The 1153433-nt window shown below is 40.8% G+C and overlaps 2 protein-coding genes, 2 long non-coding RNA genes, 1 other non-coding gene and 6 pseudogenes across 8 annotated transcripts; 5 read left to right on the top strand and 6 right to left on the bottom strand.

Annotated features, from left to right (window-relative positions):
* Positions 1 to 29804: 29804 nt before the first annotated feature.
* LOC114233211 (U2 spliceosomal RNA) lies at positions 29805 to 29968 on the top strand (annotated as a pseudogene).
* Positions 29969 to 67922: 37954 nt separating this feature from the next.
* Positions 67923 to 161714, top strand: E2F3 (E2F transcription factor 3). Its single transcript, XM_008146070.3, has 7 exons — positions 67923 to 68324; positions 148180 to 148291; positions 149457 to 149676; positions 151014 to 151172; positions 154583 to 154697; positions 155965 to 156100; positions 158165 to 161714. The coding sequence occupies exons 1-7, from the start codon at positions 67923 to 67925 to the stop codon at positions 158425 to 158427; spliced, it is 1407 nt and encodes a 468-aa protein (XP_008144292.1). The 3' UTR covers positions 158428 to 161714.
* On the bottom strand, positions 76188 to 93461 carry LOC129150356 (uncharacterized). Its single transcript, XR_008557085.1, has 3 exons — positions 93343 to 93461; positions 77515 to 77611; positions 76188 to 76251 (listed from the first exon to the last, which is right to left on the bottom strand). It is a non-coding gene; the product is annotated as an uncharacterized LOC129150356 (long non-coding RNA).
* Positions 161715 to 192466: 30752 nt separating the features above from the next.
* LOC114233179 (uncharacterized) lies at positions 192467 to 222786 on the bottom strand. 2 transcript variants are annotated; one of them, XR_008557084.1, is made up of 5 exons: positions 222703 to 222786; positions 214322 to 214442; positions 201960 to 202045; positions 193517 to 193569; positions 192467 to 192683 (listed from the first exon to the last, which is right to left on the bottom strand). It is a non-coding gene; the product is annotated as an uncharacterized LOC114233179 (long non-coding RNA). The 2 variants fall into 2 exon arrangements; XR_008557083.1 differs by lacking the exon at positions 192467 to 192683 and adding an exon at positions 193220 to 193391.
* Positions 222787 to 222924: 138 nt separating this feature from the next.
* Positions 222925 to 877052, top strand: CDKAL1 (CDK5 regulatory subunit associated protein 1 like 1). 3 transcript variants are annotated; one of them, XM_008146133.3, is made up of 16 exons: positions 222925 to 222991; positions 223791 to 223834; positions 234768 to 234937; positions 236264 to 236376; positions 333795 to 333879; positions 411622 to 411718; positions 437374 to 437422; positions 462318 to 462438; positions 524131 to 524234; positions 619080 to 619246; positions 661433 to 661578; positions 720374 to 720554; positions 755178 to 755240; positions 846148 to 846231; positions 849029 to 849193; positions 876492 to 877052. In XM_008146133.3, the coding sequence occupies exons 3-16, from the start codon at positions 234768 to 234770 to the stop codon at positions 876663 to 876665; spliced, it is 1719 nt and encodes a 572-aa protein (XP_008144355.2). In that variant the 5' UTR covers positions 222925 to 222991; positions 223791 to 223834; the 3' UTR covers positions 876666 to 877052. The 3 variants fall into 3 exon arrangements, with proteins under 3 accessions (XP_008144355.2, XP_028008134.2, XP_054577407.1); XM_028152333.2 differs by having other exon boundaries at positions 234765 to 234937; XM_054721432.1 differs by lacking the exons at positions 222925 to 222991; positions 223791 to 223834 and having other exon boundaries at positions 234759 to 234937.
* Positions 239584 to 240798, bottom strand: LOC103290148 (voltage-dependent anion-selective channel protein 2-like; annotated as a pseudogene).
* Positions 311046 to 311818, bottom strand: LOC114233210 (40S ribosomal protein S6-like; annotated as a pseudogene).
* Positions 376062 to 376167, bottom strand: LOC114233224 (U6 spliceosomal RNA). Its single transcript, XR_003619366.2, has one exon. It is a non-coding gene; the product is annotated as a U6 spliceosomal RNA (small nuclear RNA).
* LOC129150182 (40S ribosomal protein S3a-like) lies at positions 603837 to 609772 on the bottom strand (annotated as a pseudogene).
* Positions 877053 to 983446: 106394 nt separating the features above from the next.
* LOC114233219 (small nucleolar RNA SNORA48) lies at positions 983447 to 983591 on the top strand (annotated as a pseudogene).
* A 103245-nt stretch (positions 983592 to 1086836) lies between these two features.
* Positions 1086837 to 1087232, top strand: LOC114233197 (ATP synthase-coupling factor 6, mitochondrial-like; annotated as a pseudogene).
* The last annotated feature ends 66201 nt before the right edge of the window (positions 1087233 to 1153433 follow it).

Below are 1153433 nucleotides of genomic sequence, written 5' to 3'. Positions count from 1 at the left end.
CCAGGAGACATATGTCTGCCCTTCCCTGATGTAAGTCTAAATATGATTAATTTATTTTTTCAACCAGTTTTAAATAACGACTAACTTCCCAGGAGGATAACTTCTCTTAGGGGTTATAATGAAAGGTCTTTGCAATGCCTATCACGGTTAGGTGACAGAAAACTGAGTCTTTGGCTTTTGAATATGCTTCTGACATAGGTAAAATGTTCAGGATGCTTCCTATGGTTTGTGCTAAATACTGAACCCTTTCTTGATCATGCCATTTGCTCTCACGCAGGTTGCAGCTTCTGAGAGGGAAGTGTTTATTTAGCATGAATTGCCTTCTAGAGTACAGGGTTTTCTAGGCCTCGACTCCCTAATCGAAAACGTATTGTTGAAAATTAAGTACAGAGAATAAAGAATCAATATTTGATTAGGCCTTTGGTAGGAGGGTGGATCATATTGATTAACAGCATGGACTTCAGAGAGACGTGGACTCAGAGCTGAGCTCTGCTGCCTCGGAAAGTCTCTTGATTTCCTGTCTCCTCACCTGTAAAACCTAGTGATACCCACTTCCTAGCGTCCAGGTGAAGCTGAAATGAGATGATGTGTGTAAAGTGCTTATTATACTCAATGGATAACAATTATTTGAAGTTATGTTTACAAATAAATAAGTCTTTTAACTGCCCTTGTGTGTCTGAGAGTGTTCACAGTAATGATCAGTGATTTGTCCCTGATGATCAGTGATAACTCAAATCCTGCATCCTTTTCTGTCCATTGTACATGCATTGGTTTATATCAGGCCAGGTGGCGAGTCACCAAGTGTCCGTTTATAATTTGAATGAGTACAGACAGTCGGTTCTCTGACCTGCTTGCGGTAGAGCTTTATGCTTCCATAAGAAATGAGAATTGATTTCCTGTCTGTACAAAGAGGAGAGAGACAGAGTTCCTTCCACTTCCTCCAGGGTCACAGAGAGGTATATCCTGGAAGACTGGAGAACTGCGCTGGTCACCTTTGTTTAAAATACAAAATCTTTATACGTGTGATAGAATTGAACAGTTTTTGAAAATGCTCTAATTTGAAGCTCCAAGGTTAAGGCAAAAACTGAACTAGAACTGGAGCCCATTATGTGTCCCTTGACACCACTGTGGCTGAAAGGCAGCTGAGCCACCAGGACTTGGATGTAACCCAAAGTGAGTTTCTCTTCCATCTCCTTTTCTGTCTGCTGCATTTTACAAACGTGCAGGGAAACCCTGTGGCCCATCGCACTTCTTGACAGCTGACAAGGCTGCTGGGATGACCAGGAACTGCCAGGAGCAGGGCTTTATTGGGAACCTCCAGTTCTTTCCCTCGGGCTGTTATAGGTGTGTAGAGCCCTGTGGATTCCCTGCTGATCAGATAGTTGGTGCTCACAGCATGGGTGGAGCTTCCATTTCCTGTGTGAATGGGGCCAAGGCCATGGTGCTCTAGTGATGGGAATCCGTTAGCTCCAGTCAGACCAATAACTACCTGTAAACCACGGACCCCCACCAGCTGGGCTGCCCGTGGACAAGCAGCACCATGGCACCCCATCACAGGGCCACCACCACCAGGAAGCAAATCAATAATAGGACTCCTCCACGTTGGGGGAAGATCCTCACACCATCATTACTGAGAACAGCCATGCTAAGTGAGCATTAGGGATAAGGTGGGAAGAGTGAGGATGTGGAATGAGTCAGAAAGCAGGAAGCAGAGAAATAAGCATGAGGTAATGTTGGTTAGCTGTTATTATTATGCCTTTCTTAAAACCAAAAAATGTACTTGTGTATATATAAGGGACAAAAAAGTCAACTAGTGTCTATTAAGCAACAACTTTGATCACAATATTGAATTGGCTGTGGTTGGAAGTACATTAGAAGTATCTAAATTCCACCTATGTTGTAAGGCCTAACTAAAGTACCATGACTTCTAGAATCCTACCAGAACATGAGGAATCTCTCCCTCCCCTGACCTTCCACTCCATTTATGGTCTACCAAAAGGTTTCATACATTTTAAAGCCATGAAACTCTTTCTTGAGGACAAAGCTTTGGCAGAAGCCGAGTGGAAACCAGATGTAAGCAGAGGGGCTCTGCAGAAGCGGAGATGGGGTATCCTAGGCACCTCCCATTGAGAACCCGAGGAGCCCTGGGCTCCTGGAGAACACCATTTGAAAAATGCTTGCCTATATCATTTACTTGGCAGTTCATTGGTATCATTGTCTTATGTTTTTTTCCTGATTCTTATGGATTTGCTAACCAGATTACAAATTCCTCAAGGACAAAGGTTCAAATGAAAGACAACAGACACAGCAAGGTCTAGGAGCCAGGAGATGCGGGTTCTGGGCCTGCCACTGCCACCAGCCAGAGCTTAGGCATGAGCCCACTCGGTACGCTGGGCCTGCAAAGGCTGAACGGGGCAGTGTATAAGGAATTTGACCATGCTTCCCAGGCTCCCATGATAGTCCTGGCTCACTTGTGCTGTAAATCATTAACTTAACTATTTTAAGGCCCTGCACTCTCAAAAGTCTCCCAAGTTGGATGACCAATTATATGACCTCCCTAGATATAAGGCTGCTTTTTGCTACATGATGCTATAATTGTGCTTCACCCTACCCTCTCAACCCCACCATAGGATCCAGCATAAGACCAAGGCCATATTAAAGACTCAATGTATATTAAATTAACTCAGAATAAGGCATGTTTATTAACCTAAAGAGGCTCAAAATCTAATTGAGGAGATGACTTACATATATGAAGCTTCTAGAAATCAGTACAGACCGGTGTGTGGTGAAGGGGGGTAAATTAAAAGACAAACAAGAGGGGACACAGATAGACCCCATGTTCTCTGTACTGCAGGCTGCATTCCCATCACAGCACATTAGATTCTGAACACAAGAGCCAGGGACAGAGGCCAGATGAGGAAAGGCCAGGACCAGACACTGGACAGACCAACACATGGAACATGTGATTGGAGCAACAGGGGTTACAAGGTGGTGAGTGTCAGGGAGGCAGAGTGCAGGCCTGGTTAGATGTCTAGCCGCTGACAGTGCTCCACAGAATAAGGCAATGGCAGCGATCCAGGTGGGCAGTTGGTGTCAGCAAGGTCCATATGTGGATAGACCAACAGCAGTGGGGACAGCATGGTGGGGGAAAGCCAGGCCTTGGGTCCTGGCAACCCATGCAGCCTCCAACCCTGGAGAATGGATGTCCTGAGACAAGAATAGGGCACAGTGGTTTAGGCACCTACCTTCTGAAAGTTGGGAGAAACTGGATGCAATAATTTGGGTTGCCTTGGTCACAGGGCATGCTGGGATACTAATGGTGGGTGAGCACTCAAAGAATGAGTTGAAAATTGGCAGTGACCAGGCAAGAGAGATTAATTTGGTCTTGGGCATGGCCCCAGGGAGAGAAGCCAGCTGTCCAAACCACAGACTAGGATCTGGCATGGGTTGGTGCCAGTGTTCAAATCTGCCAGCAAGAGCCCAATCCCTGCCTCTCCTGGTAGGCAGAAGCCAGGCAAAACCACTAGGGAAAATCCCACGAGTTAAGATAGGTCACTGGGCATGGCATGTCCTCCCCAGGGCGATAGTTATAGAGGATGAAGATAGAGATTGGGAATCCTATTAGATCTTAGACAGCCAATCCAAAACTGGGTCATAAAACAGGATTTTGACTAAGAATAGCTTTTGAGTTAAAGAGCCCAATGGGAGATCATGAAACTAGAAAGAAAAAAAGGTAAAGAGTAGAGAGTCAAGGCACACAGGACATCTCCCAGAACAACTTCATGACAAAATATAAACCCCTATGGTGGCCTTATAGATAGCAGTCCCACCATGGGCTGGCATAGATGTGCTTGAGCCATGGGAGAAAAGCTGATGGCGCATGGCAACAACCATCTCGAGGTAGAGATCATGCATGTTGTCAAGCAGGAGAGAGGTTCATGATTCTGATAGAGTTGAGACAATTGAGACAAGACTCCATCTAGCAGCTGGAGGGAACAGCGCAGCCCTCCAGGACAGGAGATAGTCAAGGCCCGAGGCAGGGTGTGAGGGCCTCGGTAAAGTACACTGGGGGCCAGGGTGGGGCTTCAGTCCAGGAGTAGATGCCAGGATCCAGGACAAAAGTGCAATCACACAGACAAGGCACACATGCATGAGGCGAGATGGGAAGCAGGAACATGTTAGACCTGCCCCAGGCCTACCAGCTATTGACCAGGGGCAGCAAAACTGTGGGGTGGTGGAGCTTGCTCTATGGTCTGGACTCAGACTAATTGGGGTTTTAATGGTTCCACCATTTGCCGGCTGTGAGTCTGTGAGCTAGTTAATTAACATCTCTGAGTTTGTTGCCTCATCTTTAAGATGGGGATAACAACATGTACTTGGCACAGTTACTGTGAACAGTAAGTGATGTAATGTAGATGACGCACCAAGCTTGGTGCCTCACACCATTATAGAAGCTCCACAAACAGAGCTATTACTATCATTAAGTCTAAATCCAACCCACACCTACTGGAAGGGAGGCAGATGGAGCTTTTACTACACTGCCAGGCTGGTCCAGATCACCACAGGAAATGGATGATACCCAGCCTGGAAATTTGAAGCTCCATGGTGCAGAATGGGCAGGGAGAAGGTGTGGGCTCAGTCCTATGGAAAGAGCAAGGGCCTGTTTTCTAAGAACAGCAGTTCCGATTCAGAGAAGGACCAGCTGGGAGGTACTGACTTACTGGCTTCCGTTTCCAGCACAAGGGTCCTAACAACCTTTGCAGAAAGAGGGAAGGGACATGGGATTAGACAACCAACCAGCTTATTACACTGAGAGCCAGTGTACCCTGTCCTACCCCCATGCCCATACTCCCTAATTCAGGACTGATGGTACCTAAAATTCCTTATATGTTCATTCATTTGCACTAACTCTTCTTCTCCCCAGGCATAATTGTCCCAGATTAAGCAGTACAGGATGTGGAACACATTGAGTCACTCATGGTTCATGTATCCAGTCCTCGAGCTGCTGAGAATGCTGCAACTCCCCCAGAGGAGTCATGTGGTCATTGACCCTCCCCAGACATGGGGCAGCCAGCACCAGAGGAGGAGAGGAAGCATCTTCAGATCTATGAAGACCTGGGGGAAAGTTGCATAAAGATGGATGCTCACAGTGTTCTCTGCTTCCTGCTCACAACAGGATTTCAGGGGATGTAGTTTACACATTTAGTTCTCTTTGTGGAACAGAGGGCCCTAAGCATCATGAGGACTACAGGCATCTGGTCCTAGGGAAGATGGACTAGAAAGGTGCAGTTTCCTTGCCGTGGGGCCCAAACCCCTTAATGGGACCTTCTTCCTTTGGTCTCCAGACTTCCCCTGAAGAAGCTCATATCTATGAGCCATGGACATTAAACTGGCTGAGGCAGCTTTGAGTTTAGGCACCAAAGCTACATTGGAAATGTATGTGTGTGATGTGATTGTCTTACAAAGGTTAAGTTTTTGACTTGTGCTGTGTAATACACAGTGGCCCAAGCCACGTGTGTTTCCCAGCCCTTAAAATGTGGCTGGTACAAACTGAAATGAGCTATAGGTATAAAATACACACTGGATTTCAAAGACTCCTCACAAAGAGAAAAAAGAATGTAAAATGTCTCTTTAATGATTTTGTACATTGATTACATGTCAAAATGATCATTCTTGGGATGTGTTGGGTTAAATATAATATATCATTGAAATTAATTCCACTTTTTAAAGTGATAACTAAATTTTAACTCTATATGTGACTTGCATTATACTATTCCTATTGGACAGCACTGTTTTAAACAAATTGATGAGTTAATTTTGCCCAAGGAGCCCCACCCAGCCCCTGAAGGTCTGGGCATCCCCACTGTAATTTGTCAATTTGGTAGGGACCTGACCTCTGCCCGGTCACGGAGGGGTTAACTCCTTTGGTGAGAGGGAGGGTGGTGACTCCAGACAGCCAAAGCCAAAGATAACTGAACATGCCCTTAGTCCCTACGATTGGGATCTGTTAGGGAAGAGCTGTCCTGGTTCTTTTCAGACCCAAAGGGCAATCAGGCAGTTGAGACTCTCTCCTAGCCCTTTACCACCATCACCACCTTACGGTTCATACCGGTGTTGATAAATAGAAACTCTGAACTCTCTTCTTCGCCAGCTTGTACTCTCTTATCTAGATCCAAAAAACTGCCCTAGCTCCACCCCTGAAACCAGAACATTTGTTAGGTTAATAAGGACACAAACTTCACGTCATTTCTTTATTCATTCAACACATATTTGTGTCACATTTACTACCTGCTCAGCATTGAAAAAAAAAGAGATAGCACAGCAGACATCTGGTTCTACCAGCAGCATCTGATGAGTCCATCACTCTGTCCTCTTGAAAAACTTACTTCCCGCAGTCCTAGACATCCCTTTATCTTAGTTCTTCCTATTTCACTGTCCACTCCTCCATCTCCTTAACTAGTTCCAAATCTTTGAATATTGGTGTTCCCTCCATCTTCAGGCCTCATCTTTTTTATCGTCACAAACTCCCCACCTTGTCACTCTGTTCCAGTGGCTATAAATATACTTCGTACACTGACATCACCTCATCTTCTCCATGACCAAATGCCTGGTCCCAAGACTCTTGGACCCCAGACTCACAGCTTCCTCTTCAACATTTCCACTTGCATGTCTACTAGGAATCTCAAAGGTAACCAAAGCTAAATGCTGGTTTCTCCTCTAAAGTCTGCTCCAATACTGTATATTGAGAATCCATTCTTCTGGTTGTTTAGGTAAAAAGGAAGTCTTGGTTACCCATTGAAATTTTGGTCCTATTTCTGGTGTGTTTTTGTGTAGTTCTCTACTTGTGGTGTCTCAGAACCCACCCACCTGACTATGGAGTTCTCCTTTCTAACCCACTCACCCAGGTCTGTCCCCAAATTCAGGATCCCTCCTTGCCTGTGGCTTGATTGTGGGTAAAGGGTATTTTAACTTCTCAGGGGTAGTTCCTGCTCTTGGGTCATTACATCTTCAAGAACAAAGCTAAAGCTGCTTTTCTGTTTTATTTTTTGAAATTTAAATAAAGTTTACTAATTTTGAAAAAAAAAATATTGGGACCATCCTTAACTCCTCTTTCTCTCACATCCCACTTCTAATCTGTCATCAAATCCTATCAGCTCTACTCAAAATCTATCCACATCCTGACCATTCTCTCCATCTCAAAGTTTGCTCCCTTGGGTTAAGCCACTGTTGTTGAGTATTTGCAATTGTTCCTAATTGGCCTTTCTCTTATCCTTTTCTTCCTTTGTAGGCCATTCTTAAGTCAAAAGCCAGAGTGATCCTAAAAAAATATATAAGTTCTAGTATGTCATTCCCCTGCTCAGAGCCTTCCAACAACTTCCATCTCTCTCTCTAAGTGAAATCCCCAGTATTTACTGCATCTACCAGGCCTCCCATACTCTCCATTGCTATCTCCAATTCAGTTGCTCTGATCTCCTTGCTCTCCTCAAACAAACCAGCTCCCACTTCAGAGGTGTTGAATTAACTTGCTGTTGCCTCTGACTAGAAAATTCTTCTCTCCTATATCTGCATGTCTTCCTTTCTTCCTTCCTTCAGGTCTCTGCTCAGATGTCTCCTTCTCCAGGAGGACTTCCCTAACGACCTCTTACAAAGTAGCACTCTGCACTAGGCCTTTCTATCCTCTTATCCTGCTTAATTTTGCTTCCTGACATTCATCATCACCTGATAGTTTGCATATTCATTCACTTGCCTGCTGATTGCCTGCCTCACATTAGAATGTGAGTTCTCTGACAACAGGGAGTGCATCCTTTTGTTCATTGCTGTCTCCCAGTATCTGGTGCTGCCCTTGGCACATTGTAAGTGCTCAATAAATATTTGTTGAATATATGAAGGCAAAGAAATGGTTTTCCTTCATGAAGATTATCATTATAAGAGGCAGACAATAAACAAGCAAAAGAATAAATACTTATAATTACAAATATAATGAGTGCTGTGAGGAAGCTAACAGGTGCAGTGAGGGGAAACCTACTTTGTTTGTTTTTTAACGCTCACCTGAGTATATTTTTTCCATTGTTTTTTCAGAGAGAGTGGAAGGTAGAGAGGGAGGGAAGAGAGAGACAGAGACAGAGAGAGAGAGAGAGAAAGAGAGAGAGAAACATCAACGTGAGAGAGACACATTGATTGGTTGCCTCCTGAACGCACCCCAACAGGGGCCGAGGACTGAACCTGCAACCCAGGTATGTGCAGGCTGACACCCTAACCACTGAGCAACTGGCCAGGGCAGAGAGAACCTACTTTAAATAGGGTGAGGTCAAAGGGGATCTTCTGAAAAAATTACATTTAGTTTGGGATTCAAAGAAGGAGATGGGACCAGCCCTGCAAATGGTGGGGAAAGACTATTCTCAGAGAAAAAATAAAATAACATATTCAAAGATTCTGAAGCAGGAATGAGTTTGACATCTTCAAAGAATTGAAAGGAGACCAGAGTAATGAGAAAAATGACAGGAGATGATGTTTAAGAGGTATCCAGAGAACAAGTCATAAAGGGTAGAATTTAGCTCTTATTCACAATTTTGTCTAAGGCTAGATATATTAGTAGCAGATTGAGAGGAATATCTGAGAAGGTGTCCAAGAGATGGAATTTGGATTTCTAGACCATGAACTTAAGCTTCTGCATAAAGCTTCTTAGTTAGGAACGGAGTGATCTTCCTATGGCAGGGCCTCCAAGATGCTGTTCCCTATACAGTAGGGGTGGGGAACCTTTTTTCTGCCAAGGGCCTGTTAACATAAAAACATTCAAACCTGTAAAGAATTTTCGTGAGTTTATTTGAGCCTATCTGTCGACAATTGCCGGGAAGCAGAACCTCAATGAATTGAGATAATGCTCCGGAGAATGGTGGGTTACATCTGTATTTATACATTGCAATCAAAGGAAAGGACATAGGTGGGTTACGTGAAATCCATTGGTGATAGACTAGAGAGGCTGGAGAAAGCAAAGTGGGGACCCCCCTGGGATTGGATAAAAAGTAAAATGATAGACACATAACATGATAACAATGAAGGAATTTGGGGTATCTCTCCTGGCACCCAGGCACATTAGGTTGTGCCCCAAGGGGTCCAGAAAAAGGGAAGTTACAGGTTACTCAGAAATTTCAAGGGTATGTTATTATAGATACAAAAAGACAGATAGGCTCAGTTAAGGTAAAGGTTGACTTTGTCAGGGAAGATACCTGGCTAGGACATGACTATCCACCATAACTGCTTTTAGTTAAAGTTTAAATTCAGACCATCCTTTGTGGTTACTTTAGGCCTCTGAGTTTGCAAGACTGCCATGCAGGCCTTCCCTGAGCTTGTCAGGTTAGCATGTGGCCCCTTTCGTCCACAGGCCATTAGGATATTTATAACATCATTCCCAGGCCATGCAAAATTATCAACTTAAAAATTAGCCTGCTATACTTGCTCAAACATTAATTAAGTCACCCCTAATGCCTGGGCAGGGCCAGACCAAATGATTTCTCCGGCCTTATATAGCCCGAGGGCCAGATGTTCCCCACCCCGGCTATATGTGAATTCTCCTTCTGTCAGGAGCAGTCCATTTGTCCATCTCCTCTGTTATTTGGTCCCTCTTTAATTCTGTATCCAGGCTGATCTCACACTACAACAAAATATCACATATGACATTTCAGTCCAATTGGCCTAGTCCCTGTTCTCTACCTTGTGTCCTCACAGTTGCCCTTTGACCTTTGCTCATGCTGTTTCCCTGGAAAGACATGCCCTATGCCTCATCCACACCTAAAACCCAGCTCTAGTTATAAGTTGACCATGAGACCAGATTTATAGGCCTGGATCGTGATTTCAAATATACTTTGTTTATTACTGTCGCAGGCTGAATAACACACACACCCCTAACCAACCCCCCATAAGATATCCACATAATTTTCTCTAGAATCTGGGGGTGTTACTTTATGCAAAAAGGGACTTTTTAGATATGACTAAATTAAGGATCTTGATTATTTGGGTGGATCCTAAATGTACTAGTAATCACATGTGTCTTTATAAGAGAGAAACAGGGGGAAGCTCGGGGAAGCGCTGGGAAGGGAAAGGCAGAGATTAGAGTGATGCAGCTGCAGCCCAAGGAACACCAGCAGCCCCCAAAGCTGGAAGAGGCAAAAAACAGATTCTCCACTAAAGCCTCTGCAGAGTGTGACCCTGGTGATACCTTGATTGTGGTATCAATCAAGTGGGCCCAGTGGTACTGATTTAGGATGTCTGGGTCTCCAGAACAGTACGGGAATACATCTCTGTTGCTTTAACCCTCCAAATGTGTGGCAATTTGTTACAACAGCCACAGGAAATGAATGCAATTACCTTGCTCTTGACCTTGACATCTCATCCCTTCAGGTCATCGTTGCTTCCCTGTTGGCTTTCTTAGTGACTTGCCAGATATTTCCTGTTCTCTTACCCTTCTTGATGTTATACCCACTCAGATTTATTGTATACCAGTTTCACAAATTTGTGTGAGCATTTTCTTCCTCTTGCTCTCTTCATCTTAAAGCCATGTGCTCAAGTCAGCGAGACTCCAGGCAAATATCTTCTTGGTAGCAGTAGCCAGGAATGATGGTACTCAGCAGGCCTGGCTAGCTGGGAGGCTACTTCAGGACTCTATAAGTGAGGTGACTAGCAAGTGGTTTGAGTTAATGGGGTTGTTTTGCTTTTTTAACTTCGACAATACTAGGTGCCCTTGTTTTCTGCCTCCAGTCATCACAATACCAGGAATTGATGACTGGAGGCAGAAAACAAAGGTTCTGGGTATTATTGTACCCAGGGATTTGGGGACCTGAAATATAAGGGAAAACTGACAAAACTTAATGGACGATTGGTTCTAGGGTTAAAGAAAATAGAAGCATCAAGTTTTAAATCTGAACCACTGGGGAAAATAAATAATAATTCTATTTACAGAAATGGACACATTAGGAAGCAATGAGAGTTTGGGAAAGGAAACTAGAGGCACAGTGCATGAGATTCGTGCACTGGGCAGGGGCGGGAGTGTCATTCAGCCAGGCCTGCACCATCTCGCAGTACAGGAGCCCTCAGGAGATGTTCCACTGATGGCATAGTTGGCATCGAACATCCTACCTGGGCAGTTGGACATCCTTAGTGCAGCTGCGGAGGCGGGATAGGCTCCCACCACCCCTGCTACACTAGCCAGCCATGAGCCTGGCTTCTGACTGAGCGGCTTTCCCTCTGTGAGAGTGCACTGACCACCAGGGGGCAGCTCCTGCATTGAGCGTCTGCCCCCAGGTGGTTAGTGGGCGTCATAGCGACCAGTCGTTTGGCAGTGTGGTCGATTTGCATATTATTATATAGGATGTTGAGTCTTAGGTAATTGGAAATGACCATTTGAAAGATCATCTCCTATGGAAACCCCCTTCCCCAACTCTGGTGCTCCCAGAATGCTCTGGTTGTGCCTTTATCCTAGCCCTGATAACCCTATATCATAATTACTGGCTTTCTGTCTCCCTAACAGTCAGTGAACTTCTTAAGGAAAGACATTGTGTCTTATTATGTCTCCAGCACCAATTATACTAACTAGATTCTTAATAAATAAATTTGAAATGAATTAATAATTGAGATTGATCTCACCCAAAAGGTTCATACTGGAGATGGAGTTCATAGCCCACTAATGGCAGCTGAAGCCATGACAAACAGGACAACTGAAAGGATGGCAGCTTGATCTGTCATCAGCTTGTTCCACAATATTAGGCGGTAGTGCTAGTTAACTAGGTTTTTGAACTTTGACCTAATATTCAGGTGTCAAGGATCATAATAATTAAATAAGGAAGAAGATAGGAGTCTGAGACATTGTCATCTGTCCAGAGATTTCAGGAAACTGAAAGTAATATTTCATTTGCCAGCCAGTTCAAAGTTCATGCACTCTTATCACTGTTGTCACACAACATTATAATGAGCGCCAGTCAGAGACATGAAGGTATTCTGCATGTGACGCATCTGACTTCTGGGTACTGGTAATTCTATTTTATGCCGTCTCAAAGATCTGGTCAGGTTAGAAGCTCTATAAAAAATATTTTTTTTTTGTTGGATATTGCTGTGCCTACAAAGCTGCCAAAGGAATGGAGCATTCTTAAAAATGCATTTCAGGCTGTACTGCAGAATGTTCCCCCTTATATTCCCAGCCAGATCCTTTTTATACCCCCCTGTAGTCATCAGGATATGGAGGTCAACTTGTTCTGAATGCCAAAAGAGATAGATAATAATCCTAGCTGTTTTAGACACTGTTCTTACCTTCCTAGCCTGGACCTATAATTGAATTTCCCTGGGAATTTTATGATATATTGATTGAACCTAATTAAGTCAGGGATTTGCTCTCTGTTATCTGCCTTAGCAGCCTCTACACAGAGCTATTCAATTCAAACGGCGTTTACTAAGCTACTAATAAGTACAAAGCCCTGTGCTGGGCCTTTGCTAGACACAAAGAGAAATAAGACATAGGCCCTGTCATCTAGCAAGCCACAGTCTTGGAAGTTAGGGTTTATGTAGATATACTCTTAACACAAGAGACCCAAGGTAAATACTATAAAAGAAATGTAAAGAGCTACCAACTTGATCACAAAGTTTGCCATTAATTATTGGGTTGGAATGATAAAGATCTAAATTACTTGTTTGAAATAGTAATGACTCTATCTACAAAATGTCAAGCACTTGTTCCTTAAACAGAGGAGGAGGAATACTGACTCACTGTGTATTCTGTACCTTCAGTCACTTCCTTCATAATGAACCCAGACACGTTCTTCTGGTCACCATCATTCTTGTTCCTCCACTTCTGGGGCCATGTTTGAACTTACACAAAAAGACCGTGGTATATCTCCTAAGGAAACACAGCAATGTTTTTAGGATGACCTTGGGTAGCTTTTGTTTCTTTAGTTGCAGAATTCCTTTTTCATGTTCCGATGACTTGATTTCCAGTAGTTCAGCACTGCATTACCCAAAAGCTTTCAACTGTTAAGTGTCAGCATTCACATGTGTGACTTTCCTCTCCAGAGGACCATCCCTGGGATCTTAGCAAAGACCACGTGGTGCTGAGCTAACATCCTTCCCAGTCTTACCTCTTGAGAGAGACTAGTATTCTTACATGTCTCCACCACCGCCAAGCTCTAAGCCAGGCATTCAAAAACTAGATGAAACCAAATTCCAAATAGATAACACTCAACCCCAACTTTTGAGAGAAAATTATGTTCAAGGAAATCCTAGCTATTTCTCTAAGATATCATCCTATATAATAAAAGCCTGGTATGCTAAGTGTCTGGTTGACTGGTCGTCCGTTTAACCAATCAAAGCGTAATCCCATATAATAAAGAGGTAATATGAAAATTGACCCTCACACCCTCACAAGATGGCTGGTCAACCTTAATCGCTCTGAATGGTTGGAGCTCTTCACTCATTGTTTAGTTGAGACATTAGTAGTTAAAGCAACTTTCACCTGTTAATCATATGTAAATTTTTGCTGATTGTCTATTATAGGAATTTCCTGCCTAAAGGATCTGGGTGTATCTCAGAACCTCAATAAAAGGGATAGCAAGGCCAAAGCAGTGGTAGTCCTCCCCCTAGAGGTGGACTCCCACCTGGCCCCCCATTTACCCAAATTGATTGTTTTCTAGCTTCTCTTCATTTCGATTGCGGCCTTCTCCAGAAACCGGACCTGAACGGGAACCCTGAAACACGCGGGACATGAAAGGGGCTCCCACATGCCCACAACCAGGCAGGCAGAGGGGTTAGTGAGGGACGACCAAATGACTGAACAAGCAGGCTGTGTGGGGTGACCAGGCTGGCAGGGGTGCTGTGAGGGGCAACCAGGCCAGCAGGGGAGGGTCGTGAGGGGTGACCAGGCTGGAAGGGGAGGCAGATAGGGGCAACCAAGCTGGCACACAGAGGCAGTGAGGGGAGATCAGGCCGGCAGGCAAGTGAGCGATTAGGAGCCAGTTGTCCAGGATTGTGAGAGGGATGTCCCGGATTGGAGAGGGTGCAGGCTGGGCTAGGGGACCTCCACCCCCGTGCACAAATTTCGTGCACTGGGCTTCTAGTCTTACATAATCCTGTCATATAACTCCAAGGTAAATGGTACTTGATTGTATGTGTGTTTCCTAATGCACACAGAGTAAGTCCTCACTTAACATTGTCCATAGGTTCTGTGACTTTAAGTGAAATGACATAACTAAACCAATTTTACCATAGGCTAATTGATATAAGCAAGTTAGGTTCCTACATTGTTATATGAAACAACATTGAACAAAACAGCGTTATTCAAGGATGTGTGTGTGTGTGTGTGTCCTGAAGCATATATATGGTGTGTGTGGAAACTTGTAATTTCTAACTTCATGGTTATTTTCAGAGACTGCACCACAATTAGAGCAGACTGCAATGAGGCAGTAAGTGCTTTGATTGTGTCACACAGACTTCCAGATTTAAACTGTGTGTGTGGTTAATTTAGAAAGAGATTACCATGCTTTTCCTCCACATATTAGCTTAAGCAAATCACTTAACCTAAACCTTAGTTATTTTTACAAAATGGGAGTGATAAAAACTGCCCTTCTGAACTTTCAAATGGTTATGAGGAACAAGTAGGATTATATTGATAAAACCACCTTATATAAAACAAGGGGGTTGTGATTATTATAACTGTCATGTGCCACTTAACAATGGGAATACAACAGGATACATTCTGAGAAAGGCGTCATTAGGTGATTTTGTCATTGGGGGAACATCATAGAGTGCACTTACACAAACCCAGATATTACAGCCCTCTACATATTTGAGTGATAGGTATAGCCTATTGCTCCTAGGCTACAAGCCTGCACAGTGTGTTACTATACAAATAGTATACAGCATGTTACTATAAAATAGAGATTAAATCAAGTACAAGAGAAAATATTGAGATCAAGAGACATAGTAAACATGAGATGTATGAGGCTGCTGTCAGTGTAACATAGCATACTGTTTTATAGCAAACTACTTTTTATCAATATAAAGAATACACTCTAAAATAATGATGACAGTATAGTATAGTAAATACATAAACCACTAATGGTTATTTATTACTAGAGGCCCAGCGCATGAAATTGTGCGTGGGTAGGGTCCCTAGGCTACCCTGTGATCAGGGTCATCTTCCACCCACTCGCCAGTCCCCAGTCCCGCCCTGCCGCCTCCACCCACCCCGGTTCCCTGTTGGCCAGGCGATCGATCTGAGCCTGTGGGCTGGGGGAGGGACCAAGAGGACGGTGTTCCACCCACTCGCCAGTCCCCAGTCCCACCCCGCTGCCACCCACCCCGGTTCCCCGTGGTTTCCCGTTGGCCATCCAGCGATTGGAGCCTGCGGGCTGGGGTGAGGGACCAAGAGGTGGTCAATGCACCTCATAGCAACTGGTCGATCAGTCGTTTCGATCATTATGCCATTACAGTCGCTGGCCTTTTATTATATAGGATCATTATCAAGTAGTATGTAATGTACATAATTGAATGTGCAATACTCATATACGACTGGGAGTGCAAGTTTGTTTACACAGGCATCACCATAAACACATGAGAAATGTGTTGCACTATGATGTTACACTGGCTACAATGTCACTAGATAATGATAATTTTCAGCTCCGTTATAATCTTAGAGGACTGCCGTCATATATGTGGTCACTAACCGAAATGTCTTCATGTGGGCATGACTCTATTCAAAAGTGTCTTTGAGACCTTTGGGTGCTTTGCTATCTGTAGGCCATCAGGCAACCTAGCTATTGTGGGTATTGAAGGTGGTGATCTTTTTTGTCTTTTCATTAAAATTATTAATAATCTTGGATGCAAAACATGTAAAACCAAAGTTATTCTACTCAGAAAATTCTAGTCATTTATTCAACAAGTGTTTTATTAAATGTTCCTCTATGCCAGGCACCTTGGAGAGCTTGGAGATGCTAAGGCAAATGATTCAGAGTCCCTGCCTATAAAAGGCTTGGAATATAGCCAAAAGAAACAAATAAATACATGTGATAAAATTTTATAGGTGCCATAGAGAAGCATACATGGAGAAGACACAGCACAGAAGAGGGAGTGGTTGAGACTAGTGTGGGCGAGGAGTGTGACAAACTTTGTTGATTGCCTGCCTAACTATCATCCTTTCCTCTTCCCCCAAATCACCTCCCACTAAATAGATTTAAAAGTGAAAAACTCCCTTTCTCACCCTCCCTAGCAACTAAGCATGCATATGAGATAGAGGTGTTCAATGAGATATGTGTAGCCCTGGCTGGATAGCTCAGGCCGGATAGCTCAGTTGGTTAGAGTGACATCTCAATATGCCAAGGTTGTGGGTTCAATCCCCAGTCAGAGCACATACAAGAATCAACCAATGAATGCACAAATAAGTGAAACAACAAATTGATGTTTCTCTTCTTCTATCCCTTTCTCTCTCTCAAAAAAAAAAAAAAAATCAACTAAAAAAAAAAATAGAAGATATGTGTGAATTTGCTGGATGGTTTCTAGGGGTCATGACAGATTGTGTTTTTCAAAGATGGCCACAACAGTATCTCCTGCTCCATGTGCTCTTAAATCTCCTCCCATTAAGAGACAGGGTCAATGTCCTCTCTCCCTTGATCCTAGAGTGAGTTTTGTGATTGTCTTAGCCAACAGAGGAGAGTGGACGTGATACCATGATATCTGAGGCTAGATCATAAAATTGCCATGCATTTCAACTTTGTTCTTTTGAGATACTTACTTCTAGAAGCCAGCACCCATGCTGTGAGGGAGCCCAAATTAGCCTATGTCAAGAGACCACACGGACCTGGCCGGGTGACTCAGTTGATTAGAGTGCTGTCCCCATACACCAAAGTTTCCAGTTTAATCCTGGTCAGGATAGCACAGTGGAGGTCCCAGTCAACAGTCAGCATCAACCATAAGACATCTGAGTAAGGACATATTGCAGCTCCCACCACTGAATCATGCCCAGCCATCAAGTCTTCCTATCTGAGACCCCAGACATTGGGGAGCAGAGACAACCTTTTCCCCACTGCACTCTATACAAATCCACATGCCACAAAATCTGTGAGAATAATAAAATGATTGTTTTCATGCTATTTAGCTTTGGGGAGATTTACTTTACATCCGGGATGTGGATATGACTGACATTACCTTTTCTCTCTTCTTCCAGCCTTGATTCTAGGAACTGAGCAGAGTGGAAGTGGAGGGAAATCTTAAGACCATGTGGTGAAAGCATGATGTTGACCTTGACATTCTTGATTTGCTGAGCCAACATCCACTTTTGTCCATCTCCAGACTTCTTGGGATGTGAGAAAAATAAATAAGCTCTTGTTTGTGTATGCCACTGTATACCAAAGTATCTGTTACTTACAGTTAGCAGCATCTTTACTCATACAATTAACCCTACTGGTAAGATTTGGTAGAAATAAAATTTGATTTTAAAATGTCCAAGATTAACTAGAATAAAGTTAGAGATAGCATTTAACCTAGTCTTCTGAGAATTTTGGGAAGAACATGAGAGACTTTTATTACCAACAGATTTTTGTCTTAAGGACACTATATTCCTCTGATTTAAAAACAACAACATGGCATATATTATCATATAGACATGTCCTCAGATGGCCACCAGGACAGTGGCCTTTTTCAGCTGGGAAATTTTCTAGCCCCATGGGGGTCCTAGGCCAGATGATCACAAATCTAGTTAGACTCCTGGGAGCGTCTTGCTAAAACCTACCACTCAAGCCCATGTATCATTTGCCCAGCACCTACAATGCTATGATTAAATGGACTAGATTCCTGTGAATCAATTCCTCAAGAATTATACAACATATCACCCAGATAATGGGGCAGCTTAGTGGCCCACAGCTGACTAATACTTTCCATATGACCAGCTGAAATATTCCTTCCATAGTAATTATGAATTCTCTCATCCATCCATCTCATTCACCCCAAAACTACAATTGTGCCTATAGCAAAAACTCCAGCTCAGTCTCTGGGACACACTTAATGGGCCAAAGGCTTGGTATGAAGTCTCTTTAAAAGTGCAGCCAATTAAAGGGGATCCTCTATAGATTAAATGACCTTGGTTGCCATACTCTTTCTATGTTAGAAAACAGCTGTTCAGAAAACCTCAGGATGCCTCTCTGAAGACATGGATAGCTAAAAATGATCAAGTGAGTGATCTCATCGACTCTCACTGATGTGGACAAACCACCATTCTCTTTTACCTTTCTGTGTTGAGATTACCAGAACCTTGGACTTCACCCATTGTTCCCCATACATACTCCTTGAGGTGGGGCAAAGGGTCAACAGAATGCTCAAGCCATCAGAAAGGTGCCATAACTATAGATCAGAAATTCCTGAGCCAGAGTTCATTCCCTTTCTAGATATAGGCATGGCGATGATCAGGTCTCCAACCAGCTAGGCTGAGTTTCAGTCCTATCAAGAATGAACACTAGGACCACTATGCTCAATTAATATTTGACAATGGAGGCATGAACATACAAGGGAATCAAGACAGTCTCTTTAATAAATGGTGTTGGGAAAATTGGACAGATTCATGCAAAAAAATGAAACTAGACCACCAACTTACACCATACACAAAAATAAACTCAAAATGGATCAAGGACTTAAACATAAGATGGGAAACCATAAAAATACTAGAGGAATCCACAGGCAGCGAAATCTCAGACATATGCTGAAGCAATTTCTTCACCGATACTGCTCCTAGGGCAGTGGTCGGCAAACTCATTAGTCAACAGAGCCAAACATCTACAGTACAATGATTGAAATTTCTTTTGAGAGCCAAAATTTTTAAACTTAAACTATATAGGTAGGTACATTGTTATTAACTTAACTAGAGGCCCAGTGCACAAAATTCATGCACGGGGGGGCGGGGGGAAGGGTGTCCCTCAGCCCAGACTGCACCCTCTCCAATATGGGACCCCTCGAGGGATGTCCGACTGACCGTTTAGGCCCGATCCTGGTGGGATCAGGCCTAAATGGGCAGTCGGACATCCCTTTCACAATCCAGGACTGCTGGCTCCCAACTGCTCATCTGCCTGCCTTCCTGATTGCCCCTAAATGCTTCTGCCTGCCAGCTTGATCACCCCCTAACCACTCCCCTGCCAGCCTGATTGATGCCCAACTGCTCCCCTGCCAGCCTGTTTGCCCCCAACTTCCCTCCTCTGCCAGCCTGGTCACCCCTAACTGCCCTCCCCTGCAGGCTAGATCGCCCCCAACTGCCCTCCCTTGCAGGCCTGATCACCCCCAACTGCCCTCCCCTGCTGGCCTGATCGCCCACAACTGCCCTCCCTTGCAGGCCTGGTCCCTCCCAATTGCCCTCCCCTGCTGGCCATCTTGTGGTGGCCATCTTGTGTCCACATGGGGGCAGGATCTTTGACCATATGGGGGCAGCCATCTTGTGTGTTGGAGTGATGGGCAATCTGCATATTACTCTTTTATTAGATAGGATAGAGGCCTGGTGCATGGGTGGGGGCCAACTGGTTTGCCCTGAAGGGTGTCCCGGATCAGGGTGGGGGTTCCCTTGGGGCATGGGGAGGCCTGGGCAAGGGGCCTGTGGTGGTTTGCAGGCCGGCCACACCCCTGGGACCCCAAGCGGAGGCCCTGGTATCTGGGATTTATTTATCTTCTATAATTGAAACTTTGTAGCCTTAAGCAGAGGTCAAAGCAGGCCAGGGCTGCAGAAGCTTGGCTTCCTCCATCGCCAGGGGCAACCCTAGCCTCCTGCTCTCTCCAGCTCCGTGGCTGCCGCCATTTCTGTTGGGATTTATGTATCTTCTATAATTGAAACTTTAGCCTTAAGCGGAGGCCTGGGCCGGCCAGGGTGTGCAGAAAGTTTGGCTTCCTCCATTCCCGGGGAAACCCAAGCCTCCCTTCTGCTCTCTCTGTGGCCACAGCCATCTTGGTTGGGTTAATTTGCATACTTGCTCCTGATTGGCTGGTGGGCTGGTGGGTGTGGCTTGTGGGTGTAGCCGAGTGGTGTTAATTTGCATATTACTCTTTTATTAGATAGGATTAAGGTACTCCTAAGCTGGCCTTTGCTAAAAACTCAAGGGGCCAAAGAGCCGCATGTGGCTCGTGAGCCGCAATTTGCCGACCACTGTCCTAGGGCAATGGAAACTAAAGGGAAAATAAACAAATGGGACTACATCAAAATAAAAAACTTTTGCACAGCAAAGGAAACCATCAACAAAACAACAAGAAAGCCCACTGCATGGGAGAACATATTTGCAAATGATATCACCGATAAGGGTTTAATCTCCAACATTTACAGGGAACTCATACAACTTAACAAAAGGAAGATAAACAACCCAATCAAAAAATGAGCAATGGACCTAAATAGATACTTTTCAAAAGAAGACAGAAGGAAGGCCAAGAGACATATGAAAACCTGCTCAAAGTCACTAATCATCCAAGAGATGCAAATCAAAACAACAATGTGGTACCATCTCACACCCGTCAGAATGGCTATCATCAACGAATCAACAAATGACAAGTGCTGGAGAGGATGCAGAGAAAAAGGAACCCTCGTGCACTGCTGGAGGGAATGCAGACTGGTGCAGCCACTGTGGAGAACAGTATGGAGTTTCCTCCAAAAACTAAAAATGGAACTCGCATTTGACCCAGTGATCCCACTTCTAGGAATATATCCCAAGAAACTAGAAACACGAATCAGAAAGGATATATGCACCCCTATGTTCATAGCAGCACAATTCACCATAGCTAAGATTTAGAAACAGCCTAAATGCCCATCAGTAGATGAGTGGATTAAAAAACTGTGGTATATTTACACAATGGAATACTACACTGCAGTAAAAAAGGAATTCTTACCATTTGCAACAACATGGATGGAGCTGGAGAGCATTATGCTAAGTGAAATAAGCCAGGCAGAGAAAGATAAATATAACATAATCTCACTCATTTATGGAAAATAATGAACAACATAAACTGATGAACAAAAACAGATCCAGAGACAGAGAAACATCGATCAGAACATCAAACCTCAGGGAAGGTAGGGGAGGATGGGGGTAAGGGGCAGAGATCAACCAAAGGACTTGTATGCATGCATATAGGCCTGGCCAATGGACGCAGAGGGCATGGGTGGGGGGTTGGGAGGGTGATGGGGGAATAAGGACACATGTAATACCTTAAATAATAAAAAAAAAATTTTTTTAAAGAATGAACACTAGGAATGGGAACAATAGATCTGTTGGTGCATGGGCCACCTACAATGAGGGTTCCTTTAGATAGAGACAGATGCAATATATGTCCATAGGATGTCTGAGGCCCTGTCTCCCCAAGAAATAAAGCAGCAGACTGTTACCAAGCTCCCTCATCCTCTCCCCGAGTCAGCGGGGAGCTGCTGACATGCACCACCTGACCTGACTCTAACTGGCTCAGGGCCTGGGGGGAGGCAGATGGTTATTTCTTGCAGACAGGGGTGTGTTGCTGTGAGTTAAGAACAGTGAAGGCATGAACTTACCTCCTCTTTCTTCACCTCTCCCAGTGCTAAGGAAAAAGGCTAGATTAATTTTTATTGAAATTATTGGTGTGACTGGTTAATAAAATTATATAGGTTTCAAGTGTAAAATTCTATAATACATCATCTGTATATCATATTGCATATTCACCAACCAAAGTGAAGTCTCCTTGCATCACTATTTATCCCCCCTTTACCCTCTCTTACCTCCCTCCACCCCCTCCCCCTCTGGTAATCACCATACTGTTGACTGTGTCTACGAGGTTGGCTGGTTGTTTGTTTTACTTGATTCCTTCACCTTTCTCACCCAACCCCCTTATACTGCATTTTTATTTCCTTGAGTTAATAACTGACTTTGTTTGCATAGGTTTTCATGTACGTATTGCTAATTCAACCCCAAACTCTACTAGATGTATAAATACTATCTTCATATGTTCAGACGAATCAATTGTTCATCATTTTAATCTATCTTCTTGAAGAAATTGTTACTGTTTTGTCCTGTTTGGACTTCTTGCCTACTGTGGCTGGTACACAGCTGTCATCCTAGAATTCCCTAGAATTCTGGGATTCCTTGCCTCTCTTCTATGTTGGATTCCCTGATTTCTCACTTCCCGTATCATGTCTTTGTTAGATCTACTCCTTCATTTGTGTTGATCACATCACTGAGTAGCTTTATTGTCTTATTAGGAGTAGAAACATCTTGCTCTTTCTTAGCCCAGGCTGCTTCACCGTCTCTTGTAGGTTTGTTTTATCCTTGCCTACACTCTTCACTAATTCCCTGTGGTTGTGCCATCTCTTTTTAGCTGCAATTCTCGATCTGGGTGGCTTAAACAACAGAAATTTATTTTTTCACAGTTCTGGAGGCTGAAAGTCAAGATCAAAGTATCGGCAGGGTTGGATCCTTCTGAGGACTTTCTGCTGGCTTGTAGATGATCACCTTCTCACTGTGTCTTCACATGGTCTTCCCTCTATGTGTGCCAAGGCTAGCATGAATTTATGCCTCCACTTTTATTAACTGGGCTCAGGAACCATTGATAAAATAAATTTTAGTGTTTCTTTTTAATTACAAATGGAGAGAGACAAGCAAAAACCAAAGAGTAAATAATGGCTTTCTACCCAGCCAGAGGAAAAGCCAGTAAGAATCCTGGGTATTTGATATGTATCATCAGAAACCATTTCTATGTCCAAGATAGAGAGTCCATATGGTTCAATTCCTGCATATAGTAGCAGCCTGAAATAATTTCAGCCCTGATATTTTGAAGAGGCATATGGTCCACAGGCATACTAAAAAAACACACCACCAAAACCTTTTCATCTCCTACCCACTGTCCCACACACAACAGCTCACCTCTCACTTCTCAAACCCTTCAGAAAATATGCTCCTAGCTCTAGACAATGTACCTCCCCTACTTCTCCCCCTTTTTCTTTCTTTTCAATTCTCATCAGAACAGCTCAAAGGGTTTCATATGACAAGGCAGGTCCTTTCACAGAGAATGAGGAAAAAAAGAAACCTACTGGGCAGAGTTCGAATTCTCCTTTTCAGGAGGAGAGAGGGGAAAGCTGAGATAGCATATACTAGCAATCAATTCCTTGTCTTTTTAAAAAATATATATTTATACAGTATTGATTTCAGAGAGAGGAAAGATAGAGAGAACAAGATAGAAACATCAATGATGAGAGAGAATCATTAATTGGTTGCTTCCTGCACACCCCATACTGAGGATCAAGCCCATAACCTGAGTATGTGCCCTGACTCGGAATTGAACCATAACCTCCTGGTTCATAGGTTGATGCTCAATCACTGGGGATATTTTCTTGACTTATACGTTCATTTTTTTAAATGAATGCTTTTCTACATCAATAAATATTCTTCTATATAATATTTTTAATGACTTCATATTACTTTATTGTATAGATGAATTATAATTTCTTTAACCAAACTATTATTTAGTTTATTTTTAACTTTCACATAAGAGTGATGTTCATTTTTATCTAAGTTTTTGCACATATCCTCAATTATTGACTTGGGATAAATCCCCCAAAGTAGGGATTCTGGTGCATTAGTTAGGATATTTTTGTCCACATGTAACATGCAGTGGCTTAAATAATATAATTATATAATTAATATAATATAATCCTATCTAATAAAAGAGTAATATGCAAATTAACCATCAATCTGCTAACCCACAAGCCACGCCCACCAGCCAATCAGGAGCAAGTATGCAAATTAACCCAACCAAGATGGCTGCGGCCACGGAGCGAGCAGGAGGCTTGGGTTTCCCTGGCAATGGAGGAAGCCAAGCTTTCCGCACACCCTGGCTGGCCCAGGCCTCCACTCAAGGCTACAAAGTTTCAATTATAGAAGATAAATAAATCCCAACAAAAATGGCGGCAGCCACGGAGCTGGAGAGAGCAGGAGGCTAGGGTTGCCCCTGGCAATGGAGGAAGCTAAGCTTCCCACAGCCCTGGCCTGCCTTGGCCTCCACTCAAGGCTACAAAGTTGCAATTATAGAAGATAAATAAATCCCAACAAAAATGGCTGCAGCCACAGAGCAAACAGGAGGCTTGGCTCCGCTCAGGGCTACAAAGTTTCAATTATAGAAGATAAATAAATCCCAAATACCAGGGCCTCCACTTGGGTAACCGGGGGGTGTGGCCAGCCTGCAAACCACCACAGGACCCTTGCCCAGGCCACCCCATGCCCCAAGGGAACCCCCACCCTGATCCGGGACACCCTTCAGGGCAAACCAGCTGGCCCCCACCTGTGTACCAGGCCTCTATCCTAATAAAAGAATAATATGCAAATTGACTGTCACTCCAAAACACAAGATGGCTGCCCCATATGATCAAAGATGGCTGCCCCCATGTGGACACAAGATGGCCACCACAAGATGGCCAGCAGGGGAGGGCAGTTGGGAGGGACCAGGCCTGCAAGGGAGGGCAGTTATGGGCGATCAGGCCAGCAGGGGAGGGCAGTTGGGGGCAACTGGGCCTGCAGGGAAGGGCAGTTGCGGGGGGGGGGCCAGGACTGCAGGAGAGGGCAGTTAGGGGTGACCAGGCCTGCAGGGGAGGGCAGTTAGGAGCAAACAGGCTGGCAGGGGAGCAGTTAGGCATCAATCAGGCTGGCAGGGGAGTGGTTAGGGGATGATCAGGCTGGCAGGTAGAAGCAGTTAAAGGCAATCAGGAAGGCAGGCAGACAAGCAGTTGGGAGCCAGCAGTCCTGGATTGTGAGAGGGATGTCCGACTCCCGTTTAGGCCCGATCCTACTGGGATCAGGCCTAAACGAGCAGTCGGACATCCCTCGAGGGGTCCCAGATTGGAGAGGGTGCAGGCTGGGCTGAGGGACCCCTCCCCCCCCCCCCCCGTGCATGAATTCCGTGCACCAGGCTTCTAGTATAATATATTTGGGATAAGTCAGAGCTGGTATGTTGATTCTTCTTTTTTTTTTAAGGTTTTTTTTTTAATTTAATAAATCTTTATTGTTCAGATTATTACAATTGTTTCTCCTTTCTTTCCCCCCATATCTCCCCTCTACCCGGTTCCCACCCTCCCTTCTGCCCTTACCTCCCCCCGGCTGTCCTTATCCATAGGTGTATGATTTTTGTCCAGTCTCTTCCCATACCCCCCACACAGACACCCCTTTCCTCCTGAGAATTATCAATCCACTCCCATTCTATGCCCCTGATTCTATTATGTTCACCAGTTTATTCTGTTCCTCAGATTTTTAATTCACTTGACTTTTAGATTCACTTGTTGATAGATATGTATTTGTTGTTTATAATTTTTATCTACTTTTTTCTTCTTTTTCCTCTTTTTAAAGAATACCTTTCAGCATTTCATATAATACTGGTTTGGTGGTGATGAACTCCTTTAGTTTTTTCTTATCTGTGAAGCTCTTTATCTGCCCTTCAATTCTGAATGATAAATTTGCTGGGTAGAGTAGTCTTGGTTGTAGGTTCTTGCTATTCATCACTTTGAAGATTTCTTGCCACTCCCGTCTGGCCCGCATAGTTTCTGTTGAGAAATCAGCTGATAATCGTATGGGTGCTTCCTTGTAGGTAACTAACTGTTTTTCTCTTGCTGCTTGTAAGATTCTCTTTTTGTCTTTTGCCCTTGGCATTTTAATTATGATGTGTCTTGGTGTGGTCCTCTTTGGATTCCTTTTGTTTGGGGTTCTCTGCGCTCCCTGGACTTGTAAGTCTATTTGTTTCACCAGGTGGGGGAAGTTTTCGGTCATTATTTCTTCAAATAGGTTTTCAGTGTCTTGCTCTCTCTCTTCTTCTGGCACCCCCATAATTCTGATATTGGTACGCTTGAAGTTGTCCCAGAGGCTTCTTACACTACCTTCAACTTTCTGAATTCTCTTCTCTTCTTGCTTCTCTGGAGGAGTGTTCTTTGCCTCTTTGTATTCCAAATCTTTTACTTGATTCTTGCGTTCCTCTAGTCTGCTGTTGGGTCTTTGTATAATATTTTTTATTTCAGTCAGTGTATGTTTAATTTCTAGTTGGTCCTTTTTCATATCCTCGAGGGTCTCATTAAATTTATCGGCCTTTTCCATGAAATTCTTGAAAAACCTTATAACCATGGTTTTGAACTCTATGTCCATTCATTTGTTTTCCTCCATTTCTTTCGTTTGTGATCTGTTTCCTTGCCTCCTCATTTTCGCTGCTTCCCTGAGTTGGTTGGGTTGCTTTGTGTACTAGGTGTCCTATTAGTTCAACGGGTCAGCCTCCCAGTTACCTGAGGTGGACACTCTTAGTGCACCCCTTTGTGGACTGTGTGTACAGCCTTGTTGTAGTTAAGCCTTGATTGTTGTTGGTGTCACTGGGAGGAGTTGACCTCCAGGTCAATTGGCTGTGAGGACCTGCTGTGTCTATAATGGAAGAATTGCTGTGCTGGAGACACGTTTATGGGGCAGGACTTGTTCCAGTAGGGCTTTGGTGCTCACAGAGTCTGCCTCTTGAATGTGTCCCTTATTGAGAGTGGTTGAAATCTGGTGTCATCTCACACTGACCACTAGATGCACTAGTTTCTGGATCTCCAATGGGGTGCAGTTCAGCTACTGTCTGAGGCCACCCAGCAGGAGCTACAGCAAAAACTACAGTTTTCTCCTCTTTGCTTGGGCTTTGGCGGTTTTGGAGCAGTCTGACTGGAGTTGCAGTTTATTTGGTTAAGCTTCCACAGAACAGGCCATTTATATGCAAAAGCCACTGTGTGGAGCCTGGGCAGGTTTGTAGAATGTGCAGGGCGGGGTCTCAGGGCGGGGTCTCAGGGTGTCACTAGGCTAGGGCGTGGCAAACGGCAATGGCTGCTGTCAGCCATCTCTGCCTTTCCGTGTTTCCAAGTCCCTGCGTCCCGCGCTCCAGCGCAGTAAACAATGATTGCTGGGCACACCTCTGCAAAAAAGTCACTCTCACTTTCCGATCCGATGGCCGAGAGTCCAGCTTCTCCCCGTAGGCGTCTGGGTCCCCCGCGTGTCCCCAGAAACTGGATTTCAGAGTGATCGGGAGCTTGTCTCCCTTCGGGTTGAAAAAAAGCCGCGCACCCAGTCGCCCGCCACCAGCCCAATTCGCGCGCCTCCGTACCTCAGCTTTTCCGCGTTTGTGCTCCTTTATTTTTCCTTCTTAGTTGTAAATCTACCACTCAGCCAGCTTTCCTGTGGTTCTGGGTGGTAGACGTTTTGTCTTTTAGTTGTTGTTTTGAAATTGTTGTGCGAGGCGGCAGTTTAGTTGTTTACCTTTGCCGCCATCTTGGTTCCTCCTCCTGGTATGTTGATTCTATTCCATGATATCAAAGACTCAGATTCTTTCTATCATGTGACTGCCATCCCTAGATAATGTTATTGTTCATGCATTTTAAAAGAACATCTCAGCTGAGATTTGAAGATGGCAGCATGAGTAAACGCCTGTACTCGCTTCCTCCCATGACCACATCAAAATTACAATTAAAATACAGAACAACCATCATCCAGAACCACTGAAAAGCTGGCTAAATGGAAGTCCTACAACTAGAAAAGTAAAGAAGAAAGCACACTGAGACTGGTAGGAGGTGTGGAGGTGCAGATCGGGCTGGTCCAGCTTTTTTAATTGGGAGGGAGATCATATCAGCAGAAGCTGCCTGGAGGAGCAAGGGGTCCCAGCCCCACACCAGACCCCCAGACCAGGGTCCCAGAGCTGGGAAAAGAAGTCCCTATGAGCAGTAAGAACTACGGGCTGTAAAAACCAGTGCAGATTGGGACTCAGTGACACAGAGGCTTCTGAAAACCTAGCTGTTCCTCTTAAAAAGCTGGAACCACAAACTGAACTTAGAAGGTCCCGCTTCCTCTGAGCTCCAGCACCAGGGTGATGCTCTGAGGAACACAGACACATATGAGGAGGAACTGGATTGTCTGGAATTGGGGCAGGAACTTGGGGGCAGCTTTCTCCCAGACAGATGTGCTCACAGGGATCATTGTTCCTCTGCTGGGACCTCCCAGGTCACAGGGCTGATTGGCAGCCATTTCTGTTTGTTCTGTCCTGGAGATTCCCTAAGACCCCATCTCATCCAATTTACAACCCAAGCTGTGTGCTGCAGCTTTTGCATATGAATGGCCAGTTCTTGCTCAGGCTAAAATTTCTCAAACAAGCTGCAGCTGGGTCAGAGAGCCCCAAACCTATCAATAAAAAGCCCACGATCCGGCACTAGTACCAGCCTGCCTTGCTTCATAGCTAACTCATCTGGGCACTTTCAAACCTGATACAAAGAGGAGGATTCTGCAGATCTCTCTGTAGCTCCTGCTGGATGGCCCCAGGCAGTGGCTGACTTTGCACCTCCCTGGAGACCCAAGAGCCAGTGAACCCAGTGGTCAGTGTCAGACCATACCAGATTACAACTCTACACATCCATAAGTGACACACTCAAGGGAAAGACTCAGTGAGCACCAAAGCCCCACTGAAGCAAGTCCTGCTCCATAGGGGTGTCCCCTGCACACAGCTCTCCCACTGTAGTCACAGCTGGTTCTCACAGCCAATTGGCCTGGAGGTAAATTCTTCTCAGTGACACCAACAACAGTCAAGTCTCAACTACAACAAGACTGTGCACACAGCCCATAAAGGGGTGCACCTAGAGCTCCCAGCTCAAGTGACTAGGGAGGCTGAGCCACTGGGCCCTATTGAACACCTACCACACAAGGCCACTCTACCAACTCAAGGAGATATAGCAGCTCTACCCAATAAATAGAAACAAACACAGGGAAGCAGCCAAAATGTGGAGACAAAGAAACATGTCACAAATGAAAGAAATGGAAGAAAGCAAACTACTAGATATAGAGTTCAAAACCACGGTTATAAGGCTATTCAAGAATCTTCTAGAAACCTCCAAAAAAAAAAAAAAGGACCAGTCAGAAATTAAACATACACTGACTGAAATAAAGAATAATATACAGGGATTCAACAGTAGAGTAGAGGATTCTGAGAATCAAATCAACAATTTGAAATACGGGGAAGCAAAAAACACCCAACCAGAAGAGCAAAAAGAAAAAAGAATCCAAAAATATGAAGATAATGTAAAGAGCCTCTGGGACAACTTCAAGCATACCAACATTCACATTATGGGGGTGCCAGAAGAAGAGACAGAGCAAAATATTGAAGAAATAATGACAGAAAAGTTCCCCTACCTGGTGAAAGAAATAGACTTATGAGTGCAGGAAGTACAAAAAGTCCCAAACAATAGGAACTCAAAGAGAACCACACCAAGACACATCATAATTAAAATGCCAAGGGCTAAAAACAAAGAGAGAATCTTAAAAGCAGCAAGAGAAAAGAAATTAGTTACCTACAAGGGAATGCCCATACAACTGTCAGCTGATTTCTCAACAGAAACTATGCAGGCCAGAAGAGAGTGGCAAGAAATAGTCAAAGTGATGAATAGCAAGGACCTATAACCAAGATTACTCTACCCAGCAAAGCTATCATTTACTATAGAATTGAAGGTCAGATAAAGAGCTTCACAGACAAGAAAAAGCTAAAGGAGTTCAACACCACCCAACCAGTATTATATGAAATGCTGAAGGGTATTCTTTAAGAAGAGGAAAAAGATAAAAAATATGAACAACAAAACGGCAACAAATACATACCTATCAACGATTGAATCTAAAAATCAAAATAAATGAATAAGAAATCTAATGAACAGAATAAACTGGTGAATAAAATAGAATCAAAGGCATGGAAATGGAACAGACTGATGATTCTCAGAGGGAAGCAGGGGAGTGGGGATGGGAAGAGATTAAACAAAAATCGCTTTTCGCCTTTTGGCTAAGATCAAGTGTAGTATCTGTTCTTATCAGTTTAATATCTGATACATCCTCTATCTGAGGACAATATATTAAATGGATTTTTGGAGCAGGGAGATGGAATAGGAGCTTGCTCCATCCAAAAAATAAAAAAGATTTTATATGCATATATGCATTACCTGTGGACACAGACAATAGGGTGGCAAAGGACTGGGACTGGGTGGGAACCGGGTGGAGGCAGGCAATGGAGGGGGTGAAAAGGGGACATCTGTAATAATCTCAACAATAAAGATTTAAAAAATAAATAAATAAAAAATTTAAAAAATAGAAGCACATCTCTATTCCAGACAGCAGGATAAGGAAAGGGGGAAACAAAGACCACCTCTGCCCCTTCAGGGCTCAACCCTGAGGTTATACACATTACTTCTGCTCTCATCCTATTGGCCAGCACTTATTCCTGTGCCCATTCCTAGCTACAGTGAAAGCTGGGAATATAATCTTTATTCTGAGCAGCTGTGCTAAAAATTATAATATCATGGAAAAAGGGGTTAACATGCATACATATTTTTAAGGTTATTAATATATATACCCCCTTATTGGTCTGCAGAAAGGTTGTAGGAATTTATACTTCCATCACCCTGCCAACTCAAGACATTTAAAATATCTTGCTAAATTAATAACTGAAGAAAAAGATAGTCGTGCTATTTTATTTTGTGTTGTCTTAATCTCTCGTAATGCTTGCTCCATTTTTTTTTTTCTGTTGAAATAAATCTCACAAGTGGCTTCAGCAATTGATTCTAAGTGCAGAGTTAAGTGGGAAGCCCAGATTTCAAGATTATAGCCTCTCCGTAGGCAGGCCAGCTTGTCCACCATCTTTCAGGGCTGTTTTGTTAAAGACAATTCTAGATGAGCATTTGAGATCTTGCTCCTTGGCATATGTCATCAGTTTGGCTCAAATAAGCTCTTATAAACATTTTTAAAGACAATTCTAATCCTGGTTCTCAGGGGTGATCCCTTTTCTTTCACCAAGTATGAACCTATTATTGTCAAAGTAGGTCTTCCCTTGGGTTTTATTATTTCAAAGACTTTTATGGCACGGTAAGCAGCCATTTTGAGGCTAAGAGGAAATTGCTCAGATGTGAAAGACTGTTTCTTCTGGGAATTCCAGCTAGACAAAGTTCAATGTTATCTTTGTGGGGTGTTTTGTTTTTTGGGGGGGAGGGGCACATTATCTATGCAGAGTATGTCTGGGTGGTGTGTGTGTTTAATTTAATTGGATGTGTGTCTGTGGTTAGGGAGGTGAGTGTGGGGTGTATGAGGTGCATGGTTGGAGGCTGAGTCTGAATGTGGTGTGAAGTGTGGGTATGTGAGCTCTGTGACTTTTCTTAATGTTATCTTTATTCATTTAGTGTTATAGGTCATCCAGGACCAACAGTTCTAACTCAGACTACATAGCCTGATCCAGGGCCACAAAACCTCTTGCCAAATCTGGGAGATGTCCATTGTATCTCTCAGGAAAGGCTAAGTTATGCTGAGGTAACAAACACTCCCAAATTTCAGTGACTTAAAACAACAATTATTTTTCATGCTTACATCATTGTCTATCTAAGCTCAGAATAGGTGGCGCTTCTCCAACTGACCCTTATCATGGGGCCCAGGCTAATAGAATTTCACTCTTCAAAACATGGCCAGTCACTACCATGGCAAATCATGCACTCACTCATAAAGACTTTCATTCAGAAGTGGCATATGCTACTTCCACTCACATCCCATTGGCTAAAACAAGTCCTATGGCTCCACTTAACTTCAAAGAGGAGGAAAGTGCAATTCCACCAAGTGCCCTGAAGGAAGAGAACCAGAAATATTGGAGAATAGCACTAATGACTACTATGAAAGTAGAAGGTGGGGAGTGGACTTCAGATTTCAACAGTCTTCAGAGTCATCTTGGTTAGTTTCCTAAAGGGGCTATGCATGTTTTCCATGGTCCTTAAGAGCCTACAGGCCCCTTAAAGACAAAATCCTGTCTTACTTACATTGGAGCCCTAGCACCTGGCATATCTCTTGGCACATGGCAATTGCTCAGCAAATATTTATTAAATGGGGAATGTAACAGGGAATACTATCCCTGGACTGGCTACTATGTAAAAAGTACTACAGACTGGAGAACATAGGACCAAAATGCTAAGAAGGGTGCCTACCTGCTTGGGGCTATCCAAGTTACCACATGAAAGAAGCCAGAAATAACAAGACCATACACTATAACTAGAAGGTGTGAGTGAAATGGTGGCTGGCTGGCTAGAAAGGATATTGTCCCACTATTCTCATTATCGTACGCTCAACTCCATACAACTTTGACTCACACACATCCCAGTGTGTCTGAGTTCACATATGTACCAGCTTAAGTTCCAATGATCACTTAACACTATGTGTGTGTACTCATAAACATGCACACACATTCACTCAGCACAGGCTGGTTACCAATGTCTTTAGCATTCTCTAAAGAAGCTTGGTAATAATCACCACCACCTTGAAAAAAGCAAGAGTAAAAATACTGAAAATTTTCCATTTAACTCTTCATAGGCAAGAGGACAAAATAAATCAATTCTTTGTGTTAATCTTTTAAAGTAACATGTGTTGTGTCAGTAAACATGTTTTTGTTGCAAATCTTCATATCAATTTAGGTTAACTTAAACAAGGGCAAACAAATAGAAGAAACTAAATAAATAACCTTAAAAATCAAAATAACACCTAAAACCTCAAGAAAGACAGAAACCAAGGGAAGTCCCAGGGATCTCTTTTGACAATGCCAACAGAAGATTTAACTCCAAAAACTATACATTTCTATGTGTCTGTATCAAGATTCAGGTTCAAAGAATATCTGATTGATCAAGTTCAGATGATATGTATCCACTTTTATGTTGGGGGAAGGCAGATGAGAGAGGAGACATGAGGGACATACAGAATTATAGGACTGAAGGCAGGGCAGTTGCCCAAAGGAATGGACACTGATTAGAACAAGAGTAATAGATGTTTATGATGTATACTTATAATTTTTTAAAGTAGAAAATAATTATACAGAAAAATAAATAAAATCACCTATATTCCCACCACAATTCATATTTTGGTATATAGCCTTCCAGACATTTTTCAATTTTTCCTTGTAAAAATTGAGTCATGTTGTATATCTCACATTGTAATTTGCTCCTTTACACTTAAAGTACCTTTTGAAAACTATATAATTAGCAACAGGATTGAAATATAATATTTAATTCAGAATAAGGAAACTCAAATGAATTATAATCAAAGATAGTGACCAGTAGACTAATCACTATTAGAGTAAGAATTTTGGAGTCATGATTCCTAGATCTACAGTTCTATCCATGAACAACTACTACAGTACATCTGATTTTCTATCTCTCTTACATATCTGTCTACCTACATGCACACCTACCCATCATCCTCCTAGCTACCTACATTACCAGTCATGATGAGCTAATTTATGCTCTAGTAACAAACAACCCTGAAATTTCTGTGGCTGAATAACTGCATTTTTCACATATCCAGCGTAGTTTGGGGAGACTCTTCTTATTTAAGAGCTTGGAACCAGGGAAATCAAAGCTTCATTTCAACCCAGCAGGCGCACAGAATATGACAAAGCACACTCTGGTTCTCAAAGCTTTGGCCCAGAAGTGATGCCCCTTCTTACTTCCACACACAGTTCATAGGCCAAAGCAAGTCGCAGGCCAAGCTAACTCCAAAGCAGCAATCCTGCCATGGGACCTTACCGTGTCCACAGAAGAATTACAATATTTGCGAGTGGCAAGTGGCAAAGATGACACGTTTTTTGTTTGAATTTACAAACAATTTAGTAGTAGAAATTGGGTTGGAATGGAGAATAAAATCTCAATCTGAAAATCCTTTAAGAGGATCAAATGATTTAACCATATTAGTCAGAGTTTGCATTATAAATTATTGCCATTTCTATCTCAAACTAGATTTTGTCCCTCCCCCTAATCCTCTGTCCATATAACATCATACAAACCAAAAAGTAAACTGGTCCTGGCAACTCACACAGAAGACGATTTTGTGCTAACCTAAAAAGCCAGTGTTATTCATTCTACATGATCTAAAACCAAATATGAATAGTTTTGATTATTTAAACTGTTTTAAAAATTACCCCAAGGAACTGAATGTTAATATTAGAGCACGATCATCAGTGAGTCTGACCAGGAAACTATTATGAAAATAATACCAATAATAGCATGTAGCATTGGAACCAGTTTATTTCAAGTGTTGCCTACTGAATATATTAACTGATTAAATGTTAGAGGTCTTTCTAAAAAAGTAATATATTATACAGAATATAAGGAAACTACATCTGTAGCCACTATATGGTATGTCTAAGGTACATCAATCTGTTAATTTATTGACAGGTCCTGAGAGACCTTGGGGAAGAGAAAGATGGAATAGGTCATCATCAAAGGGCACCTGAGTCGAGAACAAGTTGGGTACCACTGGAACCAAATTATAAAACCACATGACCTAGGTGGAAGCTGAGAGAGAAGCAAAGGGAGCCAACTAAGTCCTATTGGAAGCTACAGATTTCAGGCAGACAGTCTCCAGAGATGACCTCTGATGGGCCTAGACACATATGCTTATTTATTTCCAACCTCATCAACTCACTGTTAAATGTGCATCTGGCATGGGACGAGAGAAGAGGGACAAATGATGGGACTCCAGTAACAACAGTTTGGAGCTCTCGGAAGGAGGAGCTGAGCCAGTGGAGGGCGCAGTAGAGGACATCCCGAGGCCCTAGGAAAGACATCCTGGGATCTGGGCAGGGAAGGACTTGTGTGCATGGGGTAGCAGAGAAGGATGTATACTGAAGATGAAAGTTCATTGCAGAGGAAAACTCTCAGCTGGGGGTAAGAGGCTGGGGTTTAACTTCCTGGTCCTGTCTTCTATTCACTGACCAGATAGGAAGGGTGAAAATGTCCTGTGTCAAGCACAGACCTCAACTACTCTGAGGGGAGAGGAGATCTCCCAATCCTAAAAATAGAGGGACAGGCTGAGGAAAGTGGCATGAACGAGGCTAAACTGGATTCAGAAAAATGCAGTAAAATCTGCTACTGCTCACTTAGTCTACCCTCCTTTTGGAGTCCAGAGGGTTTGGTGATATAAATACAAGTTTTAATCAAGTCAGCAAGTATTTACTCAGTTCAATATAATAAGCAAAATGGTTAAGAGCCATTATTATTTTCCAATACCTTAAATATATTGCACTATTTTTAAAATTTTTCTAATTACATAAGTAGTACATGCAAATTGTAGGAATTTTTGGAATAGCAGAGTGTAAAGAAAAAATTTTTAGTACTGATAATCTCATTACCTGGAGATGACTACTGTTAATATTTGATATATTTCCTTCTTGCCTTTGTCTATGCAATTTTTAAATCAATTTTAGAGAGAGAGAGAAAAGCATCCATCAGTTACCTCCCATATGCACCCTGACTGGGGATCGACCCCAAAACCCAGGTATATGCCCTGACCAGGAATTGAATCTGCCACCTTTCAGTTGGTTGGTGATGCTCCAACCAACTGAGCCACACCAGACAGGGCTATGCAATTTTTAACAAATTAGATTTTAAAAAATATTTTAGATTATATGTTATATACAATAAGAATTCTAATTCACCTTTTAAAATTAAAATGTGAACATTTGCCTTCATGTTAAAAAAAAAACTCTATCATGCCCTGGCCAGTGTGGCACAGTTGGTTGGGTGTCATCTGTGCACCAAAAGGTTGCAGTTTGATTCTGATCAAGGCACATACCCAGGTTGCAGACTCCACCCCCAGAAGGGAGTGTGCAGGAGGCAGCCCATCAGTGATTCTCTCTCTCCTTCTCCCTTCCTCTCTGAAATCAATTATCCTATATAATGAAGAGGTAATATGCAAACTGACCCTCATACCCTCACACAAGATGACTGCCCCCTATGTGGTCAAAGATGCCCGCCACAACTTGGCTGGCAGGGGAGGGTAGTTGTGGGCGATCAGGGGGTGACCAGGCTGGCAGGAGAGGGCAGTTAGGGGTGACCAGGCCGGCAGGGGAGGGCAGTTGAGGGCAATCAGGCTGGCAGGGGAGCAGTTAGGTGTTGATCAGGTTGGCAGGAGAGTGGTTAGGGGGTGATCAGGCTGGCAGGCAGAAGCAGTTAGGGGCAATCAGTCAGGCAGGCAGGCGAGCGGTTGGGAGCCAGCAGTCCCGGATTGTGAGAGGGCCTCTAGTATATATATATATATATACCAGGCCAGAAAAGAAAAGAGGAAAATGTGTTATAGCCTACTAAGGTCAGGCTAATAAGACCCTACTATACATGGAGTAGGAACTTACTCATACTAAAAGGAAAAAAAAAATCCAACTTGGATTAATATGGAGGAATGGAGCTGCCTCATAGATAATTCCTAAGGAAATAATGAAGGAAAAAAAAAAAAAAAAAGCAAGTCTTTTAAAAATTCACCAGCAGCAATCAGATGCGAAAAGTACAAACTCTACAACATAAACCTCAGAAAGGTAGTCCAGAAAGGACACAAGATATCGGGAGCCAAGCATGCAGCCTCTTGGTAAGACTGCCAGTCCCAACTCGTCCTGTCGTAAGTCATAAAATCCTAAGCATTCCCATCAATACTGAAATCTCCAAAGAGCCGATCTATGAGGTTATCCTTATCTTTTCTGCTTTCTGATTGTAGTGAATGCAAATGGCTGCAAAACTGGGTGAAACAAGACAACTGGAAACACAGGACTGGGAGAGCTTCGGGCTACCCTCTTAAAAAGAGAGGGATCCAAGCCTGCGGGAATGGAGTGCACCAGGTGAAATAAATTCTCAGAAATAAGCACAGAGCTTAGAGTTTTTAGTGATGAGTGCACACAACCTCAGCTAGCCCCTCCACCAAACAGGGCGCAAAAAAAACCACAGGAAACATCAAGCCTGCCAATTATACCACTTTGGGGAAAACAAACTGGCCTCAGATAAGAAGGGAAGGCAGTCACAAAGTCACCCACACCATCAGAGCAAACAGGGAACTAGAGCAAGATGAAAAGAATCAGCCCTGGCAAGGAGGCACCAGCGCCTGCGGGGCTGGGGGTGGAGTGGGGGTGGGTGGAACAGAGTCTAACAAAAGACAAGCACACCGCAGCCTGCATGAAATTTAACTCCAGGGAAAGAACTGTCCTTCCCCGAGTTTCAAGGATGAGGAGGAAGCACCAGGTGATCAGGGCCTTCAGGAGAAGACTACCGTAATAGAGGAAGGGTTAAAGGGAAGAAGCAGGCCAGCAAAGAATTCCCACGTGGGTGACACCTCTTAAGGCCCAGCCCGGGAGTTCTGAGGCGTGATTCCTTTGCTTGACTCGGGAGTTGTGAACAAAACATAGCCTCATATGGCATGAAGGGGGGGGGGGGGGGGGGGAAGGGGTAGGGGTTAGAGGATTAATGGAGGGATGAGGACACATATGTAATACCTTAAACAATAAAGAAATTAAAACAACTACAACAACAACAACAAAAAGTAGCCTCACAGGTATATCTGACCAAAAATGTGAACCTGGGCAGGTCTTTGAGGGTAGTCAGTCCCCAGGCATATAGCTTTTCCGCTAAAAGGTTTCTCTTTGCCTTAAGCAAGCCCTGTCCATTGTTTTTGTGCATCTAGGTTAACTACCTTTGAAATAAGTGAAACCACCCTGAATTCAACACACAATCTTATTATCTAGCCAATCCCTGCCTTGCTTTCTCCCACCTTCATTGTAATCTTCCCTATGTTCCCTCCTTAATTCCAAATGCAGAAAAGCAGCTCTTGAAATATCGCTTCCCGGCAATTGTCATGAGTATTGTCTCAATTACACGCCTATAAAAATTACCTACAGGTTTGGACTTCTATCCACAGAGCGAACCAGCTCCAGCTTTAGGACCCTCACTGAACCCTTTAGAAAGATGACAGCTATTTGAGCACCTCGGTGTGTTAGGTACCAAACTCTTTTCTTTTTTCCCCCTACCACCATTTATCCCCTCTATGCCCTCTTCCACATTCACCCATCCCCACGTATTAGCTCATTTACAGCAACCAGGAGAGATAGATACTGTTATCACCCGATTTTACAGATAAGTAAGCTTTAGCCCTAGGCCACACAGCTAAAAAGGTGGTCTGGATCCAGAATCTATCCTCTTCTCCATGATGATATCCCCTCAGTTCTTCTTCACTCAAAACAGGTTCAACCGCCCTCCAGAGCTGTAGGAGCCTGTGGAGTTTACCTGGTAGACAGATAAGAGGGCTAACTCAGCTACCTAGCTTTGGAGAAATTCGGAGTTCTTTGATTCTCCTCCCAACTCCTATCCTCAGAGTAGCTGGGAAGGAGGAAGGCACTTTATTTTGCTAACAAGCCTTATTTTACATGTAAAGAACCAGTTGAAATTAATCTGATCTTTATTAAGTGTTCAGATCATTCTCTTAGGTAAATGAAAATTCCATCACCAACAGGTTTGGCTTCCCAGGCTGTAGACTACACCCCTACATAAAACACCCACACAGGTACACACAGCTTGCAGCAGTGTTTTAACACAGACATAATTATGACTCACAAATAAGCATGGCTGGAGTATAAAGCGCTCAAACAGGAGTTACATAAGCATGGATGACAGCCATTTTCACTAGAGCAGTGCTAACATAGCACATAATGGATTGGAGGTTAAATTGACAGGAGGCAGAATTGGCTATTTATTGTAATGAATTCCTGAAGTGAGGGCTCTGTCTTGCATGCGCTAGTTCGCTGTGGGGAGTGTAACCTTCCACCAGTTAACAATAAGCTCAATGATAAGCCCAAATGCTGATTCCAGAGAGGCATTTGGCCTGCAAACCAGTGACGCTACACACTTTCCCTGTGGACTCGATATCTTGTATTCTAGAGTTATTCGCCTTAAGTAACTCCGACATGTGGAAGATGATAAATTTTGATAACTTCAAGAAAGTGCCTAAATTGTTTCAAGCTTCTCAAATCAAGACTAGAGAAGAGTGAGAAAGTCAGGAGCCTCAGCTCAGGAGCTTGAGGGAACATAAAATGCCTACAACAGGGCAGCAAAAGCATTTGGCCCAAATGTCATACTTGCCTCCCTACTTAGTTGCTCTCTATCTTAATTGTTCCTTGGTCCTTCCCTAAAATTTTTTATGTATGCGTGGGTGGAAAACTTGTGAGAATAGGAAGGGCAGAAGGAGAAAGACCAGGGAAAAAAACAATTTCACAGAAGCCAGGAGAGTAGTTTCAAAAAGGAAGGAGAGAGAGGTAAAGGTGCCCAAATATTAGCCTTCTTGAAACTTTCCACTCCTTAAAAAAAGTTTTTTTCTGGAGTCTTCATATTCTCTTCAGGATCTCTCCCCAACTACAGTCCAACCACACATACTCTTCCTTAAAAGAAAGTCCCAGCTGAAGCCAGTTTGGCTCAGTGGATAAAGCGTCGGCCTGCGGACTCAAGGGTCCCAGGTTCGATTCCGGTCAGGAGCATGTACCTTGGTTGCGGGCACATCCCCAGTGGGGGGTGTGCAGGAGGCAGCTGATCGATGTTTCTCTCTCATCGATGTTTCTAACTCTCTATCCCTCTCTCTTCCTCTCTGTAGAAAATCAATAAAATATATTAAAAAAAAAAAAAAAGAAAGAAAGAAAGTCCCAGCCCCCGCTGCTTTGGCTCAGTGGACTGAAGTGTTGCAGGTTCAATTCCTGTCAAGGGCATGTACCTCCAGGTGCAGGCTCAATTCCCAGCCCTGTGTGTGGGAGGCCACCCATCAATGTGTCTCTCTTACATCAATGTCTCGCTCTCGCTCTCGCTCCCTTCCACTCTCTCTAAAAATCAATGGGAAAATATCCTCGGGTGAGGATTAACAACAACAAAAAGAAATCCTCAGACCTTCTCACTCTCCAACCCATTACTGAATAATCCAGTCTACTTTCATTGTTTCAGTCCCAAGTCTATTCCTTCTGCCTATACCTCCACTACAGTTTAGGCTCATTTTTTTCAACTACAAGCATACATTAGAAATACTTCAGGTTCATTTCCAGATCACCACAATAAAGGGAGTCTCCCAATAAAGCAAAGGCATAATCATTTTGCTGTGGAGGGTCTTGCCTTCAATATGTAAAAAAATGCAACATCCATGGAGCACAATAAAGTGAAACGCAATAAAACAAGGTAAGCCCATACTTGCTATGCATTTTCTTTTCTTTTTAACAAAATTTTTATTGTTGCTAAGCATTTTCGCTTGGATGTCCCACAGACCCAACTGAATCCTTCATTCTTCTCTTTAGTCTGCAACTCTCAGTCGGATTCACCATTCTCTAACACAAGCATGTCAAACTCAAAGGCTAACAAGGGCCAAATAAACAAGGTTTAAGTTTATGTGGGCTGCAAAAAAAACAAAAGCTTTAATTTTCATAGAAATGTAGGCTTATTTCAACAGAGACATGCTGAATACAAAAAGCTGAAATAAATGAGTAACCATTAACATAAAATAATAGAACATTTTAATAAAAATTAATATTTTTTCTTGAACATTAACACTGAATAACTGCACAAATTAATAAGCGTAACACAAATAAACCTATTTTTCTTGTTCTCCAAAAGGGAACTATTTCCTGTTGTGCACACCAAACAAGTTAGTTCAAGACTAATGACATGGCAATCGGCTGCTAAAATATTCACTGCTAGTATTAGTGGCGAGAAATGGGGCGCCTACACATAAGGCGCATAAGGGAAATGAATGCAAATGATTATAGTAATCAGTCATTAGCGAACGTTGTAGTTTGTTATTAATAATGATGTATAACAGGATATTGTAAAAATTAAGTTATGAAATTTTTATTAAAATGTTTCTTACATACCGTTATATTGGCTGGGCCGCAAAAATATTCGTTGTGGGCCACATGCGGCCCGCGGGCTGCGAGTTTGACATGCTTGCAACAATTACCCAAGCTGGAAACCTGTGGGTTATCTTTGATAATTTCTCTTTCAACCCTCATTTCTAATCCTGAGGCTTGTCACTTTTGGCTCCTAAACATTTCTCAAATTCATCACCCCTTTCCCAGCCTGAGTTTTAGCCACATCATTTCTCTTCTCTACTACCACTGTGGTCTTCTACTACTGGTCTCCTCATCTTTGGTCCTACTGCCCTCAAATCTGTCCTTTCTACATTATCAGTCATCTGATTGCAGAGCTCACCATTTCACTCTCCTGTTTAAAACTGTCATTTGCTGCCTATCATCCATGGACACTGTGGAAACAACCTAAGTCTCTATTAATGGAAGAATGGATAAAAAAAATGTATGTATACACAATGGAATATTAACCAGCCATAAAAAAGGAAAGAAATCTTGCCATTTGGGTCAATATGGATGGACCTTGAGGGCATTATGGAAAGTTAAATAAGTCAGATAAAGAAAGACAAATATCTATCATATGATCTCACTTATATGTGGAATTAAAAAAAAAAAACAAGCTCATTGATATAGAGAACAGATTGGTGATTGGCAGAGGCAGGGTGTTAGGGGGGTGGGGGTGGGGGCTGCTGGCAAAATGAGTGTCAGTGGTCAAAGGTACAAACTTCCAGATATAAAATAAATAAGTCATGGGGATATAATGTACAGCATGGTGACTATATTGTATATCTGAAAGTTGTTAGGAAAGTAGAGCTTAAAAGTTCTCATCACAAGAAAAAAAGATTTGTAACTATGTATGATATGGATGTTAACGACACTTAATGTGTTAATTATTTCACAATACATACAAATATCAAATCATTATGTTGTACACTTAAAACTAATCTAATATTATATGTCAATTATATCTCTTTTCTTAAAAAAAAAAAAAAAAAAAGTCCATTTGCTGCCCAGCAACCATTGGATAAAATCTCAATGGGCTCTTCATCATCCAGCCCCTGCCTCCCTCTTCAGTCTCTTCTCAGTGCTCCTTCCCCAAACTCCGATGACAATGAACTTCATGAGTTTCCAGGTACACATGATGTTTTTTATTCCTCTATATCTCTGCTCTTGCCCCCTCCCTAAACCCAGCTTAGCCTGACATCTCACTCTCATACTCTAAGACTCATCTCCATTTTACTTTCTTCAAAAAGTTTATCTGATCCTTCCAGGCTAGCTTTCTCCCCAATACCTTATACATTGTAGGGTGTTTTTTTTAGGTTATGCAGGTAAAATAATCAGAATAATTACTTCAGTGTACTTTACACAGCTACTTCATTACATCCCATAATCCTACCTAATAATAGACAAATATGCAAATTGACCGCACCTTCGCTACGCCAAGCCACGCCCACCAACCAATCAGGATGAGTATGCAAATTACCCCAACAAATATGGCGGCTAATTTGCATATCAAGACAGCTTAGAAAGAAGTCAAGAGATGCTGAAGGGAGCAATGCTGCAGAGAAGCAAGCAAGCCGGGGGCGGGGGGGGAGGAGAAGGGAGGAATGGAGGCGGGGCTGGGGGAGAAGGAAGAAGGAGAGTGGGGCGGGCTGGCGGAGAAGGCGGGCCAGGGGACAAGGGAGGAGCGGAGGCGGGGTGGGGTAGAGTGCAGCAGGAAACCCTATTGCAGGATTTTTCCTGCAATGGGAATGCTAGTGTATTATAAGAGCCTGTTTATCTTTCTGTTAGATCCTGATATCCTGAGGACTTGCAGGATACCAGATCCACTCTATCCCTCTCCTTCACCTCTGCTCCAGGAAGTTGATGTATAGATTGCATCAAATGGCTTCCTCCCCCACTGACTTGCAATTGGTTTGGAAGGGGTAACGAGAATGAGGTCCAGGTATTTATTCTCGAGCTCCCTCCTTGCTAGGTTGCCATCTGTTAACTGTGCTTTTGACTAAAAGCCACTCCCTTTCAGAAAGCATCTCTACATAGCTTGCTGGTACTCCTCCTTTACTTCCCATGTTCCAGGAGCTATGCCCCCACCACCACCACCAACCCCCATTTCAGGCCCAAGGATGGTAATCTCCACTATTCCTAGTCTTACATTATCCCATGTGATTTCCCTAACTCTGTCTACATTATCCTCAAATGACCCAATTTGAGGTGCCATCTGTTTCCTGCTGGGATCCTAACTGATACAAGGACAAAGATGGTTTCCTACTCATCTCTGGAACCTCACATCTAGCCCAGTGCTTGGCATATAGTAGTGACTCAATAATAGTTGAGTAAGTAATGACAAAAAATGTATCATCCTGCTGAAGTCAGCCATGTCTGAGATAACAGAAAGTGGTAGTAATTAATGAACTAATTAAATTTAGGTTCAAGAGGAGATAGAAGGAGACGCAGAGGTAGGGGATTAGTCTCCACAGGGGGACTCAGAATTGAGTAGGATTAGAAAAAGAGGGGATGGTCTAAATCTTCCTGGTAGTTTGATAAGTTCACCTTTGGAATGTGTAAGAAGGCTGGAACAATTAATGTGAAAGATGGAAGATATAGAAAAAAGAACTGTCAGTAGGAAAAGCTGAGTTGATGTTAGTATTTTTTTTACATTTGCATATTTTTATAGTATGTCAGGGCAGCAATTCTCTCACTTAGATGCAGGAACAGAATTAAAATAAACATTGTATTGAACGCTTCCACATGCCAGGCACTGTGGTAGGATCCGGAGACACAGGAATGAATGGACACAATTCCTATCCTTGAAAAGTTCACATTGGATAGAGGAAGACCAGCACATAAACAGAGCATTTCAAAGCTACCTGTTAAATCTTATGGTCTGAGGGAAATGCCAAAGGAAGGGTTTTCTAACTAAAGACTTCCTAAGGAGGTAAGCTCTCTGAGATATCCTAAGAGTCAGTCAGTTGAAGAAGGGCAGCCTAGAGTTGAAGTGCAGTGAAAAGAAAAGGTCAAAGGGGATAAAAGCATAAGACCCCTGCACCCAACCCCTGGCCCAAGTTCCAAACACTGTGACCTGCTTAGAAAACACTATTGTTTTTATCATTAGTTTGAATTACAAAAGATACCATTAAAACATGTCTGTAAATAATTCAAAGAAACCAAAAGAGGTTTTTGGAATAAAAATAGAAAATCTGTTTTCACTTCATTATCAATCCCCTTTCATTCCTCAGAGATAAAGCCTGCTAACAGCTAGGTAGGTTTCCCAGATTTTCTTCTATGTGTGGTGGAATAATATTGTGGTATATTAATTGGAATGGTTTGTCTTCAATATTTGTCAAAGACAAACCATTGATAATTTTGGGGGTAATTCTTGTTTATTTGTTGACTCTTTTAGTCCTACATAGACTAAAGGACCCTAAGAATTAAGGCTATTCATGACCAAAGCTTTTGATTCCAAAGACCTGAAAGAAAAGTATTTTCAGTACCAAAATTTTGATGTTATGGATAAAAATCAAATCCCTGAAATATTTGGTGCTTAAAGCTCATGGCATGACCAGCAGTTTGGAAATAGAATGGATGAAGTCCAACTTCCTGCACCAGAGACTAGATAGGAAGTCAAGTGATGGAAGGAACAGGAGGTGGGGGCGGGGATCTGAGTGGCTCAGGATGACAGACAGGAGGAAGCAACCACACCAATTGAAGAGGAGACTCCACCTTCCTTTCTGTGAGCAGCAGAGAGTCAGCAAGAGGCCAGGCAGTGTCTGCAGAGGGTGCAACAGCCATTTGAAGAAGCAGAACTAAGAAACACTTTAGCTGTTCTTCTGGTTGCCCTAAAAGCAGCAGCCCTGGACAGCCATCAGTTGTCCAACAGATATGATATCTGTTCATGCCCCACAGCTTTGCCCTTTTCAAGGCCCAGGCTGTTTGTAGGCTTCTAAGATGAAGAGTGGAGCCAGGCTACATAAGAAGAGTTGATGTGGTAAAGGAAACCCCAGCATCCATAGGAGGTGCCCTGAGGAGAACCAGCTTGAGACCTCTCCACTGCCTGGACAGAGGGGACCACAGCCCAATATACATTTGTACACAGATGCAGAATATTGTTTAACACTCATTGATCATACTACAGAGACTAAGCCATAATTTAATAGTTGTAACTTTCAGCACCTGGAGCAGGAAGGACAAAGTAAGTCCTCCATAATATTTAATAAGTGAACAACATATGGGTGATCTTTTCACACAAAACATACAGATTTCCTTTATTCTTTTAATTGGCTGCATGGTACGGTATAATCTGTTTAATTATTTCCCTACTAATAAACATTTCAGCAAGTGTATTTCTGTAGATTAGATGCAATTGCTGAGCCAAAGTATATAGACAGTTTGATAGATATAGCCAAATTGTCCTCCAAATAGGATATACCAATTTATACTCCTACCAAAGGTAAATGATATGATAGCCAATGTTGATTGGGAGTTTATTGTACCCAAGAGAACTTCCCAAATATTCAGCATGGATTAATTAGCTTATTCCTTAAAAAAAGCCCTTTAATACGGGTATTTTTATCTTCATTTTACATAGTATTTAGAAACTAAAATAACTTTACCAAAATCATGGGTTAGTAAATTGGATACCAAAACATATGTCCTTAATCATGTGCCTCTCCAAGGAAGGATATCTATTTCCCCACATCTTCAGTAATATTAGGGATTTATACATTTTGTCAATAATGTGGGTGAACATAATATATGAGCTGGCAGCTCCAAGTGGATGTAAAGGATTAAAGATTAGAAAGTTGACTCCATGTGGCCACTTCTCTAGTAGATTCAAATTTTAATATTTTTGTGACTAAACAAAAAGTTCTAACATTCTTGCTGACCATGTGAGAGTATCAGTTGGGGATCTGAATTGCAAACAGTAGAATCCACTATAACTAGTTTCAACAGAAATGGATTTATCATTGCTATCTGAGTTTACGGAATTTCCAAGAGGGCCAGAACCAAGTTTGGTGGCCACACAGCCAAGAACAATGCTGCCAAAAGAAACACCCAACCACACCAGGAGCCTGTCCAACACCAGGAACCCTCTCAGCTGCTGCAGATACCACCGGCCATGGGACAGTTGTGCCACCATCCAGCTGCCCTGGAAGGATCAGGCTCCACCACAGGATCCTTTCTCCGCATGGGCTACCAGCTCATATTGTTCTGTTCATCTTCAAAGTTTCTCATGGACGCTACTTGCAAAGGAGCCTGAGAAATAGATGTTTTACTTTCTAGCCTCTGAGGTACAATTGAGAAGGGTTCAGAGTAGCTTCTATACAACTGACAGATTCTGCTACAAGTACAGTAGTCCCACCTTATCCCCCTTAGAGGATGCCTGAAATTATGGATAGTACTGAATCCTATATATACTATGTTTTTCCTATACATACATACCTATGATAAAGTTAAATTTATAAAATAGGCCCAGTAAAATATTAATGAAAATAACTAATAAAATAGAACAATTATAACAATATACTGTGATTAAAGTAACGTGGATGTGGTCACTCATTTCAGGGAATCCCTTCCTGTAGTCTTTGTGTAGCCTCAATGTTTTCTGGAGCAACATGTCGCCTGTCGCTCAGAACGCATTTTGTATTCATGTCTTTCACCCACAAAGTTAATGCCTTTTCCATCTTAGCTGAGCACTTGTCACTGTAGCCATAGTTTTGCAGTTTGAGGTATGACAACCAAACTAGCACAAATTTCTTTTTCCTTCATTATTTCACAAAGATTTGTATTTGCTATTACCATAGATTTTAGCAACCTCAGCATATGGTCTTTTTCTTTCCTTGTTGAAAACTTTCACCTTCTCACTGAAAGGAAGCACTTTACAGCTTCTCTTTGGAATATCCAAATCACCAACATCACTACTCTTGTGCTTTGGGACCATCCTACCTAATAATAGACAAATATGCAAATTGACCATACCTCCGACATACCCACAAGCCACACCACAAGCCACGCCCACCATCCAATCAGAGCGAGTATGCAAATTAACCCAAACCAAGATGGCTACAGCCACAGAGAGCAAGGTTTCCTAGGTAAGAGAGGAAGCCAAGCTTTCTGCCTGCCCTTGCCAGGCCTAAGCCTCCACTCAAGCTACCAAGTTTCAATTATAGAAGGTAAACAAATTCAAACAAATGGAGGCAGAATGGAGCTTGAGAGAGCAGGCCAGGGTTGCCGCCAGCAACAGGGGAAGCAAAGCTTTCTGCACACCCTGGCTGGGACCACCCGCTTAAGGCAACAAAGTTTCAATTATAACCCCAACAGAAATGGCTGCTGGCCTCAGAGGGAGCCCCAGGCTTGGCTCTGCTCCAGGCTACAAAGTTTCAATTGTAGAAGGAAAATAAATTCCAGATACCAGGGCCTCTGCTTGTGTTGCCAGGGGGCGTGGCCAGCCTGCAAACCACCACAGGCGCCTCGCTCAGGCCGCCCCACGCCCCAAGGGAACCCCACCCTGATCCGGGACACCCTTCAGGGCAAACCAGCTGGCCCCCACCCCTGTACCAGGCCTCTATCCTATCTAATAAAAGAGTAACATGCAGATTGATCATCACTGCAACACACAATATAGCTGCCCCCATGTGGTCAAAGATCCTGCCCCCATGTGGACACAAGATGGCCACCACAAGATGGCCAGCAGGAGAGGGCAGTTGGGAGGCACCCGGCCTGCAAGGGAGGGCAGTTGAGAAGGACCAGGCCTGCAAGGGAGGGCAGTTGGAGGTGATCAACCCTGCAGGAGAGGGCAGTTAGGGGTGACCAGGCCAGCAGAGGAGGGAAGTTGGGGGCAAACAGGCTGGAAGCAGAGTGGTTAGGGGGTGATCAGGCTGGCAGGCAGAAGCAGTTAGGGGCCATCAGGAAGGCAGGCAGGCAAGCAGTTGGGAGCCAGCAGTCCTGGATTGTGAGAGGAATGTCCGACTGCCCGTTTAGGCCCAATCCCGGGATCGGGCCTAAACGGGCAGTCAGACATCCCTCCAGGGGTCCCAGATTGGAGAGGGTACAGGCTGGGTTGAGGGACAACCCCCCTCCATACATGAATTTTGTGCACCGGGCTTCTAGTTATTAAATAAAATAAGGGATGACTGAACACAAGCACTGTGCTACTGGGACAGTTCTGATAACCTAGCCAGCTCCAAAGTGACTAAGGAGAGGGGATACAGCATGGAGACACTGGACAAAGGGATGACTCGAGTCCCTGGGGGATCTTGCGAGATATTATCACACAATTGTGATGGCACACAATTCAAAACTAAGGAATTGATTATTTCTGGAATTTTCCATTTTATATTTTTGGATCTTGATTGACCATTAGTAACTGAAACCACAGAAAGCAAAAGTGTAGATAAGGGAGGGCTACTATAAACATACTTTTTCTCCCTAAGGATTCAATAAAGTTTTGTCCTCTGAATGATAAAAACGATGTGGTCTAATATGCCTTTATTTTTGCTGAATTGGCCCTCTTGCAATTTGTCATACAAATGAGGGCAAAGCTATGAGTGAGAACTAGTGGCTCTAGCTGTGAGGAGAACAAAGCATGGAACTGGAAACCAGTAGAGATTGAACATTTCCAAGATAACTGACCACCCATTAACACAGATGTAACAATGGTGGGTATCAGTGGCATTGTCCCCCCAACATGGACTTCTCTGGTCCTGAGAAGTGCACTCCCACCTTCACTCCCCTCTATGGATGGCTACTATAGGACCTTCCTTATTGACTCATGCTCTTTATAATTTTTGCACCACTACAGCTCCCCAGCCAAATGTGACCAACCTGGGGGAAGGCACCCGGCCCAAGCTAAGACAATGAGTGCCTTTACTAGTAGTTTTGAATTTGTGACTCTCTGATGGAACCCATAAGATATGAAACTAAAGAGCTATTGGTAGCCTCATCGCTTGCATGTCGAGGAAGCCAGTCTGCAGTGAAAGAAATTAAGCCAACCCAACTGAGGGAAGCATGTAAGGAGAGAAAGTTCTAGTAGTGTTCAAGCTTCTGGTTCAAGAGTCTCTGAGTCCCAGCTGCATGACAACCTCTTGTGACATCCGATATCTGATCAAGTTTAAGACACCATCAGTTAAAAGATGTAACACTATGGGCCCTGGCTGGGTAGCTCAGTTGGTTAGAGCATTGTCCCATACACCAAGGTTGTGGGTTCCATTCCTGGTCAGGACACATACAAGAATCAACCCATGAATGCATAAATAAGTGGAATAACAAATCAATGTTTCTCTCTCTCTCCTTCACTCTCTCTAAAACTAAAAAGAAAATTTTTTATATGTACCATTATGTTATATATGTATTTTATACAAATCACTTGCAATTAAAGTATAATGTGCTATGAATTGTTACTCATTTTATTTCAGAGACTAGAGGCCCAGTGCAAGAATTCGTGTATGGGTGGGGTCCGGCTGGAAAGCCCCGATGGGAACTGGTCGGGGCCAGGTTGGCAGGGGGGAGGGAATGCAGGAGGCTGGTCGGTCGGCCCCATCCCTGATCAGGGACGGGGGGAGCAATTGGGGCCGAGCTAGCAGAGGAAGGGGCTGCGGGAAGTTGGCCAGCCCCACACCCCCTGCATAGTAGTCCATTGAATATATTCCACATCTTATTTATCCATTCATGTATTAATGGACATCTAGGTTGCTTCCATATCTTGGCTATTACTAGTAATGCTGCAATGTACATAGGGGTGTATAATATTTTTGAATTAGTGTTTTTGTTTTCTTCAGATAAATACCTAGAAGTGGAATTGCTGAATTATATGACAATTCTATTTTTAATTTTTTGAAGAATCTCCATACTGTTTTCTCTAGCACTAATTTATAATCCCACAAACAGTGTATGAAGATTCCTATTTCTTCACATCCTTGCCATAAAATTGTAATGCAAATTTTTAGAATTAATGAAATAGAGTTGTTATTCAACTCCTCCTTGGCACCTAAGCAAATTCAAGTTGGCTTGCTTGACTTACAATCTCAAGAATAACTAATATAGTATAGACTTACATGTGTGAATATGATGCAAAGATAACTTCCGGCCTGGGAATAGAATATTGTGAAAAAGACATAGCAGTAAATGTTTCTTCAGGGAGAAATTATTTCATGCAAGGATTATAAAGAGCATAAATTACTTGAAGTAATTGTCGGTGTCCCCATTTGCTCCAGTATTACTTGGAAGCACTCTAGTGACCCATTTTGAGGTGAAGAATTGATGACAGTAACAACAGTTTCAAGCAAGTGAATTAAGATGTTTTCCTATAATTTTCAAACATAATTTTGAATGCTGATTAATATACATGAACATCTTTTCAAGAATTAGCCAGTCCTCAGAATCCATCCTCCTAATATAATTAAATTGTATTCTAACAATCAGTGATGAAAGAATGATTCAAACTAAAGAAAGCTATGAAAAAAGAAAACTTGGAAACTCTATAAATAAGCAAACTTTTCTTTGGTAACAAAACAATTTGGAAACTCAGATTTACCTTTGCCAGAGCAGGTAAAGGGCCCTGTAAGAAAACCTACAGAAATTTACAAAATCAAACCACCAGCAAGAATTTATAGAGCTAAACGAGAATTCATTTGTATGTGTCCAACTGTCCTGTAGCCCACTTTTACTTTAAATTTGGCTTGTGATCTTGCCTCTGCCATGATGTGAGCTGTGAACTCGCACAGTCTGCCAGATGGCAGTGGGATGCCCATTAGTTATGCATCACACGTCCTGATCAAAACTGAAAGAAATTATGCTCAGATTGAAGAGAGATGCTCAAGAGTAAGGCAACGATTAGAATTTTCTGTATTTTTACAGAAGATTTCACATAATCGTTGTCCATAAATAAACTCATTCTTATGATCTGCAGACCCAAATCTGGGATAACTTCCAAAGGAACGCTTCTCATGGTTTGGGTCAAAACGTGCATGTTCCCATGATATTCATTAGGGAATGCCATAGAGCTGATGATACTCTTTCAAGGTTATCTCGAAAAGTCTGAGAATCAACATGTAAGCTAATACATTAAATGTTGTGCCTTTCAGAGAAGGTCTGTTCTGTAATAGGTACTGGGGAGGAAATAAAGGAATTCAGTTGCAAAGGCAGCTTATTAGAATCTGGGAGAGAATGGGCTTGATGAAAATAAATGGGAAATGCAGTGCAGAAATACTGCTAATGAGAAAGATTCTAAGTAGTTCTTTGAAAGGAGCTGAAGGACCCAAAGTGTATAAAAATTGTAAAGTTTATAATCTTTGAAATAAAATATAAGATTGTGTTTGTCGATCAACAAAATCATGAGACTGTATTGTAACCATACATTGCCAGTTTTCTGCTAAGCAGAAGACATTTATCTAAGGGCTTGTTCTAATTTCCTCTCTTGAGAAAAAAAAAATCTTCCTTTTTGTTGCTTAAGAAGAGCCCATCACTGTTAATGTGTTCATGGAAGCTAGTTCCAGCTCTGCTTTGAATTGTCTTTTGGCAAGGAGAAAATAAATAAATACTCTTAGACCTCGATTTCCCCATCTACAAAATTAGAATAAAAATGCCTGTCTTTCCCCACCTACTGAAATGCCATGAAGAAAAATGTCAGAGAATGACATTTCAAAGGGGGAAAGCCCTGTCTCAGATGAAGAGAAGGAAAAAAATCTCTCTCCTATCCCCAAACTGTCTGAGAAAGCTAGACAAAATCAACAGATATTCACCGTGTGTCTGTTATAACTCCCAAATCAGCTCTGAGGGTAGTTTATAGACCACAACACGCAAATGCGATAGTAGAAGTAGGGAAAATAGTGCTGGGGTCCAGGGTGAATGTGGCCATCTAGTCATGAGGGATGCACTGTAGAGCCCTGCTCTAATGGAGCACCCAGTCCAGTGCCCTGGAGAGCCCTGGTGCTGCAGGGTCCAAGGCTGGCTCTGCATCAGAATCTTCTAGGAAGCCCCCTAAGAACACAATCTCAGGGGGTCTCTCCCAGACCCAGTGGACCGGAGCATATGGAAAGAAGAGGGTAGACTGGGAGAGGTGATCTGATGATGTCACTGGACTTCCCATTGAACTTGCATCAGTGTCGATGTGCCCTGATTTATGTTTAGCGAGATTTTGTTTGAACAGAGAATTGAACATCTAAAATGAAATAAAACTTTGACCTTGAAAAACCATGGCTTCCTCATAGTCAGGAAATTATTTCTAGGCTTTCATTTATTAATTTATTCACCTATTCATTCAACATGTATTTATCGTATGCCTATTGTGGCCTTAGGGTCTCAGCGGTGAAAACAGCGAAGTCCCAGCTCTTATGAAGCTATTACTGACATACACTGGCCATCCAGGCCTCCAGCTTTTGGTGTGTTTTTTAGGTTTTACTCTTTAACTGAACCAGATGTTCTTCCCCAAATTCCACACATTCCTTATTACCTCACCCCCTTCCTGCCACCCTCTCATCCTTCCAGAATGTCATTTCTACTTAGTCACAAACACAGATTTTAACATTTGCTCATCTGAAGTATATTAGTCCCTTCATATTTCTGCCATTGGTTTTGAACCAGGCGGTACAGTCAAACAAGTATGTCTGTGTAACATGTGCTTGTTCCCTTGTTTCGTTTTCTTCTGTTTTATATTCAATATGACATGTGGGAAATATGTCTTCGAGCAGGATGTTTACATGTCCGTACCTTGGGTAGATATGATTTGATGGGCAACATAGACATAAGCAATCAATCAACAAATACGTATGGAGACAGTCCTGAACATGGAAAGCAATGTCTTCATTCTCAAGAAGCATATCAAGTCTCTTGTGAGGGACAGCCCAGTAAAGGTGACCTACTCTCTCTGTTCAGTAATTTGAGAAGAGGAGAAGGAAGATTTTAAAGGTTACATGTAAATTATTTCTTCTTGGACTCCCAAGCCGAAAGGACTGCCTTAGCGTGAACAATTTCACATTAGGTTCCATGTGTGTGATGGCAAGAACAGGACTAGTGGACACTTAAAGGGATAAACTTTCACTCTTCCTGGTGGATATTGCACCTGCTTTGGGCAGGATGAAAACAAGGTCGACTCTAGATAAACCACCCAAAGGGAAGGTGGCCCTCTGAGTGTCTCTTTGTCCTCTGTTTCTCCTGCTCCCCCTCAGGTGGGCTTTCTCGTGGCCTCATCAGCCCCAACACCCATCTTTCTTCCGTTCCTAGAAAACTGTTCCCCAAGACCTGGCTATGTGTCCTGCCTTCTTACGAGGGCAAGCATGTCCAACTCCCAGCCATGGGGCGCATGCGGCCCACAATGAATATTTTTGCGGCCCAGCCAATATAACGGTATGTAAGAAACGTTTTAATAAAAATTTCATAACTTGCCAAAACCGGTTTGGCTCAGTGGATAGAGCGTTGGCCTGCGGACTCAAGGTTCCCGGGTTCGATTCCGGTCAAGGCATGTACCTTGGTTGCGGGCACATCCCCAGTAGGGGGTGTGCAAGAGGCAGCTGATCGATGTTTCTCTCTCATCAATGTTTCTAACTCTCTATCCCTCTCTCTTCCTCTCTATAAAAAATCAATAAAATATATTTTAAAAAAAATTTCATAACTTAATTTTTACAATATCCTGTTATACATAATCTTACCTTATAATAGACAAATATGCAAATTGACCACACCTTCGCTACACTCAAGCCACGCCCACCAACCAAGCCACGCGCCTCAACCACGCCCACCAGGAAACCGTTGCAGGGAAGCTGGGGTGTGGCGGAGCCCAAGGCCGGGGAAAGCCGCCCTAGGCTTTCCCAGCCTTGATCGGGTAGCAGGGACACTGGGTGCAGCCGAGCCCAAGGCCACCGCCCAGGGCCAAGCCCGGACCCTGAAAGAAGGCAGAAGGCGGTGGCCACAGCCAAGGCCTGGGTCCCCGGTGCCGGCAGAAAACTGGTGCAGGCAGCCAGGTGAATGAAGGTCTATTGCACGAATCTTCGTGCAAACGGGCTACTAGTTATTAATAACGAACTACAACGTTCGCTAATGGCTGATTACTATAATCATGTTGCATTCATTTCCCTTCCGTGCCTTACGCGCAGGCACATAATTTCTCTCCACTAATACTAACAGCGAATATTTTAGCAGCCTATTGCCACGCCATTAGTCTTGGACTGACTTGTTTGGTGTGTACAACAGGAAATAGTTCGCTTTTGGAGAACAAGAAAATAGGTTTATTTGCATTATGCTTATTAATTTGTGCAGTTATTCGGTGTCTGGTAAGTTAATGTTCAAGAAAAATATTAATTTTTATTAAAATGTTCTATTATTTTATGTTAACAATTACTCATTTATTTCAGCCCTTTGTGTTCAGCATGTCTCTATCGAAATAAACCTACGTTTCTATGAAAATTGAAGTTTTGTTTTTTTGCGGCCCACATAAACTTAAACCTTTTTTATTTGGCCCATGTTAGCCTTTGAGTTTGACATGCTTGTACTAGAGTATGAGGATTCAGCATTCATACCTACCCACAACTTCCATTCATTAACAGGGTGGATCCAGCTGCTCCAGAATGTAGCTGGTCAAAGAGAGAAGATGCCTTTCCCTGATAGAGAATGACCACTGTCCATGTAAGGAGTCTACCAGTATCTCCAACAACCCTGCAAGATCTTCTTGTGATTTCGCCACCACCAAATTTAGCCTCTCTGATCCAGAATCCTTGACATTGCTGATAAATTTTAGCAGATCAAGTAAATGGTTTCATACTAATCAGCCAATGGGAAAAGAGTCATGGAAAATCAAGACACTAATCCTCGACCTCTCTCAGGTTTCACCTGTGAATTATTATACCCTCTAAAGACAATGTCCCAAACTTTGTTCTCTAGCCCAAAGAAATGACTCTTAAGAGAAGGAATTTTTAGCCAGAATACAAAGGAATGTTAATATTACTCATTCATAGTTGAGGATGAAGTAAAAAGAAAGAAGGTCAAATAATCATAATAATGTTTTTTTCAAAATAGGAAATACAGAATATAGATGCAGGCAAAAAGCAGCTCCTAAAACTCATGAGTAAGAGGCTAGCTGTAGGTTAGGAAACTTAAATACCGGTATGCTTCTTGGAACCTCCCTCTGAGATCACCCCACAAATTCCAAACCAGGTTCTTTCAGAGCACAACAGCCCACTGTGACCAAACTCCCCACTATAGGCCATCCCCAACCCCAAACTAGTTCAATAAAAAAATTTAGTGACCTTCTTCCAAGCCTTCTTCTGCAGAAAAGAAAAAAAAATTAATATATACTCCAAGAAGTATCCATGCTTTATAAACTTTCTAAGATAGTTTAAGTTGAAAAGGTTTTCACACTACTATGATGTGAAAATATTTCTCTATGTTTCCAATAAAATAATCTTGGAGTTAAAAAATTTTTTTCTAATAAAATGTTGGGGGAAATAATCTTAGGGATTAAATATCAATTATTTGTTCTTAAAACAAGGGCATAATATTTTTCTTTGAGCCCTTAAATGATCATTGAGTAACTGAAAGATAAAAATCATAGTATTTCTGGCTTTTCATAAAAGCTTTAGTTTTGTTTTGAGAAATTTAAGATATAAACAGAAAATTTTATCCTTACCAAAAGAATGTGATCATTATCTATCTATCTATCTATCTATCTATCTATCTATTATCTATATATATATATATAAATGCCTAATATGCAAAGTGTCCCCTCAGGAGTTCGACCGACCAGAGTTCGATCACTCACTATGATGTACTGACTACCAGGGGGTGGCGTGGAATGAAGGAAGGCCCCAGCTGGCAGCAGGGACCCTACCCATGCACAAATTTTGTGCACCAGGCCTCTAGTTTATGAATAACTTGTTAGCAAGGGTGGTTACCTTTCTAATGTAGAATTTACCTGGTATATTAGTATTCTAGAGCTGCTGTAACTTGGTGGCTTAAAATAAGAGGAATTTATTGTCTCAGAGTTCTGGAGGCTAGAAGTTGAAATCAACTTGTTGTCAGAACCATGCTCCCTCTTAAACCTTTAGGGAAATTCTCCCTTGCCTCTTCTGGTAGTTGTCAATCTTTAGCATTCCTTGGTTTGTAGCTACATGTCCCCATCTCTGTCTTGACATTCTCCTTGTGTCTCTGTGTCTTTGCATGGCCATCTTCTTATGAGGCTACCAGTCATATGGGATTAAGGGCCCACTCTATTCCAGTATATCATTTAACTTAATTAACTATATCAGCAATGATCCTATTTCCAAAAAGGTCACAATCTGAGGTACTAGTGGTTAAGACATTGAGATATCTTTTTTTGGGGGGGAGGGGGCAGGGGGGAGGGACACAATTCAACCCATAACATTTGGGATCTGCAATTTTATTTGAGAATGACTTGGAAACTAGATCTTGTTGTCTGGAGAAGTTGGCTACTCAGTTGAAACCAGTGATCCATAGGCCACTGGGCTCCCATTTAGAGTGGCATGCACCGTAGAAGGATAATTGAATCCAGAGTATGAACATTTGAGTTAGAAATTCAGCTCAGCCACCTAGCAGGTGTGACACTTTGAGCTTGGCATTTAATATCTGTAACTCTCTGTGTCAAGTTTTTCAGAACGTTAGAAACATCTTTATATGGTATTACAGAGGGTAAAAGCTCCTAGCCTAGTTGTTCACTGTAAATATTTTTTAGAATTTTTAAAACAAGAATATATATTGTAAAATTAAAATATTTTAATGTATAAAGCATAAAGCTTTATAATCTGAAAAGTACTCACAAATTAAGATGCCATTATATTTAATAAAGCATACCCAATGACTTAAAAATACTACTATTCCTTCTAAAGTGCCTACCACCTTATATTTCACTTGTACGAATAAAGCATTGGAGGCAACTGTTCATATCACTCTCACAGTTCCATATTCTACCTCTTTCTTTTCCTCCTTTTTACCTTTCACCTTTTACATTTGTTTTTCTATTGTTTTTTTCTCTTAGGGCTTCTTCTCCACTCAAGAGCATTCCTGACAACACACAGGATGCTCTAATTTACATGCCTATCCTTGACTGAAGGTTTTATTGTGTGTGTGTGTGTGTGTGTGTCCACGTGCGCGTGTGCACACGCATGCGCATGGACCAGTGAGCACCTAAAGGGATATATTCCCACTTCTTTTTTTTTTTTTAATATATTTCTTTATTGATTTCAGAGAGGAAGGGAGGAGAGAGAGATAGAAACATCAATGATGAGAGAGAATCATTGATCGGCTGCCTCCTGCACGCCCCCTACTGGGGATCAAGCCCACAACCCAGGCATGTGCCCTTGGCCGGAATCGAACCTGGGACCCTTCAGTCCACAGGCTGATGCTCTATCCACTGAGCCAAGCCGGCCAGGACATATTCTCACTTCTCCTTATGGATATCTCTCCAGCTTTGGGCAGGATGAAAGTAAGGTCAACTCTAGGCTAAATGAAACTACAGGGGAAGATGGCCCCCTGAGCTTCCAAGTGTTTAAAACCTAAAGACTTACTAGCCAGGCCTGGATCACATTCCTAACCTTAGAGTAGGGATAAAAGGGGTCAGCTTTAACTAAATCACATAGTTCATGGCTGTGTGGAAGAGGGACCAGCAAGCAAAAACAGCAAATGCTTTATTATATGTATACTAGAGGCCCGGTGCATGAAAATTCATGCACTGGAGGGGGGGGGGGTCCCTCAGCCTGGCCTGCCCCCTCTCACAGTCTGGGATCCCTCAGGGGCGGGAGGCAACCTGGCAATCAGGGGAAAGCGACACCCCATCACACCTCTGCTGCTGCCACTGCCAGCAGTGTAAGCTGTGGGCGGCCCTGGGCGGCTGGGCAGCTGCCATCCTAGGCTTACCTACACCTCAGGCTGGCCCTGGGTGGCTGGGGGGCTGAGGGGACTGGGGGGCTCTGGAGGCAGGTGCGTGCCTGCTGCCCCAGTGGGGCTGAGGGGACTGGGTGCCACCATCTTGTGGCTGTGGGCACCGCCATCTTTGAGGGCATGGCAGTTAATTAGCATATTCCCTCCTTATTGGCTGTGGGTGGTGCCATCTTTGCGATGGTGTGAGGGTCAATTAGCATATTCCCTCTTTATTAGATAGGATATGCATGTGATTATCACACCCACATACATCTATTTACCCAATAAACATTTACTAAGCATGTACTATGTGTTAAGCACCAAAAAAACAAAGTTGACTGAAGAAAAAAATCTATTCTCAAGATGTTCACATTTTCATGGAAGAGAGAAAAATAGAAAACAATAAGAAATTAGTAGAGTTTCATTTTAACCTTTTGCACTTGGATGTTGAGATTAAAATTACTCTTTGAATGTATCAATAATTTGAAATATAAAAAAATACAAATAAATACGTTTGTATGAAAAGAAACTCCAGTTTTTTATTCTACTGCAGTGCTTTGTAAAATCTGGGGTATTTAAAAAATTAAATCCCGAGTAGAATAAAGGAATCGAGAAAAAAGCAAGCAAGTGCAAAGGGTTAATTCACATGTTTTGGAAAAGGAGAGAAGGAGACATCTAAGTCTATCTGGGATGTCTGGTCTAATTCACTATGATGTCTCACTCAGATAGAGCAGAGGTGGATATGCTATTTCTACAAAAGGCCAGATAGTATTTTCAGCTTTACAAGTTAACTATCTTGTTACCACTATTCAACTCTGCCCTACTAGCCTGAAAACAACCATAGACAATATGAAAACAAACGTACTTGGCTATCCTATATAATAAAAGCCTAATATGCAAATTGACTGAAAGCAGAACGACCAGTCACTATGATGCGCACTGACCACCAGGGGGCAGACGCTTAACGCAGGAGCTGCCCTCAGCCCGCAGGCCCCAACTGGCAGCAGCTGCGGGGGGCGGGGCCAGCGAGCGGGTGGCGCCAGGCCAGTCAAGGCAGGTGCAAGCAGGGGCCCCCCCAATCACCCCACCGGTCACCCCACAGATTGGCCCTGATCGCCAGCCAGGCCTAAGGACCCTACCTGTGCATGAATTTCATGCACCGGGCCTCTAGTGATCTAATAAAATGTTATTAATGGAAACCAAACTTTGAATTTCATTTAATTCTTCATGTGTCATGGGATATATTCCTCTTTTTTTCCCCAACCATTCAAAAATGTCAAATGTGTAAAAATCATTTTTGATGGCAGGCTGTACAAAAACGGACTTTGGATCAGATTTGGCCCAGGGTCCAGTTTGCCCATCCCTGACCTAGATTATTGTCACAGTCCTGGCCCCTCCAATACATTCCCCATACCTCAGCCAGGAGTCCTGTTAATAGCAAATCTTACCATGTTACAACTCTGTTGCAATGGCTTTTCATTGCCTTCAGGTTAAATTCTAAATGTCTTGGTGACTATTTATAAGATTCTTGCCCAGCCAGTGTGGCTCAGTGGTTGAGTGTTGATCCATAAACCAAGAGGTCCCCAGTTTGATTTTGGTCAGGGCACATGCCCAGGTTGCGGATTCGGTCCCCAGTAAGGGGTGTGCAGGAGGCAGCTGATTGATGTTTCTCTCTCATCAATGTTTCTATCTCTCTATTCCTCTTCTTCCTCTCTCTCTCAAATCAATAAAAACATATTTTATTAAAAAAAAAGATTCTTCACAATCCCCTGCTGAATCATTTTCATTTCCTTCACTGAGCCATGCATGCATGTTCCCTGCTCCCATTCAATGTTGGCTAAATAATTCCCACTCATTCCTCTCCCAATTCCCTCCTCTAGGAAACCTTCCCGAAACTCTGCCCCAAGCCTGGGTTAGGTGTCCTTCCAGTGTTTTGATAGCACTGTGTGTTGCTTCACATTGCAGCACTTATCATACTACAATTATCAACACATAGTTACGCTATTATTTATTTTTTCATATTCTTAATTGATTTCAGAGAGGAAGGGAGGTGAAAGATAAAACATCAATGATGAGAGAGAATCATTGATTGGCTGCCTCCTACACACCCCACGCTGGGGATTGAGTCCGCAACCCAGGTATGTGCCCTGACTGGGAACAGAACTGTGATCTCCTGGTTCATAGGTCGATGCTCAACACTGAGCCATGCTGGCCAGGCAAGTTAGACCATTATTGTAATTCCCTATTTGCTAGCCTATATCTTCAAGCTTGATGTGAAATGAGAGTATAGAGTTAACTGAGAACTTACAGGCTAAGATAAGGAATTCAGCTTTAACTCTTTAGGTAATGGGCAATTTTAGAAAGACAACAATTGTTGAGTTTACATTTAGAAAGTTCACAGAGATCTCATTGCCCATGTAGATAGTCTAGAATTAAATTAAAGTTTCTGGAATAAAATAGACTAGATCATTTTTGGCAGTAGAGTTTACTGGAATTTGATGCCAATTTCACATTAGGAAATAAATTTGGAGTCTGCAGCAACAGTTCATATAAAAAATAAAGAACACGTGAATTAAGAAAATGTTAGTGAGCCCTGGCCCAGTGGCTCAGTAGGTTGGAGCGTCATCTCATACACCAAAGGTTGTGGGTTAGATTCCTGGTCAGAGCACATAACCTAGGTTGTGGGTTCCATCCCTGTGCATATGAGGGGCAACCAATTGATGTCTCTTTCTCTAAAATAAATAAAAACATCCTAGTATACTCAGGCCCTAGCCAGTTTGGCTCAGTGGATAGAGCATCGACCTGCGGACTGAAAGGTCCCAGGTTCGATTCCGGTCAAGGGCATATACCTTGGTTGCAGGCTCCCAGCCCTGGTCGGGGGCATGCAGGAGGCAACCAATCGATGTGTCTTTTTCACATCAGTGTTTTTCTGTGTCTCCCCCTCTCCCTTCCACTCTCTCTAAAAATCAATGGAAAAAATATCCTTGGGTGAGGATTAAAAAAATAACAACATATACTTGGGGTAAGATTAAAAAAAAAGAAAAGAAAATGTTAGTGAAAACATAGTGGAAGTGTATATTTGAAACTCAGGAAAAGTGGCCAGGTTGGAAATACAGAATTAGAAGAAGTCACACCCTATAGATAATATGTTGTCTGATTCATTAGTCACATATGGCTATCACATATGGCTATTTAAATTTGAATTTAAATTAATTAAATGGGTAAAGGGGATCAAAAGCTACAAATTTCCAGTTATGAAATGAGTAAGTTGTGGAGATGTAATGTACAGCATGGTGACTATAGTTAACAATTCTGTATTGCAAAAAATAAGTAAATAGAACAAAAAGTTCAATTCATTGGTCACACTACCTACAGTTGATGTGATCATCAACCACATGTGGCCAATGGCTACTGTATTTGATAGTGCAGGATTATAGAACATTTTCATTGTTGTAGAAAGTTCTATTAGAAAACACTGCATTGACAGTAGCTGACGTTTAGCTAAGGTCAAGATTGTCCAGGGAGATACTCAAAAAGTTAAACATAGCGCTACCATATGACCCAGATATTCCACTGCTAGGTATATGTCCAAAAGGGTTGAAAGCAGGGACTTGAACAAATATTTTTATACTAAGGTCATGACAACATTATTGACAAAAGCCAAAAGGTGAAAGTAACCCAAGAGTCCATCAACAGATGAATAAACAAAATGTGGTATCCTATCTAATAAAAGAGTAATATGCAAACTGACCATCACTCCAACACACAATATGGCTGCCCCCATGTGGTCAAAGATGGCTGCCACCATGTGGACACAAGATGGCCACCACAAGATGGCCAGCAGGGGAGGGCATTTGGGAGGGACCAGGCCTGCAAGGGAAGGCAGTTGGGGGTGATCAAGCCTGCATGGGAGGGTAGTTAGGGGTGACCAGGTCGTCAGAGGAGGGAAGTTGGGGGCAACTGGGCCTGCAGGGAAGGGCAGTTGGGGGGGACCAGGCCTCCAGGGGAGGGCAGTTAAGGGTGACCAGGCCTGCAGGGGAGGGCAGTTAGGGGTGACCAGTCCTTCAGGGGAGAAAAGTTAGGGGCAAACAGGCAGTCAGGGGAGCAGTTAGGCATAAATCAGTCTGGCAGGGGTGTGATTTTGAGGTGATCAGGCTGGCAGGCAGAAGCAGTTAGGGGCAATCAGGAAGGCAGGCAGGCAAGCAGTTGGGAGCCAGCAGTCCTGGATTGTGAGAGGGATGTCCCAGATTGGAGAGGGTGCAGGCTGGGCTGAGGGACACCCCCCACCACCCCCCATGCACGAATTTCGTGCACTGGGTCTCTAGTATATATACAATAGACTATTTCAGTCATGAAAATAAATGAAATTTTGATATATCTCACAACATAGATGGACTTTGCAAACATTATGCTAAGTGAAATAAACCAGACACAGAAGAACAAATATTGTATAATTCCATTATATGAGATACCTAGAGTAGTGAAATTCATAGAGACAGAAAGTAGAAGAGTGATTACCAAGGACTAGTGGGGGGAGGAGTTATTGTTCAATGGGTACAGGGTTTCTGTTGGGGAGGGGATAATAAAAAAGGTTTGGGGATAGTGGTGGTGGTTACACAACATTGTGAATATTTACTTACAAGTGGTTAAAATGATAAATATTGTGTTATGTGTATTTTTCTTTAATAATAATAAAAAAGGATTAAGAAGAGATGTTTAAGAGAATAAGGAAGAAAATGAAGCCATCAAGGAAATCCAAAAAGTCAGGGGAAGAACGGTAAACAAGAGGTAATGCTGTCAAGGAAACCAAGGTGGAGAAGAAAAAGTAATTTTCTACCCACAGGCCCATTTATAGCAAGTTGCCAACAATGTTCCCTATTTAAAACCCACAAGAAAGAGGTATAACCAGACTACCAACTCTGCAAGGGTAGCTCGTGTTCCGCTGTGTCCTCCTATTCCGGATCTCATTCCAATCACTGCCTATGTGAACCGAGTATCTTGACTCCACTTCTCTTCTTCAGCTCGCATTTTCAAGTTTTGTTTTGTGTTTTGTTTTGTTCTTCCTGAGAAACCGGAAAGAATGTAGCTCATAACTTTCCTTTCGCTTGTGGAAATGTTTTCCTGCATGGCATTGTTTCAATGCCAATCCAATGTGTTAGGTTGAAAACTAGTGAAAAGAAAAGGGAAAGTAAATCTGAAGCCAGCGGTGAGGCAGCAGCATTCTTCCATCTCTCCTTACCCTCACGTGGAAACAACAAGGGCATCTACAAAACCAAAAATTCCCGGACAAGATTTGCTACACAGATTGGTAACAGAGTAGCCTCATAAATCCCGAAATATTAATTGGGGCAAACCACCAATTGTGTGGTATGAGGAAGGAAGAACTGAGTGGTGCCTCTTGGACCTAAGAACAGGAGGAACCCCAAAGAGCCAGCGGATGGTGGGAATGCAGACTGGTGCAGCCACTGTGGAAAACAGTATGGAGTTTCCTCAAAAAATTAAATATGGAACTGCCATTTGACCCAGTAATCCCACTTCTAGGAATATAGCCTAAGAAACCCAAAACATCAATCAGAAAGAATGCATGCACACCTAGCAGCACAATTTATACCAGCTAAGATCTGGAAACAGCCCAAGTGCCCATCAGTAGATGAGTGGATAAAAAGCTGTGGTACATTTATACCATGGAATACTATGCAGCAGTAAAAAAGACAGCATGAAGGGACCTGGAGAGTATCATGCTAAGTGAAATAAGTCAGTCAGAGAAAGACAAGTATCACATGATCTCACTCATATGTGGAATCTAAGTAACAAAATAATCTGATGAACCGAGTGGATCCAGAGACATGGAAACATGGATCAGAGTGAGGAATCTCAGAGGGAAGGCAGGGGAGGGTGGGTGAGAGGCAATCAACCAAGGACTTTGTATGCATATATGCATGGCCCATGGACACAGACAATGGGGCAATGAGGACCTGGGCTGGGGTGGGTGGGTGATGGGCTGGAGGGGGTCAATGGGGGAAAAAGGGGGAATATGTAATACTTTCAATAATAAAGAATTAGTAAAAACAAAAAAAGAATAAAATTATTAAATTATATATATAAAAGAGCCAGCAGATCTTCACTGTAGTGTGTGTGGACTGATGTGGGAAGGGCAGCAGGCGAGAGCAAGGGATAAGGAAGGAAGTCTGAAGGGACTGCAGCAGTCTCCACGTGCTGCTCTCAAAACTGACCCTTAGGGCTCCTTTTTAAGACAGGAAGGCACCATCAAGGAACGGCTGGCAAAGGAACCCAAACTGATCAGGACAGGGACAAGAGAGATGAAGGAAAGGGAAGTAGGAAGTGCAGAGGGCACGATAGACTGAAGTAGGAAGTGCAGAGGGCACGATAAGGAAATATCAGAGAGTGAGCTTCCATATTCAAGAGCTTCCATATTCATTAGAACATGGGCCTCTGTGAAGGTAGACAAGTTTATCTGAACCCTCTCACTCCAGGAGTCCAGGAATACTAATTTCACATGCAAATGAGCAACAGAAGAGTATTGAGGACAAATATCACATAAAACTATTATAAGAAAAAAAGAAAGCAAGGAGTATGAATGACTGCTAAGATCACAGAAAAGTGACAAGCAAACATTATGTGCCTCAGATTTACCAGAGGAATAAAACCAGAGGCTGATCCAGACTGTGGATCCAGCTGCAAATCTTCAGGAAATAGAGGACAGAAGAAAATGATCAACTGTACCATGAGTGTGCAATCTGCCAAATTCCTTTACATGAGTTCCCTGGAGCTACTATAACAAATGACTGCAAACTTGGTGGCTTAAAACAACAGAAATTTATTCTCAGTTCTGGAGGCCGGAAGTCCAAAATCAAGATGTCAGCAGGGGCCCTAGCCGGGTCCCTCAGTTGGTTAGAGCATCATCCCAATACTCCAAGGTTGTGGGTTTGATGGATCCCAGGTCAGGGCATGTACAAGAATCAATCAATAAATGCATAAGTAAGTGGAAAAATTTCTTTCTTTTCAATCCAGTATATTTTACCTTTTTGTTGGATATAGATAATCTGAAATGATTTTTATCTAGAGATTCTTAACTTAGTTATATCTGCGAAGACCCCTTTTCCAAATAAGGTCATAGTCATAGGTTCTGGAGGTTAAGACTTAAATGTGTTTGGGAAGCGGGGGTGGGGTGGGGGGGGCATTCAATCACCTACACAAGCCAATTCTGCGAGAACTATCTGCCTTGGGCCACTGTCAGAGCAAGGGAAAGGGGAGTAGTGTTTGGCAAGAGCAGTCTGGCTCTAGTGCTGGAACAGTCTAACCTTTAAGGGAAGGTCAAGAGGGCTCAGGCTTACGAGCCATCCAGAAGCTGGCCACTAACAGATGAGCAGGTTAGAGAGGGAGAGCAGCAGAGCTGACTTTATTTTATTACCCTAAACTTCTGAGTCAGAATTCTATAATCCCTACTAGCCAGGACACGGCTGTGCTCCTACTCTTGGACAAAGCCAAGCTGTTACAGCAAGGGGATATCCAGGGACAGTAGGAAGATTAGAGGCTAGGAGTCAGATTGGACTACAAAGAGATGCAAAGCACAACCACACAAATAAGTAGAATCATAAATAGCTGCCACCTAATGAGCATGTGTTACATGTCTGGCACTTTGCATTTATTTTTGCTTCTTTTCATCATAACCTTTCCTATGGATACTGCAATATGGGTTCCCATTTAACATGAGAAAACAGGATTTTAAAGATTAAAGTTATATAGCTAGTAAGTGTCAGAGCCAGAATTTAAACCCAGATTATTCTGGCTCCAAAGCCCATTATCTTTCTAATAAAGCATGCTACCTCTCCACAAATTAATAACCTACATCAAATTTTCTTCCAACACCTCCTCTTTTCTCTTTGAACTCTTCCCTCTACCTTCTCATCCTGGGGTTCATTGGACATAAAAAGGTCAAAACATGTGTTTCTCTGCCAAATACCCTACATTAAAGAATATAGCTTGGTTAAGGTAGAATGGTAAATATTTCAAAGCCTTCTAAACCAGAATCACAGGTGTGGATTTGGATTGTGAACACTTGCTCCCCTGTGCCTGTGTCCCTCGTGGAAGCTCTGGCAGGGATCTTGTACACAGTCCCAATTCCTAGGTTTGTACATTGTAGCACCCTCCACACACAACCCTCACCACCACCACCAACTGCATGCTACTAGTGATGTTCTGCATATCTAAGTAATTACTAGTTTTCCTCATAGTGACCTACAGTGGAAAGCAACATTGATGGAATATCAAGGAAGTTGATAACACATTGGCCTCTACCTCAACCAGGAATTGATATACCACTTAATCTGTCCTAAAGATAATGTCAATTCTATCTGTGATAAATATTTGGGTCAATAATTGTTTGGGTACTAGGCCATGGATCCTCAACTAGCTTGAATGCAAGACCAAAATATTACATCTGGTGCAAAATTTAACAGTACATTTAGCTCATTCTGTTTCAGACAAGGTAATAGGACTGGAATATTAAGGAGTTTGAGCCTGAACTGACACATCTTTTCAGGCCTTTCATAAGACTGAGTATATGAGTTTTTGGAAATTAATAATAACAATAATAATAATAATAATAATAAAGTCTGGGGAAAGGGCTTGAGGTATTGAATCGTCATCACCCAGTGAACACCAGCTCACCAACTATTTTGTACAGTTCTCAGTGTATATGACTTATGGCATACACCATTCCTCACATTCCTGCAGGGGTTCCTTTTCCTGCTCAGTCTCACAGAGCATTCTTCAATTTTAGGTCCAATGAGTACTTGCACCAATACAGATGTCATTTGACAATAATTTAATTTTTTTGGTGACAATTTCTAGTTTACTAAAAAAAATTTTTGCTTTAATATTTTGAAATAGATTTGGGTCGTCTAGTTTGCTTTTAGTCAGAGCATTTGCTAGGAAACCAAGATTGTAAAGGGCTGGTGCCCGGACGTGCAGCAGGGTTGGTTGGGAGCAAGACGTCATCGTGGGAAACGTGTACTTCTTCGTATTACTGCTTGGCGGATTAGAAACCCGCAGATCAGTCAGTCCTAGGTTAGCCCTGATTAACTGCCCTGGGTGCTTCTGGGCCAGTGTGAGGTGTTTGCTAGATTCAGACCAAATACTGGTGGTGATATTTCACTCGACAAAACATTGAGTTAATTTTTACTTAAATCCAGTCTAGGCTAATAATGAAGCTACCAAGAATGATCAAGAATGTTAACGAAACGTTGCCCGCTATCACGTCAGTCCAGTCTTCTGCCCCCATGATTCTGTCTGCCCACATGCTTCTGTCTGTCAGCCTCAGCCTCCGGATCAGCTCTCGTCCCGGCATTGGTTGGATTCAGGAAGAGTGAAACCCATGATTTAAAGGGCTCAGTTTCCACCTGCCAGGCATCGTCCGCATGGTGCAACTCGTCTTTGGCACATATTTGGGGAAATCTTCGGTTGTTCTTCATGTATTACACTGACTGGTAAAAGGAAAGGGAGTTTCCGAAGGTGTCCCCTTAGTCACCTTGACAATTTCCAAAAGCGAAACTTGCGCTCTCGATTAGCTACACTGAGTCTGCGGGGCGCGGAGTCCCTGCCCAGGTCAGCAGCGCCCATCCGGCTGGTGGGCGGGGATGGGGCGGAGCATGCACCAGGCGTGGTCTTCCGTGGGAGAGAAGGCAAAGCTTTGCCCCACCTTCTAAAAAAAACCCTGCTCTCTCCCAGCCAATTAAGGCGGCCTATGCAAATAAACCCTTGTCGCCCGGGTAACCATGATGCACGGTAGCCAATGGAAACCATCCACTCGTGCTCCGGCTCTACGATTGGGACTGAAGTAAGGAGCTAGAGGCCCAATGGGCTGTGGGAACGGTCCTCGGCGGGTTGAGGGGCGGGGATATGCAAATATGGTTTGAAAAGCCGGCGGGAAATCTGAGTTTCGCGGGAGGACCTTGGCGCGTAAACCGTATCCCTTCATTCATTGTCAGCAGCAGCTTCCTGGAGCCATTTTTCAGCTGCCGGCCGCAGCAACCGGGCTGCCGCCGCCGCCTCGCAATCCGTTGCATCGGCCGCCCCCGACGCCTCCATCCTCCCTCGGGGCCCGATATCCGTGCGGCCGGGACCCTCCTCTCTCCAGAGCCCCGATTATTTTTGGCCCCCGGGGCCCGTGCGGTGCCGAAAAATAAAAAGAAAAGAGAGAGAAGGGGCTCGGAAGCGCCGGGCGGGGAGGAGAGAAGGAGGAGAGACTTGGAAACTCCGACTGCAAATAATAAAGAAATTGAAAAAATACATTAATATACCTTAGCAATAAAAAGAGCCAGGAGCGAGAGATGAAAAAGGGGATCCAGCCCGCCCTGGAGCAGTACCTGGTGACCGCCGGGGGTGGGGAGGGGGCGACTGTCGTCGCCGCCGCCGCCGCTGCAGCCTCCATGGACAAAAGGGCACTGCTAGCCAGCCCCGGCTTCCCCGCCGCCGCCGCCGCCGCAGCCGCTGCCGCCGCCCCGGGCGCGTACATCCAGATCCTCACCACGAACACTTCCACCACCTCCTGTTCCTCCTCCCTCCAAAGCGGCGCCGTCGCCGCCGGCCCTATCCTTCCCTGTGCCCCCGGCGCGGAGCTGACCGCCGGCAGCCTCCTCTACACCACGCCGCACGGACCCTCCGGCAGAGCCGGGCTGCTGCAGCAGCCACCAGCGCTGGGACGCGGCAGCAGCGGCGGTGGCGGCCCTCCGGTAATGCCCTCCTGTCCCCACTGTCCCCAGCCCAGGTGGGGGGGGGGGGGTGGGTTCGCACCGCGCGGGTTGGTGGGCGCGCTGCGGGCTGCCCCGGGAGAACGCAGGCCGAGCCCCGTGGGCCTATGGGCTGGCCCTCCGACGAGGGTTTATTGTTAGACCTGTGCGCTGCCCTCCGCGCCCGTGGGGTTGGGGGGCTCCGCAGGACGCGCGGGGCCGTGGGGATCGCCTTGGCGCGAAGAACATCAAACACTCTGAAACTTTTCGTGGCCCCCCTTCTTTTCCTGCACTTTTCCCTACCCCCACTCTCCCCTCCCCTCCAACTCGAAGCTTCCTCTTTCTCGGGCGTAGGATGGGGTCACGCCCCGGATGGAGAAGGGGGTGGGGGAGGGAGTAGTGAACTGGGGAGTGGGGGGACTCTGGGGGCTTGGAAACAGTGGGACCATTGGGCTGATCGCCCCTCGCCGGCCTCCGAGGCCCGTTGGCGGCCGGGGGATCCCTAAGGCGTGCTTGGAGCGCAGAGGTTATGCTGGGCTGCGCTTGTCACATTTTGGGATCTGTAACTCCCGGCAACAAAGGGGCTGGGGGGCAGTTGCGGGGGATCTGGTAGGGGAGGCGGTGGAGCTGGCAGTCGGGTGCGGGCTGGGGCGTGGGCTGTCTGGGGGTGAGGGGCTTATTAGCAAGAGGGCGCCCCGGCCTGGGCGCATCCTGGCGGTGGCCGCGGTAGCGCCCGCGTGGCCCGAGCGCCCGGGCCTTCCTCGCCGGGCCCCGGGCCTGCCCTTGACCCGCCTCTCCCCTTACCCCTTCCTTCCCCGCCCTGTCCCCCTCCCCGCCCCCCGGCGACGGAGGGCGGGTGCAGCCGCGTTCCCGTCCCGCCGCCCGGTTCTGTCCCTCTCTCCGGGACCCGCCGGTGACGTTTCGCACACGTGCGCGGAGGACGCGCCTGTGACTGGGGAGGAGGCGGCGGCGGGAGGGGGCGCTGGAGGGGAGAGGGGGCACCCACTTCCTCCTGCTCGCCGGCTCCCGGGCTTGGGACGGTCCCGGCGCCCTCGCACCCGCCCCCCGGCACGGCCACCCTCCCTCTCCGCTCCCTACCCCCCCCACGGGCGCCCGCCCTCGCCCGGCGCCGCCGGTCTGCTCGGCCCTCCGGGCCCCTCTCCAGCCGGCCCCCCACCTCTCCCGGAGCCAGGCTGGTTTCGGAAATGCCCTTACAGCAGCAGGTTAGTGACCGGGACCGCGCGGGGGCTGCCGCCGCCACAGGGGCACCGGATTCTGTCGGGGGGCTGGAGCCGAGAGGGTAGGCGGTTGAGCGGGGTTTTGGAGTGGGAACGGGGGGTTGGGTGCTTGAGGGAAATGAGTAAGCAAGAAAAATCTAACTAAGTAAATGCCCCGGCCTCCGGTTCTAGGGACCTCTGGGCGCGGGTGTCCGCCCCAGGGGGTTGGTTTGGTGTTTACGTGTGTTTTTTTTTTCTAGGGGGGCCTGTGGATGGGCGATTGGAAACCGGAGGGGGCTTCTCGCCAATGGCCGAGTTGAGCTCTGCTTTCTGTCTTCCTTCCCTTGTGCTGGAGGGGGAGGGGGCGGGTCAGAGGGCTGGGTGTCCGTAGGATTCCCAGGCCACCCGCCACCCCCACCCTTTGTCCCTGTAATTTATAAAGCGCCTTTGAGCGATGATTTAGGTCAGTATTCGGCTCCTCTTTTTGTTGGTACTAGAAAGAAGTGTGGCCCGGAGGTCCGTCCACCCCCACCCCCACCCTTCTCCTTTTCTTCATTCCCTTCCTCCATGCCTCCTGTCTTCACCCTCGTGGTCAGGCTTGGCCCCCACGAGGCTAGGAACGAACCAGACTCAGTTAAACAAATGGATGGTTGATAGTACCAATCGTTGACCTCATCTTGTCTCAGCTCCAAATGGGTTTATTTTCCGGAGGATCAAGATTTTGCAGGGGTCTTTAAGAAAGTCAGCACAGAAGCAGTACTTTGGGAAATGAGATGGGTTTTGGAATAATGAAAATTTTTATTTCCTTACGCTTCCCAATTTCTCCCCTTGTTGGATCTTAACTGCTTTACAGCCCCAGAGATACTTGCTGGGGATGTGTGTGTGATACAGTCTCAGTCAAAGAAGGTGCTTTTTTTTTTTTAGTGACTAGGGTCTGCCAGTAGAGGGGAAACAGTACAAGTACCTGCTTACACATACAGATCCCTCTGCTGGATTCTCAGTTACAGGAATATTCCATGCTTTTATTAGCATTAAGTATTATTATTGACTTGACCTAAACTTGCTTGGACATATTTTAAGCATATTTGCCCCCTAGACAGTTCTGTTACTACATTGCAAACTTAATCTTTAAACAACCAGCTATTGACATACTTCTTGGGTTGGATTCAGATTTATGGGAGGGTAGTTTTGGTAATAGGAATTTGAGACCACCAGATTGCTTTTTTTTTCCCCCCCTTAGCCTGCTTGTTGGGCCAGAACTACAAAACTGTCTAGCCAAACTTATATGTAGTTTGTTGTATTTAACTGTTTAAAGTATAAAAAATTACCCTCACCACCTTCCAAGTTATTTCAAAATTTTGCCTTCCTTGCCATGAGAACATATATAATTCTAAAGTCATGAGCCTTGAGTACAAAGTTTGATTTGCTTTTTTCTTATCAAAACTGCTTTTGACTTCTATTTAATTCTTGAAGTTTACTGATATGTATTCCCTAAGCAGGAACAACAAGACAGGGATAGCTAAGTGATTGGCAGAGCAAAGAGACCATTTAAACACTTTGTGTCCAAGAAGTGGTTGGGAACTTGTGCTCAGGTGACCAGAATTGCAGACCTACCTGGATCTTATTCCATCCATGTTCTGTTTCAGGAACATCTGAGAACTTAACCAGGAGCAAATTCTTCATCTTTTTTAAATGAGAAAAAATATATATGAGTACGCTCTTACTAGCTGATTGCCTTTCATTTACAAGTTGTATGATCCTAGGCAAAAAACTTAAACAATTTCCTCTTCAGTTAAATAGGGACAGTAATGATACTAACTTGAAGGGATTTTTTTAGGTTTAAATATGATAATGCATGTAAAACACTTAGAACAGTGCCTGACAAATAGTAGACACCCAATAAAATGAGTGTGCAGGAATAATAATAAAAGCGGAATATGCTAATTAGACCGGATGTCCTTCCAAATGACCTTTGGGACGAAGGGGCGGGAGCCCCCTTGCACGAATTTCATGCATCGGGCCTCTAGTATTTTTTATAACTTAGAGAAATAGTGTAAGACCACGTGTACAATTGCCCCTTTGTTTACATATATGAGGAAAATGGTTTTCTAAAGTGAAACGTAATTAAAATTTTCTACCTAGTTAATCTGGTTTTTTAAACCTATAGACTAAGGCTATCCTAGCACTGGGTAAAATAGGGACATGTCAGTATGACAGGCCTATGTAGAGGTGGTGGTGTTGAACTGTCCAAGCATGAGCTTGTGCCTTGTTTGTGACAAATTTAGGCAACTAACTCATCCTCACTTTTCTGCTGAGTTCCACTCCACCCATAACTCATGGACATGCCAACTTTTGAGTACATCTATGCTTAGTGGCTTTTAGATAACTGAACACTCAATTTTAGGTGGTGAATCGTTGGAAATGGAAAAGCTCTAGAGAAACAGTCAGAGGTGCTATTTTCTGGAACAGAAAGGGCTTCTTCATTTTCTGCCTCCTAAAAAGAAACTGAAATGATTTCATTCTACTTCTAGAAAACTTGGGCTCTATTAATGCAAGAGACAGTGGCCGGTTACATCTGATTTAATGTAGTGCAGTCATAGCAACCCACTGATTATACTTGGTAAAGAGCCCACAATGCTTGAAATTTCCATGTAAGAATGGAGGAACCATGGGTGCTGTAGCTGGGTCTCTCTCTCTCTCTCTTTTTTTTTTTTTCCTGTGCCAAGTATAAAAGAAGAAAAATGCCAGATTCCTGTGGTTCGGTACTCAGTAGTCTTGCTTCTGCTGAGATACCGGGTATATGATTGACGCTAAGTTTAAGATAGGAGATAATTTTTAGTCACTACCTACCCCATAATTGAAGTTTTAATATAATGCAGTGCTCAGACTTGGGCAGTACAAATAGCTCAGTGCCATAATCAGTACCAAGGGCGCCACTCTAATCACCCTCTGAAACAAAGCACCCTTACTTAAATGTGGCACCAGGAGCTAAGGAACCCAAGCTTGTGAACAGGAAAGGATTTTTTTGTTTTCCTATAAATCCTCACCTTGTGTAATACTTGGAAGAGTAGATGCTGAGATTAAGTTGTGCTGTGTAAAGCTAACTTGAAAACAGAAAATAATACTCTCAGCTTAGGCATGGCTAACAGCACCTGGAGATCGAAAGACTGGGGAAAAGTAGCTTTTATTCGCATTTCTCAGAGATACAATGCAGTAGTTTTCTTTCAACTCTTCAGTCTTTATTGCCATCCCCATAGACATACCATCCACACCTTTTAACGCCCTTCGAAGGCAAAGCTTCAAATATTCAGTTAATTTTCTGGCTGGTTTTCTAATGGATTTATATATATTCCATTTGTATGTCCAGTTTACATCCACTTTCCAGGCAGAGCAATTCCCTGATTTCAGAGAGGAAGAGAGAGGGAAAGATAGAAACATCAATGATGAGAGAATCATCCATCGGCTGCCTCTTGCACACCCCACACGGGATTGAGCCTGCAACCCGGGCATGTGCCCTGACCAGGAATTGAACCGTGACCTCCTGGGGCATAGGTCAACGCTTGCTCAGTCTTTATTGCCATCTTCATAGACAAACCATCCACACCTTTTTTTTTTTTTTTAATCTTTATTGTTCTTTCCTGTTTTGTTTTGTTTTTCCCCTAAATATTTTTATTGATTTCAGAGAGGAAGGAAAAGGGGGAGGGAGAGATAGAAACATGAATGAGGAGAGAGAATCATTGACTGGCTGCCTCCTGCATGCCCCATACTGGGGATCGAGCCTGGAACCCAGTCATGTGCCCTTGACAGGAATCATCAAACCCAAGCCCTTCAGTCCATAGGCCGATGCTCTATTCACTGAGCCAAACTGGCTAGGGCCATTCACCTTTAACTGGCCGGGCTCCCTTTCCTTTTAACCACTACTAACATCTTAAATTAGGATAAGTGAAAATTAGTTGCCTATGCTCATCAAATCAAGCCCCTCATAGATTCCCATGAAACAACCCGAGATAGTGCCAGGCAAAGAAGGTAGATTTCAGTTCTCAACAGATTACCTTTTTTTGTTTTATTTTGTTTTTTAAAAATATATTTTATTGATTTTTTACAGGGAAGAAGAGAGGGATAGAGAGTTAGAAACATCGATGAGAGAGACATCGATCAGGTGCCTCCTGCACACTCCCTACTGGGTATGTGCCTGCAACCAAGGTACATGTCCTTGACCGGAATCGAACCTGAGACCCTTGAGTCCACAGGACGAAGCTCTGTCCATTGAGCCAAACCGGTTGGGGCTCATTTTAGTTTTTAAAGAAAAGAACTTCCTTGAATTCTTTGAAGTACTAAACATGTGGTTTAATACATATTTTCATGCTTGTTAGCAGCTTAAAAATAGTGTTTCAGGGACTATATTTACAATTGCTAAGAAGCATTCTTTCTGTTTTTCTAATCATTTTTCATGGGACTAAGAAGTTAAGATAACTGGGAAAGCGGTAAACATAGGAAACCACTAATGGTATCTCCTTCCTCCTACTCTGATCCTCTCTTTGGCTTCAAAGAGTGACTTGGAAAATGTATCTTACACAAGGAAAAGTTACACAGCAGAAGGTACAAAAAAGCAACAATTGAGATGGGGACAGGAAACTTGGAGGGAGTAGGTTGGGGGTGTTGATGGAGAGGGATAAGGCCTGTAACTTTTGCTTTAGTAAAAAGGAATTTGGATTGTTTTCTGCTCTCACTTTTGCTTCAAAAACTCTCCCTCAAAGCAGTGTGCTTTTAGAACTCAAAGAATATGCAGGTTACAGGAATGCCTTCTCATTCTCTTCCCAACCTTAACTGGGGGTTAGTCTTGTGGCCACAACAGTCTGCAATATAACTTAGAACGATAAGAGATAACGCCCACTGGTTGCCAGATTGTATCACAAACCCCCATGCACTTTGCTTTATGAGAGAACCGGAGTGAAGCAGGCCACTGCTTAGCTTTGCAAAGTAAGGCAGGGGTTCATGTCATTGGGAGGTGGATAGCAGTGCGAATTGACAGCTGATGGGATGGGAGGGGGTAAAAAGAATAAAAGGAATGAATTTTAGCTTGCTTTCAATTACTGTATCCCCACTGTCTGAGGCCATTGGTAGTGTCCAGGCAATGTTCTTATAACTTGACAGTCCCCAAGAACAATACTTGAGGTTTAGGGTAGGCAATAATCTATGTTCCCAGTGGTCTTCAAATCATAACCTTTGAGAGCTGTAAAGCAAGAGTCATCTCCTTTGACCCAATCCCTTTCATTTTGTAGGAGAGGAGATTAAGGGCCAATGCAGTTAAGTTACTTGCCCAAGGTCACAGGCTAGCTAGTGCCCGAGTCAGAACTGAAACTGGAGACTCGAATTGTTAGAAGCAGCCTCGTTCATCAAAGGAAGGTTAACTATGTCTCATGTGCCCTATATGTGAAAATCGGGATGTGTAGAATACATTTTAGATGGTTTTCAGGAGCGGTTACGTTTTTAAAAATGCACACACACAGAAGTGTCCTTCCAATAGTTTTCGAATAACAACTCATTCTCAAAGATACAAAATAAGCGAAGCTACTTTAGTTGTTAAATGCAAGGTAATTTTTTTTCAAATGGAAGGAATGACTGACGCTTAATAAATACATAGTTGTGTTTTTTTAAAGCTTCGTTATATGCAAATATGATTGTTTTCTGTGGAAACCACATTTCTGGTGCTCAAAAGTGAAACATACTTCACAGAATAGAACCTAAAAGGACTCTTGACAGTTTTTCAGGAGAGAGGCGCAGTGTAGCTCTGGAATTAGAGGGTTTGTCCTGGGCCATCCATGTCCCGAGTGTTGTGGCTTTCATAGGGCCCTGGGCCTTTGCCCACCAACATGGTACTAGGTCCCTTCCCTCAGGAGGTGGCTGGTCCGTTAACTCTTTCAGGGGAAGCCACCATCCACTAAAAGGCAGAACTAATTTTCTTAAAATGTCTTCTTTTACTTGTAGAACCGAGAAAGCTTAAAAATAGAATCACTTCAAGTCCTGAAGCCTAAAAGTGAAACATAATCCAAGGTGGCTGTAGTTCACCGACTCATTAGGGGCAGGGATATATGGCTTGTCTCTAATCCACAAATCAGAAAGGAGCCATGTGTAGATACGGCCTTGCAGCCAGTGAGCGGGAAGTAGCAGTTAATGATGAGAGCTCTATTTACCAGGGAAGCTGGTTTCCCCTGGAAGGTTTTTTAGTGGACAGAGTCCATCTTTCAAGGAGTGGAGGAACTGAATGCCCTTGGTCCTCCCAGCCAGCTCATGCCTGGCTACCCCGGTGATCCTTTTGACTCCTCTGACTGCTGAGAAGGGCTTCGCCTCACTCGTTTTCAGGATCCTGAAGGTTGTGGCTCTGTACACTGGGGGTCATGGAAAGTGACCCCCTATAGTATCACCCCCTGCTTTGCCCTTTTCTGTTTCTGATGTTTTAAGGCTTTAGAAGTATAAAACCAGGGCAGCAGTCCTGTAGCCCCATACTTCTAGTCTTTCTGGGTCTGGCAGCCCTTAGAAGAAGAGCAGACTCATGACCCACACCCTCCACCAAACAGGTGACGTGAAGGACAGCTGAGTGTAAGCGCGAGACGATGGCACCTGGAGCCTGAAGTACCTGGCTCTTATTCCGGCTCTGCTTACTTAGCTTTGTGTCTTCAGGCAAATCACCCTCTGTGCCTGCATTTCCTCACCTGTAAAATGGGGAAACAATTGTAGGTACCTCCATGGGCTTAGGATGTGAGCTCACGTTTGTGAAGTGCTGCCACGGGGGAGGACGAGCGAGTGTTCAGTAGATTATTGGTACACTGCCCTTCCACAGCCTTCTACCGGGCTGTCCTATTGTGCTTTATTTTCTTTTTTTTAAAAATATTTTTTATTATTAGTGAGAGAGGAAGGGTGAGGGAGAAAGAGAAACATTAATGTGAGAGCAGAACACCGATCTGCTGCCTCCTACGTGCCCCGCTACCGGGGATCTGGGCATGTGTCCTGACCGGGAATTGAATCAGTAACCTTTTGGTGCACAGGACGATGCCCAGCGAACTGAGCCACACTCGTCGGGGCATTGTGGTTTATTTTCTGAACTAGCCCTAGTGTTCATTGAAACCCAAAACACCTTGCTAAAAATGACGGTGATGGGGAGAAGTGTACCCCATGGGGTGGCTTTCTCCTAACTTATTCTTTAGGATCTTTGTATGTCTTTATAAGCTGCTGTCCATTAAACTTTTTATAATAGCACTTTCAGTAGTAACCATGTTGTGACTAAAGTCTTTATTTCTATGATTAAATATGTTAATACAGTTGCACTGTTAACATTAATTGCGCTGTTAACATGATTTCACTTCTGCACAGTACAGTGGCTTAAGACTGAATGGCAGAAATCCGGGTGTTTGTCATCTCTGGGCCCTTGGAGGTTCCATTGTGTGTGTGTGTGTGGGGGGGGGGATGGTAGGAGGGAGGGAAGTGGCAGTCTTGCTCTCCTGAGTCAGGGAACCTGCCTCTGGGCCTTCCTCCCCATTGTCATCTCTCTCATCCCTCACTTTTTGTGTTATGACTGTTCTTCCCGTCACCCGGCCCTCTGCCTGGCTTTTAGAAGGATGCCAGAATGTCAGCCTTCACTGGCTGCTTCCGTGGCTTACCACATTAATTACAGCCTTTTCCCAGGTGTTCGACACAAGGTGGAATCTTGTCTTTCCCATTTTGCTTCCCATTCTTCCCAACTCGGATGCTGGCATGGCTCAGTGGGTCAGCTGGCCAAGGTTTTCTTCTGGTGCATTCATTTGCTCATGCGTTCTTTCTCCTCCCTCTCTACCTGTGTGTATGGAGGGCACCTCTCTACCTGGCTCTGGCTGCCATCCTTCCCACTGTCCCATCAAGGAAACCTGCACAGAGCCTTGCCTGATTCCCTCACATTACTGCTTTCCTGTAGCACATCTCAGTCTGCCTCGTATCCTCACCATTGGCGTTCTTGACTTCTTCATATCTGCAAGCTGCAGGAAACCAGCCGGGTGTTCTCATCATGTAGTCCTTGTAGCGCCTTCTGCGTTGTAGACTCTCAAAAATGGAAGCAGAGGCGTTGTCGTTAGATGCCTACAGCGTGCTTGGGGCCCCAGTTGTCCTGTTGAGGATGCAAAGAAGTAGGAGGTGTGACCGCCCACTCTTGGGATGGCGGGGGAGAAAAAGAATGAAAGTAGTTGGAGTTAGTTTGCAGGCTGTTTGGGGAGACAGGCTTTAAACACAAATGATTCGAAAGCAAGACTAAACAGGCGTCAGGAGGAAAGCAAGACCCATCTCGTCCTCAGCTGGGCAGTTTCAGCGGGAGGTGCCAGCTGGGCCTTAAGAATGGGGAGGCCATGGCTCCCTGGACATTAGAGTACACATTTCAATCACCTGGATTATTTAAAAAATTACCAATACTCGGGCCCTATCCAGACTAATTAGAACCGCTGGGGGCGGGGTCTGGATATGGGTATTTTCTTTGGTGTCCCAGGTCATTTTAATGCACTCTTTCCATTGGAATTACTGAGCCTAGGTGGAGAGTGAAAACTGGGGAGGTTGTTCATGGCTGGGGGAACATCAGGCAAAGGTAGGGAGGCAGAAAGTAGGTTCGCACAAGCAGAGACCAGTTGGACTGGAGTCGATTTGGGGGAAATCTTCGGACCTAACGTTGGCTATGTTGGTAAAATTGGTCTAGAATATAGAGTGCCTTCCTGCAAGGGCCGGGCAGGGAATTGGGGGATGGGTAAGTAGCGTAGGGGTTGAGCTCAAACAAAGAAGAAATGCCCTATCAATTAGGGGCCATGGGACCCTGCCCCAGGCCATCGCTGCCAGAGGGAAAAGCAGACCTCATTTGTTGCCAGATCTTCAACCTTAAAGTGCCAGAAATCTACCCGTTTTAAAAATGTTGGCTCCATTGAAAAGGAAAAAGGGAAAGCCAAACAAAATAGGTCTGTAGGCCAGATTTGGCTTCAGGGCTGCCACTTAGCAGTCCCTGGTCTCTCGGATAATAATAGCTAATGTTTATCAAGTGCCTGTGTGTATGGAGGGCACTGAACTGAGTGCTTTACACGCATTAGCACATTAGCCCCGTAACAACCTGTGAAGTGGGTATTATGACCATGCTTGTTCTGCACAGGAGGTAACAGGCACTGGGGGGTTAAGGGACTGGCTCCAAAGTCGCAGCTTATTCCTGGTTTCTATCCTCTGTTCTCTGATATTGTATGAATTACATAGTAGGGACCCAAGATACCTGTCCCCCAAAAATAATCCAATGCTTTCCACGCTTACCTGACAATAAGAATTGCCTGTAGCCCATCTCCAGGCTGCACCCACCTCCACCCTCCATCAGAGAAGCACCAAGGTCGAGCACTTGGGAAACACCGCTGTAGGTGGTTGGAACACAAGCAAAGGTTTCTTGAAGCTGGAATGAGCAGGGGATGCTGGAGCCGCCTGCCAGAATCCGTGCACAGTTTGTTCATCTCAACTGCTTCCTCAGTGGAGAGAACAGCCCTGCAGATCCCAGGGACCTGGGTGGATGGCTGGGTTTCCAGGTCCTTGCTGAGCAAGCCATCCAAAGATGGGTTACCCAAAACCCAAAGGAGGTAAAACAAGAAGGGCTTCCCAAAGGGTTGAGAGTCTTAGCTCAGGAGGTTCGCGTGAGCACTATTGCTGCGTTCCAGGGACCAACACCAGCTGGGAACCCGGGCGATCATTCTGGGCACCCTGCTCTCAAAGGGTGTACCTGACCCTATTGTAGGAAGGCTTTTCATTCTGTCAGGTCTGGGCCTGCCTGGAACAGGTTACCAAGTGATCAAAAGGCCAGGAATTTCCCTGGGAAGAGAACCAGGGCATCCCATTAGAGTAAGGGCGCTATGGATGGGACAGGTCTGGGAGCAGGACAGCTATAGGGACCGTGGGAAAAGGCAGGATGGAAGTGAGGGACAGGCTGAGGGAGAAAAGAAAGGAAACCTTTGACTCCTTTTAATTCCTAGGGCTGAAAGAATGGATGAGGTTGAGCTTTTCCGATGCCAGGGTGTGCGCTGTGTGGAGGGAATGGTTAGTTCGGTCTGAGTTGATTGTGAGTGACATCAGAGGCCATCGGGCTTTCTAAGAGGCTAGGGCTGAGCGCTGGAAATGGGGCTTGGGCATCCAGGTTTTAGTGGAAGTCTGAATGAGCAATCACAAGCCAAGACCAGTCTCCCCAGCTTAAGAAAAAAAATTGAGGTGCCACAAAAACCTTTCATCATCTTCACTTTTCCCTCTATGATATGAAAACGAGACAGATTCATCAGGTTGATTTTGGGGGATCAATATTGTCAGGGCTCCCAGAGATGAGCCGTCGGATGTTATTGATTAGGTGCGTTAGCAGGTCTGGGCTGGCTCCTGTGTGCTCTGAGAAAGCCCACAGTTTGCAGCCTCTCAAAGTAGAGAGCCAGCTGCAGAGTGCTGTGTGTAAAGGAAGGTCACAATTGTCTTGAACGAAGATGGCTCTTTCAACCATTATGTCCTATGCTCTCTGACTTTGCTGATTCAAGAAAATCTTGAATTGTTAGCATATTAAAGTTTGAAAATGCGAGTCTTTTGAGTACTGTCCCCGAGGAAAGAGCTATGTAAATTCTAAGTATCTTTATAATTGATTTTTGGACATGTAACTTGTGTCTAACCCTACTTGCAGCACACCTTGAATTGACTAATTTTTGTTTGCTATATTAACTAGCAACACTTGCGACAATCACATTAAGGTGGTGAAGTTGCCAACCTTTCCTGTTGCCGTTTTCCTTGTTTGCATCTCGGACAGCCTCATTCTGGGACTAGACTTGAGGAGGAGGTTTTCAGCCCTGGGATGTGGTGGTGGGTATGGAAGGAGCTTAGGACTTGAAAATCTGGCTCCAGAAACATGCTGTCACTTAACCAGCCCAGCCTGTCACCTTTTACAAATTATATATCTACTAGAGGCCCAGTGCATGATTAAATCATGCATGTGTAGGGTCCCCTACACGCTTTCGCTTTCGATCGCGGGGGAGCTGGGTGCCTGTCCGCTGGTGCCGGAGCGGACACCCAGCTCCCCTGCTTTTGATGGTCCGCGGCGGGACGTGAGCTCGCTGCCCCAGAGGCCCCTTCTGTGCTGCAGCACAGCCATGGTGCAGACACTGAGCTCGCGCTGCCGCTGGCGACGTGAGCTCAGCGTCCCGCCAGCCCAATCAGCCACCCTGGCCACCCCAAGTCCCGCCCCCCCCCCCCCCGCGCCTCCTGGCCAATTGTGGGCATAGCGAAGGTACGGTCAATTTGCATATTTGTCTATTATTAGGTAGGATGAGCTGTAGTTACCTAAAATAGTGTCTGTTTCCTCCAATGGTTGCAAGGATTAAGTGAGATAGTGTTTATAGGAAATGTACTCTGTTTGTCCCTAACTAGCGTGTGCCACCTACCATGGTAAGAACTCTGAAGTGTTGGTTGAATCTAAATTCTCAGCATTTTTACCCGCTTCAGGGAAAACAAATTCGGACAAACGCTTATTGAACACCTGCTTGGTGCAGAATGCAGCTCCCAGAATTCCAGGGGTTACCAAGGAGACTAAGGTGCTCTGGCCCGCAACGAGTTTATCAGCAGATAAAGAGAGATGAAACATGTTCTTCAGGAACTTAAGATGAAAGACAATGATGGTCATAAGAAAATATTGATGAAGTCTTAGGCATCCAAGCCAGGGATGGGGAGATGGGGGCCGGGGAGGGAGACAGAGAAAGCTTCAGGAAGTTTGAAACTAGTGAAGGGTTTTGGCAACGTTGACATTTTAGCCAGAAACTTCTTTGTGGTGGAGGCTGTCCTGTGCATTGTGGGATGTTTAGCTGCATTCCTGGCCTCCACTCATTAGATGCCAGTAGACCCCACTTATGACAATCAAAATTGTCTGTGGACATTGCCAAGTGTCCCCTGGAGGCAAAATCAGCCCTCCTCCCATTGTTTCTCAGACCTACTGACCCAGACGTTTCCTTTGGCATGCCTAACCATGGAACCCCAGAGCTGTGCTTCACCGATCCCACTCTTCCTAGCTGGTACAGCTGCTCTGTGTAGCCAGCCGAAGCCCTCCGTGTCTGTTTTATGGTCATGCGTTCTATGACTAGGCCACTCGGAGCTTTTCTGTAAGTTGGGGGAAGCAAGGATCAAAGTCTGCAGTTCAGGGCAGGCCAAGGAAGTTTCGCATTTATCATTTACTCAACTGGGTAATTAAGGGAGACCTTCTGCTCAGGACTAACATCCCGGCATGGCTGTTGATCCCAGCTTCACCGTGGCTAGTTGATGATGTGGGCACATCACTAACCTGTTTTCTGACCTGTTAAATGAGGGTAATTAGGGTTCTCATCTCATAGGGTTGTTGTGAAAATGGAATGTCATGGTGCCTGTGACATGTTGGCTCCAGGGCTGGTCAGTGCTAGACACATCCAAATGCTTGTTGTCATTGTATTATTGCTGTTGTTGTTGCAACTGTTAACAGCCATTTCCTTTGTTGCTGATGCCTCTGCAACCCCTTTCCCTTGCTCATCCCGCCCCATGCTGGCCAGTCTCTGCCACTGCCACGGGGCATCCTGACTCACTTGACTTGTTGATTTAGCACGAGTAGATGAGGCACCTAGTGTGTGCCAGCCCCTACTGTAGGTGCTGGGGAAACAGGGTCGGCACCTTAGTGTGGTGGCTTGTGTCATAATTGATGAAGATTTTGTCACATAATAAGTACTCTGTTCCTGTCTTTGGATTCTGGTTGTGTTTTTATTTACTTACTATAGGCCCGGTGCACGAAATTTGTGCACGGGGTGGGGGGGCGGAGGGGGAGGGGGAGGAGGGTGGTCCCCTCAGCCCGGCCTGCACCCTCTCCAATCCAGGACCCCTCGGGGGGTGTCCGATTGCCTCTCACAATCCGGGACTGCTGGCTCCTAACTGCTCGCCTGTCTGCCTGATCACCCCTAACCACCTCTGCCTGCCTGATTGCCCCTAACTGCTCCCCTGCTGGCCTGATCGCCCCTAACCACCTCTGCCTCGTCCTGCAGAGGACGAGGGCTTCCCTCCCTCTGGCTGACCGCAGGCATCCAGGACCTGGGCCAGCTTCACCCAGGCCGGCCACAGCCGCAGGGGACCATGGGCAGGCGGCTTTGCCCAGGCTGCAGCCACAGGCACTGGCGCCCGGGACTGCGGGGTGGGCGGCTTGTCCCTCTCTGGGGCCACAAGTGCAGACACAGCCGCTGGCTCCCAGGACCACGGGGCAGGTGGCTTATCCCTCTCCCGGGCTGCAGCCTGGCTGGTCCCCATTCCTCTCTCCCCAGTGTTGAGTGTCTGAGCCGTGAGGGTGTGATGACCATTTGCATATCAGCTCTTTATTATATAGGACTAGAGGCCCGATGCACAAAATTCGTACTAGAGTAGGCCTTCCTTCCGCCGGCTGCTGGCATCGGCTTCCCTCTGGCACCCGGGACCTGGGCTTCCCTCACAGCCCCGGCTTTGTTTGGAAGGTCGTCCGGAAGGACTCTGGTCTAATTAGCATATTATGCTTTTATTGTTATAGATTAATTTATCTTTATTGTTGAAAGTATTACAGATGTCTCCCTCGCCCCCCCCATTGAGCTCTTCCACCCCGGCCTACCGAACTCTTGTCTGTGTCCATGGGTTATGCATATATGCATATAAGTTATTCTGGTCTGTGTTTTTAGAACAGTGGTTATTACATGATGGGCTCGGACCCACAGCACTTGGGAGCTTGTTAGAAATGCAAAATTTCGGGTCATTCCCCAGACCTACTCAGTCAGGAACTCTGGGATGGAGCCAGCAGTGTAGGGTTTAACAGGCCCCCAGGCCATTCTGATGCACCAAGTTTGAGGGCCACTATCTGGGGAAAGATACTTTTCAACAAGGACTGGGGAAGCCCATGGCCTTCATTGGGCTACAGTGTTATACATGGTGCCATCAAAAACGGTGTTGCTCACATAGTGCAGTTCTAATAACAGCAGAGCTTACGAAAGCTAGTCTTCAGTGTGTGAAGGTAGTTTTAAACCGGCAGTGCCCTGGGATCTCTCCCATTTCCTGCCCCCTCTCCCATGAGGTGGGAGGGCCTGCGTGCCACAGCACAGAACTCATAACAGAAAGGCTTGGCCACCCTTCGGCTTTCATCATCCAGTGGACAGGGAGCTTCCTTCCTCCCTTTTCTCTAGAGACTTTGACATGTTTCTTTGACAATTATTTTCCTTCTTTCAATTTCTTCTCTCTTAATCATCCTCTTATCTAGCACCATAAAAAAATCTTTATGCCTCTAATCAAATAGCCAGCCAGATGTACAAATGAAACGGTCGCTCTCCTTAGGTAACTTGGGCATTTAAAGATATGGTAAGGAGTAAATGAAATGAGAGACCATGGAAAGCATCCAGCCTGGAGCTGCGCACAGAGCGGCTGGCCACTCGACAGACATGGTGCAATTCTTGCCCCTACCCCCAATTCATTACAACCAAGAAGGGCAGAATAAACACTGCTGTTCTTGACTACCCACAGTTTGAATGGGTGCGAATAACCATTGTATTAATTATAACCAAAATCATGGAATCAGAAGTTTTGATTATTTAAAACTTTTACTAAACTTATATGTAATTACATAAACTTAAAACACTCAATAGATGTCTCCTGATTTGTTTTCATAAAGATGGATGGGGGGAAACACTTCAATCAGATTGGCAGCAATTCTTTACTTCTGCATCAGCCCAAACCTGGGTCTGCTGATAAGTAACTTGTCAATGTAACAGCCATCTTCAGTTTACAAATGCTCATTAATTACTGCCCTGCTCGGAGGAGTGTTTGGGATGGATGGCTAGTTCCTTTGATAAAAGGCTGTGTCTTGAAAATGCCTGTGAAAGATTATAAGGCTTTATGACCTAGGTTTATCTTGGTGGTTCTCTTCTAAAAATGTCCCTCTGTCCAGTGGTGGGCATTTCATTTCCCTTTCCATCCACTTTCAGCCAAAACAACTTCTGGTCACAGGGACAGTTTTAAGTCTGCTCTTTGTGGCTGTTTATAATATAGAGGTTGGGAAAGTAAGGCCAGCGTACTCATTTCTTGCTTCCTGCCTTGCTTGAGAGGGTGAGGATCAGCTCTTCTCAGCCCTTGAGTTTCAAAGGTTGCTGCTCTGTATAGCGAGGTGGCCTAGGTGTGGCCCTTAAATGTCCGCCACTTCGGAACTTCCAGCGTGACTCAGCCCCCGCCATCCTTTTCAAAAGCAGGTTTGTTGACCAGAGTGTGACCCTTCCCTCTGCCCTGAGGAGTCAAAGAAATTGGAATAGAGCCATGCTATGCTGTCCATATAGTTGAGTTATATAAATATTTGTTAAAGATGGCTCTAGACATGTATTGTCACATTTGACGGTAACAACTTGCCAAGTGTTGAGCTCTTCTGAGTCTTGCTTTTCCTTTAACAACACGTAAAATAATGTTAAAATGGCCCGCTGGTTGGCTACCCCTTTTGGATAAGGTAGGTCTCCTGCTATTTTTGCACCTTAGAGAAGAGATCTCAATAGGAATAGATAAAGGCCCCAACTTTGCATGATTAGGAACTCCGCTGTATTGCTCAGGGGGACTACTTTGTGTTCATCAGCGTTCTGAAGACCAATGAACTAGAATGCGAACTTATTAATTCACCTGGAGAAATAATACCTGACAAGTGGACAGTTGCAGAAATTGGTATTGCTTTGTGTTCCTGATCAGGAGATTATTAGCTGGGTCAGAATAAAGGAGCGGAGTGACTGTTAGTGTCCTCCAGCGGCGACAGCTGCTCCGGATCCTACCTGCAGAGGCGGGGTCCTGCTGGCTGCTTGCGGTACATAGTGGATACTGGCATTTAGTCGGGGGTCCAGCGCTGACTGTTATGAAACCCTGATTTTGTTGCCCTTTTTTTCTTTCTTTCAAAGAAAATACGTATTTTTAGTGCATGCTTGCTATTTAAAGAAATCAAAGAATATATGTCCATGGGTAAAATTTAAAATACCCCTGCTTTCCTTCCTAGAGGTAACCACAATAACAGCTTGGCCTTTCCCTTTTATATCCAATTGCAAATATACTCTTTTATATAAAAAATTGTGGCTTGCAGTTTGTATTTAGCAAGGAGTTACACATATTTTCATACGATGTCATTCTTCTTGGTAATAGCTGCACTCCCACCCGTGATATGGATGTGCCCAAGTGTAGTTAGCTCTTCCCGTCTGACTGTTATTTCTCTTTTTAACTCTCGATATTACACACAGTTCTACATTGAATATCCTTGTACATATATTTTTGTGCATGTGTGTATTTCTGTAGGCTAGATTTCTATATATTGAATTTCTGCCCTGGGGCACATATAGTAAAATGCTGGTGGACAGGCCAAATTGTCCTGCAAAAAGGCCGAACCAATTCTTCTTCCTATCACCAGTGGAGGCAATTCTGCTTTCTCATCCTCTTTCCAGTACTGGATAACATTAGTCTCTTTGCACTTTTGCTAGTGATGGCATGGTACCTCCTTATTTTTATTTTGTGTTCCTTTCACAATTACTACTATTACCACAACCACTGGGACTACTATTACTGCTGCTGGCTAACATTTACTGACAGTTTTTATGTGCCAGGATTGTTTTAAGCGCATCGTGTGAAATTTAAACTTCCAACATCCTTGTGAATTTGGTATGATTATTGTCCTCATTTTGCAGAATGAGAGATGGATTAGTACATTTACTCCTGTATTGGTTTTACAAGGCTGTTTAGAATTTTCTTATTGAATTATTGGAACTTTTAATGAGTTACAGATATTGGACTTTCTCGAGTGTATGTGTGTATGTATAGTATAGTAAGTATTTCCCGTTTGTCATTTTTCTTTTAATTTTATCTGTGAGATGTATATCTCTCTACAGAAGTTTTACTCATTTTAAAAAAATATAAAACTATAATCTTTGAGTTTGGTGGCTTGTTTTGGGAAAGCCTTTGCTAGTCCCCAAATTATGACAATATTCCATATTTTCTTTTGACTTCATAATTTTAATATTTTGACCGTTAATGTCTTTGGAAGGATGTTTTGTGTTTTAAATTTTTTTATTTTATGTATTTTTATTGATTTCAAAGAGAGAGGGAGAGAATCATTGGTCAGCTGCCTCCTGCACGGCCCCTAGTAGGGATCAAGCCTGCAACCTGTGCATGTGCTCTGACCAGGAATCAAACCGTGACTTGCTCAACCACTGAGCCACAGTGGCCAGGCAGAAGGGTGTTTGTGTTTTAAAGATCTGATTTTATATTTTTCCCAAATGGATAGCCAGTTATACTAGTACCATTTATTGAATGGGTCAGCCTTTCCCCATGAATCAGAAATGCCACTTGTGTCATATTGAAGCAAGCACTCAGGCGCATGTGTGTGCAGGGATCTGTGTTGGTCTGTGTCTGGACCTTCTATTCCAGTCCATTGGTATCTTTGTCTCTTTCTAAGGAAACAGCACACTGCTTTAAATACAGTAGCTTTGCAGTGTGTTTTGCTATAAATAGAAAAAATCCTGCCCCCTTTCATCTTATACTTTTTTTTTTCATTAGGATTATAATGTTTGTCATTATGCTTTTATTTTCTTATACTTTACTAGAGGCGCCCGGTACACGAAATTCGTGCACTCGGGGAGGGGGGGAGTGCGGTCCCTCAGCCCAGACTGCATCCTCTCGCAGTCCAGGAGCCCTCAGGGGATGTTCGACTGATGGCTTAGGCCCGCTTCCCATAGGAGAGCACACTGACCACCAGGGGACAGCTCCTGCATTGAGCATCTGCCCCCTGGTGGTCAGTGCATGTCATAGCGACCTGTCGTTCTGCTGTTTGGTCAATTTGCATATTAACCTTTTATTATATAGGATAATGCTGTGGAATCTCCCAATAATAATAATAATTATGTGCATCAGAATCTTCTCTATTCAATAAGAATCAAGCCATCAAAGTTGAGTTATGTCTTTTAGCCCTATCTAAAACTTCAGCAAAATCATCGGCATGAAAATACAAATCCTGATCATTTGGCAAATGAATAGCTAATCTTGTGATTGCATGAGATTGGTCATGCATTCGCATTGCAAAAAGTCTCCAAACAGCCTCAGGAGCACTCATATACCTGGAGTCAATGAAGTCCTGTACTTCGTCATGATTGATAATATTTTTTTCAGAAATTTGAATATTTGCACAATCATGCCCTTTATAGATGTATTTAAATAGATATTTAACACTTTTAATTGATGCACAGACTTAAACATTTATATGACAGTTATATTTGAGGCACAAATACGGGTTATAAGGGACAATCCAAGTATTATTGACAATTTTATTTCCAATAGAAATGGTACTACCAGATCTTCGTTTGTATTTGGGATATCCATCAATATTTCCAGTGGTTGCATTTTGAAATTCTTTTGGATTTCCCTTTGAACATTTTCCATTTTCCATACATGGACTATTTGGATTTTGTATTCCACATGGTCCATGTACCATATTTGATTTTACAATTTGAAAAAGTCGAGGCCACTGGTCCTCATCTGGAATTTCTGCATTAACTATACGGTCAATGTCATCTTCTGAACGTAATTTGGACTCACTATCTAATATCAATAATATGTGAGCGTGAGGCAGTCCGCGTTTCTGAAATTCAATGACATGAATTTTAGCTATTACTTTGCCAAATAAATGGAATTTACATATATCATTTAAAGGAGCATTCAGCTTAATAATAAAACCTCTGGCTACCAAGTCAGGTCTGTTTTCAACTTTTTGCCAGCGTTGTAAATTGTTTGCAATATCTGCCCATTTGGGGTTGCATATCATGGTTATGAATAAATCGGGCTTGCCATACTTCATTACAATTGCCATAGCATCCTGATATCACTGCTGCATATTTCTGGGACTACCCTCAAAAGATGATGGGCCGAAACCGGTTTGGCTCAGTGGATAGAGCGTCGGCCTGCGGACTGAAAGGTCCCAGGTTCGATTCCGGTCAAGGGCATGTACCTTGGTTGCGGGCACATCCCCAGTAGGGGGTGTGCAGGAGGCAGCTGATCGATGTTTCTCTCTCATCGATGTTTCTAACTCTCTATTTCTCTCTCTTCCTCTCTGTAAAAAATCAATAAAATATATTTAAAAAAAAAAAAGATGATGGAAGTATTATCATTTTACCAATCGGCACATTGTCATTTTCAGATATAGATTTGAGATAATCCATCAAACCACTATATTTTTCAACTCTCAACTTAGATTGGTTTGCTTTGATGAAATTTATCTGATTGGCCTCCATTTTTGAATATGAATCCACAATAAACTGTTGAGTTAATTTTCCTGCATTTAAAATAGGATTGAACGTGTCCCGCACAGAAAGATGAAATCCATAATACTGCATTTGTGTGACTCGTGTCCTTACATTTTGTCTAGTATTATTGTCGATTACACTGTTGTCTCTGAGTCTTAATGCAATATCTATTCCCCAGCCTTTTTCACCATGTGGAAAAAGAATAGGATATGTCATTGCATCTAATGTAGGAAACAGGATACTGATTTGTTTCATTTTAGTGGCATTTGGATTATTGGGATCTGGTTTACAATGAATGAGCAAGTCCCTTTCAAAAGGAGGTTCTCCATCTTCATTTCTGAATATGACAGCAACCTCGGTTACACAGGGAGAATTATATCTACCTGGGTCACTATTACAGTCATATTTAATTGCCATTGTTACTTCTGTGGGATCAATACCTTTTGCTGCTGCTTCAGAGTGGGCTTCCTTTTCTACCTCATGTAGCATCTTGTACAATTTTTTTAATTCATTTATTTCATGCATGAGGTTGTTGATGTTGATCATGGGTCTTTCTGAGCAGCCCTGGTTTTTTGGCATTGCTAATCTTTTACTTGTAGCTTTGGCTGATTCCAAAATACAGAGTTGAGCAAACTTCCATCTGAAGGATGTAAAGTTCCAGTACGGTGATAAACTTGTCCGTGTATTCTAAAACAGTATGGCCCATATCCTGATGGTGATGCAATATTTGCACCCATGGAAGCAAAAGCAAAAGAACTATTTATGGAATGAATATTTTCCATTAAAATTTTACTGTTAGAATCTTTGTCATTAATCTTTTTAAATATGCCCAGTAATCTGGAAAATCTATATCATTTGGACAGACTTTCCCTTTGCTACAACATCGAGTAAATTTCCCATCAGATGGTTTTTCATCAGAGAAATTTAGTGATAGGCAAAATTCACATCTAACAGTCATTCCACCACAACTATGTTCAAGAATTGCATCCTCATGTACTCCATTTTCGCTGAGAAGGCAGTTCCTACCAGTATTGGTAGTACTTGTTGATGACTGTTCTCTAGACATATTCTGTCGATGACGCCAGTGTTTTTCGGCTTCAGAGCACCGTTTTTCCAATAGCTGCTCTTCAGATACATTCTGTCGCAGGCGCCGCCTTCTTTCAAGATCAGATGCACGTTGCTCTTCAGACATTTTCTGTCGATAACGCCGGCATCTTTCGGCTGCAGAGCTACGTTTTATCAACAGTTGTTCTTTAGACATAGTCCCACCTCTCTACTGTCACGGTATGAGATGCAGGTGAATGAGAGTCCTGGCTGTCAAGCCGCTGAGAGCTGTCTGACCAATGGCTGATTCTGTGGGGGTGGGACTTCCTCCTCCCTGCTGTCAGTTTGCACAGCTGCGATGAGGAAGCTGGGAGCGACCAAGGGAGCCATGCCCTCCAAGCCACCCACTCTCCACCTGCTCTCCTGTTCTGCTCTCCACGCCTGAGGGCTTTGGCCTGGCACTGCCGGTGCCACTGCCCTCACCTCCTGGGCCTGGTGATGGTCCCGGGAGCCTGTGGGCGTGGCCTGGCGCTGCCGCCTTCGCCTCCCGGGGCCCAGCGATGGTCCCAGGAGCCTGAGGGCGTGGGTATGCAAATCAACCTTCCATCTTTGTTAGGTTAATTTGCATACTTACTCCTGATTGGCTGGTGGGCGTCGCGGAGGTACAGTCAATTTTGCATCTTTCTCTTTTATTGTGTAGATTGAAAATTTACAGGTTCTCCCATCCACTGTGAACTTAGGGTAATAAGAAAGATGATAATTGCCTACCTCATTGGTGATTGTGTGCACTGGAATGGTAATGAGCTTTTTACATATATTATTTCATCTAATACCGCAATCCTTTCTCATCTGAAGATGAGGAAAGTGAGGCTCAGCAGGTAAGCCCTGAATTCCAAGCTACTCTTCTTGACAATGAGAGCCAGACCAAGTGATTTCAAACCTCTGTATTAACTCTGATGCTACCCTGACACTTGGCGACTCCTCACCCGTTGTTTATAGGCCTTTGTCTAGGATGGTTATTAGGTGCCTTTGTGTTCTGTGGGCAGCCAGTGACTGGCAATTGCAGTGTTTATTGTGTGAGATGGAAGACCTAACACGATTTCTCCTGAGGACTCACATATTGGGGCAGCAAGAGTTGAAAAAGTCAACTTTGCCAAGGGGATTTGTTCTAACTTAGGACATGGGTCCAGGTGGGACCACAGTATAAAATACGTATAAGTGAGAGGGGAGGGAAGTCATTTAGCAGATGCTTCTTCTTAGGCCCAACACTTGTTTAGTCCTCCCTCAGCTCGGAGAGCCTGGGTCTGGCTGTGGTTCGGAACACAAAGGCGAGGAAGACACAGCCCTGGACATTAAAGGACCAGGCATTCTGGTGGCAAAATCCATACCCAACCCCAGGAGTTTGTACCTTTTCAAAGAAAAGGCAACACATGTTAGCTCCCTAGTGGCGGGACCCAGATCTGCAGTGGGTTTGGAAGCACTTTGCTGGAGAGGGGCATCTTTCCTCTGTGTCTGCGTCAATCCACCTACCAGCCTGAACCTTCCCATCCCACATCAATCTACCTACCAGCCTGAACCTTCCCATCCCATATCAATCCACCTACCAGCCTGAACCTTCCCATCCCGCAGGTGATTGATTGCCTTTAGAGTTGGTTTCTCTCAGGTGCTTTCTGTTGATTCTTAAGGGTGAAAGTAATTTTCTTTGGAGAACTTTGAAACTGCCTCCCAAACAGAAGTCCAGCTGAGTTCCTGGTGGGAGCCTTGGGAAAGTAATCCTATTTACTAGTAGTAGTATATTGATTTTGTGTGTAAAAATGGACTCAGAGGCCTGTGACAATGAGTGTATTTGAAATTATAATTTAAAATATCTAACAGAATAGCTGTGCAGAAATACAACCCCAGAATATAAATGATTAGATGCTTAGTGAATTTCTCGAATGCATGTAATTAAATTGGCAGTGAGTAGGTCAAATTTGTTTTCATATCCTAAATCCTTTAATTTACCTTTTCTTTAAGAATCACTGGTGTAAGCATGGAGGAATGGCTATTAAATCTTATAGGCCTTTATAATATATAGTTGTGCTTTGTTCACTTATTTGTTTAATCAGTCCACATTGCCCCATCTATTATTATAAAATAGAAGGCACCTCATCAAAGAATTCTCTTTTTTACTGCATGACTGCACTCTTCATTTTGTGAAAGCTGACAAGGTTTCCTTCCAGGTTGAAAAGTAAATGTATAATTATTGTTAATTTATTTAGCACATGATGCCTGACCTTGATTTTTACGTCTGTAGTTATGGCTGGTACATCTACTTCATTCCCAGCCTTCCCGTTCCTGGTATCTCTCTGATCACCACCTAGTGTCGCTCGGGGATTACGATCACAGGTGGGCCTGCCGGGCTGTGCTGGTGTGACTGCGGGTGCTGGTAACCCTGCTGTCCATGGCTTGGCCTCGGCTGACCTGGGCTTTCTCTCACTCCCAGGGCTTCAGCTTTCATCTGCCCGCTCTGTTAGCAGTTTTCTCCATATTTCCTTTAAAACAGACTTTCACGTCTTCCTTCCCCCCTTCTTCCCCCCCCCCCCCGCCCCCCATGCAACTGCCCTGGCATTCTGGCTTTTTCCATTCTTGACAAATGATCTGTCCACTGTAACTGTAGCTCCGCTATGCTGATATCTGTTGAAATTAGACCTAGAATCTAAATGTGGCTTCATGAAACGATGGGTGAGACATTTTTCTCTTCAAAATAGTGTGCAGTGCGCTGGCATCCCCACACAATCACCTACCTGTACCTTTCTCTCCACAGTGCTGTTGGGAGGGGAAGTGGGTAATGTGTGTAATAGTGTCTGAAAGTGACTTAGAAAGAAAACGTTCTGTATGAGGCGTGGTGTTGGCTGTTTCTTTGCATCTATAATCAAGTGGAGATGTGCACCACCATCGCTGCCTGCCTTCCCCAAGCATATTGAATAGACTTCAACCTAATTGCATTTCTTATCATGTAACAGGAATCAGGAACCCTCCCTGTGCTCACTCCTACAGCTACTTCTTACCTTAACGATGAGACTTTGTAACCCAAAGATTAACCATCTCATTTATGTTTCTTGGACTGAGCTACACACACACACACACACACACACACACTTTGTATTTGGTCCTTTTGCTCTTAGAAAAACAATAATTTGGCCCTGAAACTACTCCTGCAAAATAGATACACGGCAAATGTGACTCTCTTCGTGCTGGAGGCAAGCCAGGCTATGTGGGGATTACTTACCTGGAACTGGAGGCTGCTTAGGAAAGGGGTTGGCGGGGCCTGGGTAGCAGTGGGGTTTGCTGTGTAAGTCAGACTCGGGGACATGGAACCTGGCACGGGTCACAGCCTGGAGGAGGTGGATCAATTCTTTCACCTCAGCTCCAGTTTCTTACCTGTCAAATGTGAGTCATCTTTATGACCCCCTTCCACTCAGGCCTTCCATGACTCCCTCCAAGCCCCAGGGAAGGTTTTGCAGCTCTAGATGGCCGCTCATTCGCTCATTGTGCCATGCCATGCACCAGGAAAGGGAGTATCTTTGGGGGTGACTCAGAACTTGTACGAGGAAGGGAGTGTCACTGGGAGTGGCCTCCCTCCTCCTACTTGCCATACCCTTCCCATCCAGACTTGATGTCTCTCTCTTCTCTTTTCAAAGTCCTAAGGGTTAATTATGATGTTTACTGTTTACATTTGCATTCCTGATAGTGCTCTTTCAAAGGGAGTTGGCACCAGTTCATTTTCAAGTCTAAGTAGACCTCAGAATCAGGGAGTGGTTCTCCTGCTGTTGGAGGATGTTGCAGCCCTTCAGAATCTGAATATCACCGCCTGCAGGTTGCCAGGACTTCGGTTCTTACCCTCCAACAATTCGCTTTACTGCCTTAGTTCTTGCGGCGAATCTGAGAAATACTGAGAAACGTTATTTCCGGTTACAGGTGAGGAAACAATGAAGTCAGAGACGTTGTGGGGGAGCAATGGTAAGATATGTACACATATAATACCTTAATAAAAAAAATAGAAAAAAAAAATAAAACAATCTGAAGTCAGAGACGTTGAGTGGCTTTCTCCTCTCCTCCCCATCTCCCCTCTCCCCTCCTTCCTCCCCCTCCTCCCCCCCATGAGAGAGTTGGTGAAGGGGTTAGACTTTGAAATTACTTAGGTTTACAGTCTCACCCGGTGGGATCTCGGGCAAGTTATTTTACTTTGTTAGACCTGAATTTTCTCATCCATGACATGGGACAATTAATGACCTACCTCTCAGGGTTGATGGAGGGACACACTGAATGAGAATGCATGGAACATGGCAAGTATTCAGAAAGGTTAGTTCTTCTACAAGGGTGAGCAAAATTAGGTTTAGGGTTGTTTTTATGGTAAAAGACATACAGGTTATGTTTATTACAATGACTATTAACTCTGTTCTGTGTGCTCATGACTGTAAACTTTTAACTTACTTTTGCCCACCCTATATACATGTTGAGCAAGTGGAGAGCTGGGACTAAAAACAGTTCTCTGCTGTAATTCCTGTATTAGCACACAACTTCCTGTCCATAAAGAGGTTTAGAAGCATCTTTAGATAAATAGATCTATTTCTTTTCATTATATTCAAAGGTATTTAGAACAACTTCAATCAACATAGGTTTGATGGAGGCTTTGTTATAGCTTTTTTTCCTTTCTTTTGTTATTCTGAGCTGCCCTGCAATAATATTTTTAAAAATTGTTGGGGTCCTAGTTGGTTTGCTCAGTGGATAGAGCGTCGGCCTGTGGACTGAAGGGTTCCAGGTTCCATTCCAGTCAAGGGCACATGCCCAGGTTGCGGGCTTGATCCCCAGTAGGGGGCATGCAGGAGGCAGCTGATTGATGATTCTCTCTCATCATTGATGTTTCTATCTCTCTCCCTCTCCCTTTCTTTCTGAAATCAATACAAATATTTTTTTAAAAAATTGCTGGGAACTCCAGAGTGTGATTGCTAGGGGCAAGACACTCAAGTTTTCCTAGGCCAGTGGTCCTCAACTGGGCACAGCTCTACACGCCCCCTACCCCCCGGGGGACATTCGGCAATGTCTGGAGACATTTTTGGTTGTCATAACTGTGGTTGGGAGGGAATGCTACTGACATCTATTCGGTAGAGTCCCCTTCACAACAAAGAATTTTGGGGCCCAAAATCTCAGTAGTACAGAGGTTTAGAAGCTGTGTTCTCGGGTAATTCTGTTCCTATTGCTAGCAGGCTTTCTCCCATTATTGCAAAGTCAGTTAAGTCTTTTCAAACAAGGTGTATTCATTTTCTAAGGTATTTTGGGTTTCCATAGGAAAAACCTTCAAATCCTGAAAATCTAGGACTATTTCATATAGCTTGAGGTATCCTATCTAATAAAAGAGTAATATGCAGATTGATCATCACTGCAACACACAATATAGCTGCCCCCATGGGGTCAAAGATCCTGCCTCCATGTGGATACAAGATGGCCACCACAAGATGGCCAGCAGGAGAGGGCAGTTGGGAGGCACCCAGCCTGCAAGGGAGGGCAGTTGAGAAGGACCAGGCCTTCAAGGGAGGGAAGTTGGAGGTTATCAACCCTGCAGGAGAGGGCAGTTAGGGGTGACCAGGCCGGCAGAGGAAGGAAGTTGGGGGCAAACAGGCTGGCAGAGGAGTGGTTAGGGGGTGATCAGGCTGGCAGGCAGAAGCGGTTAGGGGCAATCAGGAAGGCAGGCAGGCAAGCAGTTGGGAGCCAGCAGTCCTGGATTGTGAGAGGGATGTCCGACTGCCCATTTAGACGGGCAGTCGGACATCCCTTGAGGGGTCCCAGATTGGAGAGGGTACAGGCGGGCTGAGGGACAACCCCCCTCTGTGCACGAATTTCGTGCACTGGGCCTCTAGTACTAGTATAAAGCTTTCGGATCCAATCAGAAATTTTCATAACAGCCTTTTCTGTGTGTGGGCTCCCCCCTCCCCCCAGTATCACATAATCCACATTGCTGTTTTAGTTTTTATAAGCACTGAGTAAACAGTAGCAAGCTTTGCAAACAAAATGTATTTTTACTACATATTAATTGCTCCTTTTATACAAATAATACTTGGCTTTTATTCTTGCACATTGATTTCTAGGGGAAATTTAATATTTGTTTTTAAACTCTTTTATTTCTTTCAAATTGAGCTATCCTAATTGTTAGAATGAACCATCAGCTCTAAAATGAATCCTGTCAGAATAGCAGCTTTTTCTAACTAGTCATGCTTTGAGCAGTCTGCTGTGGTTTATTGTAGTAAAAACAGGAAGTTTCTACTTTAAATAGAAATTATGCTTTTAATTTCTAATTTTGCTAATTTTTCGTTCTGGAATATTAAGATAATAGGATGCCAAATTCAATTTGAATTTCAGGTAACACATTGATACTTGTACTTTTAGTATAAGTATATCCCATGCAATATTTAGGATATAATTATAGTAAAAATTATTTGTTTGTTTGAATTATAATTCCACTGAGTATTCTGTGTTTTTATTTGCTAAATCTGGCAACCCTAAAGATAGGACTTGGGTAATTGGAAAATACCAGGAAATGCCACTCAGCCTGACATCTTCCTGCATAACTTCATCTCAGATGTTGTATTTCACAAAAGTGTTAAATAATAAATCTCAAACAGTTGTTTGCCTAAAAGAAGGAAATCGTTTTCTGAAGGTAATTTAGAAAATTTGTTCTCTAATATAAATTGAATCAACTGGAATTAGAAATCTCTTACCTGATGTTCAGAAGTACCATATATTTAACCTAAAAACTCAATTCTAGAGATAAAACTTGGATGGGGGCAGGGGGAAGTGCTTTTAATGATTGGGCTTTCAGGAATTACCTAGAACTTAAATTAGGTGATTATATAGCATCTAAACTCTTTCTGCTGTTCACAAGCAGTAGGATTCATTTTACAGCTGAAGGGCCAGTTACAACAACTGGAACAGGTTGATTGTAAAAGAATTCAATTAGCTGGGAAAATAGCAGAAAAGCCCAACCAAAAGTCTTATTTAAAATATTAGTACAGCATTTGCAAGAGTCGGCTGAAAGTGAGCATGCCCGAGTGAGAGTTCTTCAACATTCCTCCTCATTATCTCAGGACACCCATATTTACCTTTGGGAGGAAAGCATGTCATAGGATGCCAGCATCTATACATCTTTGTGGTATCAGATGGTCTATCAGAGAATCTTGCTGCCTTTGGCTGCCTTAACAATGTTTTGCCTCTGGAGAAAGAACCAGCTGTGTCAACTGTGGTCAGCTAACCACAACTCCCTCTGTCCCACACCTCCTTGCAGCCCACCTCCTTGGCTGTGTCAGTCGGTGTCCTTGGAGCTCAGACTGCCCCCACTTGCCGAATGCTGACATTACCTTGCCCCAGGCGCAGGCGGCACTGCCTTCGTGCTTTCTCCCACGAGCTTATCTAGTGCCACTGCCCCCACACTGCAGCCGAAAGTCAAGGAAGTTATCGCCTGGGGCATCCCTCCACCCTTTGGGAATAGAAGCCAGTGAGTGGGTAAATATCCCTGTCTCTTGGAACAATTTAAGGGACATTCTCGATGCTTCCAGGGAGGCCCCAGCAGAATTAAGCTCCCATTACCTATAGCCATGACCTGGTTCATGTGCCCTTAAATAACTCACCTGCCTCGCTCTTCCTGCTCCCTCACTTCTGCTTGCTGGGGACACTTCCAAATAAACTACCTGCACCCGAGTCCTTATCTTCATCTCCTTTTTTTGGAAATATTGAAATTTAAACACGTGTGGTATTAGTTTTCTGGTGCTGCCATAACAAAACACTACTGACAGGGGCGCTTAAACAACAGAAATGTATTTTCCACAGTTCTGAAGGCTGGGCAGCCCAAGACTAAGGTTGGGTCCTATCAAGGCCAATAGGGTTGGTCTCCTCTCTCCTCTCCTTGGCTTGCAGATGGCCACCCTCTTGCTGTCTCTTCACATGGTCTCTGTGCATGTGTCTGCCTCTGTGTGTTCAAATCTCCTGTTTTTATAAGGACACCAGTCACATTGGATGAGGACCTGCCTACGAGCCTCATTTTAACTTACTCACTCTTTAAAGGCCCCATCTCCAAATGCAGTCACATTCTGAGGAAGTAGAGGTTAGAGCTCCTGCATAGGAATGTTGAGGTGGACACAATTCAGCTCATAATACCTGTGAAGAAGCAAAACTTCATCTGGAATACAAACTACCCCAACTTAATTAGTCTTAAATTTGTAACTGTTTTTACAAAATGTTTCCATCTTGTCTACTATAGGGCCTTGGGGAGATGGATCTGTGAATTTAAAGGGGGATACATTTATGGAGCAGCCTCTATCTGTCCACTTCGGCTCTGTATGTTCTGAAGATAACACAAGGCAAGGTTACTGCTAGCTCAAAGGAGCTTAAAGTCTAAATAAGCCGAGACCATTAGACATTTATGAGCAGAGAACAATTTAGGTTTGTCTGAGATAAGCTATATGGCACAAACCATAAGTTTAGAGGAGACATACTGCTTCAGTGGGGCTGAGTTGCTTATCACTGAAAGAATGGTCAGATTATTATGGGTGTGGAAAAATTAGATAATTTATGGAATCTCTGCCCTGAAGTTTACTGAGAGATCAGTGTGGTCTGGAGTACCATATTTGAAAATGTGATAGATGGAGGAAAGAAGGGAATGGTATAGGAGAAATGAATAGAACCTCTTTCAGGGTCTCTTTTTAAAAAGTCATGTTTTTATTTATTTGTTGTTATTATTATTTTTAGAGAGAGAGAGGAAGGGAGAGTGATAGTGAAATAGAAGCATTGATGAGAGAGACACATTGATAGGCCACCTCCTACACGTACCCTACTGGGTATTGAGCCTGCAACCCAGGCATGTGCCCTGACCAGGAATCGAACCAGTGACCACTTGACTCATGGTCTGATGCTCAACCACTGAGTCACATAGGCCTGGCTCTTCCAAAGTCTTCACAGAGGGCTCATGTGAAGGACTGGGAGGAAATGTTGAACAAGGTGTGGTATGGTCAGGTGTACCGAGGAATAGGGGACATTTTATATGTTTCAGCAAGGGCCCCACAGTACAAAAGTGTTTAAGGAAGATGTATCGGACAATGTTGTACTGGAGGGAAGAAAGGGCCAGGGAGGACTGCAGCTCTTGAGAGTATGACAAGTTAGGAGGTGAGAGAGACCTGTGCCCAGCTTCTTGCCTCTGAGCCTTTGCACATGTGGTTCCTTCTGTCTAGAATGGCCCAGTCACAGGCCTTCCCATGCTTCCCTTGGCTCCTTATCATCACTGATTCAGCTGAAACTTCAGAAAGTTCTTTACCACCATCCAGTCTAAAATGCCCCATCCTCCACCAGTCACTCTTTATCCTATTTTCATGTTTATTTTCTTAACATTATTACTATCTGAAGTTTGGATCTATGTTCATCCAGTACCCAGAATGTTAACCTGACACTTATTAGGTACTCCGTGAATATTTGCTAAATGAATGAAGAGCTCCAAGTAGGCTGGCACTAGTGGACTGGCTGAGATTTGGGAGCTTGAAATGTCACAGTAGGCTTCCTCAGCTCCTTCCTGGTGGCTTTTTAAGTCAAGATCTCTATTGATTGACTCAGTTCACTTGACTGAGTGCCTATTGTGTGCCGTGCTTGATACTGATTAAATCTCAGAGAATCGAAGATGACTAAAGGCCTTAAGGAGATCAGTGTATGGTTCTGAACCTGGGTCCCTGATTAGAGTTCTAGATAGTACTTTTTTACTTTTACCACCTTCTAACTGAAATTTAGAATTTCCTCCCATTATGAGGATAGGCAGTAAACCACAGTAGTGTTTGCAGTACCTATCACTTTGTCACCCACAGAAATTCCAGATATTTTCATATCACGTTACACATTGCGGATATATTGAAACATTGTGTATGTTCATCACGACTTCAAAATTATAGTGATTTTTTAACTCACTACTGGATCTTTTTGTTTAAATCTTTATTGTTGAAAGTATTACGTATGTCCCCCCTTTCCCCATTGACCCTCTTCAGCCTGCCCCCACCCCCCATCCCAGGCCTCCCCCACCCTATTGTCTGTATCCATGGGTTATGCATATATGCATACAAGTTCTTTGATCTCTTCCCACCAACCCACCCTCCCCCACCTTCCCTCTGAGGTTCTGCAGTCTGTTCTGTGTCTCTGGATCTATTTTCTTCATTGGATCTTTTTATTTAAAGCACATAGAGTACTTACTGTTTCATAGATTTCTTTTTTAACATTTGGAATAGCTAAATTTTAATAAAGTGTTTCCTTTCTTTCCTTCATTACCAAAGAAATAAAAGTGTTAGTATATGCAAACATCGGGTATATAAAAACATTAGTCTGATAGTAAAGAACATTATAAAGTGATGAACAAAAAGATAGATACAGAGACAGTAAAGCATCAAACAGACTTTCAAATTACAGGGGGAAAGTTAGGGAGAGGTGGGGGAGATAAGAAATCAAACAAAGGACTTGTATGCATGCATATAAGCATAAACAATGGACGCAAAACTCTGGAGGGTGAGGGCATGTATGGGTGTGGGGTGGGGGGGTAATGGTAAGATATGTACACATATAATACCTCAATAAAAAAAAAAGAAAACATTAGTCTGAGAAGGGGGTCTATAAGAGCCCCGAGTTGTGGCACAAAAAAGGTTAAGATCCCTGGTAGAATTATGTAAAAAGAGAGGTCCTATCACCTTAGCTTAAACTGTACTAGTAAAGATTCCTATAAAAAATGGTCCCACCCCCCTGCTCTGGCCTCATTGATTCTGTTGAACCTGAGCCCCTGGATCTTTTGTAAATTTCAGGATGTACCTTTTTCTAGAGATTCTTTTTCAGTTTGGTTGGAAAAGGTACTCACCTTGTCAGGACTGTAAGAAGATATTGCAAGCTTTGATGATTGAGCAGAAAAATCTTAGGACAGCTGGTCAAAACAAGCTTGTCCTGCTTTGTGGGAGAGCCAGAGCTTTTCAAGTGATCTTCTGGTTAGGACCTTAATTAAAAACAGCCTAAATTCACTTGTGGCAAGAATTTATTAAAACCATCATGAGCAAATCCCTGTTTTGATGTAAAGAAAGGAACACTCTAGTGGGAGTCAGGAGGTTTGAATTCTGAACTTGGCCCAAGGGAGCCAAGAAACCTCAGTCTGGTCACTAAGATCTAAGAACCTCTGACCTTGAAGTCACTACCCTTTGTGGCATACTTGGATATAGTTTAAACTGTGATATCAAGGTGTCAGAAGAAAAATTAAAAAAATATATTTTTTTATTGATTTCAGAGAGAAAGGGAGAGAGAGATAGAAACATCAATGATGAGAGAGAATCATTCATCAGCTGCCTCCTGTACGGCCCACACTGGGGATTTTTTGTTTTTAATATATTTTTATTGATTTCAGAGAGAAAAGGGGAGGGAGAGAGGTAGAAACATCAATGAGAATCATTGATTGGCTGCCTCCTGCACCCAGCCCACAACCAGGGCATGTGCTGTTGGCCGGAATCGAACCTGTGACCCTTCATTTCGCAGGCTGACGCTGTATCCACTGAGCCAAACCGTCTAGGGCCAGAAGAAAAAATTTTAACTAATACATCTTATTCCCTTCTCCTATGCCACTTAAATCTTCGAAACACTGAAAGCGTCTAAATGAATCAGTGGATTTTCCAGCATTACCAACAGTGTTCTGCTTGCTCTTTTTAGAAAGTGTAGAGGAACACAGGTTTCTTCCAATGCCTTTATTATGTTTGTTGCACCTTGGAGATTCATGTCTTTATTTCATTTAGGACCAGGTAGCTGAATATGCCTTCCTTGCCCAGACAGCTCATCCACTGCTGCAAGCTTTATAATGCTTGTGGTCATCCTTGGTATGAGCGGGGGACTGCACCGTGGGCAACACTCACTGAGCAGGACCAGTGACTTCTGCTCTTCAAAATTAGCAAAGGCAGCCCTGGCCGATGAGGCTCGCTTGGTTGTAGCGAAGGGTTGCCGGTTTGATTCCAGTCAGGGCACATGCCAGGGTTGTGGGCTTGATCCTGGGTAGGGGGCCTGCACGATACTCTCACATCGATGTTTCTCTCCTTCTCTTTCTAAAAATCAATAAACTATTCTTTAAAAAATAAATTAGCACAGGCACATGCATATATAATCAGCTTGGCAGACGGAGAGGGAGTGGAGAATCTGGAGTGACCAGTTCCAGGCATAGGCTTGGAGAGGAGGGCATAGCGATATGGTGACAGAGCCAGAACACTTGGCACCTGCCCCAGGTGCTCTGCACAGCACCCATGTGTAAATGGGTGTGGCTTCACATGAGTGAGGTCCTGCTGGATTATTTCAGAATATTTCAGGGTGTTTTTTATTTGTTCTTCCCAGCTATAGCTCTTTGAAGTAGTTTAGTGGTGTGTCCACTTACAGAGGAAGAACTAGAGACCTAGATTGGCCATAACTTGCCCAAAGTTATGTAAAAAATTAATAGTCAACTCCAAATATTGGAAGATGAGTATTGCTTGGTCTTTGGCTTGGATAATGAGATCAGACCCCTGTAGCATAATAAAAGTTTTAGAACTTTACCAAGCCAATTTATTAACTTAAAAAAAAAAAAAGAGGGAATAATGAGCATTACTAAAATTCATTGAATTGCTGAATGCCATAATTAAAGGGATACAGGAGGTTAGAAGAATGGGCTCCTTTTGTTGCTATCGAACAATAATAATAATAATAATTAGTATTATTATAGCTCTTTCCTTGATTTCTTGTCTCCTTCTCAATCTATCCTGGAGGAAAAATAGACCTTTACCAAACTACAGAATTGTCTTTATGAAAAAGGAATGTTTTCATTTTCTCCAATTACGATAGAATGGAGATTCTCGATTTTCATACTTCAGATGCTCTCCCTCATTAGTAGCCCCTTTTCCCTCCTCCCTTAAGTAGAAGTACCGTACCAACAGGAGTTAGGAGGACAGACAAAGGGAATACTTTGCTTGTAATTTAAGGCCTTGAATTACGGTAAACTTCTGATATGGATGTCTATGAAAGTGTAACAATTAAGCCCAGTTAGGGAGTGGGGAAGTCTTTCATACCTTCTAACACATCAAAAATCACTATTTACAAAGTGAGAAATAGAAGTCTCTTGGTTGGACCTAGCTTATATGGAAAGTAAAATATTTATCATTAGTTTCAGCGGAGCAGTTTTTGTCTCTAGGGCAAGATTATTTCTTTTTCTGTCTTCTAATACCCTTGATCCATCTAGAGAGTAGAAAGATTGTCTGATGTAAACCACATTTGAAAATGGAACTAACCGGTGTTGTAACCTACAGAAAACAGTAAATAATTCTAAACATGTTTGTTCTAAAGTGTTTCTATATTGTTTTACTTAAGCTGGGCAGACATTGGTAAAATGCATATTAGAACCCTCTCTTCATTTAGTTGGGGAGAGTGGAGAGACTTGAGGAAGAAGCAAGTTGACCCTTTGACTTCTGAGTAGGCGTGAACAGAAAAAACTGAAGCCACTTAGTTTCCTAATCAGCTTGGTGTTGAAGGGACTTTAGAGGTTCTCTAGTTAGCCCTTTCACTTTACTGATTAGGAAATCACGTCTACGAGAAATCCTTGCCCCAGCTCACACAGAGCCGGCGGAAAGCAGCCTTTTCATCAGCACCACCTTCCCGTGCAGTCTATTCTCAGGCCAAGCTTGGTTATCAGATTTATTTAATGTCATGTGTTGACACTAAGACTGTTTGTGATGGTGAATACCACAGAATTTGACTGGGTAATGTGATCTTTTCTTTTAGCTTTTAGTTAACCTTAGTTTTTAGCATGGTGCGATGGAAAGGGCACTCGACTTGGATCCAGAAGGCTTGGGTTCAGGTTTCAGCTTTGACATTAGCTTGGCTTCAGCAAATCTGAGGGCCCTATTTTGTTAATCCACAACATGGGAAGAATAATCTCGCTCAATTTATCTTACACAATTGTGAAGGATTTTGTAAAAGTATAAAGTGCTGAATAAACATAAGGGTGTTGATCTCACATCTTTGGTGATAAGCTGAAAAGACATTGAAATTTTGGATTCTCCAATTTGCATATTCTTTAAAATCTTCTGTTTTTACACTGAGTATATTTTCTCTTTAGAATTTCTTGGTGCTAGGAATGATAGCATGAAATTTTTGATACTTTATTCAGTATATGATAATTGCATCTTTTAGGGCCATAGGACACTTAAGCAAATATCCACATTTATGTTGTGAAAATCTTAGCATACTCTTCACTGGGCAAGTAGAGGATCGAACACCTCAAAACAGCCCACCTAGGCACACGGCCTTGGCAGCACAGATTGGAAGGAGATTTGGTAATTACACTCTTTAGTTCTTCTATGAATATAGCCAATTTGGGCACCAGAGTGGATACTTAGGCATGAATTATCCGGTTAAGTTAGCCAGATAATTGCCATCTGTCTCCTTTGCTCTTGCTCTGTAGACCCCAGCCTGAATAACTATCTTCTGTTTAGTCATGCAAGCCAGTTGCTGGTTTCCATTTTCAAACAAAAACGAACTGCATATTAGAATATTTTAATTGAACTATTTTTGCTGCTGATTCAAATCCTCCACCTCTTGCCAAAGGAGTGCCTAGTTCAGAACCCACTGATTAGTTGATTTGGGGGCTTCCCTTGTTGACTTTGGCGAAGACTTAAACATAGTAAAAGAAATTTGGGAGTTGATAGTATGAGGTTTTGTGAAACATTCAAAAACTTACCTTAAATTCTGACCAAACATTTCTCTACTAATTTTCCTAACTAAATGGAAATGCCAGCTGTATAAATAATGATTTTGTTTGAAAATATTTCATCCCTTGTTTTTAGAACTATCGAGGGAATTAAATTATAAATAAGTAGCAGCAAAGAACTACTTTGTCAGTATGAAGCAGAATGCAGAATTGCTCAAATTCTAAACCCAGTGCTAGAATGTAGAGACCACCCTTTAGCCTGGTTGATGAAGCAAACTGCCCTTTGGGGAGGAGGAGGAAGCATACTCTGATGTTTCTTTTTGTTTATGACTTTATTCTACTTAATTTATTTGCCCATTTCTCCAATTTTAATATTGCAGGTTTTCCATATACTCTCAACTGCAGAGACATGTCCCTCTAGCAACCATCTTATTTTTCTGTCCTATTTTTTCATTTTTTTAAAAATATGTTTCTATTGATTTTTTTAGAGAGAGGGAAAAACATTGATGTAGGAGAAACATCTATAGACTGCCTCCAGCATGCTCCCTACTGGGGATCGAGCCCTGGTGGGATCAATCCGGTGGGTGACCTTTGGTGCATAGGTCAACGCTCAACCAACTGACCCACTCCGGCTAGTGCTCCTCCTGTTTTTTCTTAAAAAAAAAAAGAAAAGAAAGAAAGAAAGGTGAATTCACATTTCACTATCTCACAAATGTCATCTTACTTAAGCATATACAATATAAATAAAATACTTAAATTTATGACCAATATTGATACTTTTCTCTCTGTATGTTTGTGTGTTGATCAACTCTGGTGGAGAAAGCAGTAGCACATCAGCCCAGCCAGTGCTTCTTCATTGCCAGTCATGAATTCTCCTTATCAACACGTTACATGCTATCTGGCCCGTCACAGTTTCTCGAACTCCCATTACTATGTATCAGGATTTACTCGTGCTACTGAACTATGAGCTTCATCACATATTTAGAACTCATCATTTGCTTGAGGGAGTTGATTTTATTGTATTCCTCATGTCACTGAATACCTAGCTAATGTATATTTTGGGACAGGCACATTACTACCAAAGAAATCATAGTAATTTAATTTGGTAGTCCAGGAAAATTATAACTTATATTAGTAGTGTTCACAGTATCTTACATTGAACATTTTCCAAACTTAACTCATTGAAAACAAATAAGTGCTGTGGATTTAAAAAAAAAAATACTTTTTTATTGATTTCAAAGAGAAAGGAAGAAGGACAGAGAGAAATGTCAATGATAGAATCATTGATCAGATGCCTCTTGCACGCCCCCTACTGGCATGTGCCCTGACCAGAATCAAACAGTGACCTCCAGGTTCATAGGCTGGCACTCAACCACTGAGCAACACCTGCCAGGCAAGCTACTGTGGATTTTTACCTGAGCCCCAGCCTGCTTCGTATCCAGGCAATTATAATTGGAGAATTCTATCCATCAGCCCAAAGAAGAGAGAGGAAATTTTGGCTGCAAATGATTCACCCATGTACACATGGAGCCTTGGTCCTTTTTTCTTTCTTTTTTTTTTTAATTTTAATTTAATAAATCTTTATTGTTCAGATTACAATTGTTTCTCCTTTTTCCCCACCCTATCTCCCCACCACCCGATTCCCACCCCCCGCTGTCCTTATCCATAGGTGTATGATTTTTCTCCAGTCTATTCCCATACCCCCGACACAGACACCCCTTTCCCCCTGAGAATTATCAGTCCACTCCCATTCTATGCCTCTGATTCTATTATATTCACCAGTTTATTCTGCTCCTCAGATTTTTAATCCACTTGACTTTTAGATTCACTTGTTGATAGATATGTATTTGTTGTTCATAATTTTTATCTTTACTTTTTTCTTCTTTTTCCTCTTTTTAAAGAATACCTTTCAGCATTTCATATAATACTGGTTTGGTGGTAATAAACTCCTTTAGCTTTTTCTTATCTGTGAAGCTCTTTATCTGCTCTTCAATTCTGAATAATAACTGCTGGGTAGAGTAGTCTTGGTTGTAGGTTCTTGCTATTCATAACTTTGAATATTTCTTGCCACTCCCGTCTGGCCTGCATAGTTTCTGTTGAGAAATCAGGTGACAATCGTATGGGTGCTCCCTTGTAGGTAAGTAACTGTTTTTCTCTTGCTGCTTGTAAGATTTTTTCTTTGTCTTTTGCCCTCGGCATTTTAACCTTTTGCACTCGGATGTCGAGTGTGACTCGACACGGTTAGCATCGGTAGCAGCTTTTTATACTCTTTGAATGTATCAATAATTTGAAATATAAAAAAATCCAAATAAATAAGTTTCTATGAAAAGAAACTCCAGTTTTTTATTCTACTGCCGCGCTTTGTAAAATCTGGGGTATTTAAAAATTAAATCCTGAGTAGAATAAAGGAATCGAGAAAAAAGCAAGCGAATGCAAAGGGTTAATTATGATGTGTCTTGGTGTGGTCCTCTTTGGATTCCTTTTGTTTGGGGTTCTGTGTGCTTCCTGGACTTGTAAGTCTGTTTCTTTCATCAGGTGGGGGAAATTTTTAGTCATTATTTCTTCAAATAGGTTTTCAGCGTCTTGCTCTCTCTCTTCTTCTGGTACCCCCATAATTCTGATGCTGGTACGCTTGAAGTTGTCCCAGAGACTTCTTACACTATCTTCAACTTTCTGAATTCTCCTCTCTTCTTGCTTCTCTGGAGGAGTGTCCTTTGCCTCTTTGTATTCCAAATCTTTGACTTGATTCTTTCGTTCCTCTAGTCTGCTGTTGGGTCTCTGTATAATATTTTTTATTTCAGTCAGTGTATGTTTAATTTCTAGTTGGTCCTTTTTCATATCCTCGAGGGTCTCATTAAATTTATTGGCCTTTTCCATGAAATTCTTGAAAAACGTTATAACCGTGGTTTTGAACTCTATGTCCATTCATTTGTTTTCCTCCATTTCTTTCATTTGTGATTTGTTTCCTTGCCTCCTCATTTTCGCTGCTTCCCTGAGTTGGTTGGGTAGCCTTGTGTACTAGGTATCTTATTGGTTCAATGGGTCAGCCTCCCAATTACCTGAGGTGGACACTCTTAGTGTACCCCTTTGTGTACTGTGTGTATAGCCTTGTTGTAGTTAAGTCTTGATTGTTGTTGGTGTCACTGGGAGGAATTGACCTCCAGGCCAATTGGCTGTGAGGACCCGCTGTGTCTATAAAGGAAGAATTGCTGTGCTGGAGACATGTTTATGGGCCGGGACTTGTTGCAGTAGGGCTTTGGTGCTCACTGAGTCTGCCTCTTGAATGTGTCCCTTATGAGAGTGGTTGAAATCTGTTGTCATCTCACACCGACCACTAGATACCCTAGTTTCTGGATCTCCAATGGGATGCAGGTCAGCTACTGTCTGAGGCCCCCCAGCAGGAGCTATAGCAAGAACTAGTTTTCTCCTCTTTGCTTGGGCAGTTTTGAAGCCGTCTGACTGGAGCTGCAGTTAATTTGGTTAAGCTGCCACAGAACAGGCCATTTATATGCAAAAGCCGCTGTGTGGAGCCTGGGCAGGTTTGTAGAAGTGCAGGGCGGGTCGGGGTCTCTGGTCCTCACTAGGCTAGGGCGTGGCAAACGGCAATGGCTGCCGTTAGCCGTCTCTGCCTTTCTGCGTTTCCAAGTCCCTGCGTCCTGCGCTCCAGTGCAGTAAACACTGATTGCTGGGCGCACCTCTGCAAAAAGTCACTCTCACTTTCCACCCCAATGGCAGAGAGTCCAGCTTCTCCCCGTAGGCGTCTGGGTCCCCCATGTGTCCCCAGAAACTGGATTTCAGAGTGATTGGGAGCTTGTCTCCCTTCAGGTTGAAGAAAAGCCGCGCGTCCAGTCGCCCGCCACTAGCCCGCTTCGCGCGCCTCCGTACCTCAGCTTTTCAGCATTTGTGCTCCTTTCTCTCCTTAGTTGTAAATCTACCACTCAGCCAGCTTTCCCGTGGTTCTGGGTGGTAGACGTTTTGTCTTTTAGTTGTATTTTTGAAATTGTTGTGCGAGGTGGCAGTTTAGTTGTTTAACTTTTCCACTATCTTGGTTCCTCTCCTGGTCTATGTTTCATTTATTTCCTTTTTTCTTATTCATTCATTCATTCATTCATTCATTTATTTATTTATAATCTTTATTGTTAATGGCATTACATAAGTCCTCCTTTTTCCCCCATTGACTCCTTCTAGCTCTCCCTTGCCCCCCACCGCAGGCCTTCACCACCCTATTGTCTGTGTCCATGGGTTATGCATATATGCATACAAGTTCTCTTCCCACCCACCACCTTTTTCCCTCTCATATCGGACAGTCTGTTCCATGCTTATCTGTCTCTGGATCTGTTTTGTTCATCACTTTATTTTGTTCACTAGATTCCACATATGAGTGAGAACATGTGATACTTGTCTTTCTTTGACTGGCTTATTTCACTTAAGCATAATGCTCTCCAGGTCCCTCCATGCTATCTCAAAGGGTAAGAGATCCTTCTTCTTTACTGCTACATAGTATTCCTTGGTGCATATGTACTACAGCTTTTTCCCCCCGTTCATCTACTGATGGGCACTTGGGCTATTTCCAGATACTAGCTATTGTAAATTGTGCTGATATGAACATAGGAGTACATCCATACATTCTTTCTGATTGGTGCTTTGGGAGGGTATATTCCTAGAAGCGGGATCACTGGTTCAAATGGCAGTTCCATATTTAATTTTTTGAGGAAACTACATACTCTTTCCCTAATGGCTGCACCAGTCTGTATTCCCACCAGCAGTCTACTAGGGTTCCCTTTTCTCCACATCCTCGCCAGCACTTGTCATTTGTTGGTTTGTTGATGGTAGCCATTCTGACATGTGTGAGGTGATATCTCATTGTCGTTTGTTTTTTTTTAATTGTTTTTTTTAAATATGTTTTATTGATTTTTTACAGAGAGGAAGGGAAAGAGATAGAGAGTTAGAAACATCGATGAGAAAGAAACATCCATCAGCTGCCTCCCGCACACCCCCTACTGGGGATGTGCCCGCAACCAAGGTACATGCCCTTGACCAGAATCGAACTGGGGACCTTTCAGTCTGCAGGCCATTGCTCTATCTGCTGAGCCAAACCGGTCAGGGCTCATTGTCGTTTTAATTTGCATCTCTCTGATGATCAGTGACTTTGAGCATTTTTTTCATATGTCTCTTTTTTTTATATGTGTGTTCCCTTTGGAGAAGTGTCTATTTAGGTCCTTTGTCCATTTTTTAATTGGATTTGTTTGTCTTCCTTTTGTTAAGTTGTATGACTTCCTTATATATTTCAGATATTAACCCTTTATCAGATGTATCATTACCAAATACGTTCTCCCACACAGTGGGCTCCCTTTTCCTTTTGTTATTGGTTTCTTTTGCTGTACAGAAGCTTTTTATTTTGATAGTAGAGGCCCGATGCACAAAACTTGTGCAAGAGTAGGCCTTCCTTTCCCTGGCTGCCGGCACCGGCTTCCCTCTGGCACCCAGGACCCGGGTTTCCCTCACAGCCCTGGCTTCATCCGGAAGGATGTCCAGTCTAATTAGCATATTATGCTTTTATTATTATAGATAGTCCCATTTGTTTATTTTGTCTTTAGTATCCTTTGTCCTAGGAAATATATCCATAAACATATTGCTACGAAATATGTCTGAGATTTTGCTGCCTATAGTTTCTTGTAGGATTTTTATGGTTTCACGTCTTACATTTAAGTATTTTTCCATTTTGAGTTTATTCTTGTGTGTGGTGTACTTTTTTAGTTTAGTTTCAATTTTTTTTGCATGTGTCTGTCCAATTTTCCCAACACCATTTATTGAAGAGACTGTCTTGAATCCATTGTATGTTCTTGCCTCCTTTGTCAAATATTAATTGAGCTTAATGGCTTGGGTCAGTTTATGGGTTCTCTGTTCCATTTATCTATATGTCTATTCTTATGCCAGTACCAGGCTATTTTAATTACAGTGGCTTTACAGTATAACTTGTTGTGATCCCTCCAACTTTGTTCTTCTTTTTCAAGATTGCTGTGGTATTTGGGGGCTTTTTTGGTTCCATATAAATTTTTGGAGTATTTGTTCTAGATCTGTGAAATATGTTGTTGGTATTTTGATGGGAATTCCACTGAACCTATAGATTGCTTTGGGTAGTATGGACATTTTAATGATGTTGATTCTACCAATCCATGAACACGGTATATTCTTCCACTTGTTTATATCTTCCTCCATCTCTTTTTTTCAATGTCCTGTAGTTTTCCATGTACAAGTCTTTTACCTCCTTGGTTAAGTTTATTCCTAAGCATCTTAATTTTTTTTGTTGCAATGGTAAATGGGATTGTTTGTTGTTTCTCTTTCTGAGAATTCATTATTGGTGTGTAAAAATGCCATCGATTCCTGGGTGTTAATTTTGTATCCTGCTACATTGCCAAATTCATTTATTAAATCTAGTAGTTTTTTTTATAGAGTCTTTAGGGTTTTCTGCTTACATATCATGTCATTTGCGAATAATGAGAATTTTACTTCCTTCTTTTCCAATTTGGATGCCTTTTATATTCTTGTCTTATCACTGTGGCTAGCACTTCCAGTACTATCTATATATATAAAAGCCTAAGCGACCATCGCAACCGAAAGGGCAACTGAACAGGCTGTGTGGGGTGACCAGGCTGGCAGGGGTGTTAGTGAGAGGCGACCAAATGACCGAACAGCAGGCTGTGTGGGGTGACCAGGCCGGCGGGGCGGGGGGGGGGGGGGCAGTTGGAGGTGACCAGGCCGCCGGGGGGGGGGGGTAGAGGCAGTGAGGGGCGACCAGGCCGGCGGAGGGGGGCAGTGAGGGGTGACCAGGCTTGCGGGGGGGGGGGCAGTTTGGGGCGACCAGGCCGGCATGGGGGGCAGTAAGGGGCGACCAGGTCGGTGTGGGGGGCAGTTGGGGGCGACTAGGCCAGCGGGGCAGGGGGGCAGTAAGGGGCGACCAGGCCGGTGGGGGGGGGCAGTTGGGGGCGATCAGGCCGGTAGGCAGGTGAGCAGTTAGGAGCCAGTGAGTGGTCCCGGATTGTGAGAGGGTGCAGGCTGGCCTGAGAGGAACCCCTCCCCCGCCCCCCGTGCACGAATTTCGTGCACCGGGCCTCTAGTCTATATATATGCAAATAGACCGAATGGCAGAACAACCAGTCGCTATGACGTGCGCTGACCACCAGGGGGTGCGCGCAGAACATGGCGGGCATCGGCTGCGGCGGAATGGTGGACAGGTGAATGGGGCACCAGACCAAGGCAGGGCGCTGGTTGCTGTCATTGGGGCACTGGTTGATGTCATCAGGGCGCGCCTCTGGTGGTTACTGAAAATTCTTTGCTCCCGCATGCCGTGGTCCCACCAGGCACTCGCACCTGCTGCCAGCGCCGTCCCCAATCGCTTGGTGCCGTCAGCGGGTGTGAGTGGCGGCTGCCAGCCCCAATCGCCCCTCAGGGCTTCTCCACCTTCCCCTGTTCCTGAGGGGTGATTGGGGCCATGGTCCCTCCTGGCGCTTGCACCCGCTGATGACGCTGGCCCCGCTTGCACCCACTGCTGGCACCAGCCCCAATCGCTCCACACCATCAGCGGGTGTGGGTGGGGCTGGCGCCGTCAGTGCGTGGGAGAGGCGGCGGCAGGAGTGGGGCTGCCAGCAGACAGGGGCCGGGAGGGGGGGAGGGTAAGGGGAGGGCTGGGCAGGAGCACAGAGAATGGGCCGAGACCCGCCCCTGTGCCCACCGCAGCCTCGCAGCCCACAATTCCTTTCAAGGGGCACAAATTCGTACACTGGGCCCCTAGTGTTGAATAAGAGTGGTGACAGTGGATATCTCTGTCTTGTTCTTGTTCTTCGGGGAAATGACTTTAGTTTTTGCCATTGAGTATGATGTTGGCTATAGGTTTGTCGTATGTGGTGTCCTTTATTATGTTGAGGTATGATCTCTCTATTCCCACTTTGCTGAGAGTTTTTACCAGAAATGGGTGTTGGATTTTGTCACATGCTTTTTCTGCATCTATTGATATGATCATGGGCTGTCTCTTTCTCTCTCTTTGGTTTCTTGATAGGAAGTCAGTAGAAAAAGTCCATTTTCCTTGGGATTTGGTTTGCTCTCTGGAACCCACTGGAGAAACTGAAGTTTTCTTTCCATAATGTTCTTAAATGTTGGTAGTTACTGTCTCTGTGAAAACTCATTAAGAATTATTTTCCTTTGGATGGGGAGCTAACAGTAGAACATCAAGAGTAAGGTTCATAAACCTTGCTTTAACTCTGGTTCCCATATTTACGTGAACCTACCTCAGCCAGGAGTAATTCCAGTGGACATCTTAAAGGGGAAAATATACAGATGGTCAAGGAGAGGGAAAGGGGTTAGAGGTAGGAATGGGAAGACCCTGCAATCCAGTGTGAGGGCATCCTTTGGGAATCCTTGTTTTGTTTGTTTTATTGTGATGAAATATGTGTAACAAAATGTAGCATTTTTAGGTAGGTAATCAGAGACACTAAGTACATTTATAATGTTGTGCAACCATCATCACTATTTATTTTGTCACAATCCATCCCTATCAGAAACTCTCTATGCCTCTCCTCCCCCAGTCCCTAGTAATCACTATTTTACTTACTGTCTCTATGAATCTGTTGATTCTAGTTGCCTCATATAAGGGGAATCTGCCCCTTTTTCACTTAGCGTATCTGTGTGGTCCATCAATGTTGTAGCATATATTAGAACTTCATTCCTTTGTATATATACCCCAGGTTATTTATCCACTTATCTGTTGATGGACTCGGGTTGTTTCCACCTTTGGACAATTGTGAATAATGCTGCTCTGAACATTGGTGTAGAGGTATTGTTTGAGTTCCTGCTTTCAATTCCTTTGGGTATATACCCAGAAGTGAATTGCTGGATCATAGGGTAATTCCATGTTTAACTTTTTTTTAATGTGTGTTTAACTTTTTGAGGAAGTGCCAGACATTTCCACAGCAGCTGCCCCATTTTACATTCCCGAACCAGCCGTGTATAAGGCAGAAACCCTTGTTTTGACTCCTCCGAATGTCACCTAACTCTTAATTTGCTCACCATGGTGTCATTCATCACTGGGTCTTCCGTGAGTGACTGTTTTTGCTGCTTGGTGAGTTCACTTTGGTTGGGGAAGGAGCCTTTTTCTTTAGTTGTTGCTGGTTGGCTGTGCCAGCCTCTTTATGAGGTGCACAGGAAGGCTTCCTGTGGCCACGGTGTCCAGCGCTGGGCCACTTTGTGTTACATGCTGTAAAGGGAGCCAGCGTGGGGATGTGTGCTCACCCTGCCTCCTCCAGCAGGACTGCCTTGGAGGCTTTTCATTCTCCTGGTAACCATCTTCTTAATAGCTGCAGGTTCATCTAAATGGAAAATTTATCTGTGTTGCCTACCCAAGGGAAGGGCTCCTCACATGTCAGATATTGTTTTACCAATTATCTTGGTAACTTCTGTGTTTTCTTAAAGCAGAGGTTAGAATTATTTGAGTTTCTATAACATTCAACTTTTTAAGAAAATGTAAATTCTTTACATTCAACTTTTTAATACCCTTTTTATCATTATGCTAGTAGACCGGTACACAAATTTGTGCACATCGAAAGGAAATTAATTAGAAGAAATATTTTAATATTACTGTTTGCCCTTTCTCTATAATAGAAGTGTCAACCAAATTCACCATCAACAATGACAGATCAAAATACACGCGTGCGGTTGGTGCCAGTGAGAGCTTTCTATGTATCGCGCATGCGCAAGTCAACTTAGCCTTTTGTAGATATAGAATAAATTGCTTAATTAGACCTGCTTTCTGATGTAGCTAAACTTTTTCCAGCCCAGTGAAACACCCCAACTTGTCTTTCAGGTAATTGTCAGCAACACAGCAGTAAATATCAACATGAAGCAGATTATTATTGTAGATCACGCAGGGAGAACAAAGGGTAAAATATTTAACTGCAGCAGTGTTTGACTATATTCTGTGCAGTGAGAAAACCTGAAGTCATTTTCAAGGTCCACCATTTCTTACTTCTTTTCAGCTTAACAATAACCCACAACCGTCGGACCAACTTCTTACTTCTTTTCAGTCAGGTCAAGTTTCTAAGCTTTCTAACTCTCCGTTTTCTGGCTAATGAAAAGAAAATAGAATTCCACCAAGTCTCCTATCTACTTACTCCAGGACTTCTGTGAGGATCAAATGAGATAAGGCACAGGAAAACGCTTTAAAGACATTTGGTAAAGTGTGAAATGTTTGCACCTGGCTATAAAGCAAGTTGTATTCCTGGGCTGAAGAAACTGCAAAGAGGCTAGTCGTCGCTAGGGAGAGGGAGCCAGGCGTTGCTACATGACATCATTACCTGGCGCCCACAGCAACCATTTCTGGGCTGGCCTGGGCTGTGGGCCACATTTTGCGCCATGGGATCTCGGCAGCATTGGCCGTGATTTGGGGGACTGTCGCTCTGGGGTGGTGGCTGGGCCTGTGTCCCACTTGGGGGAAGCCGAGTGTTGCTTTGTGGGTGCCAGGTCCGCGTTGCCTTTTCTCTGTAAATGGCCAGTGCGCGTCACGGCAGCTCCTGAGTTGAGTGTCTGCCCCCCTGGTGGTTAGTGCACATCATAGCAACTGGTCGGACGGACACTTAGCATATTAGCTATATATATATATATATATATATATATATATATATATATATATAGTAACAGAGAGTTAAGCAAAGTTTAGTATTATTTGAATTGCTTTCACACCTTTAATTGTGTGTGTGTATGTTTATATCTGGAGATGATTCTTTTCATTGACTAATGCAGACAAAACCTTTAGTGAACATCTAGGTTTCTTGAATAATCATTTTTATGAAAAGCTCAAATCCATTTTTTTAAACCTTTTAATAATTGTGTGAAGTAGGTGGCTCATGAGTACCATTATCTTCTTTTGGCAGATAAGGAAATGAACATGTCTGTCAATGAGGAAAGCTGGGTACAGTGGCTCAGTGGCCAATGTGGGCGGGCACTGCTGCCTAATAGGGGGCCATGGGTTAGGGCAGAGATGTCTGCTTTCATTTCTGTGATTCTCCCCATAAATGTGCCTTCACAGATCCTCATTCTTTTTCTCTTAATGGAGTTATTGTGTTGGGTGTGTACATACCTATCCAGCATACCAACTTATAATTTCCCCATACCATACTTTTTAAAAAATACACACTTTCTTAATCCAATATCCCGTGTGGGTTTATAACATGTGGAGTTATAAATAACATTTTTTGAAAACTGCCATGCTTCATATTCTGTCGTGGCCTGTGTGGATTCCAATAGCTTTATTGCCTATGGAAATTATTTGACAGTTAATTGTGTTTACTTATACTGCATATCTTCCATCAAATTGAAATTAATTGTTCTATTTTTATTTATTTTACTTTAATTTTCTATCAGGTATTTTATTATTGGTCCATTTTTAAAGTCATAGAATGCTCTTTGCAGCTAGATTGTAAGATTTTCAGAGATATAAGTTAAGTATTCGTGTCCCTGTAGTGTCTTGTACACTGTAGGTACACACCATATATTTATGATTGGATGCATTGCTTTTAGGTAAGGAGATTTATTTACTAGCTACTTGTAAGTCATAACAAATTTAGTGTTCGTGAAATAAACTTTATTTAACCCTTTGCACTCGCTTGCTTTTTTCATCGAGCTGCTACCGTTGCTAACCGTGTCGAGTCACACTCGACATCCAAGTGCAAAAGGTTAAATCCTGGAGATGTCCATTTTTCAGTAGAGCAATTTAGTTAATACTTTTTACAAATTAAAAGTTTGTCTGTTTCTGAGTTCATTCCTTCTCAAAGCATCTAGTATCTAGTACAATCCCTAGCAGACTCTCAAAAAATAATAGTTTCCACCTCAAGTCAAGTTGTGGGTCTGTGAGTTCCCTATCATAGCTACTAGGTGTACCAGTTAATAATGCGGATTTTTTCGATAGATGGAGTTACACATATGTTGATATATATGCGATTTGATATGTATGCTATTTTGTTGTATTGACAGCAAGCTTCAAAACTTCATAATGCAAATTTGTTGAAGGTGTTAACATCATAGATACTTTTACACTTAAAAATGTCGAATTTCATGCCAAAAAAAAGAGAGCATTTGCAGGAAGTTTTAATTCATTACTTTATTTTGAAGAAAAATGCTGCTGAAAGTTATCGTATACTTCGGGAAGCTTATGGTGAACATGCTCCATCTCAAGATACTTGTGAACGCTGGTTTAAACGCTTTAAAAGTGCTGATTTCGATGTGAAAGACAAAGAACGTCCAGGTCAACTGGAAAAGTTTGAAGACCAACAATTACAAGCATTACTGGATGAAGATGCGTGTCAAACTCAAAAACAATTTGCAGAAAGATTGAACGTTGCTCAGCAAACAATTTCTGATCATTTACAAGCAATGGGAAAGATTTTAAAAGAAAATGTGGGCCACATCAACTGAACGAAAGACAAATGGAAAACCGAAAAGTCATCAGTAAAATGTTGCTTCAACAGCACGAAAGTCTTTTTTGCATCGAATTGTGACTGGCTATGAAAAGTGGATTTATTTTGAGAATCCCAAATGCACAAAATCATGGGTTGATCCAGGTCAACCATCAACATCAACTGCAAGACCAAATTGCTTCAGAAAGAAAACAATGCTCTGTGTTTGGTGGGATCAGGAAGGTGTGGTGTATTATGAGCTTCTAAAACCAGGTGAAACCGTTAATACTGATCGCTACTGATAACAAATAATCAATTGGAACCACGCTTTGATCGTGAAACGACCAGTATGTGCCAGAAGACACGGCAAAGTAATTTTGCTTGATGACGCACCATCACACACTTCAAAACCAGTTAAAGACACATTACAAGATCTTGCCTGGGAAGTATTAACCCACCCGCTGTATTCACAGACCTTGCTCCTTCAGATTACCACTTGTTCCGATGGATGGCACACGCACTTTCTGAGCAGCACTTCAAAACATACAAAGAAGTGGAAAATTGGGTCTCTGAATGGTTTGCCTCAAAACAAGAAAAGTTCTATTGGGACGGTATCCACAAATTACCTGAAAGATGGGGGAAATGTGTAGCTAGCAATGGACATTACTTTGAATAAAGCACTTTTGATGTTTCTCTTGAAATTATCGTGTTTTGTTTTCTTTGATTACAAAATCCGCCATTATTAACTGGTACACCTAGTATACCTGGGAGAAAACCCAGGGAAGCAGGGTGAATGCTGTCCTTACCGTTCTGCACAAGTGTTCACATCTCATCCAAATGCATTGTCCTTGGAAATGAAATGTTATGTCAAAATCAAAAAACAAAGAACAGAGAAAACACATTTTCTCAGCCATTCAATTCAAGGCTTTATTACTAAATGTTGAGACATGTTACAAGTCAGTCTGAAGGTCTTGGGAAGTCCCCCCTGAGTCATGGACAGGGTGGGAGGATGAGGCGTGGGCCTCTGGCATTAGGGCCTCCGGGCTTCTGCTCTGATGCTGAGTTCCCCCGGGGTGGGGGTCATGCTGAGGACCAGGCCCAGCACCGTTCCTGTCACCTGGCAGGTGCTCAGTGCCATCTTTTGAACTGAACTGCCTTGGCCCCTCTACAACTTGGCCTCAAGTTCCTCCTCAGTCAGGGTGGGAAGCGGGGAGCAGGTCATGATGAGTTGTTCCTTTTGTGTAAGAATGAGTGTATTTCTCCATATTCTAAGACATGCTTTTTTTCATACGTTCATATGCATCTTACCATTGATCTGCCTCTACATTTGTTTATAAAATGGTGGCACATCATTGTTATTATGTCTTGTAACCAGTACCTTGTTAGAGCCAAGGAATTTTTTTCATCACTCTTGGAGGTAACTTGGTATTAGAAAGATCATTTTCAAGTCTCCACTTTCCCACTTTCTAGCTGACATCAAATTTCCTCATCTGTGACATAGAAGTTGAGGGAAGATGAAATGATATTGCTTAGCACAGCAATTCGACTTTCAGCAGAGACTTAATACCTATTACGTATAATTATTTCACCACAAGGTTAGGGGCTGTACGCTCGAAGGCATCAGGAGGCCCTACTTCATGTACAGGTGCTGTGTAACGGCCACAGCGGCACTCCTGGCTGGAAGCATTGCTGACCCCTGATGTAAATATCTGTTCCTGGACGAGGGTATGAAAAGTGAGATTTGTAATCCATCCTCTGTATTATTTTTGACAGGATAGACAACTCATACATTTAGAGGGAACCTAGGAAGTGAAAAGTAAAAAATAAATCTCAGTAACAAAAGCAGTTTCATAAAATGTCGCTGTTATACTGCATCTTTGTAAAGAAATACAGCCACCTTGGACCCAGAAGATGATAGTTTTTTAAATCATATTTCTTGGGTAATATCAGGCTGCAGTATAATAAGTTAGATTAACGTATTAGCTTGTGTCTTCGTGTCAGGAAAATAGATAGGTCCTCAGAGCACAGAGGAGCGAAGAACTCGGTTATCCTGTTTAATGACGTTTTGAAGGGGCTAGGACCCGCCAGGGCCTGGTGTTCTGCAGCTTTTGACAGACGGGGGGGAAGAGCATGTCTCTCCTGAGGTTTCTTGCCCAAAGGACAAATGAGCTACGCAATACTGCATCATTAGCTGTGTGTGCACGCAAGACAGAGAGGAACGGGCACACACACAAGTTTGACCATTTTTCTTTATATCCGATAGCCAGCCCTCAGCACAGGAACATTATCATAAACCCACACCACTGCTTTCTCTGCTTGGGCCCCGAAGCTAGAGCAGAACTCGGAGCCAGTTCTCCAGCGCAGCAGACTGAGACCCACGGCTGTCTTTGGCAATTCTCTATTTCTGAATGTTAGTGATTGCACTGATCCAGCCTCTAAGAACAGGGGAGCAGATGAAATAGAGAATTTGTTTTTTAAGTCATGTCATCTTGTACAGAGACTGCTATGTAATCAAGAGTCAGAAAATCTAAAGCATTAGGCCATGAAGTCATCTTGTCCATGAGTTGGGTTATAACACATTCGTTCATTGTCAGCACTCACCGATAGAAGAACCCACAGTCATCGCCATAATTTATTCTTGCCAGTAAATTGGGTTTTCAAGAGACAGAATAAGCTACTGGAATTAAGGAGCCTAAAGTTCCAGGCTCCGTTCATGAGTGCTTGGAAAGATCTTTGTGAGACCTCAGGTGCCACCATCACATTTTGGAGAATAGCAGATGGAGGCCCAGAGCGGGGAAGTGACTTGCCCAGGGTCACACAGTGAGTTAGGGGCATAATGAGGACTAGAAAACCAGTGATTCTTGATACCCTGCCCATGGGTCTTTCAACTCCACTTCTTGGTGACCCATGGATGGGCTTTTACTCAAGTTTCATTCCTTTCATTGATATGAAAGGTGTTTCAATTGCCCAACCCATTCTTTTTTCCAAAGTAGATTACAGATGGCACTTCAGAAACTGAGCCGGGGATGCTGCAAATCTCATTTGTGCACTGGGCTTTTTCTGGTTTGGTTGTCATGAGTGCTCTCCATGCACAGCTTAGAAACATCTCCAGAGAAATGATAATCAGCTCTCCAAGGAGCGCGATTTCGACCCGTATGTCCCTGTGCTTGCTGGTAAGTAGCCTTCTGTAAGTTCCTGGCAACGAAGAGTCGGTACAGGAGAGGTCAGCAGACTGGCTTTCTTTTGTTGACAATTGGTAGACAATCAGAGAAATGTAACTCTGGGGCCTTGGTATGTACCCAGAGAAAGTTAAATGCACTCCTCTTTATTTTTTTGAGTATATAACATTTATATAAAGTTTCTATTAAGTTTTCATAAATTTTATTTAACAACAGTCTGACCACAAGCGGTGATTTGAAAGAATGATATTTTAGGAGACCTGTAAAGGCCGGCATCTCTGCAGGTAGACTTAGAGGTACTAAAACCCCGTGGGTACTGTGACTTATTTGTATACTCCATGGGTCTACTTTGTGCAGCACCTAAAGTTGTTTCCTCATTTTGAGTTAGATAAAATCCAGGTTTGAGAGGTGGGGGGAAAGACAGATGGTATGTCTTGTTTGATCCAGGAAATTTTATATTCCTGAAGTCTATATTCAGGTGCTTATGTTTATAGTTTATTTATTAAAAACAAAGGTGGGAGAGATTGCTGCAGAGTGAAACACATTCTATGGCAAACAGGTGAGCTTCTCTTAAAAGCATGGGCTGCAAAGAAATGTAAATTCATTGGCTTTAATTGGAAGAGGGTATTTATAGAAAGTGAATGATCCCGTGAAACTAAAGCCTGGCTTCTTTCATCTTCAGAGACCGGCTGTAGTAAATGTTGTTCTGAAAAGCCCTGGCCTCCAAAGTGGACTTTGCCATCTGATGTCTGGCCCCCTGGAGGTCAATAACTTTAGCCTCGCTCTACTTGACTCATATTTATTAAGTACTTTTTTAAAATTTGGTTTTGAATTGTGCTAAAAAAAAACAAAAAAAACCTCAAAGGAAAAATGTCCATACATACAAAATTTTTCTTATTTTTTAAAATTTTACTTTCTTGTTGAGCGTATTACAGATGTCCCCCCTTTACCCTCCTCCACCCATCCCCCACCCCATCCCAGGCCTTCACCTGTCTGTTGTCTTTGTCTATGGCAGGGGTCCTCAAACTTTTTAAACAGGGGGCCAGTTCACTGTCCCTCAGACCGTTGGAGGGCCGGACTATAGTTTAAAAAAAAACTATGAACAAATTCCTATGCACACTACACATACCTTATTTTGAAGTAAAAAAACAAAACGGCAAAAACACCCGCATGTGGCCCGCGGGCCGTTTGAGGACGCCTGGTCTATGGGCTATAACTAATTTGTACTTCTAAATCCCTTCACCTTTTTCACCCATCTCCACAACCCCCTCCCATCTGGCAACGTCAAAATGTTCTCTGTATCTATGATTCTGTTTCTGTTCTGCTTGTTTATTTTGATTTTTAGATTCAAGTGTTGATAGTTATGTATTTATTGCCATTTTATTGTTCCTATTCTTGTTCTACTTCTCCTGCTTCTCCTTCTTATTTCTTCTTTTTCCCTTTAACATTTCATGTAATACTGGTTTGGTAGTAATTGATTCCTTTAGCTTTTACTTGTCTGCGAAGCTCATTATCTGATCTTCAATTCTAAATGATCGCTTTTCTGGGTAGAGTAATCTTGGTTGTAGGTCCTTTCTTTTCATCACGTTGAGTATTTCTTGCCACTTGTTTTGGCCTGCAAAGTTTCTGTTGAGAAATCAGTTCACTGTTGTATGGGTGCTCCCTCATAGGTAACTAACTGCTTTTCTCTTGCTGCTTTTAAGATTCTCTCTTTGTCTTTAACCTTTGGCATTTTAATTATTATATGCCTTTTTGGGTTCCTCTTGTTTGGGACTCTCTGTACTTCCTGGACTTATATGTCTATATCTTTTACCAGGTTGGGGAAGTTTTCTGTCTTTATTTCTTCAAATAGGTTTTCAATTTCTTGCTGCCTCTCTTCTCCTTCTGGCTTCCCCATGATACGAATGTTGGTAGGCTTGAAGTTGTCCCAGAGTTTCCTGACATTATCTTCATATTTTTGGATTCTTTTTGTTGTTCTGTTGGATGTTTTTTGCTTCCTCATATTCCAAATTCTTGACTTGATTCTTGGTGTCCTCTACTTTTGATTCCTATAAATTATCCTTTATTTCAGTTAGTGTATGCTTAATTTCTGACTGGTCCTTTTTTATGTTGTTGATGTAAGTTCCTTGAAGATCTCACTAATTTCCATGAAGTTCTCAACAAGTTCCTTGAGCATCTTTATATCTATTGTTTTGAACTCTGTATCTGGTACTTCACTTAGTTCTTTTTATGGAGATTTATCCTGTTCCTTCATTTGTGACATGTTTCTTTGTCTCCACATTTTGGCTGCTTTCCTGTGTTTGTTTCGATGTATTAGGTAGGTCTTCTATATCTCCCAGGTTTGGTAGAGTGGCCTTGTGTAGTAGGTGTTCTGTAGTGCCCAGTGGCACAGCCTCCCCAGTCACCTGAATTGGGCACTCTAGGTGCACCCCTGTGTGAGCTCTGTGCACTGTCCTATTGTAGTTGAGCCTTGGTTGATGTTGGTGTCACTGAGAAGGATTGACACCCCCTCCCCCGCCCCCCCGGCCAATCAGTTGTGAGGATCGGCTGCAAGGACAACGGAACTGATCCTATGGAGTAGGGCTTGCTTCAGTGGGGCTTTGGTGCTCAGTGAGTCTGCCCATTGAGTGTGTTACTCATGGTGGTGGTGATGGAGTTGTAATCCGGTGTGGTTGAAACTGACCACCGGTACACTGGCTTTGGAGCCTCCCTGGAGGTGCAAAGTTAACCGCACTGCCTGTGCCCTGCCCGGGGCCACCCAGCATGAGCTACAAAGCTATCTGCAAATGGCCTCTACTTGTGTTGAGCTTGGAGGTTGCCAGGAGAGGCCAAGCTATGAACCAAAGCAGCCTGCTGGTAGTGTCAGACCTCGGCCACTTATTGAAAGGACATGCTGAGGCCAGCTGCTGCCTGTTTGAGAGATTTTAGGGAAGTCCGAAGTATGAGGCAAGAGAGGCTGGTAGTATGGAAAAGCCATTGGAAATGGCTTGGATGAGCCTGCAAATAGGGAGAGGCCGGGTCTCAGGGAATCACCTGGTCAGGGCGAAAAGTGTGAGCCAGGTTGATGGAGACGTGGTGCTCCACCTGCCGGCTCTGTGGCAGGGAGGGCTCAGCAAAGGAACAGTGGCCTCTACCAATATATGGGTGGGTGTGTCAATGTTTATTAAGCCAATTTTTTATGAACAGGCCCTTAGATTCTTTTAGTTTCCTGCTATTACAAACAAAATTGCACATGTATTACTTCATACATGTCTAGGTGTATCTGCAGGGTAGTTTCCTACAGGGAGGATTCAAATTTGACCAGATGCATATGCATATGTACTTGTGATATTATTAGCCATTGTCTTATTAGGGCTTGTTTCATTTTATACTCCTACCAACAAGTTATGCGAACTTCAGCAGAGTGGATATCACACTTTTAGATTTTTGCCAATCTGATGTGCAAAATATAATATCTTGATGTTTTAAATTTGCATGCTTTTTTAAAAATGTGAGGTCAGACATTTCATACTTTTAAAGGCCATTTGTATTTCTTTTCTTTTCTTCAAACTATGTTCTTGTACTTAACTTGCTTTTCTATTAGGTTGTTGGTCTTTTTCTTACTGATTTGTTGTAGGGCTCTTTATTTATAGGGTGATTAATTAGCTCTAAGTCCATTGTATGACCTCCAAATAATTTTCTCAGGTTAGCATTTTTTTGTGGGTCCCCCCCCCCCCCCCCAAATATATTTGTATTGATTTCAGAGAGGAAGGGAGAAGGAGAAACATCAATGATACGAGGGAATCACTGATTGGTTGCCTCCTGCACACACACCCCTACTGGGAAGTGAGCCCACAACTCGGGCATGTGCCCTGACCGGAATCAAACCATGACCTCCTGGTTCATAGGTCAGCACTCAACCATTGAACCATGCCAGCTGGGCAGGTTAGCATTCTTTTCAACCTTTGAAGTTTTTTTGTTTGCCCCATACAGAAGTTTATTTTTACAGAGCATGTTTTTTCTATTCTCTCTTTATGGCTTTCAGATTTTGAATCATAGAAAGCATCCTCCACTATCCCCCTTACATGCAGAAATTGACACAAACAACCCTTTTTTTGGTAGGATTTCTGTATTATTTTACACTAGAGGCCCGGTGCATGAAATTTGTGCACTGGGGGTTGTCCCTCAGCCCAGCCTGCACCCTCCCCAATCTGGGACCCCTCGGGAGATGTCTGACTGCTGGTTTAGGCCCAATCCCAATCCAGGACTGCTGGCTCCTAATGACTGCCTGATTGCCCCTAACCACTCTGCCTGCTAGCCTGATAGCCCCCTGACCGCTCCCCTGCCGGCCTGATTGACACCTAACTGCTCCCCTGCCAGCCCGATTGCCCCCAACTGCCCTCCCCTGCAGGCCTGGTTGCCTCCAACTGCCCTCTCCTGCAGGCCTGGTCGCCCCAACTGCCCTCCCCTGCAGGCCTGGTTGCCCCAACTGCCCTCTCCTGCAGGCCTGGTTGCCCCAATTGCCCTCCCCTGCCGGCCATCTGTGACAATTTGGAGGTAGCCATCTTGTGATGACATGGGGCGTCCATTTGTGACGCGAGAGCATGAGGGTAAATTTGCATATTACCTCCATTATATAGGATTTAAATTTTGCTCCATTTGCGGCTTATACTGTTCTTCTGTAAAATACAGGTTCAACTTTATTTTTTTCCAGATGTTACTCAGTTTACCTAACTACTTAGTTATAAAGCCCAACTTTACCCCTATTTAAACATTTTATAAATGAAAAATACCCACTATTTCCTTGGGAAACAAGAAACCATGGGTCAAGCTTTGGGGTAAGGGGGTGTTTAGGTCCTTTTTTTAACTTAAGACAGTTCTTGCACTTTCTCCTCCCAGGGTAATGTTTACTCATGAGTGAAAGAACAAAGTTAACTGAACCCATCTGCTCCTCTCTAGAGTAATGATAAAATTTTTCCTCGTGACATCAATCTCAAGATTTATCTTAAGAGAATGTCTCATTTCACTCAAAGTAATTTGTCCCTTTATCACCAAGCCTAAAGCAGGATAGAAACCTTCCTAGTTACTCAGAGAGAATGCCGTTTGTGAGGCCTTAGAACAGTTCTCAGGGTGGTCCCCACACCAGCGGCAGCATCCCCTGGGAACATGGCAGAAACTCCCATCCTTGACCTACAGAATCAGACCGTGTGTGGTGGAGCCCAACAACCTGCCATTTAACGGCCCTGCAGGTGATTCTGAGCATGCTGAAGCTTGAGGTCATGACCTTGCAAGTTATATTTAATCTCTTGATGGAAAATTGCAATTTTAGAGTGCTGCCCTCTAGCTGGATAGGTTTGGTCCTTATCTTCTTGATATGGAAACATGTAACGACTCTCAGGAAATGACAATGTCTGTTCTTTGGCGGCAGTATTCTTAGAGCAGAAAACTCCTCTGGGTTTTTCCAGGTGTCACAAAGATATCTCACTGGTGCTTTGGACCAGTACATCATACCTCCAAAATTCTGCCGATCGGGTCAGTGCTTCCCTTTATCATATAATAAAAAACCAGCAAAACTGGTTTCTATGATATGCTAGGAAGTTTTTTAGCATTGAAAATTTCTCTTACCCTACAAAAGCATCATTGTTCCTTCTTGTCACTGCCCCTCTGCCTTTGAAAATCATTTGATATCAGAACAGAATCATATTTACCTCTGATGATTGCTGGCCACACCATAATTGTGTGTGTGCTTGGCAGGATACGGCAGACTTCCCATAAATAGTAGTATCTTTGGAGTCTATTTGCCAACCAGCTTAGAGTAGTGCTTCTGAAACTTTGCCGGACCTTTGAATCAGCCAAGTAGCTTCTTTAAACCCTGCCACACAGACCACACTCCTATCCTAAATAAATAACTCATGGCTAGGGCCCAGGCATCAGAAGTTTCTAAATTTCCCACTCCATTGCAGTGTGTATCTACGTTTGAGAACCAGGACGTGTGCATTTGTTTGAAAGTGATTTTAGTTCTAACAAAAAGCACTATAGAAGAGGACTACAACATACAAGATTGTGGTTCTGAAGATGTCCAATACAATCAGAACAACAAATGTATTGCTTTAACCAGCAGCTAGCTTGAAACTTAGATTGCCTCCTTTTTGCATGACTTTGTCATCGTGTGGAGAACCCATGTTGTAGCATGTGATTCTCTGCAACCTCTGTTTCGTTGTCACAGTCTGTGGATTCTGTTGGCTGCAGGGAAAGTGACAAAGTCCAAGAGCCGTCAGTATTAGACTTCCCCATTGGCTCTGCTTTGATGCGTTTAGCAGATTGATTCAAATCCCCATTGGAAACTTGGACCTCCAGAAGCTTCTGCTATCTTGGAGAGCTCCTGGGAAAGCCACGGATTTTTTAAGACCCTTTCCTGCCTTCTAATCCATCAGATATTGCTTTGTCCACAGCAGTAGTTGACAAACCCCCCTTCGAAGCCCATCGTTTTATTAGTTGACCCTGCTGTACAGTTTTCCCTGTAGCAAGTCACAGTTGGCTGAAAGGGGAGATGAGGATTGAGTTCAAACCTTTCTGAAGGAGACAGGGCCCTGCTCATCATAAAGGGAACATTCTTTTGCATTGGCCCTGGGGCAGGGTGTCCCAAATGCTTTGACAGGGGTGCCAGTGGGTCATAAACAGTGTGGTAATAGGGTGGGGAGAGAAAGAATTTCTGTTATTCCTTTTATAACTCCAGGCAACCCGAGAAACCAGTTTAACAATTGAAGGGGCTGGGGATGGAGCTTATGTGTTTGGCGAAATCATAAGTCTTTTGGTATTAAACTTTTTGCTTAAGGTTCTCTAATGGTTTTTGAAGTGTATTTACCTTACCTGTGTTTCTAACTGTAATCTAATAAAATTTTCTGGTGAATTCAGTGTTTGTCAGGGGTTGGTCAGCCAGGGAATGTTGCGCAGAGACGGTTGTGTGAGTGGACAAAAGTGGGAAACTTTGATTAGCAGGTGAGTGAGGCTTCAGGGACCCCGCATAGGCGTTTGGGTCCTAGAAAGTATTCTGGGGATTTTTCTAGTTCCACTCACTTTGTACAAGTGAGGAAACCGAGACCCAGGAAGGCTCTGTAACTTGGCCAACTTTTCTTGCCATTCTCCACAATCTCACAGTTTAAAATATATATACTTTTTTAGTTATATTTTGCAAAGTGAGAAAAAGAATTATCACTCTGAGAACATCCTAAAGAGAATTCTCCTAAATTGTGGTTCAAATGGTCCTTGTCTGTTTTCCTCCTTGCTTTTTATGAAGTAATTAACTGCAAACACACACATTTTAGTGAGCAATGCAATGTCTGAATACAAATAGAAATAGATTTTATAAAAAGGTAATGTCAGTCTATTAATTGAAAAAAGTACCAAAATAATTCCCAAATTCATTAATATATGTTTAGTAAGGGTTTTTGGATTGGTTAATTATTTTATAAAGCGCTAACATTCTCAGATCTGTAAATTTTAACTAATTTGTGAAGATTGTGACATTTTGTTTATCACACAGATAAACATTTGTTTTTTATTTTTAATTACCAGGTACTTATTTTGCATTTGTAATGATTAATTGCAAAAACGTTAACTCTGGTAATGGGATCCTCTAGGTGAATTCTTAGGTAAGACTTCGTGCTGAGTTCTTTGAAGTTCACTTGGGGTTATTCATCAAGAAAAGCAATGCATTTCCAGTTTGTGAACTCACTTTGCCCACGGGTGAGATTTCCAGGTTGAGAATCAATGGCAGGAGAGGCAGAGGGAGGATCTGATGTATGTGGGGCTTCAGAGTGAGGAGAATGTTTCCCCTTCACTCACTCGCCTGCATCTGGGAATAATGATAGACGAGGGAGAAATTGTCCTCCAAATTGACAGGTTCAACTAGAGTATTTTTGAGATCCTTAGTCTCCCAATTAACAAATATCTATTGAGGTAACAGCTGGTGCCTAGAAATGTTTTAAGGTATATAGGCTAGAGGTAGTGAAGAGATAAATGGTAGGAAAAAAACCCACTGGTAAGAAAAGGAAACAAGCTATCAGTGTAGCGACTTAGCTGTACCTGCCACTCACCATTGCCCCTTCAGAGAGCCTCATTCGCTCCACATGAGTGAAAAGTCCTGTTCAAATCAACTGTTGCTCTTCCTCTAATCATTGAGCTGCTGAATCAAGCCAGGTCCTTGATAAACTTTATTGTTTGTTATTGATTTTTATCCTTAATAAAGGTTAGCATTATCATCATCCCTTTCCTATACAACATATTAGCTTTTTTTTTCAAAACTCGTTTAGGTAAAGAACGTTTTTCTTTGTTCATTGAGTTCCGTATCATCAAGTTTGTATATTTTCAGAGTGATTGTAGCACCACTATTCCATCCCACATCTTCATAGCATTTATTCCTAGTATGTTTCCAAGCTTTTTTTATGTGCACTTGAAAATGAAACAACTTCATATTCATTAGCAATCACTGCCATAGGCCTTTCTGTTTTAGTGTGTGTGTGTGTGTGTGTGTGTGTGTGTGTGTGTACATGCGTGCACAGGTGTGTGCCTCAGAGGCAGTAGCTCATTACGAAGTAGAAAAAAAGCTAAGACCTTGTTGTGAATCTTTAGTGGGTGAGAGGCTTCTGAATCATGATCTCTATCAAAATGTTGGCCCAAGTGAGTATAACAGGGAGTTCAAGTCCAATTTGTGTGCCAGAACCTGGGGAGTCATAAAACTGCAGAATGAGAGTGGAGGAATTGGATTCCTTTCAAGGAGTTGTGCCTTTTCTATGTCGGTGGCTGTATTGTTTTGCCCTGAAGATCTAAATTGAGAGGATGCATACTTCATTCGGTCCAGATTGAGGGGTCTTTAAATCCTGGGTCAAGCAGAACCTACTAGTGGAATCACTGCAGCTGCACAACCGGCTGTCAGTGTTGCCTGCTCACCCGGTGTGGCTCCTCTCTAGACCACCTCCTAGACCACTTATCCATTTCCTCAGACTTAGGAAGCTCACTAGTGTTCTGCCCACCAGAGTGGCTCAGTTGGTTGACTGTTATACTGTGCATGACGAAAGGTTGCCAGTTCATTTCCTGGCCAGAGCACATACCTGGGTTGCAGGTTCGGTGCCAGGTCAGGGCCTGTACAGAAAGCAACTGATGGATGTTTCTCTCTCACATGGATGTTTCTACTTCTCCTTTGCTCTCTCTCTCTCTCTCTCTCTCTCTCTCTCTAAATCCAATTTAAGATGTATGTGTGTCTGTGTGGTGTTTGTGTGTTCACTTCTCATCTGAGAACCAGTGCATGTCTTATCAGTATTACTTGACTCATTTTCCAAGGATTCCATTCTATCCTTTAAACCCTAGAAGATTTCTCAAAATTAGGTGGGCCTGTTGGTAAAATGTTCATTACAACGGGGTTAATCTTGTATTGTGTGTGTGTTGGTGTGTAGTGCATTTTAAATGTTTCCCAGAAACAGAATGCTCCTTTGGTAATTAGAAAAAAGGAAGCTGTTCCATCATCATGTATTTCCATAGAATAGCACCATGCAATGACATTAACGGTACAGTTGAAGACTGTTTCCTTGCCCAATTGTATGGTCCCTTTTTTCTCTATATTTCCCTGTATTTTTATACTTTTCTGTATATGTATTGTGCATGTGTTCTTTTGCTACATGGTTTCACTAAATATTGAGGAAAGGTTTCTCCAAAGGGGTTCCACCACCACCCCATTAGCAGGGTGTAGCAGTTTTGCATGTTTTCAACACTTATTCTTTTTAGACTTTGCAATTTTTGCCAATCTGATGAGTATGAAAAAGTTATTTCATTTTAATTCAAATTTCCCAGAATACATATTTTAATATTTTGCCTCTCAGTACCATCTTCTGCCTAATTCCCATCTTATACCTAGTTTTCTCTTGGGTTCTATTCCCTTTTCTTGTTGATTTCTAATAATTCCTTATTTATTCTGGATAATAAGTCCAAGGAGGTTATGTGCATTCTATACACTGTGTGGCCAGATTATTATGATCTCTGAACGCATAATAACCTGGCCACTCAGTGTATATCCTATATAATAAAAGGCTAATATGCAAATTGTCCTCTTGACCAGGAGTTCGACCAGCAGGCAGGCCAACCGCCCATGTTCCCTCCCCCTGGACAGGCTGGCCAGACCCCACCCATACACGAATTCATGCACGAAATTCATGCACGAGGGTGTGTGTCCCTCAGCCCAGCCTGCACCCTCTCCAATCTGGGATCCCTCTCAAAATCCAGGACTGCTGGCTCCCAACTGCTCGCCTGCCTGCCTTCCTGATTGCCCCTAACCGCTTCTGCCTGCCAGGCTGATCACCCCCTAACCACTCCCCTGCCAGCCTGATTGATGCCTAACTGCTCCCCTGCCAGCCTGTTTGCCCCTAACTGCCCTCCCCTGCAGGCCCGGTTGCCCCCAACTTCCCTCCTCTGCTGGCCTGGTTATCCCTAACTGCCCTCCCTTGCAGGCCTGGTCCCTCCCAACTGCCCTGCACTGCTGGCCATCTTGTGGCGGCCATCTTGTGTCCACGTGGGGGCAGCCATCTTGTGTGTGTGTGTGATGGTCAATTTGCATATTACTCTTTTATTAGATAGGATAGAGGCCTGGTGCACGGGTGGGGGCTGGCTGGTTTGCCCTGAAGGGTGTCCCAGATCAGGGTGGGGGTTCCCTTGGGATGTGGGGCGGCCTGGGCGAGGGGCCTGTGGTGGTTTTCAGGCCAGCCACGCCCCCCGGCGATCCAAACGGAGGCCCTGGTATCTGGGATTTATTTATCTTCTATAATTGAAACTTTGTAGCCTTGAGCAGAGCCAAGCCTCCTGCTTGCTCTGTGGCCACAGCCATTTTTGTTGGGATTTATTTATCTTCTATAATTGAAACTTTGTAGCCTTGAGCGGAGGCCAAGGCAGGCCAGGGCTGCTGAAGCTTGGCTTCCTCCATCGCCGGGGGCAACTCAGGCCTCCTGCTCTCTCCATCTCCGTGGCTGCTGCCATTTTTGTTGGGATTTATTTATCTTCTATAACTGAAACTTTGTAGCCTTGAGTGGAGGCCTGGGCTGGCCAGGGTGTGCGGAAAGCTTGGCTTCCTTCATCACTGGGTGCAACCCAAGCCTCCTGTTTGCAGCCATCTTGGTTGGGTTAATTTGCATACTTGCTCCTGATTGGCTGGTGGGCATGGCTTGTGAGTATAGTGGGTGATGGTTAATTTGCATATTACTCTTTTATTAGATAGGATATATGTGTTCAGAGATCATAATCTGGCCACTCAGTGTATATTTTCTCCAAATCTGTGGCTTGACTTCATTATTTTATTATGGTCTTTTGATGATCATAATTAATTTTAACAGTTTTCTGCGTGTATGATTTGTGCATTTCTGTTTTAAGAAAACCTCTCCCATGAAGTGGAATATTTTCTTCTTTATTTCATAACTTTAGCTTTAAAGTTTGGAGCAAAACTTCATGTAGGTCTGGAGTTGAATTTTGTGTGGGTTGAGGTAGGGGTACAATTATATATTTTATTCTCAGATAAATAATTGTCCTAGCACCATTTATTAACTAATCCATCCTTTCTAGTGATCTGCAGTGTCCCATTTGTAATAGCTGACATTAAACTTGTATGTGTGGATTTGTTTCTGGGTTTTCTATTCTAGTCTCTTGGTCTATTAGCCTAATCCTGGCCAGTACACATTTCACTAATTAATACAGTTTTATAGTAAACGTCTGGATATCTGGTAGGGCAAGTCTCTCTACCATGTCATTTTTTTTTTTTTAATTTTTTTTCAAAATTGTCTTGGTTATTCTTGGCTCTTTGCACTTAACCTATTCATGCTTAAATTATACCACTTATCTTACAATAATATGCTTTTATTTCTCACCTGCTGGACATTATGTTATTACTGTCTTGTATTTTATACTCTTGTTATAAACTCCACAATACAATTTACTGTTTTGGTTTAGATAGTCAATTATCTTTTAAAGAGATTTAAATGTAAGGGAAGGGGGGACCTCACATATTAGTTCTTATGTTCATAAGTCTTTCAAGAGTATTCTTGCTTCATTTATCATGTTCCTGCACCAGGAGAAAGTGAAACTATGTCCACTAGGACCAGGTGCCCTGTCCCTTGGAGCCAGAGTGATAATTAAATACTTTTTCTGAGACCTAAGGTGCTAGCACTGTGCTGCAAGCCATTTTAGCAACTGTGTTCTAAGTAAACTCACTAATACCTCAATGGGAGAACGTTTACTGACAGATTTTTTTTGAGGGGTGGGGGTGGGGGGGAGCTACTAGTAACGAAGCAATTGAATTACTACTCTCTAAATTGATGAACCCATAATAAGACTTTCTTTATAGCTCTTCATTGCATCTATAAACTATTTTTTAGCTCTGAATCATTGACATAGGAGTATCTCCATGTGTTTAATTATCATTGTTTTCTATGGCTGGGATGATGTCCACCTATTCAAATGGATAGTTTAAATTGACTTTATTTTTAGTACTTGTTTCTAGTCCTTACATATAATACAAAATATGTCAGAGATGTAATCTCATTTTCCAAAAAGATGATTGGCTTTCTTCATACAATTTTTAGTGTTTGGTATGAGCAATACAGATATCCTAAATTAAAACAGTAGTAGTTGCAGGAGGGTAATGGTTTATCCCATGAGTCCACAAATACCCTGCTGGTCAAATCTGGTCCACTGCCTATTTTGTAAATAAAGTTTTATTGGAATACAGCAAAGCCCATTCACTGATGTATTCTTGCTACAATAGCAGAGTTGAGTAACTACAACAGAACTATGTCCCACAAGGTCTAAAATATTTACTATGTGGCCTTTTACAGAAAATGTTAACTTCTTGTGTATTCCATTGGTGTTGAAGGGAGGTAAAAGCCTAAGACCAAACCCGGCCACAGTGGCTTAGTTGGTTAGTTGGTTGAGCATCATCCTGTGCACCAAAAGGTTGCCTGAGTCGCAGATGCGGGTTTCCTTGGTTGGGTGCATACAAAAGGCAACTCATATCTCTCTCTCTCTCTCTCTCTCTCTCTCTCGCTCTCTCGCTCTCTCTCTCTCTCTCGCTCTTGCTCTCTCGCTCTCTCTCCTCTCCCCGCGGTCTTCTTCTCTCTAAGCATGTCCTTACGTGCAGACATAAAGAAAATATTAAGACTAAAAACTAGAGATTGGAAAGGAAAGTAGAGATAAACTAAATAGTACTCTGGTGGGAGATTCAAGTTTACTATTGTGGGAGGCATCTGAGCAGCAGAATTAGAGCCTAAGCTTCATAACCGCCCATCACTAAATATACTTGAAATACTTTTGCCAACCTCCAAATTGGAAATTCAGATGTCTCAAGGGAATAATTCTTAAATTCCATTTTATGGTCAATAACTACATATTTAAGGTTAGCAATAATTGAAATGAAAGAAACATTATGAATTTGGTAATATAAATAAATTAAAAACCCTCTTTTAAATTAGTGGTTTAATTGCAGTTTTCCCTGCTCTTTATTTTTCTGTAAAAGAATATAAAATTTAAAGTTCAAAGGGAATAATAAAGCTTAAACGTTGTATGGATGATAAAAACTTTAGCTCACTTAGATTTAGAGACCACTCTGACTCACAGATATAAAGAGTTACCATAGCATTTCTTTTATTAAAAATATCACTCATTTTCTCTTACTTGACCTGAGTAACAATAAGTGTATTTACTTTATTAATCAGGCCTTTTTCACATGCTTCTTCACTCTTAATTTGGTATAGATTATATGTAAAAATAGAGATGATAGATAGATAGATAGATAGATAGATAGATAGATAGATAGATAGATAGAAGATAGAGAAGTAACCTATAAAAGGTTTTCAGAGGGCCCTAGCTGGTTTGGCTCAGTGGATGGAGCGTCAACCTGTGTATTGAAGGGTCCCGGGTTTGATCCCCAGTGTGGGGCGTGCAGGAGGCAGCCCATCAGTGATTCTTTCTCATCATTGATGTTTCTTTTTCTCTCTCCCTTCCTCTCTAAAGTCAAAATATATATATATTAAAAGGTTTTCAGGGGTTTTTGTTTTTTAAGATCAACATTCAATTATTGAGGTAGAGACTTAGGAAGGAAAAATATTAGGGCTTCAGCTTCTATTTGCAAAAGAAATCATTGCCCACTTTATTTACTAATATAAAGTGCCTAGCACAGTGCCTTACACATAGTTAGTCGTCAGTACCACTTGCTGGTAAATGAGAATTAAATACATAGGGGGCCAATTCTGGCTCAGAAAGGCAGATTGTCATGCATATTTATCTCCTTCCCCTTGAAACCCTATGAAAATAATAGTAAACAGTTTTGTTTTGTTTCCATCATTAAAAATGAGAGTGGTGACTTTAGTGAACAAAATAATTCAATAGATTTCTGAAATATAGAGAATGAATGGGGGCGTGACAAGCAGTCTAGCAGAACAGAAGCTGTGGCCAAAGAGAGTGTTGGTCTGCTCTGGAAAACCATAGAAGCTCGCATGGCAAAACCAAGAGTACAAGAAGGATTAATATGAAGGTCTTTATACAGGATAAATGTCCAAAATCCAGGAGACAAGTAATTTTTGAGAAACCTCAGAATAGCTGAATTAGCTCCATTCTGGCATAGTATCACCTCAACTAGAATCATGCAGCTCCCACATGGCAGTGTGTTGCTTTATTCTTAAATATGAACAGACACAAAGCTTGACGATGTTTGAGAAAAGACTACAACATTCTACAGTGGGATCAAGATTTTTTTTTTGTTTTGTTTAATGATTAGGAAAAGATGACTATAAAGAAAACAGATTAAACAGGAAACAAAGGAAAACTTTAAAGGAAATAATCGGGTATCAGAGAAGCTGTCCTATTCATAAAAATAAGAGCAAGATGCAATAAAATAGATTCAGCAGAAAGTAAAACAAATGTTCTTGGAAATTAAAAATAAGAGTTGCCCAATTATTTATATTTTTAAAATATATTTTATTGATTTTTTTTTTTTTACAGAGAAGAAGGGAGAGGGATAGAGAGCTAGAAACATTGATGAGAGAGAAACATTGACCAGCTGCCTCCTGCACACCCCCTACCGGGGATGTGCCCGCAACCAATGTACATGCCCTTGACCGGAATCGAACCTGGGACCTTTCAGTCCGCAGATCAACGCTCTATCCACTGAGCCAAACCGGTTTCGGCGCAATTTTTTTTTTAAAAAAGTGAAAAAGTGGAAGCTAAATTTGATGTAAGGACACAAGTAAATAGAACCAAAAAACAAACAAAGAAATAGAAGCTAAGAACTTTTAGAAGATCAATCCAAAAAGAATAGGAATTTTAGAAAGATTAGACAGAGACAGTGAAGGAATGATTTACAACATAAGTGTCTCTTGTAGCTGAAGTTTAAATGTAGTGTTTAGAAGCCCGTGATTTTCTCACACTGAGTGAGAAAAGATGCACATCTGAATACATAAGAGATTTTACTGTAAGATAAGACAGGCCTGAGAGGTTTCAGAGAGGTTAAAAATTGAATAGTTTCTAAGGAGTGAGAAGCACTAGCTGCAGGTTTCTCATCACTGGAGCAGTGCCTTCAGTTCTGAGACAAGTGGTGTTCAGCCTTCAGTTCTTTACCTAGCCAAACTATCCAGTGTGAGGGTGCAATACACATTTCAGATGTATAAGGATGCAAGTTTTCTCTTCCATACTACTGTTCAGATGTGTTCCAGGAAAACAATTGATAATAATGCAATCAACTCTGGCTGACTTGAGCAGAAAAGGAATTTATTGAGAGGATATTGAATAACTAACTAAATTGTCAAGACGAGAGAATCAAGCTTGGAGAATAGGCAGGAACAAGGAAGGATCAATAACCAGAACCACAGCCAAAACATCAAACCACAGAAACCAGTCCAGCATCACTAGTCTCTCCTCCCAGGCTCCCCAGCCGTCACCACTGGACTGCTTCCTTGCAGGAGTGACTCTAGACTCTCAAGTCCAGGGTAGCGTGCCTGCCTATGCCAGCCTAAGTAACAGCTCTGGCCTAAGGTTCAGGGAAGCTGAGAAAGGGCACTGAGTCTTCAGCTTCTGTGGTAGGAAGGTGGCTGTGCCTCCCTCCAATACAGACAAACTGGTAAACTTCTAGTGATAGCGGGGTAGGTTTAGAGGCTGGGCAGTCAAATAAAATGTCAGGTATCCACCTCAGACTTCAGTACTGCATGCTGTCAGAGAAAACTGCAGAAAGACCACCGTGCAGCAGGCTTTTAGAACAGTCAGTCTAGTGTCTAGACTGTAGGAGGTCCAGGAGCTTCAGGCAGAAGAAAAATCGAATATCCAATAGGAAGGAGATTTGGAAAGTTGATATGGTGAAGTCAAATGGTGCCAAAAAGCAGGAAAGACAATCAGAAACTCCTAACAAATGAGCTTTACAAGAAAGAAAATATAATCTCAGTATACTATTTGACTCTGCAGTGAATGATATTTATATAGTCAAAATGCACAGCACTGGTATGCAACTATTGGGTAAAAGTGGTATCAAGAAGGAAGTCTACATATAAATAACGAAAATGGCTAAACCAAGAAATAGCTGTGTATGCTTATTACTTAGAGCCATGGTCGGCAAACTGCGGCTCGCGAGCCACATGCGGCTCTTTGGCCCCTTGAGTGTGACTCTTCCACAAAATACCATGGCCTGGGCGAGTCTATTTTGAAGAAGTGGCGTTAGAAGAAGTTTAAGTTTAAAAAATTTGGCTCTCAAAAGAAATTTCAATCGTTGTACTGTTGATATTTGGCTCTGTTGACTAATGAGTTTGCCGACCACTGACTTAGAGATACTGAGGTGTGACCCTGGGGAGGTAATCATAAGCTCCCCAAGCTAGTGGGTTTAAAAAAATCATGTGCATATATTTATTTTTAAATTGTCTGAAATTATTTTAGAAAACAATAAATGTACATAGAAAGGAAGGCAGTCACCATTTCATCAGTAATTGGCTCCTATTCCAAAGTTGTGAAGCAGTTTGAGATTCCTTTTCCTTTAGAAACATTCATATGTATGTGGTTAGATTTCCAAAAATAAATACAAGTTATACTGAAGTTAAAATACCCTAGATCTGTAGTTTAAAAATCAAAAGAAGAAAGATGGCCAAGTTTGGGGGCCATTCTAGTATTCCAGTGAGAAATGATGGGGCAATTTAGCTGGGGCAGTGAGACGGGCTGGGCAGGGACACATCGGAGAGAGAAGAGAGAGACTGCTCACCAACTGATGTGGTGTGGGATTTAAGGGGAAGTCTCTACCAAGATAAATGCATGTTTGCTATTCCAGTCGCCACATGCCTCTGTCGTCTGTTCACTTCACCAGTTCTCTGAGATAATTGGGTTTCTGATTAGGCTTCTCACCTACTAGCTCATAGAGAAGCCGTTCAGGTTAGATTATGAATTGACCTCTCGCCTAAAGAGCCAGAGATGACCTTTGAGCTCTTCATCTTAGGTAACCCATCTTGGAGAAAGATGGACGTTGGGGGTGTGGCTAACAGTATGGTGAGTAAGGGACCATGGTCTGGCCCTTCTTTATCCTGTGCAGCAGGCCTCTCCTACCGCCAGGACCTCTGAACCAGGGCCCTCCAAGTCTCAGTGCCTCTGCTTGTGCTTGGCCAGCCGTTCAAGTCCCCCAACTCCACTCACTTCTCCACAGGACAGAGCCCATTGACCTTCCAGGACTTGGCGCAAGCACCGCCACTTCTAACTGCTCTCTCCAGATCCCCACCACTTCTCCACCCAGCCCGTCTTCCTGCCCTCCTGTACCCAACTGTGGGCTCGTTCAGTATTGGTCATGCATTTCCTGTTATTTGTTTGCCTGAACCCTCTTACAGCGCCTTTGTAGTCATCACCTTTGCAGGGCCTGGTACACAGCAGACACTTAATACATAATTGAATGGATTAAAAAATGGTCAGTGCCCTAGCCAGTTTTGCTCAATGGATAGAGCATCGGCCTGCAGATGAAAAGGTCCCAGGTTCAATTCCAGTCAAGGGCACATGCTCAAGTTGTGGGCTTGGAGTGTGCAGGAGGCAGCCCATCAATGATTCTCTCACATCACTGATATTTCTATCTCTCTTTCCCTCTCTGAAATCAATAAAAATATATTTTTTAAAAATGGTTAGCCACATTGAGTTAATATATCTATATATATCCTATATAATAAAGAGGTGATATGCAAATTGACCGTCATGCCCTCGCACAAGATGGCCACCCCCATGTGGTCACAAGATGGCTGGCAGGGGAGGGCAGTTAGGGGCGACCAGGCCGGCAGCGGAGGGCAGTTGGGGGCAATTGGGCTGGCAGGGGAGTGGTTAGGGAGTGATTGGGCTGGCAGGCAGAAGTGGTTATGGGCAATCAGGCAGGCACACAGGCTGGTGAGCAGTTGGGAGCCAGCAGTCCCGGATTGTGAGAGGGATCCCCTGAGGGGTCCAAGATTGGAGAGGGTGCAGGCTGGGCTGAGGGACACCCCCCTCCCCAGTGCACAAATGTCATGCACCAGGCCTCTAGTCTTATCTAATAATAGACAAATATGCAAATTGACCACACCTCCGACACACCCACAAGCCACGCCCACCATCCAATCAGAGCGAGCATGCAAATTAACCCAAACCAAGATGGCTACAGCCACAGAGAGCAAGGTTTCCTAGGTAACAGAGGAAGCCAAGCTTTCTGCCAGCCATTGCAGGCCTAAGCCTCCACTCAAGCTACAAAGTTTCAATTATAGAAGGTAAACAAATTCAAACAAATGGCGGCAGAATGGGGCTTGAGAGAGCAGGCCAGGGTTGACGGCGGCAACAGGGGAAGCAAAGCTTTCCGCACACCCTGGCCGGGCCCACCTGCTTAAGGCAACAAAGTTTCAATTATAACCCCAACACAAATGGCTGCCAGAGCCCCAGGCTTGGCTCCGCTCCAGGCTACAAAGTTTCAATTGTAGAAGGAAAATAAATTCCAGATACCGGGGCCTCTGCTTGGGTTGCCAGGGGGCGTGGCCCGCCTGCAAACCACCACAGGCCCCTCGCTCAGGCCGCCCCACGCCCCAAGGGAACCCCACCCTGATCAGGGACACCCTTCAGGGCAAACCAGCTGGCCCCCACCCCTGTACCAGGCCTCTATCCTATCTAATAAAAGAGTACTATGCAGATTGATCATCACTACAACACACAATATAGCTGCCCCCATGTGGTCAAAGATCCTGCCCCCATGTGGACACAAGATGGCCACCACAAGATGGCCAGCAGGAGAGGGCAGTTGGGAGGCACTGGCCTGCAAGGGAGGGCAGTTGAGAGGGACCAAGCCTGCAAGGGAGGGCAGTTGGAGGTGATCAACCCTGCAGGAGAGGGCAGTTAGGGGTAACCAGGCCGGCAGAGGAGGGAAGTTGGGGGCAAACAGGCTGGCAGCAGAGTGGTTAGGGGGTGATCAGGCTGGCAGGCAGAAGCGGTTAGGGGCAATCAGGAAGGCAGGCAGGCAAGCAGTTGGGAGCCAGCAGTCCTGGATTGTGAGAGGGATGTCCGACTGCCCGTTTAGGCCCGATCCCTGGGATCGGGCCTAAACGGGCAGTCGGACATCCCCTGAGGGGTCCAAGATTGGAGAGGGTACAGGCTGGGCTGAGGGACACCCCCCTCCCAAGTGCACAAATGTCATGCACCGGGCCTCTAGTATATATATAAAAGCCTAAGCGACTCTTTGACTGGTAGCTATGATGAGCACTGACCACCAGGGGGCAGACAGTCACTTAGGCTTTTATATATATATATTAGAGGCCCGGTGCACGTATTCGTGCATTGGTGGGGTCCCTCAGCCTGGCCTGCACCCTCTTGCAATCCGGGACCCCTCTGGGGATGCAGTAGTGCATCCAACATTCCCTGAGGGATGCGGCAGGGGAGGAGCCGGGGCCAGGTGCCATACCACTCCTGCTCATCCCGGCCCCCGCTGTGCCTGCCTCTGCTGCCGCCACTCACCGCTTGGTAGCACTGCCATGGAGGCGGGAGAGGCTCCTGCTGCCGCAGCTGCGCTTACCAACCGTGAGTCTGGCTTCTGGCTGAGCGGCACTCCCGCTGTGGGAGCGCACTGACCACCAGGGGGCAGCTCCTGGGTTGAGCATCTGCCCACTGGTGGTCAGTGCACATCATAGTGACCAGTCAGCCAGTTGTAAGGGTTGCTTAGGCTTTTATATATATAGATAGACTAGAGGCCCAATGCACGGATTCATGCACCAGTGGAGTCCCTTGGCCTGTCCTGCGGGAATCAGGTGGAAACCCGCAGTCCGACATCCCCTGAGAGGTCCCAGATTGCTAGAGGGTGCAGGCTAGGCTGAGGGACCCCACCGGTGCACAAACCCGTGCACTGGACCTCTAGTAGTATATAGTCACAACTGGAAGTCAGGTATTCTTTTCTTAAACTGCTTGTGCCCTAACCTGCTGAGCCAATGGCCAGAATCCAAGAGAGATCCAGCTGTGGCCTGGACTCCCGCTGGAAATTTCTTTGGGTTATTTCACTAATGTGCTTAACCTGCTCTTCATTCCTTTTATTTAATTTCCATTTTCTTCTATTTCCCTTTTTCCTCTGTTCAAAATGCCTGTCTCATGTTTGGCTTTGAGACAGAAATGTATCATATATCTAGTTCTTTCCCTTGCCCAGTTCTCCTATTAACTGAGGTAAAGGGAGTTTATTTTAGTGTTCACAGTTTGTTAACCTACAGCAGGCCGGGCCTTTTCCTTGACTTTCTGGTGGCTCCGTTGAATGGTAGATAAGAACAACACTTGCTTTCCCCCTGTGAGGCTGGGATGCTCTTTCTGAAGCACAGCCCATTTCTGTTGAACACATTGAATGGTACATAAGATTTTCAAGTCTAAAAGTAAGTCACCAGACTTGTTTTGTTTAACCTCAAATGGGAATGATTTTTGTTCTTTGTTTTTGTTTTGTAAGGCAAGTAACCCACATGTACCTTAAAATAATTTAGAAATGTAAAACGCTAAGGAGAAAGTAAAACCATAATCCTACCCAAAGATTAATACTCAAACTATTTGGTATGTATTCTTAATACCTGATTTCTATGTATATAATTTCCCTACAAAAATACAATTTTACTACTCACACCTGTTTTTTAAAAACTTACTTATAGCTTTATATCTGACATTCATTGCATAACATTCAATTATATAAACGTACAATTACTGAATTATTCTTCTGATATTTTTTGACACATGAGGAAAAATGTAAATATTCAAAACACTGGCTGTGCTGTTTTTTAACAGACAAACCCTAGAAACAACATAAATGTTCCCAGAATGTACTTCAAGAAGTGGAATTGCCAGGATGAAAGGGATAAAATGTAACGTGTATAGTCACATCACTTTTAAAAATACAATCAAATACTACAGAACTATAAACATGAAATCAACACCCCGTATTTTAGTTCTTAGAGATTATCTCCTCTAACAATTGATGTGGATTTTCTCAGACCTTTCTTCTAGATACAGAAAATTTTAGTGAGGTCTATAGTTGTTTTTGTTTTTTTTTAATTTTTTAAAAAATATTTTTTTTTATTGATTTCAGAGAGGGAGAGAGAGAGAGATACAGACATCAATGATGAGAGAGAATCATTGATTGGCTGCCTCCTGCATGCCCCACCCCCGGGGATCGAGCCCACAACCCGGGCATGTGCCTCCGACCAGAATCGAAACCGGGATCTTTCAGTCCATAGGCCGATGCTCTGTCCACTGAGCCAAACCAGCCAGGGTAGGAGATCTTTAGTCTTATAATTTTTTACCCCTGTGAGATCATATTATACATATCTTTCTACAATTTAACTTTTCCCCTTTATATTTCTTGAGAGTATTTCCAAATACAAGGTAGGGCTAAGTAGGTTTACAGTTGTTCATATGGAAAATAATACAATAATTAAATAATAATACAAGAATAAACTGTGTTTCACATACTCACAACTGTAAACCTACTTGTACCCCACCCTCTATAGAAATTAATCTCCAGGATATATAAATACATATACCTACCTATATATATACATACATACACACACACACACACACATCTATATATATGAAAGGCTAATATGCTAAGTGTCCAACCGTTCGACCGGTAGCTATGACGTGCACTGACCACCAGGGGGCAGACACTCAACACACAGGCATGGAAATATGGAACAGACTGATGAATCTCAGGGGGAAGGGAGAAAGAGATTAACCAAAGATCTTATATGCATGAATCCATGCACTGGTGGGGTCCCTCAGCTTGGCCTGTGGGGATCGGGCCAAATCCATGCACTGGGCCTCCGACATCCCCCGAGGGGTGCCAGATTGCGAGAGGGCACAGGCCAGGCCAAGGGACCCCACCGGGCCTCTAGTGTATATACATGTTTTTAAATTATTTTTTTAGTATTCCCCTTACACGTTGGTAACGTTGGAGTTTTGTGATTTACCTGCCAAGAGACTTTGGGAATTTATTTCTTGGTTTCATTCAAAATAAACAAGTTAATTTGCATGAGTTCATGCCATATGCAAGGCTCTGGAGAAATTTAACTGCTAAATGACCCGAGCTTTTGGTCCAGGGAGAAAAACTGGAGCATGTGTTATGATTGGCAGCCCAGAAGTTGCTATGACAGCAGAGGAGGGGCATCTCAATCAGACTAGGGAAGTGCTCACTAACAAATTATTTGAACAGACCTGGGTTCAAATCTTGGTATGTGTGATTTATTAACCGAGGCTATAGGTAATCTTTCACTTAACCTGCTCAGTGCAAGATGGGTTTAGTACCTAACCCGCTATGCCATCATGAGTATTAATTGGGAAAAGGATTATAGAAGAGTGTTGAACATCCATTAGTAGGATTCTCATTAAGTAAACAAGTCATTGTATAGTAATACAATATTATGCAGCTATGAAAAATAAGATCATTCTAAGTATTACTGATAGGAATCAAACCCTAAGATGTGTTGTAAGAATAGTATGTGGTTTACTACCATTTGTGTAAAAATTTTCTAAAGGTGTGGTTGTGTATATTTTAAAAAATTGTTTTAAGGTGTGGTATGTGTATTTACATAGACTATCTAAACAAATACCAAAGTAACTTAATAATGCTTGCCTTTAAGGAAGGGAATTAGGGATCAAGATTAGGAGAAAAATATGCTTTCTGTGTATACCCAGTTGTGTTGTTTGAGTTACGATGTGCATTTATTTATAAAAGAGAGGGTTTTTTTAAAAATAATGAGAAGTTTTTTAAAATATCATAAAGTAAGATGGTATCAATATAATAAATTCTTCAAATATTTTTAATATGTTTTTATTGATTTTAAAGGGGGGGGGAGAGAGAGAGAGAAACTTCAATGATGAGAGGGAATCATTAATTAGCTGCCTCATGCACGTCTCCTATTGGGGATCAAGCCCACAACCCCGGGCATGTGCCCTGACTGGGAACTGAACTGAGACCTGGTTCATGGGTTGACCCTCAACCACTGAGTCACACAGGCTGGGCTCAAATATTTTTATATGGAAATTTTTTACAGTAATTTTTATAAAGTGGTTATAAGCATGGACTTTGGTGTATAATACTTACTGGCTGTGGGGTCTTAGAAAAGTTATTAAACACTCTAAACCTTCGTTTTCTCCTGTAAAATAGGAGATAATAGAAACTACCTTGTGAGGTTGTGTGAAAATGAGATAACACAATCATTTGGAAAGCAATTAACATGGTGTATGAAATACTGTAAGCACTCAAATGTTCATTATGTTATAGTTAATACTAAAGAGCCATATCTATGCGGACTCTTGGTTGCCAGTGGTAGTAATCTAACTCAGTTGTCTTCTAACAAAAAGGAGTTTGTTGGCTCACAGAAATGAAAGCCTACATGCTTTTAGGCATGGCTGTATCTAGCACCTCCCTTAAAGGTATTGGGACTCAGCCTCTCTCCAGCTCTTCACTCTACTTTCTTCTCTGTTGGCTCAGTTGCCAGGTAGCTCCAGACTTACACCCTACTGCCTAATAACTCCCAGTGAAAAGAACCTGGTACTTTTCAACAAAAATCCCAGGATTGACTGATTCATCCACTTTGTTCATGGGCCCATCTCCAAACTAGTCACCTAGTTAAGGAACAGGAATGCACTGATTGGTAGGCCCAGATTACAGTCCTCACCTTTGTAACCTTGATGGCAAGGGTCAGTTTAAGATGTTGAGCAAGAGTAGACCTTTGTTTTCAGTCTTGGAGACATAGAAACCTTCCCCAACAACAAAAATAGGGGCAATAAATGCCGGGCAGATAGAAACGGGATGTTGCCCACAGCCCACTGCTTGGCTGCCTGACCATTAATCCTGTTATTTTCATATATGTGTTTTCAGAAAGGCTTAACAGTGCAACTGTTCGTTACTGAGGAATGTGATCTTGGTTGGAGCTGAGGTCCCAGGAAGGTGCCATGTGGATGATCTCTCATGTCCAGCCTTGACTCCTGCTTAAGACCAAATGGCTGGGCCTTCTGTTGAGCACCAGAAAGATTAGTTGCTTGACTAGTTGGGAGCATGTAATATGAAAATCTGTTTATAAACAGAGTAACTCTCAGTTCAGCAAGATGTTCACACTAAGAGCAACCAAAACTTTAGATGAGCCCTGGCTGGTATAGCTCAGTGGGTTGGAATGTCATCCCATGCACCAAAAGGTTGCTGGTTCAATTCCCGGTCAGGGCACATACCTAGGTTGCTGGTTCCACCCCTGGTCTGGGGGAGGCAACCAATCTATGATTCTCTCTCACATCGATGTTTCTCTCTCCCTCCTCCTCTCTCTAAAATCAATAAGCTTTTTTTTTTTTTCTTTTTTAATAAGATGACCAAGAGAATAGATTTTAATCTGCCCTGGTGCTCAGCCCAGGGCAGGGGGGTGTAGGCAGAGACTACCTGCACTATTTAAATCCTCCTGCCTAGTTTTTGGTTTGTTTTTGTCTTACCAAGTGTGTGTGCTTGAGTTTGCTAAGTTAAAGTAATGCCACTCCAGCATGTGTAAAAATTCTTAGCCTTTCCCCAAAGAGTCCAGTTACTACGCTCATACTCTGATCTAGGACCTGCAAGTACTGTGTGTCCTCGCAAGTCCAGTTCAGCTCCTGCTCACTGAACAGTAGGGGAGAGGTAGCAGGGAAGCCCAACAGAAACATCCGTTTGGAAAAGGAAAGGAACACGCAGTGGGCGCCTCCCGTAGCACATCATGTCCTCAGCGGGAATGCTGGCACTTGGAGACTTGGTGGAGACGTGGCTTGCTTGTGGGATCAACATGGCCACCTCGATTTCTGCCCTCTCAAACAAAGCTCGGATCTTTTTGGTGTAGATTTATAGGCTTCAGTGGTTGATGGTCTTGGAGGCTGAGAATCTCTAGATGTAGAGATTCTCTGGTGATACAAGTGCTTTTATAACGGTGATTTTTCTGTCTAGTATTTAGATTTGGTGAACTCTGACATTCGGTGCTTGGTGACCAGGACACATCATGAGTAGTCCTGGTTCCTAAAGTTCCATCTCAGTTTCTAGCCTACAGTTTACTGCTTCCATAGGCCTTTGGCAAAAGTAATATTCCCCAATGCTGGCCAGTGGTGGTTCCCCATTGTGAGGATTCAGAATACAGCCTTAGGGGCACAAGAGTTCCAGGCCCCAAATGCTTCTCCCACTTGCCTCCCTTCTGTGGACTTTAGCATGGGCAGAGAACATAGCTCTCTATCTTGGATTACTTTCTACAGAGAAAAATGGCCTCCATGGCAATGCTCTTCTCTACTTTTAGGTAAGCCAGCCTCGAATGAAGTGACGGACACAACTGCCACTCTAACAGCCTTGCCAGCCCCACATACTCAGCTAATCCCACAGGCTATTGCTTACAACACCACACTTTCAGGTTCTCAACTCAAAGTGCTTTAAGCAAAAAGGAGGTTTTATTGACTAATGTAACTGAAAAGTCTGGGGCCCCTTTCCCTCCATCTCTCCACTCTGCTTTCCCCCGTGGGGCTTCCCTTCTCAGGTAGCTTCTGGCTTCCAGCTTATCAACTTGACCAGGAAGATACCCCCCTTCTTGCCAGTAGTTCCAGAAAAAGGCCTAGAGTTCACCCAGCTTTGGTCATGTGCCGCCCTAACCAGCCACTGTGGGTAAAGGGAAGAGGGAAGGGAGGACGGACCGCAGTGACTGACCAGACAGACCTGTGTGCACTGAGGCTGGGTAGGGGGTACTCCCCAAAGAACAATCAGGGGGCATTTGCCTGGTGAAGAGGGGATTTTCCTGGGCCAAACATAACAACAGGCCCACACAAGGATTGGACAGTATTTGGGAGGGGCAAATAAATTTGAAAAAAATTTGTGAATTGTCATTCTTACTAGTAGGCCTTTAGAGTAATGTTTAGCCAATAGAAAGGTAAGCTAAGCCACATAGTAAAAGGAAAGAGGTGAAATAATAACTTTAATTCTATCTTATTTTGTAAAGTCAAAATACTACATTTTTTTAATTCATCAATTTTAAAATTATTAAGATATTTTACCCTTTTTTTGTACTGTCTTCAAAATCCAGTGTGCATTTTATTTTTTCCCCAGTTTTTTTTAAAGATACGTTTTTATTGATTTTTTTTTTTTTTAGAGGGAGAAGGGGAAACACTGATCAGCTACCTCCTGCACGCCCCCTACTGGGGATGAAACCTGCAACCCAGGCATGCACCCTGACTGGGAATTGAACCAGTGACCTTTTGGTGCATGGGACAACACTCAACCAGCTGAGCCACGTGTGGCTAGTTGCTTACTGTAGTGAACAATACAAACTGCTGACAACTTCAATAGAGAAGCTGAATATTTATCATCAGCTGATAAATTATTACTTCCGTTTCTGTGTCATGGGAAATTATTGTGAATCCCCTCATTAGAATAACCTGCCCTAAAATAAACCTAAATACACATTGCTGTGTGTAGTGTCTTGTTGGGGCTACTTCTGTCTGAAACACCCATCACACCCATACAGTTAGTACTCAACAATGATTTCTTTAATTCTCTGTCTTCTCTTGTGGACTCTATGCCTTAGGTAGGCAAGGCCTCATGTATCTTCCTTACCTCTATTCCCTAAGCCCAGTGCCCAGTACATAGAAGACACTAAGTGGATAATTTTAAAGTGACATGAAAATAAATTTAAAACTTTCGTGAGGACTTCTCATTTAAATGCCAGGTTTGGTGACTAAATGGCGGGAGTAATACCAGTTGAAGCCCAAGATGGAGTATTTGCAATATTTGTTATTGTGACGAATGACCATCTGTAGTCTGTGACTAGTTGTGTTACCACAGTCACTTAGTGATTGAAGGCCTATAGAAACCCAGGCTCTGTGCTGAGCACTAGGTATATACAAAGATAAATGGGAAACAGTCCCTGCCTGGAAGGAAATGAGAAACAGATTAGTAAAATAACTCTTATATCTAATAAGTGTTATGATACAAATAAACACAGGCTGTTTGGGGAAGCACAGCGAACGAAGGGGGTCCAGCCCAGGTCAGAGATGGAGAGAGGCAGTAAAGGCTCACTGGGGGGAAGTTAATTTCAGTTCCATGGTGCCTGCTGGATTCTCAGTATCTAGCCTCATGCCTGGCACATGTGTTGAAACAATGAACAACGTGGCTTCTGGATCTAATCCTAAAGGATTGCTGGATTTGTCCATGTGAGTGTATACAGATGATCGTTGCAGATGAAGAGAGAGCTTGGGGAATGGCGAGACCCTGGGCGAGCGGAGCCAAGGTGTGAGAGCAGGCACGAGGCTGCAGCACTGGGCAGGGGCCAGATCCCACACAGCCTCACTTGTGATTGTCCATGTGACCGGGACGAATGATTGTACTTTCTTATTCCAGGCCAAGCGAAGGCTGGAGCTAGGAGAAAGCGGTCATCAGTACCTCTCAGATGGTTTAAAAACCCCAAAGGGCAAAGGGAGAGCTGCACTGCGAAGTCCAGACAGTCCCAAAAGTAAGGATTCTTTCATCTCTGATTCTCTGTGGTGTGGGCTCCCAACTTTCAAAGCTTGCGGCTGGAAGGATGCCAAGGTGTGAAAAACTTTGCCCTGTTTTGTTCTTTGTCATTTCTTTCTGTGCCTATCCAAAAAGTAAATACAGTGTCTGCAGACACCCAGCAAAAGGTTTACGGAGTCACTCCAGTGCCTACGTACTGACTTAAGGGGAGGCCTCTTGAAATGTGTGCAGTTTCATTTTTCAACTCAGCATATAAGCTCCTTGTTCCATTCTATAATCAAATTTAATTTTAACTTTCTTTAACGGACATTATTTCAGAGACCGAGGCCAAGTGGGTGTAGACGAACTGTGCTGGAGTCGTAAATGTGTGTCGGTCTAAATCTCTGGCTCAACATAAGGCAGCATAAGAATTGGTTGAGTCCAATGAATTGCTGCTAGTTTCCCTTTCCATGGATATGGTCATTTTCTTCTGGGAGAGAGGAAAGTAGGTCGGAGATGGCTAGCTAGTCCTTCATGTCTCTGGCCTCGTTAGACTTTGTCCTCACCTTTCCTGCAGTTTACGAATTAGGAAATCCACAGGTTGTGTGTACTGCTACATTAAATCCTTGACCTGTGACCTGTAAGAGAAGAGGTACAATATTAAGTAAGAAATTTTATTCAAGTGGGATAGGGAGACTTGATTGAAAGACTCTTCCAGGTTCCAGAAAGTCTTCAAATGAAGCATCATTTGATACATTGGTGAACAAGTTACATACACACACAACACCGGAGCCTGAAAGGCCAGTTGAAGTGGGTCTGTCTACTTGTCCCTGTGGGGTTAGACTCCACGTGTGCTGATCCCATGGGGCTACCGTACTTTTTCATTCGTTCATCAGACATTTTTGAGCACCTATTGTGTGTGAGATACTTCACTAGCTTCAGGGAATAGGATGAACCAAAGTAGAAACCACTGAGACATTCACAAACAGGAATTTTAACTGTCCCTTTCTTTTCTAATAAAGCAGTTTCATAGCTTTCTCTGTAACTTCACAGAAACAGCTTTGCTTCTGATACTAATACGTGGGCTGCATTGGGAGAGGGGGCTTGCTCAACTGCAAAGAAACCCCTCATTTCTTTACCTTTCCCCCTACCCCCCACCCGCTCGGTTTTTGTTTTTCTTTAAGCTCCAAAATCTCCCTCAGAAAAAACACGGTATGATACATCACTTGGTCTGCTCACCAAGAAGTTCATTCAGCTACTGAGCCAGTCGCCTGATGGGGTCTTGGATTTGAACAAGGCAGCAGAGGTGCTGAAAGTGCAGAAGAGAAGGATTTACGATATCACCAATGTACTAGAAGGCATCCACCTCATTAAGAAGAAGTCTAAAAACAACGTGCAATGGATGTGAGTATGAGTCGCACCCCCACCCCATTCCCTGGCTCTGACGGGGGTCCATTCAAACACTGAGCTTCCTCTCCATCCTAACTTTCACACTCATGCCCACACTTCATTTTTTTGCTCTCCTACTCTCTCCTTCTCTCACCTCTCTCTCCTTCCTCAACACCTTAGCCACAAGTTCAAAGTCTCTTTAGGAAGAGACCTATTTAGATACTGTCGGAGATAACAAAACAAAACAAAAACAAAAAAAGAGTTTCTATTCCATTAGCTACAAGCAAGGGCATCCTGGGATGAATTAGGGTCCTACAGGTGTGAAGTAGAATGCTGTTCATTTGATATGGTGAAGTCCATGTGTGTAATCTCATAAATGCTTGCACATGTCTTAACTCCAACAAGAATTTGGAAATTAACTATGGATGTGTATTATCACATCTCTGTATACACACAGTCGCCAAATATCTTTAACCATGGTTCTCATAGCAGATTAACTCACTTTCTGAATAAATTAAGGCAAGTGTCAAATGTCTCAGTTCCTTCTAGAAAGCGGAGATGATAACGCATATCACCTATACACCCACATGTGTGATTAAATTTGTGAATTATGAACAGAGCACCTGAACAGCCAGTATTTTAGAAGGAGCTATTAAAGCATATTGGAAGGAATAAATCTATTATGGGGCTTGAAAACATACTACTTCAAACATGATAAGATGAACAGGTAACTTTTTGTACTCTTGGAATTTCGACAATTCGATTAATCCATTTTGGTCTATGGTTTAGAGAAACTTGTTGGGTGTTGGTCTGTGTTCTTCCAAACAGCACCTACATCTGTTTCCTTAACCTGCTTTTCCTTTTTAGTTGTTGGCATAAGACCCCCCGAAACTACCTAGGCCTTTTGTGCTTCTTGGATGATGTTTTGTTGAATTTTGAATTGTTCTATCTTTTCTTTCAAATTTTTCTATCTTTCTGTTTTCCTACCTGCTTTCCACCTCCCACCCCACCCCCATCCCTGGGAGGCATGTAGCAGGAAGGAGCTGCCTCTTTGCCCTATGAATTTGAGCCTTCTGCAGACACAGGCCTCCTCTGTAGGAAAGAAATCTGAAATAGTAGTGGTTTTTCACTTAATTTCTATGGTATGAAAAGTGAAGGACTATATGTATAAAAAATATATATGTATAAATGTTCTAATTTTAACACTTGGCAAACAATCCCTGGGACCTCCTATGTCAAGAAAGGGACATTTCCCCAAGGGATCGTTTCTCCCTGCCCGCCCTTCCTTGTTCATTTCCCTCCTCCCGTTGGCCTCTCGAGTAGCCATGAAGAGTCTGTGTTTGGGTTTCTAGGGGCTGCAGTCTGTCTGAGGATGGGGGCATGCTGGCCCAGTGTCAAGGCCTGTCAAAGGAAGTGACCGAGCTCAGTCAGGAAGAGAAGAAATTAGATGAACTGATCCAAAGCTGCACCCTGGACCTCAAACTGTTAACCGAGGATTCAGAGAATCAAAGATATCCTTTGTGCCACCTGGTCATGGGGGGTTAGTGCTTTCTAGACTATTTCCAGAGTTGACAATCTGACTTTTATGCACAAGGTAGACTTTTACTTTGGTTTCATGTACATGTGTGTGTGTGTGTGTGTGTGTGTGTGAACCCACTTTGTGTTAGAAGTCAGTAGTTATGGAAAGATAATCATCTATTATGTCTATTTTACAGCAAGGAAGGAACTATTTAAATTCATGTGTGGTTGACACATATGGTACATTCATTGCGTAAGGCAACACTATTATAGGATACAAATGGTGTCAGTATTATTATTAATGACAACATTCCACAGATTCATCTTTGGCTTCCCAGATTTTGGGTGGGTGTTAGCTGTCACTGTTGGGGTTCTCACATTCTACATTTCTTTTCATTAGCTATTGGAGCAATTGAATTTGTTGAATCTGTCTGATTGAGATATATAACTGAAGAAATTGAGTATAAAAAACTATTCTATAAGTTTTAAAGAGCATTAGGCTGATTCACAACACCAAAAACTGATTTCAAAAGAACCATAAGGCCCAACAAATCTCAGTGTATTTGTTCATCTGTAAACAGTAAGTTCTTGGAAATAAAAATATAGAAAGCCAGTTCCTGTTCTCTGTAGGCTAACAGTCTGGTGACCATCTCAGTACAGCTTACTGTTCATCATCTCACTTCAGACAAAAGATTAGGGAGGTTGCTTTGTTGTTTTGGCAAGAAGATTTTGCAATGTGCCCAGTTATTAGTAGAAGACAAATGCAATATTTTAAATTACCCCATCTCTAATTTTAGTTTCAGACTTCGATTATCCCACATTTACCTTTGTGAGACAGGGACTGAAGTGTTTCCTGCCCACTTTCTTCTAGTGTCTCCTCTCCAATAGGCTTTCCCTTGGAGGGTGCGGGGACATTTACTTTCCAATTCAGGTCGTTTTTTTGAAACAGCAAATGTTCATTTCTTTTTGACCAAAAGATTAACCTTGTCAGCTGATGATTAGTGAGATGGAGAAAGTTGTGCTGATAAGAACCCCTAATGGTGGCCAGAGTGGGCTTACAGGGGAAGAAACAAGAATGGCTGTTGTTGGGCTGTTTCACTCATTGTTTAGTTGGGAGCCCCAGCGAGGAGATATGGCAGTTACACATGATTGGCAGCTTGTACTTTATGGCATTGTCACCTACATTAGCTTTCTCTGCAGCCTTTGTTGCAGGGAATGAAAGCTTCCTTGCAGGGGGCTGCTAACCTAAGAAGCAAATTCAGGAGGGAGCCACAGTGGAAGCACTTTTAAGTTTATAAGATTAGAGAATATGTTTGCACCATTTATTTCCATTTGCCATTCAGTTCCAAATTTGGTACATCTTGTTCACAAATGTGTTGAAATTTTCTTTCCTGCAGCATGTTGAGTAATTGTAGATGAGTTTTTATTTTACTGAGTTCTTGTCACGTAGTTTTTTGACAGTGGGCTATGGTGTAAGTACCTGGTTATCAGTTTTCCCAGTGTTCTCAGTAAAAATTCAGAGCTGTTCTAAGACTTTTTCTTTTTTTTTTAATCCTCACCTGAGGATACGTTTCTTTTGTTAGAGAGAGAAAGAGACACACACATTAATGTGAGAAACATGGACCAGTTGCCTCCCTCACATACCCTGACCAGGAATCAAATCCGCAACCTTTTGGTATACTGGACGATGCTCCAATAAACTGAGCCATCCCGCCAGGGCATGTCAGGACTTTTGTAACGGTACCAGCGGTCTTTCTTGATGAGATAAATGGTGACCTAAAACCTGGAATCCTGCTTGAGCTGTCCAATTAAGCTCAACTCGGAATTGGCTGTTGTCTCAATTATTGAGATTTAAAGAAGGTCGTCTTGACAAATGCCCCTAAATATACGTGCAGATTGGGGTGGATGTGCTTTTTTCCCCATGAGTGGGTTCATAGCTTCCTTCGATTTCTAATAAAAAGCTACTATTCTAAGGGATATTATTTTCTCTAGGTTCACTAAGTCCTATTTCTGTGTTAAACATGTTAGATCACAGACTCTATTAGCTATATTATATTACCCATAGAAATGCCTTCATTGAATTATGATTTGCTGTTTTATTATGTGCATTTTTTGGTGGGTTACTATTTTTTAAATGCTGGCTAAAGACATTGTACATTATGTTACTCCATGTCCCTTTATAAGAAAGCCATGTTCTCTCTTAGTGCCAGGTAAAAAGCTTGTCTATCTAGGCAAGCTTGCGTGGATACTTTTATCGTATAATAAGTACCATATTCTTTCATAACATCCTTGTAGGTTTGGCTGCCCAGACCCTTAAAGGAACTATTCAGTGCTCAGAAGTAACAACCAAGAGTACTGAAATATTATTTTAATCTCTTTTCCTAAATCAGTGTTTCTCATATTCATTCACGTTGCAGACCATCTGGAAGCCACTTTCTTCCTTGTGAACACTGAAATATTGGTAGAGTTAATAATATCATACAAAGGGTAATTTTTCTAACTGAGAAGGACTGACACTCTTAATATATAATCACAACCAGCCTGGGTACACTTAAGAAAATATGTTGCCTGCCTCTGCAGTATTCTGAGTTCTTCCACTAATATATCTATTTGCTACTAATTCATTCATTCATGCATTTGGGTGACTGCTGACACTTGCTAATAATCAAGTAGAAGATAGAAGTTAATGGAAGTTACAAAAAATTATGTTTAATAGAGCTTAAGTTTTTTTTCCCTGTAAATTGGGATCTGCCATCATTCGATTTGAGTGATAGCATACTTCATGGAAACTCAGGGAATATTTGCATTCCAGAGGAACCTGGTTTGAAAATCCTGGACCAAATGGGTCTTGGTTTTCTTTCTTTTCTTTTTTTTAAAAATATTTTTATTATTTTTTTTAATATTTTTATTGATTTCGGTGAGGAAGGAAGAGGGAGAGAGAGAGAGAAACATCAGTGATGAGAGAGAATCATTGATTATCTGCCTCCTGCACACCTCCTACTGGAGATCTAGTCTGCAACCTTGGGCATATACTCTGAGTGGGAATCGAACCATGACCTCCTGGTTTCATAGGTTGATGCTCAACCACTGAACCACCGCAGCCGGGCCTTGGTTTTCTTTTGATAAATTAACTATGCTATTTCTGTTTATTTTAATATTTCAAATAGCCATGGACTTTTTAAAAACGGGCAGGAAAAAGGTATGCATTTCTTTTGTTGTTTACGATATCACCCAGAAAACAAAATTCGTGGAAGATCCGTATATTTAAAGATCTAGAAAGCAAGACAGATATATTCTTATAAATCATAAAATCCTTCAAAATTTTTCCACGCATCTATTTTGTTAATCTCATAATGGTTACATCTGAGGCAATTAGTTGGAAGATTTCCTTAACACTTATTACGTTAGCTTATGCTACATATCAAGATATTCGAAAAATTAGTGGCCTTAAAGACCAAACTGTTATAGTTGTGAAAGCCCCTCCAGAAACAAGACTTGAAGTGCCTGACCCAATAGAGGTAAGGAGACGTCTTTGTTCATCGGCAGAGATCTTTCTGGAATGCCTGAAGTTAAAGAATCATTGATTCATGGTTAAAGTTCATATCCTCCTGAAAACTAGAAAGTTCTTTCCCCATCTATTTTACTTAACGCTAACTTTAAAAACATTTCAACGGTTCAATATATATTGAGTGTCCAAAAGATCTAATTTTAACAAAGCAGAGCACTCAGCTCAAGGTGGTATACGATGTCCTGTCCCTCTTGTACTTTTTTTTTTTTTTTTCATAATTTGTTGGTTCCAATCAATTTGAAATTTCGGAGAATTTTATGTTGATTGCTCTAAATATAGTTCCCACTACAAATAGAGATAGAAATGCTATAAAGTATCTCCCTAACTTATCTTAGCACATTTAAGAATTTATCATTTATATCATATTTACTTTTAAGAGATGAAATGGGACTTTGGTTTATTTCATAGGCTAGAATATTGTAAGAAAGTAGGGTGCGTATTTTTGTGATTGGTTTCAGGTATAGGTTAATAATAGGCCCAGACTATAACTCTAAGGTAAAGAAATGTAGTAAAAAGAATATGCATAGAAAGTAAAAAGAGAATGAAATTTGCAAGCTCTCATCTAGGGTAGAGTTCTCACCTTAAGTGATAATAATAGCTCTATGACCTAGATGAAGAGGAATTTTAAATATTAGTGTGCTGCATTTTCTTATTAAACTCAGTTCCAGTGGTTATTAAAGTTCAACATTAAAAAAGCCCTACCATAAAGGAATAATAACATGGAAATATTGTATTTGGGACACTAAAAGCACCCTTTAATAGTTTGTGTGTTGCTTTTTAAAAAAAATATATTTAGAGAGCATAATTCACCTTCTCCGGGACAGGAGTCAGCAAATTTTTTCTTTAAAGGGCCAGACAGTAAATATTTTTGGCTTTGTGAGCCATACAGTCTCTGTTGGGACTGCTCACTGCCCAACTCTGCGTGAGAAAAAAACAACACCACCTAGCCAGAGGCCATGCATCAGTAATGGGAATAGGCGTGACTCTGTGCCAATAAAACTCTTCACAAAATCATTTGGTGGACTGGATTGGGCCTTGGGCTATAGTTTGCTGACCTGTCCTCTAGGGGATGGCAATCGTTGGTAAAGGTAGACTAGCTGTGACAAAGCAAAATGAACTAAGAAAACTACCCTTACATGTTTAGATGAAAATTACTATTGCTTTCATTTCCAAAAGAACTTTCATTTTGAACCTTTCTCACTCTTTTCTGTTCATAGAGCCTACAAATACACTTGGCAAGTACTCAAGGGCCCATTGAGGTTTACTTGTGTCCAGAAGAGACTGAAACACACAGTCCAATGAAAACAAACAACCAAGACCACAATGGGAATATCTCCAAACCCACTTCCAAAGGTAAAAACTCTTCTTTCTGTCATTTGAAAACTATGTTAAAAATGAAGGTGACTATATCACTGAGCCATGCCGACCAGACTGGAAGAATTCTGTATTAGAACCACAAGTCTAGGCAAGACACAAAATCTTCTGTTATTATTGTTATGAAGGGAACTTTCTTTTAAAGGCATTCTCACTAGTTTGCAGAATAAAATAATGACCTTGGGCTAATGATTCCTCCACCCACGAATGGAGTCCCTCAGGATTTGGCTATTGGCAGAAACCATTTCCTTACAGTGTTTGGAAACCCAACCGAAGTGGGGAGTGAAGCTGAGTGAGTCATCAGCTATCCTTGGCCACACACCTTTCCATGATGCTACAGAGATCCTTAGAGAGAGAAGTGTTTGGAGAGAAAAGCCTCCTATCAAAGAAGTTTTGTCTTAATTTCCTCTTCCTCCCCCCACCCCCCAATGTGATGGAGAGAAGATACGGGAGGAAACCCCCAACCAAATAAATCTAACTTCTTCCTGCACTGTCCCTGGAGCAAAAGGAAGCTCTTTGCGTTTTTCTTTTTTTTTTTTCAGTTTCAGATTGGGGGGATGTGTGTTTCGTTTTTCCCCCCGCCTCCCAATATAGCAGCAAGAATAGCAGTGATTTGAGTGAACAGGTCTGATTTAATACTGAGCAAAAAAACATAGTAGATGTCTGAACCCTATACAGTTGATCCTTGAACAATGATAGGGTTAGGGGCACTGACCCCCTCACATAGTCGAAAATCCACCTATAACTCTTGACGCCCCCAAATCTTAAATTGTTCCTCGGGATGCGGAGGATTGGTTGCAGGACCTCCGTGGACTCCCAGCTGAGGATTGAAGGCAGTACGAGTATTTTTTAAAAATCTATGAGTATGAGTGGACCCATGTTGTTCAAGGCTCAACTATATACTGTATTTTCCTACATATAGGTATCTATGGAAAATCTTAATAAATTAGGCTCAATATGATATTAACCACAATAACTAATAAAATAGAACAATTATAACAATATACTGTAATAACAGTTATGTGGATGTGGTCTCTCAAACTACCGTGTACTGTATACTGTGCTCAGCCTTCTTGCGATGATGTGAAATGACACAGTGCCTACATGATGAGATGAAGTGAGGAGAATGACACAGGCATTGGGAGGTAGCATCAGGCACACTGCGGCACCACAACAGTCCATCTGGTAACCGATATGGTTCCTAGGTGGCTAACAGGCAGGGAGTGTCTCAGGTGAGGAGATGCTGGACAAAGAGATGATTCACATCCCAGGCAGGATGGAGCAGGACAGCACCCTACTCAGAACTGTGGCAATTTAAAACTTAGGAATTGTTTATTTCTGAAATTTTCAGACCGCAGTTGTCTATGGGTAATTCTGAAGCTGGGGGAAGCAAAACCACAGATAAGGTGGAACTTCTTACTATATAGCATGTCAAACAGTAAAACAAAAGACCATTTCCCCCCCATAATTATTCAAAGTAAATATCTTCTTTTTGGTATTTTTAGAGGTATCCTTGATAAGTTGGTTGCTCGCCCTGGCCAGGTGGTTCAGTTGGTGAGAGCATGGTTCTAATATGCCGAAATTTCGGGTTGAATTCCCAATCAGAGCACATACAAGAATCAAACAGTGAATGCATAAATAAGTAGAACAACAAATCTCTCTCTCTTCCTTTCTCTCTCTAAATCAATAAATAAAATAAGATGGTTGTTCAAAAAAGACTAAGTTAAAATCAGTGAGTTTCTACTAGGGAACCAACTTTATGGTATTTACCTTATGTTTTTTTTTTTTTTTCCTTCAATAATGACCAGATGATATCAGAGAGAGGTTTTTTTAACTTGTTAACCTCTAATCTTTGGAGCTAATTAAAGTCTTGTTTGCTAACAGTAGGTACTTTAAAAGATGAGTGAGCGACTAGAGACTGCCGACAGGTGATCTGTATCCTAATGCTGCCTAATTGTCATTAGCAGGGGGTGAAAGCTTTCAGAACAGCGACTTGTATATTCTAACTTACTTTTGTGTTTCCACCAATTTTTTTCCTTTCAGACTTGGCTTCAACCAACTCAGGACATAGTGATTGCTCAGTTTCTATGGCAAACCTTTCTCCTTTGGCCTCCCCAGCCAACCTTTTACAGCAGACTGAGGACCAAATTCCTTCCAACCTAGAAGGACCGTTTGTGAACTTACTGCCTCCCCTGCTCCAAGAAGACTATCTCCTAAGCCTCGGGGAGGAAGAAGGCATCAGCGATCTCTTTGATGCTTACGATTTGGAGAAGCTCCCGCTGGTGGAAGACTTCATGTGTAGTTGATTATGCTTTGTGACCTCCTTATAAACCAATATTTTTTTATTATGGAACCAGAACATCTGTCATGCAGTGTTGTCCCTTCCTACCTTCTTCCTCCAAGATAGTATCATGAAGTAAACTACAAACTTCAGAACAAAGCTGACATTTTAATGAATTTTTTTATATATATATATAAATTGTCTAAACGCACAGTTGCAGGCTCCCTTGGGAAAACCCTGCTTTGCCCCAGGCTCCAAAATCTCCTGGATGAGTCAGCAAGTGAGAAAATGTGCAATCAGGTGTCTCTCACCCATACTTTCCTTCCTTCCTCCCTCCCGGATTGGCTTGCTGTGCCTGACGGATGGGCTGTAGAATGGGGTCTGGCCACCTGGGCCACTGGAATACAGCAATCTTCCTTAATAGCATTTCAAGCCGTGCCTTCTCTGCAGAATGCATGTCTTTGGGGTCTGCTAATATGGAATGGAACTGCAGGAACTGTAAACTTGAAGTCATGCAAAAGTATGAAACGGATGTCTTCAGCTCTTCTTAGGAATATTTAAATTACTGTCATAATTCAGTGTAAGCTATGGGCCGTGGGTCCAACTTGGAGGTCAAGAGAACCTCCACAGCCTTTCGGATGAAGAACCTGTTTTCGAATACTTGTTGCAGATACAGAAGAATAGTTGAGATCTGCCACTGTCAGCTGTTGTGGATTTTCCTGTCTCCATAAACCACTCCCACTCCCCTGCCCCCAACATGTTTGTGAGTTTAAAGTTGATTTGTAGCAATTGCCTACTGAGGAGTTCTTTGTGGATTGTTTTAGACTTTCTAATTTTTTTTAGCTGCCATTTAAGCATTCCTGTGGCACCCATCACCATTACAATTTAACTGTTTACTTTGAAGCGGTTTTTGCTAATTCAAATTATTTAAGCAGAGATAGAGAACCTCTCTGATCAGAGCATCTAAACGAGTGTGACCTAAGGTTTAACAGCCTCTGCAGAAGCATTGCCCCATTTGGCTTCCTTTCCCAGAAGGGGAGCTTGGAGCGAGTCTGTCCTCGCTGACATTGGCGGCCCCTTTGAAAGGAGAACCAGGTCAGGTGATATAGCAGTCCCAAGGAACAGCAGGTGTGGGTCCCTCTGTCCTTGGGCTTCCCGGGGCCCCGTGACCGGGGAAAGGGCTCTCTTAACACTGCACTCAGGGAGACCACTTCTCAGGATGCGGTCAGATGGAGAGGCCTCTAGGGAGAAAGGCATCCCTTCGTGTGAGTGGCATTCTACCAGTGGCATTGACTCAGGTTGGTGAGAACAGGGAGCTCCCACTTGGTGGAGGGTTGCAATACCCCTGGCCACAACCTGTCCCCCCTTCCTCGATGAAGGAGTAAGTTGGACCAAGGGAAGTGTGGGCGTAGAAAATGAAGCGACAGAATGCCGGGGTGTTTTCCCACTTTGCTCTTCAGGAATGGTGTCCCGGGTTGGAGGCTTCGTGTCAGCTGCAAATCCTACCAGTTATGTCCAAGAGTGGCTTTCCCATTGGCCAGGGGAGGTGGCCATCTCCCACCGGGAATGTGACTCAGTACCTCAGATCCATTCCTTGGATGCTAAAGACTGTAGGGATGAGGGAGTCTTACTTAAAAAAAACACACACACACAAAAAACAACCTCAACAGGAACAGAGAAACTGAAATGCTATGTGTCTGGCCCACTGGTAGGCACATAGTAGGCACTCTATTCACGTGTGTAATCGAATTGAAAATATCCCTTAGGAAAAATACAAAACGGTCAACCACGAACACCCCAGCCAGTTTATTCTAGGTAGATTTCCACAATATGCAAAGTGGTGGTGGGGGTCAAAACCATGACACCAGCACTTTAAATGATTTGTGTAGGTATGCGTGGATGTGTGTTTGGGAAGAAAAACAAAGGTGCAGATTACCCTCCTTTTTCTTCAGCCTCCATCCCCAGCCTCCTCCCCTCACACACTGGACTTGGTACAAATATGTGGTCCGAGATGAAGCTTTGGGGTGGGGGAGGGGAGGGGAGCTTTGTGTCAAGTGCCTACTGGAAATGCACTGTGGGGTGTTTTCCTGTATAGGAAACCATTTATGCCAAGCTTTTCCCCATTTCCCATATTTATCTCATCTGGTTAGCTGCCTCTGCTTCCAGCTTTGTGTAATTCTCTGCCAGCTGCACAAAGCTAATTTTTTTTCCAAAGTCTAACGACTGAGCTCACCTGGCTAGGTTGTTGTGTTTTGTTGAATTTCTCCTTAAACCTTTCGTAATGTAATGCCGTATTTATTGTTTTAGAATGAAAGGAATACTAATAAGTCTTAAAAGTTCCTTCGTGCATAAGATTTCTCCAGTTAATGGGCTTAACTGGGGTACATTAATGAAATGTCCATTCTTTGTTCTGTTTGCATTCGTCTTTTTTTTTTTTTTTTTTAAACATAGTATCCGGCACACAAAGTGGGTTAGTTCTCCAGTATTTGTGTTACTTTAAGTCAGAGTATGCCGGTTTCCTGGTACCATTGAGTTGCTGCTATTAAAGCTCACACATGAAATGGCTAAAAGTTACAAGTGTGCGAATTATGACTGCGTGAGCCTTAGAAAATAAACTGTATAAAGGGCAACACATGAGCTGTCAAACAGTGTTAAGGTGTGTGTTTATATGTACAGACTTGTGCATAGCAATTGTTTTATTTAAGTTGATATGTAGTCTACTCACATTTTCATTATCTAGCAATTTTGTACAAAGATAGCAATTAATTTGTAAACACTGCCAGAATATTTTCTAGCTGGTTTGTAATTTTTTAAGAGTGTTATATTTTGTTTTTGTTTTTTGTTGTGGTTCTTGTTTTCATTTTTGTTTCAAGTGTAGATCTGTAAATAGAATTGCAGTATTTAAAGCTTTAGCTTTCAGGAAAAAGAAGTAAGAACTCAGCGTGTGCATGGCAACTCGTGTGTATGAGAGGTTTGAAGGAAGATGCCTTGTAGAGTCAGTCAGGTGGCAATGGTCAGATTGTGGGAATTTCTTTTCCTATGGGGTACGTGATTTTGTCAAAGGGAAATATTTCTCCCAAAATTGGGAGAAGGCAAACTACTAATCAATTTAGCTTTGTGTTGTATGCTAGTTTAAAAAAGAAAATGTGTAATATAATGTAAAAAAAAAAAAAGCTTTTATGATGGATTTTGTAAATAGATTTGTTACAGGGTAACCTGTTCTCTAGCTGTGATCTTACCACTTCAAATGGGTGTAATTTGAATAAATTTTGTATGGTAACGGATCAATAAAATGATTTTTTTTTAAGAGTTGAGATTTGTGTCTGGATTTTCTTACAATGGTCTGAAGCTTCTATATTAATCTCATTCTTAAAGACATGCTTTAACAAGTTAAGGGGAAAGTTTGCACAAAAGCCTAAGATACTATATACCTTATCCTTTAAAAAAAATTTTTTTTATTGATTTCTGAGAGGAAGGGAGAGGGAAAAATAGAAACATCAATGATGAGAGAGAATCATTCATCAGCTGCCTCCTGCATGTTTCACACTGGGGATCGAGCCTATAACCCAGGCATGTGCCCTGACCGGGAATTGAACCATGAACTCCTGGTTCATGGGTCAACACTCAACCACTGAGCCACACCCGCTGGGCTATTTGGGACCTCAGGAACACTGAACAAATATCTGTGGAGCACTTGTGGTGTACTCCCCACTTTGGGAAGCACAAGAACTTGCTATGTCTCTGACCACCTGCAGAGACCGCTCTCAGGTATTAAAGAAGAATTTTTACACTGAGAATGTGACAAGTCAAGTTCTATAAGGTGTATGAAGCCAATACATTTTTTTTCTCAATTTCGGTAATGACCTCCCTCGTTCAAGATTCTGTATTTCTTATAATGCCATAATAATGCTTTTTTGACTGCTATGTCACACTTTTAACTCTAAGCTCACCTAAAAACTTCAAAATGTGTACCAAAAGAATTCCCACCCAGGACCAGTCTATTCACCTCAGAAGTAACCACTATTTTCATATTTCTTCACATCCCGTTGTTTCCTAGGCATATATAAACGTGTGTGCTTGTGTATTTTTTTAAAATATATTTTTATTGATCTCAGAGGAAGGACGAGGAAGAGAGATATAGAGACATTGATGAGGGAAAATCATTGATTGGCTGCCTCCTGCATGCCTCACACTGGGGATTGTGACTGCAACTCGGGCATGTGCCCTGACCCAAGAATTGAACCGTGACCTCCTGGTTCATAGGTCACTCAACCACTGAGCTATGCTGGTGGAGCTGTGCATGTGTATTTTTTTATTTTTTTTTTAATATATTTTATTGATTTTTTACAGAGAGGAAGGGAGAGGGATAGAGAGTTAGAAACATCTATGAGAGAGAAACATCGATCAGCTGCCTCCTGCACACCCCCTACTAGGGATGTGCCCGCAACCAAGGTACATGCCCTTGACCAGAATCGAACCTGGGACCCTTCATTCTGCAGGCCGAGGCTCTATCCACTGAGCCAAAGCAGTTAGGGGATGTGCACGTGTATTAACAAATCATACCAAGTATATACTGATCTTTAGCTTTTTTTTTTTTTTTACTAGCTACATCTTGGACATCTTTCCATATTTGTATGTCTAGATCATGTTCATTCTCTTCAAAGGCTGCATAACATTCCAGTAATTAAAAATATACTTAATCATTTATTAACCTAGTAATTTCTTATTTGGGCGATTTTTAAAAAAACCTTTCCTAGGACGTGCTTTTATTGTTTTGTAGAGAGAGGAAGAGAGAGAGAAACATCCACTCAAGACTGAAACATTGATCAATTGCCTCCCACACGCGTGACAACTGGGGATCTAATCCGCAACCTAGTGGGTACATGCCCTGACTGGGAATCGAACCCATGATTTTTTTTTTAAATGTTTTTACTTTTTTTATAATTCTTTATTGTTCAAAGTATTACATATGTCTCCCTTTTCCCCCATTACCCGCCCCAGGCCTTGTGCACCCCATTGTCTGTGTCCCGAACCCATGATCTTTAGGCGTATAGGACGATGCTCACCCAACTGAGCCACACTGGCCAGGGCTTGAGTGATTTTGTTTTGCTATAAAATAATATAACATTGAGTGCCAGGTACTATATCAAAATGAACCATTAATAACATTTAATACATTCACAATATTGTGTAAGATCACCACCATTTTAGGACACTTTCATCCCAAAAGAAAACCCCATACCCTTTGAGCCATCACTCCCCATCTCCTATTCCCAGCCCCTGGCAACCACTAATCTGATTTCTGTTCCTATGGATTTGCCTGTTCTGGATATTCGCTATAAAGGATCAGACAAGATGTGAATTTTTGTGTCTGTTTTACTTAGCATAATGTCCTCAAGGTTCATCCAGGTTACAGCATGTGTCTGTACTGCATTCCTTCTTATACCTGAATAATATTCCATTGTATGGTACTACTACATTTTTATCCATTTATCAGTGGATGGGCAGTTGGGTTGTTTCCACCTTTTGGCTATTGAAATGCCAGGTGCTACTGTAAGTGCTTTGTTGAGCGCTCTGACTTGTCAAAGCATACATCACTAGCTACATGTTATCACCTCTCCTAGAATGTAAGCTCAGTGAGGAGAGGTCCTTTGTATTGTTCACTACTGTGTCCCCAGTTCTTAGAATACATATTTCTAATACCTAATACATAATTGAATGAATTATTTCTATTTTGTAGATGAAGAATCTGAGATTTAAGAATTTTTTTTTAAGCCCAAAGGCAACAGTGATATAATGAGCTCAAAGTTTTTTCACCTTTACTGTCACCTTCCTCATGTTGTACCTTGTACTGAAATTTTTATTTACTATTATTTTGCATTTTTGCTTTCATCCTTAGTTCTGCCTAGGAGTCCCATTTTCCCAGAATTTGGGGACCTGAATTCTGTCATCCAACATAACTACTATCTACCCAGGGATCTGTACCTTTGGTCAGCAGGTAGTCCATAGTTAAGCCAGTGATAAAATCTGAATGAAATGATACAAAGGTATCATTTCCTTCTTCCAGTTAAGATGACTGAAGGCAGTGGATGGTGGGTGCTAGTAAATAAAACAAGACTTGTCCATATACAAAAGCAGTTGAAAAATGCAGGCAAGATAAATGTGAATCATATTAGGGCTGTATCCTTTAAAAAGGGGAATGTATGACTAAGCTGTGTAAATATTTTATAATTCAGAACCTTACTTGAGTAGTTTCAGAAATGGGCTCATTCTATTCTGGGAACAATTCTATTCTGGGAATAATATTGAGACAGAAAAAAAAACCATTATAGAAAAGTTAATTGTATTCACTCATACAATGTCCATTACAGGAAACATGTTCACCTCATTCGCTGCTGGTGGGAATGTGGACTGGTACAGCCACCGTAAAAAACAGTCTGGTGATTCCTCAAAAAATTAAGAATAAAGTTAACATATGATCCAGCAATCCCTCTCCTGGGTATCTACCTGAAAAACCCTAAAACATGAATTTGCAAGGACATATGCACCCCTATGTTCATTGCAGCACTATTCACAGTGGCCAAGACATGGAGACAACCAAGGTGTCCTGCGATAGAGGACTGGATAAAGATGTGGTACATGTACACAATGAAATACTACTTAACCATAAGAAAGGACAAAATACTGCCATTTGCAGCAACATGGATGGACCTTGAGAATATTATGCTAAGTGAAATAAGTCAGCTAGAAAAAGCTAAGAACCATATGATTTCACTCATCCTATATAATAAAAGCCTAATATGCAAATCAACCAACCAACGGAACGACCGGTCACTATGATGTGCACTGACCACCAGGGGCAGACGCTCAACACAGGAGCTGACCCCAGCCCGCAGGCCCCAGGCCAGCCAAGGCGGGTGCAAGCGGGGGTCCCCCGATTGCCCTGCTGGTTGCCCCACAGATTGGCCCTGCTGGCTGGCCAGGCCTAGGGACCTTACCCGTGCACGATTTTCGTGCACCGGGCCTCTAGTGTGAGATATAAAACTAAAACTCATGGACACAAATAGCAGTGTGGTGCTTGCCAGAGGAAGGGGGTGAAGGGTGGAGGGGACCTAATATACGGTGACGGAATAAGATTTGACTTTGGGTGTACTGTACGTACTCCATAAATGTTCCCTTTAACTCCTTAAAAAGAGAGAGAGAGCTCTTCCCCAAAGCAGCCAGAGGTGACCTCTGAAAATGGTTTGGTATTCACTTGACCCAGAAAACCCCATTTAATCATGCAAATCAAGAGGTTCAAATCTTCGTGTTCACTTTAAGAACACTCGTGAAACTGCCCAGGCCATCAAGGGTATGCATATTTGAAAAGTCACCAAGCATCTGAAGGATGTCACTTTAAAGAAGCAGTGCATGCCATTCCGTCATTACAATGGTGGAGTCGGTAGGTTTGCCCAGGCCAAACAGTGGGACTGGACACAGGATCGTGGCCCAAAAAATGTGCTGAATTTTTGCTGCACGTGCTTAAAAATGCAGAGAGCAATGCTGAGCTTAAGGGTTTAGATGTAGACTCTCTGGTCATTGAGCACATCCAGGTGAACAAAGCTCCCAAGATGCAGCGCAGAACTTAGAGCTCATGGGCGGGTTACCCCATACAGGAGCTCTTCCTGCCACACTGAGAGGATCCTTCCTGAGGAAGAGCAGGTGGTTCCTAAACCAGAAGAGGAAGCTGCACAGAAGAAAAGGATATCCAAGAAGAAACTGAAGAAACAAAAACTATGGCCTGGGAGTAACTTCAGCATGAAATAAAAACTAATAAAAGTAAAAGCAGAGAGAGAGAGAGAGAGAGAGAGAGACATGTTCATTTATTTATTCAGTTACTCTTGGAACAAGCATGAAGTGATTACGATATACTAGGGACTGTTGTAAGTGCTGCAGTCTAAATAGAGTCATAGTTCCTGTCAGCAAGAGGAAGCTTACAGTCTAGTGGGGAGAAACACGTTTAGCTAGGAGAAGTAAATACTGAGGGCCGGATATTGAATAAGTGACTTTCCTTTCTGAAGCCATGTGTGGAAGACTTGGAAGGACAGATGGTTAGAGGCAGACATGGAAGTGAAGGAAGGATGAAGCCTTTGCAAGGCAGGAAAGACTGGGGTGCAGCTGGGGACCTGTGCAGCTGGATGCGCACGTGCTTGCAGAAGCCTGCGGAGTAGGCACAACTCCAGCGTAAATCAATAATGCATGTTCTAGAACCTAGGGAGCTGGGAGCCTCACTCTGGGTCTAGCCTACCACCCTGATCATGCATTGGGGTGCTAATGAGAATGCCTGCACTGGCTGCTTAGAATTAATAAGCCAGGAATCAATCAGAAGTTAAAAGAAGTAACACTCATAGCAGGAAGTTGAATGCAAAAGCAAACTTTTCGTTGTGCCCTGAAATCTGGGAAGACAAACAGAACAATTTATTAAAGTATTCTGAAATGCTTATAAGACTAGAAATTACTATCATGCTTTTCCCGTGTGTGAAGAGTACTATGAAAAAGTGGCAGAGTTCCCTGTGCTGGAGTGTCTGGGAAGTGCCGGGAAACAGGAGGGACACCGTCCTGTGTTTTGAGGGATGTGCCTCAAAAACAACACGAAATGCCAGCAGTACTTCTGTTGGGATGTTTAGAACTTGGGTGTATACCCTAGAACACAATAGAGAGTGAGTGCCTAGGAAAAGGGAGGATGTATGTATCTTCTCTTACCTACATCAACTTCAGTAGCTAAGTACACACAAGTCAGGAACGCAGAAATATAGGATTAAAACCCTGGAATTAAAATACTAGTAGACAAACCAAAACATTAATCAAGGCCTAGTTTTTCAACTCAGCCTAAGCCATTTCCTGGTACTGATCACAGGATCACTAAATTTGAGTTGGAAGGCAATGTCATTCCCCCTCCCCCCTCCCCCTCCCCCGCCAAGAAAACAGTCTCCAGAGTCCTAGCCCAACACTCTTTCTGCTGTACCCGTAAGGTCTCTTAGTTCCCCTGCCCAGATATGCACACCAGAAACCTGCCTCTTCTCAGCCTTGGCCCTAGAACCATAGCCTGGCTATCATGGTAATTCATCGTTTTGCATTAGCATATCTTCCGAAAAATCCCCATCATATTGTCCCCTAGCACTGTAATTCCCTCCACTCTTTCACACCACATTTCATGGGAGCATGCTCTCATCCTCTGTGCCTGTGTTGTACACAACAAATTGGGAGAGATGGAAGCTGTTGGAAATGTAAGTCTGGAGAACATCTCAGTGATTCTTTTGTTCTCAGTCTTTGCTAAAAATAGATTTGCTCTATTTAAATAGAGGAAGAATCAAATTGGCAGCAGCTTCTAAATAGGATGTTCCATTTCCCCCTTTAAAGGACTCAGACTTCTCTTCCTGTACAGACCACTCTTCAGCCTCAGAAGCCTTTTAAGACACTGTGTATCTCATCCTTGACTAGTCCTTAGCATTGTACAGGGCTTTACAGTTGACAAAGTATTTTCATATCCCTTGTTTCTTCATCTAAAGCCATTTGTAACTGATGCAACAGCTGCAGAAGTAACTAATCAATCTAAAAATGACAGAATAGCATGTGGGCAGTGATGTAAATAGAGGAAGAAAAGCAGTTAGCGTTAAACCATACTCTGGAGACCCAAGGAGCAATTCCATAGAAGAGACCTGAAATAATATAACCAGTAAATAAAAATTAAATCATGTCAACAAAAAGAGCTTGTTTAAATGGGTTAGGCATAAGAATAGAGGTTGTGTATACTTAGAAATCGGAGGAGACAGAAGGAGACCCAAGATACTCCAAAAGAGCCACAAGCTAAATTCTGTCATTGATGAGTCCAAAGAATGGGTGTTCCTTTAGCCAAAGAGAAGGTGCCATCACCATTGACTCAGAGTTTGGGTATCTATTAAGGGAATGAAATGGGTGCTAGAGACAAGAACAGGAAAAGGAGTGTAATGAAGGAAATGAGAAGGTAGAAACTATAGAAATAATTCACTTACCTGGTCCCAAGAAGGAGTTAAACCAGCAAATGGAGCAGCTAAAATTAGCTGCAAGTGCAGAAGAAAGATTGGCTCGGACCCCTGCTCTGTCAATATGGCAGAATAGATAGCCAGGAGACCCTCCTCTTACAAAACATCTAGACTGACAGAAAAAAATAATCTTACTGTGTTGCTAACATTTTAGAAAATTCCAAAGGACCAGAAGAGTAAAAAAGAAAACAGAGCTGAAAACCAAAGTTGAAGAGCATGCACATGGGAAAAGACAGGATACCTAAGAACAGCTCCCAATTTCATTTCCAGTGTTGTAGATGCAACTGAGAAAAAATAGAGTCTTGGGCCAATAGAGAAAGATTGAAGTACCAGATGAAGTCAGAGAAATTGGAAGAAGGCTCTAGTACTCCAGGTGGTTGTCATCTCCCAGGCTCTCTGAAGAGCAGTCCTCTCTGAACAAGGCATCCTTGGTTTAGGACCACAGACTGGGTCTGCTCACAACCCGCAATCATAAGATACAGAAGGAAAGAAACCAGCATTAATAGCAGAAGCAGCAAACATCAGATTTAGACCTCAAAGGATTCAAATAATGGAATTATCAGATACAGTATATAATAAATATGTATGAAATGCTTAAAAAAATAAAAGTGGTATCACAAAAAATGAGCAACCAGGGATGATCAAAACCTGCCACACAGATTTAAAAAAATAAAATTTTGAAAATTAAAAACATATTTGCTGGAGAAAAAATAATGACAGAAAAATCAGCAGATTAGATACAGCTAAAAAAGAATCACAATAAACTGGAAAATAAATCTGACAAAATTACCCAAAATTCAACAGAGAAAAAGCAATAGAAAATATAAAGAAAAATTAAGAGAAAAGGAGTAGGAATTGGAAATGTTTTATGCAAAGAGCCAGATAGTAAATATTTTAGGCATTGTGGGCCTTAAAGTATCTGTCAAACTCTCTCAACTTGCCTCTGTAGCACAAAAGTAGCCATAAACACCATAAATAGCATGCAAATAAATGAGCATGGCTGTATTCCAATAAAACTTAATATGAATTTTAAAACTTGTTATTCGTGTAACTTTTACTAGCCATAAAATAATATTCCTCTTGTGATTTTTTTCCAACCATTTTAAAAATGAAAAAAATTGCTTTTAGTTCAGAGTTGTACAAGAAGAGGTGGTGGGTGATTTTAGATCCAACGTGTCAGGACTGTGGAAGTTGTCACTCCTGTCCTCACAGCAAGAAAAACCCTGAACAATGTGGAAATCAACAACCCTCCTTAGATCCGTCAGAGAATTGAGGGCCAGGACAAAACACTGCCCTGAAAACTGGAGAGAAAGGCAAATACAGGGAATCGGAGCTAGCCCAGAGCAGAAACGGCAAGTGGCAGCAGCACCATGTACAAGACCTAAAGGGTAGTTGACTAACTGTTGGGGTCTGTACATGGATTAGCATGAGAGATAAAAATCTCCTGGGGCCCCAGTCTCAGGAGAGGCCTTCACACTGTCACCAGTTTTTCCTCCAGGATTCCCACCAGGTGCTCAGGGTGAAGATCTGAGAAAATTTCCCTCATGCTTTGGGCAGGGGGGTGGGAGAAATAACTATTTTGAAATATACCCAGAGCATTCTGTTCTCTTTAACAAATGTCTGCCCTCAAGGAAAACTATTTTACCAGAGCCTAATCCACAGTGGATTTTGTCAGAGCCTAAAGGCTGTGGGGAAAAGGAAATACCCAATTCCAGCCCTTTCTAGCCTTCCTGTCTTGCCTAAGGGGCAAAAGACAACAAAACAAAACCGAAAAGCTTGTGAAGTTCACAGCCCCGCAACACTAAAGGGCTGAGTCCTAATCATAGGATTATAGCATGCTTTACTGCTCCCATATCTTACCACCACATCAATAGGCTGTGCATAATAATAGGGACTACAGTGGAAACCCTGCAAGCCTCAGACTTTCTTTAAAAGGGAGTTGGTAGGAAAACCCAAAGACAACTTTTTAAAAATACGTTTTATTGATTTTTTTTTAGAGAGAGAGAGGAAGGGAGAGGGAGAGAGAAAAAGATCGAAGTGAGAGAGAAACATTTACCAGGGATCAAGCCTGAAACATGGGTGTCATACCCGCCACCTTCTGGAGGACGGGATAACACTCAACCAACTGAGGCACAGCAGCCAGGGCCACACTATAAGAAATGTTAGCCAAGGATACCACAGCTACATTGCTAGGAGTTAGTACACACAGATAACGCCTAGCCAGATAAACCTAAAACTTCACACTAAATGCCTGTCTACCTCATTTCTTTTTTTACCTTATGCATAATGTCTGATTTCTTCTAAAAAAAAAAACAAAACAAATTGCAAGCATGATAAAATACAAAAGCAAAGTTTGAAGAGACAAAGCAAGCATCAGAACCAAATTCAGGGGTTTGAGAATGATGAGACTGGGAATCTCATCTGTGATGAGCTGCTAAGGGCTCTTATGGATAAAGGGGACTTCATGCAAGAACAGATGTCAGCAGAAAGATGAAACTCTCAGAAAGGATTGAAAGGAAATGCTAGAAATTAAAAACATAGAAACAGAAATGAAGGATGCCTTTAATGGATACACCAGTAGATTTGACATGGATGAGGGAAGAATCAGTGAGCTTGAAGATATAGAAACTTTCCAAACTGAAAAATAAACAGAAAAGAGAATGAAAAAAAAAAAAAGAAAAGAACAGAGTATCCTAGAACAGTAGGGAAATTACAAAAGGTTTAACATGAGCTTAATGTGAATACCAGAAGGAGAAGAATGATATATTTTTAAGTATATTTTTAAGTAATAATGGTTGAGAATATATTTTTAAGTAATAATGGTTGAGAATTTTCCAAAAGTAATGGCAAACGGGTCCAGGAAGTTCAAAAGGACACCATACAGGATAAATATAAAAACAGCTACACCTAGGGACCTGGCCGGTGTGGTTCAGTTGGTTAGAGTGTCATCCCAATACACTGAAAGGTTGTGGGATCGATTCCTGGTCAGGGCACATACCTAGGTTGTGGGTTCGATCCCCATTTGTTGCTCATCTTGGAGGCAGCCAATCGATGTTTCTCTCTCTTCTCTCTCTCTCTCTCTCTCTCTCTCTCTCTCATTCCTTCCCTCTTTTCCCTTTCTCTAAAGTCAATAAGCATATCCTTGGGTGAGGATTAAAAAATATATATATATAAATATATAAATATATATATATATGTATCTACACCTAGGCATATTATCATATCATATTCAAATTGCAGAAAATCAAAGACAAAAAAGAAACTTCAAAAGAAGCTGGGAGGTGAGACACTTTAGAGGAGCAAAGGTAAGTATTATACTGAATTTCTCCTCCAAAACCATGCAAACAAGACAAGAGTGCTATGAAATTCTTAGTGTTAAAAGAAAAACCCCCACCAAATTAGATTTCTGTATCCAGAGAAATTACCCTTCAAAAGTGATAGAGAAATAACAACTTTCTCAGGCAAATAAACATTGAGGGTCTTGTTGCCAGCAGATCTGCCTTGCAAGAAATATTTTAAAAAGTTCTTCAGAGAGAAGGAAAATGATATAGGTCAGAAACTCAGATCTACATTTAAAAAAAAGAACATTAAAGAAGGAATGAAGGTAAAATAATAAATAATTATTTGTTATTCATAATTGAGCTAACAGATAACAGTTTGTTCAGAATAATTATGGCAACAGTATATTAGATGATTATAGCTTATGGATAAGTGAAATGAATGACAGCAATGTTATAAAGGATGGAGGGAGGAATTGGAATAATGTATTATGAAATACCTGTAATGCATGTGAAGCAAAATAGTGTTATTTGAAAATGGACTTAGATTAGTTGTAATGTATACTGTAAACTCTATGGTAACCACCAAATTTTTTAATAAAGCAGAATAAGAAACAGAAACAGACTCACAGATATAGAGATGGCTTCAAGAGGAAAGGGGTTGGGGAGAATGGGTGAAAAAGGTGAAGGGATTGAGAGGTACAGATGGGGAATTACCCATCTACAAAATAGTCATGGGGATGTAAAGTACAGCATAGGAAATATAGTCAATAATATTATAATAACTCTGTCTGATGCCAGGTGGGTAGTGAAAATATCAGGGGAACACTTTGTAAAGTTTATGATTGTTTAACCATGTTGTACACTTGAAACTAATTCAAAGTAATATCGAATATAAACTGTATTTTAAATTTTTAAACTTTTTAAAAAAAGTATGAGAGGAGAAAAAAAATGGAGCAAAATGCTCAGTTAAAGCCAGAAGAGAGAGAGAAAAATAAGAAGAAGAGCAACAAATAGACAACAGTAACAAATATGGCAGATATAGATCCAACTATTACCAATAGCCACTTTAAGTGTCAATAGTCACTTAAGAAACCCACTTTAAATATAAAGACAAATAGATTAAAAGTAAAGGGATGGAGGAAGATATACCATGCCAACACTAATCAACACAAAGTGAGAGTAACTACGTGGATTTCAGATAGAGCAGACTTCAGAGCCAGGAAAGTTATCAGGGATAAAGAGGAGCATCCTATCTAATAATAGAGTAACATGTAAATTACCATCACTCCGCTACGCCCACGATTGGGCGGCGGGAGGCTGGGGGGCGGGACTCGGGGTGGCCTATCCGGCCATTGAGAGGCACGGATCCGCTGCCACTGAGGGGGGCTACGCTGCTGTTGAGAGGCGCAGGGGGCGGGACTCAATGGCCAGATCGAGGCCAGATCCGCGGCTGCTAAGGGGGCCTGCGCGGACACCCAGCTGCGCCTCTCAACGGCAGGGTAGCCAGGTGTCCGCGGCAGCCCCCCTCAGCGGCCCTTGAGAGGTGCAGGGGGTGGGAGTCCCGCCACCTGCGCCTCTCAACAGCAGCGTAGCCCCCTTCAGCGGCCACAGACCATTAAAGCGTGGGAGCTGGGTGCCTGTCCACTAGGCACCAGGCCTTTCAGAAGCCTCTGCCACGCTGGAGGCTTCTGAAAGGCCTGGTGCACCAGCGGACAGGCACCCAGCTCCCCGTGATCAAAAGCAAAAGCGTGTAGGGGACCCTACACGTGCATGATTCAATCATGCACTGGGCCTCTAGTTATAAATGATAACGAGGTCAACACTCTAAGAAGTACAACAATCCATACTTGCAGTGTATGTGCCCAATAGCAGAGTGTCAAAATACACCAGGCCATAACTGATAGAACTGCAAGGAGCTATAAACAAACCCACTATTATAGTTGAGACTGTAATACTCTATCAGTAATAGACAGATTTGCCATAAAAAAAAAATCAGCAAGGATATAGCTGAACTCAGCAGTGCCACCAATAAGCTAAATCTAACTGACATCTATAGAAAATTTCATCTAATAACAGCAGGCTCACATGGAACATTCACCAAGATAGACCACTTTCTGGGCCACAAAATGTACCTTAATAAATTTGAAAGAATAAAAATTATAGGAAGTATGCTCTCAGATCACAATGGAATTAAACTAGAAATCGTAAGAGAAAGAGAGCTGGAAAACCCCAAAATAGGTGGAGAGTAAACAACACACTTCTAAACATATGAGTCAAATAAATCTCAAGATAAATTTAAAAATATTTTATTTTAATATATTTTATTAATTTTTTACAGAGAGGAAGGGAGAGGGATAGAAAGCCAGAAACATCGATGAGAGAGAAACATCGACCAGCTGCCTCCTGCACACCCCGCACTGGGGATGTGCTCGCAACCAAGGTACATGCCCTTGACCGGAATCGAACCTGGGCCCTTTCAGTCCGCAGGCCGACGCTCTATCCACTGAGCCAAACCGGTTTCGGCAAATTTAAAAATATTTTAAAATAAATTAAAATGACTTCCCTGGTCAGGTGAATCAGTTGGTTAGAGTGTTGTCATATATACCAAAAGCTTTCAGGTTCAATTCCTGGTCAGCATATATATCTATGTTGCGGGTTACATCCCTGCTTGGGGCCCATAAGGGAGGGAAATTCCGATCAATGATTCTCTATCAAGTCGATGTTTCTCTCTTTCTCTCTCTCTCTTCCCCTCTCTCTCTTCCTCTCTCTCTCTCTCTCTCTCTCTCTTTCTCTCTTCTCTCCCCTCCCTCTCTAAAAAATCAGTAACAGAAAAACATATCCTCGAGTGAGGATAAAAATTTGTGGATGCAACAAAAGCAGAACTTAAAGGGAAAGTTATAGCACTGTATGCATATATTAGAAAGGAAGAAAGATCTACAATAAGTAATCTAAGTTTCCATCTTACAAAACTACAAAAAGAAGAGCAAATTAAATGCAAAGTAAGCAGAAGAAAAGAAATAAAAATTAGAGCAGAAATCAAGAAATTGGAAAAGGAACTCAGAGGAATGAACAAAAACAAAAGCTGGATCCTTTAAAAGAAAAATAAAATTGATAAACTTCTAGCCAAGTTAATTAAGAAAAAGGTATACTAAAGGAATATTATGAAAATTAAATGCCTACAAATTTGATAACCTAGATGAAATGCACCAATTCCTTAAAAGACACCAAAAACTCACATGAGGAAAAATAGATTATCTGAATAAGCCTATATATATTAAAGATATTGAATCAATAATTGGTAACCTTCCAAAACAGAAAGCAACAGGCACAGATGGTTTCACTAGTGAATTATATCAAACATTTAATAAATAAATTACACTAATTGTCTACAATCTTTGCCAGAAAATAGAAGCAGAGGGAATACTTCCCAACTCATTCTATGAGGCCAGCATTACCCTAATACCAAAACCAGACAAAGATTAACCAGACAAATGGAAAACTAGAGACCAATATCCCTCGTGAACATAGATGCAAAAACCCTCAACACAATATTAGCAAATCAAATCCACATAAGTATAAAAAGAATTCTACACCACAACCAAGTGGGATTTATTCCAGTACTCAAGCCTAGTTCAACATTTGAAAATCAATTAATGTTATTCATAACATCAACAAGTTAAAGAAGAAAAATCATATCAACTGACACTAAGAAACATAATAATTAAATTGGCAAACACCAATGACAAAGTAAGAATCTTAAAGGCTGCCAGAGAGAGACAGAAAGTTACCTACAAGGTATCTCCCATTAGAATATCAACTGATTTCTCAACAGAAACACATCAGGCCAGAAGGGAAGGGAATGAAATATACAAAGTGATGCAAAGCAAGGGACTGAATCCAAGAATACTATATCCAGCAAGGCTATCATTCAAAATTGAAGGTGAAATCAGGAGCTTCACAGATAAAAAAGGGCTAAGGGAGTTTATTACTACCAAACCAACAATGCAAGAAATGCTAAAGGGACTACTGTAAAAAGAAGAAATAGGAAGGGAAGAAGGAACACAGGCATAAAGAATAAAAGTGGCGGCAAACAGGTACCTATCAATAATAACCTTAAATGTAAATGGATTAAATGCTCCAATCAAAAGAATAGGGTAGCTGAATGGATGAGAAAACATGATCCATATATCTGCTGTCTACAAAAGACCCACCTCAGAACAAAGGACTCACACAGACGGACAGTGAAGGGATGGAAAAAAAATTTTCTGGTGAATGGACATTTTAAAAAAGTTGGGGTAGCAATACTTATAACTGACAAATTAGACCTCAAAGTGAAGGCCATAACAAGAGATAAGGAAGGCCATTTTATAATACTAAAGGGAGCAATCCAACAAGAGGATATAACTCTGGTAAACATATATGCACCCAATACAGGAGCACCCAAATACATAAAAAAAAAAAAAACACTTCTGGAAGATATCAAGGGAGAGATCGATAGCAACACAATCATAGCAGGGAACTTTAATACCCCATTGACACCACTGGATAAATCCTCTAAACAAAAAATCAGCAAAGAAACATCAATCCTAAATGACTCACTAGATCAGATGGACTTAATTGACATCTTCAGAACATTTCACTCCAAAGCCACAGAATATACATTCTTCTCAAGTGCACATGGGTCATTTTCAAAGATAGACCACATATTGGGACACAGGCAAAGTCTCTTCAAATTCAAGAAGATGGAAATCATATCAAGCATCTTCTCAGACCACAATGGCACAAAATTAGAAATAAACTACAATAAAAACAATGGAAAAAAATCAAACACTTGGAGGCTAAAGAGCATGCTATTAAACAATGATTGGGTTACCAAAGAGATCAAAGAAGAAATAAAAAGCAAACTGGTAACAAATGACAATGAAAACATAACAATCCAAAACCTATGGGACACAGTGAAAGCAGTCTTGAGAGGGAAGTTCATAGTTCTACAGGCCTACCTAAAAAATAAAAATAAAAAAAAGTAATAAATTATCTAACCCTCCAACTCAAAGAATTACAAAGAGAGCAACAAGAAAAGCCCAGAGTAGGCAGAAGGAAGGAAATAATAAAGACCAGAACGGAAATAAACAACAAGAAGACAAAAACAACAACAACAACAACAAAATAACAAAAGATCAATAAAACCAATAGCTGGTTCTTTGAAAGGACAAACAATATTGATGAACCTCTAGCTAGGCTCACCAAGAAGCAAAGAGAGAGGACCCAAATAAACAAAATCAGAAATGAAAGAGGTAACAACTGACCCCACAAAAATACAAAGGATTATGAAAAAACACTATGAACAACTCAATTCCAACAAATTGGACAACCTAGATGAAATGGACATAGTCTTAGAAAAATACAAACTCCCAAAACTCAATCAGGAAGAATAAAAAAAAAAAAAAAACTGAATAGGCAGATAACTACCAAAGAAAATGAAGCAGTAATCAAAAATCTTCCAGCAAATAAAAGCCCTGGTTCAGACAGCTTTACAGGGGAGTTCTACCAAGCATTCAAAGAAGAACTAAAACCTCTCCTCCCCAGACTATTACAAAAAATTCAAGAGGAAGGCACACTTCCAAGCTCTTTCTATGAAGCCAGCATTACCCTAATTACAAAACCAGATAAAAACACCACAAAAAAAGAGAACTACAGGCCAATATCCTGGATGAACATAGATGCTAAAATCCTCAATAAAATTCTAGTAAATCAGATCCATCATTACATTAGAAAGATCATACACCATGACCAAGTGGGATTTACTCTGGGGATGCAAGGATGGTATACTATCCGCAAATCAATAAATGTGATACATCACATAAACAAACTGAGAGACAAAAATCACATAATCATATCAATCGATGCAGAAAAAGCATTTGACAAAATCCAACACCCTTTCTTGATAAAAACTCTCAGCAAAGTGGGAATAGAGGGATCATACCTCAACATAATAAAAGCCTTATCTGACAAACCTACAGCTAACATCATACTCAGTGGGCAAAACTAAAACTATTTCCCTTAAGAACAGGAACAAGACAAGGATGCCCACTCTCACCACTCCTGTTTGATATAGTACTGGAAGTGCTAACCATAGCGATCAGTCAAGAAGAAGCAATAAAAGGCATCCAAATTGGAAAAGAAGAAATAAAACTGTCATTATTCACAGATGACATGATACTGTACATAGAAAACTCCAAAGACTCCATCAAAAAACTGCTAGACTTAATAAATAAATTTGGCAATGTGGCAGGATACAAAATTGACACCCAGAAATCTATGGCTTCTTTTATACACCAATAATGAACTCACAGAAAGAGAAACTAAAAAAACAATTCCGTTTACCAGTGAAACCAAAAAAATTAAGATACCTAGGAATAAACTTAACTAAGAAGGTAAAAGACCTGTACTCTGAAAACTACAGGACATTAAAAAAAGAGATAGAAGAAGACATAAACAAATGGAAGAACATACTGTGTTCATGGGTTGGTAGAATCAATATAATTAAAATGTCCATACTACCCAAAGCAATTTATAGATTCAATGCAATCCCCATTAAAATAACAATGGCATATTTCACACACCTAGAACAAACTCTCCAAAAATTCACCTGCAATTAAAAAAGACCCCAAAGAGCCACAGCAATCCTGAGAAAGAAGACCAAAGTTGGAGGGATCACAGTACCAGATATCAAGCTGTATTACAAAGCCACGGTTCTCAAAACTGCCTGGTACTGGCACAAGAACAGACATATAGACCAAGGGAACAGAATAGAGAACCCAGAAATAGACCCAAGCCATTATGCTCAATTAATATTTGACAAAGGAGGCAAGAGCATAAAATGGAGTCATGACAGTCTCTTCAATAAATGGTGCTGGGAAATTTGGACAGATACATGCAAAAAAATGAAACTAGATCACTAACTTACACCATACACAAAAACAAACTCAAAATGGCTGAAGGACTTAAATGTAAGATGGGAAACCATAAAAACCTTAGAAGACTCCATAGGCAGCAAAATATCAGACATATGTCGTAGCAATATCTTTACCAATACAGCTCCTAGGGCAATGGAAAGTAAGGAGAAAATAAACAAATGGGACTACATCAAAATAAAAAGTTTCTGCACAGCAAAAGAAACCATCAAGAAAACAACAAGAAAGCCCACTGCATGAGAGAACATATTTGCCAATACTATTTCAGATAAGGGCTTAATCTCCAAAATTTACAGAGAACTCATACAACTTAACAAAAGGAAGATAAACAATCCAATCAAAAAATGGGCAAAGGACCTAAATAGACACTTTTTGAAAGAGAACATACAGAAGGCCGAGAGACATATGAAAACATGCTCAAAGTCACTAATCATCTGAGAGATGCAAATCAAAACAACAATGAGGTACCATCTCACACCTGTCAGAATGGCTATCACCAACAAATCAACAGACAAGTGCTGGAAAGGATGCGGAGAAAAAGGAACCCTCCTTCACTGCTGGTGGGAATGCAGAGTGGTACAGTCACTGTGGAGAACAGTTTGGCATTTCCTCAAAAAGTTAAAAACGGAACTCCCATTTGACCCAGTGATCTCACTTCTAGAAATATATCCTAAGAAACCAGATACACCAATCAGAAAGGATATATGCACCCCTATGTTCATAGCAGCACAATTTACAATAGCTAAGATTTGGAAACAGCCTAAGTGCCCATCAGCAGATGAGTGGATTAAAAAACTGTGGTACATCTACACAATGAAATACTACGCTGCTATTAAAAAAAAAAAAAAAGGAACTTTTACCATTTGCAACAGCATGGATGGAACTGGAGAGCATTATGTTGAGCAAAGTAAGCCAGTTGGAGAAAGATAAATATCACATGATCTCACTCATATGTGGGATATAATGATCAACATAAACTGATGAACAAAAATGGATCCAGAGACAAGGGGCAGGGGAGGAGACAGGGAAGTAGAGATGAACTAAGGGACTTTTATGCATGCATATTAGCATAACCAATGGATACAGACAGTGGGGCAGTGGGGGCTTGTCCTTGGGGGTGGGAGTGGATGGGGACGGGGGTCAATTGGGGAAAAAGAAGACATATGTAATACTGTAAACAATAAAAACAAAACAAAATGAAATTATAGCATGAAAAAAGAAAAGAAAAATCCTATCAGTAAATGCTGAAAGAACATTTAACAAAATCTAACATCTCTTCATGATAAAAACAAAAAATGGAGCAAAACTGCCCTGGCCAGTGTTGCTAAGTGGTTAGAATGTTCACCCGTGGATCAAGGGGTTGAGGGTTCAATTCCTGGTCAAAGGCATGTACCTGGGTTGCAGATTCCATGCCTGGCCCATTGTCTGGGCAAATGTGGGAGGCAACCGATCAATGTGTCTCTCTCACGTGGATCTCTCTCTCTCTCTCTCTCTCTCTCTCTCTCTCTCTCTCTCTCTCTCTCTCTCCTCTCTCTCTCTCTCTCTCTCTCTCTCTCTCTTTCTACGTACCTATCTATCTCTCTACCTCTCTCTCCTCTCCTTCTCCTCCCTCCCTCCCATTCCTCCCTTCTGTTCTCTCTAAAAATCAATGGAAAAAATATCCTTAAGTGAGGATTAGCAAAACAACAACAAAAGAAATGGAGCAATACTTCCTCAACTTGATAAAGCACACCTACAAAAACCCTACAGCTAACATAATACTTAATGGTGAGAAACTAGATGCTTCCCCACTAAAACACCGAAACAAGACAAGGATATCCCTCTCACCACTCCCATTTAACAACATATTGGGTAACACAAAAAGACAAGAAAAGTAAATAAAAGGTGTACTAATTGTCAAGGAAGAAATAAAAGTCTCCTTCTTTGATGATGACATGATTGTTTATGTAAACAAAGAATCTACAAAAAGGCCCCTAGAATGAGTAAGTGATTATAGCAGTATTGCAGTATACATAGTCAATATACAAGCATTAATTATATTCCTTTATACTAGAAATAAAAAATTTTAAATGAAAAACACACCAGCATTTACATTATCACCAAGAAAAGAAAATACTGAGGTATAAACCAAACAATCTATAATAATAAAAGGGTAATATGCTAATTAGACCAAATAGACCAGATGTCTTCTGGACGTCCTTCCGACATCCTTTCAGACATCCTTCCAGACAAAGCCACAGTGGCTGCGAGGGCCAAGGAGGGCTGGCAGCAGCGGCAGCTGCAAGGGCTGGCAGTGGCAGCAGCAGTGGGTTGATGGGGCAGTGCCTTCCCCTGATCGGCCCGGTTGCCTCCCGCAGAGGGAGGCCAGACTGCCTAAGCCATCAGTAGGACATCCCCTGAGGGCTCCCAGACTGTGAGAGGGGGCAGGCTGGGTTGAGGGACCCCCCTCCCCCCCCCCACTGTGCAGGCCTGCTCACTCTCACAATCCGGGAGCCCTCAGGGGTGGGAGGCGACCCAGGTGATCAGGGGAAGGCGATGCCCCCATCACACCTCTGTTGCTCTCACTGCCAGCAGCACAAGCCTCAGCCAGCCCTGGTTACCTGAGCCTCAGGCCGGCCCTGGGTGGCTGGGCAGATGCCCCCGGCAGGGCTTAGGGGACTCTGGTGGCAGGCGCATGGAGCAGCTGGCCCCGCCCCTGTTGTGGGCGCTGCCATCTTGTGACAGTGTGATGGTCGATTTGCATATTACCTCTTTATTATATAGAATATATATATATGTGTATATATACACACATATATATATATGATGACTACATGAGAAAAGCTACAAAGCTCTGATGAAATAAATCAAAGGTTTGTATAAAAAGAAAAGTTATTTCACATTCATGGATAAAAAGAAATTAATATTGTTAAGATGTCAGTTCTTCCCAATTTGATCTATAGATTCAACTCAATCCCAATTAAAATCTAAGCAAGCTATTTTGTGGATATCAACAAACTGATTCTAAAGTGTATATGGAAAGGGAAAATCCCCACAGAAGCCAACACAATACTGAAGAATAAAGTTGAAAGACTGACACTACCCAACAGGAAGACTTCCTATGAAGCTATAGTGACCAAGTCAGTATGGCATTGGTGAAAGAATAGACAAATATTCTGTGAAACACAATAGAGAGTCCAGGAATATATCCACAAAAATATAGTCAACTGATCTTTGAGAAAGGAGCAAAGGCAATTCAGTGAAGAATAGTCTTTTTAACAAATGGTGCTAAAATAGTCTTTTCAGCATGCAATTAATGAAAGAGCAGAGATAGTAAAATAATATTCTATTAAATATTTTCTGGAAGTAGCCACTCAACTCTTAAAATCTTCTTTAGGGCCTTTCCATCCTTTGATTATTTAGCTTCTTAAATTAAAATTAAAAAGGTATTCTCTTCATGGTGCTAGAACTGGATACCCACATGCAAAATATAAATAAATCTAGACACAGCCTTTCCATCTTTCACAAACATTAACTCAAAAGGAATCATAGGCCTCACTGTAAAACACAAACCCATAAAAATTCTAGAACAAGCATATCAAACTCACAGTCCGTGGGCTGCATATGGCCCACAATGAATATTTTTGCAGCCCAGCCAATATAACGGTATATAGAAACGTTTTAATAAAAATTTCATAACTTAATTTTTACAATGTCCTGTTATACATAATCTATACTAATAAAAGCGTAGGTGGCCCTTACACCCTTGCGTGATGCCCTCATGCATCACAAGATGGCCACACCCACGTCATCACAAGATGGCCACCCCTATGTCGTCACAAGATGGCCGCCCCCACATCATCACAAGATGGCCGCCCCCACATCATCACAAGATGGTCACCACAAGATGGCCACCGCCACGTTGTCACAAGATGGCTGCCCCCATGTCATCACAAGATGGCCACCACAAGATGGCTGCCACAAGTTGGCCGTCACAAGATGGCTGGCAGGGGAGGGCAGTTGCGGGAGACCAGGCCAGCAGGGAAGGGCAGTTGGGGGCCATCAGGCCGGCAGGGGAGAGCAGTTGGGGGCCATCGGGCTGGCAGGGGAGCAGATAGGCATGATTGGGCCAGCAGGGGAGCGGTTAGGAGCAATCAGACAGGCAGGTGAGTGGTTAGGAGCCAGCAGTCCCAGATTGTGAGAGGGATGTCCGACTGCTGGGATCGGTCCTAAACTGGCAGTCAGACATCTCCCAAGGGGTCCCAGATTGGAGAGGGTACAGGCTGGGCTGAGGGCCACCCCTCCAGTGCACGAATTTCGTGCACCGGGCCTCTAGTTATTAATAACGAACTACAACATTTGCTAATGACTGATTCCTATAATCATGTTGCATTCATTTCCCTTATGCGCCTTACGTGCAGGCACACCATTTCTCTCCACTAATACTAGCAGCAAATATTTTACCAGCCGATTGCCATGTCATTAGTCTTGGTCTGACTTGTTTGGTGTGCACAACAGGAAATATTTTGCTTTCGGAGAACAAGAAAAATAGGTTTATTTGCGTTACACTTATTTTTTTTTCTTTTTTTTTTTATTGAGGTATTATATGTGTACATATCTTACCATTACCCTCCCCCACCCCACACCCATTCATGCCCTCACCCCCCAGAGTTTTGCGTCCATTGTTTATGCTTATATGCATGCATACAAGTCCTTCGTTTGTTACACTTATTAATTTGTGCAGTTATTCAGTGTTTGGTAAGTTAATGTTCAAGAAAAAATATTAATTTTTATTAAAATGTTCTATTATTTTATGTTAACAATTACTCATTTATTTCAGCCCTTTGTATTCAGCACATCTCTATCAAAATAAACCTACGTTTCTATGAAAATTGAAGCTTTTGTTTTTTTGTGGCCCACATAAACTTAAACTGTGTTTATTTGACCCATGTTAGCCTTTGAGCTTGACATGCTTGTTCTAGAAGGTAACATAAAAGAACTAGGTCAACCTAAATTGGGTTGACTTTTGAGATACAACAAAAGCATGATCTGTGAAAAAATATTGATAAGTTGAACATTGTTTGATACAAAAATATTATTGCTTCATTTTTAAGTTAGGTCATAAGTTCACAGGTACTCATTTTATTATTAAGCATCAAAATTTGCATTCATGCTACATATCTTTTTGTATGTAAAATTATTACACAATTAAAATATTTTTTCTTAAGGTTGAGTCCCAAAATGCCACAAGGACATAGGTAAGGGATTGACAGGTTCTTTGTCAGCCAACTGCCCTTTAGAGTTTCAAATGTGATATTTTATTGCCCAGCTTACTGCTAACTACTAATAGAAGACTAGCATACCGTAGATTGAGTTTATCTTTTTTTCTTGCTGTGCATTGCAGTAAAGGCTTCTGATAGTGAGATAAAAAAAAAAAAAAAAAAAACAAAACAAAAAAACCAGAGAACTGGGTAGAATTAAGAGAAAGGCAAAGCTTTACAATTCATTATTTTTTAAAAGAATCCAAGAATTAATTCAGAAGCAAACACTTAGAAGAAAAGCAAGGAGACCTTTCTGATTGGTGTTTCTAGTTTCTTGGGATATAGTCCTAGAAGTGGGATCACTGGGTCAAATGGGAGTTCCATTTTTAGTTTTTTGAGGAAATTCCATACTGTTCTCCAGAGTGGCTGCACCAGTCTGCATTCCCACCAGCAGTGCACGAGGGTTCCTTTTTCTACACATCCTCGTCAGCACTTGTCATTTGTTGATTTGTTGATGATAGCCAAATAAAGAAGAAAAAAAAAGTAAACAGAAAATAAAAATTAAAAAAAAGCAAGGAGACCAAAAACTTAGAGTTTTACTGCAGCAGGACTACTGAGTACTTTACTTATTATACAGTGCAGACATGTGCAGAATGAGTGCCAGGAACTGCCCTTGGATGAAAAATGCTTTTCCTCACCCTAGCCGGCTTGGCTCAGTGGTTGGAGTGTCAGCCTGCAGACGGAAGGGTCAAGGGCATGTACCTTGGTACTTTGGTTGCAGGCTCAATCCGACCGTCAGGGAGAATGCGGGAGGCAACCAATCTATGTGTTTCTTTCACATCGGTATTTCTCTCTCTGTCTCTCCCCCTCCCTTCCACTCTGTCTAAAAATCAATGGGAAAAAAAATATATCCTTGGGTGAGGATTAACAAAAGAAAAAAAATGCTTTTTCTCTAGGCCCCTTGTCCAGTTGTGTTTACTTACCTCCTCCTCAAAGGCCTCAGGGATGCGTTGTTTGTGTGTGTCAACAGGGTATGGGCCTATAAGAGCAGAAAGAGCTGAGGAGCAGAAACCTCCACTGATTCTGTGCTGTGTGCCCTGCCCCTTTCGTAGTCATTTCATGAAAATACTAGGGAAATAAAATTGGAGTAAGAAAGACCTTTCTGAGCCATTTGTGCTGATTTATTCCTTCTTGCCTCTCTCTGTCACACCTGCAAATCACACAGCTTACTTCATATCTTCTTTGCTTTCTCTTACTTCTTTCTTCTCTGGGCTCCACTGTTTGTCAGGCAAGCACAGCCAGGCTGAACTTGACTTGGATGTACCTGCCCAGTACTGACACCTCCACTGCACTAGCCCAAATCCCTCCTACCACCCAGGGTTAGTATTTGGCATCTTGGGACTTCTATTCCAGTTCTGGCTATCACAGCATGAAATTAATGAAAGAGCAGAGAAAGTAAAACAATATTCTATTAAATATTTTCTGGAAGTAGCTACTCAACTCTTAAAATCTTTAGGACCTATTCATCCCTTAATTATTTAGCTTCTTAAATTAAAATTACAAAGGTATCTTCTTCATGGTAAAATTACCATCTTTTCCCCTCTTATTTTTTTTTTTTTTTTTTTTGGTGATTATTTAGCATAACTGAAATAGATAGCACTAACCTTATAATGAAATTCTGTATCATTTAAGAAAACTTCTCTTGTTTTAAGATGAGTATTTTTCTTACCAGGGCAAGGAGGTGACATGATAATAGAAAAGGCTTCTTTGGCTTCTTCCTATTTTGGTATCTACCATTTAAAGTTGCCACACTCAGGGCTGCTTGCAGGATACCAGATGTATATTACATGGACAGCCTCAACTCAGAGTTAAGTATGATAATAAACTTCCTGTTGCTTCAATTATCAACAATATGGTGGCTGAAATGTGACTTTCCCAACTTAGGCATATAGCAGATAAAATTACAAGGATGCTTCTCTCAGTTCTGTTTTGGCTCTCAACAACTCTTTATTTTCCCTCACTTTTCCACTCTACCTCCACTAGACAAAGGGCCTCTTCTAGAAGTCAACATTTTTGAAGATCTGAGAAAAATAGCATGTGTTTAGGATGGTAGAATAAGAGCAGTTTAAGCTGGTTAAAAAAAAAAAAAATCCCCAGAGGTGTTTTGACAACATATTGCAGCACTGAGCACTTGGCTTTCATTTTGCTTTGAATGGTAAGAGATTGATGATATGTGCTGAGTTTTTTTTTTTTAAACTCTGAACAGGAATGCCAAATGTGAGGGATGTGGAATCAGATCCTATGATGACTTTTAAAATATATATAAACTGCTCATTCAAAATTATTAAAAATGAAGGAAGCTGGTCTTTGCTCTATGAAACATAGATCAAGAATTTTGACAAGTGTTTGCTTTTTTTTCTTTACTAATTCATACTCTTCCATACAGAGCTGTTAAATAAAATAAAAACAAATTAGTATGGGGACCCCTTGTGCACTGCTGGTAGGAATGCAAATTGATACAGAAACTGTGGAAACCAGTATGGAGGTTCTTCAAAAAAATTAAAAATAGAACTACCATATGGTCCAGCAATTCCTCTACTGGGTATTTATCTGAAAAAAAAAATTCACCATCTCAAAAATATATCTGCACTCCCATGTTCACTGTAGCATTATTCACAATAGCCAATACATGGAAACAACCTAAGTGTCTATCAACAGATGAATGGATAAATAAAATGTTACATATATAAAATAGAATGTTATTAAGCCATAAAAATAAGGAAATCCTGCCATTTACCAAAAACATAGATGGGCTTTCAGAGGACTATATTAAGTGAAATAAGTGAGACAGAGAAAGACAAATACTGTATGATCTCATATGTAGAATTAAAAAACAAACACAAAAACTCAGAGATATAGAAAGCAGATTGGTGGTTGTCAGAGGTAGGGAGTGGGGGATAGATAAAATAGGTTAAGAGTGAAAGAATAATTTTCAAATGTAGTACACAACCAAAAATACTTCAATTCAGCAAATGTTATTGAGTATCCGTGAGAGTTAATTTTATGTGTCAACTTAGCTGGGCTATGGTGCCCAAATATGTGCTCAAACATTGTTCTGGATGTTTCTGTATGTTTTTGGATGAAATTAACATTTAAATCTGTGGACTTCCAGTAAAGCATGCTGCTCTCCTTAATGTGGGTGGGCTTCATACACACACACACACACACACACACACACACACACACACACACACTATAGACTGTTTTCTGAAGAACTCTGACTGATGCAGCATCTACATAGTAACCTTTTCAGTGTTTACTCCTCCTTCATTCCCACTACCAAACCATAGGGTCACAGGTAGACACTCTGCTATTACATGACCCTCATTTCCTAAACTCAGCTGATTGAACACAGTCTCTTCCATGAATTTGAATTGGGCTTGGGAGAAACTCATGTCTTTATCTTGAATGGAGAAGATTAACCATTTAGGAGTGTTGTGCAGCCATTTTTCATATGAACTGAGGAGCTGAGAAAGTTTTGGCAATGAGAGAAAAGGGAAACCCAGGGGTTGAGAGAAGCAGAGATGAGAGACCAAGAGAGCAATGAGTTCCACATGCTTCTGAAGCTAGCTGCATTCTCGCCCTGGAATTCTCCTTATAATAAGTTCTCCATTGTTTAATTGGGCTTGAGTTTTGTTTGTATTACTTGCAACCAAAAGATCCTAACATAACCTAGCATGTCAGACATTTTGTCAGCTGCTAGGGATACAGAGATAAAAAAGATGTTTCCCATTCTATTACTCCGACTCCCCCCTCAAAAAAGACATGGTCCCTTCCTTCAAGGAGCTTCCATTACCCAAGGGAGAGGTGCCCACATAAGAAGATATAATTTATAGAGTATAGCCAGTAAGGAGCTATTTAGTGTGGCCAGATTTAGAAAATAAAAACAGGCTGCCTGGTTAAATTTGAATTTCAGATAACAATGAGTAATTTTGTAGTATGTTAACCAAATACTTTATCTGAAAATCTCAGATAGACTGTAAACACATGTTAGAGGAGGGGGACTTAACCCAAACTGAGATGTCTCAGAATGTTATTTATTTATTTGGTTAGTTCTTTCTTGGAGAAAAGAATGCTTGGGTTAATTTTTGAAGGTTAAACACGAGTTTTCCAGGTGAACAAAGGTGGGAAGAATATTTGCATGAGAATGAGAAAACACAAGGCAGTGTGTAGAGCGCTTAGGCATTATGGTATCTCTAAAGCGCAGAAGTGCCAGGCAATGAGATTAAAAATGTCAGTAGATGTATTGGGATTAAGATGACGTGCTAAAAACAAATAACGATTTCCCTTCCTGTGCATACACCTAGTGGAATATCAGGAAAGATATTTTAAAAGCAGTAATTCATAATGACACCATACATTTAGAAGGGCTGTGGATAGCAGATAAAAGAGTTGAGGAATTCCTGGGAAATCGAACATTTATAGCATCAGTTTAGCAAAGGAACAAGATGGAGAAACTATAGCCAAAACACAAAACAGGAGGCAGTCACTTCAGTGATATTTCAAGGGTAAGAACAGATTTTCCTTAAAAAGGCCCAAGAAGAAAACAGAGAGGAGCCGGGCACATCATTATGACAATTATCATAATGATCTGAACAGCGGCATCTGTTGGATCTCCTTCCCTCTACCCCCATGTGCTGGCCCACAGTTTGCTCTCAAAATAAAGGCATGATAATGTTATTTTTTAAGCATGGCAAGGAAGGCCTTAGAGTTAGAGTTAGAATTATCATGGATATTTGAGTCAGCGAGCAAAGTAAGGAAGAGCCAGAGGTAACTCTAGACTTTGGCCAAGACTATGGAGGGTAAAAATTTCCAATCTAAAGTTCTAAGTACTCCTCTTTAAAGAGAAGGCGAGAACCGTGTTTCAGAAGATACGTACAGGGCCCCATGTAAGAGTCAGGTGCTACTATAACCACAAGGCACACTCAATTTCAATCTCTCTCTCTCTCTCTCTCTCTCTCTCTCTCTCTCTCTCTCTCTCTCTCTCTCCTAATAACCTGTCTGGATATTCTGTTGATGAATCAATAATGTTTAAGTGAGTAAAAAAAAATCTGTAATTCATAAATGATTATATATTTATTCTATAACATTTATTTTTCTTGACCATTCAGCAAAATCACTAACTATATTGTTATAATCAAATTTTTTCATATAAGTTATGTTCTATTGACAGTAATTATTAGAGTTTAAAATAAAAAGCTTCTGTACAGCAAAGGAAACCATCAACAAAACAACAAGAAAGCTCACTGGATGGGAGAACATATTTGCCAATGTTATCACTGATAACGGTTTACTAGTAATCTCCAACATTTACAGGGAACTCATACAACTTAACAAAAGAGAGGTAAACCACCCAATCAAAAAATGGGCAATGGACCTAAATAGATACTTTTCGAAAGAGGACATAAGGAGGCCAAGAGACATATGAAAACATGCTCAAAGTCACTAATCATCCAAGAGATGCAAATCAAAACTACAATGCGGTACCATCTCACACCTGTCAGAATGGCTATCATCAACAAATCAACAAATGACAAGTGCTGGAGAGGATGCAGAGAAAAAGGAACCCTCGTGCACTGCTGGTGGGAATGCAGATTGGTGCAGCCACTGTGGAGAACAGTATGGAGTTTACTCAAAAAACTAAAAATGGAACTTCCATTTGATCCAGTGATTCCACTTCTAGGAATATATCCCAAGAAACTGAAACACGAATCAGAAAGGATATATGCACCCTATGTTCATAGCAGCACAATATACAATAGCTAAGATTTGGAAACAGCCTAAGTGCCCATTAGCAGATGAGTGGATTAGAAAACTGTGGTACATCTACACAATGGAATACTATGCTGCAATAAAAAAGGAGTTCTTACCATTTGCAACAGCATGGATGGAACTGGAGAACATTATGCTGAGTAAAATAAGCCAGTCAGAGAAAGATGAATATCACATGATCTCACTCATTTGTGGAATATAATGAACAACATAAACTGATAAACAAAAATAGATCCAGAGACAGAGAAGCATTGATCAGACCGTCAAATCTCAGAGGGAATGTAGGGGAGGGTGGGGGTAAAGGAGAGAGATCAACCAAAGGACTTGTATGCATGCATATAAGCCTACCTAATGGACTCAGACACAAGGGGGGTGAGGGCATGAGTGGGAGGGGTGGGGGGGCCATGGGGGGATAAGAACACATATATAATACCTTAATCAATAAAGAAAAAAATTAAAAATGAAATCTAATTATACTTATTTTTTAAATATAATTATATTTAAAACATACAAAATGTAAATTGTTTTAGTGAAAATGGGCAAATTAAATGTGAAAATTATTTTTCATATAAGTTTTCAAGTGTTATTTTATTCTAAAAGATTTAAAATTATTAAATGTAAATAAAAAACTACAAATTAAAGTTAATAACTATTGAATTTTTAAAGAGAAAATGTAAATTTAATTTTGAAAAATTTTATTTAAATGTTATTAATTTTAAAATACACTAAAAGCTAGTCATAAATTCAATTTTAATTGCCTATCCAGTTGCCAATAGAATCAGCATTATGCTACATATATGTGTTATGTCTAAATTTAAGACTAACATGAATTATTTAATATTGCAAAATTTTATTCAGCTGTCATGTACAATTGTTTCAAACAGTGAGCTAATTCAAGGGAGTCTCCAGATCCACAAAGGCAAGCAAGAAATAGATGCTCAGCCCTCTTAGAAAAGAATCCTTCATTATGCAAGAAACTATTGCATTCATTGAGAGAAAGAATTTGGCACAATAATTAATTTATATTTTCTCTTTCTTTAATGTGTCTGCCTCTCAAATCCTCCCTGCCGAAACAATACCTATTTCTGAAATTGACAGGGCACAATTTACAAACCTTCATGTCATCTGCACAGGATTGCCTGTGTTTGTTTGTTTCTATGTCATGGACATGAGATGAGGAAAGTGTTTCTCTGGGCCTTGACAAGTGTTAGCACCAAAGAAGATGTTTAGGGATGCAGATCTTGCTGTACCAGGACTGAGTGCCTGTTCTGAGTGGGAAAGGCACCTATGTGTTCTTTAATAATTTATTTTTGTGCAGAGTATTTTATCTTCAGGTCTCAGAGTATGAATGGCCCTACTATTCACCTTGATCCAGCTCTCACCTGCAATCATCAGAAATATTTTTTTGTGATCAAAACTGGAACCCACTGATAGATGACCAGTCTTACTTTGAACCTGGAAATAAGCTGTTTAATCTAGATCCACACAGCAAATATTAACAAGAAAGAAAAAGAAAAAATGAAACAAAGCAAGGACCATCAAACATCTAAAGAAAATCAATACTATGAAAGAGAGGCACCATATACAACAAATAAGAGAATTAAGACTTGATACACAGTGTTAATAAGAGGAAAGCCTGGCAATGGCCAGATCCTGACAGGCCTTATTGGTCCTTCTAAGGAGACTGTACTTTATAAAGTTGTCAGAGGGCCAGAGAAAGGTTTTCACCAGGGAATGACTTTATCATATTTGTGTTGTAGACAAGTCACTGCAGTGTGAAAAACAGCTTCAAGTGGAATAAGATTAGAGGCAGAAACAATTTAGGAATTTGTTTAATAGTCCAGATGGGAATTGATAGAAGCTTGAATTAAGGCAGTGGGAGTAGGAATAAAGAAAATAGTATGAGGCCCTGACCGGGTAGCTCCGTTGGTTAGAGTATTGTCCCAATATGCCAAGGTTGCAGGTTTCATCCCCAGTCAGGGCACATAAAAGAAGCAACCAATAAATATATACAACAGTGGAACAACAAATCAATGTTTCTCCCTCTCCTTTTTCTCCTCTCTCTAAAATCAATAAGTAATTTTTAAAAAATCTTTTAAAGAAACTAGTATAAAAGTATTTAGTAGATATAATCATTAGAACATAATGATTGATTTGATGTAAAGAATGAGAATACAATCAGTCAAGGATAATGTCCAGGTTTCTGATGGTTTGATTGTCTGGATCATTTTGTTACTAATTAATTTTGAAAAACAGGAGAAGAAGCAGATTTGGTTAAAGTTGAAATGAAAAAGAATAGTGATAATAATAACAGCAAATAATAATAATGATGGAATATATTAATCGAGTTTCTACTATGCGCTATGATTCCATTTTTTCTTTTAAAATATCTACATCTATTAATCCAGTTAATGCTATAGACATTCTGAAAAATGGATACTATTAGTCTTTTTTAACAGATGAGGATATTCAGGTGTAGCAAGGCTAAGTAACTTGCCATAACTCACAAACAATACTCAATAAACAGTGCTATTGTAGCTAAAATGTTATTATTGTTTCTTATAATGCCTGCTTTAATCTATTGTTGCATAAAACAAAAATAAAACTTACTGGCTTGAAACAACAATAAATATTTATTATATCATATAGTTTCTGTGGTCAGGAATGCAGGGGTAGCTTATGTAGGAGATTCTGGCTTGAGGTGTCTCATGAGTTTGTGATAAGACATCGCCTGGCCAGCAGTCATCAAAGGCTTGAGTGGGACTGGAGGATTCACTGCAAGTTGGCTCACTCTCATGGCTGGCACGCTGGTGCTGGCTGTTGGCAGAGGCCTGAGTTCCTTCCCATGTGGACATCTTCATAGGGCTGCTTGAGTTTCCTCATGATATGGCTGCTGACTTCCCCAGAGTGAATGATCCAAGAACGAAAAAGACAAAGCTATAATGTCTTTTAGCTCCTAGCCTCAGAAATCACACACTGCCATATCCTATTGCATATACAGGTCAGCCGGATTCAATGTGGGAGGGGCATATATAAAGGTAAGCGTCTTGGGGTGATCTTGGATACTGGCTGCCACATGTCCTTTAATTTTGCCTTGTGGCATTAAGTCATAGGATCTTCCCCAGTGCAGTCTAGCTCTCAGCTCATCTGTCTTAATGCACAGATAGATTTTTAGAGACAACCATGCATTCCATATCCTTTAGGCAATCCTATATTAATATTGTATCTGTCAGCCAAGCTTTAGTCAATGTTGAGCATCAGGAAGTTTGACATTGCAATCCCTGACAATTTCCCTGAGGCCAGTCAACTGCTCTTGATGATTAACTATATTGAAGGCCTAGCACAGCTGATCTCCACCTACAACTAACCCTCATCTCTCTCCAGTTAATACATTCCAGGTTCACTGGCCCTTTTTTCAACCTTGGAGCCTTTGAATGCTCTGGATGCTTTCCCTGCTTCCTCCCCTCTCCTTCTCTTTCTCCCTTGGCCATAGCTACCTCTAGGCTTCAGCTTCCATGTTGCTACTCAGAAGAACTTCTCTGCATGGGTGGGACTCCAACAGAGCCATGGCCTCTGAGAATTAAGGGCCCTGAGCCATGTCCTGCCATGAAGCAGATGAAAAGAACTATGTTCTGCTCAGGAAAGCAGCTCCATTAGCACCCTCATGAGAAAGAAAAGGCACCATTTGTCATTGTTATGAATAATAATAAAGACAATTACTGTTACCATTTGTCAGTAGATAGCAGTTTATCCTTGTCCCCATCTCCTTCCAGAATTCACTTGAATTAAAAACAATAGTGAGAGAGAAACCAAGATGGCGGCATAGGTTAAACACCTAACCTGCAGCCGGGCACAACAATTTCAAAAATACAACTAGAGGTCAGAACGGACATCGTCCAGAACCACAGGAGAGCTGGCGGACTGAAATGCCCACAGCTGGGGGGAAGGAGAAGGCCACGGGGACAGTCGGGGAAGCCGTAAAAGCCTGAGGTATGGAGAAACGGTCGGAGACACGAGCACACGCGCCTGCGGGGAGGATGGAACCAGAGAGGAGGGGGCGGCTGATGACCTGGCCGGAGTTCACTGGCAGGAAGGAGATAAAGGCTCCGGAGTGCGCTGAGCACCGGCTCCGATTGCACTGAACCCCATTCCGGGCGAAACCCTGGGAAACTCACTCACTTTCGCAACTCCGCCGCCCCCGCAGGCCGCCCGGCCCGGGACGCTGGGGACGCCGCCGCAGCGGCGGCGCCCGGAGCCCGGCGGCCTCCCAGCACCCGTCCCCGCCGCGCAGCCCCCGCGCGCCTGGTCCCGCGGGCCGTGCGCCCCGCACACCGGACGGAGGCCCGGGCGCCCTCTCCGGGCACCTCCCGGCGGCATAAGACTTCAGTAGAGTTGACTGAATTCAAGGGATTAAAAAGTATAAATTGGGGGGACGCCGCGGCGGCGACGTCCGGAACACGGTGATGGCGGTGCCTGGAGCTCGGCGGCCGCCCAGCGCCCGTCCCAGCCGCGCAGCCCTCGCGCGCCTGGTTCCGCGGGACGCGCGCACCGCGCAACGAACGGAGGCCCGGGCGCCCTCTCCGTGCACCTCCCGGCGGCGCTAGACTTCAGTAGAGTTGACTGAATTCAAGGGATTAAAAAGTATAAATTGGGGGGACGCCGCGGCGGCGACGTCCGGAACACGGTGATGGCGGTGCCTGGAACTCGGCGGCCGCCCAGCGCCCGTCCCAGCCGCGCGGCCCTCGCGCGCCTGGTTCCGCGGGACGCGCGCACCGCGCACCGGACGGAGGCCCGGGCGCCCTTTCCCTGCACCTCCCGGCGGCGCTAGACTTCAGTAGAGTTGACTGAAATGAAGGGATTAAGAAGTACAAATTGAGAAGTTTGAAAAAGATGGCGGCGGAGGTTAAAGGCTGTTCTGTTGCCTCGCACCCAGCGAAATCGGAGGGGATGAGGTGTGGAGGTGCGTGGGTCTGGCTGGTGGAGGGGGAAAGGGGCTTTTGTTCCAAACCTAAGGGAGATTAGCTCTCCATCACCCTGAAACCCATCTTCTGGCGAACCCCGGGAGACCCAGATGCCTGCGGGGAGAGGCGGGACTCTTGCAGAGGTGCGCCCAGCAATCAGTGTTTGCTGCGCTGGAATGCGGAACGAGGGGACTTAGATACATGGAAGGCAGAAGGACCAGACTCACAGCCATCTAGGCTCGCCGCACCATGGCCTGTTGGCGCCCTGAGACCCCGCCCCGCCCTGGGACCCGCCCCGCATGTTTTGAAGACCTGCCCCGCAAGTCTTGCAGGCACACCTGCGCCCCAAGCAACGGCTTATGCATGTGGGTGGCCTGCCCTCTGGCAGCGGACCAGATGATCTGCTGTTCTAGTCAGACTGCTCCAGGGCCACTCAGACAGGAGGAAGAAACTACAGTTTTTGCTGTAATCCTTGCTGAGTGCCTAAGGCAGTAGCTGATCTACACCCCATTGGAGACCCAGAAACGAGGGCATCTAGTGGTCTGTGGGAGATGACACCAGATTTCAACCACGTGCATAAGGGACACATTCAATGGGAATATTCAGTGAGCGCCAAAGCTTTGCTGCACCAAGACCCGGCCCATAAACGTGTCTCCTGCACAGCAACTCTTCCTTTATAGACAAAGAGAGCCCCCCCAGTGACACCAACAACAATCAAGACTTAACTATACAAAGGAGGACCAAGATGGAGGCATAGGGCGGAAGCCTGATTGTTGCCTACCACAACAACTTTGAGACTACGACAAGAGAGCAGAGCAGACACCATCCAAGACCACCATAGGGCTGGCTGAGTAGATGCTCTACAACTAGAATAAAAGAGGGGTATGTGGGATGATGCTGATGCCGGTGACCCAAAGACCACACTTTAAGAACTACAGCTCAGGCGACACAAAAGAACTATGGCTCAGGCGATACAACAGCGGCCTGGAACGTGCTCGGCGCAGTTCCCCCGGCGGTCTCCGGCTGAGGGGACGGCTCCACTGGCAGCCAAGCACGGACAGACGAGCCCCTATGAGACATGGGGTGGGAGACTCCGCGCTTGCTGACCTCTGAGTCCGTCAAGAATCTCAACGCCCCGGAAGCGGCCAGGTGCGCATGCTCGGCGACCGGCCACCTATGCAGACCCAAGGGCCGACGCATCGACGCCAGACTGGCCCACCGCCATGCACCGGGTGCACCGGAACTTCGCCGAGCCGCCGCCCGACGAGTTCTGCAGCAGCCATACTGGAGCTCTGGAAGGATGGCCAGGGGAATTGCTGAGGGGGGATTGACCGGCAGGAATTGGGATCGGGAAGACGGGGCCCCGCTGAGACCCGGGTGCGGGCGGGGTTGCGCGCCTCTGGACTCGGGTGTGGTCACACGCCTCTGGGTATAAGTGAGGCCTCACGTCCCTGGGTCTAGGTGAGGCCACATGCCCCTGGGTCCAGGTGAGGCCGGACTCCGGGTCCGGGTGAGGCCAAGTGCCCCTGGACCCGGATGACGCTGGACCCCATGCCCGGGCGAGGCCAAGCGCCCCTGGGTCTGGGAGAGCCCACACACCCCTGGGTCCAGGCGAGACCATGTGTCCCTGGATCCGGGTGAGGCTGCGTGCACCTAGGCCCGGGTGAGCCCAAGTGGCCCTGGGTCTGGGAGAGGCCAAGCGTCCCTGGGTGCGGGTGAGACCAAGTGTCCCTGGATCCGGGTGAGGCCTCGTGCACCTAGGCCCGGGTGAGGCCACGTGCCCCTGGGTCTGGGAGAGGCCAAGCGTCCCTGGGTCCGGGCGAGACCATGCGTCCCTGGATCCGGATGAGGCCTCGTGCACCGAGGCCCGGGTGAGCCCAAGTGGCCCTGGGTCTGGGAGAGGCCAAGCGTCCCTGGGTCCGGGTGAGACCATGTGTCCCTGGATCCGGGTGATGCCTTGTGCACCTAGGCCCGGGTGAGCCAAAGTGGCCCTGGGTCTGGGAGAGGCCAAGCGTCCCTGGGTCCGGGTGAGACCATGTGTCCCTGGATCCGGATGAGGCCTCGTGCACCTAGGCCCGGGTGAGCCCAAGAGGCCCTGGGTCTGGGAGAGGCCAAGCGTCCCTGGGTCCGGGTGAGACCATGTGTCCCTGGATCCGGATGAGGCCTCGTGCACCTTGGCCCGGGTGAGCCCAAGTGGCCCTGGGTCTGGGAGAGGCCAAGCGTCCCTGGGTCCGGGTGAGACCATGCGTCCCTGGATCCGGATGAGGCCTCGTGCGCCTAGGTCCGGGTGAGCCCAAGAGGCCCTGGGTCTGGGAGAGGCCAAACGTCCCTGGGTCCGGGTGAGACCATGTGTACCTGGGTCCGGGTGAGGCCTCGTGCACCTAGGCCCGGGTGAGCCCAAGTGGCCCTGGGTCTGGGAGAGGCCAAGCGTCCCTGGGTCCGGGTGAGACCATGTGTCCCAGGATCCGGGTGAGGCCTCGTGCACCTAGGCCCGGGTGAGCCCAAGTGGCCCTGGGTCTGGGAGAGGCCAAGCGTCCCTGGGTCCGGGTGAGACCATGTGTCCCAGGATCCGGGTGAGGCCTCGTGCACCTAGGCCCGGGTGAGCCCAAGTGGCCCTGGGTCTGGGAGAGGCCAAGCGTCCCTGGGTCCGGGTGAGACCATGTGTCCCTGGATCCGGGTGAGGCCTCGTGCACCTAGGCCCGGGTGAGCCCAAGTGGCCCTGGGTCTGGGAGAGGCCAAGCGTCCCTGGGTCCGGGTGAGACCATGTGTCCCTGGATCCGGGTGAGGCCTCGTGCACCTAGGCCCGGGTGAGCCCAAGTGGCCCTGGGTCTGGGAGAGGCCAAGCGTCCCTGGGTCCGGGTGAGACCATGTGTCCCTGGATCCGGGTGAGGCCTCGTGCACCTAGGCCCGGGTGAGCCCAAGTGGCCCTGGGTCTGGGAGAGGCCAAGCGTCCCTGGGTCCGGGTGAGACCATGTGTCCCTGGATCCGGGTGAGGCCTCGTGCACCTAGGCCCGGGTGAGCCCAAGTGGCCCTGGGTCTGGGAGAGTTCAAGCGTCCCTGGGTCCGGGTGAGACCATGTGTCCCAGGATCCGGGTGAGGCCTCGTGCACCTAGGCCCGGGTGAGCCCAAGTGGCCCTGGGTCTGGGAGAGGCCAAGCGTCCCTGGGTCCGGGTGAGACCATGCGTCCCTGGATCCGGATGAGGCCTCGTGCACCTAGGCCCGGGTGAGCCCAAGAGGCCCTGGGTCTGGGAGAGGCCAAGCGTCCCTGGGTCCGGGTGAGACCATGTGTCCCTGGATCCGGATGAGGCCTCGTGCACCTAGGCCCGGGTGAGCCCAAGTGGCCCTGGGTCTGGGAGAGGCCAAGCGTCCCTGGGTCCGGGTGAGACCATGCGTCCCTGGATCCGGATGAGGCCTCGTGCGCCTAGGTCCGGGTGAGCCCAAGAGGCCCTGGGTCTGGGAGAGGCCAAACGTCCCTGGGTCCGGGTGAGACCATGTGTACCTGGGTCCGGGTGAGGCCTCGTGCACCTAGGCCCGGGTGAGCCCAAGTGGCCCTGGGTCTGGGAGAGGCCAAGCGTCCCTGGGTCCGGGTGAGACCATGTGTCCCTGGATCCGGGTGAGGCCTCGTGCACCTAGGCCCGGGTGAGCCCAAGTGGCCCTGGGTCTGGGAGAGGCCAAGCGTCCCTGGGTCCGGGTGAGACCATGTGTCCCAGGATCCGGGTGAGGCCTCGTGCACCTAGGCCCGGGTGAGCCCAAGTGGCCCTGGGACTGGGAGAGGCCAAGCGTCCCTGGGTCCGGGTGAGACCATGCGTCCCTGGATCCGGGTGAGGCCTCGTGCACCTAGGCCCGGGTGAGCCCAAGTGGCCCTGGGTCTGGGAGAGGCCAAGCGTCCCTGGGTCCGGGTGAGACCATGTGTCCCTGGATCCGGGTGAGGCCTCGTGCACCTAGGCCCGGGTGAGCCCAAGTGGCCCTGGGTCTGGGAGAGGCCAAGCGTCCCTGGGTCCGGGTGAGACCATGTGTCCCTGGATCCGTGTGAGGCCTTGTGCACCTAGGCCCGGGTGAGCCCAAGTGGCCCTGGGTCGGGGAGAGGCCAAGCGTCCCTGGGTCCGGGTGAGACCATGTGTCCCTGGATCCGGGTGAGGCCTCGTGCACCTAGGCCCGGGTGAGCCCAAGTGGCCCTGGGTCTGGGAGAGGCCAAGCGTCCCTGGGTCCGGGTGAGACCATGTGTCCCTGGATCCGGGTGAGGCCTCGTGCACCTAGGCCCGGGTGAGCCCAAGTGGCCCTGGGTCTGGGAGAGGCCAAGCGTCCCTGGGTCCGGGTGAGACCATGTGTCCCAGGATCCGGGTGAGGCCTCGTGCACCTAGGCCCGGGTGAGCCCAAGTGGCCCTGGGTCTGGGAGAGGCCAAGCGTCCCTGAGTCCGGGTGAGACCATGCGTCCCTGGATCCGGATGAGGCCTCGTGCACCTAGGCCCGGGTGAGCCCAAGTGGCCCTGGGTCTGGGAGAGGCCAAGCGTCCCTGGGTCCGGGTGAGACCATGCGTCCCTGGATCCGGATGAGGCCTCGTGCGCCTAGGCCCGGGTGAGCCCAAGAGGCCCTGGGTCTGGGAGAGGCCAAACGTCCCTGGGTCCGGGTGAGACCATGTGTACCTGGGTCCGGGTGAGGCCTTGTGCACCTAGGCCCGGGTGAGCCCAAGTGGCCCTGGGTCTGGGAGAGGCCAAGCGTCCCTGGGTCCGGGTGAGACCATGTGTCCCTGGATCCGGGTGAGGCCTCGTGCACCTAGGCCCGGGTGAGCCCAAGTGGCCCTGGGTCTGGGAGAGGCCAAGCGTCCCTGGGTCCGGGTGAGACCATGTGTCCCTGGATCCGGGTGAGGCCTCGTGCACCTAGGCCCGGGTGAGCCCAAGTGGCCCTGGGTCTGGGAGAGGCCAAGCGTCCCTGGGTCCGGGTGAGACCATGTGTCCCTGGATCCGGGTGAGGCCTAGTGCACCTAGGCCCTGGTGAGCCCAAGTGGCCCTGGGTCTGGGAGTGGCCAAACGTTCCTGGGTCTGGGTGTGACCATGTGTCCCTGGATCCGAGTGAGGCCTCGTGAACCTAGGCCCGGGTGAGGCCACGTGCCCCTGGGTCTGGTAGAGGCCAAGCGTCCCTGGGTCCGGGTGAGACCATGCGTCCCTGGATCCGGATGAGGCCTCGTGCACCTAGGCCCGGGTGAGCCCAAGTGGCCCTGGGTCTGGGAGAGGCCAAGCGGCCCTGGGTCCGGGTGAGACCATGTGTCCCTGGATCCGGGTGAGGCCTCGTGCACCTAGGCCCGGGTGAGCCCAAGTGGCCCTGGGTCTGGGAGAGGCCAAGCGTCCCTGGGTCCGGGTGAGACCATGTGTCCCTGGATCCAGGTGAGGCCTTGTGCAACTAAGCCCGGGTGAGGCCACGTGCCCCTGGGTCTGGGAGAGGCCAAGTGTCCTTGGGTACGGGTGAAGCCAGATCCTGGGTCCGGGTGAGGCCGTGCGCCCCTGGATCCACCCGGGTGAGGCTGGGTCCCAGGCCCGGGTGAGACCACGCGCCCCTTGGATATGGGTGAGGCCACGTGCCCCTTAGTCCAGGTGACGCCGTGCCCCTGGGTTCGACCGAGACCAAACCAGAGGGAGTCAGACCTCCATTACCACCATTTGTCCACCATCCAGAGCTGAGGGGTCAGTTCTGACATGTACACATAAGGAACTACTGGACATCGAAATTGGGTCTCAAAAGAACTGTTGGTCCAGAGGGAAGCTCGCTACAGATTGATTCATTTGCCTGTCAGCATAAATATTATTGCTCGTCTCACATTCAGTTCTTATTAGTATATATCTAGTGACATTTGATCTCGTTCATCTAGAGGAAATGATGAACAACATAGACTGAGGAACAAGAACAGAACCAGAAGCAAGGCGGCATCGATCGGACTATCGGGCCTCAGAGGGAGGATACGGGAGGGTAGGGGGAGGGTGGGGGGAGGGGGAGAGTTCAACCAAAGGACCTGTATGCATGCATATAAGCCTATCCAACGGTTAAGTTCAACAGGGGATTGGGGCATGCGTGGGGAGAGGGGTGGGATGGGAATGGGGGGATGAGGACAAATAATTGACACCTTAATCAATAAAGAAATTAAAAAAAAAAATAAAAAAATAAAATAAAATAAAATTTTGAAAAAAAAAAAAATAACTGGGATTCAATCAAGACATTGCTTCTGATTGTTATATCTTCTAAGTCTTTTTAAATTAAAAACATTTTCTCTTTAAAAAAAAAAAAAAATAAAAAATAAAAACAATAGTGATTAAAAGGGACTTTACTAAAGATGTCAAGTGAAGAATAAAAAGAAAAGTCTGGGGGGAAAAAAGTCCCTTAGATATCCCCGTTCCAAAGCAACTTTCTTCACTGCTCTCATGTAGGGATATTTGATCCAGTGTTAGGTTGTAAATGTTTAGCAGTCAGCTGTTTGAGGGGTGGAAGGGCCCACTACTGCGGAGTAAATATTCTCACATGTTTGATTTTGCACTACCAGCATGATGTCACTGAACATGGGAGCTGGGAAGAGATGCCAACCATCAGCTCTTGGGAGCCAACAGGAGCCAGCTCCAGCACACCCTAATACCCCTCAATACCAACCTCACTGATTCTTCTTCCTCACAACTACCCCATCTCTCAGCTCCTACCCATCAAACTCTGCATATCCAAACCCCATTCAACATTCAGAAAGACAAAAGGCCTCCAGTTAACAGGATTCACCCTTCCTAGAGGGCAGTATATTTTGATAACAGAGCTTGACTCTTAAGGTCTTAGTCCCAAGAAAGACATCAAAGCATTTCTTCTAAACTCATGCAGTAGAGTAATTCAAGAGAATGTAATTTCCTCTATTTCCTTATACTAAAGTGACCAGATCATCCCGCTTTTGGCGGGACAAAACCGATTTTAGGGACTTTTTTAAAACGCCGTGGGACGCGGGACAAATTGTTAAAAATCGGTTTTGTCCCGCCAAAAGCGGGACGATCTGGTCACCTTACCTTATACGTATGTCATCTCATTTATAATCCCCATAACAGTCATTTGGGATATTACCTCAAATTTCTAATTAGGAAATTGAAGTTTAGGGAGTTTAAGGGACTTGCCCAAATTCACTGAATTAGAAAGTGGTATAACTAGAATCTGAAGTGATTCCATATTTTTGGGCTCTGAATCCTTACCTACATCAGGTGTGTCATTGAGTCCTGATTGAGAAATACTGATACAACCATTTTCCAATCAGCCACAGAGCCGTCCCAGGATGTTGCTGGAGAATTACAGAATTAACACAATAACTCCAATATACAGAGTGAGTTTTAAATAAGAAAATTTATGAAATTTTTCTTTTGTGTAACTATGCACAAAACACAAAGCCAGGTAGAATTGTGGATAAAAACCTGGGACTTAAGGCATTTTCAACATTTGTAGAAAAGAAATGAATAAATTATTTTAAGGCAAATCCCATAAAGTGCTGCATCTTGGAGATAATCTAAGGAATACCTGTTAACCATACAAGGCTTCAACATGTCAGGTGGGATCCTTAGAAAATCAGTTCATACTAGCTAAACTCAGTTTTTGGTAGCCTGCCCTATTTACCCTTTTAAAAAAATATATATGTTTTTAAATTGATTTTAGAGAGGGGGGAAGGGTGAGGCAGGTAGAGATGGAAACATCAATGCTGAGAATCATCAATTGGCTATTAAGCCAGTGATTCTTAACCCTTAATATGAAGTGCAAAACAGCTGGTCAAATGGCTATCTGTATTTTATCTCGGGACTCAGACTGTTTATTGACAAAACAATGGAATCTTAGAGAACACAGTCCAACAATATCAGAATTTCAAAGTGTGTGAGCTATTTCTTATGGCCCATGTTATGGTGCTCCAAAAAGGTGAGCTTAAGTTGAAAGTGGCTGAAATCTGAAATCTAAGAGCTGGCATCAATATTTTAAAAACACTCTTGATCCCATAGGACCCATCCAACCACCTCCCTTAATGTACTGCTGCCTGACAAAGTGGGCAATTACCATTTATAAAAATGTGGCTGAACTACAAGCCTGGAGCCGATTAACCTCACCTACCTGCACCATACATAATTTTGAATCACTCAAGACAGATGTGGAGATGAAGGCCAATAAGCTAAAGGTTATTGAAGAACAACAGAGCACCGAAGTCTGTTGCTAAGAAACAGAAGCCCGTAGGTCCAGTTCTAGGCTCAACTAGTCATCTGGTTTTGGTTATTAGCCCAGAGAATTACATGGAAGCAAGAACTAACTAAACTCCAAGTCTGGCAAACAAAGACTAATGGTTATTTCATCTCGAAAGCTCTTGCCACACACTATTAGTAGCTAAAGAGGTGTAACCTCAGGAAGAAGAAATCCTCTGCAACATCCACCTTAAATGTGGCCATGGAGGAAAATGTACCATTTTGACTGATTAAGAAACTTGTTCCATTGCCAATGTTGGGGATCTTGCTAGTCCTGCCAAGCAGTGTATGATGTATACTATAGATTGGAGACTACTGGATGTTTTTCCTACTCGTTTCTTTCCTAAAGAAGGGTTGTTGGAGGCTGGGTAACAAAAGCAGAAGATGACTGACAGATCACAACTGCAGTTTTGTTCCTGATTCAGGTACTTTGATCCTGGCAATAGCATGTTGTGCCATTTCCAGGCTATCGGGAAATAGATGCTGATGCAGTTAGGAGTGCAAAAGGTTTATTATGGGGTGGCAGAAGAAGCCACAGGGTGGGGGGAGGGGGGAAGGACGACACATTACACTAGTCCCCACTCCCCCCAAAAAAGACTTTCCGGGAGTAATGTATGTAAAAGATAAAGTGGGGGAGCAAGTTGGTTTGGGTAGGGAAAGCCTTCAGCTGACAATGCAGACCATACAAAGCCTGGGTCAGTGTAATGGACAGCTCCTTAGCAAACATTACAGTTACAGTAGCCTGCATTGAATAGAAATGGCTAGATGTGAATAAGCCAGTCATGCTTAATGATTGCCTGGCAGGGTTGCCCAGGAAGAGCATGACCTCAGCTGACAAGCTGGGGTAGGTCCTGAAGGGGCTGCTCATGGAGGCTGTCGGCTAATTGCACTCTTCACAGCTGAGTGGCATGTTCTTTCTTGAGAGCAGACCTGATGGTTGCACTTTCCTGGCTGCTACAGTGTGATGACCAGTTGATTTGACTATCTAGGAAATATGATTCTCTCATTCCCATTCCATACTGGCTAAGTTGGTGTGTTGAGAGAGAGAGAGAGAGTTTTATCATTTAAGTTGGGTTTTGCTAGATTATGTAGAATTACCCAGATAACTTAAGACATGTATTTCATATTGCAACTAGATAAGACTTTGAATTATCTTATTTTGAGAATAAGTGGTTGTGTTTTGGTTGCCTATGGCATTTCAATATGGAATTGGACATGTTTTAAGGCATATGTATAGGAAAATGGGTGTGTGGGAATGTTCAGCTGCAAAAAGGAATGAACTGAGTAGTAAAAATCCATTTTGCTCCCCAGGACCCAGTCATCATTCTTTTAGCAAAAGTAGCCCAACTTTCCTCTATGGAACCATCCTGTCCCACACAACCAATCCAGGTGCTTTAGAGAGAGCTCATTCCTCCCGGGCCTCCAGAAGTGGGCGTGGCTCAGCCTTAGCAAATCAATGCACTGCATTCCCTGTTCCATCGTGATTCTACAAGGTAAGCACAAGACCCAGTCAGAGCCCATGACATGCAATGAGGCTTTTAAAAAAATATATATTGAGTAGGAAGTAATGCTTTTTTTCTCCTGGATTTGAATTTGGAAATTGGCTTGGAAGCTAATGACAACCATCTTGATACCTTGCAGAGTCTGAGAATAAAAATGAAGTCAAGATGAATGACAGTCAAGAGATGGAGAGAGATGGGTCCTGGGTGAAATTATTTGAGGCTCTAAATACACTTTTGCCTGAAGCGTGATCCTAAGATGTAAACATCCCTTTTTACTTTAGATACACACACATAATCCCCCACACACATTATGTATGTACACACCTACATATGCTATTTCATTTATATTTCCTTCTATATAATAAAAGTGAGTTCACACTGATATCTCTAATTCAAATTCAGTACCACAGGCTTCATTCTTATTTTCTTTCTTTTCCAATGTATAATCCTCTTATTTGACAGAGAGAAACTTGGCTCATGTTTTCCTCAATATATTAACATATTTGCTTAATCATCCTATAGGTAGCTAATTTCCCATTGTGTCCTCCATGACTCCTCCTGTCATAGATACACTCCTCACCCCACTTGAAATCTGACACCCCACACCATACCAGTTACAACCACTCCTCTTTTTCAGACACTAGCCTTACTCTGTTTGGGCTCTGATATTTTGCATCAAGCTGGTACCGGTGCTAACTACACAGATATCCTCTTCACTCAACTCAGGCTCTGACATCCTAAGCTTGGGCACCACTACTGAGCAGTATCCATCGTATGGATGTACAATAGTTTAACCACTCACCTAGTGAAGGACATGTTGGTTATTTCCAGTGTGGTACCTTACAAATAAAGGTGCTGAGAACAGTTGTGTATATGTTTTAGTGTGAACATAGATCGTCAGTTCGCTGGGATAAATGTCCAGGAATATAACTGATGTTTCATATGACAAGGGCATGTTTAGTTTATAAGAAACTGCCAGGCCCATTTCCAGAATAGCTTTCTCACTACTTTCTCACAGTTAAATGGTTTTTTACTGAATTGTTCAGGAACGGCAGGGGGATGGAGGGGAAGGATAGGCAAGTTAAGGGAAGGGAAGGAAAAGAAGAAAAGAAAGAATCAGTAATGGACTATTACCCATATTTTTAAGTCTATGTCTAGTTTATCTATTTTTCTTTTCATCTATATTTATTTTCATACTATTGAACCTTTTAATTTGTATTATTATGTAATAGTTTCCTATAAAAGCTCTTTTTACCTGTTATTTTTAGTATTATTATTTAACATTTTGTCCATTATTAATTTTTAAAAATATATTTTTTAATTGTTGATAGTATTACAGATGTCCCCATTCCACCCTGCCCTACCTGCCTAGGCCATCACCATACTATTGTCTGTGTCCATGGGCTGTGCATATCTATATATATAAAAAAGCCAGCAACTGGAATGCTGTAACAACCAGAATGACCAGAATGACCGGTCACTGTGACATCCACTGCGGCCAGCAAACTGGCCCTATTGGGGGTGGGGCCGGCTGGCCAACCCCCTGGGGCCCCGCCCCTGATCACCCCTCCTACCCCAATAGGGGGTGGGGCCGGCCCTACCCCCAATGGGCCCTCACCACCCCGATCGGCCTGCAGCCCCTCCCCTGGCCTGCCCTGCCCCTGATTGCCCACCCCACCCTACCCCAATAGGGGGTAGGGCAGGCTAGCCAACCTCCTGCAGCCTCTCCCCCCGGCTGGCCCAGGCCCGATAGGCTCCCCACACACCAATTGGGGGTGGGGCTGCTGGCCCAGCTCCAATCCGCCCCGATTGGGGCCAGACTGGCCGGACCCCAACCGTGCATGAATTCGTGCACTGGGCCTCTAGTCTATAATAATAAAAGTGTAATATGCTAATTAGACCGGACATCCTTTCAGACGTCCTTCTGGATGCCCTTCTGGATGAAGCCAGGGCTGCAAGGGCAGCCCAGGTCCCGGGTGCCAGAGGGAAGCCAGTGCTGGCAGCTGGGGGAAGAAAGGCCTACTCTTGCACGAATTTTGTGCATTGGGCCTCTAGTAAGTATATAAGTTCTTTGGTTTATCTCTTCTCTTCCCTCCCACTGCCTGACATATGTTAGTCTTTTCCATGCCTCGGGTCTTATTTTGTTGGTCAATTCATGTTGTTCATTAGATTCCACAAATAAATGAGATCATGTGATATTTTTCTTTCTCTGACTGGCTTATTTCACTTAGCATAATAGTCTCCAGGTCCATCCATGCTATCTCAAAGAGTAAGAGATCCTTTTTTATAGCTGCATTGTATTCCATTATGTAAATGTATCACAGCTTTTTTATCCACTCATCTACTGATGGACACTTGGGCTGTTTCCAAATCTTAGCTATTATAAATAATGCTGCTATGAACATAGGCATGATTTATTCTTTCAGATTTGTATTTTGGGGTTTTTAGGATATATTTCCAGAAGTGGGATCACACAGCAGTTCCATTTTTTGAGGAAACTCCATACTGTTTTCCACAGTGGCTGCACCAGTCTGCATTTCCACCAGCAGTGAACTAGTGTTCCCTTTCTCCACATCCTCGCCAGCACTTGTGGTTTGTTGATTTATTGATGATAGCCATTCTGACAGGTGTGAGGTGATATCTCATTGTGTTTTTAATTTGCATTTCTCTCATGATTACTGATGTTGAGCACTTTTTCGTATGTCTGTACGTCCTCTTTGGAGAAGTGTCTTTTTAGGTCCTTTCCCATTTTTTAAATTAGATTGTTTGTCTTCCTTTTGTTGAGTTCTATAAGGATTTTATGTATTTTGGAGATTAATCCCATATCAGATGTATCATTGGCAAGTATATTCTCCCATACGGTGGGTTCACTTTTCATTTTGATGGTGGTTTGTTTTGCTGTGCAGAAGCTTTTTATTTTGATGTATTCTCATTTGTTTATTTTTTCCTTTGTTTCTCTTGCCCTAGGAGATGTATTGGTGAAAATTCTGCTATGTGAGATTTTACTGCCTATGTTTTCTTCTAGGATTTTTATGGTTTCACAACTTACATTTAAGTCTTTTTTAAAAATCCTCACATGAGGATATTTTTTCCATTGATACTTAGAGAGAGTAGAAGGGAGAGAGGGGAGGGAGGGGGAGAGATAAAGAGAAAGGAAGATTGATATGAGAGAGACACATCGTTTGGTTGCCTCCCGCATGTGCCCTGACTAGGGCTGCAACCCAGGTACGTGCCCTTGACTGGGAATCGAACCTGTGACCCTTTGGTGCTTGGCTTGACGCTCTAACCACTGAGATACACTGGCTAGGGCAATTATTACATTTTTAAAGCCAGGTTTATTGAGGTACAATATACATAGAATACAATTCACCTCTAATGCACAGTTCTGAGTTTTGATAAATGCACAGAATCGTGTAACAGCCACCAAAATCAAAATACAGAACATTTTAACACCTAAAATGTTCCCTCATGTCCCACTATAGACTGCCTTCCCAACTCTGTTCCTGTCAATTAATAGCCTGTTTTCTGCCCCCATAGTTTTACCTTTTCTACAATGTCGTACAAATGGACATTGTAGGCATTTAAGTCTGATATTTTTCATGTAGCATATTTTCACATGTGTTAAAGAGTTGGTTTGTTTTTCTTGCTGAACAATATTTCATTGTATGCATGTACCAAAGTGTAACTATTTATTAGTTGAAAGATTTTGGAGGGTTGTCTTCAGGTATCTTTAAAAATAATTTTTATAAACATTGACTGATTTCTATAAAAATTCTTTTATAATATTTTTTGTATAATTTTATATTTGTTTTGATTTGCTTACTGTATCTGCATTCTTTTTTCTATTTACTGTTTTTTTTTTTACTGTGTTATATGTGGCATTTTTTCATTGTATTAGTCTCTTTAAAAAGCAGCTTTTGATGTAATTTTCAAGTGTATTTTAAATTTCAAATTAGCTTTATTATGCTTTTAGTGTATTTTCACTCAGGATTTAAAATTTTTCTTTTCTATCATCTGAAATTGAATGTTTATGTAATTAATTGTCTATTAGTAGCAAAATGATTTATGAGCATATATTTTCTTCTAAGATGAGTTTTCCTGCATTTCAAGGTTTCTGAGAAGTACTTTATTATTTTAATAGACTTTTATTGTGTTCTTAATTTTCTCCTTGATAAGTCTATTACTTAGAAGAATTAAAATTGTTTTCATGTAATTAGGTTTTTATGTTGCATATTTTTGTTATTTATTTCTGTTTTTAGCACAACTGATGGCCTAGAGAACATTTGTATGTACTATAGAGTTCCTCTACCTCATTTAATTTATTACAAATATCAATTAATTCTATATTTGAAGATGTCAGGACCTTTAATACAATACTTCATCTACTCAGTTTCTCATATTGACACTGGAGAATAAAAATCTACAATATAACTTTGATTCTTGCAATTCCTGTATTTCTAACAAACACATATACACTGGGGGTTTGACACTGGGCTCACGAGTCACTTGGTTCTTTTCTACCTAACTTCTGCCACTTTCCTAGGTAAATTATCCATTCCATTTCTTAGTGTCAGAGTTCCTTAATCTCCACTCCAACTCTTATTTCCTTTCAACAGCCCTCTCTCCTGGACACATCCTAGAGCTTGTTACAATTTAGGACTCTTTTATCTTTGATATCTCTCTCTCAGGCCACATCCTTCCTCTCAATTCCTGACTCCCACAGAGTAGCAAACTCATCTAATTCTGCTCTCCAGCCCCTCAGCTCTTTCCCTACTTCTAGTTGGGCTTATCCCATTTTGGTTTCTCTTTCTTCTCTATCTAATTTGACCCTCATTTCAGCCATTTCAACTTTGTTCTCACTGGTACCTTTACTTACCTTCCCCTCTTGTCTTTCTACTTTATCTGTCCCACAAATTCCCAACCCTGGATCATTATATTCATCTCTCTTCTCTGGAGAATTAGTAAAGTTTCTTGATTGACAATGAGAAACCAACTGGAGCTAGCTTCAAAGAAAGAAATTAGCATAAAGCTCCAAATTTGTACCCTCAGAAAACCAAGGTTAAGAATGTAGCCTGGCCTCTAAGGGACCAGAATGGGACTTCCCTCCTCATTTTTCTCTCTGCTCCTCTCTTCCTGCTTCTTTTTTCTCTCATTCTCTTTATCTAGAACAGCTTTCTTTTCTCCCACAGTCACATGAAGGTCAATAATACATAACTCCTCTGTTAGAGAAATGTCAAAACTGATATTGGACTTTCTTAGTCCAAATTTTGAAATCATGGGGAAAGAGCTTTGATTGGCCCAATTTTGGTCAGGGCTCAATTCTAGATCAATCAATGAGGGCCTAAGGGCATGGTCATACTTCATAAAAATGGCAGCTGAGGACCCAGAGTTGTTGCCAGTAGGATAGGATATGATGATGGGGCTTCCCCAAGTTATATATAACTTATGAAATCCAGTACTGTGGTCAGAGGAATACTAGATTCTGATTGAACTGGTCTTAGTTAGATGCCCACTGGTAGAGGCTGAAGTAGTCTATGGCAACCTGAACCACATAAAATTAGAGTAGATTCTTCTAGATAATGAAAAACAATGACTACCTGAAATAGTTACTAAATGATAGATAAGGAAGCTGAGAAACTTCCTGGTGGTTAATAACCATCTATTGCAAGGCCAGAATGAATAAGTTTTTACTCAATATGTTTTCATTGCTTTATTTGAAGTTTAAAAACACACCTTAGAATGTTAAAAATATCCTCATTCATTGTTAAATACCAAACAGTATTTTTCCAAAGTCAAATATAAATGACTTTAGATTATTTTGGATTAACCACACCATTGTTTCCTTCCATTAGCCAAGGTAATCAACAGTCAATTATATAAACTTATGTGTGTCATTTGTCTAATAATATATCATAATTATGTAAAAACAAATGAACGTCAGGGAGTACAGTTTTGCTTTGGGCAAATTCATTTAGGATATGAATTCTACCCATATTGATATGTAACATAATTAAATATATGCTTAGAAAATGCTATAATTATTCACTGAGTGCCTTTATACTACACATTTTTTTCTGCCTCTTATAAATCATTTACTGAGAAATTATAGAGGGTAAATATAACAACACAACAAAGAATAAGGATAAAAAGTCTTGTTTTCTTTATTTTGTTCTAGTTGCTTTTTCCTTTGTCTCTGCTCTTACTCTCCTATTGAATGGGCAACAGCCCCAAAGAGGGTCTTCGGGAAATCTGGAATAACCAAATGAATCAAATAAGCCAAAACTGAATACCTTCCTCCCCTCCCAGCTGTTGCAGTGTAACCTGATTTCTCTGTAGCTTCAGAGAGTATATTCTCATGAAATCAGCCTGCAAGGATTGTTCTTTTCTCTGACAGAGTTTCTGACTAAAGCCCTCCTAGGCCTTTGTTAGTCCCACCACTCACTCTCAAAGAAATTTGCTCTCAGTGGAATTGCAAATGTCTAAATCTCCCTTACAGATTTATCACTTATAAGAAAATATTTGGAAAGAAGCCAATGAGAGATGAGGCTAATAGAGAGCATTTAATAAATGCTTTCTTTTCTTCTTCTTCTTTTTTTTAAAAAATCAAAAGCCACTAGTGTTCTATGGTTAAAAAAAGACAAAAGACAAAAAGGATTTTTGCACATCTTCCTGTCAGTGACCATATTCTGATACTTGCCAGTGAAATATATTTCTAGTATAATATTTTAGTTGACTCTTGATACTCACTGCTAATGTCTTATTAGAAAGCTCTAGTTTAAAAAAACTCACATTTCTTTACATTTGATTTTTAAAATATCAGCCAAATGTACTTGAGTTTTTAAACTAGGTGGACAACCTTGATTTATTCTCCAAATATTTACGTCTCAGACACTGTGATATAATGCTTAGAAAATAGTCACCGTCCTTTCTCAGGAATACCACTTCAATAGTTTCCTCTGTACTTTATCGACAATTTCCCTATCTCCAAGGGATTGTGTTCTTATTTATAATATGAACATGCTCTTGTTTCTATTTTTAAAAATATCCTATCTTTTTGAACCACATTCTCCATTGCTATAGTCCCATATCTCTGCTACTCTTTGCAGTAAATCTTCAAAGAGTTGTCTGTATGTATGTGCTATCTCCCTTCTTCACCCTAACGAACTTCATTCAACTTTTACTCACACCACTCCTCCAAAAGTACTCTTTCAAGTTGCTCAAGCCAATGATTAATTCTCAGACTTCATTTTACTTGACCTGTAAGCATAATTTGACACAATTGATCATTCTCTCCTCTGTGATATACTTTTATGATTTGGCATTTGGGATACCACATTTTTACTCTTTTTCCTACTGGTTGCTTCTTCTCAGTTTTATTGGCCAGCTCTTCCTCTTCTCCCTCATCTTGATATTGGAGTACTCTAGGCCCCAGTCTTTGGTCCTCTTCACTATTTATATTCAATCCAGAACTAATCTCCTCTAGTGTTTTGCCTTTATATATCACCTTTATGCCAATGACTCACAAATTTGATATCTTCATCCCTAACTCTCCAGCTAAACTGTAGATTCATAAAATATAACTACCAAATTGACAATCCCATTGTATGTCTACTAGACATCTCAAGTTTAACAGGTTTAAAACTGAGTTCCTGAAGTAATGACACTCAGTAGCAATGAGCACATCTAGTGCTCATATCTTGTTTTCTAAATACCATTTCCCACTAAAAGGAACCATAACTCCTTGGAGAACCGGCTGATTCCAGGTATGGAGCAGAGAAAACATAAGATGAGCCAGGAGCATCTTGTGGTTCTAGAAAATAAGAAAGTGCTAAATAAAAAATAAAAAAAAGGGGGGGGGGGGCGGGGAGAGACACGTCAAAAGAACACAGAAGCAAACCTGAAGGTCAAAGACCAAATCTGGGATAATGTGAGCATCAAAATCATGCTACTAGTGGAATATAAGCCATAGAATAAAATAAATATCCATAATAATATAAATTATTGGACAGATAAATAAATGATGAGAAGGGACAGATCATCTAATAATAAAAGTAGAAGAAATAATAGAAATGAGAAAATTACTGTTTGGCAAACAGCACAGTAATTATTGTTGCCTACAAGCGTCATTAATAGGTGCCAAAATTAGTGGGTAATACATGCTGAGAAACAAGATACTTATATAATCTCAAAGTATCATCCCACAAGACACTAATAACAAACAGAAAAATCATAACTTTACATTGGAGAGACAGTGTTCCAAGTACATCAATGGTAATGAGACATATCAACATCACGCTCCTCCTTGATATAATGGCATCACTTCTGTAGTAGTATAGCCAAAAATTTATAACCATGGCCAACTCAATTGTGGAAAATTTTATAAAATAACTGATCAGTATTCTTTAAAAATGTCAAGGTCATGAAAGACAAAGAAAGGAGAAACTGTCCTAGAGTGGGACAGTTAGTAGCATCATATCAATGTTAATTTCCTGGTTTATAATTATACTTTGGTTTTGTAAAATGTTATCATCTGAAGGATCTGGGTGAAAGTTACACATGCGTTAGTTGTAATATTTTTTTAAACTTAAAAAATCTAACATTATTTTAAAAAATAAAAAGTAAAAAATAAAATACCCAAATTCTTTATCTCTCTTTTATCAATCTACTCCTTCTCCACTGATGGCAATTTCATTATTCTTGTATCCAGGCCAAAATCTTTGAAATTACCCTTCATTTCTCTTTTTTTCCTCCTCATATCTTAAATACATTCTACAGGAAATATTATGAGTGTGTCTTTAAATACATCCAAAATCTAACCATTTCTTATCACCTCTACTGTAACCTCACTAGTCCAGGATACCGTAAGTGCTTGCCTAGATTATTACAAAAGCTTTTTAACTGAACTTCTTGATCCATTCCTCTTCTAGTAAGACTCCATTGGCTCCCGTTTCTTTCAGAGTAAAGGCTAAAGTTCTGACTATGGCCCAGGAGCCATATACAATCTGGTTTTGTTAATATCTGACCTCCTTTCTTATTATTCATTCCATTCCAACCACTTTGATCTTCCTGCTTTCTCTTGACCATGCCAAGCTTGCTCCTCCCTTAGAGCCTTTCTAGTGGCTGTTCCCTTTTCCCTGAATTTCCTTCTTGCCCCACACATTACTTAGCTAACCTCCTTCTCTTTTTCAAGCTTTTGCTTAAAGGTCTTCTTCCCAGTGAGTGACCACTATCTTTACAAATTACAAGCCCTCATCTTGGTTCTCCTTAATCTGCTGCAATTTTTGGCCATTTTTATCATCTTTGAATGCAAAGTAGAATTTTTATTTATATCATATTTATTGTATATTGTTGATCTCTATAAACAATACTGTATTATATATCTGTTTATTGCTAGCATATAAACTCTTAAGAGGGCAGAGATATTAGTCTTTTTTATGAGCATTAATACAGTCCTTGGTACACTGTATACACTTAAAAATATGTTATGATATGACTCAAAAGTTTATTATTTGATTGATATATTACTGAAGGACAGAGAAAACATCATATGTCTCTTTCCCACAGATACTTATGAGCAACCAGATAGTTAGATAACAGATACCAATTATTTGTTTAAAAGTCAAGAGAATGTGTAAAAATAAGATGTTTAGCCAGGACTACTTTGTTGGCAAGTAAAATAAAATCACTCAAATTAGCTTAAGGTATAAAATGGGGGGAATTTACTTGTGGACAAAACGGAACAGCTCAGAAGTAAACCTAGCTCCAGGCATATGGATGTAGGGGACTTACAGTTGTCTTCAGAACTTACTGATTTCTTTCATTTTTGCTCAACTGTACCTTCCTTTGAAATGGCTTGGGTCTCAGGCAGGTGTTCTCCACATGGTAATCCCAGAAGCTCCAGCACAGATTCTTCAGGTTGAGTAATCCCAGAATTCACTCTGGCCTGACGGGGGTTGCACTGTGGCAAAGGAATGAGGTACTCTCATTACTATAGCTTGGGCCACAGGCACAATCCCCAAACCACTTATACTGAGAGTGGGGGGGGTGGGGGGGAGGCGGGTAAAAGATGAAATTAATTATAGAATAGAGCCAAACCAATTAGTGTAAATTTGTAGAATTGTATACCTGATATTAGAAGTATAGCACTCTGACCCCTAGTGGTCAGATTCCATAGAGAAAATGTAGCATTAGTTCCAAGGCAACAGAAGGTTAACTTACTGCACTTCATGTTTTTATAAGATTTTTTTCCAATTTATTAAGAACATCAGTATCCTTCCTTTCTATCCTCTGCATTGAAGCTTTCACCTATTTGGGCCAAATTTTCTTTTGACATAGTTCTTGTATACCTTCCTTTCCCCCTATCTCTTTGGTCACCCATCTTCTTTCTTGGCTTCATATTTAGAGTACTGTGATAATACCCTAAGTTATTTCCTTAGCTTCAATACTTTATGAAAATCAATACCTGAAAAATATTTCTAAAAAACTGCTTTAGGTGTATGGTGTCCAGCTTGGGAATTTACTCTGACACTTAATTTATCAGTCCCAATCAAAATTTTTAGGTCTAGCATTAACTATCATATGCCCCCTCATCCTTTTGCTTGAGAAAATACAATTAGCTTTCTGTCAGATGCAATGGTAAGCTAACATAAGTAATGTTATATCTGCATAATACATGGTGATTTCTTGAACTTTAAAAATTGAGAACACTTATTACTTATACTTTTATCTCATATAAGAAATAGATTAATCCATTTTAAATTTGATCTCACTAAACTTCCCTAATATTCTATACAGAAAATTCCATGTATACTTCTTACCATTTTTTGAGTGAATTTCCTAATTTATTTCTCATAAAAAGATACTGATTGGTACAAATTTATAAGCACTTTGCTAATTGCTCAGATCATAATATGCTAAATCTAAAATATATGTTCCTGAATATTTATACTTTTCATATTTTATTCTTTTGTTTTTGGTCAGTGGCTGAGATAGTAAGAATTCTCTAGCTTCATTATTGTATACATTTTCTCTTCAATTTTCATTGTAAAGTTTAACATAAAACAATGAGTCAATTACTCTGAAGGCTTATAGATTTTATTCCGCATTTCCTTTATCTTCAATTCCCTTTCATACTTTTGATTAAAGCATGCAGTTTCTTTCTTCTTAAGTATTCCTACAGAATTATTAAAACAAAGATAAAAACAAAACCAAACCAAAAAAACACCCTGAACTACTTCTGGTCAAGATGGCAGTATAGGTAAATGTACTCACATCCTCCCACAACCACATCAAAATTACAACTAAACTACAGAGCTCCCATCATTCAGAACCACCTGAAATATAGCTGAATAGAAGTCCTAGGGAATTAAAGAAGAAGTCACATCAAGACTGGTAGGAGAGGCAGAGATGCAGAATGGGCTAGTCCCACATCCATATGTAGTGGATAAAGATTGGGAGGGATAGCTCAGCTGTGCAGGTCCTCCATTAGGAACAAGGAAGGTCTCAGCTCCACACCAGGAACCCCAGTTCAGGGTTCCATTGCCAGGAATAAAAGTCCCCATAACTTCTGGCTATAAAAACCAGGGGGAATTATGGCTGAGGAATACAGAGGGCTTCTGGAGTCCCAGGCAGTTCCTCTTAAAAGGCCTAGTAACGGACTTACTAAGACTCACTCCCTCTGAGCTCCAGTGCTGGGGCAGCAGTTTAAAAGAATCCAAGGACACACAGGGAGGAACTGAATTGTCTGGTATCAAGGCAAGAGCTGTGTGTGTGTGTGTGTGGGGGGGTGGGGGCAACTTTCTGGCAGACGAAAGTGCTGGCAGAGGCCATTGTTTCTTTTCTGAGCCCTTCCCCCAGAGTCTGCAGGTGGGCATCATATCTGAGTTTCCATCAATGTGGTACACACTGTTCACTCTGCCCAGGTGATTCCCTGAGAGTCCACCCCACCCAACTTGCAGGCCCCACCAAGCTGTTTCCAGTGGCTTTTCCATACGAATGGCCTGTCTCATAAAGACCTGTACCTCTTGCTAAATGGCCCCAGGCCTGGCACTAGGAGCAGCCTTGGTTTGCATCTTGGGTAGCTCCAAGCCCAGCACCAGTAGCAGTCATCTGCAGATCACTTTGTAGCTCATGCCAGGTGGCCCTGGGCAGAACACAGGTGGCAGCTGACCTTGGTCTGCACCTCCCAGGAGGCCCCAGAGCCAGTGTATCTGATGTACAGCTTCAGACCACATCGATGCCCCACCCAACCACCTCCACAAGTTACACACTCAAGTGGCAGACTCAGCGGGCACCAGAACCTCATTGAAGTAAGTCCTGCTCCACAGGATGGGTCCCTGAACAGCTGATCCTCCATGGTGGTTGGTGGTCTCAGCCAGTGTCTGTCACAGATCGGCTGGTGATAAATCCCTCCCATTGATGTGCCAAGAGCAATTAAGGCTTTACTACAATAGGAGGATATACACAGCCCACACAGGTAGGGCGCACCTGAAGTTCCCAGCTTGGGTGCTTGGGGAGACTGTGCCACTGGACCTTACAGAACACCTACTACATTAGGCCACTCTACCAAGCCTGGGATACATAGCAGCTTTGCCTAATACATAGAAACAAACAGAGGTAGGCTGTCAAAATGACGAGACAAAGAAACATGACTCAAATGAAAGAACAGAAGAAAACTCTAGAAAAAGAATTAAAAAAATGGAGACAATCAATCTACTAGATGCAGAGTTCAGAACACTGATTATAGGATGCTCAGTGAACTTAGTGAAAACTTCAATAGTATAAAAAAGGACATGGAAACCATTTTAAAAGAACCAGTCAGTAACAAAGGGTACACTAACTGAAATGAAGAATAATTTACAGGGAATAAACAGTAGAGTAGATAAAGCTGAGAATCAAATCAGCAATTTGGAATATAAGGAAGAAAAAAATCACCCAATCAGAACAGCAAAAAGAAAAAAGAATAAAAAAAATGAAGATAGTATAAGGAGCCTCTGGGACAACTTCAAGCATACCAACATTCACATCACAGATATGCCAGAAGGAGAAGAGAGAAAGCAAGAAATTGAAAACCTATTTGAAAAAATAATGACAGAAAACTTCCCTAAACTGGAGAAGGAAATAGACATACAAGTCTAGGAAGCACAGAGTCCCAAACAAGATGAATCCAAAGAGGCCCACACCAAGGCATATCATAATTAAAATGCAAAACATTAAAGACAAAAACAAAAATCTTAAAAGCAGCAAGAGAAATGCAGTTACCTATAAAGAGAGCTCCCATAAGACGATCAGCTGATTTCTCAACAGAAACTTTTCAGGCCAGAAAGGATTGGCAATAAATATTCAAAGTGATGAAAAGGACCTACAACCAAGATTACTCTATCCAGCAAAGTTCTCATTTAGAATTGAAGAGCTTCACAAACAAGGAAAAGCTATAGGGGTTCATTACTACCAAACCCGTTTTACACAAAATGTTAAAGGATTTTCTTTAAAAAGAAAAAGAAAAAATGAAAATTATGAACAATAAAATTACAATAAACACACATCTATCAACAATTAAATCTAAAAAACAAAATAAATGAACAAGCAGAGCAGAAACGGACTTTCAGATACAGAGAACATTTTGATGGCTGCCAGATGTGGGGTGGGGGGTGGTAGATGGGTGAGTAAGGTGAAAGGATTAAGAAGTACAAATAGGTTATTACCAAACAGACATGGGGATGTAAAGTATAGCATAGGGAATATAGTCAATAATATTCTAATAACTATGTATAGTGTCTGATGGCTACAAGAGTTATCAGGATGATCACTTAATACGTTATGTACTGTCAACTGTAATTGAAAAATAAAAAATGATTTAAAAATGATTTAAATGAACTCAGACTGCCTATGACTCAGTAAAAAAAAAAAAAAGATAATGAGAGAATAACAATAGTACTCCTAACTTATCAAATAAGAGAATAATTATGATGAATACATTTGAGAATTCACATAGAGGGCTTAATATGGCTACTGACACATTTAACTTTTCTCAAAAAAGTTAACTTTTACTATTATTTTCTAGATTCACTTGCATTTTTAATAGAATATACCAATTTGTTTGTCTAGCACCAAACATTGATAAAACATTTAATATTATATTATGGGCTAAAAAGCATTAACAATATGGAATGTCTATTCTTGTGAAGTTTACAATCTAATTTGAGAGACAAAGCATAAAGACTTAAAATTTATAAACAAAATGTGGCATAAACATACAATGGAATATTATTCAACTTCAAAAAGGAAGGAAATTCTGACATGCTACAACATGAATGAACCTTGAAGGCATTATGCTAAATGAAAAAAAATAAAGCTAAAAAAGACAAATATTGTAAGAGGTACCTAGAACAGTCAAATTCATACTGACAGAAAGCAGAATGGTGGTTGCCAGAGGCTGGGTGGAGAAGGGAGGAGCAGTTGTTGAATGAGTACAGAGTTTCAGTTTTGGAGGTGAAAAAGTTCTGGAGATGAATGGTGGTGATGGGTGCACAAAAATAATGTGAATGTGCTCAATGCTACTAAACTGTATACTTAGAAATGATTACAACGGTAAATTTCATGTTATCTATATCTTACCACAGTAAAAAAGATTTAAAATTTAAATATTCATATAGGGGAAAATTAAATTTCATCACTACAATGTACCAGATAAACCATTAATTTATAAATTATCAAATGTCATTTTAACTTGATTAATAAAATGTACCCATTTATTTTTTTTTTTAAAAAAATATATTTTATTGATTTTTTATAGAGAGGAAGGAAGAGGGATAGAGAGTTAGAAACATCGATGAGAGAAAAACATCAATCAGCTGCCTCCTGCACACTCCCTAGTGGGTATGTGCCCGCAACCAAGGTACATGCCCTTGACCGGAATCGAACCTGGGACCCTTGAGTCCGCAGGCCGACGCTCTATCCACTGAGCCAAATCGGTTCGGGCCCCATTTATTTTTTGAATAAATAATACATTTGTATTGTACAAAAATAAAAAATACAAAGTGGTATATAGAAAAAAAATAAATCTTATTTTAGCCACTCAGCTCCTTTTCCTAAACACAACCCCATTACCAGTTACTTATATATTCTATCAGATATACTATCTATCTTCAATGACTATATTCATACACTGTATACATAATGTTGCAACTTTCTTTGATAGCACATTAAATGCAACCTTGTTCTTTTTAAAGAGCTATCTAGTACATACCATAAGTATATTTGTGGTATGTACTATATACCCTTAGTGAGAAGCTAGAGAGGGTTTCCAATCTTGCTATTTCCAACACTTTCAAAGAATAATCTAGCACATACGTCATTTTGTTAATTGTGAGCATATCTGCTATACAAATTCTTTGAGGGAGGGTCACGGGCTTTTCAAATGATTCAGATTATAAGTCCCCAACAAGACAGATTTCACTAGAGGTATTAGACTTAGTCACTTTATCCAAAAACTTGGAAACATCTTTTTTTAATTTTATATTTTATTGATTTTTTTACAGAGAGGAAAGGAGAGGGACAGAGAGCTAGAAACATCGATGAGAGAGAAACATCGACCAGCTGCCTCCTGCACACCCCCTACCGGGGATATGCCCGCAACCAATGTACATGCCCTTGACCGGAATCGAACCTGGGACCCTTCAGTCCGCAGACCGATGCTCTATCCACTGAGCCAAACCAGTTTCAGCAAGGAAACATCTTTATATTATTTTCTTTGGCACCTATCACTTACTAAGTCTTGATAATTCTATCTCCTCAGTATCTCTTCTGTCATCCCTTCCCATTTCCTATTCCTTATATAGGTGTGTGTGTGTGTGTGTGTGTGTGTGTGTGTGTGTGTGTGTATGTGTTCATACACTTTAATTTGCTTGGAAAGGTTAAAATGAAGATAAAATACATAAAAAAGATATTCAATTCTTTTGATGATTCTTATAAAATCTCTGAAAATAATGGAACCTCAAGTTTATTTCTTTTGGATCCCAAGCCACATTGTGAAACACTTGGATTGGTGACATATAATCTCCCATTAGCTATCTTCAATAGCCTATTGCTAAAATTTAGTGCAAAACACGGAAGGCCACCTGAGTGGTCTTACATTGGGCTGGTGAGTGGACAATTCTAATTCAGATTAGCGAGCCACCTAAACCCCACAGAAAGTGACTCTAATGGTAACTATAACAACCCTCTTCCCAAAGAAAATTGTTCAGTTTATGAAGCAGTCCCACAAAAACACACATATATACAAAACTTGGAATTCTTAGGAAAATAAGCAACCCAATTTCACTCAGTTGGACAGTCAGCAAGTTAGTGATTTTGCGGTTTGATCCTTATATGGTACATCAATCATGGCAAGTTTCTTTCTCTCTCCATTTCAAGTAAAACCACTAGATCCCATGCAATATGTCATTACCGTCACAGTAGGATCTCATTAGTAATAGAGTCGTCATATATAGGCTTTTAATATTTCTTCGTGTCTGAAGTTTTGTCCTCAACACACTCTCCTGAGAGAAGAATTTGCTCAGTCACTTTCAAGCTACCAAATACATCCAGAATTAGGTCTAATGTCTCCATTGTAGCCAACAAAGCTCACCTTAACTTGGTCCTTGTACTTTTCCTCTCTAGCCTTCTCTACCAACTTTTTCCTGCTTGCTTTTATGATGTACAATAGTTAACAGTTTCAGGCCTCTATGCATTTTCTCTCATTGTCTTCCCAGCCTGGAATACCTTCATCCATTTCCCTTACTTCCTCAATGTGGGAAATCTTGATCTCTTTATGCAAGAGGAGGAACCTCCTTTTTGTGATCCATAGATCTGCATTCATCTTCCATGATGACTGCTCTTCTCTACTGAAACTATTTTTTAAAGTAGGCTGAAATAATGGTGGGAGTGGTCTTTTTCCTTTCTAGCTCTAGCATCCAGCAGTGTTTGAGGTCATGTGGTATGCACTCAATAAAGTTTCTTCAATTGAATTTAACTAGATCTTGGGGAAAAGGGGTAGAGTTATTCCTAGGTTTATTGAGTGGCTATTGGGTGCAAGATTATGTCCTAGGCAGTGGGATTATAACCAAGAAGATAACCCAAGGACTACTTTTGGCCTAGTAAAAGAGATGGGGCAACATAAACATATAATTACTAGAGGCCCGATGCCCGAAATTCGTGCAAGAGTAGGCCTTCCTTCCCCCAGCTGTTGGCACTGGCTACCCTCCCAGCCCCAGTTTTGTCCGGAAGGACGTCTGGTCTAATGAGCATATTACCCTTTTATTATTATTATAGATAATTCATTGGGTGGATTGCAGTGGCTCCCAGGTCACAGTTCAGATTCTTTTATGAATATGGATGAGCAAAGGGTGGCACTTTAATTCAAGGAAATTGCACTAGGAAAAGACATTTATAAAATAAGGCAATTACTCCAAATCACTGTGAAACCCAGAGTCAGACATGAAACTAAAGATTTCTGACTTTCTTCTTTTTTTAAATATATTTTTATTGATTTCAGAGAGGAAGGGGGAGGGAGAGATAGAAACATCTATGATGAGATAGAATCATTGATAGGCTGCCTCCTGCACGCCCCTTATTGGGGATGAGCCCGCAACCCAGGCATGTGCCCTGGACCAGAACGGAACCTGGGACCTTTCAGTCTGCAGGCCGACACTCTATCCACTGAGCCAAACCAGCTAGGGCCTGACTTTCTGTTTATGGCTCATGGGCTCCACATTTTGAAGTAGAGAAGCTCTTCTGGGGAACAAAGGTCAAATACAGTGTGTTGGGGAAAGAATATAAAGTGACATAACGCATGTAAGATGACCAGGTCAGAATCAGTATACTCCATGAAAGTTCTCTTTCTCCGCTAAACTGCCTTCTAAACATTAAAAAACAAAACAAAACAAAACTTGCTTGGTGTTAAATGACCTATATTAAAATTTAATCTACCATTGTTCTTTCTGTTTCCTTTCCTACTCTCTTCCCTAATATAACCTCTTTTCACAAAAGGTTGAGTAAGCTAGAAAATGTAACGAGAAGAGCAGGTTCTTTGGGAGCCGGGAAAGCTGGGTTCATCACAGAGGTCAGTCATTACCAGGGGAGTAACTTTGGGCAAGTACTTAAACTTCCGGTTTTCTCTTTTGTAAACTAAGATGTAATAATAAATGAATCGGAAGAAGATGTTTATGTAAAGCCCTTACCTTAACCCAGTGACTGATACATAGTAAGAGCTCAGAAGTTAGCTATTTAGCGATCCTAAGAACCCGATGCCTTGAGGTTGTACTTTTACCGCTGCAACCGGAGGAAATGTAAGCGTAATCCTCACTAAATTGCGTCAAACCAGAGGTCGCGCTCCAGCCGTGATGCAATTTGGTCTCTGCGGGCCACCGTCGCCGGGCATGCGTAATGAACGTGGCGGGACGTCAGTGTCATGGCGAGCTCCATCTGAAGTCTGCGCGGTCCGAGAGCGGCGAGTTTCCTTTAGGACTGGTTTGTAATTTCGCGACTGTTGGGTAAGGGGGTGGATGGGTCCGTGTGGGACAGAGGTTGGCACGAACGCCTTTTAGGTCGGAGCCTTATTTCCCCCGTTTCAGTCTTTCCCTGGCTGTTTGATGGCTTGTTTCGCAGTTAAAAGGGGACTTGCCAGGTGGGAGGAGGGAAGAACAGAGAGGCTGGAAGTCCTGCCCAAAGTGAGGGCAGGGTCGTTGGCCTCAGGGGCTGCAGGGCTGTAGGGAGTATTGAAGGGACCTCGGCCCTATCGTCAAGATGAGCTCCATTCGTTCTGCCACTGTCTGCATCAGTGAATTTGTAGGATGGCAGGAGGCTGTCGCAGTAGCTTTCACAGAGCTGTGTCTCATTAAGGATTTAAACCGAAGTTGGCCATCAGAGTAGGTGTCTTGTGTCTTCCCTTTTCTTTCTCGTTTACTTATAAAACCAGTCTGAATCTGGGGCCGACACGTGTCTTTCGGATGGAAGGTGATCTGGATGCCTACTTCATTGCCTTATCTATTGCTGTTTTGTAGTTGTTGGTCTTTCTTGAATCACGCAGACGTGTTATAATGCAGGAGAGTATTTATTACTGTGGCCGGACGCTGGATCTCATTCATGGCAAATGTGGCCGATGTCAACACACCTGTCCTAATCAGTAAGAAGTTGGACGTAGTATTAACCTTGCTTTATAAGATAGTCTTTTATGGAGGTTGATCTCTTTTAGGTAATTTTAAAGAGTCCTTACTGTGGTTTTGTGAATTTGTCAGCTTGCTTTTTCTAATCAATTTTTATTTTCCAGACTCATCTTTCAAGAGGATTTGAGACTAATTGCAGATAATCAAGGTACTCATTTATTTTAAACCTTTAATGTTTGAGTGACATGTTACACATTATAATGAGCAAAAAGATAGCCTAAGTTCTTAGTAATTTTGTCACCATCATTGTATGGAAATGCTATGATCTCCATATCACTAAATCCAAGAAACACTTTCATTCATTTTGCTTAACCTTTTATCTGTATTAAGTTGCACTGACTGTGTCCACTGCTTTGACATGCTCTCTGCCTTTGCCTTCTATGACCAACTGATTTGCTCCTTTTCTGGCAGCCACATCTTGGTTTTCATTAAAAGCTCCTTCTCTTCTTTTGGCAGTTAAATTTGGAGTTTCTCAAGACATGGTCCTGTACCCTTTTCTCTTCTCTGTTCTCTCTCTCTGTGTGTTCTGATCCACAATGTTATTCTCTGCCTTTTTGATTCTAGTCATCCAAGTGAGTGTGAAGTGACATCTCATGCTTCTGATTTGCATTCCCTGATAGCTAATAATGTTGACACCTTTTCACATGCTTATTGGCCATTTGTATATCTTCGTTGGAGAAATGTCTATTTGCCCATATTTTACACTGGGTTATTTGTCTTTCTGTTACTTAGTTGTTGTTTTTTTAATGTATTCTTTTCAGAGACAGCAAGAGCACTGCCGGAGCACTGGTCAGCATTGCTGTTCTGGGTTGCTCTGAGTCCATATATTTTTCTAAATTCTTTCCGACTATGCCAGGGCAGGTTCCTTCTTGAACCCTACCCACTACACTAACTGTTGGGAACTTAGTCCAAGATCCTCCTTTATTCTCTGCTCACTAGTTACAGGTGTTGGGTCCGGGCCCTCTGTCTGGGGCTGGACTGGAGAAGACATGAGAAGTTGTGGTTATATAAGAATGACTCTTTATTGCAGAAGCCAGTGGCCATATAGCTGTCAGACAAAAACAGTTCTTTACAGCAGTCCTATACAGGCCAGCAGCCGGACACCAGCTGGTTAATGTGTACATCTTCCCCACAAAGCAGCATTAGTGTCTGTACCCACAGCTATTATCTGAGTGGCCGCACGCTGCCTCCTAGACTCACCATCTCACATTGTAGTGGTACCTAAGCTCTCTGCCTCAGCAGCTTCTCCTGTCTCCCCTGCTCAGCACACGGGCTGGTCTCTGTAGCCTCACATATCAACTACCTCTGAGCTTCTCTCTTAGCTTCGTCTAGCTTTCTAGCTTCTCCTCTCACCCACTTCTTCACACCCCAGCAGACTAGCTCATCAGTAACTTGTATATTATTCCAGAGACAAAGAAGGCTTTGTGCCAGTAGTTACAACAATCATATTTTGGCTACAGAAGGACACAGACTATTCTTTCCCCTATTGAATTTTCTTGGCACCTTTGTTGAAAATCAGCTGACTAGGTAATATATATATATTTTTAAATCCTCACCCAAAGATATGCTTATTGGTTTTAGAGACGGGGGAGAGGGAGGAAGGAAGGGAGGGGAGAGAGAAAGATAGATAGATAAAGAGAGAGAAACATTGATGTGAGAGAGAGAAACATTGATTGGCCACCTTGCTGTATGTGTCCTAACTGGGGATTGAACCCAAAACCCAGCTATGTGCCCTGACTGGGAATCGAACCCACATCCCTTTCGGTGTAAGGGATATTGATGCTCCAACCAACTGAGCCACATTGGCCAGAGCTAGATAATGTGTTTTTTACAAACATGCTAGATGATTTTTTATGGAAGAATAACTCTAGGACAGTGATTTCGAACTTTAGTGGACACCACAGTCATCCGGAAGGTTGTTAAAGTTTGCTGGGCTTTACTCAGAATATCTGGTTCAGTAGTCCCAAATCTTTTCATTTCTAACTAGTTCCCCAGTGATTTTGACTGTGCTGGTCTGGGAACCATAGTACCAGTATGAAAACTGGTTTCACAGCTGTGGCTACACACATGAGAATTACTGGAAAGTTTAAAAAAATACTGATGCCCAGGCTCGGTTTGCAGAGATTGATTTAACTGATGTGGGGCTCAGTTGTTTGTAATTTTCAAAAGCCCTTCAGGTGAATACAATGAGTACTCAAGATTGAGAACTGCTGTAGGAGAATAGTGGTTCTCAATCAGGTGGTAAGTGGAATCACCTGGGCAGGTTTTATGTTAATATCCCTGAGTTCCACTCTTGGAGATTCTAGTTCAGAATGGGATCTGGGTAACTATATATGGTACATAAAAGGCTAATATGCAAAGTGTCCTCTTGGGAGTTTGACCGGGAGACTGGGAGTTCGATCACTTGCTATGACATGCGCTGACCACCAGGGGGCGGCGCAGAAAAAGAAAGGCCCCAGCCAGAGCCAGAAGGGCGGTCCTGGCCAGTAGCCGGAAAGCCCCGATTGGCCCTGGTCGCCGGCCAGGCCTAGGGACCCTACCAGTGCACAAATTTCATGCACCGGGTCTCTAGTCTATATATATAAAAGGTTAATATGCTAAGTGTCTGTCTGACCAGTAGCTATGATGTGCACTGACCACCAGGGGGCAGACACTCAACACAGGAGCTGCCAAGCTGCAGTGACTTGGCAGAGGCGGTTCTCGGGTGATGCACCCCGAAACCAGAGAGTAGGGAGCCCGATTCCTTGTGGGGCTGCACGATTCCACCTTCGGCCATGGGTTATGTTGTTGCTGGAGCACTGTCGGCCCTGAATCTGGTTTACTGCACACTTGTGTTGTGTTCCACACCTTGTATGACAGCAACTTTACAGAGTGTCCTCTTGCACTCTGGGACCCCTTGGGGGATGTTGGAGAGCTGGTTTCAGCCTGATCCCCGCAGGCCAGGCTGAGGGACCCCACCTGCCAGAGGGACCCCGTTCACTCCGCAGATGCCCTTCGAGCCACGGTGCTACCCCAGGTGGGGATGGCCCAGGAGGGACCGAGGGAGGTTGGCTCCAGGGCGTGTGCAGCCCGTCTTGCTCAGTCCCACCCCGCCGGCCATCTTCTTATTTCCTTTCAGTGTGCACGAATCTGTGCAATGGGTCACTAGTCTATACTAATAAAAGGGTAATGTGCTAATTAGACTGGGAGACCTTCAGGGAGACCTTCCGGACGTCCTTCCGGACAAAGCCATGGTGGCGGGGCCAAGGCAGAGGTGGTTAGGGGCAATCAGGCCGCAGGGGAGGGCAGTTGGGGGCGAGCAGGCTGGCAGGGGGGGGCAGTTAGGGGCTAGCAGGCCGGTGTGGGAGGGAGTTGGGGGCGAGCAGGTCGGTGGGGGGGCACTTGGGGGTGAGCAGGCCAGTGGGGGGGCAGTTGGGGCAATCAGTCCGGCAGGGGCAGGCAGTTAGGGGTGATCAGGCTGGGAAGCAGGTGAGCGGTTAGGAGCCAGCAATCCCGGATTGCAAGAGGGATCAGGCCTAAACCAGCAGTCGGACATCCCCCGAGGGGTCCTAGATTGGAGAGGGTGCAGGACGGGCTGAGGGACACCCCCCCCGCCCCCAGTGCATGAATTTCGTGCACCAGGTAACTAATCTATATATATAAAAGCCTAAGTGACCATTACAACAGAATGACCTGTCGACCAGTCGCTATGATGCGCACTGACCACCCGGGGGCATACACTCAAGGCAGGAGCTGCCCCCTGGTGGTCAGTGAGCTCCCACGGGGGAGCGCTGCTTAGCCAGAAGCCAGGCTCAAGGCTGGTGAGCGCAGCTGCGGCAGCAGGAGCCTCTCCTGACTCCACCGCAGCACTACCGAGCGGCGGGAGCATGCGCAGCAGGCTGGGATGAGCACAGGTGGCACGGCACCTGGCCCCGTTCTGGCTCCTCCCTGGCCACCTGCTGCTTGGCGCACTGCTACACCCCCTCACGGGGTCCCGGATTGCGAGAGGGTGCAAGCTGAATTTCATGCACTGGGCCTCAAGTTTGATTATAAAACCTCTGCTAATAAATCACCTATGTAGGTTACAGTACTCTACAATGCTGTATTCTCTTTTTAAAAAAAAATTTTTTTTAATCCTCACTTGAGGATATGTTTTAGAGAGGGGTGTGTGAAGAGAGGGAGGGAAAGGGGGAGAGAGAAACATTGATGTGAGAGAGAAACATTGATCAGTTACCTCCCATACTCACCCTGACCAGGGATTGAACCCAAAATCTAGGTATGTGCCCTGACGAATCAAACCTGCAACCTTTTTGGTATATGGGACAATACTCCAACCAACTGAGCCACCCTGCTAGGCCTTCTTTTTATCATTTCCAATGTCTCCCTTTTCTCTGATTCTGTTTTTATTCTTTTCATTAAATCTGATTTTTTCTTTTTTTGAAAAAAAACTTTATATGCTCCTCTTGTTCCATTTAACTATTATTTTGCTTTCCTTTTGTTCTCAAATTTTCATTTTCTTATTGCTCACTTATTTAAAAATTTCTGGAGGCTAACAATTCCTTCTGCCTGTTTGTTGGAAGTAAGAAATTTATTACTATAGGTGAGTGAGATTGTTCAGGTGCTATGATATGCTGCTAGGTTTAGGAACCTCTGTATTATATTATCTTTGACTCTGTTGTCTCCCTAGAGTGAATTTCTAGAAATGGAATTGTTAGGTTAAGGGATATATAAGGGGTTTTAAAGTTTGATATGTACTTTCAGATTGTCCTCCAGAAAGGATATGCCAGTTCTACCAGGCTTTCAGCTAGCAGTAGCGTTGTCAGTTTTTTTTTAATCTGTAGGGTGAAAAATAATTCATATTTAAACACTTGTTATTAGTGTGTTTGAACATTCTTTCCTCTGTTTATGTTTTTCCTTTGCCCATATATTTTTTGGAATGTGTTATATCTTAGGGTCTAATTAGACTCTTGCATTGCTTGTGCTTTGCCAATGAGGCAGTTTGGTGTTGAGAGAAGGCCTAGGTTCTAATTCTAGCTCTGTCAGTGTGCAAATCTTTTAGCTTTTCTGGACTTCAGTTCTGTAAAATAATAGGTTTAACAATGTTCCCTACTTCTCTAACTCTGTGATATTGTATGTCAACAGCAGCAGACCCTTCTCATCTCCCTTCTTCCATTCTTTTTTCCTTCTTTTTTTCTATGGGATGTTAAAATTGTGTAATGTGAAAAAGATGGCTTTTAATATGTCATTCAATTAATAGGCCTTCAGTTGCTCTTTAGTAATATTCAAAGGCACTACCTGGTCTTAGACTTCCACACTTATTTTTATTTCATACTAGAGGCCTGGTACACGGATTCGTGCACTGGTGGGGTCCCTTGGCCTGGCCTGTGCCCTCTCGCAATCCGGGAGCCCTTGGGGGATGTTGGACTGCTGGTTTCAACCCGATCCCTGCAGGCCAGGCCGAGGGACCCCACTGGTGCACAAATCTGTGCACCGGGCCTCTAGTATGCATATAAGATCTTTGGTTAATCTCTTCCCAGCCTCCCCCCTCCCCCTTTCCCTCTGAGATTCATCAGTCTGTTCCATGTTTCCATGCCTGTGCATTGAGCGTCTGCCCCCCTGGTGGTCAGTGTGTGTCATAGCTACTGGTTGAATGGTTGAACGGTCTCTTAGGCTTTTATATATATAGAAGATAATAGTGATAGAAGAAGCCCTAGGGATTAGGTATTTTCTTTATCTTTTCATCCAGAGTAAGGGTTTTTTCCTTTGTTACAGAAAGATTAACTAAATTTTGCTTAAACAAGCATTTATTCACGTATTCAGTCATCCGTCAACAAATATTGTGTGCCTGCTATGTCCTAAGCATTGTTATAGGTGTGGATACAGTGGTGAAAAAGGGATGGATCCCTTTGTCCTTGTAGAGCTTACACTTTAATGATAAAGACAGATGCAGTTGTATGTATGGTATCAGGTAGGTTAGTTCTATGAAGAAAAACGAAACATAAAGCATGGTTAGAGGTTAGTGAGAATATGTGGAATCCTTGATCAGTGGGTGGTTATTTTAGAAAGGCTTTTCCAAGGAGGTGTCATTTGAGTATATAAGTGGCAGCAAGCCATACAGATATCTGGGGATGATTTTCCAGACAGAGGAATAGCAATTGTGAAGGCCCCTGAGTCAGAAACTAGTGTGGCATACTCAGCGAATATCAAAAGGTTAGTACAGTTGGTACAGAATGGGAGGTGATAGAAGGAATAGCTAGGGACCATACTTTGTTAGACTGGGTAGTCCACAGTAAAAAGTATTTATTAAGAATGTGCAGTATGCTAGACCAGTGGTCGGCAAACTGCGGCTCGCGAGCCACATGCAGCTCTGTTGACTAATGAGTTTGCCGACCACTGCCTTAGGGAAAAACACTTAAAAAACATTTTAATAATGTACTAATGTCTTTAACCTGAAATCAAAACTTCTGGGTAAGGGTAATGCCTTACGCAGTGGTCGGCAAACTCATTAGTCAACAGAGCGGCAAACCGCGGCTTGCAAGCCGCATGTGGCTCGCGAGCTGCAGTTTGCCGACCACTGTGCTAGACATAGTTCTAGCCTCCACCTGGGACAAATCAGTGAACAAAGCCCACAAAAACCTTTACCCTCACAAAGTATATTCTAGTAGAAAGAGATAGACATTAATAAAATAATGAAAACATCTAAGCTGGCGATGAAATGCTATGGTAAGAAAACGAGGTAGGGAGTGGGGATATGAAGTGAAGAGGAAGTATATGTACATATGGTGAGGTGTGGGAGTTGCTCAGAAAGGCCTCGCTGGTGACATTTGAACAGATTCCTGAAGGGCTTGAAGATGTTCTATACAAGAATAAAATCCTGAGATGAGTGTACTTTGTAAATACAAACTGGGAGGAAGCCCACATGGCTGAGTGTAGTGATGGGGAGAGTGGCAGGCTTTATGGTCAGAGAGGTAACAGGAAGCTGATTACATATGTCCTCGCAGATTTGTATAGTGATTTAGGCTTTTTATTCTGAAGTAGAAGACATTGGAAGATTTTGATCAGAAGCTTGAGATGAACTTAGATTTTAAAGGGATCCTTGGCTTCTATGCTGAAATGTCCTTTGGGAATTAGGGTAGAAGCAGGGAGACTAACTGTCAATAATCTAGGCAAGAGTTGATGTTGTTTTGGACCAAGAATGTAACAGTGGGCAGAGTGAGAAATAGTCAGATTCTGAATGTTTTGAAGATAGAGCCAATAGGGTTTTGTTGGTGCATTGGATTAGGGAGAGGATTCCAGGATTTTTGGCCTGAGCAGGTAGAAGACTGGGATTGCCTTTAAATGAGATGGGGAAAGTTGTGGAAGGATCTGGTGGGGTAAGGTAGGGAGAAGATCAAGGGTTTCCTTTTTGATAATTTAAGTTTGAAATAACTATTAGATGGGGGTGTTGAATATACAATTGGACATGTGAGTCTGAAGTTCAGGGGAGGACTGGGACCTGTTATATAAGCATATAGTTGGTATTTCAAGGCCACGGATTGGATAACAGGGTATGCCTATAACTCGGGTGGGGAACATCTGGCGTGAGGGCCATATAAGGCCTGCAAAATCATTTGGTCTGGCCCTGCCAAAGCATTAAGGGTGAGTTAATTAAGTGTTTGACCAAATAGAGCAAGTTAATTTTTAGGTTGATAATTTTGTATGGCCCGAAAATGATGTTATAAATATTCAAATGGCCCTTGGCAGAAAAAAGGTTCCCACAAGGAGACTTGTGGAGTGGCTGATGAGGTAGGAGGAGAACTCGGAGAGTGTAGTGCCCTACAGAGGAGGTCATTTGAGATGACTGAGAATTTATCATTGTATATATTGCTGCAAATCATTGAAATCATGACAGGTAATTTTGCTGGAGTGGTGGGGGTGAAAGCCTGGTTCATGAGAGAACGGGAGGGGGAAATTGGAGATTGTAAGTATAGATACCTTTTTAAAAAATATATATATCTTTATTGATTTCAGAGAAGAAGAGAGAGGGACAGAGATAGAAACATCAATGATGAGAGAGAATCATTGATTGGCTGCCTCCTGCACACCCTCCACTGAGGATTGAGCCTGCAACACGGGCATGTGTCCTGGACCGGAATCGAACCTGGCTGGGTTCACAGGCCGATGCTCTGTCCACCGAGCCAAACCAGCTAGAAGTTTTTCTTTAAAGGAGAGAAATGTGATGGAGACAGTAAATGGAGGGAGTGGGATCATGATAAAGCTTTTGTTTTCTAAATTGGAAAAAAATAGCATGTTTATATCCAGATAGTAATGATTCAGTAGAGAGACAACTAGTGAAGAGGGAGCATTGCTGGAATTCTTTGCTTGAGTAGGTCAGAGCACAAGGATTGTTCTTAGGGAGGTGGACAGTTATTCATAGTAACAGATTGGTAGGCTGAGTACATGGGCAAAGAACCACTTCTGGGTAAACAAAGAAAGTCATCCATCTGTGGAGAATGTTGTAGGGCATCTGAGGTTGGCTTCATTCAAGCTTTCTGTTTTCAATACCATCTTTAGCCATACTAAGAGGAGATCTGTGAGAAATTAATTTTCAGAAAATTTCTAAGATACATGAGTTTGTTTCTTTACTGCATGCAGTCTTTGCTGTACTAATATATGCTGGCAATCTATAAGCAGGCAGAATTTCCTAATTAATTTGACACAGAACCATTTTTTCACAGATAGTTAATACCTCAAATAGAACCAATTTGAGAAAGACTAACTTAATTCATTTCACCTTATCTAGTTCACTGAGTTGGCCAGGGCTCTTGTTTGCAAGAGCAGAAAACCCAGCTCAAACTAATTTAAGCCACAGAAATTTATTGGCTCACATGATTGGGCAGAGTGGGGCAGCATCAGGCTTCAGGCATTGGTTGGATCCAGATGCTCAAATAATATCAGTGTGGCTCTTTATTGCTCCATTTTTTTATTAGTTTTCATTCCGTAGGTAGCCTTCTGCCCTGTGACTGGTAGGTGGTCTCCAGTATCATCAAGATAACATCCTTCCAACCTAGCCACTTCAGTGAAAAGAGAAGCCATCTCTACTGTTAACTCTGGCACATGATTCTGATTGGCAGAATCCAACCCTGGCAATCACTGGCTTGTCATATCCAACCCTGAACCAATCACTGTGGCCAGGAGGATGGGTTACTCTGTCAGGCTTGGGTCATGTGCCCCATTTCTGTTTCTAGAGAAGGAGGAGGCCTGTGATTGACAGTCCCTCTATGACCATGTTGTATGCATGTTAACTATAATTTAGCAAGTTCTTGATTGATTGCCACTTGGGTTATTTGTAATCTAGCTCAGATTTGAACATAAGTTTGTCTTGTTTATAGGGCATAATTTGTCATAGTTGTAAAGAGTAAATTACATACAGTAAAGGACACAAAATGAGCCTGGCTGGAAGCTACTCTTAATTGAAAGTTGTTAATGGAAAAATGAAAATTTGGCAAATGAAGAGAAGGAAAATTCATCAGAGAGGCTGAGATCAGAGGAGAGTATAGGGTTCTTTTTTTTCTTTTTAATCTTTATTGTTGAAGCATTACATATGTCCCCTTATTTCCCCCATTAACCTCCTCTAGCCTGCCCCTGCCCCCTACCCCAGGCCTTCACCACCCATTGTCTGTGTCCATGGGTTATGTGTATATGCATACCATCACAGAGTTCTTTGGTTGATCTCTTCCAACCCCCCCCCCCCCCCCCCCCGCCCCGCCTTCCCTCTGAGATTCTGCTGTCTGTTCAATGCTTCTATGTCTCTCGGTCTATTTTGTTCACCAGTTTATTTTGTTCATTAGATTCCACATATGAGTGAGGTCATGTGACACTTGTCTTTTTCTGACTGGCTTATTTCACTTAGCTTAGAGAGTATAGGATTTTTAACAGTGGTTTAGGCGGCCCAGATGAGAACAGTGGTCATTCAGTGTACATACATTAAGTAGGCAGCAGAGTGTCGCACAGCATGTGGGCTCAGGCTCATCTGGCATGCAATTCTTGCTGTGCTTCCTTGGGTAAGTTAGCTTCTCTCTGTGTTTCAGATTTATCTTTAAAGTGAGGATAATAACACTGTCTACGTCGTGGAGCTGTTGGGAATGGTTAATGAGATGACTGTGAGCACTTGCTTCATGCCTGGGCATAGTATTGGTAGTAGTACTACCAGTAAGTGTACTCAAGTACACTTTATTTTTCTTTTTTCTATTCAAGATAATTTTTTTTCCTTAATCATTTTAACATAATTGTAAATTCACTTACAGTTATAAAAATTATGTGGAGATTCTGTACTCTTTATCCAGTTTCTCCCAGTGGTAATATCTTGCAAAACTATAATACAGTATCACAACCAGGATCTTAACATTTACATAGTAAGTGCATGTCAAAAGGACTGGTTGACCAGTTGACTGTCTGCCCCCTGGTGGTCGGTGCAAGTCATAGAGAGTGGTTGAGCAGCCTTAGCATATCATTAGGATATTATGCTTTGATTGGTTGTTTGGTTGTTTGGCCATTCGGTCTATTTGCATATTACCCTTTTATTATATAGGATTATTTTTGTAAATCAAAATTATACCTATTTTTTGTCAGATCAAGAATTTTGTAATTAGTTTATATGTGCCATGAGATTAAAAAGGTTGAAAATCACTGATTTATAGCACTATCCTAATATTATCTGATGCCTACTTCATACTCTGATTTCCCTAGTAGTTCCCCAAATGTCTTGCAGCTGGTTGGACAAAGTAATATCTAAACAAGAACATGAATTGCATTTAGTTGTTGCGCTTTTAAGTCTCCTTTGATCTTTAACAGTTCCTCTCCTGCTTTTTTCTCCCATGATGCTGATTGTTCAAGACGTAGTTCCATTTGAACTTTGGAATGTCCCTCTATCAATGGGATTGGTCTGATTGTTTCCTTGTGTTTCTTTATCTTTGCATTTTCTGTAAACATGAAGTTAAATCTAAAGGCTTTATTGGATTCAAATTCAGCAAGGATATTTTATAGGTGATGCTATGTTAAACAGATTTTCTGAGGGACTCATAAGTTTGTATCATTTATAACTTTTCTATATGATGAAGAAGATGCCTTCTGCATCCTGTGATACACTACTGGATGACATAGAAGATATTGTGTCACAGCAAGACTCAAAGCCACAAGATAGGCATTTTGCAAGAAAGCACATTGTTCCAAAGGCCCGAAGGCGAAATACCCAAAAATGTTTGCAAGAGGAAGATAGTCCACCAACTGATAGGTAAGCTTTTTTTTTTTTTTTTTTTAAATCAATATCATTCCAGGGTAGTACTGGTCTATGTGATATGCATAATGTCTCTTTTAAAAATATGCTTGAACTTTTTGAGAGAAAATATGTAGATTTATTTATTTTTATTTGAATTAAAAAATATTTTTATTGCTTTCAGAGAGGAAGGGAGAGGAAGAGAGAGATAGAAACATCAATGATGAGAGAGAATCATTGACTGGCTGCCTCCTGCACCCCCCCTGCTGGGGGTCAAGTCTGCAACCCCGGGCATATGCACAATACCGGAATCAAACCTGGACTCTTCTGTCTGGCCAAGCCTGAATGTTTTTTAATTTAGCAAAGTAATTGGTTTCAAAAACAGGTGTCAAATTGCATGTTCCTTGAAGGCAGGGCCTAGGACAGTGTTTGGCATATAGATAGGATCCTCTCCCCATCTCTTTGATGTTACTGTATCTGATATGCAATTTTGTGTTACTTCCAAATTAAAATTTTTACTGGGATTTGTGGTTCTTTTGAGACAGTGGTGTTTGTGCATTTAATTTTTCTTAGCAAATATACAAATATTAATGGTTCAGGTAAAGGCATTAGGCACAAATGAATTACTGTGCTGTTTACATTATTAGGTCTCCAGTGAAATTTTAATACAGTCTAGCCAGTAATGATTATGCAGTTGTACAGTTTTAATAGCCCTATATTTATTTATTTAGTAAATTGTTGGAAGTTTTAATATACTTGATTATTTTGTTTGGAACATTACGCTTTTAAAATCTATGGAGTTATGCCCTAACTGGTTTGGCTCAGTGGATAGAGCGTCGGCCTGTGGACTGAAGGGTCCCAGGTTCAATTCCGGTCAAGGGCATGTACCTCAGTTGCGGGCACATCCCCAGTAGGGGATGTGCAGGAGGCAGCTGATCGATGTTTCTCTCTCATCGATGTTTCTAACTCTCTATCCCTCTCCCTTCCTCTCTGTAAAAAATCAATAAAATATATTAAAAAAACAACTATGGAGTTAAAATTTCCTGGTATTATAAAAATGACTGAAGTTTATCATATTTGTCCTGAATATGTCCTTAAGGTAATTTTTGTTTAATTATAAATTACTGGGCAATCCCTGTTGAAAGCACCCTTTTCCCCCTAAAACTATTTCATTTTTGAACTCTATTTTTATATATGAAGTACTTTAATGAATAGCTTGTGAATGGGTTTCAGTGAGTGTATTTTTTTTTTTTTTTGCATAATATGCCCAGAAATCCTCTAGTGCTTTTTATTTTAAAAATCCTTTAATGAGACTTACTTTTTCTTTTATTGATTGTTTAATAGCACTATTCCAGGCATACAGAAAATTTGGATACGAACATGGGGTTGTTCTCATAATAATTCAGATGGAGAATATATGGCTGGACAACTAGCTGCTTATGGATATAAAATTACAGGTAATGAGATTTGTGTCGTGTTTTATTGATTACATTTTTCAGAGCTAAGTTTTTTAGAAGCATGCATTCTAGCTTTAGCAATGAGGGATATGTTAGCATAACTTAATGATTTTAAGGCAAAACAAAAAACCCATTGCCTACATAACTGTGGGTTTCATATTTAAAAAGAACTTCAGGAACTATTTTTGAAATAAGTTTAGACTTACAGAGAAGTAGTAAAAGTATAGAGTTTGCATAGCCCTTCACCCATCTTCCCTTAATATTAACATTTTACGTAATCCTATCTAATAAAGAGGGAATATGCTAATTGACCATCACCTCTCACAAAGATGCCGGCGCCCACAGCCAATAAGGCGGGAATATGCTAATTGACTGTCACGCCCTCAAATATGGCAGCGCCCAGTCTCCTCAGCCCCCCAGCCACCCAGGGCCAGCCCGAGGCACAGGCAAGCCTCAGATGGCGGCTGCCCAGCTGACACCTGAGGCACAGGCAAGTCTCGGATGGCAGCTGCCCAGCTGCCCAGGGACACCCGAGGCTCTGGTAACCAGGGCCGGCCAAGGATTGCGCTGCCGGCAGTGGCAGCAGCAGAGGTGTGATGGGGATGTTGCCTTCTCCTGATTGCCCTTTGAGAGCATGGCAGTAAATTAGCATATTCCCTTCTTATTGGCTGTGGGTGCTGCCACCTCATGACCAGGTCGCCTCCTGCCCCTGAGAGCTCCCAGACTGTGAGAGGGGGCAGGCTGGGCTGAGGGACACCCCCTCCAGTGCATGAATTTTCATGCACTGGGCCTCTAGTTATAGTATAATTGATAAATTAACAAATTAACATTAGTACAATACTGTTATCTACGGATCTGTTTTGAATTTTACTGCTTTTCCCATTTATGTCCTTTTTCTCTTCCAGTATCCAATCTAGGATCTCATCTCCTACTTATTTGTTATGTCTTTTTAGTCTCCTCTAATCTGTGACAGTTCCTCAGTTTCTTCTTATCTTTTATGATCTTGAACTGCTGAAGAAAACGGATTAGTTGTTTTGTAGAATGTCCCTCAACTTAGGTTTGTCTGATATTTTCTTATGGTTAGAATAAGGTTATGTATGCATTTTTTGGCAAGAAGAGTACAGAAGTGATAGTATATCCTTCTCAGTGCATCATATTAGGGTGTTCATGATGTCAGTGTATCTTATTACTAGATAACTAATCCTTGTCTGCCAGATTTCTCCACAGTGAAGTTAATATTATTCTCATTGTAATGAATAAATATCCTGTTTCTCCTCAGCCTTTTCTAATTCTAGTATTTCTCTGTGGATCTTATCTGTAACAGTTATTACTGCATTATTTGCTTCATGGTGATTTTCTGTTTTTTTCTTTTACCCACATTTATTAATTTGAATTCTTGTATAAGGAAGAGCTATCCTTTCTCATTTACTTCTATCAGTATGGACCCATGGATATTTTTTTATTCTGTGAGCTGTAGTCTGGTATTACCATTATTTATTTTGCTGCTCATTGTTCCAACTTTGGCCGTAGGGCCTTGTTGAGGCTGACTCCTGGGTCTTCTCAACATGCCCCCCATTCTTTATTGAGCATTTTCTTATTTTCTGGCACCTGAAGATGTACTAGTTTAATATTTTCCTTTCCCCAATCTTGGAAACAGCCACTTTCCCAAGAAGCCCTGAACCCTTTCATTAGGAGAATGGTTGTTTAGAAGTAGATTGAAGATCTGGACACTAGTGCTCATTGCCACTGTGCTTTTAGGTCCTCTCATGTGGACTGAGCTAGGAAATATATATATATATACTAACGGCACATACACACACCTATATCTGTTACTGTATTAAATGGCACCATAATTTGAATGTTACAGGCACTGACCCAGTGCTTGCTTAGTTCTCATGATATGAGGACATATTGGCATCCCTACTTTACAAGTGAGAATGGAGAGGTTGTGTCTTATCTTAAATCTTACAGGAAATGAATTCTCTGTCACTCCAAGACACTGCTCTTAACCATTATTCTACACCTCGAAGCTGCCTTTGCATATATAATGGGCAAGTCCTAGCTTCAAGATAGCATGTGAGGATTGGGGAGGACTGGAAACATGCTTCTTTCACAGTATTGTTTTTTTCATTAACTAAATGACCATATGTTATTAACTTTATGTTTTTGATAGCTTATTTTTTATTTTCTTTTAAAAGATTGATTTCAGAGAGGAAAGAAGAGGGAGAGAGAGATAGAAATATCAATGATGAGAGAATCATTGATCGGCTGCCTACTGCATGCCCCCTACTGGGGATCGGACTCTCAACCCAGGGCATGTGCCCTGACTGGGAATCGAACCATGACCTCCTGGTTCATAGGTTGACACTCAAACCACTGAGTTATGCCGGTTGGGCTGATAACTTACTCTTTAGACAGCAAAATTGGCCTTTAACCCTTTGCACTCACTTGCTTTTTTCTCGAGCTGCTATCGATGCTAACCGTGTCAAGTCACACTCGACATCCGAGTGCAAAAGGTTAAAAAAAAAAAGAATTATTGATTTTAGAGAGAGAGGATGGTACAGAGAGAGAGAGAGAGAGAGAAAGAGAAAGAGAAACATTGATTTGTTGTTCCACTTACTTATGCATGCATTGGTTGATTCATGTATGTGCCCTGACTGGGCATCGAATCTACAACCTTGGTGTATTGGACGATGCTCTAACCAACAGAGCTACCTGGCCAGGGCACCAAATTGGTCTTAATGCTTTTGTTTTTTTAAGATAAAATACTCAAAATGTGGTTTTAGAATCACTTCTCTGTATTCATTAATAATTTTTAGTACAATTTAGGCTGGACTTGCCTTAACACATTCTTAAGGATGCTAGTTTGAGTATTAAGAAAATAACCTTTGAAATAATTCCCTAAACATTAAAAAATCAGAGTTTGACTTTTCCTAGGTAATATTAATTATCCAACACTTTAATTTAAATTTTAGTGCCTTAGCAGTTTGTGTTTGGTCTTATAACTACTCTTTTTTTTTTTTTTACAGTTTTCATAAAGGTCTATTTCATTATTGGTGGGTAGCACATTTAACAGTTAAATACATTAAATAATGTATAGGTGACTGCAGGGATGCTTCATTGGTAACTAGATAACCAATTCAACTAGAAACCAGCTAACAAGTAACTGTCTACATACATATTTAAAACACAGCTCTTGTTTTCCTGTTTTGATCACCTTCTTGGAGGGAAAAAAGCCTGCTGGTCACACTGGAAATATATTAAGGCCAAATCTTCTGATATCCATTCCCAGAGGTTGCTTTCAGCTGGCTTAAGCCTCCAACTCCAGGGCAAGCCCCAGTTTGGCCACCAGCATTAATGCTCTTCCCATCTACCAGAGCAGACAGTGTAAACTTCACACCAGGCCTCAGAGTCTGAGTGTAGCCCACTCCAATTAAACTAGAGTTGTTGACTTTTGCAGAAATGGAAGCAGTGGGATCCAACTGATATTTAGCTGCAATACCAAAGCGAGTGCAGTTGGTACCTGAAGTCTAAGCAAGGTTTACTGAAGTGTCAAGATCGTCACATACTTTCTGATAAATTGAGCCTCCAGATTCTGTCCCATCATTGACATTAGTGTGTAGCTGGAAGTTCCCAGTCTAGCCCACTGCAAAGTTATTCCTTGTCAGCTTTGATTTGGCACTGTCAAAGGTCATCTGGTATCCATCAAGCCAGTCCTCGTAACCAAAGACAGCTGAACCATGGATTGCAGGTCCAGCAAAATCAAAGTCAACATCACATCCAAGGTTTATACATTCCCTCTTGTAAGAAGGCTTGATTTTACCATTTTTCTTTCCTGTGTTTGGTGAAAAGGTGGTATCAAATGTCAGTTTCAAACCTTGACAAATCTGGTCTTCAATTGCGATTTCTGTTCTCAGAGTGTTATCAGTGTTCCATTTCTCTGTGAAAGTCAGACTTTTTTTTTAAAATATATTTTATTGATTTTTTACAGAGAGGAAGGGAGAGGGATAGAGAGCTAGAAACATCGATGAGAGAGAAACATCGACCAGCTGCCTCCCGCACACCCCCCACTGGGGATGTGCCCGCAACCAATGTACATGCCCTTGACCGGAATCGAACCTGGGACCCCTCAGTCCGCAGACCGACGCTCTATCCACTGAGCCAAACCGGTCTCGGCGAAAGTCAGACTTTCTTACACCAATTATATTTGGTCTCCAAGGTCCCAGTAACTTTACCAGTGTCTGTATTAGATGAACCAGATGTTGAGAATTCCATGCCACTGCATGACTTTGCTTTCACGTCCAGTTTCACCAACCCAAAACCAAATCCTTTGTTGAAAATATCTCTGGCAGCTTTGCCAAGGTCAGCATATGATGGAGGAATACAAAGTGGCCGCGCGCAGCTCTGTCCGTAGGTCACCATGGTAAGGCCGCAGAAAGAGGTGGTCTAGTGATCTCCTGGGGGAGTTGTCCCGCCACTCCGCTCGCAGCTGAGGCCACTCCGCTCGCTTGGCATCGGGCTGCGGCTGCCGTGGTGGAGGGCAAAGTGAAGGAGACACTGTTCCGCCTGCGAGAACATTACTCTTTAATGTAAAACTAGAGGCCCAGTGCATGAATTTGTGCACCAGGGGGGACCCTCAGCCTGGCCTGTGGGATCGGGCCGAAACCAGCTCTCCGACATCCCCGGAGGGGTCTCAGATTGCAAGAGGGCACAGGCCAGGCTGAGGGACCCCACCGGTGCACGATTGGGGCCGGGGAGGGAGGCGGGAGGTTGGCCAGCTGGGGCAGGACTGCAGGAGAGCTCTAGGGTGTGTCCGGCCCATCATGCTCAGTCCTGATCGGCTGGACCCCAGCAGCAAGCTAATCTACCAGTTGGAGTGTCTGCCCCCTGGTGGTCAGTGCATGTCATAGCGAGCCGTTGAGCGGTCTTAGCATATCATTAGCATATTATGCTTTGATTGGTTGAATGGACAACTGGACAACTGGACACTTAGCATGTTAGGCTTTTATTATCTACACTAATAAAAGAGAAACATGCAAATTGACCATACCTCTGCTACACCCACAAGTCACGCCTACCAGCCAATCAGGAGCGAGTATGCAAATTAACCCAACCAAGATGGCTGCGGCCACGGAGCAAGCAAGAGGCTTGGGTTTCCCCGGCAATGGAGGAAGCCAGGCTTCCTGCCCGCTCTGGCTGGCCCTGGCCTCTGCTCAAGGTTACAAAGCTTCAATTATAGAAGATAAATAAATCCCAACAAAAATGGTGGCAGCCACGGAGCTGGAGAGAGCAGGAGGCTTGGGTTGCCCCCGGTGATGGAGGAAGCCACGCTTCCTGGCCTGCCCTGGCCTCCGCTCAAGGGGAGAGCAGTTGGGGTTGACCAGGCCTGCAGAGGAGGGCAGTTGGAGGGGACCAGGCCTGCAGGGGAGGGAAGTTAGGGGCAATCAGGCTGGCAGGGGAGCAGTTAGGCATCAATCAGGCTGGCAGGGGAGTGGTTAGGGGGTGATCAGGCTGGCAGGCAGAAGTGGTTAGGGGCAATCAAGAAGGCAGGCAGGCGAGCAGTTGGGAGCCAGCAGTCCTGGATTGTTAGAGGAATCCCAGATTGGAGAGGGTGCAGGCTGGGCTGAGGGACATTCCCCCCTCCGTGCACGAATTTTGTGCATTGGGCCTCTAGTATAGGATAACAGTCTAAATGTGTTTGCACAAGAATATTAAGCTTTGTTATGTACACATAATTTTGGCTTCCTATTTAGGAATAGTAGAAAGGGAGAATTAAGGAAGCACTCACTTGAATATAAAATTAATTTTTCTTATTAATGTAGTATATTACTTTTATATACTTGCTTTACTTCTGTACATGTGTATTAGTTTTGTATGCTGTTGATTGTCCCCACTTTATTTTTACTTCTAATTTATTTTTAATATTTTAATTTATTTCAAAGAGGAAGGGAGAGGGAGAGAGAGATAGAAACATCAACGATGAGAGAGAATCATTGATTGGCTGCCTCCTGCATGCGCCACACTAGGAATTGAGCCATAACCTGGGCATGTGCCCTGACCGGGAATCGAACCGGGACCTCCTGGTTCATCAGTCGATGATCAACCACTGAGCCATGCCAGTTGGGCGATTGTCCCCACTTTAGAAATGCAGTCAATTTTTAATTCTAGTCTGGAGTGCATGCAGTAGAACGTAGGACCACTTTTCTCACTTGTCTAGGTGCTGTAGGTCCAGGAAATATGAACAATATTAGCTCTGTAAAACATTTAAGAAGGAAATCTCTACTGATTTTATATTTAGATTGAAAATAAGATTTCTGGATTTCCTATGCCAGTAGTCCCTTTCATTAGTGTGGAATAATGGGAATTAATAAAAACTTTATTGCTTAATAACATTGTTTTATTAAACAAATGTAAAACTAAAATATTTTCATTTAACTGTAATTATAATAGGTGTAAAATATAGATTATATATAATGCACACAGAGATTCTTGAAAACAGTATACAGAAAAATTAAAGATTAGCTCTCAATTACCAATAGTAGATATTTTTATTATTTGGAGAAGAAAGATTATGTGGGTAGATACTTGAAATTGCTATTTTTAACTGTGACACCAGGAATATAATTATCCTATAGTAAAACCTCACAGAGACCGGCTTAGTGAGGGCTTGTTAAGGCTTGTTCATTATCTCTTCCAAACACTTTTTATTTTGAAGGGTGGTTCATAACTTATAAAATAGTGTCTTCTTGCTTCTCATTTCAAAGAATGAAACCTACTGTTACTGGACTAAAGGGTCCGTTCATCTGTGCACATCAGAGCCCAGTCAAACATGAACAGGAGTGTGCAGCAACGACAGTCGAGGTTTATTAGCTGAGGAAATGGTGTGAAGCCCAGAGCCACAGGTAAGGTAGTGCTAAAAGACCTGGCTCCCCGATGGCTTCCAGGGGATGGGTTATCATAAGGGAAAAGTTATTAATCATGGTGGCTAACGGAGTTGGGATCTTGGGCTTTACTGATTGGTTGGGGCCAGGGTAGGGAGTAGTTGATCACTGTATCAGGTCCTGAGGTCCAGCCATGGCATTGTTCTGTCTGGTTTCGTGAGGGTGTGGTCTGTAGGGCCCTTCTGCTTTCATTGGTCTCGGGTGAAACACAACTGAAGTAAATGTTTTCTTTAGCTTGACTAAGACTCTGTTTCTGTGGTCAACAGACCTGTGGTTCTGTTCTTAAGACAGCTTGATCCTGACCAGAAACCCATGGTCCTGAGGGCTTAATAATTAAGGGAGTGGACATTCTAGGGAGGAAGAGTCAGGTGTGCTGCATGAGGTCAGTTTGAATCAAAAGGAAAGAAAGGAGAAGAGGTCATATTAAAGAAATGAAGTTTCTGCACAATTACCCTACTGAGAAATGATGTCTTTTCCTTAAACTCAGAACAATTATTGTACCATGTTTACAATACATGTTTGCTGATACAATAAATTAGTATCATGGAAAGCAATTAAACTGACCCTTTAGGTACAGTGTGTCAATGTAAGAAACATTCAGACCTGTAGAGAATTTGAATGTGTTTATTTGAGTCAGACTGATGATAGTTGCTGGGAAGCAAAATCTCAATGGCTTGAGAAAATGCTCCAGAGAATGGCAGTTTTGCTTCTTATTTTATACACTAGAGGCCCGATGTACAAAATTCATGCATGGGTGGGGTCCCTAGGCCTGGCCAGTGATCAGGGCCTATCGGGGCCGTCTCGCCCAGTCCTGATTGGGGCTGGGCCTGGGGGCCTGCCGGCGGCTGGATGGGGCCTGCTGGATGGGGGGAGGGACTGCGGGAGGTTTGCCGGCTGGGGGTAGGGACTGGGAGAGGTTGGCTGGCCATGTGAGGTTGGCTGTGGGAGTGCACTGACCACCAGGGGGCAGTTCCTGCGTTGAGCGTCTGCTCCCTGGTGGTCAGTGCATGTCATAGCTACTGGTCGACTGGTCGTTTGGTCAGAGATTCATGCAATAGGCCTTCCTTCCCTTGGCTTCCAGCACCCGTTTTCCTCTGGCACCTGGGACCCAGGCCTTCGCTCCAGCCGGAGTCTGCCGCCTTTGCTGTAGACTCCAGCCAGAGTCTGCTATCTTCGTCTTTGCTGCAGACTCCGGAGTTTGCAGTCTTTGTCTTCGCTGTGGCCGGAGTGCCGCTCCTATAGATCCCTTCGCCCCCCACCCTCCCTCTCATACCAGGCGTCCTGCCCCGCATGGCCACTCCACGCCTGGAGCAGCTCGGCGGCCGCCATCTTTTTCCTTCTAATTTGCATATTCCCTCATGATTGGCTGGTGGGCGTAGCGGAGTGATGGTCAATTTGCATGCTTCTCTTTTATTAGTGTAGATTAGAGGCCCGGTGCACAAAATTCGTGCACGGGGGGGGTGTCCCCTCAGCCCAGCCTGCACCCACTTCAATCCGGACCCCTTGGGGGATGTCCGACTGCCGGGTGCAGTTGGGGGCAACCAGGCTGGCAGGGGGGGCAGTTGGGGATGACCAGGCTGGCAGGGCAGGGCAGTGAGGGGCGACTAGGCCGGTGGGGGGGGCAGTTAGGGGCAACCAGGATGGCAGGGGGGGGCAGTCGGACATCCCTCTCACAATCCTGGACCGCTGGCTCCTAACTACTCACCTGCCTGCCTGTCTGGTCGTCCCTAACTGCCCCCCAGCCGGCCTGATTGCCTCTCACTGCCTCTGCGTGCCGGCCTGATCGCACTTAACTGCCCCCCCCCTGCTGGCCTGGTCGTTCCTAACTACCCCCCTGCCAGCCTGGTCACCCCTTACTGCCCCCCCCTCTCCCCTCCCCCGCCGGCCTGGTCTCTCCCAACTGCCCCCCTCTGCCATCCTGGTTGCCCCTAACTGCCCCCCCTTACCAGCCTAGTCGCCCCTCACTGCCCCCCCTGCCAGCCTGGTCGCCCCCAACTGCACCCCCCCTGCCGGCCTGGTTACCCCTATCTGCCCCCCCCTTGCTGGCCTGGTCGCCTCTTACTGCCCCCCTTCCAGCCTGGTCACCCCCAACTGCCCCCCTCTACCGGTCTGGTCACCCCTAACCCCCCCTCCCCTCTGGCCTGGTTGCCCCCAACTGTCCTCCCTGCTGGCCTGGTTACCCCCAACTTCCCCCTCTCCCGGCCTGGTCACCCCTCACGGCCCCCCTGCCAGCCTGGTCACCCCACGCAGCCTGCTGTTCAGTCGTTTGGTCATCCCTCACTAATCCCGCTGCCGGCCTGGTCGTAGGCAGCCATCTTGTGAGGGCATGAGGGTTAATTTGTATATTACCTCTTTATTATATAGGATAGATTACAAGCAAAAGAGAAGCTGTTAAGTTGGTTACATGAAATCCATTGGTGATAGACTAGGGAGGTGGGAGAAGGCAAAGCAGGGAAACCTCTGGGATTGGATAAAAGTAAAATGATAGACACATACTTCTTTTATATAGGTGGGTACAGGATAGTTAACAGTCAATAACTCAGTAACAGTGAGGGGACTTGTGATCTCTGTTCCTGTGTGGTATCTGTGCTTTGAAGGGTCTGGAAAAGGACATTACTTTGCTGTTCCAAAGGTATGTTATCATAGATGCAAAGGACAATAGACAGGCTCAATTAAGATGAAAATTGACCTTTGTCGGGGAAGATCTTTGTCAGGGAAGAGAGAGAGAGAGAGAGAGGTTGGAGAGAGGTATGTTTAGTTTGTAGTCACATCTGCTTGGGAATGAAGACTACCTACCATAAACTGCTTTTAGTAAAAAAGTTTTCATTTCTACCATCCTTTGTGGTCAGGTTCAGTAAGTGGCCTCTTTTCTTCCATAAGTGGCTTTTAAAAAAATATGTTTTATTTATTTTTTAATCCTCACGTGAGGATATCTGTATTTTTTCTTGTTTTTTCATTGATTTTAGAGAGAAGGAGAGACGGGTGGGTGGGGGGGGGGGGGGTGAGAGTGAGAGAGAGAGAGAGAGAGAGAGCGCAGTTGCCTACCATACACGCTCCAACTGGGTATCGAACCTGCAACCTGGGGATGTGCCATAGCTGGGCATTGAATCCTCCACTTAAAAGTGTACGGATGATGTTCCAATCAACTTAGCCACTTCGGCCAGGCCTAAAGAAATACGTTTTAAATGTGTACATTCCACGAGTGTGTTCAAGTAAGCAGTTTTTGTAGGTTAAACTTTTTCCCCCAATGCTGACTTTGATGATTGGTTTTGGATTATTTCTTTTGGAGATGCTGGGAAATCATTTTTAGTGTCCTCATTGGTGGCAGATCTTCATATCTTGAGAGAATTAGAATGGTCATAGGTAATTTGAGGCCAAATCTGAGGAATAAAGTATGTGATATGATAATGAACAATGAATGTTGTTTTAGTTAAACATAAGGCATTTTTGTTTATCTTAATTGATTCTGAAAACTGTTCTAAAATAGTTTCAGAAATTGTTTTTAGCAGTGAGTCTTCTACTTTTGTAAGAGTGAAAAGCTTCCCCTCTCTGTTGGCCTTCAGGCTAATAGCTCCTGCTGCAAATATGATAATGAACTAGAGGAATTCTGCTTGCCCCCTTGAGTTTTTGCTAGAGAAGCCCCTTGCCAGAGGGCGCCTCCCCTCTCCCCCAGAGGTGGGAAATATGTACAAAATAATGACTCTCTTAAGATGGATTTGAGAATTAGTTCTCCCATCTTCTTGTGCTAGGCTTTTTGGTTCAATAAACCTTTTCTTTAATACTCTGATCTATTGAATATTGGCTTTTCCTTTGGAGCATTGGCACATGAATCTTGTACCTATAACACTTTTTGGATCTCTTCAGAACTTCACAACTCTTATACGGTTTCAGCAAAGAGCTCATAACCATTGCCTACCCCAATAAATAAGTTATGGGCTCTCCCCAAGTGACTGCTTTAGGAACAGCCTTCATTTAGATATAGATTTGCTAAATTTATGTTAGAGATATGTGAGAGAGAGAGAGAGAGAGAGAGAGAGAGAGAGAGAGAGAGAGAATGAGAGAGAGACTGGAGAAAGAGATGTTGGAGAGAGGTGTGTTTAGTTTGTAGTCACATTACTTGTGAATGAAGATAGCATGTGCTTTTTGGTTAGTGGAAAAAAATCCTTCCCAAGGCCATTAACTTAGATTCTAGTTCATAAACACATAAGAATAATGTGTGTTATATACATATGAAATATTTGTGATAAGCTTACCTCATTCAGAATAGTGTGTTTAGCTTGGGTGCTCACAGTTTCAGAGAAATCATTTTAAAATTGCTGGACTGTTACAATTCTTGATAGTTTCTTTGTATATTTGTGTATAGTTTATTCATTCGGCAAATGTTTTCTGCACATGGTATGTGTTACAGGGTATAGTGCTGGGAGATGTGAAGACGTGAAAATGAACTAGACATGGGGTCTAGCAGACAAGAAATTTATTGTTTTCAGCAAGAAAAAGCCTGCATATTGTATGTTATATCTTAGCAGTTATTTTAGTAAATGGTCAAGCTTTAATGTAGTGTTCTTTTATTTTTTATAATACAGGGAAGTAGGGCCTGCTTCATTAAAAGAGCATTTCCAATTTATATTTTAGAAATGCTTGGTGATAATGTCAAGTCAGATTATAACATCTTATGTTTAAATAAAGAAAATTAATATGTCTTTGTAGAAACAAATAAACACTAGTTTATTTGGTATAGGAGCTAGTATTATAATTGAATGCCTGTAGTGTAAGCATATTTTCTGGACCTGGCTATTTAATTTGAAGTTGCTTTAAATTTTAAGACTGAGGTCAATGGGACATATTGGATTGCTTATATGGAAGTGCTTGCGTAATGAGTACATTCAAGGACAACACTTGTGATCAGTAGAATTTTAAGGACATTAAAGTTGCACTTTTCGTTTGGATTTGGCTGTTTGGAAATTACATAATTAAAATATAAGTGCATATAAAATTTCTTAAAAAAAAGAACAATGACTGCTTTCTTATTTCAGTTTTAAGAACTGCTGACCATAACATTACACATTAATATCTTGAGTTTATCTTTATAATAAAATATTTTAAAATGAGTAGATTAATTCAGTGGGAAGCTGAAAAGGCAGTAGATTTCAACTTTTTCAAAATGCAATTAAATGAAAAACATATTATGCTTCTCTTAGGTGAAAATGTTTTGTGCAGGATAGTTCTACGTAAACAGGATTTTTGTACATATTTTCAGGTCAGGGAGCTGAATTGATTAAAAGCTACTCTGTCTTAGAAATTTTATGTAAGTTATTGCAAGTATAAAATGAATAACTTTGGCCTACGTTTCAGCATATTTCAAGATGAGGTGATTGAGATTGGGAATGGAAGACACATGACCTATATACAGTGTCACCCAGTTAATATGTGCTGAAACTGACCTCGAGACATATCTGTTGTCTGTCACCATAGCCTCTGCTTCTTTGCACTATGCTATGTAGTCTCTCAAAGTTGAGAATTTAAAGCCATTTCAAATAGAAATTTAATATTAATGGCTTTTATTAGAGTAGTTATTTTTGGCTTCCCATTGTTTTAAAATTTCTTCTCTTTTAGAAGTCATTGATATTTGACCCTTATTAGAACTCCCCTCTTTTCAAAAAAAGTATCTTTATTGATTTCAGAGAGGATGGGAGAGTGAGAGAGAGAAACATCAATGATGACAGAGAATCATCAATTAGCTTCCTCTTGCATGCCCCCCCCCCCCCCCCCCCCACCTGGGATTGAGCCTGCCATGTGCCCTGACTGGGAATTGAACTGAGACCTCCTGGTTCATAGGTCGATGCTCAACCACTGAGCCACGCTGGCCAGGCATTCCCCTCCAGCCCCCCCCCCCCCCAGCCCTCCCCCCTTCTTTTTTTTTTTTGGACGGAAGAGAGAAGACTGTATGTACCACTGGACTCCATACCATAGGAGCATGCTCATTTTATTAATTTCAGCACTTAGTTAAGAATTGGAAGTAAGCTTTTCCTTTTGTTATTGAGGTCATTGTCAGCTAAGAGCTACCTCATCCATTCTCACCTCCTTAATTCCAGGTGTAAAGTGATCTCCCAGTAGAACATAAATATATCATCATCTTGATTTTTGTGTTTTTCTTGAATCTCTAGTGAATTCAATGAAAGAATCATCCACTGTCTTAGTACAGGGCTCTTAACTTTTCTTTCACATGTACCTCCTTAATACAGTGTTGTTTTTTTACCATCACTATGACTATTACATATGTATAGTATCTTAACAGTTTGTAAAACATGTTCATATTTATTGCTAATTTCATATAACTTGTACCTGAAAATAAAGACAGGACAAGGACTTTGTTAACCTAGGCCAGTGATGGGCAACCTTTTGAGCTTGGTGTGTCAAACTTCACCAAAAAACTGAGCATAACTCGGGTAGTGTGTCACTTTGAGGAAAAAACATTATTTCGCGATATTTATACTTTAAATAACATAAATGTATAATTGTTATATATAATTGTATTTAATAAACCAAAAACTAAATATTTAACTTACCTGCTTAGTGACTTCTTTGTTCCTCAGTCAGTTGGTTTCCTTTGTTGGTCTTGATATTATTTAGCTTGTGTGGGGTGCCATGAACTAAGATAAGTGAGGGGGAGGGGGAATTCTTTAACTAACCTGCCTATTAGTGACTTTTTTGTTGCTGAATTTCATTGGCTAAATCTTCAATTGAAGGTTGGTATTTTGTACACTTCAGGCCCAAGCAAGCGCTACTAACTTCATCTGTCAATCTGTTTCTTTTGTTGGTTTTGATATTATTTAACGCTGAGAATAAGAATAATACAAAACTATGTAGAGGGAAAAATTGTGAGTAAAGCCATTGCTATATTTTTCAGGGTGCTAAAAGTGTCTGGTAGTCAGTTCCAAGGCACTCCAAATTTCCTGTTCATAGTGGCACTCCTCTTGATTCTCCAAGCGGCACCTTTCCAGATTCTCAAGGTTTGACCTCAAGTCGACAAACACCTGAGCCCAGATACTGTCTTGAAATTCTGCAAGTTGCATCTCCAAATCATCAATTTGCATCCATTGGAAACCATTTAATTCCAAACTACTGTAGACTACTACATCAGGATACTTAATTATTTTCATGGTCTGTTCTGGACTTCTAAATTGACTAAATCTATCACTAAACTGGTCAAGTAACGAGTCTAAAACATGCTGGTACTTCATATGCAAGAGTTCCATTTCATTTTGTACAGCTGCACTGGCCTTCTCAAAATACTTTGTTACTCAAGGAAAATACTTATATAAGTTTTAGTTTCTACATCTCACTTGAAAATTTTAACTTTACTTTCAAAAGCTTTTATGTATCCAAACATAACGTCAATACTTTTGCCAAAACCTTGTAACTTTAAGTTCAGTTCATTAATATGAACAGAGAGATCTGTAAAAAACATTAGGGTGTTGACCCACTTATCATCATTAAGCTGAGGAAAGTTTCCCAGATCCTTATCGTCAAGAAATACCTTAATTTCTTCAAAGCACTCCACAAAGCGCTCAAGAACTTTGCCTTGGCTCAGCCATCTTACATTATTGTACATCAGCAGTCCACTGTAGGTGGAATCAACCTCCAGTAAAAGTGCCGAAAATTCTCGCTTGTGAAGGGGGCGAGCAGCTACTAAATTAACTATTTTTGTAACAACTGACATTAAGTCATTTAAGTCGGTGAATCCTGCTTTGGCACATAAAGCCTCTTGATGGATAATACAACGAAAAGGCACAATCGGATGTCCAATAGCTTCTGTAAACAATTTGACAAATCTGACTTTTCCCCCCACCATATTTGGTGCCCCATCTGTCGTCACTGACACAACTTTAGAGATATCAATGCTTAGGTCATGAAATGTTTGTATAAAAACCTTACATATTTCGCTTCCTGATTTACTTGTTGACACTGATACTAACTTTATCAACTCTTCTGTCATTGTGAGACCATCAGAATATCGACCAATAATGGCCAACTGAGCATGCGATGTGACATCAGTAGTTTCATCAAGAGAGATCGAAAAATATTTACACTTCCTTATGTTTCTCTTTAATTGATGTTGTACGTTTGTGTTCAGTCTCATTAATCGGTCTTTTATGATATTTCTACTGAGTGGTAACTCAGATATTCTCTTAATAATTGCATCTTTATTCTGCATATCGTGAAATAGAACTGGTGCACATTTTAGGACAGTTTCTTTAATAAATTCTCCCTCACTGAGCGCTTTTCCATGCTGAGCTATAGAGTGAGCAATGCTCAAACTTGCAGATATTAAATTTGTAGAGCCTTTCATAAATTTAAGGATGGAATTAGATTGGCTCTTATAAAGGTGTAGCTGCCTGGAAATGTATTCCTTCCTTTCATCCTCACTTTTTTCCAAGAGCTGGGAATGATTAGTTTCAAAATGTCTATATTCCACATTTTGCTTACTACTGTTTCAGTACATAGAACGCAAAATGATCTGCCATTTTTTTCTATAAAGCCATACATCTCGGTCCATGTCTCTTGAAAGGGTCGGCCACTGCTACTACCACTTCCTTTAGTTAACCTTAGTTTTTTATTTTTGGGGTTCTCCATCAGGGGGGCAGTGACAGAAGATAGAATTATAGATAGCTTGTTAGGCCTGCAGGCAATTAGGGGTTAACTAGCCTAACTAACCACAAAATGGTGCATATAACTGTCTTTTAGGAAAGGGCAGGGATAATAAGCAGAAATAGGGGTTAATAAGGATGCACAACAGTAATAGTGGTGAAATAGAGTCTGCACTATGCAGCAAGATGGTGTTCCTTATGTGAATTAAAATGGCTGCCGCTATTTCTAATGGCGGGAAACGCCACCCATAGCATGCCACAAACCCTCGCTTCTCCCAGCCTCCCCCTCACTTATCTCAGTAATGATGGATTAGAAATCCATGACACCCCAGAACAGTAGATAATGGTTGCTGTGGTTAACTGTTATTTGGTTACTGGTAATGGCAGGGCCCCCAGAGATGCATCCCCCGCGGGGTTCCGCTGCTCCCTGCTCTGCTGGCGGAAGTGAGGGCAAAGATCCCGGCTTAACCGGAAGTCCCAGAACTAGACGCTCTGTGCCGGACTTCTATTGTTTGGCCTACAGACCTCCGGCACAGAGTGTCTAATAGGGGAGGATGAAACATTTGCGACTAGAGTCTTGGAGTTCCAAGACTCTAGTCGCAAATGTTTCATCTTCAGGAGCAGCAAATGTTTTATCCTCGGCATGCGACCGCCTCAGCGGCTGCGTGTCATCAGAAATGACTACGTGTGTCAGTGCTGACATGCGTGTCATAGGTTCGCCATCACTGACCTAGGCTTTTAAAAAATGATTAAAAATATTCTGATATTTAGACTTCTGACTTAAATTATATGTATTAGTAATAAGTATTTAAGAGATGTTTAGTTATGTGCTAAATAGAACATTTTTCTTAATGTAATCCAGAGTTTCCTTGCAGAAATTCTTTATTCTTTAGCCAAAAGTGATGCCTTTTATCTGAAGGTTCTGAAGTCCATCTGAATTATACTGAGAAGTAAATACTGTTCTGATCATTTGCAGTGTCTGCAATGCAAGTGGTGACCATCAGCTTATAAAGTTGAATATTAGCATTTCTAAAGCTCAGAAGTTAAACAGAGAAAGGTTATGTAAAGGAGAAACAAAGCCTTTCATGTACATTAATATGGCAACAATATCTATTATCTGTAGAATGACCTCCTTATGTGGGCATTTCAGGCTAATTTTATAAGCTTTTACTATCTGTATATATCCTATGTGCTGGAAAACTATAGTCTTAAGATTAATTAAAAGTACTGCTTAACTTGCCAGTAATTCACTTCACCTTCCCTTCCTAGTTATTGTGGAAATACGTTTTTTTTTGCACAGACTACTAAAAATATTCTTCACAAGTCTTAATTTTTTTCTAGTTATTTTTGCCACTGTTAATTTATATAGAAATTTGAGAATTTTATTAAAATCTGGCTTTGTGTGAGGACCTGAAAGCAGAGCTGTAGTAGAAATAGACATTTTTCAGGGTGTGGCTTCCAACAAAAGAGTGGTGTAGCCAATGTGGAGGGAGGACAATGGTGACTGGATCACTGAGCTGTATTCCTTCTATCAGGTCTCTCCAAGAAACTCAACTTTCAAGGACAGGAGTCTTCAAGAGGTTAGGTAGCTTCCTTACCTTTTATCTCCTCAGACAACTAAAGCAGAACAGCTGACAATGTTAGAATTTAAATGTAAATGAGACCTCTAGGCATATTGCATTGCAGTATGTATGATCAGTAACGGTGGAAACTGTAAGTGTATGAACCAGACAGTTGTTTTTTTTTAAACCAGACCTTATGTTATAGGTAGATGTAGTTTTGGAATCCTATAGTAGGAGTTATGGAATGGCTAGCCTGAGCTGGGAAAAATTCTTTTGTGATCTCAGAAGGAGTTGAGTAAAAATTTGCTCTTCACACCACATTTCCCTTTTCTTGAGGAAAGTCGATTGGGAATGGTGACAAAGTAAAAGATGCATTGGACGAACTTGTGGAAGGTGAGCAGCAATTTAAGGGGTTAAGATATGTTTTTCAAAGTGGAAATTGCAGAAGACAGTCTTGATTTCTTAAATAAAATCAAAGGCTGAAATGAAAGGCAATATAAGAGAATTAATTAGTGTGGTGCGTGTATGTGTGCGTGCGTGTGTGTGTATATGTGTATGTGTGAATGAAAGAATCCATCATTTGGAAGGATGTAGACAAATGTAACTGAAAAACTATTTATATGTAATTGGGTTTTAAAAATGCTTCAGTTTGGAAGGTCATTGACATATATATATTTGATTGCCATTATGTTATGCATAACTTTCTGGAAAACTATCACTGTTACTTTTGTGACTTCAGGGATAAATACATCTCGTAGATGTATATTAATGTTGGGTTCGTCACCTGAAAGTGGAGCTGAATATATACTTTATTAAGGAAAGCATTATGGTAAATAAAGATATTGCATAGCTTCATTGACATATTATGATCAGTGTTTTTTTTCTATATCTTTAAATTTTTTATTTATTTATTTTTCAAAAAGTATTTCTTTATTTTCATTTCTCTTTCCTTTTTTCCTATCTTTTACTTACTTATTTATTTATTTTTATATATTTTTATTGATTTCAGAGAGGAAGGGAGAGGGAGATAGAAACATCCTATATAATCCTATATAATAAAAGCATAATATGCAAATTGACCAAACAGCGGAATGACCAGTAGGCGGGGGGTGGGGCCAGCGAACAGGCGGCGCCAGGCCAGCCAAAGTGCGTGCCAGCTGGCAGAGGGAGGGGACGGTGATGGGGAGGGGAGGCAATGGGGAAGGGGGCAGGGCCACGCCAGCTGGCGCTGTACCCTGATTGGCCAGCCTGGTTGCCTCTCACAGAGGAAGGCCAGACTGGGGCTTAGGCCTCCTCCCCACAGAGGGAGGTCAGACTGTGACTTTGGACATCCCCTGAGGGCTCCTGGACTGTGAGAGGATACAGGCTGGGCTGAGGGACCCTTCCCCCCCCCCCCCAGAGTGCACAAATTTTCGTGCACCAGGCCTCTAGTCAATGATGAGAGAGAATCATTGATCTGCTGCCTCCTGCACTCCCCCTGCTGTGGATCGAGCCTGCAACCCAGGCATGTATCCTTGACTGGAGTCGAACCTGGGACCCTTCCGTCCACCCGCCAACGCTCTATCCACCAAGTCAAACCAGCTAGGGCTATTTTTAAAAATTTTAAACAACTTCATTGAAGTGTAATTTTCATTATATTTAATAATAAAGCCCATTTTACCTATACAGTCTTAATAGGAGGTCGTCTTTACTTTAAAATGAGTTCAAGATGATTGAGAAATGGGGGGAAATTGGTTTTCATTACATAAGGAATTATATGCCTTATAATAAAAAACTGAAAAAAACTCTGCAAGTTCCTAAAATGTAAATTAAATATACTCAAATTTTCTTTATATTTTGCAATCTTTTAGTAGAATGAAACATTTCTTTGGATAATTTAATTTGAAATAGCCTGTGTTTAAAATAAATTAAAGAAAATGGGCATTTGTATGTCTTCTTGGGAGAAGTGTCTATTCAGGTCCTCTACATTTTTTAATTGGATTGTTTGCTTGGTGTTGAGTTGTATGAGTTCTTTTATATATTTTGGATATTAATCCCTTGTCAGAGCTGTTGTTTGTAAATATTTTCTCCCATTCAATTGGTTGCCTTTTTATTTTGTTGGTAGTTTCTTTTGCTGTGCAAAGCATTTTAGTTTGATATAGTCCCATTCGTTTATTTTTGCCTTTGGGGTCAGATTCATAAAATCTTCTCTAAGACCAAGGTTTATAAGTTTAGTACCTGTGTTTTCGTCTATGTAATAATTTGTTTCAGATCTTATATTTAGGTCTTTGATCCATTTTGCATTAATTTTTGTAATGGAGGCAAACAGTGATTGGATAAAGAAGACGTGGTACATATATACAATGGAACGCTACTCAGCCATAAGAAAAGATGCAATACAAAACACTGCCATTTGTGACAACATGGATGGACCTTGAGAATATTATGCTAAGCGAAATAAGTCAATCAGAAAAAGCTAAGAACTATTTGATTTCACTCGTATGTGGGATATTACAAAAACTAATGGACACAGACATGCTCCTCTTGCCCATAGGAGGTGACTGAGGTGGGAGTTTTTGACTCTAAGGAAACATTGGTGACCAGAGGGAAGTGGGGTAGAGAGTCGTAAAGTGTAAAGTATCGAAATACAAGGTGATGGAAGATGATTTGACTTTGGGTGTTACGTACACAATGTGATATACAGACCTGTATTATGGAAATCTACACTTGAAACCTATATAATCCTACTAGAGGCCCAGTGCATGATTGAATCATGCACGTGTAGGGTCCCCTACACGCTTTCGCTTTTCGCGGCGGAGCTGGGTGCCTGTCCGCTGGTGCACCAGGCCTTTCAGTAGCCTCCGGCTTGGCGGAGACTTCTGAAAGGCCTGGTGCCGGAGCAGACAGGCACCTAGCTCCCCCACTTTTGATGGTCCTCGGCCGCTGACGGGGGCTGCCGCGGACACCTGGCTACCCTGCCGTTGAGAGGCGCAGCTGGGTGTCCGCGGCAGGCCCCCTCAGTGGCCACGGATCTGGCCGTTGAGAGGCACAGGGGGCGGGAGTCCTGCCCCCTGTGCCTCTCAACAGCAGGGTAGCCCCCCTCAGTGGCAGCAGATCCGTGCCTCTCAATGGCCGGATAGGCCACCCCGAGTCCCGCCCCCCAGCCTCCCGCTGCCCAATCGTGGGCGTAGCGGAGTGATGGTAATTTACATGTTACTCTATTATTAGATAGGATTAATCAATGTCACCTCAATAAATTTAATAAAAAAAAAAAAAAAAGAACATGGCCAGGTGATAAATTATCATGAAAGCTTCACTTAAAAATCTATTTTATTGTCATATTTGGTCTTGGGAATAAACATTTTTTGAGATGTTAACACTTTGTGTAAATAGTGTTGTTTCTTTTTGGTCTTAATTAAAAGTTTTAGTGGCTTTGGATGAAAGAAATGATGTAGTTTTAGCTCTTGGACAATAGATGGCAGTATTCTATTACATGATCACAGCAGCTGTAACATACATGAAAAGTGAATTTCATGGTACAGATAGTCTTTTGATAAAATTATTTGATGTCATTAAATTAGTTAACACTTTATTTTTATTTATTGATTGATTTTGAAACTTTCTACTAGTATTTATATAAGAATTGAACAAATAGACTTTGCAGAGGGAGCATGATTCTGTGCAGGTATCAGTCTGCAGTATGTATGTTGGAGACCAGATGTGAAACAATTCAGTCATTGACTTGCTTCTTGATATCTTCATTGCTCTGTTGCCCTGACGATACTTGTCCTAGAATGTGGTCCTTGTCCTCTTGCCCATAAGAGGCGACTGAGGTGAGAGGTTTTGACTCTAAGGACAAACATTTGTTACTTTACCATTAGATTGCTTTCATGTTTGACTAAAATCTAACCTTCACATAAAATGCAACTTAAATTGCTTATTAATCCTCAAATGTGTTAACATGTATGTAGGTTAAAGAGGCTTAGTATTAAAAGAGGATGGGGTAAACTACAGCCCTTAAAAATGTCCCACCCATTTCTACGTTACCGGCATGTGTTGATGGTTAATTTAAGGAAGGGGAGCTGATTTGAATGTACAGCCATTTTGAGACATTTTCCTTTTGGTCCTTCCTTCAGTGTAGCTTGATGATTCTCAAATTTAAGAATTTCTATGAATTTAGTATTATGTACATAGATTAATATATATTATATATATGTGATTTAAAGGCTTTTTTTTGCAATAATTGTGATTATACATTAGATCACCTAATCTGATTATTTTAGATCCTGACTCCTTGTATACACTGCAACTCTGCTTACACTGCTGCCATTCAGCTAATTTCCCCTGTCATAGAGAGAGAGAGAGAGTGGTATCCTAGCTAGTTCCTATCTTAGAGTAATTTATCTGTTTTATATTATCTCTCCCAAGGCATGTGAGTTCCTTCTATCTTAGTCATCTTTACCTTTGACATGTCAGAGAGATTGTTGATTAGTGATGAAGAGCAGACTGTAGTCAGCTATTAATATTAAGCCAAACTGTAAAACCAGCTGTTGTATTAGGTATATGACTTTGAGCAAATGACAGTATTTCGGTGCTTTAATATTCTCATTTATTTAATGAAGATGACAGTAGTAGTCCTTTTCTAAAGATTAAATGTTAGTACGTGTAAAGTGTTCAATTTGTGTTTGTTATTATTATCGTCATTAAGCATAGTGCCTGGCACAAAATAGGAATGCAGGGTATTTTTGTGTGTGTTAGTGAAGTAAAAACAATTTTTTGGTTATAATGTTTCGAAGTAACTTTATTCTTATCTTTATAGCAGAATTAAAGAAGTATATTCTAAAGGTTAAGTAAATGTGGTTTGTGTGTCTTTGCGTGTGTGAATCCCTTTAGTTTTTCAGTAGAATCCCATTTAGGTGGCTGTCAAGTCCAGTCTCAAACTTGACATGTCTTGGATAAGATCCTCATACTATCACTTTTCCTGACATGGGCACTACAAATTATATTGAATCTGAAATCTAATTTAATCCACTCTTATTAAATTGGAAGAAGTAATTGCTTTCAATTTAATGGGATTGATTCAATATTAGAAATTTTGATGTTCCTTCAAACTTAATAAAATTGGTTACATATTTTTCCATGTATTTGTGTATATGCCCCTGTACTTGCAGAGAGAAGTGTTCTTGGAGTATGACTTGTATTCAAATGTTGAGTTATTTGCAACAATGGCTAACTGAGCACAGAGTGAGGGTGGCGATAAGAATGGCCCTTTCTCATTCTTTTTTCCCTTTCTACTCAGGAAATAAAGCGGAGAGAAATAAAACTAAGGTCTTCAAAATGGGATTTTTTCATCCATTCAGAAATAGGGGAAGGAAAATAAGAGTCTCTAGAGAAGATCTGGGTTGTGGTTTATTCTTAAGGGTGAGCATCCAGTCCTCCTAATGATGAAAAAGAAGCTGTAGGTGAAACAAAATCCTTTAAAAATATCTTTTTGGCATTATACTTAACCTTTCCCTCTAAATCATTTCTTAGAAATAGCTGTTTACCAATTTTCTTGTATTATACTGTGTTTTTTCTTGAATATCTTATGAATAAGAGGTGAGACTAATGCCCTAAATCTGAGGTCGGCAAACTGCGGCTCGTGAGCCACATGCGGCTCTTTGGCCCCTTGAGTGTGGCTCTTCCACAAAATACCACGGCCTGGGCGAGTCTATTTTGAAGAAGTGGCGTTAGAAGAAGTTTAAGTTTAAAAAATTTGGCTCTCAAATTTCAATGTTGTACTATTGATATTTGGCTCTGTTGACTAATGAGTTTGCCGACCACTGCCCTAAATACATTGCTGAGTTAATGTCTCATTATTGCATTTGATCATGGAGTTCTGTTCCACAGAAGGTGTAGTACATTGGCCCATCCCTCTGACTCACTCTTTGCCCTCCTTTTAGTGTTCAGTAACCATTTTAGCTACCATCATATTAGCTATTGTCTTCTTTCTTGATTCTTTTTGAGTTGCTACATAATTTAAGATGGAATCATTACTTATTAACTGTGATTTTGATTTCTGCTCTATAAAGAACTTGATGATTGCAATTTGAGTAAAATTTATAGCAAAAAGTGAACCAAAGATAAAGATAAATGTTTTCTTCTTTCCATGTGGGTGCTGAATTGTTAGCTAGCTAATAAAAATAAGGAACTGTGAGGATGTTATAGCATAAATATATTACGGTCTAATAAAACCACTCAGGAAATCACTGACAGATGTAAAAGTGGAAGACACTGAAAATGGTATACAGACATCTAAATGTAAGATCAAATTTAGGCAAAGAAGTTTTAGGGAGAGCATTTGAAGCTTATCATTTCCATCTCATTTGTAGCAGGTTTTTTATCTTGTGATTTAGGTAAGTTGCAAATCAATGCAAGCTGTAAACAAGGGTTATTTTTCTTGGAAAAGAAAAAAAGAAGCCTTTGCAGTTTTAAATGCATTTTTCCCCATTAGCCTAGAGATAGGAAGAATACTGTATTAGATTAAGAGTTTTTTCGTTTGTGAAGTGTAAAGACCTATGTGAATATAGTCAATGTTTTGTGTATTGTTCATGTAGTACTTTAAACAAATATCTTTTTCTTGCAAATGTATACAAAATACATTGTAAAAAAACAATCTTAAGCAACACAAAAGTGTGTGCATTGCTTGTAACATAGGATAACTATGGGATTTGACTCATTATATAATATTTAAAGAATTAATGTTGGAGTTTAAAAACTAGCAATTTTGAGCCAGTAATGGCTCAACTGTTCTTAATTGAGGGATGTTTGGATCAGTCATTAACATTTTCTAAGCCTCTGTTTACTTTGAAATGAAATGATGTTCTCCCAACCTCATGAAATTGAAAAGAAAGCATATAAACATGAAATAATATTTTAGTTCTTGAAAATATTTATAAGTTTAAAAATAACTCATTTACTTATTAAATCTTTAACACTATTAAATTATAAATTGATAGCTTTTGAATTCCTTTGTTTACTTTCATCTGTTACATTACAGATATATTTGTACAATTTAGGAGCTCAATTCCTAAATATACCAAAAGGTGGCACTGTTTACCTATGTTTAATATTTTAATTTGCTTTTTGATGAAAAAGTGTTAGATGTTTTATCTGCAAATGTATTAAATTGAGGTTATATTTTTTACATTTAATTTTCTGTTTTCTAAATGGATCTTAAATTCATGTAGTGTTTACTAGGACCAGGTTTCATTTTTATTTCAAAATGGTTTGGAATTTCAGATATTTAACAATCATTTTCTAGACATAAACTCCTGTATAATCCAGTATAATTAATGATAAAACCTTGTATTAATGTGACAGCTAATGTTTCATGGAAAACATAGTTGCTTTTGTATAGCAAAAACCATTAATTTTTTTTAGGCCTCTAAAAACAATCCAGTGATTAAAACATAACAGCCATAAATAAATGATTTGTGTGGCTTTTTGGTCACACCACATAGGTTTATCTATTCTGGAGTGTTATTTTATGTTAAAAGTACCTTTGAAAATTTAGCAAAACCTTTCATTGTTTGAATTTACTACTGGCAATGGTGTGATAAAAAAAAAAATCCAAGTTCTATGAATAGCTTCTTTAGTTGAGAAATATAAAAATTAGATAATAAGAATTTGACTTGAAGTGAGGATTATTTATATAGCACTATGTGGTGAACACTTATTATACAGTTGGGTGAAAATCTCCTGATTGTTCATTCATAGAGTATATTATAACCAACATGCTTTATGACCCAAGCAAGTAGCTTATTTTTATGTCAATTAAACCTATCTATAGTTGTTTTTCAATACAAGTAGAATCTGCCAATGATTTTTACTGGAAGTAGAAAAGTACAAAGTGCTTCTGGTACTGATATTAAATGCTTGACTCTTGTTTTGGGGCTATCTAAGATAATTTCAAGTGTTTTTTCACTGTTTCAACTCATTATAACTTGTATGCTTCAGTTTTTGTTATTTTTTTCTTAAATATCACTTTTAAGGTACTAATCCCTAGAAATAAAGAGTTTACATCTTTTTCCATTAAAAACTCATCTTCATAACTCCGAAGTGACTGTCTTTTTCTAAATATTTGTAGTTTTGGGGGGAAGTTGAGGATACCATTGGCAGTTAGTAGTTTGTCTTATGATCAGGTCAGTGTATTATGTGCTTTTAGGTCATAGCACATAGGTTTTTCTACTCGGGAGTGTTATTTTATGTTAAAAGTACCTTTGAAAATTTAGCAAAATCTATATTTAAATGTTCACTCTTATTCTTGCCTTTGTTGATGTTGGTAATATGATATATATGGGATTTGTCTTAATTGTTTAAAAATGCATAATTAAAGGAGGATTTGATTATTCAGCAACTTTTCCAGTAGCTAAAGACTATCATTTAGACATTTTCTTTCAGTATTTGACAATTGTTCTGTGAGCTATAAATAGTATGAAAAATAGAAGGAATGTATTGTGACACTTGTCATTGTTAGAATAGTCTTACTGTAGAGATTAAGAAACAGTGTTTTTAATTATTTAGCAAGAAACTGACCTGCTATTTCACCCATTCTTTTTGTAGGTGTAAATTTCTATGGGTTTGATAAATAACAGAGATTTATTTTTCTAAATGTGTTTTTAGTTTTTTTTTTTTAAATAAGGATATTATAAGCAAAAATGTACTCAAAATGACTTAAAAAAATATGTCCTGGATAAAAAAAATACGTCCTGGAGAAAGATAACTAAAGTACCCTAAAAATCTTCCATCAGGCTTCCTCTTTTGCTCCCTCCCCCAAACCAGGCTCTCCATAATTTCAAATTTGCCTCTCAGGGTAGGAGCTGAAGTAGTCAAATGTGGTATTATACAAGCAGTATTTTTTTCTCCAAATAATACTTGTGATTAAAAGAAATCCAATCAAACGGCATTAGATATTTGTTATGAAAAAAAAGATCTATCATGCAGGCTCTATTTAAGACTCCTTTAAATGCCGTATAATAATGTGCTAATTTATGCTGATGATCTTACCTCATGACCCTTCTGTGTGGCCTAGATATGTTAATCTGTTAGAGGTTTTTAATTTCAGTCATATGTGTTGGTTGAATATGCTTCTTACTCCATAGTACCACTCACCAGTCTGTGTCAAGGACTGGAAAAGAACAAGAAAAAATGTATATCAGAATCACTCTCTTAAAGCATGCATTAGTAATAGAAGAAATTATAAAATAGACATAATTTTAAAAAGACTATGACATCTGAACATTCATTGAAAATAGTAAGTCCTTCAAGTCCTGTTGCCTTTTAATTAAGAAAGAGAGTTGGGTCATTGGTTTTATTAAAGCAAGGGCTTATTAACATCTTTCAATTTTTTAATTTTTTAAAATGTCAATGAGAAAATTATCACTAGAATGAGGAGTAGATATAATAGTCAGTTTTTAAGAAGTCAACCATTTTATTATACCCATTTTTCTAATTCCTAAATTTTGAAGGTTATGTATCTGAAAATCCTCATGGGAGGAGAATAGTATATGTGGTTGAGAATTTCAAGACCTATGATAACACAGGAGAAGGACAACCGAGGAATAAAACATGGTAGAACTAAAATACTTTTAAAAGTTTGTTAAAATAAAAATGTCCTGGAATTAAAATAACTTATTACTTAAATATAATTCATTTATTATTATTCTTCATCCACAGAAACTTCTTATAATTTTTTTATAATCTTTCTACAGAAAGTATTTGTATTAGGAGGTTTTTTTTTTTACCCTTTTATATTTAGTCCTTCATCTGAAAGTATAATACTTCTTTAAAAGGCTTTGCCTTGAAGTGGCTGTCTCCCATTGTTGGATCTCAGCTGGATCTGAAAGACTCAAATGTCTGAAAAACTTGGAGTAATTTTTAAATCAGCATTCTCAGTATAATTGAATCAGTATTTCTCAAACCTCTCTGAACCTGTGACTCTTCATCTCTGAGATGGGTTATAGAGTTGTGAAAATTAATAAATGGTTGATAAATGTTAGCTGTTATTATATTAAGTATTAGTAAAAATTTGTCATTATATGTAAATGTTTTAAATTTGAGTCTGAAATGAACTGGTAACTTAATGGAATTTTATTTAAACGTGTTTAATCCATTTTAATGTACTTAAATGTCTTTTAGTTTTATGTGTTTCTTTCTTGCACATACTTTTCTGATGGTGAGTGTTATATAGGAAATGAAGCAACATAGGATAGTGAAGTAACACATAATACATAATCTATGTGATGGCTTCTTTGGGGAACCAGTGAGGCAGAAGAGTGATTTCATAGATGGGATAAGAGATTAGGAGTTGGAAGATTTGAGGTCTTGCTTCAAAGATGATATTATTAATGAACTTACTTTTTTCCAGCTTTTTAAATCTCATCTATGAAATAACCCATTTAGACTGTTCCAGAAGTGTGAGGGGCGGTCATGTTTTTTCACACACATTGTCTCACTTTGAAAGAGGTAAAGCACTACGTTAAAAAATGTCAGGTATGAAATCCTTGAACATATCTAACTCTGCTCCTCCTTACCATTTTCCCCAAAACTCCCTAAAGTCAGGTTGTTCCTTAACACACTGCTGTGACTGAGATGATCTCTACTTGTTGTACTTATTAGACTATTAGAAATATTTGTTTACATGTCTCTCCTATTAGACTGAATTTGAGTACAGAGATAGCCCATTTTTCTTGTGGTCATAGTTCCTACTATCACATTTTGCCTGTAATCAGCTGTCAGTGTTTGTTGAATGAATTTAATGACTATTCATGTCATTCATGAGAAATAAGTAAAATTTACTAAATTATATAGACTACAGAATTGGTTTCTCATTTGTGTTGCCCTTTTAACTATTAGGTGTAAAACACTGGTGCTTTTATTACCTCTTGAAAGAATTAAATTTAGCATTTTTCTAGTTCAAGTAGTCTTTTATAAATTTTGGGACCCTTTTATGAGCCTAACCATAGTAAATGGCCTTATTGGTGCTTAACAGATGCTGTGATTCATGGGCACTCTAAGTATAGATTTCATGCTTAAAGTGACTGAAATAAAATAGGCACATTGTTCTTTGTTAGTTTCTTCAATTGGTTCTTTTAATTTTCCTGTTCTTACTGGTGATACCTTAAGGCATCTGGCCAGTGTTGAGTATTTCTTCCTGACTCATCATTCTTTTTGCCACCTGCCAGAGAAGTGCTTTTACTTTGGTCTAAACATTTGGAGTTAGATTTCATTATTGGTGTAGGTCATGGACCACCTGTTAAGACCAAGTATGTCATACTAATTACCATTGACTGCCAGCCACTAGAATGCTTAATTCTTGTGCTCTGCTGTTTTAAACTTAAAGATGTTATGGAGAATGGAAAAATCCTTTATCTGAATAAGAAACCAGTTACCCAATTTTTTGAAGATTCTTTCCCCGTTCCCAGTAGGATTTCTCTTTGTGTGAGGTTCAATAGGTTGTATTAAATTTACTTTTATATGGTCTCTCAGGATCATTATAATTTTTTCCTTAGGTAAGAGTCACCCCTTTTTGTGATAATTTAGATAAGAAAAGATGGAATATTGGGAAGTAAAAAGGAAGAAAAATGGTTGATAGGTATATGTAGAGTTGTAACCTTTCAGCCTAAAAAATATACTTTTGGGCCCTGGTACTAATCTTGAATGTGAAAGCTGGGAGGAAGCTGAGATCTGTTGGGAATATTCCTGGACCCTTGTGGGACCCCAGAAAATGAGAGTCTGTTATAGTAAGGAGTCTATTGGACTTACAAATATTTGAGTACAATGAAAGCTTCCTAGAAAGCATTTTATCTGTTGCAAATAAAAAGAAATTTGCACACATTTGAATGAAATTGTAGAAGGGAAATTCTGAATTTTCTAAAAAGTGAGATGGTTAGAGAACCATAAAGGCACAGTATCTGTCATTATGAACTGAAAGAATAAAATGTTACTTAGTATAGTCCTTTCTTTTAGTACTACAGTCTATTGTAAGTTTAAAATGCATTGGTAAGTGCCTCCATGAGTTCTTTTTCTACTTTTGATCTCTTATCTTATCTCCCCATTATATCTTAAAATTTCTCCCAAATATAATCTTCTGCTGTGGGAATTTACAGAAATGATAGCCCCTTGATTGGGGAGAGGCTACTTTCCAGATATAGTTCTACAAGCGGGAAACTTATGTAAATCTCTAGAGAGGGTTGTGTTGAGCTTAAAAAATATGTGCTAAAGGTGAGAGAAAGAATAAAAAAAGCTTAATATTAAAGCAGCATCTGTTGATTTTGATTCTGTGCAAGGTTGACCAACTTGCCCTATGAGCTTAGCCAAGCCATTTAGTCTTTTTGAGCCTCAGTTTACTTATATATAAAACTAGAGGCCTGGTGCACCGGTTCGTGCACTGGTGGGGTCCCTCGGCCTTACCTGTGGGAATCAGTGGACCTCCACGCTGCCGCAGCCCGGCCTTATCCGCCAGCTTGTTGGGCTCCAGCCCGCTGTCCATGTTGATCCCACATAGCACGAAGTAGTGTGTGAAGCGGCAGGCAGGTGGGGAGGAGCCCGAGCCTGGGCTGGGCGCTACGCCGCACCCACTCATCCCAGCCCCACTGCACCTGCTTCCAATGCCGCTTGGTAGGCTCGCTGCTCCTCCACTGTGGTCTCCATGTGCCCGTCCTAGGGCGATACCGACGCGCCTATGACCACACAGCCGCCACTCATCATCACAGCCTTGTTCCTCGTGGGGTGCTGGAGAAGCAGCCTTGGGCTTGCGCCCAGTCAGTCCCAATGCGGGTCCCAAAACCGGTCCGGATGGGGGAGGGGCGCTTAGGGGGCGTGTCCCGGGGAGAGGCTCGCACCACTACAGCTGTGCACGCCAGCTTTGAGCCTGGTGTCTGGCGCCCGGCGGTCAGCTGAGTGCACTGACCACCAGGGGGCAACTCCTGTGTTGAACGTCTGCCCCCTGGTGGTCAGTGAGTGTCAGCTACCTGCCGGTTGGCCAGTTGCTTAGGCTTTTATGTATATAGACTAGAGGCCCGTTGCAGGAAGATTCCTGCAAGAATAGGGATTCCCGTCTCTGCTGCCTTGCTCCCTCCTGTCTCCGCTGCCTCGCTCCCTCCCTTCTCCGCTGCTTCGCTCCCTTCTCTGCTGCTCTGCTCCCTTCTGCAGTGCTTGGCTTCCTTCTATGCTGTCTTCAGTCTTCGTTCCACGCCTGCGCATGCAAATTAATCGCCATATTTGTTGGGTTAATTTGCATACTCGCTTCTAATTGGCTGGTGGGCATAGCAGAGGGATGGTCAATTTGTATATTTCTCTTTTATTAGTGTAGATGAGTGAGTTGAATTCCAGTGTTCTCTGGTTCTTTGTAAATTCATTTATTCATTGGATACTCATCATGTGCCAGTGGTGCTGTTTATTCAGCAGTGAACAAGACAGATGAGGTCTCATCCTTGTAAGAAGATACCTATTTTCCTATTTATGTTGACCTGCCCTTTTTCCATTCCTTCCCTTATGTAGTAATTGGGCGAATAATGAGCAAATGTAGCAAAGTGAAATGATTGATTACAAATTTTGGGACCTGTCTGCTTTTATTTACAAAGTGAATCAGCATTTTTTGGGGGAAAAAACATTATATAGTTAAAAATGTAATGAAAATGAAGTGCATTTTCATTAATCCGTCAGTGGAAATTGTTGGATAACATGGCAGTGAGAGAAGTGAAAGACTGAGCTAAAGAATGATCTTTAAGTTTAGCGTGCTAGGTATAAATGGAAAAGATTTATCTTTGACATTGAAAAGTAATTTTTAAAATATTTGAGCTTTTGTGGGGTTGTTAGTCATACTTTTGTATATGCTGAAGGTCAGATGACCTCTTTGGTATGAGTCAGCTTTAATATCTTGAGCTTTATGCCTTTAGTCTGGAGAATTGAAGTTTAGCATCTCACAAAAGGGGAAAATAATGTAAATAGAGTTAACAAAAATGAAAGGAAAATTTTTCTTTCTTTTTAAAAAAATCTTTATTGTTCAGATTATTACAGTTGTTCCTCTTTTTTCCCCCCATAGCTCCCCTCCACCCGGTTCCCACCCCACCCCAGGCCTTTGACCCCCCCCCCCCACTGTCCTCGTCCATAGGTATAAGCTCTTCATACAGTCTCTTCCCACACTCTCCACACCCTCTTCCCCCCAAGAATTGTCAGTCCGCTCCCTTTCCATGCCCCTGATTCTGTTACATTCACCAGTTTGTTCTGTTCATCAGATTTTTTATTCATTTGATTTTTAGATTCACTTGTTGATAGATATGTATTTGTTGTCACTTTGTTGTTCATAATTTTTTATCTTTACCTTTTTCTTCTTCTTCCTCTTCTTAAAGAATATCCTTTAGCATTTCATATAATACTGGTTTAGTGGTGATGAACTCCTTTAGCTTTTTCTTTTCTGTGAAGCTCTTTATCTGACCTTCAATTCTAAACGATAGCTTTGCTGGGTAGAGTAATCTTGGTTGTAGGTTCTTGCTATTTATTGCTTTGAATATTTCTTACCACTCCCTTCTGGCCTGCATAGTTTCTGATGAGAAATCAGCTGACAGTCGTATGAGTACTCCCTTGTAGGTAACTAACTGTTTTTCTCTTACTGCTTTTAAGATTCTCTCTTTGTCTTTTGCCCTTGGCATTTTAATTATGATGTGTTTTGGTGTGGTCCTCTTTGGATTCCTCTTGTTTGGGGTTCTCTGCGCTTCTTGGACTTGTAAGTCTATTTCTTTCACCTGGTAGGGGAACTTTTCTGTCATTATTTCTTCAAATAGGTTTTCAGTATCTTGCTCTCTCTCTTCTTCTGGCATCCCCATAATTCGGATGTTGGTATGCTTGAAGTTGTCCCAGAGGCTCCTTACACTATCTTCATATTTTTGGATTTTTTTTTCTTTTTGCTTCTTTGGTTGGGTGTTTTTTGCTTCCTTGTATTTCAAATCTTTGACTTGATTCTTGGGATCCTCTAGTCTACTGTTGAATCTCTGGTTGTTATTCTTTATTTCAGTCAGTGTATGCTTAATTTCTGACTGGTCCTTTTCCATTTTTTTGGCATTCTCACTAAGATCCTTGAAGGTCTCACTAAGTTCCTTGGAGGTTTCCAGAAGATTCTTGAGTAACCTTATAACCGTGGTTTTGAACTCTATATCCAGTATTTTGCTTTCATCCATTTCTTTCATTTGTGACATCTTTCTTTGTCTCCGCATTTTGCCTGCTTCCCTGTATTTGTTTTTATGTATTGGGTAGCTGCTAAATCTTCTTGAGTTGATAGAGTTGCCTTGTGTGGTAGGTGTCCCTATAGGGCCCAGTGGCTCAGACTCCCCAGTCACCTGAGGTGGACACTCTTGGTGCACCCCTTTGTGGGCTGTGTGCACAGTCTTGTTGTAGTTGAGACTTGATTGCTGTTGGTATCACTGGGAGGAATTGACTGCCAGGCCAATTGGCTGTGAGGACTAGCTGTATCTACAATGGAAGAGCTGCTGTGCAGGAGACACCCTTATGGGGCAGGACTTGCTTCAGTGGGGCTTTGGTGCTCACTGAGTCTGTCCCTTGAATGTGTCACTTATGGATGTGAAGAATTGTAATCTGGTATGACCATTGGGTACACTGGCTCTTGGATCTCTAAGGAGGTGCAAAGTCAGACACTGCCTGGGGCCACCAGCAGGAGGTACAGAGAGATCTGCAGATTCCTCATCTTTGTATCGGTTTTGGAAGTGCCCAGATGAGGCCCAGCTGTGTAGCAAGGAAGGCTGCTGCTGCTGCCTGTTTGACAGGTTTTAGGCTGAGTAAGGACAGACCATTCGTATGCTAAAGCCAATCCGCTGCTACTACTACTACTACTACTACTACTACTACTACTACTACTACTACTACTACTACGTACAGCTTGGGTGGGATTGTAAATTGGGTGGGGCAGGGTCTCAGGGAACCTTCTGGGTGGAACAAACAGCAATGGCTGCCAGTCAGCCCTGCACCGGAGAGGTCTCAGCACAGGAAAAATGAAAAAATGATCGCTGTGCGCACCTCCGTCTGAAAGAAAGCCGCACTCTCATTCCTGTCCTGATGCCAGACAGTCCAGTTTCTCCCCATATGTGTGTGACTCCCCCAGGAGTTTAGAGCAAGCAGGAGCTTGTATCTCCTTCCCTGTTAAAAAAGCGGCACACCCGGGTGCTAGCCCATTCCGCGCCTCTGCACCTTCTACCAGTCTCACTGCGCTTTTTTCTTTACCTCTAGTTGTAGAACTTCCACTCAGCCAGCTTTCCTGCGGTTCTGGATGATAGTTGTTCTTTTAGTTGTAATTTTGATGTGGTTGTGAGAGGCAGCAATTATAGGTGTTTATCTATGCCGCCATCTTGGTTCCTTCGGAAAATTTTTCTTAATACAGACAGGCATCCAAAATGAATAAAAATTCCACCTTTGACTTCTAGATCTAAAATGACATTCTAGTTCGTGTAGGTTGGTTCAAGAGCATTTAACTGTTGGAGGCAGCTAGATTAGCTCCATGGAATTTAAAACTGACTTTATAAAGATACTGATGAAAGCAGCTAAATTTATTGGTTATCAGGTAGTGAGAGCAAGTTCAATTTTCTCCAGACCTGTGACAATTAGAGGTTGGTTCTAGCATATCTAATGCTTAAGTTTCAAGGCTACCTCTATTTGAGAGCTGTTTTGGGGAGATAACCTTGTAACACATACATTTTAATGAGTTACATTACTTTTACCACCTGCTGAAGTAGACTTGGAGTGACTACTGACCTGAAGTGAATGCCTGTGTTCAATATTAATATGGCATGTCTGGATCCAGACAGCAATCTTTCATTTTGACATGCACATAGTCAAAGTAAATTAATGTTTAAAACCCGAACACTTTAGGTTCAGCTAGTGTGTGCATTCCATAATAATCCTTCAGAAGCAGTTTACATAGAAATGCTGAGTGCTTTCTTATACTTCATTTATTATATGTATGGGTCCACATTGTAGTATTTGTAACACGATTTATCCTGTGCTGTTTTTGTGACTCACTTGTCTTACAGTAGCTAAAGAAATTAATTATTTTGGGATTTATTCTTTGTATGTTTTAAATAAAATTACACTGTTTTATATATTCATGCATGGCAAGATAGTAGCCTATTTTCAGTTATATTACTTTTAGATTTTTTTATTAAGCTAATTCCTTCATTTCTGCTCAAAGAATTACAAGTTTTTGAAAGTATAGTAGTAATTTTTAATAAACTAGGCTTGGAAAATTTGTGATTGTCTATGTAACAAGAATATTGCTGGAGCATTTTTCTCTTTTTCCCTACCATTTTCTAAACTTGCTTTTATTGCCTAAAAAGGCATTCATGGCAGATGTAGTAATGGGGAAATTATATTAACATTTAAGTATTAAATTAGCTTGTAGCCAGAGTCTCCTACTAATATGATGACATTTAGTTCAGGATTTTAAGGACCGCATTGTGCAACTCATTGTTACACATTTCCTGTTTCCCTTTTTTAAAAAGTATGTTATATCTTCTTTTGCAGATTGAAGATTTCCATTGCGAATTTTTTTACCTTGCTTGTCAGTGTTTGTTTTTTATGTATTAAGAATATGTGTATAGGGACCATAATGAGAATAGTATGCTATTGGTGCCATATGTAAACAAGACAGTTTTCGTAACACTTTTACAGTTTAATTTCAAAGAAAAATCTCAAGTTACATTTATTAGCAAACATATTTCAGCTCTAGGGAGTTTTCCATTCTCCAAAATGATGGCAGATGGAAGTGAACCTAATATGTGTTTAAAGAAAATAGGCTGCATTTATTTTAAATTATATCTCTGTCCTCAGCATGATGCTTTATATTTTGTCTTAGAGTTATAATAAATGCTATATTTTGTTGTAAAAATCAAAATTAGATTTTTTTCTATGAAAGAATTTATTTTCTGTTCAGAAATAAATGATATTTGCTTTAAACTATAGACTATACTTAATACATTTATAGATTATACTTAATACATTTATTGTTTCCTGAATTTTGGATATCCATAACATTAGAAAATATATGCTTTACCCATGGTACACAGGATTTAGATTAGATTTGGAAACATTGTACAGAGAACACCTGTTGTTTCTATTGAATGATGTATGCCCTATAGAGGTGAACTTTTTGACCCACTACTCTTCTAGTAGAATGGATTTGCACTGATTTGAGCATAGTCTCTCACTTGGTCCTGTTTTCAGTTCTCATGTGTGATGGCTGGCCGGCCAAATTAAACATCTGCTTTGTGGCTGTGGGGGGCAGTGTAACTAGCTGGCTCATACTGATTCAAATTTACAACACCGGCTTGATTAGTATTATACTGTCACTACCTGAATTAACTATTTGTGGATAAATAGGCTATATCATATGAACATATTCAAATTTGTTTTGCATGGGGATTTCATGAAAGGATATATTAGCTTGGATTAATTGGAAAAAATCAGCATTTTAACACCACCTCTCCCCCTAGTCAGACACTGTGATTTCTACAAAAAGAGAATATATATAAGAGATTATATGATTGGCCCTATTATTCCTGATCTGATTTTATAATTTTTCCACGAGAAAGCAGCCATGTTATATACCTCTAGAAAAGATTAAGTAAGGAGTTTAAATGGAATGTGTGCATATGTAGGTTTTTATGGTGTCTTAGGAATCTGTACAAACACTCCAGAGTAAGGCATTTGTTGAAGGAGTAAGACCTCTTAGAAACTAAGCAGTACCATGGAGTCCTTAGAGGTGCTGGGCAATTTTGATAGAAGCTACTGCTATACCTCCATTGATACAAATACGATGGGCTGACATTTTCTTTGGTGAAAAGTAGTTCACAGTAGACTGATATCCACTTCTTGCAGCTTTCTGGACTTACTTCAGAGGGCTGGTTACTGAGAGTAAAATATGTGCATGATTACATATAATCAAGGTTAATATTTAGTAAGGGTCACCATGTTTTTGCTATGGTCTGACAATCATGACCTACATTCAAAGAGCCCTGTGGGTCTGTCTGGTGTATTTTTTGCTTGATGTCTGGATAGTTTATTTCAGATGCTTGTCAGTTTCACTATATATTTGTGTCTGAGGGAGGCTCTTGCTGGATTTTCAGGTAAACCATAAATACAGTGCTGTTTTGAATTAGATTGTCATGAGGGAAGTTCTGTTTTATGCTGTGAAAATCCTCTTTAATCTTGAAGGATGAGTAATCTTGGTTTTCTGTTGTATTCAACTAGTAGATTATTTTTAAATAGCATAGACATTAGCTCTACAACCAAGATTCCAGATTTGGTTCAGGGAATTAATTTTTAGTTTCTTGGGGAAAATATTTTAAAGTTTTCGGTTCCAATGCATTTTTCTTGCTTAAGAAAAATCCAGACGAATAATTTATTTCACAACATAGCAACTAAGTAGGATTTATAAGACAGACATTTACAAATATTTCCTGCTTTTCCTGGTACAAAAGGAATGGTAGGTAATGTCCTTTAAAAATGTGATTTAGGACATTTTGGTAACTCAAAAACAAAACTTAGTGGTGGTTAAAACTAGGTATTTGGTTTGTAGTTTTGAAATTCTATTTAATTTTGGCCATATCTATCTTAGTAGTTGAAGGGATAAACAGTTCAAACAGTAAGAAAAAAGCAGTTTGTGTTTTTCAGTTTTCAACTTTAGATATCAGTAAATCATTGCTGTAGCTTTCTTTATCTTTTGTTTGCACAAAAAACCTGTTAGAATTATGTCTGGGGGGACCATCTGCTGTGGTTCCCAGTCTTGTCAGTGTGATAAGGGATAAGCTGTATAAACAGGGGCACATACACACCACACACATACAGAGAGAGGGAGAGAGAGAGAGAGAGAGAGAGAGAGAGAGAGAGAGAGAGAGAGAGAGAGAGAGAGGAATAAGCAGGCTGGCTGCTTTTAGGAAGGGAAAAGTATGATGTGGATTTAATTTTATGATGTAACCACAGAAAGTCATGGGATTTTAAGCCATTGGTCCATATTATTTGAATGGTTTATCTTTATATTAATATTATATCTTCCTTTTTGATTATATAGTTCCTATTTGGGAGGTCAAGCTTTTAAAAGTTCTTTGAGCATATTTCAGCATAGCACTTGACATTGCATTACTTTTCAGATTGTCTTTTGGATTTTTGGATCTTTCTATGAGTTGAATCCTCAGAAATCATCCTTTCCCCTTTTCATTTGCAACGAGGTCATGGGGCTTCATAAGGAACAAGCCAGTACTTTCCATGGCAACACACTCTATCAAAACATCACAAATGTGTTTTGCCCCTTTAAACTTTCAAGTGCAAGAAGATGTGTAAGCATTGTTCTTATAGCATATTGGATTACAAGTAGGATTGGAGGAGGGAGAGAAAAGTCAATTAATTAATCTCAAAAGTGCCTTAAATTCACTTAGCTACACATATACACGCGAATATATAAATGTGTATATATATGTATGTGTGTATATATGTGTGATTTATTTCACATTTAATTAAATAATTTTCTAGGATTGGAAATACTAAAATTCCAAAAAAAATGATTCGAAGACTGATCATTTAGTATGCATGAGGACAGTAAAAGAAAAATAAATAACTGAATAATATTGTACAAATAAACATACTACCAGTTACTCCAGTCACAAGAAGGCTGCCTTTTCTTAAAGGCTCCAGCACATTCCCATCAGTTATTTTAGTTTAAGGCAGTATTATTTCAACATGACTGACACTTTGAACTTTTAAATGAGTTCCAGAATTTTGTCTTTTTTTTTCCTTACTGAAAATTTTATATGCTTTGATGTCAGGAATTATAGAGTACATTAAAATTAATTTAAAAATATTTTAAATTAATGTTTAGAGAGGAAGGCTGAGGGAAGTGAGGGAGGAAGGGAGGGAGGGAGACAGGGAGGGAGAGAGGGAGGGAGAGAGAGAGAGAGAGAGAGAGAGAGAGATAAGTACAAGTTTAAAACATTGATCGTCTGCCTCCTGCATACCTCCTACCAGGGATTGAGCCCGAAACCCGGGCATGTGCCCTGACTGGGAATCAAACAGCAACTATTTGGTGCACGGGATTATGCCCAACCAACTGAGCTACATTGGCCAAGGCTAAAATTAATTTGTAATAATTAAGAATATTTTAAAAACATGTTTGATTTCTTTTCCATAGGTATTTTGCAAAATTCCCAGAATTTATTGGTGTGATCTGTGAAGATGGTAAACATTTCCCCATGTTCCCTGTCGCATACCTCGAGGTGCATCTTTGACAGTTCTTTTTTATTTATTTTATTTTATTTTATTGTTGACAGTATTACAGATGTCTCCCGGCCAGTTCTTATTGTAGAATCTCTCCATTGTACTCCACAAGTCAGCTCACCTGCCTGACTCCTCCCATTTGACGGCAGGCACTTTTGAGGCAGGAGCTTTCTCCTCTCTGTATGTCGGTGACATGGAGCAACTGTTCAATAAATGTTGACAGAATAGCCATAGGAATGAATGGAGTTAGTTGTTTAGGGTAAATTTCTTTTTCTATGACAAAGGTATATATATTCTATTTTTTTCTGTATATGTATAAAATGAAGTTGGAATGTTTTACGTACTTAGTATTTTGTACCTTTTTAATTTTATAGTATATTTGATGTGTTGGGCCCACCCCTTTGTACCTGTCTAGGCCCCATATGCAGCTATCAGCAGAGAACCTTACATCTGTCTCTTTTCCCCATTACTGTTGAGCTAGCCCTGGCAACTCCAAGGTGTGTGTTTTGGGAGAAGGAGCTGCTGGTTGTGAAGGTTTTCAAAGCCTATAGGCACTAGTTGGTGGAATGCATTAAAATTTTTTATTATGAAATATTTGACCAAGAAAAGGACTAATAAAAGAATAAGATAAGGAACAGCTAATACCCCTGTTTTGATTTAGAAATAAAATATTCCTAATAGAGCTGAATGAAGCTCCCTTGTATGTGGAGGGGGGATTGGGTGGGAGAACACTTTTCATTCTCCTTTTCAGCCTTACTCCAGTAAGGCTTCAGCCTTCAAAGGCAATCTTCCCTCACTGTGCTTTCATAGTTCTGCCCCAGGCCTGTGTGTGTACTGAACCTGCCAGTGTGTTGTAACCATCTGTTCAAATGTCTGTCACCTCAACAAGGCTCTGCTTCATCTTTGTTTCCAGCACCATACACAGTGGCTGGGATGGAATAGGTGCTCAGTAAGTGCCTGTTGCATGAATGAGTGAATAGGTGCAGTTCTTTTCTAACAAACACCATATCAATGTAGGGTCTGTTTAGCAAAACTATTTCCTTATCTAGTACTTCATTCTAGGGCTTTGCTGCTCTGATTTGAACAAATTGAATTAAATATAAAATCCTGTAGGACAGATGCACTTATAAGTCTTTGCTCACACAGCTGCTGGTGTATTTAATAACAACATTGCTGTTTTGATTGAGTATTCAGTCTTTCTTTTTGTTAACTCTGTTAGTATTGTGGTATAAGCCCAGACTGCAAATTCTCTGAAATGAGTGAATCAGCCAGTGATCAGAACTAAGAGAGACAATAGAAGATGGATGAGATGGATGTAAATAGGATGCAGAGGGAAAAGATTTTATTCTTAGGTGTCCTTTTAATAAAAAGAATAAATACATACATTTGTCTTCCCTGGACCATAATTTGTAAGTCTTTGAGCCCTTATTTCTCAGGTAATTCTAATTTTCCCTCTCCTAAGTTACCTACGTATAACATTCCTACACTAAATTTCAAAAAGTGTATATAGAGATGCATTTGCTTTTTAAAAAATTTGAAAACTCAGGTTTGATTTATACCCAACAAAATGTATAGGTCTTAAGTGTTCAGTTCAATGATTTTTTTTTCTATTTTATACACCCATGTACTCTATCTAAAGAAGATAAAGAATATTTTCATTTCCCCAGAAAATTTTATTGTACCTTTTTCAATAAATCCTCCCTTCCCCCTGTCCTCTGCAGCAACAACTCTCTGCCTCTGTTTTATTCATGGAGTCATAAATAGAATCATATAGTATATATTCTTTTATGTCTGGCTTCTTTCATTCAGAATAATGTTTTTGCGATTCATTCAGGTTGTTGCATTATAAATTTCATTTTGTTCTAACAAAAATGTGTAACTAGCAAATACAAGTTTATTTTTATCTTAAAGCTGAGAGATTGAGTAATGCTTTTTAGGAGTATTGCAATAGAATTAATGACAACAACTCATTCTTACAGAGTGCTAGCCCCTATGCTAAGTGCTTTCCATGCCTTATCTTTCTGTGTTCTGTGATTATCTGCTTATGTTGTTCTCTGTGGTAGATAGACGTATTTGGTGAAAGTCTTGACATCTGATGTTTGCCAGAAGAAACTGTCTTGTGTTCCGAAATTCTGATTGTTTTCCTCCGGACTAAGCCCTGTTGATGGTGGGTTTGATAAGCTCACATATGAACCCAGAGAAGTGGAAAAGCGTTGGGTATGAGAGAAAGTGGTGCAATAGATAACTTTAGATTCCCTTCTCACTGCGAAGAAATAGCCTTTGTGTATATGAAGAGTTGTGTTAAGCCTTTCAAAGATGCTTATAATAATGCAGTGCCCATCTTTTTGTTCAGAATTATATCAGTCCAGCTTGAATTTTTATGTGTAGATTTTTTGTTGTTGCTTGCTCTTAAATAATATCTACGATATGCCAGGCACTGTCCTAGCTGCTTTATATATTAATTCTCACAAACCTTCAAAGCTTGAATTTTTTCTTTTTATTCTTTGTTTTGCATATGAGGATGCTGAGGCACTGAGAGGTGGAAGGCCTGGGCCATAGGTAGTCAAGGTGAGGGTGGAGCTGGGCTTCTTACCCAGGAGGCTGGTTTCCGATCCTGTGCTTTTAACCACTACACTGTTTGCCACAACCCCCTATTCCTAAACACACTCTTTACTTTTCCTAAATCCTGGTGGTGATGCTGGGTGAGTATTACCAGGGTTAGGATTGACAACATCCAAATAGATGTAATGATGTGGGCTTACTTTTATGACTTGTGTTATTCACAAAGTAGGTGTTGAAGTTGCAGGGTTTTGTTTTTGTTTTTGGTGTGGGGGAGTATATTTAGGAAGGAACTATTTATATTTTGAAATCTTAGATAATAATAGAGTGAGTACTTTAATCCTCAACAAAGGTAATGCCCCCATCAACGTTGTGCTTATTCAAGCCTGTATGTGTAGTGATTGATGCTTCTCAGCTAGTTGTGTGTAGATCCCAGGGGTGAGAGAGTCACCAGATTTATTGCAGGGAAAGTCTCTGAATGTATGTATATGTTTTCTTAGTCATTGGCAATCAAAACTATTATATCACCATGCAGGGTCCTTGTACTCAGAAAGATTGGATACACTTGCACTATGTCTTTGACTTTGGGAATTTAGCATTTGGATTTTATATTTTCAAAAACCCTGAAAGTCCATGGCATTTAGTAGTTTGCTATGAGAATAATATTCGTTTCATGGAGTTGTGGGGATATGAAAATTAAAAATAACCTATATAGGAATTAACTATAGCTAGAGTATAAATTCTAGTCATTTGCTTAGTGTATTAACTTAGCAGAACTTCCCACATGTCTATTTTATTTTAGATATTCATGAATTTGGAAGGGGCTCAGAATGCATCCATTTACTATGTCAAGGGGGCACTGTTGTTTCCACCTGTCGTCCACTGGGCTTGCAAGTTTATTCCCTGGACCCTGCCTTCAGTGCCACTTCTGCCCCTTCGTCCTTTATGAAGCAGTTACTTTTTACTGTCTTTAAAGATGAAGTTCTTTTGTTTTTTTATTACCTAATCCCACTATCTAGCTTATAACATACGCTGTTTATGGCTGTAACCTTTCTTAGCTATGGGTTAAAGCATTCTGTGAAAGTATTTTATCTTTTTATCGCTAAGCCATTAGACCTTGTGTCTCTCCTCTCAATTCATGTTTAGGTCAGTGTCATTGACACTTTTTCTACCTTTACTTTTTTCATCTTAAAATACATTATTAATATTTTTTTAAGAGAAACCCAGATGTTTTTGCAGCTCGATTTCCAGAGCCCCATTCACCCCTTGATGCAATAGATCATCTTGCTTCCTATAACTTGGAACATTGGATACTGTGAAAATTTTGAATGGGGTTATTACAGTACACACTTTTAAAGTCAGACTTCCATTTTACTGTACTGTAATTGAAAAAAGTTATACACATTTATATTTTAACAAAGATGAAATACACCTCTTTAGTGAAAGTTTCTTTAAATACATAATTCTTTTTTTTGAAAAGGAGTATTTTTCCATATACTAACTCATAAGCTATGTTGTCTGTATTTGGTTTAGTAAGAAGCCTTTTAAATTTTATTTTATTATTAAGAAGCCTTATAATTTTTTGAATTTCATAGGAGACACTTTCATAAGATCTGAGTGTACACTTACTATGTAAAAGATATTGAACCCTAGCTGGTTTGGCTCAGTGGATAGAGTGCCAGCCTGTGGACTGAAGGCTCCCAGGTTTGATTCTGATCAGGGGCACATGCCCAGGTTGCTGGCTCGATCCCTAGTAGGGGGCGTGCAGTAGGCAGTTGATCAATGATTTTCTCTCATAATTGATGTTTCTGTCTCTCTCTCTCTCTCTCTCTCTCTCTCTCTCTCTCACCTTTCTCTCTGAAATCAATAAAAATATATTTAAAAAAGGAAAAAAGAAAGATACTAAGTTACTTGCTATTGGGACACAGAGATGCTTCAAGGATGAGTACTTCATTCTTATAAAATACTCATCCTTGAAGAATTGAAAGGTGTGAAGCTAATGTTTTGGGCAAACAAAAAAGAATTTCTTTTGTTATAGTTTAGGCAAACATTTGAAGAAAAATTTTATATACGGTTTTAAACTTTTAGTTTATCACAGTTTTCATTAACCTTCATTTTTAATGCTGTTACTCATGAAATGTGAGTATTAAGAGATCCGAGTAATGTGACAGAGCCAGCAATTACAGGTACGCTAGCAGCCTTCGGAATTGAGCAGTGGGAGATTTACAGCCAATCTAAAGTGCCTGTAGTAATCGTTCAAGTACAAGCTCCAGTTTTGGGATTATTTTACTTATCTATGATTTATAATAAATATCTTAAAGTTGCAGGTTTTGCCTTTTGCAGTAAAATACAATGTAAATAATGTCACAACATTTAACACCCTAGTTTTTGGTCTAGCAATTTATGGTAAAATCTAACATGTACTTACCTTTTACTGTGTGCTAGGCATTTTTCTGAGCACTGTACATATATTAACTTCATGTTAAAGATTAAACATAGTTTTCAAAAATATATGCTAAATCTTTTTGGAAAAATGCAACAAAGCTGACTTTTGGACCCTGGGTTTGGCAAGCCCAGCGTCCCAGCCTCACCCACCTTTAAAACATGTGCATACAGATATATAGATAAACATATCTTGAAAAATAGATGAAATAGCAAATTAATAATTGCTTTTTGCAGATGAAATATTTTCTTCATGTAGCTAACCCATAAAATACTCTTCATAAGATATTTTTCATAGACATGGTCATACATTTATGAATTTTAATATGTTGCTTAACTGTTCAGCATATCTAGGAGATATAATACTATGTACTGAGGGAAATAATTTAAAAATGAAAAGATTTGGTTCTTCCCTTTATTTTTTCAGTTATTGCCAATGACAAATATGGATGAACCCAATATAAGGTGATGCCCCTGTTTTCCCAGTGAAAAGATTAAACTGTTTTGAGGAACTGGAATATATAAACACTAGAGGCCCGGTGCACGAAATTTGTGCACATGGGGGGGGGGCGTCCTCTCAGCCCAGCCTGTACCATCTCCAATCCGGGACTCCTCAGGGAATGTCCGACTGCCGGTTTAGGCCCGATCCCCAGGACATCCCTCTCACAATCCAGGACCACTGACTCCTAACTGCTCACTTGCCTGCCTGCCTGATCTCCTCCAACTGCCCCCCCCCTGCCACCCCCTGCCCCCCCCCCCCCCGGCCTGGTCGCCCCTTACTGCCCCCCCTGCTGGCTGGTCGCCCCACACAGCCTGCTGCTTGTTCATTTGGTCGCCCCTCACTAACCCCCCTGCGGGCCTGGTCGTCCCACGCAGCCTGTTTGGTCATCCGGTTGCTGTGGTCGCTTAGGCTTTTATATACATAGATTAGGGATGAAGATAACATCGTTAAATAGTCTTACGTTAAATTATATACATATTTGAAATTACACTATGTGAAATAATTTTAAAATGTTACTTTTCTCCCTTGGCTTTTCATTAAGAAATTTTATTCAAACTCTTCAAGGGCATCTTCAACACAAGGATTTTTCCCTCTCTAGAATCACTTTTTGAGTTGACTGTCAGTTTTCTAGACTTCACTTCTGTTTGACTTGTTTGAAATCCAACATATTTTGAATCCATGGTGTGGTCCCTGGAAATTTTCTTCCAGGTGCCTGTTCTTGTAATTAAAGATCAATTGGTTTTGTCTTTCCTCCTGTGGAAGCATGTATGTTGATCTGTACAGTGTAACCACTTATTATAATGCTTTTAAAAATTAATGTTTGAAAGGTTTGTTTACAATGAAATGCAGTACTGACAGTGTGAGGTTATATCCCTGGGAATTACTTGAGGGTTAAATCTCATTGCAGCCCTCTTTGCTGATTTAGGTGACTGATTCAGGTGACTTTTCTAGGCTTCCAGAGATCCTGGTACTCAGGGGTCTTTCCCAAGTGATATTCTGCTATTCAAGATAAGGGAATGGAGACAGTAAGAGCTCCTGGTCATAAGAAAGACTTTATTAGAAATATAAATCTGCTCCCTCTTTTCTGAGGGATAACTTTTTTTGGGGAAAATAAACTGTGCCTTACATTTGAGCATTTGCTTAGTAGGTAGCTAATACTTCTTGGAGAGAGTATGTAGTTGTATTGTAGCCCAGTTTTTACTTGCTATATTGTCATCATTGCATACTGTTTTTCCTTGCCATGACTTTAGCTTTTTTATTTTTTATCTGTTTCTTCATTTTCACATTTCTCTGTTTCATATTACCTTGTTAGATGAAATTTCTGTTTCATATTACTTCCTTTAGTGAGATGAACATTTATCACGATTGATGTGTTTAGTATCACAAATATCTGTATTTTGGGTGTGAGAGTAATGCTCTGATGGTTAGGATTCTACCAAATTGACCAGCAGTACAATTGATGTATTTCTGGAATGAGTGCTCTGTGCTCTTTGCTTGCAGATTAAGCCTTTAATATTTGAAATCAGACCTGTGCAATGTAGAGAGACAAAATACACTCTTAAAAATATTTGCATGATAATCTAAAGAACAAAACATTTAGTGGGAGTGGTGGTAGAATGTTTCTAGGATCAACACTTGACTTGAATACTCTGGGAGAACAATTTTTTTTTTTTAAATGGATGGCAGGTGGCAGAGTTGAAAAACAGGTTTTTGTAATGGAAATGCTAAGAGTCTTAGCTATAGTGGTGTGAAAGGTATTGTTACGATATAATAGATGTATTGCATTATCTTATCTAATCAGGCACTTTTGTTAGTAAAAGCTCCCTACCTCCCCCCATTAAGTTTCATTCTGTTTGTTTCGGGGGAATGAGTCCTCTGAACGTTTTTTAGCTGTTCATAAAATTTTTGAGAGACGAAGGATATTCTTCTTATCTTTGTCAAGTTTTAACAGATTTAATAAGCCTAAATTTATTTTATTAAAAATACAACTTTAAGCTAGGAAAGTAAGTATAAGAAACAGTCCAGATGTATTTCAGATTAGAGAATATGACTTTGCCTCTTTAATAACCATCAGTAATGTTCTGCTGGATGTCTTTTTTTTCTAATGTTACTGTTCATATTTCACATTTGATTTGTTTTCAATATCCTTATTCTTAGAAAAGGGCTCTGGAAATAGAATTACATTTTATATACTTAGTTTCTAATCTCATTCTTTAAGAATCTGTATAATTTCGAAGGGCTTTTTGTAAATAGGGGTCAGTAGTGTCTATAAGTCTGGGAGGGTAGGAGGGAAATACCACATAGGAGTGGGGTCTGCTCACAGTGGGGAAGGCACTTTATGGTATGCTTTACTGGCAAAGGGGCTCAATGGGATTCTGAGTGGAACCAGTTGTTCTGTTCTGAATAAAGAGTCCCGTATTGGAGGGGGTCAGTCAAAATAAAAGTGGGTAGTTGCCATTTGGGGATATTAGTCCAATAGGAAGAAAGTACTTTCTGCACATGCAGGCTGAAAATGGACACAACCCTCCCACCCCCATTTGAAAGCAGCAGCGCCATGTGGGGGAGTGGCTGTGGTGTGGCCTGAGGTTGGTGATAGCTGTGACCCCTTTTCTCCTGTGAAATGTTGAGTGTTCACAGTACAGGACTGACTGGTAAGTCCTGCACAAGTTAAGGTGGAAGCTGAGGTCCCTGGGTGGTTAGGTAATTCTAAGAATGTATTTGTTCAGTAGCACTCTTGAATAATTTATGTGTCAGCTTGCTCGTACTAGGAATACAAAGATGATTAAAACACAGTGCATTCCTCTGAAAAGCTGTCAATCTAGTGAAGCGATAGCTATTCAGAACCATCAGAAGAGAATATCCACACATCCCCAATACCAAATCTACCTGCCTGCATGAATTTGCCTCCTGTTCATGCTCTGTGATCCCTCTGTTGCAATGAATGGTCCATGCTCACATTCGAGGTCAACTCTATCACTTGTGTTCTTATTCCCTCTCACCTGCTCAAGGACATTGCTCCTACAGTTTTTACTTTCTCTGTTGGATTATTTTCCCTCTTTACTGGGTCATCAGACATTCTGTGATATATTACATTGTAAAATAAGCTCCTTCCTTGACATCATATTCTTCTCCAAGTATTCCATTTCTTTCTTCTTTTGTAGCAAAACTCCTTGCAAGCAGTTGTTTACACCTGCTGCTTCCCATTCTGTCTCTAGTTTACTCCTATCAAGCACCTTTACTTAAAATGCTCCTGTCAAATTCACCAGTGACATTTGTATGGCCAAATGCAACTGTCACTTCTGAGTCCTTATTGCCGTTATCTGTTAGTGTTTGACATAGCTGATCACTCTTTCCTTCTTGAAATACTTCCACTGCCCTTCCCAGACACCACTCCCTCTTCGTTATAGTTCTCTTCCCATTCACTGACTGTTCCTTCAGTTATCTTTGCTGGTTCCTCTTCATTATTATAATCTAAATATTAGAGTGCTCCCAATGTACTTTACTTCTATGTTTTACTTCTCCACCATTCATTTGCAATTTTATAAAGCATCACAGTCTTTAAGCACTCTCTATATGTTGACACTTTCCAAATATATGTTTCTAAATCTAATCTCTCCTTTGTCTATATATAACCTGGACTCTCTGCCTATATACAATCTGAATTTGGATATTTAATAGGTATGTCTATTTAACATGTCATAAAACACCTAGTCTTCCCCACAAATCTCTATAGTCTTCCTATCTCAGTTAAAGGAATCTGTGTTTTTTTCAGTTGCTTGGGCCAAAAATTGTAGAATCAAGGATAACCGCTCTTGTTTTCGCATCCCATATTGAATCCATCAGCAAATCCTGCTGGCTTTCCCTTTAAAGCATATCCAGAGTCCTGCCATTTCTTACCACTTCTACTTAGCCACCCCTTGGTCTAGGCCAGCATCATTTTCTTGCCCAGATTATAATAGGTGCCTGATTTATTTCTCTGCTTCTCCTTCTCCCCTCACCCCCGATTGTTTTCCACACAGCATTCAGAGGTTCTTTGAATTATTAAACTAGATTATTTCACTCTTGTGCTCAGATTTCACAGTGCTGTCCAATAGAACTTTTGCAGTAATGGAAGTGTTCTGTTTTGCACTGTGTAATACGATAGCCATTGGCCACATGTGGCTGTTAAACACTTGAAATCTGATTAATGCAACTGAGGAACAGAATTTTATTTATTTTTAATTTATATGTAAATAGCCACATGAACGAAAGCCAACCTTTTTATCCTGATTTGTGAGGGTTAGATGAGCTGAACCCTTCTTCCTTCTCTGACTTCATCTGCAGTAACCATTGTTACCCTGACTTTCTTGCTGTTCCTGAACAACCAAGCATGTGTTCACCTTTGCTGTTTTCTCTGCCTGGTATGTTGTTCCCACTTGTGTTCCTTCATTTCCTGTCTTTGCTAAAATGTTACCTTGCCAGAGAGTCCTTCTCTGACCACTCTGTAAAATACTAGCATCCTTCCCTCACTTGGTCTCTAATCTTCTTTATTTCCTTTGAGTAATGATCACCACCTGATATATTTATTTGTTCATGAATTGTAAGTTCTCTGAGAGCAGGAGCCTCATGCGGTGATACCGTTGTGTCACTCAGAGCCTAGAACAGTTGCCAGCCTATAGTAGGCACTCAGTAAATATTTAGTTTATGAATAGTGACTGGAGTCAAAGTGAAATGCCCTTATTGGCATATGAATGAAAGTTTCTTACAGTTACAGAGGACATTACTAATGACTTCAGCCTCAGGACATGGGAAAGCTTTATAGAGATGATGAAGTTTGAATTAGGCCTTAGAGAATAAATAAAAATTTGTTTAATTTTAGCAGAGAGATTAAAATTCTGATCTAATTTATATTCTAGTTTTGCCTTGTTTTAAACACTTGTAACATTTAGACGACACAAATGAGTCTATGAGTTCTGTTGTGCGGTGAGCTCTATGTTGGGCCCTACTGATAAAAAGATGAATGAGGCTTATAGGATGCTCTCACTTCTGTTAGAGAACTCAGTATATATGATAATATTGTAGTACCCCCAGATTGAAAGCAGTGAAAAGTTCCAGTTCAGCTTTATTTTTGTTAGCATTTTAAACGGTATATTTGATTATTTAATAACTAGAGGCCCAGTACATGAATTCGTGCACGGGTGGGGTCCGGCTGGCTCGCCCCAATGTGGGGGTTGTGGGTGGTTGGCCGGCTGGCCCTGTCCCTGATCAGGGTGTTGGGGGATGATCAGGGGCTGGGCCGGCCAGGCGAGGGTGCCAATCGGGGCCTGGAGCAGGCTGGTTGGCTGCCGCAGTGCGCATCATAGCCACTGGTTGTTCCAGTCATTCTGGTTGTTCCACAGTTCTGGTCGCTGGGATTTTATATATATAGACTAAGAGATTGTCATGTAAAACATATACTAAGAGAAATGTTGTCTATTTGATTCCAAGAGCACCAATGTGATCATACCTCCTATAGTTGGTGTGCTCCAAGCTGTTGAGCGGGATCAATTTTTTTCCACATCCCTCTTCTTTTTCTCATTATGAGATGGGAGTCTAGGGAAGCTGAGACAATAACATTCATCAGTTGTCTACAAACTTTCAAAAAATTACAAATCTGGTGTATTGAGATTTTCTTTTCAAAAAAGAAGCATTAACTAGGTTTATATGATAATATTGGACGGCTACAGAATAGATATTATGTGAATACTTGATGAATTTAATACTTGTTAAAATCCAGTGGAAATATGTTGGGTTTGTGCTTAGTTCCCTTTTTATAGCATTTTGTGGTTCATTTGGATATTTTGGGTGATGAATGGGCTTTTCAAAAACCTTCTTTCTTCTCTACCCCCCCCAGAGTATATTCTTCAAAGCTACCTTCTACATCCCCCTTACCCAAGAAAATTCATCTTTCCTGTTAGCTGCCTATGTTACTCTTATTTTTTTTGGAGCCCACTTTTGAATTTAGGACTTGTAAAATTATAAACATTTGTAAATGTTTGATCTCTATATATCCATGGGAAAGCTTGAAAAATCTTCTTTAATCTCTGCGATGAGGCAGTCAAGAATAAGGCATCTTCGATTACAGAATCTCTTTGAAGTTTTCTTTCCATTTCAGTTTTTTGCTCTAGCACTCTTACTTTCAGTGGCTCTGAGGTGGGTTTTTGTTTAAAAAATATTTTCCCCTTTTTGCTTAAGACTCCTTGGCAGTTTTTCAAAAGTTTGGAGGCAGAATTAGTAAAATTATACTTTGATTGAACTTTGTTTATTATTTTCAAACTCTGCTTCTCTACTAAGGTAGTTGCTTGGGCTGGGAAGAGATCTCCTTTTAAAATATGTATTTTCATCTATTATACATTTTATTGCTGCTTCTGTTACAGATATCATGGTTCTAAGAATGAGCGGTTATTTTCCTTGCTTAGGCTGGAAAGCTCAAGTTAATCAAGATGTCTTGAGTCTAGGTTAGCTACTATCCATTTTTGTTTTGTATGATTATATATTTGTTTTATTTTATGAACTAACAAATATGAAATCTTATAATGTGGGATTGTCATTTGTGGTTTTACATGAATCAAAGCCTTGGTCCAGGCAATAATGATAAAAAGATCTCACTGTTATTGGTGGGAAGAGCTCCTTGTCCCTATTGGTTGCTAGTAGGAGTGGGCTTCTTGTGCTATCCTGAGAAAAAGAATTTTGTGAGACTCGCACAGGAGAATGAGTGATTTTTATTTCTGTGGATCAAACCCCTGAGTTTCTTTGGCCTGCTAAGGAAGAAGTTCCATTTTGCCTTCAGCTGGGCTAAGATCAAAGCCAGTGTCCAGAGTTTTTGCTCCATGTTAGGGCATTGTCCAATCCGGCATCAGGTTAGCTTAGTTTGTGTTCCAGCTGCAGTCCATCAGTCCATTGCCTTGGTGTCCACATGCAGCTATGGAGGGAACATGTGCAGGAGCAAAGACCAAGGAACCACAGAGCCAAGAGCCAAGAGAGAGAGCGCACACCTTTGTTATGGAATTATTTACCCCCAATTTTAGCCAATTTGCAGTGGCCTTGCCCCTTCTGGCCAATGATCTGTTTCTAGGTTTGAGTGACAGGCAAATACATTTCTTCCTTATGTCACTCTGACTCACTATGCATGCTCCCATCTTCTCCTTCAGTAATCTGCAGGGAATGGGCCCATGGCTCCCTGGGGAGTGTGAAATAGCAGTTTCCTGGTAAGCTGCCCAAATGACATGCCTATAATATTTGGTATTCCCTTTGCTCCTTTCCTATCTACACTAATAAAAGAGAAACATGCAAATTAACCATCACTCTGCTACACCCACAAACCACGCCCACAAGCCAATCAGGAGCGAGTATGCAAATTAACCCAACCAAGATGGTGGCCAGCCACGGAGCTGGAGCAAGCAGGAGGCTTGGGTTGCCCCGGCAATGGAGGAAGCCAAGTTTCCCACCTGCCCTGGCCAGCGCTGGCCTCCACTCAAGGCTACAAAGTTTAAATTATAGAAGATACATAAATCCTAGATACTTGATTCCAGCCGGCCCTGGCCTCTGCTCAAGGAGGCGCTGAAAAAAAAAAAAAAAAGAAAAGGAAAAAAGGAGGGGCTGGAACCTTGGGTCGCTGGGGGGTGATCGGGCCAGGATGGGACAGCAGGGGCTGTTGGGGATAAGCAGACCAGCAGGGGGGCCAGTTGGGGGTGAGCAGGCTGCCAGTGGGGGTCAGTTGGAGGTGATCAGGACAGTGGGGGCGGGGCAGTTTGGAGTGAGCAGGCCAGCAGGGGGGCAGTTGGGGGTGAGCAGGCCAGTGGGGAGGGAAGGTATGGGCAAGCAGGCCAGCAGGGGGACAGTTGGGGGTGAGCAGGCTGGCACGGGGGGCAGTTGGGAGTGATCTGGCTGGCGGGGGCGGGGCAGATGGGGGCGAGCAGGCAAGCAGGCAGAGTGGTTAGGGGCAATCAGGCAGGCAGGCAGGCAGGCAGGCAGGTGAGCGGCTGGAGCCAGCAGTCCCGGATTGTGAGAGGGATGTCTGACTGCCGGTTTAGGCCTGATCCCTGTAAACCGGCAGTAGGACATCCTTCGAGGGGTCCCAGATTGGAGAGGGTGCAGGCCGGGCTGAGGAACACCCCCCACCCCTGTGCACGAATTTTGTGCACTGGGCCACTAGTTATTAATAACTAGCTAATTACAATCATCACTACAAAAAGAAGGTATGTTGTTATTTTTCATTTACGTAGCCCTGTGTGAAATTACTGGTGCTCTTTTGTCTCTGTTATACTGAGAAATTTGCTTTGTGTTTTGTGATCAGACTCATCTATATCTATATATATAAAAGCCTAGGTGACTGTCCAACTGTTTGACCGTCCGACAAGAGCTATGATGCACAATGACCATCGGGGGCAGACGCTCCGACCAGTAGCTATGATGTGCACTGACCACCAGGGGGCAGACACTCAACGCAGAAGCTGCTGAGCTGCGGTGACTTGGCAGCTGTGGTTCTTGGGTGACATACCTGGAACCAGAGAGGAGGGACCCCGATTCCAGGGTACATCACGTGAGAATTGCCCTCTCGCAATCCAGGACCCCTCAGGGGATGTTGTAGAGCCAGTTTCGGCTCCATCTCCACAGGCCAGGCCGAGGGACCCCACCGATGCACGAATCCGTGCACCGGGTTTCTAGTATGTTATGAATGTTCATGCTAGATAGCATTAAACAGCTATTAAAATATATGTATCATAATATCTTGCATGTTTATGTTGGGCTTTTAATTCAGTGATGAAGGTTTGCTTGTTTTCTCCTTTATTCTTAATATCACACATACCCAATCTAAGTAGTAGTTTCAGATTGCTTCCTATTTGATTTTAGATGTAATTGATACTCTTACTGAAAGCCAATGAAATTGAAAGGATTAACTTTGTAAGTAGAGTTTTTGTTTCTTTAATTCTGTAATTAATAATGATTGTTTCTCAAGTTTCCTTTGGTGGGTATTCTCATAGAACATTCCAGGATCTTATAGTGCTTGTTGTTTGATTAGAAAATTATTCATCACTTGCCTCTTAGTTCTTTAGGAAAGTAGAGGGCCTCCTAATTCACATTAGTGAGATTGAATTTCAGAAAAAAAAGAATAAACCACGAAAAATACTTTCTTAATTATTTTATTAGGTGAAATATTAAGAATGCAATCCAATGACTATCAAATTGCATTGCTTTATTTTAGGCTTTAGAGAGGTGGTGTTGGAAAGAAAGCAGGTAAGAACGTGTGATGGTACTAGGCTGCATAAGTTTGAGAGTCGCTTCCTCACTTACTTGCTGTGTGACCTGGAGTAAGTTGTTTAACTTTTCTGTACCCAGTTTTCCCATCTGTAAAATAGGATAATAACACTATTCCATATGTTTGTTGTAAATAATGAATGAATTTAAAATATTTAAGGCATTTAGAAGTGCTTAAAGTGTTTTGAGAAGAAACACTCAGTACAATTGTAGTATCAAGGGATAGGTCTATGTTTGTTTTCTTGCTTTGTCATTTAATAGTTATGGGACTCTCCCAGCTTACTTTACTTTGAGTCTGAGTTTTTATCTTTAAAATAAAGATTATATTATGTTGTACCTAGTGAAGTTGTTGTGAGGATGGGAAATGTGAAATGTAAATGACCTGCTATGGGCTGAGTAGGGCACCATAATTTTTTTCATAGTAGTTGTAGTTTTTATATTTTTTCTTCTTGAATACCCCGTAATACCCGTATTTTTTCTTAATCTATTGTAGTATTTAACTGTATAATGCTAAATGGATATCTAGAGAGTTTCTAAAAGGAGGAACTCTTTTGGAATTCAGGGCTTTAGACACAAATTGTAATAAATGTCTTTTAATTGCAGGCTGTGAGAGAAACATGGTGGAGATCATTAAGGTTCTACCACTGAGTGTTAAAAATGGATGTGAGTGCTGAGCCAACATTTCCTCCCTCTTTTATTGCCTATATATTGTTCTCTCCTCTCTGAGAAATACCTGTTGTGAGTTGTTAGGGTGGCTGGAGTTATGGTGCAGACACAGTAGCACTGTCCTTTTCTTTGAGAGTGATGGCATGGGGGCCACAAAAGCTGCAAAGGCATAAAGGAATAGAAGAGTTTCAGAGGCACTGTTAGAAAGATGAAGTTGCATTTCCTTCACTTCTTCTATGTGTAATGATAATAGTTATAAAGAGCATTGGAATGCCTTGGAATCTAGGGAGGGCTAGTTTTGTGTCAAAATTTGGTTTTGCTAATGTCACACACTGATTTTCTTTTCCTTGGAAGGCAAAATTGTTTCTAAACTGAAACCTCAGCTTACTGAGCTTAATATTGATTTTGAGGGCTGCATAGTGATGACTGGAAAATAGGTTACAGCCATTTTTGAAGCGAGAATACATCTGAACTTTTACATTTAGTATGACATGTGCTACATGACTGATACATCTTACTAAAGCTAATGATATGACCTTCCGTTATGAGTATAGACACATTTTAAATTCATAAGTGGCGGCCTACTGAGAAATATCTCTTGTGTTCACTAAAATATACATATGAACTAGAATCAAATTAAACATTTCCAATAGCTAATTCTATCAACTCTTAATAATTAATTAGTTTTTAGCACCGAGGATAAATGTAATTAAAATATATTTACTACATGCTATAAAATTTCTGCCTCAGGAAGATGAAAGGGGACATTTATTTTTCATATATTTAAACATTGGCATGTCTACTTTTATACTTTGGGAGTTTTGTATACAACACAAGACTTTATTGAGTTTTTTAATTATAGAACTATAATTTATATATATAATGAGCCAGGGTTGTAACATCCACAACGACCAGAGGGTCGACTGAATGCCAGGCTGCGCGTGCAGCAGGCAAGTGGGCTGAACTGCTGACCTCTCGGAGAGAGAGAGAGACAGGGCTGATCAGCAGCAGCAGGGGCTGCTGGTGAGGCCCAGAGAGAGAAGCAGGATGATCAGATCCTGCTTCTCTCTCCGGGCCTTACCAGCAGCCAAGCCTCTCTCTCTCCCTGAGAGGTCAGCAGTTCAGCCTGCTCGCCAGCAGCCTGGGGCGGCTGCTGAGCAGCTCCGCCTTTATGATCAGGCCTGGAGATAGGCCCGGAGATGCTGACTGGCATAGAAACTGACCAATCAGAACCAAATCTGGGTGAGTTGCAAGGAGCCAATAGCTGCCTAGGAGGCGGAGCTTTTGACGCTGACTGGCATAGAAACCGACCAATCAGAACCAAATCTGGGTGAACTGCGGAGGCAGAACTAAGGTGGGGGCTGAGGAAGGGTTTAAAGGGCAACAGCTGTTTGGCATAAGGTGTAAGAAAGTGATTCAATTTTTTAATATACGGTTTGGCAGTATAGTGCATATGGCTGGCTATCAGTCCAGATATAGGGATTATGTGTTTTAGTCTGCCAAGAGCATCTACTCCTGCTGAAAAAGGCTTTTCCTCCTCATTTAAGCAATCCTATCCTATATAATCTACCTATACTAATAAAAGGGTAATATGCTAATTAGACTGGGTCGACCGGCCATCTTCCAGACGTCCGACTTCCTTCTGGACAAAGCCATGGTGGTGAGGGCCGAGGCAAAGGCAGTTAGGGGTGATCAGTCCAGCAGGGGTAAGGGAGTTAGGGGCGAGATCAGGCTGGCAGAGGATGAAAAACGTGATGAAAAACGAATCCAGTTAGGGGCGATCAGGCAGGTAGAGACAGTTAGGGGCGATCAGGCAGGCAGGCAGAGAGGTTAGGGGTGATCAGGCAGGCAGGGGGGCAAGGTAAGGTTGATCAGGCTGGCTGGGAGGCAAGGTAGGGGCGATCAGGCCGGCAGGGGTCAAGGTTGGGGCGATCAGGCCAGCAGGCAGAGGGGTTAGAGGCGATCAGGCAGGCAGGCAGGCAGGCAGGCGAGTGGTTAGGAGCCAGTCATGCCGGATTGCGAGAGGGATGTCCGACTGCCGGTTTAGGCCCAATCCCTGTGATCGGGCCTAAACCGGCAGTTGGACATCTTCCAAGTGGTCCCAGATTGGAGAGGGTGCAGGCCAGGCTGAGGAACCCCCCTCCGTGCACGAATTTCATGCACTGGGCCTCTAGTTATAAAATATCTTGAATGTTTTTTAGTCTATTTAAATTTAATTGCAGTCTCTTGGAATGTTAAAGTTCCATTTTAACTTCTGCATTTAATAAAAGTATTTTCTGCTACTGTGGTGTATTGTCACATTTTATTTACATTTTTATTCATTTAATCTTTGGAATGGGTGTTATCTTTACATTGTTTAAAATACCTAATATATAAAAAGATTCATAGGCAAAAGTTTGTTCCTATCTGATTTCCTTATTTGCTCACTTCTTATAGCCTCTTCAGATTAAAAAAAAATAGTTTTTTGTGCATCCGTCCATAGTTTATAAAAATGCAAACAAATACAAGTTTTTATTTTTCTCCCCCTTACCACTTTTAAAAAAGTAGAAATCCAGAGATATATGGTAATATAGGTAATGAATGTTAGATGTTAGATAACAACTTATAAAGAACAAAGTCACAGTATTTTTATAGTTGGAAATCACTTCATTCAATGTCCTCCTCTCCCCTATTAGTTCAGGTTGACTGTACATGTTTGCTTCATCTTCAGAATAGAAAGTTCCTGGAGGAGACCTACCCTTTCTGGAACTGTTTCTGTTTGACCCATCCTATGCAAACTTACTCACTCATGCAAACACTGGGTGCTTTACACAAATATTACCACCTGCATTTTTTATTTGTGTTTCTGAAAGGAGTTTTTGTAAAATTTGCATAATGACATGGCTCATTTGGCTTTGTTCAGAGTTCAAATGCTGTGGATATGGAAGATTATAGTGTGTACCAAATAAAAAGGTGCTGTGACAGGCAGTGTTCTCAGGATAACTCTGTCTTAGACATCTTAGTCTAATTTACATATTGAATCTAGAGCTGTGATTATTAACCCAACTCCATTTACAGTTGCTGTACATTTGCATAAAATTGGTCTTCTTGATAGCTTGAGGTATGTGTAGTGAGCAAAATGTTAACTCCTTCTGTAGCATGTGCAACTCTGACTGACTGTCGTGATGAAAAACGAATCCAAGCACATTTGGTATACTGATCATCTTTTCTAGAAATTAGCTGGTATCATGTCAGAATGGCAGGACATGTCTGACATACTGGAAATGCTGGATAGCAAGCTTGAAATCACAGCAGCTGCACTGTGTCTAATCCTCTTCTTATGAATCTCATTCTTGGGAGATCATTTAGGAGTGGGACTGTGGCTTCTGATCTGGTTTATAATTATGAAAGAATTTACACTAATTTTATTCATTTTATGTATGCTCTTGCTTTATATCTGGCATTAACTGACAACTTCCCAATCATGGTATTTTAAAAAAATATATATTTTATTGATTTTTTTTTACAGAGAGGAAGGGAGAGGGATAGAGAACTAGAAACATCGATGAGAGAGAAACATCAATCAGCTGCCTCCTGCACACCCCCTACTGGGTATGTGCCCGCAACCAAGGTACATGCCCTTGACCGGAATCGAACCTGGGACCCTTGAGTCCGGAGGCCGACGCTCTATCCACTGAGCCAAACCGGTTAGGGCCATGGTATTTTTTATATGTTGTTTGGAGAAGGTGGTTCTTTTTATTAAATATTGTGTGGGTGTGTGCATGTGTAATGGTTTACTGGGGGCAGCGAGCTGATATAAATCACCTCCTCAGATTATGTTCCTGGCTACTTATAAAGGTTGATTACTTCTTAGAACAGAGATTGCCTCAGAATTGCAAAGGCAGAGGAAAATCACACCTCTCATTTTACTTTTTTCCATCTGTGCTTAAACCTACTGTAAATATGTTTGTAAGTGTGCTAGGCCATTGAGTAGGCCTTTGTATTTGAACAGTTTGGTTCTGTCATTTTCATTGAAGTCATTCTTTTTAGAACCTCAACATGATACCACTTTGGAGGTGGTGATTGAACAAACATCAGTGCTTAAATTATACAATTTCTATTAATTATTTTTCTTTGAAAGTAAGTTCCTAATAAGATGATAATTAAATAATACTAAAAATATTTGCTTTTATTTATAGAGTTTTGATTGCTTGGAGCAAATCTAATGAAGTACAAAAACATCCTGAATGTGTGTGTGTATAACATATAATACTACTTACAAATTTTTGTAACAGCATTTATAAATTATTTCTAGCTAGCAAGCACTCTTAGTGTATTTAAAGTATTAGATTTGTAAAATTCACTTTACGTGCACTGTTAGATCAGGATGCATGTTATACTGTATAAAGTGAGTCACGCCTCTTTGAAACTTGGCATGTTTTTTGTTTCCCAATTCTGTGGTGTGCCGAATGATAAACAGACATGTTCTTAGTCAGATTGATCCCGGATCCCCTGAGGGAACTGGCAATTTTCTTTGGATGCATTGGTAAATTTTAGTCTTTTTCCTGCCTTGCTCTCACTGTGGCCCACACTTAGGTCAGATTACTGAGAAAATCAGTGTTATTGATGAATGCTTTGTACATGATTATAAAAGACTCAGGATCTCTGAGAAAGAACAGAAACACATAATTAAATGCAAATGGTGGCAACTTGTTTAATTTTGAGTTAATGTAGGTTAATCCAATGTCATTGATCACTTGGGGGTAGCACTACCTGGGGTCCATCTAATGAAGATTATAATGATTCTTTTTTTTCCTTTTAGGTAAGTTAATTTTTAAGGTTAACAAGTTTTTATTAAGTTTTAACTAATGTTTTTTTGGGGGAGAATGTTAAGTGGTGATTAAAGTTTTGAGTTTAATTAATGGAAGGAAAAAATAAACTGAGAGTTGATTTAAATATTTCCTTGGAGAAGAGATCAGCACTTTCAAAGCTTCTCCTCTGCTAGTGAGCTGGTAGTTGACAGGATGAAGAAAAAGATGAAGATGATATAAGTAAAAATCTGGGAGGATCTAGTATAGGTATACTAATAACACAAAACTTAAAAAAAAATTAGCATGAGGTTATTGCATTGTAGAATTGCAATGAAGGAAAGAACACACGACAGCATTTAACTCAAATGTGTCTTATAGCTAAGAAAATGGAGGCCCATAGAGAATGGGGGACTTGTGCCCAGTTACTGAACCAGCTAGTGGTAGTCTGGAATGCAGATTTTATTTATTCAGTCTAGCACCTTTTCCTTCACTATTCTCCTTCCACATTGATTGGTTATACAGAATTATTAGTGGGTTACCAGATGGTTAGATATGATTGAGAAAGGAGATGGTAAGACATAATGTAGAAGTTTATTCCACAGTTCTGCTCAAGGCCAGGGCTGCTGATAGTTAATAGTAGCTAATGTAACATTGAGGGCTTGCTATGTAAGAGGTATTATACAAAGAGCTTTTCATGTACTTACCTGTAATCCTCAAAAGAGATTTATGAGATAGGTAGCATTATTATACTATTTCGTGAATGCAAAAACTAAGTCTTAAAGAGATGAAGTAATTTGCTAAAGATACCTACCTGGTGAGGGTGGGAGCACAGATTTGAACTATGATAGCCCATTCTGCTTTCCATTGTATGTCAGTCAGCATATAACTGAACAAATCCAGAGCTGCTTTCAGGCTTGCCATCCAGTGAACACTGGATTTTAACTATTTTTTTCTTTGAAAATTTTCTTTCTTTTAAATTATAATATGGAAGTTAGCTAATTGAATTTCATTTCAGCTTCCAAGAGGGCAGACTCCTTCATGTGGTAGAGTTACTCAGGAAGTTCTACCAACCCTTAGAAAGGGAGGAATGAGGTTAGCTTGCCAGTATTTGGTCTTCAGGATTTCAGACTTTACCCCACTGGTGAGTGATTTCTTTTTGAAGTGGTTTTAAACTATTTTTAAAATCTTACAATTACAGTCTTTTGAGGATTGATGGTAAATGAACAAGTTAACCAGTTTACCTTAGCTTAGAAAATTGGAATACTTGCCTACCTCTTGTCTTTTCTTATTTCTTTTCTCCATGCTCCTCAAGGATTACTGATAGATTCAGCAGCCTCACCTGCTTCTTCTCTCATTACCTGGGATATCAAGGATCTGGCTGGATTTAGAGCAGTGAGGCACTTTATTCTTCTTACTCATCTTGGCCTCTAATTCCTTTTAACCTTATTTATTGTATTATTTTCTAATCTGAACATTCAGTTTCTCAAGGCAAGAAAGAAAAAGTCACTGGTAATCTTTCCTCTGGGTCTCATTTAGTGATTGGGGCTATAGTCCTAGCATACTGATGAAATCCCCGAGGGGTGTAGATTTAGGGAGTGGCATCTACTTGTTCCCACTGTGGTTAGAAACAAGGAGGACATTGTGAACAAAGGTGTATTCTATGATATTTTTCTCCCTACTATTCATTTCCTTTTTCTCCCTGTTATTTGCCCCTGGCAAGCATCATTAAGAGAAGCACAGGGCAGACCTCAAAGATTTTAATAATGAGTCTTCTTTTGAGAAACTGAATACCTAATCATGGGATACCAGGTGACCACATGACCTGAGCTTCCAAACATGAATTGGATATTGTCTGACCCATTTAGCTATAAATTGGGAATGAACAGCAGCAATTTGTTAGCAAATGGGAATAATATATGTATTATAAGAGACCAAATTTGGGCAGGTCTGGAAGGTATAAGTCGGTCATATGAGCAGGTGGCTCATACACCTTTGATGCCAGCTTCTGTTTCATTGCTTCCTTTCTTTTAATCCATGCTTATGGCTTGCTGGCAGTTCCTTATGACCAGTTGAGCAAAGAAGAAAAAACTTGAGCCTGGTTTACAAATGAATATGCATGATATGCTAGTACCACTCAAAAGCAGACACTGCAGCACTAAAGCCCCACTCATGACTGACCATGAATGGCAGTGGTGAAGGAAATCATACCCGTGGACAGAACTTTGAGCAGAATATTTTATTGCCTGCTATATTTGGAGTGGGAGATGACCAGAGATAAAGATCTACATTGATTAATGGGTAGTTGCTAATGTTTTGTTTGGATGGTCAGGGTTAGAAGAAACAGAATCTGAAGACAAGGAAGTCTAGAAAAGAAGTGATAGACCACTCTGAATATCCACAGACTGAAAAAGATTGTGTCCCTTGTGAATGCCTACCAAAGGGCATCTACTACAAAGAAGACTCTTAATGAGGTGGACAAAACAATGTGCTCTCTGGATGTCAGTTGGCCTCTTTTCCCAGCTACTGTTGAACTTGCTCAATAGACCCATGAAAAAGTGAGCAGTGAGGCACTTTATTCTTCTTACTCATCCCTCGGGGATTTAATCAGTATGCTAGGACTATAGCCCCAATCACTAAATGAGACCCAGAGAAAAGATTACCAGTGACTTTTTCTTTCTTGCCTTGAGAAACTGAATGTTCAGATTAGAAAATAATACAATACTTTCTCTTAATGAGCTGGACCTGGCTAATTATTGAGTGCCTAATCTGCCAATAGCACAGTCCAACATTGAGTTCCTGACATAGCACATTCTCCAAGGGAGCCTGACAGCCTCCTGCTAGTGTTGATTACATTGAGCCTCTTCCATTATGGAGAGGGCAAATATTTCTCCTTACTGGAATAGCTAAAGAGTCTGCATCTGTATTTTCTTTCTCTGTCTATAATGCTTCTGTCAGTACCACCATTTGTGGATTCATAAAATACTTTATCCTCTTTCATGGCATTCTGTATTGTATTGCTCTTGATCAGGGAATTCATTCCATAACAAAGAAGGTGTAGAATTGGCTTATTGGAATTAACTGGTTTTGCCACATACTCTATTACAGTGATGGGCAACCTTTTGAGCTTGGTGTGTCAAACTTCGCCAAAAAACTGAGCATAACTCGGGTAGTGTGTCACTTTGAGGAAAAAACATTATTTCGCAAATGTTTCATCCTCAGGAGCAGCAAATGTTTCATCCTCGGTATGTGGCCGCCTCAGCGGCTGCATGTCATCAGAAATGGCTACGCGTGTCAGTGCTGACACACATGTCATAGGTTCGCCATCACTGCTCTATTACCTGATGCTAGGGCTGACCAGCAGACCCTGAGCGATGGATGAATGGATTACTCTGACACAACGGTTGCTGTGAAAGAGAGGGTTAAGGGAATGCTTGGCTAAAGGAACCAGACAGCCTCGATTGCCTGCCTCATTAGGGATTTATTGTAGCTGTATTTTGAGATAAAGTTTATCTTTTAGATACAATCAGTAGGGTAAGTAATAGTGGGAGGACATGTGTCTGAAATGTTCTTTAAGCAAGGACACCTAAAGATTAAGCATAAGGATTCCAGTAAACATCCGGGGGATTACACGTGCACAGACTTGTTTGGAAAGGTCAAGGAATAATTAGGGGCACCGCCTTCTGCACTCCCCTAAGTCAAACTTCCGAAAAAAAGGGCAGGCTGCCTTCCGAACACTTCCCTTTTCTCAGAATGTCCTCCTTACAAACTTTCCAACCAAGTCTTGTGTGCTCCCCAACAACCTGAAAGTGGGCTGGCCTAACTGGAATGTGGAATGACTTACTGCATACTCTGTTAAAAGCAACAGTTGAGAGATAATATCATGAAAGGGTGGGGTTTTGTTTTACAGGATGCAGCATATATTTTGCATTAGAATCTAATGATTAGATGCTGTCTTTTGCATAATCAGAATTCATGGTTCTGGGAGTCAGTTATTAGAAGTGGCTTTTCTCACTATTATGTCTAATAACCCACTTAGAAGTGAGAGTGGCTTTTCTTACTATTATACCTAATATCTCACTTGCAGAACTTTTGCTACCTCCTCTGGGAATACTGGAGCTCTGCTGGTTTGGAGATCTTAGTCCCCAATAGAAGAATGTTTCTGCTAGGGATCATCAGAAAATGGCTCTGTTGAATTTGAAGATGAGGCTGCCACTTGACTATTTTTGGGGACCTCATGCCACTGAACCACCAGACCAAAAAAAGAGGCAAATTTACTTGCTGGAGTGATTGATCCTGATTACCAAGGGGAAATTGGGTTACTGTTATGTAATGAAGTCACAGAGACAAAATTGAAACTATGGGATTTTCTGGGGGTACTTCTTAGTACTTCCATTCCCAATAGTAAGGGTTAATGAAAAACTACATTAGCCAAAGGCAGGATGATTACACTCAGATCTTTCGAATAAAGGTTAGAGCAGCTTAGGTAGTGTAATTTTTAGAGCTTCAGTTTGAGTCTTTAAAAAAAATCAGGTCTGTGCTTAATTTTTTTTAACATGTTCAATATCTATACTAATAAAAGGGTAATATGCTAATTAGACTGGGATACCTTCCCGACGTCCTTCCGGACAAAGCCATGGTGGCGGGGCCAAGGCAGAAGTGGTTAGGGGTGATCAGGCCAGGAGGAGAGGGCAGTTGGGGGTGATCAGGCTGGCGGGGAGGCAGTTGGGGGCAAGCAGGCTGGCAGGGTGGGCAGTTGGGGGTGAGCAGGCCAGCAAGGGGGGCAGTTGGGGAGATCAGGCCGGCAAGGGGGGGCAGTTGGGGGCGAGCAGGATGGCGGGAGGCAGTTGGGGGCGAGCAGGTCAGCAGGCAAAGTGGTTAGGGGCGATCAGGCAGGCAGGCAGGTGAGCAGTTAGGAGTCAGCGGTCCCAGATTGAGAGAGGGATGTCCGACTGCTGGGTTAGGCCCGATCCCTGTGGATCGGCAGTCAGATATCCCCTTAGGGGTTCCAGATTGGAGAGGGTGCAGGCTGGGCTGAGGGACACCCCCCTCCCTCATGCACGAATTTTGTGCACCGGGCCACTGGTAGTTATAATAATACCCTTTTAATGTTTTTGTCTGATAATTCTAATATTGTGCCAGTTTTGATTTACTGATTTTTTCCCTCTCATGAGGTAATTTATTTTTTTAAGTTTTTGCATGCCTGGTAATTTTTGATTGGATGCTAGACATAAATTTTACCTTGTCAGATGCTGGGTATTTTTATATAGCTATAAATATTCTTGAGCTTTGTTCTGGAATGCAGTTAAATCACTGGGAAGCAGTTTGATCCTTTTGAACATGACAGAGCCATGCTTAATCAAGGGCCGCTATTGAGGCAAGACCCTTCTGTGTATGCTACCCCATGTTCATGAATCGTGAAGTTTTCTCATCTGACTAGAGAGAGCAGGTATTCCCATTCCTGAGTGAGCTCGGGGAACTTTTCCTCCATTCTTTGAGGTCATTCTTTCCTAACTTCTAGTAGTCTCCTCACATGTATGCACTGGTCAATGCTCAGTTGAAGATTGAAGAGAACCTGCAGGTCTCTGGCATTCTCTTCCTCTGTAGCTCTCTTCTCTCTTGTACTCTATCCTGCAAACTGTAGTAAACCTTGGTTTCCCCAAACTAAAAATGCTCATCTTCTCAGTGTGGATTCCTCTGTACTGTCCTGGTCAACTACAGTACCGACTGGAAACTCTGTCAAAGCAGTAAGCTGGGGCAGTTGTATGGCCACCTCATTTGTACCCCCTCTCAGGGGTTATTGTCCTTCATTGTGTGATGTTCAGTGCCTTGAAATGGTTGTTTTATATGTTTTGCACTTTTAGGTTGTTACAGATGGGAAGTTTTGGAATAGTGCTTGGCCACATATTCATGTAGCATTTAATAGGCTAAGATTAAACAGAAAACACATATTGATTATTTAGAAAGTTAAAAGAAAATGGTAGCATGGTTTTTTGTATAATGGTAACATGGTTTTTAAAAAATATTTTTATTGATATCAGAGAGGAAGGGAAAGAGAGAGAGAAATATTGATGATGAGAATCATTCATCAGCTGCCTCCTGCACGCCCCCTACTGGGGATCAAGCCCACAACCTGAGCATGTGCCCTTGACCGGAACTGAACCCAGGACCCTTCAGTCTGCAGTTCGACGCTCTATCCACTGAGAAAACCAGCTAGGGCCTGGTAGCATGTTTTTAATCATTTATAACTACTTCTTAATCATGGCAAGATATTTTGTTTGTTAAGATTTGTGTCTCCATATTTTTTCTTTATAAATTGTAGAACACAGAGAGAAAGCAGATAAGATCGAACTGATTGCCTCTGCAGGCTTGTGTACACAGAGAAGCTAAATGTGTGGAATTTCAAGAAGGTAATAGAGAAGTCTGGGAGTAGAGTTTATCTGAGCACCAAGGAATCACTTGTAAATAAATGTGGGATTAGAAAAGCGAAGATTGAAAAGAGGACCTCTTGAAGCACAATATTCCTAAAGTCTTGTCCTATGGATAAATTCCTGTGTTTGTTATACCGTATATTGATTTGAGATCAGCTTAGTCTATGTTAGGAAATTTATCAGGCTGCACCTAAAATGCTACAGAAACGTTGCATATGAAATGGGAAAGAAAGCTAACTTTCATGATACTTTCCATAGAATCTATTTCAATTAAGGGTGAAAGTTGCAAAATTATGTGTCTCCCATTGTTTGAAGGGTGTTCTGGCTGCATGTGCCTTATGAACTGAGGTTTTATTTATTTGGGTAAAGAGCAAAAACTGAAGAACTGAAAAGTAGTGCTTAGGTTATCACTTTCTTCTAGTCACCAAAGTAACAGAAAAAAGGATGTATAGACTGAGTAGCCTGTCCAACCTAGGTTTTGTGTTATCCCTTTATTCTAACAATATTTGTTGAAATGCCACACTTATTTTGTTGAAATGGCCATACATGTTTCTTAATACAATCCTCCTATATAATAAAGAGGTAATATGCAAATTACTGAACAAGCAGGCTGCGTGGGGCGACCAGGATGGTGGGAGGGGGCAGTTAGGGGCAACCAGGCCGGCAGGGGGGGGCAGTAAGAGGTGACTATGCCGGCCGGGGGGCATTTGGGGGCGATTAGGCTGGCAGGGGGGGGCAGTTGGGGTGACCAGGTTGGCAAAAGGGTGCAGTTAGGGGTGACCAAGCCAGCAGGGGGGGCAGTAAGGGGTAACCAGGCTGGTGGGGGGGGCAGTTAGGAGTAACCAGGCTGGCAGGGAGAGGGCAGTTGGGGGCAACCTGGTCGGCAGTGGGAGGCAATTAGGGGTGACCAGGCCAGCAATGGGGGCAGTTAGGGGTGATCATGTCGGCATGCAGAGGCAGTGAGTGCTGATCAGGCCGGCGGGGGGAGGGGGAAGTTAGGGGCGACCAGGCAGCCAGGCAGGTGAACGATTAGGAACCAGTGGTCCTAGATTGTGAGAGGGATGTCTGACTGCCGGTTTAGGCCTGATCCCCGGGATCCCAGGATTGGACCTAAACCAGCAGTTGGACATCCCCCAAGGGGTCCTGGATTGGAGAGGGTGCAGGCTGGGCTGAGGGGACTTCTCCCCCACCCTCCACCCCCGTGCACAAATTTCATGCACTGGGCCTCTAATTTTTACATATTTTTCAATGTATATTTAACTAGTTAATTATGCATTCTTATTAAATGAGGCATAGACTGTCATAAATTTTTATATCAGGTGACACTGGTGGTTATAATGTTGGTATTATAAAAGAAAGAGTTAGAGAACCACTTTTCCAAATAAAATCATCTGATCTCGAAACAGTATTTATCTGGAAAGCTTTTAAATGATAGCTTTGCTGGCTACAGTAGTATTGGATTCAGGCCTTTGCTTTTCATTACTTTGAAAACTTCATGCCACTTTCTTCTGGCCTGAAGTGTTTCTGTTGAGAAGTCATCTGACATTCTCATGGGAACGCCTTTGTAGGTAATTTTCTGTCTCTCTTTGGCTGCCTTTAACATTCTTTCTTTGTCTTTAATGTTTTCCATTTTAATTATGATGTGTCTAGATATAGGTATGCTTAGGTTCATCTTGATTGGGACTCTGTGCCTCCTGAACTTGTGTGACTTTTTCCTTCACCAGGTTGGGTAAATTTTCTGTCATTATTTCTTCAAACAGGATCCCTGTTCCTTGCTCACATTCTTCCCCTTCTGGTATTCCTATGATGTGGGTGTTGTTACATTTCATGTTGTCCCAGAGCTCCCTTAAGCTATCCTCCTGCTTTTTAATCCTTTTTTTCTATTTGCTGCTCTAATTGGCCATTTATTTCTATTTAGTCTTCCAAATCACTGATTCGATCCTCTGCTTCTTTCAATCTATTTTTAATCCCTTCCAGTGTGTTCTTGATGTTAGATATATTATTCTTCATTTCTGTCTGGTTCTTGTTCATGGCTCCTATTTCCTTTCTTATGCTGTTGTAATTTGCACTAAATTCCTTAAGCATCTTTATAACCATTGCTTTGAACTCTATGTCTGATAGGTTGCTTGCCTCCATTTCACTTATTTTTTTTCCTGGAGATGCCTTTTCTTTTATTTGGGGGTTGTTTCTTTGTCTCCCCATTTTCGCTGTATTTTTCTATTGTTTCTATGTATTAGAACTATTATATCTCCCAGTCTTTGTAGGATGGCCTTATGTAGAAAGTATCTTGAGGGATTCAGTGGTGCAGTCTCTTTGATCTCATGAGCTGGATACTCTAGGATTTCCCCTTGTGTGCATTATTTGGGCTCTCCTGCTGTAATTGTGACTTGATTATTGATGTCCCATTTGTGGGATGGATCTACCCTCCGACTTGTTGACAGTGAGGTTCAACCCCAACCTCATCATGCCAGCTGTTATACCGGTGATGACAGAACAGAACAATACACAATAGGACTGAACCAAAAACACCACGAAAATCAAGCTACGCAAAGCAATAACTGGAAAGACTAAGAAGGAAAATGAAGAGAAGGCAAAGCAAAGAAAAAAATAAAAAGAATATTAAAAGATAGACCCAAGATTTAGAGGGGCTATAAAGAAAGAGGGAGAAAGAAGAAAAAAATGGCAATATGGGAGCAAGAAGGAAGCTAAAACAACATGTAGGAATGAAAAAGAAAAAGAGACAGAAAATAAATGAAATAATAATAATGAATTTAAAAAGTAGTAATAATGAATATATTAAGATATAGACAGGAAAAGTTAAATGGAAAAAGAAAAAAGAGAAGAGAAAAATGAAATGAGAAAAATTAATAACAGAAAAAAAAAGACAAAAGATAATACAAGGAAAGAGAGAAATTAGAGATATGCAAGAAAAAAGAGAAGAAAGAACAAAAGGGGGAAAAACAGACAACAAAAAATGAAAACAAAAACAAGAACTCCTTCTCCCTTCCCCTCAAAAAAAAGAAAACCAAAAGCACACACACTCAGAAAACTTTGGGTCTGCTATTTGTAGAGTTGATTGGATTTTGCTCTGTTGTTGTTGAATGTGGTCCCTTGGTGTGTCTATCCTGTGCCTCTTGGTAGCTTCTCTGTCCCTGGGCAACCTGACTGAGGCCTGATGGATTGAAGCCCCTAGTGGTCCAGTGGGCAGGGCTTCCTTAGCCCAGAGGCTGGATTTACTTTGAATCTCCTGCCTTGAGTTTCCCTGTTCTGAGCTGTTTTCCCTCCCCCCTTGAAGCTGGTCTGCAGGGGTATCCTGCTCTTGGTCAGGATGGTTTGACCAGAATAGTGTTAGGAGTGGTGCCAGTATCTTGTAGGAAGGGGGCCCAGGCACTTTCTCTCCTTCCAGTGCCTCAGCTCTGCCTGGCTTTCTGGCTCCTCCTTGCTGCCATATGCAGGGACACAGATTTCCAGCCCTGGGCTGTTCCCCCTTACCTCAGGTCACTGCAGGTGGGGTCAGAAGCAGCAGTTTTGCCGGTGGGAAAGAGGCCACCTCCCTTGCATTCAGGTGGGCAGGACTGATCCTTTTTCCTGGTCCTACTATCCAGTCCCCTTTCTGCTCACCAGCACGAGATCCTATAGATCTACAGTCTCTTCAGTAACCTCAGGTCTTCAGTTCTAGTAGGTCCAGGACAGGGGAGACTATCTCTACTTCCCAGGCCTTCAGAACAGTTCCTGCCTCCAAGCCCTGGTGCTGGAGCAGACCAGCTGGGCTCTAGGGTGGTGGTGGCAGCACAGTAGCAATCACGGTGGATAAGTCCATAGCAGGGGCGAGAGTCCTGCCAGGTCAGGGGTATGGGCAGCGTCCACTGCAGGCACATAATTCTGAGTGGTGTCCTCGGCAATCGCATGGATCGAGATGAAGCCGGGGCGGGGTGTGCACGGGTTTGGGCTCGGCTGCAGCGAGTCCCAGTCTAGGTGGTGGCGAGGCTGGGCACCTAACCTCTGCCACTCTCCCAACATCCTCCTGAGGAGGACCTCTTAGGTGTGTTTTAGATACCTGAGAATGATGAGAGTAATGTCTTCTCTGTTTATTTTCTAAAAAGTTTTGTGTGTATTTGTGAGGCAGTAGTTCAGACTTAAGCAATTGACAAATAAGCCTTTTTCAGGCTTTTGGACTCACCAGTGGATATCCACTCTGGTCAGCATTTTGTGCCTGAAGGGAATGGAGTAGTTCCCAGGGGCACAGACACATTGAGCTGTAAGGCTCAGCCTGTAGCTCTGTGAGGTGCCTCAGTTGGAGTGTTGGTGTCTCTGAGACTTCTCCTGATTCACAGGCTTGAGAGCATGGATGGCTCCTCACCCCACTATAGCAGAAAGTCTCTTCAAAGAAGTTTAAAACCTCATCAAACTTTTCTTGGGTGTGCTATTCAATTTATGAGGCTAAAGGCAAAACCTTCCACCAGCAAAATCCCAATTCCAGGTGAAGTAGTTGTAGTAATGCAGGATCCAGAGAGATAGTATCCTCTTGGTAGCCAGCCTTCAAATGCCCCAAAGCACTGTTTAAATCCTACATAATAAAAGCCTACACATATATAATACCTCAATAAAAAAAAAAAAGCCTAATATGCTAGGTGTCCGGCAGGCCGGTTGTCCGTCCAACCAATCAAAGCGTAATATGCTAATGATATGCTAAGGCCACTCAACTGCTCGCTATGACGTGCACTGACCACCAGGGGACAGACAGTCAACCAGCTACTATGACATGCACTGACCACCAGGGGGCACACAGTTGACTGGTCGACCAGTCGCTGTGACATGCACTGACCACTAGGGGCCAGACGCTCCAACTGGTAGGTTAGCTTGCTGCTGGGGTCCGGCCGATCGAGACTGAGCGAGACAGGCCGGATATGCCCTGGAGCTCCCCCATGATCCCTCCCCTGCTGGCCAACCTCTCTCATCCCTCCCTGGCCCCGATTGTGCACTGGTGGGGTTCCTCAGCCTGGCCTGCGCCCTCTCACAATCCGGGACCTCTTGGGGGATGTTGGAGAGCTGGTTTCTGCCCGATCCCGCAGGCCAGGCTGAAGGACCCCACTGGTGCATGAATTCATCTACCAGGCCTCTAGTAACACTATAGAAGTAGAGTTATTAGTAAAAGGGGCACTGGCTATATATATTTTGCCCCCTTTTTTTGGGGGAAGGTAGTTGTAGGAATAGAATTTAACACATTTAATGCCTGTATGTATTTTTTTGTTTAAGCCTGTTCCATTATTAAAAACTAGAAGCCTGATGCACAAAAATTCGTACTAGAATGGGCTTTCCTTTCCCTGGCTGCTGGCACCGCTTTTCCACTCCGGCCCAGCCCCTTTCTGCTCAGGCCCTGGAGCCACTTCTTTCCGCTCCGGGAGCTGCCTCTTTCCACTCAGGGAGCCACCTCTTTCTGCTCCAGCCCCACCTTCCCATGCTGCCCAGAGGCCCTGAGAGATGGGGATGGGGCAGAACGCCTGTGTCGTCGCCATGGCAATGACACAAGCGTCCCGCCCCCATCACTCGGTGCCTGTGTATGCAAATTAACCACCATCTTTGTTGGGTTAATTTGCATATCACTCCTGATTGGCTGGTGGCGTAGCGGAGGTACAGTCAATTTACATGTTTGTCTATTATTAGGTAAGATAAGCCCTGGCCAATGTGATTCAGTTGGTTGGGCATTGTCATGTGCACTAAAAGGTTGCCTGTTCTATTTCCACCATGCCTGGGTTTTGGGCTCCATCCCTGGCAGGAGGCAGCTAATCTATGTTTTGCTCTCACTTTCATGTTTCTCTCTCTCTCCCCCTCTCCCTGTCTCTCTCTCTCCAAAGGAAAAAAATAATGTTAATTAATGGTATGTTGAGATAGCTTATGGTACTTTAAATCTGAGTATGTTCTGTTGTTCTTGAAGTAAATTAACATATGTGTAATAGGTTCTTCAATATCACCATTTGAACATAGATGTTTACTGAAGAAAGTAGTTTAGTATTCATCATATAAAAAATATTATTCGGAAATGTCCAAAGCCAGTGGCCAAAGTTGAGAAAGTTCATGGACTAATAAAAGGAATTCTCATTGTTTAATTCTGTGTGTTGGTGCTTTGTGTACCTTTGTGGGTTTTTTTTTTTTTTTTTTCTATATTCTGTATACCTTAGGAAATTGAAAATTTTAAGAAATTGAAGATCTGCTCTTACTTTTTAGGGTTGTTTCCGATTCCAAGTTAGTATCATTTTATGTCACTGCACTGTGTTATATTCTCCTCTATCCAAAAACAAACAAGTAAATAAAATTCAGTGTGTTATATCCTGACATGGAACACTATTTTGTTGCTGGCATATGAGTAGTCATTAACTATATTCGGTAATATACCTTCCTCATTTAACAGTACCATCTGTTAAAACTATGATTGAAACCAGTGGAAAGGAAACCAGTTAGTTTGTGAGTATGGAGCAAATGATAATGTGTCTGAAGTTGCCTGCATTCAAGTACTTTACAACTGGTTTAGTCAAACAATTGGAGCTTGTGCTACCTTGGAAAACCAGATCAGGAAAGAACATGATAATGCTTGTTTAGCATCTTTGTTCTTAGTAAGGGTAATGTCTTATGAAAAATGAGTAACACATAATTAAGTTATTTAAAAACATTTGCATGATATGCTTTGTGTTTAATGTTATCAAGTTACTGGTGTGTGTGGTTTGCGATAACTGCTTGCATGAGAGTTGGAAAAGGTATTTTCAAAGTGAGGCAAAAACCTTTACAAGGATGATTTATTATAGGCTGAGTTTGGGACCATTTTGTACTCATAAAATAAATCTTCAAATTATTAGACATTTATAAATGACTAGAGGCCCGGTGCACAAAATTCATGCACAGGAGGGGTGCCCTCAGCCCGGCCTGCACCCTCTCGCAATCCGGGATCGCTGGCTCCTAACTGCCCGCCTGCCTGCCTGCCTCATTGCCCCTAGCCACTTCTGCCTGCCTGATTGCCCCTAACTACTCTGCATGCCTGCCTGATGCCCCTAACTGCTTGCCTGCCTGTCTGACCACCCCTAACTGCTCACCTGCGCCTGCTTGGCTGATCACCCTTAACCACTTGCCTGCCTGACTGATTGCCCCTAACCACCTCTGCCTGCCTGCTTGATTGCCCCTAACTGCTCGCCTGCATGCCTGATCGCCCCTAACCGCCTCTGCCTCAGCCCCCACCACCTTGGCTTCATTCGGAAGGATGTCTGGAATGATGTGGGAAGGTCGTTTGGCTGTTCAGTCTAATTAGCATATTATGCTTTTATTATTATAGATTATTTTTCATGTCTATGGCTTTATCTGTATTGTGAGATGAAGTTTTGCATTTCATATATGGGATTATAGTAGGTTGCTGATGGTGGTGGGGACACTGGTTTGTTCAACACAGCCCCCTTTGTCTGTGTGTGGCAGTGTGTCTGCTATCACTTTTCTTGTCTCCACTTGGGCTCTTGGAATACCTGTATGTTTTTAAAAATAGCTTTGACTTTGAAATTACATATGGTTGTGTTTTGGTCTGGTTTCCTCTTCACTCATCCTTCTTGCCCAAACTCATTACAGGACCAATAACTGATACTCAGGTTAGGCTTTCTCTTCCTTCTCGCTTTCCTTCTTTTTAAAAATTTCTTTGTCTGTGAGTAACTTATCCAGACGATGAAAACAAAAATTAACACAATATAAAAGCTAGGGGGAATATGTCAACAGAGTTCAGCATTGGCTTAGAATTTGTCTTGAATAGTTTGGTCAGGAAAAGTCTGTGGTAGTAATATCTCTGCACGTGCATGACTGAAAATGTTTCATACTTGTTGAATGGGTATGCTTTTTACATAAAAATAATGTTCCCAGATCTTTGAGGTATTCTTTCTTTTCAGAATTCAGTCTAACAGATAAGAGATCTGATGTCAACTTGTTTTTTTCTATCTGTAGGTATCTTTCCTTATTTTCCTTTTTAGAAAATCTTATCTTTAGCCTCAATTTGAAATACCAGAAAGTAATTATTTCCATGTGTGCATGATTTTTCAGTTGTCATGTTTAGCACTCTCTGGATTGATTATCAGTTAGAAAGTTCATGACTTAGCTCAAGGAAGTTTTTTCTTATTCATTTATTTCCATACCCTTATTTCTGGTAATCCTGTTTTATGTGGTAGTTTGTGGACTGGTCCTCAATGCCTTTTAACTTTTCTCTCATATTTTCTGTTTGTATTTTTGTGTCACTTTCTGGAATTTCCTTGACAGTGGTACACTAAAATATACATGGTAGCAGTTAATTTTAGTGTATATTTAAAAATCCATATATGCATTAACTATACCTAAAGAAGTCTATATTCACCAGTCCATATTTTCATATTATTTAAAAATATATTTTATTGATTTTAGAGAGGAAAGGAGAGGGAGAGAGAGATAGAAACATCAATGATGAGAGAGAATCATTGATTAGCTACCTGCTGCACACCCTCCACTGGGGATCAAGCCTGCAACCCGGGCATGTGTCTTGACCGGAAATTGAACTGTTAACTCCTGGTTCGTAGGTTGACACTTAATCACTGAGCCATGCCAGCTGGGCCATATTTTCATATTATTAATATATTCTTGAATTTATATGTATAATATTAATTTTATACACCTCTTTATTTTATCATTATCTTTCTTGTTTCTCTGGAATTTTCCCAGAATTCTCTGCTGTAAATTACTTTCTTTTAGCCACTTGATTGCCTTTGACTTTTTTTTTTTGCTAAAGTGAGTTCACATCTACCCACCCCAAAATAATAGTTATAATTTTTTTAAGGAATATTGGTTTATTAATGTGCTTTCTTTGAGAGATGAGAACCTGTTGCATGCAGTTTGTGGAATTCTTTTCTTGAGATTAGATCCTATGCAATTTGTTTTCAAAGTTATGAGTAGGCATTTGGTGGTTTGTGGTGACTGCTAGGACAACAAAAGGAATGGTTGGTTAGCTTTTGGTAGAGACTCTTTTGGGAATGGAGTAGTAGTGTTTTGAGCTAGATCGATGGAGACAGTGTTCACCATACTACCAAGCCTTTCTTTCCCATCATTAGTCAGTTAAAAGAGCTTATTAAAAAAACTCATAGTTTTTTGTTTGTCTGTTTTTCCTAAGACTTTTCCTTCTTTCTGAAGATGCTTCCTGTTATCTTCTAATTCAGGAATAGGCCAGGCAGATTATAGAGTGTACAGGTGCTGCTTCATCCAGTATATACAGTATGAAAAGTGGTGCCGTTGATGTAGTTGGATCCCTACTTCTCTTCTTCCCTCTCTGGAGATTTGATGTCTGTTCTTATTTATTCGCTACTCTTACAAGATCTCATTTTTATTTTATTTTATTTATTTTTAGAGAGAGAGAGGAAGGGAGAGGGATAGAGATATAGAAACGGTGGTGAGAGAGAAACATCATCGATCATCTACCTCCAGTACTCCCCTCACTGGGGATCGATCCCACAACCCAGGCATGTGCTCTGACCAGGAATTGAACCAGTGACCTCTTGGTTCATGGGTCGATGCTCAACCATTGAACCACACTGATTGGGCATAAGATCTAATTTTTGACTCAGACTTAGAGGTAGAAGCTCCCTGTCTCTTGGCAATCTGTTCCTGGAATTTTTCCTTGGCTCCTTCATTCTCTGTGCCAGAAGTTTAGCATATTCTGTGGCTTCTTCCTTAATATTCTTAGTACATTGTTTCTTGAGAGTGATATGCTGCCATTTGTGTTGCAGGACACATGGAGTAACAAGGTGCTGAATCTTGGATAGTTTGGTCGTGTGTTTTTTATTTTCTTCATTTAGGGGCTTTCTCACAATATATTGGCAGACATCATCTTTAGAGAAACTGAAAAGTTTGTGGATTCTGCTAGCTCTTTGGGGCCCGAGGCAATGAGGCCCAGTAGTACCATGAGACCAGGAATCCCTCCCCCCGCCCCCTATTTTTTTCAGTGACCAAGTGGAGAACACTGAGATTGGCATCTACAATGTAAACCTGAATAGATTTGTGCTTTCTCTCTCCAGTCCTCCTTGGCCTACAACAGGAATACCCTTTAGTCAGCAGCATGGGTCAAGACACCTTACTTCATGGGGAAACTTGTTTGTCATTCCCACTACTGATTTAACCCTTCCACATATCCACATATCCACATAACCCTTCCCTTCTAATCCCAGAGCATCAGTAGCAACTTTTGTGGCAAAAGGCTTCTCATGAAAGGTACAATATGTGTGTTCATCATCCATTTCAATGAGTTTTTGTCAGCCAGTGGCTGGGAAAGAGATTTCATTCAGGTTCATCCTGAAGCAGCCCAATCCTTCTGAGGCACCAGGGAAAAGAGCCCCACTTCTCTTTATCTTAAATGCTTTCGTAACAACTCATCCCCACACCCACACCCCTGCCCAACGCCCGAAAACTCATGAAACTGGACTTTGATCTTACGTATTCGATGTAAGTGCTAGATTTAATTTAAAAACATTTCCACAAATAAAATAGTGGGGAAAAATGAGACAAAATTTTTAGAAGTATTTCAAATTATAGGATTAATTAGCACTAAAATTTTTTACCTATGCCATAAAGTGCTATTCTATATAGTGTATGGAAACCAATTTTTTGTTTGCTTAATTGAGTTTATTATATTTACATCAACAACTGGTATTAGAATAGGCTATAGAATAGAAATAATTTCTTTGTAGAAATGATTTTGTTGAAACAACTCTGTCTCTAATGTGTTTATGCTTTTTGGCATTGATCCAGTGATTATAGTTTATAAAATATTCTCACCTCCTCTGGTCATATGTTTTCTGAGTAGTAGTAACATGATTTCCCAGAATACTTAGCACACTTAATTCAAAAGGACAATGTTTGTCTTTGCTCTTGTTGCCATATTTTGAAGAAAGTTAATTCCTAGGAAATTATTTTATTTCTATTGGAGTTTTTTGTAAGAGTAAACCATAGAGAGACTGGTATCTGTTTTTGTGACTGTAATCTATAATAATCTATAATAATAAAAGCATAATATGCTAATTAGACCGGACAGCTGAACGACCTTCCGGACAAAGCCGGGGCTGCTGCCGTGGCTGCGAGGGCCGAGTCCCTTGCATAAATTTCATACATCGGCCTTTAGTATAGAAATAATTATGTATTTCTATTCCACTTCAGCAAAATTCTTTTGACTATACTGTAAAGCTTTTAAATTATTTACTTGAGTTCTCTTATCTATCAAATATTTTAAAAAGCTGTTAGAGAAACTTTTTAGGTGAATTAAGTGAAAGTATTCAGCCAGTGTGCATCCATTTTCTTGTTCTCCATTGGCTAGTTAAACAAGAGTTCCAGTGGTGTGTACATTAGTCTACAATGTTTCCCACAGTCCTCACCAGGGAAATATGTGAAATTTACTAAATTAATTGAAAAGTTTTAAATGTCCTTGTGACATGACAAATTCCTGAAAATTAGGGTTTTGTAATGAGTCAAGATACATAGGTAGTGTGAAAAAAGTCAATATATGAGGTGATGTTTAATAAGTATTTAGACATATTTGGCTCAAATGCATTCTGTGTATTTTAACTCTCCTAAGCAATTTGTAATATTTAGATCTATTTTCCCTATGGGGTTAGATAGAAGTAAGGCATTTACAATCAGTGAATTGCTTCTGGGTAGAATGTAGCATAAACAGATTTTTCTGTAGTGAAAATTATAAAATACTAGAGGCCCGGTGCATGAAAACTCATGCACTGGAGGGGGGTCCCTCAGCCTGGCCTGCCCCCTCTCATAGTCCAGGAGCCCTCAGGGGCGGGAGGCGACCCGGTGATCAGGGGAAGGCGATGCCCCATCACACCTCTGCTGCTGCCACTGCCGGCAGTGCAAGCCTCGGCTGGCCCTGCTTACCTGAGCCTCGGTGGCCCGGGGTGGCTGGGCAACCACCATCCAAGGCTTGTCTGGGGACGGGCCCGGTCTTGCCACGCACCTGCCGCCCCGGTGGGGATGAGAAGACTGGGCGCCACCATCTTGTGGCTGTGGGTGCCACCATATTTGAGGGCGGGGCAGTTAATTAGCATATTCCCTCCTTATTGGCTGTGGGTGCCGCCATATTTGCAATGGTGTGAGGGTCAATTAGCATATTACCTCTTTATTAGATGGGGGATGCGGGGGGGGGGGGGGGGAGAGAGAGAGAGAGAGTGCCAGAGATGGAGACAGATAGCTATGGGAGAAACATGGATTGGTTGCTCTTGCATGTGCTCCAACTGTGGATTGAACCTGCAACCTTGGTATGTGCCCTGACTGGGAAATGAACCTGCCACCTTTTTGTATACGGGATAACACTCCAACCAACTGAGCCATCTGGCCAGGGCAGTGGTATTGATTTTTTTTCAATTTTTCTTATTAGTTGTTAGTATGCACAAATGTAATTGATTTTTGTTTCTTGATCTTATATTCTGTGACCTTGAAGAACTTACTTATTAGTTGTAGGAATTTTTGGTAAATTTCTTGGGGTTTTCTATGTATATAATCATGTTATCTGCAAAAAAGGACAGTTTTCTTCTTTTTCTTTCTACTTTGTGTGCATTTTTTTTTTTCCTCCTTCATTATGCTGTCTCGACCTTCCTGTACTATGTTGAATATGACAGGTGAGATCGGACATCTTTACCTGCTTCCTGATCTTAAGGGGGAACGAGTTCAGGCTTTCACTGTTAAATATGATGTTAGCTATAGGATTTCCACAGGTACTCTTTATATGTTTAAGAAAATACCATCTAGTCCTAGTTTTCTGAGTTTTAAAATTTTTTAAAAATCATGAAATGGGTATTGTATGCATTATAGGTATTTAAAAGTACTGTGGGGGAAACTGGACTATTCTTTTTTAGTTGGAAATAAGGTAGTGTGTGAATAATAGAATGCTAAAATCTGAATGCTATGTAACATACAGTACTTAAGCACCAAGCACATTACCTGGCTATCAATCATTATCACTTACTTTTCCAGATGTAGGGAAGGATTCGTGAATATAATTACATGTGAATATTCGTTGTTTTCTCTTTGGCTTTTAAAATAAATGTTCCTTTAATATAAGCATTTTATAAAGTATCACTTTGTCAGTATCTTTATTGGTCCTGCCACTGACATTGTTCCCCTAACACTGACCTTTAATTTCCTATTTCGGGAAAAAATACCTCCGTGTGAATAGAGAGTCATTCTCCATTTTTCATAGTGCTTTTATGTGAAGACCCACGTCCTGAGTGGTTCAGGGTTCGGGCTCTGGAAGAGGGGCTGCATGCAAATGAAAGAGACAAGACAAGAAATAATAATTTGGAAATTGGGGGGGGGCCAGGCGGGAGTCCAATGCAAGAGGAAGGACTCTGTTTGTGCTCAGGCCTTGCCATCCTTTTATTCAATTTGGGATTCCCTTAAGCAGACAATTTCCAGTAACAGACAGACTATCTTATCAGTAAGGATTTGCATGACAATCTGGTGGGGAAGTTGCTTCAGCTACCATTGTCTCGACTAAACAGTGGGTGCATAGCTCTGACCATTGCCAGGGCTCAAGGGTCACCAGCCTTCCAGGTTCCTTGTCCACACCTCTCTGCTAGTGAAGACAATGGGCAGCTTCCCACACTTTTAATTTTTTGGTAAGTTTTTGTGGCAACTATATATTCTTATGTTGCCAAGCAGCCTACTTCTTCAGTCTCTCAAAGCTTATAAGAAGGAAGATAAAAATGGTGTTTACAGAAAAGTTGCATGAGCAGTACAGAAAATGTCTTTTCCTATTTCTAAGCCATTTGATAGTAAGCTGTTGATTTGATGCCTTATCACCCCATGTGCTTTAGTGTCTGTTTCCTATACAGTTATTCTCCTACAAAACCCCAGCACAGTCTTCAAAACCAGATAACTAACAGGCACCACTCCCATCTAATCCTCAGACCTGGATCTGGTTATTTCCATAATGGCCTTTATAGCAGTGGATCCATTTTGGGATCACACTTTGCATTGAGTTGTCATGTCTTTTTACGACTTTTAATCTGGACTAGTTTTCCTCTCCTTCCTTGCTCTTTCATCTTTGACATTTTTGAGGATTGCAGGCCAGTTATTTGAACGATTGTCCCATGATTTGTGTTTGTCTGATATTTCTCTTGAGTAGGTTCAAGTTAATGTGTCTTTGGCAGGAATGTCTTAAAAAATGATGCTGTTTCCTCTCAGTGCATCCTCTCAATAATAATAATATATCCCATTATTGGTGATGTTCACTTTGATCAGTTGATTAAGGTAATATCTGTTGAGTTTCTCCAATGTAACGTTATTTTTTTCCAGTGTAGTTAATACGTATTTTGTGAGAAGGTTCTTTGAGGCTAGGTAAATTTCCTGTTCCTCATCAGATTTTCATATCTTCCTTGAACTCCTGGACTTGGCACCTCTGCCTCTCTGCAAAGATGCCCTCCTCACCTCTCCTGGACTCCAGCACAGGGCCATCTTCCTGTGTGCATACTTTCATCACCCCATTTATGCTCTGACAACAGACATTAGGCCACTGCCACCACCTGCCCCCTGTGGGTGCCTTCTTCACCTCCCTTGGGCTTGGACCCTGCAGCCCAGGCTGCCCTTTGGTGCACAGGCCCATTCACTGTGTTCCAGCTCTGCTACCCAATGCTCAGCTGCTACTGCAGGGATGTTCTCGCTTTGCTTGGATTCTGACACCCTGAGCTGGGCTGTCTGCCTCGGTGGACACTCTCCTGTGGTCACTCCAACTCTCTTTACTGCTTGAGCACTGATACCCTTGCCGAGTCACCCTCCATAGAGATGCCTTCCTTAGTCTGCTCATGTCTTAAAGACACCCTCTCCCTTTTGGATGGGCTCTTCTTAGACTGCCACCCACCATTCCACAGCATGGATGCTACCCCACCTGATGGTGCTATACTGAAATGGTACAGACGGTGGGGAGGGTGAGGGGAATCCAGTCTCCTCTTAGTTGATATATTCTACTTCAGTCCCTGCTCTTTGTGATCTCACATCTTCCTTGTACTTCATAGCTCTTTTCATGGGGAGCAGTTAGATATAATTTATAACATTCTCCATGTAAAATTTAGTTTCTTTAGAGAAAAATAGATGACTATAATCTATATATATAAAAGCCCAGTGACTGGAACGGCGGAGCAACCAGAACAACCAGAACGACCAGTAGCTGTGATGCACACTGCAGCAGCCAACCAGCCTGATTCAGGCTTTGATCGCCCCGCCCCCTCCAGCCGGCCCCACCCCCGATCAGCCCCCAATACCCTGATCTGGGGCGGGATGGTCGGCCAACCACCCACGGCCCCTCCCTCCTGCCAGCCCAGCCTGATGGGCCCCCATCAGGGTGGGCCGGCCAGACCCCACCTGTGCACGAATTCATGCACCAGGCCTTTAGTCCATATAGATAAAAGTCTAAGCAATCGTTTGACTGTTTGACCAGTAGCTATGACATGCAATGACTACCAGGGGGCAGATGCTCCGATTGGTAGCTGTGATGCGCACTGACCACCAGGGAGAAGATGCTCCAACGCAGGAGCTGCTGAGTGACAGTAACTTTGCAGAGTGCCCTCTCGCACTCCAGGACTCCTCGGGGGATGTCGGACTGCCGGTTTCGGCCTGATTCCCGCAGGCCAGGCCGAGGGACTCTGCCTGCCGGAGGGACCCCTCTCACTCTGCAGATGCCCTTTGAGCTCCGGTGCCGCCCCAGGTGCAGTCAGACGGGGAGGGACTGCTGAAGGTTGGCTCCAGGGCGTGTCTGACCCATCATGCCCAGTCCCGCCCCGCCAGCCACCTTCTAATTAATTTACTTTCAGTGTGCATGAATCCATGCACCGGGCCTCTAGTCTGTGAATAAATGCACAAACTTTGTTGTTTTGGGCATCATGAAAGAAATCATCCCTGTTCATGGTAGTAAGGACAGCCCACATCACAGCACTTAACATCAAAGGGAATTCAAAGTGCCTCGGCTCAGTCTGCAGAGCCAAGACCACCCTGGCCCTGCTTCCTGGGATTCGGTTTATGACAATTCTTTGCTTGTCACAACATCTTTCCTTGTTTCCTCATCCATGAGTGTAAATACTTACCTCATGTGGCTCCTAGATGAGAGAATGTATTTGAAAATGCTTTGTAAGTGTAAAATGCTATGCAAATGTTGTTATTTAGTTCTAATCTATTGCATAGTCAAATTGAAATTTATAGGAAATCAATTCCAGCATTTTAATTGTACTTCTGACTTCTAGGCAAATTCCCTCTGATTCATAAGACAGAGGTCAGTGTAGTTTTTGCTTTTCACAACCACTTTAAGTCTATTGTCTGTCACCATTACTCAGTTAGGCAAACACTCCTCTTTGAAGTCCTGCCCACCCATCATAGCTTTGTGACATACTTCCATCTTCTTGATGATTTTTATCCCTGATACTCCATTGCCTGTTGTCTGTCATCTTTGGTGACATGGGTACCCTTGATCTTTGTGAGTCTTTTCATGCACTTACAGTTGCTTGTGCACAGTTCTGCTTGCATACATCACTGGATAGGTAACTGAAAGTGAACATGTCTAATGCTGAAGTTACACTTTTCTCCTCTGACCTGCTTCTCCTTAGCTGTGCCACTCTTTGGATTAGCTTCTAGGTTAGAAACCTTTATTCTTCCTGCTGTCATTTTCCATATGTAGTCAGTTACTAAGTTCTTTTGTTTTTACAAAAACCTCTTTGCCACTTGAGGCTTTGTTTCCCCATAATTAACAGCCTACCTTTGCCCTATGTTAGCTAATCTCTGAACTGTCGAAATAGCCTTCTTCAAGGTCAGTGTTAGAACCTTGGACCAGGCTTGCCAGGTCCAAGCCTGGCCCTCTGTTGAATAATTGGATGAAGAAGACCCTTGGGGCCTAAGCCAGCTCCAAGGAGCCAGCCTGTCCAGATGAGCCAGTCAGATGAGACAGAACATGTCTCCGGAGGCCTGTAAGCACCTCCAGATGGTAGGGATCAGCTTGGGGAAGAAATGCCTTGTCAGGCCCAGACTCATGTCGGGAAGCCTCTGGAAACCAGGAAGACCTGCTCTCTAGAGCATGTGTGCCAGTACCTAAATATAGCTACTGCTAACATTTTGGTGCATTTCCTTCTAACCTATTTTTAATGCATAGGGTTTTGTTTTTTCTTTTACTTCTCTATAATTATAGCTATATGTATAAATTGCATAATCTCTGTTAGATGGAAAAGACATTTTCCCAGGATATTTTTGTAAATACATTCTTTTTATAAGTACTAAAATGAAAAGTTGCTGCTGTCTTTGTTCTTGTTAGAACAAGAAAATCCTCTGGAAGAAATACCAGATTCTCCATCAGAGTTTGACCCCAGCTTCTGGTGAAAGCATTTATCTGGTGTTAACTTTTGATTGCTGACAAGGACTAATCTGTTTGCTTCCTCATTTGGTCTCCATTATTCATTAACATGCTGTTCTGCCACCCTGATGTTTGCTTCTTTGTTTACTCATGCTTGCTCTTTGTTTCTTTCTCTTCTCTCCTTCTGTCCTTCTATCCATCAATACATGCATTCACCCATTCACCCATCTACCCTTCCACCTGTCCACCCACCCATTGACAATCAGAACATATCCTTTTCTAAGCCCTGTGCTCATCTCTGGGGATTTGAAGACATTGAGGGACTCATTTTAAGGGTGGGACATACTTATGAATCTTTGCCAGGATATGCCACAAGCTCATCTGTAAGCAAGGAGAAGTAGTGCCTTACTCTTTCTGAAGAACTACAGTAGAGAAGGCTTCCTAGAGGGGGTGATATGTAACAGCTGAAAATGGAGAATAGTAGTTTTCTAGGGTGGATGGGTGGAAGAGACATTTAGGCAGACGGTAAAGAATGAAAACAGTGGTGATGGTGTGGCTCAAGCTTATCTCTTGTTTTTTGTTTTGTTTGTTTCTAAAACAGCTTTTTTGAGGTAATCACTCTCATACTATATACCATTTAAAGTGTACAATTCGGTAGCTTTTAGTATATTCACAGAGTTGTGCATCCATCACTACAGTCAATTTAAACCATTTTTATTACCTCAACTAGTCTCTGCATCCTTTAACCGGTACCCCTCAGTCTTCCTAGCCTTCCCAGCCCTAGGCAGTCACCAGTCTCCTTTCTGTCCCTTGGACCTTTCATTTAAGTGGAATCATACAACACATGTTACTTTGTGACTGACCTCTTTCACCTTGTTTTCAAGGTCCATCAAGCATGTTATCAATATTTCATTTCTTATTATTGCCTAATAATATTCCTTTGTATGGATATACTACATTTTATTTATTCATTTATGAGATGATGGACCCCCCAAACACACACACACACACTTTTTGGCTAAGATAATGCAGCTATGAGCATTGATGTACAAATGTGTTTTTTTAAAAATATTTTTATTGATTTCAGAGAGGAAGGGAGAGGAAGAGGGAGATAGAAACATCAATGATGAGAGAGAATCATTAATTGCCTGCCTCCTTCACACCCCGCACTGGGGATCGATTCCACAATCCGGGCATGTGTCCTGACCAGGAATTGAACCATGACCTCCTGGTTCATAGGTTGATGCTCAACCTCTGAGCCACACTGGCTGGGCAATGTACAAGTTTTTGTGTGAACATACATTTTCAGTTTTTTAGGGTGTATACCCAGGAGAGGATCATATGTTAACTCTTTGTTTACCAATTTGAGGGATTCACAGACTCTTTTCCCAATCAGTTATACTATTTTATATTCCCATTAGCAGTGTAATTCATGGATGGATAAAGCAGAGAGGCTAGGGAGGTAAGAGGAAAATAGGAGAGTGAGTCTGTTGACACCATAAAGAAAGGAGTGTTTAGCTATCTATGGCATTTGGGATCGGTTTCCACAATGAAAGTGTTTTTATGAAAATAGTGAGTGGTTGAAGATCTTCACCAACATGAAGTGCTGGAAGAGAGAATGGGAGGTGACAGAATATGTATAGATCTGGTACAGGGATAGTTTTTTTAAGATGTTTGACTATGGAAGGAAGTACAAAATTGGGGAAATGTTAGGAAGATTAAGACAAGCTACTAGTACATTTTTTGCAATTGCTTTTTTACTTTGGGAAGACTTAATTTTTGAATTGGTTTAAAAGTAAGAAAATCAGTTGTACAAATGAAAATCTTTCTCTTACCTCTTCTATCAATTCTGTAGTTATTCCTCTCCCCAGTCCCAGCCATTTTATTTGTTTTTGATATACACACACATAATTTTTTGTACAAATAGAAGCAAAGGTGAAAATTTATTTTAGAGTTTCTGTGGTAGCATAGTGTATGTGTATTTTCGCGTCTTAATTTTTTTTCTCTGAAAAATATGTCTAGAGCTCTTTCTTCATTAGGACTTGAGGTTATTCATTCTTTTTTTTTTTTTTTTTGAGCAGCTTTATAGGAATCTCAATTCTGAATATACTAAAACTAGAGGCCTGGTGCACGGATTCGTGCACATTGAAAGTAAATTAATTGGAAGGTGACTGATGGGGCGGGACTGGTTGAGACAGGCTAAACATGCCCTGGAGCCAACCTCTCATGGTCCCTCCCTAGCCGGCCACACCTGGGGTGGTGCCAGGGCTTGAAGGGCATCTGCAGAGTGAGCAGGTTTCCTCCAGCAGGTGGGGGTCCCTCAGCCTGGCCTGTGGGGATTGGGCCAAAACCCGCAGTCCGACATCCCCCCAGGGGTCCTGGAGTGCGAGAAGGCACTCTGCAAAGTTGCTGTTGCTCAGTAGCTCCTGCGTTAGAGCTTCTGCCCCCTGGTGGTCAGTGTGCGTCATAACTACCAGCCAGTCAAACTCCCACCCGTGGGGACAATTTGCACATTAGCCTTTTATTACATAGGATGCCTTTAACCAGTCACCTTTTATTCTAACAAACAGTGCTGCAATGAATTACCTTGCACATGTGTAAGTCCTATATAATAAAAGCCTAATGTGCAAATCAGCCGAATGGTGGTACGACCTGTGGAAGACTGGTGGATATGATGTGCACTGACCACCAGGGGGCAGACACTCAATGCAGGAGCTGCCCCCAGCCTACAGGCTCCTGGCTGTCAGGCCAGCTGGCGAGCGGGCGGCGGTGGGGGTGGGGCTGGCGAGCAGGTGGTGCCAGGCTGACTAAGGCAGGTGCCAGTGGGGGCCCCCTGATCACCCCACCGGTCGTCCCACAGATTGGCCCTGATCGCTGGCCAGGCCTAGGGACCCTACCCATGCACAAATTTCGTGCACCGGGCCTCTAGTATGTATATAGTAGGCTAAATTCTCAGAACTTCTTGGTCAGAGAATGTGCATTTTCCTTTATGGTAGGTATTGCTAAATGGCCTTCATAGGTGGTTTTCTAGTTTGCATTCCCACCAGCAATGCAGGAAAGTGCCTGCTTCCTCACAGTGACATCAGTGCAATGTTTTCAAACTTATGTTTTTTTGACAATATAAGAATTAAAAAATTGTACAGTTTTTTTCCCTTAGTGCAGTTTTAATTTTTATTTATTAATAATGGGGTTGAATATCTTTTTTTATGTTCAAGAGCCATGTGTTTCCTTTTTGTGTGCACTCTCAGTTCATATTCTTTACCTACTTTTTTTTTAGGGGGGGGAGGGTTAGATTTTCGTTTTTCTCAATTTTGGAGTTTTATTATGCCTGAGGGCCTGAAGGCTCAGTGTGGCAGGAACATACATACAAGATAGGCCTGGTGAGCAGTGGCTCAGTGTAGAGGTGTGGTGACCAGCTCATGAAGTGCCCGATAAGGTCCATTTGGTGTGTATATTAGCTCTTAGTTTATAAACCTATTTACATCATAGAAGTAGATGTCCTATTATGGATTCTTCAGACACAGTAACTTCTGAATAATTATGTGTCAGGACCAACAGAGCAATTTAATTTGGAAAGAGGACAGGGGAATATTAGCAATGTTCTGTTCTACACAGTAAGTAAAGGTTTGTCTTGCACTCTGATTTAGATTGTTGCCAGGCCTACTTAGACATGTAATTAATTTTCAGTAGTTACTGTTAGAGTTCTCCCAGCTTTTATTTATCACTTAAAAGAAAAAATGTTCTTTTCCCTCTGAACAGTGAACAGAGTTCAAGCTGACTCATGGTTTCATTTTATCTTTGCAAAGCGCTCAGCAGGACTACAGGTTTCTCCACAATCCAGAAGCAGAGCATTCCTATAAAACCTTTCCTAAGCCGACATGGCAGAAAGCGAAGAAGCAGTTACCATTGATTTATATGGAAAAGTTTTTTAGTTTTCCGAGATCCAAAAAATAACCTTCCAATTCATATCAGTTAACATACAAAGCCTAAAATAAAACCGCATTTAGTCGAAGCAACAGTGTGCTCTCGATGTTCGGGGCACTGCCTCACTGCATCACAAATGCTGGACACTGTTTCCACTTCTTTTGTAAAAGTGGAAATCCTCTTTGAACAGGTTTTAATGTAGGTCTTTTGAAAAAGTAAAGTGGTGTAACCAGAACTTTCAACAAGCAGGGGATGCCTGTATTTTTAAAGAACAAACTCCTGTGAGTAATCTCCAAGAGTAAGTGCTTCCCTAGGAGCTTCTGTGTTCCACTTCATTCAGAAGCACGCCAGTACTCCCCAGCACTCAGTAGTGGGGGGTCAGTTCCTGTTCTGAGTATTCCAGACTGGGCCCTGCAGATGTTCTTTGTCTGTCAGACTCTGTTTCTCCTTTCCCTTTTCTCTTCTCTTCCTCTTTCCTCTGTTTTGGTCCCCTTCTTCTCCTCATCCTCTCAGTCTTCCAACCTTAGTTTACTAAAAGGAGAATGCTTTCTCCTGGTTCACTTTAACTGTTTTTGTAAAAAGGTTTTTTTTGACTCTGGTTGGGTAGCTCAGTTGGTTAGAGCATTGTCCTAATATGCCAAGGTTGTGGGTTCAATCTCCAGTCAGGGTACATACAGGAAGCAATCAGTGAATGCATAAGTGGGACAACAAATCGATCTTTCTCTCTCTCTTTCTCTCTCTCTCTCTCTCTCTCTCTCAAAATCAATAATAAAAAAAAAGATTTTGAAAACCTGCTTACTCACTGTTGTGCTTTGCACAGTCCCTATATAGAACAAATGAAAGGTAGACAAAAAAAAAAAAAAATACATTGACCAGAATTTGTAATTTTAATTTAGCCTTTACTGATTTTAAGAAATTATTTTTAAAGATGCACCTTAAAGGTGTTTTTAAATACTTTTATTAAAGCTTACTCTAGGGGCAAGTGGAGGGAAAATAGGGGACATCTGTAATAATGTCAATAAAAAATAAACTTTAAAAAAAGCTTACTCTATTCCCTGAGTTTTTAGTAGGCATTCAGTGATTTGTATTAATATAAATACACACACAGGTATGAATTAGCGTAATGGACGTTTGTTCTGTGATAAAAGACCCCCTTTCCTACCAAATGCTGTCGGGTCCAAAACAATCAAACATTTCCCCATCTTCGTTGTGCCCTTAGTGAATTTTATTTATATCCACATGTTTAACTGCCTTACCTAAATCTTTGGATAGACTCCTCTTACTGTTTTATGCTGTTCCTCGCGTTGACTTCCAAATGGAACAGTTGTATAAGATAAATGTTTTGTTCTGAGTAGTGTTGCTATGCACCATGCCCATCTCTTCCATAATGCCATGATTATGCAGAAGCCTGCAGGGTGAAGTGGAGATTGGTTGCTGTGAGAGTTAGCTTGTGCTTTGGAGTGAGGATGCTGCATCATTATTAATGCTCCCTTTACTTGCATGTCTCTCACCGATAACAGAAGGCCAAGAGCTGACATGTTCAAGATCTTGGAAATGTTGGAAATAGCCACACAGTTCCTTTTCAAGCCTGCTCATTAGCCTCTTTAGAAATATCATGAGGCAACCTCAAGGCCACGTAACATTTCTATATTTTGTTTTTAGATATTGTCTGCATTATTTTTGATCAAGAGGCGAAGAGCCACTAATGAGGCATTCTAATTTCCTTAAACTGACAGTCCCTGGAGTCAGTTTGTCTGGGTCTCTAATCCTGGCCACTGTCTCTCTGTGTGATTTTAGGCAAGTTACTTTTCCTTTCTAAGCCACAGATCCCCCTCCCACCCCCACCCCATAAAATTTGAGTAAAAATGAACCCACCACAAATTTGGAGGATTAAATGGAAAAAAAGGATATGATGTGCATGACTCATTGCTGGACACATAATATGTACCCAGTAATATCAGCTATTATCATTATTGCTAATCAGATTTTTATTACTTTAGGTTTAAAAGTAATTTATGTTGTGTATATAAAGAAATAGTTTGGAAAGTGAATGTGATTCGATTAGAACAAATAATAGTTTGTTTTTCTATCCCCACACTCAAAGTGGGTGGTGTGCCAATGACCATCATTTCCTTGGTCCAGTGAGTACAAAGGCTCTAGCAGTGGGGAGAAAAGTCCCTTAGAAAATGTATATCAGGCCAGTTTTTATGATGGGTCACAACAAGAAAATAGTGTATGTTCTCGCTTTAAAATGAAAGAACACTTATTGATGCCAAGCTCTGTGGAAAAGGAAACATTAAAAAAAAAAAAAGTAAAAAGTTTGATTAGTTTTCGTAAGTGAACAAAATCAATACCTGCTTTTAATAATTAAAACAATACAGAGGAATATAAATAAAACATTGATGTGTTCCTTCTCAGGATTAAATTTTATAAAATTATAAAAGTAATGTCCATGCAATTTAAAAAAAGAAAAGAGAAAGAATGTTAGATGCACACATGAACACTATATTGGAGGACAGCTGAACCTTCATCTTACTTCTAAGGATGGACACCTCCAGCAATTTCATATGTATGCTTTTAGAAATCTTCTTTGCTTACAACAGAATTTCCTTTTTCTCTTTTCCTTTTTAAACACAAGTGAAATATGAGACCTACTCTTCTGCACTTTGCTTTGTTTTACCTGATGTAACAAAGATTATTATAAATTAGTACTTACAGATTTATCTTGCCTTTTTAAAACAAATAAATGGTATTTTAGCTGCAGTCTCATAATTTATTTAGTCAGTCTCCTATAATCAACTTATAGGCTTTCTAGGTCTTTTGCTTTAGTAATCTTCAGTGAGAATTTAATAATTTATGTGTACAATTATATATATTTTTATATCTATATATGTATGTGCATATACACTGAGTGGTCAGATTTTTATGATCTCTGAATGCATAATAATCTGGCCACTCAGTGTGTGTGTGTATGTATGTGTGTGTGTATTAGAGGCCCGGTGCATGAATTCGTGCGTGGATGGGGTCCGGCCAGCCTGACCAGGGGGAGCTGGCCTACCTGCTGGTCGAACTCCTGGTCGAGGGGACAATTTGCATATTAACCTTTTATTATATAGGATATACACTGAGTGGCCAGATTATTATGTGTTCAGAGATCATAATAATCTGGCCACTCAGTGTATGTGTGTGCTCATATAAATATGCACGTGTATGGTGCAAATATGCTACAACTGTGTAGGAGAAATTCCAATACACATTTAAGTTTTTAAAAATTGATTTTAGAAAGAGGGAGGGTGAGAGAGAAAGAGAGAGAGAGAGAAAGAGAGAGAAAGAGAAAGAAACATCAATGTGAGAGAAACATTGATTGGTTGCCTCCTGCATGTGCTCCGACCTCGACCTGGGATGGAACCATAACCTGGGTATGTGCTCTCTGATTGGGAACCGAACCTGCCACCTTTTGGTGCATGAGACAATGCTCCAACCAACCGAGACACCTGGCCAGGGCAGCATCTGAATTTTTGATAGCCATCCCTACATTGCATTCCAAAGAGTTTCCTATGTCGCCTGCCATCAGCAGAGGAAGAGGTTGCCAGTTCCCCATTCCTTTGCTAGCTTTCGGTAGTATCCTACTTTTTATTATTTTCCAATTTGATATGAGAATGTGGTATCTTATTTCATCTTCTGCTTTAAAAATTCAGTAAGATCGATGTGAATCAGGATAAATTCCTAATAGATCAAAGATCTAAATGTTAATCCATATGTGTATTAGGAGAAAATATGGGTACATTCCTTGGTAACTTGGGAGTATAGAAAACTTTCTAATTATGACTCAAAATCCAGAAGCAATAAGAGGAGAAGTAGATAAATTTGATATCCTAGAAATAAAAAAGTATGAAGAAACTATAAAAAAGTAAAGTGACAAACTGGGGAAAAATATTATAACTAATATCTTAGGCAAGAAATACTTTCTCATATATAGTATGTTTATGTGTGTCACTAAATTAAAACTTGAAATGAAAATGACTGATAGAAAAGTGAGCAAAAGATATGAACAGACTGAAAATTGGAAAAAAACAAACCAAACCCTGCAAATGGTCCATAAACATATGAGAAGATACTCAACTCATTCATAATAAGAGAAATGCATGTTAAACCTCACCCGGCTTTCTGTTTCTCACCTGATTGGCAAAAGTCCACAGGTTTGATAGCACACCCTGTGGGTGATGCTGTGGATAACAGGCAGTATCTTGCATTGCTCATGGGAGTGCAAAGTGAGACACGCCTTAGGGAGGAGAATGTGACAGTATATAATGCAGTTACCTATGAATTTATCCTTGACCCGTCAATCCTGCTTTTTTGGATTTGGTCCAAAGATAATCTGGGAAGAATATAGGATAATATATGCACAGTGATTTCATGGTAGCACTATGGTTTGATAATGAAAGACTAAATAATATCTTGAGGTCTAGATTCCATCGGGCTAGCCTCAAGTTTGTAGCCTTCCAAACCAGTCCTGATATCCCAGCTCAGGCATTGGCAGTATTTTGCTAATGTGCAGATGACTTTCAGTTAACAGTAGTGCTGTAGGCCAAATCTCAAAGTAGGTAAACGCCTTTTTTGGGTCCTCTTCAAGTTTGTGTCTCTGCGTGTGGTACTTTCTTACTGTCTTTTCCTTCCTTGGTCCATTCTTGTCCATCTACCTCGTCCATCTTTCCCTAAGGGCTCTTCTGTAATATTGTTTCTTCCTCCTGGACACTGGAGAATCTGCCATGAACGCTCTGATTAAGGCAAGACCATAAGATGTTAACCTTTTCTTCTCAGATATTTAATTCAGTAACCTGGTAGTATATTGGGTGATGAGGTTCTGGAAAGACAGGTTTTTCCGTATTTCTTGTTTGTTTTAGATGGTGCCACTCCAAGACGACATGCTAAGTTCACTTATTTCTTCTGTTTCAGCTTCATTTCACTGCCATCCTCCCTCTCATGTTAATGTTTGAAGTTGGGATACCTTAAAATTCCTAAGGACATGAATGTAAAGTCCCACTCTTCTTGAGGAGCTGTTACTGAGTTGAAAGTGTTTCTTGTAGTGGATGGCATCTTAGATCCCAGGGAATGTGATCATAAGGGGACCAAAAATATGAACTCAGCGTTCTTTATTGGCAAATAGCCATGCATGATATTCCACCTCACTTCCCTTCTGTAGTGAGTTTGTTTTCTATGAAAAAGGGCCTTTGCTCGGTGATTGTGGGTTGGCACAGAGCAAGCAGATACCAGCATTGAGAAAGGAAAAAATCTGGATGGTCATTTTATTTTTTTGTTAATGATACTACTTCTTTGGATTTGATCCAGAGATAACCTGGGAAGAATATAGATTGATATATGCACAATGATTTCATGGCAGCACTATGGTTTGATAATGAAATACTAAATAGTCATATCTTGAGGTCTAGATTGCATCTGGTATTTATAGAGTTATCTTTCCTGAACTCTCAGCATTTAACAAAATTGTTTACTCCTGTTTCAAATACTCTCTTCTCTGGATTTCAATGACATCATGTGCCTAGTTTTTATCCTCTTATTGGCTGCTCTTTTTCAGTGTCCTTTCTCATCTCAACTTTTCTACCAGACCTTTGAAAGACCCAGTCTTCTACTTTTTTCTCTCCTTTCTTCCCTTCCCCTCCACCCCTATATTGTCTCCTTAGGTGAGCTCATCCATTCCTATAGATTCAGGTATCTTCTATATGGTTTTGATTCTCCCATTTGTGTCTCATATATACAAATGGCTGATTATTATTTCTAGTTGGATATTTAATAGGGATCTCAAATAAGCATGTCCAGAAGACCCCCTATTGATTCTCTCATCCCTAAATCTGTTTCTTTGTAAACCTTTCCTGTCTCAATAAATGGTACCGCAAACAACTGATGCTCAGGCCCAAATACTTCGCATGTGCTTAGGAATCCTACTTGATTACTTCTTGTATGACTCACATCTATTCTCTCACTGGGTTATCTTGTTTCTACCTTCAAAATATGTCTCCATTTGCTTCTCACTCTTGCCATGCCATAACCCCAGCCCAGGTTACCATAGACCAATGTGTCAGCTTCCATCTGGTTATCTTGCCTGTATTTTTTTCTTACTGCTTTTCCATTTGCCCTATCTACAGTCTTCACAGTGCTTCCAGAAGGGGCTTTCTGCAGTAAAAATTAGCTCATGTTTGAAACAATTGCCAGTGTAATCTGGTTCCTGCTCCCTGACCTTTCTCCTCCTGTTCTCCCTATGTCCAGTCACTCCGTTGATCTCTCTGTTACTAGAACATGCAAGCTTGGTCCTCTTTCTAGGCCTTTGCTTTTGTGGTATCTCTCAGAAAGCTCTTCCCATCCTTGCAGATTCTTTCCCATTATGTAAATCCCAGTTCAGATTTGAACTTCTGAGGGAGACTTATTTTGACTAGCAACACCCCCACCCTAGTTATTCTTTGTCCATTACCCTCTTTTATTGTGCTAATATCATTGACTGAAATTATTAGCTTGTTCACCTATTTTTGTTTTTTATCACACTTCCTCCTTAAGACTGTAAACTCCTTGAGGGTAGAAACTCTTGCCATAGCTATATCCCCATAACCTAGAATATAGCCTGACACACAGTGAATCTTCATTGTGTTGTGGTTGTTGACTGACTGTTTTATGCTTATAAGTAGAACAATCTTTTGAAAATAGTAAGTAAGATACATTAACACAAAACTAAGTTAAGAAATAATTGGATAAGAAACTGTGTTTATTGGAGGAGAGACTTCTCTTTTCTGGGATAGTTACTATTCAGTTAGGTAATTTTGTGGGCATTTTGGTATATTCACAGGTTTTCTGTTGGTTGTAATTACTGGGTCACCAGCGTAGTATTCACTTTATTTTGAAAGTCAGCACATCTCAACATTGACAGAATTCCAGATCAAGTGGAATGATTTGCCTTATATATTGCTGAAGTTCTCCTTGAGCAGCTTTTGTTGAGATATGTCTGGTGGCTTTATGGTGACTGAATAGAAGAATGTACCATGATACCAACCTGGCATCTGGCACAAGTAGTTCTTTCTTTAGGTTTTTGTTTGTTTGTTTTATATATTTTTATTGATTTCAGAGAGGAAGAGAGAGGGAGAGAGAGATAGAAACATCAATGATGAGAGAGAATCATTGATCGGCTTCCTTCTGCATGCCCCACAGTGGGATCAAGCCTGCAACCTGGTCATGTGCCCTGACCAGGAATTGAACCATGACCTCTTGGTTCATAGGTCAATGCTCAACCACTGAGCCATGCTGGCCGGGCTGTTTGTTTGTTTTAAATAAATCCACAGTCTTTATATTTTTGCCATTAGCTTACAGATATAATACATTGCTCATAGTTTTGCTTTGTCTTTCAAAATTCCACATTCATTTAGTAAATTAGTGAGTACTCACTATGTACCAGGAACTGTCATAAGTGCTGGGGATATAGCTATCCTATCTAATAATAGAGTAATATGCAAATTAACCATACCTGCGGGACAAAATGGCGGCCCCCATAGCCACAAGATGGCGGTGCCCAGTCACCTCAGCCCCGCTGCTGGAGTGTCTGGCCTGTCTGACCAACAAACAGAGGCCGGAGAGCAGGGCCTGGCGGCGTCCTTAGCACGGCAGCAGAACGCCGCCAGGCCCTGCTGACAGAGGCCGGAGAGCAGGGCCTGGTGGCTTCCTTAGAGCAGAGGCAGCGGAAACACCCCCAGGCCCAGCAGACAGAGCCCAGACAGCAGGGCTTGGGGGCTTCCTTAGTGTGTCCCTGTCGGCAAAGCCCCCAGGCCTGGCAGACAGAGCACACTGCAGGGCATTGGGTCTTCCTTTGCATGGCGCATGGTAGCAGCAGGCAGAGAGCGGACAGCACGGCATGGGGGCTTCATCTCCATGACTGCAGGGAAACCTCCAGGCCCTGCAGAGAGCAGAGAACCATGGGGAGTGGGCCCAAGCCATCAGTAGGACATCCCCTGAGAGATCCTGGATTGTAGAGGTTGCAGGTTGGGCTGAGGGACCCCCGTGCACGAAATTCATGCACCGGGCCTCTAGTCCTATATAATAAAAGGGTAATATGCAAATGGACTGAGCAGTGGAACAACCGGTCACTATGACGTGCACTGACCACCAGGGTGCAGATGCTCAACGCAGGAGCTGCCCCCTGGTGGTCAGTGCACTCCCACAGTGGGAGCGCTGCTCAGTCAGAAGCCGGGCTCACATCTGGCGAGCACAGCTGGACATCCCCCGAGGGGTCCCAACTGTGAGAGGGCACAGGCCGAGCTGAGGGACCACCCCCCCAAGTGCACGAATCTCGTGCACCAGGCCTCTAGTGAGTATGATAAAGTGTCAGCTCTAAATTGTTGATAAATAAGTTGTTGACTTTCTTTAATCTTATTTTAAAAAATTAGCATGATCTCAGAGCTTTAGGAAGTTGGTAGAAGTGCTATAGGTATGTAGTCTCACACATTATCCCTCTGTCATCTTTCTTCTTGAACCTCTTTGTATACTGTTTAGTGTTCCATGGTTACTTGAATGTCTGTTCTGTGCCATTACTGTGTTAGGTCCTGGACATTCAGATAAAAATGTTGTGTTCAGTATTTCTTAACTAGTAATAAGTACAGGCTGGAAAAATGAATTATTTTAATACAGAATTATGAAGTGCCAGAATGCTTTATGCAGTCTACTGTGGGAATGCAGAGAAGAGGCATCTAAGAGACCTTCTACTGAAACTGAAGGTAGATGGGCAGGTGAAGGGCTATCTGAGTTGCCATTCTGAAGAAAATAAAGGTATCCTATGCAGATGGCATAGCACAAGGTTTAGGAATTTCAGGTGGTTTGGTGTGGCTGGAGAGACAGATGAATTTAGGGAGAAATGAATATTGAAGTTGGGGAGAAATGAATATTGAAGTTGAAGATCTGGATAGGCCTTGAATATCACTGTGAAATCATTGGAAGATATCAAGAGTGCTACAGTCAGATTGATATTAGAAGAGTATTTTTCAGATGGCGTTGTGGGGAATCAATGCTCATCATTTCCAAGTTTGAGCAGGGAAGTGACATAATCAAATTTATGTTTTATAAAAAGGCCACTCTGCTGTTGAGTGGGACATATACTGTGGTGGTGATGGTGGGGGGATGAATAGGTGGAGTGAGATGAGTATAGTAATAAGGAACTTCCCTTGTCTTTTTAGCATTTCAAGAATTTTTGGATCCTTATAGAAACATTTTATCATTTTTTATAATAAATTTTGGGCGAAAAGTTTTTGCCAAGTTACTAAAGCTTTGCTGTGCTCCCCCACTCTCTCACGTAATGTTTGCATGTGTAACTCCCTTCTAGTGTGGAGGTTGTACATACAGGTATCCCTTAGTCCTCTTAGTTCTTCATGTCTTCTGACCTCAGCTTTGGTTCTTACTAAAATACCATTGAAGGTACTGCGGTTTTCAATATTGGTTTTCCTTTCATTGTGATAATCCTATTTTAAAGTGTAAGTCCTTTTAGGCAGCAAGGTAGTTGGAATAGCGTCAAGCTCTTGAGGCATTTATAAATTCACTAGTGACCCGGTACACGAAATTCATGCACATTAAAAGGGAATTAATTAGAGGAAATATTTTAATATTGCTATTTGCCTTTTCTCTATAATGGAAGTGTCAGAGATGAAAGAAAATTAGTAAAATCTATATGAAAATCTTCCTCCTGTCAGAGTCTGGAAGAACCAGACTCACGAGAACCAGAGTCAAGTCCCCACCCACCCATGTGCGCCTCGAAATCGTGCGAGACCCAGCCCTGCCCAGCCCCAACCCCATTGGGCTAGATCCAGACCTGGCCAGCCCCACCCCTGTCAAGCCCTGCTGGGTGGGGGGGCGCAGCCTTAGGTCACCTGGCCTGGCGCCTGGGTGGGGGGCATGCCTTGAGGTCTCCTAGCCCGGGCCAGGGGGCGTGGCCTGAGGTCACCCGTCAAGCCCTGCCAGGCGGGGGGCACAGCCTCAGGTCCCATGGCCCAGTGCCGGGGCCTGGGGCATGGTCTCAGGTCCCCTGGCCTGGTGCCGGGGCCAGGGGCATGGCCTGAGGTCCCCCGTCAAGCTCCACCTGGCAGGGGATGCAGCCTGAGGTCCCTTGTCAAGCCCTGTTGGGCAGGGGGCGCAGCCTAAGGTCCTCCGTCAAGCCCCGCATGGCAGGGTGCGTGTCCTCAGGTCCCCCAGCCTGGTGCTGGGGTGGGGGGCGAGGCCTGAGGTCCTCTGTCAAGCCCTACCAGGTGGGGGACGCAGCCTCAGGTCCCTGCTGATTGCTCATTAAGGCTCATTATGGGAACTCAGCCTCTGCTGTGGGCACAGCCATCTTGTGTTATGGGATCCCCGCCTCCGCTGTGGGCACAGCCATCTTGTTATGGCATGACAGTCAATTTGCATATTCCCGCTTTATTAGATAGGATGTCCATAAACATAATGGGTTTGGGTGATTAGTTGCACTGCTGATAAGTTTATTATAGTATGTAACAATATCTAATCAAAATGTTGAGAGGAATAAAAGCCTCAATTTAAGGTTAGTCTTTAATGTTTTCAAGGAAGACAAATTATATTTTTAATAACTTCTCAAATTGAAGAGTGATAATACATGTGCTTGAAAAATATTACCATGCAGTCCCAAAGGGGCAATTTCCTATTCAGAGGCAAGTTTAGGACAGTTTCACTTATTAAATACTCTCAAATATTGAAAATACAGGAAGCAAATGCTGATCCTCTTGATATTTTAAATGAAAAGATAATAACACAGGTTATACATTTAAAATATCTATTTCTCATGAATATTTCCACATCACAGTAGTTACCTACTGTATTATAATTGCCTGTTTACTTACCTCTCTTCTCTACCTTTCTCTGCTTTCCCCCAGCAGTCCCAGTGCCATCTAAGTAAGCACTTGGATATTTCTGACCGATTAAATGGGACACTTTTTTCTTTTTTTTCTTTTTTTTAACAGAAAATGCATCAGACGCAGATTTATGGCTCCTGAATAGTTGCACTGTAAAAAATCCAGCGGAAGACCACTTTAGAAATTCAATTAAGTAAGTAGAAGTTAATTTTTTTACAAGTGAGGTAAGAGTTGATTTAAGGAAATTAGGTTTTAAAAGATTGCTAATCATATCAATATTCGGTATGCATCAAAAAAGTATGAATTGGATTTTAATATATTGTTTTTGCATTTATCTTTTAAAGAAAGAAACTTTAATGTAGACTTTTCTAATAGGTGATTTGTATATTTGTGAAGTTAGCTAATAGGTAATTGGAATATTTGTTAAGTATTAACAATGTACTCTTCTCAGGCAATCCATTCTGTACTTTCCGAACCTACCCAGAGCAGGCCTTAGCCTCTTTCTCTCCCATGCCCATTAGCACTGTCCTAGGTGCTAGTAATGCAGGGGAAATACCGGTTGTTGGGGGAGATGAGCATGTAAGCCCTTGGTTCTTGCTTTGTTCCCTCAAGTTTAAAGTGAAAGACTATCTTTTGTTCACATGTGCTCTGAATTTTACCCTACCCACCTTCTTAGAAATCTCATTTTATAAACTATTTCCTCATTCTCCTATGTTTTCAGTCTCTGCAGTCCCAGTGGAGTCTCTTCATTGACATTTAAATATGGTCAGTTCTAATCACCCCATATATCCATTTTAGCTATTGTCAGATTTTTCTTCTTGCCTTCCCAGCCAGACTTGAGATTCTTCACCTCCTAACTTCACTCTAAAACTCATTCCCCTCTCCCCCCAAATTGGTTTTGTTATGAAATATACATATATAAGATTTATGAAACCTATAGTTTAAATAATAATAATATTACCATTAATATGTCCACCACCCAGCATAAGCAATATGTTGTTGTCAAGACCTTAGAAATTCTCGTGTGTCTCTCTTTCAGACACACCCCTAAAAAGAAAATTTTATCCTGGTTTCTGTGTGTCATTCCATTGCTTTTATTAGCAAATTTATCATCTGTTAAGTATATCTCTAAACAATGATTGTTTAGTTTTGCCCTGTTTTAGATCTTATTTATTGGACTTAAACTGTTGGTGTTCTGAGATACTTTTCCTAAGCAAACCCATGATTTATCCATGTTAATGGATATAAAATTATTCTGGTCCCTTGTTGCATCAGTTTGCCACAATTTATCCATTTTATTATTTATAGAGTTGAGTTTTTCCAGGACTTTGCTTGTATGAATGAAGACTGCTGCTATGAATATTTTGAACATGGTTTCTGGTGCACATGTGCAAGAGTTATTTTAGGATGTGTAACTGGGAGTTGAATTATTGGGTCATGGATATGTACATAGTCAAACTTTAATAGATAATGCCAAACTCTTCCCAAATGCATGTGTCATTCACTCCCACCAGTAATGGATGCGAGTAGTTGTTTTCAATTCATGCTGATACTTGATATGGCCAGACATCTAACTTTTGCCAATCTAGTGGTGGAGATGGTATCTCAATGTGGTTTTAATTTGCATTTCCATGGTTACTAATGATGTTGAGCATCTTTTATGTTTATTGGCCATTTGGATTTTTCTTTTTTGTGAAATGGCTTTAAAATCTTTTTCCTGTTGAATCGTCTTTTATTTATTTGTGGGAATATGTTACATGTAGACTAGATACTAATCCTTACATGTTACACATGTTGCAGATATCAATTGTGGCTTATCTCTTCACTTTCTTTAGTGCTGGAGATAAATTTTGGTTTAAAATTTATATCTTTTCCTTTGAGTCTATGCTATTATTGTGTAAGAAATCTTTCCTTACCCTGAAGTTAAGATATCCTCCATTATTTTCTTCTAAAAGTCTTATGGTTTTTACTCCTTGCACAGGTTTATAATCTGTCTGGAGTTGACTTTTTTGTTTGCTTATATGGTGCTAGAAAGGGGGTCCAGTTTATTTTAAATTTCAAAAAAGTTTTATTATTTTTCATGTAGGATCTAAGTTTTTCCAGTATCATTTATTGTTTTGTTTTTGTTTTTAAAAAATTTATCCTTTCTCCCCTTAGCTATGTACTAGTGGCCCAGTGCATGAATTTGTGCACGGGTGGGGTCCAGCTGGCCCGGCCCCAATCGGGGCAGATTAGGGCTGGGCCTGTTGGGAGGAGGAGATGGCGGGAGGTTGGCTGGCTGGCCCGCCCTCGATTGGGGTGGGAGAGGCCAATCAGGGGCGGGGCCGGCTGAGGGGAGGGGCCGCAAAAGGTTAGCCACCGGCCCCACCCTCGGATCCGGCTGGTTTGCTGGCCGCAGTGGGGCGTCGTAGTGACCGGTCGTTCTAGTCGTTAGGCATTCCAGTTGCTGGCTTTTTATATATATAGATTACCCACTCTGTCATATTGAGTGTCCGTAGATGCTTGGGTCTATCTCTGGGTTTTATTTATTTTTTATTAATCTATTTTTTATTATGGTACTTATTGTACACAGTCATAATTAGTATAGATTTATATTAAGTCTGGATATTTGAGAATGTTAATTTTTTTTTTTTTCTTTAAGGGTGCCTTGGCTTTTCTTTGCCCTTCCATATAAGTTCAAGTGATTTTGACTTGGACTACATTGAGTTGTCTTCTTTTTTTTGTTTTGTTAATCCTCACCTGAGAATACGTCTTCCATTGATATTTTTTAGATAGAGTGGAAAGGAAGGAGGAGAGGAAGACAGATTGAAAGAGAGGAGGGATGGAGGGAGGGAGGCAGAGAGAGAGAGAAACACTGATGCGAGAGAGACACATCCATTGGATGTTCCTACATGCACCCCGATCTTGCCAGGGATCCACCTGCAGCCGAACCAGAGGCCTTTTGGTCCACAGGCTGACACTCTCATCACTGAGCTGCGCCAGCCAGGGCATTCCTGTGCATCTTTTAGAACAGTGATGGGCAACCTTTTGAGCTTGGTGTGTCAAACTTCGCCAAAAAACTGAGCATAACTCGGGTAGTGGGTCACTTTGAGGAAAAAAACATTATTTTGCAAATGTTTCATCCTCAGGAACAGCAAATGTTTCATCCTCGGCATGCGGCCGCGTGTCATCAGAAATGGCTACGCGTGTCAGTGCTGACGTGCGTGTCATAGGTTTGCCATCACTGTTTTATAATTTTTCCCCTAAAAGTGTACATAGGTACTGAATTGTTCCAGTATCACTGATTTAAAAAATATTCTATTCTTTCTCCTTTTACCTGTGCAGTACTTTTTTTTTTTTTATCTTTATGCTATTGTAAAAAGTAAATTTTAAAAAATTAATTTTCTAAATGTGCCTATTTCTTTGATCTCAGGGAGTTATATCATGCAGCAGTGTGAAGGATGGTTGGGTACAAATGAGTGTAGATCAGGAGTCTCTAGGACAGAGTTGCAGTAGTCCAGGTACTGATGCCTCCTTTCTGTGGCCGCATTCAGAATTGGAAGGAAGGAGTTGACTTGAGAAAGAAGAATTCTTTACACTTTTAGCATTATTGAATATGACATCTAGATTTTTGACTAGAATGATGTAGGGAATCCCAGAAAGGGGTTTCAATTAGAGGGAAGACATGTTTTGGTTTTGATCATGCTGTATTTGAAGTCACAGCTAAAGATTGTATTAAAATAATGGATCGTCTTTTATCTTTATTGATTGTATTCTTTGTGGCAGGCACTGCTCAAAGTGCTTTACATCAATTGGATATTATCTAGCTTAATTTTTGCAGACTGTCACATTGTAGATTTCAATTTTATTTCGATTTGACAGATGAAGAGCTTGTCTTTCATATACGAAGTTTCTAAGGCTGTTCGGTTCATAAATGGGGGAGATGGGATTTTAACGTAGGCAATCTGACTAGGAGTCTGTATGTTTAGTCATTTTATTACTCTGCTTCCCAGATAAAGATGTCAGGTAAGCAGTTGTAGAATTGAAGTAGATATCACTGTAGTGATATGGATTTTATATTGTTTGCATAGAAATTGTCATAGTTGACTGTAATGGCATCCTCAACTCAGAAATGACAGAAGGAGCAGAGAAGAATTCTTTCCAGAGCTGTGGTGGGAGGCAGAGGAGGTGGTCGTGATGTGGGATGGAACAGCATAATGTGGGTCATGTTTAGGAGCAGGAGAAGGAGGAATGAAGCCAGGAGCAGAGGGTTATGTTTATCAGATGCTTTTGATTTTATGTTCTCAGATTATCCATTTTTCCTCCTTTAGGAAAGTAAATAAGATATAAAGGTATTTTAGTGCTACTGATACCACTAAGTCCCTAGAGATTTAGTTTCTGTAATTGGCACTTTTATAATCTAACTAAGAGGCCCGGTGCACGCATTCGTGCATCAGTGGGGTCCCTTGTCCTGGCCTGTGGGATTGGGCCGAAACTGGCTCTCCAACATCCTCCAAGGGGTCCTGGATTGTGAAAGGGTGCAGGCCAGGCCGAGGGACCCCACCTGTGCATGATTGGGGCCGGGGAGGGACACAGGAGGTTGGCCAACCGGGGAGGGACTGCAGGAGGGCTCCAGGGCATGTCCGGCCCATCTCACTTAGTCCCAATTGGTTAGATCCCAGCAGCAAGCTAACCTTGCTTGGAGCGTCTGCCCCCTGGTGGTAAGTGCATGTCATAGCAACTGGTCGACCGGTCGACTGTCTGCCCCCTGGTGGTCAGTGCGCATCATAGTAACTGGTCGACCGGTGGACTGTCTGCCCCCTGATGGTCAGTGCATGTCATATTGAGCGGTTGAGCGGCCTTAGCATATCATTAGCATATTATGCTTTGATTGGTTGAACAGCTGTCCGGTCCACTGGACACTTAGTATAATATTAGGCTTTTATTATATAGGGTTAATGGATATACTTCTAGATTGTTTTTGCAAGTTTAAAAACTCAAATATAACTTGTGTTAATGGGTTTTGTTATGCACATAAACTGTGTTGTGAATGTAGCTCAGAGTAATGATATGGTATTTGAATGATTAAATGAGGTAACCATATGAGAAAGGTTGTCATTTTAACAATACAGAGCCAGTGCAGGCAAGCACTGACTCCTTTAATGCACTATTCTGCTTGATTGGAAGATAATTTAAAAAAATATTAGAGTTGATTAAGTATTTTTTAAAAATATGGCTTTGAAGACATTCGATAATTATAGCTAGTTCTTGTTAACACCTAAGCTAACATTTGGTTTGTTTCCAAAATAAATACAATGCTGTAAAAAAAGCACAGTAATAAATTGACATTGAGAAAACATCAAATTCAAGTGACATTTATACATTTAAAAACTTTCAGTAATAGATTACCTCCTCTTGTCAAGCATTTTCCTTTACTTAGCTGCTTTCCCCCTTGTCATCATCTCCTAACAAAGAAAAACAAAGATGAATAGTTCTTAAACTCATTATACCTTGTCATGCTACCTATTTATCTTCTCTCATTCTCCAGCTCTATCCTTTCCTTTCACCCTTCTCTCTTGCATGCATTCCTCCCCCCCCAGGTTAGTAAGGCAAAATACAAATTTAAGGAGAGTCTGATAAGGAGTTTCCTTTCTCCTTGTTTTGTTGCACTCAGTCCCATATGCTCAAATGCAAAGATTACAAGGAATGGCTAGGACCTATTTTTTTCTTACTGGGACCCCCCTATAATTAATGATTGCTTCACTTTGCCACTCATTCCCAGTGTTTGTCATCTTTTTGTTTTGTTTTAATTTAATCCTCACCTGAGGATCTTTTTTCCATTGATTTTTAGAAAGAGAGTGGAAGGGATGGAGGCGGGAAGTGGGGAGATAGATAGATAGATAGACAGATAGATAGATAGACAGACAGACAGACAGACAGACAGACAGAGATTGGTTTCCTCCTGAACTTCCACATGTGCCCTGACCAGGCCAGGGATTGAACCCACAACATCAGTATGTTCCTTGACCAGGAATCAAACCCGCCACCTTGATGTATGGGACAATGCTCCAAGCAACTGAACTACACCAGCCAGGGCTAGACCATCTTATTTTAACAGTATCAAACAGGAGTAAAGAAAAATGACTCTGAGGGATTTACTGTCTTCCATGTGATTAATCCATTTTCATTGATGAAGACCCATGAATTGATTGTGAATTTCTGACAAGATGGCCATGGGCAGATTTCTTTGGGGGGAGGAGGGGGAGTGTGGGCTATTTCTCTTGGTGGTGGTCAAAATATTAGTTTTGCAACTTCACAGTATAAACAGTATTGGGGAGAATATTATTTAATCTTAGAGAGAATATTGGCTTAAAATTAATGGGAAATCTTCATTTTATAAACTAGTGCTGATAACAAATCACTCTATCTTCAAATAATTCCTTAATCTGATTAAAATACCTGGTATGAAAATGCAAATCTGTATTAATCTGAAGTGTGTACTGCTCAGTACTTCTACTGGCTTTCTACTAGTGATCTAATTACTAAAGGTTTACAGTGTTTGTGTAATTGATGTTCAGATTGATAAAAGAGTAGGAGGTCTAAATAGCAAAAATGGAGTTAAAATAATTTTTTTGCTGCCTTATGACTTTCAAATCTTAAGTGCTATTGCCTTTACTAATTTTGGAAAACTTGCTCAGCCCATGATTGGTGATGGCAGCCTATTGCATGCATCTCTTTTCCTCTGGGGCATTTGTGGTTGCCCTGTCCTTGTTTTATCCATTATACCAATTTGATTTAGACATATGGCCTTTAACTTGAGGAGTTCTTGAGCAAACAAAGATGTTTTTGAAAGAGATCAAAAGTTTCAAAAAAAAAATAAAATTTTGCTCTAAATGAGAGTATCAAATAAGAAAACTGCTTTAGTTAATGCTTTATAGAAATGTGGGATCTTTTCCATGCCACCTAAAGGAGGTCATTCAGAGGCTGGTGAAAATAAACACATCTTGTGTGTTCTATATAAATGACAGAAAGAATAGCCAGCTTGCTTTGATCATGGACTGTCAACCTCTGTTTGACCTTGTGCATTATTAACCCAAATGGGCATTGTGGCTTAGCCATACTGATAGTAGATAGACAAGAGTCACTAGTTCTTTGAACCACCTTTGCTTGTAGAAATACATGGTAATATAGAAGGAATCTGAGTGAAAATACTGGAAAGAACAATTGGAAATATAAAGAGAAATGGACAAAGAAGTGTGTTTTGAGACAGAGGATACCTGCTTTGTATATCTTCTGTCTACAGGAAAGCTCCTTATATAGAATTCTGTTGATCAACCTAATTATTGGATAGCTCTTCCTATTATGAAAATATTTTTTTTGGTTTCATGTAGATTTAACTTTGAGTGCTTCATCGTAAATTGAAGTTGGGGGAGGTACCAGAATATTATTTCAACTTGAATTTGTAAAATAAATTGCCTTCAAAAAAGCTGACTTAAGAATAGAGAAGTGCTTTCCCTTTCAGTTAGTCATTATCAGTTAAAAATAAAATAAAATACTTGACTAGTTCTATTTTTTTTTTAAAATATATTTTATTGATTTTTTTACAGAGAGGAAGGGAGAGACATAGAGAGCTAGAAACATCGATGAGAGAGAAACATCGACCAGCTGCCTCCTGCACACCCCCCACCGGGGATGTGCCCACAACCAATGTATATGCCCTTGACCGGAATCGAACCTGGGACCCTTCAGTCCGCAGATCGACGCTCTATCCACTGAGCCAAACCGGTTTCGGCTAGTTCTATTTTTTTTAAAAGAATAGTTTATTGATTTTTAGAGAGAGGAGAGAAAGAGAGATATTGATGTGAAATTGAAACATTGAACGACTGGCCGCCTCCTGCACGCTTCCTACAGGGAATCAAGCCCACAGCTGTGCATGTGCCCTGACCAGGAATCGAACCTGCAACCCTTTGGTGCAAGGGAGGATGCTCAACCAGCTGAGCTACACTGGCAAGGGCTTGACTGGTTCTATTTTTAACTAGATTTGTTAATAATCAGGTTATCTTTTTTTTTTTTTAATTAAAAAATTTGGCATTGGAAGATAAAACACTGGGATTTAGTTTGGCCTTTTGCAAGAAACAAGTTAGGTAACACAAGTTGTTTTGTTAAACTTATTTTTTTTAATACTTTAGGTTGTGGAGTTTTCTTTAAACTTAGATATTTTAACTTTAGCTTTTCTAGTTGTATGAAATAGCTTTAATTCAATATCACTTTTATGTTATTTTAAAAAATGTCAATAGCACATACAATGAATCATTGTATGCTTTTCTAGTCACAGTCTCATTGTTTCAGCTATCCTTGCCCACCTACAAGTTTCCCTCTATTTGGAAAGTTAATTCAAAATATTTTATTATTTGACTTAATATGTAGTATTGATCAGGTACTATCCAATGTGATTTATTTTCCCTCTAAATAGTGCTGTGTTTAATATGAGTTGACACTACCTCTCACCATTTCTCATCTTATACTTCCATTGTGTAGATACTATCTATATGCTGATTATTCCCAAATTTCTGTTTCAGACCTTAGTGTCTCCTTCCAATATCCAGACTTGTGTATCCCACTGTTTCCTATACTTCTTTATTTAGATGCCTCATTGGCACTTCAAATCATCAGGACCTCTTCATTACCTCTCCCTTTCCCTAGCTAGTGTTTCCATTCCTATTGCTTATCTTCTTTGGTTGCATAGTCATCCATTATATAGATGGGGAGTTTTTCTTGGTTCTCTGTTTCTTTCCCCTGTTTTTCTCTCTGGTCTGAAGGACTGACTCTACTTCTAAAGTATCTTTTCCTTCCTCCTCTTGACTCCTCCTTCTCTTTCCTTTTGCCCAATGTTTTATTGCTTATTTTATATATTTAAAAGGCTAATATGCAAAGTGTCCCCTCGGGAGTTCAACCAGGGGACCAGGAGTTTGATTGCTCACTATGACGTGCGCTGACCACCAGAGGGCAGCGTGGAATGAAGGAAGGCCCTGGCTGGCAGCCGGAAGGCCCCTATCGGCCCTGATCGGTGGTCAGGCCTAGGGACCCTACCCATTTACGAATTTCGTGCACTGGGCCTCTCGTGTGGTAATAGAATGTTTCTCTTGGCACCCGAGGAAACCACTGTGTTCTCATGTTTCATCAAATTGCCATAAACTAGACGAGTGGTCGGTAAATTCATTAGTCAACAGAGTGGCAAACCGTGGCTCGCGAGCTGCATGTGGCTCGCGAGCTGCAGTTTGCCGACCACTGAACTAGACCATATCTTTTGAATTTAATCCTTTCTTTCCATCTTTATTGCTAATGTCTTAGTTATGGTCCTCATTATCTCTTGCTCTTAATATTACAGTAAACTTTTAGCTTTTCTCAGCTTCTTTTTTTTTCCTGCTTCATGTTTTCCTTTCCTCCATGCTTTCCTCTCCTGTAACAATTCCTTCTCCACAGGATACATATAAACATATTAGTGTAACAAGTTATTTTTTTTTGTAACAAGGTATTTAAAAAAATCTGTTGTCTACTTTTCCGACCTTGTTTCTCGCTAATCTTACATAGACTTTTACTTCTCCCTTATATTATGTGATTTTTCAAACACATAATGTGTTTGTATATATTCTTTCCCCTGGAACATGCTCTCCCTTCCCCCAAATGCATATGTGTGTGTTCTCTCTCTCTCTCTCTCTCTCTCTCTCTCTCTCTTACACACACACACACACACACACACACACACACACACACTCTCACATACCCCATGTAATTCTGCCTGGCAACTAGTTACTCTTTGGAACTCATTTCAAAGGTTATCTCCCTTCTAACTCCTTACCACCAGGATCCACAGAGGTAATCACCCTCTGTTCTGTGCTCCTCTTTATCCCATACAAACATCTATTGTTGCATATTACATTTTATTATTTGTTTACATATTTGCCTCTTTACTAGATTGAGTGTTGGGGTCAGGTTATTGACCTCAGGAAAATCCTTTTTTATGGAGTCTTTGATTCTGTGACTCTACCATGTAATGATTTTCCTTTTCTTGGGAAACAGATACTATTAGTAGAGTAAGACTGCTTGTCAATTATTCTAAGAATGGTGCCCCAAAGCCAGTTTGAATCCCTAGATAGTAACAGGCTATATATTTGCAAAAGGGGAAAGAACATTCTAATTTTCAAATATTGTATTTTTAATTTTTAAAAAACATATTTTTATTGATTTGAGAGAGTAAGGGAAGGGAAGTGAGAAGGAGAAACACCAATGATGAAAGATAATCATTGATTGGCTGCCTCCTGCACGCCACACCCTGGGGATCGAGCCCACAACCCGGGCATATGCCCTGACCAGGAATTGAACTGTGACCTTCTGGTTCATAGGTGAACACTCAACCACTGAGCCACACTGGCCAGCTCAAATATTGTATTTAAAGGACCCTCTTTAGAAATATGCTGTTTTGCTTTTTATGGTTTGCTTATGGGCTAGGAAGAAACCTGTCCCTGTTGTTCTAAATGAGGTTAGAAACTTCTGTTTGTCACTAATGGTCCACAGTTTCTTTCTAGAGGGAAGTAGTAAAAGGGGTAAGAATTTTTCTCCTTTCTTGGAGTAGTCACTTGGTCATGCTGGCTGAAGCTCAGCTGTGAATGGGGGACCCTGTTTTTCCTGCCAACCTAAGTGAACTTAGCCAGCTTCAGGATCTTGGCCATTAGATTAATTGAGGCATCTCATCTTGAGGGTAAGAAAGTTGTAGATAAAAACCTTGTCATGTTTGGCCTTGAGTTTGTCACATAATTGTAATCACTCAATACATGTTTGTACAATTAGATTGAACCTATTCTTCCCTTTTTGGGAAGAGAGTTTAGCATCACTCTGCTGCCCATGCATCAGCAGGTCATTGTTAATATATCATTTTATGTTAAGTATATTATAAACTATACAACTATATTATTAACATAGCACTTGTCTTGCCTTTGAGTATTAAATTCAGTTTTGATGAATGAGCAAAGAATAGCAGATATATGACCAAAGTGGGGGGAAAATCAACATGGCTGTGGTGGGGGAAGAAGTAGAAGTGTTAGAAAGGTTAAGTGCAGGATCTCTGTGGAATGAGTCAAACAGTAAGATAGTATGCAGACAATGACATGGTCTTGCTGTTTACTGAAGGACTTCTTGTCTCTAGAACAGTGCCTGGTAAACAGTTGGCCCTGAGTTATTCAGTGAATAGAAGGCTGATTTGATGAAGACCAAATTGCTCTGCAAAAGTTGCTGTTTATGTGTTAGGTCTTCTTCTTTTGTACCATATGTGAATTAGTATTATTCAAGACTTAAGTCATGGTTTTGTTTAGTCTACTTTCTGTTGTTGCTAGGACTTTGGTATTATTTTTCCCCCATTGGCTAGTCTGGGGTTAATAATGGTATTGGAGTAACATGCTTTCTGGAAACATAAATGAAGAGCTCTCTGTTGATTCCTAAAGGGAGGGGTATGAGTTATATAATTCAGAGCAGATTTTGACCAATTTCCTGTTACAGGCTTTAGTTGCTTATCCCCTAACCATGGAAACACATGGAGATGAATGGGAATGCAGGGAGATTATTTTGTGACATATCCCAGTGAGAAATTTGATGGGAAATAAAGGAAGAAGTATATTTGAGGTTGAATTGCTGGTTGAATTAAAAAAAAAAATCCACAAATGAAGGAACAGTTAAATTCACAGTTGAAAGATTTCTTAATTTGCAAATCAGGAACAGAAAAAACAGTTCAGATGTAGTAAGCCATTTTAAAATGCAAAACTGAGTTTTGTAGTTATCTAAAATCTTTTTGGAGAACAGTATTTTGCATATTTTATGATTACTGTTACATCAACAGTTGCTTTTGTTTTTTGCCATTTTAAGCAAGAGAGTGAGTGAAAGAGGTCAGTGTATTATGTACTAGCAACAGCTGGCTGATAGCATTGAATACTTACATAATTAAATATATGTGTTGGCTGTTGTCCTAACAACTCTGTAGGTGGAGGCCTTAGAAAGCATGCATAAACTTGCTTCAGGAGGATTAAAGAAGAAATCAACATGATCTAAGCCTGTGCTTTCAGCCAAGAGTGATTTCCTATTGTTTTGTTTTGAAAGATATTCTACTTACTCTTGGTGTCTGTGTGTTTATACAACAGCAGAGGAAAAAAAGACTCTTGTATTTAATTCTCCCTTTACTCTATGCTCTAAGTGTGAAAAACAATCTTTCTCAATTTTTAGTCACTCAGTAGTGTTGTTAAATTAACTGATAACAAATGAAATAAAAAATGCATGACCTTTCAACCATAGTACATGATACTAAAATAGTAACTGTTTCTTACTATGGTTTCCCTTAGGTTTAGGTGTCCTCTCGGCCATTTTTAAGAAATTACTTTGATTTTAGACTACACTAAAGCATGGTTGTCTATGATCAGGAAAAATTGGGATGAGGTGGCAGTGAAGGAGAAATGAAATCCATGGGCAATATGCAACTGTGCTTTTAGCTGATAGCCTTACCTGTGGGTACAAATCCTGCTCAAAGTACCCTGTATTTACCTGTGTTACTGTTTTTATATTTGAAGGGCTGAGGCCTTTGAGTACAGTCTTTGATGATTGGATGGCTCCTTTATGGGTGTTAGAAAAAGATGCCATTCCTTGTAAGACTCAGAATGGCTGTGTGTGGCTGCCCCATGTAAATAACCCTGTATTTAATCATTTCTATCTGTCTATACCCCATTTCAAAGTTCCTTAGGGGAAGCCACTATGTTTTTATCCCAGCACCTAGTACAGTGGTTGACAATGATAGTTGAATAAAGGAATGAACTAACTGATATGTTTTCATTCTCTCTCTATATATATCCTTTGGACTCCCATCCAGTCTTTCTCAGAATTAGTGTCTTCTTTTGTAGCTTTTTATAGAACCTTTTCTGTATCTCTCTTTCCTATAACATTGCATTACTTAGAATTAAATTCAGCTGCATGTCATAGAAAACCCAAAAAGTGGAGGCTTAAATAAGATAGGGGATTTATTTTTCTTTATATAATGCAAAGTGCATAGTTAGAAAGTTGCTGGCTTTGATTTACCAATTCATAGAAGGTGAAAGCTAAGTCTGCAGTTTTATGGTCTTTGCATGATGGTGTAGAATGGTTGTTAATCTCCAGCCATCATATGTACTTTCCAAAGAAGAAGTACCAAAGGGGACAATGCCAGTTGATTTTGTCCCTCCTTTAAAGAAGCTTATAGGAAGTCTCATTCAAAACCCTGTGTTTATATCTCATTGGCTGGAACCATGTCACATGACTAACTGTATTGGTAAGGGAGGCCAGGAAATGTGGTATATTATCATTTGGTTAAGACTGGTCACATTGTTATTCCTAGCATAACTGGGGTTCTGTTACTAAGGATAAGTGGTTGGGGGCTAACCATGTCTCTGCTGCAGGTTGTCATTTTAGAGCAAGATACTATTTCATTTATCTTTCTCACTTGTCAGTGTGTTAGATGAGGTCCTCAACATACTTGCAGACAAATGACCCTTCTTTCTCCTGTTTATTCAGAATGTTAAGAAACCACATAGTTGACATTTGAGAACTTTCCTTCTTCTGGTTACTCTGAGCTGTCTGATGAAGTAATAACAAAACACACAGGAGAGACTCATGGCTTAGATGTTGCACACCCAAATAATAATAATGAAAAAAAGAATACAGCAGGTACTTGAAAAACACCATTTTGATATATAAGAACTAGGGGCCCAGTGCACAAATTTGTGCACCTTGAAAGGAACTGTGGGCTGCGAGGCTGTGGTGAGCACAGGGGCAGATCTCGGCCCATCCTCCATGCCCCCGCTCGGCCCTTGCCGCCATGGCCCCCAGTCACCTGTCTGCTGGCAGCCCCCGCTGCTGCTGCTCCCACATGCTGACGGCGCTGGCCCTGCTCGCACCCGCTGACGGCAAAGAGTGATTGGGGCCAGCGCCAGCAGCGGGTGCGAGATGGGGCCGGCACTGTCAGTGTGTGTGAGCAGTGGCTGCTGCCCCGATCGCCCCTCAGGAGCAGGGGGAGGTGGAGAAGTCCTCAGGGCTGATTGGGGCCGTCAGCTGCCGTTCACACCCACTGACTGTGCCAAGCAATTGGGACCGGTGTTGGGCGCCGGCAGCAGGTTTGAGTGGGGCCGGCACTGGCAGCGGGTGCGAGAGGCGGCTGCCAGCTCCGATTGCCCCTCAGAAGCTGGGGAAGGTGGAGAAACCCTGAGGGGTGATTGGGGCCAGCAGCCACTGCTCGTATCCGCTGACAGTGCCAAGTGTTTGGGGCCAGCGCTGGGCGCCAGCAGCGGGTGCGAGTGTGGCTGGCACCTGCAGCAGGTGCGAGAGCCGGCAGCAGGTGTGAGCACCCGGTGGGACTGTGGCGCACGGGAGCAAAGAATTTTCAGTAACCACCAGAGGCTCGCCCCGATGACAGCGACAGGCACCCTGCCTTGGTCTGGTGCCCCCGCTCACCTGCTCCACCATCCCGCTGTGGCCGATGCCTGCTCTGCCGCCTGCTGCCAACACCCGCCATGTTCCATGCTCTCCCCCTGGTGGTCAGTGCACGTCATAGCGACCGGTTGTTTGGTTGTCCAGTTGTTTCACCGTTTGGTCTATTTGCATATTAGGGTATTATACATATAGTAGATGAGAAGAAAAAAATTTGCTTCCTGGACAAGGCCACTTTTCTGCGTGAAGTTTTTCCCATGTCTGGACTCTGTGGACTCTGGTTTCCTCCCATATTCCAAAGCTGTGCAGGTGAGGTGAATTGACCTGACGAAGTGAGTCTAAGTGAGTGTGGGTGTGAGTGGCCGTGTGATGATGGAAGGGCATCCTGGCCAAGGTGGGTCCCACCTTGCATCCTGACCTGCTGGAAGAGGCTCTGGTCACCCAAGACCAGGAATGGAATCAGTGGGGTGGAAAATCATTATCTGACTTGTTTTCATTCGTCTTTCTTACATGTATGTAGAACTCACATTTACTTCACTGTTTAATATTGGAAATGTTTTGGGTCTTATTTAGAAGTTTGATGATGTTTTTGTGACCAGTAATATGTGGTAGGAACTTAACTCTTGTTTCTATCCATTAGGCTAGGGTAAAATTGTTTTTTTAAATTTTTTTTATCATCATTTGGCTTAAAGTTTTGGTTTCCAATAACCTATCCACGATGTTTAGTGAGGACTTAGTTTAATTGGGATTTTCACATATTTACTTTCTACTCTTAAGATCTGCAATGAACATATTTGAAATGGAATCTATAAGGAAAATATTTCATTGTTTCTAAGATTCAGTTTTGTAACATATTATAAACCTGATTTAGAAACTAGAAATTGTAAAAGAAAAAAAAAATTTTTTTATTTATCTCAGAGAGGATGGGAGAGGGAGAGAAAGATAGAAACATCAGTGATGAAAGAGAATCATTGATTGGCCGCCTACTGCACACCCCATACTGGGGATCGAGCCAGCAACCTGGGTGTGGGCCCTGACTGGGGATCGAACCATGACCTCCTGGTTCATAGGTCGATGCTCAACACTGAGCCATGCCAACTGGTCTAGAAATTGTAAAATATTTTATTTAAAAAAAAAAGCAGAATTTAAAATTGTAGATTAGAGAGGATCTTATCAATCTGGAATATAGGTTGAGAGTTAAATTTATTCTATAATTCATTGTGAGAAAATAGTATTTTATATTATTCTAAAAAGTTTGTTTCATCTGGAGAACAATGCTTCTTTTCACAAAGATGGAAATTCAGTGTTTTACATTTAACTTGAAAAAAATGAAGAGTTAGATATAACCAGTGAAAATCTAAGCAATGGGAAACAGTCCTACAAAACTTGCTGTAGAATTTCTGTAGGTTGGTGACTTTGGATATTATTAGAAGAAAGGTAAGAATATTTAATTCTCATCCTAGAATCTGGCCTGAACATTGTACAATAGGTGTTTTTGTGTTCCTGCAGAGATACACTGCTGAGCCATTGTCAGGACTACCCAAGCATGTTTTGTTTTGTTCTAATGGCTCATTCTTTTTTTTTCTGTTACAATGCACTTTATTTTTTGGTCCCTGAGTTAATTCTTTTTTTTTTTTTTTTTTAGTTTTAAAAAGTTCTATTTTTTACTTTTTTTTAATTGTTTAAAGTATTACAAATAGGTGTTCTTGTCTCCCTTTTCCCCAATTGACCTTCCCCCGGCCTCTCCCACCCGCTGCCACATGCCCTCACCCCCCTCGTGTCTGTGTCCATTGGTTATGCTTATATGCATGAATACCAGTCCTTTGGTTAATTTCTTACCACCCCGCCCCAGCCCTCCCCTGCCTTCCTGCTGAAGTTTGACTGTCTGTTCAATGCTTCTTTATCTCTGTAACTATTTTTGTTCATCAGTTTATGATGTTCTTTATATTCCACAAATGAGTGAGATCATGTGATATTTATCTTTCTCCGACTGGCTTATTTTGCTTAGCATAATGCTTTCCAGTTCCATCCATGCTGTTGCAAATGGTAAGAATTCCTTCTTTTTTATAGCAGTGTAGTATTCCATTGTGTATATGTATCATAGTTTTCTAATCCCTCATCTGCTGATGGGCACTTAGGCTGTTTCCAAATCTTAGCTATTGTAAATTGTGCTGCTATGAGCATAATGGTGCATTTCTGATTGGTGTTTCTGTTTTCTTGAGATATATTCCTAGAAGTGGGATTACTGGGTCAAATGGGAGTTCCATTTTTAATTTTTTGAGGAAACTCCATACTGTTCTCCACAGTGGCTGCACCAGTATGCATTCCCACCAGCAGTGTAAGAGGGTTCCTTTTTCTGTACATCCTCTCCAGTATTTGTCGTTTATTGATTTGTTGATGATAGCCATTCTGACAGGTGTGAGACAGTATCGCATTGTCATTTTGATTTGCATCTCTTGGATGATTAGTGACTTTGAGAGTGTTTTTATATGTCCCTTGGCCTTCTTTATGTCCTCTTTCAAAATAAGGACCTGTATTTAGGTCCTTAGCCCATTTTTTTTTTTAATCTTCCTTTTGTTAAGTTGTATGAGTTCCCTATAAATTTTGGAGATTAAACCATTATCAGAGATAACATTGGCAAAATGTTCTCCCATGCAGTGGGCTTTCTTGTTGCTTTGTTGATGGTTTCTTTTGCTGTGCTGAAGCTTTTTATTTTTAATGTAGTGACCCCGAATAGCTGCAGCAATCTTGAGAAAGAAGAACAAAATTGGTGGGATCACAATACCAGATATCAAGCTATACTACAAAGCCACTGTTCTCAAAACTGCCTGGTACTGGCCCAAGGACAAACATATAGACCAGTGGAACCGAACAGAGAACCCAGAAATCGATCTAAGCCAATATGCTCAATTAATATTTGACAAAGGAGGCAAGAGCATACAATGAAGTTAAGACAGTCTCTTCAACAAATGGTGTTGGGAAAATTGGACAGATACATGCAAAAAAATGAAACTATACCACCAACTTACACCCTATACAAAAATAAACTCAAAATGGATAGAGGACTTAAATGTGAGACTGGAAACCATAAAAACCTTAGAAGCCATAGGCAGCAAAATAGCAGACATTTGTTGCTGCGATATCTTTACCAATACAGCTCCTAGGGCAATGGAAAGTAAGGAAAAAATAAACTAATGGCTCATTCTTTAGTGTTTTTTTTATGGTGAGGAGAGAGAGAGAGAGAGAGAGGGGGGGGGGGGGGGCTTTCTCAATGTAGAATAAAGGGACATTGTATCCTATATATGAATGTTAGTGCAGGCCAATTCCTACCGAATGAAGACTGAATAAAATAAAGACTTTCCAAAACCAAAAACCAAAAAACAAAACAAAAACAAACCCCAAAATTGATAGAATCACATGATAGAAACTGTTTTGGGACAAGTACAAATTAAGGTATATGTGAGGGACCTCTTTTACAATATATTTTAGAAGTCAACAGCTTATCCTTTGTGCCAGCCAATGATATGCTTTCTAGATCATAAATTTCTCTTCTATTATAAGCACGATCAGATAAGCAAGTTTATGACAAAACTTAGACGTTTGATTTGATGCTTTCCTTAAGAGTCTGTGAATATTTTATGATAGTTACTGAAGGGAAAGACTTGTTTTGCTTTAAATGAGAAAATGCTTTGAGTCACCTTTTTAAAAATAGGCTTTTGGACATCCACAGCTAAAACACTGATTAATTTACTCTTTTGATGTTATTTTAATAAATAACAAAGGTTTTGGTGTCATTGATCATTTGAATTTAAAAGGGTAATGAAAAAAACCACGAAAATAGAACTGATGGGTATTACATTGTGCAAATCCTGGGCACATGGTACCTTGTGTATATGTTTCTGATCCCTTCATTGTCTCACTGCCTAATTAACTCTGGGCAACTGTTAGAGCCTCAGAACTGGGCGTTAGGGGAGAACACAGATGCAGCTGAGTCCCTGGGTCTTGGGAATAAGGTGCACTGTGTAGCTGGGATTAGAGAAGGGGGCTCATCTGTAGTTCTTGTGGGGATGAGAGGATATCAGAGACCTAGAATCCGGGGAGTCTTCTCCGGTAGACCTAGGGCACTGTTTCTGAACCTTATCAATCCCAATGATCCTTTTGTATAACAAATGTTTTGCAATGTATCTTTTATTCTGAAATAAAATTCATGAATAATATAATCTACTACACACAATGACAAATAATGCAAGTAATATAATTATGGGAAAACAAACAAACAATAATGTAATAAATATATCAAAATATAAATGCTCAGGCACAAATACACTGGAAGACTTAATGAAATTGCCTACGTATGTACAGAATTACATTGAATGTGGAGTAATGAATGCATTCTGATATGTGTGTAGCCTTAACAGCTTAAATACCAAGAATGTGCCTTTCCAGAATGGATGACAACTCTTGGTAAAATTCTTAATCAAACAAAGTATGCTTTTCCCTCCAATTGCACAAAAGTTAGATTCCTGAAATTAAGAGATACATTATGTTTATATGTAAAATAGAGTCAGATGCTAGGAGCAGGTATTGTAAATATGTTCTTTACATGCATAAATGTTAATGGGATGATAAGAAATCATGTAGGACATATGAAATTCTTTGTACAGACAGATTTGTGCAAAGAGGACATCTAGCACCTCTGGCTTTTATCCTGTAAATGGCCACTAAAAACCAGAAAGATTTGACAGATTTAATCATTTAATGATTAAAATTGCTTATGGCCTGAATCACCCAAAACAAGATTAAAAAAAAAAATTATAGATTTAAAGACACAAACACAAATACACACATGTAGTATATCATCCTATCTAATAAAAGAGTAATAATGCAAATTGACTATCACTTCAACACACAAGATGGCTGCCCCCATGTGGTCAAAGATGTCTGCCCCCATGTGGACACAAGATGGCCACCACAAGATGGCCGTCAGGGAGGGCAGTTGTGGGCGATCAGGCCAGTAGGGGAGGGCAGTTAGGGGGTGACCAGGCCTGAAGGGGAGGGCAGTTGGGGGGACCAGGCCTGCAGGGGAGGGCAGTTGGTGGGAACCCAGGCCTGCAGGGGAGGGCAGTTGGGGGGGACTAGGCCTGCAGGGGAGGACAGTTAAGGGTGACCGGTCGAGCAGAGGAGGGCAGTTGGTGGGAACCCAGGCCTTCAGGGGAGGGCAGTTGGGGGGGACCCAGGCCTGGAGGGGAGGGCAGTTATGGGAGATCAGGTCAGCAGGGGAGGGCAGTTAGGGGTGACCGGGCGGGCAGAGGAGGGCAGTTGGGAGTGACCAGTCCTGCAGGGGAGGGCCATTAGGGTTGACCAGGCCTGCAGGGGAGGGCAGTTAGGGGTGACCGGGCCAGCAGAGGAGGGCAGTTGGGAGGGACCAGGCCTGCAGGGGAGGGCAGTAGGGAGTGACCAGTCCTGCAGGGGAGGGCCATTAGGGTTGACCAGGCCTGCAGGGGAGGGCAATTGGGGGCCATCAGGCCATCAGGGGAGGGCAATTGGGAGGGACCAGGCCAGCAATGGAGGGCAGTTGGGGGCAATCAGGGCTGCAGGGGGGGGGGGCAGTTAGGGGTGACCGGGCCAGCAGAGGAGGGCAGTTGGGAGGGACAAGGCCTGCAGTTGGGGGGGTCAGTCCTGCAGGGGAGGGCAGTTGGGGGGTCCAGGCCTGCAGGGGAGGGCACTTGGGGGGGGGCTAGTCCTGTAAGGGAGGACAGTTAGGGGCGACCAGGCTGGCAGGGGAGGGCAGTTAGGGGCAATCGGGCCAGCAACGGAGCAGTTAGGTGTCGATCAGGCTGGCAGGGGAGTGGTTAGGGAGTGATCAGGCTGGCAGGCAGAAGCGGTGAGGGGCAATCAGGCAGGCAGGCAAGTGAGTGGTTTGGAGCCAGCAGTCCTGGATTGTGAGAGGGATGTCTGACTGCCCTCAAGGGGTCCCAGATTGGAGAGGGTGCAGGCTGGGCTGAGGGACCCCCCTGCCGTGCATGAATTTCGTGCACCGGGCCTCTAGTTTATATATATAAATGAATAATGTCAAAAAGTGCATTAAATGAGACTGTCTTATTGAAAACTTCCAAGGGGTATGACAAGCAATTTATAGAAGAAGAAATGCAAGTGGCCAAATAACATGAGATACTATTATTTCCCAAGTAGATTGAATTTTTTTTTTTTTTTTTTTTTAGCAAACCCAGTGTTTCTAAGATGGTAGGAAATGTTTACTCGGATATATTGCTGGTGGGAGTTTTAATTATTAAAGTTTTCTAGGAAAGTAATTTTTTGATAGGTGTAAAAATTCAGAAAAATATATATCTCTTTATTTAGCAAGTCTGTGTTTAATAACTCTCTCCTACAGATTAGAAACAATTGTCTGGAATGGTAGGAATAGAAAGTCACTTATTGTGCCATCTATACTAATAAAAGGGTAATATGCTAATTAGACCGGACATCTTCCAGATGACCTTCCAGATGTCCTTCCGGACAAAGCCACAGTGGCGGGGCTGAGGCAGAGGCAGTTAGGGGCGATCAGGCTGGCAGGGGAGAGCAGTCAGGAGGATCAGGCCAACAGGGGAAAGCAGTTAGGGGGGATCAGGCTGGCAGGCAGGTGAGCAGTTAGGAGCCAGCTGTCCCAGGTTGCAAGAGGGATGTCCAACTGCCAGTTTAGGCCTGAACCGGCAGTACACATGCCCCGAGGGGTCCTGGATTGGAGAGGGTGCAGGCTGGGCTGAGGAACCCCCCCCCCCCGCCCCACCCCATGAACGAATTTTGTGCACGGGAGAAGGAGTTGTTTATAACAGCAGAAGGAGTTACAACAAATCTTACTCTTCCCTCTCTCCCTCCCTTTTTTCCCCTCCCTTCCTCTCTCCCTCCTCTTATCTCTCTTGATTCTCTTTCTTCTCCCTCCCCTTTCTTTCTCCCCACTTAAACCACATATTCTGGAATAAATTCATACAGGCATACCTAAGGCTTCCTCATTCTTTTTCATGTGTGGTTTCATAGAATACTTCTTTATTGTCTTACTAGTGGCCCGGTGCACAAAATTCATGCATGGAGGGGGTGGGTGCCCTCAGCCTAGTCTGCACCCTCTCCAATTGGACATCCCTCTCGCAATCTGGGACCAGTGGCTCCTAACTGCTCACCTGCCTGACTGCCTGATTGCCCCTAACCCTCTCTGCCTGCCTGCCTGATCACTCCTAACTGCCCTCCCCTGCTGGCCTGATCTCACCCCCAACTGCTCTCCTCTGCCGGCCTGATCTCGCCCCCAACTGCCTCTGCCTGCCTGCTCACCCCTAACTGCCCTCCCCTGCTGGGCTGATCTCGCCCCCAACTGCCCTCCCCTTCCGGCCTGATCTCGCCCCCAACTGCCCTCCTCTTCTGGACTGATCTTGCCCCCAACTGCCCTCCCCTGCCGGCCTGGTTGCCCCTGACTGCCCTTCCCTGCCTGCCTGATTTTGCCCCCAACAGCCCTCCCCTGCCAGCCTGATCTTGCCCTCAACTGCCCTCCCCTGCTGGCCTAATCTTGCTCCCAACTGCCCTCCCCTGCTGGGCTGATCTCGCCCCCAACTGCCCTCCCCTGCCATCCTGGTTGCCCCCAACTGCCCTCCCCTGCTGGCCTGATCTCGCCCGCAATGGCCCTCCCCTGCCAACCTGATCTCACCCCCAACTGCCTTCCCCTGCCTGCCTCATCTCGCCCCCAACTGCCCTTCCCTGCAGACCTGGTTGCCTCCAACTGCCCTCCCCTGCCAGCCTGATCTCGCCCCCAACAGCCCTACCCTGCAGGCCTGATCTCACACCCAACTGCCCTCCTCTACCAGCCAATTTGGTTCTGATTGGTTGGTTTCTATGCCAGTCAGCATCAAAAGCTCCACCTCCTAGGCAGCCATTGGCTCCTCACAGTTGACCCAGATTTGGTTCTGATTGGTCAGTTTCTATGCCAGTCAGTGTCTCTGGGCCTATCAACAGGGCCTGATCAGAAAGGCAGGGTTGATCAGCAGACCTGGCGGAGGCCTGGAGAGAAATGGAGGTGCGGCTGCTGGCACAGACTGGAGAGAAAGAGAGAGGCCAAGTGCTGATCAACAGCTGCCACACAGGCTACGGATAAGACCCTGCTTCTCTCTTCAGGCCCCTCTCTCGGCATGATTCGCAGCCCCCTCAGCAGTCAGTGCTGGGTCACCGTGCCTACAGCCCCAGCAGTCAGTGCCGGGTCACCACGGCAACCCAAAACTGACTGCAGGACTGACTTTTGGTTGGTTGAGCTTCTGGTCGTGACGGACCCAGGGTTTTTATATATTAGGATTTCTTTATGGATTTACTAGAGGCCTGATGCACGAAATTCGTGCAAGGGTAGGTCTTTGCAACCCTGGCTGCCTTGGCGCTTGCAGCCCCGGCTGCCTCGTGGCCCCACGGCCCCACCCCCCCGCCCACTCATCATTCCGGAAGGTCATTCTGGAAAGTTGTTCCGGAAGGTTTTCTGCCGTCTGTTCTAATTAGCATATTAGCTCTTTATTATATAGGATAGTGTTCAATTTTATATAAATGACATTTTATTTAACTACTCACCTATTGATGAACATTTACTTTTTGCCCTAATAATTGGCTATTATAAATATTATTTATAAATACGTTTTCACTGGAACTTCATAGAATTAAAAATTTTTAACTTGTATCTTGAAATAATGTACTATTGAATAGTTGCAAAAATAATGCAATTAATCTCCATAGACCTTTTGCCTAGCTTCCTCTAATGGTCAGATACCTTACATTACCATGATCCTATATAATAAAAGGCTAATATGCAAATTGACCGAACAGCAGAAAGACCTATCACTATGATGTGCACTGACCACCAGGGGGCAGATGCTTAATGCAGGAGCTGCCCCCTGGTGGTCAGTGCACTCCCACAGGGTGAGTGCCACTCAGCCAGAAGGCAGGCCCACGGCTGACGAGCAGAGCAGAAAGCCTAAGCCATCAGTCAGACATCCCCTGAGGGCTCCTAGACTGCGAGAGGGTGCTGGCTGGGCTGAGGGACCCCCCACCCCCTGAGTGCACGAATTTCGTGCACCGGGCCTCTAGTGCAATTATAAAAACAGGAAATTAAGAATGATATAGCACTATTAACTATTATACAGACCTTATTCAAATTTTGTCTATTTTGTGGTCTAGGATCCAACTTAGGATCTTACATTTTATTTGGTTGTCATGTCACAATCGCTTCCAATATGGGATGGTTCCTCAGTCTGTCTTTGACTCTTATGAGATTGACACTTTTGAAGAGTAGTGGCTATATTGTAGAATATTGCCTAATTTGTGGTTTTCCTCTGATATTTCCTCTAGATTAGATTCAGAGGTTCTGCATTTTATTAAGTACTAGAAGCCCGATCCACGAAGATTCGTGCCAGAATGGGCCTTCCTTTCCCTGGCTGCCAGCACCGCTTTCGCTCTGGCCGGAGCTGCCTTTCCACCTTCCTACACTGCTCAGAGGCCCAGAGTGGCTAGGGTCAGGGCGGAATGCCTGCGTTGTCACCATGGTGACAACGCAAGCGTTCCGCCCCTCCCCCAGCCATGTATGCAAATTAACTTCCATCTTTGTTGGGTTAATTTGCATAGTCACTTCTGATTTGCTGTGGGTGTCGCGAAGGTACGGTCAGTTAGCATGTTTGTCTATTATTAGGTAAGATGTGTGTGGGAGTGATAGATATGTGTGTGTCCTCAGTGTGTCACATTAAGGAGAATCTGGGTGTTACATATCTTATTAATCAACTTTAACATGTAGTAACTAGGTGATAAATTTACTTAATTAAGGTGGTAGCTTTCAGCTTTCTCCATAGTAAAATTACTATCTCCCCCTTTGGAATTAATAATTTTTTTGTGGTACATTTATTATTGACAATATCCTGTTTCTCTTCATGCTTTTACCATTAAATTTAGCATCCACTGATCATTCCTGCCTGCAACAGTTAAAACTGTGGTATTTATAAGGTGGTGATTTTTCTACTTTCATCATGTCAATGACAATAATGATTAAAATCTTACTGTAAGGAAGAGCAGACTCTTCTCCTTTGTTACTTTTTTTATTTATTCATTCATTTATTTCATGATGGAACCCAGGTTATTTATTTTATTCTGTGTGATGTAATCACTATTATTATTTTATTGCTTAAATTGCTCTGGATTAGGCCAATGGAAACTCTAAGTTGGCTTCTTACTTTCTGGTAGTTTAGGCTCATCTTATACTTTCCTTGCCTTAGTCTTTTCATTGAGAGTGGTATAAAGAAACCTAATCTGAGTACCAGGTATGTTTCCTGCTATTGGGAAGTCATTGCTTCTAGGCACTGTTAGTAGATAGAGCTAGGAAATGTATATATGTATGCAAACATCTGTATCTATTTCTATATGTATACTGCACAGGATTCATTTCTGCCTATCCTCCTTTTCATATACCTAACTCCATTCTATAATAGCAAGAAACTCAGCTCTCATTTTCTATAGTGTATTAAGGTTATTTGTTCAATTTAATTAAACAAATAGTTTAGTTTCAAAATTACCCATCATCCCGTGAAAAAACATTTTCTAAATAGAAGATAATGTTTAATTTTTTTTGTCTTTAATTTTATAGAATGTAGTCAAAATGTTGCTTTCCAAAGTTACATATGTTAGATTTTTCCCTTGCCACCCCATTTAATGTTGTTATGTTATTAATTTGTAATTCAATTAGGTTGACTTGTTACCACTTGTATTCCATTATGGATTCTGCCCACTTCCTATCTGGTGTTAATTTTGTTGGTTTATTTTTAAGTTGAATTTATTGGGGTGACATTGGTTAATAAAATTATACTGGTTTTAGGTATACAATTCTATAATACATCATCTATATATTGTATTGTGTGTTTACCACCCAAGTCAAGTGTCCTTCCATTATCATTCATTTTCCCTTTACCTTCTTCTACCCGCCCCCCCCTTCCCTTTGGCAATCACCATACTGTTGTCTGTGTCCATGAATCTTTCTTTTTTAAAATTTATTGTTGACAGTATTACAGATGTCCCCCATTTCTCCCCTCTTTGCCCCCCTCTACCCAGCCCTCACTCTTTCTTTTTTTCTTTGCTTAATCCCTTCACCCTTCTCATCCAGCCCCCAATCCCCTCCCCTCTGACAATTGTCAGTCTCTTCTCTGTATCCATACTCTGTCTAGCAGTATTCCAAAAAGGCAAAATACATACAATGGGGTAAAGACAGTCCATTCAATAAATGGTGTTGGAAAAATTGGACCTATATGTGCAAAAAAAAAAAAAAAAAAAAAAAAAAAAAAAGAAAAGAAAAAAAAAAAGAAACTAGACCACCTTCTTATATATAATAATAAACTCAAAATGGATTAATTGAACTATAAAGAGTGATCTTATTTCTGGGCTCTCTATTCTGTTCCATTGATCTATATGTCTGTTTTTATGCCAGTACCATGCTGTTTTGATTACTATGGCCTAATAGTGTAATTTGATAGTAGATAGCATGATTCTTTCAATTTTGTTCTTTTCCCCCAAGATTGCTGTGGCTATTTAGGGTCTCTTGTGGTTCCATATGAAGTTTTGGAATATTTGTTTTTCTATAGTGTCTTGCTATAGGAATTGCGTTGAATCTATAGATTGCTTTGAATAGTATGGACATTTTAGTGATGTTAATTCTTCTTATTCATGAACAGAGTACTAGTATATGTTTCCACTTAATTGTATGTTTAATTTCTTTCTGCATTGTTTTATCATTATGAGTACAGATATTTTACATCTTCGGTTAAATTTATTTCAATGTATTTTGTTTTTTATGAAGCATTTGTAAATGGGATTGTTTTCTTAGTTTCCCTTTCTGATAGTTCATTATTGGTGAATAAAAATACAACTGATTTCTGGTTATTTATTTTGTATCTTGCCACTTTGCTGAATTTGTTACTGAGGAAATTTATGTGTTATTTTCCCCACTTGGTTGGGGCTGGGGTCCTTATGATATCTTGAGAAAAAGAAATTTCTGAGATTCCCATGTTAAAATGTGTGAAATTACATCCCTGGGTTTCCAAGGTCCCATTCCAGTCATAGAAGTGTAGCTGGTGTTTCAGTAAAGCTAAAAGCAAAGCCAGTATCCAAAATTTCCGTTACATATTGCAGCCGGGTCCAATTCAGCATCAGGCTAGTTGTAGTCCATTAGTCCATTATGTATGGAGGTCCACATGGCTGTGGGCCACATGGGAGAATGATAGTAAGCAGGGGCGAGAGAGTAGTGCAAGCCAAGAGTCAAGGGCAACATGCCAAGAGAGTGGACTGCTTTGTTTAGGGAATTAAATATCCCAAATTTTGTGTCCTTGTAGTGGCCACACCCATTCTGGCTAATGACCTGTTCCCAGGTGTAACTGACAAGAAAGTACCTTCCTAGTATCACTCAAGTTTACTGGACATGTGTCTATTCTTCTCCCTGTCCAGCCCCTTCCCCCAGCAATCTGTGGGAAATATACAGGTGGCTCCCTAGTGAGTGTATAGCTTGAGCTTCCTCGTGAAGCTGCCTAAATGACATGCCTATAATATTTTCCTTTCCTTTGCTCCTTTCCTGTTATTAATAACTAGTTAATTACAATGGTATCAAATTCATTTATCAGTTCTAGTAGTTTTTTGGTGGAATCTTTAGGGTTCTCTGTATACAGTATCATGTAATCCTATATAATAAGAGAGGAATATGCTAATTATCTGGCATGTCTCGCTCAGTCCTGATTGGTCGGACCCCAGCAGCAAGCTAAACTACTGGTTGGAGCTTCTGCCCCCTGGTGGTCAGTGCACATCATAGCAACTGGTTGGCCAGTTGACTGTCTGCCCATTGGTGGTCAATGCATGTCATATCAAGTGGTTGAGTGGCCTTAGCATGTCATTAGCATATTACGCTTTGATTGGTTGAATGGACAACTGGATGACCGGACACTTAGCTTATTAGGCTTTTATTATATAGGATGATATGAACTATGTTGATTTATAAAAACCATCTCATTTTATAATAATTATGGATTCCTAAGTGTTGGTGGTTTTCCAAGATTTGGCTTTATATTTGAAGTTAGTTTTCTTATAAATATACTAGAGGCCCGTTGCACGAAGGTTCGTGCAATAGGGCATTCCTTCCCCTGGCTGCCGGCACCGGTTTTCCTCTGGCACTCAGGGCCCAGGCCTTTGCTCCGGCCACAGCAGAGAAGCCAAGCCTCGAGGCTTCTCCGCTCCAGCCACAGCGGAGAAGCCAAGCCTCAAGGCTTCTTTGCTCCGGCTGCAGTGGAGAAGCCAAGCCTCTTCAGTCTTCAGTCTTCAGTCTTTGCTCGGGCTGGAGCCTTCAGTCTTCTCTCCGTGCCTGCGTATGCAAATTAACCCACCATCTTTGTTGGGTTAATTTGTATACTCTCTCCTGTTTGGCTGGTGGGCATTGTGGAGGTATGGTCAATTTGCATATTTCTCTTTTATTAGTGTAGACTAGAGGCCCGTTGCACGAAGATTCGTGTAATAGGCCTTCTTTCCCCTGGCTGCTGGCACCGGTTTTCCTCTGGCACTCGGTACCTAGGCCTTCGCTCTGGGCGTTGCCTTCAGTCTTTGCTCTAGCTGGAGCCTTTAGTCTTTGCTCCAGCTGGAGCGCCACTCCTATAGCTCCCTCCACCCCCTGCCCTCCCCTTCATAGCAGGCGTCCTGCCCCACCTGGCCGTTCTGTGCCTGCATGTGTGCTGCCCAGAGGCCCAGAGCGGCTGGGGGACGGGGACACCACCATCTTTGTTGGGTTAATTTGCATACTCACTCCTGATTGGCTGGTGGGCATCGTGAAGTGATGGCCAATTTGCATATTTCTCTTTTATTAGTGTAGATGACAAATTAAGGAAAACAGGATGAATTTTGTGACAGTGAAAGCACTGTTAGCAGTGTTTAGTCTCCCTCCCCCCCCCTTTTTTTTTTTCAAAGATAGTTAAAACTAGGACAGGTTGTCACTTGTCTGGAATTGTTTTCTCAATTAGCAAGACTTTGTTAAGACTGAATGTTGTCTGTCACTGTCTACATCTGCGATTCTTTTTATTCTGATTGAAAGAAAATCTTTACTTTCTGTGTATAGCTTTATATAGAAATCTGGCACAGGGCACTTTTGGATAAAATCTTGAACCTTAAAAAAACATTGAAAAGTGTAATTTAACAATGTTGGCTCTGTTCAGCAAGGTGAGGCTGTTTATAACAGGGCAAAATTAAACCTGTGTTTATTATGTGCTATTCTGCAAAGAGGTATCTTGTTTTATCATTAAAGTTTTGTGACATCAGAATGTGATTTTAAGAACAGAAAAATAAGAGGTTTTGATACCACTGATAATAAAGTATGTAATGCCTTAAATGAACAATCAGTATTTTGTGAGAAATAAAAAAAAACAGGTTAGGAAGAATACATGGTTTCAGATTTGTTTGTTGTCTCACATTATTTGGGGACATTTCCTATTGGCCTGCTTCAACTCAGTTGTTTCATTGTTGTCATAAATGCATTAAGTTATTTTATTTCTTTATTTTTAAAATATGTTTTTATTAATTTTAGAGAGAGGAAGGAAGAGGGAGGAGAGATAGAAACATTGATGATGAGAGAGAAACATCAATCGGCTCCCTACTGGGGAGATTGAGACCACAACCTGGGCATGTGCCATGACCAGGAATTGAATTGGTGACCTCTTGATGCATGGGATCACCCTCAATCCACTGAACCACACCTGCCGGTCTGCAGTTCTTTTAAAAGATGGCCTCTCTCGGAAGATGAATCCCTATAAAGAGCATCATAGGAAGTTGTTATAAAACTCCTAAATGTGACCTGGAGTCTAAAATGCTTCCAGGCAGCCACAATCCTGTGCGAGCTGACCTATGAGAAATCCAGTCCTTTCTTGCTGTTAATTGTGTGTCACCCCATCCCCGGTCCCCCATGACTGGTCTGGATTGAATCAGTATCTGCCTGCGTCTAAATTCTGTGTTCTTTCCATTTTACCATGGTTTATAAATTTATTGAATTCCTACTTTATGCCAGGCAGTGTGTTAGGGGCCAAGGATAAAAAAACACACTAACACGAGTAAGGCAGATTTCTGTCTTCTCTTTGATAGGACAGTGTGCCAGTTTTTAATTTATTATTTCTCAGCTCCAAATCCAGCATTCCTTGCTTTGCTTCGTGAGACTGGAACTGGCCCTGTAATAGTTCTCATTTGTTAGCAGCTGCAATGTTAGCTTTGTCAGTAAAGGGTGCTGGAGGGAAAGTACAACATGATAGCAGCAGGAAAGCACTTCTCTTCCTGGTTCCAGTGCTCCTTCCTTCTGTCTCCGCAGGAGCCAGGTGTGGGTGTGTGGAACACCTGGTGAAGCTCATGTGACAGTATAGGTCCTGCCTCCTATCCAGTGATACTGTAGGCCATTTTCCTCAAGAAACACTGGTTCCAGTGTACCACACAATTTGCTCTCTGATCTTCCATCCCTTCTCTGACTGGATAACATTTATCTTTTATTATCCAGATATAACAGCACTTCTTTCTAGAATTCTTCCCTAAACTTCCAGCCCAAGTTACATTTCCTAACTTGTACTCCCTTAAAGCATATTGTATTTATTTACCATAGCTAAATTATCCTATTACAATATGCAGTAATCATCCATTGTCCATGGGGGATATGTTCTAAGACTGCCGGTGGATGCCTGGACATAAACATGTTTTTTATGTTTTTCTTTTTTTCTGGGTATGTTTCTATTGTTTATTTTCATTGTAGTTAGCATAGATTCATTAGATTACCATTGTAATCCAATATTTGGTTAAAAATTCCTAGTTTTATTTATACTTAGATATTTATCTATTAGAAAAAATTGCTTTTATAGTGTTTTGTCCTCTTCAAAATTGGAATCAATAAAATTATTCTTTCATCATTCACACAGTGATTTTTAGGGGAAGAAAATCACCAGGGGGGATAAACCATAATGTCCATTTAAAATCTATTGTATAATTCTACTTGGGGATAAATGATGTTTTCTTTGCTATTGATTGTTGTTTATTAAAGGTTTATGTTGTGACATTGATTATCAAAGTCATAGACACTTTAAGAATTATTCAGAATTAAATGATAAGGAATTCTATTTTTATTGTATTAGGCTTATGTTTCATAAGGCTGGTCTTAGTGTTAAAAAATAGCTGATTTTCAGAAGTATCATTGGTTGTTGATCTGTAGACTTTAAAAACTATTATTTTTTCCAATTGCAAAAAAAAAAAATAGCTTGCAGATTGTAGAGCATTTGCAAATACAATTAAAAGTCACCTGTACTCCCCTTATGTAGTGGTTAACATGGTTAACATGTTGGCATGTATCTTTCCCATATTATTTTCTGTATTGGTCTCTTTTACGTGGATGAAATGTTTTGTGCTATTTTTGTATCTTACTTAAAAAACTTTTAGCTTTATTATATGATACTAGAGGCCCAATGCATGAAATTCGTACAAGGGCCTTGGCCCTGGCCCCTGCCCGCTGCTGCTTTGTCCAGAAGGAAGGACGTCCAGAAGGACGTTGGACATCTGGTCTAATTAGCATATTACCCTTTTATTATTATAGATATTAATGTTAAATGGTTGTGTAATAATTCATTTTGTGGCTATACTATAACTTACATAATTCTTTGGCTGAGTACTTAAATTTTATTCAATTTATTATTCACTACTACAAATATATTCACTACTATAAATATCAAATAAATGAACATCTTTGGGAATAAGTCTTTGTGTTGATTTCTGTGATTATTTTTAAATGTAGAGCAGGTTCATAAAGATAGAATTTGGATCAAAGAATGAGCATTTTAAAGATTTTGCACTTTTTTGGCCACATTGTTCTCTAGAAAAAGTGTATCAATTAGTATACGAGTGACAGAAACATACTTTCCCTCATGTGCTTTTAGAGCTACCATTTTGCCTTGTCCAATTTAATAGTAATTGGGATGATAGCTCATTGTTTTAATATGTATTTATTTTATTTTATATAAAATTGAGTATTGTTACATTTATTTGGGTTAGTTACCATTTGCATTGCCTTTATTATAGATTTCATGTCTTTCCAGTATACTCACTTGAGCTTATTGTTTATTGAGAATTAGCTCTAGGAAAACTTTTAAAAAAATTTATTTTTATTTTTAACAAATGCCTGTTTTTAGTTCTGAAATGATCTTGTCTTGTTTGTGTCCTTAGGAAATTTAGGAAAACTTTTAAAGTCAGGACTGCTTTACCAGGCTCATAAAAGCAATAATCAGGGAATAATTTAACATTTAAATCTTGACAGGTTTTGCAGGTCTAATGTGAATTTATTTAATGATATTCCTATGTACCCACCATTGTCTGCTTGAGTACTTTGAGTATTAAAAAAAGGAAATTGAGATTATGATATGCTATGATAATTATTTTGCTAATAAATAATGATTGAATATATTTTTAAAATAAACTGAGGTATATATTTCATGCAACAAAAGCTATTTTAAAGGATTTTCTTAAAGTAGGAAAAAGGCAATTATGACTGAAATTCTGTAGGCACTTTGGGTGGGTAAGGTGCTTTGTGACCCTTCTCCGAAGAGGTTTTGTGGCTCACATTTGTAAGCTGCCATTCATTGTCCTGTCTTTGTCTTTGGCTCTCTCCAGTTTTTCTTCCTAAATCCTTGGACTAGTTCCTATAACAATGTGAGTTCACAGTGGTGCCCTCTGGGCCAGGGCATCTCCGGGCCAGCAGACCCTAAGCAGCCACTGCTGCTGAGAGCAGGTGCACGTGCAGATGGCGTGGTGGGGCCAGCCTGCCTTCTGCTTGGTGGTACTGCAGAAGGTGATTGATAATACAGTTTACTCCGCATAATGGTCTGAGGCAAGGGGAGCCAGAGTATCAGGCTGAATGAAAGTCAGAGCTGGCAGAATAAACACACACACTTAATTTAATCTGTAGTTTTGTTAAACTTCCTTATTAGTGCTCTTAACCAGTGGCCTTGGTGCTTGCAGTTTTCTTTCCTTGCCTTCTCTCTTGTTCTGTACCTTTTTAGGGAGGTGGTGATGATAGACACAAAAAGGGCTGAAAGCAGCCAATCCTGAGTTGGATATGGTGTTCAGTTGTTAATGCTTACATAGCGTAGAGTGGACTCCAGGCAGTGTAAAGGGACCTTGTTCTGCGTCAAAGGCTGGTATTTGTCTTTTCTAGTGGTTGTCTCCAAAATGGTAAACGATAGATAAAACAATGCATTGGGATTTGGGTTGGAAGGAAACACTAAAACCTTCATTTTTATCATATTCTTTTAAAATTTCCATTTCTATATATCTTTTATGTTTCTAATTAATTTGTAATAGTAATGCAAGTATATAATTTATAAGTATATTTTGGGGAGGTATATTTGAAAGTTTTTTATTTAACTTTGTTTTCACAGCATGTGGTTTTACATTTTCTAGGACTTTGTCTTACAAAATTTGTTGTAGAGGTATGGCAGCTTTTACTTATTCTTAATAGTAGGAAACTAGGACTTTAACATAGGTTACTGTTTACCTATTAAGAGTTTTTGTGTGTTTTTTCCTCTGAGTAAAGAGAATGCTTAGTAGACTTACTGGAGTACATCTGAAGAGCATGAAATCAAGGACAATTCTCACTTGTTTTTTTTGGCCGGGATTTTATTCTGAATTTGAAACTATCAAAATGACTAAGGATTTTAGAGGTGACTAGCACAGAAGTATTCTCAGTTGTTATTTAACCTCAGAGTTCACTTGGGGTTTTATAACTATTTTGGGCAGCTTTCTGTTTAGAACCCCAAACATCATGAGATCTTGTGAATTCTGCTTATAATTAATAAATGAGTGTAATGATTATAACTTGTCCCTGGTTTGCTTCATCTTTACTTCTTTTAAATGTTTGTTATAATGATTAAGACCATTTTGGGCTTCTAATTTGGTATTCCTCAGAATTTCTGTCTGAGTCACAGAGGGATTAGTTATTTTTTTGGAACTCTGAAATTTTATTATTCTTGTGGTTCCAAAAATCGTGAAACCACTGTAGAAAGTTTACTGATGGGGAATTTCAACTATGAGAATTTATAGTCATCATTTTTATATTTTCTCCCTTAGGATACATTTTTTGAGGCTTTATTTTTAGTTTGTTAGCAGTGCAAAACATATGAAAGAATAACCAAACATTTTGGATAAATTTGGAAAACCAGTGTTTTGAGGGGTCAAAATTAAGTGAGGATGGGAGCCCTCAGTAGTGTTGAGAAGTTGAGAGAGAGCCAGAACTTGCTCTGGAGCAAGAGGTCATGTCTCCGCTGCTGCCAGAGGGGGTGGCCTTCAGATTCTAAAGACAACCTCTCACTTTTCTTCCTCCCTTCTCATTTACTTGACAATTACATTTTAACTAGAGGCCTAGTTCATGAATTCGGGCATGGGTGGGGTCCGGCCAGCCTGCCCCAATTGGAGCCTGATCAGGGCTGGGCTGGCTGTGAGGAGGGGCCACAGCGATTGGCCGGTGGGCCAATCTCCTGCAGTCCCTCCCCCTGGCTGGCCAACCTCCTGCAGCCCTTCCCCACTGGATGGCCGGCCCCACCCCCTATTGGGGTGGGAAGGCGATCAGGGCTGGGGCTGGCCAGGGGGAGGGGCTGTGGGATGATTGAGGTGGGGTGGGCTAATCGGGGGCAGGGCCGGCTGGGGGGAAGGGCTGCGGGGGGGTTGGCTGGCTGCCCCACCATCGATCAGGGTTGGAGAGAGGCAATCAGGCGCTGGGCTGGCCGGGAGGAGGGGCCACCCCCTATTGGGGTATGGGGGCGATCAGGGTAGGGTCAGCCAAGGGGAGGGGTCACGGGGGGTTGGCCGGCTGTCCCACCCTCAATGGGGGTGGGAGAGGCCGATTGAGTCGGTTCTCTGGCCACAGTGGGCGTCATAGCGACCTGTTGTTCCGGTCATTACAGTGTTCCAGTTGCTGGCTTTTTATATACACTGAGTGGCCAGATTATTATGATCTCTGAACGCATAATAATCTGTCCACTCAGTGTGTGTGTGTGTGTGTGTGTGTGTGTGTGTGTGTGTGTGTGTGTATTAGAGGCCCGGTGCATGAATTCGTGCATGGGTGGGGTCCTGCCAGCCTGCCCAGGGCGAGGGGACATGGGCGGTTGGCCAGCCTGCCTGCTGGTTGAACTCCTGGTCGAGGGGACAATTTGCATATTAGCCTTTTATTATATAGGATATACACTGAGTGGCCTGATTATTATGTGTTCAGAGATCATAATAATCTGGTCACTCAGTATATATAGATTGTGCATCTATTTATTGTATTTCCTGGTTAGTCAGAAATACTAACCATTTCTGATAAGTTACCCAGTTAAGGTAATTCTTTTTAAAAAAAATATTTTTTATTAATTTCAGAGAGGAAGGGAGAGGGAGAGAGAGATAGAAACATCAATGATGAGAGAATCACTGATCAGCTGCCTCCTGCACACCCCACATTGGGGATCGAGCCCACAACCCAGGCATGTGCCCTTGACCAGAATCAAACCTGGGACCCTTCAGTATGCGGACTGACACTTTATCTACAGAGCCAAACCCGCTAGGGCGAGGAAATTCTTGTTATTCAATTCCAGGTCACTGAAATCCCTTTTAGACTTAACTTTCAGAGCTTCAACTATATGAACTTTTTTGTGTGTTTTATCAAGGGGACGAACAGTCATTTTAATCTTTCCCAGAAACAGAGTGAAGAACAGGACAAATGACCAAACTATCTTTTCAGATAGATGCGTTCTTCATTAACAAATGTTCTTAGTTAATATACTTCATATACCCAGTACTGCCCACAACAGCAGCCTTACTTTCTTGCCTATGGCTTTCTGGAAGGTCAACACCATAATAATATTCTGCCTTCTCTTGTCATGTTTTGCCATTTAATAAGGATGATTAAAGTCTAATAGCAAAAGCTTCTTATGAGACCTAGTTATAGTTGAACTTGGGGTTGATTGATTCAGAAAGGTTCCTAGTTTAAATAACTTGTGACTTGTCATGTTGGACACAAGTCTTTCTGAGCACCTGCTGGCTACTTGTATACGAGTTAAAGTTTTTATTCTGGATCCAGGAAAACCTCCTTCAGTTCCATTCCACAAAAGGAGAAGAATGGACATCTCTACCTCTGCATCCAGATGCCATTCTTTGAGTAGTGCAGAGAAGGTTCCGTTCCCACATCTCTTGCATATTCTTTTGTTTATAATAATTTTGCTAGGAAGCATCAACTCTGCAGAGGTTACAGGAACCACAGCTACATTGATGACAGGGCTAAAGAAGTCCCTTCTCTCAATCTCCAAACAGCTCATGAAGGTAATGAGGAATGTCATGATCCCAATGTACTGAAATACAGAAAAATCAGAATAATGGCTGTTTCACTGCTTTCACCTCTAGTGAAAAATACACAATGGCTGGAATGCAGGGCCGCTCCTTTTCCAGCCAGTAATTTTGAAAGATATGGTTGTAGTGTATATTTTCTAGGACTGTCTTTCGGGGGAAAGAGTCAAGTTGTCCAGTGCCTCAGAACTGGATGTTCTCATGGTTCTACACAAAATTCGATACTGATAGTAATATCCAGAATTGTTTCTTAAAAGGCATTTAGGAAAGTGGGCCCACCTGCTGATGCCCCTTTGACATCTGATGGATCTCTTCTTTGTAAATTCCCCCTTTTTTCCCACATGGGTGAAGGACTTGCTATCAAAATCATCCTGTAGGACTGCTGAGGTTATAGGTCAACCAGATATTCATAAAGACAGACTGTTTTCTCCTTTAGAGCTGAGCTCAGATGTCAGGTTATGATCAGAGGAAGTGATTTTCTACATCACTACATTGGTTTCTCCATATTTGCTAAATTAGCCGTACCAGTTTTTTGATATTTGTTCCTGCTATTTCTATCATTTTTTTGTTCTTTTCCTTTTCTCTGGCCATGCAGATATACTCCGGGATGCCACCCATCTGCAAGGTGCTGTGGGCAGCCATCTTGGTTTTCATTGATATATATATATATATATATATATATATATATATATATATGTTTTTTTCTTGTGGTTAAATATACATAAAATTTACTATTTTAACCATTTTTAAGTATACAGTTCAGTGGTATTAAGTACATTCACATTGCTGTGCAGCCATCACTACTGTCCCTCTTCAGAACTTTTTCATCATTCAAAACTAAAACTCTGTACCCATGAAGCAATAACTTCCCCTCCCCCTAGTCCTGGGTAATCACTATTCTACTTTTGTCTTTCTGAATTTAACTTCAGGTTCCTCATATAAGTGGATTTGGATTCATTGATATTTTAAAAATAGATTTGAAAAGGGCACTGCCACATTTCTTGAGTGCAGCTAAGTTTGCATTTCTTCTTTTCATCTGTGGCCCCAAAGGCATTCAGCATTGACTGGCCATCTAGGAGCAAGGGAGCAAAACATTGGGAGACTCCAAAAATGATGGGCCCTTCTCCTTTTCATACAGACTGATTTTGAGAGATTATCTAGAGTTCCAAGGCTCTAGAGATTTTAAGGTTTGACTATGAATTCTTTAAGAAATCAGTTAGCTAAAGGTATGTGAAATTAGTATAGGAAATAAGATCAGTTCTTTAGAAAACAGAAATTATGAGGTAGCCTAACAATTAGCAAAGACACTTTGCTTTGGTTATCTCTCGGAAGTTAGTATACAGACATTTTTACTTTGAACTCTTTTTCTCTATTTATCATTCCATGCTTGGATTAGAGAACAATATTAGAGTTTTTATATTTAATAGTTTAAAAATACATATTTTAGCAAAATTAATGACAAAATATCTCTAATATTTAAAAAATGTAATGGATGTTAAACTGAAAGATGATAGCATTTGTGTCAATGGGAGGTAACACTTTCATTGACTTTCTTTTTGTTGTTAATCCTCATATATTTTCTCCATTGATTTTCAGAGAGTGAAAGGGAAGGAGGGAGGGAGAGAGGAAGAGAAAGAAAGAGAGGAGAGAGTGAAGAAGAAAGAAAGGAGAGAGGAGAGAAACATCAATGTGAGAGAGACACATCTATTAATTGCTTTCTCCATGCCGCCCTGACTGGGGCCAGGAATCGAACCTGCAACCCTCCAGTGTGCAGGCCTGCACCCTAACCACCAAGCCACACCCGCCAGGACTCATTAATCCTTACTAATAAAAGTCTAAGTGGTCGTCACACTGTGATGCCCTTATGCCATCACAAGATGGTTGTGTGCACAGTGGAGGTGGGGCCCGGTGGCCGCTCCGTGCAGCGAGGCTTGGGGGTCCCACGGCTCGCACAGCGGGGAGGAGGCGGGGCCCAGCCAGTTCCGCTCTGCATGGCGTGGAGTAGGCGGGATTCCTGGCTCCGGCCTACCACTTTGAGGCAATCCATTGAGGAGCCCTGGATGGGTGGGCGGGGCCTACCACTTTGGGACAATTGATCATGGGGCTCCTGCACTGTGAGAGGGCACAGGCCAGGCTGGGGAACCTCTCTCTCCGGAGTGCATGAATTTTGTGCACTGGGCCCCTAGTTTTTAAATAAGTAGTCCATGACCCTACCCTGTCTGCTGCTCACTTTCTTTCCAGTTTTCCCCATGTAGGACTTGATTCAAGCAGTATGTGTTGAATATTTTGTATGATGTGGGTACTCAGCAGTTATTTTTCATAATGTTCATTTGTAATAAATTCAGCATTTTCTATGTTTCCTCGTGAGGATTAAAAAATATTTCTTTATATTGCTTTACCAGAAACTTGACTACTGAGATTATAATCTGACCTTTAGCAGCATTTCTCGTGACTATATCGAATGTTATTTCCTTGTACCATTTCCTTCAAGATGAAAAAAAAAAAATCGTTATAGAGGTGCAAAGGGAAGAAAATTGGCCACTGTGCTCCAGGGTTTGATGAATTGGGAGCTACAAGACGTAGTACAAAAACTAGTGGGAAGATCCTGTAAAACATGGCTGAAATAAATGGATTTCATTTTAAAAACAAAACCAAACTCCACTGGCATGTGCAGATCATTTACATCTTTAATAATTTGTATGCTTTATATCAGTGACTTACCTTGTTTCATACTCACCTGCTTTTCATTCATTTAATTGTTTGAAATCCAAAAGTGGGCATTTTGCCTCATTGTGAGAAAATAATGGCTTCTTTAAATTTTGGTTTCTGTTTTGGGTGTGATATCGGTAATGTCAAGTGAATTAATTTAATTGTATTCCCTAATTGTTAAAATTTTATCTGTTTCTGAAGGCATGTGATAGGTCAAACAAGAAGACCACTTTTTTGGGGGAGAAAATATAAATTGTGCCATTAAGGAAAAACTGATTTAATGGAAAAAAACAGTAATTGTTGGTTGACTATTGGTTACTCAGGGCTTTGGTTCTTAATGATTTTTGAGTCACAGAAGCCATTTTAATACTTTAATAAAAGCTAAAGACATTCTCCCCTACGAAAGAGAAGCACATTCACAAACATGAGAAACATTTTCCTGAAATTTCAGTTGGATTTCTATAAGGCCATACATAGATATCAAGTTGGAAGTTGTTTTCTAACTTTTCTTCCAAGGGCTAGAATGAATTGACATGTCACATTTGTCATTCACAACACAGCTTTTGCCAAACAAGTTTAAGGTAGGGGAGCTACTTCTCTACAAGACTCAAACCACATTCTGCCACACAAAGATATATATTAATCACTCATTAGTGAAGCAGGCTCAAAATATGTTACATAAGCTCGATGAAGGTTCAGCTCTCTATCCTTTTAGGTGCCTTGACTGCCACTTTGAATGAAAGTTTCATCCAGGCAGACACAGTGACATTTTAGAAGTAGGATTCAGTTACCTTTATATTCAACATCAGGCAGCAAAGAATCCTAAACCCATGACTGGACCGGGGACCTTGTAGAGATTAAGTTTTGAGAGCTACCTCTGAGGGTAAAGGCTTCAGGCCTCACTGATTCTGTTCATTCACAAGTGTCTAGCATCTTTAAATTTTGTAGTCAGTCTACATTTCTTCAATACCGTACTTTCAATAGGTGAAAAACTGTTTCTAGCAAGAATCCTGCCAGTGGTTTTTACCAATAAACAAGCCATGGTTTTTACCAATAAAAACTAATTTCTGAAATTTAATATACTAGTTAGCAAACCTTAAATTGTTACTTGAGATATTTATAATAGAAGTATTTATAGCAGCTGTCTATGGAATTGGGATTCTTGTTAGAGTGCCCTGGTCTTTGCATTCTTGAGTAGGGCTGCTGGATACTCTTAGACTTGAAATTTGAACTACATAAACATATCTCATTCTTTATGGTCAAGCATTTATTTATTATTTTTTTTGTTAATCTTCTCTGGGGGATATTTTTTCCATTGCTTTTTAGAGAGAGTGAGAGGGTGGAATGGAAGTAAGGAGGAAGGGAGGGAGGAGAGAGAGATAGAAAGAAAGGGGGGAGAGAGTGAAAGAGTATGAGAGAGAGAGAGAAGAGAGGAGAGAGAGACATCGACTGGCTGCCTTGAATAGGGCCAGGGATCAAACTTGCGACTCTTCGAGTAATAATTTGTATGCTTTATATCAGTGACTTACCTTGTTTCATACTCACCTGCTTTTCATTCATATTCCTATCAGTGGTGGATTTTACTCCCAATTTTGTGATGTCCTAGAGTGTATTCACATTGACTCTGTCTAATGGTTGGGTCCCCAGTGTATTACATTGTGCATGGCTGTAATATAGTGTCTGATAAACAAATTTTGGTTGAATAAATGAACATTCAGAATCCCTATTGAACAAATGCTTAGACAAATGTTTTATTTTAGAACTAGAGGCCCGGTGCACGAAATTCATGCACGGGGGTGTGTGTCCCTCAGCCCAGCCTGAATCCTCTCCAATCTGGGACCCCTCGAGGGATGTCCGACTGCCTGTTTAAGCCCGATCCCACCGGCGGGATTGGGCCTAAATGGGCATTCGGACATCCCTCTCACAATCCAGGACTGCTGGCTCCCAACCGCTCACCTGCCTGCCTGCCTGATTCCTCCTAACCGCTTCTGCCTGCCAGCCTGATCACCCACTAACCACTCCCCTGCCAGCCTGATCGATGCCTAACTGCTCCCCTGCCGGCCCAATAGCCCCTAACTGCCCTCCCCTGCTGGCCTAGTCACCCCTAACTGCCCTCCCCTGCCAGCCTGGTTGCCCCTAATTGTCCTCCCCTGCAGGCCTGATCACCCCCAACTGCCCTCCCCTGCTGGCCTGATCGTCCCCAACTGCCCCTCCCCCCCCCTGCTGGCCATCTTGTGTCCACATGAGGGCGGCCATCTTTGACCACATGGGGGCGGCCATCTTGTGTGTTAGAGTGATGGCCAATTTGCATATTACCTCTTTATTATATGGGATAATTTTAGATTTATGGAAAAGTCACAAAGATAATGTGAGAGTTCTTTTATACCCTTTACCCACTTTCCTCTACTGTTAACATCTTATATTATTACTAGAGGCCTGGTGCACGAAATTCATGCACTGCGGGGGGGGGTGTCACTCAGCCCGGCCTGCGCCCCCTCATAGTCTGAGTCCCCTTGGGGGATATAACAGTGTGCCAAGCAGCTGGTGGCCAGGGAAGAGCCTGAATTGGAGCTAGGCGCTCATACCAGCTTGCTGTGCCTGCTGCCGCAGAGTCGGGAGAGGCTCCCGCCATGGCAGCTGCACTCGTCAGCTGTGAACCTGGCTTCTGGCTGAGCGGTGCTCCCCCTGTGGGAGTTCACTGACCACCAGGGGGCATCTCCTGCATTGAGTGTCTGCCCCCTCCTGGTCAGTGTGCATCATAGCGACCGGTTGTTCTGGTCATTTTGCCGTAATGGTTGCTTAGACCTTTATTATATAGGCTAGAGGCCCGGTGCACAAATTCATGCACCATTGGGGTCCCTCAGCCTGGCCTGCAGGATCAGGTTGAAACTGGCTCTCTGATATCCCCTGAGGGGTCCTGGATTGCAAGAGAGTGCAGGCCAGGCTGAGGGACATCACCGGTGCACCATCAGGGCCAGGGAGGGACACGGAATGTTGTCCAGCTGGGAGGACTGCAGGAGGGCTCTAGGGCATGTCCAGCCCATCTCGCTCAGTCCTGATTGGCCAGACTCCAGCAGCAAGCTAACCTATTGGTTGGAGTGTCTGCTCCTTGGTGGTCAGTGCATGTGATAGCAACTGGTCAGCTGGTCAACTGGTCTACTGTTTGCCCCTGGTGGTCAGTGCATGTCATAACGAGCGGTTGAGCGACCTCAGCATATTATTAGCATACTAGAAGCCCGATGCACAAAGATTTGTGCAAGAATGGGCCTTCCTTTCCCTGGCTGCTGGCACTGCCTTTCCACTCTGACCCCGGAGCCGCCTCATTCCGCTCCAATCCTGGAGCTGCCTTTTTCCGTGCCGGCCCCGCCTTCCCACGCTGCCCAGAGGCCCTGAGCGGCTGGGGCGGTGCGGAACGCCTGCGTTGTCACCATGGCAACGATGCAAGCGTCCCGCCCTGCCCCCGGCCTCTCAGCACCTATGTATACAAATAAACCCACCATCTTTGTTGGGTTAATTTGCATACTCACTCCTGATTGGCTGGTAGGCATCGCGAAGGTATGGTCAATTTGCATCTTTCATTAGTGTAGATTATGCTTTGATTGGTTGAACAGCTGACCGGTCAACTAGACACTTAGCATATTAGGTTTTTATTATATAGGATATTACATTTGTACCAACTAAGAAATTAACATTGGTACATTACTGTTAACTAAACACCACACTTTATTCAGATTTCACTAGTTTTCCCCTAATGTCCTTTTTCTTTTTTCTTAAAATATGAAACGCTTTACTAATTTGTGTGTCATCCTTGCACACGGCCATGCTAATCTTCTCTGTATCATTCCAATTTTAGTATATGTGCTGCCGAAGCGAGCATGTCCCTAATGTCCTTTTTCTGTTCCAAGATCTCATCCAGGGTACCACAGTACATTTAATTGTCCTATCTTCTTTGTCCCATCTAGTCTGTGACAGTTTCTCAGATGATCCTTGTTTTTGACACTTTTAAGGAAAACTTTTGTAGAACATTAGCTGTTTTGTAGAATGTCCTTTAGTTTGGATTTGTCTGATGTTTTTCTCATATTTAGAGTAGGGTTATGGGTTTTTAGGAGGAAGATTTCAGAGGTAAAGTACCATTCTTATTATATCATGTCAGGAGTAGATACAAGTAATTTTGCTTTTAATATATGATCTTAGAAGGGAGAAATGTGGAGAACAAGAATGTGGAATTTAAGTCAATCACTTCTGCCATGGTAAAAATTGTGGTAAAGATAAGGCAAGGGAACTGAATCTAAAATAAAATTTTAAATTTTATTTGGAATTCAGCCTTTGGTTTTCCTGTCATGCATCATTTTGGATGTTTGAAAGTTGGTTATATTTATTTTATTTAAACACTTGACTGATATAAATCAGAGAAATGAACAGGCCAGTGGTATATAGATATTTGTCAAGATGAAATTGCAATAATCTTTCCAAAGTCTCTCAACCAATCTTTTGAAGTCATAAAAAATTTTAATTAGATATTTTTTTTCTTTTCCTCTGCTGCTGTATTTTTTCTTTCTCTGCGCTCTTTTGCATTAAGGTTTATGTTTTTCAAGCTGAGTTAATGATACTGAGAAACACTTCAAAGCATTTGTCACCAGAGTAGTTTATTCCTTAATTAATGGTGATGTGGTTTGCAGACAGGTGGCACACTTTAATGTGTTACAGAGACTAGTCTTGTTAGTTATTGATTAGTAATGAATAAATTACTGCCATTTTTAATCATAGGAAACTTTCTTTGGAGGATAATTAATCAGATTCATGTATTTCTTAGCCAGTGTAGGATTATCATCTTTTTTAGTTACAAGAATGAACCTGCCTGCCTCTGCCCTGGGTAAATTCAGGATAGAGCAGACAGGTTTCTAGGTTATATTTTGATCTTTACTTTTATTAAGCAGATGAGAAGTGTACTTGCTTAAAAATTACTTTAAACTGCCTTTCCTGTTGAGTAGGTTTTGAACTACCTGCTTGACAGATGGTGTTGGAAGTAATTACTGAAATCATGTGTTTACCTGTACGTGGACATGTGTTCACCAGATGCACCCTGTTTACCCAGAGCTGCTGATTTCTTAAAGAAATATACACCTTCTGGATAGAGTTGCATAACTTAGGAGAAAGAATAAAAGCTCAGCCAGCCAGAGCTCTCAATCTCTCTCAGTTGCAGAATCAGCTGTAGTGAGAAGACTCTTGTCTCTTAGTGAGTGTTGGGGTAGCCCAGAGAACTACTTTCAGCACCATTTATCTTTCCTTCTTTTGACTTACTTAGCAGTTTAATCTTACCTGTCTACTAAATTATTTAATAGCCCCCTTCCCCAAATATAGATATGAATTGTAGTAATACTGATCAGTCTTTTAATATGATGGTTATGGTTCATTATATTGTTGTGTTATTTTTACTTGATATTTTTAAAAACGTGTTTTCCAAACCAAATGTTAAAAATGTAGTAATCATTCCCAATTTCTAAGTACTGATATTGGAGGCCTGGCTTTTGTATTAAGCATTTTTTTAAACAATACATAGATAATTCCTATATTCATGAAGATTGAGAATAGCTACTTTAATGTTTTATTTATTAACCATCAAAACCTAATTTATGTTTCCCCCTTCATTTCTATTTTACTTATGTTAAAAAATTGTAAAAACTCAGGGATAATGACCCCTTTAACATGTGTGCTTTACATGTTCAGTTTTTAAGCTGAATACATTTAACTGTCTATAAACCCTGAGAAACAAGGAAAGCCATTGTTTCAAGATTTTGACAGGTGCAAAACTGTAAATAATTACAGGCCTGGGCAGAAACTAGAACAGAAGTTGCACAGCAGCTGGCAGGCCTGACCTGTGGCAGGTCTGACCTGAGTTAAGTAGCCTTAATTTTCTGGCAAGCTCAGATTTGTTTTATAGTATGAAATTCACCTCTATTACAGAAAGATTCTACTGATTGAGACTAGATATCAGTTGCAAAGGGAGAAACATATACAGAATATTGAGAAAGAAAACTGCCCATTGAGTCACCTTTTGTACAGCTTCAGGGCCAGATGGAACTTGTGTTGATGAGTTTTAAAATGGACTCACATGTTGACTGAAATAAATCACTCAACACCAAATGGTATACAGCAATAATACCTAAGGAGGGTGGTCTGGTTTTTTTTGTTTTTGTTACATATGATATCTACTTCTAAAACATTTTAATTTTTAATCTTATGAGCATATCTGACTTTTGTGAAGAGGAAAGCAATTTAATTATTTATATCTTGGGAATACCTGAATTGTACTTTTCTAGGTTTTTATGGAGAGTAATGCAATTTCTAATGACATTTTATCACCTTCAGATTCCATTAGGCAGTTCCCTAACTCAAAATAACCTGATTCGTTGCTGCTCTCTAAAGAAGGCTGCCTGCTGCCATATCCCCTCCACATACCATATTGTTACCCTGGAAAGTTTACAAAGGACAGGGTTCTGCTAGGGCAGAATTAAAAGGCTGATGAATTGTGGGCCCAATCTAACCTATAGATGGGGTTTCTTTGTCTTACACAATATTTTAAAATTTTGACAATTTTAAATTTAAAAATGTATTTCTGACTTTTTTTGAAAATCTGATGATACGGCAACCCTGGGCCTGCATTCCTGCAATTGGCTGGAACTGAGTAGCAGCTGCCCCTTTCTACTCGGCTTTCTCCAGTCCTTATTCTCTATTGTGTATTCACTTCCCTTACTTACCTATAGACATTTGAGTTAATGACCCTTGGACTAGAAGATGTGTGGGTGCAAAAGTGGACAAACCTGGAGAAAAGGACAGTTTTTAGGGGAGATTTGTGGAGCCTTGATCCAGTTACCATTGATTTGCCTTGAGCTATGTTCCCTCCATGCTGTCTACCTCTTATTTCATCTAGTGCCTGTGTTTCCTCTTCATTATTATGAGAATTACATCCACTAGAACTTAGAGTTATGGTCCCCCAACCACGCTTAGTAAAGTAAATATCCCAGGACCTTGGATAGGTTCAGAATTTTCTGAATGATTACTAGTCCTTAACTTACATATTAATATGCTTTAGTTTAATCAGTTTCTCTCATCATTTTTTGTAGAAATCAGCCCTATTGTAGGATGAGAGTTTGATTTAAAAAGGAATATAGAGCCCTAGCCTGTTTGGCTCAGTGGATAGAGCATTGGCCTGCGGACTGAAGGGTCCGGGGATTCTGGTCAAGGGCATGGGGTTTCCGGTCAGCGGCACGTACCTGGTTGCAGGTTTGATCCTGCACATGTGGGAGGAAACCAATCGATGTTTCTCTTTGTCTCTCCCCCTCCCTTCCACTCTTTCTAAAAATCAATGGAAAAATATCGGGTAAGGATTAATAAAACAAACAAACAAATAAAAGGAATATAGACATTTTTAAAACTCTGGGCGTATGAAGAGAAAGAGCTCCAGGACTTACTGTTGGGCTTTAAAATATTTAAGGTTTGATTTCTCGACAGGGAGAAAAAAGAAAAAAGAGGGCATATCATGATATAGTGCCATAGTAGGTGACTTAAGAGGGACTGATGGCAATGAGACCCTTGACAAAATGGACAAAGGAAGTAGGAGAATCCCAGAAATTAAAATGTTCCTAGATAGGACAAAAGAAATGGTTCTCTTCTTCCTCCTTCTCTCACACACCTTGTACTCTGGTGTCTCAACTCTTATGACCCAGAATCTATGGAATAAATATACTCTTTCTTTGTTTCTAGATAGGAGGAGAGAGAAGAACTGGAGAAGAGTTGAATTGAATTTGTCTAAGAATCTCACTAGTAAATATATGAAAAATTAATAAAAAATACCCACCTCCATTGTAAGTTGACTTTGGGCACATAGCTAACTCATAAGTTGGGTGGTTGTGAGCTTTGTTAAATAAAGTTACTAGAACAGGAGTGGAATAGACCAGGGGTTTGCAAACTATGGCCTGCAGGACAAATCTAGCATGCTGCTTGTTTTTGTAAATGAAGTTTTATTGGAACATTGCTGCACCCATTAGTTTACATATACTTTCTTTTTTTGTTTTGTTTTGTTTTGTTTTGTTTTTTGTTTTTTTTCCAATTTTTTTTATTAAGGTATTATATGTGTACATATTTTACCATTGCCATATACTTTCGATGGCTGCTTTCACAGTGTAAGGACAGAGTTGAATAGTTGTGACAGAGATCAAATGGCCCTCAAAATTTGAAATATTTATTATTTGATACTTTATAGAAAAAAATGTGCTAACTCTTGGTATAGATGATTTTATCCAAAAGAGAAAAAACAGCCCTCTATGTACTCTTAAGTTATTTTTATTTAAAACAAAGGGAATTAGACATATGATTGGTTTTCAAAATCTCTATATATTTTTTGGTTACTTTGCAAGTATTTATAGAGTTATTGTTTCATTTGAATGGAATGAAAGTTTATAATGTTTATAAGGATTACAGTTGGGCTACAATTTTATTATGCCATTGACTATAGCTATTTTTGGTGCGGATTATAATAAGTTAACAGGAAAATATGAAGTAATATAGTTGGTAAAAACATGATGTAATAGTAAAAAATTAGTAAAATAAAAATTTTGTTATGTTTTGGGCTACAGCTTTTTGGAGGGAAGAATATAATGTTATTTAATTAATTTTACACAATATTTTCGGGAATATATTTAATGAACAGATGTGTACATATGGTCCATGTCGTTATTAATTTAAATTTTGAAGACTGCTAAAAATTTTAGTTATTGGGAAAATAGTGAACTTTCATTTAATGATCAAGTTAAACCTGAATAAACTTAGGTCTTTATTGTTTTTAATTTTGATAACATTTGAAAATAGCAGGTCTGTATTGTGAGGTTCATTCAGCATGGTGAGTGTCTCAAGAGTTAACACTGTTCTCAGCGCTGGGAGTTCAGCACTGAATAAAACAGAATACTTAGTGAGCTGACATGGGCAAGGGGAAAAACAATAAACATTCATGGACTTAATTATTTAGTGAGCTGTACCAAGTGCTCTTTTAAGTCATGGGGATAAAGCACTGAATAAAGCAAATTTTTGTCTTTTATGGAGCTTACCTTTAAATTATAGCTTTACACATAGCTTATCCAACATGAGTTGGAAAAGAGAGATAACGTGTAAGTTGGTTAACAAATGCTATGAAGAAAATGAAAGCAAGGTCTTCAGAGAGATGGGGGATGCTATTTTGGAAAGCATGTTCAAGAAAAATTTCTCTGAAAAGATCAAATTTGAGCAGAGACCTGCATGAGCACAGTAATGAGCAGTGGGGATAGTTGAGGAAAGAACATCCCTGTCGAGGAAATAGCATTGAAAAAGCACAGGGGCAGTAGTGTGCTTGGTTGTCCAGGGAATAGCAAGGAGAGGCTGTGTGGTTGGTGTCGGAGCCAGAGGGAGAATGGTAGGAGATAAGTTTGCTTTTTACTTAATGGATGGCTCTGAATGTATAATAGAGGTAAAGCCACATAGGACCAAGGTAAATTCTATATGAAGTGGCAGCAGTGTAGACCAGAATATAAGAATCTATGGAAGATTTCTCTAAATCAGAACTCAGGATATAATAGAGTTAATTTGTTCATTGTTCCTCAAATTAAATATCACTTCTGTGAATCTCCTTGCGATTTCCTCTTTCAAAATGGAATTCTACATGGTATAGTCTAGTGCCCTGAGACCTGTATAAGTCGTTGAATTTATGGTGTGCCCCTACCCATTCCAGAGTGGCCATTTGGTTAATTTGCAACAAATATCAGGTTTAGAATAAATGGGTCAGAAGCTTGACTAAAATGAAAATTAACAATTCACATTCAATTAAAATGTGAATAGCCTGCAGTAATTTTTCATTGTACTAAGGTTAAGGGGAGGATAGAAGCAGAATGATAATTAATACTTGTAAATATAAAAGTCAGCTTTATTCTAAGTGTTAATTTTTCCCAGAAGTGTTGTACAAAACTGTCAAGTTCCTGAAATTGTAGGAACACTGATCATCCTATGTAATAGAGGTAATATGCAAATTGACCATCACACCCTTGCACACAAGATGGCCGCGCCCATGTCATCACAAGATGGCTGCCACAAGATGGCCGGCAGGGGATGGCAGTTGTGGGCGATCAGGCCAGCAGGGGAGGGCAGTTAGGGGCGATCAGGACAGCAGGGGAGGGCAGTTAGGGGTGATCAGGCCAGCAGGGGAGGGCAGTTGGGGGTGATCTGGCCTGCAGGGGAGGGCAGTTAGGGGTGACCAGGCCGGCAGGGGAGGGCAGTTAGGGGCGACCGGGTCGGCAGGGGAGGGCAGTTGGGGGTGATCGGGCTGGAAGGGGAGAGCAGTTGGGGGCAATTGGGCCGGCAGGGGAGCAGTTAAGTGTTGATCAGGCTGGCAGGGTAGTGGTTAGAGGGTGATCAGGCTGGCAGGCAGAAGTGGTTGGGGGCAATCAGGCAGGCAGGCAGGCAGGTGAGCGGGGGAGCCAGCAGTCCCGGATGGTGAGAGGGATCCCAGATTGGAGAGGGTGCAGGCTGGGCTGAGGGACACTCCTCCCCCCCCCCCCCCCCCAGTGCATGAATTTTGTGCACTGGGCCTCTAGTGGTATTTATAATTATGAGGAATGCTAGGTAGCTGACTTCAAGTATGAACTAATTAAGGGCTTATATAATATGCTTTAGCAAAAGTACATATTTAAAAATAATTGACTTATTTTTTATTTTAGAAATGACAATATTTATATGGTGCTTTATTTTATCACTGAGCTTATTTTTATGGTGATTTAATTTTAACACAGGTAGGTATCAATAAGTGAAAATTTGTTTCTGGCTTAATAATATTACATAAAAATATACATTTTATAAAGAACACCATCAATCACAACTATTAAAGCTACTGTATTTGAAATAGTACAGTTTTTTTGCGACTCAGCAGTTAGTAATGATTATTGATATGCCATAGAAAGATAAGACAAATTAAATGTGTAGCATTCAGACAAGTAGTTCACTAGGAAGGCCCCTGCACGTAAATAGTTTGGGTTTAAAAAGTTCTTCTGCAGAATTTGCTAAAATTCAGGACCCATTTTTACTCAGGAGCAATAATATACATGGTAATTTGATTTTCAGGCAAATCTAACAGGTATTAGGAGTCACTATATATTTTATGGATCTCAGAGGACTCTGTAGGAAGTTTTGAGTAGATCTAATTTTCAGTAAAAATCTATCTATTGTGTTTATTTTCCTTGGTACACTTGTTTCAGCAGCACACTCCTTCTTGAGTCAGCCTAGAATTACTTTTCTATTTGCTGCCTGTGTCCCTTTGTCCCATGTGGTGGGTAAGACAGTCTGTGATCATAGAGTTGTTTTATAATTTGGATCTACAGGTGAGACAGTTATTGATGTTGCCAAACATTTAATCTTGTCACCAGCTCTTCCAGGGCAGCAAGTCTTACCTGAGGGTACGCGTGCCCATAATTATCAGCCACAAGAAAGCTGATGTGGTGGCGAAAGTCATGTCCCTGACCACCCATTTGCTCCTCACTTTATAGGGCAGTAGGAGATGGTGAAGGCCAGGAAATGCCATTTGGGACAGGTGGACTTTCTCTGCCTAAAACCACATGCTACTTCCTGTGAGGATTCTTTTGCCTTAATTGTGTTGCTGTATCTAGCGATACCCACCTCTCTCACTAGCTGTACCTAACGTGGGCTATTTGGTGCTGGACATTGGCCAGAGGGCTGTGTGATGAGGGAAAATAGGAAGGAAAGGGAAAATAAATCACTTATTCTAACATCTTTTGCTTTACATTAGTTTTGTGTGTGTGAATTTGAGGTAGTGATCAGATGCTGATAGACTGACCCAACCAGCTTCTGCCTACTTTCTACTTTTAAATTTCTAAATATTCTACACTTCCAGTTTTAATGAAAGTGGGCACATCTTCCTCCTTACTCTGACTTTATTTCAGATTTGCAACATTTTACTTTATTTACTCAAACCAAAGTGTTTGACTTAGTTAACTTAGCCCCCTAATTTTACAACAGAGGAAACAATACCATCAAATCTATAGCTATATTTAAATATATATGTATATTTGTGTTTATATATGTCATTTATCTGTTGTGCAAAGTAATAAATAACCCAGGAGCACAGCATCTGTCTCACCTGCTGGTCTCTATGATGTGAAGTGATGAGTCACATGAGTAATTGTATTGCTTGTATAAAGTACTTGGAAGACAGTTTTACTTGCATAAGTCCTGTGCTGCATGTCATAAAGATGAAAAGTTTGAGCCATCTGTTACTTTAAAAAAAAAATTACCCTAGTATACCACCTGGTGTTTAACTAGGCCTCAGGATTTGTTCCAGATACTGCAGTGCTTCATTGAACAAATATTGGGGTGACGGGTGGGTAGAGTTCGGTGATTACTTCTGTGACTTGGGAGGGGCCCTTTTCACTCAGTCTTGAACAATGTTATTTGGATCATTGTGCTATTTCCTATTGTGGTTTGCCTGTCATTAAAAACAATTTTGTCTTAATTTTGAAAATTGGATATGAGGAGTAACATTACACAAAAACAACATTATACAATGATGAAGATAATGTTCTGTGCGGCATGATTTAATTTGGAGCAGTGGGTGGCCACCTGCTAGGCCTTTGTTCTTGTGACAGTCTGGCAAGTGGCCTCAGTGTTTTGGTTCTTTCGTTGGTCATGTGGCTGTTGAGATCTGCTTGGGTTAGTTGCAACCATTAATCTGGTAGCACAGAATGATGGAGTATTTGACTGCTGGGTGTTTGAATTAAGAAAACAAATCCCTTTTAAAGTTATTATTCAGCAATCACAGAATGCTTTTATCGTGTTGATATAACATCTGAGTCTTTACATTTTATCTGGCAGGAGCCTATTCTTATCTACAACATAAAAAAGAAATCTAGTAGTATTTGGCATTATGGTAACTAGCTACCACATAACACCTGTCTGCTTACTCACTCTGGTAGGGTAACTGTAATTCAGTGACTAACCAGGGACACTTTTGAGTGTGACAGAGAGCCCATAATAATTATGCTGGGATAAGAGGCATAGACAAAGACATATGGTCACTCTGTTTGTAAGGCATGACTATTTTTACTCTCCTCTATGATCAAGGACAGCCAAGAATTTCATATGTATTTAAGGATGATTCCTGTATTTAAATTGCATTAATTGTGGACAGTATGGTGCCTTGTACAAAATAAACACTCAACATTTAAAAATTGAATTACTGTTTGTATTAAGAAAAACTTAAAGCTTCCTATCAAAGATCTTTTAATATGTTCATTTTAAAGCAGTTTGGGGTTAAACATTTTCTATATTTTTCTTTCAGGCCAAATTTCTGACTTTCCTGACATGATGTGCATTCTGAAACCATTTTAATATATATGTACTATAAGGGTAGGGAAAACACTTAAAAATTGTAATTGTTGATTGTGTCTAAAATAATTTAAATTACATACTATAAGAGTGAGCCATTTAGTCAAGTGCTTATGACTTACCCCAGTAACTTATTTAGTTTTCTTTGTTACTTGAAATTGCTTAACACTTCAGTAGCTACTTAGCAATTCTTTATATTTCTTCTGGGAAAATAAGCCATGGCATTCAATTCAGTTATCTGATAGTACCTAGTCAGAGACTTTCCTACTAAGGAAATATTGAAATTTTGTATAATTTTTAATGCTAATTACACATTTTGTGTTTATCACTTTAATATTTTCTTTCTTTTAAAAAATTTCTCTTCTCTTTACAAGTCCTAATTAATTACATATAAGACACAGAAAAGGGAACAGGAATTTATCTCCTTTTGTACATGAGGTCATAAAATAGTATTTCTTGACCATGTGGCCATCTCATGAGAATTGAATTTAGCTCAACCCTGGATCAGGGGTTACAGTGTGGTGGGTTTTGGAAAGTCATCTGTGGTTTAGAGGGACTACTGGTATATGATGTGGGCTGGGAACTTTGGTGTTTTTTCTGATCTGAGGTAGGTTTTTAAAAAAAGAGGTGTAAAAGATCTTGGGGTCTAGACCTTGTTAATTGGCTTATCATCCCATTTGTTCTGTCTTGTTTCTAATGAGAAAGAGTTGAAAGAGATGCTGTTTAAATTCCTATTTTTCATTCTGAGTGTATGTGTCCTGATGATTTCATAATCTTGTTTTTCTTCTGTACCCTTTCTTTTTTCCTTCTACAATTTGGTCCAGTTTCTTTCTTTTGATCATCTCCTCCTCCTCCTTTTCCTCCACTTCCTCGTCCTCCTCCTTTTGTAAAATTTTTATAAATCTTTATTGTTGAAAGCATTACATATGTCCTATTCCACCTCCCCTCTCTCCCCGCATTGACCTCTTCTAGCCCACCCCCCCAGGCCTTTACCACCCAATTGTCTGTGTCCATGGGTTATGCATATATGCACACAATTAGTTTTTCTTCATGTTCTCAGGTCTTGCCTCAATTTTTTTTTTCATTTGAGAGAAAGCATTTCATGAAGTCTTGTTTGTTTCTACTCTAGTTGTTCATAATGTTCAGATACTGGTCATGATATAACTTGCTTGGGTATTTCATGATTTTTATACTGGAGAACTAAATCTAGGAGGAAGATATGTACTTACTTGTTAATTATTTTTCTCTCCGTATTGCAATGTAGCGTCAAGGACAGGCATTCTGCTTTGTTTAGTCATGTCCACAGAGTCTGGAAGTGTGTTGGGTGCCTAGTAACTGATTTTTTTTTTAAAAAAAAATTTTATATTATTAAATTGATTGGGATTAATAATTGTTTTTAAGAAATGAATGGAAATGCTTTAGTCTCCTGATAGTTTACAAAATCAGATATTAGTTAGGGAGAGTCTTGTGGTTCTTTTGCTCTGTAGAAAATCCCTGAATCTTGGGTGGTAATTGAACCATTTAATGAGAGAGAAAGTGCTTTGGAGTGTTACTTTTTATAATACTCAAGGTTTTTAGTCTCGTCCCTTTCTGGTTCTTGTTGTCCCTTAGACTTGATTTTACTACTTTACCAGTGAAGATTCTTTTTGCTGCAAGTAACAAAAATCTCAATTGAAGCTCACTTATGCAATAAGGAAGTGGGTTATTCTCACAAGTCCAAAAGGCTTCAGAGTGGGTCGATTGAATTCAGTGTTGCCATAAGAGACCCAGTTTTTTGTTCATTCTTTTCCTCTCTTGGCTTCATCTTTAAAGCTGGTTCTTTTCTGTGGTTATGAGCACAGGAACAACAATTGAGTCCATATTTTCCTTGTTTACATACAGTTGGAAAGAGAATGCCTTTACTTTCTTTGAAGACCCGAGCAAGGCTTTATTCATGTATCATTGATCCAAATTGGCTTTGGACTATTGAATATAGTCCTGAATATTGGCATAGGAGGTGGAATTATAGCAATTGGTTTCGACTAATCATCTCAAGTGAAATAGATAGATGTTGAAATTGAGTCAACACTTGCTAAATCCCACGTGATTAACCTTTATAAATAAATGTCTTAAAGACTGTTGATTTCCTGAGCTCCAAACTAAGACTTCCTAGAATAATTAGATTCATAACCAAGAGGATGCTGGATGAAGTCAACATTATCATGATAATTGCTTCATTAGGGAAATTACAACATTTAAATAAAAAAGTGACAATTTTTGTGTCCAAGTTTTTAATAAATATGATATGCTACATTGTTCTTATAAAGTAGAATGCAGATATGTAAAAATCAGAACTATCACTTCCCCTTAAGTGTGTTTGCACTGATAACAATCAGTATGTTTAAATTATTTAAATAAAATGAAATCTTGTTGACTGGAAAAGTAGAAATGATAGCTAGGACATAGTGAAGCTTACTTAAAAAAAAATAAAAAGTCAATATATAAGGTAATGTGCATCTGTCACCTTAACTTACTAAAAGGTTTTTGATTTACTTGAACATACAGTAATGGATTATTTTTGTTTGGCTAAGAATTCTCAGTAAATGTTTGATAAGCACCCTGGAAGCATTATGATATTGCAGAGAAAGTAGTGAATTAGGAATTGGTTCTTGTTCTGGCTCTAACTGTGTGATTTCTAATAAAATATTCAACCTCTGTGAGCCCTTACTTCTTTATTTGTAAAAGAATTCCCCTTTAGTTTTCTGAAAGTGTCTTTTGTTCTTTATCGGTTGTAACTACTCCTTTCCTGGGAATTTAGTGGCATACCTCTATCTTTTAGAGGTGTGGCTTTTTAGTAGAATTAAGATTATATGTGATTTAAATTACTTGAGCAAGGAGGGGCAGCTAAAAAGAATTGTAAGTTGTGAGATACAAATAGATATTCTGTTCTCAGCACATGTAGTGACCTTAGAAAAGAATATTTCTGTTTTGAATTATGCATGTTAATTAATCATAAGGAAGGCAAATATTTTGCAGATATAACATTTCCCCAATACTTCTAGTACCCCAATAGCCAAAGATGAGTGTCTGTGGCATTGGGCATTTGGAATGGTGTCAGACTAATAAGTTTGTAGATAAAATGCAGAAGCATAGATTCCCTAGGCCACCTGTAATTCATTAAAAAGAGATTTGCATAAGAGTGGGTTGAAATTATTGTAGTATAGTGTAATGATAATATGGACACTGGAGTCAAATAGAAGCAGGAAATGTGTTTGGCTTTACCATTTATACTAATACTAGAGGCCTGGTGCACGAAATTCGTGCACAGGTAGGGTCCCTAGGCCTGGCCAGCGATCAGGGCTGATCAGGGCCTTCCTTCATTCCGTGCCACCCCATGGTGGTCAGCACATATCATAGCAGACAGTCGAACTCACGATGGGTTGAACTCCCAAGGGGATAATTTGCATATTAGCCTTTTATTATGTATGACTAGAGGCCCGGTATATGAATTTGTGCATGGGTGGGGTCTGGCTGGCCCGCCTGATTGGGGCCGCTCGAGCCAGGGGGAGGGGCCATGGATGGTGGGCCAGCCAGCCCCACCCACATCAGGTGGGGAGGGCTGATAGGGGGTGGGGCATGCCATGGTGAGGGGCTATGGGTGGTTGGCCAACCGGCTTTGCCCCCGATCGGGGTGGGGGGGCCAATCGGGGCCAATCAGGGTCAGGGGAGGCTCTGTCGGTGGTTGGCTGGTCGGCCCTGCCCCCTGGTTGAACTCCTGGTCGAACTTCCAGTTGAGGGGACAATTTGCATATTAGCCTTTTATTATATAAGATGTTTTGATGAATGGAGCTATTTTTGTTTGGATACCTTTGGCTATAAGTAGTAGAAGACTCAGCCAAAAGTTAGTTGAACCATAAGGGTTTTATCATCCATTATAATAAAAGCCCAGTGGTTGAACAGCAGAACAACCAGAACGACCGGTCGACCAGTCGCTATGATGCGCACTGACCACCAGGGGCAGATGCTCAATGCAGGAGCGGCTCCCTGGTAGTCAGTGTGCTCCCACAGTGGGAGCGTCGCTCGGCTGACCGGGATGAGCGGCGGTCCCACAGCGGGAACAGCTGCTCAGAAGGCGGGAGCAGCCACTCAGAGGGTTCCTCAGAGGGCAGTTCCTTAGAGGGCGGATCCACAGCTGCTCAGCTGACTGGGATGAGCGGCACTCCCACAGTGGGAGCAGCCACTCAGAGGGCTGTGGAACCGCATGTCCACAGCTGCTTGGTTGACCAGAATGAGCAGCACTCCCACAGCGGGAGCAGCCACTCAGAGGGCGGTTCCACAGCTGCTCAGAGGGCAGATCCACAGCCGCTTGGCTGACTGGGATGAGTGGTGCTACCACAGCGGGAGCAGCCACTCAGAGGGCAGTTCCACTGCTGCTCAGAGGGCAGATCCACAGCCGCTTGGCTGACTGGGATGAGTGGCGCTACCACAGCGGGCTGATCCCCGCAGGCCATGCTCCCCACCAGTGCACGAATCCCGTGCACCAGGCTTCTAGTCTCTCACATAACAAGAGGTCTGGAGATGGACAAGGACAGTTTAGGTTAATTAATTTCATGACTTAGCATGTCTTCTATGACACAGGGGCCTTCCACCGTTTCATGCTGCAATTCTGTTTGTCCCTGGCAACATTCTTGCAGTAGCAATAGTTTCTCATATGATATGTAGGCATGATGACAGCCAGTAGAGATAGGACTGATTCTCATAATTCTCTTTTTAGTAGCGAGGAGAACCTTTCCCAAAAGGGCTGCTACACACCATTGACTAGAATTGGGTCCCAAACTCAGATCTAAAAGTTATTCACTAGCAAGGAGAATGAGGACATCATAACTGACTTAAGCTGTTTTTTTAATCTACTTTGGGACTTTGGGGTGAAGAGGCTCTTTCCTGAGCATAGTGCCTCATAGGATGAATGACAATATCAGGCCTCTGCTAGCAAGAATATAAGAGGTGGGTTGGGAGGAGGGATCTGAGTTGGCCAGCAATAGTGAAAACACCATGTTGCTTAGAATCTAGTAGGAGGAGCTGCACATAAACCAAGAGAAATTGAGAACAGTGATATATATAATACAGACTATGATGGGGAAACATATTGGCCGCTATAGGGACACATAAGAGGAAAACCTAAGGTCTAAATTTGCAGTGGTCAGACCTTGTTGATTAAGAGAGTTTCTCAGCTTTGTAGAAGGGGAGTAGGAAGTAAATAAATAAAAATTAAAAAATAAAAGACTGTATTTCAGGTTTTAATAGACTTGATGATAAGAAAATAAGGCAGGCATCCTTATAATAAAACCCTAATATGCAAATAGACTAAACAGTGGAATGACTGGTCACTATGATGTGCACTGACCACCAGGGGGCAGACGCTTAATGCAGGAGCTGCCTCCTGGTGGTCAGTGCAGTCCCACAGGGGGAGCACCACTCAGCCAGAAACCAGGCTCAGGGCTGGCGAGTGCAGTGGCAGTGGTGGGAGCCTCTCCTGCCTCCGCGGCAGTGCTAACGACTCCTTGGGGGATGTCTGTCTGCTGGCTTAGGCACGCTCGTGGGGAGCGGGCCTACGCTGGCAGGTAGACATCCCCTGAGGGGTCCTGGAGTGCGAGAGGGCACAGGCCGGGCTGAGGGACTCCCCTTCCTCCCCAATGCATGAATGTCATGCACCAGGCCTCTAGTCTATCCTATCTAATAAAAGGGTAATATGCAAATTAACCGTCACTCCGTCACAGAGATGGTGGTGCCCATAGTCACACGATGGCAGCGCCCAGTTTTCTCAGCCCTGCCAGAGTCCCCCATTCTTGGGGGGGGGGGCGCGGCCGCTGAGAGCGGGCAGTGTGAGTGGCCTGGTGGAATGCTTGCTTTGTCACCACGACGACGAGGCAAGCGTTCTCCCCCAGCAGCAGAGGGCCTCTGGACAGCAGGCACGGAGCTGCTTGTGTGTGTGTGTGTGGGGGGGGGGGCGCTGCTTGTGTCATCGCCCAGCCGTGGATGGGCTTCTGGGCCGCAGAGAGCCTCTGGGCAGGGGGCACGGAGTGGCCAGGCCCCGCAGAGAGCTACTGGCGCATGGATTCATGCGCAGGGCTACTAGTGTAATAAAAGCCTAAGCAACTGTTACGGCAGAACAACCGGTCGCTATGATGCACACTGACCACCAGGGGCAGACGCTCAACACAGGAGCTACCCTCTGGTAGTCAGTGCGCTCCCACAGGGGAACACCACTCAGCCAGAAGCCAGGCTCATGGCTGGTGAGTGTAGCTGCCACAGCGGGAGCCTCTTCTGACTCCACAACAGCAGACGCAGTAGGTCAGGATGAGCGCAAACGGCACGGAGCCCAGCCTTGATTTGGGCTCCTCCCTGACTGCCTGCCACTTGGTGCACTGCTACATCCTCCAAGGGCTTCTGGACTGCAAGAGGGTGCAGGCTGGGCTGAGGGGTACCCCCCCCCCCCCGCCCCATGCACGAATTTAGTAAGATAATAGGAAGAGTAGAGTAGGATGGACAGGAAAGCCTTTTGGAAAAGGTAACATTTGTGCCAGCGCAAAACTTTGTGAAGAGCTGGTAGATGAGCCTTAAAATTATCATGCTGTGGACAGAAGTACAAGCAAGGGTTTAAATTGTGTTTTAAAGGCAGAGTCAGTACCCTTTATTTTGGTAGATTGAACATGGAATGTGAGGAAAAAAAGAGCGATCAAGGGTACTCCTAGTTTTTGTTTTGTAGGGCTTGGTTAGAAGAGGGGTTGATAATCAGGCATATATTGGTACCATTTATCTGAGATGAGAAAGAATAGAGGAGTTTCTCCGTTTGTTTTGCGTAGGATGGGTATGGGAGTAGGAAATCAGAAATTCTGTTTGGATCATGCTTACCTTGAGATGTTTTCAGGATACCTGACTTGATATGTGCTATATATGCGGTTAGGACTTGATATATGAAGCTGAGAGTCATCCTCCTGGTATATAAAGCCATTGGACTGATGAGGATCACCTACAGAATTAGGGAATACAGAGAAGTACAAAACCAAGGAATAGGAGCCAGCAGAGGAGGCTCAGTTGAGGTAGAAGCAACCAGGAGTGTTTTGTCTCAGAAGCCAAGAGAAGGATGTGTTTCAAGAAGTGGGAGTGATCAGCTGTGTAAGTGCTGCTTAGAGACTGAGCCAGATGAAGACTGAGAATTGATCCATTGGATTTGTCGAGGGAACTCGTGGTTGTTCTTCATGAGCAGTTTCAGTGGAGAGGAGGGGATATAAAACTGATTTGAGTGGGTTTAAAACAGAATGAGAGGCAAGTACAAATTGCATTTTATAGGAGGTTTGTTATAAAGAGGAGCAGAAATGGAGCTAGAGCAGAATGGAGGAAGGTATAGAATCAAAGAGGAGTTCTTGTTTTGTATTTTTAAGATGGAATGTCACTGCATGTTTGTATGCTATTGGATATGATCCACTGTAGAGGGAAAATTGCTTAGTAGAAGGGAAGGGTAATTACAAAGGGTAATTACAGGAGGAGGGTACTCAAGAGGACTGGGATGCTAGCACACAGGCGGAAGTAAGGGCAGTTGATCTGTTTTCACGAGGGGAAGACAAGCACAGTTATACACATTTTAACAATGTGGATATGTTCTGAGAAATGTATCATTAGTTAATTTTATCATTGTGTGAACATTATTGAGTGCACTTACTAGTACATAAACCTAGATATCATAGTCTACTACACACCTAGGCTGCTGGTATAGCCTGTTGCTCCCAGGGTACAAACCTGTACAGCATGCTGCTGTACAAAACAGCACGAGATTAAATCAAGCACAAAAGAAAACGAGGTAGTCAAGAGATTCAGTAAACATGAGAGGTGTGAGGCTGCTGCTGGCATAACATAGCACACGGTTTTACAGCAAACTATATTTTTTAATAGTAGAAAGAGGGAATTCTAAAAAAAAAAATAAAACTATAGTATAGTATAAGGCGAGGGACAAAATAGGGTAAATAGTACCATAGGAATGTAATCTGCAAATTCCAGATTCTAGGAAACTTTATAGAACAACCAACTCAGTTTCTTCAGCAAGTAAATTTTTTTTTAAGAAGAGAGAGAGAGAGAGAGAAGAGAGAGAGAGAGAATGGGAACCTTAGTGATTAAAAAGACTTAAGAGCATATTGACCATGAGCAGTGGCTGAGCTATGCCATCACCAGGTGATGGAATATTTTAATCCCATTGTAATCTTACAGGACCACCATCATGCATGCAGTTCATCGTTATGCAGGGCTTGGCTGTGTGTTGATACAGAGCAGGTAGTTTGATAGATATGGTGGTGGAAAGAAACAGCTGCTCTGTTCTGATTTCTTCTATTTTTCAGTGGAATAAGAAACAAAATCATCTGCTGAGAATCTTAATGGGGAGAAGCCATGTTGGAGCAATATAAAATGCTTATTTTTGAAATAATACTTAAGAAATATATTTTTTCCTTAGCTATTATTTTTGTTATGGTGGTTAATAATCTATGCCCAATCTATTTTATGTAAATAGGGAGAGTTGATTTCACTGAGCCTTGTATGGCATAAATCAGAATACATCACCCACCCATCCTTTGAGTATAATGATTTGAAATTTAGAAATCTTACATCTTGGACTTGTTCTAGTTCTCTTATTTTTTAACTGACATATAGAGAGAGAAGATGGTTTCACTTACTTCAATGTCCTCATCACATGTCTCAGCATCCAGTGGCTTCCAGTACTGGAGAGCAGTTGTACACTTACTCCTTCTAATGTGAAATAGTTCAGCTTGTGGCGACGCTAGGCCTAGCACTCTAATGAAGGTGAACAGAGTGGAGACATTTTTTTTTGGGTTCAGATTTTAAAGTGAGGTCTCATTCTTCGTCAGCAGGCACAGATCTCTTACATATATTGTTTTTTAAGGGAGTACTCTAGGTGGCCCTTTTTGCTAAGTGGTAGAGACCAATCTCATTCTTGTATCCCATTTTCCAGCTTGCTTCTCTGAACCTCCTTCTCCTTATTTGTAAAGTAAGAATCCCACCTTTAACTCACAGGTTCTGCCTGCGGATCGCAGGGTAGCCTATGATACGTGTGAAAGTTGCTCTGGAAAGGCCTAAATAGTGTAAAAAGCAAAGTCCTATTGTCTTGATCGTAATTTTTGTTATTCTTTAGAAGACATGGACAGTTGCTCAGGACCCCTTAGCCCCTTTTCATCTTACAGAGTCTTTCATTTCTTGACTTATTGTTAATTTTTTCCTATTAGAGGCTTTAATGTAGTGACTTAGTCATTATTCAGGATTTTGACGTGTGCACTTGTAATTTTTGAACACTACAAACTGGAGGTGACAGAAAGGAAGCTGAGCCCTAGCTGGTTTGGCTCAGTGGATAGAGAGTCAGCCTGCAGACCTAAGGGTCCTGGGTTCGATTCCAGTCAAGGTCACGTACCTTGGTTGCAGGCTCCTACCCAGCTCGGGCCCTGTTGAGGGGGGGTGCAGGAGGCAACCAATCGATGTGTTTCTCTCACATTGATATTTCTCTCTGTCTTTCCCTCTCTCTTCCACGCTCTCTAAAAATCAAGGGAAAAATATCCTCAGATGAAGATTAAAAAAAAGAAGAAGAAAGGAAGCTGATGTATTGCTTGTTTTCTATTAATGTATTATTTTAACTTTTAAAAACCATCTGTTAATTTATTATTCTGACTTTTTAAAACCACAAACTTTTTCTCTCTTCACAGTTTTACAAATGGATATATGAAAGAATGAACTAGAATTTAAATATTGAAAATGAACTTTATTATTATATTTCCATTTGCTAATTTTGAAATCCACTAAAGATAGTTTCTTCTTGTATTGGCTGAGTATTTAAAATTAATTATAGATTGCAGCTTTTAGGGGCAGTTTTCAAAGAAATTTTACATTTTTTTCAAATTAAAATGAAGTTATCATTTGGAAAAGAAAATAATTTCTAATGATGTCATTTACTACTATAGATTTCTTCTTAACCTTGGGTGGATTTTGGTGGCAAGTGCTACTTTTGGGACAAATAATTGCTATCACAATCATAGATTTTAAGTGTTAAAATAAGCCTCAGAATTCTTCTTGTTTAACCACTTTCATGTATATGTGAGAAAGGCTCAGAGAGGAAGGATTACCTACCTGCCAATCCATGACACAGCCAGGACCTGACTAGGTCTCTGGGCAGTCAGCGTAGGGTTTTCCTTCTTGGACCAGCCTGCCTTTTAATACACTTGTGTTCTCAGAAAGAACTAGGGACGCTGCCCCTGCACACACAGAAGGGGAGCAGGCAGAGGCGTGTTCCAGGCACTCTTCATGCTTTTCATTTTCCATTCCACCCTTTTAATGGTATAGGTGTTAAGTTTAATTAATCGCCATAAAATATAGCAAACAAATGAGCTTTTTTTGAAATCTCTTCAATAATAATTCTGAATTATTCTTTTCAGTGTCATTCTAGTTCCTTCAGACAAGGTCGGTCAGAGGACAGAATACAGTTTTGATTCTACAAGCATTCATTGGGGTTCTTCCAGCTAACTGTGACATCCTATTTATATACCGTGGGCTAAAACCACTTTCATGTGGGTTCTGAGATATATAGGGAGGTGTCAAAAGACTTAAAGAGATGGCTCCCACAGTTTTACTTCTCTTCCCCTTTTTGTTTACTGGGAAATCTCTGGTTATTTAATTGTAGGGTATTTTTTATGAAGATACTTACTTGTAACTCCTTTTTTTGTAAAATACAATAAAAAATTAAAAATCACAGAAAAATATATGTGAGTGAGCTATTTTAAGTCAAACACCCTTGCTAATGCCACCCAGTTCAAGAAATAAAACGTTGCTTAGCCACTTTGGAGACCTTGTTATGGTCCCCATCACCATCACAGCTCTCTCTTCACTTCCACCACTGCCTTGAGTTTTAAAAGAATCACTTATTTATGTTCCCTTATGGCTTAATTACCCTAGGTTTGTTCTTAGACAAATAAAGCTAAATCTTGCCTATTTAAAAAACCCAATGTGTATTTTAAATCTCTCTTACCCTGTAGCTCTTCCCCCTCCATCTCTTTCTTTTCCTTGTGATTTACATGTTGAAGAACCTGGGCCTTTTAACCTGTGGGCTTTCCATAGTCTAGATTTTGCTGCATTTCAGTGTGTTCCTCTGTTCTCTGTTTTCCCTGCAGATTGACGGCTGGCTACAAAGCCTTGTCAGAACTTTGTGTTGTGTTGTATTATATTGCACCCTTTATCAAAAGGCTCATAATGAGTGGTTGTTTCTTGTTTTATGATGCTACCAGCCATTGATGCTTAATGCCCAGATTCACTAAATCTGTAGAGTTTGGACAATGGTGATATTCTGTTTTATCATCTTATTGTCATAGATTAGCTGTAATAATTTTATAAGGAGATGTTTCCCTTCATCTGCTATTTACTCGTTGGTAGAGTTCACAGAATAAATTTTAAATTCTTTTATTTACCCAGTTCCTAAAATAAGCAATTATTTTTCTGTCATTCTCAGTAGGTTACTGAAAACCTCTTTTTTTAAACACACACACACACACACACACACACACACACACACACACACACACACATATATGATTAGGCCTGGCCAGTGTGGCTTAGTTGGTTGGAGCATCGTCCCATGCACCAAAAGGTTGTGGGTTCAATTCCCAGTCAGGGTACATACCTAGGTTGCGGGTTCATTCCTGGCCTGGGTGTGTACTGGAGGCAACCAATTGATGTTTCTCTCTTACATAGATGTTTTTTTTTTTCCTATCTCTCTCCCTTCCTCTCTCTCTGAAATCAATAAAAATGTATCCTTGTGTGAGGATTAAAAATATTTTAAAAAATACCTATGATTAGAAGCCTATTAATTTAAACATATTTGGACTTCAGTCAATTATAAGTTCTTATCCAAGTTCAAATCGCCTGTGTCTGGTTATTGTGAACTCCTTCAGGCTGGCTTCTGAGTTCTTTATGACATGACTCTGGTACTCTTTGATAGCTTTGTTACTCTCAGGTGGCATAAGGTGTTCTAAGTTCATCCTCTGCATTTCTTGTCCCAGACTTGGTATCAGCCATTTCCTAAGAAGTTTCGTTTCAGAGGGAAGGTGGGGGTGGATGGGTGGGTGGGAAGAGATCAACCAAAGAACTTTTATGCATATATGCATAACTCAGGGACACAGACAGTAGTGTGGTGAAGGCTTGGGAGTGTGTGTGTGTGTGGGTGGGGGGGAGGTTGGGCTATAAGGGATCAATGGGGGAAAAAGGAGGACATATGTAATACTTTCAACAGTAAAGATTTTTTAAAAAGGGAAATGGCATTTCATTTTCACATCTGGGTACTTCTTCACCAAGAATCCTAGTTCTTAAGAACCTAGGGGAAGATAGAATTAGAATTACCCCATAGTCCTCATTAGCTTTATTCCACTTTACATATACAGTAGTTTTGGAATAATAATAATAAGACATGTACATACACCACCAATCATGATTACCAAAAAGGTAAACATTTTTTTACAAATGCTATCCCCATTCTCCTCCCAAATATTTTTAATGGGAGTTCTGTATTTACATTGTCAAATCAAAGAGCCAATACATACTCAGTTTCTCCTTTATAATGACATTCAATCTCACAAATAACTACATATTTACTGCTTTACATATACTATGTAAATATCCTTCTGTTTACTTTTGATGTTTGAAGCCGTTCTTACTATGTTCCTTAGGCAGGGCTCCTGGGAACAACAGCCCCGGAGTTGTGCCATGTTCACAGTTAGTGCCCTTTATGCTTGAAAGTCAGTTTTTATGGATATAAAATCCTTGGGTCACATTTTCTTTAAGACTGGTGACAGGATAGTTTTCTCCCCTTATAAGTCATGTGTTCATTTTGTCTAGCTGACCAAAGGAATTTTTTCTTTTTCATTAGAGTTCAGCAATTTTTTTTTCTTTTTTTTTAATATATATTTTATTGATTTTTTACAGAGAGGAAGGGAGAGGGACAGAGAGCCAGAAATATCGATGAGAGAGAAACATTGACCAGCCACCTCCTGCACACCCCCCACCGGGGATGTGCCCGCAACCAATGTACATGCCCCTGACCGGAATCGAACCCGGGACCCCTCAGTCCACAGACCGACGCTCTATCCACTGAGCCAAACCAGTTTCGGCTAGAGTTCAGCAATTTTACTAGAATGTATCTTGGTATTGGTTATTCTGGGGCAATAATCATACATAGTATAATCTTTTACTATATAGTCAGATATTTTAAAAGATTTGTCAATTTGCTTGAATTATAATTTTTAGTGGTTTGTCCTGTTCCATTGCTTTAGGACAGTGATTTTCAACAGGTGTGTCACAAGAATTTTTAAAACAGGCAGTACCTGACTATTTATAATATGGTCAGGGATACTGACCTCTTTTGCCTTACATTTTCAAATTAAAAAAATGACTTTAGCCAACACCATGATAGCCATCTGGTGTGAATGAATCAAAATTATACCAATTTTCTTTTGTCAGATCAAAAAAAATATATTTTTTGGTGTGCTGCAGAATTTTAGTAATTAGTTTATGTGTTCCATGAGATGAAAAAGGTTTAAAATCACTGCTTTAGGGTACCTTTCTTCTTCTTCTCCTCCCCCTCCCCCTCCTCCCTCTCCCCCTCCTCCTCCTCCCCCTCGTCCTCCTCTTCCTCCTCCTCCTCCTCTTCCTCCTCCTCCTCCTCTTCCTCCTCCTCCTACCAGTATATATGAAGTCTTTGCCTATGTTCAATATTTGTCACTTTCTCTTGCATCCTGTTGTCTTGCTAAATTAACTTATCAGTAGTAGCTTTTTATTAAATTCCTTTAGGATTTATATATGCTCAATCATTTTATTTGTGAAGAAACCCTTTTAATTTATTTTTGTTCCAACTATATGCCTTTTCTTTCCTTATTGCAGTAGCTAAGATCTCTAGGACAGTTTTGAATAAAAGTGATGAGGGTGGACATCCTTCCCTTGTTTCTCATTTTAGGGAGAAAAACATGATATTAGCTGTAGGTTTATTACACACATGTTTATTGTTTTGAAGAAGTTCTCTAATTTTAGTTTGCTGAGAGTTTTTTCATGAATTGATGTTGAATTTTGTCAAATGCCTTTTCTGTTTCTATTGAGATGATCATTTCGTTTTTCTTTTTCAGTTTGTTATGTCTAAATGTGGTTCTATTTTAGGAGCTTTGACTAGTTGTTTGCGTAGGGAGTGATAAAAAGGACCACAAGATTAAATTGGCTGAGAAATGGATTTCTTTTGGAAATAGGGGAGTTGCTGGTCTTTTAAGTGTGCGGATTTTGGGACCCTGTGGTACTTCGTCATTTGGTGGCACTGCTCTGCTTGACTGTTTGCTTACAGGCCCATTTATAAGACCTTCTACTTTTATATTTGAACTGTACTGTGGCTTTAACTTATAGATAACTCAGGAAGCCAACTGCTCTGAGGGCAAGGAGACTCAAATCATTGTCCATCTTTGATTATGTAGGTCAGCTTTTTACAGCTCCTTTCATCTGTGATTGATTGGGTTTTCTATAGAAAAGTCACTTTTTTTTTACACATATTGCCCCATGATTTGGGTTGCTCATGGTCCCTCTCCTAGTTTTCCATCAATCCTATGGATTTACTTTCATTTTCATGTATATTTGTGTTCTCTGTGGATTTTGGGGAAGAAACAGAAATATGTCTTTCTGTTCACTTAGTCTTCTCACCCCTCTACTGCGATCAAACTACATAATTTGGCTTTATGTTTTAGAAGGACTGAGAAGATAGTAAGTTCACACATCTTATTTTTAAACTAGAGGCCTGATGCACGAAATTTATGCAAGAGTAGGCCTTCCTTCCCTGCTGCCGGCACCAGCTTCCCTCTGACACCTAGGACCCAGGCTTCCCTCTAGCCGCCGGCAGGCACCTGGGACCCGGGTTTGGCTCTGGCCCCGACTTTGTCCAGAAGGACATCCAGAATGACGTCTGGAATGATGTCCGGTCTAATTAGATGTTACCCTTTAATTATTATAGATTTTAAATAAAGCACTGATAACAGCAGCTGCCATGGCTCCACTTATAACTTGTTCCTCCATAGCAATTTTTTTTTGCAGCAATTCTGAATTTAATTCTCTTATTTCTTTCAGGTCCCATTTCTTTTGTTTCTAGCTTCAAATTAAGAATTTTTATGTTATTTCTGTGAACATACAGTTGCTATTTTTTAATATATAAAAATATAGAGAAAGCCCAGCCAGCGTGGCTCAGAAGTCACAGTTTGATTCCTGGTCAGTGCATATGCCTGGGTTGTGGGCTCTATCCCTAGTGTGGGGTGTGCAAGGGGCAGCTAATCAATGATTCTCTCTCATCATTGATGCTTCTGTCTCTTTCCCCTGCTCTCTTTCACTTTGAAATCAATAAAAATATATTTAAAATATATATAGATATGTAGTACTTTGTTAATTAGTTCTGAGATTAAAATGGTAACATCAACCTAATAGAGTTGGTTTTCTCTCACTGTGTGTGTGTTTGTGCACTTGTGAGCATTAATAACATACATCGTTACTTAAAGGACTAATTGATAGATTAATTTTAGTAGAATTCAGACAAAAATCTTTAGAAGGAAATGAAGCTTTTTAAATTAACCACAGATATGGGGTAGACTTAATAATTAAAAAACCATCCTGAGAATAACATGCTTTGTACAGATGAAGTGAAATGGATAATTATATGGGATTATGTAGTCAAAGCCAACCAAGTTTTATCCTTCAGCCTAAGTATATATAATTTTTGACCCCATGTATTTCATATTGCTTCATAGTGACTATTCAATAACTATTAGTTTATTATATAAAAATTTCTTAATTGTGGCAGTCCTATATATATTGTTTTTCATGTATATCTACAGTCTTTTTGTTGTTGCTGTATCTTATGACAACAGTGAACATAGATGAGGTACTTTAAGCAGGTTTTTCTTTTATATGGGAGCTCATAGTTCCTTTTCATATGACTCTGCTTAGCTTTAATTTCTTCTTCATAATAGACAATGGTAATAAGGTAGAAAACCTCTTTTTTGTTGTATATTATGATATATTATGGTTTGTTTAAGTTTTGTTACTAAATTGTGTCATTTGCTTGGTTGTTTCAGTTGATAATTTGAATAGGTGCTAATGCAGTTGATGTAATGAAGTTTATTTTTTGGCTGTCATTGCAAACAATAGAAACAGTGCTTCCCCCAAATGGTTTCTATTGGCATTAGGACATTTTCATAGAAGACTAGAGGGCAATGTGTTTCACTGAAATTGCTTTTCTTTTTGGAATTAGGAGTGAACAGTAGTTCTAAGATTTGTCTGTAATCAGCTGTTTATTGCTGTTGTAAAAAATATTTTCCCCTTGGGAAGTTTAATGTTGCATTTATGATAAATACCTTTTTGATCTGAGGTCAGATTAATTATAACCAACAGCTCTATTACTTTTCTGAAGATATGGACATAGACTTTGTTTTTAAGAAGAAGTGCTAGAGGGGTGAAAGAGAGAGTTGAGAGGAAAATTATGTTTTTTAAACACTAAGAAAATAATTCTTAAGACTATGATAGAAATTATTTTTTTTTAAATATTTTTTTATTGATTTCAGAGAGGAAGGGAGAGGGAGAGAGAGATAGAAACAGCAATGATGAGAAGAATCATTGACTGGCTGCCTCCTGCTTGATTCCCAGTGGAGCCTGCAACCTGAGCATGTGCCCTTGACTGGGACCCTTCAATCTGTAGGCCGACACTCTATCCACTGAGACAAACTGGCCAGGGCCTTAAAAATTGTCTATATGATTTGTGAGAGTGAAAATCTTGTGATGACTTACCATAAAACTTAAATATAGATAAATGGTGTTGACACCAATCAAATATAGCTCCTCTGATTGGCTATCTAGAACTCTGTTGATGGACGAGATAGATTCCTGTGTAATGGTGGCCTTATTACATTTTAAGAGACATAAGCATGGCTTTTAATCACAACTTTAATGATTGATGTTATGGTCTGGTATAGGCTTTTGTTTCATTTATTAAATTTATATATATATTAATGTGCCCTGAGGTATGTGGACCCTGAGAAGAAAGATTCATTTGTTGATAACTTTGAGAAGGTATTTATCTGCTGAGGTGGATTCCCCATGGTCAACAAGGGCCCACATTTTATAAATAATAAGAGCCTAAAAGCCATTTGTTGACATGGGCTTCTCACGTACTTTTGTTTATTGGTGAGAACTTTAGACTGAGCTGTCTGCTTCCCATGCTATGCCCTGCTCTTTTAAGCCTGCTGAATCAACTATTATAAGGGAGTTCCTACTTTCATTTTTCAGCCAATGGACTAAGACCTGCTCCATCAAATCAGAAGTACTCTATAACTACCAATCAGGATCCATAATGCTGGCCAATCAGGAATGTGTATTTGGGTCAGTCAGAAGTCATGATTTTGGATACCTCATTTACATAAAACAGACAATATTGGGAACTTAAGTGGGAACTTTCGCTATTAAAAGTGGCCTCCCCTTTGTAGAGCACAATTTAGTTTGCTACCTGAATCTGTGCCTCCTGGGCTGCACTTCTTTTGCTCAAATAAATGATTTCTTATTCTTTGTTATAATCTGAAATTAATTTTGGTTTATAAAGTGAATCATATATAGGCATTGTCCTCAAGAAGCTTATCTTTTTGTAGGGAAGAGATGTCTATTGAAAGAACTGTAGTATTAACAGCCAGTGGCATAAGAACAGTACAGGTAATTTGGGACAGTGATTCAACAAGAGTATGTTAAACATGAGTGTTTTATACTGCCCTAAAATACAGATATTCTCTGCCTCTTGCTCCTCCTATGAAACCTCTTGATCACATAGGAGTTATTGCTTGCTGAAGCCCGGTTATGGCAGCTTTGAAGGAAATGAGTCTGTTCTTGTTGCCTCTCTGTCCTCTAGCTGACAATTGCACCATCATGTAAATTAGCCAAGGAGATTACCCTTGCGGACTCTTACCTTTCCCAGTTCTGAGTATATTTTGCTTGGCTACTTCTTACTGTATTTTTTTTAAAAAACAAAGTGCTTTTCTGTTACCCCCTCCAAGAGAACAGTTTTTATATTAATTAATGTCTCTTTGGGAAAGTGACTTTGAAAAAGATGTAAAACACTAAAAAATTTTGTTTAGAAACCTGTTATAAGTGTTTATTTAAAACAACTCTTTATTCAGACTATTTAGCTAATTCTGAATTCTAAATTTGTCTGGGTCTCCCACCAGAAATAAGGTTGGGATCTAACAGTACCCCAGCTCAAATTTTAGTCAGGATGGAGCCCAAGTATGCATTTTCCTTCAGAATATTTTTCTCTTTAATTCATTTTTTTTAGTTTGAAACCAAACAGTAAATTTTCCTCATTTCTTCCTCAAATCATAACATAGATTCATGTTGTAATTTAATTTTAGTGTTTCTTGATGCATGTGATAATTAGAGTAAAGTATAATGAGATGTGCAAATTGGATGGTGAATTGAATAAATATAACAGCTGATCAGGTTGTCTCTTAATGTCACTTTATTAAGGTCTGATATACTGATATACTCTTGAATTTCCTTTTTCCCCCCTTCATTTCTTTTTCCTTCCACTCTTGTTCCTTCCTCTGTTGAGGTTGTTATCTCCTAATGTAGAGTACCAGGATAGTGATCTTAGGGGAGGTGAACTAATTACAGATTTTTGCTTTTCATTTTATAGGGATATTATTTATAAAGTGATGTATATCTCATAACTTTAGGTTAATTTTTATGTTAATCCTTTTAAGGAAGGGGTGTTTTACTTTAGTTTAACAAGAAGGAAATGATTGATTCAAATGCTATGTGCTGTGCGAGTCTTAAATGCAGTTTTAAATATAATGTGTTATCAAATGTACATGGTCTGCTTTTCACTAATTTTTACTCATCTTACTTTGCCTTGGATCTGGAAGTGACATAAAAATACCAGTGAACCTTATACTTTGTGATATAAGGGAGAGGAAAAAAACACCTCTTTGTATATATCCTTTTAGGTTCAACAATTGGGGCCTGGGAATCAAACTGATAAAACACGGATGGTAGGAAAACAGAAAAAAACCCCACACCAGATTGAAGTAAGCATGGGAGTTCACAAAGAAATGTGACTCCAGCAGGCAATTAGAATTTGGAAATCATACACCGTTTTAATAAAGGGGATAAAGAGTAGAGAAGACTTTAGACAAAGGAAAGAGTTTTGGGTTTCTTGGGCAGGGGTGAGTTATGGGAAGGTGATTAGGACATACTAAATAAGGGTTGTGTAGTAGGGTTTGCTATACAGGTCAGAGTTGTCTCTGGAGTAGTTGTCTTTCTGGTACTGGAGAGGGAGGTAACTTTCCAAATGGAAATTTGTGTCCTGCTTTTAGCCAGATAGGAGAGGGGAGAGAGCTTTCCCCCGCTGAGTTGAGTCTGCTGTTTCTAAAATGCTTTCAGCTCAAAATAATCTTTATGTCAAAGTGGCGTATTTTAGGGTGGCATATTCTGGTGCCCTTCAGTGGGAACAGAAGATTCTACTAATCATTCATTGGCGTCTGTAGCGGTTTCTTCCCTATTCGAACTCAGAGCACTTATTTTCTTTTGCAGTATTTTATTTAAAAACATTAATATTAAGGTATGCTTTATAATGTATACAATATATTAGTATGAGTTACATATAATTGTATATGTTTTTGTATTTGGGTACATTTCCCTCTTTTTTACTGGTGGGTGCCTTGATAAGGAGTTTGGTATCCACTAGTTTGTAAAATTACTTTTACTTATTAAGGAGCTAATCATTTACTTAAAGTGTATATTTATGCTTCTCTTCAAATTGCATATTTATTTTTTAGTTTTTTCAGCTTCATGTATATTCCTTGAAACACAAAGTCCTCTTTATATTTGATAGGCCTCTAAGTATATATTGTACACAAAATAGGCACAAAATATTTTGTAAATGAATTTGTGAAAATCATATATAAGATGAAGTTGTTGATTGTCTTTATTCGAGAAATTTTCATAGATTTATTGCATAACAGAAATGGTGGCAGTAGATTGAGTTAAAAAGTTAAATAACATATTGAGAAGTAATAGCTGACACAAAAGAAAGGGAAGAATCAAAATTCTCTGCACTTGGTTCCCTTTAAAGCCGTGAGGCTAGTTAGGCCTACCTGGTGCTTTTCGCTATTTCTTACTTTCTAACGAGCATTCAGGCATCAGTCCCTCATTTTTGGATTTCTGTAGGAGGTACTGCCATACCTCCTCTCTTTGGTCTCACCCCTTTCCGTCATCACTTATATTCCCTGTAGCTTCTTTTAAAAACTTTTTTATACTTCTCATTGAAATTCCCTTTCAAAAGTGAACCAACTTTCCTTAAATCCTTAACCTCTTCACAGAAGTCTACATCCTTGTCGTTTATACCTCAGTAAAACTGGGAGAAAAAGGTCTGTATGTCCTATGCTCAGTTTTTTTTTTTTTTTTTTAAGTCACAGAATCCTTTCTTCAAACAAAACCATTCATAGACGCTTGGTACATAGAGCAGATGAAAGCACAGGGACAGGATGCAATAGGGGAAGAGGAGCAGGATGATGATGACTATTCTGGTCTCTCTTACTCATCCTCTCCTGTGACCCTGATCTGGTTCCTTAGGGACCTCATCTGGCATTAGGGTTACACAGCCCTGCTATCAGAGAAAGCCATCTCTCCTTCATAATCAGGTACCCTTGGGTCTCTTTATAGTAGTGCATGCTGGATCTCCCACAGGACTGCTCTCAGCATCCTTTATTACCTCCAGATCTCTATTCTCCCCCTTTATGTAAAAACCTTGGTTCTAAGGCCCATATCTTCCATTTCTCACTGGACTGTGAACTCCTTGAGATCAGTGACTATTTTTATTTTGTGTGTGTGTGTGTGTGTGTGTGTGGCATGTGGTAAGTGAGTGAATGATAGAATAAAAAAACAAAATGCTGAATTATTGACTTTTTAATAGACAGTGATTTTTATAGGTGTAGTCAAGAACTTGTATTGGCAGTAAGCACAATAAAGGAAACCTATTGAACCTTGGAATCAAGTGGGAATTTCTTAAGTGGTTCTTATCTGTACTTAGGACTCCTCTTTTCTAGGTGCAATGAAGACTCCATTCTTTCTTCTCATGGGACATAAAATGTGCAATATGTTTTAGTTTTGTTGGTTAAAATAATACTCAGTCTTGTGAGTCTGAGATTATATTATACTCCAGTGCTTTGGATTTAAATGTCTCTAGACATCCCCAGTTACACATCTGAATATAGCTGCTTGAATTTTTTTTCAGATTAATAAATCCCATCAAATCTTAGAATGACTTCCACAAAGTGTGGAACTCTGGGTCTTGATCATTGCATCTTCTCGAATCTTAATTTCTCATTTGTGAAATAAGAAATGATATTGTCATCATTATGTGTTTTCTATGATACTGTGAATTTTAAGATTCTGTACAAATTATTACTTGCATTTGGTGCTTGACAGAAAAGAGGGGGCGATTTCTTTATGTTTTCTATATTGCTCAAGTTAATGCTCTAGACAAGTCTGTGTCTTTTAATTTAGAAATATGTTTCAAGAAAATATTCATGATTATTTTGAATTAACTTACATTCAATTTTAATTAATATGTCAAGGCTATCTAAAATGAAGACAAGGAAATTCATACTATTTAAGAATTTCTCAAGGTATTATTTTTATCAACATTCATATTTTGAAAGATAAAGCTTTTATAAATATGCCTGTGCTAGATACATTTCTAAAGATTTTTTTTAGGCTTTTATTAACTGTTGAACAGAACTCACTAAGCAAAAAGAATAGGATGTAAGAAGGGAATGTTTAGAGCAAAAATACTCCTTGAGAAATTACCTTAAAGCTTTTGCTACTTTATTGGGTCACATAAAGTGTGGCATTAAGATTTTGTAACTGGGGTGTGAATTTTGGCTTAGTCTGGTCTACTTTCTCATTTTAAAGCCAAATTTAGTAAAAGCATGAATAACCTATAATAATCCTATATAATAAAGGCCTAGGGGGCGTCACGTGATGCCCTCACATGACGTCGTCACAAGATGGCTGCCCCTCATGTCGTCACAAGGTGGCCACCACAAGATGGCTGCCACAGGATGGCCACCACAAGATGGCCGGCAGGGGAGGGCAGTTGGGGGCGAACAGGCCAGCAGGGAAGATCAGTTGTGGGTGATCAGGCTGGCAGAGGCGGGCAGTTGGGGGTGAACAGGCCAGCAGGGGAGGGCAGTTGGGGGCAATTGGGCCAGCAGGGGAGGGCAGCTGGGCAACCAGGCCTGCAAGGGAAGGCAGTTGGGTGCAACCAGGCTGGCAGGGGAGGGCAGTTGGGGGCGAACAGGCCAGCAGGGAGTGCAGTCGGGGTGAATAGGCCAGCAGTGGAGGGCAGTTGGGGGTGATCAGGATGACAGGGGAGAGCAGTTAGGGGCAACCAGGCTGGCAGGGGAGGGCAGTTGGGGGCCATCAGGCTGACAGGGTAGGGCAGTTAGGGACGAAATCAGGTCAGCAGGGGAGGACAGTTGGGGGCGAGATCAGGTCAGCAGGGGAGGGCAGTTGGGGGCGAGATCAGGCAGGCAGGGGAGGGCAGTTGGGGGCGAACAGGCCAGCAGGGAAGATCAGTTGGGGGTGATCAGGCCTGCAGGGGAGGGCAGTTAGGGGTGAACAGGCCAGCAGGGGAGGGCAGTTGGGGGTGATCGGGCCAGCAGGAGAGAAGTTAGGTGTCAATCAGGCCGGCAGTGGAGTGGTTAGGGGGCAATCAGGCTGGCAGGCAGAAGTGGTTAGGGGCAATCAGGCAGGCAGGCAGGCGAGCGGTTAGGAGCCAGCAGTCCCGGATTGTGAGAAGGATGTCTGACTGCCGGTTTAGGCTTGATCCCACAGGGATCGGGCCTAAACCCGGCAGTCAGACATCCCCCACGGGGTCCCAGATTGGAGAGGGTGCAGGCCAGGCTGAGGGACACCCCCCATGCATGAATTTCATGCACCAGGCTTCTAGTAAAAGCATAATATGCTAATTAGACTGGACGTCCTTCCGGATGACCTTCCGGACGAAGCCAGGGCTGCAAGGGAAGCCCAAGTCCCAGGTGCTGGAGGAAAGCTGGTGCTGGCAGCTGGGGAAGGAAGGCCTACCCTTGCACGAATTTCGTGTACTGGGCCTCTTGTATTTTAAATAAATTTCTTAGTCAAGCATCTCTATTTTGAACTTTTCCTTTTTATTTTGTGCTATTCTGTTTACTTCCTTAAAATCATCCTTGGACTGTTTCATGCCCTGGTCTAATGTTTATATTGTTACCAGAACATTTTCCTAGGGTGTTATATATTGGCTATACTGTTTTCATATGTGGTACATACCTAACTACATAATGGTTACCTTGACGAAGTGCCATATAAATGTTACCCATGATTATTATTGTTGGTACCATATTATTGTTGGTGGTGATGTTACCTCTTTTTTGTTTTCCACACCAATATTTTTATCTTATAGAAATGTTTCCACCTCTCTAAACAACCTTAAAGCTCGGTACTCCATTGGATTCTCATGTTGGAATCTAAAATCTACCCCAAGTTTCACTCCCAGCCAGGTGACTTGCATTTCTAGACACTTGATAGGCATTAATGGATCCTCAGATTTAGTGTGTCCCATGTGAGTTTCTTACCTTCCATTCCAATTCTCAGCCAGCTTCTCCTGACAGCTAGTGGCTGCATTTTTATTTCTTAAGTTAGGGTTCAGCCAACTCAGGCTTTTGGGCCAAATGTGACCTGCTGCTTGTTTTTGAAGTGAAGTTTTATTGGAACACAGACATACCCATTTATTTAAGTATTGTGTATGGCTGCTTTTGCTCTAAGGGGGCTGAATTGAGTTGCAATAGAGACATATGACCAGCAAAGCCTAAAAAGTATTTACTATCTGCCTTTTATAGAAAACTAGTGCCCCAGTGCACAGATTCGTGCACACTGAAAGGAAATTAATTTGAAGGTGGCCAGTGAGGTGGGACTGGGTGAGACGGGGTGGGGGGACATGCCCTGGACCCAACCTTGCATGGTCCCTCCTTGGTGTCTGCAGAGTGAGTGGGGGTCCCTCCAGCAGGTGGGGTCCCTCCGCCTGACCTGTGGGAATTGGGTCAAAACTGGCTCTCTGATATCTCCCGAGGGGTCCTGGATTGCAAGAGTGGGTTCTCGGGTGATGCACCCCAGAATCAGCCTCCTTCCTCTCTTGTTCTGGGGTGTGTCACCCAAGAACCGCTGCTGCCAAGTCACCGCAGCTTGGCAGCTCCTGCTTGAGCACCACCGGTCAGATGGTCGCTTAGCCTTTTATGTATATAGATGTTTGCTAACCCCTGCCTTAAACTCAAAACCTTAGCATCACCTTTGATTCTTTCTTGGGGTTTCCCAAGTAAATTTTAGCAAAAGAATTAATCTCCTTTTCTTTAATCATCTCCTCCTCCCTTCTTTTCCCCCTCCCCTTCACCCCTGTCTTCCTCTCTCTTTTTTTTTTTTTCTCTTTCTCTCTCTCCTCTTTCACAAGCATTCAGGTCCTCACATCCCTTTGTCAAGGGTATTCAATTAACTTCCCCACTTCTTGGTTTCTTTTCTTTCTTTTATTTTATTTTACACTTGTCACCAGTGCCATGTGCTTAAAGTTTGGCTCTACTCTGCCACCAAAACTTAAGAGATTTCTCCATTGTCCACTAAATTAAATACTATCCAGCCTCTTTCTTAAGGCTCCTTCTGCAATATACATCCTATTAGTCTCCCTTATACAGAAATTATTTCTATAATGAGATATTTTCTTCTTTCTTCCTCCTTGTCTTTGTCCATGGTATAACAACTGCTGAAGTTTTCTCTGCCTCCATTTTCCCCACCCCCCGCCACCCTCCAACTTCCGTTTCCCTTTAAACGTCACCCAATTGTTTTGAGAAGGTTTTTTACTGTCTTTTTCAAGGTGGACATTCTTTTCTCTCCATGATCTGTTGCTTGTACATCTTTTGTCACTAAGGGCTTTTTATTTGATGCTGTGTTGCTTATGTCCTTGTATAACTCATCTATTCTAAACCACAAGCTTGTTGAATACAAGGCACATATTCCTTTTTACTCTATTTCCTTAAGTACCATTATGTCTTAGAGGTACATAATAATTAAGTAACTTATTCACTTTATAGGAAGCAGGCTTTTTATTTGCATTTAATTATTGGTGACCACATAGGCTTTCTTGGATATTTGGCAATGATCCTCCGTGTTACAGCTGCAGTTCTTGTGGAAACCAGATGTTACTCCTTGTACAGATTGTTAAAATAAATGGAAAGATTTTTTTTGTTTGATAAGGTATTTCACATTTATTACAAGAAAACTATTTTTTGTGCAATGATGTGCTTGGTACTGATAAAAAGGTAAAACCAGGTGGCAGAAGCAGGCAGTTATTTTCTTGGATATATGTTAAGCAATCTAAAGAAGTCAGATCTTTTTGATTTTGTTAACAAGTTTTTTCAGGATTCCAAGTAGAAAAATTGTACCGAAGTACTCTAAGTTATTGAAATGAAACACTTATAGGTGCTGTTAAAATAGTATTTTATGTTCTGCCTATTCATTCATTCATTTAATCATTCTCTGAATACTTCTTATACTATCTCTTTTATGGTATGATAGACACATATAGAAGTCTTACTATGTTTTTTTTTTTTTAAAACATAGTTGTAAGAAAATCCAGTTTCATGCTAGACTGGCTTGTTATTATTTAGAGAATTTTATATGCATTACCATCAGTTTGCATGGATATACCTATGAGCCAAGGAGTTCACACTGTCTTCTCTTCAATCTTTAGAAGAGCTCAAGAGGAGAACAAGAAGATAGTGCTGGCTGGATGTGTTCCTCAAGCCCAGCCGCGCCAGGACTACCTTCAAGGACTGAGTGTCATAGGGGTAAGCTTATACCTGATGGGGGAAAAAGAAAGTCTTATGTCGTTAAAACACGAAATAACTCCATACTCTATTTTCTGTTTCTACTTTACTTACAAGCTGTGTTATACTTATGAATGTCCTCAATATACTTCCCCAATTGCATGAAATTTTGTCATGTCTGTGTAACTTTTTCATCATAGCACCAAAAATATGTTCTAGATTATCTCATGAAAACACACACACACACACACACACACACACACACACACACACACAACAAAATAAATAAGTCATAGCATGGAATTTAAGTCCCATAATAATAACCTGGTTTTTGCCTGCCTGTTCAATATTGCCATCCTAATATATAAAGAGCCAGGGTCCGTAATGTCCAAAAAAACTGAACAGACGACCAAAGGCCAGGCTGCGCGCGCAGCAAGCTTGGGTGGGCGGGAACTGGCAATGGGGCTGAACTGCTGACCTTAGTTCCTCCTAGGTCGTGGGTACTGTGGCGACTCAGCACTGACTGCCACTGCCAAGGCAGGTGCAATCTGATTGGGGGGCCCTGCCATTGCCCCACAATTGCCCCGCAGAGGGAGGCCCAGGCTACACCGGCCGGCAGCAGTGGGCGGGGCCTCCCTCTATGGAGTGATCAATCACGGGGCTTCTGGACTGCGAGAGGGCACGGGCCTGGCTGAAGGACTCCCCCCCAAGTGCACGAATTTCGTGCACCAGGCCTCTAGTATCATTATAATTTTCTAACCCCACTAAGCTACTTGTCATCTCCCAGTATATCTGGGTACACTTACATGTCTTTTTTGGAATACCCCACTTCCCTACAGTCACACACACACCCCTCCCCCCCTCACCCCCACCCGGAAGTCTTGGCTTCAACATTACCATTCTGTCAAGCCTTCGCTCACAATTCTGTGCAGTCCTTGATAACCTTGTGTTGGGGCTCCCTTTGCTTACTGTGCAGTTACTTGCCATTTTCTCTCTCAGCCTTTTGCAGAGTTGTGATTTTGGGGTTAACGTACATGATTTTTTTTTTTATTAAAGCCTACCTCTCTGTTTAAATTATTAGCTTCATGATGACAGCTGTTCATTTTTTTTAAAACCGTCATGTGTTTCTTCAGCTTTCCCATGATGCCTGACATGCAGTGGGCCCTCTGTAAATGTTGGGTGACTGACCGACTGAATGAAGGAATATTCCCTTGTACTTGTGTTGTTAGCATACTTTTCCCCCTGTTGGGCAGTCAGTCTGTAAAACCAGGAGATTGCTACCTACCATTTCTTATTCTTGTGGCTGTCATCATTCACAGTATTCCATTCAGTCCCTGTTTGTTGACCACGTGGTGGTGGTTCATCCTCCCATTATTCAGTGTGCTCAGCAATGATCTTTTACAGTCTTTAGTTTTCAAAAAACATAAAAATATTGTATGTTCATAGAAAAAATTTATATGAATAATTGGCACCTGGATTGAGATTTATTGTTTTTTTCCTGATTTGATGTACCACTGACAGGTTCTTATACTGGATTCTTAGTGTAATAAACTTGTTTTCTGCTGTGAGGTCCTTGCCCCACTAGCAGATTTAATAATCTTTGAGCAAACATTCTCATGTTAAACAAACAGAACCTGAATGTTTGGGAACTTAGTTTGTTTTCATCATTTGTCTGTTTACATTTTGATTTCTCTTGGTTTAAGGATTGAAATGAATATGGACTCCAGAGTTATCTTTTCATGTCAGACTAACTTTCTTCGTAAACATAATCCTGCTGTGTTAGGGAAATAGGAAACTAGTTAGAATTTTGTTTTAGAGATGGAATGTGGTAAAAGCTTGGGATTCATCTTAGATTTCATCTCAAGGAATTAAGTTACTAGAATAGTAGCATTTCTTTCGTATGGCAAAAGCCTCCTCTCTATGTACATATGGTAACATTTTCCTGAACTCCATTGTGTGCAGTAAAGAGCTTAGTGTCTGTTAAGAGGCAGGGGAGATTCTCAAGATAGTGCTGTTAATGTGGAAGACGATTTTCAGGGATAATGTAAACCCATGGCTGTAACAGCTAAAATTTGTTTTTCTATTTAATCTAGCACCCTCTTTGTTCTGTCACCTGGTCTTATTGTATTACCTTTAAACTTCTTTAGATTTATTTTATTTGGCTCCTTTATAATTGGAAAAATAACTTAAGAACATATGTTTTAAAAAATGAATAGAAAGGAAGTCCATAACTCCATCATCCTAACACAATAATTATAACCTTGCTTATCCTCTTCAGACTTCTAATATTTGCATGTTTTAGTTAATTACAATCTCCAAACTATTTTTCTTATTTTTCACGAGCTTTTATTCCATGAGGTTTTTAACTATTTTAAATTCTTCATTACTATTCTATTGAAGGATATACCATAATATACTTAATTATTCTTAATTGTTGGATATCGGTATTTTCTGGTTTTTAGGAAATATACATCACACATTAATACTCACAAAGTGGTTTGTATTTTAATTTAAAATCAGTGTATTGTGAAAAGTCTCCAAAAGCTGAATCACACTATCAATAGAAATGATTTACAGTTTAATTTTATTTTTAGTATTTATTATTTAACTATAAGATTATTCTTTGTCAACGTTGTTTTATATAGCATGTTTTCTGTAACAGCAATATGACATCTATCATAACTGACTCTATATAAAAATTATGTCCACAGAACCAAAAACTTCAGGGAAAAAAATCTGGAATAGGAAACCAAAATAATCTAAAGTTGGTATGTGGAGAGACTGTTTCTGAATAGAATGTTAGAATTGTTACAAAATCAGAAACCTTCTGAAATAAAATGAGCTACATTGAAATAAAAAAATGAGTTATATTGGTTTATACAAAGGAAAAACAATTCTGAAGTGTGAAAAAATATGAAGATGTTTAAATTCAGTGATTTTGGAAACTATTTCTAGGAGGGTGTTTGGAATTGTATTGCACATTTGATTTACAGACTGGATGAAAACTGTTATTCCTTCACAGAATTTCCCTCACAGAATTTCTCTGATAGAGGGTGTTAATAGAGGAGGAAGGAAGAACAGCTGTAACTGCATTCTGTGCTTTCACCTCCTGCTGGGATTTGTCTCTGTCACCCCACAATTCAGGGAGGATGTGTCAGTTCTGCTGACCAAGTGATTGAAATAAAAAGCTGCCTTTAGGTGGGCATCAGTGGGTGAGCAAGCTACTTATTGCACACCTGAGTTAAAAAGACATACTACCCCATGTTTGCAAATGCTCATAGCATTTGAGAAGAGATTTGATAAGTAAGAAGGATACCATTGTAACATGTTAATTTCCATCAATATCAACCTTTAGAAATGGGGCTTTTAATGTGTTTTCATAATCAGAGATAGCAATGTGGTGAGGGTACATAATAATTGGTGATTTGACCCCTGGGCCTTTTTCATTGTCTGTCTTGCTGCCTCCTGAAACTATCCAGTTGTGATTAATATTATTTGTGTGGTGGTGCCCGGAAAGGAAATGAAGTAAAACCTGTCAACTTCTAGGTCCAGACCTGGCTTTGGTGGCAGTAACCTTCTCCCATCCTAGAGCACAGAGGTGTCTAATTTTTTTCACATTGGGAGAGGAGAAAGAAAAGAGAAAAACTGAAACAATTTTCCTAGAATGATTAAGTAAAGTTTTTATTTTCTGTCTAAAATTATGTATTTGTAGGTAACCAATCAAAATCTTTTAAATTTTTTCACTATTGGAACATTTTGACTTACAGTGAAATATTTTATTTCTCCTTTGGCAGATAGTTATGGTTAGCCATCCACCTTGGAATGAATTTTCATGCAGTGTCATCTTCTTCCTATTATTTTCTACTAGGGGCCCAGTGCATGAATTCGTGCACCTTGAAAGGAACTGTGGGCCGCAAGGCTGCAGTGGGCACAGGGGCGGGTCTTGACCCTACTTCGTGCCCCCACCTGGCCCCTCTCGCCATGGCCCCTCGTCCCCTGTCTGCCTGTAACCCTGCTCCCACTGCCACCGCTCCTACGTGCTCACGGTGCCAGCCCTGTTCGCACCCGCTGATGGTGTAGAGCTATTGGGGCCAGCTCCAGTAGCAGGTGTGAGCAGGGCCGGCGCCATCCGTGTGTGCGAGCAGTGGCTGCTGCCTGAATCGCCCTTCAGGAGCATGGGGAGATGGAGAAGCCCTGAGGGGAGATTGGGAATGGTACTGGGTGCCGGCAGCGGGTGCGAGCGGGGCCGGTGTTGGCAGAAGGTGCGAGTGCCGGATAGGACTGTGGCATGCAGGAGCAAAGAATTTTCAGTAACCACCAGAGGCTCGCCCCGATGACAGCGGCCGGCGCCCCATCTTTGTCTAGTGCCCCCGCTCACCTGTTCCACCATTCCGCCGCAGCCAATGCCTGCCATTTTCTGCACTCTGCCGCCTGCTGCTGATACGCGCCATGTTCTGCGCGTGCCCCCTTTTGGTCAGCACATGTCATAGCGACTGGTTGTTCGGTTGTTCTGCTGTTCGGTCTATTTGCGTATTAGGGTTTTATATATATAGATTATGTTTAATTTGGCTACTGGTGTCTAACTGTAGGTAGTAATGTCATGATCTTGTGATTGTACCTATTGAATATTCCTCTCCTTTTCTTCAGCTCATTTGTTGGCAGGCAAGTTTCTTTTAGAACAACCAGAAAGCAATTGTTCTCTGATAAAGTCTGGTAGAAAACAAAAATAGTAGGTTTCAGGACTCAGAAAGTTTGGCTTCAGATCCTGGGGCTGCTGTATCTTCTTATTTCCTTTCAGAAGTACATACTGAGTGCCTACTATGTGCAAGGTACTGTTCTGGGTGGTAGGAATGCAGCAGTCTGTAAAATCAGAGATCCCTGTCTTCATAGAGCTTACATTCCAGTTTTGGGTGAGACATCTGGTTTGAGGCTAGATTATTTCCAGCCTCCTAGAGACTATTGTGGGATGGGCCCTAGACTACAGGGAGATTGATTAGTTGGGAAATTCTCTGTAAGGCTCTGATGGAAATACACTTTGTGTTCATTGGTTAGGAGTTGTGTTCAGGATATATGGGTGAAATAGTATTTATTCTCTTGAGTCTTTCTTAGGCTATTTCTCAATTATTGCAATAGCCTTTATTAATAGGCATGACATTTATTAGAAAGGTGGGGTTTTTACTGTTACAGGAAAGCATGTTTACAAAACCTGTACATCCTATCCTATATAATAAAGAGGGAATATGCAAATTCACCGTCACTCCACCACAAAGATGGCTGTGCCCACAGTGAAGACGGGGGTTTGTAACACAAGATGGCTGCACCCACAGCGGAGGCCAAGTTCCCATAATGAGCCTTAACAAGCAATCAACAGGGACCTGAGGCTGCGCACCCCCTACCCCCATGGGGCTTGACAGGGGATCTCAGGCTGCGCCCCCCACCGGCAGGGCTTGACGGAGGACCTGAGACCTTGCCCCCTGTCCTGGCACCAGGCCAGGGGACCTGATGCTGCGCCCCTCGCCCTGGCGCCAGGCCAGGGGACCTGAGGCCACACCCCCTGCCTGGCAGGGCTTGATGGGGGATTTCAAGGTGCGCCCCCACCCCGGTGCTGGGTTGGGGGACCTCAGGCTGCTCCCCCGCCGCGGTGCCAGGCCAGGGGACCCCAGGCTGCACCCTCCACCCTGTTGCCAGGCCAGGGGACCTCAGGTCACGCCCCCCGCCCCAGTGCTGGGTCGGGGGACCTCAGGCCGCACTCCCTACCCCGGCACTGGGCCAGGGGACTTGAGGCCGCACCCCCCACCTGGCAGGGCTTGACGGGGGACCTCAAGGTGTGCCCCCTGCCCCAGTGCTGGGCTGGAGGACCTCAGGCTGCTCCCCTCGCCCTGGGCCGGGGGACCTCAGGCTGTGCCCCCTGCCCAGCAGGGATTGACGGGGGACCTGAGGCTGCACCTCCCGCCCATCAGGGCTTGATGGGGTCCTCAGGCCATGCCCCGACCTGGCGGAGCTTGGCAGGTGATCTCAAGGCATGCCCCCCGCCTTGGCCAGGGCTGCGGGACCTCAGGCCACGCCCCCTGCCCCAGCACCGGGCCAGGGGACCTGAGGCTGTGCCCCCCGCTTGGTGGGGCTTGACAAGGGTGGGACCGGCTGGGTCTGGATCTAGCCTAATTGGGGGGGGGGGCCTGGGTCTGGGTGTCATGATTTTGAGGCGCACATGGGTGGGTGGGGACTTGACTCTGGGTCCCGTGGTGCGCTCCAGACTCTGACAAGAGGAAGATTTTCATATACATTTTACTAATTTTCTTTCATCTCTGACACTTCTAGAGAAAGGGCAGATAGCAATATTAAAATATTTCCTCTAATTAATCCCCTTTTAATGTGCACCAATTTTGTGCACCGGGCCACTAGTTTTGTATAAATTTCTCTGTGCTAATAAACAAGGACTGCATTTGAACTTGATCTTGGTATTGGTTCATTAGGCTTATCTTTGTAGTAATTGTATAATTTCTCTAGAAATCCTAAATAAATTGCAAATTAATGCATGCACTGTAACATTCTAAAACATGCATTTCACAGCAGAATATATGCTGTTGAAAATTTGTAGATGATAAAACTTCCTGATGTGCAATCTGTGAGCCCTGCAAACAGGTGCATTTTCTTTGGAGAGCTGAACAAAAATGTGGCTTAACACAAGTGTCCATTTATCTCAGGGCCTATAACTTGGTTGATTTGCAGTGGATTAAACATCTTTTCAGGAATGCTGCTCTGATTCTGAAAAGTCAAGTAGCATGATGACCATTTCAAATGTAAACACTTTAATTTTGAAAATTTTTATGTATAATTATAATTAAAGCAGCATTTGAAAGAGGCTATGTTTGAGAATTTTTCTGTTATATACCATATTGTAAAAGTGAAACAATGTCACAATAATAATGGCATTGATATTGAGTGCAAAGCTTGAGAAACTGTGCCATTCCTGTTTTTCACAACTTCATGTCTCCTAATATTTCTTCTTTTGATATTATATTTGTTTTTAACTTTTAGTTATCAAAAAATGCAGTATCATAACAGAATGACATATACATTTAAAAGCCCATTCATGTATATACCTTCCTAGATCTGTTATCTTTTTAAAGGCCTCTTCTAATGCATTTACCTATATATGTACACATTTTTCACCTACTGAATTGTAAAATAAGAGTAGTTAAATTGAATCAGGAGCTAGATTACATAGGTTCATATCCCTGCTGCACCACTTAGTAGCTGTTCGTTCGGCCTTGTGTAAGTTACTTATCCTCTCTGTGCCTCAGTTTCCTCATTTGTAGAACAGAGATAATAATAGAACCTGAGTTTTGTAAGGGTTAAATGAGGTAATACCTGTAATGTGTTTAGCATGCATAGTTAAGTGATTCAGTATTAGCTTTTTAAAAAACATTGATTCATTTACTAGTAGAATTGAGCATGGGAATGAAGCTATGTGGAATCCACTACGTGCCTAGAATGAAACTATTTGCTAGAGAAATAGAGCTGAATAAAACATATCTGGGTGGTGGTTTGATGAATGGAGAAAGGGCTTTTGAACAGCAACATCAGCATGTCTAAGGAAAAGCTTGGGTGTTTAAGAATGCCTGGAAGGGAGAAGGAGTGTAACTTGGAGGCAGTAGTTTTAAGAAGCGTAGTTTGGAGTAGTGCAGGTGAGTAATAGAGTAGTGCAGGTGAAGAGGTGGAGTTTACATTCAGTGTAATGCTTAACTCAGACTCAACAGGAGAGGGTGAAGGACTGGGTGGTGGTTAGAAATGGTGTAATCTAGCAGTTATTTTTGTATGCCATTTATTTATTAACTCTTAATTATTTTCTTATAAGTTATTAATAGTAATCTATTTTCTTATTTTAAGTCAGATTTATTGAGGTATGATTAGCATACAGTGAAATTTGCCTGCAATGAATTTTAACAAATGCATACTGTTGTGTAAGTACCACCCAAATTAAGATCTAGAACATTTCCCTTGCATTAGAAAGTTCCATTGTGTTCTTTTGTACTCAGTCCCATCCCCCGACCAAACACACATACTCACAGTCCTCAGCAGTGACTGTTCTGATTTCTGCCCCTATAGTTTTGCCTCTTTCAGAATGTCATATAAATGGAATTGTATATTACCTGTTTCTAGCTTTTTTTCACTTAGCATAGTATAGTCAGTATTCATCCATGTTGTTGTAATTGTTAATCACCACTTTTTTATTGCCGAGAATTATGTCACTGTGTGATGAACCACAGTTTGTTCATCTGTTCACCAGTTGGTGGAAATTTGTGTTGTTTCTAGTTTTTGGCTATTAAAAATAAAACTCCTATAAACATTCATAGATAGGTCTTTGTATGGGTATGTTTGCATTACCTTGGGTAAATCCTAGGAATGGCATTGTATGGTCACCTGGTAAGCATCTGCTCAACTTTTTTTTTGTTTTTTTTTTGTTAAGCCTCACCCAAGGATATTTTTTTTCCTTTGAATTTTATAGAAAGTGGAAGGGGTGGGGGTAGAAAAGAGAGAAGCATCCATATGAGAGAGACACGTCGATTGGTTGCCTCCAGCACGCGCCCCGACTGGGGCTGGGGATCAAGCCTGCAACCGAGGTACGTGCCCTTGACGGAATTGAACCCGAGACTTTTCAGTCCAGGGCTGGTGCTCTAACCACTGAGAAAAACCAGCTGGGGCCATCTGCTTAACCTTTTAAGAAACTGCTGAAGTATTTCCTCCAGCATTTCCACTTTCTTCACACTCTTACCAAAATTTGGTATTGCCAGTTTTTCAGTGTTAGCAATTGTACTGAGTATGTAGGGGTCTGAATTTGCTTTTCTCTGTTGACTAGTGCTGTTGAGCATATTTTTGTGTGATTATCTGCTATCCATGTCTTTGGCAAAGTGTTCAAATCTTTTACTAATGCCCCCCCCCCTTTTTTTTTTTGGAACTTGAGTTAGGAAACTTTCTTAGGTAGAACAACACACAAAATGAAACTATTTCTTAGGACATGAAATAAAAGAAATTAATAAATTGGACTTCATCAAAATGAGATACGTTTGCCTTTCAGAAGATGCTATTAAGAAAAACAAAAGACAAGCCATGGACTGGGAGAAAATATTTGCAAAACACAGAGCTCCTAAAAGGGTTTGTATACAGAATATATAAGGGACTCCTACAACTCAACAGTAGAAAAATCAGTCTATTTCAGCTTGAAGAAAAGATTTGTCTCTCTTTTTATCATCGTTTGTCATTGTCTTTCAAATTTTTGGTGTAGTAGAAAGCTTGAATATTTTGTCGGGGAGGCATAAGTGGGTAATTTCTTTTATGGTTTCAAAACTTAAAAGTTATGTTCCCAGGACCTAGGAGCAGGTCTGATAAAATATCCTATTCCTCTAAATCTGTTTTTAAAAACTGTTGTTTAAAGAATGGAAATGAGCCAAAATCGGTTTGGCTCAGTGGATAGATAGAGCGTCGGCCTGCGGACTGGAAGGTCCCAGGTTCGATTCCGGTCAAGGGCATATACCTTGGTTGCGGGCACATCCCCATTAGGGGGTGTGCAGGAGGCAGCTGGTCGATGTTTCTTTCTCATCGACGTTTCTAGCTCTCTGTCCCTCTCCCTTCCTCCCTGTAAAAATCAATTATATATATATGTAATGGAAATGATTTATTCAACTCTTCACTCTACTTGCAGTTTACTATGAAGGACACTTACAGGCTCTATAAAGCCAGAGATTTTTCCTTGCTATTATTTTACATTTCACATTACTTTCCGTACTCAGTACAGTGTCTGACTCAATATTTGTTGAGGAAATGTTGGTTAAATATAATGTATGCATACATTTTACTTAATTTTTCCATATTGTTCCTAGCTATTCCAGCAGCATTTGTTTTTTAATTTTTCCTTTCCCTCTTTTATGATGCTAACTACCATGAGTTTGTTTGTTAATTGCTATATTTGTTTCATAAGCCCCATAACAAATTACCATAAACACAGTTGTTTAGAACAACACATATTTTGGAGATCACAAGTTGGACATGGGTTTTACTGGACTAAAGTCACGACAGTGGTGCATTCTTTCCTGGATGCTCTAGGGGAGAGTCCTTGTTCTTCCTTTTTCCAGCTTTTAGAGGCCACTCACATTCTTTGACTTGTGGCTTCCTCCCAACCTAAGGGAATAATGCCTTTAAGGACTCCTGGGAATAGATGTGGCCCATTGGATAATCTAGGCCCGTGGTCGGCAAACTGCGGCTCATGAGCCACATGCGGCTCTTTGGCCCCTTGAGTGTGGCTCTTCCACAAAATACCACAGCCTGGGTGAGTCTATTTTGAAGAAGTGGGATTAGAAGAAGTTTAAGTTTAAAAAATTTGGCTCTCAAAAGAAATTTCAATCGTTGTACTGTTGATATTTGGCTCTGTTGACTAATGAGTTTGCCGACCACTGATCTAGGCTGATCTCATCATCTCAAGGTCCTTAGTTACATCTGAAAAATGCATTTGCCATGTCAGGTAACCTAGTCACTGTTTCTGAGGTTAGGACGTCTGAACATTTTGGGGAGGACACTATTCTGCCTGCTACATATAGCGTGCTTATTAGTTCATGTTTTACATCTCTCATGTATATTTCTGTTTTAGTTCTAATATTACTGTTTTTAACCTTAGTATCACTTCAAAAATAACTTTTTACTTTATAACATGCCCTATTATTTAATATGATGATATGCTGATGTTCCAAATATTGTTTCTCTATATAACTGAGTTTAGCATGTTGAATTTTCTTAAAAATGTTTAAAGATTTTTTTCCCATATAGAAAGTTTTATTAGTATTTTAATTGGATTTATGAGAAAGAAGTTCCTGGTACTGATACTCATTTTGCTGGCATCATCTGGCCTGGCCTCATCTTTCAATTAGTAATTTTTATCTCTTACTAAGTGTTAGTCACTCACTGGTACCATTCAGATAGAAAATATGCTTTTAGCCATGTGTGGAATGTACTGTCATATAATTTTTGATGAAAAGGCTGTTTCTACTATTGGGGAAGAATTTTTCTCAGGGAAGAGATGAAAGAAGATGAAAGGAGATGAGAAAGTTTTGTTCAAAGAGTTAAACCCCATGTAGCATAGCATCAAGTGCTCTTTTGTTTAGTTCATTAGCAAATTGTTCACAGACTTGTGAATTCAGGAAATCTTTCATCTAGTAGAGTTAAAGATATTGTTAGTTTGGTGACTGCTATGGATTTCCCCAAATTGAAGAGATGTGGAAATTGAGCTCTCTTCCAATACTAGTAAATATTATTTTTAGAGGTAAGGACTTTTCTTAACAGCTTGGAGAAAAATTTTTGGAGAGAAATATTTAGAGAGAAAAATATTTTTATGGAGAAGCCAGTACTGAACTTTAACCTGTTAGATGCTGATTATTGGATCAATCTTTCATTATTGTAAAAGTGAAAAATTTGAACAAACACATGATAGAAAAGGCTCTTTATGTGTATTGTTCTTATAGAAATAGAAACTTTTTTTTTTAAAGGTTGGTAGAGTTTTTAGGTAGTTTTAAAGTTTTGGTCTGATATTTCTTTTTTTTAAAAAAAGTGTATTTCTTTATTGATTTCAGAGAGGAAGGGAGAAGGAGAGAGAGATAGAAACATCAATGATGAGAGAGAATCATTGATCGGCTGCCTCCTGCACGCTCCCTACTGGGGATCAAGCCCGCAACCCAGGCCTATGCCCTAGGCAGGAATCGAACCTGGGACCCTTCAGTCTGCAGGCTGATGCTCTATCCACTGAGCCAAGTCAGCTAGGGCGGTCTGATATTTCTTAATTAGAATGATGACAAGTTGCCCTAATTTATTTATATACAATCAAAATTAAGAGAGCTAATGAGAAAGTTCCTTTGCATCTAGTTTTATGTGTATATTTAATGTAGATACACTCTTACTCGTGAAAGGATTTGAGGTGTATTGGGATACAATCAAGGGATAGTAAAACCCCAGCCCGATTCAGTTAAGTATAAAAAGACTCACAACAGGGAACAGAGAAATGTGGATAAAGAGTAGTCTTTGCACATTTTCCATAGGATTAGCCACAGCAATGCTGTTAAGATTGCTCTTTAACCCTCTGGTGACTTCCTTTTGCTAGTAGAATAAAATCTAAAATGCATAGCATGAACTATAAGGTCTCATATACAGGGGGTGGGCAAAAGTAGGTCTGCAGTTGTTCATATGAAAAACAATATAATACAAGAATCAATAATACAAGAATAAAGTGTGTGTTTCACATACAACTAAAACCTACTTTTGCCCACCCCTGATACCTTCCCTTCATTGTCTGACTCCATCTCCTTCCACTCTGCACCTCACTTCCCATCATTTCTCTTTTATGTGTTCTTTCCCCAGGAGGTTCATGTTGATGCTTCTATCTTAGGGTCCTGGTCCCAGGATTAATGTTACCTACTCCAAGGTTTACCTGGACCACTGTTGCAAAATTGCTCTCTCCACCTCCTGCCACTCCCAGATTTATTTTTCCTTTTTTAAAATTTACTTTTTTCTTCATAGCCTCTGTCATGATAGGATAGGAACATTTTCAGTTATTTACATGTTTGTCTCCATGATTAAAATATAAGTTCTATAAAGTAGGGATGTGGTATTTTTCATCATTATATCCCCAATTCCTAGAATAGTTGGTAGTTAATAGATATTTGTCAAGGGAATGCGTGCATGCCAGTGGTGATGTGTGGGGAGAGTTTGGGGGAATAGTTGTTGCCTGGGTCTCTTGAAAGTCCAGGTTCATTGGCTAGCATTCTGTGATCATTTAGTAATGGCCTTCATGTATATAGGAAAAGGGAGATTCATGAAATGTGTCACCGATGTGCCATTCCTAGATGAGATCTACTAGGCAAGAATTGAGTTGGATATTCCTGCACTTCAGTTCCCTAACCCTCAGGAGTACGGTAATGTTTAGCCTAGGAATGTTCTGAGGCTTAATGAGATAGTGCATGTGTTGTGTTATCACAGAGCCTGCCCTAGGACATAGTAATTGCTTAAGAAATGTTAGCTATCACTGTGTTATTCCCAGTCATCAACTTATCTAGCTACGGGTTGTTAAGACAAAAAGATACTTCAAGTATACTAAAGCAGAACCTCTGCAGAATAGTATCAGTTTGCTCCCTGACTGACCTTTTTTTTTTTAGCCAACTTGGCAAAATTGTGTTTGGGATATGTATTACTTCCTAGGGCTGCCTTTACAAATTATCACAAACTTGGGGCCAATTTAGCCATACTCCAGAGTTCCACTTTCCAGTGTGATTGTTAGTAGCCACACATGACTATTTAAATTAATCAAAGTTAAAATTTAGTTCCTCAGTCACAGTAGCCACATTTCAAATACCCAGTAAGTGTGGCTACCATGGTGGACAACACACAGCATATAATCATTTCCATCACCGTAGAAAATGCTTTTTGATAGCACTGCTCTAAACAATAGGGAATTTCTGAATAGCACTTTTGTTTGCTTTAGATGACTTTCTATAGGTTTGTTTCTTCAATATATGTTTAGTTATAAATGTGGAGTGGTTCATAATAGCTGAATAAAATATTTTTTATGGATTTCTTTTAAAAGTTCTACAGCAGAATGACTCATTAATATTATTCATGAATTGTTTATTCACCAACTCCTTTTTTCATTGTGGAGAACATATGGAGTCAGTAATAGAACATACTGCATGTCTTTTTTTTCTGTATATTTATAACTAAGTGCCTGGAGGACACAAGATACTGTTTTATTTATTTTATTTGAATTATATGCCAGAGACTAAGCTCTTGTGTATTGAGGGCTACAATTTATAGTATTAATTAAGAACAGCTTTTCTTTTATTCCCAGAAAGAATTCAGTGTATTCCTTCTTACTGTATGTGAATCTGGAGTTTGTTCTTTCTCTCAGATTGTTTTATCTTCTCTACTTGTCTCTCATCCCATGCTTTTTATTTTGCTTCCTAACTTCTCCCTCTTCCATTTAACTCCCACTCTTCTCTGTCTTTTCTGTCTCCCCTTCTTTTTTCCCTCCCTATCATCCATTCCTCCAATTTCATCCTTACAAAAAATGGAAATGATACAATATTTTCAGAAAATGCTTGTTTGTAATCAAATACTTTAAAATCTTTTTCTTCAAATTTGGTAGACCCTTATTTTTAAAGTTTTGGAGCTTCCTCATATCACCAGTGATTAAATAATCACATGTGGCCAGTATTTATTTTTCTGCCACAAGGCAAATGTAATCAATTACTTTTACTATAAATCAGAGGTTATATTTTGAGCTGCATACATTCGTGCATATTCTATGAGACCATCAGAGTAAAAGAATATCTCTGTTAGACATGCACATGTATTTCACTTAAAAACTTTTTTTTATTTTGATGTAATTTTATATTCACAGAAAAGCTGCAAAAATAATTACCATATACTCATTACCCAGATTCCCCAAATGTTAATTTTTAACAAATTTGGTAATTCTCTTTTTATATATACACATTTTTTTTTCCTGATTCTTTTTTATCCTCACCCGAGGAGTACATGCTTAGAGAGAGGGAGGAGGGAGAGTGAGGGGAGGGAAGGAGGGACCATATTCATATCTTGCAGTTGTCCCAATAATGTCCTTAATAGGAAAAGAATCCAGATCCAAAGCTGCATTCAGCTGTCAGGTCTCTAGTCTTCTTTGATTTGGAACATTTTCTTAGTTTTTCATTGAGTTTCATGACCTTTACATTACAACATTTGACTACCCTCAACACTTTTTTGGTAATAAGAGCTTTTTATTTTTTTGGTAATATAATTCACAAACCATACAATTTTACCATTTCAGATGCTTAATTCAGTGTTTTTTAGTGCAGTCACAGAGTTATGTGACCATTACCACCATCAATTTTAGAATATCTTCCATCACTCCAAAGGAAACTCTATACTCCTTAGCGGTTTCTTCCATTTCTTTCACCACCTATCCATAGGCAATTACTAATCTACTTTGTTTTTGAAGATTTTCCTATTCTGGCCATTTCATATACATGGAATAATTTATTATTTGACTTTTTTAGTCTGGCTTCTTTTACTTAGCATAATATTTTAGCATATTTTAATACTTCTTTCTCTTTTATAGTATAACTAGCGACCCATTGCAGGAATATTCCTGCAAGACTTCCTGCAGGCCACGGCCACCTGTCCCGCCCCACCACCTCTCCCGCTGTGGCGGGCGGGGCGGGTGGAATGCCCCCCCGCCCGTCCCGCCCACCCAACCCAGCCCACGGCCACTGCGGTCTCCGAGGCTGCGCGCTCTGCTACCACCGCAGGGTGACCTGCTGCGCCCACCTCCCCCACTGCCTCCTGCTGCCGCCGCCTCCGTGGCCGCGCGTGCCACTGCTGCGCACCTCTCCCCGCCGCTGTGCGCACCTCGCCCCGCCCAGCATGCACTGCCAGTGCTTTCCCTCCAGCAGCCACTGCCACCTTGCTTTACACTTTCTCGCTCTCTTCCTCCGTGTATGCAAATTCCATCTTTGTTGGGTTAATTTACATACTCACTCTGATTGGCTGGTGGGTGTGGCTTTGTGGGTGTGGCTTGTGTAGCAGAGTGATGGTTAATTTGCATATTACTCTTTTATTAGATAGGATGATATTTCATTGTATTTATATGCCACTTTTATCTGTCAGTTGATGGGACTTTTGGTTGTTGCTATTAGGAATAATGCTGCTATGAACATTTGTCTACAAGCTTTTGTGTGGAAATATGTTTTTATTTCTCTTGGAAATGTACTATCTAGGTTTGGAATTACTGGATCATATGTTAATTTCACGTTTAAGCATTTGAGAATCTGCCAGATTGTTTCCCAAAGCAATTGCACCAATTTACTATTTCTACTAGCAATGTCTGAGTGTTCCAATTTCTCCCTATTCTTGTCCACCTTGTTATTGTCTTTTTTTTTTAAGAGAGGAGAGAGATATAAATAGAGAGATGGTGCGTTAGTGATAGAGATAGATAGATAGATAGATAGATAGATAGATAGATAGATAAATAGATAGATAGATAGATAGGGAAAAACACATTGATCGGTTGCCTCCTATATGCACCCCGACTGGGGATCAAACCTGCACCCTGGGATGCCCTGACCGGGAATCGAACCCATGACTTTTTGGTGCATGGGACAATGCTCCAACCAACTGAGCCCTGTCAGCCAGGGCTCGCCTTTCTTTTAATTATAGCCATCCTAGTGCATATGAAGTGGTATTTCATTATGTTAAATATACATAACATTATATTTATAATTTTAACCGATTTTAAGTATACTGTTCAGTGTCCTTAAGTACATTCACACTCTTCTGCAACCATCACCACCATCTATTTTCAGGTTTTTCTCTTTCTAAACTGAAAATCTTTATTCATTAAACAATAACTCCCCATTCCTACATAATGGTTTTGATTTGCATTTTCTGGTTGGCAGATGATATTAAGTATCTTTTCCTGTGCTTATCATTTCTGTATCTTCCTTAGAGAAGTGTGTACTCATCTATTTTGCCTATTTTTAAATGGTGTATTGTCTTTGTATTATTGAGTTGTAGTTCTTTATATATTTTATATACAAGGCCCTTGACAAATATATAATTTACAAAAATGTTCTCTTATTTTCTGTGTTGTCTTGTGACTTTCCTAATGTTGTCCTTTGATGCACCAAGAGGTTTTAACTTTGATGATGTATAATTTACCTTCTGTTATTGTTACTCATTGTTTGGGTGTAATATATAAGAAACCATTGTCTACTCCACGGTTTATCTAGATTTATGGCTGTTTTCTTCTAAGAATTTTATAGTTTTAGTTTAACCTCAACTTCTTCATCTTTAACTGCTTCCTCCACATGTTATTCTGAGTCTTCTCTAGGGATAGGGCTGCTTCTTCAGTCCATGTGCTGCCAGACTGGGAGCAGTGTTCCCTTTGAGCTATTTGTCTCCATATATTAGCATTTTTGTTTCATCATTGAAAAATCTCATAATTCATTCCTTTTATTCTCTATCTTCTGTCCTCAAATGATGTCTTAATCATTCAACCAAATTCATTGGGAAATTTGGCCAACTCTCCCTCATCCTACCCATGTCTCTGATATCATGGGCAGTCTGAATGTCCTTGTGTCATGTCTCACCAGCACTCTAACCTCTCACTTCCTTCTCAACTCTAATGCTTATCACCTTCATGCTGTTTCAGCAACTTGTTCTAATGACCAGAACTTGGACCTTGCTGGTCTTTAAAATTACTAAATGCCTATATCTGTACTCTTGATGATAAACTTCCATATTCTTCATTTTTTCTTACCTTCCTTCCTCTTCCTACTCTCCTTTTTATTTCCTCCTCCTTTTCCACAGCCCTCAGCCATTTCATTTCTCATTTCTGGTTCTACTTCTTTCTCAATCTAACCTATTCTCCAAACTTACTCTTATCCAAAATGCATAATTTCCTTTCTTCCATTTCCTTCAATCCATCCTATGAGTTAGTGTTGTTTCCCCAGGCCTTTGAACTATCCTGGTTAGATGTTCAATGAATGATGGCTGAATGGATGACTGAGTGATAGACTGACCAAACCTTGGATCAATCCATTTATCTAACTGCTTGGCTCCTATACAAGAATTTCTGGGTCCTAGGAAAAATTACAGCTGTACATGGAATCATTGTTAAAAATTTATCATCTCTAATTTCTACTGGTATTGCAATAATGCCTGGTAATTTTTACGTGTCTCTAGTCATCACTTTTTAAACAGGTTTTAAACTTTCAAACAGATATTCTATTTATCATTATTATTATTGTTTAACTAGAGGCCCAATGCACAAAATTTGTGCAAGGGCCTTGGCCCTGGCCCCTGCCCCTGGGGGCCTCTGCCACCTCTTCCACGGCCCCCCTCCCCCCTGCTGTGGCTTATTAGCTTATTACGCTTTTATTATTATAGACCTTTATTGCTGAAAGTATTGCAGATGTCCTTTTTTTCCCCATTGATTCCCCCCATTCCCGCCCCCCCCCCCGCCTCGGCCTTTCCTGCACTATTATCTGTGTCCAAGGGTTATGCATATATGCATATAAGTTCTCTGATTAATCTCTCTTCACCCCCCCTACCCCCCACATTTCCTAAACATTCAGTTCATTAATATTTAACAACTAGGGTCCCAGTGCATGAATTCGTGCACCTTGAAAGGAACTGTGGGCTGGGAGGCTGTGGTGGGCACAGGGATGGGTCTTGGCCCATCCTCTGTGCCCCCGCCCGGCCCATCTCGTTGGGCAGCCACACTCCTGTCACCGCTGCTCCCGCATGCTGACGGTGCGAAGCGATTGGGGCCGACGCCAGCAGCGGTGCAAGCAGGGCCAGTGCCATCAGTGGGTGTGAGTGGCAGCTGCTGCCCTGATCATCCCTCAGGAGCAATGGGAGGTGGAGAAGCCCTCAGGGGCACTTGGGGCTGGCAGCCGCTGCTTGCACCCACTGATGGCGCCGAGTGATCAGGACCGGTGCCGGGCACTGGCAGTGGGTGTGAGCAGCGGCTCTGGTGCCAGCAGCGGGTGCGAGCGGGGTTGGTGCCAGCAGCAGGTGTGAGTGCTGGGTGGGACCACGGTGTGCGGGAGCAAAGAATTTTCAGTAACCACCAGAGGCTCACCCCAATGACAGCTACTGGTGCCCCACCTTGATCTGGCACCCCCGCTCACCTGCTCCACCATCCTGCTGCGGCCGACACCTGCCATGTTCCACGTGCGCCCCCTGGTGATCAGCGCTCGTCATAGTGACTGGTTGTTTGGTTGTTCACCATTCCGTCTATTTGCATATTAGGGTTTTATATATATAGATATGATTTCTCACCCATAGCAGATGAACTTGGTTCTTACTCTACTGAGACGATGGAGGCCAACAGGTGGAAAACTTGTTTAGCATTACCCTTGACTTCAGTGAGAGTACTAGCAACCGTTCCCATGCTTTTCTGCTAACTGTTGTTTCAGATGATGACAACGTGGCCCCTCTTCCATGCTGGGCTTGTGTCTCCACCTGTGCTTTGAATCTTACCCTTTCCATCTCAAGTTACTTGTTCTATCAATTATTTCTTCTATTTTCAACTACTTTTTTCTTATTGTCTTTCTCCTTTCAGCCTCTAACTCCCACTAAATGACTGACTGACTGACTGACTGACTGAATGAATGAATGAATGAATGAAAGAGAAATATGTTAACCTAAACCAAAATATACATACACTCAATTTCTTCTCGCTGCCAGGAGTTCTCTTTCTTTTTCCCTTTCCCAGCATTTTGAAACAGTAATCTAGGTTAGCTGTTACCATTTTCTTTATTTTTTTTTCACTCATAGTTGACATATAATATTATATTATATAACTTATGAAGTGATCACCCAACCCTTTTCTTATTCAAGATTCATTGCTACTGAATTCCCTGCTTATCCTAAGGTCATCCACCCCCTCACTTTTAAATCAGGCATACCTATTTTAGTTTTTTTTAAAGTTATTTTTATAATATTATTATTATTATTTTTTAATTGTTTAGAGTATTACAAATAGTAGTACATTTGTCTCCTTTTTTTCCCCCCATTGACCTCCACCCGGCCTTCCCTACCCCCTGGCACATGCCCTCATCCCTTCACCTCCCAGTGTCTTGCGTCCATTATGCTTATATGCATGCATACAAGTAAGTCCTTCAGTTGGTCTCTTAATCCCACCCCCACCCCCCACCGCCAACCCTCCCGTGCCTTTCTGCTGTAGTTTGACAGTCAGTTCGATGCTTCTTTGCCTCTGTATCTATTTTTATTCATCAGTTTATAATGTTATTTATATTCCACAAATGAGTGAGATCATGTGGTATTTATCTTTCACTGATTGGCTTATTTCACTTAGCATAATGCTCTCCAGTTCCATACATGCTGTTGCGAATGGTAAGAATTCCTTCTTTTTTTTTTTTTTTTTTTACAGCAGCATAGTGTAGATGTACCACTGTTTTCTAATTTACTCATCTGCTGATGGGCACTTAGGCTGTTTCCAAATCTTAGCTATTGTAAATTGTGCTGTTATGAACATATGGGGGGTATGTGTGTGTGTGTGTATATGTGTGTGTGGGTGTGTGTGTATATATATATATATATATATCCTTTCTGATTGGTGTTTCTGTTTTCTTGGGATATATTCCTAGAATTGGTATTTCTGGGTCAAATGGCAGTTCCATTTTTAACTTTTTGAGGAAACTCCATACTGTTCTCCACAGTGGCTGCACCACTCTGCATTCCCACCAGCAGTGAAGGAGGGTTCCTTTTTCTCCCCATCCTCTCCAGCACTTGTCCTTTGTTGATTTGTTGATGATAGCTATTCTGGCAGGTGTGAGCTGGTACCTCATTGTTCTTTTGATTTGCACCTCTCAGATGATTAGTGACTTTGAGCATGTTTTCATATGTCTCTTGGCATTCTGTATGTCCTCTTTCAAAAAGTCTCTATTTAGGTCCTTTGCTCATTTTTTGATTGGGTTGTTTATCTTCCTTTTGTTAAGTTGTATGAGTTCCCTGTAAAGGTTGGAGATTAAACCCTTATCAGAGATAACATAGGCAAATATGTTCTCCCATGCAGTGGGCTTTCTTGTTTTTTTTGTTTTTTTTTTTGATGGTTTCTTTTGCTGTGCAGAAGCTTTTTATTTTGATGAAGTCCCATTTGTTTATTTTCTCCTTAGTTTCCATTGCCCTAGGAGCTGTATCGGTAAAGATATTGCTACTACAAATGTCTGCTATTTTGGTGCCTATGGCTTCTTCTAAGATTTTTATGGTTTCCCATCTTATGTTTAATCCTTTAGTCATTTTGAGTTTCCTTCCTTCTGCTCACTCTGGGCATTTTTGTGTATGGTGTAAGTTGGTGGTCTGGTTTCATTTTTTTTTTTTTTAAATATCTGTCCCAAATTTTCCAAACACCATTTATTGAACGGACTGTCTTGACTCCATGTATGTTCTTGCCTCCTTTGTCAAATATTAATTGAGCATAATGGTTTGTGTCAATTTCTGGGTTCTCTGTTCTATTCCACTGGTCTATATGTCTGTTCTTGTGCCAGTACCAGGCAGTTTTGAGAACAGTGGCTTTGTAGTATAGCTTGATATCTGGTATTGTGATCCCTCCAACATTGTTCTTCTTTCTCAAGATTGCTGCAGCTATTTGGGGTCTTTTTAAATTCTAGATGAATTTTTGGAGAGTTTGTTCTAGGTCTTTAAAGTATGTTGTTGGTATTTTAATGGAGATTGCATTGAACTTATAGATTGCTTTGGGTAGTATGGTCTTTTTAATGATGTTGATTCTACCAATCCATGAACATGGTATATTCTTCCATTTGTTCATGTCTTCCTCAATCTCTTTTTTCAGCATCCTGAAATTTTCTGAGTACGGGTCCTTTATCTTCTTGGTTAAATTTATTCCTATGTTTCTTAATTTTTTGTTGTTGCAATGGTAAATGGGATTGCTTTTTTAGTTTCTCTTTCTATGAGTTCATTATTGGTGTATAGAAAAGCCATAGACTTCTGGGTGTTAATTTTGTATCCTGCCACATTGCCAAATTCATTTATTAAGTCTAGTAGTTTTTTGATGGAGTCTTTGTGATTTTCTATGTACGATATCATGTTATCTGCAAATAATAACAGTTTTACTTCTTTTACAATTTGGATGCCTTTTATTTCGTCTTCTTATCTGATCGCAATGGCTAGTACTTCCAGTACTGTTTCGAACAGGAGTGGTAAGAGTGGGCATCCCTGTCTAGTTCCTGTTCTTAGGGGAAATGGTTTTAGTTTTTGCTCATTGAGTATGATGTTGGCTGTGGGTTTGTCATATATGGCTTTTATTATGTTGAGATATGATCCTCCTATTCCCACCTTGCTGAGAGTTTTTATCAAGAAAGGGTGTTGGATTTTGTCAAAAGCTTTTTCTGCATCAATGGATATGATTATATGGTTTTTATCTCTCAGTTTGTTTATGTGGTATATCACGCTTATTGATTTGCGGATATTGTGTCATCCTTGCATCCCGGGAATAAATCCCACTTACTCATGGTGTATGATCTTTCTAATGTAATGTTGGGTTCGATTTGCTAGAATTTTGTTGAGAATTTTGGCATCTATGTTCACGAGGGCTATTGGCCTGTGATTCTCTTTCTTTGTGTTGTCTTTATCTGGTTTTGGGATTAGAGTGATGCTGACTTCTTAGAAAGAGCTTGGGAGTGTTCCTTCCTCTTGAAATTTTTGGAATAGTCTGAGGAGGATAGGTTTTATTTCTTCTTTGAATGTTTGATAAAACTCGCCTGTGAAGCTGTCTGTACCAGGGCTTTTGTTTGTTGGAATCTTTTTGATGACTGCTTCAATTTCCTCCATAGTTATCAGCATATTCAGATTTTTTTATTCCTCCTGGTTGTGTTTTGGAAGGTTGTATTTTTCTAGGAATATGTCCATTTCTTCTAGGTTGACTAGTTTGTTGGAGTTGAGTTGCTTATGGTATTTTTTTACGATGCTTCGTATTTCTATTGGGTCTATTATTATTTCGCCTCTTTCATTTCTGATTTTGTTTATTTGGGTCCTCTCTCTTTGCTTCTTGGTGAGCCTGGCTAGAGGTTCATCAATCTTGTTTATCCTTTCAAAGAACCAGCTCTTGATTTCATTGATCTTTTGTATTGTTTTTTCAGTCTCTATGTCATTTATTTCCGCTCTGATCTTTATTATTTCCTTCCTTCTGCTCACTCTGGGCTTTTCCTGTTGCTCTCTTTCTAATTCTTTAAGTTGCAGAGTTAGATGGTTTATTACCAGTTTTTTGAGGTAGGCCTGTAATGCTATAAACTTCCCTCTCAGGACTGCTTTCACTGTGTCCCGTAGAGTTTGGATTTTTGTGTTTTTATTGTTTTTTGTTTCCAGGATGTTTTTTATTTCTTCTATTTTAGTCATTATATTACTTGTTATCTTTGTAGCCATTGAAATTGTTGGCTACTTCCTCCTTTTTGAACTTTTTGTTATCCTGGCTTTGATCACATTCTTTAAGGAAACCACATCATTCTTTTAATAAAACTGAACCTAATGCTTCCAGTGGTTTCAGGTAGACACATCTCCAATAAAGTAGGTTTGTTTGGGACTAAAGATTCTACATTCTCTGACATTTACTTTGCCTTTGTCAGTTTCCCAACAGTTATTGCTTCTGCTTAACTAGTAGTAGGCTAAGTGGACAGAGGCAGAGCTGGATTTGAGTGTGTTCTCACAAGTCTTTTCTTATCTCCTAGAAGACACTTAAGGCAAAGGAATATTTTAAAGACATTTGCCATTGCATTTTTAGTAAAGTTGTGGTTTTTTTTTTTAAGGTTATTTTTTTGGTCTCAGTTGAGGTCATTGCAGCATTGTTGTATAGTGAAGATTAGAAATAACATAAAGACCCATTAATGGGACTGGATTAGTGTTTGTTATGGTATATAGTAGAGGCCCAGTGCACAAAACTCGTGCACAGGAAGGGTCCCTAGTGGTTGCCGGCTGCCTGCCAGGGTGCTTCCCTTCCCCCAGCTGCCTACTGCCGCCACTGCCACCACCGGCTGGGGTGGGGTGCCCCTCCTTTCCCCACCTGCCGCTGCCATCGATGCCCCCTTTTTGAACTCCCGGTCAAGGGGACAATTTGCATATTAGCCTTTTATTATATAGGATATACATGAGACACTGGACAGCTAGTAAAATGAATGAAGTAGGCCTATATACTGATGATGTATAGAAAAAAAATCAAGGACAGGTCTATTTTATATGTCATCTATTTATGTCTCATAACAAAAACAAAAATGGAAAAGAAAAAATTATAGAATATAAATATATTAGAGGCCCAATGCACGAAATTCATGAAAGAGTAGACCTTTCTTCCCCCGGCTGCAGGAACCATCTTCCTTCCAGCACATGGGACCTGGGCTTCCCTCTGGCTGCTGGCAGGCACCTGGGACCTGGGCTTCCCCCTGGCCACCGGCAGGCACCCGGGACCCAGGCTTCCCTCTGGCTGCTGGCAGGCACCTGTGACCTGGGCTTCTCTCACAGACCCGGCTTCATCTGGAAGGTGCTCGGAAGGACATCCGGTCTAATTAGCATACTATGCATTTATTATTATAGATTAGATCCCTTTATGCATGGTTTTGCTTTCTGCAGTTTCAGTTACTTGTGGTTAAACACTGAATATTAAATAGAAATTTCCAGAAATAAACAACTCTTATTGTGTGGTGCTTGAATAAATCTCATGACGTCCTTCGCTTTTCTACTCTGTGCCCTCTGGGATGTGAATCATCTCTTTGTCCATAGTATTCATGCTGTATATGCCACCCACCCTCTAGTCATTTATTATTGGTTACTGTTGTTAATCTCTTATTGTGCCTAATTTATAACTTAAACTTAATTATAGGTATATGTGTGTAGGAAAAGACAACATATATGGGATTTGTTACTATCTTTGATTTTAAGTACCCATTGAGGGTGGTCTTGGAACATATATCTCATGGATAAAGGGGGGCTACTCTATAAAGTGTGAGGCAAATGTAGGACAAATCAAGGACAGGTCTATTCATATGGAAAGTAATACAATAATTAATAAGTAATAATACAGTAATTAACTCTTTCATCCGCCCTGCATATAAATGTTTAGTACTTGGAAATGTCTTGGTATCTACTCATCAGATAATTATGAGTGATTCATCTGAGGAGTGGAAATGGAGCATGGAGGATGTGATGGGTTACTTTATTTCTGCTTTATATTTCTGTTTTGTTTGAATTTGTTCTGTGAAAAAATTTCTTTCGTAATAAAACAATGAACTGGATATCAATTTATGATCTAAGTTAACTTTCTCTATTCCTTTAGCTTCTCGGACTACAATCTTTGCTTTTGCCACTTTCTGTCTAAACTCCAGCCACTCTCACTCTGTCTCCCTAGTGGGCGTCTTCTAATCTAACCCTACTTATCCTCAAGAAGCATTCCTGGGTACTCAGTCAGATTTTATTACCTTTCCTCTGTGATCTCCTGATGCCCTGGGAAATCTTTCTTAGTCACTCATGTCTAGGGCAGGAGCTGTTATTATTTGACTTTGTAGTCCATGGGCTTGAGCACAGTACCCAGCACAGGATAGAAATTCATTAAAAGGGTTTCAGTGTTAAACTAATAAAACAGAGAATTTGGGGTCAATCCTCTTAATATCAGCCTGTCCTTTTGTGTGGGTTGTCATTTTTTTTGAAGCTCTGTGTGAAGAGACATGTTTTAATTAATATATAGTTATATATATTAATTAAAACATATATAATTAATATATATGTTTATATCTCAGGACTTTAGTTTATATCTCAGGACTTTTTGAGTTTATGTTGATAAGCTCTTCTAACAACTCCAGGAAGTTTATTTAAATGGAGTATGATTTCTTTAATTGTCATTAGAGGACAGGAGAGTGATAATTTCATATTTCATTGTAACAAAACCTCAATATAGAATATTTTTTATAATACTATCAAATGCATTAATTAAAGAAAACCTGCATTCGTGGGCTTAGAAAGTATGTAACATTGATTCAAGCGGAAGGATAAACAAATTAATATTTCTTCTTTGGGTAACCTGCTTGTCTAACAGTTTGTTTTCTTTCCAGGTTCAACAGATAGATCGTGTAGTAGAAGTTGTGGAGGAAACAATTAAAGGTAATTCTTGAAAGAAAGATAAGCAAAGGTATATCTTGTATATAAAACTGCCTGACGGAGGTAAACCTGGAGGGGGTACAGAGACGGTGGACAGGACAGACGAGCCCAGTTCCTCTCAGCTTGTTCCAAGAAGGAGGGCCAGTCACCATCTTCCATGGTTTCCATCTTCTTTGCTATTTCTTTATATTTTACTATTTTCTTCTTAGACATATTATAAAAAAGAGTCATCCACCATAGCAGTCTCCTATTCCTTCATCTCAGGTGTTGCAATGATGTTTGAGGCTTTAAAGCATCTGAGGTATATATTTATAAAAATACTACTTAGTTAACATTTTTTGAGCATCTTTGTGAAAATTTTTGCTTTAGATTAAAATTTTGTCCCCGGCTGCTTCATGCATTGACTGATCCCATATAAGAGACATATAGTTGATTAGCTTATAAGGGAGTTAGTTCATAGTTCTTTTATTTTCTTTATTTTTATTTTTAATTGAATTTATTGGTTAATAAAATTATATAGGTTTCAAGTGTATAATATACATCATCTGTATATCGTATTGTATGTTCACCACCCCAAGACAAATCTCCTTATATCTCTGTTTATCTCCCCTTTATCCTTTTCTATCCCTCCAACCCCCTTCCCTCTGGTAATCACCATACTGTTCTCTGTATCTGTTTGCTGTTTTTTTTCTTTTGCTTAATCCCTTCACCCTTTAACCCAGAACCCTTCCCCACTCCTCTCTGGTAGCTGTCAGCCTGTTCTCTGCCTATGGGTCTGTTTCTCTTTTGTTTGTTAGTTTATAAGTGACATCATGTATATTTGCCTTTCTCTGGCTGGATTATTTCACTTAGTATAATAATCTCCAGGTCCATCCATGCTTTCACAAAGGGTCAGATTTTCTTCTTTTTGATGGCAGAGTATTGCAACAGCTTTTTTATTCAGTCATCTACTTACGGGAACTTGGGCTACTTCCAAACCTTGGCCATTGTAAATAGCGCTACAACACAGGGGAGCATATATTCCTTCAAACTAGTGTTTTGGTTTCCTAAAGTGTAATTTTTGTAGTTTCACTAGAAAATAGAATCATTCTTTGCTTATTTTATCAGCCAATGTTCTTTGAAACAGATTTTTATTTGTGTCAGTGATAAATAAGCCATTTTTAATTCTGTAGTTTAATTCATAAATATTTGTAGCTTCTTTTTCCTCAGTTAGATTAGCACAAATGAAACTGGTAATAGGATATTGAAATATTAAGTTAAATGAATTGAAGTTCTCACTTAAATTTTTACTATGTTTCTTGTAATGAGAAATTTACTTAAAAAAACACAACAAAACCAAATATATTGCTTTCCTCAAGTTGAAATTTTTTAAAACCACATTTTTTTTCTGCTGGCATTTATTTGCTACCTTCCACATGCTGTGATTAATGCTTATTAATTTTGAATCTTTGATTTATTAAAAGATTGATAACCACAGAAGATGAGAATGAGACTGTACCTTAATCTTTTCTTGAAATTCCAAAATAAAATGAAATGTCATGATTACAGATTTTTAGCAGTGATAATTTGAATGTTTTCTTTAAACTGTACCTCACTCTTTCTTGGAGAATTCAGAAGTACTATCATTTATTGAGCACTTAGAGTGTCACAGGCACTGTGCTAAGCACTTAACCTGCATTAAGTCATTTAATCTTCATGAAGTCCTGTGAAGTGAGGTGGGTATAAATATCATTCTCATTTTTCAGATGAAGAATGTGAGACACAGGCCCTATGGCTGGTAAGTGGCAGAGTTAGGATTTGAATCAGTTCTGGCTCTATGGTGCTGTGACGGCTCTGCTCTCTCCCACTGCTTTATGCTTGATCGGCTTGTTAAAGGAGGGCTTCAGGGTATCTGAGCAAATTGTTGCCTTATTTATCCTCCGTTTGAGTACCAGGCGCATACTGTCCACTCAGTAATTTGTTAAAGGAGTTAATGGTAATGAAGGTAGCACAGAAGAAAATCTAGGCAGTGACCTTTTAGATCCAACACCCAAGGCATGATCCATGAAAGAAATAATTGATAAGCTAGACTTCATTAAAATTAAAAACTGCGTTGCAAAAGACACTATTAAGAGAATGAGAAGACAAGACACAGACTGTGAGAAATATATTTGGAAAAGACATATCTGATAAAGTATTCTTACCCAAAATATTCAAGAACTCTTAACGTTCAATAACAAAATAAGCAACCTGATTTTTAAAATGGGCCAACAACCTGAATAGAAAACTTCACAAAAGTACATATACAAATGGTGAATAAGCATATGAATTGATGATAAATATATGTCATTAGTCAGTTGGAAATTGAAACAACAATGAGCTACCACTGCCCACATATTAGAATGGCCAAAATCTGAAACACTGACAACACCAAATGCTGACGAGAATGTGGAGCCACAGGAACTCTCATTCATTGCTGTTAGGAATACAAAACACTTGGCAGTTTCTTACAAAACCAAACATACTCTTTCGATATGATCCAGCAGTTATACTCCTTGGTATTTAGCCAAAGAAGTTGGAAACGTATGTCCACACAAAAACCTGCACACAGATGTTTACAGCAGTTTTATTCAGATTGTAACAAATATACCACTCTTGTGGGGGATGTTGATAATGGGTGGGCTGTGTGTGTGTGTGTGTGTGTGTGTGTGCTGGAGGGAAAGGGGTGTATGGGAACTAAACCTAAAGCTGCTCTAAGAAAATAGTCTGTTAAAAAACAATGAATAGTAAATAACATGGTGCTCAGGAGGCTGCCAAATGGCTTGCAGATACATAATTTCTATAGGAAATCATAGGAGGTAAAGGTAAACTATGTTTTTTAATACTCACAACAATTCTGACACCAAATGTATATGTTTTCTACACTAAGCAATTCTGATATTAGCTACCCAGAGTTAGGGCAGATGTCATAGGCTAAGGCCTCTGTCTTACAAGACTGCCCACCACTTCAGTGGGCAAGTCCAGATTGTCACCTATACTTCTGACAGACCAATTATCAATCGGGTTTCTATGACCCCCTCCTTAGATTTGATAATTTGCTAGAACAGCTCAGAGAACTTAGGAAAGCCCTTTACTTACTATTACTGGTTTATTATAAAAGAGACAAGTCAGGAACACCCAAATGAAGAAATGCATAGGGCAGGGTGTGTGGAAAGGAATACAAAGCTTCTTTGCTCCCTGGGTGCACCACCCTCCCAGCACCCAAATGCTTTTACCAACTTGGAAGCTCTCCAAACCCCATCATTTTTTTTTTTCCTGGAAGCTACATTACATAGACATGATTGACTAAATCATTGCCCATTGGTGATTGAGCTTAATGTCCAGCCCCTCTCCCCTCTCTGGAGGTAGGGTCTGTGTGGCTGAAAGTTCCAAGCTCCTAAACATATGATTGGCTCCTATGGTCACCAGACCCATCCTCCAAGAATGTCCTCATTAGCATAAGCTCAGATATGGTTGGCATAAACTAATTAGCATAAATTCAGAAAGGGGCTTATTATGAATAACAAAAAATGCTCTAGTCGCTCCTGTCACTCAGGAAATTATGAGTTTTAGGAACTCTATCCTGGGTGAAGACCATACATATATTATTCTATCACAATATCACAGAAGGCTTCTGATCTCCATGGTTGGGTTAATTAGGGATGGCTTCTCACTGAGGAGTTTGGGCTTGAGTGGATTTATTGGAGAGATTGCATTTGGATTTAATTGTAAGAATCAACAGCAAGAGTTGAGTTGAAGATGAAATTGATGGGGATGTTCATTGGCAGGTTTGGTTTGAGGGTAGGAAGGCTGATGAATTAAGTCTTAGTAATGCAACGAAAGAATTTTAGAGATGGAAGAAATAATTTTGTAGGCGTCCTTAGTTTTCAGATGAGGAAGCTGAAGTAGGCAGAGATTAGATGACTCATCTGAGATCTACTGGTTAATGGAGAATGAGGTCTCTCTGTGAACTTCTTTACTTTCTATTGCCAATACTTCATGTAGACAGCACAAATTAGTGATATAAGGTTGCCTTTAGCATTTAACCAGTTGTTTGTGTCTGTCAGCATGTTACTTTTCTGAGGCTCAATTTTCTGTTTAAAATGGAGAGGATTTAATGGGTAATACATTTGAGTTACCCAGAACACAACTCATATTAATGTTTATTTCTTACTCTCTCCTTAATACCTAGACTGCTGGAATAACCTGACTGACCTCTGCTACCAATGACTCTGTTTTCAATCTGACTGTATATACTATTATCCTCAAATTATTCACTCTCCTTCATCTGTGTCTTTAGTGGTTGCCTGTTACCCACTAAATTAATGGGGGACTTCTTAGTGTGATTTTAATGATTTTCTACCCCATTCTGCCATCTTCACCATCCCTCCCACCCATTAATTTTATACAAATACCTTTTGCTCCGATCGACTATTTATTGGTTGTCTTTTCTCTGTTTTTTGCAGTTTGCTTCACATTCATCTTAGGGTCCTGGATATGCTCTATTTGCCCCTCCAGATTAATTCCCCACCCTTCTCCACCTGTTGCGTGTCCCTGGAGGCTGACCTGTGTGGCTGCATCAGTAGATCCTTGCTGTCTGGCATCTAGATGAATTTAGCCCATTGGAGGTTGGAGGTGTGACTAGCACAGGAGATAGGAGTATGTCTTACCTGCTCTCCCCTCCCTCCTGCTCATCCTCTATTGGTTGCTTCTCTCACCTGAAGGCCACAGCCTCTGTCAGGTGGCTCCCTCTATTCATCTATTTACCAGGTTCCTGTAACTATTTCCTTCCTTTGATTTTGCAGGCCCACGAGTAGAAACAACTCCCCATTGTTGCTCACCTTAGAGTATCGCATTGTCTCTTGTTGGTTTTGCTAACCTTGCCAAACTTTAGTCAATAGTCCCTTTATTAAAATCTCTTCAATTATGCAGTGTGCCATCTGCTTTGCTGGGACCCTGATTGATAAATGCTCCATGGAGAAGCAAGATTCTGCCCAGAAGGGCCAGATGGAATACAGCCTGACAAGAGGATTTTGCCATAACTCTCTTGTTTCCACATTTGATTCCTGTTGGGCTCTTTTCATATTTTTTCCTTGAAGGGGGTTTGGACAGACAGCCTCTGCCACAGCCTGTTTGCATTCTTTTTATCGCTATCCTTATGCTATACCAAGTAATGTTTTTAAAAATGTATTAATAAGATACACTGATGCTGAAAGCATTTAAATCTTACAATTAACATAAAACTGTGCAAAGCATATTCCATTTGCATCTGTCTTAGTTGGAACAAAATGGAAAATTTTAAGTTATATTAAATGAAACCTCATTATTTTAATAGTGGCCTGAAAATTTTATTTTGTAGCATTTTGCTTTGGGAGAGACCAGATTATATGGATTCAGGATTTTCTCTGTAACATCTTGAAAATGCAAGAAGATGTGTAACTGAATCTAAGGGAATAAATACAATGTTTAAAGGATTTAAATTCATTTCTTTTAAAAATACTCATATGGACCTTAGTCTCCGTTTATGAGGTCATTAATACTTTTCTGCATGAAAGCTCTGACGGGAATATAAATCTGCACTTCTTCTGATATGTGTACATGACATCCTCAAAACAAGAAAAAACTTACATCCTTTGTAAAAGGTAGTCTAACTGTATAACTTAAGACAAATGAATGCAAGTAAATATTGCCTATTGAAATTAGAAAAATGTTTTTACTAGTAAGTCATATTTCTTCTCTAGTCAATCTCTAATAAAAGAGGCCTCTATTGTTATTAATATGTTTGCTAGTATTTTAGTCAGTCTAATTCCAAATGCCTCCAGTGTTGGTAATTCAAGACTTTCCCAATATGGCACAATCTGCAAGTTTAATTGATTTTCTGTTTTCTCCAACTTCTCGGTAATTGATGCAGTCTTGGATTAGACTTATCTAAATTCCCAGGGTACTTCACCAAATAGCTCTTTTTTTTTTTTTAATTTAACACATTGCTATTAATCTTCACTCTGTCAGATTTTGTGCTTTGCATTTGACGCTAATTCAGAGCATAAAGTCTTCGTAAATTGAGACTGGAAGGCAGAAGCATATAAAGCGTGGTTTTGTCAGTGTTAATCATGAGGAACTGCCCTACAGAGTCCAGTGGAGACTGATGTGGAGATGTTTGCCCAGCATAATGGATAAGGCAATGGAGCTTGGATATGGAGCCTTTTACATATGCCACAGTACTGTACTACAAAAGCACACTGGCTTTGTCAGTATGTTTTCAATAAACATAATATTTTCAGAAATGAGAATGGATAAATTTCTTTATACCCAAACAGTAAAGTTCTACCAGAGGACTTTAAACTTGATTTTCACATCGCTTTATTCTGTATCTTGGTTTGGAATGATGACTGGAAAGGACTGTCTGTTAGAGAAACCATCAAGTCATTTCTTGTCTGAATTTTTATGACATACTAGCTTTCCCGTTGCAGGAAAAATCCTGCAATAGGATTTCCTGCTGCACTCTACCCCGCCTCCGTTCCTCCCTTGTCCCCCGCCTCACCTTCTCCTCCAGCCCGCCGGCGTTTCCCTTCGCCCCCGGCCCCGCCTCCGCTCCGCCCTTGTCACCCGCCCCGCCTTCTCCTCCAGCCCGCCCGCGTTTCCCTTCGCCCCCGGCCCCGCCTCCGCTCCGCCCTTGTCACCCGCCCCGCCTTCTCCTCCAGCCCGCCCGCGTTTCCCATCGCCCCCGGCCCCGCCTCCGCTCTGCCCTTGTCACCCGCCCCGCCTTCTCCTCCAGCCCGCCCGCGTTTCCGTTCGCCCCCGGCCCCGCCTCCGCTCCGCCATTGTCGCCCGCCTCACCTTCTCCTCCAGCCCGCCCGCGTTTCCCTTCGCCCCCGGCCCCGCCTCCGCTCCGCCATTGTCGCCCGCCTCACCTTCTCCTCCAGCCCGCCCGCGTTTCCATTCGCCCCGGCCCCGCCTCCGCCCCGCCCTTGTCGCCCGCCCCGCCTTCTCCTCCAGCCCGCCAGCGTTTCCCTTTGCCCCCGGCCCCGCCTCCGACCCCCCCCCCCCCGCTTGCTTGCTTCTTCAAAGCTTTACTCCCTTCAGCTCTTGGCTTCTTTGGACGCTGTCTTGATATGCAAATTAGCCGCCATCTTTGTTGGGGTAATTTGCATACTCGTCCCGATTGGCTGGTGGGCGTGGCTTGGCTGGTGGGCGTGGCTTAGGTGTAGCGAAGGTGCGGTCAATTTGCATATTTGTCTATTATTAGATTAGATAACTTTGTTAGCCAAATTGTCAGTCCTGTTTCCAGCCACACACATACTGAGCAGCATCAGTATTATGAGTATTTTTAACTGTGGTCAATGATCACCATGCTTACTGTGGTTTTTTAAAAGTATTTAAGTAACTTTAAGTTTGTGTAATATTTTTCAACCATTAAAGTTTTAAAAACTCAAATGAATGCTTAAGTATACCCCTCAAGTGGATTCTGCTGCTTTATGGTGGCTTCAAAATGTTTTATGTTTTGGTTTGTCTTATATTTAAATGCTTTAACATGTTCATCACTTATATATTTTTTTGCTATTTAAATATACATTTTCTTATGGTTTGAAACCACCTTTTATCATTAGTGGGATTTATTTATATGAAGACTTGGGTATTTCATTAACTTTTGATTTCTTTATTCTGGGGTGGAAAGGGTGCATAGTGTTGAATAGTTTCTAAGGTTGATGATCTTATTGTTGTTTTCACATAACACACAGTTATAATGGTTCATTGGATTTGATTGTTCAAAACAGGAAAGGAAATTACTTTAAGCTTGAACCTCTCAGGCTTCCCATGACCCAGCCCTGCTGTTAGTGGTCCACTGATTTATCTGGTAAAATAGCCCCATCCTTCCTTGCTTAAATATTAACAAGGACTTGCCTCCTGTGAAATTTGGCTTCCATGTTAACTCTTGCAAATCTTGATAGTGTCTTGGCAGACTGCATGAAGGTGAGATTACAAGTATTGCTGAATTCTCTAAAAAACGTATTACTATAGTCTAGACCTTTGTGCAAACCTTTAATGTAAAGTGGTTTATAAATTTTGAACATCCTGATTTTAAAGTTTATATATAATGCTAGTCTCAAGGTTCTAATTTCTATTTATACTAATAGGAGTTATTTAGTAAAAAAAAGCCAAATAGATCAATTAATCCTGTTTTGAGTCTCACATAGAAAACATGAAAATTAATGTAAATAAAGAAAACTTTAATGTATTTACAAATAGAAATTTTGTTCCTATGATGTTCTTTCTTTATTATGTCTAACTTTAAGAGAATTGACATGTGGTACACTACTTTTATGCTGTGTGCATATCATGTGCTTTCATGTGTGTCTGGGAAAGCTTTAGTCTTCATTGAAAGAAGCTACTGTGTTTGTTTAGTAAAATTCAGTGAGAAGAGTTGGATCTATAAACTTAGAAAAAAGAATATTAGAAGCTTCATTACATTTTTCAAATAGAAGATTAGATTGTAGGTTAATTGTGGTACTTTCTGTTTTGGCTTGACTGTTCCTAACACATAGTAAGGTGTGTTATATTGGTAATTCTCCTTTAGTACTTTATAGTTGGATTCCCTAAAAATAGAAATATAAAGTGGAAACGAGGTCATCTTACAGGGACAATATCCAAAACTTCAACAGCAAAACCCCCCAAAACAGAAAAGTTATCATCATTCTTGAAAAATTGATTTAAAGACAAATATTTTGTTGTCAGCAAAATTATATATCACAGCCAAGTGAGAAAATTGGTAACATAGACCAACTTGATGGCTCAGATGTGACTACACAAAAAATTTAAATCTGATTTTCTTGAAAAATTTGTTTGACAATTTGAAAAATTTACTTTATCAGTAGGATGTCGTTTACTAGGTTATGCGACCTTTCCTTAGAAAATCTAACTTTGTCAGTAATTGGCGTAGAGAAAGAATGCTGGATTGATTTGTACCTAATATTTGGAGATGTACATTTTTTTTTAAATAAGTTTATTCTGTAACATAACAGAGCATACAGCATATATGTAGTTATCACTTCTGAGACTGAGAGAATACTAGGTGTACCAGTTAATAATGCAGATTTTTTTCAGTAGATGGAGTTACACATATGTTGATATATATGCGATTTGATATATATGCTATTTTGTTGTATTGACAACAAGCTTCAAAACTTCATATGTCAAATTTTCTGAAGGTGTTAATATCATAGATATTTTTACGCTTAAAAATGTCGAATTTTGTGCCCAAAAAAAGAGCATTTGCAGGAAGTTTTAATTCATTACTTTATTTTGAAGACACGTGCTGCGGAATACTTCGGGAAACTTATGGTGATCATGCTCCATCTCAAGATACTTGTGAACGCTGGTTTAAATGCTTTAAAAGTGATTTCAATGTGAAAGACAAAGAACGTCCAGGTCAACCAAAAAAGTTTGAAGACCAACAATTACAAGCATTATTGGATGAAGATGCGTGTCAAACTCAAAAACAACTTGCAGAAAGATTAAATATTGCTCAGCAAACCATTTCCGATCATTTACAAGCAATGGGAAAGATCTTAAAGGAAGGAAAATGGGTGCCACATCAACTGAACGAAAGACAAATGGAAAACCAAAAAGTCATCAGTAAAATGTTGCTTCAACAGCATGAAAGAAAGACTTTTTTTGCATTGATTTGTGACTGGCGATGAAAAGTGGATTTATTTTGAGAATCCCAAATGCACAAAATCATGGGTTGATCCAGGTCAACCATCAACATCGACTGCAAGGCCAAATCGTGTCGGAAAAAAGACAATGCTCTGCATTTGGTGAGATCAGGAAGGTGTGGTGTTTTATGAGCTTCTAAAACCAGGTGAAACCATTAATACTGATCGCTACCGACGATAAATAATCAATTTGTATCATGGTTTGATCGTGAAATGACCAGAATGTGCCAGAAGACACAGCAAAGTAATTTTGCTTCATGATGAGGCACCATCACACACTTCAAAACCAGTTAAAGACACGTTAAAAGATCTTGCCTGGGAAGTATTAACCCACCCGCTGTATTCACCAGACCTTGCTCCTTCAGATTACCACTTGTTCTGATCGATGGCGCAAGCATTTTCTGAGCAGCACTTCAAAACATATGAAGAAGTGAAAAATTGGGTCTCTGAATGGTTTGCCTCAAAACAAGAAAAGTTCTATTGGGACGGTATCCACAAATTACCTGAAAGATGGGGAAATGTGTAGCTAGCGATGGACATTACTTTGAATAAAGCACTTTTGATGCTTCTCTTGAAATTATCGTGTTTTCTTTGATTACAAAATCCGCATTATTAACTGGTACACCTAGTAAATACCAATTTCATTTCCTTATTAGTCTGAGGGAGGAAAACTCATTTGCAGAATCTCCAGTTAGGATATTCAACTATGGATGGATTTTTAAAAAAATATATATTTTATTGATTTTTTACAGAGAGGAAGAGAGAGGGAGAGAGTTAGAAACATCGATCAGCTGCCTCTTGCACACCCCCTACTGGGGATGTGCCTGCAACCAAGGTACATGCCCTTGACTGGAATCGAACCTGGGACCCTTGAGTCCGCAGGCCGACGCTCTATCCACTGAGCCAAACCGGTTTCGGCTGGATGGATTTTTAAGAAGTTTATCAGTACTGCTGTTCTATAACATAGCATACATTTTCTTGAGTAAAAAAGAAACAGTAATTGAAATGTCCTTATAAAACATGGTTTCTAACACATATCTTTATTGTAACTGAAAATTCAAGTGCACATAACTTTAAGCTGCCCTGAAGTCTGCTAAGATGGGTAAGAGTCCTAGACTGAGAATATGCAGAGCTGCGCTGAAAGGCTTGTTTTCCTGCTAACAGGTTATGTTTGACATCCCACACCATCTCAGTGGTTCCGTTTCCTATGTGGTAAATTGTTCTGACATGGAAGGTCCCTGCAACTCAGAAAATACCAGGAATATTTGAGTCTGCAATATAAAACTTGAGTTTCAGAGTCTGTCATTCGAATGAGATACTGACATTTTGGACAGTGATCTCTGAAAAAAGTTATTTGAATGGGACTAGCTTTTCCTCGCATTCTAATCTCCACTTGCCACATTTTATTTTTCTTTCCCCTTGCCTACAAAATGAAGTCGAAGATGTTTGTGGCAGACATACCATGCACTTTTCTTTATCTCTGTGTTCTCCAGGGAGGAGGGTCTCTGACTCCTTCGCCTTTATTCACTCAGTTCTTCTGCCACCCTACATGATGATAGACACTACTTCCCAGTGCTAAGAGTTCTGTACTTCTCTGAGGCAACGTTTATTTCTACCCTGGGGCACGTTTACCTTCAGGACTTTGAGACAGGCAGTTTTCATCTCAGGGTTGCTGGACAAAAAACATGGAGAGGATTGAATGTAAAATAAGAGCATCGCCTGAAGTAGTGATTCTCAAGGGTGTTCCCTGGGAGAGGAATGGTAGCTGAAGGGGAGATGGCAGGGTGGTCTGTCACAGCCTGGGAAAGCAGGGGGTTGGCATTTTTGCCTTGTGGCCCTTCACCTAGATTCGTTGCCATTGTGAGCCCCTGTGACAGCTGGGTTAGAAGCATGTCACTCAGGGGTCCTGGGATGGGAAGCAGCCATAGTTCTCCACCTTGGCTCCCTAGGCACCTATGCTCCGATGTACACAGGATCATATGCAGTTCCTGGAACAACACTGCTTTCTTCCTCTTCCTCACATTCAAGAATTATAGAAGAATGCAAGTGAGTGATGCAATAGGGATGCCCTTGAATCTACTTTAACTCATACATTTAAAAATCATTTGTAAATTTATCATATCAGTGCAATTATTTGTGACCTATGTCCCAGTTCTCCAGAGCTTTAAAAATTAATGGGATCTGACTTTAACTTACAGTGTTTGAAAGTTTTGAAAATCCGGCCTTCTTATTTTGGAGAAACGTCATTAGCACTATAGGCCTTAATAGGATTACAATTGCATTAATTATAGTAACATTTGTAATTAACTTCTCCCTAGCTCTTTGTAACTTACCCTCTTCTGTACATTAATTCCTCAAAATCCACAGGAACCCTGACATCACTGATTGCACAGTCAGGCTTCAGTGTCCTGTAATCTCAAACCTAGTCCTCTAATCCCATGTTCTTTACATTTGGTTAAGATGCTTACCTTGAATGGAGGGAAGTGAGAAAGTGAGACTCATTTATTCTTATTTCCTTTCCTCATGTCTATTGTTTCCTGTCACTGCTCACCCATTTTCTAGTTCTCATTCATATTCTTGCTTATACGTTTTGGTCCTTCACATTTCTTGTTTCCTTTTTTACCTCTTTTCGCCCCCTCTCCTTTCTCTCAGTTTTACTTGCTATTTTATTTTGTGTCAACATAAGAACTTTTATTGTAAGGAGTTAATAAATATTTGTTAGATTTAAAAAAAAATCATTGGTAGTCTTACCTTGGTATAAAGGTGCTTAATTTAGGAAATGAGTAAATAAAAGTATTCCTTAACTGTAAGCAACCAATAAAAAGCTAGTCTAACCAGTAAAAAGTTGAGGAAGATATTCTACAGGAAAATTGTTTTGGGTATTTTTCAAAGGGTAATTTTTGAAGATTTTAATGTGAAACACACTTCATACAGTTTTTACAATGGTTAGGTCAAGATAATTCTTCCACATTTTTAAGGATATGGCCCATGTTCTAAATCCTAGTTTTGTATGTAGACCAGATAAATATTGAAGCAGTAACTAGAAGGATTCTGATGTAGGTAACTTTCAGATTTTAACATTTCATAACCAACATTAATTGTAATTTCCTAAACTAAGTTCTAAAAATAATGTTTGACCAGTCTTTGGATTAGAAGTAAGAATGCATCTCAAGCCTACATAATTTTTACCTCATAATATATATTTAGAATCATTTTTGAAGGTACAGTTTTTCAAGTGGGTCACCTTTATGCCAGGTCTTAATAAGTCTTTTCAGTGAAATTTGATTTTAGTGATAGGCTGGTTTGAAGAAGTGGAAAATGAACAACAAGCAGGAAATTTAGCAAAGAACTGTGCTTGTTGTGTTAATAGTATTGTGTCGAATGTATTGATATATATTGTCATGTATATAAAGTGTGTCCTGCTTTCTCAGCCTCCCCACACTAGTGTTACCCCTCCATGAAGCCTTTCCTGATCTTTCCAGGAAAGCTGACCACCCCCTATGGTGTCCACTGTTCCTAGAAACATTGACCATACCCCATGGGACACTTGTGCCCAGGTATTTATTTACAAGTCTGTTTTCCTTGAGACCTTAAGTCCCTTTTTAGGGCAACAGTGATATGGTGGCTCAGGACAGAATCATTTTATTTTTCCAGGGGATTATTTTGGAAGTCTTTATGTGATAGTAAATATTGATAAAATTATATTTTATACACCTTTTTAAACTCATCTAGATTCTTGTGAAACTCTTGTTTGAGTTATGCATATACACTAACATTAATGTATTGGGTTATGATTACCAAGTGTTCATCTTCCTTGTTTTTATTAAACACTAGAATCCTGGTGCATGAAATTCATGCATGGGTGCAGTCCCTAGGCCTGGCCGGCGACCAAAGTGTTAGCGCCTGGCATGGAAGGGCAGATCCCAGCTGACCTCTGGGCCCTGGGCAGCACCTGGGCCCCCAGGCCCTTGTGCACCCCCCTCCACCTGAGTTATCGGACCCCTCTCAGCTACCTCAGTGACTGGGAGCTGGGCAGCGGCCCCGCCCCCCACTGCCTCCACTGGTTGCCACCTGGGGGGGCGATTGGGCCCTGCTCTCACCCGCCTTGGCCTGGTGTCGCCCACTCACCTGCTCCACTATCCCACCACAGTCCTGCTCTCATCGGGGCCCATTGGGGCCGGCAGTGCCTCCACTGCCGCCTGCTGCCAGAGCCGCGTCACCGGTGCCCACCATGTTACGTGTCGCCCCCTGGTGGTCAGCGCACATCATAGTGAGCCTTGGAACTCCTGGTCGAACTTCTGTTCGAGGGGACAATTTGCATATTAGGCTTTTATTATATAGGATTTCTACACTGAATTTATTGTTGCCATTTGTACAGAAGGGCAATGGTAGTGCCTATGTAAGAGAGTGTGAATTTAAAGCCAACAAGGAAGCTCCAGATGCCCCCTTCCCGAACCTCCTCCGTTTCGGTTGCCTCTGTGCTGCCTGCAGTGCAGATGGTTCAGCTCGCCATCGTGATGAGATGAAACACAATAAGGACCGGCAGGCATATTTTAAAGTCCACAGATGGGACAACGCTCTAACTTTCTCTGCATCCCATGTGAATAATGGCAGGAGGACACCTGAAATTTTCGTTCCTGATTTAAAGTGGTAATTTGAGCTTCAGTTTTTAAAAGTTAAATGTGGCTTACAAGTTCCTTATGTCATGTATTTTAATGTTATTTTGTAGTTACTTGAATCTATTGTCAGGTCTGTTGTCTCTGCTTCCATCCCCTAGTGCAGCAATCTTGGGAAGAGCGGTTTGAGCATGAGCAATGATTAAGTTCTTCATTGCTGCCATGGTTGCTTTATATACTGAAACCCAAAGCATGCATAGCTGTATGTGCAAACACTAAAGCCTTGGAGCTGCTTAACAAATTTAGAGTTCAGGAATGCCTATGCTAGCAAGACAGCCAGTGACCTGAGGAGTTCTTTTAAGGGTCTGTGCTAATGTGGAGTCATTGATGTGGGACTGCCTTGACCTTTGAGTGTTTTGATGTACACTTGGTATACACTGTGAAAAATAAATTGACACCACACAAATCTCTCATTGTCATAAAAAGTATATCTGCTTACAAAAGATTCAGTAAAAACATAAAATTAAATGTTACGGTAATTTGCCTCCAGAAGATGTCTCTATTAGGGTAAGAAGACATTTTGCCTATGTGGATTATTTGCTATATGTAGCCTTTGTTTAATATGATGACCTTAAAATAATTGCCATTATTCGTTGTACCAGAAATGCTGTGCAAATGGAAGAAAAAGTTGCCCAAGAATGTTTATTCCAACAAATGTTTTCAAATGTGTATATCAGCAAATGCTTTCAACTTTCTGTCTTCTAGAGTTCTGGATCACACATAAATTAAAATTATCATTATAATTATAATGTAGAACCTCTTTTTGTGCAATAAGAGTTTTGCTATTAAATGATCCTTACACATATAGGGACTTAAACTTTGTATTGTAACCCTATCTTAGCTTCCTGACTATCAGGTAAGGTGTTGGGTTCTTCATGCTTTGTTAAACTCTGGACATGAATGCTGATGGTGTCAGTACCTTTGTAGCCTCTGTTAACGCTTTGATTCATGCTTTGAATTCTGTCTTTTTGTTGTTGTTAATCCTCATTGGAGGATATTTTTTTTCCATTTATTTTTAAAGAGAGTGGAAGATGAGGGGTGAGTGAGAGAGAAACATTGATGTGTTACATTGATTAGTTGCCTCCTGCACATAGCCCAGCTGGGGCCGGGGATTGAACCTGCAACCCTCGGTGCACAGGCTGAAACTCTAACCACTGAGCACACCAGCCAGGACTGAATTCTATCTTTTTGGACAGTGATTCTTAATATTCTTTCTTTATTTTAATATCTTTTCTAGGTATCATGGTTGGAGGTAACATTTAAATTCTTACTACTTGACGAAATCTTAGTAGTTAAAATTGGCACTTGAATTGTAATGATTTTGTGTTTTTGAGTCAATTCTAGTATTTCCCCTAACATTTTTCAACCTAGACTTGTGACAAAGCTGCTTCTAACATTGAACCCAATTTCTTTGTTTTACTTTGCTTTCTTCTTTTAAAATGAAAATATTTCATTTTAGTGTGAATTTTAGAGAATCCTTGCTTTCTTGACAGGTACCCACATATGAGGAATGATATTGAATGTTGTAGAGACAAACTTCTGACTACATTTTTGTTTCTTTGTAATTAAGTCATTAAAATACCTATGGAGTATATGTCAAGTAACAGCTCCAAGCATTTTTGTTGAAAAACAGATTTATTGAGCATTCCTTTCTGATATTCTTACATGATACTACAATTGATGTGACTAAATTTCTCAAGGGAGGTTATCTGCAGTGCATTTGCTCTTTTTTTCTTCTTGCTTGAATTTCTGCCAGTCTTCTGCCCTCTGCCCCCAGACCCCAACATCATGTTAGATTGCTTTACTAGGAAGTTTTCCAGGAGGCAGACTCAGAGCTTAGAGTTCAGACAGGTCTTCTGAATGTGTCCTAATAGGATTGAGACTGTGTGGAGTGAAAGCAGTTAGTAAGGGACCACGAAACCTTGGCATGATGCTTCCTCTGGTGGTGACAGGGGTGGTTGGTCACATGTTAAGGAAACAATGAACGGCCATTAAAATCAGGTGGGAGGAATGAAGTATTGAGGGAAAATCTGGCTGTTTACTAGTATAGCACCTTTAGAACAAAAAGCAATTAAAGGAGAAAAAAATAAACAATAGGAGTCCCGAGTTGCCGGCTCACTGCTGCCTCTGTGATATTCGAAGGCTGATTTGTACAGACCACTTTAGCTTTAGGAGCCAAAGGAGAACAGGTTGGTTTGTGTGTAGAAACGTAATTAATAAATACATATTTTGTAGGTGGTTTTATTTCTGTCACTCAGTTTACTTAGGTGCTTGTGTTTCAGGGTTGGTTCTTTTCTGTTTGTGAACGACCATTTTCATTGGCTTCCTGACCTGCTGACTGGCTGGGCTCTCTGTGTGGATGGGATGTTTTTGCCTCAGCTCTAATGATATGCAGTACAGTTAGCACTGTGGGGCTTGGAAAAGATTTTTTGCTCTTGAACATTCATATACACATTGAATATTGATTCAACTAGTATAGCAATTACTGTACAAAACATGACGTTTTTTTTCACATAGGTTATTCATTATTATGAATTCACAATATGCATTTACTAGTGAATTATATAAAAAACTAGCTTTTGGTTCAAACTTTGTAATATATAATTGTTTTAACTAATGAAATCATTTACTAACATTCTTTACTGGATTAGATCAAATGTAAAAGCCAGCTCGGAAGCAGTTTTTTTTGTAGCTGATTTATAAATAAGTGCTGAAAGCCTCAGGCTTAAAATTAAATTTGTTTTAACAGGGCTGAATTTTTTGTGGCACTTGTAAGTAACAACTTGGATGTTTATTAAAGATGGTTAATAAACCCACTGAGACATACTTGACCATTATTTAGAGGAAATGAAATGTGAATTTACATTTAAAAAGGAAAAGATAAAAGATATCAGAAATATAACATTTGAGTATGCTTCATTCTATACAATAGGCAATCTTCTTTTTCATCCTAGTATTAAAATTGCATATCTCTGTTTTAATCACTGCCTCTTTATCACTTTCTCTTTGGTGGTGTCATGTTATTATAAGTTGATCTGGTCACACTGAGCATCTTTCTTCCCATCTGTTCTATTAATGCTTTCTCCTTTAATTTCTTGTCATGTGGAGTGAAATGATGTAAAAACTGATATTTTCACTCTCTTTTTCTTCCAAACTCTGTTGTTGTGGTTTCTTTTTTCCTCCCTTTCTCTTCAATCTAGCCGCAAAAGGTGATGAAATTCATATAGCCACAAAATAAATCAGTATTCATTGAGGAGCCATTCTTTTTCATCACAGCGCCAGGCATCAGTGCTAACCAGAAGGGACCGAACAAAGACACAGTCTGCAGGTGCCACTGTGGTGCCTGCCTCACGGTCCCTCCATAAACAGCATGTCCACTTCAGCCCCCTTCCCCTCCTCAAGCCTTAGTTCCTCTCCTTGGCTTCCCAGAGACATGCCATCTTGGAGACATCTTTTTCACTTCGTTCCTTATTTTGTCAAATTCAAGTTTATTTTAGATAGTAACAATATTTCTAACTGCACATATAATAGGTAATGATTTTCAGTATACATGTTTTTCTGTGGTCTATAGAGTTATTGAGTTAATTTGAAACGAATTCTGTTTGAAAAATAATTTTTATGTATATATTTATTTATTAAACTTATTGGGGTAACATTGGTTAATAACAAATACTTTTTTAGATATAACAAAGGTTTTATTTTGCTAGTCCATTTTTAAAAAAAGATAGCTGTTCTGGTCTGTGGTTGCTTCAGTTTCTTTCCTTTCATTGTTAGCTAGATATAATGGACTTTTATGTTGTTTCCTACTTGGTACTATATTTTCAAATTTTAAAAAAACACACAGTCTTCATAGGTCTGCCACTCTTTAATGAATCATTGGATTGGAAAATAATTCATTATATCATCAGGCAGAGATATGTTCCTTTATTTGCATGTAGATAGTGAAGATGAATAATTTATCAAATGTTATTAGTGCAGGCTGCGTAATACTGGTCACAGCAGGATATAATGAAACTTGTCTCACGCTCGTATGAAAATAGCATGCCTTTGCATAGTCATTATTGAACTTTTGGCATTTCTCAGAGAACTATTATGTTATCAATGCCAATCTTGCTCACCTCTTCATTAACTGGACTTCTGATTGAAGAGTTCAACTTATCTTGAAAATCTGTGAAATCTGGTATGCCAAATGCTTGCTTGACTATAGCTATGTTTGTACATCAGAGCAAGAATTTTCAGATTGAATAAAGTCTGTAATGTTTCTTATTAACGTGAGTAGTGCAAAAAGGCTATGACTGATGGTTTTATTACTTCTGGTCATGAAAAGCTGTGTATATAAGAGATGTTTAAGCACTGTATCTTTCTGAAATGAGGGGTGAAGAAAGATGTATATAATTGCTTAGTATCTTATATCTGTAGTAATTATGTATTAGAAGTTATTTTAAACTAGAGGCCTGGTGCACAACATTCGTGCACTGGGACGGGGGTGCTCTGCGCCCTCTTGCAGTCCGGAACCCCTTGGGGGATCTGCCTGCCAGCTTGGGAGTGGGCCTAAGCTGGCAGACGTACATCCCCGAGGGGTCCTTAGCACTGCTGCAGAGGCGAGAGAGGCTCCAGCAACCACTGTTGTGCTTACCAGCCGTGAGCCCAGAATTGGTGGCGGGAGCCTCTCCTGCCTCTGAGGCAGAGCTGAGGAGCAGCGAGACCAGCTTCTGGCTGAGAGGCACTCCCCTGTGGGAGCGCGCTGACCTCCTGCATTGAGCGTCTGCCCCCTGGTGGTCAGTGTATGTCATAGTGACCGGTCGTTCCGCGGTTTGGTCGATTTTCATATTAGCCTTTTATTATATAGGATAATTGCTTTTAAAAAGGTGGCTTTGGTTTGCTGTGGCATGATTGTGTGGAGGAGGTCCACACGTCTCTTCACAAGTAGTGATCAAGTTGGACAAATGGTTAAAATGAACCATTTCAGCCCTAGCTGGTTTGGCTCAGTGGATAGAGGGTCGGCCAGGACTGAAGGGTCCCAGGTTCAATTCTGGTCAAGGGCATGTGCCTTGGTTGCAGGCTTGATCCTTGTTCCTGGTCCGAGTGCGTGTGGTCTTGGCGGATGCCAAAGGCAACCAATCAATGTGTCTCACATCTATGTTTCTCTCTCTCTCTCTCTCTCCCCCCTACCTTCCACTCTCTCTAAAAATCAATGGAAAAATATCCTTGGGTGAGGATTAACAAAAACCAAATCAAAACAAAAAACAAACCATTTCAGCACTTTGGAAATCAACTGAAAGTATTCAGCAAACTGAGAAGTGTTTATTCGTGAGAACCCCTGAACTTTGAGTAAGAACAGTGTGAGCTTGTGGTGTTTATTCCTTGGGCTTCTCGCATTTTCCTTCTTTACTTTATTCAGCCCTGTGGGCAAGAATGTTCAACAGGGCAGAGCAGGCTATGAAAACCAGCAGCTTTACTGCTGCTCTCAAGACATCTGGAGAACTGTCAAAGTGGAGATTTTGATGGCAAGTTACTGAGGGTCGTGTTTCTACCCCACTGATATTGCGGGCCTGTTTGGCACAGAGTGGAGAGGTGGACTAGCTAGGGATTGAACAAGAACTGCTGGGAGGTGAGACAGTGATGGAAAGCTTGTTAGATATCTTTACAGACTGTAAGTTGACTGGAGGTTTTGCACATGCACAGCAGAGATTGGAGTGTGCCCACCCCACCCACACTTACCTGCCTCTGCAGCCTGTATGCACATCAGAGGAGGTGGAAGAGGACCCAGGAAAGCCCAGGAGAAAGTAAAAGTTGGGGCAGACTTGAAAATGACCCTACCTTTGAATGCCCTTGCCAGCTCATACAGAGATCCATCAGCAGATAGGAGAAATATCACTGGTTCATGGTGTTGGAACAAATGTGTGACCAGTATTATTCAACAAACAGCTATGCAGATACAGAGTTGACCACTGGGAAGTCATGCTTGAGGGAAGAAACCAAGTGTAATAAAATTAAGAAGGGACATTAACGATCATTCATATTGTGGAGAGATAAGCTTTATAGATCTAGCCCAGTTAAGTTTACTAAGTAAAAACAACCTTGGGGTAGGTGGGGAAATCTGAATTGAGTTGCTACAATATATTAACTGAAATGTCCACTATTCAACAAAGTGTTATGATATATCCAAAGAAACAAAGTACAACCATTTTGAGAGGAAAAAAATTCAGTCAGTACCAATTGTCTTTGAGTGACCAAAATTGTTGGATTTAGCACTAAATGTAACCATGCTAGTCATTTAAGGAAAGGGTGCTGACAGTGACTTGAATACAGAATGACAAAAAGGTAGAAATTATAAAAAGAATCTAGAATCAAACAGTACAGTAACTGAAATGAAACAGTAATTAGAGGGGCTCAATTGCAGATTTTGGGTGGCACACAAAGAAAGCAATAAATTTGAGGATAGACCAGTACAAAATTAACCAATCTGAAAAACAGAAGAACACGAACAGGACAACCTGTGGGACAACTTCTAGCACAACAACATGTGTATTATGGAAGTCACAGAAGGAGAGGACACAGGAAGAAAAAAAAAAAAGAATACTGGATGAAAACTTCCCAAACTTTATGAAAAACATCATGGATCCAAAAAGCTACATGAATTGCATGTAGGAAAATCACATAAATCCACACCTAGACACATCATACTCAAACTATTGAAAGATGGAGAACATTTTGGAAGCATGAGAAAGAAGTGACACTTTATGTACAGGCGAACAACAGTAAGATTAATGATTGGCTTCTCATCAGATGTAAGAGAGGTCAAAGTCAGTGGAATTTTTTGTGCTCATAGAAAAAACAACTGCCAACTGATAATTCTACCTCTGGCAAAGGTATCCTTCACAAATGAAGGGAAATAAAAAATTTCCAAATAAATAATTTGTGATTATAAAATTTCCTTTATAAGAAATAGTAAAAGTTCTTCAGGCAGAAGGGAAGTGGTACCAATAACTAGAATTCTCAGGAGGAAATGAAGTGTGGTAGAAATGGTAATTATGTGGGTAAATGTAAATAAAGTATTTTATAAGTATATATTTTCTGTTTAAAAACACAGTTTTTAGCAGTATATTTAGTATATTTATACAGTTTTTAGCAGTATATTTTTGGATTTATACAACTATGTATTTATATGTGTGGCAACATATAACACAAAGGAAGAGGAGGGAAAAGAAATGGACCTTGGACAATTGAACATCCATATGGAAAAAATGAACTTAGACCTTCACTATATACAAAAAGTAACAAAGTTGATCCTAGACCTAAATATAAGAGTGAAAACAGTAAAACTTCTATTAGAAAATGTAGGAGAAATTTTTGTGCCCTGGGGCTAGGCAAAGAATTCTTAGATATAACAGCAAAAGCATGAGCTATAAAAGATAAAAGTTATAAAGTGAACTTCATTCAATTGAAAAACTTACTTTTCAGAAGGTATAATCATGAATGTGAAACTATAAGGTATAAACTGAGAGAAAAATAAAATCATATATCTAAGTTCTTATAAGCCAAATATATAAATAATTCTTACAACTTAGTAATAAGACAAATACTCCAATTAAAATTTTTGCAGAATACTGGAGTAGACATTTTTATTAGTGAGGAACAGGAGAGAGAGAGAGAGAGAGAGAGAGAGAGAAAGAGAGAGAGAGAGAGAGAGAGAGATTAAAAAGAGATGTATTATAAGGAATTGGCTCACAATTATGGAGGCTGAGAATTTCCGTAGATCTGAAGTCAGCAGGCTGAAAACCCAGGAAAGCTGGTGTATAGTTTTAGGCCAAGTTGAAAGGCCTGAGAATCAGGAGAGCTGATGGGGTCTGCAACTGGGCAGCCATGAGAACTAAGAGGAGTTGATATTTCAGTCTGAGTCTGAAGGCTGGCAGAGACCAATGACCCAGTTCTATAGTAAGGAGGAGAAGTTCCCTCCCATTCAGCACTTTTGTTCTATTCGATTGATGGGTAAGGCTCATCAGTGTTGGGGAGAGCAATTTACTTTACTTAGTCTGCTGATTCAAATGTCAATCTCATCCAGAAACACCATCACAGATGCACTTCAAGTAATATTTGGCTAAATGTCTGGGCATCCTGTGGCCCTGTCAAGTTGACACATAAATTAACTAGTACAACATTTTACCATAAGGACATACAGTTGGCTAATAATCACATGAAGAGGTACTCAGCTTCATAATTAATTATAGAAATACATAGTCATTCAAACCACAATAATATTCCACTACATGACCGCAAGAATGGTTGTTGCCAAAAAAATTACATTATGACAAACCTGCCTACATTGCTGGTAGGATATAAAGTGGTATCAGCACTTCATAAAATGGGCTTTTTTCTTACAAAGTTAAATATAAATTTACCACATGACCCAGCGATTCCACTTGTCGGAATCTATCCAAGAGAAATGAATACATACGTCCTCATGAAGCCTTGTATGCAAATGTTCATAGAAACATTATTATAAGGTATTAATTAGAAACAATCAAATGTCATCAGCTGGTCAGCAGATTAATAAAGTGTGCTATATTTGGTATGGGTACAGGGATAGACAGTAAATCAGCTTGAGGGAATTTGGGGGCAATAGAAATGTTCTAAAACTGTTTCTGTGGTGATTGTATGACTGTATATGTTTATTTAAAACTAGAGGCCTGGTGCATGGATTTGTACACAGGTGGGGTACCTCAGCCTGGCCTGCGCCCTCTCACAATCTGGGACCCCTTGGGGGTTGTCGGACTGCCGGTTTTGGCTTGATCCCCGCAGGCCAGCCCGGCTTCTGGCTGAGTGGAGCTCCTGCTGTGGGAGCACACTGACCACCAGGGCGCAGCTCCTGCATTGAGCATCTGCCCCCTGATGGTCAGTGCTCATCATAGTGACCGGTCGACCGGTCTTTCCATTCTAATGCTCACTTAGGCTTTTATATATAGACTAGAGGCCTGGTGCACGAAATTTGTGCACGGGGCAGGGGAGGTTGTCCCTCAGCTCGGCCTGCACCCTCGCCAATCCGGGACCCCTTGGAGGATGTCCGACTGCCCTGTGGGATCGGGCCTAAACTGGCAGTTGGACATCCCTCTTGCAATCCGGGACCACTGGCTCCTAACCGCTCACCTGTCTGCCTGCCTGACCACCCCTAACCACTCTACCTGCCTGCCAGATGTCCCTAACTGCTCTCCTCTGCTGGCCTGATTGCCCCTAACCGCCTCTGCCTGCTGGCCTGATCGCCCCCAACTACTCCCCTGCTGGCCTGATCACCCCCTAACTGCTCTCCTGCCAGCCTGATGCCCCTAACTGCTCTACCCTGCCATCCTGATCACCCTAACTGCTCTCCCCTGCTGGCCTGATCACCCCTAACCACCTCTGCCTTGGCCCCGCTACCAGGACTTTGTCCGGAAGACTTCCGGCCTAATTAGCATAGTACTCTTTTATTAGTATAGACTAGAGGCCTGGTGCATGAAATTCGTGCACAGGGTGTGTGTGTCCCTCAGCCTGGCCTTCACCCTCTCACAATCCGGGACCGCTGGCTCCTAACCGCTCACCTGCCTTCCTGCCTGATCGTCCCTAACCACCTCTGCCTCAGCCCCTGCCACCGCGGCTTCGTCTGGAAGGACGTCTGGAATGTCATTCAGCTGTCCGGTCTAATTAGCATATTATGCTTTTATTATTATAGATAATTGAATTGTTTATTTACAGTGGTTAAATTTTATAGGATGTATTTTAGTACAGTTATGAAAAATAATGTGTATGTATATAATGAGCAAATAACAATACAAACACAAAATAATTGGGGAATCTGAAGGGGACGGAATTCTTTGTACTATTTCATCTTTCTACAACTTGCAATTAATTCAAAGTTCAAAATTATTGAAATTGTAATGGTTTTAGAAATGGTCTAATTTTCTTTCGTATTGTTTTTTTAAAAAATAAGTTAAAAAACATTTGTTTTAAAAAACTCAGTCCTAAAGTTTTTTTTTTTTTTTTTTAAATCAGCTTGTTTATTCTTTACTTCTTTGATTTGCTATTTGCTTTGACCAGATAATCTGCATTTGCTTTCTCTCCCCACCTCCTACGCCTTCACAGTGCAAACTTGGTCAGCAGGCCTAGTGTTCAAGTGAACCCTTCCTGCTTCATACAATATCTGGTCTATGCTAGTGAGCATTCATACCTATGGAAAGACATTCTGAAGATATTTCTGTTTTCCCCATCTGTGTAGTAAAATGTGCCAATATTATAAGCAAAGCACTTTCCACTGTAGGACATGAGCACAGCTGTTTTTCCTTTTGGCACTATTTCTTAGGTTCAACGATCATATCTCTAGTTTTTGTTTCGTTTTTTCGTTTTTTTTCTCATAAAAGAAAAAGTTAAATGAAAATATTAACACATTTGTTGAGAGCAGTAAATTAAAGTGAAACTATGCGACTCATGCTAATGCAGGTCTATGTGCTTTATTTGAAGGTCACTCTGTGAGACTGCTGGGTCAGAAGAAGGATAATGGGAAACGGTTGGGGGGAGCACCGTTGGATTTGCCGAAGATTAGAAAGAATCCACTGATAGAAATCATTTCCATCAATACTGGGTAAGCTGCTCTCCAACTTCCTCATAAAATAGTCAATATATTTCATGAATTCAGGTGTGTGTGTTTTTTTTTTCTTGGACATGTGACAGAGAAAAGTAGTTGTACATTTTCATGAGAAAGGAAAATGAAAAAGCTGTGAAGCACGTGATTATAGTGCCCTCTAAAATGCTCCCTGTATGCAAATTACACTTACATTTGCAGCAAGGTTTTATATCTTTGATTAATATTATTCTAACTTCTCGTTTTTGGTAATAAACATGGATTTCATTTTACAGCCAAGCCCTTGGTTAAAACCTTTTTAAAGAGGGCATTTTATTGTGGAGAATGGTTAACATGCTCATCATTGTGGACTGTTTTTTTCTATAAGGTTATAGTAAATATTACCCAAGCTACTAAGCATGCTTTGATTATTAACTATCTGAAATACATATTTGAAATATGTTACTCTTAGAATTCTGGAGGTCAGAAGTCTAACACATGTCTTATTCTGCTAAAGTCAAGGCTCTCGGGGAGAAATCCGTTTACTTGCTTTGTTCAGCATCTATAGGCCTCCCACATTTCTTGCTTATGGTCTCATCCTTCCATCTTCAAAGCCAGCCCATTGTATTTCTTTGTATCTTCCATAGTCACATTCCCTCTGATTCTGAATCTCTCACTTTTAAGTGATTATATTGTGACTCCTTGGGGACCCCTGAATAATACAGGATACTCTCTCTATTTTAATGTCAGTTGATTTGCAACCGTAATATTTGCAACCTTAATCTCTTTTAGCCTGTGAGGCTCCAAGGGTTAGGGTAGTATGGAAGAAAATTGTAGGTCGGGAAAAGAATCAACAAAGGCATAGGAGTGGACCATATAATTGTTTATGAAGTAGATAATTTTGTCAGGTTGTCTGGGGTTTTCAGTTTGTGTAGGAATAGGGTGATAAATTATCTTTTGTGTGAAGAATCTAATTTCACTTAATTGAGTGATAAAGGGAAAGGAGAGCCCCTGAAGTCTGGCACAGAGGTGAGAATAATCATAGCTAGGCATTAGGGAGGGTATTCTGGGGCAAGGGTGTAATCGAGATTGGGGCTGGGAGATTGCTGGATACATAGAGAGCACTTAGGAGGCCCTTAGTGTCCCAGCCAGGAGGGAGTGAGAGCCTGAGTGGTGGTTGTGGGAATGGAAAGCAAGAATAGCATCAAGTTTTTGGAATGATTTAGAACATGGGGCTTTGTGCCCTAACCAGGTGGCTCAGTTGGTTGGAGCATCCTCCTGTACACCAAAAGGTTGCGGGTTTGATCCCTATTCCCCGGTTGGGGCATGGACAGGAGGCACCGGGTTGATGTTTCTCCCTCAGCGAGTATGTGTGGTTATTTACATAAAGAAGTACCAACCAAGTGCTGTGGTCAGGACAACAGGGAGGCAACATGTGCATACACAAAAGAGGTGAGCTGAGGGTGAAAAAGGCTCACTTTTGTCAGGGTGTCCCGTGTGTGTAATGGCTAATTTTTTCTAGTACTGAGCCTGGAGTGTGGAGACAGAAGGTAATGTAGGGGACACACAGTAAAAAAAAAATCAGATATTGGGTCATAAAGAAAATCTGTGCTTTATTATGCCTTCTCTGTCACTATTAAAGTCATCATTTTTGACAATATCTTGACAATTTTTGTTCTTCCAAACCAAGAGTTGAGTGCTGCTTAGCAGTTCTGATATAAGTTATATCATTTTTTAGATGCCACTATCAGATTATCTCCAGTTTGAAGGGTAATCCTCCCCTGGGCTAAACACATTTTAGAAAATAGTGTTTAACCCTGTAATACTTTACTGATACTTTTTCTTTTAAAATTTATCTTGTCTTGTTATTTTCTATCTGTCAGACATAAAATAATGGTGTTTGGGGACCTTTAAGGGGAATCTAATTTTCTTTGAGATTATGTACCTAAAACTATCATTTTTACATTTGCCCCGGCCCCCTAGAATATCTTATTAGCTCTTGGAAAACAAACTAACTTGTTTGTTTTCACTTTCTTTCTGTAATGTCCAGAATTTAACAGTCCCTATTCTAGTGCTAGATACATAGGTGCTTTCTAAATATTTGAATGAATGAATGAATGAATGAATGAACAAAGAAGAATGCAGATTTATTTTACATCAGTGTTTTTAGAGGAATATAATTATTACTAGTACCTTTTTGTTATCTTTCTGGTTCTAATGATTAAACATGAAATAGTTATTGACTACATATAATCATAATACATTTGAAAATATAATTATTATGTGCTTACCATATTAGCAGACATTGTGTTAGATATTATGATATATACAAAGATAAACATTTCCCAAATCAATAAGTAACTAACATCGACTGGAATAATCCAGAACAGGCGACTCTGAACTCAGGGTCAATTGCAGCTCCTGTGTGAGGAGATTCGGAGCTCATTTATTCCATATCCAGGGCCGTGCAGTTAGGTCCGAGTATGGCACTCTTTCTCGGCGGTGACTCCTCTGCCCTCTGAATTCAGAGCTTTGAGGCACAGGTGTCCCTCCCTGCGCCTCTAGGAGCTGCAGTGGCAGCACCACAGTGGAAAGCTCTTCTACTGCCATTACCAGCACACAGTGGGAAGTAGAAGCCTCACATGCTGTCTTTTATGTTATCTTAAATTACAGCTTTTCAGAAAATTGTGTTCTATAAAAACAACTTTAAAGGTATTTAACTAGAAGTGCTCTTAAAAAGCTTGAATTAAGGATCCAAAGAGATCCTGCTCGAAGTTTGAATATATGTGGGATCATCCTTATACTAAAGTGAATTTTTTTAACACTTAGGGGAGATAAAATGTGGGATGTTTTATATTATAATCTCTTTGGCATGGCTCTATATTACTATATTCAGTAATGACTCTTGAGTCCTTAATATCTTTGCATGGTGTCAAGAAAAAGATATTCATATTTTTTTCAGCTCATGCTGTACTGTTGTTCACACATCATGATTATATAAGCCGTGGTCCTGTGCTGAATCTGCTCCTCCTGAGACTAGCTTCTCCAGCCCCAGTGCCATCCCCACAGACAGCTGTTAGACATCATGACACCTCTTGCTAACAGGCACTATCTCCAGATAAAACATCTTCCAAAAGTAATTCAGCACACTTTATAGTCATTCACTTATTTTAAAATTATGGCTTAATATTACTTTGCAAATTAACCTAAGCCAATTTTGCCATGCATAGCTCTTAGGTTTTTTTTGTGTTTTTTTTTTTTAATAGAGAATAATAGCTACCAATGAGAATTAGTTGCTTCCCTATAGCCCAGCTGTCAGATTATAATGAAAGCAAGTCCCAGTCCAAAATCTGCAATAAGAATTTATTAAACAAGGTGGCATAGTCCAGCTGTGCTTGTAAGCTTAGCAAAGTCCTAATTCTCTCTTGTGTAGGTGGTTAAATCAAACCTTGCATGAAAGGTTCACTTTAACCAGATGACACAATATCGTCAGCTTTAGGCAACCAAAATCCTCTACACAAGGCTTAGAGTGAGGGGAGGGGAGGGACTAAGCCACAATAATATTCTTTTAAAAAAAAATATATTTTATTGATTTTTTACAGAGAGGAAGGGAGAGGGATAGAGAGCCAGAAACATCGATGAGAGAGAAACATCGATCAGCTGCCTCCTGCACACCCCTCTACTGGGGATGTGCCCGCAACCAAGGTACATGCCCTTGACCAGAATCGAACCTGGGACCTTTCAGTCCGAAGGCCTATGCTCTATCCACTGAGCCAAACTGGTTTCAGCTCACAATAATATTCTTAATGGTTCAAGCCAGTGTGACCCAACCTGTGGTCTGTGGACTAGTGCAGCTATTAACTATTGATGGCTGGTTTGTGACAAGTATAAAAATTGAGAGCAAATATTTTAGAAACTCTTAAGGCAGTTTAACATTACTGCAGTGTCTTGTAAGTTATTTCATTGTATTTTAGCCCCAAAAATTATTGGTTGCAAATAAAAATCCTTCCATCACTATAGATAGTTTGAGAAGCACTGGTCTTGGCCAGTGTGCTGTTGCAAGGTTCTTTACCTTATTTTGGAAAATATTTTAGTCAATTTGCTTACCTTTACTGCAACTGATTTCACTAATGAGATCCCATTTCTACTGTCTTTTATGTTATTATTTAATCACTTGTGGTTAGTAGTTAAGTACTACTTTCAAAAATGAAAACCTATTTTGTCATTTATTATGCTAATGTGCAAAGCCTCTGCTTTTGACTATAGATAGCAGAAAGATAGATAAAACTTAACCAGTAATTTTTGGAGGGTAGAATTTCTGATTAAAAACTAGCAAAGAGAGACTGTTCTTAGGGTTACAGCTTAAAATAACTTATGTGCCCTGGCTGGATGGCTCAGTTGGTTGGAGCATTGTCCCGTACACCAAACGATTGTGGGTTCGAGTCCCTGTCAAGGGCCCATACCTAGGCTGCAGTTTGGATCCCTAGTCGGGGTGCATAACAGGAGGCAACCCATCTATGTTTCTCTCTCATATCAATGTTTCTCTCTCTCTCTCCTTCTCTCTCTCTCTCTAAGCATGTCCTCAGGTGATGGTTGAAAAAACAAACACCCCATGCATTCTATATTACAGTTTCTATCTTAAATTCTTTCAAAAGTCAATTATAGACGCCCTAACATGGCGCACGTGACACTGGAATCTAGAGATTATAACTGTTCCTTTGACACATTGCTAAGATGAGTAGAGTCCTATTGTTATTCTTCTTGTTCTACAAGCTTGTGGAGGCCAGGAACCTTATCTCTTAGTCATGGGCCTGGAGTGTGGCTCCAGCCTATTCTGAAGAAGGCATTAGAGTCCCTGGTACATTGGAGAGAACTCTGTGCTTGGGTTTAGAGTCACAGACACTGTTTCTAGCTCTGTGACAGAATGTATTAGATCATCTCTTATGACCTTTTTTTCTCACATGGACACATGCTGTCTACAGTATGTGGAGGCTAACACATTGTGGGCACTTTAATAAGTGTTTTGCTTAGAAGTTTGATGTTGTTGTACTCTATAGTCTACCAAATTCTCCAAGACCCTTTTCTTTATTTTCATCCTTTGTACTATTTAGTCAAGAAATTTGCTGGTACTAGACTTTACATTTATCATCAGCTTGTCAATCTTCTACTTGTTCAGTTTTAAGTGAATGAGAAATAAACTTAAAATTAATCTTAGTCTTTCCCATAACTTTTGGTACAGTGCTTTGCTCACAGTATTTACTCCATAAATATTTTAGTATTTCAGTGACAGCAGTGTTATTTAAATGCAGAAAAAATTTTCTGGCTGAGCAGGAATATAATTCTAATTACTTCTCTTTTGCTATAGATGATTATTTTGTAGAAAAAAGAATATGTTAATTTGGACTATGACTGAAGTCAGACTTATCTCAAACAATTAAATGTGTGAAAATGAAGTATTTGTGGCAATTTTGAATTTGTTACATTTTTACTTTTATCAAAAAACTAGTTATTTTGAAATTTTTAGCTTTTTTGATGTCTTCAATGAAATCCCCAAATACCTTATTTTTACTTAAGTATTATACAAATGAAATTTTAAAGTGATCTTATTTTTAATGCACTAGAAAATGATTGGGGAAAGATCATTCGTAAGAACAGTGGATGGCACTATTGGCTCATACCTGTGAAGTAATTATTGTTAAGTTGCAGAACTTTCCAATGCTGGTTTACTAAGTTCCTTTAAGTAAGTGGCCCAGTTAAAAATCTTAGGTAGTATTAGGAGGGGATTTAATTTTAAATCTTGTAAATTCTTCTTTATGCAATCATTATTTTATATAAACTTTGAAATGAATAAATAAACTTTCTTAGTAATTATCTATAAAGAAATGGCTGGTTTAAAAAATCATTTGAAATTCTGGGACACTATAGGATATATCATTGTGCTAACAAAAAAAGTGTGTCTTACCACTTTTCTGATAAACAAAATCATTTAGTTTAGGGAAGGGAGAATAACTTTGAATTTGGATTAAAAAGCAAAAATTTTAATACTCATATTTAAGCACACAATTAGAGAAACCTTAGATTAAAGTTAATTGAATAGGATGGTTAACACTTTCCTCAAGTTAGTTCATAGATTATATGATAAGGATATATGTTAATTATAAATAGCAATAGGCACTCTTACAGTTTATAAAGTTTATTGTTTTATTTAATGTGTATAAGACTGTTAAGTTTGCCCTTTACAAAAACTAAGCAAAAACTAATCAGTGTCTGGACATTGATTTATTCAACAAATGTGGTTGAACATTTGTTAAGTGCGGAGGATAGAAAGATGCATTCATTTGGTGTCTGCCATTGAGAATCCCACAGGGTAGAGAGGGAAACAAGCACAAAGCAATTGATTATAACATTGTGAGCACAGTAGTATAGGAGTAAACAAAGTTATCTTAGGACCACGATGGATTGTTTGGATGAGTTTGGTGGACTTTCATAGAAAGTAGATATTTAGGCCATGTCTCAAAGTTTATCCCATAGGTGGGTTCAAAAGCAATTTAAGCATGGGGGAACTCCCCTCTTCCATGAATAGTGGTATTGAATTGTAAAAGGCCTTGTCTTACACAGAGAAGGATGAGTGTGGGTCATTGTGGGTCGTGTTGTGAATAATGGAATGGTATGGTAGGAGGAAGCTTAGAATGAGGTAGCTTGAGATTGCTTGAGTTCAAACTGAGCCTCATCATTTTATCATTTGCTGTGAGACATTGTATAAGTTATTCAATATTCTCATCTATAAATGGGGATAATATTAGTGTTGTGAGAATTAAAAGAGGTCATCTGGTAAAAGTAATCAAGATAAAGCCTGGCTCAGACTACCTGTTCAATATAATTGCTCTTTTTTAAAAATTGATTTTTTTGAGAGAGAAACATCGATGTGATGGCAAAACATTGATCAATTGCCTCCTGCACGCCCCTTACCTGGAATCAAGCCTGCAACCTGGGCATGTGCCTTGACCAGGAATCGAACTGGTAACCTTTTGGTGCACAGGACAACACCCAATCAATTGAGCCACACCGGCCAGGACAATATTATTGCTTATAGCTATGCAAAAGACAAACCTTAGGCTTAATTAGATTGCTGTTTGCTTAAGACCATGGAGCAGTAAGTGGCAGAGTCATGAATTGAATCACATTTTCTGACCAGTTCTTCCTCCAATAAAACACAAGTGGCTTTTAGCCCAGTTTGCTATCCTTGCATTGGAATTGTAGTTATTTAGTTAGTTGAAAAGAAAGCCAGTTAGAGCTAAAGTTTGAGACTAGTGTAGAAGACAACCTACTAAACCTGAGAAAGATGCTGTGGGCCCCGAATTTTACAAAGAGAATATAAAATTTCTACTGTATACTTGTACTATATTAGATGCCTCTTGAGATGCATTAACTTTATCCAGTTGAATGGCATTTGAATTTTCCTATTATGATGTTTGAAGGATGGGACTCCTAAATCATTTAGATTTAGAGATAGATGACTATTGTACCCTTCTGTGTTTTCTTTTTTTAAATCCAGGAGTTGAGTTAGAGTGCATAAAGATGAGTTGCACTTGGAGGAAATAGAGAGAGGATGGAAGGGAGGATATATGTGTCCAAAGAGTTACCATCTGTCAATTTTCCTGTTGCTTCAAGAAAACTTATTTTCCAGCCCCATCTGGAAGGGGGGGAAAAATCCCAAAATTGTGTAGCCCAACTTTAATTAAGTATAATTGGATACACATGTGATTGTGGATAAAGGCTGCTCAGTTTTTTCAATACAAAAATAATATATATCTCATATTTATTTCTGAAACTACTTTGCCCTGATTTTACTACATCTCAGCATGGTAGCAACATTTGTTTTATTTTTTCTAACCCTGACAAAGCAGAGTGTTTTGTTTGGCTTTTTAAAAAGGCAATAGTGCATGTAGTTAAGACCTCATTTACTTTAATCTGATGATGTAGTCTCTGAAGAATGTCTGTTTTTCTATAAATCCACTAAGGAAACTGGGTTTAAGTCAAGGTCATTATTTAAAATTCTTGTATCTGTTTTTAAACAATGTATGTAACTTTGTGATTTGTAATGTATATTTCCGTGGTTATTTTTAGGTTATTCTTAAAATAAGTATTAATTATGAGAGACATTATGGGTTTAGGAAAATCTATCTTATAAAGTACCTTTTATGGATTGTTTGAGTACTGCTCTTGAGAAAAACTCAAACTGTCTGAAGTGGGATTTCTAGTGTGTTCTCCTCCCTACCTCCCTCATCTGTTTTCTCTCCTCCATATCCACCACCCCTCCCGCACATCTCTACAAATTTATGGGAACAAGCTATGTAAGGATAGATTTATTTATTCAGGCCCTTGTGACTGGAAGATATATACCCAATCCAGATTGGTGGTCTACTTTACTCAGTGGTTTGTTCCCACAGTCATTTGTTTATTCTTTGTACTCATTCACTCATTGATTCAACGAACATTTGCAGAATAACTCTATGTATCAGATACCCTGCTAAGTGCAATATAAGAAACAGGGCTTACATATTTTATCATTGCCCTTGAGAGTCTCACAGTCTAGTGTAGTTTAGTTAACCTGTAAATAATTCAGATTTAGTCTTCATTGAATATAATTAATGTCAGTTCTTTTTATATGTCTGAGACTTAAAGTTTTGTACTTAGAAATGACCCAAAATATAGAGAACGAATAAAATAGGGCTTGTATAAAATATAATGGCTGCACATGGGCATGTACAACATATATAGCATGTTAGCTAGTGTGATCCTCTTGGTAACTGATTACTGTTGAAAGTTCAGTCATCATTGTCCATATTGTTAATATTCTGGATTTCAGACAACCCATGATACTCCTTTGAACGTTGATTCCACATTTACTATATTAAATGAAACACTTCTGATTTCATTTCCAAAGAATGAAATTGTTAAACCCCTTTTTTGCCATTCTAGCTTCATTCTTTTTTATTTTTTTAAGATTTTTAAATTGATATTTAGAGGGAGAGGAAGGTAGAGAGAGAGAGAAACATCAGTGTGACAGAGAAACATCGATTGGCTGCCTTCTGCACACCCCCTACCAGGGATTGAGCCTGCAACCCGGGCATGTTCCCTGACTGGCAATTGAACCAGCAACCTTTCAGTTCATGCGACATTGCCCCACCAACTGAGCCACACCAGCCAGGGCTCTAGCTTCATTCTTATTTCTACTATTTGGCTTTTTTGTCTTTTCTTTGTTTTCCTACCTTAATTCTCAATTACATTCAAAACAAGAAGCAAAGCAATGAAGTCAGGGTGACCATAGCAGCACTGATGTTGACACATTGAACACATTTTCAAAAAAGGGATGTCTCTGTCAGATGCCTGTGAAGAGAGAGTGGGGGTTGAGGTTCTGCTGCTGCTGAAAGCAAGTTTTGTGATGTGTATAGTGATGCCCAAGAGTGGCTACATGGTAGTTGGCATAATGTGAGTTTTCTGTGTAACTGAGTTGACTTGCACTTACATATTTTGCTTTTATAGTTATATATCAAATGGTTAATTTTCTTAATTTTATTGTGGCTTTATTGTCCAAATACTTTATTTGGAAAAAAAGCTGTGGTACATCTATATACACAATGGAATACTATTCAGCTTTAAAAAAGAAGAAAACCTTAACCTTTGCAACAGCATGGGTAGACCCAGAGAGTATTATACTAAGTGAAATAAGCTAGTCAGAGAAAGCCAAGTACCATATGATTTCACTTTTATGTGGAATCTAATGACCAAAATAGACTAACAAAGTGGAGACCGACTAATGGATACAGAGAACAGACTGGCAGCTGTCAGAAGGGAGTGGGTTCGCAAGCTGGGTGAAAGGATCAGGCAAAAACAAAAACAAACTCATAGACACAGACAACAGTATGGTGATTGCCAGAGTGAAAAGGGCATGGGGGTGGTAGAAGAGGGTAAAAGGGAGGATAAATGGTTATGGAAGGAGACTTAAGGGTGGTGAACACATAATACAATATACAGATGATGTATTATAGAATTGTACACTTGAAATTTATATAATTTTATTAACCAATATTACCCAAAAAAATTTCAGTAAAAATTAAAAAAGAAAGGATTGTTTATAAAAAAACCCAGGACCTCTGTATTTTCTTATTTATCCTATCTTACAGCCTTTTTATCTTATTTAAATTAGTGCTTTGTTTCCTGCCCATTCTTTCATCTTCTATGCCTCCTGTCTTTTAATGAGGTGCCATTATCATCAGAATACTTTGATTGCTAGAAAACATTGGTCTTCAGTACCCCCAGTGTGCTGTGTTCTTCTCTGTCTGCTAGAATGATTAAGAGTTTTCTTTTCTTTCTAAGAGTTGAGCCTGGAAGAGCTTTTTTTCTGAACTGAGATATATTGACGACAGCCAAAAAGCAACTTTTGTGATCTAGACTAGATTATTCATTCTTTTTAGAATACACTACTTCATAAATTTACCTTTGTCTTTTTATTTTCTTTATGTTCTGATGGTTTTAACTGCAGTTAACCTTGTCATGTCTAACATGTACTACCTATTATAAAGCATAGGTTTTCAAATATAGTTCAATAGGATGAATTTACAGAAATAGAATTATTATGTCAAGGTTAAGAACCTTTTTATGGGTCTTAGGCTGTGAACTCAAAATGTTTTCCCAAACATTGCCTTACAATGCTAACAGTTAGGAGGATACATGTTTTGTTCCCCTATAAAGTCTTCATTATTATTAACATTTTATGGAAACTGAGATTGATAAGCTCCCATCTTAGTAGAAATGTAGCTACCATCTTAGTAGAATTTAGCTAAAATTTGCTGAATTTTGAATATGGGAGGCCTTTTGGCCTAGTGTTAACAACGTAATTTTGGAGCTAACCTGCTTGGATCTCAATTCTGGCTGCAGTGCTTACTGTGTAACTTTGGGAAAGTTTCTTTGTGCATAAGTTTTCTCATCTCTAAAGTGGTAATTATAATAACATCTATTTCATGGGGTTGTTACAAGGATAAAGTGTATCAATGTATAGCTTCGAATAAGATGACAAATAATAGTTACTACAGGAGTGGGCAAGAGTAGGTTTACAGTTGTTCATATGGAAAAAAGACATGTTGGTTATGACTATTGCAATAACTTTATTAATTGCTTTTTGTACTTACTACTGTAAACCTACTTTTTCCACCCCTATATATACATGATTACTGTCATTATCATCATTATTAATTAGACTATGTTCTCTTTATTTTTTTATCCACATAGAATGTTTATTCTTTCTTTCTAAAACAACATAGACATTTTGGGTAATCAAATTATTGAACCATTTAAATGCTTGTGTGAGTGAATGAATGAAAGGGAAAGAAAGAAAAGAAAGGAGCAAGCCTGGAACCCACATCTTTCACTTTTATATAATTACTAGAGACCCGGTGCACAAAATTCTTGCACGGGTAGGGTCCCTAGGCCTGGCTGGCGATCAGGGCCCATCGGGACCTTCCTGCTGCCAGCTGGGGCATTCCTTTATTCTGTGCCGACCCCTGGTGGTCAGCACATGTCATTGGGAGTGATTGAACTCCCAGTCTCCCAGTTGAATTCCTGAGAGGACACTTTGCATATTAGCCTTTTATATATATAGATGTTTTATTAAAAGCCTCATTCTTTTGTGTGGTAGGTAAGAAAGAACTAGTTGAATTTAAGTATATCTATTGTAAATATATGGAATTGTCATTTATAATAATTTTTTGACAAATGTTTGGGTGGATAGTAGAGCAGAATAGTAGTTTGTAGAATGGGCAGCAGTTTGATTTGAGCTTTTTATTAATGGGTTATAATGCCTAAGATCTTTTTGCCAACTAATGAGAATGGACTGGGGCCTTTTTTTCTAAGGGGTGGGGAAAAAAAAAACTCCTCTTAATTAGGGATACACTTAGCAAACTATTTAATACATCCCTATATTATTCGTAGCCCTATGGCCAAATATCAATTGCCCAGACACTTTCTTAGCACAAATCTATTTTTGGATAATTAAAAACCCTTTTGAAAGATTTATATGTACAGAAGCAGCTGGAAAGGATTTTAGAGATTTAAGATCTTTTCATAGGTGATGAGGCTGAGGCCCACTGGGCCTAACCACCCAAAGTTGTGTGCTCACTTGTAGGAGAATGTGGTTCATGACGGAAAGAGGCTATTCTGACAGGTGCTACACCTTCACCTTTAGGGTTTTAGAGGTTGGTGGAAGGATTAAGCTTTTGTGGTCTGCAAGGCATCATAAGAATAATATTTTGTGTTAGTGTGTATTGAAGTATATATAGGTCAAAACACTAGGAAATAGTAAGTGGTGTTACTTTGGCCAATGTTTGGTGAGTAAACAGTGGAAAACAGTGAAATTGTCTTTCTGTTAAGTGAATTGGATTACATCGGATAAAGAGGCCCTTGAGACATAAGACTTCTCTTTGGATGTGTGAGAATCTTCACAAGAACTCCAGGCTTTATATCTCCCTGTATTCTTCTTCTGTTCCCTCATTATTTGCCTTTCCCATCCATATTTCTGGTTCTATTCTATACTTTCTTTTATTCCTGTAGGTTTATGTTTTTATATCCTTAGCACCTAATAGTGGCTAGCATATGGAATTTCTCAATAAATAAAAAAAGTTTTTATGACTCAATTTGTAAATGCTAGTTGTATGTTTTCATTCTAAAGTCTCTCTTACTGTTTCCTGAGTGTTGACCTTATATTTTCAGCCTTTCTCAGTTTGTGTTCTTTGAATTACATCTGAATCTTTTAAGGCAGTTCATTATATATAATGAATTAACTTCTCTCCTAGATATGTATGTATGTATTTATTTAAAATTTTATTGAATTTATTGGGGTGACAGTTGATAAAATTATATAGGTTTCAGGTGTACAATTCTATACATAGGACTTATATTGAGAATATATAGGGAACTCTCAAAACACATCATCTGTATATTGTATCATGTGTTCACCACCCCAAGTCAAGTCTTCCATCAGTATTTATCCCCCTATAACCTCTCTCCTCAGTATTTAGGTTGGTAAATAGCTGTGTATCATTTTTGGGAGAATTGAGAAAATTATCACTTAGACTATTTCCTGTAGTACTTAATTATTTTGGAACACTGGTTGAGAAAGGCTGATTTATTTACTTCATCAGACCTCCCTAAAGCTTACTTTTCTAAGGAGCATCCTCATTGATTGATTGACTTCATTTTGATGTCAGTTGTTTTTTTACTCCACATTTCCTTATTTTGCGTAGACATTGTTTTTATTAAGGGCTGTTGCTAAGTTTCAATTATGCTGACAAAGTTGCAGTAAATGTGGCTTATTTAAAAAGAAACATAAGCAATAAGCATATAATAGAACTTTCATATTCCTGTATTTTTCTCATGTAAAGCATCTACTACTTGATTGTCAAACTGGCATTACTTGGGTGGGTTTATTTGTGAGACATCCTAGGACCATGACAGCATGAGATCCAAGGGCAAAGGAAGGAGACTGCAGCTAGTAGACTGAGTCCAGTTACCACTGAATCTGCCAGTATAGCTGACCCTTGAGAGTCAGCCCTGTTTTAGGCATGGCATCTAAGACTGTAACCTTCTGAATTCTTATTTCTAAAGAAGTCCATATTAGATGTGTCAGGGCTCAGTTATATGAAAATAAAACTATACTTTTTCATAAATGACATGATTATCAAGGATACAATGTAAACCACAAAAATTAATCGTATTTATATGTACTAGCAATGTGTGATTGGAAACTGAAATTTAAAAAAAAAATTTACATAGTAGCTTTAAGAAAAGTTACTTAGGCATAAATTCTTAGGTTTAACTCTTAACAAATCTGTATGTTGTAAACTGCAAACAGAAGAAATCAAAGAAGACCTAAAAAAATAGAGAGATATATGATGTTCATGAATTTGAAGACTTAACATAGTAAAGTATCAGTTCTTCCCCAGTTCATCTATAGATTTAAACTAATTTCAGTACGATTTCCAGTTATCTTTTTTGTGGATATGGGCAACCTTTATATGAAGGACAGAGGAACTAAAGTTATAAAACGTTTTGAAAAAGAATTAAATTAGAGGATCACAGCACTCTATTTTAAAACTTATTGTAAAGTAGCAGTAATCAAGACAATGTGGGAGTGGTGAAGAAAGAAATAGGCACATAAGTCGTTGGAAACAGAATAGCATGTTCAGAAATAGACCTGCACAAATTGGCCAATTAATTTTCAACAAAAGCACCAAATCTATTCTGTGAATGATACTTACTATTAAGAGAACAAAATGCAAGCTACAGACTGGGAGAAAATATGTACATATGTAAGCATAGGATTTATATTGAGAATATATAGGGAACTCTCAAAACTCATCATGAAAACAACCCAATTAAAAATGGACAAAAGACTTGAACAGACACTGCTCCAAATGGCAGGTAAATACAATAAAGTTTTTCTGTACTGTTACCACTAGGGATACTGCAGCCCATCAGTAGCGGAAATTAAGAAACAATGATAGTACCAGGTATTGGTGAGGTTATGGAGCAACTAGAACTCTTCTTATACATTGTTGATGGGGATGCTAGATGATACAGCCATGTTGCAAAAACAGTTTTGTAGTTTTCTTAAAAAGTTAACCATAAACTTATCACGTGACCAATAATCCCTCTTCTGGGTATGAGAAATGAAGACGTAAGTTCATAGAAAAACCTATATAGAAATGTTTATAATAGCTTCCTTCTTAATTGTTCAAATCTGAAAACAGTTCATATGCCCTTTAGGGGTGTGAATGGATAAATAAACTGTTATATCAATTCTATGGGATAGTACTGGGCAATAAAAACGAATGAATAATTGATATTCTTGTCATCTTAGATGAATCTCAAAAGTATGTGCAGACTGAAAGAAGCTGGTAATAAAAGGTTATATACTGTATGATTTTTTTATATAACGTTCAGGAAAGGGGGAAACTTGAATGTAGTGATGGAGAAGAGCTCAGTGGTTTCCAGTGGTGAGAGAGGAGGAGAGTGTGCCTGTGAAGGAGTGACGAGCAAAACTGTTGGAGTGATGGAATCCTTCTATATTCTTACTGTCTGATTGTTCCTTATATCTGTACATGTGCTGAATTCATAGCACTGGACAATCCCCAAAATATCGGTTTCACGATGTGCCAATTACTTTAAAAGTTAACTGGTCCAAAAAAAATGTAGTAAGAAATTTTAAGGTGGAGAACCAAGGTAGGAGATTGACGTTTACAAGAAAAGGTTTACACCTCATTTAAGTAGGAAGCCAAGTTGTCTGGACATAGAGGGAAATGGGTTTGGGTCAATAAATTGGAGAACTGAGCTTTAGAACAGTTGCTGAGGGCAAATGAAGCATTACTGAAATTACCCTCAGTGGTGGATGGAATATTGTCACCTCCAGGTAATATGAGATAAATGATAAGACAGTTAAATGGCAGGATTATGTCGTGGTTTGATTTATTAAATAAAACTTTTAATTACCTGGTGTCACTTTCTATTAAAGACTTTTGCACTATTGCTGCCAGTTGCCACTTGCTGATCAGAAGACAGCTTCTGACGTGTGCTGTTGTGCTGGATGTGGCAATGGACAAGGGTGGCATCCGGTTAGAACAAAAGTGCCACAGTCACAGAAGAGAGGCTTTGGCTTATAATTAAGTTGATGCCTGTGTGCTCTCCTTACCTTTATGCACACATGCACAGCAACCTTACTAATTTTTCTTGCTATTTTTTGCATAAAGAAATAATTATTGCTTTGGAACTTGTGCCTATAAAAACTGCAGAAGTCTAACTGTGTATAGCTACTTTGACTGTCATAATGATTTGTTTAAATTTAACTTTCCATACATATACTGCCAGTTGTAATCAGGTCCTCATTTCACCATTTAATAATCTTAACCGTATATTTGGAAGAATTGCAAATCTCTCTTTCGCAGGGGCTGACTCTGAAAATATGTAATGGTGGGAAATCAACAGCATGGATTCCTACAGTATCTAGGAGTATTCAGCCCTGCTGGAGCTGTTGGGCCATTATATATATACTTACACTCTCTCCTGCCTTTCTTACCTTTCTTCTCCCTTCTGATTTTTCTTTCCTTTATATTCTAAGGAAGATGCTAGGATGGTAGATGAAAATAGAACATTTTTTAGGGGAAAAGGGAAGAAAAAATAATGACATACTTGAAACATGTTTAATTTCATATTAAGTATTAAAAGAATGAAAGAAGCCAGGCAGGAGCATTTGAGAAGTGTTTCATCATATATATGAAAACATCACTGCACTAAATATGATGAACATATATGTCACCCTCAAAGTTTCTTTGTACACCTGTGAAATTCCTCCCCTTCCCACTCTCAGACCCTCTTGCCTCAGGTAACCACTGATCTGCTTTCTTTAACTATAGATTTGTGTGCATTTTCTGTCATTTTACATTGATTGTATAATGCAGTTAGTAATGGTTTTGTTGGGGTTCTTTGGATTTGCATTTTGATTTTCATCTATGCTTTTGCATGTACTAAAAGCTAATTCCTTTATTTTGCTGAGTAGTATTCTACTGCATGCCTGTGTCATGATTTGTTTGTCCTTTTGTCTGGTGACAACAGTGTTGATTCCAGTTTTTGGCTATTTCAAAGAAAGCTTCTTTGATTATTTGATTGTGTTTTTTTTTTTTTTTTTTTTTTAATGGCAGCAATAGCTGCTTGGCAAACACCCCATAACACACACAGGGTGGGCAAAAGTAGGTTTACAGTTGTTCATATGGAGAATACAATAATTACTAAGTAATAATACAAGAATAAACTGTTAGCCATTTTGCTAATAGGCTTCCAGAGAACATTTTATTTGCTTTCCTCTTCTCTCCTCTCCCCTCCTCTCTCCTCTTCCTTCTTTTTTTTTTTTTTTAAATCCAGGCCTCCTATGGCAGTTATTGGGACGTGATACACACTTATGGCTAACATATCTATGATTATTTATTTTGAATCACCTAGTTTCACACATTAACTGACTCTTCACAGAAAATATTTATAATCCATTTAGTGCTCTTAAATGCTTGTCATGGGGTACAAGTAAGACAATGGAAGATATAATGTAGAAAATTAACATTACAGGTAATTCAGTCCAACTGGTTTATCAATAAGGAGTTACTCTCATTGTCCTCATAAATATCTTATTATGTAATATTAACTACATCTCTGAATACATTTTAGTCAGTGATTTCTTACCTGTGAAACTCATATCTCTATTAAAAAACTTTGGCCTAGATAATACATAAATATTCTTAATGTAAGTATAGTAACCCCCTTGATTTATAAGGAAGTGTTGGTAAATATTTTGTATTGGCTATATTAAGAAAAAAGCTGTAAACTTCTCTCTCTCTCACCCCCTCCCTCTCCTCCTTTTCTCTTTCCATGGAGTGATGAAAATGATAGATTACTTTAGCCAATTTTGTGGTTTTATTCTTAAATGTGTTATGGATTTTAAGTGTGCTCTTACACAATATACTTAGTAAAATAATATTTTCTTTAGAGATATGTTTCTTTACCACTGCAGTACTTGGTGTTAACTCTTAAAAAGTGTGAATGAGTTATTTTTCTTTAGCAGGTCATTCTATTCACCTCCTAAAATACTGATAAAGCATATTTATAATCTGTACATGACATCCTATACAGCCTATACAATAAACAAACAAACAAACAAACAGAAAATAAAAAAAAACTACTTCCTGAAATATCCTCATAAGGGAGATAGGAGATAATTTTATATTCAGTAGAAATAGCTACTGGCAAAAGAGAAACTTAAGGAGAAGCAAGGCTATTTGGTAGAATAAATTTCTGGTGCATATGGACTCAAGAACATAGAGTGGAAGCACTTAGAAGAAAAAATGTATGCCCTCTACCTCAAAGGCAATTGAGTGCTAGAAAAAAGGTGAATGAACTTCAGTTTTTTAATCTTGTTTAGGAAAAAATGAAATGTCATATTTAGACCATTTGTGGAAAATTTTCCAGGATTATATTTTCCACTCTATTTATGTGTCTTGTATCCTGTTAAATCTTTGTATATAACTACACCATACCATTAAATAGTGACCACTTATTTGGAAAATACCTTTAATGCTAGTAATTCCTTATTGATAAACCAGTTGGGCTGAATTACCGTAAGGTTTGGGAATTGCACTATAGTCATTCAGTAAAAAATGTCTGGACTGCATACTGTGTGCCAGCTACGATATGCTAGGTATAAGGGCACAGTGATGAATAAAGAAGCATTTGGGAGTCAATTGTAATAATTTAGAGGAGAAATATGGTAGTACGAACTCAGGAAGAGACACTGAAAGAAGAGAGGCAAGAGTAATTGGGATTAAGAACGAGGTGGTTGGTTAGTTCAGGAATTGGAAAACTGCAGCCTGCTGGCCAAATCTAGCCACTACTTTATTGGTACAGCTGTGATCCAAGAATGGTTTCTGCATTTTTAAACAGCTAGGGAAAATAACCAAAGGAGAGTAATATTTGTGACACATAAAAATTACTAGTATATGAAATTCAGATATCAAGGCCATAAATAAAGTTCCACTGGGAAAGAGCCATACTCAATTTTTTATATTGTCTGTGACTGCATTTCATGCTACAGGGGTGGAGTTGAATAGTTGTGACAGAGAGTATATGTGGCACTGAGCAAGAATGAGTTAACATAAGAGTCCAGGCTGCCCTCTTTAGAAGGTCCTGGTTGGGGTTGGGGTAAGGAGAGTGGGTTGACCCTCTTCTGGCACCCGTAAGCCTGGCTTTAGAATTTTACTTGTGTTCATAAGAATGTTTTGTCTGCCAGGGGTCATTAACACTTGTATTTTTTCCTTCTGGAAGTCTGCAGTTTTGATAGTTGTGACTAGTCATTGTGCCTCTGTGACCAGCCCAGAATAACAGCTCTGCAGTCTGAGTCTCAAGCAGACTGTCCTAGTCCAACACACGACCTGTATGTTACTGCACGCCACTGCTGGACAAAGGATTGTGGTCGGTATGGCCCCTGCGGGGAAGGAAGAACCTAGGAAGCCTATGAATGGTTCCTCAGGTCTTCCCCTGGTTACTGGTTACGTCCTTTTTTCTTGCCGACTGAGGAGCACAGCGGTCTCCTGACTTCTTCAAATCCTAATGCGTCAGCAAATATGTGGGTGATCTTGGGGCCCTGGAACAGGCGATTTCAATGATCGCATTGCTGTTCAACACATTAAAATTGTAGTGATAACTAACTCAACAGTGTTTTGAGTGGATGTGGATTGCTGTTTTTATTTTACTTTATTTTTTATTACCAGGGCATACCCATCATTACAAAACAAAAGAAGACAAAGTATATTTTGAACATGTCATTTTTAAGGCAGAGTGGAGTGTGGATTATTTTGTTATCAAATTATATGGCAAAGCATTCTGTTTACTATGCAATGACATGCCTAACTGTGCTGAAAGAATATAAAATGCCTTAACATTTTAGACTAAGAATTCATCACAGTATTCCCAATTCACAGGAAAATTAGACAGTTTAAATGGAATATTTGTTCAAAGAAGAATGTCTTTACAAAAGTGAAAAATGAAAATGAGGCTGCAACTAAATTGAGTTTCTGATTGGCAATTCTGTTAGCCAAGCAAAAAAAACCACTTATCAGTAGAGTTTTAATTAAACCATGGTTTGATTGTACCCGCTAAAAAAGTTGTGTCCTGTGAAAGGAAACTTCTTTATTAGACATTAGGTAAGAGCAGTTGCTCAAAGAGTTGAGGACATGGAAAGCAACATTAGTAGCTAGTTAAAAAATAAAACAACAATTATTTCAAATGGTTTTCTTTGTTTTTATTAGTCAACAGATGTTTCCAATACTGCTCAATTGTTGTTTATTAAAGTAATCAATGATGAGTATGAAGTGACAGAAGAATTAGCCTCTCTGAATAGCCTGTGTGGCATTTAATACAAGCTGAAGTGGAATCTGCTAAGATGTGTTACAACTGATGATGATAAAAATATGTGTAAAACTGGAAAAAATCTTAGACAAATTTAAAATTGGGAAGATGTAGGATTTTTAAATAGTATATTTATTCATTGTATTATTCATCTGCTGATACTTTGAGGAAAAAATTTGAATCTGTAGTATTTTATTGAACCAGTGGTGATATTGGTGAACTTCATTTTCTTCCTCACAGACTTAGCCATTGTCAGTTCCATAAATTTTTGTCAGAAACTGAAGCTAAGTTTCTTGACTTGCCTTATTACACAGCAGCTGGTGACTTAGCAGTATCAGAATTTTACTGTGATTTTTTTTTTTTTTTTTTAGTCAGGGTTTAGAATTAAAATCTTCCTGAATGAGAAGAACCACTTTCAGTTACTGTAACTGGACACTAAATGGCTTTGGAAGTTAGGTTTTGGTAAAGATTTGATAATATTTCTTAATAAAGTTAACCTAAAATGAAAAGATGAAATGTAATTTATATGTAAAATACATGTTGCTGTAAAGTCATTTCGATAACAACTAATGTTTGCATCGTCAAAGCTTACACGAAGAAGCAAGCTCTTCATCCTCAGCAAATTTGTAGCAGATACATTTTCTGAGCTCAAACCAGTTCTAGCAGCACTTTTTAGACCTCAATGCCAGAGCAAAGGAAATTTTCATACTTCAAAGTCCAAGTGTACAGTGACGAACTTCTACCTAACCTTCCTAAAATCTACACTCTAATGGGGTGCTAAAAGGCAAATATCAGGAAAGAGTTCTGTAGACCTTTCCCAGTGATGACTGCTCAGTTAAGATCACATGCTCGCGTGCTGCCACCAGTATTTGCCATTACCCATCTGTGTGAAAAGACATTTCAAAGATGAAATAAGTAAAATCTCATTACATTTCAGTATTAACGGAGGAACATTTGTAACTAATGTTGATGATAGGGGACATTAACTTTGAACCCAAGTTAAGTAAAATATTATTCTCATCAATAGACTTATATTACAGAAACAGTAGTACTACTCTTATTATTATATTTTGAATTTTGTCAAGAAAAAGGTTATGGAAATTTGTTTTCTCTCATTATATACATACATAATAACTGTGTTGGAAAGCCCGCCATGGAAAAATATTTACTAGCTAGCCCTTCATAGAAAAAGTTTGCCACGCCTTTGAAGTTGATCGAATGCAGAAATCATGTGAGGGAAACTGGGAGGAATTATGCCCAGTTTTGGGCTGGGATATTGTGGCACTCTTCTTATAGACAGGGAGTTAGAGAGAAGAGATTGATGGTGAGGCAAGGGTTAGTAGTTGGATTTTAGACTTGTGTTTGAGATGCCTATGGGAGAGTTTCAGCAGTCAGTTGAAAATTTGAGTCTCGCTTGTAGGAGAGAGACTGTGGCTAGATGTGCTGTCATTAGCATGAGATAGGAATAGAAACCATGGGTGTGGTTTTTAGTGCATTCTGTATTCCTTTAGAAAATAAATGATTTTTTTCTACTATGTTTTCTGTTGTGAAGCAACGCTGATTTTCACCGAGTTCCTGAAATCCAGACTCTAGTCACTAAGTAACTAACTTCTGTTCTTTGATTTTATACTAAGGGGAGTATCTCACTGTATATAACTTTAATTCTCAACTACACAATTGGAAGTAGAATTCAGAAGATTTGTTTTGAGGGCAAAAAGCATCCATGCACTTTGGCTCCATCAGTGTTGCTTGTAGAAACCACAGTGTTTTTATCAGGGGGAAAGCAAAAACTTGTTTACAGTGGAAAGCATAACAAAATCTGTGATCTTTTTGCCTGAGGACTCTTTCCAAAACAACTTACTGTAACAGACATCTAAGGTCAGTATTTCCTAATTAAGATTATTCAGCTGGAGCTTCCAGTCCCAACCACCACTCAGGGTCATTCCTTCTTTACACACACACACACACACATGCTCCTTTCTTAGTACAGTGTGTATTTCAGGTTATTAGTCAGCATGCAGGGGCCATTTTTTATTTTTATAGTTTAAAATAATATGATAAAGATGTCTTACTTCATATTACTAATGAGTTTTGACTTTTTTTGAAACCAACTTTAGAAAACAAATATGCTGAATAGGTATGTCTCTTTGTTAGCTAACTAAGCAGAGAGTTTATGTTTGATGTATTAGGAATACTTTTTGTATCTGGAGTACATAGGGATGAAGTATTGGCCTGAAGAGGCAACATACTTCTCTGCTTTCTGGTTTTGGTTGTTCTCACAAGAATGCTTCATTCTAGTGAATACTCAGTAAATATTTGTTCAGTTGAACTCAATAAAATCAGCAAAATAGAGAATTATCAGTTGGAGAATAAATGAATTTATAAAGGAAGGTAGGAGACACTTATAAATGAGTTGTTCTACTTTTTGAAGATTATAAAAGTGACAAAAAATTGGGTATTGGTTTGGCTCATCCATACTTTTTATTTTATTCTTAGCTGATTTTTTTATGTTAAAATACATGTAACTCCCTGCAGAAAGATGCTTTTATTTTTGAGGTCTCATGAATGGAAATCACTCAGGAATATTTAGTATGTTTAGTATTTTAATTTTATAATATAAAAAGTTTAATAAATATAAGATAGGAAGGGAAGCAGCAAGTCAGTATAAAGATGGATCTAAACTTACAAATGGACATCCCTACAGACTGATGGTCATCCTTTATTTTGTATCCGATTTTTATACCTTTTAATCTTCTACATTTCTTTTATTTTTTTAAATTATGGAAGATTTTAAATATATAGAAAAGAGAGGACAGTGTCATGAATCCTCAAGTACTCACCAGACTGCAATAATTACCAACTGATGAGCAATCTATATTATTTCATCTGTCTTCCACCATCTCCTGTCCCTTTCTTGCCATAGCACAGCTGGATTATTTCAAAGCAAATTTGAGACATTGTGTTATTTAATTGGTGAATACATCAATTATGTATATCTGCAGAAAAAATCTTGGCTGTTATTTTTCCTTTATGGAGAGAGAGAGAGAGAGAGAGAGAGAGAGAGAGAGAGAGAGAGAAAGAAGAAGAAGAAGAAGAAGAAGAAGAAGAAGAAGAAGAAGAAGAAGAAGAAGAAGAAGAAGAAGAAGAAGAAGAAGAGGAGGAAGAAGAGGAGGAGAAGGAGGAGGAGGGGGAGGGGGAGGGAAGGAGAGACCCAATACCATTGTCATACCTAAATTTTAATAGATTTCCTTACTGTCAATAAACACCAAGGCTCCAAACTTTCATGGTTAATGCCCTTGTTCATTCTTCTTCTCCCTCTCCTCCTTCCACCACCATCTTTACAATTGTTTCTTTTGAATCAGGACCCAAAGAGGCTCTACACATTGCTTTTGGTTGATGTATGCACCACCACAGCACTGGTCATGTGTCCTAGTTAGACTCACAAGACTCAACTGACTTTAATCTAATACTGCTTCTATTTTGATTCATAGAAGGATCAAGGGCAAGGGACATAGCAGGTACAGCATCTTCATCTCATCAGGAAGCCTACCCTCCCTACCCTAATATATAGCTTCTTTTTACCCTCACCTGTATTAGGCATTTCAGCAGCCTTGGTCCAGAGCAAGGATCCAGCCTCTGTTTTTCACTACTTTTTAAATTATAGCATACTGGTTCCCTTTTACCTGGTTCCTGCACCCCTCACCTCCCAGGCCTTCACCACCCTATTGTATATGTCTATGGGTTATGCATATATGCATATAATTCCTTTGGTTAATCTCTTCCCTCTAAGATTCATCAGTCTGTTCCGTGTTTCCATGTCTCTGGTTCTATTTTACTCATCAGTTTATTTTGTTCATTAGATTCCTCTTATGTTTATTTTGATTTTTAGATTCAATTGTTGATAGATATATATTTATTGCCATTTTATTATTCATACTAGAGGCCTGGTGCATGGATTCATGCACCGGTGGGGTCCCTAGGCCTGGCCTGTGCCCTCTTGCAATCTGGGACTCCTTGGGGGATGTTGGGACTGCTGGTTTTAGCCCGATCCCAACAGGCCAGGCTGAGAGACCCCACCAGTGCATGCATCCATTCACCAGGCCTCTAGTATGCATATAAGATCTTTGATTAATCTCTTCCCGCCCTCCCCTCCCCCCGCTTCCCTCTGAGATTCATCAGTCTGTTTCTATGCCTGTTCATTGAGCATTGTGCATCATAGCTACCGGTCGAATGGTCGAATGGTCACTTAGGCTTTTATATACCAGGTGTACCGGTTAATAATGCAGATTTTGTAATCAAAGAAAACACGATAATTTCAAGAGAAACATCAAAAGTGCTTTATTCAAAGTAATGTCCATCGCTATCTACACATTTCCCCCATCTTTCAGGTAATTTGTGGATACCGTCCCAATAGAACTTTTCTTGTTCTGAGGCAAACCATTCAGAGACCCAATTTTCCACTTCTTCGTACGTTTTGAAGTGCTGCTCAGAAAGTGCTTGTGCCATCGATCAGAACAAGTGGTAATCTGAAGGAGCAAGGTCTGGTGAATACGGCGGGTGGGTTAATACTTCCCAGGCAAGATCTTGTAACGTGTCTTTAACTGGTTTTAAAGTGTGTGATGGTGCCTCATCATGAAGCAAAATTACTTTGCTGTGTCTTCTGGCACATTTTGGTCATTTCAAGATCAAAGCGTGGTTCAAATTGATTATTTGTTGTCAGTAGTGATCAGTATTAATGCTTTTGCCTGGTTTTAGAAGCTCATATGATACACCATACCTTCCTGATCCTACTAAACACAGAGCATTGTTTTCTTTCCAAAACGATTTGGCCTTGCAGTCAATGTTGATGGTTGACCTGAATCAACCTATGCTTTTGTGCATTTGGGATTCTCAAAATAAATCCACTTTTCATCGTTAGTCACAATTCGATACCAAAAAGACTTTCTCTTGTGCCATTGAAACAACATTTTACGGATGACTTTTCGGTTTTCCATTTGTCTTTAGTTCAGTTGATGTGGCACCCATTTTCCTTCCTTTAAAATCTTTCCCATTGCTTGTAAATGATCGAAAATTGTTTGCTGAGGAACGTTTAACCTTTCTGCAAGTTGTTTTTGAGTTTGACACACATCTTCATCTAATAATGCTTGTAATTGTTGGTCTTCAAACTTTTTCGGTTGATCTGGATATTCTTTGTCTTTCATATCGAAATCATCACTTTTAAAGCGTTTAAACCAGTGTTCACAAGTATCTTGAGATGGAGCAGGTTCACCATAAGCTTCCCGAAGTATTCAGCCACACTTTTCTTCAAAAATAAAGTAATGAATTATAACTTCCCACAAATGCTCTTTTTTTGGCACGAAATTTGACATTTTTAAGTGTGAAAATATTTATGATGTTAACACCTTCAGCAAATTTGACATATCAAGTTTTGAAGCTTGTTATCAATACAACAAAAGAGCATACATATCAAATTGCATATATATCAACATATGTGTAACTCCATCTATTGAAAAAAAAATCGCATTATTAACCGGTCCACCTAGTATATAGGTTTTTTTAATCTTTATTTTCTTCCCCTAAAAAATTATATAGTCTTTCTTTGCACCAATGCCACATTGTGTTCATTAGGCTTGCTTGAAATCACATAGTTTGTCTTCCAGCTTTATTCTTGTTTTAAAAAATCAGTTATACTCTCATAAATTAATTATATATCTATAAGTTTTAGAATCACCTTTTCAGTTTTTACCAAAAAGGCCTTTTTGTGATTGTGAATAAGATTATACTGAACTATGTGTAATACTTTAAACAATAAAAAAAATTTAAAAATTAAATAAAAAGATTATACTGAATTTATAGGTCATTTGGGGGGAGAATTGACATCTTTACAATATTGAGTTTTCTAATCCACAATCATGGTATATTTCTTCATTGAATTAGATCTTTTTAAATGTTGATGGTGTTTTATAGTTTTTGTTAACAGGTCTTACACATATTTTGTTTAAATTGTCCTTAAGTATTTCTTTTTTGATTATGTTGTTATAAATGGCATTTTAAACAATGTCAACTTACATATGTTCATTACTATTCTATAGACATTTAGTTGATCTCTGTGTGTATCTTACCATTTTGCTAAAATTATTAGGTTTAGTGTTTATTTATAGATTTCTTAGACTTTCTTACATAGATATGTTGTCTGCAAATAATGTTTTACTTTATTTACTTTAAATAAAGTAAAATATTTAGATTATTTTTCTTGCCTTATTGTGCTGGCTAGAACCTCTAGCCTAGAGTAGAATAGAAAGATAGGAATGCTATCTAGTATTCTGATATCAGGTAGAAAATATTGGTTTTTTCTCCATTTAGTATGATGTTAATTATGGGTCTTATGTGATTGAGGAAGTTTGATTCGGTTACTAATTTGATAAGAATTTTAACCATAAATTAGTTTTGTCAAATGCCTTTTCTTTATTTATTGAGCTGATCATATGCATCTTCTTTTTAGTGTGGTAATATGGAAAATTTCATTGATAGATTTTTAAATGTTAAATCAACTTTGAGTTGCTGTTATAAATTCCACTTGATTTTGATGTACTATTTTATGAATTTTTTAATTCAATTTGCTAAAATTTTGCAAACAATTTTTAAATATATGTTCATGGGAAATGTTGGTTCATAGTTTTCTTGAAGAGTAGCTTTTATATCAGGGAAATTCTGACCTCATCTTTTTATTGGTGTGTTTAGACCATTTACATTTAAAGTGGTTATTGGTGTATTAGATTTAATTCTTGCATTTGCTGTTTTCTATTCATCACATGTGCTTTTGGTTTCCTTTTCCCTTTTCTTTTTCCTGAAATGTGAATTTTTTATTATTCTCTTTCATTATTTTGTTTTATTTTCTTAGTAGCTGCTCTACAGCTTATAGTATTTATATTTAAGTTACTTCATTTTACCTTCAAGTAATATTATACCACTTTAGATACAGTTTTAGAACCTTATAGCAGTATTCTATTATTAAATCCTCCTTTCCCCTATGACTCAATTGTTCTACATTTTAGTGTTTTATATTATGAAAACCACATAATACATATGATTTCTTACCAGTCCATTTGGCTGGAAGCAAAAGTCTTTATAGTGTTTTATGTAGCATGTTTCCATTGGTATTCCTGAGAATGGTTGTAGGATTCTTTCTTAGATTACAGAATTACTGTTATGTTTGTTTACTAAGAAAAGCATTGGCTAATTTCCTTGTTATTTTGTTTTTGGAGTAGTTTGTATAGTACCATCTGATCTTTAAAGCTTCAGTGGAGGAAGGCATACTTTAGATTTCTTTTTTCTGATCTAGTAATTGAATATTTTTGTCTTCCTGTCTTTTCTGGGGTCAGTTTGGTAAAGTGTATTTTTCTGGAAAAGTATCCATTGCATCTAGATTTCCAAAATCATTTACATAAGTTGGTGGAGAGTAGTTTCGAATTTTTAAAACTTGTCTGTTTTGATGGTTATTTCTTCCTTGCCCTTTCAAATTTTGCATGTTTTTACTTTATGCATTGCTTCCTGATTAGTTTAGTGTTTGTACAGTTTTTATAAAGTCATCTTTATTGGCTTTTTTTTTCTGATTTTAAAAGCAAACATGTTTATTTAAAAAGGGCTTAGAAAATTGGAAGAAGCACAAATAATAGGATAAAAATCAGTGAGGGTCCCACCCTGAGATAGCTATTGTTAACGGTCTGGTAACATTTCAGTGTTGGTATGCATATAATTGCATTGAATTTATCACAGTTGAGATCAAATTCTGGGTTCATACTTGTATTAGTTTCCTTGGGCTGTCATAACAAAGTACCACAAACTGGTGGCTTAAAATAACAGAAATTTCTCTCTCGCAGTTCCAGAGGCAAGAAATCTAAAACCAAAGTGTAGGCAGGGCCATGTCCCTCTGAACATAACTCGAATCCCTGCATGCACCTTCACAGGGCCTTCTTTCCTTTGTGTCTTTGTCTACATGTTCCTGTTCTTACGAGGACCCATCCTAACCCAGTTTGACTTTATTTTAACTTGATTATATCTGCAAAGATTCTGTTTTCAAATAAGGTCACCCTCACAGGTTTTTAGTGGGCATGAATTTTGGGGTTACACTGTTTAACCCACTTCAGTATTCCATTGTTATTCCCCCTTCTATTTATTTCACGGCCTTTTTTGTGCTTTTATTTCTCTTAATTAATGTTAGGGTCTACTGCTGGGCAGAATCCCTACTAGCACATCAGCATTGTGATGCGCTAGCAGCTAGCTATACTTACAGTTTACTCATAAACATAAATTTCCATCATTACCTAATGAAGCATCATTGAAGAAAAGAGAAGCAGAGCTCATTAAATTTTTTAAAAGCCTAAACCTCAATTAACTTTTTAAAAATATATTTTTATTGATTTCAGAGAGGAAACGATAGAGAGAGATAGAAACATCAATGATGAGAGAGAATCATCAATCAGCTGCCTTCTGCACGCCCCCTACTGGGGATCGAGCCTACAACCCAGGCATGTGCCCTTGATGGGAATCAAACCCAGGACCCTTCATTCAGCAGGCTGATGCTCTATTCACTGAGCCAAACCAGCTAGGGCAAACCTCAGTTAATTTTAGAAGATGAGAATGATCATTCTTATACCATTTTTGAAAATCATTTAATTGTATTAGATATAAGTGAATTCCATGAAAGTGGTTTTTTTCAAACCTAAATTAAGAATTATAGGAAAGCAAATAGAGTTAATCAAATCATGTCATCAGAAAGCTAAAAAAATTATACTGATGGCTTGAGTGGGTCCTTGTTGTTCGATTAACAAGCTATTCCTAGACCTTATTCATGATATCCATCCTGGCCCTCACATATCCTATAACATTCTCTAGTCATCTCTGTAATTCTTTAAGAAATGTTGATTTATCATCTCCAGTGCTATTTTTTTATATCTCAAGAATCAATGGTGATTCTTTACTATGATCAATTAATGAGTATTTACTGTTTAACACTTCACATTTCATTAGTCTAGGTCAGCAATTTTCAACCATTCTCATCTCACGACACACATAAACTAATTACTAAAATTCTGCAGTACTACAAAAAATATATTTTTTGCTGATCTGACAAAACATAGGTATAATTTTGATTCATTCATACCTGATGGCTATTGTTGTGTTGACTGTTGGCATTATTTGATTTGATAATCTAAGGGAAAAGTCATCAGGTGAGAAATGTTGAAAAGTTATTGTACCACACCGGTTGAAAATCACTGATCTAGATAAAGGGTTATGGAAGGCAGGATATGGGCCACAATGCAACATTCATTGAGGATATTATATATAATTCACAGTGTTACATTACTTATGTTATTTTTGCTTAATCTCGTAGAACTCTGGAAGGTAAGTATTACACCCATTTTAAATATTGGAAAAATGAAAACAAAATCATATCACTAGTTTTGCCATAATTGGAACTAGAATTTAGGCCCCACTGTCCAGGGTTTTGCTTAGAGCACTAGATCTTTTTATTGGTACATGTATATGTGGGCTTCAGTGTAGAGACAGGAGATAGTATAAACACCTTCTATAAAGTCTTCTGTGAGACAACCCAGGCTGAAGAGGCAAAGTAGAATTTTTCCTTATAGTTTATTTTTCTTTTAATTATTTAAATAGTCAGCCATACACTATTTTTTCATAGCAATTACTGGTTTTAAACAGTTCTATTTGTCAGAAGATCAGGGAAAGTAGATGTCATGCTTATTTTCAAACTGCTACTGATTTGTTTTATGTTATTGGATTAGATAATATGGGGACTTTTAGGGGTTTTAAAACCTATCTAAAAAGAATTGACTAGCTATTGTTTGAAGGCAAAGTTGCCCTCCATCTCCCGCTAGCACACACGTGCACCATTTCTCTCATCAGCTTGTGTGATCCAGGAAAGAACTGTTATAGTAAGGATTTTTATGGTTTACATCAACAGGACTCTATCATAGGGTTTTTTTTTGTGTGTGAAGAAAGATCACTTGATGTGTAGAATACTGTGTGAAAAGAATGGCAGATAGGATGGACATGCGCACAACCTGAGGTGCCTGGCTCTCAAAGCAGCTCTGCTCTGGGCCCTGCCTCCTCACGCCCTGTCCCATCTGTCCTCTTTATGAAGTAGTCATTTACATCGTTGTGCCTGTCATGGTGTCAGCTTTCCCCAAAGGTGCCTTCCTCAGACTAGTGCATCATTCTATGTTGATGGCTTATTTCAGAGCTTTCCAATCTCTTGTTTGGTCTTGTGGGACCAAATGTTACACTGTCACGATGCCACAATCAGGGTTAGCTTGTGATCTTTGACAACATGTCTCAAACTAGAGTTAGCAATTTTTCACCTGAGGACATGTTTCTGGATTGAATCCTATAAACTTCTCTAGTAGTAATGTCATGCTTCTCACATTTGTGCCTCAGTCATTACTCATGGACTGTGGAGCAATAAACTCAAATTATTATACCATCAGATTATCAGCAACCCAGTATCAACCAGCTACCTTTTTTGTCTGAGTGTTTTGTCTTTAAGATGAGTGATAAAGTTCTTATTATTTAATTTAAGCTAATGTTACCTCTCTGTCTCCTATTTGTGAAATTAATAACTTTAAAAAATTGTAGCTCTGTATTATGACCACTGAAAGTGAAGAAGAACAATTATGTAATTGCCCACCCAGGGCATCAGCTTTATAACAATTCATTAGAATGAAAGAGTAGTCTTTGTTAGAGCAGAGGCATTCAATTTGCATAAACATTTCACACTTCATAGTAAAATTCTCATAAATATGTTATGCTATACCAGTATGGCATATATTTTTTAAAGAGCCACTGTTGCTGTGAACTCAATATGAGATCGTGTGGTACCCTAGTGAGCAGTAAGGGAGGTTCTTTGTCCACCCCCTTGTGATACATTTAGATCATTGCATATTTGTAGAACTTAGGTTTTACAGAATGTTTTTAAAATCTCTTCATTCTCTGAATATTATTGACTGATTTACGAGTATTTGTTTCTTCAGTTTATGGATGATGCAAGTGCATGGTAGGTTTATGCTCTATATTAAAACAATCATTTGGGCCCTAGTGGTGTGGCTCAACCTATGAATCAGGAGGTCATGGTTTGATTCCTGGTCAGGGCACATGCCTGGGTTGTAGGCTGGATCCCCATTCGGAGGAGTGCAGGAGGCAGCCAATCAATGATTCTATCTCATCATTGATGTTTCTATCTCTCTCTTCCTATCTGAAATCAATAAAAATACATTTTTAAAAAACAATCATTTGGTTGAACTAGAGTTATTTGTGTTTACAAATTATTCACTTGATCTGGTCGTTTAGACCAATTTCTGATGGTATCATTTTTAAATATTGTTTTCAATTTTTGCTCCATCCATGTAAGTAGCACACATTGTTACAGAACTTTGATTTATATGTTTTCCTTTTTATTTTCTCATATTTTTAATGCTTAAATGTTTATCTATAGTCCATATTTTTTGCCTGTAGTAATGGATAGTTTGGCCAAGATGACTGTCATTTGGTCTGTTCTAAACAGTTTCAGATGGCTTATAAGCATACATCTCTTTTAATTTGATAGGTAAAAGAATTAGAGTGTATTTTTTGAGAATCTGATAGGTGTGCCTTTTAGGTTTTTTCTGACCTAAGCCTCTATGAATACCATGATTTTCAATTTTTAAAAGAAGTGGTATGAAATTAATTGTTGGCCACTGTATATTTGTTTTTATACATTTAGGCCTCTGTCTCCTGTATTCCTGATGTTCACATTGATACCCAAGCTTTGCTTCACACCTCTAGTGACAGAAAACACCACCTAACTAGATATCTTAAGGTATTCAAGCATGAAGTGATCTAAAAATCATGACACACATTAATCTTATGCTATATTAAAAGCTGTGAGATGCTTTTAAACAAATGAGATTCTTTTCTGTACTTGAAAATAATATGTGAAGACTTTTAAAAATGTATATGAATATTATATTTATATTCTGCTTTAAAATGGATTATTTAATTATAGAAATAGGAAGGGAAGAGTAAATACCATGTCAAAAAATGAAGTCACTATTTTTGTTTAATATTTAACAAGATATTTATGAGCCATCCCCACAGGTACCGGCCTCACCTGACCCTATGGGTGACTCCATGCAGATATGGTGGCTGCTTGGTACCTCCAGCCTTCCCATCCAGTAGAGGCCTCCTCTGCCTGGGGAATGCCACTTCACAGGGCCAAAGTCCAGGGGGCAGCCTGACATGGGGGGGCAGTGGATTTCCTCCAAGAGCTGTACGTGCTTCCTCTGGGTGCTCCCCAGAATTCCCAAAATAAGCACAAGGTCATAGGCCTAAAAATGTATTGACAGCATTATCACCTTCTCATCTCTTCACAAGAGGGCGTAGGCTTCTGACTACTCACACCTCTTTTTGCTGCCATGATTACATCAGTGTATTCAATCTAGTTGGAGTCAAGTGTTCGTGCCTGGAAGCCATTTGTGCGATGATGATGATGATGATGATGATGATGGAACCCATGTACAATATTGGTAGGAATGTAAATTGATGCAGCCACTATGGAAAACAGTATGGAAGTTCCTCAAAAAAATTAAAAGTGTAACTACCATGTGATCCAGCAATCCCAATTCTGGGTGTTTATTTGAAGAAAATGAAACATTAACTCGAAAATACATTTGCACCCTTATGTTCATTGTAACATTATTCACAATAGTGAAGTTGTGGAAACAATTTAAGTGTCTATCAGTAGATGAATGAGTATAAAGAAAATGTGAGATATATATATATATATACATATATATACATGTATGTATATATATATATATATATATATGTATATGAATATTATTCAGAATGAAACCTTGAGGGCATTATGTTAAATGAAATAAGTCAGGCAGAGAAAGATATATACTGTATGATTTCATCTATATGTGAAATCTAAAAAAATAAACTCATAGATACAGAAAACAAATTGGTATTTGCCAGAGTGGGGAGGTGGCAGTGGGAGAGATGGGTGAAGGAGTATATTTATTAAAATGTTTAAAAAAATAAAAACCGAACAAACAGTTAATGAGTACTTGTACTATTGCAGGCCTTTTCTAAGTAAGTTACAGATGTTAACTTGTTTATTCTTCCCACCAGTGCTGTGAGGTAGGGATTCATTCTGAATTTATAGATGAGGCAAAGAATGATTAAGGAAGTTATTTGCTTAAGGGCACAAAGCTAGTGAAACACCAGGCTGGTGTTTCTAACCTCACGGATAACTTGCTCTCACGTGCGTTAGCGCTGTCTGTGTGTCGCTTTATTATTGACTGCTCTGCTTCATGTTCCACCAGGACGTGCCCTAAGAGGCTGTCTGTGAGCAGTGCTGCCTCTGGTTTCCAACAATCTGAGGCTCAAGTCCTGGTTAGTCACCCTTTGACTGTGTCCTTGGGAAAGCTCTGATTCCTCTTTTATAAAATTGTACCGTGTTCACGTGTTCATTCCGAATGTTTATGTGCCAGACACTGTTGAGGCGTTAGGGAAGTCATGTTCGGGACGAAATCCCTGTCTTCATGAAGTTTAGTTCCTAGTGAGAGAAACAGGGAAACAAAAGGCTATTCTGTGCAAACTCATTAGTGATAAGTATAATGAGGGAAATCAAGCAGGTTGAGGAAATGCAGAGCCAATGGAGGGAGAGAGAGCCATGCAGATACTGGACAAGAGCATCTCAGGCAGAGGCAGGAGGCCTTGGGATGGCAGGAGTGTGTCCTGGAACCGAAAGGAAGCCAGTGTGGGTGGAGTGGAGAGGACAGACATGAGGTTGGGTAATCATGAACCCAGTCAGGCTTTGGATTGGATTCACTGTGTGCACTGGCATGAGCAGGGTATTGGGTGACCTGAGGGACATTTGAGAGGTATTGCTTGGCTGTGGTGTGGGAAATCTCCTGAAGTGGAGCCAGGATGGAAGAAGAGAGAATAGGAAGCTGCTGTAATTGTCCGGGTGCGAGGTGATGGCTGCACATTCCTGGTGTGAGCCCCTCCTGGAGGATTCCGATCTGGAACAGATATCTTAGGCCTCAACTGGCCACACTATTTAAAATTGCCACTGTTACCCTGCCCTGGCATCCTTGTGCGCCGTGTGTGTGTGTGTGTGTGTGTGTGTGTATTCTGTAGCATGTCTCACTTTCTAACATACTGTATCCTTTACTTGCTTATTCCTGGCATCCCTGTGCTCCGTGTGTGTGTGTGTGTGTGTGTGTGTGTGTGTATTTATTCTGTAGCATGTCTCACTTTCTAACATACTGTATCCTTTACTTGCTTATTAGGTTTATTATTTATTGACATTCATCATTTGCAAGAATGTGAGCTCCCCAGAGCAATGATTTATCTTGGTTTTGCTCTGTAATATTTCCCAGGTGCCTTGGACAGAGCCTGGCTCAGTGTATGAGCTTGGTGGGTAATAACTGAATGGGTGGCTCAAGTGGTGATGGGAAAGGTGAAAAGAGGTTGGATTTGGGAGCATTTTTAAAAATATATATATTTTATTGAGTTTTTTTTTTACAGAGAGGAAGGGAGAGGGATAGAGAGTTAGAAACATCGATGAGAGAGAAACATCAATCAGTTGCCTCCTGCACACCCTCCACTGGGGATGTGCCCGCAACCAAGGTACATGCCCTTGACCGGAATAGAACCTGGGACCCTTCAGTCCGCAGACCGATGCTCTATCCACTGAGCAAAACCTGCTAGGGCAGATTTGGGAGCATTTTGATGATGAAGCTGATGAGATTTTCTTCTGGATGATCACATGCATTTATGGAAATTGTTCTGATAGGTTGGAGGTAATAAACTTAGCTTGGTACCTAACATGATACAACTTCAGTAAGCATTGATAAAATTACACCATTATAACTCCAATGTTTGGGAAAGAGTTACATTTTACTCTTTTATGTGAAAATAAATTAATGAAAGAAAATACAGATCCAGGTCAGCAATCAGTGGCCTATAGGCCAACCCCAGCCTGTTGACCCATTTTGTGAATAGAATTTAATTGCAGCACAGCCCCAATTCACAGTGGAATGTCTGTGGCTAACTGCTGAGGAGCATCAGAACTGAGTGGTTGAGAACTGTGTGGCCCTCAAAGCCTAAAATATGTACATTCCTAGTCTTCAGGAAAAGTTTCCCAATTCCTGATATAGAGCACTAAGCCGAGTTTATGGTCTTATGTGTTTTACAGTATAGCTCATAATACCATTTCAAAAGTTGTTACAATGAAATAATGTTGATGAAAACAGTGAACAATAAGAACGTGTTTGGTCATGAATCAGTATTGACTTATCTTGACAGAATTAATTTATTTATAGAATATAAGCCGGCAGAATTGAGAAGGAAGTTCTACAAGTGATTAATGGAATTGAAGTATTTTAGACCCTCATTCAGTCCCTCATTCAGTCCCTCTCTCCATCCATGACATCCTAGTCTTAGACTTCTTCTCAGGTAGCAGTTACAGAATCACAAAACAGGGCCGAAAGGCAAAGAACATTATTTTCTCTGACCCAGTGTATTGAACATTTTACTATGGATCTCTAATAAAATAAAATGCAAACTTCTCAACGGGGTGCTCCATCTTCTCTCAGTCTGACTCTATCTTTACCACCCCTGCTTTTCCCTACACTCACACTATGATTCTTCCCCTCTCCCCACCCCCAGTCTCTCTGGGAAGTTTGCTGTTGTTTCCCTCTGGAGAAAGTGTCATTCCTCTCCCTACCCCCAGTACACACTTGTAAAATCCTGCCTCCTTATGAACAGACTGTTTTAAAATGATGGACGGGAAAGTCCATGAGATCTTTCCTGGTTCCCCTTTCCAGTTATGGTCTTCCCTCCTTTGATTTGGCCATTCCTGTGTTTCTTGTCATCTTGTTCCTTATATACACTAGTGGCCTGGTGCACGAATTCATGCATATTGAAAAGAAATTAATTAGAAGAAATATTTTAATATCGCTATTCGCCCTTTATAATAGAAGTGTCAACAAAATTCACTATTGACAATGACAGATCAAAACACACGCATGTGATTGGCGCCAGTGAGAGCTTTATATGTATAGTGCATGTGTGAGTCAACTTAGCCTTTTATAGATATAGAATAAACTTGCTTAATTAGACCTGCTTTCTGATTTAGCTAAACTTTTTCCAGTCCAGTGAAGCACCCCAACTTCTCTTTCAGGAAATAGTCGGCAACACAGCAGTAAATATCAACATGAAGCAGATTATTATTGTAGATCACGCAGGGAGAACAAAGGGTAAAATATTTAACTGCAGCAGTATTTGACTATATTCTGCACAGTGAGAAAACCTGAAGTCATTTTCAAGGTCTACCAATTCTCATTTCTTTTGAGTTGGGTCAAGTTTCTAAGCTTTCTAAATCTCTGTTTTCTGGCTAATGAAAAGAAAATAGAATCCTATCTACCTACTCCAGGTCTTCTGTGAGGATCAAATGAGATGAGGCACAGGAAAATGCTTCACAGACATTTGGTTAAAGTGTAAAATGTTTGCACCTGGCTATAAAGCAAGTAGTGTTCCTGGGCTGAAGAAGCTCCAAGGAGGCTAGTCACTAGGGAGAGGAAGCTGGGTGATGCTATGTGACGTCATTACCCAGCACCCACAGCCACCGTTTCCGGGCTGTGCTGGGCTGTGGGCCGCATTTTGTGACATGGGGTCTCAGCAGCGTCGGCTGCAATTTGGTGGGCTGTTGCTCCGGGTTGGTGGTGGGGCCGGTCTCCCACTTGGGGGAAGCTGAGTGTTGCTTTGTAGGCACCAGGTCCACAGTGCCATTTCTCTGTAAATGGCCAGTGCATGTCACGGCAGCTCCTGAGTTGAGTGCCCCTGGTGGTCAGTGTGCATCATAGTGACCGGTCGGATGGGCAGAGGGACACTTAGCATATTAGCCTTTTATATATATAGACTAGGGGCCCAGTGCACGCATTCGTGCACCTTGAAAGGAACCATGGGCTGTGAGGCTGCGGTGGGCACAGAGGCAGGTCTTGGCCCATCCTCCGCGTCCCCGCCCGGCCCCTCCCGCTGTGGCCCCCAGTTCCCTCTCTGCCTGCAGCCCTGCTCCCGCCACCTCCGCTCCCATGCGCTGATGGCGCTGGCCTTGCTTGCACCCACTGACGGCACAGAGCCATTGGGGCCAGCACCAGCAGCAGGGGGAAACAGCAGCTTCTGCCCTGATCGCCCCTCAGGAGCAGGGGGAGGTGGAGAAGCCCTCAGGGATGATCGGGACCAGCTCCGGGTGCCGGCAGCAGGTGTGAGTGGCAGCTCCAACACCAGCTGTGGGTGCGAGTGGGGCCAGTGCTGGCAGTGGGTGCAAGCGGTGGCACCGGCACTGGCAGCGGGTATGAGCAGGGCTGGTGCCCGCTGCAGGTGTGAGCACCAGGTGGGACTGTGGCATGGGAGAACAAAGAATTTTCAGTAACCACCAGAGGCTCGCCCCAATGACAGTGACCAGTGCCCCTCCTTGGTCTGGCGCCCCTGCTCACCTGCTTCACCATCCCGCCGTTGCCTATGTCTGCCGTGTTCTGTGCGCGCCCCCTGGTGGTCAGTGCACATCAGAGCTACTGGTTTTTTGGTTGTTCAGTTGTTTCACCATTTGGTCTATTTGCATATTAGGGTTTTATATATATAGATTACTGGTACATGTCTTATTCTTTCCTATTAGACTCTTCTAACTGATGACATAATATTTTATGCAAAATAGGTTTGCAGTAACTATACAATTAAATTCATTTGATCTAACAAATGTTTACATGTGGTGCACTTTAGTATTTGCTATCCTATTTTGATAATTACAAAATAAAATGCTAATTCAACCCACAATTTAGAAAACTGTGCTTTAAGGTACTTTTGTGGTTGTCTAAGATAGATGGTTATTTTGTAAGTTTTGAGATTGCCTCTGAGTCTACCCTCAAGTGGAGCCAAGCATGGGATAGATTTACCAAAGGGGCTGCATCCACTGCTGCTGCTGCTGCTCTTGCCATGTTTTAGGTTTTGTGGTCTGTGGTGTAGCTCAAAGTATGTGAACCAGAAAGGCCATGTTCTTCTGTCAAGTGAATATCTAAATAGATGGTTTGAAAATTCTAAAGGCCCTGTATTAGTTCTCTATTGCTGTACAGTTGGCCCTGTGTTCTGCAACCATAAAGTCGACCAACCTCAGATTGAAAATATTCACGGGGGGTGGGGGTGGGGTGGGGGAGCAGGAGGCAGGAGTTACATTGTTGCTGTCATGTACTATGTATTTAGGCCTGTGATGGTTGCATCTGTACCGCACAGACTGTTTTTGGTTATTATCCCTAAACAATCCAATATAATAAAGAGGTAATATGCAAATTGACCCTCACAAGATGGCTGCCTATGACCAGGCTGGCAGGGGGGTTAGTGAGGGACAACCAAATGACTGAACAAGCAGGCTGCGTGGGGCAAACAGGCCGGCGGAGGGGGGGGTAGTGAGGGACGACCAAACGACTGAACAGCAGGCTGCGTGGGGCAATCAGGCCAGCAGGGGGGGGGCAGTAAGAGGCAACCAGGCCAGTGGGGGTGGGTGCAGTTGGGGGTGACCAGGCCGGTAGGAGGGGGGCAGTGAGGGGCGGCTAGGCCGGTGCGGGGGTAGTTGGGGATGACCAGGCCGGCAGGGAGGAGGCAGTTGGGGGTGACCAGGCCAGCAGCAGGGGCCAGTTTGGGGCGACCAGGCCGGCAGGGGGGCCAGTTAGGGACGATCAGGCTGGCATGCAGAAGCAGAGAGGGGCGATCCAGCCGGCAGGGGGGGGCAGTTAGGGGCGACCAGGCAGGGAGGCAGGTGAGAGATTAGGAGCCAGCAGTCCAGGATTGTGAGAGGGATGTCTGACTGCCGGTTTAGGCACGATCCCCGGAATCGGGCCTAAACTGGCAGTCGGAAATCCCAAGGGGTCGGGTCCTGGATTGGAGAGGGTGCAGGCTGAGCTGAAGGCTCCCCCCCGCCATGCACGAATTTCGTGCACTGGGCCTCTAGTACAATATCACAACTATTTTTAAGGTATTATAAGTTAATCTAGAGGTGATTTACAGTATGTAGGAACATGTGCATAAGTTATATGCTAATATAATACCATTTTGTATAAGGGGCTTGAGCATTTGTGGATTTTGGTGTCTGTGGGGTGTCCTGCAACCAGTCCCCTTCAGACACCAAGGGGTGACGGTATGACATATCACCGCAAACATAGCCACTTAAAATAGCACATATTTATCATTTCACCATGTTTGAAAGTCAGGAGTCAGCACTCTGGGCACAGTTTAGTGTCCTCTGAAAGGCTGTGATCAAGGTGTCTGTGAGGGCTGAGTTTCCATCCGAAAGTTTGACTGGGGAAGGATTGTCTTCTAAGCTCACATAATTGTTGGGAGCATTGAGTTCCTTGCAGGCCCTGGATTGAGGGCCTCAGTTTCTTGCTGGCTGCTCGTCAAAGGCCACTCCCAGTTCCTGGCCATGTGTCCCTCTTCATAGGGAACTTACAATGTAGCAGCTTTTTCAAAGCCAGCAAGATAGGTGTCATACAGGGGTGGACAAAAGTAGATTTACAGTAGTAAGTGCAAGAAACACAGTTTATTCTTGTGTTATTATTTATTGTATTATTTTCCATATGAACAACTATAGACCTAACTTTTTGCCCACTCCTGTATAATGTAATCCTATCTAATAAAAGAGTAATATGCAAATTGACCATCACTCCAAGACACAAGATGGCTGCCCCCATGTGGTCAAAGATGGCTGCCCCCATGTGGACACAAGATGCCTGCCACAAGATGTCCTGCAGGGGAGGACAGTTGTGGGCAGTTAGGGGTGACCAGGCCAGCAGAGGAGGGCAGTTGGGGGAGACCAGGTCAGCAGGGGAGGGCAGTTGGGGGGGGGGGACCCAAGCCTGCAGGGGAGGGCAGTTGTGGGTGTTCAGGCCAGCAGGGAGGGCAGTTAGGGGTGACTGGGCCAGTAGAGGAGGACAGTTGGGGGAGACCAGGCCTGCAGGAGAGGGCAGTTGGGGGGGACCAGACTGGCAGGGGAGGGCAGTTAGGGGTGACCAGGCTGGCTGGGGGGGGGGCAGTTAGGGGCAATCGGGCCAGCTGGGGAGCAGTTAGGCATTGATCAGGCTGGCAGGGGAGTGGTTAGGGGGTGATCAGGCTGGCAGGCAGAAGCAGTTAGGGGCAATCAGGCAGAGGCAGGTGAGCAGTTGGGAGCCAGCAGTCCTGGATTGTGAGAGGGATGTCCAACCGCCCATTTAGGCCCGATCCTATAGGGTATCGGGCCTAAATGGGCGGTCGGACATTTCTCAAGGGGTCCCAGAGTGGAGAGGGTGCAGGCTGGGCTGAGGAACACCCCCCCCACCCCACCCCTGCACGAATTATCATGCACCGGGCCTCTAGTTAATGTAATAAGTGTAAGATATCACTTATTACTTTTGCCATATTTAATTGACTAGAAGTAAGTTATAGATCCCACCACACTTAAGGGGAAGAGATGATACAAGGCCATGAATACCAGGAGGCAGATTATGGGCCCACCTTACAATCTGTTATCAAGAGGCCCATACGTACAAGTATAATGCACTTATTGGAGACATCTATCAAGAAGAGATCTGGTTTAAAAAATCTTGGCTATTAAAATGGTCTGTTATTTCATAATTGTTAAAAGAAGCAAGATGTATTAAGCTCTTCTAGCAGATAGGCTGTAATAAATTAGTAATTCTAGCTGAATTTAATGTTATATTTCTGCTGTTTCCTACCATTTCTTCTAATGAATAGGGTAGAGAGAGGATGAATCAAATCTTGACCTCTTGATAGAATCTGAAGTTGTTGATTATTCCTTCCATTTTTTATCCCCTTTCCTTAGTTTCCAGATTGGTCCTCTTCTTAGTCTCCTTTTCCTTTAATTTGATACTTGCCATTCCTCCTCTCCTGGATCATTTTCTTTTTTATTATTGTAGTTTAATTACTTTTATTCTCCATATACCTTTTATATGCTCAGCAAGTGTGTATGATTTAAATGACAGGATAGTAATTTGAACATGATTCAAAGAGGGAAGTTTTCAAACTGGACTCTGATGAGACTGCAGGGTTCTTGGGGTTATAAGTGAGAAGCCGAGTAGATAGAGCTAGAGCTATAAATCTGCTGCTCAAATGTGACCAGGGCTGCCTTGTTAAGGATTTGGTCTAAAACAAGATACACACAGACATAGAATAAGTACTTAGAAACTTTTGTCGGGTTGGTTGTTTTGTTTTGTTTTTCGTTTTGGTACCTTAGTTGTAAGTAATATTACGTGTGTCACACCCAGTGCTTTTATGACAGTTCTCACAAACTTTTAAAGTGTGGCTTGATTCCTCTTGGCAGTATTCGTGACATGAAAGCATATTCCTTAGTGACAGGCTGTATTTACGGTAAATACTTTAAAAACTGTTGCTTACAATACAAGTCTAATTAATGAATTTTTAAATGGTCCCAGTTTACAGATACTAACTCAAGTTGACTATTAGTTCTGACTTAATGAAATTATTGCCAAATTGTAAATATGGACAGCTGCATAGGCAGACACCCTTAGGCCCTCTGCAGTATATTGTTAAGGCATTTCTTTGTTGGGTTTATAGCTTCTTTTCGTTCTATTTTTTTAGATCATTTTGGGGAGATTACTGCATTTCATTGTATTAAATTTGTGGGGGATTAACTTTATTCACAGATAGGACCAGAAGAGTTTTTCTTGCTATATGTAATTATTTAATGTCCTCCTCTTCAAATAGAATTCACATTTAAATAGATGTAGCAACCTTCCTTCTATCGGCAGTCTTTCTCCTTTCCAATAGGAGCTGGAGTTAGAGTAAGACTCTGTACCATGTCAAACTAGCGGCATGTGGGCCGCCGGCCTCAAGTTTGACATGCCTGCAAAGCCAGTTGGCCATACCAGTGGATGCGGCCAGTCAGCTTTGAGGAGAGAGTGGTTGGCCTCATTGGGCTCATGTTCATACAGGGAAGAGGGAAACCTGCTGAAGGAATCCAGTCAGGGTGACAAAAGCTATTACTTTTTCCCTTCCTAAATACAGTAGTTTCTGTAAGATATTTTATGCTCTTACTTATGAAGTTTCCTTTTTGTTTATCTTTCTTGAATCTTTTGAGAAACTTGTTTTTTTTCCAGGTGTTTTGAATTTTTGGTGTGTGTGTGTGAGTTATAAATGGAATTGTTTATTTTAGAGAAGGTCAGGTTTAGAAGCCATCACTCATCATGTGCCTATCTCTCGATTTTATTTTTAACCAGCACATGAGTGTCTGACTTGCATGTGGTATTTCTTGCTTGGCAGGCTGGTGCCAGACTCAGTGTCTTTTGTTTTTAAGAGATAAACGTCTGGTGGTTTTTATTTTGCTGTGAGACACATGTGAGTCATACTATCATGAACTATGTCCTCCCTCCAAACCTCTTAATTGTTTTGGACAACTTACCTATACCTCAGCATCTGCTAGCTAATGTGTTAAAAATCTCAACTGTTTGTCTGTTTATAAAGGTTGATTAGTCATCTGTACTTTTCATTCCTTTATAGGCTAATATAATTATATTTTAGTTGGGTAAACCACCAATCCTGTAGGATTAATAATTTTTTTATACTCATATATTGGTTACATATTTAGAAAAAGATAAAAGATAAACTGTAGCCCTCAGTCTCTGTGACTTACTTCCTCCTTGATCATGGATAGTACATTAATGTGTTTAATCCTGTGAATTACACTCTCAAGTGCAGTGTCTCATTTTTATTTAAGTTTAAAAAACAATCCTATGATCAAAAAGACAACTGAAATGTTTTCTGTTACTGAAGAGCTTGTTCAGCATTATCAAAATAATCTTCATTTCCCCAATGTATTATGACCAGTAGTATGTGTAATGGCTAGGGGAATGGATGTGAGAGCTGGACTGTCTGGGCTTATATATTAGCCCCACCACTTAACTGAGTGTGTGATGTTTGTGAAATCACATTATTTCTCTGTGCCTCATTTTCCTCTCTGTAATATAAGGAATAATAGTAGTACCTACTGCATAAGCTCGTTTTCAGGATTAACTTAATATATGTAAAGTCCGTACAATAGCGCCAAGACTTAGTTATCACTGGTCATCCTTGTGATTGTCTAATTGACAAATGGTTTATTAATAATCACAAAATTTTATTAATGACTAGAGGCCCGATGCATGAAATTTGTGCAAGGGGCTTGGCCCTCACAGCCCCGGCTTTGTCCGGAAGGTCATCTGGAAGGACTTCTGGAAGGTCATTCGGCTGTCCAGTCTAATTAGCATATTACGCTTTTATTTTTATAGATAATCCTAGTACATATTAAACGTAAATACTAGGATTTACATTTTTTAAAGCTAAAAATTTCCAGTACAAATCACTTTTTATATATAATTTTAAAGAAATGGACAATTGAAGCTAAGCACTTTTCATTATATTGCAAAGTAGTATTTTAATCATTAAAAAATAGGAAAGTTGTCCATGGAGTTATGGAAGCCTAAGTAATGTGGTTTCTATCTTTTTCTCATTCTGTAGTCTTTTAGCATTTGCTAATAATAAGTTCCTAGTTGAAGACATAAGGACAGCTGATTTTCAACAAAGTAGCTACCAAGTGTTATATGTCTTATATTGAGAACTTAATTTTTTATTAAGTTTTCTTGACTGTTGATACACTTCCACATTATTGTTTTAAATAGTCTTATTTTTTTTATTGGGAACATTTTCTTGAACGTTCACTTAGAGTATCAAAAGAAGTTTTTGTTTGTGGTTGGAAAAAATGTCCTTAACCTGCCAACAGAACTTAAAATTGCATAAGAAAATGGGTGTTGATGCTGAGAAATGGTGTGTAGGCAGCAAATCTCTTGTTCTGTCTGAAAACAGTGATGAAATACAAACAACAAATGTGGAATTGCTGTTGGTCTATTTTAGTGTGGGAAAGACAACTTCAGAGTGGGAGAAAATTTCTGCTTTTTAAATAAACTTTTATTATATTTAAGCATGGGATTTTGTTGGCAATCATTTTAGGGATCACAGAAAGCTAATTTCTATAAAATTACTGTGGTTCCTATTTCATTATATTTGTGTTGAGATTTGGCAGGAATTTATAACTTGGGATTCATTGTTGACCTTTAGGTGATCTTTGAACTCTTGCAATTGTCTAGAACTTTACTTTCATATTGAAGCTTTAATGATACATTATTATAATTAACCAATCTTTTACTTTTTATTGTAGTAAAATACATCTATAATAATAAAAGCATAATATGCTAATTAGACTGGACGTCCTCCTGGACAACCTTCCAGAAAAGGCTAAGGCCGCAGGGCTGAGGCAGAGGCAGCTGAGGCGGCGGCAGGAGCTGAGCCCCTTGCACAAATTTCATACATCGGGCCTCTAGTATAACATAAATTTATCATTTTAACAATTTTACTTATACAGTTTAGTGGCATTAAGTACATTCATATTTTTGTGCAATTATCACCACCATCCATCTCTAGAACTCTTTTATCATCCCAACCTCTCTGTACCCATTAAACAATAACTCCTCATTCCCATCTCACCATCTCACCTCCTCCAGCCCCTGGCAACCACCATTCTACTTTCTGTCTTTATGAACTTGACTACTCTAGGTACTTCATATAAGTGGGATATTATAATATTTGTTTCTCCAGTTCATCCATGAAGCATGTATCAGAATTGTTTTAAGTCTGAGTAACATTCTATTGTACATATCTACCACATTTTGCATATTGTATTCCCTATTGAAGGACATTTGGGTTATTTTTACTTTTAGGCTATTTTGAATACTATACAGAATACTGCTATGAACATTGATATACAAATATCTGTTTTAGCCTCGGCTTTCAGTTCTTTTGTGTATATACCCAGAAGTGTAATTGCTAAATCATATTATAATTCTGTTTTTGAGGAACTGGCATAATGTTTTTCTCAGTGGCTAACCATTTTATAATCCCAGAATTATGTCTGTAGAATTTTGTGTTGTGTACCTTTTTCTTGAGAATCAGGTATTACATTTAATTAAAACCTCAAAGCAATCCACTTTTTAAAAAAATTTAAATTCTTTATTGTTTAAAGTATTTCATGTCTCCCTTTTCCCCCATTGACCTCTCCCCAGCTGCTCCCACCTCCCAGCACATGCCCTCACCCCACTACTGTCTGTGTCCATTGGTTATGCCCATATGCATGCATACAAGTCCTTTGGTTGATCTCTTCCCCCTTCCCCCATCCCCTGCCTTCCCTCTTAGGTTGGACGTTCTGTTGGATGCTTCTGTGACTCTGGCTCTATTTTTGTTCATCAGTTTATGTTGTTCATTATATTCCACAAATGAGTGAGATCATGTGATATTTATCTTTCTCCAACTGGCTTATTTCACTTAGCATACTGCTCTCCAGGTCCATCCATGCTGTTGCAAATGGTAAGAGTTCCTTCTTCTTTATAGCAGCATAGTATTCCTTTGTGTAGATATATCATTGTTTTTTTATCCACTCATCTGCTGATGGGCACTTAGGCTGTTTCCAAATCTTAGCTATTGTAAATTGTGCTACTATGAACATAGGGGTGCATATATCCCTTCTGATTAGTGTTTCTGTTTTCTTGGGATATATTCCTAGAAGGTGGATTACTGGATCAAATGGGAGTTATATTTTTAATTTTTTTGAGGAAACTCCATACTGTTCTCCACAGTGGCTACACCAGTCTGCATTCCCACCAACAGTGCAAGAGGGTTCCTTTTTCTTCATATCCTCGCCAGCACTTGTCGTTTGTTGATTTGTTGATGATAGCCAATCTGACAGGTGTGAGATGGTACTTCATTGTCGTTTTGATTTGCATCTCTCAGATAATTAGTGACTTTGAGCACGTTTTCATATGTCTCTTGGCCTTCTGTATGTCCTCTTTTTTTTAAAGTGTCTATTTAGGTCCTTAGCCCCTTTTTTGATTGGATTGTTTATCTTCCTTTTGTTAAGTTGTATGAGTTCCCTGTAAATTTTGGAGATTAAACTCTTATCAGAGATAGCATTGATAAATATGTTCTCCCATGCAGTGGGCTCTCTTAATGTTTTGTTGATGGTTTCTTTTTCTGTGTAGAAGCTTTTTATTTTGATACCAGAGGCATAGTATGAATTTGTGCCCTGGTGGGGTCCCTCAGCCTGGTCAGTGATCGGGGCTCATAGGGGCTGGCTGGCTGGGGGGAGGGGCTGTGAGAGGTTGGCCAGCCGACCCCCCATTGGGCTGATCTGGGGGGCCAGCCAGTCAGGGGGAGGGACCGCGGGAGGTTGGCCGGCTTCGGGAGGTTGGCTGTGGGAGTGCACTGACCACCAGAGGGCAGCTCCTGTGTTGAGTGTCTGCCCCCTGGTGGTCAGTGCGCATCATAGTGACCTGTCATTCAGTTGTTTGGTCATAACGGTCTCTTAGGCTTTTATATATTTAGATCCATTTGTTTATTTTCTCCTTAGTTTTCATTGTCCTAGGAGCTGTGTTTGTAAAGATATTGCTGCTACAGATCCTCTTGTTGAATTGCTCCCTTTAATATCATGAAATGGCCCTCTTTATCTCTTGTTATGGCCTTCACTTTGTGGTCTATTTTGTCAGATATAGGTATTGCTACCCCAGCTTTTTTCTCATTTCCATTTGCCTAAAAAGTTTTTTCCCATCCCTTCACTATCAGTCTGTGTGAGTCCTTTGTTCTGAGGTGGGTTTCTTGTAGACAGCAAATATATGGGTCATATTTTCTTATCCATTCAGCTACCCTATGTCTTTTGATTGGTAGCATTTAATCCATTTACGTTTAAGGTTATTATTGACTAGAGGCCCAGTGCACAAATTCGTGCACGGGTGGGGTCTCTTGGCCTGGCTGGCAATTGGGGCTGATGGGGGCTGTCTCGCCCAGTCCTGATTGGGGCTGATTGAGGCCAGCCGAGGGGAGGGAATGTGGGAGGTTGGCTGTGGGAGCGCACTGACTACCAGGGAGCAGCTCCTGCGTTGAGTGTCTGCCCCCTGGTGGTCAGTGCGCATCATAGCGACCGGTCGACCGGTCATTCGGTCGACCGGTCCTAACAGTTGCTTACGTTTCTATATATATAGATAGGTACTTGTTTGTCGCCATTTTTATTATTTATGCCTGTGTTCCTTATTCTCTTTCTATTTCTTCTTTTTACAGCAATCCCTTTAGCATTTCTTGCATTGCTGGCTTGGTGGTAATAAACTTTCTTAGCCCATTTTTGTCTGTGAAGCTCCTGATTTCACCTTCAATTTTGAATGATAGCTTTGCTGTGTATAGTATTCTTGGATTCATTCCCTTGCTTTGCATCACTTTATATATTGCATTCTATTCCCTTCTGGCCTTATGTGTTTCTGTTGAGAAATCAGTTGATAGTCTAATGGGAGTTCCCTTGTAGGTAACTTTCTGTCTTTCTCTGGCAGCCTTTAAGATTCTTAGTTTGTCATTGATGTTTGCCAGTTTAATTATGATGTGCTTTGGTGTTGGACTTTTTGGGTTCATCTTGTTTGGGACTCTGTGTGCTTTTTGGACTTGTGTGGCTTTTTTTCCCCAACATCAGGGAAGTTTTTTGTCATTATTTTTTCAAACAGGTTTTCTATTCCTTAACTCCACTTTCTCTCCTTCTGGCACCCCTATTATGCAGATGTTGTTTCATTTCATGTTGTCCCAAAGCTCTCTTATGCTCTCATTCTGCTTTTTAAGTTTCTTTCCAGTTGCTGCTGTGCTTGGGTGGTTTTTACTACCTTGTCTTCCAACTTGCTGATGCCATCCTCAGCTTCTTCTAGTCTACTGTTGAAACTTCGCATTGTGTTCTTTATTGTAGCTAAGTCATTCTTCATTTCCTCTAGATTCTTACACATGTTTGTCTTTCATCCTTTTCAGCGTCCTTATAACCATTGCTCTGAAGTCTTTCTCTGACAAATTGCTTGCCTCTATTTTGTTTATTTCCTTTTCTGGTGATTCCTCCTATTCTTTCGAATGGGGGCTATTTCTTTTTTGCTGTTCCTTTGTGATTGTTTCTATGTATTAGATCAGTCTATTCCCTGCAGTTCACTGGGGGAAGGGATAGAACAAAGGGAGAAATGGGCACATGCCAGTGAAGTTGGGTGATGTAGGGCAGGTGCTTGCTTGTCAGTCTAGCCTGGGGAGCAATGGGCTGGCTAGGAGGTGGACCCCATCAGAAGCATGCAAAATATTGTAAATCTAAAAATTCCCTAGGAGTCCCCTATCTCTTGCTCTTGCTGCATCACCCGCACTCACCCATGCACTCCCCTATTCTCTCCTCAGAGCCATGTGGCCTTAAGCATCCTCCTGGCCCATGGCCATGCGGACCCCATACACAGTAGACTGCAGTTGTGGACACAAGCTAAGCTAATAGGATGCTGAACTTTAATATGGAGAATAAATACTGGGCAGTGGCCTTCATTCTGGCTCTGCTGAAGACAAGATTGGACTTCTTCCATTGTGTGATGGATGGGGATGGGAACTTGGAGGGGAACCCCCTTAATTTTAAAATAAAGCTTTGCACAAAACCCCATCCTCCTGTGGGTGGTTTCAGGAAATTCTTTTCCTCGTGGCACCCCAAGAACGCCACCAATAACAGATTGAAAGAAAAAGTGAGAGTGTATTTCTTATGGACAGGCCACACTTGCATATTTTGGTAGTGAATTGGTTGAGCAACTGTGTCATGAATTTGGAGGTGCTCTTAAGAAATGGCAGTGGGAAAAGAAAAGCCTTGAAGTAAATCAAATCAATGATTGAGTTACAAAGACTGTTATGCTGAATTTCAGTCATTATATTCTACAAATGTAATAAATTTACATATTATAAAAATATTTCCTCTTTATAAGGCAGCACCACTAAGTTAATCTTATCTAGAAAGTCAGCTTAAACTGCAGATGTTCTTTGGCAAGTTGACTGGCATTCCAGTTGATAAGAAATAGAATTGGAGTGTGCATCTCATGAATAGTTACCACGGAGGGGGCGAAGGGGGCGGGGAGATGCATCTACAGCTGTTTTAAGTTAACTTTCTTTTTTTGTAGCTAACAAGTGAGGGGAAAGTTATTTTCTCAGCAATATAAAGATCTAAAAATATAGTTTCTTTGACAATTTACCATGTGTTATGTATGTTTTATTTAATATATATATATATATATATACATACATATATATGTGTGTGTGTGTTTGTGTGTGTATAATAGTGAAATTTAGATGCCTTAGGATCTGATACTTGGTCATGGATCTTAGGGCATCAATGAAATCATATATTAATATAGATTTTTTATTTTTGTATATTGAAATAGTATGATCTAGGGCTTTTTAGTTTCAAATCCTAACCTCAGCAATCATTTCTAGCCTTAAATAAGTTACTCAGTTTCATTCTGTTTCAGTTTCTTTATCTGTAAAAGGACAATAAAAAAATTTTATGAGGTTGCTGGAAGAATTAAAAGTGATTTAATACATGAAAAGTTCTTAAAATAGTGCTTGCACACAGTAAGCATTGTGTAACTATTAGCTTACCATTTGTTATTATGCCAGCAAGAGTGTTTTGTTTTTAAGAATCTGGACTTGGAAAGATTATTTCTTCATACATTGTATACAAATTGATTATTTTAAAAATAAATATTTATTTATTATATTAGAAATAGAGTTATTGGAGAAAACATTGTGAAGCTTTTAACACATATTAGCAGATTTGTCTTTGATAAAGTTATAACTGTCATCAGCAATCTACGAGAATCCCTAGAAATGGAATTATTAGGCCAAATTGGAATGATTTTATCTTTTTTTTAAAGATTTAAAAAATATATATATATTTATTGATTTCAGGGAGGAAGGGAGAGGGAGAAAGAGATAGAAACTTCAGTGATGAAAGAGAATCATTGATCGGCTGCCTCCTGCATGCCCCCTACTGGGGGTCGAGCCCACAATCCGGGCATGTGCCCTTGACCAAAATTGAACCCGGGACCCTTCAGTCCACAGGCCGATGCTCTATTCATTGAGCCAAACCAGCTAGGGCTGGAGTGATTTCATCTTGATAAATCGTAAATGAAATTATTTTCTGTAATCTAGAACAAAAGAAGTCAAATAGGACAGGAGGTATTTGGAAATATGAGGAAGAATTTTTCAATAGGATCTGTTGAAAAACAATAAAATAACATTTAAGTATAGGAAAATAATCTACCCTGGAAATGCTAATAAGTAGTATTTCCTGTCATTTGTTTTGTACAGTTTGGGAACGGTGGGCACTTAGGTACGTGGCCTGATCTTATTTGAAAGTTTGATAAACTTTCTTAGTGTATTACACCGGCTGATTCTTTTAAACGAAAGAAACTTTTCATTCCTTGATGTATGCCTGTATGTCTAGCCCTACTGGGTAGCCAGAGATTTCTTACAATTCACTTTTGTCTCTGTCAAAGGGCAGTTCCTTCATGGTTATACCCTGTAAACATCACCACCTTTTGGGAAGGAAGTTCTTCTCAACTGGGTATATTGCTCATCTCTGAAACATTAGTGTTCCTGTTTGAGTTCTTAAACTGACATATTTTCTTCATTTGTGATTAATGTTTATCTTTTCCATCCTAATGTTTCTGAAAACATCATGGTTCTTTATAAAGGACTGAATTCTATAGTATTTAATGGAGTATAGTGGCTTTATTCCCCCCCGACCCCATCCCAGTAAAGAGCTATTATTGAATCAGTAGGTATTCTTACAATCAGTCAAGTAATAAGGTGTAAGGTGTATGAAGGAGAAGATACACTAAACCACTGTGCACCTGGGGCCTGAGTAAAAGCTTTCCTCTACGGAGGTTTGGGTAGTCAGCTTGATTGCCACTGGCCATGCATTAAGGACCTGCTAGCTCCCTCATTTTAGCTCTGATAAGTGGTATTTTCTCTTGGCCTTGCTTTCGGTAGTTATTTTCTAAAGGTAAAGACAGGGTTGAATTTTATTTAGATTATTATAATGTTAATTAGAATTATAGCTCTCAAAATTGGAGAATTTGTTGAAATTAAAATGGTGGGTAATTGCATAAATGCTTAGGCACTACTTTTCCATTTCAGTTTAAAACACCTCCTCTCGCTTCATTATGTAATTACACCATTATTCAACCCAAACAATTTATTTTCCCACACAGGTTAGAGAATTATCTGAAATTTGCTTTCTAGTTTCAACATAATTGGGATGTAAGATTTTTTTTTTAATTTTTTTTTTTTTTTTTTTACTTCTTTCAGGATGTTTTGACCAATGTTAGAACAATACCCTTTATCCCAGGCGCCAAAATGTGGTACCTGTTATATGTTATAGAATTAGCTTTGGCCAGTGTTTCCTGTGAGATTTTACTCAGCAGAAGTCAGCCTCCAAAACCACCGAGGAAGCGAAAACAATAGTTCTCCTCACTAAGACTCCTTTACTTTTAAACTATAGTCAGAGGTTTTTGGTTGGTGTATTTAGCATGTGGTTAATCAAACCTTTGGTAAATTAACTCTTAGGTAAGTCTTTAATTTAGTAGCAGATAAGTGTTAACTGTAAGGCATAGGAAGTAAATAAATGTTACTTTGAATATCACCATTACATAAATTTGGCTTCATTACAGGCATATAATAAAAGTACCACTTTAAAAAATGTTTTTATTGATTTGAGAGGGAGAGAAATATAGAAACATCAATGACGAGAGAGAATCATTTATCTGCTGCCTCCTGCAACCCCCCTACTGGGGGTTGAACCTGAAATCCAAGCATGTGCCCTGACAGGGAACCAAACCGTGACCTCCTGGTTCAACCACTGAGCCACACTGGCCTGGTGGCTATATTATTTTTGAAAGGGTATTTGTTACTGTGTTTTAAACTTTATAGTATATTGGGAATATGCCTTACATGGCAGAATTACATTTTAAAGGGATAAATCATGTATTTTTGTGTATATATGATTTATACCACAGTTGGAGATATATAGTTGCCTTCAGAGTCCCTGTTTATTTTTCAGCTTGGATATTTATAAGTTAATTCAAATCTGTAGCACAAAGTCATTTTGTATGGGGTCTCCAGCTCTAATGGCCCATCAAGTATTTTTGTTTCACTAGCAACTATTATTTGGTGATTGCATGCAGCTATCTCCACTGCTGTCTTTGCAAGGTATAAGCATTAATTTTTTGTAGCATTAATTTTTTGTACCACTGTCATTGTTTTATAAAACTAAAAATAAGAATGTAGGTGGAACAGAAGAACATTTTTAGAAAAGTGTGTGCTTTATGGCTGACAGAATTTCATCATCTTTCACCATGCTATTTTGGTAAACACATTCAGAAACAGTTGTTGCTATTGTGGGTGTGGGACTTTGTCTCCCAGGGAGTAAACCACTAGCTACAAATAGAACGCTTTGAAAATCCAACCGGAATTATTATTGTTACTTATTAGTTATATTTCTTCTGTGTCTGTATCAATTGACATGTTAAGTGATTTAGGCTAATATTCAGTCAAAGCTATTTTATTTACATTTTTCTATAAAGGTTATAGAAATGTGAGGAAACTTGGGAAGATATTATAGAATCATCTGCTATAGTAATTTCTGTAGAATTTGATGGATTTTTGCTGGCTTCTGGTGAAATGACAAATATAAGGAAAATAAGTGAGTTTTTCTGAAGCTACATGTGTGGTCCTTCATCATGACTCTTCTCCCATTTTGGTGTTAAAATAAGCTGTTTGTTAATAAAATAATTGCACTACAGGGTAATTTAACTTCTCTAAAATAAAAAGTTGGCACCCTATTTGGTGATCAGTTTTAAGTATGTGCATTTTAAATTTATTGCTCTTTGACATCTTAGAGTCTGGGAACTACTGATGGAAAAAGTACAGACAGTTATAATAAAAATGGATGTTCTTGATGGATACTATGGTCCTTTGATTTCTCTTGTTGGTAGTCCACTTGGCATGGTGTACACACTGTATTGTGTGTATATCCTGTGTAAGGTCCCTGGCTTTATAGTTTTAGTTTTTTAGCTTTAGTTTCCTATTTCCAGCTGCCTGGAAGACAAGAGTACCGATCCTTTTGCCTGGCAGATCCATATTATTGTCCTGCGCCTTCTTCATTCCTGACTTCCCTTTCCCTATCTCATTGTATCTTACTGGATTTTTCCCACAAGAAAATACAATTATAACTGCTCCTGGCTCTCTAACCAAGTATTGTCTTGATGTCTTCTCTGGTCTATTCTGAAATCACTAATAACTTTGAGTATTTATTGTTATTTTAGTAGTATATAAGGCACTGTGTTAGACGCTACAGCAGATAGTAAGATGTATGCCTGTTCTTTAAGTAAATTGTAATCCACTAAGAATATTAAGCACATACATAGTTATGTATTACTAGAGGCCCGATGCATGAAAATTCATGCAAGATTAGGCCTTCTCTCCTCTGGCTGCTTCCCTTGGGCCGCCTGCAGGCACCCAGGACCTGGGCTGGCTTCCCTCTGGCCCCAGCTTCATCAAGAAGGACGTCCGGAATGACATCCAGAAGTTGTCCGGTCTAATTAGCATATTACCCTTTTATTATTATAGATCTTTTCTCACTTTAAAAATTTTTGGTAAAAGACACATAACAAAAGTTGCCATCTTAACCATTTGTAAGTATACAGTTCAGGGGTATTAAATACAGTACATTTAGCCCTAGTTGGTTTGGCTTAGTGGGTAGAGAGAGCATCAGCCTGCAGACTAAAGGGTCCCAGGTTTGATTCCAGTCAAGGCACATGCCTGGGTTGCGGGCTCAGTCCCCATTGGGGGGTGTGCAGGAGGCAGCCAATCAATGATTCTCTCTCATCATTGATGTTTCTCTCTCTCCCTCTCCCTTCCTCTGTGAAATCAATAAAAATATATTAAAAATAAATAAGGGAATGAATGAATGAATGAATAAATACAGTACATTTACATTGTTGTGCAACCATCACTAACATCCATTCCATGAGTCTTTTCATCTTGTAAAACTGAAACTTTATACCCATTAAACAATGACTTCCCATTTGTCCCTCCCTCAAGGCCCTGGCGGCCAGCATTCTATTTTCTGTCTCTGAATTGGACGACTCCAGATACCTCACAGAAATGGGAACACAGAGTCTTTGTCTTTTCATGATTGGTGTATTTCACTTAGCACAATATCCTCAAAGTTCCAAAGTAGTATATTGCAGAATTTCCTTCATTTTAATGGTGTAATGATATTCCAATGGTTTTGCTTATCCATTCATTCATCAATAGACACTTGGATTGATTCCACATTTTAGCTAATGCTAAAATCATATTATCTGATAAGGAATGATATCAAGAATACACAGAGCTGTTGCTACTGTTGCTATGAATATGACTACACAAATCTCTTAAAGACTCTGCTTTCAATTCTTTAGGTTATATACCAAGAAGTTGAATAGCTGGATCATATGGTAATTTTACTTTTAATTTCTTGAGGAAGCACCATACTATTTTCCACAGCTGCTTTACCATTTTATAGTCCCACCAGCACTGCACAAGGGTTCCAGTTTCTCCACACATATGCCAATTCTTCTGTTGTGTGTGTGTGTTAATCCTCACCCAAGGAAAATGTTTCCATTGATTTTTAGAGAGAGTGGAAGGGAAGGAGAGAGAGAGAGAGAGAGAGAGAGAGAGAGAAAGAGAGAGATCCATTGGTTGCCTCCTGCACACGTCCCAACTGGGGCAAGGATCAAACCTGCAACCCAGGTATGTGCCCTTGACCTGGAATCGAACCCACAACCCTTGGTGCTTGGGCCAGTGCTCTAACCAAATAGACACACCAGCCAGGACTTAGTTTGATTTTTGATACTCGCCACCCTAATAGGTATGAGGTGATACCTAATTGTAGTTTTGATTTGTATTTCCTTAATTATTAGTGCTGTTGTGTATGTTTTCATGTGCATATGACTATTCATATATCTTCTTTAGAGAAGTGTCTATTCAAGTCTTTGGCCCATTTTTGAGTCTGATTATTTGTTTTTTTTGTTGGTGCGTTTTGGAGTTCTCTGTTTATTCTCGATATCATTCCTTATCAGATAATATGATTTGCAAACATTAGCTCTGATTCTGTGGGTTGCCTTTTTACTGTGTTTTATAGTTTCTTTTGGTGTAAAAAACTTAAAAATTTTCCTGAAGTCCAGTATACCTGTTTTTCCTTTTGTTTCCTGTTCCAAGTCCAGTGTCATGAAAATTTTATCCTATATTTTTTTCTAAGAATTTTGTTATTTTCGATCTTACATATAGATTCTTGATCCATTTTGAGTTAATTTTTGTATATGGTGTTAGATAAGGGTCAAATTTTAGTCTTTTACATGTGAATATACAGTTTTTCCAGCATCATTTATTAAAAAGACTCTCCTTATCTCATTAAATGATCTTGGCACCCTTGTCAAAAGTCATTTGATCATGTACTTGAGGGTTTATTTTAGGCCTCTCCATTTTATTCCATTGACTTATATGTCTGTTTAGGCTATTATCACACTGTTTTGATTAATGTACCTTTATAGAAAGCATTGAAGTCAGGAAATGCAAGTTCTCTAGTTTTGTTTTGTTTTCTAATATTGTTTTGGCTATTTGGGTTTCTTCAAATTTTATATGAATTTTAGGATGTACTTTTCTATTTCTTCAGGAAATATTGGATTTGTATCACAAGGATTTATAGATTAACAATATTTTCTCTCAATCATTGAATATGGGATGTGTTTCCATGTATTTATGCTATCATCAATGTCAATTTCTTCCAGCAGTGCTTTGTAGTTTTTATTGTATAAGATTTTCACCTCTTTGATTGTTAATTTCTAAGCACTATATTCTTTTTAATGCTATTTTAAATGGAATTGCTTTTGTGACTTTCTTTTTATATGTATTTCATTGTTTGTGAATAGAAATGCAAATGTGTGTGTGTGTGTGTGTGTGTGTGTATTTACTCTGTATATTGCTACTTTGCTGAATTCATTTATACTAACAGGTTTTATAAAAATAATTATGGGTTTTTCTACATATAAGAGCATATCATTTGCAAAGAGATAAGTTTAAGTCTTTTTAATTTAAATGCATTTTGTTTCTTTTTATTTCTAATTACTCAGGCTAGAATTTCTAGTACTATGTTGAGTAGAAGTGGTGAAAGTTGGCATCTTTGCTTTGTTCCTGATCTTAGAGGAAAAGCCTTCAGTCATTTATCATTGAGTATGATGTTCACTATGGGTTTTTTATATATAGCTTTTATTAAGTTGAGGATGTTTCTTTCTATTTCTAGTTTGATTATTTTTATACTGAAAGGCTGTTGAATTTTGTCAAATTCTTTTTCTGCATTAATATGATCATGTGTTTCTTTTTTTCAATCTGTTGATGTGGCATATTGCATTGATCAGTTTTTGTACTTTGAACCATTCTTGCATTCCAAGAGTACATCTCACTTGGTCTTGGTGTCTGATTCTTTTAATATGCTTCTGCATTCTTTTTGTTAGTATTTTGTTGAGGATTTTCAAATCAGTATGCATAAGAGGTATTGGTCTGTACTTGCAGTGTCTTTATCTGGCTTTGGTATTAAGGTAATTCTGCCTTCATAGAATGCGTTACGAAGTATTTCTTCCTCTTCAACTTTTGTAAAAGTGTGAGAATGTTTAGAATTTGTTTTTCTCCATATGCTCAGTAGAATTCACTGGTACACTAATCAGGCTTTTTTCTCTTGTAAAAAAAAAAATCAGTATTGGTGAATTTTTAAAAGCTTAATTGTGATTTTTAAATTATTCCAAAACTTGTGATATCTGAAGATGCTCTTTAAAAGAAAAACACACAACTGAATTTATTAAAACTTTGTTTTCATTTGTTTTCTGTGGTTCAGTTACTAAGTTTATATGTATTATGCATTTGAACCCTTTGAAATATTTTAATTTGTGAAAATTCATTGTTATTTTATTTGTTTAGTTTCTGTAATTTAAAAATATTCTACCACAGATGCTTTTTAAGGTTCCAGAGTTAAATTTCTAAATCGAATGCCTAATCTGCCTCTGCTTTTGAGGTTTTCAGTTATTTCTTGGCCTGTGGCCATATAATCACCAGTGTAAAGATTAGAGTGGTGCACTAGCTTTATTCTTCCGTCAGAGCACTCTAAGGCAGTTCAGGGTTTTGCATCTTCCTTGCACTTCAACAGCCATTCTCTTTTTTGGTTTTGACTTTCAACAGTCTACCTTCAAAGATCTTTTGTTTTCTGACGGTTGAAGAAACTGGCTCAGTGTTACTCGTAGACAATTATTTAATTGTTTACAGATAACTGAAACTCTCTGTGGTGGTTTCTGTGGTGAATCTCTTTATTTTAGTGAAGGCTTGTCATGTTGAAATGATTGGTCATCATTATTTTTAATGATTGAGAAAAAATTTTTAAACCAAATAGCATCAAAAAAACTTATTCTTTTCTGATTTTGTACTGCATATAACTTTGGATTACAACAAATCTCTTTCCTTTTTAAACGTAAGGCATAGCAGATTTAATGCTTGGTTAGTGCTATTTTAACATGCTTAAAGAATCTTTTTAGAAATTTTTACTTTATTGAAATAATATAAAATATTTTGATAACTGCAAGTAAGGATGAACTCATTTTATACAATAGTTTAGAACTTCAAAAACATATCACATCAACAACCCTAATTAACCACAAGGGAACAGTTTAGTAAAGAATATTTTGAATTCTTAATGTAATATTTGTACTTAGTGGCTTATTTTCATTATTATAAATGTTTCCAAGTATCACTTTGTTTTATTTAAACTTTTTAGTACATTTTCATGAGTGATTTTCCATGGGGGATATATTTCCACTTTTATTAAGCGAGCCAGTAGGAAAATATGATTTGTTTTCCACAGTTGATTTCAGCCAAACTATCAGTAACACATCTGTTTTATAAAGTTAAGTACACCTGGAACATGATACTGTATAATTATTTCCTTACAGAATTGTTTAGAACAGTCATATTAACCAACTATTGGACAGCATCTACTGATCACTTACTAGGTGCAGACTATATTCTAAGTGCTTTGCATGTGTTAATTCATTTATGTTACAATTTGCTTCCCTTCTCTTTCTATTTCTTTCCCCTTCTCCAGGCTGATGTCTCCTAAGACAGTTATGTTTAAGAAATAGCCCAAGTCAGAAATGGGAGTGGTTTCTATTGTCCACCTAACTTATGGAGCTCTCCATTAGGAATTAGGAGACCTAGCTAAGTACGTAGTATCAAGAGATTCCCTGGATGGGTGCTGAGGTAACTTGAGTGAATGCCAATCACAATGGGGAATCACAGGTGAATGAATGGTGGGGTCTGCTGCATTCAGTAGATCACAGAGCCACTTAAGGTGAGGAGAAGGGCAGAGAGAGCAGTCAGCTTTGAGAACCTGAGGGATAGAATTTTAGAAACATGGCAAGCCAAACAAGGTGATATAATTTACCAAAGAGCCAGCAGGAGGATGAAAACCAGAACTTGTGAACAGCAAGGTTAGAATAACTGGTTTGGGCCAGCCGATAGACAAGAAGCCTAGTCTTAAATTTCCAAAGAATAAAAGAGAGAAATACATGTTTTAAACAAATAGCTTCATACATAGAATGATAAGTATTGGCCATATCTTTGAATAAATATGCTGTGTTATGTTATATCTCATGTCAGATGATTGCTTATCTTATGGTTATATCTTATCTACATTTGTATGTAGATAGGATGTTTGATACACATTAATTCTGGGGAGGCAACTTAGTATGAAAACAGAATGGAATTTGAAATTTGATAGGTTCCGGTTTGAATTTCAGCTCTTGAGATTTGAGTTATAGGCCTGGAGCAAGCTCCTTTCACTCCCACCCCTAGTTCTACAGAGATATAGTTGACATATAACATTGCATAAGTTTAAGATGTACAAAATTATGATTTGAGATATGTATATGTTGTGCAATGTTTACCACAATAAGTTTAGTTAACATCTATCGCCCTATATACTTACAATTTTTCCCCTTATGATAAGAATTTTTAAGATCTCTTAGCACCTTTCAAATATAATATGGTATTGATAATCATAGTTACCATACTATAGGTTACATCCCCAGAACTTATTTATCTTGTAAGTGGAAATTTGTACCTTTAGACCAACTTCACCCATTTGCCCACCCCCCATAAATTTCACCCTCTGGCTACCATTAATCTGTTCTCTATTTCTATAAGGTTTTTAAAATTTCACATGTAAGAAAGATTATATAGTATTTATCTTTGTCTATCTGAATTACTTCACTAAGCATAATGCTCTTGAGGTCCTTCCATGTTGTCACAAATGGCAGGATTTTCTTATTTTTTATGGCTCAATAATATTCCATTGTATATATAAATACACCACATATTTTTTCTTTATCCATGCATCCATCTATGGACACTTAGGCTATTTCCATATTTTGACTATTGTAAATAATACTACAGTGAACATATATTCTTTTGATTTAGTATTTTAAAAACTAAAAGTTTGGTTTTACTCTTGTAATTTAAAAATATCATTTAAATAAGTTTTCTTATTATAAGATAAAAGAAGCACTTATAATAAAACTAGAGGCCCAGTGCACGGAATTTGTGCATGGGTAGGGTCCCTAGGCATGGCTGGTGATCAGGGCCTATCAAGTTCTCCACCTCCCCGCCTTCTTTCCTCGGCACCCATGCACCACCACCGTGCAGTTTCACCCGCCTCCCTGCCTCGTCCTTCCCTCATTCCCTCAATGTCCCATTGCTGCTGCTGGTTACCCACCATATTCCGTGCTGCCCCCTGGTCGTCGGCGCACATCATAGCGAGCTATCGAATTCCCGTTCTCCCGGTCGAACTCCTGAGGGGACACTTTGCATATTAGCCTTTTATATATATACACATACACATACACACACACACACACACACTAGAGGCCCAGTGCACAAATTCGTCCACCAGTGGGGTCCCTCGGCCTGGCCTGCGGGATCGGGTTGAAACCAGCTCTCTGACATCCTGTGAGGGGTCCCGAATTGTGAGAGGGCACACGCCAGGCCTAGGGACCCCACCAGTGTACAATTGGGGCCGGGGAGGGACGCGGGAGGTCGGCCAGCCGGAGAGGGACTGTGGGAGGGCTCCAGGGTGTGTTTGGCCCATCTCGCTCAGTCCCGGTCAGCTGGACCCCAGCAGCAAGCTAACCTACTGGTCGACTGTCTTCCCCCTGGTGGTCAGTGCATGTCATAGCAACTGGTCGACCGGTCAACTGTCTGCCCTCTGGTGGTCAGTGCACATCATAGCGAGCGGTTGAGTGGCCTTAGCATATCATTAGCATATTAAGCTTTGATTGGTTGAACTGACACTTAGCATATTAGGCTTTTATTATATAGGATAGAAGATAGACCTATGTAAAAAAGATAAGGCTCAAGTTCTAGTCAAGTGAGTTAGTTGGTTTGGTTGGAGCATCATCCCATATACGAAAAAGGTTTCAGGTTCGATCCCAGGTCAGGGCAGTATGGGAGGCAATTGATTGAAGTTTCTCTCTCATACTGATGTTCCTCTGTCTCTTTCTCTCCCTTCCTCTCTCTCTCAATTAAATAAAAACATACCCTTTGATGAGGATTAAAAAAAAACACAAAATAAGGCTCAACATTGAACAAAAAGCCACACAAATCTCTTCAGTGATTCAGTTGCTCTAGGTTGATAAATTTAATTAATTAAAAAGTAAATAAAAGTAGAATGACAACATTAGTTTTGAAAAATTAAAAAATAGAAGTATTTTTCAATAGTCTTTAGACATGGTAAATAATTGCTATAATGAATAACAAAGTTTTAAAAGATCATTTTACAAATGCTTTAAAATTTCAAAGTGAGAAAAACTAAACATAGGACACGTTTAAATATTTCTTTCTGATTTCAAACAGTGAAAAATAGGTGAAAATTTCCAAGAATGTATTTTTTATGAAAATGCTGTGTTGACTTCATTATTATGTCACTTAAAAGTTAAATGCATATGCTTTTTCATTTCCAATTAATATGGCATATTTAAGGGATACTAAAATTTTAGTGTTACAATAGCCAAAGAAATGTCAGTGGTTTACAAACAGTGTGGATCTTGAATTTCTTTTGAGTAATCATTGTAAACTTTGTTCCACATGGATATTTGCATTTGAAGGTAATATTATGTGATTTGTACAATTATTCTTAAAAAATTTTTTTTTATTGATTTCAGACAGGGAGAAGGAGAGATAAATAGAAACATCAATGATGGGAGAGAATCATTAATCAGCTGCCTCCTGCACGCCCCACACTGGAGGTCGAGCCCACAACCCAGGAATTGAACCATGACCTCTTGTTCATAGGTCGATGCTCAACCACTGAGCCATGCCAGCTGGGCTGTACAATCATTTTTGAATGGTTGAAACATAATTGGAAATTTCTGTGCCTGGTAGAAATAACATAAATATGAAGTATGGTAGATATTTGTTTCTTATATTTCTTATATAAACTGCAAATGTTACTAAAATAGCACTTTGGTGTGTTTTCTTTGTGTTAAGTGTGCACTGTCTTTAAAATTTCAGCTTTACTTATTGCTGTCATTTGAACAGGTGTCTCAATGCTTGTACCTACTGCAAAACTAAACACGCCAGAGGAAACTTGGCCAGTTATCCAATTGATGAACTAGTAGACAGAGCCAAACAGTCTTTTCAAGGTAAGAGTGTCTATAATTATGTACCAGTTTAGTCTTCTCAATAAATTGTAGTAGTCTTCTAATTTGTTTTACTTACATACATGATTTTTTTAGCTTTCTGAAGAGTTTACAAATATTTCAGCTTATCTGATAGATTCAATCAAGTTATAATATTCACATTACTAGCCACTCTTTCATTTTTTTATGACTCTAAGGTAAGTGACATGATTTGAATTTTATCACCTATTGTAGATTCCATGGAAAAGACAAAAAATAAAAATAAAAATGAAATCTATGACCTTTTGATGTGTGTTAAGGCTTTTGTGAACTGAGTGATACACTTTTTAAGATTTCTACCCCTTTCTTTGGTCATTTCTGGACCCTTAGAAAATTGAGCTAATAAAGTTTTCCCAGAGTCTTGGAAGGAGAAGGTAGGTTTTACTATCATCCAATAAAGAGAGCTTTCCTTATTCACAGGACTATTGGGCCAGTAAGGAGTGGTACTGGTAGGGAGCCCTACAGAGAACAATTCTCTGTGTGAGTGGCCAGCTGCTTCTGACTCTTCACTTGCTGGAAAATGTGATTGTCTAGGTATCTCTCTGTACAAAATAAGACTTATCTTTTACATGAGTCACAGTTGTGTTGTTTGACACATAACTGCTTAAACCATAAACTTCCCCTTTTGTCTTTATTTATGATGTGTGTATATAGCATCAGTGTGCTTTTACACCCAACATGAGATAATGCATGGTCTCATAATCGTGTGGGTTAATAGTTATTGGCAATGTGCTTTTCTTTGAGGGAGTAACTTTGAGTGCTATGTTCAGTACTTCACACCCTGAATCCTAGCAAGTATTCTTTCCAAACACATTTCTTTATTTAGTCTATGTAAAGCTTTTATCAACATGAATTTGGAATGCTCTTAAAAACAGAGAGAAATATAACCTTGGTTGATTTGTTAACACCTCCCAATAATTTTTTTCTATTTTTATATTCTTAGCTCAGTCCACTCTTCTATTTCCATTCAACAAGAAATGAAAGGCAACTCACTGACTGTTGCCAATGTTCTGTTTTAGGGTGAGACTAGATATCTAATCTAAGAAAATGTCTGGGCAATTGTCTTTTGTAACACAACTACCCTAAGGATTTTTCAAAAATGGCAAAAATTTGCACAGAAACCTAATATACTTGAGAAATGATGCCTTTTCTGGCATTCTTACATGGTATTTGTTTTTTTTTTATGTATCTGTTGGTTAATGGAGATATTAAAACTATATTATATATCCATCAAACACTACAAATTGGAAGGCATACAAACTAGTTTCTTTGAGGCACTTTTTCAACATTATGCATTTCTAAGTACAACTACATATAACTTAAAAATCTTCTCATTTTACTTTGAAAATTTGTTTGAAAAATATAAAACAGTTAAATCACCATGTAGGAAGTGAAAGTATTCTCTGGGCTCCCTCATATCTATCCTCATCTATAACCTATACTAATGCTTTGATATGATTGCTTCATGACTTAGTACAGATGCATTTATGTATTATATCTGACTTGGGGGCGGGAAAGGAAGGAGTGAACATAGTATTTATAAAATGCTTATAGAAATACTCTGAACATATCCAACAAACTTAGCTCTCTGGTTATCTTTAGAAATGCCCTCTGAGCAGTAGAGACACAGTGTGTTAGTTCTGTCAGGCTTTGATTGGCAGTTAGCATTGACACATCCAAGTGAGCTGGGCTAATTAAGGTGAATGGTTCAAAGACTATATCTCAGAAGTTGGGAGTGACTTAGTGGCTATTTTTAGAGAAAGTATTAGAAAATATTTATTTAGTACTAGAGGCCCAGTGCATGATTGAATCATGCACGTGTAGGGTCCCCTACACGCTTTCGCTTTCGATCACGGGGAGCTGGGTGCCTGTCCGCTGGTGCACCAGGCCTTTCCGAAGCCTCTGGCACCGCGGAGGCTTCTGAAAGGCCTGGTGCCTGAGTGGACAGGCACCCAGCTCCCACGCTTTCCTTTTGATCGCTGGTGCCTGAGTGGACAGGCACCCAGCTCCCACGCTTTCCTTTCGATCACTGGTGCACCAGGCCTTTCAGAAGCCTCTGGCGTGGCGGAGGCTTCTGAAAGGCCTGGTGCCTGAGTGGACAGGCACCCAGCTCCCCCGCTTTTGATTGTCCGCGTGGTGGGAAGTCAGCTCGCTGCCCCAGAGGCCCCTTCTGTGCCGCAGCACAGTCATGGCGCAGATGCTGAGCTCGTGCCGCTGCTGGCAATGCAGCTCAGCGTCCCGCCGGCCCAATCAGCTACCCCGGCCACCCCGAGTCCCGCCCCCCCGCGCCTCCTGGCCAATCATGGGCATAGCGAAGGTACGGTCAATTTGCATATTTGTCTATTATTAGGTAGGATTACTTTCATAATCACCATCAGTAGATACGTATGTGCCTTTCTATTTGCAATCATAGAATGTTTGTATTGTAAGGTTTTTCTGTTGTCTTGTTATTTGTAAATTAGAGTTGAAACTGAATGCTAGTTTTTGGACTGGTGAGCTCATTTGCTTGATATGTGGTGCTGTTACTAAAATATTGAGGTCATAACTTTCTAGATAAGCCATTGTATTTAGGAAAATTTTAAGTTATCAAGTATTTGATGCTCTTTGCTTAAGAGAGTTAGAGTTTGAAACAGTGGTGTGCTGCTTACTAGCCACATGATCTGACAAGGTACATGACCTCTCTGAGCCATGGTCTTCTTATTACTATGATGTTTAGTGTCATTTGAGATAACTTATGTGAAGTAATTGCCTGTGTCCTTAGACATTACTTAAACTGAAGGAATTTAAAATTAATTCAGAAAGAGAAGTCTTAATTTTGAGTGAGAATATTGGAACATCCACAGCAAACATTAATGACTAGAATCAAATGACAGATTTTCAAAATATGTTTTCTGAAAAATGTCTCTATAGATAGAAATTATTTAGTTTGACAATTACCTTTTATTTTCTTAATTTTAGAAAAATAAATTCATGCTAAGAATGGCCTTATAATCCCTTTCTACTATAGTAAATAGCAGTCTGTAGCTCACATTTTAAAGACATTGAGTTAGTTTATTATCTTTTGTTTTCTGCAAAGGACAGTGGGATTTTAATGGTCTTACTGAATTTCTATCTTGGAACTTTAAAATTGTGAAGAATAGTTGTGAAGGTAAAGATAAGAAATAGCCCATTTTCTTAGTTTTATAGTGTTTGCATATTTAGTTCCTTTCATAACTCAGGTGTTAGGAGTATTTTTTGAACCACAACCCCATATATTCTTCATTATGTCATTATGTCATTATCTGTCCTATAATGAATAAAGAAGAATAAATATTACTCTTTGAAAGACTATGTTAAATATAAAGTTTAAGTATGCTGCCACTAAATTTTAGCACTACATTTAAAGTCAGTGGAAATTAAATTTCCCATCCTGAAAATTACATTTGCTTTCTTTCTTTAAATTAAAATTTTTAATGACTGTAGAAATACAAAGTGTTTTTTAAAAACTCTAAACAAATTGTGGAATGGAGATTACAACCCAGGTTACCTGTCACGATGCAGTGAGATCACAATTTCTTTATGAATAGCATATTTATGAAACATTTTGTATTCATAAGATGTATTTCTTAGTAGTCTAATGAATTTGAAGAGACTAAGAGCTAACCCAAAGGTAAAGGAGCATTGAGAAGAGATTTGTGAAATCATTCTGAATGCAAAGTGGTTTTTCAGAGCATTAAAAATATACATTCAGGTGCTGAAAAGTGAGAAAGGCAACTTGTTAACTTTTGATTGGATAGCATTGAAATCACAATCATTTATGTTTTGAAATAGAAATTTTTGTTTACCATTTACATATGTGTTTGTGTGTGTGTTTGATTTCCCGGCTTTTTTGCTTTTTCTCTCACTGAACCTAGTCGCCTTGACATTTTCTTTGACTGTTTTTACCTTCTTTGGTGTGTTTATCATTTTTGTGGACAGTTCTGCATATGAGTATAAGATTTACCAGGTGACTTCTGGGTATCATATCACTGTTTTAACCGACTGCTGGGAAACCTTCCCCCTTACTTCCTCACCTCTGCCGAGATTTAGGCTTTAAAAATTCCTGGGCATGGCAGTGTCTGGGGACTGAGGGCTCAGGTTTGACATGGTTGCATTTTAGATATCTAGAAAAACATGTCAAGCAGTGACCAGGACTTTGTTGAGGCCAGAATGAATTTACAAGCTAGTGTTTTCTAGCATATTTGTATTGATTTTTCTCTAGCAGCTAATCAATCAGTTTCAGTGGTCTAAGTGATGGAACAAACCTTTTTAAGTGTGCTGGGTGAGTGGTGTGGAAACAACACCTTTCATTGCTGTCTCTGGAATCAAAATGTAGAGATGATGGATGAGCTGTTTTCATAGCTATCCTGTGCTTTTCTAGATCTCATTTGTGTGTTACTACTTTTTTGTCCCTCACAAATCTGAAAAAGCCCTGCAGGATAAGTGGCATAAAAAGGTTATAGGAAGGTAAAGAAATTAAGGTGAGATATTCAAAGCAGAGAGAAAATTTCTTGATGCATAGTGATTTTAGTATTAATGCTGAAATTAAAAAAATGAATTCTGTTTTATTTCAAGGCTTATAAAGATACCATAAATTGTGTATAAGATTAATTATAAAATGCAACTGGAAAACATTGCTTCCTGCTCTTTTAAATCTGAAGAGGTATGAGCAATATTTGATTTTTTGTTGTGCAAACTTCAGATTGTTGAGTTGAATGGTTTGCATCAAGCCAAATTTGACTGATCACCATTAATTAGTAAGGGTTACTATATATTGATTTTGATCTAAAATAAAAAAGAGACCCATAATTGCATTCTATTTATTTATAAGGCAGTTATTTAAATATATTTTATTCCTTTATTTTGTCATTTGTGCTATGTTCAAATAAAATAGAAAAAATCTTATTTCTTCTAAAGGATTACTAATGTTAATTTACATGTTTTTTTGTATATTGTCAACTTCCAAAAAGAGGATTTCAGGCAGCTTACATTAAATGATTGTATGTAATAGTTCATCATGAAAATAAAAGCTGTATGAAATGCTGTATTGAGTTTGGAACGAGGGAAGATGATTTTACCAACTGATAAATTCTGCCTCTTCAGAAGAATAATGAAATAGTGTGATTTATAGAATTTGAAATGCATGTGTAAAAGGAAGTATGTAGTTTATAATGAGAAATGTACATGTTTCTAGACCATTAACACTAAGAATTATTTTTATACATCCTTTTCTAAGAGACATTGAATAATAAATTAGAAATGCCTTTAGCTGCTAATATATAGAAATTTGCAATATAGTCTCTACTTGGCCTTTTCTTCTGTTTTGATTCTTGGAAAACCCAAAAATATATTAAAATATAAATTATAAAAGAATTTTAATGGGCAAGCTAAATAAATGCATGAATGTATATAACTTGATAGGGGACATGGTGCCTAAATAGCTGTTTATCAGATACGCAGTTTAAAAAAGCTGAGATTCATCAGTTTGATTTGGAGAAGGTTGGTTAAAGCTTTCCATGGCAAAGCAGAGTATAATTTACTGCCTTTTATTTATTCGATTTCTTCATTTCTAAGTCATTGGTTTTCAAATCTCTCTTCAAATGAAATTTGAAAAGTCAAAGCAGTACAGCCATGGTTAGAGTAGATGTGGAGCCCTACTTAATGAGCTTCCCCCTCCCCCCCTTTTTTTCTTTTTTACTCTCTGAGGCCTTTCCTTGGAACCTTTAGGATCCCATCTGAATTGGCCAGTTTAGATTAGTATTTCTCTGGTGTATTCCTTAACATTTTCTTAAAGATCTGATAGTAAATATTTTAGGCTTTGTGGAGCATAAGGTCTTTGTTGCAACTGTTCATTTATGCCCTTGTAGCATGCAAATAGCCATAGATAATACATAAATGAATAGTTGTGGCTGTGTTCCAGTATAGATTTATTTATAACTAGAGGCCCGTCTGTGTACCGGTGAGGTCCCTTGGCCTGGCCTGTGCCCTCTCGCAATCTAGGACCCCTCAGGGGATGTCGGAGGCCTGGTGCACAGATTGGTCCCGATCCCAGCAGGCCAGGCCTAGGGACCCCACCGGTGCACGAATCCATGCACCGGGCCTCTAAGTATGCATATAAGATCTTTGGTTAATCTCTTCCCGCCCTTCTCCCTCCCCCCTCCCCGCTTCCCTCTGAGATTCATCACTCTGTTCCATGTTTCCATGCCTGTGTGTTGAGTGTCTGCCCCCTGGTGGTCAGTGTGCATTATAGCTACCAGTCCAACAGTTGAATGGTAACTTAGGCTTTTATATATATACTAGAGGCCTGGTGCACAAAATTCGTGCACGGGGCAGGTGTGTCCCTCAGCCCAGCCTGCACCCTCTCCAATCTGGAATCCCTCTCATAATCCAGGATTGCTGGCTCCCAACTGCTCGCCTGCCTGCCTTCCTGATTGCCCCTAACCGCTTCTGCCTGCCAGCCTGATCACCCCCTAACCACTCCCCTGCCAGCTTGATAGATGCCTAACTGCTCCCCTGCCAGCCTGATTGTCCCTAACTGCCCTCCCCTGCAGGCCTGGTTCCCCCTCCCCCAACTGCTCTCCCCTGCAGGCCTGGGTCCCCCCCTCCCCAACTGCTCTTCCCTGCAGGCCCGGTTGCCCCCAACTTCCCTCCTCTGCTGGCCTGGTCACCCCTAACTGCCCTCCCCTGCAGGCTTGATCACCTCCAACTGCCCTCCCTTGCAGGCCTAGTCCCTCCCAACTGCCCTCCCCTGCTGGCCTGATCCCTCCCAACTACCCTCCCCTGCTGGCCTGATCCCTCCCAACTGCCCTCCCCTGCTGGCCATCTTGTGTCCACATGGGGGCAGCCATCTTTGACCACATGGGGGCAGCCATCTTGTGTGTTGGAGTGACGGCCAATTTGCATATTACTCTTATATTAGATAAGATAGAGGCCTGGTGCACGGGTGGGGGCCAGCTGGTTTGCTTTGTCCCAGATCAGGGTGGGGGGTTCCCTTGGGGTGTGGGGCTGCCTGGGCGAGGGGCCTGTGGTGGTTTGCAGGCCAGCCACGCCCCCTGGCGACCCAAGTGGAGGCCCTGGGATCTGGGATTTATTAATCTTCTATAATTGAAACTTTGTAGCCTTGAGTGGAGGCCTGCGCCGGCCAGGAACTTAGCTTCCTCCATTGCCGGGGAAACCCAAGCCTCCTCCTTGCTCTTGGCCGCAGCCATTTTTGTTGGGATTTATTTATCTTCTATAATTGAAACTTTGTGTTGCCTCTCCACCTTCCCTAGCTCCTGGTTTCCTTTTCTAGTCAACCAGAGCTCTTCCTCAGATTCCCTCTCAATACATAGTTCTTGTTAGCCACTGGCATGTGGTTACAATGAATATTCCTGATGAAATCTTTTTGCCATTCTGAATCTTGAGGTTGATATGATTCTGGAGGTCTATGAAAGAAAGAAATCAAATAATGACTCTTTAACTGAAGTAACTATTGGATTATATAGTTGTTGTTTTTCCATTCATTCAACAAATATTTATTAAGTCTGTATTTCGAAGCAGTTCATATTTCTGCTAATAGGCACATTCTTTAGAAAAGTAGGGATAAGATCCAGCTGGTGTGGCTCAGTGGTTGAATGTTGACCCATAAACCAGGAAGTCACAGTTCGATTCCCGGTCAGGGCACATGCGTGGATTGCGGGCTCAATCCCCAATAGGGGTGTGCAGGAGGCAGCCAGTTGATGTTTCTCCCTCTCCCTTCCTCTCTCTGAAATCAATTAAAAACATATTTAAAAAAATAGAAAAGTAAGGATAAGGGTACATTATTATAATCAGCCTTTGATTACTTCTTCCAATAAGATAGGCCAGTGGGTAATGTTTGCTGATAATTGAGTAAACAGCTTGTCTTTGCTTTGGGAAACAAGGATTTCGTCCTAAGGCTGTTTTACAGAATGACATTTGCTCAAAATTCTCTGAGTTTTCATAGTTCAGAGTACATGTAATCTAAAGTACAGCAAATTTGGGGCTTCCGGGAATACCTTCTTGTATCCATCCTTAGGAAAACTAGAGTAATTAACACCCCACTGTTACTGGAGATTGCTATTCTTTCCCTCCATTGTGTTCTACAAAACAACTTGCAAATATGCAAATAAATTTAATATATATTTACTTATTATAATAAATAAAATAACGAGACCTGGGAAAACAGGAAATTAGGCTATAGTCCCATAGGTAGTTTTGACTGAACTTTTTGAAAGTTTATTCTCTGTAAGGAAAACAAACAAACAAAACAGTTTAGATTTGAAAGAAAATGTTCACATGGACTCGTGTAGTGAGTATTGAGAGATGTAGTAGGTCTCAGCAGCATCCTTTTAGCACTCAAATTCGCATACTGTGTTTCTTAGAGTTGTATATTTTGGCATTCCTTGTTAAAACTTGCACCCGTGCCCGGAAAAACGTAGCACCCGGAAAGGATTTCTTGGGAGTACATTCTAAGTATTTGTGACTCTCTAGTGATCAGCCTCACTTCTTGAGCCATCGGGCACCAGAAAGGAGTCCCGTTACAGAGGCTAATAATAGCCCAGGGGTGTGCTCACACACACTAGGTCATTCGGTGAGGTAATACTTCTGGATACAGGACAAAGATACTAGAATTTGTCTTTGTGTGTATTTCTCTTCCTTAAAAATTTTCTTTCTTTTTTATATATTTTGTACTGTACATAATATATTAGTACACTAGTATAGAGTATAACTAATAAATATGTGTTCAGATGTATTATTAAATTATTTTTATTATATGTGATTAAGCTTTTATTGCTTGTTAATTATTTCATTCCATACATTTTTAAATAAACAGAGTTTGAGAAAATATACTTATTCTTAAAATTTTTTACCGATTCAGGAAAGTGATTTTTCAAAACATGGAGATCAGTGACTTAGAGAACAAATAGCCGCCTGTTTTCCACTGTGAGCCTAGTTCTTTCAGCCAGGCATGGACTGAGTAGGGCCGCAGAGGTCTTTGCTCTCTGTCAAGGTCCCAAGGTGCCTGTATTCTGTTTTGATTGAGTGCAAATCCATCTGCGTTTGAGATCAAATAAGCAGATAATGAAGTTTATGCCCTTTGGAGGAAAACTGAAGTACTGAGGGAGGCTTGCCATGCATCTCTGCTCAGAGGCAGAGAGATTACCCTCCCAGCACATGTTCCCCTTTCCTTCCATCTGGGTTTAGGTCACTGGAGGACTGAGCCAGAGGGCATTGGATCAGGCATCTGTGACAGTGTGTAGATGGGTTTAGTAGGTGCTCAATAAATGTGGAATGAGTAGCTAATCCTGAATTGATTATGCCTGATGAAATTCCATGTGCAACTGGGAACCTCTAATGAAAACACAGCCTGGAAAAGCTATATGACTGAAGTGGGCAGGAGATCTTGCTTCATGTCAGCTGCTCTTCAGGCACAATTGAGTACTGGGTCTTATAACACAGGCTTGATTTTATGACATCAGATATTTAGTGGTGGTGGTTTTCCAAGATTTGCATCAGAAAAATTATTACCTTTGCAAATTATTTCCTGATGTTAACAGGTAACTTTCATTTCACTAAACGGGTATATCCACTTAGAGCCATGTTTACAGTTATAAGTAAATATATATGTATTTGCTTTGATATTTTTCTTTTACAAAACAGAATTCTACAAATGATTTTTTGTGACAAGGGGACAAAAGTTAACCCAGGGTTTGCTTTCAGAGTTTGAACTGAGGCTGGTCTGTCTCTGGGATTATTTTGGTGAACTTTAAAGGCTGCATGTTAGTTTTGGAAGGTTGTTTAATGGAATTTTAATAGTCCTGGAAAGATGTAAAAGTGATACCGCTACCTGGTGGTTTGTAAACCTGACCTTTGTGAGATGTTTTCTGGGCAAAAGTACTACTTTATGATGCCAGCAGCTTTTATTGATTCTGCAGAGTCTGCAGTTTTCTAACACTGGCTGTCAATTCATTCCAGCTGAAAAATTATTAAATTTCTTCTCTTGGTTGTGTGGATATTAAATTGCAGTAAACACTTGCACAATGTCAGGTACAGTGAGCACAATTTTCTGCATGAAAAAAAAAATGTTTGTTAGTGAGACCTTGGCTGTTCTGCAGAGGTTATAAATTTTTTTATTTCTTTTTATTTGGTGCTCTCAGTTACATATATTTTTTTTTATTTCTCTTGGTGAGTTCCAGCACATTTCTTGTTATTTGTAATATAAGAAAGAAAAGTTTGATTTAGATTGCTGACTTTAAAAAAATATGCCCTTTAGTTAATCATCTCCGGTACTGTCAACAATAGAAAGGTGAGAACCTGGGGGTGAGGGATTAACCAGTGAAAATATAATCTATAATAATAAAAGGGTAATATGCTAATTAGACCAGATGTCATTCTGGACAAAGCTGGGACCTGAGAGAAGCCCGGGCCCTGGGTACCAGAGGGAAGCCGATGCCGGCAGCCGCGGGAAGGAAGGCCTACTCTTGCACGAATTTCGTGCATCAGGCCTCTAGTTGGAGAATAATGAGAAAGATCTGATGAAGTAATGAATTGAATGAATAAGGGAAGGAATGAATGATTAGATGACCATCCAGTCCACATAGATTTGTTTGGTTTGTTGAATTTTAGTTAAGGAAGGTGAACAATGGTGAGGTGGTAATCATTTATTGGACGTGGGTCTTAAACTTTACTTTTTCTACAAATAATATCTAGACCTCTGGAGTGTGTGTTCAAAATACAGACATCTGGCCAGATTCCCAATTCAGTAGTTCTGCCATAGGCCCAGGAATTTGTATGTTCAAATGAATCACTGCAAATAACAACTCAGATGCAGGTGTGTGAGGACCACTCTAGAAACTTTTGTCTAGATAACTTTCTTGGATTAAATACACTAAGTCATTTGATCAAAATAGTCAGTGGAAGTGGAGAAGAAATGCACTATTTATGTAAGGAAATAAAGTAAAAACCTGGGCTTGATTTTTCATGTAAATAACGTGTGGCCTTTTATTAGGTTACATTGGGGTGCTTTCAAGTACAGTTTCCTAGGCTCCACCTCAAGGTATTCTGATTCTGTGGGGTAGGCTGAAAACTGGCAATGTCGTGTACTTTTTTAAAAGGAGCCTTGTTCTTTTTTTGTTTGTTTGTTACCCAAGGATTTTTTCCCATTGATTTTTAGAGAGTGGAAAGAAGGGGGGGGGGGGGGGGGGGAAAAGAGAGAGAGAGAAACATCTATGAGAGAAAGATGCATCGATTGCTTGCCTCCTGCATGCACCCCGACAGGGTAGGGGATGAAACCTGCAACCCAGGTATATGCCCTTGACCCTTGACTGGGAATAAATCCCAAAACCCTTCCGTGTGCATGTGTGGGCCGACACTCTAACCACTGAGCATACCAGCCAGGGCAGCAGTCTAGTTCTTTTTGATCTGTACATTTATATAGATTTTCCCCTTTTCGAGTATCACTTTTATTTTGTGCAGTTGGAATTGGGCCTTTCAAGGAAGGAAGAGTGTCACACTGTTACTTAACTAAGATATGGGAAATAGATACATCACTACTTGAAACATTTGATAAACTAAAACTGATTTGTTCCTAAGTTTGGAACTGATCAATTTTGTTTCATCATACAATAGCCTGATATTCTGAGAATTTACTTTTTTTTTTTTTTTAAATTTTTTTTTAATTGATTTTTTACAGAGAGGAAGAGAGAGGGATAGAGTTAGAAACATCGATGAGAGAGAAACATCGATCAGCTGCCTCTTGCACACCCCCTACTGGGGATGTGCCCACAAACAAGGTACATGCCCTTGACCGGAATCGAACCTGGGACCCTTGAGTCTGCAGGCCGACGCTCTATCCACTGAGCCAAACCGGTTTCGGCGAGAATTTACTTTTAACATAATAAATTATACCATGAAGACTTCTTCATGAGAAATCTGGAAGCCACCTGGTTTTCCCTCTTTTGTTTCCTGCCTATCCCTGTAGTTTCAGTTACAACTTTATGAGTAAATCAAAGAATTGCATCCTAGGAGGACACGTTTGCTATTATCTTTAGCCTTTCATTTCCAGATGAGGAGCATGAAGCCTAAAGAGGATAAGTGACACCACTAAGCTCCTGTCCACCCACTCAAAAATCTCTTACCACTGCTGGGAATGACAGCTCAGGGCATATGGACACGGGGGAGGGGGGAAGTGGGGACATGTGAGTAGAAAGAAAAGTTGTGGGCTGGGAGACTAAGTGGTGGCCTCTCAGAAGAGGAGAGGCTTCAGTCCAGGAAGGGTGGTTTGCATTTGTAGGAAAATACAATTCCACTTTGGATCCAAGTCCGTGAGGCCCCACGTGACTGCTGTCCATTCCACTCTCCATTCCACTCTCACCTGCTCACTCTGTCCCCAACCTTTTATCACCAAGCTATTCTTCCTTAGCTCTTTGAACACAGCACCTTCTCTTCCCCTTTTTCTGAAAGTTTTCACCTGTCTCTTTCATATTAAAGTACCAGCTTAAATATCACCTCACAGGGGCCCTTCTCTGACCAAACTTTTAAGGGAGTCTCTTCCCTTTTATTCTCTACCATTAGTGGCCCGGTGCACAAAATTCATGCACGAGGGGGGGGTGTCCCTTAGCCTGGCCTACACCCTCTCCAATCTGGGACCCCTTGGGGGATGTCCGACTGCCGGGGGATGTCCCTTTGGGATCGGGCCTAAACCTCTCGCAATCCAGGACCGCTGGCTCCTAACTGCTCACCTGTCTGCCTGCCCAATCGCCCCTAACCACTCTGCCTGTCAGCCTTCTCGCCCCCAACTGCCACCCCCCCCCCCTCTGGCCTGATCACCCCCAATTTCCCTCCCCTGCCAGCCTCTTGGCCCCCAACTGCCCTCCCCGGCTGGCCTCATGCCCCACAACTGCCCTCCCCAGCTGGCCTCATGGCCCCCAACTGGGCGACAACACAAGCATTCTACGCCCAGCCTGGCTGGGAGGCCCTCCCTTCGCGGCTGGGTGTGGAACACTTGCCTCGTCACTGCGGCGACGAAGCAAGCATTCTGACAGGCTGCTCACGCTGCCCGCTCTCAGGGGCCACCCCCCTGGGACTGAGGGACTTTGGTGGGGCCGAGAGGACTGGGCGCCGCCATCTTGTGGCTGTGGGCGCTGCCATCTTTGTGGTGGAGTGAGTCAATTTGCATATTCCTTCTTTATTAGATAGGATATCACACTGTTTATTTCCTCCAAAGCACTTATAGTAATTTTTACTTTAGAGTTACTTGTTTCTTCATTTCTTTAAAAATTAAAAAAAAAGTTTTTTTCAATTAGTTTACATTCAGTATTATTTTGTATTAGTTTAAGGTGTCCAGCATAGTGGTTAGACAATCATATACTTTACCAAGTGTTCCCTGTGATATTTGCAGTACCCAACTGGCATCGTTCACAGTTATTACAATATTACTGACTATATTCCCTATGCTGTTGCTGTACTTGACATCCCCATGACTATTTTGTAAATACCAATCTGTACTTCTCAAGCCCTTCACCTTTTTCTTTATTCTTCTTTATTCTGAGAAGTTAGTGAGAATGCCTGTTTAATTCATCACTGGAGTTTAGAGTTTGGCACAGCACAGGATATATAGTGGGCCCATAATAAATATTTGTTGAAAAAATGCATGAATAAAAAATTATAGCTTATAAATTAATAGAATTCTATGAAATTTAGATTTGTTTAAAAACATTCTTCATAATGACGTCTGCTGTTTTAGAGCAAAGGATAAACAACATAAGCTACAGAAATGCCTTTCTACATCTTCATCTTATTAGGAAAAGCATATTTGCTTTTCATAAACATCTCCAGTGGGTGTGAAGTGACAGACTTCAGTACTGGGAATAGGGATAGTAGCAATGTTTCATGAGCTATGCTTGATCCGGGTGTGTGTGTGTGTGTGTGTGCTCAAGTATGCACACATGTGCATTCCTGTGTTACCTGATAAATAGGATTATCAGGACCCAAAAATATGGTGGAACCCAAAGTCCAAACCCAGAAGAAAAGTCCAGAAAGTCATCAAACCAAAGAGATCTGAGGCAGAATTCAAAGTTAGAGCATTAAACCAGAAAAGTGGAGAGAAAATAAACCCAACCAACTACATGGAGAATAAATGGGAGAATATCCCAGCTAGTCAGTTAGAATGGGGCCATGTTGCTTATCACTTGAAAAGTGTTGGACTTGACTCATGGTTTACAGTCTGTTAGTGCAATGGACAAGTCTACTTTTGGACTGAATATATGTGAACTATTTAAGCTTAGTTGACTGCTTATAGATTTTATAAGCATTTAAAAATAATCTAAGATTTAACAGATCTGGAGAATCAACATTTCCAGTTTCCTTCTCTTGTAATAGCATGTGGATAAGCTATTGAAAAATCCTTGTGGACTATTACATGGTGGTCTCTATTGAATCATGTCTCCCAGTATTCATGCTCTGTGCATACCCCTGCCACATTGACTGTCCGGTTGGCCACGTGTCTTGCTTTGGCCAGTGGAACATTAGAAAACATGATGTAAGCAGAGGTTTGGTAAGCCCTTGCATAGTGGGGCTCATTCATGTGGGGTGTTAGAGTCCTGAGCCACCATGTAAGGAGGTCTGGCAGTATCATATGGACAAAGAGAGGTGCATAGGCAGCCCACAGATATTCCACAGCTCAGCTGAGATGTGAAGAAGTCATAGTGAATGTTCCAGCCACTACATTGATCAGAACTGTCTAGATTGCATAATTGTGAGCAATACTCAATTATTGTTTTAAGCCGTTAACTTTTTGTGTATTGTGTAGCAACAAGAATATTAGATATTTTTTAAAATGTATTTTAATATTAAAATGTCACAATGCCTTTATTATATTTACAGAATATAATAAAGATTAACCAAATAGAGTCAGGATTGTTTTTCATTAAACTAAATCTGGTGGTAATAATAGGATTATGGTTTGAACAATTGCTGGCATATCACCAGGAACTATTAAGGGTACCTTATTGTCTATAATTCAGTCAGTAAGCAATTATATCACTGGGTGTTAAGAGCAGTCATTCAGATAAAATCTAAAATGCTCTGGCATTTTGGTTAAGAGCAGAATGGGTTCAATTCTGCTTCCATAGTTCATTAGCTCTGTGGCTTAACAAAAGCTGTTTATTTTCTGTCAGCCTCAATTTTCCCATCTAGAAAATAGGGATAAAGCATACTTATCAGATAAAGAGCATGAATATTAAACAAAATAACTTAATGCTAAGTCTGTGATACTTTGAGAATACTTAATAAATGGTTGCTTATTGTTGTTATTAACAAAAATAATAAGAGGGCAAGAAGGAGGATGAGGAACAGGAGAAAATAAGTTACTACCTAAGAAAATGCTGTTGCTATTTTAATTAACTTATTTTTCTTTCTAATGCTTCTATGCATTTGTGCACAAATCCACATGCTTTCACATGCCTGTGCCTGGGCTGCTGCAAAGAAACACTGGACTGTAAATGTGCTTCTCACATTTAAAGTGTATGCGGATGACCTGGGGATTTTGTTGACATTTTGTCTCCTAGGTCTTGGGTGGGGCCTGTCAATCTGTGTTCTGAGCCCCAGGTCATGCTGATACTGCTGGTCCTTTGATCACACTGAGTAGAAAGGGCCTAGAGGTGGCATGATACTCATGACCCTTCATATTTTGGCTTAAATCTATTTTTCAGCCATCATCTTTCACCATTCTGCACCACATTTGTTCTCCAGTGACAGCATTTTTTCTTCATACAACTGTGATAGTGGTTGCCAGGTTTAAAGTGATTTGTTTAAATGCTCATATCCTCGACTTTACCTCCTCTGATAAGGACTGCTTGGGTCTTACTTATTGTGATATCACAATTAATGTTCAAGTAAGTGTGCTTTAAATGCATGCATGCCCTTATTATCCTCATAACCGTAAACTGGAAATTTTCTCTTTACCAACTGGAAGTAGTGAATGTTCTCAGAATGAACCTTCTAAATGTCTGGCTGTGGATCCTGGAGTTCGAAGGAATAGTCAACCAGTACCCTTGATTGGTAATGAGAGAAAGACAGATTGTTCACAGGTGTTAAGTAATTTAGGAGAGGATTGGGCACAGTAAAAACTATTTTTTGTGAATATTGATGTACACCCATTCTATCTATCTATCTATCTATCTATCTATCTATCTATCTATCTATCTATCTGCAAATAATGACAAACTAGATAATACTTGAAACAAAATAAATGCTTTACTTAGAAAATGTTGAAGAAAATGTATAAGTGAATTTAATTCTGTTTTTGCATCTGTACTTGTTCATTTTGGCTACATGCATGTTTTATTTTTTAGACGTGAAATTTATATACAATGATCTGACCTTCATTTAAAGTAGTACCCACTTGAAGATGTAATTCACTATGTAATTAGTTTTAGTAACAAAAGGGGGATAGGAGAAACTTGGCACTATGTTAAGTAGAGAATAAATGGAATAAAGATTGAAAAAATAATTTCTCTAACTGCATTACCCCAGCATTTGAATGTTTTTAGCAATATTATTTTTGCAGCTAGATTTCCAAGCAGTAAGTGCTTTTTATAAGTTTGTAAATATTGCAATCATATAAAAATATACCTCTCCCTGTGAATTTTGAAAATCTTTAATGTTTTGCCCAAATTGATTAACATTTTTCATTTTATTATATATGTCTTGACTTAAAATGATGACATTTAAAATAGTTTACTTTGAGTAAATAGAGGAGAATGGTTGAGTTTTTTTCCTAATACATTAGCCAAGGTTAGTATGTAATTTAATCTTATTATTATTACTATTATTTGTTTATTTAACAAACATCTTTCAAGTATCTGTAAAGTGGAGGATTTGTGAGACTGAAATGCTGTTTACATTTTATATTTTCTGTAGTGACTGCTGAAACATTAAAAGAAATAATTAGCAATTTATAATTCTGACTTCAGAGCAAGTTATGAAACGAATATATATTTTTCTTCACTATAATATAGAATTTACTAAAATATAAGGTGTTGCTTAAAGATAGCTGGCTTGTTCAGAGTAATTTAAATACGTAAAAGGAAAAGTAAATGGAGACTTGAACCAATGTATTTTAGGTAAGATATTTCTCAAATTGGGAATCAGCTAATTCTTGACATCTAATCACATAATCATATAATCTGTCCCCATATTGCTGATTATTCTTAAACCTGGACTCCAAGAAGCAGAATTGCTATCCCTGAGTAAAAAAAATGTGTTTTATATGCTGCAAAGTATTTATTATATTCTGCCACCAAAAAAACATAAAATAGAACCTGTACATGCTACTGATTATATTCCTTGTTTTATTTTTATTCTTATTTGTGAGAGTGATTTTTTAAAAATGAATACAGGGATGATTATAAATTCGTCCAGACATTATGCTGTTTTATGAGCCCTTAAATATTAATAACATTATCTAAGAAGTGAGAATGTGCTTTCACCTCTAGCTTTTCATTTCATCCTCACAGTCACTGAATGAATTATAGGTGCTGGTGTTTGTTCCTGTTGTACTGAAGCACAGAGAGGGTGCACTGCAAATCTGAGGAGGAGTGTTGGAATAGAGATTTCCTGGCTGATGGGCCGGTGCACTTTGCACTGAGGCATGCTGCCCCTCAGGGCGAGTGCTGTGCTCAAATACCTGATTGTGCAAATGCATTGGCTGATATAGTGCAATTTAGTTTATTATGGTAGCAATTTATTTCATCAGTTGGGTCATTTTGAGAGAAGCCCTGAGTGGAATTGCAAGCATAATGCTCTTGAATGGTGGCACCACACATTTCACAGGTTTTCAGTTTCATTGGTCATTGCTGTTCAAAAGACTAGATCTTTATTAAAAGCAACAAAATGTTAAAAATCAGACCCAAGCAATAATTTTAGGGTCTTGAAACCTTAATATACTAAGAGAACATGTTTTAATATGTGTTATTATTAAATTAGAATACATTTAAGTACATTCATTAGGTAGTTCATAAAGACACATTTAAAACTAACTCTGGTAATATATAAAAATACCTATTCTCTTCAAGTGTGGAAATTTAAAGTGTTTAAAATAAAATTGTATTTCATATTTTAGAAATGTACATGAAATGGAGATAGTAATGATGTCAGTGATGCAGAAAGGTGACTTCTGTGACGTGTACCTATCAATCAGAGGCTTGGGATCCATGAAGAAATGTCAGATTTCTACTAACGTGCCAACCAGAGTAGCTTGATCACCTGAAACCTGTGTTCTCCTCATGCCACAGACTTGCATTCAAAGGACTGAATTTAAATCTGAAATGCATTTGAAAACCAGTTCCTATAAAAAATGCACTTATAGCTTGAACACTGGAGATGCCAAGCTAATCGAGTTCTTCTGTAGTTGCCAGTTGCGCCTGTTTTTAATATCAGGCCCTTGCATTTGTGTCACACACTTGTTTTGCTTTACTTTCTGAGAACGAGTGCTCCCAAGAAAGAAAAAATAAACCGACTTTTGTTCCTAGTTTATTTGCTAACCAGGTCAGACCCTCTTGATTAGCTCTTGGTTGGAGGACAATTTGAACCTTGACAGATTGAACCCAAACAGCAGGGTTTCTCTAGTCTGGCCAACAGATAGAAAAAGTAAAAGAAAAGCTAATTCCAGTTCACCAGCCATACAACAGGGCTGAATAAATGTGCAACTGTTAATGAATAGCTATTTCAAATATTTACAAAAGGCCAAGAAAAAAGAAAAGATTAGCATCTTAGGCAGCTGTTCTAAGGGAAACCTATTAAAATAAACATGATAAATGATGCTCGAGAGCTAATATATCTGTCAAATACCAAATACATTCAAGGAAAAAACAGTTTCAGAAAAAACTCTTTGGGGCATGGCTATCTTGCTTTGTGGTTTACACCAGAATTTTGTTCTTTTTCTTTTAAAAGTTCATATTTTCTAACTCTTCTAATATTCATACGGATATTGTTTTATAGGATGTAAAGGCATGGTTAAGTGAATGTGTTTTGCTCAGGTGTGCCTATTGTGATTAAATTGTTTAGATACTTTTAAAGTTCACCTACATACATTTGAAGACACGCTGTTAATTGTTATTTTATTGGCTTGCAGATGATATAATGGTTTGACTATGACAGTAATACATTTTAGCATCATGGCAATTGTGTTAGGAAATGCTGCATAAAAAAGGAAGTTATTTCTGAAGCAGTGATGTGTTGGTTCCCAGCACTGGTTACAAGTACAGTTATTATTGCCTACAAGTGCTTGACACTGTTTCTACAAATCCATCCTGGTTTCTCCATGTAAATAAAATATCCTATTTTTGCACTTAGCTAAAATGAAAGCAAACTGTACTTGCCATGTATTAATGACATATTGTAGATCTTTGGTCTTCAAGACTTGCCATTTGTATTTTTAATTATTTCTTGATACCAGAAGTGTGTGGAAAGAAGCGATTTCATTTTCTGAGGCTTTAATTTGTGTTTGAACAGTGGTATTCTGAGGCTCAAGTCATTTATCTGATGAGCCAGTTTAGCCATGAGTTCAGCATTTATATCTTAGTCTCATATAGAATAAGTCTCTTGCAATTTATCAGTTGTAAATTACCAAATCTTTGTTTCTGTCTCCAGGATGTCATCTAAAGGAGAGCCAGTTATTAGTGGTATAACCTTTGTGAGTTTGGAGATTTGTGGACAATGAGGATCTACTGTATTAATTGAATATTTGAAAAATTTGAAAGTACTGAGTTGTTTTGATTTGTGGTCATTTCAAATTTGTCAAACTGTGATTCTTTACCAGGAGTATGGGTCATTTTGTGAAAGTTCAAAAAACACGTGCATGGTTGAAGTGTTCCCTTTGTAGCGAGTGATGTCTGTGGTGCAAATATAAAGCAGTTTGGTCATGCTCACGAGAAGCCAGGTAGGTTTAGGTATATTGATGTAATACTGGGCCCACTATCCGTTTTCAGGCAGGTTTCAGAGCCAGTGCAGGAGCCTGGCCTGCTCAGCCCCTCTAGAGAGGATACTCCTAGAGAGGATCTTACTGGGGAGGCTGCGGTGCAGGCTGACAGAGTCTGGGACTTCTTGATCCAGCCCTAGCCTCTTTTTCTCACCTCACATTACACTCCTCTCCAGGAGTATATTTCATTTCAGCAGTGTCTTTATTGATCCATTTCACCTGCCCCCACCCAAACTGGCCTGATTGAATGCTCTATAATTACCTATAACCTGGAATAGCCTTTAATCACCATTAAGTCATTTCAGCTTACTAATGCCTAGGTTAGAAAATGGAAGGGACGACTAAAGAACATAACACTGATGTACAGACTGGCATGAATGAGTAGTGAGGGGATGTGGAAGAAAGCTAGTCAAATCAGTCTTCTCTATTGAGCCACATGTTGCTTCTGTATAATAAACAATGTTATTCTTATATTGCTAATTGTTTGAAACACACACACACACACACACACACACACAAGGGGAATTACATTATGATTTACACATAGAAGAGCACTATTAACTCTGTTGATATTTTTAATGAAGACTTTACTGTTTCTGCTGTGTTGAACGGGTAGCAAATATTACTCCCATTCTGAAAGTTGTTTCCGTGCACTCTGAACCAGTCTGTTCTAATTTAGAAAATACTTTGGTTCGGACTTCATGGATAACACTAAAGTTTCATGCTGTTCTGCAGCTATATTAGATCCTTAAACTTAGACTCTCTTTGTGCTTCATCATTGTAATTTACACACTGGGTTGGTGCATTCTCTTCAAGACAGTTTGTCTTGCGCCTCCAGCTGCTCCCCAATAGCCATTGTGCTGAATAAGCACTTATTTCAGTATGTCCTTGATACAATTAATGCAGGCATCTGCAGAAGCGGCGGCGGCAGCAGCTGCACTGCCTGTGGAAGCCAACTTCTGCTTAGCATTGTGATAAAAGAAATAGTTTTGAGCTGGAAGCTAATGTTGGCTTATTTTTAGCATAAAAAGAGTTGCACCTGCCAGGGCTAGCAGAGGACTGAGGTTTGTTGATTACAAGTTCTTGTTAGTGCCATTGTTATTGGTAAAATGGGGATGATGTCATTCTTATCAGACTGAATTGGCACCCTGTAGAGTGACAAATAATTTACCCTCTGCGGTTTTATCAGCATGGGCCGCATGTTAGAAGCAACTAGAGTGCTGAGTTTTCACAGTTGAATGCTGTGGAACTGCAGAGGTGTATGAAAATGAAAGGGATTGATACTTGTAATCAGTGCACATAGTAATGGCCAAGGTGTAATGAAACATAAGTGCACATTTAGGGTAATTATGCTGCTACCAGGTGGGGCCCTGGGGCTTTGCATGTATAGAAGCTGCTTGAGGTGGCGGATGTGCAGCGAGGAATCCTGCAGCACCATCTGGTAGATTCTCATTTTCTCATTAATTCTGTCCCCTAAGTCTGGGCTACATTGACTTTGAACAGCACTTCATCTGTTCAGTATCTCATCTCATTTTAGTTGCGAGTTGCTTTCAACAGTAGTACTGATGTAATGTTATTCACATAACAATCAGCTATGTGAACTATATTAAATCATTAAGCGTTTTTTTGTTTTGTTTTGTTTTTCTTGCGGGGGGGTGGAAGAAAAGCTAAGTGTCAACATGACCATCTGATTCTAAATGATTCACCACTTTTGCAGTTATGTTTTAATAAAAAGGAGAATAAACCGTTCACATTGGCCAAATGTACCTTATCCTCCAAAATAATTATAAATAAAATATAATGTATATCTAAAAGAGTAAATAGCTAAGTGTATAGTTTTTGGTCAGTTAAAAATTGTATGTTTTATTTCTACAGGCTGATGTAGTTTTTGCCTCAAATATAACAAAAACTGATTTTTAAGTCAAGCTTAAGAATAAGGAAATGATAATGATGGTTATGTTGCACAACAGTATAAATATACTTAATGCACACTTGAGAATGGTTAAAATGGTTTTTGAAAAAGGAATAAGAAAATGGTATTTGAGCTTGTATATTTCATAAGAAAGTAAAATGCTTTAAACTTGCTTAGTTACTTTTTATGAATATTTTCATGTGGTATTAAGAATCATATATTTAAGGCACCTAGCATAAGGTCTGTAGGTAGTTTACATATGGCTGCTTTCTTTATTAATATGAATATTTTAATGGAGTCTATAGTATATATTTGTGGAACACAAATAGTAGCAAAGTGGCTCATCTGATCGCCGACTTTTTATACTATATGTTTTGTAACAGTGCAGTGCATCAGAATGATTTGGGCAGTCTTCTGGAGTCTGGTTGCATTCAACTGATGTTAGTTTTGTGATTTCACAATCTCTTTAGTAAATGCAAATATAATATTAGCACAGTCTAAGTAGAAATACCTTTATTAAAATTTTCCACCAAGAGAATCCCCATGCATTTTGTCATTTCATTCCCATGGATTTTCCTTCAATGGAAAATGAGAGAAAAACATGTTAGCTTCTTCCAAAAACGACAGGAACACCCCCAGTGCTGTCCCCACATCAGCATTTGTCCGGGTGGTGGCACAGCGCCTTGGAGAGCTTTTCTGTCCATGCCAGTGCTGCCATCAGGTCGTCCCTTCTGTGATTCCCAGCCTGGTGTCCAGATACCTCTGGTTCCATGAAAGGAGAGAGTTTATAACCAATTTACTACTGTAAAGTGTCCAAATAATTTTTCCACATTTACCTGAATAAGGCTCCTAAAGTTTGATAAAATGTATCTTATTTTCCTCTCCTTTCTGTTTATATAAATTCATTTAGGGCAATAAATGAGAAGAGGGTGAAATTCCTTCTAAGTTATCTCTTGAGAATTTGTGTTGTTATTATTTAACGTATAGTGCAGTGGTGGACAGCAAATATGTCAACAATACTTTATTTCTCTCCTAAAGTTTACTCATTTGTGTTCAGAGCATTTAACCTTTTGCACTCGGATGTCGAGTGTGACTCGACACGGTTAGCATTAGAATAAAGGAATCAAGAAAAAAGCAAGCGAGTGCAAAGGGTTAAATATCAGGATTTTTTTTTTTTTTTCATATATTCAGTAGACATTCGCTAGCTTACCTATTTACCAGGCTGTGAGCTAGCAAAAGCCTGGGTAGTGAGGTCAAACATTTGAATCCTGACTTGGCCACGAGCTATCTATGTGACTCTGAGCAAGTAATTTAACCTTTCCAAGCCTTAGTTTTTTTTAATCAATAACCTAAAAGTAATAACCTTGCATAAGTTGAGAGAATTCATGATAATTCATTCCTAGCACAGGGTCTGTGCACAGGCGCTCAGTAGATGGTTGCTGATGTTAGTTTTTTTACCAACAAATATGATGAAGGACCTATACTCTAGATTCTCTTCACAGAAACCGTTACACAGGAAAACACAAGAATAAGTAATTATCCTATATTTACTAGTACAACGTGTTGTTTTAAAAAAAATTTAGTATATGTATATATATTTTATTGATTTCAGAGAGGAAGAGAGAGAGAGAGAGAGAGAGAGAGAGAGAGAGAGACATCAATGATGAGAGAGAATCATTGCTCAGCTGCCACCTACATGCCCCACGCTGGGGATTGAATGCGTAACTTGAGCATGTGCCCTGACTGGGAATCCAACCATGACTTCCTGGTTCATAGGTTGATGCTCAACCACTGAGCCATGCCAGCTGGGTCCACATGTTCTTAAAAGACAAGGATGAGCTACAGAGTTTCAAGATATTTAATGAACAAAAATACCTATAAATCCTTTTTCAGGATGATATTTTTAATTCCTATCTAATAAAGAGGGAATATGCAAATTGACCATCACTCAATCACAAAGATGGCGGCGCCCATAGCCACAAGATGGCGGCACCCAGTCCTCTCAGCCCTGCCGGAGTCCCCCAGTCCAGGGGGGGCAGCCGCTGAGAGAAGGCAGTGTGAGCAGCCTGGCGGGGGGCCTCTGGGCAGCAGGCACGGAGCGGCTGGGGGGCTGGGGAGGAAGCTTGCGTCATTGCCCCGGCAACAAGGCAAGTGTTCTGCGCCTGGCTGCAGAGGGCGCCCGGCCATGGAGGGCCTCTGGTCAGGCTGGGCCTGGAGTGGCCGGGTGGAATGCTTGCTTTGTCATCGCCACCACGGAGACTCTGACAACATGGAGGAAGTCCCACCCCCCACAGAATCAGCCGTTGGTCAGACAGCTCTCAGCGGCCTGACAGCCAGGACTCTCATTCATCTGCATCTCAGACCGTGACAGCAGGGAGGTGGGACTATGTCTAAAGAGCAACTATTGATACAACGTAGCTCTGCAGCCAAAAGAAGCTGGCGTTATCGACAGAAAATGTCTGAAGACCAATGTGCGTCTGATCTTGAAAGAAGGCGGCGCCTGGGAAAGAATGTATCTGAAAAGCTACTATTGGCAAAACGTGGCTCTGAAGCTGAAAAAAGCCGGCGTCATTGACAGAAAATGTCTAAAGACCAATGTGCTTTTGAAGTTGTAAGAAGGTGGTGGCTACGACAGAATATGTCTAGAGAACAGTCATCAACAAGTACTACCAATACTGGTAGGAACTGCCTTCTCAGCAAAAATGGAGTACATGAGGATGCAATTCTCGAACATAGTTGTGGTGGAATGACTGTTAGATGTCAATTTTGTCTATCACTAAACTTCTCTGATGAAAAATCGTCCATTGGGAAATTTACTCGATGTTGTAGCAAAGGTAAAGTTTGTCCAAATGATATACATTTTCCAGAATACCCAGCATATTTAAAAAGATTAATGACAAATGAAGATTCTGACAGTAAAAATTTCATGGAAAATATTCGTTTCATAAATAGTTCTTTTGCTTTTGCTTCCATGGGTGCAAATATTGGGGAGGGCAGTTGGGGACAGTCAGGCCAGCATGGGAGCAGTTAGGCATTGATCAGACTGGCAGGGGAGTGGTTAGGGGGTGATCAGGCTGGCAGGCAGAAGCGGTTAGGGGCATTCAGGCAGGCAGGCAGGTGAGCAGTTGGGAGCCAACAGTCCTGGATTGTGAGAGGCACGTCGGGATCGGGCCTAAACGGGCAGTCGGACATCCCTTGTGGGGTCCCAGATTGGAGAGGGTGCAGGCTGGGCTGAGGGACACCCCCCCCCCCCACCCCCGCCGCCGTGCAAGAATTTTGTGCACTGGGCCTCTAGTGTATAAAATAAAATATATGGGATTAAAAGAAAACAAATTATATTGAAATATCATTTTCAGTGTATGGAAAGGACATTTTTGTGATATAGTAATATATGTGTTTCTTTATCACTGTATAAATAACAAATGCAACTATATGTCTAATAATCATCAGAAGAACAGCATAACAACAGCAGAAGCTAATAAACACATTTATCAACATCAACAAAATAATCCAAAAGATTCTGACAAGCAGATTTATGTTGTATTGGCCCTTGACCAAGATCCCTGATTGGTGGACTCATCGATGTTAATCCTATGTTTATCCTCTCCTTTAAGATTAGATTTGACTTTGAGTTTTATACCAAACAGTTCCTTGCTACTTGATGATGCTTCCAAATCCACTTACTGTTTTATTTGAACTAGAATACAAATTTTCCATAATATTAATATATTTTTCTGTTGAATACTAATATATATGTGTCACAGATCTAGAAGATTCACTTAGTTTACAAATAAAATATCTATCTCTTTACCTGTGAGCAAAGAATGCTTAAGAACATAATAGTCATGGAGTTCTCAAATGATGTGCCCTGAGCTTGAGTAGATGCCTAAATTAAAATCTAGAATTTATTTTGTCTAAAGTTGGAGCAACAAGAAAGACTCAAGCATTCCTTAGAGATTAAAGTTGCAAAGTTTTTTTAAAAATATATTTTATTGATTTTTTACAGAGAGGAAGGGAGGGGGATAGAGAATTAGAAACAACGATGAGAGAGAAACATGGATCAGCTGCCTCCTGCATACCTTCTACTGGGGATGTGCCCGCAACCAAGGTACATGCCCTTGACCGGAATCGAACCTGGGACCTTTCAGTCTGCAGGCCGATGTTCTATCCACTGAGCCAAACCGGTTAGGACTACAGTTGCAAAGTTTTATATATCTTTAATTATAGAAGGGAGTAGTCACAAGAACATATGTTTTAAAAACATATTTGGCAACTTGTATTACTGAAATATTTTAATTTAAAATGTGTATTTTAAAAACAACAGTGCTTTTCTTAATACTCTGAAAAACTTACTTTTCCTACTATGCACTTTTCTGATTATCTCTTTAAAATTCTAATTCATTATTATATTATTTTGATTATCAAAGTTGTTCTTCTAACTAACAATTAAATTAAGCTTTGTAGGAATAACAACTTAATTTAGCAAGAGTCATCAGAGTGCAGAGGAAGGTTAATTTTGGCTTTGAAGATGGTTCAGGATCATAAAGGAGATGCCTTTAAGCTGGGTTTCAAAAGACATGTAGGATTTGGTAGATGTTAATGTGAGAAAGGACATTTCCATTCTAGGCTGGAGAAACAGTATGTCCAAATACTGAGAGATGAACATGCGTGCTTATTCAGGAACACTGTGCAGTCTGAATAGCTGGGTGCATGGCAGTGTACAAGGGGTCCACAGCTAAGAAGCTTAGCCATGATTTCTTTTGAAAGAGAGAAACTTCCCTTTTCTTTTTTAACCAAGGAGAACACAGGAACAAATCTGTATTTTAGGGAAATAATTTAGTTTGTAATATGACAGACGATTAGAAAAGGATTTGAAATGTTAAGAGACAATAGAGACCATTAAATGCTGTTCAAATGTCCCAGGTGAGATCTGGCATTGGAAACTTTGGAAAGCGTGAGTTAGAATTAAAGGGTATTTTAGAACACAGATTTTGGAAAATTGGAGAATGAGAACACACACACACACACACGCACACACACGCACACGCACACACACACACACACACACACACACACACACACACACACCACAGTTGCAAATGACAGATTTATAGTCCAACTGATTGGAAAAGGTTGGTCAGTATTGGAAATGGAATTTTTAGGGAGCTGTTTGCTAGAGGAAAGGATTGTCTTAGGCTTGGGCTCAGTGTAGTAGTGTTGGAAGTCTTTCTTTGTAGAGAAATATAGCCATCAATTCCAAATTTTCATCTGAAGCTCATTTAGGTTCAAGTTTAAATGGAGATTTGGGAGTCAAACATTGGAGCTAAAAGCTGAAGAGGTGTCAGCTGTCTTGCAGAGGTTGGACAGCATAAGGTTTAAGAAGAAATCATTGCTGTGACAGTTAGGAATTCACTGAGTATCCTAAGAAAACAACTTCATGAGAGTAGTCATTCCCAGACTTCAGTGTGCATAGACTGCCCTAGGGAGCTAGTAAAAAATTAGATTTGGGAATTTTTTATTATGGGCTTCTAGGAAGAAGGCAGGGCCTGGACGTCTGCTTTTATAAGCACTCAGATGGTGATGGTGATAATAGTAACTGATGTATATAACTTGTTACATATAGAAATAATGGTAGCTAATTTATAATGTTATACATTCATAACTTATTATATGCCAGACACTATTTTAAGTAGATTATATTTATAATTATGATCCCGTAAGAACCTTTTACAAATGAGAAGACTGAGTCACAGAATTGGTAAATAACTTGCCCAATTACTTAGCCAGGAAGTGGAGACTGCAGCCCATGATCTTGACCACTGTGTGTTACTCCCAGATGGGAACTGCAACCAGTAGCTTCGAGCAGGGCCCATCAAAGGTAGGTGTGGGAGGACTGTTGACTCAGCCCCCATCTACCAAGGTCCTTAGTCATTATATTTATTTCTGTGGGTTTGTTTGATGTTACAATTCTTGTAACACTGCTTTGACCTTGCTTAATTTCTAACATTCTTTAAACCTTAAAAAATGTAAGTGACCAGGCTTCTCTTAACTTTGAAGAGGTTCCTAGTCAGTGACTGAAGCGGAAGTTGGATTGTAATGGAATGAGCAGGAAAAGGGGAGGCTGGGGAATCAAAGTAGCTGGGGTGTGCAGATTCAAGAGGAGTAGTAGACCCCGAACTCCACGTAGAAGGGGCTTGAGGGTGGCAGCCCCAGATGGAAGAGCTGTAGTTTTAAAACAAGCACTGATTCCACTTAGAGTTATGTGTGTTTGTATTGCCTCGAAGAGCATTTGGGCAGAGGAAATAATTGGGGTTGGGAGTCAGGTCAGGGGGAGATTGCTTAAGACCCATAAAGTAGATCTGGTGCCCCCAACTATGGGAAGAAGAAGGAAAATAGTGTGGCAGCTGATGAAATTGTCTGGAGGGTGCAATATTTTTACATTAGGGGCTTTTATGCAGATTTCCACACAACCAGGAAAACCGAAGTAGAAGAAAAGATGGATCCTGTATGATGGGGAGCCCTTTCAAAGGAGACAGGAGAGGATAGTAAGGTTGGGATACTTCCTACTCTGATGCAAAAAGGGAAAAGGAGAGTGAGTGTCAAAAAAATGGAGACGTTTTGAAGTGATGGGAGGAGGGTTAAAGACTTTCAAAATGCGTGTTCTCTAGCTCTTTTAATAAGTAGGTTGCAAGGTCACTTGCTCCCCAGCAGCACCGGGGATTTGAGGAGAAATATGATATATCACCTGATAATTATGTCTTTTTTAGAGAGAGAAAAGACAAAGAGTAGAAGCTCTTAGAAGATGTTTCAGTATTTAAATTTAAAATATTTCATCTTCACTGTTGTTTGAGAAGTGTGTGTGTGTGTGTGTGTGTGTGTGTGTGTGTGTGTGTGGACTGGGGTGGGGAGGGGTAAGGGTTAGAAGGTTGATTCCGGGAGGGGGCAGCAATACTAGCTAAGCGTTTAATTTGGGTATTTCTCTGTTCACATAGCTTTTAAAAATTAAGTAATAATGTGTTTTCTGTCCTTTTCACCTTAACTAATGAAAAAATAGGGTCTATAAAGCTATTTAATAATCTTACAACTTATTTGTCTTACATTACTAGACATAGCAATTGCGGATAATAACAAAGATAATGAAAATTATTTTTATATATCATAGTCCAGTTAGAAATTTTTTGCTATGATTTAGGCCTAATATTGTTCCATCTCTACATGTGACCTGTGTAATAAGAAATTTAAAGAAAGCTCACTAGCTCAAAAAGCTTTTAAAATAAAACTTTGAAAATATAGGACAAATTGGGCTTGTTGAAAGAATTTTTAACATATAAACATTAATTTTTATTGAGCACAGACTGAATTGAAAAAGGCTAAACTTAGATGTTGAGATAATTTGGCAATCTAACTGCAGATTCAAAATTTCTGAAAATGTAAATAAATTAAAATGTAGGCAGTGTTTTGCCATCTGTAATGAATTAGCGTTCCATTTTTACCAGCTGCTGCTGGGGTTTTTGAAGCTGACTCAGGATCTGAGCATACTGGCGAGTTGCTGCTGATAAATATAAGAACCTGTAGTTTAAACTGACAGGGCTGAACTGGTGATTAGAAAAGTCACTGCAATTTTAAGCAGAGGAGATTCTTCCACGTGGGGCAGGAAGTAACGATATACATGTATACAGATGTTCCAATACCAGAGGAGCTTGGGCGCTACTACTTGCTGCTGAGGTGTCAGAACATTCTGGATATCACAGCTGTTGAGTGTGGAGTCATCCCTGAGAAAGAGAAAACAAACTAGTAATCGTCTCTAGCACACATGTTTCAGGCAAAATGGCAATATTGGTACATTGTTGAGAAACTTTATAGGTTAAATTCATTAGTATGTTTTTCTCTTGTATTTAGTTTTCAAAGCTTTTTATTGTGAGCATAGAGGAGATAAATTCTTGGAAAGAATTTGAACTTTGCAGTCACACATACCTGTATGTGAATCCAGACTGTCACTTCTTAGGTGAGTAATCTTGCCAAACAAATTGCTTAAACTTTCTGAGCCATAGTTCCCTCATCTGCAACGTAGGGATACTATCCACCTGATAGAATTGATAAGACAATGCATACTTACTGGAAACCCACCTGAGTGTGATACATTTTCTATAGGCCTCATAATAATAGGTAAATAAATGGAGAAAAACAATGGCCCGGTTTTGGTCACTGCCTCTCTGGGGAATGAGTCTATCCAGGAGTCTGTTATTTCCCACACCATGTTAAGATATTGATACTGTGAATAATGACCAACAGACAGATATGAAGGTTTAGAATTTGCTACGTAATAATGTGTCCAAATGGTAGTAGATTCATTTAACAGATATGAAATTACTTTTGTGGTTAGTATAGTTTTATTACTTCTTAGTAACAATTTTTTGTTTGCTTCAGAATTGAAACATTTTGGTGTCTTAAATTTTACATTGCCTGTATCATGCAAATTAGAGTTTTGTTTTTATTTTATTTTTAAATTAAATTTATTGGGGTGACATTGGTCAACATGATCATATAGGTTTTAGGTAATGGGTTTCTATGTTACAAGATCTGTATTTTACACCATGTACCGATCACTCAAAGTCAAATCTTCTCCATGTATTAGAACCCCTTTCTCCCCCTACTCCCTTTCCTCTGGCAACCACCACACTGTTGTTTGTGTTCACAAGTTTTAGTTTTATATCCCACGTATGAGTGAATTAGAGTTTTAAATATAAGTTTACATACTAGCAAAGTCAATACACTTATTCAATTAATCCATGTATTTAGCATGTACTGTAGTGTGTGCTAGGCACTGGAAGACATAGTGGAGCAGTTATATTTCTGGCCTTGCAGAACTGACATTCTGATGGGGGTTGGGGAGGATGGGGTGGACCTCTGTGAACACAGGACAATAAGTGGCATTTGCATTGTGGTCTGATCTGTGTGCGATAGAGAAGACCTGTGTGGTTAGGGAAGCTTTCCTGCAGGCAGTGGTGCAGAGCACAAAACACATCACCAAAAATGTATTTGTAACAACAGTTATGACTCAGGGGTATGCAAATGCCTCAACTGTGAATTGAGCGTAGCGATTCTGACCCCGGCAGATTTGTGCATGTCATGTGCAAGCCTTTGCAATCTATGACCTGACCAGCGTTAAGGAATTTTTAGTCAAATATAGTGAAAGTATTTGGAAATTTTCTGATTTTTCTTTGCCTACAATTGCTGTACTGTTTCCACCGTCACAGGACTTTCAGGTCTCCTGACAGGCCGGCTCAGCCCACCATGTACCTGTCCAGCCAGTGTGCAGCCAGCCTGAGCTCACTGCCTAGGACTAAGACCTGTGTCATTGATTTGCTAGTGACTCACTGTGGATGACCCTGGCTGGCTCGATTCTGCTTCCTCATCTGTACTGCAGTATGAACTCAGAGGACCTGCTTGTGACCCTGGATGGGTTCTGTGGGCATTTCTCACTGTTACTCATCCCCCCGTGACTCATGCCTCGTTTTTCATTTTAAATGTGCACATTGGGGTTACTGTTAATTGAGCCTTCCTTCTCTTAGGAGCAGAATCTCTTACTTACCCTGTTTTGACTCAGCCTTGAATGTTTGAAGTGTCTGTGTTTGGCTCTGTGTGGCTATAATCCCAGATTCTGAGCCTGGAAATTTAGGCCATTTGTGGTCTCTATTTCCAGCTTTAGCCCTAACCACCCCACTTCCTGCTGCTCCTGTCAAACTCACCTACCTACATTTTTCCCTGTGTCTCAGGCTTTCCTACCAAGATGATGGCTCTTTGCTGATCCGTCCTTCCTCCAGGCCATGCTCAAATTGCATGTTGGTTTTGGAACTTGCAGTGATTTCTCTTTCCCGAAATGATTTCTCTCTACTCGATGCTATCATGAATTTAATTATATTCCACTGTAGTTATTTATATTATGTTTTGTCCCTCCTGCTAGATCAGAAGGTATTTTTGTCCATATCCCATGTAGTGTATCAGCTATATAGGTTCTAAGTAAAATTTTGATAGTGGAAAAGAGAGGAGATCCAGACATAGACAGGAGCTGAGAACAGCAAGATTGAACATCCTTATTGTTCTGACCTAGTAAGCTGCTTCCTGTTCTCCTCCGACTTTGATCTGTAGCTGCCCTTTCTCTGTTAACCCACCTTAGAACCTACCTGCCCTTATTCCCACACACAACAGCTTCACACTATTGTCCTGGACGCCTTCAGGTGTTAAATAAATCAATCACCTTTAAAGCCAACCATAGCAATGCTGTCCGTTCTTAAACCTCTTTCCTCAGTGATTGCTGCAGTACCAAGAGTTTAGAGAGGTTTCTGCAGAGTCTTAAGACTGATTTTCAGGTGGGCCGTCTTCCCATGCAGTGACCAGCAAGCCTCTGGTCCCGCAGGCAGAGCCTGCCTCTAAAAGGGCAGAAAACCCGGTGATGCTGGGAGGAATGTGCAGTAAGAATCTCCAATGGGCTTACATCATTGGTCCTCCCTGGTTAGGAGAAGCAGACTACTCCTCTTGGGTTTAAAACTGCTCAAATATGCTTAAAAAACTCCATAAATAATATACTTTGCCTGTTAAGTACAGGGCATTTTAGCCATTTTTATGCTATTTAATATTCAAAACAACCTTTTGGGATACTAATTTTTCCAGCCTTTATAGTCGAAGAACCTGAAATTCAGAGGTTTGTGCAGGAAGCAAAAGTGTACATTTTGGGGTTAGGCTTACTGTTGCCTCTGCCTTGTATTTTGAAATGTAAACTCCATTCTTCTTTAACACTTGATATCAGCAAATTCCTTCCTATCTTTGCTGGATTCCTAGACATCTTGCTCCTGACCTCTTCTGACTTTTCTTACCTCTCTGGTTCTGAAAGTCACCTCCGAGTCCCTGGACTACTGGCTGCTGTCCTGAGCAGTGATCCCTGCTATTTGCCCGCATCTGGAGTAATATTTAGTGAGAGAAAGCAGCCTACCAAAACCAAGAAGGGGACCAAAGTTTTAATAGAGCCTTTTCCTACAGTCAATCAAAGGTTTACCCTGACTGTCCATTTTGGAATGACGGTATGACACTTAGACACTGATGATCTGTGTTCCATTTTCAGCCTTCCCTCCTTTTCTGTTTCACTGAATTTGAAATGTGCGCCTCTTGCCTTGTTCACTTTCAGTCTCCCTGGGTGTTCTGAGCAGGACTGTCTGCCCCGTTTTTGCCATTGGTTTTCTGTCAGAAAACAGTGTTTTGTTTGCCAAGATAGTTTTCATTTTCTCAGAGGTTGTGACTTTAATCATTATTATTATTTTATATTTTTTATAAATACATTCTGTGCTTCCACATCACACACAGAGAAGGACTCAGGGGCATGTTTTATTATATTGAAATGTCTATAAATAATTCCCTTAATGCATCAACCTGAAAAAGTTTGCCAAGGATCCCAGATACTTAGCCTAGGAATATGAGGTAATAGTTCTACATATTTCATCTTGTGAGTTTTTTTAATCCCATCAAAGAACTAAATTCTTTCAGTTTTTGCAATATTTCAGTATAAAACGAAGGTGCCATAATATATTATAACTAGAGGCCCGGTGCACGAATTCGTGCATGGGAGGGTCCAGGTGGGCAGGGCCGATCAGCAGGGCTGGCTTGGGGGAGGGGCCATGGGGCAGTTGGCTGGTTGCCCCTCCCCCTGGTCGAGCTCCTGGTCGAATTCCCAGTAGAACTCCTGGTCCAGGGGACAATTTGCATATTAGCCTTTTATTATTTGGATATTGTTTTTTGTTTATTATTTACACATTTCTCTGTGACTTAGAGCTTATATAGTACACACAAAGCCCCCAAATTCATATATAATGTGGTTCTGAAGATATACTTGAAAGTTGAATATCTAAAAGTTGAATAATTGAGTTGTATCTTATAAAAGGGGGAGGATTGCTAAATAAGTTCCCCACAGGCTTAAAAAATTGTAAAATGTGTTATTATTGGTGTGTGCACACCTGAGCAACTGAGGGTGGGAGAGCATTCACAGATGACTTAGCTGAGTAGGTTGGGAACTTCCATGACAAGGGATCTCCAGCAGGATTGGGGACACTATTCAGACATCTTAATTATGCTTTATCCCTCTGGATAAATTTAATATGGTGTCCTCCAGATAGCTAAGCCTTTGTCCCATCACTGTTCCTTAAGTACACTGGTGATTCTGCAAGTGTGACCCCAAACCAACAACATCAGCATCTTTGTTCTCAAACTTTCAGGAACATCACCATCACCTGGAGGGCTTGTGAAAAACACAGACTGCTGGGACCCATTCCTAGAATCTGAGAGTCAGTGGGTTTGGAGTAGAGCTGCAGTATTTGCATTTCTTTTCATGATTTCATAATTTCTAAAATGGTAATGATGCTGCTGGCCCAGGACTATACTTTCAGAAACCCTGAAACAAGACCTCCTTTCTCTGTTGGTGTATAATCCCTTCTCTACTGTATATATTTATAAGCATATAGTCTATGTATAGGATTCATAAATCTATAAGCTTTAATTATATATTCTATATCCTACAAATTATTTTTAGCTGATTCTTCTTATGAATCTATTCTATTTGTTTTATTTTCTAATTTTATCACATGTAGATGGGCAAGCTATTGACTTTGCTATGTTTATCCAGACATTTTATTGAACTTTCTTATTAATTATTAATCCGGTAGCTTTTTAGTTGCTCCTTTTGGGTTTCTAGGTAAACAACCATATTATTCCTGTTTTTCTCTGTGAAAAACTTATTCTTAAGACAACTCTCTGTGAAATGTTTTCCCTCTTGCTAGCATGTTGATGTTTCTTCTCTTTTTATTGTGGCTTTATTTCTTAACTCTGCCCTCTCTAACTCATTTTTATACAATCTCAAATCTCCCATTTCTGCCTCCAAGGTACATAAACATTCTTTTATTTACATACTTTAAAATTCATTCTTTTTGAAAGTTGTAACTGCCCACTACAATCAAGATACCAAATGGTTGTACCACCCACAAAAACATCCTGTCCCTTTGTAGTCAAACCCTCTTCTCACTGCAAGTGCTAATAGCCAGGAATTTAAATATATATATATATATATTTTTTTATTGATTTCCGAGAGGAAGGGAGAGGGAGAGAGATAGAAACATCAATGATGAGAAAGAATCATTGATGGCTGCCTCCTGCACACCCCCAACTGGGGATCGAGCGCGCAACCCAGGCATGTGCCCTTGACCCTAATCGAACTTGGGGCCTTTCAGTCCACAGTCAAAGCTCTCTACTGAGCCAAACCAGCTAGGGTGCCAGGAATTTTTGTTATGTTCCTATAGTTCTGCCTTTTCCAGAATGTCATATAAACACAATGATATAGTCTGTAGCCTTGTGAACTTGGCTTCTTTCACTTACCAAAATGTGTTTGAGATTCATCCATATTGTTGCATGTCCATTCCTTTTTATTGCCGAGTAGTATTCATTGTGTGAATGTACCACGATTAGATTATCTGTTCAGCAGTTGAATGACCTCTAAATTGTTTACAAATTTTGGCAGTTGTGAATAAAGCCACTGTATACATTCACATTCAGATTTCTGGGAGAACACTTCCAAGGTAGTTTCTGATTTTCCACCCCAGTTTTTTTTATTTTCATGTGGTCTTTAATTATCTTGATGCATTTTCGTGTCACAGTAGCTTCCTCTGATTTCTCAAGTCTGTCCTTTTGTGTGTTGTTAAGAACAAGTTTCAAAACACTGAAAAAGATTACATTTTACATTGATAAGAATTAGTGCATGTGTGATATTTTTATTTCTTTTCTCTTTTGCTGCTAAAATTTTTATATGCTCTGTGTTTTCTTTGCTCACCCTTGGTAAAAGAGAAGTCTACAGTCATTTGAGAGGTTTAGACAAAATCACCTTGAGTTCTGACAGAGATTGATATGGGGCCTCACCTATAATTCTTCCAAAAGGACCTTCCCAAATCCATACTGAAGGAAATGACAAAACCCAGCTCTCAGTTGGTGGCTGGATGGCAAATGGAGCTGTGAGGAATTGTGTGTGAGTGACAGGCATGAACCTCTTCTCATTTTTTTGCAAGTGTTATTTGCCCAGTTGTTATAATTTTAGTCAAAACGAGTGTGACTGAGTCCAGCAGCTCCCTTCCCATCTCTGGCATGCAGAATTGAAATGTGGTCCATAGGATTCTCAGTCTCTGCCACGCATACCTCATGTGCTTCCCTCTCCTTGAGTGCGGACAGAATCTGTTCCTCCACTGCTTTTTGTAGCCACTAGCCACATGTGGCTGTGAATATTGAAATGTGGCTAATGCAACTGGAAATGGAATCCTATCTAATAAAAGAGTAATATGCAAATTAACTATCACTCCGCTACACCCACAAGCCATGCCCACAAGCCACGCCCACCATCCAATCAGGAATGAATATGCAAATAAACCCAACCAAGATGGCTACCGCCACAGAGAGCAGGAGGGAGGGTAGGGTCCCCGACAATGGAGGAAGCCAAGCTTTCTGCACACCCTAGCGGGCCCAGGCCTCCACTTAAGACTACAAAGTTTCAATTATAGAAGATACATAAGTCCCAACAGAAATGGCTGCCACCACAGAGCAAACAGAAGGCTTGGCTCCGCTCCAGGCTACAAAGTTTCAATTGTAGAAGATAAATAAACCCCAGATACTAGGGCCTCTGCTTGGGTCGCCAGGGGGCGCGGCCAGCCTGCAAACCACCACATGCCCTTGCCCAGGCTGCCCCACGCCCCAAGGGAACCCCCACCCTGATCTGGGACACCCTTCAGAGCAAACCAGCTGGCCCCCACCTGTGCACCAGGCCTCTATCCTATCTAATAAAAGAGTAATATGCAGATTGCCCATCACTCCAACACACAAGATGGCTGCCCCCATGTGGTCAAAGATCCTGCTCCCTTGTGGACACAAGATGGCCAGCAGGAGAGGGTAGTTAGGGGTGACCAAGCCGGCAGAGGAGGGAAGTTGGGGGCGACCAGGCCTGCAGGGAAGGGCAGTTGGGAGGGACCCAGGCCTGCAGGGGAGAGCAGTTGGGAGGAACCAGGCCTGCAGGGGAGGGCAGTTAGGGGTGACCAGGCCTGCAGGGGAGGGCAGTTAGCGGCAAATAGGCTGGCAGGGGAGCAGTTAGGCATCAATCAGGCTGGCAGGGGAGTGGTTGGGGTGATCAGGCTGGCAGGCAGAAGTGGTTAGGGGCAATCAGGAAGGCAGGCAGAAGTAGTTAGGGGCAATCAGGAAGGCAGGCAGGCGAGCAGTTAGGAGCCAGCAGTTCTGGATTGTGAGAGGGATGTCCGACTGCCCTCAAGGGGTCCCAGATTGGAGAGGGTGCAGGCTGGGCTGAGGGACCACCCCCCCCCCCGGTGCACGAATTTCGTGCACCGGGCCTCTAGTGTTTTAATAACTTACTTGAGTTAATAGTGTGCTTACTGAAGTATTTGGAGTGAAGTGTACTGATGTCTGCCTCTTTGAAATGCATAAAAAATGAGATAAAGTTATGTGTTAAAGCAATTGTAGTAAAATGTTTATCATAGAATCTAGGTGGTGGTTATATGAGGTTCATTTGAAAGCTATATCAATTTTTTTCTGTATATTTGAAAAGTTTTATAATGTAACTAGAGGCCCGGTGCATGAAAATTCATGCACTGGAGCCAGGTCCCTCAGCCCAGCCTGCCCCCTCTCACAGTTTGGGAGCCCTCAGGGGCAGGAGGTGACCTGGCGATCAGGGGAAGCCAATGCCCCCATCACACCTCTGCCGCTGCTGCTGCTGGCAGTGCAAGCCTCGACCGGCCCTGGTTACCTGAGCCTCAGGCGGCTCTGGGCAGTTGGGCAGCTACCATCTCAGGTTTGCCTGCGCCTTGGGCCAGCCCTGGGCAGCTGGGCAGCTGACATCCGAGGCTTGCCTGTGCCTCGGGCCGGCCCTGGAGGGCTGGGGGGCTGAGGGGACTGGGGGACTCTGGAGGCAGGTGCGCGAAGTGGCTGGACCTGCCTGGGGGCGGGCTCCACTGTGCCTCGCGCCTGCCGCCCTTGTGGGGCTGAGGGGACTGGGTGCCACCCTCTTGTGGCTGTGGGCATCACCATCTTTGGGGGCGTGACAGTCAATTAGCATATCCCTCCTTCTTGGCTGTGGGCGCCACCATCTTTGTGAGGGCATGACGTCAATTAGCATATTCCCTCTTTATTAGATAGGATAGGAAGGAATCTTTCAAAGGGCTTTGTTGAAAAATTAATTATACACAGTAAAGAAAAGTCTAAGATGAAAGGGCTTCACTGTGAATTCTACCAAACGTCTGAAGAAAAATTAATACAACCCTTCTCACACTCTTTCACAAAATAGAAGAGGAGAGATCTTGGTCTAACTCATTTGCTGAGGCCAGAATTACCCCAATACCAAAGCCAGAAAAAGATACTAGAAATATAGATGAGTATCTCTTAAGAATATGGATGCAAAAATCCTCAGCAAAAATAGTAGAAGGTTGAATCTCATAGCATATTAAAAGGATTATGCACCACCACCAAGTGAGATTTATCCCAGGAATGCAATGGTGATTAAACATAGAAAATCGATCAATGAAATACATCAATGAAGGAAATACAACAATGTAAATAATGAAGGAAAAACACACACGAGATCATCTCAATTGTTTCAGAAAAGGCATTTGACAAATAGAACACCTCTTTATGGTTAAAAACACTTTAAAAAACATAAAAATAAAAGAGAACTTCCTCAACATAATAAAGGGTATTTATGAAAATCCTTCAACTAACATCATACTCAATGATGAAAGACTGAAAGCTTCCCCCCCGTAAGAACAGGAATAAGACAAGGATGCCCACTTCCACCACTGCTACTTAACATTGTACTGGAGGCTCTAGTCAGAGCAATTAGACAGGATAAGGAAGTAGAATGCATTAGAATTGGAAAGGAAGAAATAAAACATGTTCATAGATAACATGTTTCTATATACAGACTATCCCAAAGAATCTATAAGAAAGCAATTAAAGCTAAGAAAGGAACTCAGGGAAGGTGTAGGTTATAAGATCAACACACACACAAAAAACAGCTTATGTTTTTTTCTATGCACTAGCCATGAGGAATCCAAAAGGTAAATTAAGAAAGTAACTTCAGCCCTGGCTGGTATGGATCAGTGGTTGGGACATTGGCCTTCTCACCGGAGTTACGGGTTCTATTCCTGGTCAAGGGCATGTACCTGGGTGCAGGTTCGATCCTGGCCCTAGTCAGGGTGCATGCGGGAGGCAACCAATTGACGTGTCTTTCTCACATCAATGTTGTACGTGTACTTTCTCTCTTTCACCTTCCCTCCCTTGCTCTCTCCCTTCCTTTCTCTCTCTAAAAATCAATGGAAAAAATATCCTCAGTTGAGGATTAACAAAGAATAAAAAGAAAGCAGCTTCATTTACAGTTTCAATCTAAAAAGATTAAAACACCTAGGAATAAATTTAACTAAGGAAGTGAAAGAATGATACACTGAAAAATACAAAACATTACTGAAAGAAATTTAAAAAGACCTAAATGGGAAGACATTAGTGTTCATGGATAGAATGACTTAACATTGTAAAGATGTCAGTATTAGCCAAAGCAATGTACAGATTCAACACAATCTGTATCAATAGTCCAAGACCTTTTTTTTGTAGAAATGGAAAAGCTGATTCACAAATTCTTGTGGAATTGTAAGGGGCCCAACATAGCTAAAACAATCTTAAAAAGAACAATTTGGAAGACTTATACTTTTCAACTTCAAAACTTAGTATAGAGCTACAATGATCAAAACAGTGTGATACCATAATACAGATAGATATAGATCAGTGGAATAGAATTGATAGCCCAGAAATCAACCCATACTTCTATGGTCAACTGATTTTTGATAAGGGTACCAAGTCCATTCAATAGGGAAGGAATAGTCTCTTCACCAGATGGTCCATGGAAAACTAGATTTCCTCATACGAAAGAATAAAGTTACATCTTATTCCATATGTAAAAAGAGCTAAAACAATAAGACTCTTAGAAGAAAACATAAAGATAAATCTTCATGACCTTGGATTTAGCAATGGATTCTTAGATATGTCACCAAAAGCATAAGCAGCAAAAGAAAAAAATAGGTTAGATTTCATCAAAATTTAAAACTTTCATGCATTAAAGGGCATTCTTGAGAAACTGAAAGACAATTAATAGAATGGGAGAAAATATCTTCAAATCATAAAATTGATAAAGAGTTTAATATCTAGAATATATAAAGAACTCCTACAATTGAACACTATATAGACAACCTGAGTAGTAAATGGGCAAAATACTTGAATAGACATTTCATTAAAGAAGATAAACCCATGAAAAGATGCTTAAAACATTTTTAGTCATTAGCAAAATGCAAATTAAAACCACAATGAGTTATCATTTCACACTGGCTATTACATCTGTGATATATAAAATGGAAAATAATAAGTGTTGGGAAGGACATGGGATACTGTAACATTCATATATTGTTGGGTGGGAACGTAAAATGGTGCAGGTACTGTGGCTCTTCCTCAGTAAGTTAAACAAAGAATTACTATATGACCCAGCAGTTTTGTTCCTAGGTGTGTATCCAAAATAATTGGAAACAGGGACTCAAATAGCTACTTGTATACCAAGGTTAATTGCAGCATTTTTCACAATAGTTAAAAGGTAGAAACAACTTAAATGTTCATCAACAGATGAATGGATAAACAAATTGTGACATGCATACAATTCAATATTTTTCAGCCATAAAAATGAATGAAGTTCTGATACATGCTACAGCATGATGAACCTGGAAAACATTAGGCTAAGTGAAATAAGGTAGACCCCAAAGGACAAATATTATATGATCCCACTTATGTGAAATATCTAGAATAGACAAATTCATAGAGACAATGCATAGGTTACAAGTTACCAGAGGCTGAGGGGAGTGAGGAATAGGGAGTTATTGCTTAATGGATGCAGAGTTTCTGTTTGGGGTGATGAAAAGTTTTGGAAATAGTGGTAATAGTTGCACAATGTTGTGAATATAATAAACTAATGGCCCAGTGCATGAAAGCCGTCCACATTAAAAAGGTAGAGATACAGACCCGGCCGCCCCCACCCCCATTGGGCAAGACCCAGCCCCTGCCAGCCCCACCCCCGTCAAGCCCACCGGCAGGGGATGCAGCGTCACGTCTCTGCCCACCTGTGTGCTCCTCGCCATGCATGCAGCCCCGCCCACCCATGTCTGCCACGCACACAGCCTCCTTCTGATCGCTCGTTACAGCATGAGGGTGTCACAACCATTAGCATATTAGCTCTTTATTATATAGGATATCACTGAAATGTAAAAAAAATATTTTTTTAAAAAACACTGTTAAAATGAATAATCATAGACTGGGAGAAAATATTTACAATATATTTATTTGGCAAATATATTTTCCAAATATGTTTATTTGGAAAATATTTACAATATATTTATTTGATATCCAGCATATAAGAATTCTTAAATCTTGATAATACAAAGACAAACAACTGAATTCTAAAATGGACAAAGTATTTGGACAGATCTTCACAAAATAAGACATACATAGGACTGATCAGTCTACTACAAAGTGTTCAATATCATTAGTCACCAGGAAAATGCAAACTCAGGTTACAATAAGTTACCATTATATATTTGGTACAATTGCCAAAATCTAAAAGATTGACAACACTAGCTGTTAGCAAGGTTGGGGAGAAACTGGAATGTTCATATATTATTGCAGGGTATTAGGGTTTCCAAGCACTTAGGAAAAGGCCTGACAGTTTCTTATAAAAGTAAACATACACTTGTCCTATGTCCAGTAATTCTACTTGTTTACTGAAGAGAAATGAAAAACAAATGGTCACAAAAACTTGTAAGGAGCTCTTTATACTTATCTCTGTATATAAAAGGCTAACATGCTAAGTGTCCGACCATCTGACCGGTCATTATAATGTGCACTGACCACCAGGGGGCAGGCACTCAATGCAGGAGCTGCCAAGCTGCAGTGACTTGGCAGCGGTGGTTCTCGGGTGACACACCACGAAACCAGAGAGGAGGGAGCCCAATTCTTCGCTGGACTGCACGATTCTACCTTTGGCCATGGGTTATGTTGTTGTTGGGGCACTGTCAGCCCTGAATCTGGTTTACTCACACTTGTGTTTGCGTTCACCACCCTGTAGGACAGCAACTTTGCAGAGTGCCCTCTTGTACTCTGGGACCCCTTGGGGGATTCGGAGAGCTGGTTTCAGCCCGATCCCCGCAGGCCAGACCAAGGGACCCCATCTGCCAGAGGGACCCCCCACTCACTCCATAGACACTGGGGAGGGACCTCGGGAGGTTGGCTCCAGGGCATGTCCAGCCCACCTTGCCCAATCCCGCCTCATCAGCCACCTTCTAATTAATTTCATTTCAATGTGCACGAATCCATGCACCAGGTCACTATTTTGTTTCATAATAGCCATAGAAATTGGAAATAGCACATTTGTCCTCAATAGAAGCATGGATAAACAAAATGGATTATTATTTTAGCAATTAAGAGGAAGGAATTACTGATGTAAGCAATAACAGATATATTTCAAAAACATGCTGAGTGAAAAAAGCATTATATAAAAATACACAGTATATGATTCCACTTATATGAATCTCTAGAACAGGTAAAACTAATCTGTGGTGGAAATATGCTCAGTATATTTCTTGCCGCAGGGATGTGACAGGAGTGGGGGCTGAAGGGGGTGGTGGAGATTGATAAGTGCATGGGGTCACTTTTCATATGGGTGCTTATGCTCTATATCTTGAGAGAAGTTTTGGTTACATTTGTCAAAACTCACCTAAGACCTGTGGATTTCATTTCATGTAAAATTTGCATCAAATAAAAAACTATAGTTAATGATATAAAAGAAAAAATAATTCTAGGTTGCAAAGATATCACACGATGGCATAAAACAACTCTGTTTCATGGGACTGTTACCACTGGCCTTGAGCAGTTACAGCCTGATGTTTTACAATGTGCTCACTATGTATGTTAATAAGTAGTGCTTTAAGCTACGTCTTGATGTTTCTTATTGCTTAATTATCAACTTGTAGACTCTAAGCAAGCTGCACTGCGTTGTTCCCAGAAGCTTTCCTTTCTCAAGAACTTCCCTCCAGTGGTAAAATCTGTGGTGTCTAGATTTGAACACTGGAAGCTGTTGTGAAGAAAAACGTGCTTAGTGATGTATGTGGAAGAAATCCTGTGCTGTAGATCATTCGATTCCTATACATATATTCAGGAATGAAAGAGTATTGATAAAAACATGTTTTTTCCATTAATGTCCATTGTAATTCCAAGCAATCAGATGGAAAAGAAATATAGATATCGGAACCTTCTGGTTACATCTACATTTTTTTCTTCTCTGCTCTCCAGTGTTTCTTTAACATGGTTTAAAAAAAAGATGACCTGGAATGTGGTTCAAAATATATTTCCGTCACTCCTCTCCTGGAGAATCTGCCCCCATGGGTCTGGGATGGAGATCATGAAATTTGTCTTTCTAACAAGTACATCAGGTAGTTTGCATCCGAATTTTTTGGAAACATTGCTTTCAGATTGTAGGTAAAGGCTTCAGAAAAGAAGTACTCTTGTAATTCTTCGTGGTGACCACTAATAGCTTAATAATTCAACATAATGATAATAAAGACAATGAGATAATATTGAATATATAATACAGTTACTGTATTCTAGTCACTCTTCTGAATGCTTTGTTTGTGTTACCTTGTTGAATCCTCACAAAAGAAGGCGGTGCTGTTATTATCTCATATGACAGATGACAAAACAGGCCAGGAGAGGACAAATAACTTGCCCTCACTTACAAAGATAGAAGGTGACAAGGCCAGTCTTTCTTTAAACTAGAGGTCTGGTTTCAGAGCCCGTGCTTGACCCAGTCATTTGCTTGGCTGCAATATGGGTTACGGAAAGAATGGCTTCTGTTTGAGGGTCGGAAGGGATCTTTCTGCAGTAGAGTAATGAGGTGCAGTGGCGGTCCAGTACCGCAGCCTTCCTCTCTCATCTCCCTGCCAACTCTAGCGCTAGATCTTCAGCTGTGTCGTGTTGGAAGGCTTTGGCTTGAGCTGTGACACAAGCACTGGGCACGCCGAGCCTGTCATTCTTGCGAGTTCATGACACTCCCCATGGTGTGCTTGTCACTTGTGCTACTGTCCCACCTCACCCCTTGCCACACATCCTGCTTGTTTCTCATGTGCTTATGGGGCTCCTCTGCTTTTAGTGGTCATTTATTTTTCTGGTATTAAATTTAGTCTTATCTCCGGAGATATTTTTCCCATTTCTGCTATCAGCTACTGTAGCATCCTTGGAGTTGCTGTTGGCTTGTGTCTTTCCTCTTCCTTAGCACTTTTGCAACTTTTGTTGGTTGTGTAACTCTGTTATAACCACCACCCATGAGGAAACCTTACGAAAAAGTTGAACTCAAATTTGATTAAGATAACACAGAGGACATGGGGACATGCTAAATTACACTTTAGGGAGGCAGGTAGTAAAATTCAGGCTCTGGGAAACTTTACAGAATCCAAGATAGAGTTTCTTCCACAAAGGAGAGGTGGTGGGAGAAGGGGATGGTAGCGGGACAGACAGAGGGGAACCTTACAGACGAAAAGATTTTAAAAGATAATTCCTGTTTGTGGACTGTATATGGATCCTGATTCAAACAAACTTTGAAAAATGGAAAACTGAAGAACTGAATACTGGTGATATTTAAAAGTTATTTTAAAACTTTTTAGATTGTGGTAATAATGAAATGCTTATAGCTGAAATGACATATCTATGATTTGCCTCAAAAATCCCTGGCAGGGGGTGGGGGAGGGTGGAGGGCATGTGGATAGATGGTCATGGGCTATATGTGTTTGTTGAAGCTGGTTCACGAGGATTCATTATACTGTACTGTCTACATGTGTCTATGCTTGAAATTTTCTATAATGAAAAGTTAAAACAAGAATACATGCTTTATCACCCTTCATCTTTACAAACCTCCAGCATGAATAAAGCAGTTCTTACTTTAAAATTGATTATTTCTGCCCTAGCTGGTTTGGCTCAGTGGATAGAGCACTGGCCTGCAGACTGAAGGGTCCCAGGTTCGATTCTGGTCAAGGGCACATGCCCAGGTTGTGGGCTCGAACCCCAGGAGGTAGCTGATCAATGATTCTCTCTCATCATTGATGTTTCTATCTCTCCCTCTCCATTCCTCTCTGAAATAAATAAAAACATTAAAAAAAATTGATTCTTTCTCTTACTAGTATGAGTATTTTACCTCATACTAACTATCCACTTTTATGTTGTCCTGCTAAGATTTTGTTCCAGTATTTTCTGACAGGTTTTCTGGATAAACCATACTTTCAGGAAGCAGTTGCCTTAAGCATCTGTCAATAGAGTCTGATCAGATTGGTTAAATTGAATGAATTCAGCCGGGGCCAAGTCAAGTGGATGAGCACCTCCTGGTCCTCCACAAAACATCTGCTCCTGGTGACAGGCTCAGCGAGGTCAGCTTTGCTGATGGACCTGAGTCGAATTTGAGGAGCAGGTGCAGAGTCATTTGCTTCTTTTGTCCTGCACCTGCCTCACCTCAGGTAAGGAGAAACAGCTGTTGGAAGCAGAATAACATTACCCTGTAGTGGGTCTGGAATGATCCCAAATATGCAGCTCTTTGTGCAGCCTCATTTTTAATAGCTGTTGTTTTGGACTTGGCATCACCAAAGAAGTGAATTAGGACATCTTAATAAGGTACTAAATTCTTTGGGACTTGACTGCAGTCAGTGGATGATCATGATTCATTGAAGTCACTGTACTGGATGCAGTTTGCAGCCTGCTGCCTGCGGTGTTTGCTGGCCTTTTGCTGGCCTCAGAGCAAGAGAACAGTAGGGTTCAGCGCACCTGCCTCCCCGCCATGTGACTAAATGGTTCTTGGCACATTCAGTTTGGATCTTATGCCTGTAGCAACTGTTTGTCACTATTTATGATAGAAATATGTGTTACAGGATGTGTATGGGATATGTGAAGGCTGGACTATTTGAGTGGGGAGGGGCTGGGGGTCATTGTAAATCTTTAAGTGTTATTTGCCTTATTGCATAGTTTTTTATTGAGCACATAACTACACTTATCTATAGTATTTCTAGGGTTTTCTTTCTGATAGCATGTACAGTATAATAGTTAAGTAAGTTCTTGACTTGTACAGTCAGCTGCATCACTGTTCTACTTGATAATTCTACATGACTTTGATAAGTTATTCAACATCTCTATTCTTGGTTGCCTATCTGTAAAGTGAGGATCATGACAGAACTCACTTCATAGAGTTTTGGTGGGAATCAAATGAACAAACATATGCAAAGGGATTTTAGCAAAGGCTGGGCATGGGATAAATGCTCAAATGAGTCAGTGGTTAATATTAGTAATAGTATAGTATGTGAGCAAAAAGTTCGGGTATATAACTTTGAACATTTCTTACTAGAACAGAAATTAACATTTAATGATAACAATAGTCCTTATCAAAGCGTTCAAGTAGTATAGTTATAAATGAAATATAAACACATAGGAAAGAAACGTGTCAATCATTTTGACATGTAGTTTTGACATTTAAAATGGCGTATGTATGCATTTTAATCAAGGGAGTTTGGAATTGTTAAGGATATTGGTAGTTCATTTGCTTATTGATTACATACAGAGTAACTAAAATGTTATTTTGACATAAGCCTCATGCAGTAATTTCCCATTCAGTTTATTACTGACCTCAACTATTTAATTCTTTAAAAAGTCAGCTTAACTATTTTTAGTCAAGTATTATTTTGTAAATTAGTACATATAGTCAACAAAAATTTTTTTCTTATCATATTTAAATAGTCTTTCTAACTTGACAGCAGTAAATTTGTCATTATCGGAACTTTGGAGACTTAACCTCTGATCTTGCATTATGCTCTCTTTTTTTGTTGTACTTTAAACATATAGTAAATAATTCATCAAGTGGCATCAGGGGGAAAAGCACTTATTAACGCCTTAAGTTTTTAAAGACTTAAATTTAAGCAGTTTTTTAAGAAGAATTTTGAGTATCAATCTGTAAAGACTCTTCTTCTGAATGAGACTTTTCCATTTGGGAAAGTTTGGGGAGGATTTTATTTCATGTTTGAGTGTTACATGTGTAATAACTGACTTTACTGTATAGAGATAAACCCTTGAATTATAGAAATAACCACTATTTTTTTATTATACTGTTATATATTTTCTAACTTTTGTTTTGACAAAAACAGATAAAGTGCATAATATAGCAAAAACTGGTGAATTTTCCACAGAAAATGAAGTTAGTATTGTCACATGCTCTTTAGAATTTCTTTTTCCAGAAATAAATTGTTTATAGATAAAGTCGAATTTTCTGTCATCTCCTACCAGGTTTTATGCTCCTGCTTCTTTACCAGAAGTAACTACTATCATGAATTTGGTGTTTATCGTGTGTGTGTGTGTGTGTGTGTGTGTGTGTGTGTTGGGGGTGCATGTTTTATAAGTTTATAATATTAAAAAATTGTTTCATATTGTAAAATATTTTTCAGCTTTTCTGTTTTCAATCAACATTTTTTAATCCTCACTCGAGGATATGTTCCATAGACTTGTTTTTTTTTTTTAGAGAGAGAGAGAGGAGAGAGAAAAACATTGATTGATCCTCCTATAGGCATCCAGACTAGAGATTGAATCCCCAACCCAGGTATGTACCCTGACCGGGAATTGAACCTGCAATCTATTAGTGCATAAGAGGATGCTCCGGCCAACTGAGCCACCCATCTAGGGCTCAACATTTTATTTTATAGAGCTATCCATGTTGGTCTGTGTATCTTATCTGCTTCACTCATTTGAATATCTCTGTAGTATTACATTATATGAATTTATAACATTCATCTGGTGATGGATATTTGAGTTGTTTCCAATTACAAACAATCTAATTGCAGTGAACATTTTTGAGTTTATTTCTTGGATACACATGTCAGAGTTATTTCAAGGTATATTGCCTTTATGTGAAATTTTGGGTTAATGAATATGCTTATTTTTTAACTTTGCTGGATATTACCTAAATGCTCTCATGTACTCCTTCCACAAATGTAAGTATTTTCATTTCCCCATATTCTTAGTTACTTATCTTTGAAAATAAGAATCTAAAACGTCTATCAGAAGAATGAACACAGAGACTTTGTATTCTTTTGTATTTGTGTGTGTAAGATGATAGATACGGAGACAGACAGATGGATAGCTAGAGATGCATTTGTTCAACGGGTGTTTATCATCATTGTGTTGAAAATTTCTATTAATAGATTTCAGGATTTCCAAGTAACAGCTCACATTGGCAGTTCTGAGAGGTCTGTCAAGTCTCTGTCTCCTTAGCTTTATGTAACTGCTACTGTTTATAATTATTCCTGGAAAGAAAGAGAATGGCTTCTCTTAATAATCCACCCTAATGCAAGTATCACTGTGTCCAAACACACACTCGGGTGCATGATTACCCTGGGAAATATGCATATTTTCATTGATAGCCACTCCTTAAAATTGTGTTCCTCAGCTTTCTAAATCCAGTGGCCTTTTGAAGGAAGCAGAAAGTCTGATTTCCTTTGCTCCACGGCAGCTTCTGGCATGCTGCCCCTTACAGCACGGTCCCCACATCCCTGGAGCTGTCAGAGAGAACTTGGGCTCTGGGCAATGGTGGAAAGGGGACACTGACAGATGACATTTAAGAGACCGAGGTTTGAAAGTGGCTCTTTTTCTTTTGAAATCACTTTATGCAATTTAAAAGTGGGTTATAGGGGAATATATAACAAAGTCTTGGTACAAACATATCAGTAAGTAAAACATTTATTTATATTTTGTCCATTTGATGTAAAATGCATGTTTTCCCAGTTGCTTAGATGAGTGGTTTTTACTGTTAAAGAGTAAAGATTATTTTAAATCAATAAGGAAAGCCATGGATTGGGTTTTGTGGTTTAGAAATAAAATATATACATAGTTGGGTTTGTTATGTGAACTCATCAAATTAATGTGGTTCTTTCATTTTTACAGTTAACATTTCAGTTTAGTTTAGCTTTCCGCATCCCATTGTTGGAGACCAAGGCTCCTAGATGTTACTAAGATGAGTTTGGTGTGTGGGAGGGATCTCCAGGATGAAAATTCTCTCCCTCCCCTGTCTCCCCATCTTTCTCAAAATAAACCTCTCCTCTCAAAGAAAGCTGTGGCTTTGGACTCTACTATGTGCAGCTAATCAGGATAAAATATTCTTGAGTTCAGAGGATAGTCTTAGAAATGACTGTTTACTCAGTGCTGATGTCCAAGGGAAAATAGAAAAGACTTTAGACATAGAGTTTCTGTGGGTAAAAGTTAATTTTTAAGTTTCTGTTTGAGACTTATGTGTAAAAGATAGATATGTGATCTGCCAGGTAGAGTTTTGAGAAGTGTGGCTGTCTTGACTAAATGTATCTAATAATTTGGGAACTAATTATTAAGTTTATTGTTCCCAGGATTCCTACACTACTGGTGTTGATTCAAAATGGTCCCAGACAATTAACTTGAAGTGTTAAACAACCAACCAGCTCTCCACTGGTGACATGGTTCTCTTTATGGAAAAGATGACCTTAGCTCCAAACGGAGATATAAAGGGCATATGAAGATGAAGATTGGTCATATATTTCTAATCTCCTAATGCCATCAGCCTTAAGATAGGAGGGGAGAAACGTCAGTTAGATGATCGTATATTGCTGGTTGGAGCCTTGGTTTCTAAGAAGACCACAGTCTATACTCTTCCATTACAGAGGGTTATTCAGAAACGAGTTAAGTCAGGTGGAGCACCAGCGGAACAGCAGCTGTATTTCCGAACCTCCATTGGAAATGAAGAACCCACAGTGGGATGGCAGGATGCTTGCTCACGTGAAGAATTCATCAGCATGTCATGCCCCTTAAAGGGCGGCTGTCAACCTTGCTCCAACCAGATTGAGAGTGAGGCCACAGGTATGGCCTCTGTGACCTTTGGCATCTAGAAGCAGTCAGTTGCCTCAACTAACATACATCTACAACATAGAAAAAGCAAATATTTGTTAGGAAAGTCTTCATAGAAATAACTCTAATTTTGTGTCTCTTTTCTACCAAATCTTCAGTTTTCTAGTTAGATAACTCTACTTTTACGTTAAGGGACCACAATCTTATCCCAATTCTTTAGGGGAAAAATGATGTATCTATGTGTGTATAGAAAAAAAGACTTGATTGAAATAAAATATGTAAGTGGTTATCTCTCAGTAGAGGGATTTAGTTGTTCTTATTTTATATTCTATGGAACTTTTACAGTGAATGTACATAATCTTTTCTTCCTGAATCGACATAAATTAACTCCCCCCAAATGTAAAATAATTAAAAATACATGGTTAAAGCACTTAGTGGTACTATCTGTACTACACAGGTAGGAGGAGGATATGTTGGTAGCTGTGATGTTTTTGTTGTTTATTCATTTTTCTCTTAAATAGCTTTAGACCTGAAAAATCAATCCATTTAAAATTGGATTATATGAATGAAGGTCTGATGAATTGATGAAATTAAATTTCTGAATCTGTTTTCTCCTCTCCTTCTCCCTCCCTCCCTCCCTCTCTCCTGCCTGTGCCTCTGCCTCACCCGCTCAGTTTCCCTCTGCCTCTTCTTTTCCTCTTTGTAGGCCTCTCTAGTGGGCTGTCCTGAATGAGATTTTAGGCAGACTAGACAGGAATGGCTAGAGCAGATTCACTAAACGACTCTCCTTCTGAGAGTGGCCTGGAATTTCAACTTCCCTAGGTTCTTCTTTTTAATAGAAATACTGTAATTGTTCTAAAGTGGCTTACTCTTGTCTAATGACTATGTTTCTTGGCATTTGAAATCTAAGAGCTAGAAACCCAATTGCTCTTTCTAAGTACTATGTATTCAGTAGGATTAGGAATAGTAAATGAGAGTACTGATAAACTAAACATTTTCGTTAAGTAATATTATGAGAATTATTGCATAAAATAATGTTTTGTAAAATGAATCATGTAAATATTTTGTCATCTCATAAACAACAAAATTCTTTATAATAGTCTTGTGATGAAACTTTTAAAAACAATTTCCTCTTAATTTATGTTTGCTCAAAGTAGCTTAAACTAAGATTAAATGGCTCCCAGAGTTTTCCTTAGGAAAATATTAGTGCCAAGGAGTATTTTAGACATCATCTTATGAAATTCCACATTTTATTTGTATAGAAATAGGGAGCAGGAGGGGCTAAGTGACTTGCCTGTGTTATACAACTAGTCTGGTCACTCAGCACAACCCAGACACTGACCCTGGACTCCTTCCTCTTCTGATTCTTTAACTCCCGCATCACTCTTCACCCCATCCATGGAGTGCTGTTTTCAGAGCAGAGTGTGTCTTGTTCCTGCTGCAGTAGTCTTGTCAATAGAATGCTGCTGCTTTTTAAAACCCTTTATTTGAGCTATAATATTTACCAGGTATTGTGCTAAGCAGTTTACATATTGTTAATTTCAGTTATATTCTCACATTAACCCTGTGGAGTTGTTATTGATATTCACATTTTATTGATGAGGAAATGGAGGCAAAGAGTTCCTCAGAGATTTGATCAGTGTAATGTATATATTGACTCTTTTTTTAAAATTTTATTGTTTAAGGTATTACAAATAGTAGTACATATGTCTCTTTTTCCCCCATTGACCTCCCCCCAGCCTCCCCTATCCCCCAGCACTTGCCCTCCCCCTTACACCCCCCCCCAAAGAATGTAAAAAACATTATAAACTATTGAACAGAAATAGATAGAGGCAAAGAAGCATCAAACAGAATGTCAATCTACAGCGGAAAGGTAGGAGAGTGTTGCGTGGGGGCGGCGGGGGCGGGGGGCGGGGTGTGGGGGCGGTAAGAGAACAACCAAAGGACTTGTATGCATGCATATAAGCACAACCAACAGATGTATTGACTCTTTAGGATCAAGCTGTGTTAGCTGTAAGTACTGATAACTGACTGGAGATGCTGCTCTGAATACCCTAGGACACAGTTTAAGATTACATTTGACTCTGTCAGTATTCTAGTCCTTAAATGTTACCTGCAATAACTTTTATTTAGAGGAAGTTTGAGATTAAATAGCTCTTTCCTTTTTAGTTTATGCCCCTATAGAGTTTGGCATTCTAGCTCAGATATTGAGTGTTTGGCCCAGACCTCATGAAAAGTGGTAAAACATATACCTAAAATCACACTAAAGCCAGATTTCAAGACAATTCAGGTAAAGTGATATTATGAGAACCATTTTTTGATATCTTTTACTATTTAAAAGATGGTCTTCAAACTGTTGTAGTAATATACTTCAGTGCTAATAATTTTGCTTCTTTAGTAAATTGTGAGAGGTTCAAAGCCTATATCCTAATCAGCAATGTCACAAGGCCTCCCATGTTTTCACTTTAAATATTGCATGCTCTAATGCAATATGCAAATTAAAGCACCAGCACCATAGTAGATATTGCTCGGGGCACATCACAGATAGGCTACTTGAGTGAAAAAGGCTGCTGTTAAATTTAATGATGAGGCTGAGTGTCATTAACTGTATGCTTATTCAAAGAGCTCCCCCTAAACATCTGCTCCCCTGTCAGAAATGTCACTTCTAACCAACACCTGTAGGTTAGAGTCATTTCCAACTCTCTTCATTGAATCACCTTGTTTTTGCTCATGGATTTCTTGGTAAAGAAGGAAAACACAAATTCTCTCTTTCAAAATCTTACTATATATAGTATTTCTGACTAAATAATGTGCTATAAAATGTAAGAAAATGGGCAACATTCCCTAAGGAAATCTTTTATGAACATGTGATAGAATGTATAATATTTTTTTTTCTTAGAAAGCTAACTTTTTCCCTTTTGGTTAATCCTTACCTGAGGATATTTTTTTCATTGTGTTTTTGTTTTTTTGTTTTTGTTTGTTTTTTGTTTTTTTTTTACAAAGAGTGGAAGGGAGGAAGGAGAGGGCCAAAGAGAGAAAGAGAGAAAAATTGATGTGAGAGACACATCAGTTGGTTGCCTCTGCACACCTGACTGACCAAGGCCTGGGATCAAACCTGCAGCCCCGTATGTGCGCTTCATTGGGAATCAAACCCAAGACATTTCAGTCCTTGGGCTGATACTCTAAACACTTGGAAACACCAGCCAGGGCATGATAGAATGTTTCATCATTTATGTAGATCTTATTTTTTTCCTAAAAGTTAAATATTAAATGAAAATTTATTATCCTAAAGGGTTTATATAATTTACAATAGTTTCAATGGGATGTGCCCTCTTGAATAATATTCATGAGGAGGTAATGTCCATTGGAACTCACATATTAAAAGCTGAGCACCGAGGTGGCCTTTGAAATCAGAGGGGACAGCCTCACGAGTGGTTGCTTTGTGTGGGAGGAAGAGTAGAAGGGAAGGTGGACAGACTAGTGTGTGACTAGACTGCTTCTAGGAGAATGCATGTCCAGTAGCCCTTTCAGTGATGCACACATTGAAAATGGAGCTTTTATTTGTAATTGCTACCTTATTTGCAGAGTCTGTTTTTTTTTCTTGAATTTTTGTTTAATATTTTTATTCAAGTGTAACATATATACAAAAAATGCACAAATCTTAAGTGTGTAGTTTGATAAAATTTTTATAAACTGAAATAAAAATTAGGAAGCATGTTACCAGCACTCAGATTAAGAAACAGGGCATTCCAACGACTCAGAAACCAGTGTCTATTCCCTGGTCATTCGCCTAGAGCCCAGGGTTAGGGAGCCTTTATTCTACCAGGGGCCATTTGGACATTTATAACATCATTCTCAGGTCATACAAAATTATCTACTTAAAAATTAGCCTGTTATATTTGGTCAAACATTTAATTAACTCACCCCTAATACCTTGGCAGGGCCAGACCAAATGATTTCGCGGACCCGACATTCTCCACCCCATACCTAGAGGAACCACTATCCAGACTTCTAAATGGATTAGGTTTTCCATGATGAATGGCCAGGTTAAGGATTTTGAACTTTATCCTAAGAACAATGGGAAGTTATATCAAAGGTTTGAGCACTGGTCAGTATTAGAGTGTCAGCCTACCCACTGAAGGGTCATGGGTTTGATTTCCAGTCAAGGGCACATACCTGGGTTGCAGGTTCTATCCCCAGCCCCAGTCAAACAATCGATATATTTCTCTCACATGGATGTTTCTCTCTTTTTCCCCCTCCCTCTTGCCCTTTCACTCTCTCTAAAAACAAAATTAATGGAAAAATATCCTTGGGTGATGATTAACAACAAAGACAAAAAAAGGTTTGAGTCAGTGAGGTGATGTCATCTGACTTGCATTTCTGAAAGACTGTTAGCTGCAGTGTAGAGAACATATTGTTGGGGTCCAGAGTGTAAGTGAAGGGACAAGATAAGAAGCTATCTGGCACACCTATCAGATTGGCTATCATCAATAAATCAACAAAAAACAACTATTGGTGAGGATGTAGAGAAAAGGAGGAACCCCTGTGCAGTACTGGTGGGAATGCAGCTTGGTGCAGCCATTATGGAAAACAGTATGGAGGTTCATTAAAAAATTAAAAATGAAGAGGAGCCAAGATGGCGGCATTGGTAAACACCTGAACTTGCTGTCTCGCACAACCACATCAAAACTACAACTAAAAGAAAAAATGGATACCATCCAGAACCACGGGAAGGCTGGCTGAGTGGAAGTTCTACAACAAGAAGGAAAGAGAAAAGCGCATCTAGACTGGTAGAAGGTGCAGAGGTGCGAAAGAGTGAAGGCATGGAGGCGCACGTGGAAAAGGGCTGGCAACTGGGTATGCTGTGGTCTTTCTCAATCGGGAGGGAGATACAAATTCCCGACTGCTCTGAATTCCAGTACCGGGCGAGACTCTGGGGACCCAGACTCACATAGGGAGAAACTGGACTGTCTGGCATCAGGCCAGAACACGAGGGCGGCTTTCTCTCAGAGGTGGTCACAGCGATCATTGTTCCTGCACAGTGCCACGGGACACAGAGACATGGGGACCTCTTCAGGGCAGGGCTGACAGTCAGCCATTGCTCTTTGCTCTGCCCTGGTGATTTCCTGAGACCCTGCCCACCCAATTTACAACCCTACCCAAGCTGTGCGCAGAGGCTTTGTCATATGAATGGCCTGGCCTTTTGCAGTCTAAAACCTAACAAACTTCATCTGGGTCAGAGACCTAGAACCTCCAAAAGAAGGCCCAAGGCTGGATAGCAGCTTGCATTGCTTCACAGCTGAGCCTCATCTGGGCACCTCCAAACCTCAAACAAAGAGGAGGAATCTGCAGATCTCTCTGTAGCTCCTGCTGGGTGGCCTCAGGCAGTGGCTGACTTTGCACCTCCTAGGAGATCCAAGAGCTAGTGTTCCCAGTGGTCAGAGTGAGACCATCCAGATTACAACTCTTCACATCCATAAGAGACACACTCATGGGGCAGACTCAGTGAGCACCAAAGCCCCACTGAAGCAAGTCTTGCCCCATAAGGGTGTCTCCAGCACAGAAGTTCTCCCATTGTAGACACAACTGATCCTCACAGCCGATTGGCCTGGAGATCAATTCCTCCCAGTCATACCAACAGCAATCAAGGCTTAACTACAACACTAAGAGTGTCTACCTCAGGTAATTGGGGAGGCTGAGCCACTGGGCCCTATAGGACACCTAGCACACAAAGCCACTCTATCAACACAGGGAAGCAGCCAAAATGCAGAGACAAAGAAACAGGGCACAAATGAAAGAAATGGATGAAAGCAAACTACTGGATATAGAGTTCAAAACCACGGTTATAAGGTTACTGAAGAATCTTTTAGAAACTTCCAAGGAACTTAGTGAGACCCTCAAGGATATGAAAAAGGACCAATTAGAAATTAAGCATACACTGACTGAAATAAAGAATAATATACAGAGATCCAACAGCAGACTAGAGGATCCCAAGAATTGAAGGTCAGATAAAGAGCTTCACAGATAAGAACAAGCTAAAGGAGTTCATCACTGCCAAACCAGTATTACATGAAATGCTGAAGGGTATTCTTTAAGAAGAGGAAGAAGAAGAAAAAAGTAAAGATAAAAATTATGAACAACATAGTGACAACAAATACATATCTATCAACAAGTGAATCTAAAAATCGAGTGAATAAAAAATATGAACAGAATAATCAGGGGCATAGAAAGGGAGTGGACTGACAATTCTTGGGGGGTAGGGGGTGTGTGTGGGGGGGCGGGACGAGTCTGGACAAAAATCGAACACCTATGGACAAGGACAATGGGGGGGTAAGGGCATGGGAACTGGGTGGAGGGGAGATATGGAGAGAAAAAAGAGGAACAACTAATAATCTGAACAATAAGACTTATTTAAAAAAAAAAAAATTAAAAATGAAACTGCCTTATGACCCAGAGATTCTACTTCTGGGTATATATGAAAAAACCCAAAACACTAATTTGAAAGAATATATGCACTCCTATGTTCATTTCAGTGTTATTTGTAATAGCCAACCTAAGGCAGCAACCCAAGTGCAGTACACCTGAAACTAATACAAAATAATAGTGAATGTAAACTGTAATTGAAAAAAATTATAACTAACTAAATAAAATGGCATGATCAAATCCCTTCCCTCAGTGGGGGTGAGGGGGGTCAGAATCTTTTTTTGAAAAAGAGGCTATTTGATGAAATCATGTGATGATTTGACCTGGCGCTATAGCAGTGGAGAGGGAGAGAAGTGGACAGATTCCAGATACACATACATGCATACATACAAACATTCACAAGATACAGATAAATGCACTGGTCTGCTTATTGATCTGATCAAACAGAATTTAGATATAAGGAGTGAGGACAAAGAAGGGGAGGCATTAATTGTTCCCAGGTTTATGGATAAGGTATACCGTACTGTATGTGGAAGACTGGAAGAAGCACACATCTGGCTAAGAAGTTCTGCAATTCAAGTTCTGATACGTTATTTTGAAATCTCAGTAAAAAATCAAAGGGAATTATCAAGGAGCCAGTTAAATATATAGCCATACCTGAAGTTTGAAAAAGAACTGGAGCTAGAGATCTAATTTTGAGAATTGTTGACATGTAGATTACATTAAAACCATGGATATTGATGAAATCTCTAAGAAATGGAGTATAGAGAGAAAAGAAATGATAATATTTTAAAAGGTGTGGTATACGAAATTGGGAGGTACCGAAAAGAAGAAGCAATCCAAAAGGCAATAACAGAAGAATGGCCATTGGCAATGGATGACAGCAGGCCATTTAGGCAGTCTGAGCAGAGGATGGATGAAGGATGTGCTGAGGTGAAACCCTCCCAGGGGTGCAGGAAAGTAGTGATGTGCTCAGTGAACCAGGGCTTTCTGCCCACAAGTCATTTCTCTATCTTGTACTGTGGTTGTCACCATATTCTATAGACTAAATGGCCTATAGCTCTAATAGGTGCTGGATTTTAACACTGCTTTGTCAGAAATATTTATGTAGATATTTAATTTTTCTCATCCTTACATTCTTTACTGATGAAAATTAAAGGAAATTTTTGAGGAAAAGTGATCAAATTTGAATGTGTAGATGGAAAAAGCAAATTATTTTTAACATGTCTATTAGTTCAGTTCACTAAAGACTATGCCTAAATTCTGTATTTGAAAAACCAAATGCGGCCCCTCCTCCCTCCCCCCTTTTATACACACATGTAGAGACACCTTTAATGCTAACTATCTTAATTTTGATTTCAAAGCTTTTCTGTGGATATTAGTCTTTGAAACACTATCTCCTTTAATCTACCAAGCAACATTATTTGGAAATGTGTTCTTGAATAAAGTGCTGCTCGAATTGGTAAATGCATGTTCATTACTTTACTCAGCCTGAGTTCCTTTGAGACTTTATAATTGAGCATTAGTAATATGCATCATTTTAGAAGTCTTCAGAGATCGATCTTGATGTTCCTTTTTTTAACTTTGCTGCTTTTACAGTGCCCTTGCATAATTATTGGAAAAGATAATATGGTTTTTTTTGCTCCTATATGCTTTAGTTTGATTGCTCAATCATGACTGTATATTCCATATAGTTGTGCATAGTAACTGAGAAGAAGAGATAATTCTGGTAACAAAGAAGATAGAAAAAAATTTTGAAAGAGCTTACAACCACCCTTTCGGAACATATAAACTTTGAAGCCCCTATGCAGTTATATCATTTGGCAGAATTGGGCTTGCTTTATTTGTCACGAAAAACATACATCCTTTTAGGATTAGAGTTTTAGTCTTAAAAGTGATTATGAAGAAAAAAATCATAATTAGAAAAAAGAAAACTGGCTAATTCTCTCACAATTGTGGTCTGGAAGGGGTGTGTATTAGTCAAGGGTCGATCAAGGGAAGTGGAACCATTGTGCGTTGTGGGATAAGGGATTTACTACAGGAATTAGAGCTCCACAGTGTGGGGGCAGGTGCGGTCCAGGTGGGAGTTGGAGGAGCAGAGTCAGAAGCTAAGGATGGCCAGCCACCCAGGTGGACAGTGAAAGGGAAGCTTATGGAGGGCTGTGAGCAGCTGTGCTTCTGTGTAGCAGCTGCCTCTGTGGGTTTGCTGCCAGGCTTTCCGTGGTGGGCCTTGAGCCTTGGGCCTTGGTAACAGGACAGAATTGATGGAAGCACAGTGAAGATAGTGAGGATAAGCTGGAACCCGCCCACATCTCGGCAACTTCTGTCACCACCTCTAATCCTGATGATCTTCATTCAGAGAGCAGTGGCTGCTGCTTCACTCCTGCTTGCAAATCTCATGTGAATCCCTGCTCTGCCAGCTTTAACTGAGAACCATGCAGGAAGGGCACTCTGGGGATTCTAGCCGAGCCCTTGACACAGAACAGCTATCAGAATATGGAATCTGAATAACCGGGGCTCCTGAACGTTGGTATTTTTCCCTACTGCTTCAAATGCCAGAATTATTGAACGGAGACAAAAGAAATGTTAATGTCTTTTTCATTAGAAGACATATGACAAACTTGAATATGTAAGATCAATTTAATAAGGATTGGGTCCTGTCTATATTTATCAGATTTGGATGGGTCTAAGTATAATTACTTGAAAATATTTAGTATTGATTAAAAATATCATATTTTACTTAAGATAGGAATTATAAATACAAATTTAATCAAACAATTATAGTGGATTCTTTCCTGAATCTTCATTGGTGGGCCAGTGACAAAACATGCTGCACAGACGTCACTACTCAGTCTGGATTGTAACACTGCTTTGTCAGAAATATTTACGTAAATATTTAATTTTTCTCATCCTTACATTCTTTACTGATGAAAATTAAAGGAAATAATACATGTAGAAACTATGAAGCATTATTCAACCTTCAAATATTACCAGTTCTTTAGGGCAGCAGTTTTCAAACTTTTTCATCTATGGCACACTTAAAATAGTTACTAAAATTCTTACACACCAAAATATATCATATTTTTTTTGCTAATCTGCCCCAAAAAAGAAAAGGTATAATTTTGATTCATTCACACTGGATGACTCTTGTTGTGTTGGCTGTTGTCATTTTCTATTTGAAAATCTAAGGGAAAAAAGTCAGTGCTCCTGAGTAAATAGTCAGGTATTGCATGTTTTAAAAATGTTTGCAGCTCACCAGTTGAAAATTGCTGCTTGAGGGAAAAAAGTTTCCTTCAATTGACTTGAAGTTAACTTATATAATAAACACTTCTATCCTAAGTAACCTTGTAATGAAATAGACTCCCTGCATTACATTTTAAGCCTGATTTCATTGATGTCTGTCTCGATGCAATTATAATGTGACAGGATATTTTTATTAAAATTTAAATACTCTTATTTCTTGGTTATTTTCCTCAGAGGAATTATCAGTTATATTTTCAGTGAAAATGCTGGTTTAGCCTCGGTCATAAGAATATTACTCATTTTTGTCATTTTATCCTTGGGTATCTCACTATAAATGCATCTGAAAGAGCACTAGACATTGGATCTGTTGTCATGAATTCTCAAGTTTCCTGGTTGTTTCTCCTTTGTTGTTGCTACATCCTTTCCTAATAAACCAAACTCTATTAAATAAAAAGTCAAACTCTGTACATTAAAATCCAAAAGCTAAAATAACCTGTAAAGTTATAAAAATGGGTGTGTGTTACTGTGTGATTTGTGTCTATGATGTGATATGTATAATGCTTTTGTTGAACTTAAGCCTCCACAGGACAAAGTTCAAATTACACAGAGCTCAGAAATCTTTTCATCTAGTACAAGAAGAAGCTTGGGATTAGGTAATCAGAATTGATGAAAGGACCCAAAACAGGTCGGATTGTCCGAAGAATATATCACAGTTTAGCACCTTGTAGAATTAATCCAAGAAGTGTTTATTTACTCACTATAATTTAGTTTTGTAAACCAATATATTTTTTGCTTTAAATGGCCATTAGTCACATCTAAACTATTATTGCAAATGCAGTCAATGAGATTGATTTAAATGCTTTAGGTGCTTTATTTAAAATCAGCTTAAAACACAGATTTTATTTCAATGTGGTACATGCTTTGTTTTTGCTTGTCCCCCCCCTGCCCCCCGCACCCTGTATTTGAAACATATTTCAAAACTGAGCTGTAGCCAGACCACCCACAAACCAGGCAGGGTTCTGCCCTCACATTCTCACTTGTAGTGAGAAAGATGATTTCCCTGTCTTAGGGAGGCTGAGAATCCCGAGGCAGTGGGACTTTGCTCCTGGGCAGGCCTCGGGTAGAGCCAGCAGACGGTGCCAGGAGGGCCGAAGAGCAGGTGCTCATTTCCACCAAGAGGTGGCCGTGGTTGCAGGGCACTGGAGGTTTAGCAGGGTCCTACCTGGTGTGGAGTAAGCACAGGGGAAAACAGTCTGACTAATGCAATTACCACACAAACTCCACCTCCCCAGAAGGTAAGCATTAATTATTTGTGGTTATCTAGTCCTATTTCCTACACTCCCATATACTAAATTAGAAAGGTGTTTGTTATTCCCAGCTGTTTATTTCTCGATTCTGTTTTTACTTTATTCTTCTTTGTACTAATAGCTCTTCAACAGTTCTTTGTCCTCATCTAACCCATTGTTTACCTAGTGTCTTTTATAAGAATCATCCTGGCTACTGGTTAAACCTATAGCTTTCCAGACTCCTTCCGTGGAGGGTCTGATTTTGTGGGTCTGGGATGGAGCCTGGGAATTTCTGTGCATAACAGATACCTCAGGCAATTCTTATGGGGGAACTTTAAGTAGCTAGCTTGAGTAGCCAGCTCAGTGCAGCATGTACCAGCAATCCACCAGGGGGTAGGGTGCCCCCTTTACCAAATAAAGATATAGGATGCTCATGGGACATAACTGAAAATTTGTTCATTGTTTATCTGAAATTCAGATTTACTTGGGTGTTCCATGTGGCAGCCCTGCCTGTAGAGAAAACAGATTTGTGTTGCAGATACAGCTGCTTGTATTTGAGCTTTGTAGCCTGGGGGCCCAATGAATTCTAGCCAAGAGTTAGAGTTCTCTTGGACTTCCAGTGTAGGTATGTCACACCCTCTGTGTGTGCATTGATTTGCAGCCTTTTAAACGAAGCATAGTGATATGGGTTAAATTGTGTCCCCCTAAATTTCTTATGTTGAAGTCCTAACCCCCAATTTCTCAGAGTATGCATGACCTTATTTGGTGATGGTGTCTTTACAGAGGTAATGGAGTTAAAATGAAGTTATTAGAATGGACTGTCATCCAATATGACTGCTGTCCTTATACTAGTACAATGTTGTTGATGACACTCAAATATGGAGAATGCCATACAAAGGTAAAGGCAGCAACCAGGGCGATGCTTCCACAAGGAACCCCAGAGATTTCCGGGAACCCACCGGAAGCTAGGAGCAAGGCATCAGATTTTCCTGACAGCCATTGGAGGAACCAATGCTGCCAACACCTGGTCTTGGATCTCTAGCTTCCGGAACAGGAACTGCTGTTGTTTAAACCACCAGTTTATAGTACTTTGAAAGGCAACCCTCGCAAACTGATAAACGTGGCAGTACAGAAATTGGGCTGATGAGTTCCCTCGCTAATTTGGGTGGATAATCTTTTGAATTCAGGCTGGACAGGTAGCGTGATCTCCACTTCACAAATGTAAAAATTAAAGCTCAAGAGTGAGTAAATGGCTTACCTAGCTGACACAGTGAGTCATTGATGAAGGAGCTCATATTTAACAGTATTATATATACATATGGACTATATGAAACATATACATATAAAATTGATATATAATATATATATACATATATATTTGTAAAATTGATATATAATACTTATATATATATACATATATATATATTTGTAATAACAACCTTAGACACTTTATGTATATCTAATTTAACCTTTAGGATAACCAGTGAGTTAGGTACTATTCATTTAGGTACTTTATGGATGAAAACCAAAGCTCAGTACGAGAGTCTTGGCATTGTCAAATAGTAGCTACCAAGTGGTGGAACCAAAATCAGGTCCAAGTCCTCTGGTTCCTAGCACTGCTCTATACTATTTCTTGACAAGAGAGATGCTAGCCAGTTGTATAACTTCACAAAGGACTCAATGAGTGAAAAGAGGCTATTTATTTTGTTGGAATTATTTTTGCTTTAAAATTATATATTGATTCACATACTAATTTTGTATATGTGTACATTAATCAGTAATCTTTTATGTGGGCAAATCACCCAAATCATCATTGTTCATGGGTTTTACCAAAAATTAAAAGAATTCATACAAGTAAGATTTTTATATTATTATAGACATTTTTATTTAGGCTCTCTTTTATTTTGACCTTAACTTAGAATAGACATAGTCAAATTTAATTTCTGGATATTACATTCTTATTAATGCTTAATAGCTTCCCTAAATGGTTTCTGATGTAAAAAATGATATAGATTCTACCTCTCTCTTTCTCTTCTGTGTCTTCCTCAACCCCTGAGATTTTTTGTTACAGACTCTCTTCCTTTGGGTTTCACTGTAATGTTTCTGGTTCAGCATTTTAACAGTTAATGTTTACTTAGTACATTGAAAACCAGGATTTCTCACCAGAGGTGGTTTCTGGCCTCCACAGTATGTGGCTTTTGAGATTTATTATTTTTATGGGGTGGAGAAGTTTCTCCAGGCTATTTCTGTGAATGAGAGATCAAAGTCAGATGCATTTGACAACTTCCCTCTGAGAGGACCACCCAATAGTTTGATAGTTGTATTTTCTACCACACGTGATGGATGTACCATGATCCACTCCCATTTTCTGTTGAATGAAAGCGCATGAAGAAGCCCCGTTTCTGTTGTTGATTTTTACCAGGACACTATTTGACAACTTTATTATTATTTCTTTTAAATTCATAAAAATTTTCAGTGTTCGCTCTTTAACATCCACCTTTTATGTAGCTGCTATTTGTTTCTTCTTCCTTCATCTGTTGGTAACCCTATTGCTTTTCCCTGCCTGGGTGGGGAAGGAGCTTGCCCTCCTGGACTGTGCCTGGGGTAGAGTCCAGCTCCTCTTGAGGTGAAGCTGGTCTTCTCATTTCTGCAGATGAGTAGTTTTATGAGGAACATGTTGTGTTTGGTCAGGACTTCAGTTGCTAACCAAGGAAAAGGCATGAAGGATTCTAGATACAGTCTTGATCCAGGAATAGCTGAATGAGGCAGGTAATCAAGAATGAAATCTGAAGATCTCTCTTTTCATCTTCCCAGGTCACCCCAGCTTTAAATAGCCCATGTTTCACCCAGATGTCACCTTCTTAGAGATATTGTCTCTGTCCGTCTTCTCTAAAATAGCACCTACCTCCACCCACACCTCCATCTTTTAATTGCTTTCCCAGATCTACTTTTCTTCTTAAGGATTTATTATGATTTATGACTTATTACATATATATATATATATATTTACTTCTTCTTCCACCCCACACCAACCCATTGTATATTCCATGAAAGTTTAGACTATAAGTTTTCTTCATGGGTGTTTCCTAAGAGCCTAGAACTTAATAGATGCTCAGTAGAAGCTTGTTGAATTTTTTAATGGCTGTTTTCATGACAGAGAGATTAAGGCTATCTGTTTATTCCTGCATTATTTTCTAAAACACTACTATTTAAAGTGGTTTTAAAATGTTTCTGCTATTACTGCTTAGAACCTAACAGTATTCTGTAGTTATATAGTGTTCCCTAAAAAGGTTTTTAATAGTTATTTAAAGTAATAGTCAATTTTCCCACCTTTTTAAAGTGTAGATTTTCGCATGACTATGGACCCACATTGACAAAATTTGTGTATCATTTGTGTATCTAAGGTATTGCTCACTTCCAAACTCACACAATGTGCCTGGACATATTTCTACTTAGTTTACCAGGGTGGGTGTAAAATTGGAGAAAGGGTAGTCTGTTTTACTTCTTACAGAATTTACCTGCTGAAATACTAATGGACTTTATAAGATGTTTTCATATCATACTTACTGAATCTATTAACTTATTAATCTTTGGCTAGCCAATATGCCTGTATCTATATTTATTATAAATGTATTTTTATATTTATGTATTTATATATAAAGAATTGTATATATTATAAATTGATTCATATTTTGAAAATCAGCTTATTGAATAATGGGAAAGATTAAAAAGAAGTGCTGAGAACAGATATCCCTGCCTACTTCCCAATCATAGGGTATTGTATTAGTCAGAGGTCTCCAGAGAAAAAGAGAAAATTACACACACACACACACACACACACACACACACACACACACACACACTGAATGATTGACTGATTGATTGATTTTAAGAATTGGCTCACTTGATTGTGGGGACTGACAAGTCTGAACTCTGTAGAGCAGGCTAGAAATTCCGGCAGGAATCACTGTTATAGTCTTGAATCTAAAGGCAGTCTGTCGGTAGAATACCTTAGTTTTCTGGGAACTTCAGTCTTTTGTATTAAGGCCTTCAACTGATTGGAAGAGACCCATCCATATTGTGGAGGGTTATCTGCTTTACTTACTAGTAAAGGCTACTGCTTTAAATGTTAATCACATCTAAAAAATATATTTTCACAGCAACATCTAGACTGTGAAAAAACTATGTACCATAGATTAGCCAAGTTGACACATAGGAACTAATCATTATAACATATGACTCAGTAGCCTCTCTTCTGGGTATTTATGAAAATGTAAATTTACACAAAAAACTATACATGAATGTTTATGGTGGCTTTAATCTCCAAACTGGAAACAACCCAAATGTCTTTCAACAAGTGAATAAATGAATAGATTATGGTGTATCCATACAATGGAATACTGCTGAGCAATTTAAAAAAAGAGCACAGTATTGATATATGCAGCAACTTGATTGAATCTCAAGAGCATTATGTTGAGGTTTTTTTTAAGCCAATCTCAAATGATTACATACTGTGTGAGTCTATATAGAACATTCCTGAAATGACAAAATTATAGAGCTGGAGAATAGATTAATGATTGCCAGGAGTTAGGGGTGGGAGGAGTAATTACTAAAAGGATAACATCAGAGAGTTATTTTGGGTGTGACGGAGCAGATCTACATGTCGATTGTGGTGGTGGTTACATGGATCTATGTAGTAAAATTTATAGAACTTTCCTCTTACTCCTACCCCTTACCCCCCAAAAAAGTGAGTTCATGGAAAAACTGGTAGAGTCCAGATAAGAGCTATAGTTGAGTTAATAGAATGATAACAATGTCAATTTCCTAGTCTTAATAATTGATGCTGTGATTATTTCCTTTTCTTGACTTATTGCATTAGCTAGTACTTCCAATACAGTGTTGAAAAGCAGTGGGGAAAGAGGTTGCCTATATCTGACCACACATATTTTTAAAAGAGATTTAATATGCCATTCAAATATCACAAGCTTTATCTGATTTAAAACTTTCTTCAGTAAAAGGTACTTATAAATATAGTATTTTAAAAATTAGAATCATAACAATTTTGAATTGAATTTTGTTGGAACATGATTATGAGTTTAGTTATATTTGGGAGACTATTCTTCAATAAGCAAGTCTGCTTATTTTCCTCTTAATTGGAGAAGTATAAAACATGCTCATCTACACTAATAAAAGAGAAAGATGCAAATTGACCATACCTCCTTGATGCCCACCAGACAGTCAGGAGTGAGTATGCAAATTAACCTGACAAAGATGGTGGGTTAATTTGCATACATAGGCACCCAGCAGCCTGGGTCCCGGGAGCATCCTTGGGCCACTCCTGGCCTACGGGCCTTGGCGCTGAGCGGCTGGGGGCGGGGCAGCAGAGGCTTGAGCAGGGCCGGAGCGGAGCCAGGGGGGGCCTGCCCAAGCCGCAGCACAGGCTTGATCGGAGCCGGGAGGCCCTGCCCAAGCCACAGCGGAGGTTTGAGTGGAGCTGGGGGGCCTTGCCCAAGCCGAAGTGGAGGCTTGAGTGGAGCAGGGGGTGGGGGGGCCCTGCCCAAGCCATGGCGGAGGCTTGAGCAGGCCCGGAGACGGGGGTGTGTACCAGCCTCGACTTTCCAGCAGTCCTGCCTCTGTGCACGAGCTGCAGAGGAAACACCTTTTCTGACCGCTCATTGGCTAAGCTCCCTGTATGCCACTGGTAATTTTCTTGGTAACTTGGGTAATAAGAATCCAAAAAGGTGATCTAGGGTTTTTACACCACACTCCTGGAGGAAAAAATGAAGGTCTGCTGCTGGAGGGCTAAGAAATGTCTTATTCTGCCCTAGCCAGTTTGGCTCAGTGGATAATGCCTCGGCCTGCTGATCACAGGGTCCGGGTTCGATTCTGATCAATGGCATGTACCTAGGTTGCAGGCTCCTCCCTGACCGGGGCCCAGGTCAGGGCTCATGCAGGAGGCAACCAATCAAAGTGTCCCTCTCACATTGATGTTTCTCTCTGTCTTTCCTTCTCTCTTCCACACTCTCTAAAAAGCAATGAAAACATATCCTCAGGTGAGGATAAAAAAATTAAAAAAAGAAAGAAATGTCATATCCTATGAAAGACACATCTTGAAAATGCCTAAAGAAAGTTGTCATTTTTTCATGGTGAAGGGACTGGAGTCTGTGTTGATGAAAACACCTTGGTGGCTGTGGTGGCTGGCAGTGGCTGCAGCATCGGGGTGATGGGGCTGGCGTCTTCCCCTGATCAGCCCGGTTGCCTCCCACAGAGGGAGGCCAGACTGCAGCTTAGGCCCGCTCCCCATGGGAGAAGGCTGGGCTGAGGGACACCCCCCCATGCACAAATTTTGTGCACCGGGCCCCTAGTTCTCTATAAATACTGTGAAGTTTCTGTGTATCCTTCTAATCATTTTTAAGGCATATAATTGCATATTATTTGTTTTGGGACTTGAGCTTGGAGGTGATATTTCTTTTACTTCACTTTTCAGTCTCTTTATGCCTCTTCCTATTCCTAAATATAGTTTGCACATGGGAGGCTACATAAAATGATGCTAAATGAGACATTAAGAAACAGTAATCCGCCCATCTTCTTCATTGTGTTTATCCATACAAGGTGTTTATCCAAGCAAGACTTCCAATACTTATTTTTCATGGATATTCCTGCCCTTCCGTATTGTCCAATAGCAATGTTATGTGTAACATATCCTGGAATTTTTCCTTTTTTGAGTCATGACAAAGTTTATATGACAAAGGTGGTTCTACTTAAATATACATGGTTAATGATGAAAGTGGTTTTCTATGAGAACTCAGGAATAATTAACATGTCAGTAGCCATTGCACTACTGAAGCTAGAAGGAAAAGGAGGGGGTAAAAGGGGGCAGAATTAATCAAGGTGTGTCATAGTCAGTATGGGGGCCTAAAGCATCAGCTGTGCCTACACAATTTGAAAAGGTAAAGCATAGTGAGTAGAGATTGCAGAAGTTGGCATGAGGCAGTTAGAAACATTACAGAGTTTTCATCTTCACTATTTGTAGTAAGATTTGGAAACAGCCTAAATGCCCATCAGCAGATGAGTGGATTAGAAAACTATGGTACATCTATATAATGGAATACTACACTGCTATAAAAAAGAAGGAATTCTTACCATTTGCAGCAGCATGGATGGATCTGGAGAGCATTATGTTAAGTGAAATAAGCCAGGCAATAAAAGAAAAATACCACATGATATCACTCATTTATGGAAAATAAAGAACATTATAACCTGATGAACAAAAAGATAGATACAGAGGCAGAAAGCATTGAAGCGTGTCAAATTACAGAGGGAAGGCTGGGGAGTGTTGGGGAGGGGGGGAAAGAGATCAACCGAAGGACTTGTATGCATGCATATAAGCACAACCAATGGACACAAGACACTGGGGGAGTGGGATGAGGGCATGCGACAGGGGGAAGGGGAGCTGGGGAAAGGTCAATGGGGGGGAAAAAGGATATATATGTACTACTATATGTAATACTTTAAACAATAAAAAAAAATACTTAAATCATGATTGGAGACATTGCTATAGCCAAACCATATTTTTTTTTTTACCATATTTATGATTTAATTATTTTATAAACACATCTCTTTTCTAGGATGAAGGGATGGAGAGTAGTAATTTTCTTCTCTACTTGGGTGTTAATTGGGTTTTAGCAATTTGGAACTTTCTTTAGTTGGCCTTCGTTGTGTTTTTTGGCTGCCCATCACTTTTTGAACACTTTCCCTGTAATCCAGGGTACTTCTACCATCATGATAATCACCCCCCAAGACGGAACTCAGAAAACTAGCTCCTTTCTCATAGGGCACAGGCATGTGACCTAGATCCCATCAATAAACCAATTCAGAAGTGAGCAAGCTGAGGATGGAGGCTCCACCCAGAATCCATGTTTGCTAGCCTGAGTGGCAGCAGCTGCAGCCAGCTGCTGGGGGGCCGAGTTTGCAGCAGAAGCACTGTTTTCTCTTCAGGCCTGTTTTGCACTTCTTTGTATCTGGAAGCTTAGTATTAAGCTCATTCTCAGTATCCTACCTAATAATAGACAAATATGCAAATTGACCGTACCTTCGCTGTGCCCATGATTGGCCAGGAGGCGCGGGGGGGCGGGACTTGGGGTGGCCGGGGTAGCTGATTGGGCGGTGGGACGCTGAGCTGTGTCGCCAGCAGCGGCATGAGCTCAGCATCTGCGCCATGGCTGTGCTGCGGCACAGAAGGGGCCTCTGGGGCAGCGAGCTGACGTCCCACTGCGCGGACCATCAAAAGTGGGGGAGCTGAGTGCCTGTCCGCTCAGGCAGCAGGCCTTTCAGAAGCCTCCGCCATGCTAGAGGCTTCTGAAAGGCCTGGTGCACCAGCGATCGAAAGGAAAGCGTGGGAGCTGGGTGCCTGTCCACTCAGGCACCAGGCCTTTCAGAAGCCTCCAGCGCCTGGCGCATCAGCGGACAGGCACCCAGCTCCACGTGATCGAAAGGGAAAGCGTGTAGGGGACCCTACATGTGCATGATTCAATCATGCACTGGGCCTCTAGTTTATTTAATAAATTCCTTTTCTGTGTGATTACTCAGAATCTGCTGCCATTCCTTATAACTGCAAGCTTGAATTGTATCAGTTCTCAGCACTGTGGAATATGCTATTAGGATGTCCAGACTAAATTTGGGCCTGGCTGTTTTTTTAGTGACATGTAAGAGCAGAGGGCAGGGTCTGGGCTCATAATTGAAAGAATGATAATCGGTTTTAGGACTAGACCTATAAATGTAGGCCTATAAATGTGAAGTGAAGACCGAGTTCAAGATGAAGGTTTGAGCCACTATAGAAAAAGCTAACTCCCAAGACAAGGTGAGGATAGTGATCAAAGGTAGTGAAGTCAGTAGAATAGGTTAGATTCATGCTTGATTGACAAGTTGAAATATATCTAATTTTTTTGTTTGTTTTAGAAATTTTTTACTTATCTTTATTGTTGAGAGTATTCAGTACTATTTTCTGATTCTGACTTCCCTTTGTCATATTTCCATATGATCTTAAAAACTTTCAAAGAATCAGGTTTTGTCTATTATGTATAAAACTAGAGGCCTGGTGCACGAAATTCATGCACTGGGGAGGGTGTCCCTCAGCCCAGCCTGCACCCTCTCCAATATGAGACCCCTCGGGGGATGTCCAACTGCAGGTTTAGGCCCAAAATCGAGCCTAAACCTGCAGTTGGACATCCCTCTCACAATCCGGGACCCCTGGCTCCTAACCACTCACCTGCCTGCCTGATTGTCCCCTAACTGCTTTCTTGCTGGCCTGATTGACACCTAACTGTTCCTCTGCGGGCCTGATTGTCCCCAAATACCCTCCCCTGCTGGCCTGATCACCCCCAAGGCTTTTATTAGTATAGATATGACCCTGCACAGAAAATTTTACTAACCCTGCTTTACAATAAGGGCTTGATAATTGAATCATTAGGACCAGACACCAAGATTTTCTTTCTTTGAATAGTGGAGGGAATAATTATCTTGTCTTTAAGTTGCCCGGAAATTAAAATGAGATAAGGACTTAGAAAAGTATAAAAGTATAAAAGCACCATATAAAGACAACTGTCTTTTTAATGAAGTGGTAAAATGAAAAATACTATTTTTATTCTCCCCTTCCTTCCTTTATAGCTTTTATTTAAACTTTGAAATTTATAAAAATTTCACTCCAATTTTCATTTCTTTACATTCAATATTATTTTGTATTGGTTTCAGGTTTTATATTAGTTATAGAATAGTGGTTAGACAATCATATACTTTACAAAGTGTTCCCCAATATTTCTAGTACCCACCTGGCATCATACCATCATTACAACACTATTGACTATATTCTCTATTTAAGTGACAATGGGTTTACAGGTTCCTTTCAGTCTTTCTTTTGTGTTTTTTGTCCTTCCTTTTCTTTCTCACTTCTTCCCTCATTTTCTTTATATAGTATGTCAATTGGCCATCAAAGCTCAGTGAAGGCACTGGGACATGCTTCATCCATTTTACAGACCAGGAAACTGAGGCCAATTCCAGTTGGCTGTGGCACTTGACTCAGCACACAGGAAGCCCTCAGAGCCATGCTCTTTGCGCTTCCTAAGGGGCAGTCGCCCAGCAAACAGAATAAACCTTCCAGTCAGGCTTCCGAGCCTCTTTCTTGAGCACCTCTTCATTGCGGATGCTCCACATTCTTTCCTCTCCCCATCCCTTGTCCCCCATTCTTTACTGCCCCCGCTTCTCCGGAGCAGGTGGAAGGCTTCGCACTCACTGCCTAGGCATGCTCTGCCATGGGGCAGGGCACCGTGGGCTTGCTTTTGGGTCAAGGCAGGAGCAGGAGTCACTGCCTCTGAAGTGTGAAGGCCGCCTGAGCGAGGCCCATTTGCACTGGGAGCTTCTCTGAATCACGTCAGTCAGTCCAGTACCCTGCAGTGCAGCATCCCTCCACTGAGGTGGCTCCACCCCTCAACCCCCACCTCAGGGGTGAGGGTCCTTGCCCCTCTGCCAGGAGTCCTTCCATGCCCCTTGATCCCTGGCTGGGCCCACCCACGTCTTGGGGCCACTGCAGAACCTCTGTCTCTCTGCAGATGAGGCAGATCCCTGCCCTAGGTCTCCATGAAGCTATGATTCTCAGCAACCCCATGCCTGCAATGTGCCCAGGGACCCCTGGAGGGGCTAGGGTCTGGCCTCGCCTCCCCTGGGCAGTGATCTTCCCAGGGACCCCCAGGGAGCGGCTTGGCGGGTTTGGTCTTGCCTCTCCGGGGCAGCGATCTTCCCAGGGACCCATGAGAGTGGCTTGGCGCGTCTGGCTTCGCCTCCCCGGGGCAGCGATCTTCCCAGGGACCCCCAGGGAGCGGCTTGGTGGGTCCGGCCTTGCCTCTCCGGGCGGCGATCTTCCCAGGGACCCCCGGGGAGCGGCTAGGCAGGTGCTGCCCCTCCTGGGGCTTGTAATGGACCCCGACCCCTCCTGTGCCGTCTGGCGCTGCCCACCCCACCGCCTCCCCGATGGGTACCTTGTGGACAGTGTCTGGCGCTGCCCGCAGGGCCTCCTCCGCCCCATGGACCCATACCCCCGGAAGCAGGCCATGGTGCTGCCTGCCCTGCCTTCGTATGCAAATTAACCGCCATCTTTGGTGAGTTAATTTGCATACTCACTCACTCTGATTGGCTGTGGGCATAGCGAAGGTATGGTCACTTTACATATTTGTCTATTATTAGGTAAGATGGACCAAATAAAAATATTTTTATTGTTTTTAGGATTATGTACTGCCATCCACACTTCTATTTAGTTAGTATTAAAATAATGATGCTAAATTTCCAATTACTAGTGAGCTTTATGCCTCAGAGAGCACTTAGTATGAAAATATACCTCCAGAAACTGTGGACCTATGACATTTTTATTCAGACACTCTTTGCTTAGTAGATTTATGGGAATATTGATAGTTTTACTTACCCAGTAGTTTGGGAATACGGCAATCAGGAGACAGTGTTGCTTTAATAATGAGCAAACTGTATGTGCTGTTTCTTGAGATTCAAAGGGTTATCTTAGTCAAAGCCCCCTCATCCAACTGTAATAGAAAGGTTCCTTCTCAAAATGTTCTATTAAAAAATAAAATGGTAATAGTAAAAACAGTTTTCATTTATTTAATGATGACTATTTCCTGTCATTGTGCTAGATGTTTTACTTGAATGATCTTGAGCCTTACAACACCCAATAAGACAAGTTGTTATCCCTGTCTTAGAAAGAGCACAAGGCTGAGAGAGTTAGGAGACTTGCTCATGGCTTTTTAGGTCTATTTCAAGTTGATGCTTCAGAGTAATTTTAAATGAAACAGAAGGAGACTAAGGTATCTTTCTTAGTAATCTTTAATTGCTTATCCTAATCCTGATCTCAGAGTCTAAGTAGAGTGGCCCTGTGGCCCATCCTGAATAAGTCATTGCCTCACCAACATTCAAAATGCCCTTTGTACTTGCTGTAATGAGTCACATATTCAACATGCAGACGTAAAGTCTTTTAAATATTTTAGGCTATAAAGAAATCCCCATTTTGAAATTTTTCCTTCTTTACTCTCTTAAAGTAATCCTGATTGCTGGGAAGGTCATGTGGGGATGAGGGAAGAACTTAACAAAATAATTATCTCACCCAAGAAATACAGGAGCATTAAGGAGGGGACTGTGTCTAAATGGAAGATTTTGAGTCTTTGTATATCTAGCAGCATGCGTGTGTGCGATATTGTGGAAAAGAACAGGCAAGCTGCTATAGTGAAAGAATGGTGAGGGTAAACTGAGGATTGCTTATTTTCCCTGTGCATTACATTCATCTCATTCAACATAAGACTTTAATTGTTTGACTTAACTCCATGCTTTTTCAGAACAACTTAAGATTGAGGTGAGAATAGAAAAATAGGGGTTGAGGTTTATATTTTGACTTTATTCAGGCAAGAACTCTCACTTAGGAAGCTTTTGTTCATTACAAAGTTTGTTTTAGTGAGTCTAAATAATGCACAGAAACTTCCATCATTTATCAAATGGTTTGTAATTTAAGCTGTAGCTATATACCATTTGAGATATCTATTAAAATTAATGAATAGCATAATTTATGTTTGTTATATATCTTAAGTATTAGGCATAAGAATACTTATTGGGTGTAATGGTATTTGAGTAAAAAATATATTATTAAGGCAAACTAAAAGTTATTAAAAGGTGATTTTAAAAGGAATTTAAATGTCTTAGATTCCATTATATAAAGTAATCATCTTTTAAATAGACACATCTATAAATCATACTAATGATAAAGATTGAGGAGATAGTAGAACCTCAACCAATTGTCAAAATACCAAGCCAATTATATTAATTAGTGAGTACTATGACATTTTGCAGAATACTTCCAATCAATTTTGTTTCTCTCTTTTATGATGGAACAATAGTCCATATAAAAATAGGGAAACCATTAAATTAACTATCTTTACATAAATGAAAATGTTGAGAATTCCCAGTATATTTTTCCCATAAGAATTTTAGGAAAATGCATTCATATTGAAGAATAATCTACAGAGCTCTTTTGATAGCCTGAGGATGATTTTTTACAGATGATATACTTAGTGTGGAACAATATTGCATTTTACTTAGTAAAAACATACAAAGGGTATTGATGCATGACATCAATATGGGAGAAATTGTTTAACTGTGTAAGTTTTGGTCGAAAACATCCATAGGTATATAGTATGTTGAACTATGAAGCTGTTTAGAATTAAGGGTTGGCCCTAACCCACAGGGATATCTGGGCAGCACACTCATTATGTCAAGGATATGTTGTTCTTGTAAGAGTTAACATTACTTTGGCTAAACTTTGTAAGTATTGAGAAATAATACTTCTATTACTCTCTGGAGAAATTCATTGAAAATGTGTTAGAAAAAGAGACCTCTGAGAAAAATTAAAAGAAATTGAAATTGTTTGATTTAAATGGAAGAATTGAGAGATTAGGAGTTAAGAGGAGAAGAAATAACAGCTATTCATTAACACACACACACACACACACACACACACACACACACCAAGAATAAGGGATTTTTTCTGGATATTAATGAGAGTGGAAAATATGCAGGTTTGTTGTTGTAATAATACCAGAAAGAAAAAGCATATTTTCTCAGCAATTTTGAATTCAGTATATAATTGTATCTGATAATAACTGTGTGCACTCATTTAGTAAATGAGTGCTGAATGTCTTCCATAGAAAAGTAAACTGTTAGGTGTTGATTCCTGTTTGAATACAAAAGACTAAGCCAGGGACTAGATGCAATGTATCCTCCTACTTCTGTGACTTTTTGTGAAAGTAGTTAGCAGGTTAAGTGAGACTTCTTAAGAAATGGAAAATCAATATGCTATTGTTTCAGTGGGGGTACAGTACCTAGATGTTAGATATAGAGTCAAGAGTTTAATGGTTCTATAGAGTTAGTCACCCTTTCATGCCAATTAAGTTGACCTTCATATCTAAGTATTTTTTGAATATTTCTTAAGAAATGTCAAGAGAAATAAGTGAAATTAGTAATGCTGCTCATATTTTCTTTGTCATTATTTACAGTGTAATTCATCAGCCAACTTTAATTTCATAAGCTATTCATTGTGCTTAAACGGTGCCTTTTTATATTAAATATTTATGGCAGTCTCTGAGAAGAATACATTAAAATGGCAGATGGGGGTCATTTTAAACATTTCCTTGATTGAAGGAAAAGGACCCCCCTTGTGAATTTATAGTCTGCTTTCAAAGAAAGTTCACAATGCCTGATAATAACCAAGGTGGTAAGAATTCCACCAATTCCCAGCGCTGTGATTTCAGAAAGCAATGGCTGCAAACAGTCTTCATGCTTCAGCAGCTCCCATTTTGAAATTGTTTGCGAGGGCAGTGAAGAATGGTGAACAAAAACATTTACAGTTGTATTGCCTATTAATAATTCAATAGGAGTATACCTCTTTTGCATTACTATTGCTTTTTCATCGATTTTTACCCATAGTAGCAAAGATAAGTCGAAAATCAAATTTTTGACTTATGTTGATAAGAAGATATGTCTTAGACGCTAGAATTCTAGAACGTGGAAGGTACTTTGGGAATCATGTCCTAGAGTTCCTAAATGAAGGATGTGCTTTTGGCTTTACTTTTTGCTACTTGTCATGGTAACTAATAAGCCTGAATCCAGGAATGATGATTATTTCTAAGTCCCTCAGAATGGTGTCTCCTAGTAAAACTTCAAAGAACTATACATTTTTAATTATATTACCTTCTTTGATAGTCGTCATAAAAGCTACTGTTTTTAATAAGAGTTTTATTGAATATAAAAATTAAATACATTAATTTTATTAAAATCTTGGAAGATTATATATAACTGTATCACTTGACTGTTGACAGTTGAGATGCTTCTTTCTTAACCAGATTTATTCATTTTTTTTCTAAGTGAACAGCCTATGTTTGATGTAAAAGGGAAATTATTATTTTTGAAAATCTTCTTTTCAGAGATGGCTGCTTAGAATAACAATTTTATTAATGTTTGGTAAAAGCTTTGAAAGTCTCAAGCCAGAGAAATTATGACTCTTGTTGTATTTCAGTCATTTGCCAATCAAAAGTGGCCATTCTTGGCTGATAGAGTGATTATTTTACAATTATACCAAATGAATGGGTATATGTGGGTTCCATGAGCAGGTGTGTAATTTCAGAATCTCATTAAACTTATATTTTTCAAGGAATTATCCAATAGCTATTAAGTGGGGAGTATGAATAAATTGATTTTCTAGTGGTAAAAATTATGTATCTTCATTTAAGAAAATGGTTTGTTGTGTGCACTAAGTGAGCATCATATTTTAGCATAAAGTCCAGGAATTTCTCCACAGATGTATATCTAAGAATCTATGAATCCCCTGATACATCAAGTAAAATGTTGCATGTGCCTTGTCTTTGGAAAGGGATCCATGACTTCCATCAGTGTCAAAGGGGATCTCTAACCCCGAAAGTTGAGTGAAATAATCTGGTCTAATCTCCTGTTTTCCAGATAAAGAAACTGCGATTCAGCAAAACCAAGTGACTTATTTAAAGTGAGACAACATTGGAAGTGCTACAATTAAAATCTTTTCATCTACTATAGACCGTCCCTGAGGTTTCTATTATTTTTTAAAAGTTGGAAGTTCAGAATCTGGAGTTGAAAAAATTATGAATCTTTTCCATGCAAAAAATATATTCAACCCAAAATACATGTAGCTAGAGGCCTGGATTCATAATATCTCAGGGATATTGTTTTGAGTTCCATCTTCACTTGAAGAAGTTATTTATAGAAGCCAGTCGATATTCATTCCATCTTGTAAGTGAAAGTAATGCCTCCTCCCCCTGCCTAGTTTTAACACGATACAGTGGAGATGTAGCCTCTCCTTCTCCTAACATTTGTTAGAATGAACCCTGACAGTTCCAGACAATATGGAGGGTTCCCAGTAGACATAGAGAGGATCATCACTTCAAGGGCCAGGCTTAGTGGGATAACTTTCCTGGGCAGATGGTGACAACAGATGGCTTTAATGTATGCAGCCACTCATTCGCTGGGTTTTCTTTGGGGCTACTTTAGGTCTTCTCCGGGGAGGGGACATATAAAGGTACTAACCCACTCTCCTGGCAATAAAGGCTAGCCGCTATGGCAATGAAAGCAGTCTCTAATGCAGCACAGTGGAGGTAAAAATGGAAGGGTAAACCCAGAAGAGCAGAAATGGTCCCCATGCAAGAGCAGTAGTAGGGAGAGAAAGGGAGGCAAGAAGGCAGTGAGATGGAGATGCTTGTAAAGGGAAGGCACTCAGGGAGGAATGACAGCTTGGATATTTCCTGTTTAACCTTTAATAATCTTTCTGTATTTTGATGTTCGTAGCAGTGATTTTTGCTGTATGTGTGGCTTTTTCTTTTCCATTCATAATTATCAAAAGTGTGTGTGTGTGTGTGTGTGTGTGTGTGTGTGTGTGTGTGTGTGTGTAGGAAGCGGTACCTGGGCTGATTTTTCATGTTTAATTTTTGTTGGCTGACACCAGCCCTGAAGATCTGCCCCTGTCCATGTCCGAGGTCAATGGCAGGTGTGTTCTCGCCACTGGCAGAAGGGCTTCTGATGGCCCCGTTCTGCACATCATCCAAAAGCCCATTCACGTCCATGTCTCCTCCTTCAACCCCCAAGAATATAAAGAAAAAAGGCCCAGGGATTTGGCACATGGGTTCTTTTAAAGGGTGTCAGCTCCTGGTTTATTGATTTTAGTACTTGTTTTAATACTTAAACTATATTTTTTTATTTTTCTTTAATTTAAATTCATCTTTGTAATGTTGGTTTATAAGAAAAGAAATTTCATCAAGATGATTTAGATTTTCCAAATCAAAAGTGTAAGTGACTTCTGAACTTCTTTCTTGACAAAATCACCATGAAAAGCTGCATTGAGACAACAAACCTAACTTGAAAAACACTTAATGAGTTAAAAAGCAGACTCAGAAAGCTTCTTATAATAGAAGTCGGTCAAAGTGGTTTTAAGCATTTATTTCATTACTTTTTAACTCCTTGACTGTTAACACTATAAACGTGAATTTGAGAAAAAATTAACTTGTTTTTGAACTCTATAAAAAGTATTTTTTTTCTTTTAATTAACTTTATTGTTTTTAAAGCCCTGCATCAAGCTCTATTTCTGTGCTTGGGTAGTTCCCATTTGCAAACGGGGCAATTTCTACATTTAGGTCTGAACAGGCTATGCCACAATTATCCTTTTTATTGTAACTTTACTATCACAGAAGTAGTTTTCTTCTCCAAATGGAAATTCCAGAGTAACTCTAATGTCTTACTACACATACTGTTATTTCCAATTTCCAAAAGCAACGGCTCCTGCTCCAGCAAAAAAACACAAAAAAACAAAAACATCCTATGTCTGGGATGGATCCTTATCTCCTCGTTGTTACTTTGGTGTCTCGCATAATAGTAACAGTTGCTAGTGTTTGTTGTTTACTGTGTGCCAGGCAGAGTGGGAACTGCTTTGTATGGATTCTCTTATTCCATCAGCCCTCTGAGGTATGGAATAATTGTCTTCATCTTACAGCTGAGAAAACGTAAGCTCAGAGATGTAGGTAGCTCCACCAAGGCGACCTAGCTAAAGAATGGTGGAGCGAGAATTCTGACCAAGCTGACTCTAAAGCTTTCTCTGACATGAGCCACCATTCTGTTCATAGGGGGGTACATTTATTGATGTATATTTAATATTTTTCTAGTTGCAGTTTATCTTTGGAGCTACTTCAACTTAGAGAAGTAACTGTGTGTGGTAATTGCCCTTGTGCCAGGTATCAGGTCCGATGTTGCTGTTTTTTTCAGTGGAAAATGTCCTGTCATTGATTGGAACCATCCAGTGTCACCATGGCCATTTTACAGACAAGGCCTAAGAGCCATTACTGTGCTCATTGTCACTGGCCAGCGAGAGGCCAACCCTGGTCTAGCAGCTGGCCCTCTGCAGACAAAGCTGTTCTGTTGCTGGGTGTGAACTGGGACAAGCTACACAAAGAGATGAAAGAGCAAATACGTTCTTTCTGAAAATGCGTGGTGGTATCTGTTTCTGTGGCATCTGATTATATTTAGAAAACTTTCTGAAAAATGATTTCCTACCCACAAGAATAGTAGAAAAATATTTTTTGAAAATTTGGCTTTGCCTAGGTTAAACATTTGAAGCATTTCCCTCCTTCCTGCCCCATCCTTTTCCTTCCTTTAGCAAATATTAATTGAGTATTTATTATGTGCTATAAAGTCTTTGTGTGAAGAGCTGGAGGCATCTACATGAATAAAACATAACCGCAAATAGGTTTGTTTGTTTGTCACCATTGTGTCTGAATTGTATTTTTTATTTTATTTTTTTTTAAATATATTTTATTGATTTTTTACAGAGATGAAGGGAGAGGGATAGAGAGCTAGAAACATCGATGAGAGAGAAACATCGACCAGCTGCCTCCTGCACACCCCCTACCAGGGATGTGCCTGCAGCCAATGTACATGCCCTTGACCGGAATCGAACCTGGGACCCCTCAGTCCGCAGACCGACGCTCTATCCATTGAGCCAAACCGGTTTCGGCTGTGTCTGAATTTTAAACAGGTTCTTGGGCTGAGGGCTCATATCCATCAGTTCATTCACCTTTGGCACCTGCTTCATCCCCAGTAGCTTTTCCAGAACTGCTACCTTCACCTTGAAGTTTCATGAGTTTTCCCATTTCAGACTTGGGCTTCCTCAGTATTTTGACCTTTTTAACAAAAACATGGATTGGATAAATAGATTGGCCAGCCTTCCTATGTCTTCCCGCTGCTAGTTGGAGTCAATTTGTTTGCACCTCTCAGTCATGATTTCCATCATCTTATGCATTTGGCAGACCTGTTGATGCTGAGCCTAAGACGTCTTCTGAATCGTATTATTGTATTTTTTAGTAAAATCAACACAGAATAGACAAAGCAAATAAACCATTGGTGGTCTTGACTTCAACATGAGCTTCAATCATGGTGTGCCTTTTTAAAAAAATCTTCACCCGATTATATGTTTTCATTAATTTGGAAGAGAGAGGAAGGGAGAGAGAGAGAAACGTTGATGTGGGAAACATCCATCTGTTGCCTCCCACATGTGCCCTGACTGGTGATTGAACCTACAACCTGGGTATGTACCCTGACCAGGAATCAAACCCATGACCCTTTGGTGCACAGGACGATGCTCTAGCCAACTGAGCTACATGGGCCAGGGAATGGTCTGCAATTTTTTGACCATGGAGCACATTTTGTCACGGTAAGATCCATGTCGTGGAAATTAGTCAGGCAGTTTTTGCCCTGAACATCCTCAGTAGTTAGCTTGAGCTTTCTAGATGCAAATTCATCATTCTGCAGATCAGCTGGGCTCACCTCAAAAGCTGGACCCTTGAGACCATCAGGTGCGACTTTGGTTCCTTGTGTCCTTGTGACACATGAGCCATTTGCAAGCTCTTTTTAAGAATGTGGAACCTGCATTCCTTTTGGGGATCAGTAATTGGGGAGCTCAAAATCATAGTGTGAGTGTTAACTAAATTCAAGGAGGAATTTAACAAATTTTTAAGGTGCAAAAATATATTCTGTTTTTTTTTTGTTTTTTGGGTTTTTTTTAGGATTTTAATAGTTAAATATGTTTAACTTGTTGCCATACATTCTCGTGAGCCCTAACCTAGCGTTTCTCTTAGTGTGGTTGTCATATCACCAGGTTACACAGTCTTGGATATCACCGCAGAATCCTTTATTAGAATCTTGCCCACCCTGCCTCTCACCTGACTTTTTAAATGCTTTCTAGGTGATTCTTAAGCACAGTACTACTTGAGAATCTTTTTCTTATCAATTTTGTTTATATTTGAACAGAAACAAAAGCAACTCTGGTTTGGGTAAAAAAAATTCCAGAGTGACTCCTGATGACTTATGAGCCCTAAAGGAACCCTCCATAGATCTCTCTAAGCTCAGATGACACAACACCATCTGGCTTAGAGACCTGCCTATCTTACAGAAGGGTTTTTAAAATGGTTTAAGTAGGATGAAGTCAGATTCCCCTAATGCCAAAACTCTCACTTCTTAGAGAATCTAATTTCCGAATCAACACCAAAAGTGTTTCTCTAAAGAAAAATGGAGGGAGAGTATTTTCTACTGAGCTCCATCCGAAGAACCCCTTTTTTCTGATGAAATAATGTTATCCTCACAGGTCCCTTCTGGTGGAACCCAGTAAATTCTATTAATTTTTATTTTATACTAGAGGGGGATCCCTCAACCCAGCCTGTGCCCTCTCGCAGTCTGGGACCCCTTGGGGGATGTCCGACTGACAGCTTAGGCCCGCTGCCCGGGGGGTTCAGGCCTAAGCTGGCAGTCAGATATCCCTTTAGCAGCCCTGCAGGGATGTCTGATTAAGGGAGCAGGCCTAAGCTGTTAGTTGGACATCCTTAGCACTGCCACCGAGGCGGGAGAGGCTACTGCCACCGCCGCTGCGCTGGCCAGCCATGAGCCGGCTTCTGGCTGAGCGGCGCTCCCCCTGTGGAAGCACACTGACCACCAGGGGGCAGCTCCTGTGTTAAGTGTCTGCCCCCTGGTGGTCAGTGCACGTCACAGCGACTGGTCATTCCTGGTCGTTCTGCTGTTAGGGTCAATTTGCATATTACCCTTTTATTATATAGGACTAGAGGCTTCTGGCTGAGCGGTGCTTCCCCTGTTGGAGTGCACTGATCACCAGGGGGCAGCTCCTACATTGAGCATCTGCCCCCTGGTGGTCAGTGCATGTCATAGCGACTGCTAGTTCCACTGTTTGGTCAATTTGCATATTAGCCTTTTGTTATATAGGATTTGCTATGAGCCACCCTCCACTAGCCATCTTTTTTTGTGTTATTGAATTTAGCAATTATGTTAAATTAAGATGGTTATTATTTATTCTCAGGTCAATTAAATAACTTCCCCAAAGGAGCTAGGAATCAAACCTTGGTTGGCTGAATTTTAGGACTATGGAGTTGTCTTCCTAAAGAGAGAAAAATTCCCACTCTGAATCACTAAACATCCATTCAGTGAAGCCACCATCTTTCTGAACTTACAGCTGTCTGAAAAGGGCTCATCTCCTTTTTGAATTTAAGTGTTTACCTTACCCATGAGAATATAGTATCCTTTGCCCCAGGGCAATAAAATAATTGTTTTGGTTTTAAAGGTCTTTCCTTCTAGCTCTTACAAGATTAGGATAAACAGAGGTGATGTTTATGTCAACAATGTTATTTAGCCAAATAGGTGACACCATCACTGTGAAAGCTAGATGATAGTGGACCCTAAGAAAGCAATGAGATATTTATGGGTAAAACCAGAGACTCAAAATGAAGAATGCCTCTGCAACTGTAACTTCAGCACATTTGCCTGCATGTTATAATGTATTCACTGTAAAGTCTAGAAGCCTTATAAATATATGACTGGCAGTTGCCTCAGGCAGAAATCTTTTACTGATGCAATGAGATAAAAGTAATTAAGCTACATGTAGACTGATGGGTAATTAAATCCATGTGAAGCATTTTGTAACTAATTGCTATGTTCTAATCACAGATTGCTTTCTATTTGTCAAGGTAAGTGTATATAATTACACAGTCCTTATTTTCTTTAATCTGAAATCATCCCAGTTCGGTGAATTTTTTAAGCACTCTGAATCTTAGAATATTTGGTACATTCTTGCATAAAGATAATTTGCATATTTTGTAATTTGAGGGCCTTTTATGTAAATAGCTTTTAGTGTCACTGACAGCAGTTCTATGTTCAATAGAGATTTCCATAGTCTAGATTCATTGCTTGTTTTTAAATTTATTTTTAATAGTAAAGCTGGTTATTATTTACTGAATGCTAGTGATGTTCAAAGCATTATATGGACTGTGGTACTGGTACAGTAGTCTGAAAAAACCAACGATCAGTAAGTGGATTAAAAACAGGCTAGTCCCAGTGACACGAGTAAAATAAATACATAGCTTTCAGAGTTGCAGTCTTAGTATGGGAGAGCATTGTGGTTCTAGGCATGGCTGTGACTACTTGACACACAGTGGCAGGTCTCAATCAGCATTTCTCGAGTCAGGGCTAGAGATGTTTCATCTCTTGGTGGGAGTAGAATTTTGAATGTAGACACCCATTTAAAGCATATTTTTTGTTTGTTTGCTTGTTGTTGTTTTTAATGGAATCCTTTTTTTATTGATTAAGGTATTACGTATGTGTCCTTATCCCCCCATTGCCCTCCCCAACCCCCCACTTATGCCCTCACCCCCCCTGGAGTCTGTGTCCATTAGTTAGGCTTATATGCATGCATACAAGTCCTTTGGTGGCTCTCTCCCCCTTACCCCCACCCTCCCCTACCTTCCCTCTGAGGTTTGAAAGTCTGATCGATGCTTCTCTGTCTCTGGATCTGTTTTTGTTCATCAGTTTATGTTGTTCATTATATTCCACAAATGAGTGAGATCATGTGATATTTATCTTTCTCTGACTGGCTTATTTCGCTTAGCATAATGCTCTCCAGTTCCATCCATGCTATTGCAAATGGTAGGAGTTCCTTCTTTTTTCTGCAGCATAGTATTCCATTGTGTAGATGTACCACAGCTATTTTAAAATGTCATTGTTTTCCCTTCAGGCCAGAGGAGAGTTAGCATTCTATTTTTAAATGCCTAATATTAGCTATCTAGATTAGCCTCACATAACAAAATTTAATAAAGGTCATTGTACTTAATTATTCTTGTAGAACCACTTATTTTAAATATATTTCTTTATTGATTTCAGAGAGAAAGAGAGAGGGAGAGAGAGACAGAAACATCAATGATGAGAGAGAATTATTGGTTGGCTCCCTCCTGCACGGCCCCTGCTGGGGATCGAGCCTACCACCCAGGCATGTGCCCTGCCTGGGAATCAAATCATGACCTCCTGGTCCATAGGTCGATGCTCAAACACTGAGCCACACCGGCAGGGTGAGAACCACTTATTTTAAAACACACAGACTTCATTGGTTGATTTAGCTTCTTTCTAAAACAAAAAAGAGAGACTTTACCAATATTTATTTAATTACAGGAATTATTACTTGTCATTCAAATTTTAAAGTATAATTTCAGGATATAAAAATCTATAGAAAGAAGCATCATTTTAAAAATTCACCAACTGTGTTAAGCCCTAATATTTTATCACATTTAATTTAGACTTTTTTAATAAAAAAAAGAATTAAAGATAATGTTGAAGCCTCTATGCTCTATTCCACTTCCTGTCTCCTCTAGAGTTAATGATTCATTATAATTCCCAGCATTTCAATGCTCTTTCTCTCCTCTTTTTCTGCCTTTTTCCGAATTGAGTATTGTGATTCCATTTTGTCTTCACTGTTGCCTTGTTAGCTATACCTCTCTGTTTTATTAATTGATTCATTCATTCATTCATGCATTCATAGTTGCTCTGTGGTTTAAATATACATGCTTAACTTACTACATTCCACCTTCACAATCTTATAGTTGTATACTTTCATTTCCTCCTTCCTCATATTCTTTGTGCTATTGTCATTTTTTGCATGAATTGTAGACCCCCAACTATATTGTTATTGTTGTTGGTTTTTGCCTAAAATAGTCAATTATAGTTTAAAGAGATAAGAAGTGAGAAAAAAATAGCTTTTATATATACCCACACATTTAACATTTCTGGTCTTGCTCTTCCCTTTATGTATCATCTAGTGCTTTCTCCCCACCCCTCACCCCCATCTAGAATACATTTTCTTGTATTTAAAGACTTTTCTTTCTTATTATTTAGAGTAGTGGTCTCTTAGTAAGAAATTCTCTCAGTTTTATTTGTCTCACTTTTTTATTTTTCCCTCAAATTGAATAGCTATTTTCCTATTTTCATGGAATACAAAATTCTAGGACAGTGTTTCAGTGTTTTCAGGATGTCTCTCCATTCCATTCTGGTTTGCATAGTTTCTTACAAGAAGTTTATGTTATTCTTATCTTTGTGCCTGTGTACAACATCTTCTCCACCCTAATTGTTTTTAAAATTTTCTCTTTATTACTTTTTTTTTTTTAAAAAGCCATTTGTTTATAATGTGTTTGGGGGTGGTTTTATTTTTGTTTATTCTACTGAGTTTGAGTTTTTTGAATTTATGGTTTATAGTTTTTATCAAATTTGGAAAATTCATTATTTCAGGGAATCTAATGCATATGTTGGTTGGCTTGATATTGTTCTTCTCTGTTCATTCTTATTCTCAGTATTCTTTCTTTCTTTGCTTCCTTTTGGATAATTTTTATTACTGGGTCTTTAACTTCATCTCCTGAATTGTGTCTTTTTTCAAACATCTATTTCTTTTCTCATCACCTTCATATTTTCTGAACACATGGACCCCATTTACAATACCTCTTTTAATATCCTTTTCTGCTAATTTCATCATTTCTGTCACTTATGACTCTGTTCTGACTGATTGAGTTTTCTCCCGATCATTACCATCGTCATTTTCTTTCTTGTCTGAATGCCTGTGAATTTTTGTTTGGATGCCAGGCATTTTGAATTTCATCTTGTTGAACATTGGATTTTGTTACGTTCCTTTAAATAAGACTTTTAGACTTTGTTCTGTTATAGAGTTATTTGAAATTAGTTTGATCTTTTGAGGCATTCTTATAAGGTCTGTTAGTATAGGTTCAGAGCAGCTTCTAGTTTAACATGAATTTTCCTCCACCACTAGGGCATATACACTCCTAAGGACTTTATCTAACGACTTATGTATTCTATGTCTTTCTCTTGTCTTGCGGGAACACAAACTCTTGGTCCTGTATGACTTTTAGGAATTGTTTGGTCCACTGCTTTCCTGTGATTCTTTCCCCAGCCATGGGATTTAGTTTCCTCTTATGCATGCCCAGATAGTACTCAACTAAAAATGGGAGGAACCCTCTGCTCATCTCTGTGCAACTTTTGCTTCGTAAATATTTAACCCTGTAAACTATAGCTTTTTGTACTGCAATCTCTGTCTCCTCAACTTAGCAAGATCATCAGGCTCTGTTTGGTTCCGCTCTTCTGCACTGTGGCCTTAGAAAATGCCTCCAGGTAGTAAGATGGGCAATCATAGGACTCACCTTGTTTGCTTCTCTAAAGAATCACACCCTGCACTGCCTGTTATTCCTGTCTGATGGCTTCATGTATATTTAATCAAATTTTCTAGTTGTTTATAGCATTAAAGCAATTCTGTAACAGTTAATCCTTTGTATGCAGAAATGGAAGTCCTCACAATATTTCCTTTTAATTAAAATTTTGTGTTGTCATTAACATGGCCAGACTCCATAATTTTTACTGGATATCACACATTCCTCCTCAGAAATGAACCTGTTGGTACATATAATTTTGATTACCGTAGCTGGGTTATCAAGTTGTAGAGTTGGTTATTGGTATATGTTATTCTATTATAATCAATATTAAAATCACCTTTTATTAATACCACCTGCAGGTGTTTTAGTGCTTTGTTCATAGAAATTTTAAATTGAAGAAGTAGCTGATTATTAAATTCTTGATATCTCAGGTATGTATCAGAACTTTCTATTCTGATTATTCTAATTTTTGTTAAGGAACAACTACCATCTTCTTAATACTTCCAAACTTTTAAAGTGCACAGGTTATTCTTATAAGACTATTTTAACTAACCTACTTTTGGGTCAGTTGCCAATTATAGTAGTTAAAAAGAGTAAAACTGATCTGAATTATTCTATTACTAGAGGCCCAGTGCATGATTGAATCATGCACGTGTAGGGTCCCCTACACGCTTTCGCTTTTCGCGGTGGAGCTGGATGCCTGTCCACTGGTGCACCAGGCCTTTCAGAAGCCTCTGGCTCAGCGGAGGCTTCTGAAAGGCCTGGTGCCGGAGCAGACAGGCACCCAGCTCCCACGCTTTTGATGGTCCACGGCCGCTGAGGGGGGCTATCCTGTTGTTGAGAGGCGCTCAGGGGGGCTGCTGCGGACACCTGGCTACCCTGCCGCTGAGAGGCGCAGCTGGGTGTCCGCGGCAGGCCCCCTCAGAGGCCGCTGATCTGGCTGTTGAGAGGCACAGGGGGTGGGAGTCCCGCCCCCTGCGCCTCTCAACAGCAGGGTAGCCCCCCTCAGTGGCAGCGGATCTGTGCCTCTCAATGTCCGGATAGGCCACCCCGAGTCCCGCCCCCCAGCCTCCCGCCGCCCAATCATTGGCGTAGCGGAGTGATGGTAATTTACATTATTGTATTCTATTATTAGATAGGATTATAGTTAATTGGTGTGTGCATAGTAGATCTTGGAGAGTGAGCTACTTTTTTCTTTAATGAACTTTAATGACTTTTTCTTTCTTCTTCCTGCCTCATAAGAGGATTCTATTTTACTTATTCCTATTTGTCCTTCCTTCAGAAGTTATAGCAGTGGTTCAACCTCTTCGAAGACTCTTTGAGTTTGTTGTAAATGTTAGTTTTTTGGATGTCAACTTAATTGATGCTAAGTGAGAAGTTGGGGCCCAAGAGTAGTACTTAAGCTCTGTTGGGTGGAAAGAAGGAAGAAGAAAAAGGAGGAGATATAAAAGACTGGTACCACTTCAGTTCCCTATAGGTGCTACCAACTAGAAAGCATAAATGTTTAATGGTCTCAGATTTCTTTTACTTGTTTCTATTTAAATTTATTAGTCTTGTTTCACTCATTTCAGTCAATTGTAATATATACCCCCTTCAAAAAAGAATGAAAGAAATGAATTCTTTTTAGAAAGACTGAACAATTTCATGCTCTGTTATTTCTTTATCTGTTTCTTCTTATATACCAAATCTAGTGCTTTGAGGATTCTAAAACTGTATTAAATATTCATGAGCTAGAGCATGAGAGTATCTTAAAACATGGAGTTATTGAGAGCTTTCACTAGTAAATATAATATACATATTGCATATGCATCACATATGACAGTGAATAGGTTGTCAACATGTAATTTTTGTTCTCCTAGCTCTGCCCTCTTGCAACAACGTTTGTCACCACTGGCTCCCATCTTATAATTCTTTTTCACCCCTCGCTCACCTCATCCCAACCACACTGACCTCTTTGTGGTTTCGTGGGAATTATAATCATGCTCATGCTGCATCTTTGTACTTATATTCCTTCTGCTTCCAGCACTCTTCCTTCTCATACTGATCTATGTGGCTTACTACCTTGGTTCATTCAGGTGTCGTGTGATTGTGAGTCTTCCTCGATTATTCTGTGTCAAAAATAGCAATGTCCTTTCCCAACCACTTTATCTCATTCCTTTTATCCTGCTTTAAAAATTTTTATTAGCACTTATTTTTACTTGATTTATATTATTAATCTTAGTTCATTGTCTTTCTCACTTGAATAAATTTCACAAGAGCCAAGACCTTGTCTCTAAGACCTAGAACGTATCTGGCACAAAGTAATAACAAATACTTGTTAGAAGGAGAACGGATGAATGAATGAATGAATGAATGAATGATGTTTTCTTTGTATTAGGACAACCAAGCTATATTTATGATGCACCTTCCAACTGAACATGAGAATATAATGTAAAAGTTAAAAACTGTATTTGCTGTTTAAATACTTGCAATGATAATGTACAAGTTTTATGTTCAAAGTCAAATTTCCCTAATTGGAACTAAGATTTTCAGGTCATATTTGACTGTAGATTTGGTGGAGTTCACTTTTGAGAAAGATTTTTAGGATCATAAAGTGTTAGTCATTAATTAAAGTAATGTGTTCTTTTAATATTTAAGTTCTATTTGTTCTTCATTCTGTAGTTGAGTTCAATGGCTCAAACAATGCAAAAACCTTTGCTTCTTTAGTTTCCTTTTCCCTCTAAACTATTCTATAACTCTCTAAGTTAGTCTTGGAATCTAGATAAATTACTATAATCACCATGATCAGCAATATTTATCTTTACTGAGGAAAAAGCTCTGCGTCAAAAGTTTCCAGCTATTTTCTTTTTTCTTCTTCCTATATCCTTTTGTATCTGTAATGCTGGGTCTATTAGAAGTTGATCTTGTTGTGATTTTTTTTAAAGACAAAATATCATCTCTTCCGGCATCCTGCCTGAAACATCAGAGGGCCCATTCATAGACACTGTTGTCTGTATTTCTCCCATGTATGGAACAAACACACTGTGGTATTCAGGATAATCTGCCTCATTGAGGCTTATTGCAGATTTTGGACACTGGAGAATCAGACACCTTGTTTTCAGAAAGAGTGCCTTCCTTTTGTGGTGTTTGTTTTGTTTTCCATTATTTCCAAATTCTTGTAGAAGCATGGAAATAAACAATATTCTTCCTAATTATGACCTTTCAAAAGAAATAATTTAAACAGGTTGTTTTTGTTTAGTTACAACATTATCAATTATGCCAACAAGTTTGTTTCTTTGTATCACTATAATCACAGATGTCAGATGCTCTGGAAATTCTGTCTCCTTTTTAACTCTTGTTATTAAAGCAATAAAAGGATAATTTTAAAGTTTAATTATTTTATGAGTGATTGATCTTTCTGAATTTATCTGTAATTGGGAAGTCTTACTTCTAAATAAAACGACTTGTATTAATTTGCTGTGCTCTCCAGCTACTCCTGTAGGGTAACTTTTACATTAATCTGTGCAGAAGTTAAAGGAGACCATGCAACACTCCTTGCAACATTCAAGCTGCATTTCCATATTGTCCAAAGAAAATTCATTTTCTCATTGCCTAATAGGATTATTTCCTCATTGCCTAAGTGAATTGCACAAGGAAACAAAATTGAGTCAATCTGACTACAGTGAAAGTGTTGTTCAAAGATAGTCAAGAACAGTAATTATGTTGTGATTATGGGTGAGAATGTTCTTAATCTTAGAAGATATATGCACTGATTTATTTAGATTTAAAGTGCTATCATGTCTGCAACTAATTCTCAAAAGGGTTCAGGGGGGAAGAACATACAAAATACCATGTGCTTGTGGGTGTGGAGAGATTGAGTGCTCACAAATGTGACAAAATGCTATACATGAGTCCAAGTGAAGGAGTGATGGTTATTCATGTTGGACTCTTGAAACTTTCCTCTAAATTCAACATTGTTCAAAAGAAAACATTAGAGTAAAAAATAATTTGGGTCACTAATAATTCTTTTAAGTTTGTAAAAATAGTATAAACATGACATAATTGAAGAATTAGGTAATGAATAATTATCTAATATGGTGGCCTATTAATTGGGTTTTCATCAGTTATATATCATTGTTATATATTTATAAGATATCCCTAGTTGGTCCACTTAAGAGGCAATCTTTAATAAAATTGTCATTTAAATCCTTTTTTATCTGACAGGAAAACATAAAACTCTTGATGTCTAGTAATAGGATTAGAAGGGACCATTGTCTAATTTGCTATTAAATAAATAAGCTAAATAACTAGAAGATGCCTATAAATAGATATTATTACTTAGAAACATCTCCATTGAATAAATTTTCATGACCTTTGAAGTGTTTAAACAGAGGGTCATATTTATTTATGAATTTTCTAAGATTATTTTTAAGAAGAATGAGCCTATAAAAATCTAGTTAATATGCACTGTGACCCTTTAAAAAAAGCATCAGAAATTAAGATCTGAAAATTTAATGCACATGCATAAATATAACATAATGTATGTTTAACTTATATTCCTTATTGGCCTTTGAAGAAAATGGAGCATAAAGGCTGGACTGGGGTGGTAATAGGTGGAATTGAGAGGAGGAAGGGGAGGGCAGGGGGGGCGGGCAGAGCAGAAGACAGGAGAAGGGGGGCAACACATCTTCTGAGGAAGAAAGGTTTAGCAGATTTGGGGGTGTTTTTCTTTATTATGTTTATTTGATTTAATTTTCTTGCCATCTTTAATGATTGATCCCACTAATTATAGTTTACAGTTTTCATATTTTTGTAGTCTTTATTTTTAGACTCTACTCATGATGAAATATTTGCAGCAACATATTATGGTGGAAATTTTTCACCATGATAGAGCAAGAGCTACTAGAGAAATATCACTCCTTGGACCAGATGAAATCAATCTTTACCAGTATTTTAATTTATTGCAATAAAACTCATACACAGGAAAATTATAGTGAATCATGATCTTTTGAAATTGAGTTTTGGCAAAGTTTGATTTTTCAAAAAGGATTTTCTTTGTTGTGAGACTATTTTGTTGAGAAAATTATATTTTATGTCTCCTACTTTTCCATCCTCTGTCATCTCAAATTACTATGGAACAAAGATCAGAATCCAGCTGTTGAGGTTGTTCTCTGTTCAGGGGGAAATAGCAATGTGTTTCAACTCTAGGTTGATCAGTAAATTCATGGGTAAAATGATAACTGATCCTAATAAGTAAGCTTTCTAAAGGTTTTTGTGTTGTTGTTTTTTACCTTGCAAGATGCATTTCATTTCTTCATAGTATTTGCTTTTCTTTTACCAAAATTAACAAAACAAAAGGATAAAAGATCAGATGAACCTAAGGTTCCTTAGAAGTCAGAGACTGAACAATTTAAGAAAAATGAACAAAATTCAGGCAGATGAACAATTTTAGGAAAAAGTAAAATTTCCCCTTGGATGCTTTAAAAGCTAATTTTTGTCTCCCACTTTTTCCAGCCATTACTTTCTCTTTTTTTGCATATATTTATTTTTACAGACATGGGAGGTTTTACTGGGTATTCACTTCTCTTATCTCAGTTCTTCCTGCTTGCTTCTCTTTTTCATTTCCATGTGTTTGTTTTTCTGACATGTATTAATCAAAGTCCACATTATACTGCAGACGGGGCCTATCTCATTGGGGCTGACGTCATATCCACTTCCAGCTCACCCTTCATTTTGGTTTCTAAGGCTGTGTTCTTCAATACCCACCCCCTCCACCACCTCCATCAGTGATGTATGTGAAGTCCCCAGGATGTCTGTCACTGTCCCCTTGCCAGCTCCTGGATAACAGCCAATCTTAGATCACAGAAGTTTAATGATGAATCCATATCTGTCATGAGCTGGAATTGCTGCAGGGCACATAGTAGGTAACGGCCTAATAAATGTCTGATGGATGAATAAAGAAATGAATGTGCAAAGGAATAGAGCTCATAACTGAAGTCCTTAAGGAATGAAGCTGTTTAGGCAAGCACTTCTGTCCACAGTATAGCCAATTAAGTGTGCAGATAGAAGCATGCATGTGTCCCCATATCCATTAGTGATTACAGACTCCAGCCTTCGGTTTCCCTGGTGAATTCATATGCAAGCTGACCTGACAGGAACTGCTTGCCCTGTGAGTAATCACAAGACTTCCCAGGGAAAAGGATGTCAGATGGGGTTCCATATTTAGCTTCACCTTTAGTGTGAAATGACTCTCTCTATCCTAAGTATTTGAGGGATCAGCTCTCATTAGCATTCATGCTTGAAATATAACCTTACAAAATCTGTACTCTCTCACATTGATTAAGAGCAAAATCATCTTTGACAAATTTTTGGATTGAATTGGCCAGGCACAATTCTCCCTGAGTCCACGGGTTTCACATTTTGCACACGTTCTCCCATTTCATTGTGTTTTAAGCCAGGTTGCTATTATATAGAGCACTTTAGCAGCCTTGATCTTGGAGACATCAAGACCATTATTCCTGTTGTTGCTGATTTAGTGTTACAGCTGCTTCCTCTTTATGTGATTTAATTTGAAGTTTCAGCCCACCAGGGGGCTATTGGTCCCCACCTATGCAGCTTGAGAGCTGGCTGCTATTTCTGCTTGGATGTTATTTCCATTCCTATTCATAGTGATTTTTCCCCTTCTATATTCATCTAGCAACAGCAAGGCACTGTTCCAGGAACTTGCTCTCTCTACATAAGGCGTAACGTGGAACCATTTGGATGGAAAAATTATAAATTAAAATTATTCTGTTCATTTTAAAATATTCATATTGTGTTGCTCAAATGCCAGTAACTGGAAAATCATGGATAATGTCCTGTTTTTATAACCTCTTTCAGAGTGTTTTAAAATCTGTTTATGTTGTTACTTAGCCATCTCTTTTCCTGGAGTGGATTTTGTGATAAGATTTAAAAGAAAAAAGGTTGTATGAGTCCAGTGTCTGATGGCATATGTAAAATTAAAATAAAGATGATGCCACTAATTGCAATCCGTGTTTTTTTTTTTAATAGAACAGTATTTACTCCATGGACAAAGAATATTTATAAAATTATAAGACTACACAGGGAACCTATACACATGTTAGACTGTTTCTTCTGAGGATACATTTTCTTTATTATATGAGGAAAACTAAACAAAGGTGTATTACTTTCTGGAACTATGTATTTAATTTAATTTAAGAAAACCCATATATTCATAACACAACTGCTTTTCAAATACTAAAAACATCTCCAACTTTTTAAATGGAGCTTTTTTGTTTTTGTTGTTATATCCTGTTTTCTGTGATAGTTGTTTCTTTAATTTCAGGAAACGAAAATCCTATTTCTATCCTTGTATTTCCTGTGTTGTTTAGGTATGGGTGAGGATGTGCATGTCTCAAAAAGACAAGTGGGGAAAAGGGAACATGTTTTTGTGTGGGTTGGCTAGTTTTTTGATTAATAACTACATCTCTTATTCAAAAGGAAAGAATAGTGATTGGAGATCTTAACTTCATGTATGTTTCTCCCTCTGTGGAACACATTAAGGAGAGGGAAGTTCTTTGCTTTTTGCTCCCATATTCTATTAGTTTTCAGTTTATATTCACATAAAAGCCATGTGTTTTATTTGTTGTCTGTCCTTGGCTAGGAATATTTAATGTATTTTTGAAACTCTTCTGTTCCATCAACTAAAGATGATTTAAAATTATAGTTTTAAGATTCTTTCCAGAAACGTATACTTCTGGTTGAGGCTGTGGTCTTTCTTTGTGTGCCTTGTATATGTGTTGAGGTTCTGCAGCAGCAACAAATCACTTGAGCGTGAACACATTTCACAGGCCCATTTTATTGTTTGTTGAGACTTGTGAATCATTTGGCCTTTTCAAATAGGCTAATCCTTTAATTGAATGTGCATTCAGAAACATTCTGTGTGCCATGCAAACCTGGGTAACTCTTGCTAACTCTGTGTTATTCATTTTAATTAATAGTAGGTTATCCAAAAGCATTTCCTTTCGATTTTTAGAAGGAAGTTATTGTAGGCTGTGTTATTTGAAGTCAGGATTGTTTACAACAACAACAGCAACAAAACATGTAGACATTTTCCTGAGGTCTGATGGATGGGAAATAGGATGCAAACTGTCAGTCAGCAGGTTTCCTAACACAAATACTTATACAGCAACCAACTTCTTTGAACAAAGCCCTGCATTCTGTTCTTAATTGACTAAAGAAGTCAAATTAGAATAGTTACTACAGGAGAAATGGATGCCTCATAATTAATAATTTGTGAGCTAAACCTTAACCACACTTGACATTTTTCCTTGGGTTGGTGACAGGCTGATTAGTGAGGTAACTGCTGATAGTACCTATTCTGTAGAGCGACTGTTCAGTTCTGGGGCTTCTGTTGTTCAATAAAGTAGGTTTTCTCTGTGATGGTACTGCAGCCTTAGTCTTGATCAAAGTGCTTTGGAGGAAACAGGGTTGAACTGATTGGCTGTGAATGTTAATCACTCCATAGGACGCACTGATAATTTACAGCATTGTTGTAACTCTCTGGTGTTCATAAAATGAACTTAATAACCCAGTGCTGCCATGGGATAAGCTGCTTTTTTTTCTGCAACTGAATACCCAGACTGCCTGCATAATAATGCTGAGAAGTAGTGCATTAAAAAGAGTGAGCAGCTGTATGATGAAGGAAACAGCTCTGCAACAGATTTGTTCATTATCTCCTTTGATTCACAGAGGGTGTTTGCGAGATATGGTTGACCAGTGAAGACACAGGGGCTTATGGCAGAGATATTGGCACTGATCTCCCCACACTGCTGTGGAAGCTGGTTGAAGTGATTCCTGAGGGAGCAATGCTGAGGCTGGGCATGACAAATCCGCCCTATATTTTAGAGCATCTGGAGGTAAGGAAAAGCACCCCATTTCCATGCCGACACCGACAAAAACCAACCCAGACAGCGTGGCAGCCTCGGCATTATCACATGAGCTTCATTTAAAACCACTTTCACATTTTTTGTGTGTGTGGTCCCACGTTACCAAGGATGAATTGAGAATTTCAAGTCCCCTTCTTTGTCAGTCTGCACATCTTGTTTTGCTTCTTCCCCGTTAATTACTGTTGCCTGGCTTTTCCAGCACTTGTCACAGGTCTTTGTTTCTTTTTTTGCAGCCCTTCAGTTTTCCATTGCATAAATTTGCCTCAATTCCTCCATTTAGAACCCTTGTCTAGTTTAGGGCTGCTAATACATTGCATTAATTTTGCAGCTAACAGGGAACCTCACATTGCCTATGTTACGACTGTTAGCCCCGTCAGTACGGATACTGTACTGTAAGTCTGAGGGTGTTAGGAATTTCATCCCTTTGTCAGGAGACAGTTTGGAGTGAGTAGCATCAAAGAGACATGGAGTTGGTAGTCTTCCATTTGCTTCTCTTATAATCACTGTGAAAAAGGGATTTGTAATAAAGTGAGATACCTGGTTTCATTTTTCAGGATGCCTCCCTTCAAGTATCTTACCGTCAAACTAGAAAACTGGACATGTGCACAAGTAGCTGTGGTTCCTGATGACAAATGCCACAATACATGAGCAATTAGTATGTACAGGAAGCAGTCATTTAAATGAAAGGGCACATGCTAGAATCCATGACTAATATAGTGAATAAAATAATTATTTTAGGCCTAAATTTAATAATTGCTGTTGGAAAGTCATGTGCAAAGTATAAACACAAGTCACATATTTTTAATCAGTTGTGTTCTTTGCAGTTAGTTTATGCAGAAAAATAACATTCCCCCAATTTAAAAGCTAGTGTAGTTGCTGAAATTTAATGCATAAATGCAAATGAATATTCAAAGATTGTTTCTGTTGATTTGATTTGAGACCTATACTTGTTAAGGTTGTTGCTGAAAAGCCTCTCTAATATCAACAGCGGATTTTAGATATTCTGAAAACAGAGTTGCTAGCAACCTGATTGTTAATTATAAATCGTCATGAAGAAATTTAGCAATTTTAGTTTTGCTGTTTACATTTTCCTAGCCAGGTTTTTTAATAAAGGTATGCAATTTATATGTTAAGTTTGGTACTTTGGACAATATAGGGCAAATATAATTTGCTATTTACAAATTAGTTACAGGCATGTCAATTTTTACTTAACTTTCTGATTCAACACTTGAAAAATCAAGTGATTATCTGTAAGAATCAAATATGCTGAGACTACTGCAGTCTTGCTATGTTTTCAGTAGATATGAAACATGCTTCATGAAAACCAGGACATGAACTAGATCTGTGGTGGAAAGGAAGGGAATTAAGCCCTGTAAATACATAGTCAATAAACAGTTCTGTCAAGGATCAAGGGAACCATAGTACTTCGTCAGAGAAGTTGAGGTAAGGAGTAAACACAGGGGGAAATCGTTTATTGGCTCTGAGATGACTAACCAAATACCTCTTGGAGTAAATCCAGCACTTTAATTAATTGCAAGATTGCAGAAATCGACAGCATATTTATAGCTCAGCACCTAAAGTAGTGCTAGTTGTTGACCTCTGGATAGATGCTCCAGGAGAGTGTCTAAAAAATCAACAGAAGATGATAACTACAGCCTTACATTTTACCTGGAAAAATACCAGATGTTTAATTCATAGACTGTGGTTAGAATGATCAGCTCTGATTGCCGTGACGTTACCCTTTTTAAATTCTTGCTGTAAGATATTTATAACGTTGGCCTTTCCTCCTATGTTGTCATTTGCCTGGGTTAAGGTCCTTGTCATATCAATCTCTGGTTCTACCCCACCCAGAAATGGATCAATAAATGAGTGAATAAACGAAAGAACAAAAGAAGAGCCTTCTTCATAAAATAAATTGTGAGGCCTTAACCTTCTGGCCAGAAGAGGTAACAGAAGATGGCAAAGTAAATGAGCTTCAAGGGTGAAAGTTTGTCCCAAAGAAAGCCACCCATTCTTGTGTACTTTATAAGCAGTTCCGTGTGCCACACCTAGGGAGAAAGCTATCCAAAGGAGACAAATGAAAATGAAACAAGCGAAGCTGTCCACAAATTAAAGACCCACACCATTGGGAAGTCAGAGCTTTGAGGAAACCTTCCTACCTTGGTGTTCTCCTCGGAGTGGAAGAGCCCAGAGTTTTCCATGTTCACAGGCACATTCTACCTGATGGGGCAGGTCACCAATCGCCAGAGGCTTCACCGGCTCCCCATCAAGCAAGGGCGTTAGGGAAGGGAGCCCAGCCTGATGAACCTGGCCTTGCACTGCCAATACATTATATTTCCCCGTTTTCCTCTTGCTGAGCTTAGACCACTCTAAAGAAATTACCCAGCTTATCTAAAGAGCGCTGAAGAGAGTTCACCAATAAGAAAAAAAAAAAAAAAAAAAAGGAGACAAGATGAAAACAAAACAAAAAAATAACACCAGTGAGTGACAGGTGGTGATTATGTTGACCTGTAGGGAAGAAGGAACCCACTTTTGAAATAACTACTGGTGCTTTAATGCCCTTACAGGGAGGCTTCCTTGAGAATTACATTGGTGTTTCTGGAAGATACTTCAATCTCAGACGTTAATTATAGGGCACTTCACTGGGCTGTTTTCCTGCTTCATTCTGTTCCCTTCCCATTCACCTGACGCTTGAGATGTTTTTTAAACCCTTTTACCAGCTTACTTTTTTTTTTTTTTATTGAACAGTTTAAAGGTGTAATCATTTAAAGAAAAATACCAGTTTCTATCACCATTTAAGAGTAGTGTGGAAAAAATAGATCTATTGATAATACACATTGTTACATCTTTATAGGAACAGAAAATGTATACTATAGTTATATGCATATTATAGGATGCACTTTTAAGGTTTTATCAAGAATCTAATATTATATGTGGCATATTATATAGTAGGTATTGAATGAATGTGTAGTGAATAAATGGAAGGGAGGGAGAATTCTTAATCCCTAACAGGCAGGCAAGTAGTCAAGTGTCAGGAACATCTACAAAACCTATTGTTAACATATCACTGTGTGTAACAACATGGGATTCATTTTAAATGACTACATAGCTGACAAAGAGATATCGCAAGTATGTATGAAAAACTCCCTGGAATTGAAGAGACATAATAATGAGCTTATGCAACACTAAATTTAGGTATAAAATAGAAACAATCTATATATATAAAAGCCTAAGCAACCATTAGACTGTTTGACCTTTCAACCGGTAGCTATGACGCACACTAACCACCAGGGGGCAGACGCTCAATGCACAGGCATGGAAACATGTAACAAACTGATGAATCTCAGAGGGAAGGGGGCAGGTGCAGGGCAGGAAGAGATTAACCAAAGACCTTATATGCATACTAGAGGCCCGGATCCATGCACTGGTGTGGTCCCTCGGCCTGGCCTGTGCCCTCTCACAATCTGGGACCCCTCTGGGGATGTTGGAGGGCCAGTTTCACCCAATCCCTGCAGGTCAGGCCAAGGGACCCACCAGTGCACAAATCCATGCACTGGGCCTCTAGTAGGTAAAATAATAGATTAAAATAGTTTGCCTCATCTTAAAGCCTATAATGCCTGTCTATTACCCACGGGCTAAACGTAAGCTCTTTAGCATGAAATCCAGGTCCTTAGGATGCTTCTTCCATCATATCTCAGCTCTCCTCCCTTTAGTACCCTGATGATGCCTCGTGTGTGTGTGTGTGTGTGTGTGTGTGTGTGTGTGTGTGTGTGTGTGGTTGTTGTTGTTTTTTTGCCATTTTTTACTCCTGAAAGTTTTACTTCAAATTTTTCTCTTTCCATACTTACCACATGTTAACAGTTGGTAATAATGTGTTAATCAGATATACTAATAATTGCCATTATGTGTTTAGGCTAATATAATTGTCATTTAGTGGCAAATAAGAGATATTTTCCCTGTGTGTTTACCTTCCTAATAATAGCACTCAAGGTAAAAACCCTGGCATACTTTTCTTCAATGATCTCTGACCTTTTAGAAAGTAGATGGCTTATGAATTTCACTACTCTTGAAATGACTTTGCTTAGTTTTTCCCACCCAGTTGTAGGTGGCGCATAGCTGAGGTTTAATTCAGACTGATCATAATACACGTGAAATCAACAAGGTGTGATGAGGCCAGTGACAGTGATACAATGGCTATTGCTACCGGGGCACCAGACTTCACTAGTAACTTTCTTTAATACTGAACAACAATAATAATAATAATAATAATATCAGCACAGTATATTGAGTGCTTATTATTATTAAGAAACCATGTCGACTGATTTACACACAATATCTTTTTCCCTTCTTATAATAAACTAGCTGCAGAGATATTATCCTCATTTTGTTAAGAAGCCATGTCTTAGAAAGCTTTAATAATTGACCAAATTACATAACTAGGTAGCAGCTGAATTGTTTCTAATCTTGTCTGCCTCTAAAATGTTTTCTATTACACCACTTCTTCCATGAAGCCTTCCCAGATGCTCCCAGGTTCCTTTTCTGCTTTTTCACTCTGTCCCAGATATCACTGCTGCACTCCTCATGGGGTGCCGTGATCACTTACTTACATGTACATTCAACAAAACTGGTCATTTTGGGGAGAGGCTGTCTTGTTCATCTCCGCATTTCAGTGCCTGTGATAATGTGCACTTACTAAATGTATATTAATTGATGCGGTAGCTCTAACTTTAGTTGTTTCTTGACTACATGCTTTTATAGTTTGAAGTATCCTCATATCTGTGCCAATAATCTAGTTTGGGAGGAATTTGTGGATGGTTGTCATAAGTGTTTCTTAATTATGAGTCACATTTCTGTGACTAAGGGATGCGTTTTATTTGCTCTGCTAAAATATCAGTGGTAGATATAATCTTTCAGACTACTTAGAGCAGCTGAGATCATTGTATGATTATCGAAGTTGTAGGTTATCTAGTCCCTTAGCATCTTTATTGCTCTGCTTCTTAGTGTTCACTGCTTTCTATAAGCTCCATCAGAAAAGTCAGCAGTGAATGGTCAAGGAGGAGAAATGAAAACCGGGTTACTTGTCTTGCTTTTAGTTGTTTGGATTGGATAGTAGGAAAAAGATAGTGAAACTGTTGACCAGTAAGGCTTATGGAAAGTATCTGAGGATTTTATTTCTCTAAGCTGTTCTGATTTTCCCTGTGTTGTGAATAATTAAAAATAGCTGTTATCTCCCTTTAAGATTCCAGTATGTCTTAAATTCTTGTCAGAACTTCAGTGTGTGAACAAACAGGTACACAGAAATAAGTTGCTTAATCTGGAGCACAAATGCTTGTTATTAAGGACTTTTACTTCAAATTATGAATAAAGCAAATTATTTTTAAATTTATATTACCCTGTAAAATATGGTTGAAAAATATTGAAACTTATATTTGCATTGATCCCAACTGGTGTGGCTCATTTGGTTGAGCATCGTCCCATGCACCCAGAGACCCAGGTTTGATGCCAGGTCTGGATACATGCCCTAGTTGTGGGCTCAATTCCCAGTAGGGGGCGTACAGGAGGCAGCCGATTGATGTTTCTTTCTTTGATGTTGCTCTCTCTCCCTCTCCCTTCCTCTCTCTGAAGTTCATAAAAACATATTAAAAACATTCACATTAGTATTATACTATATTTTATTTAGCGTGAATTAAAATATATAGTTTTCTACAAGATTTATATTAAGTATATTTATACTATATGTGTGTGTGTGTGTGTGTGTGTGTGTGTGTGTGTGTGTGTTATATAAGGTTAATCATAAATAGTGATATTTTAAATGTTCCATCTGTTTTTGGTTGAGCAGTCTTATAATAACTACAACAAATCAGTTTCTCACTAGCCTTGATTTTTGTATGTTTACTTCTAGTTAATTGACCTTATACTCTAACCTAAGTGTATATTTAGCGAAATTAATTTATCGGGCAAAAGACAATAATATTTGTCAAGGACTTTTGCTGCATGGTAATTTATGATCACTAATAGTATGTTTGGCTTGGCAGACCTAAAAAAATGCCTCATAGTTTTAAAATAAGAACAAACTCTGTCCCTGCTGTGCTTATGTTTCATCAAAGCAATATAGCATTTCCAAACTGAAGTCAGTGGTTCACATGGGGTCTTTCATTTTCCCCTTAAGGTTTATACTTTCCAGAATAATAGTAAAATATGCAAACCGATTTTGTATTGTTGTATACAAACTATTTCCCCCCTTTGATGCAAAGAAGGAAATGCTAGATGATTTATGTTGAGCAAGGAAATGGAAAGGAAAAATGCTTTATTTCTTCCGTCCACATATAGCTTTTGGGATATATCAGTGTGTGTTTTGATCAGACTGTTGGCACTGGGTTTCTTGCTGATTATAATCATTAGCACTTTACTTCATTCTTAACCTGGCATTTATGAATTGATTTCAAGAGATCAGTGAACCTCTGAAACTGGAAACCAAAGTTTGTGCCTATCTGAAAATTTGGGGGGAGAAAACCTTCATCAGATATTAAAAGGATATCCATATCCATAATAAAAAGTTTATTAGGCTTAACTGGGAACCTAATTCTGACATCTGGGAGCAGCTCCTCCGGAAGCCAACCTAAGGATGGAAGAAATGCCCAGCCCTGTTTGTCCAGTGACGTGACTATTTGTGATAAACGATGAAATTAACATGCTGCTCTCCATAAGCGTGCTTGCAGCTCCAGCCCCCATTCCAACTCTGCAGTCTGTTCGCTCCTTCGATCCTTACTTGTTCACTTGTTCAGCCCCAACCCTAGCTTTGCTCAAAAAGCCTAAGCTTTTCTTGAACTCAGCAGCCCTCAGAAAAATTTACAAAGTTTATTGCTTCTTTTTTTCTTTTCTAATTGAATTTATTGGGATGACCTTACAGGTTTCAAGTGTACAACACAATGAAACATCATCTGTGCACTGCATCGTGCACCCATCACCCTAAGCAAAGTCTTTCTGTCCCCATTTTGCTCCCTTTGTCCACCTCCACCCAGGCCCCACCCCTTTCCCCTCTAGCTATCACCACCCTGTTGTCTGTGTCTGTGTGTTATGTATACATGTTTCTTGGCTAATTCCTTCACCTTCTTTCATCCAGCCACCCAACCCCCATACCCTCTGAAAGCTGTCCGTCTGTTCCATGTATCCATGCCTCTGTTTCTACTTTGTCAGTTTATTTTGTTCATTAGATTCCACATATAAGTGAGATCATATGTCATTTGTCTCTCTCTGACTTATTGCTTCTTATTTCTGAGCCTCAAAGCCTCCTGATTACATGCAGGCCAGAGGACCCAGAAAAAAAATCATAAACAGACTCGATCTCAAGAGATTACTCGTTGTTGCTGCACTCACAGACACAGTCTCAGCTTCATCAGGAACTTTATTTTTAGCATCCCAGATATGTTTTCAGGGTAAATGAACTATTTTGTGGATTAATGGGTCTCATGTTGAACATATTGGGTACCTCTGTCTTCCTGGGGAGCACAATGGAAAATGCCTTTTTAAAAAATATTTTTATATGACCATCAATAATTTATACAGGGACCTACCCTGTGGGCTTCACTGTGCTCTCAGTTCCAATTTCTAAATTACTAACAACCATCCATGGGAGTCTAGACCCCGTGTAAGAATATAAATGGTTAAATCACCTTTGGTTATCATAGAGTATGTTAGTCCACTTTGTGGTAAAAACTGTCTGAATTTCTCAATCACTAATATAATTTTTTCTCTTGCCATTGACCTAAGTTATTGAATATTGCTCACAAAATCCAGTGACATATGGATATTCATTCCTAAAAGAGATGGTCATTTTTTCTGAGAGGAAAATCACAAAGAGATAAAACATGTGTCAAGATGATGAGTGAAAAAGACTCTGCAAATGCTTTATAAAGAACCTGATGTCAGTCCGGCCAGTATGGCTCAGTGTTGAGCATCGACCTATGAACCAGGAGGTCACGATTTAATTCTTGGTCAGGGCACATGCCCAAGTTATGGGTTTGATCCCTGGGGAGGGATGAGGGGTGTGTGTGTGCAGGAGGCAGCCGATCGATGATTCTCTCTCATAATTGATGTTTCTATCTCTCCTCCCTTCCTCTCTGAAATCAGTAAAAAATATATAAAGAAACTGACGTCATAGTCAGATATCTGGAGCCATGTCTCTCTGTGTATATATTTTTTTAACAAAGCAGAACACACACACACACACACACACACACATGTATGTAATTCTAATGTAATTCAAGAATACTTGAGAAGTCTGGAAATTTACATATCCCAACTGTGGCATACAAATATTCCTATTTCATCTTTTAGAAGTTTAGGGTACATTTCTATTTATAAAGGAGGGCATTAGATATGTATGTGGTTTAATTTTCATCTTAAAGGCATCTCACATTGCCATTCCCCTGAATCCTTAATTTTTTTACAGGAGTGACTGAGAAGGTTTCGTGTCACCTGTCAAAATTAGTGTAGTTCAAACTCCACAGCACACCAGCTGTGGGTTTTATCTTTCTCATTAATTTAGGAAGTCAGTTCTGCTCAAGCCATTGAAAAGCTGCCTTTGACTTTCCTTCATAAGCACAGAGGATGGCTAACACATGAGGCAATCAGCATCGTTTCCTCTACACTTTTCTTCTCATTCTAGGATCATTTCTGTATTGATTTCTTTGCTCTGATAGCCTATGAAGGGTTACCTAAGGCACTTGCTAATTCAGCACTTAGTAAAATGAAATTCTCATATTTTATATCAGGTCCGTAATGGAATTTTCAGGTGATTCATGGTGTAGAACAGAAAGGTTGGTAATGAAGTTAATGGTTCAAAGAATAGTTGAGGTACATTCTGCATGTTTTTCAGAAAGTAAAGTGCAGTTTCTTAGTTTGCTTCTATTCATTTCTAACCTTCTAAATTGTTTGCTGTTCTCAGGTACAATGTGCATCTGTCCTTTCCCCCACATCTTCCCTTGCCTATCATAAAAATAATCCACTGAAGATGTTAAGCTTTCAAAATTCAAGTTCAGAATTCTTTAATGTCATTTAACAGGAAATAATAGTTGTATCCTAAATTGGAAACATAAATGTTTTAAAATATTGTTAAAAACTCCTTTATTTGCATGTGTTGTGGAAGAATTATTGAATAGAATATAATGGGCATGAATGGACCATGTATACTAAATCTTTTTTAAAATTTTTAATTGATTGATTTTAAAGACAGGGAGAAAAGTTGAGAGAGAGAGAGAGAGAGAGAGAGAGAGAGAGAGAGAGAGAGAGAAACGACGATTTGTTGTTTACTTATTTATGCATCCATTGGTTGATTCTTGTATGTGCCCTGACCAGAGATCTAACTTGCAACCTTGGCATATTGGAATGACATTCTAACCAAACGAGCTACCCTGCCAAGGCCTGAAAAGCATTGTTAGCATCAGAAGGTGCTACATGTGGGCCAGAGAAAAGTGAGCTGTTAAGAGTAATGTTGAAAATTCTCCAATTTCTCATTATTTGGGGGTGGGGTAGGGGATGGAAATCCTATTCTCTTTCTTTTTATCACATGTATTTGTATGTGTATGTTTTTAAAAACATTGTAAAAAGTTTGCTACATTTAAAGCATTGTTTGATTAGAGAAAATATTGTGGATAAGTCTGTTTCTAATATATGGCAACAAATAATTAACTTTTAGAGTTACATGTTAAAATTTTTAAAAGTAAGTTTTATAGCAACTGTTGTTATATAGTGTCATATGGAACATCAGCCTACATTTTGATCAATTGAAATTTCAGACATTAATCTTTTAATTGATTTGTTACTATATTTTCAGCCTTCATTTTTTTCTACCTCTACAGATCCTAGTTACTTTTGTTTCTTTATTCCTCTATCACTGCCTCTATATTAGTTTCCTCAGGTGGCTCTAACAAAGTACCGCAAACCGAGTGGCTTAAAATAACAAACAGAAATTTATTCTTTCACAGTTTTGGAGGCCAGAGGTCCAAAATCACACCGTTGACTAGGGAAGTTCCTTTCTTGAGGCTCTGAGGAGAACCTGTTCAATTTTTCTCTCCTAGCTTCTGATGGTTGCTGGCAATCTTTGGCATTCTTTGCTGGTGGACACATCACTGCAATCTGTTTTAGTTTTCATATTTTGTTGCTATTTGTTTTGATTTTTTTTTTCTGTCTCTGTGTCCAAAATTTCTCTTCTTATAAGTATATGAATAATTGGATTGGATTAGGGCCCACCCTAATTCAGCATGACCTCATTTAAACTTTATTATATCTACAAAGACCCTATTTCAAAATAATACTATTTTTTTGAAATATCAAAGATTTTGCATGTTTGGTTCTAGACCATCCCAATAAAGCAAGTATCACATTAAAGTGAGACGTACTCTTTTTGCTGGTGAAGGGTCTTGCCTTCAATTTATTAAAAAAAAAAAAAATCAACTTCTGAGGTCTAAAAAAGCAAAGACCAATAAAATGAGGTATGTCTGTATGTTATCCCACTGCCTTCTGGCCTCTCTGATTTCTGATGAAAAATCAACTGTTGATCTTATTGAGGACACATGATACACTCCTTCTCTCTTGCTGTTATCAGGATTTTTTCTTTGTCTTGCAACAGTTTGATTGTGAAATGTCTAGAGGTAGAACTCTTTGAGTTTATCCTACGTAGAGTCCGTAGAGCTTCTAGGATGTGTGTAGGTTAATGTTTTTCTTTATATTTGTGAGTTTTGGCTATTCTTCAAATATTTTTTCTGCCTTTTTTTTCCTTTCCTTCTGGAATACACATTATGTGTATGTTGTTATACTTTATGGTGTCCCACAGCTCTCTGATATACTGTTCATTTTTATTCATTCTTTTTTATTTCTGTTCCTCAGACCAAGTAACCTCAATTGACCTGCCTTCATGTTTGTTTACTTTCTTCTTCCAGCCTACATCTTTTGCTCAGCACATCCAGTGAATTTTTAAATTTTAATTCTTGTACTTTTTATACTAGAATTATTATCTGGTTATTTTCTAATTTCTCTCTCATTGATATTCTTTATTGGATGAGACATCATATTCATGCTTTCCTTTAATTCTTTAAGCATGGTTTTCTTTATTTCTTTGAACATATTTAAAAAGACGACTTAAAGATGTTGTCTAATCAGTCCAATATCTGAACTTTTGCCATGACAGTTTCTATTGACCTCGTTTTATATTTTTGTTGTTGAAAACTAGACCACTGAATATACATTTGAACATAACATGGCAGCTCTGGAAATCAGATACTTCTCTCTCTTTAGGATTTTGTTTGTTGTTTAATCAGTGACTTTTCTTAATTCAGTAAAATCTGTAGTCTTTGTTATGTATGGCCAGTGAAGTCTTTACACAAATAGCTTAGTGGTCAGCTAATGATGGGACAGAGATTTCCTTAAATGGCTGGAACCAATAGGTTTCTCAGTCTTTGCCCTAGGCACATATTGGAGCATGCCTTTACTGCTCAGCCAGGTTGCTTACACTCTATCCTTACCTTCACTCCCTGCTTGTGTAGGTTTAGCCAGAGGTGAAAGCCAAGGGCCCAGGTCTTGACACAGCATGTGTACAACCTGGACATACACACAGCCCTAAGTATACACAAGGCCTTCTAGATTTCCAGAAATATGGCTCTGTTTCTCAAAGCCCCCTCTGGACATCACATTCCTTAGCTTTTCTCTGTAAGCTTTTTGTTTGCTTATTATTTGCCCTGTTATTCATAGCCTGAGGCAGCCATGATGTTAAACAATTACAGCTGATTATTTTTGACAATTACTCCTGGGGAAAAGGCTGCTCTCATTGGGTGCCAGGTCAAGTTAAACAAGCAAGCCCCATGTGTGAAGTCTTGCGTGGAACCAGGTCAAATAATGCCAGTTTTCTGAGAAAGGGGCCTAGAGAGAGCTCCAACCCTCTTCTGCCCCCTCCAGTGGCTGCCAGGTTGTTGATTTGCACCATAATTGGAAGCTGTTGATTTTCAAGGCTACCAGAGAACTGGGGAGTGAAGGTGAGAAAAGGGCAGGTTTAAAATGATACAGAGTCCACTGTCCTTAGAGTCCTCCATTTTTAAAAATGCTCTCCAGATTGCTGCAAGCCTTCAGTTAATATTCAGAGTTCTGAAAAAAATTGATTCTAACCATTTTTGTCACTGACCTCATTGCTCTTATGGAGGAGAGGATTTTCTGAGATCTTTATTCTGCCATTCCTGCTGAAGCTAGTAAATATTATTTTTTAAAATTGGATTTTTTAGAAAGAGAGGGAGAGAGAGAGAGAGAGAGAGAGAGAGAGAGAGAGAGAGAAAGAGAGATTGATTGATTGTACAGGGGATCAGGCCCTCAACCCAGGCATGTGTCCTGACCAGGAATCAAACCAGCAACCTTTTGGTACCCGGGGTGATGCCCAACCAACCGAGTCACACCAGCCAGGACAGTAAAGATTATCTATGCCTTGAAATGAGCTGCCTCTATATGTCAGGCCATTAGTGTGGGGTTGAGTCAGTTTTCTTGCTGAATTTTTGTGTTCCATGTCAAAGGTGCCATCAGTCACTTATGGGCCATCTGCCCTCATAAAGCTTTTGAGGAAGAGCTCATGTCATTAGCAGAGATGGACAGCAAAAGATCACTATTAATTGAGTCTCTCAGTGACCTGTAGCAAACATCACCCTCACAGAAATCACAGATATTTATGGACTAAAATGTATGCCTCATTAGATACTCAAAGCTCTGGGCACCACATAGAAGACAATAGTTGCCTCCCTGTGTTTTTTAACTGGTTTTGAAAATTCAAAACCATATTAAATATTATTTTGTCATTTCTATTTTGATAGATAATTCAACTTCCCTGATTACTATCTTTTATGTTGGTGAAGCTGCTATTGGTCTCAGATCATAAAAATGCTTGTTTTCTTAATAGATGATATCCCCATTACCGTGCTGTGTTCTATCACCGGTACAGTCTTTGTACATCAGTAGATTAGGCATTTGTTAATCAGGAAGTAGGTGTTTGCTGTTGATGCTGCTTTACTAAATTAAAAAGATACCAAACTTGCAATTAATAGTTATAAACTCTAAAATTTGCATTAAACTACTTAAAAATATTGTTATTGCAAGAATATTTAATTCCTGGAATTAAAGAGTCATTTCAAATTCTGCAGTAAATTTGTTTTATTATCATGAAAGAAATACAGATTTTAAAGTGCTTCAGTTTTATTACCAGCATTTTTGTTAAAAATATCTTTATGGTGTTTTTATTTGTTATCCTTCTAACTGTGAGTCATGAAGTGCTCACAGAAATAAAAGACCCGTGTCTGAATCAGTTTTGTCATTAATCTGGCAAATTTCTTAACTCATGATCATTCCCTCCACATCTGAGATTTTCTGAAAAGGGAGCATCATTTTGAAGGGATTGAGCTGAACCAGATAGATTTTAAATTTTCCATTTGAACTCTAATTCTGAGCCTTTTAAAATCTTTCCAAACTCATTTTACTTGATGTGACTTAGAACTTAAAAGAAAAAAACACACATTTCAAAAAATTGTTGTGCCATTTCATGATCTGGTATTTGGTGTAAACTCTTACATTGACAGTTGTTGTATCACATTATATAACCCTGTGTCAGAGAGTCCTGGAACAGAAAGGCTTTCTATTTTTATTGGGAGCACAGGGAATCATTTGCTTGACTTGCATCTTCTACCCAGCACTTGAGAGAAACACATTTCTTTTGGAAATCATGGCCCTCCCCACTTGCAAATGCTTTTCATATTGTAAATAAGGCAGTGTAAAAGTGAAATTTACAGAAAACCACTTCACAAAGATCTCTCCGTTGTTCAAGGAATGATTGTTCTGCATATAGACTCTTCTTGCTTCCCAAACATGGCTCTGGAGAGCAATTGGAGATCATGCTGGTGGCTGACTCCAGGAGGCCTCAAACACATCCCTGTAGCATCACCCTCCATCATTCCGGGCGTGGTGCACTCTCTTTGCCTTTGTAAGTCTCCTAGGCACCAGCTGCTCTTTCTTTGTGTACTCTCAGTTTCATCAGTGGAAGCCAATCAGTTTCTTGCGTCTCTCCTTCTCAGAGTCCTTACTATATCTGGAAAGAAGTTTACAAAATAAAGCAGGATAAACAATAACTTGCTTCTGTTCCTCTTGCTCTTACCATGAATCTAGCCTACTTTCACTTCCATTTATTTCCTCACTTTCAGGTATATTATATCAATGAGTTAATACATGGATCTCAGTGTGGTATATCTTATGGGCCTCTTTTGTCTTAAAGCATTCTTGATTTTAGAATTTTAAAAAGATTTATGAAAACAAAACTGGGCATTTCTGGTTGTCAGAGCCATTTTTTTAAAATATTTTTTTGTTAGTTTAAGAGAGGAGGGGAGAAGGAGAGAGAGAATCATTGACCGGCTGCCTCCTGCACATCCTCTACAGGGATTGACCCGGCAACAATGGCATGTGCCCTGACTGGGAATCAAACTGTGACCTCCTGTTTCATGGGTTGACGCTCAACCACTGAGCCACACTGGCACAGCCAGGGCCTATTTTGTTGTTGTTAATCCTCACCCGAGGATATTTTTCCATTGATTTTTAGAGTGGAAGAAATGGGGAGATACAGAGAGAGAATAACATCAGTGTGAGAGAGACACATTGATTGGTTGCCTCCCGCACAAGCCCTGACTGGGGCTGAGTATCAAGCCTGCAACTGAGGTTTGAGCCCTTGACTGGAATCAAACCCGTGACCCTTCAGTCTGTGGGCCAATGCTCTATCCACTGAGACAAACTGGCTCAGGCAAGGGCCATTTTTGTATAGTCTCTGTTGTATTGCTGATTTGTGTAGGACACTGGACAAATTTTCACATTTCTCTGTGTTTTAATGTTTTCAGCTATGAATACGGGCAGCATAATAGCAGTTACCCTGAACAAAGAATAATGTATCAAGAATGCTTTATCCTATATAATAAAGAGGTAATATGCAAATGGACCATCACTCCAACATACAAGATGGCCGCCCCCATGTGGTCAAAGATGGCTGCCCCCATGTGGACACAAGATGGCCTGTGGGGGAGGGCAGTTGGGGGCGATCAGGCCAGCAGGGGAGGACAGTTGCGGGGGACCAGGCCTGCAGGGGAGGGCAGTTGGGTGCAATCAGGCTGGCAAGGGAGGGAAGTTAGGGGTGACTGGGCCAGCAGGGGAGGGGAGTTGGGGGCTATCAGGCTGGCAAGGGAGGGAAGTTAGGGGTGACCGGGCCAGCAGGGGAGGGCAGTTGGGGGGGACCAGGCCAGCAGGGGAGGGCAGTTGGGGGCAACCAGGCCTGGGAGGGCAGTTGGGGGCAACCAGGTCTGCAGGGGAGGGCAGTTGGTTGCGACCAGGCCTGCAGGGGAGGGTAGTTGGGGGCGACCAGGTTGGCAGGGGAGCAGTTAGGCATCGATCAGACTGGCAGGAGAGTGGTTAGGGGGTGATCAGGCTAGCAGGCAGAAGCGGTTAGGTGTAATCAGACAGGCAGGTGAGCGGTTGGGAGCCAGCAGTCCTGGATTGTGAGAGGGACATTCCTCGAGGGGTCCCAGATTGGAGAGGGTGCAGGTTGGGCTGAGGGACACCCCCCCTTGCACGAATTTCATGCACCGGGCCTCTAGTAAGATAATATTAATTTAAGATTTTGTCTTAGCCTGGAATAGAGTAACATTGTTAGGATAATGAAGTAATATATGTAGAATGCTTAGAATAGTACCTGGCACATAGGAGGTGCTCAGTGGTTACTAGCTGTTATTAATGTTATTATATAAGGATTTTGGAATTTTATATAAACTGCATCATATCTGAAAGTACAGAATATGTTTTTTATTTCCCCATGCAGAGGTGTCTTTTGGTTAGAGCTTTCCACCCTTTACATATTTTCTCATCACAAATCTCATGATTAATAGAGCAACCTGAAGTCCTGACTCCTCATAGGGAAGGAGAAAGCTATCTAGTGAGGGCGTGAAGTGGATCTCATGGTGGAAGAGAGACTTTCCAAGGCTGTCAGGGGAGGGGGGCACACAGGCAACTAGTGACTGTGGGTAGAGCTGGAGGTAGTCAGTGTTCACCCGGGCCTCTGCTGTCTCTGCTGTAGTGCTGCCGTCTTGTCTCTTGCCCAACAGAATGTCTGTGACAGTCATCCACTTTGTTCTGTGTATTGGGAATTCACTTCTTTCTGTTGTTGTGAAATGCTCCATCATGTGAATATACTACCATTTGTTCAGCCATTCTCCTGGTGACCATTAGGATGATCTCCAAATTTCAATTATTATGAGGAAAGCTTACGTGAACATTATCATGTGTGTCCTTTTGTGGACATGTATAGTCATTTCTCTGGGGTATATACTTAGGAGTGGAATTGCTGGGCCATAGGGTAGGCATATGTCTGGCTTTAATAAAATGTCAGTCTTGTGTGAGAGTTGCCACTATTCTCTTAAGTAGACTTTTGAATGTGAAGTAGTAAAGAACCTTCAACAGATGACCCAGTTATAATATTCTCCCGAGAAAGAGAAGTGTTTGGGATTGATAGTGAGTCAGTTTTTCCAATGGGTAGTTGATGTAATGGCTATTCAAGAGAATGAAAGAGTTCAGAATATAAAGGTTTTATTTATGTTAGATGTGTTTATATGATGGTAGATTGAATAACTGAACCACATATTCTGTTACAATGCATTCTGGTATAATTTAGATAACTCTGTAAGGAAAATATTTTATTATAAATTCTTATGTGTTGTGTTTAAGAGGGCATTGTTCTGTAAATCTGAAGACCTGGGTTCTAACCCTAATTCTATATAACTGTGACCTGGGGTGAGTCATGTGGTCCTTCTAAATCTTTGTCTTTGTGTGAACCGAGCAGTGGTGGCAGGGGAGTTTAATCTGTATTTCTCTTAGGTTCTTTCCAAGTTTTTCTTCTGTGATTTTTTTAAGAAGGCACTTAAAGTTAATTAATATGTCTTATTTCCTTACATATCTAATTAATAAATTAATAACCTAATAAATTAATTTCTTCCAAAGAAAAATAAGTAGTTACAGGTTCAAAGACATGAAGTGAGTCTAAATTTTATACTACTGATACAATATAGGAATTACTAAACCAAAAATGTTACGTTCTTAAAAAATAAAATACTAAAACTTCACTGGCAACTACTTTGGTTTTGTAATGTATCACAGATGTGGTTACTCTGCCACTACGTAATCAAAATCCTAAAGGACATTCCACATATAATGTTGCAAAGGTTCAACTTTGGACTGGATTTTGTAGTCAGCTTGAAACAAATTCATCCAGTTTGTGGCTCTTCAGATCCTGCACTGATTCAGAGTTTCACATGTGGCTGGTGTTTTTCTTACAGTTATTAGTAGGTGCCACAGTGTAGGAAAAAGGGCAATCAGCTGTTTCTGTTATGATTAAAGGTAGAAGTTTCCTTTCGCAGCCTTGCCATTTCAAAATCTGATTCCTTTATTACATCCAGATGGGACTACAGGAGGCCTTATATTGTATTTCTTCTTACTGCAGAATATATAATTTTATCTGGTAATGCAAAATGCTTTGTGAAAATATAAACAGGAAATAGATGTTAGTTACTAGTTTTATTACTGAGTGATGAAATATAGTATACTCGAGGCCCAGTGCACGAATTTGTGTGTCACATGGGATCGGGCCCTCCGACATCCCCCGAGGGGTCCCAGATTGTGAGAGGGCACAGGCCAGGCCAAGGGACCCCACCAGTGCACAATCAGGGCCAGGGAGGGACACGGAAGGTTGGCCATGGCCAGCCGGGGAGGGGCCACGGGAGGGCTCCAGGGCTTGTCTGGCCTGTCTTGTTCAGTCCTGATTGGCCCGACCCCAGCAGCAAGCTAACCTACTGGTTGGAGTGTCTGCCCCCTGGTGGTCAGTGCACGTCATAGCAACTGGTCGACTGGTCGACTTCTGTCCCCTGGTGGTCACTGCATGTCATAGCGAGCGTTTGAGTGGCCTTAGCATATCATTAGCATATTACACTTTGATTGGTTGAACGGCTGGCCAGTGGACTGGACACTTAGCATATTAGGCTTTTATTATATAGGATTCTTTTTGAAGTAGTCAGTGGGGGTTTTTCTGTCATGTTACACATTTTAGTCTTCATTAAAAAATTAAAGTGAGTGTAATCATTTTATTATTGGTTGTTGTTGTAGAGACAAAAGTGAATGTAATCATTTTATTATTGGTTGTTGTTTAGAAAATCTTATTTGGGCAGGAAGCCTAAGATAAGTTTAGGGACTAGATTACCATAGTGTTTGAGCAATATCCTTCACTCCTCAACTAATTTGCTTTGTTATATACTCTCCTAGTACTATCTTGTTTATCTTAAGGGTTTTGATTTTAGGCTACTATAATTTAGGAGTACGCATAATTAGTCTTTCATATTTACAAATGATGACAAATTATTTTGGTTAATCTTTCATTAAAAATTTTCTTGTATAAAATGTTAAGATGTTCATCGGTGGATAAATGGGTAAAGAGGATGTGGTATATATATCTAATGGAATACTAGTTAGCCATATAAAAGAAGGAATCTTGCCATTTTTGACAACCTGGATGGGCGTAGAGGGTATTATGCTACGTACTATAAATCAGGCAGAAAAGGACAAATACTATATGATCTCACTTATATGTGGGATTACTGGGGGGCGGGGGAGGGAAAGAGCTTATAGAGAGAGCAGATTGGTGATTACCACAGGTGGGCTTTTGGGGGTACGAGCAAAATAGGTAAAGATGGTCAAAGATACAAACTTCCTGTTATAAAGTGAATAAGCTCTGAGGATATAATGTACAGCATGGAGACTATAGTTAACAATACCATATTGTATATTAGAAAGCTGCTAAGAGAGTAGATCTTAAAATTTCTCACCACAAGAAAAATAAACTTATAACTATTTGTGGTGAGGGATGTTCATTGGACTGTGGTGATCATTTTCCAATATATTCAAATATCAAATTATTACCCTATATAATAAAAGGCTGATATGCAAATTGTCCCCTCAACTGGGAGTTCGACCAGGGAGCAGGGCCAGCCAGCCAACCACCCGCAGCCCCTTCCCACTGCCGGCCCCACCCCCGATCAGCCCTGATCGGGACGGGATGGCCGGACCCCACCTGTGCGTGAATTCATGCACCGGACCTCTAGTGTTATTATATTAAATTAATATAATGTTATATGTCAGTTATATCTCAATTTTTAAGAAATAACTTTGAAAATTGAATTTTGTTGATGGTTGTACTACTATACAAATTTACCAAAAATTATCAGCTGTACACTTGAAAAAATAGGGGTATGGTCTTCAAGCTTAAACTGCAGAAATTTAGGTATAAACTGTCTAAAGTTGAGGTTTACCTGGAAGCACATACCAGGTCATTGAAAATCCCAAAATAAGAATTGTGAATGCTGAGTCTTTGTCTCACTTAAACACATTGGCTCTCAGTGAAATGAGCTTATTTTCAACTCAACTCAACAAAAAGATATCAGATATTTTTTTTATGTACAATGTAGTGAGGGAATGGGGGGTGGTATTAATTAAGATGTAGAATATTGTAATTGCCTAGTAGAGGTACAAAGCGCTGTAAATGGAATCAGAAAGAAATGATTAGTTCTATGTGTACATTGGAGAACACAGGAAGAATTAATGATTGCGGTGTGGATGGGTTTAGCAGGCAGTGGTAGCTTAGAGGTGGGGGGCTGCATTCTAGGCTGAGGATGACACTTGAACTAGGGTGAAAGTCTAAGCCTGGCTGGGCAAACAATAGGTCTCTTTTAAATGGAAATATGTTTCTTTGGAGTTGGTCAATGTTAAGAGGGAGGAAAGCCATTAATGGGAAACAAGATTGGAAAGCCTGAATTCTAGGAGCAAGAGTGCTAGGCTAAGGTGTTAGAACTTTGTGTGGCAGACCAGTGAGTGGTATTAAACTTTTGCTTGGTGTTACCCCAAAATAATATTTGAAGACATATGCCACTTTATACATTTTTTATTGACATTGAAAAACAATATTGTGACCACATTTTAAAAAATATTTTGTAAGTTTTTATTGATTTCAGAGTGAGGAAGGGAGAGGGGGAGAGAGATAGAAACATCAATGATGAGAAAGAATCATCGATCAGCTGCCTCTTACACGCCTCCTACTGGGTATTGAGCTTGCAACCCAGGCATGTGCCCTGACCTGGAAATCAAACCTCCACCTCCTGGTTCATGGGTTGACACACAACCACTTAGCCACACTGGCTGGTCTCTATTTTTAAAAGCACTTTTTATTGAATTACTAGAGGCCTGGTGCACGAAATTCGTGCACGGGAGGGGGTTGTCCCTCAGCCCAGCCTGTACCCTCTCCAGTATGGGATCCCTTGAGGGATGTCCGACTGCCCGTTTAGGCCCGATCCCGGTGGACTGCTGGCTCCCAACTGCTTGCCTGCCTGCCTTCCTGATTGCCCCTAACCGCTTCTGCCTGCCAGCCTATCACCCCCTAACCACTCTGCTGCCAGCCTGTTTGCCCCCAACTTTCCTCCTCTGCCGGCCTGGTCACCCCTAACTGCCCTCTCCTGCAGGGTTGATCACCTCCAACTGTCCTCCCTTGCAAGCCTGGTCCCTCTCAACTGCCCTCCCTTGCAGGCCGGGTGCCTCCCAACTGCCCTCTCCTGCTGGCCATCTTGTGGTGGCCATCTTGTGTCCACATGGGGGCAGGATCTTTGACCACATGGGGGTAGCTATATTGTGTGTTGCAGAGATGATCAATCTGCATAGTACTCTTTTATTAGATAGGATAGAGGCCTGGTACAGGGGTGGGGGCCAGCTGGTTTGCCCTGAAGGGCGTCCGGGATCAGATGGGGGTTCCCTTGGGGTGTGGGGCGGCCTGAGCAAGGGGCCTGTGGTGGTTTGCAGGCCAGTCACGCCCCCTGGCAACCCAAGCGGAGGCCCTGGTATCTGGAATTTATTTTCCTTCTACAATTGAAACTTTGTAGCCTGGAGCGGAGCCAAGCCTGGGGCTCCCTCCGAGGCGGCCAGCAGCCATTTGTGTTGGGGTTATAATTGAAACTTTGTTGTCTTAAGCGGGTGGGCCCGGCCAGGGTGTGCAGAAAGCTTTGCTTCCCCTGTTGCCGGCGGCAACCCTGGCCTGCTCTCTCAAGCTCCATTCTGCCGCCATTTGTTTGAATTTGTTTACCTTCTATAATTGAAACTTTGTAGCTTGAGTGGAGGCTTAGGCCTGGCCAGGGCAGGTGGAAAGCTTGGCTTCCTCTGTTACCTAGGAAACCTTGCTCTCTGTGGCTGTAGCCATCTTGGTTTGGGTTAATTTGCATACTCGCTCTGATTGGATGGTGGGCGTGGATTGTGGATGTGTCGGAGGTATGGTCCATTTGCATATCTGTCTATTATTAGATAGGATTACTTACTAGAGGCCCATCGTGCACTGGTTGGTTCCCTCGGTTCCCTGCGGGGATCTGGCCAAAACCAGCAGTCCAACATCCCCCGAGGGATATAGTAGTGCATGAAGCGGCAGGCAGCTGGGGAGGAGCCCGAACCTGGGCCAGGCGCTGCACCGCTCCTGCTCATCCCGGCCCCGCTGCGCCTGCCACTGCTTGGTAGGCTCGCTCCACTGTGGTCTCCACGCGCCCGTCCTAGGGTGATACCAGCACACTCATGACCGAGAAGTGGCCGCGGGCTCGCACCCAGTCAGTCCCGATGCTGGTCCCGATCCTGGTCCTGGTCCGGATGGGGAAGAGGCGCTCAGGGGGAGTATCCACGGGAGAGGTTTGTGCCACCATAGCGGTGCTCGCCAGCCATGACCCCAGTGTCTGGCGCCCATCAATCAGCTGAGCAGCATTCCCACTGTGGGAGTGCACTGACCACCAGGGGTCAGCTCCTGCATTGAGCGTCTTCCCCCTTGTGGTCAGTGCGTGTCATAGTGAATGGTCGAACTGTCACTTAGGTTTTTATATGTGTAGATATTATCAAAACAGTAAGAATGTTTATTAAGCATACGTATAAAAATTTATTTTACATGCAATCTTTAATGAAATGGAAGGTGAGGGTGGCAGGTATGGGAACATAAAATAGCATCATAAAGGGCAGCTTCACTAATTGTTTGGTGACTTGAAGATGTTCAATGAAGGTGAGAGGGAGGTGTGAAAGAAGACTCAGCATGAAGCCTTTTACCACAGATACATCAATTTTAGGAAAGAGTACAAATGGAAATTGAAGATCTGGAAATGGATTCATTTTTAAATGACCCTAGCCTGCTAGTTTATTTCCTTCCAGGAATACTCTACTCCCATTCAGAGACGCACATCTACCCTATGGTTTGTAAGAAAGAAGCATGTGACCTGGGCAGTGCAAAGTTGCATTCAGGAGATAGTTATGGCAAAATATCAGAGACTTCTGAGGGTCAACTAATATAAGAAACACATAGCTAATAAATGATGAGAAATTTAGAGATTTTAAAGCTCTGTAACTAATCAGAAAATGGTTACAGTACTCTGGTAAGGAAATACTGAGTTTATATTTTTTAATTGATATAGCATTATATTAGTTTCAGGTGTATAACATAATAATTTTGTATTTGTATATATTTTTAAACTAGAGGCCCGGTGCATGGATTCGTGCACTGGTGGGGTCCCTCAGCCTGGCTTGCGCCCTCTTGCAATCCAGGACCCCTTGGGGGATGTTGGACGGCCGGTTTCAGCCTGATCCCCATAGGCCAGGCCAAGGGACCCGACTGGTGCACCACCAGGCTGAGGGACCCCCACCAGTGCATGAATCCATGCACCGGGCTGGTTTCAGCCTGATCAACACAGGCCACTGGGCCTCTAGTATGCGTATAAGATCTTTGGTTAATCTCTTCCCACCCTCCCCTCTTCCCCCTTCCTTCTGAGATTCATCATTCTGTTCCATATTTCTATGACTATGCATTGAGAGTCTGACCCCTGGTGGTCAGTGCATGTCATAGCTACCAGTCAAACGGTCATTTAGGCTTTTATATCAGTACTAGAGTCCTGGTGCATGAAATTTGTACACAGGGGGCATCCCCTCAGCCCAGCCTGCACCCTCTCCAATTCGGGACCCCTTGGGAGATGTCCGACTGCTGGTTTAGGCCTGACCTCGCTCACCTGCCTGCCTGCCTGGTCGCCCCTAACTGCCCCCCGTGCTGGCCTGATCGCCGCTCACTGCCTCTGCATGCCAACCTGATCACCCCTAACTGATCCCCTGCTGGCCTGGTTACCCCCATCTGCCCCCTCCCTGCCGGCCTGGTGGGTCCTAACTGTCCCCCCACCATCCTGGTTGCCTCTTACTGTCCCCCCTGCTGGCCTGATCACCCCCAACTGCCCCCCCTCTGCCGGCCTGGTTGTCCCTAACTGCCCCCCCATCTGGCCTGGTCACCCCCAACTGCCCACCCTGCCAACCTAGTTGCCCCTCACTGCTCCCCTGCCAGCCCAGTTGCCCCCAACTGCCCCCCTGCAGGCCTGATCACCCCAACTGCACCCCCCCACCAGCCTGGTTATCCCTAATTGCCCCCCGACCGGCCTGGTCACCTCTTACTGTTCCCCCTGCTGGCCTGGTCACCCCCAACTGCCTCCCTCTCCTAGCTTGGTCACCCCTTACTGCTCCCCCATGCTGGCCTGATCGCCCCCAACTGCCCCTGGTCACCCCTAACTGCCCCCCCATCTGGCCTGGTCACCCCCAACTGCCTCCCCTGCTGGCCTAGTTGCCCCTCACTGCCCCTCCCCCCCTGCCAGCCCAATCACCCCCAACTGCACCCCCCCACCTGCCTGGTTGCCCCTAACTGCCCCTCCCCCGCCCGCCTGGTTACCCCATGCAGCCTGCTTGTTCAGTCATTTGGTCATCCCTCATTAACACCCCTACAGGGCTGGTTGCCTCATGTAGCCTGCTTGTTCAGTGGTTTGGTCATCTCTCACTATCCCCACTGCCTGCCTGGTCGCCCCACACAGCCTGCTTATTCAGTCGTTTCGTTGTCCCTCATTAACCCCCCTGCTGGCCTGGTTGTAGGCAGCCATCTTGTGAGTGTGTGATGGTCAATTTGCATATTACCTCTTTATTATATAGGATATATAGACTAGAGGCCTGGTGCATGAAATTTGTGCACTCTAGGGGCGGGCCCTCAACTCGGCCTGCTCCCTCTTGTAGTCCAGGAGCCCTTGGGGGATGTCCGACTCACGGCTTAGGGCCACTCCCCACCTAAGCCATCAGTCAGACATCCTTAGCGCTGCTGTGGAGGTGGGAGAGGCTTCCGCCACCACCGCTGTGCTTGCCAGCCGTGAGCCCGGCTCAGGGCTTCTGGCTGAGCAGCACTTCCCCTGTGGGAGAACACTGACCACCATGGGGCAGCTCTTGCATTAAGTATCTGCCCCCCTAGTGGTCAGTGCGCATCACAGCAACTAGTTGTTCCACCATTTGGTCAATTTGAATATTGGCCTTTTATATTATATAGGACTAGAGGCCCAGTGTATGAAAATTCATGCTCTGAGGGCGTGTCCCTGAGCCCGTCCTGCTCCCTCTCACAGTTCAGGAGCCCTCGGGGTAGGAGGCGACCAGCAATCATGGGAAGGCGATGCCCGCATCACACCTCTGCTGCTGCCACTGCTGGCAGTGTAAGGCTCAGCTGGCCCTGGTTACCTGAGCCTCGGATGGCCCTGGGCGGCTGGGCAGCCGCCATCCAAGGCTTGCCTGCACCTTGGGCCGGCCCTGGGTGGCTGGGTGGCTGAGGGGACTGGGGGACTCTGGAAGCAGGCGCGTGGAGCTGAGGGAACTGGGCGCCACCATCTTGTGACTGTGGGCGCTGCCATCTTTGAGGGTGTGACAGTCAATTAGCATATTCCTTCCTTATTGGCTGTGGGCATCGCCATCTTTGAGTACGGGGCAGACAATTAGCACATTCCCTCCTTATTTGCTGTGGGTGCTGCCATCTTTGAGGGCGAGACAGTCAGTTAGCATATTCCCTCCTTATTGGCTGTGGGCACTGCCATCTTTGAGGGCGGGACAGTCAGTTAGCATATTCCCTCCTTATTGGCTGTGGGCACTGCCATCTTTGAGGGCAGGGCAGCCAATTAGCATATTCCCTCCTTATTGGCTGTGGGCGCCGCCATCTTTGAAGGCGTGGCAGCCAATTAGCATATTCCCTCCTTATTGGCTGTGGGCGCCGCCATCTTTGAAGGCGTGGCAGTCAATTAGCATATTCCCTCCTTATTGGCTGTGGGCACCGCCATCTTTGAGTGTGGGGCAGTCAATTAGCATATTCCCTTCTTATTGGCTGTGAGTGCTGCCATCTTTGCAATGGTGTGAGGGTCAATTAGCATATTCCCTCTTTATTAGATAGGATGATTACCACAATGTCTAGTTAACATCCCTCACCACACATATTTACAAATTTATTTTTCTTGTGATGAGGACTTTAAGATCTACTCTTTTAGCATCTTTCAAATATGCACAATAGTGTTATTAAATCTAGTCTGTATGCTATACATACAATCCCAGGACTTACTTATTTCATAACTAGAAGTTTGTACCTTTGACCATCTTCACCCATTTTGCCCACTTCCCAAACCTCTGCATTTGGCAACCACCAATCTGTTCTCTGTATCTGTGAGCTTGTTTTTTTCTTGTTTTGTTTTAGGTCCACATTTAAGTAAGATCATACAATATTTGTCTTTCTCTACTTGACTTATTTCACTTAGCATCATATCCTGAATGTCTATCCAGGTTGTTGCAAATGGCAGGAATTTATTTATTTTTTTGTGGCTGAATAATATTCCATGGTATTACCACATTTGCTTTTTCCATTCAAACATACTGAGTTATTTTATGTGTGTGTGTATGTGTGTGTGTGTGTGTGTGTGTGTGTGTGTGTGTATTCATTGATTGTAGACAGTCATTCTATAGTTTAGTAAGGAAAAAAAAATTAAACATCCAAATGGGAGTATCTCATTTATTTTACACTTTTGAAAAATATATTGAGGGAGGAACCAAGATGGCGGCATAGGTAAACACCTGAACTTGCTACCTCGCACAACCACATCAAAACTACAACTAAAAGACAAAACGAGTATCATCCAGAACCACGGGAAGGCTGGCTGAGTGGAAATTATACAACTAGAAGGAAAGAGAAAAGCGCACTGAGACTGGGAGGAGTTGCGGAGTTGCGGAGGTGAAGTGCAGAGGTATGGAGACGCGCGCAGAAATGGGCTGGCAACTGAGTATGCTGTTGTCTTTTTCTGATGCTCTACCGACTGAGCTATCTGGGCTCTGATTGCTGTTGTCTTTTTCAATTGGGAGGGAGATACAAGCTCCCGACTGCTCTGAACTCCAGTTCTGGTCGGGACTCTGGAGACCCAGACTCATACGGGGAGAAACTGGACTGTCTGGCATTGGGCAGGAACACGAGGGTGGCTTTCTCTAAGAGGTGCTTGCCGCGATCATTGTTCCTGCACATTGCCACGGGACACAGAGACATGGGGACCTCTTCAGGGCAGGGCTGACGGTCAGCCATTGCTCTTTGCTCTGCCCTGGTGATTTCCTGAGACCCCGCGCCACCCAATTTACAACCCTACTCAAGCTGTGCGCAGAGGCTTTGTCATATGAATGGCCTGGCCTTTTGCAATCTAAAACCTAACAAACTTCAGCTGGGTCAGAGAGCCCTAGAGCCTCCAAAAGAAGGCCCAAGGCTGGACAGCAGCTTGCATTGCTTCACAGCTCAGCCTCATCTGGGCACCTCCAAACCTCAAACAAAGAGGAGGAATCTGCAGATCTCTCTGTAGCTCCTGCTGGGTGGCCTCAGGCAGTGGCTGACTTTGCACCTCCTAGGAGATCCAAGAGCTAGTGTACCCAGTGGTCAGAGTGAGCCCATCCAGATTACAACTCTTCACATCCATAAGAGACACACTCAGGGGGCAGACTCAGTGAGCACCAAAGCCCCACTGAAGCAAGTCTTGCCCCATAAGGGTGTCTCCAGCACAGAAGTTCTTCCATTGTAGACACAACTGATCCTCACAGCCAGTTGGCCTGGAGGTCAATTCCTCCCAGTGATACCAACAGCAATCAAGGCTTAACTACAACAAGACTATGCACACAGCCCACAAAGGGGTGCACCAAGAGTGTCCACCTCAGGTAATTGGGGAGGCTGAGCCACTGGGCCCTATAGGACACCTAGCACACAAAGCCACTATATCAACACAGGGAAGCAGCCAAAATGCGGAGACAAAGAAACATGTCACAAATGAAAGAAATGGATGAAAGCAAACTACTGGATATAGAGTTCAAAACCACAGTTATTAGGTTACTCAAGAATCTTCTAGAAACCTCCAAGGAACTTAGTGAGACCCTCAAGGATATGAAAGAGGACCAACTAGAAATTAAGCATACACTGACTGAAATAAAGAATAATATACAGAGATCCAACAGCAGGCTAGAGGATCGCAAGAATCAAGTCAAAGATTTGAAATATGAAGAAGCAAAAAGCACCCAACCAGAAAAGCAAAAAGAAAAAAGAATCCAAAAATATGAAGATAGTGTAGGGAGCCTCTGGGACAACTTCAAGCGTACCAACATCCGAATTGTGGGGGTGCCAGAAGAAGAGAGAGAGCAAGATACTGAAAACCTATTTGAAGAAATAATGACAGAAAACTTCCCCTACCTGGTGAAAGAAATAGATTTACAAGTTCAGGAAGCACAGAGAACCCCAAACAAAAGGAATCCAAAGAGGACCACACCAAGACACATCATAATTAAAATGCCAAGGGCAAAAGACAGAGAGAGAATCTTAAAAGCAGCAAGAGAAAAACAGTTAGTTACCTACAAGGGAGTATCCATACTACTGTCTGCTGATTTCTCAACAGAAACTATGCAGGCCAGAAGGGAGTGCCAAGAAATATTCAAAGTGATGAATAGCAAGAAACTACAACCAAGATTACTCTACACAGCAAAGCTATCATTCAGAATTGAAGGTCAGATAAAGAGCTTCACAGACAAGAAAGAGCTAAAGGAGTTCATCACCACCAAACCAGTATTATATGAAATGCTGAAGGGTATTCTTTAAGAAGAGGAAGAAAAAGAAAAAGGTAAAGATAAAAATTATGAACAACATAGTGACGACAAATACATATCTATCAACAAGTGAATCTAAAAATCAAGTGAATAAACAATCTGACGAACAGAATAAACTGGTGAATATAATAGAATCAGGGGCATAGAAAGAGAGTGGACTGACAATTCTCAGGGGGAAAAGGGTGTGGGAGGTGTGGGAAGAGACTGGACAAAAATCGTACACCTATGGATGAGGACAGTGGGGTGGTAAGGGCAGGGGGTTGGGTGGGAACTGGTGGAGGGGAGCTATGGGGGAAAAAAAGAGGAACAATTGTAATAATCTGAACAATAAAGATTTATTAAAAAATAAAAATAAAAAATATATTGATTTTAGAGAGGAAGGGAGAGGGAGAGATAGAAACATCAATAATGAGAAAGAATCATTGATTGACTGCCTCCTGCACTCCCCCTACTGGAGATTGAGCCCACAACCCCGAGCATGTGCCCTTAACCAGAATCAAACCAAGGACTCTTCAGTTTGCAGGCCAAAGATCTATCCACTGAGAGAAACCAACTAGGGCTGTTTTACACTTTAATGAGTAGTTTTAATAGGTAATTCTTATACCTTTAAAGGATTGGATTTTCCTTTCATCATTTCACTCAGCTGAAGACATTTCAGACTATTAATTTTACTCAGGGCAGCCTTTGTACTTGGAGTACATTTCCTCATCTTCTCCCACTCCTTGATACCATTTCTTCAGCGACACCATTTCAGAATAGTATCCAGTTCTTTCTAGATACTCTCTATAAACTGTGCCCATTTGGTTAATTCTTTGGAGAGCTTAATTAGTGTCCTATGAGGATGGGACCAAAGAAACAAGCCACACATTATATAGAGAGCTGTTCATGATTACCCTCACCCTCCATCCTGGTTCACTTCAGCATATTGCACATTTTGTTCAACTCAGCTTTGACATAGTTCTTTCTTTTCCTACCTATTTTTACTATTCTTAATCTGTAGCTAATTTGGAAATATTTAAAAAGACAGTGTTTGATTTTGAAGTCATTGTTTTTTTACCTAAGACAGAAGGAAATTCTTAGCATCTAATATGGTACATATTTTCTTTAATCATTGTTATTTAGACCCATGTTTATCCAGTTCTTATGTGAGGTTAGCATCAAGCATTAATAATGTATAACACATTTGATGATTAGAAAGATGAAGTTCAAAGCCTGCTCTGCTATCTTTTAAAAAAAATCAATCTTATAAAATGGCAAAATTTAGATCTGAAAACACTTATGTATAAATGATTGATTCTATTATCATTAGACAGAATTGTGCACACAAAAATTGCATCAGATTTTTGTATTTGTAGAGGCCACATACTTTGCATATAATTTTAACTTTCATTTGATTAAAAAATAACAGGACATTTTAAAAGTAGCTCAAGTCCTAAAATGTAAATTTAGCTCATCAACTGGAGGCTTTTCCTGATCTCTCTTTACATGCTAGTTAAGTACCTAATCGTATAACCTTGGAGTCATGGTGTCTAAAAAAGCAGCAGGTTAGAATCTCAGAAATATTCTGACAAGGTGTTCTTAGACAAGCTAGCCTACCATGCAGTAATGTTTTAATTTCAGTTCCAATTAAAGAACTGACATGTGAAGCCAACTTTACCAAGTGGAAACAATTAAAGTAGAATAAGAAGTCAATATGTCCTTCTTTGTTGCTATGTAAAAATTATATACCCGTTTATCAGTTTGAATTCAAAATCCATATTTTTTAGTAGCAAAAGACTGCAAAGATCCTATTAATTTATTTTCTAATTTCAAGTGAAGTAATAAGAGCCTTACAATTCATGCATTTTGAGACATTTGAAAAAATCCACACATTTATAATAAATCCAACTTGAGGGGAATTTTGCAAACTAGCAAAATTTAAATTGTGCTTGATACTTACTTATGTCTTGTTTTGGGGAAACTATTCTCTGCTACTTCTTTCCAACCCTACTCCCAGGATGATCGGTTATAAATCTCACGTGAATTAGTTTGTGCAGTTCCTCAGGAATGACTTTAGGTTTCAGGAGGATCATAGATCAGTCCACAGGAGAGATGCTACGTTAATGGAGCAGTGTCAGGAAGAAAAACAATATTTCTTCTAGCTTTCTTAGGTTCTTCAGGTGGGATTCTGTAAGTTAGACTGGCCAAAACAGATTAATAAGAGAAAAGCTGAAGACTTTTGACATGTGCATCACACAGAGATTGCACCCAGATATCAGTAACCTAAAGTGGTGTTTGGAACTTGGGTTCATATACCATTTTATGCTAAAACAAAAGAAAAAGCATTTGAGGCATTAAGGACAGGGAGACAAGTTACAGGAAGGTGACCAGGAAGAGCATGGTAAACAAGAATGTTTATTGAGGTTTGTCATGCAGACTTAGTCTTAACTTCATCATTGGTAAGAGTTGTAAAGAGTCCCCCCCTTCCTAACTTGGAATTTTCATATATTCATTTTTATCCCCAAAATTCCATTTTTAAATATTGTTGTTGTTGTTGTTATTATTATTATTATTATTATTATTATTATTACAGAAGGAAAACAAGCCCTGCTTTTAGAGCTTTTTAGCTCAAAATAATTCATAAGCCAGGGAGGCATATTTTAGGGTGGCATATTCTGGTACCTTTCTAGAGTCAGGGTAACCATGTTTACATTTCAGTTCTACCATTGTGCCTTGGGTAAGGTAGTTACCTTCTCTTGAGTCTTAGAGTAAAACTGTTATCAGTGGAAGTGGAATTCCTGGGGTGCCGAAGGAAAATAATTTCCTGAGGTCCCCACGGAAGGATGGGCTTTTGTGGAAAGTTTTATTAATGATGTAAAATTTAAGGAGGTTTCCCTCCAAGGTCCCATCTCTGTCTGTCTGACCAGGGAAGAAGTCCAATCTGTCTGCAGCAGGGCCAGAGTTAAGGCCGCTGCCCAGAGTTTCTGCTCCATGTTAAAGTCCAGTCCAGCATCTGGGTAACTTTAGCTCATGTTCCCAGCTACAGTCCATTGTGTGTGAGGTCTGCACAATCATATATCATGTGGCTGCTTAACGCCATATGGCTATGGAGAGAACAGGTATGTGCAGGTCACAGAGCAAGAGAATACAAGAGCGAACAACAAGAGAGAGGGAACTCTTTGGTGATTTCAACCCGGAACTTCCTTTGTGAGCTTCTGATGGGGATCCACCCCCTAGCCAATTCATTGTTCCCTAGGCCAGACTGACATACAAGCACCTTCCCTACCCTGACATACAAGCACCTTCCCTATCTCACCCTGACATCACTGCCTATGTGCCCATGTCCCCTTTGTTGGACACCTTCCCCCAGTGATCTGCAGGGAATGGACCAGTGGTTCCCTGGGGAGTGTGAAGCTGTAGCTTCCTGGTGAAGCTGCCCAGGTGACCATGCTTATAATGCCTGGCCTCCCCTTTGCTCTCTTCCAATATTAATATTAACTAGCTTTTACAATAATAACAACTACTTTCTAGCTTTGTTTAGAAATTTAAGTGAAATAATGAGTGCAACTCAGCAGTGTTTAGCACATAAGGATGCTAAGCTATTATTATTATTAGAGGCCTGGTACATGAATTCATGCACCAGTGGGGTCCTGCAGGGCTGAAACTGGCTCTCCAACATCCCCCTAGGAGTCCCTGATAGCGGGAGGGTGCAGGCCAGGCCGAGGGATCCCATTGGTGCACGATCAGGGCTGGGGAGGGGTGTGGGAGATTGGCCAGCCGGGGAGGGACCGTGGGAAGTCTCCAGGGCATGTCTGGCCCATCTCGCTCAGTCCCAATCGACTGGACCCCAGCAGCAAGCTAACCTACCGGTCGCAGCATCTTCCCCCTGGTGGTCAGTGCACATCATAGCGAGTGGTTGAGCAGACTTACCATATCATTAGCATATCACACTTTGATTGATTGAATGGATGACCGGACACTTAGCATATTAGGCTTTTATTATATAGGATTACTATTACTATTGCACCACTAATGTGATTTGGAAAGGGCTTGGAGCTTTGGTGGTTCCTGAAATAATCTTTCTAATTAAATGACTGCTTATGGTCCTTGCTTTTAAGACCAAATTCTTAAAGGGCTTTTAAGAATTCCCTTACTTTACAATGAATTTGGGAGTGGGGAAAGAATAGCCCATCCTTTTTTCCCCCCTTTTAATTTTATTCTCATTTTATGTTCTTTTTGAACAAAGACATTTCTTTCATGTCTGTTTTTCCCACTCTCATCTTAGCTCCAGGGACAACATTGCTCTAATAGTAATAACTTCTTCAGGAGTGATTCTCAGATGTTTTGATGATTTTTATCTCTGGTTCTCCTTTGTTTGTTGTTTTCATATTCAGATTTTTTTTCTCCTGTTATGTTAATATGGCAGCATTATGAGCCCCTTGAGAGTAAGTGCCTAGGAAATTTGGGAACTGCTTAGAAGAAAGGTTTTCTTTTATTTTTCAAGAAATTGAGCTTGCATTGAAAGATGTGTTGTCAGGAAATATTATTAGGTTAATATTTTGGTCTTTGAAAATCATCTCACTTTTTCTAAACCCACTAGATAGTATCAGTTATAATTTTATAATCTAATTGTTCCAAGGTGATAGTGAGAGCAATGAATTTTTCTTTTGATAGTGATTGTCTTAACTATGATTAGTTTTTCTCATTCTATATATAATTGATATTATTAGGCAAAAAAGGGCAGAACTGGTATGACAGGTCACTGGATTATTTTACAAAATATACAGCCTTGTATCTCACATACTAGGGTATGTTATGTGTAGCCTGTTGTAGTTTGCCTGGAAATTTTTTATCATTTAGAATTTAATACCATTTGGGGTGAAACCTCCTGTTGTCCATATAATAGTAAATGTCTTCCTCCCTGTTCTTCTTTGTAATCAGCATGCATTTCCATTCCAGTATTTATTGAAAGTTGGTTAAGAAAAAAGACGTTGCAATCTGATACACTTAGGTTCTAATCCAGTTATTCCACTTATTTCTCTTCATTGCACGTAGTGTTTTCGATGCCTCTGAATGTTAGTTTCTCCTTTCATAAAATGACAATGAACTTGTAGAATGCTTTAGGCTATGCTGGATAGCAAATGATCTTAAAATTCTCAGTGGCTATGACAATGATGTTTGTCTTGCTCATGCCACATATGGTCATGGGTTGGTTGAAGCTCTGTTTAAGTTGTCTCCACTTCAGAACCTAGACTGTGGAAGAGGGAGGAAAAAGAGACATGGAGAACCACAGGTTTAAACCTTCTGCCCAGAAACAGAGACTGTCACTTCTGCCCACATTTCATTGGCTGTTGCATATTACACAGCTACTCCTGAGTATAATGCGGCTGTGATTCTAACACTCCCACAAGAAGATAAACCAGAATAGTTGGCAAACACTGATACAGGCTACCACAGAAAGAATAAAAATATCCTAGATCATCAAGTGAGGGGTCAGGTGAGATATATACAAATTGCCCCACAGAGTGTTCGCATGTTTATAAAATGCAGAGGAGGTTGATCTCTTTGTATTCCCAACCCCAGAACCATAGTTTAATGTTTAATAAATACTTGCTTAGCTGCATAATTTTACATACCAAGCAGCCCTAACTAGGGCAGTTACAGCACTAGAACATTTTTTCTACTGTGTACTGCCTAACACATGAAAAAAAAGTCATCGAAAACTAACCTCATTGTGGATAATCATACAATAGATATATGAGTTAAGTATTTTATTTTTAAGTATTTTAAAAGAAATCTTTAACATCTACCTTTCCATTAGATTCCTTTATTAGTTATATCATGTCTAAGAGAAGCCAATAGAATTATCTGAGCTGAATGCTCAGTCTAACTGGGTTGTACTTTCCCCATTAAATTGATCAGGTAATTAGAAGTGTAGTTTTTTTTTTTAACTTGTTCTTTTAGTGTTTAGTAGACTCAGTCTTTCAGTCTTTTTTTAATGAGAAAAAAAAAGGCAACTATATGTTTACTATACATGTACTTGCTCATCCTATCTAATAAAAGAGTAATATGCAAATTGACCATCACTCCAAGACACATGATGGCTGCCCCCATGTGGTCAAAGATGGCTGCCCCCATGTGGACACAAGATGGCTGCCACAAGATGGCTGGCAGGGGAGGGCACTAGTGGGCAGTTCGGGTTGACAAGGCTGGCAGAGGAGGGCAGTTGGAGGAGACCAGGCCAGCAAGGGAGGGCAGTTGGGGGGGAACAGGACTGCAGGGCAGGGCAGTTGGGGGGGGGCAGGACTGCAGGGGAGAGTAGTTGGGGGGGGGACCAGGCCTGCAGAGGAGGGCAGTTGGGGGGGATCAGGCCTGCAGGGAGGGCAGTTGGGGGGGGTCCAGGCCAGCAGGGAGGGCAGTTAGGGGTGACTGGGCCAGCAGAGGAAGGCAGTTGGGGGAGACCAGGCCAACAGAGGAGGGCAGTTTGGGGGGACCAGGTCTGCAGAGGAGGGCAGTTGTGGGTGATCAGATCAGCAGGGAGGGCAGTTAGGGGTGACCAGGACAGTAGAGGAGGGCAGTTGGGGGAGACCAGGCCATCAGGGGAGGGCAGTAGTGGGGGGAGCAGGCCTGCAGGGGAGGACAGTTGCGGGAGGTGGGGGACCCAGGCCTGCAAGGGAAGACAGTTGGGGGTGACCAGGCCAGCAGGGGAGGGCAGTTGGGGGTGACCAGGCCAGCAGTGGAGGGCAGTTGGGGGGACCAGGCTGGCAGGGGATGGCAGTTGGGGGGACCAGGGCCTGCAGGGAGGGCAGTTAGGGGTGACTGGGCCAGCAGAGGAGGGCAGTTGGGGGAGACCAGGCCTGCAGGGGAGGGCAGTTGTGCGTGATCAGGCCAGCAGGGAGGGCAGTTAGGGGTGACCGGGCCTGCAAGGGAGGGCAGTTGGGGGGGCCAGGCCTGCAGGGGAGGACAGTTAGGGGCAATCGGGCCAGCAGGGGAGCAGTTAGACGTTGATCAGGCTGGCAGTACATTGGTTAGGGGTGATCAGGCTGGCAGGCATAAGCGGTTAAGGGCAATCAGGCAGAGGCAGGCGAGTGGTTGGGAGCCAGCAGTCCTGGATTGTGAGAGGGATGTCTGACCACCCGTTTAGGCCCGATCTAAATTGGCCCTTGGACATCCCTCAAGGGGTCCCAGATTGGAGAGGGTGCAGGCCTGGCTGAGGGACACCCTCCACCCGTGCACGAATTTCGTGCACCGGGCCTCTAGTATTATATAATGTTTGAATCACCACCGATGTTACTGTTTTCATTTTAAAATTAGACACAGTAAAATTGACTTTTTTATGTGTGTTCAGTTTCATGAGTTTTTACATGTATAGATTCATGTAACTATGACCAGAAGGAGGATACAGAAACTCTCCTGATTTCTTGGCCTTAGCAGAGCAGAATCATAATTTAAAACTAAAGTGAATAATATCCGTTGAAAATAAATGTGTGTATAATTACAACTCTTAGGATTTTGACATTAGTATTAATGTGTACTTTTATCTCCATAATATAGTGTCTGCTTATTGACTCTGACACTGAGGTGAAGTGGTAATGGTAAAGGAACATCAAAATCCTTTAGCATTTCTGTGAAAGCTAATAGAACATTTGTCTCAACTTACTTTAATGCAGATAACTGAAAATGTTAACTCTTTGCATTTTGGAAGTGAATTTTTTGTTATAATAAAGTTATAGATCACATTTAAATTGGCATCTGTTCACAATATCTAACCTTTTCATTTGGAACATAGGTTCTCATGCTCCTAATTCACTTCCTGATGCCACTAATGATCATACATTTTTAGATTGCTGAGAGTAAATGTAGGTGTTGGCAATTCACTTAGTGGCAGTTACAGTGTCATTAATGAAATAATGTTTAAAATATGACTTACTTTATCTTGACTTGTATGTTCTGGGAGTGTTGAAAGTGACTCTAGAAATAGGATGTCCTGGAGCACAAGCATTTTGTGCTACTTAGACCTTGAACTAGAAGTCTTTGTAGAACTTCCTCTATGTTGATTAAGTGATTGGGTCTTGCAGTCATTCATTCATTCAACTATATAACTTAAGTATTTTAAAGACAAGGAATTGATCAACAAAATGGGGAGAGACAGACAAACAAGTATACCCTTGGGATATGAGCATGTACAGTGAAATTGCAGGACGGGGAAATAAGTGCTAATAGAAGTGTAAGTGCTCTGGCATTGACAATAGAACTGCCTACCAACTGCCTGGAAAAGTGATATTTAAAATAATAATATTGCTACAGCAGGGATGAACTTTGAAAACATGCTAAGTGAAATAAGCCAGACACAAAAGGATAAATATTGTCTGACTTCATTTATAGGAGGTACCTAGAATAGTGACATTCATAGAGACAGAAAGTAAAGAGCTAAGAGGAAGCAGACATTGGGAGTTATTGTTTAATGGATAGAGAGTTTCAATTTGGGATGATGAAAAAGTTCTGGATATGAATGGTGGTGATGATTGCACAACTTCTGTATGTACTTAATGTCACTGAATTATATACCCCAAAACAATCAAAATGGTGAATTTTATGTTACATATATTTTACCACAATAAAACAAAAAACAATGGGAACCATAAAACTTTTTCATTTATAGCCCTACCCCCATTCTTCTAATCAAGATAATAGTTTTGCATGAAATGACATATTTAATAAATTCTAAAATCCTCTTCCATTTAATTGAAAAAATTAAATAAATTACATAGTTTAACATGGATGACCCTTGAAAACATTATAAGTAAAAGAAGCCAGCTACAAAAGACATATTGTATGATTCTATTTATATGAAATGTCCAGAATAGCACTTTATAGAGCTAGAAAGTAAACTAGTGGTTGGTTGTTTAGGGCTGGGGGAAAAGAATTGTAGACTGAGGGACATCTATAAGAAACTGCTAGTGGGTACAGGGTTTGTTTTGGGGGAATGAAAATATTCTAAAATTAGACTGTGGTGAGGGTTGTGCCATCCTATAAATGTAGTTTAATTTAATTGCATACTTTTTATGGGTGAATTTTATGATATGTGAATTTTATCTCAGGCTATTTTAAAAATGCTTAAAGGTAATGGTATAGTTTCTGTTTTTTGAGTATTGTCTTTCTTAGTCATGTACCTTAGGTTTCTTGAAAACAACATGACAGCGTAAAGTTTAGCATTTTAAATATGCATATACTTCCTAACAAAGCTATCAGCTGAGAGAGCTTTTTGATTGGTAATTATCAATGGGAATGCAGAGACATCTGAATGAAAGTATTAATATGTTTTATAACTCTCACACACTGAGGGACTTTGTTAAGCTGGTAGTGTTTATATTCGAAACTAGGTCGAATATGATGATTAATTTGATGACTGCAGGGCAATAAAAATGAAACTTAACATTTAAAGAAAAATGTTCCCATACAAAGGGTTTCTTTTTAAAATTAAGCCTGTTTTCATTCAATTCATTATTTTTTCTTTGCTTTTTAAGTTTATAAAAATGTGGCAAACCTTGAGATCATTACCAGTTTGTAATAGGAGAGCTCAACGTAAAAGCACTAGTTAGAAACACTACTGTTTTGGTAATCTGGTTAGCCATTCTCTGGTCCTTACATATAAAATGGTCACCATCTGTATTCTAAGCAGCCTTGATACATCAACCCTTAAATTATAAATGTCCTTATATTAAAATAGATACTGTTTGCATGCACACTTACCTGTGTACTCAGACTCTCTCCCCCAGGTCAGAGCTCAGGTTGCTCAGGGCTGCCATTCTTCTGTTAGCCACACTTGAACTAAGTGCCCCTTTCTTTCTGATGAACCTGGACCCCATACATCATTTTCATATGACAGTACACTGTGAATCCAATCTGAAGCTCCTTTTAGAAATAGAACCAATGAAGTGTTTGAGTTTTACTTATGTATATATTGACTTGTATATTTACGTATAATTTTTAACTTATTCCAAAAATCAAGGCAGGCTGATTACATGCTTATTTACCGGCTTGAATATGTGCTTGTTTACCTGCTTTAGCCAATTACTAATTGAAAATTTGTCTTCCTATCAAATATCAATTATATTTTAGACCTCTTTCTATGTATACTGATGCGGTTCTAACCCATATATCTTTATAAGTTTGGAGTTGCACTTGAACAGTTCCAGCCATTGTAGAGGTCCAGAGAGAGGATGAAAGCATAACCCCTGCTCCATCTTAGAAATCGGTCATCATATTGCAGAGCAGAAGCAAGGGAGCTCGTGGTAACTCTAGGAACAGGTTATACAGGAGGAATCACAGAGGAGAAGGCATCCCTTGCATGAGAGGCATCACAGAGAAGGCATCCCTTGCATGAGAGAACCTTAGCTATAAACTGAACCTTCAAACAGGAGAATTTGGACAGGTGAAGAGATCAAAGGTTATCTTGAACCAACAGTGCTGAATGAGATCAGGATAGAAGAAAAAAAAAATTTGTTTCTTTCGTGTACATTATGTGCAGACATGACTCTTAGTAGGCAAAATGTAGGCTTTAATGAAGGGCAAGTTTATTTTCATTTTCTGTTCTGGTGCCTACCATTATACAGTTATGAGTGGGAAGTTTTGAGATCCAAAGGGGAAACCCACCACATTTACCCTCCTTGTTTCCTCTTAACAGTTTAGCTTGTAAATGGTCACACTAAGAGGGCAGGCTCCCTCCGGTGAGTTCCTGTTTATAGCCATAGGCCACCCTGTGTGTTTCTAGAGAAACTACACTACCCTTTCTGGTTGGGGTCATGTTTGCATGGAGACACCCTTCAAATTTATTTTATGTAGATCAATACAAATGACCTCTCCTTCACTTACTAGTTAAGGGAAGTAGCTTATTGAAAAGCTGTTCTACTTATTGATGGGTTTCCATTAATGTGTATGAAAATGTGTTCCCATGAATTTTACATACTCTCCAAGGAATAAGAAGATTAGATCATTTTTTGTTTGTTTTAATCCTCACCCAAGGATATTTTTCCATTGACTTTTAGAGAGTGGAAGAGAGAGGGAAAGACAGAGAGAAACATCGATGTGAGAGAAATATATCAATTGGTTGCTTCCTGCACACACCCTGACCAGGGCCCAGGCTGGGGTGGAGCCTGCAACTGAGGTTTGTGCCTTGACCGGAATTGCACCCAGGACCCTTCAGTCCCCAGCCGGTGCTCTATCCACTGAGCCAAACCATCTAGGGCAATATTAGGTCATTTACATATTGAGTGTTATATATAAGCACATACTAAATTATTTTATTTTCACTGTAGTCCAGTAGCCCTCTGAGGTGGAGATTACCACTGTTTTCCATTTTACAGATGAGAAAACCAAGGCACAGGTATTAAGAGTGAAATTTTATTTCTCAAGTTTTTTGTTTCATTTCCCCCCCACTGTTTGGGAATGTGGATGTTCAGGTGTGAAGTGCGTGAAAGGCAGAGAACCATAGCAGAAGGCCAACATAGTTACTATAGGGTACATCATGATCAGTGTTACCCTAAGGCCTACTGACTAAATACCCAGCCAAGGATTGTAACAGTTCTGTGAAGGGAAGTTTCTGATAATTGTTGATCAGTTATTTTTCTGCTAAATAAGAAATTCTTCAACTCCAGTTCCAATACATTAAACAAATAGTAACCAAATATAGTGAGGCATATTATACACTGAGTGGCCAGATTATTATGATCTAATCTGGCCACTCAGTGTGTGTGTGTGTGTGTGTGTGTGTGTGTGTGTATATATATATATATATATATATATATATATATATATATCCTATCTAATAATAGAGTAACATGTAAATTACCATCACTCAGCTACGCCCATGATTGGGCGGCGGGAGGCTGGGGGGCGGAACTCGGGGTGGCCTGTCCGGCCATTGAGAGGCATGGATCCACTCCCACTGAGGGGGGCTACCCTGCTGTTGAGAGGCGCAGGGGGTGGGACTCCCGCCCCCTGTGCCTCTCAACGGCCACATCCGCGGCCGCTGAGGGGACCTGCCGCAGACACCCAGCTGCACCTCTCAACGGCAGGGTAGCCAGGTGTCCGCGGCAGCCCCCCTCAGCGGCCATTGAGAGGCGCAGGGGGTGGGACTCCCGCCCCATGTGCCTCTCAACAGCAGGGTACCCCCCCTCAGCGGCCACGGACCATCAAAAGTGGGGGAGCTGGGTGCCTGTCTGCTCCGGCACCAGGCCTTTCAGAAGCCTCCGCGGACAGGCACCCAGCTCCACCGCGAAAAGCGAAAGCGTGTAGGGGACCCTACTCATGCATGATATACACACACACACACACACACACACACACACACACACACACTGTATATATTAGAGGCCCGGTGCATGAATTTGTGCACAGGTGGGGTCCAGCCAGCCTGGCCAGGGGGAGGGGACATGGGCGGTTGGCCGGCCTGTCTGCTGGTCGAACTCCTGGTTGAGGGGACAATTTACATATTAGCCTTTTATTATATAGGATATACACTGAGTAGCCAGATTATTATGCGTTCAGAGATCATAATAATCTGGCCACTCAGTGTATAATCTGGTAGTGAAGGTAGATAAAAGATATCCATGAGTAATATTGTCTGGTTATTTGAATTTCTTAGCCAAACAGATTTTTTAAAACAACTAAGCTGCTACCAAGAAGGTGACAGATTTAATTGCTCTTCCACTTTGGTAAAAATGCCAATTTTCATAATCAATGGAAAGAAAATGGAGAAACAGAGGGCATGGTTGATATATACACATGACTTACCCCTGAATAACTAGGAGATGACCATATGGAATTAGCTGACTCTTTGACTTTATAAAATCTCTCAAAATATTGTTCTAAGGATAAAATAAAACAACATGTCAAAGTACAGAACTTTGGGAACTGAAAACCATTGGACACATGCAAGTTATTAAAAAAGAAGGTCCTTTCTTGACATTTTTTATCTCTATTGGATTCTTTGCACTCTTTTTGTCCTCTCCTTCCCTCTGTCCCTCCTTTTCCCCTTCACCTCCACCTGCTTTCCTGTCCTCCCACTGATGAGGACACTGCTTGGAACAGTAGAGTTGGGCTAAATCAGCTATATTCCTCATTGTTTGCGGAGACGGTTATATTACTACAGCTTTCCTTTCATTACTCTTTTTCCTCCTCCCTTTGTATCCTTGGAGGAATTTTGAAACAATCTCTGGGTTTTCTAATTTGTTTCACTCAAATTTGCTCTCCTTAACTTTGCAAGATAAATTCTTCATCCTCTTCTCCCCTTATTTCTCTTCTCTGAAACTTGGTGGCATTTTAAAAGGTAGATGTCAGTAGTGACCAGGGAAGTGTCATTGTCTGGTTCTCTGCCTTTTGCATAGTAAATTCTCACAAAATGTGTTCATTAACTAGCTGGAAAAGAAATGGGTGAGTTATAGATTAATTTTTCTCCTTCATTAAAAAAAAAATAAAAGTGTTGATGTGTCCTGAATTTGGAAACTTTATTCAAGTGCACAGGATTATATGGGACCAACTGTTTGTCTTAATACAGTTGGGGGGCAAAAGCAGGTTTACAGTTGTTCATATGGAAAATAATACAGTAATTAATAATAATACAGGAATAAAATAAACTCGTTTCACTTACTCACAACTGTAAACCTACTTTTGCCCACCCCTGTATTGCTGTTTCTCCTGTTACTAGTAATGCAATAGGCAGAATATAAAGCTGCTATGAGGCAAAGGAGAAGTGTTTATTTTGAAATATCAAAATTCTTTTTACTCTTTAGACATTACATGAGTTTATCTCTGTTTTGTCACCTAAGAGAAATGGTGAACGTGGGGAAATAACTCTGAAGTGGAATCATCCAAAAGGAATATTAAATTCCCAAATGTCATCAGAGCATACTGCAGGTGACATTCACTTTGAGAGCCTACATGACTCGTCTGTGTTCAGCTGTGTTTATTTGCTTCCACTTGTGAGTGCTGATCTAAAGGAAACCATTCCCTGATATGGTAAGGTGATTAATGTTTTCTCCTTCCATATTTTTAAAGGAAATGGCGAAAGTCCTTAATCACCCCCGTGTGTATGCTTTCCTGCACATACCAGTGCAGTCCGCCTCGGACGCCGTGCTCATGGCAATGAAGAGAGAATACTGCGTGGCTGACTTCAGGAGAGTGGTGGATTTTCTGAAAGAGAAGTAAGTCTCTTAGCACTTAAGAAAATGGCCATTTCTTTTTTCTTTTCAAAGCATGTGGCAAAATGCACTTATTGTAGCCACAATTAAAGGTACTAGAGAAAAGGTGAGATTTTTGAAGCTTTCAGAGCCGTTGCATCCTTAGACACCTTGATGTGGTTTTTTGCTTTCTCTCCACCTTCCATCTGTACATCATACAAGGTTAATTTGTGTAGGATTGCTAGTGCTTCCAAGGTAATGTGTATTGTGACCATTTTTATACCTGACCCACTAGAGGAAAACTGCTTTAAGCTTTGCTCTTCTTAAAATCTCCTTTCATGTGGCTTTTTGAATTTGCAGGCTGGTTTTGACATGGAGGTAGGCCACATCATGTTACTACACAGTAATTTTCTACTAAGTAGCATTTCTTGAAGAGTATCTGGAACGCCTTTGCTTTTACATGCTATCCCTGTGCTTTACTTGAAGAATTGTGAATTTATAAGGAGGTGTGGGGATTCAATTTTTTAAAGTTCAAATTGTTGTTGACCAAAATTAAGGCATTTTACACAATCTCAGGCATAAATGATCATTTTGTTTCCACAAAAACACTTGCAGTCCATAATTATATTCTTCAAAACTCCTTCTCATCATCACCAACATTGAATGCCTTCTGTGATTATACAAGGAAACAGCAGTGCCAGCCAAGGTCATAGAACTTTCTCAAATGGAGGGCAGTATTCTCCCTCTGGGGATATGTCATTTATCTGGCATATTTGTGGCATGGATCTTCCTACTTTCCATAATTTTCTTCCATATATTTTTCTTCTGTTGTTTTTCTTAATTAAGACAACTTTTATTTCCATCTTCTTGTTTATAATTATGTACCTTTGTACCATGTATTTTATGGTTATGATGGTTTTATATAAATTGTAAGCAATTATTTTTTCCACCGTCTATTAGTCACTTATCCTGACTACACACAGATCTTTTAAAATCTTTTTCTTCTATTTTCTTTCTCCTTCCTTCCTCACCTTTCCTTTATGTGTCTGTCTAATTTGTTTAGCCTCTAATCATTTCTTGATTTTTCTAACCACCTGAAATAAAGACAGTGTGCATTCAGACAAATATAGCTAATTGTTTGAATATTCAAGCCAGTGAATAGAAGGTATATGTATTCTAGGATTCCAGAATAATGATCTCTAGGTATATACAGCATCCAAAGTAGAAGATGAAAGAATGACTGATCTCTACCACCTCTCATACTTTCTGATCTTGAACAGAAAGAACTGAGGTCAAGGCTAAAGAATAGGATTTTTATATTGGATCTGTCTATTGTTGGCATGTATCTCTTTTTTACATTTATTCTTGCTTATTGTAGGTAAACTTGTCTCGTGTAAGAGTCCTTTTGGGCACGCCAGCACTAGTGAATAGAATGTTTTCAAAATTGAAAAAAACACACGCTTGCATCTGTGACATTTCTTGTCTCTTGTTTACCAGAGCAGTAGCAAATAACGCACACAATTCATACCTGTTGCACAAGGTTTTGCCAAGTGCAGACATGCATCCTGTGTGCAGAATAGACTAGAACACTTTCCAAATGGTTTGTTGTATTCATATGATTCAGTGAGGTTAAGGAATCAGCACCTCTTTTACTTCCATTTGGGTGAGTGCTGACTCAGTTGTTTGGGGAACTACTGTGGCTACTTCACTGGGCAACAATTTCACAACAAGTTCTAGCCTTTTATGTTGCTCCAAAGATGGACCTGTTAAATTTGTTGCATCTTGAACAGTTTCAATAGCATCCATGAGCTATATAGAGGTCAATGATGAGCACGTCAAAGTATTAGAAAATAGTTTCTTTATTTATGGGCTAAGCTCGTAGTCCTTTCTTTGGATTCCAAGTTACCCTGAGGCATCCATGGAGCTTTCCTTGAACCATTTCAGCTGGGTGGAAGATCCTAGAACCAAGTCCTCCACTTAGGCATCTCCAGTGTTTCCAGCTCTAGCGATCCCAGGAGAGGATATTGGAGATGCCTAGAGAAGACACCCATCCCACATCCATTGATCCACAGTTTCAGTTTCAAGTGCTGTGAATCACTGGAATTGTGGAGTATGGTCTAACCACTTAACATCCCCAAGAGGGCTTTGTTTTTCTTTCTTTCAACTCTGCATTACGTATATGCAGTGAGGGCAGAAGCAATCATGGTATACAATTTCACACTTAGTTGTAATTTTATAATCTATAAGATGTATTGAAAGACTGTAGCATGCAGCCAATAAAATATATCTGATATAGATAGCTGATGACTGAGAATAATTACTAGTACCCTTTGGAAAAAAAATAAATCGTATTATCACTACCAATATGCTAATCCTTGACTAGTTTTATACAGTTCATCAGCCAAAATACTGTATATTTAGTTCAGTCCATCCCGTTGTTGCTTGTAACATACCCTCACTCCTGTGAGGACACTATGACCCAGCTTTGCTCGCTAGTGGAAGAGTTTCCCTGTCCTCTCAAGGACGTGAACCCACCCAGGGAATAATTTTCAACTAGAATGGACATTTAGAAATAAATTGCATATTTTAAACAGACCTCTGGTCTGATATTCTGCTTATTTCTTTCTATAAAAATACTATGACTTTGTGCCAAACAGATTAGTGCTTATTGGAAACACCAGAGTTTCAGTGGTTCTATAGAACCACTAGTCTGGATAACAGATCCAGCACAAAAACTGTTTTGTCCAGTTTATTGAAATTCAATACAGTATTGTCATTCTTAGAAAAAGGGTCTAGCACTCTCATGTCGCCCTGTTTTATGCTTCCCACTGTGCCCTACAGTGGCCCTGGCCTACAGCCCTGCGAGGGGTGCTCTCTCTCCTGGTTTTCAGCTCCTGTATAAATGGGCCCCTTTTCATTCACATGTCCTTTCCTCCTCAGAAGTCTTTCAAGCCTTTTTTTGTGTGATAAGCCCTTATTTTTTCCCAGCAGTGTGAGGCTTCTTAAATAGTCATCTTATCAATTAAGGACCAGGTATTTTCTAATCTGTTTCCTCAAAAAATTCAGTCTTTAAAAAAACCTATAGCACTTAAGACTAAAATCCAAACTATGGGAGTTTCCCTGAAGCTTCGGGCTCATAAACGCTAATTCAGCAGCATGCCTGGTGCCATGTTTCTCAAACAGTGGAGGTGAAATCTTTTTAATTAATTTTCTTTATAGTTGAAATTGGCCCGAGTTATTACTGGGAGCAATATAAGTTTACATACGAGCCAACTTGAAGCTGATTCATTATTCCCTTCATTTGTTTGAAAGTTGGCAACTGTTATCATAACAGCAGCTGGATTGGAGATAACCTAGCAGAGCTGGCACATGTTGAGGCCTATGGGAGTTTATTAAATCATGCAACCTTTGCAAAGAAAAGTGTCTAAATTACTTAATACACTAATTGAAGACAGTAGGCCAGAGCAGACAATCATATGACTTAAATTATTATAGTCAGATGCATTTATCAGTCAGAAAATTAACTAAGAAATTTGCTGTTTTTATTTAAGTGGATAAGATGATTTCTGGAAATATAAAATGGGATTTGTAGGGATATGAAAAAAAAAAAAAAAACACCTACCTAAAACAAAGCAAGAGGTGCAATTCTAGTTTTAGATTCATGTTTTTATAATTTTTAATAAATACCTCAGAAATTTACTTTTTTAATTACCTGCCACTTAACTGTCTCTTCTTTGATCTTTTAAGCACATACCTGGGATAAAAAGAGTATAAAGCTTGAATTATTTTTACTTTTTTGTGTAATTTTGAGAGTTATTTCCCAGTGAGAGGAATTTTCACTTTGATATGGTCAGGATGATGTAATTTGGGTTCCCAGGGCCTTGGACATAGACTTTATTTGTCCACCTCAGTGGAGCAGTATTGTCTTTACACAATTACTCTCCAAAATAAACCATATATTCACATATGTTAAAAAATGACAACATGCAGAGTTCTCCCACTATATGTTCTAATGCTAAGTAAAAGATCCCCAAGTCCTCAGATCCACACAGGACTGTGGGAAAGCAGGATGTAAGAATGGCCAGAAATGAAGCAGTTTATCTATTCGGACCTAACTGTTTACACAAATCATTTTGTTGGAAGTCCAGTGTGGCCTTTTGGTCTGTGTTAACTAGACCTTAAACTTGGGAGACCAGATCCATCTCCCTCACTCAGTAACTACACTGTGAATTCATGAGCACTGTATTTTTACCTGCAAGTAGCATAGATGGAAAGTTAAACCTTACTGTAGCATCTTTGTGTTGACTTCTAATCCCATGACATTATCCAGCTCAGGATTTGCCAATATCATTCGTTAATGTACAATCTACAGTGGATAAAATATTAACCCTTTTAGCATTGTGGCGTCTGTTTGCACACCCTTGAGTTTATTGTACCCAGAGATTGCCTAGTGAAGTATAAAGCTTGAATTATTTTTATTTTCTTGTGTAATTTTGAAAGAGTTATTTCCCAGTGAGAGGAATTTTCACTTTGATATGGTCAGGATGATGTAATTTGGGTTCCCAGGGCCTTGGACATAGACTTTATTTGTCTACCTCAGTGGAGCAGTATTGTCTTTACACAATTACTCTCCAAAATAAACCATATATTCACATACCAATAACTAACAACCAATAACTAACAACCAGTAACTAATGAGCACTGAGGGGTTAAGGGGGACTTTCGTGGGGAGAACTAGAGGGAAGTAGCAGCCTTGCGGAGAAAGGTTTGTTCTCTGACCTATCCACTGTGTACTCAGACAGTGAAGGGGCCCAAGGGCACGGGGCTAGGTCACTTGGCAGGATGACTTCTGGAAGTGAGTCACTGACTTATCTCATGTTGTCCAGCCTATCTTATGACATACTTTCCCAGTCTGTCTGCAGAAAATGATGCTAAATCATTAACATCCCGAGTTATTTTTCTTCCTTTCATTAGTCCCCATCATCCATGTGTCCTGGAACACAATCTGATAAAAGACAAGTTATGTTCAAGTTGTATTTTATTCTGTTTTTTCTTCTATCTTGTTTTAGTACTAGTGTCTTGGAGACACAAGTAGCAATATTTGTCAGATTAGAAGAAAAAGAAATTGAAATAAAAAAGAATGATTCAGCAAGGATTGGATAATTAAGGTTTCTTTCAGATGCATTCCCAGATGTGTTTTTGTTCACCGAATGACCACCTCCAAAATAATTAGGGAAAATAACTTCACTCAGAGATATTTTCTGGCTTTATTTCATCACTTCTAATATCTTTAGGTGGTTATTTTGGGTGTCCCTAAGGTCTTGTTCACTGTTTTACCTTTTCTTATATTTCTTTCTGAGGTAGTGAAGTTCTTTTATTTTCCCTTCTGTCCCTTGCTGCTTTTCAGGAGAATGAATACATATCATTGGAACACTTACACAACAGAAAAAAAAATGGATTTTTTCTTTTGCAACATGTTATATTTATATTTGGAAGATTTTTACATCATCTGCTAAATTCCTTATGATTTGGAGATTACCCCAAATTTGATTCAGTAGTGTGAAGACAAGTAAATTTTCTATTGATTTCGCTTTCTGTTTTTCTTCTAGTCTGGTCAAGAGAGAAATCTCATCATTCCTAATCTCCTTCTATTTTACATCCTTCCTGTATAATATGATTGTGTTATTCCTTTCAGAAACTGAGACACTATGTTCCTTTAACCATTTGTACATTTTTCTCTACCTCAACATTGGTTGTACACATAAGAGTCAAACCCTATATCTATGAAGTCATATACTAATGGTAAGCATTTTTCCTTTCAGAGTGCCTTTCCTACCCTGGGGGACTAACGCATTGTCATGATATTGTCACAAAAGCCTAGCCAAATATGTAATATGAGTATTTTTAATCTGTTCCTATAAAAAATGTCAGGATTTACAATGCTGAAAAAGCCTGGTTAAAAAACGCAGACTGTTTTAATGCGTAATGGGACTAGATGCTCGGTTTCTGCTCTGTGGCAATTTTCCTACCAATTCTTGTAATACATATTAATGATTCTCTTTACATATATATATACTAGAGGCCCAATGCACGAAATTCATACAAGGGCCTTGGCCCGGGCCCCAGCCCCTGCCCACCGCCACCAAGGCCGGGGGGCCTCTGCCGCCTTTGCTGTGGCCCCCGCCTGCTGCGGCTTTGACCGGAAGGAAGGACGCCTGGTCTAATTAGCATATTACCCTTTTATTATTATAGATATTTTTTATTGATTTCAGAGAGGAAGGGAGATGGAGAGATAGATAGAATCATCAGTTATGAGAGAGAATCATCAATCAGCTGCCTCCAGCATGCCCCACACTGGGATTGAGCCCACAACCTGGGCATGTGCCCTGACTGGGGAATTGAACCCTGACCTCCTGGTTCATAGGTCGATGCTCAACCACTGAGCCACCCCAGCCAGGCAGTGATTGTTTTTTCTTTTTTTTCCATTTATCAGTTTTCTGCCCAGCACTGTAATAAATGGGGCAGTAAAATACCAATAATAATATGGTAATAGTAATAAAATCAATGGCTAATATTTTTTAGTTTTACTTTCCTGCCAAGCACTGTTGTGATGGCATTGCATATATTAGTTTATTTAAACCTTAAAGCTCAAGGATGTCAGCAATTTCCCCGTGGTCATGCAGTTAGTGATAGAACCTTGATGAAAACTCGGGCCATGTGATTCCTGAGCCAGTCAGTACTGAACCACTGTGCTGTACTGTTATGCTAATCGAAGGCATGCTGCTCTAGCAATGGAAACAATAATATGGACTCAACAATGTTGAAAAGATAGAATTTTCACTATGATCTTGGAAGGAAGGATGAGGAACATAGGCATGAGTGTCAAAGATGGCTCTCTGGTGTCTTAGCTAAAGGCATAGTAGAAGATGATGTACTTAACCCAGATAGGAGAATGGGAACAAGGAGGAATTTGGGTGGAAGTGATAATGAGTTTAGTTTTGGACAAATTGAATTTGAAATGCTTGTGTAGAAAATTGAGGAGAGAGCCCCTAAGCTGTAGAAAAACTGAGTCAAGAGCCCAGGAGGGAGCTGAAGATTGAGGGATAAATGCTTGGGAGTAACCAGCATTTTCGTAATAGATAAAGCTGTGTTGATGAGATCATTCAGAAGAAAGAAAGTGGAAGGCTAGGAACAGAAGTCTAGAAATCACCAACATTGGAGTGATGGAAAAGGAGAAAGGATCCTGTGGCAGAGTTTAAAAAGGCATGGTCAGGCCAATGTAGGAGGATATCCAGAAGAAATGACACTACAAAAGCCAAGTGACATTGGCAGTTTTAGGAAAATGAAAATGGTAAGGGTCAAATGTCAACTAGAGTTGCCTCCTGTAAGTAGACACGGGGCTAGGTGCTCTGGGTTATATGAAAAAAATTATTGTTGGATTACTTTCCCAAGTACTGTAAGTGGTCAAAGGCTGTTGAGATGTAGTGATGTCTCAGATCAGAACAAGTCTCCATGTATCTTTGTTGACTGCTGCATTCCCCAGTTTTTAGCACAGTGCTGGGTTTGTGCACCCTGATTCCTGTATATACAGCATCGAGAGATCCCCTTTTGCCCCCATCACCATCCTGTATCCACAGTATCGAGGGAAATAAGAGCAAGAGGCAGGATAGTATGTAGGTGTACCGGTTAATAATGTGGATTTTGTAATCAAAGAAAACACGATAATTTCAAGAGAAACATCAAAAGTGCTTTATTCAAAGTAATGTCCATTGCTAGCTACATATTTCCCCATCTTTCAGGTAATTTGTGGATATCGTCCCAATAGAACTTTTCTTGCTTTGAGACAAACCATTCAGAGACCCAATTTTCCACTTCTTCGTATGTTTTGAAGTGCTGCTCAGAAAGTGCATGTGCCATCGATCAGAACAAGTGGTAATCTGAAGGAGCAAGGTCTGGTGAATACGGCGGGTGGGTTAATACTTCCCAGGCAAGATCTTTTAACATGTCTTTAACTGGTTTTGAAATGTGTGATGGTGTGTCATCATGAAGCAAAATTACTTTGCCGTGTCTTCTGGAACATTCTAGTTGTTTCACGATCAAAGCATAGTTCAAATTGATTATTTGTTGTCAGTAGCAATCAGTATTAATGGTTTCACCTGGTTTTAGAAGCTCATAATACACCACACCTTCCTGATCCCACCAAACACAGAGCATTGTCTTCTTTCCAAAGCGATTTGGCCTTGCAGTCGATGTTGATGGTTGACCTGGATCAACCATGAGTTTGTGCATTTGGGATTCTCAAAATAAATCCACTTTTCATCGCCAGTCACAATTCGATGCAAAAAGACTTTCATGCCATTGAAGCAACATTTTACTGATGACTTTTCGGTTTTGCATTTGTCTTTCGTTCAGTTGACGTGGCACCCATTTTCCTTCCTTTAAAATCTTTCCCATTGCTTGTAAATGATCGGAAATTATTTGCTGAGCAACATTTAATCTTTCTGCAAGTTGTTTTTGACACACTTTATCCAATAATGCTTGTAATTGTTGGTCTTCAAACTTTTTTGGTTGACCTGCATGTTCTTTGTCTTTCACATTGAAATCATCACTTTTAAAGCATATAAACCAGTGTCCACAAGTATCTTGAGATGGAGCATGTTCACTATAAGCTTCCCGAAGTATTCAGCAGCACTTTTCTTCAAAATAATGAATTAAAACTTCCCGCAAATGCTCTTTTTTTGGCACAAAATTCTACATTTTTAAGTCTAAAATTATCTGATGTTAACACCTTCAGAAAATTTGACATATGAAGTTTTGAAGCTTGTTGTCAATACAACAAAATAGCATACATATCAAATCGCATATATATCAACATATATGTAACTCCATCTATTGAATCCGCATTATTAACCGGTACACCTAGTACTTGTTAAATGAATGCCACTTACTCTGGAACCAATAAAATTAAGGCTTAGAATAGTATTTCTCAGCCTGTTTTAATTAAAGTCCTCTTTTCATAATTAAGAAAATCCCTTGTTCTTTGCAGAGAAGCTGATATATTACCTTTAATAAAACATAATACTCTGTCTTCTTAGAGTCTGTGAATCCCTGCTGGTTAATAGCTAACAGTAATTATTAGGTAACATGTATTGAGTGTATAATATGTTGAATGTAATATACTCAGTACTTTGCATAGATTAACTAACCTAATTTTCACAGTAGCACATACTACAGAGGAGATATTATCACCCCATTTTATAGGTGAGGAAATGAAGGCACATAGAGCTTAGTGACTTGTGCCATCACTGGCTATTAACTGGAAGAGTTCAGATTCAAGCACCAGCCTGGTAACCACCAAACTTTATTCATTGCTACTATGGCATTTAGCCTTCCAGTTAGGGTGATATTTGGAAACATTAGGGATGATCATACTTTTGAAATTAAAAATAGTTCTATAGGGAATTTTATATTACACATACTTTCTCTTAAATTTTAATGTATCTTCCTATAGTCAGTGTCCCTTCTTTTCTACTCTCACTCGCCATGCAGGTGGAGAGGCACTGGGTAAGGGGATGATAAAAAGCTGTTTTTGAACATGACCACATGGTGAAAAACTACAAATAGAAGTAATGAGTAGTTTATCTGTACCAACATCTTTAACTGTGATCTGCAGTTTCTGTGAGAAGTGTGTGTACAAGTACACGTTTTAAAATAAAAGTGTTGTATTTCTGGTTATTATATGTTGCAGATCTATTATCCTACATAATCTGCTGTGTTTCTAAACCTTTGTAAGTCCTCATTTCTGCCTCCTGTTTATCTTTCTTTCCTAGAGCCAAGTATATTAATTCCTCAGCTCAACCTCCTGCTTATAAAACAGCCTCAACCCCTAGCACTGATCCATTTTATCACTTGCTGCTGGCACAAGGAGTGAGTCAGTTATTGGTCACTCTTGCCTCCCGTACTCAACATTATTCTCTGAGGGACATTTACTGAATCTGCATTATTACATCTAGGACCTTATGTTCCTGAACCAGGAAGAACTCAAGGGAGTAGGTGCAGTGCATGTGATTTGAATGTTCTACCAGACTTTGCAGTAATATCTGAAAGGTACTATAACTAAGTCAGCAGCAAACAGTGAGGAAAATGGGATAATGTAACCCATAATTTTTTTTTAAATTTATCTTTATTGTTGAAAGTATTGTAGGTGCCCATTTCTCCCTCATTGCCCTTCCTCCCCCATCATTGTCTTTAAAGATTGAATCTCAGACTACTAAGATCTGAACAACTTGAATTCTGGAAGTAAGACCCCTCAAAATCACTGTGAATTAATATGAATTTCAAAGGAGCCAAAATCTTGCATTTACTCAATATTTGTTGCTTATAGACTACTAGTAGCCCTGTGCACGAATCTGTGCACCAGTAGCTCACCAGTAACTCGCTGCCACCCTCCAGTAGCTCTCCGCCCACTGCCTCACCCTCCTGTAGCTCCCCCCACCCCCCTCTCTCCGCTGCCCCTCATAGCTTGCTGCCCTACCCCCTCCTGTAGCTCTCCGTTGCCAGCTTGTAGCTCGCTGCCCCACCCTCCTGCTGATCCGAGATCCGGTCTTACATAATTGGTTGTTACGCTTCATGGAGTAATGACCATTTGCATATTACATCTTTATTATATAGGATATAGGCATTGTTAGGTATAGAATATTAAGAGATTAGTAAAACTTGGTAACTGTCTTCTAGTGACTGACATACTTATTGGGGTGGGAGGAGCATAAATGTTTATTATAGGTTTTCCATGGATAAGAAAGAAATACTGGTTTGATCCTATGTGGAGTGCTACATGTGATAAGACCTAAAAGTATGGAACTGGTGTAGTTGGGCAGCAGGTAGGAAGGACTCATGCAGGTTGTGAAGCTAATTAATATGTTATATGTTAGCTATTTATTTGGTCAAATTGTCACCTGCTGAATCTTGGAAGATAGACCAAGTATTAACTAAGTCTGTAGCAATAGAAGTGTCACCAAAAATTCAGAATGTTAAATATCAGCTGGTTCCTTAGTGATCTTAGCAACAAGGAACTCAGACAAGGGCTAGCCAATTGCACACTGAGATTTAAAAAAAAACAAACTTTGCTAAGAAACTTTGCTCTGTTTGTGGATTACAATCTAATTACAATCTAATTTGATTGAGACCCCTGTAATTTTGAGGTTTGCAGGCTTGCAAAAGCCAAGCAAAACAATTATAAGCATTGGCTACAGTGCCACAGCCACCAGAGAAGGTAGAATCTGTTCCCCCTCATTCACTGTTGCAGTTTTCTGGCAGTGATGGGATTAAGTGTGTTTTATATGGCCTCAAGGAGGTCAACAGTAGATTTAGAAGCAGTATGGGTGGTGGATAGAACAAAGGACAGAGGCCAACGATAAAAGGTAGAGTCCTCAAGTTCAAAACTATGTCCAGATATGAATTTTTACTACATTCTACATGAAACTGACAAGAAATAGAGTGGAAGCATACTAAGATTTTAAGGGAATTGGGTTACCTAAGATATACCAGGATTGTCTGCATAACCTGTGACTACAACTCTTAAAGCAAGTTCCAGGCCTCAGATCAGCACCAGAAGGAAGCAGTCATGGAACCCACTTAGACGAGCCTGTCCCTTAATGCCTGCCCACGAGGGGCCATGGAGGACAGGAGCAGTGGAAAACAGTGAACTGGAGCATTTCACCCGGGGGAAAGCCAGGGCTCATCATATGGTAAGAACTCCTCAGTGCCAGGTGGAAAGTCTTCGTGCCTCCTACAAAGCAGGTCTTGAAATTCCTATCCAGTAGTTGCTTATGTGGGTTTCCTATTCTCCCATTTCTCAAATGGAAGTTTTAAAAATTGTAACTATCTCATATATACTCCATTTTAAATGGGGAACTTGGGATTACCCTTCAGTTTATAGCCATCGGTCCTCCGAAAGCCACGTTTAGACCTGAAAAGGTCAGCGCATTCAGTAGAGGTCATGATGGACAACAGGACAGGTTAAAAGGATAGGCTTGGGTTACTCCTCTTAGGAAAATGGTAAATTCTGCATGTAGCGGGCGGTGTGGCCAAACAACAGAGACTGTGGCAGAGACTACGAGTTGTCCCCCTCCATCCCACCTTCCCTCATTTTCAACAGCACCCTTTGTTTTCAGATGGGCACAGGCCACTCAAACTGAAGACTACCTTGCTTAGCCTTTCTTTCAACTACCTTTGACATGTGGCTAAGTTCTGACCAATTGGATGTAATCAAAGTGACAGGTGTGATTTGCAGAAAGTATTTAAAGGGGAGGAATACATACCCTTCATTGCCCTTCACCTTCCTACAGACTGGAATGCAGACTTGATGGCTGGCGCTCACATAGGCCACCTTGCACACGATGAAAGCTGTGCCTTGCTTCCCTGATATGCCTAAAGCAGCTCTCCTGCCTGCTCTGGAGTTCACTTACACGACTGCAAAGTAAACTACTTTCTTTATGCCATTCTTTTTATTTCAAACCAAACTATAACTTTTATATACATAAATATACAAAAGCTTTTTAAAAGTTTTGATGTTACGGTTTGATAGCTACTCCTATTAAGAATTGAATTTATAATCACCTCTAAGCATCTGCTTCTAAGTACCTAGTTGTTTTCTCTTAGGTGTCATACCTGGTTTTGCACACAAGCCAATTTATACTCTTTTTCTTTTTTTAATTTTTTTTTTTTTTTTGCTGGTGGTGATGTTTTCATTTTGTAAAACGAATTGTTTCTACTAAAACAATCTCACAAACTAAAACAATATTTTGGCATATTATTGGTTGTCTATTTTGAATAGGTATCAGAAAATACCATTTTATGAAAGACAAAGAAATTTAACTCCTAGATCTTATTTTTTTCTAATATCAAACAAGAATCAGTGTTACCTCAATTTTTTTGTTTTGTTCTTGATTTCCTTTCTGTGGTGTGTATGTAGCAGTTGCTTCAGCCTCAGGGTAAGTCTTTTCTTATAGCTGATCCTTCCATCCCCTGATTCCATCACACTACATAAAAAAAAAAAGGACAAGTTCTTACATATATTTCTTCTGCCACCATTTCCAATTCAAGATGCCCAGTACATTCAAGTTGGCTTGCTGCCAGAATTACTATTTTCATGTAGCAACAGAAATAGCTCATGTTTATCTTTTGTCTGTGCAGGCTTATTTCGAACCCAGTATTTCCTCTGATTGGTGTGGGGTTACTTGCATGATCTGTTTCTGCTTTAATTTGTGTCTTAAATTCTTAAAAGAATTTTCTCCTTATAAACTAATTTATTTTTATGAGAGGAATCAATAGTTTCTTGTTAAAAAGCCTTTAAAGTGAACAGACCTCTCTTCCCTTATTTATTAGACTAACAGAGGCCCGATGAACGAAGATTGGTGCAAGAATAGGCCTTTCTTTCCCTGGCTGCCAGCACCGGTTTCCCTCCAGCACCCAGGACCCGGGCCTTCGCTCTGGCCACTGCCTCCCGCCTTCACTCCAGCTGCCACCATCTTTGTCGCATTAATTTGCATATTCCCTCCTTATTGGCTCTGGGCGCCGCCATCTTTGTCACGAAGTGATGGTCAATTTGCATATTACTTTTTTATTAGATAGGGTTGTTTTTAGTCTAATCATATAAATAAGACCAAGCATCAAACTCCTTGGAAAATGCAATTTTAACTCCACTTTCCAATAATGAATCTTTTTAAATATACTTTTCCCTTATTTGTTGTGGATAAATCTTTTAATTGCATCTTGAAAAAATATATTATTCTTTTGAGGTTTTTTTCCAGAAAATTTTATTTAATTTTTCAATTTGTTCTATTTCTTATCCACTATTCTAATTTGGTTTCATTTTTAAATTTCTCCCTTTTAAATAATTTGTACTTTTAACCTTTTGCACTCGGATGTTGAGTGTGACTCGACACGGTAGCATCGGTAGCAGCTCGAGAAAAAAGCAAGCGCATGCAAAGGGTTACGAATCATGATGCAATTAAACATTTAAAAATTTAAGAGTGTTTTTCTACTTGTAAAAAAGACATAATCCAGGTACATAGGGAGTTTAAGAAAAACTGTTGCTTAAATTGTAATGAATTTTAAAATAGTATTTCTTGTGCATGAAAGATATAAGTATGTTTTCTCTTTCTATAGGTTAAAATAAATTTGAAATCCCAAAAATATACTAATAGAAAAATAGCATTAGCATAAAAATAGCCTTAGAATTATGACTTTTTCTATATACAGCAGGTCCTTGAATAATGTCATCTATATATCTATCTATCTATATCTATATATATAGATATATATATATATATATCTATATATATATATATATATATATATATATATATATATGGCTAATATGTTAAGTATCTATCTGGGTAATGATGTCACGTAGCAATACCCAGCTTCCTCTCCTTGCAGTTTCTTCAGCCCAGGAACACTACTTGCTTTATAGCCAGGTGCATACATTTCACACTGTAACCAAATGTCTGTGAAGCATTTTCCCATGACTCATCTCATTTGGTCCTCATAGAAGTCCTGGAGTAGGTAGATAGGAGATTTGGTGGAATCCTATTTTCTTTTCATTAGCCGGAAAAAGGAGATTTAGAAAGTTTAGAAACTTGACCCAACTCAAAAGAATTATGAAATGGTGGACCTTGAAAATGATTTCAGGTTTTCTCACTGTGCAGAATATAGTAAAAAACTGCTGCAGTTAAATATTTTACCCTTTGTTCTCCCTGTGTGATCTACAATAATAATCTGCTTCATGTTGATATTTACTGCTGTGTTGCTGACAATTACCTGAAAGAGAAGTTGGGGTGCTTCACTGGGCTGGAAAAAGTATATCTACACAGAAAGCAGGTTTAATTAAGCAAGTTTATTCTATATCTATATATATAAAAGACTAAGTTGACTCACGCATGTGCGATACATATAAAGCTTTTGCTGGCACCAATTTCAAGTGTGTGTTTCAATCTGTCACTGTCGATCATGAATTTGGCTGACAACTCTATTATAGAGAAAGGGTGAATAGCGATACTAAAATATTTCTTCTAATTAATTTCCTTTCAATACGCACGAATTCGTGCACTGGGCCACTAGTTACGTTATAACATTGATGAAGGAAAAAAATAACAATTCCCAGCAGAGGCCACTGTCCCTGTGGAGTGTGAACATTCTCCCCATGTCTGTGTAGGTCTTCTCAGGTGCTCCAGTTTCCTCTCATGTTCCAAATATGCACAATTAGGTGAATTGGCATGTCCACATGGTTCTTGTGGGTGTGGGTGGCCCTGCAATGAGAGATGGGGGCGTGGGGTGGGCACCTTACACTCAGCTGCTGGGAGTGGCTCTGCCAAGCAAGACCCTGAACTGGAATAAGCAGGCTGGAAAATCATTATCTGACTTGTTTTTATTAACCCTTCTCAAATGTATTAAAGCTCACATTTAGTTCAGTGTTTAATATTAGGAGTGTTTTAGGTCTCTGCTAGAAGTTTGGCGATGTTTTTGTGACCAGAATTATGCCCAGGAACCTAACTCTTATTTCTATCCATTAGCCTAGGGTAGAATTGGTTATATGTTGTTTCACTTAAGGTGTGGTTTCCAGAACCTATCCACGATGTTAAGTGAGGACTTACTATTTATTAATACTCACTGCCCTCAAATAATAATTATATTGATTACTAATATTTATTGCACACTTCAGTCACTCTTCAGATCAGTTGATATATATATAAACTCATTGAATCCTTACAACGACTCTGGGAGACAGGTTTCATTGATACTTTACATGAGAGACAACTAAGACACAGAGACCTGAAGTTGCATAGGTAGTAGGCTGCCTGGTGCAGACTCCAGTGTGTTCTGCAGGCTGTCATATCTCACACACTATGCTCTAATGAGTGCTACCCCAACATCAGCTCAGAGACCACCTGTCTGTACACTCTTTGCTGTCAGTGTACAACAAAATCATTTGACATTTCCAAAACATCAGTTTATGGTGTGTTTTTTAGTAATTCACTTCAGTTGTGTTCCAGAAATGTCAGTCCATAATGAATTGGAGGGAAAACCGGTTACTCAAGAAGCACTGCTCTAAATAGAGTGCCTTTTTTGCTGTTTGGTGCTTTTAAATTCATACTTTTATTCACTTCTCACAGCAACCCTCCAAAGTGTGTGTTGCTAGTCCTGTGTTTTAGGTTGAGAAACTAAAGATCAGAGAAGGTATATATGTGGTGGGTTTGGAATTCAAAGCCTGCTTTTTATTCTGTAACACAAAGAAACGTATTCTTCTGTCCCTGGTAACATTCATAGTGGAACATTTAATTACCTATTTAAATTTGTTAAAACCTTTGAAGACATTTGTTTTCTTTTTGCCAGTTATCTTTATAAATGAGAAGTTAGATTGAATAACTAAGATTTGTTTATAAAATTTGACTCATTAAACCTAAAAAGAATGATACAACATAGTCTTTTATTACTCCTTTGTTAAGACATTATTTTTATGACTTCTTAGAGATGATTTTTAACTTTATGTGTTTTTTTGGCTACCGTAGTTCTATCTATTAGCAAGTATTTCTTAGAATGGGAAATTCAGATGTTTTTGCTGCAGCTTCTAGTTGTAATGGTAGACTGTGATTTAGCAGTCCCTCAGTGTCCTCATCTGTAAAATAAAAAGGTGAGCTAAACTATTTTAATTCCAGTCTAACTAACAAATGCTGATACTTTCCTTTGTTTAGCTTTTCCTTTTCTATTTTCCAGCTATCTCTGTTCTCCAGAAACCCTTACCTTGCTCTGTTACAACTGCACTTCATTCCTCCTCATGGCCCATTTTCTTTTGAAAAATGACCCCTGCGGCCTGTCCCACCTTCTCCACTTTCCATCCCTTTCTTGGTCAGCTGTAATCTAGCTTCTGCTCACTCTCCTTCATCATGACTACTGTTAAATTCCTAATGGTAGACTCCAGGCAGTCTTCCTTTCTTTTTTCTTTTTTTTTTTCTTAAGTTGGCCAATCCCTACCTCCTTGAATCAGTTTTAGTCTTTCCCTTCCTCCCCGCTTCCTTCCCTCCTTTCCCACCCTCTCCCCTCACATACATATATCTGATCTATCTGGCTGTTGAATGAGAACTCTCCACCTCTGTGTTCTTCAAGCACCCATTCCTCACCTTTCCCACTTACTCTTCCTGCCCTCCTTTTTATCTTAGTAAAAGACCCCATTACCCATCTAACCAAATCAGAAGCAGTTTTTTGGACTGACTTCTCACCTTCACCCACCCAGTCCAATCTGCCACCAGGTTCCATGAATTTGATCTACCAAGGGATCAGGTCTGCCTCCTCATCCCCACTGTCTCTGCCTCATTGAGAAGGTTCTCTTGAATTCTATCTAAATCCCTTCCCTAACTGTCGGCTCACTCCCTTCAATCCACCCTTTAGTGCCAGAAATGGTCTTTTTAAAATACAAACCTTGTATTTCTTGGATCAGATTCTTCCCTAGCTCCCCATTACCTTCAGTACATGAAACAATAACAATAGTAGTTAAACCATCTACCTTCACTGATTTGTACCAGCTGGCAGGAACTGTGCAAAGTATCTTACCTAACTTCCTTACAGTTTCTCTCCATGGTGGTACTTACCACACTGCTCTGTGTTTGTGTATATGTCTCCCTCCAGAGACTCCCCCTCCCCCAAGTAATTTCTTGAGTCTTTTCATGTGTGTATCTTCAGCACCTATTACACTGCCTAAAACATGAACCCATTCCATCTTTGTTGAATGAAGGATTTCTGTTGTTGTCATAGGACATGCAGATTTCAGGATCCTCTAGACGCAAAGACTGCTGACTTGGGCAGAGACTAGTCCTAGGTCAACGGAGCCAGCGCCCTGTTACTCCGCACAGCCCCCTCTTTCCAGTGCTTAGGCTGTATTAGCTCCTGACAGCATCAGAACTGGGGAACGCGCAAAAATGACTATCCCTGTGGCTTGGTTCAGTGCATACAGCCAGCCTCACACCTACATGCACCATGTTTTAGCACAATGATTGTATTGTGTAGAAAATAGCCTTGGAAAGTCAGCTTCCTTTCTAGCTCTAGTTTGTCTAATTCTTCACCACTGACCATCCTCACTGAAAGACAGGGATTTCATTGTTACTGTTGTAAGGCAGCTGTTCTTCCAAGCTATTTTCTATTTCTTAAATGATCGACCTTCACACAGCATGCTATCCTATATTTAGCAGCAAAAACTGTTCTTTTTAATTCCCTTTCTTGGGTGTTTAATTTAAAAAATACAAAATTTAATTTAATTCCTCTATTTCTGAGATGTTTTAAAGGTGTAAACTAAGGTTATGAACACTTTCAGGTCGGGGTTACCAAGAGGAATTTGACATTTATATGAATAAGAATAATATCAAGAGTTACAAAAGCTAATATAGAATTGCAAGGGCTATCAAGCTCCATGCTTGAGGCCATAAATTGATTGCCAGCAGGGGTCAAACAGGAGTCTGCTTTCTCTGAACGCCTCCCTTGGGTAAGCCATGCAGTCTTCAGTGCACCAGCAGAAAGGGCAGAGTGGTTTCCTCCTTCAACAAATTGCTGGAATATTTGCCCCTTCAGGGACAGCTAGACATAGAGCCCAAGATTATTTTTCTAGAATCAAGCCAAGGGATATGCAGACAGGCTCCACACCGTATGTTTCAAGACAGGGTTTTATATTTCTGTGTTTTGCTGTAAGAGCTGCTGAGAAAAAGAAAGTTGATTCCAAATAAAGTAATTTGGTGCTAATTACCTGAAACAAAGTGTTAAAAACCAAAGATTATCTTTAAAAAAAAAAAAAATATATATATATATATATATATATATATATATATATTGCAATTTTTGCTGATGTTTATTTCATCTTGCCTTAATAAAATGTATTCTTACAAAAATGAAATTACCATATGCTAAGTATTGGAATAAGCTTCTTTATAAGTAATAAAAGTTACATTTAGATATAAAATGTAAGAATTGTGTACTCTTTTGGGAATATTATGATATTGGGTGCTTTTCATAAAGATTAACTCTTAGGTCAAGCAAATCTTTAATGGCCTAAAATTGAATAATGTAAGTGCCTACATTATTACTTTGTTTCCAGTCATTACACTTTTTATTACTTACTGTGGTGAAGTTTTTCTTTGTGAAGGTAGGAAGTGAACTCTTTCCATTCTACAGTTCCTCACGGTATTGAAATGAAGTTATATCCACCTACAAACTGGATGTTCCTTAGTGGCAAAAGGCAGGTTTACCAAGCCCACTTTATTTCATCTCTTTGCTTTGTCATCTGTCACATACATCATGTTGGGTGTTTTGTTGTTGTTGTTTTTAACAAATTGGTTTCTGCTGCCTCATCATTGAGCTATGCCTTTTCTTTTCTTTCCTATTTTTAAAAGAAACTATTTTTACTGGCGGCCATTTGTTGCAACACTGTGAATATTTTCCCTAATGAAGATCCCAGGTGGTATTCTTTCTATTGCTGTGTCAGGTGCTGACTGTAGAATTAGAGTTCCTAAAGGAGTTTTGTTTTGCATTTAAAGTAGACTGGAGGCCATATAGCATAAATATTAGTGGTTTGGGCTCTGATAAGATATATGAAATTTAAATATTACCTTTTTCTTAAAGCCTTAGAAGTCACTCAGTTGTAGCAGCAGCTTGTGGTTCTGATGTTGTGTCTTGAGCACTGTGTATTACAGGGAGTTCTTTTGTTTTTGTTTTTTATTTTCCTTATGCAGTTAATTTAATGTACATAGGAATCATCATCCATACAGCAGTAGGCAAAACATAACCTATTTAAGTCCATCCTGCAAAATGTTTCATATGCCAGCAGGCCACTAGGAGATGCTAAATAACAGTATGGCCATGTAATTTTCTTGTTTCAACTAGCATTGAGGAAAGAATCTTGAAAATTGCTTTTAGCTTAATTTTTACCTTTTTTCAAAGCATTGTATTTCTTCAGTGGCTGTTAGCTCATTTTATTTCCTTCTTTACCCAATAAATATTTTATCTCCAAAGTAAAAATGCTTCTCTAACACCAGTATCCCAAGTTTTAGAAGCTGGGGTGCTAATCTTATTAGAAACAAATATTTTTCTCTTCTCTCCCCCCTGCCCCCAATCTTTTCTCCAAAAGAAAAGAAAGAAAAATTAAGGGATTAAATGTGTGTTTTTTGCCAGTTTAATTAATATGATCAGGAACATATGAAGTTAGAAGGCAGTTTTGAAATCATAGTCTGCCTTCCCTCATTTTCACCCAAAGCCCAGAGAAGTTAATTTTTTTTTTTTAATGTATTTCACATACACTTAATGGCCAGGTCAGTTAGTTTTCCTTGGTACTACTCGACTGCCACAAAAGACTCATTGTTTCAAAATGTTAGAAATATGTAAGTCGCTTCTCTCAAAATGTCAGAGATAATTATATAAGTTGGTTGTATTGGAAATAGCCTTGCCTGGCCAGTGTGGCTCAGCTGGTTGAGTGTCGCCCCATGTACCAAGAGGTTGCCAGTTCGATTCTGGATCAGGGCACATGCCCCATTGCGGGCTTCATCCCCAGCAGCGGGTGTGCAGGAGGCTTCTGATGGATGTTTTGATGTTTCTATCTTTCCCTCGCCCTTCCTCTCTCTGAAATCAGTAAAAACATATTAAGAAAGAAGAAGAAATAGCCTCATATCTTTAACTAGTTTTTGCTGTTTAGACAGAAAGGAACTTTAGCAGTTTCACAGATACTATGATGTTAGAAAAAAGGTGAAGAGATTAAGGAGGAAAAAAATCAACCCTCATAGACATATAACTATGGTTGAAATGGAGGTGGGGGGCAGGAGAGGGTAAAGGGGGAATAAATGGTGATGGAAAGAGACATGACTTGGGGGTGATGAACACAATACAATATAGAACATCTAGAACCGATATAGTTTTATTAACCAACTAGAGGCCCATTGCATGAAGATTCATGCAATAGACCTTCCAGCACCCGTTTTCCTCCAGCACCCAGGACCCAGGCCTTTGCTCCAGCCAGAGTGGAGAAGCCAAGCCTCGAGGCTAGGCTTCTCCACTCTGGCCACATCGAGGCTTGGCTTCTCTGCTCTGGCCGCAGTCTTCACTCGGGCCGGAGCCTTCAGGCTGCGCTACGTGCCTGTGTATGCAAATTAACCCTCCAGCTTTGTTGGGTTAATTTGCATACTCACTCCTGATTGGCTGGTGGGTGTCACAGAGTACGGTCAATTTGCATCTTTCTCTTTTATTAGTGTAGATGTAATCCCAATAAATGCAATAAATAATTTTTAAAAAATTAAAGCCAATGAGAAAGAATGCTAAAGATGAGTATCTTATGAATCCAGCCACTTTGGATAAGATATTCAAATGAGGTGCTGTCATAATTTTCTTCCAAGCAAGAACTTTTGTGTAGGAGTAATCAGACTCAGAATATTGATGACAAAATTTTAATTTAGCCCAGTAATTGAGAACACAGGTGTAGGGTCAAATAAACCAATTTAAATCCCATCAATTTTTGTAATATTGACCAAATTGCTTACCCTCTTTGAACTTGTTTTTTCATATCTGTAAAATGAGATAATGATGCCCTTATTTAAAGGTTGTTGTGAGAATTAAATTAGATGGTAGAAATTATGATAGGCATAGAAAATTGCTTAGTAAGCACTCATTAAATGATTGCTGCTACTTTAAATGCAGAACACAGTCAGTGAAATCTAACAAATAAAAAATAAAAAACTTGGTGCATGATAGGTAGAACCCAAAGCACAGGCTATTTAATATAAAATACACACCCAAAAAAAATCAGTTTAGCTGAAGAAAAACACATTGAAAATATTTTTCTGTTTTATTTTCTTTCCACAAAATTTTATAAAATGTCCTCTTAGGTTAAAACTATAGTTTAGTTGGCAGGATGCATCTAAAAGATCGAGACAACAGAGTGATTATGCATCAGTTACACGTTGATCAAAGTCCATTAATGTTTCTAAGAATGGTGCTATCAACTGGGGTCATCGGGGTTGAAAATAGACATTTTTTCTGGACCAGAATTCTCATCACCATTTCTAGACCTTTTCCTGTATTCACTCTGCACCCTAATTCAAACCCTAGTAGAGCCAGTCCTCCAAACATTTCAGTCTGCCCTCTTCCTTCTAAACCTTTGCTTTCCTGGAACACCTCACAGCCCTTGTCACTGGTGGTTAATGTTGTATGAACTCATTCCTCTTGAAGTATTGTTGGTTGATAATGCCAGAAAACTTCTTTTCTAAAAAATTTGCATTTGGCTGAGGTCTTTAATGTCTTAAAGAAAAAGAAGAAGTAACAGAGAATCTGTTAGGAACTCTGAAGGGCCAATATGCAAACTATTTTTGTTCAGGGAGAAATTTCAGCACTGGTTGCCCCTGGGCAGAAGGTATCTATATACACTGAGTGGCCACCCCAGATTATTATGACCACCCCATCAGTACTTCATTTTGCCTTCAATACTGTGGCAATTCTTCTTGGCATTGGCTCCATGAGATGTTGAAAGGTGATGTGAGGAATCTGACACCATGCCTGATGAATAGCACTGTCCATTTCTGTGAGATTTGATGGTTGTGGAACCAGCTGCCCGATGGCTCTTTTAACTTTGTCCCACGAATGCTCAATTGGATTGAGATCTGGTGATTGTGGGGGCCACCTAAGCAAGGTAGAGTCTCCCTCATGTTCTTGAAGCCACTCCTGCACAATAGGAGCACCGTGGCATGGTGCATTGTCTTGTTGGAAGAAGCCATCTCCATTGGGATACGCCATCAACATGATAGGATGAACTTGATCAGCAACGATACTTAGGTATGTTGTGCTATTCAGACGTTGTTCCACACGAATTAAAGGGTCCAAATCATGCCAGGAAAACATGCCCCAAACCATAACACTGCCCCCACCAGCTTGAAAGGTTGTACTCATGCATGTGGGGTGCATGCTTTCATGCTATTTCCGTGAAATTTTCACTCTGCCATCTGCATGATGCAACTGGAAACGTGATTCATCGGACCACATGACTTTTTTCCAATGATCAACTGTCCAATCCTTGTGTTCCTGTGTGAATTGGAGACGTTTTATCTTGGTAACTGCAGACAGCAAAGGTGTTCGAACAGGCCTTTGGCTTACATATCCCATACAATGCAATGTACGGCTAATTTGCCAGGTGGTCATAATAATCTGGCCACTCAGTGTATATAAAAGCCTAAGCGACCATCGCAACCGAACGGATGACTAAACAGGCTGCATGGGGTGACCAGGCCTGCAGGGGGGTCAGTGAGGGGCAACCAAATGACTGAGCAGCAGGCTGCATGGGGTGACCAGGTTGGCGGGGCGGGGGCAGTAAGGGACAACCAGCCCGGCGGGGGGGGGGGGGGGCAGTTTGGCGCAACCAGGCTGGCGGGGGGCGGGGGCAGTTGGGGGCGACTAGGCCAGCAGGGGGGGCAGGGGGGGTGACCAGGCCATCAGGGGGTGGCAGTTAGGGGTGATCAGGCAGGCAGGTGAGCAGTTAGGAGCCAATGGTCTCAGATTGTGAGAGGGATGTCCAGCAGTCGGACATCCCCCAAGGGGTCCTGGATTGGAGAGGGTGCAGGCTGGGCTGATGGGATCCCTCCCCGTGCATGATGCATGAATTTCATGCACCGGGCCTCTAGTGTTTTTATAATGGACACACCAGGGCACTTTGGAGAAGCTACCAGTCTATGGAATGGCACTCACTCCCAGCAGTGCCTTCCTTTTTGTAGGTTCCCAGGATAGAATTTAGTTGCATTTAAAATCAGAATCAATTCTCTGATCTTTGGATAGTGTAAATCATTGTCTTGTTTCACTTTTTTCTTTAAGAATAAATACATAAAGATATTGTCTGTAGTTATTCTACAGTTTCAGGTCACATGTATTTTTGAGCATTATTTATAGGGGGTCAATTATCTTCAATACTGGCATGGCCTGGCTGCTGCCCAGAGTCCTGGGAGATTAATCAGGTTCATTTAATTCTAAACAATAGAGTGGCGGGAACTCAGGTAAGTGGCGGGTTGACCGCACCCAAACTGTTGATTTAAGTTGTCAAGAGAGCTTGACTCATACTCAGACCTGATACCAGTTTGGGTCAGCTGGCTTACCTCTAAACCATTACCAGTACACTATGCTTCTTTTGTGTGAGGAGGGGAGAGGACGACCCCTCTGGTCATTTCCCACCTCCTCCAACTCACTGCAGCCTCACAGCCTGGCTGGGACCCCTTTCTGACTAAGCTCCAGCTTTAGTTCTTTACACTAGTCCTGCCATCACTGGTTATCTAGCCACATGCTAGAGGGAACTGCCAATATACTGTATGCTGTATGTAATTTCTATTCATTTCAAGTTTTGTTGGTGATATTTAATTAGAAATGCATTAGTATTCACTTTATCATACCCCACATCTATATAGCACTTCATGGTTTTCATTGGGAGTTCATATATTTTAGTCTCAGACAGGGCAGGAATTACATTGCATCAGCATTAATCATTCTTGTTACCTTTTGATTAGATCATTCAGCTTAAATACTGCTTGGAAGAGTGATCTAAGGTTGAAAGCATAATATAAATACAGCAAAACAGCAGTTTGTTTAATGTGAAGTGTTTCTTTTTGTAAGTTTGAAGGTAAATGTTTCTCAATTCATAATTCATTTTTTTCTACCATTAGCCTTTGAAAATAAGCAGTAGCAATTTAAAATTTAGACACACACACAAATGGAAACTTGTCACCCCTAGATACCAGTTTAAATTTATTTACTCTGAGGTGATTTAAAGCGTATGCATCAGTATGCTTGTTTCAGTAGGTCCATGAAAGGACACCTAAATTGAATGGTTAAGTACTAAGAGGAAGCTGAACCTCGGAGGGCGTTTCAATGTGACTGTAACCTCACACCCTCCTGTTTGGACCTGGCTCTGAGTCTTGGGAAACTTTGAGGGCAGTGTGTTGATGATAAGAGTTGCCTTTGTGTTCTTTCAGCAAATTAGTTTTTGGTATAGAAAGCCAGAAAGCCCAATCCTTTAAGTACATACTTCAAGAGATTTTCTTCTTCCTTACCCTTATCGAACTTCATTCCTTATTCTCCTTCCTGTTATAATGTTAAAAGTCTCCAAATCAATGGAATGATTTGTTCCTCAGTTATAGATGGTTCCATTTTCCTAATGAGGAGAATTTTGTCCCCTAGAGAATGTCTGCTAAAATTTCACTGGTTTTTATTTTAGTTTCCAGTTTAGTGTTTATCTATCTTAGATAAGAGTACACATTTTCATGAGGATAGAAACAATAGACAGACTGGCACGATGTATTTTTATTCACCAGAGATCATCTCCATTTAGCTCTTCCATGATGGAATGGGAGCAAATCCATCACGGCTCTTCCCCCTTTTCTCCTGTGTCACTCACTAGTGGGCACGCCAGTTTCTCTCGGGCTGTGACATGGAGGCGGAGAGGTGTGATTGTTTTCTTTGGTTTACATCGTGTCTTCAAATGAGGGGAAACTTTCCTCATTTAAAGAATGTTTCATGAATTTTCATTTGTGGCATTTCCTTATATGTGATTTTTAAAATAAATATGTAATAAATATAGTAAAATAACAAGACTTGGCAGTTATATTTTAGCCAAGAGAATAATAAGATGTACATATTTTCTTATGTTTATGTCTGCTAGGTTATACTTTACTGTGGGAATTAACTTCAGGGGTGAAACAATAAAAGTGTAAGCATTGGGAAGCAATTTTCTTTCCTGGGACAAAGTATAGACAGTTTGATAGGTGACATAAGTGTGTTTTTTTTTAAACATTGAAGTAACTTATTTCTTTGTACCTGCACTCAGGAATTTAGTAGTTTACAGAAAAATGTGCCCATGCTGAAATTTTTAAAATGCAGTTGAAGAAATCCAGAGAAAGGAGAAAAATAATGTAGGAAAACTCAGATGATGCTAATGGTAAGGTTACCACCAAAGAGCCATGCCCTCCAGTCTCATGTGCTTATTACACTTGGACTGCTTGGTTGACCACAGGCTTTCTAGATGCTAATGCAAAGGGGGAAATATTGTCAAGTACATGATTTATACAAAGTCTGTGGAATTCAAAATGTCTGTCTTCAGAGACACAGCTATGCTTAGTATTGAGACTAAAGCAAAAACTCTGCATGAGACCCTTCTTGTAACATACCGTGTCCTCATTAGTGACCACACGGGAGAGGTTTTCCTTTCCTCCTCAGTGTAAGTGAGGGAATACCAAACCACAGTTCAGAAGGAGTCTGGATATAAAGTCTTCTCCCTGTGCGGCTTAATACAACCATAAACTTTGGCCATAGCGGAATGGGTGGCCTGTACATCCTTTAACCGGTGCTCTGCTATTTGACTAGGTTTTTGATAAATATTGGATAACAGAAAGTTAGATATTGTATTATCTGAACAATACATAGAATAGGGTTGTATTTTGTTGCCAATTAAAGATAGATCCACAGGCTTTAAAAAGTCCACTTGTCGGATATGACTTTAATCCTTATAAAGTTATGTGTAAGAAATCATTTTAAAATTGATTCAGTTCATTGTTGCCTCTACAATCAGCTACCCCTTCTATTCCCCTCCCCAAAATTCTTTTTTGCTTTTTGGATTATAAAAATGGGGTAGGATAGTATCTTTTTTCAGTGTAATTAATAGGCATACTTTTTTTCTGATTAAGCACACTCTTATCTATATGTTTTTTAATGTTCTCAGTTCAATTTCTCTTAAAGGTGTACATGTCTGCTCTAGTTTTATGTTTTGATTTGGTTTAGCTTTATTTTCATTATAAATTTAAGCAAGTTTTAAAGAAATTCAAAGATGAACGAATATTCCTATTTTTGTTCTTATTCTAGAAGTTTCAGGCCACCCCTCTGACTTATTTCTCTTTTGGGAGACATAGATTTTGATTTGTTTGTTTATTTGGGGGTAGGAAGGTGTGAGCAATGAAATGAAGATGAACAAAAAGACAAAACTATTTTTGCTAGGCCTGGAAGTTAAAGTTTTTAGAGATTCTTTGAATATTTGAATGCTCTAAAAATTCCCTTTGAAATAAATGGTCAGGTGATTTTATAAACCCCTGTTCCTATTACTAGTTGCAAAGAAATCTATCAAGAGAAAGAAAGCTTCATTCCAAATTCCCCTGACCACTTATTCATCTGCTTGCTTTTTGTTGGTTTATGTGGACATTGAATGACTTTATAGAATAAAAGAATACAATGAAGGTAAATTCCAACTACTTATAATCTCTGAATTTACAACCTAAAACCTATTAATTTGTATTCATTTCTGACTCAGTATTTTGAATAAAAAACATTGCTATGATTCAAGGTTGTTCATATACTTATCATTTTTAGAGATTATGTAACATTTTACTAAATTTGTATTTCAGTCTTTGTTTAGTTATTCCTCATTCTTTAACATTTGGATTGTTTTCTATTTCTAACTCCTTTTTTGAAGTAGAGAACATAGAAGCAAGTTAAAATTAGTTATTAACACATGTAACATAAAACTATGATACAGTATAGTTGTATTTTTTTGTTTTGTAGATTTACTGCAAGTAAATTATATATTCCTGTATGTTAAAAATATATTGTATAATTTTGCTCATTTTATGGGATTTTGAAATAGGCTGTGAAGGCATTTATTTGACTGGGAGGAAAGAAATATGTTTGTTGTTGAATTGGGAAAACGGATTTAATCTTTGTGATTTCAATTTGAGTCTCTTGTTTTGAGTGAGAGGATTAGACTAAACAAAATCTAATGTTCACTTTTGCTCTAAAATTCTATCATTTTAATAACTTGGAACACAGTTTTACTGTTTTAAATTGTTGTGCATGTATATTATTGTATCTTTGCTTTTATGATATACTAGAGGCCTGGTGCATGAAATCCGTGCACGGAGGGGGGGTTCCCTCAGCCCGGCCTGCACCCTCTCCAATCAGGCATAAACCAGTGGTCAGACATCCCTCTCACAATCTGGAACCGCTGGCTCCTAACTGCTCACCTGCCTGCATGCCTGATCGTGCCTAACCACTCTGCCTGCCTGCCTGATTGCCCCTAACCACTATGCCTGCCTGCCTGATTGTCCCTAACCACCTATGCCTTGGCCCCGCCACCGTGCCTTTGTCTGGGAGGATGTCCGGAAGACGTCTGGTCTATCCAGTCTAATTAGCATATTACTCTTTTATTGGTATAGATTCTTGGTATTATCTGTACTTTACTTAATGCTGAGTGACAACCAAGAGGGCAGCAACTAGTGACTATTATTCCTTTGAGAAAAGGCTGACATGCATTTTCCAAGAATTGATTTTGGAGAAAAGTGAAGACAGCCCATGTATGAAACCAGATAGATCTATTGTCCTAAAATGTTACCAGAGAAAATGGTTTCATTTCAAGAGACCTCTTGATCTTTTATTGGACATGAATGTATACATTATTTTGTCTGTAACTCTTTAGTAAGCTCTCCTAATTCTCGAATCTTCTGGCTTCCACTTGGCTTGGACTCCATGTTTTTCTATGTTAGTGATGTTCTTTGATAACAGCTTTGGCATTCTTTTACCTCTAATCTTACCCACCCCCAGGATTGGCCCTACCACCAGCACCCACTTTCCCCTCCAAATTGCTCAGTGTGTCTGTGGAAGCCTGGCTTAACCTTACTAAATGAGTCATATTATTTAATCTCATTGAGCCCCTTTGCTGTTCATCAGTGTGTTTTCTTTTTCAGCCAAGCTCCGAATGCAGTTATATTCTGGCCAGTTTCTGTATCATTCCTACCTAAGAATTGTCATTCTTCTCTTCATACCTAATGGGCAGGGAAATGAAGGGAGGGCCATGCCAGGTTCTAGAGAGGCCAGTGTTGGCAATGTTTTGAAATCAATGGGGGCCCATCGGTCTGAGATGGAGATAACTAGGCTTTTGGTGCTGAATAAGCGCCAAGAGAGGAAGAAATACAAGTGGACTAAACATAGGAATTGGGGAGGGGTCGCATAGCAGGGACTCGGAAGGAAGCTGGTGTGACCCAGTGGATCTGGGCAGGATGGAGTCACTGTGATGATGGTAAACCCAGGGGTGTGTCAATAAAATATCTTGGCTGCACTATGGAAAGAAACTCCTATAGGTCTTTTGTCTGACTCTGACTCACCTCCCACATTTCCAATAATAATAATAGTTACTATTTGAAGGTTGGCTCTGTGCTGGGCTGTATCTTAAAACTGAATAGATGTTAATCTCATTTGATCTTTGAGCATTCAGCTAGTTAGGTATTGTCCTCAGGTTTAGACTGAGGCTTATAGAGGCTCCAGATCATATAGCTAGTTACCAAGTACCTCCTGTACTTTTTATCCTGGATATCCCATTGATGCTTCAAATTCAGCTATGACAGAATTTATGTTCCCTTCCTCAAGCCAACCTCACTACTGTAAAGGCTCTATTATTTCTCTTCACTGTACTTACGTTTTTAAAGTTGCCACAGCTTAAAATTTGTACATACTGAGCTTGATGCTATTCTTCTTGTTCCCTGTATCCAACATCTAACTGGTTGTCACTAACTCTTTTTTTAAAAAAAATGTTGCTCACTCTCTGAATGAACAAGAGATAAAAGTAAAAGTAGGAGAGAGTGTTGGGAGTCATGGTGATGGAGATGGTCATGGGAGAGCACTGTTTCCTTGGAGATTTTCTTCAAAACTGCTGTTAGGGCTTGCCCCTTAGGATAATGAAGGTATGACATGTAGGATGTGAAAGGTTAATATGGTGGTGCATGCCAGCAGGCTGAATAGCCATCTCAGATGGCGATTTAAGAAAAATTGAATTTATTTAAGGAAAGGGGGTTGGGGGTGGATTACCAAAAGGAAAGGCTACACGGAGAAAAGGGGGCCTTGGAGACAGGTTCAGAGGGAAGCCAGGGATGATCTGCCACTGCCCATTGCTCCCCTGGTTGTAAGTCTCATAGGGTCTCTTAGAGGTTGTGGATACGTGTCTGTGGGAGAACAACAAGGGTGTGCTCCCTGGAGGGAGAGCACACTGTGTCCTTGATCCTGAATGTATATATCTCTTTCTTGCAGGTGGAAATCTTAGGGGGAGGTCTCGGGCGGGGGTGGGAGGGAAATCTCAATAGAATATACATCAGTATTCCAGGTGTGCTTTTTCAGGGTCGTGGTCTCCACTGTTTGGTCGGTGCCAGGGCAGGGTGTCATTAATCATTGTAGCTGGTCCTGAGACAGCCGTGGTGCCACTTGTCTGGTTTTGCTGCTTTTCTGGGCCCGGAGCTGAAATACAGCTGAGGCCTAGGTGTTATCTTTATGGAGGAAAAGGTCAGGGGGTCTAAACCGCCTGACAAGCGATATGAAAGATCCATGGTCCAAACCTCATGATCAGTGATATGCTAGGGGAGGGTAGGTTACCTGGGGTGAGGTTCTTGTTTTCCCAGTTTTCCCCCTTGCGAGGCAGCCAGAGCTTTCTGCCCTGGTGAGTTTCTGGCCCTGGCCCATCATCCTTGCTCTGGCGGTCTAATAGGTTTGTTGTCCTAATTCAAGGTTGTGTGACGGTATAACCATCAGTTTTCCAATAAACCCCTTCTTCTGATGCTCCCCTGATATTTTGTGCTGACATGTCACGATGAATTTTATTTTCATTTATTTTATAATAGGGAATGCATGCACATGGGGAAAAAGTTCAAAAATCGTAAAGGGACACATTGAAAAGTAGGTCTTTCATTACAGCCACTCAGTTCCTCCTTCTCTAGGGTCTTCTTAATTGGGAGAAGAGTTGATTTAATTACTCTTATGGCCCATTCTCTTTTCCTTAATGCTAACAGGAGTAGTGGTGGATGTCTAGTACTTTCCTCATCTCATTCTTTGTGTATTCATTTTCTGTTACTCTATAACAAATTACAACACACTTAATGGATTAAAATAGCATGAATGTATCACCTCACAGTTTATGTATATCACAGTCCGGCGCAGTGTGGCTGGGTCCTCAGTTTGGGCTCTCACGAGGCTGAAATCCAGATATTGACAGAAGGCTGTGTTCTCATTAGGGGCCTGGGATCCACTTCGAACCTTACTGGTTACGGATAGAATTCATTTCCTGGCCATTGTATGAGAGGTTCTTGTATCTTACTAACTTGTCTTGGCATTATTTCAGCTCCTTGAGGCTACCCAGTTTACAGCATGCACTAAACTTTCTTCCAGGCCAGCCAGAGCACTTTCCTCGCTCGTTCCTTTCTACCAGCAAGGGCAGAAAAACTCTGCTTTTATTAAAGGACACCTAGTTAGGTCAGGCCCTTCAGGATAATCATATCATAAGGCCAATTTATTTAGCATCTTAATTATAGCTGCAAGATCTCATCACAGCAACACCTAGTAATGTTTGGTTGAGTACCTAAAGAAGGTATCTGCCCACCAGGGGCTGGAACTTGGGGACCATGTTTGAATTCTGCCTACCACACTTTGCTTTGTGCTTTGTCTTAGGTTATATTAGGATATAGGGTGGAAAACAGCATCTTGGATATAAGTCAGAATTGGGGGTGGGGGCAGTGGGACCCAATGAGGTTGATTATTTTCATGACTGTAAGTGGTAGATATGTAAGTCAGCCTCATGCGTTAGAGGTCAAACAAATCCTTTAAATACTGTGCTTTTTTATCCATACCAAGGCCCAATCTCTTCCAGTGTATTATTTGTCTGGCTTTTGAACACTATTTGGAAAATGCTTTAATGTCCCAAGGTTTCCCAAAGTATGGAATCATCTAGCCCTTTATTCCTCCTTTATCTAGGGTGACCTTTTTTGTTTTGTTTTGTTTGCCCAGGATCATCCTGATTTAACCTGTTGTCCTAGCATATTTACTTATAGCACCCACTTTCACACAACAGTGTCTGTGTTTGGGGGATAAACAATACACACTGCCTGTACTATTAGACCCCTGTCAGTCCCATCTTCCTTAGCCCCTCTTTCTACTCCTAGTTTTATTTAGCCCATGCACTTTAAGCCCACCCCGTCACATCATTTGTCAAATGAAGAGTATGGAAAGGATGATTAATAGTGTCAAGTACAGTATGTAAGTCAAGTGGAATTAGGACAGAAAAGAAAATGTGTGGATTTGCCAGTGATGAGATCAGAATTTCATCACTGTGTGGGGCAAGAGCCAGGTTATAGAGGGCTTACCAGGAAGTTAATAATAAGGAAGCATAAGCATCAGAAAGAGACTGTTCTTCTAAAAGTCTAGAAGGGAAAGGAAGAGGGAAACATATTTGGAAGGGGATGGAGGACTTAGGCAAAACAGGCGAGGTTGTCTTGCCCCTTAGTATAGGTGAGCCTGACTTGCAAGGGAAGATATGGCAGAGTGTCCTAGAAAAAGAAGCATTACGGATAAGAAAGCCCATAAAGGGTTCTAGAAAAATGGAATCCAGAGCAAGTTATGGAGAAAGCAGCAAATGTGTTCCTCAGAATCTGGGAGGGAGATACTGAAAATTAAATCAAACTATATTGAAATATGTGGATGAAGACAAAATTCTGGTGTGGCCAGATGGTCTCTGTCTTCTTAGTTAAGGAGCCAGTGTTATCTTCTGTCACCACTTGTTGGCTTTGCAGCTCTGACTCTTGTGAGTCCCCAGCTGTACCTTTGAGCCATCACTGTCATATCTCTGGAGATTCTGACATCCTCTAAGTATTTTTAATTTAAAAATTATAAAATAAAAATCAGTGTGTGGAATTACACCTGTTTAATTTCAAATAGTGGCCAAATAAATCGACTCATGGATGAGCTAGTCTGATAGGTTTTATTTTACAGATTGAATACAGTTTTTTAAAGCATACACGTAGCTTGATCCCAAGACCTAATAAAGCTAGCCAAATCACTAAGGGAAACATCTGTTTTGTTATCAGGCCAACGCAAACTGCCTTCAAGTTCAACACATAAAAGACTTGTTCATGTGAACATAGGGTTAGTTTAGTACAGCTGTTTGTTCATCCAAGCAAAAAATGGATAATCTAATCTCAGCAAATTATTTTTGTTGTTATTTCTAAAATAACCAATTTTGGTTATTTGATAAATATAATGAAATCAAATATGAGCAATTCATGTATGACATTTTTCCTATCTAAACAAAGGTACCACAGGGTACAAAAATTCATTTTAGGAATTTTATTTGTGGATTGTAAACTCAATTACTTTTAAAATCTTTTAATCTATAAATTTTACAATGTGGTGAAGTGCCTACATGTCATGTATAAAGACAATGTCTTTTACTGGTACTCATTTCAGTGCAATAGAACAAAATTTAAATAACATATTAAGAACTTTTCATATTGAAATATTCACTCTTGGAATGTTTGTTCATGTTGATGTTTGTGGTTGTGATTTAGTATGCATTTTATTTCAGCATATTTATCAACAGCAATCACAGGAACATATATTTAATTAACATTTATGGCCTCAAGAGTTGAGTTCTCAATAACAAGACTCTCAGACCCATGATTGGAGACTGGGCTTGTTAAAATCCACTGAAATTCTCTTTATAGAATTATTCAGAATAAAGCACAGGCAATCCCTTAGACAAGGCACATCTTGCCTAGTTCCTGTACTCTGAACTCTACTATTAAAAAAAAATTATGTAGTAGGCATAGATTTTGATTTGAGCATAATTCATATTTGAGAGGAAAACTTTCCTTTTACATATATTTTAAACTATTTAGGGTCATTAGAGAAGCATATCCTGGTAGTCTAGGGGTCAGCAAGCTTTTTTGGTCAAGGGCCAAATAGTGTTTTAGACTTTGTAGGCCAAGAAACAAAATCAAGAATTATCTATCTATCTATCTATCTATCTGGAAAGCAAATTTCTCATGGGTGAAATTCAAAATATAATAACAATGTAGTATAATATTTAAAATATAGATCTACTAGTAAGAATAATGGAATTACTTTATTTGGACAACATTTCACTTACTGGGTTCGAAGTTTAATATTCCCTGTCATCAGAGTCAATTACTAATGTTCATTTGTCATTGCTGATATGTAATGAGATTTCATGTATTTCTTTTTTAGAAAATGTCTTTTCATCCAGATACATAATACCAAATATAGATATCAATTCATATCAGTGTATTGGTTCTAATTGAACATATTTATCACTTGGAAGGCATTTATAAAATTCTATTAGATTCTTCTCTCAGTATTTGTCTTTGATCACTTCTAATTGAAGGTTAGTGGAAGCTCCTCAATCACACAGTTTAATGGATTTTAAAATATGATCATTTCCTTTACAAAGTGTTTCCCTTGTATTTCCAGTACCCAACTGGCATTATATGTAGTTATTACAATATTATTGAAATATTTTCTAATTGACTGTTGATCCCATTGTCCTCAACTCAGTGTTGGAAGAACATTGAGAAGAAGGTAGTGGGAGGAGAGGAACCAGAAATAGATTATAATGGGCCTTACTTGTTTGTCATTCATAAATGCTGACAATGTATCTTCTGGAACATTGTGTGAATTTTTTTGGTGTGTATGTTTTTGGTTTATTTGTTGTTTTTTTATTTGTTTGTTTTGTTTTATATATACACACACACACACACACACACACACACACATATATATATATATATATTATTAATTTCAGAGAAGAAGGGAGAGGGAGATAGAGATAGAAACATCAATGATGAGAGAGAATCGTTGATCGGCTGCCTCCTGCATGCCCCACACTGGGGATCAAGCCCGCAACCCAGGCACAAGCCCTTGACGGGAATCGAACCTGGGACCCTTTAGTCCACAGGCAGACGCTCTATCCACTGAGCCAAACCAGCTAGGACTGGTTTATTTGTTTTATTCTTTTCATTTTTTTATTTGTTTGTTTGCTTGGCCTCACTGTCTTTTATTGGAAAAAAATTAAAAAATCGTAAGGGAAAACCCAATCTGTAACAATTAAATCTGAAGTAGTTTTGGTTAAAAAGTCAGGCTAGAAAGCATGGGGCTTCAAATAAGAGAATGGAAGTGCAGTTGGGCTGGACTGTCATGTGAGATGTGGAGCAATTGATACACTCTGTAGAGGTCAACTTTCTATAGAATGCAGGGCCGAGAGCACACGATTGGCTACTCTCACTACTACTCCTTGTTAATTGATTCAAGCTTCAGCGGATTTTCTGGATCTTTCTGTAAGAACAACTATAAATCTATACCTTTACGTAACTAGATATACTCAGAAAAAGCTGGCTTTCCTCTTGCGCTTCAGAGATCTCTTTTTTTTGTACAAATCTGAAGTTCCTTTTGAAATGGTCATTCCTTTTTTTTTTTTTAGTAAACCACCCCATCATATTATAAAGTCTTAAACATTAATTTGAAAGATGGTTGGTATATGCAGCTTGTCCTCTATCCGTTTTACATTAAATCCTCATTTCCCTCCCCTATGAATAAAGGAAATATTAACTGGTTTCGGTAATAGAACTACCTATGAATGAATATTCATGAATGAGTGTTATACATTTAATTCTTCAAATTCTTCATTGAGAGCCGAGTCTACAGAAGCTGCTTATACATGTGTATCATATAAGATCATATGAATTAATTAAATATTTGTTGATGATATTAATAACCAGGAATTTCACTCAGCAATTAAGTTTTCTTCTTTTTATTCTGTTAACCTAATAGACAGCAGGCTCTACTCTCAGCAGCTCACCAATAAGGTTTATAATAATAGTGAAAAATCTGCATAGAAATTAGCAACTTTTGGAATATAGAGAACATTTAAGATCTGTACCTTCATACTTGGATTTTTGTATATTTAATTTCTTGCAAAACACTGATGAACTTCGTAATTCCAAAAATATTTAGTTAATTTTAACTTCTGAAAGCATATCTGCAAAAATGGAATCAGAACAGTATTATGACAACAGAAATCACTTGGATATTTTTTCCTAGAGAAATGCAAAATACGGTTGAAACAGGGGACTGAGTCATATCAACCAATGTCACTCAGTAGACACACAATATAATTTTCTCTGTTTTGATGTCTGCTATTCCATTTTTTCCTGTTCATGCATGACAGTTTTAATGTTTTACATGGAGGAGTTGTAAAAAAATTAGTGTAGTTTCAGTGGCTGATTTTGTGCAGCAAACATTAAGTCAGTTCCCACGAACAGCGCCCTGGTGCAACCCTTAATAAATGCAAACTTTATTTTGAGTAATGACCTTTTGTAATGTGAGCCTTGATCCATTGAGATGCTGTTCACTTTTGATGCATCTCCAAATCCCTTTTTTATGCATTTTAAATCAACACACGCTTGCTCTGAATTTATGCATGTGGATAGATGGAGATGTAATTTAAACACATCTGTTCAAATATGCATTTCAGATCAACTTGGTGCCGGTTCTCATAATACGATGGAGTTTTTGATGGGTATTATTATATCCCTAAAGTACACACCAGATGGTATTTATTAGAGAATGAATAGAAATGAAGTTTAAGGATATTGAGCTTTTTGTCTTAAGTCACTCATTTCTTAGTCATAAAACAATAATGGTCTGATGACCTGTCCACTATGATAACGCTTCACGTGAGACTGTTCTCTTTAGCATGCATGCCTCTCAGTCAAGTGGAGGTTAAAACTATTTTTGTGTTGAGTAGTCACCATTACTGAGAAAGTTAAAGGAGAAAGGGTAGGGTAAATAATAGGCAACTAACAATTAGATATTAGCTACAATTAATACTTTAGAAGTCATGTAAATAATAGTTTTAAATGGCTTGAATGGCTTCACTAAAGGCATATGTCAATGAATAGTTTTATATGTATTAAAATGTCAATGAATAGTTTTATATGTATTAAAATATTCTTACTCTTTGGGGTCATTATTTCAATGCCTAAAATATCTTTATTAATCTCCAATGCAACCCATTCCCCCCCCCCAAGTACTTGTACTAAGAATAAATGACATAATAGGGTCATACTACAGTGACCTAAAATTAATATGCAGAAATTCATTGCTTCAGATTTACCATTTTCAGTTGTGAGCTGCATCTAATGATTGTCCTTTCAGCAGATATAGAGAAATAAGGCATAAACACGCATTGCTCTTTCCCTAGTGGCTCACACCCCTCTCTCTCTCAAGCAGCATGCCCCCTGTGTACCTTTAGCCCCACACCTGCAGCGGAGAAGCTGACAAGACTGAAGTTGCCTGTGTGATGAGCCCTGGATGGGTGACCAGTGACTGTTGCAGGGTTTCAGAGCTGTAATAACTAGTTTTTACACTTATTTTCTTCTCCAGAATTTATAGCACTAGGAACCAGTTCCAAAGAGCTAAATCAAGGATCAGAAACACAATCTACATATGCACGCCTTTTTCTTGCATTTGATAGGCAGCTATATTCTCATGTCTACAGTCAGATTCATGTAAACCAGACTGAGATTACTTGTGAGCTATTATTGACTTCTACAAACAACACCACAAATTAAGCCTTTTTTTCAGAGATTTAGACAGAGGGAGTGCAAAAGGAAAGCGCTGATTTGTAAGGTAACCTGCAGTTATGTTAGGCAGTAATAGAAAACATTTTAAAATATTTGAAATAATATAATTGCTTTGCACTGGGAACACGTACATGAATAAAAGATGTTAGCAGGTGTCCTGCTAGTGTGGCATCTCATGCTGTTGTAGTTATTGGAAATGCGCACACCAGCAGCAGATTGAAATTTGTAAGAAGTAATTGAAACAGAAGGTTTGAATAAAAAACTCAAGCTTAAAATCATGTAACTTCTTTAAACAGAATTTCCAATTTAATAAAGTACAGTTTTTGTATTGTTATCTTTCTATCTTAGATTTTTCACTATTACTCTGAAAATCGTATTTTTCTTGGTATTTCAGATTTAAAAAAATACTTTAACATCCAATAATTGCCTATTATATTTTATTTGTCCATTGAGTAATTTGATAAAGGTTTTTGTAGCATTTTTATTTTTTGATGAATAGGGAGTTAATGTTTTATGTATTTCTGGGCTATAATTTTTATGGTTAGTCATATACAGACTTGTAAACATCACATTAATATAGTCAGTGTGCAAAGTCACATTTCTTTTTTGTTTCATGTTCATTAGTAAAACTGATTTTAATACAATAAATTATATACATAACATGGTTTTAGTTTTAAATAAACTGATCTAGAGTGCAATTTGCTTTCTAGTGTAAGTGTTTTCCTTTTATTCCTGTTCTGCACTATTTTTATCCATTTAATATATTTAACTCTCAGGGAAAATGTAGAGTCAAAGTGCAATTCTTAATCCATTTGGTTCAGCTGCAGCTTCCCAACATTTCTTATCACCTGGTACTTTTGCTTGTCTTTTAACTGTAAACTCATTTTCCACCCATCCTCCTCCACTACCAGTACCACCATTCACCCCTATCCCTGCTCTTCTGCTAACAAATACTTTTATTTTTTTAAATTGAATTTATTGGGATGATATTGGTTCATCAAACCATACAGGTTTCAAGTGCACAACTCAATAAAACACCATCTGCACACTGCATCGTGCACCCATCGCTCAAAGTAAAGCCTCTTTCGTCCCCTTTTATCTGCACTTTGCCCACCTCCATCTACCCCCATGCACCCATCCCTCTGGCTATCACTATACTGTTGTCTGTGTCTATGTTTTTTTGTTTTTTGTTGTGTGTGTGTGTGTGTGTGTGTGTGTGTGTGTGTGTGTGTGTGTTTTGCTTAATCCCTTCACATTTTTTTCATCTGGCCCCCTGTTCATTAGATTCCACATAGAAGTGAGATCATATGACATTTGTCTTTTTCTGACTGGCTTATTTCACTTAGCAAATGCTTTCTTAGAACCTCACTGTGCGCTCAGGAGAGAAACACTAGATGTAACATGGTCCTGCCCTCGTTGCACTTAGAGTTCACCAGTTATACAATGAGCACTTCTACAGTGACACTGATCCTCTGTGAAATGTCTGGATGAATGGCCTCACTCCCCTTCCAGGCTGAACCCCAGATTCATATTGATTCCCTTTCTTCACTGTCTCCACTCCCTTCCACCCCCACCTGCCACTCAGGTCAGTCACTTCATCACTCACAGTTCCACTGCTTCTACCATCTCTTAGCCCCTGCCCCATTCTATCCCCTCTTGCTGTCCTAGTTGATCATAATCGTAGGTATGTGTGTATAGGGAAGAACATAGTATATTCAGGGTCCTGGGCTATCATAACCTGTGCTCTGTCAGCTCTCTGTCATTTCTCTCTCAACTAAATGTTGCCAGGGTCCTCTTACCGGCGCACAGTTTTAAAGGTGTCGCTCCCCATGAGAGCCTTTGGTAGTCCTCCTTGCCACACTCTCCATGCTGGCCCTAACCTCCTTTTGAACTGGAAGTTCCAACCTACCCTTTCATGCATACCCACCCTGTGGTGGTTGTGGCTTGTTTCTTTTCTGCCTGAATGCCTCTGCTCTTGTTTTTCCTTCTGTTGAGAGTGTTTATTCACATTCTGTCCATGTCTGTGCTGTCCAATACAGGAGCCACATGTGTCTTATGTAGCAACTTCAAATTGAGATATGCCATAAAAAGCTTCTTCACAGCAAAAGAAACCATCAACAAAACAACAAGAAAGCCCACTGCATGGGAGAACATATTTGCAAATGATATTTCAGATAAGAGTTTAATCTCCAAAATTTACAGAGAATTCATACAACTTAACAAAAGGAAGATAAATGATCCAATCAAAAAATGGGCAAAGGACCTAAACAGACACTTTTCGAAAGAGGACATACAGAAGTGTGGAATCCCTTGTCACGTCCTGCGTGTTTCAGGGTTCCCGTTCAGGTCCGGTTTCTGGAGAAGGCCACAATCAAAATGAAGAGAAGCTAGAAAAGAATCAATTTGGGTAAATGGGGGGCCAGGCGAGAGCCCACCTCTAGTGGGAGGACTACTCACTGCTCTGGCCTTTGCCATCCCTTTTATTGGGGTTCTGAGATACACCCATATCCTTTAGGCAGGAAATTCCAATAATAGACAATCAGCAAAAATTTACATATGATTAACAGGTGAGAGTTGCTTTAACTACCAACGTCTCAAGTAAACAATGAGGGACTAGCTCTGACCATTCAGAGCGATTAAGGTTGACCAAAGCATTCCGGATTCCCTTTTCACATTTAACTTCCAATGTCTCAATGTTCGGCTTCCGGCACAGAAGACCAAGTGACATATGAAAACATGCTCAAAGTCACTAATCATTCGAGAGATGCAAATCAAAATGACAATGAGGTACCATATCACACCTGTCAGAGTGGCTATCAACAAATCAACAAACGACAAGTGCTGGCGACTATCCGGAGAAAAAGGAACCCTCGTACACTGCTGGTGGGAATGCAGACTGGTGCAGCCACTGTGGAGAACAGTATGGAGTTTCCTCAAAAAGTTAAAAATAGAACTCCCATTTGACCCAGTGATCCTACTTCTAGGAATATACCCCAAGAAACCAGACACACCAATCAGAAAGGATATATGCACCCCTATGTTCATAGCAGCACAATTTACAATAGCTAAGATTTGGAAACAGCCTAAGTGCCCATCAGCATATAGTGGATTAGAGAACAGTGGTACATCTACACAATGGAATACTATGCCTCTATAAAAAAGAAGGAACTTTTACCATTTGCAACAGCATGGATAGACCTGGAGAGCATTATGCTAAGTGAAATAAGCCAGTCGGATAAAGATAAATATCATATGATCTCACTCATATGTGGGATATAATGATCAACATAATTTGATGAACAAGAATAGATCCAGAGACAAATGCAAGGGGGGGGGGGGGGGGGGTGCGTGTTAGAGAGCAACCAAAGGAGCTGTATGCATGCATATTAGCATAACCAATGGACACAGACACTAGGGTGGTGGGGGCTTCCCGGGGTGGGAATGGCTGTGGGGGTGTCAATTGGGGGAAAAGGAGACATATGTAAAATTTTAGACAATAAATAAACTACATATCATTAATTTTTATATTGATTGCCTGCTGAAATGATACCATTTGTGTACATCTGGTTAAATAAAATATTGTTCATTTCATTTGTTGTTGTTTTTAATGTAACGACTAAATATCTTAAAATGACATATGTCGCTCACATTGTGTTCTTATTGGATAACGCTGCCCTATACTGTTTGCCTCTGTCATGTGAGTTCATATGCCACTTTCCTCAAAGCTTCCTGTGACTGTGGGATTTGTTCACAATGCTCATGTAGCACGTATTCATCGGGCCTTGCATTATAGTTATTTATCAAGAGATAGGATACACTGAGTGAAGAGCTCAGATTTGGAACCAAGAAGCCTGGGTTCACATCGTAGTTCTGACACAGTAGTACCCCCTTAATCGTGGGGGAATGCTCCAAGATCCCCCACGAATACCCGAAATAACAGATAGTAACGAACCCTATACATCTGTCATTTTTCCTAAATACATACTCATAACAAAGTTTAATTTGTATATTAGGCACAATAAGAGATTAACAACAATCTATAATAATAAAGGTGTAATATGCTAATTAGACTGGACGTCCTTCTGGATGAAGCTAGGGCTGCGAGGGAAGCCCGGTTCCTGGGTGCCTGTTGGCGGCCGGAGGGAAGCCCTGGTCCCGGGTGCCAGAGGGAAGCCGGTGCAGGCAGCCAGGGGAAGGAAGGCTTACTCTTGCACGAATTTGGTGCATCGGGCCTCTAGTTATAATATAAGACAAGTATAACAATATACTGTAATCAAAGTTATGTGAAGGTGGTCTCTCTCACAACACCATATTATACTGTACTCACTTTTCACTGAAAGAAAGCACTTTGCAGTTTCTCTTTGGCATATCCAAATTGCCAGCAGCCCTGCTCTGGCAGCTTAGGTTATCTGAACACAAGCACTGGGATGCCACGTCAGATGATCTGATAACCAAGGGGGCTACTAAGTGACTAACAGGCGGGGAGCACCTGCAGCGTGGAGATGCTGAACTGAAGATGGTTCACAACCTGGGTGGGACGGAACGGAGTGATGTGAGACTTCATGCTGCCCGCAATGGCACACAGTTTCAAACGCATGAGCTGTTGTGGTAACTGAAACCACAGAAAGTGAAACCACAGATGAGGGGGACTCCTAGCTAACTGACCTGGTGGAAGTTATTTAACCTTCTCAGCTCGGTGTCCTCTTCTGTGAGATGGAGATGATAGGAGTCTCTGTCAGGAGTGTTTGAGAATTAAAGGAGTTAATATATGGAAAGCACTTAGAATCTTGGCTGGTGCAATGTGCTATGTTAAGTGTTTTTTTGTAACTGCTAATACTCTGCCACTAGTGGTGAATACCTGATGTATCTCTGACTGCGGACTTTGAAGGCAGGTGTAGCATCTAACTCTTCATATAGCACAGTACTAGGACATAGAGGCCTACCTTCTATGATATTTATTAAATTACATATTGATTATATCGCTTATCAAGTTCATTAATAACGTTGATTGAATTGAATTTTCCTTGGGAAGACATCAAAGCCCAAAGTGACTTCTCTCTCCACATTTTACAAAAATGATTTCAATACAGGGGTGAGCTACGTGAACGTTAAGATTCTTTCAGCCCGGCCAGCATGGCTCCGTGGTTGAGTGTCAACCTGTGAACCAGGACATCACGGTTCATTCCCAGTTAGGGCGGCACATGCCCGGGTGCGGGCTTAATCCCCAGCGTGGCGTGTGCAGGAGAAAGCCAATTGATGATTCTCTCTCATTCATTAATGTTTCTATCTCTCTCTTCCTCTACCTTCTTCTCTAAAATCAATAAAAATATATTTTTAAAAAATAAGATTCGTTCAGCCCCCAAATGTGTGTGCTAGTGGTTCTTGATTCATTCTGTTTTCACTATCCTGTGGATGCTTCCTTGGCAGGACCCCTAGAGCCACATGCAGCCCGCCCTCCCCCCTTCCATATAGCATGTTAAGATCTCTTCAGAGTCTGTCATGTCCACATTTTCTCATTTGCTTTGCCCTTTTCTACAGCTGAAAACTATCCGTTCGTCATCCTTACTTTAGTGGTAGTACTTGCCTTGGCATTTTGCTCTCTTGGTGTCATTTTCTTGTGATTTTCCTTATATCATTTATGTTCACATTTTATAAAAGTATCACCACACAATTAAGAACAACTCCTATTCAGGGCTGCCTGGACCAGGTGCCCTGTCGTCAGGAGGAGGTGGCTTTGTGCAGGAAGCCTGTTGTCACGGACAGCGCAGCCCTGTGTCTTGGACTTCAGCTCTGATGAAATAGTCATTACTTGTATTTTACCACCTGGGGTTTCTTCATTTTCTTTTTGATCAGAAATTGATTTTGTTAAAGCTGTTTGCTAAAGAAAGCAGTTGCTGTGATTGGAGCTACACACTTAGACTGAAGTGGAATATAAATTCTAGTGATGTTATACTTTGTTGCAGTTAATTTCAGCAGATTCTCCATGAGGAGGTGGCATTTGTATCTTGTCATGTCAACACACCTTTGCAGCTTTTGTGTGTGTGTTTTTTCTCTCTCCCCCTCCCACTCCGCATGAGGTGTTTTTCCTAATTTCATCTTCTGTAAGGCTCATAGTCCCATTTCCTCCACCATCTCCTCTCATCCCACCTTTTACCTTTTTTGTTGTTGTTATTGTTTTGTTAATCCTCACCAGAGGTTATTTTTCCATTGATTTTTAGCGAGAATGGAAGGGAGAGGGAGAGACAGAGAGAGAGAAACATCCATGTGAGAGAGACACATTGATTGCTTGTCTCCTGCACTGGCCCTGGCCATGGATCGAGCCTGCAACTGAGGTACCTAACCTTGATTGGAATTGAACCCGGGATCCTTCATTCCACGGTCTGATGCTCTAGCTACTGAGCCCAACTGGCTAGGGCCACCTTCACCTTTGTATGCTATTGAGCCTGTTACTGTTTACCTCCACTGGTGGCTGTAAATTCTGTGCAACCCATAATATACTCTGATTCTGTTTCTTATACCGTTACTTGTAGGTATTCAGTTATCATTGGTTGAGTTGATTCAAATTGTTTTTAAATCAGGCTTTCATCTTGTAGAACTTATTACCCTGATGCCTGTCTAGAAGACAGCATCACACATTTACACACTTGCTGTACATTGGTGGTCACAGACAAATACTTGTCCTTTATTTCTCTCTAAATCATAGCCCTCTTGAATGGGCTGTTGTGCTTGGGAATTAGTCAATTCAGCAAGTTTGAGAGGCAGTGGCAAGTGTTCAAATTCTGTTTCCTCTGTGTAAATACTTCACCTTTCTGAACCTCTGCACAGTAAACATTTCAACCCACCCCCCATCACAGGGCTGTTTTGATGTCTGTGAAATAGCATAGAAAAAAGAATATCAGCATGTGTGTCTTTGTGGGTCTCTATAGCCATTAATTGGATCTGAATTATGTGAAAGACAGAGATACCTTGGTTTTTGTGCCAGGCTGTGAACTGCCCAGGATTTGGTATCAAGCACCACATAGTTATCTAAATTCCTGCGATTTGTTTGCTGACAATGATGTAATCAGGGCTACTTCCTAGACCTTGCATGGTTGGGGACATGATATGAAGTGTTAAAAATTAACAAGATTTTTTGTTTTCTCACTGCCTCTCAGAGACAAGGGCTAGTTATGTCAATTAATGTTTCTAGTCTCAGGGGATCCTATCTCTCTTTCTGTAATTTTGGCACCAGTGAGAATGTGTGTGATAAAATCTGAGCTCTCGTGCAGTATCTGGCGAGGAGTTTTTCCTGCATTTCTTTTCCTTCGATAAAAGGAGAAGCACATGAGTAAAGCATGAGGAATCAGAACACCCGGCCCCTGCTTCCTCTCCTGTTCACCAGCTCTGTAATTATGGACAAACGACCTAATTCCAGTGTCCTTGTCCTTTAACAAAGAATAATCATCAAATAACTGAGGAATGGCTGAAAAGATCGTGTGAAGTGGGTCTTTCTGTTATTTAGTAGTTGTGGAATCATGAGATGACACTCATGCTTCTAAATGAGCGTCTCAAACTAGTGGCTTCACGATGACGCCTGATATTCTTAAACAGAGGGCTTTTTGGAACAAGTGTGTATCTACTTGATACACACTGTCCTCCGTCAGTGGGAGGCATTTAAGATCACAGACTCTGAAACCAGACAATTAGGATTCAGATCCAGATTCTACTGCTTATTGCTGTGTGACCTTAGGCAATGTACGTACTCTCTCTGTGCTTTCCCTGCTGCATCTGTAAAATGGAGAAAATAGTACTTGTCTCATTAGCTGCCTTGGGGGTAAATGTGTCAATATATGAAAAGCACTTGAAAGTGTGTCTAGCACAGGGGAGCTCTCAGTGAGGTTCCCCAGGCTGGTGGCAGGAAATGCCACTGTACCAACCCGATACTGAGCTAGTTCACGTGTGACTAGTTCACTTGTTTCCTTCCATAAACGATGACTTTGGGGGTTGCTGTAGGGTCCTGATGTTTCCTGATGTGGTGGCTTCGTGGTGGTTTAGGATCAGCCACCACCAGCATGAAAGCAATGCCCAGCGTCCCAGTGTTGCCGAGCCAGCTGTGTCAGAAGCAGGCGGCCTCCAGGGAGCTGCTGTGTGGCAAGAACTAATTGGGCTCCTCACAGTCAGGAAGAGCCTGGGAGTGTTTGCAGGTCTCAGGCAGTGCTGTGTGGCTGTGGACCCAGCTGACAGGCCAGCCAGGTGTGGGTGAGACAGAACGGAATTGCCCTCTCAGAGGTAGAGATTTGGGCCAAAAGGGGATCCAACAGGCAGTGTCATAAAAAGTGACCGGCCCTTCACATAAAGGCTGCCATGTCTAATGCACACACATGTTGCACGAGGTTTCGTATGGAAAGGACTCCTGGCCACTTGCTGCCTCTCTGCCACAGCAGCCCTCGGAGATGTTGACTAGCGAGAACGTTGCCAAGAACATACCATCCAGTTAATAAGCAGTTTTGGAAGGATGGGACTTATCTGCAAAAATAGAGGAGAGCAACTGTAATGAAAAATTGGAATGAAAACTCCTCGTTGAGTCTCATAACTCTTGCTTCAACTTCAAGGATTCCCGCTTAAACCCCTTCCCCCCAAATTTTAAACTGAAAGCTGCAAAGGACCTCAGGTTATTTAAAATAATCTTTCACCCTGTGTCAGTGTTTTAATTTTTCTAACTATATGAATTTAAGGTGAAAAAGCTGTTAACTAATACAATTTTATTTTTAAAAACTCATTTGAGAAGTCATACCCTCATTGTAAGCACGACAAGCCAGCCCAGCGGCCTTTAGCCCAGAGGAAGCCTGTCACAGAGCCTCGGGTCACCCTGCTCTTCCCCTGCCAGACAGATTGGGGCTGGAAGCGCACTTCTTGGACTTTAAAGTAAAATGCTGATACTTGTATTAGTCAACACAGGGATTAATCATTAGAAGGTGTGATTCAAGTCTATTGCCTTATTGTTCATTTATTCACTGCCCCTGTCGGTTTCCCAGTTCTCCCTTGCTCGTCACCTTCAATTCAATAGGCACCTTTACTGAGCCTCAACTAGCTGTGAGGCTGTCACCTCGTTGCTGCAGTGTAAGCATATGAATATGGCCCCACCCTAGTCCACCAGGCATTTGGGGTTTACTAGGAGGCTTAAGACAAACAAATGTGAAAGGTGCCAGGCAGGACATAGGGCCATCATCAGAGGTGTAAAGGAAGAACTTGAATGAGTTGAGATGAGGAGAGGAAAATCAGGAAAATTTTCATCATAGAGGTGGGCCACAGGGGATGAATAGTGTGGATAGGCGCTAATAGATTGTGGACCATGGTTTGCTCAGGGAGGAAGTATTCTGATTTGAATCATTTCAATGAGAATTCTGTGATAATGGAAAGGTTGATTTAGGGCTACGTTTTGGAGAGCATCATATGCCACTGTCTCCTCAAACTCAGCTCGGGGTGTCCTTGGGAGTACTTAACAAAACTCAATCATGGGCCTGCTTGGTTATTCTCTGAAGATAATAAATGTGTTTGGCTTTGTGTAAACAATCTCTGTTGCAACTGTCACAATTACTTAACTCCGCTCTTATAGCCAAAGCAGCATAGACACTATATAAATGAATGGGTGTGGCTGTGTTCCAATAAAATTTTATTTACTAAAAGAGGCAATGGCTGAATTTGGCCCATGAGCCATAGTTTGCCAACCCTTGATCTGGTTTTTAGCGTAAACTGAATTTAAATAACACATAAGTTCAACTAATAAGGAATAAAGAAAGTAATTGTGAATAATTCTGCATTTTGATTTGATGGCTTCTGGGGCAGGCACTCACATACTCGCATGCTCTTTCTCCATGTGTATTTTTTTCAGCATTATTTCTACGGTACTATACACATTACATCTTAGGAAAGCATAAGATATGAAATGTAATGCCTCTGACTGCCATTTCTTGATGATGACAACACTCCCATTAAAAGTAAAAATTGCCTAATTTCTTACTTGTAGTGGACTGGATATTAGAGGCATTATGATTGTACAACTTTATAATTATTCTTCCTGAGACCCAATGTTTTGTTACCTTCTAATTATGCTTTCCCTTTAAAGAATGCTATAATCTGGTTTGAGTCTCTAAAATTTCCATAAGTGTTTTTTTTTTTCTGGAGTTTAATTTTAAAAGATTAGGAAACTTGTCCAAATTTGTAGTTTTTGCCCTGTCCTGATATTCATTTAATTGGTTCTGCTAATGTGAATGCCCTTTCAAATATGAAAAAAAATAAAGCAAGAAGGAAAAGTTGATTATTTCTGTAATTGGATTTTCTTTTGAATAAAATGATTTCACCCACTCTATATTTCTGACTTAAGGGATGGGGGTGGGGGACCAGTTTCTTTCATATTGTAGCAGAAGCAGACAGAAGGTATAGTCTGTTCCAAGGTATCAGAATAGCATATTCGTTTTGGTTGTAATTAATTACTGATGCTGAATATACTCTGGCCCCTGCTTTCATTCCCAAGTCTAAATTTCCACTGTGTGCAAAATAATTCCATCCAGGAAGAATTCTAATTACTTTAGTAATTATCGTCTTATCACTAAATGGAACTCAGACATTTGCTGCAGTATATGAATGTTAGAAATGTTTCATTTCCTTTTCACCTTGAATAACAGAAAAATACACATTACTGAATCTGGCTTCATTGAACCTTATAATTCATGTTACCATAGAAACAGAAAAACTCATATAAGAATTATGTTAACAGTACCATAGATAGTAAATACCTTCACTTTAACCAGCAATATCATAAAATGATCTTAATAACAGATGTGCAAAAATTCTGTGAATTTTAATATGGTTTCTTTTAAATGTTATAACAATATTATCCAGTATGCTTATTTTTAATCTTTAAAGCAATATATTTGGTCTTATGTAAGGCTTTGTGCTTATTTCCAAATATTCGTTGTAGAATACAAGCATAGCGTTATAAGATAAAAAAACACTCTACATAGTATTTATTTAATTTTTAATAGTGATAATTCTTTTGACTTTTGCTTAAAATCAAACTATATTTTGGGTTTATAGCAGGTTTAGGAATGTAATTGGTGACACCACATTCTTTGGTAGCATCTGCTTCTGGTCGGTCCCCTCTCTTATTTTTGGCTTATTTGACAACCATTTTTCTTTTTGCATTTTAGAAATATGTTTCTCATATACTTGACCAGTTTTTGCTACATATATGTAATAGTTATTTATTTTTTGGCCATTTTAAATTCTGATTTCTCAGGATATCCAGAAATTTCCAAAGCTTTAGCAAAATCATTTTATCCATATTCTTCTCTCTTTCGCTGTCCCATACATACTAATTTTTTACTTCAAAAACGTAAAATTGTACCAAATTTAAACTAAATAAGTCATCTGGATTTTTTAGCTTAGTAAGAGTCATTTTATTATTTTTAAAGAGAGGGAATAATTTTAAAAAAACTAATTGCTACTAAATTTTTTTCATGAGGAGGCCTTGAAAAACTACTTTGATTATAAATATCACTTAAAGTTAATAAGTGAATTTTATGTTAGGAAGTAGATTTTGGTTACTATTTGAAAATAATTCCTTTTAAATTTCTCTCGAAATGTCAGAAATTTGAGTTCTACTTTGAAAAAGATTATGGCTATTCATTTGTAGGAATACATCTGTATTCTTATTGTATTTAGCTTCCAAACAAATAGTGTTGGGGGGGGGGGTTTAAACCTATCTTTTTACCATTTATTTCCAATTTTATTATTTTATTCTAAGAAATTTTGGTCTGTGTAAATGTGATTTCATTTAGGTAGTAGAATGTGTGCACTGGTGAAGTTGATTGTTTTGATAAGTGTCCTGTTAGGAAGAAAAGCTATGTGTGGTATTTCTACCAGGTGTTATTTAATATAGGAAATTTATTATATAGAATATTGGAAAAATAAAGATTGGGAGTTGCGTTAACCAGAGAATAATAACTGCTGAAAGCAGCCACTGCCACTCGGGCTAAGGGAACAAAAAGAAGAGGTTGTGTTACTGGAATCTAGGAGCAAGGAGTGTGGTGCTGCTGCCTCAGAAACAGAAGGCAACCACTTCCAGACCCATCAGCTTCTTCCTGCTCTCACCTCTGATCTCCTCTCCAGGCCTCCTTTCTCAGGACCTATGGGAAGCCACTGCCAAAGGAACCAAATGGACTTTTGGGATTCTAACCCCAGTATTTCCTGCCGTACAGAATATATGCATGTAAGGCTAAGAAACAGCAGGAATAATCCCCGTTTTCCACCCTCTCAACTAATCGCATAATGGACAGAGTGGGACTCATTTTATATTACTGATTTTCTATTAGGTAAAAATTATGAAATAGATGATACCTGACCATTTTTAATTTGCAAAAAATAAAATAAAATAAAGTAAATAAAACAAACCAAACAACCCCCAAAAACAACAAATAAAACAACAATATCATATTACTCAACTTTCAGATTCTATTAAATCTACCCCTGCCATGATGATAATTTTTTAAAAATATATTTTTATTGATTTCAGAGAGGAAAAGAAAGGGAGAGAGAGAGACATAGAAACATCAATGATGAGAGAGAATCATTGACTGGCTGCCTCCTGCGTGGCCCACACTGGGGATCAAGCCAGCAACCCCAGGCATGTGCCCTGACTGGGAATTGAACCATGAACTCCTGGTTCATAGGTAGACACTCAACCACTGAGCCATGCCGGCTGGACCCATGATGATAATTTCACTCACATTGGTCAGATGAACTTTCTCTAATACATAGACTGTGTCAAATATTTCCTATTTTCCATTTTTTCCTAATATATTTTTTTGCTGATTCAAAAGCACTCACAGAAATGTTTCCTACTCTTATTTGGGTCACAGAAGCCTTTATAAATCAGAATGAAACAATGGTCACTTCTCCCTGAAATATATACATACAATTTTGTATGCAATTTTAGGGAGTCCACAGACTCTTAGAAAAGAAACCCTAGATTGACATAAAGAAAGGGCATTCTTGGCATTGGCATTTTGTGTGTGTGTGTGTGTTTCTTTCATCTGTATTCATCTTAAGCATGGCTACCTTAAATGTATAGTATAAATATATCCCACCCTCTCATGAGTTTTCATTGGGGAGTTTTCAGTGATTTTAGGTAAACAGTGAATACCACAGTTAGAGACATAAATGGATGGGTAGAGGGAGGGAGGGTTTTTCAACCCTGATCTAAATGTTTTAGTGCTTTTTCTCTTTTCAGCCTAAGATCTTCAAGAAATTTTTTCATAAAATTATGAAAATAAATTTTAAACTGCAGAAAATTGTCTTAAATGTATTTAAAAATGTCCTATTCTTTCTCCTTAAATTTATATTATTTTTCTCACTCACCTACTCTGAGAAAAACCTCCAGTAATATGACAAATTGAAAAGATACAGAAATCTTAGTGGGGACGCATTCAATCTTTCACTAATAAGTGTGACAATAGCTGTAGACCCTTTATCAGGTTGAGGTAGTTTCCTCCTATTCCTTGTTTCCTGAGAGTTTTTATCATGAATGGGCATTGGATTTGTCAATCTAGCAATCTATTAAGAGTACTTTGTTCTTTCAATATGGTTTATTGCATTAATCGATATTTGTATATCAAACCAACCTTGTGTTCCTGTGATTAAAAACTTGGTTGAGATGTGCAATCCTCTTTATACTGAGTGGCCAGATTATTATGATCTCTGAACGCATAATAATCTGGCCACTCAGTGTATATCCTATGTAATAAAAGGCTAATATGCAAATTTTCCCCTCGACCAGGAGTTCGACCACCAGGCAGGCCGGCCAACTGCCCATGTCCCCTCCCCCTGGCCAGGCTGGCCAGACCCCACCCATGCACGAATTCATGCACCGGGCCTCTAATATATATATATGTATATACACTGAGTGGCCAGATTATTATGCGTTCAGAGATCATAATAATCTGGCCACTCAGTGTATATGTTTCTGGGTTCAGTTTGCTAATATTTTGTTAAGAAATTTTGTCTCTGTGTTCATGAGGGATATTGGTCTAGAATTTATTTCTAATCTCTTTCTCTTGTTTTCATATAAGCTACTGTTGGACTCATAAAATTAGTCCTCATCTTCTTTGAAATGGTTTCTTTAGAACTAGTTTATTCTTTTTTAAATGTTTCATAGAATTCACTAGGGAAGCCATCTGGGCCTGGGTTGTTCTGTGTTGTTTTCTTTTGTTGGCAATATTTTTTAATTACAAATTCAATTTTTGTAATAGATAAACAACTAATCAAATTTTCTATTTCTTCTTGAGTCACTTTTTATAATTTGTGTCTTTCAGATAATTTGCCCATTACGCTTAGTATCTCTTTGTACATATAATCTATATATATTAAAGCCTAAGTGACTGCTATGACTGGTTGACCGAATGACCGGTCCACCAGTCACTATGACGATGCACTGGCCACCAGGGGGCAGACGCTCAATGTAGGAGCTGCCCCCTGGTGGTCAGTGCGCTCCCACAGCCAAGCTCCCATGGCCGGCCAACTTCCCACGGTCCCTCCCCTTAGCCAGCTGGTCCCAATCGGCCCCAATCAGTCTTGATCACCAGCCAGGCCAAGGGACCCCCACCCGTGCACGAATTCATGCACCGGGCCTCTAGTTGAAGTATAAAATCCTATTAGTTTCAGGTGTTCATCATAGTGATTCAATATTTATATATATTATGAAATGATCCCCACAATAAATTTAATTACAATCTGTCACCTTACAAAGTTAATACAGTGTTATTAATTATATTCCCTCTGTTGTACATCAGTGATGGGCAACCTTTTGAGCTTGGTGTGTCAAACTTCGCCAAAAAACTGAGCATAACTCGGGTAGTGTGTCACTTTGAGGAAAAAACATTATTTCGCAAATGTTTCATCCTCAGGAGCAGCAAATGTTTCATCCTCGGCATGCGGCCGCCTCAGCAGCCGCGTGTCATCAGAAATGGCTACGCGTGTCAGTGCTGACACACGTGTCATAGGTTCGCCATTACTGGTACATTATAACTCTATGACTTATTTTGTAACTGGATGTTTATATCTCTTAATCCTCTTCACCTATTTTACCCACCCTCTAACCTCTCCCCACTCTGATAACCACCAGTTTGTTTCTTGTATCTATGAATCTGTTTCTGTTTTGTTTTGTATGTTTACTTTTTGATTCTACTTATAAGTGAAATCATACCACATTAGTCTTTCTGTAACTTAATTCACTTAGCATAATACCCTCTAGGTGTATCCATGTTGTTTCAAATGGCAGGATTTTCTTCTTTTTAATGGCTGAATAATATTCCACTGAACGTATTGTGTGAGAAAAAGAAAACATTTTTCTATCCTTGAAGGTTTTATCAGCTTGTCTAATAATTAAATCTACATGAGACAGATTAACAAGAGAGAATAACCAAATTTCATTTCATATGTTTGTATGGGAACCTCACATAATAAGAAAGTCGAGATGCTACATACAAGAGAGGTTCAGATACAGTAAAGTAAGTTAAAATGAGGTATGTATGGCATTCTGAGCTAAGGATGAGGTAAGGCACCTTGGGAATTCAGGGAGGAGGAAGATTGTTTCAGGATGATAAGGGGAGCAAATATTTAGTAATTAGTAGTTTGCCCTGCCCTCTAGATAAGTCAAAAAAGGTTATCTCTGATAATCTCTTATTATGAACAAGACCTCTAATTTAAATTCTTCTGAGTAATTAAAGAGGGGCAGACGTTTCTCTTGAGCGCACAGGGTCTCAGTTGCCTTTAGCTTAAAATAATCTGCGTTCCACAAAGGCACATCTATGGGTGACTATAGATGTGCAATATATGCCACATCATCTTTATCTACCCAAATATTGCTTCCATATATTTACTTTTGTAAATAAAACTGCAATGAATATTGGGGTTCATATAGCTCTTCAAATTAGTGTTTTTGTTTTCTTTGGATAAATACCCAGAAGTAGAATTGAAGGATTTTATGGTAGTTCTGTTTTTTATTTTTTAAGTAATCTCCATAATGTTTTCCACAGTGGCTGCAAATTAAAGACGATATGAATAAATGGATAGATAGATAGATAATTTTCATGAATTGAAAGAAGTAATATTGTTAAAATGTCCATAATCCCCAATGCAATCTACAGATTCAATGCAGTCCCCATCCAAATACCAATGACTTGTTTCATAGAACTAAAACAAATAATCGTAAATTTTCTCTGGTCAAAGTAGTCTTAAGAAAGAGCAAAAGTGGAGGATCATGCTCCCTGATTTCAAACTATACTACAAAGCTATAGTATTCAAACAATATGGTACTAGAAAGAAAATGGACACATAGATCAATGGAATGGAATAGAGAGCCCCAAAATACTAGTAAACCCACATATATATGGCCGATTAATCTTAGTATACTTTTAGTGTTGATCCTGACTATAGTGCTGTCTCCTTCATGCCTGAAGTTGGTCATTTGTGTCTTCTTTTTCTTCTCAGTCTAACTAGTAGTTTAGTAATTTTGTTGTTTTATAAAGAGGCACCTTTACTTGTTCTCTATTTTCTATTTCATTGGGTTTTTGTATCTTAGTTATTTCCTTTCTTTGTCCAACTTTGCTCTTTTTTAAAAACTTCTTGAGATGGAAGCTTAGATTATTGTCTTTAACTCTTTCTAAGACAGACATTTAAACCTATAAATTTCTCTCTAAGCATTGCTTCAGCTGTATCCCATATATTTAGATATATTGATTTCTATTCTGTTGAAGATATTTCCCCCCTGCCTCCATCTAGTTTGCTTTTCCTGAAAGTATTGAGTAATTGTCTTGGAATTAATATCCATAGGACTAAAATATATTTTTCAACCATGTGTTTAGTTTATGCCTAATAATTTTAATAGGTCTGATTCTTTTTCTGATGTAATAGAATATATGTTATTTTTAGTTTTTTCATGTGTGGAATTTGAGGCTAATAATTTTTTTATCTAAGGAATGAACTAGAATCAACCTTTTTCCTATTTTTGCCAGTGTAACACCAAATTACAAGTGAAAATCTTGAGACAAATTAAAGTACTACATTTTAATAGTATTTCAAGTATAGTATGGGATATATGTAGTTTTACTCAAGGTAAATAAGTCTTAAAATATTGGGGCTTTTAAAAATCCTAGCGTAGGGCCAGCAAATAGGTAATACTCTCCTCACATGTCCCGATAGATTCTTAACTGATCATACATAGCACGGCTTCTGCCAAGGCAGATATATAATTTGAATCTTTTTCATTAATTCCATTTCCAAGTAATTTAATGAACCCATTTTTCCAGTAAATAGCTTGTGTAAGTCAGAAACAATAATGGGTCAAAATGTCTCTGTTTTTAATATAATTAAACATTTCTATATTCTTCTTTCAGAATTATTCTCTAATACTACTATGAAAATATAGATATAGAAGGTCTTTTAAATTTTAAAAACACATAATACCTCGTAATTATATTCATTAGACTCACTGTTTTAATAAATTCATGGAAATGAATTTTAATATTTTTAATATTTTGAAAATTCAAAGCTTCTCAAAAACAGCATTTAGTCATAATTAGCATAATAAGTATTTGGATTAATATTGTATTTTACACCTCATATAATTTCCTCTTAGCCACTTAAATCGTATGTAATTTAGAACTTGGTTCACTTCAAAATTTGATTTTCTCATATACTGAAGAGAATTATTTACTGAGCAAATTAACACTGTAATTATGAGGAGCTTTTTGTTGTTGGTTCACTTAAGGAACTGAATTATTTTTAAGAACATACATAGCATCATTTGCAGATATAAAATTAATGTATAGATGAGCCTCATCAAATATTAAAATGCAGTCTCTACTTTGAAAACATTTTATAGGCAATCAGTTTATATTCTTATAAACTTTGAAACCAGTTAAACTACTTTTAGTTTTAAGTTCTGACTAACATAGGTCTTTCACTAATTCATAGTGGCCTGCTCCCTCCCCTGTTATCAGTCAACTTGTTGTGTAGATTATCAAATATATCCACGCATTGGATATTTCCTTCCTTAACATTTATGATGACTAGTGCAAAGGTTTGTCTTTCCTTTTTCACTGTGGGCCTTGAAGCCAAAGTAAGCAGGTGTTGCCTAATACTGAGCTCAACTATCCTGGATCAAGAAGGATTGGGGGGTGGGGAGAAATCAGTAAGGTACTTTCCTGTGGGAATACCCCATAGTCTAATGCCAAGTTCATTCTAATTCACAGCCTAGGACAATAAGGAATTGTCTTTGTTTCTGCAGTATTTCACAGACAGTTTCTAAGATTTTTTTTTTTTTTAATTTCCTAAGAGAGATAGACTCTTCTCTGTCATTTCTAATGTGATCCATTACCATTACTTTTACCTTTGTTCAGGAGTAGTTATAAGTGTAAAAATTAGCTAATTGAAGCAATGGACATAATTTTTCTATTCCACATGCTTTAATAAGTATAGAAAATGGTCTTATTATCTGTAGCTTACTGTAAAAGCATGTTTTTATGATTTTCCAACATAATTTTAATAATCATCCTTAATGATGAAAATGTGTTTTTATATTACAATAAAAATAAAAATTGTTTTTTAATATACTATTTTATTTTTCTATATGCATATTGTCTCTTTTTCTATTTATCATCACAAAGAAAAGTTCCTGTCTTTGTAATTTATCTTATTGATTAAAGTTCAGCCAAATTAATAGCTGAATAAGACTAAGTAGGAATCAAGAAAATATTTTTTAAAATAAATTTATCATTCTTCTTTTACACATGCTTTAAAGGATTATACAAACTAGTTATGGAAAGCTGTTATTTTAATGAAGCTGCTTGTATTAGGCATCCAGTAATTTGATTTTTTTCCCTTGTTACATCCTTTTGTTCTCACTTATGCCCCCAAATATTTAATATATCTTGTTGAGATAAACTGTCCTATTCATTCTTATAGAACTGCATTTAGGTGGTAGAACAATCTTTATAGCTAGGTATTCTGTGATTTGAAATTTTTCCTGTTGTTCCATTGATTCCATTTTGAATACTGTTAATGTTATTTTGTTGTTCTTATGCTGTTAATATACAATAAACTATTGTAGCATACTTGAGAAACTCAATAGAGGAATGATTTTTAAGATGCTAACATTGGACCTATCAAAAGCAAAAGCAGCTTGCTTACCTAACCACTCTATAATGGAAAGTGTTTAGTGACTTACTTTTAAATAATAAAGGATACCAAAAATTAATTGTTTATTGATGGAAAGCCTTAACTATGAATGAGAGGGACCAAAATAAAAAATAAAAAACCTGGAGGAAATAGACTTCGTTGCATTGAGCAGAGGGAAAAAACTGTAAAAAAATGTGGGTGTCCTCAGAAATAAGAAAATATGTTGCATCTCTAAAAGGAAATAACTATGCTTTGAAGAGAAAACTTGGAGAAGGAGAGAAATTTAAAATAAGATATTCAATTAAATTTTTTTCATTAGAAGAGTTGGGAGATAAAATCAACTAAATCTTCCAGAAAGTGGAATAAAAGGACAAAGATTGAAAATGGCAGTGGAAAAGCTTAGGAAAAAAGCTCAATTCACCAATTTCAACATTTGAAGGAGAGGCATCCCAGAGACAGAAAAAATGACTTTAGCCCAGCCAGTGTTGCTCAGTGGTTGAGTGTCAAAATATGAACCAGGTGGTCAATGCCCTGTCAGGTCACATGCCCAGGTTGCAGGCTCTATCCCCAGGAGGGGTCATGAAGGAGGCAGCCGATGAATTATTCTCTCTCATCATTGATGTTTCTATCTCTCTTTCCCTTTCCCTTACTCTCTGAAATCAACAAAAATATATTTAAAAAAAAAAAGAAGGAAGAAGTGATTTTAAAAAGAACATAGACCTAAAGAACATGACTCTCTAGATTGTATCCCGTACAAAAACTTAAATATCTAACACAAGGCCTATTATAAAATTTAAAATCATTAAGAATGAATTTAATATCCTAAAAGCTTTCAAAAAGAGAGTGGGGCACATATGAAGAAGTGTGCCTCAGAGTAAATCTGTACACCTTATTAACCTTGTCAGCTTAAAAAAAAATGGGGGGGGGGGGAACATTATGAAATTCAGGTGGCTAATACTTTTCATTTTGGAGTGCTATGTATAGCCACAATCAGTCATAGATTGAGAGTTCAGACATCCTAGGACAATAACAAGATTTTGCTAGCTCTCTTTTTTAATGACACTTCTGAAAGAATGCTCCTGCAAAATTAAGGAGAATAGAATAATCAAGAATTAAGAGAACATGGGATCCAGGAAAAAAACAGGATTGAAAAAAGGAGACCAAGGAATAACATTCAAGTATTACAGCTGCTTTATTATGAATGCAACACACACTTGAAGAAAGTAAGAGTGGCATTTCTAGAGGGGATGGGAGGGAGGGTGGAATGGAACTGGTCAATTATATAATACTAGAGGCCCGATGCATGAAATTCCTGCAAGAATAGGCCTTCGCAGCCCTAGCTGCCTTCGGCCAAGGCAGCAGCCCCAGTGACTGCCTCTGCCCTCACAGCCCCCACTTCATCTGGAAGGTCGTCCGGACGGTTGTTCCACTGTTCAGCCGTTCGGTCAATTTGCATATTATGCTTTCATTATTATAGATATTGAATGTTTAGAAAATAGTTTTGGTTTTTGATAGACTTGATGGAATTTCTGGAAACATTAGCATAGATACATAGAATATTTAGAATATTGAGAAAAAATTTTAAAAAGAGACAACTATTAACTTTATGAAAAATTCAATATTGTGATCAAAGAAACTTCGTGATAGTATACCAGTTGGCTCTGCAATGAACAATATCTTTGCAGTTATACCAATAACTATTAATTTCACCCAAAATTGTGCATGATTGAATAGTGAAGGGAAGGATAGAATAGTTTAAAGAGCTAAATCCTCATTTACCTTAATAGAGAAGTCAGTAAATACTACATTAAAATAAGTAAATCTAGCAATAGTAGGATAAGTACCTTAAAATAGAAAAGAACAAAGAAACATCTTAAAAAATTAAAAATGGGTATCTCTTGCAGATGACAGTGGTCCACTGTTTTTCATAAATTCTTAGTATTTAGGGCTCTTTAAAAGTATTTGCAAATATCTCTTTCCTGAAAGTAAAATTTAATTCTAAAAGGAACAATGGTATTTAAAATATCAGGAAAGTAGAATAACTATAGATTGCAGTAGAGTTTTTACATTTTTGTCTCATTATTTTTTAGAGTTCCTGGAATAACTATTGCTACAGATATTATCTGTGGTTTTCCTGGAGAAACAGATCAAGATTTTCAAGAAACAGTGAAACTTGTTGAAGAGTACAGATTTCCAAGCCTCTTCATTAACCAGTTTTACCCAAGACCAGGAACTCCTGCTGCAAAAATGGAACAAGTTCCAGCACAAGTGGTAAGATCGTTTTCTGTAAGGTATTGTATTTAGCCAATAGCTATAAAAATGCATCTGTGTTGCCTATCTTAGCACACTTGGCTTACATTATAAAAGATGGGGAGTTTTTCAGTTGGAGTCAGGGTGGGGACCTTAGATAAATTAAATGACCTTAGGCAACTAAAGTGTCACCTCTTTTTCTTTTGAAGAATAAGGTTTAGGTGACACTGGGGAGGAACATTTTAACTATTAGTATTTGCCTATGTTTATAAAATAAATTATTGGTTCAAAACCAGGCAACATTTAAATATCTGTGAGCAAAGAAGGCATCATATTTACACTACTGTTTAAGAGACCCTTTCATAATTTGCTTATGGTTTTCCTGTGTTTTCCATTGTATAGATTTGATGCTTACTATCTATCTATCTATCTATCTCTCTATCTATCTATCTATCTATCATCTATCTCAGGTATGTGTAGATTTTGCAATAAACAATGTAGTTTTATTCCTACATGATCATAGATATAGTACAATAAGATGACTTAAAATAAATGTGAAAAAGTTTGAGATCCAGTAAAGGCAAACTGTTTCCCAGAATGGCCCAGAAATTAATAGTCTCAAACAAATATTTAGTTTCTATGTTCTATAGCTGAACATGGAAAAACATAGAGTCTTAAGAAGAAGTAGAATTTTTTTAACTGAAAATTTTCTACTTAGTTTCTAATAACTAAAGAATATTGTGCCCTGCCATTAATTTTCTTCAAATGCTTTCATGAATAAATACTAAAAAGTATAACCCAAAGCTTATTGTTTATATGTGTGTGTGTATGTATATATATTTATATATATGTATATATGTGTGTGTGTATGTGTATATGTGTGTGTGTCTTTTTTCTCCCAGTAAAACTGAAGTCAGTATCATACTTTCTTTTCTCAAACTTTTCTTCATTTTTATTTTACAAGTTTCCTTGTATACAAGGATAAAAAATATAGGGTTTCCCAAAAAATGTATACATACTTTGAATAATTATACAGTCAGTGTTTATTAACATGCAGTTCATTTTCAAAATTTAAAAGAATCTGCAGAAATGAATAATTTTTTTTTTGTCAACATCTGTTTTCAAACTGATGACTGTTCTGGCCCAGTCACTGCTGATAATGTGAAGCAATGGAATCGCAACATCAAGAATCATTTCGTTCAGTATTTGTGTGCCCTCAATTTGTCAACTGTTGCCAGTTTTGTACCATAAACTCTATCTTTTATGTATTCCTATAAAAAAGTTTAGTGAATAAATTTTCTTTGTTCAAAGCTTAGTCTGGTTTTACCCATTATTTCAAATAAATTAAATCTGAAAAGCAATGAAACTTAAGTGAGTTATCAGCTATTAAAGTGTGTACCAGTATACATTTTTAGGGACACCCTGTATTTTTGCAAGTAGCTGTCGTTCTTCCATTTTCATGGCTATATAGTATTCCGTTGTATATAAATCCCAATTTATTCATCCTATTGCTGATCATAATCTGAATCTCCAGTGACTTGTGTATACATGTGAAGTACTGTTCTAGTTCACTAATCCCTTGGTCATCTGTTTTTAATCTGCTGTCAAACTATCTATAAAATCTTTAATTTTAGTTTATTTTTAACTTCTATAATTATAACTTGATTCTTATTCATAGGTTTGAGGTTTCTAATGAAATCCTTATATTTTCTTTCGTATTTTTTAATATATTACTTAGTTATCTTAAAGTCCATTCTGAATTCTCTAGTATGTAGGCCTTGTCTTGTTTTTTTTTTTTTTTTCCTTAACTTTGACCAGTTGTCTTCCCTTTCTATGCATCTGATTATTTTTAGTAAATGATGAACATTGTTCATTTTTTAAAAAAATATTATAGGGCCCTGGCCAGTGTGGCTCAGTTGGTTGGAGGGTCACCCCATACACCAAAAGGTTGTGGGTTTCGTTCCTGGTCTGGATATCCAGGTTTAGGTTTGATTCCTGATCCAGGTCAGCTCAGGGTGAGTTAGATAGGCAACCGATTGATGTTACACTCTCTTTCTCTCTCTCTCCTTCTCTCTCTCTCTCTCTCTCTCTCTCTCTCCCCTACCTAATAAAAGGGTAATATGCAAATAACCATCACTCCGCTACGCCCACGATTGGGCCGGCGGGAGGCTGGGGGGCGGGACTCGGGGTGGCCTATCCAGCTGTTGAGAGGCACGGGGGGGTGGGACTCGCGAGTCCTGCCCCCTGCGCCTCTCAATGGCCGGATCGGCCGCCACTTAGGGGGGACCGATGGGGCCGGCGGGAGGCGCGGTGGGAGCGGCAGCGGCGCCTGGTCCCACCCCTCAGTGTTCACGGGTCGGAGCGGCGGCAGCACCCGGTCCCGCCCCTCAGCGTTCGCGGGTCGGAGCGGCAGCGGCGCCCGGGTCCCTCCTATCACTGAGGGACCTGGGCGGTGGCGGTGCCCCAATCACAGATGGCAGCGTGGGGCCCGGCAGCTCCCGCCCCACGCTGCCGCCGCCGCCGCTGGGGTCCAAGCCCCCACCCTGAAAGAAGGCGGAAGGAAAACTGGTGCCAGTAGCCAGGTGAAGGAAGGTCTATTGCACGATTCTTCGTGCAAAGGGCCTCTAGTATATATATATTTATATATAAAATCAATAAAAATATATCCTCAAGTGAGGATTAAAAATAAATAAATAAATAAATTTAAAAAACTATAGCATCTAGACTATAATCTTCTAGGAGAATTTAATTTTGCTTCTTCCAGGCTCTAAGGCAATGGTACTCAACCTTTCTAATGCCGCACCCTTTAATCCAGTTCCTCATGTTGTGGTGACCCCCAACCATAAAATTATTTTTGTTGCTACTTCATAACTGTAATTTTGCTACTGTTAATGAATCGTAAGGTAAATATCTGTGTTTTCTGATGGTCTTAGGCTCTACAGCAGCAGTTCTCACCACTAGCAAGGTCACCTAAGACCATCGGAAAACACAGATATTTACATTACGATTCATAACAGTAGCAAAATTACAGTTATGAAGTAGCAACAAGAATAATTTTATGGTTGGGGGTCACCACAACATGAGGAACTGGATTAAAGAGTCACAGCATTAGAAAGGTTGAGAACCACTGCTCTAAGGTAAAGACTGATTAATTTGTCTGAGATTGATGTTTGGAACTGTTTCTCAGTCTGTCTCAGGATTGGTTTATTTCTGGTTTGCCTTACCTTATTAATGTAGCCTGTGGTATGCTGGTGTTTAAAACTGACTCTCAGTAGGAAGTATTCCAAATTGTAGCATTTGCCAATTTCCATGGTGTAAACATTTCCACTGTATCAGTTTCAAACTACCAATGTGCCATCACTGGACAGAGAACTGGGAAGAGATGCACACAGTCAGGTGGCAAAAGCCTGATCCCACATACCACTGAGTGGAGCTCTTCTGTAGTGGGAACCAGGGCCTTTCTTTATGGTTTGTCTTCAACACTAATTTTTGTCTCCCGGGCTCATAAGAATGTGTAAGCCCCTGCATAGTTTTCCAGCCTCTTAGCTTTTGCGTGGCTACTTAGCCTCCCAGCAACTACTTACAAATTAATGAGTTCCTGGAAGAGAAGAGTGGCTCCAAGTGTTGAGGTAATGGATCTTGGTCCCTCAGGTCATCACTGCCTTCGTGATTTTTGATGTTCAAACAGTACATATTATAAATTTTGTTCACATTTTCTTATTGTTTTTGGCAAGATTTTGATCTGATTACCAGCTAGTTTGCCTTAGCCAGAAGTAGAGCAGAGCTCATCTCCTCGAATCAGCTGCAGATGCTTTGTTGTTATTCTAGTCTTTTATCTTGTAAACATAGCCCTTAGCATCTTCCTTACATGTTTAGACTTTAGACACCCAGACCTGGCATAGTAGAACCTTTTTTATTTTTTTTAGATTTTATATTTTAGAGCTATGTTAGGTTGACAACAAAACTGAGCAGGAAGTACATAGCGTTTCCATATATTCCCTACTCACACACATGTTCAGTCTCCCCGGTATCATCCCACACCAGAGTGGTCCATTTGTTACATTAATGAACCTACACTGACACATCATTATCACCCAAAGCCCATAATTTACATTACATTTCACTTTTGGTGTTGCACATTCTATAGGTTTGGACAAATGTGTAATGACTCTACCCACTATTATAGTACCATATAGAATACCTTCACTGCTCTAAAAGCCCTCTGTTCCACCTGTTCATCCCTCCCTCTTCCATAACACCTGGAAACCACTGATGTTTTTACTGTCTCTGTAGTCTTGCCTTTTCCAGAGTATCATACATTTGGAATCATACAGTATATATTCTTTTCATACTGGCTTATTTCACTTAGTAATATGCATTTGAGTAATATTCCTCATGTCTTTACATGGCTTGATACTTCATTTCATTTTAAAACAACACAAATGTATTGTCTCATAGTTTTTGAGACTGGAATTCCAAAGGCAGTCCCTGCTCCCTCTCCACCATGAACAGGAATCCTTCCTTGCCTCTTCCAACCCGTGTGGTTTGCTGGTAATCTTTGTCTTTCGCTTGCAGCTGCATAATTCCAATCTCTGCCTTCATTGTCACAGGGTGTCCCTATGTTTCTCTGTCTTCACATGGCTGTCTTCTTGTAAGAACCCCAGTCATATGAGATTAGGGACCCACCCTAATCCTCATTTTAACTTGTTGCATCTGCAGTGACCCTGTTTCCAAATAAGGTCACATTCTGAGATATGGGAGTTAAGACTTCAACATATTTCTTTTTGGGGAGATACAATTCAATCCATAGTACTCTCTCATTTCTGTAATTAGGCTCAAGGTAAAAACTGTAGCCTGGAATAATTTTATATTTGTAATATCTTGAATCTTAAATAAAGAAAAAAGCATTAATAATAAACTATAGAGATCTGCCATGAAAGGGGATATGTGATATGCATTTAGTCTTCTTTGTTCTCCTAAATTTATAAAAAATTAATACTGGTCTAACTGTCTCAGGTAGATTATGAAGCTGCTTAGCAACTAGACTTCACTAAAATAAAGCATTGCAACAAAATGGGTAGCAATTCTTTCTTATCTAATATTAGAAGCCCGATGCACGAAGATTTGTGCAAGAATGGGCCTTCCTTCCCCTGGCTGCTGGCACCGCCTTTGCTCTGGCCGGAGCCGCCTTCCTGCCTTCCCATGCTGCCCAGAGGCCTGGAGCAGCTGGGGCAGTGCAGAACGTCTGCATCATCACCATGGCAACGACGCAAGCGTCCTGCCCCCCACCACTCGGCACCTGTGTATGCAAATTAACCCGCCATCTTTTGTTGGGTTAATTTGCATACTCACTCCTGATTGGCTGGTTGGTGTCGTGAAGGTACGGTCAATTTGCATCTTTCTCTTTTATTAGTGTAGATATTTCCCAGTTCCTTGCCCAACAAAATCAACAATGAAAGTACAATCTAACCCATTATTGGAAGAAGAGCACAATACCATTTGCTTTTAAACAACAGCCTTTTATTCTGGCTTTAGAATGCCTCTTAGTGGAAATATATTGTTTCCTTAGATATATTTTACTTCTACTAAAATCAAGCCCCCCCCTAAAAAAAAAAATTTGTCCCATATGAATGACATGAAATAATTTCAGTACACATTTCCCTTTCTTTATAACTACTTTTACATAAATACTAGTATTAATATAAATAAATTTCAGTATATTTAATGTTTTATAGTAGAGCTCTGGTAAATTAACTAAATTATGTGTTTTTCTTAATCATTTAAATCACCAAATGGATAAAACACCATTCAGTTGAGTTTGTCACTTACATAGATGGGAGGAGTAGATTTTTTGCTAATCCTGCTAAAAAAGAGTTATAACTTTCTTAAATTTATAATGAAAATAAATTAGGCAATATATTTTCATGAACAGGGTAAACTAAAATTTATTTTTTCTTAGCTTTTGCAAGATTATTTATATAAGCGATTTAATAGTGAAATCACCTAAACCAGATGAGAGTGACCTTTGACTTTTAGTTGAAAGGTCAAATTTGCATGTTTATATTTTCTATTCCATTGAGTCTTCCTTCATTAGTCTTCATTTATCATAAATAATTCCAATAGTATTTTTAAATTGTGGTTGAGACTCTTAATTTGCCTAAAAATTGTCCTTAAGTTTAAAAAGTCTTTTGATCCTTATCTCTTCTGACTTTGTTTTTAAGAAAATGTTAATGAAAAATAATAGCCTGATGAAATCTTTATTGTAAGAGATCCATGACTTGAAGAAAATGTCTTTAGACAAGGAGAGTGGCTGTTGGAATGTTCATATCGGTTTAAAATGTAAAATTGTGATATTAAATCCACCTGCTTGCTCATTTTAAGTCTTGGAAACAGAGTGTAAAAATAATATCTTTAAATAGATGTCAGCATGAAAAAATCATAACACACTTACTTGCAATTTCTAGTCTATTTATCCTAAAGATAATGAGACCACAATAGTACTTCCTGCCTCAACCCTGAGGAAAGGGGGGTTGTGTTCCTGAGAGGGCTGGAGGGCCATCCTTGGGGCAGATAGATACAGGCAGTTGCGCTGAAACTGTCCACAGTAGTTTTCCCTGTGAAGAAATGAATTTTGTTAGAGGTATTCAAACCAAGGCAAGGTGACCACTTGGAATAGATGTTGAATCAGGAATGTTCTTAAATGATTATCAGAAGTTTATTCACATAATGGCTCTCCCAAATCTAACTACCTGTGAGTCCAGGACACACTTTATTTTAAAAAGCAAAATAGAGAAACATACTATATAGAAAGGACTTTGCTGCTTTCTCTAAATCAGGCATCCTCAAACTACGGCCCGCGGGCCACATACGGGTGTTTTTGCCGTTTTGTTTTTTTACTTCAAAATAAGATATGTGCAGTGTGCATAGGAATTTGTTCATAGTTTTTTTTAAACTATAGTCCGGCCCTCCAACAGTCTGAGGGACAGTGAACTGGCCCCCTGTTTAAAAAGTTTGAGGACCCCTGCTCTAAATGTATTTAAAACTTTTTGTTGTTTCTGAGCACAATTCTAAAGTTTAACAACTCAGTATTTTAGTGTATAAGTTGCCTTAAAGGAAGAAATCCTGACACTTTACTAGATAACATACTTATATTATTTACACAGTCCCTGATTTTCAAACTAAACTTTTTTTCTTGGGGGGAGAGGAAAAAAATATTTTCAAGAGTTTTATACTCTAGATTGTCAGGACATTTTATTCTAGATTGGTTCCCAAACACACCTTTTGGGAAGCCCCCTTTTCTCAAGATCTTTTTTTATTTTGACTTCTCTTTTAGAATGAATATTTCATGAGTCTTTTTAATTCCTAATTTCAGGACGTATCATTGCTCTTCTTATTTTCATATTTGATAGAGTTTTTTGTTTTTGCTGTTGTTTGTTTTTTCTGACCATAGCTTTCTTGTATTTAGAATTCAGCAGATCATATAATAGTCTTTCAGATGACTGTAGTAACAGCAGGGAAGTAAGAACTAGAGTATAATCTAGAGGGAGTATTGGAAACCTGTTACCTTGTATGAGTTTTATTATAGGGGGTGTTCATTTGACAAATGGAGAATTGAATTTAATAAGCTCTGAGGTCTTTGAAATTCTTAATCTTTGATTCTCTATTATATGAAGTAAGACTACCTTTTTTTCTTGTTAATCCTCATCTGGGGTTATTTTTTTTCATTGATTTTTTAGAGAGAGTGGATGAGGAGGGGGGGGGGGGAGAGAGAGAGGGAGAGAGAGAAACACCGATGTGAGAGAGATACATTGATTGGTTGCCTCCCGCACACTCCCTGACCTGGTCCAGGATCATACCTGCAACCCTACCCAGGTACATATCCTTGATCAGGAATCAAACCTGCAACCCTTCAGTACACTGGCCGACACTCTAACCACTGAGCAACACTGGCCAGGGCTTAAGGCCACCTTTTAAACCATATTTAGAAAGTTCAGGTGTTTTGTTTTTTCTATATCATTGGCCTAAATCTGTTATCTAAACTTTCCAATTTTTTCACCTTTTACTCTATTATAAATCTGCTGACTTTTGTTTAATCACTTTACTCATTTTTTTCTGGAATATGAACTAGGAATTCTGTAACCTAGTTAAATTAGGTGTTTGTGGGGGCTGAAAATGGCAGCAACGAGACCCTCAATGGTGGAGAGAATATGGGTCCCCAAAGATTTCTATGTCCTAATCTCAAAACCTGTGAATGTGCTACCTTACATAGTAAAAAGGACTGTGCAGATATGGTTGAGTTAAAGCATTTGAAATGGGGAGATTATAATGAATTATCTGGTTGGCCTCAATGAAAGTTCTCAGAAGAGGGACACAGGAGGTTTAAAATTAGAGGAAGGACATGTCAGGATGGAAACAAAGATCAAGGATAGGAATGTGAGTAAAGACTGCAGGCAGCTGCCTGGCCGGCCAGATTGCTCAGTGGTTGGAGCGCTGTCCATACACCAAAAGGTTGTGTGTTCACTTCCCAGTCAGGACACATACCTAGAGGGGGAAATTATATCCTGGGGGGAGGACTAAAAAGAATGCAGGCAGGCCTCTAGAAACTGGAAAAGGCACGGAACAGGTTCTCCCCGAGAGCCTAATCAAGGAGTGCAGCCCTGCCTACCTTGATTTTTGACCATAAAATGCATTTCAGATGTCTGACCTGTAAAACTGTAAGATAACAAATTTGTGTTGTTTTAAGACACTAAGTTAGTGATAATTTGTTACTGCAACAATAGGAAACTAATATACTAACTGTGGAGTATTTTGATCTGAGAGCATTGTCTGGATTTTGATACAGCTAAGTTAATTGAGCTTTCAGCCCTATATGCTATCCAGAGTTTGCTGTGCCACTCGATGACACAGGTCATTCCTGGGTCTGTGAAAGCTTATACTTGATGCTACCTGCAGGCACAATAATCTGTAGCCCTAATCCTAATAATGACATAACAAAAATAACAATAAGAATTAACAGTTATTTAGCAATCAGTGTATGTTAGACATTGTTCTGAGCACTTCATATCTATTACCTAATTTCATTCTCACAACTTTGTGAAGTAAGCACCACTATTATAGTCGTTTTGCACAAACGATGAGGAAGCAGAGGCCAAGAGTAATGAATACCTTGCTTAAGATCACAGAGAGACGTTCCTGCCTTCCCTCTCCACCTCTTAGATCCTGCCATTCCTTCTAACACACTTGATGCACCCACAACACCTGGCTGCTTATGGTTCCCCACGTGCCTTTGTGTTTATCTTTTCTACCTCCAGTTTCCTAGAGGAATCAGCATGGGAAGAAACCTGGGAATAAAGAGAACATGGAATATTTAATGAGCATAAAATGCATGATATTTGGGGCAGTAAGATATGTTGCAGTTTTTGCTTGATTTTACTGGTGTTGGGAGCAACCTGCAGGTGTAGGTTACTGTCAAGGAATAAGTCAGGAGCTGTAGGCAAAGCCTAGAATAAGATGCCCTTCTAAGTTAAATAGCTTTATACTGTCCTGTGTGATGGAGCAAGTTACTGAATAGCAGTGATCGAGTGTTTGTTTTGAAAGCTCATTCTGGGTGTAATGGAGTGGGAATAAAAAGTCAGAAAGCCCCAATAGGAGATGGTGCAAGACAGGTGTGGAGACTAACAGGTGACTTATTCGTGAGACCTTCAAGAAATACTCTCCTTTTGGACTCAATTACTCTAAGTCCCAGGCTTAGCTCCATGTCAGCAAAGTGTTTCTGTGTTTAGTGGAGAGTATTTACTTGACAGAAGGTCACTTAATTGGCTTGTGATGGACTCTGGGCTCTCAGGTCAAGTATTGGTAGGCCAGGACATCTTATAAGGACCCTTAACCATGCCCGACATTCCGGGCATTACAGCTTCTTTCTGCCTTTGCTCCTCCTGGTGCTGTTGATGTTCTGTTTCCTGATGGCCATGAGATTGCTCCTGGACCAGCCTGGGGTCACTTGTACTTCAAGGGAGAAATGCAGCCCCTCCAGACCCCTGCCTTTGTCTGCTCTCTTTCTTCCCCCACACGATTTTATCTCTGCCCAAACTGTGTCTACATGGCAGTTACAGAATTAGCTTTTTCCTTATAACCTCTTTATCTTTCTTTGTGTTTTTGTTTTTCTAAGCACCATAAGATAAGCTTATCAACTGTGTGTGTGTGTGTGTGTGTGTGTGTGTGTGTGTGTGTGTGTGTACCTGCAGAAAAGTCTGGATTTGGGAACATTGGAAGAAGCTGGATTATTCTTTTTTCTTTTCTTTTTTTCTTTTTGAGTAGGGAAATTCCCATTTGTCTTGCTCTCACTCTAAAAGACTGAAGGAAAGGGGGGGATGGTGATAACATTTGGAGCTTTGAAGAATGAAAATGACAAGAATTGTTAAGTCTCAGCTGTGCAGAGGGAAGTTCAATGTCAATAATGCGTTGGCCTTGCCAGTACTGTCAAGCCCTTTGGTTGTCTACCATCTTGAACCTGAAATGTTAGAGAATTGAGCAAGTGTGATTCATTTGGAGTAACCAAAAGCAGAGTGTCTTATCAAAATCTCATGAAAGAAAATAAGTGCTCTTTCTAAGAAGGAAGTGTTCCCAGGGGCGAAAACAGTATGCATGATGTGGCTGATGCAGGACCTCACCACCCTGCGACCTGTGCACAGGGCCTCTTGGACAGCACAGAAGAGAGGTGTCCCCTGAGAGACCTTTAGTTTTCATTGCCAGACTGACTTTTTTTTAAGAGCATGCTCCTGAATCCTCTCAGCCTGAATCACTCCTTCAGAAAACCCCAATCCTCACTGATCCCCTAAATCCCCGCCTTCTGAATCTGACCTCTTGTCTGCTGTCATAGAGCACTGCCTAACTTTTTATTAAGTCCTGATGTGACGTTGATGAACTGAATTCCACTATCACATAAATCAGCTTCGTGTAGTCAGACCCACAGGACAGGACGTGTACTAGACATATGCAGGCTGTAAATGCAGGATGGAGCCATGGTTTTGTGGGATTGGTTTCTGTTCAGGATGGTAAAGATAAGAAAAGGAAAACACAGATTTTGTTGATATCTAGAGCCCTTTCGGGTGATTCTTCTGTTAATTATCAGTTATTGAAAGAAAAAAAATCAGGGTCGACTATACTTTGGGATCATGGTTTGTCTTGGGAATCTTAGTATTTCAAGTGTTCTAAAATAAACCAACTTTAGGACAGCAAAGAGTCAGATATGATTTGAGAGCTTTCATTTCAATGGTAGCAATCTTAATTTGTACTTCATAGTCAGCCCATAGAAAATCTTTTTAAAAATCATGTAAAAAAACTACACTCAGCTTGTTTCTTACGATTATTTAATTTTTTTGCTTTCCTTTTGTTAATTTTTTTATCCTGCTTCTTTTATGAATGTATAATAATCAAAACAGTAGGAATAGGTGTGATTATAAGTTTTTCTCTCTGATGGTGAATGGTGATGTGTACTAGGGTTAAGAAGGACTGAGTGAATTTATCCTATCTAATAAAAGAGTAACATGCAAATTGACCATCACTCCAACACACAAGATGGCTGCCCCCATGTGGTCAAAGATGGCTTCCCCCATGTGGACACAAGATGGCTGCCACAAGATGGCCAGCAGGGGAGGGTAGTTGGGAGGGACCAGGCCTGCAAGGGAGGGCAGTTGGGGGTGATCAAGCCTGCAGGGGAAGGCAGTTAGGGGTGACCAGGCCGGCAGAGGAGGGAAGTTGGGGGCGACTGGGCCTGCAGGGAAGGGCAGTTGGGTGGGACCCAGGCCTGTAGGGGAGAGCAGTTGGGGAGAACCAGGCCTGCAGGGGAGGGCAGTTATGGGTGACCAGGCCCACAGGGGAGGGCAGTTATGGGTGACCAGGCCCGCAGGGGAGGGCAGTTAGGGGTAACCAGGCCCGCAGGGGAGGGCAGTTAGGGGCAAACAGGCTGGCAGGGGAGCAGTTAGGCATTAATCAGGCTGGCAGGGGAGTGGTTAGGGGGTGATCAGGCTGGCAGGCAGAAGCGGTTAGGGGCAATCAGGAAGGCAGGCAGGCGAGCAGTTGGGAGCCAGCAGTCCTGGACTGTGAGAGGGATGTCCGACTGCCCATTTAGGCCTGATCCCATTAGGATCAGGCCTAAACGGGCAGTCGGACATCCCTCGAGGGGTCCCAGATTGGAGAGGGTGCAGGCTGGGCTGAGAGACACCCCCCCACCCCATGCACAAATTTCGTGCACCGGGCCTCTAGTATTATAAATTCCATTCTTTGGCAAGTCATCTTTATTATATTTCAATCTATTTTTTTTTCAGTAGTGATTACATGCCTTGTTTTATATAAGTTTCAGAAAAATTGCAAGGATTTACTTAATTCTTATATGTCTTTCATATGAACTTCGTTTATTAAAATTGTATTCAATTCAAAATATTCAATTTGAACTCACTTTTTATTACTTTAATAACAACTTGAGAAGTGAGTAGACTCTTGGAGCTACTTCTAAAGATAAAGAACCTTATAATGTTGTATCTTATTTTTTTATCTTCTGCTATTTTTTCTATAACTATGGTTCATTAATTACTCCATGTTTATTACCTTCCAAGGGACGTATAAGTGTAGTTCCAAGTATTGGAGATACTGTTAAATGTATATTTAGGTCAACATAATATATTCAGTAATATTTAACATGACACTTTTCTAAACTCTTGCCTCTTGTTTATTTCATAATTAAGGAGTAACAAGTCAAATATAATCAGATAGGCTTTTAAATGGATAATAATAAAATGTACTCTATTATGTTCTATCTGAAATCTTAAATCCTGATGCTTTATTTTTGTTACTCATAATAAAAGTACCTTTATAAAAGTGGTACATAAGATTAGAAGTTATAAGAGCAGGAAAATGAAGCTTCCATTGTTTGAAAGTTAACATGTGCCAGAAACAAGCATAGTCTGTTGTTGTTTTTCATGTGCTTTGTCTCATGTTATTCTTCCAGGTTCTGCTATTATTTTTCACTGAGCATCAAAGAAGTACATTTGCCCAAGGTTACATGACTAAGTTAGATGCCTGAGACTTAGACTCCATTCTTCTTCTGCTCCACACTCATATAAACAGTAGAACAGACATTTATCCCAGAAATTCAAAATAATTCTAAAACTTTTTGACCAAAACACTGTTGGTTTCCAAAGTTGTTTTTCTGTTATAGCAGTGATGTTTTATAGGCCATAGAAATTTTTTTAAACTTCTTTCTCCCTCCCGCCCCCCCGACATTTATTTATTTATCCATTTATTTATTACCATCTTAACCATTTTTTAAAAAATCTTTATTATTGAAAGTAATACATACATCCCCCTTTTTCCCCATTGACCCTCTTTTAGCCTACGCCTACCTCAACCCCAAGAATGATTTTAAACTTATAGAAAAGTTGTAACAATAGTATATATCCAGTAAAGCCTTTACCAAAATTTATCACTTTTTAAGATTTTGCTAAATTTGCTCTTCCTCAAAAGATAGACAGACAGACTTATACATAGATATTTTTCCCCTGCACAATTTCAGGGTAGAATACAGACATGCAGATTACAGACATAAACATTTAGTGTGTATTTTCCTAAGAATGAGTATCTTATGTAACCACAATATTGTTGTCAAATTCAGAAGACTTATCATTGATACAGTGCTTTACCTAATCAACAGTTCATTCCAATTTTGCCAAGAGTTCCAACAATGTCCTTTATAGCTATTGTTTTTTTGATATTGGACTCAGCTCAGGGTTGGGTCTTATATTTAATTGTTATATCTCTCTATCTGGACATTCCTGAGTTTTATCTTTCATGACATATTGACATTTTTTTAGAATACTGGCCAGTTATTTTATGGAATTACCCTCATTTGGGCTTTAGTTTTTATGATTTGATTTATATTATATGCTTTTCCCTGGGAAACTAAATAAATGATATCACATCTGGAGTCACATGCATTTTTGCCCCTTATTGGTGATGTTAATTTTTATCATTTGGTTAAGGCATTATCTGGTTTCTCCACTGTATAGTTATCCATTTTTATCATAACTTTTAATCCCAATTATTTATTTGGATCATAGAAGAAAGAAAACATAGGCCTTGAAAACTCAAAAACCTTAATGATTTAGTTGACACTTTCAATTTTATGATGGCTTAAACTGTCACAACTACATAGCCTAAACGATTGTTTATTTCTTTGTTTTAATCTATTCTAAATCTTTGAATTATTTTAACAGTTTTTCATTCTTAGACTATATATTTTTAAATAAGATACTTTAAATTGAGTGCAGTGACATGAGAAACTAAAATTGGAAAGGCAGAAACTTATTTCACTTAAGTGCCTGTAATATTTACACAGCAGGTACTACGTGTAGATGTTTTATCTTCAAAAAGTGTGCAGATCAAAAACTTGTGTTGGGTCAAGAGAAGCTAGGAAAACTCATGGATGAAATATCTAATTTTAGGAGTAATTCATAGGTCATGAACTTAATATTTATCCTAAAACACTATGATCCTCACCAACTCTATCTGGATATTACTAGTATCAAGGCACACTATTGGAATAAAAAATACTTCCCATGTAGTCTATATTCCTGTACTGCCTTTCCTCTTAACCTTTATTATCTGGGAAAACCACAAAGTAGCCTCTCAAACTACTTTCTGTGAGCTTTGAATTTGTTACTTTAGGACAAACAAATATTAAAACTATGGAGGAACAAGTCCACAAGTAAATTGCAGTTAGTTTTGGAATCTAACACAAAAACATGATTGGTATCACTAGGCGGTTACAGAGTTAATGCAAAGCAGTACTTGATGATCTCCTCCCAGCTAGCTGATGTTAAGTGTCAGAGATCCCCAGGAGCCAGAGACCTCAAGGAGCCGCCCTCCTCATTCTTCCTACCAAGTTAATGGAGATCAGTGAAATGTTATTAAGATGGAAATCAGTGTGTTCCCTCAAGGTTTAAAAGTGTATCCAAACAGATAATTTGCTATCCCATCGAGGAACTTAAAGGCCACTGTGAAGTAGTTTAATTTTATTTTCTCTTCTGTTAGCAGCAAGACGGGATAGATTGGAAGAAGACTCAGCTAGCACTTCTCACCTGTGTTTATAACCACAGCAGTCCTGGTGCCCATAAAGACCACAGCATGGCTTTGGGGAGTAATTTAAGTCTCTTCATCACTTTGGCAATCAGAACTACTGCAATGTTAAAAATCACAGTTAAAACTACAGTTAGGATAACATTAATTAATTTACCTAGTATCAGATCTGCCCCTCTGTGCAAGGGCCCGGACTTGCTGCTACACCACATGTCAGGATGACTCCTAAGTGTACCTTACTCTCAGAGAGCCATCCAGGAAGGAAGAAAAAGATGATATAAGTGGCAGTGTGTTTCGAATACTGTAAGAGTGACACAAAGGGCTGTAAAACTTAGAGGCTCATGAGTGAGACCATCAAGGCCACTGTCCAAAGGAACTTTTTAAAAGCTTAGCTTTTCACTATATGAAAAATAGTATGGTTTCTAGAAAATGTTAAGAAGTTTAGTTCTTCTGAGATGCAGGGTTTGCAGTGAATAATGAGAAAGACCTTTATAAGGTGGTTTGGGGCCAGTCAGGGGAATATGGACTCCATAATCACATCAGGACTCACAACCTCATTAGCCCTTGGGCCTGTTCCTAGATAATGACCACACGCTGAGCCACCAGAAGCATATTACTGTACTACGTAGGCAGCATCCACTGTTTAGATGTCTCTTCTCAGAGTGACACAATTTCAGGAGTATTTTAGGAAGATGAATTTGGAACAATGTGCAGGATGCATCAAAGTAGAAGAAGGTGCAGGCAGAAACTGAGAAGGTAAAAATAGTGTGGCCATGAGGTCAAGAGGTCTAAGCACTGATGGCAAATATGAGAGAATGCAGGAAAGAACGAGTGAGGGACTTGGAGGGAAGACTCCTGTGACGTGTAGACTCGATGGAGCTGTAGTTTCCACCATGTGTAGTACTCACCAGGTGCAGGCACTCTCTTGGTGCTTCACATACATTGATTCATTCCATCTTAATAACAGCCCTCGATAGTAATTATTCTTATGCCCATTTTACACTAGAGGAAACTAAAGCACAAAGAGTGTAAATAACTTGCTCCATCACACAGCCAGTGGTGGAGCTCCGATCTAAAATCAAGCATTCGGTGTCTATACTCTGACTCCTAGCCACTCTGTCTATAATAAACTATGGTGGCAAGGGAGAAAGAAAAGCAGTGCCTGAAATAAAGCTGCAAGAGCCTTCATTAAAATACAGAGTCCTCAATTCCTATTTTAAATATATAGAATTTTAGAGTCAAAATTTTATGCATTTAAAGGCAAAATGCTTTAACCAGCATGGCAACTTTCAGGATGTAGAAATCTGTGCTCACTGAGGTTTGGTGAGGTAAAATGACTTCCCCAATGTTTTATCCACGGTTGGGCCAAAATGGGTGAACACACAGGGCACCATTGGCAAACACCAGTCCCGTTCCAGCTGTTTGAAGGGGTGTCTGTAAGTGTTTAGGGTCTAGCCTGCTCCCAGGCATTCCACTTGGCTTTCCCAACAGTCCCCGTGTTTTCTTTCATTTCAAGATTGGCTACAAATAGGTCTAGGGTTTTAGCTCTTCCTTGCTGTGCCCAAAGTCCTTTTTCACTTTGATTTTTTGGCTAATCTCTATCGAAAACAGGAATAGAAAAGAACGAAAACTTTGAGGAAATTTACAAAGGTTAAAGAATATCATAGTCACTCATCTTTAATTCTTAACTATCTTGCTAGACCTAGAAGTCATTGTCCTAAAAAAATCATTTTCAGGAAACTTGTATGCATCAGGCATTGATTGGGATGGTATTCTGAACCTCTGGCCTACTGACTCTCTTGCTCATTAATTGAGATGGGGACCGCTTTTTTATTAGAACTCTTCTAAGGGAGAGGGACTATATGCAGGTTGTAACTAAGACTTTGAGAAGCTACCTGAAATGTGGCTTCAAACCCCCTAAGGATTTGCTTGATGTACTGCATTTTAAAGAGGGGGAGCCCAGGTCTCCTCGGGTCTTTTGATTTGCGTGGTGGAGTGAACAAGCTAGGATACCACTACTTGTTACGGTCTGCTCCCTCCCACAGAGGGCTCAACACCCCAAATACTTAAAGAATGTTTGTTTTCATGGACACCAAATGAGTAGTTTATAAGAGACCTTCATCTATCCCCAATCTGGGCCAGTGGTTCTTAACCTTTTTATAAGAATCTGATTTTATGTATGTATAAAATATTTAACACACACACACACACACACACACACACACACACACACACTCTTCTCTCTCTCTCTCTTCCAAGCTAAAACCTAATTTGCCCCAAAATGGTAGTATGTTTTTCGAGTACACAGATATCCTAAAGCCATCCCTGGTCCTGCATAGGACCCATGTACACAGTGATTAGTGTCACCTGACTGGCCTACTTCCTGTCCACAGTAGGACAGCCATTTTAGGATGTTTCCTTGTAGACAGCAGATACCAACAATGAGTGCTTTTGTGGAAGGGAATAAAAGATTAACTATAGGATGACCACTTAATTGCAGAAGAAGCTGGATAAAGACACTAACTTTGAGAAGTTGGCTTATTCATGAGAACTTGAATATCTGATTAGTGTATATGCTTCATATAAACCTAAGAGAGAAAAACAGGTCAAGAACCAAGATAGTATTTCCAGAACCTGTGCTCACAGAAATCTGGGGCAGAACAAAAGAGAATGCTACAGATTAATGCCATGTGATGTGAAACTGGAAAAGGATTCATGAAAGCAGTTCATAAATGGTACTTAAGTACAGTTGAAGGAACACACATGATCTAGATTAAATAATTGGTTATATATTTTTTTTTATTGGTTGGGGTTTTAGGGGAATGTAAGTTCTATCAGAATATAGTCATTATTTATAATGAAAAAAGTGCAGCCTGATTCCAAACAACCAACCTAAAAGCAAGATATAGAGTATAACTTGTCTAAAGGTTAGGAACTGTGTTACTGCTTACTAATTTCTTTCATTAATGTGTGGCTCTACAACACTGTTTGTGACTAGGATTGGAACTATGTTACTCAGTCTCAACAATATGATTACAGAGTGTTAAATGATACCTTATACATTGTCTTTTCTGGAGACAGTGTCATGCTGTATGCATCCTGACTACATATGGTACTGCTGGGAATTAAAATTGTAGCATTTAGGGTTTTTTTTTATTTTACTTTTAAAGGGATAAAAACAAAAAAGAGTAACCAGCATTCTTTATAAGTTCATTAAGTGCTAAGATGAATGTTCCCAAATCCCCAGGCCTCGAGGAGAGTCTTGAAGGAATTTAAAGCTACCCAGGAGTTTCTGCACCTGGTTCAGCCCATCCATAGGCTTCAAGGCTCTGGCAACCAGCTGGGTTGTGCGGACAGTGGAAGAGTCCAAATGTGTTTCCTGGGGGAGGGACTCATTGGTTTTTATGGGATTCTTAAAGGGATTCTTATCCCATAAAAGGTTCAGAACCCATTATATGATGTTTCTGTTTAAGAAAACAAAAAGTAATGTGTTTTTTTTAAATAACTTGTGTTAAAGCATAGTTCAAATCCACATTGTTCAAGGGTCAACTGTAATTGCTAATAAAATGTATAACGCAGACATTCAGTAAATCTTTGCATGAATGGATGAATGCTTATCATTAAACTATAGTTATGAATACTTTGAAAATATGAAGCACTATATAAATGTCAAAAAATGTTTGGACGTTGACATTGATTCAAGTTACTTTTAGCATAATTCCTTTAATATGATCATGGCCAGGTAGTGTATTCAGCTTTTTCTAAGACACTTATCATTTTGCATGTATGTTAAACCTACAGGCCTTATTTAAATACCTTGGGCTGTTCCCCCAATAAAAAGCAGAAAGCATACAAGGTACACAATAAGATGCTTAGCTCTTCACTGCTGGAGAGGGAAGGAAAGGAAAGAAAGGCAGGAGATGAAAGATTGACGGGGCTGTGGGGGCGGGATCCTGGGGCTGATGGACAGCCCTCTCTAATTCCTGATGCTTCAGGGGATGGGCATAGACCTCCATAAGAATGAGGAGCCTGGATGGTGGGGTAGCAGTACTTTAGCCCCCAAGGAGGCCTACCTATTTTCTCATTAGAGTGGCCAGGCCTGTCATATGGTGCCTATGCTTGGTGCATTTTTTTTTTTTTTTTTTTTTTTACTGTGTGAACATGGGTTAATTTCTCTGAAAGCTCTTCTGTAACATGAATTATATAAGACAACTCTACTGTATATAAGTAGAGTTGTCTGAGGTGTTGGGATGGGCACAGGGGAAACCTCAGCTATCCATGTTCCTCCTGCTTACCCTTTTTCTAATTTCCTAGGCCCTCAACCACCATCCCTCCCCCCACATCCCACACGTGCGTTCCTGTCCTCTTCCTGCCAGTGGCTGCACAGATTGCTGGCTTTGAGCCAAACTCAGAAATTTTCATCCTCTGTGTAGTAAACTTGCCCTACAACATAAAAAAAGAATCGAGCGATGTCTGCAGTGACATGAGGAAGGGTGAGAGGAGAAGATTGAGCTGTATATTAAATTGTCTTCTGGTTATCAAATAAAGACTCCTTTATCATAAAGGCCAAAGATAAAAAAGGAAATGTGTATGTTTAATATATGGAACGAAAATAAGTCTGTTTTTGACATAGTGCTTGAGGAGAAGATAGGTCAAAAAGCCCAGCCACCCCTGAAATGAATTTTAGACTCTTATTATTGGTGTGATGGGATGGAGAGAGATATCAGTGATGGTTGCATTGCTGATAGAAATGATTTTTTACAGTAGGTGCTAAATTAGATGTAGAAAGTAGGAGAGTTATCAAGCCTACATTGTCACGTCTGACCTTCCAGGTCCCAGTCGTGGAATCATAATAAAAACGAGTTGTGGGCTTATCTAGAGATGCAGCAATAACTGGCACAGAACAATTTTCGAGCTTCTCTTCAAATGGGGTGACAGCAGGGGTTATTCGCAGCCATGAAGGAGATGCATTGGTTTTGATCAGTTTTTAGAACTCTATAGCAGCTTATCTGTGGGTCAGAGAGATTTCGTTTTCTCCATTCTTTCTTCGTTCTTTCCCTTTAGGGGCTCTGTAGATTAGCTTCTGGAAGCTGGTATGAGGCTCCAAGCACTAACAGAGTTCGTGCAGATCCAGCCTGCACAACCCTGTCTTTCGCAATGTTGAGCGTCACGCTCATTCTCACTGAGTGTTAGATTCAATAAAGGCACATTCCCATCTCTATATATAAGAGAAAGAGAAGTTTTAATAACAATGCAGAAATACTTATAATTCCAGGATACTAATTAGAAAAACCCACACTGCATTTATTTTATCCACTTGCAAAATATTACTCTCATAGTTATGTCTCTAATATGACTTCCTACTTTTGATTTTTGTTTAATTGTATAGTGTGACTTTACTAAAATAACTTACAGGTATCAGACATGATTATTAAGCAAGTAGGAAAAGGTAAATAAAACCACTTGTCTCCAGCCTCTCCCTCATTTCAAATAATTTACTAGTATAGCACAGTAAGACTTTGAAGACAAAAGTAAAAAACTGCAGTACCTAGAGAGAAGAAAATTTGAGTTTTAACACAGTAACTGCTAATCTTTTGAAAATATCAATGTGAAAACAGTTGTCTTGTCATATGTTAAAGAAATGTTTTAAATTTGAGAAATAAAAGTGAAACCTCTTCATGTATGGGTAACACTTGTGGCTGTGAGTTGGTCTAGATGTACTACAATTGTGAGAAAGAAAACGTAACAGGAATTAGATTAAAACCTGTTTGTTTTGCTTTGTCAAACTTCTTATCTTCAAAGTAACTAAAGGGAGGAGAACATGTTTATTCTTGTGCCCCTGGGCACATAAAACCTAGTGTCTAATATATGGACAGCAAATCAGGAATCTGACTACATTCTGAACTACTACTGGTTATTATCTTTACGCATTGATTTTAAAGCTAAGGATAACCCATGATCTATAGCTATTGATTTTGTTCTTTCCTGTATTCTTCCATCCCCCAAAATATATTGGATGCTGTTATTCCCCTATCCTGTACATAACTTCTCAGAAAGCTTTATGAGGGAGCAGATATGTTTAAAAAAATTGTGCATAAAATAGAAATTGATGCAAAAGCAAAACCCCATGGGAAACAAATTTCAATTTCTGGAGTTATTACAATTATTATCTTGAAGTACCAATTCTAGTTATAAAAATAATTTTAACATAAAGTTGTATTTGATTTAGTTATCTGTGTAAGAATCATAAACAGGTCACTCATTGACACAACCACTTGGTGAGCAGCATTAATACCATAGGTTAATACCCAGAGTTTTAAGAATTTATTCAGTAAACATTTGAGTACTTAGTATGTGCTGGTACCTGGTTAAGTACAGGGTGGGGCAAAAATAGGTTTACAATTATTTGTATGGAAAATGATACAATCCTATATAATAAAAGCCAAATATGGAAATCGACCAAATGGCAGAATGACTAGTGGAACAACCGGTTGCTATGACATGCTCTGATTACTAGGGGGCAGACACTCAATGCAGGAGCTTCCCCCAGCCTGCAGGCCCCAGGCCGGCCAAGGCGGGTACCAGCGGGAGCCCCACAGATCAGCCCTGATTGCCGACCAGGCCTAGGGACCCTATCCGTGCACGAATTTTGTGCACCCGGCCTCTAGTAATAAATAATAATACAATAATAAACTCTTTTTCCCATACTCACAACTGTAAACCTACTTTTGCCCACCCGTACAGTAATTTATTCTCACCACCAGATTGACTGTAAGGTCTGTTGAGTCCAGTGACCTGCTTTCCATCTCACCAGGGCTAAACATGGTCCCTGCAACATGATGGGCAGTAATTGTGTCAAATGAATGAATGTATCATTCAATTAATAACTAAGTTTTAGAGCGTGGAGAACGGATTTTAGATGTAGAGGCTGAGGACAGGGACAGAAAAACTTAGGAGGAATAAGAACACCAGCTGACTAATCAGGGAGCAGTGATCAAGGAATGCTGAGATGGCCTCAGTGCACAGAAGGTGTCCAAATGGCTCAGGGCACGGGACTGGATTAACATAAGGTGGGTAGCAAGAGCCTGTAGGGAGAAGAAATAGGGAAATGGAGGTTACTAGAGTTGAAGTGTGTCATAAACAGAGTTTGGAGGGAAAGGTGACTTGGTGGATAGTTTGAAGGATCAGAAGGTTCGATGAAGGTAAAACCAAAATGTGGAGGGATCAAGGGGATGTCAGCATTTCTCGAACAGCTCCCATATGCAAGGCACTGTAATAGTGTTGTGGAGGGAGGAGGTGCCACCCAGATGACCAGGATGTGGTTTCTGCCCTCAAAGAGGTGTTGGCACACTGTGAAAGCAGTAGAGATCAGTGTAAACATACAGTCAAAAAGGTTCTTTCTGTTTGGGGGGTCCAGCATGAAAGAGGTGATCTCTGACCCAGGCTCTTCAGAATGAATGTAACACTTGAAGATGTTCAAGAAGGTGTGCCAGGCAAAGGAGATAGCATTGGCAAGACGTGGCCTCAAGAAAACACAGGACCTGCTAGGAACAAGACGTTGCCTTTGGTGTTAGTGGGGAAATGTGGCCAAGCCCTAATGCAGTACCTAAAATTCGATTCTCTGAGCATTAGGGAACCCTTGAAGGCTTTAAAGGAAGAGCATGCATGACATTGGATGACCACGCACTAGAAACCCCACTCTGGCCTCAGCACAGCCTCGATTAAACAATGCTTCTAAACCCTCGCTTCACTTTAGCATCACCTGCAAGGATTTTAAGAATTTCAAATCCGAGGCTGCAGCCCAGATCAATTAAATTAGAATCTATGTCAGTGGAACCCAGACATGAGTATTATTTAAATCCCCAGGCGATTTCCATGTGCAGCGAGAGTTGCACACCAATGGTTCAGAGCAGGGGCTGGAAAACTTGCTGTAAAGGGCCAGATAGTCAATCCTTTTGGCTTTACAGGCCATGCTATTCCTGTTGCAGTCATTCAGCTCGGCCACAGTGGCACAAAAGCAGCCACAGACAATGCATGAAGGAATGAGTATGGCTATATTCCAATGAACTTTACAGAAGTTGAATTTCATATGATTGTCACATGTCACCAGTAAATCTTGTTCTTTTGGGTTTGGTTTCCCCCCAGCCATTTAAAAATGTAAAAAACAAATAACAGAATATGCAAAAAAAAAAAAGAGGTGGCCAGCTGTAATTGGCCCACGGGTCATTTTTGCCAGCTCTTACTGTAGGGGGTAAAAATTGAGCCCAGGTGGTTTAGGGAAAAAATATTACTACCATAATCCAGATGAGAAGTAGTGCTAACTCTCTTTTGTGGCCTGTTATAAGGGCAGAGTGAAAAATAAGTGATACTGAGTTGATATTTATAGCAACTCTTGTTCTAGTGTGCGACTTCCGAGCACCCAGAAATTGTCACACAAAGGAACTTGGGATGAACCATTGTGCATATCTAGGACTCAGTACCATGGACTTGGTCTTTTCACTTTGCAGGGATTTGTTTCATATTGAAAGGCTGCTTCTTTTCTAACTTCTTGTGAAGGCTGTTCATTTTAGCAACATCTGTTGCTACCATGTAGTGAAGTCTCCTTCCTTTCTTGTGGCAGCCTTGCCTTTGTTGCCGGAAAATGACCTTTTCCTTGCAAACAAATGCTCTCTTTAGACAAGGGGAGTTTGATATAGGAAGATAGGGCTGCCTGCATTGTCCTTATGGGCTGTCCCTGAATGAATGCAGAATTTCCTTTTTGCATTTCCTTGTAGTTTGTGTTGCCTGGTTAGGGACCTGCCACCCCCACTGTGAAAATGAGAGGCTGATTGTACACCTTCAATGCCACTAAGGTGATTTTAGAAACCATAAGGCTGCAAAGAAGTGTTTCCCACTGATATCCGCTGTGTTTCAGAGTAAGTGGTACATTTCCACATTTGCCTGGTTATTTTATGTGAAAACCATTATAGTTGGGTGAACAAATTCACTTTATCTGTTTTCTAACTTCGTTCTTAGAATTCTGCTGTTCTAATGTCCTCTAAGAATTGCTTCCATACCCCACTCACCCCCCTCCATCCCACCCCCCTCCAGTGCAGATTTGAGAAAATAAAAAGCCTGATAACTCTCCTTGAATTTGCTGTAACTGGAGGGGAGGAGATTCAAGACCACAATCCAAGTCAGCAGCGTGTATGGCCATTTCAGTTATCTCGCAGATCTTACTAGAAAGGAAGAGGCGTAAAAATGTGTAGAATTAGAGCAGACTTTCCAAAATTTTCTCTACCATCCTCAGTTCTTTCTCAGAGAACGTGAACGAACATGGTATATGTGCCTTATAACACAAAAGCAGATGAGATTTTGAAGAGTATTTCCCAAGTATTTTTGGTTATTTGATCGCCAAACATATTTCACATCATCGACTTTTTAAATTGATTTCTAAATCTTGAGGTTTGTTTTAATTCCAGGGACCTGTTCTTCCTTCTCTCGATGATGTTGAATCATTATCACTGCAGGGACACAACCCAAATATTCACACTATATAAGCAGGGTTGTGATTGAGTGCTGATAATGTCAAGTGCTTTTAATTAAGCTTCTGATGTTTTAGACATGGGTAACAAAATAAAGGTGCAGGCTTATTAAATTAGCTTTCCATTTATTTTTCAGAAGCACTCACCAAGTAGGGAACTACATAGATAACAGCAGCCATTCTCTTTAGCCAACGCCTCCGTGTGCCCCAGCGGAATTCCTACTCAGAGTCCATTTTTAAGTAAAGGAAGAGGTTAGGAAATAAGCGAATGCTTCACACATAAAGCAGAGATTGAGAAGGAACATACCTGATAGAATTCAGAATCTAGAGTGGCAGGAGCTAAAAGGCGTGGGGACCCATCCAGAACAATAAAGGTTAACATGGGAAGAGAACTTAGGAATCCTCTCGGCCACTGGCTCTCAACTTGAGCCGCATGTCGGAAAACACAAGAGCATTTAAATAATGGACTTGCCCATTTAATCAGTGCCACTGGGGACTAGGACTGGGGCACTGGTATATTTTAAAGACTCCCTAATGATTCTAACCTGCAACCAGAGCTGAGAACTACTGGCCTAATCCAACTGCCTCATTTTACCTATGAAGATACCTGAGCAGATACCTGGCCCAAGGTCAGAGAGCTGCTGTTTGCTTGGATTTTAACCTCTGTCTTATCTTCTTATCTCATTCACTGTATATGCTCCCTGGGTGATCACATCTCCTCTCCTGCTTTTAATTATACAAATAGATCCGCGTCTCTCTTCTAGCACCATCCCTTCCCTTCTCTCTACCTTCCTTCTCATTCTCTCTCCAAATGTTTCACAGCAGCCACTTCACACTCATTATATTCAAAACCGAATTCCCCTCCTCAGCCCAGTCTTCAAATCTGATTTCTTTAGGTTCCTTCCATCAGCACGGGGTACTTCCCTCCCCTCTGTAATCTCAGCCAGAAACCCAGTTGTCTTCCTCTGCTCTTCCCTCCTTATGCCTGTCCAGTTGGTCACCAAGTGCTGTCCATCCTGCCTCCCAGCTGCTTCTCACACCCATCCCACCTACCCTCCTTGCTCCAAGCTTAATGTGGTGTGTTTTTATTTTTTCTGAACCACTGCAATATCCTCTCGCACCATCTTTGGCCTCTAGCCTTGCTTTCGCGCTTTGTCTCTTATACCAGTAGGAAGCTCTTTCTGAAACACAAATTTGATCATTTTGATGAAACTGTCATATATTTTGCATCATGTGCACTAATCATTTAATCATTTCTTTGACTCAACAAAGCTCCCACTTTTCCTCCCTGTCTCTGTGTGCCTGTACCCAAGCTACTTTCTTACAGTTTATGTAGATGCATAATCTATCTATATACTCAGTTATTTTATTTTGGCTTTTATCAAAAACTGAACTCTCCAGTAAGGTATCCTATCTAATAATAGACAAATATGCAAATTGACCGCACCTTCGCTACACCCAAGCCATGCCCACCAGCCAAGCCACGCCCACCAACCAATCAGGATGAGTATGCAAATTATCCCAACAAAGATGGCGGCTAATTTGCATATCAAGACAGCGTCAAAAGAAGCCAAGAGCTGCAGAAGGGAGTAAAGCTTCGAAGAAGCAAGCAAGCTGCGGGGGGGGGGGGGGGGGGGGGGGGAAGAAGGGAGGAGCGAAGTCAGGGCCAGGGGCAAAGGGAAAAGCAGGCGGGCTGGCGGAGAAGGCGGGGCGGGCGACAAGGGCGGAGCGGAGGCGGGGTAGAGTGCAGCAGGAAATCCTATTGCAGGATTTTTCCTGCAACGGGAACGCTAGTGGTATAATATGTTCCCTCTAGATAGCAATGCCTGTCCTTTGACACCTGGAGCCTGCCCTGCAGGAAGTATAATAGAAGACGCCACAAGGAAACTCAGACCTACCTGAGTATCAGCTCACATCCTTAGTAGTTACTTCAGTTACCTCTTAAGGTTTTCTGGCTACTTCATTTCTTACCCCTGACACCAATGTCTCTTGTTGCATCTTGCTAAGCCCTGTCCTCACAGTGAATCTCTCAGTTCCTGACTAGTTCTTCACCAAGGAATCCCTGACCCTTGGTCTTGTTTTTATCTTGTACCTCTTGGCTATTTCAGCTCTTTTGCCTCAGGCTGTGATTCTCTGACTTCCCTTCTGAATGCCTATCCATGGCATATAGCAACTGATCAGTCCTTGATCCCTAGCCTTTATTGCCTGGAATTTTGGGATTTGTTTAGAACCTAACTCTCCTAGTCCCTCGGAGACTCCCCTTGGCATTTGTCCTACACCATCCTGATCTAATTGTCTCAAGTGCACCTGCCTGACACAAAGGTCAGCTATTCAGCTTACTGTCCAGTTAGCAAGTTGTCTTGGTTCCTTATCTTTCCACTCTAACTTTTCTGATGCTACTTGCCAGTTGATTGGTTAACCAGTTCTTAGGCTCTCTTCCAGAAAGAGGTCAGGAAAAAATAAGTACGTTGAAACTCTCCTTTCTTAGCATATCAGTTTTACTTTAAAAAATAAACTTGTTTTAGTGGTTGCCCTGGAGTTTGCAATATACATTTACAACTAATCACATAATACGATACTACTTCACAGACAGTGTACCTTATAATAACCAAATAATCCTAATTCCTCCCTCCCATCCCTTGTATAATTGCTGCCATTCATTTTATAAATACATAAGCATACATAATTGAATACACAGTTGCTGCTGTTTTTTGAACACTTATCTATTAGGTCAATTAAGAAAAAGAAAAGTTTATTTTTCCTTATTCCTTCTTCAGTGCTCTTCATTATATGATCTGGATTTCAGACCTATATTATTTTCCTTATCTCTAAAACACTTATTTTAACATATCTTGCAGGGAAGGCCTACTGGCAATGAATTCTTTCAATTTTTGTTTGAGAAAGTCTTTATTTCTCTGGATAATTTCACAAGGTACTGAATTCTAGGTTGGTGATTTCTCTCTCTCCCAACTCTTAAATATTTTACTCCATTCTCCTTTTGTTTACATGGTTTGTGAAGAGACCCTGGAAGTAATTCTTATCTTTGTTCCTCTATAGCCAAGGTATTTTTCTCCCTGGATTCTTTCAGTATTTTCTGTTTGATAACTATAATTTGAAATTGATATGCCCAAGTTTTCTTGGCATTTGTCCTACTTAGTGTTCTCTAAGCTTCCTGGATCTGTGGTTTGGTGCCTGGCATTAATTTGGGGGATATTCTCAGTCATTATTGTTTCAAATAGTTGTTCTCTTCCTTTCTATCTTTATTCTCCTTCTGGTATTCCCATTGTGCATATGTTACACTTTTTGTAGTTGTCCCACAGTTCTTGGATATTCTCTTGTTTTCGTCTTTGCTCTCATTGCTTTTTGGTTTTCAAGTTTCTATTGAGATATCCTCTAGCTCAGAGATTCTTTACTCAGCCATGTACAGTTTACTAATAAGCTGATAAAGGCATTTATCGTGTCTGTTAGGTTTTTTTAGCTTTAGCTTTTGGGGAGAGGGGCAGGGAGGGTCTTTCTTATGATTTCCATCTCTGTGTTTACATTGCCCATCTGTTCCTGCCTGTTGTCTGCTTTATCCATTAGAGTCCTTAGCATATTCATCATAATTGTTTTAAATTTCCAGTCAGTTAATTCCAACATCTCTGCCATGTCTGGTTCTGATACTTGCCCTGTCTCTTCAAATTGTGTTTTTTGCCTTTTGTTATACCTTATAATTTTTCTTGATAGCCAGACATGATATTCTGGTTAAAAGGAACTGCTATAAATTAGTTTAAGCAATGTGGTGGTGAGGTGAGGGGAGAGAGAGCCTTCTCTCTATTCCTGTGACTAGATCTCAGTCCTTTAGAGAGTCTGTGCCTCTGAACTGGGATCTTAGCAAGTGTTCCTCAGTTTTCTCCTCCCCCAGCCTTAGCTGGGTGGGCTGGAGTTCAGTATTGCCCTTCCCCAGGTCAGTTCTGTTTTGATGATTAATACACCTGAGGGCAGGCCTTGTTAAGAAGAACAGAGTACTCTGGTATATTTCAAAATGCTTCCTTTCCCCCTCCCTCTGCCAGAAGAAGCCCAGGAATTTTTCTTTGATATTTACTATGGGAACCTGGTTGAGCTCCTGCAGATAAATTTCACAGTATTGTGCCCCCTTCTCTCTCCCCTCCCCAACAACTGGATCCCCCTGTAGTTCTTAACTTCATGAGCTGTCTGCACTGAGCTCCAGCATTCCCTTAACTGCAGTTCACGTTTTCCCACCTGAACACTGGTTCCTGCGGCAGCTTCATCCCGCGTCTCTGCTCCAGGCAGCCGCATTCCTGTTAGTCTTCAGTGCTGGGCCTGCAGTTTTCTCTGTGCCCGCCCCTCTCTCCTGGATTCAGGAAGAGCTGTTGCTTTTCAGGCTGTTCAGTTTGTTCCTTGTTGTTGGGACAGAATGGTGACTTCCATGCCCCTGACATGTGGAAGAGAAAACTGGAAGTTAGTACAGTGAAACTCAATCCTGCTATTTTGGCTGCTTATCACCAAGTATGATTAAGGCTTGCTGAAATCTTTATATTTTATTATAAGAATACTAGGAGCCTGGTGCACGAAATTCGTGCACTGGGGAGGGGTCTCTCAGCCCAGCCTGCCCCCTCTCACATACTGGGAGCCCTCAGGGGATGTCCTACTGATGGCTTAGGCCCGCTCCCCATTGGGTGCAGACCTAAGCCGCAGTCTGGCCTCCCTTTGCGGGAGGCGACTGGGCTGATCAGGGGAAGGCGCCAGCCCCATTACCCCACTGCTGCAGCCACTGCCAGTCACTGAAGCTGCCAAGGTATTTTCATCAACACGGACTCCAGTCCCTTCACCATGAAAAAATGACAACTTTCTTTAGGCATTTTCAAGATGTCTCTTTCATAGGATATGACATTTCTTTCTTTATTTTCCTTTTTATCCTCTCCTGGGGATATGTTTCCATTGATTTTTTTTTTCCCTTCCCTCTGATTCCAGGCTCGGCCCCTCCCCACCCCCTGCCTCTCTGATCGCCAGGTCAGGCTACCCAGGCTTTAGGCTTGGGCAGGCCCCCCACCCCTCCCATCGCAGGCTTGGCCCCTTCCCAAGCCTAAAGCCTCCGCCTGAGGCTTTAGGCTTGGGAAAGGGGCCCCCCGCACCTCTGATGGCTGGCTGGGAGTGACCTGGGTGCTGAGGAGGTTCCCAGGACCCAGGTATGTATGCAAATTAACCGCCATCTTTGTTGGGTTAATTTGCATACTCACTCTGATTGGCTGTGGGCATAGCAGAGGTACGGTCAATTTACATGTTTCTCCATTATTAGGTAAGATAGTGTAAGCATATCAAACTCTCTGAAAGCTCATATGTAGGTTTTATCACTTTTTGAGAATCCATATGTAGAAATGAAGTCCATAGTGTTATTGTTTTGCCTTATAATACTATTTTATTCGAGAAAGCTTTAATCTACAAGTAAAGAATAAGCACAGAAAGCATTGAATTAGTTTGGGGAACCAAATTTAATTGATGGTATAACCTCATCTTCAAAATGTCTATTCTCATCACATGCAGAGCCTTTTTCAGATCTGAGATATGCATACTTTGTTTAAAAGTAAAACGATTACATTGTCTGGAACCCTGGACTATTAGAACTGCTCCATTGATTGGAACCTTTAGTTTTGTTTAGGTTTGTCTGAAAAAGGAGTATAAGCATGGGTATAAAAGGGGTCATCCGTGTGCTCTGTCCTTGAGGAGTGAAGTACAAAAGCAATTGAGGAAGTACCTGTAGGATGGAGATCTGTAGAGGGTTAGCTTGTCAGAAATCTAGAAGTTTCACCAAATTTGCATACTGCCTCATCTGTTAAACCAAACTGCAACCCACATAACTTCAGGACTTAGCATGTAGTTGCTTTTTAATAAGCTCTCATCTCTGTGGCCTGGGATTGATGACCAAGGTGACTTGAAGGTGCCTCATACAGTTCTGGGAGGGATGTCTGATGTACTCACTGTACTTTGGCCACCCTCGTTACAGGTTCATCACACAACTTGTTTAACATGTTTACTTTTTAAACACTTGGAGAATTAACAGGTGGTTGCATGACTGAGCTGTTTGTTTTAACAGGCTAAAAAGTGGGAGGTAATTTAGACACACACTATGATGCAATAGGAAAATACCTAATTATTCTGTTTTTGGCTCAGCTTTTGGTTTCAGTTAAAACTAGCAAGGCTCAACAAGCCTATTTTGTAGCATAGTAGACTTAACATTGTCTTCATATGAGAAACTGGCTCACTAGCAATAATGGTCACACTCTATAGTTATTTGTACATGAAACCCTCTACGTGGCTTTAGTGCTAGAACTTAGTAAAGGGTCTCCTTTCAGAGTATCTGTCTTCAGCAGTTAAAATGTGAATACAGAGGGCTCCGAAAGTCCCATATCTATTTCAGCATGCTATAAACACCAACCAACTTATGTTTTCTGTCTGAATATAGAATGCTCAGAAGGCAAAATCCTGAAAACAAGTCAGCTAATGATTATTTTGCTGGTTGTTCATCTTGATGTGTCAGGATATAGGTTTTGATTGTTTCTTGAACTGTCTTCATTAAGCAATTAAAAAGAACAAGCAATTTTACTGGATAATTAGTTGTTCATTTGGTTTGGGGAGCTTTCCAGCAGACATAGACATGGTCAAAGATAGATATTCAAGATCAGGGATGGCTAACTTTTCCTGAAAGGGGCTAGATAGTAAATACTTTAGCATTTATGAGTCATACAATCTGTTGTAACCACTCAACTCTGCTGTTCTAGAATGAAAGCATCCTATATAATAAAAGCCTAATAAGCTAAGTGTCCAGTCATCCGGTCATCCATTCAACCAATCAAAGAGTAATATGCTAATGATATGCTAAGGCCGCTCAACTGCTCACTATGACGTGCACTGACCACCAGGCGGTAGACGCTCCGACCGGTAGGTTAGCTTGCTGCTGGGGTCCAGCCAATCAGGACTGAGCAAGACAGGCCGGACATGCCCTGGAGCCCTCCCATAGTCTCTTCCCCGCTGGCCAACCTCCCGTATCCCTCCCCAGCCCCGATTGTGCACCAGTGGGGTCCCTCGGCCTGGCCTGCGCCCTCTCGCAATCTGGGATCCCTTGGGGGATGTCAGAGAGCCGGTTTTGGCCCAATCCCGCAGGCCAGGCCGAGGGACCCCACTGGTGCATGAATTCATGCACCGGTCCTCTAGTTCATAGATAATAGATAACTGAACATCTGTGGCTATGTATCAATAAAACTCTATTTACAGAAACAGGTGGTGGGTTGGATTGGCCCATGGACCATCATTTGTCAACCCCTCTTCTGGATCCCAGAAGATATGCCACTGGGCTATACGACTCTGACATCACAGGGAAAAGAGCAGTAATTTTCAGTAAATTGGACTAATACATATAACCTTCAATATTCATAGCCAAGACTTCATTGTATGTGTATGTAATAAATTTGTTGTCAGAAAAAAAGAACATTCTTTCCTCTCTGGCTTCTTTGGGGGCTAATCTGAATAGTGTGTTTATCATTTATACCCCATTTCCTTCCCAAAATAATTTGAGGTAGCTTATAATAAAATGCATCTTTAGCTATCAAAGTAGATTCAAAACTCACAAACAAAGGCACACAAAACAAACTCTGAATATTCCGTATCCATTGCCAACTCAAGCTGGTAGCTCAACCATTTCTGGGACTGAACAGACCTGGGGACACCTCCTAAGTTTAAGACTTTTTTGCTCCCTAGTTTATCTTCTCTAGCATAATTTCCTTTCTGGGAAAAAAAAAAATTTCCCCCCATGTTTTAAGTTTCTTACCAAAGGAAGTGTTAGTATCCGTCATTTTTCTTCTGAGAAAATTATAAGCTAATGAAAACTTTGGTGTCAAGTGACCTGTTCAGAACAAATTCCAGGGCTCATAGAGCCAAAGGACTGTTTCCGAGCGGTTAAAGATCCATCTCTGCTGTCTGGGGAAAAGGAATGTTAAATTACTTTAGAGTTTGATGCTCAGAAGCACACCTGAGAGATAGACCAGAGGAGGTGGGAATTCTGGCTGAGCGGCAGGGAGGATAATTCTTAGTGGGTCTCAGAATGTGGAAACAAGGCCAAGTGATTTGACAGACTGCCAAGGGGAGTTGTGGCTCCAAACACAGTTCTGAAATAGGGAAACTAATCTATGGGAAAACCATGAGTGTGTACAAATGACTCTGATGCAAGGTCTTAATTAATAGCAGACTTGAATACTTAGCCAAGTGGCTGCAGAAGATCCTGTGGAACCTAGGAGAACTGCTTAGTTCCCTGGCATTGGGGAGGGATCACAGACACACTCAGGTAGACACTGGAATTTAAAGGAAGGAAATACTTTCCTAGGAAATGGGTTCCAGGCAAGTGAAGCTAGAAGAACTCATTTACCTGGTAGTGGGATTAAAATCAACAAAGTAGAACCAGAAGCAACACAGGGATAGACTTAAGGGCAAACTGGACAATCTCGTGACGGAATGTTAGTATGTGGTAGTGTCTAACTCTATGATGTACAAGAAATAAATTCTATAATAGGCACCTGTGAAGATGTTCGATATCTGTTTTAAAAATGTTTTATCTGTTCTATAAACTTAGAAATGTTACAACCTTTAAATGGAAAAGAGAAATTAAGAATTTCCAACTTAAGCTGTAATTTCCTCTCATTCACTCTGAGTGAGAAGGCAAATTGGTACAGTGTTTTGGGGAAGGGAGCAGTAGGGCTGTATCTATCAATGTAATCAATGTGCATACTGTTTGATCCTGCAACTGGATTTTCATAATTTATCCTTTAAAAATCTTCCACTCCCCCTAACCGGTTTGGCTCAATGGATAGAGCGTCGGCCTGTGGATTGAAAGGTCTCAGGTTCGATTCCGGTCAAGGGCATGTACCTTGGTTGCGGGCACATCCCCAGTAGGGGGTGTGTAGGAGGCAGCTGATCAGTGTTTCTCTCTCATTGATATTTCTAACTCTCTATCCCTCTCCCTTCCCCTCTGTAAAAAACCAATAAAATATATTAAAAAAAAACAACACCTTCCACTCTCATGCCCTGGCCAGTTTGTTCAGTGGTTAGAGTGTTGCCCCAAGAATTCCTGGTGAAGGGTATGTACCTGAGTTGTAGGCCTAATCCCAGCCTGGGTCGGGGCATATGCAGGAGGCAACTCATCCATGTGTCTCTATCACATCCATGTTTCTCTCTTCTCTCTCTCTCTCTCTCTCTCTCTCTCTCTCTCTCTCTCTCTCTCTCTCTCTTTCCCTGTTTCTCTCCCCCCTCCTCCTTTCCACTCTTTTTAAAAATCAATAGAAAAAATTATATAGCCTCGGTTGAGGATTAATGGAAAAGAAAAACTTTCACTCTCAGTCTGGCAGATATTTGTGCAAAGATGATAATTATATTTAAAAATTGAAATGAATTTCAGGGAAAAAGTTCCAATTACAGGCACTTAATAAATATTTGTTAAGTTAATGAGAAAACCATGCAAGGCGCCTGAACTAAATAACAGTGACAGAACAAAGGTGACCTCAAGCAGACAGACCCAAGCTGTGACCTGGGGCCTGAAGGAGGTGTATTGTTTAAATAGACAACGCAAGTGCCCAATTTAGAGTAACAGCAGTTGATATTACTATGAAATTCAGAGGTTTCTTTCCTTTTTTTTTCATTTTAGTATCTAAGTTATGTGTCTATAAATAGAGTTTTTGATGATTAATGTTGTAATTATGCAACCTTCTAAGAAGTGGCCTGGCTGGTCTGTGACCATGACCCACATAACCATCAAGTGGCTTTGGTTTCTAATTTCATCCACATGTCCCATGTTGACACTGGAGCCCCTCACCTTGCACAAGGAAGAATATCTCAATACACATTATCTTAATGCAGATAGAGAAATAAATACCGAGAGATAGATATACGTATAGATACATATTGCCACCTATCAACTCAGATGTCTGTGTTTTCTTCCACAGAAAAAGCAAAGAACAAAAGATCTTTCTCGGGTATTTCACTCTTACAGTCCGTATGATCACAAGGTAAGAGATGCATGTGATTACCGTATTGGATGGTAGAGAAATCTTTCTGAATATATGGCACAATGTCCCCTGGTATGTAGTGATTTTAAAGTACACTTACCAGTTCCATTTCTATTTCTATCTTAATTTCCAACTCTATGTCTTTAAAAGAAACCAGAAAATTTGTATTTTGAACTAAAATAATTGTATTTTATTCACATTAAAATCTAATTACATATTGTCACTGAAATATCAAAGACTGCAAAGACAGGTTTTGGGGTGTTTTTTTGTTTGGTTGGTTTTTGTTTTGTTTTTTCCCTTACCAAACAATGTAGTGATGGACTTGGCTTTTGTATTGGTACAGATAGTTGAAATATTAACTGCCAATTCTTGGTTCTCCATTGCTCCTGATAGAAAGTTATTTTCCGAATAAAAACCCTAACGAAAAGCAGTGCATAGCACTATATGTGAAATATCCACTGCTAATAGTTTTGCTACGCAGAAGACCAAATAGTGTAGGGACCCCTACACATCCATCCCACAGCTTTATGTACCCATGGCCTGCTCTGATTCTTTAATACCCCTGGCTCTCCACTGCCTGTATTTGAAGAATTCCCAGACATCTTTTTACTTATAAGTATTTCACTATATTTGTAAAAGATACGGACTCTTTTTAAAAAAACACACATATAACTGTTTTTAAAGAAAATGCTCAATATCACATCTTCATAGGGAAATACATTGTGAGATTTCTCAGAGTTGTATAAAACTTCTTTATCACATAAGATTCCAGTAAATCTGTTAATTTGAGGTGACTTCAGAAGCAAACAAAAAATTTGCACAGTCGAATTGCTAATATAAACTTAAATCTTTATCTATGAATTTACAGGGAGACATGTGGTGGGGATTTTTTAACTAGCCAAAATAAGTAGTGTGAAAACTACTTTCCTCAGCTCTGAATATGAAGATGTCTGGATTCAGGAGGGAAAAATCATGCCAGTTGTTCATAGAAGTTGAAATAATTTGAATAGCTTCTAGTGTTTCTATCATGATCAATTTGACTTAAGCACCAAAAATTTTTAAAAGAGATGTTTATTCTCCTCCATGTGACCATAGCTATATACATGACTAAAAATTATATCATTTCAAGTTGCTTTTTTGGAGTTAAATCAATCAGTTTGCATAATATGGCCATTTGTTTGAAAGAGGTTGAGAGAGCTCGTAGTATCTGACAATGCAGGTGGAAGGTACAGGCTGATAAGTAATATACAAAAGCAAAAGGAATGTGATTGGCCAGATTTCTGATGGGAAAGTTGCATTTTTTTTATATGAAACCATGTAATGAACATAAATGCAACAGTGGCTAAAGTTAACATTTAACAACAAAAGGCTGTGACAAATGTTTTGCCTGGCTTGTCTAAATTTTGCCCACTTCTAACATTTTTTTAATTCACAGTTAAGGGAAATTCCATTATTCTTTTATTAGAACTCTTAATGGAACTTGGCCATTTGCAGCTTCTACCGGCTTCCTCTTCATATCCTTTGTGGCATTGTATCAAAGTCACCTCAGATTATTTTGGCTTCCCTTGTGAAGACTTCATTCCTCTACAAATTAGTCATCAGGCAATGAGGAATTGAAAATAAATGCTAGATGGAGTTCCTTTTGATCTTTGCTTTAAGATCTGTAATAAATTATTATAAGTAACTGGACTGCCTATGAGTGATTTTTGAAGCTTCCAGGGTTTGGCCTGTTGGCATTCTGATTTATTCTGTCTGTGTGGTGAAGGAAAAGGGAAAAGTTTCCTGCTAGGCAGCTCTCCTGCCCCTCACTAGCCTCCTCCCATTTTTCTAAGCTCCATCCAGACAAGTCAAACTGTATTACTTTTAACCTTGTCTCTTGTTGATCAGTGTCCACAAAGATGAAAATCACAAGGGACTACATAACATACACTATTTTCTCAACCTCAGAATGTTTCTCCCTCCCCCCCGCCCCTGTAAATAAAATAATAGAGGGTTACGATTCAAGTTACTTTGTCATTTTAATTAACCAATTATATTCAAACAAATTAGTTTTCTAGGCAGATAGGTTTTAGTGTAAAACACTAAAAGGGGTGGTTAAAGTTGGTTAAAACATGTCATGCTTAATAAGATTTGTGGAGTGATCTTTAGGTTAAATGTGTACATATATCATAAATTAAAGCTTTTATAAAATAAAATATAGGCTGTATTGGATTTGTTTTCAAAAAGAATTCAAGGAGGGGAGTGGTAGGGTAGAGTAAAATAAGATTGGCCAAATGTTGATTATTGAAACTGAATGATGGGTTTGTGGGCTAATGGTTCTAGTCCCTGTATAGTTTCTATATGATTGAAATAGTGCATAATGAAAAAGATGCAAAAGTAAAATAAACTATGGTCTGCTCCCAAACGTGAATGTTATGGTATTCTTTTCCTCTCTAGCTAAATTCCTTTTATTGCTAATGTTTCCCTTGATGTAAATGTATACCAAAGCAGGACTACTCCGCATTTCAGTGGGCGTATTATGCTCAGTAAACTCAGAAATGCACTCCTGTTCTGAAGTGCCATAATTTCCGGGGGCTTTGTCCCAAATTATAGTGGGTCACTTAAATGACAGCTTTGCCTACTAGCAACTGTTGAAACAGTTGTAATTACAAAGCATAGTTGGTGCAACTGTTTTGTTCTCAGTGAGTCAGTTATATTTGCTCTTCTTTCCTTCCTCCCAACCAAGATTGCTCCTGCCTGACCCCAGACACAGGAAAGTCACCAGGTTAAACAGACGTGTTGTTTGAGTCTGGCCAGGTGCGGTCCTTAATGGTGCTGCTCTAAAGCCATTGTTTGGGTTGTAAATGGTCAGTTGGTTTTCTCTTAAATGCTGTTGCAAAAGACAAACAAAGCTTAGAACAAAATGTTCACTCAGAATGAGCCTCAAGGGAAATACCTGATTCATTTTTTTATACTCCAAGGCAAATTTTCCTGTAGACTGGAAGCATTTCATTCCAGACTGTAATCTCTGATTCCGTGTCTATTTAAAATATATATATTTTTTCAGGGGTTCTTATAATATAGACAAATGCAGAAAGGCTTTTACCAAAGTTAATTCCCATTTATCTGTCCTAATAAACGGTAATATTGGTAAAGGGAATTCAAAAAAGCAGGTAATCTGATGATATTTTGTTCATGTATTTCTTCTGTTATTTTAAGAATCATAATAAACATAGCTTGTAATTTCTGGAAACACATCATACTGACTACCAGGAAAGGTTTAGGGTCACAGGCCTTCAAGGTCACAGAAAGCCAGCTTGAAGTTGAATTTTCCTTTGGATAAGTCACAGGTAAGTAGAGTAGGGTATAATTAGAACAATTTTATGGAAGCTATGCAAATTGGCGTGTGCTTTCTATCTTTAGCTTGAAGAAAATATTACTATGCATATAAAAGATGTTTCTTTCTTATTTCCTTCCTTCTTTTCTTTCTTATTAGATTTTTATCAGAATTATGTGTTTAGGGGGAAAGCTAGATTTATTAGTCAAACACAGGTGTTAATAATCTGCTCATGTAGAAAGCTATTATAAAATATGAAAATGCTTGGAAAGAAAGAGTTACAAAATTCTGTTTGGGTTTATAGTGGTTCTTAACATGTGCACAGTTGACTAAGATCCTAAACACAGTTAACCTGTATGAATGCACATAGCCTAGACCAGTGGTCAGCAAACCGCGGCTCGCGAGCCACATGCGGCTCGTGAGCCGCGGTTTGCCGCTCTGTTGACTAATGAGTTTGCTGACCACTGTCATATACTACCCTTTACCTCTTTGCACACAATATGCCAAAATCGCCTAATCCTCACAGCTTCCAACTACGCGGTAACATTTAGTCTAGCAGTGGTCGGCAAACTCATTAGTCAACAGAGTGGCCTAGACTATTAAAGGTGAGTGAGTCCTTAACAGGTTGTCACTATTATAGTTTCTGTATTGTATGAAGAGGGCTTCTTATTTTCTTTTAGTGACTATTGTTATTTTAATAATTTTCTACACTTAAAGATATTAATCAGTGGACACACATGAGAAGTAACATTATTATACAGCTCCTGTATTGGTGAAGTAAGTTTTTCTTTTTCTTTTGGTGACTAGTGTCATTTTAATAAACTTTCTACATGCATAGACATATATCAGTTGAACTGTAAACAAATTCATATGTGTCAAAAAACAACAACAACCAGCTATGTATGAAGACACTTGATTAGTTAGCCGATGAGTAAGACAGAAAAGGAACATGAGTACTTTACTCAACCAGGGTCTTTTATGCAGTAATCTCAGCTCAGAACCTGCAGATAAGCTAACCTGGGCCCAGCCTGGCAAAATTATTATTTAATTCTCCCTCCCCACTTAATTACTTTTTTAGTCCCCCATCTACAAACAGTCCACTTTTTTTACAAAAAACAGTCCTAACAAACAAAGATGCCTGGTTTTCCAAACCACAGTCAACCCTAGCAGCAGTTAAAAAGAGGGTGGTTATTGCTTCAAGAAGTCAGAGCTCCATTAAGAAGTGGCAGCATACTAAATGAAGGCAAGGCCAAGGCCATAAAAACTGTAAGTCATTAACAGAGGAACTCTAAACGTGCAGCTGCCCACGACCACTTAATTTGGACCCAGATACCCAAATATCCCTATACATTTTAGTAGTTCCAGGGTAAAATAATTGGCCTAAATTGCATCAAGAAACAGATGTTTTATTTTAAAATAGTAGAGATGTGTATAACCTACTTTTAGAAACATTGATATTTTAAGAATAAAGTTTAACTTGAAAACTCTCTTAGGAACAGCTAGATAAATGCAGTATTACTATGGAGAGTGGTTTAATAAGAGAGAAATAGTGAAAGAGTGGTTGAACATGTGTTGGTAGTTGGGTAAAGGACAAAAAGTGTGTCTGAGCATAAAAGATGAGGAGGGTAAAATCAGTATTCTACCATATTATCCTATATAATAAAAGCCTAATATGCAAATCAAATGGCAAAACCACCAGTCACTATGATGTGCACTGACCACCAGGGGGCAGATGCTCAACGCAGGAGCTGCCCCCTGGTGGTCAGTGCGCTCCCACAGGGGGAGCGCCGCTCGGCCAGAAGCCAGGCTCATGTCTGGTGAGCACAGTGGCAGTGGCAGTGGCAGGAGCCTCTCCCGCTTCCGAGGCAGGGCTAAGGAGCAGCTGGCCAAGTGGTAAGGAGCAGCGAGCAGGCAGGCAGTAAGGAGCCAGGGATCCTGGACTGTGAGAGGGATATCCGATTGCTGGCAGGCAGACATCCCCCGGGGGGTCCTGGACTGCGAGTGCATGCAGGCCGGGCTGAGGGACTCCCCCGAGTGCACAAATTTTCATGCCCTGGGCCTATAGTTCATTATATAATTAGATACTGTAAAGATATTGATGTCTTTGAGAATTACTATAAAGTATTTTTATTCTTAAGATTATTGTAAGTATTGCCCTGGCCAGTGTGGCTCTGTTGGTTGAGCATCGCCCTGTGCACTGAAAGGTGGCCAGTTCGACTCCTGGTCAAGACACATGCCCAGGTTGTTAGCTCGATTCCCAGTATGGGTGTATGTGGGAGGCAGCCAGTCGATGTTTCTCTCTCACATAGATGTTTCTTTCTCTCTCTCTCTCTCCTTCTCCCTTTCTCTCTTGCTAAAATCAATAAAAACATATATATTTTTAAATAGATTATTCTAGGCATAACTTGAATGGAATAATAGTAAGTTCATGTATCAGTATATGCATTTCAATTGCAACATTAAACATACAAAGCAATTCATATGTATTTCCATAATTCACATTTTTAAGACTACCTTAAGAACTGTTATTAATACAAACATGTCTGGGAATTCATATCCACTAGTATACAGTGATATATAGTAAAAAAAAAAAAAAAAAAGCCAAACCTCTGCGGCTCTGTTTGGACAGAAGCATATAGCAAAAATCTATTTCCAAAGTCTAGGGGGTGGGAAAGTCTTGGTTTCTACCACTGTCCTTTCTTCTTTAAGAGACTAATAGTCTCTGTGACATTGTTTCATAAATACATATATCATACCTTAAGGGAAAAGAACAGTTTTATTTTGGAAACCATGTATTGATTTACATTTCTCCATTAATCAGATTTGTCTGGCGATTTAAGATAAAAGTCACTTTACCCAGCTCTTTATGTTTGAAGAATAATGGCCATTTGACTCAATCCTGAGGCAGCCGCAGCATTGTCAAGCCTTCATTATCTCCTGGGCTTTGAATAACATAATGTAGCAACAGAGTGCTTTGAGTTGTTCTAGAGAGGGAGATGGGAATTTGGATTGTTGCCTGCTGGCCCTGTTGAGCTTTGAGCTATCTGCTGTCTGGAAATAGCAAATTCAGTTTTTAATGGATCCGGCACTCTATGATAGCCAGATTTTCATGGCACATGCAGATAAAGAAACCAGTTATTGATTTGGCATGTTTACGCCATGCTTAAAACAGTCCTCGGCAGCAGATTGTCCAAAGCCATTTGTGCACTTAACTCCATTCCCCATCTTTGGCAAAGACTAAAAAATGTTTAAAAAGTAATTTTAGGGATGTTGCTAAATATCGGGAACGATTGGATAAATGTCTAATTGATTGAGTTCCCTTCCTGTTACATTTTCACATGTCATAGTAAAACCATGCTCAGGGAAGTGAGCACTTTAGTGAATACTAAACCCATTTATTGTCGCCATCAACTCTGCTCTAAAGCCAAATGGATAACTCAGTCTCAAAATAAAGGGCGTACTAAATACAGGAGCTCTCGGTGCAAAAACTTGGCTTTCATTTGTTAAAGTACCTTGTTTCTCAAGGTGACCTTGCAGTTGTCACAGAAGGTGCAGACACAGCTCCCCAGTCAAGATCTGTATGTAACCACCTTGTGCTTCCTGGCCTCTGCCAACCTGACCCAAAGCTTTGTCCTCAGTGTTTAACACTCCTCAGCTTGTGATTCAAGTTCAGTAGCAGATCATGTTTTGTGAGCCTACCTTTGTGATATTATATGTATGTCTTTTTCTCTTTTCCTTCCACTTTGACATTGTTCTAAAAATTAAACATTTTTACATGTTAGCTAATTTATTTTGTTACTATAACTTCAGGGATAGGTGGTATTGGAAGGATGTGTAAATGGCAGAGAGTTTAATGTTGTTACAATGAGATATCCGGGGACCCATAGATGCCAGAATTTGGCTCTGCCAGTTACCCTGAGGATTGACCAGGAGAATTGAATCCAACTGGATTATTATTATTGTTATTGTTACTATTCAACTTTTAAAGCACACCATGTAACTGGCACCATCCCCAAAGCTCTACATGCACACGTAACTCATTAAGCTTTATACCAACCTGTAAGATGAGTACTCTATCTCCCATTTTACAGATAAAGAAACTGAGACACAGAGAGATTGAGTAACTGCTCAAGGTCACACATCTGACAAGTTATAGAGATGTGTAACTCCAGAGCCTATGCCCACAACCTCTATGCCACAAGGAACCAAATACCCGCAGTGTAAGATGCTCTAACCCCGTGGTCGGCAAACTGCGGCTCGCGAGCCACATACAGCTCTTTGGCCCCTTGAGTGTGGCTCTTCCACAAAATACCATGGCCTGGGTGAGTCTATTTTGAAGAAGTGGCATTAGAAGAAGTTTAAATTTAAAAATTTGGCTCTCAAAAGAAATTTCAATCATTGTACTGTTGATATTTGGCTCTGTTGACTAACGAGTTTGCCGACCACTGCTTTAACCGAAGGCCGACTGACCAACACACCTCAGGCTCAGGGCTGAAGTGGACTTCTTACCCTGCCTCTCTTGTCTAACTCAACTCTCATTCTCGATAGGCGAACATTCGGTAGAAATAGAAACATTATGTGAAAAGGAATAAGGAGAGACAGAGGACAGTAATAGGGGAAGAGCACCGAGGATTCATTGAATGACCTCCCTGTAAAGCAGATGATTAAGCAGCTAAGCTTATCCTAAAAATGTCCACCCTCACCTCCACTCTTCCCCAACCTGATTCATTCCCCACCAGCCTGGGGCAAAGGAAACTCGACTGATTTAAGCTGGACATCAAGGCTAATATCATCAGAGACTAAGAGACAAGGATCAGGCCCAGTCTAACTGTCTTTCCTCCCCGGCCCCTCAGTGGGGGTGGGGATGGGGCACGTTGGCAGCACCAGGGTTCCAGCCAAAGGATCGGAATCCTTTGTACCAACACAACCGGGCGTGCTCATGCCAGAGGAATAGGCTGAGTCAGAACCTAAAACCTAAAGCACAGAGAAAGGTTGGGGAGAGAACCAGCCGAAGTCACGATACCTGGAAATGAGAAAGTAGCATCAGGCAGGCTAGAGACAGGGAGAATGCTGCCCTGTTCCATTCAACAGGACACCAGCGAGCATCTGAACTTCCCTTTACGGGCAGGTGGGGTCATGACAGAAGATAGAACGTTTCCCAGGTCTTTATTTACGAATGTCCTATTTAGTAGCATTTTTCTCTCCCGTCCACCTGCCCACCCAGGCACTCCCAGGAATAGTAGGAATAGGGGAAAGCAAAGCTCACGATCAAATCCTTTGCAAACATTTAATATAAAAGCACTGATTTAAAAATAGTCAAAGAAGATCTACATAGACATGGCAGTTACTCTATTTTCTAAGTATTTATCAAATCTAAAAATGTCTCGGTTCCTACTGTTATTGGTGATACGCTGCCACTACGAAACTCACTGGGATGGGGAAGAACCAGCAGAGAGGGCAGAGGACCTGCATGGAACCAAGACCAGAGAACATGCAGGCACCACCTCCCCTGGGCGAATGCCTCCCACTGCCCTGCCAGCCTCCCCCTGCTCGTCCTCTGTCGTAAGTCTTCGCACCCAGTTCAAATGTATCACCATAGTCATGCCCATTTCCTGTGTCGCCCCCCTTATGTGCACTGCCACGGACCAACCCTTCCCTCCCCACTGGGACAACAGACTTGCCTGGAATACAGTCCACGTGATATGTTAGTGAGCAAAGAAAAATACAGGACACCCAGTTCAGTTTGAATTTCGGGTAAATAATATTTTGTTTTGCTTAAATATATGACCACTACAACATGTGTGACATATTTTCTAAGAAGTTATTCATTTACCTGAAATCCATGTGTAACTGGATGTCTTGTTATCATCTGGCAACCCTAGTTATATGTCTACTACGTATTTCACTTGGGTGCCTTGAGACAGAAAGATGAAAAGGAAAACAGCCAAAATGGAGAGAAATCAAAAATTTTCTTAAATCTTCGGCTGTGTCGAATGTGAAGGACCTGAGGCAGTTGGTTCCTAGTCCTCCCTCCACCCTGATATAATGTGCCTGGCCTCCCGTCCAGGGCTGACACCTATGTCAGATGTAGTTCTTCAGACATTTCCTGTTTCACTTGAAAAGATGAAACAACTTACTCATTTGACTTTGGTTCTCTAAAATCTGATGACAGCATTTTCACCTGGGGAGTCTGTCAGGAAAGTTGTTTGGAAGGCACCAAGCAGTTAAATGAAAAAGTGTCCATACCTTATCTTCAAGGAAGAAGAATTTTTATGTTCCCCCTGAAAAAGACACTTTGTTTCTCAGCAGCACATTATCATAAAATATAATTCATGACTTGTGTGTAGCTGAAGTTATTTTTATTGAGATGCACTGAGAACAGTCGTGCTGGCGGTGCTTAAAGCACATAATGGAGGCATCCATTAGGAATGAGGAAGCTATTACTGCCGTTTCTCTTCTCCAGCTCTGGGCTCCAGTTGTAAGGCTGTCGGGAGTCCTGTGATTGGTGGAGTGCGGGCTGATGCTGACTGAGGACGGGCTCCCAGGCCTGGCCTGTGTCTTCCTCAGCACATTATGAAGGCAGCTGAAAAGCCCCAGTCTCCCTGTCATCTCACATGATTACCAGCCTTCCATACAGACTCTGACTTGCACAATTTCCACAATTCTCCTGACAAAGAATAGTGAAATGAAAGTATTTCCATGGGCCAATAATTCATTCTCTCTAGGGTTTTTGTGCAAGATTAAGAAGACGTGATTCCAGTTAGCATCTATTGTGCTTTTTAAATGTGCGCATTAACACTCTTCCCTTGAAATTGGAAAGCAAGAGAGTTTTAGCATCTGGGAAGAAAATAAGTTACCAGCTTCTTTTTATGGTTGTTAATATTTTCCATTATTTAACACTCTACCTTTGGGTGCCTTTCAGAATTCCAGAGGTATTTTAAATCCACATGTGTCAAATGAAAATAAGGGAGTTTTAAAAACTCAAGTTCTTTTTAATTTAATACTATTATTATATGGAACACATGGGTAAGAAGGGAGTCTTTCACTTTTAATTACTGTAAAGTATAATAATACAGCTGCTATGCATAAACCAGAAATCCCTCTAATTCAGTGTAGACTTTTTTAGATGGGGATCGTTTTAAAGCTGTTTGTTTGTCTTTTCTCAGTTTTTATTTCTTATCAACACTCGTTTTCTAATTTAACTTAAAGCAACATTCAAGTTGATGTAGTGAAGGTGGTTTGGCTTGGCCCTCCCTCCTCCACGGGCACTTACTTTCTATTGCTTTTTGTTTGTCTCAACACCAGCTGATTATCTTCCCACCGGAATGGATTATCTTCCCTTCTTTGTATTCATATTTATTACTATTCCACTTCCTTTTGCATTTCTCTGCACAATTTCTTAGATGTTCTTGCTTTATACCCTCCATTTTGTTTCTGCTGTGGGTATAATTCTTAGGGTCTGCAACCTGGTACCTTCTGTTTCTGCTTCCCCTCCTTTGGAGACAGTGATATAAAGCTCACACGGGGTCTTCCACTCTCCTCTCAGAATCTTAAACCATAGAGCTGGGAAGGCCCTTAGAGCTCACGTAACCTACTGCTCTCCCCATCCCAGCTGTTCTGTGTAGGTGAGGGAAGGCCCCCTCTGTGCTGCAGAATTCATCCTCTATGACCCAGTTTAATTTCACCTTCTGATGCAAACAGAGAATTGTTCTCTGCTACCGCAATGGCATGTGTATGTCTTTATGACTTGACTTAGGCTCTCAGAATTCAGTTCCATTCAGGAAACATGTGGGGGGTTTTTTCTAGGGGAGAGGCACAATAACTGGGATGAGACAGTTATAATCCAGGAGGCAGCAGGGCAAGATGGCAACAAATACTGAAATTATTTTGCTGTGTTATATACTTATTATTAACATATCCCCTCCACCCTGTGACACTGTGGATGTCTTTAGGAGGGAATCATATCTTATTTGTGTGTTTCTTCCCCTCTAGGAAAAAAAAAAAACACACCTCAGTTATGGCCTAGGATTTAATGTGTTGTATATATGAAGTGTGTTTTACTTTTCTTTTGATCTGCATACTCTAACTTTACAAAGAACTTTCCCATTATCAAACAGCAAATACAGGGTTAAAATTCAGTACTTCAATCCCTAGTTTGGGCTCTGCTCATGTCATTTCATAGTTGCAATGTTCCAGTGTAATAACCACAGCTATGGGAGGGCTTACTAAGTTTGTTTGGGGGTTTTAATGATAAAATAGGTAATACTTGCACTTAATGTATTCTAAGACAGTCTCCATCCTAACCCTCCTTTACAGACCCTGCTCCCCTTTTGAGAGGCAAGCCCCCGTTCTGGTTTGTATATACCTCAAGAGTTATTTTTTGCAAACACACACACATACCTACATGTGTGTTTTTATATAGATTTATGCTTTTTAATTCAAATGTTCACATACTACAAACTCTTCTGTTTCTTTTTCACTTTATGGCGTATTTTGGAGATAATATGAATCTGGACCTAAAGAACCGCCTTGTTCTGTATGTTTTAAACAGATGTGTATGTTCCATAGCAGATGTTTGCCATCTTTATTTAACTAGAGTCTTCCTGATGGATCTTTGGGTGGCTTCTGACCTTTGATCTTACAGGCAGGGCTGCAGTGTATAATCTCACAGACATGCTATTTTGTGCCTGCATAAATGTTAACCGTAGGATACATTTCTCGAAGTAGAATGGCTGGATTAGGGTGCTTGCATTTTAAGTCATGATCGGAAGTGCCAGATGCCCGCTAGGCCGGATGCTCTGATGCCCCCTCCCATCAGCGTGTAAAACAGTGCTGTTCCCCACACCCTCCCTGACTTTCAAATCCTTTCCTGGTAGGGAAAGGGGATCTTCTTGTAGTTTTAATTTATGTTTCTCTTTTGAGTGTAGCCATTCAGTTGTTAGAAATGACCACAAAAATTGAATAATTTGGTCTTTGAGTTCATGTAGCTACCCTTTGTCCATGAGTTTATCTGACGTTACAGTCACTCACCTCTTACTGACATGAAGAACTTAAGGTCAACACTGAAAGTTTGCTACGAAAAATAGTGGCAAACCTGGGCCTACGGAAGTACTCTCACAGTCTGCAGTGAGGCTAGAACAGTGGTCGGCAAACTCATTAGTCAACAGAGCCAAATATCAACCAAAATTTGAGAGTCAAATTTTTTAAACTTAAACTTCTTCTAACGCCACTTCTTCAAAATAGACTTGCCCAGGCCGTGGTATTTTGTGGAAGAGCCACACTCAAGGGGCCAAAGAGCCGCATGTGGCTTGCGAGCCGCAGTTTGCCGACCACGGGCGCTAGACCAACAGGTTAGAATGCTGCCAAGCTATCACTAAGCCCGTGCCCCAGAAGATCAGCAGCTGCTAACACTTCAGGACTGATTAGTGATCCCTCTTGTACTTTGATAGGTTTAAACATTCACCAGTTTTCGCTTCAGTTATAATTTGCAAATGTACTCATTTCTAAATAAAGACAAATGGTCTTAACTCATGGATGAAAAATCTTTTTCAAATTAAGTATTCATAATAAATTTTCAATATGTAACAGACATGTATTTAAAACTCCCCTCAAGGTTTGTAAGATACTCAAGTACATAATTTTATAATATTGGGTAATAGGTTAATAGCAATGCATGCATGTTAGTGTATTACTCTCTACCAGGCTTTCTGGCCCCCTCCCTGGTCTCTCCTCATTGTGTCTCTCTGATGTTGCTGTTCCTCGTTCACAATAGTGTTCTGTTCCTCGAGGGCCCACGGGTGCTCCTTTGCATCCCGCACATACATGCAACACGCTCCCAGGCATTAACTTTTGGGCAGCACCTCAGTCCCCTGTGTGCGGTATGAAACTCGTCCTCCCTCTCTGCTCCGCCCCCTCCCAACACATGGGCTCTGCATTGACAGCATTGATGACTATTAGCACACCCTTCCAGCTGCAAATCAGAATGTCATCCTGGACTCCTCCCTCCCTTTACCCACTGCTTTTGACGGTCAAGTATTTCTCAGTCTCCTCCTGATTTCTCTGGATGTGACTCGTTGTCTCCATCTCACTTGCCTTATGCAGGCCTTTGGCAGTTCTCTCCTGGGTTTCTTCATCTGTCACCAGCTGGTTTTCCTATTTTCATTTTCACTGTCCTCCCAACCCCCAAGTCATTTTCTCACTGCTCTGAGGGGGATAATTATAAAATGCAATTCAGATTGTGTGAATCCCCTGCGTAAAATACTTCCACCACCCTAGGCACCTGCCGGAGAAAGCCCAGCAGGGTAGATAAGGCCCTTTATGGTAGGAGCTCCTTTCTTTTACTGTGTACGCCAGCCTTACCGAACTAGATGCCTTTCCCAAATGCTGCACTCTCTGTGCTCTGTGTCTGTGTACAGGCTGTTTCCTGTTTCTGAAAGCCTGTTATTTCTTTTTTTTTTTTTAATATATTTTATTGATTTTTTACAGAGAGGAAGAGAGATAGAGAGCTAGAAACATCGATGAGAGAGAAACATCGATCAGCTGCCTCTTGCACACTCCCCACTGGGGATGCGCCCGCAACCAAGGTACATGCCCTTGACCGGAATCGAACCTGGGACCCTTGAGTCCGCAGGCCGATGCTCTATCCACTGAGCCAAACCGGTTTTGGCAGCCTCTGTTGTTTCCTTCACCTGTTTCATCTTTCCTCTTCAGACCTCAGAGGCAGCCATTCCCTCGGGGAAGCCATCCCCGCCTTCCCGTACTCCCCACCCACTCCAGGGTTAGGTGTCCCTTTCATGTGCTCCCCAGCCTCCTTGCCTTTCTGTCCCCCTGGATGACTAGTTGTTTGGAGGACAGGGATTGTGTAGGTAAGGACAGGGACAGGTCTGTAGCTCTGAGGACTAGTCCACGGGCTGATGCAGAGATGTTCAATAAAAGTTAATTTAAGGAGCGAACGTGATACTGTTTAAGGTCTGGCCCTTTATACAGATGCTCTTGGATACATATCTCTGAAGCATCTTCTGTATCCCATGCACACACGAGAAATTAAAAGGCTCATGTGGACAAGCAGTGGTTCCACAGGATTTCTGTATTTCTGATTGAAGGCATCTTTTCTATTGCCAGTTACATTACATTTACATAAAATTAAGGAGAATGATTCGCAGCTATCTGAAGAGTGTGTAAGCTCCTCCTAATGGGGTGGGCCGCTTCTCTACCAGAGGTTCACACAAACTTGATGGCCCATTGGAATTGCTGGGGGTATTTTAAAATATCCTGCATGGATCCCACATGTCTGCATAGTGTGTGTGTGTGTGTGTGTGTGTGTGTGTGTGTGTGTGTGTGTTGCATTGCTTCCAAATATTTTAAATGAGCAAATGGACTTCATTTTAAAGTTGTGCATTTTCATCTCCGCTGATCCCTCAACCCTAATCCTTTTTTCGCATTTGCAGTCAGCTCCTTGTCCCTTTTCTCCTGGCAGTTTTTCTAAACCTTTCTCAATTTCCTCAGTCCTCTTCTTTCCTCACCTTTACCTGTATTTCATGCATGTACACACACACACACACACACACACACACACACACACACAGCCCCCTCATGAATTGGTCTTCTGCTTATATTGCTCAAACGGCAGACTTGAGTATACCATTTTGAATTTCTAGTTTTACCCATATTATACTTAATCTGATAATGTGACATATCCCTAAGGATTCTAGTGGACTTATTAGATATTTTATTTAGGACTATGTTGTGAATAACCCAACTCATGCTGGCTTAAAGAGATCATTTATATTTATAATTTATTGGCCTCCTTAATTGAACTGTCAAGGTAGATTTTGCATTACGCACGGCTGCAGTCAGGACTCCGGCGGAGTCATCAGCAGCACTCTCTGCCATGCCACTTGGCAAGCTTTGCTATGTCAGCTCTTCTCAGGCTCCCCTCCTTGGCGTCAGCAAAGACTGCTGCAGCGTCCCTCTTCACGCACCCTACTGCCCAGTATAAAGAAGAGAGAAGTCCACTGTCCTGGAAGTTCCAACCTGACTGGCTCAGGTTGTGTGCACTACCCTGGGTTGGGACTTAATATGTTATTGACCTAAGCCAGTCAGGGTTCTCATCCCAGACACTGGGTGTGCAGTTAACCCACTCAGACCACACTGGCTGGAGTGTGAGGGATGCAGGGATGGTGAGTCCCCAGGGGTGAAGAAGGAATGCAGAAAGGACAGACAAATGTTTACAAGGATGCATGTTATCATACTGCTATCGTTTACAGAATTTCGTCAACATTTGAGCAATATATATTTAATTTGAAGTGTCGTACATGTGTGTATATGTAGATACGCATATATGTATGGTGAAATTGCTGTGTCATATTGGAACATTTGAATCTCTTTTGAACTTTTGAAGTGAATGCAAAAAAAGTAATCATAATATGTCCTATTTTTATAAGCAATCTAGGAAATCACTCTGTCATTGAATTTATGTTTAATTCACAAATTAATTGAATTTATGTTTAATATCACAAATAATGAAATGTAACCACTAAACATTAGAAGTATGGTATAATAGAATCTGAAGAACTGACTTCAGATTATTGTTTTGTTACTTGACTTTGGATAAAGATATTTTCTCTGGTCACTTATTTTATTGTCTGCTAGATGCAGATATAAATAATACCTGTCTTATGTATCTCACAGAGTCACTGTATCACACGAGGTAATATATGTTAAAGCCTATAATAAAAGACACACTTGTTATTTTTTTCATTACCTCATCAGGTTGAGTTTTCCTGACCAAAGAAAATATTACAGTTAAAATGTAATTCTGTTTCACTAACACATTGCCTTCATGATTTAAAACAAGCTTTGTTTTTAGTTTTGTTTTTGTCTGAAGCCTGAGAGTGGCTTATATAAAAAGTCCACAGTAAGATATTTTAGGGCAAAATAAGAAGAGCTCTGTTGTTCGCTCACAAGATGAGTCACTACTCCAGCTGAGAATAACAGCCCGGGCTCTGGGAAGCAGAGGCAAATAGATAAACAGCTAAATGCACAGCTTTCGTTCTGTAATAAGGAAAAGTGCATCATTCAAAAGGACTTGCCTTTTCTTAAGGCACATCTCGAAATAGACTATGTCTCATCAATCTCTCTGTTAAGGGGCATTGAACAGCATAATGGCCCAGCGTACCATAAAATTTACAAAACCCAATAAGCTTTGCAACGATTTTGGACAGTTTTCAATAGAGAAGCACTCTAGCTTGGGTTTTAATGTGTCGTTTATTAGCTGTGTATTGTAGGTGATTTGCTTAAACTTCTCTGAGCTCAGCTTTCTCATCTCTAAAATGGAGATAGAAAGTAGTTCCCTCCCCATGGGGTTATTATAAGGAATAAGAGAAAGAATGTATGTTGAAGAGATTGGTACAGTGTTCTGCATGTAGTAAGTGCTTAATAAGTGTTAGTTGTTATAACAGTTATTATTACAAATTCCATCAATAAACATTTATTACTATAATTGTGTATCTGTAAAAGAATATCAGCAGGGAGGTCATTTTATGACTAAAGCATGCATGTGATTAGATATTAGAAAGTATCATCAAGGTCTCTCAACTAGATAAAAATCTAACCTGATGGAAATTGAAAGGAGAAAAATGAAAATATTGCCCTGGTTTTCTCTGAGCTGATTACATTTTTCTGTTATTTATTAAAAACAAACAAACAAACAAAAAAGTCACTTTACAGTGGCACCAGGGCACTCCAAGTTATCGTAACGGTGAAAAACCTGTGCCACGGAGGGTCATAAAGGTAACTAACGTATGAAGCCAGAGCAAACCTTATAATCACACTTTCACTGACAGCACCTGCACCTTCCAATTGTACTTAGCTGTGTGTGGACTCATTAGCATATCATAGACTATGGGGTGGTGATGGGGTTTAGTCATTCCCTTACATAAACAGTATTGTCCTTCAGGATACTGTCTTTAAATTCTAACTGCAGAAAAAGTAGAATAATTATACTGATAACTCTGGACATAACCCAAAATAAGATTACCTAGAATATTTTACACACTAATAAGTTGGTGAAGATAGGTTTTTACATTTGTCCCTTAAATAATCAAAGTAACAGGGTAGATATTTAGAATAATTAAATGTTAGCGCTGAGGGGAATGTAAGGTCAGCTTTTGACAGTTTCTTCTTTTTAATTTAGATGTGGAAACCTGGGCTCACAGAGGTTAAGTTCCACAGGCAGTTGGCTAAATTAATAATACAACTGAACCTAAAAGTCAAATTTTCTGATTCCTAGTCTGATAGATAGACCTTTACCTTCACCACAAGATATTTTTTTCTGTTTATTTGTTTGTTTGTTTTGGGGGGGCGGTCATTGTTTATTTAATTTTTTGTAACTATTGTTGATTTTGAATACAGTCAAACCTGGATTCTCAAACATCTCCCATCTGGAACAATTCAGTTCTCCACCAAATTGTTAATGGTACGGGGGCTGGGGCTGGGGGGAGGTTGCTAGTCTCAGTTGTCCAACCAAATTTCGGTTCTCCACCCAACAGTTCTTAGTCACGAGACTCTCAGGCAACAAACAAAGGAGAGAATGCATGAGTATGAGTCAGTTTACCACTAAACCTCGTGTTGTTAACATCTCAGGAAATTGTGCTGTGAATATTTTCATGTTTTTTGCTTTTATTGCTGCTTATTATTATATTAAATACGTACATCACCATGGGTCATAAGAAGGTTAATGATAGCAGCAAAGTGAAAAAGAAAGTAGTGAGAACAATAGAGCTTAAAAAAGAAATAATTGCAAAGTATGATAGAGGTGTACACATGTCTGATCTGGTTACCGAGTATGACATGCCTAAATTGATGATTAGCACAATTTTTGTTTTGTTTTGTTTTTTTGTTAATCCTCACCCGAGGATATTTTTCCATTGATTTTTAGGGAGAGTGGAAGAGAGAGGGAAAGACAGAGAGAAACATCTATGTGAAAGAAGCACATCGATTAGTTGCCTCCTACACGAGCCCCTAACCAGGGCCCAGGCCCGGGAGGAGCCTGCAAACAAGGTACATGCCCTTGACCAGAATCAAACCCAGAAGAGACCCTTCGGTCCGCAGGCTGAACCAGCTAGGGCAGCACAATTTTAAAACATAAAGAGGCCATCAAGAGTGCTGATGTTAGTAAGGGTGTGAAAGTGATCACTGAACAACAATTATAGGCAATTGAGAAAGGTTAAAACAGGGAATCACTTGGGGGTCTAGAATGGATTAATTCAATTAACAATATTTCTAATGGGGGGAAAAATGATTCGGTTTTCAAACAAATCACTTCTCGAACACCTTCTGGAACGAATTAAGTTTGAGAACTGAGGTTCCACTATATTTTTACTCTACTTTTATTTCCAATTATTCTGAGATTGAAAACTCCAGTACACTCCACCTTTTAGCACCCTGAACTTAACATTTTGAAATATGTTTTCATTGATTTTTAGAGAGAGAGGAAGGGAGAGCGATAGAGAGATAGATACATCCATGAGAGAGGTATATCCATCATCGATCGGCTTCCTCCTGCAGGCCCTCACTGGGGATGGAGCCTGCAAGCTGGGCATGTGCCCTGACTGGGAATCGAACCAGTGACCTCTTGGTTCATGGGTCGACGCTCCATCACTGAGCCATGCTGGCTGGGCTGAATTTAACGTTTTAAACCGCTGAGATTGATTGGGACTTGACTTGCTCACCTAAACATGAATTTCCGGGTGACTTGGTTGGCTCTTATCAGAGTCCACACATGCAGACCATGGGAGCAGTTACAGTGGACAGCATAGTACAGCACTGCTCGTGGTTACATAGACCTGCTGGGTCTATTGCCCGAAAGCCACAGAACTGGCCAGGCTGGGTTCCTTTGCTGCCTGGCAGACCTCTCCGTAGTCAGCACCCGAAGAAAAAGTAGCTGGGGTTGGGAAAGCAGAGTGGTGAGAGGAAGGTATGACAGAGACCACCAGTGCCCGGACAGAGGGACCTGCCAGGGAGCATGAACCTGTCAGCTGTGCTGTAGTCCTCATCCCTGGTTTCCCTCTGCACGGACTGCCCCGCTGGGACTAAAAGACTAAGAAATGACTCAGGATAGTGCTTATGACATGCCAAAGCTTAAAAGGCAGTCACAAAGCACTGTAGTCAGTATGATGCCAATGTTATGTATTTGTGCTTCTGAATTGTCTACCTTTTATTTAATACAGTTTCCATAGAGAGGAATAAAAGAAGTAAATATTACTTTCTTTTTAAAAGGCTGTGGCTGGGCCAGAGTAAATTTGGATGACTGGATTTTTCAAAATCTGGTTGGCTCTGATAATAATAATAACAATTTTTATTAATTATTTTACTGTATTGCTTGCTTAAAATGTAACCATCACTGAATTTTGGAAATACCAAGTTCTTCAAGACAGGTGCTGCCTTATTGGATATTTGTCTGAATTACATCTAATTACATCTAGTTCTAGAAAGATATATAGTTTCTGTGTCAGTTAATATCCACTTTATGGTTGGGCCATTTTGATCATGTGGTCTTGTATGTTTTGATCACAACTTTTCTTTCATACAAGGCATCTTCATTACTGTGGTGTGGTCCATATTGTTACATATCTGTCAGAAAAGTCAGCATAAACAAGTCAAAAGGAACTTGATGCTAACCACCCAATATCAAAGTTTTGGAGAAAGTAAGACAGGGATACATTTCATGGGAGGGAGTACTGAGAAAGCTGTCAATTAACATTCCTAACACTGGGGGGGGGGGGGGAGATAAAAACTAGGCGGCTATTCTAGCACTGCTTAGCTTAGAGCATTTACATATTTACGTTAAATTTTCACTGATTCGAAGTAGTTTCAAGGGAGACCTGAAACTGCATTCATCATATCCTGATCTAAGAGAGTGTAGCTATGTCTGCTTCATATGTGCCCATACAGAATGTAGCATTAGTTATTCATTCAGCCTGCAGAGCAGCCATAATGTATGCAAGATCTGAATTAGGGAAAATATTTCTTTTTAAATAATTTTAAGAAATATAGTTTATTACTTTCAAGTAATTACACAAATGTAGTCTTTCAAGGAGGAGTACTTTGTGATTCTTTTTATGAATAGGTAAGGTGATACATATTAGATATCAATAAGACTTTAAAAAGGAAAGGTAGTTGTTTAACCACAGAAAAATGCTTAACCTAGCTGGTAATTAAAATAATACAAATTTAAATTGCAATCAAGTGTTATTTTCATCTATAAAGTTTCTAAATATTTTTTTTCAATGAGACTAATTTTAGTTAAGTGTTAGGTGAGAATATAAGTGGTGAGAATATAAATTTGAGTCTTAAAGTTAATATCGTTAAGCTCAGCAATTGAGCTTCTGAAAATCTATTCGAAGGAAATAACCTTAAAGACAGAAATACCACTTTTCACCAAAATTTCACTGTACTATTATTAATAATAGGAGAGGGAAACATTTAAATGTCCACCAATAATGAAATTACTTACATAAGTAAACCATAATAATGCAGTGGAATAATACCCAAGTGATAAATATATATTTGGTAGAAATTATACAATGTGGAAAATGGTCACATTATTAAAGAAGAGATGGTAATAAAATTTTGCATAAGTTAAAATAATATAATAATGTAGAAAGAAATACCAAAATTTAAAAATTTTCTTAAACTCAACCATTCTACTTAAAGTGTTATCTATAGCAATATGCATAGTCACTTCTTTTTTCATTATCACTACAAAAGTAAAAAATATATATATATGTAAGCTGTTCTCATCCCATATTATCTCACATGCCAAGTTTTGAGGTTCATAATATAATTTTTACCTTAAAGCAGGAATATCTTTAGATAACACATTTAGGTTTTCCAAATGTTTTCATTTTCATTAGCCTTTTATATTTGTGGTTTTTAATGTATTATTTAAGTATTTCATTCTGCTGTTCTATAACTCTTCAAGAAGTTTGTATTTCCTGGAATTTTCTCCGTACCCGCACAGCTGTCTACCTCCCAAAACACCACAAAATTAGAATTTTGAAATGGTATTTCACTGGCTGTTGCGATTTTGAACCTATACATTTGTTTTACTGTTTTGAGGTCCTACAGCTTATGTGGATTATTTAACATTTTCTAAACACACATAATCCATTTACAAAGACAAAGCACCCTGTGTTTCTGTAGTTATTTTTATGTAAAGCTATTAAAGGAACAGGAAACATTTTTGACTACCTTTCTCCCTACAACTGCCCCAAAAATAGTCATTAGTATTAAACATAACAGAGACTAAACTTGTTTCCCACGGACCCGTGGAGAAAGGCTGCAAAGTAACACTGAAGCATTTGGGGTTATTTATAATAAAGCCTGTTCGAGAGAAGCAAGATGCCAGTTCACGTGTCGGGCAGACAGTGGCAGCTGCTTGGTTACTACGTGGCACTGTCTCATCCTAAATCAAATGGGAAATGGGTTCTGTTTGACAGATACTGCCATCAGTGCAAACATTATTTTAAAATAATTAAAAAGCTTCTAATTCTTTTCTCTTTTTTTAATCTTAAGAACAGGCTGTTTGGTTTGTCCACGCTTCCCCAGCTCTGCAGCTTGGGGCTCCAGCCATGAGTGTTCCTGTGCCAGGTTTTCTATCTAGCCACGCCCGAGCCACGACTTTCCATCCCAGGGGGACAGTGCAGCTATGTTCTTGGCGTTTTCTGCCTATTACCAGTGAGGGTCTGTGAACAGAATCTCCATTTGTGAGAACCTCATTGTGGATAGCATGCAGTGGTCTTTTCACTTTGATTGATGGTTCTGGTTCTGCACCATCTGGCTTCTGATAGGCTGCATTAATCATATCCTGAACTAAGAAAGTGTAGACATGTCTGTTTAATATGTGCCCATACATAATGTAGCATTAGTTATTCATTCAGCCTGCAGAACAGAGTCATAATGTATGCAAGGTCTTTATATAGTAAAACATAAATATTAATATGCGGCCCATTAATGCTGTTTTCACTTGTGCTAACCTCCCCCTAGTACATTTGTTTACGAAGATTGAGGAATTAAGAGAAAGAAGACCATGTGCACATTTACATGAACATATATAGTTTGGCTGATGTCTCATGAATTTAGAGTGATGTATGTCTGTAATACTTATCTTACCCGTATTTGCTTTATTCTCTAATTGCCGCTTAAAATACAGGTTAAATGCAAGCTGCAGCACAGACTCACTTTTTCTCATGTGAACCACTTGCCTCAAATGTAGGTCATCCGTTTGCTGGGGTCTCTGGGGTGTATGTGGCCCTGCTCTTTTGTGCTCCTTCAGCTGGGCCCACTTTGACACACTCTGTCCCCTGCTGTGTAATAAGGTCCAGAAAAGAAAAGAGAGGCCAGAAGAGGCAGGATAGGAATTCACAAGTCAAACCAAGTTTGCTCCAGGTTTAGAACCATCAGAGGTATCAGTAGCTTAAATCTGCCTTTGGAGATTTGCTAGGACCTTTTCTGGCTGAGCGAGATTTAGTGTGCGTTAGTCATAACCCTTTGGTACCTAGAGGAGGGGGGTAGGGGTTTAAATTGTACAAGGGAGGTTACCTTGTACAAAATTGCTAGAGCGTATTTCTTCAGGTAGCAAATTAAAACCATAGCTTCATAACACACGCTTTACACTTTATTAATTATGTTTTGTCGTAACAGCACATATTCCTCTGTGGTTACACCTTCTTGCATGGGACCCACTTTCAAAGCATGCATTTTAATGAATTTTGCTGTTGCAGAGTAAATGGAGATTAGTGCTTGTGTGCTGCAGAGCGCACAGTGTGATCCACACTGCAACAGTGATCCATCGTGAAATAACGCCTGGGAAATGGGGCAGGTGATCATAGCTTCTGTTGAGAAATAAGTAAGCTACAGCTTCTGTCTGAAATGTAATGGCACTGAGGTTTAGTCACATAAGCACTATGAATAATACCAATAGAAACTATACGTGTACAACCTGACATCTCAAGAGTTTAAGAAATAAACATGGAAAAATCATTTTGGGAGTAAAATCAGTAAAATTAAGTATTCAGCCCATCCATTTTTTTTTTTATTTTAAAGCTATTTTTAGCTGTTTCCTGTAATAATCTAGATCCCATTATGGCTTAGTTCACTCTAGTAATTGATTTTTTAAAAATACACTGCCTGCGAGAACACTGCATTGACAAACTAGAGACTAGGAACTCTACACTAAACAGGCGTGTGACCAGGAGACTGTGGGTGTAATTCTAGGGCTCTGTGAGCTGCACTGATTTTGCTGTGTATGGTAATACAGGGTTCACATCTTGGCTCTGCCACTCAGCCAGCTGGACGCTATTGAAAATGGGTTCAAACTGGCTGGCCTCTTTCCAGATTAACCCTCTTTCTAAGATATACAGTATTAGCGAGACTCCTATCTAAAAAAAGAAATATCTCAAATCTGGCTTCTTATCTTGAAAATGGAGATTATCCCTGCTCTAACTACATTTAGTTGGGAGGGTCAAATGAGATAACGTGCATGTGTTATAAACTTTGAGATGCTATAAAAATATACGTACTGTCATTTTCGTTGATTAAACTTTCCTGAAATTCATCTGTTATGCTCATAAGAGTTTGCACAGTGATACATTCTCTTCCTGTGTCGCCGTAAATTGAAGAACCAGGGAAATGATGAACACATGCGTTTCCTGGGGCCTGAGCTCCTCTTCTTGCATAAGTTCCCTCTGGAGTTTACAGCAGTGGTTGAAAACTATCTTTCCTTCTGTAAAGGACCATATGCCAGTGAAATACAACATAATTTAATTTTTGTCTTCAAGCAACATATAAACTATTGGACTGAGCTTCTTGAAAATTAAGGACATTCATCCTGAAGCTCGGACAGGACTGAACGGGGGAGGAATTTTAAACCAAAACATGTATTAGTGCAGGGAGGCCTGCCAGAAAGACAGCTTTCAAAGGCCAGCGCTTCACTTCGATTGGAGAGCTGTGCCATGCAGGAGGGAGGGCACGAACAGATGGGCAAGTTAGCAAACTAGACAGCTTTCCCTTCCTCCACGGTCCTGGTTAGACTTGGATGCAAAATGCAGCCAGCTCCCCCAATGCCAAAGAGACCTCTTTCAAATATGGAAATACGAAAACACAAGAGATTTAAAAATGTGTAACACTTTACTGAATCTACGCTATTATGTTTTTGCATTATCATGAATATATGAACGTTTACATCATGACGGAATTTTAAGCACGTTTTAATGTTGCCAGCTTGTCTGAAGGACAACCAGACATACGTATGGTTCTCCACATCAGTAAAGTGACTTGCATCCCAGGCAGTGTATTGTGTTCACTCTGACTTTAGGTGGGATCAGATGTCCTCTGTACACGGTAGCTGGTATCGGAGAGCAGGTTTTGGTCTGTAAGCAGTAGGTCTCCCCTCAAGCCAGCATTACAAATGAGACTCAGTAGTCATTGCATGAAATTTTAGAAAACTCGCATTTGTTTATTGAGTCACTAGGAAGACAAAGAATAACATATTGTGGGTCCTGTGCTTCAGTGCCCCACAGTGTGCTGGGGAGGATGGAGGTGAGCAGCTAATTTTAACAGCATCTCATAATGCCACTAACACCACTATTGTTAATTACTGTGTTACTGGGAATGGTATTAGTAGCAAAGCATAAATCTATTTGAAAGGAATCCCATTATAAAAGTTTCACTGAAGGCCATTGGGAAAGCAGAAGGAATTCAGTGCTAGCCTCGTGCCTGGAATCAGTTGTAGGAACCAAGACTCACTTATTACTTGTCTCAGAAAATTGTATTTCTCATTCCCCTAAGACCTAAAAATGCCCACATTTCCCTCCCTAAACCTGTGTTTAGAGGTTTGTCTACATTGCTGGGACCCTTGTGCCCGTTCACCAAGAGCATAATGGTCCCAACGCACCGTGTTGGATTTCACATCTGGCTTAAATTACAACCAGGAAACAGGGCACATACCTGTCCAAATAACTGTCCAGTGCTTTTTCCTTAAGAGTACTGCACTCTCGTGTCTGATTGCTTTTGACTCTATCTCAGATCATAAAGATACTACTGAGGAATTACTTCCTAGCTCTCTCTCCTCTACTGCAATAAATTATTTGCCCTCTGCTCTTCCCAAAGGCATCCAAGGTTATGGATAGTCCAGACTGATGTCTGCCTTTGCCCTTCCCCACCACCCCCATACTAATGTGGCCTGCCCCACATCCAGAGCTGTAGGATACGCTGGTGGGAATAAAAGCAGGAAACTCTATCAGGGGGGGCTGGAGGGTGGGGCAGTCATGCATTATGTAGACTTTGTCAGCATTAATGTGAAAAAAGGGTCACCAAGACTCATCACATTTATAATGGGGAGCGAACATGTGCTTTTCAGAATTCCTCCTTTCATGGTTAACCTTGTATGCTGCAATTATCTTCAGGTTGAAGATACTGTTCTTGCTAAAAAAAAAAAAAAGCGATTTTTGTTTAATGAGGTTGGTCAACCTGTGTATTACTAGTTATAAGTCAATTTAGTTATGTACAGTCTCTACTTGGCTTTCGCCGCCAAAGGCAGATTCATGGTTTGGAGAAAGGAACTCCTCTTCCCTCACTTCCTTTTCCACAGCCTGTTACAGTTTCCAAAAGGTGGTTAAAGCATGAAGAAGCCTTGAAATGATAAATAGGCTAAACTCTGCTTCTAAATATATGAGATCCTTATCTTTTAGAAGAGTATTTTTATGATTTAGGGTTTTTTTTAATAAAACACATATACAAATATGAATTGCTTTTCTAAAACAGTTATTTCATTACAATTCTTCATTAAGTGAATCTATACACAGGGTAAAATGACAGTGTGAATGCTTGTTTAAGCTTGTTAACTTCATACGGCAGAAACACGGAATGAGAACATTCAAGCCTCTTGCATGGTTAGTATACCTAAATGTTAGATGAGGCAGGGGATGCTTGTCGGAATCAAATAATTTATAGACCATGGTGTCCATATTTTTCCCAAGAGTGGAAAGTCTTAATATCAGCCCTCAACTTGCATTCTATTATTTATAAACATTTCTAGAGAAGCTCTCTGTGTAATACACACATATGCCTCATACTCAGAGTTTCCTCTTTCCTCCTTTCTCTCTCATTTCAGTTTTTTATTGCTGTTTTATTTATTTTCCCCTTTCTTCCTTTAAAATTAGAAAAGAAAAACAATTCACTCTCACATATTAGTAGGGTCATATTTGTGTTTCAAATGATGCTTGTGGCCTTCAACACCAAAAGATCTGGATAAATAGATTTTGCCATCTATATTTTGTTGTGCACAAGAAAATGATTTCTCCAAATAAATTCAGTGGCCCGGCCATAATAACCAACATTATCAGGGTGTGTGTGTGTATGTGTATGAGAGAAAGAGAGTTTGGGGGGAAACCGTGATTTTATCATTTCAACCACAGTCAATCACAGCCTAAAGCTTTCTAAATGCCCATCCTTTAACAAACATAACTTTATTTCTAACATTTCTGTAATCCAGATTTGCTAAAACATGTAGGCAATGTGGTATATATGCTTTGCTTTGCAAGTGAGCAAATGCTTTGCAGTACAAGTGAGCCTGGCTTACAGTGTGCACTCTCTCATTCACCAGCTGTGAAACTTGGGCACATTTCCTAATCTATTTGACCCTCACATTTGTCACCTCAAATAGGGAAAATTATATGTCTTTTTTTGTGAGAAATAAATCTCTGAAAACTGATTCATAGTAAGTACTTATAAAATATCTTACCCATTTATTTTTCCTTCCTTCTAAACAATTACTATTTAATATGCTCGATAGTCTAGATACTTGGAAGTATTAAATTATTAAATACATTTAGGCTGTTTCCAAATCTTAGCTATGGTAAATTGTGCTGCTATGAACATTGGGGTGCATATATCCTTTCTGACTGGTGTTTCTGTTTTCTTGGGATATATTCCTAGAAGTTGTATTACTGGGTCAAATGGCAATTCCATTTTTAATTTTTTGAGGAAACGCCATACTGTTTTTCACAGTGGCTGCACCAGTCTACATTCATTTGCAACAGCATGGATGGAACTGGACAGCATTATGTTAAGTGAAATAAGCCAGTCAGTGAAAGAAAAATACCACATGATCTCACTCATTTATGGATAATAAAAAACTATAAACTGATGAACAAAAATAGATACAGAGGCAGAGAAGCATCGAACAGACTGTCAAACTACAGCGGAAAGGCTGGGGAGGGTTGCAGTGGGGGGGAGCAGGGGAGGTAAGAGATCAACCGAAGGACTTGTATGCATGCATATAAGCATAACAAATGGACGCAAGACACTGGGAGGGGGGTGAGGGCATGTGCGTGGGGGGGGACCTAGGGGAGGTTGGGGGAAGGTCAATTGGAGGGAAAAAATGAGACATATGTACTACTATTTGTAATAGTTTAAACAATAAAAAAAGTTAAAAAATTATTAAATATAGGGTGGGGCACAGGGTGGGGCAAAAGTTGGTTTACAGTTGTGAGCACTTGAAACACGGGGCTTATTATTTATTTATTATTTATTAATTGTATTATTTTCCATACAAACAACTGTAAACCTACTTTTGTCCCACCCTGTATGTTTATGTGTTATTTCTCACCTCTTTCCAAGCAGTTGAGAAAAATACATTATAATGGAAACGCACATCATAGATTAGCTCAGTCGGCCAGGCCCATTTTTATACATAAATTCCAAGTCAGGCCCAACCCTCGAGAAAATTGTGACGTTTGCCTCTGCTAGCAGCCAGCTCCTCCCTTTCCCTTTTCCTGACCTTTTCGTTGCTTATGAACCCCACAACCCCTTGCTGTCTCCAGTCATCCACAGTCAAGCCAGCTTTCAGAAAAGAATGTGATAAACACACCCATTACAAGGTATAAATTATTGAAAAAGGTCAACATGAGTATCTCCCAGGCTCTTTTCCTTCTAACAGAAGAGACCGGGATTTAAGCTGAAGTATTCACTACTAATTGTCGATCCCATATCTTAGTGAAACTTCCCATTTTCTAACGGACTTCCTGGAACTTGTCAATGTATAGCATCCCTGAAAATTATGACTGGGGATTGGCTTTTTCCCCTTTGAGATGCAACTTTTGATGACTTGTGACCCCAGCAAAGAGATCCACAGGTCACTGGAAACTGTTCCCCTCAAGCAGAAGTCCGTTACACTTTTGCCCACACGGTCCTGTAAAATGCACAGTGTCACCAAGGAAGGGAACGGGGACAGAGCAGAGGACGGCACCTACAACATAGTTACCAGATGTGGTAACAGCTGGTTATCGACATAGCCTAAGAAAGACTTAATGGAGCTGGAGAAAAACAACTTGCACCTTCAGTGCAAAATCAGTATTATTTTTTAAAGTATTTATTATTGAAAGTATTATGTATGTCTCCTTTTTTCCCCCCCATTAACCTCTTCTAGTGGGCCCTTGCTTTCTGTCCCCTGCCCCAGGCCGTCAACACACTATTGTCTGTGTCCATGGATTATGAATATACACATACAAGTTCTTTAGTTGCTCTCTTCCCACCCACCCACCCACCCACCCTCGCCTTCCTTCTGAGATTCAACAGTCTGTATTATTGTGACTGTCCTTAAAATCTTCACTTATAGAAAACATGTGAAAGTAAATGAAAATCTTGCTATTTATTAGGGTATATATATTTCAAGTAAGAATATCTTTGTTTCTCTCAAGTAAATTAAAATAGTATTTTCTACAGAATCCCTAATAAAAAAGAGACTGGGAAGACTCATAGGTAATTGTTGATCATTTCAGCTTTCTTTTGACTATGTTTCTTTGTTGAACTTTTCTGATAGTGGATGTGGGTCAGATATGACAAATCAAGGAAAAGGAAAAAAGAGGAATCCACATAATTACTAAATGTTTCCATAAAGCATGTGAGTAATACACTGTCACCCTGGGTTATATACAGCCTTGTGTGTTTGCTTAATTATGTTTTAGCAACTAGATTGTAAATTTCTCATGGGTAGAGACTATGTCTTATATTTTCAAGTGGCCTTAAAGGAATCGAGGCTAGAAGTTGACATTTTTAATAGGTTCTAAGTAAATACTTGCTGAGTGGAATTGAATTTATGGTAAAGTCACTTACAAATTACTTATGTAGAGGCCAGATGTAAACACTAGGAGTCTGATGTGATTTTCTTTAAAAATTTCTTGGACGTGGCTGATGTGGTTTTCCCTGCACGGGATAGCACTTTAATTTAGGCAAATTGATACCACAGTCTCTTTCTAAGAGACTTGTCCATTTTTTTTTACAAAATCGTCCATCTACTCAAGGTTCTCAACCAGGATTACTACTACCGTCACAGTGTGCTGGCATTTAGTGCTCTGGGGCCAGGGATGCTAAACATCCTAAATGTTGCACTGTCCTTCACAAAAAGATGGTTGTGTTCACGGTAACCTCACTAAGAAACAATAGGTTTCTTGAAACCTTTGCCTTTCCTACAACTCAAACCTCATATTCACTACTCCCTGCCTTCCCTCCATATTTAAGCTTTACTGAGCTTCTTGATGCTTGACCATGCTACGCTCTATGTCTTTCTCTTTGCAGGTTTTGTTTCCTCTACTCTTTTCCTGCTTTCTCCTCATAGTGAATGTCTTCTCCTCCTTCAGGACTCAGCCCAGGCACCGTCTCCTCCAATAAGCCTTAGCTCCTTACAAACTCAGACAGGGATAAGTGGCACCTTTATGTGCTTTTGGTTAATTGTGTGCTTTCTCTCTCTTTCACTAAACTAGAAGCTACCTAAGAACAAGGTGGGTGTCCCAGGGCTCTCCCAGTGCCTGACACATACTGAGCACTGAATACATAAATGTTTGGATGGATGAATCAAGACATTTTCAGATAAGAATTAGTTCTTCCAGGAAATATTTATTGTGTCCTTTTCATAACCAGGAAGAGCCTTGGCATGAGGCATGCTAGGATGTCGGCGACCCTGGCACTGTGGGTGGGGAGGAACCCTTGTGCAAGGGTAGATAATTCCCCTCAGGGTGGGATACCTCAGTCTGGTTCACTCCCTGGGACGTGACAGCAGGAGGGGCCCTGCCAGAGCTGTTCTAAGTGTGGTCCTCAGACCCAGTCAGTCCACGAACACAAACGTATTGATCTCCTATAAGGTGACTACAGGAGCTGGAGTGAGCATTTAGGAATTTGACAGAATGTTTTTATGTCTCTTGAATCTTATACTAAAATTCTTGAGGCTTATACTTTGTCTTTTTTATTTCATTTTTCTAGTGATTAATTTTTATTGTATTTTATAAGTAAACTAGAGGCCCAGTGCACGAAATTTGTGCACTGGTAGGGTCCCTAGTGGCTGCCAGCTGCCAGCCGGGCATTCCCTCCCTTCCCCCAGCCGCCTGCCACTGCCAGGACCTCCCTCCCTTCCCCCTGGCTGGCCCTGACCCCTGGTTGAACTCTCGGACAACTCCCAGTCAAGGGGACAATTTGCATACTATACTTTTATTATATAGGATTGGTTACTGGTGCATCTGAACCACTTTTTGGAAAAGCAAGTCAAGGCAGGGCAAGGCAAGGCAATGCAGGAGGATAAATTGTTTATAAAGCAGGTCTTCACCACAGGTAGTCTGAGCATCCCTGGTGTGGGCAATCCTTGTATGGTGATGAGTTCCTTTCCCACCAGACTCCAGGCTGGGTGCTGAGGAAGCGAGAACGTACTGCTGCTCCTCCCTTTCCAGTTCTAGCTCCTCGCAAGGGAATGGCTACCTTGAGAAAGAGCTGGTGGTTAGAGTGAGGGTCCTTTCTGAGTACCTAGAGTTCTGGGTAAGACAGAACTGCAGTTCTCACCTGCCCTGAGCTACAGTACCAAGCAAAAAAACAAAAAATACCTACTTGTGTGGATTGAAGCCAGCCTGTCAGGAGTTTTCGGAGAGTTGGGACTCCACAGATACTGGGGTGCCCAGTTTCCACTTCCAGCAGCAGGGTTTGTGGTAGCACAACCAGTTCTAGCACCGACCTCACGGTGAGCTGGTGGCCACCAATGTACTGTCCACCTAAATGAAGCCGCTGAATTCTTAGTAGGGGGACCCTCATTGGCAGCCGCTGAGCCGGCTACGGGAGGTAGTAGCGGACACGCCTCCTTATATCCATAAGGAGCATTGTGCCAGGCATGATGAAGATTTAGAGATGAGCCCTTGGGTTGATAATTTGAACCAAAAGAGAGGCAAGAATACAAAAAGAATACTTTAGGAGAAAAGGCGAGTATAGATTCTAGCAGGGCAGCTTAAAAGAATGAATGTGAACGAGTTTGTGCAAATTCAAGCAAGGAAACATTATTTTTACAAAATTATTACAACAAGTTAGAAATGGTAATGAGAATAGTGCATTTATTGACTGTTAAATAAGAAACAGTCTGACCCTCCTAAAGATTGTTTGTGTAGAGCTGAAGTGCCACATGATGAAACTCCTAAGCTTTACTTGTAGGAGTTATAACTAGTGTAGAAAAAAACTCCTGCCAGACAGCCTGTCTGTTTTGTTTGGAATAGAAGCATAAATATCTAATTTGCCTTGTTACAGAGAAGAATGTATGATCTATGCAGCATGTAGCCAGCTAATCACTCCATCAGGTTCAAAATGTAGGGAACATAATTAATTTGCTGATTCAGCCTAATCCTTATTCTCAGATGGTGAAACATACCTGTAAGTTCATATTTCATTTAATCATATTTTATTTCTTAGAAGCTGAAAACATGAATGTTGCTTGGTCAAAAATAAAAGCAACCAAGTATAGGTCAGTATACCCTGAATTAGGAAAGTTAAAAATACACCACAGTAAATTTCAAAAAAATTTTTTTTCTGTCCACATTTCTCTTTTGTAGGGTTATCTTTCTTTTCTATTTGAGTGTTGCCTCATCAAAACAAATGTATCTGTAACACTAATAATAAATTTCATCTATGCAAAGTCGGACCATATAACCTTGAATATTAGCTTTTCACAACAAAAGCTCTTCCACTAATTTTTCTACTGAAGGAAAATGAAGGTGACTAACAGCCTCAAACAAAAACTTCGTGCTTGTTTATTTTTAAACAAAATTGGCTTGATGTTATTTAAATTAGAAATTGATATTTTATTTTTAAAATTTGTTAGGGTTTTATTTTTTAACTGGGTCTTGCTAACCAACTGCCAGTCTGTGTTAGGTGTTTCGGTTTCCTGATGTATAAACAAAAGCAAATCCATTTTTATTAGACCATAAAAATGATCAACTATGCACTCTTACATACAATGCTCATGTGCGGCATAATTGTTTCATACTGTTTTCCTTCCACATTAAGTCAACCTGAGAGACTATTGATTGTACCAAACACCGTTTCTCAGCGCCATAATTCTCCAGCCCCGTGTCTCTGGGGACCCGGGCAGCAGAGTGATTGTATATCTTGCAGCTCTGTGCTGAGCGCCCAGTGACAGCCTGTCTGGAACAGCTCAGGTCACAGAACAGTGCACTTCACCCTGCGAACCCCTGCTGTTCGGGGATAAAGGAGCAGCATGTCCTCCTTTGTGGTTAAGAGAAGGGAGTTTGAAGGTGAAAAACACCAAAATAGGCATATTGTATTCAGAAAAGACTGAAGTACCATTTTATACTGAAGTTTTAAATTTTGTCTCGATTTATAGAGATATGCCAAAATCATCATATTAACGACTTCCATTTGTACAGTACTTAGTACAAAGCACTTTCCATTGAATCTTCTTACCACCAAGCTCTGTTCTCTTGAGCATGTTTAACTTCCTTGATCCTCAGTGTTCTGATCTGCAGTAATGCGCATACAATTATAAATTGTCCTACTAAGCCCATAGAATGGGGAAGGTCAAATGACATGGGACTGAAGCAAGCAAATGTTCGGTTTTCCCTTCACTAGAGGAAAGGCACATACATATCAACAACAGTCTTCAAAGCGACTACCACGCGGTGTGCACAGTACTGTAGCAGGAAGCCTTGTATCACACACTGGCAATGGATTCTGCAATGGGGTCGTTCATACTGAATCACTGTTCGTTCTTGAAAATGAAGGAACTGAGACCAGGCAAGCTGGGGCTGGGGTGAGGAGGCAGACAGGAGAATGCCATCACTGCACATGTTTTCCAAGATGTCCTGTTTGAACCATTCTTATTTGTTCTAAATCTGAGATTTACACAAAGTGGCTTCAGCTTCATCACGTGTCCAAAATGAGTTCTCCCGTTTTGCTAGGTGGTCATGTTCTCCCATTTTGCTGGTGCTCAGGTCAGGCTACCTGGAGCTGCAGGGTTTTGATGTCTCCCCGAGCTTCGGGCGGGTCTGCCCAGCAGGGAGGCAGCTCGTCAGCATGCCCAGGCTTCCCAGCCTCTCCTTCCTTCCTGTCAGTCACATGCGCCTTCTCGGAGCAGCATCCTAAGTGCTGAAAGTGTGCAGATGTTCATGTTTGTTCTTAATGATGAAGAGCAGAAAGTCTATAAAAATTTTTAATGTAAATGTTTTTATTTACTAAGCTGATCTTTTCACATTTAGAATAAATATCTCCTTTGTAGTAACTCCTCTAAAAAAAATTCCAAAATGTTTGTAATGTTATTGTGAGAAAGAGGTTGTGTTTTTGTTTCTTTTTTGCGTGTGGTTTTTTTTTTTTTTTTTTTTTTTTTTTGGTCTCCTGTGAAGCTGTGTTAGCAACATCCCAGAAAACTGGAATTCTCTATTAACCTTTAGGTCAAGCATCCATCTTGACACACATCTCTTTTATTCCACCTCATTTATAAAGAAGCAGTTTATTCTTAACTTAATTCCCAGTTTCTTTTTAGGGAGCATTCGAAGTTAATCTCAACAAAGAACAGTAAATCAGATTTTTGATGTGTGATACTAGGAAATAGAGTGAAATCAAGTCATTTACAGACTCACAGAGGTCATCTTATCTAACCACTTCATTTTGCAACATGGCAGCCACGGCCCCGGAAGCTGAGGGTCTACCTAAAACCATGGCTGATCTGTGGCTGATCCTATAGTGCAGTGCTTGGCACTAGACAACATCAAGAGTGATATTTCCTAAAGGCTATGCATCATTTTATTTAAATAAATGCACATGGAAATTGGCTTAGAGATGGTCACTTTTAAACTGCTGGTATCCGGTTGTGTCCTTTCGCAATCCTAACGGGTCTGGACGGTATGCAATGCTATTGCCTCATAAAAGAAAAACATATCCTCAGATAGGGCTTTGGGGCTCAGGTATCAGGCCTTTGCCTGAGCTCCAGCATGGACTTGCTGGGTCTTGGGCTTTTTCCCTACTCTGAACTTAAAATAATAACATGGCTGACTTGACTGACTAATAGTTCCACGGAGCATCATTCTTCTATAAAAATTACCGAAAAAATGTTTTATGTCCCATAGTAGGGAGGGAAAAATGTTTTTGATGTCTGACCGCAACCTTTCTAGTCTATCCTACAGATTCCAAGGTAGGTTCAGCTCAGAACAAATGTGGGATAACCCAACTGGACTCCATTTCCTTCCCTCTTAACCTTATGAATGTTGGAGTGAGGAGTGAAATATGTACATTCGTTTCTAGAGCCTCTAGTGTATTCCTGAGATAGACTGGTTTCTCTAAGACATTATTTTGTTTGTTTGTTTCTTATTCTTTACTAGATGCCTGGTGCACAAAATTCGTGCACTCAAGGTGGGGGGGTTCCTCAGCCCAGCCTGTGCCATCTCACAGTCTGGGAGTCCTGTGATCAATCGCACCAAAGAGGTGTCTTCCCCCCGCCCCCACCCCCCACCCACCACAGCCCGCCAGTCAGTGGCCTGGGCCTCCCTCTTTGAGGCGATCGTGGATTCCCCAACTGATCGATTGCCCTGTCAGCTGGTGGCCTGGGCCTCCCTCTGCAGGGTGATCATGGGCGATGGCTGGGCCCCTGACCAATCACATCATACCTGCCTTGGCTGGCCTGGCACTGGTGGGTGTCATAGCATGATCATCCAGATGGTCATCCCACTGTTCGGCCATTCAGTTGATTTGCATATTACACTTTTATTATTCTAGATTTTTTTAAATATTAAATATGTCCTCTTTTCCCCCCATTGTCCTCTTTCAGCCTGCTCTAAGACATTCTTGAAGTACCTTCCTGTCCAGGGTTTCTTTAGATCTCTGCCATCGTCCTATGATCAAAGTAAACCTCCTCTCCTTTGCACTTTCCCATCTGATTCATTCCCGAATCTGCTCTTTTGATATCCGGGCAGCAGCGGGGGCCCTGGAGGCCATGACCCATTGCTGCTGTAGCCAGCATGGGCTGCAGGTGGTGGGAGGAAACACAGATGCCCTAGAACCTGCCATCCAATGATAGTCTAATGATAGTGTTTTGCTGTAAGTGTATCACAAGATCCAAATGAGATCCAACTTGGGTTATTTTTTTAATTCATGAAGTCATTTTATTGAAATGCTTCTTGACACACAGCAAAGAGTAACTTTATTTAGTACAGAGAATGTTAAACATGATGAAAGACTGAAAAGCTTGGATCCTCAGTTTTATATTATACTAGGGGCCTGGTGCATGAAATTCATGCATGGGTAGGGTCCCTAGGCCTGGCCGGTGATCAGGGCTGATCAGGTCCTTCCAGCTGTCGGCTGGGGCCTCCCTACCCTAGCTGCCAGTCAGGGCCTTCCTTCGTTCCGCGCCACTCCCTGGTGGTCAGCGCACATCATAGCGAGCAATCAAGCTCCCAAACTTCCGAGGGGATACTTTGCATATTAGCCTTTTATATATAGAGATTGTTTTCACTTTTAAAAAATGATTTTAGCCTGGCCAGCATGGCTTAGTAGTTCAGCATAAACCTATGAACCTGGAGGTCACGGTTCTATTCCTGGTCAGATCACATGCCTGGGTTGCGGGCTCCATCCCCAGAGGGGGGTGTGCAGGAGACAGCCGATCAATGATTCTCTTTCATCATTGATGTTTCTATCTCTCTTCCCCTCTCCCTTCCTCTATGAAATCACTGAAAACAATTTTTAAAAATGATTTTAACATTTAATCATCTGAGCAGTAGCATCTTGTGAGTAACTGGTTTTCTAACCATATTGGCAGTAGAGTGTGAAGAGATTAAATGGGGCCTGTGGGGTTAGGAGTCCATACTGGATTCCCTGAGAAATCATACAATCACACAAAAGCTTAGAAGTTAGAAAAATAAGAATAACAAAGGCTCACCTGCAGGTCTGTTTCCAGAGCCAATTCACAGGAGCCTTGAAAGTTATATAAGCCAAGCTTCCCAGTTAGTGCCCTGCAACCAAGACCACCCTCTCTCCTTCACTCTTGTGGGATTCTGACTCTATTTTGACTTAAGAAGAAGCTAATTAGGGTTGATTTTTTCTTTTGAAAGAATGATTAATAATCACTTCCATTTGGTGGGATGTAATCTGTGGAGACAGCATTAATATTTTACTCCCTTATGAACCAACATAAGGAAGAAGGGAAAAACCTGTATATTCTTTTATAACAAGTAATAAAACAATATATTTAATCTTGAATAATTAAACAAAACATTTTTATTCACATAATGTTACAATCATATTGCTAATACCAGCTTAATGCTTGCTTTTTAACTAATTCATTTTCTCATTTGTGGCAATCTAGAAAGGTTTATTAAATCTAATGACTGTTTTAGGATTAAGAAGGGGAAAAAGCATGTTCTAATTACAGGGATGGATAAAAGCAAACTAATTATCCAAAAATGTGTATTTCCTTCCTCATAGATGTCTGGTCAGCCATATCCGAGATGAACTTGGGTTACCTAGCTCCTGAGTTTTCTAATCATGTTTTTAGATTGCATTTCTTACACCATCTGTACCATTAACATGACTGTAATTTCTGTCACAGTTGGAAGCTTCAGTTAATAAATGTTTTGCTTTGGAGGGGGATGGGAAGGCAGACAAGAAGATCGGAGTGTTTATGAATGAACCCAAGGAAGAGACTATTCCTTAACTGAGGGGCCATGAGCCATTCCGGACTTCACCACTGCGGACATGGTGCTGCCCTTTTGTGCCCCACCTTGTAGCTACATTTACATGGGAACACAGTCTTCATTCATTCTCTCTCTCTTTTTTTAAGATAATCTGATTTAATAGACTATACAACCACCAGCTAGTCAAATACCTCAATAATCTCATTCATATATACAAAATATATATAGGGTATGTAATTATTTTCTGAAATTCAAAAGCATCTGTTTTTCAGTGTTTTGTATTTTCTGAACAATGCACAGAATTACAATACTGTAGCTTTGAGTTTCAAATAAGTTATTTGTACCTTTAAAAAAATTACAGGTTTTCTTTTTTGAAAAACTACTTCAGACTTTTTAAAAGCACACTGATTATGTTTTCAAAATTGGAGAGAATGATCAGTTTATTTGTTTGTTTTCAGGGCATTCCTTTTGACTAAGTAGTTTATTGGCTTGGGTTTCTGATATTTTAGTGATTTAATTCATATCTTTTTAAAAATTAAAGTATAGTTGACATACAATATTATATTAGTTTCATGTGTACCACATGATTTGACATTTATATACCTTACAAAATGATCACCATGATAAATCCAGTAGCCATCTGTCACCATACATAGTTATTACAATATTCCTTGTGCTATATGTTACATCCTCATCACTTACTTACTTTATAACCAGAAATTTGTACCTCTTAATCCCCTTCACGTTTCTTACCCATCCTCCTACCCACCTCCCCTCCAGCAACCATCAGTTTGTTTTTGTATCTGATTCTGTTTCCTTTTATTTGTTCATTTGTCGTTGTTGTTTTTATTTATTTTTATTTTTTATTGTCTTAAGTTTTACATAAGTCTCCTTTTTCCCCCAATTGACCGCACCGCAAGCCATCCCCACCCCAGACAAGCCCCCACCGCCCCAGTGTCTGTGTCTATTGGTTATGCTAATATGCATGCATATAAGTCCTTTGGTTGCTCTCTAACCGCCCCCTACCAACCCCCTCCACCACCATTTATCTCTGGATCTATTCTTGTTCATCAAATTATGTTGATCATTATATCCCACACTAGAGGCCTGGTGCACAAAATTCGTGCATGGGGGGGGGTGTGTCTCTCAGCCCAGCCTGCACCCTCTCTCCAATCTGGGACCCCTTGAGGGATGTCCGACTGCCCGTTTAGGCCCGATCCTAATCAGGATCGGGCCTAAACGGGCAGTCGGACATCCCTCTCACAATCCAGGACTGCTGGCTCCTAGGCAGGCAAGTGGTTGGGAGCCAGCAATCCTGGATTGTGAGAGGGATGTCCAGCAGTCCTGGATTGTGAGAGAGATTGCCCCTAACCGCTTCTGCCTGCCAGCCTGATCACCCCCTAACCACTCCCCTGCCAACCTGATTGATGTCTGACTGCTCCCCTGCCAGCCTTTTTGCCCCCAACTTCCCTCCTCTGCCAGCCTGGTCACCCCTAACTGCCCTCCCCTGCAGCCATCTTGTGTGTTGGAGTGATGGTTAATCTGCATATTACTCTTTTATTAGATAGGGTAGAGGCCTGGTGCATGGGTAGGGGCCAGCTGGTTTGCCCTGAAGGGTCCCGGATCAGGGTTCCCTTGGGGTGTGGGGTGGCCTGGGTGAGGGGCCTGTGGTGGTTTGCAGGCTGGCCATGCCCCCCGGCGACCCAAGCGGAGGCACTGGTATCTGGAATTTATTTATCTTCTACAATTGAAACTTTGTAGCCTGGAGCGGAGCCAAGTCTTCTGCTCGCTCCATGGCGGCAGCCATTTCTGTTGGAATTTATTTACCTTCTATAATTGAAACTTTGTGGCCTGGAGCGAAGGCCTGGGCTGGCCAGGGCTGCAGAAGCTTGGCTTCCTCCATTGCCAGGGGCAACCTTGGGCTCCTGCTCTCTTCAGCTCCGTGGCCACAGACATTTCTGTTGTGATTTATGTAACTTCTATAATTGAAACTTTGTAGCTTTAAGCTGAGGCCTGGGCCGGCCAGGGTGTGCGGAAAGCTTGGCTTCCTCTATCGCCTGGGAAACCCAAGCCCCGCTCCTGCTCTCTCTGTGGCTGCAGCCATCTTGGTTGGGTTAATTTGCATATTTGCTCCTGATTGGCTGGTGGGCGTGGCTGGTGGGTGTAGTGGAGTGGTGGTTAATTTGCATATTACCCTTTTATTAGATAGGATATGAGTGAGATCATGTGATATTTATCTTTCTCCGAATGGGCTTATTTTGTTTAGCATAATGCTCTCCAGTTCCATCCATGCTGTTGCAAATGGTAAAAGTTCCTTCTTTTTTATAGTGGCATAGTATTTCATTGTGTAGATGTACCACAGTTTTCTAATCCACTCATCTGCTGTTGGGCACTTAGGCAGTTTCCAAATCGTAGCTATTGTAAATTGTGCTGCTATGAACATAGGGGTGCATATATCCTTTCTGATTGGAGTTTTTTATTTTGGGATATATTCCTAGAAGTGGGATCACTGGGTCAAATGGGAGTTCCATTTTTAACTTTTTGAGGAAACTCCATACTGTTCTCCACAGTGGCTGCACCAGTCTACATTCCCACCAGCAGTGCACAAGGGTTCCTTTTTCTCCACATCCTTGCCAGCACTTGTCATTTGTTGATTTATTGATGATAGCCATTCTGACAGGTGTGAGATGGTACCTCATTTTTGCTTTGATTTGGATCTCTTAGATGATTAGTGACTTTGAGCATATTTTCATATGTCTCTGGGCCTTCTGTATGTCCTCTTTCAAAAGTGTCTATTAGATTCTTTGCCCATTTTTTGATTGGGATGTTTATCTTCCTTTTGTTAAGTTGTATGTGTTCTCTGTAAATTTTGGAGATTAAACCCTTATTGGAAATACCATTGGCAAATATGTTCTCCCATGTAGTGGGCTTTCTTATTGTTTGTTGATGGTTTCTTTTGCTGTGCAGAAGCTTTTTATTTTGATGTAGTCCCATTTGTTTATTTTCTCCTTAGTCTCCATTGCCCTAGGAGCTGTGTCTGTAAAGATATTGCTACGACATATGTCTGCTATTTTGCTGCCTATGAGTCTTGTAGGATTTTTATGGTTTATCTTTGTTTATCTGACTTATTTCATTTAGTATAGTACCCTCTAGGTCCATCTATGATGTTGAAATGACAAGAATTTATTTTTTATGGCTGAGTAATATTCCATTGAATATATGTACCACATGTTCTTTATACATCAATTTGTCTATTGATGTCCCCTCAGGTAAGGGCAACACCTGGGTTGCTTTCATATCTTGGCTATTGTAAATAATACTGTGTCGAACAAAGGGCATGTGTCTTTTTGAATTAGTGTTTTTATTTTCTTCAGATAACCAGAAGTGGAAATTGCTGAGTTGTATGGTAGTTCCATTTATAATTTTTTTAAGTACCTCCATACTGTTTTCCAGTGGCTGTACTAGTTTGCAATCCCAATAGTAGAGTATGAGGTTTCTCTTATATTCACTTCTTGTCTTATCAGAGCCACTCTGACAGGTGTGATGTGCTATCTCATTGTGGTTTTGATTTGCATTTCCCTGATGATTAGTGATTTTGAGCATCTTTTCATGGCCATCTGTTTATCTTATTTAGAGAAATCTCTATTTAAGTTTACTGCCCATTTTTAATCAGATTGTTTATATTTTTGCTATTGAATTATTTGAGTTTTTATATATTTTGGATATTAACCCCTTATCTAATATATTATTTGCAATTATCTTCTCCCATTCAGTAGGTTGTCTTTTCATTCTATTGATGGTTTTCTTCACTATGCAAAAGCTTTTCAGTTTGATGTAGTTCCATTTATTTGTTTGTACTTTTATTGCCCTTACCTGAGGGAATATCCAAAAACTATTGCTAAGACTAATGTTGAAGAGTTTACTTCCATGTTTTCTTTTAGGAGTTTTATGGTTTGAGGTCTTAAATTTCAATCTTTAATTCATTTTAGTTTATTTTTTATATGTTATAAGGAAGTGGTCTAATCTTTTTCTTTTTTTTTCTTTGCATATTTCTGTTCAGTTTCCCAGCACCATTTATTATATATTTTCCCATTGTATATTATTGTCTTCTTTGTTGTAAATTAATTGACTATATAAGCGTGGGTTTATTCCTGGGCTCTCTATTATATTTCATTAATTTATGTGTCTGTTTTGATTACTATTGCTTTGTAGTATACTAGTATTTTGAAATCTGAGAGCATGATACCTCAAACATTGTTCATCTTTCTCAAGATCACTTTAGCTCTTCAGTGTCTTTTGTGGTTCCAATAAATTTTAAGTTTATTTGTTTTAGTTCTGTAAAAAATGGCTTTGGTATTTTGATAGGGATTGCAGTGAATCTGTAGATTGCTTTGGGTAGTATGGACATTTTAACAATGTTAATTCTTCCAATAAATTTATTTTTTTAAATTTTTTAAAAATATATTTTATTGATTTTTTTACAGAGAGGAGAGAGGGATAGAGAGTTAGAAATATCGATGAGAGAGAAACATCGATCAGCTGCCTCTTGCACAACCCCTACTGGGGATGTGCCCGCAACCAAGTTACATGCCCTTGACCAGAATCGAACCTGGGACCCTTGAGTCCGCAGGCCAATGCTCTATCCACTGAGCCAAACCAGTTTCGGCAGTTCTTCCAATAAATTTATTTGTGTCTTCTTTAATTTCTTTCATCATTGTTTTATAGTTTCCAGAGTACAGGTCTTTCATCTCCTTAGTTAAGTTTATTCCTGGAAATTTTTTTTTTATGCAACTGCAATTTTTGAAGCATTTGATTGTCATTTCAAAGTGTGGTGTTATTCTGATAAAAATACATAAATAGAAAATAATATTGAGGGGATGGGGAAGGGTGATGTGGCAAGACACAATGCAAGCTGCAGACTATTGACCAAAAGTAAGTACATCTACTTTTCAGATGGGAAAGATTACCATCCATGAATAAAAAATAATAAACTATGTGAAATGAAGACTAAAATTTTAATTAAGTCCTAGAATACTAGGATGAAGTTTTACTTACATCTGTAATTGTAAGAGACATTAGCTTTAGTGTTTTGAAGGAAATATCAGCATATATTGTGTGCCTGCTACATGCTGGGTGCTTAGGGATACAAATGTTTAGGCTAGAAGCTTCCCTTGAGGGACTTAACAGTGTAAGTAAGCATTCGGAAAATTAGGAAATGTAGTAATTTTCTTACAAAAAAAATATTTTCAATGGGTATTTATATACTAGTAACTTTATTTTGGTAGTAGACAGTGGAAATAGCACTCAACTTATTTGGTTGCAATAATGTTTAGATAGCAGTCTTTGACATTTGCAATTTTGTTGACTATACATTCTAAACCTTACTTTGTAAACCCTCAAGTTCCCAAGAAACCTTATAGTTTATAGCTGCAGCCCTAATTTAGGCCAATAAATGTAATTGAAGATTTGGAATGACACCTTCAGGCATTCCTGAAAGTGACTGTGTACTCTGACAGTAAAGAAGCCGTGTAAAAATTAAAATACTGGGAATGTGGCTAAATTCACTCTTTAAATGAATCCATTCTGTCTACCAATCTTGAAGTAATTTGGGAATTCCAAATTATGTGTCCTGAACATTCATTTCAAATGAGTAGTGAAGATCTATAGAATTCTACATTAACTGCGCATTTACCAAACAGCACGCATTGAGTGAGTGTTGGGCATTCAGAAGCAAGGTACACAGGTATTCCTTATTAGCCATACTAGAAAGCAAAATTCCTGGCGATTCCTCAGAGAACGTTGCTCTCGTGGATTTTAGTCCAGGACTGTGTTCGCCAGCAATGCATTCTTTCTAACAGCATCCCATGACTGAACAGAATAGTTCAGAGGTAAAGTTTGTTGTGATGAAAGTTTCCTGGTAACTAAATCTTCACCCTTAAAGCAAAACCTAGTTGGATAATGAAGGCAAGTGTACCCAAAGCATCCATAAAGTTTGCTTGAAACGGCTCTTCATGTCAGGTAGCCACTCTTGTCAATAAAACCAGTGACCTTGGGATTGATCAGATTGAGCATTCAAGTCAACTTAATATTTAAAGTGCTTTCAGATAATTGCCACCGTCTTATTAAATACAGCAGCCTGATTTCAAGGTTGTCCTATCAACTTCATCCTGACAGGCCTTCCATATTCCATCGCTGGCTTTCTAGCTTACTCTTCACCAGCCTGAAATCAGAGTAATGAAAACAGTCAAACTGCTCATAAAATGTCACATTACTATGAGAGCACACATTATTTCTACACATACTTTCTGTCAGTCACTAGATCACTGCTCAAATGACAGCAGTGCCTGCCTGGAACATGCTTTAAAAGTGACAATTCCATACTGTAAAGACAACTTCAGTGGTGAAATTAACTGATTTGTCCCTTTGATCTCAGCCTACAAAAGATACCAAATGTTACTCAGGAATAAATAAAACATTTATAGAGAAGGGTAGAAAAGGTTATATGCTTCATTTTGCTTATCAATGTCATTTCCAAGCCAACAATTTTATTAGGGGTAGGGGTATGGTGACGTGCTATTTTTAGTTTGTGGGGGAGAAATGTGACATTTAGAACAAATGTCACAGCATTTCTTCAATAAAAATCCATGCTGTCAGCTGCCTAGCTCTAGAGAATTACGGAAAGGCTGTACTGAACCAAAAGAGAAGCAACAATAACTTGATTTTTAGTTTAACCCTCTCAGGCCCAGCTCAGTGTGGATGGGTGGTAATAACAGTTTCTGTTGGTTGGCTGACTCTGGGGAGCAGGCCTGCATTTGCACAAAGAATGTTTCTTAAAGAGAGTCTAGTCTGTCTACCTAAGAAGCCACCCTGGGCTTAGCCAGAGCTTTGTGATCTGTTTTGTTCAGTAAACCTTGAAGGAAGCTGTTCTTTCACAAAACAAAGAACTCAAATACTTATCAAAATAACTTCCTTTATGAAAGCCAGAAGATGACTCCGTATACTGTAAACAACAAAATAAACAACAACAAAAAGTAGAGGAAATAATTATTAGAATTTAATATAAGAGAAATAACAATGAAAGAATATAGTTCTTGTTACGGAATGTTTTGCCTTTATCTCTTCCACTTTTTTTTTTTTTTTTTTTTTTTTGCATATATTCACATTCTACCATGAAGTATCTCTGGGTTGTTATTTAACTTTTCAGGGACAAGAGCCATATCTTACATTTCTCTAAATCCTCCACAGTGCCTAGCACAGTTCTTGATAAAATTATTGAACAATCAAAGCATTGGTTTGAGAAATATGGTTCCTATCTAATATTTTTTAACTTCCCAGCTCTCCCTAGCATGCCCTGGTTATTTGCAGCCCTTGCCATTCCCAAGGCCCAGGTCCTACTCACTTCATCCTCGCTCCTGTTGAGGAATAGGGGTAGTCTTTGCTGACAGTTGCCTCTGTGCTTTGTGAATGGGTATTGTCATTTTCATTAAGTGAGAAGGTGGAGACCTCTGTGACTTATTTGATGTCCTTTCCTTTCCCCTTACAAATAATTCTGTGCCTCATTTATGATCTTTCCCTTCCTTCCTGTCCCAGAAGAGGTTGCTCTCTTCCTTCAGGAAGCTCTTCCTTCCCCTCAACTCTCAGGCCTCAAGGCTTTCCTGGGATGCCACCAGTTGTCCCCAGTAGTTGTGATGTCTCCCCTTTTCTAGGACTCCCTTCTTTTTGCTTTCAGATCGGCATAGAAGTAGTCTCCACTTTCATCTGCTATCGTCTCTCATTACTATAAAATTGCTAACCATGAATTGAGCACTCAAAGGTACCAAGCATTGAGCCCAGTAATAAGGGTATACTCTTGAATAAGATGGATTCCCTTCTCTTAAATAAGCTGGCACCTGCCAAACTTATTCAACAGGTAACTTGGCCTATCACCTCCACAAACATTCATGCAGCAAACATTTAGTGAGTCAAAATCAGGGCCACAATGACTACTACTGACAGTCCTTGCTCTCGAGTCGCACACCGTGTATGCCATTCTTAGAGCACACACCAGCTAGACTGCTCATTTTGAACTTTTAGTTATTCTCTGCCCCAAATTATGAAGTAAGTTATATATATATATATGTGTGTGTGTGTGTGTGTATGTGTGTGTGTGTATATATATATATATATATATATATATATATATATATATGCTTAATGCAGTTGTTCTTCAGTTACTTTGAAGACATTTTGAGGGAAAAGGCTGGTTTGCAAAAACGTTTTATCTTTCATGGTCATCTGACAGAATATCCTCAACAGAGACCAGCTCACGCGGCCACTCAGGCCGGGCACTCTTGAATAAGATGGAGCTCCAGGGGGTGCAGACACACTACAGTCTAGTTGGCCTTGCATAACATTGCTTAAGAAACATTTTTGTTTGGCTCTTAGGACATCAGTAATTTATGAATCATTGTTTCATTTTCTAAAATTTATTTCTGAATCCTTTCTTTCTCCAATTCCTTTTAATCCCAATCCCCCTTAGTGTAGAAAGGCATGTGAATAATTTATATTCACTGTGTCAGAGTAGGTGATGTTTTGAAAATTCATTTTTATATGTATTAGATACACATGATTTAACAATTTGTATATGCCCCCAATTGTATCCCTACCTGCTTTTTCTAACAGTATTTTGACATGACTTTTTAAGCACTTGTTTTATATATATATATATATATATATATATATATATATTGACAGCTTCATTGACAGGGTGAAGGTATGTGATTTCATTTCATCATTAAGCAGTTTCATTTCTAACCACGGATTCTCAAATACAAAGAAAAATAATTACTCCCGTATGGATTTATTTAAACCTTGAAAAAATTAACCTAATGTCGTTTGAACTTGGATTGCCTGTGCCTCAATTCTGATCAGTCAGTGAGTATATGTCAGATTTGTTCTATTATGGCAGCTGTGTGATCATCTGTAGCAATATTTTATATCAATCTTAATATAGGTTATCTCACACCCATGTTTGTGTGCACATTTGGGAGAAAGATATTCTCTTAGCTAGCAACAGAATTCCTCTTAAAAAAGGAAGTGGAACCTGAGGCCATGTGTTAGAATGCCGTGAAAGATAGAACCCACTGCTCCGCAATAGAACAATACAGGGAATTCTTTTAGTATAAAAGAGAGAAAGGGTGATAAAAGAGGGGAGAAATGGGAGGAACTGATACTCAGTTTGCATATTTTCCATGTGCAGTTAATTTAAAAAGAAAGTCAGAAGACCAAAAGTTAGGAGCTACATATGACATTGAGAATGCAAGTACCCTAGATGTTTAATGTCATTTGGAGAAGGGCACTGAACTGTTTTTTCCTTTTAAATAATATTTTATTGATTTTTAGAGAGAGGAAGGGAGAGGGAGAGAGAGATACATTGATGTGAGAGAGAAGCATTGATTGGCCGCCTCCTGCACACACACACACACACACACACACACACCCCGCCCAGGATCAAGCCTGCAACAGGAATCAAACCAGCAACCCTTCAGTGCAAGGGATGACACCCAACCAACTGAGCCACACCTACCAGGGCAAGAAGCACACTGAACTGTTTTCATTGGACAAGATGTGGAAGGTTGGAGCTTAGAGCTAACAGGGCGGGGAGACCCCAGATGACATCTGAATTTCATATGTATTCATTCCTGGCTTTGATTCTCAGCTCTGCCTTTTACTAGCTGCATACCCTTGGAAAAGGGTTGATACTTCATTGCTCTGTGCTTAAGTTTTCTCATCCATTAAATGGAAATAATGGAAATACATTTTTCAATGGGTTATCTTATGATGAAATAAATTAACACGTGAAGATATTAGAAAATCATGTAGTGAGCACTGGATAAATGTCATACATTACCTATACTCATGCAAACATCTATAGGATAGATTTGGGTTTGCTTTTTATATATATGCTTAAAACTTAATTACAAAGAAATTATTCATGTAAAACTCATTTTAAGGAATAAAAATTGATTAAGTATTCCTTCTTTATAACACCTAATAAGGACCAGAATTTTATCAAGTCCTGATATATTTTCATATCCTCATACATTTGAGAAAAAAAAAACGTGGTGCTGTTTCTAAGGCAATGGTGTAACTATATACTCATTAGTTATAATTGTTAAAGTTTTAACCATTTGGCTCTTGTCTACATGAAATAGAAAAGTGGCTTACTATGTAGAAGTGAGCTTCAGTGGTTACTAAATGCTATATTGTGTAAAATATTAAAATGCAGGGATGATGTTATATTGATAATGTAATTACTGTGTGTTTTGATTGCTTCCTTTTAAAATCTTTAGGCCACTTACTGCTGACCTCTTTTGGTAGCCATTTATGTTCCTGAGAATTGTTTACCATATTGATTACAATATCTAGAAATTTAGTTATGAAAAACACCATCATTCAAATCTGCATAATCATCTAGAAAAATATTTTTCCTAAGTAATTGCTTTATTTTACTTAATTTTTCTCCAGAATTGTTCTGGTTTTAATCATTGTGTATGTGTGTGTATGAAGGGTGGGAGTTAACTTGAAGCACTTATATTTAGTAGTAATTTCTTTTGTAGTTGGGAGGGGACTTTTTAAATAAATGACCCTTGAACAACATTGTGGTAAGGGGCACCGACCCCTGCATAGTCAAAAATTCATGTATAACTTTTGACTACCCAAACACTTAACTTCTTATAGCCTACTGTTGACTAGAACTCATACTGATAGCATAAACAGACAATTAACATATATTTTGTATGTTATAGGTATTATGTAGCATATTCTTAGAATAAAATAAATTCGAGAACAGAAGGTGTTATTAAGAAAATCATAAAAATGAGAAAATACGTTTACTGTATTTGTTGAAAAAAATCCGAATGTAAGTGGACCCAGTTCAATCCTGTTGTTCAAGGGTCAACTCTATTCTGTTTTACCTCCACTCAGGCTAGAAACAAATGTAGGCGGTAAGGGGAATGTTGGGGTGGCAGCACTTAGATTGAGGAGCTCATGGAAAAGCCTGACCTTGACACTCATCAGTCCCAAAGACATTCATCAGTCCCAAGATTTGCAGTTCCACCTCTGCATACCGTTCCAGCCTAGTCATTCTCATGATGTCCTATGATGACATGATGTCCCATGCTTGCGTTTTGAACAATTTATTGTTATTACTTCCTTCATTTTCTGTCTTGATACAAAGAAAGCTCTAAGAGCAAGGACTGTACCTGCTTGCTCTCCCCCCAGAATCTGGCACATTTAGAAGGTTAATAAATATTTATTGACTGAGTTAATTCACTTATAAGTTACTTTGCAAGTTGGTGATTATTGTATTCAAGAGACCCATTTCACATGCATTAGTACTTATTAATCTTGCTGGGAATCAAATTTCATAAAATCTGCGAGAAGGCAACCTGGCAGCATGTATCAAGGACTTGCAAAATGTGTGGAGGAATTATATATACATATATATATATATATATATATATATATATATATATATGCCTAATATACAAAGTGTCCCCTCAGGAGTTCGACCGACTGGGAGGTGTTCGATCGCTCGCTATGACGTGTGCTGACTACCAGGGGGTGGTACAGAATGAAGGAAGGCCCAGCCAGCAGCTGAGGAAGGGAGACACCAGCCGGCAGCCACTACCCATGCATGAATTTCATGCACTGGGCCTCTAGTCCTACCTAATAAAACAGTAATATGCAAATTGACCGCACCTTCGCTATGCCCAAGCCATGCCCACCATCCAATCAGGGCGAGTATGCAAATTACCCAACAAAGATGGCAGTTAATTTGCATACACAGAGGGAGGGAGGAGTGAAGACTGAAGACAACTTAGAAGGAAGAGGGAGGAAAAGCGGAAAGTAAGGTGGCTGCCAGAAGGAAAGCCCAGGTGGGGCGGAGCGGGGTGGGCGGCAGCGGCGCGCGGGTGCAGGCGCGGCAGCCGCAACAGTGGCAGCAGCGGCAGTGCACGCGGCTGCAGCGGCCGCTTGCAGGATTCTTCCTGCAAATGGGCTACTAGTATATAATAAAACCCTAGTATGCAAATCGAACGAACAGCAGAACGACCGGTCACTATGATGTGCACTGACCACCAGGGGGCAGACGCTCAATGCAGGAGCTGCCCCCTGGTGATCAGTGCACTCCCACAGGGGGAGCGCCACTCAGCCAGAAGCCAGGCTCATGGCTGGCGAGTGCAGCGGTGGTGGCGGGAGCCTCTCCCACCTCCGCTGCAGGTGGGTGGTAAGGAGCTAGGGACCCAGACTGTGAGAGGGATGTCGGCCTCCTGGAGGGATCAAGCCTAAGCCGGCAGGCGGACATCCCCCAGGGGTCCCGGACTGCGAGAGGACACAGGCCGGGCTGAGGGACCCCCTGAGTGCATGAATTTCGTGCACCGGGCCTCTAGAATATTATAAAGAAACAGTCATGAATCTGGCTAAAAACAAATCTATGAGGATGTTCAATACGAAAATGTTCAAAACAAACTAAATATCCAATAATAGGTGATGATTTAGATAAATATGCTAATTCCTATGGATATAATGCCATGCAGCCCTTGAAAAGCATGTCATAGAAGAATATTTAATGATAGGAAAAGTTCATTGATATTTCAAAAATTTCAAAAGTTTTATAAGATAATATGTATATGCGATGTCAATTTTATTTAAAAAATTATTATACATTTGCTTAAAAAATATATATACCACAGTATTGACAATAGTTATCTCTAAGTGATTCCCTGGTGATATTATATTCTTTTTTGTCCCTTTCTCAGTTTTTGAAAATTTGTAAAGCATTTAATGCTTTTGTAAAGAGATGGCTCATCAGTTAAGAGTAGCAGCCACCAAAGAATTTGTATGGTGGGATTAATAGAGTTCAAATAGCTGGAAAGGTTCAGAGAGATCCCAGGATCCTGGGCAGCAAGATTGGTAGGCATGCCTTTGTTAGTGCCTTGGCATGGAATCCTCTAAAAGTATCAAGCCCAATGAAGAAGGTTCTAGAAAACAGAATCCTGGAGGCCTTGTAAGCTCTGCCGAGGGGAAGGTCTCCTGTCTGCCTGGGTGGGTATTTTCAGCATGAGACTCAAGTGCATTTTAGTCATGTATCCCATTGGCTCTAGGTATGTGTTTATGGATTTTTTCCTGTTCTTTGTTCTTTGTTTCTGCAGTAATATTTTGAAAGACAGTGGATGGGTGGGAAGAGATGGGCTTTTGAGCTTGGCAGAATTCAACAGACATGAGCTTGATCCCTGCTCTATCACTTGCAAGCTCTATGACCTTGGACAAATTCTGCTTCCATGCTCTGAGCCAGTCATGTTAAATTGAGGCTAATAACAATCACCTTGCAGGGTCTTAAGATAAATGTAGAGTCTCCAGCTTAATGCTGTTTACAATAACATAATAGCTAATAAATGTTAGCTCTTGTTCTTGAGATTGTCTTTTCTCATTGTTCTTGATTACGCAAGCTGGATGTATCTTATAATTACAAAATCATATGCTTGTGTTGGTGTCTTGTTTTATCGTCTTTGTACTTTTTTGACTTAAGTAAAGAAAAGCTAGGTCAGGATCTTCACCAGAAAAGCAAGCTGCTTTGTGAGTTCTGAGTTCTCCTCACCAGAGTCACTAGTGTGGTGGTGCTTTTGTTTCACTGTGACACCCACCAGTCACCTACGCTCGCCTCATTGGGACAAAACAGTCTGAGGAATGGAGCACATCACTCAGCCTCGTTACGGAGAACTGGCAGGCACCTGGGTGTGCCCAGGGGGACTGTGATTTCACTTCTCACTCCATAAGCAACATCCTTCTGTTGTGAATTAAATCTTCACAGTCAAAATCTGTGTCTGCATGTGCTTGTTTATTTGGAAAAGAAATGTTATTCAGAGGCATTCTATTTGTAATAGTTGTGGAGCAATATGATATTAACTGAGCTCAATATTGGTCTAGTGCTGTTTCCACGTTAAGATTCCTCACAAGTACTTGTTTTTCTTTCTGGCCTTCCTCGTTGACTATTATACCAGCAGATAAGTTATGTTTTATACGTATGCATAAGTATGATGTTTTAAGTGTGTTTGTAACATATGTGAGTATTGCATGTATTCTATTATCCCATATGTGAGTTGATGTGTGTATCTGAGGGCATGCATGTGAGTGAACTGGTTTCTATTTACACGAGGAGGTTTCTCTTTTCCTGCTCTTACCCACCCTACTTTATTCAAGAGGGTAAATGCTGTCTTCTTATCTCACGTCCCAAGCTGAGCTCAGCATCTGGAGAAGCTTAAGGTCCCACTGTATCAAATTATCCTGCTCGCACTGTTGTTTATTGCAGTCCATTTTGTCCTGTCATTCCAGTGACAGACGTCAAAGCTTTCCTCTCCGCCGCCTTCAGCTTTCAGCATCTGCAAGGATCTGATATGCTGTTCCTGCTTTACTCGGGGGCTCAGCTCAGAGGATGGCGATGCAGGCTGAGAGCCAGATAACTGCAGGCACCAGGGAACTTCTCCCCTAAAGCCGGGGGTGGGTTTGTGCCCCACCGTTTCCCTTCCTGGACCACTGCCGTGCACTGTCGTATGGATATCTGTTAGTTGCTTACATGTTTCCATTTCTCTTCTTTTGAGACATGAGTAACTACACACAAATCATGTATGATAGCATTCCTAGAAGTGTTGACAGGTTAGGTCTGGGAACTTAGTGTGAATTTCATCACTAACTACAAGTATGTGGTCTATAATCTGAGTGATTTAATTTAGATAAGTAGAAATATTGTGTCCTTTAAAACTCAGTCCAGAATAACTAAACCTGCACATGAATTTCCCATTTAATTTCTTAAATCTTCAACTTTTAACCCTTACACCTGTGTATCTAATTATGTATTTTAGTTTTAGATAATTATAGTCATGTATATATAATTACATATGATTTGTCTTTCCAGGGAAAAGGTCAACAGGGCAAAAGATGATTTCATTTCTGGGATAGAATGCAACTTCTCTTTTTCAGTGTATAAGACAGTATCTGCTAATAGTGAAACACCCCACTGAACCCTACAGGCTAGGAAATCCTTGTCTGTTTCTATTTCAAATCAACTCTGGCCCCTCTGCTCTTGCCTACTGCATAGCCATCACCTTCTCGCTGGCCCCTAAGCATTCATTGTTGTTTCCCTCTCAGATATGTTTGCCAAAGGGCAACTAGAATGGTCTTTATGCCAACAACTATAATTATATCATTTCTCTTCTTAAAACTCTTCAATGGCTTTCCATTCTTTTGGGGGAAAGGCAAAATCCTTCCGTGTGTGAGGCTGACTCCCACACTCACTCTTGCTCTTTCTGCTCCAGGTACATCTGGCCTTATTCTGTTCCCTCAAGCCCTCTCTACCCCGTTAGCTCCTGGTCACTTTGCAGATCTCAGCCCCAGAGCTTTTCAGAGAACCTTTTCCAGGCTTCTGTGACTAGACCAAATCAGCACATGTGCACTCGCACAGCAGCAGGCGACATTCCTTTAACACACATCGAAATTACCAGTTTACATTTGTATGATCGCGTGATCATGGTTCATCTCCCTCATTAGACTAAGTTTCACCAGGACAGGGACCATATCTGATTCTGCTCACCATGACATCAGCAGAGCCCAGCTCAGTGCATATCTGTAATATATCCCATTTTATGAAAGCATGTCCTCAGTGGTTTATACAGTCCTCACAGACACTCACTCGTAGCAGTGACACCTAGTTTCTTTGTTACGCTCTGTGAAGATCTTACCTGTGTGCATTTGTTTTGTGGTCTTCAGTGTAGACTCCTGCTACAGGCAGGGTTTGGGATTCAAAACCTTCCCTCTAGTTCCACCAGCTGTGATTGGGTGAGAGGATACATAAGAGACAAAAGGGGAAGATTATTGATTCCCTGGCTACCCTTAAAAAAGATCTTTGCAATGAGCCTAATTATTTTAATAACATGTGTTTCCATAACAAAAGATGTAACAAAAAACAAAAACCCAACACACAAACAAACCAAAAAACAACAAACAAACCCGTGGCACCGGATGTATAGGATTTGTGATTTTGGATCACCTTTTGCTTTTGTCCACTTGTGGTAGTTCTCTAAGGAAGCACCTTGCTGATTTGGGCAGTGTGTGTAGCATATTCATGGTCTATCAATATTTGTGCCATCCACTTTAAACCACATCTCCCCAGTATGAAAGTTTCAGAGAAAGATCAATACGAATTTTTTGGCTTTGAAATTGTGTTTGACACAGACAACAGTGTGGTGATAGCCAGAGGGAAAGGGGATGGGTGGAGGTGGGCAAAGGGGGGATAAATGGGGACACAAAGAGACTTTGCTTTGGGCTATGGGCACATGGTGCAGTGTGCAGATGGTGTTTTGTTGAGTTGTACACTTGAAACCTGGATGGAGTGGTTGTCACTCCAATAAATTCAATTTTAAAGAAAAGAAATGGCGTTGGAGTTTCCTGCCTTTTTGTTTTCATTCTATCTTTTGTCTTTTGATGGAAAAAGTGATTTTTTTATTTACTATAGTTTTAGAACACTTTTACTTTAAAGGTGGCTATCTCAGTCAAGAAACTAGCTACTGGAAAATTAGAAAATGCATATTAAGAAAAATAAGAGTTGATCATAACACAGGAAGCCCCTTTTGTTGGCTAAGGGTGTGGTGAAGGTAGGGTCAAGGTGTAGGGGAAGATGATCTCTTGGTGATGCCAGGCTGACCTTGCATGTCAGTCCAGAGTAAGTACCCTGCTCCTCTGAGGTACAGACATTATGGCAGCCTTATATTGTACTAGTGGCCCAGTGCACAGATTCATGCACATTGAAAGGAAATTAATTAGAAGAAATATTTTAATACTGCTATTTGTCCTTTCTCTATAATAGAAGTGTCAGAGATGAAAGAAAATTGGTAAAATGTATATGAAAATAATATGTAAATTGATTAATAAATAAACAATAACAACAACAAAGACATGATATAAAAACAACAAAAGCATGATATGAAAACAACATTGATAAAAACAATGACTGATAAATTGATTAAACTTATTCTAATATCTCCCTGTATACCATATTAAGAGTAAAAACACTTTCAGAGTGCTTGACTAATTTCCCTTGTGATAAAGTATTTACAACTTTAACTTCAACGTCACATGCTCTTCAAACTTGAGAGAAAGCAACATATAACTGACTATGTGTGAAAACATGTTCAGGTAGGAATATTTCTACTCTGTCTAAAGTTTGTCCTTGTGATTTATTAATAGTCATCACAGAGCTTCAGAGGTACATTGTGCCAGTAGTTGGTCTTCAGACATATTCTGTCGAGGATACTGCTTTCTTTCAGCTTCAGAATGTCAACAAAAACAACCAAATTCAGCTCTAGCCAGTATGGCTCAGTGGATAGAGTGTCGGCCTGCGGACTGAAGGGTCCCAGGTTCAATTCTAGCCAAGGGCACATGCCCGGGTTGCGGGCTCAGTCCCCAATAGGGGGCTTGTAGGAGGCAGCCAATCAATGATTCTCTCTCATCGTTGATGTTTCTGTTTCTCTCTCCCTCTTCCTTCCTCACTGAAATCAATAAAGAAATATATTTTAAAAAAAAACAAACAAATTCATGATCAACAATGACAGATCGAAACACATGTGTGCAATAGGCACCAGCAAGAGCATTACATGTATCGCACATGCGCAAGTCAACGTTTATTTTTAAATTGTCAGTGCAAGTCATATGTACCGGCCGGTTGGTCAGTCGGACAGTCAGATGTACATACGGTTGGTCACTTAGCCTTTTATATACACTGAGTGGCCAGATTATTATGATCTCTGAACACATAATAATCTGGCCACTCAGTGTGTGTGTGTGTGTGTGTGTGTGTGTGTGTGTGTGTGTGAGTATGAGTCCTGATGCATGAATTCGTGCATGGGTGGGATCCGGCCAACCTGGCCAGGGGGAGGGGACATGGGCAGTTGGCTGGCCTCCCTGCTGGTCGAACTCCTGGTCAAGGAGACAATTTGCATATTAGCCTTTTATTATATAGGATATACACTGAATAGCCAGATTATTATGCATTCAGAGATCATAATAATCTGGCCACTCAGTGTATATAGATGGGCCTCTCCTCCTTGTGTGCTTGACAAGGGAACATTTTTTGCTTCCCCTACAAAGATACTACTAGTATTTAAGATTAACATTATCAGAATAAAAATAATGTTACTTGCTGTGTTTTTTTTTTCCTAAACAGCAGCAGATAAGCAAAGACCATTTTCTAAGTAACAGTGACTCCATGCTTCATTAAGAAATTATTTATGTTGCATAGAAACAGTATTGGAGTGGTAGTTTCAACAAGCAAGTTGTGTCTCTTTCTGATCAGTGTAAGAGATAAACTGTTAGCAATAATAAAGAAATGCCCACTGAACTGAGAATATACTGTTTATGATAATGAACTTTTTGGTGGTTTTAATCACTTTTTGCCTCCCAAGAGAATTTATCCATTGAATACATTTATAGGGGTGATCTATGTTTCAGATTTATAATGTTTCTGAATCTATGTTTTTAAGTGTACACATAAAAATGAAATTTAGAGGAAAGAGTCTCAAAAATCACTCCTCTGTAAAGCTACCATGTAGGCTCTGCCTCTGCGTTGCTTCCTTTATGGGCTTGCAGTAATTAAGCAGACGTAATATAACACATAGAGGAATTTATTAGGCTTCTATTAAGGCTTGATAATTTGAGTTTCAGATTCTAAATCTCAAAGGGCTCATAACTGTTGACATTTTCTACTAAAAGCTACATTTAGAAAGAAGTTAAACTACGGAGCTAAGGAAAGGCATGTGTGGATGGAGAGTACGAAGTGCCATTTTCATTAATCCAGCACTTGCATGCTAGGGTCTATCGTGCCTGTCACGAGGCTTTTAATGAGTAATGCAGACACTGCTTCTATGAGTTCATTTGTACTGATATTTTCTTGAAACAGTGTTAATTGCAGGAAGTAGAAGTTTGAGGTTGAGATATGCCTGGGTAGGATGGGAGAGATTGGTTTCAAACTCCAAAAACGTAAGTGACCAATTTGCCAGATCAAATTAAATCTTAGAAAGGTTTTCAATTTGATTATTGACTCGGGAAACATATTACGACAGTTGCAGGGCTCAGTGTGGGCTCTGGATGGTTTGTAACATTGGACAGCTGCCTTCTGGTCAAACAGGGCATCCTTTCCATTTGAACCTCTGTTTTTAAAATTCTGCCTAAAATGTATTAGTGAGTACAGTATCTTTGATTCTTTAGAATCTTTTTTTTTGTGTGAATATTAACTTGTTTGGTAATTCTATCTATGGATACTATAAGGCATTGAATTTTACTGACACCACAAAATTCCTTGAAATTTTGCCTTTAAAAATATCCCTGATTATGAGCTTTAATTTACTGCTTTCTCCCGAAGTCTAGGAATATCCAGTAGTATTTCCTGGTGGTGTGGTTGTCAGGACAACAGATAGGCTACACCTCCATCTTCTCTCCACATTGGCTCCCATTTCTCCATTAAGCTTCACCTCGTTGGGATCATAAAAATGAGCATTTTCCCAACAGAGGCAATGTTTTTAAGTTTAAGAGACCCTAGTACTGAAAGCTGTGCCTTTGATGGAAAAAGGGGTTCATGGGGCCCCACACTGTAAGGCTCATTCCACAGTTTTCTGAGGCCCAGGATTGGAGTTGGATGGATTCCAGTGAATGGAGATTTTGCCCCAATGTTGAAAATAAAAACAAAAACCACCTGACACAGGCAGGCTCAGCATCAAATTTGTAGTTTCTCTGCCTCTTGTTTGCTCTTAAGGACCTGGAGTAAACTGAGTTGATATCTCATTTACTAGCATCACACCTGAACCCATCTGTTCTAATCCGCCCCAGTGCATTTACCTCACACACAGAACGCTGTTAGGATGTAACCTCACAGCACTCAGAATTTGGTTTTAAAGTCATGCGTGCTGTATGAAGTAGCAAATGGTCCTTTGCAGCTCCCTGACTCTGCTCAGGGCTGCCGTGGGAAAAGGTTGCTTCTCCTGAGACGGCTGAGATGAGTAGTGGTTTCTGGGCTCTAGGTGCGTCAGCCCCTTCCTGGGGGTTGGTTAATACCCTGCTCTACTTGATACCTCTCAGTGATGCAGGGGCCTGGTATTCATCACTGGTCTCATAAGCTGGGTCCTAGCCTCTTAGGCTTCACAATAATGCAAAACAGACATCAATCTGGGGCCACAGAGAGAACCTCTGAAGTAGAGGGGTGGAGTAGCTTTTCTCTCTTCAGTTCCAATTGCTGCTTCTCCCCCTTTGCTTGTGTGTCTCTTTACTGCCCTTGTCACTTCCATTCTCTTTCAAGGGCTCTCTAAACAGTTAGCCAAAATCCTTATTCTGTGGAGGCTCCTAAACCACAGACATTTGTTAGAGGAAAATCAGAAAAGGGTATATGGAACTGAGTTCTAAGCAAACCTTATCTAAACTTTGTAGCCTTAAAATAATGCTATCATTTAAAAAAATCTTTAAGTATATATATTGTTTTTATTTCAGAGAGGAAGGGAGAGAGAGAAACATCAGTGATGAGAGAGAATCATCGATTGGCTGCTTCCTGGGGATCGAACCCACAATCCAGGCATGTGCCCTTGACCGGAATCAAACCCGGGACCCTTCAGTCCACAGGCCGACGCTTTATCCACTGAGCCAAACTGGCTTGGACTAATGCTATCATTTTAATTATTAATTGGGCTCCCTGCCCCCAGTCTTGTCCCTGGAGCTCTGTGTAAATTATATCCCAGAATGATCTATCCCAGTGGGCCCAACAATTGGACTATTAAACGCCAGCTGGTTCAGGATGACGTTTTCAGCAATCTGGCCTAAAAATAAGGGCAATACAATACAGTAAGTTTAAATTTACTATATAAAAGATTCTTCTTTAATATCCTTTCCTATTATAAAGTGACTGTGATCATAGATACTAAATTTTTAAAGCAGTATGTCCCTACTTGTAAAAGTATTAATCTTATACACAAACTGGGTATTTTAAAAGAAAAAAAAAAACAACAGCTTTACCTTGCCCCCACCACCACCACCATTTTACTAGTGTTCAGAATCCAAAAGACTAGGAACCGTGATCTCACCAGAACATGGCTGTAACCACGTCTTACCCTCGGCAGCACCCACCATTAGCTGCTAACACAGTTCCAGAGCCTTCGCTGTAACACACAAAGGCCGCGAGCTGGCCCTGTCTACTTTCCATCATCATCTCCCACCATCCCCTATCCTGGAGCTAAACTGGCTTGATGGCATTTATTTCTAAAAGTACTAGCCAGGTAAAAAAAATCTATCAATGATGGTATAGGGTAAACCCCGAAGTTTGTATTCATAAATATGGAGTCAAAAAATCCTCAGCATCTAAGATGAAATCATAATGCCCTGTCCTCTTTCAGGCTTTTTTCTGCTTGAACCAGCCTCCCACCTTATAAACCTGATTAACTTGGTGCTCATCCTTGAAACGTGTGCTCATCCCCCAGCCCCACTGTCAGTGTGCCAGTCTCTGCTCTGTCCCCGGGCTTGCTGCTCTCATCAGCATCATAAGCACATTAAGTTGGAGAGAATCTCTCTCCTATGTCTGTTGTCATTGCTAACCTAGAAAGTGCCACCGGGTAAGGGATCTGGCTTATTCATCCTCACGACCTTAGCACACACTGAAGACTTTGAACTGAAAGGAAAGGCGTGGACAGTTCCCCTGGGGTTAATCAGGGTGGAAGCTGTGCTTTCTCTCTCCTCCTCCCCAAGCATCTCTTCAGAGGAACAGACCTCCTTCCTGACTAAAATCTCCTTGCAAAGTAACTGACCGCAGCTTTGGCCTCATGTTCCGCAGCAAGGATAACCTCATGTTCCCTAACTTTCACTTCGTTTATGAGAGGAGGACTGCATTGTCCAGTGCCTGGTGCAGATCTACTAGATACTGTTATTGGGAGTTGGCCCAATAATTGAATTAGGAAAAAGAGTCCAAATGTGGGCGTACAGATATATGAGAGAGATGTATGTTCAGAGAACTTCATGTACTTCTTCAGTGTTGCCCCAAGGAGGTATTACATATCAGAGTAAAAAGAGGTGAGAAATGTGCAAGCAGATGGGATTCGGACTTTATCCTGTGGGTGGCAGAGGACCCATTAAAAGGTGTCAGGCAAGTAGATTTGTACTTTGTAAAGAATAGCCTCCTACCAGTGTAAAGGCTGAAAAAGGGAAAGGTAGGGAGAGACTGAGGACAACATAGACAGCAGAACGTGCCAGGCAAGAAATGAAGTAGGCCTTCGGGAGTGGCGGGGAGGGGATACTACCTGCAGACTTGTTAAGGCTGATTGCTTTAATACCTTTTTGATAGGCCAGGTCCTTTAGGACACTAGTCGTCAACCCAATCAAACATTAACACAGGCATGTCGTCCTCCTCTCAGATTTAGAGGCAGGTGCACCTCAGAGGTATTGCAGGTTCGGTTTCAGGCGCTGTGATAAAGTGAGTTGTAATCTTTTTGCTGGTGGAGGTGCTTGCTTTCCGTTTGTAAAAAACGCAGCACTTGTGGGATGCAATAAAGCAAAGTGCAATAAAATGAGGTATGCCTGTATTGAAAACCTTTATGGACAAAGGCTTAGCTTTTATTAGATTAATCAAAGAGAGCAAAATTGGAAATTTTATTGAAAGGGAATATTTTAGACCTATTGCAAGCTATTTGGAACTTGGATTTTTTCAACTGGGAGGAGCTACTAAATACATTGTACCCCACTTTGTCTTGTGCACTGCTCCTAAACATCCGTTTACACTGAGTGGCCAGATTATTATGATCTCTGAATGCATAATAATCTGGCCACTCGTGTGTGTGTGTGTGTGTGTGTGTGTGTGTGTGTGTGTGATATATATATATATTATATATTAGAGGCCCAGTGCATGAATTCGTGCATGGGTGGGGTCCGGCCAGCCTGGCTAGGGGGAGGGGACATGGGCAGTTGGCCGGCCTGCCTGCTGGTTGAGGGGACAATTTGCATATTAGCCTTTTATTATATAGGATATACACTGAGTGGCCACATTATTATGCGTTCAGAGATCATAATAATCTGGCCACTCAGTGTATATCTCCATCAGTGATGTGCAGTATGAGGGTGGGTGTGGAAGTGGGAGACGGGAAGCCCAAGCTGCTGGGAGACTTGCAGTCACTTCAGCTCCGGGAGCCTGGGTTTATTGTCTGTGCTCTGAAGATAATACTTCAAATAGTTGTCGTGAGGAGCACATGTTAATGTAGGTGAGAGTGATGTGAAATCAGAAGAGCAGTGTAGGCGCTATTGCTGGACAAGCTGTGTGTCTAGCATGGGCTATGTTAAGCTTTTTGTTTACCCTCTAGTACTTTTGAATTTGGACTTTATTTTGTGGTGTTTTTAACCTTTTGCACTCAGATGTCAAGTGTGACTCGACATGGTTAGCATTAGAATAAAGGAATCGAGAAAAAGCAAGCGAGTGCAGAGGGTTAAGCCAGCTAACAAGGACTTTGAGTAGCCATGCTGTTAAATTTTAATTTTTGGCTTGCTTTTCTAAACTATTTCTGCCAAATGCACTGTCAGAGTGGATAGTTGATTGACTTAATGACTTTTAATGACAGTTCCTCCCTAAGTAACCATGACTGATTCATATGAACCATGGAAGGGCTAGTTAATAAATACCAGAAAATATTTAATTACTTGAGAAACAAAGACAACAGCTAGCTGACAGTAGACATGAGGACCTTTTCTAGCAATAGCTACTCAACTTTATCATTTTGTCTGTGTCACCAGAATTATTTAAGAACTTTTGGCCTCATTGTGGTCAAGAATATACACTCTGAACTATCAACAAAACGAAAGACAACAAGTGAATGGAAAAAGGTATTTACAAATGATACATCTGATAAGGGATTAATACCCATAATACATAAGGAACTCATGAAACTTAACACCAAAAGCAATATAATCCACTAAAAAATGAGCAGAGGACCTAAAGAGACTTTTCTCCAAAGAGGACACACAAAAAATGATGGCCAAGAGACATATGAAAAGATGTTCATCGTGACTAATCATCAAGGAAATGCAAATCAAAAGCACAATAATAAGCTATCACTTCACACCTTTCAGAATGGCTATCATTAATAAATCAACAAATTACAAGTGTTGGCAAGGATGTAGGGAAAAGGTAACCCAAGCGCACTGTTGGTGGGGTTGTAAATTAGTTCGGCCATTATGGAAAACAGAATGGAGATTTCCTCAAAAAAATTAAAAATAGAACTTCCATGTGATCCAGCAATTAATCCTACCTCTGGGTATTTATTGGGAGGAAAAAAAATACTAATTCTAAAACATATATGCACTCCTATGTTCATTACAGCATCACTAGTAATAACTAAGATATGGAAGCAACCTAGATGTCCATCAATAGATAAATGGATAAAGAAGATGTGGCACATATATACACTGGGTTGTTATTCAGCAATAGAAAGGAATGACATTTTGCCATTTGCAACAACATGGATGACCTAGAAAGTATTATGCTGAGTGAAATAAGAGAAAGACAAATGCCGTATGACTTTACCTATATGTGGAATCTAAAATATATATAAAACAAAATAGAAACAGGCCCATAGATATAGAGAACTAGCTAATAGTTGCCAATGGAAGGGTGGAAATAAAAATAAATTCTGTGACCTTCCTTTGACACAATGAGAATACCCACTCTCAGGTGACTACTGCAAAGCTTGTAAATTAATTAAGTGACCAAAATTCTAAGTACGTTACACACGATGGCGACTTGACAGCACCTTGTCTAACATATTCTTCATTGCCATTGAAGTGAATTAGGATTGTCATAGATCCCATTTTATTTAATTGAATAAAATGTGTTTACCATGAGGCTTCATAAGCGTTTCTCAAGGAGACACAAGGGCCTGCAAGCTGATGTCAGAATATATGTCTGAGCTTCTGAGGCCTTCTTTCATTTCATTCTACAGATGTCTTCAGAAATCCTTGAAACTGTTGCCTGCTGATAAATAGACTCTAGACATGCATACCCAAGAAAGTAGACTAGATTTCAAATGGCTGCAGAGTCGGCAGAGCATTCTTGTTTGACAGCAAGCCTGAGAGATGGTGAGGTTCTGTTCCAGGGCATGTTTGGGGTATCCTGGATGTGGCCAAAGATTGCAGTTGACTCCAAGGGGCGTACTAGCTAGTGACTTGAGTACAGAAGCAGAAAGTGAAGTCCATGAATCAGTGTATTCTTTGGAAAGGTGATAGACAACTTCCATCATCGATGAACTCAGCTTTCTACTCCTGGCGAGAACCCAACTCCAGACAGGTCACATCCAGGCGCTCGAGCTGTTCCATCAGTGTTGAAAGAGCATTAGAGATTAAAGCAACATGGGATCTTCATCAGGGTCCTAAAATGTCAACCAGCCTGGAAAAACAATTCCTTTGAGCAGGCGCTCTGCAGGTAACATGGAAGCTACAGAGATTTATTTCGATTCACGATTGGAAAGAACATTTGATACTTAACTGACATAGCTACACAGGAGGAAAAATTTTCATCTGTAATTGGATATATCCTTGGACTCAGAGCTATTGTCTTACAAATCAGAAAGTAATATTCCACAATTGGGAGAAGTTGATAGGGTGATTTCAAAATAAAAATCATTCAATCTATTTTCAAGGTAAAGGAAATATTCTGAAAATCAATTCAAAAAGCTATAAAAACAATTTCTAATGTACCCATAGCCCAGGTTAATAACAGGCTTTTAACAGTTTTCTTTTAGGTAATATGTTTATCTCCAAACCAATGGCACTTGAATATTTTTCTGTAATTCTCTATCTTGCTTATTATTCCTGTCTCTCTTTTTGTCCCTCTCTCTTTTTCATATACCTCTTTCTCCTCGATCTATATAAACATCCTCCTGCACCAAAACATAAATATGCAAGTGTATTATTTTCTGTCCGTGCCAGGAGCTGATTTAATGTTGATAGGCCTCTTGGGTTACAGGACAAAGTTCCCAGGCAGTGAAGACGTGAGCATTCATGTGAGTGGCAAGGAAGAAGTTATTTGTTTAGAGAAAGTATGCAGGACAATCTTATTCAGATGAAAGGACTATGGGAGAAGGAAAATAAGATGGTCTACAAGTTGGACATTAAAAAACACAATTAGAATATTTTAGAAAGTCCACCTCACAATAATAATAGAACTAAGCAGATATTACAAATGCTGTGCACCTGTGTCCCCACTGAAAACCTATGTAATTTAAAAGTGATATGTACTGACCAGTGTAACCCTCAGTGGATTTGTCAGTTTTCTGACAGGATGAAGAAAAATGATAGAAAAGCCATCAAATTTTTGATGAATGTAGATGAATTCATGCCTACCAGTGAGACAAGCGAAGTAATAATGAAGACAGTAATGATCCATGGTGTATGCAGTGAAGTTTAGTGTGTGCTGTCTTCAGTGCAGTCTGATAAGATGCCTAAAACACGCCACCCAACATGATCACCTGGACCATATTTTACTGTTACAGGAGATGGAGTGGTTGACTGGGAAAGTCATGTAACATCATGTAATAATGGAGTTATAAGGAAAAATTCGTCATTTTATTTCATATGTATGATCTACCTAATAATTTTTTTAGGTTTTCTTTCCTTATAAAATTGGAATAAAAAAACCTGACACTGTTTCTAAAAATGTTATTGATGCAATGAACATTTCTCACTACTCTTTTCATATGGAAGGTAGGGAAACCTTCATGCCATCTCCAGAGACTGAGGAAGATAGTAGCCTAACCTCCCAAAACATTACATTGCTAGCCAGCACCACTTAGTTGTAGAGTGATAGTAAAGTGCTAGTCTGTTTACAGCTCTGTCATTGATCGTCAGTATTTGTAAGTTACCTTAATACTAAACAGAAAGCTGAAACAGTGTTATAAGCAGAAATTACAATGTGGAGAGCAGTGGTTCTGAGGAGCCTTTCAATTACCCACCTTTATTAGTAAGATTTTTAAAATATCTTCTATATATTGTTTTTAAAATGCTCATTTTAGGATAGCTGAGAAGTAAAAAGTATATATTACTTTATAAAATACATAAAAGATAGATATATTTTTATATTATATTATAATGTATTATATTATACTAGTAGCCCATTTGCAAGAAAATCCTGCAAGCGGCTGTTGCGGCCGCATGTGCGGCCGCTGCCGCCGCCTTTGAGGCCACCGCACCTGCACCGGCTCGCCACTGCCGCCTGCCCTGCTCCACCCGCCCCGCCCCGCCCGGGCTTTCCCTCTGGCAGCCACCTTGTTTTCCACTTTTCCTCCCTCTTCCTTCTAAGTTGTCTTCAGTCTTCACTCCTCCCTCCCTCAGCATATGCAAATTAACCACCATCTTTGTTGGGTAATTTGCATACTCGTCCTGATTGGCTGGTGGGTGTGGCTTTGGCTTGTGGGCGTGGCTTGGTCATAGCGAAGGTGTGGTCAATTTGCATATTACTATTTTATTAGGTAGGATTATGTTATATTATAGTAGAGGCACAGTGCACGAAATTTGTGCACTTGGGGGTGGGGGCGTCCCTCAGCCCAGCCTGCATCCTCTCACAGTCTGGGAGCCCTAAACCATCAGTTGGACATACTTACCGCTGCCTTGGAGGCAGGAAAGTCACTGCTGCTACACTCGCCAGCACCAGCTGTGATCTCAGTTTCTGGCTAAGCTGCACTCCCCCAGTGGGAGCGCACTGACCACCAGGGGGCAGCTCCTGCATTCAGCATCTGCCCTCTGGTGGTCAGTGCGTATTATAGCAACCAGTCATTCCACCATTTGGTCAATTTGCATATTAGCCTTTTATTATATAGGATTATATATAACTCATCTTACCACCCTGAGTTAACCATTATGAGCCTTTTCGTGTATTTCCTTCCTTTACACTATGTTGCTATGTTCATTTATTTTATTCTGCAATGCTGGCATTATACTGCATGTACTGGTTAACTTACTTCCAAAAAACATTGTGAGCATTGTTTTGTGTCATTGAAGTTGTCAAAAACCCTGCATTTAACAGCTACATACTACACCATTGAATGGATGCATCATTTTGTTAACTATCTCTCTGTTGCTGGACATTCAGATTGTTTCTGTTTTGTTGCTGTAAATTGCCCCATCATCAGCATCTATACACATTTTTTGTCTCAATGGCTATTTTCTTAAGATGTATTCCTGGAAGCACAGTTATTAGGTTAAAGAGTACAGATATTATTAGATTATGGGTTCCTGATAGATTCAAAAAATTGCTTTCTAGAAAAGCTGCCCCGTGTACACTCACCCAGAGTAGCCTTCAGTCTCAAAGATTAGTTTTTTGGTATTGATGAATGATCCTTTCCATGTTGTTGCTGTTGTAGTTATTTTCCTGATGTTCCATTAGCCTTTTTTCTGCATCTGCACTCCGAGGTAAGGTCAGGGTATGGCAGTGGGGTCTTAACCTTGGGGGCCATGATTTACTTAAGAATCTTAGGGAAGCCGTGACCCTTTCCCTCTGAAAAGTGAGCATACTGACACAATGCAACTGTTACATATTTTAAGGGAACTGTGGACAGTCTTCCTCTTCAAATATTGTTGCTCCGATGATGCTAAATGCTTTACATGAATTATGTCCTTTAATCCTCATCATCGGGGCTTCCCCGAGGAAATTGGCGTAGCTAGTAATTAAGAAAGCAGAAATTCACACTTCACAACCTGTTCTCTCTTATCTATGAAATTACACCACTTTGAGATTAAGAAATCTTTGTCTTTATTATTCTTTTTTCATATTCAGATTTTTCCCGTCATAGTAATGCTGGCTTCCTAAAACCTAATGGGACAATTTGCACTATTTTTTCTATGCTCTGGATCGGTTTCTGTAGCATGAGGTTTTCTTTTTTTGTTTTTTAGTCTAAATGAGTTCACTGCTAAGAAGCTTTTTGCCTAGAACCTTTTAAGAGGAGATTGTTTTGTAACCTTTTCAATTTCTTCTGTGCATTTTGGTTTTTATTTTGAGTCATTGTTTATAATACATCTCTACACTAACTACCCATTTCATTCTTTTCTCATTTTTAGCATAGAGTTGTATATAATATTTCCTTTGTTATTAGCATACCACTTCTATTCCTCATTTTGTCAGTTGTCTTTCTTTTTTCTTGATTGGTTTTACTCAAGTTTTGTCTGTTTCAATATTGATTTGTTGTGTTTTGTTTTTGTGAATCCCACAAATATGCTCTTTAATTGTTCCTCTTTTTGTACTTTCTATTCCTGTTTTTTAAAATATATTTTTATTGATTTCAGAGATGAAGGGAGAGGGAGGGAGAGATAGAAACATCAATGATGTGAGAGAATTATTGATGGGCTGCCTCCTGCACACCCCGCACTGGCGATCAGGCCCACAACCCAGGCAGGTGCCCTGACCAATATCAAACTATCACCTCTGGTTCATAGGTCGACACTCAGCTACTGAGCCATACTGGCCAGGCTCTATTTCTGTTCTTAATTGTATTTTTTCTTCTGCCTCTCTTAGAGTTTTGCTGTGCTGGCATTGTTATTTTTAATTTTCTAATTGCTAAAGTGAATATTGGTTATTCCATGTCAAGTGTAGAGTGTTCCAATATTTTTTATTTTTAAGTTGACTTATTTGGAGCTTTTCTTTTCTCTTTGATCCACTGATTATTGAGGAAAGGGTTTTTAATTTGTGAATGTGTGTTTTCTTAGGGCAATCATTAAGTTTTTGGATTATAGAATCCTGTTAATTCCTTTAAGAAGTTTGACCATTGTAGAAAGAAATGAACATGCATTGATACCCATATATGAAAAGAGAAACTGGATTTACATTTTAATTCCATTCAGTTCAACAAATATTTATTGGTTGCCCACTGTATTCCAAGAGCTGTGCCAGGTAGTGGGACTATGACAGTGAAAAGGTAGAACTAGTCTCCTTTCTCATGAAAATCTTAGTCTAGGCAATAATACAGACCAGTATACAAACAAGTACAGGAAATATAAGAGAAGTAACTAAAAAACTAATAAAACAACTGATTACGATCCAGCTCCAAGATCCCCTCAAAACTAAACAGAAAATGACACTTTAAGTGATAAAATAGAAAATCTTAACAGACAGGTTGCTAGTAGGAGATTGAATCAGTAATCAAAAAACTCCCAACAGACAAAAGTACAGGACCAGATGGCTTCACTGGTGGATTCTACTAAACATTCAAAGAATTAATACCAATCCTTCTCAAGCTCTTCCAAAAAATGGAAGAGGAGATAACTCTTTCAAATCCATTCATGAGGCCAACATTATTCTGATACAAAAACTAGACAAGGATGCCATAAGAAAAGACAATTATAGGTCAGTATTCCTAATGAACATAGACATAAAAATCCTCAACAAAATATTAGTAAATCAAATTCAACAATACATTTAAAAGGATGATATACTATTTTCAAGTAGAATTTATTCCGGGGATACAAGGATGGTTCAACATTCACAAATAAGTCAATGAGATATATACCACATTAACAAAATGAAAGATAAAAATTATATGAACTTTTCAACAGATGCAGGATAACCATTTGACAGTATTCAACAATCATTTATGATAAAAACTCTCAACAAAGTGGGAGTAGAGAGAAGATACCACAATATAATAAAGACCATATATAACAAGCCCACAGCTAACATCATACTCAACGATGAAAACCTGAAAGCTTTTATTCTAAGATCAGGAACAAAACAAGGAAGTCCCTCTCCTGCCACTTTTATTCAGCATAGTACTGGAAGACCTTGCCAGAGTAGTCAAGCAGGAAATTAAATAAAAGGCATTCAAATGAAAAAGGAAGGAGTAAAATTGTCACCATTCACTGATTACATGAACATATATATATATATATATATATATATAAATATTCCATCAAAAACTGTAAAAACTGATAAGCAAATATAGTGAAGTCACGGTGGGACAAATAAGTGAAGGGCATCAAAAGATAAAAAGAAAAAAATTTGAGGAGGTAAGAGGTGGTAATACATGAAGCAATATTGCCCATGAGTTATCAAATTACGTTCATTATACTGTTCTTAAAAAACAAACAAAAAACAACAACAACAACAACACACACAACACACACACACACACACACACACACACACACTTACACAGTTTATCTGATAGCATGTAGAACTTGGTTTAGCTGCAGGAATGTCTGAGCTTTTCTTGGGGAGAAGCCACACCGCACCATCAAACAAGCTGAATATAGCTTGGTTTGGGGATCCCTGAGGAGACCTGATAAAGAATCATTTTGACAGCAAAGACTGTTTAAAACTAAACTAGCAATTAAAGAAAGTTGTATAACCACTTTGCTTTTTTAAGATTTCAGAAAATATAAAGATGACTTAAGTAAGAAGCTAGACCTGGAACACCCTTAGGCTGTTTTCTCTAAAAACTAGACACTGTCATTCTCTGGAATTTTTTAAAATCAAAATTATAAATTAGCTTCTTTTAACTCTAGCTTCCCTCCTTCAATACAATTATACTTTAGTTATAAAAAGATTAAACACATTTCTAAATTGTTTTCCTACCATCCCTCTCTGGTTTTTTAAATACAGTATACAGAATATATTTATTTGTTTTCCTGACTGAGATAACTAAAGTAAACAAGTTTTAAGATAAATTATAGATAAATATAATAAAAAATATCATTCACAGTAGAAACAAAGCAAATATATACCTACAAATAAATTTAACAAGAAATGTTTAAGATCTTAATAATGAAACTGATTATTTTTTGAAGAATATAAAAGATATATTGAAATTATAAACCATAACACATTCTCAGATAGGACATTTAATATAATGATAATGTCAATTCTCCTTATATTATTCTGTGGTCAATATCATCTTAATCAAAAGCCCAACAGGGCTTTTTGATAAATTTTACTGCCAAATGGTAAACACTTCAATATAATGAATATCATGATAAACAAAGTTCAAAGATAACCAGCATACCAGGAAAAAATATTTGCAATAATTGTAATTCAGTAATTGTAACTGAAGAGAAAAGTGGCAAAGGCACTCAATAAACATGAAAGGTGTTCCATCTCACTGGCAATTAGGAAAATTAAAACTGCAACAAAAATATTTATTCATCTTTTCTGTTGGCAAAGTTTTTTTTTTCTCCCACTGATAATATAAAGTGTTGATGAGTGTAGGAAAGAAAACCCTCATGTGCTAAGTGGGAACATATAAATTGATAAAGCCATTTTGGAGGGCAATTTAGTTGTATATATGAAAATCATAAATAAATGTTCTTCCTTCGACCTAAGTAATTCTGTTTAGACACATACTCACTCATGTGTCCAAAGAGATTGTTATTATTAATAGCCAAAAAGTGGAAACAAGCCAAATGTCTATTAATGGGAAAGTAGTTAAGTAAATTTTGACATAGTCATTATATAGCCTCCTGTACCTAACTTAAAAAAATAATAAATAAAGTAGGGCTTTATGTGGCAACTTTCCCCTGAGAGCCATGGGGAATTATTGTGGTGTTTTAAGGGGAGACGTGACATGACCAGACTTGAGTTTTTAAAATCTCTCTCTAGATGGATTATGGGAAATGGACCAGAGAGACATAAAATAGAGGCAAGAATTCCATTACAATTGGCTGTTGATCCAGTCGAGCATTGATGGTGGCCCTGAAACTGTTGTTACACAGCCAAAAATTACTCTTATGTGGCAATATATTTTTGCATTGTATTTTAAAGGACATTTGTTGGGCAGCTCCTTGATACAAAGCACTTTCCTAGGCAAGGGTGATAAAACGGGTTTCCTGACTGTAAAATCTATTTACTAATCTTTACTAAAAGTATAAATTTACTAAAATGATAAATCTATTTGTTTTATTAAGTTTTCTTTACAAATGAGGCCTTTCACCTCCCGTTTTTGAAGCAATGGAGCTCATCTAGGTAACCATGCTGGTTTTTTTTGCTTGACTTTCAGAAAGCTTAGAGACAAATTCAGTGCTCAGCTGCAGTGACCGTATAGCTTAGGTTTAGGGTATACAGTAGTCCCCCCCACTTATCCACGGGAAAGGTTCCAAGACTCCCAGTGAATGCCTGAAATTCAGGATAGTACTGAACCATATATACATTATGTTTTTTCCTATACATACATACTTATGATACAATTTAATTTATAAGTTAGACACAGTAAAAACATTAACAATAACTGAGTGTGAAATAGACCAATTATAACATTGTACTATAATAACATTTATGTGAATGTGGTCTCTCTCTCTCTTAACTAAGACCGCCCCTAAGTAACTAAGGGTCAGGGAGAGTATACTTTGTGGAGACATTGGCAAAGGGATAATTCACATGCTGGTGGGGATGAAGCGGAAAGGCTCAGGATCTCATCATGCTACTCAGAATGGCGCTTACTTTAAAACTTATTAATGGTTTGTTTCTGAAAATTTTCATTTAATATTTTCAGGCCATGGTTGACCACAGATAACTAAAACCGCAGAAAGCAAAACCACAAATGAAGGATGAGGCACTGCTGTAATTAGCCTCTACATTTTCCTCCATAGACTTAATCTTTTTTATTTTTTCTTTCTCAAAAGCTGTGTGGTTATGTGTATCTTTTATTGGGTACTGATTATCCATTTTAAAACCTTGACAGGTTTAGAATGACTAATAAATAAAGGAACATCAAAGTTATCATTTTAGCCACATAGTCTCTTTGGTCTCCTGGTGACTTTTTTTTTATGGACTTGACTGGGATGACACTGGTTTCAGGTGCACAGCTCCACAACACATCACCTGTATACTGTATTGTGTGTTCACCATCCCAAGTCAAGTCTCCTTCCATCATCATTTATACTCCCTAATCCTCCTCCACCCACACACCACAATCACCACACTGTTGCCCATGTCCATTAATTTTTTTCTATTTTATTTTCTTTTGCTCAATCCCTCCACCACCTTGACAGCTGTCTGCCTGATCTCTATCTGTGAGTCTGCCTCTGTTTTACCTGTCAGTTTATTTTGTTCATTAGATTCCACATATGAGTGAAATCATATGGTACTTGTCTTTCTCGGACTGGCTTATTTCACTTAGCGTCATGCTCTCCAGGTCCATCCATGCTGTAAGATCCCTTGGTGACTTTAAAGGTATCATTTGACTTTTAACTCTTAAAGTTGTGAAGATTTCATATTGGTTTAGCAAAGCTCTTTTAATAAAAAAGGGACCACTTTAACTCCATAGCAGGTTACATGGTAGTTAACAACTTGCTCGGATTAATTAAGCACTTGTAACATCTCTTTAAAACTGTAACTTGACTTGAAGGCTGAAGAGGTAGGGTGGCATAGTAGTTAGAAGCTCAGACTATGGAGCCAGACTGCGGGGTTTGAACTCAGACTGTGCCTGTCACCTTCCAGCTGTGGGACCATGGCCAAGGGGTTGGCATCCCTGGGCCTCAGACTCCTATGAGGAAGTCCCTACTGCATGTGGTTGTTTTGAGCATTGAACTAGCAGTATTTGCAGAGCACTTGCTATAGATATTTAAGTAAAAAGAGAAAAAAAGAAATGAGTAGCATGCATCTTTAGAAGGAATAGATGTGTATTTCATTTCAGACTCTGTGATAAGAGGAGCATTAAAGATGTAAAGCTTTGGTTTGGGGTTTTCATGCATGTAAAATACTTCTAAAAGAGAAGACCATTTTTCTATACATTAATCGATTTAAAATTGAAGATTGTTTATTGTGTCTGTGATGATGAAGTTGGGGTTTCTGTTGCAAGGCCAGAGAGTGAAACAGAGCAGCAAAAGGCTGGCATTTAAAACGATGTGCAAATATGGCAAACGTGCTACATATGCAACTCATATCCCCAGTGGTGAAATTCTTCATCGGCTGGGGCGGTTTTGTTTTGTTTTGGTAAATTATAGTCTAAAGAAAGGAGTAACAATATTGCTTTGAATTCATACGTCTAGGTAGCTGCCTGTACTTGAAGGATGGTGCGAGCTCTAGAATGTGAAGTCTTAGGCACCGACAGCTGAGGCGAAGGATCTTCTGCCCCTAAGTCTGACGAAGTCTTCACAGGGTGGGGTTTGTTCCTGGAAAGCAAGGCTCAGTCCCCTGACTATTAGAGAAGGATTATGATTTAAAATCCACAACTCCTCATTTAAGTTATTTATATACGCACTGGTTCTCCTTAAATTAGAATCATACTGAAATATGCCTTTGTAGATATTTTGGTATTCTCGTTAATTTAGGTAGACTTGAATAAAATGAAGATCTATAAAATACCTGTACTGCATTTGTTTTTAAAGTTAGGTCTCCTCCCTTCTACTTTTGAAGGGAATTTTCCCTCCACTTTAATACACCGGCTTATTTCCATTTTTATAATAGTTTTATATATCATGATAATTATTTTTTGATAAATTGAACATCACCCATACACACATACATAAACACTTCATTTTGTAGAGAATATATCTGTTTTCAAGTATATAAAAGAACTGGTTCTAGTTTGTAATGATTATGAATTTTTCATAGATTTGATTTAACAGCCTAATTCTGTTTGAAAACTTCAATTTATATGATTTTCCTCCCTCTTTCTATTAACAATTAAAATGAATACATGAGGACAGCAGGTGTTTTGAACAAAACCAAGGCACTTGATTTACAAAATGAAGGGCTTGATTTAAAGAGTATCATATGCTCATCAACCTGTCTAGGTAGCACTTAAGTTTTCAACTGATTTTTATTTTTTTTTAGCAAGAAGATACATTGTCTCAAAAATGACTGTCAGATCTACTCCATCATTTGTTCTATAAGGAAATTGAAGAATCATCATTTACAGATATATGTGATGATTTTCCAAAAAGATAATGAAAATAAATACATAGAGTAATAGTTTATTTTTAGTCCTCACCCGGGTGAGGGAGGGAAGGTGAGAGGGAGAGAGATAGGGAGAGAGAAAGAGAGAGAGATGTGAGAGAACATTGATCAGCTGCCTCCTATAGGTACCCTGACTTGGTCATGTGCCTGACCTGGAATGGAATCCTTGACCTTTTGGTGTATGGGTCGATGCTCTAACCAACTGAGCCACCTGGCCAGGGCTAGAGTAATAGTTTATTTTTTATATTTAAAAAGTATCAAAGCCTAGCAACCTAACCAGAAATGGTGAATTAAGCAATGTGAGAAGTAAAATTTTTAAATGTATTTTATAGTACTTTAGCTGATATTTTTATATATGTTTCTTTAATTCTAAGGTAATTAGATATATGCTTTTCCTGATTCATAGATGGAAAAAGTAAGTAGTTTATCTAAATAAAAGTCAGAATCTCACTTGCACTCAACCTGTTTTATCAGCCTTCAATACTTTGCTCTGTCAACTAAATAAGAAAATGCGACTTAAAGGATAGTATAGGCCAGTGTCACAAGCATAGGGCGGTAGAGAGGATGAGAAATGGAGATTCAAGTGACAGTCATATAGCAGCACCCAAGGCCAGGGTGTTGGGCTGGGAAAGAGTAAGATGAGAGAAAAGGAAAGAGTCATGAAACTACATTTCTTATCATCATTCTAAACAATATGACAGGGTATATACATTTAAGGATCTTTTATAAGATAAAATTCTTGCACAAAGCCAGTGCCTATTGTTTCTTTGTAAATCCTTCATCGTTTATGTTGTAGCTCCACTGAAAGTGGAGAAAACCTGAATGTACTGCTACTCTGAAGTGAGGCGTGAGGACGAATAGGGCCATAATGGAACCATCACTTGCAATAGGCTTATCAGTTGCCCTGACTCAACAATTCATTATCATGAGTTTGCTTGTTAATAGTCAGATGATTCCTTCCTTTCCCAGTGTATCAGTATGGGGCCTTATTTAACCTCAAGAATAATGCTCAACAAAGATGCTTAGTTAGGGGCAAGTATTCCTCAGGGGCATTTCCCTTGTGTTTTCTAGGAAATGCTGGGGTTGAAGGATGTATTTTAATATGCTTAGCATTAAATTCATTTCGTGCTTTTTTACCAACTGTCTTTCTGGCAAGCTCAAGAATTTGGAAATAATCATTTATTAATAATAATATATCTTTGTATTTATTTAAAAACAAACAAAATTTTTGTGACTGAATATTTTAAGCTATTAACTATCAACTTCAAAAAATGACATTTCGTTGTTGTTGTTGTTAATCCTCACTCGAGGATATTTTTTCTATTGATTTTTTTAGAGAGAGTGGAAGGGAGAGAGGGAGAGGGAGAAAGAGAGAAACATGGATGAGACAGAGAGACACATCAATTGGTTGCCTCCCACACTTGCCCCAACTGAAGCCAGAGATCAAACTTGCAGCCCAGGTGCATATCCTAGATTGGTAATCAAACCCTAGACCCTTTGGTATGCAGGCCGACAACCTAACCACTGAGCAAAACCAGCCAGGTTCATAAAACAGCATTTTTAATTTGCTACACAAGTCTGTCTATGTATACTTCAAGTAACAGATGTCTGTCACTCTGAACTTTAGAATTTATTTTAAATGAAATCATTCAACCTCATTGTTATAAACTATGTAACTTTAGCTAAAAGTACTCAGTGGGTTTTAGTTTCCTTATCTATGGAGTGAAGATAAGTTACTACCTACCCTGTACAGTATTTGGTGAAGAATAAGTAAACCATTTTATCACAGAAACAAAAGTAGTGGTAAGGGATCCCTGTGCTCATAGCCACTGTGGTTAATAGAAATAAATAGTAGAATCAAATTTTCTCCATCTGTTGCTTGAATTTTTTGCTTGGACTTTCTTATGAATCCTTCCCACCACTACCATTATTTGAAACAGTAAATTTGCAACCTTTAAGTTTTATAACACTTGCTAGTCCTTGTGATACCAAAGAATATATCAACTAGAATACACAACTGGGATACACCAATAGCTTGGTCAAGCTAGGTCTTGACAGCTCCAAAAGTTGTTAGAAGCAAGCAGAAGTTAGCGGTCTGGTCCCAGTTGCAATTATCTAATCTTGCACTGATTTCTAGAAACCCTCAACCATTCTGAAATAACTGTTAAGGAAACTGGATTTGCATTTGGGATTTAAAACTTCTTCGCAAGTACGTTTTGCCTGGTTGTGAATGGTCCACGGGGCTCTCAATTTTGCTTTATGAATTTTTATTCAGCTTGTGTGTTCCCATAAAGGGAACAAGTACATCTTTTAAAGAACCTCCTGTGGTTTTGTCTTCTGGGATTTGGTAAACAAGCATGTACCACACACCTGACTTCCTTTTCCCCAAAATCTCCTAGTTTCTGTGAAAGTCCAGTGCATCTTCATATTAGTTTAGAAATCAGCTCACAAAAAAACATAAGTCAGTTTAGAAATCAGCTCACAAAAAAACATAAGTTGATTTTTTAAGACAGTTTTCTTAATCTGCAGTTTGACATTAGCAGTTCTATATTTGATATGTTGTAATCTAACACAAAGCATAGAACTCTAGGTGGCTATTTTGGGAAAATATTTTAATTCTTTTCCTTCTTTCTCTGTTGACTAGTGAATGATGATAATGAAAATTCCTCTTCTATTTCCCTGCTTAACTGTGTTGTGTGGTTATTATACTGCTTCGTTTTTTCTCTTAGGAGCTTGTTTTGTGCATTATACCAGACACAAAATAAGTAGCAAAGAGGTGGCGCAGCACTGCATGCTGCAGAAAACACAGCTAGGAGCTGGGCTCCCAGGGGCCACGCCTAACTCACAAAGTAGCCGAGAGCAAGTTACCTAAATTCTCTGTGTTCTTCATCTATAAGTTGAGAACAACCAAAGTATCTGTAGAGATGAAAAATAAGGGACTATTATCAACATCCCTCACCAGAGTGGTACATTTGTTACTGTTAATGAACCTACATTGATACTCGGTGGGGGAGGCTGGGCATGTGCAGGGGTAAGAAGAATATGGGAAATCTCTGCACCCTCCTCTCATGTTTGTTGTGAACTTAAAACTGCTCTAAAACATAGTCTTTGGTAAAAACAAATAAACAAATTACTATGTGAAATAAGATTATTACAGCTACTGTTTGTTATGAAGGTGGTAACAAAAAAAAATGCATTTCTTCTACGTCCCTTAGAAGAAATTATAAAATTAAGTCCTTTGAAAATATCCTCACTGATGATTTTATTCCAATTTAGCAATTTGTCAAAAAATATCAATGCATGATCATATAAGTACAAAAATATAACTATATACTTGTAAAAGGGCTGGTTGTTTCATTCATTTATTCAACAAATCTTTATTGAAAATCTACTGTGAGCCAGGCATGGTGTTCAGCACTAGGGATATAACTACAAATAAAAGAAATAAAATCTCTAGTCTCATAGAATTTAAAATATTGTGAGCTTTCATCTGGAATGTTTCCCTTAAAATATTTTAGGGTATCACCTTACTCGAGGTAAATAGGATAGTACTGCCAGGCCATGGACTGTTCCTAAATTCACACTGTCCTATATACTAGTTAGTGACAGAGAATCATTGTTTATTGTGATTCTGATATGCTAATGAAGCGGTACTGATTTACAAATAACTGTTTAATCTGTAATTAAAATCTGGAAGCTCTCTTAAAAATGCAGTTAAAATGCATATTCACTGGCCTGCAGTATTGAATATGCAATTGCAAAACATTAAGAAAAGCATATCCTATTTATCACTCTCAATGAACCTTTCACCCTGGTCCCGCTGGTTCCTGTCATCCATCCCATCAGTATGCTTCCAAAAGCAGTAATGTTCCTGGGTCTGTGTGCCTCAGAATAAAATCCAAATCTGTAGGGTTTGATTTTTTTTTAAATCACATATAAGTTTAAACACATATTATCATATCCTCATTAAGATGATGGGCCCCTGACCATATCCTAATGCTTGCTCAGGAATCTGAAATTCATGTATGCAAAAGGAATTTTTCTTATCTTTCTGAAAGAAGAATGATAAATATTTATACACCCTTAACTCTTTCAGGCAGGCGCAGGATCATATTTTAGGAATGACAAGAAGCTGCTCAGGCTTTTTTTTCCCAGCATGATTCATCTTTCCAATAGCTACTGAAAAAATGAATTGTAGGTTTATCAATATTGGCCATTTTCCTCCTTTCTCCCCATTAAATATGCTTTGTCTTACATCTCTGAAATCCTTTTGAGTCATGGCTTTGAAAAGGGAATACAAGAGTTATCTCTGCTTTTCAGGCAAGATTCCTCCAGGGACAGCGCGGCCCAGCAGGACTGCTGAGCATGCTCCCCACGCCGGCCACATTCCTCCCGCAGCCTCCACTTTGTTAGCTGGTTAGCAACGGCCTGGTCTCCACACTTATCCATCCAGTGTTGCTTTCTAACAGTTCTGAAGCAGTAATTAGATAGAGCCCCAAGACAGTTTTCTACTTGAAATTAAAAATTTCCCCTGACTACTTGAATCAAGATATCCAGTAGGAATGTGCTTCAGCTCACAGCGCTAGCTTCTGAGTAAATGGAAGATGCGTGAAATTTTGAAGTTTACTCCTGACAGTAGGAGTGCTCTCAGCTGTATTTACCAACAGTAGTCAAGCTTTCCCAGCACCTACACTGACTCCGGAATGCTAGGTTATAATCTGAAGACAACTCCAGATTCAAGCCTGGCAATTATTTTAATTATTTCTTTCAGACAGGTAAACTGAATCCCTGAAATGTTGCTCTATTCATTCTTTCATTCATCCTTGCACTCGGCAGCCATCGTTAATCCCAGACGGTGTTAGCTCTAGAATGAAAGGCAGGACCAGCGGTGATGAGACAGTGACAGGCCTGGCCTGGCCTTGGGACACCACAGCCGCTGGCAGTAGACCCTCCCTTCCCCACGGGGCCAGTGTGCCCTGCAGGACACCCTGCTGGCCCTGCCTCGGGATGGAACACTTAATGTAGAAACACAGGATGTGTGAGTCACAAGTGGCCTTATAGGTTATTGATTTCAAATGCCCCCCCCCCTCTTTTTTTGGATGGGGAAACTGGGACCCCAAAGTGAAATGATTTGCTCAGAGTCAGAGCTAGTTAGTGGCAGAGGTGAACTGAAGGCCTCTTGACCCCCTAATTAATGCTCTTCAAGCTCTTCTCTCATGGGCTGAGGTTCTGTCTTAAAGGGAAGGAGACTGCACCAATGTAGTCAGAGCCCTTATGTAAGATGGAAGGCCATAGACTGAAAGGTCTGTCACTGACTGGGCATTAAAATCAAAATTACTGTGTTTTAAACTATAAAGCAGTATAGAATTTCTATTAATGTGTTACATCTGCATACTACTTTTGGTAAAACTGTAGGGTGGAAATAGGCAAGAATTTTTTTAAAAATTACAGTGTGATTTATCTATTCAGCAAGAGAAATTCAGTAGGAGAGAGGATTAAAAGAAAATCCACTCTACTTGTAGGATGGAAGGCAGAAACTGGCTGGCTTTTGAATTCTGAGTAGGTCGCCACATAGAGAAAGGTTTTTAGGATTTGGGTGATGTCCCAAGTTTTATTTTAACTGTATAATGTCACATGTAGAGTATGTATAGCATTACAATGTCTCACACTATGTCTCCAGTCTATAATGTTAAAGACTCGAATATTCTCAAGGTCTTTAAGTTCCTGCAATGCAGTAACTTTACAGCGGTTTGGAAAATTCAGACTTACTACATAGGTTCAGTAGGTTTTCCCAGCTACTCAAGTGAATTGGCTCGTTTCTGCGTTTAGCCTCAGTAACAATTGCAGAGGTTCCTGTCTACATCTGTAATAAACAAACTTTCCTAGAGCAGCTTGCAGGCCTGGCAGTCTTCAGGTTTAAGGAGGCTATGTAATACTGTGTTTGGCAGAAGAGGGTTTTAAAAAATATCAAAGCAGCCCTCATAACTAGATTCCTTTTGTTACTGACCAAAGAATATCGTGCAGAATTGGAAATTGTGTGGATTAAATAACTTCATCCGTTTCTCTCCCCTTCCCTCTCAGTCAGTCCTTCCCCCAAAGTGGATTGATATGGAAAAGTGCAGAGAATTACTTGAAGCTTTCATCTTTCTTAGTAATCACCCTAGAAGAATGTTCTCTTATTCTTGGTTAAAATTTATATAAAAACTGCCCACATATTTACCTGCAACCTCAATTTTTTTTTTGTTGAGTTCCATGTTTTTTTCAATTGTCTAGCATCAAGAGGAAATAGGGAAAGAGGATAAGACTGAATCAAACTTACTCCCATTAAATTGCATCATATGTGTCTCTCTGTGTGTGCATGTGTTTGTGCATGCATGTGCTCACAGCTAATTACTGATGCAATAAAATTTCATAGAATTTTAATTTAGCTTCATTAACTCTGAGACTGAAGTAATATTAAAAGGGAAAAACAGAATAGATGAAGAGAGCAAATAGATCAATTTTCTTTAAATAAAGACATTTTAGGGGGAACTCGTATTCCTTTATGTAGGTCATCATTGCCATTTCTCAATATTATATACCTATAAACTGCATAGCAGGACTTGTGTGTGCTTGAAGAAGCTACATTTTCACAGCGGGAGAGGGAATCGGGATCAAGCTTTGAGATGCAGGTGCACAGGAACACAAGTGGGCTCTTCAGCCTGCAGCCTGAATGCCAGGCCAATAAAGCAGAAGCTCTCAAGCTGAGCTCTCAGGGTCTCCCAGAGCTGAGCCAAGAAGAGTGGGGGTGGGGAGAGGGAGCCGAGAGAATAATTGTTATTCAGTCTTCTTAATGAGATGTATTGCCCACTGCCCAAAGACTGTGGCAGTGTCTTTTGTTATGCTAATTAGACACCCTTAGAGCTGGGCTGTCTTTGATTTCGGCTTAATCCTTTCTGCTTCCTCAGCCTCAATCCCGACTGGCAAACGGTTGAAAGATGGTGTGTGCTGCATGTGTTATTTATTGCTCGCATCTATGCTGAGTTCTTTGGTAACAGGGTTGATAATGAAAGATTTATCTTACCAATGGCGGTACGTGTTTTGGACATCCTTTTGGGGCTTTTGAAAAAATGAATTTGAGAATGATCGATTTCTGCTTTTTTAGTCCAAATACCATTGCTTTTTATATGGTTGCTTTTGTAGCTATACAAAATGGGAAATGACAGATTGGAAAATTTAGATATCCTCTCGTTGGATGCCTGGATTTCCCTAAAAATAACAAGCATTTTATCATGGCTTAGCTTTGGGGGAGGCTGTGGTCAACCAGAAAGATGGAAGCAATAATTTAAAGGTCAAAAAGAAAAATTTAGCAATTCAAAATTCCTGCCTTTACAATTTATAGACATATATGCATTCTTTCCTAAAATTAAAGTGTTTCATTTACATGATTATTGCAATTAAGAGTAGATGGTGTTAAGTTAAAAAATATTTTTAAATGATAAATATGATTCCTTTTAAATAGTGAAATGGAGTTTCTGTTAAATTCTTAAAAACTAGGTAGTAATGTTTTAGAGCAGCCTGTCCAATAGAAATATAGTGTGAACCAACAGTGTTTTTTTTTTTTTTAAGTTTTCTGGTAGCTACACTAAAAAGGTGAAAAGAAAGAAGTAAAATTAATTTTAATAATATATTGTATTTAACCCAGTATCTCAAAAATGTTTTAACGTAATAAAATAAAATTAATAAATAGTTCGCATTCTTTTATTTATGTTAACTTTTTGAAATCTGGTGTGTGTTTTACACTGGAGTGTATTTTGCAGCTCATCTCCATTGGGATTTGCCACATTTTAAGTGCCCAACCGCCACGTGTCGCTAGTGGCCACTGCACTAGATGGTGCAGACTCAGAGTCAATCAGTAATGCACTTGCTCAAAAACAAATGTCGGGATAAAATCCATATGAGGTGTGTGACTTTGACCACATCACTTAATCTCTAACGGGCCTTAGTCTCCTCAGCTGTAAAATGAAGCTTTCGAACTAAATTAATTTCGAATTTATTAATTCCCCCACCCTTGCCAGCTCTGAATTCATGGTTCCAAAAAATTCACATTTAGAGGCTGGGTGAGCTGGAACTTATCCATCCTCTTCTATAATTTAATGTTTGAAAAGGAGCCTTCTTTCCCCACAAAGAAAATTGGAGTGTCCTCACCACACCCACACCTTCTTTCTTCCGAATGTCTGAATCTTCCTTTGGGTTCTTGTCTTCCACTGCTTTGATGAAGTGTTTGGAGTGTAGGAGACTGCAGGTACCTGGCTCTCAGCAATCATCTCCCAGGGCTGTTGGAACGAGGGCTTTGAGCAAAGGTTGAGGAGAATTGGCAAGTAATTCCTTATATTACTAGATTACATGAACACTAAATCTCTAAAAGTCGGTTGTCTATCTTTCTTCCTTTGTCTTTGTAATCTGGCTCATTTATTGTGTCATCAGTGAAACAAAAATTCTTAAGACGCTTTCCAGCAAGGCAGTCTGTCAGTCATTCTGAGCTGTACGTGTCACCTTTGTGCCTTGTTGAGAAGCTCGTGAAAGGAGATTGGCGCAGGCTTCTGAGGAATGACTGATGGAGACCAATGAGAAAAAGACCAGGAAGGTGAGAGTGATGGAGACAGTTGTTCAATCTTAAAATTGAGCTTTTAGTAAGAAAGGGTTCCACCATAGTCCCACGTAGCCATTCCATTAATAGGATCTCATAGATGATACTACTAACCACAGGACTTTGGATACTTAAAAGGTTGAGCACTTTCCTGTACTGCCTAGAGCAGTGATGGGCAACCTTTTGAGCTTGGTGTGTCAAACTTCGCCAAAAAACTGAGCATAACTCGGGTAGTGTGTCACTTTGAGGAAAAAACATTATTTCGCAAATGTTTCATCCTCAGGAGCAGCAAATGTTTCATCCTCGGCATGCGGCCGCCTCAGAATTGAACCTGGGACCTTTTAGTGCTGACACGCGTGTCATAGGTTCGCCATCGCTGGCCTAGAGTTTCCCTGGTGTGGGAAAAATAGCTCTAACATACTTTCGCCAGGCCTGTGATAAGGAAGGGCAACTTGCTTGGGTTTGTTAAGTGAGAGTAGACCTCATGTAATGTGTTCTTAACAAGGATCTTAAAAAATTCCACCAAAGCCATGTAGGTAACCCTTAGAATGTTCTAGAATACCAAAAATGTCCAAGCAGGTGGCTCAGAGTTGGCTGTTTTTTGAACTGGAGTTCAGTCAGCACTCAGGTAGAGGTCTCTGATATGAAAGGGATCAGGTTGGCCTTTGCCATGTAGCTTTGCTGTTGAGAATTATTGCAACCAGATCAACAAAGCACTGTTCCTGTGCTTTCCTGTCAGCTCTCAGCCAGCAGATGGAATAGCTTTATTATTAAGGATGGGATTTTGCCTCCAACTGGGAAGAGACTCCCTTGGGTTGTCTTTCTCTTACTGGGTTGAGCACATGGCTAGCAAAAACATTAGCCGGTGTTTGAAGAAAACAGCACACCTGGCTGCTGTCAGAAGAAATGTCATAGTCTGACTCGATCCAACTGAACCACCTTGGGTCTGGTCTTCATATCTCGTGTCATTGCTTTGGGAGGAAGGACTTTAAAAAGCCAAATTATTTTTCAGTTGTCCTTCATGTTTACGTTATTTCTGAAATATGAGGAAGGAATAATAGGGCCACTAAGATGCTCAAGGCAATTAATAAATACATATAGGTTAAATACTTGAAGGAACATTCTTTCCATTTGGAATGTGTTTAATTGTATTAATAAGTAAAGCTGAAGAAGGTGTTTTAACACAGAAGATACTGTTTAAAATCTTTAAAAATCTAATAGAATGTATTTTCTGACATCGTTTAAAAGTCACATACAAGGCCAGCCACTTTGACAATAAACTGTCCAACATCTCTCAAAAATCCTTATCCAGTGCAGTAAACTAACGTCAAGCATTTTGAATACGATGGCCTACGAGTCTCATTACTTGTTTTCTGTGCTATCATCATTTTTGACACACATTCCTGTGTCATGGGCCTATTTCATTATTGAATAGCATTGTGGAGTAAGGATATTAAATTTTAATGTTATTGCTATTATTACTGTTGACTGTTTTTAGCATAAGTGTGCTGGTTCTTTAATTCTAGCTTTGCAGGGCCAGAAAACAGAAGTGTACATAAACAGTCAGGAAAATGACTGTATACCCTGGAGACCCTGCATCACGTGCTCTGCTGCTGTGAATGATGGATCAAAATGGAAAGGTTATCATTTTCATTAGCCAGGAAAGAACAAGACCATACTTTTTTTCCGAGTGTAATTACGGTGGTTCACTGGCAACATTACCCTGCAGTAATTAGTCTAAAGGTGTATGTGAGGGCAGGCTCTTGCACAGACACTAGAAATATTATTTCAGAGTTTAAGGTCACAGCCTTGTGTTTAACATGTTCCACGCATCTTTGGGGGGAAAATAAAAATAAAAAACTAATTTGACTGGAACTAAAGAAGGACATTTGACATTTCCCAGAGTCATGTATTCAGAAACCAGTCAGGTAGAAAAATTGTTTTTTATTACCTGCAATAAAAAACAAAAAAGCACACATAGCTGCAGAAGTAGCATGGTAGCATGTCAGACTATCTCGTAGGATAAACAGAGATAGAATTCAAGTTTATTAGGAACTTGATGTACATAATTATGAGAGCTTTTTGATTTGTGTGTTTTAATCTCCATTTTTTTCCCTCAGGCAATTGGACAGAAAAATTAATTGCTAGAAACTTTTCATGGGAAGCAAATAATTTCTTTACCTTCTTGTAAGTGTTTTCAGGAAATAAATATTTCTCTTACACCAGTTCTCAAATATACATCTGTCCTTTGTGAATGTTTTTCAGATACTGTGGGCAGTTATATTGAAATATTGAACTCTAACCTCATCTAACTGTTCAGAGTAGAAATTGAATTGAAATTATTTTCCAGAACCACATCTCAGCTTTTCTGTTTAAGGAAAACAAAAGTGAGAAGGGGGAAAAGTAAAAAAGAGAAAAGTAAACTTGATGTAAAGTTTATATTTAAAGTCATATGTAACTTCAAAATAAACTTTTTGCTTCTTGCAGTCCAAGGAGTATTTATACCAGTAACATTTCTTACTGGGTTAGAAGTGAAGGCCCAGATACTGTAATGTTTTTGTTTAATTTTGGTATTGTTTGCCTGTCTTGAAGCAATTCTTTTTAGTTTCTCTCTTGAAATCCTTATATAGCCATGCAGAATATTGTTCGTTTTAGGACAAATGGAGAAGTAGAGTGTACTTGAATGAGCATTCAGTGAGGGACCAAATTCTGTTGGAAACCACTGCTTTTTTAACGCTAATGTGTTTTGTGTGTGTTATCTGCCATATGGTTAGTGATGTTTCTCACAACTTCAGACACTCGGGAAAATTTAAGCAGAGATGTGACACAAATAACACAGCTTAGCTGATTATGTAATAGTACTGAAAAATCTACCCAAAAATTGAATTTAAAAAACATTGCTTTTTGTTTGTCACAGATGTTTCTCTACTCAAAGAAAAGTCACGTGCTGCAGAATTAGATCCATGATGTTGTGTTTTCTCTACAGCTAACAATTTAATAGGAGGATCAAGTAGAGGGAATTGCCCCAGACTTCCTTTCCTTCTCTCTGCCTCTGCGCCAATCTCCGCATTTGGCCGGACCTCAGTTACCCCTCCGTGAAATCAGAGATTGCAAAGCCCCCTTCAGGTTTTTACCTTCGTTGTCAAGTTAGGGAAATTGTCGAGTTTTCTGCCATTGTGGCTTACAGACAAGTTTAAGAGCTTTCCTCATACTTTCTCAGCAAGTCATAGAAAGTTGTACCACCTCATTCTTTCCTAACCAGGCCCCAGTTCCCAGGAACTCCAAGTCACCAGTAATGCGGGACTTGGGGCGGCGGGGTCCTGCACCTTACCTCACCCCAGTGACCCACTCTGTGAAATGGACGGGTGGTTTTACAAGACTATTTTTATAATTTGTTTTCATAAAATGTCTTTTAAAGTCAGGTTTAGATAGACTAAGTGAAGTTCTGCACATCCTAGGAAACATTGCTTTCTCCACTGACATTTGATGAGTGAAGGAGAGCATGCCTCGCTTGTGAAAGCAGGTACCAGGACAGACAGCCACTTTCACAAGTCCTGACTAATGTCCTGAAGGTCAAACTTTGCCAGTGGAAACTGAGTGTACCATAGAAATACTATAGCAGGGGGGTTGTATCCCCACCCCAAGCTCTTAAATGTTGTAGAAATTAAATAGGCATTTTATGCAGTCAACTATAAATTATATGTCTATAAAGCAAATCAAAAGGAAAAGGGTGCACTGGCTGAGTAGCTCAGTTGGTTAGAACATGTTCTGAAATGCCAATGTTGATTGTTCGATCCTCACTCAGGGCACATACAAGAAGCAACCAATAAATCCATAAATAAGTGGAGTAACAAAATCAAGGTTTTCTCTCTCTCTCTCTCTCTCTCTCTCTCTCACTCTCTCTCTCTTTAAAATCAATCAATATTTTTTTTTTTAAAAAAAGGAAAAGGGATATCTTCCTTAGGATAATACAAAAAAGCGGGAGCTTCATTGGAAAGATTTTGACAGGTTTCTTTAGGTTCAGGTTTCTTAGTGGGTATTAAAGATTATGTTGTTACTTTAAGGGCAGCCAGAAATTAGCTGCAATTTACGGAAGGCTCTAAGCATGCGTTTACTGTCAGAAAAAGGAGCCTGGATATAGAGTATTTCCTTATCTGAAACCTTGTGAGCATACCAGCCCCTAACCTACAGATCTGCCATGAACAATGACTTAACAGTTTGGGATCTGAGAGGTCCTTTAAATATTATAACCCACTTCCTGTTCAGCCCTACTTCCTCTCTCCACCAGCATGTCACTTCTACCAAACTCATTTTTTCGATGAATGTGAAGGCCCAAAATGTAGTCAAATCTTTTTTATCTTAGAAACAATCTACCCAAACCCTGAGTCTTCCCACTCTTCTGTCCAATTCAAATATGTGGAATAGAATGTTTTGAGTAACACTTCCTCTCCCCCAGTTTCCGCTAGAACTGTGCTTTTCTGCTTCTCACCATTCCTTCTCCCGTCTCATCACTTTCCCCTTTCTTCCTTTTTTGGGGGAGCGGGGGTAGGGGTATTGTATTGCGTGTTTAGCACCCCAAGTCAAGTCTCCTTCCAGCACCATTTATCCTCCCTATACTCTTCCCAACCTCCCTTACCCCGCTTTCCCTCTGGTACTCACCATACTGTTGTCTTTGTCTATGACATTGCTTAATCCCTTCACCTTTTCCCCCAGCCCAGAACCCTCCTCCCAATGAGGACATATCTCACTGTCGTTTTAATTTGCATCTCTTTGATGATTAGTGACACTGAGCATCTTTTCATATGTCTATTGGCCATCTGTATGTCCTCTTTGAAGAAGTGTCTATTTAGGTCTTTTGCTCATATTTTAATTGGGTTGTTTTGGGTTTTTTTGGTATTGAGTTTTATAAGTTCTTTGGATATTAACCCTTTATCAGATGTATCATTGGCAAATATGTTCTCCCATTCATTGGGTTGTCTTTTCATTTTGTTCATGGTTTCCTTTGCTGTGCAATTTTTGTTTGTTTGTTTGATGTAGTCCCATTTGTTTACTTTTTGTTTGTTTCCCTTGCCCAAGATGATATATCAGAAAAAAATAATGCTGCCAGTATGTCTGAGATTTTGCTGCCTATGTTTTTTTCTTCTAGGATTTTTATGGTCTAACATTTAAGTCTTTAATCCATTTTGAGTGTATTCTTGTGTATGCTGTAAGAAGGTGGTCTAGTTTCACTTTTTTGCATGTATCTGTCAAATTTTCTCAACACCATTTATTGAATAGACTATCTTTCCCCCCATTGTATGTTTTTGCCTCCTTTGTCAGATATTAATTGACCATAAAGGTGTGGGTTTATTTCAAGCATCTGTATTGTGTTACATTGATCTATATGTCTGTTTTTATGCCAGTACCATGCTGTTTTGATTACAATGGTCGCATAGTATAGTTTGCTATCAGATAGCATGATTCCTCCAACTTTATTCTTCTTTTTCAAGATTGCCATGGCTATTCGGTTTTTTCGTGGTTGTATATAAATTTTTGTAATATTTGTTCTAGTTCTGTGAAAAATGCCATTGATGTCTTACATTGTAGGTGAGTATTTAACTATTATTTGCCAACGTAATAAGAATTACGTTGAATTTGTAGATTGCTTTGGGTAGTTTGGACATTTTAATGATGTGAATTCTTCCACTTATTTGTATCTTCTTTCTTTCTTCAATATCATATTATTTTGCAAGTACAGGCCTTTTACCTCCTTGGTTAAATTTATTCCTAGGTATTGGTTTTAAGCAGTTGTGAATGGAATTGTTTTCTTAGTTTTCCTTTCTGATAGTTCATTATTAGTGTAAAAATGCAACTGATTTCTGGATATTAATTTTGTATCCTGTTACTTTACTGAATTCATTTATCAGTTCTAGTATATTTTTTTTTTGGGGGGGGTGGAATCTTTAGGATTCTATATATACGGTATCATGTCATCTGAAAATTATGACAATTTTACTTCTTCCTTTCCAATTTGGATGCTTGTATTTCTTCTTGTCTATTTGCTGTGGCTAGTACTTTCAGTACTGTCTGGTTCTTGATCTTAAGGGAAATGCTTATAGTTTTTGCCTATTGAGTATGATACGGCTGTGGGTTTGTCATATATAACCTTCATTTCATTGAGGTATGTTCCTTCTTCCCCTTTCTTCCTAGCCTTGACTATTCCGGTTACCTTAAAGCCACCTTCTAGATCATTTTTTAGGTTTACAATTCCACTTTCATCTTAATCATCTCTGCTGAATAGCCATATTTTGCTGTTAGTCACAAAGTTCATAAAAACATTATTTTCAACCTTATACATTTGCAAGAGTTGGTTCATTTTAAAAATTACACAGCATTCTTTTTGTAATCTTGTTCTGAAAAGGGTTTGTTTTAAACCAGTGGTGTAACCTTGCATTTCTGTCAGTGGGTCCAGTTGTTAGGGAAGGTTCTATCAGTGGTAGTGAGGTAGCCAAAGAAGCTACTTCCCAGGGGAATATCAGAATGTCAGGTGAGACACACCTCATCTCCATCATTATCTGTAAGACGGACTGGTCCGATCACTTCTAGTGGATTATCTCAGTCATTAACATAATACCTGGATGGGTGCTTGTTGTCCTATTGTCTTAGGATATGTGGCCTTTTTTTCTTCAAATACCCTGCCTTTTTCCTCTTAGGCTGGGATTTCTTGCTAGATAACAGAGGCATTGATAGGCAAAGATGGATTACCATCCTCACTCTTGTTAAATGTAGTTCTTTAACCACATTAGGTTAAAGGAGAAAACAGTTGGAAAGTATAGGAGGAGGTGACTCATTTAAAAAAAGAAAAAAATGTGAGGTTTATTATACATGTCCTTAGCCCATAAGTTTCCTCACTGTCGCCAAGGCAAAGTTGCATCTTCCAGAGTTCCCTTCCTTAGCATCATTGTTTTAAGGTTATTTGAAATAGCTGATTATCTTAAAGGTTGTATTTTATATTCATCTCATTGGAACTTTAACCTTACAAAAATATTGAGGAGTGCATGTATTAGTTTTTGTTGGTATTTTAGGGGGTGGGGATAGATTGTAGCAGCTTTTAATCAAGGTCTTGGCTTTCTTATGCTCATTTTTGCCCAGTATTCTCTGAGGAAGTATAAGAGCCTCACCAGTGAGATGAAATATCCATGGCTGAGAGGACAAAAAGGATGACTGGAGAGTTGTTTGCCACTATAAATGACTGCACATAACAGTTTTCCTGAATCCCTTTGGCAAATAATAGTTAAATACTCACCTACAAATAGTTCTCTGATGGTTGATCGAAAGCCCTGCCCTCTACTGTATAAACATAGCAAGTCTTCTAATTCTGTGTGTATATTGTCATTATTATGTCCAGATAAATAGGACAGCCCAAAAACGATGACTGCATTCACTCCAACAAGAAGAAAGAACCAGCATTCGGTTTCAGTGTCTCTACAATCCCATATTATTGTTAGATTAATTTTCTGAAAACTTAATGTTACATGGAGTGTAATTGCAAATTTCCTTAAGAACCATCGAGAGATACTTATCCTAAGTTATAAGCAACTCACACTGTGAAATGTATGCAAACATTCTAAGTTTTTTACAGAAAAATATACTTCAGTGAAACCCGTATTCATCAGCGTTGTTTTTTTTTTTAATAAAGCTCAAAGTAGAAGTTTCAGGAACTTCCTTTTGTTGCCATTTGATTTTTAAAAGAAATTAGTGTTGCAGGAACTATTACTAGTTTTCATAAAGTGAAATAAGTCTTTAATAAGTGTCACCCTAGAAACCTTACAATCTTTGACTAAGAGGGCTACGTTTTGAATGAGATAGTAAAAAAAATAGTAAATTATGGTGTATTTAGGTATTGGCATTGTACATAGCAGAGGGTGTGTTTTTAATTGTATTGGTGGTCTATTTAGTGCAGCTGTGTTTATGTTTCCTAAATGGGAATTGCCTGAACGTGGTGGCAAGTTCCTACCTATGAAACTGGGGATTGCTTTTTTAAATCTTCATGCCAACGTGCTTTAATATAGAGGGTTATATTTACCAAGTAACAAAGGCAAATGTAATTCCGGGCACAGTCATTCAATGCAGTCATTCAATATTTGCTACATCAGACATTTTGACAACCTTGTAAAAATCAGTAATTGATACTTTAAGTGTTACATTTCACAGTGGAATAAACTTGGAAATGGTAGAATATTTTAGAAGTCACATTTCTTTATCCCATATTTTGTCTGATTTAACTTCTTGGTTATTGAAAATGCATGCTTAGATAATAAATATAGATACATATAGGTTGATCCTGTAGAGAATTAACAGTCCCCTATTTTTGTTGTATTTCTCTTTAAAAATATGAATATGAGGTCATGGCTGCAACATAGAGGAGACAGTTGCCTGTGACAGAGAAAATGTATATGACAAGTAAATAGCTGTGTGAATTAATTAGTAATTTCAGAATAGTATGTGAAATGTTTAGATGCAAGCTCTTAATGACTAGTTTTTGGAAGCATTTTCTTTAGTGTTACATTCCCCATAACTCAAATTAATGTTTATTACTACTCTTTCATATTGCCAAAATATTTTCATGAATTTGGATTAGAAGCAGCTTGTTCTGGCTTGTTTTGCAGCCTTGTTTCAAGAAACAAAGTGATATTTAGAAGATTTTTGTAAGTCTTAGAAGCCTTAATTATCTTATGCTCAAGGAGGAAATAAAATCAAGTTTTGTTTCATAGTTAAGAATATAAGATTTCATACTAGTCTCATTTTTATTACCAAATAGTTAATAAAGTCTTTCAGGAAATTTGAATAGGTGATTCTTTATTAGCTGTTAAGTAACTAGCAATTTAGAGCCTACTTTAAATTCAGGAGGATACTACTTACTGGGCTGGCATTTGTTTTGAATTCTTAGGTGTTTGCCTGTATCATTCCTTTTTTCTCTCCCTTTCTCTTCCCAGATTGGTGAAAGACAACAAGTGTTAGTAACAGAAGAATCTTTTGATTCCAAGTTTTATGTTGCACACAATCAATTCTATGAGCAGGTAAGAGACATTTCTGTGTACTTAAATTTTCTCCAAAATGAAAAAGAGTTCTGAAAATAAGTCTGCTTAAGCAAAAGGAACTTAAAAGGGGGGAGGGTTGTAGAATCTTGTGCAGCAAAAGGCATTTTATAGCATCCAGCCAGCCGGACTGACATGGGCCTTATCTTCGTGGCTTAGTCTGCAAAACATTCTTTATAAAGGAATACGTGTATTTCAGTCCTCACTAGTCTTTGAGGGGGCCAGCCTTAGGCTTTTGGGAGTTTGGAACAGACAGCTGTTCCTGCCAACATCCCCACAGCCTGGCAGAGTCCTGTCCAGAGGCAGGAAGGATGTCTGCGCGGGCGACATCAGCGGGAAGGGCAGGGATTTCCTCTCACTGTCAAGGCATCAGGCACATTTCTTGGTTGGATTTTTGGTTCTGTTTAGTTTTCATATTTGTTTTTTATAACTCCCACCTTGATAAAAATGCTGGGAGCAAAGGGAAAAGAGTCTATTCCTTGGATTCAACTCTGATTGTGTGAGGAGAGCAGTGTAAGGATCAAAACAACTTTACTTTGAGAATTTTCTCCAAACCCACCCTCAGGGGCTCTTTCCCAGCCCAGGAAGCAAGCCTGCCTTGCCTCCCCAGTAGCCAGATTCTGTCTTGGCATTTGGGACTCCACTTGCCCAGGAGGTAAAGCCATTGGAAAGTGACTGAAGGAAGCACCATGCCTCCTCGAGGGGCATCGGGATATGGGGATGGGATATGCCCTCTCAGGTGGGGGACTTGCATGGGGACAGGAATTCAATGGGTCCTGGATTGTATTAACTTTTAAGCTCAAATGAGAAGTGGATTTTTTCTTTGGGTCATGGTCAGAATGAGAGCTTGGGAAGGCTCGTAAGACCACTGTGGGCAAGTCATGCAGGGGACAGTCAAGGGCAGCCAACTGCTCCTGTGAGCAGGGAAGCAGTAGCTAAGAGGCCTCGGGCACTGATGTGCCACCGGGAGCCATCTCAGACGGGCCTGGGTCCTCAGGAAAGGTGGGGAGCTTTTCCAGACCCAGACTAAACAAGCCCTGTCCCGTACCTGTGGAGGCGACTGTCGAGGAAGGATTTCCAACACTCGTGTTTGAGCTGAGGCTCTCCCCACTTTCCATCTCATTAATTGACTCCAGAGGGCCGCTTTCCTACCCAGGCCCGCTCTGCTCAGCCTGGGGAGGAGCTTGATTGTATTTTCATGGCCTCTTCCCTCTCCTTTCTCTTGCCATCTGGGTTTCTGCCTCAGCGGGGAACTTTTTTCCCCTTCATTTTAAAGGCAATGGCATGCCTCATTAGCTGTTTCCTCCAATTTAAAGCAGCCGGGCTTTTTCCAATTATTAAAACCGGAGGGGGAAAAACACTGAGCCCTTCATTCAGATCAAGGCAGCAGATCAAGGGGAGTTATTTTCCCCCAGAATCACACCAGATCTCCCCGGGATAGTTTACTCTGGAGATTTTCTCGTCTTATAAAAATTGATTTAAAAGGGCTTTCATATTCTGATACTAAAGCTCTCTTAGTCCGTCTGCTTACCGTGAGTAACTCGCCACCCAGGTGACCTTCCTACACTTTGATGAAGCGGTGGACTCAGTGGTCGTGAAAATCAGACTCAGAAGGACCGAGATCCACCGCGGCCTCTGAGAAACCGGCTGTGCAGCCTCTGCCTCCTCTGACCTTTTTGTCTTTACAACTAAGTTCCAGAGATCTCACAGGAATTATTTTCCTACTGAGATGAGTTCCAGAAGGAAAGATTGCATCAAGATATCAAAGTCTTGCTGGGTCAGAATTAGTCTCTTTATTTTGAATCCCAACTTTAAAAGATTGGCCAGTAGCTAGTCCTAAAATAGAGGGAGACATAATGCATACAGACTACCTGTAAGTCCCAAAGCAGGGGAGAGATTTGTTCGAGGTAAACAAGTGCTTTTACCCGAAATCTCTAGTGGAAAGAGACCATAGGACAGTTTCCTGTGACCCGGCCAGAGTACCCTTCCAAAGTAGCTGATTCTATGTGGAGTTAGCGCTTACAATACATGCGTTTTATTACAGAGCAAAAGAACTGAATGGCAACCAGTTAAAGGAGCTTTTTACCTCCATGTTACTCCATGTTTGGGATATTGAAAAGGTTGCTTTTAAGTGTTCTTTCTCTTCCCCCCAAACACACGCTCGTGCACACACGCACATGTATACATGCACACAAACATACAGGCCTTTATTTGAAGTGTCTACTCAAACCAGAACTCTGATAGTTAACTTGGAAGGTATTAAAAGTAGGAGGCTTTCTTTCATCAGTGTTGTCTTGGTTTCCTCATTGCATGGGACAGCCAAGAGCAGAATATCAAAGGCCCGTCCAGAAGTGACTGGCTGCCTGCTGGGGTTTCCCAGGTCTGCCTCCCACATGCCTGAGGACAGCAGGCGTCCTGCAGTGCAGGAGGCTGCGTGCAGCAGCTCCTCCCAGAGTGCCGGCCCTTCCCCCACGTCCCCACCCAGGTCCTGGAGCAGCTGGAAGATAGAGCCCACTTGGGGTGGATCTCAGAATAGAAAGGACATTAGTTGACAGCTGAGGAATTCTGAATAAAGTGGGACTTTACTTAATAGTCAGACACCAATAATGGCTCATTCATTGTGACAAGTCCGGCAGACTGGTGTACTGTTTTCCTGGGGAAACTGAGTATGGGCTAGACAGGAACTCTGTGCTCCCTTTGCAGTAATTCTATAAATTTAAAACTGTTCTAAAATTAAAAGTTTATTTTAAAATTGAGCCTTCTGAACATTTTTTTTAAGGTTTTAGTGCCAAAGAACCCCACATTCATGGGGAAAATGGTCGAAGTGGACATTTATGAATCAGGAAAGCATTTTATGAAAGGACAGCCAGTAGCAGACGCCAAAGTATACACGCCATCCATCAGCAAACCATTAGCCAAAGGAGAGGTCTCAGGCTTGACCGAGGTGAGTAAAAGGTGCTCCCCTCCACCTGCCAGTAAGAAGCAGCTGGGGAGGCGCAGGGTTCAGACTGTGGCTCGGTAATTCACAGCCCCCTCTCTGTGTCTGCAGGAGGCTGCAGTCCTTTCCCACACGTGGAAATCTGAATTAGAAAGATGCAGTTCTGCTGATGCCTTTAGCTTTTTTTTCTTCTTCTTCTTCTCTGTCAGTTAAGGGAATCAGCTGTTTCTGCTTCTGGTCTAGATGCAGAAGGCAAACGCCATTATTTTCAAGTGAAAGATATAACACCAAAGATGGTCAGATCCAGTGTGTGTCTGTCAGTAAATCCTGAGTAGAACCGGGTGAGGGAAGACATCGTTTCTTGCTTTATGAAGCTGTTTATAATATAGTAAAACCTATAGTTAAACAGGCACTAAACCATGTCAGTATATGTGCTTATGGTGCCTTTCTCTCGGGCAGCGATTTTCAACCTTTTTCATCTCATGGCACACATACACTAATTACTAAAATCCTGCGGCACACAAAAAACATATTTTATGTCAATCTTGCAAAAAAAAAAAGGTATAATTTTTTAAATATATTTGTATTGAGTTCAGAAAGGAAGAGAGAGGAAGAGAGATAGAAACATCAATGATGACAGAGAATCATTGATTGGCTGCCTGAAACCCGGGCATGTGCCCCGACCAGGAATTGAACCATGACCTCCTGGTTCATAGATCATTGTTCAACCACTGAGACATGCTGGCCAGGCAGGCTGTTGTCATTTTTTTATTTGACAATCTAGGGAAAAGAGGTCAGTGCCCTGACTGAATGGTCAGGTATTGCATGTTTTAAAAATTCTTGCACACACCAGGGTGCCTGAGATGGCACATGGGTTGAAAATCACTACTCTATGGTGTTAGCTGAATACCTGCTTTAGTCATGTGGACTGAAAACGAAACTTTTTTTAATTTCTATAAAACAGTAACCTGACCACTATTTTATACCTTGGTAAATATGGCTGTTTGCCAAGCTCTCTCTTACATTTCATTGAGCTACAGTTGTAAAAGCTGATGGAGTGTGAAATGAAAATGTGTATCACATTTCTAAGCATCATTTGATGTCCTTTCTCTAGCACAATTGTTAAACACTCCAAGAAAAGTATATAGCAACGACTTCATGTACGGAAAAAAGATAAGTGGTATTTATCTGGCCATATAATTCCAAAATTGTTTTAATATATGTATTATCTTTTCCCTCAAAATATACTGCAAGGCATGTTAATTGGACTTTGAGAGTAGGGACAAAGAGGGTACTATTATCTATGCTCTCACTTAGAATGTGACACACTCTGGTGTCCAAACCTGAGTGACCCCTCATGAGCTTGACAAGTACATGTGAGAACTGTGTGCATCGCATGTGACTGATAACGGAATGACGCAGACTCGCCTTTGTCCGGACCCTGCCAAGTGTATCATCCTGCTCGACCAGGAGTGAACTGGAAAACTTGATAAGCATAACCACTAATGTTTGCTGTTATTTAAAAAAAAAAAAATCATACTTGGAGTTGGGGTGGATGGCCAAGAGGGAACAGTGAAACCCAGCATTTAAATGATATTGCTAGAAAGGTGGCTTTTACATCAGAAATGCTTAAAGGAAATTGGCTTATCTTTTGTTGTTCTACACAGTGTGTTTTACAGGCTGGAGTTTAAATTGCTACAATAAAAAAGATCACAACAAATGGTAGTAGCCGGCAAATTATTATTCCAAAGGCCCTGCCTGGTTTAATTCCTTCATGTATGCCTATTAAAAAGGATGGAGTTTTAAAACATCATCTTTAATGATACAGAAATCAGGAAAAGTAGTACCATTTTCTTCGTTTCTTTACTATTGTGTTCCTCTCTAGAAGCGTAGCCCTACTTAAATTCCACGGGGCAGCCTTTTCTATTCTCCTCTTCCCCCTCCGGCCTGTGCGATGGTGCTGTCAGCACTGCTGCCACCGGCCCTCCTCTGAGCTGAGATGGTCCAGAAGGGTCCTAGGAATGGTCTTACAGTGTGCATGAGGCCCCAGGGTCAGGAATATTGAATTGGGTGTTAACATTAAGGGAAACATCAGGCAAGTCCGTTATCACCATGTGTGACTTCATATAAATTAAGGAACATAGCTTTACGCTTCATTATTTGTCAGCTTTAAAGGCTTTAAAAATATGCCCAACTCAGGGTCGAAAAGCCTTCTTTAATGACTTTGTCCTGATGTTAAAATGTTTGGGCTGATGATAGGAATGAAAGTAAATTAAGCAAGAAGAGAACAGATTCCATTTTTGTAGGCTTAAGAAGTAGATGGTAGAGGTTATAATCATGTCTCAGACATTTTGGGCTCTTTGAACTTGATAAAGGTGCTGGCACTCTTGAATGAAAAGAACCAGCTTAACCATGTGGATGGAGCATGGCCTTGGGCTCAGCTGGACCTGGGTTTGCATCTAGACTTGCCAGTTGACCTGAGGCACGTGGCTCCTGAGTGTTAGTTTAGTCTGTGAAGTGGGAGTGATGATGTCTCTCTCATGGGGTTGTTGAAAGGAATACACTCAGTCGCGTGTATAAGCTACCGAATCCTATTCCTGGAACATGGTCAGCAGGTACTAAGTGGTCATTGTCCCTTTCACACCTAGTCCCATCTGGAAAGAACAGACTCTGCAGATGGCCTGGTTCTGACATTTTCAGTTTTGTTCATCATTTTACCCTGAACATGGTATGCAGAGGCAGGAGAGAGAGTGAATTTCTCTGTGAGGATCATCTACTCAGTGCTTAAAAACCAATCCCAGCTGAATTTCTGTCTTTCTGAATTTTCTAGGCTTTCCTGAGTTTTCTGGTATGATAACCTTCCCTACACACGTCGTAAAGAATTCTGAAGCCCTAGCTGGTTTGGCTCAGTAAATAGAGCATCAGCCTATGGACTGAAGGGTCCCGGTTCGATTCCAGTCAAGGGCACATGCCAGGGTTGTGGGCTCGATCCCCAGTAGAGGGTGTGCAGGAGGCAGCCGATCAATGATTCTCTCTCATCGTTGATGTTTCTGACTCTCTCTCCCTCTTCTTTCCTCTCTGAAATCAATAAAAATTTTTAAAAAAAAGAATTCTGGAGAGGCCAAAGCTCCTAAAGAAAAATATTGTGTTACAAATTATTTTCCCTAGTAAATGCATTTTCTTAATTGGGAATGTTATGATTAATCTTTAAGGATTTAGCCCCTGCTACTTTGGGCTTCTTTAGTCTGACAGTAGGCCCTGTGACATTTTGATCAGATGGTGAGGACAGCAGATGGGGGAGAAGCACAGCCCGGGCAGGTCACGAGCTCCGGACTACAGAATCCTCGTATTTGCAGTAAAAGGTTTTTGTGACCTTTTGTGCATCTCACAGGTTCCTTGAACCTCAGTTGTCTCTGAGATTCTGTGATTGAAATATTGCATTTGATAAAAATGGATTGAATGCCTACCTTGTGGCAGGACTGTAAATTCTATAAACATTAATAGAAAACAGACCTTGTATTTTCAAATAATAATAGATGCCCAGAACATGATGGAAAAAGAAAGCCATAATAAAGTCAAAAGGTTGCTGCCCTCTAAGAAATGATATTCTACTGGAAACGATACATAGTGACATCTTTTTATGATTATTACTGTTCTTCTTTTCAGTTTGGGTAGAGGAATGGAGGACTAGAAGAAGAAGAGAATAGGAAAAATAGATGAAATTAGTCTGAATAATATTAGGGAAGATGGGAGCCAAAAATGCCACCTCCAACCTGATAGGGAACATTTCTGAATAAGTATCATTTAAGGATAATTCATTTTAGAAAAAGGTTAGATAAAAGTTATCCAGTGGAAGGCTCATAGAGTTCAAAGGGATACACATAAATCAGAGAGCTCTGGTGGGTGTGGCTCAGTGGTTGGGTGTTGTGCTGTGCACCGAAAAGTTGCTGGTTTGATTCCAGGTCAGGGCACATGCCCGGGTTGCTGGTTCAGTTCTGGGTAGGGGTATGCAGGAGGCAGATGATCAGTGTTTCTCTCTCTTTCTCCCTTCCTCTCTCTCTAAAAATCAATAAAATATTTAAAATATGTATAAAAATCAAAGAAAGGATAGGTCAAAAACTTTTGCTGGAAACTGTCAGGAGACTTAGCAGGAAAAAGGGAATGGGAAGCAGTAATTCTTAAGAAGGTTATTATAAAAACTAGTGGCCTGGTGCACAAAAATTTGTGCACTGGGCAGGGAGGCGGCAGGTCCCTCAGCCCGGCCTGCCCCCTCTCACAGTCTGGGAGCCCTCACGGGATGTCCTACTGATGGCTTAGGCCTGCTCCCTGCAGTCTGGCCTCCCTCTGCGGGAAGCAACTGGCCTATCAGGCATATAGATACTTTCTGAAGGCAGCACGGACTCCTTCCTTATTTTTTTCCTCTGTGGTTGGAGAACAGGGGACTAAAAGGTGGAGACAGAACTGTGGCCGGGCCTGGGGCTTTTGTAGGCAGTGGAAAGAGAGAGAGGGCTGGGGAAAGTCTAGACACAGTTTCCTTCAATTGTCCGCCCTTCCTCTGGGCACCTCCCTCCATTTTTTCCTTGTCATGGTGGACACTCAGGCCTTGGACCAACAGGAACCCAGCGATGGTGGGGTTCAGCCCCCTCACTTCTCAGCTGAATGTAAAGCTGCCTTACATTCCAAGAAGGGCTGTTTTCAAGTGGCTAAAGTGCTGGGAATTCATGCCTCCCAGCCTTTCCCCTTTCGGTTTCCTCCTTGGGTCTGGTGCAAACTTCACTGAGACACAGAAGTAGCTCTGCCCTGGTACTCCTGCACTGGGCCCCGCCGGGCACTCTTCCTCGAGGTCTCCGGGCCCACAGTCTGTGATCGGGGAGGTCGCCCAGAGCCTGTTCCCCAGGTGGGGCAGGGGGGCTGGCTTGGAGAGCTGGAGGAAGATGGCAGAGTAAGAGTTGGTATGAACCAGCACCTGCTCTGCCAGACTTCCTAAGCTCCCCACCGGGCCCAGGCCGGACTCCTTCGCTGCGCCGGGAGGATCCCGGCTGAGGTCCCCTCCCTGCACCCAGTGCCCTTCTCCCTGTTCCAATACCAGGGGGCAGGAGCAGCTCGCCTGCTCTGGACCCTGCCAGCCTGGCAGGTGGCGGCACAGGCGATGCGGCCTAGGGCACCAGTGGCCACGAGCCTCCTCTTCCTTCCTGAAGCGTGGGGCGGGGTTACAGCAGCTTGCGGCTGCCCCCAGGCTCCGTGCATGGAGACACCACTCGCTGCTGAGCCACGGTCTGGCCCATAGCCTGTGGGGTCTGTGGTGGCCTCAGGCTCCCACTGGCCCCACCGAAGCCAGACTCGGCTTGGCCAACCACCCCCACTGCCTGAGGGCTGTGTGTGCCCTGCGGGCCTCGTCACCCTCATGAATCACCACGGCCCAGTCATCCTGTCCCAGGAAGTGGCTGTCCCAATTGCCACGGCTCACTGCCCGGTGCAATCGGACCTGCTAAGGCAACCACATAGGCAGGAGCTGGGCCTCCGAGGAGAGAGAAGAGGGATGCGGGGGCCGGGGTGGAAGCGGGGAACTTGGCAGTGTAAACACAGCCCTCCCATGCTGCGCTGGCCCCTCGCGCTGCATTCCCGGACCCCCGGGCTCCCATGCCTGGTGCCACGCTCTCCGACCTGGGGTGAGGGCAAGGGACCTGGGGTTGCAGCCTGGAGGTTGCCCTCACCAGCTTGGAGTCACAGTGGTTGGTCAGGGAGGGATGTGGGGTGCCATGAGGCAGCCTCATGCAAGTCCCCGCTGCAAGTCCCCGCCTCTCTCTTTCTCCGAGAGGTCAGCAGTTCAGCCTGCTCGGCATGCTGCGCACGCAGCCTGGCGTTCGGTCGAGCCTTTGGTTGTTTTGGATGTTACAGACACTGGCTCTTTAGATATATAGACTAGAGGCCTGGTGCATGAAATTCGTACACAGGGGGGTTGTCCCTCAGCGCAGCCTGCACCCTCTCCAATCTGGGACCCCTCAAAGGATGTCCAATTGCCCGTTTAGGATGCAGTCAGACATCCCTCTTACAATCCAGGACTGCTGGCTCCCAACTGCTCGCCTGCCTGCCTTCCTGATTGCCCCTAACTGCTTCTTCCTGCCAGCCTGATCATCCCCTAACCACTCCCCTGCCAGCCTGATTGATGCCTAACTGCTCCCCTGCCAGTCTGATTGCCCCTAACTGCCCTCCCCTGACAGCCTGGTCACCCCTAACTGCCCTTCCCTACAGGCCCGGTCGCCCCCAACTTCCCTCCTCTGCTGGCCTGGTCCCTCCCAACTGCCCTCCCCTGCTGGCCTGATCACCCACAACTGCCCTCCCTTGCAGGCTTGGTCCCTCTCAACTGCCTCCCCCTGCTGGCCATCTTGTGGTGGCCATCTTGTGTCCACATGGGGGCAGCCATCTTTGACCACATGGGGGCAGCCATCTTGTGTGTTGGAGTGATGGTCAATTTGCATATTACTCTTTTATTAGATAGGATGGTGGTGGAGATAGGCAAAAGTTGTATGTGGATGTGGGTGGGTATTGGTGGGTGTCAGGGGAGTGGGGTGGGAATTGTTTAGTGAAAGGTGCCAGAGGAATAGGAACCTTGAGAAAAACACAGTTTGTAGATGTTAGGAGCATTGATATCTTTACCATGCTCTCTCGTGAAACCTAATTTTGTGAAAGCATAGTCTGTTCAATGTGGTGATCTTTATATACAACTGAAGTTCCCTTAGAAAATTGTTATGCTGTCCAGTCATTCATTTCATCTAAAGAAAACCTATGTGTAATCAGGGCCTAACATCAACTGTACCAAATCCATGACCATTATCAAAGATTGGGATCAATGAATTGTTTTATCTCTATTATAGAAATTTTCTATGCTTGAAATTTTCAGGCATATACAAACATAGAGAGAATAATACAAGGACCTCACATACCCATCACCCACTTTTAATAATTGTCGACTCACAACTGATCTTATGTCACTTGTGCTCTTATTCAGCCCATCCTCCCGGCTATTTTCCAGGAAATCTCATTTATCACTCCATTTCATCTAAATATATCAGAAAATATCTCTAAGAAATGAAGTTTCCTTTAATAAAAACATAGCCACAATGTATTATTACATCTAAAGATAATTAACATTAATTCTTTATCCAGCAATATTCAAATTTTTCAGTTTTTTAAAAACAGTTTATTTGAATCAGGATGCAAATAAGTCCCATTCATTGCAATTACTTGGTGTGTCTTCGAAGTCATTTTTAATCTGTCTGCTCTCTCGTTTCCCTTTTTGCATTGCAGTTTATTTGTGGAAGAAACCAGGTTGTTTGTACTGTGGCATTTCCCACAGTGTGGAATTTGCTAATTGCATCCTCTCATACAGTTTAACGGGGTTCTGCATTGCCTGTTTGTTTTATAAATCAGTAGTTATATTTGAGGCTTAATCAGATTCAGATTGGAGTTTTTTACAAGATTATTCCATATGATGCTATGCATTTCCATTTTGTGGCATATGACAATGTCTGGTTGTCTCCCTTTATGGTGTTAGTGGTTGGCTGAGATTCATTACGGCACGAGGGGTTGCAAATAGTGGCATCCTGATTCCGTCATTCCTTCCTCGTGTATTAGCTAAACAAACATACTGCTATGAAGACTAACTTTCTCTTACAATTTTTGTTCACCGCAAAGTACAGTTCCTACAGGAATGGTGAGGAAAGGGCTTGATTCTTTCTCTCTATTTACCAGTTTTCAAAAGTTGAGTTGATTGTCTAGCATCTTCCAAAACTAACCAGTGAAGGTTTTTTAAGTGTCACTATGAACGTATAGGTTTCTGTATATTTGATGTGTTTTTATCCATTGCCGTTATTATACTGGTAATTGGTGCTCAAATGGTTGCATTTTTAGACAGTGGAGGCTCATCAAATTGGTTCCTCAATATTTTTGATGTAGGACCTGAAGTCTCTGATAGTTGATAATATCCTCTTTTTCACCCCAATTCATGCTGTCATCCAAGTCATCTTTAGGAATTTTCTGTCTTAACGTCTGTAACATCTTTTCTTCCACATTGAAAATCCCAGTTCCCAATAATGTAACTTAATCACTCACTTGCTTTATCTTGTAATATTTCTATAACTGTCTCATAATAACCATACCAACACGAGCACCAATATGTGATTGTTAAAAATACTTTAAACTGTCATGGTGGTTTCAAAGTTGTTTTTGTTCTTAGGGTTTATCCCTCCAAGGATGTATAGGCAAATAATGGTTTTAAAGTCATCTGAGATTGTTCCTCTCCCTATGGTTATACCAATAAAGCAATACACAGAATCATTTGTTTTGCTTTGTTTCCAATTTTTAGAATTTTTAAAATTAAATTTGTTTCATAATTATGTAAAATCTTTTAGAAATTTAAATCTACAAACGTATGTTCTGAGGAGTCTACCTTCTACTACTACTGTTCCCTCTCCACCTGGTTACCTCCCTTATCTATTTAAGCACTTTTTTGTTTGTTTTCATTTTCAGTTTATTCTCTCAATGGTTTGTTTTAACAATATAAAAAAAATACATGTACATATGTTTGTCACCTCCTTCTGAGATAAATTGTACATACTTTTGCTATTTCACTGAACAATATATTTTGATGGTTACTGCCTGGCAGTATATGGAAACTCGGTGAATATTTTTAATGATTTTTACTAGGCTATTAAACAAAATACATGAGAGTCTATATTGCTCTAGTATTTGAGATGAATAATATTGCCCTGTATGAGATCCAACATCTTTTTGATCAAAGAAAAGACAGAATTAATTTGCCCCTGGGCCTATAAGAATTGACTGCAACATTTAGGACATTTGAAGGTAGGAGTGGTGAGTCAGTGTAAACAAAGAAGGTCTGGAAGCTCACAATGCAGCGATCACCTGCAGCCCAGAAGAGAGGACACTTTTGCCAATTGACTTCAAAAAGTCTGAAGACCATTTCAGTTTGGAAATGATGGCATTCATTTGCCTTAGCCTGGTGCCCTTAGAGCTTCCTTGCATTTACTTCCCTTTGTTGAGTTCATGCTTACCAGGCAACCTTCTAATTATAATTTGCTTTCCTATGCAAATCTGCTTGCAGGAAGAAAACGGTTGTTCAGTCCGCTCTAAGTGTGTTGTTAAAAAGTTGGTTTTCTATGTCTTATCAATGTGGTCTCTTCTGTGGGTGAATTTTCGTTTCTGAGCTTTCAAGGCTGAGAGCCAAACAAAAGGGGGATTTCCCTCCTCATGTGACCTCTTGAGAGAAAGCAAGGGATTTTTCCTCCCTCAATACCGACTCTGCCATTGGCTAAATACTCCATGCCTACCTCTATGACTCAATGCCACTTATGTGGTTCTTATTATGGGCTCAGTACTACACTAAATATCTGCACGCATGCACTCATGTCATCCTCATAACCCTATGAGGATGGTACTATTATCTCTATTCACAAATAAGAAATCTGAACATTAGTAACTCAATAAATAACTTATCCAGAGTCACAAAATTAGAAGGCATGAAAGGCAAGCCAGGATTTATATCCAGGTCTTAGCAACTTTCTGTCTTGTGTTTTTATTTTTCAATTGTGGTAAAATATACATAACATTGCATTTTTAAGTGTACAGTTTAGGAGTGTTAAGAACATTCATACTGGTGTGCAACCCTCTCCATAACTTTTTCATCCTGCAAAACTGGAACTTTGTACCCATTAAATAGCTCCCCATTTACCCCTCTCCCCAGCCCCTATTCGGGATACCTCATATGAGAGGAATGATATAGTATTTGTCTTTTTCTGACTGGCTTATTCACTTAGCCTAACTTTCTCAAGGTTCATCTATGTTGTAGCACTTGTCAGAATTTCCTTCCTTTTAAAGGCTGAGTAATATTCCATTGTCTGTATATGCCACATTGTGTTTACCCATTTCTCTGTCAGTGAACACTGGGATTGCTTCCACCTTTTGGCTCTTAGTAATAATGCTCGTATGAATGTGGTTGTACAAATATCTCTTTGAGATCCTGCTTTCAATTCTTTTGGGTACATAACCAGAAGTGGAACTACTAGATCATTTGGTAGTTACATTTTTTATTTTATTTTAGGAACCATCATACTATTTCCCACAGTGTGTGTACAGTTTTCATATTCCCACAAACAGTGCACAAGGGTTCCAATTCCTCCACATTCTTGCCAACACTTGTTATTTTCTAGTGGGTTTTGTTTGTTGGTTTTGGTAGTAGCCATCCTGATGAGTGTGAGGTTAGCCTGGGTTTTTTAATCCAGGCCTATACCCCTTGCCTTTTGAGTTGCAAGAGTCTTATTTGGTCATTCCTGGGCGTTAGTTTTCTTTTATATACCAAAGTAAGCTTACACCAGGTATACACACAAAAAAGAGAGAGAGAAGAAAATTAAAATGATGAGAGAATGGACAGTATTAATCATCTTCTTCGTGTTCTGTTACAAGTGCTACTCGAGTTGCATGTCTGCCTGAGTAAGACGAGAGAACAGGAACACTGCCCATCCATAAAGGCTGACTCATTTCACTTCTGGTGTTCTTTCTCCTTGTATGGCCCATGTTTTAACAGATCACTTGACTCCTACAATTTCTAAAATCAGTACTTAAAAAGTCAGAGCTATTTTGTGCCCGGTAGAAATAGACAAAAAAGAAAATTCTCACCCAATTCTAAACTTATAAGTAGTCAGTTTTACTCCAAAGTTTTTCTCTTTTTGAATTTATTCCTAGTAATAAAGAATTGCTTTAAAGAAAGAAGAAGTAGGATGGCTTTGTGCAAAGAGCTCAAGATTTGGAGTCTGTCAGCTTTGGATTCAAATTGCAATAACAATGCCTGTGATTTTGCACAGCTGACTTATTGAATCACAGATTCTTCATTTGTGAAATGGACATAACTGATTCAAAGAGAATTAAATTAAATAATGTGGACAAAGTGCCTGGTGCAAAGTTGTTGTATTAATACTTAATAAAGGGGTTTAATACGTATAGCTTTAAAAACCAGTGATTTCCTGGCTTTTATTTTAAGTTTTTTATTTTACTTTTAAAAATACTTTGTTTTCATTGTTTTTCACTCTGTAGAGTAATATAGCAGTTAAGAACATGGATTCTAGCCTGGCTGGTGTGGCTCAGTGGTTGGGCTTGGCGTGATTCCCTCCCCCACCCAACCCCCGAATAGGAACCATGCAGGAGGCAGCTGGTCAATGATTCTCTCTCATCATTGATGTTTCTATCTCTCCATCTCTCTTTCTCTCTGAAATCAATAAAAATACTTATGAAAAAAGAACATTGGATTCTAGGTTCTGATTTTCTGGGTTTGAATACTTGTTTCACCACTTACAAGAAAAATGACCTTGGGCAAGTTACTCAACCTCTCTCCCCCTGTTCTCTCTCCTGTAAATAGGGATAATAGTACCTACTTTGTAGGATTTGCATGGAAACGGCTTAGCAGTGAATAAGTGTTGGCTACTACTAATAATATCATTTTAATTTTTGATATATGTCAAGGCATTGTTTTACTCTAAGCAATGAAGGTAAAAATTGCACAACCCTTTATTCAAATGCTATAATTAGCCATGATTTCCTACAAAATGGCAGGTGAAACAGGCCATCTTAGGAGGTTCCCCACATAATGAGAGTGACAAAGTAACAGAGACTCAAGAACAACCTTACAGCATTGGCTGTTCTTCTGACAGACATTTCTTCCTCTTGTTCTTTATGCCCCCTTTTCAGAGAGTTATTGTAGAATGAGAGCTGGGCTTACCTTTCTGTTCCTCACAAATGAAGGGAAGGCGCCCTGGGGTGCCCGGCTGCCTCCTGTTCCTCATCTATGGGACTTTGATCCTAATGATGGATTCACTTGAGCAGTTAGCTCAGCACCAGCACAGCCCACTGCGCTCAGAAAGGAAGCACAAGTCTGCCAGGGTGGCGTGGTTCGCCTCATTACCAGACAAAGGCCAGCAGGATATGCAGGTGTACTGAGTTTTATGTACAGGCTATACTATATTTTCAGAGCTTTGACCCTTAGAAAAGCACTGTTAAAGTGCTTTCCTCTCCGTCTCACGTTCATTTCCAAAACCATTGAAGTGAAAGGGTCTATTAGTTCAGGGCCAGATTTGAAAGCACATGAAAACTGCATCCATGAGGTTAAGAAATGGCTTAATAATTAAGTTAAAACAGTTGAAAGTGGTTCTAATTTCAAACAGATCAGCTAACCGTGTTAGAGGCAAATGAGGGTGTGTTCCTTCCTATTTTCCTTCCACCCCAAAGAGATTGGCTCCAGTCCCAAGCAGTTTTTCTAGTGTCTTTTTCTTCTTCATCGCCCATATGTTAAAGTGGTGTCACCAACAATTAATACCACAGTACATTTAATATTTAGTGCATTTCTTTCATATTGCATCTAATTAGTCTCTTTTGCAGGCCCATTAGGAAATATTTGGGTTTCACAGTCTGGATGCATAGCTTTTGTTCTGTGCTGCTGAGCTATGTTTTAATTGGGCATTACAGCCGAACTAGTATGATTATGTCAGTTCAAAACGTGTTTGCTATGTTTGCAGTACCTTTCATGTAGCAATTTGAGTGCCATCCAAAGTATCAGCAGAGCTAGCTGATGCTAAACAATTAGCTTTCATTTCACTTCCCTCACTGATTGTACAACCACTGATGATAATTTCTCTCCTCCTGGGGCTCGTAGCTGGGCCTTGGTGAGGGAAATTGCCTGCACCAAGGAACTAATTCTGACTTGATAATAATAGCTACCATTTAGTGAGCCTCTACTATGTGCTTAGTTTTAAGGCTTTCTACCTGTATTATCTCAACTTTTTATTCTAGCCTGGACCAAGGCACCTAGGACACATGAAGTATTCATTACATTGCTGTGCACACTCACAAAGAGGCATCTTAGAGGGGCATTGGGCCTTCCCGCCTCTCTATGCTCCGCCCACACTGGGGGAGGGGATAGAAGGAATAGCAAGCCGTGGCAAAGGCTTGAGCAGACGCCCCGAGTAAGGAAGGGCTGAGGGCAAGAGAAGAGAGAGAATCAGGCCACCTGAGCCTGAATTGCTGACACATACAGCATGCAGGTCATGCCTGGCTTCTTATGATATGTGTCAGCATTTATTCAACCTAATATTACCTAGGCACTGGACTAAATATTGGAGATAGAAACAATGAAAGCGATTCTTGACTGTTGAGATTTTAGTCTGGATGTTCTTCTGGTAATAATGCTAGTCTATTGTGACACTTTTAAGGAGGGATTGGGGTGAGAGAGAGAGTCTTATGTAGGTTCACTAAGCCACCCTGTGCAGCATAATTGCTCTTGTGGTTAGTGTTATGGGTGATTTTTACCAAATCTAAATGAATTCATTGGGAACAAAGGTTATTCTTCATCATAAAAGCGCCAAATGGAAAAAGCTTTCTTATGAAAAGCAACGCCATATTTCAGAAACCTCCAGACCTGAATGGTCATCTGAGCCGGTGTCCTGGTGGCTGGGTCTCCAGGAGAACGTTATCTCCTGTGATGATGTAACCAGGTGCCAGGTGTCTTCCATGCCTGATTTTTACTATATTACTTTTCCTTCAAATGTCTTTCATTTATAAGTGCCAGGTATGACAGTGTGTCTTGGTTTGTCTGGGACAGGACTGGTTCATACCCTTTGTCCTGATCTAATTAATAACAGTGCCCTTTCTTTCACTCCCCGAAGTGTCCTACTTTGGATGATGAATTATATGGTCATCCCATCAGTTTCCTAAAGTGGGGCCAGCACTATGCTAAGCACTGCCTGGGATACAGGCGACCTGGGATACAGGAGGCCTGGGATACAGGAGGCCTGGGATACAGGCGGCCTGGGATACAGGAGGCCTGGGATACAGGAGGCCTGGGATACAGGCGACCTGGGATACAGGAGGCCTGGGATACAGGAGGCCTGGGATACAGGAGGCCTGGGATGTGCTTCTTGCCCTCAAGGAGATGCAAGTCTGGTTGGGAGGAAAGATAGGTGTGTATGAAACAAAATCTATAATATATCAAGTGCCAACTTAGATGACATCAGATCATAAGCGATTGGAAGATAGACGACCTTTGAATGCTTGTGGTATCAGGAAATGTGTGTGTCTGCATTCTTTACAGACAACAGAGAACAGTTCAGTGAGTTTAAACAGGATTTAAACAGTGTTTAAACAGGGTTTAAAAAGAGACACTAGATAGTTCACAGAATTGTTAGAAGGGCTGTGAAGTAGACTCTGAGTTTTTCAGAAAATAATACCCATAACCACACGGAGGCTGCTGGTAGGAGATGTTACCTCTGCCCCCTGCCCAGCAAGCAGAGGTCCCAAGCCCTGTCTGCTTCCTCGTGGAACTTGCTTCATAATCAGCATCTCACATGTGTTGCATCTGAATATGGAACCTGGGTCTCAAGTTTGCACCCTCGGGGACAAAGGAGGATGAGAAATGTTCCTCGGAATCTATGTTAGTTCTGTGGAGAACTGTCTGTGTGGAGAGAGCATTCAAACAATTTCTACTACATGGACGTGGTGAGATTAGAACTGGACTTTGAGGGTAATCAGGCAAATAAGGAAATTTTTCTCAATGAGAAATTAATTGTTCACATAGTGACATAATGCATCGGAATAAATCTGACTTTATTTGGGCATCCCTCAGCAAATCGGAAGGCAGTGGAAAATCATGTTCTCTAATGAGTGGAGCCTCTGGATGTTGAAGTCAAATAGAAAACTTTCAGCTAATACTTTAGACAATAAAACACATGTATTAGTCCATGATAAGTTAGGGCCCAGCTGTTAAGCTGTCCTGCAATAACCAATTAGCTCTGAAATCTCAGGCTTGACATAACAAAGGTTTATTTCCTGCTCATACTACAGCACATCTGTAGCATTTAGTGGGCAGTTTGGAACTGGAGACTGTCTGTTCCACACAGTCACTCAGGGCCCCAGGTTGACTGCAAGAAGGGAATTGCTAAAGAACCAGGCTTTTCACCACCTGGGCACTGGAATGGCATGTGGTATTTCTTTTCACATCCATTGGCCAGAACTATTCACATGGCCCCACCTAATTTCAAGAACGTGGGAAATACATACTCCTGTATGAATAAGAACATAAGAGTGAATACTAGAAGTTTCTACCATGCATGTTGGAAAGTTTTTGAGCCCGAGTGTAACAGTGAAGAAAAGCTCATAAGAGCAGGGCTACCTGTCTGTTTCATCACCAGCTCCAGGCCCTAGCATAGTACCAAGCTCAGATGTGGTGCTCAGTACATATTTGTTGAATGAACTTGGCTTTCAGTGGTATGCAGGGTGGATGAGATGGTTTCTCAACCAGAGGCTGGAAAGTTGAGAATACAAAAATAGGTTAAAATCTTGTTACTTCAACCTAGGAAATTAATATATTTTTCAAGGGCTAAAATCATCATAGGCAAGCCACCCAACCTGCTCTTTGAAGTCATTTGACATCTCGATAAGCAGATTGCAAAAGCCCCTTTTTAAACTGATAGTAATCTTGCAAATTTAAATTCTTTTCATGGGAACTGTAAGGATGTGTACTTTACAGCCAGGCATGCTTCTAACCATAAATTTTAGTTTTATTTCCTTTTACTTTCTCGTGATGAAAGTGATAGCTTGTTTCTCCTGTCATACTCAGGGTATTGACTTTGAGTTGTGCCTAAAATAATAGAACCATGAATATCTTTGTTTTGAACATAGTTTCAGTGTTTTAAAGCTAAAGGGCCTTGGAGAAACAAATTTTCTCCTGTCCCTCTGTCTCCTCAGTACAATTCTACAAAATTACTGAGAAATGTAAATATTCAAGCCATATGTCAAGTTGACAGTTATCTGGTAGGAAGTCAATCTATAAAAACAGGATGCAGTACCTTTCAATTTGCCACCACTTGCGAGAAATTCAGGGGCCAGAAAAGCAAAGGACTATTGCAGGTATATTTTATCATCATCGACCTTTTCTCGTAGAGGCCCTGGCTCCAAGGACTTCTTTCTTGCAAACATCCATTTCAAAAGAATCAGATTTCCCCTTGAGCACAGGAGCTTGAGGGTCATGCTGTGTGGATTTGGAATTTGGGGCTCTATCCCTCACTAAGTGTGGTCATTGGCTAGTCACCCTCTAGATGTGTTTCCCACTTTATAAATTAGGGGCAACAGAATCTGTTTGATAGAGTGATCTTGACAGTGAAGTGAGATAAAGCATGGAAAACATTCAGAGCAGTACCTGGCATATAGGAAGGGATCAGTGAATATGTGGTGTGAAATTGGTGGCATGGTGATAGCCTGTGAAGATTTATCTAGGCCTAGTGAATCACGGTACTGGTAATATCACGTCTATGGACATGGGCTCTTTACCCACATCACATACACTGAGTGGCCAGATTATTATGATCTCTGAACGCATAATAATCTGGCCATTCAGTGGATATCCTATATAATAAAAGGCTAATATGCAAATTGTTCCCTCGACCAGGAGTTCGACCAGCAGGCAGGCCGGCCAACCGCCCATGTCCCCTTCCCCTGGCCAGGCTGGCCGGACCCCATCCATGCACGAATTCAGATAGATAGATAGATAGATAGATAGATAGATAGATAGATAGATAGATAGATAGATAGATAGATAGATAGATAGATAGATACTGAGTGGCCAGATTATTATGCGTTCAGAGATCATAATAATCTGGCCACTCAGTGTATATACCGTGAGAAGAGGACTTGGTCACTGGTCTTTTCAGGCACATTTATAACCAGCAACAGCATTTGTGAAGTATAGTTGCCTAAAATTAAAACTTTGTGATTGTGATTCAGTTCCCCTTTTTGATTGAGTTCCCCTTTTTGAGTTGCTCTGTCTTTTCTGTTATCCCTCAGAGGAGATTAGTTCCTCTGAATAACCACAGAGCATCTATGGAGCACGGTAGCATTATTTGCTACAGATCTTTTTCTTTCTTGAGGAGGTGATTTTTTCTTTTCTATATTATCTGAAAATAAACACAACCTACCTAATCAGTCTCCCTATTCCTACCCTCTATGTAGATCAGATCATGTCTCCCTTCAGCTCACACCCATCAAGGATTCCATATGACCCAGCACATGTACCCAAAAAATTGAAACAGGCATTCAAATAGGTACTTGTATACCAATGTCCATAGCAGCATTATTCATAATAATCAAAAGGTAGAAACAACCCAAGTGTCTATCAACCAATGAGTAGATAAACTGTGATATACACATACAGTAGAATTTCATTCATCCATAAAAAGAAATGAAATTCTGATGCATATTCAACTACATGAATGAACCTTGAAAACATTATGCTAAGTGAAATAAGCCAGACACAAAAAAAGGACAAATATTTATGATTTCACTTGTATGAAAGATCTGGAATAGGCAAATTCATAGAAACAGGAAGTAGATTAGAGCTTGTCAGGGGCTAAGATTGGATATGAGGAGTTATTTCTTACTGGTTACAGAGTTTCTGTTTGGAGTGATAAAAAATCTTAGGAATCGACTGATAATGGCTGTACAACATGAGGACTGTAATTAATGCCACTGAATTGTGCACTTAAAAATTACGAAAATAACATAAATTTTATGTTACATATATCTTAACACAATAAAAAATTAAAAAGAAAAATCTGTAGGGTTTCCCACTCATGCTCAGAGTGGAAGCCAACGTCCTGAAATGGCCTATGAGACTTAGTGTCCTGACCCCTCATTGCTCCACTGACCATTCTCCCCCTCAAACACGCTGGACCAGCTACAGTGGCCTCGTGCTGCTCCTTGAATTAGACACAGCAGGTACCCTCCCTCAGGAGGAACTTGCCCCTTGCTAGTCCCTCTACTTAGAAGGTGCTTCTCTCAGATGGCTGTGTGACATGTCTGCTGTCTCCTTCATGCAGGTCTCTGCTGAAAGACTACCTTATCAGTGAGACCTCCCTGAGTTACCCTCTGTAAAATGCCACCCCCATCTGTCACAGCCTAGTACCCCCTATTCGTATGCTATTTTTCTCTATGATACAGCTCATCCTCAGACACGTCCAATATGTATGTGTTTCCTTGTCTCCAGTTATTAAAATGGAAGCCCCATCCATGAGGGCTGGTATGTTGTGCTTCATTAACTTCTTTGCCCTTAGTGACTAGAACAGTGCCTGGCATGGAGCAGATATTTAGTAAATGTCCACTGAGTGAATGCATTTGTGCTGGGGATATATGTACAAGTACATCCCTTACTAAAAAGGAGTGGAAGGCCAAATATCTTGTCATTTCTATGTTATCAGTTAGCTATACTATAAGTGCCTCATGACACACAACCACAAAACCTTAGTAGAGTTCAGCTAATCTCGACGAGGCTCACTCATGTGTCTGCAGTCAGCTGTAGGGTGTCTGAGCAGCTCTTCTCACTTTGGTGGGCTGGCTGACATGCCCAGTACTTCAGCTGACAGAGCTAGATGGCCTCAGCGAGGATGATTTGGATGAGTCTGCTCTGCTCCATGGATCTCATCCAAAACAGGCTATAGTGCATGTTCTCATGGTGAAGGCAGAGCAAGAAGAACAGCACACAGAAATGCTCAGTTTCACAGCATGTACTATTTTTTATAGCATCCCACTGGCCAAAGTAAGTCACATGGTCAAGACCAGGGAGAGCATTACCTAGCTATGTGATAGAAGGCACAGACACAGGCAGTCTGAAGAACTGGGACCCTGAATATATTCATTCTGCCACATGCTATGAAATCCTGGCTTTTTTGCTTGTGGGCTGCACATCTCTCCACCCTGTTTCTGTAGCCCCACAAGAATTCACATTCTGCTGAAGCTTAGATCCAGTCACTCCAGCTCTACAACTCAATGTCTTATTTTTAGATATTTGAGTCGTAAAACTGGAAGGGTTGGATCTAGTTTTTAGAAAAAAAAAAAAAAACAACACCAAAAAACCTCATTTTCACATAAGGAATCCAAAATGTAAAAGTTAGTATAAATTAAGGTATTTCCTCATGGTCCTCTATTGGGAAACATTAAGTACACTAGAGCAGCGGTCGGCAAACTCATTAGTCAACAGAGCCAAATATCAACAGTACGATTGAAATTTCTTTTGAGAGCCAAATTTTTTAAACTTAAACTTCTTCTAACACCACTTCTTCAAAATAGACTCGCCCAGGCCGTGGTATTTTGTGGAAGAGCCACACTCAAGGGGCCAAAGAGCCGCATGTGGCTCGCGAGCCGCAGTTTGCCGACCACGGCACTAGAGTATGGTGTTTTTCTCTGAGATGTGTGTACCCCATGGCTCAACTCAACATTATCACCCTTGGGGCCTGTGGTAGGCAGGAAAACAGCCCCCAAGATGTCCACATCCTAATCCCCAAAACCTGTGAATGTGCTAAGTTCCGTGGTGACCCAGGGGTTACGTTGTACATGGAATTAAATTTGCTAACCAGTTAACCATAGATTAAAGATTATCCTGGATTATCCAGGTGGGCCCAGTGTAATCAAGATAGTCCTTAAAAGTAGAAGGGCAGCAGGAGAATCAGAGGTCGGAGTGAAGTGATTTTTGACTTTGGACCATGGGAGGGGGTCAGGAGCCAAGGAATGCAAGCTGGAAAAGGCAAGGAAGTGGATCTCCCCCGGAGCCTCCAGAAGGAGGACGGCACCTCATTTCATGGTAGTCCAGTGAGACTCCTTCCAGACTGCTGAGCTCCAGAATTGTAACCTGATAAGTTTGTGTTGTTTTATGCCACTCGTTTTGTGGTAATTTGTTACAGCAGCCTTAGGAAATGAGTACAGGAACTGATCTTATCCCATAGAACCCAAGTGAAAAATGAGAAGATGTGTTATTGGCAACTGAGTGGCCCTTTATGTCCCATCTGTTTTCCACGTTGGCCAGTAATCTTTTAAAAGGTGGTGAGGAACACCTTAGGAATTGAAAGAAAAGGAGGAGTGTTAAAGGAGAAGAGGTAGGTTAGTTACTGGGACCCATCTTAAAAAAGAAACCGGTTGTTAGGGAAACAGCTTGGAAAGCTAATGTTCTCAGGAAGCCCTGGCCCCACAGCTTGAGCCTCACACCCCAGGGCTACTTTAGTCTACCTTTGACCAGCCCCTCCCCCACCTCCCTCTCTACTCTAAACCAGCTAGAGCGTCTAACTCAAATCCCATCAGCCATGATGGGGACTTGAGATTGACCTGTACTTGCAAAGACTCTGTAGTCTTGGTAACACACCCAAGAGTGGGATTGTGGGGTTGTCAGGTGTGCACCACTCCCACTTTGCCAGATAATGCCCCACTGTTTCCCAAGGTGGTTGTGTTAGTTTATTTAGATCCCCACCCGCAGCGGTGTTGACGCCTTCTGATGCCTCTGCATTCTCATCCACACTTAGATTGGTAGGCCTCTTACTTTTTGCCACCCTGGTGGAGAATTGGTATCTCACTGTGTTGTTGACTTGTTTTTCTCTTAATTATGAATGAGGTTGGGCACATTTTAATATATTGATTGGTTTCTTTATATATTTATTCAGATTTCCTCTTCAGTAAAGAGTCTGTGTAAGTCTTTTGCTCATTTCCTTCTATTGAATTCACCATCTTATTGATTTTTAGGATTTCTTTATATAAAATCAGCTACATGTGAAGCAAATGTCTTCTCCCATTTTCTGGCTTGTATTTTAACTTCTTTTTGGTGCTCATAGAACTGTGTGTATTTTTGTGATTTAAGAACTATTTTCCTACCCTTGTGGATTAGACAGATTTTTGGCCCAGATTGTCTTCTAAATTTTTCCAGTTTTGCCTTAGCTAGGTAAGAAACCAATCTATCTGTAATAGATTTTTAAGCATGGTAGGTAGAGGCTAAATTTCATTGTTTTATGAGTATATAATGAATTGTTCCAGAAAATTTTACTGAAAGTCTATCTTTCCTTGGTCTGCAATGCCTCTGTTACAAATAATGTTTAAAGTTACATGTGAATCATTTTCTAGCCCTCTACCTGGCATATTTTTTGTTAGTTATCTCCTGCTGTATAACAAATTACCTCAAAATTTAGCAACTTAAAACAATAAACATTTATTATCCGAGAGCTTCAGTGACTGAGAAATCTGGACACTGCTTAGCTGGGTGCCTCTGGCTTGATGCCTGTCATGAGGTTGCAGTCAGGGTGTCAACCAGGAGTGCTGTCTCAACTGAGAGCTCAGCTGGGGAAGGCGTGCTTCTGAGTCCACCTGTGGGTTGATGCCAGCATTCTGTCTCTCATGGGTTATTAAATTGAGGTCTTGGTCCTTTGTTGGCTGTTGATCAGAGGTCTCCCTCAGTGACTTCTCATGGGGGCTCTGCATAGGGCAGCCCACACTTGGCAGCTGGCTTCCCACAGAGCAAGCAAACAGAGTGAGGAAGAGAGAAGCCACAGTTTTTTTGTAACCTAATTTCAGGAGTGACACCCCATCATTTATGTCAAGTGTTAATTAGAAGCATGTCGGTAGGTTTAGCCCATGGTCAAGGGAAAGGTATTACACAAGCACGTGAATATCAGGAGGTAGGGATTGTTGGGGGCTGTTTTAGAGGCTGCCCACTACACTTTTATAGTCATATGAATTATTAAGTTTCTTAATATTAATCTTCCAGTTATTTTAAGTGACTTTGATAGGATTGTTGTTCTTTCTTTTTAAAAACTGTCCGTATTCAAAATAAAAATTGAAAGAGAAAACAGGCATTCCTTGGAGTGGATTTTTGGAAGTACACATAATGGAACTTTGGAAGTGATAGGAAAAAAGGTAGAGATGTGAACTTTCTCCAGGTGACTGAGTTCAGTGTAATTATAGTTAGTATGTACCATGTTCTTAACTAGTTTATCTCAGTTCTCCAAACTGAATATCATGGTGTATTATAGGAAACATTTTACATGTTAGCTCATCATTTTATGAGACTCTTTGAGACAAAACAAAGTACCTGCCATCTCCTTTATTCATTTTATGCAGTTCATGGAGCTCGCTGATGCTAAAACCATATCTCCGGTGTCATTGAAAATGGTACTTGGAACAGGATGAGAGGGTTGCATTGTAATAGCTGTTAACATCATGGCTTCTTTTTCATTTAAAGCACAAACATCTGCCAACACACTTTCATGGTTACCTAGTTGAAAGAAATTCTTAGGAGTAATTATTTTGAGTTGAATTGATTACTTAAAGATTAACTTTAATACACGCAATTGTTATGTTCCTCAACATCCTACTTCACAGCTTCCTGTGTATACTCCATGGAAGGAGGATGGTTTCAGTTGTGGTTGAAGAGATTATTAAAAGGACTTCATCATCAGTAGAGCATCTTGACCCAGTTAACTTTTTCTTTCTTCCTTCAGCTTTGTCACACCTGTGGAGCAGCTTTAGTTTGTACTAGTGCTTAGCTCCAGCCAATAATTTGGAATAGATGAGTTCAGATTTCTGGCACTGTATGAACATTGCGATTAGAAATTGCATAGTTTCATGTGAGCCTTCTGGTTCCTTCTTTATTTCAAGGTTGTGTGTGTGTGTGTGTGTGTGTGTGTGTGTGTGTGTCTATACTTGTCTTACATCTATGGCTGATACTTAGTTAGCAAAAGAGAGACCTACATAAGTTCTAGAATAATTTTATTAAGTATGGCTAATAAGAAAAGCTCCTCTTTTGAGAAGAAAAAATTTAGTAACAATCCTATATAATAAAAGGGCAATATGCAAACTGACCCTAATGGCAGAATGACCAGTTGCTATGACGTGCACTGACCACCAGGAAGCAGACTCTCAATGCAGGAGCCGCCCCCTGGTGGTCAGTGCACTCCACTCAGCCACAAGCCGAGCTGACAGCTGCGAGCGCAGTGGCAATGATGGGAGCCTCTCCCACCTCCTCCACAGCCTAAGCCGCAGTCAGACATCCCCTGAGGGCTCCCGGGCTACCAGAGGGATGTCTGACTGCCAGCTTAGGCCCGATCCCCCAGGGAGCGGGCCTAAGCCGGCAGGTGGACATCCCCTGAGGGATTGCAGACTGCGAGAGGGCGCAGGCTGGGCTGAGGGACCCCCCGAGTGCACAAATTTTCATGCACCCAGCCTCTAGTAAAGAAATAAAAATAAATGTATCTCCAGCTAAGATGCCAGATCTCTGATAGCATACCTTTGGCAAAGCTTGCAACCTCTCATTTTTTTGTAGAACTAGAGAAGTTATGTATAAACAAATGACAATGCAGTACTATTGGCAAAGATTTCTACACTGTGTTATTAATTCTAGATCTGATTCTTTTGTCCTGCAACATCCCCCTTATTTTCATCAATGTAACAAGTCAAAAATTAGAAATATGTAAGCTCATTTGAATGCACATTGGTGCTAAGTTAAAGATTAAGAACTTCAAAGAAGATGAGGGTATTCGGATAGAAACCCACAACTAGAGGGTTGGGAAGGCATTGCAAACGCTGAGCGGCCACCTTTGTCCACTCCTTGTTATCTGGGAACCACGCAGCAGTTTGCATTAGGGATGCTTACCTTAGGAGGGGCTTCCTTCAATTTATATTTTGCAGCGTAAAATGCAATTATGATCAAGATAGCTTTCAGATATGAAGGTAATTTTGTATTTAAAGTCTTTCAAAATAAGGAGATTTTGAGATTCTTTTCTGATAGTATGCTATACCGCATAATGTATATTTTAAGAAAACTTCCTTTCATTGATCACATATTTGGTTTTGATAGATTTCCTGCATATGCTATATGTCTAGGCTTTGTTAAAAATAAAGATCCTAAACTCTAATTTATCTTGAGTTATGAGCCATCTAATTATTTCTCTTTATCGCTGTTAGCGTCCACTTCGAGTTCTAACTGCCTCTGAGCCATGAGAAAATGTTACACATGAGAAATATTTTGAATCCATTAGAAAACATTGGGAGCTGAGTTGTTTTCATATCTAAGTCGGATGAAGCGAGGTCTTACATAAAGCAATAATTAAGTGACGGGCTGATGCGAGCTTTGGATTATTTCTTTTTCCCATTTGGTGCAGTTCAAGTCAGAGGGTTGGGCACTCTGAAAGAGAGGCTCACTGAGACCCTGCAGGGCACGTCAGATCTTCTCCTTTGGTGAACGTCAAAAAAGAATTATTCAGAATATAATCTTAAATGCATTTGATCATACGGTAGATAGTTTAATAATTCATGTCTGGCCTTATTAGCAAAGCTTTGTGTTTACTCTGCTATCACCAAAATAAAGATAAAAAATCAAGGTTATAGTGATGTGTGTGTGTGTATGTGTGTTCCAGTTTAAAATTTTTTTTTTTTTGCCTTTCTAATGACAGCAATTATGCATTTGAGGTGAGGGGGGAGGAAAAATGACATAAGGATAATGTCTGATTTAGAATTGTTCATGCCCAAAAGTGATACAGAAGGGCTTGACAATACTGTGCTGTCATCATGTAACTCTGTGACAGAGGTTTTAAAATGCAAATGTCCTCTCAAAACAAATGAAAACATGTAATTGATTCCACATTTAATTGCCGAGGCCATTAAATGCCAGCGTACCAGTAATGCTCATGGACAATGCATAGGACATTATTTACGTAGACTATAAAAACTAGAAAATACTAACATCTTTGGTTTGGAGATAATTAGGCAGACCTGGTTATATGATATTAAGATGGTCCCAATTTGAGGAATGTTTAGAAGAATAGTGGAGAAAGGTAGCTTGGCACCCTCACTGCCCTGTGTGCCCTGCTATCTGGCAATGACATCGAGCACAGGACCGAGGTTGCCTGTCAACTTCAGGAAGGGAGCTGGCACGTGGCCTATGATTTCAGGGCCCTGTGACACCTGCAGGTGTCAGGGACAGAAGAGCTCATTTAGAAGCTGCACTGCAAGATGGGAAGACAGGTGGCAACTCTCTTACAGAGATATCTTTTATTTGAGCAGAACCAGACCAACTGTTCCTCATTAAAACACATTTTGCAACATGTTCTAATGCGAGCAGATCACGTATGTGTGCGTATGTTCAGAGAATACTCGGGAATGTGCCATCTACAGGTCACATTTGGAAACTCAACAAGGCTCAGAACTGCAAGACAGGTGTGCAGAGTGCGCCCGACCTGAGGCTGGCTCTCCTGGACAGTCCTTCTGTAGAGAAACCCAAAATAGCACCATTGCCTTCCTGAGGTTGTGTAGCAGAGAAGGGGGGAAGTCTGTTTGGTCTTGATCTTGATAGTCATTTTAATAATTAGGTACTGCCATTATTATTTTTTAAAATTTCTTTACTAGGGGCCCGGTGCATGAAATTCATGCACGGCAGGGGGGGTGTCCCTCAGTCCAACCTGCACCCTCTCCAATCTGGGAGCCCTCAGGGGATGTCCTACTGATGGCTTAGGCCTGCACCCTGTGGTTCTCTGCTCTCTGCAGACCTGCCTGCTTGATGCCACCACAGGCCCTGGTGTCTGCTCTCTGTGGGGGTCTGCTTGCCCTTCGCCTCCGGGGCCAGGGGCAAGCAGGGCCCTGCTGTCTGCTCTCTGGCTCACTGCCGCAAGGGCAAGCAGGACCCTGGTGTCTGCTCTCTGTGGGGGCCCTGCGGGGGACTGCTTGCCCCTCGCTACCACGGCCAGGGGCAAGCAGGGCCCTGCTGTCTGCTCACTTGCTGCGGGGGACTGCTTGCCCCTTGCCACCGCAGCGAGGGGCAAGCAGTCCCCCATAGTCTGCTGTCTGCTTGCTCGCTGCAGGGGATGTTCCCACCCTACCCCCGGCCGCTTGCACATGCGCCGGCTCGGAGCACCTGGGCCCCGGGGATGTTCCCGCCCCGCTCCTGGCTGCTCCGCACCTGTGCACGTAGGCCCGGAATGGCCAGGGGTCATTCCGGGACCCCAACCGCTCCAGGCCTACACACGGGCCTACAGGCTCAGAGTGGCCTGGGTCCCAAGGACTCCCATCCCCAGGACCCAGGCCACTTGGCACCAGCATGTGCACAAGCGGCTGCCCCGCCCCCGCCGCTCGGTGCCTGCGTATGCAAATTAACCTGTCATCTTTGTTGGATTAATTTACATACTCACTCCTGATTGGCAGGCGGGCGTCGTGAAGTGACAGTCAACTTGCATCTTTCTCTTTTATTAGTGTAGATATTGCATTATCAATGATAGGTTACTACCAAGGCTAACCTTAGCTTGATTGAAGCCCAGCCTCTCATCCACTTCACCATTTATTCCTACTGTCTGTAAACAGGGTGAGTACTTAAAGTTGGGATTTATTCATGTGAACTACCTCTCAAGGAGGTTGGTTGTTATAAAGGAGAGAGGGATGTAGAGTACTTAGAGCACTGCTGGGCATGTGGTGTGTCCATAAATATGCTACTTAGAATGTTTGCATAGAGCCTGTCCTCCACTTTTCTTACTGGATCCTTATGCTTCTGGTTCTGTGGCCTTAATCTATACATATAAAAGCCTAAGCGACTGAAAGACCAGTCGACTGGTCGCTATGACACGCACTGACCACCAGGGGGCAGATGCTCAACGCAGGAGCTGCCTCCTGGTGGTCAGTGTGCTCCCACAGCGGGAGCACCACTCAGCTGACTGAAGGGCACCAGACATCGGGCTTACGGCTGGCGAGCCTCTCCCGCCTCCGCAGCAGTGCTATGAAGGGCAGCAGTGGCAGGCGCTGCAGGGCTGGGATGAGTGGGAGCGGTGCGGTGCGCCCGCCCAGCCCGGGCTCAGGCTCCTCCCTGGCCGTCTGGCTTTGCACACTATTACATCCCCCAATGAGTCCCGGATTGCCAGAGGGAAATGCAAATCAGAACCACAGGGAGATATCACCTTACACCTGTTAGAATCACTATTATTAAAAAGACAAGACATAAGCGTTGGCAAGGATGTGGATAAGGGAACCCTTGTGCACTGTTGGTAGGAATGTAAATTGGTCCAGCCACTGTGGAAAGCAGTATGGAAGTTCCTTACAAAATTCAAAATAGAACTGCTATATGATCCAGCGATTCCACTTCTAGGAATATTTCCAAAGGAAACAAAAATACTAACTCAAAAGGATATATGCACTGAAACTTCTCATCACAAGACACATAAATGTGTGACTATGTGCAGTGATAGATGTTAAGTGGTCTTACAGGGGTGGTCATTCACAGTGTATACAAACACCAAGCATTAGGCTGTGCACCTGAAACTAAGACAAGGTTATATGTCAGTTATATCTCAATTAAAAAAAAAAAAGTTTCTTCTTGGGACCCATTACTTGATTGATATCATAATGGGGCTTTCTTTGCATTTTTAAATTATTTTCTTCTGTGTCTCTCTCTTCCTAGGAATTCAGAAGCAGGCGTGGGGGTCCCCTGAGCTCGATGTCCCAGTGCGACTCGGCTGGTTCCAGAGTGGGGCTGCGGCTGCAGAGGCTCCATCAAGACGGAGCCCTGATGGTGTCTGTGGGCCTCACCCTCCTTGCTCTTCTTTTGGCTTTTCTTGTCAAGCTCTACAATTAAAACACAGCTAAATGAAGCATCTGCGAAGAAGAATAAATTCCTAATTAAAGTCTTCAGTGAACAGGAAGCAACCACATCAGTTCTCAAAGGGCAGTCATTTATACTGGCCTCCTTGCCGCCTTTTAGCCACACTTTCTGGAGAAGCTCACCCTGTCTCACGTGGAGTGGGGCCCACTGGTTATTTGAGCTCAAACTTCATAACAGCTGCCGTAGCCTATCTTTTACATTAAGCTCCTTTTGGTTTATTTTAGGCAAGAAATGCAGTGGCTGCATCCTCTTTAAACCGTCAATCTTCAGGTCAGAACCTGACATACAGCGGAGTGGGTCTGGTCACCTCTTCCTTATGTGGGAAGACTTTTCAACCTTTAATAAACATTTTTAAATGCATCTCCTTCTTTATGCTTTGTTCGGAGTCCCGATGCTACAAACATCTTATTTCTCACAGCAGATGTGTTCCTGAAAAGTTTATAGCAAAGCCTATTTTTGGACCTTCAATCCTTTTGGAATGTGTGTGTGTGGGGGGGGGGGAGGGGGGCGTGGATGGACGACTCTGCCACTGAAAGGACTCTCGGCAGCAGGTGGAGAAGTGAGGACGTACCCAATTCCTTAGCGCCATGAACTTTCAAAAACGGGATTAGTCCGAAACACACTGAGCCCCTTTTCGGACATTTTTGATCGATTGCATCAAAGGTTTATTTCTACCTGTCATCGTTGGCCTTTACTAAAGGAAGTGGCTTCTTTCATAATGAAAGGAATTGGTGTAATAAGAAATTATCATTATTTAAAGAACTTATTTGGATTGTATCAGCACAGGGAAATCAGGTGCCCTGTGGTTACCATAGGACATTTTTCATCTTTAAACCCACACCCTTGTTCAGCTCTTCCTTTTATCACAAAATGTTTCAGCCTTTTATGTGTCTTGTAAGGAATCCAAATTAAAATTTAATTATGTCATCAGTTGATGAGTTAGTACATTTCTCCCGAAACTGGTATGTGAGTCTAAGAGGAAATCACATTTAAAAACAAAGTCTGGGGGTTGGGGAGTGAAGGGGGCCTAATATATGGTGACAGTGACGGAAGATGATTTGACTTTGGGTGGTGGGAACATGGTGCGATATACAGATTTTGTAACATAGAGATCCACATCTGAAACCTATATGATCCTATTGCCAATGTCACCCCAATAAATTTAATATGCATGCCAGGATGAAGTCCCCCTCAGGCAGGGTCCCCAAGTGAACATGAGGAGCAGAGCCCCTGCCAGTGTGTGTAGAACAAGAAGGAGCTCTGTTGTGTTAAGCCACGGAGATTAGGGAGTTATAACCTAGCCTATCCTGATTCATTCAGAGTCAGTCACCGTAGGACAGTTGACCTGCACTTTGTAAATATAGCTGCTGTTGTGCCTCATGTTGTCTTTTCATGTTTTCTCTTAGGGCCAAAATCCTTTTGTAATTTTTCTTTGTTTTTCTTTTCTTTCTTTTCTTTTTTTTTTTTTCCTTTTTTTTAACGTGGCCCTCTCTGCCTAAAAGGAAAGTTATAAAGAGGTCTGTCTTAGGCTGCTGTAATAATACCATAGACTGGGTGGCTTATAAGCAGTAGATATTTCTCACAGTTCTGGAGGCTGGGAAGTCCAAGATCAAGGTACCAGCAGATGTGGTGCATTGTGATTCATGGATGCTGTTTTCTGGCTGCATCCGCACATGGTGGAAGGGATAGGGGAGCTCTCTGGGTCTCTTCTTATAAAGGGACTAATCCCATTCAGGAGGGTTCCACCCTCATGACCCAATCACCACCTGAAGGCCCCATCTCCCACCATCATATTGGGACTTGGGTTTCAATATATGAATTGGGGGTAGGGGAGACACAAACATTCAATCTACAGCAAGATTTTGTTCAATACTTTGGCCCACTTTGTTTCTAAAGGTAAACTCTTAGAGGAAAACATACAGATGAAAATGTACATAAATCATAGGGGACAGTTTGATGGATTTTCAAAAAGTGAATACACATAACGAGCCCCAGTAGACTCCCCACACGCTTTCCCAGACACTAATTCTGCCCCCAAAAAGGCAACCACTACCCATATTTCTAATACCATAGATTGGCTTGCCTGATCATGAATTTTATAAAAATGGCATTGTCTGCCTTTACCCATCATTACTTGTGAGTTGCATCCGGGTTGTTGTATGTAGCAGTAGCACATTCACTTGTGTTGCTGAATAGAATTCTACTGTATGAACTACCACATTGTATTTAGCCATCCTACAGGGTTGTTTCTAATTTTCTGGCTATCATGAATAGTGCTGCTCTAAACTTGTGTTTTGGTGCGCCTATGTAAGCATTTGTGTGCTGAGCATATATCTAGAAGTCAAATTGCTTAGTTGGGTCATATGCATATGCTCAGCTTTAGTAAACACTATCAAGTGGTTTTCTTAATTGGTTGTACCAATTTACATTCCCACCAGCAGAGTTCTGGATGCAATCCATTTATTGACATGAACTCCACCATTCTCCCCACCATTTCCTCTCTCTCTACCCTTGCCATTCTTTGGCAGACCTTACCTCTGCCTTCTCCTACCTTTGGGTCGGCCCTATCTATACTTAATAAAAGGGTAATATGCTAATTAGACCGGACGTCTTCCGAACATACTTCTGGACAAAGCCACGGTGGCGGGGGCTGAGGCAAAGGAGGTTAGGGGCGATCAGGCCAGCAGTGGAGAGCAGTTAGGGGGCAATCAGGCCAGCTGGGGAGAACAGTTAGGGGGCGATCAGGCCAGTGAGGGAGAGCAGAGGGTGATCAGGCAGGCCGGGGAGAGCAGTTAGGGGCATCAGGCCAGCAGGCAGAGGTGGTTAGGGGCGATCAGGCAAGCAGGCAGGCGAGAGGTTAGGAGCCAGTGGTCCTGGGTTGCAAAAGGGATGTCTGACCGCCAGTTTAGGCCTGATTCCTGTGGCAGTCAGACATCCCCCAAGGGGTCCCGGATTGAAGAGGGTACAGGCTGGCTGAGACACAGACCCCCTAACCCGTGGATGAATTTCATGCACCAGGCCTCTAATTGTAATAATAATATTGATAACTGTCTAGCCCTTAAATGTGCCAGATATTATGAAGTGCACTTTACAAGTGCTAATCAGTCTCAAATAACATAAGTATTATTATTTCCATTTTAATGAAAAAAAAAAAAAAAACCTAAAATTCACAAGATTAAGTAACTTCCAAGGGACTCAGAGCTACTAAGTTATAGAGGCAGGACTTGAACACAGTCTGACTCTAAAGCCCAAGTTTTCTACACTGTTTCACTCATCCTGCTCCCTTGTACCCTGTCTTCCACCGACTGTGCCAACAGATCTGTATCTAGGAGGGACCGTGTGGATGCCTGGACTCTGGGCAGCTCTGTCCTTCTCTCAGTGTTGTCCTGCTCCAAGAATGTGCGTGTACAGGATGCACTTAATAAAGAAGATTTATTAATCAAGTTTTGCCTTCCTTCCTCCCTCCCTCCCTCTCTTCCCCTCTCCCTCACTTTTTCTTTCTATCTTCTTTATCAAGAAAAAGAAGATAGTCAATAGGAGAATGTAAAGAATTCTTTTCTAAAAACTTTGTTGCTGGGAAAATGTGTCTACAAACATCAGATTTCCATATGTTGTTCAGTCAAAACATATGTTTTTCTACTGACTTCATTTCTGGTTGAAATTTCAGTATATATTATGTCATGGAGAGAGAATTTGAGTTATAAATGAAGCTTCAAGAGGTTTTATAATTATTAAACTAGAAAAAAATGAAGAGAGAAGGGAAGGAAAGAAGAAAAAGGAAAAGAAAAAAGATATTCTTAAGACCTGCTGGTCCCTGAGGCACCCCAGGGTGCTGCAGTGCACTCACAGGAATGCCATTTATATCTTAAATGTTCAAGATCAACACAGCAACATCTGCTAGATTCATGCAAACTACTACTAGCTCTAAACAGTTCATAATTTCAACGTTAGAATTCACAACGTTTTTTGATGATGCCCTGTGTTTGTAAGTGGGTTTTCAGCAGTTGCTTTGATGTATCAAGTGAAAATGGATGTGGAACAAGACATGAAGGTGATCTTATTCCAAGGTTTGAGAGTTGTGCAGTGCCCAACAGATGCACAGTTTCTATTAATAAGTAATGATGACAGTTTTAGACTGAAATAAAATATTTTCTTTCAAGTTACATGTATTACTTTTTTAAACTTTTTATAAGATATGAGGACAGACATATTAATTAAGTTGGTAGGGCCTGCCTACTTAATGAACAGAATGGGTAGCTGTTTTGGCCTTGGGGTTCCATGAATGAAGAAAGCTTGAGAACCTCTGCTTTATGACACAACCTAATTTAGAGAATTCATGCCAAACTTGGATAAATTTGTACTTGCCTTACCACGGAGCTTGGTTTTTATGGTGTTCAAACCATAAATTTGAGTTAAGGAACTGTGAAGGAGCTAAGGACCTGAATCAACTGGATTCATATCTCAGTTGTTTCCAATACAAATTTGAGGTATACAGGGAAAGAGCATGAGATTTTTGACATCAGCAAAGGTTTGGTTTCAATGGCAGCCAGGCCACTTTCTCATCTGTAAAATAAGGGCATGATTCCATTGCAGGATCGTTGGAAGATTAAATCAGCTCATCATATGTCAAGTCCTGTGTCTTTGGCACACATCGTTTCTCCCCTTTTCATATTTACTTTAGCCATTTAAGCCTGTAAACCAATTCTACAAATAAAGTTAGGTGTTTTAAATTCTGATATTAGCACATGACTACCAAAAAGAATTATATATGAAATAAAAAGATTCCTGCTTCAAGGACTTAAGAGTCTAATTCTAACAAATGAAGCAAAAGAAGAAAAATTCAAAGAAAATGGATTGCAGCTGTATTTGAGGAGATCAAATTAATGAATGGCATAGAGCAGGTTTGGGTGGCCGATCTTAGATCAAGAAGGAGGTTTTCCATGCCCAAAGATGAAAAGAGCAAAGAGATTAATAGGCAGGCCTAGAAGTCATGCCCTCCCCCATCCTGCCTTGGGGGTAAAAGGAAATGCAGACACTATTATTCTTCATTAGTTTTCTGTCAATTACTTCCTACCAGTACTATTTCCTAGAGTTCTATAGCCAAAATACCCCAACTGTGGACTGTGTAACAGTTAAAGGGTTTCATTTGGTCTCTATGTCTTCCTAGTTTATGGGCATCTGAATGCATTTATGTGTACTGATGAGGCAAGTGCCCAGAACAAATAAATATATGGAATATATATATATATATATATATATATATATATATATATGAAAAAAAAACTTACATCAAAGTAAGGGAAAAGCTCAAGTTAGAGGCCTAAAGAACTAGGAATTTTACTTTTGGGTTTATCTCATCTGCTTTTAATATGTCTAATTAATCATAACAACTATAGATGTTATCCCAGACTGTCTGATTCCGAGATTTAAGCTTTTAACTTCTGTTTTTACCCCAATTTCCATAAAGAGGAATAAAATACATGTGATTTTTAAACAGACCAAAAGCTTTTTCAAATACTGTAGCTATAAAGCATGTTGTTCATTTATGACTCGTTTTACTTGGACTTCACCTTTGTGAGCTAAAGCATACCATTCACTTAAGTAAAGAGCCTAATTATAATCTGCAGCTCCATCTTAAATTGAGTGTTATCTCCCTCAAAGAGTCACTTTGGAATGTCTCTGATGGCAATCCTGAAAGTAATTCCTCTTGCAATCCTATGAATCTTTGTCCTTACAGGAGGAATTTGTGTGATAATCTCTACTCTTAGAGGTGTGATTTGTTTTGAAATTACCAAAAGTAAGTTAACCATATTTGGTGAGTGAAGCATAACATTAAACTAGGTGTATTGGTAGGGATCCCCAGGAAAATTCTTTTGTCGAGCTTGGTCCTTTTAAGAAAATGCCTTGCAGCAAGACCTTCTTCCCTTAAACACTAGACTTTCCCCTGAACAGTATGAACAAAGAAAAGTCCTGGACCAGATGGCTTCCAGGTGAATTCTGCAAAACATTTAAAGAATAATAAACATCAGTCCTTTTCAAACTCTCAAAAAACTGAAGAGGTAGGGACACTTCTTAACTCATTCTATTAGGTTGCATTACCCTGGTATCAGAGCCAGATAAATATGCTACAAGAAAAAATTGCAAACCAAATATTCTATATGAGCATAAATGAAAAATACACAACAAATTACTAGCAAATTGATTTCAACAGCATATTAAAATAATTATTAGCCATGACCAAGTGGGATTTATCCCAGGAATTCAAGGCTGGTTCAACATAAAACCAACTTAATATAAACACATTGATAGAATGAAGGGGGGAAAGTGTGATTACCTCAATTGACACAGCAAAAGTATTTGACAAAATCCAACAACCTTTCATGAAGAAAAAATAGGAATAGAGGGGAAATTCCTCAACACAATAAAGGGTATTTATGAAAAACCCACAGCTAATACCATATTCAAGAAGTGAGAGGCTGAACGTTTATTCCCTAAGATCAGGAACAAGGCAAGGATGATTGCTCTTACTGTTACTATTCAACATTATATTGAAAATTCTAGTGAGAGCTTTTAACCAAGAAAAAGAAATAAAAGGCATCCAAATTGGAAATGAAGAGGTAAAATTATACTTACAGATGGCATGGTCTGAGAGAGACACAATTCCAAAGAATCCATAAGAAAGCTACTAGAGCTAATAAACAAATTCAGCAAAATTGACTACAAGATCAACACACAAAATCAGTTGTGTGAACACCAGCAATGAACAATCAAAAAAAAAAAATTCAGAAAACAATTTTATTTACAATACCATCTAAAATAATTAATACTGAGAAATAAGGCTAATAAAAGGACTAAAAGACTCATATGCTCAAAATTACAAAACATTGGTGAAAGAAATTTTAAAATATATAAATAAAAAGGTGTCTCATGTTCATGGATAGGAAGACTTAACATTGTTAAAATGTCGATACTACCCAAAACAAATTACTGATTCAACACAATCTCTATTGAAACAGCCTTTTCCACAAAAGTGGAAAAGCCAACCCTCAAATTTATATGGAATTGCAAGGGACCCCAAATAGCCAAAAGAATCTTGAAAAAAGAAGAAAGTAGAAAGGCTCCCAAACACTTCCCAAGGTCAAAGTGCACAAGACTACAATAATTAAAACAATGTGGTGCTGGCATAAGAACAGACATAAAGACTAACAGAAAAGAATAGAAATTCCAGAAATAAATCCTCACATATACAATCATTTTATTTTTTTCATTTTAAAAAATATTTATCTTTATTGTTGACAGTATTCCAGATGTCCCCCAATTCTCCCCCATTACCCCTTTCACCCAGCTCCCACCCCACCCTAGGCCTTCACTGCACTATTGTCTGTGTCCATGGGTTATACATATATGCATACAAGTTCTTTGGTTAATCTCTTCCCTCTCCCCCTCCCCCTTTCCCTCTGAGATTCATCAGTCTGGACCTATGTCTCTGGACCTATTTTGTTAATCAATTTATTTTGTTCATTAGATTCCACAGATAAGTGAGATCATGTGGTATTTGTCTTCCTCTGACTGCTTATTTTGCTTAGCATAATATTCTCCAGGTCCCTCCATGCTGTCTCAAAGGGTAAACAATCCGTCTTTTTTTATAGCTGCATAGTATTCCACCATGTAAATGTACCATGTCTTTTTTATCCACTCATCTACAGATGGCACTCAGGCTGTTTCTAGATTTTAGCTATTGTAAATAGCACTGCTACCAACATAGGGGTGCATATATTATTTCTGATTGGTGTCTCAGGAGCCTTAGGATACATTCCTAGAAGTGGGATCACTGGGTCAAACAATGCCAAACCAAGACTTTTCAATAGCGAAAAGACAATCTTTTTAACTAATAGTGTTGGGAAAACTGGATATCCACTTACAAAAAGATAAAGTTGGACCCTTACCTTACATCACATAAAAATTAACTTGAAATAGATAAAATACCTAAGTAAACTTGAAATCTAAAATTATAAACCTCTTAGAAGAAAACATTGTGGAAAATGTTCACAACGTTGGATTTGACAACAATTTCATAGATGTAACACCAAAAGTACAGGCAGCAAAAGAAAAATATAAATAAATGGAACTTCATTAAAATTAAGGACTTTGTATATCAAAGGACAACATCAAGAAAGCAAAAAGACAACTACATAATGCAAGAAAATATTTGCAATTTGTATCTCTAACAAGAGATTAATATCCAGAATATACAGGGGTGGGCAAAAGGTTTGCAGTTATTTGTATGGAAAATCATACAATAGTTAATAAATAATACAAGAATTAACTCTGTGTTTTGCATGCTCACAACTGTAAGCCCACTTAGCCCACCCATATAAAGGACTCTTTATAACTCCACAACCCAAAAGCAAACGAGCCAATTAAAAAATGTCTAAAGGACTTTATTAGACATTTCTTCAAAGATACACAACATGGCCAAAAAGCACATGAAAAGATGCTCAACATTATTACTCATTTGGGACATGCAAATCAGATCACAGTGAGATATTACTTCACACCCATTAGGATGGCTGCCATAAAAAAAATCAGCAAATAACAGAAATAGATGTTGACGAGGATGTGAAGTTGGAACCCTTATACATTGTTGGTGGAAATGTAAAATGGTGCAGCCACTGTGGAAAATAGTTTGGCAGTTCTTCAAAATTTAAGCCTACCATATGGCTCAGCAAAAGAAAGAAAGAAAGAAAGAAAGAAAGAAAGAAAGAAAGAAAGGAAGGAAGGAAGGAAGGAAGGAAGGAAGGAAGGAAGGAAGGAAGGAAGGAAGGAAGGAAGGAAGGAAGGAAGAGAAAAGGAAGAAGGGACTTGAACGAATATCTGTACACCAACGTTCACAGCAGCATTATTCACAATAGCCACAAGGTGGAAACAACCCAAATGTCAATTTATGGAAGAATGCACAAACAAAGTGTAGTACATACTCACAATAGAATATTACTCAGCCTTAAAAAGGAGTGAAGTTCTGATACATGCTACAACATGGATGAATTTTGAAAACACTATGCTTCATAAAATATGCCATACGTAGTAAGACAAATATGGAATGATACCACCTGTATGAGGTACCTAGAATAGACAAGTTTACAGAGAGAGCCGAAACCAGTTTAGCTCAGTGGATAGAGCATCAGCCTGCGGACTGAAAGGTCCCAGGTTCGATTCCGGTCAAGGGCACGTACCTTGGTTGCGGGCACATCCCCAGTGAGGGGCGTGCAGGAGGCGGCTGATCGATGTTTCTCTCTCATCGATGTTTCTAACTCTCTATCCCTCTCCTTTCCTCTCTGTAAAAAATCAATAAAACATATTAAAAAAAAAAGTTTACAGAGAGAGAAAGTAGAATAGGGGTTACCAGGTGAGAGGAGGAGGAACGGGGTAGTTATTTTTTAATGGGTACAGTTTACGTTGGGTATGATGAAAAGGTTCTATGTATAGATGGTTACACAACATTGTAAATGTATTTGATGCTACTGAACTTTATACTTACAAATGGTTATGATGATAAATGTTATGTTATGCATATTTTACCAAAGTAAAAAAGGCGTTATAGTATAGTATAGAATTGCATGGTGGATTTGAGGAACAGTGTAGCTAGAGTGGAGGATCTATAAGAGAAGTAACTGGAAATTAGACTAAGAAATAAGCTCAGGCTACGTGGTGAAAGGTTTTGATGCCACTCTGAGGAATGGAGACTTTCTTTATTGTTCTAAAGAGGCTTCCTAACTTTGCAGGCCTCGGGAGAGATTCCTGTCTGGAAAGATAAGCAGTGACTCTGTGGAGATGGCTGTTCTCCTTCTGATGCTCCAGACCCAGGGGCTCCCCTCACCTTCCCCTAAACCCGTGGTCGCAAACTGCGGCCCTCGAGCCACGTGCGGCTCTTTGGCCCCTTGAGTGTGGCTCTTCCACAAAATACCACGGCCTGGGCGAGTCTATTTTGAAGAAGTGGCGTTAGAAGAAGTTTAACTTTTAAAAATTTGGCTCTCAAAAGAAATTTCAATCGTTGTACTGTTTGTATTTGGCTCCGTTGACTAATGAGTTTGCCGACCACTGCCCTAAACGGACACTTTTGGAAACATGCAATGTGGTAATCACTTTCTCAGGGACCGAGAAGCAAGTTTCCAGGAGAGTTAAATCTCTGCCCTTGCATTTGAGTTTGTAAATGCTGCCAAGCTTGTAAATCTGTCCATTTCCGGGAGAGCTGTTCGCAAGCCTCAGCGTAGCCAGCTGGTGGTGGTTTTTGTCATTCTGTTACTGACACTAGTATTGCCGATGCTGAGGGTTTGTTTTACAGTTGTTGCTCTAACATAACCAAGACCCGATGTGTGGATCCCATCCTTACTTTAATTAAGAAAGTGCCTCAGTAGGAGTCAAGCTCCTATCTATATAGTTCAGCATCTTTGATCCTTAATCTTTGCTTTGTCACGTTCACACTGAGTAGATTCTGGGGACCTAGCAACCCTCCATCCCTCTGCACCTGCTGCCTTCCCTGCTTTATCGCCTGCAATTCAAATGAGTGGCTCAGCTTTCTGATTTTGATCTCCTGTATCTCAGATTCTATTAATACTCCTGTTCGGTTAAGAATTGGTATGCTTAAAAAAAAAAAAGAATTGGTGTGCTCTATTCTTGATAAATGGTTTTGAAACCTAACCAAAAAGCCACCAGGGATCATTATCCCAGGCCTGTTCTTAGAGAGCAGATGCTATCAGCGTTTTGTTTTTAATGTCCGTTGGTGGGTTTATGTTGCGGGTTTCTTGTTTGATGGGTAATTTATTTGTTTGTTTCGGTGGTTTGTAGCCCGTGTGATCTCGGCCACCTTCCCTGGTTGAGATAAAAGGAGAGGGCTTCTGCGGCTCAAGAGCCCATTCGCGAGCCACCACCCTCCACTCCAAACTTCGCAGGACAACTCTGAGTTCCTGACGATGGGCTCGTTGAAGTGTTAAAACGTGTCATGCCTACAAGACCAGAAACACCAGACTTTGATTTGGTCTCAACATTATGTTTTGAGCCCTTAGAGTAAGTAAACCTGATCACAGCCTAGTCTCTCACCCAGAAACAATGGGGGACAATCAATATCATGTCTCATTGGGCTCCGTATCCGAGAGTAAAATCAGAGTCAAACATAGAACAACCCAAAGATGGAGCTTATGGAGTCTGCTCCCATCTAGGAAGAGTAAAGGATCTTTTAAAATATACTTTTAAAAAATGTATCTGTATTGTTGAAAGTATTACAGATGTCCCCCCCCCCCCCCCCCCCATCATTGACCCCTTCCACCCCCACTCCCTCCCCTTCCCCCGGCACTATTGTCTGTCCATGGGCTATGCATACACATGCATATAAGTTCAGTGGCCAATCTCTTCCTACCCACCCCGCTTCCCTCTGAAATATACTTTTAAAAGGAGAAACATTCAAGATGGCTTGGGTTTTGTGTCACTGAAGAGAGTGATCTGCAAACTTTCAAAGGAGAGTTTGCTATGGCTGTTGCCCTTGGCCACTTCTCAGTTTTCACGATTCCATATCTTTTCTATCTCTGATTCTCCAACAGTTTTCCTTCTCACACAGTCCTCCTAAATTTAAGATCGCTAACCCCATCCATGTAGGGTAAGATTCTCAGGCTTCCAATTAAGACCCTCTTCTCTTTTTCCCTCTAACACAACATCCTCCAGATATTTGATATCAGAAAGGTCCAAGGTTCCAAAACAATCTTACACAAAGTAAAAGTTGGTTAGATGCCAATCTAAAAAATTTAATCTTATCAAACCAGCTTGCCTTGGGCAGTAAGAATTACACAACCTATAAGTTCAGTAGCTAAAACTGTTGTATTTCAGCTTGAAAAATATTTTTAATGCCTTCAGCCATACAAAGGAAAGTGGTGTGTGTTGCGGGGGGAGAGGGAGGGAGTGATTTAACACCAGCTTTCCCTCCTGCTATATGGCAAAGTCAAGCAGTCTGTCTGAGGAATGGCAGTAACTCCAATTAATATTAAAAGCAAGACCTGTGGTAGCCCAACATTGAAGTCACAAATAGAAATTCCCAGAAAGTCACCACCGGCTGCCTTCTGGTAATCCATCCTAAGCAGCCTCTGCTCCTCTGGAATGGGTCCGGGAGTGCAAACTTTCCTACAATAGTATTTGCTATTTGAGTTGAGACCCGAGGAGGGTGCACAGAGAGCCTGCTCTTCCTCGGCGCCGGTGAAAGGGGAATCGGTGTGTGTCTCTCCTCTCCACCTGGGACCAGCGCTCATTGGAACAGGCAGGAGCGACAAGCCCTGCTGGTCAGCCTAGAACAAGAGCAAGAGGGGCTCAAAGAGACCGTGAGGGTGGACCCTCTGATTTTGGAGACGAAGAAACTGAGGTTAGGATGAGTTGAGTGACTTTCTAAAGCGATCGCTCTAGTTTGCAGCATTTCTAAACAAGGATCCCAACTGTCCTCTGTGGTGTGGAGATGCTTTGGGGTGGAGACCTGTGTCCAGAACTGTATCCTACCTCCGGGCCGCTCCCGAGGCTCCCCTCACACTAAGACAAGGCCTGTGCCGCCCGAGCCAGCTGGGCTGAGTGTCCCTGCAGCTGCCTCCGTCTCCTGCATTCTTAGTCCAAACCCCAAAGAGAAGGCAGTGCGGGTGTGGGATGGAATTGACCCAGATTGACTCTCTCCCTACTGGCATGTGGTTAGAGAAAGCTGAGCTAGATAAAGAACCTTCAGTGGGGTTCTCAAAAAAAAACTCATATTCCTTACGCTCCTGAGTTTATAGATCTTCTTACAACTGTGTTGTGCTTTGCAATATAGTGATCATTGCTCTTGGTTTTAGGCACCAGATCTGGAATCCCTGCCTCCTCCATGCCCAGGACAATGCACATCTTCCTCTTTCCCCCTTTGGCTGACCTATGGCCCCATTTACTCTCCACCGGGTTTGGATCCTCCGACTGGGCAGGACTCCCTGCAGCAACTGTGGTCATTCAGTGCAGCCGGCTGGGGATCCCGCCTCCACCCCGCCCCGGCATCACCAACAGCCCCCAGGGCCGGGACTGCCCAGTGTCTCAGGGCTGGTCATCTCACCCCCTAATTCTGTTACCATACATGGTGCCTTACATTCTACACAGCATAAAAGGTAAGCCAGCCTAACTTACCCTCTATCAGTAGGGACACTTGCTCAACTTACTAGTTGGGTTAAGATTTGGGGCCGTGACTGGAGCAGGAAGCACTGTCTGAGGCAGGGAGAAGGCACGTCTAGGCCATGGTATTGGAGTGTGTTCCGTGGTCAGAGCAGGAACAGGAAGCCAATGCTAACACCCAGGAATGGAGATGATGGGAGGACCCGGAAAAGGACAGAAACACGGAGCAGGGTCCTGGATGACCACTTCGGAGAGAGCTGCGGTCACGGTCATTCGCCGTTATCGGTTTTAGAAACCACGTTCGAAGGTTGGTTGGGTCGGCACAAGAGTCAAGGCCAACTGAAGCAGTAGCCAAGCAGGTGCTGCAGCAGTAACAGCAACAGCAAATAGTTACGTCCCCCACACCTGGTTGCCACCCTCTCGCCCTCCTCACAGCAGCTGCCATTTACAGAGCCAGGGACTTTCCCAAACACGGGAGCTCATCTAACCCTCATAGCCGCCCTGAAGAAAGAACCATTATTCTAGATGAGGAAACGAAGGCAGGGAGAGGTGTCCTGTCCAAGGTCAGTGGCCAAGTCAAGATTATAACCCAGGCCTGTGGTTCTAGCAGCCTGCTCTTCACCAGTTTGCTTTACTGCTCTCAGCTGGAGTCTGTGGGGTGTGCCATGTGCATGCCATGTACCAGCAGGCGGGCGAGGGCGTGGGCAGGGCATCAGCAGATGCACTGAGTCTGTGAACACAGGTAGCTCAGCAGTTAGTGCTCAAGGTCATGTGACGGCACTGGGAGTAGCAAGTCCTAGAGGATTCTGGCCGAGACTTTTGAAGAGGAAAGACACTTGGCACATATTTGGTAAGCACTTGCTATGTGCCAAACACTGTGCTTGGCACTGGGATTAAAAAGAAAAAATCTGACAAGACGGACATGGCAGGCGATTGTAACACAGGCACTCAAGGCAGGGAACACAGGGGATTACCAGCGCATAGGACGGGCATCTCAGCAGACAGGGCAGGTGCATGGGAGCTTTCTACAGGAAGGGGAGCCCCGTGAAGAGAGAGGCAAAGCAGGCTAAGTACACTGAGAGGGGCAGGGTCATGAGATCACGGGGCAGGCAAGGGCTGTCAACCAGATTGCCAATAGCGGACTGGATTCAGCCAGGTGCGAGATGGGCCCGAGTTCCGGGAAGACAGGGGTCGGGGATTGGGGGAGAGGTGACATGAAATTTCTGATACATGAAACTTGCCTCCAAAATGTCAAATGAGGGTCCATAAAACCCAACTCTGAAATTTCTCTGTTTAAAACAAAACACTGTATTTTCTGAAGCAATTATATTTAGCCCCTTCTCTTTCCTTTCTGACCCTCAGGAGAAAAGAATTCATTTCAGAACCACTTAGTACTTGTCAGGAAGTCCCCTCTCTTTGCAGGGTGGCAGGTCCTTTCCTCTGCAGATCATTTTCCCATCCCTACATGTTTTGTGATCGGATGCGGTAGCTCCACATTCTCTTTATTCCAAACATAGCAGGAAGCAATTTCTCAGACAGTTTAACTTTGATAGCAGGTAATTTTAATCCATTGGGAACATCAACCTGGCATGGACTTGCTATCTTCATTATTTTAATTACTCTTTTGGGCCACTTGCCACCCCCCCCCCCCACCCCCCAAACCCCCAACTCTTTCCAGGAAAGAGTGAATAGAAATTGGCAGCTTTTAATCTTATCGTGCCGTGAACCAGATCATTTTTTGTTGTGGTTGTTTTGCTTAATAATGACATCATTTAGCTGCATACCCTAAGTAATGAAATTTGTTTGTGAAACTCTCTTAACGGAAAAAAAAAGAGGAAAAGTTACCTTTTTGATGGGAGGTCGCCCACCTCTGTCACACTGCTGTCCAGTCTCTTCTGAGCTGCTGACAGTTTCTGTTCATTTACTTTCACTCCCCAGTTCAACTGCCCATATGGAAAGCTGGAGTGATTTTTGAATAACAGCAAGTAAAATCTGATGTGGCAGCCACGGGCAACTCTGACACTGAGCCGGGCGGCGGCCATTACCCAGGGTTCCCCGCTCCTCCTTGAGACGCAATGACAATTTCACAGGCTGGAATTAAAAGTCCCTGCGGTGTGCAATAGAGCAACGGACGCTGTCAAAGTGATTGCAAGCTGCTAATCTCTGGCTGGGGCCTGACGGAAAATGGAGTTCCTCCTCGCGGGTGCGGAGGTCTGACAACTTCAAAACGTGGGCCCTGGGCTGTATTTTACTTCGCACGGAGGCCCGCCGTCCCGCCTCCCCCCAGCGCATCCTGTCGCAGCACTAGGTTTGGGCGATGGGTGTTTCCGTAATGATGGAGGTGAAGTCGGGCTCCGGGAGGAAGAGTGTTCAGACGGGGGGTGGAGACCACGAGAACGGGCCCTGGCTCTTGTAGGAAGCAAACGAGGAGCGAAGGACACGGGAAGCGTCTGAGCTCTCCCCTGGGAGGACACGGGGCCAGCGCCCTGCTCACAGCGCAGACGGCAGCCCCACTCCCGGGAGCGCTGAGTTCCAGGCAGCAGAACACAGAGCTTCGGCGCCAGGCATTGTTTGACCCAGTGATCCCACTTCTAGGGATGTATCCTAAGGCTCCTGAGACACCAATCAGAAATAATATATGCACCCCTATGTTGGTAGCAGTGCTATTTACAATAGCTAAAATCTAGAAACAGCCTGAGTGCCATCTGTAGATGAGTGGATAAAAAAGACATGGTACATTTACATGGTGGAATACTATGCAGCTGTAAAAAAAGACGGATCGTTTACCCTTTGAGACAGCATGGAGGGACCTGGAGAATATTATGCTAAGCAAAATAAGCAGTCAGAGGAAGACAAATACCACATGATCTCACTTATCTGTGGAATCTAATGAACAAAATAAATTGATTAACAAAATAGGTCCAGAGACATAGGTCCAGACTGATGAATCTCAGAGGGAAAGGGGGAGGGGGAGAGGGAAGAGATTAACCAAAGAACTTGTATGCATATATGTATAACCCATGGACACAGACAATAGTGCAGTGAAGGCCTAGGGTGGGGTGGGAGCTGGGTGAAAGGGGTAATGGGGGAGAATTGGTGGACATCTGGAATACTCTCAACAATAAAGATAAATATTTTTAAAAATGAAAAAAATAAAATGATTGTATATGTGAGGATTTATTTCTGGAATTTCTCTCTCTCTCTCTCTCTCTCTCTCTCTCTCTCTCTCTCTCTCTTAAAATCAATGGGGGAAAAAGACAGTTTGCTTTCAAGCAACCACTTTGGAAACTTAAGTTCATCTATTTTAAAACAACACTATATCACAAATGGAAAATCTCTACCACTTTCCATACAAAGAAGATTGCCATTTTAAAAAATGAAAAATCAAAAAGGTTAACCAATTCCACTTAGCATGGCTTGAAGAAGTCTCTGGACTTGAGGTTTACGGGACTCAGTTAAAAACCAAAACCAAAAAGAGAGGAGTCAGAGAAACAAATGGTCGTGGCACCACAGCCAACTTGCCCCGGGGAGCCTCTCCCTCGGCTGCGGGCTCAGCCCACCTTCCTCAGCAGCTGCCCGCCCCGCCTGCACGCAGGGCCCCGGTCAGTGTCCATCAGACAGCCGTCCGTTCCCTGTGGCCTCATTCTCACATTTGAAATTAGGGAGAGGTGTCGTCTAGCAGAGAAGTGTGTCTGCCCCGCTGAGTTTTTCTTTATCTGAACTCCCTGGACCCTGGTGTGAGTTTACACGTCAAAACGCCCGAGCAAGCGCATTTTCTTTCTTTCTGACGAAGAAATGTGCAGCACCTTACAGATGAGAGTTGCCAGTGATCAGGAATACCGTTCCACCCCCCAATTTCTCTCTGGTCGGGGCCTTGATGGGGCAGGCAGGAGACTCTCCCCCAGATCCGGGTTTCATTCCCTCCTTCTACGTGCCCAGCTCTGCGGCACAGGCCTGGATGCTGAAGCTTCTCATTCATTTTCTTCTTTTTTTCTCTCTCATTCATTTTCATATTGTGTGATGGTTTGACTGACCAATTTTCCAGAGGGAAATTATAAAGTAGGTCTTTTCTCTGTAGTTAACATATCACACTGTGATTTTATCATCTTATTTTCCCATTTAGCCTTATTTTTTCTTTTGAAAGAGTTTTTCTACAATTTCCTCACTATACCCATGTCCATGCTGGGAATAGCGAATCTGTTTGAGCTACATTAAAAAAAAAAAAAAAAAGCTATTTAATGAAAAGATCATCTACTGCTCCAAATCCAAGGCTAGCTTTAGAATGACTACCTCAATATTCCTGGGACAAAGCAGGACTCAGATGATGAGAAATTTAAATTTCTAAGACAACCTTCCCATCTAGCTCGTGTTGTCACCTGTCGGCACGCTCCAACAGCTCAGACACCCCAGGTTACCAACGATAGCCGACCCCTGATAAGGTACCGATTGTTCATTCTCACTGCTATTGTCCACACTCTGACCGCGAAGTGAGTCCAGGGGGAAATAATTATGCGAATAATTTGGGACATTGAATGAAAATTAGATTTAGAAGGGGAAAAAGATAATAAAGTTGTCCTGCAAAATTGCACACAATGACAAAGAAATGACTGAAATTAAGTTATCGATGGAATGTAATCCTTAGATCCATCTTTTATGTAGAATTATCCTTTAACACCAGGCAGAGACTTGGGCCAGTGGTTTCAGTGAGCACAGAGGTAGGACACCTTTTATTTTTCAACGGCTTTTTAGCTGACTTAGTGTCAAGACATTCTCTGGACTTTGACGAGGCCTTATTTGTATTGGGGAAGGCATTTATGCTGACAGTTCTTGCTACCCTTATGCCACTATCTGACAGATCTAATTGTTAAACAGCATAATGGTGTCAATAAGAATCTACAATGTATTAAAATTCAGTCTGATTCTGTGGGTTTAATTCAATTAATCCTCAACAGGAGCATTTCCTGAGTAAGGACTCTGGACCTGAGTTAATTTAATCACACACAAAATTTCCCTCCAAGGAATCAAAGAAGCTCATGTGGATAAAATGTTTTGCAGGCTTATAAAACACAGTGTCCTATGAATGTTAGGAGTCATTTGTTACATTTTCCCTTGTTCATACACCATTTCCATTGGTCATGGAGACAGTAGCTAAATTTAGAGCTGCAGTTCACCGGATGGTTGCAAGAGGTCGTGGGAGGGACCCTGACATTGCCCCTCAAAATCCTTCCTCCTCCTGCTGGCTAGTATTCACCTTTTAGTTTTAAGTTGAGGTGAAATATACCTAACATAAAAGTAACTATTTTATAAAATTAACCATTTTAAATGAAACATTTCAGTGGCATTTAGTACATCACTGTTGTGCAACCACCACCTCTCCTTCCAAAACTTTTTCATCACAGAGACAGAAACTCTGTACCTATTGAGCGATAAATTTTCATTCTCTCTTCCCCAGCCCCTGGTAACTTCTATTCTACCTTCTGTCTCTATGAATTTGCCCATTCTACATACCTCAAATAGAAATTGTACAATCTTTGTGCTTTTGTGTCTGGTTTATTTCACTTAGAATAATGTTTTCTTTTTTAAAAAATAAACTTGTATTGACTTCAGAGAGGAAGGGAGAGGAGAGAGAGAAGCATCAATGATGAGAAAGAATCACCAGTTGACTGCCTCCTGCACGCTCCCTACTGGGGATCGAGCCCTCAACCCGGGCATGTGCCCTGAACTGGGAATCGAACCGTGACCTCCTGGTTCATAGGCCAACACTCAACCACGGACCATACCAGCCAGGCTAGCATAATGTTTTCAATCCATGTTGAAACATGTACCAGAACTTCATAACTTTTACAGCTGAATAATATTCAGTTGTATGTATCTACCACACTTTGTTTATCCATCTATCTGTTGATGGATATTTGAGCTGTTTCTCTCTTTTGGCTATTGTGACTAGTTCTGTTATGAATGAGCATTTGTTTGAGTCCCTGGTGTCAGTACTTGGGGTATGTACATAAGAGTGGAATCGCTGGGTCATACACTGATTCTATGTTTAACTTTTTGAAGAACTGTCAAGCTGCTTTCCTTGCTAGAAGTCCACCTTTGGCAACTGATTCTGTTGCATTTCCATTTCCTTAGATCCTCATAACAATTTGCTTTAAAAGTTTGCAAACATAATTGGAAGTTTAGAATACAACAAACCCCATGTACCTACTACCCATTTCAATAGCCATCAACCTTCCACCACACCTGTTCCATCTGTTTCCCCACACCCACTGCTCCACTTTTAAAATGCTAGAGCATTTTAAAACCAATACCAGATATCATGCAATTTCCCCCCAAAATCTTAACTATATAACTAAAAATAGGGAGCAGCATCTTCTTATATAACCCCCTTAACAAAATTAACACTATTTGGTGTTAATCAATAGTCTATGTTTACTTTCCCCAATAGTCTTAAGATTCTGTCTTGCCTCTGATCTGTTTGCATCAGGATCCAAACAAGATCCATTGTGCTTAATTAGTTTATATTGGAGGTGTCCTTAAAGTCAGTTTTCATCTCTCTTCCTTTTATCTATGTCATTGTCTAGTGAAAGAAATCAGGTAGGTGTGTTATAGAATGTCCCCATTCTGAAATAGACTGATATTTTTCCTTGTGGTGTTGTTTATATCCTCTCTTAAATTAAACATTTTATTGATGTGATAGCGATATAGCCAATTTCTATAGCTGGCCTCTCAAGCTTTAATACCAATGACAGAAGTAACCTGATACTTTTTTTTAAAATGCAGATTCCTGGCCCCTGACTCCCCTCCACTCTCTCCGACCCCCACCCATCTAACTGAGGAGGTCTGGGATGCAACCCAGAAATATTCATAGTATTTAGCAAGCTCCTCGGGCAGTTTGCATGCTGGCGGCCCCTACTATAAGATAGAATCACCTCCCTGATGTGATGGAGTTTTATCAGCTCCATGATGAGAGAAACCCCTCTGTTCTGCTGAAGGATGTCCCAGAAGCCCAGAGGAGAAAAGACAAAAACAGATTTCGCCCTCTCCACCTTTGGCCAACTTTGGCCAGCTCAGCCGGAGGTCATTCGGATGATGTGTTAACCAACCAGGGCTTCCATCTCTGGGATGAAGGGCATCTTTGGAAGGAAGTCACTGTGCACAACCCCAACTGCGTGAGAGCAGAGTATCTGCATGAATAACTTGGGGTTCTTCTTCTGGAATTCTTTCTCTCCATTTATTCATTTATTCAGTAATTTATATCAGTATGGGCTCATGGATACTTATTTTATATTTGGGGCAAAACCCCAATACTATTTTACTTATTTTCTTGCTCCGATTGTTCCAGCTGTTGTCATTGGGAATCTTCCTGATGATTCCTATGTCCCTTTGATATACTTCCTTCCTTTCTGGGACTACAAGATGCTCCAGGTTCATTTTGTATATTTCTTGCCCCAGGCCTAGAACTAGCCTAGAACCAGCTGTTCCTCCAAGGAGCTCTGCGTCCTTTTCTTGGAGAATGGTATTTAAAACCGAGATCTGGGTGCTGAGTCTGCTCCTTGCTATTGAGCTATCATTGCATTTAGACTCTCTCAGCTGACAGAGCAAGGAAATGCATGTGTAGACTATTATACCTTGTATATATGAATTTCTACAGACATTCCCTATGCAATAATCTGTGTCTAAATTAAACTAAAAAGTATGAGTTCATACTCTTGTCTTCAACTTTAAACTATTACCACATGTATTATCCCAGCCTCCTCTCCTTGCTTATATGTAAATTCTCACTCTAGCAGTGAGAAATCTGGCTCCCACCATCCCATCTATGAGCTATCCATTAACTGAACTGCCCAGTTCCAGAATACATTTATAGCAGTATCAGAATTGTTAGCCTGTCCCACTGTGGGAAGCCCCTCTATCAACCAGAGTTCAGCTCTTTGGTATAGTTCCCATAACCTTAGTCTTAAAGAATCCACTCATTTCTAAAGTTAATCAGGTAGGTACTCCCTAATTACTCCTCCAACACCTTCAGTGAGATTGCTTCATACATTGAGGATGCACTCAGATTCCTTTCTGTCACTTTTGCATCCTACTCTTGGATCCTCTGAGTTCCAGAATGATTTTCTTAAATTCGCATTCATTAAGGTTTACTCTTTGTGCTGTATCTTTCTACAAGTTTAGACAAAATGCTTAATGTTTTATGTCTTCAATGTTACAATATCATACAGAATAGTTTCACTGCCCTAAAAATCCCTGTGCTTCATCTGTTCAGCCCTGACCTCTACTTCCTGAATCCCTGGCAACCGCTGATCTGCTTGTCACCTCTATATGTTTCTTCTAGAATGTTATAAAATTGAAATCGCATAATATGTAGCCTCTCAGACTGGCTTCTCTCACTTTGCAATAAGCATTAAAGTTCATTAAAGTTCACTCATGTCTTTTTGTTTTTTAAATCACTGAATAATATTTCATTGTATGGATATACCACAGTTTGTTTATACATTTACCTATTAAAGAATATCTTGTTTGCTTCCAGATTTTGGCAGTTACATGTAAAGCTGCTATAAATATTTTCATTCAGGTTTTTGCATGGATTTGTTTTGAACTCATTTGGGTGAATGCCAAGGGGCACAATTTATGAGTCATATAGAGCAAGGGAATGTATGTGTCAACTATTATACCCTGTATATGAGTATGTTTAGTTTTGTGAGAAACTGCCAAACTATTTTCCAAGGGACCGTGCCATTTTACATTCCCACCAGCAATGAACGAGAGTTCCTGTTGCTCCTCATTATCCCCTGCGATTGGCATTATCAGGGTGTTTTTTTGTTGTTGTTGTTGTTTGTTTTTGTTTTTTTTTTTTTATTTTAGCCATTCTAATAGTTGTATCATGGCATCACGTTGCTGTTTTAATGGATTTCTTAAAAAAAGAGAAACAACTCAGAATTGTTTTGGTCTCATAGAGCACAGCAGAATTCATGAGCTCTGCAAAATGAATCAAGATGAAAGTGACCCCCCCACACACACAGCCCTCCTTCTCTCACATCTCACACCCCAAACAACACAAAGGGAGGAGAACTCTCAGCACCAGGAAAACTTCTTATTGAGACTTATTATCACATGGGAAATGGCAAACATTTTATTAGCAAAAATCATAGTAGCCAAAGGGAGAGAATAGTCCTATTTCACAGATCACCCAGACTCACAAAGGCCCCTAGTGTCCCCTTTAGCCTGTCTAGATAGCAATTCCCATAAGGCTCTGGTGCTGTGACACATAACAGATCACGCAGGTAAATGCCGGGAAACACCGGACGGCTCTGCAGACAGCAGAGCTCTCTCAGCCCTGCCCACTTTCCCGTGTGCACGCTCTAAGCAATTACAGTACAAATCATTCTATCATCTGTACACGAGGCAAAAATTTGAAAAATCAAAAAAGAAGGAAACACATGGAACACAAAGTCCCAAAGCAATAAACACCACTTATCAAAATACACGTTTCCAAACGGGAAAACTCGGTAGCAGCTCCCATCGCCAGCCCCCACTGAACGGACACCGCTGGCTAGCTCTCCTTCCCCGAGCCCCACGGAACAGCGGACCTTGAATGTGTGCGCGAGGCTGCGACTTCTGCTCCTGGTAAGTGGGTGAGTTGTCCCCCAAATGACATTTTAGTTATTATGACTATGTAGTTTACTTAAATCCAATTAGGGAAGTGAAATGTGAGTTTGAAAGAAGGCAGGGTGTGCTTGTGATTTCAATGGAAACTAAGTTGAATGCTTTGTAAAGACATGATAAAGGTGAGTAGCTAACAAAAATGGTGATTCTTATAATAGAGGGAAAAGTTGTGCAAGGCTAGAAGGACCTTTGCACCCAGATTTCTTCACAATTGATCTAATTCTCACTCCTCATTAGAGAAACAGAAGCAGGAAATTGAATATAGGGTTATGGATGTTGTTTATACAAAAAAAGATGACTCCACTAAAGATCAATATAAATGAACAAACAAAACAGAAACAATCTTATAGGTACAGAGAATAGACTGATGGTTGCAGAGGGGAGGGAATTGGGGAGAAAACGGTGAAGGAACTGAGAGGTATAGATTGGTTGTTACAAAATAGTATGGGAATGTACTAGCAAAGTATAGCATAGGGAATATAGCCAATAATATTGTAGCCTTGTCAGTTGGCTCACTTGGTTGGAGTGTTGTCTCTACACCAAAAGGTGTTGGGTTCGATTGTAGTCAGGGCACATACCTAGGTTGTGGGTTTGATCCCCAGTTGGAATGCATACAGGAGGCAATTAATCGATCTCTCTCTCAAATCAATAAAACATATCTGTGGGTGAGGATTACTTCAAAAAAGGAAAACTCTACAAACTACTATTCGGGGATAAGGGTTAAAGAAAATGTTCTGTGCTAAATAATGTTAGAAAACCAATGGCCTCACTTGTTTTTCATCTATATATTATTTTACATATGCATACAATGAATGGCAGTCCTTAATTCTAGAGCCATGAACATTGACAAGCAGCCAGATTCAAGAAAACTACAAAGAGTCATGGGACTAACAAGTGACAAACCAAGATGAAGAAACGAATGACATTTCCAAGTAATGGCATTATCCTTCAAAGACAAGTGTTCTCTGCCACATTACCTCTGCCTCTCCCCTCTTTGTTTCTAATTCACACTTTCCACCTTGACTTCCTTGTTACTTTTGCTGTGGCTACCTTCTTCTCCGATCTTGCCCCTTTCTTCTTTGGATGGTATATCATCCAGCACAGATATATGAATGGCTGGAGAGCTGAAACGAATTCGGGGATAATTGTCTCACATACAAGAAGTCTGTAGATAGGCTGGGTGGTGGCTCTCTATGGCTGCAGAAACCCGGATTCTTTCTAGCTTTCTGCTCCAACGTCCGCAGCGTGTGCTAGTTGTGCTCTCTTGGTTGTGAGATGGCTGTCTAATCTCCAGCCTCCCGTTTGTGCTTCAGGCAGGAATAAGGCGAAGGCCAAAGGCCAAAGCACCTCCCGGTGAGTTTGCTCCTTTTAGAGAGCCTTTCTAGAATCCTCGCTCTCGGACCTCCGCTCATCTCATTGGTCGGAAGTTTTTCACGTTGACTCAGAGTTGAAAGAAGCTGGGAGATGTGGCGTTTTAAAACTGGGCACATTGTCACCAGAACAAAATTGGTATTCTATTAGTAAAGAATAAAGAGAAACATGAATATGATGCAGGCAACTAGCAGTGGATGCCAAGATCGTATCCATCTAAGTCCTTTTACAGAATCCCTTCATGTGAGTGTGTCCTTGATGGGCACATCTCCTTCATCCTTGTTTGATCCCACTGCTCAGGGCTTCGAAAGGGCGGGGCTCAGCCCATGGGAACTTTAAAAATCTCACTGCCAGCTCACACCCTCACACCCTGACATTCCCATCAGAATCTGTAGCACACTGCTTCTCAACCAGCTGCACCAGGGAACCACCGGAGAAAAACGTTTAAGAAATATGGATCCTGAGACAGGTTGAGTCTCTCTTAAGGGGTGAGGAATGCTTTTTATTTTATTTTATTTTATTTTATTTTATTTTTGAGCCTTTCCTGGATAAGTTAAAAGTTTCTGTTTAGGCCCTCACCGGTTTGGCTCAGTGGATAGAGCGTCGGCCTGCAGACTGAAAGGTCTCAGGTTCCATTCCGGTCAAGGGCATGTACCTTGGTTGCGAGCACATCCCCAGTAGCGGGTGTGCGGGAGGCAGCTGATCAATGTTTCTCTCTCATTGATGTTTCTAACTCTCTATTCCTCTCCCTTCCTCTCTGTAAAAAAAAAAAAATCAATAAAATATATTTTAAAAAAAAGTTTCTCTTTAGGCATGCCCCAAAGAGCTCCACGCTGTGCATGAACGGTGAATACCAGCTCACTGGGAACCTGGGAAGCAGAGAAATCTACTCTGCGCCTGCATGAAGAACTGAGCCCTAGGTAAGCCAGACCCCGCAGCACTCGGGAGCCATATTCTTTCTTTATTAGTGCTGCATCAAGCTCTCTCCTTGTCTCCTTTCCCTCCACTTTGTTTCAGTAAGCCCCTCCTGTTGCATCCGCTTAGCCTCCTCTCTTGATTTCTATCTTGGGGGCTAGGGAAGGGGGGCAGGCGACAATACCCAGTGCCACCTCCAGAGAAAATGTCATTGTCTGGGGTGAAACATTGGCCTTAGGACTCTTAAAAGCTCCCCAGATTAGTCTAACATGTAGCAAAGTTTGAAAGCACTGTGCTGCGAGTAAGACGAGCCATCAGCAGTTTTGAACACCCGCAAGGTGATTCCATGTGCAGCCAAGACTTGGAACCACTCTATCAGGGCAAGCCTTCTTCTTAGCAGAAAGCTCGTTGGTGCTGGGTTGGGAGCAACTGTGGCTGCCCTGCTTGCTCTTAACCGCTGGAATTTGGGAGTTCAAATCACTTGGCCCTGTAGACAAACCACAGAGAGGAAGCTGTTCAAAGACAGCGATTAAGAAAAAGGAATAATTTCATCTCTACAGGCTTGTAAAATACCAGTAATTGACGTAGATTTGTGAAGGACTTTGTAAGAAATTTTCCAACCTTCAACATTTTTACATCTTCCATCCCCTCTCTGTGTGAGGGCCCTCTCAGCAGCTGGGTGAGATTTGCACATTTTAATTGTGGGCAGTGGGGTATGAGGGTGCTGTGGGGACGGGGAGGGAGCGGCCCTTCTGGATTTAAGGAGTTTTCTTCCCAGGGATGGTCTGTGCGTTCTTCAAACTCTAACAGGGATTTTGTTTTCGGCGAATCCTGTCTGTGGTCCTGGTACCCTGCCATTTCTGGAAGGGTGAGAGAGCATGTTGTGTCCACAACCTGCCTGCTTTGAATTTAAAAAGAGGTCAGAACAAATATGAGATTATTTTTTCCACTCACTGATAATTAATAGAAACTAAAATTAAATATTATTGCTTCATGTAGATTTGAGCTGGATGATTTCATCTATGGCAGAATATATCATTTCAGAGGATTTGATAGTGATTTTAAATACCTTTAAAGCATTTCTAGAGCTTGACCATTGGCCCAAACACTTGCGTTAGGGATAGGCTAAGCTAAGGTCACTTTGGGGAAACGCAGTTTTACGGCAAAGATGAACGAGATCATAAAGCTGGAGACTCACTGCTAATCACTATGAAAGGAAGTTTTGACATTGAGAACATAGATCTGGCTGTCAGAGTCAAGTTGCAACCAAATCTAAAGAGGGAGTTTCCTGGATAATTCCCGAAAGTGTCCCCCTGACACACTCTATATGTACACTGGCCCTTCTGGGAATTCATCCAAAGGTTTTAGAGGTTAGAGTAGCACAGCAAGTCTGTTATGTTAACAGGTACTATGTTTTAAGAACTTATTTTGTATAGATGCTATTCTAGGCCCTTCCTACCCATTATCTAATTTTTATAACAGCCCATTTTAAAGAAAATCAACTGAGGTTTAGAGGAATAAAGTAAGTTGACTGAGCTCACAAGTGAGTAAGTAACTGAGCTGGCATTTGAAACTAGGTCTCGCCTTAAGGGTTCCTTTATTTGCAGTGTTTGAAGAAAGGAGAAGGAGGAGGGAAACGAAATCTGAGGAAGTGTTACCTGACTTCCTAATTTTTCAAAATCTTTCTATCTGTTAACTCTACCTCCACATTTACTTCTAGAGATGAGATAGTGATTTCATCAGCCATGAAATACAGGGCGTCAGGCCAGGCCCTCGCTGAGTGGGAACGGAATGGATGACTGTGGTTTATCCTCAGCTGCGAGGGAGAGCGAGTGGGACCGAAGCAGGTGAGCTCCACGCCGGGAGCACGGCAGCCACCCAGCCTGTGCGCAGTTTTCACAGTGCTGAGTACCCAGGGGCAGCACCTACCAGCACAGAGTTTTCTCTGTGAGAAAAATAACTTCTCTTTGAATCATTGTGGCGCCATCTTTGTATTCATTGCTGGGATAATCAACGTCCTCGAAGATTGGGACAAGTGATAAGCACGGTCTCATCATCCGTGTTTGTGGTTCCTCCCTTCCCACTCTCTTTGCATTTATTCAGTGCCTTTTGTGTGTCCTGGGCATTGTGCACTTCCTACCTAATAATAGACAAATACGCAAATTGACCGCACCTTCGCTACGCCCAAGCCACGCCCACCAGCCAAGCCACACCCACCAACCAATCAGGACGAGTATTCAAATTACCCCAACAAAGATGGCGGCTAATTTGCATATCAAGACAGCTTAGAAAGAAGCCAAGAGATGCTGAAGGGAGCAAAGCTGCAGAGAAGCAAGCAAGCCGGGGGGGAGGAGAAGGGAGGAGCGGAGGCAGGGCCGGGAGAGAAGGAAGGAGAGCGGGGCGGGCTGGCAGAGAAGGTGGGCCGGGGGACAAGGGAGGAGTGGAGGCAGGGCCGGGGGAGAAGGAAGGAGAGCGGGGCAGGCTGGCGGAGAAGGCAGGCCAGGGGACAAGGGAGGAGAGCAGGCGGGGCAGGGTAGAGTGCAGCAGGAAACCCTATTGCAGGATTTTTCCTGCAACGGTAACACTAGTCTTAATCATAATATTCAAACCATAACTTTATTCTAAGCTTGTTTCTACTTTTTAAAAATCTTAAAGCTAAAGTTGGTTTTATGACTCGCTCTTGGTTGCCAGTTGCTGAACGCATAGCATCGAAGCACCTCAGCCTGGTATACGTTCTCACTACACGCTGCCAATCTGCCTTGCCCAGCTCATCCCTTACTCTAGATCCTCTGCGATTTTCATTATTCTGGGGACCATACGTGGTCCACTGATAATTCCATGCTTTTGCACAACTTTCCCTCTTATCAGTGTGGGGTACTCCTATTCATCCTTCAAAACCCTTCTCACACATCTCCCCTCTGGAAGGCCTTCCTGATTCTTCTCAGGCCAAGTGAGTGTTCTGTCTTCTGTTTTTTGTGACTCTGTTCACACTTCTAGGACAGTGTTTCCTGTTAGGACTTTTCTCCCAGTGGAATTTGAAATCCTCAATGGCTAGGATTATGTTTTATTTATCTTTGTCTCTTTCATGCCCGCCTGTGTAGCAGTCCAGTAGAGCTTTTGTTGAATAAGTTAATAAGATTACACAATATTGAAACTGGGTAAGATAACCTGGATGTGTTCTTAAGGGACTGGAGAGCTATTGGAAAAAATATTATTCTTAAATGTGTAACTTTTCCTGGACAGAGAATGAGATGGAGAATATGAAGGAAATAACCATGGTATTTAAACATGTTTAAAATGAATATATTGCATGGCATGTATACATATAAAGAAATTCACATAGAGATGTGGTACTTGTTGATCTGAAATTACTTCTGGAGGCTTCGTGGAGAAGGTTAGTTTGAAACCTGTGCTTCCCAGCTGGGGAGGGAGGACCTCTCTGTGGTAGCTGGTGGGGAAATGGGCCGGTGGGCCATTTGCATGGAGGAAAAGAGCATGGACCCGACAGTGTGGATAAGCCGAGCACCAGGCACCTGGCAGGTCCTCAGCAAATCATGATGTCGCTGGAATGTTTGGAGCATCCCCCTCGCGCGCCTCATCTCCTCACGCTGGCTGGGAACAAACACCAGGGCTCAAATGGGAAACAGTTATCATGACCTGAAACAGGCTCTTCCTGGAAAACTGTGGACAACGTGACCCCCACACCCTAAACCTACGTTTCAAATCTAAACCGCAACTGGACATCTTGCTCCCTGAGTCTCACAGGTGGAGGCCGCTTCCCCCACTCGGGAGCTGGGTCTGCACAGACACGCCCAGCCAGCACCGAAGACCAGTCACCTGATGACCCCCATCAGGGGCGCTGAGTGAGCCAGAGGGTGGAGGAGGGAACTGTGGGCTCCCGAGGCTGCTTCTAGAAGCCAGACCCTCTGCCCTGCCCCAGAGTGAGGACGTCGGGGACCCAGAAGGGAAGCAGCTCTCTGCCATCCTCCCAGTCAGGGGACGACCTGGGGGAGAGGAGGGGTGGGGAGGAAGGCTGCTTGCTCCCTTCTCCCTCCGGAACCACAATGGCACCCCTCACCGGGGCCACCGTCTTCCCAGGCAGCTAAGTGACTCTTCTCTTCTGGAGGGAGGAGCAGGGTGTGGGAACAGGGGCCACCGGTGTGTGCCCAGTGGGGTTAATTCCTGCCCCCTCTGCCCAAAGGTGGGCGGAAGGTGGAGTGGAAATAATAATCTCTGCCAAAGACGGGCTGAGTGACAGGTGTGTTTGGGGGCTCAGCAGGGTCAGAGGCTGTGCAGCAAGATGCAGAGACGGCGGTGCATGGGTTGTGGGAGCTGACGGTGCGTGGGCAGAGCAGGGCTGACTCTCAGCCTGTAGCTCTGGGGCACCAGTCCTGTGCAAAAGCCCAGTGGCTGTGTTGAAGGGGCAGTTGTGCTTAAACATGATTAGAAGAGAAGTCTCTGGAAGATGAGGCAGGACCCATTGGGGCTGGAATGAGTCAATTATCTGTCAAGCCCAGTTGCATCAAATCAAAAAGTCGCCTGGAGTATTTGGGCCAATTCCCCTCCTTCACCTGGATTTGGGAAGGTTTGGGTAACCCCATGGAACCTCCAGTACTAGCAGAATTGTAGTGTGTAAGAGTCAGAAAGCACTGGATGACCAACTATTCCGACCCTATTGTTTTACAAACGAATAAACAGAGGCCAAGAGGGATTCTCTGTCAGCCTCACAGTTTAATTGCACTCTCGGAGGACACAAATCTCCACAGCTCTTCTGTGGTGACACTCAAAAGGCAATCCTTGTCATTTTTAAAAGGTGTCAGGTTTCAGATGTGGGACACAAACCTATGACTTACAAGCATGCCTCTTCACATTACAGCCTCTTTTAGGTTCATCATTGGCGATTGAAATTTAAGTTGGCCGAGGTGTGAAAGACGTGTTGAACTATACAGTTAATGGCGCTAAGTTGGCTATCTGCGAGCAGCTTTATGAGCCATAAAAGCCAACATCTTTATTTTATTACCCTTCAAATCTGTTTACATAAAAGATAAGGGAAGGCCCAGCTTAGGGTACGCATTGAGAGTTAGTGAGAGGGTCTAGCAGGAGGAACCGCAGGAAGTCTGGTCATACATAAATGACCAGACTGTTGCGACAGGAGGCTTAGGGACAGAGGGCCTAGCACTTTGTTTATTTTTCTAGAACTCAATTGTCACGTGAATGTGGGACACGGCATTGGATGGAGGCTGCAGCAAGGAAAGGGCTTTGTGGCTGGTGCTTCATTCTTCCTTAACCCTGTGTGGCTTAGCAAACAGCCTTCCATCTACAGATGGCATACCACAGATTGGCACTATTGACACCCAGACAAGATTGGTCCCTATGCCAGACATATTTCAGGGTCTTTGTAATTCCTCTGTTTTCAGCCTTGTTCCCTGCTAGGGTCTGAATGTGGCCCCCGAGATTCATATGCTGATGGCATTTGGATGTGGGGCTTGGTGGAGGCAATTAGGCTATGAGGCTAGAGCCCTCATGAATGAGATTGTTATTTTTCCCCCAGCTTTATTGATATGAAATTGACATAAAACATTGCAATAACTTGTTTCTATGGTGAAGGAAAATGCCTCTAAAAGTATCTCTGTAGTTCCCTTTTCTCAAACCATGTAAGTTCAATTAAATTGTGAACCACATGTGATTCCTCTCAGTACTCTCTCCCAAGAACTTTCTGTAAAAATTGTTCTACCTGAATGAAGGTCTCTGCAGACGTTCTCTTGGTCCTGAATCACAGAGAGTGAGTTCAGTATTGAAAGCCTAGTGGGTAATTTACATCAATAATCATCTCAGCTTTCCGGACAAATTGAAACATCTTTATTTGCAACTTCACATTGCAGTCTCTCTCTCTCTCTCTCTCTCTCTCTCTCTCTCTCAGTCTCTCTCTCTCTCTCTCTCTCTCTCTCTCTCTCTCTCTCTCTCCTCTCTCTCTCCCCCCACCCCCCTCTTCTTGCATTGCTGATCAACCAGTTAACTTCAAGTTACACTAGGGCCACACTCATTTCCCCTACTACTGTCACATACCTGCCAAGTGCTTTTGTAAATCATATCATGGGCAACAAGGGGGCAATTGGGTGAGAGTGTGGGGTGGTCACATCAGTTAGGCAGGGCCAACCATAGGGGCTCAGAAAATATGTGTTGCATTAATGAATCAAAGTCATGAATGAGACTTGATGAATCTCACACCCATATGAAGGACGGGTAGTAACACTGACCTATAGGGAGTCCTACAGCACCCTCATAATTGGTCATAAAGTGGCAGTTTTAATTATATATATGTTTAAATTGGGGCTCAGAGCTGGTTTAAATGAACATCTTCAAGACTTTAAGGGAAGTAAGTCTTTTTAAAGGGATGCTAGGCTGTCCTGTACACAAGGATGTTATATTAGTTTCCTGGTCTGCTGGGACAAATCACTGCAAATTATGTGGCTTAAAATAACAGAAACGTAGTCTCTCTTCGTTCTGGTGGGTCTGAAGTCGTGTTGGCAGGGCTGCACTCCCTCTGAAGTCTCTACGGGTGCACCTTCCTCACCTGTTCCGGCTCCTGGAGCCCCAGGTGTTCCTTGGCTCAGGGTTGCAGAATCCAGTCTCTCCCTCTGTCTTCACGTGGCCTTCTCCCTGTGTGTGTGAATGTCTCAAACCTCCCTCTGCTTTTTTCTTATAAAAACCCTTGTCATTGCATTTAGGGCCAAGCCACGTCCAGGATAATCTGATGTTGATATGCTTAAACTATATCTGCAAAGGTATTTCCTCTAAAGACAATCACATTAACAAGTTCTAGTGCTTAGCACTTGGGCATATCTTTTGGAAAGCCACTATTCTAGCCACTGAAGGTGGAACTCTTTCAGCTGAGATGATGAGCAATAAGCTAACACCTCTTTGGAGCATGTTGGCTGAGTCCTGCTCTGCGTTTCTCTGTTCTCCAGGCCCCAGGCCTCCCAGCCTAGGCCCAGGATCCCAGGAACCATGTCTCATGTCTCCCAGCCAATCCCTTCCCCAGTCTCCTACCACCTCCTGTCCTCTCCCCTCCAGGCAGAAAATGCCCTTTTAGACACATGGGTCTGGAGAAGTGAAGCATTTAGTCAAGGTCATGCAACAAGTTATTAGAGGCAGGGTTGGAGCTCAGAGTTCCAGATTTCTAATGCAATGTCTTTTCTGAAATAGTTATTTTAAAATTATCTTGCTGAGTTCGTAAAGCATGAGGAGTAGAGCTTTTGGATTGTCACATTAAGCTTCCTGCATTCCTGGCAGCCTTTACAGGCTGTTTTCAAAGAAACTTATCAGCCTGTCAACATTCTCACTAGCCCCTCTTACCTACCCAGCCTCATAGGCACGACAAAGTGCAGACAAACGCGCTTCTCACAACCTCCTCAGCCAATCGCCATCTAGGCAATTTTTCTTGTCTCATATCCAAGACGTATCATGGCAGCAACTTTCAGGCAGCCGAGCCATGCACTAGCTCTGTGAGCGATGCTGTCAATTTTTATTTTAATCCTCCTTTATTCACAGTTTGATTTCATTTAGGATTGGCCTCAGTTTCTGTTCAAATGCCAGGCCTGCGGCCCCACACTAACTGGCAGAGCTATCTACTCATCACTACAAAGAAAGAACTCTGCCCTAAGACTCTGGTAGAGGAGTTTGGCTTCTGTGTTAGCTCAATCTTCCTGGGCAGCTCCCAGTCCTAAAGCATCAGTCCAGCGAGAGTGACAAGGAATTCCATCTCTACTTTCTGCTTCTCAGAACTACACACTGGCTTGGCAATTGTTTGTTTTTTCTTTCTCTGATCTAGTTCTTTCTCAGATCATGTTTAGGAGGAGGAGGAATAGATGACCACATCATAGGTCTCTGAAATGATAGCCCCCTTGAAAAGATTTTTCAAGGGGGATGAATAAAGCATTCTGAATCTGGCCATTGAGTGTCTGTGAAGTCAGGAAAGGCTTTCTTTAGTACAGGATTCATCTCGGGTCAGATGTGGAAGCGCAAAGCTCTTTGGCAAATACTAAATAGAAATGTAGTGTAGAAAACAGAAATGAGGCCAAAGAAGCTCATTTCCATTACCTTTTCAGCTCAGCGTCTCAGGGTGAGCAGCACGAGCTACACCACCGCAGGGAAGGGCCGGGGTGCGGCGTGCTGGCCGCTGCCTAGTGCACACCCCTGAGAGTTGCTCCCATAGTTTTGTCTGCATTCTCGGATTTACTTTCTGCAAACCCACTCTAAACGTCTGCCTCTCTGTACAGCTCATTTACAGTTGTTATTGTTGGTGGGTGTTGTCGGTTGTTTTTTTTAAATCAGAGAAGTTAAAACCTAAGAAAAACAGATGCAAACCTGAGATCAAATCTGAGCTAACTGGGAACCCCAGGTTTCAGGAACGGCCAGAGGATAAAGGGAGTCTGATACACACCAGTTCCCGCAGGCCATGGACACGGGTGCAGAGGCTGGAACTGAGCCAGAGTGCACTGCAGCTGGGAGCATGGGACAAAAGCAAAGATGATCTGCAGTTCTTCTCTCCTCCCCAGCAGGAGGCCAGAAGCCAGGGTGTGCTCAGCCACGCGTACTCTCCTATTTAAATTACATGGTCCCTGTAAAAGAAGGACATGCATCCCTGAAGTTACCATACTTTTCAAGCTCAAATACTATCATCTTCTCAAAGCCTTCACAGCTTTCCCTCACCATTTATTCCACATCAGCAGTTTCCTCCTGTGTACACCCATGAATGGGGCTTTGCACCTCTTTTGAATTACATGGAAATGATGAAACTGTGGTTCAGAGAAATGAAGAAATTTGCTAAAGGTCACACAGCTAAGTAAGGCTCAAAATCAGGACTCAAAACAAGCAATTCCCACTCTATGCCTTTTCTCTGTTTTGGGGAAGAGAAATAAATATTTTAAGTACATAGAGCTTGATTTGCCAACTTGGCACCTATTTGGGGATTCACAACAGTTAACAATGGGCCAAGAGCTAGAGAAAAGCCTAGGCTAGAAATGCCAATCTGGGAGCTATTTACTTGAAAGTTATGAGACTGATGAAAAAATGTTCAGTGAGACAATATTGAGGGAGGTAAAAAAAACTTGATGATAAATACTGAAGGAATTTCCCACTTTAGGGAGCGAAGGACAAATGTGGGCAGGCAAAAGAGAGAAGGAGCAGTGAGAGAAGTGGTAATAGGACCAGGAAATGCTAGTGCCATAGAAACAAAGTTAGGATGGAGTTATAAGGAAGTAGTGGTCAAAGGGATTTATTAGAGATAACAATTTGCAAGGAGTAAGATCCAAGAAGAGTCTGTTTGAATTGAAGATAAAGAAGCAGTTGACCTTAGAGGTCTCCAATCTAGACTTGGATATTGAAGTGTTTACTTGGCTTCCCCAAAAGTACCTCAAATCATATATTCAAATGTCCTGCACTTACATCTTCCCTCCTGTACTCCACTCCTCAAATCTGATACTTTTTCATGATTCTTATTTCAACGACTGTATATATTATTTATTCTGTTATCCCAAAGTAGCCCTTGGTAACATCTTCCTAGCTGCAAGGGAGGCTGGGAAGTTGGCTGCAGTTGTCTTGGGCCAGGGTTGGCAAATGTTTTTTGTAAAGTGCCAAGTAGTAAGTATTTAAAGCTTTGCAGGCCATATATTCTCTGTTGCAGCTACTTAAATCTGTTCTTGGACTGTGAAAGCAGCCATAGATAACAGGTAAATGAGTGGACATGTAAATTCTATTTATAAAATCAGGTGGTGGAGCTAGATTTGGCCCAGGGGTAGTTTTTGTTTGTTTGTTTGTTTGTTTGTTTGTTTGTTTTACCTCTGGCTAGACAAAACATGGCCTACTTCTAAGAGCTGGGCATGCTGTACCTCCAAACGTAGTCATAATTATTTCATCAAGAAGTCAGAGGGGACTGGCTATTGGTGGCCTATTAAAAGTGTCTCCCATGCTTGGTCAGTGATATTTACCCTTCAGTCAGGGGGACTGTCCCTTCTATGACTAATAACCACAATCCCTTGGAGGTCTTGTTGACTGATGGAAGCTGTCCTTTTGGTTTTTAATAAAGTGTGCAGTTGAATGTTCCCCCCGCCCACACCTGGCTATTGTTGGTAGAAGTTAGTCACTGATCAGTGACTTTGGCAAAGGGACCCACTAATTCTACAAATTATAAGATTTCTAAACTGATGCTCTGGCTCTTGAAACTTGATGGAAGGAAAAGTAGGATTGAAATAGCTGGTGGAGCTGTGGGGCCAGAGCACCTGTGCCGGGTGTATGCTAATTTGTTTGGAAATATTTATCTATGCACACATAGATGGTGCACTTGATGAGTAACTAGATTTGTGCTGCACTTACATGCTTTTTCTCTGCCTTTAATGCAATCAGTGCACATTATAGAGGCATGAATATGCAAATGTTGAGTAAAGCTTGAATTTTTTAATTAAAAAAGCTAAATCAGGGGAATTATAAGCACCCAATTTAACATTTTAAATATGAAATGAAATGTTCTCCTTATTCCCATTCATCACCATGGATTTTGTTGATATTCAGCATGGAACTTGATTATTTTATGCCTATCTGTTTTTAAAGGAGTTGGCTTGGGTTTGGGTGAGTTCAGGAGGAGTGGGGGCAGGGTGGGAAGAAGGTAAGACTGGGAGGAAGATGACTGCCTTAAGATTGACTTCTCCTGTCCTGGTTGATGTCTTTGGCCCATGAAGCAGCTTATTGCTTGTGTACTTGTGAAGAGTACCAGCATAAATACTCAGCTGGGAATTACATTTCCAAAAGGAAGCATTTTCCCCACTCAATTTTCTCTTAATTCAGAAAAATTACTTTTAAATTGATGTGACACAGCAGCTTATCACAGTTACATTATCTTCCCCCAGGAATAAATGCAGGCTTCTCCGAGCTCCCTTTGCAAACTGGTAAACAAATGCTCTCTCTTCGGGCTGCACTCTTTCCAAAGAAGAAAGTGAGCCCGTGCTGGCTTGGGATTAAAGCATCCGCACTGCAATGGGTTGACTATTTATTAAACACTTCCTCATGTGGGATTCAGTCCTGTCCATAATTAAATTACAAAGACCCAGGCCAGGCTCTTTGGAGTTTAGAATCTTCTATGGTCTAAGCAGCTGGGTGATCTTGGACAAGTGGCTGGTCATGATATTATTAGTAATTATACCTTATAATTATGCAGCAATTTATTCAAAGTACTTCTGCCTGTGTGTCCTCCTTTAATTGAAAATCTACCTCTGGGCCCCAGGGGGAGAATGGGTCAGGCCATTTCTAAGTCTCTTTTGGAGCTACCACTATGAGTTCCATAAGGTGGTTAAGTGTGTGTGTGTGTGGCGGGGGGGGGGGGGGGGGGGGGGGATGGGGAGGGGAGGCTGATGATAATTGCACCAAATTGAACCCTAATTGATATGCTAGTGTGAACAAGTAGTAGGGAATCTAGCATGAAGTGACAAGCAATTCTTGGTCCAAGCTTGCCAATAAGCTCTCAGATTTTATAAAGTGTTGCATCTAGGTTTCCTGGTTTGGTCACTTTGTATAAGGACAATTCCTCCTGCAGTTTATCTTATCCCTGGCATTTTATACTAATTACTGTCCTCCTAGTTCAAGGCATGCAATCTGGAATTCTCCAAAGAATGAGAAATTCTTCTACAGCTGAGGTCCTTCCTAAGACAGTGGAAAGGCAAAGTGTCCAGGCTGTGATGAATTGATCCAATGAGAATGGGCATTAAATTCATGGCTGCTGCAGAATTTTCACCCATGTCTCTCTATTACCTTGTCCAATCTGAAAGCTGATGGTTGGCAAGATGTTACGTTGTAACACACAGTTTAAACTAAATGTTGCTTGTATTTACACTCAACTGAAGAATATATATATATTTTAATTTTTAAATAAATGTTTTATTTTGGAATAATTGTAGATTTATAGAAAACTTGCAAAGATAATACAGAAAGTTCCTATACACCCTTCACACAGTTCCCTCTAATGGTAACCTTTTATATTATTACCGGACATTTGTCCAACCTAACAAACCAACACTGATACAATACTATTAACTACACTCCAGACTTTATTTAGATTTCACCAGGTTTAGGAAAATACTTTCAAGTTTCTGATGTCTGAGTTTTTCTGTATAGGGGTCAGCTCAGCTGATTCAAATCCTATGGACCTGAGTTTATGGGATTAGTGTAATTGAATCACAAAATGGCACATTAGTAAAGAATTTAGGATCCACATAGTGCTAATGAATTTTTATAAACAAGGCAAATAAGCATATTGGGGAAACTAAAATCACACAGGGCCAACGTCACTTTCATTGAACAACATGCTCTGTCCACACAGCGCTGACTCATGGGAGTTCTGTCCACACAGCGCTGACTCGTGGCCGCTTCAGTCTGGGCTGCTCTTTTCTTGGTGAGAAAGAACCCTTGTGCACACAGACAGACACACGTTCATGACACATCGAAACGAAAAGTCCCTTATGTTGTCATGTGCAGAAAGATCCAAATTTTCATGGTCCTTTTAATCTATTAAAGGAGGAATTCTGTGGCCTGAGTCATGGAAGAACAGATAGTTGGGGCTTATGAAAAAGGTGTGATGAGGCATATTTCCAGCTTTAAACCCTACAGCAGCAAAATGAGTCATCCTAAGACTTTAGCTTGCCTGGGAGTAAGCATTCCATTTGGGCCGGCTGTGTGCATATGGGTTACTCCCAGGTACGTGTAAGGTGGAGTGATCTTGCATGTCAACACAGCAAGACACACTGTGTCGACATGCATAACCATTATTCTATCTACAGCTGATGCCTGTGAGCCATCTTATTGAGAATCAGGGCGGCCGAATACATTTCTCTGTAGCAGTGCAGATGGATACCAGGAAACCGAGCAGATGCATTGTAGCTAATCAGGCAGAGGCACAGCAGGGTAACTGAAAGCTAGATCCACATGCCTTCCTGAACCTTAATTAAAGAGCTTGGTGCCTCCTTTTGTTTTATCTGTTGCCAGTGTTTGGCCTCCTATTGTGACAGGTTTTTTTTTGTTTTTTGTTTTTTTTTTGTAAGTAACCATCAATTTGCTGTGATAATTGAATGGGGAGAGAGAATAGTACTATGTCTGTGAAAGAGCAGTAATGGTTGTGGCTGCCCAAGAGTTAAGGAGCTGCTTGCTGCTCCTGCAGCTGCAAACCAACATTTGCAAAAGCCAACTGCAAGGGAGGCAGCGAGGGTGGGAGGGATCCAGGAGACCTCAGAACTCATCTGCACTGTCTTATGCAACAGCCAACAGAAACCAAATGTCCTTAAGGGCGAGAGCGCTAAATTATTGAGCAGGCTCTTAACAGCAGGCAAGTGGAAAAGGCATCTGCAGATTTGTGTTTCACGCCCCGGTAATAAATACAGTGTTGAGAGAAGAAATCTGTCCTAGCGAATTCATGGGGATGGGGACAGGCTCTGCGAACAGCCTCTTCCCTCTTGCAGAGGTTTGAGACAAAGGTTGTTGGTTGGGCCCAGTGCCCTTCTAAGTGAGCTGGGGAGGGGAAGGGGTCGAGGAAAAGATACCTAAGCTCATAAATAACTAGGCTTCCTGTAGTGGAAGGGTTAACAACGTGGCAGTTCAAGAGAAGCCAAGGAAACTGGGTGCTGTGGAGAACGTATGAAAATGTATCTTCATGCAGGGGCTGGCTAAGGGGTGTCTTGCCCCTCAGAGCAAGCTTCTTGATCGCAAGGACAATCTCTTACCTGCCTTTCTCTTTCTAGGTCTTCAAATAGTCCCCGGTACATAGAACTCTACTCAGTAGTGTTTCTTGGGCCTAGTTTTGTAGATGCTCTTAAATGACACAATCTCATATTTGTCACTGAAAGGCAATGGGAAGAAACGTTGTATCCTAACAGTGTGCATATACTAGTAAAGATAGTTAGATAGCCTTGGAAAAAGCATGGGATTAGGAATCAGAAGTCCTGGGGTCTATTTGTTGTCTGCCTTTTAAATACAGAAGATTCTTTGCCAAGATACTTAACCTCTCTCCATGCCAGCTTCTCAAGAAGATCCTGTTTGATAGTGACGTGGTTAGATTGTCTCATACCCCTTCTTCCCTCATCCCCCGAAGCAATGAACTGCAAGGATGGGAATTAGAAAGACCAGAGACATCAGAAATGAAGATATTCAGAGGGTTTGTGTGGTTGGCCAAGGTGTGAGATCAAACCTGTTTTAACACCTCCCCACCCCATAAATGGCCCAGTTCTGGCTCTTCAAAGGAACTGTGCTCACTCATCACTAAAAACATTTAGTCACAGTGGCTAGCCTCAGTGACCTCATTCATTCATCCTGCAGCGCCTGCTTGACCTCAGCTCCCTGCTCCTGTCCCCTGGCCCTCGGACCATCTGGCTTCATATTCTGGATCATGAGATCGACCTCAGGTCTGCCATGTTTTGGTGACTCATTGGACATTTCCCGGCAAGCTTCTCTGTAGAACACAATGGATCTGAGATGGTGATAAAAATGAGTGTTGACATGTGTGAGTTGATGCCTGGTGTTTAGTCAATTACAATTAGTAACTGACTAAGTCAGGCAGGAACAGAAGCATAGATTGGTTTTATTATAATCTTGAATTGCACGAGAAACCAGCTGACGAACCACGTGGAGGATTTATTCAGCCCCCATTTGGAGAAGCCCACCATGCACTTTCTTCTAGTAGGAAAAAAAAAAATGAAGAAGAAACCATTCTGTGACCCCCTTCTCCTTGTTTGCTGATAGGTTTTTCATTTAGAAAGCAAATACGTTTCAAAAAGTATAAAATGCTTTATTTTCATTAGTTACTTGTGAACCAGAGTATGGTGCTCATAAAAGAAACACCGAAGTTGTAGATGAGTGAAGATTGGACTGGTTGAAGGCACCTTAATTTTCCTATAAATTCAAACTTGAAACATAACTTTCTGTTTTTGCATTTTTGACCTATATGGCAGACCTGCTCTGCAGGGTGGATGGTGTGGACGTAGATTGGCCCTTTTGACTGGAGATGACAGCTGGCTGGCCTGGAGGCCCCTTGGATTCTGGAAACCTCAGTCTACAGCTCATGTGTTAATTTAGGTTTATTTGCAAATCATTCTGTACTCCCAAACCACTTTAGATTTGTTAAAAAGCACCACTGGAGTCTGAGTGCAAGTTTGGGTTCACGTTTGTTATATCCCTGCACACGCTACCATTTATGTATCTCTAAAGGGCAAAAGCTGACGGGTTCTTGGCCGAATATCTTGGAGAAACACACCCTTGTGCGCCCTCAGCAGTCCTGTGGTGGTATTTCTAACACTGGGTGGGATTTGTGATCATTGTCTACTGGTGACTCAGCATTTGAGACCAAATGAACACCATGAATGTGCTACAGGGTATTGGGACAACCACAGGAGTGCTTCTTGTTACTTATCCTTATGATTCAGCCAAACACAAAAATCGAACCCTCATGGCTGGGTGCTGACCGTCACCCCGGCAGCTCCAGACAACCACACAGAATGGAGAGGTCCGGTCATGGTTCACTCCTGAGAAGAGTGTGAAGGGCAGAGAGAGACACTACAAAGTGAAAGTGACAGAAACCAGTTAGCACATCCACAAGCAACCATCGTACATTGTTCTGATCGAAAATAATCTTTCCAGGAGTTTGACTCAGGTGGTATTTTCACTGCTCCCAGGTTACAAGTGCTACAGTTTTCCATCTCAAGCCCTTGTCTACCTGAGTCAAATTCCTACTAACTCATTAGATGAATTTTTAAAAGTTTGTTAGATTTTAGCCACACGCACTCTAAGCTAGTGAGTAATGTTACTGTCCACTCACTTAGGCCTCAGGACGCAGTTCACAGAATTTTGACAACATACAAGAGATGGAGTGAGAAATAAGCTCATGGGGAGATTCTCGTTAGTTTTCCCTCTCCTACCCACCCCGACCCATCTCCCACATGCATTCTTCATTTTAAATGTGTCTGTGTGACAAAAAATATCAATAGGACCATTGAAATGGGATGGATAGGATGCATTTGGAGCACAGGCCCCTTAACCCCTCTTGCCCTTCCAGCTGCCTGTCTCCATTCCACATGTACGCGTATCTACCCCATCCTGACCAGCAACCCATCCACCTGGGAAATCAAGGCCTCTGAGGCTCACCATGTGACTGTGACCTCAGGTTGTGATCCTTTGGCTTTTTTTTTCTGATTGATTGGAAGTCCTTACCCCACTCGTCCCCAGAGCTGTCTCCCTGTTTACAGATTGCTCTGGGGTGCTTCGGAACTAGGCAACTGTTCTTGGCACCCTTCCTGAGAACCTCTGTAAGGACAGCACGGTCCAGAGTTGTCTAAGCGACTCCAGTAGCTTTAAGGACAAGCAGACAAACCCATCTGCATCTGCAGAGTGGTCTGGAAAGTCCAGAACAGGGCTGATTAGGGGGGACTTGGCTGTGGGGCTTGTGTGCCCTCCCCTCACCCAGCTGCCCCTCATCCTCCAGGGGCTTGCGATTGCCGATAGTGGTTGTGTGAGCACTTCCCCTTATAACTGAATGGCTTCTCTTCCCAGATCTGACCTCATCAGCAAAATTACCATTTCTAAACCTCTCCTCTACAAATATCTGAACTCAAGTGTCTCTTAACTGTTTCTGGGTATTTAATGGAACCTCAGGGTCCAAGCAGTGGCAAGCCAGTTAACTATGAGAACTGTTTAAGTAGTTCAGATTTTGAAATAGAAAATGAGGAGGGCACCCCAAGAGACAGTGTGTTAGCTCCTCGTGGCAGAAGTTAAAGCATAGGCCGGTAAGGACTCTGCAGAGAAGATAGAAATATCTGCTGCTCACAGGTGGCAGGCAGCCTCTAGGATAACACTAATGACCCTACCTCTTAGTACGCATGCCCTGTGTAATTTGCCCCTCCTAAGTGTGAGATGGACCTCGTGATTTCTAATAAATAGAAAAAGTGGGCTATCGCTTCTGATATTAGTTTGCAAGAGAATGTGACTTCGGATTGGTTCACACTTCCTTTCTTGCCTTCTCCTTTGCTTGCTTGGTGAAGTCCGCTGCCATATTGTGAACTGGTAGACAGAGAGGCTCACGTGTTGAGGAATGGAGTAAGGCCTGTGGCCAACAGCTCGAGAGGAATTGAGGCCCTCAGTCCAATAGCCCAGCAGCCCAGGGGGAACTGACTCCTGCCAACAATGTCTGGAGTAGATGTGGAAGCAGATCCTTCCCCACTCCAGCCTTCAGATTACTGCAGACCTGGCCAATACTGGGATTACAGCCTGTGAGAGGCAGAGGAGCCAGGTAAACTGCACCTGGATTCCTGAACTACAGAAGCGGTGAGATAATAAAGTCTGCCATTTCAAGCCACTATGTTTTGGAATAATTTGTTGTATAGCAGCAGATAACAAATCCAGCATGTTGAACAGCTGATCTCTGATATCCCTCCCAGACCTAGGATTTTATGTTTTCAGGGGTTAAGAAAATGAGATTCAAAGGTACCAACTATATTGAAGTCTAAGCTGTTCTTTCTTTTTCTTTCTCCTCTGTTCTTATTAAAACCAATAAATAGTTGTGCTTATCTGTTGGGATCCATTTTTCCTTGTACTCAGACTTGTCAGCTAGCTGAAACCTCATTAGGCTGGCCAGAGAAAGTGAACTAATTTAGGCGAGAGTCTTTGGAAACCCTAGGAAGTCCAGCAGGAGAAAAACCCACCATCTGGTTGCTAATGTAGTTTTCTTCGCATGTGAAATAAGAGCCATCACAGCTCTAATAAGCAATTCTGAGGTGTTAGTGATTGCTCTGCATCTGGGCACTTCTTTCTAATCTAACCTATTATTTTGACCTTTAGCACCAGGGCCCATCAGCTGAGTGAGTGGTTCCTTAAGTCATCTATTTGAGGAGCTGCCACAATTGCTTTCTGCGTAGATATATTTATGACTTAAATGCTATTGGTTCAATATAATAATTGCTGTGCTGTATTGTGACTTGAGGAAACTCAGACAAGGTCTCGCCACTGCAGTTTCAAAGATCTATTCCTCTGCCCGGCCAGCTCAGTTGAGTTAACGTTTTGTATTAAGATTTCTAGTCTTCACTCCTAGGAACAGAGAAGCAAGTGGGATGCTAAGGCTTGCTGTTGTTGAAAGAAGTAAAAGATGTAGTTTGAAATTTAAGCGATTTAAAGAAAAGAAAAATCTCAGCACAGTGACCTCCATTGCCCTTCTTTCTCCATCAGGCACACCAGCAGACTGCACAACGCTTGAGCAATGGTGTATTTTAAACCAACAAAATGGCCTAGAAGACAGACCCTAAAGAATTCAATTGTGTGAAAAAAAATCATCCTGTGCTCTCAGCATATCACGTCCCTAGAATACATTAGGAGCAAGTGCTGTTTGTGCTTCTAAATAGTGTTTGATTGCAAACTGTGACTAGCAATTTAACTTCGGACCTGTTTTTTGCTGCATGTGGAGGTGGAGAGAACAAGAGAAGTTGAGGGGATTGTCAGGTGAGGAGGAGTGCAGCTGTCACCTTTACTGTCTGGTCCCAGTAGTTGGGGGTCAGGGGCAATTTCAGCCACTGAGTGTGTGCTCAGCGTGGTGGTTCTTACATTCCACTTACATGCACATTTCCATTTGCAAATGTTTTCATTAAAAAGTTTATTATGTATTTCCTGTAACATACCAAAGAACATAGATCTAAAAATATAGTTGAGGAAATGGCAACCCAGAGGTTAAATCTTTTTTTTTTTTATTGGAATGTAAAATTGACTATTTTAGCCATCTTAAAGTATGCAATTTGGTAACATTTAGTACAGTCATAATGTGTGTGACCACCACAATCTAAATCAGAACTTTTCATCACCCCAAGAGGAAACGCCTAATCCAGGGGTTGGCAAACCGCGGCTCGTGAGCCACATGCGGTTCTTTGGCCCCTTGAGTGTGGCTCTTCCACAAAATACCACGTGCGGGCACACACATACAGTGCGATTGAAACTTCGTGGCCCATGCGCAGAAGTCGGTTTTCGGCCTGGGCGAGTATTTTGAAGAAGTGGCGTTAGAACACTCAAGGGGCCAAAGAGCCGCATGTGGCTCGCGAGCCGCGGTTTGCCGACCACTGCCCTAACCCAGTGGTCGGCAAACTGCAGCTCGCAAGCCACATGCGGCTCTTTGGCCCCTTGAGGGTGGCTCTTCCACAAAACACCACGGCCTGGGAGAGTCTATTTTGAAGAAGTGGCGTTAGAAGAAGTTTAAGTTTAAAAAAATTTGGCTCTCAAAAGAAATTTCAATCGTTGTACTGTTGATATTTGGCTCTGTTGACTAATGAGTTTGCCAACCACTGGACTAGAGGATTAAGCAGGCACTCCCCATTCCTTCTGTCAGCACCTGGCAACCACTAATCTGCTTTCTCCCTTTAGGGATTTGCCTGTTTAGTATATATCATATAAATGGAATCATATAATATGTGGCCTTTTGTCTCTGCTCCCATCAGTATTCCATTTCCTCTTAATGGCTAAATAATATTCCATTATATGGATATACTACATTTTATTTATCCATCATCAGTTGATGGACACAGGTTAAATGTTGTAACATCAGCAACATTAACGAAAAGTATTTTAGTATCTATGACCAATTAATAGTTGGCCATATTAGTAATACTGATCATTTTAAACTAAACTTAAATACGGAGTACTTTTTTAGCCATCAGATCACAGGAATAGACTCCTTTTTCTGAAAGCAAAGATTCATGATTTTCTTTTATCTTCTAGAATGCTCAACAGACAGAAGGGTATTTGAAAGAAGTGATGATCCTGAGAAAACGTAACTACTGAATGCTATAGGGTATTTTTACTGGTCCTAGCGTTGGCAGGCTACAGCTCCAATGGGAAAAGTTGGTCCCAGTAGCATGATTACGGCGCCTTTTGGGAGGTCCCGGTCCAGGAGCTCTCTTGGGGTATATGTGGAGCTCTGTTCCTGTGCCATTCTGGCTAGAATTTTGTCAGTGTTCGTGAATGATTCTACTTCTGGCATGCAAATGATCAGCACCCAGTAGAGACATGCTCTGGGTTTGGGGCTTCTGTTACTCCAATGTTTCACCTTTACTCCCAGTATTACTTCTGCACCTGGTACTGCTGAGCTTGGAGAATAGGATGGAATGCAGGATGGGAGAACCCACAGGCAGAGCACCTGGCCATGGGTCTCGGAGAGGTTGGGTGGGTGGACAGGGGGGTCTCTAACATGAAGGCTGTTCTGCTGGGTCATCAGAAGCCTTGTGATTTGGGAACTTCTGAGGGTAGGTAGGTATCACAGACGAGAAGAATGGAGACACATTTTGTTCCTTAGTTTCCACAGGTCTCGGCCAGTTTTAGTCAACTCAGCCTTGTATATTTGGAGACTTACAGTAGAGTCTTTTTTCCAGGATACTGCTAAAACCCTGGCAGTTACATCAGAGGAGGGGAAAATGCCAGCTGCTTGTTAAACTGGGGAAGTGGGAACACAGGTGTTAGTAATCGCATGATTCTTTATACTGTCTGTAGTTTTACAAAAAAATCATGTGTGTCTTCTGATTTTGTAAGAAATTCTTAAAATGTCCTACACAAGCCAAGCAGTTACAATTAAAATGGATAATAATAGCTTTTCCTTTTAGAAAAACAGCCCATGCCCTTAATTAGATCACTGTGTATTCCGCACAGCATCTGTTTGCATGGTACTTGCTGGAAAGTCTACATGAGGGAGATTGAATAATAATGTCCTGCATCCTCCACCACTGCAGGTCCCAGATGTGGTCTGCCAGTACCACTCCAATTTCTGGTATTGGAACTTCTCCCTGGCCCCCCTCTGCAGTCATTAGGATAAGATCCCAGGTTGGCTCGTGTCTGCAAGTGAACATCAATGTGGGTCAAAGTCAAAGCGATTCACGAACCAGAGCATAATTTATCTACCTATGCAGGATGGCTTTTGAGGGGAGCTGCATTGTCTTTCTAGAAAGGTTATTATCATAGTACCTTGGTCACAATAACACAGCACATCCCGGAGTAAATGCATATATTAAATATGACTATAAGTGTGAAAGGAAAATAACACGGAATCTGGAACATGGCAAGTGCACAATCCATGACTGTTCATTTGGAAAAGATCTATGTCGGAGGCCTAGAATATTTTCCAGGTGGAAATGATATAAATGACTAGGGCATATGCCAGGCTTTTTGGCACGACCCGCCAAACATTTGTATTTTTCTTTGAGACATGACCAGAAAGGTTTGGGCTGATTCCACATGGGTTCTGCACACCTCTCATCGGGGGAGCTCCTGGACAGAGGCATAGAATTCGGTGAGACATTTCAGGGTGTTTCTAGAGTCCAGCTCTTCATAGAAAAATCTTAAATTGTTTCCAGCATCTCTGCTGAGTGGGCATCCATCTGTTTGAACATCATCACCAGAGGATCTCACTACTCTTATTTCTGAAAATGAAACACTTGCCTCATTTGTACTTTATGCACAGGAAGCTCACCAGCTGCCGTTATTCCTCATAATTCTCAGAGTAATTGCATGATGGATGGATTGCATTAATTATAAATTGTTGGGAAAAAGTTGCTCATAAGTTTTTTACCGTTTGTGTTAGTTTCCTGGGACCGCAATAACAAAGAACCACAAACTGGGTGGCTTAAAACAACAGGAATGTATCATCTCACAGCTCTAGAGGCTGGGCATCAGAGTCCGGGAGCTGACAACGCCATGCTCTCTGCAGGCTCTGGGGAAGGAGTCTTCCTCAGCTTCTGGTAGACCTTGCTGTTCCTTGGCTTATAGACGCAGCACTTCCATCCCTGCCTCTGGAGTCACATAGCTTCTCCTCTGTGTGTTTGTGAGTCCATGTCGCTCCTTGTCTTACAGGGACACCTGTCATATTGGATTAAAGTCCCATGATACCCCAATATGACCTCATTCTAACCTGATGACACCTGCAGTGGCCCTATTGCTAAAGATGATCACAATCTGAGATACTGGGTGTTAGGACTTCAGTATATCTTCTGGAAGGAAACAATTCAACACATCACACCATTCAATCTGTTTTTCCATGTTCAAAAATCAACAAATAAATAAAGGGGCTCAGCCCCGCTGAGTCCCCAGAGAGAAGATGTCTCAGGAAGTGTTAAGAACTGGGGAGCTGTGAAGATGTTACCTGGAGTTCTTATACCCAGTGATATTACTGAAGGTTTACAGAAAGATACCACATTGCTATTAAATGATTGCTCAGTGCGTGTTATGATTTTATTCCCTATGAGTTATTAGATTTTCTTTTGTTCAATTTGAGTTGCAATGCTGCTGTGTTTGTCAACCTTTTCAAACCCATATAATACTTTTTTACTTTATCCTCTGTGTATCCCCACCAGCTAAACCAATTTTATTGAGCTTTGCTTTTGGAGTTTCTGTCAATAGACATTAGATCAATGCAACATGCTTGCCAGCTACACATGTCCGGTCTCTGTATTCTGAAGCCTTCTTCTGAGCGGGGCATGCTCCTCCTCTCCCCCTTGAGGTTTGCTGCAGGGATAGATGCTGCTGTGGTTTAGAGGGCTGTGAGCACAGAGCTTGTTGAAGGGCTGTTCATAACCCTCTTCTGCACCTCAACGTAACAGTCCATCCTACGCCTGAGGACAGGTGCCCTGCAAGTTTAGTGAAGGCTGCTGCTTGGTAAGAGGTGATTGGGGGTGGGAGAGTGAGAGGGGCAGTTGAGCTGGAAGAGGGGGTGAGGAGCAGGGAAGATTGCCTTCCTCATCAGTATTCTTCCTGGAGGTGCCTGGGTTGAGAGACATGGAGCACTCCCACATCCCCATCTCCTGAATTATTTGCCAGGCAGTTCTGTGGTAGGATTCTTGGTCTCCAGATGGATTGGAAAGAGATAGTCCCAAATGTAGTGGCATGGGGACACTGGTAAGTGAGAAGGCCTAGAGACAGACATAATTTATGTGATGGTTCACACAGAAGCTTCCGGGTATCACTGAGACAGCATACTCACCTTCTGTGTTTGTGAGATAGGAACAGCACTTCCAGTTGACTGCTGGCTTATTGGTTACTGTCTACACTACTTACCTACCCTTCTTAACAGGCTGATGGTTTTCAATAGGTATTAAAATGGTATCAAATTTTTAAAATAATTTTGTGAATTAATGAGTCAAATCTGTGGTTATTGAAATAGTTTCAGCTAACACTGGTGAGATAAAATTTAAAAACAAATGGATTATTACTGTTATAGTTCACAGTTTTACCAACTCCTGGGAACTACCTTCCTTTTAGACAGCTCTTTAGCCACTTGCTATTCTTCTCTCAGTGGAATCTGCCCTTGGCTGTAAGGAGAAGGAAAAAGAAAAAATGGGATGAGTGATCAGGAAGGCTGGGAAAGCCGGGGTATACTTTTCTCTTCTTTGGGAATTGCATTTAAATCATGGGAAGAAAGCATTGCCCAAACCCTTAGGTTTCCCTGAAAGAACAAGAGGGTTCACACTAGAACAATTTTCTATGTGTTAACATACTTTCCAGCCTTAGAAGCAATTCACAGTGGGATGGACTTGGTGGGCAGTTTAGTGCAGCTCCAGCATGGATTCCTACACTTTCCATTGCATCGCTTGTGACCACCACTCCCTTTGCTTTCGTGATTAGCAAGATTTAGTGCCCACTGGCACTTCTCATCTACCAGAAGAAAGGACTGTGCTATAGAGAGCCATGAAATCAGGATTTATCTGCTGTATTAAAATATAGGAACTGACTTGTCAAATTATCTGACAACTAATGATAGCAAATTATCGTAATGTGGGCTCCACATAAAAACATATATACATATGCAGTACAAAAGCAGAAATGTTTATAGTAGACTATTTAGAACATGCAGAAAAGCCCTAAAAGAGACTAAAACTACTTGTAATTCTACCATCTAGTGATAACCATTAGCATTTTGACATATATTATTCAGAAATACACACACTCCCAATTGGAATTGTATTGCTCACACTGTTTTGGGACATTTCCCCCTTAACAATATTGTTAATGTTTTCTTAAGGTGTTATTTATTCTTCTAAAACTGATTTTAAATTACTACATAGTATTTCATTGTATGTCTGTGACATGTTTTGTCTAACTAATCTAATTATTGGACATTTAGCTTGTCTCCAGTTTTTTGCCAGGATAAGTAATGCCACAATCAGCATCCTTGTGTGAAACTGTTAGTGCACATCCTTATCAGATAATTGCTTTGTTGAGCACTTGTCCCTATTTTAGCTCTTTTCTCGATACATGTGTATTCACTTAGCAATAGCAATTTTAAGTTGTACTCCTGAATTATATTAATAATACAGGAGTATTGCTCGCTTCCATGAAGCCAAGTGTATTTCCTCTTTTAAAAGCACTTCTTAAATTTAAGTAACTAGAATGAACTTAAAAATTATTATATTCAACTACAAAACACACTTGAGCATGGGACTGTGTGTTAATCATCTTGGGCTGCCATAACAAAATACCATAGACTGGTGACTTAAACCAGAGATATTTATTTTCTCACAGTCCTGGAGGCTAGAAGTTTAAGGTCAAAGTTCTGGTCAATTCAGATTCTGGTGAGGACGTTCTCCTGGGCTTTCAGACAGCTGCCTTCTCGCTGTATTTTCACATGCCCTTTTCTTGGTTCTTGCACATTCCTGGAGAGAAAGTGAGCTTTTGGTGTCTCTTCTTATAAGAACACTAATTCTGTTGGATCAGGGCCCCACCCTTATGACCTCATTTAACCTTAATTACTTCCTTGAGATTCCCATCTCCAAATATAGCCATACTGGGAGTTAGAGCTTCAGTATAGGAATGAGTAGGGTGAAACATTCAGTTCATAACATTCTGACCCTGTCTGCCCAAAATCCATATCCTTATCACATGCAAAATACATTCATTTTATCCCAATAGCCCCAAAGTCTTAACTCATTCCAGGATCAACTCTACCACTGCATAATAAGTTGCTGCAAACTTAATGGCTTAACATAACATGCATTTCTTAGCTCATTACTTCTGCAGGTCAGGAGTCTAGCTTCACTGTGTCCTTGGCTCAGGGCAACCAAGATGTCAGCTAAGTAGTTGAATTGCATTCTTGATCTCAGAATTCTCTTCCAAGCTCATGTGCTTATTGTCTAATTTCAGTTCCTTAATGTTGTAAGACTGAGGTTCCTTGGGTTTTTTTTTTGTGTTTGTTTTTTGTTTGTTTGTTGTTGTTGTTGTTTTTGCTGGCTGTCAGCAGTGGCCTGCTCTCAGCTGCTCAAAGTTACTAAATGTTCTTTGCCACCTGGTCCTCTCACTTCTTCCACCAGAATATCTCTCTTTAAAGACTTTCACCTGATTATTCTGTACCACAAGGATAATCTCCCTTTTGTTTACCTTCAAATAAACTAATTTGTGACCTTAATTGCATCTGTCAGTTTTCACCCCCCGTTAAGGGAAGAAGAGTATACAAGGGCATGAGTACTGAGGTCACCTTAGAGTATATCTGCCACAACCTATAAAGCTATACCTGATCAATCAATTTTAGTTATTACTGAGCTCCTTTCTTGATACATAGTATTTTAGCTCTTATGCCTCCCTTCCTCTTCTCTTGTCTCCCCTCTCACTTTAATTACATCACTTTTTAACAAAATTAAAGCCATGTAGGAAGGCTTTGTTACTATTTTATGTAAATTTGTGGGTGGTGGACATCTGCCATATTTTGTAACTGCAGTCTCAGTTGAACACTATTGTGAGGAATTATCTGCCTAATGTTTCCTCTGCATTTCTCCATTATCTGCTAGCTTTTAATGTTGCTGTTGAGATGCCTGCTATAGAGTAAATTGTCCAGAATTCATATGTGGAAGGGCTACACTCAAACATGCCTGTACTTGGAGACATGGCTTTTAGAAGAAAATTAAAGTTGAAGAAGTCATGAAGGAGAGAGAAAGAGAAAGAGAGAGAGAGAGAGAGAGAGAGAGAGAGAGAGAGAGAGAGAGAGAAGAGGAGAGGAGAGGAGAGGAGGAGAAGAAGAAGAAGAAGAAGAAGAAGAAGAAGAAGAAGAAGACGAAGAAGAAGAAGAGGAGGAAGAGGAAGAGGAAGAGGAAGAGGAAGAGGAAGAGGAAGAAGAAGGAAGAGGAGGGGGAGGAGGAAGGGAGAAAGGGAGATAGATAGTGAGAGAGAGAGAGAGAGAGAGAGAGAGAGAGAGAGAGAACTCTTTTTCTCCACATGCACAGAAGAAAGTGGGGACACAGCAAGAAGGTGGCTATCTGTAAGCCAGGAAGAGAGCTCTCACAGGAGCCTGGCCATGCTAGCATGCTGATCTTGGACTTTCAGCCTCCAGAACTGTGAGAAAATAAGTTTCTGTTATTTAAGCCACTCAGTCAGTGGGTTTTTTACAGCAGCCTGAGCAGACTAACATAGCGCCCAATTCCGCTCTGACTCCTTAGCATGTATCCTAGGTTCCCTCTCTGAGGGTTTAGTTCTGTTCTTTGTTTCTAGTGTTCTGAAATATAATAATGTATCTTGATGTAGGTCATACTTTAAAATGTTCACTCAACGGACATTTTGAACTTGGAGATTCAGCTTTATTTACCTTAGGTCTAGATTATCTTTCTTGTGTTATTATAATGTCCTCCCAATATTTTCTTTTTCTGGAACTCCTATTATTTGGATTTTGGACATTTTTGTCTAACCCTTAATTATCTTGCCTTTTCTTCCTATTGTTCATCTTGAACATTTTTAAAAACCCTGCTTTATCTTTCCAATTACTATATTGAATTTACGTTTGGCTCTCATATTTTTAACTTCCAGGAGCTCTTAAATGCCAATTATGATCATTATTAAATAGAATATTTTCTTGTTTCATCTTGAAGTTTTCGTCTGCTTTCTGCATTGTTTTTATTTCCTCTGAAGTTTCTTTGTGGGGGGAAGGGTATTTGTTTGCAGTTTTCTCTATTTAGGAGTTTTTCTTCAATAGAGATGGAGAAGGAGACCAGGGTCAGCTTGTTTTCCACACAGAACTCCAGAAAATTTCCTGCATTTATCTCCTATCTCCATGTACCTCCTTCATGCAGAAACTGATCTCTTCAAAACCTGAGCTTTCCTGGGTTTCTGACCTGCAAAATGGCTTATTGCTTAGCACAATCATCCCTATAAGCATCAAGTTTGAATCCGCCCTCCTTGTAAAATATTCTCCATTCCTCTGCTTCCTTCTGTCTTTTTGCATGGTTGTTTCTGTAGCAGATGTCCTCCAGTCTCAGTAAACAGACTTGTCTTTTAGGGGTTTTAGGGATTATTTTCAAGAGAAGGACCCACAATCATGTCTACTCTGCCATCTTGAATCCAAGAACACACAAGACCATTTTAGAATGTCTTTCTATTTCCCTGGGGGAAGGGCAGCCTTCTGAGTCCCTTGTCAAGATAATGGAGTTTAAAGCCAGGAGAGGGCCTTTGCACGTCACACAGAGGATCAATGGATGTAGAAGAAAACTGGAAAAACTCAGTCCCACTGAGGATTTTTCCAAAGTGCAAAAAGTGGGCAAATGGTCTATATGAATTATGGAATTTCCTGTTTGATAATGCCTGCTGCTTGTAACTAGTTTGTCAAAATTAGATTTCACAGAAACATTATGTTTTTATTACAATGTTAGAAATCTACAGCAAGACATACAAAGTGATTTGAAGTCCTCCGTCACACTGAATTTTTGTAAGCCATACTTGTTCAGCCTTCAGAAAAACAGAAAACTTGGCCATACTCTCTGGCCAGGATAAAGTAACATGGGAATAACCATGTCAGATTTAAATTGGGGGTGGCAGAAGGCTGCCACTTTAAAAAAAAATAATCAAGGTGAAGTCTAGCATTCCCCAGTGACCAAGGAGAATTATCTGGGGCTTGGCTTTGGGCTTCTCCAGGGTTTGAAATGGTATTCAAGGTTAGTGAAGGAACAATGTTTTTGAAGAGGCTTAGTTGTTTTATGTTTGCTTTTTACTGAACTCAAATGAGTATGGTTTGCATTAGCAAGACTTATGCAAATTGTGTGGAAGGGATTTAAAACAATTCTCTGCTTGTCTGAAAAATGGCCCTGCGATTCCTGGCTCTTTAGGGTTCCTTGTGGGAGTCCTGGTGTAAAATGATCTTTTACATGCCTGGGTGGAACTGTGAGCCAAGCAACATCTGCATTTTTTAATAAACATTTTCTTGTAGAGCTGAAATTTTCTTCTTCAGCCTTTTAATAGTGCTAAGTAGATTGATTCATCATCTATACATCCTAGTACTTAGAGAAGGATTGTCAACAGACTTAAAATATATATTTGAGGAGATTCTGTGGTGATTGCTGTGTAACTCTTTTAGAGTGAGGGTTCCCCACGTTCCTTCCAAACATTGCTTTTCATTACAGGAAAATTCCCAGTAGTTCAGCGTACAGGTGCATCTGGGCAAGACAGCTTTTTCCTAGAGGCAGACCCTCCGGTATGATTTTAAGCACTCAGAAAATGTCCCACCTCTCCAAATAGTTCATTGACAATATTACCTCCTGATAAAGATTTTTATTGTACATCTAGAGATAAATTTAGCCTCAGCCCCCTTGAGAAAGGAAACACATTCATGTAAATTTCCAAAGGCACAAATATCCCAGACCTGATCGGGAATCTACTTCTCCGCAGGTAAACGACAGAGAGGAGGAGCAGGAGATGTCAATAAAGCAGGAGGAAAGGGCCTGGTTAAAAGGAGGATTTTACAGTGAGACAAGCAATATGATTTGAAGACCACGAACTACTTAGCTGTCAGACTCAATTTCTAAAAAGCCTGCAGCCAGAAAGGCCACAGAGACTAAGGAAGGCAAACTTCTCCTGGTAAATTGTGCTGAGGGCAAGCTCTGCAGATGGACTAGGAACAGGACACTTTCCTGTCACTCATGGTGAAAATTCAGATGACAGGCAGCAAGCAACTGGTCCCTGGAGTGTGGTTTCCTAGAACATCAGGTGAAATCTGAACTCTGCTGTCCCTCTGCCTGCCCAGAGCAAGTTCCTCAGCACACTGGGGCCTGAGAATGGGACTCCTCATCTTGACAGTATGGCTCCAATCAGGAAGAATTCCTAGAAGTATTTGCTCACACAGAGTTTCTAACACTTAGGTAATATTTATTGTTTTGAGAGGGTGAAAGGGACAAAAAGTTCTCAGATTCTTGAAAAGTAAGTGAGGATAGTTGTTAAAAGTATTACTTCAGAAGCAGAGCCCCAACTTCTTTGTAATCCAGGAGAAAAGATTCTAGGTCATTATATTCTCCAGCTTTAAATTTTTCTTCAAGAACTCCCCTAAAAAAAAAAAAATGAGCTATCCCTTTTCCTACAATGGTGGTTCTTTACATATATGAGACTGATTTTTTTTTTTTAAAGTTCTTCCCTGGAAAATGTGTTTGCATGCACACACATGTATACTCATTACTTATAACTTTTAGGAGCCTTTAACATTTTCATATAAAGAACTTGACCTGCCCAGCTGGAGTGGCTCAGTGGTTGGGTTTTGATCCATGAACTAGGAGGTCACAGTTTGATTCCCAATCAGGGCACATGCCTGGATTATTGGCTGGATCCCCAGTGGGGCATGCAGGAAGCAGCCAATCAATGATTCTCTCTCAGCATTGATGTTTCTAGCTCTCTTTTCCTCTCTGAAATTAATAAAAATATTTTTTTAAAAAGAACTTGACCTATAGGACAAATTTCAATTCCATAAGCTTTCATCTAGATCTTTCATAATCTAGCCCCAAGGTGCTTCTCCATTAGGGAATTATTCTGTGATGCAAGATAGTGTCTGGAGAGCAGGCTGAATTCTAAGCCAAAGTGATGTGTAATAGTCCCCAGACACTATGTACGGGAAGATATCATGAGGTAGTATGTGAAATACTGAAGTGGGCATTAAGTTCTGTCATTTAACCAGTTTTGTAACTCTTAATTGTGTAATTCAGGGGGGATATCACTTATTCTTTTGGGGTATCAATTTTCTCATCTGCATGAATAAGGGTGGTTCAGTGAGCTCTCTCTCATTTCTCCTCCCTTTGAGTTTCTAGACTTTATGATTCCAGGTTATCAACACCTCATATAGGGCAAGACCCACCCCCAGGAATCATTTATTAGGCTACTTACAATGCAAAGACATTGCAGAGGATCCCAAACTGTAGAGTACAGGACCCCGACTACCTTGTCCAGAGGCAGGTCCAGGATGTTTTGAGTATAAACAACTTCTGTGACAAGTCAGTGTCTATCTCTAATTCTTCCCTCTCTGGGTCCCTTTCTCTGGTTCTTTGAGTTCTTGGTCAAAGTGTAACCACTGACATCCCAGCATTTGCTTACTCCCTGCTGCATTCACTTCTTCTTTTTGTGTGGGTTTCCTTAACATGTGTTTTTAAATTATAGTTGACACACAATATTATATTAATTTAGGTGTACAACATAGTGATTAGACATGTATATCCCTTATGAAGTAATCACCCTGTCTGATGTCTAGTCCCTGTCTGATGGCATATAAGGTTATTACAATATTACTGACTATATTCCTTATGTTGTACTTTACATCCCCATGACTATTTTATTAACTGGCAATTTGTACTTCTTGATCCCTTCACCTGTTTTCCCATCCCTGACCTCCCTGCATTTGCTTCCTTGGAGAAGGAGATTTCCTGCCTCCAATTCACTTGTCCACATGGCCCTTCCAGTCATATCCCCTCTTGGCAGAGATGTCTTGCCTGCCTGACTCATCTTGCCTTGCTCCTTTGGCTGCTGGCTCCTCTGGACCCCCTTATCTCAATATGACATGTAGATATGGCCTGAGGATGATATGGCCTGAGGGTGACCATTTCTCCTTAAGGGCATCTCTCTTTCTTAGTCTGCTTGGATTTCCATAACAGAATTCACAGACTGGAGGACTTAACTGACATTCATTTCTCTCAGTTCTGGAAGCGGGAAGTCAGATCAGGGTGCCAACGTGGTCGGGTTCTGATGAAAGCTCTCCTTCTGGCTTGCAGATGGCCACCTTTTCATTGTGTGTCACGGTGGAGAGGAAGGGGGATCTGGTTTCCCCTTTTCTTATAAGAATACCGTTCTCAGCGTGGGGGCCTTACCCTCATGAGCTCATCTAATCCTAATTCTCTCTCAAAGGCTCCATCTCCAAACGCCTGGGCATTGAGGGCTTCAACATTTGGATTTGGGAGGGACACAACACTCTCATCTCTGACCATAGACAAAAGGGATAAGAAGTGACTGTCAAAGGGGAAGATAGAGAATTTGGGGCAAGGGTAGAAGGTGAGAAGAAGTAAGGAGCCTGAGAATATTTTAATTTTCATTTGTCAACTGTTTCCACGGTTTTTAATTTTAGCTTTAGAGAACATTTCTTGACCTTCATCCAAGCACCCTGATGAATGTGTGATTTTTCTCACTGGAATATCTTCTAAGTCGAGAGGAGAGGGTTTCTGGGGAAATGCGGGGCTTCATTTGGAATCACGTGGAGTGGAGTTGGTGGCAGCAATTGAAATAGACATTCTTTAATTATCCTCCTCCAGATTCTGTAGACCTATCCCTTTAAAGACTCACATACAAATTTCATGCATCCTCTGGCAATGTGGTGGCTGGACACAGAATCTGTCATAGACATGAATACAATCTCTAAATAATTCCATCCTTGGCCTTAACAGAGCAGAGTGTTTCCATGTGGCTGCCTTTCGGAAGAAGGTCAAGATGAACAGAGACCACCAAGCACAATTCAAGAAGGATATTAGATTTCACTGGGGCTGGGAGCTCAGAAGTGAGTTATGAGAGTTTTGTTTACTATATCCTCTGGCTATATTCTTAATTAGGTGGAACTGATAAGCTTGATAAATTCTGAACTATTGCTTTCTGTTTGCCAATAACAAAATATTACTGTGTAGGATGTTAGTTATTTTCCGCATCAAACCCTTTCTATTTTCCTGAAGACATCATTAGTTTCCATTTCAATGGACCTTTTGTTCAGAGGGGGAAGAATGTCCTTTTTACCTTTTTTAATTAAGGCACCTTGGTGACTAATATACAATTTCTTTAAACTTTCCTCTGAATTCCATTCTTTATACTTCCTTCTCTTCAAGGTTCCCAGGTTTTGCTCTCTCAGGTAATAATTAGATCAATCAAGAAACTCAGACACAGTTGTTGTTTTTTTCCCCCAACTCTCACTAGCATTTCTTACCTTATGTTTTCTTTTTTCCTTCTTTCCTTTTTCTTCCTCCATCTCTCTCTCTCCCATCCTTTCCCACCCCCCTCTCCCCACTTCTCTCTCTCACTCCCCTTCCTTCCTTCCTTCCTTCCTTCCTTCCTTCCTTCCTTCCTTCCTTCCTTCCTTCCTTCCTTCCTTCCTTCCACTGTGACTTAAGCAAATCCTACTGTCACAGATCTCATACCTATAAATATTATATTCCTGTTTTTAAATAGTGAGAAGCTATATGGGAAGTATTTTAAGGGCCTCCAAACTACTAGCAGTAACAGCAAGAACAACAACAACAACAAAAAACATAAAAAGAGAATATGTGTTTATGTTTAGGAAGTAATTGCATACATCAGTTTATACATATAATTAAACAAACATGACATATTGAAATATTTTCTTAGTAATGTCCTATAATTATATCTTAATGAAATATTTAGTCATGTTTTAACAGGTCCAAGAGTAATTATTTTACTGTTCTTTTTGGAATTTGAACTTAGAAGTCTAAGAGTTCAATTAATTATCTTACTTGAAACAGTTTGAATGTAGAAGGAATTTTTTTCCAGGATAGTGTGAATGTTGATTTAAGTCAATTGCTGCAGGCTAGGAAGATATCCTTTAGCTAACCCCCTGATTCAAAAATACTGTATCTAGGAATAATATTCCAAGTAATTATATCTAGCAAATGAACCAGCTCATTGAGAGGTAAAAGGAAGCATCTAGATTTTAGAAATGTACAGCAAATGGGATTGTCAAGAATATGTCTGGGAAGGAATAAATCAGCAACTATTCAAGGATGAGGTTCATGAGTTGTAGTAAGTTACTCTCAAAACAGAAGGATGTGAAACAGTAGGATATTTTCTGTGGTATCACCATGTTTTCCTGTAGCTGGGCTACTTTGAGGAAAGTATATGAGAAGGTTGAGATAGAAAATATAGGGAAAGAAAATAAAACTAAAGGTTAGAAATGGCAAATATATGGTTAAATATAAAAGATTATATAAATTTAGTTTTATTTCTTCAAAACACATTTAAAATTGTATAAAGCAATAATTATTCACTGAATTATTGAGTTTATGAAATGCATACAGCAGGTCCTCTAAAACATTGTTTCATTCAATGTCATTGTATTATGACATTGATAAGATACTGTAGGGCCTTACCTCTTGTTTGTATCAGTTACCTATGGTAAAATTGGTTTTATTATACACTGGAGGCCCGGGGCATGAAATTTGTGCATGGGCGGGGGGGGGGGGGGGGGGGGGGGAGGAGGGTGTCCATCAGCCCAGCCTGCACCCTCTCCAATCTGGGACACCTCGAGGGATGTCCCACTGGGATCAGTCCTAAACGGGCAGTCGGACATCCCTCTCACAATCTAGGACTGCTGGCTCCCAACCGCTCACCTGCCTGCCTGCCTGATTGCCCCTAACCACTTCTGCCAGCCAGCCTAATCACCCCCTAACCACTCCCCTGCCAGCCTGATTGATGCCTAACTGCTTCCCTGCCAGCCTGATTGCCCCTAACTGCCCTCCCCTGCCAGTCTGGTCACCCCTAACTGCCCTCCCCTGCCTGCCTGGTTGACTCTAACTGCCCTCCCTTGGAGGCCTGGTGCCTCCCAACTGTCATCCCCTGTTGGCCTGATCACCCACAACTGCCCTCCCCTGCCGGCCATCTTGTGTCCACATGGGGGCAGCCATCTTTGACCACATGGGGGTGGCCATCTTGTGTGTCAGAGTGATGGTCAATTTGCATATTACCTTTTTATTATGTAGGATCATTTTGCTTAAAGTCATAGGACCCATCGATGACATTAGGTGAGGACTTACTGTACATGTAATATGCATGGCAATAGTAATATGAAGGAGGAAATGAAAATATTGAAGCAAAAGTTTTGTATTTTATCAGAATTAAGTCAGATTCAAACTTAAGTAGATTGTTATTATTTAAGATTCATATTGTAGCCCCTAGAGTAGCCATGAAAAAAATAGACTTAAAAAGAGAGATAAGAAATAAAGGTAAATTAAATTAGCACACTCCAAAACATCTATTTAACACAAAATAAAGTATTAAAAGAGAAATGGGGGGACAAAAAAGAACTGACAAATGGAAAAAATTGGCAGAGATTGCTGGAATGGATAAAGAAGCAAGATCTAATAATATGCTGTCTGCAACAAATACACTTTAGGGTCTAAGGACAAATAAACTGAATGTAAAAATATAGAAAAACTATTCCATGCAAATAGTAACCATAATAGAACTTGAGTGGTTATATTTATATCAGATAAAATAGACTTTAGTCAAAAAGTATTATTAGACACAGAGAGGGACATTTTACAATGATGAAAGAATCAATACATGAAGATACAACAAGCATACCAGTGCTCCCAAAATATATGAAGCAAAATCTGACAGAAGGAAAGGAGAAATGAACCAAAATGACAGAAGGAAAGGAGAAATGTCAAATTCAAAAATATGAGATGGGGATTTCAAAACTTCCCTTTCAATAATTGAGAGAATAACTAAACATAGAATCAGTAAAGATAAGAAGACTTGAATGACATTGTAAAACTTGTCCTAAATGGAATAAAATGACATTTATAGAACACTATACCTAACAATAGCATAATATATATTCTTTTCAAGTACAAAAGGAATAGTTTCCAGGACAGACTATATGTTATGCCCTGAGACAAATCTTAATGCATTTAAAAGGATTGCAACCCTTCAACCATACCAGAATTAATGTAGAAATCAACAACAGAAATAAATTTTGGTATTCACCAAATACTTGTGAAAAAATTAACAAAAGAAAGGCAAAACATTGAAAATTGAAAAACAATGATAACAGAAATGTAAGAAGATCTAAATAAATAGGGAGATATTCCATGTTCATGAATTGGAACATTTATTGTTGTTAACTTGATAATTCTCCCCAAATTCATCTATAGATTCAACACTATCGATGATGAAATATCTGCAGGCTTTTTTCTTTTTTAGAGGAATTGGTAAAGGATTCTAAATGTATATGAAAATGCAAAGGACCTAGAATAGCCAAAACAATTTTGAAAAAGAACAAATTTGGACAACTTTACCCTACCAACTTTAAAACTCAAAATAAATGTATATCAACTAAGACTATAGTATTAGCATAGGAAAAACATATAGATCAATGGAACACAATTTACCATGCAGAAATAAACTCTTACATTTATGGTTTACTGATTTTTGGCAAGAGTAAAAGGCAGTTTAGTGGGAGAATGCACAGTCTTCCCAACAAATGGTGTTGGAATAATAGGCATTATTTTCCATAGGGAAAAAATAAACTGTCACCAAAATTATACACCATACACAAAAATGAACTTAAAATAGATCATAGATTCAGATGTAAAACTTAAAGCTCTAAAACTTCTAGACGAAAACATAAGAGAAAATCTTTGCTACCTTGAGTTAGCCAATGGTTTCTTAATAGACACCAAAGTTACCTTTCATTAAAAAAAATTGATAAATTGAACTCCATCAAATTTAAAAACCTTTGCTCTTCAAAAGCTACATTAAGAAAATAAAAAGACAAGCCACAAATTAAGACAAATGATTTGCAAATCTGATAAAGGAATTGTACCCAGAAAATACATACACACACAGAGAATATATATATATATATCTTTCTGCAAATTATATATTTGTAATATCTGATAGAGAGCTCATGTATGGACTATATATATTTTTTAAAAAATATTTTTTCTTTATTTATTAAGGTATTACATATGTGTCCTTATCCCCCCATTGCTTCCCCAACCCCCCACTCATGCACTCACCCCCCTTGTGTCTGTGTCCATTAGTTAGGCTTATATGCATGCATACAAGTCCTTTGGTTGATCTCTCCCCCTTACCCCCACCCTCCCCTACCTTCCCTCTGAGGTTTGACGGTCTGATCGATACTTCTGTCTCTGGATCTGCTTTTGTTCATCAGTTTATGTTGTTCCTTATATTCCACAAATGAGTGAGATCATGTGATATTTATCTTTCTCTGACTGGCTTGTTTCACTTAGCATAATGCTCTCCAGTTCCATCCATGCTGTTGCAAATGGTAAGAATCCCTTCTTTTTTACCGCAGCTTAGTATTTCATTGTGTAGATGTACCAAGGTTTTTTAATGCACTCATCTGCTGATGGGCACTTAAGCTGTTTCCAAATCTTAGCTATTGCAAATTGTGCTGCTATGAACATAGGGGTGCATATATCCTTTCTGATTGGTGTTTCTCGTTTCTTGGGATATATTCCTAGAAGTGGGATCAGTGGGTCAAATGGGAGTTCCATTTTTAGTTTTTTGAGGAAACTCCATACTGTTCTCCACAGTGGCTGCACCAGTCTGCATTCCCACCAGCAGTGCAAGAGGGTTCCTTTCTCTTCGCATCCTTGCCAGCATTTGTTGTTTGTTGATTTGTTGATGATAGTCATTCTGACAGGTGTGAGATGGTACTGCATTGTCATTTTGATTTGCATCTCTCAGAAGATTAGTGACTTTGAGCATGTTTTCATATGTCTCTTGGCCTTATGTCCTCTTTCGAAAAGTATCTATTTGGGTCTGTTGCCCATTTTTTTATTGGGTTGTTTATCTACCTTTTGTTAAGTTGTATGAGTTTCCTGTAAATGTTGGAGATTAAATCCTTACCAGTGATAACATTGGCAAATATGTTCTCCCATGCAGTGTGCTTTCTTGTTGTTTTGTTGATGATTTCATTTGCTGTACAGAAGCTTTTTATTTTGATGTAGTCCCATTTGTTTTATTTTCTCCTTAGTTTCCATTGTCCTAGGAGCTGTATCAGTGAAGATATTGCTTCGGCATATGTCTGAGATTTTGCTGCCTGTGGATTCCTCTAATATTTTCATGGTTTCCCATCTTACATTTAAGTCCTTTATCCATTTTGAGTTTATTTTTGTGTATGGTGTAAGTTGGTAATCTAGTTTCATTTATTTGCATGTATCTGTCCAATTTTCCCAACACCATTTATTGAGGAGACTGTCTTGACTCCATTGTATGTTCATGCCTCCTTTGTCAAATATTAATTGAGCATAGTGGTTTGGGTCAGTTTCTGGGTTCTCTATTCTATTCCATTGGTCTATTTGCCTGTTCTTGTGCCAGTGCCAAGCAGTTCTGAGAACAGTGGCTTTGTAATACAGCTTGATATCTGGTATTGAGATACCTCCTACTTTGTTCTTCTTTCTCAGGATTGCTGTAGCTATTTGAGGTCTTTTTTTTTTTTTAATTACAAATGAATTTTTGGAGAGTTCATTCTAGGTCTTTGAAGTATGCCATTAGTATTTTAATGGGGAGTGCACTGAATCTATAGATTGCTTTGGATACTATGGACATTTTAATAATGTTGATTCTACCAATCCATGAACACGCACGGTATGTTCTTCTATCTGTTTATGTCTTCCTCTATCTCTTTTTTCAGTGTCCTATAGTTTTCTGAGTACAGGTCTTTTACCTCCTTAGTTAAGTTTATTCCTAGGTATCTTAATTTTTTTGGTGCCATGGGAAATGGGATTGTTTTTTAGTCTATCTTTCTGTAAGTTCACTATTGGTGTATACAAAAGCCATAGATTTCTTGGCATTAATTTTGTATCCTGCTACATTGCTGAATTCATTTATTAAGTTTAGTAACTTTTTGATGGAGTTTTTAGGGTTTTCTATGTACAGTATCGTGTCATCTGCGAGTAATGACAGTTTTACATCTTCTTTTCCAATTTGGATACCTTTTATTTCTTCTTCTTATCTAATTGCTATGGCTAGCACTTCTAGCACTATGTCAAATAGGAATGTTGAAAGTGGTCATCCCTGTCTCGTTCCTGTTTTTAGGTTAAATTCTTTTAGTTTTTTCCCATTGAGTATGATGTTGGCTGTAGGTTTGTCATATAATGCTTTTATTATGTTGAGGTTTGATCCTTCTATTCCCATTTTGCTGAGGGCTTTTATCAAGAAAGGGTGTTGGATTTTGTCAAATGCTTTTTCTGCATCAATTGATATGAGTATGTGATTTTTATCTCTCAATTTGTTTATGTGATGTATCACATTTATTGATTTGCGGATATTGTACCATCCTTGCATCCCTGGGATAAATCCTACTTGGTCATGGTGTATGATCTTTTTGATGTAATGCTGGATCTGATTTGCTAGAATGTTGTTGAGGATTTTGGCATCTACGTTCATGAGGGATATTGGCCTATAGTTCTCTTTCATTGTGTTGTCTTTATCTGGTTTTGGTATTAGGGTAATGAGGGTTTCATAGAATGAGCTTGGAACTATTCCTTTCTCTTGAATTTTTGGGAATAGTCTGAAGAGGTTAGGTTTTAGTTTTTCTTTGAATGTTTGGTAAAACTCCCCTGTGAAGCCATCTGGCCCTGGGCTTTTGTTTGCAGGAAGCTTTTTGATGACTGTTTCAATTTCCTCCATAGTTATCACCTTATTGAGATTTTTAGATTCTTCCTGATTGAGTTTTGGAAGGTTGTATTTTTCTAGGAATATGTCCATTTCCTCTCGGTTGTCTAGTTTATTGGAATAGAGTTGTTCATAGTATTTTTTTTAAAACAATCCTTTGTATTTCTGTGGGTTCTGTTGTTATTTCGCCTCTTTCATTTCTGATTTTGTTTATTTGGGTCCTCTCTCTTTGCTTCTTGGTGAGCCTGGCTAGAGGTTTATCAATCTTGTTTATATTTTCAAAGAACCAGCTCTTGGTTTCATTGATATTATGTATTGGTGGTTTTTTTGTTTTTTGGTCTCTATGTCATTTATTTCTGCTCTAATCTTTATTATCTCCTTCCTTCTGCTCACCTTAGACTTTTCTTGTTGCTTTCTTTCTAATTCTTTAAGTTGTGGAGTTAGGTGATTTATTACCACTTTTTCTTGTTTTCTGAGGTAGTCCTGTTGAGCTATAAACTTCCCTCTCAGGACTGCTTTCACTGTGTCCCATAGATTTTGGATTGTTGTGTTTTCATTGTCATTCGTTTCCAGGATGTTTTTAATTTCTTCTTTGATCTTTTTGGTAACCCAGTCATTGTTTAATGGCATGCTATTCAGCTTCCAAGTGTTTGAAATTTTTTATTGTTTTTATTATAGTTTATTTCTGATATTATGCCATTGTGGTCTGAGAAGATGCTTGATATGATATAAATCTTCTTGAATTTGGAGAGACTTTGCCTGTGGCCCAATATGTGGTTTATCTTTGAAAATATCACAATTCTCTCCAGCCCAGATCCCTGATTTTACCATTCTCCAGGCATCCTCTGCCCTTCCCAGCTGAAAATTGTCTCAACAGCTGTGTCTACTTCACCAGTTCGGGTTGGATGTTATTTGATTTAGTTGTTCATTCTATCTGATCCGGGACAAGGCTCGGGACATGTCCGTCTATTCCGCTGCCATTTTGTCATCTCCTGGACTATATATTTTTAAATTCTCTTAAACTAAATAATAAGTCAATAACCCAATTAAAAGTTGACAGAAGATTTAAATAGTCACTTCACCAAAGAAGATACGCAAATGACTAATAAGTACTTGAAAAGGTGCTCAACTTCATTAGTTCATGGGGAAATACAAATTAAAAACATAGTAAGATACCACTACACACCCACTCAAATGGCTAGAATAAAAAAGTCTAACAATTCCGAGTGATGCGGATGTGGAGAAACTGGAACCCTAATACATTGTTGATGGATATGTAAGATGGTATAGCTACTTGAGTAAACAATTGGGCATTTTCTTAAAAGACTAAACACAGACTTAAAATACAACTCAGCGATAACACTCTAAGGTATTTACCTAAGAGAAATGAAAACATATGGCCACACAAAGACTTGAATGTGAATATTTATAACATCATTATTTATAATAGCCCCAAACTAGAAACAATCCAAATGTCCATCCACTGGTGAATAGATAGACAAAATGTGTCATATCTATACAATTCAGAAACTTAAAAAAATGAACTATTGATACACATGACACCATGAATGAACTTTACTTATTTATTTATTTATTTATTGGCTAATCCTCACCAAATGATATTTTTCCCATAGATTTTTAGAGAGAATGGAAGGGAGGAAGGGATGGGGAGAAGAGAGAGTGAGAGAGAGAGAGAGAAAGAGAGAGAGAGAGAGAAAGAGGGAGAGGAGCATGGATGTAAGAGAGACACATCGATTGGTTGCCTCCTGCACATGCCCCAACCAGGGTGGGAAATCAATCCTGCAATCCAGGTACTTGCCCTTGCCAGCACCATGAATGAACTTTAAAAACATTATGCTAAGTGAAAAAAGCCAAGCAGGAAAGACTACATGGTTCAATTTTGTATGAAATGTCAAAAAAGAGGATAATCTGCAGAGATGAAAAACAGGTAAGTGGTTGCCTATGACTGGGATTGGAAATAAGGATTGACAGTAGCAGGCACAAGGGAACTTTTTAGAAATGTTCCAGAACTGGATCACAGTATGCTGTGATTATTATACAACTAGAGGCCTGGTGCATGAAATTTGTTCACTCGGGGTGGAGGGTCCCTCAGCCCGGACTGCACCCTCTCACAGTCTGGTAGCCCTCAGGGGATGTCCGACTGATGGCTTAGGCCTGCTCCCTAAGGATGTCTGACTGATGGCTTAGGCCCGCTCCCCATAGCGCTGCCATGGAGGCAGAAGAGGCTCCCACCACTGCTGCTGCACTAGCCAGCCATGAGCCCGACTTCTGGCTGAGTGGCACTTCCCCTGTAGGAGCACACTGACCACCAGGGGACAGCTCCTGCATTGAGCATCTGCCCATGGTGGTCAGTGCATGTCATAGCGACCAATTGTTCTGCTGTTTGGTCAATTTGCATATTAGCCTTTTATTATATAGGATAATGTTTATTATGGGCAAGGCCTCTAATTCAATTTTTTTTAGGTAGTTAAAGGGAGGGGCAGAATTTTCACTTGAGCCTGGAGCTAAAATTACCATTAGCTCAAAAATCTGCATACCACTGAGACACATCTTGATGAAGCTCATTCTGAACCCCCACACTGTTCTATTATGTGTATAAGTATTGGGAACCATCTTATCTCTTTAGTGAAAGGAACCTTTTGTTATGTTACAATGACTAACTTTATCTCATGAGTTGTGTTTTGGCTTCAAGCCTGTATCCAGTATTCATGCAGCAACTTCAGCTCTTCTGTTCAATATTTACCTGGCATATCTTTTATTTTATTTTCTCTAAATCTTTCTAGATTTTTATGTATTAGATAGGAATAGCCCATGGACACAGACAATAGTCTGGTGAAGGCCTGGAATGAGCGGGTGCAGGGTGGAGGAGATCAATGAGGGGAAAAAAAAAACTAAAACAAAGGGACATCTGTAGTACTTTCAACAATAAAGATACATTTTAAATAAAGGAAAATATCTTAGTTGAAAAGAGTTTTATGTGAAATAATATAAGTAATTGCTCTACACTGTACTTTATATTCTCAACTCCTCTCAAAGAGATATTAATTGACCCTATGTTCACTTAATGTTAATTGACCCTATGTTCATTGACTGCAGGACTGACTTCTGCCACGCGGGCCCAGCACTGACTGCTACGGGGGCTGTGATCAGACCCTGCTTTTCTCTTCCGACCTCTGTCTGGACCTGATCGCAGCCCCCTCAGCAGTCAGTGCTGGGTCACCAGGGCAACCCAGGGCTGACTACAGGACTGACTTCCAGTTGGTCCAGCCTCCGGTTGCTGTGTATGTGACAGACCCAGGGTTTTTTATATTAGGATAACACAAATGTGCTGAAGATAATCAAATTTTCCATTTATAGTAGATGAATTTTATGTAAATTGTACCTACCAGAGATTTTTTTTAAAAAAAACACATTGAGGTTAGATATTCATGGAGATGTTTTCTTGGTAGAACTATCAAGAAATATTTGCAAATCATATATCTGACAAGGGGTTAATAGCCAAAATATATAAAAAACACCTACAACTCAATAACAAACAAACAACTGATTAAAAAATAGGTAAAGGACATGAATAAGACATTTTTCCAAGGAAGACATACAGATAGTCAACAGACATATAAAAAGATGTTCAGCATCTCTATTATTAGGGAAATGCAAATCAAAACCACAATGAGATATCACCTCACACCTGTTAGAATGTCTATTATCAAGTAGATAATGAAAGTGTTGGAGAGGATGTGTAGAAAAAAGAACCCTTATGTTAATGAGTGTTCATCCCCAATTGTGAACAGAGTTTCTGTTCTTTCTATAGGGCTCCTGAGCCCCCTAATAAGGACCCCTTGTGAACAGATAACTGTTGAATTGTCCTGAACACTCTATAGCAGAGACATTGACCAGAATGCACAGTAGACCCTGTGTGGTAGGTGGGTATTAACTCTGCTCAGCCATGATATTGCTGGAATACCTCATATAAGAATTTTTATGTTCTGATTCCTGTCTACCTCTCCAGGCTCCTCCCTTTCCATCCACCAATTAATCTGAACTACATGCACTTTGCTTTAGGTCATGCATTCTGCTCTCATTCATTCATTAAAAAAAAAAATGTTTGAGCATCTACTGTGTTCTGAACTCAAGAAACAGATGTGACAGATGAAGGTTCTGTAGGTAGAATGAAGGAGCTTCCATTCTGGTGGGGGAAACATACAAATAAATGATCACATAAATAAGAAGATACCATATAGTAAGGGATGTCATGAAGAAAAGAAAGCACACTGACATGCTAGAGAGCGTCTGGTGGGCTCTTCACTTCGGGGACCAAGGAAGTGATGTTTAATCTGAAATTGGAAGGAGGTCAGCTCACCTTGGCACCTCTTGAACCAGGACAAAGAGTTATTTAGTATTTTATTCTAAATATAAGGGAAGTCACTGGAGGTTTTGAAGCAGGATAATGATGAAATATAATTTTGCTGCTGGATATTGGATTTTAGAAGGCATGAGTAGAAGCAGGAGGACAAGTGTATTAATTTGCCAGGGCAGCTGTAACAAAAGACCACAGACTGGGTGGCTGAAACAACAAAAATTTATTTCTCACAGTTCTGGAGGCTGGACGTTCGAGCCCAAGGTATTAGGAGGGTTGGTTTCTTCTGAGCCTCTTCCCTTGGCTTGCAGACAGCCACCTTCTTGCTGTGTCCTCACATGGCGTTTGCTCTGTGTATATGCACCACTGGTGTCCCTTTGTGTGTCCCAACCTCCTCTTATAAGGACACCAGTCAGGCTGGATTAGGGCTCACCCTAAGGGCCTCATTTGAACATAATCAATTAAGGCCCTATCTCCAAATACAGCCACATTTTGATGTATGAGGAGTTAGGACTTCAACATATGAATTTGGTGGGGGATGGAGGACACAATTCAGCCCATAACAACAAAGCAGAAGGCCACTACAGAGTCCAGAGGAGAAGGACTACACGGATTTGGAATATATTTTGGAGCAAAGTCAACATGACTTAATGATCAGAGGTGAGCAGTGAGGAAAGGAAAAGAGACCAAGGGTGACTGCTTGGCTCTAGCTGGAGCCCCTGGGTGGACATTGGTGCCATTTGTGGAGAAGTGGGCTGCTATACCTTTGGGCAGAGTGTGTCCCTGTGTCAGGAGTTCCCATTCATACATACTCACAGTCTACCCACCCCAGCACCTGCTGAGACACCCCACTCTTCCATCTGGTTCGGGCTAACTCCTACTCTTGCTTTAAATCTTCAGCTCAAGAATTAGCTCCTCAGAGAAGTCTTATCACCCCTTCTCCCACCCAGAGACATACTGTCCGCTACACTTCCCTAGCACGCCGTGTGTATGCCTGTGCACTCACAACAATGTCCTTTCATGGCTGCTTTGCTGGTCTGTCTCCTCCCTTAGACCATAAGGATGGCAAGCACGGTGGCTTACTCATCCCCATATTTCAGGCTAGAACAGTGTCTGCACATGGTCCACAACAAATGTTTGCTGAAACGAAATGAAGCCACTTGCGAGGTTTTAGTGGTCGCCATTATGCCTCCCAGCTGCCACTTGGCAATAAGTTTTGACATTTAGAGAAATTTTCCATTTTTATCTTTTCAACGCTGACCATGGCTGTGCCTTTTAAGGTGCTGGTGACATCTGTGTAAATGTGTTTATTTAGAACAACATCTGAGGGGTTGGCATGAGGAGAGGGAATGGTGATTATTGCCACATCTCAGGTCCCAGATGCGTCAAGGGCTCCTCATGTCCTCCTATTGGCTCTGTTGTTTTAGCAAGATTTTCAATCACAATTTCCTCAGCCTTTATTGGGATTTTGCAAGTACGTTACTTTCATTTGTTTTCACAAGTATCTTCAGTACAACGTAAGTGCCCATACGAATTCATTTCAAAAAGTGCCTCTCTTAATGTCCCCTGCATCATTATTTATTACGATGCCAAATCCCCGCACCGTAATGCAGACCGTTACAGACCCACAGAAGATGGAGCCCTTCTCCTGGCCTACACAGACTTTCTACAGACGGTGCCCGACTTACAATAGTTCGACTTAATGATTTTCTGACTGGTGTAAAAGCAACACACATTCAGCAGAAACCATACTTCGAATTTTGAATTTAGATCTTTTTCTGGGCTAGGATATGCGGTAGCTACTCTCTTGTGATGCTGGGCAGTGGCAGAGAGCACAGCTCCCCATCAGCCCCATGATTACAAAGGCCAACAATGATACTCTACAGTGTATTCGTTGTGCTAGCTGGGTTTGCCAATCGTCGCTGATGCAAGTGTCCTGAGCATGGTTAAGGTAGGCTGAACTAAGCCATGATGTTTGGTAGGTTAGGTGTAGTAAATGCATTTTTGACTTACAATGGGTTTATTGGGACATAAGCCCATTGTAAATTGAGGAATATATTGATTTCTGCACCAGTAAAGAAATCTACCAGTACTTAGGGCTGGACTGGTGAGATAAAGAGAATGAGACTTTAAGTCAGAGAGCTAATCAGGGACTATCACAAACACTGCGACAGACACTAGGCTGGAAGGACGGCCCCTGCATGTGGGTCTCTCTCCGTTGGGCTTTCTCTTTCTGCCTTCCTCTCCCTTCCACATTTCACTCCCTATATTCCCTACTCACTTTTCTTCACCGCTTTTTTCTCTGTTTGCTCACTGCCTCTCATCTGTCCCTGCTGGGGGAAAGATGGAGGAAATCATCCGTATACATATAATATATTATACATGACATACACATGATATGTGGCTTGTATGTATATCAGAAGTATATATTGCTTAAATATACATATTGCTTGGTGTCAGACTGCATATTTCCAGTTTTTAAATTTAAAATGGGTAGGTTAAATATTTTCTATTTCTCTATCGAAAGGCTTATTTCCTTTTTGCTGTGCTTTTCCTTTGTATGTGAGTGTTTCATACTTATTTTTTCTTTCCAGGAATCAATTTCCCACCCCTGCTGCCTTGCTGCTTCAGGCTGAGCGAGAACAGGGGCGAGGAATGAGGAGGAGGGGCCGCGGCCATGGAAACCAAGTCACGTGTGTGGATGGATGTCCCTTTACCTTCCCCCTTTTCCAGATAGAGTTTTGGACCAAAAGCTTTATTTAAAGCAGGAGCTGTGTTTTTCTCAACAAATATTGAAAGCCATCTTTCCCGTTACAGAGGTGCCTTGCTCTCACCCAGCCTCTCATTTTTCAGGGGCCGCTCGAGTTGCCCGCCCAGGCCCAGTGCCCAGGGGAGCCCCCCTCCCCCCCCTGCCACACTCTCTCTTGTCACTGCAAATGAACCAGAAAATTCTCTGAAGCGACAGGACCCAGCAGCTAGAGGCTTGAGTTCTTTTGTGTGCATGTGTGTTATGCATAAGAAATCATTATTTTTCCTTAGACTGGGTCATTTTCTTCCCTTGTTCACTACAGACCTATACATTTAATTACTTGGTCACTGCTGCTTTAATTAAAAAGTCTTACTTATCCTTAGAGGTTTCCTTTTTAAATTTCTAGAGATTAAGATTATCCACAGCACACCGGCTCTTTTTATGTCCCCCGTACTATATGGTTTCTATAATGCTATAAAATGAATTACTAGGACACTAGGAGCTAATCATATTCTGCATTTCTCTCCTAATAATTCCAGCTTACATTAATCATAAATGTCAGCAGTGTCTCTAGATGACTTCTTGACTTTTGACAAAAAGCCTTCATTTTGGCCCTTTAAATTCCAAGGTCAAGGAGAATGTAACATTCAGAATAATTATTAGCATTATTTTACCTTGACATTTCATCCCTGCTTCCAGTTTAACATTCCACCCAGGTGATGAAGACGAATGTCTTCTCTCGATTCACTGGAGGGAATTGCACCAATTAAACCTGACTTAAAGGCTATTGGAAACGTTGTATTAATTTGCTGTTCTTCTTTAAAATAGAAAATATTTCATGAAGGAGAAGAAGTTTCATTAAAAGCATTAAGAATTTACCGTGACATGAACAAGCAATTTTTGAATTGATTTTTTTCTCCCCAGGCTAGAATCGTAATCACAGGGCGCCTTGGCCAGGCCAGGGTCTCCTTGTCCGGGGGCATCCCACTGGGACAAGGCTCCTTCCTTTCCTTTTAGCTCAAAGGTCATCACTACCGTTTTGTCACATTAAAAACGATTAGAAGTGTCTTAGAAATCCTGGCCTTTCCATGTAGCAGGGCCTCTTGCCTATACAATCTCTTACTTACAATTCCTTTCCCCCAAATTATCCCCTACTCACATTCTTTTTTTTTTTTTTTAATCCTCATCTGAGGATTTTTTCCCCATTGATTTCTAGAGAGAGTAGAAGGGAGGGAGGAGAGTGAGAGAGAGAGAAATATCAATGTGAGAGAGACCCATTGATTGGTTGCCTCCTGCACATGCCCCAACCAGGACCAGGGATCAAGCCTGCCCTTTGGTCCATGGGCCGATGCTCTAACCACTGGGCAAACAGCCAGGCTCTACCCCCATTCTTTTTTTAAAAATTTCAGACTCGGGTTATTGGGGCATGGTCTGAGAACGTCTCTTTCTACATTTGCTATGTAAGATAGGGGTGGTGAGCTACTGTCTAGAACAGAAGCACCGTGAAGACAGATGGTCTTACTTACTCAGTGCTGTATCCCCAGCACCTGGGATGCACTCAGGCAAGTATTTTTGATGGGAGTGAAAGGAATCCATAACACACAGACACTGAGAGTGTGAGCTCTGAAATCAGACAGACTGGGATTGGATCCCAGGGTTGCCATCTACTTGTTACTGGCAAGTTATGTTACTTCCTAAGCCTCAGTGTCTTCATCTGTGAATGGGGATAGTAGAAACAACTTCTCAGGGTTGTTGAGAGGGTTAAATGAGATAATGTACATGAAGTGCTTCATTCCACCCAGCTGAGCAGAGGTGGGTTCAGGCTCACACCCTTAGGTCAATTTTCTCCTGGCATTGCTCTCGGGGGCCGGGAAAACTAACCATCCATGCGCCGGTTGTGAGGCCTCTGCTAAACTGTGGCCATTGGCTTTCCAAGCTTCCCTTGTGACGTTGTGGGCATCTAACCTCCTCCCTGGAGTTCTAGGGCAGAATTCCTCATCTAGCCCTGCTTGACAGAAAGGAATTCCCATTCTGGCAACCCATCTTAGCTTACTGCCTAGAGCAGGTTTGGACTACATTTCTGGACCTGGCTCACCTGGATCTCACCTATACCTTTGCCACAGCCTCGCCTTCCCTGCTGCACTTGGATTTCACCTGTAGTCACCTGCATGATGCCCTGTCTCCTGTGACTGGTGGCCCAGCCTGGGACACGTCCATCCCCCTGCCACCTGGCCTGGCTCTTGGTTTCAGTTCCTTGTAGTTATCCTTTTATACCGCCACCTGCCACTTGGCACTCCTTGATGTCTTCACCTACACACACTTAATATCACCCTGTAGTTGGACTTATCTTAACATTGTGTTTATTAGAGCAAGGAACATTTCTTCCCCATTGCTGCTTTCTCAAATACACAAACAAACTGTTTTGTTCTAACATGCAAAAGCAAATAATACCCACCATGGACCTTTAACAAATATTGACATTGAGCTGTATTTGCTTCAGATTCTAAAAGAACTGAGTAGTGCAGATGCAGTTGAATCCCTTTTCCAGATCCCTTCTTGTACCATTCCCTCCTTTTCTCCCTCCTTAGAGGGAAGCACCATGAAGTGGGTCTTTTCCCTCCCATCATGCTTTTATACTTTCATCAGTATTTAGGCATCCCAATGTTATATACCACACTGCTTTAAAATTTTATATAATTTAAGTTGTTATGTATTATGCTAACTGGACCTGTTATGGGTTGAATTTTGTCCTTCTAAATTCATATCTGGAAGTCCTAACCCCAGTACCATAGAATGGGAAAAAGAGCTGTTGCAGGTCTAATAAGCTGAGTTACAATACGGACATACTGCAGCAGGGTGAGTCCCTGTGACTGGTGTTCTTGTAGAAGGAATGCTGTGGAAAGGAACAGAAACACCTACAGGGGGAAGGTGATGTGAAGACATCATCATAATGAGGAAACCCCTGAGGTACCAGGAGAGAGGCATGTGGCTGACTCTCCCTCACCATGTTTGGAAGGAGCCAACCTGCCTGCATCTTGATCTTGGACTCCCAGTCTCCAAAACTATGAGAAAGTACAGAGAACAGATTGATGGTTGCCGGAGTGGAGGGGAGTTGGGGGCTGGGTGAAAAAGGTGAAGAGCTTAAGAAGTACAAATTGGTAGCTACAAAATAGTCACAGGATATAAAGGACAGCATAGGGAATCCTATCTAATAAAGAGAAATATGGTAATTGACTGCCCCGCCCTCAAAGATGGCAGTGCCCACAGCCACAAGATGGTGGCCCCCTGTCCCCTCAGCCCCGCTGGGGCAGCAGGCATGTGGCAAGGCCGGGCCCGCCCCCAAGTGGGCCTGGCTACTCTGTACGCCTGCCTCCGGAGTCCCCCAGTCCCCTCAGCCCCCCAGCGACCCAGGGCTGGCCCGAGGTTCAGGTAACCAGGGCCAGCCGAGGCTTGTGCTGTCGGCAGTGGCAGCAGCAGAGGTGTGATGGGGCGTCGCCTTCCCCTGATAGCTGGGTCGCCTCCTGCCCCTGAGGGCTTCTGGACTGTGAGAGGGGGCAGGCTGGGCTGAGGCACCCCCCATCTAGTGCCTGAATTTTCATGCACTGGGCCTCTAGTATAGTCAATAATACTGTAATAACTATGTACAAAGCCAGGGAGGTACTGGAAATGTTGGGGAGGGGGAACACTTTGTAAAGTTTATGGTTGTCTAATCATTATGCCATACACCTGAAACCAATACAAAATAATATTGAATATAAACTGTAATTGGAAAATAAAATCTAAAAAACCTATGAGACAATATATTTTTGTTATTTGAGCCACTTAGTCTGTGGTACCCAGCCCTAGCAAACGAACACAGTGCCCTTCTGCAGAGTAGCTTTCTTCGCCTCATAGACGTGCTTTCTAGAATCAAGAACTAACCATGTTGGAGAAAGCAGCCCATCATCTCCATCTTAAATATCAAATGTAGGACTGAGGCTTTTTAAAAGAACATAGCCCAATAACACATGCAGTTCTCATTTATTTTTTCATTCAATAAAAATGTACTGAGCACCAGCTATGTGCTGAGCCCTGGGGAGAGGACAGGGAGGGTTAGTGAGCTAGGGAGAAAGTCTTTTAGGAACGAAGGGCATGGCCTGAGATTTGGGCATATGCCAACAGGGAGGGGCAATGGGTGGTGTGTTTGACGGCATGAGTGTCCGAGCCAGTGACTTCTAGGGAGAGGGCAGAGGCTATTGCTTGGAAGTGTCATATCCCGCAGCCGCTGGAATGCTCGTTCTCTATTTCAAGGCTTCTCACACTTCATCAGCCATCAGCATCCCAGAGAGGGCTTGTTAAAACACAGATTTCTGGGCGCCACTCCCAGGGTTTCTGATTCAGAAGGTCTGGGTGGGGCCCCAGTATTTGCATTCTAACAAGTTCCCAGGTGAGGCTAAGGTTGCTGGTCCAGGGAACACACTCTGAGAACCATTGGTAGATAGCATTTGATGACTCTCATTGCAGTTTCTTTATGTGGTTTGAATTTTTTTTTATGAATAAATTTTCATCAGGATTAAAAAAAATCTGTGTCAAGTCCTGGGTTGTAAAAATTATTGCTTGGATTAGCTACTTTTTAAAGTTTCTGGTGGGGTTTTCGAAATGTTAGTGTCCCTGGAACAGTTTCATGTTAGTTTCTTAGTTTCCAGCTCCCACAACACAAAGGGAGGTTAAGTTCAAAGCCCACATCTTGTCCACATGACCAGCTTGGGCTTTTATTTCTCCCTGGCAATCTCCCCCCTTCCCATCTAAGGCCCCTGATTAATGGGGGACTTCCGTAAGCTTTTGTAGAGTTTTGTCAGCCCCTATTAGAGACTGAATTGTGACACACACACACACACACACACCCCAATTCATATATTGAAGCCCTACTACTCAGTACCTGAATGTGACTGTATTTGGAGATAGGGCCTTGAGAGGTAATTAGGGTTAAAGAAGGTCCTACGGGTTGGGGCCCTGATCCCATAGGACTGATGTCCTTATAAGAAGAGGAAGAGACACCTGGGATGTGCGTGCAGAGGAACGGCCATGTGAGGGCACGGGAGGAAGGGGCCATTTGCAAGCCAGGAAGAGAGGCCTCAGGAGGAACTTGACCTTGGACATCCAGCCTCCCCAGCTCTGAGGAAATAAATTTCTCATAAGCTATCCCGTCTGTCTGTGGTGTTTCATCGTGGGAGCCTGTGCAGCCCCTTTTAGTGGCTGAGTAACTCCTCTCTTGGGACTTTATCTTCTCGTCAGCATCTGAAGACGCAGGCTCGACCTCTTATCTTGGGGCACCAGAAACTCATCACTCTGCATCTGGGAGCTTTGGAAACCCAGGGACGGCTTCTCATCAGCTCCTGCTCACTCTTCTGGCTTTGAGTTCTTTCATTTCTGGCACCTGGAGGTGTCCCATCTTTTCCTTGAAGTTCAGCTCTCCTTCAACATGTTTAAATGTAAGATTTTATCCAATATTTGGAGTGTCTTTGTAACCGGAGGAATCCAGGCCGCACCAGGTTGCTAGAAGTTCAACATTATGTTCTTAAATTCATTTAACATTTTCTTGCATCCAGTTTGATTCTCATTCCTCCAATGGTTTTCATACGACAGTCTTATCACCCTCAGGTTACAGACGGAAAGCTACAGTTCAGAGAGTTTCATCGGCTTTCCCGTGTTGAAATAGCTCACAAATAATGGAACTTGTCCTGAAACCGACCAGTGCTCCCTGGCACCTAGTATAGCCGAAGTGCAATTGAGCCTTTCTATAAAGTATGGGTGATATTCTAGCTCTCCAGGATAGAGCTTTATTTTTAAAAGCCATCGTATATGCTTGAAAACTCTCCAAATTTCAGAAAATACTGCTAAAATTCTTCTAAGTAAAGCTGTGAGATGCTGTCAGAAACATCCACATTTGACTGTTTCTCTTCTGTAACTAAAAGCATCTTTCGAGAATCTGAGAAAACGTTCTCTTCCACACCATCCTTGCCATCCATCCTAAGGGACAGATTTTCATCTCTGTTTATGCTTGAAATTCAGCAGAAATTCTCTGTTTTCTTCTAGTACATTCTGGTGCCAACACCCAAAGGATTTTCCTCTTTAGGATATAATGTTGGAGCCCTCCAGAGTGCAATGTGTATTATTATGGAATGGAGAATACTGAAATATAACTTATTCATTGGCATAGAGATTCCAGGTGCTCAACCTAGAAATAGACTATAAGGTGAGTTTTCTTCTTATACCCACAGGCTTGGGTATAACGTGGGTCTTTTCTGGAGAGGAACTTTCCACATTGAGACAGCATTCTCTCCTGACGTAGCTCGCTCCTTGCTGCTCTGCATTCTGTAATTAGGATCTTTTGATCGGTCTTCTTCCCTCACCCCCAGCCCAGGTCAAGTAAATTGCATACTATCCTTCCATCCAGGAACTCTAGAAGGAGTCTCTAGTTTCGTTTAGACCCTTTCAATTTCTGCCCTGGTTCATCCCATTTCCATTCATCTCCAGCCTTTTTTGTCTTAATCTCATGCACACTTCTTGCCCACGCCCTTCAGACACTGCCTTTCCTGAGGCTCATGTCCTGGCTGGTCTTGAGAGAGCAGCAATGGATTTGCTTTTGATTCCTGTAGCTGCACTCTTTCTTCACGTCGGCTGCTGGACATTTGTGGCCCAGCTTTTGCAATGTACTGGGCCTTATCACATAGCTTTTATGTACTAAAGTTACAGACTTCTTCCTACTGTTCCCTACCCTCACGCAATTCAGTTCCTATTCCCTTACCAGCCTTTTTCATGCTGTCAAAAAGAATTGTCAAACTGGTAGGCAAAATGTTTCCACGTCAAAAGCTTTCCTTAATAAATAGCAAAGGTCATTAGATTTTGCTTATTTTTTTAAGTATGGGATATTATTTATTTTGTTTTTTCTTTAGTTTTTATCTAAGTATAGTTGGCATACAAAATTATATTAATTTCAGGTGTATAATATAGTGACTTGACATTTATATACCTTATGATGTGATTATCACACTAAGTCTAATAGCCATCTATCACCATGCAAAGTTATCAAAATATTGATTATATTCCCCTTCACCTTTTTCACCCATCCTGATCCCCTCTTTGGCAACCATCACTTTGATCTCTGATCTTATGAGTCTGTTTTGTTTTTAGATTCCACATATAAGTGAAATCATATGCTTTATTTCACTTAGCATAATTCTCTCTAGGTCCATTCATGTTATCAAAAATGACAAGATTTCATTTTTTATGGCTGAGTAATATTCCATTGTGTGTGTGTGTGTGTGTGTGTGTGTGTGTATCACATTTTTTATCCACTTATCTATTGATGGACACCTGGGTTGCCTCCATATCTTGGGGGTTGTAAATAATGCTGCAACGAACATAGGGATGCATATATCTTTTCAAATTAGTGTTTTGTTTTCTTCAGATAAATATCCAGAAGTGTATTTTGCTTGGTCATATGGTAGTTCTATTTCTGGGTTTGTTTGTTTTTTGTGTCTTTTTTTTAGGAATCTCCATACTGTTTTCCATCGTGGCTACATCAAGTTATAATCCTACCTACTGTGCGTGAGGCTTCCCTTTTCTTCACATCCACACCAATAGTTGTCATTCGTTGATGTTTTGATGATAGTCATTCTGACAGGTGTGAACTGGTATCTCATTGTGGTTTTGATTTGCATTCCCCTGATGATTAGTGATGTTGAGCATCTTTCATATATCTGGTAGCCATCTGTATGTCTTTGTTGGAGAAATATCTATTAGATACATCACTTGTGAATATCTTCTCCCATTCTGTGGGTTGCCTTTTTGTTTTGTTGGTGGTTATCTTTGCTATGCAGAGAATTTTTTGTTTGATGGAGTCCAACTTGTTTATTTTTACTTTTGTTTCTCTTACTAGAGGGAACATTTCCAAAAAAGATGTCACTAAAACTGATGTAAAAGAGTTTACTACATATGTTTTTTTATAGAAATCTTATGGTTTCAGGCCTTACACCTAAGTATTTAATCCATTTTGAGTTTATTTTAGTATATGGAGTGAGAGAGTGGTTCAGTTTCAATTTTTTTGAATGTATCTGTCCAGTTTTCCCAACACTACTTATTGAAGAGACTGTCAATTTTCCATTGTATATTCTTGCCTCCTTTGTTGTGATTAACTGACTATATTCTGGGCTCTCCATTATGTTCCATTGACCTATGTATCTATTTTTATGCCAGTACCATACTATTTTGATTATTATAATTTTGTAATATAGTTTGAAATCAGAGAGCATTGATATCTGTCTCAAGATTGCTTTGTCTATTTGTGGTCTTTTGTGGTTTGATGTAAATTTTAGGATTTTTTTTCTATTTCTGAGAAGAATGGCATAGTATTTTAATAGGGATTGTATTAAATCTATATATTTCTTCAGGTAATATGGACATTTAAAAATATATGTTTTTATTGATTTTTAAAGAGAGAGAGAGAGAAACATTGATTGGTTGCCCCTGGTCTGGGGACCAAACCTCAACCTGAATATATACCCTGACTGGGAATCGAACCAGCGACCTGTTGGTGCCTGGACAACACTCAACCAACTGAGCCACACCGGCCAGAGCAGGTTATATGGACATTTTGACTATACTAATCCTTCCGATTCATGAGCATGGTATGGCCTTCCACTAATTTAAGTCCTCTTCCATTTCTTTCTTCAATGGACTTAATTTTTAAAGTATTTTTTTTACTTTCATTAAGTAATACACAAATTTGTTATTAAAAACAACTTGTTAATAAGGAGTTGTTAACGAGCATGGAGTTTCAGTTTTGCAAAATGAGAAAAAAAGTTCTGGAGATTAGTTACACAACAATGTGAATATACTTAACACTACTAAACTGTACACTTAAAAATGGTTAAGATGGTAAATTTTTTCAATCCTCACCCAAGGATACTTTTCCCATTGATTTTTAGAGAGAGTGTAAGGGAGAGAGAGAGACACAGAGAGAGAAAAACACTGATGTGAAAAGGACACATGGATTTGTTGCCTCTCGCACATGCCCTGAGCAGGGCAGGGAATCAAACCTGCAACTGAGGTACCTGTCCTTGACTGGAATTGAATCCAGGACTCTTCAGTCCAAGGGCCGATGCTCTAACCACTGAGAAACCGGCTATGGCAGGATGGTAAATTTACGTTCTGTGCATTTTACCACAATTTAAAGAAAACTTCAAACAACTTGTCTTAAATTGTATATAGTTTTTCTGTAAAACATTTGAGCTGCCCTTGCCCTGGCCACGTGGTCCAGTTGGTTGGAGCATCGTCCCATACACCAAATGGCTGCAGGCTTGATTCCTGATCAGGGCACATACCTAGGTTGTGGGTTCAGCCCCCAGTTGGGGTGTATATGGAAGGCAACCATTTGATGTTCTCTCTCACATTGATGTTTCTCTGTCTGAAAATCAATAAACATCCTTGGGTGAGGATAAAAAAGAAAAGAAATTTTGGAATGCCCACATCCCTTTTCTAACAAGACTACTTACAGTTGTGAGTACGCAAAACACAGAGTTTATTCTTGTATTACTATTTATTAGGTACTAGTAGCCTTGCGCACCAATTCATGTGCCAGTAGCTCTCTGCGGGGCCTGGCTGCTCCGCGCCCGCTGCCCAGAGGCTCTCCGTGGCCCAGAGGCTCTCTGTGGCCCAGAGGCCCATCCGCGGCTGGGCGCAGAACGCTTGCCTCATCGCGAACGTGACAACACAAGCATTCTACGCCCTGGCCTGGCCACAGGCCCATCCATGGCCGGGAGTGGAACACTTGCCTCATAGCTGTGGCGACAAAGCAAGCATTCCTCCAGGCCACTCACACTGCCCGCTCTCAGCAGCCGCTGCCCCCCAGGACTGGGGGACTCCGGCGGGGCCGAGAGGACTGGGCGCTGCTATCTTGTGGCTATGGGCACCGCCATCTTTGTGATGGAATGATGGTTAATTTGCATATTACCCTTTTATTAAATAGGATTATATTACTTTCCATATGAACAACTGTAAGCCTACTTTTGTCCCACCCTGCATATGGCAGCTACATTTCCACCATTCCATGTGTCCATCTGATGATGGTATACAACGTCCACGTTTGCTTCTGTGTGCTTGAGTGGCTTTCATGGCCACAGAGCTACCATCGCAGTTATGTATGTAAGGCCACAGGGTTCTTCCCGCGTTCCTATGGCGCTGCTTCTTTCTCAGCTTTCAGTGCCTCCAAGGAGCCCTATGCAGCCAGACGCGGATGCTCAGGCTGACGGCTCCTCCCTGCTCCTTGTTGCCAGGATTACCCATCACAGTAGCACCCCCGTAGGAGTTCTCAGGCACAGGCTACGCTGTGGATAATCATGGCAAAAAAGTTTGTGTCTTTGGAGTAATGTCCTCTGGCTCTGTTTTCTTCGAATTTATTAAATATGAGAAAACAAGGTGGTCAAAGACGATGTGGTCCTGTCAGCACAAAAGGCATTTCTCCACAAAGCTGTGCTGAAAGCATCATGCTGACAAGAAGTCATGGGGAGATTATCAAGCAGCTCTGAGGCGCGGTCTCTTTCAGGGAAAAGAAGACGCTGCTTGCACCTGCCGCATGCCCTTCCGTAAGTACCGCTGGCTTCCCCGGGTGCTGTCGTGCTCCCCGCACACACCGCTGGCTTTCGTTATGCCAGGAATCTGTTTAATTGTCTACCATGATTTAAAGCTTCTCGGGAGATTCTGGTGATTATTTCAAACAGCAGGGGTTTCTTATAAAGTGGCTGGGGGGATCCAAAACTCGGGAACACAACAACACTTGGATCATGTTTGAAGTGCATCTATTTTTGTTTTCTGTCTGAGACCGAAATGCTCTTGGCAAAGTCTGCCCCTGAAATGATGAATATCTTAAGTCACGGAGTCCAAAAGAAGGCAGGGGGCCCAGAGCACTAGGAAGTAAAGCAGGAAACAGAAATCCAAATGTGAATATTTGCCTGTGATCACCTGGGTGAGTGAAGCCTTGGACAAAACTGTACTTTCCTCAGATGGAAGAAAAAAAAAAAAAAAGCCAGGTATTTGTTGGTAACTGCTTACCTCACAGCAGTGCTTGGCTCCAACAGCAGCTTTGCAAATGCATGAGAACTTACAGGGGTTTCTGCATCTGCAAATTTAAATGCTCCTGGAGGTTTTTCCAAACACAGCAAAAACATCATCTGAATAATTGCTATGAAGAAATTTGGCTTCTCAGATGGACTTTAAATGTCTATTAGCTTCCCAGGATTCTTCGTCTTTCCATTCCTACTTATGTGCATTGGAGAGGAAACCAGCAGATGAAGCCACTGTATGCATCATGTATTTTTACACATACTCTTAAAAAAAAAAAAAGATATGTTTTTATTGATTTTAGAGAGAGGACAGGAGAGGGAGAGAGAGAGAGAGAAACATCAGTGATGAGAGAGAATCATTGATTGGCTACCTCCTGCACACAGCCACTGGAGAGGGAGCCCCTGACCGGGAATCAAACTGTGGCCAACCAAGTTCATAGGTCAATGCTCAACCACTGAGCCACGCTGGCCAGGCTACACACACTCTTTTAACCTATTTGGTGAGTCCTTGATTTTGTGCTTCTGCTCATTTTCTTGCCTCGCCTTGAGAAGTTCTAGCACCTAGATGTCTTTGAATTGCCAGCCACTTTGGACCCCTGAAACTAGTTTTTAAGCACTCGTGTTTTGGGGTTGTCCTGTTTTTATTTTTTGATAAGTATTTCTTGATCCATTCTGTGCCTTTGGGTATGAAAAGCAGATAATACTGAAAGTACATTCTATTGTGCCGGGCACACCTTCGCCTTTTAAGTCAGTGACTCATTCAGTCCTGCTACAGTTCCCCTCGTTATCCTGCAGAAAACGAGCGGAGGCACCGGCGGCTAAGGCGCTACGCAGTGTTTGCCGTGCGTGGAAGAGCCGGGCGGGAACCCAGGCCTCACCCTCATCCCACGCACGGGCCTCGCTGCCCGTGGGCCTGGCAATGTTGTGCTGGGGAAGTTTAACAACCGGTTCTCAGCCACACAAAAAGAGGGTCCTCACGGCTAGCGGCCCTCGCTAACACCCATGGCTCGTTACTCTCTGGCTGACGTCGAGCTGCCAGTGGGAACTCACCTGGCTCCCAAACTTCTGAATATGGAATCATCGGCTCTCATGAGCCGGCTCTGCATCGCATCTCTCTATTTTCACCAGCAGCACCTGAGGGACAGTCTGCGTGCTGGGTGCAGCCACCGTGACAGACAGTCCCACGACCGGACATCCAGGGAGACTTTCCAGGGAGAGCTGGCTGCCTTGGCGCCGCCTCCTGCCGTTACTGACCCTGCAGCCTCTCCCTTCGGGACCTTCGCGCTGGGCCCAGAGTCAGGAGCAGGGTGGGCGGCACACTGTGAGGCCGGGGGTAGGAGGAGGGGCAGCTTGCTCAGGCAGATGAGCACACAGGAGAGCGAATGGAACCCCTTTGGAGGAAGGCTGGGTCCATCCCTCCTTCTCCTGGTGAGGACCGAGGCTCAGCGGGAATAACCGCAGGAATTGGCTTTACGAGTATTTTTAGGGAGGTGTATGAACACACCCTCACCCTCCAGGCTGATTTTCATCCACACCTGACCTTAGCTCACTGGCGCTGAACTAGAGAGAGGCGCACAGCAGGAAGCAGGGAGGGCCTCTTAGACCAAGGCTCCATGAAGGACAACAGGTCTGACCAGTTTCCTTACTTCGGTTAAGGCTTTGACTTTGATTCACTCACATTGCATCTCAGTACAGCTTTCCTGGAACCCCTGGACTGGGCTGTGATTTTGGCTGATGTCCACAAGATCCTTAGAAATAGCCGACATCAACACAAAGGGAATCAGCCCCTGAGTTTTCTGCGGGCAGGGAATGGCGATTTCTTGTGGCAGCTTCCGTGAAGGCTACGAGGTCGTTGCTGCACAGAGAGGGAATTTGGGCTGAAACACAGGAGAAAACCAGAGTAGGCTTTAAAGTGGTGTATTGTAATTGTGCTTCGTTTGTTTGTTTTGGGGGTGTTTTCTGCAAAGGGGAAACCGTCCTTGTGTTCTATCACTTACTTCTGTTTTCATGTCGTATGGCTTACAGGGCCGCATTGCAGCTCTGCTCTCTGGATCCCAGTCTTGGTTTCCACTGAGAGAAAAACCTCCACCGGTTTCCTGTGACACGAGGGCCAAGAACTGATTTGAGGGTGTGCGTGGGGTGGGTGGGGCCTCACGGCAGTGCAGGCCAGGGAGGCGGGAAGCGACCCTCTTCATCATTCATTCCTTCTGCGCCTCTACCTGGCTTCCTCCCAGCAGCCGGGCACCTTCATCACGGCTGCGGAGCCGGTGGGCTTGTTACCCTCTCCCGCTCCAGAGGGTTCTCTCTGAGCCCCGGACACAATGATGAATGGCCCTGTGCGCCGACCCCACCAGACTGGGGAGACAAATATACCTCATTCAGGGGAAACAAGCCCCAGGACATACATTATCTGGGACAAATGAGATGGCCAGTGAGCTATTTCATTGGGTATTTATGAGCTTTATTCTTTATTGGAGGACTTTATTTGGTATTTATGTACATATATACTTATATGTATATACCTATTTTAGTATATATACACACTTTATTTTAAAAAAACACACGAGAAGAAAGCACTTGATACTAGAATATTACTCAGGGATAGCTTTTCTTATATTATTTTTCTTATTACAAATGTGAAGACTTATATAAAAGTAGGTATAAGCACAAAAGAAAATAAAAATAATCTGTGTTTCTTTAATTACACAAGTAAACTGCATTTAACAATTTGGTATATACCTTTTCCAGTTATTTGTTGACACATGCAGAGCCATTTCTTTAAGCAATTAGGGTTATATTGTGCACATAGTGTTACAGTCACTTTTATAAGCTTAATACACTGTGAGGTTTAAACAGGATACTTTATTTTTAAAAAAATTTAAATATACTATTCAGTAGTATCCACTAAATAAATGTTAGCTATTATAGTCATTATTATTTTCTTTCTATATCAAATATCATCACTTATTCTATTTCTAGTTTTAAGCAGTCCTATAATGAATATTATTATGGATAAAGCCTTTCACACAGCCATTACTACTTTTTTTATTATAGTTCCTGGGAGGAGGATTGCTGAGTCAAAAGTTATTCAGTTATTCTTTAAACAACTCTTTTTTAAAATATATACATATTTTTATTGATTTCAGAGAGGGAGAGAGAGACAGAAACATCAACGATGAGAGGGAATCATTGATCAGCTGCCTCCTGCATGCCCCATATTGGGGTTCAAGCCTGCAACCCGGGCATGTGCCCTTGACTGGAATTGAACGTAGGACCCTTCAGTCCACATGCCGATGCTCTATCCACTGAGCCAAACCAGCCAGGGCGAAACGACTCTTTATTGGGCCTTCACTGTTTGTCAGCAACTATCTTAAGACCCAGAAATAACCAGCAGGAATACAAGACACACCTGGTACCTGCTCTAGTGGAGCTAATGTGACAGGGAGAGAAAACAATCTCACAGTTACAATGAACTCAAAGAAAAGCAAATTTGGTTAATAAACTATAGAAAAGATATTTAACCTCCCTAGTAGGAAGGAAAATGCAAATTAAAATAACAATGTGATGCCACGTTATACTCATTCAACTGACAAAATAAACCAACAAACACCAACGGCCAGCTAGGATGGAGAAGAGATGGGTGTTCATGGATTCATATTACTGGCTGAAATGTGAATTATTGCTACAGCCTTTTAGAAAAGTAGTCTGGCCACACCTATAAAAAATAAAATGCATGCCCTAGCCGTCTTGGCTCAGTGGATAAAGCGTCAACCTGCAGACTGAATGGTCCCGGATTTGATTCCAGCCAAGGGCACATGCCTGGGTTGCTGGCTCCATCCCCAGTGGGGAGCATGCAGGAGGCAGCTGATCAATGATTCTCTCTCATCATTGATGTTTCTATTTCTCTTTTTCTTCTCCCTTCCTCTCTGAAATCAATAAAGAAATATATTTAAAAAATAAAAAATAAAATGCACAAAAGAAAAAAATAATTTTGAAAGCCATAATAAAAAGTGAACTATAAAAATAAAATAAAATGCACATACACTTTAACTCAGCCCTTCAGGGAATTTATCCTTAGAGGTAGTATTTAAGAACATGCATTTGAAGGGGATCAGAATATGCCACCTCAAAATATGACACTTGGGCCTGAGGATTATTCTGAGCTGGAGAAGTCATAGGAGGAATTTAGCCCTCCCCTTTTCTGCCTTGTATCAGGGCATACATTTCCCTTTATAAAGGCACACCACTCCTCACCATAGCAGGGAGAAGAGACAACTCAGCACTGGAGACCGCACTGGAGTCAGCACAGTCCACCTTACTAAGATAATCATTATCTTTTATTAATTTCTCCTATATACTTACCTTCCTACAATCTACCACCCCTAGAAGCCAAAACCCCCTTCGTCTATCTTGTCATTTACCACCCCCTTGTTAAAATGGTATGTAAGCCCTGGGACCTAACCACCTCTTTGGATTTTCCCTTCTTTACTGTGAAACTCCTGTGTGCATGTGTAATAAACTTTTTCTCCTGTTAATTTGTCTTTTATCAGTTTCATGTGCAGGCCCCAGGAACTGAACCTGAGGGTAGAGGAAAAGGTTTTATTCTTTTTCTCCTCTACATTTTCAATAATATCTATTACAATGCTGCTCATAGTTGCAAAGAACTGAAAACAAAGAGATCAAAAAAGAATTATATGCCCAGATGGCGTGGCTCAGTGGTTGATTGTAGAACTATGAACCAGGAGGTCATGGTTGGATTCCTCAGGGCACATGCCTGGGTTTCCAGCTCCATCCCCAGTGTGGGGTGTGCAGGAGGCAGCCAATCATGATTCTCTCTCATCATTGATGTTTCTATCTCTTTCTCTCCCTCTCCCTTCCTCTCTGAAATAAAAATATATATATATTTTAAACATATTTTTTAAATGGAAATTTTTATGCATTCATCATTTCTCTTATGACATTATTCCATATTAGAGGCCCTGTGCACGGATTTGTGCACGGATGGGGTCCCTCAGCCTAGCCTGTGTCCTCTCGCAATCCGGGACCCCTCGAGGGATGTCAGACTGCCAGTTTCGGCCCGATCCCCACAGGCCAGGCTAAGGGATCCCACTGGTGCACGAATCCATGCACCAGGCCTGTAGTATACATATAAGATCTTTGGTTAATCTCTCCCTGCCCTTCCCCCTCCCCCTTCTCTCTGAGATTCATCAGTCTGTTCCATGTTTCCATGCCTTGGCATTGAGCTTCTGCCCTCTGGTGGTCAGTGCACGTCATAGCTACTGGTTGAACGGTTGAAGGGTTGAACAGTCAAATGGTCACTTAGGCTTTTATATATATATATAGATATGTGAAGAAGGAGGAGGAGGAGGAGAAAAATGTTTTAGAGTAATAAAAAGGAATGATTCTCTTTCGGTGACAAACAAGCAGAAAACTCTTATACTAGGGGCCCAGTGCACAAATTCATTTACTTTGAAAGGAACTGTGGGCCTCAAGGCTGTGGTGGGCACAGGGGTGGGTTTCAGCCCATCCTCCACACCCCTGCCTGGCCCCGATCGCCTCTCAGGAGCAGGGGGAGGTGGAGAAGCCCTCAGGGGCGATCAGGGCCGGCAGACGCCACTCGCACCCGCTGATGGTGCTGAGTGATTGGGACCGGTGCTGGGTGAGGCAGCAGGTGTGAGTGTGAGCAGGGCCAGCACCACCAGCAGGTGCAAGCGCCGGGTGGGACCGTGGTGCACAGGAGCAAAGAATTTTCAGTAACCACCAGAGGCTCACCCCAATGACAGTGACCGGCACCCTGCCTTGGTCTGGCACCCCTGCTCACCTGCTCCACCATCCCGCCACAGCTGATGCCTGCCATGTTCCAAGCTCTGCTACCTGCTGCTGACTCCCACCATGTTCCTCACATGCCCCCTGGTGGTCAGCACACGTCATAGCAACCGGTTGTTCGGTTGTTCCACAGTTCGGTCTATTTGCGTATTAGGGTTTTATATATATAGATGATCAAGGAGAAATGTGTGTGCAGATACCTAGCACAGTATCAGTGCTGGTTGCTATTGGGAGATGGGATTGGATAGATGGTTAGCTTCTTTCTCTTATGCCTTATTGTGTTACTTCTGTAAAGTTTCAGATAAAGAGAATTTTAACATTTAGCAGTTTAATACTAATAAAATAGCACAGAGAAGATCGAGAGTGTTCCAGGAGCTTAACTTCGATATGTATTACCCATCTGAAGGGCTAGTCATAGGCCAGATCCTTGTCCAGGAATAAGGCGGCCATGAATGGGCGTGTGTAACAAGTGACCATAACTACTGGTCATCATTTGTAGACTGTGAGATATTATTTACTTCATATATTGCCAGTTTTGGGGGGTCATTGTAGTTGAAATAATTCTAGCAGAGCCACAGATTTAGAACATCACATGTAGAGCAGAAAAGGGGTCAGCTTTCAGCTCTGTAGCATTCCACTCTCTGATCCTCAAGTCCTTCATCTGTATGGTGGGCACCTTCCCTTAACCCACGCTGCAGAGTTCTCAGCAGACCCCCATGAGGTAAAATACACGAAAATGCCTAGCAGAAAACCCGGCACAAGGTAAACCCTCCAACCTGTTCGTTGGTCTGGATCTGCCCACCCGGCCTCACAGGGCTGTCATAAAGAACAAAGGGGAACAGGTGTGAGGGCGCCCTGGGAAGCGTGAGGCGTGACACAAAAGTGAGGGAATAAGAAAGGCAGCGAGAGCGCCCGTGTGAGAACCCGGGGGCCTTGGCATGCACCTCCGTTCTTGGATAAGCCCTTTGCATATTATCACTGCAAAAGGTTTCACCAAGTTCAAGAAATGGGTTACTCATCTCACGGCCGGGAGACTAAGGAACTGGGTGAAGTGCTCCAAAAGAATGTCTGGCACAGAGTCCTCATTTCCAGAACTTTCCAGTGCTGGCAGGTGTGAGATTGTGCAGTCACCGAGAGCCTTGCCAAGGAGATTCAGTGTTAACTGCCGAACACGGGGGAAAGTCCCTTGGTGGGCCGTGTGTGCTGTTAAAGGCAAGTCACAGAAGAGGGTACAATCAATATCAGTTCCAGAAACACTTTGCAGGCATTGAGACTTGGCCAATTAGACTCCGAGTGTTTGGCCAGCTCTGAAGTGTGGGGAGAAAAGTGATGAGACAACGCTTGTCTCTGAGCATTCTTTTTAGAATGTTCTGTGTGTACCAAGTGTCTCACAGCACAAGGTGAAAATGTTTGAAAAGAAAAGAAAAGGAAACAAAGTACTCATTTATATTCATGAAAATGAAACCTTAGAGTATTACCTCTTTCCCCTTGTATCCACCTAAAACACAGTAAGCGTTCGAGCTTTTGTCAAATCCAGCTGTAATTACGCTGCGCAATTTTGGTTGTTATATGCTTTGACCTTGAGGTAGAAATCTGCAAACAATTTCCAGTCCCAGTTCTTCGGAGAGAAGAAATGGAGCTCCTGTGATGGCTGGGTGCACCCACGTGTACACCAGCTATGGAATGCGAATGAGGCTAGGGCACCCTTGGTCTGTAGGTAGGTCAAAGTCAAAGGTCAAAGGTCAAAGACTGAGACTGTGGTGAAAACATATGCAGTGTGCTTTGGTTTTGTGTTCTGAGGTAAAAGTCTTGTGCTGCTCAGCCTCATTACTTACGCCCCTTTAATCCTCCCCTTCCTTGCTTGATGACCTAATCAAGTGAGGTCATGGTGGAACTTCTGGTAAATAAGTGACCTTACCCCAAATCCCCTGCTGTTCGCACCTCCCTCGGTCAGCAGAGGTAGCTGTAGTCACTCATTAACCTTTTAGTGCTGGCTGTTCCGTTGGCCACAAACACAAGGCTTTGGTGTAGAAACAGCAGCCACCAATCACAGCTCAATAGTTTCCTGGGTTTGTGTGAACAAACAGTCACACAAAAATCGAGGGTACTGTGTATTTAATCACTTTAAAAATCTTTAGAAACACAATTGCTATAGGTAGAAAGCTCCTTTGCATGATTCTCGGTCTGCTTTTGCTGCTGTTTAGGAGGGCATGCAGCTTCAACCCCCGGACAACCCCCCCCCCCCCCCCCCGCCCCAGGCCTCCTTTTTCTCAAAGAAAAAAAAAAAAGTAGAGATTGAATTAGAGAATTTTATGGCTCTTAAAACAACTCTAGGATTCCAGGATTCTGCTGCCTCGGATAACAGGTTAGGATCACCAGACTTAGCAATATTTGAGACATACTTATTCTAAAAAAGCATCCGTTGTTTATGTGAAATTCAACTTTAACTGGGTGTTCTGTCTTGTATCTGGCAATCCTACAACAGTTAAATGTTGTTGGGAGGAGAGCAGATAACCCTGGCTCTGCCCCTCGCTGGGAGCCAAGGCAGGGCAAGAAGAAGAGGCCTGTGAGGATGGTCTCCCTCCTCCTCCCCCTTTTCATGGCTCTCCCAGGCGAGGAAAGGGCCCCACTGTCCCAGGCGGCTCTTCTCTGAGCAGGGACATGGCAAACTCAATCCTCTTCAGTTCTTTTTGGGCAGAAAAGCTCAAACATATTTGATTTGGCCTCATTTCCAATCAGCATTAAAACAAAACAAAACTCCCTTTCACTACAAGGAGACAATTCTTTTTCTTTTTCCATGGAATTAAATTCTAACACATGGCCCAGGAGGTAGGTTTCTCCTCAACAGAAACTCTTGGGCATTGTGTTCAGGAGAATAGAATTTGCTCTATGAGTGTTGCAGATTCAACATTCAGTGAACATAAGGTGCCTCTGACTCAAGAATCAGGATTTACCTTCACAACCAATGGGGGGAAATCACTTCTGTTCAGCATTTGATAGCTTATACATTTTTTTTCTTATGGTGTTTAATTTAATTTTTACAAATAACCCAATAAAACAGTTGTTGTATTAGTTAAATTTTATGGGTAAGAAATTTGTCCTAGAACTGTTGTTTCTCACCCCATTTCCCCAGCTAGGAAATAGTGGCACGCGCCAACCCCCCAGCTAGTCAGTAGAAGAACCAGCTTCTTAACACAGTTACGTTGCTCTCTACTTGGCTGCCCCGCTGTGTGAGGACTCTCTTCCAGAACAGTCCCGCAAAGAGTTTAGAAAGGAAGCCCCAATGCCTCTCCATGCTTTGGCAGAATGGTAACATCTGAGTCTCCTCTGCTCAGTCTCCTTTTGGCTCTCCTACTCTCTAGGCCTCTCCAGCAGCCACAGCACATGCTTTGAGAGCGGGCTGGTAAAAGCCAACCAGTCTGATTCGCCTTATTTCAACAGAGAAGGCGACTGCGGCACAGATTGGTGAAATTAGAGCCTAGACATTCAGGGAAGCCACTGCTGGCTTCCTCTCCCTCCAGTGATGAGGCTGGCTGGGCTCAGCCCCGGGGGCTGGGAAGTGCTCGGAAAAGCTGGGTCAGAGTAGGTGACAAAGAGCACTCCCATCCCTAGTAGTGGCTTAAGAAAAACAACACACACTCTCCTTTCTCTCTTCTGATGCTGACATGGGAACCTGCCCTGTGTGTGTTTGATTGGTGACTAGTAACTCAATTGTCAGTGGTCGAATTCACTTCTCTGGATGGATAGACTAGACTGTGTTCCAAGGGTTGTTTGTGCCAGAAAACTGGAAAATTGACCAGGACTCTTACTATACAAGCTTTGCCATACGTCTCTGAAAAAGACCAGCTAATGTTAGGGTTGTGAATACTAATATTATCTGGATAGCCCAAAATGTTTTCCTGTTGCATTTGAAAATATGTCTACTGATTTGATATCTTAATTAATTTGTATTTATTTGTGTAGTTCCTAGAAAGTAAATCACTTGCATCCCCTGTATTCTATGTGAATGTCATTTGTATTTATTCATTTCTAGTTTTTATGTATTTATATACTTTTGATCATTAAGAGGAAAGAGAATAAAACCTATGGAACACACATTGGACCGATGACTTTAAGATAATACATCCTCGCTGAGATCATGGGTGACTTTAGTTTCTTCTTTCACTCTCATAAATATAAAATTTCTTTAAAAAGAAAAAGTAAAATAAAAAAGATAACAGAAAGGAAACCTTCCTTGCCCAAACCTACACCCACAAACCGATCTCCCCAACTGCCTGACAGTCTCATCTCTTTCTAGCTGTTGACAAACAACACACATTTCCATAATTGAGATAATTAAGGGCAGTGCCAGGTACTGTTATCATACAGTCTCTGCAGTTCAGGGACTGCCAATTTCTGCTCCTTCCTAACAGCCTGAAGGCATGGAGATTAACACCTACAGAGTGTGGTGGCTCGAATATAGATGAGGAGAGAGAGACAGGCTGCTTGCTGCCTTTGATTAAAACATTAGAAGAATAATTATTACAATAGTGAAATGGCTTCAGCCTTCTGTTAAGATTTTGTTTCTCCTCCAGTTTACCATGTATCCCTGAAACTTTTTTTTTTTTAACTTCTCCATATGGCAAATTACTGTCATTGACAATCTTATACTTCAAGTTGAGAACATTTTGTGTGGATTGATTTAGTGGTCCCCAAGACGGGGTAATTTTCATTGTTGCCGAGGAGAGGAGAATATTACTTCTGGAGGCCCAGCAGGCATTTTATTAAACAATTGTACCAGCTGGAAACAAATTATTGCCTTTATTCGAAACTACCATTTAGAAGTCGAATGCTTTCATTTCAGTGGGAAGTAAGTGTTGGGACCAGCTAGGGTTCTCACATTGGTGGGTTTCTTAGCAGGCCAACCTACACCGAAATCTTGTGGCTGCTGGCTGCTGTTTTTACACCAAGGCTGTGATTGCTTTTAACTCAGAAACTGGTTCCACTCACTGTTTTCTCTGTCTAAGGCTCTGAAATATGTATGAAGGCATAGAGGGAGGGAGACACACATATTGGGCACAATCCAAATGCAATATTAATGTACCTCTTCTTCAGCTCTGATTCCTACAAAACTGTGACATGTACACTATTGCCGAAGCCTCTGGGTCCCACCAGGCTATGGAACAAGAGATGGGCACCATGCTTTACAAAGGATGAAGAAATGCTGGCCATTATTCTAAAGGCCGTGTGATCCAGAACGTGGGTCTGTTCTTGGGGGGCGAGAGGGGAGAGACATGTTCTGCTGAAAGTAGCACAGGGCATGTTATCAGCTAATATATCCATTTTGTATGTGTAGTGGGAAAATAGAATCTATCGAGACAGTGTAATTTAGAAGGGTGGAGAGAGCCACATCATTTCCAGGGCAGAGAAATGAGTGCTGTTCGGTGCATTTTTGGTGGAACTGATCTGTTTTGGCTGTAATTTCCAGCTTCCTTTTTTTTTTTTTTTTTTTTCTATGCATAGTCATTTTTTTTTTTTCTGTTTATAATGGAAAACTACAGCACGAGGCCCTGAAAGCTGAGAAAGTGGCCACTGAGAAATTGCTTATTGCCTTCTTACCTGTTTATTAGCAAAATTAAACGCCTTCCTGTCAGAAATTTAATTGAATTGGGATTATTCAAATCCTGGGGGGAAGGTACATTTTGGTCATTTCATTTCTTTAAAATGTGCTGTGCCTTATTTTCAAAAATTGATTTGAGAGAGAGAGAGAGAGAGAAAGACCCATGTGAGAGAGAAACATCAATCAGTTGCCTCCTGCATGCTCCCCAACTGGGAATTGAACCCACGACCTTATGGTGCACAGGATGATGCTCCACCCAACGGAGCCACACCAGCCAGGGCTGTGCTGTGACCTTTGACATAATTTATTAAAACAAAAAAGCCCTCCATGCAATTGTGCAAGTCAGGAACCCAGATAATCTTCTCAACCAAAATTGTTCTACTCACCTCCCTCAGGGTCCAGCCTTTCCCTTGTCATTTCTCAGGTGAGACAGAAATCAACTTTGAGTAAACAAGCAGCTTTTTAAATATATATATTATTATAAATATATATATATATATATATATAAATACAAATATATAATTATTTCAGAGAGGAAGGAAGAGGGAGAGAGAGATAGAAACATCAATGATGAGAGAGAATCACTGATTGGCTGCCTCCTGCACGCCCCCTACTGGGGATTCAGCCCGAAACCCAGGCATGTGCCCTGACCAGGAGTTGAACCATGACCTCCTGGTTCATAGGTCAACGCTCATCCACAGAGCCACACCAGTGGTGCACAAGCAGGTTTTTTGAAGGTGATGAAACTGAGACAGAATTAAAATATTGTACAAGATTAATGGGGAGACAGGAAGAGAGGAGGTTTACAGATGCAAGAGGTTAGCCAGATGGAATCTCCTTTAAGCAGCTCAGAAACTAAGAGGTATTCAAAGAGATAGGGGTTCGCACTGTTCTGAGCACAGTGAGAGAATGAGGCTAAGCATGGTAGCATCACCTCAATTCTTTCTCTGTGAAACACAAACCAAGTCCCAGTTGAAAGTTTGTGATCACCTCCAGCTCCAATTAATTGGGTGGGTTGGTTGGTTCCGTGAGAAGATTCTCTTCCTCTCCACCTGTAGTCCCTCCTCCCACCCCAGCAATGCTCTTCTCTGCAACCAAGGGAGGTGCTTTATGCCTGTTCCAGAATAAGGAGAGGAGTCAAAATCAGGTCTGTTCAGAGAGCCTGCTATGAGGTCTTGGTACATGGAAGTATACAACTGTGGCAGCTCAATGTGACTGATCTCTCTCTCTCTCTCTCTCTCTCTCTCTCTCTCTCTCCCTCCATCTCTCCCTCCCTCTGTCCCATCCCTCCCTTCCTTTCTCTCCCCCTTCCCTGTGTGTGTGTGTGTGTGTGTGTGTGTACATGCATGCATTTGAAATTTAACAAAAATACATTTAAAAAATTAACTTAGTTTGTGTGCATTTTCTGTGCTGCTAAAACAAATGACCACATCCTGGTGGCTAAAACAACAGTACTTCATTCCCTCACAGTTCTGGAGGCTAAAAATCTAAAATCAAGATGTCAATAAGGCTGTACTCCCTCTGAAAGCTCTAGAGGAGAATCTGTTCTTTGCCTCTTTAAGCTTCTGGCTATTGGCATCCCTTGGCTTGTAGCTGCACCACTCTCATCTCCGACTCCATCTTCATATCACCTTTTCCTCTGTGTGTCTCTATTCAGGATACTTGTCATTGAACCTAGGGTACACCCACATAACCACATGATCTCCTCATATCACAATTTTTAATTTAATTACATCTTCAAAACCCTTTTTCAAATGAGGCCACATTCAAAGGTTCTGGGGATTAGGATGTGGACGTACTTGGGTGGGGCGCCATCTAGCCCACCAGAGTACCTTAATCTGATTGTTTGCTCATAGGAAGATGCTTGGAAATAGATGCAATATAAACATATTTCTTTCTTTTATGTGCCTTAATTTGTCCCAGAAATGTTTTAAGATAGATGCATAAGGCCATACATTATTTATGAAGAGAAATGATGTGTACTCTAGATTGGTCTTGTTCTTGCAGATACACTCTATGGTCTCTGGGGGTTGCAAGCCCTTTGCTGCTACCTCTCAGCACAGGGAGCGCTCAGCCACAGAAGGAAGGAGAGGATAGTTCTGCTTCTGTGTTGCCCATGTTCTGTCAAGGACCTCGTCATCTCAGTTTTGCCTCATCTTCTGGTAAGCAGCTCCCACAAGCTCTTTCACAGGAATGATTCTCCGTCTTCCCGCAATTGTAGACACTCATTAATGGCTTGATGACTCATGTTCCTTAAAAAAGGTGAAGCGGAGAAATGTCCTTAACATTCCAGAATTTTCCCTGGCTACGTGGCCAAAAATGAAGAGACAGAGGACCTCAACTGACCAGCATACATTCCTTTGCCTTGCAATAGGCAGTACAGTTGGCAAACTTAAGTGAAACATGGTGACTGAGGTGTAAAACGAGAACCATAGTCCCCTCTTCCACGTGCTTCTTGCCCCTATTCTCTGAAGCTTGATGCCATTCCTCTCTTGTACATCTTTTTTTTTCTTTTTAACTTTTATTTTTATTGTTGACACTATTACAGATGTACCTATTTGCCCGTCTCCACCCAGCCCATGTCCCCCCTTCCCTCTGGCCATCACCACACGGTTGTCTGTGTCTATGGATTAGGCAGATATGTTGTTTTACTAATCCCTTCACATCTTTTCATCCAGTCCCCCCTCGACTCTCTCTTTTGTACATCTTCTTCCACAAAGGAAAGCATTATTAATAAACTGAGTCAGGATCCCCTTAGGGCAAAGTCATATTTTTAACTCTAGCTCCCCACAACCGTGTCCTGGTGTGCTGGTTCTGATTCTTGGATTTGGTGATAAAGGGTGAGTGGAGCCCTTATTTAGACCTTGAGCAGTTTGCATTCAGGTTGCAGACATTTTTGGGTTCCCAATCAAAATGCCTACGTTAAGTCATCAAAACCTTTCTGAAGGACACTCACTTCTTTGATTGGCTCAATGAAATAGACGATTTATAATTGGCATCTGGTATCATAAAAGGAGTATTTCTTCAGAAACCATGGACTATACTGCTTCAGAAACTATAACCAAACCCCATCCTGTATCTTGGCTAGGTCCTGTGTCCTCTTCTCAAGAGGTTGCAAGGAAAAAGAGGCCCAACTTTCAACTTGGGTGGTGACCAATCAGATTATCAGGTCCTTCTAGGAATGAGAAGCAGAAGCAGGTACAGTCAGAAAAGAGCAGAGTACATTTCCCTCTCCATTTCTTTCAGTTGCCTTAGTTGAATGGAACTTGGGTCTAGGGTGTAATTGTCCCTGTTTCATTCAGTTATCACTCTGCTGGGTCAAGGTTTGATTTTTAAAAAAATCAGTGGTCTGTCTTAGGTGGGCTTCCCTGGGGCATTAACCTGATAATCTGATTGGTCACCACCCAAGTTGAAAGTTGGGCCTGTTTTCCCTTGCAACCTCTTAAAGAGAGGACACAGGACCTAGCCAAGATACAGGGTGGGGTTTGGTTATAGTTTCTGAAGCAGTATAGTCCATGGTTTCTGAAGAAATACTCCTTTTATGATATCAGATGCCAATTATAAATAGTCTATTTCATTGAGTCAATCAAAGAAATGAGTGTCCCTGAGAGAGGTTTTGATGACTTAATGTAGGCATTTTGATTGACTTAATGTAGGCATTCTGATTCTCAGAAATGTCTTCTCTGAAGCTTATGCTTAGTGAAGTATCTCCTAGACTCAGATCCAAGAAGCATGAGTCCCAAGAGCTACTTTGACAAGAAGAATAAAAGGTGTATGTAGTGTCTAATATGTTTGTAAAACTAAAGCATACTATAACTCCCTCTTGGAAATTCATGATAAACATTAAAAGCCTCCTTAACCTTGATTAATGTGGAGTTTCCTAAACTTATTTGACTCTAGAGCTACTCTTTTCACATAATACTAATTAATAGAGAGAGACACATTCTGGAAAATATGGCATGGTAGAAGATGTGTTAGACTTTGAAACAGAAGGCCTATGTCTGACTCCCCACTCTGTACTTTTCTAACTGTTGGCATTGGATAAGTTATTAGTGAGCCTCAATGGTGTTATATATAAAATGGGTACAAAACACTGGCCCATGTCTATCAGGGTTGGGAGAAACCAAGATGTCTGTGAAAACACTTCTAAAATAATCACAGGCTGTTCAAAATAGTTAAGTATATGTACACCTGTAACAGGAACATGGCCCACAGACTGACTCTGTCCCACTGCCTGATTTTGTAAGTAAAAGTTTTATTGTAACACAGCCATGTTTATTTGTTCACATATCGTCTATGGCTGCTGTTGGACTACTATGGGGAATTGAGTCATTTCGACAGACACCATGTGGCTCGGAAAGCCCCAAATTTATATGTTTTTGTCCTTTATCCCTGATTTGTAATAAGAAATCATTTATATTCAAGGATATGTTCTGTCTGTGGAGCAGAGATGACAGATGTGCTTCACTTGGGAAAGTGTGAAGTGGACGTCGGGCAAAGCCCTGACCTGGATCCTTGTCTCAGCGGGATCAGGTGGTAAGGTCTCAGGCCTAGCAGGGAGGTGGGGAATAATTACACACGGCTTTCTCTACATAATAACTTGGGTGATGGACATGCCCGGACACTTGTAGCAAAATCCTGGAAGGTTGCCCAGTCCACCCCGAGTGGAAAGAGGAGCCAAAGAGCACACAGCTCCAGGCCTTTGGAAGGGGCAGAGTGACAAAGGCGTTATGGGAAAGTGTGGCTGAGAGCATAGGGTTTCTCTGAGTTTTGAAAATCATTAGGGTCCAAAGACAGGTATTCACTTGCAAGAGCAATTCTCAGAAGATTAACAGAGCATTGAACCATCACTGTGACACCTCCAAAGCTTGCATCCTGAGGTCCACTCTGGTGTGCGGGCGGGTGTTCGGGACCACTGGGTCTCCACTGTCAGACTGGCCAGAACACAGTGAGATCAGTGCTCTGCACACCCACCTCAATGCTTTTCTGAAGCTCAGCACCCCAAACTCAGCTGCTTCACATTCACAGACCAAGTACGCAAACAGCGAAACCCCAAAATAAGTGAGCAGTTCCTGGAAAGAAGAATGTCCTCCACTTAGTAGGTGGATGAGTAGCATGATAACAGCCTTCATGCCGGGACCTAGATTGTGGTGGTATCGCTAAGGCCCCTGTTTCTGGTCTTCGCAGTCGCGAGCTGCTAACAGCATCTGGCATCCATAACTCTTGGTTGAGGAATGCTTGCAGGGCTATTTGTGGAGCCTATCTCTGAGAACACACTTAAGACACCTCATATATTTCCAGCCTTCCTCCCCACCGCGCGTGGGGGTGTAGGCTGCGATTATGTTTATGACGGGGAGGGATGAAATGTTTTGGAGTGTCACCATGACATTTCAATGCTCTGTTAATCTTTTGAGAATTGCTCTTCCAAGTGAATACTTACTGCTGGTCCCTACGGATTTTAGAACTCATAGAAACAGAGTGAAAATCACAACTTGGGGTTGGACCAGCTAATTATCATTCTTCCTATTTTACCCTGCAGAGCAGTCAACTTCCCTTAGCAATTTAGAGGCAAATGGATTTTACCTCCACTTGGATGTCAAGTCCCTCTGCAATCTGGGAGCAGTTTTATTCCCCATGACTCTGGCTCTCCACTGCAGGCAGGTGGATGCATGACTGCCCCAAACTATTCCGCCCTCACCCTTCTTCTGGCCTCACCCTGCTCCTGGCCTCACCCATCTCCCTCACTCATGCCATTCCCTTCACCTCACCCCTCCCACTCATTTTCACTCGGCCTTTCCTGACATCGCTAAGTCCTTTTCTCTGAACTCCCTCAGAACCTAAGCTGTGTGCTGTTTAAATTAAATTTAATGTTTAGTTGATACTGTTATCTAGAGTACACTTTAAAAAGTATATTTTACTCTCTTCTCTCCAGCAAGAACATCAGCTTCTTGAAGGCAGAGACTGTCTACTTCATTTGAGCCTACCCCTCTGGCCTAATGTTAGCATGTAATAGTTTGTCAATAAATGCTATTGAAAATGAGAATTTTGAAAGTAGGTTTCAGGGGAGGGGGCTTCTTTGTCTAGTACATTTAGAAAAATTGACACATCTCAGAGAGATATAGTGGAAGTTCAGCTTATGAGAGTTATCTGCATTCATCCTAGGACTCAGAGGCATCTGGAAAGCTCAGGTAAGCCTTTCTACATTTGATCCAAGAAGTTTCTTGGGAAGGAACTCACCCTCAGGGAAGAGAAAGAAAAGGGTCTGGATATTTGGACAAGGTCTGTAGGCCCACGAGGTCCAGAGGGAATGATTCTCTCTTCAGATGGTCATCTTCCCCGTGTGTGTCCATGTCTTCAGATGGCATTCTCTCTCTTATACAGACAGCAGTTATAGCCCTGGCTCAGCTGGCTCAGTTGGTTGGAGTGTCATCCCTTACACCAAAAGGTTGCGGGTTTGATCTTCATCGGGGTGGGTACAGGAGGCAACTGATCAATGTATCTCTCTCTCACGTCAATGTTACTCTCTAAAATTCGATAAAAGCATACCCTCGGGTGAGGATTGAAAAAAAAAAAAAAAAAGACAGCAGTTATATTGGACTAAGAGTCTAGCCTAATCACCTCATTTTAACTTGATTACACCTGCCCTTACTACAGCTAACTTACCAAGCATCATAACTTAGTCGAGCCTTCCTTAAACGAGTTCCTAAAAGCTGGCAAAGTCACCTACCACCTTAGTGATCACGTGGCTGACCAGGAGCTGTGCTCCCTGCCACCGCCCAGCCTCACTAGAGAATAGCGAGTGCATATCCTAGCCCGGGAGAAGATCAAAATTCAAAATTATTTGAAGTACAGTTTCTACTGAATGCGTATGGCTTTCACACTATCGTGAAGTTGAAAATCGTAAGTTGAACCATTGTAAATCAGAGAATGTCTGTACAAGTGAGGTCACAGCCGAGTTCTCCTCTTGAGCCTGGAACCTGGTGGAACCTGATGGGCAGCCTGGTCCATCCTCACCTGCAGCAGGAAAGCGGTGGGGGCGGGACTTAGAGGACTGTCCCTAAGTGCTCCTGAAGGAAGTCAGACCCACCACTGAGCGGAGACTGTGAGTAGAGCTCTCCCCCCCTGCCCCCCCGCCCCGCCTTTCCTCCCTGCTTCAGATCTCTCCCCCCACCTCCAAGCCCTCACCTCTGTATAGAGGGTCTCCTGTCTCCTCACCTCTCACAATCCCTGCTGTCCCCGCCTCACCTTCCACCCTTTCTTCCTCACTCTAGGAGCTGGGCAAGCCATTTTATTTAAGGGGGAAAAGAAACCAGTTTCTCCTTAGAGGGTGTCTCTATGTCTTTATAGTTCTATCGGCTCTGTGTTGGATTGTGCAATTCTCAAGGAGGGTATCTTTGCCTCTGAGAATGAAGATGGCATGTGCTTGAGGATGAATTCGCTGAGTGGGGCCGTGGTCTCTGCTCCCCTCCAGATTCAGAGCGATCTCTAATCTGCCCCATCCATGCTGTGGGCGAGGTAGCCCCTTGCAGCTTTACCTGGAGAGAGCAGTTTCTAGAATGTGTGAAGCCCTCCTGACCTCTCACTCTCTCATCCCCTCAATGGGCAGAGGGTAGAGATCCTAAGATGCTCCAAGTAACACAAATGCCCTCTGGCTGTGACAGCTCTGACCACGCCTCCCTACCCTCACCCACACTCCCCATCCACTCAGAACTGGGTGGTGGGTGAGAACCCTATGCGCCTGCCTTTGGCTGGGCGGACTTTGAAATGTCCACAGTGAGCTCTCTCATCACCCTTCTTATTTGGTTGTTCTCTCATCTTTTCTGACATAAATAGGAATTAGACTACTATCTGCCTTTCTATTTTGAGGCCCTACTTGGGTGCCTGGGGAAAAGCCTGGGTTAGAAAGCAGTCTGTTGATTGGGACCGGCCCATCCCAGGTGTCTCCCAGGAGGTGTTCCTGAGGACAGCTGCAAAGGCAAGCTTGCATCTGCAGCAACCACAGCCCCAGCAGATCCTGCAGAGAGAGCCAGGCCTCTGGGGACCTTGTGACTGAAACCCGAGCCTCCGCTGCTGTCACAGCCTTCTCCACGGGGTGGAGGGAGCAGGGAAGAAATGAGCTCACCCTTCCCCTCCCTGGCCAGCCTGGCTCTGGGCTGTGCCCTTGCTCAGCTCCTTGTCACCAGGCCCTCGGTGCTGGCGCTGACAGGTAGAAAAGGCTGCTGTGGTCACAAGCCTGCCAGCCAGACCCCACTTGCTGCTTTTGCGGAGTGGATAATCAGGGCATCAGAGGGAACTAGACAAACAGGAAGGACAAAGGAAAGTCCTGAGATTTGGGCTGATTCTCAGGAATTGAAAAACCTTTGTTAACATGAGAGCGTCTGTGGGTGCTATGTTCTTGCATGTGTTTGTCTTACATATTTACTTACAGAGGCGGAATCATTAAGTCACGTGACTCCCTGAAGATGTTCTCAGTGGCAACAAATCTCTTAGCATGAGATTGCATAGCAATAAAAACTACTCGTGACAGTCAGGATGCCGCTGGGCTGTGTAAAATAAATTTTGAAAACGATGCTAAAACAGTAGGAGGCACGAGAGTCTTGCAGAAATAAAAACGACAGCCTGAGATTGCTGAATCTGGATCTTCTGTTCCTGAATAATCCATGAGTTATTTTTAGCTTTTATTATTATTATTATTATTTTTTTAGTGTGTCAAAATGATGAGAACATTGCCTTTTCTCCCAGTTCCTTCCCAGAGTTTCCCCTATTCCTGAACTCTGGAGTCAATATAATGTTAAAAAAAAAAGAAAGAAAGAAACAAAAAAGGATATCATTATTTGTTAGAGTGATAACTTGATTCAACAAGTTGGGTTCAGAATACTAGTAAATGTTAGGAATAAAGGAGAAGGAAGGAGGAAATAAAACATATTTTAGGGATATAAAACATATTTTCATGTTCTTAGAGTTTCTTGTCACAGGAAGTTGGCTGTGATTTTTAGTCTGGTGTCAGTGAGTCAGGATTGGTAGTGATATTGACTATCTGAGTGGCCTGTAATGTATGTGGCATCAAGGTAGCAGCTCTTTTTCATTAACTATTCAATTAACCACACCATCTCCCTGAGGAGGGGTAGCATTCCCTATTTCACTGATGAGAAAACAGAGCTTCTAAAGACCCCATGACTTACTTACCAAGATCACATGACTCGTGGCTACCGGAGATTAGCCATGCGATGGTGAAATGAGCTGCTGCAAATATGTATCTTGAATGTTGGTGCGCAGGCCTTGGTATTCTGTGGCTGCTCTCTCTCATGGTTACCCTCCCCCTTTCCCAAGAAGACGCCCCTACCGCTTTCTGTGCTTTCTAAGCCTTTGCTACTTCCCAGGCTCACAGAACAGACTCAGAACAAACAGAGACTGGTCCTACAGGCCAACCTGGAGACCCGGGGGTGAGGTCAGCATGGCCATGGACCAGGCGGAGGACTCAAAGCCTTCTCAGTTCCTGGCTCTCCCTTCCCATGCAGAGGGCGGGAGTGATGCTGCCTCAGAGGGGAAACCCTGGGCGATGAGTGGGACCAGGCTGGCATTGGCTTTTCTGAACCCTAAGGCCTTCCATGTTCCGAAAGGAATATGAAATATACAGGCATTAGTTTTCATCTCTACTCTGGCGTGGTTCCTATGTGCTCTGATTAGGAGCGCCCACTGCCAGGGGTGGGCCATTGGCATTTGCAGTCCTTTGTGCCACATTCAAAGGTCCCTCCTCCCAGGCTCCCCTTCTGGGCTGTTTCCATCAGCAGCAGAGTCTGTGTGTTTCAGCATAGGAGATGTTCCAAATATGTTTTATTGCTGACACAAGTGGTGTTCAATATGCATGGGCTGACTAACACTAGCCTAAGGCACCTCTGCCCTCGCACAGACAAGGTTAAGGATACTGTGAGTCTGTCACTTACACTCCTTGGAATAGCATTTTGTTTGGCCCTGATTACATTCCTTGATACCCACTGGAAAGTAAACCAAATCCTGCTGCTGGGGTTTGGGAATATGTGCTTCACATGAGCCTTTCTCAGAAAGTGCTGTTTGGATTGTCCAACATGGCAGAGTGCTGACTGCATATGTGCCTGATTGCCAAATGTTTAGAGTCAGTCTCACATCTTCTTTCATTATAACACTAGAGGCCCGGTGCATGAAATTCGTGCATGGAGGGGGGGTGTCCCTCAGCCCAGCCTGCACCCTCTCAAATCTGGGACCCCTCGAGGGATGTCCGACTGCCCATCTAAATGGGCAGTCAGACATCCCTCTCACAATCCAGGACTGCTGGCTCCCAGCTGCTTGCCTGCCTGCCTTCCTGATTGCCCCTAACCGCTTCTGTCTGCCAGCCTGATCATCCACTAACCACTCCCCTGCCAGCCTGATTGATGCCTAACTGCTCCCCTGCCAGCCTGTTTGCCCCTAACTGCCGTCCCCTGCAGGCCTGGTCACCCCCAACTGCTCTCCACTGCAGGCCTGGGTCCCCCCAACTGCCCTTCCCTGCAGGCCTGGTCACCCCTAACTACCCTCCCCTGCAGGCTTGGTCACCCCCAACTGCCCTCCCTTGCAGGCCTGGTCCCTCCCAACTACCCTCCCCTGCTGGCCATCTTGTGGTGGCCATCTTGTGTCCACATGGTGGCAGCCATCTTGTGTGTTGGAGTGATGGTCAATCTGCATATTACTCTTTTATTAGATAGGATAGAGGCCTGGTGCATGGGTAGGAGCTGGCTGGTTTGCCCTGAAGGATGTCCCAGATCAGGGTGGGGGCTCCCTTGGGGCGTGGGGCAGCCTGGGCGAGGGGCCTGTGGTGGTTTGCAGGCTGGCCATGACCCCTGGCAACCCAAGTGGAGGCCTTGGTATCTGGGGTTTATTTATCTTCTACAATTGAAACTTTGTAGCCTGGAGCAGAGCCAAGCCTTCTGCTTGCTCTGTGGTGGCAGCCATTTCTGTTGGGATTTATGTATCTTCTATAATTGAAACTTTGTAGCCTTAAGCGGAGGCCTGGGCTGGCCAGGGTGTGTGGAAAGCTTGGCTTCCTCCATCGTCAGGGGCAACCCTAGCCTCCTGCTCTTTCAGCTCCGTGGCTGCCACCATTTCTGTTTGGATTTATGTATCTTCTGTCACTGAAACTTTGTAGCCTTGAGTGGAGGCCTAGGCTGGCAAGGGCAGGTGGAAAGCTTGGCTTCCTCCATTGCCAGGGAAACCCAAGCCTCCCTCCTGCTCTCTGTGGCCGTAGCCATCTTGGTTGGGTTTATTTGCATATTTGCTCCTGCTTGGCTGGTGGGCGTGGCTTGTGGGTGTAGCAGAGTGATGGTTAATTTGCATATTACTCTTTTATTATATAGGATACCCCAGGTGGTGAGTGTGCATGCACGTGGGAGTTTGTGTACCTGTCGTCCCCCTGGTGTGTTGCAGCTGCACACACTGATCCTTATAGGCTGAAAGAAGGTCAGCGGGACCACTTGGCATGCAGTGACGTCATAGAGTCACTTAAAATGAACCATGAAAATGTAAATCAGGACTTTCATTTTTCCTGGGAAAAGCTGGTCATTAAACATTTATCTACACACTCCTGCTTGTGGTCTGTGGAGGCTGATTGAGAATGGCCAGATTGGTTTAGGATGGTTTGCAATATCACTAACATAAATCAACCTGCTTACTCCTATTTTTAGTCCATGATGATGCTCCAGAAAGGCTTTAATATGTCTTATAAGAACCATAAGGTGTGTGTGTGTGTGTGTGTGTGTGTGTGTGTGTGTATTTACAAACAAGGTGTAAAAATGATAAAAACAGCACACATTTATTAGAGAATAAGACAATACAGAGAGGCAAAAGTGCTGAAAAAACACTCACCCTTAGTTCTACCCTCCAAAGGTAATAAGTTTTAAAATATAATGTTAGAAACTTACTTGACCAAGCTTAAAGAAAGTAAAAAAAAAAAAAAGGCACAGTCTTCTTGATTACGTTGAAATGACCCTATCCTTGCAGAAGGCCAGTTAGAAAGGTTAATTTTCAGGCTCTCATGATCACTTAAATTAGTCATGGTTTCCACAAAGAAAACCTACTTTTCCACAAACTTAACCAAGTGCCAGTTGCCCTCCCCTAGTCTGAGGTTCCAGTGTCAAAAAGTTACGATATTTGCTACTTCGGTGCATTAGCTGGCGCTTTAGGGGTTATGAAATAATAAGCTACAGTTTGCTCCATATGAGCTCCCTGAGAAACTGTCCTCTGAAATGAGTTCAGTCCTTGGAAGCATTTAAACACAAAGACCTCTTCCAGCTGCACCATGAGAAAGTCAGCAATAATTGGGGTGCATTTGAGTATCCACAAAGTGCAACTGTCAGGATCTGCTTGGGATAAGAAGCACACATTGAGATGTGTTTGCTTTGGAAACAAGACTATTTTAGAACAAAATTAAGGATCCAAATGTAATAGAAGAGGCAGAGACAAGACTCTTCTTATTAAGCAACACTTGTAATTTGTTACCCCACATTTTGATGCTGTCACACTATAGGTTTGGGTTGAACACCCTGTACCTGGCACTGCTGAGTAATATCAATATATCCAACTGGCCAGCCTTATAACCCTATGCGGCAGGACAACCATCCCTGTCCTGAAGCTCACCCACAGGAGGCCATGGAACAGCCCTGATGGCTTATTTAAAGTCATGTTTGTGCCTATTTCAGAACTTTAAGCTATGTATAATTTTTCTATTCCAGAACTTTAAGATTAATGTAAGTCCCTAACAATAGCATAACAATATTCAAGGCTGTTGGAATTATACAGAACTCAGAATTGAGGTCCCTGCCCTCGTGTTGTCTGCCTTCTGATGAGTGATATAGGGTAAGCATCGATTTATAAGACCTAGGAGAGCCCAATTGCAGAGCAGGTGTCATAAAACCCATTGCTAAAGAGCTTTCATTCACCAAGAGTGAACCCTATGCAAACTATGGCCTCTGGGTGGTTATGATGTGTCAATGTAGGTTCATCAGTTGCAATAAATGTGCCCCTCTGGTGTAGGATGTTGATACTGGGAGGCTGTGCATGTGTGGGCAGTGGGTATATGGGAATTTTATGTGCTTTTCCCTTAATTTTGTTGGGAACTGCTCTAAAAAAATTAAAAGATTTCATGTTCTTAGGAACCATTCCCATGATGGGACAAATTAAACACCTGGGCGTGACATTTCTGGCAGACACCAGGAATGTCAGGTCCTGAGTAGTATGTATTTGGGTATGTGCTGGACCTGGAATCATTAAAAAATAAAGGAAGAAGGAACCCCCTGGCAATGGGCAAGGAGACACCTGATTGGTGGTGTTGCTCTTATATCAATCAGGGGCAAAGCAGATGTACAGTCCTTAGTTCATCCTAGCTTGATGCCTGTGTCGGTGGCCAGAGCTGTTTCATGCCTGAGGCACATAAAAAAAAAAGGAAGAAGGAAGGAAGGAAGGAAGGAAGGAAGGAAGGAAGGAAGGAAGGAAGGAAGGAAGGAAGGGGGAAGAAGAGGAGAGGGAGGGGGAAAGAAAAAGGAGAAGGAGGAGGAGGAGAAGAAGGAGAAGGAAGAAGAGCAAGAAGAAGAAGGAGGAGGAAGAAGGAAGAGGAAAGGGAAATAGAAGATACATCTGAAAGCCTTTCTTTCCAATAAACATATCAAAGGTTTTTAGTTAAAAGTGATGTGAGAGAGAGGCTGTGTTTTCATTATGGTTTCTCTGAGAACATTGGTTTAGGAGAGTGAAGGCAAGAGAGAAGCATGAAAGAGAATATGATTGTCAAAGGAAAACTAATTTGATTAGTGCTGTGTGTGTTTTTTTAACTGTAATGGTCAATTTTGGGAATATTATTACAGCCAGAAGCACCCCTCTGGTGGATATATTATACTCTAACCTAGAAATTGCTGACATCAACACTGAAAACAGATGGTGGTTTCTAAACTGATTTAATAATAGAATCCAGAGTGATCACACAGAAGAACTTCAACTACTAGACCAGTTTAATCAGAGTGATGCTCAGAAGGCATAATAGTGACAGACAGTTCCAGTCATGTGGGAAAGTACTCACAATCTATTAATCCTGGAAGATTATTATAGAAACAGAAATTACCTGGGCATCCACTGGGTTTATGGTTAGAAGATAGATCGAATCATGCTGAGAGGAAGTCATGACATCTGCTAAGTACTTTGAACTTGGCCAGAAAATCATACATCTCTTTTTGTTACCATCTTCTCCAAGATGGCTTTGATAGGACTTATTGCTTTTAAGTGTATTCATACTCAGACAAGAAAGAGGTGCCAAGATTTTAGTACAATGTTCAAAGATACTTTTGAGAGAAACATCTACATGTTTCTACTAAATTTCTCTTCTACTACATGTGGGGCAAATCTGACACATCTTTGTGTTGAATCCATGGAGACTAGGAGAGACAATGTGGGGAATGCAGGTATCTCAGCAGTGGATAATTAAGCCCACCATATTCAGGGACATTGAGGTGGCAGGGCATTGCAGGGTGTCAGGGCCGGGGGGTAGGGTGTTTAGTAGAAGGCCACAGCACCATGATCCCTATGACACTTTGAGAGGATTATGTAGACCAGGGAATAATAGCAACTTGACTGACTACAGACTGAGGATCAGGTTCTCTTCCATCTTCCCGGGCCCAAAGACATGTTTTGTAACCAGGGTTAGTTAAACAGCTGCCCAAGCAACTATATCAAGTTCTACCTTCATCTGCTTTCTCCTGCTCCCTTTCCTAGCCAGATATGACCCATTTCCTTCCCTGTCCTTCCCTGTGGTTGAGCTCTTGTCCCTGATATGAGACTACTACCTGTCGAAGTAGGCTTGTCTAAGAAATCTTTAACTCAGTGTTTCTCAATTCTGACTGAGAATTAAAGTCACCAGAGGAGGATTTTAAACATAACGCTCTCCATACTTCTAATGTGGACTCAGTCTGTATGGAAATGGGTTGATTGGAGTTATATTAACGCATAGCCCATAACATATTGCCAATGTTGAGGGTCATTTCTAAGCTGAATCTGCATCTGGGTTCTGTGTAAGGTTTATCTTACCCTTCTACTGCATGGACTTCTATTGTATTGAATCTCCATTTTGCCTGGGTTCTGATCTTGGATAATTATTTGTCTTGTCTCCTAACATACTGCCTCCTTGGCCTCTCTAAAACTTGCATTCTCCTACGCAAGCCTTCTTGAATATGGCTTTTCCAGAGAAAGCCCAATTATCTCAAAAGGCATCTTAGTGGAACCTTTGCTTCTAGTGGCCAGGGCATGATGTTCTGGTTTCTTCTTCAGTTTCTGGCTGAGGCACTACACAAAGAGAACATGTGGCTGTGGGAGCATCTGGGATCACAACCCCATGGGGTAACAGCAGGTCTTCAGTCTTCTTGCCATCTCCATGGGTCCTAGGGCTCTGGATCCAAGAGGGAGCTGGAAGGGGTATGTGACTCCAAAGTTCTCCAGCTCAGAGTCAGCACTTTAACTCCAGAACTTTATACACTTTGGACAGGCAGATAGACCGGCTGATCAGAGTCCACACTTGGTCTTAGTGAAATGTACTATCAAAAGGAGGCAAAGTTTTGTTTCTGAAGTGTCTATCCTGTACTGTGGGACTCCTTTGTCTTGTCTAAACTTCATTTCATGGTTGAGGAAACAGAAAGGACAATTTGTGGCTTACAATGGAATTTAGAAACAAGGTAGAATGCTCATAAACTTTTATTAGACCTCACAAATACCTTTGCTACTCAATGTCTTTTATCCTGAGGCACCATCCTGGGCATTGCAGTTAAAATAAACAACAACAAAAAAGAGTAAGAACTTTCCACATCTTAACAACTTTGGTTAAAACCTTCAGGAGTCCTGGTCTCTTGCAAGTGAGAGGTTAAAAAAAAAGTTTAGAAGTTGTGAAATCTTTCTTTGAAATTCATTTGCCTTTGAACATACTCTTTTGCCTTGAAGAGGAGAGCCACCTATATTACCCAAAGCAAGGGCTGATCGGGAGAAATGTTCAGTTCTGCAAAGCTCACTTGGTGTTTCATAGAATTATTTCTTTTTCTTTTTTAAATGTTTTTGCAATATAGACTGATGTTTTCCCAGAGGTCAGATTCTGTTATCTGATGCACCACTCCTAGGTTATTAATCTTAAATATAGCCTTAAAAACCTGCATTTGGAAAAAACACACACACAACAACACTATAAACAAAACCTAACTTTCAAATAGACTTATAAGTAAGGATGTCCTCAAAAGGTATTGAATCATGCATTCGCTAACTTAAACAGAAATATTGTTTAAAGCAGTTTGGTTCATTAAATTCTTTGTTCATAATACAATTTATAATAGTTTTCTAGACTTGCCCCCCCCCCCCCGCTCCTTTGTAGTTACTGGTAGGGTGGTGATGCTAATTTTTCAAGACACTGGAATGGAGATTTAAAATAAAATATGGCTTTAGGCTGCCTAGTGAAAGTCAATGGAATCAATAGGAAGCTCCTATATTTGCATTCTTAGCTTTGGAGCTCAGGAGATGTCAACACATATACATTTCCCAGTAATGAAACTTTGTAATGGAAGATAATCAACTGCAATGCAAATGTAATGAACTCAGATTTGGGAATGCAAACCAAATCCTATATCCCATGGAAAATTAACCGAGTCAATAGTCTAATTTGAAGCTCTAATGTGAGAACAATGCACTTGAGAACAAGTCTGCCTTTTCAGGTGCTTACCCCATGGAGGTGGACAGCTTTCTAAGCTTTACTACTGGGTAAATGCTGCTGCTCTTATCCTTAATGAGGGTGCCAGTGAGTTTATAGGACCCACCCATGAAATGTTGGCTTCCATAAGACTTTGTGGAAAAACACAAAACTCCAAGCTCACATAACAGAAGAAGGGAGGAAAAGCTCCTTCTCAGCCGAACTCAGCTCGAACTCAGCTCTAGTTTAACATAGGCATCTACCCCCTCTTTCCCCCCCCCAACCCCCGACACACACACAGAGCAGCTCCCCCTTTTCTCCCTCCATCTTCCATCCAGCCTTGGGCAGCTTTTCTTACTTTTCTTGAATCACAGATAATCTCCGTTGGCCCCAAAGTCTCTGAAAATGGGGTATTAGCCCTGCATCTACCCTTCAAAGTGGAACTCCCTTCCATGATTCCATGGCCTTTTATGCTTCAAAGGCCCCCTGAGAGGGAGACCACCTGCAGAGCACTCTTCCTTTCCAGCGTAAAACTGGTTCCTGTGCTTACAGGGTGCCTCACCTTCAATCATGCATTTTTAGGAGTGGCCTGCAATCAGTGGGTCCAAGATGTTTTTTTGGCTCTTTTGATGAAGCACCCTGGTGCCAGGTTGAGCTTGCAGTTGAATATGTAGGTCTGGAACTGAGAGATCACAGCTGGAGACATGGGTTTTAATCATCCCCATGGAGCTATTCACTGACATCATTGCAAAGAATAAGATTGTCAGCCAATGAGATGGAAAATGGAAACAAAATTCCACAGCTCCCTGAATCCTCTAAAGGTGTGCATAAGCCCCGTAAGGGCTGGTCTCCTGCGTGGGAGGTGGGGTGTGTGGGGAAGGCGGGGGAGAGCAGTTGGGAAGCCACACCACATAGAGAATGCTTATGGCATAGAACAAGGATGTGATGCAGTTTTGTGCAGCTTTTCCTAAGTTAATGAGGAATAAGGGTTATTATGCCTTTTGAAGAACATTCTGGAGGCAAACAGAGCCTTCTGCAGAAGCTAATTTATAAAGATTTATAGACTTGGTACTGAACAACTGCACTTAGAGTAAATGCATAAGGGAGATAAAGACTTAGCAATAACGGCCTGGAAACAATAAGGGGCCGCCATAGCACAGTTGGTGTGATTTGTGGTTCACAAACCACATGTGGTATATACAGTGGGATTGAGACTTGAGATGAAGGGAGACTGTTTCTGAAGCCATACCAGTTAAAGGTTATCCCCTTCCTGCCCTCCCCCCAGGTCCTTAGAGGAAAAAGAATTAGAGGCATGTGTCAAAACCCACTATGTAAACTTTATAGTTCATTTTGTATAAATAATCATAGCATGTACTGTAAACCTAATCTGGGTTGCCAGATTTAGCAAATAAAAAAAACAGCCTGCCTAGCTACATTTTAGATAAACAATAAGTAATGGATTTAGTGTATGTCCATTCCATGCAATAATCATCCTGTATTTTATAGGACAATCTTAAACTGAATCTAATTCGCATTAGAGTCATATTCAACATCTCAACAAAACCTACTGTTCTCCTCACAAGGACTGAAGTTAAAGGCCCTCTGGGGACTGCTGCTGTCTGCGGAACTGACTTGGTGTCCTCAGTATGTCACCCACGTTGTTTGTAGTCTAATTTTTCTATAGTCTCCATTCCCTCGTATACCAATGGATTCTCACCTCTCAAACCTGCAAGACATTGTATATCTTTTCCTATTGTTAACCCTTTTCTTCAAGTTTTCTTTTTCTCTTCCCTCTACCCAATTCCTTATCACTTCGCTTTTCAGATAGTCTCTTGCTTTCCAAGGTAACCTTCCTCTCATTGGTAGATTTCCTCTGCTTCAATTCTCATACCTGGGAGCCAGCATCGCCCTCTTCCAAGTTACAGCCCAACTTTGAGGATCATGGCCAACACAGTGCTATGCATCCTACTTACTCCAATTAGCAAGACAGACAGATCTCATAGATTCTCTCTAACTATTCCAGTTAAGAATTGCATGCCCAAGGTAATCCAGATGAGGGAAGAAGTTCCTCTTCTGGAGCACTGTTTCTTTAAGGCTGAGTTGTGCAAGGTGTTCACAGTGATGGGTGCTTGGGCAGGCCCTGCAGCGAGTGAGGTGCCATGTAATGAGTTTGTACACGTAAAAGTCCTCGAGGCTGAAGCCAAACAAGGCCTCTTTCAGTTTTAAGCATCATCTGGTTAAAGGCAGAGGTGCATTGAAGAATAATTTTACACTACTTGATTTTATAAATACTAGGACTTGGGGGGAGGGGCTTTGCACAATTTTCTTAGGCGCTCTGGACTCAAGCTCAAAGCCTAATTCCAAAGAACCCTTTCATATTTATTCATCCTGAAATAAAACAATTTTAATTTGAGCTGACACACTTAACATTTCATTAGCACTGAAATCATGTAAAATCAATCCGTGTCACCAATATTGCTTATTATAGAGAAGGAATTTAAAAAAATGCAACCATACAGTGGCAGATTTCACCCAACGGGTATGGAGAGGAAAAGACACCTTTCTTCCCTACTGATACTTAATTCCCCCAAGTCACTCAGAAACTGCTCTCCCTGGTTATCTCTGAGCTGTTATCTCAGCATTTCTTGTGACCTGGAGCCCTAAGAGCTCTGTTTTGGTCCTCAGCGTCATTTCCACCCCTGCCCAGGCTGGCAGTGATAAATGCCTCGTCTTTTTTGACCAGAGGTTACTAGTATTTCTCCCCCAGTCCTGCTGAACTGTTCTTACCGGTTCAGTACCTGGGTCTAGTTTTTACATTGGCCCAGAGTGGGCTGAATCTGGGCAGGATCCGGGCGAGCTCCAGGAACCACTCCCAGCTAGTTAAAACATTATTTCCATGTGAGCTAATGCCATTCCTCCAGCTCTTCATGGAAACTGCTCAGCATTATCTAGCAACATCTGGAATGACTCTCTCTTTTCCCTCAAAGCGTGAACACTGTCAGAGACTCTTACTTCATGTGACTATCTGCCCTGTAAATGTGATTATTGGTGTGACTACATTAATCCACGTGGACAGATGAGTTTGTACACGTAAAAATCCTCGAGGCGGAGGCCAAACAAGGCCCCTTTCAGAAATAGATTTTTGCCACCCTTCAGTCCTTCTGGGTCACAGCTATTTTTATAGCAGTGCTGCAGCCTGGAGTTTTGGGAACAAGCCAAATGTTTTGGGTGTGTCTGTGCAGACGCAAAGATCTTTGGGGAAAAGGCAGCACAAGGAAACAATTTTCCTTTCCTTGGTTTCTAAGCATTTCTGTTCATTGGTACCACGTATGTGATTGTTGTGCTAGATTGTTTTACATTTGGGGTTGTAGACTGTATTTTAATATTCTCTTTAATCTTGCTTTTCGGTCCCTCTCAAGTCCTTTATTCTGCTGCCAAATCACTGACCTGTCTAACCTTTGCTGTAGGGATAAACTCTGACCTCCATGGAAATTCCACCATCTCAGGGAAGGAAACGTTAGCTCCAGCCAGGCCTGGAATCTTGCAACAATGGGAAGCCAAAATGACATTTTTATTGGAATAAGGCATTGTCAATTGGTTTACTCAAAATGAACATTTTAAAGAATTTCTTTTGCTAAAAAAATTGTCTCTAGCATTATTATTTTAAAACATGTAGCTTTAGATGGTGTATGGAAGTAGACTTCAAAAAAATCATAAAGTAATAATAAATTCAATGTTTTTCATAGTACACAGATCCTAGACTCAAATCCTAATTTTTTTTAGTAATGATGATAGTTCTTAATATCACTAATATGAAAAGCTAGTTTGTGAATTATTTAGTCTTTCTATTCTCTATCGTCTCACATCCCTTCTCAATTCTGAAGGGCATTTTCAGTCACTAAATATATTGTGATATTGATTTTTCAAACTTTTAATTCCTTGGGTTGTGGAGGGTTTATTAAAATAGGCATAATTCTAAGCACCATAGAAATAGTATTTAGTATTCTCTCTCTCTCTCTCTCTCTCTCTCTCTCTCTCTCTCTCTCTCTCTCTCTCTGTCTCTCTCTCTCTCAATCAACCTATACTGTTACACTTACCTTCCAAGGTGTTGTTTGATTTCCAGAAAGAATTTATATATCAGTCTGAGATCAGAGTCTTTAGCCAATATGAAAGGTAAAATAAAAATCTACAGGGTTGCCTTAGCCAGTTTGGCTCAGTGGATAGAGTGTCAGCCTGTGGACTGAAGGGTCCTGAGTTTGATTCTGGTCAAGGGCACATGCCCGGTTTGTGGGCTCGATCCCCAGTAGGGGGTATGCAGGAGGCAGCTGATCAATGATTCTCTCTCATCATTGATGTTTCTCTCTCTCTCCCCCTCTCCCTTCCTCTCTGAAATTAATAAAAATATATTTTAAAAAAATCTTCAGGGCTTAAATTCAGACTCTGGGTAAAGTTGTCTGCTCTTGGTACAGGGATGGTGGAAGAGTAGAATGGAGCATCTTTCCAGATGCAACGTCTGAAGGCCTTTAGAGTATGGAGTGAAATCACTATTAGCTGGCTGGTAAAATGAGTCAGCATGTGATTTCATGACCACTCTTCTCTCCAGCAAAAGCAGAAGAAACAACCAAACAAATATCTATATTGAACACCTATTATACGCTGTGAGATACTTCAAAAGGGAAAGACTGGATTCTTACCTTGCCACACAGAGAACTGATCTAAGTTCAGGTGAATCTGGAGCCTGGCAAGAACAAGTCTACCACCCAGCCTGTGTGGCTCAGTGGTTGAGCATCGACCTATGAGGCAGGAGGTCATGGTTCCATCCCCAGTCAGGGCACATGCCCCGGTTGTGGGTTCAGTCCCCAGTGTGGGATATGCAGGAGGCAGCCAGTCAATGATTCTCTCTCATCACTGATGTTTCTCTCTCCCTTCCTCTCTGAAATCAATAAAAAATGTATTTAAGAAAAAAGAAAGAACAAGTCTACCTTCGACTGAGTAGGTATCCAATGACCATGGTCCCTTGGGGAGCTTGTTAAAAATGCACTTCATCTCCTGAGGTTCTGATTTGGTTAGTAAGATGCAGGGCCCAGGAATCTGCCTTTTTATGAACACCCATGGTTTCTAGATGCAACCTATCAACGCTGTCCTCATTTATACCAGGCTTCATTGGTTAAGAAAATGTTAGGCAGGAGAGATGGGCCCCCACTGATGAGATTTGCTCAGAGTCCATGCGCTGAAAGGTAGTCTTGAGGATTAATGGGTCTGCAGCCATACATACTTAAATTTTTAATTGTATTTACATATAAATTTGTTATGTATAGACAGATTTTATTTAAAGTTGGAAAAAATATTAATGCTCCTTAGTAGAATTATTTTTGTACCACACAAGAACTATTTTTTGGAGGGAAAAAAATCCACCAGGGGACTGTTTCTCAAATTCTCTTAGCTAGATTTAAAAAATCTTTCAAATCTTTTATGAAGATTTCTTGTGGCAGGAAGTCTTCCTGTTGTATGCATATAAGGAAGTGTGTGACTGCAAAGAATATATAGGTTGTGTGTATATATGGGAGAGAAGAATGAACAGAGCTCCGCATAGTTTTAATTTGGCCATTCGCTCCTCCATCAGTGCACAAAGTACGATTGTTATAACTGCATGTGGGAGGAAGTTAAAGCCCCCGAAAGAGAGGTGTCACATTCTTGACACCAACATCTCATTTCTAAAGCTCAGCAGCAGCAGTCCTATTTTCAGAGTTTCTAAACTGGCGTAGATTTGAAGTGCCAGCTAGTTAGAGAAGCTGGGATATATTAATAGACTCAGGTGGTGGGACCCAGAGGCATTGACTTGTACATTATAAATAAGACCCTTGGTTTTCAAAATGTTCCCCCATCCACCTGCAGCCTCCTACACTTTCTACAAATTGGTCATAAATCCTCAAGTTCCTATAATGAGGACATTGCCTTCCACTAAAAAAAAAAAAAAAAAAAATGTCCTTGAGATACGTTAGCCCATGGACCGCAGTCATGCTAACGAAGCCCAAGAAAGAGACCTCAGACCTTACCTCCTAATATTCTTATTCAGTGGGTCTGGGTGAGGCCAGGCCTGTGCATTTTAGCAATCATTCTAACCCAAGGGCTTTCTGATGGGCTGGCGCCTGGAGTGCAGTTCGAGCCCTTCTATATTGGTGTGCATGCGTCGGCCAAAAATTTCCTCAGAAGGAGAGGGAGCCCTGGACCCATCACTCATGGGAAGTGCAGGGAATATGGACACAGGGGTGTAACACCACCTCCTTCACTCCTTTTCCCATGATTGGCCTCTAACCACCACCTGAACTGGGCAGATGTTTAAAATATAGAAACACATGACACAGAACAGAGCAAACTCTTCACCTTCTTAAGGGCAGCATGGGCAAGATCACAGGGTGGGACTGCTTTTTACCGGAGGAGGAGGGTTTGAAGCCTTTAAGTTTATAACTCAGTGAATAAACATCCCTGGTGTTTGTTCTGGAGAATGGAGATGGGCAGCGGAACAACCTCCCTGGATAGCTGGGGGCCCCCACCGCTCATCTATTCTTCACCATGAGCACGCACCCTTGGAGTTCTGAGGGCGCAGACACTTCTCTGCGAGGAAGATTGCGATTGAACTTGTGGCCAAGAATTTGGGAAGTCTGCTGGGGAGTCTTTCTGGGAGTGGTGAGGGCCTCGGAAAGACTGGGTGCAGAACATGGGCTGGTCCTGGGTCGGGAGGAACGGCCCTCCCTGGCCAACGTTGAGGTCCCAGGAAGAACTGAAAGCTGGATGATCTTGAGTGAAGGATCACCTGGGAGAAGATGCAGGCCCCTCCCTGGAAAGTAGAGGAAGTATCTCAGCCACAGGGGAGTGGGCCCGGATCTCACTCCGGGCACAGGGAGCTCTTGGGCCTACCTGGAGCCTGCGCCGGTACTCATCTACGCTCCCAGTTGCCAGTAAGTGCTCCAGTGAGACAAAATGGGGTGTCCTCTGATACGTTTACTCCAACGCTAACACCAGCAGTTTGTATGCTACGGTTGTACCAACAATCCTAATTTGGTTTACGTGTAAAAATCTCTACTTGTGCCCATAACTTATTGTAAAGCACTCAGCTGATTATATGTTTGAAATCAGAGTTGGGTCCAATTATAAAAAAGTGGGGAAAATGAACTTTTCCTTTTGATGAGGCTATCATACCCTGCAAGTAACTTCTTTGGTTTAAGAAGTAAACAGCCTGATAGGAGAAAATGGTTAACTTGTTCTGTAGACAGCAGGCATTGTCTTAGGTGCTGGGAGAAATGGGAATTAAAAGGTTGTGATCAGTGGAAAAGGTTTAAAAGATCTTCCTAATCTGAACGTTAGTCTCAAAGATGAAGAAGTCAGCACGGGTTTGTGATTTGTTCAGATAGAACAGCTGACAGAGCTCAGGTGCTGGACTCCAGGCCATGCTCTTCCTGCTGCCCCAGGATGCCCCCTGCTGAAGCCACAGATGATCGATGGAGAAGACACTGGGGAAATCATCCAGACTTTTGGTCCTAATTTTACAAACACGGCTATGGGGTTAGAGAAGAGATGGAAGGGGAGAAACTGCCATAAGGCAGAGCAACTGAGAGCAGGATCGGTGTCAGCAGGAGAGCTGCTGCAAAGTGCTCCAGGGAGGAACCAATGAGGGTAGAGGGAATCAGATAAGGTGTTAGGAAGGAATACCAGCTAGAAGGACCTGGAAGAAGAAAAGGGATATAGAAGTCAGATGGGGAAGCAAGGGAGGAACAGGGGCCAGATGCTGTGGAATGCTTAAGACTTATGGTGCATAGATAAGGCTGAAAGGCGGGTAGAGACCATTGTATGTCAAGCTAAAGGTGTGTCGATGTGTGCCACTAATGTGCTTGAGCAAGGGTGTACTATGATCAAGCCCAGTGGGTTTTTTTAATATTTTAAAATACATTTGTATTGATTTCAGAGAGGAAGGGAGAAGGAGAGAGACAGAAATATTAATGATGAGAGAGAATCATTGATGGGCTACCTCCTGCACACCCTACACTTGGGATCGAGCCCGCAACCCAATCCAGGTATGTATGCTGACCGGGAATCAAACCATGACCTCCTGGTTCATAAATCGATGCTCAACCACTGAGCCATGCTGGCTGGGTCAAGCCCAGTTTTTAGGAAGATTAATCTGGAAGCAGCAGACAGGGTGGATTCACGCAGGGCAGGAATGGAGTCAGTGACATAATGCAATTCTTGCCATCGTAAAGGGAAGTGTTAATGAGGGCCTGGACGAGGGCAGTAGCAATTATGGCCTTCGGGACACATGGACTGGAAGTGAAGCTGGGCCTGGTCAGGGAAAATTATGAGTTTGGTTTTGGACCTATGGCGTTTGAGCGGCTGGCAGGCTGTCCCCAGGGGCATGTCCAGCTGACAGCTGGACACATGAGCCTGATGGCAGAAGCCCAGAACCTAAGGAGCTGCCTGTGTTTTTAGGGTCAGGAGGAGAGAGAGGGGTGAGGGAAAGAGATGGAAAGGGGGGCATCCATGAGTGAGCGACTGCTGGAACGCAGCCGAAGGAAGCCAACGAATGGAAGGATTGCAGAGGAGGGGGCAGTCAACAGCGTTCTGGGGCTCATGACTCTGGGATGGAGGTGTAGTTGGTGCTAGTAATGCAGGCAGAGGACAGAATACCTCGGAAGCTAGGCTTGAAAGGAAGGGTCTTAAAAATATACCTGCATTCATTTACATTACTGTAGGAAGACAGAGGCCTGCGTACCAGGGAAGTATGAGGAGAGAAGGAAGATGTAAGCAGGCTGGGTCCACAGAGATGCCTCCGAGAACGTCAGGGAGGGCGGAATGAAGAACAGCAGAGAGCACACACCTTGGCACAGAGAGGCCGCTTTTCCTTTAGGACAGGATGGGAGTTGCTGGTGAGAGTACAGAGGAGCGAAGTTAAAAGACAAAGAATATTGTTTAGTTTTCGTTTGGGATGATGAGAAAGTGCTGGAAATGAATAGCCGTGATGGTTGCACAACATCATGGATGTACTTCATGCCACTGAATTGAACACTTAAGGATGGTGAAAATGTCCCTGGCTGGTGTGGCTCAGTTGGTTGGGCATCATCCTGTGCACCAAAAGGTTGCCAGTTTGATTTCTGGTCAGGGAGTGACCCACATGCCTGGGTTTCGGGCTTGATCCCCAGTAGGGGGCGGGCAGGAGGCTGCAGATTGATGTTTCAATCATATGTCAATGTTTCTCTCCCTCCTCTCCAAAAAATCAATAAAAATATTTTTTAAATGGTGAAAATGGTAAATTTGATATTAGTTATATTTTCCCACAATAAAACAGACACAGAAGGGCTATCCTTAATCTTTCAGTTAAGTAGATGGGAAGGGCAAGTGCTGAGAGGTGGACCTGAGGTGGGGCCTCGGAGGGGGAGTTTGTAGGGAGAAGAAAGAGCACCCATGTCAGGCAGCTCCATCAGAAGCCCACGAGAACTGAATGCCAGATGGCCCAGTTTTAGGGCTGATGTGAGTGAGTCTCTTTCTCTTGGTAAATCTTAATCTTACTATGTTCATCCATTGCTTAAAATTTGTCAATGATTTCTCATTTCTCTGAGGATGAAATTCTAACTCTGCCCGGACTTCCCAGGCCTGGCATAAGCTGACCCCTCCCTGCCTCACTATCCCTGATCCACACCATACTTCCCCTCAAACTCCTGAGCCACACAGCCCCTCTGAGACATGCCAGACACTTCCCTGCCCAGGGCATTTGCCTGTGTTGTTGGCTCTGATTGCCCCTGTCATCCTTCAGTTTGAATGCGCCTCCCAAGGAAGGCCTTGAAGTGGCCTCCCCTCCACCACTGTCCTCGATCACAGCCCTCGGTCACTTCCTTCCTAGCACTTGTCATAGTGGGGCAGCGTAGGTATGTGTGGGTTGACTTGTTCGTTTGCTGTCTCTCCACTAGCCTGTGATGGGCGTTAGGACCACCAGATTTATGCTTTCCACATGTAGTAGGAACTCAGTAAAGATGTGTTGAATGAACGAATAGATCAATTTCTTTGCTTTTTGCAACAAAGCCCGGCAGCCTGGGCATGAGATTAAAAAAAAAAAAAAGTAGAGAGTGGTGATTATATAGAACTGGGAAGGATAGGTGGGGGGTCGGTAAGAAAACTATGGGATGTTAGGAAGAACACTACTAATAAATGATCGATTCTGAAGTGCAAGCTGGAAGAAATGAAGCAAGAGGTGGGGGTGGGGGAGACTGGCTGGATTAGGAAAGTCGCCTCCGTGAGCAGAGACTTCCTGATGGAGAACATTCTGCATGCCTAGTGCTGTAATGGCGCTTCAGTGTGCACCAACACGTGTGGGAAGTTGAGGGCACGGGACCTTGCCAGATTCAAAACAAATGGATGCATGAACCCCCTGAGATCTTGCATAGGCGGACTGAGATGAAAGTGCCCAGACAAGGACGAGGTGCGTGTCTGTGCTCTGCACGGCAATAGAGGGTGGCCATGCCCGAGAGCCCGTTAAGAGTCCCACCCGGGTTTCCTGAGTGCCCATCACTGTCTGAAACACAAGCAGCAGCGAAAGCTACTGTTGAGCACTTGCTTCAAAGCAGTGCTTGCAGTTTACACATTAGCTCATGGCATCCTCACGAACCTCTCTGGTAAGTGATTTTCTGAAGACCAGACAGTGAGCCAGGTAGCAGAGGCCCCGTTCAACTCAAGCCTCTGTCTACAGACAGGGCTTCCCCCATCTCGATGATCACCAAGTGCGCAGGGTCTCACCGTCATGATCGCTGCTATGAAGTAGATGACAACCCAAAGGACTTGCAGAGAGGACTGCAAATGAAGGTCAAACCCTCAGAAGGCTGACAGAAGGCATATCTTCTATGTGCTCATGTGAGACAAATAGCTGGTCCCTCACACCACAGTTAATTACCAAATTACTTGCATGTGGGCTTGAAATCTTTTCTTTTGCGAAGGACTGTTCAAAAACATCTTGCCCAGTGCTGGCCAGTGTGGCTCAGTTGGTTGGGCATCCTCCCGTGCACCTGGAGGTTGCTGGTTCAATTCCCAGTCAGGGCACATGCCGGGTTTGGGGCTCAATCCCCGGTAGGGGGCATGCAGGAGGCAGCCGATCCATGTTGCACTCTCATATTGATGTTTCTCTCCCTTCCTCTCGCTTTAAAAATTAATAAACTGTTTAAACACACACACACACACACACACACACACACACACACACACACACACACCCTTGCCCAGAGTGCCCCCTCAGTGATTCCTTGATTGGAAAGCCCCTGGAAGCACCACATACTGAGTCCCATTCACAGTCATCCTTTCTCCCCCGTTTAAGCACCAAATGCTGTCTTTGGCACTTTGCAGATTGGACAGAAGGTGTTGCCTTCAGGGGCATAGAGTGAAGACCATAATTTTCTGCCCTGCTTAATGCTGTACCAGATTTTAGTTTCCTGTTTATAAAAATTATTAGAGCCAATAGCATAGGGAGCAGCAGCTTTTGGGGTGGGGTTCTGTTGAAATTTCAGCTTGGGAGCTCGGAAGGAGAAAGTAAGATCAGAGTGAAGTAATGTGAGGAAATGTAAATATGAGGGCATTGGCCTGGAGGAGATGATGACTCGCCAGTCCATCTGACAGCAGATTTCCAAGGAGAAGTGTATTTTCATGACCGGCTCACATGTAAATCGCCACCAATTGTATTATTTTGGCAAAAGTGAGTTCAGAAAATCTGCTTGATAATATTCCTTCAACCTGCTCCGTCTTCCTGTTGATGTCAGTATTTTCCAGCGAAAGCGAGCGTTCATGAGCCACACGGAGGGCACGATCCTGGGCGGCCTGCCTTCCCAAATCAGCCTCCTCTGGGCGATGGAGAGACAGTTCCATCTGGGATCTGCGAGGATCTTCTTCAGACCCAGCTGTAATAGTCATGGGCCAGAAGAAATCAACTGGTGCTTCCAGAGATTTCTGCTTCCTTTCCTGACTCGTGCTGAGCCCTGCGTGAATGGTTTTATCAGCAATAAAGATATTAACGTACTTAAGGGGTTAGCACAGCACGGCTAAGCATGGCAGAGGCAGTGTTGATGTTACGACTGCATGATTTATGTTTCCTTATTTTCATTGACAGCTGAATGGCTCTGGGAGAGGGGCAGCGCACACCGAGTAGATTAAACCAACAGTGAGTCTCCAAGGAAGATGGCTGTGAGGGGAGCATAGGCTGAAACAGTCCTAAGAACCACTGTCCTCCCCATCAGACCCCGGCTGCGTGGGGAAGAAGTTAGCTTGTTAAAAACCTGAGGTGAACCAGACGTACCCAGAGGTGGATGCCTGAAACACGTTACATTTTGCATTTAATCATGAACAATGGCGATTTATATTCATTATGGTGTAAACATGAAGCTGATCGTGAAACCTGTGGGAAGCTGCCTCAAGTTCAACTGGGTGCCCACACTCTTCCATTCATGAGTAGAGGGCCCTGTTTACAAATCCTAGGGTTTTTAACTCAAAGATGGGTTCGTTTCCCAGGGCTGCCAGAGCCAAGTACCACACGCTGGGGGCTGCAGCAGCAGAGAGTTATTTTCTCACAGCTCTGGAGGCCAGAGGCTGAGGCCAAGGTGCCGGCAGGGCTGGCTCCTTCCGAGGGCTGTGAGGGCGGGTGTCCTAGGCCTTCCTCTGGCTTCTGGTGGTTGCTGGGAATCGTTGGAGTGCCGTGGCTTGTGGAAGCATCGCCTCCACCTCTGCCTTCATTTGGATGTGGCGTTCTCCTTGTGGGCATGTGTCCATATTTCTCCTCTTGTAAGGACACCCGTCATATTGGCTTAGGGCCCACTGTGCTCCAGTGTGATATCTTAACTAATTCCCTCTACAATGACCCTATTCACAAATAAGGTCATATTCTGAGGTGCTGCCAGTTAGAACTTCACCATATCAGTTTTTGGGAAATACAATTCAACCCATATAGGAATGAGTTTATAGATTATATAGGCTCTTTTTTTTTATTTTTTTTTATAGGTTTTTAGAGAGGGAGGAAGGGAGAGGGAGAGAGAGAAACATCGATGTGAAAGTGAAACATCAATCAGCTGCCTCCTACATGTCCCCTACTGGGAATCGGGTCCGAAACCATGGTCATTTGCCCTGATCAGGAATCAAAGTGGCAACCTTTCAGTGCATGGGACGACGCCCAACCAACGGAGCCACACCGGCCGGGGCTATATTATAGAGGCTCTTGATCTCTCCTTTCTACTTTTTTTGCTGCCCAGTTTCTTAAAATGAAAGTTAGGAAAGAGGAGAAAATAAAGTTCAAGCCAAGGTATCTCACTGTTGCACTAAGCTTTGAAGACAGGATGGGGCTCGAAATGAGGCTTTTAGTTCATGGTGTGGGTAGGTGGCTTCCCGGCACCAACATAGATAATGGGGTGGGGGCTGAATTAAGTAGAGAACCCCAGACTTCACTGTAAAGGACCACGGTGAAGTTAGGGCTATAACCCAACTGGAAGTCGGGAGCCACAACGTTAAATGTCTTCTTCCGGCAGTGCCCACCGTGGTTTGTGGGAGACCTTCCTAAGGAGTGTCCAGGTGGCAGGTCTGCTCTAGGCTGACCTCAGGAAGCCCGGGGACAGAGCTGGAGCACCCCTGCCTGGAGGCCCAGGACCTGGGGCAGTGCCGTTGGTGCTCAAGCAGGTGGTGCATTGAACAGACTAGGGCACACTGGCGGGCTTCATATCAACAGACATGCTTGTTTGCTGGTCAAAATGTGATGCAGCTCTTATTTAAAAACAAACAAACAAACAAACAAACCACCTCTTGCCCACCCAGTGTGGCTCAGCGGTTGAGCGTCAACCTAAGAGCCTGAAGGTCACAGTTCGATTGCCGGTCAGGGCACATGCCCGGGTTTGGGGCTCCATCCCTACTAGGGAGCATGCAGGAGGCAGCCAATCAATGATTGATGTTCTCTCATCATTGATGGTTCGATCTCTCTCTCCCTCTCCCTTTCTCTCTGAAATCAATAAAAACATATTAGAAAAAACACACACAAGAAACATTTCTTTCTTCCCACACACCACTACCTCACCTTCTAGCCCATTCTCAGACCTCAGTCATGTTAGACATGCTACTTTGCCCCATCTTTCCATCTCTTTCACTTATTTTAGGGGAAATAGTTGTAACAGATTTCTCTTAGGAAACTTATTCTAAAATTTTGACCACCAGAGTTTTTCCAGAACATTCTAAAACTCAGCAGTAACTTTTTAAGGTATCAAGGAGAAGATGTTTAGAAAATGACATTTCATTTCACTAATTGCCATGCTGCATGGCTTTTATGGGGCTGTGGTTAGGATTACCGGAGAGAGGCACCAGCGTGGATTACAACACAGCGCTGACCTTTCCCACCCAGCTGAAGCTCGAAAAACAAAACCCAATCCCATCTTAACCAACCATACCTGCGTCTTTTCTGGGAAATGCCCCCCAATGCAAGTTTGTTTGTTTTCTCAGATGGTTTTCCTTGCCTGGGAGAGCAATCCCGAAGCTGAAATCAACAAGGTTCTCAGACTACATAAGCATTTTGCCTCCTCGGGTTGGGCGTGGGGCCTTTTTCCCTTCTGTCTCTAACACACATCAAATGCCTTAGATTGCAGTTTGTACTGAGCAGGTTATGCAATTTTAATCTTAAAAATATGAAAATAAAAGGCATGATTAAAGCTAAAACAGGACACTTTATTTTTAAACCAAAAGATGCAAAAACAGCAACAGAGAAGAAAAGAGCCTAATTAGAACTGTCTCTGGGGCAAGTGCCCATTTGTCATGGTTCCTCCTACTTTCCCACTATTCTCTTCACCCCATCCCAACGCTCCCAGCCTCCTGTCTTTGTCTCCTGTGGTGTAGCTCTCGAGTTCTAATTCTACCCCAGCTTCTTTCACTAAAACAAGGAATTTTAGCAAACACATTTAATATAATGTCCTTGTCAATTCCTCTCTGTTGCAGGAATCCACATGGTCTTGGAGTTGTTTTCTGAAAATATACAAACATATTCTCGACCACAAGTTAATAAAGGAATCTTTTCTATAAATTTGACTTGGGATCCTTTTTCATTTTTTTGCCCAAACGATTTTCCTTTGGCTTATTTTGACACCATGTGTGTTTTTCATGGGTGTCCATGAAGACAGAAGAGAAGCAGTCCAGAGATGGAAGACGCTGACGACGCCTTGCCATACTAGCAGTCAGCAGCTGTGCGTCGCTGCAGGTTGCCCAGGACCAAACCAGAGAGGGTCGGACCTGCATTACCACCATTTGTCCACCATCCAGAACTGAAATATCATTGCTGACATGTACACATAAGGAACTGTTTGACATTGAAATTTGGTCTCAAAAGAACTGTTGGCCCAGAAAGAAACTCACTACAGACTGATTCATTTGCCTCTCAGCATAACCATTATTGCTTGTCTCATTTTCTGTTCTTATAAGTGTATTTCTAGTATCACATGATCTCACCCATCTAGGGGAAATAATGAGCAACATAAACTGATGAACAAGAACAGACCCGGAGATAAGGAAGCATCAATCAGACTGTCAAGCCTCAGAGGGAAGGTAGAGGAGGGTAGGGGTAAGGGGGAGAGATCAACCAAAGGACTTATATGCATGCATATAAGCCTAACCAGTGGACACAGACAACAGGGGGTGGGGGAATGCGTGGGGAGGAATTTGGGATGGGAATGGGAGGATGAGGACAAATATGTGATACCTTAATCAATAAAGAAATTTAAAAAAATAATATAATGTCTTTGTAACATGTATTTTTCCCTCTCAAGAATAAAGGGGGCTTGAGGACAAGGAGATGCTTGACACAGCGAATGAATTGCTATTGGTGTCGGGTAAAGTGGCTTCAGGGTGGCAAAGGTGTCTTTGCCTAGTGGCATCAACCCTGTTAGGAATAATGACTAATAGCTTGGCTGGCGTGGCTCAGTGGTTGAGCTTGGACCTATGAACCAGGAGATCCCAATTTGATCCCGGTCAGGACACATGCCCAGGTTGTGGGCTCGATCCCCAGTAACGGGTATGCAGGAGGCAGCTATCAAAGATTCTCTCTCATCATTGATGTTTCTCTCTCTCCCTCTCCCTTCTTCTCTGAAATAAAAAAAAAATAATAATAATAAAATAAATTAAGAAAAATGACTAGTAGCCCTGGCTGATGTGGCTCAGTTGGTTGGGCATCATTCCTTGCACCAAAAGGTTGCTAGCTTGATTCCCCATCAGGGCACATGCCTGGGTTTTGTGTTCGACTCCCGGTACAGGGTGTGTAGGCGACAGCTAATAGATGTTTCTCTCTGTGTGTGTATCTGTGTGTGTGTGTGTGTGTGTGTGTGTGTCTCAAAAAAAGTCAATAAAAATATTTTTAAAAAATAATAATGACAAATATTTATTAAACACTTATTATGTGTGCGTTTGTTAAATTGTTTGTATTTGATAACAATCTATAATAAAATGTAAAATTGTTTCATTTTATAAGAGAGGCATTTGAGGGTAAAGAAATTAAATTACTTCACAGGTGGCTCAGCTCTACCTCTGGCAGAGTTGGGAAAGGAACTTGGGTGTGTCTGACCAAAACCACCATTACTCTCCATCTGATAGGATCGGGAAAAGCAGCGGAGGACAGGGAGGCAGAGGTGACTTAAGTGACCCTGAAAGCAGAGTTACTCCAGATTCAGAAGTGGAAAGTGCCAGGGAAAGTCATCAGTTCCAGTATTTTCCATTCTCCTTCAGCCGTGGGAGAGGTGAGTGTGATTCTGACTACAGATGAGGCCTGGGAAAATCTTAAAACTGAGGCTTAAATACCACATGTATACATGCAACGGAATATTATTCAGCCTTTAAAATAAGGAGGGAATCCTGCCATAGGCGACAACATGGATGAAGTTGCAGGATATGCCTAGTAAAATAAGCCAGTGACAGAAGGACAAATACTGAATGAGTCCAGTTAAATAGGAAGCTAAAGTAGCCAAACTCATAGAAACAGAGAGTACATGATGGTTGCCAGGGACTAGGGGTTGGGGTGGAGTTGCTGTTCAACAAATACAGAATTCCAGTTTTGCAAGATGAATAATTTCTAGAGATCTGCTCTAGAATGTTGTGTATATAGTTGACAATACTGTATTGTACACTTAAAAATCTGTTAAGAGGGTAAATCTCATGTGAAGTGCTCTTACCACAATAAAAACAGCAAAAAGCAACCTCAGATGGGTAATGGAGCCGATCTACTTTTTCCAGCGATAGGACGGGGGTTTGGGGACAGGCAGTGGTAGAGAAAGGCCGTGATTAGTTGGACTTAGAGAGGCAAAAGATGAGAGGAGGATGCAAGGGAATGCAGGTGCTGGAGAGAGAGTATTGGAGGGATCCAGGATCCAGGTTCCACCCCTGGAAACAGGCCAGTAGCTGTCACCCGTGATTCTCTCGCCCTTCCCCTCTTGCTGGTGGCCTCCTGTTCGCGCATGGCTTCTCCACTTCCAGCTGACATGCCTGCTTCCAAGTAGAAGGATAAAGAAAGGTGCCAGAGGAATCTGTTCCCTTCTATCAGGAAAAGACTTTCAAGGACATTCCCAGCAGTCTTGTTGACCAGAACCATGACTTAGGGCCACCCTGGGCTGAAAAGGAGGCCGGGAAAACAAGTCGGTCAGCTGGGCTTATTGCTAGAGGAAGAGAGAATGGGGTGAGCCAGTTGCATGTGCTGCTGTTCACACCTTAGTGTAAATAACTGATCACTTTGCTTTTTACCTGAAATCAGTTACACTACAAGAAAGGAACCTTGACAGGTATATAGGATGGAAATAGACCCAAAGTGAGGAAAGGAAGGATAGTGCCAATGTATTGTGCACTTTAAGAAGACCAGTTTCTGAGGAGTAAAAAGTGCAGCTGGTACTATAGATAGACTATAGCCAGAGGTTCTGGGGTCCACAGAGACAGTAGGGCCAGGTGAGGGGACAGGGGTGATAATGGTAGGATTGGATGGCAGCAATGATGACCTGATTTATTTTGTAATTTTCCCTTATTGACAATTTTTCTGATGTACCGCTTGCTAAAAATCTTCTCCGATGCCTTTTCTTTCCTTGTGCCATACAAACTTAACTTCACAGATGCCTGCTCTAAAAACACACAACACAACGAAACAAAACACCCAGGACCCTTTCTAGGGGATTAAGGAAGATGCTGGCAGCATGCAGCACTGCCAGGCCTGCAGGTGGGAGCATCAGGAGCAGGCCTTGTGGACTTAGGTCATTGCTGCCTCATCGCCTGAGCTATATGACCTCTGAGGTGTAGAGCCATGATGACTGGAAGCTCCTGCATTAAAAGCCAATCTTGAATTAGTCTATCAAGAACAATACCAATTATGAATTAGCTCATAGATAGAGCCAAAAGGAGGGGAGTTTCTGAATCATTCCATTTAATTTCTTTTCTCTCACTTTTTCCACTTACTTGTATTTCACTTTCATCTTGGAAGTCTCCTTGACTGCAAAGGCATGGATTTCTCCCCTCCGCACTCTGAGGTCAAGGCACTGGGCTTAGGGAGGGGTGTCTACATTCCTGCTCTCCTGGTCGATAGATAGAGCTGTGGCCGCTAGGGAAGCCGACCATCACTTTCTGTAGTCACCACAGTGGGTGACTCGCCGAAGGTCACTTATGGAGCCAGGGAGAAGCTGCTGTCTTCTGGACTTCCAGTTGACCTCACAGCCCTTGGCAAGCCCAGAGAAGGGTTTGCCCTTTGGTGTAAAGTCTATCATCTTTGCCTCAAGCATTTAGCATCAAATTGCTGGAAGACGATTTTTTAAACTTGCCTTATTTAAAAAGAGTCTATTGATTTCTCCTGCTACTGCTGCTACTTCGGATTCCCAGTATGCAAGCAAGAATGATTTATGAAAATGCTTTTATATCCTAAAATTGTAATTCTTGAACGTTGGTGTATTCTCCTATGTACTCAGTAATGAGCTCTGATTGCATGAATCTCCCATTCCTCCATTAAAATCAAGCCCTCTCTTCAAGGCTAGGTTTTTGTGCCTGACAATTTGATGTTATACTCTCATCCTTGTTTACTACAAGTAAAAAATTAAATTTTTAATGAAATAAAATATTTTTAAATCAAAATACTTTTATTGAGCAAAAGGCAGATAGTGAAGATAGTTTACTTATGTTAGAACTTTGATATTCTAGTGAGATTAATATGTTAAAACAGTTTAATTAATTCTTCAATTACCAAAATATGTTTATCAAGTGCCTGTGCTAGAGGGGAAGTAGTTTTCAATCAGGGAATGAATTCGTATATTTTTTTCAATTTCACAGAATTAATTTCAAAGTGATTTGAAAATTAATTTTTGTACCATCAACAGTTTTTAGGTTTGTGTTTCCTTCTTCTGTAGTCTTGTAAATGCCTTCATTCATGTGCCACATTGAATTTATTTATTTTTTTAATATATTTTTATTCATTTCAGAGAGGAAGGGAGAGGGATAGAGAGAAAAATCAATGATGAGAGAGAATCATTGATCAGCTGCCGCCTGCATGCCACACAATGGGGATCGAGCCTACAACTGGGATATGTGCCCTGACTGGGAATTGAACCGTAACCTCCAGGTTCATAGGTTGATTCTCAACCACTGAGCCATGCCAGCCAGGCTACATTGAATTTCAACTACCCGTTTATTTGCTGGTCTCCTCTACCAGCCAGTGAGCTACTAAATGATTTTGGATAAGTAAATATCTGGGAATGGAAATGAGAGTACAATTGAACAATTATTAATGAGTTAAAGCACTTGTAAAAAGGGCGGTGATTTACTAGAACAGAAATGCACAGTGTAAGATACAGACTTACTAAGATAGCAGTACAAAAACACATAAACTATTTGCATCTTCTTTCCCCCAGCTTAGTTAGATCCTTCTGGCAGTGGAGAGCTGCAAGAGTGGACATGAAGGTTCTGTTTTCAGACCACTGGAATTTGCTTCTCCCTTCAACTCAGAGAGGTCCCCCCCTCACTTCTCTGGTGGGTCCCACTACAGCAGCCTCCGGAGTTTGATGTGCACTCAGATAACCTTCTCAAGTTACAGGCCTGAATATGTCACTCTCCCCTAAAACCTCCCAATGCCTCATTGTCCTAAAAGAAAAGGAAGCCAAACCTCCCAGCATGAACTGCCTACTGAGCTCCCCTACATTCACCCCCACCCCACATCTGCCATCAAATTGACACTGAGAAATGTAGAATGGCCTTGAATTCCAAAGTATATGTGGATTTAAGTTCCAAATACTGTCTACTATTTTTAGAGAAGCCCTCTTTTTAGTCCTAGAGCTGGTTCTCAAAGACCAGCAACATCAGAGTTATCTGAGAACTTGTCAGAAACGCACATTCTTGGGCCCCACCCCAGACCTTCTGAGACAGAAACTCTGGAGTGGGGCCCAGTCATCTCCTCTTTAACAGGCCCTCCAGGTGATTCCAAATCACATTTGTGAACCACTGCCCTAAGGAATAGGAAGTCAGGATCTCACAATATGCTGGTGTCCTAGCTGGATTCAGTGCAAGTAAAAGAGTTTACATGGGCTCACAGTGTGAGGAAAACCCCCAGTGACGTTCTTCAATTTACTCAAGCGCCCAAGACCCTGTTCAGATCTCCTCTTCTTTCTTAGACTGAATTTCCCACCCCTCTGTTTCTAAAGGCAGGACAAAGAGTTCTAGAGGATAAGATCAGGACTGTTGATGAGCACGACAAGATGTATCTGAAACGAAAAAGGCCTGTTTGTGTTGGATCAAGTCCACCAGTCTCAGAATCGGTCATGCCTCACTGGGGAGAGGGAAGGAGGGAGCGGCAGAAAGTGGACATATCGGGCTTTGAAGGTAGGGATGCCTGGGTTAGAATCATACCCCCAACACTTAGAAGATGACAAATGCCTTGACTTTCACAGCACTCCATATGAAAGGAGAATAATAGCTCCTATCCTACCAGAGTGTTGGGAGGGTCAAATGGGACACACAGTATGCAGTTGCCCTGAAAATGGGAGTCCCTTTCCTTTTTCCCACCACCTGGTAAAGGCCTGTCCAGACCACATTCACAGGGGGGATAAGGATAGAGCACAATCTGTGTGTGTGTGTGTTTTGTTTTGTTTTTATATATTTTTTACTGATTTTTTTTTACAAGGAGGAAGAGAGAGGGACAGAGAGCTAGAAACATTGATGAGAGAGAAACATCGAGCAGCTGCCTCTTGCACACCCCCTACTAGGGATGTGCCCGCAACCAGTACATGCCCTTGACCGGAATCGAACCTGAGACCCTCGAGTCCGCAGGCCGATGCTCTATCCACTGAGCCAAACCGGTTTCGGCACAATCTGTTTTTGTTGTACTCTGAGGCTAGTCTACCTGTGGCATTCCAGCAACGTTTTGTGACAGAGGGATCCTGATAGGGTTGCCAGATAAAATACAGGACACTCAGTTAAATTTGAACTTCAGAAAGAATATGGATACTATTTTAGTTGGTATTAGTGTGTCCCATGCAATATTTAGGACATCCCTCTGCTAAAAAAATTATTCATCGTTTATCTGAAATTCAAATTTAACTGGCTGGCTCATATTTTTATTCACTGCTAAATCTGACTACCTTAGGGTAGAACAGTGATGGGCAACCTTTTAGCTTGGTGTGTCAAACTTTGCCAAAAAAACTGAGCATAACTCAGGTAGTGTGTCACTTTGAGGAAAAAAACTAACTCCAAGACTCTAGTCGCAAATGTTTCATCCTCAGGAGCAGCAAATGTTTCATCCTTGGCATGAGGCCACGTGTCATCAGAAATGGCTACGCGTGTCAGTGCTGACACGTGTGTCATAGGTTCGCCATCACTGGGGTAGAAGCAAGTTCCAAGGCTAGGCTTTTCTCCCCGGTCCCTAACGTTTTAATAAAGGTCATCCTGATCAGAACACACTGGGCACACCTGATGAGGACACCCGGCACCGGAAGACGTGGGTGATGTGGGGCTGAAGGGAAGGCCCATCTAACTGTCTTGGGAATTGGGTGGGAGGGAGGAAAAGAGGGTAGAGGACTGTGATGATGGTCAATGCACCTCCAATTCTTGCCTCCACTAGCAGAAGGACGGGAATCCCCTCTTCCCTTTCCTCCCTGACTCTAGGCACTCTGGAGGTGAGGTTCTGTCACTGCCCATTCTGTGCAGTTGTTGTACAACTGTAAATCAGATATGGTATTAAAAGCAATAACTGTTCTTTTTAGGATCCTATGGTGCTTATTTTTATTTTCCAGTCTGATGTCAGTATGGTAACGTGACTTCACCAAACCTAGCAAATGGGTAAGATCTTAAAGCATTTGCTTATTTCCACTCCTTTGAAAATATTTAGGAGTTGCATTATTTAAACTAGAAAGAGATGAGGGAGTTAGAAGGGAGGGCTGCCGGCCCCAGGCACAGCCAGGGGAGGGTGCTAAATGTGGTTATCAAGAGATCAAAGTACCCGGGAGAGACTCCTTTGATCTGATGCTTGTCAGAGTTGCAATTAGATCTTTGATACTCTGCACTTGTCTACCCCCCTTCTTCACATTTCTCTTTTCATGGACACCTGGAAATGCTAGACCAAGGCTTGCCCTAGAAACAGCCCAGTGGCTAAGGGAAATCTGAGTATGCCCTAGGACATGAGAGATATCCTCCCTCTCTCCTGGAGGAAAATCCCTTTTCTAAACACAGTTGCTGTCATTCTTTATTTTTTAGGGGGAAAAAGATAAATGTGAAATCCCCCCAGTTATTCCTGCAGATGCCTATCCCAGTGTGTGAACTGATATTAATCATCCTGTGGTTTCCATGCTTTTCCTTTGATATAAACAGGAAAGGTACCAATTAGCTGGGCCTGACTTTGGGTCAGGGTGCGGGGGACTCAGGGGCAGTCGGTCAAACCTGAGCAAAAGCTGCTGGGTACCCAAGCCAAACTCTGCCTCTTGATTGCTGTGACTTTTATTTTCTAAACGACATAGGACTACCCAAACTGCATTTCGAGCCCTGCTCAGTCTTCCCTTTAACCCGGAAAAGCTGCTTATCAGGGACTCCACGATCTTATTTATGGCGTTCTTCTAAGTAGCCTCAGTCTCATTCTGAGAATTTTTTACACAACTTGTTCTAGTCCCCAAGTACAAGAATAATGGTACATTTCTGCGGATGAGTCAAATGCTTCATCCCTATCAGTCTGTATAGATACAGCCTGTCTGTTTGTTTCCTTAATGGACAAGATTTGATATGTGTGTTTCCTAATCCTGAGCTATTGAAATATTGATTCTCATCCTGACCTGGCCTCCTGGGAACGGAGCCAGTATATCTGCATCTCTGTGCTCCACATTTAGTCTTTCTTCCTGCCCGGCTGGCCTGTGAACACCAGAATGAGATTAGATTTGTTTGGGGGACAGAGAATGTAAATCCTAATGAAATAGCTGTCTGGCCTTATTTCTATTTGACAGAATGGGGCAGCCATTCCTGACATTTTTGGCCAATGTTATCATGTGTTATTACCTTAATATCCTATTTGCTTCTTTTTTCCTATTTGATTTAAATGTGTGTAGGCTTTCGGTGAAAATAAGAAAAGAAATCCTAGCTAAAAATCCATTTGAACTTCTGAATCAGATTGTTTGAAAAATGTAAAACATTTTATAAGGAATTCCAGAAAGACAGATAACTTATACCACCTCAAAAATGTCTCCTGACTTGCCAAATATTAGAAGCCTTTCCATGACTTGTGTGATCTTTGAATACATTTTTCATTTGTATTTCAGGATGGAGGGGTGGGGAATGTATGTGCCATTTATCACCAATTCAATGATAATGAATCATTTATCCGTGACAATATTTAGGGAACAGAACAAAGGTAAACTCTGAGGAGACTATAAGGCCTTCCTATAGCATGTGCAATATCTTCTAAACATTGCTGACTCCCTTCGTTATCGCTCTTCTACCATTTTCCCACTTTGATCCCACACAATTATTCATCAGGACCAGGGTGATTACTTCCTACGGGGCCTCCTCTCTCAGTCTTGTGGTTTCCAATATGCACCCTCCACACCATTTCTTGACTGAGATTTTGAAAAGACCTACTTATTTACAATCCTCTAGGCCCTAGAGTCTAGGGGCTTCCTGTTACCCAGAGTCCCATGCTCCTTGACTAACATATATAGTCATCTGTGATCTGATTCGCCTCCCTTTGCAGACTTGCCTTCTTTCCAAACCCATCTTGAACTTCACTTTCAGAAATGCTGAAAGGCTGTTTTCCATGTTTGCCTTTTCTCACACAGTTCATTGCCCTTGGAAGTCCAGTCCTTTCTCTTTCCTCTGACTTTCCCCTTGGAGACTCCCCTCAAGGATATCTCCTCCAGGAGTCCTATCACACTTGCTGTCTCTCTCTCTCCATGAACATACCTTCCTGGTACTTCCTTAGCGATGCCCTTGTTTGACTCTATCACTGCCCTCACCATCTTTCCTGACTTTGTTTGGGCCCATCCATTTCCTTGACTGCCCTGTAACTTCATCATGAGTAGGAACATGCCCTTTTCAACTTTGTATTCACAGTGACTTATGCAGTGCATGGAACAGAGAAAGTGCTCATGAGGATATTTGAGCTAAATTTAAGAAAAGATACTGAGAACAGAAACAAAAATAATAAAGGCAAAAAGAAGTGGGCATTGATAACATTCTGATTTTGGTAACAACCCTTTGAAGAAGGATTATTAGCTCTATTTTACTGATGAGGAAACTGAGGGTCATAGAGATTAAGTTTGGCCAAGGATCACAGATAACAGTTGGGGGAGCCATGACTAGAGCATGAACACCTAGAACAGTTCCAAGAAAGGATCAATAAGAGTCAATAAATATTTGTGAATTGAACTAATTGCTAGGATATCTGCAAGTATTACTCTTGAGTGGGTACATTATCAAATCACATGAAGGAAGAGGTTCTTTACAGACCATCTCATTTGTCAGCTTCTTTCTGTAAGGTTTTATCTGCCCAGGAAAATTCCTCTAATAATGTGGAATGAAGTAACCATTGACTCACCAGTGGATGAGGTGTTTTATCAGCCAGACTCATATAAATCATGCACACTGGTAGACCAAATCATTGAAGCCGGAAGCATTTATGAATCATCAGGGAGTTTGGATCTTTTGGGTTTGCAGCAGAAAGGATGATAAGCAAAATGAATTTACTGAAGATTAGTGGCCTCAGAGAACCTCCAGGACGGCTGGAAGACCAGGCTCAGCAGTTGGGCAGAAACAGAGGGAGGCAATGCACCAAATCCTTGGCTAGCATCCATTTGCAGAATGGGCCAGTGGGGATACTGTTGCTGCTCACCCGTCACTGTGGTCTGCATGGCTGCTGGTGCTGAACTCTGATACTTCTGGCAACATAACCGCTACCAGAGAAGAATTATCCTCTGCCTCATACCTTACTGTCATCAGCTCCTGTTCCTATGGCTACATATAACTGGTGAGCCCAGTGCACACATAAGTCTATGCTCTACTTGGAAGGGATGCTGGGAATGTGAGTACACTACCTCTGCAACTACTACAGAAGGTCTTATACAGAGGGGAATTCTCCAAACATAGGGAGGCCATTTGGACCACCAAAAACATGACCAATTTCCACTATAAGGTTAATATTTTTTTAACCTTAGAATTGAGGTATTTCACCAATAGCAACATATGATAATGATATTTATCTTTTCTAACATTACTAATTGAATTACTGAACTGCCTTGGGTAAATTGCTTCAAATGTTTCATAGAAATAGTGGTCCAAGTTTTACCACATATTTTTCTCTCTGAAAATAATAAAAATGGTGGTGGGGGATGTTAGGGGCATCATTTCCTGTGGGCCTGGAGAGTGAGAGATCGTCCTGCCCTACAGAGCCACTCAGCACCAAGGTCTGGGCCAGCAATGGCATCGTCACGGGAGAGGATGGGGACACTGAACTGTGACTGTGTGGGCCCAAGTGAGGCAGTGACAGAGCACAGGCAGCCACAAGCGGGCTGCCTACGGGACTGATTGAATATGGCAGGTTTCTCCCCAAGAGGTGTTTATTCCCAGAACTGTATAGTCTGGACAATTTAGAGAGAGGGATTGGATATCCTGCCAATCTCTGGAGACCCATGCTAGATTTAATACGAAAAACAAAAGAGTGTGTGGAGGGATTGAGCAAAAAAAAAAAAAAAGAGAGAGAACTTATGGACATGGACAAGTGTGGTGATTGTGGGGGGTGGGGGAAGGGTGTGTAGAGGTAGAAGAGGGCATAGAGGGGGTAAGTGGTGATGGAAAAAATTAAATAAATAAAAATAGTTTTCAAAAAAACCAAACACAATCATATATATTGTCTTGAAGGACTACAGAGCCTCCGAAGGAATAACATGATCAGATTTATATTTTCGGAAGATCACTCTGGTGGCAGTGAGGAAAAAGATCTGGAATGGGGAAAAAAACAGGGACCAGTGAGGAAATTATCACAGTCCCGGTGGCAGAGGTAAGACACTACAGTACTGTGCTGCAGTAGCGGTGGGAATGGAAAAGAGGAACTAATGTTTCAGGAGCTGGAGTTTGTAGGACTTTGTGTGGCTAAAGCGAAGGCTGGCAGTGCCTGTCCCCAAACAGAGAACTGAAAATAGTTACAGGATTTTGTTGGGGGAGACAGGGCTGGCGGGGTGGAGCCAAAGATAACAAGTAGGCTTTAACCCTGTCCATCATTTATGGTAGGTGGAGTTTTCGTGTTGGTTGCCTACAACGGACGAGCACTCGGAAGAGATATCTGGGGTTAGGGTCAATAAGAGTTTTGTCTCTATGGTTACCTTACCAAGAAATCTCTAGGCTCCCCTAGTGGCTAGAGGAAACCTAATAACATTTGTCCCAAAGTGCGAAACTGGAGAAGTCAGGCTTAGTTTCCATATTCCAAAGTAGGGGCTAAAGTTTTCCCTCTCCTAAATCCGAGCCCTTAAAAGCAAGCAATGCTGCATTTTGGGGATGTTGCAAGTTGTGACAATGGAGAAGACGCCGAGTTGACAAGTTAGCTCTGTATGTTCTATACAGATTCTACCCATGACTTGCTTTGTCATGGGGGTCAATTAATCTGGACTTGGTTAGTTCTTCTCCGAAAGATGAGAACTAAATGATCTCTGCCGTCTCTTTTGGTTCTAAATTAGCCTGAATGACTGGAGTCCCCCCTGGGGTATGTATGAAGCCACACACTCTTTGTTTTTCAAATTAAGTCTAGCTCCGACCTCCAGAGATTGGCAGGATATCCAATCCTTCTCTCTAAATTGTCCGGATTATGCAGTTCTGGGAATAAACACCTCTTGGAGAGAAACCTGCCATATTGAACCAGTCCCATAGGCAGCCCGCTTGTGGCTGCCTGTGCTCCGTCACTGCCTCACTTGGGCCCACACAGTTGCAGCTCAATGTTCCCATCCTCTCCCATGACGATGCCATTGCTGACGATGCCAGACCTTGATGCTGAGTGGCTCTGTAGGGCAGGACGATCTCTCACTCTCCAGGTCCACAGCTCTTGCTTGGCTGTCCGCCCGGCCAGCACACCCACACTGTCTGCCCTACTCCAGGACTGTCTCTCCCCACTGCACTGGAGTTGGGGTTACGTTTCTAGACCTTCCCTTTGCCATCGTGGTGAGTCTGCTTTTGGGGGCCCCTGGTGTCTTTTCCTGCCAGCAGACCTGGATCCGCTTACTGCAGTCCACCTGAGACTTAGCCACCTCCTTTACATTAGAGCTACCCTTCCACCGCCAGGTAACCTCCAAGAGGGCTTGCCATCTCTAGGATAGATACGTGGCTGCGAATTTTAAATGACTACCCACTTTCACTGAAAACTAAAAGTCAACAATTCTGATTAAGCAGGTGTCCATTTAGCATTCTGTGTCTCTATAAACAAGCAAGGAGCAACAATAAGAATAAGAACATGAAAGGAGAGACCAGGCAAGAAGGGTGAGAAGTGGAACATTTGTCAGTTGGCGTCCCATTAAGCAGACACAGTCACTGGTTGGAAATCATCTGCCAGGATCCAACTTTTCAGCTGAGGCTGTGGGAAATTCTTGTGGTGTGTGGGTAGGAGGGTGTCCGTCATCATGATAGGAAGGATGGGTCCTGCACCACCACCCACCCAGCCACCAGCCCTCTACATATGGCGGCCACATGCTGTGAACCGCCCTCCCTGCTTCTCCTAGCCTAGATATGACGGCCTGGGGGTGGGGTGGGGGCGGGGCTGGGGGTGAGAATGTCCGCCTGGAGGCATCACAGAGGAGTGGGCTCCGCTGAGCCAGCAAAGTGGGAGGGCCTCTGAGGCTGCTGAGTGACTTTCAAAGAGAAAGGGCAGCTTTGCAAGGCAGCATGGGGAAAGCGAGCTAGACTGATGCATAAGGAGGCAAAACAAGCTAGAAAAACACTGTTCTTGCACAATCAACCACTGAATATGTGTCATCAACATGAGATCATCCTTACCTGGCAACAACACAGCTGAAATAGATCACTGATGTCGTTTTTCATTATTCCCGAGGCCAACATGGCCTTTAACTGATAACCATCCCATAATAAGAATACTGACATAATAGCCCAAAGTGCAGGAAAATTTTATTTTTTTCATAATCAGATGAAAAATGTTGTGAGTACAGAGCCAGAGAATATACTTGGATTGGATGTTTTTTAGTGCCTTAAATTTAAGCAGTTGTGGTTTGTTTGTTTTTTTATATTAATTGCATCATCCTCATAAACTTTTTGAGATAAAATGAAGAATTTGAATGTGTGTGTGTGTGTGTGTGTGTGTGTGTGTGTGTGTGTGTGTTTGGAAATCTACATTTATCTTAAAGGTGGTAAACATCTTCAACAAAGAATCACCTCTGTTCTTCTCTCCAGATGAGCTCTTTGAGAATTGGGATCCTGTTTTTGCTTCATACTCATCCCATGTTGCCAGGCAGATCTTAAAGTGCATCCCACAGATTGAGTTCCGCCCGGACAGACTGATGCACACAGAAAGAAACACGCATGTGCGCCGCTCCAGACCCCGCCGGCCCACCTGATGAAAACCTAGGAACGTGACTCACTGGTCCCTGGTTTCATAATTAGAAGTTTGCAGGAACAGACCAAGTCATGAGCAAATGTACACTTTTCTAACTAGTGGTTGCTATAATTAAAGTTATTAGTTAAGGAAAGGCTGTTACTTGGGGCAAAACAATCAGAAGGAAGTTTTAGCAATTAAGTCAAATTCACTGTGGTTGCGAGGGTTTTTTATTTTCCCTTCTCTTTCTTTCTGGAAAACAAAACAACCTCAGGCGAGTGTTCTGTACTTCCCAGAGAGCATCTTGACTCGCAGTGGCTGGAGCGCAAACAGTGAACTGTGCTGTTGACTCGGTGCGCAGGTTAATTAAGAAGCCGCTGGTGATGAGAAAAAAGCCAGCACATTTTCAGTTCGTATTGACAAAATCCATGACGTAGGCAGAACTGACGTTTGTTCAATACTAGGAAGACATGCTAGAGGCATTTAGAGGAAAAGGCTGACAAAGAAGGCTTGAAGTCCAGTACGGGATGTCCCGTGCTAACAATGAGTCGATCGTTGGAAATTCCATGTGCTTTTCCTCTCATATACACTATGTAGGCAGAAGTGTTCAGGCCCTCAGGTTCCCTCTGAAAAGTGGTTTACTCGTAACGGAGGAATCGTAAAGGAGAGCGGGCCTGGGAGTTGGGAGACTGGGTTCTCGTCCAGATCTGAAATTAAAGTGCTGTGTGGTTTGGGACAGCCGGGTTTCCACTTCCAATCCATGTGTACCTCAGTACAGTCCAGTTTCAGAAGTACAACAAACTTACCTTTCCATGTAGCATCTTATATTAGGAGAAATCTATTCAAAAGCCTGATATGAATGGTAGGAATACATTGCCCACCGGGCTATGGCCCTGGGTGGGACCATCCTCCTGCTCCTCCTGCTACTGGGGGTGGCGGTGGGGGGGTCAGGGTTGGTTTACAAAGACTGAAGAGCAGTTTGAGGCAGTTTTGGGGTTGTCCTGCATTTGCAAATCCTGACGTCAGGCCTTGACCCAGAAAAAGCCCCCAGTTTCCGAGGTAAGCTTTCATTTCATGGACCTTGGGTTTCGCCTTCCAGCATCTCCTCCCATGGTCTCCACTCAATCCCGATGCCCCAGTGTTTGTCCCTTGGGAATACCACAAGCCTTTCCTCACACCATCAATGAGCACACAGATGCTTGTGCAATTGTTCAGGGGACATGGAAAAGGGTAAAAAAAGGTTCCTGCTAGACCTGCTTCCACTCCCCACTCTTCTCTCTTAGGGAGGCCACAGGGGTGAATTCGCAGTTGCGACTGGCCCAGGGCAAGAGCCCTTATGGAAAAGAGAAATAGAACTATAGGATGTATGGGAGATGTAACTGACAAATCTCGAACTGCAAGTAAGAAAGTCAGATGCACTCAAAATATTATTTTAACACAGTTACTCAACACTTCAGAGATGAGTTAACAAATCATTTCTTGAGGCCTTTTCTGTTTGTCAATATTTGAGCATCCTTAATGACCTAAGATCTAAATTTCATATTGTGATATTTTGTACCCTGTTAAGGCCTGGTGGCAAAAGATAAAAATACTGACTCCTAAAGTGAGTTCAGAGATGTGATTCAGAAATAAAAATACATTTAAATAATGTCACTCCCTCTGGTGCAGAGCAGCAAGGATATTACTGTGTGTCTGGATGAAGGGACTAGATGCCACGTTGAGAACCCCATGTGAAAACAGGAGGGAGAGAGGCCTTACCAGTTACATGGAAATGAAAATAAAAACACTAATTAAGCAGTCAATTTTTCAAAAAGCCACCTCTATGTGAGAAATTAAATGAAAATGAAAATTTAAGAATAGGGTCTCTCCAGTAGGTCTGATTGAGTGAAACTTAATGATAAAATGGAATGACATTGTAAAGAACGGTATCAGCTCACTTGCAAAGCTGTTCACATTGAAGATGCAAGAGTGAATCACCTCCAGAGCCTGGCTATGGTCTCTCAGTTGAGTGGCACAGATGCCCAAATTTCAAAAGCAAATTTACAGCAAAATGGAAACAAAAGTCAGTGCAGAAATTGTGCTCCCAACTCAGCTGATGAAATACTGGCTCGTAAGATTTACAGTACTGTGATAAGCCTAACGAATCAGGAGATTGCCATCTTGGTTTGAGACGAAGGTTATGGACTACACTCTGAAGTGGCAACAGAATAACAACTCTTTGGTATCAGAAATCATGGGCCTTGAAGCTGCATTTCTCTTTTATGGGATCTTTTAAAACATTGATATTATTTACTGATCTCTGACTCAAGTCTCACTGTAAGGATACTACTATGAAGGCAGAGACATTTTAACTTCATCGTTTTATTTTAATTAATTTGAAATATTTAATATACACAGATGAAGCACAAAAACTAATATTAGAAACCCTATATACCCAGCATCCTAATTTAATATGCTAATATTTTGCCACATTTGCAATATTTATTTTTATACCTCATCCTTTTGTGTGATACTCAGAATAAATTTCTACTCAAATTTTGAATTCACTAATTCATTATGATTTCCTTTATTTTTAATTTAGGCAAAATTTATATAGAGAGTCAAATGTACAGTTAATACATGTAGCTCCAGTGACTTTTGACAGACATACACCTGTGAAAAACAATCCAACAAAAAATGTACATTTTCATCACTCTAAAAAGTTCAGTTGTGCCATATTGTATTCAGTCCCCTTCAGGAGCAAATTCTGTTCTATCACAATAGATTATTTTTGCCTGTTCTTAAAAGTCATTTAAATGAGACCACATGGTATGCACTCTTTTGTGTCTGACTTCTTTGGCACAACATAATGGGTTTAATATTCATCCATGCTATTGCATCTTTACGTTGATTAGTGGTATTCAGTTGTGTGACTATACCATGGTTTATTTATCCATTCTCTGTTGATAGACTTTAGGGTTGTTTCCAGTTTGGGATTATTATGAATAAGGTTGTGATGAAAATTCTTTTTGTGGGTATATATTTTTATTTTCTTGAGCTAAATACCTAGAATAGAATTGGTGAGACATCGGAAGGTACATTTTTAACATTATAAAAGCTGACAAATGTTTTTCATAGTACAGTAGGTTTTCTGGTTATGTCAGAAATCCATTCCTATGGCGTGACATAACACGATTTTCGCTGTAAGTTGGAACCCACCTACATAAGCACCTACATCACTCACATGGAGCACATACACAGCAGTAATGAAGTGAAACAGTAAAAAAAATTTTAAAATAAAGATAAAAATTCCTGACCTTTACTTGTGGTAAATAAATAATAAAAAACATAAAGCACATATGTACATATGTTGGAATGACGGAACTTTTTTTAATATATATATAATATAACTAGAGGCCTGGTGCATGAAATTCATGCATGGGGGGGGTCTCCTCAGCCCAGCCTGCACCCTCTCCAATCTGGGACCCCTTGGGGGACATCCCTCTCACAATCCAGGATGGCTGGCTCCTAACTGCTCACCTGCCTGCCTGCCTGCCTGATCGCCCCTAACTGCCCCCCCTGCCAGCCTGGTCTCTCCCCACTGCCCCCCCCCCACCATCTTGGTAGCCTCCAACTGCCCCCCACACACACACCAGCCTGGTCGCCCCATGTAGCCTGCTGTTAAGTCATTTGGTCGTCCCTCACTAACCCCCCTGCCAGCCTTGTCGCCCCATGCAGCCTGCTGTTCGGTTGTTACTGTAACAGCATCCTGGACAATTTGCATATTTCTCTATTATTAGTATAGATGGGAGATGGTGACGTAACCACGAAACAACATACATCGAGTCCGACGTAACCCGAGGACTGCCTGTAGTTGCACCATTCTATATTTTGTGCAATTTATGAAAATGACAATTTTCTGCACATTCTTGCCAACATTTGATTTTATTAGACTTTTAAATTGTAGTCGTTTAGTGCAATTAAAGTGGTATCTCATTGTGATTTTAATTTGCATTTCCTTGATGAATAAGGATATCAAGTGTCCTTTCATGAGTTTTGTTTTTACCATATTAATCTACTTTGATGACTTGTCTAAGTATTTTGCCCATCTGAAAATGAGTTTTCTTTTTTAAAATTTTTAGAATTTTTAAAATGTATTCTGAATTCAAGCTCCTTGTTATATAGATGTATTGAAAAATTTTCTCCTTTCATGTGACTTGCTTTGCATTTTCTTAATGGCAAATATTTTAATTAGTAGAAATGTTTAATTTTTATTTCTCATTTCCTGCTTTCTTTTTCATTAATAAAATATTTTTAGCATTTTACATTATTTCCTGTATTGACTTTATAAAAATAGCTTTATTGAGGCATAGTTGACAATAAACTACACATATTTAAAGTATGCAATTGGTAAGTTTTATTATATGTATACACTTGTAAAACCCTTACCATCCTATCTAATAAAAGAGTAATATGCAAATTGACCATCACTCCAACACAAGATGGCCGCCCCCATGTGGTCAAAGATGGCTGCCCCATGTGGACCCAATATGGCTGCCACAAAAAGGCCAGCAGGGGAGGGCAGTTGTGGGTGATCAGGCCTGCAGGGGAGGGCAGTTGGGGAGAACCAGGCCAGCAGGGGAGAGCAGTTAGGGGCAACCAGGCCCACAGGAGAGGGCAGTTAGGGGTGACCAGGCCCAGCAGGGGAGGGCAGTTGGGGGGGGGGGAACAGGCCTGCAGGGGAGGGCAATTGGGCTGGCAAGGGAGCACTTAGGTATCAATCAGGCTGGCAGGGGAGTGGTTAGGGGGTGATCAGGCTGGTAGGCAGAAGTGGTTAGGGGCAATCAGGCAGGCGAGCGGTTGGGAGCCAGCAGTCCTGGATTGTGAGAGGAATGTCCAACAGTCAGACATCCCTTGAGGGGTCCCTGATTACAGAGGGTGCAGGCTGGGCTGAGGGACACCCCCCCCCCTGCACGAATTTCGTGCACTGGGCCTCTAGTAACCAAGATAATAAACAATCAACCATTCCCAAAAGTTTCTTCAATGCTGCTTTCTAATCTTTCTTCTCTGTTTTTCCTTTTCTCCCCCTTTTTAAAAATTCCCTTGCATTGAATACTGATCTGCTTTCTCTGACTGTAGAATGCTTTTTAGAATTTCATACAAATGGAATCATACTACATATACTCATTTTCCTCTGGCTTATTTCATCAGCATAATAAATTTTGATTTGTCTTTGCTGTTGAACATATCAGTACTTCATTCCTTTCTATTATTAACTAGGGGTCTAGTGCACGAATTTGTGCACCTTGAAAGGCACTGTGGGCCGCAAGGCTACGGTGGGCACAGGGGCAGGCCTTGGCCCATCCTCCCGCAGCAGCCCCTGGTCCCCTGCCTGCCGGCAGCCCTGCTCCTGCTGCCGCCGCTCCCATGCAATGACAGTGCAGAGAGATTGGGGCCGGTGCCATCAGCGGTGAGAGCCATGGCTGCTGCCTTGATCGCCCCTCAGGGTCGATCAGGGCTGACAGCTGCCACTCACACCCACTGATAGCACCCAGTGATCAGGACCAGCACCGGGCACCAGCAGTGGGTGCAAGTGGGGCCGGCACCGGCAGCAGGTGCAAGCACTGGGCGGGAAGGCAGAGCACGGAAGCAAAGAATTTTCAGTAATCACCAGAGGCTCTCCCCGATGATAGCGATCGGCGCCCCGCCTTGGTCTGGCACCTCCACTCACCTGCTCCAACATCCCGCCGAGGCCAACACCCACCATGTTCCACGCTCTGCTGCCTGCTGCCAACACCCGCCATGTTCCATGCGCGCCCCCTGGTGGTCAGCGCACGTCATAGTGTCCGGTTGTTTGTTTTTTCCACCATTTGGTCTATTTGCATATTAGCCTTTTATTATATAGGATAAGGATTCAATTTTTTTTTATCTATTCATCTACTGATGGATATTTTAATTGTGTTCAATTTGGGCTATTATAAATTAAACTTCTATGAAAATTTGTGTGTAAATCGTTGTATTGACATATGCTTTCTTTTTCCTTAGGTTAATATCTGGTGGAATGACTGAATCTTATGATAGGTATCTGATTAACATTTAAGGAAACCATCAAACTGTTTTCCCAAGGGGTTGTATCATTTTATATTGTCATCACAGTGTATGAATGTTGTAGTTCATCCACAGCTTCACCATCACTGATTTGGTCATTGCAACTTTAGCCATTTCAATAAATGTTTGGTGGCATCTCATTGTGGTTTGAATTTGCATATCCCTAGTGACTAAGATCGAACATTTTTTTCTATGTGCTTATTTTCCATATATATATGTCTTCTTTTTTAAATATTTTTATTGATTTCAAAGAGGAAGGGGGAAGAGAGTGAGACATTAGTGATGAGAGAGAATCATTTATTAGCTGCCTCCTACACATCCCATACTGGGGATTGAGCCTGCAACCCAGGCATGTGCTCTTGGGTGGAATCGAACCTGGGACCCTTTGGTCAGTAGGCCAACACTCTGTCCACTGAGCCAAACCAACTAGGGTTGTATATCTTCTTTGGTGATGTGTCTGTTCAACTCTTTTGACCATTTTTTTAAAATTGGGTTGTTTTCTTATTATTGAATTTGGGAGCTCTTCATATTTTCTGGATATAAGTCTTTTATCAGACATATGACTTGCAAACATTTCTCCCAATTTCTAGCTGGTCTTTCATCTTCATTCTTTTTTTCATGTATAAAATTTCTAATTCTGATTAAGTTTAATTTATCAGTTTGTTCTTTTATGGTCTTACTTTTGGTGTCATATTTAAGAAACCTTTGCCTTACCCAAGTCACAGATTTTATCCTATGTTTTTTTCCATAATTTTAGAGTTTTGTGTTTGACATTTAGGTCTATGATCCACTTTGAATTAAATTTTCTATATTGTACAAGGTATTGATTGAAGGTCATCTTTTTGCATATGACTATCCAATTGTGAGAGCAACAGTTGTTAACCTTATAGATATCCCTCTTTGTATTTTTTTCATGTTGCTATAGGGTTTTATACTATTCACTCTTAATTTTATCACAACCTGTTTAAATTAATATTATACCACTTCATATAACATATGAAAATCTTGCAATAGTATAATTCTATATACCCTCAACTTCATCCTTTATGAATCATCATATATTTTACTTCTATATATGTTATAAAATCTGTAACACAATGTTATTGTAGTTAATGTAAATAGTCCATTTCTTTTTCTTTTTTAAAAAATTGATTTTAGAGAGAGAGGAAGGGAGAGGGAGAGAGAGAAACAGTGATAGGTTGCCTCCCATCATATCAAACCCACAAACTGCATATGTGCCCTGACTTGGAATCAAACCTGCAATCCTTCATTGTGTGAGATGATACCCCGACCAATTGAGCCACAATGGCCAAGGCAACAGTCCATTTTCTTTTAAAGAAATTTTTAAAAAATTAAAGGCAGTTTTTTAATTTACCCACATATTTATAATGATTGATGGCATTGATTTCTTTCTGTGTAACTAAGTGTGTTTCCATCTGTTATCATTTCCCTTCAGCCTGAAGAACTTTCATTAGCATTTTTTGAAGTGAGATTCTGCTGCTTATACATTTTCTGAGTTTTCTTTTACCCATAACTTTATTTAAACCTAATTTATTGAAGGATATTTTATCTGGCTGTAGAATTTTAGATTGATAGTTTTATATCAATTTATTTTTTCTGACCTTCATGGATTTTCATGAGTAGTAGTCATTCATAATTCTTATTTTTACCACCTGCTACACAGTGTATCTTTTTTCCCCTCTGAATTTTTTGTAATTTTATCTTTGTTCTTCAGTACTTTGACTGATATCCCCAGGTATAATTTTCTTGATGATTTATATCTTTCAACACTTTTAGAAAACTCAGGTACTATTATTGCTTAACGTTTTTTCTCTATTCTCTCTTCTTCTTTTATATCTCCATTTATACTAAGTTAGGTAACTTTATATTGTCCCACAGGTCGCTAAGGCTTTGTTTAATTTTATTTCAATCTTATTTGTCTGTGTTCATCAATTTGGAAAACTTCTATTGAGCTATCTTCAAGGTCACTGACACTTTCTTCAGTAGTGCCCAGTCTGCTGCTATGCTTATCCAGGGTATCTTTTATTTCAGATTTTATATTTTTCAGCTTAGCATTTAATTGGCTCTTTTTAAAAAATATATTTTTATTGATTGTTTACAGAGAAGAAGGGAGAGGGATAGAGAGCTAGAAACATAGATGAGAGAGAAACATCAACCAGCTGCCTCCTGCACACCCTCTACCGGGGATGTGCCCGCAACCAATGTACATGCCCTTGACTGGAATCAAACCTGGGACCTTTCAGTCCTCATACCGACGCTCTATCCACTGAGCCAAACCGGTTTCGGCTAATTGGTTCTTTTTATAGTTTTTATATTTTGCCTGAGGTTACCATATCTTACTTCACATTCATTCATGTTTTATTTCACATCCTTAAGCATATTTATAATGTTTTAAAATTCTTATCTGCTAATCCCAGCATCCTAGCAATTTTTTATTGCCTGCTGGATATTGTTAGTGATACATTGTAGGGAGAATTGATTATATTGTCTTCCTTTGAAGGGTGTTGAGTTTTATTTTGATAGCAGATATATAATAGGTAGATTTTAATCCAGTCAGACTTTGTGTGTTTTTTTTCTTTATTGATTAAGGTATTAAATATGTGTCCTTATCCCTCCATTGCCACCCCACCCCCCACCCCCGCTCATGCCCTCACCCCCCTGGTGTCTGTATCCATTGGATATGCTTATATGCATGCATACAAGTCCTTTGGTTGATCTCTCCCCCTTACCTCCACCCTCCCTGCCTTCCCTCTGAGGTTTGATGGTCTGATCGATGCTTCACTGTCTCTGGATGTGTTTTTGTTCATCAGTTTATGTTGTTCATTATATTCCACAAATGAGTGAGATCATGTGATATTTATCTTTCTTCAACTGACTTATTTTGCTTAGCATAATGCTCTCCAGGTCCATCCATGCTGTTGCAAATGGTAGAAGTTCCTTCCTTTTTACAGCCGTGTAGTATTGCATTGTGTAGATGTACCACAGTTTTATAATCCACTCATCTGCTGATGGTCACTTAGGCTGTTTCCAAATCTTAGCTATTGTAAATTGTGCTGCTATGAACTTGGGGGTGCATATATCCTTTCTGATTGGTATTTCTGGTTTCTTGGGATATATTCCTAGAAGTGGGATCAGTGGGTCAAATGGGAGTTCCATTTTTAGTTTTTTGAGGAAACTCCATACTGTTCTCCACAGTGGCTGCACCAGTCTGCATTCCCACCAGCAGTGCACTAGGGTTCCTTTTTCTCTGCATCCTTGCCAGCACTTGTCATATGTTGATTTGTGGATGATAGCCATTCTGACAGGTGTGAGTTGGTACCTCATTGTTGTTTTGATTTGCATCTCTCAGATGATTAGTGACTTTGAGCATGATTTATGCTTTCTTAGGCTGCTCTAGTACCATTTGTGTCCCGAGTCCTAGTATATGGCCCTTACTCTGGAACATAGATAATACATGTAAAATGTGGCTTTTCTAGGGCCTTAATCTAATGCCCTATGTTTTCATAAGAGTTCATCACCCTGGCTGGGCCACAATCCCAATGTCTCAAAACTCTTGTGATCTCTAATATATTTGTTTAGCTCTCAGCCTCCCAACAGCAGGATTCACAGGCCTTGTACATGAGCTTCTCAGATCTTGGTCCAGGATCTATGGGGACTCTCGATGCAGATTTCTTGGGGCCCAACTTTATATAGCTCCCTCCTTTCTCTGGCCATAGCCCCACCAATTCTGGCTGTCTTTAAAACAGTTTTTTAAATAAAAGTGGTAGTATTAAGCAGCTCTATCTTGTTTCTCATTTTATGGACATTTCTTTAGTTTTTCATTTCATTATTTGTTGGTTTCTGAAAAACACTCTGTTGTGTTTAAGAATTTTCTTCTATTTTTATTTTACTTAAAGATTTTTTTTTTATCGCCGAAACCGGTTTGGCTCAGTGGATAGAACATCAGCCTGCGGACTGAAGGGTCCCAGGTTTGATTCCAGTCAAGGGCATGTACCTTGGTTGTGGGCACATCCCCAGTGGGGGGTGTGCAGGAGGCAGCTGATCGATGTTTCTCTCTCATCAATGTTTCTAACCCTCTGTCCCTCTCCCTTCCTCTCTGTAAAAAATCAATAAAATATATTTTTTTAAAAAGATTTTTTTATCATGAATGCCCAGTGAATTTTATCAGTTATTCCTTCATCATATATTGATATAATCCTATAATTTCCCATTAATTAATTTAATTTATTTTTTAAATGTTTTTACTGATTTCAGAGAGAGGAAGGGAGAGGGGAAGAGGGATAGAAACATCAATGATTAGAGAGAATCATTGATCGACTGCTTCTTGCATGCCCCCTACTAGGGATCGAGCCTGCAACCTGGGCATGTGCCTCGACAGGAAATCAAACCATGACCTCCTGAATCATGGGTTGACATTCAACCACTGAGTCACACTGGCCAGGCTCCCCTTAATTTATTAATGGGTGAATTCTGCTGATAAAATTCTTAATGTTCAGTCATTCTTGGATTTCTGTAATAAATTCTTACTTATTATATTGTTAGGTCCAATTTTTAAATTTTTAGCTCCTTAACATTTAAATTTCTGAAAGAGAATAAGTTTTAAAATGTTATTAAATGGGTGTTTAAAAAAACAGGAAAAATGCTTATTAAGTTTCAATCTCTTTATTTTATTTAAATCTACAAAGGCAATTTGATTAGTAATCCTATATAACAAAAGGCTAATATGCAAATCGACCAAACAGCTGAATGACCAGTAGCTATGACGTGAACTGACCACCAGAGGGCATATGCTCAATGCAGAAGCTGCCCCCTGGTGGTCAGTGTGCTTCCACAGGGGGAGTACCACTCAGCCAGAAGCCGGGCTCATGGCTGGCGAGTGCAGTGGCAATGGTGGGAGCCTCCCTCACCTCCACAACAGCCCTAAGGATGTCCAACTTAAGGTTGGACATCAGTTGGACATCCCCCGAGGGCTCCCAGACTACAAGAGGGCATAGGCTGAGCTGAGGAACCCCCGCACTAGTGCACAAATTTCGTGCACCAGGCTTCTAGTAGTAAAATAAATTTATACAGCATTTCTCTACTTGTGCTTCTAAGATAAATGCATATTAAAGACCGACTTAGAATCCTTTCTCTACCATTCATTTTTCACGTGACCTTGTTTAAGTCACTTATCCACTTGGAGTTTCATTTACTTTCACTATAAAATAGGGTGGAAATCATACCTACTTTGCAAGGTTAGTGTGAGCATCAAATGTGGTGATGGATGTGAGCATGTTTTGTAAATGGTAAGTTAACATACAATATTAGTACCTATTCTCCCCACCCCCCACCCAGAGTTGCTACACTATATCCCCCTTTTTTTAAAAGACTTTTTTTTTAAGAGTAGTCTTTAATTCATAACAAAACTGAGAGGAAGGTACAGAGATGTCCCATGTACTCCCTGCCCCACACATGGATAGCCTTCCCCAATATTAATATCCTCCACCTGAATGGTGCATATGTTATAACTGGCATATCATTATCACCCAAAGTCCACAGTTTACATTAAGGTTCTCTTTTGGTGTTGTACATTCTATGGGTTTGAACAAATGTATGATGACATGTAGTACCATACAGAGGATTTTTACTCTGAAAATCCTCTGTGCTCTGTCTATTCATCCCTCCTTCCTCAAACCCCTGGCAACTGGTCTTTTTACTGTTTCCATAGTTTTACCGTAGCTATCTTTTATCACCAGTGGTCCCCAGGGGTTACACAACTGACACAGGCCATTTTCTGTTTAAGGATGGGCTGTGGAAGATGCTCTTTTGGCCCATGTTGTCACTGTCCAATATTGGATTCTCTGTCTAGCTGCTGGGAAGTACCCCTGGAGGATACTGTTTTTCTGAGGGAAGCATGAAAGTGAAGATGAAATCTACTCTCACTTCCTGGGAGAGAGGGGAAAAAGAAAGAGAAAAATCATGCATCCCATTGTATGTTAACTTACCATTTACAAAACATGCTCACATCCATCACCACATTTGATGCTCACAGTAACCTGAATGGAAAAGGAAGAGAGAAATATAAAGATAATTCAACTCTGGAGACTGGGACTATAGCAAGGGCAGGGAATTCTTATCTTCCAATATCTCTGTTAGGATTATTTCATTGTCTTTCCCATGGGAAATAATTTTAACATTCCAATTTAACTGCCCTGAAGTTTACATAAATTTTTAGAGACAGGCCTGGAAACCTAATTACCTAAAGAATTCTGTATTTAACAAAAAATGAATGCATTCTGGATATACAAACAAAATCTTACAAAGATATTTTATAACTTAATCTGCCTTTCTATTTCTATCTAGATCATATATCTATCTATCTATATATCTATATCTATATCTATATCTATATCTATATCGATATCTATATCTATATCTATATCTATATCTAGGTCTAGATATAGATATAGATATATAGATATAGATATAGATATAGATATATATCATCACTCAAGCTCAAAATGACTCAACACACCAGCAATTCTTATGAAGGATTCTATGTGGAAAGGGAGCTTTTGAATGGCTGAAGAGTGGTGAGCAAGCCTCAGGATATACAGCAGAGGAAAGCAGCTAGTTTGTTTTGGAAAGTCCTGGAAATGCTTTGGAATGGTCTTCAGGGAGCAGTCACCAAGCCTCCAGTTGAGTGTTAGAAACACCAGGCTGTCCTAATGCCAGACAATAAGAATAATGAAGAGTTGTGAGCAATTCCAGAGCTGAGAGTGTCCTTAAGAAAATCCCAATAAACTTATTCTTGGCCAGGTGGCCAAAGTTCTGCATGTACCCAGACAGAGTATTAATTAAACAAATATGCACATATGCCCTCAACTTGTTGCTCTGGGTAATAAAACTATTAAGTTGCAATATTAAGACTTAAGTACATTCACTTGAACTAATTTAACTTGTTTCAGATAATGGGTCAGTAAAATTCCTGGAATTTACCTCCTCTTCTTATTGTTCCCCTTCTGAATTTAAATCCTCGTTCGCCCAGGGGTTTCTGTATTCTGGGATATCTGATTTGCTTAAAATAGATGTAAAAGAAGCTCTCTATATTTATAACCAGAACAGAGCATGCTCAGTGGTGAGAGAAACTTTCGCATAGTTCAGCAATAAAACACTGAAAAGAGAGCTAAAAGAGAGGTTGGGGTGGTAGGTACCTGTCTCTGTAGGACTTAGGAGATCTGCTTTTCATTTGTAATGTTTTCTGTTTGGTTGGTAGCTTGGGTTGTTGTGGGTTTTTTTGGAAATATTGCAAGATAAGCATATGGTTCCATGGTGCTATTCTTTTGGTTTCCACATCCAGGATATAGGCCTGCCTGCTTTTCCATTTGTCTCCCTTGGGAGATTCAAAATTGATTTATTAATTTGGATCAGCTTAGATTGGTGCAAAGAAAAGTCAGGGACTACTCACAAATAGTGATGGAAAAGGATTTTTTAAAAGAACAAGATGGCAGGAGAAAAGGAAAAAATAAGGAAGAAGTGAAAATGATGATTAATGTTGATGTTTTAACATGATGTTGTTTTAACGGAGAATTTTAAAGGCTATGAAACATTGAGAAATAAGATTAATGACCTGGAAAATAAACTCAGATTAAGAAATGTCAGATTGGGGGATAATCTAGATGGTGTAGAAGTAAAAGAAACAGTGACCTTCCTCCCTCACTATCTCTCCCCGCCCCCCCCCCCCCCCCCCCGACACACACACACAGACACACACATACACACAGGGCATTGCAAAACTTCTTTGGACAAATAATTTTTACTCCCTTCCATAAGCCTTATTGTAATTTTCTTAAAACTTGATGCAGTGACAGCCATTTGTATTTTACATGTGAAATGAGAAATTCTTGCAGTGGAAAAAAAGCTAATATCTTAACTTCCTCTGGCCTCTGATTGCTTTTTGTTTCTGTGGAGAAGCTGACAGAGCCACCACCTGGATTGTTTTGGAGGATATAGGGCTAAAGAGTTTTAAACATTCTGAATCAAATACTCATCTGACTGACTCCAATGATCATATTTAAAGCACATACTTCTTTGGACTGTTATCTTGATAAGTACTTATTAAGGTTGTGCTGAATCAAATGAATTTTTAACAGTAAAGAGGAAAGGGTTTTAGAGAAAGTTGATGTGAAACAATTCCTTTGTTCCTGATTCTACCTAGAGGTTCCCAGAATCTGTCCTAGAGTCCCAGTGGGTGAATGGGCTGGGTGTGGTGCATAGCTATCACAGGAAGAATAGAATACAGTAATGGAACACTCACTCTGTGCCAGGCACTGTTCTAAGGGCTGTATATGTATAAATTCAGGTGTCTTCACCAGTCAAAGTGGTAGGTATTATGATCATCCCCATTATAAAGATGAGAAACGTGAGCTGCAGAGGAATTCAGTCATTGCCTGAGGTCACACAGCTATTACAAGAGGCAGGATTCATATCCAAGTTATTCTGGCTCCAGAATCCATCCTTTCCACCTCAACACTGTGGCTCTGTGCTATATAAAGACACTGAGATTTTAAAAATAATTTATTTCTGACCACTGGTGGAAAAATAGATTTGTTTATCCCAGGAATAGTTAGGTTAGCAAGAGGAAGTCTTCTTTCTGTTACCCATTCATCTCATAAAATGAGTTTAAATACAAAACAAGTCAAAGTTTTTGCCCTGCCGAAGAGAGTACAGAAAGGTGTGGAGTGAGCAAGAGAAGGACATGGTCAAAAAGGACTTTGTATTGCCTCCCTGGCCAGAATGGAATCAAGTTAGATGGGATTTCTTTGAAAAAATATGGAGATATAATTTAAACAGCTGATTTTAATTTTTTTAAATTAATTTTATTTCCTTTTACATAATGGGTGGTTTAAATGACCTAGCAGCAGTGAGTGATAAAAGGAATGCTTAATTACGAGTGTAGAAGAAAGAACAAGTTTTGAACCCTGAAGTTACAGGCGTGAGAAGTTAGAAGGTGAGTCACCAGGAGCAGAGGTACTCTTAGAATAAAGAAAGAGTTGGTTACTACACCCATCAGAGCAATAGGAAGCACCGGGTGTCTTAATATGATGGGTATCTCAGCAGCGTAGGGTTAGGAACAGCATCTCTTTTTTCCACCCAAAGGATAATTTAAACATAGTTGAAGTGGCTATCAGCTGGCCAATGGTCCTTGAAGGGTGGAAAGTGCATGTGGAGCAAAATAGAGAAGGTGTTGGAAGCAAAGAGGAGGAAATTCGCCTCCCAGATGAAGGGGAGGGTTGTGCAGAATTGGGAACTCTGAAAGGAGACAAAAGGAGAAGCCCAGGACGGTCACCCAACTACTATTACTCCCTCACCTTTCTCTTCCTGCTTTCCAAGTTCCATGTTTGCCACAAAAGTGGAAGAAAGTGTCCATGTGAGTTTGAGAGATCAAACTGATGAGAGGAAAGGCTTAAAGTAAGAGTGAATCTAGGAAAATTATAAAAAGCCATGGAATTCCATCAAAACTTAACAGCAATAGCTGTCCATCTTCGATGCCATCACTCAGAGTCAAAGGAAGGCTTAGCTTAGTTTTTGCACTGCCGAAGAGAGCGCAGGGAGGTGTGGAGTGAGCTTAGATATTAGGAAGAAGTTTTGTTTCTTTCTTTTTTTTTCTGTTTTCTGGCTATGTGAAAAAAACTTCCTCAAAGGATTTCATGGGGAGAGATGACAAATAAATTAGGAGTTACCTCTTTTGCAAAGAGATAGTATCCTTGCAATTTTATTAATTTATTTGTTAGATCATAGGTTACACCCATATTTGATGAGAATCTTGATGACTGAAAACATGATAATATAGGGATTGTTACAGTGGACTAAGAACCCAGACTTTGTGCTTGGAGACATGGGCAAAGCAGGTACAAGCCCTCTCAGCAGGTATTTCTAGTTGTGAAATGGGACAATACTTCTAGTTGCTTCTCTGTGATGGGGACTAATGAGATGGTGGTGTTGAGCAATCATTCAGCACCTACGCAGTGCTGGGCTTGACAAGCTGTGAGTAGAGATTTGAGACCTTTAGGTGCTACAATGTACAAATCATCATTATCACCTGTAATGTTTCAAATTTTGGAATTATACTATATATAGCAGCTCTTATTGCAGATTGCACATGAAGCTGCTCAGAGGCATTTTCGTCATGCTTTATGGTATGCTAAAATTATGATCAATTTTATGCAAACCCAAAGAAAAAGGAGAGTTTTAATCAGGTTTCACATGAGCCATGACAGTTAAAAATGGCCCTCATTTCTAATATAGCCAATGCAATGCCAATTTACAATTTGGTTGAAAAATTAAAATTCTATTAAAGATTTATATTCTTGCAACATATAGGGTGGGGCAAAAGTAGGTTTACAGTTGTTCATATGAAAAATAATACAATAATTAATAAATAATAATACAAGAATAAACTCTGTATTTTGTGTACTCACAACTGTAAACCTACTTTTGCCCCACCTGTATATTCTCGTATACATTTCCCAAAATTATGCTCTTTATGATTGTATCATAAATTTAATGCCCATTCATTAAAATATATAAAAATAAATTTCTCTTTAAGGGTCAAGCACCTTAACCTATTCCACAAGTAGTGAGAGGTAGAAGCCAAGTTAGGAAACCAGGACTCTGATGTTGAAGCCAATATTATCTTTACTACATCACAGTTCAGAGTTTAGCTCATTTAAAATTCCATTTTTTTCACTTAATATTGTACCAAAAGCATATTTGATGTTAAACTCTCTTAGGGGGAGGTATAAACATTTAAAAAAATACCTTGTGGACAGTCAGTGTAGGGTGAAGATCAGGGATGCTGGATGTTTGTACTGCGGTACCTGGATCCCACGGGAAACACTAGTTATTGCAAAAGGACAGGCTCTCCTCAAATGGGTTTTGTAGTTAGTAGGAGGGGGAGATGGAGATGGCCACGCCTGTCTTTATTTCTAGGAAGTCAGAGAACTGTTTAGTAGATTTTGGTTGGGAGGGAGATGGAATTCCTAGGAGGAATATTTAAATAATAAGATAAAAGAAGAAAAGGAAACCTGTTTCCTAGGGATCTCTGGAGAAAGAAACAAGAAAAATCTCTAGCATGGCTAAACTGTGTAAATTAGTTCTTTCTAAGCTTTAGATCTATAGGGGATGGAAAAAAGTAACAAGCAAAACAAAGCAAAGCAAAAAAGGAAATTCACATAATACTCTTCAAAAGCCAGAGCTGAGTAACACTAGCTCCCAGGGCTTCAGGATGGATTTTACGAAGACAACATTGGACAAGATTGGGACCCTGCATTTCTCCCAGGTGGCCACCCACCCTCCTCCGAGGCCTTCCTCTCTGGTGCTCTGCTCTGCTCTCTCCCAGCAAGAGGTTGGTTACTCCCGCATCCACTGTTTCCTGCACTCCCCAGTTTATTTTCTTCCAGGAAATCACTCCACTCCAACAAAGACACAATCATTCCTTGTCATGGATACACTTCATATGTAGATTTACCCCACAGTTACTGAAATGTCAGACTCATGTGACTGCAAATTAATTTCCAATTCAGTCTCAACCTGTCTGCAAAGCTTCTGCAGCCAAGAGCTGCAGCTCAGATCACGTGCCTTGAGCAGCCCCCACATCTGTGCTCTGCAGTCACATCTATTTTCTCTGCAGAAGCACAGACATTGCCTCATGCTGACAGGCAGTCGTTTTAGCATTGGCTAATCACCAGTATGGTCTGTTAAGTGAGATTCATAGATGCTGATTGCATTTATTGCATAAATTACTTCATTATTAAAATCAGGTCATTTGAGCCCCTAAACCATTAACATGAAGGTTATTAACATAATTTCATAAGCTAATAAATCAAGTGCAGGAAAAGAATTAAAGGGTTCTTAGTGATAAGTGTTTCTTCAGAGATTAAGGCACAAAATTTTTTATGCATATATTAACATTTTATGAGTGGATTCATGCAAGAGCAGTTCTTTCCCTGCATACATGAGCCATACTTCGTCCTCTTCATACTCAGCCTCTGAAGCTCATTTTCAAAATTAAGGTGCTTTTTTCCCTTTTCAAATAACTATAAAGCAATTTTCAACTGAATCCATTACCCTTCTGTGATATGCACTACCTGTAAAATTCTTATTTTTTTCAGACTTCTTAGGCTGCAAAAGCTTTGGTGTTGTGGGGAGGAGGCAAGGTAAAGTTGGAAGAAAATATACTTTGGATTGGTCTGAGAGAATTTAATTTTCATTCTAGGTGAATTTCCAATGTATTCCTAGTCTTAAGAGGTTCTACTGAAGTTCTAATTATTTCTCTAATTATAATACATACTGAGGTTAAGTGTTCTTATCAAATGGTGCATTAAAAATGGGTTTTATTCCCAAGCTGGGACTAATAGGCTAAGATACTGGTCTGAACACACAGAAATTGGTTTCCTCGTTCATTTCACTTATCAGATTGTGAGAGATTCTGAAGACAGGAGCCATCATTATCCAGTGCAATGATGTTGCCTAGAAACAAAGATAAGTTCCAATGTAAATTAGAATATAACAACTTTATCCTTTATGCAATTTGTGTAATGTTTTTTGCAAATAGCAACTGATGGATCATAATTGAAATACATGAAATGTTATTAGCAAGCATTGCATGTGATTTTACAGGTGAATATGGGAGACGGTGGGATTAACGATTCTTTTTAAGAAAAGTATAGTGATCACACCATACCTTTCCTCTACAGTCTTCAATGGCTGTGCATAATTCCCTGAATACAGTACAAACTTCCCCAGGATACCTTCTGTCTGTCTGCTTAAAACACTTCAATAGTTTCTCATTGATCTTAGGATAAAAATAAAACAATTTTTCAGTATTTCCTACAAGCTACAAATGTCTAGCCTGTCCTTATTGGTCCATGAAAACATAGTGTGCACCTTTGTACCTTTGTGTGTGTGTATGTGTGTGTGTGTGTGTGTGTGTGTGTGTGTGTGCGTGTGTGTGTGTGCACGCATCATTACATCCTCATGGAAGGGGAATAGTGTTGAAAGGGAGGGAATAGTATGTAGAGGTTACAAGTAAAGGCACTGAAAATAACATTTTTTTACTCTATGGTTTTTTCAAAGAGCAATTCTGCTCATTCCTGCAACAACCTGTCTCATTATCCTGCCAAATTATATTAATAATCGTAAATCGTATAACTACCAGCTGCCTTGTATCATACTGATAGGGTAACACATTCTGCATGGATGTGTTTAGACATTATTGAAGAAGTCTAATATATTTTAGGTGTCTTTTGCCCATCTTTGTATTGTCCTTCCTGATAGTACTTTCTAATTTAATCTTGTAGCCTTTCCAGTGAAATAGTTTATGATTACGTGATAGTGAAAGAACTCTTCAGCATATGTGATCTGGGTCAAATCCTGTCGATCTTGCCCTACAGCACTCTCCTTTAGCTCTGCCCATGACTGCCTGGAGTGAAGACATTTTCCAGCCTCCCTTGCAGCTAGGTGTTGGCCTTGTTCTAAGTTCTGGTCAATGAGATGGAAGCAGAAGTGCCATATATAACTCCAGAAATGTTTTCTAAAGTAAAAAGTTGCCCTCTTTTGGGTGCTTTCTCCTTCCAGCTGAAAGGGATGCCAAGGTAATGGAGGAAGTTTGAGCAACCATATTAGACTATGAAGTGGACTCATGCTAAAAACAGCAGTATAGCAAGACAGGAAGAGCCTGAGTTGATGATGACTTTCTGAAGATACACTTCTAGACCTACCTCCAGACTCCTTTTACATGAAAGAGAAGTCTGGTCTAGGTTTTCATTATTTAGAGTTTCATTATTCATGGCCAAGCCTAATGCTAACTTAATATAGTCATAGAAAAGAACAGGGCCTCGAGAATCATAAACAGCCTTCAAACAAAACCCAAACTGATAATCTATCAGTAATAATAATAATAATAAATCATTAAAAGGGGATAGAAAAAGATAAAACATGTATGCTACAGGGCATATGTCCTTCTCCTTGGTAAGAGCAGAGAATATTCCCATATGTGGTTTGAAGGTTCTGGAAGGGCAGGAAGTACCTGAAAATGGAAATATGAACAAGAAGAAGCTGGAATGTAATAAATACTGGCACTTTAGGTTATCAATAGCTGGGCTCAATAGATGAGAGATGTGGAATTTGGTGGGATAGTATCTTCATTTCTCAACCACAGAACTAATTTTTGTTTATGGTGATTAACATATTAAAATAACTTTGAAGTAATAATACCTCCTCTTATTGAAGCTATCCTCAGGAATGTGAAAGAAGGGAGCAAAGAATTCTAGTCTGGCATTATTTCACAGAGTTAACTACCCAGGAGAATCTTGCCAAGAATGCAGTGACATGGCCATTATACACTGGTGGAGAAACCGAGGTCCAGGAAGGAAAAGTGATTCACCCTAAATCACCCAGCTTTGAACTCTGCTTCCTTGAATTCTGCTACCTTGAACTTGCACCACCCACTTAAGCTACTCTCCATCAGGAAAATTGGTTGTGCCCTGGAAAACTGGGCTGAAGTGGAGTGGAATATTCATCTTTGCCATAAGGTCATGGGTAATCAAACATTGATCTTTCATCTACCACCTGCAAAAGAGAAATTATGCTTTCAAAATGTTTACAAAAGACATTCCTTCAAGTTGTGTGTTTTTCTGGTTGTAAGAAATGAGTTTTGCATGAGATAATATGTAATACAGCAGTTTGCATGCCGAGAAGTACCATATAAGACAACACTCTGATGTCTGTCTCAAGGAGTTAGAAATCTCCAGCTCCCAAGAATTCGCAGGTAGACCAGTCATATTGTAGTTACGAAGCTGTACTTGAGATAATGAAATGAAAGAAAATATGACTAACGTTTTATTTGGTACTACACAATAATTTCTCAAAGTACAGAGCTCTTCAAACAATAATACTGCTATTCAAAATAAAACCCCCGATATGTTGTTTCTTTCTATCAAATCTTTCAGCATATTTCATACTCATTACAAATTTCTAATACCTGTATGTGTATAAAGGTGCTAAATCTGAGGTGGATATAACAAATCTGTATATAATGGGAGATGTGCTTTTTCTCGGGGTCTTATCCCTACAGCTTCAGGAAAGTGGCCCATCTTAGAATATCAGGTTTTTAATATTGAACATTAGTTCAATATGTAAGCAATCCAATCCCTTATTTATAAGTGTGAAAACATTGAGGTCCTAGAGAAGAAATATTTTGGCCAAGGTCACAAAACTAGTTGAGGTCTTAATAAAAGGAATTTCTTCAATTCCTTTTATATCTTTGCAGAACAGATTAAAAAGAAATATTTTTCTTCCCCTTCTGTTTTCTTACCAACCCAGCATTCCAGATGAAGTCCCAAGTTTGGAATCACAAATATGATACAACAAAAAACTACTATATACAATTTATCAAATAATTTTTTTTTACTCTGAAGGAGTAAAATGTATCATAACTATTCCTTCTTTCTCACTTTTGTTGTCAGCTTTTCATGCATGGGTTGAACTGGCTGTTCTTTGCACCGAGGGATATGTGCGTGTGTGTGTGTGTGTGTGTGTGTGTGTGTGTGTGTGTGTGTGTGTGTGATGTAGTAACAGTTAATTAGTAGCATTTCAGAGCAGAAGGAGACCTTGCTAACACACCAAGTTTCTGCATCATGGGGTGCTGGGTGCAGCTGCTGCTGTCAGGTATCAGCAAAGCCCGACACAGAGCGGGCATTAGCCCAGGGCCAGGAGTGAGCTTCTCAGAGCAGCCAATGTCCCCCTGTGGAGCCAGCCAAGCAGCTAGATGCCTGAAGGCCCCTGGTAACCCAGGCCTAGCTCATAACACCTCTTACAGATACTCACATGGAACAAACCACTGGCACCCAAAGGGGCAGCACATACTTGTGAGAAGAGCCATCGTGTTCAGAGAAAGAGTCTGAGGTTGTAGCCACCACACTTCCTCTAACTGGGTAATGTTCCCAACCTGCCCTCCTGCATTTGTCAAAATAGTATTTGGCCGAACTGTCAGTCCTTGGACAAAAGTTATCAGGAAAGGGTAGAAACAATTAATGAAACAGCATGCTTTAAGGGGAAGAGAGATAAGAACATATTAAAATAAGATAACTAGGAGGTGATAAATTCTCATCTTGTATACATAATTTATTTGAGTGATAGTATCACTAGTATACAACATATCAAAGCTTAATGCATTCCAGGGAATTCAATATTTTGCCTTCCTCGAAATTGATTAGGAGCTAGCACTTTGCACTTTTCATTTCAGACATTTAGAATGAGAAGTGAGCTCGCTTTCCTAGTTTCAACTCAGAAAAAAACAACTAATGAATTCACGAAGTATTTATTCAGCATCTACTCAATTTGCATGTGTTTAGCAATATTGGGATTAAAGTTTGGACCTGCATGATTCTTGGAGTACATTTTAGGCATCATGTAATTCATACAAATAGCGTATTGAGTACCTTCTCTGGACCAGGCAAAGAAGGCTGTTCTGACATTACTATTTTGAGATTGCCACTTGGTAATTGCCACCTTCACTCTATTCCCCCCTGCCCCGTCCACAGGGAATAAAAGAATTTCTGAACTCGTGTCACTGGTGTTTAATGAAAAATAATAGAAACTGATTGTCATGCGGAACACAGGGAACATAATTGGTTTCACAATTACTTAGTGCCCCTAAAATCAAACCACTAGCTAAACATGGCAGATTAAAAAAACAAAACATGATGATACCTCCAGTTCCTCTCAGTGTCCCACTAAGATGACAATAAGAGAAGAAAATAGCCCCCATCAATGTGGACTATGAGAACAGAAGAAGAAATAGCAATATTTTGAATGTCAGAGAGCAGATGGATGGGTGATAACTCACTTGCCAGAGAGGAGAAAGAATGGCAAGAGCCTGTAAGAAATAAAGTGAAGCCCGGCCGGCATGGATCAGTTGTTGAGCGTCGACCTATAAACCAGGAGGTCACAGTTTGATTCCCAGTCAGGGCACATGCCCGGTTGCAGGTTCAATCCCCAGTGTGGGTCCTGCAGGAGACAGCCAATCAGTGATTATCTCTCATCATCTATGTTTCTATCTCTCTTTTCCCATACTCTCTGATATCAATAAAAATATTTTTTTTAAAAAAGAAGTAAAGTGAAAACCAGGCTTAATGGAGGCACTGTACAGTCTCGTTAATAGGAATACCCACTGCCTCAGAAGGGATGTGGGGAGGACTGAACCAGGAAGAGGGGTTAAAAGTCAGTGCAAGGAGTAGTTCCACTGAGATTCCCTACTATGTCCTGCATGGCCGGCAGCTATCCCTTCCCAACCCAGGACAGGACTGCAGGTTCATTCTCAAAAAAGGTTGAGTGACAAGGTTCTAGACTAGGGAACACAGGGCCCAGCTGAGGGCACTCAAGTCTCAAAAAGTTGCCTCCTATGCACCGTTTTGTTTTTTGTTTTTTCAGGAATCTACTAGAGGATATGCTCTTCCAAGATGAGGAGGAAACTCAGAAAGTCCATGCTATTAGTTAGGAAACAGGGCATAAGAATGTAGCCAAGGGAACCTCGGAGTTACTATGTAGCAGACCCAAAGAAGTCCGGTCCATTTAGGAATAGAAGGGCGGAGGCTCCAGAGGGATGCGTCCACGGAGGTGGGTGAAGAAACTGACAAGCCACCTGATGTGCTTGTTTGTAGGAAATGTATATTTCACTGCTGAGAGTTTGTAGCTGTATTTGTGGAAAGTGCATAGAAAAACTATGCAAACAACTCAAAACAAGATTCAATTATTTACCTTTAGGATCAGAACTGAAATCCTTATACTAGTATAAGAAAGAAAATACAATCCTAGTTCACTAGGAAATCTGGTTATAAATAAACTAGAGGCCTGGTGCATGAATTTGTGCATGGGTAGGGTCCAGCCAGTCTGCCCCAATGGGTGGCCCATTGGGCCAGGCCAGCGAGGGGGGAGGGCCTGAGGGTGGTTGGCCGGCTGGCCCCGCCTCCAATCAGAGTGTTGGGGGCCTATTGGGAGCGGGGCCAGCCAGGGAAGGGAGTTGATCGGGGCCCAGATCAGACTGGTTGGCTGCCGCAGTGCGCATCATAGCCACTGGTCATTCTGGTCATTCTGCCATTCTGGTCACTGGGCTTTTATATATATAGATAGATGTCCATCATTATAACAGGGTAAACACTGAATTCTGATTGAGTCCCATTGGTGACATATGGTGTGCGATGGCTATAAAAAGACAAGGGCAGCAAGGGGAAGCGCACATGTGTACATACTATTCGTGTGTAGCAGATTGCAAAAATGGCTACTATTCTCTTCTCCCTGTATCTTTCACAATGTGACTATATGGCATCTCCCATCAAGAGGTGGAGCCCATTTTTCTCCTCCCCTGAAACCCAGCTGGCCTTGTGAAGAATGCAGTGGGAGCACCAGCAAACCAGTTCTGGGCCTGGGCCTCAAGAAGCTCCACATGCTTCCACTCGCACCCCTGGAAGTTTGCCCACCCCCTGTGTGAACAAGCCTGGCCTGGCTTACCAGCGGATGAAAGACCACATGGAGCATGGAAGAGCCACCCAGCTGAAGCCACTTAGACCAGTCAGCCCCTAACCAACCCAGTCACCGGCCACAGCTGCATACATGAGCTCAGCAACGACTGCATACATGAGCTCACCCAGACCAGCTCAAATTGTTGAGCCACAGAATGGTGAGTGAATAAATAGGTGCTTTAAGCCAACTTGATTTGTTATGCAGCAAAAACTAATTGATACTGTGGGTATATATGTCTATAGGAAACTGTTCGTGCAATAATGGTACGTTTTTGTGTTCTGTGATGGGAAATCAATATGTTTACCTAAATCTGAAAAATCAAGCAATGCAGTAGAAGCAGGTTATTTAGAAGCATGGAGACAAAAAGAATGAATAGATTTTAAAGTGGCTATTTGAGGTCAGAAGAGTCAAAGAAGAGGACTGAAATTTTCATTATAGGCTTTGTGGAATTATTTTTTAAAATGATGTACACATTTCATTTTGATAAAATTGCAAATTAAGTGGAAAAAGAAAGAAAGAAAAAACTAAACTTTCAAATTATTGACAGTTCGCTGGTGTAGAGCATCTGCCACCGCCAGCACTAGTCATGTGTTCAACACATGCCCTGGTGGCTAGAGGAATTTCCGACTAAGACACGGCCACAACCAACCCAATTTTGCCTTTTGATTAGTATTCAGTCTTTATGCTTGCATGCTTGTGGTTAGTACACAGTGGGAGAACTGAAAAGAAGCACATGGCGAAGTTGGATGCAATCTCAGACACTGCAGGTGTTCTCCAAGTTGCTAGTTTCCATTCTAATAGAGTCAAATAAGGACCGCAAACATCAAAAATAATGGAAAACTGGCTGCAACCAAAATCAGGGCATGGAAAAATTGGTCATTAAAAATTATTCTGTGGTAACATTGTTGACTTGGCATGGATAAAAAGTGGAGCAAATCACCATATTCGACATGTGAAGTGGCACTGTGAAAACAACACACACACACACACACTCACACACACACACACACACACACACACACACACAATGGCAGTGAGCATAGCTGTTGCCAGACGATCACTGCCTCCTTTCCTGATACTACTCTCTATGCTTTAACTATATTTTTCTCTGTATAATTATTATTTTAACATATGTCTATTAAATTCCCTCTCCCATGTTAGGTTGGAAACAAGTAAGCAGTATTTAGAAAAGACACAGAAAGTAAAAAATATGACACTAAGCGAGGTATTTATTAGTCAGGATAGGCTAGTGTGTGTCATAGTAATGAAAAAACCCCAAATCTCTGACTTAATATCTCAGACCACATATCCTAAGACGGGTCTTCAGAAAAACTCTGCTGTCTAAGTAGCTCAGAGATCCAGGCCGACATATGTTGCTACTATCACTCCCTCTCAAAGCTCACCAGCGGTGCCATGCATCACTTCTGGTCATATTTCATCAGCCAGCGCCACTCAGGTGGCCGTGCCTAAATTCGAAATGGTGGGAAAACATAATCCTTCAATGTACTCAGAAGAACGGAAGTATTTGTGACATATTCCAACTCGGTCTAGTGTTCTCTCTAGAGAACACACAGCATACAAATTAGTTTTATTTATTTTATCCAAAGTATAGGAACTTTTCCTGGATGTGTTTTGCTCCCAGAAAATTATTATGCAGTAAAAGGAGATGATGAATCTGGCTAAAGGGGGAGGACCTGGGAGGTTACACGAGGTACGAAAGTTATGTAAACTAATGTGGTTTCCTTTTTTCTTCCTGCGGTTTAATGATGCAGCACTGTATTTGCAGACCAGTCCTGCTCTTTCTTTAAGTGGCTGCTGTAACAAGATCACCCGGTCACTAACCAATTTATTTTTGCCTCCAAGTGAAGCCTCCTTTTTGCCTAAATTTTGAAAATTATGAGTTTAACAGAACACTACTCTCTGCCTGGAAATAAAAATGCAAATGCACCAGTGAGAGAACTTTATCTAAATTTCAAAGCAAAAGCTGCGCTTTGAGAAGCAGAGGTTAAGATGAGCAGAGCCTACAGATCTGGAGGTTCAAAGAAGTATAGTTTTCAGGTGAGACACTGCGGAGTGGGGAAGGAGCGGGGTGGATTTCCACCTCTGGGGACGAAGGAAGGAAACTTATTTTCCTGCAGTTATTTGTGAAGAGCTTCAGTGATAAGCACTGGGCTTCTCTCTTGCATAAAAATGGAAATAGAGACGAAGGGATTCCAAATATTTAGCTAATGCCTCAAAACCCTTTGTTCCCACAACTTCAAATACATTATGTGTCTAATCCAAGTATAGTTACACCTCCTCGCTAAAAGCCAAACAACCAGGAAGCTAAAAAATCACAAGTCTTCGTTGCATTGATGTAATGAAAACACATGGCAAGCAAATCAGTTGAAATCAGGCATACCTTCAAGAAAAAAGCAATTTCCTTCATAACAAAGAATGTTACGAAGTTAGGACTGATTTCAGTCAATTTGTTAGCTTCTCTACAACACGTGGTGCATTCAGGCAGAAATAAACTTTACTGAGATGAACCACATATCTAATTATCCTCATTTTGAACTCGACAGTCTTTATTATGGAAGGTTCCAACTGGTCTGAATTATAAGTATTGAGGTCTTTAACAGGGGACCTAATGAGATCTGTTTTTGAATATTTGTTGTAAATACTAACATCCATGAGTAGGTTCCTTGAACTTCAAAAGGTCTGTTAAGGATTCTCGGAGTGTCCTTTAGTTCTACTTTCTGACAAGCTGGTGGCATGTGATGGCCAGGAGTTGGGAGGAGTGATCTGAGCTGTCTGCTCTTTTGTCCTATGCTACATGCATGGGATACTTCCGGTCTCAGAACCCTTTATATTGTAAATGGAAATTTATTGGGTATAGATTACTATATCATATATATCCTGTTATATAGATACAGATTTGTAGATTATTCACTTTAAGCTCTTTTTTGCTTTATTAATTGATTTCTCTAGATCAGAGTTTCTCAAACTTGGCACTATTGACATTTTATTTAACTCAATATATCCAAAATATTATCATTTCAACATGAAACAATATAAAAAATTATTCATGAGATATTTTCCATAGTTTTTTTGTTGTTATTGTTTTCCTTTCCCCACTCCACTCTGCCCCTCGTTACTAAATCTTCAAAATCTGAAGTGTACTTTACACTCACAGCACATCTCAATTTGGATGAGCCTCCCTTCAAAGGCCCAGTAGCCACATGTGGCTAGTGGCTACTTGTTGGACGGCACAGGTCTAGATTGCTGTTATGGACTCTATGTTTGTGTCCCTCCAAAATTTGTATGTTGAAAACTTAACACCCAAAGGATGGTGTTAGGAAGTAGGTTTCAGAGGTAATTATATTCAAACTAGAGGCCCAGTGCACGAATTTGTGCACCAGTGGGGTCCCTCGGCCTGGCTTGCGAGATTGGACCAAAACTGGCTCTCCAACATCCCCCAAGGGGTCCCACATTGTGAGAGGGTGCAGGCCAGGCTGAGGGACCCAATTGGTGCATGATTGGGGCCGGGGAGTGACTCGGGAGATTGGCCAGCCAGGGAGGGACTGCGGGAGGGCTCCAGGGCATGTCCAGCCTGTGTCTCGCTCAGCCAGACCCCAGCAGCAAGCTAACCTACTGGTCGGAGTGCCTGATCCCTGGTGGTCAGTACACGTCATAGTGACTGGTCAACTGGTTGACTGTCTTCCCCCTGGTGGTCAGTGCACGTCATAGCGAGCGGTTGAGCGGCCTTAGCATATCATTAGCATATTATGCTTTGATTGGTTGAACAGCTGACGGTCAACTGGACACAGCATATTAGGCTTTTATTATATAGGATGAGGTCATGACGGTGGAGCCCTCATGACAAGATTAGTGTCCTTATAGGACTAGACCAGAGTTTGGTCTCTGGGACATGTGAGGCTACAACCAGAAGATGGCTGTTTGCAAACGAGGTAGAGGACTTCCACCAGACACCAGATCTGCCAAAGCCTTAAGCTTGGACTTCAGCCTCCAGAACTGTGAGATATAAACACTTGTTATTTAAGCCACTTGTCTGTGGTATTCTGTTATAGCCACCCAAGCTGACTAAGACAGTAGATTTGCTCTTTTCCAGTATCTCCGGCAAAATGCTGCGTGTTTTGCTTATTGAGATTTGGATGCCGAGGTTCTTTCTCTCCATAGCTAGAATGTAAATTCTGGAAAGGCAGGGACCATAACTTGTCATGCTCATAGCTATAAATCCATTGCCCAGCGCCATGCCTGACACAAAATCAGCACCCGTGTTGAATGACTCTTGAGTGCACACACACACCCATGTATGTTGCCTTCTCTTTCTCTGTGTCTATTGCATCCTATTGCTTGTTGTGTGGGTGAAAAGGGCAGATAGGACACAGGTATTTCTGCTTAATCACTTCATGCCAATTTTGTGGGGGTACATTTTCACCTAAAGAATTGCACAATGAGAACTAAAGATATGATTGTCTACCACGTTCTTTGATTTCTCAAAAAACATTAAATTTAGGCTATGTTTACTATTAAATACATTATGTGAAATGGTAAACATCTTAATTACCAATTTATTGCAATGTTGGGTTAATTAAAATTCTCTAGCAAGCATCCTGTGGGGGAGTAAGTTTGCAATTTTGTTGTTGTTTTTTTTCATTGTATTAGGTTTTTGCATGAATCCTATTATAACACTGGTTAATAGAAAATAAAAGAAACCTCAGTCATGGCCATTCTTCCCTGTCACAAGAGCCCTTTTTTTCATTCCAGACGACCATTTAGAGAATGAAAAGAGCTGGCAGAGTAACACTTGACTATAAGCTAGTGTAGCTCGGTCTGTTTCTTTCTTCCTAAGAATTATCTCCTCTTCTTTGTATGTATTTTCCTTTGTGTTTCCTTCGTAAATCTTCTTGCCCTGACAACCATCTCCAGAAATGTTGACAAGATGAGAAGTAAGGCAGCCTCACCCCAAAGTATTTTTCTTTAATTTTTTCATTCTAAAACAGAGTGGTTTTTTTGAAATCTAATACCATCTGCTTTCCAAATCTGCAAGATCATCAAAAGCCTTTGTGGGGAGCTTTTTAAAAACCTAAAGGGACAGAAAATGACAACAAATAGTAAAGAGGTCAGGCAGTTGATTAGTAAGATATGTTATTTTTCTAAGTCCAAAGGGACCCTGGCCCCGAGAGATGATACTTATTCACTCTGGTGTGGGTCCTGATTGCTACATGTTTTTAAGCCTCGTGAGTGATTTTGATGATCAACCATATTTGGGAACCAGTGATTTCCTGTACGAATTAAAAGAGGGAGTATGTGGTAGGGAGACCTATCCTAAGATCCTTTGCTTTTCTCTTGTGAGCCCTTCTCTGAGCTAAATAAGATCTTGTCCAGTGGTGAGTAACATCCAGAACCTAAATGAGGGTTAATGAAAAGTACTTGGAGCTATACGTGATTTTATCTGTTACTGACAACCTGTCTTTATACAAGTCAATTTTCCTAGTAATCAGTTTTCTGCCTGAAAAGTGGATTTCGTAAGCAATGACCCTTTATGTTTGTTGAAAATGTGAATTTAGGCTGCAGAAGATACATTAATTAAATCTATTATGATTATTCATTGACATACAAAACAAAAGATCGGACTTGCTTCTCAGTATTTCTTCCCAAACATTTTCTTGCTATCTTTTCATTGGTAGAAAATCCTTTTTATTGTTTCCATAATAAAACATCCTTAGACTCAGTCTGATGGAGAAACAGACAAACACAGTAGGAACATAGATATATAACAGTACACAGTTTCTCTGATCTCAAATAAAATTGCAAATTAATATAACATTAGTTCCATAAAATTATTTCTTATTGTTTCATAGTACATTTTCAAATATATGGGGGTACATTTTTTTATGGGGATAATATTTCATATTTGATGCAGAGAAATTTAAAGCATTCTTTTGTTAGCATTTTCTAAGCAATAGGGCTAATTTCAATGAGACATAAAAGAAAACTGTGGCTAATACTAAGAATGAAAACATGGCTAGTTAGAATTAATATGCATATGTAAACTTAATTAATATTTATTTTATTCAGATTGAGTAATTTGCATAAAATTTGATAGGTATTTGGTTTATGACATGTTTTCATTCTGTTAAAGCTCTGGCACTTGATGAATATCACAATGGCTCCAAATAGTCATCATTGTGAGATAATTAAGATATTACAATGATAGCTCAAATTTTGTGGTCAATTTATATTTTCACGGGCAGCCATTATATAAGCTATTAGGTGTTCTTAGGGTTTGTCATCAGGGACAAATTAAAAACACATTCTTACCTATCTATATAAAATCTCAATGATCTGGAAAGATGGAGGGCGGTACCACCCAACATTGGGCTGTGTTGCCAAAAGGATACTCCTCTGCTCGGTTTCTTATTTATCATGAGGAGTGGCACACATGTGGAAACCATCTCCGATTGGAGCCAGCACCATATGCCTCTTGTAAAATACCACCCTCCGAGGCGGCGGAGAAAAGCTCTTTATTCCCATCTCCACCCCATTTCCTGCAACTGCTGTGAAGTCACAGAACTCGGGGAAACAGTGATGCTTCCTGGCCTAGATTTATCACCATCTGGGAACCAGAAAGGGATGCCTGGTGCTGCCACCACCACTTTCATCTGTCACCTTCTCAGAAATTCATCACCCACAGAGGGACTCTAACCAATGACAGTCACCTCGTCCATTGGGAAGAGGAAGAGAAATAATAGGAGTGAGTCCTGCCTGAAACCCTCTGGGCCGTTTCTACTTGCTACCACATCCTGCAGAAAAGCCTCAGGCTCCACCCTGTCAATTTCTCTCCAGCCAAATGGGTCTCACTCATCCATGAACAGACTCTTCTATGCCTCTCTCTATATTGAGGTTGTTGCTCTTCCCTGTTCTGCTTCCAGGGGTGGCCCAAGTCTCAAATCGCACAGCTGTCTCCCCTGATTCCTCCAGCGCACACGGCTGTTCTTCCCTCTGGCCTCACAATTTCATCTGTAACAAGTAATTTAGAACCTAATTATATACTAGGGTGTGTTTTCCTTTGATTGCTTCTTGTGTTAAATTTAGTTCCCCAATCAAATTGTAAAGTCCTTAGAATAAGATTTTTGACCAATGTCTATTTGCTAAACTCTTCTCACTTTCTCTTTCCTCTGGTTCCTATCAGAGTGCTAAGTCCATAATAGGTGTTCAATAATTCATACAATCTTAGAGTTGGGACTTTTAAATCCAGCTAATAGATGGGCAAATAAACTCTACTATGTTAGAGAGATAACCACTTCGGTAGCCCTTTGCTCCTTCCTTCCATCCTCCCTCCCCCTCCCTTCCTTTTTCCCTCCTTCCCTTGTTTCCACATTCATGCAGAGTTAGAATCTTTCCAACTATCACTTTTATTAAGGTATTCATTCAACAAAGATTCTTGCTAAGCTCTGAGGATATAAAGCGACTACAACCGGGCTGTCTTGTGGGAAAGACAAACCAATGCACATGATACTGTGTAAAGAGAATGATACTAGAGGAAGGTTTGAAATGGCTGAGAGGGCACCTCCCTGGCTCTGAGCATCTCAGCTTTGCAGTCCTGTAAGGTCCAAACAGATCCTACTAGGATGTAACTACCATTGATTCAACTGTGAAGACAGAGTCTAAGGAGAGAAATGACTAAGGTTGACCTAAAATTACACAGGAAGTTTGCAAATTATGTAGCAGTTATGTCCTACCAGTTCATTGCTAAGAATAGTCTTTGGAACTGTGGAGCACCTTGTTCTAATTCAAACACAGTTTTGCATAGCGATTATGTCCTTGGGCTAGCACATAAAGGCCTATTATATCCACTATGCACCTAAAGTTTAGCACAGCTTAATATAATCTCTCCATATGTAAACGGATTGTTTCAGGAAGCAATCGAGTTCCAACTTTGTACCTTGGAACCAGGGCACCCTGCCCTCTCCCCCCTGTTTCCTCTGCTCCCCTCACCTTACCATTCAGAGGGAGGGGGCACCCTCCTCACTAGGTCTCCCACTTAAACAACTTGGAATGAGTAGTCACCTAGCCTCTTTCATGGCAGCTAGGACCAAACTTTCAAGGTGGAGCCCAGAGAACATGGGAGAAGAGGAAAGAGCTCTGTGTAACATAACCACATTTTCTCATTGTAAAATGGGGATAAGCAGTCTAACAAAAGATATTTGGATCCCTTTCTTGGTAGAAGAAGCAATCTGGGATATGTTATTTTATCACCAATTTCTGGAATTTCCAAGACATTTTATCCGATCCTGAGTTGTTGAGAGGATTAGAGATAATGCATGTAAAGTATCCACTTGTAGTAATAACAATTTTAAGTAAAATAAACATAGTATTTATGGGGAGCTTACTTTTACTATTTATTATATTATCACCAATGTACTATCATAGCCAATTTACGGATGAGAAACTGAGACCTAAAAGGTGAAGGAAGGCCCTCAGTAAATCAGTGGCAAGCTGAGATTCAAACCTTGGAGGCTGACGCCAGAGCCCAGAACTCGGGCTTTTGACTTTATTGTTGGTAGGGCCAATAGAACAGACATTTAAAATACACCAGATTTTAGAAAAAAAAAGATCGTGTTAGAAAATTCAGAACACATGCGCTTGGTGGTTTCCAGTGGGTGGGCTAAGGAGAGGGCCGAGGATCATGGGTTAAAGTCTGAGGAGGCTGAGGGGAGAGCTGGTGGGCCAGCACCATCTGTCCCCAATCTCCGCCCTTCTGTGCACACTCCCGCACCCGCCAACTTCCACGCACTCTCCTGGCACTTGGAGCTCCGAGGCGACTCCCTTCGTCCTCTGCCTATGGGCCTGTTATTAAACCTCCACTTTCCACACACATGGCTTTAGAGATCAGGGCTCCTTCTTCCTTTGATCTCCCAGTTTTCTTGTTCTGCCATCTTCCAGCAGACCTGGCAGAGGGGGCTTTTGCCACCCCCTCCTCCTTCGTCTTCAGTTTTAGCCAGGCACAGAGATATAGATTCACTAGGTAATAAAACACTAGCAGCAGGTTTTTTCCAAACACCATTGTCTGTAGTAAAAATTACTGTTTGCTCTAGTAAAATGCCAGCCCCAGGGCACCACCCAGGACTGGTTTCTAGAACAGATGAAGAGCAGCATCAGGGGCTTTGGGAAGCGGGGCTGTGGGGTGGGCACCGCTGCAGGTGGGGTAGGAAAGGAAGGAGTGTCTGGCTTCTCTCTTGCTTTCCTCTCTTTGCCACGCCCCTCCTTCTGTTCTGATGTCACAGATGCTGCCCTTGCTCAGCGCCTGCAAGATGAGGGCGGTGCCTCCAGCGGCAGCCAGAGAGCAGTGAGGGCAAGGGCTGGGGCAGCTGTGATGGGTCTGCTATGTGCAAAGAAAAGATGTAAACCAGCCCAGTGAAGTGGACTTGCCTGCACTATTTCCCCTCCCCCCACAAAATATACATGACCCATTGAACTTTTAAAAATTAGACACAATGCAGACAGCACTTTTTCTACTCTCTCTTTATTCCATTTAAATGATGGAATCTGTGATCATCTCAGCTGCCCACTCATCATTTGTGGTTTTATGCTCACTTCAGATTTGAGGGATAATCTTAGATTTAGATTACCCAGGCTTTATGGATATGAAGGACTTCAGTAACTCCTTTACTTCTAGTCCAGGCCAGAACCAGAAAGTAGAATAAAATCTGTTTTAAAAAAAAAAGAAGAAAAAAAAAAAGGCAAGGCAATGCAAATTATTTTAAGAATCGGCATTTTAATTTTTCAAACTGAATGTACTCAGAGTTCAGTTTCTTCCTTCCCTCCCTCTCCCTCTCCCTCTCCCTCTCATTTCCTCTCTCCCTCTCCCTCTTCCTCTCATGCTCCCTCCCTCTTCACCCCCTGGGGAATGATTTTCAGAACAGAAGAAGGGACCTGTCAAAGGGAGGAAAGCAAGAGAGAAGTAAGTTGTCTCAAGATCATCCTATCTAATAAAAGAGTAATATGCAAATTGACCACCACTCCAAGACACAAGATGGCTGCCCCCATGTGGACACAAGATGGCCACCACAAGATGGCTGGCAGGGGAGGGAAGTTGTGGGCAGTTGGGGGTGACCAGGCCTACAGGGGAGGGCAGTTATGGGGGACCAGGCCTGCAGGAGAGAGCAGTTGTAGGGGGACCAGGCCTGCAGGGGAGGACAGTTGTAGGGGGACCAGGCCGGCAGGGGAGGGCAGTTGTAGGGGGACCAGGCCTGCAGGGGAGGACAGTTAGGAGCAATCGGGCCGGCCAGGGAGCAGTTAGGTGTCGATCAGGCTGGCAGTAGAGTGGTTAGGGGATGATCAGGCTGGCAGGCAGAAATGGTTAGGGGCAATCAGGCAGAGGCAGGCGAGCGGTTGGGAGCCAGCAGTCCTGGATTGTGAGAGGGATGTCCAACCACCCATTTAGGCCCGATCCTGGTGGGATCGGGCCTAAACGGGTGGTCAGATATTCCTCAAGGAGTTCCAGATTGGAGAGGGTGAAGGCTGGGCTGAGGGACACGCCCCCTGTGCATGAATTTCGTGCACTGGGCCTCTAGTTAAGTATTTTAACTGACTAGGGGCCGAGTGCATGAATTCGTGCATCTTGAAAGGAACTGTGGGCCGCGAAGCTGTGGTGGGCTGTTCCCATGAGCTGACGGTGCAGGTCTGCTTGCACCAGCTGACAGCACAGAGTGATTGGGGCCATGCCAGCAGCAGATGCGAGTAGGCCCTGCGCTGTCAGCAGTGTGAGCATGGCTGCTGCCTCGATTGCCCTTCAGGAGCAGGGGGAGGTGGAGAAGCCCTCAGGGGCAATCGGAGCGGGCAGCCACACCTGCTGATGGTGCTGAGCAATCAGGGCTGGTGCCGGGGCACTGGCAGCAGGTGTGATTGGTGGCTCCAGTGCCAGCTGCGGGTGCGAGCGGGACCAGCACTAGCAGTAGGTGTAAGTGGTGGCTCTGGCACTGGCAGTGGATGTGAGCAGGGCTGTCACCAGCAGCGGGTGTGAGAGGCGGCTGCTGGCCCTGATAGCCCCTCAGGAGCAGGGGGAGGTGGAGAAGCCCTGAGGGGCAATCAGGGATGGCAGCTGCCGCTCACATCCGCTGACAGAGCGATCAGGCCCAGCGCCGGCAGCAGGTGCGAGTGCCAGGCAGGACCTTGGTGCCTGGGAGCAAAGAATTTTCAGTAACGACCAGAAGCTTGCCCCAATGACAGCAACCTGTGCCCCACCTTCATCTGGTGCCCCCACTCACCTGCTCCACCATCCCACCGTGACTGATGTCCGCCATGTTCTTCCCATGCCCCCTGGTGGTCGGTACACATCATAGCGACCTGTTGTTCAGTTGTTCGGTTGTTCAGTTGTTCTGATGTTTGGTCTATTTGCATATTAGGGTTTTATATATGTAGATAACAGTGAAAGATAAACAGGGAATTGGACACACATTTTATACAGCTGGAAAACAAATCCTTTGAGGGCTAGCTAATACTAGGGCAGAGGAATCCTGAAGTGGTTGTGGGAATTGTGTTCCAGTAACCTTGAACTCCCAGACACCATTTCCAAAGAAAGAGTGAGATTGATGACTGTCTGTGTGGAAAGGAAAAGGTTACTGATATTTCTTACTGCATAAGGATCACTCATTCTCTGGCTGGCCATCGGGAAGAGTTGAGGGGACAGGACATCTCAGAACTGAAGTTTTGGGGACTCCACATTCCATGTCTATAAAGGATACACAGGAGTTTGAGGAGTATCATGGGAAATAAGAACCCAAGCCATTTGTCCCCCAACCTGGAAAGGTGTGTGACTTGCTAGAGCAAGTTTTAATCCCATTCCTACTTAGGACATTTGGGTGACTACGGTGTGACTACTCTAGATTTGTCCACACAAACACAGTGTATTCATAGGGGTTTCAAAAGCAATATCCAAACCCAAATAGTGTAACCTCTACAATCTCTGAAATAAACATACATTTTCTTCAATTACCATTTACTGTGGGGCTGTTACCTGCAGTGCATGGTGCAAGGGGTGTTGGTGAATCAAAAGTGGGGCTTGCCTTCTCCTTAAGAAATTGTAGCCCAGCAAAGCATCCCGTGGTTCTCGGTTTGCCAAGTAAATGTGTAGGGTTCTGTCTTGTGAACGAAAAGATGGGGAGGGAAATCAACAAGACAAAACTCTAAGCTTTAAGCCTGAAGGAAATAATCTTCCTATAGGTTAACACCATGTTTGTCATCTGAACCTAATCAACCACAAACCTAAACTTTGCTTCTTGACTAATGGCCGGTAACCTTTAAAGAAAACAAAATAATTACTGGAGGCAGAATAATACTAAATCAACAATCACAGGGACCACTTTCCGGAAAAGTTCCTCCTGGGCTTCTTGATTTGTGTATTCTACAGCTGCTTTCCCAGGGCCCATAAGGTAATTAAGAGGCGATAATGATATGTATCCCCTTATCAAAGTCATTAACACGTTGTTATTATTGTGAGGAGGCTAGCAATTGCTTGGTCCCAGAGATGCTGCTCTAGGGGAAAAGCCTTTATGAGTCTACCAGGGATTTCTGCTGTGATGATGAAATTACAATTTGGGGATGAGTTGGGAGGTTACATTCTCTGTGACTCTGGAGTGTCTCATTTCCCCAAACCTTGCAGGTTTCTGAGAAGCGCCAGGGCCATGCCGACTCTTGATTCGACCTACAATTTTCCCCCTTTCCCAGCTGTTCTATGTGAATCAGAAATGTAACTATCTCCTATCCATTGAAGGCACATCTATTATGACTTGGCGCAAACCCCATCTACCCAGGGTGTCCTCTCTGAATTTATACTCAGATAAAGACCCTGTACATTCTGCCATCATCAACTGGTTTGCTTAGCCAGGCCTGCCGTGTACAATATTCACTCAGATTGTGGTACAGGTTTTGTGATTGATCTCTTAAACATCTTGGAAAAAATATGGGAGTATCTGCTCATGTAACTTTTTCAAACTTTAAGAATTTCTACTGATTTCAGAGGAGAAAGAGCAAATGCATTCAGATTGGTTTTTAACTCTCCTAAGCTTTGTTAAATTAGAAAATAGTCTGCATGGTTTTTCTGAGATTTGTGTTTCAATTGTGTGATCTTTCATGGCAGAAATATATCCAATTTGTTGACCTTAGAATCAGAGTTATGGCAGCTTAATGTTTTTTTTTAAATAACTGCAAATTTATCCAAAGATAAGTATGCGTTTTCAGAATCAAATATTACTAAAGGGCTTTTAAAAACAAAGGGAAAAAAGCCCATAGCAATTCTGCTCCACCCTCCAGAGAATCAGCCCCTGCAGGCAGCCACTTTTAATTAATTTGAGTAGTTGTTGTATTTGCCTCCATATTTCTAAGTAACATATATGTCCTACTAAATCATTATTTAGTGACTATTACAGGTGGGGAGGATTTAAGTCTCCTATCCCACAACACTGCTTCCTTTTGTTCCTCTTTTTGGTTAAATCAATATTCAGGGTTTATATTATTATAACTATGTAAATAATATTCTCTACTGAGCTAACACTACACTATAATTACCTTTCCTTTCTTGTACAGCTTTTTGTTTTCCTTGGAGTTAATAATTGCCTTGTTTTTTTTCACCACCCTAGCTTTGTATAACTATCGCTACATTCTGCCAAAACTTCTGACAGTCTCCCAAAAACTTTCCATATAATAATATAGAACAGATAATCTATCAGAATCTAAGGACCTCCTTCTTGGGGCACTCATTTTTTCTTTTCCAACCTGGACTAGTTTTGCTTTGAGGCCACTATATCACTGTTATCCCAGGACTTCCTTATGCCGTGATTGTTGGTGATTTTCTTCACCTGCTTCTTGTGTTGGAGCCTCTTTTCTCTGTTTTCCTTTCTTTCTTTATTCACTCATTTTGGTGGCACACCCTTCCTGAGAAAGGGTGCATGTGAGGTAAATTTACTGAGAAATTTCCTGCCTGAAAATATCTTTATTCTACCCTTGCATTTGTTTGGTCATTTGGCTTGAGCATTTGAGTTCTAGGTTAAAAATAATTCCCATTCTGAATTTAAAGGTATTACACCATTATTTCCTAGCTCTCAGTGTTTTTTGTTTACAAGTCCAATGTCATTCTGATTCCCCATGATTTTTATGTGAGCATTATGTTTTCTCCGGAGTTCTAAAATTTTAAAATGATATGCCCTGGTTGAGGCTTTTCTTACTTGTTGTGTAGGGTGTTCACTGGCCCTTTTAATCTAAAGATCTATATCCTTCAGGTCTATAAAATATTCTTGTACTGTTTCATCAATATGGTTTGCCCCTACCTTGATTTCTCTTATAGATCTCTTATTGATCAACTATTGAGCCTCCTGGACTAATCTCACATTTTCTTATTTTTTTTCCCTCCTAATACCTGCTCTGTTTTTTTGTTTTATTTTGAATGATTTCTGAATGATTTAATCTACTTTATCTTCCCAACTTTCTATTGATTTTTTTAAAAATATATCAGGGCTCATATTTTTAATTTCCAGGGAATCTTTCCTGTTCTGGTATTGTTCCATTTTCATAGGATCTATTCTCATTGCTATTTCAAGGATTTAATCTGTTTTTATAACTTATCTGTGGAAATTAATCATACTTTATTGGAAGTGTTTTTATCCCACATACACATACTCAGTGCCCCTTCTTTCCCCTGATTTCTTGTCTTGTCTCTGTCTCTCATGTTGAAGGCTATTCTTCAATCTTGTGATCCTTGGCTGTGAGGAAATCACATACCAACTGACTTCTGTGTGCACATATGAGGCTCATTGACTGAAGGAGTCAACAGATGTGTAGGGCAGTGAGCCAGAGTTTTTACAAGGGTACCCCAGAATTCTGCAGGTCTTTTCCTTAAAGCCCTTTACTTTCTCCACAGAAGGATTTTCCAAATATCTTCCTTGGGATTATAAGCCTGGCTGTGGCCTTCTAGGTGGTAGGTTGAAGAGGACCCTAGAAGAGTTTGAACATCAGACCTTTGTTAACAGTCCTTGTTTCTCTGTCTGGTTCAATTTTTTGAGATAATATCTCTGGGGGTGGTAGGTGATGATGACAGAAAGACTTAAGGAGCCAACTGTGCTTTATGTTGATTTTTGATCCACTGTTCACCTCATGCCAGTACCTTCTGCGGGTTCTGTGCCTCCAATTCCTGAGCCATCCCAGTGTTCTGAAGGATCACTAGTTTGTTTCTTATTGGTTTGTTTCTATGGGCACATAGAATGTAGCCTTTTCTGTTCTGGTTAAAATGCTTAAATGCTTAAAATATTTAAATGCTTAAAGTTCCTCCAACAGCTTGTATATGACAGATATTTGTTGACATTCTTGTTTATTATTATCCTCTTTGCTGTCTTATAGATTTACACTTTCCTATTCTTTTATTGACACAGAAGTGGGTTTCCAGGAGAGAGTGGAGATAAATCTATATATATAAAAGCCTAAGCGACTGTTTGACCATTCAACTGTTCAACTGGTAGCTATGACATGCACTGACCACCAGGGGCAGATGCTCAACGCACAGGCATGGAAACATGGAACAGACTGATGAATCTCAGAAGGAAGGGGGTATGGGGGAGGGCAGGAAGAGATTAACCAAAGATCTTATATGCATACTAGAGGCCTGGTGCATGGATTTGTGCACTGGTGGGGTCCCTCGGCCTGGCCTGCAGGAATTGGGCTGAATCCATGCACCAGGCCTCTGACATCCCCCGAGGGGTCCTGGATTGTGAAAGGGTACAGATCAGGCCGAGGGACCCCACCGGTGCACGAATTCGTGCACAGGGCCTCTAGTATATATATAAATATATATTCATTGTCTCACATTTAAGTGAGTATAAGTTTTTAAATTTGATTGATTACTTCTAAGATATAGCTTGTTTTTTAAGAGATGTTAGACCTTAACATATTGACAAGTAAAATCAGAGTGGGAATTTATAAACCATACTAACATAGCATTTATTTCACTGTTGATACCTGCAGAAACTGAGAGTTCCATTATAAACTAAACCAGTACTACATGAAAGTTGTTTGTGCTCACCAGGTTAAGACCAGGGCTAGGATTTGTCTTTTTCAGTTTTGTGTTGTCCATTCTCCTAGGACTTAGTACACACTTTTGAAAATAAACTTAAGAACAACAACAACAACAATGAATTAATAGAGCTGCAATTTTCTTCTTTCTTTCAATACACATTTTGATGATCATCTGTTAAGTGCAATGAATTGCTGTGTGAGCTAGAGATATCATGGTGAATGAGACAGAGTCCTTAGCCTGGATAACTTCACAGTCTAGTGAGAGAGACTGACAAGGAAACAGATAAATATTATGCATTATAATTCATCTTAGTTTAGAAATACGCACCCAATACAATGGGAGTACCATTCCCCCTGGAGGTGATACAAACGCCTAGATCATGTTTTTTTGATGCTCTTCATGTAAGAATCCAAAGCTCTTGCTAGTGTAAAAGTTGGGAATTAGATCATATAGCTATATGCTGTATCTTAGACATGTAGCCATATGCTATAGATAGATAGATAGATAGATAGATAGATAGATAGATAGGCAGAGATGGAGAGATGCTCTAAATACTTCTCCTCAAGAGGCTCCCCAGACTTTGCCCTTCAAAGTTGATTCAGTTGTGTGCAAGGGTTCAAAAATGCTCCTCAGTGCTGACAAGAGCCCTGGGTAAGCCTTGAAAATGATATTATTATTACAGTAATCATATCATTGTTATTATTTGTGAACATGTCTGTGTAATCTTTGAGGGCAGGTTGAAGGTCTTATTCACTTCGGGGAGGTCCTGTGCAGTGCAAAGAGCTGGGTTTGAATTCTGAGTATTAGCTGTGTGACTTGGTCAAGTTATTTACTCTCGCTACACCTAAATTTCCTATTATGTGAGACTGAGGTAATAATAACTAACTCAGATATTTGTTGTATTAAATACACAACAAATCCCAATGTGAAGGTAGAATTTTAAATAATTATAGATAAAGTGCCAAGGGCAGTCCTTGATGGGAAGTATGTGCAGAATAAATGGTAGATATTTTTTTTCCTTCTTTCACCATGAGGCAGTGAACATCTCAAATGCAGAGAGGCCATATGTTATTCTCACATGTAACTCCACTCTTAGTGCAATGATGGCCATGAAGTTAGCACCTAATATATATTTACTGAATGGATGAATACATAAAAGAATGTTTGGGCCCTGGCCAGTGTAACTCAGTGGTTAGAATATTAGCCTGTGCACTGAAGGGTCTCAGGTTTGATTCCTGGTCAAGAGCAAGTACCTGGGTTGCAGGTTCGATCCCCAAGCCCCTGTCAGGGCACATTTGGAGGGCAATCAATCAATGTGTCTCTCTCACATCAATGTTTCTCTCTCTCTCTCTCTCTCTCTCTCTCTCTCTCTCTCTCTCTCTCTTCCTCCCTCCCTCTCTCTCTCTCTCTCTCTCTCTATCTCTCTCTCTCTCTCTCTCTCCTCTCTCTAAAAATTTTTGGAAAACATATTAACAAAAAAACAAAATAATGTTTGTATTAACCAGGTTGAGGTATTTTTTTGATATATGAATCATTATTTGCTGCTTTTTTCCTTAACTATTTGCTGCTACTAATAAGTCAGCATTCTTTTTTGAGTTGTATTACATGTGCTGCAAATAGAGCTAAGGAACACTAACATTATTTTTAAATGCCCAAATAACACTTCAAATTCAATTCTGCTTATGTACAGTAAGGTATGGAATATAAGAAGTGGCCCTGAGGTAAATGAGGTATCTGAAGCAGCAGATTGCCTCCATTTTTAGTTTCAAAGACCATTTGGCAACCATTTCCTTTGGCAGCCCCACAGATTCCAAGTCTTTGGCTGAGGCTCTGCAAGGACAATGAAAGAGATGGTGAAATGAAGAGTTCATGCATTTTTTCATGGGTTTGAAGTTTTCATCCACAGAGCTCAAATGTGGCATTTCCTGGTCATATCTTCCATTCACTATTTCATAATGAATGCAAGAGCAATATTTGGCTAAACCATCCTTCATCATTTTCTAGCTTGGACAATTACATTATATCATTGCTAGAGGCCTGGTGCACAGATTCGTGCATCGGTGGGGTCCCTCGACATAGCCTGCGGAGGTCGGGCTGAAACCAGCAGTCAGACACCGCCTGCAGCTCCTGCCTGCCGCTCCTGCTCATTCCAGCCCCATTGCGCCTGCCGCCACCACCACTCAGTAGGCTCGCTGCCATTCTACTGCGATCTCCGGGCTGCTGCGGCCAGCCGTGAGCCCTGAATCTGGCGCCCGTTGGTCAACTGAGCAGCACTCCCACTGTGGGAGCACACCGACAACCAGGGGGCAGCTCCTGCATTGAACATCTTCCCCCTGGTGGTCAGTGCACGTCATAGTGACCAGTCGACCGGTCATTTGGTCATTCGGTCATTTGGTTGCTTTGCTTAAGATTTTTTATATATAGGTATTAGATTATTGCAAAACAAAACAAAAAAAAAAAAAAACAGTCCTAGCCTCAATGTCTTCCTTACCGTAGCAATCTGGACAGCATCGGCCTCTGCTCCCTGTGGGGTCAAAGTTCCCTTGGCAACACATCTTGGACCACTCCAGCTACCTAACTGGCATCACACAATTTAGCACTGAGTTTTAATACAACTCTTTGGTCAGCACTGTCCTCCCAGTCCCATTGGAAGTTCTTTGTGGGCTGAGACCAAGCCTTCCTCTTTCACTCACCACTGTGATTGTTATACATCTTTCTCCCAAGGGATCTATCAACCAATGCCTCTTACTTGTTAGTGTTTCCTAAGCTCTCTGCAACACCCTCTTTGAAACACCTTTTTAAATCCAAGTCTTTCACAAAGACTTATTTGAGCCTATGCTTTTTGATTCTCCAGTATTATTGTCTTTTTCTTTCATGTTTTCCCAGGGGAATCTCGTCTTACTCCCAGGGCTCTAATCATGACTACTATGCTAATGACAACCAATCTACACGCTCATTTCCATCTCGTAGCAAGTTCATAATCAATGTACCTAAAAGGAAATGTATTACCTTTTTGCACAAATTAGTTTCCCTCTCTTTTGGAATTTATTTATTCTACCTTGTTTTTATTTAGTTACTTTAGTGTGTTTCTCTTGATTTTAAACTCCCTCTCTCCAACTATACCTAGTGATCTAAATATATGTCTATATCAATATCTATCTCTATGTATATTTATCCCTGTAGCCCTCTGTCACTTGGCCTATATAGATGCCTAATGAATGATGGCTTATCTTGATTCACTTTATATTTAAACAAGGTTAGGTCAGAAGGGCAGTGCTTTGAGCTGAAGATTCTTTTAATCCAATAAGCAGGAACAGGTCCAGTGTGTTCTTCAGAGAAGATTATAGGACTTCAGACAAAAAAAAAATTGTAAGGACATAAATACACAACATTTATAAACTGATTTTATAAATAAAACTATTAACATCATATCAGCTAAACTGGAGTGTCTAAAATAGCTCAAGGTTGGATTTTTTGAGTCATCTAGTTCTGAGATTAGAAAAATTTTGTACACTCTTATAGGAGACATGAGTTAAATCATATTTCTCAGAATAGTCTTGGAGAATACACGTTTTTACTATTTCTAAGAAATTTTAGGTGTAGTCCTTGAAATGCAAGAATGGATAGGAGGTTGTTCTTTAAGTTCAAGAGTTATGTACCTGTCAGCATTGTCCTAACTTGGGCAATTAGCACAGGTACATGGTGGCAAGACCACGGAGCATGTCAACTCCAGGGGACATGGTCAATGCCCCACCTTGCTTAGACGGAGGAAAGCCCACAGAACTGGCCAGGCCGAAGGGAGGTTGGACCGCTCAGATGGTTCACTGCGCCGGGATGTCCCAGTGAACCTCCTCTTGCCTGTAGTCATCTGTGTGGCAGTTCAGGCTCACTGCTGTTTTATCTGCCCAACCAGCCCAATCTCGGAAAGACGCACAGTGAGGGACTCAGGACCTGCCATTTCAACTCTGGGTGTCTCTCTGGAGCCTCTGATCTTGTCTCTGTTTAGACTGAACCTTACAATGCTGAAGATGGTGCTTTTTCTCCAGGAGGCACTAGTAAAAGGGGCTGTGAAATTTACAGTGCAATTCATATCATGGCAAGACTATTTTAAAACAGTGGTTTACAGTATTTAAGCAAACTGATTAGTCAGCAGGGATTTCTGCTAATGGTCCTTGGGATATAGAGTTAGGACGAGCTGGCTGCATGTTTGTGTTTGTGTTTTGAAATGCTTTGGTTTCTTAGGTCATATTATCGCAGACTTGACTGAACTTTTGAGCAATGCACGTAATAGATGACTCCTCCAAGAATCACAACAAGGCTTACCTGGATTCCTCTCTCCTTGTTTTGCACTCAGTAATCTGTTGCCTACAGTTAAAAGCCTTCTGGAGAACACTTTTCATCTAGCTGAATAGAGAGAAGCAGTTTTTGATGAAGAATTGGGTTGTTGAAGTGACTGTAATTCTTCTTCCAAAAATCTTGGCACCCAGAATCAATGTATATATGTATACATACAGTTGGGTTACTTTGGCTCCCTCTCTTTATGCTGGTGGGTTTGGGTTGAATTCTCAGGGCTGTACACGAGCATTCACCTGCCTCAGTGCTTTCTATTAAATTGGCATTTATGTCTACAGAGTCTCCAGTTAGCTCCTCTAATATTTAATGTAGCTGGAAAATTAGAAAGAACAAAAATTTACATGTGACATTGAAATGGGAGTGTATTAAGAACCCAGTCTTGCCTGGATGGCATGGCTCAGTGATTGAGCATTGACCTATGAGTCAGGAGTTCATGGTTCAATTCCTGGTCAGGGCAAATGCCCAGGTTGTGAGCTCAATCCCCAGTAAGGGAGCATGAAGGAGGCAGCCAATCAATGATTCTCTCTCATCATTGATGTTTCTATCTCTCGCTCCCTCTCCCTTCCTCTCTGAAATCAATAAAATAAAATAAAAGATTCTAGTCTTCTGGCAGTATTTCTAAAGCAGTCCTATCTGACAGTAACAATGCCAGCTGGTTAAGTGAAAAGGCTGATGGACTGGTAGATCGTTTGAGCTCAGCACAGAGTGCATTTCTCTGCTTCTTTGACACTCCCACTGTCTGTAACCAGACATAATTAAAAGATTAAAGAGACATTTGAAAATGTGAAGCTGGTCACTTTTTAATCAGGGAGATTGATTTTCCAATCCCAATGTGAAGGTGGAATTTTAAATAATTTATAGGGTAGAAATCAGTGGCTTATCACAACTTGGCTAAAAAGAATAAAGGTTGGGGGAAAAGAGGGACTTGATCCTTTTTTCCTCTAAGTGCCTTGTGGAGAGGAGCATGAAAGGGAGTGAGCCTTGACGTGGTTGTTACGGAGGAGATGGTTCCCAGCCTCTGTATCTCTGCTGGAAGAATGAAGATTAGTTCAGTTCCCGCCCACCCTCCTTCCTTTTCTCCCTCTGGCTGGAGGTCTGGACATATTCTCTTCACTACTCAGCAACATTTCTCTTTTATCCTACAGATACCAGTCAGGTTCCAATCAGGGTAAAACCAGAGCCTCCTGACCAGGGATCGTGACTGCAGTACAGTGATGCTTCCATTAGCCAAGAGGGTGCATTCCAGGCACAATTATCAGACACTCCATAATCAGAGTCAAAATATAGGAAGGCTAAAGGAGGGTCCCATTTGCTACATAAGGGTATTTCTGGTTCTAAAAGAGAGTGTCTTCTAATATTAATGCATGTTCTAGTGGGTCTGTGCAAAAGATATGGAATAGGAGTCTAGAAGCCTTGGTGCTAAGGGGAAGACTTGATCAATCGGTTGCTTGCTTGATTGATTGATTGTCAGAAACCAGAGGAAAGCCTGCAGGGAGAGGATTACCAGCAGAGGCTTAAGGATATGGTTGATTCCGGTTCAGGAAAGATTGAAAAAATCTACTCCCAAGTCAGCTAAATTGGCGGGTTGATCCTAAGTGAGGAGGGGGTGTTTGGTAACAAAGGCACACAGCGTTGGGTCCCTCCTTAGCATTTACCTATTATAACACCTCTCTCCTTTCCCAAATGAGTTTTTAAGACTCAATCAGAGTTACCTTCAGACAAAGCAATAGGCTTAGTGAAATTTCCGGTTTCGGTTTGCCCTCACTTTATATCTCTCTACTGGTTTTAAAGTCTGGAGTGGCTTTGCCAAAGTAAAGGGTAGAAGGAGAAACCCTTCTATTCCACAAATACGCTATGAGGCAATCTCTTCCTGTGGATGAGTTGCCATTAAAATGCATGGATCAGTAAAGGGAAGCAAGTGATGGCAGGCCTTTCTCTACCACCTCTTAGTCACCAGCCCTTGCTCTTGGGGAAGGAGGGAGTGGGATAAAGAAGAAGGTGAACAGGTGAGGGCTAAAGAGGGCACACTGAGCTGGTAGGAGGGAATTACTTCCATCAGAGGGAAAAGAAATGTAGAGGAGGCCAAGGAGAAGATGGACTCGCGTAGCATCTCTCTGAACAATTAGAAACTGGGAACTGAGGCATTCTTGCCACTCATCAAGATATGTTGCATGATTTATTTATAGGAAATTTTCTCCCATGGAGCTACTGATTAGAAATATCACTGTAACAATGGGCCAGAGCCTCTTAAAATGAATTGACTAAAATGCCTCACCTTCTCTTTCTGGTTACTGAGATGGTGATGAAGATCAAATGTAGGGACCAAAAGCCAATTCTCCAAGTAGCAGACTGTGTGGGGCTGAACATAACAATGAATTTCTGAAGATGAATAACATTTAAGCACTACTTTTTGCATTCATGCTTTATAGCTATGATTCTGTGCAAGGTATAACTGGAAATCGCTACATTATGCTTCCTTTATTTCTTCAACCCTGGCCACTTGCCTATAACCCTAAAGCAGAGTTTCTCAACTAGGGCACAATCGACATTTTGGGCTAGATAATTCTTTTTTGGGAAGAGGCCTTCTGGTGCATTTTAGGATGTTTAGCAGCATCCCTGGCCTCTACCCACTCAGTGCCAGTAGCAAATCCCCTCCCCCAAATTGTGACAACCAAAAATATCTCCAGATATTGCCAATAACCTCTGGGAGAGTGGGGCAAAATTGCCCACAATTGAGAATCACTGTTCCAAAGAAACCAATAATTTATATGGAATTAGTAGGCCAATGATGTCAGGTTGAATCTGCGCTTACTTATTAAGCTTTCCTGTAAGTAAATAATAAGACCATCTTAGGCACGTGCCTGTCTGTGGCTTTGGGCCACACTGAAGTCACACTCTCATAACCGTTACCTACTCTATTTGCACCAATGTTGCAATGTGGCCCTTAATAAAACTCTCAGCATAAAGACTTATGTTCCGCCTTTATTTCATCTCTCTTCCTTTTTCCTCTTTTTGTTGTGTTCATCTCCCAGCCTCTTGCCTCTTGACCACCAACTGAATTAAATATGATATCTCTTTGAAGAATGTTTTCTAGAAGGCAATGCTTAATGTAAGGAAACGATTCTCTGGTGGTGGAGTTTCCTGCAGCAGGGCTCGGGTAGTCTGGGAGAAAGTTCTGGAAGGGAGCCTTGCCACTGTCCTTAAATCATACCAGGCAGAGGCCACCAAATCCCTCTGTTTGTACACTTGGCTCTAAGAGCAGACCATGTTGTTAGTGTCCACTAACCACTGGCAATAGTAGAGTTTTGGGTAGCTTTGCTGGGAACTACATCTGCTCTGAAAAGAAGGATCTTGGCTCAAAGGAAATGGAAGCTTTTTGCCCCAGGAAAGGAATAAATGTAATCAATGGTTCTTACAGAGCTCTTTGCCCAAGTAATTTTGGTCAGGTTAAGTGTGTCAGCAAATTGAACCAAGTGTTACCTCAGAGATTATGAAATGCAGAGTCTAACAGCAATAAGCTTACCAGTAAATGTGAGTTCTGGTCTTATAATGGGGAATTTGGGTGAGTGAGAGCCAAAGAGAAATTGGTAAGACAAACCAACAGCAACCTGTAGGGTAACCATACAGAACTATTCTTGGACACTTTATGAGAACAGGCATTAGCATCATGTTTCAAACCTATATTTGATCACCAGGTACATGTTAGAGAGGACCTCTGTTCAAAGGGTTCTCATGCTATATATTCTGAAAAGTTCCTTCAATTGTCTTAGTAGAAATGTTTATTCAATCAACATAATGAGTCCTAGCCAGTGTTGGCATAGTTGGTTGAACGTGGTCCCATGCACCAAAAGGTTGCTGGTTCGATTCCAATCAGGGCACATACTCAAGGTTGCAGGTTCGATCCCCTGTCCAGGGGATATGGGAGGCAACCAATAAATGTTTCTAACATCGATGGTCTCTCTCTCCCTCTTCCTTTCACTCTGTCTCTTAAAAAAAAAAAAAAAAGGCCATTAAAAACATTTTAAAAATAATGAAATGAAACAAATGGAATAAACTCATGGGCAATCCATCCCATGCTCCCAGCTTTCTTGAGTATGCTGCTCTTGTTAAGTACCTGAAATGTGAAGAGGAAAGGAGGCACTGGGGCAAGCAAGCTGTGATCACTGATTGTCAGGCCTCTCCCTTTCAAATCAGCTCCCATTTGTCTTCGGAGACATGCTGTCTTTCCTGTCTGTACATATGTGTTGACTCTCGTTCCTGGACCATTTTGAGATGTCTGGTGAAAACTGGATCTGGCATATAAATGCCTGCTGAGTTTCTAAGCTCTGTAATGACTGCTTCCTTCCCCACATAAATGATCTGTTTAGTGTAAGGCTTAGGGCTATTTTTTCAGTTGACTTTCAAATATTGGGTAACTAACTCCTAGGTGATCTCATTCCATTTCATGGCTTAAATTCTGTCTGCTTGCTGACATCTCCCAAATTGCTGTTGTCTCCCAGTCCAGACTTCTACCTGAACTGCTTCTTATTCATAGTCACCACTTGGATGTCCCACAGGCATCTCAAACCTAACATGTGCAGAACTTAAGTCCTGATTCCTATCTGGTAAAGCTGTTCTTCCTGCAATCTTTCCCATCTCAGCAAATGTCAATTCTGCTCTTCCCTTCAATCGGGCCAAATCCCTGAGTGTCATCTCATCTCCCATCTCATCACATCCAAGCCATCAGTGAAATTGTTGGCTCCACCTTCAAAGAACACCTACCCAGAATTTAGTCATTTCTTACTGCCTACATGTCTATATCTGGCCTAAGACCTCCCTGCCCCGCCCACACCTCCCCCATCTGTTGTCTCGTTAAATGCCACAGTTTCCTAACTCACTTTTGCCTTTATATTCTGTTTTCTCCGTACAGCTGCTAGAGCGGTCCTTTTAAAATCAATGCTCTGCTTAAAATCACCCAAAGTCTTCCCCTCTTAGAATCAAACTAAGGCCACACGTGATCCTTTCAATTGCATTTCCTGTCCTTCTTCCTCTCACTCACAGTATTCCAGGGTCATTGTCCCGTTTTTCCTTGAGCCCACCAAGAATTCTTCTGCATCCGGGTCTTTGCACTTGCTATGACCTGCCCAGACTGCTGGTTCCCCAGTTAGCATTCTGGCTTCCTCTCTCACTAGCACTGAATTTCTGCTCAAATGTCAGCTTTCCTGTGAGAGAGCCCTTTACTCAACTAAAGCAGTACTTGGACCTTTCCTTCCTGACTGCCCCCCCCCCCGCCCCCACCACCACCACCTCTCTACCTGTCAATCCTACATTATTTTTCTCTCTGGCATTCATCACTTTTACTTTTATACTTACTTGTTTCCTTTGTCTCTCACTACAGCGATGTAGGTTTATGAGGATAGGACTTCCTTTTGTTGACTGCAGTATTCCTGGGACCTGTATCAGTAACTGGTACATTCTAATTACTTAGAACACATGTGTGGAATGACTGGCACCTTTAAATTTCATTTACGTGTTACTTTTGTAGGAAACCTTCAATGATCCTCTAAGTCTAAGTTAAACATCCCTTCCACAGATGTCTGTGCTTTTCCTATTACAGAGATTCTCAAACTATGTTATGTTCCCGGATAATTTATATGAGCTCCATAAGAGCTGGAATAAATTTATTTTTTTTCATTGATGTATCCCCAATAGTTGCAACATGGCAGTTGGCACTCAAATATTTGTTAAGTTGAATATGTATTTATATTGACACAGAGTTATTATTTATTGAGTTTAACTTCACATAAAGTAAAATTAACTATTTTCAAGTATACTTTGGTGGTATTTTATAAACTCACAATATCGTCCAATCATCACCTCTTTCCAGTTTCCAAGCACTTTCATCTACCCAAAAGGAAACCCCATACCCACTTAGTAGTCACTCCACATACTTCACATCACCCCAAGCACTGGCAACCATTAATCTCCTTATGGAAATAGAATAGGTAAATCTTATCCCTCTGTCTGTATGGACTTACCTATTCTGGATATTTCCTATAAATGGAATCGTGTAATAGGAACCTTTTTGTCAATGAGCTTTTAATACATGTGACTTGGAAAGTCTTTATTTATAGCAAAACTCTGTTTTTAAACATATAGGCATGTGTAGCAATAGGTTTAACCTGTATGTTTCATTGGACACCACTTAAAAACGCCAAAGAAATTAATGTGAAGAACTTTCTTCCAAGTTATCACTGGAATTTTACCAGAATCCTTTTCTTGTGCGATGGCCAATCCTTCAAGCCTTCATCTTTCTTCCAGGACCCCAACCAAGTGCCTTTCATTCCAGTTCCTCCCCCATCACAGTTCACCATCTCCTCTCCTACTGCTTTCTTGATGCTTGCTGGGATGAAAGTATTGGTGATAAAAGACTAAAGCTGAAGGGGACTGATGAAAGTTCATAAAATCATGAAAGATAGGGGAAAATCTGTGTACAAACTTGTTCCCCGAGTCTCAGAATCTTTTTGAAACTTAAAAGAGCTAGTTTAAGGGGAAAATAAAAAGAAGTTTTATTTTATGTAGTATATTGGGTACATACAGAACTTGTTACCCTGGTGAGGAGATAAATAGCTTTAGGGTTTAGACAAATATACAGACAATAAATCAATAACAGGCTGTTGAGAGGAAGCTGGGGAGAGGCATTAACATCCGAGGGCCATTACATCCTCGCACACAAATGTCCCTCAGTGGGGCAGGCACTGGGCTGACTGGCCAAGGGTGGGCCCCATGGTGACATGTTAACTGAAGCCCCTTCAATTGACCTAGTAGACTGTCTCTTCCTCAGAAATCTTCCTGGAATTGCAGTCCGCTGCAGGTTTTCAGAGGCTAGTTTTACAAGCTATAAATGAACTTGCCCTTGGGTCAGGGATTAACATATTCTTGACTTTTGGCTATTTAGGGACTTGGAGGTGAGAGGGTAACAGAGAGAAAAGCATGGCAACCAATAAATTATTTCCCTGGTTACCAAGGATGGATTCTAATTTTAACTAAGAGGAGGCAAACATAAAGTTTGGGGATTACTTTAGGTTTTTAATAGCCCAGTTAATTAATAGCGAACATTTGAGAGTTACCTGGATGGTTTCAAAACTGTGTTTGATTAAATATCCATTGCAAAAATAACACTTTCATTTAATGCTTTGACTTTAGCTTAAGTCTTATAGACTTTGTAGTAATTTAGAATTTGTGAGGGAAGGGCAGTATTAGCTTGTGTCTGTTGTATATAATTCAATCTACTCTAAGATCCCAATGCAACTGTTGAAACTGCTTTGGCTCCAAAATATTGCATTCTTTGCTAATGTTAGTATGTACGGTTTAAACAGGAACAGGACCAAGTTCCTCTGAAACAAATAAGTGAACAATAACCAAATATTGCTTACTTTTGCCAATGAAAGTAGCTGCCTAGATGGAAGGGCTGAAGAAAACTAAAACCGAATTGGAGAGATTTCTTTTCAAAAGCTTAGGCCTCTGCCCTGCCCGTGGGGCTCAGTGGTTGAGCATCAACCTATGAACCAGGAGGTCATGGTTGATTCCCAGTCAGGGCACATGCCTGAATTGTGGGCTCAATCCCCAGTGTGGAGAATACAGGAGGCAGCTGATCAATGCTTCTTTCTCATCATTAATGTTTCAATTTCTCTCTCTCTTTCCCTTCCTCTTTGGAAAAAAAAAAAAAAACTTATGCCTCTGAAATAGGAAATTTGAAAAACTCACCACAATTTTGGCTCCTGGAATTAAGCGTGTGCTTAAAAAAAAAAAAAAAAAATCTGGTGAAATTTAGAATATAAGTGAAAATAACATCAGTTTCAGGCACAATGCAGAGATTATTAATCTGTGAACAAAAGGCATTTGGCCAGTTAAAATAATATTTTTAAACAAGGTCTACAACTTTGCCAGCGATGGCTGCAACCCAATTAGGTCTTCTCATTCGGAGTTGTAGTTTGTTCTTCCAGATTATGCGGTTTGGCAAAATGCAGAATGAGTAAACGTTCTTAGATGGGGAAAATAGAATCAAAAGGAAATAATGTCCTAGAGCAGCCTTCCTGCAGCCAGTAGTTATGAACGGAGAAGGCGCATTTGCTAGTTGAGGAGGACAGGTGAAGCTCGAGGGTGGGCTGTCATTTGGGAAGAGACAACACATCAAAAGACAATTGTTTTTGATCCATGTGGTTCCCAGTAGGAAATATCTAATCAACTCGCATGTATTTCTTTAGGATCTACTTCACAGCCAGCCCTGTGTTGGAATGCTTAGGTCTGCAGGGATGTAGCTCACTGGGGATCCTTGCATCACTCATGGTCACCACCAACAGCAGCAGCATGCGCCTAATGTAATGGCATAGATGTCAGGCACTTAGGATTTGTTATTTTGTTGAATGTTGGCAAATCCCCTGCAAATGCGATATTATTTTGCTCAGTTTACAAGTAGGAAAACTCACGTCCAAAGAGATTAAGAAACTTGTCCAAAGTCTTTTATCAGTGGCAGAGTCAAAAGAGAAAAAGCCCAGGTGTGACCATACAAGCCCTATCAGTGTGGCATATTGAATGTCTGGGCATAAAAGCATAAGCACATTTGTTTACATGAAACATGGATTGTTGAACTCTGGGGCAATTAAAGGGATTTCTGGGCCCTCTGTTTTACCAGTCTTCCCTAACTAGAATCAAGACCAAGGTGACTGATCATCAGCATTTTCCACTTACATCAGATTGTTCAATGAACAGAAATTCAAATCAGTTGGTCAGAATCCCAGACAATCCCCCTGGCTCAAATAGGTAACACAGCTATCTTTCTTAAAACTAGAACCAAAGCTCTACAGTTTCAATATCTGTAAATCTTATTAGAACTTAACTGAGTTCTTTAAAGTCTATGTGAAATCTTGTTAGTTTTAGTTCTATATTATTTTGGGGATGTTTTAGTCCAAAGCAAGGCTGAAATTTCCTTTTTCAACAAAACAACTTAGAAGCTTTCTCCAACTATGCCCATAGAACCATATTATCAGTATTGTGAGAGCTATATTACGTCATTTTGGAAGTTACCTTTGGAATTTAAAATAATTATTATCTTTTTGGTGACATTATCTTCTTTTATCTCAAAAAACTTCAACATGCATTTGCTAAGAATGAAGACATTCTCTTATATAACCACAATATGATTATCAGAAAAAGGAAATTTAACATCATAAAATACTATTTTCTAGTGCACAGTCTATATCCAAATTTCACCAATTGATCCCTAATGCCTTTTATAGGTATTTCTTTTTTCCATTCCAGGACCCAGTTCTGCATCAATGCATTGGATTTACTTTCATCTGAACAAGTTCCTCATTTTTACATGATTTTTACTCAACTTTACTACATATTTGAAGAGTACAGGCTAGCAGTTTTGTAGAATTTGCTTTGGGGTTTTTGGATGAGCCCTTATAACTATATCCATGTTACACATTTTTGGTAACAGCATCGCTCTAACTAAAGTGATGTCTGACACGTTTCTGATAGATAATTGTCACATTTTTCCCTTTGTAATTTGATATTTGCAGTATTCTCTGTCTTCTCGTTGTGATGGAAAATGAATTATGTGTGGTTTAATTTGCTCTTCTATTGATCTGTGTGCTTTATTGAGGGTGTGTGGATACATTTGGATTTACGTAGTCAAATATTTTCTCTTGATTCTATTTCATTCAGGCTTTCCCCACTGTACTCAGTGTTTTTAGGGTCACCAATGAGCTATATCTTTATAATACAATAATTACATACTAGTGTTTATTATACTTAAACTATCAGCCTGGCAGTATAATTTTACACCCCCTCCTTCTTAAACAGTATTTTCACTTGGTTTCTGTGACTCCCTTCTCTATTGGTTCCTCTACTTTAACACAAAATTATTTTTAATATGCATATATATTAATGGCAAGGGACAAACATTTTGTTTTTGCAAAGGCACTTCCTAACAAACAAATAAAGTGCATCTAAAATTATTTTATTTTTATCTTTGGTGAATTTATTTGAGGGACCTGAAATTTTTAGAGGGGTATAATTCATATACCATTAAATCCACCCTTTTAAAATACACAATTCCGCGGTTTTTAGTATATTCACAAAGTTGTGCAACACTCACATTTTCACTGTCCCAAAAAGAAACCCTAACCCCATTCCTCCTCTGGGCCTCAGGCTTTGGCAACCAATAATCTGCTTTCTGTCTCTATAGATTTGCCTATTCTTAACATTCATATAAATGGAACCCTACAATAAGTGGCCTTTTGTGTCTGGCTTTTTTCACATAGCATATTGTTTTCAAGGTTCATCTGTGTTATAGATGTGTAAGTAATTAATTCCTTTTTATGGTTGATTTTATTCAATTGTATGAATATGTATATCATATTTTCATCAGTTTTGAACACTTAGTTTGCTTCTACTTTCTGACTATTATGAATAAAACTGCTATGAACACTCATTAAGTTTTTGTGTGGAAATATGTTTTCAATTCTCTCACATAGGTACTTAGGAATAAAATGGTTGGTTTATGTAGTAACTATGTTTAACTTTATGAAGAATTGCCAAACTGTTTTCTACAACAGCTGTACCTCCTTATATTCCCACCAGTAATGTATGAAGTTTTAATTTCTCCACAACCTCCTCATACTTGTTATTGGGTTTTTAATTTTCCTCATTAATTATAGCTACCCTGATGGGTGAGAGATGATATCTCATTGTGGTTTTGATTTGCATTTCCTAAATGAGTAATTATATTTATCATCTTTACATGTGCCTGTTGGCTGTTGTATATTTTCTTTGGAGAAATGTCTATTCAGGTCCTTTGCACATTTTTATATTAGGATGTTTGTCTTTTTGTTGTTGAGTTTTTTTGTTTGCTTGTTTGTTTTGAAAAATATTTTCATTGATTTTAGAGAAGAAGGGAGAGGGAGAGAGAGAGAGAAACATCAATGATGAGAGAGAATCATTGATCGGCTGCCTCCTGCACATCCCCTACTAGGGATCGAGCCTGCAAGCCAGGCATGTGCCCTTGACCAGAATCAAACTTGGGACCCTTCAGTTCACAGGCCAATGCTCTATCCACTGAGCCAAACCAGCTAGGGCTGTTGTTGTGTTTTAAGAGCTCTTTCTACATTCTGGATACTAGAGCCTTCTGTGATACCTGATTTACAAATATTTCCTCCTATTGTGAGGATTGTCTTTTCACTTTCTTGATATTGTCCTTTAAAACACAAAAGTTTTTCATTTTAATAAAATACAACTTATTTAATTTTTCTTTTGTTGTTTATGCCTTTGGTATCACGTCTAATAATCCATTGCCTAATCCCAGGTTAAAAAATATATATTTATATCTGTTTGTTCTTCTCAGAGTTTTATAATTTGTTATTACATTTAGGTCTTTAATCCATTTTTATATAGTGTGAGGTAGGGTTCCAACTTCGTTTTTCTATTTTAAAATTAAATGTCTTGGCAGAATAACAGAGGGATTATAAACTCAGGCTCTTGAGTCCAACTGCTGGGTTTTAAATCCCTCTTTTTCAGTTGCTACTTGTGTGATCATAAAGAAGTTTCCTAATTTCTCTATGCCTCACCTTTCTCATCTGTGAAGAGAATAGAATAGTAACTACTTCATTAGTGTGCATTAAATTTCAAATCATAGAACTATCATAGGAATCGAGTCTTTGCATTTAAAGTGCTGGCACCTAGTAAGCATTGAGTACTAGCTATCATCATCCCCATCTCCTTACATTTGAACTTACATGAACTCGCTTTAGAACTATCTCATCACCTCCCCTCGGTATATGTTTTCAATGGTGGGCTGAGTCACTTACCCGGGTGTCTTATCAAGAACAAGACTTAACAGATAGAGTTTAATATACTTTGAGTGTTCACGGAGGATGGAATGTGGACTGAGTTAATAGTTGTAGCTCACCACAAAAAGCAGCAAATAATTTGGGAAAAGGCACGTCCAATATTTTGTAGAACTTCACACAAAGAGACTGAAGCAAGGCAAATGTATTAGTTTGCTAGGGCTGCCATAACAAGTACCACAGACTGGATGGCTGCTGATTGTCTTTTCATACATCTTAAACAATAGGAATTTATTTCCCACAGTTCCAGAGGCTAGAAGCTTGTCTTCAGATTCTCCTTTTATCCTTTTTGGTGACTCTGCCCAGGTAGGCCCCAGCTGGCATCATTTTGATCACATGGAAAATTAGACACAAAAGCCCAATTCTTACTAATGTGTAAGCAACTTAAAATGTTACCAGTCCATCCAATAATGTATTTCCTTCCCAGGTAGTACCCCTGCACTAGAAACTATTGGTAGTTGACTCCCAATAGGAGGAAGCCCAATCCTGTTCATAAAAGAGATGCCAGCCGTGATTTACCTGCCAGCCCGCTCCTGGCGGGACGCGCCATGGTGGGGTCTTCTGCCCCCAGCGGCCCCACGCTCCCTGCACAGCTCAGCCTCCTGCTCCCGGGCCTGGTACCGCCCTTAGGACCTGTTTCTGCTGGGCCCCATCCGTGTAGGTGGGTTCCGGTAGGAACCAGAAGTTACTTCTTCCAGGGATATTACATTTTGATGCAGAGGTGAAGCCCAAAATTAACTTTAAAACTGATGTATTTGTTGTAAAATTCAGACATTTGCAACAAACCAGTGGAGGAAAAGCCTTGGAGAGGAGCGCATTACTGTGAACTTTAATCATCTCACGTAGGCAACTAACTGCCTTCGTAGCAAGTCAGTCCCCCTGCAATGAAAAGACCTGAGCTTGAGTAATTTGGAGGAAATATTTACTAGGAAACGTTCCGTTCTCCTAACAAGAAGCTTCCAGGTGATTTAGAATTGCTTGTCGTCCAATGTGAACTCGGGATTCTCAGGAAGAAAAGACAAGGGTTAGTGCTTCCTGAGACCCAGCTTCAACTAATTAATACATAGTCTCTGACTTCAACTAGGGGAGCTGAGCCGGCAGGGGGGTAAAAAGTGTCGCCTTAGGGAGACTTTTGTCAAATGGATAATTCCAAAAAGTCATTCCTTTTGAGCTTGGAGTCATTAACTCCTCTAGTAACCAACGGTGAGAGTTATGTTTGAGCTTGTCTTGAAAATTACTTTAAAAGGGGATAGACCAGGGGCTGCTGCCTTGGCTGCCAGTTTATTTGCACGTCTTAAACAGGAAGCTGCATGTACTTGTTTTCAGATCCATTTGGAATACTACTGGGGCTCCAGGAAGCTTACCCAAGAGCCCATCTGCGTTAGCATCAGCCCTGCCACAGGGTGGGTCAGACTGAAAAGTGTCACAGACTCTAAAGTAACTCATTTCTTTTTTCTTTTCTTTTTTTTCTTTTAATTCAGGAGAAGTAATATTCAAATGCTTCTTCTTATAAGTTCAATCATTTGAACAGATTAACTCAAAGGAAACTATTTTAGGGCAGGTCCTTATTTAGTACCTTGTGCAAAATGTGGCAACTCATCAAAGCCCCATCAGTTCTCTTGGTTCTTATTCATGTTGGTGAATATGAGGAAGGCAGAGGAAATTCCAGCCATCACAGCACTGGGGTGGGGTATATTAGTTCGCTAGGGCTGCAGGAACAAAGTACTATACACTGGGTAGCTTAAACAACAGAAATGTATTTTCTCACAACTCTGGAGGCTGGGATGTCAATGATCAAGGTGTCAGGGGGTTGGTTCCTCCTCAGGGCTGTGAGGGAGAATCCAGGACTCTCTCCTTGGCTTGCAGATGGCAATCTTCTCCCTGTGTTTTCCCTCTGTGAGTGCCTCTGTGTCCAAACTTCCTTTATAAGGACGCCAATCATATTGCATTAGGACCCACCATATGACCTCATTTTAACTTAACTACCTCTGTAAAGGCCCTGTCTCCAAATCAGGTCACATTCTAAGCTATTAGACATGAGGACTTCAGTCTATGGATTTTGGGGGGACAAGATTCAACCCACAGTAGGTGGAGGTGTGGCAGTTAGTGAAAACCCATGTAAGAACCTCCCACTGCTGTAAAGGCATTGATCCTGGTGGCCTCACAATTACACTCGATATAATGACAAATGCTTTCAGTGTCTAAAATGCAAACCTCTTAGAAGCAGTCAGATTAAGTTCACTGTATTCTGTTAGCTAACAATGCACTAAAGTGTCCAGTACCTTTTGGAAAGATTTTCACCAAAAGGTGTAAAGAATGAGCCCTGGACAGGTGGTTCAGTTGGCTGAAGCATCCTCCCCTCCGTCAAAAATCTGTGGGTTCGGTTTCTGGTCAGGGCACATACCTAGGTTGTGGGTTTGATTCCTGGTCAGACAGTGTACAGATCGATGTTTCTCTCTCATGTCTATGTGTGTGATTTTTCTCTCTCTCTCTACCTTCTTCTCTCTCTGAATATCAATTTTAAAAACATATCCTAGGGTGAGGATTAAAAAAAAAAAGAGTTAAAAGGCTCCATATTTGAAGAACCATCATTTTAATTATCACAGAGTTATTAACTTATATGTGAACTAGAGGCCCGGTGCATGAAAACTCATGCACTGGAGGGGGGCCCCTCAGCCTGGCCTGCCCCCTCTCACAGTCAAGGAGCACTCAGGGGTGGGAGGCGACCCATTGATCAGAGGAAGGTGACACCCCATCACACTTCTGCTGCTGCCACTGCTGGCAGTGCAAGCCTCGGCCAGCCCTGGGCAGCTGGGAGCTGAGAGGATTGGGGGACTCTGGAGGCAGGCGAGTGGAGCGACTGGGACCACCTGGGGGCAGGCCTGGCCTTGCCGCGCGCCTGCCGCCGGGCAGGGCTGAGGGGACTGGGCGCTGCCATCTTGTGGCTGTGGGCGCCGCCATCTTTGAGGGCATGGCAGTCAATTAGCATATTCCCTCCTTATTGGCTGTGGGCACTGCCATCTTTGTGACGGTGTGAGGGTCAATTAGTATATTCCCTTTTTATTAGATAGGATACCTCAATCACTAAGTTTACATTATGAATAACTGAGGTTTCTGTACTTAAAATTGCATTGTGGCCTATTTCATTCTTATACAGAGGATGCCTAGGACAATGTGTCTTTAGCATTGAATGACTTAAGGCAATTTTAATGTGACACTGTTAAGACAGCACACTTTAGGGACTGATCATCTACCTCTTAGAATTTGGATTACTTTGGGCACATCACTTAACCTCTCTGTTTCTGTTTCCTTAATAATATCTGCCTTACTGAGTTGAGAGTCAGATGAGGTAATGTGGGTGAGCTCTTAGTTTGGGGAGTGGCACATAGTAGATGCTCAAAAAATGGTACTTCCTCCTACTTTATTATCATATTTTATATCATTATGTACCAAGATTGTGGATCAGGGGCCAAGTATGCAGTGTCTACAGTCTGAGCAGGTGGGGAGGGCCACTTGTCATGAAGGAGAGCTTTCTGAGTCAGAGGGAGGCTTTAGAAGCAGGGTGATGCTAAGGAGAGGGAATCATAAAAGGGTTTGATATGACCCATACTCCCAACATCCTGCACATCTCTATAAACTGCAAAAGTCACAATATCATTGATGTGGTTGGGTTTCCTGAGGAAGGAGGCATGAAATGGAGCTTGGCACAAATCTGGGAGAGAGTACAGGGTGGAGATAGAAGGGAGCAGGCACAGAGGAAACTATGAGTAATTAAGGTCTGAAACTCAGAGTATTAAGTCCTTTAATTACCTACAAATAAGTGAATGAATGAGTGAGTAAAGCCCATGTAAGTTAATATATGCTTTATCTATTGATATAAAATCAGAAAACTCTCTTAAATCTTGTTGCTTTCAACATTGTTCAGTATAACTTATCCCTCACTTAATTATCAATTTTCCTTCCTGTAGCCCATTCTCTTGGTCTTGCTTTGATTCTCTTGGTTGGTTGGTCACTGGTTTTTCATTCATATAATTAATGTCTGTATAACTTTCTCCTGTACAGTGTAGTATCTCTGGCTATTTCTAATTGCTTGTAGTCCAACTGGAGAGACATTGATTTATTGGAGCAGTCCACTGTGAGCATCAGACAATTCAAAACTATCCAGAATCTTCCTCTTTGTCATTTTTCCTGTCTCATTTTCCATCATTCCTTGCAACAAACCCTCAAATCAGGGCAGACAAGTGACTTACTCTCCTCCTGAGTTCTATTTTCCATGTTGTTTTGTCTCCCGGGAAAAATTCTATTTATCTCCATGTCTTCTTCACCCTTCCCTATCCACTTCCCACCCAATGGACACACTGGAGTTTCCAAGGTCAGCTCAGAAAACACCATTGCTGCCCTTCTAAGAAGAAACAATCCCACCGGTTCTCCCATGCTACTTTCTTCAGACTCCATCACCCCTCACCTGACAACATTTCCCCTTGTTTTCTTAACTATCTGCATGGTGAAACTGTAGCTCTCCTCTCCCCAGAACCTTGCTCACTGCCTGACATAGAGGGAATGAATCTCAATACAGGTTTAAGTGATATTGGGAAAATGATTGCATGGAAGTGTATCATAATAGGGAAAATCCAAAACATGAAATAATCCAAAAATAATCTATATGTGACTTTGGAATGTATTCTATACACACATTCAGAGAACATCAAACACAAATCTTCAAACAGGGCAATGAAGCCAGCCTGTGCAGATCCCAGGTGGGTGGGGTGGCCTGGAAAAAGGGTGGGAACATTGACAGGAAGGGAGGAAGCTCTCACCAGCCAACTCTCCTTCCCAGTCTCGGTGGCTTATCTGGAAATCACAGAGACTCCAAATGGCTTAGAGCTCCAGGGCTGGGTAATTAATAAATGGTTGTAAAGCCTCAGGAAATCAAAGTGCTATATAAATGCTAAATTTGAATAATACAAAAATAATCATCTTTTCTTATCTCCTTTAAAGATGTAAATAGCGTACTCTTTTTAATCTAAAGTAGGTTCAAGAAGCAGAAGTAAGCTTAACAGGGCAGTGCAGTAAATGATGGTGCAAACCCATTCAGTGTTCTAAACACAATTACAGTGCTGACCATTGGCCCTGAAAACAAATTACAGAAACTAATGACAGGGAACAGTAATTAGGATGTTTTTAGAAAATTACTTGGAAACAAAATTGTCAACAAAGCCCACTCCAATATAGCTGCAAACAGCCTAAATAACAGAATACTGCAGTGGCCTTTGCCCCAAGCAACAAGAAGAAGATGTAAAACACTTTCAGGGCCCCACATCACGTCTTCCAAGTGATTATGTACATTGTTTTTGACCTCAGTGTTTCTGGGTCATTCCAAATGTGGTGGAGGGCCAAGCGCCCTTGAACATTCTGCTGTTTAGTAAGTCTTATCCGAGTTGACCAGTATATTCTGGAGAGGTCCCCCCTTCCCCTCTCCTTTGCATTTTTTGTTATCTTTGGCATTCATATTTGAAAAACATGTGCCTCACTTGGAACAAATCCACTAAAGCAAACAACCTTAAAACTTTCCAAACAGCCTGACTGTTGCGATCTGCAGGCAGCCCAGACCCTGTGGAACGCATCTCCCAGGGCTAAGGGTGCTTGCCTGGCTGAAGAGTTCCTTGTTAACTATAATAGAAACTGACATTTACATATCTCTATGTTAATTCCCCGGAGACTGGTGCAGCCCAAGTCTGTGATAAGCCAGTGGGGGGAGGAGTGTAGAGGGGAAAAGGCGTGGGTGGAGGAGGGGAAGGATAGGAGACAAACGGACACATTGCAAGCCTTGAGGTTGAAAATGTTCTCTTAGTGCTTCTTAAGTAACAGAGCAAAATGAGGGAAATTTCAAGAGAGGTTGCTTTAATAAATTGCCACTTTTTTTCAGGAAAGTTCAAGTATAGCTTCTCATCTATTGCCTGTAATGGAGGAGTGAGCAATTCCTTGCAGGAGTGTGTGTGTGTGTGTGTGTGTGTGTGTGTTTTATAAAGCAAAACAAATACAAAAATATATATTTTAAAAAGAAACCATATTAAGTGTAATCTTTCTAAAATGTATATTCCATATGCTCCTTTGAGTAGACAGCATCCCAAGGAAGGTAAGTATCTTGCTATTTAGGGCTCCAGTGTAATTGTTAGAGCCAACTGCCATATAAAATACTGGAATATAGTTATGCTTGGCACCAATAGTAAATCATTTTCAAAATGTTTTGGTACACTTTGGGGTGGTTTTCTCTACTTCTGGACTATACTGTCAGGCTGGCAGATGTCACTTTTTGCAACCCCATCACTTTTTAATTTCCTGCTTCTCATGTGCTTTGGGCCTAAAAATTCTAGCTTGTTAGAACTGTGGCAAGAATGGGCCTAACTGGCCTTTAATAGGAGCTCTGAGTAGAGTGCCCGAGCTGTGACATTCATTTTTACTTGCTAGAATCCTTTTACTTTTTACCTTTACCTGTGTCTTGACCACATTCAAGAGATTTGAGTTATGACTGAAATTAATTCCAGGTCAATTTATAGCATAGAATTTAGGGATCTGAGAGAGTTACATGAGATGCTCAGATTACACATAATCTTATTTCAATTTTTTGGCTTTTAATTTTATATTTTCCAAATGATACCATATGTTAAAATCATATTTATGTTAAATTAATTTCATTTGTAAAATTTCCACTAACAAAATGAATATACTTCTATTATAGAGAATTATTTACACAGAGAAAAAAGAATGACCATCCCCTAACATGGCCACACTTTTGTATACTTTTTAAAATATTTTTCCTCTATGTGCTTTTGCAAACATAGTTATATTGCCCTCTTCTATACAATTTTATATCATGTTTATAAAATGCAGTATCTTGTAACTATTTTCCTCATTGCTCTATATCTATATAGCTAGCCTTTTAATGACTACAAAATATTCCACTGAGTAACTATTAATCATTTACTTAACTATTTTCTTGTTATTGTAACGTTAGATTATTTTCAAATTTTTACTATTACGATAACCCTGCAATAAACATCTTCCTGCACATAACTTTTGTTTGCTTAATTGATTGTCTTGGGATGATATTCTTAGGAATTCTGGAAGTGGGATTACATAGCAGTGGCAATTTAAAACCAAGACTTAGAAAAGGAACACTGTGGGTGGGTATTGGTAGCCATAGGCAGCAACAGAGAGCAACATGGAAACCAGTTGGCAAGACCCCTAGAGATGAGTGGTGCTGGGCTAGGGAAATGTTGCTCAGCTCTGCTGCTGCCTTCTCAAGGGCAGGCACCACTGCACACGGTTAGCCAGGGCGCTGCGATGTTCTAAATAAGGTAATGTGAAAAGAGTACATGCATCATCGTTGAAATATGGCAGGTAAGTGGAAGCAGTACACCTGTGTTCAGGTTCATTTTTGGGAGGGAGAAGGGGAAGAACTAGCCTGAAAGAATCTTTAGAAAAGTATTCATCCAGAAAGGATTTTTGCCTTAAGGCAAATGGCCTATTGCCTAATACTTCTATCTTTACTGGAGGTCATATGAATGCATTGGGATGGTTGTGGCAAATAACAGAAAACCCAAATCAAAACCTAAAAAGGAAGGGGTTTACTATTTCACTTGGAAAAATTTCATAAATAAGAATAGTAATACTTAATTTAAGAAATAATAGGAACCAAGTCCCAAGTATTCTCTATACTCTTAACATGTATTAACTCATATATTCTTTTATATAAACCACATGATATGTCCCCTACTTGAGATGAGGCAACTCAGGCACAAAGAGTTTAATAATTTGTCAAAGATTGCACAAATATTACATGTAATCTAATACGTGGAACATCTAGAATTTAAACCCTACTCTTTTAACATTATAGTAGGACTATTCTGACATAGTTGGTTGAGTGATTCCATACCTTTAGAAAGAATGGAAAACACCTGTTCAACCACACCAACTGATTAACAATGTGTGTGCATTCTGATTGGTTGGTGCCTGTAGGGTACTGGTTTTAACATTTGGACCTAGGTAATTTCAAACTTTCAACTTTGCCATCTTCATCACACCAACAGTGTCTTCCTTCCTGGTGAGGGAAGTTCATTAATTTGAAGGATCACATGTGAAGGTTTGATGCTTGCTGTCTAGCAAAGAGGACTCTCTCTCTAGCACTTTTTTTTTAACTTAACCTCTTAGAAAGTATAATGTACAGTCCTAACCAGTTTGGCTCAGTGGATAGAGCCTTGGCCTGTAGACTGAAGGTTCTCAGGTTTGATTCTGGTCCAGGGCATGTACCTAGATTACAGGCTCGATCACTGGCTCCTGTCAGGGCATGTGCAGGAAGCAACAATTAGATGTGTCTCTCTCATGTCATTGTTTCTCTCTCTCTCTCTCTCTCTCTCTCTCTCTCTCCTCTACTCTCACTAAAAATCAATGGGAAAATATCCTCAGGTGAAGATTAACAACAAAAACAAAAAAGTGTGATGTAAATACACACATCTTAAATGTTCAGCTTGATAATAGATTTTTTTCATAACACCCAGTTAATCACCACACAGATCAAGACATAGAACATTACCAGTACCTTATACCCCCTCTAAGATTCCCATGATTTTTCTGATGAAATAAATTCTCCACTTATCTTTATTTTCTTAAGCATGTTAATTAGAGTTACTTTTACATTCTTGTTTAAAAGGCATCATTAGGTCTATGTATATTGTCTGTTTCTTCTTTTGTTTTTTGTCATTTGACCCCATTTGTTCATATACTGGTAAAATTTTTATTGAATGTCAGACATTGTGTATGAAAAATTGTAAGGCACTGGTTGATGATATTTTCATCCAAAGAGGATTTAATTCTGTCTGGAAGGCAGATAGAATACTGGTATTTTCATATCAACTTGATCTAGTTAAGGGTGGGTTTTAGGCTTTGTTAGGTTTGACCTTTTTATGGTTTGTTCTTATTCCCATGGTAGAGTCCTTGGGAGTCTCAACTGTACCAAGAGCCTTCAATCTTGTTGGACCCCAAACTTCAGCCTCTATCTGTTCATCCAATGGAAATGGTAAACCCCAACTTTTCCCCACCCAGTGAGATGGTCCCTGTTCTCCATGGTAACATTTTGCTCCAGCTGTACTCCTCACACCATTCATGGGCAGAGCTAGAGGCAAGTGTGGGCATCTTTCCAAGATTCTCTCCAGGATTTTGACCACTCAAATCCTGTCTGCTTTGGTTGTTCTTTTATGCCTTTCAATAGTTGGTTTATTTATAAGGAGAGGAAATTTTACATCTATCTAGAATATCCCCACAGAATTGCCCTTAGGCCCCATGACAGAGATTGCTTAAAGGAGTCAATGATGCCCAGCCTGCAAGGCTCAGTGGTTGAGTGTCGACCTATAAATCTGGAGATCACAGTTCAATTCCTGGTCCAAGCACATGCTCATGTTGTGGGCTCAGTCCCTAGTGAGGGGCATGTAGAAGGCAGCCTATTGATGATTCTCTCTCATCATTGATGTTTCTTTCTCTCTCCGTTCCTCTCTGAAATCAATTTTTTTTTAAAGTCAATGACAAGAGGAAGGAAACCATCACACTTAGTTTAGATCTACTTGGGCACACGGGAGAATGGGCATTTGAACCAAATTGAGACTCTGCCAGAAAAAAAAAAAAAAGTTCCAGAGTATCTATAATAATAAGAGCATAATATGCTAATTAGACTGGATATCCTTCTGGAAGAAGCCGGGGCTGTGAGGGAAGCCCGGGTCCGGAGTGCCGGCAGTTGGGGGAAGGAAGGCCTACTCTTGCACGAATTTCATGCATAGGGCCTCTAGTTTATTTATAGTGATGGTTTTCCTTACAAGGACTATCACATACTTGGATTGTATGGGGTTTTCTACAACCTTAATCTTCTCCAGATACACCCACCTTCTGATTTAGGATCTTCCTTTCTGCCTTGATTCTATTATTTTGCAAGCTCTTCTGGATCCATTCTTTGGCTGCCTTTTTATCCTCAATATAAAATGTGAGGTTCCATTGATGTTTCTTTGTGAATCATTTTATTTAAAATGCAATACTCTTATGTGAAACCAACATAACATTAAAAATTGTTTTTAAATGTATTATAAAATGGAAATGATATACAATTTTCTTCTCAATACTAATAACTGCAAAAGGTATTTTTAAATTTTCTATTAGAAGTTTATAATACAAAAATCTATGTAAATTATTTACAATTAGTTATATGTATAATCTTGTTTTAAACAAATAAACACTTGGCCATTATAGGATGTTTAAAAAATTACAGAAATGCACAAGGAAGAAAAAAAAAATTAGCCTCAATCTCAGCATCCTGGGATATACCTTGTTAACTTTTCAGAGAATATTCATCTGATATTTCCTCCTGTGTATGTGTGTGGGGGGTGGGGGGGGCGGGGGGGGCGGAGGTGTGCACTCATACACACAATTAAAATAGTTTTAACATGGTGAGCATTGCATACATTTTCAAAATAAACTTTTTGTTTTAATATTTATTGAATTTTTCTTTAAGTTGCAGAGAATGACTACAGTATTAGACCATTGTAAAAGTGATAACTCCTTGATAAATGTTTTAACAATGTCTTTCTCCATTTAAATCATATGACCACATATCCTAGGAGTTTGAAGGAAAAAATGAAGATAAATTTTGAGTCAGGTCACAATGAAAACAAACAAGGAATTCAAGAATAATCTGTTGAGTGTCACATGGCCATGATTTCTACTTCACAGCAAACCTTTGAAAAGATTAAACTGTGACATTTGCAGACGGAGCATACAGAGCTTTAAACCCTCCTCCTGTTTTATTTCACTAACATTTGAAGAACGTTGGTGGTCTTGTATGAGAACCTGAATAGAGAGAGGAAATGGCCAGCATCAGGGAATAGCCTAGGAAAAGAAAACATGATTTCCTTTCTTGCACCAGAAAATATAGCTGCTCAGCCAAGATTAGTCTTTCCTGTGCCAAACCATTTATTGGGGTATAAAAAGAAAATATTAAAACTTTATTTTTCTTTCTATACTTAAAAAATTCGTTTTCTGTATATGTCTTATATATTATGTTAATACAGTATGATACATACATACTTTATAAATAAATACTAGTAAGTAGATGTATATTGGGGTTATCTAAAATTTCAAGTGTATTTACACAAAAAATATAACATATTTTTAAAAAGCCTTTTTCATCATAGGAGTACACAATCAAAACATTTGGAGATTACTGTTTACCTTCCCTCCAAATCATGTCTTTACTGGAGTTTTGCAAGAGATTTTAAGCGGTGGAGGCTCAGATCCTCACTGGAAAAGGCAGTGTTTAAAATGACATTTTATATATGTCTTTCCGGCAACTAAATTAATTACTGAGTAGAGTCTAGCTAAGGAAAAAACCTTCCCCCAATCCCTTCCTTGCGCTAATTGGGAAGGTTCATTCCTTCTTTCAGCACTTATTTTTTTTTATTTTGTTTTGTTTTAATTCTTTATTGTTTAAAGTATTACATATGTCTCCTTTTTCCCTTTTCCCCCATTGACTTCTCCCCAGCCACCCCCATCCCCCAGCACAAGACCTCATCTCCCTAGTCTCTGTGTCCATTGGTTATGCTTATATGCATGCATACAAGTCCTTTGGTTGATCTCTTATCCCACCCCTCTCCTCTCCCCTGCCTTCCCTCTGAAGTTTGATGGTCTGTTTGATGCTTCTCTGTCTCTGGATCTATTTTTGTTCATCAGTTTATGTTGTGCATTATATCCCACAAATGAGTGAGATCATGTGATATTTATCTTTCTCCAACTGGCTTATTTCACTTAGCATAGTGCTCTCCAGGTCCATCCATGCTGTTGTGAATGGTAAGAGTTCTTTTTTTTTTTTTTACAGCAGCGTAGTATTCCATTGTGTAGATGTACCACTGTTTTTAATCCACTCATCTGCTGATGGGCACTTAGGCTGTTTCCAAATCTTAGCTATTGTAAATTGTGCTGCTATGAACATAGGGGTGCATATGTTCTTTCTGATTGGTGTTTCTGATTTCTTGGGATATATTCCTAGAAGTGGGATTACTGGGTCAAATGGGAGTTTCATTTTTAACTAGACCACCAACTTACACCATACACAAAAATAAACTCAAAATGAATAAAGGAATTAAATGTAAGACGGGAAACCATAAAAATCTTAGAAGAATCCATAGGCAGCAAAATATCAGACATATGTTGTAGCAATATTTTTACTGATACAGCTCTTAGGACAATGGAAACTAAGGAGAAAATAAACAAATGGGACTACATCAAAATAAAAAGCTTCTGCACAGCAAGAGAAACCATCAACAAAACAAGAAAGCCCACTGCATGAGAGAACATATTTGCCAATGTTATATCCAATAAGAGCCTAATCTCCAAAATTTATAGGGAATCATACATCTTAACAAAAGGAAGATCAACAATCCAATAAAAAAAAAAAATGGGCAAAGGACTTAAATAGACACTTTACGAAAGTGGACATACAGAAGGCCCAGAGACATATGAATACATGCTCAAAGTCACTAATCATCTGAGAGATGCAAATCAAAAGGACAATGAGGTACCATCTCACACCTGTCAGAATGGCTATCATCAACAAATCAACAATGACAAGTGCTGGCGAGGATGCAGAGAAAAAGGAACCCTCATGCACTGTTGATGGGAATGCAAACTGGTGCAGCCACTGTGGAGAACAGTGTGGAGTTTCTTCAAAAAATTAAAAATGGAACTCCCATTTGACCCAGTGATCTGAGTCAGCATTTATTGAGTACCACTCTGCGTAGAGCACAGTGAGGAAACACAGGATTAAGACATGGTCCAGATGAGAAACTATGGTTCAAGTAAAAGGGAGGGGGGAACTCTTAGTTCAGGCTGCGGATGCAGGAAAAGGTTTCCAAGTGGAGGAGAGACCCATAGGCAAGGCAGTGCTGGGTCACCCTGGATAAGGAACAAAATAGAGCCAGAACTATTTGGTCTGTTGGAGGGGAAAAAAAATAAGCTCAAAGAGGCAAGATGCCAGGTACTCAACGTGATGGAAGGAACAGTAGATTGGACTGGAACGGAGATCATAAGGTCCTAGGATATCGTGCTAAAGAGTCTGAGCAACAGCCTGTGAGAGAGTTATTACCACCCCCATTCTTACACATGAAGAAACACTCACAGAAGGTCAGTGATAATGTGGGTGTACAGCAGAGCTGACCCATAATCAAATGATTTTTTCACTTACAACTTAAAACTTTTAGGAATATCAAACAAAAATGCCATAAAAATGCTTTTAAAAAAACACACACAAAAAAAATACAACATAAAAAAAAATGCTTTTTTTGGATTGTCGGTTAATTGTCATGTGGGTTTTCCTTGGCCGGGTAACTCAGTTAGTTAGAGCATCTTCCTGGCATGCTCAGGCTGTGATTCAACCCCAGTCAGGGCATATATATAGGAATCAAGCAATGAATACATGAATAAGTGGAACAACAATTCTTCAGAATTGTTGGAAGAATTAGAGATATAAATTACATGTAAAGTCCCTGTCACATAGTAGGCACTCAGTATTATTGTTATTTTCTATTTTAATTTTTTAAAAACTCTGTTACACTTCCTGACAAATAGCCATTTTGTTGGACAGAATCTGTGCAATCTGTGAGTATGTTATACAGCCAAATAATTTTTTCAACCCTTGAACATTAAAATTAAATACAGAATAATCCTGTAAATATGGATAACTTCAGCTCAGTTGTTTCATAGCTGTGAAAAATATCACCATTTATTTAATAACTAATATCAAAATAGGGTTAAAGCAACCTACACCATAGTAGAGCAGTTGGGTTTAAATAAATCTGTCTCTTTCTGCTTAATTCCCTCGACTTTATGATAGAATGAACAGTTTTATTAGAAAGTAATCAGGAGGACGGTGGCATTGGCAGTGGCCCTGGCAGCCTGGGATGAGTGCGAGCGACAGAATCGGCGGGATTCTTCAGAGGCTGTTCCTGCTCTCCTCCGCCACTCAGTCTGCAGTCTCGGCCCATTTGAGGAGGGATATTGGAGTTACAGCAGTGGCATTTAATAAGGAACTTGATCCTGTATAGAAACTCTTTGTGGACAAGGTTAGAGGACACAGAACTAAGCGACAGTCAGCTGGGGGACCTGCTGGTACTAGCCCAGGGTATCAGCAAGTGTAGAAGCAAATGTACGGTAAGGCAGGCATGACTGTGTTCCCTGACTTCAGAGTTGAAGATCCCAAATTGGAAGTCATTGAAAAACCCCATGCTTAAAGAAATGTACATTTTATCTGGTAATTTGCCCTAGGTAAGTTGTACAACTTATCAGAAGTATCAGAATAAACATACATTTCAACAACTGTCAAATATTATTTCATTCTGATTCCAAATGAATTATTTGGTGATGTTGGGGGACAAGGGGGGGGGGAATAATCAATGTGCGATTCTTTTTTTTTTCCCCCTATTCATTCTCTCTACTTTCCCTATATAGACCTTCTTAATGCCGATGATTCTTATTGGGGTCTTCACAGATAGCAATGAAGTTTGAGCATAATATTCATTCAATGCAGAAATGGATTTGATGGGGACACTGGATTTGGAGTTCCCACTTGGGGCAATGTGGATCATTTAGAAAAATATTGATAATGCAGCAAACTAAACAATATCTTTAGAGAACTAATCCCTCTCAGAAATGACTAGCAGAGTCATTCTTTTGCTTGGATCTTATTTTGTTAGAGACATAAATCTCAGTTATAAAATCAGCTGAAGATTCTGTTATGCAACAAAGCACACACTTGTCAGCTTTACAAAGTTTCTGTACAGTCAGAGCATCCTACTCATTCCCCATTCCCTCCGGAATTTCTCACCAGAGGCCTGAAAGATGTCACTTAATTGGGTTCATGATCCCCATTCTGTTTTTTCTCTAAACAGTTCTCCTAAGAGTGCTAATTTACGCATTCTGTTTCAGTAGAGGCTTTAACAGTAAAAATGTCAATTATTACCCACATAATTTTTGTCACTTATCAGCAAAGTCTCAGTGAGCCAGCCCCCTTCACCTGAAAAGTTCACACGAGATGTGTCCCAGCTTCTTTTAACAAAATAAGATCCAAGCAAAAGAATGACTCTGCTAGTCTTTTCTGAGAGGGATTAGTTCTCTAAAGATATTGTTTAGTTTGCTGCATTATCAATTTTTTTCGAAATGATCCACATTGCCCCAAGTGGGAACTCCAAATCCAGTGTCCCATCAAATCCATTTCCCTATTGAATGAATACTATGCTTAAACTTCATTGCTATCTGTGAAGACCCCAATAAGAATCATCGGCATTAAGAAGGTCTATATAGGGAAAGTAGAGAGAATGAATAGGGGGGGAAAAAGAATCGCACATTGATTATTCCCCACCCCCACAACCCCCGTTACATTACCCTGCTGAAAGCCAGCACTCGCCAATTCTGTGTGCCAATCTCAACCTGCAGGGGCACATTACCTTTTCACCTTCAACTCCCCCTCCTGAAAGACAAGTTTCATCCTGCTTCGTAGTACACGTTAGTTAATCCTAAACAGCCCAATCTCTTTTGCCTTTGTATCAGCAACACAGTTTCCCCAAAATTGTTTGCTTTTCTAGTAAAAAGGATTTAAAAAAAAAAAAAAAAAAAGGAAATATCCCATATTGTAAAGGTCTCTTACTTTGTAACAAGAGCCTTTACAGGGGCCCCTTTGAAGTTTGCTGAGCCTGGGCCTGTCTCCAGAGTGGGAGGACTCTGGGGTCCCACAGACATCAGCGTTTTTCCGCTGCAGGGGAACTGGCAACCTGAGGTCAAGCTGTGGGCCCTGCAGACTCTATAGCAGAACCCCAATTCGAGCCTGGAGAATGCAGGTGTCTACATAGCTCACTCCATGCTCCACTCAAATGCCACCTCCCTTACCTGACGCCTTTCCTGACCACCCTTTCCGAGGTCACACTCTTTCCATCCATCTTCCCTGCTTTATTTTCATCCTGAGCTCTCAGTACTGTCTGATGTACTATGCAGTTTGAGAACATGCCCTATTATCTGCCTGCTTTCTAAAACGTAAGCCCCATGATGGCAAGGAGCTTTCATCCTTTTTGTTCATCCCAGTATCTCTGGCACCTAGAATAGTACACGGTACATATTAGGTGCTCAGCGAACATTTGTTGAATAGATGAGTGCATTGATGAAGACAGAGAGCAGGCCCGGGGCCACTTACTGCCATTCCACATGGCCCTCAGCCAAGGACACTCAGATCATCCTTCTCGGGCAAAGGCCACATAGTTCTCAGTCATGGAACCTCTACAGACTCTGGTTGTCCCCTGAAAGCCTGAGGTCTGCTGGATCGTCTCTTCCTTGGGCAGGGACTCGGCTGGGGGTGCAATAGGTATATCTTGGTTCTTTATGTGCATAAGTTGAATACATCAAGCTTCATCCTCCTATGGATACAAATATGATTATATTTACATTGAAATAGAAACGATAAGGGGTCTTAGCTTCTACCACCTTCCACTTGCTGTAATTGCAGGGTCTCTACACATCTCCCTCAATTTACTAGTATTTCTGTTTACATTCTTCCATTTCAGCTTTGCCAAGGCCCTTGCCCGACATTCCTGCTGCCAGTGTCCTCCCCAGGCCCAGCACTTGAGCCACCTTGGAGCCTCCTCTCCGCAGCACCGCAGATTCTCTGTGGGCTCTGGGAGTGAGGGAAGGAGGGCAAGCAGCTCTGTTTCTGCTCGAGACTTTAGTGACCACAGCTGCTTCTGGGCCTGGGTCTACACGTGGTTCGGATCTTACGGTTTCTGGGCAAACCCTCAGGGTGGTGAGGAGTCAAGACCTTGGATCCTCTCCTCCTCTTCATCCCCTTCTCCTTCCAGGTGCTCATGCAAAATAACACCCTTCACCTCATGCACCCAACACAGATGTCCCTGTGCAAACAGACACGAGGGGTGGGGCTCTGGAGTTGTCAGCACGGGCCAGGGGCTTCCCGTCTCTGACCTCACAGGACACCTTGTAGCTCTTCCTCATTCTATCCGGAGGTCCTGTAGTGTGGAAGCCCACTGTCTGTTTTTGACTCTTCAGTTCATGGTGGATCAGGAGGCAATTCTACCTCCGCCCTCTTGGGATCATAATCCCAGCTTGCTCAAGGGTTTCTGGGACAATCTGCTGCAGACGATGGTGCACAAAGCCCAATTATTTCCTTCTTTATACACAAACTCATTGAAAGGAGCACAAACCAGCACAGCCCTAATGGATTTAAGGCTAAAATCGTGTTCTTACACATCACAAAGAAGAGTTTCCTGGTAGAAAAAAAAAAAATCCCAAAGTCATTCTCCCATGGGATCTTTCTTTACCTACAATATCGAATAGCCCTTTTCGTGCCCTTCCTTGCATTTAGACCCCCTCCCTTCACCCACACAAAGCCTTTGTCAATATATCACACTCTATAGGCCTTGGGTTTAAAAACTATGGTTTTTAATTTAAAAAATGCACATCCTTCACAAGAGAATATGCTGTTTTCAGCATCTTTTAACGATTTGGTTGTAGCTAAAAGATGCCTCTTCGATGTAAGCAGTAGAACTAGGAATATCATTGTCTGAAGTGACCAGTGTTTGGTGTCCACCTCTGAGCCGTGAAGCTAGGCGTCCTGGAGTTATGAATCCTGAGCCGGGAGCTCTCCGAGCTGCTCCTGAGGCTGTGGGGTCTCACAGCCCTCCGGACCCCTCCTCTCTCTGCCTGTGTCACTGCGCACTGTGCCCGCTGAGTCTCCTGTTGCTTCACGCCACTGCTCTGCACACTCACCCTATTTTGCTATAGCTTTAGGACAAACAGAAATTTCCTGAAGCTCCCAACACGTGCTTCTCTTTGTAAATGGCTCAAAGCTGAGAAAACATTGAAAATCAACTGTTCTCGGAGGAAAAAGAAAATACATAGGGTTTGTCCCTGCCAGAAGAAGTGGCACTAAACTTTCACCCCGAGGTATATATTATCCTTTCCTAAGGGGCTGGTTCTCACAGAGCGACAGGACAATCCGCCCCACTGGGCCTGCAGACCGCTCCGCATTCTCTTATCCGGGAGCCTGCAGGCCCCAGGCCAGTTCCAGCTGAAGTTCTTTGCTAGATAGTGGCCTGGCCTGTTGTCTTTCAGGCTCAATGTGAAGTCCACCATTTTTGTAAAATAAATGTTTCTTGTGGAGAGGGTGTTGTAAGGCTGCTGCCTCCAGAGTCTGTTTTTCCAGAAAATGGGGACTGTTTTTATTATCAAATGTCTGTTAGCCTTGTGACCTGAAACAAAGTATCACAAAGGTTTGAATGTCGTCAACTTAAAAACAAAAAACCTGCATACTCCAGCATTTTAATAAGTGAAAACGTCAATTTGCAATTAAGGCTCAAATTTTCAATCGCCTAAGTGGCTGACACTGATTCTACTTGGAATCACGGCTGATTTATTTATCCTGGAATAAACGCAATGCCATTATGTCTTGGTGACAACAGAAATAAGCTTTGGCCAGGTCTGTGCATAGTTTGGGGATGAAGAAAATAAGTTTTGAAAGGCAATGGGCATTGCTGATTATAGATTTTTATTAGGAACAGATGTGGAGCTGCGGTTTTTAGTGGTAGACAAACTGTTATTGAAACAAGCAGCTGACTAAGAACCATATAGCTTTTTTTTTTTTTAGGAAAGAGAAATCTTAACAAATTAAATTCATAATCTTTTTCTTCAAGAGATCGCCCAATTATCAAAAACAAGCTCTGAGATATTTATTGATGCGTGTGTTGAATAGTGCACAAAGAGGGGACACCCAATTATCAAAAACAAGCTCTGAGATATTTATTGATGCGTGTGTTGAATAGTGCACAAAGAGGGGACACCATCTTGGTTAATATATCTCCGGGCTGAAGCAGAGGTTTAGAAAGTAATTATAAAACCTTCTTTTACCACTGTGCTAACACTTCAAATTTGTTAAGGCTACCCGCTCCTAACAGTTTCATGCTCTTAGAGTACAGCAATGCCAATGCCAAGTTATATAATGTATTTTGTGTATTGCAGGGCTGTTTTCCTCTTCCTTCCAGGATAGCATAAGCATTTTTTTATTTACTTGCTGTGCATTTTGGGCTGGGTCAGCTAATGGGGAGACTTTAGACATGACTGATCATTTCCATCTCACTCTGCCACCCCTTTTGTCCCCACTTATTTATGGACACCCTGTCATTTAAACAAGGATGGGGAACTTTTTTTCTGCCAAGGGCCATTTGGATACTTACAATATCATTCAAGGGCTATACAAAATTATCAACTTAAAAATTAGCCTGCTGCCGAAACCGGTTTGGCTCAGTGGATAGAGCGTCGGCCTGCGGACTGAAAGGTCCCAGGTTCGATTCCGGTCGAGGGCATGTACATTGGTTGCGGGCACATCCCCTGTGGGGGGTGTGCAGGAGGCAGCTGGTCGATGTTTCTCTCTCATTGACATTTCTAGCTCTCTATCTCTCTCCCTTCCTCCCTGTAAAAATCAATAAAATATATTTTTAAAAAAAATTAGCCTGCTATATTTGGTCAAACATTTAATTAACTCACCCCTAATGAGGGCCAGACCAAATGATTTCTCAGGCCTTATATGGCCCTCAGACCGGACGTTCCCTGATTTAAGGATACTCCCCAGAAATTTCAAATGACACTTCCAATCATCTACCATTGGCTAGAACTTATTCACAGGGATACATCTAGCTTCAAAGGAGTCTGGGAAATGGAGAGTTATTCTGAGTGGCCATGTGCCAGGTTACAGAATCAGGGTTCAACTTCGTAGAAGAAGGGAAATCAATATTGGGAATAATAGTAGTCTGTACCACAGATTTGCACTAATTTGCACTCCTATTAACAGGGTATGAGAGCTTCCTTTTCTCCATGTTTCCATTAAAATTTGGTATCATCAGACACTTTGATTTGTGTCAGCCTCATAGACATTTGTTTTCTTTTTCAAAACATTTTTATATCCATGTCCTACTCCCATTCCTTCGCCGCTCACAGACAACCAATATAATATATTTAATATATATCTTTGTTTATACTGTGCATAATGAATATTTTTTTAGTATGCACCTGTTTTGTTTTGTTTTAATTTATAAAATTTTGCATCATATGTCTTTATTCACTAAGCGCTGTGTTTTTAAGGTCTGTGTTGCTGTTGTGCACTATTCTCTTGCTTCTGACTGCTACATAATCATCTGTCATATTCACTCACACACCTTACTGGCCCATCTTCCCAATGATGAACACTCAGGTGGCTTCTAATTCCCCCACATCACTTATGTTTTAATAGGAGCCCCTGTGATGAGTATGATTCCAATTTTACAGATGAGAAAACTGAGGTTCAAAGAAGTTTAAACATTTGCCCCAAGTCCAATAGCTAATGTATTCTACTGCCTCTAGAAAGAAGGAAAGTGTGCCAGAGAAAATCCACCGTAAGTATAAAAGGTGAGTGTCTCTCTGGTATGATTTCAGAGGTTCCAGGTGAGTTCTCCTGCTCCAAAATATCTCATCATTGCATTTGGTTGCAATGATGCCCCAAAGTTAAACACCGAGATTCATTTCTTTGAATTAATGATTCCTCTCTGATCAGAACCCAAATCCTATATAATAAAAGCCTAATATGCTAAGTATCCGGTTGACTGGTTGGCCATTCAACCAATCAAAGAGTAATATACTAATGATATTCTAAGGCCACTCAACAGCTCACTATGATGTGCACTGACCACCAGCGGGTAGACAGTCGACCCCTCGCTATGACCGGTAGGTTAGCTTACTGCTGGGGTCTAGCTGATTGAGACTGAGCAAGACAGGCTGACATGCCCTGGAGCCCTCTCACGTCCCTCCCCAGCCAATCATGCACCAGTGGTGTCCCTCAGCCTGGACTGCACCCTCTCTAAATCCCTGACCACTCAGGGGATATTGGAGAGCCGGTTTCAGCCCGATGCCACAGGCCAGGCCGAGGGACCCCACTGGTGCACAAATCCATGCACCTGGCCTCTAGTATATTATAAACCTCATTGGTTATTTACTCCTTGTGGTTAAATGCCTTTTCAGCCCTTTTCTGGAGGTAAAGGATTAGGTGAGGTGGACAGCTATTGAGGTGTTAGAGTGTATCAGTGGGGACGGTATGAATCTAGGAAAACAGTGACTTCAACAGACGGCAGTCTAAACAATTTTCTAAGTAGTTCTCAAAGCATGCTCTCCGGCCATGGGCAGCAGCATCCCCTGGGAACTTGCTTCCGGCCCCCATCTAGACATTCTGAATCAGACTCTCTGGAGGGGGAGCTCAGAAACCTGGGCTTAATGAGCCCTCCAGGTGATTCCAATGCCCACTGGAGTTTGGGAACCACAGGGTTCTCCTCTATAACAGGAAGTTCAGGGTTAAGTAGTCGGGGCTGGTAGTATGGCTCAGCGATGCCACTGAGGGCCTACCTCCTTCTCTCCCCCTGCTCCGACACCTTTGCGGATAGCTTGTCTTCATGGGAGCAAGAGGTACTCTAGATGCCGTGTCTTCACTCCAGGTAGGAAAGAAGGGTGATCTAGAGTGGGTGGGGCTTGAATAGGGAAAACAAACGTCTTTCCCACACGTTCTCTGCTTATGTCTTCTTGACCATCAATGTCACAGCCATACCCAGACGCTTCAGAGTCTGTCTGGGAGCGAGTCCTGTGCGTGATGCCCTTGTTCCCATGTCTCCCCGCCCCCCTCCAAACACACACACTGGGATTCTGAGTAAGAAGAATGGGTGGATTGATGTTGCGTGTGGGCAGATCAGCAGGCTCTAGGAATTGCATTTAAAAGCGGAGATAGGAGACGCTAAAATAGAGCAGTAAGTGGTGAAGAATGGACTTAACCTGCTCCGGGATTGTTCCGGAGGCTGCCCTTAATGCGGAGAGAAGAGATCGCTGCTCTCCACAATCCCGTGCACCCGAGAAAGATCGCTGTTTCACCTGCAGGAACAGCAGTTGTTTGGATTTGTGGCCAGCAGTTCCCTTTTGTCCTCGGGGATCAAGAGAAGTTCCATAATTCACAGTAACTAAATCTGAAATACTAGCCTCAGCACGAGAATGCATTCTACCCTGCAGAAACCACAGAAGCGATTAGCACTGGGACAGAAACAGATTACGGAGGGCTTGTTATGATGAGTTTGTTTACATGAACTCCCCGCAGCCCAGGACAAGGGATCATCATTTATTTTTGCTCTCGGCCTTGAGCCTGTGTTTTTTCCCTGAGCATCTCTGCCTGTTGACTTAACTCTCCAGCTCAGGGAGTTTTTCACTTTCTACGTGTACTTGGGAATAGGCCCCGGATTGGAAAGAAAATAAATATCTTTATCTTGGTCCTCCAAAGGCCACCTTTTGAGAAGAAAAGCCAGACCGGCCCAGAGATCCTTTACTCGGTAGCCCTGAGCAAGCTTGCTTCCTTGCCTTCTGCCGGGAGGGGTGGGGCCGCCACACCTTTCATGTTCCCAGCTCCTAGCGGCGGGTTGTGTCCATCAACACTACAGGTGGGTCCTACGAAGTGCCAAACAAGCAGCTGCACAGCCTAGGGACTTTGAGCTGTTTGCAGCTCTCCTCTCTTTGTACCCCTGCCAACTCACACACACCTGGGACTTCACCAGCTGCCTGCCCACTGCAGCCCCTTTCCACCATGTGACCTAATCCTCATTCCACCTGCTCCTCTTCAGGGCGCAGCCCCATCCCCACCTCGCCTAACTAGGCCTGGGGAGCTTTGAACTAGACCTCCGTTATTCACGCCTGCAACAGCCAACTCCCACTAATTTCATGGCAAATTATGAGGGATTAAGGTTTACTGCGAAGAAAGGCTGGAGCTGACAATTAATCAGCTTGGCCATTGGGGATCAAATTGAATTGTACAGGAGACCTTGGCTCTAGATGGAACCAATTTCTTTCTCTGGCCTGGACTGAGCATACAAACATGACATCCACATCTTTCTTCTTTGCAAATAGATGGTGGTTTGTAATTTTAAAACACAGCACGGGCTGAGGCAAGTTCTGCCATTTGGGTTTGCTTTAAGTGAGTGTGGGGCTTCTATTTCATTCACCAAAGAGTTCTTTTTGTCCCCTTTTGTCTAAGAAGACTCTCAGATGCTGGGGCAGTAAATCTGAACAATCTCAGATCGGTGCCTTCAGGGAGATGGGGAAAAATCCAGAAAAGGACCTGGAAATACTATGAATAGAAATTTGACCCTCTAGCACCAGAAGTATAAAAATCCACAGAGACTACTAATTCTGAGTGGGGATTAGCAATGACTACAGAGGAAGTGGCATATGAGCTGAGTTTTGGAAGATGAGTGGCAGTTTGTACTTCTCTCTCTGGGCAGATGCTGTGAAGTGACCTGCAGTCGGGACTTTTCTTTAATTGTGCCTGACAGTGTTTACACCATTTCTGCTCCCGACATTCTAGGCAGGACTACAGTCCAAGGCTGCACTCGGTAATCACCTTTGAAAACTGCCAACAAACATGAATAACTCTCCTGGTGCCAACTTTTCTCAAGGAAGTAATAAAGGTAGTCTTGTGGCCAATGGCAGTAAGCATGAAAGTCTCTTTCTGGCTCCCTCGCTGCCTTGTGACTTTGGACATAATATATCAATTCATTGCCTTGACAAATGTGGTTTCTTTGGGATGGTGTTAATCAATCAACAAATGAGTTGTAAGCACTTACTATGTGCTTGGTACTATTCATTGCCACTTCTTGGAGTCACAAAAGTGCAGAAAAGATGAAAAATAGGGAATAGAAAGTATGCTGATGGCAATATATAAGTAAAGGAACAGCCTTATTATTTTAAAGCAGGGTATCATTTTCAGAAGTTACTAGAGTGGCCAATAAGTTTGTATGTATTTTGCAAAGTTTAGAATTCTAATAACTTTTCTAGTACCTTTTAACACCACCACCCCTGTTCCTCTTTTGATTAGAGATCGTTGACTGTGGTAGACTAGTAGGCCCCAGTGCTTGGCACCAATATTTCTGGATCTCTCTTTTGGGAACACAGAGGATTGCATTTCTTTAGTTCCTTTAGTTGAGGCAGGGCCATATGTCTTGCTTTTACCAATGAAAAGTGAGTAGAAATGGCATTTCTTATCTGAGCCAAAGCATCACATCCTCATTGCACAACCCTCTCCAGCCTCAGCTTCACGGGAGCCTATTTTCATAAGGAGGTACCTTGCTGAGCCATTCAAAGGAGGTTAGCTTCCCTAAAGAGTCATACGGACCTGCAATGGCCTCTGCTTAAGTGAAAAACAAAAAAGAACAACCTTTTTAAGTTCTTTGAAAGCCATTGAGATTTAGGGGTTGCATGTTACTGCAGTGTAACCCAGCCATCCTAACTAATGCAGCAGCTGGTTAGACATTATTAACTGTTCGCCTGTTAGAGATTGGAGTAGAGTAGATCACACACACCCTAGGTGGGATCGACAAACAGGAGTCATCTTAAGGCATTTCTGTGCACGTGAAGGCCCTTTACATGTACAGGCCTGCAACAGTCACTTAAGTTATCTCATTTTAATTCTCGCAACAGCACTATGTGATGGATATTACTCCTCACATTCCACAGACGAGAATTACAGAGTTCAAGCAGCTTGCTCAGGATCACGTGAAAGTGGCCAGTTGGTGCCAAAGCTCAGGGCCTTTCCTTTATCCTCTCTGCCTCCCAGGCTGCTTATCTAGACTGGTCCCTTGAAGTTGTATTATTTTATACATATTCACGAAAGCCCAAGCCCACCTGGACCAGTTAATTAGCTTCCCCTTTTTTCAATGATCTCTACTCTCATTCTCACCTGAATTCTGAATCGTGTCTAATGATATCATTGTCAAAGAAACCAAACAGAAAAATGTGGACTAAATGGGGCAAATCTATCCCAACTTTTGGAAAAACCAAACCAGATAATTGGCCAACAAGTCATCATTATGTATGAAAACCAAGAAAGACTTTTATGTAACACATAGACCAAACAAACAAACAAAAACAGAATTTCTAAAACTCTAAAAATGTTGTCCACTCTCCTCTTTTTCTACAAAAGGTCGTTGTAACTAAACCAAGTTAAGTGTTTATCAGTCCTCTAGCTTCATGATCCCCAATAAAGTTTTCACAATTTATTTAATGTCATAATTTGTTTTGCTTGTACCCCTATGGTTAAACTCTTCAAATTTGCATATGGCCTTGCAGTCCAGCATTGGGTTACACACAGGACAGTGAAGCTGTGTGAGGGCAGGGACCATGACAGTCTTGTTAACTGATGCGTCTCTGTGCTTAGTATGCTGCTGGAAGCAATAAGCTGTTGGAGATGTTTGCTACATAGATAAATTAAAGAACCCTTGACTACTGACAAAGGTTACAAAACAACACAGAAATAAGAATGTGGTTTTACCAAAATGAGAAAAAGACTTGTTTTAGCCCTAGCCAGTTTGTCTCAGTAGATAGAGTATCGACCTGAGGGCTGAAGGGTCCCAGGTTCAATTCCCAGTCAGGGCATATGCCCAGTTGTGGCTCGATCCCCACTATGGATTCTGAGGAGGCAGCTGATCAATGATTCTCTCTCATCATTGATGTTTCTATCTCTCTCTCCCTCTCCCTTCCTCTCTAAAATAGATATATACCAGAGGCCCGGTGCATGAAATTTGTGCATGGGGGGGGGGGGGCAGTCCCTCAGCCTGGCCTGTGTGCTCTTGCAGTCCAGGACCCCTCAGGGGATGTCCACCTGCCAGCTGAGGCCCCATCCCAGGGATAGAGCCTATGTTGGCAGTCAGACATCCCTCTCACAGTCCGGGACCCCTTGCTTCTTACTGCCCCCCTGCTTGCTGCTCCTTACCACTCAGCTCACTGCTCCTTAGCACTGCCATGGAGGCAGGAGAGGCTCCTTCCACCGCCATTGTCCTCACCAGCTATGAGCCTGCTCTGGCTGAGCGGCGCTCCCCCTGTGGGAGCACACTGAACACCAGAGGGTAGCTCTTGCGTTGAGCGTCTGCCCCCTGGTGGTCAGTGCACTTCATTCCACCAGTAGTTCCACCATTCGGTCAATTTGCATATTAGGGTTTTATTATATAGGATATGTGGCTTGACTTAGCCAATCACATGAAGGATTGTCGCCTAACATCTGAATTTGCAACTATAAGTTGTGTAGGTTTTCTGAAATCTAAATTTAAAAATGGAAACTGATTAAAAGACTATTTAAGCTGAACTGTAGGTTTTTCTGTTTTGTGCGCATCAATATTAATAAGAATTCTATTACTATTTCCAACACATTCCTTTGGTGAAGGAAGAAATTTAAATTGGGAGCTTTTGGAGAATTTTGATTGGGGATGTGCTAGCACTTGGACTTGGCTTTTGCAATTGGAAACAAAAGTTCAGTTGAATGAGCAGTGGACATGCTCTGCAAAGCAAGATGTCAAAGTGGTAAGAGGCCGTTCGAAGAAGCACACATTCCTCTTTGAAGGTCATCACCTGGCTCAACAATACCGCCCCCCCATACCTCCACCCCCCAGGAACTGGACTGCTAGAAATACCCATTGCTTTAAAAAATAAACAGTTCTTTATTAGGTTATTCTAATTTCAATGTGTGTATCATCATTTCAGAGTGAAGGTAAAAGATAAAAGTTACCAGAGAGATTTAATCAAGTATATATAAACCAAGGTGGTTTATTTATATTATTTGTATGCCATGAGAGTTTGGCTCCAGGACTCTACAACTCGCTCTGAATGTGACTGCTTTCTTTTGTGTTATTAAGTTGACTCTGAACTCATAGCTTAGTTTCCTTTCCTTTCTGCAGTTAGTTGTTAATGTGTGTAGTTTTAAGGAGAGGTTTAAATAAATGCTTTGTCCACTAGAGTCATAAAGGGGCATGCATATATAAATAACCACCTGTGAGTTCCTTACAGGCAGCGTCCACATCAGACTAGGTTTTAAAAATCCTTGCGGCACTTGGTCCTGCATTACATAGGTGTCTAGTAAGTGCCTGTCAAGTAGGCTACGTATATACTTGTATCATACAATAAGGCTCAGATTATATTTGTGCAAACTCTACAACAAATAGGTTGCTGTCCTTCTTTTCCTTATTAAAGGCTATTTTTTAAAGCATTTTTAGGTTCACAGTAAAATTGAGAGCAAAGTACAGAAATGTTTCCATATGCTTCCTGCCCCCACACAAGCATAGCCTCCCACATGATCAACATTCCCCACCAGGGTGGCACATTTGTTACAGCAGATGAACCTACACTGACACATCATAATCACCCAGGGTCTATAGTTTACTTCAGTTCACTGTTGGTGTTGTACATTCTATGGCTTTGGGCTGGCAGCTTTTTTATAATGGAAACTTGTTGGTTTTGCTTTTAAATTTTATTGGGTTTTGTCTCAGACTCACTATGAAAAATGCTTAATTTTCAAAAAGTTTAAATTGCAAAATAATCACAAATTTACAGAAAAATGAGAGCTACAGTACAAAGACCTTTTCTTTTTTGAACCATTGGAGGGTGAATGCTGCCCCACCACCCTGATATCTTCAGTGTAGCGTTTCTTCTTCTATCATGGGTATTCTCCTACGTGACCCCAGCACCACCATCAAAGTCAGGAGATTAACAGTGACACACTGCTGCCCTCTAATCCTCAGAGCCTATTCTGGATGCTCCTATTTTCTCATCACTGTCTCTCTCACCTTTATAGTGAAAGGATCCAGTCTGCAATCACACATTGCATTAGCGCCCATCTCCCCTTTCTTCTGTTGCAAACAGCTCTTCAATCTTTCTTTGGTTTTCATGAGCCTGACATACTTTGAAGTGTACAGGATAGTTACTCTGTAGAACATCCCTCAGTTTGGATTTATTGCTCCTCTCTCGTGATTTGATTCAGGGTCTACATCTTTGGCAAGAATAACACGGAAGTGGTGCTCCGTCCTCTTTACGCCCTGACAGGTGGTGCACGATTTCAGTTTGTCCCCTTAGAGGCGCTGTGCCGTTCCATTGCTTCAGGTAATGTTCGCCAGCCTTCTCCCCTGCCAAGTTACTGCTTTTCCCTTTCTTTTTTTTCTTTTCTTTTCTTTTTTTTTTTTTTTTTTTGCTTTTCCCTTTCTAATGAATACATCTCCTGTGGGGTGGTATTTTGTAACTATGTAAATATCCCATTTCTCACCCAAGTTTGACTTTATTTATGAAAATGTAAGGATTCATAAGTTCCTATTTTATTTGCTCTGTTAAATCTATAAAATTATTTCTCTTCATGCTGAAATTATCCTGCATTTGGCAGTAGGAACTCATTCAAGCGTGAGTCTGTGCTTTTTTTATATGACTCCATCCATCATTCCCTGAGCACTTCTTGGTTTCTGGCACAGAAATGTGCTTAAGGCTCAGGGCGTGCTTCGCCTGCCGCAGCCCTGGAATTAGCCATTGCTCTGAGGAGCCCTGGTTCCATTTGGTGGAGAGGCCAAGATCTGGCCCCGAAATGTGTGCACTTCTGCCAACAGGACTGCTCCCAAGCACTCTCAGTGGACAGAGCTGGTGACTATAGATGCAAACACACATGTTTACACACACTTTATTTGTATTTATTCTATGTCTATCTATAGGTTGAAATTCATGAGTTCATACTAATTTCTCCACTTCCAATCCAACCCCATAGATTTATTATAGTTTTCTCCCGTTATGTATTTCTAATTCTTACCTCCCTTTTCTGATAGTGAAAAAACATGTAAACTGTAAACTGAATTGTTTCTCCCAAAATCCATATGTTGAAGCCCTCACCCCCATGCAATGGCATTTGCTGACAGGCCTTTGGGAGCTGAATAGGTTGGGGTGAGGTCAGGGAAGTGGGACCCTCCTGATGGATTTAGTGCCGGCAGTGCCCAGACTCCCTGCCAGGTGAAGGCACAGAAGCCAGCTATATCAGAGCCAGGAAGAGGCCCTCCCCGCCCCCTTCCCCCCCCCCACCCCTACTCCCCCCTCCTCCCCCCCCCCTCAGCTGGAGCATGCGACATGCCGATCTCAGCCTCCAGAACCATGAAAATAGAACATTGGGTTGTTTCAGCTATTTCATTATGGCAGCCCAAGCTGAGTAATACAGATGGTTTCCATTACTCTTACTATACTTAGTTATCTGACCATTCTCCCTCATTTAGGTTCCAACCCTCCACACTGCGCCACCCTTCCATGGGGACAACCTCCTCACCTTACCTGGGCTCTGACATCCCATCCTGGGATGTCATTTCCACCACCGCCTCCCCCCCACACCCCCCCACACCACACACACACACACACACACTGTGAAACTCTACTTTTGTCTTCTTCATCTAATGGCTTTGGGACCAATTGTTCAGGAAGAGAAGGAAATAGATTTCTTTAGTTCCCTAAATTATCACTTGATCACTTGGAGAGATGAGCTTTACCAAACAAAAGTCTGAAAAGTGTTTTCTAATCACATATTTGAAGCTGGAAGGAGCCTTAAAGTTAATCTAATTCAACCATCTTATTTTATTTTATAATTATTCAATGTCTAGAGGTAAGTTTTCTTACTTTGACTAAAGAAAAATAGAGTCTTATTAAAAATAAAAATAAAAACGTTTGGCCCACCTGGTGTGGCTCAGTGGTTGAGCTTCAGCCTATGAACCAGAAGGTCACCATTCAATTCCTGGTCAGGGCACATGATTCCCAGTGTGGGGTGTGCAGGAGGCAGCCAATCAATGATTCTCTCTCATCATTGATCTCTCTCTCTCTCTCTCTCTCTCTCTCCCTCTCTCCCTCCCTCCCTTCCTCTCTGAAATCAATAAAAGATTTTTTTAAAAAACTTTTGCATTGGAGCTGTGATTATAAAGTAGCTTCTAGAATCAAAACTGCTTTATAGAAACTCCTTTTTATTTATAGAAGGTCCGTGGTTACCTGAAATGATGAAATAACTAATGCTATGTAGCATTTTTAAGTAACCAATGGCTATTTATGTAATTTCTTCATTCCATTCAATGCATTTCTTCTGCCCCTGCTTTGCATTTCCAGCAGAGGGACTTGGAGAAGCCAGGGAACTGCATTCTAGCTGGAAAATTTGTTTTGTGAGAAGCTAACGCAGGAAGGGGCACTGGCATTATTCCACAAACTGATACTGAACTGAGAGACACTGACTTAATTTTCTTACTGTCCCCAAAACAGACATGTGATGTAACAAACACAACAAAACAGGACATGTGATGTAACAAGTGTAAATGCATTTACAGAGTGATGGGAGCAGTAACTACAATGAGACCGCACAGGAGAATCTAGGCTACACAAAACACATGTGTCTTACTGGGGAACTGTGTAGAGCTGGGTCTACAGGAGAGACTACAGACAAGTGTGTGTCCTTAAAGGTGAAGCAGATCTAGGGATGGGGTGGCAGAGAGAGCTAAATCCAGGATAAATAGAGAAAAGCAACAAAGGAGCCAATGCCTCCATGAGCCTGATTTGATTGGGGAAGGGAGGGACTTAGGCAAGTGCAGTCAGAGGACGAGCCTGCCTGGAGAAATTGAATGGATTTATGACTCTCCGGCCAGGAAGTCTTTTAGATGATGCATTTCAGATAGCACTGAGATCAATTGTAAATAGAATAGAAAACCCAACGGCAGTGACTTAAAGGGATAGGAATGGATTTTTCTTATTAGGAGTTTGGAGGTTAGTGGTTGCTGGCAGTGGTTCAATAGCTCACAAATATAGGATCAATGTCTGTGATTCTCTTGGCCTTTCCTTCATGGCTCTGAGGTGGCTATTATAGCTCTAGGCATCACATCTGCATTCAGGACAGGAAGAAAGGAAAAGTGGTGTCTCAAGACGTATTTATCAATCTTTGTTAGGAAAACAAAAGCTTATCCAGAACCCTGCCCCATCACCATCCCCAGTAGATATCCAACTACTGCACATCAGCTGGAATTTTCACATCATCACTTCTTTCCGCAAGGAAAGCTGGAAAAGGGAGTCATTAACTTTCCCAGCTTCTATGGTGGAGACAAGAAGGGAAAGGTGATTAGGAATGGGGGTCGGGGCCAAACAATCTATTTGTCTGCCACAAGAAGATTGATCAATTAGTTTCCATTTACCATTTTGAAGATAAAAGAAGTTTCAGTTGAAGATAGAAAAAAAATTTTAACCCTCCAGTCTGTTACTGAGGCAGACAGTGACGCCTCTCTCCCTGAAGATCTTCAAGTTGAGAAATACTCAATATTGTGTATCTTAGAAGATTTAGACATTCAGTTGCCTGAAGCCTGGATCAGGTGGTTTTGTTAGGTCTATGATTATTGGATTCACTATTTCAAAGCTATCCATTTCCTAGCTCTGGAAACACTGTGAAATACAAAACAATTCAGAAGGTTACCCCCTTTTTCGTTGGTCCTTCTCCCCTCCATCCACTTCACTGGAGAAACTCCAATGGCACTTTTTGCTTGTTGAGGTTCTAAGGCTAATGCTGTTTCTCTTAATCAAAACTAGTTTCAGGTATGCCAAGAAAAAAGAAAGCCAGGCCAGTGTGGTTCAGTGGTTAAGCATCAACCTATAAACCAGGAGGTCATGGTTCAATCCCTGGTCAGGGCACATGCCCTGTTTACAGGTTCAATCCCCAGTAGGAGGCTTGCAAGAGGCAGCTGATCAATGATTCTCTCTCATTATTCATGTTTCTATCTCTCCCCCTCTCCCTTCCTCTCTGAAATCAATAAAAAATAATAATAATATATTAAAAAAGGAAAAAAAATAACTGGATAAATGAGGTATAAGTAAAAGATCAGGAAATCAAGATTTGTTTAGTTTACCAAAATGCATTTGGATAAAGCTGAAAATTGATCTAAGACCCTATTAGGTGAATGTGAAGCAATTATTCGAATACGATGTGGGCAGAGTCACAGAACTTTCCTAGACATAATATTATACAAGATTATGTGTTATGCTTACCTCTTAAGTAAACACATTTGTGAATTGCTTGGCAATCGTTTGGAGAGCCCAGGGTTTGTTTCTGCTTCACATTGCAACGATAGTCTTGGCTGCACAAGGTTCCCTAATGGCAACAACTAACCTTTTCCAGACCAGCCTTCAGGCCCTGGGGCAGAGAAGACAATGGCCCATTGTGAACTGACACAAGATGTGCAAATGTGATGCAATTTTGATGTACCAATGGCCTGAACTTCACCAACTCACCAGAGGTTCCGGCTAGCCTAAACTTGTCAGCCAGAAAGCATGAGGAAGATTGAGGTAAATTCCCTTTTCTTAACCACATTTAAAGATGATCTAAATGATACTTTCTTCCCCTCTGGTCTTTGAAATGACCACAGTGAGAACTGGTTTCACAATAACCAAACAAATAATCTCTTTCTTTCATACACATTGATTTTTATTCCATTACTAGATTAGTTTGGGGAAACGTATCTGCTTCTTGGTGCTTCTGTAGAATTTTGATAGCTGAAAGCTCTTGTCCCCATGCACCGGGCTCTATGCGAGGTAAAAATGAAGTTATCTCAAATTCATTTCATCCATTCAACAGGTTCCTATTGAGCACCTGCTTACGAGCTGGCAAGCTAAGTATTGGAGACACATGGTATTGGGAACCCTTCAACATTACAAAGTAGTTGTTACTATCTACATTGCAAAAATTAAGAAACTAAGGCCCAGAGAAATAAACAACTTCTCAAGGTCACACAGACCAGCCGTGGCCACGCTGGGTTGAGAGCCAGGTCTTTCTCATACCATAGTCCACACTTTTTACCCAGTGTCTCCCTGCCTTCCTGCTATCAGCTGGCCTTATTGTATGGGCCCATCGTAGTAAATGCACGAAATCTTTTTGTTGTTGTTGTTAGTCCTCGCCTGAGGATATTTTTCCATTACTTTTGTTTTTAGAGAGAGTGGAAGGAAGGGGAAAATAGAGAGAGAGAAACACCAATGTGAGAGAGACAAATCACATTGATTGGATGCCTCCTACACAGGAATGGAGCCTATAACCCAGGGTCATGCCCGTGACCAGAATGGAACCAGGGATTCTTTAGTCTGCAGGTTGACTTCTATCCCCTGTGTCAAACCGGCTAGGGCATGAAATCTTTTCTGAGACTACAAGGCGTGATCATTTACTATTACTCTGCCAAAACAGCTCATGCTGATGGGATAAGAATTCAAATGGGGACCCTGCCTTTGTTAACTTGGTATAAAAGTTCACTCAGCCCTTTCCTCAACAAACCATTTATCTTCAAAATTTGATTTCAGAAACATTTACGTTGTAGGAATGCTAACCCATGCTTCCACTAATTGTCCCCCAGGCTGGCCTGGGACTGGGAGTTAGGTAGGTCCTGGGAGGAATATCCTCAGAGGGGTGAGGGACGAACCAGAGTCTGCAGTTAGGAGCTGAGTTTCTGATCTGCTGGCTCCCCGGCTGCCTCACGTTAAGTTGCTTAAGTCCCGCGTGCTCCAACTACATGGGTGTGAGAAACAAATGAGACACGATCTGAGAGCCGTTTGAAATTGGACAGAAATGTATCAAGGATGACCGTTATCTAGCTCACAAAGCAGAAGGGACTGAAAATTAAAGGCAGCAGGAAAGAGCACTTCAGCTCAACTCTCCAAAATTCTAAAAACATCATTTAATTAAAGACTCCAGGGAGGTGCAATGAAATTAAGCGCTGTCACAGCCCCTTTCTTACTGGTATCTGAGGCATGAGATTCTGAAGAGTGTTCATTCTTCTTGAGCACAAACACAACCATGGCTAAGAGTGGATCCTTCTTGCCTCCCCCATCTTCTAAAACCCAAGTCTGACGACTTAGCAGAGAAAAATATCAGGTGAGACATCGAGCACAGTTTCTGAATGGAAAGTGTATAGTGGGTCGGAGGAGAGTGGCGGGCGGCCAGTTTCCACGTGCTTGGTGAACACTGAATCGCCTCCATGTGCCATGGACCAGGATTACAGAGGCAGGTTTTGAAATGTACTGAGGCTCAGAGAGGTGGACAGGTAGGAAAGAGGCCAGAATGAGTGGTGTTTCCCTAAAGCCCTAGTAAATGGCATAAGAACCCTCTGATCCACCTCTCCAGCCGAAAGGCAGGGTGCATCCCTGAGCCATTCGCTCATCTTCCCAAAGCACCTGTCCAAAACCTGGCCTTTATTCCTTCCCCTCATCAGCCTACTCCACATTTCCAACCAGCTCATTTATCTCCAGGTTTTACGCTGTCATTTCTAACTTTCTTGTAACTCGGACTTGGAGAGATCAGCCCTTAGCCAAAAGCACCCAGAGTCTTCTGGAGACTGCTCTAGAAAGACAGAGCCGTGTAATGCAAAAAAGGGAAAAAAGGAAAAAGTGGTGCCAGGAGGGGGTGAGAGGAACTGGGCTTCTGTTCTGGCTTTCTATGACGTCTTAGGCAAGGCCTTTTACTTCCCTGAGCCTCAGTTGCCACCTCCGTAAAAGTGGGAATTAGCCTTGCTTGTTTGTTCCATACAAATCAAATGAGATGTTTATGGAAATGCTTGAAAATCCTACAAATATAAACAGTCCTGTTCCTCCCCCAATGTTCCTATGACACATGCAGTCATTCAACAAATGATTATTGAATATTTTGTGATGGGCCACACGGGCCTGAGGCCTGGAGCTACAACAATAAATCTGGCCGGTTCCCCGAGTTCAGCATGTAAATGGACAATTAAAATACACTCTGCTAAATCTCATACGTGAACATCAGAAACGTGCCCAGCTCAGATTGAGGGTTTTGCAGGGAGACAGATAACAGAGGAGCTAAATCTGGAAGGATGATAGAATTCACTAGGAAGGGGAGGGGTAAAGGTCTTTCCAGGGTACAAAAACTAGAAAAATGAGAGCGAGAGAAGGTTAGAGTGTTGCAAGTATCTCAGTATCGCTGGTGACGGGAGCGTGGGTGCTGACCCTGGAGGGTCAGGAGGGAGGCACGCCTTGGGTGGCATGCTGCCCACTCATAGTGATATCTACAGGGCTCATGAGGTGCCAGGTACTTTTCTAATATATTACATTTAACACTTTCATTCTGTCAACAACCCATGGAGTCAGTTCTATTATTACCCCTTGCTTATGGAAGAGGAAATCAAAGCTCAGAGAAGTTAAGTAACTTGCCCAAGGTTATACAACTGGGGAGTTTGCCAAGGAGTTAGGTTTTGCCCTAAGATTACTGAATAGCCACTTAAGATATTTTCAGCAGGTTTTGAGGGGTCGGTTTCAGTTTACTTCTATTTATTCTAGTGCCTGTTTCCAGTCTTTTAAGCAATTTCTTGCCAATTTGCATAAATGATAAAGTATATATCATGTGTAAATTTATGTTATTTGCTTACATAATGATTAACTATCTCTTGAATTTATCAATAAAGTAATCCAGTAATTGAAGTCTTCTGGGATGGGGTAGATCATAAATGAAAATTTAGACTTAATGATGGATTATACTTAATGATCAATTAGCTTGGCTAATTTTACTTTTCTTCCTTTTCCCTAACAATCTTTTGTGAGGGATACCTAGAAGAATCAGTAGACTTGAAAAATGCAGAAACTTATAAATAAGGCACAATATATACAAAAGCCTTAAGCTATTTGGACTCCTTTTCTAGTGATTTCATTTCTAAGAATTTATCCTAAGCAGATGCTCAAGCATACTAGGTTACACATACACGAGAAGTCCACCTGATGCTTGGGCACCATGGAATTTTTCCAAATAAATTAAGTCTGGCTTATTACTACCAGCTAGGGTTGGTGGGAAGCTCAATCATTTTTCTGAGTTCTGGATTTCCTCTTTCATCCCTTGGAATTGTGGGGAATCCTTGGGCTTAAGTAGTATAAGAATTTAGGAAAGGTAGTTCCTAGGAGTTTTGCTCTCTATACTTGATACATATTGGGAAGCCTAGCACCTCTGTTGGTGATATCAAGCCCTCTGAACCAAACTCAGTCACAGGGATACAGAGTAATTCCAAGACATCCCACAGCCTCCCATTCCAAGTTCTGCCACTTCCAGGATGTCACCACCAGCTTCCTAACACCCCCACCTCCTGAGGATTTCTTCCCTCCTGAGAAATCCCCACCTGGTTCTCAGTGTAGGAATATCCCAGCCTTCCTTCTGCTTCTAGACTGGCCCTTTTCCCTCATGACTCTGGAAGTTCACAGCCTCTAACCCTTCCCTACCTAGAACTCCCAGTCGACTCACCTCGCTGAGCACACACTTTTGAAAACAAGGGCCTGTTGACTTGCCCCTGGGACCAAGAAAGTCCAGATGGCCAGGACTCAGAGTCCCCTGCGGGTCCTCAGGGAGAGAAGGAAAGAAAGACTTGTTATTTTATAATGAACCCATGGCCTAGAAAACAAGCCCAGTTTATTCTCAATGTATTCTGCCACATTCAAATTTTAATGTCATTCAATTACACCTATAATAGTGAAAATCTGGAAAAGCTTAGTCCCACTAATGGGGTTATATATTGAAATAATATACAGCAATTAAAGGGCTCTGTTTTTAAAAACCATTTCAGTGATTTGGAAACATACTCTTGCTATACTTGTTTTTAAAAAGTAGGTTGCAAAGCAGAATGTGCAATTGAAGTCCACTCTTTAGAATTTATTTACACACACCATACACGATTATATCTGGACAATCAGTGCTTGTCTCAAGAGTAGTGGAATTGTGATTGAGGTTTATTTTTCTTTTTATGCTCTGTGCATTTCCCAATTTCTTTCATTTATTTGCAATACTTTTGTAATGACAGTCACAGTGCAATGATGGTGTGTGAGGGGGCGGGGGCAAGGAGGATTGGCCCCTTTTCTGTAGTAGTGAACTCACTTCAGTAATGACCTATCTTGATAGACTTATTGTCTGAGAATAAGAAGTTAACTTTCAAAGGGACTAACAATGTGAAAAACAACATATAACATATAGGAGGGGCAGGACAAAAACTTAAACATTTATCAGGACAACTGTACTGTAATATTTCTTTCAAGTTCTGTTTGTTTCTTCTTTAGAAATATAATAAGAGACATAAATATATCTTTTATTTTGGCCAAAATCAGCTCTTAGGCAATGTGCAGCCTTCCGAAATAAGGATATTTTAATATCTGTGTTGGATGGGGGGTCTTTTATTAATTCACTGAGTGATTGGGTACAACTCAACCACCTCTCTGAACTTTAATTTTCTCTTCTTTCATTTTTATTCTGATATTTAACAAATGCTTCTACAGCATCTACTACACACCAGCCACTCTCCTAAGTGTTTTTTTTTAAACATTAACTGAATTAATCTTCATTCCTACCTTATGAGAAGGGCAGGTTTATCCCTACTTTATGTCTGAGAAAACTGAAGGATTAAAAGTGCATCAAAGGTCACACACATAGTGAGCAACAAAATCAAGACTCAAATGCTAGACTTTGTTACTTTGTTCTATTCTCCCCTGTTTTTTTGTGCTGAACTAAATGACATTAACATGCCCATCATTTCCTGTGTGTGAAACACCTGCACAGCCCAGGCACTTTCCCTCAACATACTTCCTGAATCTCTTTTTGTCCCATAAATTTTCTTTTGGTAACCCAATTGAGAAAATGATCATATTTACTCCAGAATTTACTTTATGAAACAATGACTCTCCTTCCCTTGGGTATCTATTTTTTAACTTCTCTGTTTTCCAGTCGCCTCTTCAGTACTAAATACTAAATTTAGTGCAGTGAAAGAGAGACTGTGTCTTCAGGCAGCTCAATAAAATGGTGCCTTTGGGTCCATAGCCATTGTGGCAATCCTAACTATAGCCTACCTAGTTCAGCTAGCTGCTGGCTTTCTGGCTAGTTTAAGTACAAAAAAAAAAAAAAAATAGTTTACCTCTTTGATATGCCAGAAGGAAAGAGAAAGAGGAAGAGGGGGTTGAGGGGTCAGGGGGAGAGAGAAAGAGAACTAATCTTACATTTTTTACATATAGAATGATCTATATGAAAATATGAACTTCAAATTTTTAGACTTTACTAATTTTAAGAAAAAATTTAAATTAAAAATGTCAACTAGAGAATGGGCTTCCTAGATTTTAGTGACTAAACACCCTTCTTCCCTTTGTACTAGTGGAAAAGATTTGCTTGGCCACTAATATATAACAATGACCAACCAACCAGGTTTTTGGAGAACTGAGACCTTCACAAACTCTAGCTCAGTTGCAGGCCTTACCCAGCCATTGCAGGGCCTGGGCAAAGTACACGTGGAGGCCTCCAATACCGCATTTCTAAATATTTAAAAGTTACAAATCAAGTCAACATGGTGTTAACTAAAATAAATTCTACTCTCTTTCCTTGACAAATACACCTTCCTAAGACCAGGATTGAACTTAGGGTTCTCCCCTCCTCTGGAGTTCCATGCCCGAATGTGGCAGCAGTGTGGACAGTTGCCTCTGGCCTGACTCCCTCCTCTGCCCACTCCCAGCTCTTTCTTGCATTAGACATAGCTTCTCCCACACACGTGGATACTCCAGCCCACCTGAGGCTGCTCCCCAGCAGCCTCCTCTGTTCACCTCTGAGGTCTAGGAGTACACACACTGGCAGCACCATTCACCCTCAGCCGTGCGGGTTGGAGGTGCAGGGATGTGTGTGAGGGCATAAAGAACTCCAGAGTCGGGATGTTCTAGGAGTAAGGTGAGACACGGGCTCTGGGTGACACGTCCCCTCTACCCATTGACTTCTTGTCCCATGGGGAGGGTTGGGACAGGGAATAACAACAGAGGGGCAGAGTAGGGCCCTCTGAAATGCAGCTCTCAAAGAGGGGGGCAGGGAGCCAGGGCAGAGCCTCTCTTGCTGAAAACTGTACTGCTCTGGTAGATCCTCAGTCACCTGCTATGTTTTGTGGGATTGAAAGGGTTAGGAGATGATGTGGTAGGAATTAATCTTCCATGAAGCTGGTCTTTGGCCCTCCTAAAGGGAAAATCCCTCTTTTCTCCCCTTTTGTTAAAATTAAATTAAACTTACACTTGTACATATTCCACTATTGATTTTGTAGTAATAGAATCCTGTAAAAAGGAGGGTAGTGTCATGGGGACCCTGAAGGAAATCCTGGAGCACTCATATAGAAGAGCTTAATCATTCACTGAGTTCTAGTGGTGATTTCTGCTCCACCAGGAGCTAAAAGCTGAGGGCTTTTTAGACCTTAAAAACAGGGGGACATGTTGGGCCAGTATGGCTCAGTGGTTGAGTGTTGACCCATGAACCAGGAAGTCACAGTTCAATTCCCGGTCAGGGCACATGCCTAGGTTGCGGGCTCAATCCCCTGTAGGGGGTGTGCAAGAGGCAGTCAGTCAATGATTCTCTCTCATCATTGATGTTTCTATCTCTTTCTCCCTCTCCCTTCCTCTCTGAAATCAATAAAAAGATATTTTGAAAAAGTGTGTGTGGGGGGGGCGGCGGGGTGGGGGACTTTAATGGGAGGTCCATCAAGACAAGCAAATTTGGACATAGGAAGAGAGGGCAGTTTGCTAGAATCTGTCAGATGACCCCAACTGAGGACCAGTTGAATTCTATGATGATGGCATCTTCTGTTAATATGCTGCTGCTGCTGATGATGATGATGATGATAGTAATGACACTAACATACAATGAGTACCAAGTAGGTGCCAGGCACTGTGCCAAGTACATTATATATACTGAATAAAATGTAATATGATTATATATGTTATATAACATACATTTTATGTATATACAACTTACCTATTATATAACATATACAAATGTAATGTAATACAGAAAGTCTTGAAGAAGTGTAGTTTCAAATGGTTCAGTAACTTGGCCTGGAATAATGCATTGGTTGAATGGTTAGTCTTCCTACAGAGCCTAAATCTTAGCCAGTCTGTTATAACCAATTAGTGCTTTATAAAAATAGGCAAGTTGGAGGAATTCCAACAAAAGATAGACCCAGCCATAACTAAGTAATGATATCTTTATCTAGTATCTGATGAAACTTTAGGCATGCTGAACTGAATGAAGAGAGATGGACTGAGAGAGACGCCACCTAGAAAGTGATTGCCATATACACTTGGACCAAAGCCTGGGGAAAGAAAGCTTTAAGAATTTCCTTAACCAGGGTCAGGGCCAGGGTCAGGGTCAGGGTCAGGGGTATAACTTAAAAGGCAGGCCTTGTGCTGCTACTGGGTGGAAGTGCAATGGACCAGAGCTGGTGACTGGATGCTGTGGTCTACCAAACTTAGCAGGTTTTGGAAGCATAGAGAATGTCCTCATTCCTAAGACTATCCCAATAAAAATCTTAGAGGAGCTTGGTCTAGGGTTCAGTTAAGAAAGTAATGGATAAATCACATCCACAAGACTGGATCCAAGAGATGGATTCAAGAAGAGGTGGTGAGAGGGCAATTCTTAACTCATTTATATTTTTGTTAAGACCAAGAAAAACTAAGCTCTTGAAGAGTTCTTGTGATTCTTTAAATCCCCATCTTTGCTTTCCATAACCATTTCCCTGAAATTAAATCTTGTAGAATGATTTGTTCTCTTATTCTGAGAAAAAAAATATTAGGAGTCTGGTGTAAGTAGAAAAGAGAAGGCTGATTGGGCAAAGTAAGGGAGGAAAGGGAAGAGGAAGAGAAGAACCCACGTAGAAAAAGAGTTGGTGATTGTACAAAAGCAAATGTGTTACTTTGCATGGGCCTGCAGGAGAAAGAAAATAAAACTGGTTCTAAGAATGGCTCGGAATTAATTATGTATGCCCTGACACCTTTCCATCCCAGTACTGGTGCTGAGTTACCCTTGGTCCCCTGCTCCATGCTGAAGGCTTACCTGAGTGATGGGGATTGAGGCTGGGAAGGGCCCATATCCCTCCACCATAAACACAGGAATTGTACCTTCCAAGTTAGAACTTAGGATCGTGGGAGTTTGCATTCAGCAACTCATGTTAAAGAAATAGTGAATGCCTCATAAGGAATAACAGTATGTTGTTTTTCAAAATTCTGTCTTTATCATATATAAATTTTACTTAAAGGAAGCACTGTAAATAAACAAATTGAATTTAAATACTTCAGCAGGCATAGCCTTAGAGGTAATGTTGTAGAATGACTTGTACTAAAGTGTATTAATACCTTGTACTAAAGTGTACTAATGCAAAATGCATCAAAATATTAAGATGTATTAATGGAGGAACAGAGCCCGGCTGGTGTGGTGTCAACATATGAACCAGGAAGTCATGGTTCAAATCCTGGTCAGGGCACATGCCCGAGTACTGACTCTATCCCCATTGCGGGTATGTGAGCAGGAGGCAGCCAATCAATGATTCTCTCTCATCATTGATGTTCCTATCTCTCTCTCCCTCTCCCTTCCTCTCTCTGAAATCAATTTTAAAAACATATTAAAAGCAATAAAAATATTTTTTTTAAATGGAGGAACAGAGGGTAGATAGTTGGATATGGTATATATGATCAAACAAGGATAGTAAAATTTTACTTCTAGGGTCTCACTTATTGCTATATGGGTATTCGCAACTTTTCAGTCTTTCAGTATGTTTGTAAATTTTCATAAGAAACTGTTGGAAAGATTTTCTTAATGGAGAAAAGAAGCTCTTTAAAAAGACAGTACACAGACACAAGATTTTCAACCTTTTTGATCATGCCTTTTAAAAAAAGAAGCTCACTGAATAATGAGGTTACTTTCTTTTATTTTTACCCATTTCTTTTGTCTCACCTGCCTTTTTCTCTTTGACAGTCTAGTATAGCACAAATATTGGTACTTCATAAAGGCATGTTTCATTACTCCATACTTAAAACTTAGGGGGAAATATACTACATGCCATTGTTCTTGTAACATATGCTAATTAGAGAAATACCATATCAACTATGAATATTCCAGTTGACTATATGAAATACATCTATTCACCACAGTACTTGTTAACTAGTTAACAAATATTAAGTAGATTTAATATGTCTCTCAAGAGGTTTTTTTTCTTTAAGCTAGACCTTAATAATGAGATGAAATCTAAAATACACTAATGTCCAGAAAAAAATGCAATTATTAAGTGATAAAATGTACGCATTCTATCTTAAAGTGGGAGGCGTTCTTGTGGATCCCATGAGTGTGGTTATGGGCGTTTAAATTTTAAATCACTCCTCATAGCTGCAGTTAGTGCTCTGCAGTGATTGGGAGTTTGGAATAAGGAGGGAGGAGATAATTTTTACCTAACTCTTTCATACCCACCTCTCCTCTCCCAAAAGAACCTCAAACAAAACATAATGAGCTACAGAAACTGTTAAGCCATGATTGTCTGAGATTCATCCAAAGTAACCTTTAATAGTATACTTTCACAGTTGGTGATTTTTCAAAATTACCTGCAATTCTAGTGATCTTTGGTCTTTGTAGATTTTTGCACCTATGGTTATCTAGAGCATTATAAGTAAGATATGTCCATAAATAGTAGAAATAGTTGTTAATAATTGATTACAAGTTATCTAATGAACTTATTTAAACATACTATGTTCATTTACATTTAATTACTTAGAGTTTGAAAAGAAAAGTATATTTAGTTCAGGGAACTATTAGAGCTGAAAATTTTTAAGTTGGCAGCTCTGTATGATAAATTTTTTCTTTTTTTATGGTAAAACAAGTGAATTTCTATATTAGCAAGTACTAACACATGATAAGTGGTGGTGGCACTTACATTCTAAAGAAATAAAACAAACCCCTTATTTTCCAAGAATAGAAAGTATAAATGCTTGAATCATAAAAACTATCAGCTTCAAATTTGCTGTTATCAAGTGAATGCAATTAGTTTCTGAGTCCCCAAAAAGTAACAAACATCTGATTTCCAATTATTCTTAGATAATTTTAGGATGCCATTATTACTTAAATATCAAACACGGAAAACAGCTTGCTCACTCAGTGATTAATTACTCTGCTCAAACTTTAACTACTGAAGAGATTTAGAATGCCAGAAATTATAAAAACCCTTTGCAGACTATCCAGGCTATGTTGTTTTTTCTAAGAAAAAAAGAAAACATTTTGGCACATAGACAGTGGGCTTGTGAAAAGCCCTTTGTCACTCACAGCCAAACCTCTTTCTGGAAAGATAAGAATAACAGTTTCAGCATTAGAAATGTGAGCTATCTAAAGAAAACAACATGGTAACATTATTGGTATTTAACGAATTGCCTACTATTTTTAAACAGACTATTTACTAAGTAAAACTGTTTTCCCATTTCCTTTGAAAAACATTAAGACCTTGAATGTATTTTGATAAAGAGAACAAAAACTATAGTTAAATCACTTTCTAAAATGCCACATTTTCATTTGTATTTAGAAAACACGGGGGTGGGGGGGGAGGGGGAGTTGTTCGTTTTCCTGAGGGTAGTGAGAATAAAAGTAAGCGGACAGAAAATATAGCACAGGAAGCTCATACCCCCTGAAACAAGACAATGAAGAGCACAATCAGTTACACAAATGATTAGAAATGCAACTTACCTCCTCTGACAAAAGCATTTGTGGGGATGCAGGAAGGGGGAAAGCCAGATAACAGATTAAGGAGCCTATCAGAGCTCGGAGTCCCAAGCAAAAAACTCTCCGTATGAGACAGGTATGTTTCTCCCCAAGGATCTTCATCCCTCAGAAACCCCCACCTTAGGTATTCAAACTTCAATCACTTGACTAGTGGGAACCCACATACTGTCTTCATGCTACTGGGAGTGATTCCAGAAGTCACCGTGCCCATTGAATGTTTACAGTCTGTTCCCAGCGAGGCTTTATGACCCATGCCCCTTCCTCAGGGTGGCAGAACTGCCCTGAGACGAAGCGTGCAGCCTGTCAGAGGAAAAGTTCTCTTTAGGTTCGACTTCTGCTGGAGAGCAAACAGACACACACAGCCAACGCTGTCCCAAAGCATCGTGTAATCACTCAGTCGAACACACACGCTTTTAATAAAGGCTGCACGAGAGCTCTTACTGGATGTGACGTCTCCATCGGAGAAGTTTTTAGCACATCACACCAGGGGTTTCAAAAAAGACACAAGGACACCACTTTCATCTTGGCCGCATCTTAAAGCTACTCTCCCGGAACAGAATCTTCCCTCCCTTCCGGTAAACACATGCTTGTACACATTAAAATAAAGAGGGTGTGTAAATTAACGAGAGAGGATGCTCTCTCGTTATAAACGAATCCACCCCGTACCCACGATAGGCTCAGCATTTCCCCCAAACAGGCATTTGGGGCACAGTCTTTGGGGGAAAAAACAGAACAAGAATGCAAAAAAATGCAGACCAAACGAAAGAGACACAGTAACCTAGGTCCTAGGAGAATGCTCTTAGCTGGGCTTTCACTGAAGGTGTCGCACACACTGCCGCACTGCTGGTCCGGAGAGAGATCCAGGGGGCCAGGCGTGGTGACAGACAATGGGCGCTAACACCACACAGCCAGTCTTAGCAAATGAGGTAAATTGGAGATCACTTGATGGTATCCTATTGTTGCTATTGTAATCACAGTCATTCTCCCTGGTAATGGTGCTCCTGATGAAGTGCAGTTCTCACAGGATAATTGTGAAAGACACCGAAAGATGCAGGGATGCGGCATCTGGCTTTAACAGCTCTTCAGATTCAAATTGGCATTTTACTCTATCTTGAAAATTTATTAGAGATTCGGATCATGCCGGTTCGGATGGAAAGGTGGAAAGCAGGCTAATTTTACTCTATGAATTATTCAGTCTCAGCCTGGCGAAATTGCCATCCATGAACCGATGCTCTGACAGTCCCTTCACAGAGCCTCCATTACGCTTGTCATTTTTATTTCTTTATCTACCATCTCCTTCTCAGTTACCCAGCTCGTCCCTGAGGGCTCGGCTTCACAAACCAAAGGAGCTCGAGTTGGCAATAACCTAAATGTGCTGCAGTCTCAAATCGCTGTGTCTCCACAGGCTGTCTTTTTCCCCAAATCATTAAAGCCACATCCATGATGATGTCTGTGAGGCTGTTCGATCAGATGAATTCACACACACACACACACACACACACACACACACACACACACTCGGGCAGCACTGCGAAGAAGAGTTAGGTTCCGCTAACATCACAAGAGAAGATAAAGTGATGCTTTCTGCTTCCTTCTTTGTTGTCAGTGTGACCCGTCCTGGTGCACAGCAAGCATCACGCAGACCGGAGCCAGGACTAACGCAGGCTTGCCTGGCACCCTGATTTGCAGCCAGAGCAGATGAAGCCTGCACGGAAGGCAGACTAATCCAGACAACTGTATACTTAGCGAGCACGGTTATTTAGGAAAATAAGAAGAAGCCATCGGATGACCGAAATTAGACTGCCCTTCTCCCAGGCTCCACCTGCACCCAGGCTGCAGTCACAGGCATTGTCCACCTGATGGCTGGTCGGGTCACTGCTAGTCGACAGCTGTCCCCGCATCCAGAGAGGACTGGGAGTGATTTAGGTCAGTGAGTCTGGCTGCGCCTTGAAACCGTGTTCTCACTGAGGACCGGGGATCTGCACCAGCTCCGGGGACCAGCCTTAGCTGGGAGCTGGGAGAGCCGCACAGCGAGCGTCACTTCGGTGGAGTTGCCCGTACAGGCCCCGGCCAGACCCACGGTGGCAAGCAGCGTCTCCTTTGTCCTAGCTTTATTCCTGCAGGTCTGGTGGCCTGGCATAAGGAGCCCCCAAACCATTCCCACCGGTGGTGGGAAGCCAGCCGCGCTCCGCCAGGCAGTTTGGCTACCCAAGGCTCCGAGCAGTACCTGCTCTGCTGAAAATTCACGCTGCCACGTTAGAAGCCGTCCTGTGCAGGCAGACTGCTTCTCTGCTGCTGGCTACGCAAAGGTAAATACTCCTCGTGTAAGAAATGCTAAGTGGTAGCAGGAAAAGAACACTTTAAAGCTCTGGCGCTTTGTGCCTAGCTGTCTGCCTGGGCTCTGTCGCATTGCGACCAGGAAACTGCAGGACCGGAGCTCCGGCAGTTGCGATACTGCAGACAGCAGCAGCTCTGACACGGCAGTCAGCTGACGGGCAGGGTGTTCCCCTTCGGTGTACTCTACAGAATCAGGCCAGTGGCTAAGGTGGCAGCAGACAGATGACCTGGATTGTGAAGCGTGGCTTAAGGAGGGCAGCCTCTCCCCATCCACACCTGGCAGCGATCGGGCACACCTGGCTGGGACAATCTTCCAAGGCTTCTCTCTCAGGCAGAGGTTTTAACTCACAGCCTCCGGACTTAACTATTTCTGTCCTGCTTGCTAAGATGGCAGGTAATTCTTGGGGTGACCACACCAAATGGGGAAAACAGGTTAAAATCATCACAGTCCCTATCGTTTTGGGTTAGTGTCAGTGTCAGAAGAATAATCATGGGAGAATGAATGCCTGTCCATGTGTTTGTTTTAAAAGCACACTTCTTTTTTCACAGGTAGAAATTGCCTTAAGCTACCAGCATGCTGTAATGAACTGGTAAATTGTACCTAATGGAATGGCAAGAGCGATAGGAAAAACTGGAAGGTAAATTAGTCCAGAAGTAACCTTCAATCATGGTCTGGTTGCTCTAAAGCAGTGTGCATGCTCTATTGCAAAACGTAGGTTGTGCATCCCAATTAATGTAACAATGGAGCGAAAGCCTTAGATGGTATTACCCCAGTGAGTTGAGGAATGCTAAAATAAGAAGGCAGTCATTACCAGGCATTTGTTTAATGACTGTAATCATACGGAATTAATTTAACTTGCTGCAATATTTAACAGAAAGTCAATTATAAATTTGTGCTAAAAGAATAACAATACCAGAATTTGCATAGCACCTTCCTCCTAGGAGACGTCCTCTGAAGGCAGGCTCACATCCCCAACATGTACAGGGCACTCAGAATGCGCTACGTGCTCCCCAGAGCAATCCATGGCCAGCCTCCCTGCGGGCAGGAGCTTACGATCTGAGCCTGGATGGCATGAATTGTATGAATAGCTCACAGAGGATGACCACATTGACCCAGGCCCGTCACTCTGTGGAATCAGGGATGCTTTTTCCCATTTGTGTTTTATGGACTTTGTGAATTTTTCTGTTTGCTTCTTATGTGGTTCTCTTGACGTGAATCCTGCTCCAAAGAAGAAGTTTGTAGATGGCAGACGGAGAGGTCAGAACTAGATGAAAGAGCATCGCCTGCAGCATTATAGAAGTACTGTAAGTGTTAAGGGACGTTTAAAGGAAGGACCGATCTACTTGGAGGCGGTGGGCTGCAGGAGTGAGCTTAGGCCCTGGCTGAGGGATGGTCCCTGGAGAGGGCCACTCATAGGCCGCTCTTCTACACCTTCCCCAGCTCTCGTTAGAGAACCCAAGGCTCATAGATCCGCCTTGCTACCTTTCAAAGACTGCTGTCAGGAAATGAGTCCCAAATGATACAAATAACCAATAACTACTTTTTTTTATTTTTTAATTACAGTTGACATTCAATATTACATTAGTTTCAGGTGTACAGCATAAAGGTTAGACATTTATACAACCTACGAAGTGATGCCCCGGGAAGTCTAGTACCCACCATGGCTCCATACACAGTTATTGCAGTATTACTGACTATATTCCCTATGCTGTACTTTACGTCTGCATGCTCATTTTGTAACTGCCAATTTGTACTTCTTAATCTCTTCACTGTTTTCACACAGTCCCCAAACCCTCTCCTCTCTAGCAACCATCAGTCTGTTTTCTATGTCTACGAGTCTGTTTCAATTTTGTTTGTTCATTTGTTTTGTTCTTTAGATTCCACACATGGTGTTTGTCTTTCTCTGTCTGACTTATTTTCCCTCTGCATAATACCCTCTAGGTCCATCCGTGTTGTCACAAACGGTAAGATTTCATTCGTTTTTATGACCGTGTAATATTCCATTTGTATATACGTACCACATCTTCTTTAGCCATTCATCTGTTGATGGACACTTAAGTTGTTTCTGTATCGTGGCTATTGTAAATAATGCTGCACTGAAAATAGATGTGCATATATCTTTTCAAATTGGTGCTTTGGATTTCTTTAGATAACAGTGTGATTCCTCCGAGGTACCTATATTTTTTAAGAAAATGAAGCTTCTCGAAAAGGTACAGCTATCTAATTGGGGAATTTCAAGCACCAGCTTTCCAGGTGGGAAATCATTTCTGAGGGAAATCGTTCCAAGGGGACCTTTTAGGGGAGCTCCTCTCCATCATATGGCAGGTGGTCTGGGCTCATGGTGCCGAACTCCCAGTGTTGTAGGTAAGCCAGCATGTGCCACAAATGTGGTGGTCAGTGTAGGTCACTGGAGCAGCATATATTCTGGAGGCATCTCTCACCCTCCACGGTACATCCCACCTTTGATTGTGAATTTTCTCAGGTCTTGCCCACCAAGGAAAAAGTGGCCCAAACATTGGCATTTTTTAAAAGCCCTGGCCAGTGTGGCTCAGTTTGCTGGAGCGTTGTCCCAAACACCAAAAGGGCACATACCTAAGTTTCCAGTTATATCTCATCAATATCCTCTCTCCCCGCCACCTCCCCTCCCCCCCGCCCCCTTATTCTCTTTAAACTCAATTTTAAAAGTTCTGCTCAGTGGTTAGAGTGCCGGCCCTCATATGGAACGGTTGAAGGTTTGATCCCTGGCCCCAGTCAAGTTGGGTGCAGGAAGCAACCAATTGATGTATCGCTCTCACATCAATATTTCTCTCTCCCTCCCTCTCTCCTTTCCATTCTCTCTCAAAAAAAAAAAAAAAATCAATGGGAAAAATATCCTTGGGTGAGGATTAACAGAAGAAGGAGGAGGAGGAGGAGGAGGAGGAGGAGGAGGAGGAGGAGGAGGAGGAGGTCTTAAAACTATATATATATATATAAAGGCCTGGCTGGTGTGGCTCAGTTGGTTGGAGCATTGTCCTGGTCAGGGCACATACCCAGGTTTCAAGTTAAATCTCTGGTTGGGGAACATTTGAGAGGCAACCGATTGATGTTTCTCTCTCACATTGATATTTCTCCCTCTCTCATGCCCTCTCCCTTCCTTTCTCTCTATAATTAATAAAAACATATTCTCAGGTGAGGATTTAAAAAAAAGCACCCCCAGATAATTAATTCTAGTACCCAGGATGGAAAACTAATGGTGAAATATGCAATATTCCTTTTGCACATGTGAATTTGTGGTTAGAAATTCAAAAATACTGTATGCATTTTCGTTGAACTCAAGAATAAAAAAAATAAGAATAAGTCCTTAAATGTATTAATCTGTACTATTACTATTCTGTACAAATCAATAAAAAGGAAATGACTTTTTAATAGAGAAAATCTAGTCCAGCTGGTGTTGCTCAGTGGTTGAACCTCGACCCATGAACCAGGAGGTCACTATTCAATTCTCGGTCAGGGCCCATGCCTGGGTTGCGAGCTCGATCCCCAGTAGGGGGTGTGCAGGAAGCAGACAATCAATGATTCTCTTTCATCATTGATGTTTCTATTTCTCTCTCCCTCTCTCTGAAATCAATGAAAACATGGTTTTAAAAAAATAGAGAAAATCTATAGAGTTGTGATACACCCACATGTCCTCTGCAATTGGGGACAGTGTAGCCAGCGAGGTCGTCCTGCCCTCCCACAGCTCCTGGCTTCTTTCTCTCTTCCAGCCCTGACCACCTTGTGTTGTGACCTTTTGTTCCTCCAGTGGACCTGTGGGCTCTTCCAGGGCAAGGGCACACCACATTCCCCTTGATGGCCCTGGGCCCTCACTCTGCCTGGCAGGTGGCACATCTTCAGTATTTGTGAAAGGAATGGGGGGATGCTAAAGGGCGTCTTCCTGTTGGAGGAGAAAGCGCAGAGATAACCAAGCTTCCAACAGGAGAGCGTCAAGCTCTTCTTGCGCTGTAGACTATACTGAAATAACATACTTCCCAGTGACGAAAGCGTGCTCATTCTCAACTATAAATATTGACTTAAAGCCTATGTAGCAAATAATTTTAAAAGGGCATGCATATGAAAAAAATGAGGGACGTGCTTTGGAAAGTCAGTGAAAACTCTATATGTATGTAATGGCTAATCAATTTCATTTAATTTTAGATATTTTTTAGAAAAATGAGACAGTCTTTGCATTTTGAAGAGTGAGGCCAGTGAAGTGGTGGCTCTCCATGCCTTTGCTAGACAGCTGCCTGCTCCAGCACAGACAAGGAAAACAAACTCTGTTCCTAAGCCCTCTGAAATCTCCGTTTTATACTACACATCCTTTTTTTTTTTCAATCCTGTATTCTCTGGCAGTCTTGTGAAGTTGGGTCACTTCTCAATAATGCCTTTATATGCAAATGCAATACATAGGAGGTGTACCTATTAAGTAGGATTGCAAAGGAAGCTAATTGTATTAAAGATCCTAGCTTTAAAAACTTTGCCATAGGAAAATAAAAATTCTTCCAAGGTGAAATTGCAACGTGACTTTGGTTGTCCCTGTTCCAACTATTACAAAAAGAAAATTAGTTCAAGAAGAGCTTAGACAAGATGAAGAGCTGAGAAAGGAAATAGATGACTATGTTTACTGAATTTCAGTAAACTTGAAATGGAATGTTTCTTCTCAAAAAGTAATATTTTCAGTGACCAGCAGATTCCCCATCTTCACATTTAATAAAATATGCTATACTTTCAAAAACTGCAAGTCTCATTTTACAGACCCTTCCTAATACTTGGAGGGGGGCGCGGGGAGTAAGGCAATTTATTCTCTCAAGTTTTGTTGTGAGGGAGAAAATTGAAGCTCAAAAATATTGAGCATGTTAGCAAAAAGGTCCTAGAGCCAGGATGCAAGTCTTTTAAACATACATCAGGCCACATCCTATTACTTATGTAGTCAATGATTTGCAGCAGTGGGTAGAGGCTGGGTATTAAACCACTGGCAGATTGAAATGAACCATAGTGGGAATATTTACACCATGAAAATGAACAAACACTGAAAATTAGGGCTGTTGTGTTTTTGTTTTTTGTTTTTTTCTGGAGACATGGTTTACATGTTGTAATATATTTAATGATACCAATTTTTAATCATGTGTCCCTTTATTTCTACCCCATAATCCAGAATATAAAGCAAAATGGTTAAGCATAAAGCTCTTAGGTCAGAGGGCTTCCCTTTGGATCCTATTCCAGATTACCTCTGTGACCATCTAGAATTCAACTTCCTATTCTGTACAACAGGGCTTATGACTACACTGTGCTCACAGGTTGTTGTGTATATTCATGAAGTGGTGCATATGAACACTAGCATGGATTATTACACATGCTAAGCTTCCAATGGGTGTTTTTCTCTCTATCCTCCTTCTCCTTCTTTTTCTTTTCCTCTCCATCCTCCTTCTCCTTCTTTTTCTTATTCAATTGGTCATCCTGGAAGATTGGCATGATTTGTACTAAAACAAATAAAGATTTTTCAAAGAAATAACAGACAAAAAACAAAAATAGAAAAACTATAAACCACTTGGGATTTTAGAGAATGAACTGTTTGTTACCTTATGGTTCCTGATTCTTGTGGATAATAGCGATTTTTTGCATAAATTCTATAATCTAAGAGAGCATCACAATTCAGCAGAGAAATTATTGATGAACATAGTTTCTGCGTGATTTTGGATATTTTCAAGAAGCCAGATTAAAACCATACATTGTATTAGGAGACACTATATGCAAAACATATAATCAGGCCTCTTGTTTCTATGGTTACATAGCCTCACTCGTGAATATGTTTTCACTTGTGGAGCCTAATGGCCAATTTGTACACCTGCTGGGACATACCACATTTTTCGGAGCTAAGAATTCCCCTATTAACGAGATTGAGCTTTGGGGGAAGAAGCTTTATCCAGAGGTCCTGGAGGACTTAGTCTACAGAGGCCAAGGAGTTGGAATGTCAAGTTGGCTCTGTCCACTGAGTGTAAGCCAGTGAGTCGTCTTCTCTCCCCGTTTCTGTTGGCATTGGCATGCATATGGAATGGGTCCCATGGATTCTGTCCCATTCTTGGGCCTCTCTGCAATCAGAGTGCTATTGAACATAGGACCACTGTTATAGAGAGAGGCTAGAGAAGCAGCTGAGAAGTAATGGGCCAGAACCAATCTCACTACCACCCATCCCTGCCAAACCACAAAAGAGTACTGTAATGCTATCACCATAGTACCCTAGGCTCAAAGGAAATACAAAAATAAAGTCATGCAGTGTTCACACACTGAGTGTTATAGGCAGCATTCTATCAGTTCAAAGAGAGGTCAGGTCACCAGCCTCTCCTTGTTCTGCCTCCTTCCATAGGTTGTAGGTCACCTGGCCTACCTACTTTGTTCTTGCTCATTTTTGAAGCTAAAGGTTCACTCCCAGAAAATGGCATCAGATGTGACAACAGTAACTTGTCCAAATGGCTAGGCTGTAGCCTAGGAGACATCAGTTTTCCTGACTCTGGAAAAAAAGAGTGTTTTAACCCAAGTACCGTATATATATAAAAGCCTAAGTGACCGAATGACCAAACGACCGGATGACCGGTAGCTATGATGCGCACTGACCACCAGGGGGCAGACGCTCAATGAAGGAGCTACCCTCTGGTGGTCAGTGCGCTCCCACAGCAAGAGTGCCACTCAGCTGACCAACCCATCCCAGTGATCTACCAGCCCAGTGGCAGCCACTCACTCCCTCAGTAGTCCTGCAGGTCCGATCTCTGGAGAGGGCCAGGCACTGACAGACCGGCACCACTGGTGCCACCGGCATGATCCTGACAGTGCCGCTGGCCTCCTGGAAGTCGGCCTCTGGCACCACAGCCACTTCCCCTCCCTAGACAGTCTGCAAGGAAGAAATGATATAAAAGCAGCCGCCAGGTGGCTCCCAACAACCGGTGTGAATGTCAGCAGGATGGATCCCGGGCCCATAAGGGCATTCCACCGCCTGTCTAGAGGGAGGGCTGATCGTGGATCATGTCCTGGCCCCTTTTCCTGCCCCCTCCAAATGTGCGCCAGACACAGGGCTCACGGCTGGCAAGCGCCGCTGTGGCGGGGTGAGCCTTTCCTGATCAGGACTGACTGGGCACGAGCCCGCGGCAGGCGCAGCAGGGCTGGGATGAGTGGAAGCAGCAGGCAGGAGCTGCAGGTGGCATTGGACTGCCAGTTTCAGCCCAATCCCCACAGGCCATGCTGAGGGACCCCAACTGAGCACAAATTCGTGCACCAGGCCTCTAGTTTCTGTATAATAACAGAACTGTGAAAAGAACAGAAACAATTACTATTTAGTGTGTATCTGCAGTGTACCAGGTGGACATGACCACCTTCCCAATACTAAATACATGCATGGAGTTCTCTATGTTCAGAGTTCCAAATGCTTTGCATATAATAACCCATTTAATCCCTACAACAACCCTGTAGAGAAGACATTATTACTCTCACAACAACACCATTAGGTGGAAACTTTATGCCCCTTTCACAAACAGGAAAACAAAAGTGTGGAAAAGTGAGTATTATTCAAATCTCATATCCAGGAAATACAGGCCTGTGGATTCACACCCAGATTATCTGATCTGGATTCCAATGAAAAACTGCTCTTAACTATTAATATTAAAATATGGGCTTCCTACAAATTAGTGTTCAGTGACAGTAGTCTTTGCATGAATTGGAAGAGCCTAGTGAAAGAAGGAAAAATAGAAACTAGACTTGGAATTACCCAGAGGAAGGCTTAAAGTCTAAGAGTTGGTGAGTAGAGAGAATTATTATTAGAGAACTAGGAATTATTAGAAAACTAAGCTTTTCATTAAAGCATTCTTTTAATGATATTTAAATTTAGCATTTGAGTGCTGGTAAATTGGATCTCTGAGTGAGAGGGGGAAACCTTGGCTTGTAGTGTTTTGCGAATTTCCATGGTGTAAATACTCCTGTCATGGCTGACTATTGTATAACACATACACATAAACACAGGGCTCTCTGACGTGGCAGGACCTTATGTAGTCTCCTGTATCTTTCATACTCTCCCTCCTAAACTGTGTGCTTTTACTTGTACTTAATGGAAGTTGGTTTTACAGTTGTTCTTGATTTTAAAAGAAAGGCGAGACATTTCTGTTTCTCTTATGTTGACCATTTAACAAATCTAACAAATGTATGTGGCTTTTTAAAAGTGACTCTTAATTGAGTAAAATGAAGTTGGTCAGTCTTTGAGAGACCCAAGGAACCTGCAGGTGTATGTTTATGCATATTGTGCACACACACACAGGTGCAATCAACAATATTTATTGCAAGCCCTGCAAAGCCAGGGACATGTGCAAATACATAGCACTCAACAGGATTTACACCTGTTCTGTACTTTCTTATACTCTAGCCATGCACAATGTTTTGAGGCCCCAACAACCACACAAGTCACTCATAAGTACATGAATTATCATGAGGTCATGATATGAATTTGACCTAGCAAATTAAATGGCAATTACCCTTTGAGAAACCATGTAACTCTAAGGATAATCACCATGTTCTGTGTAATTTTTTTTAGATCTTTGGGGGTACTAATTTGTAAAGCACATATAACCAAATGAATAATTACATAGCAAGGAGCTGAAAGGTAATTATAAAATAATTGCATGCTATTTGATCCCTCCATGAAAACATGTTTAATAGAATATTCCTTTAAACTTTTTCTTGTATCTGTGGAACACTTTAAGATTATTCTTTTTTCTTAGTTCTATTTAATGCTCTTTTAATAATAATATCTGGTAAAATATAGTAAAGTGTAGGCTGTAAGTGTAGGTTAGAAATTTGGTATGAAACTTGATTCCCTCCCCCCCTCCCCACATTACATAAATTTCTTTGCTTTTATTATTTTTATTTTATTTTTTAATTTTATTCAATTTATTGGGGTGACATTGGTTAATAAAATTATATGTTTCAAGTGTACGATTCTGTAATACTTCACCTGTACATTGCATTGTATGTTTACCACCCAAAGCCAAGTCTCCTTCTGTCACCATATATTTGACCCCCTTTATCCTTCCTACCTCTCCCACCCCACTTTTCCTCTAGTAACAATCACACTATTGTGTGTGTTTATAAGTTTTGGGGATTTTTATTTGTCTTGTTTGTTCATTTGTTGCTTTCATTTTTATATCTCACATATGAGTGAAATCATGTGGTTCTTGACTTTTCTGTCTTACTTATTTCATTTAGTGTGATGTTCTCAAGACCCATCCATGATGTCACAAATGGCAGTATTTCATCTTTTTTAGGGCTGAGTAGTATTCCATTGCATATACATACCACATCTTTTCTTTAATTTTTTTAAAAATATGTTTTTATAGCCCAGCTGGTGTGCTCAGAGGTTAAACATCGACCCAGGAACCAAGAGGCCACTGGTTTGATTCCCCATCAGGGCACATGGGCTTGATCCCCAGTGTGGGGCATGTAGGAGGCAGTCGATCAATGATTATTTCTCATCATTGATGTTTCTCTCTCTCTCTCCCCTCTCCCTTCCTCTCTGAACTCAATAAAAAAATATTTTTAAATATATGTTTAATTGATTTTAGAGAGTGAGGAAGGGAGATGGAGAGAGAGAGAAACATTGATGTGAGAGAGAAATATCGATCAGTTGCCTCCCATACACACCCCTACTAGGGATTGAACCTGCAACCTGGGCATGTGTCCTGACTAGGAATCGAACCAGCGACCTTTTGGTACACAGAATAATGCTTAACCAACTGAGTCACAATGGCCAAGGCATACTACATCTTCTTTATCTAATCATTTATTGAAGGACACTTCAGTTGTTTCCCTTTCTTGGCCATCATGAATAATGATGCAATGAACATAGAGGTACATATATATTTCAAATAAATATTTTCAAATGTTTTAGCCAGATACCCAAAAGATGGATTGCTGGGTCATATTGTAACTCTATTCTTAGTTTTTTGAGGAACCTCTATACTATTTTCCATAGTGGCTGTACCAGTTTACATTCCCACCAGCAGTATATGAGGGTTGTTGTGTTTTTTTTTTTTCTCCTCAACCTCCCCAGCACTTATTACCTGTCTTTTTGATAACAGCTATTCTAACAGGTGTGAGGTGGTATCTCATTGTGGTTTTGATTTGCATTTCCCTAATGCTAGTAAAAGTGTCTTTGCTTTTAAAAGTTGATCATTAAATAAAATCCATTTAGGAAAAATATATAGTGGTGACAGTTTCTTGTTTGTTTGTTGATTGTAGGACTCTGTCTAGCATCTGTATATGCTTGCAAAATGCTTTTGAAGTATCACCAAGTTTATATGCCATTTCATTCCAATAACAAGTCTCTCTCTCTCTCTCTCTCTCTCTCTCTCTCTCTCTCTCTCTCTCTCTCTCCTCTCACTTAAGGAATGGAACTAATAAAGGTCAGAGATAAAAGTAAATACATGTATGTATGTGGCATGGGGAAGAGATATTTGAGCTAGGACATAGAAGACTGGGCATTTCACCTTCTCTGGACTTACAGGAATGAAAACATTTTGCGAGTAGTGCACACAAATGCATAATGCATGCAAATATCCTTTGAAAAGTTGGAAGTGCTGTTTCTGAACATAAGCACTAACATAATTGTATTCCTTAAATTTTTAGTAATTTTAGAAATATAAAATGATCTAGTTGTATACCACTTATAATTCTTAGCTTTCTCAAAAGTAAAATAGGGGTAATAACAACATATTTATGTCAGAGAATTACTGTGAGAATTAAATGAGATGACTAATAGTAAACATTCAAGAAATGTTAGATATTATTTGATCACTGTCTCTACTCTTGTGGTAAATAAAAATTAGTAGATAGTTTTATAGGGTACAATAAGAAATATTTCCCCAATGCTGTGTATAGTTAACATTTTAGATTTGGGAAAGACTTTAACCCCTATTGAATTCTGCATGTTAGATTCATTTTATTATTCCATTTTCCTCAGATCTTTCTGAGTTCTGACTCCATCATTCAATGTATTTATTGTACTCAGCCTGTCTGACCTGTGAATCTAATGAGAATCCTGTGATACCGACCGCTTTACATACCCTATACCCCTTTTCACCTTCTTCCTTACTGACAAATGCTTGGTTTGGTTCAATTATAGCAATAAGCTCAATGGAAGTACTCTTATCTCCCAGCATCACTTACAGCTAGGTTGGTCATGTGATACAGTTCTGACCAATGAGGTAAAAGCAAAAATCACTGGGCAGGCTTCCATGTACATTTATCAAAGAGGCCACACCCATTAAAATGAAAGCCAGATTCTATGAGTAATGGAGAGGAAAGAAAGGTAATCTGGGGCTAGATGCCACTGTGCAGCATCTGTGTAAATCCTTCACTGCGTATCACCAGACTCCTTGTCATGTGACAAAAACAACCTCTATTGGTTAAGCCTCTGTCATCAGCTTTCTATTACATTTATCAAAAGCAATTTCTACCAGTTATAGATGCCATCTGTAGTCTCATCTAAATATTTTCTGGGGAAAAAGAAACCCAAACAGAACAGAGCTAAAGATAGAACATGTCATTATCAACCATCCTCTAGCATTGTTTTTTTTCCCCCAGATTGATTGAGATATAATTGACATATAACATCATATAAGTTTAAGGTATACAACATGATAATTTGATATACATATGGATTGTTTTTACATTAATATCCTACTTTGTATAAAATGTCATGTAAACAGATAATTGTTTTACCTGTGTTAGTCTTTTTTTAAACATGTTTTTATTGACTTCAGAGAGAGCAAGAGATAGAAACATCAATGATGAGAGAAAATCATTGATCAGCTGCCTCCTGCAGGCTCCCTATCAGGGATCAAGTCCACAACCCGGGCGTGTGCCCTGACTGAGAATCGAACTGTGACCTCCTGGTTCATGGAACGATGCTCAACCACGGAGCCACACCGGCCGACTACCTGTGTTAGTCTTGTGTCCATTATTAGATTATATAAATTGTGTCTTACTTCCTTTCAACTTGACACAGTGCCTACCCTTTTCCTGAATGGCTGGCACCCATTCACTACAGATTTGTAAAACTAAAAGGGATCTTGCAATGATCAACTTTTCATGGTACAGGTAAGAAAACTGGGGCTCAGGTGTCATATCAAAACTCAGGTTTACAGTGAGTCCTAGAGTCGGCACTCACCCTCATATTCTCACATCCAGTGTTCATTGCACTGCACCACCCCATTTGAATAACTTACACAAACCTTCCTTTTATCTTATACCCTATCTTCAGGATCTCATTTTACTTTACCCAAAATTGTATTCATAGCCTTTTAAATATCCTCAGGCATTAATGAGGGATTAAAGAAAGTTTTGAATATGCTTTGGCTCTAAGCACGTGACTGTCCAGTCCACAATCCCTGAGAACCAGTGGCAGTAGAAAAGTCCCCTTAAAGGCTTTTGCAACTATAGGAGCCACAGTGCCAGAAAGGAAACAGACTGAAAAAAGGTCTCAAGTTTTCCTTTGGACTTGTGGTGGGCCACTCTGCCTTTCCCCCAATGTTGGGATCTCAGTAAAAATGGCTTTTTCCCAGTAATGATGATCACACTTTCTAAGTGGAAAACAATTGCTGATTTCTCTTACCACCCTGAAGTGGAACAGTATTGGCACAAACAGCTCCTTGATATTTAATAACTCCCTCCAACTGCTGCAGCTGCTACACAACAGACACAGGGAGAGATTAGATATGGCATTTGCACCTGGCCAGCCATAAACTGCCTCTTAGTTGCAGAGGAAGGTTAGTAGGCTCAATTCCCCTCTCTCCTTAGACCCAGAATGTGGAAACATGAAAGAGAGCTGTAATTATTTAGAAACAATAAAAATTTCTGTGGAATGCACAAAATGAATGGACGCTTTCCTGGTTGGTGAACACTTTGGGCTGTGGTTAGACATGCCTCCTCTTCCCCTTGTCCTTTATTCAAATGTCAGGCTATGAGTTTTGTTTCTGTCCAGGGGTAGGAGTTGACTCACTGATTGTGTGCTCCATCAACCAGTTAGTGCTTCTACCCTTGAAAAAGCAGGATCTTTTCTCTTCCTGACTCTGCCTGGGTTCTTTCTGGTCCATCTGCCTCCAGCTGGCCTCTACCCACACCACTACAGTTTTCCTGACTCAGCATTGATCCTGAAGTGGGGAAGTGGAGCTCAGCTTGAGAAATGGGGTGGAATTGGATGTATTTCATGGAGTTCTTTCCTTAATTATGATTCAGTAGATCCTGGATGGCTGAAAGCATGATTAAAATGAGTTTATAGACCTCTCCAGCCAGCTGTCATCTACTTAGCCACAATGTAGTTATTTGACAGCATTTCTTTTAAACCAACAGACTCCATATTAGCAGATCATTTTAATGTGTTCCTGTATTTTGTGTGTTTTTTCCTCAAAAATTCTAATGCTCTACAATTTTGTTATAAGTATGTAATATAAGCATAATTCATTCTTAAAACTGAATAACTCCTTTGACCATGTGGAGGTTAGAGGCACACAGGAACTTTAGTTGAAATGGAAACTTGCCATATCGGTGATACATTCTACTCTTATTTTCTATAGTTTCCAAACTTTTCAAGTGTGAGAGCCCATTTTTTACCTAATAATAGTAGTTTTGTTTCAGTCTCTTTTGATTGAGAATAACGAAAGCTACCATGAAAGCAGCATATTTTGTATGTATTAATCATTACAACAGCTACTCACAGATGAAAAATGGTAGTACATATATTACAATTCGTTATTTATGCTGTCCTTTATAATACTTGGTATAAGTATAGATTCTAGTACTTCTTAAAGTAGCTCTAAGGGTTCCCAGGAGTTCAAAGCCCAAATTGTAAATATAGTCACGCTTTCAAAGAGGAAATGACTTTTGCAGAAGGAATTTAGAGGGAAGGCTGTTAAAAGCACCTTGAAAAAACTCACAGAATAAGATCTTTGGTTCACCATGTCCCATAGGACAAAAGAGAAAGCTAGGAAGATAGCTTTTGAGTTTCCAGCAATAACCTGAGATGTTATGCCTCATCCAAATGCAAATCATTTCGCAAGATCAAAATTCTTCTGCTATGAACGTAGGGGCCAGCCTCTTAGAATATTTGATTTTGACTGGCTTAGCCACCATATGGATACTGTATTTTTTTAATGGATCAATGTAATTACATAAAATTCCTAATCAGCTCAAAAACGTTTATGCTTTTAGCGCGTAACCCTTAACCAGTATAATCACTGTGCATTAGCAATAGTGAACTATGCTTGAAAAATACCTATTTAGTAAAAATACAGAGTACATGATGTATAATCTGAATTAATTTTTATATGATATTATTAACAAATATTGAGCTATCATATGTAATCTAAAATTATGTTCTCTTTCTTTATTAAGAACTGTAAAATAATATTCAGGTAATTGGGTATGTATTAAATGTTAATTCTAGCTTCATTTTCCCTTTAATTTGAAGCAAGCAATGGTTTTTAAATTATTCTCCAATTCATATCCTAAAACACAATGCAGAATTCTAGTGTAAATTATTCTCCTTGCTTCTCTAAATAGTGCAAAAAACAAAACAAAACAAAAAAAAACATTGCCTCTTATTTCTCAGTAATCCTCAACTGTTCCTATTTTCTCCTTGAAGTCTACTCCTCTTGATGGAATTACATTTTATTTGAAATCTAAAGACCTGATGTTTTCACTGCTGAGAAGAAATCAAAGGATCAACCTCACACCCAAGCCAAACTAGTCCCTGGGTAATCCTCTGCAGATAGCAAACAGTAGAACAAACAAAGATAAACTTCACATGGGCAGCTCCAAAGCCAGGCATCCCTAGAGGGAATACTTCAAGACTTCCCTTAGTTCCTAATTACAAAAATGAGATGGCTCCTGGTGAGGAGATATACATTTCCATGCTGAGTTTATACAAGTTACAGAGTGACACCCGCCCCCCACCACCACCACCAAATAGGCAGGGGACCTGATAACCCCTCCTGGTTGAGCTGCTCAGAGAGATCTTTGAAAGCCAAAGGGCAGACTACTGACATAAAGTCAAGTGCCCTGACAATATGCAGTTGACCTGCCAATATCTTATGGCTATCCACCTATGCAGACCTTCCAAAAGGGCAAAATCAAAGGCTTCACTCTCAGTCCTGTTCTGTAGCACAGGCTGACTACACCTTCCTTTACCCCAGCCCATCACTTTGCCCACTCTCCCTGGATTTGCATCCAGGTGCAAATTCATACATGTGGTGGGAATTCTTCATCCAAATGCAAATCATTTTGCAAGATCAAAATTCTTTTGCTATGGACTGTAGGGGCCAGCCTCTAAGAAAATTTGCATTTTGACTGGTAATATAAGCACAGCTATGGGTTATAGAAATGAAGGGACAAAGAGATCATTACAAAATCAAATTAACAAACAAATGAGATACAAATATACTCTATTAACTGTCTAAATTTTTGAAACAGAAAGAGACTAGAATTTAGAATGCTGAAATGCATCCAACTGAAAAGGGGCAAAAATAATTTTAATGAATTACAACCAAACTTGAGATGCAGACTGAATAATTAGAGTCTTCATTATTGTAACTCAAAGCTGGCTTGATTTAGCCCCTTCAGAGGATCTGTTTAAAAAAAAAAAAAATGACTGTATTTCAACTGTAAGAGTTCTACATTGCTTATAGTTTCAGACAGCTAAGTTATAAAAAATGTTCAAGCTAATATTAGAAAAACTTTAAAACATTTCCAACCAAATATTTTAAATGATTTGCTAATATATTTTAAGACAATATTTGTGTATTATAAAAAATAACCCCTCGCCATCCCTCTCATAACCCGGGACCGCTGGCTCCTAACTGCTCACCTGCCTGCCTGCCTGATCATCCATAACCACTCTGCCTGCTTGCCTGATACCCCTAACTGCTCCCCTGCCTGCCTGATTGCCCCTAAGTGCCTCTGCCTGCCAGCCTAATAGCCCTAACTGCTCTCCGCCTGCCGGCCTGATAGCCACTAACTGCACCCCTGACTGCCTGATCGCTCCTGACTATCTCTGCCTGCCTGCCTGATGCCCCTAACTGCTCCCCTGCCAGCCTGATCATCCTAACTGCTCTCCCCTGCCATCCTGATCCCCCTAACTGCTCTCCCCTGCTGGCCTGATCCCCCTAACTGCTCTCCCCTGCTGGCCTGATTGCCCCTAACCACCTCTGCCTTGACCCCACCACCATGGCTTTGTCCAGAAGGACATCCGGAAGGATGTCTGGAAGATGTCTGGTCTAATTAGCATATTACCCTTTTATTAGTTTAGATATTCACCCTGAAAACCCAAGGTATCTAGAGTCCCTGTTGTGGATAAACGTGAGCGCAATTAAAACAACTGATAGGGAACGTTGAAAGGACTTTTGTTATAGCGTAGTAAGAAGCTAGGAAAATTCTGGGACAAGTGGAATAGGGAAATTAAGACAGATAGTTAAACAGCAGTTTTCAGCCACCTAGAAAATCCTATCTTTCCTAAACCAAAGACACTAAAGAGTAAATGGTTTGCAATTCTCTTCCCCCACCAGAGGGTAAATAGCTTAAGTTACCCTCCTCAGGGAGATAGCTAACAGAAATCCAAGGGGTCAATGGGGGGAAGAGAGGGACATATGTAATACTTTCAACAATAAAGATTATAAATAAATAAATAAATAAATAAATGGATAAAGATATGAATTTGCTTATGAAAAAATCCAATTAAGTGCCATTTGCCAACCCCACTCAAGGACAGACAAATAAGAGAAAAAATCTCATTTTGGTACATTGGCATAAAGCTGATGAATAATCTATTGATCCATTCCTAAATGCCCCACCTTTAAAACCCCCGAAAATGAGTGTCCCAGGGTGCTCTCCCTCCAGGGACCATGCTCCTGTCATTCCCTTTCCCCTCTCCTGCCCCCACAGGCACGTATCCCCTAACACCTAAAGCAAGCATGTCAAACTTGTGCACATGGGCCGCAGTGGCCCACAATGAATATTTTTGCAGTCCAGCTAATATAACGGTATGTAAGAAACATTTTAATAAAAATTTTGTAACTTAATTTTTATTTATTTTTTTATTTATTTTTAATATATATTTTATTGATTTATTACAGAGAGGAAGGGAGAGGAAGAGGGATAGTTAGAAACATAGATGAGAGAGAAACACTGATTCAGCTGCCTCCTGCACAATCCCCACTGGGGATGTGCCCGCAACGAAGATACATGCCCTTGACCAGAATCGAACCTGGGACCCCTCAGTCCGCAGGCCGACGCTCTATCCACTGAGCCAAACCGGTTACGGCTGTAACTTAATTTTTACAATATCCTGTTATACATAATCTATAATAATAAAAGCATAATATGCTAATTAGACCAGATGTCCTTTAAGACGAAGCCAGGACTGCCAGGGCCGAGGCAAGCTGCCGCGGCTGTAAGGGCCAAGCCCCTTGCATGAATTTCGTGCATCAGGCCTCTAGTTATTAATAACGAACTGCAACATTCACTAATGACTGGTTATGATAATCATGTTGCATTCATTTCCCTATGCGCCTTACGCGCAGGTGCACCATTTCTCGCCACTAATACTAGCAGCGAATATTTTAGCAGCCGATTGCCACGTCATTAGTCTTGGACTGACTTGTTTGGTGTGCGCAACAGGAAATGTTTCGCTTTCGGAGAACAAGAAAAATAGGTTTATTTGCATTACGCTTATTAATTTGTGCAGTTATTCAGTGTCTGGTAAGCTAATATTCAAGAAAAAATATTAATTTTTATTAAAATGTTCTTTATTTTATGTTAACGATTACTCATTTACTTCAGCCCTTTGTATTCAGCATGTCTCTATTGAAATAGACCTATGTTTCTATGAAAATTGAAGCTTTGGGGTTTTTTTTGTGGCCCACATACACTTAAGCCTTGTTTATTTGGCCTGTGTTAGCCTTTGAGTTTGACATGCTTGATCTAAGGGACCCATGACACTTGCAATCAGGAGCAATGGGCAGTGGCAGCTCCTCCAGAGCTAACCTCTGAACCTGTCTCCGATGCCCCCTTTTCTCTGACTTCCCAGGGAGCGAAAGCAGCCCAGCCTAAGTATATTTTTGCTGCGGTCAATAAACTCTTACTTGCTTTCTTTTTCTTTCTTTCTTTCTTTCTTTCTTTCTTTTTTTTTTTTTTTTTTTTTTTTTTTTTTTTTTTTTTGAGGTTTTGTGAGTTTATTTGAGCCAAAGAATTGCCAGGAAGTAGAATCTTAATGGTTTGAGATAATGCTTGGGAGAATGGCAGTTTTGCACTTTGTTTTATACTTTACAATCAAAAGAGGAGACGTGAGTGGGTTACATGAAATCCATCGGTGATAGATTAGGGAGGTGGGAGAAAGCAAAGTGGGGAGACCTCTGGGATTGGATAAAAAGTAAAATGATAGACACATCTTTTACTTAGGTGGTTAATAGTCAACAATGAACAATAACAATATGGGGATTTGTGGTGTCCACAGAGCAGTATCTGTGCTTTGATGGGTCCGGAAAAAGGAAAATTACTTTGACATTCCAATGACATGTTACCTTAGATGCAAAAAGACAATAGGCCCAGTTAAGGTAAAGATTGACCTTTGTCAGGGAAGATACCAGCCTATGACATGACTACCCACCATAAACTGCTTTTTAGTTTTAAAAGTCTTTTTTTTTTTTTAATTTAATGCCTTTATTCAAAATGTGAAAATATTAAATACGTTTCCTGATAGTCGTAACATTATCGTTATGTTAACAGTAGTGCAAAACTTGGCACTGAGAATTTTGATTAGAAATATATTTATCTTAAACCAGAGGCCTGGTGCACGAAATTTGTGCATGGGGGGCGGGAGGGTGTGTCCCTCAGCCCAGCCTGCACCCTCTCCAATCTGGGACCCCTCAAGGGATGTCCGACTGTCCGTTTAGACCCAATCCTGGTGAGATCGGGCCTAAACGGGCAGTCAGACATCCTTCTCACAATCCAGGACTGCTGGCTCCCAACTGCTCGCCTGCCTGCCTTCCTGATTGCCCCTAACCACTTCTACCTGCCATCCTGATCACCTCCTAACCACTCCCCTGCCAGCCTGATTGATGTCTAACTGCTCCCCTGTCAGCCTGTTTGCCCCCAAATTCCCTCCTCTGCCGGCCTGGTCACCCCTAATTGCCCTCCCCTTCAGGCTTGATTGCCCCCAACTGCCCTCCCTTGCAGGCCTTGTCCCTCCCAACTGCCCTCCCCTGCTGGCCATCTTGTGGTGGCCATCTTGTGTCCACATGGGGGCAGGATCTTTGACCACATGGGGGCAGCCATCTTGTGTTTTGGAGTGATGGTCAATTTGCATATTACTCTTTTATTAGATAGGATTACCAAAACTGTACTAACATAGTATAATATCATAAAAGTTGTAGGAAATATTAAAAATCTGCAAATAACAGGATTACTTCTATTATATTCTAAAATATTTTTTTCTCTGGATCTATTTTTGTTCATCAGTTTATGTTGTTCATTATATTCCACATCTGAGTGAGATCATGTGATATTTATCTTTCTCCAAATGGCTTATTTCACTTAGCATGATGCTCTCCAGGTCCATTCATGCTGTTGCAAATGGTAAGAGTTCCTTCTTTTTTATAGCAGCATAGTATTCCATTGTGTAGATGTACCACAGTTTTTTAATCCACTCATCTGCTGATGGGCACTTAGGCTGTTTCCAAATCTTAGCTATTGTAAATTGTGCTGCTATGAACATAGGAGTGCATCTGTCCTTTCTAATTGGTGTTTCTGATTTCTTGGGACATATTCCTAGAAGTGGGATCACTGGGTCAAATGGGAGTTCCATTTTTAATTTTTTGAGGAAACTCCATACTGTTTTCCACAGTGGTTGCACCAGTCTGCATTCTCAACAACTGTGCAAGAGGGTTCCTTTTTCTCCACATCCTCGCCAGCACTTGTCGTTTGTTGATTTGTTGATGATAGCCATTCTGACAGGTGTGAGATGGTACCTCATTGTCCTTTTGATTTGCATCTCTCAGATGATTAGTGACTTTGAGCATGTATTCATATGTCTCTTGGCCTTCTGTATGTCCTCTTTCAAAAAGTATCTATTTACAACCAAAGGACTTGTATGCATGCATATAAGCATAACCAATGGACGCAAAACTCTGCGGGGTGAGGGCATATATGGGAGTTGGGGGTGGGGGGGGCAATGGTAAGATATGTACACATATAATACCTTAATAAAAATAATAATAATTTTTAAAAAAAGAAAAGAAAAGTATCTATTTAGGTCCTTTGCCCTTTTCTTTTTTGTTGAATTGTTTATCTTCCTTTTGTTAAGTTGTATGAGTTCCCTGTAAATTTTGGAGATCAAAACCTTATTGGCGATAACACAGGCAAATATGTTCTCCCATGCAGTGGGCCTTCTTGTTGTTTTGTTGATGGTTTCTTTCACTGTGCAGAAGCTTTTAATTTTGATGTAGCCCCATTTGTTTATTTTCTCCTTAGTTTTCATTGTCCTAGGAGCTATATCGGTAAAGATAATGCTAGGACGTATGTTTGCTACTTTGCTGCCTATGAATTCTTCTAAGATTTTTATGGTTTCCCATCTTACATTTAAGTCCTTTATCCATTTTGAGTTTATTTTTGTGTACGGTGTAAGTTGGTGGTCTAGTTTCATTTTTTTTGCATGTATCTGTCCAATTTCCCCAACATTGCTTGCTTTTCTACACTTTGTTTCTTGGTTGAAATCTTTCCTTTAAGAAGACAGGAACTGAGATATGGTTGTCTTCCTGGTTATACTTTGATTATTGAGGGGATCCACATTGAGAACACAAACTTGGACAATGACCAATGTCATATACCTTGATCTCTAGAGTTTATCTTGAGCTCCTTTCCCCACCAGACATGTAGATTCATACCCTCAAAAGCTTTAGAGTTATACGTTGGCCTTGCCAAGACCTGAGCCACCTCTACACACAGGCTCAAGGTGGTTCAAAACTTACCTGAGATGGAGCTCCTGAATCAGCAGAACACAGGAAGATCAGCCTTAGCAACCACGGGTGATGAATGATGCCAATAGCATTTCCTTGCTTCTAGGTCTTCCCATGTGTGATTAAAATTGTCCATGGACAATTGTTAGAATCGCTAATGAATTTTCATACTATTCTGAAGTTTTTGTTTTGTTTTGTTTTCAGTGAGGAAATTTATTTTACTTCCCAAAGAAAGGGCATTGTATTGCTAGTCAACACAGGGTGAGGAAGAAAGAGTGGCTTGCACTTTTAAAGAGCAAGCAGTTGCTGTTGCTAAGCGACAAGGAAGGGAGGGGGCTAAGTTAGAAGTTCAGTTGTGACCAGGTACCAGGAGTTGTCTCCGAAAAGGTACAGTTTGGCCCCACAGGTGTGGCCCAGTGGTTGAGCGTTGACCTATGAACCAGGAGGTCACTGTTTCAGGCAGGGCATATGCAAGGGTTGTGGGCTCCATCCCTAGTGTGGGGCATGCAGGAGGCAGCCAATCCATGATTCTCTCCCATCATTGATGTTTCTATTGCTCTTTCCCTCTCTCTCCGCCTCTGAAATCAATAAAAAAAACAAAACTTTTTTTTAAAGAAATGTAACAGTTCATTTGCTTTCCAGGAGACAGTTCGGGAGATGTACTAAGGAGGTGTCTTATCAGTATTTTTCCCAAGCCTGTAAGGCCAACTTAGAACAAAAGTTATAAAGAGTTCAAAAGAGGTTTGTCTGAAAGGGTGGGGGAAGAAAACTTTCTACAAACTAGAGACTCCTTAGTGCAAATCATCCCGGAGTTGTTAAAACAGCAGGGAGGAGGGAGAGGGAGGATTACAGTCTTGTTCAGAGGGACTGTCTGAATCAGAGGAGCCAACAATCTTGGGATTTAATTATCAGGTGCTTTTCATAAATTGTGGAAAGGCCACAACAAAAAATAAATAAAAGGAGAGGCCTGTTTTCTGGTCTTACAATTTCCCCCTCTTAATATAAAAAATGTTATTTCTAACTATTACTTGGAGCTAAGAAAATTGGACGAAGGTCAATTTTCTGTAACTGCTTCCTGCTCAGTTAGGGGCATTGAGCTGTCCCTGACTGTGAGTCCAAATAGGAGTTACCAGGAGGGAGGGGCTAGTAATGGACACTTCCGAAGGGCAGTGTGGTGGCAGGAGGGTGACTATGCCATAAGGAGTTGAGGTCAATTATATTAATGTCCAGTCACTATATTATTTATCTACTAGAGGCCCAGTGCATGGAATTTGTGCATGGGGTGTGGAGGTCCCCTCAGCCCAGCCTGTACCCTCTCCAGTCCGGGACATCCCTCTCACAATCTGAGACCACTGGCTCCTAACTGCTCACCTGCCTACCTGCCTGATCGCCCCTAACTGCCCCCCCCCCCAGCCTGATCACCCCTAACCGCCTCTGCCTACTGGCCTGATCACCCCTAACTGCCCCCCCCTGCTCGCCTGCCCCCCCCCCCCGTCGCCCCCAACTGCCCCCCTACCGGCCTGGTTGCCCCTTACCACTGCCCCCTTGCCAGCCTGGCCACCCCCAACTGCCCCCCTCTGCTGGCCTGGTTGCCCCTAACTGCCCCCCACCAGCATGGTCACCCCCAAGTGCTCTCCTGCTGACCTGGTTGCCCCCAACTGCCCCCTTGACAGCCTGGTCACCCCCATCTGCCCCCCTGACAGCCTGGTCTCCCCCAATTGCCCCCCCACTGGCCTGGTCACCCTCAGTTTCCCACCCTGCCAGCCTGGTCACCCCACACAGCCTGCTGTTCAGTCATTTGGTCGTCCCTCACTAACTCATCTGCTGGCCTTGTTGCCCCACGCAGCCTGTGGTTAGGTCATCCATCAGGTTGTTTCGGTCATGACAGCCCCTGGCTTTTTATATATTAGGATAATAGGTTTTTGTTTCTTGAAGAAGAGCTTGAGGTCCTCAAAGAGTTCACAAGAGTAGGTGTCAGGTTGAGTTTCTTATGGGGACTTACAAGAAATCATTTAGCCCTACCTGGTTTGGTTCAGTGGAAAGAGCATTGGCCTGCAGACTAAAGGGTCCCAGGTTCGAGTCTGGTGCAGGTTCAATCCCTGGCCCTGGTCAGAGCACATGTGGGAGGAAACCAATCAATATGTCTCTCTCACATGAAAGAGAATGTTTCTTTCTCAGTCCCTCACTCGCTCTCTAAAAATCAATGGGAAAAATATCATTAGGTGGGGTTTTTTAAAAAAAATAATATGTTAGCCTGGCCAGTGTAGCTCAGTGGTTGAGCTTCAACCCATGAACCAAGAGGTTGCTCATTCGATTTCCAGTCAGGGCACATGCCTGGGTTTCAGGCTCAATCCCCAGTTGGGGGTGTGCAGGAGGCAGCTGATTGATGATGTCTCTCTCTCATCAATGTTTCTATCTTCTCCTCCTTCCTTTCTCTCTGAAAATCAATAATAATAATAAAAGAAATAGGTTTAAGTGACACCTATATTGTGTAAACATGTAAATAGGTATTTTAAAATGTTGTAGGCATATATTCTATGAAAACAGAAAGAAGAACACAAAAATTAATCAGCAAATCATAAACCAGTTTCTGAGTCTGCAAGACCATCAGTCGACAAGGCTTAGAGTTTATTTTGCTGGAATAAAAGCAAGTAATAACAATCTGACAGATCCTCTTTATCTGCAGTTTAAATATCTCTGGTGATGTCATCAGATGCTTAGGTAGTCTATACCGTTGATACTGCATCGGTGGTTTTTAATAATTCTAAATTAAAGGATGGGTGATAAATAAAAAATTAGCTTGGAGGGCTGAATATAGCTAGAAGAATTCATAAATTAATTCAGCTCACAGGGAAAAACAAAACGTAAACTCTGAAGACAATTAACTGTGCTAGAGTCCAATATTCACAATTGGGCATTGTGGTTTTCAGAAACAGAATTTCCCTCGCTAACATCAACCCCCTTTTTCACAAAGCGACTGCATTAGGTCCAGTTTTAACTTGGCCTGATTATTTATATAGACCAAAAATAATAATTGATCATGTCTGCTCTTCAAAATCTACTTTGCTGGAATTTCACTTACAAGGAATATTTAGATTGAGTTTTAGTCAGCCCCTCAGGGCAAGAAGCCAAGCTGCACAGTTGCCATTTGGCTTTGCTTACAAAGGTTTGGGTGGATTCCTCAAGTCCTTAAGGTCCCCATAAGGTCCTGAGGTTCTTTCCTTGCCATCTTTCCTCACCTGGAAAGACTGCCATGAACCATGAGAACCAGGAAGGTACCAGCCTGTTTCTCCAAGGCGCTCTTATTTGCTGTAAAGTCAATCTTTTATTCCTTAAGGCTTTTAGGTGACATCCAGAGTCCTGGCATTTATCTCTCAGTTATGGCATCCCAGTCAAAATCTTAGTTAATAAAACCATAACTGGAACACGGTCCTGCTTCCTCTGAGCTCCAGCACCGGGCAGCGGTTTTGGGGATCCAGGGACATACGGGGAGGAGCTGGATTGTCTGGCATCTGGGCAGGAACTCAGGGGTGGCTCAGAAGACTGCAGGATTTTTTTTGAGCAAGAAAAGCCTTCCAGCTTTTCTCCAGCCAGGCCCCTACCCCAACCAATTACCTGATATTGGACCTTTGAACCATTGACCATAGTAGGAACAATAGGCTAGATCAGCTGAGAGATTCTAGTTGAATCATTTAATGTGATTATTGGCACACGATAATCACATATTGGCCTTTCTTGCTCTCTTTCCCACCTTCCCTTCCTGCCTTTCTGAAGCCAGAGCAGAAATCTCTGTGTGCGCACTTGAGTGTAGGTCCTATTCACATCTAACTGTAATTGTAAAACTCTTATCACAAAAGACTTGAAAGGCTTATCTTTATTAGAAGAAAGAAAAACCCCACCCCTACCTCCTGAACCCTTCTCCATTCTAACAGTAAAAATTTGATTCGTTGATGTCACAGAGAGCCAACATTTGGGCTTTACAAACTGTGCTTTACTAATGTTTGCTTTTTTTAAAAAATAACACTGGCCCTGACTGGTTTGGCTAAGTGGATAGAGCATCAGCCTGCGGACTGAAGGATCCCAGGTTCGATTCCAGTCAAGGGCATGTATCTTGGTTGCGGCACATCCCCAGTAGGGGGTGTGCAAGAAGCAGCTGATCAATGTTTCTCTCTCATCAATGTTTCTAACTTTATCCCTCTCCCTTCCTCTCTGTAAAAAAATCAATAAATAAATATATATATTTTAAAAAGTGACACTGTATTTTCCCATTCAGTTCTTCCCTGGGTTCAAAGGTGTATTAGAACTATTATATGATATGGTTTGTTTAGGAAGCACCAAATTCAATGTCAGGCATGTATCAAGTATTCCGTAAAGTTCCTTACCGTCCCATCCCTTATCCTTAAAACTAAATGAAGGTTGGATGCAGCTTATATCCTATGCTATTTACTTCATAGTACTTACAAACCATTTAAATGCTAAGCTTCTTTATTTTGATTCCAGCCTTATGTCTAGTTCCTGCTTATGTTCATTCAATAGACATGTATGTAGTGCCTTTTAGTTAGGGTACTATGAACAGCCCCATAGTGAGGTCAAGAGGCAATATAGTCTTGTGGTTAACGGAGCAGGCTCAAGAATATCCTCAAGCATGTTACATGCTGTTCCTCAGTTTCCTCATCTATAAATTGGGAATAGTTATAGTACCTACCTCATAGGATTGTCATAAGAAATAAATGGGGCAGATTACATGAAGTGCTCGGAAAAGTGTCTGACACACAGTAAACATTTGTTAAGTGAGAACTATTTTAATATTTCTAGGAGCTTGTGCAAGGATTATTAACCAGCAGTCCATGGAATCCTAGGGTCTACAGGTGGATTTAGAGTGTCCCAAACTCCTTAAAATTATTGGCAAAATTTTTGTAAAGAAGTCTACAGTCTTTGTCAGATTCTCAAAGGATGTGTGTGAAACAAAAATGGTTAGGATCCACTGAATAAGGGCTATAGAGACACAAGACAGAAATTTTGCCCTCAAAGACCTCACAGTCTAATGGAGGAAATGAACATTTATTGACAATAGAATATAATAGCAGTTATGGAAAAATGAGTTTAAGATGCAATGGGACACAAAGAAGAGCCACCTGAGGGGACTAATGAAACAAGCAAAGCTTCCTAGAGCAGGTGGCATTTAAGAGAAGTCCTGAAATGTGAAGGTGACACAGCCAGATGAAAAAGGGGAGTCAGAGTGTTCCACACATAGGGAGAATCATGTAAAGGTATGAGCAAATTGTTGTGTATGGGTGACCCAAGAAGAAACCACACCAGAGATAAGGAAGTTAGGAGGCTAGTGCATTGGCCACAAAGTAAGCAATTAGTACTTCAAGCAAGTCAGTGTCTAGGGCTTGGGTCTTTTCTAATACTTCAGGGGCTCATGATTCTGCCAATTAATTATTGCAAATATGCACTGAGATATATTCCCTAGCCTAAGCCTAAAGCATACTATTGCTATCATCTATGACTGCCAGCTGTGGTCACTAATATTCATGTCAGGATTAGGAAAACCTATTCAGGGTGGAAAAGGGGCAAATTTGAAAGCTAACTTATTTATTAAAAAGCATTTCCAATTCCTTTTTAATTTGTTTATGAAATCCAGTTGCACTGACCTACATATTTCTTGTGCATGGAGCATAAAAGTATCTCTGATCATTTCAGTGGTGGTGACTAGTTTTACATATTCTGTAGCTAAACATAATCGATTTTGTAGCTTCCTAATGATCTGCCCTGAGGAATTATTATTTCTGATGGCAATTAATCAAAATTAAAACAGACTGCATAGAATGAAACAAATTCAAACATCGGGCCTCAGTTAGGAACACCTGCACATTAAGATTAATCATGGGCCCTGCTTGAATGTGACAGGTATATCAATATTATAGAGAAAAGAGAAGTGTAACATTTTCCAGCAGAGTTCTAAGCGTATTTCCAAGGAGCAAAGGTTCTGAGCCTTAGTCTGTATTGAACAAAACCACACAAAATTCGTTGTTGTCTATTACACTGAAATTAAAATTATTTTCTTCCAAAAGGCTTAGATATTTGTGGCAATTTGTATTACTAAACATAAAATTCAGGGGTGGTGACAGCAAAATGAAGGAAATAAGAGTTTCCCACTGTCTTCACCCCAAAGAACGGTAAATTTGACAATCACTCTCAAAAGTGCCTTTGTGCATGTACAGGAGTATAACAAGAAGTTCCAACACAATGTTGGAAAACAAACTTGAGATTGGACACATTGAAGAGGATAAGAGGAACCCCTTCCCCAAGCCAGCATAGCTCAGTGCTAAGAGACCTGCTATGCCTGCGATTTCTCCAAGGGGGAAGTGGGAGCATGTGAGTAAGTACCTGGCTTCCCTAGCTGTACTGGCCACTGCCAAAGAAGCCCACTTTCTTCTTGCTTGTTCCAGAATGCTGAGATGTGCTGCATGACTAAGGGGTGAGGAGGGGCTTAGAGAAGAGAAGCCATGGCTATCGGAGGGCGGAAAGGGATGCAGATCCCTTTTGGACTCCATTAGATAGCTCAACCACAAGCCTCTGGGGATACCTCACCTATGGCTCCCCATGCTCTCCCAGGCCACTGGGCCACAGGCATCTCTAATACTCTGGGTAGCTCAGCCAGGCTTTGCAGTATCAAGAGAAAGAATGGCATATTAAGAATTTTCCCTCGAGAGAGAACAAAAAGTGTGTGGAGCGTGTGGAGCCAGAGAAAAATGTCTGAGAAAGTCTCAGAATACTCAGCAGGACTGACAGAAGGTATTTCTTTCCCAAAGCCAGTCAACAGGGACTATAGGAGGTAACTACTTCTTCAAATGTGAAGACAGCAACAGAAGACTTTGAGGAACATGAAAAATCAAGGAAACATGACACCACCAAAAGAACACAGTAGTTTTCCAATAACCAAACAACCCTAAAGAAATGAAGATATACAATTTTCCAAATAAAGAATTCAAAATAGTTGTTTTAAGAAAGCTCAATACATTATTAGAAAACACAGAAAGGCAATTTAATATAATCAGGGTAACACATAACAGATATATAGAAATGACTGAAAAGGACTAAAATGAAAGTCGTGAGATGAAGAATAAAATTAATGAAATAAAAAATGCAATAAAGAACATTAATGGTAGACTTGATAGAGCAGAAGAAAGAAGCCGTGAAGTCAGATACAAGTCATTTAAAATTATCTAGTCAGAGGAGATAAACAGAAGAATGAAAAGGATCGAAGAAAGCCTATGTGTATTATGGGATACCATTTAAAAAAACTATGTAACCCTAACTGGTTTGGCTCAGTGGTAGAGCATCGGCCTGCGGACTGAGGGGTCCCAGGTTCGATTCCAGTCAAGGGCATGTACCTTGGTTGCGGGCACATCCCCAGTGGGGGGTGTGCAGGAGGCAGCTGATCAATGTTTCTCTCTCATTGATGTTTCTAGCTCTCTATCCCTTTCTCTTCCTCTCTGTAAAAAATCAATAAAATATATTTTAAAAAAATAAAAATAAAAATAAATAAAACAACTATGTAATAGTGGAGTACCAGAAGGAGAAGAGAGGGAGAAATGGGCAGAAAAAAATTGTTTAAAGAAATAATAGCTGTGAATTTCCCAAATCTCAGAAGAGATTTAGATATCCAAGTTCATAAAGCTCATAAGTCACCAAAAGAATCAACCCAAAAGGTCTTCTCCAAGGCAGATTGTAATAAAGGTGTCTGAAATGAAAGACAAAGAGAGAAGTTTAAAATCAGGAAATATATATATTTTTTAATTGATTTTAGAAAGGAAGGAAGTGGGAGAGAGAGAAACATCAATGATGAGAGAGAATCATTGATTGGCTGCCTCCTGAACACCCTCTCCTGGGGATTAAGCCCACAACCAGGGCATGTGTCCTGACTGGGAATCGAACCTTCTGGTTCATAGGATAACACTCAACCACTGGGCCACACCAGTTGGGCAGGAAATACATATATTTTTAAATACTTGACATTCAAAGGAACACCCATAAGGCTATCAGTGGATTTCTTAACAGAAACCTTGCAGGTCAGTAGAGAATAAAATGATATATTCAAAGTGCTGGGGAAAAAAATTGTCAACCAAAAATACTTTACCCAGCAAATCTGTCCAGAAATGAAGGCAAGTTAAGATTTTCCCAGACAAACAAAAGCTAAAAGAGTTCCTCACCATTAGACCTGCCTTATAAGAAATGCTAAAAGGAGTTTATCACGCAGAAATAAAAGGATACTAATTAATAATGTGAAAATATAAGACACATTGGTAAAGATAACTATACAGTCAAATTCTGAACATTCCAACACTGTAATATGGTGTTATGTTATTCATTTAACTCCAGAATGAAAGTTAAAGGACAAAGGTATTAAAAATAACTATAGCTGCAATAATTTGTTAATGGATACACAATATTAAAAAGCTATAAGTTGTAACATCCTATATAATAAAAGGATAATATGCAAATTAACCATCACTCCATCACAAAGATGGCAGCGCCCATAGCCACAAGATGGCGGCACCCAGTCCTCTCAGCTCCGCCAGAGTACCTAAGTCCCAGGGGGCAGCCATTGAGAGCGGGCAGCGTGAGTGGCCTGGCAGAATGCTTGATTTTGTCGCCACAGTGACAAGGCAAGCATTCTGCGCCCAGCTGCAGATGGGCCTCTGGCCAGGCTGGAGCATGGAACACTTGTGTCATTGCCCTGGGGACGAGGCAAGCATTCTGCGCCCAGCTGCAGATGGGCCTCTGGCCAGGCCAGGGCACAGATGGGCCTCTGGGCCACGGAGAGCCTCTGGGCAGCAGGCACGGAGCAGCCAGGCCCCGCAGAGAGCTACTGGCACATGGATTCGTGCTCAGGGCTACTAGTTAAAAACATAAAATGAGGGGGGAGTAAAAGGGTAGAGTTTTTGTGTTCGAAGTTATCAGTTTTAAAAAGACTGTTATAACTATAATATATCTATGTAAGCCTCATAGTAACCAGAAAGCAAAAGCCTATAATAGATACACAAAGATAAACAGAAGGGAATCAAACATACCACTAGAGAAAATCATCAATTCACCAAGGAAGACAGCAAGAGAGGAAGAAAGGAACAAAGGAATTGCAAAACATCCAGGAAACAATTGAGAAGATGACATTAAGCCCTTTCCTACTGATAATTATTTTAAATGTAAATGGATTAAATTCTCTAATCTAAAGACATAGAGTGGCTGAATGAATAAAAAAGAAAACCCAACTAAGTGCTGCCTACAAGAGATTCACTTCAGCATTAATGACACAAATAGGCTCATATTTCATGCAAATGGAATCCTAAAGAGACCAGGAGTAGCTATAATTATAAAATAGTCAAAAGCTATAATAAGATACAAAGAAGGTCATAAGGTCATATTATAATTATAAAGTCAAAAGCTATAATAAGATACAAAGAAGGTCATAAGGTCATATTATAATTATAAAGGGGTAAATTCATCAAAGGGATATAAGAACTATAAATATATGTACACCAACATTGGTGTACCTAAATATATTAAGAAAATACTAAAACAAAAACAAAAAACACCGTCAACATCCCCCCAACCTGAAGAGACAGCAACTATGTGTGTGTGTGTGTATATATATATATATATATATATATATATATATATATATATATATATACTAGAAGCCCGGTGCACAAAATTCGTGCACGGCGGGGGGTTGTCCCTCAGCCCAGCCTGTACCCTCTCCAATCTGGGACTCCTGGAGGGATGTCTGACTGCCCGTTTAGGCCCGATCCTGGGATTGGGCCTAAACGGGCAGTCAGACATCCCTCTCACAATCCAGGACTGCTGGCTCCCAACTGCTTGCCTACCTGCCTTCCTGATTGCCCCTAACTGCTTCTGCCTGCCAGCCTGATCACCCCCTAACCACTCCCCTGCCAGCCTGTTTGCCCCCAACTTCCCTCCTCTGCCGACCTGGTCACCCCTAACTGCCCTCTCCTGCAGGGTTGATCACCTCCAACTGCCCTCCCTTGCAAGCCTGGTCCCTCTCAACTGCCCTCCCTTGCAGGCCTGGTCCTTCTCAACTGCCCTCCCTTGCAGGCCGGGTGCCTCCCAACTGCCCTCTCATGCTGGCCATCTTGTAGTGGCCATCTTGTGTTCACATGGGGGCAGGATCTTTGACCACATGGGGGCAGCTATATTGTGTGTTGCAGTGATGATCAATTTGTATATTACTCTTTTATTAGATAGGATAGAGGCCTGGTACAGGGGTGGGGGCCAGCTGGTTTGCCCTGAAGGGTGTCACAGATAAGGTTGGGGGTTCCCTTGGGGTGTGGGGCAGCCTGAGTGAGGGGCCTGTGGTGGTTTGCAGGCCGGCCACGCCCCCTGGCAACCCAAGGGGAGGCCCTGGTATCTGGAATTTATTTTCCTTCTACAATTGAAACTTTGTAGCCTGGGGCGGCAGCCATTTCTGGGGCGGCAGCCATTTCTGTGGCAGTTAATTCACCTTCTACAATTGAAACTTTGTAGCCTTAAGCGGGTGGGCCCGGCCAGGGTGTGCAAAAAGCTTTGCTTCCCCTGTTGCTGCCGGCAACCCTGGCCTGCTCTCTCAAGCTCCATTCTGCCGCCATTTGTTTGAATTTGTTTACCTTCTATAATTGAAACTTTGTAGCTTGAGTGGAGGCTTAGGCCTGCAATGGCTATGGAAAGCTTGGCTTGCTCTGTTACCTGGGAAACCTTGCTCTCTGTGGCTGTAGCCATCTTGGATGGGGGTTAATTTGCATACTCGCCCTGATTGGCTGGTGGGCGTGGCTTGGCTGGTGGGCGTGGCTTATGTAGTGGAGTGATGGTTAATTTGCATATTACCATTTATTAGAGAGGATATATATAAAGAGCCAGGGTCGCAACATCCAAAACAAGCAAAGGCTTGACCGAACACCAGGCTGTGCGCACAGCAGGCGAGCGGGCTGAACTGCCTACCTCTCAGAGAGAGAGAGGCAGAGCTGATCAGCAGCAGCAGCGGCTGCTGGCGAGGCCCAGAGAGAGTAGCAGGGTGATCAGACCCTGCTTCTCTCTCCCGGCCTTGCCAGCAGCCAAGCCTCTTTCTCTCTCCCAGAGGTCAGCAGTTCAGCCTGCTTGCCAGCAGCCTGGGGCGGCTGCTGATCAGCCCCGCCTCTATGATCAGGCTTGAGATAGGCCTAGAGATGCTGACTGCCATAGAAACCAACCAATCAGAACCAAATCTGGGTGAATTGAGAGGAGCTAATGGCTGCCTAGGAGGCAGAGCTTTTGACATTGACTGGTATAGAAACCGACCAATGAGAAACAAATCTGGGTGAATTGCAAGGAGCCAATGGCTGCCTAGGAGGCGGAGCTTTTGACGCTGACTGGCATAGAAACTGACCAATAAGAACCTAATCTGGGTGAACTGTGAAGGCAGAACCTAAGGTGGGGGCTGAGGAGGGGTTTTAAGGGCAACAGCTGTTTGGTGTAAGGTGTAAGAAAGCAGTTCAATTTTTTAATGACCAGTTTGGCAGTATAGTGCATATGGCTGGCTATCAGTCCAGGTATAGGGATTATGTGTTTTTGTCTCCTCCTGCTGAAACCCCCACCCCCATTTAAGCAATTCTATCCTATATAATCTATCTATGCTAATAATCTATGCTAATAAAAGGGTAATATGTTAATTAGACAGGGTCAACTGGTCATCTTCCGGACGTCTGACTTCCTTCCAAATAAAGCCATGGTGGTGGGAGCCCAGGCAGAGGCAGTTAGGGGCGATCAAGCTGGCAGGGAAGGGCAGTTGGGGGCAAGATCATGTCGGAAGAGGAGGGCAGTTAGGGGCAATCAGGCAGGCAGGCAGAGAGGTTAAGGGCGATCAGGCAGGCAGGGGGGCAAGGTAGGGGCGATCAGGCTAGCAGGCAGAGGGGTTAGGGGTGATCAGGCAGGCAGGCAGGCGAATGGTTAGGAACCAGTTGTCCCAGGTTGCGAGAGGGATGTCCAACTGCGAGAAGCAGTCGGACATCCCCCGAAGGGTCCCAGATTGGAGAGGGTGCAGACCGGGCTGAGGAATCCCTCCTCCGTGCACAAATTTTGTGCACCAGGCCTCTAGTATTACAATAATGAGTAGTGGTATTCAATACTCCACTTTCCATACTGGATTGATCATCCAGGCAGAAAGTCAGGAAATACTGGACTTGAATTACACTTTAGACCAAAGGACCCAACAGACACTAATAGACAATTCTATCCAACAGCAGCAGAATACACATCCTTCTCAAGCCCACAGGAACATTCTCCAGGACAGATTGTGTGTTTGGCCACAAAACAAGTCTTAGCATACATTCTCCAAAGCCAGATTTCCTGGATTTGAATCCTAGTTTTACTGAATAGGAGCTATGTTATCTTGAACAAGTTACAATCCTTCATAGCTCTGGGTCTTAGTCTCCTTCTACAAACTGGGGATAACAATAAGACCTACCTTTTATGATTGAGGAATAATTGAGTTCATATGTAAACAGTTTAGAATGGTGCCTGGTACATGGCAAATCATTATTATTATTATTATTATTATTATTATTATAAGGCAAGTTTCCTTACCTTCTCTAGGCTTTAATTTCTTTATTTGTAAGCTAGAGATGATAGCATTGCCCACATCACAGTATTGATATGAGGGCTAAGTTAGATAATATAAGGCAGATAATAAATAACAATGATAACGATATTGTCTCATTTGTTTTACAGTAAGCCTAAGAGCTGTTTTTCTTTTTAATCCTTACCCAAGGATATGTTTTTATTGATTTTATAGAGAGAGGAAGAGAGAGAGAGAGAGAGAGAGAGAGAGAGAGAGAGAGAAACTTCTATCAGTTGCCTCCCATATGCCCCCTGACCAGAGATTGCACTTGCAACCTAGGTATGTTCCCTGACTGGGAATTGAACCCACAACTCTTTGGTGCATGGGACATAACTCTAACTTACTGAGCCACCCAGCCAGGAGGTTGTGGTTTGATTCCTGGTCAAGACACATGCCTGGGTTTCAGGCTCGATTCCCAGTATGGGGTGTGCAGGAGGCAGCTGATCAGTGATTCTCTCTCATCATTGATGTTTCTCTCTCTCTCTCTCTCTCTCTCTCTCTCTCTCTCTCTCTCTCTCTCTCTCTCTCCTCTCTCCCTCCCTCCCTCTTCCATTCTCTGTAAATCAATAAAAATATTTTTAAAAAAAGATGAAGAAACTGAGGCCTGGAGAGATAAAGTAAACTACTTCTACTCACACAGGTTAATAACTGGCAGAACGAGGACTCTAGCCTGTCTGTCACATTCTAAAACTTGTGCTTTTAATAACTACCCCATACTAACAACAACAAAAGGAGAGAAAAAAATAAAGTGGTTTGTGTGCTGTAGCTGAAATCCTATATTACAAGTAATATGATTTACAACATAGTTCACTCACTTCAGTTAGGTAATTAGAATAAATAACTGCAATTTCAGATACTTTTAAGTGGGAGAAGAAAGAGTCTAGATTAGAGGCATGGATAAGAGTCAAAAGTTTTGAAGTTTGAAGTTTGTTGAATTGGATAGGA

Source organism: Eptesicus fuscus, chromosome 9 (genome assembly GCF_027574615.1).
Source record: "Eptesicus fuscus isolate TK198812 chromosome 9, DD_ASM_mEF_20220401, whole genome shotgun sequence".
Taxonomy (NCBI): domain Eukaryota; kingdom Metazoa; phylum Chordata; class Mammalia; order Chiroptera; family Vespertilionidae; genus Eptesicus; species Eptesicus fuscus.
Note: the sequence above shows the minus strand (reverse complement) of the source record. Positions and strands in the feature narration are given on the sequence as shown.

Excerpts from the sequence above, each read along its gene's own strand:
- E2F3 (XM_008146070.3), top strand. The coding sequence starts at position 67,923 with ATGAAAAAGGGGATCCAGCCCGCCCTGGAGCAGTACCTGGTGACCGCC. Across the intron at positions 148,292-149,456 it reads AAGTCCAGACAGTCCCAAAA|CTCCAAAATCTCCCTCAGAA; the intron begins GTAAGGATTCTT and ends TTTTTCTTTAAG. Across the intron at positions 149,677-151,013 it reads AAAAACAACGTGCAATGGAT|GGGCTGCAGTCTGTCTGAGG; the intron begins GTGAGTATGAGT and ends TTGGGTTTCTAG.
- CDKAL1 (XM_054721432.1), top strand. The coding sequence starts at position 234,759 with ATGAAGAAGATGCCTTCTGCATCCTGTGATACACTACTGGATGACATA. Across the intron at positions 333,880-411,621 it reads CACTTTAGAAATTCAATTAA|AAGAGCTCAAGAGGAGAACA; the intron begins GTAAGTAGAAGT and ends TTCAATCTTTAG. Across the intron at positions 411,719-437,373 it reads AAGGACTGAGTGTCATAGGG|GTTCAACAGATAGATCGTGT; the intron begins GTAAGCTTATAC and ends TTTTCTTTCCAG.